The sequence below is a fragment of the Peromyscus eremicus genome, chromosome 3 (assembly GCF_949786415.1).
Source record: "Peromyscus eremicus chromosome 3, PerEre_H2_v1, whole genome shotgun sequence".
Classification (NCBI taxonomy): domain Eukaryota; kingdom Metazoa; phylum Chordata; class Mammalia; order Rodentia; family Cricetidae; genus Peromyscus; species Peromyscus eremicus.
Window position 1 is genome coordinate 2207142 of NC_081418.1, and position 990229 is coordinate 3197370.

Here is a 990229-nt window from a genome sequence, read left to right on the forward strand (position 1 = left end):
ATGCATGTATGAAAATCTCAAAGACTAAAGTTTTTTTAAAGTTCTATTATTTTATGTGTATGGGTGTTTTGACTACATGTATGTCTATGTACTGTGTGTGCATACAGTGCCTGTGGAGGGTCTTAGATCTCCTGGAAGTGGAGTAATGTGAGTCACCATGTGGGTGCTGGGAATCAAATCCCGGTCTTCTGCAAGAGCAGTCAATGCTCTTAAATGCTGAGCCATCTTCTCCAGCCCCAGACTAAAGATATTTTTAAAAAGAATTAATGTAAAGACAACCACAAAGAAGCCAGTGATTCTCAAGGAAAACACACAGTGAAAATGTAAGCATAGACCCATCGAGATGGGAAACATGCATGAGGTGGAGTGTCTAAAAGCAAAGACATGTATCAAAGTCTGTATGGATCATCTATAGTGAACTACAGTTTCTCATGTGGGTGTGAGCACAGCAGGGTACAGTCAGCCCTCAGCATTCATGGAGATTCTATCTAGTGCCCTCCCTAGTTACCAAAATCCACAGACACCGAAGCTACTTATACAAGATGGTACAGTATTTGTATATAATCTGCACAGTCCTCCAATGTGCCTTAAGTATTCATCTATAAATTATTTATAATATATAATATAATGCCAATGTTGTTTAGAAAATTGTTTGGAGAAAATGATAAGAAAAAAATCCTATGCAGGGTGGACGTAGTTGTCATCCACATATGTTCTATCTGTGGTTGGTTGAATCTGTTGAGCATAGAACTCCCAGATACAAAGAGTCAATTGCACCTCATTTCTCTTTCTAACATTCAGGAAGAGAGTGAGCCCTGTCCTGGAGGCTGGCTCACACTCCTTACCCTAAAGTGAAGGTATCTACCCACAAGGTGCACTCTGGTGCGCAAAGACTTCTCCATTTTTTAGGAGGTGGAAAACCTAATTGTAGAATATGTATAAACAAGACAGTAGAGGAAGGCAGCACAAATTAGGCAAAAAGGCTTATGAAGTACTTAACTTGTAAAGAAAATACAGAGTCAAGAAGAGCCTGGTGTACAATAAAGCATGAAAAAGATACAGCAAGCAAGTAGTGCTATTGCCAGAGGAGAGACAATTCAAGGGAAAGAAAATTATTTTTAAAAATCAAAAACATGCTACTTACAAACAACAAAACAGAATACTATTAAGGAGAAATTAAAATAAACAAAGTATTACAAGAAATTTATACATATTGATGAAAATAGCATTTTATTACCCCTACTCAACATAGCAAGACCCATCTCATAGTAGTAATAATAAATATTTCTTAGGTTAAAAAGTAAAATTTTTAAATCATTCATTGTTATTTATTTTGTGTGTGTATGTGTATGCACATACATGTGTGCCATGGTACCTGTGGAGGACTGACTGAATCAGTCTGCAGGGGCTGATTCCCTCTTTTTACCATGTGGGCTCAAGGAGTCAAACCCTGGTCCTTGAGCTTATCAGCAAGTGCCTTTACATCTGCACCATATCTCCAGCCAAAATAAAAAATCTAAATCTCCAAGTGGTCTAAGAAAGAGATGGAGAGTATGCCAAGAATGAGGCTAATTGAAAACAATTCAGTCAAACTACTAGAACTTCAGGAGAGAAGAAATAAAGAGGAAGAAGTTGACTAAGGAATTATAGAAAAAATCCTATAGTAAAATGGACTCAGCAGGGTGTGTGTGTGTGTGTGTGTGTGTGTGTGTGTGTGTGTGTAGACAGACAGATGAGAGAGAGAGAGAGAGACAGAGAGAGAGAGAGACAGACAGACAGACAGACAGACAGACGAAAAAAAAAGCCATCAATTTCAGAGGGAATGGGGACCATCCAAGGGGATAGAGGAAGAAAATGGAAGGGGAAGGGATGTAACTATATTTTAATTTAGAATTTTAATGTAAATAGGGATCTATCAAAAGAATAAACATCCAGAGATAAAAGTTTCAAAGTCAAAGGCACAGACTCTGGGAGCCTTCTGAAGGGGAAGCCAAACTTATCTACTGAAGATTGGCAGAAAGCTTCTCAGGAATGGATTAGATACTATGGGAGTAATTCTTTCAGTTGGGGGCCATGATTTCATACATAGAAATCTATTGCCAGTAAAATCATCATGTATATGTATGATGAGATGAAATGAAAACATTTTCAGACATTCAGAGGCACAGTTTACCCACTTCTAGCGGCACTTCCTGAAACAGTCGCCTGAGCATGGGTTCCAGCAAAATGAGGGTGAAAGCAAGGAGGAAGATACAGAATTAAAAATGGTGGAACTAATCCCAAAATACAATGAAAGTATATCCTATCATGACATTGGTTCCCAGGTTCAGGTGTTGGACACTGTAGTATATACCAGGAATCCCAACTACTCAAAAGGTTGGAACAAGAGAATTCAATTCAAGTCCAGCTAAGGCAGAATAGCCAGATCCTACCTCAAAACCAAAATAATAAATACCTGACTTAGAAAAATTATGGCAGATAGGCTATAAGCCTGCAAGATGAATGACTGGGAATTATGTATATCGCATTAAATAGATAGAACTAGTAGTGGACAGTAATCACAGTCGTAGTAATGGAACTGCTAGGAGCATCAGGTCTACCTGACTCCTTTAGTTCACCATCCCATACAGACACATGAAAGTGATGACATATAGCAAAGTATTTAAGTAATCTTTGAATTATGCTAGCAGAATGCAGAAAACAGTATGAAAAGAACAGTAAGTGCAAACCGGTACTCAGCACCACTGAGAGGGATCTCTCTGGGATACAGGGTGTTGTGAGGTGAACACACACACAGGAGACAGGGAGGCTGCCTGCAGCCCAGTGACCTACCTAGTCCATTACCAGAGAACTAGGAAACTGAGAGGCTACACAAGGAAGCACGTCTTCCAGGTCGTGAGTGAAACTTGAAAAACAAAGTCACTCTTGAACAAGCAAACTAGGACTGTGCTACACATAAAGTTGTCATTAAAGTTCAAAATGACAAAATGAACTTGCCATAGTTCAGAAACCTCAAACCATAATGTAGAGGTCTAGTACAAACTGCCTTAGTTTAGAACCATTATGATTAATACTTAAGAGAAACCATCTAAAGGAGGATGGATTCATGTCAGCTTGCTGTTTCTGAGGCTTTGGTTCATGGTCACTTGGTTCTGTTGCTAATAGACATGTGCATGGTGAGGCAGAACATCACAGGAGGAACATATTGCAAAGTAATGTGGCTCACCCCTTGGTGGACAGAAAGCTGAGGGAGAGTAACAGAATTCCAAGATAAGACATAGCCCCCAAAGACAGTAATTTACTTCCTTCTATCATCCCTGAAAGTTTCCAGCACCTCCACTAACACAGTCAAGTCATTAATCCAGCAGCATACTAATCGACTGATTATATTATACTCACAAATCCTGATGTTTGGATCCACCATCTGAGGACCAACCCCTCAATGCATGAGCCTTTGCTAGAGGAAATGCTTGATATCCAAACCACAGCCGCCAATGAAGCCTCCAGAACCCTGGCAGGGTAGACATAAAGTCCAGGGATGCTTTCAAACTGTAAGCACACAGAAACACACTCCTTTTCTTATTTCATGTGTGTTCACATTTTGAAAAACCAATCAACTCCCATAAGGGAATGTCAGCTAACAAAACATTTGTAAGAAAAGTTAAAGTGCGGAGGCACAAGCCTTTAATCCCAGCACTCGGAGGCAGAGGCAGGTGGATCTCTGTAAGTTTGAGGCCAGCCTGGTCTACAGAGTGAGTTCCAGGTCAGCCAGGGCTATGTAAAGAGACCCTGCCTCAAAAAAGAAAGCAAGAAAGAAAGAGGAGAGAAGGAAAGGAAAAGAAAAGGAAAAAAAAAAAAAGAATTGTTGCCGTGAGGACTAGCCTTCAGCAACTCAGGGATTGGGAGGAATCCACAGGGTCGATGAACTAATAATCACTCAACTTGACTTTCTATCTAAGGGAGTAAAACTTAATTCTCTGGGACCAGCAAAAAAGGGAAAACACAAACACACACACACACACACACACACACACACACACACACACACACCACCTTTAGGGTCTCTTTATCATCTTCTCTCTTCTTTATTTCTTTTTTTAACCTCTATCCAGATGTATACCTTCTGTACCTCTCTTGATGTCTTCCTTCTAGCTAACTTTATTTTTTCCCTTACAGCTTATATACCCCAGCAAAATCTTTCAAGCAATATAAAAAATTACAATGTGGTTACATTCTATTTTTCAAGTGAATGATTAGAATGAATACAGGTGAAAAATAACATATTTTCCATATCCTTTACATGATTAAACATTTTATGTATTAAAAGTGAAAAACAAATTATCTCCAAGAACTCACATACATTCATGTCCAAGCAACTTCTTATAGATTAACAGAGTGTAAGAAACATGGTATTTTTCTCAGCCAGTTCTTTCAGTGGCAGACTGCATTTTGCAGTTACAGAGAAAGGATCAATCACTTTATTATTTATCTCAAAAAGTAACCTTATAAAAAATTTAAAAGAATCACAAATCTAAACTTTCATAAATTAAAAACAATCAGTTGTAGCTGGAGAGTTTTCTCTCCAGTTCCGCCAAGCCCTGGCAGTCCCTTAGCCCACTTATAAAATAAACATACAGACACATATTATTTAAACTGCTTGGCCATTAGCTCAGGCCTATCATTGTCTAGCTCTTACTCTTATACTCAGCCCATTTCTATTAATCTATACTTTGCCATGTGGCTCGTGGCTTACTGGTACCTTACATCTTCCTTGTCCTGGAGGCGGCTGCAGGCAGTCTCTCCCTCTCCTTCCTGTTCCCTCAATTCTCCTCTCTGTTAGTCCCGCCTATACTTCCTGTCTGGCTACTGGCCAATCAGTGTTTTATTTATTAACCAATCAGAGCAACACATTTGCCATACAGAACATCCCACAGCAATCAGTCGGCTCTATTTTAAATCCTCAGGATGCACACCCACTTATCAACAGTTTTTTATATATTAGGAAGTTGAGAGCAGAAATGGATACAAGGAATAAATCATCATCCTTGATCACCAACCCATCCTAGCAAGAAAGGCAAGTCAGATAATAATAACCAAGTTGTCTTTGTTCTTGTTCCCTGACCTCAACAAGTCCCTCACTATGTGCCTTTCCTAAACTTTAAATTGTTCCTCAAGATTTTCTACCTCAAAGCCATTAACAAAAACATCTTAACCTAACCTTGTCATTATTTAAAGCTTTGTTTAGCTATGATTCACACCAAAACTTGTGAACATATTTCCCAACATTAAGATTAGAAGAACTTAAGCTAGCCTAGCTTCTGGGACACAGTTGTTTTCCTTAATCATTAACCTAAATCATAGTCTATAGGGCTCCTCGAGAGAAACTCTTAAGTCCCAGCTGTGTGACACCTCCTTGGCCCTATTTTCTACCCTCTGCAGCCCCTGCTTCATCAGGGGTGAGGGTAACACTATATCCTGCCTTTACCTATATTAATTTTCCCACTAAACTAACCTCTATCACAATCCCTTACTATATGTATTAAAAACCGTTAGTCATCAAAATTCTATTTAAGTTAATATTATTATTGTATAAAATCATTGCTTTAGTTTAATAGTACTGCTTAAGAGGAAATCATCTTCATAATAATCTACAGGTAAAATGCCCAGTAGAATGTTGTGCCCTGGGCTCAAGACCCAAAAAGAGACCACCAGAGACACGAACTCACCAAAATGCAAATGCAAAGTTTATTGGAGCAGTTCAAACCATGCACCAGGGACCTTGTGCAGAGGCTGGAGGAGGTGCCTGCCCCTCTGCAAGCTCAGTTTTTAAAGGCAAAAATCACAAGGTTACATCGGTTAGGGATGCTAGTATGGGTACAATTCTAATTGGCTAAAGTTTTAGGGGCTTTTCAGAATTTCTGTTTTATCTTACTTTGAAGTTTTGACTGGTTGTTTGTCAAGTTTTATAGACTACCTCCGGCATTGGAGCATTCTGTAGTTAATCAATTGTTACCAGATTGCCCTTCAAACATCCTGACTTTGTGCTTTTGACTGTCTTTGGCATTGGGACATTCTCTGGTTAATCAGTTGCTACCAGATAGTCCTTCAAACATCCTGACTTTGTACTTTTGAGTTCCTGGGACCAATGTCAGCAGCTCTGAGAATTTCAAAACTCAGGCCTATTTCAAGCTGGGGTGAGGAGCTTGCTTGAAATGGGGGTATTTTGGTTCTTTGTAGAATGGGATATTTCCATGAGATAATCACACTACATTTAAGGCAGTGGGGATCTCCCATGCCCATTCACACCATGCCAGATACCAGAGAAAAATGGCAGCAGCAAACACGTAAAGACACAGCAGTAGCAAGAGGTATTCTGGAGCTGAAGTCCTTGTCTTGCCTATCTGAGATTCACCCATAAGTGCCCATTTTGGTGGGGCCTGTCTCCAGAAGTCAATTGCCACCTGGTGCTCTTCTGACATAGCCACCAATGGCAGAAAAGAAAAGTTAACATTAGAAAGGCCGGGCATAGTAGTAAATGGCTTTAATTCCATCCCTCAGGAGACTAAGGGAGGAAGACTAAGAGTTCAAGGCCAGCCTAAGATACATAACAATACAAAAGGCTGGGATATAGCTCTTTTAGTGTAGTACTAATCTAAGATGTGTGAAATCCTGGGTTTGATACCAGCATGACATAAAACTGGCATAGTGGTATATACCTGTATTCCCAGCACTTGGCAGGTAGAGGCAAGAAAATCATAAGTTTCAGGTCCTCCTCAGTGAGTTCAAGGCCAGCCTGGGCTACAGAAACTTTTTCTCAAAAAAATTAAAAAAAAAATTGAAATTCAAGAACAAGATGATAAGTGTGTTAAAAAAATATTGAAAGAATAAAAAAGCAAAAGAAGGCCAGGGGTGGTGGTGGTGCCTTTAATCCCAACACTGGGAGGCAGAGGTAAGAGGATCTTTGTTAAGTTCAAGGCCAGCCTGGTTTATATAACGGGTTCTAGGACAACCAGAGCTATGTAGAGAGACCTTGTCTTAAAACAATAAAATAAAATAGCAAGGGAGGAAATTGTATATTATGAAAATTAAATAAGCCTATTTCAAAACGGTATAATAATGAACATATAGAGATTTAATTTAAAATATTTAAACTGTATTATTATTGTGGGGTGCTAGGAGCATGCATGTCACAGCACATGTGGAGATCAGAAGACATCTTTGTGAAATCAGTTCTTTCCTTCTGCTGTGAGTTCTAGGATCAAACTCAGGCTAGTCAGGCTAGTCAAACACCTTTATCTACTAAGCCATCTTAGTGGCCCAGAATTGTTTTAATTAATGTAACTATTTAAATAACATATTATAGCCAAAGATATATTAGTAAAAAAGAAGCTGAATCTGAGAAAACTAGCTAGAATCAACTCAATAACATAAAAAACTGGAAATGTGAAAAGTACAAAGACACAGTGAAGGGCTGGGGCTCACTGGGAAAGAACATTGACTTTGCAAGCATGGAGACCTGAGTTTGAATCCCCAGCACCCACACCAAAAAGCTGGGTACTCCTGCAGCCCCAGCATTAGGGGTCAGAGACAGGAGGAAACAGAGCTCTTACTGGTCAGCCAGCCCAGGGAAAATGGAGGAGAGCTTGTGTTCAGTGAGAGCCTCTGCCTCAAGGCAATAAGGTGGGGAGTAAAAGAAGGCACCAACATCCTGCTCTGGCCTCCACATGCGTGCACATGTGCTTGTATACACACACATATTCCGTGTATACACACAAAAAACAAGACACACTGATATAAGATGCTTCAACAAGTGTCTAATAGAAGTTACAGAAAAGATAATAGAAAGAATGAATTAGCCTAATTGGTTACACAGGTAAATAAATTAAACATAAAGATGTAACTTAATAAAAATGGGAGTGCAAAAAGACATTTAAATGTTCATTTTTTTCATGGTAAGCATTTATAGATAATATCTAAATTTGATAAATTTGTAAGAGAGATACAATTTTACTGTTTAGAGTAGTGGTTCTTGATTCTAGAGATTGTTTATTTTCTGAAATAAAGTCTCACTGTGTTGTCTGAGCTTGCCTCTAATTCCTGGGCTCAAGAAATCTCCTGCTGATCCTCTCAACTAATTGGAACCATAGATATACACCATCATAGCCAGCTATAGAGATTTGGAAATCAGTCATAGTGGTTGGGAGGGTGCTAATAGGATGTGATATCAAGAACAGAGAGCCTGGGAAGTGTTGTAGCTCAATTGGGAGCGTGCTTGCCTAGCTTGCGTGAAGCCCTGAGTTTAGTTCCCCAGCAACACATAAACCAGGCATGATGACTCATGCCTGTCATTGCAGCACTTGGGGGTGGGATGAAGTGGAGGCTTGAGGATAAGAAAGCCAAGGTCATCCTTGCTATAGAGCGAGTTTGAGGCCAGCCTAGACTACAATCTACCTTCAAGAAAAAGAAAGGAGAGAGAACTAAATACACAAAACCACCTCACCTAATTCCCACCCTATATACCAAAAATGAACCTACCAGAGACGGGTCTAGTAATGAGGGCCAGTAATGCCAGCTACTTGGGAAGCTGAGGTAGGGCGATCACAAATTCAAGGCCAGCCTGGGCAATATAGCTAGACGTCGCCTCCAAATAAAAGGCAAAGCCAGGTGGAGGTGGCCCAATCCTTTAATCCCAGCACTTCGGAGGAAGAGGCAGGCGGATCTCTGAGTTTGAGGCCAGCCTGGTCTACAGAGTGAGTTTCAGAACAGCCAGAGTTACACAGAGAAACCCTGTCTGGAAAATAAATAAATAAATGATAGATAAATAGATAGATAGATACATACATACATACATAGATACATAGATACATACGTACATACATACATACATATATACATACATACATATATATACACATACATACATACATACATACATAGGCAAAATAAAAAGCGTGTAAAAAGCCCAAGGCATGTTCAATCCCCAATACCACAAATAAGAATACAAATAAACTGATCAGAAAAATAGTAAAGAAAATAGTTATGTTAGGAACTGGAACAACAGCTATGGAGACGTGGAATAGTTCGCTATTTTCATCCTTAGCTCTTCCACGAGGCTTTCAGCTTTATTAGGTCTATATTATTTTGACCAAATGTCATCATTTTAGTGGGTTAGCCAGCAGAGTCTCCTTCCATTTTCACTTGAAGAATGTTTTGTTTGTTTGTTTGTTTGTTTGTTTGTTTGTTTTTGGTTTTTCGAGACAGGGTTTCTCTGTGTAGCTTTGCGCCTTTTCCTGGAACTCACTTGGTAGCCCTGGCTGGCCTCAAACTCACAGAGATCCGCCTGGCTCTGCCTCCTGAGTGCTGGGATTAAAGGCGTGCGCCACCAACGCCCGGCTTGAAGAATGTTTTCTTATTAAAGTGTCTGACATTCAAATTTAGCCCCAGTTTGAATCACTAGGCCCTTCCTACAAAGATTCTGGAAGCCATGTTGTTAAAATTAATGATATTTCAAGTTTCTTGGTTGGAGGATAAATCTTGCAATGTATCAAGTTATGTGGTCTTAGCTAATCTGTGCTTGAAGGGATTCGATTTCTTTAGCAGAGCTGAGTGATTTCTCCTTGGCGGAGTGGTGTTGACCAGGAGTCACCACTGACTGGAGAAGACAATGAGGATGGAATGTAGGTAAGCGGCAAGAGCCTGCAGTTCAGACTGGAGTCTGCACTCTGCCTCGGAGGCCCTCTAAGATCTGATCCTTCTCACTCGGTCTCCTTTTCTGTAACCACCCTGTTGTGCCCAGAGGCCCCCAAAGACCACCAAGAGACTGAATCTGATGCAAAGGCAAAGAGTCTTTACTGGCCTCTCCGTCCATCTGACGCAGCAGCAGAGCAGGAGAGACCCCGAGTAGCAAGGGGGCAGGGTTTTAAAGCAAGGGAGGCTTGGGTCTACAGACTACATAAGGACAGACTCAGGATTGGTTTACATGAGTAGCAATCATGTTAGTAACTTTTAATTGGCTAGGGTTAGTTGGAGATTACAGTTACCCATTTTGGAGGAGGCCTGGACAAGTCCCAGCTCTGTCCTTGAGCTGCCATGGGGGCTGGCTGGCCTGGCACACACTGACTGTGGGGGCTGACTCAGTGGCCCAGGCTTGGTGCATCCTATCTCCCTGTCCCTGCTGGCAAAAGCATCAGTGATTAATTGTCTTTTCTTCATGGCCCTCCCAGAAACTGCTTGCTCAAGTCTCAGGAAACTGAAATTGAGGCCTGATCTCTGAGAGAAGACTGACAGCCTGTCATGGTGTCTGCTTGGTCCTTTCACACCCAAGCGTGATTTCTACCAGTGTCTTCAGTAGAAATTTCATGAACATCACCTCTCAGTGCTTACTTCACCCTCTTGAGCAGTATCTCATACCTACTCCTCTGCATTATACGTTATTAAAGAATCCCTTAAAATCCAACCCTTTCTGAGGTTTTTCGTGGAGCCTGGCTTCTAATTTGGCTTAAATGATTTTTCTTTATAAACAATAAATCATGACAAGTGGGAATATATGCCCATAATTAATATAACTTAAACAAAGTTAGATAAACATTGTCATAATCAATCTAATACACACTCAATGAGGCAGCTAGGATAAGAACATGGTCTCTGAAGTGGCACAAAACTAATTCAATCCCAGCTGTCATGATTCCATCAGAGCCTGAGGTACTTCATCTAAATTTGTGGACAATTCTTACCAACATGGATGCTGAAATTCTTTGTCTGAAGTTTCATAACAGCTAACAACTGTGTCTTACTTAGGGTTTCTATTGCTGTGAAGAGACACTATTACCAAGGTAACTGCTATAAGGGAAAAGATTTAATTGGGGCTGGCTTATAGTTCAGTCCATTATTGTCATGGCAGATGGCATGCAGGCAGATATGGTGCTGGAGAAGGAGCTGAGAGTTCTACATCTTGATCCACAGGTAGCAGAAGGAGTCTGCATCATAATGGGCAGGCTTGAGCTTATAAAATCTCAAAGCCCACCTCCACAGTGACACATTTCCTCCAAAAGGCCACACCTCCTAATAGTGCCACTCCCAATGGGCCAGACATTCAAACACATGAGTGTCTGGGGCCATACCTATTCAAACCACCACAGATTGTAACTGGTTTTGACTATTGTGATTCACAGACTGTCCATATTATCTTAAGTCAGTCTGTTTTATGTACTCATATAAAGTGTGACTTACAACTAGTATCAACATTGTTTAAATGTATATCCCCATTTGTAATAGCAAAATAGTGAAAGAAGCCTAAAGAAATATGAATACTGGAGTGATTAACTAAATCATTGTAAATATATTAGATAATATTATACACATCATAAGCAAAATCTATGCCTATGAAACTGTATAATGGTGTAGCAAAATGACTTTAATACAGTGTTAAGATAGAAATGAAAACTGTTGAAATGGTCTCTCAGCCATTTAAATATACCACTATAGGTATTGTGCATATATGTACATTTACAATATACACCCAATATGTATAATTTATGGACAAAGTATAGGTTTCCAACTTTTTACAGTGGGCATAATAACAAAGGAAACACATTTTATATATTGAAAACTCAATTTCACTTTCTGAACCTTGGCATTTCCTCACCAACAGTCTCCTGGTCTCATCCCCCAAACTTCCAGTCTTCCCTGTGTGCTCCACCACTTCCCACGAGCCTGCCTACCTGGAAGAAGTGCTTAAAGGAAACAGATTGCAGCCGACATCAGAGAACATGTGTCCTAAGGCAATGAATGATAATTTGCTGGTCTCTAAATATAGCTAACTTCTATGTTACAGCCTAATATGTAAACAGAAATGCAATAGATGTCATTTAAAGATTTATTTATTTATTACACATACAGTGTTCTGTCTACATGCCAGAAGAGGGCACCAGATCTCACTATAGATGGTTGTGAGCCACCATGTGGTTGCTGGGGATTGAACTTGGGACCTCTGGAAGAACAGCCAGTGCTCTTAACCTCTGAGCCACCTCTCCAGCCCTAGATTTCATTTAAATGAATGCATAAATCAGTGTCTCAGCCCTTATGAAGTTGAGCAGGTAAAAAAAATAATTAGGAAATTAAAGGGTTGATATATAGAGCTGTACAGTGGCACAAGCCTATGGTACCAGCTGTGTGGCAGACCAAGGCAAAAGGATTTCTTGAGCCCAAGAATTCAAGACCACCCAAGGCAATATAGTAAGCCTTCACCTAAAATATAGATGTATTATCTAGTGAGATAACAAGTACTACTGAATTATAAAGACTGTATTCTAAGCCCTTTGAATTTTATATTTAACTTCAATGCAGCATTGTCAGGATAACTTAAACACATCAAGGAACATATTGCACAACACACGCTCTGCAGCTGTTTTCTTGTAGAAAGAGCACCAGGACATATTATTAGGTAACAAGAGCAATGTGCAGCCCCGAGCTAGAGCACACTACCATTGCTCTCAAAAACAGGTTGATAGAATCACGAATGATTTTTTTCTAAATTATCACAAACAAGGCCTTTGCTTTACATACTGATTTCAAAAGCTAGAGTCTTGCTCTGGGCAATGTTTAAAAAATCATAATGAATAATATTTACTTTTATTAGTTGTTTATGGCAGTGTACAGACAGAAGACATGCGGAAAACAGTAAGCTTGGGCATGGGCTCACATACTTGGAATTAGGAGGTTAATATATGCGTTATTCAAGCTCCTGGGCCCTTCAGTACTTGGTTACTTTGAAAAGATGGATGAATGCTGTTCTCTTTGCTTTCTACTGCTGTGATAAACACTATGACCAAAAGCAGTTTGGGAAGGGAAGGGCTTGTTTCGTCTTTCTGCTGCAGCACAGTCCATCTTCAAGGGAGTTGGGCAGGAGCTCAAGCAGGAGGCTGGAAGCAGGAACTGCAGTACAGACCAGCGAGGAATGCTGTGTACTGGCTTGCTCTGCTTGCTTTCTTATACAGCCCCGTCCACCTACATCAATTAGCAATCAAGAAAATGCCCAATAGACATGTCCGTGGGTCACTCTGATGGAGGAAATTCTTCAGTTGAAGGCTCCTCTCCCTGGGTGTGTCAAGTTGACAAGCAAGATTAGCCATCCTAGGTTGTCCCATCATGAAGCTCAGTCTATTCTGCCAATATGGTTCTCACTCCATGTACTTTAAGAAGCAGCAAATTCCAGGACTTGGGGAAATATCTCTGTTGGCAAAGTGCTTGCCACATAAGCATGAGGACCTGAATTCAGTCCCCAGCACCCATATAAAAAGCCAGGCATGGTAGCTGGCTCCTGTAATCCCAGTGCTGGGAGGCCAGTGACAAGTGATGCCCAGAGCTCACTGGTCAGCCAGACTAGCCTAACTGGTGAGGTCCAGTTCCCAGTAAGAGACTAAAATGGACAGCTCATTAGAGGCAACACCTGGGTTGACTTCTGCCCTCCTCCCTGAACTCTTGTACGTACATATACGAGTGCACATGCACACGCACTGAAGTATTCAGAACAGATGCAAGACGGGACCCCAATTCCAAGGCTCAGTGCTGGACATCATCCATAAAACCATACTGCATCTCTATTGTTCAACAGTTAATTTCAGCTCCTAACTGAAAGCTAATAATTTTGAAACAACTTTTATTTACAAAGATCTATGTCTTTAAAGCTTGTTGACTTTGAATAGGAAATAGAGTTAATTTTTAAATGTTTTTGGATAAGTCACTTCTCCCTAAGTGGATGTAGACAAATTTATTTTATTACCTTAGAAAGTTACAGTGAACAATCTCCAAAGCCATTCCAGATCTAAAAATCTGGAATAAAAGATATTGTAAATTATTCAAAATTCTTTGCTTTATAACTCTTGAAAGTAGAATTTGAACCTAAGCTACATATTTCTTTTATAATTTGCATTAAATATTTGAAAGACAAAAAAAGAAAAGTATAATGTATTTGCACAACTTGCTTACATCCTACTCAGATACTTCCTTTTTTATTTTTAGATAGAAGGTGGTGGGTAGATAAGTGGATGAGCAGACAGGCAAGTGGGTGGGTAGATAGTAGGTAGACAGGCAGGTAGGCAGGTATAAATCTCAGTTTTGTCAATGATTTTGTGTTAGTTTTGTTGTTACTGTTTCTTTTCTGAGATAAGGTCTCACTCTGTAGCCCAGGCTGACCTTGAAACTCTCAGCAGTCCTTCTGTCCCAGCCTCCCAAGATTATACACATGAGCCGTCACACGCAGCTTAAGTCAATGGTTTTCTATCTTGGTTGACTGCACACGAGAACACCTGAGAACAATTAAATCAGAATGCGTGGCAATGGAGTCAGGTATCAAATGTAGTTAAAACTGCCCAGATGACTCCAGCCTACAGCCAGCGGGCCGAGGTTTGGTCAGCGCTGAATACCGTGGGTATATGGCGGCACTGGTGGCTGGCTGCCGCCCAATGGCGGAAGAATCACGAGCCATGTTAGAGCTTTATTAGGAGGAAGGAGAGAGAGAGACAGAGAGACAGAGACAGACAGAGACAGAGAGACCAGGCAGAGAAGTACAGAGAGAATACAGAGAGTGTGTGGGAGGGTATGTCTGCTTTTTAGGCTGGGATGCCGTCGCAGGCTGATGATGTAATAAGGACAGAATCCTTACGTCCCAGACTTTTGCTTATTATAAAAAAGGCAGATAGATGGGAATGAGGCATCGTTTCTCTCAAAAGCTGCTTCCAGCTGACTATTGGACATCAGTTGGCTCTTGGGGGAATGAGGAAGGGGGGTCTTCCAAGGTAGACAGGCGTTGTGGGATATTGTCTGCCATCTGTTGCTCTGGAGACGTGCATCCCTCTTGGCTGTGGCTGAGAACCTTGTGGCTAGGAACCTTTTGTGTGACAAGATGCTGATGACACAGAAAAAAGCTTAGAGAGAAAAAAAAAATCATTATTATTTTACATATTTTGGAGTGTTCCCAGACCAGGGGAGTTGGCACTTATCTGAGATAGATCCGGCCTGTCCAGATGGATTTAAGCTGGTTTTGAAACAAGTTAAGCTTTATCAGAGACAGATTATTTTAAAACACCTGTTTTCTTTACTAGTTTGGCATCCAGGAGACAGGTGACCAATTGTTAAGAGCATTTTACAGTAATAGACGTTTACATTAAAGTCTTTTTTGTAGTGCCCAGACACTTTTGGGTCTGGGGGTATAAATACCTTTAGCTGTTACAGTTTCTTACTTGATGATCTCTGGACTCCGGTTCTGTGGTGGTCCTGTACCATTAGCTGAACAGTGAGTTAGAACAGGGAACTGGGAAGAGAAAAGCTTGTGGTGAATGAGAACTTATTTTTTTGGAATTAGGGACAAGGCAAAGATCAGGACCCTGTCTGTGTGCATGTGAGAAACACAGGCAGTGGATCTGGAGTGAAGCAGTGAGCTCTTATCTTTAGTTGGAAATCTTTTTTTCATTAAGTAACTCTGAAAGTGCAATTAAATCTGGTGAGGTAGGTAAGGTTGTCCTCTGTACCTGATGATAGAGAAAGGAGAGGTGACATCCCAAAACTCCCAGGACTGAGTCAGTAGTTTTGGTGTCCAAAATGAAAGAAATGGATCACTTCCCTGCTGCGTTCTGGGTTCCCTGCCATGTCTGTAGCCAAGCCTAAGTCTGCTGGAGGTCTTACCTTGATGTACCCATGCATCTTGGTGCCTGGGGGCAGTCAGCTGACTGGTTGTCTTTCTAAGCAGCACTTTTTTTTTTTTTTTTTGGTTTTTCGAGACAGGGTTTCTCTGTGTAGCTTTGCGCCTTTTCTGGGACTCACTTGGTAGCCCAGGCTGGCCTCGAACTCACAGAGATCCGCCTGCCTCTGCCTCCCGAGTGCTGGGATTAAAGGCGTGCGCCACCACCGCCCGGCCTAAGCAGCACTTTTAACAAGGTTGTTGATGGCCTGGCAGGGCATTCACTAGCCCGTGGCCTTTTTCCTCACTTAAAACAGGGACCCAACAGCTTTTGGGAGTCAGCGAGTGCCAGCACTTGGCAACTTTGTTTTCAGGCTTTTGATCTCTTCACTGGCACACCTTAAATGCCACAGATGACTCTTTTGCCTGTGGGGTCAGGAGCCTTGCTCCCCAGGTGCTTCAGTTTTAGTTGGGGAGGTCTGGGGAACAAGAGACGGATTTTATTCTGTGTTCTGAATTTTTTTTTTCCTGATGGTTGCTGGCTTAAGGACAGCTTTTGGAAGATCTGCCAGTAGGCAGACTATAAACCGATCCCTTTGGAAGACTTGTCTGAGGCTATAAGCTGATTTTTGGCTTAAGAACCATCCTGACTACTGGAAACTTATTTGTATGAATCTTAGCCACTTCCAGACCCGTCTGTGTCTCTCAAGGCTGTTTGAGAAGGAGTGGGTGGAGTTAAGGTAAGTTAGGGCAGAGTCAGTAGAAGCCGCCCAAGCCCACTCATTTGAGCCCACCCACTGCCGGCAGAAGTCAGACAGAAAAGGTTGCACGTGGCAGAAGAAAAGAAAACATCAGAAATAGGGAGGGAGAAGGGTTTAGAGCTTCAGCAGAAAGCTTGGGGATAAAGTAATTCTTCGTTCTGCCGTTCGCTGGCAGAAGTTCCTGAGAAGCTGTTATGTGGCCAGATTTACTGGTATCCGACAATTTAAGTGGCAAATGTATCTGCCCCTTTGCCCCATGGCTATAGCCGAGAGAAAAGTAAAAAATTAAAATAACAAACCGGGATCAGACTCCAATCTCAGGCATCCCCAAGGAGAGAAGAAACATCTATGAATCAGCTCAGGTTAGCCTTCCTCTTCATCAAGGGAGGGCTAAGAGCTGCAGTGAGTGTGGCAGGTGGGCCACCCGGTAGACCAAGGCAGCATTAGTAGGTCCTCAGTGATCTCCCTGAGTCTGAATGGCACCAATGAAGGTGTGGTGCGGCAGCGCTCCTGGTTGGCCACGGCTATGGCAGCGGCTCAGGTTTGGTCGGCGCTGAATACCGTGGGTATATGGCAGCCCTGGTGGCTGGTATATGGCCACCTCCCGGGGTGGTGGAAGAATCACAAGCCATGTTAGAGCTTTATTAGGAGGAAGGAGAGAGAGACAGACAGAGACAGAGAGACAGAGAGACCGAATGGAGGGGAAGTACAGAGAGAATACAGAGAGTGCGTGGGAGGGCACGTCCGCTTTTTAGGCTGGGATGCCATCACAGGCTGATAACGTAATAAGGACAGAATCCTTACAATGTGTCCTCGCTGTATTTGAAATTCCCCAACACTGGTTTCAATTACTTTTAGCAATCATGCTATTTTATACAATAATATATTGGTTATATTGTATGGTACACTATAATGCTTCTGTTTATAAATAATCTCATTTGGGTTTAAGTTTCATTATTAATTACCAGAAAGTCTAGAATTGTTCCTGATAGGTTTTCTGCACACACACACACCCCATAATAAGTTTCTCTGCTGAGACACAGTAAGCCAAATCAAGCAGCATTGAAACAACAGGTATATTGAGCAAAACTATGCCTAGATGGGTACACTGATCGAGGCCAGAGAAGTTATGCACCCAGGCTAAGGCAGGGAGGTTTTATAGGTTGTAGGAGAGGGGTGATGATGTGTCTGCCACAAGCTGGGTTTGTGCCCAGATATGGTCAAAAGCTGAGCACTTAGGCAGAGACTTGGGCAGCTGGTGGTATCTGGGGAGGAGTTTGCAATAGCTGCAAAGAATGCAGAACTGGGCTTTTGGCACCTTTCCTTTGTTTGGAGACTCTCTGAGTGAGTAGGGTTGGAGAGAGAGAGAGAGAGAGAGAGAGAGAGAGAGAGAGAGAGAGAGGAGGAGAAGGAACATGGCTTCCCAGACCATTCAGGGATGAGCCGGAAGCTCCAATCAAACAGTTGCTTTATCATTTTCTTGAGTCTTTTCCATAGCTATTTCTCTGTCTTAAGTTGTAAATTGGTGGTTTACAACTTTGACTGTCTGAATCGTCTTAGGATGCTTTAAAATAAATAATTATAAAGCCTGGCACATACATGTACCTGAATAAGACACACACACACACACACACACACACACACACACACACACACACACAGAGAGAGAGAGACAGAGAGAGAGAGAGAGAGAGAGAGAGAGAGAGAGAGAGAGTCTCTATGAGAAGCCAGGCTTCAGTATTTTGTGTTTTTTTAAGTCACTGATGAGATTCCAGCTTCAGGCAGAGTTTAAAGCCAGTGTTTTAAATGCTAATTACTACTTGAACCTCTGAATGCCCTAGGGAAATACGCATGTAATCTCCCTGGCTAGTAAAATAAAAGGAACTCAGATTCTGGGAGAAATGCAGAGGCGGCAAGTGGCCTTCAGAAATGCATGTGAATGTGGAATTCCTGAGATTAAGGTAGACTGAGGACTTTAGCAGAAATCATAGGGATGTCATTGGGTGTGGTGACAGGTCTGTGCCCCAGCACTAGGGTAATTGAGGCGGGGTGATCCTGAGCCTGAGGTCAGTCAGCCTGGGCTGCACTATGGTGAAACAATGTCAAGAAAAAGAGGTGAGAGGGAAAGTGTCTTGTGTTGTTTCCTCTGCTGCATTTTGTTGTCATCATAGTGATTTCTCAGGTGACCACACACACACACACACACAAACAAAACCAGAGGTGAGGCCACCAGTGAGCTTTGCTGACCCAAAATAAAGATGTGATTAATAGGTTTTCTGCCTTCCTCCCCCATAATAGGTTTCTCCTCTGAGGCAGTAAGTCAGATCAAGCAGAACTGAAAAAGTTTAACAACAGGTTTATTTGAACAAAGCAACTCCTCGTCCCAGAGATCAAGGCCAGAAAAGTTGTGCCCCCAAACTAAAGCAGGGAGATTTTATAGATTGTAGGTGAGGGGTGATGACATGTCTGCCACAAGCTAGGTTTGTGCCTAAATGTGGTCAAAAGCTGAGCACTTAGGCAGGGACTTGGGTGGCTGGCAGCGTCGAGGAGGAAGCTGTAGTGGCCACCAAGAATTCAGAAATGGGCTTTTTGTCACCTTTCATTTGTTCGAAGACTCAGTGGGGTTGAGAGAGAGAGAGAGAGAGAGAGAGAGAGAGAGAGAGAGAGAGAGAGAGAGAGAGAGAGAGAGAGAGAGAGAGATGGGGCTTTCTGGACCATGTAGGGGCGAGCCAGAGACTCCAGCTGAACAATGATCATTACAGATTCTGCTGCAAAATCCTCCTTTGCTGGAGTTTTTAACTCTTGTCTTGGCTCATTTGTGCTGCTATAACAAAACACCACCAACCATGTCCTCAGCTGGCAGATGGCATGAAACTCTGCTGTGGGATGTTCTGTATGGCAAATGTGTTGCTAATTAGTCAATAAATAAAACACTGATTGGCCATTGGCTAGGCAGGAAGTAGGAGGGACAAGGAGGAGAATAAAGCTGGGAAGTGGAAGGCTGAGTCAGAGAGACACTGCCAGCTGCCATGATGAGAAACAGCATATGAAAATGCTGGTAAGCCACGAGCCATGTGGCAAGGTATAGATTTATAGAAATGGATTAATTTAAGATGTAAGAACAGTTAGCAAGAAGCCTGCCACAGCCATACAGTTTGTAACCAATATAAGTCTCTGTGTTTACTTGGTCGGGTCTGAGTGGCTGTGGGACTGGCAGGTGAGAGAGATTTGTCCTGACTGTGGGCCAGGCAGGAAAACTCTAGCGACAAAACTCCTTCTAGCACAGGACACCAAATCCCGTCAATGAGGGCAGAGTCCTGTAGCTCACCCCGTAACAGCCATGCATCCTTGTCCTTTTGAATGGGCAAGTACATTTCATTACAAACTTTGAAAGCAACAAAAATATTCAAACTGTAGTTGTTAGTTATTTTGCGGCGCTCTTACCCTGCGGGGAAATGTCACAAAACACGACAGAATCCGATAACAAGAGTTTTATTAAGATGAAAGGGAAAGACGAGTGCCCAGGCCTGTGGAAGAGACACGTGTGTAGAGAAGAAGAGGAGGGAGTGGGGATTATGGCACCGGCTTATAAAGGCTGGGTGGCGTAGGTGTAACTACTCTACGCATGCATGTAGATCACATGGTTGCATTGCGCGCTCTTACATAACCATGCAAAGTCACGAATCCTGGTCACAGGAGACGCTTTGACCCAGAAATGGCTATCTTGACCTGGAACTGGCTAGGCGGAAGTGTCTAGGTCCGCCGGGCATATGCAAACAGGCCCAACAGTGGGGGCGTGTTGTGAATCCATCAGTAGTGTTTTCCTGTCACCCTTGTTGTATTCTTATTTCCTGCCAACATTCCACTTTATTCTAAGCTGTTGAAGTTTCAGTCTCCTTGGATGAATTTGTTTTGGTTTGATGTTTTAAGCACGCCCCTCATTGGATGTGATCGCAGTTTCATAAAAGCTCAAAGCCTGACTTCTTGCCATGTGGGGCTGTGCTGACCAAAATTATCAAGCCACAATCCCAGGGCTGTCCACATGTGACCATGTACTTACTTAATCCCAACTCAACTTACTTGGGGAACACTGCGTCTAGTTGGTGTGCACTTACCTTTCCATACAGTGTATATGATCCAAATGTAAGAACAAGCACTGACCCTCAGGTAACAAGCACAGCGTCATAGTTAGAACAGGAGATATCTCCCGCAGGTTCATCTGTTGAATCCTTGATCCCTCTGGAGACTTCAGGAAGTACTGGAGGAAGATCCCTGGGGCATGCCTTTGAATTTCAAAGGGCTCAGTTTCTCCCTCTGTTCTCCCACCTCACCCCACTCTTTCTCTCTCTTCCTGGCTATCATAAAGTGAGCAGCTCTCTTTTACCATACCCTCTGCTAAAATGGACTGAAGCTATAAATTTAAAAAACAATTCCTCCTTAAGCTGTTCACTCAGAGGTTTGATGGCGGTGACGCAGTCTAGCTAACAGCCTCACACCGAGTCTTACTGCACAGACCCACTCCTCCTCACGGCCTAAAACAGTGCCAGAGTCCAGGTATTTGTCCTTCTTAAAAAGGAGCTTGTTTTGAAAAAAAGGGCTAGCCTTTTCTTGTTTTACTCTCCTTTTCTCCACCTTTGTGTTTATTGTTTTGTCATTGTTATGAATGACTTTATGCCTCTTAAAAGGTGGGATCTCTTCACGCAGCTCAGGCTAGACTTGAATTTTCAATTTTCCTGCATCAGCTGCTCAGGTCCCGCAATCTTTTCACTTTTATTACATATACATGCCCATTTATGTCTCATTTCTTATGAAAAATTAAGTCCTTGGGATTTATTGATACTAACACATATATAGTTCTTTGTTTCTTTTAGCTATTATGTCTTGTTCCATTTATTGTACAATGTGTATTTTTGTGGTGATATTATGTTCCCCAATATATTGTACACCCTAATAAATTTATCTAGGTCAGAGAACAGAACATCCACTGGAGGCCAGAAAATGGTGGCACTCACACCTTTAGTCCTAGTATTCCAGAGGCAGAGGTCTGCCTGGATCTCTGTGAGTTCAAGGCCACACTGGAAACAGCCAGGTGTGGTAACAAGAGCCTTTAATCCCAGGAAGTGATGGCAGAAAGCAGAAAAGTATATAAGGCTTGAAGACCAGAAACTAGAAGCTTTTGGCCTGGTTAAGCTTTTAGGCTTTTGAGCAGCAGTACAGCTGAAATTCATTCTGGATAAGAACACAGAGGCTTCCAGTCTGAGGAACCAGGATCAGCTGAGGAATTGCAAGGTGAGGTGGCTGTGGCTTGTTCTGCTTCTCTGATCTTCCAGCTTCACCCCAATAACTGGCCTCAGGTTTGGTTTTATTAATAAGACTCTTTAAGATTCATGCTACATATTTTTATTACATACAAGTGCATATTTGCATTTTTCCAATTGCTATTATAGTTTTCCCATGAATATTCTTGTATATACCTCCATATGTACAACCATGTTGGGTTTTTATTCTGTAAATATTTATTTTACTTATATAAGTAATTTTCAGTATGCATCAAGGGAAAGGTATCAACACTACTCCAAATGTAGCCAACTTTGAAGCAATACCATAGTGCACTGATAATTGTAACTCGAGGCCACTGCAAAAGTCACCAAGTCACCTCAGCCCTGAACAGAATAGCAAGTATTAGTGAAACACGGAAAAAGACGGTAAAATACCTTCACAAGGTGTGTGGTCAGAATAAGGACCAACCTTGCCATCTTTTCCGTTAGTTTGACATACAGCTGATCAGAGCTCCCCTGACTCCCACTTCCGCTAATATGGAGCTAGAGGCAATGGACTGTGGAACAGCCGCTAAACTACACATAAACTCTTGTTGAACATTTACACGTTACCTATTTATTGTTTTAAGGGGAAATAAACAGGTTGTATGGGTTTTTTAATTTATTTTATTCACTATATTTATTAGTGCCTACTCTACACAACATCATGGCAAGTGTTCTGGGGTTTCTGAGAAGTCCTCACAACCTGGAACACCCTGAAAAAGAGATGGCTTTTACCACCTAAATTGCTTTTTATTTTCTCCCTTAGTGACCATTCAGAAATGCTTGTCTCCTGCTGTCGGTGAATAACTGCAGACCATGGATCATGCTGAAGAAAATGAAATCCCTACGGCAACCCAGAAGTACTACGTGGAAAGGCCTATCTTTAGTCATCCCGTCCTTCAGGAGAGGCTGCATGTCAAGGACAAGGTCTCAGATTCCATCGGGGATAAGCTGAAACAGGCATTCACGTACGTCTAGCCATTTCCTCTTGTGCAGCATTCTGCTAGGAGAGTTGCAAGGCTGCATGTGTAAAGGAGGTCTCTCTGGGGAATTGGAGAAAGAATGAATAGTGGGCACTCCCAGCTTACAGAGCCACCCCCCACCCCCCCACCCCCCCTACCCCACCCCCCACCCCCACCCCGTGGTTCAGCTGCTGTCAGCCTTTTGACTGGTGACGTGACCATCATGCATTTCACCATGTGCCCTAGTTTTATTTCCATTGCTCTGATAAAACAGCCTGACAAAAAGCAGCAGAGGGAGGAAGGATTTATTTAGCTCACTGTTCTGTCATTGCAGGCAGGCAAGGTAGGAACCTAAAGCGTCTTAGCCAGTCAAGAGCAGGGGGAGAATATACTGGTGGACCCTTGATAGCTATCTCCTCTCTTAACACTCTTCAGACCCCTGCTTGGTGAAGTGCCACTTTATACAATTACCAGTCAAACAATTCCCCACAGACCAATTTGATCTAGACAATTCCTCATTAATTCCTGCCCAGGTGACTCTAAGTTATGTTGGTTTAGGTAAACTACCCAGCACACCATGTTTATTGGTTTTCTATTCTGCTTTACATCTATGTAAAGGTTCACAGAGCTGTTCTCAAATTCTCCACATAGCTCTAAAATATCTACCTCCCCCATTATCCCCAGAGATGGTTCAGCCTCTCTGTCTTGGTTCCCATGTGTGTCTCCCACCCTGTTCAGTAGCATCTTAATCACTGATTGTGATTTGCTCCTTATCATTCATGGAGCTGAGGAATAGAGAACACCGCAGTGTGGGTTCTACGGAGATGTCTCTTACAACGTTGTCTTTGTCTTCTTAGATGTACTCCTAAAAAAGTAAGGAACATCATTTACATGTTCTTGCCCATCACTAAGTGGTTGCCAGCATATAAATTCAAGGAGTACGTGTTGGGGGACTTGGTCTCGGGCATAAGCACCGGGGTGCTTCAGCTCCCCCAAGGTTAGTACAATACATCGATCGTGCTCTGTGTGTGTGCGTCTGTCTGTGTCTGTCTCTCTCTGCGTGTGTGTCTGTGTGTGTGTGTGTCTGTCTGTCTGTCTATGTCTCTCCTTCTCTCTCTGTGTCTGTGTGGTGTGTGTGTGTGTGTGTGTGTGTGTGTGTGTGTGTGTGTATGTGTGTGTGTCTGTCTGTCTGTCTCTCCTCCTCTCTCTCTCTCTCTCTCTCTCTCTCTCTCTCTCTGTGGTGTGTGTGTGTGTGTGTGTGTGTGTGTGTGTGTGGTGTGTATGTGTGTGTGGTGTGTGTGTCTGTTTCTGTCTCTGTGTGTGTGGTGTGTGTATTTGTGTGTGTGTGTGTGGTGTGTGTGTCTGTCTGCCTGTCTCTCTCTGTGATATATGTGTGTGTCTGTGTGTCTGTGTGTCTGTTTCTGTCTCTCTGTGTGTGTGTATGTGTGTGTGTATGTGTGTGTGTGTATGTGTGTGTGTATGTGTGTGTGTGTGGTGTCTTTCATTGTGTTTCCCTTGCTTCCATCCCTTCAAATAATTGTTTAGCCTGTGTTCATCATGGTTGCAGATTTTGCCATGTTATTCTAGTAACTTTTGCCTTTCTAAACAATTTTTTTCAAAAACGTAAGAAGCCTTGGGATCATTCACAGTAGAAAGTGGTGGTGCTGATTTGAAGACCAGTCAGTTGCTCAGTCAACACTTTGTTGTAGTTGTGTGTAGTTCTCGCTTCTAGGCCCACAACATAACTGAAAGGGACTATGATATCCTGACTTTTCTTTACATCCCTATGGTTTTAGCTGTCATATAAGAGCATTAGAAAACACCAATCTGTGGACCAGGCAAGGTGGCACATGTCCTCCATCCTAACACAGATGGGACACTGTGATTTCAAGGCCAAGTTAGTCCAAGTATCAAGTTCTGGGACAGCCAGGGCTACATAGTAAAACCCTGTTCAAAAAAAAAAAACAACCCAGTATGTCCATCCTGACCAATACAGGCTTATCAAGCACGTGACTGGTTTCCCTCATCTCTAGAGAGCTAAGTAATTGTCCAGTTAGGGACTGAGACAAGAAACAAAGGAACATACACATTTTAAAATCGTAAACATCATAAAGGAAAAGACAGGACATTGAGACATTATTGGGGAGCTAGTTTAAGTAAAGAAGTAATGAAAAGTTCTTTGGAAAAGTGGATTCAGTGTGCATTGGTGCAAGCAACCGTAATTCAGCTCAGTGGCTCACACACAAAAAAGGAAGATGTCACAGTGGGAAGGAGTTGCTGTAAAGAAGGATTGAAAAAGGAGAGGGAGGGGATGAAAAGGTAAGAGAGGGAGAAAATGATCAAAATTTAGTATAGACATGTCATGAAATTGTAAAAAAAAAATCAAAAAAATTTTTTTTATGTGAGCTGAGACCTCAGGCAGGTAAAAACAAGAGGAAAAGCATTTCAGACATATGATCAATCCATGTGAGTCTATTTAATGGGTAATAGGGATTTATTAAGATATAAATTGAGGAAATACACTCACAAATACAGAACGGAGTAGACAGCTGAAGTCGTCCTCTGATCTGACTGGGAGCGAATCCACTTCGAAGGCAGGAGCAGGGAGGAGGGGTATGTGACCCTTCTCCCTCTCCTTTTAAGAGGTCGTATACAATGGCAGGAAGCACTGCTTCCTTTGGGCCATGGTGGAGCAAATACCACTACACAGACAGAAAGAACAATAGGAGTTAAGGTGTGGTCAGGAAAAGAAATGTGCGTAGTTAAAGGGTTAAGAGGAAGGCAGTGTACCAGGAGTGTAGGCAGCAGATAGTGATGACTGGAAGTCCTCTAATGAAGATGCTGCTGTACTTCCTGTGTAGTACACAGGAAACAGACAATGACAATTGGAAGTCCTCCAATGAAGATACTAGCTGGACTCTCAGTGCCCTAGAATAAAACCCATCAACAAACTAAGTGATATTTCTCATGAAGCTTTAACAAAGGTTAACCTGACCTGGTGGTGTAGGCCTGTAACCTTTGCTGTTCACAGGCTGAGGCAGAAGGATTGTATGTTCATAGTCTCCCTAGGCTACCAAGAAGTCTTAATTCAGCCTGAGGAATGGAGCAAGATCCTGCCTCAAAATAAAAAATAAAAATGAGCTGGGGTACACAGCTCAGTGGTAGAGTACAGCAAGGTCTGAGGTTCAATTACCAGTAGAGAGAAGAGAAAGGAAGAAGAAGGAAACCAACTCAGAAGAAGGAATTGGGGCTGACAAGATGGCTTGGTGGATAAAGACCCTAACTGCAATAGCCTGGTGACCCAAATTCAATCCCAGGACCCACATAAGGGTGGAGGGAGACCTGATGTGATAGAGTTGCCCTCTGGACTCCAAGTGTGCACCAAGGCACAAGTATGCACATGCAGGCATGCACACACACTTACAATAATAATAAAATACAAATATTTTATGAAAACCAAGAAGAAACTCATCAGAAACAGAAATAATGGAGAGAGGAAATCTTTAAAGAGACAAAAAAGAATCCCACTGTATCTATGAAATAATCATGGGTTGCTGTTACTAAAACGAGCATCAGAGAATCAGACAGCTCACCAAAACCAAACCTGAGACAGTTCCAAGAGTAACATTAGATGGAAGGGTTGGAAATTAAGGTAGAGGAAATCTTCTGGAAACATAAATAAATAGGTAATGATGAAAAGAAGATAACACCAATGATCAGTCTCCATGTGCCGTCGTTCACCTAGTCAGGCATCCAGAAGGCAGAGCACAAACAACAAAGAGCTGTCCAGGAGGAATTCTGCAAGGAATCAGACTAAACGGAAAACAATTAAAGCAAGACACACGTAGGAAACCATGTGAAACAAAACTTAGCAGCAATGAAAAAAGGCATGTCACTGTATAAGGAGAAGCTGAAACACTAGAAAGCCAGTGGTTTCTATTCAAAATTGTTAAGTGAGGAAATACATACCACAACAGGGACTGCCACGTGTTGTAGAACGCTAGCAGCTTCCTGACCTCTGATCCCAGCCGCCAATAGCACTGCCGTCATGACGAAATGTCTCTAGAGTGTGCCAGATGTCACCTGGAGGGGACAAGATTGCCGTCTGTTGAGAAGCCCTGGTTTGGGAAAATGGAGAGAAAAGCAGAAAAACAAGTTTCGGCATTAGGATGATTGCCCTGTGCAAGGCGCGTTCCCAGAAGGAGCCCTGGAACATCACTTGGCTCTCTGAACAGTGCACGTGATTTTTAAAATTTATTTTTGCTAGAATAACTTTTCCAAAAGGCAATACTAGAGTGACTACATCATTGCATATGAAGCAGGGATGCTTTCCAACTCTTCATTTGCTGTTTTCCTTTAGAGCATTAAAATGCAGAAGATGCATTTTCCAGAAATTTCGCTGAGATCTCAAAGCTAAGGACACAGTGCTTATCATCTACATATTGCAGGGATGCTAAGACAAATGCAGAGTGATGTGTGATGATCCCCAGACTCCCCTTCCATGCATCACTCCAGCAGAACGCAAGAGGAGACTGAGACACAATTTGGAATAAGAATTTTCTAGAAAGAAGTAACATCTTATGCATTTCCTTTCCACTTAAAACAAGTAAACAGAGCTCAAGAGAGCAGTTCAGAGCACAGGCCATGTCCCCTGGAGTTTGTAGAGACTGCCATCTAACGCTTGAGTGAAAAATAGCCTAACGGCTCTAAAAAACAGACTCTATTACCTATTCAAAGACATCTTGTTTCTAAGGTTTGGCCATTATGAATAAGGCTGCTAGGAACATCCCTTGAGGATTTCCTGCAGCTTCTTTCTTTCCTTCTCTTTCTCACTGTTGCTGTTCCTCTTGGAAGGAGGGCAGGGAGGGTGATGAGACCCTCACTTGTGCATCCAGCCACCCCTCCCACCTGGTCATGTGCAGTTCGGCCCTAACTGCACATGACTCCAGAGTCCCTGGAGAGGCTAGAGCAGCGGTTCTCCGCCTGGGGGTAGTGATCCTGCAGGTCAGATATTTCCATTACAATTCATAACAGTAGCAAATTTACACTTATGAAGCAGCAACAAAATAATTTTATAGTTGGACATGAACTGTATTAAAGGGTTACAGCATTAGGAAGATTGAGAACCACTGGGCTAGAAGATAGAAATGGGGAAGGGATTCCGTCTACAGAACCATGAGAAGACATCATCCATGCTGGGTACAGAGCTGCCGGTGTGGCTGCCTTTAGGTCACCCATTCATTACTCTGTAAGTTTATTGCTTTCTCTGAGTGCACTTTGGTTGACTCATACCTCTCTTTATTGTTGGGATCATAGGAGGAAATAGATATTTTTCACTTCTTTCCCCAAGGGAAGTAATTTTAGCAACACCCCCTAAAGGTTGCGACCTGCATTTTTAAAGTCTCTTGGAATAAAATTTCAAGTGTTCTGGTTGAAAAACTGCAAACCCGAAAGTGAGTCAGGCTTGACTCACTTGGAAGATAGCTGTCCAAGAAGACTGTCTACAGAATGAGCATATGGCAACAGAGGAGACTGGGAAAGCGTAACTTCTGATGTAGGACAAGTAATGGAGCCTAGGAGTCAGGTGTAGGGGCATGGGTAGGCCAGGAAATGGTGCTTTGGAGGATGCTGATATCACAGAGACTCAAGCATCCCATTCGAGAGAGTACCATCTGGGTAAATCAATACCAGACTCTAACCTGTCAAGAGAACATTTTCTACTCTTATCTGTGACAGACAGAGGTAAAAACTCTACCCACTGGCAAAAGGGAGGCGACAGGCAAAGGGCCTGTGTCAGTCACCTGCTTCACCATTGTGACAAAATATGGGACAAAGTGACTCGAAGAAGGTCCCTTTCTGCTCAGCCCTACGGCACGCCCGTCATATGAGGGAGGCAGAGCAGCAGGAGTGTGACGCCGCTGGTCACACCGCATCTGCAGTCAGGAAGCAGCCAGAGAGGAACGATGGGGCTCAGCTGACTTGCTCCTTGGGAATCACTCCAGGACTTAAACCCGGGGAATGGCACAACCCACATTTAGAACGGCTTTCCCACTTCAGTTATCCTCATCCACAGAATCCCTCACAGGCCAGCCACGAGGTTTCTCTGCAGTGATGCTAGATTCTGTCAAGTTTATAATCAAAATTAGCCAATATACTGCCTGGACTATGTGGACAGCAGATTGTTCATGGGCTTAGGGCAGAGGGAAGGCAGGCTAGACCCATCCACTTACATTAAGACAGGTATCGCCTGTTCATCAGAGACCAAGCGGTAAAGAGGAATACACCTTGCTGTTGGTTAACCGTGGCCCTGTCTGTGCCTTCCAATCCTGCAGGCCTGGCCTTCGCGATGCTGGCAGCTGTACCTCCGGTGTTTGGCCTGTACTCTTCATTTTATCCTGTTATCATGTACTGTTTCTTTGGAACCTCCAGACACATATCTATAGGTAAAAAACTATATTCTTGTTATTATTGCTTAACAGAACTTTTGTGGCTGCATACCCATTAACTGCTTAAAAAATGCTACTGCACACTCCTGAGGATGTATGTCAGCAGTTGAGCACTCGCCTAGCCTGTGTGAAACTGTGGGTTCATTTCCCAGCAATGGAAAAGCACATGCATGTTCCCTCTTTTTCCTCTTCTTCTTCCTCTCCCCCCGCCACTTCTCCAAGATTTCTAAAATTAATAGCTTTCTTATAATCTTGGGTTAGTTAAATGGGCAATTTTCTTGCATAAAAGAGTGATTGTTGAAAGCTGTAAAATGAGACAAATGCTTTATTTCCCAATACACTTGGACTGTGTCTGGTTTTCCTTCTTATTTATTTTAATAGTGATACTCAGGGCTCCTAATCACCTTGCATGCATAGCATCTTCATCATACTTTAATCACATGTTTTCTCTTCAGTGCATTTAGGAACAGATGCAGGTAAATTTAATTATAATGCTAGAACTTTGTAAGGCTGCCAGCTGCAAACAAACTCATACAGTGTTCCGGATATCTATTGCTTGGTAACAAGTGCCACCCAACTTAGAAGCTTATATTGTACATCACTTTTAAAAATAAATAGGATTCATGAAAAACAATTATTTCACTATCTCTCCCAGGATTTACCTAGGCAACTCTACCTCTCTTCCTACTTCCTCCCTTTCTTCCCCTTTTCCTCCCCTTCATCTCTTGTCCATGTGGTCTCAGGAATTGCCCACATGGCCTTGCTAGAGCTTTTTCACACATGGTGACCTAGGCTCCAGCAGAAGTTCTGAAGCTCTTGAGCTGGTAAGATGGCTCAGCTGGTCAAGGAGCTTATGTCCAAAACTGATGACCTGAGTTCAATCCCTGTGACCCACCAAAAGGAAAGAACTGACTCCCATAAGTTGTTCTGTGATTACCACACATGAGCTATGAGGTAAAATGCCCACTTCTTTCCCCCACATGTGTGTAGTGTACATGCGTGTAGTGCGTGTGCGTATGCGTGTGCGTGTGTGTGTGTGTGTGTGTGTGTATAAATGCACATGTATGCATGTGCACACACATGTGGAGGCCAGAGGTGAATGTCAGGTGTCTTCTGCTATCACACTCCTCCTCATGTCTTGAGGCAAAGTCTCTCACTGAACCCAGAGTTCGCTGATTGGCTAGACTGGTGTGAGCTCCAATGATCCACTTCTCTATACTACCCTCCTCCCAGCACTAGGGTTACAGACACGCACTACCACACCAGATTCTATGTGGGCACTATAGATCCTAGCTCAGATCCTCAAGCTGGCAGAATAGGCACTTTCCCGACAGAGCTACTCTGCAGGCCCACAGCTTCACTGTGGAGGTTCCTGCAAAGGCTACATCCGGCCTGCTGAGAAACCATCCATGTGAGGCAAGAAAGAAATCCAGTTCAGCATGACTTAGTTAGCCGGTGCTGGTTCAGATTTCTAGAGTCTAACACCAGGAAGTCTATTTTAGACATATTTAAGTATAGTACAATTTTGGTAACAATTATCTCAATCCCATGTGCACAATAAAGCTTAAGACATGACTATATTCAAACTCCTTTGCAAAGTACACGTGGCCTCTACCATGAAGATGGATTCTATAGCTTAAGGGCCTAGGATCTGGTGTGTTCTCAGTCATATAGATAGCATAGAGGTCAGCGGGCCTCAAAGTCCGTATTAAATCTCTCTTAACTATTGACTGAAAAGCAATGCTCAAGGTAAAGGTCTTGGGGAGAAGAATTTGGGGTAAACATAATAGTCTGGGGGATTCAGGTGTGGCCTGTCCCTACAGATAGCACAGGCCACCAGGCTTTTAACTGCATTCACTCCCAGCCTCCTGGGTGGAAAACAGGCACATCCCTTCTGTTGAAGAGACAAGCCTGTGTACTTCATATCCCTGTTTTCCCCAGTTCTTATCTGTGAGCAGGAGGACCTCAGAAGTCACTCAGGTTCCCTGCTTTTTGATAAAATGACTCAGGGTCGTTCTTTTGGTTAAGTTATGAGCCCCTGAGCAGGGGTCCTTCACGCGCCTCTGTTCCAGGTCCTTTTGCTGTCATTAGCTTGATGATCGGTGGTGTGGCTGTGCGGTTAGTACCAGATGATATAGTCATCCCAGGAGGAGTAAATGCAACCAATGGTACGGAAGCCAGAGATGCATTACGAGTGAAAGTCGCCATGTCTGTGACCTTACTTTCAGGAATCATTCAGGTGAGACTCCAGTGTGAGGAGATGGACTCCAGTTTGTCTGTCTGTGAAATGCCTATTGAATTCTCTTAGCTGGTCTCACGCTGTGTGGGCAGTGCCAGACAGCAAAACTCCAGAGCTGAGGGCTCAAGACGCTGGGAACAGCTACCCAGTGGATACCTTAGCTACCACTAAAAATGACTAGCAAGAATCCCTTGAGTGTTCCAGATATTCCAAAAGCAAAATAAGTTTGATGGAGTGGGTGGTAGTTTGGGGAAGAGGCCTCCTTTATGAGCTTGGGGGGAATGGCATGTGTATTGCCTGCATGAGTGAGCCCTTCACCAGAAGAGGATACGCATGGCCAAGGTTCTGAGGGACTCAAGCCATATCAGGTTGAGCGTTATAACTGGTGATCTGTTAGCTGCCACAGTTACAAGTCTACAGGATCAGGAAATAACCTAGAAAGAAATCACATGTTTTCTGCTGATTGCCATTTTCTAACTCACCATGCTATTTGTTTGTTTCTTTGTCATTTTAAAACTATAGTTTTGCCTAGGTGTCTGTAGGTTTGGATTTGTGGCCATATACCTCACGGAGCCTTTGGTGCGAGGGTTTACCACTGCAGCTGCTGTGCATGTGTTCACCTCCATGTTAAAATACCTGTTTGGGGTTAAAACAAAGCGGTACAGTGGGATCTTTTCAGTGGTGTATGTAAGTAAGAGACTCCTGACTTACTGGCTCCCCACACCCCTGCCCCTGTTTGCTTCTGTTTATCTTTCACCTTCTTCCTCTAAGGCTTTCTGAGAAGAGGGCTAGGGCAAAGGTTAAAGCCTGAAGGCCACGCTGTGGGTATGTGATTCTCCCTGCTTCAGAAGGAGTTTGTTATTAAGGCTCTGCTGGTGCCTGCAGCAGTTTTTCTGATTAGCTGATTATTCTGATTAGCCTGTAAGACCAAACTATAGTGGGTGCCTTTTGTTTTTTTGTTTTTGGACACTAATAAATAACTTAAAGATATCATAGAAAGCTGGGTGTAGTGCACACATGTTTAATCCTAGCACTTCGGAGGCAGAAATAGGCAGATTTCTCTGAGTTTGAGGCCAGCCAGGGCTACATAGCGAGACCCTGTCTCAAAAACCAAACAAATAGAAGATATAATAAGAAAGACATCTCTTTTAAAAGCTGCTTATTCAAACAGGCAAAAAAAAAGAGCTATAAATGGCTTAAGTGAGAAAAGTAATCAGTTTAATATAGTGAAACGTGTCTAGACTATACACATGGAGAAAGTGAAAGTTGTTTCCAAGTGCACCATAAAACAACTGATCAGGACAAAGCTAACCGTAGGAAGTTAATGACAAATCCTGAAAGTTCAACGTTTTCATACAATACAATATAGCTAGAAATCACTAGCAAAATAGTTTCCCAAATCCTGAATGGGGACTGGAGAGACATCTCAGCTGTTAAGAGTGCTTGCTACTGTTGCCGGGTGCCAGAGTGAACTCCTATCACCCACGTCAAGCAGCTTATACTTGCCTGTGTCTCTAGCTCCAGAAGATCCAGCACCCCCTTCTGGCTTCATTGGGGGCACACACATATACACATGCACACACAGATAAAATACTTAAAAACAAAATAATAACAACTACTACAAAACCTATTTTTAGAATCCAACAACAAAAACAAATAAACAAAAATGAAACCAAACAGTAAAAGCATTTCTAAATGGCCCCTGAAGTAACTATAGCCAGTTGACAGTGAAATACTACAGAGGACATTTTCAGCTCCTTGGCTGTAGCCTTTGCAGGTGTTTCTCTGCCATGCCTCCACTAGGCACTGAGATGAGTGACAAGCTGAGCAGACACAGTGTTGACCTTGAGGCTGACAGTCCAACGGGAAGATAGTCATGGTGAACCATGATTGTACAAATGTGCATCACAAACTATCTTAAGTGCTATAAGAAGGGGAATGGGATGCTCTGAAAGTTGAGTACAGACACCTTTAGATTAGGGTTCTGGGACAATTCTGGGCATTTAAATTGAATTCTGTAATTGATAATACAGGAATCAAACTGTAAGGATATCCCGCAAATTATTAATTTCTCGTGATAGCTGGAAATACACCTCATACTCTGAGACTTCTCAAAATGACTTACCATTAGAGGAAATGCAGTCTGTACCTGCATGAGCACTAGGGCAGGTGTGGTGGGCTCTCTGCTGTGTTGGATTCAGATGAAATGATTATATTTGGGGTATCCAGACCACAGCCCTAAGATGCTGCCTTTCTTCTCTAGCTCTCCTGGGCTTCTTTCTAGACATCATTCTCCTGGCTCCAAAGCCCGCCTGGCTTCACTGTCACATTGCCACGACAACTGCTAAGTCAGATTTCTAAAGCTTTGCTAGGTATTGACTTCTGCTGTATTCTGTGGGGTTGACCCTGATTCTTTCATAACATTCACAACTCAGCCCCAGAGGTATTTTTCTGAATTTTATATGAGCTACATTCCAATATCAGCATATGAAAAGCACCATAATCCTTGCGCAGTGGAGCATGCCAGTACTAACACTCCAGAGGAACATGAGTTCAAGGACTCCTAGTGAGATCCTGTCTCAAGCAAAACAGAACAACAAAGCCATAATGTTGTTGGGTAAGAATCGTGAGTATAAAGTTGTGTGGTTAGGTTAAAGAAAAGGCCTCCTAATCGGTAGAAGATACAAAGAGAAATGCTTCAGATTGAAACCATTTGGTTTGTGTGCTGAAGGTTGAACCCAGGGCCTGGGGCATGCCCACTACATACTCCACCATTGAATTTTACACTAGCTCTCCTCCACCCACCTCTCTTTTCAGTTTAGGCTCAGCTGAATTTTTTGGAGACTTTTTTACTATGGTAAAATATATTCAACAAGAGGCTTGGCCGGAGAGACGCCTCAGCTTTAGCAGTGAGTGCTTGCTGCCCCTGCATGAGACCTGGATTTCTCCCAGCACCCGTGTGGAGCCTCACAATCGCCTGTAACTCCAATGCCAGGGGATCTGAGCCTTCTTCTGACCTTCATGGGCTCGTTGTTCAAATGCATACACTCAGGCACACATGCAGACTGATCAAAAAAATCAAATATTTTAAAGATACGTAACGAAATGTATCTCACTGTTCACATTATTTTTAAATGTACAGTACAGTAGAATTAAGTGCGTCCATTCTGCCGTGCAACTGTGGTAACCCTCCATTTCTAGAACCTTTTCAGCAACCCAGATGGGAGCTTTGCACTCACAGAGCAGTCTCCCATCCTCTCCGCTCAGCTAGCCTCTGTCACACTGTCTCTGCCTGTCTAGGTACCTCGTGTGCTGTCATGCAGTCCAGGAGCCGCGGCTTGATGTAAACCTGCAGTGTTCACTGTGTTACAGAGTACAGTTGCTGTGTTGCAGAATGTTAAAAACCTCAACGTGTGTTCCCTAGGCGTTGGCCTGATGGTTTTTGGTTTGCTGTTGGGTGGCAAGGAGTTTAATGAGAGATTTAAAGAAAAATTGCCAGCACCCATTCCTCTAGAGTTCTTTGCTGTAAGTACATGCAAGATGGTGGCCTGTTCAGCCCCTGCTATCGCATGCACCTGCTCCTGTAAGGGGTTCTGAAGTGGGTGATAGAGGGACCGGGAGCTGGAGGGTCCTCCCCCATTCTGCAGAACAACTAACAAAATAGTTTTTTTTACATGCATTAAAACATAGACATAGATGACTTTTAAAACCTGAGTGAAGATGTTAATGCGAATTTTAACTTGGTTATCTATGAGAGATGGGATTTGGAGGGATTTGTTTTCCTTAAGTTTTTTCCATTACCTGCTTATTTTTTAAAGATCGCACATTATGCTGGGTGGCAGTGACTCACACCTTTAATCCCAGCACTTGGGAGGCAGAGGCAGGTAGAGCTCTGTGAGTTTGAGGCCAGTCTGGTCTACAAAGAGAGTTCCAGGACAGCCAGAACTACACAGAGAAACCCTGTCTCAAAAAACAAAACCAAAAAATCACACATTACTCTAATAACCCATTAATAACTTGAATAGCTTTACCTACTTTAATAAAGTGGCTTCCATTTTGAAAAGACAAAATTTCCCCCACTTTCTGTTTTCTGGCACTTCTAAGCTGAGAAAAATACCTCACAGTCTCACATAAGTCAAGTCCAAATATCTCACAACATATTCATGGCTAAAAAGTTAGTAGTGTTTTGTAAAAACATGCATACATATTGCAATAAACCATACTATGTTCATAAGTGACCACAATTATTTATTCATGGATGTGTACATGGAGTGGACATTATATATCCCTTAGCCTTGGAGTCAGAGTGAACCCTGCTCCCTCATGCCTCTTCACAGAGAGCAACCCCAGAACACCCAGTTTTTGCGAAGATGAGACATTATCAGAAGAACGTGGTCTAAATTGATGTTTAGACCATAAGCTACCACCAACCAGAAGTCTGCACAGTGACAGTTTCCCATAGCCCTTAAAATCACAACCCCACTGGATTCCCAAGTAGAAAGTTTGGACCTTACAAAGATTTTTTTCAAAAAATAACATATGTCAGCCACACGTGTCTATGATCCCAGTTCTTGGGAAGCTGACTCAGGAGGGTTATGATTTCAAGGCCAGACTGGGATACATAGGGAGAACTTGTTTTTTAAAAGAAAGAAAAGAGCAACAAAATCATTGTGGATCTGAAGAGGGAAGCTCCAGCTGCAAAACATCTGTCTAGTAAGTGCACAGAGAGCTCGACCCCTTCTGCCCTCGTCCTCGCCTTGGTCTTGGCAACACCCCACCAGTTTTTTTTTTCCCCTTTTATTCTATGCTTGGAATCTGCTTAGGAGTTTCCTGAATGCTAGGACTGTGTCTGCCCCTGAGCCACACCCTGGCCCTGTCTCAGAACAAGAAAAAGCAAAAAAGACCATCTCTAACAATTTCAGAATCTCTCTAGCTCGGATTCGGTGCAGAATACCAGTTTCTACCTGGAACAGCAAGAGGTGTAGGGCAGCTTTGCCAGGCGAAGGGCAGCAAAGCCGGCTGGGGAAGTAAATGATGCAGGAGGCCTTTCCTGCCTTGGGTACCAGTTCTGCCCACTGCTCAGATTCTCTCTAAAAATTCCTTCATGCTTCCCCAGGGAGTGGTTCTCCACAAGTGTCTTGAAATTGCAATCTTTCAATAATACCTTCCACATGCTTTTTAAACCTCTTGCCTGGGCGGTGGATAGCTCAGTGGATGAGCACACTTGTGGCCAAGCCCAACAATGAGTTCCATCCCCAGGACCCACGTGGTGGAAGGAGAAAACTGACTCCCAAAAGTTGTCCTCTAACCTCACATGAAGTGTGGCATGCACTTGCACAGAGAGACACACACTCAATTATCAATAAAATGTAACCTCCCCTGCACCCCCCCCAAAAGCAACCTGAAGCAAATAAACTTCTTACCTATGCAGTCCACAGAGAAAAGAGAAGAAAAAGTTCTCGTGAAAAGTTTGACAACAGGGTCTTTATGATTCCTTTTAAGCATGAACTTTATTTTTTTATTATAAATTTGTTTTTAACTTTGCATTTTGTGGTAGGAACATCTCTTCATGTCAATATGAAAACAACGGTTTAGTAATTAGTTACCACCACATAAAATTGAGCCTCCAGGTACTTAAACCATATTTGTTTTGTGAGTTTACTATTCCAGGCGTTCCTCCAGTTTGAGACACATAACCGATTCCATTAAAGTCGACAGACATAACTGCTATAAACATCACAGTCATTTCACTGAAGGGAGCCACAGACACTGGTGCTTCTGAGCCTGCTGTGGCGGACAGCAGGTTGATGTCACTAGCCGTCAGAGAGACTACTGCTGTAGGAGCGGCCTGTCCCTAGAGCTCACCTTCCTTCTCTCCTGATAGCCCCTTCCAAAAGCTCTGGAAACAGCAGTTCTTGGGGATAAAGTGAGCATCTATCACACCTCCTGTCAGGCTCCTCTGCTCCGAGGGTCTAGCTTCGTACCTCACATAAATCTAGGCCTTGGGAACACCGCTCTGGATGACATGCTGTGTACTCTGGACCTGGGGAAACTATGTGCCACTCTGGGAGGCTATTGACCATGTTGAGGGACAGCAGCAGCAGAATTCTAAAGCCAAATGTGGGTTCCATGGTGACAGACTGACATTACCAGCCTCACCACACATATGATGTAGCCTACCTGTCCCAAACTCAAGGTCAACCCCAGTGAGGGCCTCCTGCTGCAGTCAGCTAACCGGACACCTCAGCTGGGAACAGCGTACAAATAAATGGCACTGACTCAGGACTCAGGCTGTAGGGCTCTCTGTGGGATAAAGTCACTAAGAGGAGTCGACAGCAGCTGAAGATCCCCTCCTAACCCTGAGAAGTGAGAATAGATTTCCTGATCAACACATTCTTTGAGCCTTGATTTTGTGGTGTGTCAGGACTTAACTCTAAAGTCTTTTTGGTTTTGTGTCTGTTATAGGTGGTGATGGGAACTGGCATTTCTGCAGGGTTTAACTTGCAAGAGTCCTACAGCGTGGATGTCGTTGGAACACTTCCTCTAGGGTAAGAAAATAGTTTAAGAAGAATGATTGAATACTCAAGGGATCTACTATCTCCAACTCGGCATGAAAAATCATCTTTTCTACATATCAGATAGCTGAAGATTTTAAAGGCTTGAGTGTGTGTGTGTGTGTGTGTGTGTGTGTGTGTGTGTGTGTGTGTGTTGTTGGTTGAAAAGACATATCAGCTGGATGTGGTAGCATATACCTTTAATCCCCAAACTTAGGAGGCAGAGGTAGGCAGATCTCTGTGAGTTCAAGGCCATCTTGATCTTCATAGCAGGTTCCAGGAAGCCAGAACTATATTGTGAGACCCTGTCTGGTGGGGAGTGGGGAGGGCATAGCAGGAAAAAAATTTAAGATTTCATTTTTAACCATTTTTAAAGATTTTGTTTTTATTTGCATGTGTATATGCATGTGTACATGTTCAGATGTCTACCGAGGCCAGAAGAGGGCCTGGAGCTGGTGTTGCAGGAGATTGTCAGCCACTTGACATGGGTGCTGAGGACTGAACTCAGGCCTTTGCAGGAGCATCGACCACTGAGCCACCTCCCACCCCATCAACCTCTTCTAAATATGCAGTTCAGTAGTGTTGAGTTTATTCACACTGTAAACAGGTCTCTGGGACACTTTCACCTTGCAAATCTGAACTCTATGGTCATTAACAACCACACCTTCATTCTCCATCTCTCAGGCCCTGGTAACTGCAATTCAGTTTTCTGTTCTATAAATTTAACTATTCTTAGTACCTTTTTGCCAATAAATCATACAGTATTTATCTTTTTCTGATTGGTTTGCATAAAGAGGAAAAGAAATCTGAAACTTTTTGTTTGGTTGGGTTTGGTTTTGGTTTTTTAAGAAAGGGTTTCTTTGTGTAGCTTTGGCTGTCCTGAAACTAGTTGTGTAAACCAGGCTGGCCTCGAACTCACAGAGATCCACCTTCCTCTGCCTCCCAAGTGCTGAGATTAAAGGCATATACCACCATGCCCAGCTTCATTTTAAAATACCTTAAGTCACTTATCACAACTTAAGCTTTCATGTCCTCAGATCTTTATAACTTGCATTTGCACACCTTCTTAGACCCTAAAGCATTTTTTTAGATTCTCACAACTTAAGCTTTCGTATCCTTAGACCTCACATAAACTTTACACCACAAGACACAGGTGGTTGATTACCAAGAGCAATCATTGTCAAGTGAGTTTCTTTAAACAAAGGAATAATAAAAAGTTACATTGAAATTGAAATCTGTTTTGGGAGTTTATCTCTTTTTAGAGTCTGGTAGCAGGTAAACTATGTCTAGACAGTTTCCTAGACCTAATAATAGCTCTAGGAAAGTGAGGCCTGAGTCCTGATTTTTACACGTGAAGAGAACTGAGGAGGCAGCTGAAGCCTTGGTTGCTGCTGTTAAACTGATAAAGCTGTCACTAGCCTAGTCATCAAGGCCATCAGAGACCAGAGAAGGAGAAATCTTACCTGAATAAGCAGGAAGTACAGACCAAGCAGCTTCCGAATCTATTAAAAAACGACAAGACTTACCAGCTACCTGGACAATCCCCTTAGGTTCCTCTGTGGTCACTGTGAACAGAGGTCCTGGGGAAGCATCAGTCTTCAGCTGCCAGGCCCAGAAGATCCAACAGACTTTCTTGTGGAGGAGTGACTTGATGATCTAGAGAAAGTGGGGCAATCAATTCCCCAGTGTCCTGCTTGTCCACAGCCTGGACAGGGTCTGGCAGCGGGCAAGGTGAAGGCAGGTTTTCACCCAGTGGTCAGCTTTGCCACATTTAAAGCAAGATCCAGGTGGAGGTTCTTCTGTGCCCTATCATCTTTGGAGGAGATTAGGGGTGCTTCCAGGAGCTGGCACTTCTCTCTATTACAAAAGCTTTTTTTAATGGATCATTTTAAATGCCCTATTCAGCAGATCTCTGAAGACTTTGAGGACCATTATCTATTAAGTATATCTGATTTAGTTATTTGCTTTAGGCTTAACTTTGAAGCATATACAGGAGGCTACATAAGGCTATTCCTGTAATTAATTACATTAGTCTGGACACATTAAAGAATTTGATCCTTTATAAGGTGACTGACCATTAACTTGCATGTCTTAATTATCCTTAACAATTTGCAATCAATTAGTAGCTTTTATAAGAGTAGGACTTTACATTTCATACCTGTTAGGTTCAGCCTTTAAAAAAATATCAATCTGGGGGGAGCTGGAGAGATGGCTCTGTGGTTAGGAGCACTGGCTGCTCTTCCAGAGGACCCAGGTTCAATTCCCAGCACCCACAACGCAGCTCACAACTGTCTGTAACTCCAGTTCCAGGGGATCTGACACCTTCACACCAATGTACATAAAATAAATTTAAATAAATTATTTTTTTAAAATAACAATTTTTGAATGAAAGTTCTTTTAGTATCAAAATAAAACTTTTTTTTTTTTTTTTTTGGTTTTTTGAGACAGGGTTTCTCTGTGTAGCTTTGTGCCTTTCCTGGATCTCACTCTGTAAACCAGGCTGGCCTTGAACTTACAAAGATCTGCCTGGCTCTGCCTTCCAAGTGCTGGGATTAAAGGCGTGCGCCACCACTGCCCAGTCAAAATAAAACTTTTAATCATAGATACAGTCCATAGAGAGACTGGTAACTTTACTGATCCTTTTATAGTGCATCATTATGGAATATTGCAGTTTTTATGACTTAGTTTGTCTAAATAGCTAAAGCTTAAAAGACAAAGAAATTTGACCAATATTGCTGTGAACCTGAGTTTATAAATCTTGATTATCAAATATACCTTATTAGTCAAACATACGTTGTTACTTATCTAAATTTTCTAGTAGCTTGGTGTTAAACAGTTAGCAAAGACATAAGTAGGTAAACATAAACCTTAAGTCAGCATTTGTTAATCTGAGTAGACCTTTATAACCTTAAAGTTTTTTTTAAGATTTATTTATTTATTATGCATACAGATTCTGTCTGCATGTATGCCTACATGCCAGAAGAGGACACCAGATCTCATTATAGATGGTTGTGAGCCACCATGTGGTTGCTGGGAATTGAACTCAGGACCTTTGGATGAGTAGCCAGTGCTCTTAACCTCTGAGCCATCTCTCCAGCGCACAACCGTAAAGTTTTATAATCATATACATTACATTCCAAACCAGACACAAATCACATATATAGTATGTTATATCAAATATAACCTTAAATTTGTATCATCTTAAAAAATCCATACCTATCCAAAATATTTAAGACTTGTTGCTTCCTGTCTTAGTTAGGGTTTCTATTGCTGTGAAGAGACACCAGGACCATGGCAACTCTTATAAAGGAAAAGCATTAACTGGGGTGGCTTACATTTTCAGAGGTTTAGTCCATTATCATCACAGTGTGACATGGAGTGCAGACAGACATGGTACTGGAGAAAGAACTGAGAGTCCTATATCTTGACTCACAAGTAACAGGAAGTGGTCTGAGACACTAGGCATGGCTTGAGCATATATGAGACCTCAAAGCCCACTGCCACAGTGACACAAGGCCATACCTACTCCAACAAAACCGTACCTCCTAATAAGTGTGAGTTGAATCTAAGTTACATACACATATGTACACAGGGTTGAATCCAAGTTGCATACACACACATATGGATTTGAATCATTGTTACAGATATACATACATACATACACACACACACACACACACACACACATATATATACCCATGTCTAGATTTTTAATTATAAGCCTTTTGTTATACATTTGAAGCCAACTTTTGTTACAGATTTCATAGATTTGAATCATACCCAATGAATTTACAAATTCTGAGATAAGAGTTTATAGCATAATCTTAAGAGATTGTTTTTTTTTTAGAGCAGAGCACAAAGAACTCATAGAGAGAAATGATTTTTAAGAGTGGAAAGTAGAGAAAGTATAGAGTGGAGCAAGTTTTTTAAGATATTTGGGGATCATTTGTCTGTACAGTAGCAGTTGTTACAATTTGTGAGAATTTGGAAATCAAGTTTGCCAACTTTCTGTACTGAGCCCAAGCTATCATAAGAAAATCTGAGTCTGTGGAAGAAGAAGAGAGGGTCACAAAACGGAACACTGTGCAGGTGTGTTCCTATAAGCTCCAAGAGGGCACGGTGGGATGCAGGCTAGAGCCAGAGATAGCAAGGAAAGAGCAGGAGAGAAGGGAGATGTCCACGTGGGTTCAGCAGGCTGCAGGAGGCAGAGAAGCACATAGGTGCCCACGTGGAGGGCACAGCAGGCCAGAGGTGCAGCAGGCTGAAGAATTGGTGTCTAGAATTTGGAATCACATTCACAAACAAATGATTAGTACACACCTTAGGAGAGTTAGAGCAGCAGCTTGGTTCGGAGCAGATGCTGCGGGGAAAGCAGGTGTGTGCACCTGCAGCTGACCTGCTCCTTTGCTTTTCCCTGCTGCTCCTGCTAGGCCCGGCTCTGGCTCCCACTTTGCAATAAACTTACAGAATTTAAAGACCCAACATTTACACAGTGTCGGTGGAGGTAGGTCGGACAAAAACAAATAAGGCTTGGAGCAGAGAAGAAAGAAATAGGGGATGAGGGATCCTCTATGTCCCCCGATTGCTCGGTCAGCTATGTTTGGATTGATTATCTAAGGGATGTTGAGGCCAGATTTGACTGGGAAAGCAGACGAGTTTAGAGGCCTTTAAGTTGGGTGCTAGGTGGAGTCTGGGGTTCTTAAGAGAATCCTGAAGGAGAGCCAGGGGATACAGATGACACAGTTCTCATGGATGAGGAGGAGGGGTTCCAAGGCCGGAGGTCCCAGACATCTGAAGGACTCGGGGACCGAGTGAAGAAGCCGCAGCTATAGGGGTCACCTCCTCACCATATGGGGCCAGGGGATCAGCCTGGCTGAACTTGAGCAAAGACTTGGTGCCTGGTAACAGGACTTTCAAATGAAGCCAAAAGGTGAAAACTGAGCTCAAAAATGAAGCCTCCCCCTAGGGAAATGGTCAGAAGTGAGGTCAGTGAAGAAGGTCACCTATAGCCTTAGACTGTGGCTGAGGGTACCTCCACCTCCAAGAATACCAGAGGGGTGTCAGATGTTCAATTGTCATTTTTTCATATTCAGAGAAGCACTTACTCCGACTGAGAGGGAAAACTTAGCAATTGCCAGTTTTGGATGTCATGCACAGCGATCAGTGAGCCAGAAAGTGAATCTGTTGCAGGTGGACTGGAGATAAGGAATAGAGTCCCAGTGGGGCTTAGACCCCTACAAGGGGAAGTGTGCAGACACCAGGAGAGCCATCTGAGTCATCGGCACCAATGGCTTATGTGGCAGAGGTACCTTGGTGAGTTGGGGCCAAGGTATGCCGCAAAGATCACACAACAGATCTCATGCAAGAAATTTATTGAGGGGAGGGAAAGGCTATCTCTGAGTGGGCATGAGAGAGAGAGAGAGAGAGAGAGAGAGAGAGAGAGAGAGAGAGACAGAGAGAGAGAGAGAGACAGAGAGACAGAGAGAGACAGAGAGAGACAGAGAGACAGAGAGACAAGAGTGAGAGAGCAAGAGTGAGAGAGCAAGAGAACAGGAGAGTGGGCTGTGATGTCAGGGGGTCTTTTAAAGGGTATGGCTGCTGGTGATGACTTGGCTACTGGTACTGAGTCGCTGGCGGCAGGCTGCGGGAACACCTGATTTCTAACAGTGTGGAATAGGGATTTTCTTTTCTGTAAACCTTCTTTTAAACCTCTGCATGAGTGACACAAGGATTGAAAAGCAAAAAGGAGTCAACTCTAGCCTGAGCCTTTTAGTTGTGCATCCTTGAGCAAATGGCATCTCCTCTCAAAGCCCATGCTTCCCATCTGCTGTGTGAGTGTGGTGGTCCATACTTGTTCCAGCTATAGCTGTGACACTCAGGGCAGTGTGTGTGTGTGTGTGTGTGTGTGTGTGTGTGTGTGTGTGTGTGTGTGTCAGCGTGTGCAGCAGACATCCAGGGCAGGCCAGCGAGAAGCTCCAGGGCTCATCCCAGTGGGTTTTCCAGTTTTAGTTTATATGCTGGTTACTTCTTTGCTTCCTCTGTATTAGCCAATTCCACATTTTTAACCTGAGTTATTACATTTACATTGAAAGGAAAAGAGGGACCCATCACCTCTGACTGACTCTCCCTGACCCGGCCATCTCTCTCACTGCACCTCCAGCTGTGTCTCTGTCTTTCTGTATTTGCAGTAATGCCTCTCTCTTCTCTTCTTTTCTCTTTTTCTCTTCTCTCTTCTCTTCTCTTTTTCTCTTCTCTCTTCTCTCTTCTTCTCTCCTCTTCTCTCTCTTCTCTCTCTTCTCTCCTCTTCTCTTCTCTTCTCTTCTCTTCTCTTCTCTTCTCTTCTCTTCTCTTCTCTTCTCTTCTCTTCTCTTCTCTCTCTTCTCTCCTCTTCTCTTCTCTCTCTTCTCTTCTCTCCTCTCCTCTCTCTTCTCTTCTTCTCTTCTCTCTCTTCTCTCTTCTCCTGTCCTCTCCTCTTCTCTTCTCTCCTCTTCTCTTCTCTTCTCTCCTCTCTCTTCTCTCTCTTCTCTTCTTTTCTTCTCTCCTCTTCTCTCTCTTCTCTCCTCTCCTCTCCTCTTCTCTTCTCTACTCTTCTCTTCTCTTCTCTTCTCTTCTCTTCTCTTCTCTTCTCTCTCTTCTCTTCTCCTCTCTTCTCTTCTCCTCTCTCCTCTCCTCTCCTCTCCTCTCCTCTCCTCTCCTCTCCTCTCCTCTTCTCTTCTCTTCTCTTCTCTTCTCTTCTCTTCTCCTCTCTTCTCTTCTCCAAAATCCAAATATCTGCCCAGATGTTGGACACTGAGAGAAGCTGTCCTGTTCCATCAGGCTATGCCCGACCAGGAGTCTCCAGGGAGGCAGAGAGGCACAGAGTGCTCTCACACAGAGACCTCCCTCCACTGAGCCACTACTTCAGGGAAAGCTTCCAATTGTAAACAGAAAATCAGTTTTATGAACATGTTTTTTAATAATGACTCAGAACAAAACCATAACAAGGCAATAATTTTGTTTTCAATTTAGACTGAGATTTGTAAACTACTTTCATATTCACCCTCCCAGTTGAGGCTGTAGTCACCCTATTGACAATATATACATGTCATTGTCCCCGTTAAAAAACAGGGACAAAAGTTACCCTCATTCATTCAGCTGTTGTTACTGAATGCTGACCGTGTGCCAGGGACATGGCAGTCACAAACAAACACACACACAAAAACTTCTCTTGACCCCTGAGAGCTTTGTGACCCACTGACACAAACAGCCAATCAGCACCAACAGGCAGGGGAGAGCTGAGTAGGAAGGACACCCGGTAAGGGAGAGAGTGCAGGCTGGCGTGTCAGGAAGAGTCCCGAGAAGGTGATACTTCAGAGACCTAAGTGAGCTGCCTCAGGGACTTGCCCCGAGTTGGTCCTCGGATGCCTGTTTCGTATTCTTTCCACTACCTCACTCGGACTCTCTAACAGTGAGTCCTGTGATAAACATTAGTCTTTAATTAGATCCAGCAGATAATCCTATTCTGTTACTAGCTACAAATAATTTAATTAAATGAGAAAGTCTAACGTTTAGATTTTTCCTTTAAATAAACAAAACAAAAAACCACTGGTAGGTTAACATCTGTGTCCCCTTGACTGGTCCTTGATGCCTCCCTCCCCTAAGGCACTGTACCAGTGTCCCACTGTCCCACTGTACCAGATGTGCTGCCCACCTTCCATCTGTGGGACATGTGCCTAAACTTTAAAAACGAGACAATGATTTTACCTTCTGAAGCTTGGCTATCCAGAACACTTTACCTCTTGAAACTTCCTCAAAACCAAGCAGGTGTTCAAATGTGGTGGCATGCACCTGTACTCCTAGCATATGGGAGGCTGTGGTAAAGGGAAGGCAAATGTGAGGCCAGCCTGGGCTACACAGTGAGCTGGAGCCAGCCTGGGCTAACAGCTGGGGCTGGCTGGCATCTTCTTTCCTCGTGGCATCTCCAGCAGAACAGCCAATTCTTTTTACGTGATTTCCTCAGAGTCTGGGAAAGCAGAGGATTTCCCAGGCTGTGTGAAGCTTGAGGGTGTCACTTTCTCCGCGTTTCTGCTGGTCAAGGGTGTAATAAATTCTTTTTGGATCACTATGACCTAAACACCTAGTAGGCAAAAAAGAACAAGAAACAGAAATGAAGTAGCACAGGTCCATGTTGCTCAGAGTTCCAGAGAGATTTGGTCCTCATAGCAGGTAAGGTGTGGTGGAGGAGCAGCATTGTCATGGATGGCAGCAGGAGTGGGCATTAAGTCCACAGGCAGCAGCAAGCTGGAGGCAGAGAGCCCAGCAGGGAGCCAGGGGAACAGATGACCTTCAAGGTCCTTCCCCTGCTAACCTGCTTCCTCTATGCGGCCTGCCTCCTAAAGGCTCATGTATTTCAGAAATGCCAGGAGCTGGGGACTGAGAGTTCAAAACATGGGGACATTGCAGAGTCAGACCATCACAGCTTCTTGCACATTCGGCTCAGAGGCCTCCTGCAGGGGACTGACCTGGCTAAGCATTGCTTGACATCATGAGGTTTCCTCTAGAACATTGGTGAAAGCCCCAGTGATCTGTTACTATTGCATTCTGCATGCCTGTAAAACCAGCACCATGTACATAACACCAAGTCGTAATAGCTGGGGCCGAATAGCCCACAGCAACAGTAGCCTGTGAGCGCCTGCACAGCTGGACTTGGTGAACCGCTTTCCTAGGCATCCCTTTTTCTGCAGGGCACTCCTTCATCTCTCTCTCTTTTGAAATGGAAGTTTCAAATAAACTTGCATTCTCGTATTCTGAGGCCTTCAGGGAAAGGGGTCTCCATAGCAAGGTGTCTTTCCTATTGTCCCACTGCATGGTCCCTGGCTTTTCTTTAATGGCACGAATCTCTTTACCAACCTGCTTTGTCTGGAACAGCTCTAAATGTGTTCTCTGGCCTTTCCTGTCCAGTCTGCTCATTTGTTTATCTAAACTCTCACTACCTGGCTAAAAGCAAGTAATAACTAAGCTACAGGTGAAATGGTACACGTGTTGTTGAAGTTTCCTCCACCAAATCAACTAGCCGATTACTTCCTCACTCCTCCTCAGTCATCTTTTCAGGACACGGACCCATTATCCAGATTCTTGGGCAAAAGTAACATAAATCACCTCTAGCCCAGTTCTCACGAGGGAACTTGTTCTCATCTGAAACCTCATGAGCTCAGCTTTCACATTCACATTTCTGTCCACATTTTGGACTTCCAAACTCCCAGCAGAACCAACCAGGAGGCTTTTGTTAGCGTTCTAGGATTTAATCAAGCCCACAGCTTCAAACTCTTCCTCATTTCTCCTCAAAGTCATTTCTAACCATCTGAGAAGTACGGATTAGCTCTGTCACAGTGATGACCCCATTTCTTGCATACTCTGTAACTGTGACCAGATTACCTGGCAGAAACAATGTAAGGAAGGAGAGAGATGTTTTGTCCCTTTCTGTCCATCATAGTGGGACAGGCGTGGCTCCATCCACAGCAGCAGGAGCATGACACAGTGACTTCTCACATCGTGGATGAGGGAGCCTTTCGGCCAGGCCATAACCAGGGGTAGAGATAGCCTTCAAAAGCCTACCCCTACTGATCTACCTCTGCTGGCCAGGCCTCACCCCTAAAGACACCGCAGCTTTCAAAATAGAGCCACAAATGGGGCACGAGTGTTCAGAACACGCGCCTATGGGAGACGTTGATGGGGCACGAGTGTTCAGAACACGAGCCTGTGGGAGACGTTGATGGGGCACGAGTGTTCAGAACACGCGCCTGTGGGAGACGTTGCAAACACAAGCCAAAACAGCCCATCTGGAGGCCAGCCTAGGTCCAGTAAGAGAGCGGCATCTAGATGGAAGAAGCAGTTGTGTCTGCAAGTGTGAGAGGAATGGCTGGAATTTGAAGCTAACTACCGCGCCTATCAATATGTACTCACAAACAAATAGATGCTGAAGGGCCCAGAAAGTGGCAGCTGACTGGTAAAAATCCAAGGGTCACTTTCTTGAACTCATTTCCAAACATATTCTGTTCTAGTATCCCATATTTCCGGCCGAAACCAGCTGTCAGGTCCCTGTTTGTAGTCAGGCTTTGTCTAGGTTTGTCTTTCTGTTCTGTCTTGGGAAAATCACTTCATAGCTGAAAGTATCCCTTTTTCACCTATAATCTGGAATATTGGTGGAGCCTATGAAATAGGGCTGTTGTTGAGAGAGAGGGTTTATGTAAAAAATAAACTAGGCTTATGAGGGTCCTTCCACGCCTCCCTTTCCTTACCTCAGGGTTTGGAATGCCCTTCTGCCCTTGCACTTCGACACAGTGTGAAAACACTGGGGAAAAAGGCAAGTTATACATGCTTTTGTGTTCTTCATGGAAGAACTGGTTGGGCTTGCACAGCTGTGTAATCTGGTGCTTTGTTTGCTCGTCTGTAAACTTGGGGCTGTGGTGATGCTTCATTCGCAGTCATTCAGAGATAGTTAAGCAAGCATAGAAACCAGCACAGAGGACTTCACACACAAGAAAGTGGTAACTGGCTTATATAGCAAGTAAGTGAATGCTACAATTATTTAACCCAATGCCTGGAACTGAGCAAGATGCCGCTGCAAACCCCCACTGTCAGATTACTTTTAGGACAGGAGTTCCAAACTACAAGATTGGAAAAAGCTGCATGGTTGCAGAAGTCACACCTTGGCTCCTCCAGTTTCCCTCTGAGGCCCACGGAGTAGTACTTTCTCTTTTCCATGTTGGAACTCAAGGGACAGTGGCACAGGAAGAGCAGAGGGGAGAAGTGAGTATGTAACCAGGGCGGCAATTGTCCACTAAAGCAGTGCTTGCCCAGATCTCTCTCCACCCAAGCCTGGCTCAGATGTCTCCACCCACCCTGTCTTCATCCTAGTCTTACATACACCTGCCGTCAGGTATGACGTTACTCTGCTATGTGTACCTCGGCACCTGATCTGTACAGACAATCCATCCCATAGAAAGCCACTCTGCAGCATGGTCCAGGAAAGAACTTGGGTGGTAACAGGAGGGCCCTTCTTGTTGCCACATAAGAACCAACAGGTACTTGAGCACTGGTCTCCTCATTTACAGATAATGCCGCTCTCCCATGTTCTGCCCCACTCTGTGTGTTTATCCCAATGGTCACAGCTCTTGAGTTAAAGTCATCTTGGCTTTGCAGGCTACTTCCTCCCGCCAACCCGGACACCAGCCTCTTCCACCTCGTGTATGTGGATGCCATTGCCATAGCCATCGTTGGATTTTCAGTGACAATCTCCATGGCCAAAACCTTGGCAAATAAGCATGGCTACCAGGTTGATGGCAATCAGGTAAAAACCATCAGTTTCACATGGGTATTTCACTGGGGTGCAAGCACCAAGTTCTGCTGGAGACACCAAAGAGAGTAGCATAGGAGGAAAGCTATTCTGGTGGTGGACATAATGGAAGAATGTATTTATGTGACACTACGATATACTCCTCCCTCCGTCCCTCCATCCCTCCATCTCTCCGTCGCTCCCTCCCTCCTCCTTTCATCCCAACCCCTCCTCTTCTCTCTCTCCTTCCACCACTATTGCACACAAGGTCTCACACTGTGGCTAATGACTTGGAATTCATTGTGTGGCCCATGCTCACCTCAAAGTCACAACAATCCTCCTGCTCCGGTTTTCTGACTGCTGGGACTTTGTTTTCTCTTTGTTGCCTTTTATAACATAGCTGTGGGTAGGTATTTAATCCAAATGCCATGATCTGTAATCTTGTTATAGTGTCTCTTTTAACTCACTACATTATTTCACATTTTATGGCAGATACTTTTCATATGTTACAAAGTAGCAAATCTTAGCATAGAATGAGAATCCTTTCTGAGAAAGTTCAAGCAAATATTTCTTTTTTATTTTATTTATTTATCTATCTATCCATTTATCTATTTATCTATCTATCTATCTATCTATCTATCTATCTATTTATTTATTTATTTATTTATTTGAGACAGAGTCTCATTATGTGGCTCTGGCTGCTGGAACTCTCTCTATAGACCAAGCTGGCCTTGAACTCAGAGATCCACCTGCCTCTGTCCCCCAAGCACTGGGATTAAAGGTGTGCACCACTACACTCAGCTAGCAGATATTTTTTCTTTACATAATGACATATTGATTATTTTAGAGGCATGGTCTCACTCTGTAGCTAAGCCTCAAACTGGTGGTAGTATCCTGCTTCAGCCTCCAGAATGCTGGGCATGGACCAGATGTTCCACATTTATATAAAGTCAACCTAGAAATTCCAAAGTAGCAGTTAGAAAAGGACTCACATGTCCTAACAAGGCACTGGCATGCATTTCTTCATGAGCAACCGGCCAGACATGTAAAAGATGCCAGTACTCATGCATCCAGAACTTTCTCTTTTGAGAAGTATTTATTCAGTTTTTTTTTTTGTTTTTTGTTTTTTGTTTTTTGTTTTTTTTTTTTTGCAGTCTTTTATAAAAGCACTGTTTGTATAGAGAATGGGTTTGGGAAACGGAGCAAGTAGGAATCACAGCATTTATTTCCAACACAATAAAAATCCAGTTTTCTTTCCACTGTGCAATATGCCCTAATTCCAATTTTGAACTCATGGTAAAGAAACAGCTTTTGCAAAGTGAAGGCGGGAGAGCCTGCACCACTGAAGGTGTGTGTCTAATGCACTTCTGTGCTCCTCCCTAAGAGTGACATGTCTCTCATCTTTGCTTTGTTTCCACATGGAAAAGGAGCTCATTGCCTTGGGGATCTGCAACTCCATCGGATCACTCTTCCAGACCTTTTCAATTTCTTGCTCCTTATCTCGAAGCCTTGTTCAGGAGGGAACGGGAGGAAAAACCCAGGTATGTACAACAGTACTCTAAGAACTGGTGATCTGGCTGGGATTAAATGTCCATCTCTTGATTCTGTCCTGAATCCAAAGTAAGCTACTCTGCCTTCAGGTCCATGCTTCAGTGAGCTGTGCAGTAAATCAGAGAAAGGCATGATTGGTTGAAGCAAATCATACAACTACACACACACACAAAACCTGGATCTATAGGAAAGAGATACATTCTCCAGTTAAATTGGAAGTTATATGACACTCCATTTGCTACAGTAAACCTTAAATGTTCAGACATGAGCTTTTTCTGGAAGCCTGAGACTGAGTATGACCCTCATGAGGCTCGCTCCATCCAATGGAACATTCACACAATGATGGAGGTCTTTATTCTTTGCACCATCCAACATGGCTGCCGTTAGCAACATGTGGCTCTTGAGTGCCTGAAATGTGGCTATGCAACCAAGACCTTTCATTTTAATTTTTAAAAACTGAAATCATGACATGTGGTTGGACTTGCCGTTGGACAGCAAATGCTAGTCTGAACTCATCTGTTCCTGGGTCTCAGGTTGGCACCCAATGTCATTCTCCACCTCTGACAAGAGCATTTGGCCAGGATGTTTAAGCAGTTTAGTTCTGCTTAAAAGCAGTAAGAGGAACTCACTGTCGAGGAGGAGGCAAGAGGTGTAGGCTAGAGGTAATGAGCTAGAGTTGTGAGTTTAGGTAATGCTTTGGAAGACTTCTTTAAACCCGTGTGTTCTTAATTTTTCCCACTGTGAAAATGGGCAAAATAAGATCAGCCTGTGCCTACTTTTGACTCTGGTCTAAAAGCCCCTTCCATGTGTCTTTTCTCTTCCAGCTTGCAGGTTGTCTGGCCTCGTTAATGATTCTACTGGTCATATTAGCCACTGGATTCCTTTTTGAGTCACTGCCCCAGGTATGTACTGTGGGCTTGATGGGAGGGGTTTCATGCTATTCTGTTCGTGTTTTTGTGGCTGTCTTGGAGGGTTGTTGTTGTTTTCTTTTTACTGTAACTTAAGCAGGGTAGTATGAGAAAGGGCCATGGTGATGACCAGATCCTATCCATCACCTACTGACAGCTGCACATCCTTGACCCCCTGCTCACAGTTCCCTTTTCTGCAAAGTAATGTTTGGGCTGGCTGACCTCAAGACACCTTCTCTCTTTGACCTTCCATGACCTTCCATTTTCATTAAAATTCTGAGACGACCTACAAGAGGACATTTATTTGCTAATTATATTTAATCCAAGAGAAATCAGAAAAGAAATGAAGTCATAAGGAGAAAGACCACAGATGAAATAATTCCTGTACTCACACATTTTATTCTGAACCTCTTAGCTGTTGTGCCAATTTCCTGGTGGGACATACACCTGGTTTTCTATGGCCAACTTTAAGTGACCAAATGCTGAAAGTCTTGGTGCCCATAACTTCAAAGGTGCCCTGAGTGCTCCATAAGGACACGTGGAGAAGGGGTGGGGAAGGCAGGAGAAAGACGGTGTGGCCAGCGAAGGAGGCTGTGTGGCCACGGCTAGAGAGGCATGGGTGGCTGTGCTGTGTTACAGGCTGTGCTCTCAGCCATTGTGATCGTCAACCTGAAAGGAATGTTTATGCAGTTCTCAGATCTGCCCTTCTTCTGGAGAACCAGCAAAATAGAGCTGGTAAGTAAAGGTGGCTGTTAGTTACAGGCCAGCAGCTACCAGTGGTGTGAATACAAATATGAGAAAGATATTAATGTAGTTAATTGTTGTGTTATTCCGGCGAGGCGTGCATGCATGTGTGCATTTCTTATGGAATTATTAACATGATCCTCTAGACGCTCTCTGACTTTCCTTTAGACCATCTGGCTTACCACCTTTGTGTCCTCCCTGTTTCTGGGGTTGGACTATGGACTGATTACTGCTGTGATCATTGCTCTACTTACTGTGATTTACAGAACACAGAGGTGAGTACCTTGCTGAAATGATGCAAGTGTTTTGTTTTGTTTACTTTTACCCTTTTGGGGGCCTTCCACTCAGCTCCTAAATAAATACACACAGAGACTTACTATTACTTATAAATGCCTGGCCTTAGCTTGGCTTATTTCTAGTCAGTTTTTCTTAAATTATCCCATCTGCCTTTTGCCTCTTGGCTTTTACCTTTCTCTATTTCTGTATATCTTTCTTTACTTCTTACCCCATGGCTGGCTGTGTAGCTGAGTGGCTGGCCCCCAAAGTCCTCCTCTCCTCTCCTTTTCTTTCTCCTTGATCTTCTTTCTCTCTTTTTCTCCTCCCATTTATTCTCTCTGTCCACCAGCCCTGCCTATCCTTTCTCCTGCCCTGCTATTGGCCATTCAGCTCTTTATTAGACCAATCAGATGTTTTAGACAGGCAAAATAACACAACTTCATGAAGTTAAATAAATGCAACATAAAAGAATGCAACACATCTTTGCATCATTAAACAAATGTTCCACAGCATAAACAAATGTAGCATGTCTTAAAATAACATTCCACAACAGCATCCCAGCTGAAGTTACAGTGTGACTGGAAGAAGAGCCTCATGGTAGGACACATGCCTGGCATGTTCAAGGCCCTAAATTCAAGCCCCAACACCTGAAAAGGGGTAGGGTAAGGGATAAAAATAATTCCATACAGTTTTGTCAGATGCTCTGCTACATCACAGTTGGAGGCCCGGTAATGGTCTTGTCCTCAAAGCATGCTTCCTACCCTCAACACTGATGGGTCTGGTGCAGGCATGCACTGGCTTGTTTGCCCTCTTCTGAGTCAATCATGCTTTAGCAACAACATGGTGCAAACTCCGACACCTAGTTTTACAGGTTCAGGCTGCCCCTCCATTTGGAGCCACTGTGCCCTATTATCCCTCCTTCCTGGTGGGAAACTGAGTCCATTGGGAAGGCATAAAATAATCTTTCAAAACAGGAACTCTACATGAGAATAAGGAGTGCAGAGATGTAGGCATGCTGTGGTGGTACCACACACTCAAGGGTGTGTGCCCTTCCCGCCTGTAACACACTGGTCAGTTTGCCCATAGTTACAAGTCACATAATAGTCCTTTAAGTTTGAAAGGCCCTTTGGGTAGGGGTATTGAGGGATGTTAACCCTTTACCTGCAGAATGGTGGGTATTCTAGATAGGAAGTGAACATTTTCATCATTGAAGTGACATAAAAGAAAAATGTTAAGAACATGTGGTCTAAGTTGAGAATGGAATTAACTACTTTTATTAACAAATTTTAACACTGTTTTTCATCTTTTTAATTTTATTTTCTGTGTACAAGTGTTTTTGCCTGCATGTATGTCTGTGCACTGTGTGCATGCACAGTACCTATGGAGAGCAGAGAAGGGTGTTGGATCTCCTGGAATTGGAATTGCAGACAGTTGTGACCTGCCCTGTGGGTGCTGGGAAATGAACTGGGTCCTCTGGAAGAGCAGCCAGTGCTCTTAACCGCTGAGCTATCTCTCCAGCCCCCTGGTGTCCATCTTTTCTTAAGGAAGTTTTCCCTATTGTTATACAGGCTCTTATTAGAATATAGAGGAGTTCTCTATCTCAGAGCTCTGGTAAATGATGTGCTTAAAGATACCCAGGGAGTCGAGGGTGTAGCTCAGGGTAGAGCATGTGCTTTCCAGACACGAGGCCCCAGCCCAAACCTTACCTCCAAACAAACAGCATCTATGTCCTCTGACAAACCACAGGATCGAATCTGAGACACAAACAGCTTGTTTTCTTCACTGAGTAAAACTTATCAAGGGTTGCTTTTTGCTTTGTTTCTTTAATGATATACTTCTCTGTCTTTCTCAAATAATTAGACTTGAGTCTTGTCCTTTCTGGTTTTCCTGTAATTTTGCAGGTTGGCATTTGGGAGACTATCACTCAAAAGACTGTTTATTCTCAGTTGCTTCCTATTCTGTAATTAGGGCACACTTCCATGAGTCAGCTACTAGCACACTAGTTTCGGCGTTGTCTTAGTTACAGTTTCCATTACTGTAATGAAACACCATAACCAAAAAGAAAGTTGGGGAGGAAAGGGTTTATTTGACTTACACTTCAGCATTGCTGTTAATCAATGAAGGAAGTCAGGATAGGAACTCAAACAAGGCAGGAACCTGCAGGCAGGAGCTGATGCAGAGGCCATGGAAGAGTGCTGCTTACTGGCTTGATCCCCACGGCTTGCTCAGACTGCTTTCTTACAGAACCTGGGCCACCAGGCTAGGGATGGCCCTTCCCACAATGGGCTGGGCCCTCACTGATCTATCACTATTTAAGAAAATGATTTGTCTACAACTTGATCTCATAGAGGCATTTTCTCAATTGATATTCCCTCCTTTCAGATGACTCTGAAAGGACACAAGACTATCAAGTTTACGTAAAACTACCCATCACAGTCATGTTCCAAGCACTCAGGTTCCCTCAAAGCACATAGCTTGGAGGAGAACTCATTCAACAAACCATTCCTAAGCATCTTTTCCATGAACTGTGGGTGCTATTGATGCAATGGAGTCCTTCCTTCAACCACAAGATCAGAGTTTAATTGGCTTTGTCAAACATAAGAAAGTAATTATACTCTTCCTTGAGTTGATATTTGTTGAGGTTCTGCTATGCTTCCACAGAGAGACCAGACTCTCAAGCTGTGTAGTCAACAAGACATTGTCCTTCCCTTCTACACGTTGGTCTTCCCCTGAGGGTGACAGACACAGAACAATGATAATACTGGTGTGGACAATGATAATGAAGTAAGGATGGCAGTAAGTGATGAGAATTACTTACATGCTTAGCTCTTTGTAAAGATCAATACTTTATGTCATTCCATCCTCACAACTCAATGACTATTAGCATCCCCATTCCACACATGTAAAAATTCAGTCCTAGGGTGACTGGGGACTTACTCAAGTCACAGCATATGATAAAAAAAATGATTTAAATATGGTTTTTCATGGATCTAGAGGCTGGTTCTTTTTGTTTGTTTTGTTATTGTTTGAGACATGGTTTCTCTGTGTAGCCCTGGCTGTCCTGAAACTCACTCTGTAGACCAGGCTGGCCTTAAACTCAGAGATCCACCTGCCTCTGCCTCCCAAGTGCTGTGAACCACCACCACCTGGCTCTAGAGACTGATTCTTAGGATTTTATCATCTTCATAAAATTAGAACATACAGCTGTGCATGCTGCAGTAGGTGTGACAGGCTGTGACAATCAGCAAATAAAACCAATGGATATTTACAGAAAGAGACCTCTTTGCTCCTGCATCCATGGACAGTAATGAGGCTGAGCTCTGCTGGGATTGATTAGTAGGATCTAGACCTGTACAGAAATGGTGCCCAAGCACTCCAGGGGGGCAGGGCAGTCCTTTCCTCATCTGCCTATTGAACTGCTTCCTCCTTCTCTCTACAGTCCGAGCTACAAAGTCCTGGGGCAGCTCCCCGACACCGATGTTTACATTGACATAGATGCGTATGAGGAGGTAGGACCTTTTTCTGATACCTTAAATGAGTGTAAGCATGTGATGGACATGGCTGAGTAATGTTTCTACCCATGGTGAAGGAGAGAGAGAAAGAGAGACCTAGTGAGCAGTGTGAAAGATGCAGCTTCCATTCACTGCCTGGACAAAGTTTTGTACTTTATTAATACGTAATATACCTAGGGTATATTAATTCCCCTATTTCCTAATGTTTGTTTCAATGAGAATGGGTATAAGAGTACACATTGTAAAAACACTGAAGCTGAAGATGCTTTGTATGTGCAAGGTTTTCTTTTGATGAGTCTAAACCAATGGGGAAATACCAGTTTTAATCATGTTAAGATCTAGGTGGTGGGACGATGGTGCTCTCCCACTTCATCTTTAATAGCTAAAGTTATAGTCTCAGAGTTCCTTGATTTTAATGTTCTTGTCGTCTACAGAATCTTCAAAGACTTTACAAAACTTTGTTTGTTCTCTGCTTGGGGAGACTCTCTGTAAATTATTGGTAAATGAGCCGAGTGTTAGCATAGATATTTTTCTATTAAATTACTAAACTCTAAATAGCACCTTTGGGCTCTATGAGACTTCTCAAGAAAATATTCACCCTGCTTTATTGGAGTTGAATTGTGGATCAAACCAAGTAAATCTGTGTTACCTCATTTGCCTGTGGTCCCTGTCTGTCTGGCAACAGCCTAGCCTTTCTTCTCCATTTTCTTTCTCCTTTGGGTCTTTTTCCAGCTCTTCCTTGTGTTTAGTGGTTTTAAAAAAAATGAAGCAAAGACTATCTTGTAAAACAAACAGGAGGATGTGTGTTCTCTAAGCTTTCAAATGAGGTGTGGCAGTCAATCCTGTGTTCCCGGCTCCTCACGTGGTAGAGGGGAGGGTTGCTTCCCTTCAGGAGTTAGGACTGGCCTAGGCAACAGAGTCTCATAAGAACAAAACCTTTCCTTCATAACTCTCCCTCTCAGAGTTTTAGTTGAGTGACATAATTTTATCTAAACATGGTAAGAGGGCCCTTCACACTTTCTGTGTTCGTCTTCCTGGTGGAAGAGGGAGATGACTGCAGTTTCGATTCTGAAATATACCCAGGTGTTGAAATCATTATGTTTTACCTCTCAGGTGAAAGAAATTCCAGGAATAAAAATATTCCAAATAAATGCCCCAATTTACTATGCAAATAGTGACTTGTATAGCAACGCATTAAAAAGAAAGGTGAGCTACTTTTTATTTATTAAGAGTAATAAATAAAAAAAATTTTAATTTTTTAATTAGAAATTAAAAGTTGATTCTTTCTGAGGAGGACATTGTGGGTTGGAAGAGATTAAAGGATTGCTTCTCTGCCTCAGTATACCTACTAGAGTAAAATATTCATAAAATTCATTATTTTAAACTTTTGGGGGTATTTTGTTGTTCTTTTTTTTTTTTTTTTTTTTTTTTTTTTGAGACAGGGTTTCTCTGTGTAACCCTAGCTGTCCTGGAACTCACTATGTAGACCAGGCTGGCCTTGAACTCACAGAGATCCACCTGCCTCCGCCTCTGCTGGGATTAAAGGTGTGTGCCACCACTGCCCAGCTATTTAAAAAATTTTATGTGTACATCCAGTATCTGGCATTAAATACACTCCTATGATTAAGCAAACATTCCTTTGTCATGTGTATGCATTACATATTTAAATCTTACTCTAAGACCCCTGTGAGTTGTGATTAAGACTCAACCTCCACTACCCACACAGACAAGTTTAGAAATCTAAGAATTCTATATTTGGTAAATACCATTGCACAGTTTTTCAGTTATTCAGTGTCTGCTAGTCTTGAACGAAGACTCAGCCTGAGAAAAACAACTAATAGCTGTGACTCAGTTCAGGGCATCCAAGGGAAAGGTAGAACACGGTGGGGTGATAACCTGGTACAGAAAGTGGTTGGCCAGGGAGAGCTGGAGATTTAGTGGAATTTGAGTGGGTCCTTGGGAGCTGTGAAGTGACGTTGTACCCATTGTCTTTGTACAGACTGGCGTGAACCCAGCACTTATAATGGGAGCAAGAAGAAAGGCCATGAGGAAGTATGCGAAGGAAGTCGGAAATGCCAATGTGGCCAATGCGACTGTTGTCAAAGTGGTAAATGGTCTTGTAATTTCTCTTTTCCTCTCAATCTGCACGTCCTCCATCTTTAACCATGTTAAAATCTAAACACAGCATGAAGTTGCGAATATGGGAAAGGCTCTAGGTTTCCTCTAGGTATTATAAATGTGAGACAGAGCTGGATGTGCTGGGCATATCAGGAGGCCCCAGTCTGGGATATATGAGATCCGGCCTCAAAAACAAGAGAAACAAGAATGTGATAAAGTCAGTTGTGAGGATACTTATGAAATAAGCAGTGAAAGCAGTTTAAAAAAATTAAAATAACATAGTACCTTAAGAAATTTGACTACTATACTTTGCTATTTAGCTGATAATTAAAAACTCAAAGGCTGGTTTTTGCTGTTTAGACTTCTGGTAACTTGGGGCCCTTCAGGCTGAAGTTAATAGGACTATTTTCTAAAATAGTGGGGACAATGACTAAGAAGTATAAACTGTGCTGGACTAAAATAGAGGGGAATGTGTATGCCTGAAGAAACTTAACTAAATAAATACACATATTGATTTTTGAGAACACATGGGCTTATTTTCCATTATGAATCTTTCTCATAGAAAAAAAAGTGAGTTGTTTAGAAAATTCATGACTTATGGTGCTGAAGAGGTGGCTCAGTAGTTACGAGCATTAGCCGCTCTTCCAGATGACCTGAGTTCAACTCTAGCACCCGCATGTTGGCTCATAACTCCAGTCCCAGGGGATCTGATGCCCTCTTCTGGCCCCCATGGGACTGCATGCACATGGTGCCCAAACGTAAATGCAAACACATTTCTCATACACATAAAATAAAGTTAATTTTAATAACAGAAAAGAGGAAATTCATGGTTTCATTTTTGACATAGGATGCAGAAGTAGATGGAGACAATGCTACGAAGCCTGAAGAAGAGGATGATGAAGTAAAATATCCCCCAATAGTCATCAAAACAACATTTCCTGAAGAGATACAGAGATTCATGCCCCAGGGGGAAAATGTTCACACTGTCATTCTTGACTTTACGCAAGTCAATTTCATCGATTCTGTTGGAGTAAAAACTCTGGCTGGGGTAAGTACCACCTGGAGCAAGTCATTCAGTGTCTGGACGCCAGCATTAGCACCAGTCACCTCAGGGACAGGGACCAGAGTCCCATGTCAATTCTTACTTTGTTGTTGTTGTTTTTGAAACTTTTAGTTATGGACATTTTTTAATATAGAGTATAGTGTAATGATCCTCAGCTTCAGCAATTAACAGTTTATTGCTGGTCTGACTTCATGAATTCCCAACACTACTTTCTCTTATTGTGAAGCACGTCCTAGATGTCACATTATCTGTACATATCTTAGTATCTATCTCTATAATATTTATTTAAAAATCATTGTCATAACATCTTTATTACACCAAAATAAAATTTAATAATGTTTTGATACTCCTAGTTGCCATTGTCGGTATGGAAACCAAGTAAGTACAAAATTACTTTTAGCTTATTAGCTTAAAGGTGCGTAACTGCTAAAGCTAAGTAGCACAAGAAAATGAATTTAAGTGTCTCATATCTTTAATACATATTGGTAGAAAATGACTTGCACATGGCACAGGGTCAAGAAAAGTTAAACTTTGTTTCAATATTGTTACAGATTGTGAAGGAGTACGGAGATGTTGGTATTTATGTGTACTTAGCGGGATGCAGTGGTGAGTACACATTAGGATGAGGAAGCCTTTTTATTTTAGATGTATTCATTTTAATGTGTTAGTGTTTTGCCTGCATGTATGTACATGTACCATGGGCATGCCCGGGGGCCTGCAGGGGTCAGAGGAGGGGTCAGAGCCACCAGAAGTGGAATTATGAATTGTTGTGAACATTGTGCTGATGCTGGGATCCAAACCTGGGTCCTCTGCAAAAGTAGCAAGTGCTCGTAACTGCTGATCTATCTCTCCAGCCCCTGGATGGAGAAAGTTTTAATATTCTAGGTTTTTGTTTGTTGGTTGGTTGGCTGGTTTTTGTTTGTTTGTTTGTTTGTTTGTTTGTTTTGTTTTTAGAATTAACTGCACTCGTAATTTTTTCCTATAATTTAAACTTTTTTATAGAATAAAAAATTTACTCCTCTGAAAAATCACTGTAAAGCCAGTTTTGAAATCAGTTTGTTGCAGGCATTGAGATGGCCTTCTGGCCTGGAGTTGGAGGGCAGGAAATGGTCAGAGTTTACTATTTTAGTAGCTACTACACACAAGCCATAATTCTATAAATCATTCTGCTTGTTAGGATTTCCATCCAATGGAATAGCTTTGCTGCTACTCTTGTTTTGTATTATATTTTGGTTAAGATGGTGCTTAAAAACAAAATCCACAGAGAGACATAATTATTCATCTGTTAGGTTGGTGAAAACCCAAACGTCAGCAGCACATTTCAAAGGCACTGGTAGAGAACAGGTTCTCACAGATAGAATAGTGGCCGTGTAATGCAGCAGTCCCTATGGAGAGCAAACAGACAACAGCTTTCAAAGGTACAAATTCAGCAGATCCACATATTACTGCATACGTACAAAATGGCACATGGCATTTGTCCATTACATCATCCTCTATAAAAACTAAAGGCTAGAAAAATCTTAAGTGTCAAAAGAAAAGGAACCCACAGGGGGAGGGCATGGTGGCACATGTCTTTAATCCTGTCCCTCAAGAGGCAGAGGCGGGTGGATCTCTGTGAGTTTGAGGCCAGCCTGGTCTGCAGAGTGAGTCCTGGGACAGCCAGGGGTATGTAAAGAACCCATCTTTTAAAAAAAGGGGATAGAACCCAATGAATAAATGAAAGCACAGCTATATAATATACTATCAGACAATCATAAAAAGTAAGTACTAAGTAGATCTGGGGATATAGCTCATTTGGAAGAGTGTTTGCCTGCATACAGAAGAATCTGGGTTCAATCACCAGCAGAAATGAAAATAAATGTAAACACAGTTCGGAATTACCAAGAACAAGTGTGTATTGTATTTCTGGCAAGGGAAGAGGGAAAATAAGAACTTGTTTTCTTTTTCCAACAGGCTTGTTATATAGCTCAGGCTCTCCTCACACTTATAATCTTCTTCGCTTCAGCCTTCCTAGAGACAAGATCATAGGCATGCACCACTGTGCCTGGCCAGAACATACACTTAGGTTTATATTTTTGTAGAGAAATCATGGAAGAATATACTAGAATAAAATAAAGTCATTTCCTGAGACTGGAACTGTGAGAGGGTCGAGACAGACTGGAATAAGACTTACATAGCTTTCGGATATTTAAAACCATATGTGTGCAGGGTCTGGTGGTACCCACCTCTAATCCCAGCACTTGAGCGACAGAAGCAGGCAGAGTTCTGTAAAGCTGAGGAGAGCCTACATATGAGTTCTAGGTTATTCAGGGATACATAGTAACACCGTGTGTGTGTGTGTGTGTGTGTGTGTGTGTGTGTGTGTGTGTGTGTATATATATATATATATATATATATATATATATATGTTCACATGTAGATAGTATGTAATGCCAGGTGTAAACCCCAGCACTTGGGAAAGGGGGAAGCAGATGAATCAAGAGTTCAAGACCAGCCTAGGTTACATGAGAACCTGTCTCTAAATTAACAAATTAATTTTGTAAACTATAACAGATTACTTTTTTCAATATTTGAGATCAAAACATAGAATGTGAAGTATGTTTCTTTTCTTTGTATAGCACAAGTTGTGAATGACCTCACCCGCAACCGGTTTTTTGAAAATCCTGCCTTAAAAGAACTTCTGTTCTACAGTATCCATGATGCAGTCTTAGGCAGCCAAGTCCGAGAGGCAATGGCTGAACAAGAAACCTCAGCTCCAGCTCCCCAGGATGATATGGAGCCCAATGCCACACCCACCACACCCGAGGCATAAAGGACCTGCACGGGGTTGTGCACCCCTCCTGAGTTCTGAACTTACACACTTTAAATACTAGACCCAGCTTTTCTCTCCTCCCCACCGGGAAATGTTAGTAGTGAAGGCTTGATTTGGAGGGTGAATGATGCATAGCAAGATGTATCTCATACTTGTGTTGTTTAAATTGGATATTTCAAAGATTAACTGGCCTCCTGCACTTATGCGGTGACATTTCTATTATACCTTAGTGTTATTTTTGTTTTATTTTTTATTTTTATTCTCATTTCTGATTTATCATTTGTAATCATTTGAAACTAATCACATGAAACTACAAAATTAGCAAATGTCTTGAAATCTGTGGATAAAATATAAATTACCCCTAATTTCAAACTCTCGTTTATTAGTGTACTACTTAACTTAAAGAAAGAAAGAAAAAAGAAAAAAGAAAGAGAAGAAAGAAATGGCTCCAAGTTAGTCTTACATCCCTCTTTACAAAGGGAGACTGTCCCTTCTAGACTGCAGGAGCACACCCACCCACACGCCAACCTCAAAACATTTCACTGACGAGTTTTACATTTCACTCTCACAGCTTCTGGTTATGGACAAAGCCCTGCTTTCCTTTGTGAAAGGAATTTGGCCTGGCTGATGGTGTTCCCTCCAATAGTCTTCATCTTCACCTTTCATCTTTGCCTCTGGAGGCATTTCTTCTTGTTCACGACCTTCATCGTCATTGAAGGCTGTTGCTACGGAAAGGGTTTTTGGAGCAAGAGGTAGAACTGTTTCCTTAGGCTTATTTGATCCACGTTTGATGGAGATGGCTGAAGCTTCCTTTGTCTTCTGACCACCACGGCAAATCCAAACTTGGAGATCTTTGTGAGCGTCCTTGGGAGGTCTGCAGCAGCTTCTTCAGCTTTTCAGCTCTGTGACTGGAACTTCCCCTCCATTACTGGAAGAAACAGTCTTAGTTTTATCAGGTTCTTCTGTTTCTTCGGGTCCTGCAGTGGTTCTGGCTCACTGCAGCTTGCCAGGCCTCTCTCCCACTTCCTGTCCAATCTCCTCCCCACTGCTGCCTCCACACTTGGTGTGTGTTATCTCTGTAAGACGAGCACTTAAACACTTGAGTACTTTACTTAGAATATGCTGTCACCAGATGTTAGTGTCTCCTTAGTTTTGTACTTATTTGGGGACAGACTGTCTATAATCAGTTTTCTAACAAGAGGATATATACAATGTTCTAGAAGTCCTGGTTTTAAAATAACTTGTTATTACAAAATTGATGTAAGTGCATCATGGATGAGAAATAGACAAAGGAGAATAAGAAATCAAAACATATCCTCCCTGCTCAGAGATGACCACCACTGGCACTTTACTGAATATCCCTCCAGATCTTTTCCTATGTATATTTATTTTCTAACAAAAATAAGCTCAGGTCTGCAAAGTGTTTTATAGCCCATCCTTTTAGTTGGCATTCTCCACTTTCTCATTCCAGAGTATTTCCTCATGCAGTATTCAGGTTTCCTACTGTACTCTAATTTGCAGTTGGTTTGTCTAAGGTATTAATTCTATGACTTTACATTGTAATTGGTCATGTGCCTTAAGTCTATTTCAATTTATACAGTTCTTTTGTCTTTTGACAAACACATACTTGACTTGGACAGTTGCACTGAAGAATTCCAATTTGTCAATGTGTCTGGCTGCTTCTCCTGGTGTTGTTGGGCTTGCTCTGCTATTCCCCACATTACCTGCCATCCAGAAGTCATAATTCAAGACACATGGATGCTTTATATTGCACCACTCAGAAAAATTAGAATGTCTAGCCTGCCTACCATTTACAGTGTGCAGATAAACTAGCCAATCAACATGGCAGCCAGATCCTTACATTGGTTTTCTGCTTTGTATATTATCCATATGATGCTTCTTTGACATTAAATGGATGTCATTTCTCATTAGCCATTGAACCAGAAATTATAACACTGGGTGACAGTCCTCACTGAAGTGAGTGATTTTATTAAAGTTTGTCCATTTCTGTCTAGCTCTTTCATTTCTCTTGCATTTATTAGCTTGTCAATCTGTGTACACTATAGTTTTCCCTCCACAACTTGAATGATTTGGTCATCCTTAAACATAGATCTTACTGGCAAGGCAGGCTGAATGTTCCATGTCCATTTAATTATCAACTTCAAAGTAGACTTGGTAATCTTTATAATTTTAATGTATTTCGTAACATTATATTCTTTTGATGCTCAAAATGTCACAGTTGTGGCCAGAAAGCTTCACTACGCATTGTGCTTTTGTTGTTGATAGTGAAATAGCCTTAAAAACCTTTAAGGTCTTTGAAAGCCAACCTCCCATGTATAGTTAGCCATCTTCCTCAAAAGCCTGTCCGTTATGTTAACAACTCATCAAACAGCCTGTGATGTTTGGAGGTTAAGGGGGCCTTTAAGCTGATTTCGTCTTGGTTTTTGTTGTTGTTGGAACCTCAAACTCACTATATAGCCAAGGTTGGCTTTAAACTCATGATCCTCCTCCTTCGGCTCCACGAGCACTGGGATTCTAGTATATGCCATCATACCTGGCTTTCTTACACTTCTAACGTCAGTTTATTTTCAATAAATCAAAGAAAGCATAGGCCAACCTGTCTGAAGTTCTTTCTGCTTAAGAGCTGTTGGGGTTTTGTTTGTTGTGTGTGTGTTTTGTTTTTATTTGGGTCTCTAGAACTCACTATGTAGCTGAGGATGACCTTGAACTCATGATCTTCCTGCTTAACCTGGGCCACCACACCCAGCTAAGAGTTGCCGTTATGAGTTTGTCATTTTGACTTTGTTGTTGTTGTTTCTTATTGTCACTTTCTGTTGGTTTTCATGAAGATACTGCCCGAAGGAAAATGCTCAGACCCCAGTAGAAGTGTATTAACATAGTATGTTGAGTTTCTCAGTAACTTCATTAATGATTCAATGTAGACCACTTCCTTCTAGTCCTTTACCCTGGCCTGCATGAAACAGATTTACAACCAGGTATTTCTTTGCAGGCATCACGCACAAGATCAGATACATCTGCATTCTGACAGACTGCCTTCTGAAAGAGCACATAGTTACAGAACTTAAGCTTATGGTAGAAACCTTTGTGAAAGGGCCTACATTATTTTGGCCATTTAAGTAGTATCTAAAGCTTTAAGCAATATTACAAAACACTTAACTGTGCATTCCTTAGCACCAGTTTGAAGTCCTAGTGGCCGATAAAAGTAATGTTCTACATTTCACCTGCTTTTGTTTTACTCCAGTTCTTCCATTTGTAACTTTTAAAATGTAGAATCCTATCATGTACATAAAGAATACTTTTCCCCCAAGGTTGCAAAATAGAGTTTTGTTTTATTATGCATCTGAAAACGTTAAATCTTTAACATTCCATCCATATGTAAATATATCCAAGTATTTTACTCAGAATTGTTCCACATGGAAATTCCGATTTTATTCTTTTTTAGCCTTAACTCTTCCCTCTTCCAGGAAGTCAATGTATAAACCTGCCTGTCCTCTGTGGGCCTTAGTAACCACTACTACATCTCTTCCTATGCTTTTCCGCCCTTACCCAAATCACCCACATCATAAAGCTGGCAGGGGCTCAGTGGGTAAGTTTGGTACAAGCCAAACCCGATGACTCAAGTTCAATCCCCAGGACCAACTTCTCCCAAGGGCCCTCTGGCCTCCACATGAGTTGTGGCACATACATGCGCGCGCACGCGCGCACACACACACACACACACACACACACACACACACACACACGTAACTTTTAAAATAGTGAAAATAGGGGCTGGAGAGATGGCTTAGTGGTTAAGAGCACTGGCTACTCTTCTAGAGGACCTGGGTTCAATTCCCAGCACACACATGGCAGCTCCTAACTGTCTGCAATCCCAGTTCCAGGGGACCTGACATCCTCATGCAGACATACTTGCAGGCAAAACACCAACAACAAAAATAGAATTTTTTTAATGGGCATTATGGGCAATGACAAATATAGGACTCAAGACTTAAACCAGCCTCGCTTCATGGCAGTACAGGAAGGCTGATTTCAGGAAGGTCTCATAGAGAAATTGTGCTCAAATCCTGTATAGTACCCTTCAGGAACAGATGGAATGTATTTTTAAAACCAAAGATGAGGGCCAAGGACACTCCAATATTGGTCACAGACACTGACTGAATCTGTCTAAGCCTGTGGCAGCTGATGGTGGGACCCCAACCGCCAGTGTCATCCAGAGTAGAACCCAGAAAAAGTTGATGATATGGGTCCTCTTCAAGGCCTAGGAGATGCTCACTCTGTAGTTCTCAGTGTCTAAAATGTCTATTCCATGTGACCTCATGCAGCATGCTTACCTGTTTAGTAAAGGAGGCACCTGTCTCCCAAGTGAGTACTTGGAGGAAGTGAGTCCGACCTCCTTCTGTGTACACGAGTCTTCCCTGGAATGACAGACGTGTGCTTTCTATGTGATGGTGGTGGGAGCGGGGTGCCCTTAGGTGGGGATCAGAGAGGGAAGGGTAGGTGGGGAAGTCCTTAATTATTGACTACTTTAAAGATAGTAAATCAACTTAAATTCTAAAATGAAACAACTTCCTTGAGTCTGTATGCTTCCCTGAGTGCAAAATGCTGCTGTCTTTTTTTAGTGTTTCAGGAATACTTTTATAGGATTCAGTATATTGAGATTCTTGACAATGTTTTGAATGCTGATGAAAGTTTGAGAACTGAAAATGTATTATCTAATTCTCCAAATACATAGCCAACTAAAAACAAACAAACAAGCAAACAAAAAAAACAAAACACTTCAAACCCTACCAGCAAAACTGTCAAAAGTTAGCATTGCACCATGGCTGTATACTGATTTGAACTGAATCAAGTTTGAACATCTCCAATCACTAACTTGAGTTAGCTTTCCTGTGAGCTAGGCTGCAGCGGGGTTATAAAAAATACTTTTTCTAATCAAAATCAAGGAAAAAAAACCACACTGATTGTATTTTATGAATGAAAGGCTCTTTCTACTTGAAAACTTTCATAAGCTTAAAATTTCAATGTAACACAGCAACTTTTCTCTGGTCTCAACTTCTGACTTAAAAACGCACATAGTTCTTGCTAGTTTGCAATTTATTTGTGAATATTATTCTTCAATAAAATACTGTTTATTGTGCTTTTGCTTCAGTATTTAGGAGGGTAAGATTTGGGGACTGGGGAGGCAGCTCATTCCATAAAGAATTTGCTCTGTAAGCATGAGGATCCCAATCTGATCTACAGAATCCATTTTAAAGCTAAGTGTAGAGGTATTAGAGAGATCGGGGCCTCCCTGGAGAGAACCAAGTCAAAGAAACAGGCACATTCAGGGGTTGACCTCTGTCCTCTACACACACACACAAATAACTCACTGGTAGTTACACAAGAAATCATTTTCAAAAGACCTGTTGAAGATTCCAACATACCTTTGTTTAGTTGGGCCTGGAGGTGCACACCTTTAATCTTAGCACTAAGGAGGCAGAGACAGAGAGGCAGGCAGATCTGAGTTCAAGACCAGCCTGATCTACACAGTGAGTTCCAAGATAGCCAGGGTTCACAGAGTAACCATGTCTCAAAATAAATAAGTAAAAATAAAAATAACTCACCACAGATGAGAAGTCTAACTAGTCTTACCAATTCTCAAGCACTAAAAAATATTTTTTTCTATAAATATACCCCGGTTCTAGATTTCCAAAATCCTCACACTTTACCTTCTTCTTTACCTGCTACCATTTCACTGTTCATTAAAATCACCAGTTCTTGACTGATGTGAAGATGGTCAAATGGTAGTGGGAAATGCATTAAATGCTTCTTTCACTTTAAAAACACTTGGTCCAAGCTGCTGGTTCAGTGGTAGAGTGCTTGCCTAGCGTTCAAAAACCCAGTACTCAGTACCACCACCAAAACAAAACAAAAACCTTACTACACAAAACCCTCACTATGGGTGAAAAACCATAGGACTCAGTATATTGAGATTCTTGACAATGTTTTGAATGCTGATAAAAGTTTGAGAACTGATAATGTATTATCTAATTCTCCAAATATATAGCCAACTAAAAAGAAACACTTCAAACCCCACCAGCAAAACTGTCAAAAATTAGGACACATGTGACTTAAATATGAACTATTTTGATGACAGCTGAAGAGTTCCAGAGCTTAACACACTCTGGACTTTTTGGGCCTACTGAGGACCTACATGAGACAGTGAGGCAATACATGCACAACAGCAGCCAGTACAAGCCGAGCAAGAGTTACTGGTGGCTAAGAAGTGCTATGCATTAGTCCTTCAGATGACAGCACCCCAGAATGTTGTTCTGACTAATATCACACCACAGAGAACAGTGATCTGGAAGCACTTATGAATTTTGAAATCTTTTATTTTTGTAAGGTGTCAAGTTACTTGAACGCAGGAAGTCGTCAAAGCCTCTGGGGCTCAATTGTATGTCATGTAGCGGGGAGTAGCGCTGAATTTGGCGTAAGACTTGATGACCTTATTCACGGCTTCCAAGAAATCCTTCTCTGTAGCAATTTTTCGCCGTGCTCGGATTGCAAACATGCCAGCTTCTGTGCAAACACTTCTAATCTCCGCTCCTGTCCAACAAGGAGAAAACAGAATGGTTTAATTACAGCCGCCAAAAGCCTGACTGGCAGATGAACAAGACCAGCACTTACCAGTGCTGTTTGGACACAGTCGGGCTAACAGCTCAAACCTAATGTCTCTTTCAACACTCATTGAGCGAGCATGAATCTTAAAGATATGAGTCCGACCCTAAAAATGAAGGAATTTACATATATTAAAGTGAAAATATATCACAAAAAGACAAAATTTCAAGAATTTTTTTTCTAGAATGAACTTTCTTTTCTACCTCTAGATCAGGTAAGCTAAACTCAATCTTTCTGTCCAATCTCCCTGGCCTCATCAGTGCTGGATCCAGAGTATCAGGTCGGTTAGTGGCCATCAGGACTTTGATGTTGCCTCGAGGATCAAAACCATCCAGCTGGTTGATCAGTTCCAACATTGTTCTCTGCACTTCGTTGTCGCCTCCAGCACCGTCATCAAACCGAGCCCCTGAGAAGACAACAGAGAATCATCCCATGCCCATTTAGAGCAGCTCTACTCAGGACCTGAAAACAGAAGGCCTTGGCTCACAGCCTCCCTTGCAGCAAAGTACACACTCTACTCTGAAGTTATAAAACTAACTAAAAAGCAAAATATACCAAAACAAAACAAAATGAAACAAAAATCACACAAAAAATATGGAGTCTATTTTGTGCTGGCCAACTACTCCTAGGCTGGGGCCAGCCCTAGAGTGTAGTTGATACACCCAGAGACACTTCATTGGAGAATAGTGATTCCTCCTTTCCCAGTAGGTAGCAATTGCAAATAGCTTCTTGGTTAGGGATGAGATTTTTGCATCCATTTCCCTTCTCAGTGCTGGAATTTTGACTGAATTGAACCTGGGCAAATCTTTGATTTAGAAAGAATTCACCATAAGTTTACTTAACAGTTTTCTTTAAAGTATCTTTGAAGTTACTCCTTCAGGACATTTTGTTTTGCAAACTAATCAAGAACTCTTCTGTAGAGAATGGAGGGACGCTGGCCCACTCAAACATGTAGCTCTGGCAAGCCTTGCCCTTTCCTCCCATTCATTCTGCCTTGCTAAAACCTTAGATTACATTCCTGAAGCTAGCCACCAGGTCTATTCCCTTATTTGGCCACTTCCTCCTCCTGAAGCTGACTACTAAGGTCCAGCTATCAAAGTACTGAAGTCCAGCAACCAATCAAAAGCCCCCTTTGGCTCACCTAATTAACATGCCCAATCAAAAGTAAACACCTCATCCTAACACAGGGTCCCCTTTACCTTTATAAACCGCCATTTGTCTATGTGCCACATCTGTCTCCTCTCTACCCAGAGGCAGTCCTTTGTTCCTCCAGGACAAATACCCCTGCCCCTTTTCCCTTGTTCCCTTTTCCCTCTCTATCTCCTTTACCACTGCATCCTAGCCCATTCTAACACAGAGCTCCCCTTTTCTTCTTAAAATTGCACCTGCAAGGTCATTTGCTGCTGTTTTCTGAGTCAGAAAACAGCCACTTTAATTTTTCTTCCTGCTTAATAAAGGATCTCTGTGAAAACAGGTGCTTGGGTGTGGTTTGTGCCTAACCCGGGGTCCTGGAGGAAGCCCCCACTGTGTGTGGGTCCCCTTCAGGGAGAGTTTCAAGATGGCAGCTATTACCTTGGCTAGAGTCTCCGGGTACTAATAATCTGGAGAAAGCTGGAAAAAAGCTATCCAAAGAGTATTAGGAGAATAGAGATGGCTCAGCAGTTAAGAGTACTTGCTGTTCTTACAGAAGACCCCAGCTCCATTCCCCAAATCCTGCAGACTGCTCACAACTGCCTGACTCCAGCTCTCAAGCATCTGACAAACTCTTCTGACCTCTGCAGGCATGGTCACACACGCACACATGCACCTATGAATGGCATACATGTACTCAAGACATACACATTTTTTTTTTTTTTTTTTTTTGGTTTTTCGAGACAGGGTTTCTCTGTGTAGCTTTGCGCCTTTCCTGGAACTCACTTGGTAGTCCAGGCTGGCCTCGAACTCACAGAGATCCGCCTGGCTCTGCCTCCCGAGTGCTGGGATTAAAGGCGTGCGCCACCACCGCCCGGCGACATACACATTTTTTAAATAAAGAAAAATGAGCTGGAAAGATGACTCAGGGGTTAAGAGCATAAACTGCTCTTGCAGAAGACCCTCTGAGTCAGTTTCCTAGCATCCACAGCTCACAGTCACAACTGCCTATAACCCCAGCTCCAGAGCAATATGACACCTTCTTCTGGTGTCAGGCCTCTGCAGACACTGTACTCACACATGCACATATTCACAGACATTATTAGACATTCTAAACAACTAGAAAAAAGGTCATACCCAGGGCAGCAACAGCATTAAGCAGCTTCCTCAGCACTGGGTGTTCAGCACTGGGCAACTGAGAAAGCAAGACACCATTTGAAAAAGGTTTCTGCTATGTTGGTGGCTTGGCAGCCCAAGAGCCCCTATGAACCACACTTTTGGGAAACTCAGCAAGTGAAGCAAAACCAAATGCTGAAACCTGGCCAAAAGAATACTGCTAGCCTGTGGAGACTAAACTTTGAATCAGATCTGTGCAGCATTCAACAAGCTCAAAACCTGGTACACAGCGGAGTGTCCCCTCAGACTGGGGCACTGGGAATTGCACAAGGGTGGGGCTAGCATTCGTGCTGAGGAACCCTGAAGGAAGGCACAGAGATGTTTTGGGCATCTGTGACTCCATCTGCTGAAGTCCCACCCAAAGACTGGAACAGCATCTGTGGATCTAGTATCTAAAAAGGAAAGACTAGAGCTGCCTCATATCACAGAGGAGCTCCTAAAGCTAAGACAGGCACACTGAGACTCTGAGTCCAGTTTTCATGCCCTATATCCCGTGTGCATCGGACTCACTCTAAGAGTAGAGACACTAGATCAGAAATGTGAGCATGACTATGTTCGTATTCTCTATTCCCTGTATCTCCTCTACATGCATGGCCTCCTTATTCAATCCCCAATGTCAATTAAGCAAGCCAGCTTAGCTGTTATTGCCTATATATTCCTTGCCCTAATCACTCTTTTCTTTTGCATTTTTCTTCATTTTCTATTCCCAAAGTATGTAACTTGCCCTGGTTTGCAGAGGCTCTGGGGCCTAAGAGATGGACCAGTTCTTGCATTATCTGTTAACCCAGCTTTACCGCAATAGTAACTGGAAGATATACTGATGATGAGGAACTAAAAAAGGAACTTTCCATGATAAAAGCAATCTTAAAGAATCTATGACCACTAACTCAGTTCCACAGAGGATAATGAAAAAACGTTTTTAGACTAAAAAGAACATGTACATCTGTGAAGCCACAAGAAAAAAACAAGCAATGCTAGGACAGTAGTTCTCAAATGAGTGTTGAGAAACCCTCAAACACTACAAAAGCAGCAAAAATGACAGGAATCAATACACATCTTCAACACTATCTTTGTGGGCTCAAGCAGTCCTAGTCTATGGAGTGAGGTTCCAAGTCAGCCAGGGATACACAGTGAGACCCTGTCTCAAAGCGCACACACGCACGCACACACGCACTCACTCACACAAATCAAGACCCAAGGGTCAGGGAATGGCTCAGCTGGTAAAGTGCCTGCTATGGAGTTGTGAGGACCCATGTGCCCCTTGGCACACACGTCAAAACTGGGGCACAGAAATGTACACCTGTAATCCCAGCGCTGGGGAGGCGGACAGGAGGGTCCTTGGAGTTTATCCGCCAGCCAGTCTAGCCAAATTGGTGAGCTCTGACTCAGTGAGAGAGAGGCCCTATCTCCACAGATAAGGTGGAAAGACACCGAAGAAAACAATGCCACCCTCTGGTCTGCACACACGTGGGCACACACGTGCATGTGCATCCTTAAACACTAATTCCCCAATCAAAAGACAGGGTAGAGGACTGGATTAAAACAGGATCCAAGTTCACCTAGTGAGTGTTGACACTTTGGGTCTGAGTGAAGCTGAAAAAAAGAAAAAAGAAAAAAGAAACAAACAAACAAACAAACAAACAAATTCAGGATCCATCTGTTTGTTGCTTCTCCAGTGACAGGATAAATGGATGGAAAGGTGCTCCAAAAAAATAAATAAAATTAGGAACAGCGGGTGTCACTGAAGGCCAATAACCGAAAAGTGAACCTTCTGAGATGAAAAAGCTTCTTCTGTATGGCAAAGTAACAGTTAACTGAATGAAGAGACAGTCTACACACCTGACAGAGAATTAATGTGTAGAAAACACAAAGAACTCAAACCACTAACTAGAAAATCAAAGAAAAAAAGCCCAATCAATAAATGTGTTAATGAATTGAGTATAAGTGACAGTTCTTAAGAAATACAAATGATCAATAGCATATGAAAGTGTTCAACTTTACTAGTCATAATAGACACACAAATCAAAACTATGATGTGGGGACGGGGAGACTGGAGGGAATGGCTCAGTAGTTAAGAGCATTTGTTCTCTTACAGAAGACCTGGGTTCAGATCCCAGCATCCATGTAGTGGCTCATGACCACCTATAACACCAGTTCCAGGGGATCCCACACCCTCTTCTGAGCTCCACAAGCACAGGGCACACATGTGGTACACATACATATATATATAGGCAAAGCATCCATACACAGTAAAAACAAAAACAAAACCCCTACATTGAGAACCTCCCTTCTCCCAGTCACAATGCCATTCACTAAGAAAACAAACTATAGGACAGCAAGATGGTTCAGTGGGTAAAGGTGATTTTGCCACGCTCCTTGACCTGTGTTCGATACCCAGAATCCACACAGAAAAAGAGAAAACTGACTCTGGCAAGTTACCCTTAGACTTCCACGTGTGTGCTGTGGCACATAGACAGACACAGACAGACAGACAGACACGCAATCATTAAATTAAATTGGTTGAGGAAAAGAAAGAAATAAGACAAGTAACAGTTTCTGAAGGATGAAGAATCCCTTATATACTGATGGTGGGAGTGTAAACTAGTTTACTCACTATGAAAATTTCTTAAAAAAAAAACAAACAAAAAACAAAAAACACCCTAACAATGCATCTTCCATATGACCAGCTATACCACTCCTGGATATTTACCCAGAGGACTGTAGACATATCACAGACACACCTGCACTCAATGTTCATTGCAGCATTAGTCACACTTAAGGAACCAACTTAGATGTCCACCAACAGAGAAGTTAACAGAGGAAACACCATGTATGTACACGGTGGAGCACCATGTTGTCATCTGGAAGAGAAGTCACTGGAGACAGTGGCAGGCATCTGCAGCTCCTAAGGATTAGTATTCTAAAGCCACAGCCAACATCCCAGGACAGTTCAACGTTTTCAGTCTTACCAAAAAACAAGCAAGGCAGGAATTATCATTCCTTTTGTGGAGTTCAGTAAACTGAGGCTTCAGTGTTAGTTAAAATAGAGTAGGTCACAGGGCTAACACTATATTATATCAAATCTGGGAAGCCAATATTATTATTTTATATAAAGAAAGATAAACTGCTACCATTTCTGTTACATTCCAGTGCCTTCTTCATAGTAAGGGATGATGTATCATTTCAACCTACGAGTTGTTCAGAGTATGGACATTTATGCCCACAATGAAATGAACCAGCACAAACACAAGCTATCAATGCTATGTAGTATTTTTTTCCTTCATAGCCATACTATTGCTTAAATCTGCTGCTCTGATGTACCAGAGCTACAATTTGGAGTTAAAATTTTGTAGAAGATTAACATGTCAGAACTCTACTACAAATCACTTTAAGTTTCTATGAAACTCAATCCTATACTAATTCTTTAAAGTATCATTCAGGGATGGTGTAGATGGCTCAGGGGACAAAGGTACCTGCTACCAAGTCTGACAACCTGAACTGGATCCCTGGGGCCCACATGGTAGGAGAGAAGTGACCCTATAGGTTGTCCTTTGACTACATGCATACTACATGTGGTGGTTTGAATGAAAATGGCCCCATAAGCTCACAGGAACTGTCACTTTAGGAGGTGTGGCCTTGTTGGAGGAAGTGTGTCACTGGGAGCGAGCTTTGAGGTCTCAGATGCTTAAGTCTGGTCAGTGTGTCTCAATTCTCTTCCTGCTGCCTGCCAATCCAGATGTAGAACTCTCAGCTCCTTCTCCAGCACCACGTCTGCCTGTGTGTTGCCACACTTCCCACCATGACAACAATGAACTAAACCTCTGAACTGTAAGCCAGCCCCAAATAAATGTTTTCCTTTATAAGAGTTGCTATAGTCATGGTGTCTCTTCACAGCAATAGAAACCCTAAGACACTATAGCACTGTCACTGTACATACGCACACACACATATAATAAAAACTAACTAAATCAGTAAAATTTATCATTCATACCTCCAATGGCATCAATTTCATCAAAGAAAATAAGGCAGGCTTTTTTTGTTCTTGCCATTTCAAAAAGCTCACGAACCATTCGAGCCCCCTAATGAGAAAATTTGATTCATTATTATTTAAAGTACAATAAATAAACAAACGATACTGCACAGTTTTCAACACTTTTTCTAACAGCATTCTCAACCATTATCACCTAAGCTTTTTAAAAAGGTTGAAGTTTGAGCCAGGCAGTGGTGGTGCACACCTCTAATCCCAGCACTTGGGAGGCAGGGGCAGGTGGATCTCTGAGTTCAAGGCCAGCCTGGTCTACAGAGAGTTCCAGGACAGCCAGAGATTCACAGAGAAACTCTATCTCAAAAAAAAAAGATAAAATAAAATAAAACAAACAAAAAATACTGAAGTTTGCTACCTGTATTATCAAATTAATCTTGTTAGCCTCAATACAGTATTCTATAATTTTCATGATTCTCTAGCTATTCAAAAGGTTAAGACTAGAAGCAATCAAGTTAACATTCTTAAGTGAAGATAAGCAAAACTTGAAGAAATAAAAGTATTTGATCTGTCACTTGGAATTAATGAGCACTGAATTTGATTTTATTTTGATCAAAATATTAAAATTAAAAATATTAAGTCATATAGCCCTTTTGATAATCCTTAAGTATACTAAACAGTATGTCTTAGATATAATATATACAACCCTAGACTTTAACCTAAATGCATGTACTTAGCTAAATATTTGCTAGTGTGTATAGATACCTATGCCCACACATATGGACAATCCATGCTTTCTATTTTTCATTAAACTATTGACTACTGTCCCTGAGATAAAATTTCATTTATTTAGCACTTCTGGGGGTTTTAACCCACACACCAAAACTGCACTAAATGCCATTCTTCTGGGGAGGAAACATGTTGATCAGAATTTTAAACAGCTCATTTGGAATTGTTTTTTAATCTTATGCATATAACACAAATCTCTCACAGAGCGATGATGCTTTAATGTTGACAAATTCACTTTACCTCACCGACGTATTTCTGCACGAGCTCAGACCCAATAACTCGGATGAAGCAAGCGTCAGTCCTGTTGGCAACTGCCCTGGCACAGAGGGTCTTGCCTGTGCCCGGGGGACCAAACAGCAGCACACCCTTCGGAGGCTCAATCCCAAGGTTAACAAATCTCTCTGGCTATGACAAAGACACAAATTTTACACTTACAACTTCGGCATAACAAAAATATAAAATGATATAAAAATAATGTTTTCACTTTAAGAATCAATTATCTGATACTGTGTGTTCCGTTATCCTCCAAGGTTTAACTGTTTTCTCTTGATGTCACTGGAACAACTATTTTCTTCTACAATAACAGTAATATTCTTAACAGACTAATTTCCTTTATCAATCTAAATAGCAGCTCTGTCTTTTAAATACATCTGGCCATTCAATTCTTCTTGTTTGCTCTCTTCTGAAATTCAACCATCTTTCCACACCTCCACCCTACCACAAGTTTTCACTAAGAAAAATAAACCATTCAAAAGCTATGTAATACACAAGCAATGCTAGTGCTCACTGCACAGGAGCTTGTGACAACTTTACACAAAGGAGACATTCAGCCACTTACATGGAGTAGAGGGGTTTCAACTACCTCTCGCAATTTCTCAATCTGTTCCTTACAGCCACCAACATCACTGTATGTGACGTCAGGTTTTTCTTCCACCTAAGAAAGAATAGACAACAATACTCATAGGCTTTTGAGTGGCAACCATATCCTCCACAGGAGACTTAATACCATAAAAACCATTCTGTAACAAGAATGCTCATAAAACGGGAGTTAAAACTGTTTGCTACATGTTAGGACATTAATTAATTCCAGTGTCCCAGAACTATTTGTTGAGCTACATTTGATATTAATAGGTGACAAATACTGATAAAGACGTTCCAAATATTTTTTTAATTTCTGGTAACTTTTTGGTGCATAACCTACATTAGCTGTTTAAAAGCTTCAAACTTTTTTGGAATAGATGCAATCACTGTTGCTTTGGGGTTTTGTTTGTTTTTATGAGATAGGCTTTCACCCTGTAGCCCAGGCTAGCCTCAAACTCATTCTGTAGCCCAGGCTGGATTTAATTCATGGCAATCCTTCTGCCTAAGCCTCCAAATGCTGGGATTACAGATATGAGCCACTATGCCTGGCTGGCAATTATATTAAAGCATGTCAATCCCCCCTCCTCAGTTTCTTACCTGCATCATGGTAACTGTTGGGTCAATCTTAGGAGGTAGTGGAATGTGAATTTGATATTTATTTCTGTCCACGCTAAGGAAGTAAAAATAAAAACAAAAACAGAATAGATGCTCTTTAAGTTTTCAGAGAACTCTTTCTGGCTAGTATTTATCTTTAAAATCACATTATAAGTAGGCAAAAGAGATACAGTTCCAGAAGTTAGGAAGAGAAAAAAGTTGTGAAGAGTAAGTTATTATGTACTCTACAGACATTAACTATTCTCAAGCAAGTACTGCTCCACCTTAGCCGCACGCCTTTAATTAGGACCCGTAAAGCCATGCATTGGGAGTGGGAAGGCTACGCTGGTGTGAAGTCAGGAAGCTCACAGAGAAGGAAAGACTGAGTCTTACTAACCACCTCTCACACTCCATGCCATTCTGTTTACTCCTTCACAACAAAGCCACAGCATGAACTCACCCAACTCTCATCCCTTCTTCAATGTCAGTAGGTGCCACCTGATCACTGAGATCCACCACAAACTTGGCAAACTGCTTCACATTGATGATGTATTTGGGGTCCTCTGAATCAGCATTGATTATCTTCGTACACCTAGCACAGCAAAGGGCTTCATGAGAGTAAGGAACCCAAGCCACCAACAGAGAGCTCAAAAAGTGGGCCACTGCTCAAGACCCCTCTGTGCTCACTCCAAGGGTCCACTCAACCTTAGCTGAGCCATAGAATTTTCAGATGACCCCTTCCCCAGAAAGACCAAACCCAAGAGTGTCATTAGTAGTTCCCAGGTGTGACCCTCATTCCCTTTATTATCAGGGACATCTTTTCTTTTTTTTTTTTCTTTCTTTTTTTTTTTTTTTTTGGTTTTTCGAGACAGGGTTTCTCTGTGTGTAGCTTTGCGCCTTTCCTGGGACTCACTTGGTAGTCCAGGCTGGCCTTGAACTCACAGAGATCCGCCTGGCTCTGCCTCCCGAGTGCTGGGATTAAAGGCGTGCGCCACCACCGCCCGGCTCATCTTTTCATCTTAGGTGACTTTCCTTTTCATTTTCCCTGTAAGAATACAGCTGTGTGTCTTATTTCAAATTCAGTAACTTATATGTTTTCATTTTTCCCTGGGTTCACATTTTAAATCCATTTTTTGTTGTTATTTTTAATTTGAAAGTATTCACTCTCTGAGAGATCTGGTAAAAGTTAATATATAATACCACGTATGTCAAAGTATCTAATAAAGAAAACAGAATAGCAGGTTGAGGATTTAGCTCAGTGGTAGAGCGCTTGCCTAGCAAGCGCAAGGTCCTGGGTTCGGTCCTCAGCTCTGAAAAAAATTAAAAAAAAAAAAATAGAAAATAGAAAATAGAATATATAATTCATATTAAGCAGCTATTGCATAGCAACAAATACAGAGAAATACACAACAGCCCTCAGAGTGTGCATGTAGGCTGATGGTATGAGTGTTTTGTGTTCGCAGCGTATGTAACAAGATTGTCTTCTGTTGCCAGCCTAGGTCTAAGGGAGAATTAAATGCATTTTTACTTTAGCTGACAGACCTGTTGCTCTACAGACACAGAGGTAGATTTTGGTCTTTTAATTGGGGGAGGGGGGTGGACGACAAGGTGGATTTGCACATTTTTTTGTTTGTTTGTTTAAGACATGGTCTTGATGTAGCTGAGGCTGGCATCAAACGTGGCGAGCCCCTGATGCAGCCTCCCGAGTGCTGGGGTCATAGGTGTGGACCTATAACCTATAGGTGACCACCATGTCTGACTAGTCAGTCCACAGTTTAAAAAGTAGGCTGAGTATGTTTTCCCACACCTGTAATCCCACACTTGGGAGGCAGAGGCAGCAGGATCACTACAAGTTTGAGACCAGCCTAGGCTACAGAGTAAGTAAGATCCTAACAGAGTAAGTAAAACTTTTCTTCAAGAATGGCTAAATAAGGACCTTTAACAGTTTACATCTGTGAATTGAACACATTTTCTCTAAAAATTAAAAGGAAGCCAAGAGGTATATCTATACTAAAAGCAATACAAAATTTCCCAACAATCTTTGATTGGTGTGTAAAATGAATGAAAAAATTTTAATAAAAAAAATTTCCAAACAAGGTAGTTATGTCTTTAATAAAACCCCCTCAAGGAGCTGGTAAGAAGGCTCAGCAGGTAAAGGGGCTTGCCACCAAACCTGATGTCTTGAGTCTGCTCCCTGGAATCCACATGGCAAAGGAGAGGACTCCCAAAAGTTGTCTTCAGACCCCCGCACCCATACTGTACACATGGGAGTGCTCATACACACTTTTTTAAGACCTCCAGATTTACTTCTTTGCATGCAGACAGACACGAGGATACACATAAGAGGATAAGAAGGATCACTGGAGCACGAGAACTGGAGCTTTCATAATGTGTTCTGTACTTTCTGAGTGTTCTTCATAATTACTTACAGCACAGAATTTTAACCCCAGATATTTGTAGAAAGCTTTATTTATGAAATGTGAAACAAACAAACAAATTTAAACTACTGTATTAGACCTCAAACTCTAAAATGTCTTGGAAACAAAGTCCCACAGAGCACTGAGCGTACCTTGCCACCTGGAGCGGCTGTTCACTCTGAAGTGTCTGTTTGTCTGCGGCCAGGTCCCAGAGGGCTGGTGGTGCCAGGCCGGTGTCAGACTCTTTGATACCTACAGAGAGGAAGGTGGTAAAACTCAGCAAAATGTAGTGCATCACTCCAAAACTAACCTTCCCAACCCTAGCATGACTGGCGTTCTATATTGAATATCCCCGTTTCCAAGGACTGTCCTGTACATTTTGTAGAATGCTTAGCAGTATCCCCTCCTAGATACTACATATCACCAGTAATATACCTTTCTGCATATCACAGGTATCAAGTTGCCTTCAGGTACGGCCTAATGCCTTCAGACAGAACCATTACCCTACAACCCCCACCCAAAACCACTACCCTAAAGCAACAAAACCAAAAATGTAATGACTACTTGACATTTTGTTTTTGTTTTTTGTATTACAGACTTCACTATTTAAATTCCCAAGTGCCAAAAAACCAGGCAATAGCCATAATGGGTAAAATCATGTTTTTATTCAATATAAAATTTTGATATATTAGAGTGTATTGAACTAGGCTTTGACCAGCAGAAATATTACTTGTGCAAAAGATGATGTTACTTAATTGCATAAGGATTAAACACATTTGTAAAAAAGGGTGTTACATGAAGTCAAATTTCTTAAGAGTTTTTAAAAAAATCTGTAACTGATGATTTTACTTCAAAATTTATTTCAAATTTGCATTTAAAAAAATTTAGCACAGGGCTGGAGAGATAGCTCAGTGGTTAAGAGCACTGAATGCTCTTCCAGAGGACCCAGGTTCAATTCCCAGCACCCACATGGCAGCTCACAACTGTCTGTAACTCCAGTTCCAGGGTACCCAACACCCTCACACAGACATACATACACTAATGCACATTAAAAAAAAAAATTAGCACAATCAACAATTCATTTAAAGGAAGCAGGATAATAAATACACACCAGTATAGCACAATCAACAATTCTTTTAAAGAAAGGAAGTAGAGATAATACACACCAGTAAGCTCATTAATTTTCTTGAGAAGTTGTTGAATGTCATCCTCAACCTGCTTGATCTGCCTGGAGTAAGTACTCTGCCCCTAGGTGAGAAAGGTCAGTTTAATTAGAGCACCTAAACATAAACAACTCACTCTAACTGGCCTTAACTGTATCAGAGCCTGGGGGTAAGAGCAGGAGGGGGACATTTGCAGACACTTTCCTAAGGCAGTTCTGCACTTTCTGACCTGTAGTTGATCTGCACCAGGCTGGCCTCACACTTATGGCAATCCTGAGTGCTGAGAGAGAGGCATGAGCCACCACATCTCACTGAAAAGTAGCCTATTTCCATGCACTTAAAATTTCCATTTCTGGGCTGGAGAGATAGCTCAGGTTAAGAGCACTGACTGCTCTTCCAGAGGTCTTGAGTTCAATTCCCAGTAACCACATGGTGTCTCACAACCATCTGTAATGAGATCTGGCACCCTCTTCTGTACACATTTAAAAAAAAAATCCATTTCAAATCTAATTTTGTCACATACATTTTAAATACAGTAAATATTTACATAAGTCATTTCAAATATCTTTCAATATAATGCCTTCACTATTAGAGGTTGTATAAAGATCAGGAGTTAGTTTAAGCACGCTGCATACAGACTCTCTGTTGTCATCTAAACAGAAACTTTGGGCAGCTAACTCTTCTCAATTAGTGTGAACTCCCAGACACTTCCTTCTAATCAGTTTAGAAAGACAAAACAATTTTTGTTTAAACACAAAACATCACTGGTAGCCATTTAAAAGACTTACGTAAGTTTTCAGTAAGGCAATATCCCCCTCATCCAGAGCTAAAACAAAACAGAAACAATACATGACGTGAGGTTCAACAAGAGAGGGCAGCTGGTCAACTTTCTGTTCAAATCCAAGTGTTCTAACCGAGTTCCAAAAACTGAGTAAAAATGGGGACAGGGAATGAATTATAGTATTACATAGTCAATTACTACTTTATATACTTTATGTATTGCACATATAAAACATACCCATTATGGCTCTTAGTTAAGTAATCATGCTATATTCATACAATGAAATACAAGGCAGCCAGTTGGGATGGCGGTACACACCTTTAATCCAAGCACTTGGGAGGCAGAGGCAGGTGGATATCTGAGTTCAAGGCCAGCCTGGTTTAGGGTTCCAGGACAGCCAGGGTGGTTACACAGAGAAACCCAAAGAAACAAACAAAAAAGAAATGCAAAGCAGTAATTAAAATGATAAGTTCTTGTAGAAAAATATTCAAGTATTAAGTCAAATAGGCAGGTTAAAAACATTGAATATGCATATAATTTGTCTTTATACAGAAAATCTTTTTAAAATACATAACAAGGAGTCTTAGATGGTGATTACCTAAATGTTATCAGGTATTATAAATGGTTTATAGTCTATCTGTAAATGATATAGTCTATACTTCTTTAATGGCACATTGTATATTATGAATTGGCCTAGTAACTAAAATTTAACTATGATTCTCAAGTCAATAGTCATGCGCAGAGAGATCCCTCTTGCCTTGAGGCTCTCACACAGAGTTGATGTGACAGGTAGGAGAAAATGTAGTACAGTGTAAGAAGCTCAGCCACCAGTCTGACAGAAATGAACTCTAATTCTGAAATCTGTTAGCGGGACAGCCTCAGGCAAGTAACATCCCTTCTGAACTCTTTTCACTTATGTAAATAAAGAATAAATACCTACCAGATCAGTCATTTCTAGCATATAACATTAGAATCTATATAAGATATACGTGTGTGTGTGTGTGTGTGTGTGTGTGTGTGTGTGTGTGTGTTAGAGTGTAAGAGAATTTTTCCTTCTACAAGTAATGGTTCAGTATTTGTTAATTCACCATTTGCAAGGACTTTACAGAATATATTTTCTATGAACATCAAAACTCAACTGCAGGGGCTGACAAGGTGTCTCAGGGTTTAAGAGCACTGGTTCTCTTCCAGAGTACTGAGGTTGGATTCCCAGCACCAACATGACAACTCACGACCATCTGTAACTCCAGTCCCAGGGCATCTAACACTGTCTCTGGCCTCTGCAAGTACCAGGCACACATGTATTACATATATATACATGCAAGCAAAACACCCATAAACAAATAACTTTTTAAATCAACTGTACATATTTTAAAGAAGTTTTTTTTTTTTTTTTTCAACCTAGAAAGACAATTTCCACAGGGAAGGATAGCCTCTTTTTTACCTATGCAAGGATACTTAGTTAACAACCAACTAGAGCAGTCTTGGTGAGGAAGTGTTCTTGCTGAGGGTAAGAGAGCTTGAGTAGTGGAGCTTTAGGTACTACTGGTAAGGCAGTCCATGCGCACCAGGATGAGTTCCTAAGGACCACAGCACACCTTAACATTAAAAAACTGTATGTTACCCATGGTGGCACACGTCTTTAATCCTAGCACTAGGAGGTAGAGGCAGGAAGAATTTCTGTGAGTTTGAGGCCAGCCTGGTCTACATATTAAGCTCCAGGCCAGTTAGAGATACATGGTGAAACTCTGCCTCAAAAAAGTAAAAACAAAATAAAACAAAAACCCCACAAAACTGTACCTTAGGAAGAACTGGCTTAGCAACAAAGTAGAGTACATCAGAGGTCCCAAGACTCTCACAATGGTGCAAACCATAACACTAAGTTGGGGCTAGCATGTAAGAGGTTGGAGGTTCAATCCCCAGCACTGCACAAAACAAAGGAAAAAGAAAGAAAATCCAGGGTTAGAAAAGCCTGGAGAATAAGAATCTGCAGCACAGGGCAGCAGACTAAATTTGATGAGAACCTCAGTGCACAGAAATATCCAGAGACTAGTCCCGCCTCAATCTCCTAAGCAGCTCTCCCTGTGAAGAGTTAGAACAGGCTGGACTGCTACCCTTTGGAAGCCTGCTTACAAGCTGGCCTTTGGCTGCTGTCTGAAAACTTGGATTTGGGGAGAGTTCTGATCATTCCAGTTCACTAGGCCAAACTATTTGCACAAATAAACAGTTCACGCAGAATACCAACTTTCCTTCTCAGAGTCTGGAATTTGGTGCCTATCTATCCAACCCCCAGTTAAAAAACAAAACAAAAAAAAAAAAAAACTGGGCACTGGTACTAAGTCCCCAACAATCTGCCCTGACTGGTAATTATTTTAATCATGCCATGGTATCTTCTTGTTGAGACAAACAGGAGCATTTATGCAATTCTTATTCCTGTTCCCTGGATGTTATCTCAAGTTCTCTGTCCCTTTTGCAGATTTTGTCACAATAAAGTCAGTCACAGCTATAACTAAGTCCCACGACATGTCCTATAAACTTCAGAATCTAATGGCAGTCTAAGAATCCTCAACACACCAGCACATCCTAATGTGGCAATCCAGAAGGCAGAGAAATTAGACATCAGAGTTTTAGTGCCAACAAGAAGTCAAAACGATTACCAGTCTTTCCAGTCTTGGCTGCCACTGAGAGCAGCAGCTATGGGCCTCACCAAAGGCCACAGGTGTCTGTGCCTCACTAAACACACTAAGTTCTCTGAAGACATGATCCAGGAGGTGTGTGGCTTTACGAACTACTGTTCCTTGGGGTCTCAAGAACAAATGGAGCTCAAGTTCCTCAAGAAGGGGAATGTACCAAGAGGAAGCAGTGAGGAGCAGAGCAACCTACTAGTGGCCATGAGGAAAGCGGCTGACAAGAAGGACCAACCCTACCCTGCTTGCCACCTCCCACAATAAACCTTTATAAACTAGAGAGAGAGAGAAAGGTTGACTGAGAAATGTATTTGAGAAGAGACAGTTCAAGATGTGAATGGATGAAATCACCAGGAAGGAAATTTTAGAGAAACTATTACAGGACCCAAATGAAGGAAAAAGAAACAGCAAAGAGGAAGGAAAATAAGCAATGAAGTTCAGAGAAGTTTAATAAGGCCCAGGGTTACCTGGGAAAGCAGCGGACAGTCAGGACAACAGACCAAAGAGTCGCTGTATGAGAAACAGTGATTACGTATAAATGTACTGTATACTACGGATATACGATTTCATCCTACAAATACAATTACTTCCAAACTACACTGAGGCCAATTAGTAAGAACTAACACCAACATTTAAATCTAGCTCCTCCTAATACCAAGCTTATCTTTTCAGGTGTTTAGGCAATAAAAGGAGAAAGAAAGAAAGGAATGAAGGGAGGGGAGAAAAAAAATGAAAAAGAAAATGAGTTGTAAATTGAAAAGGGAGAATAGATTGCCTCAACCATGTTTTTTGTTTGTTTGTTTTTTATTTTTTGAGACAAAGTTTCCCGATGTAGCCTTGGCTGTCCTTGAACTCACAGAGATCCACCTTCCTCTGCCTCCCAAGTGCTGGGATTAAAGTCGTGCACCATCACTTTCTGGCCTCAACTGTATGTTTTTAAGACAAAGTAGATATTAGTATATTTACAGGAACCAAAGGAGAAAATTCTGTACAAACACAACAGGAGCAGTAACAAAGTCCCAGAGGAGAAAGGGAGAACTAAGACCAGGAACAGAGACGAGGTTGGGTTGAAACTGTCACCGAGTCCTGCAGGCAGAGCTGAACGAAGGACAACACAAACGAGAACTCCTCGGGGGAGGAGAGGAAAGTCATCATCGAGGAACACAGGAACCACACTGTGGGCTTGAAAAACAGACCACTCTGGCCAGCAAAGTGGGGTCTACAGTCACAAGACAATAACCAGCAGGAAGTTCAGTGACTGAAAGCTTGAAGTCATGTCATCAACAAGGTTAAACTGGCTTGAACAATGTTGACAGCCTATGCGCAGAAAAAGACACAAACAATGAAGTTCCCAGAATTTAAAAAGGAAGAGCAAAAGCCTAATGGGAAATTTGCCATTTTAGACATGAAAATGGAGTCTACTAGTCATCACCTTTGGAGACTCAGATGGGGATTAAAGTCACCAGAATGGAGGAGATCCCAGGGTATCACAACTGCTGATGACACTCAAAATGATGCCACAGAACCAAGCCAGGGGCCAAAAAACAATGGAGTTTAAAACTGCAGCAACCTCCAGGACAGACTTAAATAAAATAAGGTCATGTATCTGTCAGGTTACCTTAGGAAAATCATTTCATTTCTCTAGCATTAATTCCATCATCTAACTCAGAGAATTTTACCTTCACAGTGTTTCTGTAAAGATCATATAAGATATACACTTTAGTCATACTTGAGCTCCAAAATAATCTTATCAACACTTACCTCTGAAACTTTCAATGGTGTAAACACTTTAAGGAGAGCGGCAGATTGAGTGAAGATTAAAAAGAAAAAAAAAGAGTATACATAGTATTTACGCCCAGAAGAGGCATAAATGGTGAAGGAGAAGTTGAGATTGTAAGAAAGAGTCAGACACCACAACATTGAAAAATTGTTATTTTTAAGATTAAAAAAGTTGAAGATAAAGCATGAAGACGAGACTAGAAAAAAATAGATCTCTAAATGCAAGATGCTGATCTACATCAAGATACATTATGATAGATACACACACACACCTGCATACACACAGTCGTGCTTCTGCGTGTATTAAAAATGCCCAGAAAGAAACATAAAATGGCTGGAATCAGCACTGGTTAGGATCTGCGGACAAGAATGCGAGACCTGCCACACCTGGGGAGGAGAGGATGGGGCCGGGAGGAAGAACTCAATCCCCGCCCGGCTGGCCACCTTTTGAAGGCCTGCAAGGCCACACTGGGTTTGGAACTTCAATGCCTGACAAAATATTCGGTTAAAAAAATAAATAAAAACACCTGATTTAAAAAATCGGTCAGCAAGAGAAGAATCCAGAGCTTGTAGTGAGTAAGGGAGACAGAAGGCAGGCAGTGACCGCGGCCCAGGCCTGTCACCACTCCGGTCCAAGGCGGACGGCGCACCGAGGCGGCGGATTCCGCGCCTCCGCGGTGCCTGCGCTGGTCCCCCCGGCTGGGAGCTCGAGCCCGTGTCCTCTCACCTCGGATGGGCTTGTCGTCCTTCTCATCCTCTTTGGTTTTCCGCTGGTCCGCACCTAAGTAATCAGGCATTTTCGGGGTCGCAAGTGCCTCAGCGTCTTAGTGATTACACAGCACCTTCCTCGCTTCCGGCGGGGTCTTCCCTTTCTCTTCCCCACCGGAAGTAGAACAGCGCTCTGGCGCTCATTTACAGTGCGCCTCCGGGCTGAAGAGACTGGCTCTGTGTTGTGCGCAGGCCCAGACTTCACCCTATCCCTCGCCAGGTCTGTTTTTTTTTTTTTTTTTTTTTTTTTTTTAATGTACCGGAACAGCAACTTCCAAGACTAACCCTGGCTCAGTTGATGAAGTTAAATCTTGATTTAGTCATTAGTAATACACGCCGTCAGGGGTAACTTATTAAATCTCTAAATTTTAATGTCCCCTTTACCTCACAAGATTGGGGAGGTACTAAATAACAGCGTTTGTAAAATAGCTGGCATTTTAGACACAGTTAATTGGTGACCAGATCTACAAATAGAACGAAATAACACATTTCTGGTAGGGAATGTGTCTCTGGGATATGCAAAGAACTGCAGCTCAACAAGAGAACAATCCGGCTTTTGGGATGGGAAAAGAACGATGGGTAAAGAACTTGGACAATCATTTCTCTAAAGGATATACACAAATGCCAACTGACACATGACAGAATGTTCAACCCTGGGAAAATGCAAATAAAAAGCATTTTATTTTTTTTAGGCCACAAGTTTACAGAGATCTGCCTCCCTGAGTACTGGGACAAAAGGTGTGCACCACCATGCCTGACCCATGGATGGCTATTTTTTTTTAAATGACTGTTATTGTTTCTTAAAAGGAAATAAAAGTTTGAGGATGCAGGGGAAAAAATAGAACTATTGTGTACTGTTGGTGGGTAAAATGGTGCAATGGTTGTTGAAAATTGAAAATAACTAAAATATAACCTACATAAGCTAGTAATTCCATTTCTGGATATATAATGACAAGTAGTTGAAAGTGGAATTTCAAAGAGATACTTGTACAGCCATGTTCATAGCTGCATTAAGCAATAGGTCAAATGAAGAACAGCCCAAGCATCCATCTGCAAACAAATGGATAAACAAAAATGTGGCATATTAATACAGTATTATTCAGCCTTTAAAAAAAATTCTGTGGGCCATTATAATAGTGAATAAACCACTCACATAGAGACAATGTTTAATAACATAATACAAAAGTTATGTAATTCCAGTTGTATGAGGTGCCTAGGGAGCAGCGATTTCTGACTGAAGGCTTAGCACTCTGGAGATTGAGACAAGATTGTCACAAGAGTTAGAGGCGGCCTGGGTGACATAGTGCGTGAAGTTCTTTTTCAAAATTATTTTCTACATCTCGCTCTCTCGCGCGCCAGGAAAAGACTCTTTCTCCAGGCAGGAACTGAAAGTTTAGGAACTGTTCCTTCGGGCTCCCTGGTTCCAGCCGGCTTACAGTCAACAGAGGAAGTAGGCGGCCCCGCACATTGGCGCGAGTAGGTGGGGGTGGGCTTGGCGTCCGCACCGCGCAAGCCCTATCCCGGAAGTGCTTACTGGTCGTCTCCACGCGCCGGTTCCTGGGCGTCCAGCCTAGGCGCGAGGCTCAGACTAGGAGGTAGAGCGGACCGAGAGGGCCTACCCTGCTGGACGCGAGCCGCGGCGCCCGCGGGACTAGCCCCAGCCACCATGCTGCTCCTGCCGAGCGCCGCGGAGGGCCAGGGCACCGCCATCACCCACGCTCTGACCTCCGGTACGTGCCCACCAGCCCGGTTTCCGTCCTGCCTCGGGCGCCCCTGCCTCAGCCCTCTCCCCGGCAACCCCAGTGTCGGTCCCCTTGAGCCCGGCGACCTGCTCCGGGACGTGCAGGGCCGTGACGAGCTCCTGTTGCTCCGTGCTGTAATTGGAAGAGTCCCTGGTTTATTGGCTAGGAGGGTGGGGGCGTCTTCCTTCTGCACCTGTGGGTCCTCCTTTCTCCTGGGACTGCTGACTCATGGAGCGGGCTGAGCAATTGAGGACCGAGCCCCCCGGCACCCTGAAAGATCCTCCAAAGCATCCCGTTGCCCACGGCGAGAGACCCCGCTGCACGCACCCACGTGCCGGGATTTGTACAAAGCCCTGTGAACGCTGTTAAGCACTTTCCCGCTACCTTTGCTCCCGGCTTTGGGTTTTAAGTGTTCGGGCTCAGATAACTTCCTCATACCATTGGAAGCTCTTTCGGGCGCTCCTAGAAGCTTGGAGTACTCTGAGAAAAGGTTGAAAGAGCAACTTAGTCTCCAGCTGTAGGTATTTTGGTTTATAGCCCAGCACGCAGGAAGGTATTGCAAGCGTCAGGTCTCCGATTTTAGTGCTCTGCATTCATTCCCGTAGCCACTTACCGTGGGCACTTGTTGAATGTGATTTTTAAATATTTCCCACGGCACGTGTTGCGTTTGTGTATCTCGGTGTAATCCTATACTAGCGAGAACAGCTCCAAAGGCTGTTTTGAAAGCCACGCCCCCGTTACACTGCTGGTTTGTTTTAGCGTTTGAATCCTCTCCTGTATTAGGTAGAGAAAATCTTAATATCAGAAGCCAATTCAAACGCGAGAAACGTTTTTAGAAAATGTTGCCCCAAAACCGTGCACAAAAAATGCACTTTGATTTCTTATGAAATTAAAACTATGATCTCACTTTTTTCTGACCCAGATTACCATTTTTTAATTTCTGTTGTACATATGTACAGTGATTGTATTCTGTAATGCCTTCTCTACAACAGTTTGTAGTTTTTAAACTTCATTCGAATAGTCTAGGAACTTAATGAGATAGGTATTATTTCCATTCTGAAATGATTCACATTTCAAGAAACTTGTGGTCCTAAACTAAAACCCAGGGATTCTGGATTCAATTCCAGCCTGCATCACTAGGACAGAGATGCAGTAGAAAGTCCCCAGCATTGGCTTGAAAAATTATCTATTTGAACAGATTGTTGCTAGGGACTCCTTAGAATTATTAACCATTTTAGTAATTAAACTATTAATAATTAAGATCACTTGAGTATACAGTTTTTTTTTTTTTGAAGCTAGTTCTTGGTGGCATTTTATCATTTAGTTTTATTATTGTTACTGGATCCTCACCTTCCTTTCTCACACTCTTAGGAAAATATTGATTAGCTGCTGAGTTTCTTTTCTTTTGCTTTAAAAAAAGTTATGGGGTGTTTTTGAGTGCCACAGCATGCATGCAGAGGTCAAAGAAAAACTTATGGAGTACAGTTCTCATCTACCTTTATGTGGGTTCTTGGCATTGAACCCAGGTCATCACCCTTAATGGAATGTTAACTGGAAGAGGTTTCTGGAATAATTAATAAATGTTACCAAGGATAATTTGCTACCCATGATGCAACTGGATTCTGCAATTATTTTTATAGTTGATGGTTTGAAAATTATATTCTGATGTCATTTTTTGCTCTTCCTAAGAAATCATGTTGCCTTGAAATAGATGTGTTCCTTGCAATAGATTGAAGTCTTACTTTTCCCCCTCACAGCCTCTGCACTCTGTCAAGTTGAACCTGTGGGAAGATGGTTTGAAGCTTTTGTCAAGAGGAGAAACAGAAATGCTTCTACCTCTTTTCAGGAACTGGAGGATAAGAAAGAGTTGTCAGAGGAATCAGAAGATGAAGAGTTACAGTTAGAAGAGTTCCCCATGCTGAAAACACTTGACCCCAAAGATTGGAAGGTATTTACTATGCAGAGCCTTCGATAGTTCAGAGCATCTAGACATCGGCCACATTCCTAGTGTTCCCATTACTAGACTGTATTTTAAGGCAGTTCAAATGATAGGCGTAAGTAAGCACTGTTATTGCTGAGCCCAGAGTTGGAATAGCACTGACCATAGTATACTGTCTCAGCCATAGGCATCCAGGAATGTTTCAGAGCAAAAGTAATGTTTCTGTGGAAGTGGTAACATTCACCCGTAATCCTAGTACTTGAGAAATAGAGACAGGAAGGTTAGAAGTTCAGGGTCATCTGTGACTGCATAGAATTTAGAGGCCAGCCTGAGATATATAAGGCCCTAGCTTTAAAAAAAGAAACAACAAAACCCAGCTGATCTTTAGAAGATGAGTGGCAGTTAATGTAGTAGAGAAGGGAGAAAAGGCGTTCTGGATAGAAGGATGAGATAATGGAGACAGGAATAAAGAGTATCTCCCACTTCATGAGGGAATAAAGTAGAGTACATAGGGGATGGCTGTGGGGAATTAGGCCCAGAAAAAACTCCAGTCTGTTTCAAACTCAGTTGTCATTTAGGAATTAATTCAAATCTTATTTTCAAGACAGTAAGTCATCAAAAGTTCCCAGGCTAGGGCTGGGGAGATGGTGAAGTACTTGCAAGCCTACCTTGGTTCAATCCCCAGAACCCACTCTGAAAAAGGGGAAAGAGAATACGGGGTTGTGAGGGTCTGATCAAAGTACGTTACATAATCCCAGCCCTGGGGTGGAAGAAACAGGGGTGTGGTGCTACTGGCCAGCAGCCCAGATATTAAGTCAGCTCCAGGCCAATAAGAAGCCTGTCTGGGAGGGAAAGAAAGGTGGACCGTACATGAGGAATAACACTCGAGTTGTCCTCTGGCCTCCACATGCCTGCACACACATAAACACACATTCCTAATACAAGTTTAGAAAAGCAATTCTGTTGGTAGTATGGGAAATAATCTGAAGTATGGGGCAGACCTAGAAGAAAGTGAGTAACTTTCTGCTACAAGGCTCACACACAGGCGAGGCCTGTTGGTGAAGACGTGAAACACGTATAGCCAGGTTTTGAGGAAAAGGGGACACACTGATGGCAGAAGTTTGGTAGAGTGCACCAGACAGTAGCCAGTGCTGGGATGCAGGCTGAGGAACTTTGCAGGCAGTTTTGTGTCCAAATTTTAGTAAAGTTGTCTTAAAGATGGTTGAACATTGGGCTGTGACTCAGTAAGAGATTAGGTGGACTTTGAAGCACAGCAGTTGAGGTTGTGAGAAATGAATGGCGTCAGCAGCCAGACGTGCATACACGTATAGACAAACAAGTATCACGTGTATACTGTGGAACTGAAGTGCCTGAACTTCAATCGGCTAGTGCACCGACCCTTGGAAAAGTTGGTGGCCATCTCAGTGTCTCATTTCCCTTGTCGGTACAGTGTTTGTGAACAGCTCAGAGGATTATAATGAAGAGTCATGAGATGATGTGTAGGAAGCATGTCACTGCTTGGTGCCTGGTGAATACTAAGTAGTGGACAGTAGTGGTTCCTGGGCTGAGCGTGGGGTGCACACCTCTAGTCCTCATGCTCTTCAAAAGAAGAGGCCTGAATATTAAGGGAGATGGAGTTTTCAGGGGTAGGGAGAGTAAAGGATACTAAGAAGGCTATAAGAAAGGAGGAGGTGGGCTGGAGATGTGGTTCAGTTCCCAGCACTCTGTAAGCCAGACACATTGAAATACCTGTAATCTCAGCTCTCAGGAGGCAGACCAGGAGGATGAGGATTTCCAGGTCAGCCTGGGATATATGAGATCCTATATTAAAAAGTAAAGGGAAAAAAAGTTACTAGTTCAGCAGAGGTTTACTGAATACCAAGCACTACAGTCTTCCAGAAACTAAGGTTGGGAGAATTCTCAAGAGGGAAAAGGCAGTTACCAATATCACTGATCCAAAGATGTGTCAGCTTATACCTTGAAAAATGATGAAGAGTAGATTTGGTGGGCATGTTTAAGTGGCCTCATCACTAATAAAAAGGTTGAAAATGTAAGAGGTTGCAGGTTTGTGCAGTAATTAGGAGATGATGAAATAGAGACACTGTAAGTATGAAATGCTGTTTCAAACTTTAAAACAAGAGAGAAGCAGTAACTTGAGGTCAAGGCAGGCTTAGCAGGAGGTTAAATTGAGTCTTAAGATTTATAAGAGAAGGAGGAAGAGTGGGGAATCTTAGATACAGAATAGAGGAGACATCTGAGCAAAGCAACTGGGTCTACTCGCATGCCCAGTTGGCACCATTCAAAGTGTGAATCAAACACTTTCTATGTGCCAAGGGTGGGATGTCACTGGACCGTAGCTTACTCCAGAGAGGTGACAGTAAGTCAGAGCACGTGGCTGCCAATGCTGGACAAGCATATGGAGAGGGTGATGGGACAGATGTCCAAGTGCATCATCTCATTGAGTAGATGGGGAAGGCCTGTGCATTGAGTTTAAGAAAAATCCTTTAAGTAAGGTGATAACTTTAAACAGTGACCTGATGGCTAAAAAACTGGCAGCCAGTGAGGGGGAAACGCCATCAGAGAGAAAGCATGTGAGCATCTTCAGTGAAGAGTGGTGCCTTCAGTGAACAGGAGCACCAGGCTTAAGTTTGGAAATGGATGTCAAAGGCAAAAAGGAATATGCTGGGAGGTTGGACAGGTGCTGTGGTTCTTTGAGGCTTAGGAAAAGGTTGTACTGGAGTTATTTGGGGGATTGATAGCATAAACAGGACTCACCTGTACCCCCTGATTGGGCGTGTTCTCTGAAGATTAAGTGTACAATGAGATAAAAAGAAACATCAGCCGGGCGTTGGTGGCGCACGCCTTTAATCCCAGCACTCGGGAGGCAGAGCCAGGTGGATCTCTGTGAGTTCGAGGCCAGCCTGGGCTACCAAGTGAGTTCCAGGAAAAGGCGCAAAGCTACACAGAGAAACCCTGTCTCGAAAAACCAAAAAAAAAAAAAAAAAAAAAAAGAAACATCAAGACTGACCTTTGAAGAAAGGTCAAGCATGTAGGCTGACTGACTATGGCTGTAAGAAAGAGGGAATGGAAGGAGAGAAACTGTTTGCGGATGGAATCTGCTAGGTTGCCAATCAGATAGGGTGGAAGGTGATAGTTAAGGAAGTATTAGGAACTCATAGCACCTGCAGTGGGAAGGGACAGAACAGAACCATTTTGGAGTAGGTTAGAAAATGGTTGAAGTGCTGTAAGAACATGGTATGGAGAGTTTCTCAGGAGACTTGACGAGCAGTAGTTATGGACTGGAAACTTGCTCTTAGGACCACTCTTCAAAGATAAAAGATAATGGCTGTCCTAGTTGGGTTTCTCTTGCTGTCTTAAAGACTGACCAAAAGCAAATGGGGAGGAAAGGGTTTGCTTTTCCTACACTTGAGGTAGCAGTCCATCACAGAAGAGGTCAGGACAGGGGCTCAGGCAGGGGCTTGGAGGCAGGGCCTGGAGCTGAAGCAATGGAAAACCTGCTTACTGACTGGCCGCTTGTGCCTTGCTCACCTGCTCTCTTGTACCGTGTGGGACCGTAGGCTCGGGTAGCACCGTCCCCAGTGGGCTACTTGGCTGTTTTCCCCCAGGCTGTATGCCCTCACCTTCTCTTGTGGTAGGTGGCTCATTCTCCAAGACAAACTGCACAGTTTGGGTTAATGTGACCTTACTACCGCTGCTTCCTCAGCTTGTAAATTCACTAGGATGTTAACTGAAGCAGAAATGAAAGCAGGTACTGTCTCCTAAGAAGCTGCATCCCCCACTGTCTCCCTCACATTTCCTGGTTCTGTACTATCATTATCCATGGGCCCAGCCTGCCAGGCCTAGTATCATTCTCACCTGGATTCTGGAATATTCTCTATGAACTAGAATTAAGGAGGCAAGGTTTTAATAGAGAAAGGGGTCTTAAGATGTATGTTTAGAAGATGCTAGGCATTCCAAGTCTGCTTGCTTGTTCTTGTTTGGTTTTTTGTTGTTGTTTTGAGACAGGGTTTCCTGGAACTTACTCTGTAGACCAGGCTGGCCTCAAACTCAGAGAGATCCACTTTCCTCTGCTGGGGTTAAAGGTGTGCACCACTACTACCTGACTTTTTTTTTTTTTAAATCTCAAAGCATTCAGTTTACTAGGTTCATGTGCATAAAACATCAGGAAGGCTGTATAGTCGTCTGCTTCTCCTTAACTTACATGACTGCAGAGCCCATTTTATACAGAACCTCACTGGATTCTGCTATGAAAGTTTCACTTTCATTTGTTTGTTTGCTTATTTGTTTGTGATGTTAGAGATTGAGCTCAGGCTATACATTCTAAGCAGGTACTCTGTGGCTGCAGCCCAGAAATCTCACTTTGGAAAATAGTTTTTATGGTAATAGAACACAAAGGGTTAAATGTACTTGTTCAGCTTTAACCCCCTTTTGTGTGTTCATCAGAATCAAGATCATTATGCAGTTCTTGGACTTGGCCACGTCAGATACAAAGCCACACAGAGACAGATCAAAGCAGCTCGTAAGTACTTCTTTTGAAATAGTTGGATATTTAATACAGGAAATGTAATCCCAGACTCAGAGAATGGAGCAGCCTCAAGTACATGAGATCCTGCCTTAGAAAAGGAAGGTGGAGCTGGGCGGTGGTGGTGCACACCTTTAATCCCAGTGCTCTCGGGAGGCAGAGGCAGGCGGGTCTCTGTGAGTTCAAGGCCACCTTGGTCTACAGAGCAAGTTCTAGAACAGGCTCCAAAGCTACACAGAGAAACCCTGTCTCGAAAACCCAAAAAATGAATGAATGAATGAATGAATGAATGAATGAATGAATGAATGAATAAATAAGGAAAGAAAGAAAGAAAGAAAGAAAGAAAGAGAAAGAAAGAAAGAGAAAAGAAAAGGAAGGTGGTGGGAACCTTGAGTGTTCTCAGACAGTTCAGGTAGAAAGAACAAAGAGATGAATTCCTGAAGGAAGAGATTGAATCACTGTAACAATAATTGTCCACCAGGGACAGATTTGTTTGGGGTTTTGGTTGTGGCTGGGGATCAAAGCTGAGGCCCTAAGTCATAGGCCGTTTCTCTGCCATTGAGCTTCACATCTAGTCCATTTTTGCTTTGAGGTTTTTTCTCAGGTGAGAGAAGGACAAGGTCTTGCTGGCTCCTACCTTATGTCCTTCTGAATCTGCCTTCCAGGTGCTGGAATTTCAGGGGTTATTCAGGTCTGATTAAAAAATTATGCCTGTCTTAGTTTTGCTTTAAAAAGATTTTAATTTTCAAAACTTAGATGATATGTGTATCTATATGTGGGTATGTGCACATGAGTGCAGGCATCCTCAAAGGACAGAAGAGATTATCAGATTCCCTGGAGATGGAGTTATAGGAAGTTGTAAGCCATCCATTGTGAGTGCTAAAAATCAAATTCAAGTTCTTTGCAAGAGTAATTGTACTTTTAACTGGTAAGCCATCTCTCCAACCCTGTTTTTGCTTTTTAATACAATATTTCACTGTGTAGGCCACACTGGCCTCAAGTTTGTGATCCTCCTGCCTTAGCCTGTGAAGTGCTGGGATTACAGGTGGATGCCATCACACACCTGACAGTATTTATGTCTTAAGATTGGCTAGTGAATCTTGTGACTTAGATTTACTAATAAGCACATATTTCAGAGATCAACATGAGTTACACAGAATCTTCCTGCTGGCCAGGATAGAGGAGAATGGAAGAGAGAAGCCCAAAGCTTTCACTGGCTGAATGACGTGGTCATAGCTGGTCCTCTGCAGTGTGAGAGCAAGTGATTATAGGAAACAGCACTCAGGAACATGTACTGCTGAATTGTCCAGTGCTTGATTCTTGGGATTCTAAGATAGCTTGGTTCATAGGTTTTTAGAGTTTCCGTGAGCAACCTAATAATCTTTAGTACTTTTTTTTTTTAAAGATTTATTTATTATGCATGCACTAGTCTGCTTGCATATATCCCTGCAGGCCAGAAGAGGGCACCAGATCTCATTACAGATGGTTGTGAGCCACCATGTGGTTGCTGGGAAATGAACTCAGGACCTGTGGAAGAACAGCCAGTGCTCTTAACCTCTTAGCCATCTCTCCAGCCCCTCTTTAGTACTTTCTACTTGAACTAGATACAGTGAAATGCCTCTTTGCCAGCACAGATGGAGAAACGGCTATTATATCCAAGCTGAAAGAAAATCTTGGCTGTCAGAAAACAAATGTATCTCACAGTACTGAACCCTATATATGCAGAATATATAGAAATAGCCAGATCGGATGTGCCCATGAAAAGATTTCTAGAGAAATGTTCATAATAGTGTTATCAACTTGTCCACAAATGGGAGACCACTCAAATGTTCACTAACAGGAAAATAAATACACAAACTAGTGTATTTTGGTACAGATGAATACTACTCAACAATACAGAATAAGAACAAACCACCAGGACACCCTCCTGAAATGTGGATGAATTTCAAACCACAGTATTGAGAAAAGAAGCCTGGCATGGAGACCTGCTGACCTAGATCTATATAAGGTTCCAGAACACACATATAAGTCAGAAAACTGCTGCCCAGCTTAGTCGGGATGGGAGTACCCTAGGAAAGGTTACCTGGGAAGGAAATGTGCAACCAAGTAGCCTGTCTCTTTGAGTGTTGTATGGCTGGCTGCAATATACATACTTGTAGAGTCATTGAACTGGACACCCAAAATCTGAGCATTCTTTGAAAAATTATCTCAGGTGAATGAAATAGATAAGATTTAAACAACCTAAAGAAACAGTCACATTGGAAATAACAGAAATGAAAACTCTATTAATAGATTCCTTTTTTTTTTTTTTTTTTTTTTTTTTTTGCCAAATTTGAAGCAAGCTTTAATTAAATACTGGCCAGATTGATGGATTTTTTGGGCAGGTCCATCTCTGGGTTCCCAGAAGATGACCAGATTCCTTTTTTAAAGTAGAATCGTTACTATAAAGCTTAAAAGGTTGAGAACTAGAGCTGTATCCTAAGCAAGCTCATTGCCTTAATGTATTGTTTTACAAAATAATGGCTAAAGATAGATATTTAGTTTGATTGTTTGAGAGAGGTATCACTAAGTAGAGTGGAGAAAGGAAATAGACAAGACAGGATGATATCCCCCAAATGAGATTTAGAGGAGGAAAACAGTGAAGGTTAAAAAATTAGAGGCTGAGCTGGAAGGTGGTGGTGCACACCTTTAATTCTAGCACTCAGGAGACAGAGGCAGAACTCTGTGAGTTCAAGGCCATCCTGGTCTACAGAGCAAGTTCCAGGACAGCCAGGAATACACAGAGAAACTCTGTCTCAAAAAACCAAAACAAACAAACAAACAAAAAGGTCATAGGCTGTTTGTTATTTTGGTTGAATTTATGACGCGCAATGGATTTGAAAATGTCAGTAAAATTAACTTTTAAAATTAGAGAAGAAAAATTACTAAAGTTACTAAAGAATTACCCCTAAAATCAATGATAACTGATTGATTCTGCAGATAAAGCAATGGTCCTAAAACATCACCCAGACAAACGGAAAGCAGCTGGAGAACCAATCAAAGAAGGAGACAATGACTACTTTACTTGTATAACTAAAGGTAAGCCAACACTTCGCACACAGGATTTCTTAGAGCACTGTCTCCTGTTTGCAGGAACTGAGTTGCTGTGCACACTGCATTTCATTTAACTATCTGATAACATTTGAAAACATCGCAGCTGTGTCGTTATTGCTGCTGGTTTCCCTGGAGCTTCTGCACAGTGAAGTTGCCTTGACTTTAATCCCAGCACCTAGCAATCTTTTAGAAATGCAAGACCTCAGGCCCTGCCCTGGTTACAGTCTGCATTCTGTCAGGATCCCAGGTAACAGGCTTTGCTTTGTTTTAAGGGAAGCCTTACCCTAGCCCAGACTGACCTTAATTTCTCCATCTTCCTGCCTCAGCCTCTCATTGCTGTGATTGCAAGCATTCATTGCTGAACCTAACTCCCAGGTGATTCTTAACCACGCTTATCGCTCATCCAGTAGTTGATCATATAAATACGTTTATATACACACATACCTATACATGTATAAACATATTGGTATGTTTGTGTAGTACTAGGCATCAAACCACCTTACCACTGAACTACAGCCCGCTCCCCCCCCCCTTTTTTTTTTTTTTGAGGAAACTGGGTCTCACTAAATTAATTGCCCAGCTGTCCTTGAAGTCACTATAGTCCAGTCAGGCCTTAAATTTCCAATCCTACCTCTCCCTTCCTGGTAGCTGGGATTTACAGTCCTGCACTGTTGGGCCTGGCGTGAGTGTTCGGTTTGATAGTGCATTGTAACTTCTTTTGCTGTTTTAGATCGTTGTGGAACTAATCTGTTACTCAGAGATTTTACTAATTTTAAATTGATTTGGATAGAGGTGACGCTCAGTAGCAGAACATTTGCCTGGCATGTGTAAATGCACAGCCCCCAATACTGAAAAAAAAAAATTAAATAAATGTTAATTATATAATAGGTCACACAGTTATTTACAGCTGTTTACATAGCCATGGCCCATTGTGCAAACCAGTATAGATAACTACCATTTCTAACTATATGTTTCCTTACATGTGATTTTATATCTGGGTAGTGCTTTTGTTTTTAGATAGTCTCTGTGCAGCCCTGACTGACCTCAAACTTAAGCTCTTTCTGTCCCTGTCTCCTCGGTGCTGGGATTGTAGGAATGTGCCACCACATGGTGTGATGCTCCTTTACAAACAATGACACATGTGCGCACCCTTCAGATTTCTTCTCTCTGGCCACTCTTACACAGTGCTCAGAAGCCTTTTAGAACCTTGAAATCTAATGGCTGTGTTTAGTTACCTCCCCCATCCCTCAGTCCGTCTGCCTTCTGCAGCAGTGTTGGTTTGGAGGCAGAGTCTCACGTACTCTAGCCTGGGCTTGGGTATAACTCACTACACCCTGGCTGGCCTTCAATGCAAAGCAGCTTTCTACTTCTGGTCCCCTCTAGGTGGTAGGATTCTAGGTGAGCCAACCTGCCTAGCATCCTCTCCAGCTTAGGGTTATTGTCTTCAGTTGTTCAGTGATGGCCTGACTTGTGCAAAGCTTTAGGTCCAAGCCCTCAAGGGGGACAATAGTGTCTTGACACTTGTCTACATAGAGGAATTGCATCATTTTATGTCAAACGACGTTAGATCACTTAAAGCCTAAATTAAGCACTCTCCCATCCAAGATTCGAAAATATAAAAATAACTTTTTTTTAGCAGAAAGATATTTTTGTTTTCTTTCTTCCGTCTTGTTTTGTTGTGATGTTGGTGGTCAGACCCAGACTGCTCTACAGAGCCAAATCCCTAGGCCAGTATTTATTTTCTGATACAAAAGAATTGTTAGCCTCATGCTGGTGTCATGTTACTTTGTTCTCAGCTTATGAAATGTTGTCTGATCCAGTGAAAAGACGGGCATTTAACAGTGTAGATCCTACTTTTGACAACTCGGTTCCTTCTAAAAGTGAAGCAAAGGACAATTTTTTTCAAGTGTTTTCTCCAGTGTTTGAAAGGAATTCCAGGTGAGTTAAAGCACCGATCCCCATTGGGATGCTCAAGTGGCTCACCTTGTGTATTGCTCCAGGGTTGTACTGTCTTCTCGAGTAATAGCTTGTCATAAAATACATCCACAGACTCTCTTCCTTTCTTCTCTGCTATACTGAGCCCTAGTCACAAGCAGTCTGTCTGCCGTAATAGCTAGCCTGTGATGCTGATGTCTAGGCAACAGCACACACCTCTCTTTTGTCTCCCCTTTACCAGTGACGCACCCGCGTCAGTGTTAGCAGTCAAGGGAAGCTGTTAATCCTTACTTTTTGATGTTGGGGTGAAACCCTGGGTATGGTTACATGCTGCGCATGTGCTCCACACTGAGCTGCGTCTGCAGCCCTAGATCTCTTTATTGGGCATCTTATTTTCATAAGGGTTCTCTGATGAAGGGTAAATTATTGAATCTTTAAGATTAATATATACTTTATGGCATTAACATGAGTCTTAAAATAGTATGCAGTATTAGTGGCTTTCTATGTTCTTGGTTCCATCTCACTGGCACATTTTCTGGCCTATCTTAACTGCACATGGAGTCAACCGGAGAGCATGAGCAATGGTTGAGATGCCCGTTCCTGGAGTACTCGGCTTTACTCTAACATGCTAATGCTCCCAGTGACTGCTCAATTTGTGACAGTGCTGTCTGATCCCCGCCACTCTTATGGAGGTGGTGTAGACGACTCTGTGTGTTGTTCAGTAGACTAGAACAGTGTAGCTCCTCATCTCCTGATCCTTTTCAGATGTAAAGGATGACGGGGGTGGAAATCCATCTGCATTGCTGGACCATATTGGCCTACAGTTTACTTCTATGCTGCATTTTTAAAGGACAGCAGTAAGTGAGCTTGGGAAGAGACCAGTTGCCCTTTTTCCTAGTCAGCATGCCTGGCAGCTGCCACATTACTGTTCTATTATTACTGTACTATGGAACTGGAGATAGTTGGATTGTGGCTCACCGTTTCCCAACCTGTCCTCCCCTGCATTGCTTCACACACCACTCCTGAGAGTTGCACCTTTTAGTTGTAGGAGTTGGAAGGGATTAGTTAGTAAAAGCTGTTGTTTTTTAAAGAACTAAATGTAGGTTGAGCTCTTGTTCAAAATCTTTCATTTGAGTCAAATTTTTGTTTTAATATTTCAGATGGTCAAATAAAAAAAATGTTCCCAAACTTGGTGACATGAACTCCTCATTTGAAGATGTAGATGCATTTTATTCTTTCTGGTAAGCAAAGACTGTCTATAGGACATATCATCTTTTAAGGATGTGCATTAAGTCTGTCGATTCACATTTGACTAGCAGAGCCTTTACTGAACAAATGAAATGCTCTGTGTCTTCTGTAGTTGCCTTTTATGACTTCTTCAGTCTGTTTTCCATTAATATATCAGTGAGATCTAGATATCAAGTACTTGATTGCAGTAAAAATGAAAATTGAGCCGGGCAGTAGTGGCACACGCCTAAAGGCTGTCCCAGTACTTGGGAGGCAGAGACAAGCCAATCTGTAAGTTCAAGGCCAGCCTGGTCTACAGAGTGAGTTCAAGGACAGCTAGGACTACACAGAGAAACCCTGTCTCAAAAAAACAAAAAAAGAAAGAAGGAAAAAAAAAAAAGAAAATTGAGAATTAACACATATTAAACACATATTTATTATACCATCTTTGGTGGTTTTTTGTTTTCTTTTGCTTTTGTTTAAATCGGGGCCTCACTATATAACCTTGGCTGTCCTCAAACTCACAGAGATCCATCTGCCTTTGCCTCCCTAGTACTGTGATTAAAGGTGTGTACCATCACCCTTACTTTATTGAGCAGTCTCAAAAGCATTTGAGTTTGGGTACCAGGCCTGATGATTTCATGCCTTTAATTTCTGAGGCAGAGGCAGGCAGATCTCTGTGAATTTGAGGCCAATCAGGACTACAGAGTGAGACCTTGTGTCAGTGGGGGGAAAAGTTGAGTTCTTGGTGTAGATAGTACTTTTTACTTCTAATTCACTAATTATTAGTAAACATAATATTTAGTGCATTTTATTTGTAGTATGTTTTTTAAGCATATGTGTGTGGGTGTTTTGCTGGCATTTATGTCTGTGCCCCTGGTGCCTGTGGAGGGTAGAAGAGGGCACTGGTTGTGAGCCACTAGGTGGATGCTAGGAATTGAACCAGGGTCCTTTTGGACAGCAGCCGGTGCTCTTAACTGCTGAGCCATCACTCCATACTCATGATATGTCTTTTCACTAACTGGCTAATAAATACAGAAATAAAGACACTTAAGAAAAAAGATCTAGTTTTGTCAGTTAGCTTTTACATTCAGATGACAAACTAGAAGTAAAACAACCATTAACTAGAGTCATCTTAAGACTTGACAGTAGTTAACACGAAGACAGGAGAAATCTCAAAAAACATTCTAGGGAAGTGAGAACTCTGAGACAGAAGAGTTGTAAGGAGCTGTTGACATTGAGGACTTGAGCATCATGTTTAATAGCAAAAGAGAGGCAAGGATCCATTTAGACAACTGATCAGCTTACCACTAATTTTAAAAGTAATGTGTATCTAATGTAATTTTAAAAGAATTTGTTTTTCCAATTCTGTCTTAATTTCTTTTTTGTCTATATTAGGTATAATTTTGATTCTTGGAGAGAATTTTCTTATTTAGATGAAGAAGAAAAAGAAAAAGCAGAATGGTATGTATGTCAGTTCTTAATAAAGGAACACGTGCACACACGGTGGTGCAGAGTGTCAAATCCAAGGTCTCATGAATACTAGGTAGATGCTGTCACTGGGTCATACATCCAACCTTCTCTTTAAAGGAAAAAAAAGTGTATGTGCTAGAGATTAGTTTTAAGACGCTGTATAAGGTAGGCAAGTATTTTACCCTTAGCTGCATCCCAGCCACTTTATATTTTGTTATTTTGTCATAGCCTAGGTGTGGAGATCAGAGAACAACTTTATGGACTTAGTTCTCTCTGACCCTGGTCCTAAGGGTCAAATTTGTACTAGGCCTTTCTTTTGGACCACTAACAAACTCCCAAATCATGACATGGAGACTTCTTATTAGTCATGAATGCTTGGCCTAGATTTGACCTGTTTCTGGCTAGTTCTTTTAACCTGTTTCTCTTTATCTACCTTTTGCCTCGGGGCTTTTTACTTTTCTTTCCTTCTGTATATCTTACTTTCACTGTTTCTTATGTCTGGCTGGCTGGCGGCTGCCTGGCTTCTTGCCCTGTGCGTGTCCCTCTCCTTCTTATTCTCTTCTTTCTTTCTTTTGTTCTTTTCCTGGGCCTAGATTTCTCCTCCTATTCTCTCTGCCTGGCAGCCCCACCTGTCCTTTCTCTGCTTACCTATTGGCCGTTCAGCTTTTTATTAGACCAGTCAGGTGCCTTAGGCAGGCAAGATGAAACAAATGTAACACATCTTTACATAGTTGAGCATCTACAACACTAATTCCTATCCTCAGGCTTGAAGGCAAGCACTGTCACCATCTTGCCACTCTCACCTTTTACAGAATGTTTATTCTTTCACAATTTCATCTGTGTCTGGAATGTGTTTTGATCATTCATCCTCTTACCCCCTCTCTCTCTGGGGAAGGCTTCTTGCCGCATGTGCTCCTGTTTCTTGTCTTCTTTTTTTAAATAACCAATAACCCACTGAATTCAGTTAGGGTGGTTTGCATGTGCTTGGGTGTGGAATTATGTCCTGGGTCATGGGCAACTTACCAGTGGCTGTGCCCTTCCTCAACAACTGTCAACAGCTCCTAGTTAGGGGTGGCCCCTCACGGCCTCCTTTATCCACAGTGGAATGTTGACAGACGTAATCTTGTGCAGGATCCACAGTTTCTGTGCATTCATCGGTGGCCACAACATGTCCAGAAGACGTTTCACAGCCGCCGCCCTCTTCTTCCTGTTCTGTGACTGTCCCCAAGCCTTGGGTGTCAGGGAGGGAGGGTCATGCTGTCGATGCTCAGCATGTTGACAAGTTAGGAGTCTACATCCACTTCCTGCTGTAAAAGAACCTTCAGACTAAGATGGAAAGTTGCACAGATCTGTGGGTATAAATATAAAATATTCAGAAGGCAATCTGACAGCATTCCAGTTAGCAAAGCAGTAATAGTAGATTCCTCACTATGGCCTTCCCATCCATGAGCTTTTGACCAGGTTTACATTACCAGGCAAGAATTCTGTCCTTTGGAGCAGACCTCAAACCCAACCATAAAGTGGGTGGTTACCCATAACTGAGTCATGGCCACTTTTACACCAGTTGAGCACATTTTGGTAATTGGTTGGGTTTGTGTTTATTTTTACTTATTTATTTATTTATTTATTTATTTATTTATTTATTTATTTATTTATTTATTTAGAGACAGGGTTTCTCTATGTAACAGTCTTGGCTGTCCTGATACTCTTTGTAGACCAGGCTGGCTTCAAACTCACTGAAATCCGCCTACCTCTGCCTCCCAAGTGCTGAGATTAAAGGCATGCACCACCACCACCCAACCCTATTTTAATTTTATGTATATTTGTGAGTACTTGCATGTATGAATATATATACCATATATATACCACATGTATGCCTGGTACCTCAAGAAGCCAGAAGAGAACATCACATTCCTGTGGAACTGGAGTTGCAGGCAGTTTTAAACTGCCCAGTGTGAGTGCTGTGCACCAAACCCAGGTCCTCTGCAAGAGCAGCAAGTACCGTCAACCTCTGAGCCTTCTCCAGCCCTGAGCCATAATTTTAAAAATCCCTTCTCACGAGCTAGGGGGCCAAATCAGTATTAGGTTAGGATACATTTAAGAAATTATCAAGAAAAAATAATATCAGAATAGCTCAGCTCCATAAATTCTTCTCTTGGCTGCTGAAGCTAGTTTTGTTTATTTTTTTTAATTAATGTGCTGAGAAAATCTTTTGAAATAAATATCAGGAAAAACAAAATTAATAGTAAGTACAGCCACCTTTTAAATAATAGGAATGAGGTGTCCTGGCTTCATCTCCTTAAACATTATCTACATATGAACTTAAAAATGTTGTGTTTTCCAGTCATCTGAGGCATTAGTTTAGTTTTAATGTTTTGTGACTTTCAGTCGTGATGAGAGGAGATGGATTGAGAAGCAGAACAGAGCAACAAGGGCACAGAGGAAAAAGGAGGAGATGAACAGGATCCGAACATTAGTTGGTGAGTAAGTATACTTAATGTTTGTTTGTTTGTTTGAAGTTCTTTAAATGTTAGACATTGAGAAGATTAACTTATTTTTGGGGGTAGATAATGCTTACAGTTGTGACCCAAGGATAAAAAAGTTTAAGGAAGAAGAAAAGGCCAAGAAGGAAGCAGAAAAGAAAGCAAAGGCAGAGGCCAGACGGAAGGAGCAGGAAGCCAAGGAAAAGGTAAGGCGGTGTGTGCTGCCTGCAGGTGGAAGAATCTGGAAACAGAATTGGGTGCCGCTGTGAGTGACTGACTTTAAAGGTTGGTTTGGTTTTTATTCATTTGTTCTGAGGTAGGGAAAGGTGTGTGCCACCATTCCCAACCTCTTTTAGACTTTTTGAGACAAGGTCTCCCTCTGCAGCCCAGGCATGAGCCACTTAAGCCCAGCTTGTGAGTGAGTCTTAACGAGATGGTTAGGTCTCGTATATCCTTACTGTATGAACAAACAAAATGTGTCACTTAAAAAAATCCTCCAAATTTCTTTTTATTTCTTTTTAAAACTGTTTTGTTTTGTTTGATGCAGCCTTGGCTGGTCTGGAACTCACTGTGTAGACCAGGCTGGCCTGCAACTCAAGAGATCTGCCTGCCTCTGCCTCCCACGTGCTGGGATTGAAGTTGTGCCCCACCACACCTAGCCTTCAGATTTGTTTTTATTTGTATGTGTGTGAGTGTCTGTGTTAGTATATACCACATGTGTACCAGTGCCTGGTGAAGGAGAAGGGGACATTGAACGCCCGGAACGTGGAATTAAGGCAGTTGGGTACTAGGAACCAAACTTGGGTTCTCTAGTGGGCTCTTAACTGCTGCGCCATCTCTCTAGCCCCTGGTTTATTTTTTTAATGTCAAATATTTTCTAATAAGTTGAATTTTATAATTTGTAGAATTTTGCCAGCTGTGCTTAACTTTAATTCATCACTAACTTGATGTCATCTTATTTCTCATTCATCAAAAGACTGAACTTTTAAATAAGATCATAAAGCATTTAGAAGCCATTTATTAAAATGATTTTATTTGCCTTTTTAAAGCAAAGACAAGCAGAATTAGAAGCTGCTCGTTTGGCTAAGGAGAAAGAAGAGGAGGAAGTTAGACAGCAAGCTTTGTTGGCAAAGAAGGAAAAGGATATCCAGAAAAAGGCCATTAAAAAGGAAAGGCAGAAACTTCGCAACTCATGTAAGGTATGCCAGGCTTCTGGGGCTGCTACCCACGTGAGCACTGGGCTCCTGATGAAATGTAAGGTATTTCCTCTTCCACCACGTACAAACACATGGACACATTTTATCTTGAATTGCAGATTTGGGGTTTTGCTGTTTTTATTTGGTTACTGTTTTTTGAGGCAGGGTCTTGTTTTTATTATATTTATTTTCTATGTGTATGTGTGTACGTGTGGGTACACACAAGGGATGTCTGTGTGTGGATCAGTCAGTTCTCTCCTGTGCTAAGGATTGAACTTGGTTGTCAGGCTTGGGGCTCTTTCACCTTCTGACCTTGAGTTGTGTAGCTCTGGGGCCCTAGGGGTAACCTCTATACCTTGGTTCTCATGTGCCTCATCTGTACCTATGGCCAGAGTAATGACCTAATCATGGAGCTAAGACAGTTAATGAGAAAACTCACAAGCAGTACTTGGCACATTCAGCAAGTTTTGGCTCAAATTCTGTGCTGGGGGGAGATGTAAGCCCATCTGCCCCATCTCCTAAGGTCCAGCAACAAACTGAGGTACAATTTCACCAAGGGTCACTCTGGCGATGAGTTTATCAGGCTTCCTTACAGAGCACAGGTGATACGTTACTAGGGGTGTGAGTGTTCCTCTCCTATAGACTACCCCTGGAAAGCCTTTACCCTTCAGGCATGAGGGCTTTGCCACAGCCACATAGATGGACAGATCATCCTGGACCTATTTACTCTAGCCCCTCCCTGAGGCTACATGCAGTTAAAGAAGAACTACATATAGCAGGTGGTAGGGAGTGGATGGATACTCAGGTGAGAGTCCTGTGACCCTCCCACCCCTCCATGAAGAGATGTAAACAGTCAACAAGCCCAGCTGAGATAATCCTGAACGTCCTTAGATGGCAGTTAAATGGTGTGGAAGACAGTGCACAACAGCATGTGATGAGACTTTGATTAAAAAAGACCCTTGAAAGGCCGCTTAGGAACTAAGATGGTGAGTAGTGCTTAGAGAGTAACGTAGAGCAGAACTTCTGGTCCTTGGTACCCCTCTCATTGCCCTTTTCCAGTGTGAGTTGACTTATTTGTTCATCAAATGACCAGATAGTACTGCTTTAGACCAGGCAGTTAGAATTAATTCCTTGTCCTCGAGGAATCCATTGATAAGTGAGCAGGCATTCATACTTCCAGGTGAGTATCAAAAGTATGAAGACACCAGAAAGGTAGTAACGAAGGAAGGCGTCCTGTTTCTAGTAGGACTTAGCCTGTGGAACTAGAGATAAGAGACAGAGACTGTTTAGAGAATGTTCTGGCCTGGTCTAAGGCATAGACATGACAGGAATGGAAAGGGTAGATGAAAGGAGAGAGGTTTCTAAAGCGGCATAGGCTGCTGTCTGTCGGCTCGGATTGTGTGATGCAGCTAACAGAAGAGCGGCCTTTACATTTGCCTCAGTTCCTTGCATACAGTGCTGGGAGAATGACTTACTGATGTGGAAGACAAAGGACTGAGGGAGAGCTTTGGCTCTGGTGTATGTCATGTTGAGCGCCTGGAACAGTGCACTGGAGCCTTGCATGCACAAGTGCAGAGTTTTGAGAGCAGGATCACTACAGACTCATTAAACATCTTGATAGCACTAGAAACCATCCAAGTAGATGAGATCACTCTTAGTTAGGGTTTCTATTGCTGTGAAGAGACACCATGACCATGGCAATTCCTATAAAGGAAAACATTTATTTGGGGTGGCTTGCTTATAATTCAGAATAAGTTTAGTCCATTATCATAATGGTGGGACATGATGGCATGCAGGCAGATATGGTGCTAGAGATGGAGCTGAGAGTCCTACATCTTGATCTGCAGGCAACAGGAAATGCACTGAGACATAGCATGGCTTGAGCAAAGGAGACCTCAAAGCCTCCCCCCCCCCCCACCCCCCACACACATTGACACACTTCCTCCAACAAGGCCACACCTCCTAATAGTGCTATTCCCTATGAACTCATGGGGGCCAATTACATTCAGATGGCCACAGCCGAGGAAAGCATGGAATATGGGGGTGGGGGAACACCCTAGAAAGCAGCAGTACTTAAGGTGCTAGACTGATCAAAGATAAGCCTGAGGAATGACCTGACAGAAATGTTAGTGGTACTTGGGGAAGCCCGTGTGTCCCCAGTAAAAGCAGCCTTGGGACTTCAGTGAGAAACAAAGCCCATGGGTTAAAGCAGGAAAACCACATCCAATGACTGAAGGAACTGGATGCAGAGATCCACGGCCAGGCCCTGGGTGGAGCTCTGGGAGCCCAATTGGCGAGAAAGAGGAGGGTTTATATGAGCGAGAATTGTTGAGACCAAGGTTGGATAAAGCACAGGGACGAATAGAAAACGAATGGAAACACATGAACTATGAACCATGTGAACTATGGCTGAGGGGCCCCCAACTGGATCAGGCCCTCTGAGTGGGTGAGACAGTTGATTGGCTTGATCTGTTTGGGAGGCATCCAGGCAGTGGGGCCGGGTCCTGTGCTCCTTATGCAGGGACGCTTGGCTCAGCCTGGGAGGAGGGGACTGGACCTGCCTGGACTGTGTCTACCAGGTTGATCTCAATCCTTGGGGGAGACTTTGCCCTGGAGGAGGTGGGAATGGGGGGTGGGCTGGGGGGAAGGGAAGGGAAGTGGAAGGGGGGAGAACAAGGGAATCTGTGGTTGATATGTAGAATTAAATTATATTGTAAAATAAAATTTAAAAAAAAGCAAAAACAAAGTGCAGGAAGTGAGAAATAGAAGACATGACTGTTAGTAGCAACTTATTTACCTGGGAAGGGTTTTCCAGGTAATTCTTTGTACACTCACATACATTAATCTGTTCCATTATGGGTGTGATCTTCAGTTAATCAGATTTTTTGCTAATAGCTTCTGTTATTTAGCATACTATATTAGAACCCCATTTTAAAATTTCGTATTTAAGTTTTCCAGTAGATTTTTCCATTCAGCACATTAGATAACCAGGCAGCAGAAAGCTGGGAGCGGGGAGTGTGGGAGACCAGCTCCCACATTTATTTACACCATGGACTCTTGAGGTGTGATGGATAAGAGACTTAGATAGAAATATAGAGGAGAGAGACAGTTAGAAACACAGGATAGAGCCTTTTGTGGGCCTGGATCCTTATCCACTGGCCCCTTCTGTCTCTAATAAAGGGTTTTTAAAGGAACGCCAAGGGGTGGGGCAAAAGACCTCCCCCTAGCACAGCCAAGTGCAGACCATCCCAGACACCTGGTGACCATGCATGCGGTCAAGCCGTCCCCTAATGCAGCCCTGGTGTATAAAGCAAGCTCAGATCTCACTAGGAAGCTTTTGTGGGCTCCCACGGGGGAGGACCGTCTGTTTCCTGATCCTGAAAGTTTACTCCATCCATGGGTATTCTGCACTATCTCTGCTGATCTGTCCCCTACTCGTAGTTGGTATAATGCCTTACATTGCTAGCTGGTGAGGGAAAACTGAGAATACGGCTGATGACGGACAAAGACTGTGTCCGTTCAAGTCCACAGCCAACCTCTTGGGAGCTTATGCTTTGTGCTAGAGCTGATAATGTATTTGGGTGTTTTTAACATCGGTAGATGTAAGATGGACACATTTGCATTTGTACTTCTAGAGCTGGAATCACTTTTCAGACAGTGAGGCAGACCGCGTGAAAATGATGGAAGAAGTGGAAAAACTTTGTGATCGGCTTGAACTAACAAGGTATATCTGAGGAACTGCTCCTAGCGTCTTCTTGTAGGTTCCAGATAAATTTCATCCACCCCTTACTGCCAACTCACTCACTCACACTGTGTGTGTGTGTGTGTGTGTGTGTGTGTGTGTGTGTGTGTGTGTGAGAGAGAGAGAGAGAGAGACAGAGACAGAGACAGAGAGAGAGAGAGAGAGAGAGAGAGAGAGAGAGAGAGAGAGAGAGAGAGAGAGTGAGTTTGTATGTGCCAGGATACACATGGATAAAGGTTATGCCATGGAGCTACACCCAGCACTCACTCTTTTCTGTAGCTTACAGTGCTTGAATGAAATACTGACATCATCTACAAGAGAAGTAGGAAAAGCTGCACTTGAAAAACAGGTAACAGGACATATCACTTCTGCTCATATTTCCCGGGCCACCACCACCCGACCGAATTTTAAATGTTAACACGATCAGTTTCCATTCACATGAGATCTTTCAGTTAGCAGAAGGTTCAGTGTTGCCCTAATTATCTGGTGTTAGTCAACAGGATGCATAGACAGATAAAAAGCAACTGTAATTTTTCTGTAAGGAATCAAGAAAATGTTTCACATTTAGAATTATAGAGACTTGATGACTGGTTCTGAGGGATTGAAGAGGAGGCATAAGTGATAGATGACCCCAAGGCAGCAGCCTTCTGGAGCTTCAAGTCACATAAAGGTTTTGTTTGTGCATATTTAGGGGTAAAGTAGGAAGAACATTGAAAAGGACAGAGCTCCAAGTAAGACAGACCACTTCCCTGTATGAGCTTAAGAGATTGGAGGTGGCCTTGTATGTGAATAACGCAGACCAGTCAGCTTGCCAGTGAGTCCAAGGGCAGTTTAAGCTGTGGTGGCTTTTCATTCCCTGACCTATGCAGCTTGGAAGGTGGAGTGAGGAGGGCCAGGTGAAAAGAAAAGCTGATGCTTGCCTTGGGGTTTCACCTATGGGGTGTAGGGTGGGAATGAGATTGGCATTGAGGACCACAGTGCCTCAGTCAGAAAGGGTGAGGTCACAAAATGCTCTTGAAGACTCTGACCTACCTGTATTTACGTAGATAGAAGAGGTGAATGAGCAGATGAGGAAGGAGAAGGAGGAAGCCGACGCCCGGGTGCGGCAAGCCTCTAAGAGTGCAGAGAAGTCAGCCGGTGGAGGAGGGAGTGGCAGTAAAGACTGGTCAGAAGATGATCTGCAGTCACTAATTAAAGCTGTCAACCTCTTTCCTGCTGGGACAAACTCAAGGTACTTGCTTCATGAAAAGTTTCGGTGTACAGGCCTTTGGAGAGAATAGTGCAGTCCAAGAAGCAGCTTCATCAGAAATGCGTAGAGATGAGCTAGTGTAGAAAGATGCCCTTTCAGTCAGTTCTGTCTCCATAGCAAATGTGAGAACCAGGTGTGCTGCTCATTGTACCACCGTTTCCCAGGGCCTTAACTGCTCCATAGCCTCTTCCATCATGGCTCGTAGTAGGGGCTACAGTGTGTATCTTGTAGTTTCCCCTTGGCAGTCTAACTCTTTTTACCTCAAACCAGAGCTTATTTCAAAGTCTGGGATTCAATTCCAGCCTTAGAGCTGCAGACTGCCTCATTGCATATGAGCAAACTGAATCTCTTGTTCTAGAGTGAGCTCCCCTTTTCAAGAGTGTGCTAACCCTGTAGTGCAAGTGTGCTGTTTGTACAAGATTACAGATGCTTGATGTGAACCTATTAAGAAAATCCAAACAGTGGTAACTGATAGCATCATTAAACTAATTTAGAGTTCCTTCTGTAGATTTTAAAACTATAGAACTAACCTTTACACTAAAAATGTAATAGTTCTTGTTTTTCCTTATTAAACTTTTATACTGGTTTTTCTAGATGGGAAGTTATTGCTAATTATATGAATATACATTCTTCTTCTGGCATCAAAAGAACTGCCAAAGATGTTATTGGAAAGGCCAAAAGCCTCCAAAAACTTGGTAAGTTAGTTTTGAGAAATCAGTTTGTTACCTTGGATACATTTTTTAAAGTAATAATCAAAGATTAGATTGATCTGTTAATGTAGTTTTTTTGTTTTGTTTTTCCATTTCTCAGACCCTCATCAAAAAGATGACATTAACAAAAAGGCTTTTGATAAGTTTAAAAAAGAACATGGAGTGGCCCCTCAGGCTGAGAGTGCAGCACCATCAGAACGATTTGAAGGTAAAGTGTGTTTCTCTAAGTAGAGAAAGCTGATCATGATTCTAGGCCACCCCAAAGTATGTAAGGCCTGGGATCTGGTCTAGAACGACTGGAAAGTGACATTCAACAGTCTGAGAGGGATAAAGCAAATGCTTCTAATGCAGTAACATGTTAACTACCTATTGATTGGGAATAGCAGCTCTTCAGGGGTTCCGTTAGAGAAAGGACTGATTGTTCAATGGATACTGTTAACGAGTTACAGGAAATTATTGGGACATATGAACAAGTAAACTTATATCTATAAATCAAAGTGTATTTCCTGGCTTTGAAGGATGTACGGTAGGGCTAGCAAGATAGCCTAGTCAGATGTCAAGCCTACAGCCTGTGTTCATGCCTGAGGACCCACATGGAGGAAGGAGACCTCTGTATGTATGTTGTGGCACACAGTGCAAACACACAAATAAATAAATGTAGTTCATTTTTTTGAAAATTTAAATTTGTGAGAAAATGTCTTTTTTAAAGAAAAATATACTGAATTATTGGAACACAGGTTATTGTGTCTATAACAATCTCAGATGGTTCAGAACAATGAATGTCTCTGAATAGAAAGGGAATAAGCAAATACTATAAAATGTTCAGATTTGGGAAATCTAGAGTATACAAGGATTCTTTCCTGAAAGTACTTCAAAATACAAAGTTTAAAACGGTTACATAGCTGTTACCTTTTGGATGCTCTAGGTAATTGGATAACTCTGAACTATTACTTTCCAAACCACACCACCACTCTGCCAGGCAATCATTTTTCCTTAATTGTCAATGTTTGAAAGTGTTCTCTGTAAAAAATTGTTTCACTTAATGTGTTTGTGAGCTACTAATCCTTGAGCTACTAATCCTCAAGCTAATTTTTCTCAGCACGCTTTCCAGAACATCGTCCCAAATGGTCTTGGATTAACTGTTCTTTGGCTTATCCTCACAGATGAAAGTCATCCACTGGGGTGTCTTGCAGCACTGGCCATCAGGTGCAGGCATTCACTGCCTGGGCTGGGCAGGCACCGAGTCACTGACTTAGCCGCAGCCGTGGCACAGCTTTTTGAACTACAGTTTGAACAGTGATTCTCATAGGAATCTTAGAACATTGCTGTGCTTTATTTTTGTCTTGTGAAAACAACTGGAGAACAGAAAATAATGCATGTCTCTTCCCTCTGTGTCATCACCCCGTCTGTGCTGTCACCCCGTCTGTGCCGTCACCCTGTGTCACCCCGTCTGTGTCCTAAGGAAATGACTCAGACCTATGTCATGTTGCGAAGTAAGAGAGCGTTGACCTCTAAGCACTTCCGGAACTCACCCAAGTGACTTAATTCACGGTGCCTCACATCAAGATGCAGGGTCTGTTGTGTTTGGAGCAGGTGTTATTTCTTAATTGAGAACTTGGTGCTTCCTGCGTTTTCACTGTGATCAACTGTTAGTGACCATCTGACTTCTGACACTCTTTTCCCCTGCAGAAGGGTGCTAATACCTAGCATCCTTCCCCTCCCACACATCTGTTAGCTCATCTGAAAAACTAAATTAGTGGTTATTGGAGGTAATCAGCACTAGTTCTATTTAAGAGGTTAGCAGTTGCGTGAGACCACAGAATCCTAACACTGACCTAAGGTGAGCTTGCCTTTGTGTCAGGAAAGCTTGGATAGTTGGCTTAGTTTCCATGAGCAATTCCTTCCAGTGTGTAATAAAATGTTTTCCAGGTTCTGTTCAGCAAAAAAGGGTTTACATTTGTGATGCAGCTCTTCCTGGTCCTATAAGGACAATATATATATATATATATATATATATATATATATATATATATATATATATATATATATATCCTTTAGAAATGTGTTCAAATTACACATCTTGTATTGGGGCACTGAGAAGATGCTCCAGGATCATTTTCTACTATTCAGGCTGTGAATTTTAAAACAGTTTTTTGTCTTAAACAGGTCCCTGCACAGATTTCACCCCTTGGACCACAGAAGAGCAGAAACTATTAGAACAAGCTTTGAAAACGTACCCAGTCAATACTCCTGAAAGGTGGGAAAAGATAGCTGAAGCAGTTCCTGGCAGGACGAAGAAGGACTGCATGAGACGATACAAGGTGTGGGCATTAATAGACTGTTGTTATTGAAATGTCAATTGAGTTAGCGTTCCGATTTGTCTACTAATTGAGTGGTAACAGTGCTGACTTTAGTATCATAGTAGTTGGGGCCAAAATTATTAGCGAAATAAGACCAAGTCCCTGGCAGTTGGTGAACTCAGCAGCTACGGTGCTTGTCTGTCGGTCTGGGGGACAAGATCTCATTGTGTAGCCTAGGATGGCCTTAGCCTTACTCTCCTGAGCACTGTAATTATAGGAGTGTGCCTCCACATCTCAGGTACAGTACTGTGTTCAAGTGACAGAGTCCTGATTCAACAACCTTATTTCCTCCTAGGAACTCGTCGAGATGGTAAAAGCCAAGAAAGCTGCTCAGGAGCAGGTGCTGAATGCAAGCAGAGCCAGGAAATGACACAGGAAATGTTAACTGTGTGCACTTTTGTAATAAAACGGAAATACTGTACACATGTTCCCTTGGAATACAGTCATTTAAGTGTGCTGCTCCCAACACAGTTCAACCACTAAAAATCTAGAACTACTAAAAGTATAGAACAGACTATGGCAGAATTTCCAAATACATTTTTATTTATTTCATTTGAAGACTGACAGCTTTTTAAAATTCCAAGATCTCTAGTTTTATAAATAGATATATGTGCAGAATATTTGATCACAAAAATTAGTCACGAGTCCAGCGCATGTTACTACAAATCTGGTTAAAATCTGGTAACCGCTCAATAGGACCTGTGGATACAAAAGACAGTGAGAACAGAGTTCCAAGTCCTTAGCCAAGTGTGTACACAAGGAGAGGAGCCAGGCTTACCGAGGGCAGCAATAGCTGGGCTTTTGTCATAAATGTACTTGGTGCATACTTCTCGAACCATCTCCGCATTCACAGCCTGAGACAGGGATGACACTATCATCAGGACTTTTGTAGTGAAGACAGATTCTACATATGTGACTTTTCTAAACTGAATCAAGAGTTAGGTAACCTCAGCCTTTGTAACTGACCCTTTCACCCAAAACCAAAGGATTACTTACATCAATTCTTGCTTCAAGCTCAGGGATGGGAATTCTCCTATTATAGCATAGCATCTGCCTACCAATGTCTTCACAAATTGGAGTTGAGCCTGTTTAGAGAAGGAAGTCTAAGTACCCAGATAGACATCGGCCATGAAGACAAAGTCAAAGCCGGGCCTGACCGCCAAGCACCCCCCAGCCTGTCTTCTAAAGGCTTACCATCAAGCTGCAGCAACATGTTCGTTTTCAGAAGATTTCTTGCTCGTGCTACTTCACTCTCAGTAACACTTGTACAGAGTCGCATCCTAAAACACATTGGGAAATGGCCATAAGTACCTGGAAAATGTTATTAGGTCTAACTTAATGACCTAGAGAGCAAGATGGTGTATTCGATATATTATACCACAACATACGAAGGGTTACATTTCAACTCAGTAGAAAGCTTAAATTACTAATACTAAAACTAAAGCTAAAATACTCTCAAAAATTCTAACTTTGTCTAATTGCTAATTAGCAGACACAGTAATACAATGTAAAAACAGAATGACCACATTGTGAGAACAGTCATCTTGAGGCCTCACAAATACCCCTCTGTGAAGTTAAGATACATAAACTAAGGGAGAGAAAGGTCAATGGGTCACCCTTGGTTTCTCAAGACAATCAGCTGAGTCTGACAGCCCAGTATTTAAGTTAAGAATCAAATACATGCCAGTTAACTAAAGTTAGAGATTTAAGGCCCTTAATAATGAAGGAAACATTTCTAGGAAGCGCTGCAGATTTTTCTGCCTTGGCTTACTGACTAACCCTTTTGGTCAGAGGTTCTCAACCTGTGGATCACATACCAGATATTTACATTATGATTCATAACTAGCAAAATTAGTTACGAAGTAGCAATGAAAAAAATGTTATGACTGGGGTCAGCACAACATGAGGAACTGTAGTAAAGGGTCGCAGTGTTAGGGAGGGTGAGAACCACTGCTTTAGGTAATGCTAAGTTCACATTCACTTTCCTAACCTGCCTTTTTTGGGGGGAAGTACTCGGGGTTCAAACGAGTGTTCAGGGCATGCTAAGCAAGTGGTCTACCACTGAGCTACGATTCCACCCCTCATGCTTTTTAGAGATGTTTTCTGAATTTCTAGTTGACTTATAAATATTTTCGAGTATAATCAGCTTCACATGTGGTTTCAAAGAAATATCTGTTCTTAAAAACATTACAACCACTACTTTAAAAACTAAAGTTAACACTGCTGGTGGCCAGTAGCTGTGTCAGAGGAACAGCATGTGGCAATTGAAGTTCAGGTGTGAGCCCACCAGAAGAAAAGTTCTGATGGGTATGTCTCGCTTAAGCAAGGCTTGGGAGAATACAGCCTCCAGAATGTATTTTGCTTCTGTTGTGTCCCTGCATGCTTGCTGCTACAATGTATATGGTGTGGGGAGTCCCCCATGCTTGTATTGTAGTGTGTCTATCTCAAGATTACATCTTCAGCTACCGTGCATTTAACTCTGGGGATTGTCAGAAAGATGATTTCTCCTTAAGCTGTATTGTCTGTTGACACAGTTTTGATGAATAAAAATATACTAGGATATGTTTCATAACTAAGGCCTATTGTTCCACGAAGACTGTGAGACACTTAGGACACTTAGGATCACAGCTCAGGCTGACATAGGAAAATAGTTGAATTTCTCTTGCTGCCAAGATTATTAGCTGATATAAAGCTCCAAAGAGCTTTAGATTAGACCAGATGCCTTGCTAATGGTTTTTGTTTTGTTTTGCTTTGTTTTGGGGGGGGGGGGGGGGTTCCTCTGTGTAGCTTTGTGCCTTTCCTGGAACTCGATCTGTAGACCAGGCCGGCCTCGAACTCACAAAGATCCACCTGGCTCTGCCTCCTGAGTGCTGGGATTAAAGGCATGCGCCACTACCACCCGGCTGCTAATGATTTTTTAGATAAATGTTTCCAACTTTTATTTCACAAGGACACACACGCGCGCGCGCGCGCACACACACACACACGGCTGTACTGTCCAGCTAGGTCATAAATACAAAAACAGCCCAATTACTGCTAGCTGGCAAATGATTAAGTCCTTGCACCCATTCCTGACTTCAGTTTGAGAAAATAAATTCTGACTAGTCAAGGCTACAGAAAATTATCTGACTCTGTAGCTCCTAATGAGGGCTGCAGGTGTTCTTGGATAACTGGAAGTTATACACAGGACAGAAAATACACTCTTAAGTTTTAGGCATTTTGGTGATTAGTTTTGTGGATAGTGCCCAGCTGAGCAGATATTATAAGATATACAGTACCTAGCTGTAAGAGATTCTGTGAGAGGATTTAAGTGGTGGAGAGGAAGGGAACAATGGAGCAACAAGAGAGAACAAGATGAGAGAATAAAGAAATGAAACCATCAAGAGAGTGAGATTATTTTTCCCTAACCCCCTCTGATAAAAAAAATCTTAAGTTTTGCTACTCTGTGGACTTTCCTTGGAGCCTGGAAGCTGGTTCTTGGGCTGTGATGTACCACCATTAGGAAACTGGCCTAAAATAATAAATTCTGGTAAAACTAAAGTTGTTTTCTCACCATTCTTTTTGCACAACATGCAGCATGTCAGCAACCGTGGCTTGTTCACAAACCATATAGAGCCCCCATAATCCTGTGTCTGTGTAGGAAGTGTTGAAGGACTGGAAGCTGTGGCAGAGACTGCCATGACAAGTGAGCTGAGCCAGCTTGCTAGATAAATTCTGTAAAAGAAACAATCCAACTTGGTTTGTAAACTGGGCACATGGATCCAAGTCCCCACAAAGAAATGAGTTCTGTGGCTGTTAGTGAGTGCTAACCCTATTTGGTTAACAGTTTGTGGGTTGTTTTTAGAGACAAGGTCTCATTACGTAGCCCTGGCTGGCTTAGAACACTGTGTAGATCAGGTTAGCCTCAAGCTTAGAGACCCACCGGTGTTTTCCTCCTGAGTGCTGGGATTAAAGGCATGTACCACTGTTCTGCTCAAGGTGCCAGTTTCATCCAGCAACACCTCAACAATAGCTTTGCAATTTCAAGGAAGTATTACACTTATCTGGCTCGATACAGACTATAAAAACAATGAGTTCTTGCAACTGGTTTAAAAGCTGCACTATTCATAAGAATTCAGTTCTGTTCCAGGGCCATGTGAGGCTCTGATTACACATACTGAAGTGATACTGTACTGAAATCTAAGATATTCACATGAAATGTATTTTGGATCTTTTAAACAAATCTATATACTGTATTTTGAAATTTAAATTTTTTTTAGAAAAGTTGGAAAAACAGTACAAAGATGCCTGTCGCTTCTACCTCTTTAACAACTTTTTTACCATGCCTGCTTTCTTTAGACATGTTGATCCTTGTTTTGTCGGTGATTGAACCTAGTGCTCAGGCATGTGAGGCAAAGCACACCACTAAACTACAAGCTAAACCTTATAAACTCTCAACAATTTCAGGGTTAGCTATAGATTTCTTTGCCTCTATGTTCTCCAGTGTGTACTAGTGAAAGTAGAGTTCTCCAGAAAGTTAGGACATTAACATTGACACGGCTGTATTAACGACTATGGTTACCACAGTACCTAATACCCACTACTATAACAGTAAAAATGAACTATTCTCCCCTTATTTCATCAACTGTCCCACTAACAAACAGTATGACAAGACTTTTTTTTCCTGGCTTAGGTGCAATCCAAGATGAGTTAATATTTAAGTCAAAGTCATGGTACTAGTAACCTATTTTTGCCATTTCAAAAATGGGCAGTCTTAGAAGGAATTTACATTTAGAAAAACATGACAATCTTCCATTTATCATGAAAAGTTACTTCAAAAGTCACTTACCATTCCTCCTCCGAAAGAGCGGTCCCAGTTGCCAATCAGTGTGTTTGCAACCATGAGACAGATTGTGTCTGGATGTGCCCAACCAACTGCTTCAACAGCTATTGCAAGGTGTGCCAAAGGCATCTTGTCATCCCTCACTCGAATCTAGGTAAGAATAAACAAAATGACTTGTGGAATATTACTTTATGTAAAGATGTGTTACATTTGTTTATGTTGGATTTCTTTAACGATGTAAAGGTGTGTTGCTTTGCTTGCCTAAGGCTCCTGATTAGTCTAATAAAAAGTTAAATGGCCAATAGCTAGGCAGTAGAGAGATAGGCAGTGCTGGCGAGCAGAGAGAATAAGTATGAAGGAATCTAGGCTCAAGAGAAGAGAACAAGGGAGAAAGAGAAGGAGACACCTGGGGCTGGCCAGTCAGCCAGGCAGCCGCCAACCAGACATAGAAGAAGCAGTGAAAGCAGGACATACAGAATGAGAGAAAGGTAAAAAGCCCAAGGGCAAAACATAGATGAAGAGAAACAGGTTAAATTAAGTTATAAGAGCTAGTGGGACAAGCATAAGATAAGGCTGAGCATTCATAACTAATATTGTAAGTCTCCGTGTCTTTATTTGGGAGCTGGTTGGCGGCTCAGAGAAAGCCTGCTACAGATAACTAGTTAAATAAAATTTAACTATTTAAGTTACAGAATAGTTTCTTTCACCAGAACATTTCATTTGAAATACCACCTGGTCAAAAGGAGTTGCCTTATTTCACTAATATTTTATATCTACTAATATGATTTTTAATCCAATTTAAATCAGCACTAATGGTACAAATCTGTAAGTGCCAACATCAGACCTCTTTCCACATACTACTATGAACATCATAATGTGGCAAACTAGGCTTGATGCATAACACTGTAGCTAATTAAGTAGATCCTCTGCAAGTTCTGGCTCTAATAGCAATCTCCATAACTGTACTTGTGGGGCAGAAATGAAGCCAAGAACACACCCAATGCAAAAGTCAAAATGCAATCTTTTTTATTACAAGGTTGCATTTATACCTTGGCACATGTAAATATGCACTATGCAAAAGAAAAACACAAAATGAGTAAGTGTACATACTACTCTTAGACCCCGCCTCCTCAGGAAAGAAAAGCAAGTCACTAATATGGAACAGGAAAGTAATCAAATGAGCCCATCCTTTTCCCTTCCTGTATTTCAGTTTACACTTTTTCCTACTAGAAATACACACATTAAAAAAAAGTTTACATTTTATTTGGTGGGGGGGGGGGTGGGGATGGGCGGTATGTTGAGGTCAGAAGATGGGAATCTGTTCTCTCTTTCTACCATGTGAGTCCTAAGGATTGAACTCAGGATCAAACTTCGGTTAACAGCTTGGCAGCCAGCACCTTTGAGCTAACTCTCCAGCCTGAAACAGATTTTATACACTCCTATTTTTTTTAAGGTTTTTAATCTCTCTGTGTGTGTGTGTGTGTGTGTGTGTGTGTGTGTGTGTGTGTGTGTGTTTTGGAGCCCACAGAGACCAAAAGAGGGTGTCAGCTTCCCTGGAACTGAAGTTACAGGTGTCTGTGAGCTGCACAATAAGGTAGTAGGAACCCAACTATGGTCCTCTGCAAGTGCAGCAAGCATGATCAAACTGCTGAGCCAAGTCTCCAGGCCCTATATCCTCATTAAGTATAATGTAAGACTTCTAGAGGCCAAATTCTAAGTAAGAGCTTGCCCTACCTCACTTCCAGTGAATGTGCAGGGAGGCAGGGCTGGTACTTCTCCTTTGTGTGTGCACAAAGAGTCTCCAAAATGAAACTTTGCGAGCTCAAGCAGTTCGTCATGGCAAACACCTAAATTGAAGGACAATATTTTCTTACATTATCTGACAGCAATACAATCAAGATAGTCAACTGCCAGCAGTATGCTTTACAGTAAGGTTGACAGAGAAGAATGTGAAGTACATTACACATGAAGAACTTGCATTCATTGAGCCATTTAAAGTGTCCACTTTCCTTAGTTTGTAAGACCTGGGCTGCAAAGCTTTCCCTGAGCAGCTGGTGTTCACCAACATACACATGTACTCAGAGATAAAGGTAAGAAAACAGTCTGAAAACCCCACTTCTTCCTTTTTTTTTTTTGTTCTGCTAGAATTTTTTTATTGGTCTCTGTGAGTTTTCTAGGCATTACAACTTCATATAAGTTTCCAGGAGAACAAATCTCTGGGCAAAGAACACCAAGCCAGTTCAAGAGAGTGAGAAATTGTAATTTTCATCACATTTTTAAAAATTTCAACTCTCAACCCAATTTCTATAGAAAGTCATGTTAAGTTATAAAAGTTCAGTGTGCACTCTAGTAGAACGTCCATTTCGTAAGTTTCCTTTAAGTAGGCAGAAACAGAAGTATGGCTCAGTCCTTACGAGTTGGATATATAGATGTGCTTCATTCTCCGAGTTCTGCTGACAGAACTCTGGAACCAAAATCAATTCTGAATTTTGAACACATTCCTATTTTTCCATGTGTTCATGGCTTGACATCCAAACCTCAGAGGAATCACTTACTATAAGGAATTCCTTATTATCCCAACATGGGTCCCAAACATGGCCAGTCAGTAAAGTCCTAGAACACAAGCATCAGCTTAAAATTCTAGACATTGTGATTATGTATTTGAGACAAGCCTGGCTATACAGCCCAGGCTGGCCTTGATCTTGTAATCCTCCTGCCTCAGCTTCTAGAATGCTGGAATTCTAAGTATGTGCCACATACCTAGGCATATGCAAAGGCTTTAAAAATATCACCATTAAGATTTATTTAAATGGGGGCTGGAGAGATGGCTCAGAGAATAAGAGCACTGGCTGCTCTTACAGATAACCCACATGATGGCTCACAAGCATCTGGAACTCCAGATCCAGGCGATCCAATGCCTTCTTCTGACCTCTGCAGGCATTAGGTACATGCACATATGCAAGCAAAACACACACATAAAAACATTTTTTTAAATTATTTATTTTTATTTTATGTGCATTGGTGTTTTGCCTGCATATGTTTCTGTGTGAGGATGTCAGGACCCTTGGAACTGGAGTTACAGACAGTTGTAAGCTGCCATGTGGGTGCTGAGAATTGAATCTGAGTCTTCTGTAAGAGCAGTCAGTGCTCTTAACCACTGAGCCATCTCTCCCGCCCCCATAAAAACAAATTAAAAACATGTCATTCTCTAAATGAAAACTTATTAACACAGCTTATACCCAGTATCCAAATAAATCTGTGATGTAGCCAAGCAGTGATGTACATATCTTTAATTCCAGCACTTTGAAGGCAGAGGCAGGCCGATCTTTGAGTTCGAGGCCAGCGTGGTCTACAGAGTGAAACCCTATCTCAAAAACCAAAACAAACAAAAAAACCAGTGATGTAAAACATGACAGTAAGAAAGTACAGTTTTTTGAATTGCCATGTAAGAAAGTCACCTTGGATATCAATCCAGAGGGTAAGAACACAAAATCAGGGCAGGACAAGGATGCCAGAGAACAGTGAGAAACCATGAAACGTAGTCCTCACACCTGACCATCTCGCCCATCATTTTTTTGCCTTTAGAACTAGTAACTGTCTTGGTTAAACAAGCCAGATGTGCAGCTCCTACTCTAACAGCTCAATCTAAAAGGCAAGGGACCTATAATTGTTTTTGAGGAAATAGAGATGAAAACATGTACTTGGTATATTACAGCTGTTCTTTCTGATGATTAAGGACTAAATAGAAGCTGAGACAAGAAATCAGAAAAGATCAAGAGAGGCTTAAACTGGCTTATTGCATTTAAAACACCAACATTTATAAGCTACAACATTTATAAATCATCAGGCATGGTGAATTCAGCTGTACCAGTACTCAGAAGAGACTGAGGCAGGAGGATGGCTTCAAGTGCATGGCCAACTTGGGCAACATTGCAAGTGTGTTTCAAAACAACAAAAAATGTATAACTTAGTAAGACAAAATGCTAACAATCTAGGACACACCATTAACTTTAGGATCTTCCAACTTCAGCAATGTCCAAATGAACCTATGAACCAAATAAAATTTGTATCCATATGCTGTTAATAAAGCCCCAACTAACCAGGGCAGGTCCTAGCACCTAAGCCCTGTCCATGCCAGCCATTTTAGAAACAATGTGCACACAATGACTGAGGGCAGGTACCCAACCTCACCTTTATCTCCAGTACCCACACATACAACTCAAAAGTCGATTAGATCAACTCATTTTAATTTGTAATATTTCCTAAAAAGAGAAAAGTTAAATTCACACAAACACACAAAATTAATGTCTTCAATGTACTCTAATATTGAAAAAGGGTAAATCAATTAAAATGATTGCACCCCCAAATTCAGACTGCCAGGAAATCTAGCAGAATCTCAAGTGAACTGTCTTAAATTTACAGACTTCACATGTCCCTAAGGAAATCTGATGCCACCCACATGTTTTGATTCACATTACACATTCTCATGACTCCTTTTGCAGGACTAGTTGGTTTACTGAGTGAAATGACTAAGCACATGAATAGATACATCCCTTCCAGGTTTGACCAAGGATGAAGCTATTTCTCAACTAAAAAATCTCAAGATTCTCTAATTATACAACACTGTCTTCCAAGTTAACTGTCTTCCATTTCATTCATTAGCCTTTGTCTTCTAAGAAAATTCCACTGTGTATGTACACCCAGGTACTGAATGGATCATTAAGCTTTCTGTAAATGAAACCTACTACAAAGAAAATAGAGGGAGTCTGGTCCAGTGCTTCTCATTCTCCTAATACAAACACTTTCAGGATGTGTGTGTCCCACAAGGATCCATCCCACAACCATGTCTAACGAAGTCAGAAAAACTTGACTAACCTCCAGCAGCAGCCAGCACGATTCTTGGTCCTTTATAATGTGTGGTTATATAATCCACTAAGTCCTTACGATTTATAGATCTGGAAACAGAGTAAGTAATGAGATTTCCTTGTTTTACTCTGTTATAGACAGGGTCTCATTCTGCAGCCTAGGCTGACCTAGAACTCACAGCAATCTTCCTGTCTCACAGGCCACCACACCTGAAAGTAAAGCAACTTTAAAAGGAAGTCAAAAGCATGGACCCTCACACAATATATCTGAAATGAATAGAACCTAAAGGCATTCTAAATGCTGAAAGCAGTCACAAATAGAGGCTACAAGTAGCAAAAAATTCTGCCTTTTGTATCAAGAAAGACAATGACCAACATTACTTGTCTAGTTCCCAAGTTTCTATGAGTATCATTACAGTACAATCAGCCACAATTTTAAATTATCATGGTAAAAATGACTCTCTGAAACATGCATTTTGAGTTTGTATATGTCATAATTTTTGTGCAAAATTTTCAAGTGAGAACTATACTGACTTGATATTTTCAGTTGGTCCCAGGATTGTCCGCCCAAGGGCAGTGTTCTGATAAGCTGTGGCATGAAGATAGTCAAAAACAACTTCTTGCAAGTTGGTTTCAACTTCCTGCATCTCTCTAAGGATTACTCCTCGTTCACGTTCAATCTCTGCTTCTCCCAATGTGCTGTTTTGAATTATATCAGCAAGAATTTCTACAGCTAATTGAAATGAAAACAACGGAAGAAACACAAGGATTAAAACCTCTTAAACCAGCATCAGAAACCATGACACTAATCATTATTCAGTATGATTAATTAGAATACTTAACCTAATCAGCACATTAAAATGGATGTGAAATAGAAACTCTGTAGTACAGAAGACCTTGGGAAAAATCCTAAATGTTATCACTTTATATTAATTCTAGGTAAGACATCCACAGAAATCTGCCTGTTAATACAGATGATTCTAAACAAAAAGTATGAAACAGCCTGGTGGTGGTGGCACACACCTTTAATTCCAGCACTCAGGAGGCAGAGGCAGGCGGACCTCTGTGAGTTCGAGACCAGCCTAATCTACAGATCGAGGTCCAGAACAGTCAGCACTACACAGAGAAACCCTGATTTCAAAACCGCCCCCCAGCCCCCAAAAAAGAGTATGAAATAGAAAATGATCTGTTAGAGAGAAAACAGGTATGCACATAGATACATGGGTAGAAACACTTCTACTATATTCACATAGCAATGAAGCTGTAATGTAACAAAGAAAAAAAATTACTATAACACAAAATTTGCCCTCAGGAGCTGGTTACAGAACTGTGTCTGCTTAGGTCCTAACTTGGTAAAAAGCTAAAGGTGAAGTGAATTTTATGGGAAAAATTACATCTCAAAAAAAAAGATACCCTCGTTGCTATAGCAATATAGATCTTTATTAAGGGTAAAATAAATTTATAACCCTAAGTTTCATTTCTTTGTTCTAATGTAAATTTCTCTTTCTTGTTTCAGTTCACTTTATGGGGCCTTGTCTGAGCCAATTAACTTCAAATATGAAGAACAGGATAAAACAGGCTGTTGGAGAAAGCTCATACTGAGATGATCATGAAATGGGGGAAATTACCATGAAACTCTTTTCATTTTTTTATAATTCCCAATAAAACCCAGATAGGAGCTGGCGGTGGTGGAGATGCCCAACAGCAACATGCTTGCCACACACCCATCTGGACCTGAGTTCAATCAGCCCAGACCCACATTTAAAAAGCCAGGAGCACCTATCATCCAGTGCAGAGACAGGAGCAGCCGTGAAACTTGCTCACCAGCAGTCCAGACAAATCTGGGTGAGCCAGGTTCCATGAGAGATCTGGCTCAAAAAATAACGTGGAGAGCAACTGATGTCGATCACTGGCTACAAACGGCATAAAGAGAACTTGTGTAGATGACCACTCAAGTGACAGTGACAAACTACAATAACTAAGGTTTTAGAGTAATAAAATTGATTGCAACTGTGCAACCGTAAAAGTTAATCATTTCATGAAATAGCTTTGGAATACTATTTTGTTTTTAATTCTTCCACTGGAAAAATGCTGTGTAATTAACATATTCAAAGCACTATACAAAAGGCTGTGCTATCATGTCAAAACAAGTGTTTTTTTTTTACAAAATAAAGTTTTCTATTTTGCTAAAATAACCATGAGTAATCATCGTATAAGTAAACATTTGTTAATCTTGCTCAGGATCCATAGTTTTGTATCAAACTAGGAATGAATGAATGAAAATGAAGTGAATGAAAATATTGCACTTCACAGGCAAGACTGTAAAGAACTCTGTTGAGGTCAGGTGGAGTCCTTGTTGTACACATATGCAGTCTGTATTTGGAGGAGAAATAAGAGCAGACACCCTCTCGTTTCTTTTTTTATAATAGACACACAAAAACCACAGAGCTAAATTATATCTAAACCCTCATGGAAACTATATTTTCTGCCGTATGGATGACAATACCTCTTGGCAAATCTTTAGAGAAAGCTTTGGCATAGTACACGGTCTGTTCTCTGGAGGTATAGGCGTTAAGATGAGCACCCATATTTTCAATCTCAAGTTCAAGGTCTAACTGGGACCTCTTTTTGGTGCCCTTGAAATAAAGGGAAAAAAAATACCATTATGACACTTCCCCTCTATCCTTCATCTATTCTAAACACATTAGACAATAAATATACGACAAAGGCCAATGCCAGTCATGCAAGGACAAGTTTGTAAACTATATCAGGTTTCAAAAAATATCCATTAAAGATGGCTTTTGCATCCCTGTATCCCAAGGGAGAACCCTTCTTTCAAAGTTAGAAAGCAATTATCAGTAATTATTTCAGAAACAACACTATAAAAATAAAAACAGCACATAGAATGTTATTGAAATAGTTCTTGTCCTTAAAATACAGTATTATACGCTTACTTCCTTTCATACAGAATGCATTTTAGTAAAGTCTCACAACTTGCCTTGAAAGCCATATGCTCCAGAAAGTGAGCTGTTCCATTATTCTTCTCATTTTCATACCGACTTCCAGCATCAATCCATAGCCCAACCTTAATGAAATAAAAGAATAATTAGGCAAATTCCCTGCAGTTGGAGAGATGGTGCAGCAGTTAATAACATTCACTGTTTTAACAAAGGATCTAAGTTTGGTTCCCAGCACCCAGTTAGGCAGTTCACAGCCATCTATAACTCCAGCTCCACAGTATATGAGACCCTCTTCTGGCCTCCTTGGGCACCTGTACTCACATGTGCATTCCCATACACAGACACATGTTACTAAAAATAAAAAAATTCAGTTTTTAGAGACAGAAGTTAATTCCTTCTTCTGGCAAATGTTTTCCAATCTTCCACTTAAGTTTTCTTCGACCACAATGAACTGACAATTCATTCATATAATCTGGGACTTGAAATTTTCACCACCAGGCTACTGGCAACTGTTATAAATATGGGACAGTGGTAGTGTAGGCCTTTAACCCAAGCACTCAGGAGGCAGAGGCAAGCAGATCTCTGAGTTCAAGGCCAGTCTGGTCCTTAGCTACACAGAGAAACCCTGCCTGGAAAAATCAACCAACACTAACCAACCAACCAAGCAAATAAACAAACAAATATTGGACTCAAATTCTTAACATAGCTCATTAGTACATCCAATTAATAACTATGGCATAAACAACATCAGGAACTGTCAGAAAGTCAGGTTCAAATTCATGTATAAGCTTTATAATCTCAGACACAACCATTTAACTCCTCTGAACTTGTCAGTAAAATATGTGAGATGAGTTTTAAGTACTGTGTTGTGAAATATTATTTTAACTAGACAAAGATGTGTAACATTTGTATAGGCTGCAGAATATTACTTTAACTGTGCAAAGGTGTGTTACTTTTGTTTATGCTGCATTTGTTTGATCACGTAAAGATGTGTTGCATCTGTTTCACCTTGCCTGCCTAAGGCACCTGATTGGTCTAGTAAAAAGCTGAACAGCCATTAGCTCGGCAGAGAAAGGACAGGAGGGGCTAGCAGCAGAGATGATAAATAGGAGAAATGTAGGCTAAGAAGAACGAGAAGGAGGAGGCGAAAATGAGGGGCATGCCTGGGGTGAGAAGCCAGGCAGACACCAGACAGACAGAAGAGATGTAAGAAAGGGAATAAGACCCAAGGCAAAAGGTAGGCAAAGAGAAACAGGTTAATTTAAGTTAAAAGGGTTAGCCAGAAATGTGCCTAAGTAAGCTAGGCTGAGCATTCAAAACTAGTAAGTCTGTGTCATGATTTGGGAGCTGGCTGGTGGCCCCAAAAGAAAAAGCCTGGTACAGTTCTGTATATAGGGAAAAGTGGACTGACCCCATAAATACGCTGTCAATAAAAACAGATGTAAACAGTGAGAGAGGTTCATATGCACCTAAAGGTTCCAGCTCAGAGAAACTTGCCAAGGCAAAATAACCAACCTCTGGCCAAACAAAGAGCTGTGGCTGGGTCTGCTCCCTCCCCAATGAGGCATCATTTGGCTAAAATCAGTTGCAGTCACTTACTGTGCACGTTGAGAGCCCAGAGTTTTCAGAAGCTACTCTGAGTCCATTTTCCAAACATGTTACTCGCGTCTCAGGAACATTCAGAACAACTTGTGTAGCAGCCTGTGTACTTCTTAGTCTGCTCCCTCCAAAACACAAGGGCTGACGGGCACAGGGGGAGGAAGAAAGCAAACATTACTACTCCAGTACTCAATGTCCGTCAGAAAAAAACCTTGGACTCATTCCATAAGACACTTTCCTGGACAGCACAAGGGTGTAAGTGTGTGTGTGTCTAGGGGGGAGGGGGTGCCATAGAGCGTAGAGAATGAGGCCCCAGTTCTCAACAAAAACAACCCTCTCTCAGCTTTGGTTCCACTGGGATCTACTGCTAGCCTAGGAAATGTTCCTTAAGCAACTGCTCTCTCAAACAAGCAATACTACTGAAAATACGCCCTTCTCTCCAGGAACATGAGCAGTTACTACCATTACCCAGACACAGACCTGATTCAAGTACTGTTTCATACTCACTATCAAAAAAAGAAACTGACATAAACATATAAAAATGACTTCACAAAAGGAAATGTGGGTAGAAACCGGACAGACACAGGAAGATGTCCCCAAGTACACTTTGGCCAACTGGTTTGACTGTAGACGCTTCACCTTTCAGCAGCTTTTTCTTTTCATATTGAAATAAGAAAAACGTATTTGCTAAATCCTGACCCAAATAACTGAGGTCAGCTTAATCAGCAGGCATGTACTGTAGTGGTTTGAATAGGAATGGCTCCACAGACTCAGATTTGAAAGCTTGGTCACCAGAAGAGGAATCCTTAGGAGGTGTGGCCTCGTTGGAGCAAGTCTATCACTGGGGTGGGCCCTGAAGTTCAACTGCTCACACCAGGCCCGGGGTCTCTCTTCCTGCTGCCTGCAATCCAGATGTAGGACTCTCAGCTCCTTCCCCAGCACCATGTCTGCCTGCACACCACCATGCTCCCCGCCATGACGATAATGGACTGAATCTCTGAACTGCAAACCAGCCCCAATTAATGTTTTCCTTTTTTAAGAGTTGCCATGGTCACAGTGTTTCATCACAATAGAAACCCTAACTAAGACAGGTACTTAAGGAACTTTTGTTAACCTGCATTGTTCTACTTCTGCTCCCTGATCAAACAGAAATACCATGGTGACATGTGAGCCCTATTCTTATTAAAAGATCATATCCTGGGCCAGGTGATGGTGGAGCATGCCTTTAATCCCAGCACTTGGGAGGCAGAGGCAGGTGGATCTCTGTGAGTTAAAGGCCAGCCTGGTCTAGAGAGTGAGTTCCAGGACAGCTAGGGCGGTTGGTTACACAGAGAAAACTTGTCTCAGATTTTAAAAAAAAGTTCATACCCTGTCATGATTGCTAAAAGACATCACAGCTGCCAATGAGATGTACCAAACTTGTGGGCTCGGCTGCCTCTTTAGACTTGTAGTCCCAAGTCTGCATGCCCCAGGTCCAGTCGGTGTGGCTCAAATAAAAACTTCACATTCATCCTGGTCTCCAGACTCATCCTGGTCTCCTCCTCTTGGGTGAGAACAACCCAGCTACAACAACATCGGTAAACACACACACACACACACACACATCAGTAAACACACACACACACATCAGTAAACACACACACACACATCAGTAAACACACACACACACACACACACACACACACACCCCCTTTGGAGCAACAACATCGGTAAACACACACACACACACACATCAGTAAACACACACACACACACACACACACACACCCTTTGGAGCAACAACATCGGTAAACACACACACACACAACATCGGTAAACACACACACACACACACACACACACACACCCTTTGGAGCAACAACATCGGTAAACACACACACACACACACACCCTTTGGAGCAACAACATCGGTAAACACACACACACACACACCCTTTGGAGCAACAACATCGGTAAACAAACACACACACACACACACACACACCCTTTGGAGCAAGGAAGCTTTCAAATAAAAACGCAGAGATAAAATTTTGCTCAACTGAGGATGAAGCTTGTCTTAAGCAGAAGAACGGGTAGCATTCCTCACTGACTTCCTCCAATCTGCTAACTGAGTTTTGGGGGTCAGTGCGTGCTCGGTCCCCGACCCCGGCAGCCGCCCCGCCCCCTCTGCGGCCTCGGGGCCTGCGCCCCGGGGTCGGGATCCGGAGCCCGGCCTACCAGAGCGCAGCGGGATCCGCCCGGGCGCGGCGGGGCGCGGCTTACCTGAGCGGCGGCGCCGCGGAGTGGGAGCCTTCGGGCAAACCCCCAGAGCCGCCGTCGGGCCACGGGCAACAGCGACCGGCACACTGCGGCGGCCGCCATGTCGGCTGCGGAGGAGCGGGAGAAGCACTTCCGGGTCGTGACTCCAAGCCCCCAGCGGGAGGCTGGCCCCACCGTGCGGCAGCCATGGGAATTACAGCCTCAGAAGCTGTCCTGGAAGGATGCTGCTCTGGACCTCGTACCTCCAACCCCTTCCCCCTCCAGCTCCCGCTCCAGTTCATACCAAGTAATCCGAATCGGAAGGTCAGTAGAAACGATGTACAAGGCACACATGTGACAAAATGAATGTAACCTGTGTCCCTGAGGCGGTTGGACTTCATCGGAAAGAAGTGCTACTGGAGGAACAGGAAGTGTGAGGAAAGGATGCAATCATGTTGGTCCTGTTCCTACTGTTCGGTTGTTTGTAGCCTTGTTTATCCCAATCCCTAGAAATACCTTTGGCGAGGTCGCTACTGAAAGAGACACACCTGAAAAACCTAATCTTACATTCTGTTAGCAGGATTTAATGTTGTTTGCCTTCAAGTCTCTCAGAACATCTTAGAGCTTTACCTAACAATCTTCGCTTTTTCACGTTCCTGAGCGCCTCCTTATCCACAGACTAATGAAACTAGAATTAGCAAGCACTTTTTAAATTAAAAATTTTAATTTAATTTATTATTATGGGGAGGGAGTGAGTGCATGCTACTGCACACACGTGGAGGTCAGAAGAAAACTTTATGTAGTCCATCGTCTCCATGTAGATAGAAACCTTTACATGAATTCTGTGGGTGGAACCCAGAGGGTCAGGCTAGCCCTGCAAGTGACAACTTTACCTGCTGAGCCACCTTGCAGGCCCCCAGCAAGCTCTTTTCTGTGAGGCAGAGACTATTACGATGCTAATTTTACAGTGTTGATGTTTAAACACCTGGTCACCAGCTGGTCTTGCTGATTGACAAGGTTGTGGAAGCTTTGATAGTAGAGCCTCCAGGTAGAAGTGCATCACTGAGGGCAGCCTCTTGAGGATCTATAGCCTGTCCACTTCTTCATCTCCCCGCTTCTAAGTTGTGATGCAGTGTGTCACCATGGATGCATGCCCTCTGGAAATGCAGGTTACTTTATCGCAGTGATAGTAAAGGAAACTAGAACAGACGAATCTCAGCATGGCTTGGATTTGCATTTCTCTGAAAGCTAAGGGTAGTGAGAATTTTATTTTAAATATTTAGTGGCATTTGTACTTTCATTTAAAATTCTTTTTCCATTTTTATGTATGTGTGGTATGTGTATTTTGGTGGGAGGACGTATGTGTCCATGTGTGGGTGTAGCACATGCTTATGTGTGGAGGCCCAAAGGTGACATTTGGTAATAGATTTTCTGTATCGTGATAATATGTTTCTCCACTGATTCAGTAAGGCAGATCAAGCCAAATTGAAAAGGTAAAAGAAAAGGTTTATTTGAGCAAAGCAACTCCCGGGTGAGTTCTCCAGTCCCAGAGATGGAGGCAGGAAAAGTCATGTGCCAGAACTAAAGCAAGGAGGTTATATAGCCCGTAGGGGAGGGGTGATGATGTGTCTCAAGCTGATTGAAAACTGAGTACTTTAGGCAACTTCAGGGGAGGAGCTCACAGAGCCGCCAAGGATGCAGAACTGGGCTTGTTGGAGAGTCTCTGAGAAGGCAGGATTTGGAGAGAGAGAGAGAGAGAGAGAGAGAGAGAGAGAGAGAGAGAGAGAGAGAGAGAGAGAGAGAGAGAGAGAGATGGGGCTTCCCAGACCCTGCAGGAGCGAGCTGGAGGTTTCAACCAAACAATTGGGGTCATCATTGATAAGTTTTAGGCCTCCTGAAGGCCTCTCTGCCAATGCTGCAAACTGAATCAGACCAAATTGGTAAGCCTGGGTTTAATGGGTAAAGCGTTCCCAGGAGAAAGACAGGAAGAACCAGGTGTCTGTTTTCTGGGATGCCACTTAAATCCCCTGTAGGAGTGGTCTTGAGCCTCTCTGGGGGAGGAGCTGTGTTTGGCAGGCTTTGAAGAGGCAGGTTTAGGGAAAGAGATGGGGAGAGGAGTTGAGGTGGGTCTTCACCAGACTCCTTCCAAACAATCATTGACTGCTCTCCTACCTTGTTCATATAGTCAGAGTCTGTTGAGTTCACTGATGTGGCTGGTTTCTCGGGCCAACTTGCTCTGGAGATTCCCTGCCTCTGCCTTCCAAGGCTGGAGCAACAGGCAGGCCACCAAGCTTCACTGCATTTACTTGGGTTCTAGGAATTTGGACTCTGGTCCTCACACTTGTATAGCAAATATGTTAACCACGGAGCCATCTCCCTGCTCTGCATTTCTGATTTTAAAGGAAATGCTTTCAGTTTTTCTCTGTTTAGTATATTGTTAGCTATAAGTTTATTGTATATAGCCTCTATTAATTTTGAGGTATGCTCCTTCTATTCCTAGTTTCTCCAAATATTTCATCATGAAGGGGATTCGTCTATTGACACGGTAATGTGATTTCCATCATATTGTCTTTATATGGTATTACATTTATAGATTTGAAACATCCTTGTATCTATGAGATGAAACCAATTTGGTCATGGGGTATGATTTAACATGTTCCTGAATTCAGTTTGCCAGTGTTTTCTTGAAAACTTTGCATTTATGTTTATTAAGGATTTTTTTCTATAATTTTTGTTGTTATTTTGTCCTAAGCCAGTTTTAGTATCAAGATAATGCTCATACAATACATCTGATAGTGTTCCTTCTCTTTCTATATTTTATTGACTGGTTAAAGGCACATTGATGTTACCTCTCCTTTAAGAGGTTAGTAGAATTCAGGAGTAAGCTGGGCAGTGATGGTGCATGCCTTTAATCCCAGCACTGAGGAGGCAGAGGCAGGTGGATCTCCATGAGTCAAGGCCAGCCTGGGCTACAAAGCTAGTTCCAAAACAGCTAGGGCTATACAGAGAAATCATGTCTCAAAAACAAAACAAGAAAGAAAGAAAGAAAAAAGAAAGAAAGGGAATTAAGATAAGAGAATTAAGATAGAACTTAGAGGGAGCAGTAGGTAAATATAGAGAGAAATTAGGCAAGAAAGGAGCTAGGCACGAGAACAGAACTGAAGCTGTGTAAATAGGATGTTATCCCAGAGGAATTAAAGCAGGTGGACTAAAGAGCTCGTTTTGCTGAGATTCTATTTTCCCAAAAATAGTCCTCGCCATTCGTAGTTCTCTCTCCTGAGCCCCTGGGATGTATAATATTAAGGCTGGTCCCTCTAATATTATACAAGGAGAAAGGAAGGAAGGAAAGAAAGAAAAGAAGAAAAGGAAGGAAGGAAAGAAAGAAAGAAAGAAAGAAAGAAAGAAAGAAAGAAAGAAAGAAAGAAGTAAATCTATATAGTGATGAGCTTTTCTTTGCTAAAGGACCATTATGCCTGTTGCTTGCTCTAGATCTGCTTCAATTGTTTAGCTCCTCCCCATTTACTTTTGGTAGGTCATGCATGTCAATGAATTTGTCTGTTTCTAGTTTTCCAAAGTTTTGAAATATAATTTTCAAACGGTGGATTTCATTGAAATTTGTTATAAGGTTTCCCTTTTCACCTCCAGCTTTATTACTTTGTGTTCAGTTTTCAAGTGTTTCTCTTGCTGTGTGTGTCTACTTTCACTCCACTGCAGTCTGGTGAGCTGCAGTGAGCTCTTTCGATGTCATTTGACTTGTTAGGATAACCATTAGTTCTACTTTTAAATTACATGTGTTTCCTACTTTTCTGTGTGCAGGCATCAGTGTGCCTCATGTTCCACGGCTTGATGAGGAGGTCAGAGGACAACTGTCAGGAGTTGTTTCTCACCTTCCACCACGTGCATCCTGGCCATTCCTACTGCCCAAATGGGATCTGTTTTAGGACAGATCCACGAGCACTTCTGAGAAAAAAATCTATATTGTGTCTTTTGGGTGGAATATTCTGTAGATATTTGATTTCTAGGGTAGTTTATGACTTCTTTGCTCATTTTTGGTGTGGATAGCTTGTTTTAAAATGAGTGGCATATTGAAGTCATCTACTATAATTGTTTCTGTACCTGTCTGATCTTTGATGCCCATTAGTACTTGTTTTATGTGTTACAGGCTGGTCTTGGAGTCACTCTACAACAAGGGTGGCCTTAAATTTCTGATGGATTACAGGTATATGCTACTGTAGGTAAGCAGTCTACCAACCGGGCTAGGTTCCCAACACCAGATCTTATTTTTCAGTTCAGTCCACTAATCTTACACCTTTTTATTAATGGGGTAAGTGACTTACATTTAATCTTATCACAGACAGACATTTGCTGATTCCTCTGTTTGTGAGTACTTCCTGTCATACTCTCTGCTTCCTGTCTGCCATGAAAGAAAGGAGCTCTTCTGCCTCATATGCCTACTGCCAAAATATCCTGCCCAAGTGTGAGGAACTAAGTCACCATGCAATGAACCCTGCCTCCTGTAAGTTGCTCTCTTGGGTATTTTGGTCATAGTGCTGATAAAACTGATTAATTGGCCCTTAGAAAAATGAAAATCAGAGAAATGAACTGCCCCTACACGTATAGCAGAATGGCCAACTGAGACCAGCGATAGCACTCTGTGCTGGAAGGATGCAGAGAAATGAGCTCACCATAGATGGCTGGAAAATGTAACATTCCAGAGTGGTATAGATACTCACGCTACAACCCTGCAATTGTAGTCTTGGGCATTTGTTTCAGGGAGGTGAGGAGTTATGATGACAGAAAAATATCTACTTGAATATTCATAGCAGTTTGATTCATGAAAGCCCAAACTGGAAATAACTCAAATGTCTTTCAATATGTAACTAGTTAAATAACACATAATGGACAAATCAATTCATATTCAGCACTAAGAAGGGAACGAACCATTGGTAAATGTGTTGAGTGTATTTCAGAGGAAGCATACCAATCTTAACAGGGCATACATGTGATTCCACTTACATAACGTTTTTGAAATAACAAATTTATGAACAGATTGGTGGCTTCCAGTGATTGGAATAGGGAGGAGAGTATGCCTGTAGGGAAGGGAGAAGTCCTTGAGGCCATGAAGCTGTTCTCCATCTTAACTGAGATGGTGGTAGCATGGGTCTACAAGGCTGGGAGATGGCTCAGGGGTAGAGTGCTCACTGTACAAGTATGTTTGGATCCCTCGTGCCCACGGGAAAGCTGAGTGTGGTGGCACACAGTTGTAACCCAGCACTGGGGGTGCAGAGACATGTGCATCCCCCGTAGGGGACCTTAGTAGCTAGCCGATCTAGCCCAATGATGAGCTCCAGGTCATGTAAGAGACTGTCTCAAAGCACAAAGTGGAGAGCAGTAGAAGATTCCTGGTGTTGCCCTCTGACCTCCACAGGCTCATGAGCAACGTGTGCACGCGCGCGCGCACACACACACACACACACACACACACACACACACACACACACACAAAACCTGGAGGGGAAGAGCCTGTATATTGTTAAATATATGCAAACAAGTCCATAGAAAACTAGAGAAACATAAATATAAGTGGATCATATTATGGTCAATTTCTTTTTTTTTTTTTTTTTTTCGAGACAGGGTTTCTCCGTGTAGCTTTGCACCTTTCCTGGAACTTACTTGGTAGCCCAGGCTGGCCTCGAACTCACAAAGATCCGCCTGGCTCTGCCTCCCGAGTGCTGGGATTAAAGGCGTGCGCCACCACCGCCCGGCCCAATTTCTTGATTATGATACTGTATTATAGTTATATATGATGTTACCATGGGGCAGCCTAGGTTTTTAAAATATATAAAATTTGGCCAGGCATGGTGGTGCATGCCCTTAATCCCAGCACCCAGGAAGCAGAGACAGGAAGATCTGTGTGAGTTCAAGGCCAGCCTGGTTCACAGAGTGAGTTCCAGGATAGCCAGGGCTGATACACAGAGAAACCCTGTCTTGAAACAAAACAATACAAAACATAAAATTTGTTAAAGCTTCAGATGAACCTGTAATTCTTACAGTACAAAATTTTAACTAATTAAAAGAAAAAAAGAGGTTGCATTTCCACAAATTACTTTGTTATGGGGAGGGAAAAGCAAAAGAATACTGCCTCCTCCCTATTGGTCATTATGTATTACAGTCACACATTCAAATGCACACGCATACACATGCACACACACGCTCACACACACAAACACACACACACATTAGTCATGGAGCTTCTTAGATAAATTGGAATAGGAAGAGAATTTGAGAGTTGTGCATTGGGCCATAACTAATAAGGTAATAAAGGGAACGACAAATGAATTGGAGCAAAAAAAATCTCATGAAGCCTCCCTGATCCAGCCTTTTCTCAGTGGCCCCGGTGACAAGGGAACCATCAGTGTGCTATGAGATGTGTGACTGACAGCTTGAGCAGCTCCCTGCGTCTGGCTGTGACGCTGGCAGCCGCTGTGCAGTCTGGACTCAGTGTGCGCCTTGAGTCCCTTTGTCTCCGGCCTCCTAATGGAGTACTGAGTGGGCAGCAGGCCAGGGGCTGAATGTGTAATCACCATGGGAACTGAGGCTACAGTCAGTCCCTGGGAATGTGTCCCGGGGCCCCCACATGCCTAGTCAAAGTACCTCTTGCATACTTTTCTGTGTTCTAAGTGGTTACATTTGAGCGAGTGTGTATGTGTTATCCAGTCTGTATGTGCAGATTTGTCCTTGAGTGTCACAGTTTACACAGACAACATCTCATTCTCCATGCTGCTGCTTTGTACCTACTATCTACGAATCACCTGTAATAAAGTACAATGAAAGAAAAACTCCAGCCTGTCTCAAGCAAGCCACCAAATGCCCTCCACATGAACCTTGGCCCAATATCTACAATGATAGTAAAATCTGATTTTTTGTCTTTATCTTCATTTCATTGGTGTAAATCACCCCAAATTATAAGGCTCTTTCTATGCCTGGTGGTCTTTCCGGGGTACATGAATTGAATTCTCTCTCATTTTGTCCTCCAGTGGGTATTTCATAATTTTCACTGGATTGTTATGTGCTGACAGCCTCCGCCCCCAGCTTCCAGTCACTCCACATACTCTCCAGGGGACTCTGGAGGCAGATGTGCTGCTCTGGAGATGGAGGTCGGAAGATCTGAAGTTCAAGATCATTCTCTGCTACATAGCTCTTCCCAAACTGAGATACATGAGGCCTTGTCTCAAAAACAAATAAAGAAAAATAAGATTGTTACAGAAGAACAGAGTTCCATCCAGACTGGTATACATAGACCTTGCCTCAGAAAGAAAATGGGAGTTGAGGAAATGGTTCAGTGGGTAAGGTGCATGCCATGCAAGCATGAGGAACTCAGTTCAGATCCCTTGTACCTGTGTGAAAACTGGATATGGTGGCACACAGTTTTAAGGACTCACTGGCTTGCTCTGCTAGTCTTTATATATATATATATATATATATATATATATATACATTTTATACATTTATATATAATATATAGTATTTTATACATTTATATATAATACATAATATTTTATATAAAGACTATATATATATGCTATATAAGCTCTCTCTATATATGTATATATATAGAGAGCACTGCAGATATGGCTGCTGCTGCCTGCTGACATGATGGGAACTGGCTTGCTGAAAGATTACTAAAGCCTCCTCTCAGAGGATGACCTGAACCAACGGATAGGGGAATTGGCTTTAGCCCCTTTCCTCAGAGTGGGACAAATGAGCAAGTCAAGCTTCAGAAGTTGTGGTGGAATCTGGCAAAGCCTAGGGTTCTTCTGAACTCACACATTTACCAGGACTCTACCTCTGCACGACCTTGCCACCATTATTTTACTCTCCTATGAACATTCTCTCACTAAATCACTTGCACAAGGATCCCTACTTCAGGCCAGGCTTCTGGAGAAGCTGCTCCAAGACAGCCCAGCATTGCCTCATATACCTGTTTCCTTCATTCTACTTTTCAAAAACAAAAGTTTTATATCTGTTTATGGATTCATGCATTTTCTGTCTATTCCCTATTAGCCATGAATTGGTTTGATGTGCCCTGAGCTCTGTGAGGGTAGAGGCATGCCTGTTTCATCCACCCGTGTTCCCACAACAAACACTAGCCACAGTACATGCAGGAACTCACGAACTCTGGATGGATGAGTGAGTGTGGAATATGATATCTTTTGTCAGGATGAATATATCTGGTAATGAATGTAAGGCTTATATTTTCTCATGGATCATGACTTTTATGAAGCTTCAATGGGTCCCTGGCTGAGGCTGAATCTTCTAGTAATCCCAACCTGCCTGCCAATTTGCTCCTATCCATCAGCATCAAACTAGGTGTCTTCTCTCTCAGAAAATAAAAAATTCCTTTGCACTGCAATAATACCCAATAAATTAATATGCTTGTATCTATACCAGGTACAGTCATTGTTTTGGTTGCTATGGCTCTTACTCCCAATGACATATAGGCTCCTCACTCAAATGACACTTGGAGCCCACTGGAGAGTAATGGTGAGCTAAAAAACAGAATATGACAGGAAGTGATGAGTGCCTTGAGAAGAAGAGTAAGGGAGCCTGGCATGGTGGCCCAGGCCTTAACTCCATCACTCCGAAGTCTCAAAGCATAAGGATTGCCATGAATTGTGGGCTACATAATGTAAGGAGACCCCCAACTCAAAAAAGCAAAACAAAAGTAAAGTGTTTGTCACACAAGCCAGATGTGGCAGGGCACATCTGTAATCCCAGCATTCCTAAGGTGGGACAGAATGTAGAGACAAGAGACTCTTCCAGAAGTTTGTGATCCAGCCAGCCTGGAGTATGTAGCATGGTGCCAAAACAAACTCTCTTCAACAAATTGGAACGCAAGAACTGGCAGTTGACATCTGACCACAACATGCACACCATGGCATGTTAAGTCCTCCCATATACACAAGAGCCCCCACCTCCCAAGCCCAGAAGGATGGCGTGCAGTCGTTCTCTGTTAAACTTCACTAAGCCTCATTTGAATCAATGGCACATAACTATGGGCCAGTCTGTAGCAATATAATATTACAATAGTCATTCTTTTTCTGTGTATTTCTACCAGAAGCACTTGGGAAGCTAGTCGCCATTGCTTCTGAGGGGGACAAGGAGAAAAAACTATAGGAGGTTGAGAAAACTGAAGTTCAGGGCATTAGGCTCTTGCCCAAGGTCCAAAATCAAGAGTCTGAACTGAGCTGGGTGGTGGTGGCGCATGCCTTTAATCCCAGCACTCGGGAAGCAGACGCAGGTGGATCTCTGTGAGTTCGAGGCCAGCCTGGGCTACAGAGTGAGTTCCAGGACAGGCTCCAAAGCTACACAGAGAAACCCTGTTTTGAAAAACAAAAACAAAAACAAAAACAAAAAAAAGAGTCTGAACTGTGAATGTAGTCAATAGTTTTCTGACTCTAAAATACATTTCTTTTTTTTTTAAAGATTTATTTATTATGTATACAATATTCCTCCTGCATGTTGCCTGCAGGCCAGAAGAGGGCACCAGATCTCATTACAGATGGTTGTGAGTCACCATGTGGTTGCTGGGAATTGAACTCAGGACCTCTGGAAGAGCAGCCACTGCTCTTAACCTCTGAGCCATCTCTCCAGCCCTAAAATACATTTCTTTTCTTGAATTACATTTAATTTTTTTCTTTTAAGCTACTCGCTTCATTTGATTATCTTCCACTAAAAATCTTAAGTGGACTTTTTTGTTTGTTTTGTTTTGTTTTTCAAGACAGGGTTTTTCTGTGTAATAATTCTGGCTGTCCTTTGTAGACCAGGCTGGCCTCGAACTCAACAGAGGTCCACCAACCTCTGCCTCCTGAGTGCTGGGATTAAAGGCATATGCCACCATGCCCAGACCTTAAGTAGACTTTTATAAACCTTAAATTCTGTCAGTCTTATGAACCATTAGTCAATCACTGGTATTTTGTTGAATGTTTTATAATGTGCACGTTGGTCTATGTAGCACATTGATATAACATGTTGATCTTCCATAAACAAAATGAAATTGATTGCAATATTTGTTTTATTTTACTTTTAAAAATATGTACTCATTATTTGGGGGGCATGCATGCCATGGCATGTAAGTGGTGGTCAGCGGACACCTTGTAGAAATCTCTTCTTCCATCCTGTGTGGGTGGGTGCCAAAATCAGGTTGTCAGGTGTGAAGGCAAACACCTCTGTCTGCTGAGCCATGTTGCCGTTCTCGTTTTGGTTTTGGTTGATAGATGATGTAGTAAGTCAGGACTTACGAACTTGAAAGTCTGGTGTTTTTGTGGGGGACAAAGTCATAGGGGTATTTATTTTCTTTTTACCAGCAGTAGAAACTATGTTTCATGCCGTCTTGTTCTTATAACACATTTATACACACCATTTCTGTTTCTTCCTGCAGTGCATTTGTGTATAAGTGAGACAGTAAGTGCTTGCTCATAGTCATGTAGATGTTAAAGACAAGACTCTAAACTCAGTGATGTTTTATCGCCTTCTTTTGATCAGGAACAGTGCTGTAGTGGATGGGAGGTTTGTCCTGAGGCTAGGTGGTTCCTTCTCTCACAGCCATGGGTGGAGGTACAGAAGATGTGGGGTGGACAGGATCTGTGGCCCTTATCCTATGCTGCTCAAGAAGAGCAGCTGGGTTAACCACATACTTGGTCCTGAAATTAGCAGAAGCATTTTCCCAACCCATACCTAAGCTAGTTGAGAAAATCTTTCTTCTTATGTTTTTGAGACAGGGTCCTGCCTGCTCTGTGGATCAAGCTGGCCTCAAACTTGTGGTAATCTGCTGTTTGTTTCTGCTGAGCTCTGGGGTCACAGATATATGATACCGTACCCCGAAAGAACGTGTTTCTTGAGAAACTCTCTTCTAAAAAATGTCAAAATGAATGAATTTATAGTATGTGGATCCTAGTGATTTAAAAAATTAAAAGTATTAAGATGTGTTCTTAAGGAATGCCCCTTGTGTCTATTTATAGCAGACAACTAGATTTCCTGCTGGCTCAGTTGTTTCGGGTTGACCACAACTGTTTTGTCTCTGCCAGCACCCTCCTTTGTAGTGTCCTTTCTGAACCATTCTAAATCTTAGTACAGAGTTTCCCAAATGCATTTGAGAATATAACAAAAGCTAGCTGCACAGGCAGTCAAGCCCTGACTGATCCCAAAGCTTCTGACAATAGCAACAAAGATGTGGGAAGACAAGCTGCCTAACATTACCCTTGCTCCATTCTGACCATTGTGCCAGCAGCAGCAGCATCTGGAATTTGGCCTGGAATGTTCAATAAAAATGCATGACAAGGCTTAAGAGTGCTTCAGTGGCTCTGCCCAGAGGTTCTTTTCACCCAGTGAAGCAGCAGATAGAAACTGAAAAGACAGCAAACATACAGGACAGGAAAGGTCCTGTGTGAACTGAGCCGTCCCCTTCTTTCCACATTCTTTATAATGTACACCAACAGTGCTTTCAGTGGGTGCTTCCCTTGTGGAGCTGTTCATTAGTGGACTGTGAAATGCATTTTTTTTTATATCCATAGGTTGCCTTCCAACCAATTAAGTTGAAAATGTGTGTGTGTGTGTGTGTGTGTGTGTGTGTGTGTGTGTTTTCTCTAACTTCATGATAAATCACTGGGCACTATCTGAAGAGTCTTCAGGGCATTGAGAAATCTGTTTTAAATCATGTAAGGAAATCTGGTTTAAAGTGAAACCTAATGGCTTCGAATTGCTGTGTTGCTCATTAGCAAAGCTCCTGCTTTTGAAACTGGTGCTTAGATTTTCCTTCAGGAAGGATCATACTGCAAGGTCTGCACAGTTTCTGCTTTTAGACACTAGTTACGAAGAATATTAGAAGAGACAAAAAAAACTAGGTCTGTCACTTTGTCTCAAATCATTCAGCTTCTGACATAAGCAGGCCTTTCTCAGGCATGAAAAGAAGGCTTGAATGATTCATGGGATCCGTCCCACACATTAAAAATGAAGGAATGGAGGGAATGTCGAACAAAATGATTCATTTATTTGCAGCACATAAATAGAAATTCTTTCAGGGAAATACACACTGTGTGTGTGTGTGTGTGTGTGTGTGTGTGTGTGTGTGTGTGTGTGTGTACATTTATGTATGTGTGCATGCAAGATAATGCAAGTGCTTTCTTTAAATCAATATTCGTGGCAGGTGTGGTGGTGTGTGCCTATAATCCCAGCACTTGAGGCAAAGGCAGGAGGAACACCAGCCTTTGGAGCATGCCCAACATCATCTACATAGCGAGTTCAAGGCCAGCTAGATAGCAAGACTATGTCTCAGATCCTGCAAACCAACCAGCCAATAAGCAAAAAATAAATATGTTGGATTAGATTTAGTATCACATCATTTGTTTCAGACAATTTGTTTGAATCTTATGTATCTATTTTTCTTTAAAATATTTCATTTGGGGCCTGGAGAGATAGCTTAGTGGTTAAGAGTACTGATTACTCTTCCTTCTTCTGGCCACCAAGGACATCAGGCACACTTAGACATGCATGCAGGCAAAACATCAATACACATAAAGTAAAATAAGATAAAATAAAATAAAATATTTCCTTTGGGATTGCATTGACATAACACCCGTATGACTGAAAGTATGTCTTAGTACCTGCTACTGTGCAAAATCACCATTTTTGCACTGGGTGATTGACATGGATCTCTCTCTCTCTCTCTCTCTCTCTCTCTCTCTCTCTCTCTCTCTCTCTCTCTCTCTCTCTCTCAGACAGGATCTCTCTACTACATAGCCCTGGCTGTCCTGGATCTCACTCTGTAGACCAGGCTGGCCTCGAACTCACAGAGATCCACCTGCCTCTGCCTCCTGAGTGCTGGGATTAAAGGCATGCGCTACCATGCCCAGCTTAAATGTGTTCTTTTTTTTTTTAAACTTTTTATTGATTCTTTGTGGATTTCACATCATGCATCCTGATCCCTCTCATCTCCCTGTCCCCTCATTTCTGGCCTCTGCCCTTGAAACCTGCCCCCAGAACAAAACAAAATTTAAAAGTGAAAACAAAAATAAACAAACAAAAATCTCATCTTGGAAGCTGTAGTGTGGCCCAGTGGGTCACACAATATACCTTTTAATTCATACATCTTTACTTGTAAGTGTTCATTGCAATGAGTCACTGCTCTGGCTTAAGGCCTCTGGTTTCTGCTACACTACTGATGCTGGGCCCTCACTGGGGCTCCTCTTGGACATCCTATCACTGTATTATGTCCTGGAGATCCTGCTGTTTTGGATCTGCAGGTCTGGCTCCTTCACATGCTCAGACAGTTCATAGTTTCAGTGGATGTTGGGTTGGGCCAACTCATGGCCCTGGTTCTGGGCCTGGGTTTCAGCTGGCCAGTTTTCCCTCATTTTCATCACCAGTGTGAGCTCTCCAGCCCTGCATTGGCTAGCTCACCTGATGCAGCAGACAGTAATGAGTGGGGACAGCAGTTCTGTTCTCACACCCTCTGGTCCAGCTCTACTAGGTCCACACCACTAGGGCCAGCTCTACTGTTTTGCCCAGACAAGGTGCATGGCCCACTATCTCTATTGCTGTAGTTGGTGAGGGGCAGGGCCATTCTCCTGCTCTCATGCCTACAGGACCAGCTCACCTGTGCCCCTGACAACAGAGTCAGCTCTAGTGTGCTCTCCAGGTGAGGTACAGGGACAGCTCTTCTGCTCTTGTGACTCTGGGCCAGCATTCCTGACTGCTGCAGGAGGGGGAGGAGGGGCGCATCTTTTCCTTACCCATCCCACTCCATGACAGATGAAGGGAGCAGGATCAGCTCTCCTGCTCTCATGCCCTCCAGGCCAGCTCACCTGTGCCCCTGCCAGCAGGAGCAGCTCTATTGTGCTGCCCAGGTGAGGTGCAAGACCTCTGTCTTGAGTGCTGCTGCCAATGAGGGGCAGGGCCAGTTCTCCTAGTCTCATGACCTCAGGGCCAGCTCTCCCACCTGTCAGGGCCTGCTCTTCTAAGTGCTGAAGCCAGTGAGAGGCAGGGGCAGCTCTCCCACTTTCATGATCCCGGAACCAGCTTTTCCCATCTGCAGTAGGTGGCAAGGGATGAGAGGTGAGAGGGGTATCTCACTGTCATGCCGTTTTGTGACAGACAGAGGGGCTAGCTCTCCCATTCTCATGCCTTCAGGGCTGGCTCGCCTGCACACACACACACACACACACACACACACACACACACACACACACACTGCTAACAGGGACAACTCTTCTGTGCTGCTCATAGGATCTGGGCCATAGGTGTTGGCCCAGATCCTGGGCCTCCATGTGGCCTTTGATGGCAACACAGGCCACAGATATCAGCACAGACTCAAGCTGCAGTAGGACCAGAGACCCAGACATGGTCCTTGACATATATGGCCCCAGCAGTGACTTGAAGACCTCAGGTGTCAGCCTAGACTGCTGGCCTCTGCATGGACCTCCATAGCAACAGGAACCAGGGACATCAGTTCAGAGCCCAGCCACAGCAGGGCCACAGATCCAGACATGTCCCCTGGCAGTAGTCCAGCCAGAAGTCACCATGGTCTTGAGTGGCAAATGTAGGCCTCTTACATCAACATGGCCCCTGTGGGGGCACATCCCTCGGACACTGACTTGGTCACAGGTGGTGACCTAGACTCCAGGGGTCCACAGGGCACTTGGTGGTAGAACAGGAGCCACAGACATCAACACAGACCCCCATGGCTACATCAGGGCCACAGACCAAGACATGGCCCTTGGCAGCAGCCCAGGCCTGGACATAACCATGGCCCCAGGTGGCAAGCAGACCATCTATGTCAGGGTGTTTCTCACTGCCCTTGCCTCTTCAGATCTGCCTCTCTCCCCAGCACATGAATCATTCTGCCTCTCTCTCTCTCTCTCTCTCTCTCTCTCTCTCCTCTCCCATTTCCCCACCCTGTACTCAGTCACCATAATGGTGTCCAACTGCTCAGTGCCAGAGGCCAGGCTTGAGTCTGGCCTCCAAAGGCTAAGATTGGTTGATCCTGCCTTCCCCAGGCATCTTGACCTAGGGGTGGGGTACTGTGGCTGTCTGAGCAGCTCGTGCATGGTTGATTTTGTTCTCCCCAGGCCAAGAGGCCTGAGGGAAAAATGTGTTCTTAATTGAAGTAGAATTACATCACTTTCCCATCTCTCTTTTCTCCCAGCACCTCCCTGATATCCTCCTTTGAATCCCTCCCATGACTCCTCATTCTCAAGTTGATAGCCTGTTTGGGGAGAGGCTGATTTTTCTTCTCACAGCAGTTATTAGCTGCCTATAGCTCTTTATCTAGGTGTGGGACCCCACAAAATTTCCCTCTGTGCATGTTAATGTGTCCATTGATATTGCCATTAGACTGTGAGAGCCAGAATACCAGAGTCTGCTGTGAGATAGTCTCTCCTAGAAATGGCTGCACGAACATTGATTTATTCTAGGGCTGGAGGCTGAGAAGTCCAAGATGAGGGGTCAGCAGGTATGGTGAGGGCTCACACTCTGAATTGCAGACAGTTATCTCCTTGTATCCTCACAGAAACATAGGGGGAACTAGCTCTCTTCTGTTTCTTCTCTTTAAAAAAGGATTTTCCACATTTATTTCTTTACTAATTGTGTGTATGCACATGGCACAACTCATGTATGGAGGTCAGAGTACAACTTGGGGGAGTCAGTTCTCTTTTTCTACCTTGTGGGTCCTGAGTATCCACTCAGGTTGTCAGGCTTGCCTGCTCCTGTCTGTTCTGGTCCTCATGACCTCATGTAAATCTAACTATCTCCCAAAGGTTCCACCTCTGAAGAACATCTCAGTGGAAATTAGAATTTCAGCTGGCGAATCTTAGGGAGAACACAAACATCCAGTTCACAGAGTAGTTACACAACTGATACAGCCATTTACAGTTTCTCATGATACTTTTCTCTTTCAGTTCTCACAACATAGTCATCTAGGAATGAGGCTAATAAAGGCTGAACATTATTAATCCCCAAGTCCTAAATCTCAGATGCCCTAAAATATGAAAAGTTTTGAGTATCAGCATGACACCACAAATTGAAAATTCAACATCTGACATCAGGTGACACTTCCTACTAAAAAGTCATTGTGATGGCTGGTCAGTCTTACCAACACCTCTGCACATGTCCGTGAGGGTTTTTCTATAGCTCATAGATCCCATTGGCTCTAATCTAATCAATGGATTAAATCCCTCGATGGAGTCATAGTTTGATGACACTACTGGGAGGTGATGGAAGGAGGTGTAGGCCCCTTTTGGAGGAAGCAGGTCACTGGGAGCGTGTCCTTGAGCATATAATGTGCCTAACTAACCCCTTCCTATCTTCTCTCTGGGTCCTGTCTGCCAGGATGTTACTGCTAGTATTCTGCCATGCCCTCCTCCCCCATTATGGACTGTGATCCAAAAGAAGGAATTCCTCCTTTAAACTGGTATTTTTCACTGATTTGTCATGGTGACAATAAAAGTAGCTAACACATTTGTACATAATTTCCTCAGACTGTATGCATTAAGTATGAGTGAAGCATACATGGCTTTCCTGGTTAGATGCGGGGCCTCTCTAAGACACATCGTTGTGTCCCTGCATAGATACAATTCCATAAAACTCTGGAATCAGAAAAACTTCTACTTGTAAACATTTTTTATCCCAAAAAAGTAAAAACAAGGAAGCTTTGTTTTATGAGTGAGGGATTTGCAAAACCCTGATAAGACAGAAACAGCAAAGACCGCAGGAAGGGAAGCTGGGCAGTTTGATTCAGTGCAGGTTAGAACTGGCAGAGAAGCATCTGGTGAAATGGTCACACTGTGACTGGACTCTCTGGATTGTGTTGGGAAATCTATCAACCATTTATGGATTTGGCCTTGAGACCCCATCAGTTCCCTTCCCCAAGGCTTCAGGGCTCTTGCCTTCCTTGTTGCCTCATCTTTCTGTTCCCTGTTGGAATGTAAAATCAGATCAGTGCTTACTGTTTCACAGAGAAGTTTTCTTAATATTGTTGTTAGTACCACCACAATAAAGCAAATCAGAATAGACTTTAAAAATAGAAGCTCATGAACTGTCTAAGAGAAAATTAAATTAATCTTTGGCTTACTCTGTAGTTGGTTGCTTTTGCTCTCTTGAGGGACCTACCACCCAGCTCCCAAATACATCAAACATGGAGGCTTATTCTTAATTATAAATGCCTGGCCTTAGCTTGGCTTATTTCTTGCCAGCTTTCCTTAACTTGTCCCATCTATCTTTTGCCTTGGGGCTTTTCTTGTTCTCTTACTTCTGTAAATCTTACTCTTAATCCATGGCTTGCTGTGTAGCTGAGTAGCTGGCCCCTGATGTCCTCCTCTTTCTCTGGCTACTCCTTTCTCCTCCCAGATTTCTCCTTCTCTCTGCCTGCCAACCTTTCCTATCCTTTCTCATGCCTTACCATTGGTTGTTCTTTATTAGATCATCAGGTGTTTTACACAGGCACAGTAACACAGCTTCACAGAGTTAAACAAATGCAACATAAACAAAAGTAACACACACAATAATATTCTATAACATTACCCTCTTTACTGCCTACCCTGTGCCAGGCACCAGGAAGCTGGCTTTCTTGGTTCCTTCCTCTTCAGTCTTGATAAGCCTTTGAGCAGCTCCAAATCTAATGACAGCAGTTGCTGATGGCTTTATTGATCTGCTGGAGTCCCACCAGACCTGTTTTTTTTTTTTTTGAGGGGGGTTTGTGAGCCTAGCCTTTAACAGCTGAGCCATCTCTCTGACCCAAGACCTGCTTTTTTTTTTTTTAATAGATATCTGCTGTCATAGCCTCGGCACAGGCACCTCCTCACCCAGTGGCTGGCATATAAGTGTTCAATAAATGTTGCTCATTATTTTTACTGTCATTTTCTCCAAAATGTTGTTTTCTGATAAATACATTACATGCAAATTGATCTTATGGGTGTTTTGTTTGTTTGTTTTGGTCTTCCATGACAGAGTTTCTCTGTGTAGCCCTGGCTATCCAGAACTCACTTTGTAGACCAGGCTGTCCTTGAACTCACAGAGGTCTGCCTGCCTCTGCTTCCCAAGTACTGGGATTAAAAGCATGCTCCACCATTGCCAGGCTCACTAAGTTATTTTCAAACTACAAGTGCAATCAGCATGAAGGTGCTAGTAGGGCTTATCTCAGTATGTTGGGATACATGGTAATTTTATATTCAATGTACTTTTTAAAGTTTTTAGAGTAAAGATATTACCTAATCACATATAATGTTCTGCAGCAGTACTTTTTCATAGGAACCACCAGCCCACAAAGAACAACACTGAGACTTTTTATTAATTATGAAAGCTTAGCCTTAGCTTAAGCTTGTTCCACTAGCTCTTATAACTTAAATTAACCCATTTATTTTAATCTATGCTCTGTCACATGGCTTGTTACCTCATCTCTCTGTACTGCTCATGCTGCTTCCTCTGCATCTGACTGACGACTCTGCCTTCTTCTTCCCAGAGTTCTCACATTTTCAACAGTGTACAAATATCCCACAACATTTCCCCCTTTCGTCTAAATAAAAAGGAAAGGTTTTAACTCTAACATAGTAAAACTCTATATAATATGAACAGGATTTTCTGAGACCTGAGAAGGATATAATATTACCTGAGTAAAAAGAAAGTGCAGAGCAAACAAATGCCAAAACTAGAAATGAGAGAAACATCTGGCTGCCTGGACAGTCATCAAAGGTTCCTCTGCAACATTGGAGCATCCATCTTCAGCCTACAGGCCTAGAATATCTGACAGACTTTACTGTGAAGCAGGGATTTTGAAGGACTGTCCCTCTTTGTCTTGGTAAAGTTTGGCAGTAACTTTCTTTTGTGTTCTCCTCCTTGTCCAGTTTAGACAGCATACTGTCAGCAGTCAAGGCAAGGGCGGTTTCTTGCCCAGTAGCTAACTTTTGCCACAAAGAAAGGAAACTTGATATGGAGTTTCTTCAATGCCCATCATCTTTTTTGAAATAGATTGGTGATGCCAGTAGCAGATGTATCTCACTGCACTGTCATGAAAAGCCTTATGTTATTATTAAAACATCTTAAATGCCATATTCTGTACATCTCTAAAATGTTTGAAGACCACCTGTCAATCTAAAATATATGTGTTTTACCTTGAGAACATACCTAACATTACTACAAGTTTGATTGTTATAGGTGACTAACTACTAACCTGCATGCATTTCTTTATTATCCTAAATAGCTTGTAATAATAATTTTCAAGGACTAGAAATTTACATTACATTGTTAAATAGCTGCATAGGTACAATACCTTAAACAAGAACAGAGATGTATGTACAGTATGTTCTAATAAAAATAATCTTGAATTTGTATCAATATACAAATTTATATAAAATATTTGAGACTAGTCATTGTTAAAAAGTAGACTCAACAATCTACCCGTTCTCCCATCATTTCTATACTCTACCCCCCACTTTTCCATTCAGAAACAGATCCCTGAATCTAATCTCCTTTGTTTAGTTTTTTTCTGACCACTACCAATAACAACTTGTAGGCAACCCCCCTAAATGATGACAAACATCCACAACCCATCAAATGACAAAAAACCACCCACCTTCCTCTTGGGAATGTGGGTGTCATATTCTGTAGACTGCTTCCTGTTGTCTGGGGATAATGGCATCTTTAGGGGACCCTGAGAAAATTGGGATAATGATCAAGTCCTGTATTTTTTGTTGTTGTTTAGTCTCTGTGTGATGAGAAAGTGTAGAGCTTATCTGAAGTCCTAGTTGGATAGTCTGTGGGGCTGGACCATTTCAGCTAGCAGCTTTGAAGCTGTTCTGGATACAGAATTTTGAGGAAACTACAACAGAGGCATTATGAGAGGCTGGATCACCTAGGCTGCTTATCTTTATTGGTGTCTGGTCCTTTTGTTCTGAAAATACAGAACATGAACTTTTAAAGGTAACATATGTATCTGTACTAACACAAGTATGGAATACACAAATCGGTTAAAGATGATTTTTTTGTTTTATGTTTGATCAGTTAATAGGCATTTGTTAACATTATAAGTTTGTTTAGATTGTATAACCAAACCTCTGTCCATGTCATATGAAAGGGTGGCATGTAATAATAATTCATGAGGACTCTGTAACCAACAAGGTTTATGATGTCTCATCCAGTCTCAGAGCTGTCCCCATGTACAGGGATCTGCATATATGTCACCTGTCCTGTAGTCTTTCTTGCCTTCTTTGTCTGTAGCCAAGATTTTTAAGAGGTCTCCCCCAATCAAATCTGATCTTCCTTATTTTTTAAGAGAACCATAACTTTTTGTTTCCCGTGGAAACAAAGGCATAATCTCTCCCCCAATGCAGCATATTTTCTGACTTCCATTTTGAAATTAAGACATTTTAAATATATATAGGTTGGTTTAATTTAGCAGTTTTCATAATCCAATGTCTCTCAGCATCTATTCTTTTTTTGTACATTAGCATTTAAAAAATTCAAAGTCAACAAAGCACCACACAAGATCCAGACACCCTGTGTATTTCCCAACTTTACATGGCTTATTCTTTTTATATTATTTTACTCTTTCTTTAAAGACTTTATTATTTTTAAAACTGTTTTTGTGACTGTCTATACCCATTTTCTTTTTTTTTATTTAGCATCTAAGTACATTTTTAAACACACTGTAACATGTTCAGAGTTTTTGTTGGCCTGGACCTGGCTTTTTTTTTCTTCTTCTTCTCTGCAGCCTCCTCTGACAGTGTAAGCTAAATCTTTTGTTTTGTTTTGTTTTGTTTTTTTGAGACAGGGTTTCCCTGTGTAGCTTTGCGCCTTTCCTGGAACTCACTTGGTAGCCCAGGCTGGCCTCGAACTCACAGAGATCTGCCTGGCTCTGCCTCCCTAGTGCTGGGATTAAAGGCATGTACCACCACCGCCCGGCATGAGCTAAATCTTAAACTGCTAGGCTACAGCCACAGGGCTCTGCTTGCATATGGCATGCTGGTGGCTGACTCTGCCCCCTTGGTTTCCTGAGAGACCACCCCAGCTCTGGGAAGTTTATGGATCCATGCTGCAGTAGGTATTTCTGCCTAGTCTTATGCCACCAAGTAGCATGCTGCCCACTGCTCATAAACTCCATTCAAGTGCTCAGTATCAGGGCCTCTTAAAAGAGTGCAAGCACTGAACCTACTCCAAACCTTTTGTTTTATTACTATGTTTTTTAGCTTTCTCAGGCCCTGTGTGGATATACATGGCCCCATGTTTGGTGTCATTTGCAGCAGCACTGTTTCATTGGGACCACCAGCCCACAAAGAACAATGCTGATACTTTTTATTAATTATGAAAGCTCGGCCTATGCTCAGGCTTGTCCCACTGGCTCTTATAACTTAAATTAACCCATTTATTTTAATCTATGTTTTGTTATGTGGCTTGTTACCTCATGTCTCTGTACTGCTCTTAATGCTTCCTCTGCATCTGGCTGGTGACTCTGCCTTATTCTTCCCAGAGTTCTCTCTGCCCTGAAGTCTTGCCTACACCTCCTGCCTAGCTATTGGCCTTTCAGCTTTTTATTACACCAATCACAGCAATACACTTTCACACAGTGTACAAATATCTCCCAGACTTTTCAAATGTCTTCTTCCCTGTTTGAATTATTGCCAGTGAGCAGGAATAAGAATTCCAAAAATAATACCTGCCTGTTGTTAACATTTGTCCCAGTGTGGCCAACATGCCTGAAAAAGAGACCACTCCCAGGGAGGAACAGTTCAGCTCTGAGTTTCAGGGGTTTCACTCCATTGTGGCAGGGAAGGTAGGGCAGAGCACATGAGTCCTTCATTGTGGCCCAGAAGCACAGAGGAAGAGGCACTCAGGATGACATGTAGCTGCCAAGAACATTCTCCAGGGTTTTATTTATTCCTGCTAAACTCCTAAAGTTTCCACAACTTCCCAAACAGTGCCATTAGCTGTGGACCAAGCATTCTGCATAATGAATTCAACATAATTAAGCACTGAGCTCTCTAGCCCCTCTAAGTGGTCTTTAATAGATATACTTTCTTCACTGAATTATCTTAATACTTTCAAGAGAATCCTTAGGAGTTTTATTATTTATCAACACTGTTTCATAAATGAATGTAAATTTAATATTCCAGAAAGGTAGTATGGCTCTCACCTCTGCAAGGGCCATTCCATATTCAAACCACAACATGGTACTTAAGCTTCCCAGATTCCTCGTCAGTAAGAAGGGTGATTGAGCCCGACAAGTTGCTGGTTTGGGTTGGGTTTTTTCTTCAAGGTTGGTGTTGACAGAATAGTCCCAGCCCTACCTGCTTCTGCCCATTAGCATGCAGACCTAGTCAACACAAAGGTGACAGCTGTGTTTTCTGACAATTGGCAGCATTGCAACACTATTCTATAGTCTAAACTGAAACTCTGCCTTATGTGAACTGTTTAATGCAAGGCACCGCCGAACTCCAGCTCTGTAATATGTGATCATTCCAGATTAATTTAAAAGTTCCACAGAAGCAATGAATGGCCTAGAACCCAAAGTATTTTAATTTGTACTTACAGCCTTTATTATCATTTACAGGATGGACAGATCAAAGGTTAGTCAGATTTTATACACCTTAACAATACCTTCAATTAAAGGCTTTCATAGGATAGCTGTGCCCTCCTGACACTTCTACTGATAGGAATAAGCAGCATTCATGATTAAGATTCCATAGCTGTGTTAGGAGCTGTTCAGAGAACAGATGCCAAGAGGAGGCTCAGTAAGGGAGGTGGGACACTGGTCAAGCTCAGCGCAGGAAGATCTAACTAGAAGTAGCTGGGATATCCCAGTTGCTAAGGAATGGCTTGGAAGTCCAGAGGAGGCACTACTTGGAAAGCTAGGTGGTGGATGGGGTAAGGGGATGGTGGCTATGAGCTAGTGATAGGATCACATTACTGAACTGATGTCATGAACAAGACTGTTGCCCTAGACCTTCCTTGTTTTCTGTGGAGGTTGAGAGATTTGACAAGAGGACTGCAAAGAGAAAGACTTAATGCTGTACAAGGCATAAATACTCGGGCCCACAGGAGGAGGGCAGGGGTTTGATTCTCCAGGAGAATTGAGTGGACAAGAAATCCAGCCATTCAGGAGGTTTTGTTGCTTGGAATGTGAGGTTCCCTTTAATAGTTCCTAATCTTGTTAATAAAGAATTTTAAGGTGGACTCAACAGTAATCTAGAGGGCCACTTGGTTAGAGTTCAGAGAGGAAAACAACAGAGCCCTGTCAATCTCAGCTGCTGCCGAGGGTGAAGGTGAAGGGGAAGAGAGAAAGTCAGGTCTTTGTTGTGGACCAAGAGCACAGGTAGGTTCAGCAGTGGGGGTCAGCAAGCAGCTGCATGGTGGAAGTGGGGAGGCTTCAGAAAAAGAGTGGAAATGTCCAGAGGATTGTGGAAAAGACAATTCATTAAGAAAGAGAAAACACCCAAGAATAGGAGTGGGCTAGTTAGCTGAGGGGGGAAATAACCCTCAAAGCACAACAAATGTAAGACATTTATGTTTACAGAGCACTTACTGTTTTGTGATGAGGCTATTCATGGGGAGACATCAACAATCATCTACTCACCCCAGATATGGAACCAATGACAGACTGAAGTGACATGCCACTAAGGCCTAACTTAGTTAACCAATGAGTTTACTGGAGTTACTTACAGGGGTATGGGTGAGGGGTTACTTATGGGAGCACGGATAACTCAAAACAGCTCTATCACCAAGAGCTGCCCCAGCATGGGTAATGAGCCATGAAAGCTGGAGCCCTGGGGCTCCATGAACAACTTGCAGGCAGAACAACACGTGGGAGAGTTTTCCTCCTCAGACATGTACTGCTTATACAACCTTGAGGGGAGGGAAGAGAGAGAGAGAGAGAGAGAGAGAGAGAGAGAGAGAGAGAGAGAGAGAGAGAGAGAGAGGGAGAGGAGAGGCCTTGTGAATCACGGATTTCCTGAAACTTGTGAGTTATTTACTTCCTGAGGTGTTTTTTTGTTTGTTTGTTTGTTTTGAGACATGGCCTTACTGTGCAGCCCTGGCTAGCTTGGAACTCACTGTGTTAACCAGGCATTGAACTTGTTGTGATCCACCTGTCTCCATGTGCTGGGATTAAAGACATGCCACGACAATCATATTTGTTCTCAGAAACTTCACTGGTGCCTGAGTCTGAAGGACATCATCATTTACAAAAGGAAGTTTCCTTGCATGGCAGAGCATATCTGATAGCAATAAAACAATCTGACAAACATCGTATCTACTTAATAACAGGAGCTGTTTTCTCTCTGGGCCTCCATCAGCCACAGGCTTTTGTCCTGGCTTATAGTACCAGACATGAATTCCCTCTTGTGCATCAGGACTTAAATCCAATCAAAATGCTGTTGCTTGTGCCCCCCCCCCCAAAACCTTGTGTCACCGCTGTACCCACAGTCACATATTGTTTACATCTTGATCGTGTGGCATGCAGGGTCCACAGCTGAGTAGGATGTTTAGTGCATTTCTTCTCCAGCAGCCTGCACAGGGTCTTCTAGAGTTACAAAAACCAGTTCAGTCCCAGCCTGATTTCTACACTCACCTCTCCATTTGTATATATTTATATTTGTCCTGAGAAAGGTAGCTGTATCATTTTTGTCTAGTCTCTGCATAATGGGAAAATGCAGGGCTTGTCTCAAGTCCTTGCTTGAGTAGGCTGTGAAGCTGGATCATTTCAGCTAGCCATCTCAAAATTGTCCTGAGCAGTTTGTAGTCCAAAACTGATCTTTGGGTGGTGTTTGTCAGCTTGGTGGTATTATCATCATCATGATTGAATCATTGTTGTGGGGCTGCAACATCTGTTGGAGGCTGTTAGGCATGGTCATGGTTCACTGCAGAAAACTGATAGAGACTCAAACCCAAAATCATGTACAGGAAGCTAGATGAAGCCTTTTTTCTAGAATTAGTTAGTACTCTATAAAACCATTAACATCATGACAAAAGTTTAATATATTATTAATCTTATAAATTTTGATATAAAATTCATATCTTAAGAAAAGTTTTAAAGAGACAAAATAAAACCAAAGAATTATGAGGTTAGTGACAATAGAATAGTCTCTTAATTTTGGTTTTTCTTCTGTCCCATATCAGGTGGCTCTTCTGACTTGATAAAGAGATTTTGCATTTCTTTTAACAAGCATGCTTGGGTTTAGAGAAGGAGAGAGCCACACTCCAACTCCAAAGCCGGCTTTAATTTTAAATTGAACTGGGACTACATAAAGACCGTTTGTGTTATATGTCTGTAGAGAACAGCAGAAATAAACATTTAGGAAGACTTTTGAAATTTTATCCTGTAGATATGTGATAATACCAATAGGCCAATTTACTTTTTTTCTTGGGATGTTTTTCTGGATGATTTGTCCTTTTTCTTCAGATTTCTCATTTGTCCAGTGTTCTTCAGCTTTCTTAGTCTTCATTCTCCTGAAAGACAAAAACAAAAACCCTTCCCCAACCCTAACTTTGGGGAAGTTCCCTTTTGGCAAGTTATATCTGATTAAATGAAAAAGATTTGTTAGTGGTATAAGTTAGTTTAAATTGAATGGTCATGTTGGTTGATGAACTATCACCTCTTCTAATTAAGAGGTCTCTCTTGTTTAAATCAAACCTTTTTCAGTTTTGATGGTATGCATAGCTTTTCTTCTCCTGTAGAAATAAAAGCAAAACTTTGTCCCCAATGTAATACATATCTTGGTTTCCATTCTGAGGTCAGTGCATCTTTAAAGTATACAGGCTGATTTAATTCTGTAGTTTTTTTCCATTATGCAGTGTCTCTCCACAGCTGTTGTTCCTTTCTCATTAGTGTTGAGAAAATTCAAATTTAATAGAGCATTATGTAATCTCTTTCTGGGGTTTTTTGTTACCCTTTTCTGTTTATTTAGCTTATCCGTTAGAGTTTGATTTGACCTTTCTGTGACTGCTTGGCCTGTAGGATTATGTGGTATACCTGTAATATACTTTATATTGCAATAAGCAAAAAACTGTTTCATTTTTCCAGAGACATATGCTGGAACATTGTCAGTTTTAATTTGTACAAGTATACCCACGATGGCCATAACTTCTAGTGAATGCATGATTACAGAATCAGAGAAGTTGTCCATTGAAATCCTAAATAGGTATCAATGGTGTGGTGTACCTATTTCAATTTTCCAAATTCTACAAAATGAAACACATCCATTTGCCAGATTTCATTCCTCTGAGTACCCTTTGGGTTACATCCTGCTGGTACTGGAGTTTGATTTGTATAAAGAGCAAGTAGGACATTTCCTTGTGATTTCCTTGGCTTGTTGCCAGGCTATAGAAAAATCCTTTTTAAAAATCCTTACTATTGACATGATGTTTTTAATGAAATTCTGAGGCCTCCAGCACATCTCCTATCAATAGTTGATTGATCTCATCATTTCCTTGTGCTAGAGGGCCGGGCAGACCTGAATGGAATCAGATATGTTATATATAAGGGATGATTCCTATTCCTGATTATTTCTTGTAACTAAAGAACAAAGTTAATTCTGACCCATCAGGGAAAATTCAGCAGTTTCAATATGTAAGACCACTCTTTCAGCATACTGAGAGTTAGTAACTTTGTTGAGAGGTTCAAAAAAATTCATTAATACCATCAGAATGGCATATAATCCCAATTTTTGGACAGAATTATAAGGACTTTGAACCACTTTACCTAAATTTTCTGATTTGTAACATGCTTTTCCTTGTTTCTTTGAGTCTGTATATAATGTACGGGCTCCAGATATTAGTATTTCCTATACAATGCAAGGCAGAATCTAGTTAGCTCTCCTTACAAATTTAATTCTATTGCTTTTGGATATTTGTTGTTAATCTTTCCCAAAAAACTACTTCAAGCTCTTTGCCAAAGTTCACTTTCTGCCCATAATTTGTCAATTTTATCATTAGTGAAAGGTACTACAACTTCTGCTGGGTCTATTCCTGCTAATTGATGAAGTCTTATTGTTCCTTTTAAAATAAACTCAGAGATCTTTTCCACATAAGTTTTAAATTTTTTACTCTGTTTATTTAGTAGAAATATCCATTCCAATATAATATCTTCCTTCTGCATTAAAATTTCTGTAGGAGAATGCTTAGAGGGTAAAATAACCAAAATGCAATCAAGCTTTGGATCCACATGATCCACATGTGCATCCTGTATTTTCTTTTCTGCCAAAGCCAATTCTTTTTCAGCTTCAGATGATAATTCTCTTGGATTATTTAAGTCCTTGTCACCCTCTAAGGTTTTGAACAAATTACTCAGTTCATCATTTCTTTTACCCCAATAGGGGTCCATAGATTGGAAATGTCTCTGAATAATCTTTGAAAGTCATTAAGAGTCCATAATCAATCTCTCCTAATTTGCATCTTTTGGGGTCTAAGTTTTTGTAGACCTATTTTATATCCTAAATAATTAATAGAATCTCCTCTTTGTATCTTTTCAGGAGCAATTTGTAATCCCAAACAAGGCAAATTTTTCTTTACTTCTTTAAACATTTGACACTTTAAACAACTAAAGTATCAACATTTGAATCAGCTAGTAAAATGGGTTTTTTTTGTTTTTTTTTTTGTTGTTTGTTTTTTGAGACAGGGTTTCTCTGTGTAGCTTTGCGCCTTTCCTGGGACTCACTTGGTAGCCCAGGCTGGCCTCGAACTCACAGAGATCTGCCTGGCTCTGCCTCCCGAGTGCTGGGATAAAAGGCGTGCGCCACCACCGCCCGGCCAGCTAGTAAAATGTTGTCAATGTAATGATAAATTATAAATTTAGGAAATTGTTTACATATTACTTCCAATGGCTGTCATACAAAATATTGGCACAAGGTTGAGCTATTTAACATTCCCTATTGGGAGCACCGTCCATTGATATCTCTTGACTGGCTAGGAATTATTATAAGTAGGTACCCTGAAGCAAAATTTTTCTTTGTCTTTTTCTTGAAAGGATATTGAGAAGAAAGTCTTTTAAATCGATAACTATAAGAGGCCATCCTTTAGGTAACAGAGTAGGCAAACGAATTCCAGATTGTAGAGAGCCCATTGGCTGAATTTCCATGTTAATAGGTGTTACCATTCTCTGCTTGCCAGATTTCTTTTTAAGAACAAATACAGGAAAATTCCAAGGCCTGGTTGATTCTTCAATATGCTGAGCATTTAACTGCACTTGTACCAGCTATTCTAAGGCCTGTAGTTTCTCTTTTGTTAAAGGCCATTGCTGAACCCATACAGGCTTGTCTGTTAACCATTAAGCTATGGGTGTTGGTGTCTTTGAAAGATCAGCAGCTGTTGTGCCCTATTCTTGTACAATCTGGATGGTCAGTGACTGTTCTTTATAATACCTTCTAATATTTTTCTCAGAAACATGTGATAGTTTATGGTTTGTTTTTGAGATTAGAGGAATGTTAATCTGAGTATTTCATTGTTGTAATAAATCATGTCCCTATGGATTCATGGCTATATTATACCACATATGGCTTTAATTTTCCTCTCTGTCATTCTGGCCCTACAAATTCGGCCCATCTCATGCTCTGTTTCACTTGAGATAATGTTCCAATCCCTAAAAGCTGAACATTTACCTCCTGAAGATGCCAGTTTGGATGCCAAGATTCTGGTGCAATTGTTAGGTCTGCACCTGTGTCTATAAGACCTTCAAAGAGCTTGTCATTTTTTATTATTTTTAATTTTGGTCTTTGTTCATTTATAGAAGTTTGCCAACACATTAACTTTATGGTTTCTCCTAATTTTTTTGCTCTTTCTTCAATAGCTGTTCTATTACCCCAAGCAGTATGTTTTTTTTACAATAGGCATTAGGTTCTTCAATTGCTCTGAGAGGGGGTTTCTTCTATGATCACAGGAAAGAACTGAACTGAATTTGTTATGGGGGCTTGCAAGAGGCCCCTCAGGGAGTTTCCTGATGGCAAAGGCAAAGGATTACCTTGTCTCTCCCTTGTTGATCTACATTCATTAGTCCAATTTTGCCTTTACCACACCTTCTGCATAATCCAGAAGGGAGGGGCATTCTGTTATCATTGCTCCTTGAAAAAACATTGTGTATAGGAACACTCTGTTTACAGTCCCTTTTTAGGTGACCTTGTTTACTGCAATTAAAACACCTGACATTGCTATTTTTCTTCAAACCTCTGGAACATTAATTAGCCTCTCATTTAGTTGTTCCATTTTCAGACCGCTTAATGTGTTAACAAACAGAGACCAAACACCCTCCATTGTAAAAATGTTTCCCATTTTTTAATGTGGGGGAAAAATTCTCTTTTAACTAATTTCTCCTCTTAAGAAATCTTAATTGACTCACCTGCTCTGCGGAGTGTGTAGAACAGTAGAAGCCCAAGCAGACTTCAAGGCAACTATCTGGTATGGTAACAGCCCAAGATGGGGATCCAGGGGGAGCCAACTACCCACCAGGAGAGATAAAGTGAAAGATCCAGCCATCTGGATCCAGCTGGTTAGAGACTCTGGCTCATGTGGGGAGGAGACTCTAGCCACATGCAGCTCAGGACTGAACTCAGGACTGAGCAAGGCCACAGGCAAGTGGCTTTTTGTGAATTTGTGCCACAAATGTTGGGCACCAGATGTAATATAAATCTTAAAAGGTCTTATAATAAAAAAAAAACCCAGAGCCAGATATTGGGATGAAAGCTGAAAGATCAGAGAAGCAGAACAGCCAGCCACTAGCTTAGCTCTATGAAATCTTCAGCCTCAAGAGAGTGAGTTCCTATTTCCTCATGCCTTATAAACTTTCTGTGTCCTGCCATATTACTTCCTGAGATTAAAGGTATGTGTCACCACTGCCTCATTCTATTTCTCTCATGTAGTCCAGTGTGGCCTTGAACTCACAGAGATCCAGACGGATCTCTGCCTCCCAAGTGATAGGATTTAAGGTGTGTGCCACCACTGCCTGACCTCTATGTCTAATTTAGTGGCTCTCTCTGTCCTCTGATCCCAAGGTAAGCTTTATTGGGGTACACAATAGATAACCACATTGACCCATGCAAAGTAGGTATTATTATTCTATTTCATAAATGAGATGGGAGGAAGAGCGGCTCAAAGAGGATAATAGCCCACAGTCATAGAGTTAGAGTAGCACTCACCCAACTCCAACCTCAATGTTTCTTTGTTGCTCTATAAGCACATTTACCGCTTTCTGTAAGTGAGCATAGCAGATCCTCATCAGCTTTTCCCTTGGGTTAACACCATGGAAGCCAGCTGTAATGAGAGTGTGTTCTGGATTGCTTTTTATTGTGGTGGTAAACACCATGACCAAAAACAATTTAGGGAGGAAAGGGTTTATTTTTAGCTTACACTTTCAGGTCACAATCTACCCCTTGAAGGAATTCAGGGCAGGAACTCAAGCAAGAACTGAAGCAGAAACCATGGAGAAATTCTGCTTACTGGCTCACTCTCTCGCTCCTGTTTGGCTATTCTTATTATATAGCCTAGGCCCACCTGCCTGTGGTGAGCTGAGTACTCTCATATCAGTAATCCATCAAGACAATTTCTCACAGACATTAAGACAGGCCAATCTAATTGAGGCAATTCTTTATTAAGTTCATCTTAACTAAGTCATCCCATGTGACTCCAGGGAGTTGACAATACAAAAATTGTCAGGGCAGCCAGACAGTGGTGGCACATGCCTTTAATCTCAACACTTGGGAGGCAGAGGCAGCAGATCTCTATGAATTTGAAGCCAGCCTGGTCTACAAAGCAAGTTCTAGGACAGCCAAGGATACATAGAGAAACCCTGTCTTGAAAGCAACAACAACAGCAACAACAAAACCAATCAGGACAAACATTAACACTTTTTATTCAAGGAAGAGGAAGCTTAATCTTCAGACTGTCAGAATAACATATGTTTGCAATTGTAGGTAGCTGTGAAATCTGTTATTACCTTAAGAAAGTATGAATATTCTTGGAGGGAAAGTTTTTCATATTTTTTGCTGACCATTTTGGTAACTCTGTGGATGTCCTATAAATTATAATTATAAATGTCAGCTGTTAGGGTCCCAGAGAAGTCCCACAAAAGACCACCATCCATGTATGTAATCAGCAAGAGTGTTTTTATTCCAGCATGATGGGGCCTTGCCTTGCCATACAAATGCAAAATGGTGGAGACCTCGAGAGGGACCTGCAGGTTCCTTTTAAGCACAGCCAAGGGGAGTTCCTAGGGCAGTTAGATCACTTTAGATACGATTGACTTAAGCAAATGGCAATCATAAAAGTATGTTCTAATTGGCTGGGCCTAGTCATGGGCTGATTAAAGTTATAGCTTTTCCGTTTTGGGGCAAGCCTGGACAAGTTCCAGGCTTTGTCCTCAAGCTGCTGTGGAGACTGCTGGCCTAGTATGTACTGACTGTGAGGGTTGGCTCAGTGGTCCAGGCTTGGTGTGTCCTATCTCCCTTGTCCCTGTGGTCAGGTGCACCAGTGATTAATTGCCCTTTCTTTGTGGCTCTTTCAGAAACTGCTTGTTCAGTCTCAGGAAAGTGAAATTTGTTGCAACTCTGTAGGTTTGGTCCCGGGTTTTGGCACCAAAATGTGAGTTTTGCAACTCTGGGGAAAGGTATCCCGATTACTTGGGGAGTGAGACAACACCTTGAGCTGCTTAGGACAGCTCTGACAGCTGGAGCTGCAAAGAAACAGCTCAACCCTGGAGGGCAAAGTATCCCAGACACCTTGAGCAGCTCAGGACAGCTCTGCCCTGGAGGTGTCCTGGATACCTGGAACTGCTTAGGACAGCTCTGATGGCTGGAGCTGCAAAGAGACAGCTCAGCTCTGGAAGGGATGTTTTTTCTGACTGCTTGGGAGAGTCAGGCCTGGAACTTCTTCAGCAGGTAAGGGTATCCTGACTGTTTGGGAAAGTCAGGTCTGGAGCTGCCAGAACAGCTCTGTAGGGAAGGGTATCCTGACTGTTCTAGAGAGTCAGGCTATACTTGGTGTGGTGGGGGATGGTCTCCCCACAGGATATTGCAATCCTGCTCCTCTCCTGGAGAGCTGCTACTGCTGAGCTTTGCTCAGCACCCACTAAGGGGGCTTCCTAGCAGAGCTCTGCTTCTCTGGCCTAAGAAATTGCAGAAATGTAGCAATCTTCTCTGGCTCCAGAGAAAAGTGTTACTTTTTCAGCTCTTTCAGCTCTCCTTTGCTTTTTCCACTGAGGGACGTCTCAGCAAGGATTGTCTGTTCAGCTTCTCCTTGCTCTGTCCACTGAGGGATGTCTCAGTAAGGATCTTCTGTTCAGCTCCTCCTTTCTCAGTCCACTGAGGGACATCTTGGCAAGGATCTTCTCTATACCAGTGAATGAAGATCTTCACACCCAAAACTCTTTTGAGAAAGAGATTTATTTGGGAAGGAGGAGTCTAGAAGAGTAGCTGCCTCTACCAGGATGGAGAGAACAGACCACAACTGACCAGGCAGGGTGGTTTTAGCCAGTGGTTGGTTAGTTTTTTCTGCCCAGAGATTTGCCAGTTTTTTTTTTTTTTCTGAGACAAGGTTTCTCTGTGTAGCTTTGTGCCTTCCTGGATCTTGCTCTGTAGACCAGACTGGCCTCAAACTCACAGAGATCCACCTGCCTCTGCCTCATGAGTGTTGGGATTAAAGGCGTGCGCCACCACTGCCCAGCTTAAAGTTTATTAATTATGTATATAGGGTTTTGTCTCCATGTATGCCTGCAGGCCAGAAGAGGGCGCCAGATCTCATTACAGATGGTTGTGAGCCACCATGTGGTTGCTGGGAATTGAACTCAGGACCTCTGGAAGAGCAGATAGATGTTCTTAACCACTGAGCCATCGCTCCAGCCCCCGGATTTGCCAGTTTTGTGGGTTAGGGACAGAGATGGCCCTGATTTCATAGCCAAACTGTGCTTCTTTCACTGGCCTTTCTTAGCTTTTTGACACTGCCTCTAAGGCCAGGGCACATTTCTTTCACTGACTCTGATTCTAGGGACCAAGAGTATTATTTTGGCACTAGTTTTAGAGTCAGGGCATGTTTCCTTGGTTCTGGATAGTGTTCATTTTTTCTGGCTCAGGTCCCAAACCTAGTTTGTGTTTCTTTCCCAGGCCCTGGGCCCAGGGCCAGGGTGATACTGTCTTGCTCTGTGATTGGTTGGTTTCACAAGTCAGTTGGCGAGGGGCAGAGATGGCTTTGATTTGAGCCAAATTATGTTTCTTTCACTGGCCTTACTTAGCTTTTTGACACTAATTCTAAGGCCTGGGCACAGTTCTTTCACCTACTCTAATTCTAGGGACCAAGAGTGTTTCTTTGGTACTGGTTTCAGAGTCAGGGCATGTTTCCTTGGTTCATTTCTCTAGCTCAGGTCCCAAACCCAGGCTTTGTTTCTTTCCCTGGTCCTGGGCCCCAGGGCCAGGGTGCTACATCCTGCTCTATGATTGGGTAGTTCTACAAGTCAGTTGGCCAAGGGCAGAGATGGCTCTGATTTGAGCCAAACTGTGTTTCCTTCACTGGCCTTATCTGAGCCATCTTTCTCTAGTTCTGGGCTCCACGGTCAGGGTGGGTTTCTTTAGCCAGCCCCCTTTCCCCCTTTTTCCCTACAAAATTGAGGCCTGATCTCTGAGAGAAGACTGAACAGCCTGTTATGGTGTCTGCTCAGTCCTATCATCAGTTGGTAGTAATTGGAGTGTATCATATGAAATTAGAATACTTAAAGAAAGGACTGAGGCTGGGGGTGTAGCTCTGTGATAAAAAGCTTAGCATGTGTGATGCCTTGGGTTTGATCCTCAGGACTTCAAAAACCAAAAGCCAGTAAAAGGCAAATTATCAATACAAACTGGAGTTCTGGTAGGGAAGTTTGAGGTCATGGACTTCTGAGAAGCAAGTGACTTAGCCCCATTCTCTCTCAAAAAATAATATTACTGCCTGCTCCTCTAGATCAATAGCATAAAAGATGAAGACTAGAAGGGAATGTATCTCACTGTTTGCAGTTTCAGATTTTAAATGGATCAGAATCAAAATTGCCTGAGTGCCTAACCATGATTGTGGTGGTTTGAAAGAAAATGGTCCCATAGGGAGGAGTAACACTATTAGGAGGTATAATCTTGTTGGAGGAAGTGTGTCACATAGAAGCAAGCAGGCTTTGAAGTCTCCTATGCTCAATCTATGCCCGGTGTCACAGTTGGTCTTAGAGTGATATTCAGAACATCCAGTGCCTATATATATATATATATATATATATATATATATATATATATATATATATATGTAATGTCTCAAGGAGGGGAGGAGGTTTCATAGGTACTAGGTATTTAATAAAAGTTCTCCATTATGTCTAAAGAACTAGTTGTAGACATATGAGTAGTGGAAGACAGGCTTAGACAGAAGCCTAAAGGCAACTACAGATTTCGTGCATATAAATAAATCAACAAAAAGAAACGTCCATCTTGAGCAATTTCAAACTACAGTCTTCTCTGCTGGAGTAGAGGTTCTCTCTATCCTGTACATCTAGGCATACCAGATACAGTGCTCAGCCAAGTACAGATTTTAAGTGTCATTTGTTTCACCTGTGAGACCTGTGTTTGACTGGTCTATGGACAGATGAGCCACCCAGGAGACATGCCAACTAGAAACAAGCCAAGCAGCTACACTTGGCCTGGCTATAAAGGCCTAATTGTTGAGAGCAGGAAGGAGCTGGCATACATTTTGCCTGACTCATTATCTCCTGATTCACAACTCCCTCCTCTCTTCTTCTATCTGTGGATCTGTGTTGGAGTTTTTGTTCTGTGGTGCTGGGGGATGAATTGTGACTTTGTACATGATAAACAAGTATTCTGACACTTCACTATAATGAGCAGCATCTCACTGTGATGATTTTAAGGTGTTTTCTTGCTAGTCCATTTGGTTCAGTAACTCCTTTCTTTTTGCCTGAGTCTACCTTTGGAAAAGAAACATCTATCCCATGTCTGCCCACCACTGTATTTTGTAAGTAGATATAACTTGTTTTTATTTCACAGGCTAACAGCTGGTGAGATTTGCCTCAGGAGGCATCATGTTTTCAGTCTCATCTATAACTGAGTTTGATGATGTTCTGAACTTCAGATTTGTGAGTTGACACTGGAATGAGTTAAGACTTTTGGGATTATTGAAATGGAATAAATGTTATACTTCGTGGGAAGAATATGAATTTAAGAATCCCTTGAAAAGAGATCTGTTATGAGTGGCCCCCTCTTAGTTCCTCCATATTGTGACAAAGGCCTTTACTAGATGCTAGCACCATGTTCTTAAACTTCCCAGCTTTGAGAAACATAAACTTAATAAACAATTTTTTAAACTTTTTATTAAACTGTATTTATTTTAATGTTTTGTTAGCATATACTAAACATAATAATGGGTTTCATTATAACATACATGTAAATAGTAGATCATATTTACCCCTCCTCCATACCTCTCTTGTCCCTTTCCCATTTCTTAATCCACTTCATTTCAATTAGCCCTCTTTCTCTCTCTCTCTCTGTGTGTGTGTGTGTGTGTGTGTGTGTGTGTGTGTGTGTGTGTGAGACCAGTGAGTTTTATTAGGGTTGTTTACAGAAGCATGGGTGGGAGTTTGTTTATAGGAGCATGTGCACCTTTTTAGTAGCTGTACCCCTGATGAAAATGTCTCTCCTTCCTCCATCAACCCTTGTCTACACACAAATCCTCAGGGATTCTTTTCTTTTTTCTTTCTTTCTTTCTTTCTTTCTTTCTTTCTTTCTTTCTTTCTTTTTTTTTTTTTGAGACAGGGTTTCTCTGTGTAGCTTTACGCCTTTCCTGGAACTTGCTTTGGAGACCAGGCTGGCCTTGAACTCACAGAGATCCGCCTGCCTCTGCCTCCCAAGTGCTGATTAAAGGCATGTGCCACCACCGCCTGGCGACTGGAATTCTTTTCTTTATACATTATTCATTCTGCAGTATTTCCTTCCCTTATTTTCCTAGAAATCCACACCTCATTACTCTGAAGGATGGGAGTAAAACAAATCAAAACAACAATTTCCCTAAAAATCATCAAGATTCAGTAAAATGAATGATAAATGGCGCTGGTGGCAATGCTGGTTACCAGCAGAAAGGTCACGGTCATGACAGAACCCAGTATTAGTTTTACAGATTTATTAAGAGGAAGGGGGAGGACCAGGGCTGGGAAAGAGCATGTGCGAAGGACAGAGAGAGAAAGATGGTGGTGTGGGAGAGCAGAGCAGAGCAGAGAGGGGGGGGGTCTGTGTCCGACTTTTTTAAGACAAAGATTGTGTGACCACGCCATGTGCACATAGTTGCCAGTGCCCACTGATGACATAAGACACAAGACCCTGAACTACACATATGTAGCTGGAGTAAGGGCAGAATTCTAACATTCAGGCCTTGGTACTTTCAATAGTTGATAATGTGGGCACAAGAGTCATTTTCAGACTTTGCCACAGAGCTGTGATCTGATAGAGGCTCTGGTACACCAGGAATGGTATCCAGAAGTGGAGAATACCTGACACATGCTGCAGAACTTCAAAGAATGATGAGACCAGAGAACAGAGCTGGAATAGGACTGCAGCTAAACACAGAGTACAAGAGAGATCCCATTGTGGGCTCAGAGAACTCACCAAAGTGTTCCCTACCCCAAAGTGTCTGGAATAATGATATATGACATTCTATGAACTATGAAAAAGGTACCAGAAACACTATAACAACAGAACTAAATTTAAGCTTGGAAAAAAAAGAAGACAAGGGGAAAAAATGAAAGCTGTCTAAAGTAAAAAGAAAAATATATTTGAAAGGCCTGCTCCTCCTCCCTCTTCATAATTCCAGATTACTCCCCTATTTATTACTTAATTTGGTCTCTACTGTTGTTTTTTTTTTTTTTTTAAAAAAAAACTACTACTCTGTGTGTGTGTGTGTGTGTGTGTGTGTTTGCGCATGCACACGCGCGTGCTCAGATGCATGTGGGGGTCATGTGTGCCTTGGCTGATTGAGCTCTGGTGCTGCCAGCTGCAGGAAAATGTAATGGAATCCAGCTACTATCATAAAAGCTACTACTTGGAAAAGTCAAGGACTTTTCCAAAGGTTAAGAAGTCTTGGTGATATTTTAGCTTTTGTATATACATTAGCTGGTTCCTACAATGATTTTCTTGTATGCTATATGTGGTTCCAAGAACTTCTAACAGTGTATTTATCTAAAATACCTATCAAGCATCCAAGGCCAAATGATCTCCTGAACTAAGGTAACACCCTTATGGAAACAATGCCTGTCTCCTAGGTTAGGCGGATATCTTTATTTCTTGTGCAATTTTAACTGAGGCCCTCCTTTCCTGTACAACCTTACTAACATTATAGATTCCTAACTTCTTACCCAACCACTTCTAGGAATGTACTTTGAGCACATAAATTCCTTTTTTCTGATATACTAACCGATATTAGCTCTCAGTTGACCTCCTCCTTTAACCACCCCATTTTTGGATTGTAAAAGAAAGCCTGATAGTCACTGCCTATGGAAAATTCTTGTCTGCCTTTATGACCCTGTAGGAATTCAAGCCTTGTGATCTGGCTGGAGGATTGCTATTGCTTGGGTTTACAACTGAATACCTCAGAGACTTGGAGAGAACGGAGAGGGATAAGGAGGATTTTTGACTAGAGAACTTGAGGAGGATATGGAAGATGAGGAAAAGCCAGATGGGGAAGTACTAGATGGGTAAGAATGAAATGAGAAGAACCTAGATGAGGCAGAATTAAGATGAGAGAATTAAGACAGAACTTATAGGGAACAGCAGATAAAGGTAGAGAGAAATCAGGCAAGAAAGGAGCTGGGCACGAAAACAGAACTGAAGCTGTGTAGATAGGATTATATCCCAGAGGAATAAAGTAGATGGACAAAGAGCTTGGTATATTTAGATTCATTTCCCAAAAATAATTCTCACCATTTGTAGCTTCTCTTCTGGGTCCCTCAGAAGAATATTGTTTAAGGCTGGTCCTTTAATAATATTCAAGACTCTGGTAGCCAGGGTTGTACAGCAAATGCCTTTACTGGCTGAGCCATATTATCAAAGGTCCCTGTTCTCCCATTTTACAAATGAGATCATGGAGATTTAGGGAGTTTTAAAAATGTGTTTGATACAGTGTAGCCAGCAGGTAGCTTGAAATGAAGATCATGACACAAATCCAGAGGCATGCTGGCAAATGTTCAACTACCAGCAGGCTTGAGGAAAAAAACAAGCCCTAGTTTCTAGTGTTTGCTGATTTTTGTGGTGTAAATATTTCCACTGGGAGACTCATCTGTGAAGCAGGAATTTTGAAGGACTGTTCTGCCTTGTTTTGGCAAACTTCATCTGTCTTTTTCCTGTGTGTCCTGCATGTCCAGTCTGCACACCACATTGTCAGCAGTCAAAGGCAAGAGCAGTTTCTTTGCCCAGTGGCTAACCATGCCACAATGAAAGCCAACTCCATAAGGAGTTTCTTCAATGCCTATCATCTTCTTTGAAGTAAATTGGTGCTGCTAGGAGCAGATGTGTCTCATTGTCATGAAAAACCTTAGGTTAACAAAACATTTTAAATGCCATATTCAGTAGGTCTTTGAAGTGTTTGAAAACCATTTATCTATCTAAAATATCTATCTATATGATCTTGAAAGCATATCTAACATATCTACAAATTTGATTGTTCTAGATGACTAACTACTGACCTATGTTTCTTGATTATCCTAAACAGTTCATAATAATAGCTTTCAAAAACTAGAATTTTACCTTACATTTTTAAATAACTGCATAGGTACAATACTTTAAACAAGAATAGAAACATATATATATGTTTTAACAAAACATATTTTTTACATTTTTAACAAAAATTTTTACATTTTTAACAAAAATAAGTTTAAATTTGTATCAATATACAAAAATATCTTAAACAAGAGTATAAACATATACACACTGTAACAAAATACAAAAATAAGTTTAAATTTGTATCAATATACTATATTCCCCATTATGATAACAAACACCCATAACCCACCAATTAACCAAAATCTTCCCACATCCTGCTTGGGAGTGTGGTGTTCTCCAAACTGCTTCCTGTTGTCTTTGGACAAAGTATCTTTAGGGTCCCTGAGAAAATCTGAGATAATGGCCAAGTCCTGGGAAGACCAGCTATATAGCCTCTGTTGATAGATGTCACCTGTCAAGAATCAGGAGTTCTCCCCTGATCACATCTGATCAGTATCACTCCTGAAGAAATCCATAGCCTACGGGAACAAAACTCCAAAGCATTTTTGACTTCCATTTGACAAATTTTTTTGACTTATTTTTTAAAGTTAAGGCATTCCTAAAGTATCTAGATTGATTCAATTTTGCAGTCCAGTTCACAATCCCATGTCTCTTAGCAGCTATTTTTTGCTTGTGAACATTCAAAAAATTCAAAATCAACATAATAACATACAGGATTCAGACTCCCTTTGTATTTCCCATCTTATGTGCTTGTTTTCTTTCATACTACTTTTACTCTCTCTCTCTAAAGACTTCACTTTAATGTTTCTAAACTATTTCTTTCTATAACTGTCCATACCCTTTTTCTTTCTTTCTTAAGCTTAAACACATTGTAAAACACACTGGAACCTGTTTAGAGTTTTTTTTTTCTGTCTGGACTTCTTTTACTGCATACCTCTAGTCTTTTATGACTACACCAGCAAACTTTAAACTGCTAAGCTACACTAGGATCCTCCATGATGCTCTCTTGGCTGGCTCTGCCTGCTTCTAGGTTCATTAAAGCCAAGCCTAAAGCTTGCAGCCTGCTTAGAGGTTTGTTTGACCTGGAACCGCATTCAACCCTCCTACCTATTGGAAGCCGGTACCTGTGTTGCCACAAGCAGTTCTTAGCACTGCCAGTTGAACAGCAAGGCCTCTTAAAGGAGCTATGTCCGCTTTCTTTTTTTAGCTTCCTCAGGACTTACATGAAAATTTGGCCCACATTGGAACACTAAAATCTAGTTGGTTGTTTTTGCTATTTTTTAAAAGATTTATTTATTTATTATGTATACAGAAGAGGGCACCAGATCTCATTACAGATGGTTGTGAGCCACCATGTAGTTGCTGGGAATTGAACTCAGGACCTCTGGAAGAGCAGTCGGTGCTCTTAACCTCTGAGCCATCTCTCCAGCCCAGTTTTTGCTATTTTTACTCTTTGCTCTTTTGGGGGACTTGCCACCCTGCTCCCAAATAAATTATACATGGAGGCTTATTCTTAATTATAAATGCCTGGCCTTAGCTTGGCTTGCTTCTTGACAGCTTTTCTTAACTTATCCTGTCTACCTTTTGCCTCTGAGCTTTTTTCTTTTCTTACTTCTGTATATCTTACTCTCACTCTTTTTTTTTCTTTCTTCGAGACAGGGTTTCTCTGTGTAGTTTTTGCGCCTTTTCTGGAACTCACTTGGTAGCCCAGGCTGGCCTTGAACTCACTGAGATCCACCTGGCTATGCCTCCCGAGTGCTGGGATTAAAGGCGTGCACCACCACCGCCCAGCTCAATGATATATGACTATTTTTTTTAAATCTTTTTTTTAAAATTTATTATGTATACAGCATGTATGACTGCAGGCCAGAAGAGGGCACCAGATCTCATTACAGATAGTTGTGAGCCACCATGTGGTTGCTGGGAATTGAACTCAGGACCTCTGGAAGTGCAGTCAGTGCTCTTAACCTCTGAGCCATCTCTCCAGCCTTTACCCTCACTCTTAATCCATGGATGGCTGTGTGGCTGGATGGCTGGCCCCTTCTTTTCTCACTCCTCCATTCCCCTTTTGCTTCCTGATCCCTCTTTTTTTCCTATTTATTCTCTCTGCCTGCCAGCACCTATCTTTTCTCCTGCCTTGCTATTGGCTGTTCACCTCTTTGTTAGACCAATCAGGTGTTTCAGACAGGCAAAGTAACACAGCTTCACAGAGTTAAACAAATGCAATAGAAAAGAATGCAACACATCTTTGCATCATTAAACAAATGTTCCACAGTACAAACAAATGTAACACATCTTAAAATAATATCTTATAACACAGTGACACACCTCCTCCAACAAGGCCACACCTTCTCATCCTTCCCAGACATTTCTGCCAACTTGTGGCTAATTATTCAAACATATGAGCCCATGGGGGCCATTCTCATTCAAAGTACCACAGGGCTTTTATATACGCATTCGGGTATATGGAGAGAGCTGTGCACAGCCGCGCCGCAAAGATAGCTTCCGCCTTCCCGATGGCAGGTGTTCTCTGGGATAAACAACTCCTTATTTGGCTTGGGCGTGGAATCTGGCTTGCTTGCGTATGTCTGACCCTATCGGCATTGTCCATGTGGCACTACGGGGTTGGTTGCCCAGTGGTTATAAAGGGTGTGGGCTGGCTTTCCCGAGAGAGAATCAGAAGATGGCTTTCCCCGGGGTCAGAAAATTGTCTCAAGGTTCCTGAGTAAACTGCTTGGAGAAGAGCCTGGTGTTGCGTCTTCCTTGCTGGTCGAGGTGGTCGCGACAGGTATAGGAGACATAATTTGGTCTATATCACTTTTTCAATGGAAATTGTGGATAGTTTGACTTTGGAGATAGTTCATTTCATTTTCCCCTCAGAAGCTATAGTTAATTTCTATAATGGATTTCTCAAATGATACAATGTCACATAAGGGTTGTGAAAAATAAAGGTCATCTAATTATAGGACCTCTCCATTCTCCATTGTATAGCCTACTATCCTCAGGAAAGTCAGTTCATTTTACTAAGCCCTGCTTCTTCCTCTATGGAAAGTGTGGAATAAAGCTCAGTGCCTGAAGTCATTGAGGATTAAATGAGAATTGCACACTACTTAACATAGTGCCAGAAAAATACTCAATAAGTAAAACCTTAAAATAAGCTAGATTAATAAGTGCTTTAAATAAGTGCTAATCTATTCAGCTAAGCAACATCAAACACTCAAGGATGTGGTCAACATTTATTGAAAAATAATGTCAATCATTTCAATTCAAATTTTGGATATGACAAAAATCTCTCATTCAAGGAAAAGAGACTAGCAAGTCTATGTTAGTCTAGTCATTAGTTAATCACTAGGGTGTGTTTTACTTTATTCAAAATTCTGTGTGTCATTTACTCTGTTATTTATGATTTTCTATTAGTGAAGGGGTCTGCTTTCAGTGAAATGCTGAGGAAAAGGCAGTTGTATATAGTGAAAATATTATTTGTAGAATTTGGAGTTCTGAATTTAGCTAATGTATATGGAAAATAATGAGTGCTGATACAAAATAATCTTATTTATAAAAATAAAATTGGTTTTATAAACAATAATCTAGATTCAAATGTAAAATTCTAAACCAGTACAGGGAGATAGTATAAAGTATTGAAAGAACATACAAAACTAATTATACCACAAAGAATGATGTATATGTAATTAATATCAGTTTATATGTTGTGAAAAGTGGTCATGGCGGTCCATGACTTTAACCCCAGCACTTGGGAGGCAGAGGTAGCTGGATCTTTGAGTCAGAGGTCAGCCTGGTCTACCACATTCTAGGCCAGCCAAGACCCTGTCTCAAACAAAACAGCAAATATAAAAAGTATGATTTCAAAGGTTTTCTAGGTGGTTACAACCTTGTTTCTACTAGATGGAGATTTTCAGCACAGGGTTCTCCATGTCCCTTGTCTCAAGAAAAAGGAATATATGTCTGAGTTTATCAAGGGGTTTGAAGGGTATTTTTAATGCCTAAGGAGGAAAATGAATTATACAGTTTTATGAGTTGTATCCAGAAAGATCTACAAGGACAGAATCATTAACTAGCTACTATAACATTCTAAAGTTGTTAGGCTCTGCCTAGAGCTGTGCAGGGATGCAAAGTTGACAAATCATATAGGGCTGCTTGCCATCCATCCCAGTAAAGAGCTTCTAAACAGCAGATTGCTCTGAGAGTTAGCTCATACTGTTAACTCCACTTAGAAACTGACTTTGAAGCAAGGTCAAGAGAGATGCTAAATTGCATATACAATGAGTATCTGAGGATAGCTTTGAATTAAATCACCACCCAAATCAGCTTCCTCTTTTTCTCCAGGGCTGTGGATGTCTTGTTGAGCCATATATTTCCCATCCACTTGTCCTTCACATTCATTCCTCAGTACTTTTCACTCTTCTCACTCCCAAGTAGGCTCTTCTGTAATCATTCATCTATTTATTCAGCACACATTCATAATTGTCTGTGCCAAGTACAGAAGTAGGTGCTAGAGGGATAAATATGGATCAGAATATTTGCACATGAGCATCTCACATTGTGGTCAGAGAAACAGAAATGGAAATAGTCACACTATCATTTGATAGCTACCTTAAAAGATCTGTGAACAGGTTGCAGTAGAAATGACTGAGACTTAGGGCAGTTAACTTGTTCAGGGCAGGAATAAAGGTAATCTCCAATTTTACTCTTCTGCTCCTTTCTCTGTGGCCACTAATCCAACTATGGTTCCTAGTATCCGCTTAATAAAATTGGTCCCCAAAAGCCTAGGTCTCTCTGAGCTCAGTACACAAATCACTGCATAAAGTTTAGATCTCTAGCCCTATGTCTACTCCTTATGTTAACTTGATGTATGTTTTATAGATTTATGTATATGCTGTACTTGTGTGTGCTGTGGTGGTGTGGGCCTTGCACATACAAAGCAAGTACTGTACCACTGAGCTACCCCCCAGCCTCACAGTTGGCAGTGTTTTTAATACATCCATTGGTAGACTTAAAAACTGCTTAAAGAAGAATATACTGAGTTTTGAATGCTGCTCAAACAAATTACCATGAACTTGGTGACATACAACAACACAACAGCTGTGAAGGCCAATCTCTGAAGACAGGTTTCTCAGGGCTCTTGTCAAGTTTTCAGGAGGATGGTTCTTTTGTAGAAGAGATGGTTCTCTTTGTAGAAGCTGCTAGGGGCTTCCTTGGCTGTGGCTGCATCACTCTAGTCTCTGTGCTGTCCCACTGTCTCCTTTTCCTACTTACCTTCTTACCTCTCTCATAATCATCCTCGTGATTACATTTAGGGCCCACCTGGGTAATTCACTGCCCATCTAAGGTACAGTCTTCAACTGCATTAAACATTTCTTTCAACCCTGGTGTGATGGTGTATACCCCAGCACTTGGCAGGTAGAATCATGCAGATCTCTGTGAGTTTAAGGCCAGCCTGGTCTACAAAGTGAATTCCAGGACAGCCAGAGCTGTTACACAGAGAAACCCTGCATCCAAAAACCAAACCAAGCGAAACCAAACCAAAACAAAGCAAAATTTCTGCATAAGGTAATATTCATAGACTTCAGGAGTCAAGAAGTATCTTGGGTTATTGGTGGTGATGGGGATTATTCCATTTGCTACACAGAATATCCTTGAGTCTGCATTGGAAGCATGGGAAGATATGTACCAATGTGTGTCTGGAGACACAGAAACACATGGCAGATGAAGAGTCAAGACAAGAAACACTCCTTAGTGGTTCTGTTTATGGAGAATCAGATACACCTGAAAGGTTTGGTCTAGTCTGATCTTGATAGGGAAGAAAACTGCAGTTTAGTCTTCATGTGCTCATAGTAAATTCTTCAATAATACTTTAAAAAATTATTATTGGTGTGTGCATGAAATGTGTATGGGCATGTGTGTCATGGTGTGTTTGTGGAGGACAGAGAACTCTGTGGCATTGGTTTTCTCCTTCCACCTTTACTTGAGTTCCAGGGGTTGAATTTAGGTTGGCAGACTTGAATGGCAACACCCTTGCCTGCTGAGTCTTCTTGCTGCCCTCAACACTACTGAACTGTACATTTCAGGGGATTAGAATAGTGAATTTCCATAAGCCTTTTTCACAATACAAAGAAAAAAATCATTGCTATGAGTGTTGAAACTGTTCTTTAAAAATACTTCAAACAAGGGGATGGAGAGATGGCTCAGAGGTTAAGAGCACTGGCTGTTCTTCCAGAGGTCCTGAGTTCAATTCCCAGCAACCACATGGTGACTCACAACCATCTATAATGCATTCTGGTGCTCTCTTCTGGCTTGCAGAACAGCCATACATGCAGGCAGAACACTGTATACATAATAAAAAAAATATTAAAAAAAAAGCTTGAAACAAATAGCCACCCTATGGGCTTGCCAAGAGTTGCTGACTAATAGTCCACAACAGTACAACTCTCTGCTGTTATCAGCACCCTGCCTTCATGTATCAATCCCTCCCATTTTTAAAAGCAAACAGAATGTTACAACTACAATGGAGGATTGGACTAAGCATACTGGGGAGATAGAAAGGATCTTTTCTCAGGTCAAAGACAGTTAATGGAAGAGCAGTGAATAGAATTTAGCTGTCCAAGTGCCTTCCTGTTGTCACTTGGCAGTATGTATGTGTTTTGTATATCTTAAACAACATTTTTATTAATTCTTTGAGAATTTCATACAACATATTTTGAACATATTCACTGCCTCCATTCCCCAACTCTTGCCATAACCACCCTCTCCACTTTCCTATCCCTTCCCACTCAACTTTGAGACTTCTTTTTTCTCCTTGCTCATATTTGTTAAAAATTAAAAGCTTTGAGTGGGTTGTCTCATAAATACAGACTAAATTAAAGTCTTCTAGAAATAGTTCTCTAGTGTTGATCTCCAGAAAAAAAAAATTACATTGGCCATTAGCTACTTTTAGGGACTTGTATTAATTTACTCCTCTTTGTGACATTAACATTTAAAAACCAGCAACTTAGAAAGCAAACAGTTACCGTTGTATTCTGAGTGTTTCACTTGCTAATAGTGGTATAAATAGGAAAGACAAAGCTCACTCAGGTCAGTGGACTACAGGCTCAAATTAAACCCTGAGTAAAACGCTTAGGGTGCAATGTTCACTTGTTCTGAGTTCAGGAAAGCAAGCTAGAGAAGCTTTGCCTTGCATGACAGAATTTGTTGTACTGATTGGCTTCTTTCATTTGTCTGCTGAAAACAACTGATTCTCACATAGTTCTAAAACTTCTAGAATATTTAATGAGTTGGGAAAACAAACCTCACTGAATACTATGTGCTAAGAGTCATCATTTGAACTAGGCTTTCCTGGTATGCACAATGAACTTGCTTATCTAAAACACCAGCTCCAAAGGAAAACCCCCTCTGCGGACTTGTCTCTCCATCCCAGTTGTAAGCTCACTCCAGTGTTCTGACCCAGACTCCCATCTTGTGCTGAGGTGACCACTCTATGAATGTGATGACGTGCCAAAAGAACATGCTAGGATTGTATGAACTAAACCCTTTCTGGAATACTGGTATAGTCTATTCTGGGCTGTACTGGACTAATGAGCCATAGATGTAAATTGTTCTTTCAAACAATGCTTGACAAACCCCTGTAATTCACTTAGATTTTCTCTTTTTAACCCTTAAAAGGATTTTCAAACCCTTTCCAAATGGGACACATTGTAGATTTACTGCCATCTGTGCCTCTTGAATTGCAATTCTAAGACCTTCAAATAAACACTTAAAAACAAAAAAACCTTAAAACCTCATTTGCTTTCTTTGGATGTAAATATATATTGAAAGTATCAAGTAAATATTCCAGTTGGTTCTTACTTAAGCAAGTAACTGTAAGATGTGAGGCTGGGTAGTATATTAGTAAGCTCAGAAAAACAAGCCAACAAGCAAATGCATGAACAATCAACCACCCTGCAAAGAGCTACAAGACTTGGTCTGATCATGAAACTTGGAGTATGGTCTGAGTAGTTTGTGACAGGAGGCAACTGTTTTCTTAGGTTTGAAAATGCTATTGTGGTTATGAAACCAGAATTTTTCTTCTTAGAAGAGTCATCAAAATGATTTAAGTATTTTGATGTCTGAAACTTCTTCATACAGCATAAAAATGCATATTCATTTTTGTGTATATGAAATGTTTTCATAATGACTGATGGAATAAAGGCAAGAAATGGAATGTTTGAAGTTCCCTAGCAAAGAACACTAATAAGAACACTGGAGCAGTAATTTCAATTTTGCCTTTGGGCTTGTAGTGCTGTTACTTTTTTTTTTTTTGCTGATGCATGCCAAGCGTTATTTAGCCCCACCCAGGTGCAAAGGAGATGATAAGCATACTAAACTTAAAACAAAGAAAAAAAAAAAACAATCAGTTACAACTGCAAGCTACCCAGAGGAAATATAGAGCCACATAATGTTCTGCAGTATTATATGGTTATATATTCACTTTCTAAAGGCATTATAGCTTGGCTTGCATTTTCATATTAATGCTTCGTTTTTCTTTTTCATGTTTTGACAATACACTCTCAGACAGCCTATTTAGTTTTGGTCTGCGCATAGTATCCCAGAAACGCTTTCAGAGTTTTGTTTTGTTTTTTTTAACCCATCCACTCATTACTGAATTCTATATGCCTTTGTAAGTTACTTCTTGAAATAAATTCAATCAGTTAAGAAATTCAGAATCACAGTTACTTCTTGAAATAAATTCAATCAGTTAAGAAATTCAGAATCACAATTTTATAATGTTTGGGTCTTATTCTGAGATTTAGAAAAGAGCCGCATGTACCAGAAGGCAGACATGATTTTAAACGAAACTGAGCACACAAGGTAGGAGCCATCAACACTCAGTACTTACTATAGAAAACTAAAATTCGTGTCTCCGTAACCACGCCCTTTACGTCAAAGGCTTAGTGTCCATGCTGTCCTATGTAGAGTGGGCCATGCCATTGGTCAACCGGATTCCACTGGTTTTAGCAACTGTCTGTGGTGTCCAGGAATGTGTTCCCATGACTTGGAAGTGCAGTGACGTCCGGTGCAAGGCTCAGAGCCAACCTGGCGGTGGTCCGAGGCCCCGCGCTGTGTGCTGTACTCGCTGGGCTGACTTTACCAAGATGGCCTCGAGGCTTCGGCGCCCCCGCCCGCGGGCAGCCATCTTGGTAAAGGCCAGGCAGGGGGCGGCGCGGGGTGCTTCCCGGCTGCAGCCTGGGGCCACGCGGCCGGGGACCAGGCCGACACCAAAGATGGCGGGGCGGCGCGCGCTGAGGCGCTGCGTGCAGCTGTTAGCGCCCTCGGCGGAGCAGGGGCTGCGGGGCCGAGGGCGGAGGAACGCGGGCGGAGGGCGCCCCGGCACCGCCCGCGGCTCCGGGGCCGGGTGGCCCGCCGCGTTGGGGGCCTCAGCTGAGGAGACACGACGCCGCGCGCGCCCGACCACCCTCAGCACAAGGTGAGCCTGCTCTTCGCTCCGCCCCTCGCGAGCTGGCCCCGCCCCTCAAGCCGTCGCCCCACTTCCGCACCCTCACTCCATCCCGCCCTCTAACCTCGTCCCCCTCTAGCTCCGCCCCGCCCCGCCCCCGCGGTGGCCCCGCCCCTTGCAGAGCGCCGCCTCCGGGCGAAGCTGAGCGGCCGCCCGAGAGCCTCCCTGCAGTTATCCTGGGCCCTCGCGGGAGGCGGTTTCCGCAGCCGCGGTTCTCCTTCTCAGGTTTGCTCCTTCGTGTCGTGTGGAGCAGCCTTTCCCGGACTGTTTGGACATCTCAAGTACAGCGGGCTGCGAGTAGGTTTCCACTCCGAAGCCCTGCCTCCTCCTGGAGATGCTGGTCTTGTGAGTGGCAGGCTTCTTGAATTACCGCACCTCAGGAGTTGCGGAGCCTGCGTCTCTGTAGCCGCCTGGGTGAAGAGCCTGCGTATTTTCAGTCGTCTAGGGGAGAGTAGCTGCATTTGGGATTCCCAGGTTGCAGCTTCACGATAGAATACAAGTGGGTGTATCTTGGTTTGGTTGTATGTAAATGAGTGGGGTCCACAACTTACTCAGACCAACTTATTTCCTCTTCATCTGTAGTATTTATCTTCTTAAACCCACCCCCAAAAGCATCCTTGCCTTTTCTCTTAAAGTAACTGTAACTTATTTAACCACCGAATGAGCAAAAGCAGGAGGCAGGATGGGAAAGGGTGGCAAGTTGATTTTTTTTCCCGCCGTCCTGTGCTTGCTTCTTAGGTTACTGAAGGTGTTGCAGATGGACTCCCCTTCCCAAGGAACGCGGTATGATCCTGGTAATTGTGAATATGCTTTCACGGTCTCCAGTAGAACCTGGGTGATGTTTGACACTCAGTTGGACCCAGAAAACATTAAGGGAAAGGGAAAAGTCAATAGCCTCTAAAAAGCCGGGGCTTCTTGTTTTGCCCTTACTGTGGGGTGCTTTATAAATTGTTATACCATGACTTGCTTGGGTAGTTTTGGCTTAGCATGAAGTCAGAAAGTCACTCTTGCGACACACTTCTCTGTAAATTAAGAAATAATTTTCACCTTTATTAACAGATAGAGGTGTAACAGTTCCCTTTCTGTTTTGTCACATTGGGTAGAAAGAAGTTACATAATATTTAAAAGAATGATTACCTGGATCTTACAACAGTCTGTATTTTAAAATAGTCTGATTTTTGTTGTAAGAAAAATATTAGCTCTGTTAAAGAATTTTAGGGCAAGTATGTGTGTTTAAAATCAGAATCTAAGAGGAATCGAGGGTTTAAAACGTATTTAAGTCAACTGGAAATACAGCCATAATTTTCAGAGGTTTTGTTTTGTTAACCTTTTTGCAGACTTGCTGGCTTCATGAATTATAGCAAGTGTCCAAGAAACTAAAGTCCTTAGTGTATGTCTCATGCCTTTATTTCCATTCACAATTCCAAATCGGATTGGACAGATTCTACATTCCAAAACTGAGTCTTAAAATTTGTCCAGTATGAGTGTTTGAAAAACATTTTAACACAAGCATTCTGACATAAGGTCTGGGTTGCTTTATTTGATAAGGTTTTGGTTATGCTTTCATTGGTTCATCATCCCTATCTGTTTGAAAGAAGTTTATATTTGGAATTAATATTTGACTTTTTGTTTTCTCTTAGTGTTTTTTTTTCTCTCTCAGTGTTGAATAGCTATAGCTATAGTGGGTTTTTCCATTCTTTTTCATTCTGTATGAGTAAGAATGTGTCTTCATGGAGTGCCCTGTGTATCTGGGTGTTTTAGGTTAAAATACATGTAAGTAAAATGTGTTTTAATTGAAGTATTATTAAAGAGATGCACTGTGCACATTTGTTAAAGAACATTTTCGTTCTGAAAACCTATAAAGGCATAAATAAAATTGGCATAAAAATCAATTCCAGTGATTTCTTCCATAAGGTTCAAGTATTTGTTCATTCTAATTCCTATAGCACTGAAGAATTCTACATGTCTATAACTTAGTGCTTTACTTGACATGTCTTTTTGAATTTAGTAACTATTGATTATGTATTTATTTTATTAATCAACTTTTACAACAGATTATACATATTCTTGGATAGCTCCAAGAGTTAGTAGTCATACACAGTCTACTGCCAACTAACATTAAATAATGTATTCTAACTTAATAATTTTTCAAGCACTTTCAAAGTGCTTTAGGTTAACAACTCTAGTTCATGCTAAACAGATGAAGCAGCCAAGCCAAGATAGCACAATATAGGTTGCCAACAATATAGACTGCACCCTAAACCAGATAAAAACTTGGGGACAGTCATTATCATTGGATACCGAGACACAGGACTACAGTTAGATGGATCAGCATAATTCAAAAGTATGATTGAAAAACAATTCTTAATGCTAGGTGTGGGAACGCATGCTTGAAATCCCAGCATTTTTGAGGCAGAGACAGACCAGGGATTGTGAGGAGGCTAGTCTTGGTTACATAGAAAGTTCCAGGCCAACTTGGAATACCTAGCAAGACTATATGAGAAAAAGAAAAGGGAGAAGGAAGAAGGAATTCTGCCTGGTCGTTGAATAGAGCAGGTTTTTGTGTTTATGTAGTTGGGACCTTCCCATATCAAGGAACACTAACATGCTGATCAAAGAATAAGTGTCTGACGACTTCTGTGTGATTTTGTGGTCCTCCTCAATTATAAGAATAAAGTTAGGAGGGTAAAGAGACACTTGGCTTTCTTATTGTTATTAACAATCCTTAAACTGGTTCTTGTCTGATTTGCTTATCAGACCCTTGGCCTACAGTGATTAGATAACCACAGTAATTTGTTTTGGGAGTTATTTTCTGATTTTGAAGTCCCTTTGCTCACCCTACAAAGATATTTGTTCCCTTTTTAAGTGTGTATTTTTAATTTGCTTAGAGAGCTCATGGAAAGCTGTTTTCCTTCTTCTGTAGTTAAAGTAACTAATAAAAGATTCAAGTTACTGGATTTAAATTCCTTTTTTTAAAAAAACTAAAAGTCCTGAACATGAGGTAGAACATGTCTTTTCTCTTCCCTGTACTGACCATGTTCCTTGAATGTTGTTCTAAGGATTTTTAGGTGAGCTCTAATCTTAATTATCTAAGGATAATTAAGGGGCGAACATGGTTAATAGACAGTCTAGACTCCTCTGGCTAGATCCAGTTCCTGGGAACATCGTGTAACTCTGCAGTCAGACTTGCTCTGCCTGTAAAGAGGTCACACATGTGATGGCTTTTATCATGGGGTAGATCTTCAAACGGGAAGAGACTCTTAGCTTCTAGATCTACTTCTCTCATAAAAGTTTAGCTTATCGTGACATCTCAAAACTGTGCTGTTACCATTTCACAGAGGTGATAACCTTTTGATATTGCTGAAGGGATGTTGATTCCTTCATCTCAGCTTCATTTTCTATGTAAACATTTTATCTGTTGTATGTATATGTGTGCTGTTTGTAGCCTGTTTTTTTAAATGGGATTTGCTGATTTGCATATGTTGAGTATCCTTTCAATAATGAGTTTCACCTAATAAACTTCTGATGTTCTCAGCAGCATTCTCTTGGCTAAGCATGGTTATGCACAGCTTTGTAATTTTTTTTTGTATGACCATTCAGATATTTTTTCTTTCTTTTCCTTCTTTTTCTTTTCTTTTCTCTCTCTCTCTCTCTCTCTCTCTCTCTCTCTCTCTCTCTCTCTCTCTCTCTCTCTCTCTCTTTCTCTCTCTCTCTCTTTCTCTCTCTCTCTCTCTTTCTCTCTCTCTCTCTCTCTTTCTTTCTTGACAGGATTTCTCTGTGTAGCTTTGGAGCCTGTCCTGGAAGTCGCTCTATAGACCAAATTGGACACGAACTGATAGAGATCCACCTGCCTCTGCCTACCGAGTGCTAGGATTAAAGGCGTGTGCCACCACCGCCTGGCCCCATTCAGATATTTTCAACTCACACTTTTAAGACAGTGTTTACCTTCAATTTAGTGTAAGCTGCCATACTTTATAAATTTTGTTGGCTACAAGAATGCATTTTGTGTTATTTAGGAGTAGGCATAAGCATTTGAAGGACCAGGGCTTCCCAGAATTCAGGACTTTCAATGTGAATAATAGGAAGTTCCCCCAAACGAAATATTGACTCCCTATCTGGAGATGTCTCTATGCCACCTGAACTTATGACACCTTCCAAAGCAAGGAAAGATCTTCAAGGCACCATGTACATTTTCTTTTCATATGACTGAAACATAGAATGTTATTATGAATTTGTTAATTAATCATTGATTATCTGTTGATAGGTCTTTGAATAATTTCAAGTCAGAACAATTAAGTAATTAAAGTAGTGCAATTTGAAATCCATGTAAGATTAAAACAGTAATTTTTTTCTTTTATTTTTTAAAAATAATTTATTTAATTTTATTTTATGTGCATTTGTGTGAGGATGTCGGATTCCCAGGAGCTGAGTTATAGACAGGTGTGAGCTGACATGTGGGTGCTGGGAATTGAACCCAGATCCTCTGGAAGGGTAGCCAGTGCTATAACCACTGAACCATCTCTGCATTCCCTGAGTAATTTTTTTTCAAGGAACTAGTGCTTTTTAGTGTCTACTAAGAGCTTCTTATTTTGAAAAGAAAAAAAAAATCACATTATTGAAAGCAAAATAAGGTTAACTTTGTCTCTATGTCAATATGGTAATTTTTGAACTGTTGGTTCTACAGGATTCAGTTTAACTAATAGAAAGCATGGACTTTGGGGTTTGATCAGCATGGGTTGGATCCTGGGAGTCAACTGTTACTAACTTTTTGACTTTATACAAGCCCTACCTTTAGTTGTTGTTGTTTTTTTATCTCTCTTAAATTTTCTAGTTATGGCAGTTGTATTGGGGCAGTTTGGAAAATTGCTTAAATGTATTTCTCCTCCATATGGAAGAAGTACAAAACTGGACTGTTTTGACAGTGTGGTGAGCACCATTCCTAGGGTGTGGGCTGCAGATGGCTTCACATAGCAAGATGCAGGAGGAAGCTGGACACTGATTTCCTTTCTCTTAAGGAGACTACTGGCAGCCCCATATGTGACTTATGGTTGTATTGGATTGATTAGAATATGACCAGCATGGCCATCCCTTGCTGGAAGGCTGGAGATGTAGCTGCTCAGCTGGTGTTATACCCTAAGCAGAACAAGGGAGACTGGATTTTATGGTAGATCTCTTTACCCTATACAACTGTAGACTCTAATCTTTCAGCTATTCCCCATGACTTTTCCATAATTAGTAGAGTTAGTGGGGGTGCCCTTCGATGACTTAAGTCTCTTTGTCCTTTACTTTTGCTTCTCTTTTTCTTGATTTCCAGCAGGTGATCTAAAAAAAAAAAAAAAAAAAAAAAGACTCCATTCTCACTTCATCCTCCATGGAAAGCAATTCAAAGTTTAAGCCCTGTTCTTCGTTTTTTGATTCCACAAGTATTTGTTGAACACGTAGCACTTGTATATTGTTGCTAGGTATTGCTATAAGCAGTGTGAATTATTCCTGATTGTAAAGTTTTCCTTGGCTTGTTCCCTGGGAGCCAAATTAGAAACTCAGGTGAACTGAATATAAGTCTGTGACTCATCAAACTTTATAGGTGGCAAGGTGGCCTTACTACTTTAGTACTGCAAATATTTGTCTCAGGATTATGACACTTTTGTAGGGCAGAGTATGTGACTGTATAAGAGGCGACTTATGGTAGGCACCTGCCAAACTACTCTAATTTAGAATTCCCTAATCAGAGAGACCCTTGGGACCTTCCTAAATGCCTGAACCCCTTTGTGCTGATGATTAATGACAAAGTAAAATAGTGGTTCTCACCTTTAACATCCATCAGAACCAACCGTGGGTCCCCTGTGGGAGGCCAGCTCCCACCTTTTCAAAAGCCCTCCCCCTTGCTAGATCAAAGCACACCACACAGCCAAGTGTAGACCCTTCCAAACGCCTGGCAACCACACCCGTGGTCAAATTATTCAGTTATGCAGCCCTGCTGGGTTAAGCAAGCTCAGATTCTTGGATCCTGAGTAAGTTCTCACTAGGAAACCTTTGTGGGTCTCCATAGCTCCCCCTTCTTAATATTTTAAAGGGCCCCTCAGATCCCTCAGATAGACTGTTCCTGTCCTAGGTCATCGTCTTCTTCACTAATCAGCTTTACCTGTCGTGGAGATTGGCAACTAGCAAGAAGGGCTTACCTGTTTCTGACTACCAGCCTCTGGCAGTGGAAAGTACAGAGTTTAACTCTATGCAGCTCTAAATCAGGTCCCCACTAAGAGCTTGAAAGGAGCTGGAACAACCACAGCAATCTCTATGGCTGCTGTACCCCTCAGTAAAAGAGTAGATGATGACCAAGATGGAATGTCCTTTTTGAATGGGTCTAAGATGTCTATAGCAGCCTCAGCTGCACCAAGCCCTTCTTTAAATCAATAAATTCCTGATGCAACTGCATCAAATAAATCAGTAAACTGATGCAACTGCATCAAACCTTAAGACTCCCTTAGCTTCACTAAACCATGGTTCATTGATATCAACAGGTTAACAATTCCAGCATGAATATTACTATACATATACATATACATATACATATACATATACATATACATATACATATACATATACAATTCTTACAAACTTACATCCAAAAGCAAACTCTCAATAGGACTATTTACACTTTACAAACTTTAGCAAACATCTAAAGTGATCTCTTAACAGAACTATTTACATTTTCCTCTAACAAGACAGAGAGCACATGAATCATGAATCACTATAGTTAAAATTATAGGTGAACTCAAAACTGTTGCATTTCTGAAGTTTGAAGTTCAAAGTCAGTTCTGAGACCAGTTTTAAAGTTCCCCTGAAAGTTTGAAATCAGAGCCTAACTTGTTAGTGGCTATGGAGTCTTTGTATAGTGACCTCTCTACCAAAACTTGTTGCAGTCCAACAACCCAGTCCAAACAAGTATCTGCATTTTCTGGTAGCCTTCCCTAGGATAGCTGCCCTAGGGTGAAGGTGGAATTACTATACTGAGCTGCTGTAAAACTCTTCAAAAAGCTTTCTTCTCAGCTAGTGGGAATCAGGAACTTGTCTCTTAAAGGAGCCATGCATTGGTTTGCCAGTAGCAACCAGAAGTGGCACGTCTCTGGGCTCCGTTTCCTTCCAGCTTTCACAGACTCAGTATTACTCTGGGCATCTGGCTATTCAGTTATGGGAAACATTTGAAATCCTTGCACCTCCTTCCCTCTGCTAGCTGCTTCTCTAATACTGGCTTGAAGGGGAGACACAGGACTAGCAGCAAGGGTTTGCTATAATCTGGGAGGTTTTTGCACCAGGACAACTATGGGCAACTTTTCCATTCAGATAGATGATCCCTCAAGTGAGTCTAATTCTGCCACTACAGAAGGAAGATGAGTACCCTTCTGAGAAGGAGAGACCTGAAGAGCCTACAATTTTTGAGAAAGAGAAATTTCTAAGTCTCTCAAGCCCCTCAGTTCCTCCCTTGTCTTATCCCAAGACTTCTGTTCCTTAAACTGAGCTTCATGGCCAAGAGGGGACGGACCTTGATTGAACAATTTTGTAAAAGCATTCCCATTTAGCAGCAGCTCTGGTGGAGTGGAAGGTTTTGTTTCACTCATATCTGCCTCAGGGAAAATTCCCCCCTGCCACTCAGGACTCAGATCCAAACTGTCCAAAATTAGTGCCCACAATCCAAAAGCTTCCACTGTGATCTTTTCCATCCCATGTTCTTCATAATGTTGTTGCATTTTGACTCTGATTCTCCCCCATGAGTCTATGTCCAGAGTCTCATAGTCAGAAAACCAAGGACATAGCTCCTCTACAAACACTAAGAACTTCTGTACTTGTTACTGTTCTACCTCAACTCTTCTGGTTTTCAAACTCTCTACAAGTGAATATACAAACATCTGGTTACCACTTCCCTGTTCTATATTGGCTTCTCTTTCTCAGACTGCTAAGTCCGCAGTGGCTGCTTATTCCTGGATGCTGTTTTCTGTGCATCAGGTCTGGCACTAGGGAAATTCTACTCTTACCCTAAGTTTCCTCCTACACAATATCCTTATACTGAAATCCTATATTTTTTACCTAATTTAGTAGGTAGAAATTGAGAAAGAGAGAAACCTAGACAGAGAGAGATAGTTGCTGCAGCCTAACTTTTACTACTTGCTTTAGCTTAACTTTTAGCCACTCTGCTTTATCTATATACGTTTTACTCCCAAAGAGTAGAATACCATCACCTAATCCTTAATTCATAACTGGACATGTCCAACTGCTTCTGCAGCACCTCCTTTCTTCCTTTACTTATCTCCTCTGTACCCAAGTCCCAAGTTCTGGTGCCATATGTGGGAAGCCAGCTCCCACCTTTTCAAGGGTTTTGATGAGAAGAGAGGGATAAGAAAATATTAGGTAGAAATATAGCAAAGAGGAGAAAGACAGAAACACAGGATAGCTTCAGGAGGACCTGGGTCAATAGCCAACGGCCTTTTCCATTCATTCAAAAGGGCTTTTTATAACAATGCCAAGGCAAAAGATCTCCCCCTTGCTAGATTGAAGCACACTGTACAGCTAAGTGTAGACCCTTCCAAACACCTGGTAACTACGCCCATGGTCAAATCATCTCCTTATGCAGCCCTGCTGGGCAAAGCAAGCTCAGATTCTTGGACCCTGAGTAAGTTCCCCCTTTTCAAAGTTTTCACTCAGTAACCTTAGGCACAGTTTAAAAATCTTCAGTGGTGGTGGCACATGCCTTTATCCCCAGCACTCAAGGGAGGCAGAGGCTGGATGATCTCTGTGATTTCTAGGCTAGCTTGGGCTACAAAACAAGTTCCAGGACAGCCAGGGCAACACAGAGAAACCCTGTCTCCAAAAACAAACAAACAAACAAACAAACAAACAAACAAACAAACAAACAAACAAACATCCCCACAGTCAATTCTGATGTGCAGCCAGCACTGAGAATCAGAGGCATAAGACTTTGTTCCAAGCTGGACAAGACATATTCTGAGAAAGCTTATCAGTCACATGCTGGAAGTCAGATCCTTGTTTTTGGTTTTGTTTTTTAAAAGGTTTACTTCTTTATTGTGTATATAGTGTTCTTCCTGCATGTATACCTGCACTTCAGGGCAGAAGAGAGCACTGGAACACATTATAGATGGTTGTGAGCCACTATATGTTTCTTGGGAATTGAACTCAGGACCTCTGGAAGATCAGCCAGTGCTCTCAACCTCTGAGCCATCTCTCCTGCTCCCTCAAGATCCTTGTCAACTTGGTTTGGCCATTGAGAGGAGTTGGGAAGTACTGAGATAAGCACTCTTTGAATGAAGAGGCAGGACACTGAAATGCTGTAGGCATGACTTATTTAGAGCTGACATTGCTTGCCTTTTGTGCTGTTCCCATTGTGGAAATTTTAGCTGGGGCTCCAAACCCTGTGGGAAGTGCTGGGTCAATGTTAGTATTGGAAGTTTGCAGTTTTTGCTTCTAGGGGACAGTGAAGGGAGATGAAGGTAGAGAAGATGATTATTTTCAAAACTAAGAGACTCTCAAGGCTTACAAGAGCCTCCACATGAATCCAGAAGGGGCTCTGTAGCTGGTAGGAGTCTTGGGCACAATGGTCTTCTTATTTTTAAGATTGGTGTGAATTCCAAGAATACTAGGATCTCCATTATTCAGATATAAAAATGAAGACGCATTCCAGAGTTGATTCCATTTCCATTTATTTATGCCATTGTCTTTAGTCCATGTATATCAGTGTTTTAGAATGTGATAAAACAGTGGTTTATAGTTATTGAAGATTTATTGTGTGCCAGATACTGGACTAAGAATTATGAAACTAAAGCATAGAAAGAAATATAAGTGGCAAAGTTTGGAAGTATTTAATTAATTAATTAGTTAATTAATTCTTTTGATTTTTTGAGACAGGGATTCTCTGTGTAACAGCCCTGTCTGTCCTGGAACTCACTCTGTAGAACAGGCTGGCCATGAACTCAGAGATCCACCTGCCTCTGCCTCCAGAGTACTGGGATTAAAGGATTGTTCCACCTCTACCCAGTTGAAGTTATTTATTTTTAAATATTTGTGATTTTTCCTGATAGTCAATTCTTTTTAATTATGTTCTGTTTGAAAATATGCTTTTATAATTTGCCACATGCTCTCTGTTTATTTGCAGAGTGTACTGAGTTGAACTTAAGGGTCTCTGCCTGTTTGAACCTTGTGGTTTTATTAGTTGACCTGAAACTGCCTCGAGGCCGCCCTCTGATGCTTGGTCTGTGCTGAAGAGGCAGGGGATGGTTGGGCAGGGTCTGACCCAGTAATGCCTTTTTCTTTTTCTCCTTTTTTTGAAAGGATGTGACACACATGGCATCTTGAACAGAATAACAAATCTGCCATCCTGCCACTTCAGAAAGTAAATTCTGGGTTCTAGCAACCTTTAGTGACTTGCATGCTTTATACCCCACCCCTCACGTCCGGTCCAACACACACATAAAGTCCCTTGTTGGCCATACATTCAGAAGGTTATGAGTCTTTTCAACATCACTGACCCTATGTATCACATGACCATCAGTGTGAGCTACTTGCCAAGTTCACAGTTCTGTGAACTTGAGTCACTGGTTTTGGAAATGCTTTGTTCTAAAGACTACCATTTTCATCCTTCAAAGCTGACTTCCATCAACATGATAGACAGCAAGCCAACATCTGTATAGCTGCTTTGGGTTGGAGCTTAAATTTACCTTCCCACCCCTACCCATTCCCCCTTCCCTTAATACTTGGGAAACTAGATCTTAAGTGGTCTTTCAAACAGTGTTTGTTAAATATGACATGACAGGTACTTTAGCACAGTCACTCTCTAGTTAGATCTTAGTGTCCGTGTCACATTTGCCATACAGCCTCTTCTGAAATGCCTTCTTGTGCTCTGAAAGACCACTGGCCTATCTTTAAACCCATGACATAACATTTGCAATGTCTGTCCTCAGATAACAATCCTTTGTGAAGCTCTTTCCAGTCAGCTTAGGGCAAGTGCACAGAGAGCTTCCTCAGGCTTGGGGAAGTGGGAGGGGCTGGCTAGGGCAAGCCTCAGTCAGATGAGACAGGTGCTTGGTAGGCTAAGCTGAGTCTTGGCATAGCTAAAAGTTGTTATAGTTCCAGAGGTGGAAGGGACTTTAGCGCTATGACCCAGTCATCTAATTTTATAGGTGAATGAAAGCGAGTCCCAGCAAAGTTAGGTGACTTTTTAAAGGCTACAGAATTTGATGCAGTCAAGGTTGGAGCAGTGACCAAAGTCAATCAAGCTATGCACTGCTGCTCTCTCTTTTCTATCAGGAGCTACAAAGACACCCGTTCTCCATTTCTTTTCATGGGTTGCGTTTGCACAGAAAGTTTTCTTTTAGTGTAATTGTGAGAGTCAGTAGAGGAAAAGAATACCCACATTGGCTTAAGGAAAAGTGAAGAAACGTTTAAGATCATTAGCATATTTTGAGCTTGGTTTCAGGTTCCACTAAGTATCAGCTTAGTCTCTTTCCTCATCCACCAACCTCTTCAACTATGTAACTATGTAATTCTATATTGCATTTAGGTATTATTACTACCAGGAACAAATCTACATTTTGTGGTTAGTATTATTTAAAAGTATTAAAGGAAGAATAATTATGTCATTTCGAGAAACTTTTATGCATATTTTCTAAATTTGCCATAACATAATTATCCTGAATTGTCCAGTTGTGTTAAGTAGTGTTTTTACAAGTTTTTAAAAAAAGATTCATGTATTTTATGCATATGAGTGTTTTGCCTGCAGGTATGTATGTGTACCATGTACATGTCTCATGCTCGAGGAGGGTGTGGGAGCCCCTGGAACTGGAGTTAAGTATGGTTGTGAGCCACTATCTGGATGCTGGGAACCACACCTGGGTCCTGTGTAAGAGCAACAGGTGCTCTGACTCCCCAGGGGCTTTGTTCTTAAACTGGCTATTTATCTTGTTTTGTTGCTTCTAATTGTTATCAAATCTTTACTTTCTTACTTACATAAAAGGAAAAACGTGTAGAGGAGTCATCTAGAGTGTTCATATATTTTAGTAATTTAAAATCTTTTAATAGGCTGTGAAGTGACTTTTAATTCAATATACTGAATTAGTTTTATAGTTAAGAATATTTAAAGCCTTTGGCAATGTGCAGTCAGGACACCCACTGTTGGGACACCTGTTGTCAGGGACACCAGTTGTCAGGGCACCCACTGTCCTTGACTACTTTTGCAAAGAAAATGTGTTCTCAAATTTGTATTCCAAAGAGTTGAATTATATTTGCATTTATTCCTCTCAGAATTTACAATTGAATCTTACATACTTTTGTTTAATATTCTTTTGTCAGTTATTTGTCCAAGTAGTTTTTTGTCTATAACTAGATTAGAATCTTATGAGACAGATTTGAATTTTTTTAAATACAAGCAAATTGTATGATTTACGTAAGGTGTAAGGAAACAAATATTTTCATAGTTTTTTGTTACATAAAAGTTAAGTATGGTTGTGAGCCATACATTATCAAGGAAGAAATGGAAGAATTTCAGCAAATTTGTCTTATGTTTTGAGACTGTCTTTCATCTGGGTAGCATCTTGATGAGGCAAAAATGTCATATTTTTTCACGCTTTTACTGAATATAAATCCTAGTACAGATAACAACTTGTGCTTGTCTTACACTTCAACATACTAACCCACGGTGTCATTTGTTCATTTTAGTACTACAAAGAGGCCATTATGTTTAAACAAGGGTCCTGGGTCCTTGTTTTTTGTTAAAACATTGCTTGACAGATGTATAGATGCATGGTATATGTATGTGTGTGTGTGTGTGTGTGTGTGTGTGTGTGTGTGTGTGTGTGTGTACATATATAATGATTTTGGAATGCTTTTGACTCAATAACTGTTTAAGTGTTGTTATACCTCACATAAGGTGTGTTTCTACATGCTGTATAAACGTCCTACTTGCTTTGGTTTCCTGTAGTTTCTCAGCAAAATTGATTAAGTTGAAAGAATAAGTTAAAAATGTAATTGACAGATAATGTCCTGCTTTCTAGGTTGATGTATGTGGTGTAGTGAGGACTCTGCACACAGAACATTTCTCCTTTTGTTATAGAGTGTAGTCCCAGGCGTGGGCATATTCACCCACACATCAACTTTCTTGGCATCTATCGGAGGTCTCTCCTGGAGTCTTACTGAATGTCAAGGATGGGTAGTGTTCATTCGACTCTTCTGAAATTTTTTATCGCTATTTCAGAGAATTGGGATGCTGTTATTTTTTAACCTATGCTATCTAGCATTGTAATAAAAGGACTCTTCTCTTCAAATAAAGAAAAGGTGAACAAATATAAAATTGTAAGGGTAGCTTTATTCAGCCTGATATATGAAAATATAGTTCAGAATATTCCAGATGTAACATCAGCATTATTGTTGTGTAATAGTCCCTTGGTATTTATTAAATGTGTGTTGTAGGAATTCTAATCTGCTGCTTCCTTATTTTTTGCAAATGTTGAAGCCCCAAACATATGTTGTACTGTTGTGTTTTTTTCAAACTTTTCAAATGATAAAGCAGTACATTCAATTCTTGGAGTTGGCACGTTTTAAATGTCAAATGTATGAAACAACTCTGAAATAAAGAATTTTTGTTTTTAGAAGGCATTTTACCCATGTGTGCAGTTATTGAAGTAAAATATTTGTACTTGGCTGGCTTTTCTTTACCAAATGTCATGGTTCAGACCTCCCTTTGGTTAGAGATGTAGGGGATGCGTCCTTCTGCTATTAAATAAGCAATTAATACTCAGTGTACTTGGTAGTTACTATATGAAATTGTCATATTTTTTGTAACAGATTTGTGCATGAAAAGCTCAAATATGGAGCTTTTGAATACATACACTTCATTTCTAACTTTATTGTCATTTCATCTAGTGTTTAATGATGCCCTTTGTGAGACTGTTGCTGTAGACACTAACGGAGTGACCAGAGGCTGGTGTTGATGAGTGAGAGGCCCTCTCACCTCATGACTCAGCTCTCAGGCAGGCTCTCTATGTCCCCATGGTATTGGGCTCAGGTTGTCATTTTTCACATTCACTGAATGGCCTTTCAGGACTTTGCCTCCAAAAGCATCATTCCAGATTGTAATGGTTCAGTTCTTCTCATCCTTCTCCTCTTCATTCTCTTGCAGAGAACTGCATGCATGTAGTGTCATCATTAGTATTGCATGACATCTTTCATGGAAGTACTAGATAATCCTGTAACTACTAATTTTCATGCACCTCTTTTCCCATCCCACAGATGCTAGGAAATCACATGTACAATCCCTATGGAGGCACTTGGTGGTCTCAAGGTAGGAGCTAACACATCTGAGGAACATAGGTTAAGGGCTGGTGTTTGGAGGCAAGAGGAACATGAGCAGGACCAGAAGCCTAACCCTTTATGAACCATCTTACTGACTTTTGCAGGAGAAGCCCTGGGGCCTTTCTCTTTTGTCCTGTTTGCATGAGGTGGCCTGTCAAAGACCACCCCTGAAGATTACGTCTGTGTTTGTGTAGGGGTCATAGGTATAAAGTGAAGATGGTCATGTGGTGTGCAGACTTATTCTAGATTGATTAGAGTGAAAGCCTGAGGGAATCAGAGGTAGGAAAATGAGTAGGCACTGGGGAAAACTGTTGTCTAGGGAACAAGCATCGCTCAGTGTGTTTCACTCTCCAGACCCCTCTCTGTGCTCTCACTGTTATTCTGAGCAGCCTCTTAGCAGCTTGGATCCCATGATTGCCCATTTCCATTTGGGCGCATTGGCTTTTGTACTTGGAGTCTTGCTTCCCCGTGACATTAGACCCTATTTCAGCATGTCATAAATCTGCCTTGACTGGGGTTCTGCCAGGTCTGACTCCTTCCACTTTACTACCTCATCCACAAGCTTCCAAAATTTCTAACCATCCAAATGCTTTCACATCTTACTGACTTCAGCTTCTTTATCAACTCAACTCTAGGATTTATTTTAATGATTTTTTTCCCTCTTTGCTGTTGTCTCATTTTCTGTTGATTGGGCTATCTGCTTTTGGTATGTCAATTAAAAACTGGAGATTATGATCCTTAACTTCAGGGCTTCCTGACAGCCCTAATTTAAATGGAATGTATGAACATGTAGTCAGTGATTTGCGGTTAGTGGATGTTCCAAGCTTCTTCTCTTTTATACTCAGTAATCCAGCTTCCTGGCTCTAGGGTTAAGTTGGTTTTTTGTTTGTTTGTTTGTTTGTTTGTTTGTTTTGAGAAGGGTCTCTTATGTAGCCCTGGCTGTCCTGGAACTTACAGAGATCCACCTGTTTCTTCCTCCTAAGTGCTGAGGTTAAAGAAGTGTGCCACCACACCCAGCTCCCTGGTTCTAGTTTCTACACTGTTCTTTTCATTTTTTTATCCTGTTACTAGAGTTGTCTTTCCTCAGGACCCTTTTTAAGCATCTTCAGTGTTCTGCATTTGCCCACAGTATAGACAGGCCTTCCTGATGTGGCTGGCCAGGTGCAAGGGTGGCCTCCTCCTCTAAATACATCTTTCTAGCTTTGTATGTCCTAGCTATAGGAGACTGCTAAATATTGCCCCCAAACCTTATTTTGATGTAGCATTTTGGTCTTTGAAGCAAAATACTTGTTTTTCTTTTTTCCTGTTTTTTTTTGCATCCATGCCAAAATTTAATTAGTAAGTACAATTACAATCTATGTCCATATTAAAAGGTGTGTAAATATATAGACATATAAGTATATAAGTAACAAGTACATATATCTCAGAAGCTATTCATTATCACAAAAGGTAGCATGAAGTAAGCGCTTCCTATGAGATGTATTATCTGTTTACATAGTAATGTAAGCTTATGTAAACTCACTGTCTCATCTGATGTGAGCTGAACTTAAATGATAGTCACTGTCTTTGTCTTTGTAAAGGCTTCAGTCTAGGCTTAAATTTGAAGACAAAAAGTGAGTCTGTGGGAACTGAGGCACCTCACCCAGAACACTTAAGCCTTAGAACATAAAGAATTTAAATGTTTAGTCAGTTAACCGGTTAGAGAAAAAAGAATTAGCATTTGTGTGTACCAAGTACTTAACGTACATTATATCGTGTGATCCTCTGAAACCTCTACAGGGTAGGTAGGTAGGTATTTATAGGTGAGAAAAAGGAGGATTAGAAAGGTTGTTTGCCTAGGACATGAAGCCTTTGAGCCTGTCTCTCGCTGCCAGGCACTGCCCCGAGAGTGGTGTCTGGTTAACAGTGTTTGCTGAGGCTTTTGTTAGCTGCGGTTTCTCTTCATCGGTGGTGATTCTCCAGATGGTTGACTGTTTCCCCTCACGTTAGAGAAACAAGATTGGGGGCTGTTCCTCTTGGGGTCTGTGTTCTTTTCCTTTCTTTCTCTCACACCCCTGTGGCCATGAAAATAACATTTGGTTTTCTGTAATTTGTGCTTGTTATTTTTTTTAAGGGTTATAAGGTGTGTAATTATGTATGCATTGATTCTAAACAATTAGAAAGCAAGTGTCTGCTTAATACAGTCAAAGGAAGGAGATGAAGTTCTTCATAGCAGGTAACTTCATACTTTTGATGTGTTATTTTTCCTTTTCTAAATAACTTTGCTCCTGCATGATTCACAATCAAGGATTTCAGTGTCTTGAATAAGGGTGACAAGGCCAGGGGTAGCAACTAAGGTTGTCTGAGCTGGTGTGTTCATTGACTTAGATGCTTTAATCTTCTCAGTAACCCTAGGAACCAATAATGTCTTTATGTCCATTTATAGATGGGAAAAAAATCAAGATGCAGAAAAAGTGGGAAATTTATTCAAAGTTAGGATGCTGCAGTGTCTTGGCAGTTTTAAGTCTGAATTACTTAAAATTTATGTTGTTACTAGGTTAATTAATGTGCTGTTTCTGATTGTAGATTATCATCAGTATGAGAATGACTAAGCTTAGTAGGGTTATATGTAAGTCACTTGAATTACTGTGGCATCATTAAGAAACTAAGCAGGTCTTTCCTTGTTGTTAAGAACATTTGCAATTATGGATACAGAAAGGTGCTTGTATTAGTTTCGCTTTTTGTTTTTCTGTGATATGTGCCTGAGGGAAGCAATTTAAAAAGAGCAAATATTTGTTGTGGTTCACAGAGGTTTCTGTACAAAGTAGAGGGCTCCATGTTTCTGGGCCTGTGGGAGGCTGACACTGAGGCAGGACATGGGCCTGTGGGAGGCTAGGGAGAGGTAGGAACATGTCTCTTTTTCAGTGTGCACCCTCCATCAAAGCAGGCCCCAGCTTTCATAATTCCTACACCTCCCAATGGTGGATTAGATTTTGAATCCTTCTGTTGATCACTTCATTGATGAAGGCAGAGCCCCCATGATCTTGTCAGAAGCGCCATCTCTGAGAACAGATTTGCTGGGAACCAAGCCTTTAACACATGACATTTTTTGAGGGGTGCTTTGTACCCAAATCATAATAGTGCTTCTGTTTACTCTGTAGAATGACATTGAAACAGACAGTTTTATGTCTAAATGCTGGCTAGGGAAATAATGTTGTTTTAGGTTACAACAGTGAAGGGAGTTTTGAAAGGCTTGGATGGAATGTTTATCTGGAAGGCAAACATCTTTTCTTTTTAGCGAGTCGTAATACTGGATTTTAAAATTGTATTTTGCAGCAAGAATATTTGAGTTAATACAAACAATATTCTTATAAGGTTGGGAAAGTATTATTGTCTGAGAATTATACTAATATGCTTTAATGACTAACTTAGGGTTTTTATTCCTGTGAAGAGACACCATGACTACAGCAACTCTTATAAAGGAAAACATTTAACTGGGGTGGCAGCTTACAGTTTCAGAGGTTTAGTCCATTATCATCATGATACCACATGGTGGCATGCAGGCAGACATGGTGCTGGAGAAGGAGCTGAGAGTCCTGCATCTTTACTTACAGGTAACAGGAAGTGGTCCGAGACACTGGTCGTGGCTTGAACCTACCTCTCACAGTGACACACTTCCTCCAACAAGGCCATACCTGCTCCAACAAAGCCACACCTCCTAATGATGCCACTTCTTATTATGGGGGCCAATTACATTTAAACTACTACAATGACTTTTTGTTAAACTTGGTAATCTCCCTTTGTATTTTCCTTTTTAAAGCTCACCAAAGGACATGGATGAAAATGAAAACAGCCAGTCTCCAATGACAAGCTATCAATATCCTAAAGAAACAGTAAGGAAGCGCCAAAATTCAGTACAGAATTCAGGAGGAAATGTGTCTTCCAGGTTTTCCAGGAAAAGCTTCAAACTGGATTATAGACTAGAGGAAGATGTAACTAAATCGAAGAAAGGAAAAGATGGGAGATTTGTTAACCCATGGCCAACATGGAAAAACATCTCTATCCCAAGTGTTCTTAGATGGCTGATAATGGAGAAAAATCACAGCAGTGTTCCAGGTTCCAAAGAGGTAGGCAACATTTAGCTGTTTCTGAATGCTTTGTGTATACTTTAAATACATATATATGATTTAGTTTTTCTGTGAGGTATGACCCTCTATTTATCGATTTGAGCTGTTTCTGTAAGGTAAGACATAATGGTAAGTTTGAAGAGACAAATAAATCCTATGACTCATATCCTCAAGTTCCTAGTTTAGCAGCACAGTACGTGTGTAAATAATCCCTTCTCATCTGTAGCCAGAGGCTGGGGTAAAGTGCTTTAGAAACAGAGGGGTGGAAGTAGTCAATTTTGACTGGTAGGGGTTGTCAGGAGTATGTGTGCTGGTTCTAGAAAGCTATTTTGCAGTGGTTTTCTAGGTCAGGTGATCACATGAACCATGTTATAAAGGTGAGAAATTACATGGTGTATTCCAGAAAGTAACAGGCTGATAAGAATTTGGAATATGGATTCTGCAAAGTAAGGCATGACCTAGAGTGTGCCTTTAATCCTTGGACTCAGCCACCAATGCTATAAAAAATCTTTTGATATCCCTTGCAGAGCTATGAAGGTTGACTACAATTTATTGCCTCCAACTACAGTAGCTTCACTAAGGATGTAATTTGTTACCCTTTAGCATAGAGAATACTAGAAGAGTAAGATGTGTTTTGGCAGGGCTGGATGAGTAGGTGATGGTTCCCATTACAGTGGCATCTTCTTTTCCTTTCAGATTCTTTCTTAGTTTCCCCTATACTTCCTATCATCTTCCTTGAACTCCGATCCTGCCTGGCTGTTGGGGAGTTAGGGGCAGGGTATCTGACTTTGTGAGTAGAGGGATGATATGAAAAGACTAGGGGCATGCCTGAAGACTTTGATCTACAATGGGAAGAGGTAAGGGGCTATGGGTAGAGAGGTGGATTTTGGTGTTAGATCTACTTGGTAAATGTTGCATGCTTTTCTTTAAAGGATATAGGATTGAAAATCTTACATCATGTTGGGTGTGGTAGTGCACACCTTTAATCCCAGTACTTAGGCAGCAGTGGCTAGTGGATATCTGTGAGTTCAAGGGCAGCTTGATCCACATAGTGAGTTCTGGGACATCCAGGGCTATACAGAAAGACAGTCTCAAAAAAGGGGAGTGGAAGTAGGGAAGAAAAGAAACCTTCTATCACTTTGATGCTAGAAATATTCATAGTAATCTATATATAGTATATCTATCTATATGTATGTACATACATACATATATATGCATATATTTGCTGTGCTAGAGATTAAACCTCGATCCCAATAAATTGTTTTGTTTTGTTTATTGAGATAGGCTTTTACTCTGTAGCCCAGGTTGGCCTCAAACTTGTAAACTCTAGTGCTAGGATTATAGGTATGTTTCATCATGCCTGGCCTCAATATTATTTTTTAAGGACCTTTTAGAATTAGGTTAGACATTAATATATAACATTAGTATTTGGAGCATTTTAGGATGAGACAAAGGAACAAGGAGAGTGTCTTGTTCATTTGTTTTTGAGGCTCAGGCTCCCTATGTAATTCAGTCTGTCCTAGAAGCTACTTATCGCCAGCACTAGCCGTGAACTTGTGCTCTTCCAGCCTCATTTCCTGAGTGCTGGGATTACAGATGTGCACCACCATACCTGCCCCCCCCCCATGAACTTCTGAGGAGAAACTAGGAGGAGAGGGATTAGGGGTATAAGGTCAGGAGAGGTGAGCTATCTGGGTTTTTTGTTTGTTTGTTTGGTTTGGTTTGGTTTGTTTTTTTTGGTATAAATTTCTCTCCACAGCTTCTAAAAATAGAGGTTAGCAATGATAGGTTCAGTATTGTTTCATTTCAAAGAGTAAGTGGCTGGATGAAGGTAGAATTATATCTCTTCATTCTAATAATTTGAGAGATTCTAAAAACTGGGTTGACTCTCTGAGGACCTGCCAGGCCAGTGGTTTTTAAGGGACTATTTGTCCCTTTGAGAAACTAATAAAAGCTGTAGAGGAATACATGCATGTAAATAAGTACATTGCCATTGGCTATATCATCGTGGATCTTACAAACTCAAGTCTGTCCATTCACTCATTTATTTAGCTAGTATTTACTGAGCACATGCTGTGTTTGGCACACTCTATTATGTGCTAAAGAGTGAATAAACCAAGTCAATAAGGCACTTGTGTGGAGTTTTAAAATGTCAGTGTGGTGGTGGTCACACACATCTTTAATCCAAGCACTTGGGAGGCAGAGGCAGGTGAATCTCTTGAGTTCCAGGACAGCCAAGGTTACACAGACAAACCCTATCTGGGGAAAAACCAAACTAAACCAAACCAACTAACCAACCAACCAACCAGACAAAATCAAACTATAAGTGCAACAGTGAAAAGGGCAGGGAAGTGAGGGTGGTAGAAGTGTGGCTGCATTCCTCAGTGAAGCTTTTCTTTTTAAAGGCAGGTATTAGAAAGATACCAAGGGGACTCAGATCTTTGAATATGCCATCAGTACAATCTGAAAGAAAAACATCTTTGCACTATTTCAGTTTGTGTTTCCTTATTTTTTTTTAAGGCTTTTCCTGAGACAGAGTATCTCTGTGTAGCCCTGGCTGTCCTGGAACTCACTCTGTAGACCAGGCTGGCCTTAAACTCACAGAGATCCTCCTGCCTCTGCCTCCTGAGTGCTGGGATTAAAAGTGTGTGCCACCATCACCACCTGGCTCTAGTTTGCATTTTTATTTTTCACCTCTTCCCTGTCTTATTTCTTCCTTGTCTTCAGTGAAAGCCTAAATTTAGATCATATATATGCTGGCTTCTCTTATTTCAGGGTTGATTGTAACATTGTGTTTAAACATGTTTAAACAATTGCTGAAAGGTTGAGCTTTATCCAAGTATGGCAGTTACAGTTTCCCAAATCTTGAAACAAAACCATGGGAAAGTAGGTGAAGAACCAAGACTGGAGGTCAACTCCAATTTAATCAGATTTCTGGAAGTTGTTTTGTTAGATATTGGGAGGCTAGCATTAGTGAGAAGATTATAGCCTTAAGTCATTACTTTGAAATGAAAATAATATTTGCATAGAATTATTATATATCATTATACTACACTGTATTTGTTTACCTACATATATGAAAGTGATGTAGAAGAAACATATGATTAATGTATGCATTAATGGGTTGGGCATAAGCAGGAAGCATAGTTTAGTTGCCTGGTAAGAAAGAGTTTCTTTCCTGGTCCATTGCTGGTCCCTGTCTGTTCTAGAACTTTAGGGCAGTGTGTCAGCTCACAGGCCACACATTGTTCAGGGGATGTTGTTGCTTTGCACTGTTGTTGCCTCCATAACCTTGTCTGATTGTTGGTGTGACTCATAGTCACCAATAGAGGGGAGAAAAAATAACACTTTAATAACATTTTAAGGTTGGAGGGATGTTGTTGGTTGTTTTTGCTCTTTTCGGGGACCCATCTCCCAGCTCCCAAATAAACCAATCACACACAGAGGCTTATTCTTAATTAGGAATGCCTGGCCTTAGCTTGGCTTGTTTCTTGCCAGCTTTTCTTAAATTAACCTGTCTGTCTTTTGCCTCTGTGCTTTTACCTTTCTCTGTTTTGTATACCTTTCTTTCTTACTCCATTGCTGCTGTGTAGTTGGGTGGCTGGCCCCTGATGTCTTTCTCCTTCTCTTGCTCCTAGATCTCTCTTCTCCCAGATTTCTCCTTCTATTAATAATTCGTTCTGCCTGACAGCTCTGTCTATCCTTTCTCCTGCCTTGCCATTGGCCATTCAGCTCTTTATTAGACCATTGGGTGTTCTAGATAGGCACCATAACACATCTTCACAAAGTTAAACAAATGCAACATAAACAAAAGTAACACAACTTAAAATAATATTCCCCAACAGAGGGAGACAGACACTTCTTGAGTGTCATTAGTTAGAGGAGGCTGTCAAATTGGAGAACAGGCTGCCCCAGCATGGCTAAAAAAGTGGGACTGCAGGAGTTTGGGAACCAATTTTATGCTTTTCACTGACTGTGTGACCTTATTTGTATTGCAGTCCCCTGAGATACTCTGCTGTGGTTTAAATTTCACTTGACCCCCATAGCTCATGTGTTAAAGATTTATTCCTCAGCCTGATGCTATGGGAAGCGGTAGAAACATTCAGAGGTAGGGCTGAGTGGGAAGGTCTTCTGCCCATTGCTGGCGTGCCCTTGAAGTAATAGTGGGACTCTCATCCTTTTCTCCTCATTTTCCTTTCTGGGCAGGGAGGTAAGGGCCTTGCTGTATTATAAGTTCCCTGCCATGATGTGCTGCCCCCTACAGACCCCAGAGCAACAGAGATACTTGACCATGATTGAAAACTCCCAAACTGAGCAAACCCAACCATCTCTTTGGTACCTATTTTCTAATTTCACCATGGCATCTGGTTTTTATTTAATCCTGTAGTCAGCACCTAGTAGGTGTTTTCAGTCTGAAAATATACTTTCTTCAGTTGTAGGAAATTTCTTTATCTACTCACTGGAAAACTCCATCTTTCTGTTCCAACATCACTAGGTAGCCTCTATATTCAATGGGTAAAGAAAAAAAACCAAAATTCCAGTACAACCAAAGACTGTGGCTCCCAAGAGTTGCTTATAATAGGATTTGGCCAGGATGTTTAAAATGGTACATGGTCTAAAAAGTATTTTGGATTATAGAAGGTTCCCATGAAAGAGGATGATGAGAACAATATTTTCTTTCACCAACAATCACCAAATCACTGGGTGATTTGTATTCCTTTCGAAACAACCTGCAGCTTACTGCCACTGCCCAGGATCAAAGACATCTGTAGATCTCACAACAACTATGTTGTAGTCTTGGGGAGTATGGGAGAGTAGATAATTTGGCCTGAAAGCACAATTTCAGTGTAACATTTTATTTACTTTTAATGTGAGTTAATATAATTTATTCCAAGGAGGTAAAGGTTTAGTGAAAAGAAGTGACTTAAGTGAGGAAGACCTGACTGCTTTAGTAGAGCACCTATCTGTTGTATGAGCTGCAAGTTTAGTTCCCCTCTCTGCTGTGGTCTGTTTACCACTAAGATGACAGAAATACTTGTTACAGTATTAACTCACATAGTGTATGTGCTGGTTTGAATGAGAATAGCTCCCATAGGTTCAATATATTTGAATGCTTTGTCCCCAGTTAGTGGAACTTGAAGTGAGAAGCTTTTCTGTGTCCTGCCCTGCCCCACAGTGAGCTTCCAAATAATCACGCAGAGGCTTATATTACTTATAAATGCTCAGCTGGTAGCTCAAGCTTATTACTAACTAGCTCTTATACTTAAATTAACCCATAATTCTTATCTATGTTTATCCACATACCTTGGTACCTTTTCTCAGTGTGGCATTTTCATCTTGCTTTCTCTGTGTCTGGCTGGTGACTCCTGACTCAACCTTTCCTCTTCCCAGCATTCTTAGTTTGGTTGCCCCACCTGTACTTCCTGTCTGGCTACTGGCCAATTAGCATTTTATTAAACCAGTTCGAGTGACAAATCTTTATAATGTACAAGAGCATTATCCCACAGCAGGAACTGTTTGGGAAGGAGTGGGAGTTATGGCCTTGTTGGAGGAGGTGTGTCACTGGAGGAGAGCTTTGAGGTTTCAAAAGCTTAGCCATTTCCAGTTATTTCTCCATCTCTTTCTGTCTTATTCTTGCTGATCAGGATGTAAACTCTCAGTTACTGCTCTGATGTCACTCCTGCCTATCTGCTGCCATGCTCTCCATGATGGTCATGGACTCATCCTCTGAACACTGCAAGTCCAATAAACTCTTCCTTCTTTAAGTTGCTTTGGTCATGGTGTTTTGTCACGGCAGTAAGAAAGACAGTGTACTCAGCATCAACTCACTGAAGACGAACATAACCTGGCACAGCAAACATTTGGATTTTTCCCTTTTCTCAAGAAAAGCAAAGCATTAACTAATCTGCTTTTTAATTATGGGCCTTATGATTTTTCCTTTTGCAGTTTTCATGAAGGAAGTTTAGCCAAGACAATCGTAATCTAGCCAAACAAACAAACAAACCAACAAACAAACCTTACTTTCTTTAAGAAATGAAGAATCCCTTTCCTCTCTCTCTCCTCTTCCATATGCTTTTTCAAACTCTGGTGATTGGGATAGAACGTTTATAAACCATTCCTTCCTTTTCTGTGTCACATGACTGTACCTGTATATCTGCATATATGCATATGTGTGTGGAGGCCGGAGGTTGACATTGGGTATCTGCCTTAGTTTTTATCTATCCTTGAGCCTGCTTTGGGTAGGCTGGCTGGCCAGTGCGTTTCAGGAATCCTCCTTTCTCCCGTGTAGTGCTGGGGTTACAGATATGCCATGCCCAACTTCCTTGTGGATGGTGGGATCTGAACTCAGATTTCACAATTTTGTAGCAGGTGCTTTACCAATGCAGTTTTCTCCCCAAATCCCTGATGTTTTTCTTTTTTGTTGTTCAGTAGTAGGTTATGTTGTTTGAGTTCCTGAAGAAGCTACCAAAGAGTAAATCCATGAAGATAAGCTCACTTTGTAGTGCGAAGAAGCAGAGCATGCAGAAGGGAACACAGATGTGTCAGCTGCTGTTTTGCTGTGATACAGCACCAGGAACAGGCAGCTTACACAAGGACAGGTTTGTTTGGGCCTGTGGTTTCAGAGGTTCTGTCATAGTGGAGAAGCATGGTCGCAGGCAGGCATGGCCGCAGGAACACCTGAGAGCTCACATTGTCAACTGCAGGCAGGAAGCAGAGAGAGAGAACTAGGAATGCCTGACTTTGAAACCTCAAAGCCCACCTCCAGAGACACACTCCCTCCAGCAAGGCCACATCCCCTAAACCTACCCAAATAGTGCCACCATCTGGGAAACAAGTGTTCAGATACCTGAACCTATGGGTGACATTTCATTCAAGCCACCACAACAAAGAAAAGTGTTCAGATCTCAAGTCACTATCTTTTGTTTGTTTTGTTTTGTTTTGTAGACAGGGTTTCTCTGTGTGGTCCTGGCTATCCTAGAACTTACTCTGTAGACCATGCTAACCTCGAACTCCCAGATATCTTCCTGCCTTTGCCTCCTAAGTGCTAGGATTAAAGGCATGCACCACCCAAAAAGCTTTATTGGCAACACTTTGCATATTAGATGTTAGAGTCCTGGAGAAATCCCACAAAAGACCACAATCCACATATACAATCAGCAAGAGCATTTAGTATTCTGGCATGCTGGGCCTGACCATCCTACACAAAGGCAAAAGCTCACAAGCTCCTTTTAAGAAGAGCTAAGGAGAGTTTGTAGGGCAGTTAGGCCATCTTGGATATGATTGGCTTAAGCAAGTGGCAGTCATATTAGTACATTCTAATTGGCTAGGGCTAATTGGGCTAATTAAGGCTATAGCTTTTCCATTTTTGGGCAAGCTTGGACAAGTCCCAGGCTTTGTCCTTATTTGGTTATTACCTTGAGCTGCTGACTGTGGGGCTGACTCAGTGGTCCAGGCTTGGTATGTGCTATCTCCCTTGTGCCTGCTGTCAAGGTCGTTGAAGATTGATTGTCTTTTGTTCATGGCTTCCTAAGAAACTGCTTCAAGAGGCAGGAACTAAGGCTTAGTTCTTTTTTTTTTTTTTTTTTAATTTTTTATTTTGCAATACAATTCAGTTCTACATATCAGCCACGGATTCCCTTGTTTTCCCCCCTCCCGCCCCCCTCACTTTCCCCCCAGCCCGCCCCCCATTCCCATTTCCTCCAGGGCAAAGCCTCCCCCGCAAACTGAGATCAACCTGGTAGACTCAGTCCAGGTAGGTCCAGTCCCCTCCTCCCAGGCCAAGCCAAGCGATCCTGCATAGGCCCCAGGTTTCAAACAGCCAACTCATGCAATGAGCACAGGACCCAGTCCCACTGCCTGGATGCCTCCCAAACAGATCGGGCCAATCAACTGTCTCACCCACTCAGAGGGCCTGATCCAGTTGGTGACCCCTCAGCCATTGGTTCATATTTCATGTGTTTCCGTTCGTTTGGTTATTTGTCCCTGTGTTTTATCCAACCTTGGTCTCAACAATTCTCGCTCATATAAACCCTCCTCATTCTTGCTAATTGGACTCCCAGAGATCCACCGGGGGCCTAGCCATGGACCTCTGCATCCAGATCCCTCAGTAGTTGGATGAGGTTTCTAGCTCGACAATTAGGGTGTTTGGCCATCCCATCACCAGAGTAGGTCAGTTCGGGCTGTCTCTCGACCATTGCCAGCAGTCTGTTGTGGGGGTATCTTTGTGGATTTCTGTGGGCCTCTCTAGCACTTTGCTTCTTCCTATTCTCATGTGGTCTTCATTTACCATGGTCTCCTATTCCTTGTTCTCCCTCTCTGTTGTTGATCCAGCTGGGATCTCCTGCTCCCCCAAGCTCTCTTTCCCTCGACCCTCGCCCTTCACTACCCCCACTCATGTCCAGGCTGTTCATGTAGATCTCATTCCATTTCTCTGTCATTGGGCGATCCCCGTGTCTTTCTTGGGGTCCTGTTTTCGAGGTAGCCTCCCTGGTGATGTGAGTAGAAGTCCAGTCATCCTTGTTCCACATCTAGTATCCTCCTATGAGTGAGTACATACCATGTTTGTCTTTCTGAGTCTGGGTTACCTCACTCAGGATGATTTTTTCTAGATCCATCCATTTGTCTGCAAATTTCATGATGTCATTGTTTTTCTCTGCTGAGTAGTATTCCATTGTGTATATGTACCACATATTGTTTATCCATTCTTCAGTTGAAGGGCATCTAGGTTGTTTCCATGTTCTGGCTATTACAAACAATGCTGATATGAACATAGCTGAACAAGTGCTCTTGTGGTGTGGTTGAGCATTCCTTGGGTATATGCCCAAGAGTGGTATAGCTGGATCTTGGGGGAGATGGATTCCCAAGTTTCTAAGAAAGCGCCATATTGATTTCCAAAGTGGTTGTACAAGCTTGCATTCCCACCAGCAGTGGAGGAGAGTTCCCCTAGCTCCACATCCTCTCCAGCCTAAGGTGTCTTCAGTGTTTTTGATCTTAGCCATTCTGACAGGCGTAAGGTGGTATCTCAGAGTTGTTTTGATGTGCATTTCCCTGATGATTAGGGATGTTGAGCAATTCCTTAAATGTCTTTGAGCCATTTGAGTTTCCTCTGTTGAGAATTCTCTGTTTAGTTCTATAGCCCATTTCTTAATTGGACTGTTGGGCATTTTGATGTCTAATTTCTTGAGTTCCTTATATATTCTGGATATCAGTCCTCTGTCAGATGTGGGGTTGGTGAAGATCTTTTCCCATTCTGTAGGCTGTCGCTTTGCCTTGTTGACCGTATCCTTTGCTCTACAAAAGCTTCTCAGTTTCCAGAGGTCCCATTGATTGATTGTTTCTCTCAGTGTCTGTGCTACTGGTGTTCTATTTAGGAAGTGGTCTCCTATGCCAATGCGTTCAAGACTACTTCCTACTTTCTCTTCTAGCAGGTTCAGAGTAGCTGGATTTATGTTGAGGTCCTTGATCCACTTGGACTTAAGTTTTGTGCACGGTGATAGATATGGATCTATTTGCAGCCTTCTACATGTTGATATCCAGTTTTGCCAGCACCATTTGTTGAAGATGCTTTCTTTTTTCCATTGTGCACTTTTGGCTCCTTTGTCAAAAATTATATGTTCATAGGTGTGCGGATTAATGTCAGGGTCTTCAATTCGATTCCATTGGTCCACATGTCGGTTTTTATGCCAGTACCAAGCTGTTTTTATTACTTTAGCTCTATAGTACAGCTTGAAGTCAGGGATCGTGATGCCTCCAGAGGTTGTGTTATTGTACAGGATTCTTTTGGCTATCCTGGGTTTTTTGTTTTTCCATATGAAGTTGAGTATTATTCTTTCCAGGTCTGTGAAGAATTGTGTTGGTATTTTGATGGGGATTGCATTGAATCTGTAGATTGCTTTTGGTAAGATTGCCATTTTTACTATGTTAGTCCTGCCTATCCATGAGCATGGGAGATCTTTCCATTTTCTGACATCTTCTTCAATTTCTTTTTTCAGGGACTTAAAGTTCTTGTCATATAGGTCCTTCACTTGCTTGGTTAGTGTTACCCCAAGGTATTTTATGTCATTTGTGGCTATAGTAAAGGGTGATGTATCTCTGATTTCCTTCTCCGCTTCTTTGTCCATTGTATATAGGAGGGCTACTGATTTTTTTGAGTTGATCTTGTATCCTGCTATGTTGCTGAAGGTGTTTATAAGCTGTATCAGTTCCTTGGTGGAATCTTGGGGGTTGCTCAAGTATACTATCATGTCATCTGCAAATAGGGAAAGCTTGACTTCTTCCTTTCCAATTTGTATCCCCTTAATCTCCTTATGTTGTCTTATTGCTCTGGCTAGAACTTCAAGTACTATATTGAATAAGTATGGGGAGAGTGGACAGCCTTGCCTCGTTCCTGATTTTAGTGGAATTGCTTTGAGTTTCTCTCCATTTAATTTGATGTTGGCTGTTGGCTTGCTGTAAATTGCCTTTATTATGTTTAGGTATGTTCCCTGTATTCCTGATCGCTCCAAGACCTTTATCATGAAGGGGTGTTGGATTTTGTCAAATGCCTTTTCAGCATCTAGTGAGATGATCATGTGGTTTTTTTCTTTCAGTTTGTTTATATGGTGTATTACATTGACAGACTTTTGTATGTTGAATCGTCCTTGCATCCCTGGAATGAATCCTACTTGATCATGGTGGATAATTGTTTTGATGTGTTCTTGGAGTCTGTTTGCCAGTATTTTATTGAGTGTTTTTGCATCAATGTTCATGAGGGAGATCGGTCTGTAGTTCTCTTTCTTTGTTGTATTCTTGTTTGGTTTAGGAATCAGGGTAATTTTAGCCTCATAGAAGGAGTTTGGTAATGTTCCTTCTGTTTCTATTGTGTGGAACAATTTAGAGAGTATTGGTATTAACTCTTCTTTGAAGATCTGGTAGAATTCTGCACTGAAACCATCTGGTCCTGGGCTTTTTTTGGTTGGGAGACTTTTAATGACTGTTTCTATTTCATTAGGGGTTATTGGACTATTTAAATAGTTTATCTGGTCTTGATTTAATTTAGGTATGTGGTACCTATCCAGAAAATTATCCATTTCTTTTAGGTTTTCCAGTTTTGTGGAATAGAGGTTTTTGAAGTATGACCTGATGATTCTCTGGATTTCCTCAATGTCTGTTGTTATGTCCCCCTTTTCATTTCTGATTTTGTTGATTTGGATGCTCTCTCTCTGTCTTTTGGTTAGTTTGGATAAGGGCTTGTCTATCTTGTTGATTTTCTCAAAGAACCAACTCTTTGTTTCATTAATTTTTTGTATTGTTCTCTTTGTTTCTATTTTATTGATTTCAGCTCTCAATTTGATAATTTCCTGGCATCTATTTTTCCTGGGAGACTTTGCTTCTTCTTGTTCTAGAGCTTTCAGGTGTGCTGTTAAGTCACTAGTGTGAGATTTCTCCAGCTTATTCATGTGGGCATTTAGTGCTATGAATTTCCCTCTTAGTACTGCTTTCATAGTGTCCCATAGGTTTGGGTATGTGGTGTCTTCATTTTCGTTGATCTCTAGGAAGTCTTTAATTTCTTTCTTTATTTCTTCCTTAACCCATTGGTGATTCAGTTGGGTATTATTCAGTTTCCATGAGATTGTAGGTTTTCTGTAGTTTTTGTTGTTGTTGAAATCCAACTTTAGACCATGGTGGTCTGATAGAATACAGGTGGTTATTCCAATTGTTTTGTATCTGTTGAGATTTGTTTTGTGACCAAGTATGTGTTCGATTTTAGAGAAGGTTCCATGGGGTGCTGAGAAGAAGGTATATTCTTTTTTGTTAGGGTGGAATGTTCTGTAGATATCGATTAAGTCCATTTGAGTCATGACATCAGTTAAGTCCTTTATTTCTCTGTTAAGTTTCAATTTGGGAGATCTGTCCAGTGGTGAAAGTGGGGTGTTGAGGTCTCCCACTATTAATGTGTGGGGTTTTATATGTGATTTAAGCTTTAGTAATGTTTCTTTTACATATGTGGGTGCCCTTGTGTTTGGGGCATAAATGTTCAGAATTGAGACTTCATCTTGGTGGATCTTTCCTGTGATGAGTATGTAATGCCCTTCTTGATCTCTTTTGATTGATTTTAGTTTGAAGTCTATTTTGCTGGATATCAGGATGGCTACACCCGCTTGTTTCTTAAGACCGTTTGATTGGAAAGTCTTTTCCCAGCCTTTTATTTTTAGGTAGTGTCTACCTTTGAATTTGAGATGTGTTTCTTGTATGCAGCAGAAAGATGGGTCCTGCTTTTGTATCCATTCTGTAAGCTTATGTCTTTTTATAGGTGAATTAAGTCCATTGATGTTGAGGGATATTAATGACCAGTGATTTTTCATTCCTGTTATTTTTTGGTGGTGATGTGTGTGTACTTCTCTTCGTTGGGGTTTACTGCTGTGGCTTTATCTATTGCTTGTGTTTTCAAGGGTGTATCTGACTTCCTTAGGTTGGAATTTTCCTTTTAGTGCTTTCTGTAGGGCTGGGTTTGTGGATAAATATTGTTTAAATCTGGCTTTGTCATGGAATGTCTTGTTCACTCCATCTATGATGATTGAAAGTTTTGCTGGGTATATTAGTCTAGGCTGACATCCATGGTCTCTTGGTGCCTGCATTACATCTGTCCAGGTCCTTCTGGCTTTCAAAGTCTCCATTGAGAAATCGGGTGTTATTCTGATAGGTTTGCCTTTATATGTCACTTGGCCTTTTTCCTTTGCTGCTCTTAATATTCTTTCTTTATTCTGTACGTTTAGTTGTTTAATTATTATGTGGCGAGGGGACTTTTTTGGGGGGTCTAGTCTGTTTGGTGTTCTATAGGCTTCTTGTATCTTCATAGGCATTTCCTTCTTTAAGTTGGGAAAGTTTTCTTCTATGATCTTGTTGAATATATTTTCTGTGCCCTTGAGTTGGTATTCTTCTCCTTCTTCTACCCCTATTATTCGTAGGTTTGGTCTTTTCATGGTGTCCCAAATTTCTTGGACATTTTGGTTCATGACTTTGTTGGCTTTAGTGTTTTCTTTGACTGATGAATCTATTTCTTCTACTGTATCTTCAACGCTAGAGATCCTCTCTTCCATCTCTTGCATTCTGTTGATTATACTTGCATCTGAAGTTCCCAATTGTTTTCTCAGATTTTCTATTTCCAGCATTCCCTCTGTTTGTGTCTTCTTCATTTTTTCTATTTCCCTTTTCAGGTCTTGGACTGTTTCCTTCATTTGTTTCATTGATTTTTCTTGATTTTCTTTCAGTACTTTATTGTTTTCTTCCAGGACTTTATTGATTTCTTCTAATTTGTTTGCCCTTTCCTCTAGTTGTTTACAGCGTTCTTCACATTTTTTTTGTCTTTTCCTCTACACAAGCCTCTAGCTTCTTCATGATGTCATTCATAAGGCTATTTTCTTCTGCTTCTTCCAATTTCTGATGTTCAGGTCTAGGTGTTGGAGGAGGGCTAGGGCCTGGTGATGCTGTATGGCTATTCATTTTGTTGTATGTGTTTCTGCCTTGACGTCTGCCCATCTCCTTGTGGTTCGTTTTTGGCCTTATTTGCACACTTGGTTCAGACAGAGCTGGCAGATTCAGGAAGTCTCTCTCTCTTGTCCAGATGGGAGCTCTCTTGTCCAAATTGGAAGTCCGGGGCAGGATGGGAGCTCTTGTCCAGAAAGGAAGTCGGGGCAGGATGGGAGCTCTTCTCTCTCTCTCTCTCTCTCTCTCTCTCTCTCTCTTTCTCTCTCTCTCTCTCTCTCTCTCTTTCTCCTCCAGAAGGGAAGTCCGGGGCAGGATGGGAGCTGTGCTCCAGAAGGGAAGTCCGGGGCAAGATGGAAGCTGTGGTCCAGAAGGGAAGTCAGGGGCAAGATCTAAGGCTTAGTTCTTAATTGAGTTATTAGGACAGGCTGTCATGATATTTTCCGGGCCCTCTCACTATATAATTGATCCATTAAGCATACAATTTAGTGTTTTTTAGTATATTTACAGACATGTGCAACTCCACACAATCATTTCTGTTACTTCCAAATATAAGACCCATGTCCTTCAGTCATCACAACCCTGATTCTTTTACCTTCCTCTGCTCCCTGGAACAATTAATCTATATTGTTGTCTTCATAACCTTGGCGATTAATTTGATGCTGCTAACAATGCTCAGTTGTGGGCTTGATCCCCCAATAGCCATTCAGATAATGCTAAATGTCAAGCTTCAGGTGGCCTTTAAACTTAGAGAAAAACCAAAGTGCATTCATTTTCATTTTCAGTGATTATTATTTTCCAGGTATTTCAATTGACACACTGTTTAATGTGGTTCTGCTTAAACATTTCAAAATAGTTTTGTTAACATAAGTTCCAAATATTTAAAGTGTATAATTTGATGAGTTTTATTTTAACATTGACACATGCAGAGTAGATCACTACTATAAAGATAACAAACATACCCACCATCCCCAGTGTTTTTGTATTTTTGTGATGTATCTTCCCTTATTCTCCATACTTGTTCCCCAAGCTCTTACTTTACAAAGGTAAGTATGGACTGGGGCGGGTAGCTTAGTAGTTGGCCACATGCTTGACATGCATGAAGCCCTGAATTTAATCTTCAGCACCACACACACTGAGTTAATTGAGAGTACATATGTTGGTTGGAGAAGGCAAGCATGTAAAAATAGAGACTGTAGCTGGAGTTTTCTCCAGTCCTGCCTGGCCCTCGGTCAGGACAAATCTCTGTCACCCATCAGCCCCACAGCCTCTCAGACCCAACCGAGTAAATACACAGAGACTTATATTGCTTACAAACTGTATGGCCGTGGCAGGCTTTTTGTTATCTAATTCTTTTATCTTAAATTAACCCATGTCTATTGGTCTATAAGTTGCCACATAGCTCATTGCCTTTCGGTACCTTACATCTTGCTTGTCATGGCAGCGGCTGGCAGCGTCTCTCTGACTCAGCCTTTTACCTTAGACTCACAAATATAAGATAGATAGGATATCTTCTTTAATTTTGCCAAATACAAATGGATTAGTTATTATAAATAGACTAGATTGTGTAACTATAATTCTTACTTGATAATTGTTTTGTTATCTGTAATTTTACTATGTGAAAGTTAAAACCTTCCTTTTTGAAAAAAGAAAAGGGGGAAGTGCTGTGGATGATTGATTGATAAATAAAACACTGATTGGCCAGTAGCCAGGCAGGAAGTATAGGCGAGACTAGCAGAGAGGAGAATTCTGGGAACAGGAAGGCGGAGAGGAGGAGACGCTGCCAGCCACCACCATGAGTACCAACATGTAAGATACTGGTAAGCCACAAGCCATGTGGCAACTTATAGATGAATAGAAATGGGTTAATTTAAGATATAAGAACAGTTAGCAAGAAGCCTGCCATGGCCATACAGTTTGTAAGCAATATAAGTCTCTGTGTTTACTTGGTTGGGTCTGAGCGGCTGTGGAACTGGCGGGTAAGAGAGATTTGTCCTGACTGTGGGCCAGGCAGGAAAACTCTAGCTACAAGAGACCAGCTGGCTGACTTGTGTAAGGGTAACTCTGTATAACTCTTTGCTTTTTCATCTGTAAGATGGAAGGAGTTTTTACCTTTGGTGTTTTGATCTGTGTTAAATCTAAAAATTTTTTGTGAATTAGTACAAATGTCCAAATGGCAAAATCTATATAAATGGTAGCTATTGCTAGTGCTGTTTTATGCTATATTTTAGTAAAGTACTTGATATATGATATTTTGTCATCATTATTGTTGTATGACTAGTATTATGCCTCACACATAATTATATTATGTTAAATTTACGTTCATTTCTTTCCTTTCTTAAAAACCTTGTTTATTTTATGTGAATGTTTGTGCCTGAGTATGTGGACCACATGCTTGTAAGTGCCTGAAGAAGCTAGAAGAGGGTATCCTGGAGTTGTGGGTGGTTGTGAGCAGCCTAATGTGGGCACTGGGAATAGAACCCAGGTCCTCTGAAAGACCAGCAAGTGCCCTTAACTGCTGAGCCATCTCTCGAGCGCCCTACTTCTCTTCTTCTTTTGCCTCCACTTTATCTTTTTAATTTTCTTCCTTCTTAATTCTTGGTAAATTTACAATGTGACTTTTTTTCTAACCCTAATTGTAAAATTTGAGAATTGATTGAAAAAAAAAAACCTAACATCATTTGTTTATTAATTTATCCAAAATTTTTTATTGATCATGTCCTCAGTTGCAATCACTGAGCAAGGCACTTAGAATGATTCCAGGTTGCATAAGACAAGAGATATAGTCTACATTTAGACAAGAATACCTATGGGAGCCTTGTGTTCATAGAAGCATACATGTCCAGGGGTTGTAGGGAGGGATTCCATCTGCAGAGACTTAGGGGTGGCCCCCTGGAGGATGCACAATTTAATTATAGTCTCCAAGGTCTGAGAGGGTGAAGGCAATCTGAAAATTGTGTCAGAATCATGCAGAGTTCTGAAACTCAGTCCAGGAATGGGAAGTATTTTCCTGAGTATGGGATAGAGAGTGTGTGTATGGGAGTCAATAGCGTGAAGCACAGCTGGAGAGGACTGGGCATCCCATGGGCAGCTTACTGTTGGGCAAGGGGATGAGATGGGGTTTGTCAGGGAGTAGAGAGCAGTGAACACTTTACAGCAGGGAAGGAGTTATATCTTAACCATAGGCACACTGTTTTTGTTGGATTATTTATTTATAGGCAGATCTTACTATATAAACCCAGGCTAGCCTTGAACTCTTGGTCTTTCTTCCTCAGCTTCCCAAGTGCTGAGATTATAAATGCTACCTACCATGTCTGTCTTGGTATACTGTTGAGGACTGTTATGACTCTTGTGTATGGTTGGAGTGGGCACGGAGACAGCTGAACAGTCATGAGTACTTTGATGTGTCTAGCTACTGCTTAGGATTTTAAGTGTAGGTTACTGGCTGTGCAGAAATACAAGAAATTGACAAGCCTGGTGCATGCTTGGTCATCAGGGTTGGGACATGCTGTCTTCATTGGAATACTTATAGAGCATGTATTGTGAGCTAGCCACTTCTAGCTTAGTTCTCATGGCAATGCAGATTGTTATACCCATCTTCCAGATGGGAACTTGAGCTTGGAGGGCTTAAGAGCCATCACTGCGATCCTCTGCCTTTCCTTTCCTGGCCAGGTCTTCTCATTCAGACTCTCAGTGGCTTCGTAGCTTTCCTTCACCGTTGTCTCCTGCCTTTGCCCTCTTGTGTCAGCCTGCCTTGTAAAGGTAAAGAATGAGGAGAACCATTTATGAATATGATCCGCCCCCAGGAATCATCACAGTGTTGTGCTTTGAATTTTATGTGCTCAGAAAGGAAGGTATATAAAATACAAGGGTTAAATGTCAGTTGCTGTCTGCTTACCTTGTGAGTTCCAAGGACTGGCCTGCTTCTGAGGCTGTCTTTAGGCAGCAAATACACCATCAGCTCAGTGAGGTGACAGCAGCAGAGAGACTGTGTCTAGGACAGTCTGCTGCTAGCATTTCTGAAGACAGCCTTCAACATACAAACTGAGTGGGATCGAGGGTTTTACACTGGGTTTTCCTTTTCCCTCTTGCATTCAGGACTAAGCTGATTACTAACCTGTGGTGATTAAGTCCCATCCAGAAGGAAGCGAGTGCACCTGTTTCAGGAAAGCGCAGAAGTGGCAGGTGTACTGGATGACTTCAGTTATCCCCAAATAGCTCCTCACTGAAATGTAGGTCACAGTGTTTTCTGTGATGATGTAATGTCTTTCCACCCCCTAAATACTGCTTTTTCCCTCTTTATATATACAGGAACTTGACAAAGAACTCCCTGTGCTTAAGCCATATTTTGTCAGTGACCCTGAAGAAGCTGGAGTGAGAGAGGCTGGCTTACGAGTCACGTGGCTGGGACACGCAACGCTGATGGTGGAAATGGATGAGCTCATATTCCTTACAGACCCCATGTTCAGCTCCCGCGCTTCTCCCTCACAGTACATGGGTCCAAAGCGATTTCGCCGTCCCCCGTGTACAATAAGTGAACTTCCCCGAATCGATGCTGTCCTTATTAGTCACAACCACTATGACCACCTGGACTATGGCTCTGTCCTCGCTTTGAATGAGCGATTTGGCAGTGAGTTGAGATGGTTTGTGCCTTTGGGTCTTCTCGACTGGATGCAGAAATGTGGCTGTGAGAACGTGATTGAGCTGGACTGGTGGGAGGAGAATTGCGTCCCTGGCCATGATAAGGTCACCTTTGTCTTCACGCCTTCCCAACACTGGTGTAAAAGGACCCTCATGGATGACAACAAGGTTCTGTGGGGCAGCTGGTCTGTGTTGGGGCCCTGGAATCGATTCTTCTTCACTGGGGATACTGGTTACTGCCCTGCTTTTGAAGAGATAGGAAAGAGGTTTGGTCCCTTTGACCTTGCAGCTATTCCCATTGGAGCTTATGAACCAAGGTTTGTAAATGTGGACTTCACACGTTATGATTCTTGATGCTGTATAATTTGTGATTTTAGTGGTGGGCTTGATATACATTGATGGAGGTTGAAGTTAGATTCAAATTCAATTTTATATTAAGGTGTAAAGAATTCAGCTAGGCGGTGGTGGCTCACACTTTTAATCTCTGTGAGTTTGAAACTAACCCGGAAAAAAAAAAAAAAAAAGAATTTCTAGATTGTTGCCAGAGCCCACATACCTTCCTGCTTACTAGCCAGTACCTAGAACCAACCTTTAGTCTTCCTCTTCACATGGCTGATTCTTCTGCAGATGACTGTCTTTGACTCTGGGATTGGGAATTTCCAATCCCTGTCCTGCAGATCTTCTGTGTTTAGCAGATCGAGAAAGTAAGGAGTTGGCCCGTAGTATGTGTGATGTGCTTACTTTCAGTCAGCACGAAGAATCTGGTCCTGACATGCCATTCCTCACGGCTCTCCCTCCCACCACCGTGTGCTCTCACTTATTTTGAGAGCAGTTAAGGGCCACACTGTCACCGAAGACCCAGAAGACACAATCACTGTCTGTTTTACTTAATACTATTTTTTTTTTTTAAGGAGAAGAGAGATGATTTCAGTGAACTCAGTCCAACAGATGTACTGTTTGCTTCACAAAACGGATTGTAACAAAGTGGTCTAGGAAGTTGGCTTACTGGTAATAAAATAAGTGCTTATGCAAGCATGGAGATGCAGGTTTGGTTCCTTAGAACCACAGTAAAAAGCCCTGCTTGACAGCACAGTCCTGTAATTCCAGAGCTGGGGAGGCAGATGGGAGGATCCTGGATGTTCACTGGTCAGACAGTGTAACCAATCAATGAGGTCCAGGTTCAGTGAGAGAAGCTGTCTTTAAAACAAGGTGGAGGGCTGGTGAAATGGAGTAGCGGGGCACCTGCTACTCAGGGTAAGCAGACCCAAGTTTGATCCCTTCAGGTTTGAAGGAGAGAATCCACCTACACTCAAGTTCTCTTCACCCACTGGTGTGTGTCACAGGCAAAGAATGAATGTGATCATTTTTGTTTCTTAAAAGGGTGGAGAGTGATAGAAACACCTGATGTTGACCTCTGGGCTGCACATGCCCTCATACACATGTGCACATACATGAACACACCATACATACCAGGTTTTGCTTTACTTTTCACAGCATGCATATACATGTGTGTTATTAGGCAACCCTACAAGCATTGTATCTCAACTACAAACAGTATATATAATCTCAACAGAGCTTAGACTTACTTGCGTAGCTGTTTGTACACATGGTGACAGATTGGGTAAATCCAGTTTTTTGTTTTCACCCTGTTTCCATTCATTCATCAGTTTTCCTTCTTTCTTTTTTGTAACTGGGGATTGAGTCCAGGGCCTGAGGCATCATGGAGCTATATCTCCATCCTTGTCAAATTCATCTGTTAACCTTTCAGTTCACTAAACCATTTTTCTTATCCTTACTCTTCTATTTATTTATTTAGCTTTACTTATTTCCTTATTGTGGGTGGGTTTAGAATCTTTTACCTGTTTGGGGTTCTTAGTAATTATTGAAACTATGATAACTTGCCAGATGAGGCAGCACATGCCTCTAACCCCAAAACTGAAAAGTTGAGGCAGGAGAATCTGTTCCAAAAAGCCACCACCATTACAGACCACAACAGAAATTATTGTAAGTCAGTATTAGTGTTTACATTTTACTTTTTCCATTCAAATTATTCTAGTTCTCATGGAACTCCTGAAAATATCAACCGACATGGCTGTAAAAAAATGGTCACAAATCATTTTCAAATGGTGTTGACTTTTACTCACTACATAAAGAGTATCTCTTTACTGTTATACAAACAAGCTTTCATGGGTGGCATCCCGTGTTTAATGTCTGTGTCTGTGGTGACATCACAAACTGCGTGCCCACAGCCTTGCCCCTTCTCTACAGTGCCTCCATCTTCTTTCTCGGCTGGGAGAGGCCAGGGGTGGGGCCATGGCTTGCTTTAAGAGCATTAAATGTGGTAGTTCACATGGACTGTAGGATCTGGTTTTGTTTTGTCAATCCTAGCTGTTTTAGAAATAAAATAAACTTAGGAATCCTGTACACATGTAAGCTAATTGTAGTGAAAAATGGCTTTCAGTTGTGTGCTGGGAATATTTGATTCCTACTTCTGGGGTCTCTCATCCCCAGATGTTGTAGCTGGAGTTTAGCATTTACTTTTCCACTTACAGTGCTGGGGATTGAGTCCGGAGCCCTGAACAAGCTGGGTCAAGTGGTCTGTCGGCCTTAGCACTGACATTTTCATTTTAATGGCTAGAGTAAAAAAAAAAAGTAAATTTATTTCAGGTAAACAGAAGTTAGAAAAGAAGTAGCATTTGCAAAAGGACTGTTTAATAGACGAGGGGACACACCAAGACTGTTTCCGTTCTGCCTTGGCTCCTGAGTGTCAGGACATAGGCAGAACACTGCTTCTGTGGTCTGTTCTGAGCACAGTGGGTTTGTTTTGGGGTTTCCAGAGGACCCAGCACGTGCTGACAGTCAAATCACCCTTTTGTTGTTGTAGATGGATGGACTCTGGGTGATGAGTTCTGGGAAGGGCAGAGCACCTGGGCACAGCTCATACCCCTTAGTCTTTCTAGCATTGCTAGGTAGTGGCAGACTAGGATGCAAAGAATATGAAGAAAGTGTTTCTCCTCAGCTAAACCAGTGGCTTGGAAAGTAAAATGTGTGCATCCTTTGCATAAAAAATAATTCATTTTTTCCTGAAGGTCATGTTTTGTTAATTATTTTTCTGGGAGGGGTCTATGTTTTCACAAACTGCCTGGATCAATGATTATACTTCACAGACATGGAAATAGAAGCTCAGGGATTTGAGAGACCTTTCCAAAGGCTTTCCAACCCCTGCACAAGTCGGGACTTGGGCTCTCCTTCTGGAGCCTGGGGGGCTCCAAGGTGTTAGTCGGTCTTCCAGGACTTTGCTATCTGTAGTCACTTGCTCAGTTTTATGGTGTTTTAAATAAAATACCTTGACTGGCAGTGGGACTTTTCCCCCTTATCTTTAAACTTTGAATACTTTACACTGTACACTATTTATTTTTGAGAAAAAGTCGTGATAATGTAGTCCAGCCTTGAGTTTAGGATCCTCATGTATGGAGGGAAGGGTTACAGATGTGTGTGCTATAGCACCCGGCTTTACACACTAACTCTTGGCTTCCTTTCCATTTGGTTAGTTAGTGCCTGTGGGATATCCTTATGGTGTGTTCTATTGTGACTGGTTTGTTTTCGTGCCTGTGGGATGTCCTTATGGTGTATTCTATTGTGACTGGTTTGTTTTCGTGCCTGTGGGATATCCTTATGGTATGTTCTATTGTAACTGGTTTGGTTTTTTTTTAGCCCTGGCTGTCCTGGAACTCATTTGTAGACCATGCTGGTCTCGAACTCACAGCAGTCCGCCTGCCTCTGCCTGCTGAGTGCTAGGATTAAAGGCATGTACCATCACCATCCAACATGGTTTTCAATTCTTTACCCATTATTATATTTCTTTGATTCATCCCTAAAATTGCAGAGTAAAATAATAAGTCATATTTTTAAAATACAGCATCAGTAAAAATCAAAATAAACATGAAATAAAGCTTGAAACTCATTTTTTAGCAATTTATACACATGAGAGTTTTGCTTTTTTGCCCCCAGAGAAAAGTGGACGGAAGGTAAATGGTTTTACCAACTGTGGATGGGTTTTTGCTTCTGTTTAGAATCTTGTTTATTTGTTTACATATATATTTTGAGATTTTATTTACTATTTATTTGTTTACGATTTTTTTTTTGAGGTAGCATTTCTCTGAGTATCTCTGGGTATCCTGGAACTCTCTCTGTAGACCAGGCTGGCCTCCAACTCAGAGATCTGCCTGCCTCTCCCTCCTAAGTGCTGGGATTAAAGGCATGCGCTACCATGCCTGGCATAAGATTTCACTTTTAATATTATGGGTATTTGTGTGTCTGTGTGAGTGAATGCCACGTGTTTGGGTGCCCATAATAGAAGACTTAGTGCCTGGCTCATTCATCGCTGCTTGTGTCTCTTCCCTGTGACTGGCTGCACAAGTCTAATGCTGGTGTCCCAACATCATGGAGTAACTTTTTATTATAAATTTTCTGGATGAGTTCCATGTGAATTTGATGGCTGAAAAGTGGTTGAAAACAACACTCCTGCTTGTTGCTGCATTATGGCTGATTTGGTGAAATTCCTAGGTATACTGACATAAAGTCAAATGAAGGTCTAGGGAGAGGCCATAAGAATAGCCACAGTGAGTTTTCAAACATTCATAGTCCTGTGAAGAATCCTTTTGTTTTAAATTTTATTTTTAACTCTGTGTGTGTGTGTGTGTGTGTGTGTGTGTGTGTGTGTGTGAGTGTAAATGCCCAAGCAGGCCAGACAAGGACATTGGATCTCCTGGAGCTGGGGTTATAGGCAATTGTGAACTGCCTGATGTGGGAACCGGGAACTGAACTCAGGTCTGCAAAGGTAATGCGTGCTTTTAACTGCACATCTGTCTCTCCAGATATGCAGACTATTAAATGTTGATTAGATGAAATAGTCATTTGAATTTAGGCTATTTGCAAAAATTGAATTAATCAATAGCTGTGTTTCATCAGGTGGTTTATGAAATACCAGCATGTTGACCCAGAAGATGCTGTAAGAATTCACATTGATGTTCAAACGAAGAGATCTGTGGCAATTCACTGGGGAACTTTTGCCTTAACTAATGAGGTAAGTTTGATTTAAACAAACAAACAAACAAACATATATAAACTTCAGCTTTGATTGTGTGTTTGACTCTTGGTGGGATTTAGTATCTCTGTGACCTGGCTTTCAGAGACCACACTGTGGAATCAAACTCTGTACAGTTATCACAACTACCACATAAATTGGAGGGGCAAAGCATACTTTCTAGTAAAATACTTGAAAACAGTAGGAATAAAACCCCCACGGTGTGCTCTTTTTTTAGGCTGATGTCATAGTTAATGAAGCATCTGCTTATCCAAAATCTATGTGTGGTGTAGAAAATGAACCATCATGCCTCCACACTCCAGATGGCTTATGTTCTAGTAGAAGCTAGAACGTACATTGTGTACTGGAAGGTGGAAGTGCTATAATGTGGGACAGATAAATTGGTCTCAAAGACAGGGAGGGATCAGGAATCACTTCATGGAAGAAGGAGATTTTAACTTGGCCACAGGCATTAAGGATGGTACTTATTTCCAGAGGAGGAAAGGGTAGAGCATAGTCTGGGGGCAGCAGACATGGGGGAAGGGAGGAGTCTGTTCAGCAGGAGAGTGGGTGGTGTGGAAGGTAGTGGGAGAAGAGAGCTAGAATGTGGGGCTTTCTAGAAATATCTTACCCATTTAGGTCACTTCCATTCAGTGATTGTTATCTCCAGACACTGATATAAACATGGTACATTTAGACTATATCAGAAGAGCTGATTCTTCCTCGGAAACTGATGCCCAAGCTCTGCTGGCATGGGTTCTGGAATCAGGAAGTCTAATGAAATCATCTCTTCACTCCTGGATCTAAGCCCAAGCAATGTTGAGAAGGGTTAGAAGTTAACTTCCCCTGCTTGGCTCTAGTTGACCCTTCCATCTCCCGGGCCCTCTTACTCTGCTTTGTTTCTGGTGTGACCTCTTCCTAAGATAGAGTTTGTTCCACAGTTACCTAATACATGCAGTGCTCATTTCCCTATCTCCTAATTAAAATGTCTGTCTTATTATGAAATAACCGTGAGTAATGCAGCAGATCTGTAGCCATGCTGCTGGAAGTGGGATGGAGTAATAAATGAAAATCTAAAGAGCTGGGAGGAAGGCATGCTCATCTGAAGTACATGTGTGGACTTGGGAAAGGGCAAACTGTCAAATTTGCATATGCTGTTTGATGGCTGTTTCTTATGATGTCTCTACCTGTCTGTATGTGTGAATGTTCCATATGTATTTTCTGTAGTGCCATAGATGGAATAGTAGTATGTTATTAAACCTTTGTAAAGGAAGACATGAAGACTCAGCTTGAGTGAGTGGGCAGACAGTAGTGTGCTGTGGGATGTTCTATATGTCAAATGTGTTGCTCTGATTGGTTGATGAATGGAACACTGATTGGCCAGTAGCCAGGCAGGAGGAAGTATAGGTGGGACAGGGAGGAAAGGAATTCTGGGAAGTGGAAGTCTGAGTGAGAGAGAAACGCAGCCAGCCGCCGCCATGAAAAGATGTAAGGTACCGGTAAGCCACGAGCCACGTGACAACTTATAGATTAACAAAAATGGGTTAATTTAAGATATAAAAACAGTTAACAAGAAGCCTGCCATGGCCATACAGTTTATAAACAATATAAATCTCTGTGTGTTTACTCGGTTGGGTCTAAGTGACTACAGGACTGACAGGTAAGAGAGATTTGTCCTAACTTGGGCCAGACAAAAAAACTCTAACTACAGTAGTGCTCTTTCCTTAGATGGGGGAGATTAGGAGAGGATCAAAACCTCATACTTCAAGAATCATTTCACATCCAGGAAGTGGTGGCACGCACACACCTTTAATCCCAGCACTTGGAAAATAGAGGCAGGTGGATCTCTGTGAGTTCGAGGCCAGCTTGGTCTACAGAGTGATTTTCAGGACAGCCATGGCTGCATAGAGAAACTCTGTCTCAAAAAACAAACAAAAAGAACCATTTCACTTGTTTTAGTTAGGTTTTCTGTTGCTGTGAAGTGATACCATGACCATGCAAGTGTTTGTAAAAGGAAGCATTAATTGGGGCTGGTTTACAGTTTCACAGGTTTAGTCCATTATTGTCATGGTGGGAAACGTGGTGGTGTACAGGCAGACATGGTGCTGGAGAAGGCTTAACTGAGAATTCTACAGCAGATCGCAGGCAGCAGAAAGAGACTATGTACCACAGTGGGTGTTGCTTGAGCATATGAGACCTCAAAGTCCACCTCCATAGTGTCATACCTACTCCAACAGGCCACACCTCCTAATGGGTCAAGCATTCAAACACATGAGTCTCTGGGGGCCAGTTCTATCCAAACCACTGCATCACTGTTTAGTCTTCAAGAATTATGCCCGATTGCTCTCAGGAGGTGGCAGCAGGAAGACTGCAAGTAGTGGCAAGCCATCCTGGGCTACTTGAATACGGCAGATGTGTCAGTGCCAAAAATCTCAAACAAAATAAAACAAAACATCAAAGGGAGATTTGTTCTTGCTGTATCTCCATCCTTTTTGTTTCTGAGACTCTTAATAAAGACTCATCTTTCCTTTGACTGTTTTGTAGTTACCAGTTTACTGAACTAACACAAAGGTGTGAAAGTCTATGGGATTTTCAGACGTGTTTAGCCTGTAGTTTCTAAATATTTGGTGCTTTGTATAAGCACTTGAAGTAGCTGCTCATTATGATATAAGCAGGATACAGGTGTCTATAACTCGACAGCACCCTACAGTTCTGTTTGTGCATGGTATGTGTCTATTAATAGCTAATTTTCTAAAATAAACCCCTATTTTTGATGTAGCATTCTGTAATTACATAAGCTAGCATGTTAGCTGACCGGGTTGTATCATTACTAGATTCTGTTGAAAGCGGATTGTTAGGCAGTTGACCCTTTAGGAATGCAGATGTCCAGGGCTGGCTGCCTGGCATTTAATGGACCTCGAATTCAGGGGTTCTTCTCCCGTTCCTTACTTGTATTCTCTAACTTACTGACTTGCTTTTCCATAGGTGCTTGCTTCCATGACTGTGGAGCATTTTTTTTCTCCTTTGTGCTTGGATTCTGAGATACTATATCTAAGTCACCCAGAAGCTTTTCTTATATAATTCGAAGGCTAGATGGTTAGAATAGCCAAGAATTAACCTATGGAAAAACTCAGATATTGCAAAATGTAGATAGATTAAAGACAGAAGGTCTCCTACCACCTACAACATTATAAAAACTATACTAAGTCCTTAATGGCATCATGCCTGACACTATAAAGTTAGAGCTAGCAAAGAAGTTATCAGTGTAGATTGATTGTGTATCTACTTTGTTGACCAAAACCTTGGAAAACATGGGTGATAAGAACTTAGCAAAAGGAGCTATTTTTCAATGGGGAAGAATTTCATTATTTTGAATTTTTTTTTGATTTTTTGAGACAGGGTTTCTCTGTGTAGCTTTGTACCTTTCCTGGAACTCACTCTGTAGCCCAGGCTGGCCTCGAACTCACAGAGATCCGCCTGTCTCTGCCTCCTGAGTGCTGGGATTAAAGGCGTGTGCGACCACCGCCTGGCTTGAAATATTTTAAAAATAAATACATTTATTTTTGTGCTATATGTGTTATATGATATATAACAATATATATGTATAATATATATTAGACAAGCAGTAGATTCTGGCTATCTGCCATCCATTAATAAACGGCTGTCTCTAAGAATACAGCATAAATAAGGCTTAGTTAAAACCTAAGTTATTTAGCAGTTAGTTGAATGTTGTTAGTGATCCTTTAAATGTAATCAAAACTGTGGAAATAAGCAAGGAGGACAAAACCCACATGTATTTTTCAACCCCAGGAAATGTTCCTGGCTTTTATATCTCATTGGTTATCTCTTCTCACTGTCGCTAACTCTTTGTCTCCCCTTGTAAGCACTGAGTGCTGCAGGCAGCAGTCCTGCCTGCTTCACAGTCCTGCGATAAGGAGGTGCAGCCGAGCACTCTGACCAGGCAATCTGAGTTTCTCTTGAGACCTCCACTTATGTGTAAGTGGGATCTTATGCCACAGAAAAGAATTTCAGGTTAAGTGAGAATTTTAGACAACTCAGTATTAAGAAGCAAACAGTAAACACCAAGGGCAGATTTTGAGGGCAGTTAAGAAAGAGATGTGCCTGGGGCTGTCCAGATGGCTCAGCGGTATTAGAACATGCTTTTGGCTTTAACCTTGGTTCATTAGCTGTTTTACTCAGTCTGGTATGTTGCTGAGGAGGGAGGGTGTCATTGCTGTGCAGGCAGCCTTTACTGTGGATTTATTAGTTGTGTCTAGAGTTTTAACTCAGTGGGAAAATAAAGTGGGTATTAGTGAAAGAACTCTTTCCTTTCTCACGTCCCCTTAGCATTCCTACTTTGTGTTCTCCCTCCACCTTTCCAGCCCAGATCCTCTTCTCCAGTCACATTTCCATGTGAGCTGTCTCCCCCTCCCTCCCACCTTCCCAGACAGCTCAGCCTTCACTGCCACACACTGTCCCCTACAGTCCTCAGCACTGTAGAAGACCTTCACGGTTGGAATCAAATTGCCACATCTTCAAAGTAGCCTGGGAGCATCATGTCTGGGGGTGAAAACCTCAGCTCTGATGAGCACCTATATCACTTGAGTAACTCAGCCCCTCAAGGGTGTGTTTAGAGGGTATTTTCGTGGAAGGGCCTCTGAGATGATTGTACTTAAAATAAACCTTATTCCCAGCACTTTCTTCTTCCCAGAACATATTGACTCCTCAGATATCTTATTTCTTTTTCTGTCTATCTCTGCATTACAAGGATAAAGACTTTTGTTTCTTCACTAGCCTGACATACTCTGTAGATGCATAGGAGATGGGTCTCATAGAGGGGGAGACAGACTCCCCATTGACGATTAGTTCAGAATTTACTTTTTTTTTTTTTAAATTTCCAAATGTTACAGCCTTTCTAATTAGGTAACAACAACAAAAAACAAAACAAAAACCTTTGAATGAATTTTTTAAAAAAGCTATTATACAGCATAGAGATTTAGGTCAAAGGGAAATAAGAAAAAAAAAAAAAAGATGAAGTTGGAATGGGGCCTGGAGAGCGGATGTGCCTGGGAGGAGTTGGGGGAGGGAATAGGAAGTGAGTATGATTAAATAAATTGTATGAAATTCTCCAAAAAATAACACAAATAGTATTTAATTATTAAAATTAATTAAAATTATTATTCAAATAATATTAATTTAATTAAATATTAATTAGTACCTCTGGAGCTGTACCTATACATTTATTAATTTGTTCTTTTTACCACATCACAATGACTCTCTCATTTTCTGTTTGGTTTTTTTAAATTTGTTTATTTATGTGCTTGAGTGTTTTTCCTGCATGTATGTCTGTGTACTACCACATGTGTGCCTGGTGCCCAAGGAATCCAGAAGAGGGCATCTGATTCACTGGGATTGGAGTTACAAACAGTTGTGAACTGCCATGGGGTGCTAGGAATTGAACTGGGTCCTCTAGAAGAGCAGCCATGCTCTTAACCTATGAGCTATTTCTCACAGCCCCTTTAAATATTTAAAAAGGTAAATAACTAATGAAATTGTTTACCTTCATACTTTAAATTTCTTTATAAATAATTTTATTCTACATTCAAGTGATCTGCACTTTTATAATTTACATTGTGTATGTGTATGGAGCATGTGCACCATAGCAGGAATGTAGAAGTCAGTTTTATCCTTGTTTTATTTGTTTTGTTTTTTCAAGACAGGGTTTCTCTGTGTTGCCCTGGCTATCCTGGAACTCACTCTGTAGACCAGGCTGTACTCAAACTCCCCAGATCTGCCTGCCTCTGTCTCCTCAGTGCTGGGATTAAAGGCGTGTGCCAGCACCACCACCAGTTTTATACCAGTGGGTCTAGGGATCTAACTCAGGGCCTCAGGTTTAGCATCCAGTGTCTTCGTCCACTAAGCCATCTTGCTAATCCAGTTAGAACTTTTAAAGAAAATATTCAAGTGTGCAGAAACATTCTGGAGCTGTGTTGTTTTATTACAGAGCACTAAAGCAATAAAGGGAGTTGGGATTGCACTGCATTGTCAGTTCTTGCCCCCCCCCCCTTCATCCTCTGACATGGTTTGTTCATGGGGGGCTTTGTGGGTAACAGCCTTCTTCAGGCAAAAAACATTTGCTTGTCCACATAAACACAGATGCATAGAGTCCTACATGCTTAAATGTGTTATCATCCAATCTTCTATTGTCATTTCTTAGTATTGATTCCAGCTACACTGAAATTGTATTGTGTGAGATCAGGATCCAGTTTTGTGTGATGTAAGGAGGCACCACAGTGAACATACAGACATTTGGATGGACTTTTATCTTTCTTGTAGTAGACAGTTTTAATGACTTTGTAATTAGTGACTTAAATTGTGTAAGAAGACGAACTTGATAATGGTTCATTTAAAAGAATGTATGTAGGCAACTTTTGGTGTTTTAAATTATTTTTAGTTTGACTGCTTATTTGAAATAGCCCTCAAGTATTTGTACCGTAAGTTTTCATTTTTCTTCCTGTTACTTGCCAGCATTACTTAGAGCCTCCAGTGAAACTGAATGAAGCTCTAGAGAGATACGGACTTAAAAGCGAAGATTTCTTTGTCCTAAAGCATGGAGAATCAAGATACTTGAATACTGATGATAAAGCTTTTGAAGAAAGATAAAAATGGAAATTTTCAGTGAAAACAAAAGAGAAGATTAAGAAATTCACAAATATTATGACATTTTTCACGTGGAAACAACTTCTGCAAGTGTGCGTTTTGTTTTGCATTGTAACTTGCCAATCGATAAGACTCATTTACATAAACTGAGAGTCCAGGGAGGGTTATTTAAGGAACTGTCCAATGTAGACTTAAAAAAATACCAATGACACAAACATTATATATATGTCATATATATAATCAAAACACTACATTTTAGTGGTGGTAGAATTTCTGAGGTTGTAAAAAGCTGATATTAAAGTTTCATTTCTTTTTCTGTTATTCAGGGCTTTCTACAAAGCCCTACTTAGAGTTTTCAGACACACACACCTTTCTTATATTCATATTATAATGATGAACATGACTTCCACATGCTGAGTAAATGCTTCAGGTTTTACTGTCAGGATGAGCTGCCTGTCATGGTGATGCACATCTACAATCCCAGCACTCCAGAGGATGAGGCAGATAGATGACAAGTTCATAGTCAACCAGAGCTACAACTAAGACCATGTCTCAGGAGGAAACATTAGCTTACATGCCAAATGTTAAGTGATTTACTTTGTTAAGCATAAGAACGTAGGTGTTTGGGCTAAATTATCATTTAAAAATTTTTTTATTGTGGCCAAATATACATTGCATAAAATTATAATTTTAGCTATAGTGAAAAGAAGCTCCTTGGCATTAACAATTCACATTCTTCTGCATCTATGCACATCTTTACTTAAGTTTCTAAGAGGGCAATATCTACACAGCTGCACCCCAAGTTAAAAGCTGACGGTCAGAGAACAGTGTGGGGTTGAGACGTAGGGGAAGTTTAAATTTCAAAGTCAGACATTCTGCTAAGCACAACTGTAATTACAGTGAAGTATTTCACACACCAAAATGTGAATACATCATGCACTTGGAATTAAGTTTTATTTTTTCATTTTCCATTTTCCATTTTCTGTATATATATACTTTTTCCTGTTCTCTAGGCTCTAATCCCAAATATAACAATAAGTATGTTTTACATGACTTGGATGTGTTACATATTTTTATATTAAATGACCTATAAGCACAATTGTACTTTTTAGTAAGCCATTGTGAAATTACAGTTGTTTTTAAAGCTTCTGAGTGTCTGCTGACCAGAGTCTTTGGCCAGTATGCCTCTGCATCCGCAGGTTTGTTGTGAACCTTCACGAAGTGAGCTGCCCAGGTGTTAGTGAGGGTGCTTCTGACTCTGACCAATGAAATCTACTTCCTTGGCACAAAACACAGGCTTTCTCTAGATATCAAATATGATGTATTTGCATGGGCATACGCATGCCACACCTTGGCCTCTCATTGGAATTTCACTCTTCTGTCACTGATTTGATTACCCCAAAACAAATGGCTTGTGTTCAGCCCCGATCTCATTATCTACGACAAGAGGACAATGTCAACCTACCTCGAGGGGAAAGTAATATTTTTTTTAAAACAGCACTTTAGAAATCTAAGGGAGAAAACATTTTAAGATATGACTGTCTGATACACTGACAGGTACAGGGAAAGCAAGCAATGCTTTTGATAATACATTGTTTTTGTTGCAAACACCAAACTGGACTTTAGAGGGAAATAGCCAATATAAACGATCATCAGAATTTAATATTTTTATATAAAATATTTGTATCAGTCAAGGGGAAGTGTGTATTGTAATATTGTGTGTATAGTGAAAGTGACTTGGAGTCCAAAGCCCAAGATACCATTAGAATCAGCTTCAGTAATCTCCCGCCGCAAATGGCTGTGAATCCGGACAGTAGGGCTGTGGATACAGCCTCGGGGGACAGTGCTCCACCTGGCACCCTTGTAGCCATCTTGTCATACTCAAAATTCTCTTCAGCCGTTGATAAACTTGCTCAAGTATTTCTCCATGAATGGCCTTAACATTGCTTTTGTCTCCACAGGGACTGTTTTAGGCTCTCCAGGTGCTTTGCTTTCTAGTCCCCTGAACTGGGCCCACCTCCTTGTTCTAGGCTTCCTCATGATTTGTTTCTTTCTCTGTATAAGGCCCATTCATTATGAAGTACATCACATCTCTTTAACACAACCACCCTATTTTCACTTTATTTTTCTAATCTACATTTCAAAGGATGTATGTGTAAAGTGAAAATAAATTTTGAAAAATCTATTCTCTTTTGTCAGTCTAATATACATCTAGATAGTAAATACTATCTAATCTATCTTCTAGGTCAATTTCATGTTCCTTTTTGATGAGTATCATCCCTGAGAAATCCTTTGATATGACTAACTGCCTTTGAGGGTGGTTCCTTGTTTGGTATGCTATGATCTGCATTAAGAGAAGCCTATTTGTATGTTTCACTATTCCTTGGTAGCTGTGTGACAACCCACTCAGCCCCCTGACACTTTACAATCAGCTAGCTGCTGGCAAGTATGGTTCTTCAGACTGACGGAGGAGATAAGGGTGGCAAGGAGCTTCTAGACCCAGAGTTGGGAAAGCACACTGCAAACACCCTGACTCCTGTACAACCTTTTCAACACCCACTTTCATTAAAAAGGCAGCTTTAAACAACTGTTATGAAGAAATGTGCCTTTTGGAGAATACCTTGATGCTGTGCCATCAGCAAGTTAAAGTATTGTTAACCATCATGGCTTAGTGCTCCTCCAGCACACTGCAGATTTCTAGTCTCACCTTAAAAGTTTTCCCTGTTCCAAAGAGATTCTTCCAAGCTGATGTCTTTTCTTTATCAGGCTTGAGAACACATTTTTCAGGTTGAGGATTTGTGATTCATGCAAACACTCTAGTACTCACATCTTTACAGTGTGTTCTGAAGTACTCCTAAAGTTTTGTCTCACACACAGTGACACTTCTGTTTGCACACACAATGCTAAGCACAAAGGCAGAATGGACTCATACAGTAGTACAACCTGGCTGAATTAAAAGATATTGAACTTCAACCTCCTGGGAAAGAATCATTTGAAAAGATAATTGAAAATGTTTATAGGGGCTTAGAGAGATGGCTCAGTGGCTAAAAGCACTTGTTGCTCTTGTAGAGGACTTGGGTTCAGTTTCCAGCACCTATTTGGTGACTTATAACCACACTACTCCAGTTCCAATGCCTTCTGACCTTGTGCCTGTACATACATGCAGGCAAAGCACTCATACAAATAAATTTGAAAAAAAAATTTACATATTGTAAGTTTAGTCAAGTAAAATGTAGATGAAGATTAGTAAAATAATGTCAATGGGGGAAGAAATTTTGTACACCCTTGCTTTTTTTGTTTTTATTAAAAAAATTATACATTTATGCTCAGTAAAAAATTCAAACAGTAGAAATGGGTACACACAGAAAATCCAATGTACTCACCTCCCAGTCCTATGCCCAGAAGTTTCACGTATCCTTCTAGAAATGTTCTGTCCATGTATAAATGTATTTCTCATTGTTAAAAAAAAAAAAATGCACAGAACCATAATACATTGCTTTACAACATGCTTTTAAAAACATCCATTTCTTGGGTGTATTTCTATATGAGTACAGTCAGACTCACTCAGGTCCGTTTTGTTTAAAGAGCAGCTACTTGGTTTACCAAGCTGCCTGTGGGTGCAAACTTGGATTGCTCTCCAATATTTTACACATCCTTATACATGGGGGTGAGTACTGAGAAAACATTTTCCCTGTAAATGGAAAAAGTTTCACTGATCAGAAGTTAGGGAAGATTCTGACAATGAACAAAGACCTGCAGGCAGTAGGTGGGGTTGGCAAGGGTACTTGAGCTTGGGTGTCGCTGAAGCACAGGGTCCTTGCTGTGCCAGTTCTAGTCTTCAACTCAGCACCTAAAGCCGTCTGATGAGCAACTGCGAACCCCTTCCAGCAGTTAGTTGTACAGAGAAAGGCCACTCATTCCATGTGAGGGAACTATTGAACATCTCCATAAATATCTCCAGCACAATCTGTCATATTCATTTGATACCAGTAAGATCATTCGAAATAAACCTAACTAAATGTTTGTCCCAGAAGTGAGTCACATCCTGAGTGTTTGACTGGAGTATTTGTAGACTTCACCTGTTGATCATACCTAATCCCCAAACCCAAATCTGAACTACTCCAAAATCCAAAATTTTGCCAGGTGGTAGTGGTGCATGCCTTTAATCTCAGCACTCGGGAGGCAAAGGCTGGTAGATCTCTGTCAGTTCGAGGCCAGCCTTGTCTAGAGCAGGTTCCAGGATAGCCAAGTGCTATACAGAGAAACCCTGTCTCAAAAGAAAAAACAAAAAAACAAAAACCCAAATTTTGAAAATCATCTTGGAGTATAGCTGCTCACCCTGAACTGTGTTAAAAACAAAATACAACTTTTATTGTTTAACTCCATCAGCTGAAACAATCCTTTTAAAGGAAGGTAGAAAATAAGTTCCTGTGTGCTGACTTAAGATTGCATTACTCTTAGAAAAAGTAGGAGCAACCCATCAGAATTTTGGCATTATTGCTAAAACCTTCTCTTTGACATCCACATCATGGTGATAAACTAGAGCTCTCATTTTCTGGGCACAGTCTTCTCCATACAACAGGGAGAACAATGACCCCTTAGCGAAGGGAGGCTGACTAGCTAGGCAGCCTTCTACTCTGAGGCAATTGTTTATATTCTGAAACAGTGTAAGCGCCCGAAGAAGAATCTCATTTGCTATTTGGCCATCATAAAGGGAAAGAAATGAAGAATCCACCTGAAAGAGGAAATACTGAGTATCATTTTTGTATTTTAAAACAACATTGACCAGTTTACATTAAAAGTCTGACCATAGGCAAGCTAACCTAACTGCTAACTTACCTGTGCAATTTTTATCCCCATGTTTGTTACAAATGAAAATGAGGTTTTGTTTGTTAGCTAACAAGAAGGTTTCTTTGGAACCCCAGAGTGTAGACATTTGAAAAACCAACCACTTTAGTATCCATCCAGTTTTTGTAAGAACTCATCAATTCAACCAATATTACTGTCCACACACAGTACGGGGAACAGGGCTGAGTGGATGGTTCTATTTCTGCAGGCAGGGAATTCCAGTCCATCTCTGCGCCACTCTGACTTGCTTCAGAACATGGGGACAGTTTTCAAGGATCTTGCTTATTTGTTACATGTTTGTGTCTCCTAAGTTCCATGAGAACAAACACTATGTACTTGCTGGTTCGGGCACTCTGCCCAGCATCAAGCACATACAGGCGACTCAACACTGCTGTTTCAGCAAAGGCTGAGGTCCACGTGCATAAAGCAAACCAAACTTAAAAATACAATGACACTGTGCACTGCAAAAGGAGCAGAGATGGAAAGTTCACTTGATACAGAGAATTTTTAAAGAGGGTTTTAAAAAGTCCAATATGCTTGTTTCAGTAAACATAAATTCATATATACGAGGAATAACAAGCTAACACCTTAGTTCTGCTCTTCAGAGATAATCCCTGTCAATGTTTCTAACAGACCTTCCTAGATCTATTTGTCAAAATCTATGTCTGTGTGCATTTACAAACCAGGGAGGTGATGGACTTACTTGAGCACTCAGTAGTCCTTCTGTCATGGCTGGATTCTCCGACAAGTTCAAAAGCAGCTTCAAAACCTGAACCTGCGGGCGGAAGGCTGGGTTTACTGGATCAGCAAGCACGACCCTCTCCCTAGGATGTCGGCCTCTCCCTCCCTGCCACCTGTAAACTCCTGTTTGCACCGCCAGGCCTGGCTCCAGTTCTCTCTGGGAAGTCTCTGCTCAGCTCCTCTGACCCTCAGCACCACATTCAGAGCAGCTATGTATGTGCCATGTATACCTCACTTCTCTGTCTCAACTGCTGGGGAGACAGAAAAAAACTCAGCAAATGTCTTCCAATACCATAAGTCTGCTATGTGTTAAATCACCTCTTTTTCTCCCGTGTTTGTGCTTGTGTGTATACATGTTCACATGTATGTGCATGAGGAAGCCAGAGGATGAGGTCAGTGGTTAGACAGTGGTTACACTTGAACCCAGAACTCACCTATTGGGCTAGTCTATCAGCTTGATCCAGGGGGTCCCATCTCATTCCCCTTGTGCTAGGATTACAGGCAGGCCACCCGCCCAGCATTTACATGAGTACTGGGATCTGAACGCCTGATCTCATGCTCGCACAATGAACAATTTAACCATGGAACTGGTTATTCCCCCAGCTCTTAAGTCAATTTTATTATGAGTCCTGGTAAGGATACTCTGATCTTTGAACAACAGAAATCTCTCAAAGCTTAGTTTATTTCTCATGAAAGTTATCAAAATTCTGTAGGTTTGGTCACCACGACCAGATACTAGAATCCTTTCCTTCTACAAGGTGATTATGAATCTTGGAGCTTATCTTTTAAAAATGTGAACAATGTTTAATGATCATTTAAATGGGAAGTGATATTAAAGTGATTTAATAGCTAATTAAAATGCTAGCATTCATATTACTTATTTCTGAAAAATCAATAATTAAATAGAACGTCTTAAAAATGTTTAGACTTATTTTATGTGTTTATGTGTATAAACGTTTTTGCCTGTATGTATGTATATGTACCGTGTGTGTGGCGCCTGCAGAGGTCAGAAGTGGGCATCGGAGCCTCAGGAGCTGGAGTTACCAGTGGTTATGTGGGTGCTTGGAACCAAACCTGGGTCCTTTGCAAGAGCAACACATACTCTTAAGTGCTGAGTCATCTTTCCAGCCCCAGAATCTCTCTTTGAAAAACACTAACCCACACTTTCCACAAGACAGTTGAAATTAAAATGAGAAGGAGGAGGGTACTAAAGCCAGGCCAAACAACAACAACAACAACAACAAAAAACCTTCCACTTTTCACTAGATCCAGGGAGGAACCTGGATGTCCGTTTTTATAACTGATTAAACAGGCAACAGATCCTGACTTTAGAACTTGGAGGGGAGAGGGCGCTGGGGATCAAACCTGGGTCTCCTGGGCTGGGCAAGCACTACCCCACCACAGTCGACCTTAGCCCTAAACCATTTCCAAATACAGGACAACAAAGAAAAAGGAAGTTTCCACATCATATTACAATTCCTTTGGTCACATGTCAACCTACTTATGAATTAAAGGTGATAAAACTTTGCTTAACCTCCTGTAGTTAGAAGGTTTTTCTGGTCCCGCCAGGCCCTGTAGTCCCATGGACCGCTTATAAAATAATCACTCAGAAGTTTATATTAATTAAACTTGGGAGGCAGAGCCAGGCGGATCTCTGTGAGTTCAAGGCCAGCCTGGTCTACAAAGCGAGTTCCAGGAAAGGCGCAAAGCTACACAGAGAAACCCTGTCTCGAAAAACCAAAAAATAAAAATAAAATAAATTAAACTGCTCAGCCATTAGCTCAGGCTTATGACTGACTAGCTCTTACACTTAAACTCAGCCCATTTCTGTTAATCTATATGTTGCCACATGTTCTGTGGCTTTACCTGTGTGCCATTACATGCTGCTCCCTGGACGGCAGGCTGGCGTCTCCTGACTCAGCCTTCCTCTTCCCAGAATTCTCCTTCTCCCGCCTATACTTCCTACCTGGCTACTGGCCAATCAGCTTTTTAGTTATCAACCAATCAGAGCAAAACATTCACAGCATACAGAACATCCCACAGCACCCTCCTTTTTATCATCTTTTAAATTTTTGCAAGGTGTGGAGGTGCACACCTTTAGTCCCACCACTCAGGAGGCAGAGGCGGGTGGATCTCTGTGAGTTCCAGGACAGTCAGGGCTACACAGAGAAACCCTGTCTCTAAAAGCCAACTCCCCCACCCCCCAAAGTTAAAAATTTGGAAATTAATACATGGTCATGATCAAATGTCAAACAATGCAAAAGAGGACAAGGTGAAGACAAAAGCATATGCTAGCGGCCCGTCCTGTCCCAAAGTGGGGGTCATGCTTTTCACACAGGTGTTTCTAAGGAAAATGATGGACTGTTAAAGGTAAGAAAGCAAGAGTGACTTCTGACCCTCTAGTGCACTCCCTGAGAGCTACTGTGAGATCTCAGCTGGCCTGATGCTGTCGGCAACACCAGTAACAGGTCTAAGGAATAAAGTGCCTGGCTGTAATGTAAATGAAGCTTGGAGCAGGGTAACAGGAATCAAAGCTGTGCAATAGATTGCCTTGACCTATGAGATGAACCTGGGTGAACTCTGTGAAGGTCCACTCACTGGCAACCAGAAATAGTAAGGAACAGCTACTAAGTATCTGAAATGTGACCTTGCTGGCCTCTATAGGTTAAACATAGTTTAAAGTTCTTTTTCCTTTCTTGTTATGTGCACCACCTTGTGGTGATCCAGGACACTTAAGTTGTTGGCTCTCTGTTGTGCGTGCAGATAACAAACACTTTCTAGTATTTGGATTTGCTGTGAATCAGTGGCAGCCACAGATCACAGGGTACAGGGAGAGCACCACCACAGATCACAGGGTGCAGAGAGCGCACCACCACAGATCACTGCATGCAGGGAGCACACCACAACAGATCACAGAGTGCAGAGAGAACAGCATGCAGAGAGAGCACCGTCACAGATCACAGCGCTCAGGGAGCACTGCCACAGACTAAATAAAATCTTTAATAGTCACTCTGCTGGTCACTTCCTGAGGAAATACCTATCCATAAAAATGGATGACTATGCAACAATGCACTTTTGAGTTAGAACTTTACACTCAGCTTTTATGGAGAAACATAATAATGGCCAGGTTCCCATCAAAATTTTAATTTTCTATCCTAGAAAAATTGTAGGCAACGCAATGGAAAAACACGACAAAACAATGCGAGTCATCTCTTAAAAAGTTGTAGATTTTATCAACCAGATCTGAGACAGATATGTACAGGTCCAGAGAGATTTGCTTGGCTCTGAACCAAGAGTTCCTCCTGGATTCTGGGTAAGGCAGCTGCAGAGACAGTCAAGGGCAAGGTTTTTTCCTATAGTAGTCACATTCAACACAGAGGGAGGCATTCTCCTGGGCCCCAGACGGCTGGAAGTCATCTTCCACTGGGCTGGAAATAACCAGCAGCTATAGCAGTACTGCAAAAAGGACGGCTTACACTTGTGTTTACTTCTGAATGTCTGGGTATGTCCTGGACCAGACCCAGACAAGCTGGGCCATAGGAAATGTGGAAAACCCACATAAATACCTCAGAAGCACTGGACTACAGTGAGGTACTTCGGCAATTATACCCTGAGAACTCCAGAAGCACTGAAATAACGTCAGATACTTGGGGTACATCTTCACATTGATCCTTCCTAAATACTAATGCAGCCAAGTATAGTGGCACTAACCTATCAATCTGAGCACTTGGGAGGCTGAAACAGGAGAGTCAAGAGTTCAAGACTAGCCAAGGACACATAGTGAAACTGTCTCAAAAAAATCCAGCTTGGGGCCAGCTAGATGGCTCAGTAGGAAGGGCCCTTGTAGTAAAGCCTTAGAACCAGAGTTTAAGTTCCCCAAATCCAGGTAAAGGTGAAGAAAAGAACTGACTTTACAAGGCTCTCCTCTGATCTCCAGGTGCACACTGTGACACACACCCTTCCTCCATCATATATACAAATCATAAATAAAAATTAAAAATAAAATCATATCCAGCACAATCAAACGCCCATGCATTTTGCTTTCAATTGTCTGAGAGAACACACATCTACATGGTTAAAACAACCCTCATAAATAATAGACCCACCATTACAACTAGTCAATCTACATTCTATCGATTGCTTTAAAAAGAATAGCAGGAAGAATAGACTTTAATACAGGAGATTCACTCGGACTTTCAGGTGTCTCCTGTGGTCCTATCTGCCGTCTTCACCTCTGCTGCCTCCTCCATTTGTACAACGGACAAATGAAGCCTTCTGCACGATTCCCCTCACTGTTAACACCGCATAACTGTGGAGTAGGAGGACTTCAACAAATAATGGCTGAACCAAAAAACCAAAACCAAAAACCAAACGAACCATTTTGTTAAGAGAGTAATGGAGGGCTGGGGACATACTGCAGTTGTAGAGTGCACACCCGAGTTCCATTTTCAGCAGGATATAAAACCAGGCAAGGTGTACACACCTGTCATCCCAGCACTCGGAAGGTGAAGGCTGGATGAGAATCCAGGATCATCCTCTGCTGCACAGTGAGACCCCACCTCAAAACTCAGTAAGGGCCATGAAGGGCTCAGCAGATAAGGCACCTGTGTAGGCCCCGGGACCTGAGTCCGAGCCCCAAATCCACGTAACGGAGGAAAGAGAAAATCAATTCCACAGCTTCCCTCTGACTTCTACACATGCTTCATACCACACGTCCACCAAACACACACACACAAAAACACACACATACACAGATAAAAGAAAACTTATAAAAAAATAAAACAGGGCTGGTGGGAGGCTCAGTGGGCAAAAGGCCTGCCACCAAGCCTGAAAACCAAAGTTCAGTCATCAGGACCCACATGTGGGAGAGAGATCTGACTCAGGGTGTGTGCACCATAACATGCGAGTTCCTCCCTTCCTATAAATAAGTGTAGTGATGATGATGATGGTGATGATGACAGACTGTCACATGTGACATGAAAATGAAAGGGACACTGGGAAGGAGGATGGGGGGCAGGCAGGGTTAAGAAGGAGGGAAATTGAGAAGGAAGAATGTGGTAGTTTGGATGTAATTGGCCCCCATAAACCCTTAGGCACTATTAGGAGGTCTGTCACTGTGGGGCTGGCTTTGGGGTTTCTTATGCTCAGGATATTGCCTAGTGTCTCAGTTGACTTCCTGTTGCCTACAAGATGTAGGACTCTCAGCTACTCCAGCACCATGTCTGCCTGCATGTCATCATGCTCCCTGCCATGATGATAATGGACTGAACCTCTGAAACTGTAAGTTACCACCTCAGTTAAATGTTTTCCTTTATAAGAGTCGCCATGGTCATGGTGTCTCTTCACAGTCTTAGTTAGAAACCCTAACTAAGACAGAAGTTGGTACCAGGGACTGGGGTATTGCTGTGATAGGCTGGACCATTTTTGTTTGGAGCGAAATGGACTTTGATACTTTCGGTTAGGAAAGCAGCAGAATGCTTTAAGCATTCTTAATGGGCCATACTAGTAGGAGCATGGAAGACAGTGGTGCTGTGTGTGATTTGATGAACTGGGTATATGGGTGGGAGGCTACCTCAGGAGGTTTAATATGTTGCCTAGAGATCATTCCTGTGATATTTTGTTGAAGAATGTGGCTGCTTTTTTTGCCCTTGTCCGAAGAGTCTGCTGGAGGCAAAAGTGAAGAGATTTGGATTTGGCAGAGGAAATCTCAAAACAGCCTAGTATAGATTCTGTTGTGTGGTTATTAATGGTAACTGATGAAGATTTATAATGAAAAGATTATAAGCAAATGAAGTACAAAAGGCACAAACTGAGAAAAGGGTCACCGGGAAGTGGAACAGAGTTAACTCCTGTGCACAAGGAGAAAAAGGGATTAAGAAATAAAGAGGGTGGTGACCTCAGGGCAAGATCCCACCCAGCTAAGTTTCCAACCTGTGAAAAGGAACTAAAGAAAAGCTTAGAGCCAGGTGTGGTGGCACACACTTTTAATCCCAGCACTGGGAAGGCAGAGGCTGGCGGATTTCTGAGTTTGAGGCCAGCCTGGTCTACAGAGCAAGCTTAGGTAGTGAAGGACAGAAAGCTGGTGAAGATGTAATTGAACAAGAGGGCCATGTTCCAGCCCCAGTAAGCAGCAGTACTTGTAGCTTTGGCCAAGTGGTTCTGGACTTAAGGATAAAAGGGACTATAGAATTTGCCTGGGACTAAGGAAAGCCACTGAGGCCAGGCAGATGTCAGTGTATCCCTGAATGGAGGCCTAGAGAGGCCACTGTGTGAAGTTGTGAAGTTGAAGCCTGGCTTGCCTTGGAGACCCTAAGATGTTAGAGATGCCAGAGTCCTGGGATACCTGCTGAGGAGAGCTGCTAACAGGGAATGGAACCAGCTCAAAAGGAAGAAGTGTGTTACAGTCAACAAAGCTGAACGGAGTTGGAGATCTGAAGAGCGTTTGACATCAGACATTCAGATGCAGAATTTGGAGTTTGCCCAGCTGGTTTTCCGTCCTGTTTTGGTCCAGTATTTCCTCACTATGCTCCTTTCCCTATGTTTTGGAATGGTAATGTATATCCTGTGCCATTATATGTTGGAAGTATGTGATCTGGTTTTTGATTTTGATTTTATAGGGCATTAGAGTTAAGAGATTGCATGAATCTCAAAAGAAGACTTTGAACTTTGTACTTTTCAACATTGTTGAGACTGTAATAGACTATGGGAACTTTTGGAGTTGGACTAAATGCATTTTGTATTATGATATTAAAAGCTTATGGCAGTCAGGGAGTAGAATGTGGTAGTTTGAATGTAATTGGCCCCCATAATCTCATAGGGAGTGGCACTATTAGGAGGGGTGGCTTTGTTTGAGTGGGTGTGGCCTTATTGGAGGAAGTCTGTCACTGTAGGGGCGGGCTTTGAGGTTTCCTATGCTTAGGATACTGCCCAGTGTCTGAGTCCACTTTCTGTTGCCTTCTGTTCAAGATGTAGCAGCACCATGCTCCCTGCCATGATGATAAAGGACTGAACCTCTGAAACTGTAAGCTGCCACTCCAATTAAATGTTTTCCTTTGTAAGAGTTGCCATGGTCATGGTGTCTCTTCACAGCAATAGAAACCCTAACTAAGACAAGGAGTAACAAAAACTATACATAAAAATGAAACAATGAAAACCATTACTTTGTATGCTAATTTTAAAAACTGGTCAAGGTAAAAAGGTAAAAGCTGCAACTTATGGTCACTATTTCTGAGTCCCTTTACTCAGTGTTCCTATTTCTGGTTAAGGATGCTAGGGATCCCAGTAGAACATGGTTTACTGATGTCAGAAAATCAAATGACCACCCACCTGAGGTGAATGTCACATGATCTTCACACACTGATTCTGCAGTTAAGCGTTAGGAGATAAAACTAATGTGCTTTCTTGGGCTTCTGAGTATTTTTCATAAACTTTGAATGGACTATCTCTTTTACTTTTTGATACAGGGTTTCTTTATGTGGCCCTGCAATTTGCTGTATAGATCAGGTTGGCCGTGAACTCACAGATCCACCTGCCTCTGACTCTCAAGTGCTGAGACATCACAGGGTTGAAATAGATGGTGTGGAATTACAGTCTTTCTTTTTCCTCACTGGAACTTATTCTGTAGTCTAGGTAGAACTCTCCGAACTCTGCCTGCCTCTGCATCCCAGAGTGTCGAGGTTAAAGCTGTGCGTTACCACACACAGACTGCAAATTCAATCTTACTAAGTTTGATGCAACAGCTCTCAACCTGCAACACTGACTGGCACCCCTACCTTGGTGCTTCCGTTTCCAATAAGTAACAGGTGGAGCAGGCCTGCGATGTAGCTGCTGAGCAGGTGCTGGTAGTCATTGGTGACGGTCATGTTTGTGAGCAGCCTCAGTCCAGCCAGCTGCACAGGGGAGTTCAAGGGATCCGCAAAGACATCCTCACAGACTCGCTGGACATATACCTGAAGGCAAAAAGAAAGACTGAGCAACACAGACTTTCTAGAAATGTCTACTGAATGGCTGAGTAGACCTCAGGATGAACTGGTTCTTCAGAAAAGGGGCCATTTATGTTTGCCCTCCAGCTCTGGTGACTATTTTAGTTGAGCTGCCTTTGTTAATGACCTGGCATTGTGCTGAGAATCAAAAGCAAGCAGAGAAAAATTAAATTCAGCTCAAGATTGTTCTTACTTATGCAGATACACGTATGTGAGTTTCCACATTACTATTCCCTTTCACTGGTAAAAGGCAATGAAGCACTGGTGGTACTAGGTATCATGCATGAGTTTCCAGACTGGAAAATTTATCACTCAATCTGAATGCCATCAAAAATTGCAAACTTGTAAGAAAATGTTACTCATTTGAAGTTCTAAGAAATCATCAACTAACCACCCAACACAGCTTTACTAACATTTGTGAGAAACTCCAAATGTATCCACGCTGCCATAGATGTGGCAATGTAACAATAAGAAAGCAGAGATCAAGTTGTAAAGCTCTAAATTACGCTTGTAAGCCAACTGTTTCTCTTTGGTCACAGTTTCCTTACTCTCCATCCTTTAAAAGCCTTGATGGTGAGGAGGGCTCTACAGGTAGGTGTACTGGATATTTGAGGATGACAGTCCACTAGCTGCTTATCTTCATCTTTAACCACTTTTCTGTGGATCTGTTTTTTCCTCATTGACTTTGGAAGTATTTTCTTAGACTGAAAGTGCCATCCTGTGTATGTCTTCATTCTGTACCACGGAACAGTTTAAAAACACTGAGCTGCACCCACTTGGTTTCTTAGTTTACCGAGTCTTTCTTCGGGTGTGTTCCTGGATGCTAGCTTTGTTCTTTTAGCATTCCTGAATTAAACTGAAACCCAACTAGAAAAGCCTAGGGGATAGCTCTGCTTTAGTTTCTTTCTTTAAAGGTAGTTGTTGGCTATAAAGTTATAAGAGACACCTTGTTATATTCCATCACTCACCTTTAATCACTTCTTTTGAAAGGACAACCCGATGCATTTTTATTCCAGACAACTCACCTTTATCTTGATTTGATTTTCAACATTCACACTCAGGTTATTTAGTGCATTTAAAGCTTTCTCTTTAATACTGTGGTTCAGAGAGTCGATTTTGTTTCCAACAATTGGGATGCCACCCAACTCACGAATAATGGCCTAAGAGAGGGGGAAAAAATGGACTGTAACTTCAATATGCAGCCCTTTAACTGAATTCTGTACATCTAAAAATGCAACTAAAATTAATCACTTTAGAGAAATGCTATTCTCATAAACAAATCTTCCTGTTAGAAAATTTTATTACTTAAAAAAATTGTATTTATGTGAGTGTCTGTGTATATATGTGCATGCAGAGGGCAACCTCAGCTGTCATTCATCAAAATGCCATTCACTTTTTTTTTTTTTTTTTTTTTTGAGACAGTTCTTTCATTGCCTGGGACTCAACAAGTGTGGAGATGTAATATTCTGAAATATCTTATATTCTAAGACTGGAATTTTTTGCTGGACCTCATAGCCAAAGTTAATAATAAATCTTGAAGTCACTTAAGATTGCTAGCCTACCATGTACTCAAACTGTTTTACCTGCCTTTAAGAGAATAATGTCACTATTAACCTTGCCTTGGATTTCCAAAGCAATTAACTTTTTCAACCTAAACTAACGCACCGTGACAATCTTAAGTAATACTCTTTCTTGCCCCTGAACCAGAATAATGCATGTGTATCATTATTGCCGAAAGCAGCAAATACGGAAGCTGAAAGTAATATGGATATTGGTTAAAAACAATGTTTATTATCTGGGTTGGGATCAGCTGGGGCCAGTAATTTAATCCCTTGTAAAACTGTTAAAGATTTCTGTAAAGTGTCCCATCCTTCCCCACATGATATTTGTGGAGGTCTGAATAAAAACGGTCCCCACAGGCTCATAAGGAGTGGCACTATTAGGAAGTGTGGCCTTGCTGGAGGAAGTGTGTCATTGGGAGTGGGCTTTCAGGTTTCAGATGCTCAAGCCAGGCCCAGTGTGACTCCGTTCCTGCTCCCTAATCCAGATGCAGAATTCTCAGCCACCCTCCAACACATCTGCCTATACGCTGACATGCATCTCACCATGACAATAATGGACTAAATCTCTAAATTGTAAGCCAGCCCCAATTAAATGTTTTCTTTGTAAGAGTTGCTGTGGTCCTGGTGTCTCTTCACAGCGACAGAAACCCTGACTAAGACACTGTTCAATAAATAGTGAGGCCCTTTGTAGGCATAGTCAGCTACATCACTCACAGACAGACACACACCAGGCACTCACACACAGAGACAGGCACAGATTCAGACTCAAATAACAGACAGACAGAGGACAAAAGACACAGGGAGAATGAAGTACAGTGGACTCACTCTTGGTTAAATGACTCTAAGGGGAAGTGCTTTTATTTCCTCAATGTGACACAAATGCATTACTGGTGACTCGGAGTTCATCACTAATGTGTACAGTCAGTGCAACCAAGTAGACCTGGCTGGCCGGCCGGGGAGCCTCAGGCATCATCTTTCTGTCCCCACCTTGCTAGTGCTGGGATTACAAGTGTGTGCTACACCTGGCTTTGGCTGTTTTAGTTTGAGCTCTGGGGACTGAATGTAGGTCCTCGTGCTTGTAAGGTGAACCGCTTTACCTACTGAGCTTTCTCCTCAGCCTTAATTTTCTATTTATTTATTTTCATTATTTATTTACTTTACTTTTTGTGTGTGTGGGGGAAGGATGCACATATTTATGTATGTGGAGGCATGTTCCTAAGTGTGAGCCAGAGGTCAACCTTGAGTGTTGTTTCTCAGTAGCTGTCTTATTTTTTGAGACAAGGTCTCTCATGAGGATCAGAGCTTGGTAATTACGCTACATTTAGGCCAATGAGCCTCAGGGACTCCTTGACTCCTCAATGCTTCCTCAGTGCTGGGATTATAAGTGCATGGTACCATGCCTGGTTTTCATGTGGGCCCACTTTACCCATTGATCTATCTTCCTTTGTTTTAGCTGACAGACACTATATATATATATATATATAGTATGTATATACTATATATATATAAAGTTTTGATACATGCATACATTGCATAACCACCTTAAATGCATATATTTCCTCAAACATGTATTACTTTTTAATGGCAAAACATTCAAAATTCTTTTTTTTTAGCTCAAAATAAATCTGCACTGATGCCAATGTTAACAAGAAGCATTGTTGAAAAAAAAAAAAACAACCCAAAATTGTTTTTCCTTGTTCTCTGTGGGGGAAGGGAGAAAGAAGCATTCACACTGAACTCTTCAGTCTTAGCCATTCACGCTGATTTGGTGGTTATCACTGGCCAAGGGACCACCTACATCAGGACCATGCCAGCAAGGTCAGGTTCCCAATGAAAACACATACTTAAATGTTAGGTGCTTTTTCTATTTTATGGAAGCTCTGCTTTTTGATGAATAGGAACTATTATGAATGTGATGCTAGTATCCAGCTTCTCAGACAGTTCTTCCTGTGCCATTATTTGGCTGTGATTTTCTGATGCAAAAAAAGCAAATAATGTTGTGAGCATAAGTACATACGAGGATACAGAGACTCCGAGAGTTAAGTGCCTAGAATCATAACTACTACTGTGTGTAAAAAGAGGAGGCTTACTTGATTAGCTGAGAAGGCTGCATTATTACCCAGGGTGACCAAGGCTTTTTCAACAATTATAGGATCATTGGTTGACTCCAGCAGGTATAGAAGTTTTTCAAGTTGTTCAGCATTTAAGATCTCATCATAGGAACCATCAGTTAAGTCTTCTGCATGAGAGGAAAGCCATTGAAAGGTCATTAAAATCATCATTGAAGTGTTTTGTTTTGTTTTCTGGTTTTTCGAGACAAGGTTTCTCTGTGTAGCTTTTGGAGCCTGTCCTGGAACTCACTCTGTAGCCCAGGCTGGCCTCGAACTCACAGAGATCTGCCTGCCTCTGCCTCCAGAGTGCTGGGATTAAAGGCGTGCACCACCACCGCCCAGCATAAGCGTTTTGTTTTTTAAAGGCTGGGGACAATTTTCATCATTTGAGAGAAAGCAAAAGGCAAGCAAGGTGTAAATGCTGACATCTGTGGGCAAGAGGAAGATGAAGAGGAGGAAGAGAGAAGGTCACAGCTTCAAGAACAAAGGCCGCTTCAGCAATGGAGGCTGGCACGTGGAAGAAGAAGGGAAATACTGAGGAGTGAGAAAGTAAGTGTGTGGGAAAGCATGCTTAGGCTTTGGGTCAGAGTCAAAAAAGATGAAGAAAAGGGAAAGGGAAAGGCAAGCCTCTTCTGAGTGAGCAGCCCAAACTTCCAAGGTTCTGTAGATGGCTGCCTGGCATTGCTCGTCTGCAGCACTTTACATGGTTTACATCATTTGATTCTCAGGTATTCCTAGGAAAAAGATACTATTATTATTCTGAATTTATGTAGGAAACAAAGGTTCATAGCCATCAAGTATCAGCCAGTGGTCCCATAATCTATGTCTATTAGTAAGGTAGTGCATGTAAATAACAGGGACCCCTGATGTTGACAGCATTTTGTCTCCTACTTTATAGGTATACGGATCTGATGGGACATTTGCCTAAAGAGCGACGATATGATAGGTCTGTGCTAAGTAGATAAGGGAGGGACTGATTACCCTTTTAAGAGTCCATCAGGCAGGAAGCCTATGGAAATAGCACAATCATGTTTTCAGTGTGCGGTTGTGTAGTTTATCTACATAGAGGCTTCCTGTTTGATAGACTCCTAGTTCTAGAAGTTATTATGAATGAAATCTTTTCAATTAAATTTATACTGAAAACTTGCACATAGTGCTTGGATATAAGAAGTTACTAAGTGTATCTGTGCTGTGTTCCATTTTACCATCCCCCCCCCCCCCCCCCCCCCCCCCCCGGCCTTCTAGTGTTCAGTTAATTCTCTGGCACTTTTCTGACTCAAAATAAGTCATTTACAAATTTCTTTTTCAGAATTTCATTTTCTATAATTTTGCTTCCTTTGTAACACTGAATTTTATCATTTTTCCTGTCAAGAGGCCTGGGACTCCAAGACAATGCTAAATAGTTGTAATAGCACGTCTCTTAGTCTTGAACTTAGTAAAGATGAAACCAATGTTTTAATATTAAATACCTTTAGTTAAAGCATCTCTGTGTTTGTTTTTGATGAGTATTATCCATCAATTTAAGAACATTTCTTTCTATTCCTAATGTTGCAAGTTATCAGCAATACTATTTTAATGACTTTTACACATTACTATGTTGTTTAAAAATATATTAATGCAATAAATAATATATTCTCCTATGAATTCTTCTTATATGTCCATCTGGCCTCAGTATATCATTTCCTCAACTCTCTGATAGATTTTCTTTATTCATGATTGAGGGAGATTTGTACCACCTTTGTCAAGTTCTTATGTCAAGCAGACTGAATGATTTGATACTGTTTTCATCTTTTCCAAGGGCTTCGAAGAGTCTTAGTTCAGGAATTATACTTTTTTTTTGGAGATAAGTTTTCACTATGTAGCCTAGACCTGAGTTGATTCTTGGTCCTCCTACCTCAGCCTGCTGAGTGACAGGGACCAACTTTCACACCACCGCCCTCTGCTGGACTGACAGACAGGAATTACACATTTCTCCAAAGTTTAAGACGAAGAAAAGATTTCTCTTTAAATATAAGGGTAGAACTTTGGGAAGGGTCCGTGGGCATTAATAAAGTTGTCTGACCTGTGTTTCATTTCCAGTACCAAAGCGTAGTGGTGTATGCTCTCAAGCCCAGCAACGATAGAGATGGAGGATCAGAAATTCAATTTTCTGCTACACAGTGAGTTCCAGGGCAGAGATACATCAGACCCTCTGCCTTAAAAAAACAAAACATGCCAGACAGTGGTGGCACAGACCTTTAATCTCAGCACTCAGGAGGCAGAGGCAGGTGGATCTTTGTGAGTTCGAATCCAACCTGGTCTACAGAGCTAGTTCCAGGGCAGCCAGGGCTACACAGAGAAACCCTGTCTTGAAAAACCAAAAATCAAAAACAACAACGAAAACATTCTTGCATAGAAATATTTGACAGAGAAAGAGACAACAATCCAGGCTTTGTAAGGGCAATGCTCATCTTCACAAACTGTTTAAACTCTGTGAGAAGAGGGAAAGATACTGCATACCCTCTTTTCTTACAGCATTTCCTGGAGGAAGTGGAAGGCTAGAATATAAATCCATGGGTGGTCCTGGTCCCTTCAGGTACGTGCAAACTTTGAAAAGTAAATGCCAAAGTTGTACAACCCGAAAATACTTTTATACCTGCCTATAAAGATGCTTTATTTCCTCTTTAGGGAAAGGCAATAATTATCTATATTGCCTTTACTCTCACCTATACCTGCCTGAACTCTCAGTGAATTTGAGATGAACTATGTGTAGAAAATGGTATTGTCAAGTCCTCTTATTTTTTTTTGGTTTTTCGAGACAGGGTTTCTCTGTGTAGCTTTGCGCCTTTCCTGGGACTCACTTGGTAGCCCAGGCTGGCCTCGAACTCACAGAGATCTGTCTGGCTCTGCCTCCCGAGTGCTGGGATTAAAGGCGTGCGCCACCACCGCCCAGCTCTAAGTCCTCTTATTTTAAGGACAAGCTACTATTTATTTTGCATATCTCCAGCTACACAGAGGTGAGAATTCTATCTTTGGAATGAAATTAGCCAATTACATGTAATGGTGTCGGTAAAATGTTTTAATGATTACTCAATAAAAAAATTACGTTTCTCTACCTCTGAGGAAGGCAGGTTTTTGGTTGGCAGATTTTATTTCAAATTGTTTGCCCAACAGTTTTCACGACCTAAACGATCCCTTTATGTGCAGCAAATTGTTGGACCTCTCAATGTCCCAATCACCATAGGACTGAACCTACAAGCCTTGTCTGCCAGAAGGGAGTACCTCCTGTAGGCTGAGGTTATTTCCAACACACACCCTGAATTTCAGGATGCTACGGAGGGCTTCAAGGTACCTGCCCTGGACAGGTCCCGTAAAGTGCTGGCAGAATAGCACCTTAGGGATCTCTTCTTCACACAGCTACGTGCAAGTTGCAACCTGGGCTCGAGGCCCTGCACTAAGGCTCTCGCAGTCAGGGGCATCTCTTTGGTAACACAAAGGCCAAGGACAAACTTTACAGTGACAGGTAATCTACAATGGCGCGGAGAAACCTTAGTTCTCGGCTGAGAAGCCTGAGGAAGCAACAGAAAACTTCAGGCAATGTTTTCAGCCCTTATTTTAAACAAAGAAGCGGGGGCAGGGAAGCGGCTCAGGACCCACCCAAGGCAACCTAGGCTTCCTGACTCGTCTACCTCCAGCCTTCCTCCACGCCCTGCCCCATGTCCTCCCACTCAGACCTAGTTTTACTGCGACGACAGGGAGTCGCGAGTGCTTAGGGCTCCTCCGGCCCAGCCCAGCCCGGGGTGGTCCTGGAGCCCCGAACCTGTCCACCTGCCGGGTGGCCCATCGCCTCACCTGCGGACCGCGAGGGGCGCAGCCGGCGCCCGCCTCGCCGCGGGCCCCGAGTCAGCCGGTAGATGCAGTAGCAGGCGCCGGCGCCGAGGACCAGCCCCGCCGCCACCCAGCCCACGTCCCGCGCGCCGCCCATGCCGCTGCCGCAGGGAACCGGGAAGCCGGGACCAGCTCAGGCCCAGAGAAAGGAAATGGGGTTGGAGCTCCGCCTTCCGGAAGCCGCCCTGCTGAAATCGGAAGCCCTCCCAGCCAGGGCGCGGCAGCGAGCGCCTTCCCCCCGGCGGGCGGGAGGGGCTGGCCGGAGGCGCCGCTCCCCACTGAACCCCGACTGCAGCCTCGTCCCGGGCCGGACCTCCCCGCGTGAGTCCCGCCCCTAGCCCCGCCCCAACCTCCCCTGCCCAGCTATGCCCCGCCCAGCCCGCCCTGCCCCGCCCAGCCCGCCCTGCCCCGCCCCCTTCCCACTCTGCCCCGCCCCTCCGCTCAAGCTCTTTTTTCCGCCTCCAGACTGGCGGAGACTGTACGGCTCCTCCCCCGTGGTTGCCGGGCAACGCCCCGACGCGGCCGGCCCGGGCAGCGTTGACACCAGTAGTCCGCAGAGCGAAGTTTCTCAGTCTTGCCCTTGACCATGGCTTCACTACGCAGTGCCACCCCCAAACTGAGGAACTACTTCAGGGACAACTACATTCCTCAAATCTGTGAGGTACTGGAGCCACGCGGCCTCACACACACAGAGGGAGCGGGAGAGGCAAGGAGATGCCCAGAGCTGCAGCTGGGAAGGAGCGGGATGGGAGAGGCTGAAGGGGAAGGGTGGAGACCACCGAAGGGTGGTGATGGTGGCCAAAGCAGGGATGGGGATGAGAAAGAAGGGCAGAAAAAAAAGCGACATTTTCCAGAGAGGAAGAGCACAGGGCCCTGGGTGGAAACCCCACGTGTCAACCTTTAGACAAGACGAAAAAGGGGAGAGTGTCAGACACACAGAGAGGAAAAGAGAGCGTTACATTATGAAGAGTATCTTGAGCAAGAAGTGGGCGGTGAGCCTAGACTTCAGGGTTCTGTGGGTAAGAATTGCCTCTTCCCGCTCTTAGCAGGAGGGAAGAAGAGTCACTGCTGTTCGACACAGCTTCACACTACACCTTTTCAGACATGGACACCCAGGCAAAACCTGGGGTTTTGGTTTCAGCAAATGAGTTTCAGGGCGAATCTGTATGAAGCAAAACTGGATTTATTAGAAGCAGAAACAAAGGTGCTGCAATAGAGAGTAAAACACTGTCAGTTGTGGGCTTCTGAAGGGACACTCGTGTGTAAGTGGCTTTACAGTGGAGTTATAGGTATGTGTATGTTTTCTTCTTGTGGCTTTCAAAATTACATCTTTAAGTGTTGCTAATCCACCCCCCCCCAACACACACTTTTTTTTTCTAACATTACCCAGAGAGTGTAGTTTGTCACAAGGTTAGATTAAAAGTTGAAGTTTCTTTTTCTCTCAGTAACTAAAGTTGTATGATGGATTTATGAGTGGCTTCATTTAGGTCTAGGAGAGAGGAGGCCAGGAGTTGAAGGTTATCTGTTGTTTGGCCTTATGTAAGCACAGCCTAATCACTGGCCTTGGCATTCTTGACTGGGGCGTTTGGAAGTACAACATCTAGCCCTGAGCGAGCACAGTTTATGCCCCATCTTTATTAGAGCACCGTTTGGAAAAACATGTTCCCTGTGTGGTCCCATAGGTCCCTTCTGACAGTGAGAGCAGATCAGAGCTGCAGGAACAGGGAGCAGGGTTTCCTTCTCGCCCTCATAATTACCCCCTTCTGCCCTGCCTCAGGAGAACAGTATGGTGCTGAATACAAGGTTTTATTCTCCTCAGGGTAGGGAGCTGAGAAAGTTCTGGTAACTTCTATTTTGTCTGTAAATGGTAAGTGTGTATTGTGGGTGATACAGTAGGAGTTTCGAGCAGATAACTTCTTGGGGAGAATAAGAGCACAGGGGAGGGAAGGGGAGAGCCATTCAACTTCAGGGGAGAATGAGAGGGCAGGGAAGGGGAGAGCCAGTCAACTTCCAGGGGAGATGAATGCTCTAGGGAAGGGAAGAGGCAAACCATTCAACTTCCAGGGCAATTTGGTACCAACTCTTGTACCTTTAGGGTGGTATTTTGAAGTATTTATTAACATGTTAAATAGGGGTATGCCCCGTGATTTTATCCCGAGAAACCCTTCAGTCACCTCTGCTCATGCATTAACAGCAGGTGAAATAGAAGTCTTGGGTCCCACCCATTCACTTTCCCTTGGAGGCCATTAAGGTGAACTTAATTCTGCCAGCTCTCTATCTATTTGACTCAATTTCCCAGGACTTTTACTCTTCTAAAAGCCACCTGCAAATATGTGTAACACTTAATCTTTTATTTTTAGACATCCATGGATATTTGACCTCTTCTGAACATCTGTGTGTTCTAAGTAAAACCTAGTTGTTTACCTACAATACCATTTCTCTACGAACTTGTGTACATTCTGACTAAATGAAAACCAAAACCAAAAAGTTACTCATGCCACTGGTAGGTGTAGTTCTACCTGCTAGGGAGACTGGGGCTAAGGATTGCTTGAGCCCAGGCATAGTAAGACTCAAAAAGAAAAAAACAAAAAAGCAAATAAAACAAAACAAAAACCTGCCTGATATACTAGACTTACTGAATCTGTTGACTAATACTTTTCCTTGGTTTTGCAACCAACCACTTGAATATATTGTTATTTCTACCCAGTTCTCTTCTCTTCTCTTATAGGAATCCAATCGTGAATATAATAAAAATTTTACCTTTGTCCTGTTAACTGTTTTTTCTTCTGGGTACAATTTTGGATCTTTTTCACTGATTAATGTAATGGATTGCTAATTTTTTTTAACATTTATTTATTTATTATGTATACAGCATGTATGACTGCAGGCCAGAAGAGGGTACCAGATGGTTATGAGCCACCATGTGGTTGCTGGGAATTGAACTCAAGACCTCTGGAAGAGCAGTCAGTGCTCTTAACCTCTGAGCCATTTCTCCAGCCCATGGATTGCTAAATTTACTAATTTTGTTTTATGTTGTATCCCATCCCATCTGTTGAATATATTAAATTAAATCTTAATTGTGGACAATATATTTTTCAAGCCTGGAATGCTCATTGATTCCTGTCAATGCATTCTATTTTTAAAATTATGAAAATACCTTTTCATTTATTTTGCTATCATTTCCTGTTTTCTTTAACATGTTAGTGATTATTTTTATAAAATAATTATCTGGAAAACTGATGGCACATGTCTGTAATCCCAAGACTCAGGAAGCTAGGACAGAAGGATGGCTTTAGGCTAGCCTGGGCTACATATTGAATTCAAGGCAATCATAGGAAATTTAGCAAGAGAGCCTGTCTAAAACAAAGACAAAAAGAAACACTGGTACCTTCAATATATGAATCATTTTTGGGGTCTGTGTCTGTTGTTTCTTTTCTTCCACTGATTATCATGTTTCCTCATGCACACATTGAGTGATTTGTTTTGTTGGATATCAAGTAAAAAGGAACAGTAGACATTCTACACAATACATTCTTTCACCATAGAGGGTTCCCCCTTTCCTCTCTATAGAGTGAAGAGGTCACTCAGTCTAGGCAGATGAAGCTGGCTTGAAGCTAGACTGCAGGTTCCTCCCTCTTTCCTGTGAATATCCTCTTAGATGTAGTTGTGCTGGCTCCTTTATGAACACCCTAGACCAGACATATTTGCTATTGAACAAATGGCCACATTTGGGCACCTCTTATTCTTTCAACTCCATGCAACTACCAAAAGCTGGCTTATTGCTGCCTGGGGGCCCAGCCTCCAGCAGTGAAGGGCTCAAAATGAATCCACAGCATAGGCATGTACTAAGACTTTTCTATCTGAAGGGGTTAGGGAAAAAGATGCTCACACACTCTCTTGAAGATTTCCTTCAAACCTTTTCTTTATTCTTCTTTTGCATTCTCTATTCCTTCTCTCATCCTTGATGTTTTCTTTCTAACTCTATCTTTACTCTTGATGTTTCCCTTCTAATTCTCTCATTCTTGATGTTTTCCTTCTAACTCATTCTTTTTTTTTTTTTTTTTTTTTGGTTTTTCAACTTTCCTGGAACTCGCTTTGGAGACCAGGCTGGCCTCGAACTCACAGAGATCTGCCTGGCTCTGCCTCCCGAGTGTTGGGATTAAAGGCGTGCGCCACCACCGCCCGGCCTAACTCATTCTTGACGTTTTCCTTGTAACTCTCATTCTTGATGTTTTCCTTGTAACTCTCATTCTTGATGTTTTTCTTCTAGCCTATTTTAACTCTATATTTATTCTTTTTCTTACAGCTTATATAACCCAGCAAAATCTTTTAGGCAATATAAAAATTACAACATGGCTACATTCTGTTTTTCAAGTGAATGATTACAATGAATACAAAACAAACAGTTAAAAACAGCATTTTTTCCCATATCCCTTATATGATTAACATTTTAGGTATTGTAGGTGAGAAACAAATTATCCTGTTGTAGAATATTATTTTAAGGTGTGTTACTTTTGTTTATGTTACATTTGTCTAACTCTGTGAAGCTGTGTTATTGTGCCTGTCTAAAACACCTGATAGTCTAATAAAGAACTGAACAACCAATGGCAAGACAGGAGAAAGGATAGGTGGGGCTGTCAGGCAGATAGAATATATAGAAGGAGAAATCTGGGGAGAGAGATCTAGGAGTGAGAGAAGGAGGAGGACATCAGGGGCCAGTCACCCAGCTACACAGCAAGCCACAGAGTAAGAGTAAGATTTACAGAAGTAAGAGAATGGGAAAAGCTCAGAGGCAAAAGATAGTCAGGATAAGTTAAGAAAAGCTGGCTAGAAACTAAGCCAAGCTAATGACAGGCATTCATAAGTAATAATAAGCCTCTGTGCAAATTTATCTGGGAGCTGGGTGGTGGGCCCCCCAAAACGAGTAAAATGCCAACAACAACATTATCCCAAGAGCTCACATACATTCATACCCAAGTAACTTGTTATAGATTAACCATGTGGGCAAGCAAGGTATTCTTCTGTCAGGTCTTTTACTGGCAGGCTGCATTTTGCAGTGACAAAGAAAAGGCCAATTACTTTACTACTTACCTTGAAAGGTAATCTTATAAGGAATCTTAAAGGAATCACAAACTTAAACTTTTATATATGAAAAAGAATCAGTCAGCTCTACTTGAAATCTTTAGGATACATACCCACTCATCAATAGTTTTTATTTTTTTTTAAATCAGGAGATTAATGGCAGAAATGGGTATAAGAAGTTAATCATCACCTTTGGTCATCAACCAATCCTAGCAAGAAAAGTGTGTCAGGTAGTAATAACTGGGCTGCTTTGTTCTTGTTCCCTGACCTGAAAGAGTTCCTCATTCAACTATGTGCCTTTCTAAAACTTTAGATTGTCTTCTTGGGTTTTTTACCTCAAAGCTATTTGATAAAAACACCTTAGTCTAACTTTAAGTTATTTTCAAGGCTTTGTTTCAGCTGTGATGCACTCTGAAACGTGTGAACACATTTCTCAACATTAAGATTAAAAGAATATAAGCTAGCTGGGCTAACTGGGACTCAATTTTTTTCTTAATCATTAACCTGAACTGCAATCTCTGCATCTCCTTAGGTAATATGCATAGGCCCTAGCTGTATAACATTTCCTTGTATTTATTTTTATTCATCAAAACTCTGTATAAGCTAACATTATTGTTATTATCAGTTAGACAGTACAGCTTAGAGAGGAATCATCTCATAACAATCCACAGGTAAAAATGCTCAGTAGAATGGGATGTTTCCATGAGATAAATATACTACATTACAACAGTAGGGATCTCCCCACACCCAATCACACCATGCCAGATACCAGAGAAAGATAGCAGCAACAAACATGTAAAAGCACAGCAGAAGCTGTAGAGACCCACAGAGGTTTCCTAGTGAGTTACTTAGGGTCCAAGAATCTGAGCTTGCTTTACCCAGCAGGGCTGCATAAGGGGATGATTTGACCATGGGCATGGTTACCAGGTGTTTGGAAGGGTCTACACTTGGCTGTGCAGTATGCTTTGATCTAGCAAGGGGGAGGTCTTTTGCTTTGGCATTGTTATAAAAAGCACTTTTGAATAAATGGAAAAGGCTGTTGGGTATTGACCTAGGCCCTCCCAAAGCTAACTTGTGACTGTCTGTCTCCTCTTTGCTATCTTTCTATCTAATATTTTCTTATCCCTCTATCCTCCCCATCAGAACCCTTGAAAAGCACAGATAAAACCAGAACTTGGGACTTAGATACAGAGGAAATAAGTAAGAGAGAGAAGGGGGCACTGCAGAAGCAGGTGGACATGTCTGGTTATGAATTAAGGATCAGGTGATGGTATTCTATTCTTTGGGAGTAAAACTGTATATAAATAAAGCAGAGCAGTTAAAAGTTAAGCTGAAGCAAGTAGTAAAAGTTAGGCTGCAGTAAGTATCTCTCTGTCGGGGTCTGGTGAGATGGCTCAGCAGTTAAGAATGCTGACTGCTCTTCCAGAGGTTCTGAGTTCAATTCCAAGCAACCATAGAACCATCTATAGTGGGATTTGAGGGCCTCTTCTGGAATAAAGGTGTACATGCAGACAGAGCACTCATATACATAAAAAGAATAAATAAATCTTTAAAAAGTATCTCTGTCTCTATTTTTCTCTTAATCTCTATCTACTAAATTAGGTAAAAATATAGAGTTTAGGTATAGGGATATTATATAGGAAGAAACTTAGGGTAAGAGTAGAATTTCCCTAGTGCCGGACCTGATGCACAGAAAACAGCATCCAGGAACAAGCAGCCACTGCGGACTTAGCAGTCTGAGAAAGAGAAGCCAATATAGAGCAGGGAAATAGTAACCAGATGTTTGTATTTTCATTTGTAGAGAGTTTGAAAACCAGAAGAGTTAAGGTAGAACAGGAACAAGTACAGAAGTTCTTAGTGTTTGTAGAGGAGCTGTGTCCTTGGTTTTCTGACTATGAGACTCTGGACGCAGACTCATCGGGGAGAACCCAGAGTCAAAATGCAACAACATTATGAGGAGCATGGGATGGAAATGATCACAGTGGAAGCTTTTGGACTGTGGGCACTAATTTTGGACAGTTTGGATCTGAGTCCTGAGTGGCAGGGGGGAATTTTCCCTGAGGCAGATATGGACGAAACAAAACCTTCCACTCCACCAGAGCTGCTGCTGAATGGGAATGCTTTTACAAAATTGATCACTCAAGGTCTGTCCCCTCTTGACCATGAAGCTCAGTTTAAAGAACAGAAAACTTGGGATAAGACAAGGGAGGAATTGATAGCCATAGGGATTGCTGTGGTTATTCCAGCTACTTGCATGCACTTAGTAGGGACCTGATTTAGACCTGCAAAGAATTAAGCTCTGTACTTTCCCTTGCCAGCAGCTGATAGAGATGGGTAAGTCCTTCTTGCTAGCTGCCAACCTAAGACAGATTACACTAGACAGAATGTGTATCTCCATGATGGGTAAGGCTGATTAGTAAAGAAGAAGACGACCTAAGACAGGCAGTGTCTTCTGAGGGGTCTGAGGGACCCTTTAAAATATTAAGAAGAGGGAGTTGTGGAGAGCCAGAGAGGTTTCCTAGTGAGAACTTACTCAGGGTCTGAGAATCTGAGCTTGCTTTACCCAGCAGGGCTGCATAAGGGGATGATTTGATCATGGGTGTGGTTACCAGGTGTTTGGAAGGGTCTACACTTGGCTTTGCCATGTAATTTGATCTAACAAGGGGGAGGTCTTTTGCCCCACTCCTTGGCATTGTTATAAAAAGCCCTTTTGAATAAACGGAAAAGGTTGTTGGGTCCTCCTGAAGCTATCCTGTGTTTCTATCTTTCTCCTTTTTGCTGTCTTTCTATCTGATATATTCTTATTCCTCTCTTCTCATAAGACCCTAAAGTTGGAAGCTGGCCTCCCACAAAAAGGAAAAGACATTCTGGGGTCTGTGGTCTCTGGGCCTTGCCTGTCTGAGATGTACCCATCAGGGAGTTTCCTCCTGGTGGGCTGACACCTTGAACTTCAATTGCAACCTGCTGCTCCTTTGATGAGACCACCAGCACTGGCTGGTTTCCCTTTTTACTGCCGGTGGAGCATCCTGTAGAGGGACACAGCCTGGTCCTCATTCTAGACCCAGAGCTAGGAAAGAGTGCTGAGCTTGGGCAGTTCACTGAAGAAGATTCTTCCTCCTGTGGAATTCACCACTCTCCAATGTCTTACTTGCATTTGCACTAGGATGCATGCACCCATGTTGTGGCCAGAGTTCAACTACCTTATTCAATTGCTTTCCTGAAAGTATGCACACACACAGTAAATAAATGAATCACTCAATCAATGAATAAATAAATGCTAAAAGTATAAAAATAAAAAGTAATATAATTCTGTCAGGTTATAATCTCTTTTTCTCTGTCTCTGTCTCTCTGTGTCTCTCATGTTTATAGCAAGCTAGTCTTTCCCATCATTAGAATCTAGTGAGATGTTCTTGCCATCTAAGTATGTTGTCTACACAAAAGATATGAACATAAAATATAGTGATAACCTTTTAAAAAAGATCTTGGAACTCAGTATTTCAAAATATTTTGGGTGTGTTTGTTCATGTATATAAGGGGTGGCACATGCATGTCATGGTGCATCAGTGGAAAGCTTGGGCATCAGTTCTTGCCTTCTACCTTGTTTGAAACAGGGTCTCTTTGTTCTTTGAGGCAAGGCTTGTTGGTCCTTGAGTTTTGGGGATTCTCCTGTCTTCACCCCCATTTCAGGACTGCTGGAATTACAGGTGCGTGCTACTTACCTGCCTTTACATGGGTCCTGGGGATTCAAACTCAGGCCCTAAATCTTGTGAGGCAAGTGCATTACCCACTGAGCTATCTCCTCAGTCCAGAGCTAGATATTTTTAAGTGTTTGTTTTATATTTTAAACAAATGAAGTAAATAGTCAGATACTTAGACATTTGGGCAATAAAATGTTTACTTTGTATAAATTATTTTATGGTCCAGGAACTATATATTTTAGAAACTCCAAATAGAAAAAATACATAATGGCAACACTTAGGTGTAGCTTGAGTTTTCCTGCCTGGCCCACAGTCAGGACAAATCTCTTTCACCTGCCAGTCCCACAGCCACTCAGACCCAACCAAGTAAACACAGATACTTGTATTGGTTACAAACTGTATGCCCATGGCAGGCTTCTTGCTAACTGTTCTTACAGTTTAAATTAATCCATTTCCATTAATCTATACCTTGCCACATGGCTCGTGGCTTACCGGCATCTTCACAAGATGTTTCTCATCGTGGCGGCTGGCAGTGTCTCTCTGACTCAGCCTTCCACTTCCCAGCTTTATTCTCCTCCTTGCCCCGCCTATACTTCCTGCCTAGCCAACGGCCAATCAGTGTTTTATTGATTAATCAGCAACACATTTGCCATACATCCCACAGCACTTAGGGGTTGTACCTACAAGGAATTGTAGGGAACGTGAATATTTGTGGTTTCTTCTGGGTCACTGTAGTCGTCTTTTCTCTCAGAATATAGACACTGTGCCTGCTGTGTCAGCATCCCACTCTTTGTCTTTTGGAGGGACTCTGAAAGGCACTCATATCCTTAAGCAGATTATTAAAATAGGAGCCCATGCAATGAATGATACCCTTTTGGAAGGATTTGGGTACATAAAAAAAATTAGAGATAGGTATGTATTTCTCACTTTCTACTTGTTAGAACTAGGTGTGTTACTTATTGACAAACAAGCCTGCTCCAGAGAGACCAATGATGAGCTATGTATTATGGATACACTGTCTACAAAATTATTAAACGAATAAACATAGCAATTGTATCAGAGTAAGAAACGACATTTCAAATTGTGAAGTTGGATTTCAAATGTCTAGAAACATGCAAATCTGGCTCTTTCCAGCAGAGGGCGAACTTCAGTTGCAAATCAGGACTAAAGACACTTGAATTTTTCTTGATTTTTTTTTTTATAAAGTTTTTATGGTTTACATTTCTTTCAAGATTCAGTTGTCAATCTGTGCTTGAAAGAAATGCGTTTATTTATAAGGTACATGGATCCTGTTATTGAGTATTTGTTTTAAGGCGAGATACCCGTCAAGTGCAAAGGAGAGGCACAGCTCTTTCAGGCTACTTGAGGGGTTGAGAAAGAAAACTGCTTGAGCCCAGGACACCAGCCTGGGGAACATCGCAAAACCCTGCCTTGAAAGACAGAATAAACATTTTCCAGAGACACAAGAGTCAGGAATTTGAATGTGGCGAGGGACAGCTTGCTGATTTGGGAGAGGAGGGATTGCTTCACTAACTTGGTTTGCTGGACCTGGGTAAGAAGTTGATAGCTTCTTGGCTGGGGCAGGGGACAAATCTTTGCTGAGCTGTCAGCCCGGCCAGCCAGTTCACAGATGTCGTTCTAAGGAGAATCCACACTAAAGATACAGAATGCTGCCAATTCGTTATTTCTGCAGGAGTTATTTTATCTAGGGCTTAGCCACATGATGATCCCTCCACTGGTGGCACACACTGCAGGTGTTCAAATGGTTGTCCTTCTCTTCCATCCCAGCGGCTGCTGCTTCCCCCTGTGCAGTCTGATCTGGGCATGGTGGGATTCTTGCAGTCCCTGCTCCTTGGAAGACTGAGGCAGGAGAGTTGCTTGATCTTACAAGTTTCAGACCAGCTAGATAACACAGTTGGACTCTGGCTCAAATAGACCCCTCATGTTGGTCCCAAAAGGTGTTTTCTATTCCCCATGTTTCCTTCTACGTGGTCAAAGCAGTTGGTTCCCTTTAATAGTCTCGGGACACATGTTTATAAAGCTTCTAAAGTTAAAAAGTCATGCCATCTGTTTAAATGTTGGTACACATAGCTGATTTATTTTCAAATGTTCATTACTGAATTATAAAATGAAACATACACTGAAGTAATGTTATAGTAGCTCCACATCTACCTCGGAGGTGAGGGGTGTCACTTTGGCTCTTTTCATGGGGCTTGGGGAAGGGGTAGGAAAAGCTTTCAACAATGTTCAGATTTTTTTTATTGCAAAGTAAAGGGCTTTCTGGAACTCTGATTCTCAAGTGGCACTTTTTCTTTTTAAAGCAACCTCCTTTTTTCTTTTTTTTCCCAAAGGGTATACACATCTATACTGTTTGTTCTACTGTCTGTTTAAAAGATATATTTCTGTGTTTATATGTGAACAAACCATTTCCAAATAGATGATAGCCAGTTCTGTAGGAAGCTATACACGTGCATACTTTTGTGTGAGTACATGGTGTGGGCAAGGAGCACAAGGACAAGGGTTTCATCGCAAATGACTCTGGTTTGAATGTGTCCCTATAAGGCTCATGTGTTAGAATGTCAGCTCCCAATGCAACAGTGTGGAGGGGTAGTGGGACTTCTTACAGCAGCTGTGGCCGTGGACCCTGAGCCTAACAGATGGACTGATCTCAGGATGACTGAGTTATCACAGGACAGGTTGTTATACAAACAAATTCTGCTCCCCCAGTCCCCTCTAGCCTTGGGCATGCTGCGGCTAAGCACAAAGGTCCTCACTAAGCCATGAGGGACTTTGTAACTCACCCAGTCTGTGATTTTCTATTATTGCAGCAGAATATAAAAGGAGACAGGGATCTATTGGGTCTAGAGGAGAATTCCTTGGTCTTCACAGAGTGACCCTGTCTGTGCTTCCTGCCTCTATCCGTGGCTCTTGGTGACTTTGCCTGTGCTGCTGGGCTTGGCTTTTCCTGCTTCCCCACCCATAAGCTCTTTCCTTTCTTCTTGCCACTTGGAAATTTCTCTAACAGGCTGCACAAGCATCCAAGAACTGCTTTCATTGCTGCATTCTGAGAGCAGTTGTTTTTGTTACCATTGAGGCAGTTAACACATTCACTGTGCGTCTATCTGGGTGTCTGACATGATAAACATGATTGATTTTCACAAGTTAGCCAGTCTCTGTTCCTACTCTGCCGCCCTCCACCCAGAGCTGTGCTAGGCAGCTAACTATCTTGTGGTTTATATCTGAACAATATATATATTGTTCAAGGACATTCTCTTTCCTTGCCATTTTTTCCTAAACATGTTTTTCCCCTCTAACTTTTTCCATTTAGCTTGGTGAACAGTCTGTCACTCAGGGTTTTTCCTTGTTGTCACATTGCACTTTCAGGTGTGCAGGACTCTCCTGAGTTTCTTTTCTTTGACCTTTTCCTTTAGTGGAGGTGGTAAACAGCAGCGGATAGTTAAAGACACAGACGATCGCTTGCTGCGTTATCTAAGCGCTTACTCTGTTCTAGATGTACTTCAGAGCTGCTTGTGTATATTAATACATTTAATCCTCATCAGGGTCTTATGACACACACACCTCATTGTCCCACTTAAGGAAACAAGAGCAGAGGTAACCCTCATTCTCGTATAGCAAGTGCGTTTGTCTGCTGAGCCGTCTCCCCAGACCTTTGTGTTGATGGTATTGAGGAGTTAGCTCTGTGGTCCTCGCTTAGCTTGTCTAAGGCTCTGGCTTCCATCCCTAGCACTTCAAAACAAGCAAACAGAAAATGCTTATTTACTCACTCTTCACGCTGCCTCATTGTGTGCTGCTGTGTGCCATCCACTCATTAATTTTTAAACTGCATGCCGTGTTATTTTGTCCATTAGGAACTGTTGTGGAATATTATTTTAAGGTATGTTACTTTTGTTTATGTTGCATTTGTTTAACTGTGTGAAGCTGTGTTACTTTGCCTGTCTAAAACACCTGACGCTTAAATAAAGAACTGAACAGCCAATAGTGAGGCAGGAGAGAGAAATAGGCAGGGCTGTCAGGCAGAGAGGATAAATAAAAAGAGAAATCTGGGAGGAGAGATCTAGGAAAAAAGAAGTAGCCAGAGAAGGAGGAGAACCCCAGGGGCCAGACACCCAGCTACACAGCAAGTCACAGAATAAGAGTAAGATTTACAGAAGTAAGAGAATGGGAAAAGCACAGAGGCAAAAGGTAGACAAGACAAATTAAGTAAAGAAAAGCTGTCAAGAAACAAGTCAAATGAAGGCCGGACATTCATAAGTAATAATTAGCCTCCATGTGTGATTTATTTGGGAGCTGGGTGGTGGGGCCACCAAAAGAGTAAAAAAAAAAAATCTAACAACAAGGAATAAATGAACAGTCATATTTCTTTGCAAAAACCTTTCCAACTCCGCTAGCTCCATATGCCTATATTGCCATTTCAAAAGACCCTCTAAATTTGACTAGGCTTCTGCAGGATAAATTTTTAGGAAAGCAGTTTTTTTATCTGGACAGCTTGGAAATACAAAACAACATGCAGTTTCTGATATTTCTTAGCGCAATCCCTAACTTTCTTAATTCCTGTAAAACTAAATTCCAGTAACTCCTAGACTTCTGTCTGCCTGGGAACTTCTCAAGGAGCTTGCTAAAAATACAGAGCCTTAGGTAACAGATTAAAATACTTGGGATGTAAATATCCTCTAGACACCAAAATATGAAGGAGGAGGTGGGCTGTGGAGGGGGAAGGCAGGAGCCCCTGAGCTCTGTAGACCCATACAGCGAAGTGCTAAAGAGATGGGCTTTTCAGCACAGCCATTCAGGAAGCTGATGGAGTAGAAGGATTTATCCCCATTATTAGGTCCCTTGCTGCCTTTTGGGTAGTAGCCACCTTTTAAAATTTAGCTTGCAGCTGTGGTGGGAACCAAGGGTACCTTGTGTATTTAGTCTACAAGTAGCTGAACTTCTCCTGAGAAAGGTCAAGGAGGAGCCTAAGAGGTTGTTATGGTCCATTTTCTTTAAAAAAAAAAAAAAGATTTATTTTTCTGTGTGTGGGTGTTTTTCCTGCATGCTGGGTGCCCACCAAGGCTGTAAAAGTGGGCTAGCTCCCCAGAACTGGAGAAGCCAACACCCCTGAGCGAGTTCTGGGAAACAGACTTGAGTCTTCTACAGAGTAGGGCGCTCTTAACTGCTGAGCCGTCTCACTAGCCTGTATTTTTTTTTTAAGAACTCTGTTCAGTCCCACACCCTCCTCTGGTCTCTGGAGTTTGTGAAGGGTGCAGGCTCCTGCCAACAGGGACAGAGGACAGTCAAGGGGTTTCAAAAGCTGCTACTGGGTGGCAGTTCCGGCCTTTTCTCCATGTTGGTGTCCTTTTCTGCTGAATTGGGTATTTTAAAATTGCTTTGTTTTCACAGTCTCTTGAATTTATTATCTTATTTCCAACAGGAGGGAGAGGGGGAAGGGATCTGTGTCTAAGCTGAGGCATTTTGCCTTTATCCTGCTGGTAGGGTCCTACCAGGCTGCACACCAAGAGGGAGATGGAGCTGTTGCCAAGGGAGGATTACATTATACAGAGTTCAGTCAGGACATCTCCTGGGTTTCTGCTTCTCTTTGTCTGTCTGTTGGAGGGACACTGTGAGAGCTGCTAAGTCCCTAGATCTATGTTTGTTGGTGCTTGGTCCATGACTGTGGGAACAACTGCTCTGTGTAACTCTAAGGTGTGGGATATTTTGTTTCTGAAATGAAGAAGTAGGAGAAAGCCAATAAGAGTGGCCTCTGGGTCAGGGAAAGGAAAAAAATCTCCCTCCTGCTGAGACACACACAGCAGACCCCAAAGGGAGACAGGGAACCAGGAAAAACAAGATAAATTCCCAGGTGGTTTCTGTTGGCTGTGCAATGTGAGCCTTTTTTTCTGCCCTAAGTGCAGAGGTGTTCAGTAATTCTGTGTCTCATTGATATTATTTTAATGGGAAGTTTCTCTCACAGGGATCTCCTAGGGGAAAATAACACTGCAGCAGCTTTCTGTGTTCTACATATGTGCTTTAAAGCATATTATCTATTAATAATAAACAATTACTAGCTTAATTATCTATTAAGTTATTTGTTGCCTACCTGTGTAGGCAACAAATATGTATATATATTATGTATGCTATAATATATATATATATATATTCTCTATAAGTATCATGGGTGGTAAAATACAAATGCATTTTAATGTTTTTTCTAATTTACACTAAGCCCCCCTCCCCCACTGCTGGGAACTAGATCCATGGCCTTACCATGCCCTAGCAAAGGGCTCTGCCACTGAACCCCGCCATAGCCCCATAGTAGATTTAAATTTTTTTCTTTCTTTTTTTTTGTATTTTTGAGATTATAATATAATTACAACATTTCTTCCTTCCCTTTCTTCCTTTCGAACCCTGCCATATACCCCTCCCTACTCTCCTTCAAATTCATGGCCTTTTGTACTAATTGTTATTGCATACATATATGTATCTGTACTATATGTATATTTATTCCTAAATGCAATCTGTTCAGTCTGTATAATGTTACTTGCGTGTATGTTTTCAGGGCTGGTCATCTGGCACTGGACAACCATTTGGTATCCTCTTCCCTGGAGGACCACCTCTCCTGCTCCCAGTGTTTCTCATTTGGCTATAGTTCCTTGTGAAGGGTCAAGGCCTTGTGTGCTTTCCCCTAAGCAGTTGGGCATGTCCGTTGTTGTCTCCTTGTTCAGCTCATATTTGGGCAGTCATGTTGGTGAGGCTTTATGGATGTAGCTTCTGATGTTACTAAGAAACACACTCCCACAGCAAACTGCCTGCTTCTCTGTCCCTTACAGTCTTTCTGACCCTCTTCTGCAATGTTCCCTGAGCCTTAGGCATGAGAGTGTTTTATAGATGTATCCATTGGGACTGGGCTCCACAACACTACATTTTGATTGGTTGTGGTTTTCTTTAGTGGTCTCTGTCTGTTGCAAAGAGAAGTCTCCTTGATGAGGGGTGAAGACTGCATTTATCTCCACAGTAGATTTTGACCATGGATTTTATCAGTCACCTTATGATTTGACTTGAGTATTTTTTTTTTAACTTAAAAAAGGTTCCTTACCAGACCAAAGACTAATTGCAATGAACATTTGCAAGTAAAGCCTTGTGGACAAAAGGGCATGCTGTGTGACACACTGCAGCTCCCAGTGCCACTACAATGAATGGATATGTGATAGGGAGGTGGGCAAGATGGAGGAACGAAGTGATTTTTTTTTTAAATTTTAATTTCTGTTCTTTTTTTTTTCACTTTTCTTTTGGGAGGAGGCCCCAAGGGAGGAGGGCAGACAGGGAAGGACTTAGAAATAAGTGGGATGGGGTGTATGATGTGAAATTCCCAAAGAATCAATGAAAAATAAATAGTTCCTTTTTTTTTTTTTTTTTGGCCAGGCTGACCTCAGACTCACAGAGATCCACCTGCCTCTGCCTCCCGAGTACTGAGATTAAAGGCCACCACTGACTGGCTCCTCATTCTTAAAAGGGGTAGAAACTATGGATCTAAACATTGTTTGGATTTGTACAAAAAATTTCTCACGTAACACAAAATACTGTGCAGCAACTTCTCCTGTGTCATTGTAGGAGTTTTTAGACAGGTGAGGTGTACTGAATTTTGATTTGACTGAGCAGCATGTCCACATAGTAAATACGAAGAGACACCTGAGTGAAAGCAGAAACCCTGGCTCCATCCCCTCCTTCTTTTCTTACCAGGCTCTGTTATGTGGTTTACTTGTGACATGTCCTGAGGATCCACTGAGGTATTTAGAGCACATGATCATAGTCATCATTCAAAATGGTCTGGAAAACCTTCTTTGGTAAGTGTTGTTTTGTTGTGTGGCAGGGAAATATTTTGAAGGCCAAGAACTTTGTATAGTATCATTATAAGGTCTTGCCAATGAACGTTTCAAATCAGGGGCTTGTTAAAGAATCCCTCCATAGGCTGTTAGGTCCCCAAGATTTAATGTGACCAATATAGTCACTGATTTTCTCAGTGTGAGAACAGAGTAAGCTCCCATTTGTGCTCCTAGGACAGAATGTTTCAAGGTGAGGATGAGAAAAGGGTGGCACACTCTTCTCAGGAACTCAGCAAATTCTGGTGATTCTGACCTGCCTCCTTAGGGGAAGTACCCTCCCACTCCACATGCACACACATGAGAGTCAGTGACTCAGTTATGGAATTACTTCAAAATGTAATTAATTTTGATCTTGCTTTGTAATTTTATTAAAGGGACATGTGCATTGATCCATCACTGAAACCAAAAATTCGAAGACTTTCTGAAACTTACCTGGAACAACTTTTTGGACTGGATGACCAGCTGGTAATTAATTAAGCACTTCAAAACACATCTTAAGTTCTGATGGAAATACCCAAACAGATTTTAGGTTTTACAGGGGGCAGGATGCATGAGATCAGAAACTCCTTTGAATTGAGGCCATTCAGGAAAGTGATAACAACACACTCAGAACCAAACACGTCCATTCTAACTGTCTGCCATTCTCCCTCTCTTCCTCTCATGGGCAGAAATAGCATTCTGAAAGCTGGGTTTAACAGCACACTCTATAATCTCAGGAGGCTGAGGCAGGAGGATGGAGAGATTGAGGGGCAACTCGGGCTCCTTGGCAAGATCCTCTCAAAACAAAGGAAAAGCCTTAGAGGACTCTTTAAAGGGGATATTCTCTTTCCTTCCTAGTTACTCCCTTTTGTGTTCCACCCTCCACTGTCTGCTGGTGGCCCCAACAAATGAGGATACAGGGAATCATGCTTATAAAGTTATAACCAAAATGTTAATGAGATTGAACTTGAAAACCAGATCTGGTTGTCCCTGAAATGAGGACCTTTTCCAGCAACTCCTCTAAAGAGAAATGGAAGTAATAGAGGAGTTGGAGATTTTTAGAGCAGTGTGTGTGTGTTGGCAAAAATTACATGGAGAGAGAAATGTAAACAAAAATTAGATATGCTTAGGACAGTGTATGGCATTTGGTAATGCTAGGGATATGGCCTGTGTAAGCCCAAGTAAAACTTGGGGGCTCTCAGTAAAGTTGGACATTGAAAATTGTAATCAAAGTCATATTCAAAGTGCTGAGACACCGGAACACAAGGATGGGTTGTGGTTAGCCTTAATCCTCAGTGTTCTGCAACAGAGAAACAGATGCAGAGGACTGGGATGTTCTGCCAAGTCTGGGATTAGCTGGAGGCACCAGTGCATGGGCTAGAACCCATGCATCTGATCAGAACTGATGTGCATTATGATGTGTAGATTAAGTAACACTACATCAACTACAGAGCTTTGATCTACTACAGAGTGCAGATATCTGCAAGCTATGTTCTTGGAGATATTCAGGGACAACCTCAGGGACTAAAAGAGAGGGGCAGGGGACAGGATTCTGGGCTCTCCATTTCCATCTTTTCTCTCTAGAGTAAGTTTGCTTTCAATGTTATTTTGACTGAAAAAAAAATCCATTGCTGTAAACAGGCTAACATGTTTGAAAACACTAATGGAGAGAGAGAGAGAGAATAAACTTCATGGCCAGTATTTTGACAAGGATCACAGAAGACATGAAATCAGGTTGCACCAATGTCTGTAGAAGTCCCTTTGGAATCTTTAAACTACTGGGAAGAATTCCAAGAGGCATCAACAGTTCAAACCTAAAGTTCTACTGGAAAATAGATATGCTTTGTGATATTAAAGCACAAAGGAAAAGTGATGGAAGCTGATTCAGACCTTGGTAGGAGTGTGGTAATTTGCCAAGGTATAGAACACATACTATATAAGTTGACAAAAAAGTAACTATGAGATGTGACCTTTCAGCAACACTGAAGAAAACGTTTTAGATATAAAAATGTGAATCTCCAGGTGCTCTGGGTTGCTTAATTAGAGAGCTCAGCCTAGGTTGGATGTGGATTAATTCACTCTTTCACACTCAGAAAAAAACATTAAAAATAACAACATTGAAGAATGAACATTAATCCTCAGTGAATTTGACATTCAAATCATTGTATAGTAATATTAGCTTTATTTTAAATGATTTTATTAAAATGATTTATTAGCTTTATTTTATTGATTTTACTTTTTTTTTTTCAAGACATGATTTCTCTGTGTAACAGCTCTGGCTGTCCTGGAACTTGCTTTGTAGACCAGATTGGCCTTGAACTCACAGAGATCTGTTTGGTTATGCCTCCCGAGTGCTGGGATTAAAGGCATGTGCTGCCACACCTAGCTGATTTTCACAAAAATTTAAAGGTCACAAACTATTACATCTCACATTGCTTAAGGTTGCTTTGCAGGATTTTACAATCTCACACTCTACAGTTCTACACAGTAGGGCTGCCTATATCTGCCTGTTCATAAAATATAATGTGTCTTGTCACTTAGAAGACTGGACAAAGGGAACTGGGCAAGCCAAAAAGATGCTCTTAAAAAGCTGAAATTGCTTTCATAACCACAGACAGAAAGACATTTAATTATGCAACCCAAGATGAGAGACTCAACCTTTGTGAGGAAGAGAGTAACCCCACGGACTCAATTCCCATTTCTTAGGGAAAAAAAAACTCCATATGTGCCTGCTAACGACAAGAGAGCATACTTGGAAACTTCTAACGATGGAAAAGTTGAAACATAACAGCAAAGTTAATGCCGCAATGCAGCCTGAACAACAGCTGTCCCATTGCATGTCTAGTTTATTTCCCTTCTGTCCTCTGTGTCAGAGTATTGGAAGACCAATCTTAGGACTTATTTCAGATATGGGACAGAAGAATCTCTCAGCTGGGACACAGGAAATGTTCAGTTACACTTAATTTTTAAAAAATCCTTAGGTGTGCGTCCCTGACAGGAAAAGATGGCTGTAGAGAACATAAATGCAGTGCTAGGGTAGAGCATGGTGGCAGCCAAGGAAGATCTCTAGTGGTGGTTTCCCACAGACATACCACGTCAAACATCCTTCAGACTACAGATGTTTACCTGCCCAAGTGCTGGGGAAGCCAAGTGAGGGACCATGGAGCCAGCTTTCAGTGTAACAAAGGGTCACTGAAGGCAGGAAGGACATAGTTGCCTATCCAACCCATCCCTTAACCTCAAGCAGCTCAGCATCCAGGGAGATACCACCCTGTGGTGATATTGTGTCCCCCAATATATTGTGCACCCTAATAAACTTATCTGGGGTTAGAGAACAGAACAGCCACTAGACAGACATAGAGGCCAGAAAATGGTGGCACACACCTTTAATCCTATGACTTGGGAGGCAGAGATCCATCCAGATCTCTGTGAGTTCAAAGCCACACTGGAAACAGCTAGGCATGGTGACACACACCTTTAATCTCAGGAAGTGATGGCAGGAAGCAGAAAGGTATTTAAGGTGTGAGGACCAGGAACTAGAGCTGGTTAAGCTTTTAGCAGCAGTTCAGCTTCCAGTTTGAGGAAACAAGATCAGCTGAGAAGTTGGCCAGGTGAGGTGGCTGTGGCTTATTCTACTTCTCTGATCTTTCAGCGTTCACCCCAATACCTGGCTCTGGGTTTGTTTTTATTAATAAGATCTTTGAAGATTCGTGCTACACCACCCTCTTTGCCAGAGGACAGAGGCTAAAATTCAGATTTTAGACTGGACAGTCAGTACTAGGTCTGCCTCAGTGCAAGCCCGTGTTTGGAAAACCCCACAGCCCCTAATGCCCAGCTGGTTCCTGCAGACAGGCTGGGTGATGAGAGAAACTGTCCTCCCTCAACCTAGGGCAGTACAGCAGGGAACAGGACTCTCCTGCCCCTCCTCTGGGGAGGAGGGCACAAGAGCTGGCACAGGCTGGGCCTTAGAGGTCACTGCCAGGTCCACCATAGTGAGACCCAGCCCTCCACAGACACTGGAGGCCCTATACCCAGGTCAGGCCCTGGCCTTTGCTAGAGACTTGTGTGGTAGTGGGTGTTGTGAGTGACAGTCCTCTGAGCCAAATAATTGCTATCTGGGGTAGTTCAGCTGTACCCCCTTGCAAGAAGACCACCCAAGCTGTGCTGTTGACTGTTTACACTACCTTTCTGGATGAGTGGGGAGAGTCATGGGACCCTTACCTGAGTATCCACCTGCTCCTATCTCCTGTTATAAATGACTCTGTGTAATTGCACATGGCTGGAATATATAGACTAGGGCTGATGCAAGGGGGCTCTATCTATGCAGCTGTGAGGATGCCTGCATCCCTACTGAGTAAAGGCTTTCTGGGTGCAACCTGGGGGTAAGAGCACCCACACTCCGGTAAGTAACCCTCACCTGTGCTTTGTAAGGAAGCCAGATAAACTCAGCAGTTCCTCAGCGTGAACTTTGGCAGACTTATGTTGCACTTTGTTGTTGGAACCTTAGGAGAATGGGTAGACATTATTAATATCTCCCCTGGGAAGGAATTTTAGTGACAGTGGGGCCAACTGTAGTTTGGCCCTTCACCATTTCCAGCCTTGAAACGAACCTGGGGCACATGCATCCTCCAGAGACTAGGAGGTTCTCTGAAGCTGTGGACTAGGAAGGGCTGTTTCTTTCATCGTCTCCTAACATCTGGCAGAACAGCTGTTGCCAAGCCAGTGCTCACTAACTGGAGTCTGGAGTTCCTGAGGGAACAGGCAGAGTCCTGCACCTCTGGTTTGCATAAGTGCTTTGACTTGGATCACTGACAGCTGCATCATGGCTTCAGAACTGATCCCTGACTGTTCCCTGGGTGTGGGACATGGTAGTCAACACGACACTTTTTCCTAGAACTTAGTTCCAGGCTGGATGAACCTAACAGTGGACAGATTCTTGTGGCTCTCATCACCAGGCCTTCCTGTACACAGGGCTTCTCTAACTGCTTTGGTACTGGAAGAAGAAAAGCTACCCAGCCTGTTGAATTCTGTACTGGCTAAAGTCACTTCTGGCTTGTTGCTGTAGCCCTGACTTTGGACCACAAGTCTACCCAGAGCAGTGTAGGTATTGGTTTCTCCCCAGAGTTGTGCATTCTTGGCAGGCAGTGGGCTCAGGTGCTGTGCTAGCTAGTTTTATGTCAATTTGACACAAGCTAAAGTCATCTGAGAGAAAGGATTCTTAATTACGAAAATGCCTCCATAAGATTGGGCTGTAGGCAAGCCTGTAGGGCATTTTCTTAATTGGTGATTGATGTGGGAGGGCCCAGCTTATTGTGCGTGGTGCCATCCCTGGGGGAGTAGTCCTGCTTTTTATAAGAAAGAGGCTGAGGAAGCCATGAGGACTGTCTTAGTTACTGTTCTATTGCTGTGAAGAGACATCATGACCAAGGCAACTCTTATGAAAGAAATCATTTAATTAGGGCTTGTATTACAGTTTCAGAGGGAGAGTTTGTTATCATCATGGTCGGAGCACAGTGGGAGTACCGCGGGAGGATGGTAACACTCTGGCACTAGAGATGTAGCTGAGTACTACATTCTGATCCATAGGCAGCAGACAGAGAGAAAGAAACACTAGGCATGGTGTGTGCTATTTGAAACTTCCAATCCCACCCCCAACAAGGCCACAACTCATAATCCTTCTAATCCTTCTCAAATAGTTTTACTCCCTTGTGACTAAGCATTGAAATATATGAGTCTATGGGGACCATTCTTATTCAAACCACAAGGAGCAAGCCAGTAAGCAGCACTCCTTCATGGCCTCTGCATCAGCTCTTACCTCAAGGATCCTGCCTTCTTTGAGTTTCTATCCTGACTGCCTTCAACAATAGACTAAGATGTGGAAGTGTAAACCAAACAAATCCTTTCCTCCTCTGCTGGGGGATGCCTTTCTGTATACTGTGAATTTATGTTGTTCCCATTGGTTAATAAATATGCTCCTTTGACCTATGGCAAGGCAGCTTAGAGGCAGGTGGGAAATCCAAGGAGAGAGACAGGAAAGAGATAGATGGAGTCTAGAGAGATGCAAGCCAGCTGCCAAAGGAGCAACATGTAATGAGTCTCAGATAAAGCCACAGAACACATGGCGATACATAGATTAATAGTTATGGGTTGAGTTAAGTTATAAGAGCTAGCTAGCAAGAAGCCTACCATAAGTCATACAGTTTGTAAATAATATTAAACCTCTGAGTGATTATTTTATAATCACCACAGGGCCAGGCGGGACTGGAGAAAACCTTCTGGCTACATGCCCAATTTGCTTTTGGTCATGGTGTTTCATCACAGCAATAGGAACCCTAACTAAGACTGCTGGTGAGAGCTCAGGGCCTTTAGTGGCCACAGGGGCAACATTGGAGCCTCAGGGTAGGCTGTCCACAGTCTTTCTTCCAGAGCTGAACAGAATCCTGCTAAGTGTGTCTGAGCATGTGTTAGACTGTGGCATCCAGGCTACCTCAGCCCTAAGAAGAGGCTGTAGACAGGGGTGCTCTCGAGGTACTCTCCTGGATCTTTTTGAACAACACACCAATGTATATTCAGACAGTGTTCTGAGATTGGACTGCTCTTTAGTACTGGAGCAATAGTTGTTTTAGTTAGGGTTTTTTTTTTTTATTGCTGTGAAGAGACACCATGACCATAGCAACTCTTATAAAGAAAACATTTAATTGGGATGGCTTGGTTACAGTTTCAGAGGTTCAGTCCATTATCATCATGTCAGGGAGCATAGTAGTGTGCAGGCAGATATGGTGCTGGAGCTGAGAGTCCTGCATCTTGATTGACACACTGAGTGAAGCTTGAGAAAAATACCTCAAAGCCCACCCCCACAGTGACACATTTCCTTTAATAAATCCACACCTCCTAATAGTGCCACTCCCTTTGGGGGGCATGTTCTTTCAAACCACCATAGTAGTGTTAGCTGCAGCCCTTTGGAACATTTGGACCAGGGCACTATCCTGTGCTGAAATAGTGAGATGACTGCAGAGAGATAGACAGAAAACAGCAGCTGCTTAGAAATCTAGGTTTGGCAAGTAAACGAAACCAGACTAGGAAGGAGAGGGAAGTGCTTACCCCTTCACAATGCCTCACACTAACAGGCATCAAGAGCTTTGAGGAAACCATGGCCTCACCTAAATGAGGTGCCAGAAACCCACCAGATGTCTAGTATGGGAGAACTCTTAGAGAATTTGAAAGAATGGCTTTTACAATCTCAGTGAGCTTAAAGAAAAACACAAATGTGTGAAAAACACAAATGTGTAGCTAGAGTTTCCTGCCTGGCCCACAGTCAGGACAAACCTCTGTCACCCACCAGTCCCACAGCTGCTCAGACCCAACCAAGTAAACACAGAGACTTATTTTGCTTATAAACTGTATGGCCATGGCAGGCTTCTTGCTAACTGTTCTTATATCTTAAATTAATCCATTTCTATAAATCTATACCTTGCCATGTGGCTCATAGCTTACAGGCATCTTCACATGCTGCTTGTCATGGCAGCGGCTGGCAGTCTCTCTGACCCAGACTTCTACTTCCCAGAATTCTTCTCCTCCTTGTCCTGCCTATACTTCCTCCTGCCTGGCTACTGGCCAATCAGTGTTTTATTTACTAACCAATCAGAGCAACACATTTGCCATACAGAACATCCCATAGCACAAATGTTTTAATACTGTAACAGAAACTTAAAGAGATGCCTTTTTAAAAGGCAACAAAGTCTTAAAAGTCAGTTCAAATATACTGTCCAAGATGATGGGAGAGATTCACGGTAACCCCTATGGAAATATCAGTGACTCCCCCTCCCCTTTTACAAAATCAGATAAAATAATCCTAAAATACATATGCTAACACACACACACACACACACACACACACACACACACACACACACACACACACACACAATCCTGAGTAGCCAAAGCTACTTTGTGCAAAAAGAACAAATCAGGAGGCATTGTATTATCTGACTTGAAAGCACTCCACAAAGCTGTAGTATACAGGAAAACATGAAACAGAACAGAGAGCCTAGAAACTGGTATATATACAGCCAACAGATTGTCAAGGAAGCTGTGTGAGTGTGTGCTGGAGAAAGGACAATTTGTCAATAAATGTTATTGGGAAAGTTGGGAATTAACATGCAGAATGAAGTTAGACCCCTGTCTCTCACCGGGAACACCAACAAGTATCAGCTCAGAATGAACAAAAGACTTAAATGTAAGATCCCAAACTGTGAAACTACTAGAAGAAAACAGGAAAGTAGAATGGGCAAGGTTTTTTGTTTGAGAAGACCCCCAAAATAAAGGTTAGCAAAAGTAGTGGGGTTCTATGAAACTCAGAAGTTTGTATTTAGGAAAAGAATTGGTTACAGAAGTGAAATACAGCTTACAAAATGGGAGAAACTATAAAGACTATGTAGTTGGGTTGGTATCTAGCATGTATAAGGAACTGTAAAAACTTAACAGCCCAACCCCCAAATTACCTGATTCAAAAGCAGGCGATTGAGGCAAATTGACATTTCTCAAAAGAAGACACATAAATGACCAACAGGTCTATGAAAAATGTTCAACATCACTCTCACGGAAACACATCAAAGCACAGTGAGGGTGATACCTACTCCAGGAAGAATGACTGATACATTTTGACGAGGATGCACAGAAAAGGGAGCTACCATATTGTTCTGCCTCTTCATATACATTAAAAGGAAATGAAGTCAGTATATTGAAGAGATATCTGGAGAGCCTCTAATTATAACACTTGAGAGACTGAGGCAGGAGGATCATGAGTTGACACTCAGCCAGGGCGAGATCATGGGACTGTCTCCAATAAAAGCTACAGATGTCTGTAATCCCACACTAATTTCAGTACTAGTCACAGTAGCCAAAGAATAGTAACATTTCTATCTGCTGATGAATGACTAAAGAATGTGTACATACACACAGCAGAATAATGCAACCATGAAAAAATGGAATTCTCTCATTTCCAGAAACATGAACAGAGATAACATTAAGGGAAACAAGCCAGGCTGGGAAAGATCAATGTCTTGGGATCTCACTGGTAGAATCTAAAAAAACAGTTGATCTCATAAAAGTTGAGATTAGAATGGTGGTTATCAGAGGCCTGGGAGATTGGGGCTGGAGGAAACAGTGGAGAAAGAATGGTTCATGGCCCAGTTATAATTAGATAGGAGTGAGATGTTCCAGCTGTAGAAGTGATTAGAGCTAGTAATGTACCAAGCATTTGACAAAGACAGAAGAAGTGTTGGCAGGATGGGATCTACACGGTAGGAGAGAACTTACTGTCTCCTACAAGCTATCCTTTGACCTTCACATATGAGCTGTGGCACACACACAGCATAAATAAATAAAAATGCAATAAAATAATTTTAAAAATCTAGAAGAAAGGTTTTTGGAAGTTATTACCATAAAGAAGTGGTAGATGTTTGAGGAGTTACATTTAATTGGACCTAAACATCACCCAGTGTGTATTAAGCAAGACATTACATAGTGTCTCACTAATATGTATACTTTTTGTTTGTATGTGTGTCTTGAAATAATTGTAAAAAGGAAAAACAAGACAAAAACAGTGCCATTGTTTTACATAATTGCAACAATTGTTGAATATTTCCGAGTGCTAATTATATTCAGGCATAATTATTCCATTTTGGAGTTTCCCAAATTGTCTCAAAAATGTCTTCTTATTTAATGTCTGTTAAAGTCAGAATTCAGAGTCCTCATATTGGACTTGGTTGCGTGTATCTGATTCTTCTGTAATTGACAACAGTTCTCCTGTCTTGTTTCTATTAAATGTCTTATAAACTACATTTTCATTCTTTGTTCTAATCATTTTTGTTGCTAGGTTTTGTATATTTACTGAAGAAATTTGATGTCAATAAGGTTCTTTTCCTTCTTTTTTTTTTAAAATTAAAGATCCTTTAAAAATGATTCTATATGTAGGGGTGTTTTGCCTGCATGCATATCTGGGTACCTCCTCTATGCAATTCCCAAGGAGACCAGAAAAGGGCACAGAATCCCTTGAAAGTAGAGTTACAGATGGTTGTGAAATGCTGTGTAGGTACTGGAAATCAAACCCAGGTCCTCTGCAAAATCAGACAGTGTTCCTAACTGCTGAACCATCTCTCTAGTCCTTTGCATTTTTCTTTTTGCATGCTAATGCTTTATCAACCTTGTAGGCCCATACGGTCTGGTTGACTGACTTAATTAATGCATCATAAGTCTTTAGAAGTTTTAACATAAAAGTTAATCACCAGTGATCAGAATTACAACTGACAACTTGAACTTGAATGATTAAATGTCCTGTAGGCAACTGTATAATTACAGAGTAATTGTATTCTACACTTCATACAACACACTTTCAGAGTAACAGTGCCAGAGTACCACTGTCATTAAGAATATTGAATGTGCAGCCAGGCATGATGGTGGCATGCACACACCTTAATTCCAGTGCTTGGGAGGTAGAAGCAGCTGGTTTTCTGAATTTGAGGCCAGCCTGGTCTATACAGTGAGTTCTAGAACAGCCAGGACTATGTAGAGAGACCATGTCTCAAAAAAAAAATTGAATATGGGTGCTAGAGATATGGTTCAATGGTTAAAAGCACTGGCTAATCTTGTATAGGACAATGATTGGGTTTCCCACACCATCATGGCAGCTCACAATAGTCTGTAATACTACTTCCAGGGGATCTGATACCCTCTTCTGGCTTCTATGTGCACCAAGCTTTCACATGGTATACATTTAGGCCAATACTTAGACACAGAAAAATAAATATTTTCCTTCTTTTTTTAAAATTAATTTTAAAATTTATTTTACATACCAACCACAGTTTCCCCTCCCTCCTCTCATCCCATTCCCTTCCCTCACCTCCTTTCTATACTCCCCCCCCACCATCTACTCCTCAGAAAGGGTAAGGCCTCCCATGGGAGTCAACAAAGCATAGCATACCAAGTTGAGGCCAGACCAAGCTCCTCCCCTCTGCATCAAGGCTGAGCAAGGCATCCCACCATAGGGAGTAGGTTCCAAAAAGCCAGCTCATGCACCAGGACAGATCCTAGTCCTACTGCTAGGGCCCCAACAAACAGACCAAGCTACACAACTGTCATCCACATGCAGAGGGCCTAGGTCAGTCCCATGTAGGCTCCCTAGCTGTCGGTCTAGAGTTAGTGAGCTCCCATGAGCTCAGGTCAATTATTTTGTGGGTTTTCCTGTCATGATCTTGACCCTCCTTGCTTATATAGTCCCTCCTCCCTCTCTTTAACTGGACTCCTGGAGCTAAACACAGTGCTTGGCTGTGGATCTCTGCATCTGTTTCTATCAGTTACTGAATGAAAGTTCTATGATGATAATTAGAGTAGTCATCAATCTGATTACAGGAGGAGGCTAGTTCAGACACCCACTCCACTGTTGCTAGTAGTCTTAGCTGGGGTCATCCTTGTGGGTTCCTGGGGATTTCCCTAGCACTAGGTTTCTCCCTAACCCAACAATGGCTCCCTCTATCAAGATATCTCTTTTGTTACTCTCCCTCTCCATCCCTTCCCCAACTGGACCATCCAGATCCCTCATGTTCCCATCTTCCACCCCCTCCTCTTTGTTCCATCCTTGCCCCCAGTTCACCTAGGAGATCTCATCTATTTTACCTTCCCAGGGTGACCAATACATCCCTTTTAGTGTTCTCCTTGTTACCTCGTTTCTCTAGGGCTGTGGGTTGTACTCTGGTTATCCTTTGCTTTACATCTACTATCCACTTATGAGTGAGTATATAGCATGTTTGTATTTCTGGGTCTGGGTGATTTTTTTCTAGTTCTATCCATTTGCCTGCAAATTTCATGATGCCATTGTTTTGTTTTGTTTTTAACCACTGAATAATACTCCATTGTGTAAATTACCACATTTTCTTTATCCATTCTTTGGTTGATGGACATTTAGGTTGTTTCCAGGTTCTGGCTATTATGAATAATGCTGCTATGGACATGGTTGAACAAGTGTCCTTGTGATATTATTGAGCAGCCTTTGGGTATATGCCCAAGAGTGGTATCACTGGTTCTTGAGGTAGTTTGATTCCCAATTTTCTGAGAAACCGCCATACTGATTTCCAGAGTGGCTGCACAAGATTACACTCCCACCAGCAGTGGAGGAATGTTCCCCTTACTCCACATCCTCTCCAACATAAGCTGTCCTCAGTGTTTTTGATCTTAGCCATTCTGACAGGTGTAAGATCAGAGTCATTTTTATTTGCATTTCCCTGATGACTAAGGATGTTGAGCCATTTCTTAAATGTCTTTCAGCCATTTGAAATTCTTCTGTTGAGAATTCTCTGTTTAGATCTGTACCCCATTTCTTAATTGGATTATTTGGTATTTTGATGTCTAATTTATAGAGTTCTTTATATATTTTGGAGATCAGCCCTCTGTCAGATGTGGGGTTGGTGAAGATCTTTTCCCATTCTGTAGGCTGATGTTTTGTCTTATTTACCATGTCCTTTCCCTTACAGAAGCATCTCAGTTTCAGGAGGTCCCATTTATTAAATTTTGCTCTCAGTGTCTGTGCTACTGGTGTTATATTTAGGAAGTGGTCTCCTGTGCCAATGCGTTCAAGGCTACTCCCTACTTTCTCTTTTTTCAGGTTCAGTGTAACTGGATTTATATTGAAGTCTTTGATCCACTTGGACTTGAGTTTTGTGCATGGTGACAGATATGGACCTATTTCCATTCTTCTACATGCTGACATCCAGTTAAGCCATCACCATTTGTTGAAGATGCTGTCTTTTTTACATTGTACAGTTTTGGCTTCTTTGTGCAAAATCAAGTGTTTGTATTTATGTCAGTATCTTCAATTCAATTCCATTGATCCATGTGTCTATTTTTATACCAATACCAAGCTGATTTTATTACTATAGCTCTATAGTAGAGCTTGAAGTCAGGGATGGTGATACCTTTGGAAGTTTCTTTATTGTACAGGATTGTTTTGACTATCCTGGGTTTTTTGTTTTTCCCTATGAAGTTGAGTATTGTTCTTTTAAGGTTTGTTAAGAATTGTGTTGGGATTTTGATGGGGATTGCATTGAATCTGTAGGTTGCCATTTTTACTATGTTAATCTTACCTCTCCAAGAGCATAGAAGATCTTTCAATTTTCTGATATCTTCTTCAATTTCCTTACTCAAAGACTTAAAGTTCTTGTCATACAGGTCTTTCACTTGTTTGGTTAGAGTTACACCAAGATATTTTATATTATTATTTGTGGCTATTGTAAAGGGTGTTGTTTTCTCTGATTTCTTTCTCAGCCCACTTATCAGTTGTATATAGGAGGGCTACTGATGTTTTTTGAGTTAATCTTGTATCCTGCCACATTACTGAAGGTGTTCATCAGCTGTAGGAGTTCCCTGGTGGTCACTTATGTACACTATTTTATCACCTGCAAATACTGAAAGTCTGAATTCTTCCTTTCCAATTTGTATCCCCTTGATCTCCTTTTGTTGTCTCATTGCTCTAGCTAGAACTTTTGAGTACTATATTGAATAGATATGGAGAGAGTGGACGGCCTTGTCTTGTTCCTGATTTTAGTTGGAATTGCTTTGAGTTTCTCTCCATTTAATTTAATGTTGGCTGTCGGCTTGCTGTAAATTGCCTTTATTATGTTTAGGCATGTTCCTTGTATCCCTGATCTCTCCAAGACCTTTATTATGAAGGGGTGTTGGATTTTGTCAAAGGCCTTTTCAGTATCTAATGAGATGATCATGTGGTTTTTTTGTCTTTAAGTTTGTGGTGGTATTGTGTTCCCCAAAATATTGTGCACCCTAATAAACTTATCTGGGGTCAGAGAACAGAATAGCCTCTAGATATAGAGGCCAGAAAACAGTGGCACACATGCCTTTAATCCTAGCATTCCAGAGGCACAGATCCCTCTGGATCTCTGTGAGTTCAAGGCCACACTGGAAACAGCTAGGCATGGTGACTCACACGCCTTTAATCCCAGGAATTGATGGCAGAAAGCAGAAAGGTATATAAGGTGTGAAAAACCAGGAACTAGAGCTGGTTAAGCTTTTAGGCTTTTATCAGCAGTTCAGCTGAGACCCATTCTGGATAAGGACTCAGAGGCTTCCAGTCTGAGGAAACAGGATCAGATGAGGAATTGGCCAGGTGAGGTGCCTGTGGCTTGTTCTGCTTCTCTGATCTTCCAGCATTCACCCCAATACCTGGCTTCAGGTTTGTTTTATTAATAAGACCCTTTTAAGATTCATGCTACATCAGTTTGTTTATATGGTGTATTACATTGATAGATTTTTGTATGTTGAACCACCCCTGCATCTCTGATGAAGCCTGCTTGATCATGGTGGATAATTTTTTTGATATGTTCTGGGATTCAGTTTACCAGTATTTTAGACTCAATGTTCATGAGGGAGATTGGTCTGTAATTCTCTTTCTTTGTTACATCTTTGTGTGGTTTAAGTATCAGGGTAATTGTAGGCTCATAAAAAAAAAAGTTGGCAGTTTTCCTTCTGTTTCTATCATGTGAAACAGATTATTGGTATTAGCTCTTCTTTGAAATTCTGGTAGAAGTCTGTGCTGAAACCATCTGGCCCTGGGATTTTTTTTGGTTGTGATACTTTTAATGACTGCTTCTATTTCCTTAGGGGTTATAGGTCTATTTAAATAGTTTATCTGGTCTTGATTTAATTTTGGCATGTTGTACATATCCAGAAAACTGTCCATTTCCTTTAGATTTTCCAATTTTGTGGAGTACAGGTTTCCAAAGTATGACCTGATGATTCACTGGATTTCCTCAATGTTAGTTGTTATGTCCCCTGTTCACTTCTGATTTTGTTAATTTGGATGCTCACTGTCTGCTTTTTGGTTAGTTTGGATAAGGGTTTGTCTATCTTGTTGATTTTCTCAAAGAACCAGCTCTTTGTTTCATTGATTCTTTGTATTGTTCTCTTTGTTTCTATTTTATTGATTTCAGCCCTCAATTTGATTATTTCCTGTCATCTGTTCCTCCTGGGTGAGTTTGGTTCTTTTTGTTCTAGAGCTTTTAGGTGTGTTGTTAAGTCACTACTGTGAGAGTTCTCCAACTTTTTTATGTGGGCATTTAGAGCTATGAACTTTCCTCTTAGCACTGCGTTCGTAGTGTCTCATAAGTTTGTTTATATTGTGCATTCATTTTCATTGAATTCTAGGACGTTTTTAATTTCTTTCTTTCTTTCTTTCTTTCTTTCTTTCTTTCTTTCTTTCTTTCTTTCTTTCTTTCTTTCTTTCTTTCTTTCTTCCTTGACCCAGTGGTGAGTCAGTTGCACATTGTTCAGTTTCCATGAGTTTGTAGGCTTTCTGTAATTTGTGGTGTTGTTGAATTCTAACTTTAAGCCATGGTGATCTGATAAGATACAGAGAGTTATTCCAATATTTTTTTGTATCTGTTGAGATTTGCTTTATGACTGAGTATGTGGTCACTTTTAGAGAAGGTTCCATGCAGTGCTGAAAAGAAGATGTATTCTTTTGTGTTTGGGTGAAATGTTCTATAGATGACTGTTAAGTTCACTTGAGTTATAACTGTTGTATGATATTTTGTTTGTGTTCTGACAAATAAAGCTTGCCTGGAGATCAGAGGGCAGAGCTAGCTACTAGTTAATCATAGAAACCATGCAGTGGTGGCACACACCTTTAATCCCAGCACTTGGGAAGAGGAAGCAGGAAGATCAGAAGTTCAAGGGCCACCCTGGGCTACAGGAAATCGAACCAGTCTAAAAGAGAAACAGAGCCAGGTGGTGGTGGTTCACACCTTTGATCCCAGCACTTTGGATCTCATGTCTTTAATCCCAGAACAATTGGGAGGTGGAGACAGGAATATAAGGTGGGTAGAGACAGGATCTCGGGCCCATTCAGTCTTAGGATTTGTAGAGACAGGATCATTCCCATTTGGTCTGAAATTTCATATGGCAGCAGTCAGCCTCACACTTTACTGTCATTGTCAGCAGATTTGGTAAGACAATTTGGAATTCTTAAAGGGAAGAATTAATTAAAAGAGAGAGTTTTTTCTCAAATTAAAAAATGGGAAACACTATTATGATGGAATGAGTTAGAGCTCTGTAAGATAACACAATGGATGATTGAAAAATGGAACAATTAAAAGGATCAACTTAACTGGGATTGACATAATGTTAATTATCATTTTGATAATCCTTACTGTCAGTTTGATAATTCTTAGTTTATCCCTAAAAAAGTTGGTTGATATGCATGCCAAGATAAAAGCCTTGGAAAACTTATTAAAACAGATCATAGAGATATTCAGACCCAGACAGAGAAATTTAAAGAAGAAGCAACATCACAATTACATTATAAAATTAAATAGGATCAACCGCCGAACGATAGGTATCTCCAAGGCTGTGTAAGAGCTGACTGGATTCCTGTGGAAATGTTAGATTTGAGGAGATTTATGGAAGTGATAGTCTCATATGATATACATTCGCCTTTTGTGAAGCAGATGTTAAATTCATGGTCAACTAGGAACAGAATTGTCCCACAAGACTGGAGAGACTTGGTTACAGCAGTATTGGAACCTGGTCCTCAATTACAGTAGAAGACCTGGTGGAAAGATGAGGCTAGGACCATTGAACAATGAAGTATGGCTAGAGGTATTGAAATCTCCCAAGACCAACTTCTTGGAGAGCACATTTTTGCTGGTGTACAAAGACAGTCTCTATATGATGACCATACCATGGCTTTATGCAGTGCAGTAGCTTTGAATGCTTGGGACAGAGTTGAAGAAATTGGAAAGAGAATCGAGTCATTTACTAAAGTTATACAGGCCCAAATGAAACATTCACTGATTTTTTTTACAAAGATTGAGTTTAGCAGTAAATAGAATGATACCAAAATCAGAAGCTAGACAAATAATGATTGAATCTTTGACTTTTGAAAATGCTAATTCACAATGTAAAAGGGTGATTAGTCCTTTAAAGGCAAGATCAGCACCCATAGAGGAATGGATCTGAGATATATCCAATATTGAATCTCATAACCATGGTGACCTTTGGATAGGAGAGATAATTTCCAGAGTCTTGAAGAAAAGTCAAGATGTCAGGTGGTTTAATTGTGGCAAACAAGGTCACCTAAAAAGGGATTGTAAACAGGACATTCCTAGAAACAATGTTTTTTCAAGAATAATCCAAACAGAAGACCCCTCCCTTCTGGAGTATGCAGAAGATGTAGCAAAGGCAGACATTGAACCAATGGATGCAGATCAACAAGGGGTAGGCAGGGTAACCCTTTGCCATTGAGAAATGCCTTGGGAGGCCTCTTGCAGGTCCCTATATCAAACCTGGTTCAGTCATTCCCTGTCACTATGGGGGAAACTCCTTCCCCAAGAAATTAAAGGGCTTAATGCCTATTGTAAAAAGCCATACAGCTCTGGATGATAGAAGAGCTTTAGAGGATAAAACAGAAATTTCAGGAGAAGCCATAAAGCAAATATTTTGGCAAATATCTATAAATGATCAAAGAACAAAGCTAAAGGTTTACAAATAAATGACATTGTAATTGAAGATCTTGTAAACATAAGGGCAGATGTAACAATAATTGCCCCACAATCTTGGCATTGAAACTAGCCTGTTCAGGAGGTAGATGTTTAGCATTTAGGGATTGGAACTTTATCTCAGGCAAAACAAAACATGAGATGGGTCTAATGTATATGGCCAGAAGGACAGAGAGGAAAATCAAAGCCATATGTGGCTAATATAGCAATGAATTTATGGGAATGTGATTTGTTACAGCAATGAAATACCCAGGTTAACATTCCTCCAATCTCAGAAACAAACCATAAACTGACATATATTTCTGGGAAAAATATTCAATGGTATTATAAAGAACAGTCACTGACCGTTCAGTTTGTACAAAAACAGGGCACAACAGCTGTTGATCTTTCAAAGGTACCAACAACCCTACTTTTAAAATGGTTGGCTGACAATCTGTCTGGGTTGAACAATGGCCATTGACATAAAAAATTACAGGCCTTAGAACAGCTGGTACAGGAGCAGCTAAATGCTCAATATATTGAGGAACTGACCAGTCCTTGGGATTCTCCTGTATTTGTTATTAAAAAGAAATCATTTACCATGGTCTCCTATTCCTTGTTCTCCCTCTCTGTTGTTGATCCAGCTGGGATCTCCCGCTCACCCAAGCTCTCTTTCCCTCGACCCTCGCCCTTCACTACCCCCACTCATGTCCAGGCTGTTCATGTAGATTTCATTCCATTTCTCTGTCATTGGGCGATCCCCGTGTCTTTCTTAGGGTCCTGTTTTCCAGGTAGCCTCCCTGGTGATGTGAGTAGCAGTCCAGTCATCCTTGTTCCACATCTAGTATCCTGCTATGAGTGAGTACATACCATTTTGTCTTTCTGAGTCTGGGTTACCTCACTCAGGATGATTTTTTCTAGATCCATCCATTTGTCTGCAAACCTCATGATGTCATTGTTTTTCTCTGCTGAGTAGTATTCCATTGTGTATATGTACCACATTTTGTTTATCCATTCTTCAGTTGAAGGGCATCAGAAGAAGCAAAGTGCTAGAGAGGCCCACAGAAATCCACAAAGATACCCCCACAACAGACTGCTGGCAATGGTTGAGAGACAGCCTGAACTGACCTACTCTGGTGATGGGATGGCCAAACACCCTAATTGTCGTGCTAGAAACCTCATCCAACTACTGAGGGATCTGGATGCAGAGATCCATGACTAGGCCCCGGGTGGATCTCTGGGAGTCCAATTAGCGAGAATGAGGAGGGTTTATATGAGCGAGAATTGTTGAGATAAAGCACAGGGACAAATAGCCAAACGAATGGAAACACATGAAATATGAACCAATGGCTGAGGGGTCACCAACTGGATCAGGCCCTCTGAGTGAGTGAGACAGTTGATTGGCCTGATCTGTTTGGGAGGCATCCAGGCAGTGGGACCGGGTCCTGTGCTCATTGCATGAGTCGGCTGTTTGAAACCTGGGGCCTATGCAGGGTCACTTGGCTTGGCCTGGGAGGAGGGGATTGGACCTACCTGGACTGAGTCTACCAGGTTGATCTCAGTCTGCGGGGAAGGCTTTGCCCTGGAGAAGATGGGAATGGGGGGCGGGCTGGGGGGAAGGTGAGGGGGGCGGGAGGGGGGAGAACAAGGGAATCCGTAGCTGATAGGTAGAACTGAATTGTATTGCAAAATAAAAACTAAAAAAAAATTCAATTTTTACATCCCCCCCCCCAAAAAAAATCTGGAAAATGGAGAATGGTAACAGATCTAAGAGCTGTTAATAAGGTGATTCATCCAATGGGCTCTTTACAACCTAGAATTGCTCTACCCTCTCTATTAATAAGGGATGGCCTATTATAGTTATTGATTTAAAAGACTTTTTTCCATATACCTTCACGAGAAAACCAATGGAAGGTTCTCCCACAAGGGATACTAAACAGCCCTACCCTATGCCAATATGCCAATATTTTACACAACAGCCTTTGGTAATCATTCATGTACATTTCCCTCAATCTATAATTTACAATTATAAGGATGACATTTTACTAGCTGATTCAAATTTAGGTACTTTAGAGAAAATGTTTGAAGAAGTAAAGAAAATTTTGCCTTGTTGAGGATTACAAATTACTCCTGAAAAAATGCAAAGAGGAGATTATATTAATTACTTAGAATACAAAATAGGCCTACCAAAAATTCAACCCCAACAGGTACAAATCCACAGAGATTGAATGTGGACTCTTAATGACTTTCAAAAATTGGTGGGAGACATTGCCCATTGATGGCCCACTATTGGAATAACAACTCTAGAACTGAGTAATTTGTTTCAAATCTTAAAAGGTGACAAGGACTTAAATAGTCCCAGAGAATTATCAGCAGAAACTGAGAGCGAATTGGCTTTGGGGGAAAAGAAATTACAGGATGCACATGTAGGATCATTTGGATCCAGAGCTTGATTGCGTCCTGGTTATTTTACCCTCTATACATTCCCATACAGGGATTTTAATTCAGAGGAAGATATTATCTTAGAATGGATATTTTTACCACACAGAGTAAAAAAATTAAAGACATACATGGAAAAGGGTTTCTGAGTTGATTCTAAAAGAAAAATTAAGGCTTCATCAATTGACAGGAATAGACCCATCAGAAATTGTAATACCTTTTACTAATGTTAAAATATCCTCTTTATGGTCAGAAAATGAAAATTGGCAAAGAGCTTGCAGTAATTTTTTAGGAGGGATTAGCAACAAATATCCCAAAAGCAAGAGAATTCAATTTATAAAGAGCATTAACTGGACCCTTCCTTACATTGTATGGGGAACACCAATTTCTGGAGCCCCTACATTCTATACTGATGCAAATAAATCAGGAAAGGCAGGTTATAAATCAGGAAATTTAAGTAAAGTGGCTCAAAGCCCTTATGATTCTGCCCAAAAGTCAGAATTATATGCTATTCTCATGGTATTAATGGATTTTACAGAACCTCTTAGTATAGTTACTGACTCTTGATATGCAGAGAGAGTTGTTTTACACACTGAAACTGCTGAACTTATTCTTGATGAGTCAGGATTAGCTTTGTTATTTATATGATTACAGAAATTAATCAGGAATAGGAATTATCCCATATATGTCCCATATCAGATCCCATGTGGGTCTGCCAGGCCCTCAAGCATAAGGTAATGATAAAATTGATCAATTATTAATAGGAAATGTGCTAGAGGCCTTAAAATTTTATAAAAAAAACCACCATGTCAATATCAAGAGTTTGAAAAGGATTTTTCCATCACTTGGTAACAAGCCAAGGAAATTATAAGAAAATGTCATATTTGTTCCTTGTATAATCAAACTCCACTACCTGCAGGAAGTAACCCAAACAGTACTCAAAGAAATGAAATTTGGCAAATGGACATATTTCATTTTGCAGTTTGGAAAATTAAAATAGGTACACCACACCATAGATACATATTCAGGATTTCAATGGGCAACTGCTTTGAGTTCTGAAAAGGCTGATTCTGTAATTACACATCTATTAGAAGTCACAGCTATAACATGTAGCATGGATCTTAAATGGTCTTATTAATAAAAAGAAACCCAGAGCCAGATATTGGGGTGAATGATGGAAGATCAGAGAAGCAGAACAAACCACAGCTTCCTCACCTCACCAATTCCTCAGCTGATCCAATTTCCTCATCTGGAATGAATCTCAGCTGAAGTGCTGCTAAAGTCTAAAAGCCTAAAAGCTTAACCAGCTCTAGTTCCTGGTTTTTCATGCCTTATATACCTTTCTGCCATCACTTCCTGGGATTAAAGGTGTGAGTTACCATGCCTGGCTGTTTCCAGTGTGGCTTTGAACTCACAGAGATCCAGATGGATCTCTGCCTCTGGAATGCTAGGATTAAAGGCATGTGCTACCACTGCCTAACCTCCACATTTAATATTATGGCTGTTCTTTTCTCAGACCCCCAGATAAATTTATTGGGTGCACAATATATCAACCACATTAATGGGTATACAAATTAAGACTGACAATGCTCCAGCATATATCTCTAGTAAATGAAACAGCTTTTTTTGCATATTACAACATAAAGTATATTATAGGTATATCACACAATCCTAGAAGACAAGCAGTTATAGAATGATCTAATTGAACTCTAAAAGAAATGTTAAATAAATAGAAAGGGGTAATAAATACCCCTAGAAATAGATTGCATAATGCTCTATTAACTTTAAATTTTCTAAATACTAACGAGAGACATTGGATAATAGAAAAAAAAAAACCCTGAATTATATTAGCCTGTTTACTTTAAAGGTGTGTTGACCTCAGAATGGAAACCAGGATTGTGTTATATTGGGGAAGAGGTTTTTCTTTTGCTTCCACAGACAAAGAAAAGATATATCATCAAAATTAATAAAGATTCAATTTGAACAAGAGAGACTTCTTGATCAGGAGGGGTGATAGTTCATCAACCATCATGACCACTCACTCTAAACTAACTAATAAAACTAACATTTCATTTGATCAGATATAACTTGCCAAAAGGGAAACTCCCCAAAGTTAGGCTTGGGGCAGGTTTTGGTTTTTGTCTTTCCTAGAAAAAAACAAACAAACAACTATCTTGAGAAACTTAAAGACTTTTGGACAAATAAGCATCCATATAATAAAAGGAGCACTACCTAAAAAAAAATACCAAGAAAAGGAATAATCTGCCCTAATGTGATCTCTGAAGTCTCCAAAAAGATGATGGGGCCCTACAATGATGATTCCACCTGGACTATGGTAACACCACTGAGCTAACAAACACTACCTAAAGATCGGCTTTGCACTACAAACTGCTCAGGACAATTTCATGGTGGCTAGCTGAGATGGTCCAGCCTCACAGACTACTCTATCCAGAACTTGGGATAAGCCCTACACTTTCTCATTATGCAGAGACTGGACAACAAATGATACAGCTACCTCTCCCAGGACTTGACAATTGTCCCATTTTTTAGGATCCCCTAAAGATGCCATCACCCTCAGACATCAGGAAGTAATTTTAAGAATATGATGCCCACATTCCCAAGATGTGGGGTGGGTGGTTTTTGGTCATTCAGTAGGTTATGGATATTTTTCATCATTTAGGGGGTTGTTATTGGTAATGAGCAGGAAAAATGCTGAACAAAGGAGATTAGATTCAGAGATCTCATTCTAAAAATGGGGGGAATAAAAGGTAGATTAATGAATCTACTTTTAAAAAGAAACTACTAGTTTTAAATATTTACATTGGCATGGATTTTTGTATATTGATACAAATTTGAGGTTGTTTTTGTTATACCGTATGTATGTTATAAAAATGATAGGATAAAAAGTAAACTATTGAATCCAAAATGCAACTACTAGTTTCTTTTCTTTTTTTTTCTGAGACAGGGTTTCTCTGTGTAGTTTTGGTGCCTGTCCTGGATCTTGCTCTGTAGACCAGGCTGGCCTTGAACTCACAGAGATCTGCCTGGCTTTGTCTCCCTAGTGCTGGGATTAAAGGCGTGCGCCACCACTGCCCGGCACCACTACTAGTTTCAAATATTTTACATTGATATGAATTTTTGTATATTGATAAAAAAATTTTTGAGGGTAGTTCTCTAACTTTATTTGACTCAGCAGATTAGTTCTCATCCACATTGACTGTAGATTTTTGAGTGTGGTAACAGGTACATAAGTTACCAATGTGTAGAGCTTGTTTGGTGAGTCCTCATCCTCATTAGGTTTTCTGGACAAACTTACATGGATACGGTATGGAACATTCCTTATTCCTTTGGCCCAGATGGCTTTATTGAGCCCGGTATCAATGTGCACAACTAGAGTCCCCATCTCCTTCATGGCAAATGTCTGGATTTCTTTGAATGCCCTAGGGGCATGCTTCTTGAAGCCCATTCCATGGATGTCCTTGTGAATGTTGATAGTGTATATTTGGGTCACCACGTCGTTGATGGAAGAATAGCCCTTCTTCTCACCAACCTTCTTTGTGGGAGCCATCATCCTGGATCATAGATCCTCGGGTTAGCATAGGAACAAATCCCAGCAAGCCAGCCTGCCATGTGCGTAGAGAGGATGGAGCTGGATTTCAGTGCCAGGACCCTGCGGCCATACTTATTCTATATATTAATACAAATTTAAGGTTATTCTGGTTAGAACATACATTACATATGTTTCTACTATTGTTCAAGATATTGTACCCATACAGCTCATCTAGTAATGCAATACACATTTCTAGTCCTTAAAAGTTATTTTTACAAATTATTTAGGATAATAAAGAAATGCAGGTTAGTAGTCACCTATTACAATCAAACTTATAGTCATGTTAGGTATGTTTTCAAGGTCAAACATATATTTTAGATAGGCAGGTGGTCTTCAAACACTTCAGAGACCTACAGAATATGGCATTTAAGATGTTTTAATAACATAAGGTTCTTTTTTATTTTTTTTTATGACAATGAGACATGTCTGCTCCTGGCAGCACCAGTCTACTTCAGAGAAGATTGTGGGCATTGAAGAAACTCCCTATGGAGTCTACTTTCTTTGTTAGATGCTAGGCAAGAAATTCCCTTGCCTCGATTCTGAAAGTATGCTGTCTTAATGAGACAAGCAGGACAGAAAAGAAAGTGACTGCAGAGCTTTGTCAAGACAGTGTCAGACAGTTCTTCAAAAATTCTGCTTCACAGAAAAGTCTGTCAGATATGCTAGACCTGTAGGCTGAAGATGGATGCCCCAATGTTGTAGAGGAACCTTGGATGATTGTCCAAGCAGCCAGTTGTTTCTGTCATTTCTTATTTTTGGAAGTTGTTTGCTCTACACTTCCTGTTTACTCAGGTAATATTATAGCCTTCTCAGGTCTCTGAATGGAGTTGAAGACTAGATAGTTATAGTTTTAGTTTTCCTTGTTACCAGATTTAAAAAAGACTCATAAAAGAGGTGTAAAGTGTATAAGGTTGAGAGACATCAAAAGATAGTTTTGGGTTGGTAATGCAAGTTAGGATAGAAAGTGAATTAGGTATAACACTTTGGACTCACCAAGATAGGATAGATAATGGAGTATTTTCTTTGAATTTGTCAAATGCTAATGAACTAGATATTGTTAATGTAATTTGTAATAAGAGCCTTAATGGTATATATATCAATTTATTAAGGGGTTCTACAGGGAAAACAAACTCACTGATATAGGATAAGGTAAATCCAGTTGCAGAGTCCTTGGAAAGCTGAGGACCAATCACACATTGCTTCACCATCCAAGAGAGCATGACCCTGTAGCCAGAAGCTTTTCTCCTGTCCCACCTGGCCCCATGGTCCTACAGTTGCTTATAAAATAATCATTCAGAGGCTTAATATTATTTATAAACTGTATGGCCTATGGCAGGACTCTTGCTAGCTAGCTCTTATAACTTAAATTAACCTTTTTCTATTAATCTATGTTTTGCCATATGTTCCATGGCTTTACCAGTCTGCTGGCATGTTTCTCCTTGGGAGGCAGGCTGGTGTCTCTCCAGACTCTGCCTTTCTCTTTCTTGTCTCCTTGGATTTCCCACCCGCCTCTAAGCTGCCTTGTTATAGGCCAAAGCAGCTTATTTGTTAACTAATGGGAACAACATATATTCATAGCATACAGAAAGACATCCTTCAGTATGACCCCCTTTCTCCTCCCTTTTAAATGGTCACATAGACAGATAAGAAGCATCACCTCTATCAGACAAGATAGCCCAAGGTCATGGGTGGAATGAATTCCCACTATAGTAATTATTGTCTTTATATATTTTTATATAGTTATTGTACTTATTGTATATACCTTTCAATGTTAGTTAAAACCTTCACTTTTTATTTTAGACAAAAAGGGGGAAATGTTGTGTGATATTGTTTGTGTTCTGATAAATAAAGCCTGCCTGGAGATCAGAGGGCAGAGGTATCCACTAGTTAACCATAGAGGCCAGGCAATGGTGACACACACCTTTAATCCCAGCACTTAGGAGGAAGAAGCAGGAAGATCAGGAGTTCAAGGCCACTCTGGGCTACACAAGATAGAACCAGTCTAAAAGAAAAACAGAGCCAGGTGGGGGTCATTTATACCTTTGATCCCAGTACTTTGGATCTCATGCCTTTAATCCTAGCACTTGAGATCTCATGCCCTTGATACCAGCACAATTAGGAGGTGGAAACAGGAATATAAAATGGGTGGAGAAAGGATTTTGGGCCCATTCAGTCTGAGGATTTCTAGAGGTAAGAAGTCTCTAGTGGCTAGCTGCTCTGCTTCTCAGATCTTTCAGCTTTCACCCTAATATCTGACTCTGGGTTTTTACGATTAAGACTAAACAGATTAACACGTCACATAACATCTGTTAGTTTCCTTATTTTTCAGTTTCTATCTGGCAGACCTGTTCATTGGTGAGAGTGGGGTGTTGAAGTCTCCCACTATTAATGTGTAGGATTTGATATGTGATTTAAGCTTTAGTAATGTTTCCTTTACAAATGTGGCTGCCCTTGTATTTGGGGCATAAATGTTCAGAATTGAGACATCATCTTGATGGATTTTTCCTGTGATGAATATGAAATGTCCTTCTCCATCTCTTTTGATTAATTTTAGTTTGAAGTCTATTTTGTTAGAGATTAGGATAGCTACACCAGCTTGTGTCTTAGGTCCATTTGATTGGAAAACCTTTTCCCAACCCTTTACTCTGAGGTAATGTCTATCTTTGAAGCTGAGGTGTGTTTCTTGTATGCAGCAAAAGGATGGATCCTGTTTTCATATCCATCCTGTTAGCTTGTGTCTTTTTGTAGGTGAATTGAGTCCATTGGTATTAAGAGATATTAATGACCAGTGATTGTTCATTCCCGTTATTTTTTGGTTTTGTTGTTGGTGATAGCATGTGTGTGTTTCCCTTCTTTGGAATTTGCTGGTGTGAGATTATCTATTGGCTGTGTTTTCATGGGTGCAGCTAACATCCTTGGGTTGGAATTTTCCTTCTAGTACTTTCTGTAGGGCTAGATTTGTGGATAGGCATTGTTTAAATCTGGTTTTGTCATGGAATATCTTGTTTTCTTGGTCTATGGTGATTAAAAGTTTTGCTGGGTATAGTAGTCTGGGCTGGCATGCTGTGGGATGTTCTGTATGTCAAATGTGTTGCTAATTAGTCAATAAATAAAACACAGATTGGCCATTGGCTAGGCAGGAAGTGTAGGCGGGAGAATAAAGCTGGGAAGTGGAAGCCTGAGTCAGAGAGACACTGCCAGCCGCCACCATGACAAGCCGCATGTGAAGATCCCAGTAAGCCACGAGCCATGTGGCAAGGTATAGATTTATGGAAATGGATTAAATTAAGCTGTAAGAACAGTTAGCAAGAAGCCTGCCATGGCCATACAGTTTGTAACCAATATAAGTCTCTGTGCTTACTTGGTTGGGTCTGAGTGGCTGTGGGACTGGCAGGTGAGAGAGATTTGTCCTGACTGTGGGCCAGGCAGGAAATCTCTAGCTACACTGGCATACTTGGTCTCTTAGTGTCTGTAAAACATCTGTCCATGACCTTATGGCTTTCAGAGTCTCCATTGAAGAGTTGGGTGTAATTCTGATAGGTTTGCCTTTATATATTACTTGGCCTTTTTCCTTTGCAGCTCTTAATATTTTTTCTTTATTCTGTATGTTAAGTGTTTTGATTATTATGTGGCTAGGGAATTTTTTTTGGTCCAGTCTGTTTGGTGCTCTGTAAGCTTCTTGTATAGGCATGTCCTTCTTTAGGTTGGGAAAGTTTTCTTCTATGATTTTGTGGAATATATTTGCTGTGCCTTTGAGCTGGAATTTTTTCTCCTTCTATCCCTATTATTTTTAGATTTGGTCTTTTCATGGTGTCCCAGATTTCCTGGATGTTTTGTGTTAAGAATTTGTTGTATTTAACATTTTTTGACTGATGAATCTATTTCCTCTAATGTGTCTTCAATGCCTGAGAGTCTTTCTTCCATCTCTTGTATTCTGTTAGTTTTGCTTGCATCTATAGTTCCTGTTCATTTACCCAGATTTTCCGTTTCCAGAATTCCCTTGGTTTGTGTTTCCTTTATTGCCTCTATTTCAATTTTCAAGTGTTGAACTGTTTTCTTCACCTGTTTGATTGTTTTTTTCTTGACTTTCTTTAAGGATTTATTGATCTCTTCTAATTTTTTGTTTGTCTTTCCTTGATTTCTTTAAGGGAATTTTTTATTTCATCTTTAAGGGTCTCTATCATCTTCATAAAGTTACTTTTAAGGTCATTTTCTTCTGTTTCATCTGCATTGGGATGTTCAGGTCTTGCTGTTACAGAATCGCTAGGTACTGGTGGTGCCACATTGCTCTTTATGTTGTTGAATGTATTCTTACACTGCCATTTACCCAACTGGGTTTGGGATAATGATAGGAACAGGTGTTGATTCTTGTGATGTCTTTGTTGGATGGGTCTTTTGTTCCTTTATTGTCCGTTTCATTTATTCTCTTTCACCCTGAATGACCAAGGATTCTGGTGATTGTCTGGTTTTCAGGTTGAGTATGGTTGTCTCAGCTGAGGTTTGTAGGGGTTTGGGTGCTTAGATCCAGCATATCATCTAGTTCTTCTTGCTAGTGTGGGCTTTACTTATGCCTATGGGGTCTGTTCTTCCAACTGGTTTGGGTTGCGCCTGTGCCTGTGGAGTCTGTTCTTCCAACTGATGTAGGTTTTGCCTGTGCTTGTTCTTCCAGCTGTTGTGGGTGGCACTTGTATCTATAGGATCTGCTGAGGTTGCTGGAGAGGGCTGTCCATGGGGTGGGGGCTGCTCTTCTTCCAGCTGGTGCCAGTGGTGCTTGTGCCTTTAGGGGCTGCTAATTTTGTGGGGGATGGTTGGCCAGGGGGAGGATGATGGGTTCTGTGGGCTTGAATAGCAGAGTGGGTCTTGTAGTTTACAGGGTCCAATGGGTGGAGGTGGTGGTGGAACAGCCAATAAAAGTAATACACTTTTTTTGTTACCTAAAGTAATTATTGCTCAATGTTGATGTCACCTACTTTTCTTTTTGACATAATTATGCTTTTCCAGTTATATGTAACATTACAAAATCACACACTGTGCACACACTGCACAAACTGTACAACACACTGCATACACAAAGCACACACTGTGCACACACACACACACACACTGCATGCATAAACACAGCACAAACCTATCTATAATCTTCTATTTATTTCCTCCTTAAATATCTCCAGGAGATATATTCATATATACAGCTTTAAAAATTGAATCCTTTAATTTATATTTGAGAATTTTGTATATGATATATATATATATATCGCTTTTTAAATGGTACTGTCACCAGGAGTACCATTTAACAAAAACCTAAAATCGAAATGAAAAAAATATGGGCTTTAAATAGTCTCACAGATATAAATAAAGTTCATCTCAGAAAAGGAAAGTGAACCTTAGGACCATTGGGCTTAGCTTTAACAGTCTGGGAAAGGTAGGTCCTGTGCTGTAGACAAGAAGTTTTGGTAACTTAATCCTGAACCTTGCTATCTGTCATAGTATTCCTTTTCTTTTGAGACTGGACAGAGACAAGCATAATGACACACACCTTTAATTCCAGCATCGGGAGGCAGAGGCAGGTGGATCTCTGTGAGTTTGAGGCCAGCCTGGTCTACAGAGAGTTCCAGGACAGCCAGGGTTACACAGAGAAACCCTGGCTCAAAAAAAAAATAATTAAAAACAAAAAAGAGAGAGAGAGAGAGACTGAATAATTACTCCTGAGAAGGCATCAAACTTAAATATTTCTATAATCTGGAACAAACTATGGGAATAATGGTTTGAGTTAGATTAATGTTTTCTGTAAATTTAAATGTAACATAGAAGAATAATATCAATTCTGTGGTACTTGTGTGTACTATTTCCTGTTATTTATGGCATCTGAGATGTAAAGAATGCCTTTACCAGCACTCATGAGTTGGAGGCAGATATTCTTTGTCAACCTGATCTATATAGCAAGACTCTTCCCCAAAAGCAATATTTGTAATTAGTCTGAATTGTTTCAGTGATTTTTCTTAATAAAGTCATTAATAAACATCTACAAGTTTATGAAAAATATTTTTCCAAAGTTGTATTTATTTAAATGTGTTTATTAAGTAGAGCATTGAAAATCAAGTGACAATGAGCATTCCTTCACACACAAAGTCCTTTAGTTATCAAGGTGCCTTTCAATAAACTGCAGAAGATGAAGAAGAATGACTCACGGTGAAACCCTAATTCCCTAATCCTTCAAACCCTGTCATGGCACTGTGTGCACAAACTGCTGTTCGCTCTGTTTCAAAGATGTGGCTGCATTTTGCTGTTGTTTCTGTGTGTCCTGAGCTTGAGAGGCCATCTGAAGGAGATACTAGCCTGGTTCTTTTTCTGAGAGCCTGGTGTCTGGCTGAGGTAGTGTTTCTTGTGTCTACACCTGCAAATCCTTAAGATCCAAAGTGGCCCTTCATCCCCTGAGCTCCTCGCCTTGCTGAAGATATCCTAGGTGATAATACTCTCTACTCTAGCAAGTCAAACTTGTAATTTTAATGCTGAGACATTTCTTTACCTGCCATTGTGCAACTACTGTGTAGCAAGGACTCAGATAACACTTTCAATTCATTTTCCTCAGCTCTGAAAAGAAGAGCTGATCAATACAATTTTGATTAGGAGCTTTGCAGTATTTCAAAATTTGGCATTATATAAGACCTTTGTGATTTTTTAAATATTATATTAGTTCAAAATTACAAAATTTAAAGTCACATGAACTTTGTTGGCACTGTATTTTGTGCACAGAAGTGAGCATATACCACACCCTCACATACACATGCAAAAAAAAAAAAACAGACAGAAACATTCTTGGTCTTTAACAGTAGGCATATGCACGGAGTAAATATGTTACTGTCATGTTTATTCTTCAAAGAACATATAGAGGCCAGTCAGTTCAAACTGTCTTTAGCTGTCCCTATATTTATTATGAATAGTTGTATGGAATAAGTTTTGTTTCGCTTTAAGCAGATTCCATGGTTTATACTTTTATTTTTGTGGTTTTCTTAGTCCTTCTTGTTTAGAAGAGAGAATATCATTTTATAGCACTGACAGGCAAAACCCAGTCCTGCTAGTGACCAACAGACTACAATTGCTTTTTCTTTTCTTTTTGAGCCAAGGTATCATGTAGCTCAGGCTGGCTTTAAACCTTCTGTGTAGCTGGGAATGATGTTGAACTTGTGTTGGGATTGCAGGCATGCATACCAGGAGAATTAGGGGTTTTCAGGCATGTATCATTGGGATTCAAACCCAGGACATTATGCATGATGGGCTAGCAGTCTACCAACTGAATCATATCCTCAATTCTGCAATTAAATGCTCATAAATATAGCCAACAATAACAATGTCATAACTGCTTATCTTTAAGTGTTTTAGTCTAAAGTAAGTGGGATGTAATGAGATCATTCAAAATGTGACTCTACTCAGGGAACATTGCATAAGAGGGGGAGGAAGGGATTGTAAGAGCCAGAGGTGGAGAAAGAGCAGGGTGAAACTGTCTCCTGAACAAGGCAGGTCCGCTGCACTCATGAACTCACAGCAGCTGTGCTGCCTGCATAAGACTTGAGCAAGATCAAGTCAGTCAGCTTTATATCATTGAGGAGAAGTTAGTTTTCTTTAGAGATGTGAACCCCGGTATGTTGTGGAATATTAGTTTAAGATGTGTTAATTCATTTATGCTGTGGAACATTTGGTTAGTGGTACAAAGATGTGTTGCATTCTTTTATGTTGCATTTGTTTAACTCTGTGAAGCTGTGTTACTTTGCCTATCTAAAACACCTGGTTGGTCTAATAAAAAGCTGCATGGCCAATAGCTAGGCAGGAGAAAGGATAGGTGGGGCTGGCAGGCAGACAGAATAAATAGGAGGAGAAATCTAGTGAAAAGAGGAGTGAGAAAAGGAGAAGGAGAGGAGAACACCAGCGGCCAGCCACCCAGCCACACAACCAGCCACAGAGTAAGAAGGAAAGAAAGATATACACAATATAAAAAGGTAAAAAGCCCAGAGGCAAAATGTAGTTAAAGAGAAACAGATAATTTAAGTTAAGAAAAACTGACTAGAAACAAGTCAAGCTAAGGCCGGTCATTCATAAGTAAGAACAAGGGTCTGTGTATTTATTTACGACCAGGGTGGTGGGCCCTTGTAGATGTAACCAACCTTCTTATTAAATAAGAAACACAGAACCAATGCAAAGAAGAAAGCCAAGAGGTCAGAGCTAAGAGCTAAAACCTTACCCTTCCTCCTGCGGTGGTCCTACCTCTCTGAACCAGAGCTACCCCTGTGTTAAAGTCTTTATATAGAGTTCCTGTTCTGCCTTCTCATTGGTTGTAAACCCAACCACATGACCGCCTCATCACGGCCTGTCTGTATAGACCTCCAGGTTTTCTATGATTGGTATTGAGATTAAAGGCATGTGTATCCAATACTGGCTGTATCCCTGAACGCACAGAGATCTACCTAGCTCTGCCTACCAAGTGCTGGGATTACAAGCATACGCCACCACTGCCCTGCTTTCCTATGGCTTGCTAATAGCTCTGACCCCTGGGCAACTTTATTTATTAACATACAAATAACATTTTAATACAAATAAAATATCACCATAGGCCCTCAAAGAGTAAAAAAAAAAAAATCTACACCGATAGGTTGGCCGTGTTCCAGTGGTTGGTCCCACAGCCATGTGTATGTGAACAGTGCAAACTGGATTCAATAGTGTATAAAGCTGGGGGCGGGGCATGGAGTTATAGGGGTGAGTCTGGGAGAAATTAGTGGAAGGAATAGAAGGTGACTGTGATCAAGATGCATTGGATGCATGTATGGAGTTTTCAAAGAATTTATAAAAGTATATGAAAAAGATGACTTCAATAAAAATAGGTGATTGACATATATAATACAATTTCTAAATATGTGAGAGGTGTGAATTCCTCCCCTCTTCTCCCCAGAGGCAACTGTTGTCCCAGCCCCTTATCAGTCTTGCAGAGGCAGCCTCTCTTCTTTTCTTTTTTGACAGGGTCTCACTATGTAGTTCTGACTGTCTGGAACTCACTACATAGACCAGGCTGGCCTTGAACTCACAGAGAACTGCCTGCCTCAACCTCCCCAGTGCTAGGATTAAAGGTGTGCACAGCCATGTCCAGCTTTGTCCTATTTATTTCTGATGTGCAGTTCATTTATTTATTTATTTTAGGTGACTCCAGAGTTGATGATAAAAGCATGTACATTTTACACTGGACGTTTGGTAAAGAACCATTTTGGGTAAGAATGTGTTTTCCCATATCATTTCTTTGTCTTTGCTTTTTTTATCCCTGCTATTATCCACACAGAAAAAAGCTCACTCTTTGCCATCTGTGCTTCTTCTCTTATAGTTGATGAGTTTATATTTAGTTAAAATACCTCCTTTTTGAAATACAGCTTGTCTAAAATCCTTGGAATTGGGTGTGCTTGGGAACTTAAATTCCTTTTTTAAATCACCATTAAGGCGATTCTCTGGGTAAATTGAAGTTATAATAATGATGTTATCTCAAGATGTGCTTATTTTATTAAAAAAGAAATATGACTGCCATACAGCACCTTAACTGCCAGGAATTCTTTAGGACACCAATTTACAGGTTTTGTGTGTGTGTGTGTGTGTGTGTGTGTGTGTGCTGTGATTTTGAGGGGTTAAAAGGCGTCTCATTTCTTATTCCTCTTAATTTATTTACTACTATATTATCCTAGCTTCAAAGTAATATTTTGAAAATAATATTTTTCTGTATCTTTTGCCTGCAGTGGTTGGAGAGAACTTGCAATACCTCGTGCAAATCAGGAGGCTATCTTGGCTGAAAAAATGGAGAGAGCAATAACACATGACAATTTTAGATGTCAAAGAGTATTTTTTTATCACTGGCTGTTTTATGTGATAACCTGTAGAGAAAGGCTTATAGGTAAATAAGTGCTAAAACTAAGTGCACTCCGTAGCACTTAGTTCTGGTGTTCAATTATGCAATGAATCAACAGACTGATAGTTAAACCTAGAGCACATGTAACTTGTGTGTGTAGAGAATTGTCATTAAATGAACCAATTAAAAGTACTTACTGTAAGGCTAGGTATAGTGGCACATGCCTAACAGCACTTAGAACACTGTGACAAAAGCAGGGACTTCCAGGCCAGCCTAGGCTACAGAGGGAGAACTTGTCATAACAAAACAGTAACAAAATTTAATCATTTTTGTTAGATTCATTTTTAAATATTTGATTGCAATGTAAAGTACTCACAGTTAACATCAAATCATATGTACATACATTTATATATACACATATACATATACTTGTATGTATGTATATATAAATAAGGAGCTACCGTTAGCTTTTTTGTGTGGTACTGAACCTAGGGCCTTGTACATACCAAGCAAGCACTCCTCCATGGAGCTGTATCCACAGATCCCTTTTTCCTTTTCAATTTGAGACAAAGTCTTGCTAAGTTGCCTAGGTGGTCCTTGAACTTGCAATCTCCTACCTCCCTGGTAGCTGAGATCACAGGCCTGGACTACTAGGTCTAGCTACTTCAAGCTCTTAGGCATAATACAGAGCTAGTTAGTTCTTGTTAGAGACCAGTTGACTACAGTCTGCATTCCTTATCCATATTTCCTTTAATGTCCATGTGGATAAGCTTAAAGAAAAACCATTTTCTTGGAATGTGATGCATGGACAACACATAAGTGATCTTAGTAGGGTCAGAGGACCCCAGCCTTTTGGTTACAGTTCTGGATACTAACTTATACCTGTGGCTGTGACAAACTAGAAAAATCAGTGATCTCACTCTTGCTCTTGTGACAAGGTCTTACTATGTAGCCTAGGATGGTCTTGAATTCAAGACAATCCTCCTGCTTCAGCCCTGGTATTCCGAGATTGTAAGTTAACACACCCAGCTGAAAATCATTTCCTTTTGAGCACTGTTGTCTGTCCCTGCCTCAAAGTGGACTGTGAAGGTTTTAACATAAACATAATGAAGGGTTAGGGACTGGTTAACTGGCTAGCATGTCACAAGATTGTCATAGTAGGGAGTGATGCTCTTCAAAATCCTGAATGAACTGCAAGCTCTTGAGAGAGTCAGGATGCCTTGTACCAGTTTCTTGTCTTTTCTGCCCCTCTAGGTTCTCCTTGGCTCTCAGCACCTTCCTCCCATCTTTTGTGGCTTCTTGCTCTGTTACCTGGTGACTTTTCTTTTTCCCAAGCCTTTTCCTACGTCTGCCCTTCCCTTCTCTTTAACCCCATCTCTTCTCTGCTTTGCCTTTCTTTACACATCTCCCATGCACACTCAGGTGGAACTACATGGTGCCAATGGTCCTCTTTCCTTTGTCCCCCTTTCTGCTCTCCATTTCCTTAATTCCAGCCACCTCTTTTCTGTGGTTCACATCCTCCTGGCTCTGTGTCATCTTATGCCTCCCTAACTCACAACACAAAATAGTCACATATTTATAAAGCAGATATTATGCTGTCAAGATTTATATTTCTGTTTGTAATTTAAATCAAGTCACCAAAGTTACATCATCTTTTGGGGCTGGAGAGATGGCTCAGCCAGTTAAGAGCACTGGCTGCTTTTCCAGAGGATGGGAGCTCAATTCCTAGCACCCATATGGCAGCTCAAAACTGTCCATAACTCCATGGCCAAGGGATTTGATTTTGTTTTTTGACTTCATGGGTACCAGACATGCACCTGGTCCACAGATATACATGCAGGCAAAACACACATACATTTAATATCCATGAAATAGAAGCCCCAAAGTTACATAATCTCTCAAAAAGACCCAAGTTACATTTGTATGGTCACAGTTCGTGGACACTGTTCCTCTTTTTCTACCCTCAAGTCAAGATATGTTCTATACAACTCTTGATTATGAAAAACTTAAAGTTTTGATTATTGTAAAAAATTCTAAACCTAACCTGTGATTATCAAAGTAGTACCATTAGAATGAACTAATAGCTATATAGATTTCCAATATTTAAGTGTTTTATTACATTCTTATATCATGCAATGTCTTAAATGTCTAATAAATATTCTAATCTAGTTTAGAAGATATATAATATAGTAATATCAATTGATATAAAAATGAGGTTTTGAAAAATATGCTAATTCCTCCCAGAATATACTTGTTACAATTTAAGCGATACAAACTGAAATCAACCTTAGCATTTACATGTATAGAAACATAATTTTGATAGATAATAAGTCAAGTAAGAAGTATTTAACTGAAAATGAATAGAAGAAATTACTGTCTTACAGAAACCATCCATTTGTGTTTCAGACTGAAAGCATTGACCTTTGTAAGCTAATTTGTCCTTGGAAAGACATTTTATTAGGTGGACAGACCTGGCTTTGCCATTCTGTCGGGAGCTGAACTTAGTCTTGGCGCTGAGCTCTGCTGATAACTGAGATGGCTTCAGTGCAAGGAAGAAGCAGAGCCTGGGGAGTTAATGAGAACACAGCAGATGTGGCATCGTGAATGCACATCCAGTTCTCAGTTGGTAACAACCGCCCAGTAGGGGAACTGGTCATTAGCTAACCTAGCTGAGTTCTGCCTTCTCAAAGAGCTTAGATTTTAGGACAAAACTGTGATGTTCAGTGAGACTCCAGGTAGATGCTCAATGATGTTCAGTGAGGTTGACAGGCAGAACCAAAGAACAGAGACTTTAGACTTTCACCTGAGGTGCTGGAAACTGCTTGCTGCCATGTTTTGTTCTGTTTGCACAGCATTCAAATGAAAAAACAACATTGCCAAAGTTTAAATATCAGAAGTATTCACATACAATTCAGATACCAATTTTCAGTTGAAAGTGAAAACCCAAACCAAAGATAAAGAGAAAACACTGAACCTTAACTTCTGAGAGAAAACAGGGGATCCTGCAGCCAGGTGGTACAGCCAGTGCAGCCAGCATAGCCAGGTGCAGCCAGGTGCAGCCAGTGCAGCCAGTGCAGCCAGTGTGCAGCCAGTGCAGCCACCATAGCCAGGTGCAGCCAGTGCAGCCAACACAGCCAGGTGCAGCCAGGTGCAGCCAGTGCAGCCAGTGCAGCCAGCGCAGCCAGTGTGCAGCCAGTGCAGCCAGCACAGCCAGGTGCAGCCAGTGCAGCCAGCATAGCCAGGTGCAGCCAGGTGCAGCCAGTGTGCAGCCAGTGCAGCCAGCACAGCCAGGTGCAGCCAGTGCAGCCAACACAGCCAGGTGCAGCCAGTGCAGCCAGTGCAGCCAGCGCAGCCAGTGTGCAGCCAGTGCAGCCAGCACAGCCAGGTGCAGCCAGCACAGCCAGGTGCAGCCAGCACAGCCAGGTGCAGCCAGTGCAGCCAGGTGCAGCCAGTGCAGCCAGTGCAGCCAGGTGCAGCCAGCACAGCCAGGTGCAGCCAGTGCAGCCAGCACAGCCAGGTGCAGCCAGTGCAGCCAGCACAGCCAGGTGCAGCCAGCACAGCCAGGTGCAGCCAGTGTGCAGCCAGGTGCAGCCAGTGCAGCCAGCACAGCCAGGTGCAGCCAGCACAGCCAGGTGCAGCCAGTGCAGCCAGGTGCAGCCAGTGCAGCCAGCACAGCCAGGTGCAGCCAGCACAGCCAGGTGCAGCCAGTGCAGCCAGGTGCAGCCAGTGTGCAGCCAGGTGCAGCCAGTGCAGCCATGTGCAGCCATGTGCAGTTGAGGAGCCTTCCTGCTTCCCAGCCTGTTTGCTTTTCCTGGTTCCTGTGTTTGAGTTATGGACCTCTGATTAACATGTATCAGGCAATCTACTTAATTCTAGAACACATAATTCAAAGACATTGGCTCTCAATACTATGTGGTGATTATGATTCTTATGAAATGCTTGGAAGTTCGAGTTTTGTAAAAGGTAAATTTGTTTTTTAGAAAAGATATATATATATATATATGTATATATTTCTATTATATCTAATCTCTAAGTGCAAAGGGGATATTCACAGGTTTAAAAAAGTCTCTAGAGCATTATCTAATGCTATCAATGGTAATTAATTTTAGTGTGATTAAAATGAAGCAGAAACTGTCAGATATATTAGTTTATAGTATTTTTAGAAGCAGCTTTCACTACATGCAATAACCTAGTACATTTCCTGCAGTTTCACTGTTACGGTTGCGACAGATGTTCTGTGTCCAAAGGCAAAAAATTATCCTAGCAAAATGGAAGGAGAAAGCCAAACACAAGAGTAAGACGAGAGAAGATGACTTGGTATGATATTAGACACTATTTGTTTAGAAGAAGGAAATATTTTAATATTTTGCTTAAATATATTGATGAAGACACTAAAAGTTCTGTTTAATCAATTGAGATGTTAGATGTCTAAACTACAAGAGTTTCTGATATGGATAAAATAAAGAATGATAAGGACTCAGTAATTTGTTCCTTTTCTTTTTTTTTTAACTTTTTTTTCGAGACATGGTTTCTCTGTGTAGTTTTGGTGCTGGTCCTGGATCTTGCTATGTAGACCAGGCTGGCCTTGAACTCACAGAGATCCACCTGGCTCTGTCTCCCTAGTGCTGGGATTAAAGGCATGAGCCACTACCGCCTGGCCTGTTCCTTTTCTAAATGAGATTAAGTTGCATTTCTTTTCTAATATTTAATGTCACAGTTTCAATAGTAAATGTTTTCTTTAAATTACTAACGTTTTAAATTACTGATTAAATTAGTAATTACTAATTACTAATATTGAAGGATTATTTGTAACTAGGACATCCACCCATAATTTAAGCAATTAAAATGGAGGGCCTGAGGAACCACCTGCAAACTTAAAATTACCTTCTTTTGCTTACATTATTTCACTATTTACTTCCTCAATTGTTTTAGAATGTTAGAGTACTTGAATCAGATACAGAGCTATGCTTGAGATTTTTATAGTTACATTATTTAGTAAGCAATACTTTGTGAGTAGTTTTTATTTATTTATTTTTTTATTATTTTTTTTCACCCTCCCACCCCCCGAGTAGTTTTTAAAATACAAAGTTGAGATAAGTAGGAAAGAGAGAAAGAAGTTGAAATTAAGCCCTTGCCCTCCAAGGGCAGGGTCAACAATCCCACTCACTCGCAGTTTGTTAAGCTGTTGGAGGTCGGTCCCACATGTGCAGGCAGAGTGTGTGAAGCTTGGTAAACACTAGAGTCTGCTGTGCACAAAGCATAGTTCTTTCTTTCTAGATGTGTACAACTTACAGACGTTGAATTGGCTTTTTTGCATGCTGTCCTCTATTCTTTTCCCTATTGTGGAAACCATTTCATAATTGCAAGTTAGATAGCTTTGCTTGGGCACCACTGGGCACCTCTGCTCACGCCATGCTTGCAACCACTTTGTACACTAAGCTGGTGTTATGATCACTGCCCTTCGCTGATGACTGATGGTCTAACAGTGAGATAGTCAACTCCAACCAACCTGAGAAAAGTTGGCGTCCTGATGAGCCTGATGTTCGGCATACCCTGATTGGTATATAGAGTGTGGATTAGCAATATTCTACTATCCTTTATAAATTGTAGCTAGATGAGTGCTTAGGAATTCATTCCCCACTAGTAGTACAATTTCTTGGCCAACAGTCATTCTGCAATCAGAGTGAAGATAACAGGTATGTGCTGGTAACCAAGGCAGGTGATACCTGTGCATGCTGGCTTTCCAATATGTACCCTTCCTGAGGTTGTATGGTAAATACCTCATACTATAATTGTGTGTACAAAATCCTCATTGGTCCGTGGAAGTACTTTCTCAATATAATTTTCAGGAAATGTGTCACATTAAAGTGGGACTTGCTGTGGTGATAAATTAGACAGGTTTCTGAAACTTTTCCTTGACTCCTCTCTTTTAGTCATCTCCTTGCTAACACTTTTCTTCCGTGTCCTTAAACACTAGTGGATTCCATTGCTCGAAACTCCACTTTGTGGCCCACAATTCTCTTATCTCTAAAAGAGGAGATGACACTAGGTCTTTCAGGGGGTGGCCTGTGCCAATATTTATGACAGCTAATGGAAAAGGTCTGTAAAAGCTGAGGTGGCCCAGAGATGTTGTGTTCCCTTGGAAAATCATCATTTAGGTCATAATGATAGTCAACAATGTGTAGCTGGTACTGTATTAGGCCAAGTATGTGCTGCTTGTGGATCATTGCATTTGACCCTTAGGACAATTCCATGGAATTTATAAGTTATTTTCATTGCAGATTTTAAAACACGAACTTCAGCTGAGAAAATGGAAGTTGAAATCCAAAGCAACTGAGGAAAAACTCCTTAGCCCTGAGCGAAGTTCCTCTGACACTGCTGTCCCAGCTGTGCCTGTGGAATTTGACATCTCAGCACTACCAGAACGAGCAATAATGCAGGTGTGTAGGACTCTGTTAAATATGGTAAGGTCTTGCAATTTGTGTATAGCTTGGAGTTAGGGTAAGTACGTTTTGCCTGTAATTTCCTACTTTATGAATTACCTGCTCATGTCCTCTCTTTCTATTGTAATTCACACTTGTTTGTTATAGCTCTTTATATATTTTGGCAACATTAACCCTTTATCTAGAATATATTTGAGTATTTCCCTCCACCACACTTAACATTATCTCTTTTGCCTCTAGGGTATTTTGATGTCAAGAAATTTAAAGCTTTAGGTAATAAAATCTATCACTCTCACCCTAGTAATTTCTCTTTATGCCACATTAGTATACCACTCTCAGTGGTTTGTCTGAGTGATACCATACTGTTGACACATACATAGCTTTTTTTTTTTTCTGTGACTTTTTTCTGTCTTTGCTAATACTTCCTTTTTTATCAGGGCTTATGTTACACATTTTAAGACATTCAAATAATTTCATGCTCCTTTGCATATACTGTAAGAACCTAGGACAGTATGCTTTTGTTTTCCCTTTTATGGTTTTAGTTACTGTTGAAGTAGGTCTGGTTCTATGTATTCATAGCTCTACAATTTTAAAATTATGTTTGCTTTAAACATTATCACTCTCCAGCACATTTCATTTGTGATAATCTAGGACTTACAGAAAAGTTTCAGGTACAGACAAAGAATTGTTTTTCCTGAAGAACTGTAGCCAGGGCATTCTCTTACAGTTAGCCATCAAGATCGTCAGACTCTTGGTTTTCCAATAACGTTCTAGCCTAAGAGACCAGTCCAGATTGCATGTTGTAGTTGGTCTATGTCTCCTTGATTTCCTTTAGTCCAGAACATTTCCACAGTCTTTAATTTTGGGTCCCTTGAAAGGAAAATTAGGAATGTTTTATTATAGAGCATCTCTCAAATTTGGCTTGTTTTACATTTCCTCATGAGTTAATGCATGCTATGTTTTTTCATTAGAATACACAGACATGACTGTCTTGTGTTATTTTCTTTACATCCTCTCTGTAGCAAAGGGTTTAGTTTAGGTGACTGTGCTCTCCTTGGCCTCCAATTGCCCTGGACTCCACAATAGATCCCTCCATCAATTTGCTGTATATTGCTCTTATTATGTTTAGATATGTCCCTTGTATCCCTTGTCTCTCCAAGACCTTTATTATGAAGGAGTGTCAGATTTTTGTCAAAGGCTTTTTCAGTATCTAATGAGATGGTCATGTGTGTTTTTTTTTTCTTTCAGTTTGTTTGTATGGTGGATTACATTGACAGATTTTTGTATGTTGAACCATCCCTGCATCCCTGGGATGAAGCCCGCTTGATCATGGTGGATGATCTTTTGATGTGTTCTTGGATTCGGTGAGCCAGTATTTTGCATCAATGTTCATAAGGGAGATTGGTCTGTAATTCTCTCTTTTTTTTGTTAAGTCTTTGTGCATCAGTGACTGTGGCTTCATAGAAAGAATTTGGCAATGTTCCTTCTGTTTCTATTGTGTAGAATAATTTGAGGAGTATTGGTATTAGCTCTTCTTTGAAAATCTGGTAGAATTCTGCATTAAAACCATCTGGCCATGGGCTTTTTTTTTTGGTTGGGAGACTTTTAATGGCTGCTTCTATTTTCTTAGGGGTTATAAGTCTATTTAACTTGTCTATCTGTTCTTGATTTAACTTTGGTATGTGGTGTCTATCCAGAAAATTGTCCATTTCTTTTAGATTTTCCAATTTTGTGGAGTACAGGGTTTTAAGTATGACCTAATGATACTCTAGATTTTTCAGAGTCTGTTGTTATGTCCCCCTTATTGTTTCTTTTTATTAATTTGGATATTTTCTCTCTGCCTTTTAGTTAATTTGAATAAGGGTTGATCTATCTTGTTGATTTTCTCAAAGAACCAACTCTTTGTTTCATTGATTCTTTGTATTGTTCTCTTTGTTTCTATTTTATTGAGTTCAGCCCTCAGTTTGATTATTTCTTGCTGTCTACTTCTCTTGGGTGTATCTGCTTGTTTTTGTTCAAGAGCTTTCAGGTGTGCTCTTAAGTTGCTAGTATATGATCTCTCCAAATTCTTCATGAAGGCATTAGTGCTGTGAACTTTCCACTTAGCACCACTTTCATTGTGTCCTGTAAGTTTGGATTTCTTGAACATTCATTTTCATTGAATTCTAGGAAGTCTTTAATTTCTTCTTTGACCCAGTGGTAACTTAGTAGAGTTCAATTTCCATGAGTTTTTAGGCTTTCTGTCATTTCTGTTGTTAAAATCCAGCTTTAATCCACAATGATCTGATAAGATATAGGGGGTTATTTCAAATTTTTTTGTATCTGTTGAGACTTGCTTTGTGGCCAAGTATATGGTCAATTTTGGGGAAGGTTTCATGTGGTACTGAGAAGAAGGTATATTCTTTTGTGTTTGGGTGGAATGTTCTGTAGATATGTTAGGTTCATTTGAGTCATAACATGTTAGTTCCATTATTTCTGTTTATCTTCTGTCTGGATAACCTGTCCATTGGTGAGTGTGGGGTGTTAAAGTCTTCCACTATTAATGTGTGAGATTCTATGTGTAACTTAAGCTTTAGTAATGTTTCATTTACAATTGTGAGTGCCCTTACATGTGGGGCATAGATGTTCAGAATTGAGACATCATCTTGGTAGATTTTTCCTTTGATAAGTATGAAATGCCCTTCTCTATCTCTTTTAATTAATTTTGGTTGGAATTCTATTTTGTTAGATATTATGATAGCTATATCAGCTTGCTTCTTAGGTCCATTTGATTGGAAAATCTTTTTCCAATCTTTTACTCTGAGGTAATGTCTGTCTTTGATGTTGAGGTGTGTTTCTTGTATGCAGCAGATGGATGGATCCTGTTTCTTTGTATCCATTCTGTTAACCTCTGGCTTTTTATTGGTGAATTGAGTCCATTGATATTGAGGGATGCTAATGACCATTGATTGTTCATTCATGGTTTTTTTTTTTTTTTGGTGGTAGTGGTGGTAGTGTGAGTATGTTTGTGTGTATCTTTCCCTTCTTTGGGTTTTGCTAGTATAAGATTATCTATTGCCTGTGTTTTTGTGGGTGTAGTTAACTACCTAGGGTTGAAGTTTTCCTTCTATTACCTTCTGTAGGGCTGGATTTGTGGATAGATGTTGTTCAAATTTGATTTTGTCACAAACTATCTTATTTTAGCTACAGTGATTATCATCTATGGTGATTGACAGTTTTGCTAGGTATAGTAGTCTAGACTGACATCCATGGTCTCTTAGAGTCTGCAAGACATCAGTCCAGGCCCCTCTGGATTTTTGGGTCTCTGTTGAGAAGTTTGGTGTGATTCTAATAGGTCTTCCTTTATGTTACTTGGCCTTTTCCCCTTGTTGCTTTTAATATTCTTTCTTTGTTCTGTATGTTTAGTGATTTGATTATTATTAGGTGAGGGGATTTTCTTTTCTGCTCCAGTCTATTTGGTGTTCTGTAAGCTTCTTGTACCTTTATAGGCATGTCTTTCCTTAGGTTAGGGAAATTTTCTTCTATGGTTTTGTTTAATATATTGTCTGGGTTTTTGAACAGGGATGCCCCTCCTCCTTCTATTCCTATTCTTACATTTGGTCTTTCCATAGTGTCCCAGATTCCCTGGATGTTTTGTGTTAGAACTTTTTTTTTTAGATTTAACATTTTCTTTGACCTATGAATCTATTACTTTCTCTATCATGTCTTCAACACCTAAGATTCTCTTTCTCATCTCTTGTATTCTGTTGGTGATGTTTGCATCTGTTTGTTCCTGTTTACTTACCCCAATTTTCCATTTCCAGGATTCCCTCCATTTGTGTTTTCTATATTGCTTCTATTTCCATTTTCAGGTCTTGAACTGTTTCCTTCATCTGTTTGTTCATTTTTTTCTTGGCTTTCTTTTAGGGATTTACTGATTTCATCCATTTTTTTGGTCTTTTCCTCAGTTTCTGTAAGGGATTTCTTTCATTTCCTCTTTAAGGACTTCTATCACCTTTATAAAGTTGTTTTTAAAGTTGTTTTCTTGTTTTTCAACTGTGATGGAATATTCAGGTCTTGCAATAGGATAGCTGGGATCTGGTGGTGCCATATTGCCCTGGCCATTGTTGATCGTGTTCTTACACTGTGTTTAGACATCTGGTTTGGGGTTGATCATAGGTCTAGGTCCTGATTTTTTAGTTTGTCTTTGTTTGATGGGTGTTTTATTCCTTGATTTCTGTTTCTTTTTTGGTCTTCTAGTTTTTGTGGTCTGGATTTCTGGTGGCTAATGTGACCTCTGCTCTAGTAAGGAGTCTCTGTTTAAGTCAAGAGTTGGCCTTCTGGTGCTTAGCTTGGCCTGTTGTGCAACAGGGGAAGGGGTCTCTCTTCTGGTGACTGGCATGGGGTGTTTTTCTGGCTGTTGTGGTCTGCACCTATTCTTTCAATTGGTGTGGTCTATACCTGAGTGTGATCTATACCTGGTGTGGTCCATCCTGAAGTCCCTCCTCAGACTGTGTACCCCAGCAGTGGGATTCCAACAGAGTTGGAAGTCTGGGCTCAGCAATGGCCCAGAAGTGGTGCTGTGTTTTCAGACTGGTATGGCCTCTATCTGAGTCTCTGAAGTCTGCCAGAGTTGGGGGGAAGGGCTGGCCTCAGGGAGGATGATCAGGCAGGGGAGGTTGGGCAGTGCAATGGGTCTTGGGGAAATGGGTTCTAGGCAGTGGGGATAGTCCAGCTGGCAGGTGGGTCACTTACCCTCTCCTCCAACTATTGTGGCTTGCACCAGTGCAGTGGACTTACCCTGAATTTGTGGGCAGGGCCCATTGGGGTGCTGGTGATGGGGTAGGAGGGGGAAGACCTCAGGATGGGTCCTAGGAACAGAACAGAAAATGGTGCAGCTTGGTTGGCAAGCAGATCATTCACCTCTTCTTCAGAATTGTGTGAACTGTTGAAAATATGCAGTTTTTAGGTCTGGTTCTACCAACTCAAAACAAGTCAGGTTACTGTTTTGTGATCATTTCTTCAGTATCATTTTTGCTCGTTAAGGAATGCTGCTTCCTTAACAGATGGTAGTGCTCATATACTGTCAGTCACACTGCTAGGCAGACTCAAAGCTGGTGGGAGGGTTTGTCATGATATCACATGTGCAGGTGGGTGGAGCCTAGGGGCCCCATGGTGGGTGAGCAACAGAGATGCCACGCAGACAGCACTCAGCGAAGAGTTTTATTTGGTAGGGGGAGAGAGGAGGAGGAAGAGAAAGAGGGAAAGAGAGAGATAGAGAGAGAAGGGCAAGGGGTTCACAAGGTGCACACCTTGTGAGAGGAAAGCAGAAGAGAAGAGAGAAATGGGTGGAGTTTTCCCTTAAGAATAGGCTTTTAAGTCAGGGCATAGGGTGGCACCAAAGAGTGGTATCAGAATAGTAACAGTGTTGGCAAAGACCGCTTTCCATGAAAATACACACAACACAGAAAAAAGCCTTATGTTGATGAATTTGGAGTTTGAATAATGTTCCTAAGTAATGCAGTTGTTTGATTAGCTAACAATATAAATCTTGCCGTATGACTTTAAGTAGCTGTGACTTTTTGTTTGTAAACGATGCAAAGCACATGGACTTACAAAAAACAGTTAAAAAAGCACCTTCAGTTGTTACAGCATGGCTGACTCATCTCACTTGGGAAAAAATCCCCTAAAACCTGGATAGCTATTAAAGCATGGCCAGACTGGGGAAGAACCAGATAGTTCAGGCTTGTTGAGTTAAATTACTTGGAATTGTGAAATCAAAGAGTATGCTCAATGACTTCTCAAATCCATGTTTTGATAACCCCATGGGTCAGTCTGACCTTAACTAACCAAGCAGAAAGTGATTGAAAGCTTTGTGGCTCTGTATCGAATGAACTTCAGACTAGAGTTTCCAAACTGCACTGCTCTATCAAGGAACTATGTGTTTGTTGGCTTGATTTGTGGTGTGGATGAAAGAGCTGGAGATACAAAGCATTTCAGAATTGCTTTTAGGAATGGTATGTTTTGGTAAGAGTTGCCTACCCCAGACTTTGTTTTCATTGCTTCAGTGATGCTAGCAAGTTTACACTTGATTTTAATTCAAAATTTTCAAGAGTTTTACAGCTCCATTAATTTAATCAGGAACCATGCTTTCAAAAGTGATGTATCATCTGAGAGATGAAAAACTGCACCACAGAGGGAGGCAGCTGGGTGGAAATTGAAAAGATGTGTTCTGTAGTTGGGTGGCTGACTGTGCAGTTGGCTGTGTGATCCTGGGCTGCTTATCTTTTTATTTCTAGGTTGTCTCATAGTGGTGGAAGTGCAGGATGATACTGTTGTTTATGCTCGGCGCTGCTCCTCATGGCTGGTCACTTCCTGCAGCGGCCATGCCGGCAGAGGAGCGTGGTGATTGAAAGAATCACAGCCATGGTTACCTTTTAGAGCTTTATTGGGAGAGAAGGGGGAGAGAGAGAAAGAGAGAGGAGGGAGAAGAGGGAGAGAGGGAGAGAGGGGGGCTGATGGGAGGAAGGAGTGGAAAGGAGAGGAGACAGAGGGCACACAGAGGGCCCACCCGCTTTTTAGGCTAGGACGCCATCGAAGGCTGATGATGTAATTAAGGACCAAATCCTTACAGATACCCTCTGCATTTGTTCTTGTAAGACCAGTCAGTATTTAGGAAGTGTTGGAGCAATGCCCGGCATACAGCAAACTAACTGCTGAATTGAAGCCATCAGGTGGAAAGTCAGGAAGACTGGATTCCAAACACATCTCTGCTAGTTCTCTTAGGTCACCAACTCCTCAGTCTGAAGTTTGAGAATTTTTAGCAAAAAGAGTATACACTTGTATTTTCCACTGTAAAAGGAGAGTGAGCTGCATGGTGTCTGTATGTGCCTATAAATCCGAGATGGAAACATGAAACACACAAGAGGAAAATACTGGGAGGAAATTCAGAAAAAAGCGTGGAGGGGGCTTCATGTGTGTGCTCACACTGATAGCTTAGCTGGGGCTTTTCCCATGTGTCAGCTTCCATGGCTCCATCAGAGAGGTTTCTCCTGACTATGATGACTGAAATCATCTGTGTTGTGGAGGCCTGATATTCTTGGAAATAGTTACTGAATGAAAAAAAGAAATAAAAGGAGGACAGGACTGCTTCTAAGGGGTTGAGGTGAAGGTTTATTGTGAGGGAGAGCACAGCCAGAGGCAGATATCTGGAAGAGTCCAGAGTGGATGTGGTCAGACTGAGCTGGGCCGTGTGAGGAGATGGGGGTAGGAAAGCAAGAGAGGCACCGACGAACAAAAGACTGGCTGAGAGGGCAAGAGGCAGAAGGGCCAAAAGGACCTTGCAGCCAAACTGACTGGGTTATACAGGGAAGAACACATGGGGAAGGACTACCCAGCCCCTGAGCTAGAGAAGTTAAGGGAGAAGGTGGGGTATGCCAATCAAGAAAGACCCCTTAACAGGTAGGGCCTGAGGGGTATTGGGAGAACCTGGCGGCAAGTGTCAGTTTTGATATGTTAATAAGCACATTAGTTAGCCTTTGTTCAAAGTTTGAGACCTAACAGTTATCATTATGAACAGTTTCTAATTCTTTTAAATATCTTGTTTCTTGTCTGTTTCTCCTGTCAAATCATATGCTCTTTGGATTCCAGTGTCACATTTACAAAAAAATTCTTTTAACTTTCTTTTTGTTTATTCTTTGTGTTTTTCTTTTTTTAATTAAGAAAAAATTTCCATTCACTTTACACATCAATAGAAGATCCCCCTCTTCCCTCCTCCCGTCTCCCTAGCCTCTCCCTCCCAACCCACCCCCGACTCCTCCCCACAAAAAGGCAAGGCCTCCCATGGGGAGGTACATCTAGCAGAGGCAAGTCCAAGCCCCTCTCCCTGCCTCAAGGCTGCATGAGGTGTCCCATCATAGGTAGTGGGCTCCAAACAGCCTGCTCTGCACCAGGGATGGATTCTGATCCCACCACTAGGGGGCCCCCTAAGCAAGTCAAGCTACACAACTGTCTCGCCATGCAGAGGGTCTAGTCCAGTCCCATGCAGGCTCCACAGCCATTGATCCAACTTTCATGAGTTCCCACTAGTTTGGATTGGTCATCTCTGCAGTTTTCCCCATTATGATCTTGATGCACTTGCTCATAGAATTCCTCTTCTCTCTCCCTGGCTTGAATCCTGGAGCTCTGCCTGGTGCCTAGTTGTGGATCTCTGCATCTGCTTCCATGAGTCACTGGAGAAAAGCTCTGTGATAACAGTTAAGGTATTCACCGATCTGATCACTGTGGTAAGCCAGTTCATTTCAGGCACCCTCTCCACTATTTCTAGTAGTCCAAGCTGGGGTCATCCTTGGGGATTCCTGGGAACCTCCCTAGCACCAGGTTTCTCTCTATCCCCATGACATCTCCCTCTATCATGGTATCTCTTTCATTGCTTTCCCACTCCACCCCTGTTCCAGCTCGACTATCCCATTCCCTTATGTTCTCATCCCCACCCCCTACCCTCCATTGCCCACCCCTCATCCCCAGTTTATTCATGAAGATCTCATCTATTTCTGTTTCCCAGGTGATCCACGCATCCATCTTTGGGTCTTCTTTGTTAGCTAGCTTCTCTGGAGTTGTGGGTTGTAGTCTGGTTATACTTTGCTTTACATCTAGTATCTACTTATGAGTGAGTACATACCATGTTTGTCCTTCTGAGTCTGGGTTATCTCACTCAGGATATTTTCTAGTTCCATCCATTTGTCTGCAAATTTCATGATGTCATTGTTTTTCTCTGCTGAGTAGTACTCCATTGTGTATATGTACCACATTTTCTTTATCCATTCTTCAGTTGAGTGGCATCTAGGTTGTTTCCAGGTTCTGGCTATTATGAACAATGATGCTATGAACATAGTTGAGCATGTGTCCTTGTGGTATGATTGAGAATTCCTTGGATATATGCCCAAAAGTGGTATAGCTGGGTCTTGAGGAAGATTGATTCCCAATTTTCTGAGAAACTGCCATACTGATTTTCAAAGTGGCTGTATAAGTTTGCACTCTCACCAACAGTGGAGAAGTGTTCCCCTTGATCCACATCCTCTCCAACATAAGCTATCAATGTTTTTGATCATAGCCATTCTGACAAGTGTAAGATGACATCTCAGAGTCCTTTTGATTTGCATTCCCCTGATGGCTAAGGATGTTGAGCCATTCATTAAATGTCTTTCAGTCATTTGAGATTCTTCTGTTGAGAATTCTTGTTTAGCTCTGTAGCCCATTTTTTAATTGGATTGTTTGTTATTTTGATGTCTAGTTTCTTGGATTCTTTATATATTTTGGAGATCAGCCCTCTGTCAGATGTGGGGTTGGTGAAGATATTTTCAAATTCTGTAGGCTGTCATTTTGTCTTATGTATTCTGTCCTTTGCCTTACAGAAGCTTCTCAGTTTCAGGAGGTCCCGTTTATTAATTGTTTCTCTCAGTGTCTGTGCTATAGGTATTATATTCAGAAAGTAGTCTTCTGTGCCAATGCGTTCAAGACTACTTCCTACTTTCTTTTTTATCAGGTTCAGTGTAACTGGTTTTATATCGAGGTCTTTGATCCACTTGGACTTGAATTTTGTGCATGGCGATAGATATGGTTCTATTTGCAATCTCCCAAATGTTGACATCCAGTTATGCCAGCATCATTTGTTGAAGAGGCTTTCTTTTTTCCATTGTATAGTTTTGGCTTCTTTGTCAAAAATCAGGTATTCATAGGTGTGTGGGTTAATGTCAGGACCTTCAATTCGATTCCATTGGTCCACATGTTGGTTTTTATGCCAATACAAAGTTGTTTTTATTACTATAGCTCTATAGTAGAGCTTGAGGTCAGAGATGTTGATGCCTCCAGAGGTGGCTTTATTATACAGGATTCTTTTAGCTATCCTAGGTTTTCTGTTTTTCCAAATGAAGTTGAGTATTGTTCTTTCCAGGTCTGTGAAGAATTGTGTTAGGATTTTGATGGGGATTGCATTGAATCTGTAGATTGCTTTTGGTAAGATTGCCATTTTTACTATGTTAATCCTTTCTATCCACGAGCATGGGAGATCTTTCCATTTTCTGATATCTTCTTCAATTTCCTTCTTTAGAGACTTAAGGTTCTTGTCATATAGGTCCTTCACTTGTTTAGTTAGAGTTACCTGTGGTGGTATTTTACTTGTACTGAAATGTGATTTTAATTGTATGTTAATAAATAAAGTTGCCTGGGGGTCAGAGTTATAGAGCCATAGCAAGTGCGTGGCGGTGGTGGCGCACGCCTTTAAGGACCTGGAGGGCGGTACATACAGGCAATGACAAGGCAGTCACATGTTTAGTTTACAACCAATGAGAAGGCAGAACATCTAGACTATTTAAAGACATACACACAGGAAATAGGCCTCTTTTTCGGAGAGCTCTCTTGGCTGAAGCAGGATAGCTGAAGCAGGAAGGGTAAGGCTCTTAGTTCTGACCTCTTGGCTTTCTTCTCTGAATCGGCTCTATGTTTCTTATTTAATAAGACGGTTGGTTACATCTACAGTTACCCCAAGGTATTTTATATCATTTGTGGCTATTGTAAAGGATGATGTTTCTTTGATTTCTTTCTCAGCCTGTTTATCATTTGTGTATAGGAAGGCTACTGATATTTTTTGAGTTAATCTTGTATCCTGCCACATTACTGAAGGTGTTTATCAGTTGTAGGAGTTCACTAGTAGAATTTTTGGGATAACTTATGTATACTATTGTATCATCTGCAAATAGTGAAAGTTTGACTTCTTCCTTTCCAATTTGTTTCCCCTTGATCTCCTTTTGTTGTCTTATTGCTCTAGCTAGAACTTCAAGTACTATATTGAATAAATATGGGGAGAACAGACAGCCTTGTATTGTTCCTGATTTTAATGGGCTTTGAGTTTCTCTCCATTTAATTTGATGTTGGCTTTTGGCTTGCTTTAAATTGACTTTATTATGTTTAGATATATTCCTTGTACTCTTGACCTCTCCAAGACCTTTATCATGAAGGGGCGTTGGATTTTATCAAATGCATTTTGAGCCTAATGAGATGATCATGTGGCTTTTTTTTTGTCTTTCAGTTTGTTTATATGGTGTATTACATTGACAGATTTTCGTATATTGGACCATCCTTGCATCTCTGGGATGAAGCCTACTTGATCGTGGTGGATAATTTTTTTGATGTGTTCTTGGATTTGGTTTGCCAGTATTTTATTGAGTATTTTTGCATCAATTCATGAGTGAGATTGGTCAGTAATTCTCTTTCTTTGTTGCATTTTTGTGTGGTTTGGGAATCAGAGTAACTTTAGCCTCATAAAAGGAGTTTGGTAACATTCCTTCTGTTTCTATTGTGTGGAACAATTTGAAGAGTATTGGTATTAGCTCTTCTTTAAAAATCTGGTAGAATTCTGCGTTGAAACCATCTGGTTCTGGGTTTTTTTGGTTGGGAGACTTTTAATGGCTGTTTCTATTTCCTTAGGGGTTGTTTGTCTATTTAAATTGTTTATCTGGTCTTGATTTAATTTTGGTATGTGGTACCTATCCAGAAAATTGTCCATTTCTTTTAAATTTTCCAGTTTTGTGGAGTACAGGTTTTTGAAGTATGACCTGATGAGTCTTTGGATTTCCTCATTGTCTGTTGTTATGTCTCCCTTTTCATTTCTGATTTTGTCAATTTGGATGCTCTCTCTCTCTGCCTTTTGGCTAGTTTGGATAAGGGCTTGTCTATCTTGTTGATTTTCTCAAAGAACCAACTCTTTGTTTCATTGATTCTTTGTATTGTTCTCTTCGTTTCTATTTTATTTATTTCAGCTCTCACTTTGATTATTTCCTGTCATCCATTCCTCCTGGGTAACTTTGCTTCTTTTTGTTCTAGAGCTTTTAAGTGTGCTGTTAAGTCACTGGTGTGAGATTTCTCCAACTTCTTTATGTGGGCATTTAGTGCTATAAATTTTCGTTTTAGCGCTGCTTTCATAGTGTCCCATGAGTTTGGGTATGTAGTACATTCATTTTCATTGAATTCTAGGAAGTCTTTAATTTCTTTTTTTATTTCTTCCTTGACTCATTGGTGATTGAATTGAGTGTTATTCAGTTTCCATGAGTTTGTAGGCTTTCTATAATTTTTGTTGCTGTTGAAATTTTTGTTGCTGTTGAAATCTAACTTTAAGCCATGGTGGTCTCATAGAATACAGAAGGTTATTTCAATTTTTTTGTATCTGTTGAGATTTGCTTTGTGACTGAGTATGTATTCGATGTTAGAGAAGGTTCCATGCAGTGCTGAGAAGAAGGTATATTCTTTTTTGTTAGGGTGGAATGTTCTGTAGATATCTATTAGCTCCATTTGAGTCATAACATCTGTTAGGTCCCTTATTTCTCTGTTAAGTTTCGAGCTGGCAGATCTGTCCTGTGGTGAGAGTGGGGTGTTGAAGTCTCCCACTATTAATGTGTGGGGTTTGATGTGTGATTTAAGCTTTAGTAATGTTTCTCTTACAAATGTGGGTGCCCTTGTTTTGGAGGCATGAATGTTCAGAATTAAAATTTCATCTTGATGGATCTGTGATGAGGATGTAACATCCTTCCTGATCTCTTTTGATTGATTTTAGTTGGAAGTCTATTTTGTTAGATATTAGGGTAGCTATGCCATGTTGCTTAAGTCCATTTGATTAGAAAGACTTTTCCCAGCCTTTTACTCTGAGGCAATGTCTGTCTTTGAAGATGAGGTGTGTTTCTTGTATGCAGCAGAAGGATGGATCCTGATTTCATATCCATTCTGTTAGCCTCTGTCTTTTTATAGAAGAATTGAGTTCATTGATGTTAAGGGATATTAATGACTAGTGATGGTTAATTCCTGTTATCTTTTGGTGGTAGTGTGTGTATATTTCCCTTCTTTGGGATTTACTGCTGTGGGGTTATCTATTGCCTGTGTTTTTGTGGGTATATTATATTCCTTAGGTTGGAATTTTCCTTCTAGTGCTTTCTGTAGGGCTGGATTTATGGATAGGTATTGTTTAATCTGGTTTTGTATTGGAATGTCTTGTTCACTCTATCTATGGTAATTGAAAGTTTTGCTGGGTATATTATTCTAGGCTGGCATCCATGGTCTCTTAGTGTCTGCATTACATCTGTCCAGGACCTTCTGGCTTTCAAAGTCTCCATTGAGAAGTCAGGTATTATTCTGATGGGTCTGCCTTTACAAGTCACTTGGCCTTTTTCCTTTGCTGCTTTTAATATTCTTTCTTTATTCTGTACATTTAGTGGTTTAATTATTATGTGGCGAGGGGACTTTCCTTGGGGGTCTAGTCTATTTGTTATTCTATAAGCTTTTTGTATCTTCATAGGTATTTCCTTCTTTAAGTTGGGAAAGTTTTTTTCCATGATTTTGTTGAATATATTTTCTGTGCCTTTGAGTTGGTATTCTTCTCCTTCTTCTATCCCTATTATTCTTAGGTTTGGCCTTTTCATGGTGTCCATGATTTCCTGGACATTTTGTGTTATGACTTTTTCGGCTTTGGTATTTTCTTTGACTGACATATCTATTTCCTCTATTGTATCCTATACACCAGAGATTCTCTCTTCCATCACTTGTATTATTCTGGTTACGCTTGCATCTGTGTTTCCTGTTCGTTTTCTCAGATTTTCTATTTCTAGTATTCCCTCTGTTTGTGTCTTCTTCATTGTTTCTATTTCACTTTTCATGTCTTGAACTGTTTTCTTCATATGTGTAATAGCTTTTTCATGGCTTTCTTGGCTTTCTTTAAGGGATTTATTGATTTCTTCCATGTTTTTTGTCTTGTCCTCAATTTCTTTAAGGGAAGTTTTCATTTCCTCTTTAAAGACCTCTAGCATCTTCATGAAGTTATTTTTAAGATAACTTTCTTCTGCTTCTTCTACATTGTGATGTTCAGGTCTTTCTATTGTAGAATCACTAGATTCTGGTGATGCCATATTGCTCTTTATGTTGTTGTATGTATTTTTGCACTGGCATCTACCCATCTCTTCCTCCACTAGGTGCAAGAGGTGCCTGTGTCTGAGCGAGCTGCTATTGGTCTAATCTGTGTTTGGTGTGTCTGTATCTCAGGGGCCCCTCTGGGTCCAATCTTAGCTCTTGGTCTAATTGGAGCTGCCAGATTCTGTGTCTTAGGGAGTTGCTGTTGGTCCAATCCAAGCTAGCTGATTCTATGGCTCAGAGAGCCACTCTTGGACTTATCAGGGCTCTTGGTCCAGTCAGAGCTGGCAGATTTTATGTCTCAGGAAGCCACTGGTGTTGCAGGGGGATGGGTACTGGGGTAGGGCATGGGTCTTGTAGATTGCTGGGTCTGATGGGGGGTTTTGGTGGGGGAGCCTGCCTGCAGGAGTCTTCCCTGCTGACTGGCAACTGGGGTAGGGATCTTCTTTATGTTTTTTACATCCTGCATCTTGATCCCAACCCCTCCCCCAATAAAATAAACTAAAATTGAAAAGAAAATAAGAATTGAAAATATTTCTTAAAAAGGAAAAAATCTCATCATGGAAGCTGCAGTGAGACACAGTGAGTCATGCAGCAAATTCTTTTGTCCGTATATCTTTACTTGCCAGTGTTCATTGCAAAGAGTCATTGGTCTGGTTTGAGGCCTCTGGTTTCTGCTACACTATTGATGCTGGGCCCTCACTGGGACTCCTCTTGGTTATCCTGCTATTGCCCGTGTCATGGAGATCCTGCAGTGGGTCTGCAGGACCAGTCCCTTCGTGTACTCCAACAGATCACAGATGGGATGGATGTTGGGGTGGGCCAACTCATAACCCTAGTTCTGGGCCTGGGTAATTGGTCAGCCTGCTGGCTATCCCATCCTCACCACCAGGATGAGCTCTCCTGCATTGTCCCAGCTAGCTCACCCTATGCAGCAATGAGCAAGGGGTTGGGCTGGTTCTCCTGCTTTCATGCTCTCAGGGTCGGCTGTCCCACTCCTATACTATCAGGGCCAGCTCTACTGTGTTGCCTAGGCAAGGTGAGGGGCTACTCTCCTGAGTGCTGCAGCTGATAAGGGAGAGGGTCAGGTCCCTCATCTTTCATAGGCATTGAGGGGTGAGGGGTAAGGAGGGCATATCTCTCCTGCCCACACCTCCACATGACAGACAGTAGTGGGGCCAGTTCTCCCACTCTCACACCTTTGGTGCTGGCTCAGCTGCACCCTGCCAACAGGGTCAGCTCTACTGTGCTGCCCAGGTGAAGTGCAGGCCTGCTTTTCTGAGTCCTGCAGCTGGTGAGGGGCAGGAGCAGCCCTCCTGCTCTTGTGATCTCAACATCAGCTTTTCCACTGCCACAGGTAGTAAGGGGGGGAAGGCATCTCTCCCTCACCCTCCCACACACACATTCTGGGGTCTGCTTACCCTACCCCCAACAGGGTCAGCTTTATGGTGCTGCCCACATGAGGTATAGGGCCTGCTTTCTTGAGTACTGCAGCTGGTAAAGGGGAGGGTCTGCTCCCTCACCTGCTGCAGATGGCCAGGGGGAGGGCATCTTTCCTTTGCCCTCACCACTGGAGACAAGGGGGGGTGGTACAGCTATCCCACTCTCATGCCCTTAGGGCTGGCTCACTTGAACTCCCCATTCCCCACCTCCCCAACCTGCCAAAAGGGTCAGCTCTACTGTGCTGCAGCAGGTGAGGGGCAGGACCAGTTCTCCATAGTATTGCAGCCAGTGGGGAGCTGGGCCAACTCGACATCCTTTTCCTTTGGTGCTCTCAGGAGCTATGAACATCAACACAGACCTCCACTGCAATAGCAGCAGTGCCATAAACCCAGACATGAGCGATGCAGCAGCCCATGGCCCTGGGTGGCAATGAAGCCACCCACCTCAGCCCACTGCTCACTGCTTTCACCTCTTCAGATATGCCTCTGTCCACAGGAAATGAACCATTTTGTCTCTCTCCCATATCACACCATACATTTGCTCACCATAAAGAGCCCAACTGCCTAGTGCTGAAAGCGGGCCTGTGTATTCTCCTTGGCATTTTTTTAACTTATTGCGTCTTCTAGTACCCAGGAGACTGTCACAAGCAATGAAGATCTGATCATTTACTTATTATCTAAGGATGCACACAGTACATAGGGCTTTCTTTTGGATGCTGAGAAAAAACAGCAGGTTAGGGAAAACAGCTTTGCTCCTGTGCATTTATATTTTGAAATGAGTCAAGTAGCAAACATATCAACAAGCACACAAAAACATGCCACTGAGAATTAAATTTTTTTGGGTGTGTATGTTGCGTATGTATGTGTGTATGCTTGTTCACCCATGTGTCAGTGCATACATGTTGTGTTTTGTGTGTGCATGTGTATGTGGACTTATATGTGTGCTGGTGTATGTGTGCGTGTAGGCCTCAAGTTGACATTGGGTGTCTTCCTTGATCACTATTTATTGAGACAAGGTCCCATGCCAAACCTGGAGCTCATGATTTTGGCCAGTCCACCTGAACAGTTTTACCTGCCATGTAGAGGGCAAGTGGATGAAGTCTGGAGGCAGGGCATTTCTGTAGGAACCAGTGGGAGGGCAGTGCCAGTGGGCATGCCAAGGAAAAAACTTGGGTATGAAACAAAGTGTGGAGAGAATCCGAGACCAGACGGAGTGGAAGGGTGGTGAGGCACTCAGGGGCGAGTGGAGCATGGCCTGCCCAGGAAGGAAGGCGTCAGGAACAGCTTCTCTACTGACTTACAGGCATGGCTCGCCCCCAGTGCCTGACTCACTTCCTGAAGCCTCACTCTGTGACTTTCTTTCCACACTATACAGAGTTACATTTAAATGGCTGATGGAAATTAGTTCACTTTAGCAGTTTACCATCTGTTTTAGTTGCCTTGTGATCTGTACTGAAGCAATTTATCAATTAACTCCCAAGTCCATGCTTTATGTTCAGAAGATTATTCTTTGACTGTACTGTAGTTGAATTGCCAACACCACTTCCCACACCTTCCCTGGCCCATCAGCTTCAGTTTGTTTCTATGAATTTTTCCTTCAGTGCTATAAATGTGTTCAACTGACTCTTTTCCTAAAAAAACATTTCTCAGGCTTGTATGCTGTCAAACTTCTTGACACCACCTCCCACCTGCCCACAGACTCACTCAAAGACTGCTTTGAACAGCCTCTATCTGGGTGTTCCAGTGGCACAACTCATTGTTTCTGAAATGGAATGCATCCTTTCCTTTCTCCTGTATCCTGTCCAGTGCTCTCTCTCATTCATCCTGTTTGTAGAGAGTGGCACCCTTGTCTACTCACCTGACTCAGCAGGTATTTGGAAATGGTCTTTGGCTTCTGCTCTGTGTCCCTTGTTACATTTTCTTTTCTTTTTAATCTCACTTTCTTTTTTTCCTCTTCATTGCCTCTAACTCATTGGTATTATTGAGACTCTTTCATTGGTCATTCAACATCTACCTTTTTCATTTGCCCACCAGAGTTCTTCAAATTTGTTCCCATCACTTCCCTGGTTAAGAGTGTCTTCTGGCACCAACAAGATGATGGCTCCATGGGTAAAGGCACTTGCCTCGCAGTCTGACTACCTGAGTTAGATCTCCGAGGACCCACAGACAACTCCTGCAAGTTGTCCTGTGATCTCCATACATGCACCTCTCTAAAAGAAATAAATGAAACAGTAAAAGAGTGTCTTCTGCTCTCCTTGTATGAGGCTGGTCCTGTTTTAGCCCCTGACTGCCTCTGAGATCCAGTCTCATTGCTTTCCCACTAGAACCCTTGGCTGTCAGTCCTGCTGTGTCCCTCAGTTATCCAAGTAGAAGATATATTCTCTGGCTGTATGGCTTTGCCCACCATTACTTCCCTGTGTAGCACTCCCCTTCTGCCCCTTCCTCATCAACCTTGGTCCTGCTCAGACCCAGCTTGGATGTGATTTCTTCCAGATGGGGGTCTCCCTTTGATCTGTTCTCTCCCTCAGTTTGTGTGCCCCAGAGTCAGGAGATAATTCTTGGTATCTATATTGCTGGGCTTGGAGACAGAGTTTTAGTTGCTTTGAGTGCACAATGGTTAGATGCTCATTGCCTATTTATTCATCTTTGATTATTCTCCTTTCTTGAAATGTCCTTTTTTATTTTTTTTGCCATGAAAATGTCTAGTTCTACTCTCTGGAAATTTCTTCTCCATGATATTTCATGCTCCCAATCCCAGCACACTTGAGCTGTCTGACTGTCCCCAGATATTGACCATGGCCCTTTCCTCTATATTCTCATTAGGTCATAGTAGTCACAGTGTTTGGGAAGTGGAAGGCTGAGTCAGGAGATGCCAGCCCACCGTCCAGGGAGCAGCATGTAATGACACACAGGTAAAGCCACGGAACACGTGGCAACATACAGATTAACAGAAATGGGCTGAGTTTAAATGTAAGAGCTAGTCAGTGGAAAGCCTGAGCTAATGGCTGAGCAGTTTTAATTAATATAAGCCTCTGTGTGTTCACTTGGGTCTGAGCAGCTCCATACTGGGTGAAGTGGTGGTATTGTGTTCCCCAAAATATTGTATACCCTAATAAACTTATCTGGGGTCAGAGAATAGAACAGCCACTAGATATGGAGGTCAGAAAGTGGTGGCACACACGCCTTTAATCTTATCACTTGGGAGGCAGAGATCCATCTGGATCTCTGTGAGTTCAAAGCCACACTGGAAACAGCCAGGCATGGTGACTCATGCCTTTAATCCCAAGAAGTGAGCCTTTAATCCCAGGAAGTGAGGGCAGAAATCAGAAAGGTATATAAGGTGTGAAAACCAGGAACTAAGCTGGTTAAGCTTTTAGGCTTTGAGCAGCACAGTTCAGCTGAGATCCATTTTGGATGAGGACTCAGAAGCTTCCAGTCTGAGGAAACAGGATCAGCTGGGGAATTGGCAAGGTGAGGTGGCTGTGGCTTGTTCTACTTCTCTGATCTTCCAGTGTTCACCCCAATACCTGGCTCCGGGTTTGTTTTTATTAATAAGACCTTTAAGATTCATGCTAAAGGGTGGGACACAGAAAAACTTCAGTTATGACAGTGAGGCTTTTTCAATACTTATAATGATGATATTGATTTCTAACTCCACAAGCACTTTGGAATTTTAAGTATTTAAATCTAGAATGTGAGGTTTGAGATACATCTGATGTACAGCAATATTTGATAAGTAAACTGGATTGAGGAATAGAGGAATATAATTTTGGAATCATTGAATTTTAAATCACAATGAAGAATTAAGTTAGGAAGTCCCAGAAATAGCTGAAAATTTATAGGGTTGCAGAATTATACATAAAGAACATATTTAGAGTTACATGTCCAATCTCTTTGCCAGGACAGTATCTTTACAGATATTCTTTAAGTTTTAGAGAGCAATATAGAGCTATTTTCATCTGCATCTGGAACCAAGTGTGGAGTAGAAAGCTGGAAAATGGGCAGATCCAGTTTCTACAACATGGTGGCATAGGCCCAGTGACCAGGACTGGGACTTAATTCCTACATTCACAAATCAGGAAAATTTCATCCTTTGGTCACTGCACAGCTGAGCACCTGTAGACTCCCCCAGGGCAGACCAGATGCATTCATCCTGCATTCAGATTAGAGTAGCATGGAGCAGGACCAGAGCTGTTGTCCTGGTTCTTCCCCCCAAATTTTATAATTGGGTATCCTCCTTTTAGGGGAGGAGTTGGGGATGGAGAGAGAGATGCACAGGGTTACTGAACTGTTTCCAGATGGACAGAGGAGGCCAAGGAATGAAATGTCTCCATTAAAAGTAATGTTTATGCAGCTCTGGTCTGGTGCTTTCTATGCTGGGGAGTCTGTTAACTGAAAGACATTCTGTTCCATTTGGGGGAGGATTAGATAATTAGAAAGTTGTTTTTCTATCAAAGCAAATAAAGTGCTTCCTCAGTATGTTCTGTCCCTGGTTCTTTTTGCTGCATTCATGGAATTTAAGCATGGTTACTATCTTATTTTCTAGTTTCTTTTACTCACTAGTTCCCACTTCATTCAGTTGTTCTGTGATAGTTTCTAGTCTCATCCCTGTGTCTCCATCCCTAACACTCTCTCAGTTGCCACCTTTTAAGAATTTGGAATGTGTTGGTTCTTCATGTTGGTTGGGCCATGTTTATCCCCCATTCTGAGCTGGCCAAACCTTTAGAAGGACAGGGGAGATGATCTCTAGATGATAGCTTACCTGGATCATGTATGCACTTACAACTGAACTCTCCCTGTGTTCTGGTCCTGCTGTGAGAGGAAACTATACACGACACAGAAACATGTAACCATATGATTTATTACTCAACACTGAGTCAGAATCAATGGGAGGAGCAGCATCCTTGGGTGTCTCTTGGGTACCAAGATTCAAGTTAATCCTCTTGCGTGGGAAGCACATTCTTTCAGCTGGAGATACCTAGACCACTTAAGTTGTAGCATCAGTTCTGGTTTGCTTTCTTGTGGAGGATTGCCTCATAACACTGTTTCTAAAATGAGGTTCTTGGGCAAAACAGTGCTGGGTGGAGAGTACACTGTGCTGAGACCCCCAAGTCCTTGGGATCTGAGTCCCACGGAGTGCCCACTGTGTTCTTGGGCTCCTTGTCTCTGTGGCTGAGTGAATGCACACCATGGTACATTTCAGCTCTCTTCCTCTTTGTTTTGGTTTCTTCTTTCCTACAATGTTGCTGATCTGTTTCATTTTCTAATTTATCTTCCAGTTCCATCACTAAACTTCATTCCTCTTCCAAGCAGTACTTCATACCCCAGTGGTGGGGGAGTCACGTGTGTCACAGCATGTGAGGGCCAGTGGACAATGTGCAGGAGTTGGTTCTCTTCTCCCACCATCTGGGTCCGGGGATGGAACTCAGGTGTGAGGCTTGGCAGCAGGAGCCTTCACCTGCAGCACCGTGCCACTGGCTCCAAAGCTGTAGCCCAAGATGGGTTAGAACTTGTGACCCCCTGCCTACATCTCTTCAGTGTATCCTTCTAGCATGTTCCATCACAACAGGTTCATTCACTTCACATAACAAACTCTTCTAGGAGGTATTTGTGTTCAAGGTCTACAAACACTCATTTATTTGAAATAAAATTTTGCTCAAAAAAGTAAACCTTGGTGGGTTAATGGAACCCTTCTTTTTATTCAAAATTAAAAAGACTTTGACCAGTATAAGGTCAAAAGTTTTCTGCTTAAAGTAACTATTTCTAACAGTATCTAATGCCAAAAGAAAAAAAATAACAACACTTTGATTTCCAGACACTTAAGAGGGGATTTTAATAATATCTCAAAGAAATAAAGCTTCCAAGGATAAAATGCTTAATGGTTAAATAATCTGCCACCATGGATTAATTGTGCATTCTATTTAACCTTATTCTTTTAAAGTGTTAAACACTGATATAGCACCTGCTCTATTCTTAGCCATTATCTTGTTCTGCTTGCCCAAACTAGGATATTCTATAGAGGTTATTGTTTAATGTTCTATTTATGATTCAGAAGTAGTATTCTAAGAATATATACAATATTCCATACCAGCCATGGCGACATGGTGAGACCCTGTTTCAAAAAAAAAATAGTGTAACTATGCTGGCTAGTTCCATATCTAACTTAACAAGTTAGAGTTACTGGAAAGGAGGGAACCTCACTGAGGAATTCCACCATAAGATCGGGCTGGAAGGCATTTTATTAATTAGTGATTGATGGGGGAGGGCCCAGCCCATTGTGGGTGGTACCATCCCTGGGCTGGTGGTCCTGGGTTCTATAAAAAAGCAGGCTGAGGAAGCCATGAGGAGCAAACCAGTAATCAGCACCCCTCCATGGCCTCTGCATCAGCCCCTTCCTCCAGGATCCTACCCTATGTGACTGTCCTGGCTTTCTTCAATGATGACAATGATGTGGAAGTGTAAGCTGAATAAACTCTTTCCTCCCCAACTTGCTGTGGTCGTGGTGTTTCACTGAAGCACCAGTAGCTCTAACGAGGACAGTAACTAGCACGCACTTCTCATGTTTATGGTATCAAACAGAAAAACTGATGATTAATGCCTGACTTTCCAGTCTCCCCCCAACTTCCCTAATTTAAGTTTATTCTCAGAGACTGTACCTAGAAGACAGTTTCCAAAACTTGGTCCATTTGGCCCACTATAGATCTACAGGCTCATAGACTCGAGGGCTTAGAAATAACAGAAATTTATTTCTCACAGTTCTAAGGGCTAATAAATCCAAGATCAAGGATAGCAATCAATATGAATTAATACACATTAATTATATTTAATAAATACTATTACCGTTTTTGAAATTACATTCAGAGATGTTTTTTTTTAAGACTCTCTTTTATCCCCCAGAAAGAAATTTGCTGTGTATGTCTCTAGGACCCCTCCCCCTTTTCTCTAGGACCCCTCCCCCTTTTCTCTGGGACCCCCTCCTCCCTTTTTTTTTTTTAAATTATGTTCCCAGCTTTAAGATGCAACTTTACTTTTCCCAGGCATTTTTTTTAAAGCTCCTCCTTCATGTTTGTTTATTCTGTATTTTGATCCTATGTTAATCTGGGTTGTTCCCAGAAAGAATGTTGTGCTTGAGATAGGAGATACTGCTCAAAGACTTGTTTACTGGAGGCTTGGACCTCAATGCAATTTTCAGAGAGGTGACTGGATCACGAGGACTCTAACTTTACCAATGGATTAATCTTAATGAGCTGTTCAGAATTGAGACCTAGTTGATGGAGGTATTGAGAACATACCTTCAAAGGGTTTGGTGTTGTCTCTGTCTCTCTCCCCCGTCCCTCCATCCTCCTTGCTCTCCCTCTCCTGCCATCATGAAGTAAAGACACCACAGGCCAGAAGCAACACAGTCAAATGACTATGGACTGTAGCTATGAGTTATAATAAACCTTTCTTCTGAGTTAAAATAAATGTTTCCTTCAAGTTGACATTTTTTAGGTATATTGTCACAGTGATTAAAAAAAAGTTAACATACAAACCAATAACTGGTGAGTGTGTGTGTGCATGTATACACTCTGAGGAGGTGGCTCATGTAACTGTGAAGGCTATGAGTCCTAAGACCTTTCATTTGTCCAGTTGGAAATCCAGGAGAACCAGTGATACCATTACAGTGTAAGTCTGGAGGCTTGAGAACCAAGAGTATTCATGTTGTAAACTCCACACAAATGTGAGTCCAAAGGCAGGGCAAGACTCATATCATAGCTTAGAAGAGAGAGGGGGAGAGAGAGTGAGGGAGGAGGAGGGTTGAGTCCTGATCAGTCTTTTGTTTTCATCATGCCTACAGTGGCTTGGGTAAAACACATTGGCATTCTGAAAGGAAATCTTTTCTTTTCCCCAGCCTGATTTAAACGTTAATCTCATTTAGAACACCTACACAGACATACCCAGAAATAATGTTTACCCCATGACCCACTCAATTGACACATAGAATTAACCATCATAAATCCACCTCTGACAACTGATAATCTGTATAAATCTCCTTATCTCTAATTATAGGCAATAGCAAGGTAATAAATCTTCCCCAAGATGACACAATTAACCTATATGTAAATGGAAATATAACTTCTTTCTAGAAAAAGTAGATAAAATATTATGTTTACCTTACTCTTTAATATGTAAAATTAAAAACCCTAATAAGAAGTGATGAAAGTGTATCTGATATTACACATATATGGGGGAAAGAGAGAGAAAAGATATTGGAGATATACATAAATTAAAAAGATGTAGACAATTTAATATATATTCATAATGTTAAGGTTCAGATGTGATGTATTCCCCTGCCTCTCGCCAAAGGCCCATGTGTTAAAAACTTGATCCAGCCATTAAGCTAGTCATGATTACATCTTGAGGCTGACATAATCAGTGTGTTAATTCACTGGTGGGTTTGTAATTTGGTGTCATTATTAGGAGATGATGTACAGTTTCATTCATAGGTCTGGGGCTGTATCTGGTCCTGGACTCTCTGCCTCTGCTTTCTGGCCACCATGTGGTGAGATCCTTGTTCCACACTGCACTCTCATCACTGAGATGCCTCAGCCCGAGCCACATCAATGGAGTAAACTGGTCATAGACTAAAATCATGAGCAATTTAATCCTTTCCATGATGAAAAGCCTGACTGACAGACGTATTGAGTCGGAGTAACTGACCATGAGGTTGTAGCTGGTATTTCCCACACCTTTCCCCACTAAGTCTGAGCTCACTTGGTCTTCAGTGAGCACCTCAGGTAGCTGTGGTTCCTAGCCTGGTGCAGTAAGCTAAACCTTTGTCATTCCTGAAGGGCCTGGGTCATTTGGAGTTCGTAGATTGGGTCCTTGTTGTTTTCCATTGGGTTACCATTGCAGGGCATGGTAACGCTGGAGATGGCCACAGGGTGTCTTATATTCCTGACACACTCCTCTTCTTTACATCCATCATGGAAAGGCAGGCCACCCTTTCAATAGCCACCGCAGCACAGTAACCCCTTCTTTGCCTGTAACCAGAGTAGCCAGGTGGTGGTCAGTTCAGTAAAATCATTGTTTTATCTCTTTGTGCAATCATTCCTTCTTTTGGGACTGAGACCTGTAGGCAGTAATTTTAGAAGTGTTCCTCAAGTCAGCTGCATCAGATCATGGGAATGGGAAGCAAAGGTTTGCTGGTTGGTTACAAAGGGAAGCAGTGAATCTGTTACCATCATTTCCATCCCTGACTATCTCAGTTAGAGTTTTTATTGCTGGGAAGAGATACCATGACCATGGAAAACATTCACTTACAGTTCAGAGGTTTAGTCCATTATTGTCATGGCGGGAAGTGTGGCAACATGTAGGCAGAGGGTACTGGAGCTGAGAATCCTTACATCTTGATCCAAAGGCAACAGGAAGTGAACTGACTCACTGGGTGTGGCTTGAGCATATATGAAACCTAAAAGCTCACTTCCACAGTGTAACACTTCCTCCAAGAAAGCCACATCTCCTAATAGTGCCACTCCCTTTAGGGACCATTTTCCTTCAAACCACCACACTGACCACATGCAGCCTTTTAGAGAACCTTGAACTAGGTGTTGTCACCTGTCTTGACACTGAAACTGAGTCTCCACAATCCCATTCTACTATTGCATTGAACTAGCTGCATTGGGTGGTGAGAGCACAGTAAGGCCTGTGACTCTCGCAAACTTAGGGCCACTGTGGCAATTTTTTTTTTTTTTTTTTTCTGTAAAGTAAATTTCTTGATCAGAAGCAGTGCTTTATATATTAAAGTTCTGGCTATACCCAATTCTAGTGTAGTACATCAAGGCGCCTTCTAGTATTCTTTTTCATACTTTGAAATGCTCCCTAGGGAATGAAACCTCCTCCCAACTTTCTGATGCTTTTACTCAGGTGATTTTTTTACCACATAGATACCAACCATTCATTTCCTGTTACATTTGCTAGGCAAATGACCCCTTATCATGATCTCTTCCTGGCATACAATATAAGCTAGCCCCTCATGACACAAGGGCATTCATCCCTCACCCTGCCAAACCCCACCATCTTTCCTCTTGCTTTATACTCTTTCTGGGATCCCTGGCCTCCCCTCTCCTTGATGAGATCACTTTTATATTTACTTAACCTCTACTTAACCTCTAACCCCCCTGCCAGATCATCCCCCTCATGCAGTTTGGCCTCCCACATTCCATACCATGCCCTTACCATCTAGGGTGGACCCACTTCCTTCCACTGAAAGGCAGCCATTAATAGTACAGTCTCCCAAGGGACACTCAGAGTCTCCTCACTTTGCTTGGGCCTTGACACCTTGGTCCATCACACACACACACACACACACACACACACACACACACACACACACACACGCATTGCCAGTGTCTCTTTGCCCAGTTCCACCTAACGGCTCTAGGAAAGGGCAGGGACTCAGGTCCCTCCCCGCCATCATTGTTTCCATCCTGGTATCCCCAGGTATAGTGATTCAGGCTGTGGCACCTGACAGGCTGTGGGCCCAAACTGACATTTTCATGTTTTATTTCATTTTGCTTTCTTTCCATCAAGAAAAAGGAGTTTTTCTATGTTTTTCCCTTTGAGTTTCTTGGTGGCAGAAGTCACTCATAGGCCCACCTACCCAGTCAGCCATTGGAGCCAACTGTCAAAGGAACTTCCTGCTTGTCAAAAGGATTTCCATAGGATTTTTTTTTTCATTTTTCATCTCTTCCTCTTCATATTTTACAAGACTTAAGAAATGGATGGGAATTCTTCATCAATCTGACTGAGTAGCTGGAGCGCTGGGTTCCCGTGGAATGCCTTGACTGGTGTGGGTTTGTGTACCCTGCTGGTTAGTCTGTCACCTTGGCACGAGCTAGAGTCATCTGGGAAGAAGGAGTGCTTGTCCAGGGGCTGTCTGTAGACAAGTCTGTGGGGCATTTTCTTGATTAATGATTGATGTGGGAAGGCCCAGCCCACTGTGGGTGGAGCCGCTCTTGGGCATGTGACTCTCCTAGTGTAAGGAAGCAGACTGAGCAAACTATGGGGTGCAAGCCAGTCAGCAGTATTCCTCCATGGTCTCTGCTTCAGTTCCCAGCTGCTTCTGTCAGTGACGGTCTGTGATAGGACAAGTAAGTTAAACTCCTCCTAAAGGCTCTTTTCTTTGTTCATTGTATGGCAGCAATGGAGAGCAGACATGGCAGATGGTTCTACACTGAGGAGACATTGCAACTGTTGTTTGTTGGTGCCCACAGTCCTTTAACTCCGAGATGGATGAATTATGCCGAATTTTGAAGATTTATACTGTATGTTTTCTCCATCTACAATGCCAGTTGCATCTGGATTTGTTTGTCTTTTATTGTGTTCACGAGCAAGACTTTTCACATGCTGTGCATTAGTAACCAGGCAGTCTAACAATAAGGAGGCTCTGGCACTGCCAGAGGACACATCTGTGTCGTGGAGTCCTTCTCTAGTGAGCTGGATTCTACGACAGTGCATGGTGACTGCTCAGCTTCTCCTCAGTTCTTCTTGCTGGTCTCATGTGGAACACATGCTGATACCCTGATACCAAGCTAGTCCCAGAGTATGAGAGAAGAGAATTAGTCCTTATGAACATCGCACATTCTTTTCTACATGAAGAGTATTGCATCTTTTAGGTAGCAGAGAATCATGGAATCTTAAAATCATAGAGCTCCTGATCTAGAGGTCTTTCTCTACAGAAAGCTGAAATCTGACCCCGATTTTGTCATTTAAGGTCAGTTACCTGGTGTACTTCTGGTGCTTCGGTGTACTGCCCACATTCTACAAACTGCCATCCCCAGTGTGTTCTGGTTATCTTCTGGGAGCTTCACTCTTCTCCATGCAAGTCCGGAAGGGGAGGAGGGGGTTACAGGCTCAAAGAGTCTCAGACCTTTGGTTGACTCTTGCAGCTGCCTCTGTAACCTTGACTTGGATCCGACATCACTGGATTCACTTCAGTCTCCTGGTGTGCTGGCTTCCTTGTACCCATGGGTTCTTTGTTGTTCTCACCCTACTAGAGGCTCAGGAGTTTCCCCTTTCATCTTTTGTTTTCTTGTTACATCCCTCTATTTCTCTTGAGGTGGGCCCTCCCATTCCCCTTTCTTGCTACATTATTGATGAATCTCTGGATGCTCTTTTGTCTCCTGAGACCGCCCCCCCCCCAGTCCTCAGGCATAGAGTGGGAGCTGAGACATTAACAGAATCGATAACCTCTTATCTTGTAGACTTTACTGGTGTACAGTTTTCTTAAAACTCCTCTTTTTCTCTGTGCCTCATCTTGTCACTTTTCTGAGTTAGACAAAATAATCCAACTGGTGATTATCTATGGAATTAAGTTGGAAAGTCTAGTTCCTCACCCCAGTGTTCTTCCCGTGAACTATATTGGCAACAGCCAGTATTGCATGTGGAATTAATTTCTAGTATTTCCAAAGGTTATTGCACATGTACATTTGAAAATTCCTTATATATTATGTAACATGGCTCCATTCCTTAGGAGAAAATAGAGATTTGTGATAGAGTGTAGATCTGAAATGGCTTATTCTACATTGAAATGTGGAGCCCCCTAATGTGGGGAATTTAACAAGGAAACTCCACATAGTTAAAAAGGAGGTTTATTTTGGGGTAACTTACAGCCAGTAAAGGGATTGGTTACAGGACCCAGGAGAGGTGAGGTGCAGTCCAGCGGGACTGGCTTCCATTTCTACAAAAGGAGCCTTTGGAAAGTTGACATGATTTAATGAATCTGTAGACTTGAGATAGAATTGACATCTTGATATTTTTACTGATCGTAACATCTGTTCTTTGGATACTTGGTGAGATTGTCTGGTATAGGTCTCTAGGATTGTGTGTATTTATTGTTTATGTCATGGACAGTTGTAAAAATCTGATTTAGTTCCTTTTATGTTATTATTGTGTCTTTCAATTCACAGACATGGACTGTTGTTCTATTTATTCCATCGTCCTCAGTTTCCAGTGTTTCATTATTTTCAGTTTACTGACCACCCTTTCTCTGCCTTACTTGAATTTATTCCTATGTATTTTATTCAAAAGTAAGATCATAAGCTACTTCAGACATGCAAAGAAATATAATGAGCAGCCATGTGCTCACCACCCGGTTTAGTCAGTAAAGTACAACAAATAGAATTAAAGTGTCCTCAACTGCGTTTTCTTCACTGCTCTTTTTAATTTAGTGTTTGTTATTACTAGCACAATAGACAGAGCCTCCCAAATATATCACCTTCCTAGTCTCAAGAACCTTTGAATTTGCTACCTTACATGGCAAAATATTTTTTTTCAGATGTGATTAAGGGTCTTGAGATGGGGCATTTACCCTGGACTACCAGGACATCCCCCTTGAAATTTCAGGGTCCTTATAAATGAAAGAGAGAGTCTGGGTTTCTTGTAATATTCCTCTCCAAGGGCTGGATGAGGCCTCGGATCTCTGATTTTTATGACCTAGATATATGGCTACGTCTCTGAGGTGCTTCCTACAGGGTAGCCTTGTGACTTTTATGGGAGAAAAGAGAAGGTTTATTTCTTCATTCATTTATTTATTTATTGAAAGAGAGTTGTCTCAATATACATCCCAGGCCCTGAAACTCACAATCCTCCTGTATCTGCAAGTAATGGGATTACAGATATGTGCCATCACATCCAGTGTGTTGACCATACCATACTTGGTGAGATTGTCTTGTGTAGGTCTCTAGGATTGTGTGTATTTGTCTACTTTTCTAATATATGGATGATGTTGTCATTACTAACACACACAATGGAAGATCGATACCAAAATTCATATATCATTCAAAATCATCTGTTTCTTTTCTCTGCATTTAGATTTTCTTGTACCTCAGTTTTAGAGACACGATCATGTGTGGTCAAGTCAACCGCTCCTGGATGGCGATGACACAGAGAGGCTTCTTATGGAATGCCGTAAGTAGACATGTGGGAAGGTGTGACTCTCTCCCTTCCCTGTGGCCACCAGCAGTAAGTACTTTTTGTTTGTATTTTTGGTTTGTTGGTTGATTGAGTTTGGTTAGTGCAAACCTGGAGGAAGAGCTAAGGATAGAGAATAACATTACCTTAAGAGATATATCTATATTTTAAATTTTAAATGGTGAGATATGTATGTTGAATATTATTTTTAGAATGAAGCAAAGACCCACTTTGCTGGATAAGTTGTACCTCATCTGTATTTCATTACTTGTGTCCTTTGTTTTTTGTTGTTGTTGTTTTGTTTTTTTTGAGACAGGGTTTCTCTCACTCTGTAGCCCAGACTGGCCTCGAACTCACAGGGATCTGCCTGCCTCTCTGCCTTCTGAGTGCTGGGATTAAAGCCACCACTGTCTGGCTTCATTATTTGTGTTCTTATTCCAGTTGATGAGCACAGACTCCATGAGCTCTTGACCATGAGAAAGGAAACTTCTAAGAAAGAAAATTTTGATCTGGGCTTGATGGCGCACGCCTTTAATCCCAGCACTCAGGAGGCAGATGCAGGCGAATCTCTGTGAGTTCCAGGACAGCCAGAGCTACATAGTGAAACCCTGTCTTAACATCCTCCACTTCTGGCCTGGGGAAAAAATGAAAAGAAAGAAAATTGTTTTCTTTATTATTAGTTTTTATAATTATTCTATGTGTATGGGTGTTTTGCCTGCTTGTGTGTCTATGCACCCACCACAGCATGCCTGGAACCTTCAGGAAGAGGGCAATATATCCTTTGGGATTGGAGTTAGAGAAGGTTGTGAGTCACTATGTGGGTGCTGGGAACTGAACCCAGCTCCTCTGGAAGAGCAGCAAGTGCTCTTAACTACTGAACCATCTCTCCATACCCCGAGGGGCGCTTTTGGGGTGTATGATCTGTAATGACCATTTCATAGCTCATAACTGTAAGGCTAGTTCTGAAAAAGAGAGGGCATTTCCTTACTGTACGTGACTGACAGCATGTAGAACTGATGGGAGCAGGTGTTTATATGGACTCTGGGAAAAGCAGAAATAAGAGGAAGGAGAACCCAAGAACACTCTCAACTCTCGCTTTGTTCTTCCTGTTCTTCGCTGCCGTGGGCTGGTATTTTCTACACCTGTATCCAACAGGTCTCTGAGAGAAAGTGCTGGCTTTTCTAATGCCTGCCAGGCTTATGCAGGGTCAGTCTTTAATAGTGGTGTGCTATTTTTTCCCCTCCAGAGCATTTGTATTCACTTTTCTTCTTTGAGTTTTCCAAAGTTAAAAGGAACACCCCTTAACAGCTAACACATAAACAAGAGGTTTGTTTCTTTAAACATCTATTCTCAGAGCATCAGCACCACGGGAGAGCTTGTGGGAGACACAAATTCTCAGGCCTCCCCACTCGCTCACTCAGCAGCGGGTCTTTATAATCCTCCAGACTGTCCCTGCAGGTCCAGCTTTAGAATCACTTTCTTAAACTAAAACCCAAGACAGGCATTTCTGATTTGTTAGCTCCTTGGCAGCACTGCACAGGGGGAGAGCAGAGTAGTCTGGTCAGGACTGGATGGTGTCCTGATGGGCTGCATGGTCATGGAGGTGACTTTGGTCTGTAGTTGCTGGCACCCTGTCCGCTCCTCTTAGCTTCTATAAGAACGTTGAGCAGGTTTTGTACCTAGTGCCTGGCCACCGGACACAGCTCAGTCTGAGTACATGTTGTCGTCTGTCCTCTGGTCATTACTCATGAGGGAAAGTGATGAAGTCAGCTGTGAACTAACTTTAGACAGCAGGGAAGTGATGGCCTCTGAAGCTGGGTTGATCCCAGTTGTTGAGATTACAGTGTCATCCAAGAGACATGAGAAGTCACCAAGGGACAGTGTATGCCTCATTTTTATCGTGGCCACAAGACTCCTCATTTCCAGCTATAAAGAGTACAGACCATGTAAAGACTAGGACCATGACAGTGCCTAGAAGTGCATGTTAGGAAACGCTGGGCTGTGTATAAGGGCGTCTTGTGTGCATGCAGACGCACTGACAGTACCAAGCAGCTTGTTTATGTGCCTTGCGCACTTTGAAAAGGTGTTTTACTTCCCACTCTGTGACGATTGATCATAGTTTTTGAACTAGTAACAAACAGTTGCAATTTAAGTGCAGCCTGTACTTCGGGTGCTGTGCAGGCACTTTACCCACGTCCCCCCTAGACAGGTGTTGCCATTGTTCTCATTTGACAGGGGAGAAAATGAGTTAGCTAAACAATTGCTCGTATTAGTAAGTTCCTGGGTTAGAATTACAACCGTCATCTGGTTGACCACAAAGTGTGCACTTAATTACTAAACATGAATGAGAAACCTGTCACCCGCCGTTTGCTCTTCTCCTAATTGGTGGCACAGGATCTCTGCTCTCCAGCTTCTTTTAAAATGGAATCTTGAGTTCTGTCTGAGAGTCAACTCTCATCAAAAGAATGGCATCAGGCAATATTCATAAAAACAGTTTATCATTAAATTCCTAGGTAAGGGCTTTTGTCCCTGGACTGAGTTAGAATGTAGTGTAGTTGGGCTGCATTGGTTTAGGCATTCTTTTGCTGTATTATGTTCTTTTGCCCCAAGTTCAACTCCTGCCCAGAGTTCTGCTGGGTGTAGTCTCTCCATTTATTCAATCAGTCTCATCAGAAGACATGAGGTCATCTCCTCTTGCTAATAAAATTCTGTTCTTCATTCTTTTATATATGCATGTTATTGTAAATTCTTACAGGTCAGGGTAAATACTAGATTGACTGATAATCACAAAAGCATATGAACTTAAAGAGTACTTTCTGTTACAAATTTTCTGGGCTCTCCCAGCTTTTTGATATATGAGATTTCACTGTTTTCCACTTTGTATGTCTTAACTCCCAAAGAGACTGAATGCTGTATGTACATTGAGTTCGGTGACAGAGTGCCTGTCTAGCATGTATGGGGGTTTGATTCCCAACCTGAAGAAACATGTTTAACATTTTTATCTGAGCGCACTTTATTTTTCATTGGCCAAATCCAATACTTTTGAAAATGTGTTTTGCAAGTGTAGTCATTATTTTGTGAAATTTGAGTATTAGAGAACTCTAAACATTTTAGACTCCTTTTCTATTTGGAAATGACTCCATGAAGAGCTTCTAGTATTTGATGCTTTAAAATGTTTAAAAGTTTTATATGAAATAGATATGATTTCTTAATGTATTTTATTTATTCCTTTTAGATTGATTTTTCCACAACGAAAAACATTGCAGATAAATGTGTAGTGAGTACTTTGCAGAGGTGGCGTCTAACTGTGCTACGCCTGAACTTTCGAGGCTGTCTCTTCCGAACAAAAACTCTGAAAGCTGTCAGTAAGTATGCTCACACCAGTGGCCTACCTTGCTCTGCTGTGTCCAATCAAAGCGAGAAAAGCATTAAGGGGAGACTTCAGTGTTGTTAGGTTGTATGTTCTGGGAATTTGTCCTTTGTCCATTCTTCTTGATCACTTTTTTCTTTTGTCTAGACTTCATGTCTGTACGATCAGTTTGTCTGCTAAAACTGTAAGCATATATCCCCACTTTAACAAAGCCCAACACTAGGCAGGAACAACATTGCCTACCCTCCTCCTCAGACCATCATTCACTTATGGAAAGGTTCCCTACTTTGTCAGTTGTTCAAAACTTACATTGACATATAATTTAAAAGTGAATAGCATTGGCATCACACTCTTCTGGTTCCCATTTTCTCCCACTGTTAACCCTGGAGGTCTTAAGAACAGGTTCATCTTGTAACATAAAGATCATGCTGTTTGCATTTTCCTTTATCTTCAAATTTTTTCTGTCACTCACTGCATATAGACTTACTAAATTCTTTTCATTGACTGTAAAATAATCTTTGTGTGATAAATGTGTCATAATTTCCTTACCTGCTTTCTTGCTGAGGGCATTGAAGTCATGTCTAGTTTTCCAAGGCCACTCTGTGCTTGCACTGTGCTGTTTGTCTTTAATCTACATGTTCTTTGAGATTCAGGTTTTTACTCCCCATATATATTCCCAGAGGAAACAATGTGTTTTAAAAGTATTTAGCCAACTGATTCCAGATAATGAGAAAAAGTTACATACATGTATTTAACATCTTACTTTGGAAAAGTATAACAATAGTAAGAGGGTAAGTCAAGTTACAGAGTGACATACACACACATTTGTACCCTGTATATAACATAAATTTATGTGAAGAATTTCAATGTGAAAAATTATATATATATATATATATATATATATATATATATATATATCTTAATTCTTATTTGAGACAACTGCAATGATGTATACATGTTTTAAGGACATATACACATGTAGTAATGTAAAAGACATGCATGGGAATAGAACACTCCAAATACATGATGGGGGAGGGGGGAGGGGGAGGGGGCAGGATGTATGGAACAAACAGGTGGAACAGAGGAAATGCACAAGGAGTACAAATGTATCTCTACATTATTTTTGTATATAAATAAAGACATAAGTAGAAAAATGACTCATTAGATTGGCTTTCTGCTGGTACTGAGGAAAACTGTAGCCCTGTGGACGATTGGGTTGTACTGGAACATGTTAAATGTCTTCCTGTTCTCACGTCCATCATTTCATTCTCTTCGGTGCCCAGGTAGACAATCACGTGTTATTATTATGTCTGTTCATTCCTATTCTTGTATCTTTCCCCCTATTTTAATTTTGTTGCTTAGAACCCCGCTTTGAAGTATTGAAAATGAGCACAGATATGCAGCTATCTGGCCTGATACTTAGCACCCTTTCTTATACCTTTAATGAGAATAATATTAATATTATCACACTCTTTCCAGGCTATGCCCATGTGAGAATATGCTATCCTTGCTCCCACAGAAGCCATTCCCACATGTTTGTTTCTCATTCCATCTGGTCACATCAGTCTCTGGTTCTTTTTTAATTTTTATTTATTTATTTTTGGTTTTCTGAGACAGGGTTTCTCTATGCATCTCTAGATGTTCCTGAACTCACTCTGTAGACTAGGCTGGTCTTGAACTCAGAGATCCACCTGCCTCTGCCTCCCAAGTGCTGGGATTAACAGCATGTGCCACCACCTGGCCAATCTCTGGTTCTTAAGGAACCACTTATTGGGGGATATATTAAGGCAATTCCACGTGGTTAAAAGGAAGATTTATTCTGAGGGATAACTTACAACAACTAGAGGGATAGGTTACAGGGTCTGGGAGAGGTGAAGCAGTCCAGTGGTGTTCTCCAGAGAACTCTGCTCGGTCTACCATCCAACATCCAGGATCACCAGAAACCAAGAGAGCCGGCACATCTGGATCTCAGGTCCTAAGGGCTTCTGTCTCAGCCCCGCCTCAGGGGCAGGCTATAGGTAGGCATGACAGTTACCGGAAGCCTCACTGGGGGTAGTACTTCCAGGTCAAAGCTGGAACAGCTACCTACTACAATTACTAATTTTTGATGCACCAAAACCCTTTCTGATTTATAGTCTAGATTGTTTCTTGTTTCTATGTAGCCCTGGCAGTCCTATAAACACCAGACTGGCCTCAAACTCAAAGAGATTCACATGCCTCTGCCTCCTGGTTGCTGGGATTAAAAGCATGTACCACCAAGCCTGGCTCATATTACAGGTTCTTGGAAAAAGTTCATTGGAAAAGAGTTTAGGCTGGAGAGAGAGAATGAACATCTCTTTATTCTACCATTTGAATTGATTGCTTTTTGTAGTCTTTTAAAAAATTGATTTATTCATTTTACATCCCAACCACAATTCCCCCTCCATCCTGTTCTCCCCCCCCCCCAATCCACTCCTCCTCTGTTTCTACTCAGAAAGGGGCAGGCCTCCCATGGGTATCAGCAAAGCATGGCATATCAAGTTGCCATAAGACTAAGCTTCTCCCCTTGCATTTAGGCTGGGCTAAGGCAATCCAGGATGAGGAATAGGTTCCCAAGAGCCAGCGAAAGCATTAGGGACAGCCCCTGCTCCCACTATTAGGAATCCAAATAAATCAAGCTGCACAACTGTCACGCACATGCAGAGGGCCTAGGTCAGTCCCACACAGGCTTCCTGGTTGTTGGTTCAGACTCTGTGAGTTCTTATGAGGCCAGGTTAGTTGTTTGTGTGGGTTTTCTTGTGATGTCCTGACCCCTCTGGCTCCTACAATCCTTATCCCAACCCTTTATCAGGATTCCCTGAGCTCGGCCTGATGTTTGCCTGTGGGTCACTTCATCTGTTTCCATCAGTTACTGGATGGAGGTTCTCTGATAACAATCGGGGTAGTCACCAATCTGACCACAGGGGATGTCTAGTTCAGGCTACATATCCACTATTGCTAAGAGTCTCAGCTGGGGTCATTCTTGTAGATTCATGGAGGTTCCCCTTGTATCCAGTTTCTACCTCACACCCAAAAGCCACCATCTTTTTCAGTACTTTTCCCTCCTCCCCACAACCCTACCCCTCAAGTTCCTGTGCCCACCTGTCTTCAGTCCACCCAGGAGATCTCTTCTACTTCCCCTTCCCAGGGAGATCCATGCATTCCCCCCTTGGGCCCTCCTTGCTACCGAGCCTCTCTGGGTCTGTGGATTGTAGCCAGGTTATCCTTTACTTTACAACTAATATCCACTTATGAGTGAGTACATACCATTTTCTTTTTTTTAGTTCCATCCATTTGCCTTCAAATTTTCTTGATGTCATTGTTTTTAACAGCTGAGTAATACTCCATTGTGTAAATATATCACATTTTCTTTATCCCTTCTTTGGTTGAGGGGCATCAGATCCAGGCTATTACAAATACAGCTGCTATGAACATAGTTGAGCAAGTGTCCTTGTGGTATGTTTGAGCATCTTTTGGGTATATGCCTAAGAGTTATATCACTGGGTCTTGAGATAGATTGATTCCCAATTTTCTAAGAAACAACACATTGATTTCCAAAATGCCTGGCTTTTTTATAGTCTTAAAAATAGATAAAATAATTATAAACCTTACTCTCTCTGCCTCTGTTTCTGTCTTGTTATATCCCTTCACATATATCTCTATACATACACATATAAGAAATATATATTGAACTGGGTGTTGGTGGCACATGCCTTTAATCCTAACACTTGGAAGGCAGAGGCAGGTGGATTTCTATGAGTTCATGGCCAGCCTGGTCTACAGAGTTGGTTCTGGGACTGTCAGAGCTACACAGAGAAACCCTGTCTTGAAAACCTCCCACCACCAAAAAAAAGAAAGAAAGAAAGAAAGAAAGAAAGAAAGGAAGGAAGGAAGAAAGAAAGAAAGACAGACAGACACACTGAAATATACTGTTTACAAAATCTATAATTTTTGAATAAAGAAGGCAAAATCAGGGAGTAATATTTAAATTTTCAGTTTGACTTTCGATTTTGATGACACTGTAATGAGTTTCCGAGGAATGTGAGGATAAAGCTCTAGAAGCTCACATTTCTGTTTTGTTCCTGGTCTCAGAGGAAAGTTTCAGATTTTCATAATAAGTGAGATTATCATTTGTTGGCGTGCCCCCCAATGTTCTTGATCAGTTTTTTTTTTTTCCTGTAAGTGTGCTGGGTTTTTTTCAAATGCGTTACCTCTGTCACCTGCTTCCCACTTCCACTCTGTTAACACAGCACAGATCACACCGAGTGCTGTTTGTGTACTTGCATTTCCTTTTTTCCCACCTCAAAGGAAATAAGAGCTAGTTTATTTTTATTCAAATAAGAGTGACTGTGGACCAGGAACACAGGTATGAGTTGCCCCGAATAACATGTTCCCTGGAATTGGTTACCTGAACTTTTTATCATCAGTGAACAAAAGAAAGTCATAAATCGAGGCACGTTAGTAGGGAAATCAGGTAGGCTGGTTGCAACGAAGTGGGGTGTCACTGCTACAGATTTTAATGTTTATTGTTTTTATTAGCACATACTAATTACACATAGTAATGGGCCTCATGATAGCATTTTATATATGCATGTAATCTATTTTGATCATAGTTACCCCCATCACCTCTTGCCCAGTGATCCCCTTCCTCTTCCTGGTCAGTCTGCTTCTGTGCTCACGTCCCTCCTTCCCCACAGCTGCTTTTCTAGGACCAATCTTATTCATACATCATGCGTTAGCCTTTTAATATACGGTTGTATTTTATTTTCTAACATTTTCTGAAGGTTGTTTGCATGTATATTTTTAGAGGAATATTAGCCTTTTGCTTTCTTTCTTGTGATATCTATTTGGTGTCCTTGTTTGGATAATACTGGTGTTAAAGAATGAGTTCAGGAGGAATTCTCTCTCTTTCCTTAAAGACTATGAGAAGGGTTAGTGTCACTTATCCTTTAAATGTCTGGTAGACCCTGCCAATGAATCCATCTGGTCCTGGGCTCTTCTTTGTTGGAGGCTCCCTGTTATTTATTTCCAGTCTTTGGTTACTATAGACCTATTTAGACTTTATTTCTTGAGTCAGTTTTGATAGTTTAAGTGTTTGAAAATTTGTCAACTTCCTGTAGTTGGTGTATAACTGTTGATAGCACTTCCTATAGTTGGGGTATAACTGTTGATAGCACTTCCTGTAGTTGGGGTATAACTGTTGATAGCACTTCCTGTAGTTAGGGTATAACTGTTGATAGCATTTCCTATAGTTAGAGTATAACTGTTGATAGCATTTCCTGTAGTTAGAGTATAACTGTTGACAGCACTTCCTGTAGTTGGTGTATAACTGTTGACAGCACTTCCTGTAGTTGGGGTATAACTGTTGATAGCGCTTCCTGTAGTTGGGTTATAACTGTTGATAGCACTTCCTGTAGTTGGTGTATAACTGTTGATAGCACTTCCTGTAGTTGGGGTATAACTGTTGATAGCACTTCCTGTAGTTGGGTTATAACTGTTGATAGCACTTCCTGTAGTTGGTGTATAACTGTTGATAGCACTTCCTATAGTTAGGGTATAACTGTTGATAGCATTTCCTGTAGTTGGGGTATAATCTTAACAGCACTTCCTGTAGTTGGGGTATAACTGTTGATAGCACTTCCTGTAGTTAGGGTATAACTGTTGATAGCATTTCCTGTAGTTAGAGTATAACTGTTGATAGCATTTCCTGTAGTTAGAGTATAACTGTTGACAGCACTTCCTGTAGTTGGGGTATAACTGTTGATAGCACTTCCTGTAGTTGGGGTATAACTGTTGATAGCACTTCCTGTAGTTAGGGTATAACTGTTGATAGCATTTCCTGTAGTTGGGGTATAATCTTAACAGCACTTCCTGTAGTTGGGGTATAACTGTTGATAGCATTTCTTGAAGTTAGAGTATAACTGTTGATAGCATTTCCTGTAGTTAGAGTATAACTGTTGACAGCACTTCCTGTAGTTGGTGTATAACTGTTGACAGCACTTCCTGTAGTTAGAGTATAACTGTTGATAGCACTTCCTGTAGTTGGGGTATAACTGTTGATAGCACTTCCTGTAGTTAGAGTACAACTGATGATAGCATTTCCTGTAGTTAGAGTATAACTGTTGACAGCACTTCCTGTAGTTGGTGTATAACTGTTGATAGCATTTCCTGTAGTTGGGGTATAACTGTTGACAGCACTTCCTGTAGTTAGAGTACAACTGTTGATAGCATTTCTTGTAATTGGGGTATAACTGTTGACAGTATTATAATCCTTTTTATTTCTGTAAAGTTAGCACTAACAAGTTCTCTTTCATGTCTCGTTTTTAGTAATACTACATTCTTGTTTGTGTTTTTTCTTGGTAAGGCTAGTTTATATGTTGTTAATTTTGTTGTTTCAAGCAATCAATTTTTGGACTCTTTTTAAAGATATACATAACATATAAATTACCAATTTAACCCCTATATGTATCAAGTCTGTGGAATTAAGTATCCTCACATTGTGCAACCATGACCACCTGTCCCTAGAACTATTCTGTCACAGAAAGCTGGATCTCATCCCCCATTAAACCCCCGACTCTCCCCTTCCTCCTTTCCCCAGCTCCTTCTGACTACCACCCTACTTTCTGTCTCTATGGATGTGCTGACTCAGTACTCCATGTGAATGTAATAACAGAATAGTTAGAGTCTGGTGACTAGCTCATTAGCATAATGTATTCAAGCTTCACCCTGTGTTACAGCTGTATACATGCACATGAGGTGCTTAACTATTGTTGTAGACATAAATCTTGTTAGTTTTCTGTTGCCAGTACAAAATGCCTGAGGTGAATAAATTAAAAGAAGAAAATGCTTATTTTCACTCAGGGTGTCTGGGTTTTAGGCTGGAGGTTCTGCCACCTCCCTGGGGTGCCACGGGCTGGAAATTAGACCTTTATAATTGGCCTTTCAGAAATATTGAAGAGCCAAACTAAAAGTTTTCAACTCTTTTGGTTAGGTACTAGGAAGTATAATTGGTAATTGTATAGTGAGAGTATATTTAACTTAGTAAGAAATCACTGAACTGTTTTCCAGGGTGTTAACACTCCATTTGCATTCCTATGACAGTGAACAAGAGTGCCATCACTGTCCTGGAGTTTGATCGTTCTTGTAGGTGTGTGATGGCATCCCACTGCGGTTCTCAGATTTCCTTGATGGCTTATGCTCTTTTCGTATGTATTCACATCTTGTTGGTGAAGTGTCTATTAAGGTGTTGTGTTTATTTGTTGATTTTTGGAGACTGGATCTTGCTAGGTTGGCCTTGACCTTTTGGTGATCCTCTTGCCTCTGCCTCTTGAGTACTGGAATTACAGGCATGTACCACCACATCTATCTCTGTTAAGGTTTTGGGCTCATTTTAAAATCAGCTTGTTTCCTTATTGTATGTTTCAGATAATGGTTCATTTTCTAATGTGTCATGTAAATACACTATCCTAAGGTGTGACTGGCCTTTCCTTTTATTTATCTTTCTTCTTTTTAAACACAGACACAGCTATAATCCTCTCTTGATTTTTGAAACTTACTTCCATGTAAAGGCTCCCTGGTGTTTAGGACAGGCCCACTGAGCAGTTTGGGATAGAGAGAAAATAAGCTACATTGTTAACACGATGTGTAGAGTCCAGAGATCTTCAGATAATAAAAATTCTTGGGCCAAGTTCTCTCCTATGCAGTGGGTGTATTGACTATGTGTTTGTTATATCAAATGATAACATTCGTTCGTTATATCAAATGATGACTAGAATATATGAAACTGATGCGTGTGTTGGGATCAAGATAGCCCAAACACATTTTCTTAATTTAAGGGGTGCTTTTGTATATTTTAAAATATAGTAATTCTTGGCCCAAATATCTTTATTGTAGCAATAATTAAATAGGCAAATCTGACCAAATCTTGGTATTATTTTTAAGGAAGCAACCTGTCTCAATTATTGTGATATTTTTAATTTGTCACCAATGATTTAATAAAACCAGTTTTAATTCTTGTAAACTTGAATATATATATATATATATATATATATATATATATATATATATATATATATATATCCTGAACATAAAGGAACGTCCAAAGTCAGTCTATGGGGTAACTGTTAAGTAAGAACTTGGTAGCACAAAAATTGACTGTAGTTCCTTGAAGCTCTGACTGGAAATGAGCAAACCTTATGCTTTCAAAAATATAACTTCAATTAAGGCTTTGAGCAATACCAACATTCCAACTCACTTAGCTTTGGGATGTTTGAGACTAATTTCTATTATAATGTGTTCCAGAGCCTATTTCCAAATACATCCCAAGGGATGATGTTGGCTATGAAAGTCAACCAATAAAATCCCCAACTAGCCTCTAAAAATTGAAGCAGGGAACAATTTGGACCCTTTTCTGAATCATACTCATCTGTTCCCCTCCTTTCAATCCTCCTGCCCGCCAGTGAGGTAACACCTGGATTCTCTAACACCAGATCTTGACTACTTGGGGTTCTCATCCTTACTGCTCTACCTGGAGGCCCATGGACAATGATGAGTAAACCCATTGAATCTCTTGGGCAACATTGTAAAGCTAACAGATGTCTTTGATGATTCCTAGTGTGTAATGTGGGATTTGCATTTCCTTTAACCAAAGCACTGGTAAATTTGGTAAGGAGTTCAGATCCTCACAGCCACACAAATGCCCCAAACCAAAGCAGCGCCACTGGCAGCTACTCTGGCTTTCCAAACCTTGCTTCCCTCTGCATACTAATATAGATTCAAACGTCTCTCTTGCCAGCTACTCTCATTGGTGCTGCTGGAAGTGAAGGCTTAATTTCCCTCACATCTGCTATTTGTGTGTGTGTGGGGGGGGGCAGGATCTGGTTCTAGAAATTCTGACACAGGTAGTCAAGGGTAAGGGCCATGTTCCCTTGCTCAATAGAAAGAGCTTGCATAGCTCTGCCTCCTGCCAGCTGTATGGCTTTGTCCAAGTTACCCGACCCCCCTGAGCTGTGGATTCCTCATCTTTGAAAGGCAGATAACATTATGGTCCTCAGGGGGGTCATTTCAAGAAGAACATGAGAAACTGTTAGTGCAGTGCTCAGAATCTATTGGCACTTCGTACAGTACTCAGAACTATTTATCGGATGCCATCTTTCATGCTTGTGCAGTTTGTGTAAGAGTTAAGAAGGACCACTTGCTAAACTTTGTACCCATTGTCTTGACAGAGAAATGAAAATATGTTCTGTGTGGGAGGAAACTCACTCAGGGTCCATGCATATCCTTGGTGTGGTTTGCCTGGTGTGTGGAGTATCACTGGTCATTGGTGTGCCAGCTGATGAAGTCAGATTTATTTTCTCTGCGCACAGCCTCTTTTACTGGCTGTTTTCTAGGTGATCTAATTTTTACTAATTAGACTGCAGGGATCCCTTGACTACCCATCCTCCCTTCAGTTGCCTCTGATAGTATTTTTTTGCTCTCTTTTTCACTCCGGATTCTGACCCTAAATCCTAATTTTATGGTCCTTGCCCTGTTACCTTAGGAGGAAGTGCTTGGGTGACAGACAAGTGGCTGCCAGACACGGATGAGGACAAATGAGCTGTGTTGTTTCCACATTCACTGGTGGATCCAGGTCTTCAGGGCTCATGACTCTCACCATCTCCCCAGGCTTCTCAGAGCTGTTCTGACCAATCTCTCATACTATAAGTCTCATACTCTCTGTTGCTTATTGTGTCAGTTTTATTTAATCAGTGAGGAATGATTGAGAGTTGGGTTTGCCAGAACCTTACTCTAGAGCATACAGGAAACCAAAATGCAAATCTACTTGACACTTACATTGTCTTAAGCATTAATAACAGCAGAGGGTTGATAGAATTTGGGGAGACAGCTCATTGTGACTTTTCCTTTTGATCATTTTTCAGATTGTATAAGGAGTTATAGAAAGACATGTAAAAATGAAACTTGCTTTTTTTTTCTTAACTTTTATTTCAAAAAGCCATTAAAAACATATGCAAGACACTATGAAATTCTAATACCATATTAAGATCTAAGTCCCTCAGGTCACCAGTGTGGAATAGTTTGGTTATTTTGAGACTGTTTCTGGCAATGTAGCACAGGTGGGCATCATCATCCTCCTGCCTCAGCTTGAGGGTTGAAATTACAGGCATGTACCACTAGTCCTGGCCCACTGTGGAATCCTGTAATCAGAGTCTGCCCACAGGAGGGCATATAAGCAGAATACAGATTTCCCTAGATGACTAAAATTACTACAACGTAGTAACAACTAGGAACTAATCAAAAGAAGCTTTTATAGCTGGGTAACCCTGTATAAATAGGCATCACAATTGATCAAAATGTAAACATATGGTTTTCCAACACCAGCATAGCACTGTGCGGCTAGTCCCGACTATCCCACTATGGTGATTCTCACTCTATGCTTCTTTGCTGTGTGATCTCTGTGTATTTTTTCCCACTCATCATCCTCTGTGTCCTGGTCAAAAGTCTCAGGGTACACTGGCAGCTTGTCTTTGGGGCATTCTTCATAGTAACTCCGCACGTATTTCCCCACGGACCACCCTTTGTATTCTTCCGGTGTTTTGCACTCCAGACCATTATAATGGACATTGTAGTGATGCTTTAACCAGTAGTAGAGGTAGTGGATACTATAGTCACATCTCCAAGGGTTATCTCTGAGCCACAGGAGTTTCAGAAAGTATAAATCTTCTAACACTCCATAGTCAAAGTTCTGTAGGTTGTTGTTTGATAAGTCGAGCTCTTCTAGATGTGTGAGCCCTAAAAAGGCAGCTAGAAACAGAGTGTTAGCCAGTGAGCAAGGGAACTGTAAAGCTGTACCCGATGTGCTGTAAGGGCAGACACAGATTTCAGTAAGAGGCTCAGCCCTCACTGTCACAGCGTTCTCTCCAGCACACGCGCAACTCCAAGTGCTTTCTCCTCTCTTTGAACTGTCTTGAAGTCCTTCTGAAGACTGGACAGAGCCTATCAAGGGATAGTACTTTTCATCTTGATGCTAGTGTGAGGACAGGAAACTAACTTTGCCAGGACTTCTAGTTACAGACTACTTCCTGTCATAAATAAGGAAGAATAGCATTGTTTGCATAAAGACCCTGAGCTAAACCACATGGTCACCCTACTAACAGGTGAAATTATGTGATTAAAAAATGCACTGTGGCCAGACAGTGGTGGCACTTTAATCCCAGCATTCGGGAGGCAGAGACAGGTGGATCTCTGTGAGTTTGAGGACAGCCTGGTCTACAGAGTGAGTTCCAGAACAGCCAGGGCTACACTGAGAAACCCTGTCTCAAAAAACAAACACCCCCAAAAAATGCACTGTGAGGCCCTCTTACTTGAGGACTAGCTGTTCTTAATGTGAAAACATGAGCACGATGAGCAGGGTCCACCAGGTCCAAATGTAGATGAGGGTGCAACAGCTTTCTGACTTTGTCATTGTGTCTTTGCCTGTGATTTGTATCATATTCTGTTGTAATGTTTATTCAGTAAGAAAAGTGCGGTCTTCCACACTCCTTCTGTGGAGAAGATTTCTGGGTTGGGAGTTTTTGATTCTTAGTGTGTCTCCCTACTGAACATGAAGAAATTCAAAAAATGAAATATACCTTTATTCAAACAAAGCTTTTCCTGGATTATGTAGACCAGTGTGTGATACTTTATTTGAAAAAGTCAGTTGTAGGCTAATCTTTACAATTCGTTTTTCTGGAGCATGGGGAAGGCCTGCAGGAGGTGTTGACACCATGTGATTTCTGCCCAGTGCTCTGAATGTTCCAGTAAAATTCATTTCTCTGGTGTACATTTTCTGTACTTACTGGGAAGATGTTGCGAGGGGGGTGGGGGCGTGCTGCACAGTAAGGGGAGTGCATCAAATGTAAGACCTTAGTGCAGGAAGACAGAAGCGACCTCAGCTTCCCGGGTTACTGGTAGATTCTAAAAATGGCTACAAAATGATCTTTCCCAGTTCAGTGGCACTGGCGGTGAGAGTTTGTTTTTGTAGAGTCCCAAACCAAATAATTTCTACCAATATTTTTAAAACATCTGGTTGAATTTGGTAAGTTGTGGTAGCTATCAGAATTCATATGCATTTGATTTAGCTGGATGCTGAGTAATTAGAACAAGATAACACATAACAAAATAAAACAATTTTCCAAGAACAAAGAAATGTACACATAAAGATTAACCACATATTCTAAAATTTACAGGTCACTCCTGACTTCAAACGTTTGGTTTCTATTTTGAGCATTTCACATTACTCTTTCAAAATGCCCTTGTTAGAACATAGTTACCTTATTTTGAATCTGGAAATATGCTTCATACCAATACTATTAACTATTTTCATATCATATTTTCTTAGACAAAACCCAAACAGGCCACTTCCTGTTTCTGGACAAAGCAAGGACTGAGGAGGAGTGGGGGCCAGGAGACAGACAGTTCTGAAAACCCGGCATTTTGAGGATCATCTGCTGGCATTCTAACATCAGACTGTCACAAATTCAGTTCTCTTGAAACTAGTCAGTGCTCCAGACGGAAAGCACATGCAGATGAATATTCCTACATTCTATTTCAAACAAGCTATAGTTGTTGTTAAAGTGTATGCATGTGGGGCCCCTGGGAGAGCTAGTTCTGTTTATTGAAGGAAATAATATCCCAGTAGGGTGATTTCTCTCCTTTTCTCCACTGTTGCCCTGCACTTTATTGAACGGTCATCTGCTGCCCCACATTTGCTCACAAGGCAGCCTAAATTCTTAAGGAAGTCACTGGGCACTGCCTCATCCCAAGCATCCCAAAACACAGCAGGTCTTTTACTTTAAAACTGGTGTAGTTCATTTTGTGTTTTTCAAGTTCTAAGACCCATTTTCTCTTGTTCTAAAGGAGTTAGCAATAAAAGTACTTGGCACTTGGTTCAATACATACCTGTTAATGAAAGCGCTTCCCTTGTGCTGAATAAACAAAGGGAAGGTGGGAAGGAGGGAGAGAGGAGTGCTCTTTGTATCCCCTAGTTCTGTTGTGATTGCGCCACTGTTATACCACAGCTGTTCACTGCTTTAACAGATTTAACCAAGGCTCCATCATACTTGGCGTTTTTGTTTAACTAAAGAGTCATCTGCATTCATTGTGTGCACGTGTGCATGTGTGCTGCTGGGAATTGAACCCGGGTCTTGCACTTGTTATGCAAGTGCTCCACCACTAAGCTACGCCCGGCATCCTACTATTGGCAGTTGTCAACTAGAGCTTTGAGTGACAGCATTAGAAAGGAATTAGATGCTTGCTCAGGGATCCTTGGCACAGTGTACTTGTTCTATGGATCTATGGTTCTCATGGGCCACAAGAGGGTCTCTACCTCTGGGTTCCTCAACCTGTGGCCTGACTTTGTAGAGACTGGATACCAGTGTCTGATATGAACATTAATATAATGACTGTAGCCAAGAATTGTCTCTTTATTTACTGTGAAGAGAAAATTGCTTTTAATCTTGCCATTCAAAGTGCAATTTGTGTACAGGCTAAGGTAAGTGCTGCAACTGTTGTTCCTTTAAAATTTAAGTTATAATTTTATAATATTTAAATAATATATTAATTCTAAAATATGCCTTTGTGCCCCCAGGATGTTCATCTTCAGCTTTCGCTTCGATCACGTTGGAACTGTGGAGTTCTACTAGTGCTTGTGTTATTACTAAGGAAAGCAGAGGGGCTGAGGAGACGGGCCAGAAGCGAAAGTGCTTGCTGGCCAAGCAGGAGGACCTGAGCTGGCTCCTCAGAACCCATGTAAAAGGCTGGGCAGGGTAATGTAGGCCTATAATTCCAGTGCTGGGGAGATGGAGACAGAGGGTCTCTGGGGCTCCCCAGGCCAGCCAGTATATCTGACTGGTGAGCTTGAGATTCAGTTGAGAGACTGTGTCTCAAAAACCAAAGGGGAGAGTGACTGAAAAAGACGCTGTCAAAGTCTGCCTGTACACACACACATACCCACACACAGACACAAAGCAATTGCTCTAGTTAATTTATTTACATAGGAGAAATAACTGTACTCAAAATGTTTCTAGCATTATGTTGAACTATTATAATAAATATTATATTTATAAAGGATTATTTTATAGCTGGGCTTTTTAGACAGCAAGCACTGCAAAGGCACAGGTGTGTTCTACCTAGCCAGTGCCTCAGCAGCCCTGGCTCTGTCCAGGTCTAGTGTTCACTTAATTTGCTGCGTTCATTTTTCTCCAGAGGCTTTGCTTGGCAAGGGGGAAGAGACTCAAAGGGCAGAAAAAGAAATTGATATCGATCTAGGAGGATGGCTAGTGTGTCCTGCCCTGATCTGAGCATGTCTTATCTGAATTTATGAACCCGGCATTTTGCAATTAGTTTTGAATTTATACTAAACAAGTTGGGGCTTAACAAATGCCCCCAAAGGTCAAATATGAATTTTCATTTTCTCTTTTTTTTTCTTTTACTTTTTCTTGGTTTTTTGAGACAGGGTTTCTCTGTGTAGCTTTGCACCTATTCCTGGATCTTGCTCTGTAGTCCAGGCTGGCCTCGAACTCACAGAGATCTGCCTGCCTCTGCCTCCCGAGTGCTGGGATTAAAGGCGTGTGCCACCACCGCCCGGCCTGAATTTCCATTATAAAACCATTACGTGTTCAGTGTGTGAATGACCCCTTGCCACATATTCCTGTCTTTAATTTTATTAATTTTCCACTGTGTGTGTGTATGTGTGTGTGTGTGTGTGTGTGTGTGTGTGTGTGTGTGTGTGTGATGTATGTACATGTTCATGTAGCTGTATGCACATGTGTGTGTATGTGTCTGGAGGCAAAGGCCAACATCAGATGCCTTCCTCAGTCTCTGCCTTGTTTTTGAAACAGAGATTCTCACTGAATGGAGACACACTTATTTGACTTGAGCTGTTGGCCTCCCTCCTCATGCTGTGGTTACACACGTGTGCCACTGCACCCAGCTTTGATGTAGATGCTGGGATCTGAACTCAGGTCTTTGTGCTATACCACAGTCACTTTACCAGGGGGCCATCTCCTCAGACATATTCTACTTCTAAAAATCTACACAGGTGTGAGAGTGTGTACTTGTAATAGGAGTACCTGAGGAGTGGGTGTGAGAGTGTGCACCTGTAATAGGAGTACCTGAGGAGTGGGTGTGAGAGTGTGCACCGGTAATAGGAGTACCTGAGGAGTGGGTGTGAGAGTGTGCACCTGTAATAGGAGTACCTGAGGAGCCGGGTGTGAGAGTGTGCACCTGTAATAGGAGTACCTGAGGAGTGGGTGTGAGAGTGTGCACCTGTAATAGGAGCTCCTGAGGAGTGGGTGTGAGAGTGTGCACCTGTAATAGGAGTACCTGAGGAGTGGGTGTGAGAGTGTGCACCTGTAATAGGAGCACCTGAGGATCTAGGTGTGAGAGTGTGCACCTGTAATAGGAGTACCTGAGGAGTGGGTGTGAGAGTGTGCACCTGTAATAGGAGCACCTGAGGATCTAGGTGTGAGAGTGTGCACCTGTAATAGGAGTACCTGAGGAGTGGGTGTGAGAGTGTACACCTGTAATAGGAGTACCTGAGGAGTGGGTGTGAGAGTGTGCACCGGTAATAGGAGTACCTGAGGAGTGGGTGTGAGAGTGTGCACCTGTAATAGGAGCCCCTGAGGAGTGGGTGTGAGAGTGTGCACCTGTAATAGGAGTACCTGAGGAGCCGGGTGTGAGAGTGTGCACCTGTAATAGGAGCTCCTGAGGAGTGGGTGTGAGAGTGTGCACCTGTAATAGGAGTACCTGAGGAGCCGGGTGTGAGAGTGTACACCTGTAATAGGAGCCCCTGAGGAGTGGGTGTGAGAGTGTGCACCTGTAATAGGAGTGCCTGAGGAGTGGGTGTGAGAGTGTGCACCTGTAATAGGAGTACGTGAGGAGTGGGTGTGAGAGTGTGCACCTGTAATAGGAGTACCTGAGGAGCCGGGTGTGAGAGTGTGCACCTGTAATAGGAGTACCTGAGGAGTGGGTGTGAGAGTGTGCACCTGTAATAGGAGCCCCTGAGGAGTGGGTGTGAGAGTGTGCACCTGTAATAGGAGCTCCTGAGGAGTGGGTGTGAGAGTGTGCACCTGTAATAGGAGTACCTGAGGAGTGGGTGTGAGAGTGTGCACCTGTAATAGGAGCACCTGAGGAGTGGGTGTGAGAGTGTGCACCTGTAATAGGAGTACCTGAGGAGTGGGTGTGAGAGTGTGCACCTATAATAGGAGTACCTGAGGAGTGGGTGTGAGAGTGTGCACCTGTAATAGGAGTACCTGAGGAGTGGGTGTGAGAGTGTGCACCTGTAATAGGAGCTCCTGAGGAGTGGGTGTGAGAGTGTGCACCTGTAATAGGAGTACCTGAGGAGCGGGTGTGAGAGTGTGCACCTGTAATAGGAGTACCTGAGGAGCGGGGTGTGAGAGTGTGCACCGGTAATAGGAGTACCTGAGGAGTGGGTGTGAGAGTGTGCACCTGTAATAGGAGCTCCTGAGGAGCCGGGTGTGAGAGTGTGCACCTGTAATAGGAGTACCTGAGGAGTGGGTGTGAGAGTGTGCACCTGTAATAGGAGTACCTGAGGAGTGGGTGTGAGAGTGTGCACCTGTAATAGGAGCCCCTGAGGAGTGGGTGTGAGAGTGTGCACCTGTAATAGGAGTACCTGAGGAGTGGGTATGAGAGTGTGCACCTGTAATAGGAGCTCCTGAGGAGTGGGTGTGAGAGTGTGCACCTGTAATAGGAGCTCCTGAGGAGTGGGTGTGAGAGTGTGCACCTGTAATAGGAGTACCTGAGGAGCGGGTGTGAGAGTGTGCACCTGTAATAGGAGTACCTGAGGAGCGGGGTGTGAGAGTGTGCACCTGTAATAGGAGTACTTGAGGAGCCGGGTGTGAGAGTGTGCACCTGTAATAGGAGTACCTGAGGAGCCGGGTGTGAGAGTGTGCACCTGTAATAGGAGTACCTGAGGAGTGGGTGTGAGAGTGTGCACCTGTAATAGGAGTACCTGAGGAGTGGGTGTGAGAGTGTGCACCTGTAATAGGAGCTCCTGAGGAGTGGGTGTGAGAGTGTGCACCTGTAATAGGAGTACCTGAGGAGCCGGGTGTGAGAGTGTGCACCTGTAATAGGAGCTCCTGAGGAGTGGGTGTGAGAGTGTGCACCTGTAATAGGAGTACCTGAGGAGCCGGGTGTGAGAGTGTACACCTGTAATAGGAGTACCTGAGGAGTGGGTGTGAGAGTGTGCACCTGTAATAGGAGTACCTGAGGAGTGGGTGTGAGAGTGTGCACCTGTAATAGGAGTACCTGAGGAGTGGGTGTGAGAGTGTGCACCTGTAATAGGAGTACCTGAGGAGTGGGTGTGAGAGTGTACACCTGTAATAGGGGTACCTGAGGAGTGGGTGTGAGAGTGTGCACCTGTAATAGGAGTACCTGAAGAGTGGGTGTGAGAGTGTGCACCTGTAATAGGAGTACCTGAGGAATGGGTGTGAGAGTGTGCACCTGTAATAGGAGTACCTGAGGAGTGGGTGTGAGAGTGTGCACCTGTAATAGGAGTACCTGAGGAGTGGGTGTGAGAGTGTGCACCTGTAATAGGAGTACCTGAGGAGTGGGTGTGAGAGTGTGCACCTGTAATAAGAGTACCTGAGGAGTGGGTGTGAGAGTGTGCACCTGTAATAGGAGTACCTGAGGAGTGCGTGTGAGAGTGTGCACCTGTAATAGGAGTACCTGAGGAGTGTGTGTGAGAGTGTGCACCTGTAATAGGAGTACCTGAGGAGTGGGTGTGAGAGTGTGCACCTGTAATAGGAGTGCCTGAGGAGCCAGGGCCGGAGAATAAGAGTTTATTACCAGTCTGGGCTACATTGTGAGAATCCCTCCACTCCTACTCTGTGTATATATCTACTCTACAATGTTTTTATTATCTGAGCTGATGGAGTACTATGTAGTCAGTGCCCTGCATCTGTCATATTCTATATTTGCAGATTCAACCAACCACAGATAAAATAGCTGAAAAAAAGTATCTGTTCTGAATATGTAGTGTTCTCTCTAGACTTTTTTTCTTATTATTCCTTACACAATATAGTATAACAACGCTTTATATAGCATTTTGTTATACTAAGTATTATCAACAAATGATTAATTAAAGTATAAAGGGGTAATTAATGTACATGTCAATTTTATAAAAGGGATTTTGGTGTCTAAGAGGCATCTTGGAACAATGACCCTGGACACCAAGGTATGACTAGATAGTACTACACCCTTTGTAAGGCAATATTTTGGCACATACTTCTGAGTGCCAAACAAGTCCTATTTTAGCATCATGCTTAATTAAAACTCATACTTTTTGAACTTTGTTTTTTTTTAACTAAATGGTGTTACTATAGATGTTGCCACAGGAGAAAGCACAGCACAGTTGCCAGGGGCACAACACAGTGGGACTTACCAGGATCGACGAATCCAATGCCGTTACTGCTCAGGTTTAATTTCTTTAGTTCATGAACATCTTCAAATTCTTTGGGTCGGAGCTGACTGATTTTGTTGTATGACAAGTCAAGCTTAACTATGTCTGGAGGAATGTTGCTTGGAACTTTCTTCAACTCTGGAAAAATGAAGTGTTTGGGTTACAGGTTTTTGGCTCCTATTTTCTATTAAAGCTATAAAGCTGCAGCACCAGCTTAGTGAGGAAAGAGACAGCAGGAGGCAATCCCCAGAGGGAGGGTCAGAGTCACGCCCTAGAGGTAGAAACTGAAGAAGAGGAAGACCCCACAGGTCACAGCTGAGGCTGCTGAGTCATTTGGGAAGCAAAGAGACTCCATCCCGGTGACCCAAGATGCCCATCAGGAAACATTTTGAAAGGCTGGGCCTGGTAGTGCACGTTGGGAGATGGGCAGGAAGATTGATGCAAATTTGAGGCTGCATAGGACACATGTGAGTTTCAGGCCAGCAAAGAGCTACAGAATAAGACCAGGCGGAAAGTAAAAAGAGAGTGTATTGGTCAGTTTCGATCACCTTTATACAAATGAGTCACCTGGGAGAGGGGCCTTAAATGAGGAATTGCTTCCATAAGATTGGTCTAAACGCATGTCTGTGCATAGAGATTAATATAGATAAATGATTGATGTGGAAGGGCCCAACAAACTGTGGGTGGTACCACTCCTGGACAGGTGGTCCTGGGTTGCTTGAAAAAGCAAACTGGGCAAGCCATGGAAAGCAAGCCAACAAGCAGTGCTCCTCCACAGTCTCTGCTTCAGCTGCTGCCTCCAGGTTGGCTTCCCTTGATAATGGATGAACTCTCTCCTTGCTTTTGGTCAGGGGTGGGGGAGCTCTCAGTGAAGCTGCAGTCTCCCTCTTGTTCTTTCTCTCCTAAGGAGTTGCCTTTCTGTCCCGGATTCATGTTATCCATCATTTTAGGCATCCTCTGCCAACAAGTGATCTCAGGCTCTACTCTCATAAATACCACACTCATGACCTTCTGATCTTTCAAACCATGGCAGCAGGCCCCTAGTTTTCCAGGAGAAAAGCCCAAGGCCCCCAGTGGATGCCTAAAACAACAGATAGCACCAAATCCTGTACACACATGCCTGTGACAACGTTTACTCTGTGAAGTAGGCACAATAAGGGTTCAGCAACAATATCACACAGGAAAGTAGAGCAATTATGTTTGCTTTAAGAAGTTGCAAAAACCTTACAAGTGGTTTATTTCTAGAATTTTCTACTTAATATTTTCAGTTCCTGGCTGACCATATGCAAACTTAAATTTAAAAAAAAAAGAAAAATTAATACAGGGAAAGGAGGCTCTGTATCTGATTTCTGCTTTCCTTAGATGCTATAAAATTCACGCTTGCTTTGCCAGTCTGACTTCCCTTTCACCCACATGGTTCCCAAGTCCTTGCGATGGAGTTCACTCTGGCACCCCCAAAGCTTCCTGCTCCAGTGGTAACCAGATTCTCAGAAGAGCAAGCTAGCCCCAGCAGCATGCCAGAAGGAGTGGGTCATCTTCTCAAAGGCAATAGGAAATCAAGGCTTGCCTCATCTTAGCTTCTGCTACTTATGTTTCTACCATGCTTCTCAGAATTTGTTAATCACACTGACATTGCATTTGCCGTGAGACTTGCCCTTCCTCTTGGTCTTTTGCAAGACTGAAGAGGCCTGGATTAGTTTTCATCAGGGTAGCCATAGCCTATGGAGGGAGAGAGACTTGTTTTCATGAAGGAAAATCAGAAGCAGCAATGCAATGGCCAGACTGACTGACTTCTGCAGAGTAGGGTGGCTCAAGGGCTTTCTGAGAAAACAGAAATTCTTAGAACCAGAAAATGTAAAACACATTTATGAAAGGTGTTTTTCACTTATCCACACTGCCTCTTTTGGTACAGAATAGTTGAGTTGTGAATAGTTCCAATGAAATATTAATTAAACACAACAACTCTGGGATTTATGATTTCTTAGCCTCAGGTATATTTACAATCATAGTGACGTGGACCTAGTTTTTGCTTTCCTCTTAATGGCCCAGATGGCATGGCCTTTGTGTGCATGTGTGTGTGTGTGTATGTGTGTCTGTGTGTGTGCATGTTCTCTGGGTATACATACTTATGCCCATGAAAGTTAGAAGTCTCCCTCAGCTGTTCTTCCTCAGGTGGTATCTACATTTTTTGTTTTGAGGCAGGGTCTGTCACTAGAACCTGGGCTCACTGATTAGCCTAGGCTGGCTAGCCAGTAAATCCTGGGATCTGCCTGTTTCTGCTTCCCTAGAGCTGGGATTCTAGGCATGTGCAACCATACCCAACTTTTTACATGGCAGCTGAGGATTGAACTCAGGACTTTATGCTTTGTGGCAAGCACTTTCCTGACTGATCTACGTTCCCATCCTGGTCTTTAATGGGATGTTATTGGAAGTTCATTCCTAGATTCCTTAATGCACCCCCTGGAGTCTTACTTCCTGAAATTTCTTTCCCCTTCTTGTTGGACTCTTACTATCTGTTCTTGATCTAGGTACTCTTAATAAAATTAAATGAGGAGAATTGTATAAGTCCCATTATTATCCTCATTTTACATATGTGAAAATGGAAGAACAAAATAGATCCTTTGCCCGTAGTTACGTGGTCACAATCTAAATATGCTAACCTAGCACCTAAGCCACAGTTGCTCTGCTGTCTATCTGTGCTAGCCTCCTGTTTCATCTGTACTGGATACCTGCCTAGAATCCCCCGTGTAACACACATGTATGTGGGGGAGGACGCGCTAATAGGCGGAGTCAGCAAAGCAAAGACCGTGTCCTTGTCACCAGAGGCAGCACTTCCTCAGTTCTAGAAAGAACTTGCCTACTGAACTCCTATCTACTGGACCGGATTTGAGGGCAGATCACAGAAGAACCTCAGAAAACAAGCTGAAGTGGGTTAGCCACAAATCAAGGGGTAGGAAAGATGTTTATAAAAATACCCCGAAGCCTGGCTTAAGCAATGGTTTGTGGGTGTTAGAAAAAGAATACGAATTGTAGAATCAGCTTTGGAGTTGTCAGCAAACTCCTGGATAAAAATAGCATCCACAAGTAGCAGGAAATGCAAACCAAGAGTTTTCCTACCACGACCTAGAAACAAACAGGAAAATCGCGTTGGTTATGGTGATGAGGGAAAGCAGATCCTTCTTTTGCCTTGACCATGAATGAGAATTACAAATTTGATGCAAAATATGTGCCTTTGATAGAGAGCAGACAAATACACAGTTCCTCACGCCAAAGCCAAACTTCATCAACGTCCCCATTTCTAGAGGACATTTCTGGAGGACCATATGGCACCCATATTTCACATTTGCCACTAATCAAAACATTTTGAGGTTGGCGAGGAAGAAGGCTTAAGGTAGGGTCTGGATTTGAACTTGCAATGTGACTTGAGCAAGGAAGGTTTTGAGCAACTGATCTCTGTGTTTCCATCTCTGAGTGCTGGGTTTGCAACTGGGGGGTCACATTCTTGATAAACACTTCAATCGATGCTGTATCTACCGTCAGCTCTTATGAGCTGTGCCCCTCCTCCAACCAAACCTTACCATGAAGAAGAAATTGAGAAATTTTTTCCACATCATTTTCCCCATTCAGTAGGTTTTTGGTTGTCAGCAACCTCAGAACTAATTCGAAATCAGGGGCAATATTGTGGCCCTAATGTCAGAGGCACCTGGAGGCAATTTACCTATATAATTCTTCCCAGCCCTCAAAGTAAAATTGGCAAATTATTTTGGTAAATGCAGAGCTAAAAGTAGTTTTAGAGCTCACACTCTGTGTTCTTGGCAAATCCAGCCATGTCAATATGGCATAATGTGCCTTTCAACCAGTCCCACACTCATTCCCTTTGAAAGGCTGAGTTTTTTTGGCAAAGTGCCTGTCACTCAGTGAATAAAGCTATTATTTTATTTTATTTTTCCTTTTTTTTTTTTTTTTGCTGTCAGATGTTTAAGCAAAAACAGTGATCTCTGAGGTCTGTGTGGTTGAATTGGCACAAGTCAGTACCCTGCACAAATCATGAGTCACTGCTGGTCTGTTGGGAAGGCTGAGTTCCCTCCCTGCAAGGATCCACACCACAGGTTCCCGGCTGCATTCACCGTGTGGTGTTCTTGTGGAGAGCTCAGGAGGAGGCATCAGTATTGGGAGGGAGCAATTCTTGGTGTAGAGGATGCACCCCATCTTTTAGGAAGGGAGAGCATCACATGGTGGTGCGTGGCTGAAATGGTGCGTTATTGCTGCCTTGGTGATCTCTAAGGACAGCTTCTCTGTACCCAGCTTCGTCGTTTATGACATGACATTCATCATGTCGATTATGGCAGCACTACTTTAGGGCTGTGAGGAGTAAGTGACTGTGTGTTTAACCAGTGGCTATTGGTCACGAATGTCACCGCTAGGTCCCCCCTTGGTGGCACACTTTAAATCTCTTGAGAGTCTATGTTGTATGTAACATGTGTAGTACAGTCATCAAAGGCATCGGCACACTCCAGCAGGGGCCTAGAAACAGACATTACTGAGCATTTGTAGTACTTGAGATTTGTTATCCATTTAAAGAACCAAACAAAGAACTAGAGTAGATAAAGGTTGTCATATTTGAATTCTAATCATGATTTTCAACTGCTGTGCACTTCTGTGGCTAAAGCTGATTAAGTTACTGCTTTGAAGGAGCAAAGAATATTATCACCCAGTGATAATATTATCACCCAGTGCCCAATGCTGGACACTAAAAAAGGAGTTTAATAGACTTTTCTTTATAAGAATGTAACTTAAAACAGGAATTTATAATAAAGCAAAAATGAAAATAACAATGAATGGAATTGATAGATTTATACACAAGGAGAGGTATTTGTACTTAATTATGAAAAGACTTAATTAGCCTTTATTTTATAATCTAGAATTAGAGGCTCTGCCTGGTGTTGGGGATGGAGAGAAGGTAGTCAACAGATACAAGGGTAAAGATGAATGGCAGGAATTGCTCTGATGTGCTAGATTGTAGCATAAGCAAGATTGACATTGTACATTTCAAGAAGCTAGCAGAGAGAATATTGAATGTTTCCAGCACAAATGATACATGTCGAAGGTGATGGATAAATCAGTTACTCTGAACAGATCACCAAACATCATAGTCTTGAATTAAAATATTGTGTTGTATCTCACAAACACATAGAATTACTACTGCATGGCATTTAAACATTTAAAAAATGAAAACATGGGCCCTGAATTTTACATAGTCACTAGCAAGTAGAGGGACTTGGGTTGTCCTCTAATGTATGACTCAGTGTTCTAGGTGCTAAATTTATGTGCAATGAAACTTTGTTCATATTGGTTCCCTGCAGTTTTGTAGCAAAGAGGATTAATTTGTGGGGTATTTTTGGAAGATTATATTTAGGCAACAATAAGTTACAAAAGGAAAGCAATAAAATATGTTTTATAGCTGATATTTACCAAGAGAAAAAGAGAAATGTTTTATGGGAAAAAAGACAAAATAAGAACCTTGCTCATTGGTGGGGTTGGTAGAGGTGGCAGCCCAAGAGTCAGAAGCAAGTAAAGTAAAAAGGGAGCATGGCATCTTTATCTCTCACCTCTTTTTTTTTTTTTTTTTTTGAGACAGGGTCTCTCAGGCAGTAGTGGTACAGGCCTTTAATCCCAGTACTCAAGAGGCAGAGCCAGGAGGATCTCTGCGAGTTTGAGGCTAGCCTGGTCTACAGAGCAAGATCCAGGACAGGCACCCAAAACTACACAGAGAAACCCTGTCTCGAAAAACCAAAAAAAAAAAAAAAAAGAAAGGAAAGAAAAGAAAAAGAGACAGGGTCTCTCTACATAGCCCTGGAGACCAGGCTGGCCTCAAACTCATAGAGATCCACCTGCCTCCACCCAGCTTAACTCTTCCCTCTTAGACCATGGTGTAGTCTTGCTGTAGAAGTCTCATGTGTCTTTTATGTGGGTGGTATTTTTCTCAGATAACTGGTGGGCTCGATCCTACTTACTCTTTGACACCCAGTGTAGCAAGAGCAGATTCAACTAAACCTGAGGGCAGAACCTCAGTAATACCAGGTACTCCAGCCCTGTAATCTAAGCAGTGCAAAAGAAGGCGCAAACCCAAGCACTCATTGTAAAGACACCAAAGACAGTCCACCCAACCTGGTACAGCAAGACTGCGCCCACCGAGTGATGGAGAGTTCTCTAGTGCATTCTTGTGGTGGTGGTGGTGGCTTGTTTGCATGTGGTCAGATGAATTCTGCAAGACTGCAAGCACTGGCTGGGGAGACCAAGGTTCTTTGCTCTTTTCTTTAACTGTGAGACCCTGGCCGATGGATGGGACCTCCTGAGCTTCATTTCCCTCATCTCTTAAATGGGGATACCACTGCCTGAAAACTGACAGCAGGGGTGCAGGGGAGGGCACCTGGTAGTTGGTAGGTTTTCAATCAGTGAGCACTTTCTCCCAAACCAGAGGAGGCCAGCCTGGCCAGCCCCAGTTACTATCACGACTCCGCCATGACTCCTGCGAGTGCACCTCTCCGTGCTACCTGGGTCAGGCTGATTTGACCAGACGCCACTTCAGAGTCAAGAAGAACGTGCCAAGCTCCGACCACAGCTTTGCCAAACGTGAACAAATTTATTCTTGGATACAGCTGTCTGATCTCGAACACTAATGAATTCCTGCTTTTAGCCTTCTTGAGAGGATCTGCTAGGATTCCCTTCAACTGTCCTGATCTTTCTCCCTGAAACAAAACCTCCTAAGATGGACAGAAAATAATTTTAGTATGCTCAAACTGACTCTAATCCAAAGACATCTGGCTGTAACTTAATACTACAGATAAACGATTAAAGCATGCCGAAAGCAAAGCACATCCACATTGTCATATGGCCTGTTATCATAAAGAGATTAGCAGTTCTTAGATGACTCTGTGACAGTGCCAGTCTTTGCTGTCACATCATAAGCATTTCTGAAATCTCCTATCTGTTTTCTTAGTTCATGACTTTATATGTGGAGACCCCGCACAGCACTGCACAAGATTGTGTAGGATGTAAAGCCTACCATCGATTTACAGACAGTAGGTAATAGTCTAGAAAGTTCCCCAGTCTCATAAATCCTAGACTAAGTACTTGGAAATGATTTAATTTTGTTCACTCTGGATAACTTGAGAAGAATTAAGATGTCTGGTTCTATCAGCATTCATGAGAACCTTGGGACTAAGGGGCTGGAGTACAGAAGCGTCATCACACTCTGCTGGCCTCCATCTCAGTGCTCCCTGCTGGCCTGTGCTGTGAGTGTTCTTCCCTGGACGTTGTCTCCCCACAGATGCATGGATTGTACTTGTTTGGTATAGGTCAGATTGTATAGAGGACATCTGCACTTGTAGCCAAGATATATTAGATTCACGATGGAAGGAGTTCCTGACTGCCGTAGCTTCCCTGAACAAAAGAACCCGCTCTCGTGGCTAGCCCTGCTGTTTTCTTTTTATGTAAATATTTATGGTATGTTTTACCATGTGTGTGGACAGCACATGTGGGTAGGTACCCATGGAGGCCAGAGGCACTGGATTACCCTGGAGTCAGAGTTATGGGTTGTTGTGAGCTACCTGATACAGGTGCTGGGAATTAAATTTGGGTCTTCTGAAAAGCAATACATGCTCTTAACCCATCTGTCCAGCACAGACCCCTGATTGTGAGACAGGGGCTCACGAAGCCCAGGCTGGCCTCCAGCTTCCCAGGTAACTGAGGATGACCTTGAACTTGTTTTCATTTGCTTATGCTTTGTTTTGTTTGGGGTGTGAATTTTTTAAGAGTATGTGTTTTGAGGCAATGTCTCATGTAACCCAGGCTATTCTTAAACTCATCATGTAGTCAAGGATGATTTTGAACTTAGGATCTTCTTATCTTTACTTCTCAAGTGCTGGGATTACAGGTGTGTGCCCCTCTGCCCAGTATATGTGGGTCTGGGGATTGAACCCAGGGTTTGGCACATGCTAGCCAGGTGCCTTACCAACTTGGCTACATATGTCCTCTTCTCCTGTTCCCTACTTACCAGCTGCCTTGAATCAGACTCCATAGATTCCATTGTTGTTGGAGAATGCTACCTGATAGCTCCAGGCACCTGAGATATAGGAAGGGGACTAAGACTAGATACCTTCCTAACAGCCTGCAGAAACAAAGAAGGGAGACACGCACACACCTTTCCTCTTGCAGTCCAGTGTTTGGATGGGAAACACGTAATTGTGGCACAGAGTGGAGTCTGCTTCAGGCCTGATGACTGGGGGTCTCCCTGATACTTGGGGTTTGGGGTCCAGTTGCTCTCTTTCCTCTTCATCACATAACTCATCAGTCTTTAGCTGCAGCAGTTTTTTATTTCTCAGTGCTACTGGGCTTTCGCACTTGGCATAGTTCCCCAAATTCCGGTTCCGTGGAATCTGCAGCATTGAAACAAGTGTTTCTAACTCACAGGTACAGTGCCAGGGGTTGTCATAAAGGCGCAGGTAGCTCAAGACGGGGGTGTAAATGAACACCTCCTCCGTCAGCACCTTGATCTGGTTGTGCTGCAGCAGGAGGGTAGTAAGCTTATTTAAACCAAAGAAGGCATCATTCTCAATTTTGGAGATCTCATTCTGTTGCAAGTCCAGGCTCTTCAGCCTTTTAAACTTAGAAAACATGTTGTTCTTCAACACACGGATTTTGTTTCTCGCTAACAGCATGTGCAGCAAGTCTTGAGGCCAGTCAGGTAACACGTAAACTAATTTTCTTTCTTGGCAGTCTAGGTATTTCTCATGGAGGTAAGTGTATACATCACAGGGGAGGCCTGGTGCGTAGCGTTTGATAGGGCTGCCTCTCCTGCCACCACCTGCCTGGCTGCGGCTGCTGCGGCTGGGGTTGGCCTGGCTTCTCAAAGCACCAGGACTGGCCTTGCGAAGCTCAGCAGCTCTGCAAAAGCAGAGAAGAATCAAGATGGCCACTATGCGCATTCTGACGTCCAGCTGGCCCCTGGCCCCAGGGCAGGTGGAACAGGAGAGTCTTCCTTTGAAATCCAAGTTTGGGTAGCTTTAACAAACACAGGTCAGGGAGAGTAAGTCCCAGTGGAGGGGTTCAGAGTTCCTAGGTGGGACAGAAGAAAGAAAGAAAAAACAAACAGCTAAGTACTATCTTGAGCAATGTATAACAGAAACAGCAGATTTATTTCATTTGATCTAATCTCCTAGTTTAAGTGGGTAAAAACTGCTGTAGAAGGTTCTTTCCCCTTCTACTTGCCTAGTTTAGTTAGTAGACATATGCTTGGCCCTAAGTTTGAATCAAGGCTCTCCTTATGTGAGATTTATGGTCTCTAGAGAGCCTTCTCAAGACTGCACCCAGGATATGCAAAAAAAAAAAAAAAAAGAATCCACGATGTCAGCAAGAACCAAACTAAGGGGTAGCGAAAGAACACATGCATTCCTATGCTAACTTTCTTTATTACTCCATTTTGAAATCTCTCTTCTTGAAAAATTTGTCTTTACATAGTTATATATCTATATATTTCCAACAGAAAGCGCTAGACGATATGAGTTATATTTTGAGGGTCACATTACATTTCTTGAGTAAACAATAAGAAATAGAGCCATTCTGATAACACACATGAAATCACATGGTTTCTCTTGGACTTGGAATGTTACACTGACCGGGCAACTGACATGGCTAGGAGTGGTGGTCAGCCAAGCTCCTTGGGAAGCAGAAGGGAGGCATGTAACGCCTGAGTGCTCCACACCTTTTCAAGGAACAGTGACCTTAATAGCGTCCCAGGACCTAAACATAAATAGTTAGTTGGCTGAACCTTGAGTCTTGTATCGTAAAACTAAGACTTGCTGAGAGAATCTGTGCAGGGGGTAATGTCTTTAATGTGATCAGCCAGAATTTTGCAAGGGAAGAACTGGCACTAAAATTGCCTCTTGCCTGACCTTGATTTAACAACCAGATACCTGGGAATCTGTCCTTGTGCAAGTCATTTCAGGGGCGACTAGTCTACTTTGAATTTGCTCTGAGGTCTTAAGTCAGATAAATGTGTGAAAAGCTCTTTGTAGCTGAGAATACTGTTATTTTCCTATGTCAGCCTGAGCTATGAAAAATATCCTAGTATTATTTCTATTCATCAAAATTATACAGCTTAAGAAGAAATCATTTTTAGACAGTCCACAGAATAAATGCCCATAAGATTGAGATGTAATCATGAGATTACATGTACACATTACATGAAAATAGAGTAATGGGGAGATTCCACAGATGTTTTTGCACATGTGAAATAACAAAAAAGCAACCAGCTTTCAGAGTCTGTGGCCCTGCAAGCCTTGCTTGAAACGGGTTTCCTCCATCAGAGAATTATTCATCTGGTGGGATGACATCTGAATTATTAGTTGCCATCTGCTGTAATATGTCACAACCTCATCTTCATTGTCTGTAAAATGGGGCTTATGATATTTCCTGGTCCCTGGGCAGATGATAGGGGCTGAGTGCCTGGCCAGTGGGAAGCTCTCAACTGTTCGGACTCAGCCTGGCAAACACTCAGACCTATGTTCCTCATTGTGTGGATTTCAGAAATTAAAGGAGTTGTCTTGTGGCCCTGAGACACACAGCCATGTAGGTGTGACCTTCCTTTTCTTTTACTCTCTCCTGTCACCACTGTCAGGTCCCAAAGGAACCCTGGACAAATGGCTGAGGTGCCTGTGAATGTATCAAAGTGGATGCTGGCCCCTGGCTGCCAGGCTGTCTCTGTATCGCAGGTACCTGCTCCAGAGTCCTGCTCCTCTCCGCACTGCTCACCCCTGGCTCCGGCCCCTGCACATCACTTCTTTTCCTCCAGCTTCTCTTTTGTACATAACCTCAGCTATTTAGGCCGTGCGCTCCCTTGGTGCTCTTTGTCCTCTTGGTTCCTGGTCCCCTCTCTCGCCCTTCTCTCCCTCCCTCCCTCCCTAGCCCCATCCTCTCATAGCTAGGTCTGCTCTGCAGGTCATGTTCAGTCTGGACCCTTCCAGGCTCCTCTGGTTGCACTCTCATGTACATAATAAAACTCTTCTCCTCTACTATACTTAGGAGCATTAGGTCTTCATTTTCATTCAACCACTCGGGTTGAATTTGGACCCAGAAATGTTCAGAGTAAATGGCACTGTCCCAGTCCCATATAGGTCTGGTCTCAAGTGTCACTATTTGAGAAGGTGACATGAAGCCTTCTCTGTTACCCTCATCTGCCCTTGCTATTTCATTTTCTCCACAGTGTTCATCAGCCTCTGTCTAAGCAAACATTTTACTTCTTTGTGTACTGTTCTGTCCAGTTTCCTTAACTAGAAATCAATTTCCCCAAGGGCAATGACTTTTGTCCATTTTATTGCTACTATGTTTCCATGACAAATATTTTTTTCTAAATATCTGTAGCCATTCTATCCTAAAGATTTACCACACACAAACTAATGTTATTTGGGACTCTGCTGGGGATGCCTAAGATCTGCATTTTTTTTCTTTTGAGACAGGGTCACTAAGTAGCCAAGGATGACCCTGAACTTTTGCTGCTCCTCTCCCTCCAGAATGCTAGGGCTGCAGGCATGTGCCACCCTGCTTACTTAACGTGATACACTGAATGTGCTGGGCAAGCACTTTCCCAGTGGAGCGACACCCTAGCCAAGATCTGCATGTTTCAAGAACTTTTTTGCCTTTTGTAAAAATATTCTGGAAATATTTCTTGTTCATATCTATCACTTAGGACAGAGTCCACTCTTAGCAAGGGAAGAAATATCCAAAGTAGATTTATAACGAGTAATGTGTTTCTTATTAGTGTTGGGCTGTATGGTTATGAGTGTTGACTGTGCTTCATCTAGATGTGGTTCATCCTAGTTTGAGTGCCAGGGCCATCCTTACCTGCATCCTTACCTATTCCATGCCTTCATCCTTTCCTGCCCACCTAGAAGGCCTCCGCACTGCTTTGGGTCAAGCAGTCCTCACACTCCCCACTTGAGTGTCCCCCACCCAGTGTCTCTCTCGCTGCTTACTGTGTTGTTCAGCTGTCTGTATCTGCTTCGTCTTCCCTGAGCCATGCAACGTCTGTACTGCAAGAGCTATTAAGACACATCGCTTTTCTCAACCTTCACTTTCTGTAATTTATTGTGATTTCTATGTAAATATAACTTAAAAAGTCACAACAAATAGTTTATTTCAATTATTATGCATGTTAACTATTGGGGAGGAAGTGTGCTGGTATCTGCAACATGTTTTGAAATGCATCAAAAATGCAGAATGTAGGACCAATTGAGAGAGATGGGTGAATGGGCATGTAATAAAACCAGTATAAAATCCAGGTGGCAGAGATATAGGTGCTCATGGTGTAGTCCTCTCAATTTTTGTATATGTGCAAAAAATAGATGTAATAAAATATTTTAACACTAAAAGATGGGTCTGCAGAGATGGCTTCGTCAGTATGTCAGTAGGGTACTGACCACACAAACATAAGGACTTGAGTCTACTTCCCAACACCCCCATAAAAGCTGAATGTAGTAGTGTGTCTGTAATTCCAGTCCTGGGGAGGCAGAGGCAGGAGGCTCCCTAGGGCTCCCTGGACATCAAGTCTTCCCGGGCTCTCCAAGTTTACCCAGAGACCCAAACAATAACATGAGGAAACACTGGGTGTCAACTCTGTCATTCACATGCATGTGTACATACGTCTGTATACCACACATAAGCACACATTCACAAGAATTAAAAACTATGTACCAAAAAAGGTCAAAAAATCAAAACAAAAACTAACAAAACGATCAAATTTATTTTCCTTGAGTACTTTCAAGCTAAAAGCCCCAAGGATACAGTATTTTTTAAAAACAAAATAGTGATTTTTTTCCTTTCCACCTTCTTCCTATACCCTGCAAACAATTAAAAAGCACACATATATATCAGATTTTAAAGAAAGCATTTGCCCAAGCAGAGAAACCCACATACTTAGAACATATTTCTTGCCAAGGTTTCTATCTACTTTCTAGTGAAAATGTTGCATTAAATGTAGGATGAAAAAAACGAAGTGTTTGCAGTGTGTTGTTTAGTGATGTCTGCTTGTTTGATTTAGGCCACTGTAAAAACCTGCAAGAGTTGAACGTCTCAGACTGCCAGTCTCTCACAGTGAGTAAGACAGATTTTCTACTGTTGTTTATGTAGGTCCAAACTTCTCACATTGGAGAGCCAGTGGGCAGAGCACATACTTTGTGTGCATTTGGGGTTGAATATGGAAAAAGCAAACTATACTAAACATTGGCAAAAAACATTTACCCTCTGCACAATGCTATCATTAATCTTGTGGATATGTGCTCAGTGTTGGAGCCTCTGGCAAATGGAAACTCTTTAATGGTTACATAAAAATGAACTGTGTTTATGTTTCATGTGTTTATGAGACAGGAAATACTGGGTCGCAGCAAGGTTGATAGGCTTATTTTGGTGGGTTTCATGGCAATTAGTAACTATACCAAAGAAGATGGAAATGAACACATAACCCCAGGTTCCTCCTTCCCGGCCCTGGCCCCTTGTCTTTCTCTCTACCCCAAATCTGTCGTTCATGCTATGAGTACACAATACCCTTTCTACAGGCAGGTCTGACCAACTCACTCCATCTTCCATCATCCATATACTACTGGAAAAGAATCAAGCCACCTTGGCATTAGTGCACCCTGGAGACTCTCTGCAGCCTCTGCCTCCCTTCACAGTCTCATCTTGTTCCACTCTTGTGCATACAGCAAGTTCTAGTGACCATGTACCAGGCTACCCAGAGCAACCTCTTGGGTTTGCTCATGCAGTACTGTCTCGTTTTTCTTTTTTGAGACAGGGTCTCACTATGTAGACCAGGCTGGCCTCCAGCTCAGAGAGGTCCACCAGCCTTTGCCTCTTAGGTGCTGGAGTTAAAGGTGTGCACCGCCACACCTGGCTTCGGCTCTTACCTTGCCCTCAAGCAGGGTTTGTGGTTTGGTATGGCTTAGCGTCTATACCACTTCCTCTAAGCCGTCATCTCTCAAGACAGTCTTCACAGCTGCTCCTCTATATTCCTATCAGCAGAAGGAGCTACTAACTGTAGTGTTCTGCCTCCTCCACAAACGAGATAATAAGGGCACGGTTGTGTCTTATTTGTGTGACAGTCAGACACTGACACACAGTAAGCCTTTAATGGGCCTAGTGGCCAATGATACAAGTGTGTAATCTTGACTACTCAGGAGGCTGAGACAGGAAGTTTGCAGGTTCAAAGACTGCTGAGCTATGAGTACTTTAAGGTAAGTCTGAGTAACTTATTGAGAGCTTGTTTTCAAATCAAAAGCGGTCTGGGGATAAAGGCTGCTGATGTCCGTCAGTGGCGGAGAAGACCTGGATGCAAGCCTTAGCTTAAAAAAAAACATAAGGTTTCAACAACATTTAATATCTAATGCCACTTTGTGGTAATGCATAGTGGGCAACGAAGGTAGAACTTGAAAGCCTGTCTGTGTTGCTATGTGTAGGCGCCGTACTTAACACTGTAAGAGTGAAGGAAGTTAATCTACAGAGGAAGACATGGGGTTGTGTCTCACTGACTCTAAGGAGCAGGTTGAAGAATGTCGAAGGAAGAGAAGGGAATAGGTTTGAATGTGAATGAAAGTGGGCTGGAAGACGTTTAGGAAGAAGTGGCCCAAATAGGTAGGTAAGAAATACACTGAACATGGCAGCCCAGACTCAAGAGTTAGGGCTGCTAATGTCTGCTGAAGCCGTTCCAGTGGGATACTGGGGCAGAGGCATAACTGTAGTGAGCTGCGAAATGGACAAGATACAAGAAAGTAAACATGAGTTAAAAACTACTGTTTCCAGAAAAATGGCTGAGCGGGTAGGAGGAACAGGGGCAGGAAAATGCAAATAGGTGTATAGAAGCCAGTGGAAACAGAGAAGAGAAGGAAAGCCTGATGGTGTAATGGCCTCAGCACGCATCACCACCAGGCAGAGGCCAAGGCCCTGGCACAGCTGGCAAGACATCTTACACTGGCTCCTCAGTGTTGACCCAGCATTGTGCACAGCAGTGTGCCTTGTGGTCACAGTTGTTCCTTCCCAGACGCCCTGTTTTAACATCAAGTCACTTGAAGTCCACAATGCCATTTCATCTGTCCTTGAATGCGTTTTTCTGTCTGCCTGGATGATGCTTTCCCTCCATTCCCACAACCACACCCTGGCTACATTTGTTCCTCCTTTGAAACACTTTTATCTCCACTGGGGTTTTCCATACACTTTAGAAAACGTAACTCTTTAAAAATAGCATTGTAGAAATAAAAACAAATTGATGTTACCACTTACTCAAAATGAACACTTTAATAATTTGTGGTATATGCATAAAATTATGGAATCATAGCCCCAGTAATTTTAGAACATTTTCTTCATCCTTAAGAGAAATCACATCCATTAAATTGCCTTACGTTTTATCCCAACTCCTTAGCACCTTGCAACTCCTCTTTCTTCTGAGAGGATGAATTTACTTCTCTTCCAAGTTGGCACTGCGGTCTTAGTCCCTCAGCATTTATACTTTCTGCCCTTATGTTTATGATTACATTGTAGCTCCTTTTTTAGAACAAGGACTGCTTTGAAAATCCTCTTCTCATATTTTTTCCATGAAGGTCTTCCTCTCATTTTCAGAGCAGAACATTTATGTTCCCCAAAGATGGAAGACATTTTATGAGTAAATAAAATATAAACATGAAAGTACTAAGACCCATAGAACACTTCAACTCTTTCCTCCTACTACAAAACTGAAGCCTTTCAATTAGTTGTCTGGTTCCTACCCACCAGGCCACTGCTCTCAGCTCTCGGTGGCTCATGCCTCAGCATGACAAGCTGCTACTTTACGTTCAACAGAGTTCCCAAGAAAGCAAGGGGCAGACAGGCAGGCCATAGAACCCGTAAGAGAAAAAAATTCTACTTTCTGTCTGGTTGGACTGTTTCTGTACCAGCAAAGAGCATAAAGGCTCCTTCGTCAAGAGAAATGGTGATCTTTGCTAGCATATTCTTCAGATCTCTGATGACGATTAAAATGGGGTTGTTGTGAAGTGGATTCATTCTTTCTATAAATACTTTTAGCATCTGCTATGTTAAAACTATCCCATTAGGTGTTAGAAGGAATTTTAATGTGAGTTAATTCTCAGTTCTTGCCTCCGGAGCATTAGTTCTGTGTATGAATACAAAATTTCATTCTTTGAATTTGGCCTTCTAAACAGGAAAGCCAACACAAAGCATCTGCATCGAGTTTGTGAACATCAAAGTCTTGTCCAAGTTTGGGATCTATAAAGGGCTAGTAATTTTATCCAGCTCCATTTTACTGCTGTTTTACCCTTCAAGACAGAGGCTGGAAGACAGGATTACATTTAAAGATGTGGGTAACATTTATTCAAAGAGCTTGGCTATATCTAATTTTGTCTTGCAAAATATATCACACTGAAGAATTTGAGTCCCATGTGTTGTAGACAATTCTTTAGCCACTCTGTAGTGTTCATACTCAAATGGCTTTGCATTTTATGTTCAAACATTTCAATATTGAGTCTTGCATTGTCTTTAATGAGAATGGGAGTGGTCTGAACTTGTTTGGGTTGCCAAGCACCTCGAGAAAGGTGAAGGTAGAGAAGGGGTTGCTGACTGAGCTCAGGGGAGTCACCTTCTTCCACTGTACACAAAGCACACACTATCCTCTTCTTGGCCCCATTTCTTCCGAGGCCTCTCTAAAGATGGGTAAGCCAGCTCTCTCACGGTCCTGTCCCACCTCACTCACATCCTCACCTACGTGTTTTAACAAGTGCACAGTCTCTGTGAGCAATTGGCACTGTATTTTCAGAGACTAGTTTCGAACCTGTTAAAGTATGGTGCCACATGTGATGACGGCTGTCTTTGAATTTTGAGGGAAACGTGTACTATATTTACTGTATTTCTCTACACATATCTGAATTCTACACTTGGTGATCGAATGACTAGAAAAAATACTAACAGCTTGAGTGCGGTGCTAAGAGCACAGTGCTTTCAAAGGCCCCACTCGTCCACATGAAGCACCGGCTGGAAGAAGCTTCCCTGTGCAGAGCCCCTGGGTCTTGTTTAAGACAGGATTTGATTCCCAGGAAATCCTTCATTGGATGACCAACCACCAGCCACTGTGCCCCGGGGTTTTGGTGTGGTAAATATGCATGCATCCTGGAAACCATGAAGAGTGGAATGTCGGACTGACCCTAATGCCACTGAAAATCAACTCTTGCTGTCCCTAGTGGTGTCTCAGCTGTCCTGCCCATCTGAATTCTCCAAATCACTTCTCAGAGCTAGTGAAAATCCACCTCCTCCAGACAGACACCAGCAGTGGGCTATCCTCCTCTGGAGACAGTGTCCTGAAATGTGCTCGAAGCAAAGTTATTTAAAACTAGCTGATACCTGGTGGTATCTCAGGGAAATTCAGCAACCATCACTGAATAAATAAAAACCTATTGTTAACTCTATTTCTCTTCCCCTTTTCTCTCTTTCCTTTTGTTTTAACAGGTTCTCACTCTGTAAGCCCAAGCTGGACTGAAACTCATTATGTAGCCCAGGTTGTCATTTAACTTGAGGTGATCCTCCTGCCTCAGTCTTCCCAGTGCTGAGATTATAAGCATGCACCATTACGCCTGACAGTTACTGTATTTTCTGTATTTTTTATATGCAAAGTAGTCATTGCAGTCAAAGCGTGACACTCATCTGGTCTTTTTCACCTTCAGTTCAAGACCATCACTTGACCCCACTGCCTCTCAGTTAACATCAGCCACAGCCTTCATTCACTTCGACTTTAGTCCCTCTCTCTCCAACCCTAATCCCAACTGGAGCTCGTGCCTTCAATGCATCTTGTGTATTGTCTGTATTTTATGTCTTAGCTAAGGTATCTGTTGCTGTGAAGAGACACCATGACCACAGCAGCTCTTGTAAAGGAAAACATTTAATGGAATGGCTTACGGTGTCAGGTTCAGTCCATAATCATCATGGCGGGGCATAGTGGCATGCAGGCAGAATGGTGCTGGAGAGGGAGCTGAGAGTTCTACATCTTGATCCTCAGGCAGCAGGAAGGGAACTGTGTCACTGGGTGTAGCTTAAGCATAGGAGACTTCAAAGCCCACCCCCACAGTGACAAACTTCCTTCAACAAGGCTATACCTCCTAATAGAGTCCTAATGGACTCCCTGTGGGGTCCATTTTCTTTCAAACCACCACATTTTACTTTTCAAATATAGATATTGAGACCCTCTAAGAGTTATCATAAAGTTGGTGAAAATTTGTTTAGCTTTTTAAATGTATCATTATCAGAACCACAGAAATTCAGTCACAGAGACAGATGACATGCCTGGGCTAAACACGGCCTTGCTTTTAATGAAGTCCAATTGTTAAGAAAGTTCACTATTCCAGTCTTTCAGAATAACTTTAGAACAGGCCAGTTTGTGACCACATTTCTGTATCTGGACATCAAAAGTCATACTGTGATATTTGTGACACATACTAGAACTTGCAAGGGTTCACTTTTTAATGAAATGCCATTGTGATGTAATGAAAGGAGGGAGCACTGAAGCTCCATATAAAATGACTGGTTTCTACTTTTTAATCAAAGACATGAAGGAACAAGTTGTATGTGCATGTTATTATGTGCATGTTTTTCTGGGACAGGAAGAGAAATGAGAGATAATGGATCACTTGAGAGGCCTGTGAGGGTTTGATACAATTTTTGTTTTTCTTTTGTTATGCAGGATGAATCAATGAGACACATTTCCGAGGGATGTCCTGGGGTCCTGTATCTCAATCTGTCCAATACAACTATCACCAATAGGACTATGCGACTCCTGCCCAGGTAATGCTGTGGCTGTGTGTGAGATTGAAATAGGGTCTCTTATGTACTCCAGGCTGGCCTTGAACTCATGCTCCTCTGTCCTCTGCCTGACACTGCTTGTATTATTTGTATCACATTGAGAATATTGTATTCTCCTAAGCTTTGGCTTGTTGTAGTTGTCCTCAAAGATGATCCGCCAACATTAGCACCCAACCACGACAGCACGATAATGGGACAACTGTTTTCCGACCCTGAGCTGGTGTCTGTATCTCCTTGCTTGGCAAGAGCAGCTGATCACTGGACTTCTGTCTCGGCCAGTGTTTCTGTCACTCCTGTAACAGTGTACCCAGTAGCTTGAGAGAGACCTTCCTGGGCAGTGGAGTCTGCCCCCCAACTTCCTTTCTAGTGTCTGAGACCTTTCTCTAAGAGAACTCCAACATGCCTCCTCCCTAGACTGTTGTCCAGGTCCAGGTACCCTGTGTCCCACTGAGAGGCCACCGCTTCCAGGAGCGTACACTGCTGAGGTTGATGTCTGTCGACTTTAATGTCCTGGTGTGCGGCAGCTGCTGTTCCTTAGCCAGCACAGCTCTGGCGAAGGCACAGGAAAGCACAGCATTTGGAAAGCACAGCATGATCTTCAGCTTTACACAAGCTTTTCTTATTCAGTTACTCTGTGTACTGTGGAAAAACTAACCAGGTAGTGTATCTGGTCCTAGGGAGCTGTTCAAATGTGACTTTGGTAAAGCATTCCTCAAACCATTGTGAAAGACTGAAACTTTTTTGATACTATAACTTTTTGAGAGCCTTTAAAAATTAACAATAAGACATTTGGGAAAACTTAAACAGAAACAATTCTAGGTGACAATCTTCTTTACGTTCTAACTCTAACAGTCTTCCACAGGTGGGCAAACCTCAGAAAGTGGCACAGACCTTCCAGCTTTAGTCACTTCTGCAAATCCTTCCGTTTAGAAGTCCTTCAGATCCTTTAAAACACACGGAATCTTCACCCAGCCAGGCACTTAGCAATCATTTGCTTTTTATTACTGTATCTTTTTTAAACTCAGGCAGATAATCCATGTAGAATTTCCTTTGGTGATAAAAGAAGCAATGAGCCAGACTGGAGGTCAACAAACTCTGACCCGTGCGGTCCAAAGCTTGTTTCTGTGTGGCCCATCAGCCAATTTTACATTCTCCGTCCAACATTATCTATTGACCATAGTTCTGTGTGGTTCTTTCTCATATATTTAAAAATTTTAGAAAGGCAATAAGTACTTAAAACACTTCCATTCCTAGTGGCTTAGAAGGGGCTGATGGGGGTCTTTCACACCATGGAAAATGACAAAACAAGACTTAAATTATTGTTTTGACAATTGTTTAGAATTAAATGGATGCAAAAGGCAATTTATAAAGCAGATTAAGTTCAAATGTTTGTCTTGCCTGCAGCCAGCACATTGTAAATAGCACAAAATTTGAGGCAATATCTTTTTTCTTTCAGTCCTTTAAAATGATCTGATTCAGCAGCAAAAGCCTCATGCTATTGACAGGTGTATGCATTCTGGTCACATGTCTCAGTTTGCCTAACTCATTCTATTACATAAATGGATGTAATGTTCGAGAAAAATAAGTGTAACATAACTCATGGAACTCTGCTCGTGCCTCAATGGCAGTGATCAGTTGGGATGGCTACCTCTGTAAGAATTTGGCAAAAGTCAATGAAAGTATTGTGTAAGAACCAATTGACTACATGGAATTGACTATAATTAATATTGTATAGTTTATTATCGTTAAATCATATGATACCTAACTTTTGTATCTATGAAGTAGTAAGATTAAAAAAATTTACAGTAAACATATTTACACACAGTAAAGGAGAAGCAGTTAAACATTTATCACTATATTAATAATTAAAGATAAAATAGTGATTTATATGTAATTATCCTCTTAGGAACAGAGTATTTTTACATTTTTCAAAGTTCATAAATCTCTTAATAGAATTTTCTTTTGGTCAGAAAAATGTTTTAAGTTATTTATAGATGTCTTTTCAGTTGTCATCATTAGTGGAAGACTTTCTGACTGTATTTTCTAACTTTATTTGCCAAATGGTCCTTTTTGGGTTGGAATGTGAGATGCAAGTGTCTTTTTAAACGTTTCTTTAAAAATGACACAAACAGAGCTAGGTAATTATTTCTGAATAAGAATTTGGGAAAAGTGTATCAGACTTGTTACATATTATTTCCACTTCTCAAACAAGTAGTCTATATTTTATTTCCTTTTTGACTCAATACTTGGAGAAGAATTCTTTGTTTAAAGTGGTTGGTGCTTCGATGTTTAAACTTCTGTCTTTAATTGTAGAAGAAACATGGACTGAATTATTTCTGCTTTTTGGAATTCAGATTTCTTCAAGGACTAGTTTGTAATTAGTTTCAGCATACCCAAGAATGTTTAAAGCGAAGAGAATTTGTTTAAGAGAACAAACTTCCATGTGTAAATGTATGTTTATACATAGATCTTCTTGACATGTCATAATATAATAGTGATGTGTTAGTCACTGACTATAGCCAAGCTTATAGTTTATTTTTATTTTATATATGAAGATAAAGTATCATGCTTTATCATAGACTACAGCATTCTCCCCACATAAAATGGTATCTTTTTCCTGGTTAGTGTTTCTTTGTGATTTGTATTGTTTTTTGAGACAGGATCTCACTGATTGGCCCAGGCTGCTATCAAACTTGCAATCCTCCTGCCTCAGTCTCCTGAGTGTTGTGATTATAGGCACACACTACCATACCGAGCTGACTCTTTAAAACTCTGCTGCTAACACCCCCACCTTTGCTTCCACTGTTCATGCTTTTTGTAGAATAGCTCTGAGTCCCTGTCTCTTAAGCCTTTGTGTCATTGGATTTTAGTTGTGTTTTATGTGTAGCATGTAGCTGGCTTCCACTGTATTTTTGGTTTTTTGAGACAGGGTTTCTCTTTGTAGCCCTGGCTATCCTACCGTACCATAGTCCAGGCTAGCCTTGAACTCAGATCCACCTGCATCTGCCTCCCTAGTGCTGGGATTAAAGGTGTGCACCTCTATCTGGCCACTAGCTTCTATTTTTAGATATGCTTATCCTTTGTGTCTGTTGAAGAGGGAAGTTCAAAAGATTAATATTTATTTTTTAAAGATTATAAAATACAAAATTTATATGTTAAAATCTGAATTTACAAAGTAGATAATTTGAAAGTAGTTTATATCACTTTACAAATTGTTTTATTTTCTTCTTTCTTCTTCTTTTTTTTTTTTTTTTTTAGCTAGGTCTTACTGTATAGCCTAGGGTGACTTGGAACTCACTATGTAGCTTAGACTGGCTTGAACCTGTGGTCATCTTCCTGTCTCAACCTTCCATGTACAGGAATTCCAAATGTGAGCCGCCATAGCTGGCTCCCTCTTCCACTTTTTAAACTTAAAACATTCTTGCTAGCAATATGTTAAGCTGCTCCTTCCCCATTAGGTGACTTAGTATATTAGTTTCGCTATGAGTCGAATGCTGTTTGGGGGATATTTATTTTACAAACAAATATATAATTTAGTGGGAAAGATAGAAAAGTTGAGTTCCAAATAAGAATTTTGTTTTGGTTTTAATTTCTACTTCTTTCCATTCAGTCAACATTCAGAATGAAGTTTCTTGATGCTGCTGCCTTTTGTCGTATGAAAAAGACATGCAGTAAATGATCCACAATAAAAATGCACTTCACAGTGATTGTCTATTTTTGCTGTGTTTCCCATTGTTTCAAACATGCTCGGGTATGCAGAATTCTTTCGACTGTAAATAGCCAGGGAGTGCCAGCTGTTGCTGCTTGTCCCGCCCCTTCACTGCCTCTAGTGCTTCTTTCCAAAGAAATCACTTGCCAGAAAGAAAAACAAAATGATGGTCGCCGTTAATGGCAGCATTGGTTTGACATTTTATTTGAATGTTTTCCCCTACTTCTTTGGAGACTTAGTTTTCTAGAGTTAAAAATGAGGGCTGCCCACAGCTCTTTCTCGTTATTCATTTGTGGGGTTTTTTTGGTGGTGTTGGGGGTTGTACCACATGTGCCTGTGGAGGTTAGGGCCACTTGAGCGACTCCGTTTCCACCAGTGACTTGTCAGGCTAGAACTCGGGTCATCAGACTTTGCTGATAGAAAACACCTTTACCTGCTGAGCGATCTCACAGACCCAGCCTTTATTCCAGGAACATGTTGGCCTCCTACCATTTCTGAATTTAATCCTTTCTAGTCATTTCTGTTACCATAGCCTTGGCAGTACTCTCCAGTTCTTCTTTGCACAGCATCCTGCCCGTTCTGCCTCTGGTCTCCCTTCCTCCAGTCTGCTCTGACCCATGGCACAGGAGGAGTCATCCTGGAGCACTCATGTCTTGTCTTACTCCTCCCTGCTGTCCCTGACATTATCTAGTTGAACATACTGTGTGGGTTGCCCTGAGCTCTGCCTATCTCTTTCTCCGTGCTTGTCTTCCTTGCAGTGGGGAAGCCTTTCCTTTCCTGCCTTATTCTCAGCCTCTTTAAGCCATGGCATTCCAGAAGACCAGTGAGTTCTCCTTTTTCCTGCATCCCAGCAGAGGCACTCACTTATTTACCCTGTGGTGATAACAGGTATTTGATAATGCACAAAGCCTGCTGGGCACACAGTCAGGAACAGACTACTGTGATTGTTTAGAAGGCCTGTGTGTCTTGCTATGATTACTCAGGCTGATCTTGAACTTTGGAGCTCAATTGATTCTTCTGCCTCAGCCTCCCAAATAGCCGGCACTCCAGGGCCACATCACTGTGTGGCTTGAACCTTGTTCCTAATGGATCCTTACATGCTATAGTGAATGGTGTGTATTCATTTTTATATAGATTAATTGCCCCCTTTTGGCTTTTGATTTTCTTATATACCAGGGTTATCTGTTATGGAGTCTCACCAACGTCCATCAAAGAGGAGCAGCCGTGGTCGGCTGGCATGCTCACTGGACAACTTCAAGTTCACTCTCATTATGAGGCCACGTCTTCCAGTTCTAAAGAATTCTGCTTTTTGAAGTCAAAGAGTCCCAAACTTACAGAATCTACCTACAAATTCTCCTCTTCCTATACTAGGCCTTGTCTTGGTGGTTTTGAAAGAAATTTCCATTTGAATACATGGTATTTAACTCTTTCTAGTAGACTCCCTCTGGTATTGAAGATGGAACATAAAATACATCAGTTCTTCAGTGGAAACAAAGTCAAAAGAAAGAACAAAAAACAATTTCTGTGTTTTCCTAAAGATTACACTAGTAGCAGAAAAATAAAAAGCAAACTCATACCCTCAATAAAAAGTTACCAAATAATTAGGGAAAGATAAAACACACCATAAATAGTCTTTCTCAAAGCAGAAATGGAATTATCAGTTCCCTGTGCTGGGAAGGTGGTGAACCTGGTCTTGCTCGAAAGGAGAAACGTTTCTTTGCCCAGCTCTAAACTAAGTATCAGTGACACCCAAGTCTGCCATACTGTCTCACTGTACCCAGCACATTTCCACACTCTAGCCGTTTTCTGTCTGCAGCACTGAGAATCCCTAGAAAGTGCATGGGGCTGTTAAGATTCCCATGCCTTCCTTTTGTACTCAGGATGAGTCCCCTGAGTTCTCACTTCAAAGGGAAGCTGGCTAGAGATCTTCAGCCTGGGAGCCATGGAGCCATTTAGTCCTTGTCCACAGCAGAGGCTCTTAACTTTCATCCAGTGGCCCCTGCTCCCTAAGGGAAAGAATTCAGATACCTATGAGGTTTGTGTGTGTGTGTGTGTGTGTGTGTGTGTGTGTGTGTGTGTGTGTGTGTAGTGTGTGCGTGCATATGAGTATAAGCATGTGAATGCAGGTGCCCTCAAAGGCTAGAGTGTCTGATCTCCTGGAGCTGGAGTTACAGGTGCTTGTGAGTCACCTGACATGGGTGCTGAGAACTGATCTCCAGTCCTCTGGAAGAGCAGTGAGTGTTCTTAACCACTGAACCATCTCTGCAGCCTGTTTGTGGGTTTTGACAGTGTGAAAATTCTCTCTGCTTTCACTGAAAGACAGGGGAACGAAAGAGCTGGCTCAGTGAGTAAAGACACTGCCCTCCAAGCCACCTGAGGTCAATCCCTGGGATCAACATGGTAGAAAGAAAGAACCAGCTTCCAAAGGCTGTCTTCTGACCTACACTTGGGTGCTGAGAAACCCACATGTGCACACGCACGTGTGTGCGCACACACACACACACACACACACACAGAGTAAAAATTTTTTAATGCTGGAAGGATCTATAGATCTTATAGATCACCGAAACTATCTGTATTATAAAAATAGTCAAGTAAGTTCCTTACTTAATTGTCATTTTTGATATTTACTGACTGATCATATGGATTTAAGGAGCTGGAGTAATAGGTTCAGGTGAGATATAGACCTCATGTAACATCCTCCACACTCTTGTCAGACGAGCAATGTTGTGGTTAATCTTTTTGTACACTGTGAAAATGTGTCACTTGGATTGGTTAAATAAAAAGAGCTACTAAAAACAAGCCTGAGTTACTGGCCAAACTTTCATAATTAATAATAAGTCTCCATGTTATGATTTGGGAGCTGGTTGGTGGGACAGAGAAAGATTCACTACAGAGAATCCACTCCATTCAATGAAAGAAGATGGTACATATCATAGAAACATGAAGATGTTGGCCTAGGGTCCTAGCTTGGTTGATAAACTGCTTGCTTTGCAAGCCTGAGCCTGAGTTTGATCCACTAGAAACTGTGTACCAAATAAAAAAGCCAGTGTGGTCATTGAGTGTGTAATCCCAGAGAGAGAGAGAGAGAGAGAGAGAGAGAGAGAGAGAGAGAGAGAGAGAGAGATTCCCTCTTCCCTCGGCATGCTGCCCAGTTGGCTAGCATGCTTGGCAATAAGAGACCCTGTCTCAAAACACAAGGTGGGCATCATCTTAGGAATAACAGTTGAGGTTGTCCTTTGGTACGTGTGGTGCAGGCACATGTGTAAGTGAGTACACACACATAGACATTCATGCACACACACACACAAATACTGACATACACACACAGGCACACATGTACACAAACACTAACAGACACACACAGACATGCATGCATACACACAAACACACACACAGACATGCCTGAGTACACACACACATACAGTAAACTAAAAGAGCAGTGTATTGTAGATAGCAGTAGCAATAACAACAAGGCATAAATTCTTAAAGTCTACCGTGCTCCTGATGTTTTCAATGATCAGAAATAACCCTCCTGATAATACTATTAGATCTGAACAGTCATTTAATTTTCTCATACTTCTCAAAGGCAAGAGCAGATGGGATCAAATCCACGTGACAGAGTAGAAACCTGAGGGTCAGGAAAGCTGTAAGCCCCGTGGTTTGCTGAGGGGCTCCAAAGGAGGACTCTGAAACAAAAGGCGCTATCCTCTTCACTTAGCAGCTGGGAAAACAGTCTGCCACAGAATAGGGAGCTGTAGCAAGCATCAAGGCTACAATTCTAACTCAGTTTGGTCTGAGTCCAAATTCTTGTCTATTTTCCATGGTGTTGTCCTGCCTATCTCATGGCTCCTGTCTCCACACTAGAGAGCTGTTAGCACTGAAATCTCAAGCTCTGCTCAAGGAGAGAAGGAGAAAGCATTTCTCAACCCACTGTGGGGCTGACGAGGGGGAGTGTCTTTGGATGTTAGAGAGTTTTCTCTTTCCAGGTCCAGCCCACTGCCACTGTGGTCCAAAGACTTCCTTGGCTCTTCTGTGGAATCCCATGCACACAGCCATTCCCAGGGGGGAACGTGTGTTCTCAATCAGTAATTCACCATGGAACAGAACCATTAAACCATATAGACTTGGGTTTCAAGTTTAGAGCTAAATCTAATTTATAGACAATGTTTGCATATTTTACTTCCCATTTTGTGAAAATAAACTTGATTTGCAAGCTTTATAAGAGGCAGGGAGGCATTTTCTCCCCACTTCTTCTAGCATCCTCATTTGCTGCTAAGCTGTTGCAGATTCCAAACTGAGAGCAGGCAACAAGAGTCCTCACATTGTTAAAGAATGCCATGCTTTGGAGGGCTTAGAGGCTTGTCCACAGAGGGTCCTCACAATGATGGTCCTTCCATGGAAGAACAGACTCATCCTAACTCTTCTGGAAGCTCTCCTTTTGGTCCTTGTGGCAATGGCATATTTCCTCTGTTTCAACTCCAGTGAGATTGGCAGCTCCTGGGTAATTTTCATTCTTCTCAAGTGTTGCCCACTTAGTTATTCACTATTTTTAACCCATGCTTAAGCCCTGAATGTGTATCAGTCTTTTCTTAATTATTTTTAATTATCATAAGGAAACCATTACCCACAAAATTGTGCATGTTGAAAACTCTGGTTTTTAAATCGTTTTCTTATCAGACCCATTTTAAGAGCCTGCCACATTAGGTTTGTCTTCTCTCTGTTCCAAATCTTCACCATGATGGAACAGTTAATATCCATTAGATGCTATAAAAGGTTTTTTTCCTCAATATTTCGAATATTAGTTTGGCAAAAGTAAGAGCTAAAAACAAGAAAGTAAACTCTAACTTGGGTTTCAGCAACAAACTAACTTCCAAATAATATGCACGCAAGGCTCCTCCTACCCCCAGACAAAGTCTTATCCCATCAAGTTTCTTAAAACCTAGCCAGCTATTCTTTCTTTTCCTTTGAAATGCAATCATGCACTATCTGGTCTAGTACTAAAATCTCCTTCACTTAACAGGAAGAGGGGCAGCAGCTGTTAAAGAGCTGACCGTTTGTGAGGAGAGGGCAGGCTGAGCACGGCTTTAGTTCTCTTTGTCACAGTGGCTCGGGAAAGATATAAGAAAAGCTGAAGCGTTTGGCTTTCCTTCTCCCTCTCTGCCCCATCGCTCCAGGTACTTCCACAATCTACAGAATCTCAGTCTGGCTTACTGCCGAAAGTTCACGGACAAAGGCTTACAGTACCTGAACTTGGGGAACGGATGCCACAAGCTCATCTATCTGGACCTTTCCGGCTGCACCCAGGTTTGCCTCTCAGTCTCTGTCTTCTCTGTCTTGCAGCGGGCGAGGACGTCCTCCCGAGAGCCAGCTGCATCCAGCCCTCATGTTGCACTAACCCTGTGCATAGAGCACAGCACACTCTGCTGAGGTTTTAAATTACATGGCCACAGCTGCTTAAATTTTCTCCAGGATTGCTACTATAGGCGCCTGGCTTCTGTCCACAGGCGCGTCACATCAACAAACAGGCAGAGCTCATTGGATGATGAAACAGACCACTTCTGAGCATAGTTAGAGGGCAGAGTCCAAATCTCCAGAACTTTGTAGAGCTGCTAAGTTACAAACAAATGGGGTGGGAGCATAGGACTCCTGACGAGTCAGTCAGGACCCTGTGACAGGACTGTACATGTTTAAAACTGTGTTACACTCATGTGCTAAATACCATGAAGATTCAAGGTCTGCATGGGAAAATGCTTTAAGATGAAGGAACTGGGATTAGGAAAGTTGGGCAGGAAGCCAGGTAAAGCTGTGGAGGAATGGGCAAATAGCCTGCAGAAGCATTTACTCCTCATCCATAGTTTCTTCTGCTCTCCATCGTTTCCATAGATTCCAGCTGTACTTCTTATAACTAATTTCCTAACATGTCTCTGCGTATGTTTAGATATTAATGCCCTACTATGTTCTTTATAATACAACATGGGTGAGAACTAGCTAAAATGCATGTCTAACCATAACTAGCTCTAGACACCATTTATTGACTTGCTTTGTGTTAGATCAGACTTAGCCCTCATGCAGTGGATTGCTTGTGTGGGTTTTTTTGCTCACTTACCAAGGTTCCAGGTGGTCGAATAAATTGGCCAGTATCACACATATGATAGAAGTCTATGGTGTAGGTCAAGTGGTGAGCCCTGGAGGTGGAGACCGTGGGGACAGCAAATGCATAGAATTCTCACACAGGCACACACACGCTGCCTGACGTGCTTTCTGAGTGTTCTAGGTGGGAGAAGGAAGGCACAAGGACTCGCTAAGGTTGGAGATGTGGAGAATGGATACTTCTTGAAACTGACCTGTGATGTGCATCCCCCCTGACAAGGCCCTAAGATGGAGGCACCTTTATCTACCTCAGTTTGCCTAAACCTCAGATGGCTTCTCTTCCCTGGCCCTCTGATGTCTCTTTTTCTAGAGCACTTACTTATTCAGAAAACAGGGAACTGCAGGGATTGTACATTCTTTCTCTTCCTCCTTTGAGAAGAAAAGCTTTTAAAAAATCTTTGTGATAGTTTTACAGCCTAGGAATGTCTTCATCCAGGATCTGGGAGCTGTCCCTTTGACATAATCACATTAAAGAAGATGGTGTCTCATCTCCCAGGTTCCAAGGGAGGTAGAACCCTAGCTTAGATGAGTGCCAATTAGGAAACACAGATACTCCTATCACAGAGAAAAGTATTTCCAAATACAGAGATAACTTCATGTGCTCGGCAAATTCCATGGCCAAACTCCCTAATTGTAAATCCTAATTGTAAAAGTCCTTTTCTAGCCACTCATTCTGGGTCTCAACCCCGCCAGTGGGCCTGACCCCCTTGTTCTTGGTAGTTTCCATGTAGCCACAACACACAATAACACACACACACACACACACACACACACACACAATCATGGATACACAGTCATGTACACTCACACACTCATGTACACACGCACTTGTGCACATACTTATGTGCACACACACTCATGGATACACAGTCATGCACACTCACACATTCATGCACACTCCTGCACACACACACACACTCCTGCACACACAGTTGTACACACACTCATGCACACATACTCATGATACACAGTCATGCACACTCACACACTCATGCACACTCCTGCACACACACACACTCCTGCACACACACACACTCCTGCACACACAGTTGTACACACACTCATGCACACACACTCATGATACACAGTCATGCACACTCACATACTCATACACACACACTTGTGCACACACTCATGCACACACACACACACACACACACACTCAAAGGCAGTTATCTTCAGATACAGTAGAGTCAGAGTAAGTTTAAATCTATGTTCTACCGCTGAACATACCTGGCCTGTCACTGAAAATGGAGCCAATGTTTAAAATTGTAGGGTTTTTCACACACATAATCACCTGGATTAAAAAATAAGCATGCACAATCAAAGGCTAGAGCTATCCAAGTGGGGGTGCACCCCCGCATGGCAGCGGCAATCTGGAGCTGAGTCAGCCTCCTCCCTTCGGGATGGGGCAGGTTTTCGTCCTCTGTTGCTAAGTCCCTGAGTGTGTGCATTTGCATGCACAGTGACTCCTGGAATTGAGTGCCTGTTGGCCCCAGCTGCTATTTAAATTTGGTCTAGACACATAAGACTAAAACTCGGGCTGGGGAGAAAGCTCAGCAGAAGGCCTTGCACGTGTGCTGACCTGAGTTCGTTCCCCAGAACCACACCTCTTCAGAAGCTTAGTGTGCTTTACCTGTCATCCTACTGGGAGGCCGGAGAGGGAGCCCATAGGGCCTGCTGGGCAGCCTGCCTTCTAGCCTGGCCACCAGGTAACCCTAACCGACTACAAGGTGAGCGCCAGGCCAGTCAGTCTCCAAAAGAAAAGAAAGGAGGAGAAACAAATGGCTGCTGAAGAATGATTCTCAAGGTTGACCTCTTGCCTCCACATGCACACACATGTGCACATGCACAAACACACATAAGCATGCACACACGAACACAAAGCACACACTCATCTCATACACATACACACGAGATTGAAACTGTCTTCCTAATTTTCGTTATTTTGTGAATTCAAACCACAAGTGTTTGTCTCTTCTTTTTGTCCTTTCTCCATTTCTATTTCTTTGAGAATCCAAAAGAGATTTAGTTCTTGGTGTCAGCACTAGAGGCATCTGAGACCACTGGGAGTGAGAAAGGGGCGATTCACTAGGTGCAGGTCTCAGGGAGTCGCTGTGTAACCTTGCAAAGAACCCTGCAAGCTTCATATCTGTGCTTCTGGGCAGCCGCTTCCACCCCAGGGGTAGGTCTGCCTCCTCTGAATTCAAATAAGGAATCTGGTCACCCACCATGTTAACAATTTCCCCATTGAAGGAGGTTCTGTCTCTGGCTTAGGGTTTCTAGTGCTGTGATAAAACACTGTGACCAAAAACAAGTTGGGGAGGAAAGGGTTTACCTTAGCTTACAGACACACAGCACAGCCCATCGCTGAGGGAAGCAGGGCAGGAACCTGGAGGCAGGAGCTGATGCAGAGGCCATGGAGGGGTGCTGCTTCCTGGCTTGCTCCCCATTGGCTTGCTCAGCTGCTTTCTTGGAGAACCCAGGACCAGCCCAGGGGTGGCCCCACCCACAATGGGCTGAGCCCTCCCCCATCAACTACTAATGAAGAAAATACCCCACAGACTCCCTACAGCCCAGCCTTAGGGAGGCATTTTCTCAACTGTGGTTCTCCTTTCTCAGATAACTCTAGCTTGTGCCAAGTTAATAAAAACACCAACCAGGACAGTTCTGGAAACCAGAATATGTTTCCTATGTTTGGAATTTTGCCCTAAAAAGTTATATGTGAACATATACCAAGAGGAAAGATCCTAATAAGACAAAAAAGACACTGAGTGATTTTCTCTGGTGGTTGCCAAGTGTCTGCTGCATGGCAAGCATGGCGAAGGGTAGAGAGCATCCTTTTCTTTCAGGAACTTAGGATTGATGTAAGTATGCCGAGGATGAAGCTTAAATGTGGTCACCACTGCCCCAAAAAAGGTATGAAGGAATTTTAGCCATGTGTGTTAGAAAAAATAAATCCATAGTGGAGAGCTGTAGTGCAGCATGGAAATCAGTTCCATATGTTTTAGGGACAGTCTTCATTCTCTGTGACTGGGTAAGCAGTCCAAGTGCTGAGGTGACGTAACTGCTCTTTAATGGCACCTGCCTTCTGCCTTAACTGGGCTTCCTCTCTAAAAGTCTCTCCTCATGGCCAGCACCAAATCAGGGGAAGCCCTCTGCTCTTTTTTATAAACTAGGGCAAATCTCTAGCCTTACCTTGTCATTTAAATTGTCATTTCTAAGTTATAAAAATTTTTGACTTCTAATTATTGTTAAAATTGTGTGTGTGTGTGTGTGTGTGTGTTGTGAAATGTGGGGGAGTGCACACATGCCAGTGTCTGTGTGTATGTGTGTTGTGAGATGTGGGGGTGCACAAATGCCTGTGTGTGTGTGCATGTGTGTGTGTTGTGAGATGTGGGGGTGGGTACACACATTCCACTCTATGTGTGTATGTGTTGTGAGGTGTGGTTATGGGTGCACACATGCCAGTGTCTGTGTGTATGTGTGTTGTGAGATGTGGGGGTGCACAAATGCCTGTGTGTGTGTGTGCATGTGTGTGTGTTGTGAGATGTGGGGGTGGGAACACACATTCCACTCTATGTGTGTATGTGTTGTGAGGTGTGGGGGTGGGTGCACACATGCCACACACAGTGTGTGTGTGGAGATCAGAGGACAGTTTGGTGAAGGCAGTTCTCTGTTTCTACCATGTGGGTTCCAGCATTGGGACCCGAGTGGCCAGGGTTTTGTGCCATGCACCTTTACCTGATCAGCCAGCTCACTTAAGGAAGACTTTTCTTATTAGATATATAAAAATGTGAACATATATAAAGAAAAAGAAGAAATGTTTTTAAACCACTTGAAACTTCACCACTCAAATAGCAAATTTTACCAACATCTCATGGCATAGCTTTCTGGTATTCACTCTACACATGTCTACATTCCTTTATTAAAATGTGTGGTACAGAGTGCATACCTTTCATTCAATATCCCATAAAGTACACAGCTTTCTTCATTAAATATTTAGTGGTGACCTCAGTTGAACTAGTGTTCTCTTCTAATTTTTATTTATTTACTTAACCATTCATTACTAGCCTGTCAAAATTTATAAACATAAAGCCTGTGGTGAAGTTCCTTATGGCCATATTTTTGCATATGTCATAAGCTTCTGGGAATGTGACGGTTAATGAAAGGATGTAGTTATTTTTAAGACCATCCTACTCTGCAAAGGTTGCCAGCTTGCACTCCACATCAACATGTGCTTATTAGTGTCATAAATATGCCCAGTGTTTTGTCAGCTTGGCATTAAACAAGGCACTTTGTTTTTTTTAATTTGTGTTTTCTTTATCATTTTAAGGTTAAATGTGTCCACCCCAAAAACATAGCTCTCACCCAAACGGACAAAGAGATTATTTATTCTGAAGCCAAATATTAGTGATGATGGCCCAGAAATACAGATTTAGGCTGTCCTGATTCAGTGTTCCAATGTAGAAGCAGTGTTGTGCTGTTTATACAGTAACAAGAGAAGAAACAGGCACAATCCAGTGCTTCTCCAATGCACTGGTGGGAACCTGAGTATGAAGCTACAGCGCAGTGGAGCGCACTCAGCCCTGGGCTTCGGATGCTGTCCGAGGGCAGTCTTGGCCTGTTGGTGGTAGAGAATAGGATTTGTTAGGTTAATATATTCGTAACGTTTTTATCTCTTTATGGGGATGTTAGGTCTGATAGAGGCGGGCAAAGGATGGCTCTTTAGGAGGCTAAGAACAGCCCAGGAGAGATTGTCATTGAGTTCTGCACCATTCCAACCTGTCAATTTCACTGAAATTCTGGTCAATCAACCTTTGGGGACCCAGCTTCTGTCCAGGAATTATCATTCACAGATGCTATACAGCACCATCATAGGCACGAAAGTATTTGTTAAATAACACTGCTGTTACCAAAGCAGTGACCAAATTCATTTTGTTTTGAGCCTGAATGCAGGGTTTTCTTTTGGTAAAAGAATAAGATCTCTCTATTTCCAAGGCTGAAGAGAAAGGCTCACCTTCTATCACCTACCTAAATTTGCTTTGAACGTATCTGTGACTGCTACTGTTTGGATATAAAATGTCTCCCACAGGCTCGTGTGTTTGAGTTCCCAGCTGGAGGCCACTGTTTTTGGAAGGCTGTGGGATCATTGGGAGATAGGAGGAAGTGGGTCTCTGAGGGTGAGGTGGGGTGGCCTTGGGGTTTGTACTGCCCAGCTGCCAATGTCCAGTATTTGCGTCCACCGAAATGTGAGCAAGCATTGCCACATACTCTGGTGCCACTGAGTGACCCACCACCCCACCTCCCCCCAGGATGACCGTAACCTTCCCTCTGCCAGGTTGCTTCTTGCTAGGCATTTGGTCTCTGATACCAAGAAGAGGAGCCACTGATGTGACAGCCCACAAAGCGATCCCTAACGCTCCAGAAGCTCAATTGAGTCTGCTTCCTGCTTTGCCAGTGTGAAGACTTGGACTGGATAAAATAGAGGAATGCTCTAATGGCTGTGTGTGTGCCTGTGTGTTCGTGTGTGCATGCATGTGTGAGTGTACATGTGTATGCATCTTTGCATGGGTATGTGCACATACGTGTATTTGAATGTGTGTGTGTGTGTGTGCATGTGCACGTACGCATATTACAACACATTCTGATGAGTGTATAAGGAGGAATCAAAGGCTGGCATGCTTAGCTTTAGCTGATATTGTTAATGTTTTGATATTTGATATTTGATATTGTTATTGTTCTGAATTGTTTGGGCCAATCTCAGTGACTTTTTTTTTTCCCTAGAAAAGCCAGAGATGTGGTTTCTGCAGTGAGGCTGAGGTTATGGGTCCCCAGTTCCTCTCGGTGCTTATTTCCATAGTAACGCTATCATTAAGTGTCTTATGAAAGGTGGAGGAGAGTGGGTTTCTTTGTTAAGTAATCCTTTGTCTTTAGAATTTGACAGGAAATATTTCAGTCTTTTATTTCTACCCATGGTAAGAAGGTTTCATGCAATCGTTGTCTTTTCAGGGACTCATATCAAACTGTCAGAAGTCAATAATTTTGTGACTATTTGTGACTACTCTCATTAAAAGGACGAGTTTCCAATGTTTGTTCTTTAGCTTTGTGCAGCGAAGAAAAAACACCCAGGGGAAGAAACATAAGCAAGGATTTCTATTTTTATTTCATATTAGCTTGATTTTCCTTTATTTTGCTTATTTTGGAACTCAGATAGCAAGAGCTGATTTGGTCTCATTCCTCAGTCCCTGGCAGCTTCCCTCATCTGGCTGAACATGGCCCTCTAATGGGACTCACACCCTTTACTCCACTGCCACCCTCCCTCCAAGCAACCTCCCAACATTATCTGGTTCCTTAAACCTCCACGTACTTGTACATCCTTACGGTGTGGCTCCACGCATGTTCATTTTAATACTCAGAAACAAGAGTATGCTGCTGAGCTCGTTTCTGACCATACTTCCTGTCTAAGCCACTTTCTTTTGTTGTTTGCTTTTTGTTTTGAGACAGGGTTTCTCTGTGTAGCCCTGGCTGTCCTGGATCTTGCTGTAGACCAAGCTGTCCTCAAACTCACAGAGATCCTCCTGCCTCAGCCTCCCAAGTGCTAAGATTAAAGGTGTATGCCACCACCGCCTGGCTTAAGTCACTTTTCTCTCTGACACCAGTCACTGAAAGTCCAGGGTCCAGTTCTGGCTCCCCCTTCCTTCTCAGGCCTTGCCTAGAGCCTTGGTGACTTCATCTCATAACTTGATATTACACAAGTATGTGTACATATGGATATTTCACATACACACTCTACACATACATACTTGTAACCATGTATGTAGGAGTATTTATGTTTTTGTATCTATAAAGCTGTATGTATATTTTATATATGAATAAGTCTCAGAGCCGATTTTCTCCCAAATCTTGTACTCATAAGCTTTTTATTTACTTATTTTGTTTTGCTTTTGAGACAGAGTCTTACTCTGTAGCTCAGGCTGTCCTTGAACTCAGGGTAATCCTTCTGCCTCGGCCTCTCAAGTGTTAGGATTATAGGCATGAGCTAACACTCCTGGCTTGGATTCTTATCTCTTAAGGAAAATATTCCTGCTCTAAAAGTAATACCTCATTGTCCCTTATCTCAGTCAGTGACAGTTCTCTCTATTTAGGTTGAGAATGTTGGTGTCATTTGTTATGGATTGAATTAGGTGACCAGCAAATTCATATATTGAAGTCCCAACCACAAGCACCCTAGACATCCCTTATCTAGGAATAGTATCATTACAAATATACTTAAGATGAAGTCATTGGGGTGGGTCCTGGTCTAGTATGACTGGTGTCCTTATAAAAAATGAAAAATTGGGTATGGACACAGAGACAGGAAGAACACTAGTAAGATGGGAGCTACCAGAGGGCCAAAGAGAAAGAACTGGAGTGGATCCTGCCTTCACAGCCTCAGAAGGTCTCAGGCCTGTGGACACTTGGTTCAAACTTCAGCCTCTAGAACTGGGAAAGGGTGCGTTCTGTTTTTTGTTGTTGTTTTTGTTTTTGTTTTTATTTTTATTTTTATTTTGCAATACAATTCAGTTCTACATATCAGCCACGGATTCCCTTGTTCTCCCCCCTCCCGCCCCCCTCACCTTCCCCCCAGCCCATCCCCCATTCCCACCTCCTCCAGGGCAAAGCCTCCCCTGCGGACTGAGATCAACCTGGTAGACTCAGTCCAGGTAGGTCCAGTCCCCTCCTACCAGGCCGAGCTGGCTGTCTGTTTGTAACTTACTTTGTACTGTTTTGTTATGGTAGACCTACCAAACTGGGATGATGCCCTTGAGCCCGCTCCCTGTGATGTGTGAAGTCTAGTCTACTAACTACACAGTCTACCCAGCCTCTGGCTGCCTCCACCCTGTTTGCAAGGGCCTGTCCCATTTCCTCCTGGGTGTTAGTGTTGTTTCTTCTCAGCTGGTCTCCGTGTTTTCACCCCTGCCTTCTACACGGCTGTTCTCAACACAGTGTCTGGAGCCACCTTTTAAAGACCAAGCCAGTACCCTTCCTCTGCTTCTTACTGGCTCAGTCAAACAAAGCCGTGGAAGAATGAAGCCTGTGTAATCGCTTTGTCCTCCAGTTGCCTCTCTGACATCATCTTCCTGACTCCATCTTGCCAATTCTGCCCCAACAACAGGCCTCCTCCGGCCCTTGGGGGTTTGCACTGGCTGTTCTCCCTGCTTAGAACGCTGTTTCTGCAGCTATCCATATGGTTAACTTCCTCTGAGTCTTTCTCAAATATCCTCATAAATGACTAATAGGTGAGTAAAATGATTTTTAAAGCATTTAGTTCCCAGTTCATTTCAGAGCTCTTACAGATATGTTCTCAGTTCTGTCAAAATTTCAAAATGGAAAATATGTGTAGATTAGGGTTCTAAAGGGCAAAACTCTCCTTCTGTGCACAGGAGAGTGCCAGGTGGGAGGCAGGTCTCCCTGTCTATGATGGCTGAGCAAAGGCACGGTTACAGGAACTAAAGACCGGACCCTTAGACATCAATCTTGAAGTGATACTTAGGTTGTAATTTTTTAAATTTGCCTTTAGGATTTGAAAACAAATCATATGGTTTTAAGTGTCATTTGACAGGGAGGCCGGGCTTCTAGGAGAACCATAGGTCAGAAAAACTGTACAGTTATCGCTTGTCATAGCTCAGCCCTTAGGGGAAGTAATTTAACCTAGTCCTTCCAGAACTACAGCTCAATTGTACTGAAAAAAATGCTGGGTTATAGAAATCCTTTCATTTATCTTCTAAATCAGGCATGTAGCACTGAAATGGTGTTCATATAGTTAGTTGTTTCACGTAACTATCTTGGCCATAGTGAAGAGGAAAAAAAGATAAGAATGCATGCTTTTTAATGTCTACTGTTTAATATAAGGTTCTTGCAGGTGAAATGTATAAAGGACTTTAGGTAGTAAAAATGAAACATCTGGCGACAATTCTCAATCAGATGAGAGACCATCACTCTTCCCATTCCTGAAAAAAAATTTTTTTTGAAGAAGTTTCACACATTTTGGAAACCACACTTAACTGACGTTTCTCCTCCACTCTCTATCACACACAGAGTTCACAAGTTATTCAGAAACTCTGATTTGGTCTTTGGATAAGAATAAAGCACAAAGCTTAAGCTCTAGCTAGAAGCCACTGTCCAGTGAATTAGTGTGGGTGAGCCAAGAAGCTCTGAGCACCACTGTGCTGTAAAAAGGAAGCACCATGTTCTCTCAATCATTAAGGGAGGAGTGCTCCATTATAGCCCAGGGGAAGCTGTGATTGACGTGGCCACCGGATGAGGAAAAGAACAAGAAACTGCTCAACAACAAGGACACACGTTCAAGCCCGGCCAGCCTGTTGCTGGCTGATCAGAGCTCTGAGTCATTGTACAGCAAATGTGAAGCTGGCAGAACATGCTTGCTTTCCTGGCATCCGCAGGCTCCCTCTGCTTGTGTGTTAGTTCCTCACTCTCACTGGAAAAATAAAGCTATTTAAAAAATGCTTGGTTATCCAAATGTTTTCATAAATATGGCAATTTTGAACTGGCCATATTGACACTCCCCCATTATAATTTACATTGTATAAACAATTCATTCAGCAATTGCTTGGTCCATTAAAAAACTTTTGTTGGACCATATTCTACATTCTACATATTCAGTATGTTATATTGTATAGGATAGGATACACTGATGGCTAAGACCCTGTCTGTGTTTCTCAGACGGGATAATAAATGTGTGTGGGCGAGTACCACACAAGGCAGAGTGAGAGCTGTGGGCTTCAGCTAAATGAGTGAAGTAGAATGCTCCATGGTGTTTTGAGGGGAATCTCTGCTTTTTACTCCAATTTATTCTAACTGAGCAACGTTCCTTTGGGGTCACTGAGAGATTGCAAAGGATATATGAGTCTGACCAAAGTCATTACATTACTTCTTAGTCACTGGCCACGGTGCTTCTAGAATGAGAGAAACAGCTGGAAATGGTACAGGAGCACGGCTTGTACCACATCTGCTTTAAGCTTGATATGTCTGTCACAGAGGGTCTGGTCCTGCACATACATCTGTGTGCTCTGAGCAGACTAATGCAGAGGTATAGTTATAGAAGGAGCAGCAGACGGAAGCTTGGTGAGAAGTCATCACAGTGTGGTCAGCCTGACCTCTACCCAGCCACGCTCTGCTCTGCACTTTGGCCTCCATTCACATGGCCACTCTTTCTCCACACAAGGCCCTTTACATGTGCAAGTGGTCTTGCCATGTAGCTGGTCTGCTCCATTAGCAGCTGGGAAGAATCTCCTCCTTGTCGACAGCCATAGTGTCTACTGGGACATGAGCTTGGAGTGCACTGGTGGGGCCAGTCTCCCCAACTTCCTAACCAGCCAAGGGCATGGAGGCAAAGGGGAGCCACCACCTCTCAGCTAAGCAGAGACCAAATCTCAGATTCCTACACAGAAGATGAAGTTATCAGCTGTGAGGAAGCCATGGATTTGGAGATGGTAAAGTATGTTCTATTCTCTCCTTATTTTAGAGAGAAAATACCAGTTTCAGATTTATACTCCCATTATTTCAGTGAAGAGAAAGTAACTAATAATTGCTTGGCCTAAAACATTCTGGCAGAAATATTTGAGCCATAAAATAGCCAAACATCTTTTTGGATATTGTAACATAAACTTTTTGGAGAACTAAGTGCCTGGTGCCAGGACAAAGCTGAAACGTTCTCCTCAGAGGCTCCTCCAGAGACAGGCCCTTGGATGGAGAACACCAAGCTTCTGGCTCTGCTGCAGGGGTTGCCCGGCTGGGGGAGTGGGGTGTGGGCTGCTCTGTTGCTCTTCTTCCCTTCCCGGAGACCTTGTCACAAACGTGTTTCCAAGACAAGAGGGAAAAGGTTGTTTATTTGCCCCTAGAAGCTGCTGCTCTGTAGAAGCCAGAACCTGAGATAGCAGTGCTGGGGGCTGAGATGAAGGGAGTGGACTCAGAACTGTCAAAAACAACAGTTGTCGCCTGCAGGGTCATACGGAGAGGTGGCCTTGGACCAGGCTCTTATGTTGACAATCTACTGAAGAATTTTCATTCACTGACTCCTCTGGCTCATCCAGTCTGTGTCAGACACTACTCAGCGCTGGAGAAAGCTGTGAGGAGTGGACCAGGAACCCAGTCTTCGAAACACCACGCCTTTTTTTGTTTTTGCCATGTGAGGAATGCACTGTGGGGAATTTCAAGACCCCCTCCCCTCTGGTTTTGAGGCCTCTGTTTTCTATAGGAGTAACGTGTCCAGAAGACCAACAAGACTATGTCTGATGGTATGTGGTTGGGCACTGTGTGAGCCAAACTACAGACACTGCTGTGTGTGAAAGGGGTAAGGCCAGAGAGCCCAGCTTTGCTGACCCCAAGCCTTCACCTCTCCGTCCTCTGTGTGTTTACCCATCCATTCATCATTCATCTCCCCCGGACTTTTTTTTCCTGGAAGAAAAGTCATGAAAAATTCCCTCAGGAACCCGTGGCAACAAGACAAGATGCCTCCCTCTTACTTTCTTGCTTTTCCTCCCTTTTTATCTTCTAAGCTTCTCGCCACTGGAGCCGAGAGTAGCGCTCCCACACCACTTCCTGCTGTGTTTACGGAAACAGGCAGACAGAACCCCTCCGTGGCAGCATCCAGATTGCTGTGCTTTTTGCTTGTGCTACCTTTCATCATGTGGGTGAACCTCGGATGGGGAAGTCTGCCTCAAGAGGAAGACCAGGCTTTGTCCCAGCAAACAGAATTCTGCCTGAAGACTACAACATGGAGGCCTTTCTTGATTTTTGATACAATATCCACTCTTCTTGGAATTTCAGCTTCCTGGCTTTGGTTTATAGATTTCAGACTAGCCAGCCCTTAGAATGATGTGACATGATTTCTTTTCTTTTAAAAAGAAAAAAAAAACTGGATCACTATATACACAGCCCTGGCTTTCCTACAAGTCACCATAGAGACCAGGCTGGTATTGAACTCACAGAGATCCACCTGCCTCTGCCTCCTGAGTGCTGGGATTAAAGGCACGTGCCACCACCTAGGCATGATCTGAATCCTTAAAAATCAATCTCTTTCTCTTTAGAAATAGACTTGGATAGATAGACACCATCGTAATTTCTTGAAGAACTGACTAACACATCTTGGTACTACTCATTTCTCTGACAATAATACACTTGGGAATGACCTGAAAAGTCTGGAATTTGTTCAGTTCCAGGTTCTAAGTGGATCTATATCTCCAATATGCTCCCAGGAGGCACTGAGCCTGCTCCCTGTGGACCAGATTCTCAACAGGAAAACTATGTAGCCAACCTTTCGAGCTATAGTTTTAGTGCTTGGTAAAGCCGTAGATATCTTAGTGTTGTGGAATATTAGTTTAAGATGTTTTATATTCATTTATGTTGTGGAATATTTGTTTAATGATGAAAAGTTTGCATTTGTTTAACTCTGTAAAGCTGTGCTAATTTGCCTGTCTAAAACATCTGATTAGTCTAATAAGGAGCTGAATGGCCAATAGCTAGGCAGGAAAGAGGTATAGGTGGGGCTGGTGGGCAGAGAGGATAAATAAAGAAGTGTAGGAAAGAAGAGTGAGGATCGAGAAAAGGAGGAGAGGGGGACACCAGGGGCCAGCCACACAGCCACACAACCAGCCACACAGCCAGCCACACAGCCACACAGCCACACAGCCTGCCACACAGCCTGCCACACAGCCACACAGCCAGCCACACAGCCTGCCACACAGCCAGCCAGCCAGCCAGCCACACAGCCTGCCACACAGCTAGCCACACAGCCACACAGCCAGCCATGGAGTAAGAAGGAAAGAAAGGTATTGAGAATAAAGAAAGGTAAAAATCCTAGAGATAAAACATATTTAAAAACGAATGGGATAATTTAAGTTGTTAGAAAAGCTGGCTAGAAACAAGCCAAGCTAAGGCCAGGCATTCATAAGTAAAAATAAGTGTCTGTGTTTTTATTTGGGAGCTGGGTGTCGGGGCCCTAAAGAATAAAACAACAACAACAACTACATCTTATTTTGTGTAAAAAATACTCTCTGATGTTCACATATTGGCAAGATGACCTAACAACACATTTCTCAGAATCTGTCATATATAACTATATCCTTGTATGTACAGAAATCTCAGCATGCAACTCTATTTCATTAGGATAATTTTGTTCAAGAAGAGTTCTTTTTTTTAATGCGTATAATGATTTTTAAATTTTTAAAAATAATTTATATATTTTTATTTTATGTACATTGGTGTTTTGCCTACATGTATGTCTGTGTGAGAGTGTCAGATCTTGGAGTTACAGACAGTTGTGAGCTGCCACGTGGGTTCTGGGAATCAACCACGTCCTCTGGAAGAGCACTCAGTGCTCTTAACCTCTGAGCCATCTCTCTAGCCTACAAGAAAAATTCTTGACCCAGGGTACATATATTCTATTTCTCAGCTGAGGCTGTAGCTCAGTTGATAGAGTGCTTAGCCTAGTGTGCACAAAGCTCTGGTTCAGTCCCTAGCATTGTATAGTGGGACATGTAATCCCAGCACTCAGGATGGAGGTGCTAAAGGATCAGAAGTTCAAAATCACCAGCTGTGAAGTAAAGTAATCACCAGCTCAATGAGAAAGTTTCCTTAAAAAGATGATCCAAATACACTCACGCCCAAAGTCGTGACTTCTGTGTATTCAGCCCTGGATTCCAGGTTTCCATGATGTAATGAGTCTTTTTCTGTCTGGCCAGCCAGCTCCCAAATAATGACAAGATATTATTATTAATTGAGAAAGCTCGGCTTTATCTTAGACTTGTCCCACTAGTTCTTATAACTTAAATTAACCCATTTATTTTAATCTACGTTCTGTCATGTGACTTGGTTGCCTCTGATCTGTATGTCTGACTTCTTTAAGGCCCACTGGCATCTCCTGTGCGCCCAGATTCATCTCCTCTTCATTTCTTTCCCCGGAAATTCCACCTATGCCTCCTGCCTAGCTATTGGCCATTCAGCTTTTTATTATACCAATCACAGCAAATACATCTTCACACAGTGTACAAATATCCCATAACACATGGGTTTTTGACATTGCCAAAATTTGCTGCTTAGGAGCATCTAAAAGAGCATTCTCTGCAATTATTCATATATTCGCATGTCTGCTCATATAATAATATTACTTGATTATCTATCTACTTGATACCATAGGTGGCCTGCCAGAAGCTGAGTAGAATTATTTCAATAGCTAAACATAAATTAGTTTATGATATTACATGGTGTTTTAGGTGTATTGTAGGAATCTGGTCTAGTCTAAGGGTCAGGGGCTTTTCCTGAAAAAGTGGCACTTGAAGATGTGGCTTTCATTCCTGCAACTGTTGGTTAGTCCTCTACTATCAGGTGAGGCTCTGATGAGAGGTCCCCCACGTGGGAAGTCTCTGAAGGTCTTGTAAGAAGTTTATTGTAGATGTGACAATTTTCCACACTGTGTTGTTGTAGAAATGACCCCCACACTGGCATCCATTTGCTTCTTGATGGCCTCATTTTCCCACTGATAAAGCTGAACATTAAGTGCTTCCTGTCCTAAAGAACTAATTGTTTTAAGGTATTTTATCATGTAGACATTATTTTGAGCACCCTCCATCACTGTTGCTTCCATTACTATAGATTTATAACAGTTGAAAAGGAAACCATGCTATAAAGCTACCAAGAGTGTGATATTAGCATAAACATAGACAGATGTAAGCCAATTAAACTGAGGATCCTCAAGTCCATATGTTTATGGCCAGTTGATTTTTTACAAGATGTGTTTTTATTTAAAAATGTGTGTGTATCTGTGTGAGTGTATGTGTGTGTGTGTGTGTGTGTGTGTGTGTGTGTGTGTGTGTGTATCATGTGTGGGCTGAACTCCTTATCCTATACAGGCTTCTGTTATGGGGACAATGGCTAGTCCTGGTGTCTGGGTGATTCCCAGGGCCCAGCAAAGGGGCCAATTTTCCAGAACCCTTAAGACAACAGTAACACACCAAAATACAGACTTGTTTTCTATTCCCCTTTCACGGGTTGAGCAGCTGAGCAGAGGCTACATCTCTATCAAAGCAGCATTGCCTCAATGCTGCTGCCATGAGCACAAGCACAGCAGCCATGGCTCAATGGGGACCCACAGAGTCAATGTACGAAGACTTTTTATCTGAGGGAGTGAGGGAAAAGACACACTCTCTCTTGGTGGTTTCCTTCTGACTTTTTCTTTATTCTTCTGTATTCTTATTTTTTTCTCTACATCTTTCCTGGTATTTTCCTTCTCTCACTCTTGATGTTTTTCTTCTAACTCTTATTCTTGATGTTTTACTTCTAACTAACTTTATTTTTTTCCCTTACAGCTTATATACTCTAGTAGAATCTTTCAAGCAATATAAAAATTACAATGTGGTTACACTCTATTTTTCAAGTGAATGATTATAATGAATACAGGTTTAAAAAAAAAAACATGTTTCCCATTTCCCTTACATGATTAAACAAAGTCATCCCAAGAATCTACATGCAGCCGGGTGGTGGTGGCGCACGCCTTTAATCCCAGCACTCGGGAGGCAGAGCCAGGCGGATCTCTGTGAGTTCGAGGCCAGCCTGGGCTACCAAGTGAGTCCCAGGAAAGGCGCAAAGCTACACAGAGAAACCCTGTCTCAAAAAACCAAAAAAAAAAAAAAAAGAAAAGAAAAGAATCTACATGCATTAACATCTAAGTAACTTGTTATAGATTAACAGAGTGTGAGCAAGCAGGGTATTTTTATCAAGCAGTTCTTCTACTGGTAGGCTGCATATTTTGGTTACAAAGAAGGAATCAACCACTTTATTATTTATCTTGAAAGGTAACCTTATAAGGAATCTTAAAAGAATCACAATCCTAAACTTATATATATATATGTATATATATATACATATACATACATATATATACATATACATACACACACACACACACACACACACACATATATATATATATATATATATATATATATATATATATATATATATATATAAACAATCATTTAAATCTTTAGGAATGCATACCCACTCATCAACAATTTTTTATATCAGGAAACTGAGGGCAGAAATGGGCACAAGGAATTAATCATCATCTTTGATCAATAACCAATCCTAGAAAGGAAGGTACAACAGTTAGTAATAATTGGGCTGCTTTGTTTTTGCTCCCTAACCTTAATGAATCTATCACTCAGCTATGTATCCTTGTGAACTTTAGATTGTCTTCTAAGGTTTTTTTTTCACTTCAAAGCTATTATCAAAACATCTTAACATTACTGAAAACAATAAAGGTCCTGCTTTTGTTGTTCTTCCCCAGGGTCCATGGAAGATCCTAACAACTACCTGAGGATTCTAATCTGAGGGACATAAAATGAATCTAAGAACACTGAGTTCTTTAGTCCATTTACTTTATTCTTCTAAATCAATTCTATCTCCACAGCTTCTTTTCTGTTCTCATTCTTAGCTTCTCTCAGTCCCTTCTGCTGTTCTATCATGTCTACCTAGTTCTTCCCATCCCTGTCCTCATCTTTGTTCTTCTAAATCCATTCTCTCCAGTGCTCTCAGAGAACCAGTATATACACAAACTGTAATTCTTTGGCAAAGCAATTCAAGGCTTGACGTTTCAGGGTCCCAGTGAGAAGTGATAAGGATCTACACATAAAGCAATAATTTTCAGCTTCCAATTACAACCCAAAAGGGGGAGTGACTTAAGGGGAATTCTCTGGTAAGGTCAACTAAAGGCTAGGATCAATTAGGGAATTCTAAAAAGTCTTGTGCAAGTAAACTGGGATGAAGGTAAGGAGTTGAAGATTTAATGGTTATTTTCTCTTATCTGTAAATGAGATGAGCTAATGTTAATCTATGTGCAGTTTGTCCTTGGATAAAAAGATGTATTTGTTGAAATACTTTTGTCCAGGGAATGGTCCTGGCCAGATGTAAGCTAATGAAGAATAAATACAAATGGTGAAATTTATCCAGTTATCCCAAATGTATAAGGAGAGTTGCACCCAATTAATAATCAATCACACTGTTAGAAGTTCCTGAAGGAAAAGTCAAATGGGGGAACTCCAATAGCACACAAAAAATTCATTGCAAGACACAGCTAATCCATTCAAAACCCAATATCACCAAGACTCCTTAAGTCTTGGTTTTCCTCTGGAAAAGCCCATAACTTTTTCCAGGTAATAGCTTTGCCAATATCAGCTGAATTCCTACTTCATATTCCTGTGGCTGGTGGCATAACATAACCTGAAGTCATTTTCAGAGGACAGAGCCAGCCACAGAGTTATCCACAGAGGTCAGGCAGTGGTGGCATACACCTTTAATTCTGCACTTGGGATCACACATCTTTAATCTCAGGACTAGGAAAGTTGAGACAGGAAATGATACGGCTGAGCAGAGAAAGGAATATAAGACAGAAAGAGAGAGGAACTTACTCTCTTTTAGGCTGAGGAATTGGTGCTGTAAGAGGTAGTGACTGTGGCTTGTTCTGCTTCTCTGATGTTTCAGCTTTCACCCTGATATCTGGCTCCAGGTTTTTGTTATAAGACCATTAGGATTCATGCAACATCTGGCACCCAACATGTGGCACAAATTCATGAAAAAGCTGCTTGCCTGTAGCTTTGCAGCCCCCGGCTCAGGCTGGAGCTGCATGCAGCTGGAGTCTCCACTTTGCCTGGACTGGAGTTCCTAGCCTACCAGCTAAATTTTTGTTGCAGCTTCTCTGCAGCAAACTCCATGGACTATTTGGGCTCCAAAAGCCACAGGAGTTAGCCACTTTCCCATGTCCCCTTGTGCAGACAGCTGGCTCTCTCTTCTTTCCTCTCTTGGTGGGCTGTGGCTTTCTCTGGGCCCCCTCCTCGGGCTGCTGCCATGCCATCATCTGAGTTGTCACTATCAGCAGACTTGGTGAGTCAACTGGGATTTCTTAAAGGGAGGAATTAGTTAAAATAGAGTTTATTTCCCACATGAAAAAAAAATGGGAAACAATATAATGGAAGGAGTTTGGTCTCTGATAACACATTAGATGGTCTCTAAATGGAACAATTAAATGAGAGGATAATTAATGTTAATGGGATTTATGTAACGTCAATTTAAATATCATTTGTTTGGTCATTTCTGTTTTATCATTCAAAAAGTTGGCTAATATGAGTGCCAAGATAAAAGTTCTAGAAAAGCTTGTTAAAACAGATCATAGAGATATTCAGACCCAGACAGAGGAATTCAAAGGAGAACCAATCTCAGCATTGCATTATATGGTTACAGAGAATCAACCTGAGGCTTTCAAATAGCCAAACTTAATCTATCCACTAATCTTATAGAAACTATCAAATGAAAGTTATCCCCCAAGACTTTGTAAGAGCTGAATGGACTCCTGTGCAAATGTTAGATTTGAGGAAATTCAAGGAAGGGATAATCTCATATGGCATGCACTCACGTTTTGTGAAGCGATATTAAACTCATGGTCAACTTGTAATAGAATTATCCCTCAAGACTGGAGAGATTTGGTTACAGCTGTCTTGGTCCCCAGTTACAATGGAAGACCTGGTGGAAGGATGAGGCTAAGACTATTGAACAATGGAGTAGGGATAGAGGTATGAAAATTTCCTAAGATCAACTTCTTGGAGAGGGCGATTATGCTGATATACAAAGACAATCTTTATATGATACTACACTCTGGCTTTATGCTGCACAGCAGCCTTGAATGCTTGGGACAGAATTTAAGAAGTAGGAAAGAAAATTGAGTCATTTACTAAAGTTATACAGGGCCCAAAAGAAACTTTCACTGGTTTCTTACAAAATTGACTTCAACAGTAAATAGAATGATACCAAATTCAGAAGCTAGACAAATAATAATTGAATATCTGACTTTTGAAAATGCTAACACACAATGCAGAAGGGTACTTAGGCCATTAAAGGCAAGATCAGCACCCTTGGAGGAATGGATCCAAGATATAATCAATATTGGATCTCATGATCATGCTGATGCTTAGATAGGAGAGGTGGTTTCCAGAGGTCTGAAGAAAAACCATCATGTCACATGTTTCAAATGTGGTAAACAAGGTCACCTAAAAAGGGACTGTAAACAGGGCGTTCCTAGAAACAATGTTTTTTCAAGACATAATCCCAACAAAATGCCCCTCCCTTCTGGATTATGCAGAAGGTGTGACAAAGGCAGGCATTGGACTAACAAATGTAGATCAACAAGGGACAGACAAGGTAATCCCTTGCCTTTGCCATTGGGAAATGCCCTGAGGGGCCTCTTGCAGGCCCCTATGTCAAATTCCATTCAGTCCTTTGCTGTCATCATGGAAGAAACTTCTTCCCAGAGCAATTAAGAATATAATGCCTATTGTAAGAAACTACACTGCTCTGGATGATAAACAAAAACGGAAGACAGAACAAAAAATCAGGAGAAACCATAAATCAAAATTGATAGAGATTAGAGTTGGAATCTCCCCAAAGTTAGGGTTGGAGCAGGATTTTGTTTTTGTCATTCCAAGAAAATAAAAACAACCATCTTAAAGAATTTAAAGGCCCTTGGATAGAAAAACATCCAAAGAAGGGAGAACTACCCTGAAAAATTTACCAAGAAAAGAAATAATCTGACCTAATGGGGTCTCTGAAGTCTCCAAAAAGATGATGGAATCCCACAATGATGATTCTACATGGACTATGACAATGCCACCAAGCTGACAAACACCACCCAAAGATTGGCTTTGGACTACAAACTGCTCAGGACAATTTCAGGATGGCTAGCTGAGATGGTCTAGCCTCACAGACTACTATAGCCAGGACATGAGACAAGCCCTGCATTTTCCCATTATGCAGAGACTGGACAACAAATGATGTAGCTACCTCTCCCAGGACTTGACAATTAACCCAAAATTTTCTTTTTGGTATCTCCTAAAGAGGCTTTTGCCCTTAGACAGCAGGAAGTAAATTTAAGAACACAACACCCACATTCCTAAGAGGTAGGGTGGGTGGTTTTTTGGTCTTTCAATGGGTTATGGATATTTGCCATTGGCTAGGGTAGTTGATTACAAGTTGTATTGGTAATAGTTAAAAAAGAAAAGAAAAGCTGAACAAAGGAGATTAGATTCGTTGTTAATAAAAAGCTGATTGACAGATGGCTAGGCAGGATTTTGGGGGCAGAGAATGCTGGGGAGAAGATGGCTGGAGTCTGAGGAGTTGCAAGCCAGATGCAGAAGCAACATGGGATGTTCATAGATGAGGTAAACGAGCCTCAGGGCAGCACATAGATTAACAGAAATGGATTTATTTAAGTTGTAAGAGCTGGTTGGAGACAAGCCTAAGCTATAGGCCAATCATTTATAATTAAGAATAAGTCTCTGAGGTTATTTGGGAATTGGCTGGTAGGACAGAAAAGTCCACCTACAGACTACATTTGGAATTAGCTAAAACCCCGAGAGACTGGGCATACCTATGAGGGATTTTTCTTAAATCATTTCAAGTGGGAAAACCCACTTCAAGATCCACCATAAATCTGTGCCACACCTTCTCCTGGCAACCTATGTAAAAGACATGGAACACAAAAGCCTTCTCTCTATTTGTCTGCTTGCTCTTGCTGGCAAGTCCATTCCCTCACTGGCAATAGAGTCTATTTCTTCAGGATTCCAGCATATACTGAAGACCTGCTGAGACATCTACCTCATGGATTGAAAGACTATTGAATTCTTGGACTTTCTGTTAGTAGACAGACATTGTTGGGCTAGCTAGACCACAACTTGTAAGTCATTCATATATATATATATATATGTTAAGTGTGTGTGTGTGTATTAGTTCTGTTCCTCTAGAGAACCTGGCTAACACAGTGGATAAACAAAATGCTAAGTGAAAAGGATAGGTACAAAAGGCTTCACACTGTATAGCTGCATTTGGTATTAAATACTCCACACAAGTTGGTCCAAAGAGGCAGAAAACATGTGAGTGATAAGGACTGAGGGGCAGGTATGGTGAGCAGGCACCTGGTTGCTCATTTGACTTATGAAGTTGTTATGAAACTTGATTCAGGTGGTAACTATAAAACATAGTTATGTAATGGTTATATAACTATGACTAGCTATTTAAATATTATTTGAATAGTTATTTAAATGGTTAATGTTCATATTATATGAGTTTTTACTTCATTAAGACATCATCTAATGACAAAAATTCAGAACTGGATTCTTCCCATCTTGTGTCAGTCCTATTTTATGCTCTCAATTTTATTTTATTTATTTGAAAATTACGTTTATTTGTTTACTTGTTTGGGATGTGTGCAAATATGCCTCAGTGCATGGGCCACATGTGTCGCATCCGCCTCGATGCAACACCAGGCTCTTCTCCAAGAAGTTTATTCAGGAACCTTGAGACAATCTTCTGACCCCAGGGAGAGCCAACCAACAACCTAAATAGCCTCTGGGTAGCCTACCCCAGTCTGCCACGTGGGTACTGCGGATAGGTCCAGGTGCGCGCAAGCCAGATCCTAGCCTTAGCCAAATAAGGAGTTGTTTATCTCAGAGAGCACTCACCTTCGGGAGGGTGGAAGGTGGAAGCCAGCGCCATCTTTAAGGTGCGGCTGTACACAGCTCTCTACACACACGGAGCTTGTAGAGGTCAGAACACAGCGTGCTGGGGTCAGTTCTGTCTTCTAGCATGTGAGCTCTGGGGACTGAACCCAGGTTGTCTGGCTGCCAACCGCACTCTCCCTCACTGACCTATCTCGCCAGCACATGGTTTTAGCTTTAAAACATGCGAAAATTTCATGGCTACCTTTGGTGATCACTTCCTTACATTTCATGAGTGGCCCAGCTAATTAATTTTCCCATGATTTTCTCCTCTGTGATTCAGATCTCAGTGCAAGGCTTCAGGAACATTGCAAGCAGCTGCACAGGAATCATGCACCTGACCATCAATGACATGCCAACCCTTACAGACAACTGTGTAAAAGTAGGTAGTGAGAAAGAGCCTTTCCCTTCATTTATCTGAGTATGAACTCTAATGGCCTGGGCTGTGCAGAAATGGGAACTGACTTTTTATTTGAATTGATTAATAGCTAGGAAATCACTTAAATATTTACACATACACACATGCATGCACCTTAAAAAAAAACATTTGACAGGCTATAGAGATGCCTCAGTGGTTAAAAGCACTGGCTGCTCTTCCAGATGACCTGGGTTTATTCCCAGCACCCACATGGCAGCTCACAACTATCTGCAACTCCAGTTCCTGGGGACTCGACACCCTCACATAGACATGCATGCAGGAAAAACACCAATGCCTATTTAAAAAAAAACAAAAACAAAAACAAAACGAAAACATTTGAATGCTTAAATTACTTTATGATGTTATAGCCAAAGCACAATCATAATTCTCCCAATTAACTATGACCCAGACCCATCTCTGCCTGGCTTAAATCTGATTCCCTCATGTCAAATTGCCAATTGACTTCTTCAGCATTTCATTTCCTCGTGTGTTCCCATGCTCTTGTAACATGATTTAATTTTCATTTCTCTGCATTACTGAAACATGAGCATATTGATTTCATAAAATATAAAAACAGTCCTTTTTGTTTCAAAATTAGGAAAATGTAGTAGTTAGTATGTCTGTTTCTGAAGATCTTGAGGGGGAAATGACAGTATCCCCTCTCTGTTGGTTCTCTGAAGTAGTTAGCCTGTCTCCATTTCTTCCTTTCCCAAAGGTCTTGGTTGAGAAGTGTCCCCGTATTTCAACGGTGGTTTTCATTGGCTCGCCACACCTCTCTGATTGTGCTTTCAAAGCTCTTTCTTCCTGTAACCTCAAAAAGATCCGATTTGAAGGTCTGTGATATTAAATTTAACCTTATTTTTAAATTTTATTCCCTAGACATTTAAATATAGGACTTGTATTTTCTTTTTTCAACAGGAAACAAAAGGATTACTGATGCATGCTTCAAATATATAGACAAGAATTATCCAGGTATCAATCACATTTACATGGTGGACTGCAAGGCGCTAACAGACAGCAGCCTTAAGTCAATGTCAGTTTTGAAGCAATTGACCGTATTGAACTTGACCAATTGTGTAAGGTAAGAAATCATTCAGGTTGTGTCAACTCAGTGTTCAAGAAACACAGATTATCAAGGATGAGCCAGGCTCTCTCCACAATGTTAATGAGGGCATTAGGAAAGGCAGGGGTCCAAGTCTTACTGTGTAAGTAAGTTTTCTATTTTGACTGATAATTATATAATCATTTCTCCACTGCACATGTCATTTCCCATAATGCATCTGATTTTAATCATATGCATGCCCAATTATGCATGTATAAGATAGTAAGCAGAGGATTTTCCCTAAAAGTTCATTGAAAACACAATTCTGCCTTATTGCATATGCTCCCAAAACCAGTTGAGGTGGTTCCGCCTACTTTTCATTCTGGGTATCTGGAAATCTATCTGAATAGAAAATGTCTGTGTTTGATTGTTGTTGGGGAAAAAGCAACGTACATTGTTTCTCAGACAGAGGTGCACAAATAGCTCAGTGTGGGTGGGGCTCGAGGGGGTCTGGGGTTGCTAGGTACATTGTGTGCGGGGAGATAAGTGTGCACATATGTGCAGGTAAAGGAGCTAGGCTAATTCAAGCTAATGAGAGTCTCAGGTTACTAAACTGTCCCCTGCTTCAAGTTCTTCCTTTGTGAACTCTCACTCCTGTTTTCTTGCCCACAGTGCTGTTTGTCTGCTTCCGTGTACAAATCTTTTCCAGAGATATATTTCTCTGTCTTACACGTTGGGTGCTATATTTTCTTTTATTGTTAATGAAAACATTACTCACTGGCTACTCCAGTCTGATGTTCACCAAGTTGATTGGGTTTGGACCCTCTGCTTCATCATGCCTCATTTCCCACCCCACCAGCCTCTGGATTGCATTCCTAGCTGCTGATACAGCAGCCCAGGTATGTGGCTGGGTGAGATGCATCATGGGATTCACCAAACTAGTCCATTTGCTGAAACACTATGTTATGGTAGTTTTTAATGTCAACTTTGTCACAACCTAGAATCACCTGAAATGAGTTTCAATTAAGGAATTGTCTATGTCACGTTGGCCTTCTCTGTGTGTGTATAGGGGATGCCTTGTTAATTGACATGGAAAGACCCACCCTGAATGTGGGCAATACCATGCCCTGGTTTTGGGGTCCTGTGATAGCTAATGTTGGTTGTTAATTGAACACAACCTGAAAGATGGGACCTCAATTGAGCAATTGCTTTTACCAAGTTGACCTGTGGGCATGACTGTGTCTTGATTACTTATAGATGTAGGCGGGCCTAGCCCACTGTGGGGGTGCTGTCTCTTTAGGTGGGCCTGGGCTATCTAAAAAAGATAGCTGAGCGTGAGCCTGTATCTCTGAGGTTGCTGTATCTCCCTGCCTTTTGGTTCTTGTCCTTGTTTCCTTTAATGATGGAATCTAAGCTGTAAGATGTGGTAAATAAATGCTTTCCTCCCCAAGTTGATTTTGGTCAGTGTTTTCTCACAGCAACAGAAAGGAAAGCAGGACAGGCCTTGAGTACTATGAGATGGAAAGCTAGTTGAGAACAAGACACCCAGCAGGCATCTCAGGCGCCTTGGGTACCCTCAGCTCTCTCTGCTTTTGACTGGATGTGAAGTGACTATCTAGTTTGAGTTCCTATCTTAACCTCTGTCAATGACGGACTGTCACCGGAAACTGTAAGTCAATACACCCGCCCTCTCAGAAGCTGGTTGGCTCACGGCATTTCATTACAGCAGATAGGCAATCGCCTTTTGCCTTTTCTTCTCTGCTCTTTGCGAGTCTGACCAAATGGTGGGCACAAAGGGAGAGTGCAGCCGCCATCTCGGATCACCTCAGCGCTCTTCTTGTCTGCACACCCTCCTGTAGACTGGCTGTGTGTGGATGTTCTTCCGTGGCTTGAGCTGATACAATCCTGGGTCCTGTTTCACTGGCTGAAAGGCTTTCTAAAGATGGAACTGGTGGTCTTCAAGTGGAATTAGAAATAAAAACCACACTGGAAGACAGAGGATGATGAGTCCAATGCCTCCTAAGTTAATGCAGGAGTAACATCACGGGGAGATGGTGCTGGCCCCTGAAAGTGCTTCTAATGAGGACAGGCTGAGGTTAAGGTCTCCTTCCAGATGCAAGTTTTCTCTGGTCTAAGTTCCACAGGTCACCTCTTGTGTTTGCAGTCCAGCCTAGGTGACCTGGAACGCAGTGGAAATCTATCTGGAATCTTGAGTCTTGCTTCTCCCTGTTCTAAAATTTGGCCTTAGCTTTTTGCAGATCCTGTCAGGGATTTCTTAGCCTTCATACATTTTAAACTGGAAGAAAGAGAACATCTATGTTATTAATAGTCATGCCACCTAATTAAACAAATGAACACAAATAACATTTTTGTGATTATCCCTCCTATTGCTATCAACTATCCATTTTTTTTTTATATTAAGAGCTATGCAATCATTTTTTTTTAATTTCACAAAATACCAGTATGTAGATATTTCCTACTTGGGAATATATTTGATGTAAAAACTGTTGTTACCACCAGCCTGAATGTTTGTATATCAGATCATATGTGATGCTTCTTTCTTTTCTACAGGATTAGTGATACTGGCCTGAGGCAATTTCTTGATGGTCCTGCAAGTGTGAGGATAAGAGAGCTCAATTTGACTAACTGCTCCCTCCTGGGCGACGCGTCCATTCTTAGACTGTCAGAGCGGTAGGACAAAGGGGTACTCTGCATTATAACATCGGCTCTAATAGGAGTGATCAGAGATAGACCTAAAAGCCAAGAGCCCAAGCCCTTTCCATCACATTAGACACACCCAGAAGCTGGAGTAGCCCTCAAGAATTGAGTCATTAGACTGAACTGACCTAATCACATTGCACCGCTTCCTCTTACTGTTACCTGGGCTTGTTTCTGAATAGAGAGATGGATATGTTGATAGTGTGACTTCTCTGCACTTTCCAAGGATACTATCCCTACCTAGTACAAACCTTGCTCCAGGTTTCCTGAGGGCTATTCTGGCTGATTGATGTAATCTCGACCCTCCTGGCTTGGCGATAGCCTTCCCTTCACTAAGGGATGAGCTCAGCTCCTGCTGCAAACCCCTGAGAGACAAGTGTAGAGATCAGCCTTGCACTTCTGATGGCTGTTCTTCAGGGTGTTTCCATGGTGGTGTTTCACTTGACTGTGATAAATGCTTTTCTTGCATTGTTATAAATTACTGTGTGAAACGAAATCGAAGAAAGCATCACATTAATCTACCTTCCTTCCCCCCAACTTTATAATGCCAAAATATTAGCCAGATATGGTGACTCACACCCTAAAATCCCAGTACTGCAGAGGGTGAGGAGAGAGCACTGCTGTGAGTCCCAGGCCAGCCTAGAACTACGTAACAAGTTCCAGGCCAGCTTAAGGCATAGAGTAAGACCCTGTATCGACCAAACAAAACAGCCAGACTGTTTTCTGGCTTCCGTTTAGGCTGAAAAAGGCAAATCCTTTCTTCTGCAGCACTTGTTCTCCCCAGAGTTTTAATGAAGAACTGGCATTGCTGATCGTCTGAGAGCTGAGGCTAATCTCCACGGCCTTTTCTTTTCAGCTGCCCTAATTTACACTACTTGAGTTTACGGAACTGTGAACACTTGACTGACCTGGCAATTGAATGTATTTCCGGTATGCTATCCTTGGTATCAATAGATCTTTCTGGAACACTCATCTCAAATGAGGTAAATAAAAAATATAACGAGATTTATATGTGTATATATATATATATATATATACATATTTTAAATAGTCTTCTTTTTTTGTAATATCATTTTCTGGTAAGCAAGAAAATGGAGAGAACAATATTTTTTCTTTCTTAAGTTATTAGATTACAAGTGGAAACTTTAGGAATATTGTCCCTAGAATAGTAATAAATGATGTTATTTGTAAATTGTCATGTTTCTTTGCTTAAAAAAATTTAGCAAAGTCTAGTATTTTGAGGAAAGGCATGGCAGACCAAGCAGTCTGAAATTGGTTTTACAGTAGATGTTTGGTTGTGTGGCAATAATATACTCTAGATGGCAGGGTATAACACTTCCCTGGGAACTTCACACCCTATAAACTGCTGTAGAGCTTTGAGATGGAAACTGAAGTCTAGGAAGAGCCCCGGCAAGACTTGGATTTCCCAAACTCAGTTGATGCTACTCTTCAAAGACCAAGGCCATCCTGCCACCCCAGCCCTGCCTCGTTTCCTCACCCATGGAGGAAGCTGCTGAGAGATGGGCACGTTCCCAAAGACCTTACTGGTATACGTAAGCAGGAATTCCTTTCAAAATTTGATGTCATTGGAGAGAAAGACATCAGCGGGCTGGGCTCCACCCCCAGCTGCTTGTTAAATCCTTATTTAAAGACCAAAGTCAAATATCACCTGTTGGAGACTTTCTCTGAGAAGCCCTGCATTTGGAAGCAAGCCCTGGAACTCCACACATCTCCAGCCCCAGGACATCATTAACGTGATCTGCTTCTCACTGCACCACGGACATCCTTCCCCAGCCTTCAGCCAGCTGCTTTAGACAAGGACATGCCCACCATTGGTCTAGGTCCTTTTCTTTCTTTACTTAGGAGTGCACCTAGGTCCAACCTTCACTCTGTAGGATGGTCTCCTCTGCCCTCCTCTGGAGTGTCACATGCAGGTGGGGTGTGGAGCGGTGGTATGTCGTCAGTTCCTTGTGGTGCAGTTCCTGTTTGGTCTTCCGTGCATGCAGGAATTGATGTCTGGGCAGATCAGCTCCAGGACCAAATCTCAGGGCTCCTCTGAATCCTGCTAGAGCATGGTGACCCTGTGAGGCTCTCTCGGGCACTGTCCCAGGTAACCCCACAGACATTCTGCTTCACCATCATGCGGTTATTTGTGCACAGACCCATGCTTCAGCCTTTTCTTGCTTTTCTGCAGAGTGGCTGACCTCAAGTAAGCTAGAGTCCAGTTGAGCTTGGTGCTCGTAGTGAGACACTTGAGAGTGGCTAGCAGGTCCATGAAGGGAGGGCCAGGGTTTCCTCCTCCTCCTTCACATTGCCATCGCCTGTGTGTCCTGTATGCTCTAATTCCTTCGAAACCTCCCTGCTATGGTCTCAATTCCCTGGATTACCTTCACCTCTGAGCTCCAACAACACCATTTCTTCCCCTTGTCCCAGCACAGGACCATGAGCGATGGCTTCTACGGCTCTTAGTGTCTGGTTGTAACACCTACCCACTTAGCTTCTCAGTGTCTGTACCATCTACACATCCAGTTCTCTTTCCTCTAGTTTTTAATTTTTATTTTTTGTGTATGGATATTTGTCTGTATATACATCTGTCCACCACGTAGATGCCTGGTGCCCACGGAAGCCAGAAGAGGGCGCTGGATCCCCCAGGGCTGTTTGTGAGCTGTCTTGTGGGAACTGAACCTGGGTCCTCTGAAAGAGAACTCTTAACCGCTAAGCCATCTCTCTAGCCCGTTTCCTTAGTTTTGACTACTTAGTGGTTGGTTGTTTCCTTGGATTGTACCAGATACAACGATGAGCACAGAGAAACTCTGGTGTCTTTTTACTTTCACCAGATCTACAAGGAATGGTTGGGTTCCCTGACCTGTCTGGAGGCTCTGTCTTCCTCGGCAGCTGATCCGATCTGAGGTGGTCTAGACAGGCTCACCATGATACAGAATCCCCCAGCACCACATTCTTTGCTCCCTTCTGGCTCTTCCCTCCCCTCCCCTCCCCTCCCCTCCCCTCCCCTCCCTTCCCCTCTCCTGTCCTCTCTTCTCCTCCCTTCTCCTCTCCCCTCTTCTCTCCACATGCCAGGAAAGGTCTGCTAAGTGAAGGCACAGTACAGTTTTTGTAAAACAGGGGGAGAGAGGGCTTGGCAGGTGCCCCACAGTGGGTGAGGGAGACATGCCGTGCAGACACGGTGGGCAGCAACCCAGGGGGCACAGCAGAAAGTAACTCACACCATGCAGACATGGCACACACATGGAAAGTTTTATTAAGAGTGGGAGAGTGGAAGAAAGAGAAAATGGGCAGGGTCTGAGGAGAGGAGAAGAGGAAGAGAAAAGGAAAGAAAAGGAAGGGAGGAGGTGGTGAGAGAGGGAGGGAGAGAGAGAAGGGGGAGGAGTTCTCTCTTAAAGGGGACTTTATGCAAGATGATATCAGGACGCTGGGCGGGTCCCCCAGCGGTGGGCCTGAATGCTAACCTTCTTCCCTATTTGATTATTATAAAAAGGTGAGTTATGGATAGCAAGTCGGGGCCGGGGGTGAAGGTGCCGAATTCTAGACACTGCTTCCTCCTGATTTTAGGGCCAAGTGGGGAGGGGGAAGTAGGGAGTTGGGGTCAGGCACAGCGGGAAGTGTGAGTGAAGAAGCGTTCAGTTAGCTGTCATTGTGGAGACCTCAGGCATCTGTTCCTTGAGGGAGCTAAGAAGGCAGGCCTCATGAGTGGGGCTAGCCATGGAGAGAGTGATAACTGCTAGAAAGAATGGGATGGAGAAAAAGTGCCCTGGTTGTACAGAAGAGGCAAGAGTGGATGAGTCAGACACAAGAGCAGATGTGCCCTTGAGTCTGGAGAGGTGGTACCAGCAGTGATGTTCCAGGAGCTCGGGGAAACGGAACGCCAAATCGAGGGATGATGTATTCCAGGAGTACAGGAGTCGTCACTTCTGCGGTTTTCCTGGAGTAGGGGGTACACTCATCCTGTAAAGGTGTCAGTTAGAGTGAAGAGATAACACAACTTCTCATGAGTGAAGATGTGGTTGAAGTTAACCTGCCAGTATTTGCCCGGTTGGTGTCTTTGGTTGGTGCAATGGTTAGTGGTGTATCTGGAGGGTCTTTGAGGGTCTGGCCTTGGCACAAGTCTGGCAAGAGAGGTGGATCTGTGCAGAAGCCTGCAAGTATTTGTAAAACAACTGGAATAGATTTACATCTTGATATCATAGCAAAAGCTATGGCTTTGGGTTAAAAGGTATGAATATTTTCTAGGGCCTGGTTTCAGCCCAATGAAACACATCTTTAAATCTCTAACCAGGGGAAATTTACTGAATGGAAGTGGTTGAGTGATTGAAGGAGGAGGAGGGAGGCTTCCACACCCTCTCTAATGCTAGCCTGTCTCTAAAAGCTGGGACCAGTAAAGTCCACGGAAATTTAAGGACTTCCAAGACTATCTATAGTCAATGCTCTATCAGTTTATCAAAACTGCATTTACCACTGTTAAAACTCTGAACCTCTGAAGTTATATCTGAAACCAGTTTATCCTGTATCATGAAGTCTGTGAATGAGGCACACCTGTTTGTACTTTTAATAGGAAACTTACTAATGAGCTACCAAGGGGCTTATAGCCTTGGGGTTGGGGGAGAGAGCTGTTAATTGTCAAAAATCTATTAGTACCCTGGTCATCAAACACCATCAGATCTGAGAAGGATAAGTAAGTGAGCAGGAGAGAGACAGCTTTCCTGTCTTCACATAAACAAACCTTAAAGCATCTCCTTTTCATCTAATTCACCAGGAGACACTGAGAGCAGTCACTGCAAAGTGAGTTTATCCCTTTTTTGAGTCCAGTAACAAGGTGAACCATGTCTAGACTTAGTATTAGCTCTAGGAGAGTGAGGCCTGTGGGTTTTACACTGAGAACTCGGAAGCAGCTGCTGTTGAACTGACAAAGCCTGGTCATCAAACGGCATCAGAGATTGAGAAGGACAAATTTTACCTGGGTTAGTGACTGAAAGTGACAGAGACTTACCTGCTGGCTACCTAGACAGCCACCCCAGGGTCCTCCATGGTCGTGGAGGGCAGAGGTCTCGGGGCAGCAACATCAGTCTTCGGCTTCCAGTTCTAGGCATGTCAGACCTCAGAAGATCCGACTGTTGTGGGGTAGGAACTTGTGGGGAGGACCAGGCCACCTTGCCTAGGCAAAAGTGAGGCAATGGGTCCCCAGAGTCCTGTTGTCCATGGTCTGAAGAAGGCCCTGGCAGCAGCAGAGGCAAAAGGCAGTAGTTGAGGTGAAAGGCAGTTTTTGCTCAGTGGTTGATGCTCCTACTCTGGAGCAAGTTCTGGGTGGAGGTTCTTCTGTGCCCAGCCATCTTCTTTGGAGGAAATAGGGGTGCTTCCAGGAGCTGGCATGTCTACCACGAAAAGCTTTTTAATTAAACATTTTAAATGCCATATTCTGCAGATCTCTGAGCATTTGAGGACTGTCTGTCTATCAGGTATGAATGACTGACTATCAGCTTATGTTCTCTAACAGTCTTCAATATGTTATCCGCTTTCATGAGACTAGGACTTATTGTCTCCTGAGAAGGCAAAGAAGAGTGACAGGGGAAAGATCCAGGCCCAAATGAGAACAGGAGAGAAAGGGCTTGTGAGTTGGGGTGTGGCCCAACTCTGAGAAAAGGGTCCTATCAGGGGACCAGAAACTCCATCATAGAATATATATCTTATTTCTTAGATACCTTATTTATCAAGCCTATACCATCATTTATTTAAATTCTCTAGAAGCTTGGCAAAGATACAGGTATAAATCTTTAAGTTAGCTTTTGTTAATCTGAATACACCTTTATAACTTTCAATTTCTATTATCACATAGAGTATATTCTAAACCAGACTTGAACCAAATATAGCTTTACATTTCTATCATCATACAAAAAGTCTATACCAGTCCAAAATATTTGAGGCTTGTTATTTCATATTTTGTCGTTGTGAATCTCAATGCAAACATCTGACATGCAGGTGGTCCTAGGCTACCCCTGTAAAAAAGGTTCAAAAGAAGCAAGATCATTAGGGGGCTGGCTAAGGCAGACACCAGACACCAGTGTGGTTTCCTTGTTGCTGCTGCCTTTCTCTGTCATGGATCCACTTTTTTAGCAGGGCCATGGAATTTCTAATGACCCCTAAGTGGTTAACATAAAAACAGCATTGCTCTCCTAAGGCCTTGCATAGGCCCCCCTTGTTGAAGGAATTTCTTAAGGCCATATAACACCTCTCTGGTTTTGCATAAAGAAAGTCAAGTGTCTTATCTTATTGCAGAACCATTTTAGTTAATAAATCTATCAATTAACAGCTCTGGGCCCAGTTTCCTAGTATGTCAGTGGATATTATAGGTAGGCATTTTGTCCCCTATGAGAGGGAGTTTCACTTTGACTTAGTCTTTTTAGCCTGTTTTGGGGGCAGGCACGATGTATTCTCTTTTATAGCTGCTTCAAGCTGAAATGGGGTATAGATGATCAGGGCCCAGGAAGGCTGAAAGGCTAGTCAAAGGGAAGGAAGGAATTTAGGCAATGGGGTATTTGTCAGAAGCATATGGTTATCTGACCCAGCTGTAGAGACAAGGAACAGTCACGTTGGCTAGGCTGGTATGTATCAGCCTTTAGCAAGTCCAGAGCTCATGGTTGTTTGGAGCAGGTTGCAGTCAGCAACCAATGCTTGGATGTGTTCGCTAGTCAAATGGAAACCTGTTGAGACAAGTTCAAAGTAGGAACAGAGGTTAAAATTTATGTACTTATTGGAACTTTTAGGCCCATATTTTTAGTAATTGGGAAGGGGAGGAGTTCCAAGACCAGGAGAGAGAAAAATACCATCTTCAGGAATAAACAGGTGGGGAAAACTCAGGCTGTACTTATCTGGAGTCCTTTTGACCTCTGTTAAGTAGATCCAAGTTTTATGACTTCTTTTGATCCTCTGAACTTTATATGAATTTTTATTTTACAAAAGAATATAAAAGTTTTAGATATATTAGTATTAGCAATCAGTATTAAAATTCAAATAATAGAAAAAGCAGTTAATGGATATCTGTAGAACAGCAGTAGACTCATACCTATAAGTTTATATTTAGAAGACAGCCAAAGAAAATCTAAAGTCTTGAGCTTGTGACTCAAACAGTATCAGAATTCCGTTAATGTTAAACTCTGAACTTTTGAAATCTTAATATAACAATAATATAGTAGGGAAAAGTAATTTGAAGCATTTAAATCATTTATTTATATTTTTGTAACTGGTATTTATATCTTAAACCATTTTTGAGACCCTCAAGTCTTGCATAGACTTTTATATCTTAGAACATTTTTTAATCAAGAGACCTAGTAGCTTTAGAAAAGTCAGGCTTGATTTTTATATAAAAATGAGCTGACAAGTTGTCTATAGCCTTATAAATTTAAATATCTTAAAAACTGTTCTTCAGAAAAGGTTTAAAATCTCTCAAATATCTTCCTGTAATATCAAAAATAAAGTACCCTCTTATTTTAAGAGGGAGAAAACACCAAGCTCTAATAGTGCAAACAATTCCAAAGTTTAATATCTGGACTGTTCTGTTTTTCTTCTTCCTGTCACTGTGCCAGAGGCTCAGACTGACAGAGTGACACAGAGGAGACTTTTAAATAAGCATGCCTGGGTCTAGTGAGGGAAGAGCCATAATCCAACCCTAGAGCTAGCATAGAACAATTTTAGCATTGTCTATATCAAAAAGACATTTGGAAGGCAGAGCCACTGGTAAATGAGAAAACAGATTTGTTACAGGCAGAAGAGAGCAGGGGAGTGAAGTCCTGGTACTATGTGGATAAGTGGGCCCTGTCGGGGTGTGCCACTAAAAACGAACACGCCACATGCAACAGAATTAAGTGAGAGGGAAGAGGCAAGAGATGAACTATCATACAGAAATCTACCCAATTTACACAGTCACCCTTACTAAAGATGGTGGTGGAGTCCTATGACTCTTTTTAACCTTAGTCAAAATAGCACCTGCCCATGTGTTCTGACCTCATCAAATATGGTGGTGAAGCCATACGACCTGACCTGTCTGTCTTTGACCTCAGTCAAGAGGGCACCTGCCCATGTGGTCACATGGGGTTTTTTGTTTTGTTTTTTTAAACAAGACAAATGGAGCATATATGGAACATATAAAATCAAGCATTCAAAAATCAGTCAGAAACACATTCATGTGGCCATCACAGTCACACATTTCCATACATATGAAATAGACTTTTTTAACAGAATGGACAAAACTTCCTGGGAAACTTTCACACTTCACGTACCTGAGCGAGAAGGTACAGGAGGTGATGGCGGCAGCAGCAGCAGCAGCAGCGGGGTGAGAAAGCACGTCAGCGGTGGCCCCGGTGGCCCCGGGAGGGAGGAGGAGTGGTTCATGGAGGAGCAGCTGGCTCTGCCCTGAAAGCAGAGCAGTCAAGCCCAGGTCTTCCCATTCTGCCAGCAGTGGGAGGGAGGGAGGAAGGGATGGGATCTACTGGATCACTGGCGGAAGTTGCAAAGATGAGGGTATGGGACCAAGCCTGACTGTGAAGGCAGATGATTTTAGAAGCCGTTAAATAGGGCATTAAGCGTAGAGGTTTGGTGGTAGACTTAATGTCCACCAGTGATGCAGAATGATTAGGGCTCAATCTGCTGAGCGATTCGCCAAACACAGAGCAGGGGCCCCGAGGAAGCAGAGTCCGAGAGGTGAGATGGCACAGCTTCATCAGAGAACAGGGACCAAAGAGTGCTGAGCCAGAGAGACACGAGGCTGCCTGGTACCCAGACTTATGAATGGGGCAGAGAGGTGAGAAACCATAGTCAAGACAAGACGACTCTTAACTCATGGAAAATGGCCAGAAGAGGGGCCTTACCAATTATACCAGTGTTGGATGAGGTGCGTGTTGAAGGTTCCAGGGGTCCTAGTATGTCTCAGACTGCCAGCAGGCCGGAGAAAGTGCCAAGAGGGCCTCTGCCAGCATGGCACCAATTTTGTGAAAAGGCAGGAGAGAGGCCTTGGTGGGTGGAGCCAAGGTGCCCCACAACAGGTGAGGGAGACACGCAATGCAGACACAGGGCATCGACCAGGGGCAACGGTGGAAAGTCACACCTTGCAGACACGCCCCCGTGCGGACAGTTGTATTAAGGGAGGGGTTAGAGACAGAAAATGGGCAGGGTCTGAGGAGAGGAGAAGAAGAGAAAGAAAAGGAAGGGAGGAGGTGTGTACTACCTGGTGGTGAGAGAGAGGGAAGGGGGAGGGTGCTTTGTCAGGGTGCTGGGCGGGTCCCCAAGGAGGGTCTGAATGCTAACAACAGTGACTAAGTGGGTTTTTAGCATTTAGAGGGAACTCAGTTTTAATTTCCAAAGACCATGTGTTAAAATTTTACTTACCAAGAGCAAGTGAAAAACTTAATTGAGAATATGGCCTGACGCTCTGTTCTCTTTGTTTTTATTTCCCCTGAAGAAAGCCTGTCATTTGAGATCTGTAGAGCTGTCCATGAGCCAAACTAAATAACACTAAGGGGTTGAAAATCTGCGGAAGGTTTTTCCTTCCTCTTGTCAAACTCGTCTAAAAGGCAAGTGATTGAGGAGGACTGTTGTACCCATTTCTAGAAACCCCCAGAGATCACCAAGGAGCCGGTTTTCGATGCAAGCACATAAGGGTGATTTTATTCAGGTTCAACCTGGGCCACCGAACGGCAGATGGAAGGAAATGTGGTAGCAGTCATGAGCCCAGGTGTAGAGAGTTTTCATAGGGAAAAACCACAAGCTGGGAATTGGCAACTTGGGATTGGGTGGAAAGGATATGAGGCAAGGTGATTTTTTTAAACTATTGGTCTAGACCTTGGACGAAACCATATTTGAAACCATTGGGTTAGACTTTTGGCGGGGAACCACAACCAGGTGAACAGGATTATCTGGACTGCTCAGCAGGATTATCTAGATATCTTCAAGGGCCATAAACTGCAGACAGGATGTCTGTAGGAGCATACTGCTCTGTATCCTTTGGAGTTGTCATGGCACATTGACATGACGTCCTTCCTGGAACTGACTACTACTGAGATGGTGGCCCCTTCCCTAAGCTGGAGCCTGTAAAGTCAAATCTAGACCTTCACAGGACAATGGTACAACAGTTGTGGGAGCTAACCTCAGCCGATCTGAGTCGATGTCACCCTGTGTCAGAGCAGGTGCACACCGTCCTGGACTGCAGGTTTGATGAAGTGTGCACTTGCCTGCACCCTTAGCACTCAGAATTTCAATTCTGGATGTTCCAGATACTCATCAGAGATGAAATGTGACCAGTTGTGCCTTTGGACAAAGTTTGTTTTCTATTAATATAATCCATTTTAAATTCTTCTGAGTAAGTTTTCAGTTAGAATTTCACTAGTACTCAGTTAACACGTATTTGTTGTGACTTTGTGTCTGGTGCTGGGGACACCAGAATGAACGAGGCAGCCCTGGCCCCTCCTCCGAGCACTTACATTCTGTGAGGCCATGTTGTAAGGTTCAGAGGGTGTAGGAGATGAGGAAAGAGAGGCCTCCTGTGGCTCAGAGTGTGTGGGAATGCCTTAATTTGTACGCAGAGGAGAAAGGGCATGTGAGCAGGGACAGGCAGACGAGGCCATGGGGGGTTAGTACTGGCGGCATCAGGACGCCTGCATGTGTGGCTATGGCTTGATGCTGAGATCAAGGGATCAAGAGATCGAGGGGTGCTGTGTGGGGAAGACATCTTTAATCTTCTATAACTCTGTAAACATCTACCAAATTATGTCCTTAATTCAATTTGGATTACTTGGGTATAACTTTATCTCCGAGTATATAAAAAGGTTTCTACTAGTTAAAAGAGCTATACTTTACTGAAGACCACAGGACCCATAACTGGGGCAGCCCCAGCCACTGCCGCAGCTGCCTCGGTCACTGCCATGCTTGTTGTCTAAAGGAAAAATGAGTCAGAGCAGTGTTCCAGACGGGCTCCTCAGACAGCGGTTTATGAAGACTCTTTCATTTGCACAAATTTAAAAGAATTTTCATGAGTCCTAGACTGTGAGTGCTTTTTCAGTGGGAAACCTGCTGGAATCCCCCCCCCCCCAAAACTGAGATCTCTGAGGACTGAGAACTGGTTCCTTCTGCTGCTTCTTAGACTCTTCAGGAACAGTAGGCCTTGATATGTACATGTGGGATGAAGGACACGTGGTTGGTGATGTGGTTTCTAACAAGAAGAGCTGTTCTCTGCAGCTTCAGTTGAAAGAGAAGATGTGGTTATTTTAATGTAGTCTGGCAGACAGGCACAATGACTTCGTAATTTGGCCTATTCAGCATAGATAGTACAAAGAAATGCATGCTTGTTCAAGGAACTCCATGCAGTTGAGTCTTGCTGGAATGTTCCGTGAAAGGGAACTTAATGCTGTGCTGAGAAGTATAGACTTGAACCAGTGACACAGTAGCACTTGGAGCAGTCACAGTCGCCCCCCCAACCCCCGCCATGTTAAGTGGATCCTTGGGAAGCCGGAAGGGGGGTTCCTTAGTCACTGTTCCATTGCCGTGAAGAGACACCATGACCACAGCAACTCTTATAAAGGATATATTTAATTGGGGCTGGCTTACAGTTCAGAGGTTTAGTCTGTTGTCGTCATGGTGGGAGCATCACACCTGGTGCTGGAGCAGGAGCTGAGAACTAGATCCTGATCTGGGGGTTGCGGGGAAGAGGGCTGGCATGGGCTTTTGAAACCTCAGAGCTCACCTTCAGTGACACTTCCTCCAACAAAGGCAGACCTCCTAATCATTTCAAACAGTCCCACTCCCTGGTGACCAAGTATAGGAGCCTATGGGGGCCATTCTCATTCAAACCACTACAGTGGGTGATTAGGAGAAGGACTATGGGAACAGAACCAATAAGTGTTCTAGGAATTAAAGGAAAAGGAGTCCTTGAACCAGTCTAGAGCTAGTATGGAAAAGACTCTAAACAATATTTGGTAGGTGTAGGTAAAACTGAAAGATGTTGGTGATTGACCAGTTGTAGAACAGGAAGATTTATACATGTGTTTGGGATGCAGGTTCTGTAAACATGTGCCTGGGATGTGGGATCTGTAAACATGTGCCTGGGATGCAGGATCTGTAAACATTCACCTGGGATGCAGGATCTGTACAGATGTGCCTGGGATGCAGGGTCTTTATACATGTGCCTGGATACTCCTCCTGCCTGGATACAACCATCCGGCATGTTCCTGGGTAGGTAATTAGGGGATCTTGATGGAGCTAGATGGCCTGTTAATATTTTGAGATAATTTTTCTATAATAAGCATTGGTTATACTGTCCATAATGACAGAAAATCAGTTCTCTATCTAGATAATATCAAATGGATTTTTATGTTTCCTTCCTCCCTTCTTCCCTCCCCCCTTCCCCTCCCCTCCCTCCCCTCCCATCCCTCTCCCTCCCTTCCTTGCATGCTTGCTTGATGTTTTTTTCAGTACCAGGGAGTAAACTGAGGGCCTGGATCAGGCCGAGCAAGCTCTCTAACTCCATCAAGTTACACTCCAACCCTCTCTTTATTTTTTATTTTGAGACAAGGTCTCACTAAATTTCCCAGGCTGGCCTTGAGCTCACCTCGTAGCCTTGACATTTGAGGCTCATGCTCCAGGCTCCTGAAGAGCTGTGGTATAAGCGCACACCGCCAGGCCTGGTGATACGTTCTTTCTTTAGGAAAACAAACTGTGCGGTGACGTAATTCCAGCTGTTTTCCACGAATGTTAGGTAAGTGTTGTTCTGTTCCTAATGTCCTCTGTGTCATTGTTGCCCTTCACAGTGTGGCTTCCTTGTGCTTGTTACCTACTTAGATACCTTCTTAAAACTTTCGGAAGTACACAAATCATTTTCAACCAGAATTGCACAAAATCCAGATCTAATTCAATTCACTTTCCATGTTAAATTAAATTGTAAGCCACAGACTATCTAGTTTAAGATATTTTTAATCAAAACAAAGGCCAACAACAACAAGACTACGAAGAAGTATTTTACTGACTGCTGTCTCCCAAAGCCTAAGCGGCAGGTGGCCTGTGCTCTTGTGTGTGTGTGTGTGTGTGTGTGTGTGTGTGTGTGTGTGCACGTGTGTGTGTGCACATGTGTGTGCACTGCTCCCTCTGCTGTCCCACTTTCAGCTTACTCATACCTTTGACCTCTGTCTCCCCAAATATACCGCGTGCGTTGCGTTCTTCATCTGCATAAACTATTCCCTCTGTCAGCCATGCCTCCCCTTCCAAGCCCACCCAATCCATTCTGACATGTCTTTTAAGTTTCAGCTCTGAGTGGCTCTTTGGACACTTTTGAGTAGGCTTGTTACAGAGTTGTTAGGTCAGAGCCTGGGCCCTGGTAGACCCCAAGAAGCCGTGCTTAGCCACCATTCACAATAGGCCAATTACACCAACAAGTAAGTGTGAAAAGCAGAAAAAGGAAATTTATTCAATTTGTCTGCGTTGGGAGGAGGAGTAACCAAGAAGTACAATGACATCCCCTACCCTACTCCCAAGTCCATTTTCAGGGTCCTGACATGAGGTTTAGGTTTAAATGAAGGGCCAGAGGTGCACAGCTAAGATGTCTGGTTGGGGTGTGGTCCCCCACCACCATTGTTTATGCTGTGGCCTCTTCTGCAAAACCTTCCACCAAGTTGTCAGGACTGTGTGAACTCTTGTCCAGGAGATAAGCTCGCACTGCAGTAGACACCAGGGCCCCCGCCTTTTCTGGGGGAAATTCCGGTTCTATAGGATGCATTGTCTGGGTAGTCTGATGGAATATCTTCCTTCCTGCCCAGGATGGCTAGAGGCTTAGGACTTTCTCCACTTCCCACTGAGTAGTCTCTATGCCTCAGTCAAATCAACTGGTCTGAGCTGCAGCTGAGGGCCATGTCTGGGTCTATGGTCCTACCTCAGCTGGGTTCTGTGTTGATGTCTGTGGCCTGTGTCACCTCAGGGTGTCATAGAAACAATGCATGATGAAATCAGAGGGCCATGCTGAGCCAGCCCCGACCTCTGCTGGCCCTGCCTCTACCTGGACACCACATCAGGAGAGCTGCCCCCACACTCAGGGCCCCGCCCCTCATCATGGGAAAGGGAGAACTGACCCTGATGGCATGGGCCTAGGGGACCTGGCTCCACCCTCTCACCTAAGGCAGGCAGCCCCAGTGGCCTGGAATGACCAGCTGGAAAAGTCCTTGACTTTCCAGGTCATAGCTTTTGTCACAGTAGCTGAATTCCACTACATTTTCCTGCAGCTTGCAGCAAAATTCTCAAAGATTCAATAAAGAAATTATGTTAAAAAACAATTGGCCCATTATTCTTCATATTTGTTCTAAGCCCCCTTCCTATGCACTCTAGGCTCTGGGAGGACAGAGGCTGGGCCATCTCATCTTTAAGCGGCCTGGTACTAATGCCTACTTCATAGGAAGCACAGGAAGTTTTATCTGTGAGCGAGTGAATGAATGGATCTGGCACCATTTCCTTTCTCCACCAAGCACTCAAGGCTTCTTTAAATTCCACCTTTTCTCAGCGATGCTCTGAGCCAGAAGTGGGAGTACTTACAGCTGCATGTCTTCATCTGATGACATGCTGGTGGAGACCACCCATCTGCATGGAACACACACAAATAAAGCTCAAGGTCCAGGGACATACAACCTCTCAAACAGGAAACCCGGAATTCCCTTGGGACTCGAGATATAGGAAAAGATGAGCGTTAAAAGGAAGCAGGGAACTCAGCGACAAGTGAATTGGCCTTGAATTTTCAAAAACACAGAACAAGAAGCCAGCTGTGGCTTCCACAGGGAAACGGGCCTCTCGTTCTTCTCTCTAGCCAGGATAGGATGTAAATATGCAGATCCTGTGACCGGTAACCTCAGTTTCTCTCACAGAGGTCACAGTGCCTTGTCTCCTGTGTCCAGCAAAGTGCCCGCTAAATCTATAAAGAGAAGGAGGGTGCTGTCTGTCATTCTCTCAGAGTCCTGGGCAGAACCTCTGTCCTCTGCCCTGGAGGGGGAGCTGCCATGAGCCCAGCCAGCAAAGATGCTGGTCTTCCCAGATACTCTGTATTTCTAAGTGTTGGGCAGAGTCTGCGTCCCTTCAGGCCTTATCATTGTCACAAAGGCTGATAACATCTCACAAAGAAGTCACCACAGAGCTATCTGTAGTGGCTCAAGCTTTAGTTTCAGCAATTTAGGAGGTTGAGGCAGAAACATTGCCACGAGTTTGAGGCCAGCCTGTGTTACATAGTGAGTTCCAGGGAAGCTTGTATTACAATGTAAGGCAGTCTCAGAGAGAGAGAGAGAGAGAGAGAGAGAGAGAGAGAGAGAGAGAGAGAGAGAGAGAGAGAGAGAGAGAGAAAGAAAAACAGCTGAAAGTAAATATGATCACAGGATTCATACTAACAATGAAGTGAGTAGAAGCAAAAAAAAATTAGTTGAGGGATGTCTCTTTATAAAATCGTAATTTCTAATTAGCTATAGAAGGGAAAGCAGTATGGCAGTTTGTACAGGGTGGTGTTATCAGTGGCTTCAGACGGAGCTCGCTGAGATGGTGCACAGTCCAAGAACAAGTTTGATTCACTATTGCTAATAGACTGCAAGTAGTACCGGGAAGAACAAATCCTTCTCAGTTCAAACAATTGACAAGAAAGTGTATTCCAGTCATGAATCGGGGAGTGTCAGCAAAACAAGAGCTACTCAACACAGTCCACACAGCAGGGCTGGGGAGATGACGCTAGTTCAGATCCTAGATGTGTACAAGACAGGGCGGCACATGTCTGTAAGCCCAGCTCTGGGGAGTCAGGACATGATGACCTCTGGGGCTGACTGGCTAGCCAGTCTAATCAGCAAGCTCCGGGTTCCAGAAAAAGACCTTGTCTCAGAAAATAAGGTGGAGAGCAACTGAGGAGACAGCTGCCATCTGCACAGAGACGCAGACACACACCATCATTACACCAGCTTCCCATTCACTCAACAAGTATTGATTTATTCGCTATCAACTGTCTGTCAGTTCTGAAGTACTAAACCGAAAGGCACAGCCCTATGTCGAGGTACAACCCAGTGTCAAAACAAGAAGAAAATAGTGCCAGGTGATTGCAAGTTATGAACAGCACGGTTTGGAGCATCCTCGCTAGTGTCCTCACTGGTGCTCCCACACTGTGAGAACTTGGGCGAGTGTGTCTCCATTTCCTTCCTTTTCAAGCAATGATTGTAATGCCGCCTGTTTCCCAGTACTCTGGTGACCAACAGAGTGAGAAGATAAGCAGTGGGAGCCACATACAGCGCTGCGTGCAGTGAGTCCGGCCCTAGTGGAGAAGGTCTCTTACAGAACAGCAGCTGTTACAATGGCAGGTAGCAGAGCCTGACAGATAGCTGGGAACGGAGAGTGGGAAATGGTGTGGGGAGTGTTGAGAGTCGTCCCAGGCAGTACTCAGGATTTTTATTTGTCCAGGTGTAGGCATAATAGGTCACTAATCAGGAAAAGAATCTAGGAGAGAGGTGGAGACTTGGAGGCAAGATGCCAAATTCTGTTGTGGACATATTTGATCCCAGTTACCATGGGCTCCTTTGGTACCAGATGACAAAGAATAGACAGACAGAAGACAGACACTTGCCTGATTTTTGGAATATCTGCTGTTGCTTTGTTTGGCTTTGCTGTTTTCCTTGGGTTGTCTGGAGTTCCAGGATTTATATGCATTCAAATTCCAGAATATCAAAACAGGAGAGTTACCAAGTGTTTTCTTTATCTTCAGCACTGGGAAGCAGGGCTTCCTGCATTTTCACTTGAGGGTTCTTTCAGACCCCATGTTCTTCTACACCCCAGTAGAGGCTTCTCAGTCATCCTAGACTTCTTGCTACCCAGTCCATTTTATTTCAGAGTTCACATTCAGTGAAATTATATGTAACTACCAAATTTCCTGTGTTATACAGATTTCCCCTGCAGGGAAGCCCCCATGGGCAAGGCTACGAAAGCACAACTGAGGAGGGGCAAAGTTCTTAAAGGAAGTTCTTTTAACAGACCCTGACCAGATAGCAGGCCAGAAGGAAGAGCGCATGAAAGCCCACGGCTTCCCGTTGTACTACCAGACTTCGGAAAGTCCTGTGCTGCTTTGAGGTACTCAGGGCCCGCTGCGGCCAAGTCAGCAGTTAGTAAATATGTGAGCAAGAGAGATGGCAAAGGCAGACCTCCTCAGAACGGCAGTGTGCAGCGGGTCAGTTTGAGAGATCCAAAGAATATCTAAAGAAGTAGGTAGGAGAGGAGGTCAGAATAATGTCATGGATGCAAGGGAAGTGGAGCCTGAGACAGGGAGGGCCGGTCAGCAGGGTCACGCTTCACAGACGGACCACGCAATATGAAGTTAGGAAGCACTCATCCATTTTTATAAAAAAAGAATTTTGTTTTTTGGAAAAATGATGTGTGTTTCTGTTCCTAGCTTAGTACTTCCCTTAACTATTGATATATTTGTATGGTATAGTTTAGAACCAGAACTGTGTGACTCTGTGAAGAAAAGAGCCCAGAGTTAATACTTCATAGAATTCTTTGTTGATTAAAAAATGTAATAATGATTTTTGTGTTGGATTTTCCCTACAAATTATTCTAAATGGTTTTTCATGAACATTCTAACAGCACCAAAAGAAATGTGGGTTACAGAAAAATGCATTAAAATGTTTGCCCACTTCTAAATGTTAATATATTTCCAGGAGTGGTCTCTGATTGTACTATGTGTGTACATACTGCATGTACATGTGCACAAACGCAGCTTCATACCCTGCTATTTAAACCTAAGCATGTTGTGCAATATTTTTTACAACAATCATTTTGTGTTTGTGGACTATTCCAAATATACCATAGCCTCAGCTATTCTCTTCTGGAGAAACTTATTCATTAATTCATTATTTTTTTACTCCTCTCTAGTTCCTGCTACTGTCAAGGTCTTCTAGTCAGAATTATCCCCCCTCAGTTTCTCCCTCTGTTGAGCAAAACATTTTGTTGTGTTTGGGCTGCTTGTTGCCCCATGAGTTTGAAGTGGTGTATTCTTCCAAAAGCCCAAGTTCTGGGACTCGCACACTGTTGTGGCAGTGTTGAGGTCATGCAACCTGTAACCATGGTGCCCAGTGGGTAGCAGTTCCGTCATAGTGGTCCACCCTCACAAACAGACTAGTGCTGTGTCAGGAGAGGGGGCTGCTGCAGAGCGAGGCCTCTCCAGGCCTTGACATCTTCTGTATGCAAGGATTTCTCTCTCTCTGCTTACCATGCTGTGGCTCAGCCATGGAGATCTTTGCAGGGTGCATCATCAAGCCACCAGACTCTGAGTAAAATACATCTCTTTCCTTATGAAGTCCTATTTTCTCTTGGTTTGCAGCTGTGGATGAGATCTCTGTTTTAGCATGTTTATCTTAGAGTCTGTGGGCTTACTTACCTTTTCTAGAGACTACTAAAAAGTGACTTAAAAGCTGGGCAAACTATGAAACCTTATGCAATTTTATGGTTTTTAAATCATGAGCATGACAGTTATGATGCTACCCTCTCCATGCTCACTGTTCTGGCATGCTTATATTAACGTGTATTGATAAGACAGGCCTGGTGTCTTATACTTGTAACCCCAGCAGTCAAGAGGCTGGAACAGGAGGGTCTGGAGCTTGAGGCTTCCTCAGTTATACAGTGAGAACTTGTCTCAAAATAAATAATGAATAAATAAATAAAATCTGAAAATGAAAGTGAGTTTCTAAGCTGAAACAAACCATTCATAAGGATGATTTATAGCATCGTGGCTGCCAGATAAATTACCACACTATATTTGCTCTAATGATCACATTCCATAATGCCTTGGCTATTTTCCAGGCTCTTTATAAAAATTCAGTATCTCAGAAGAAAAGCCACGTGAGTTATGAAAATCTAAACCTCATCATCATACTACTGATCTGTTTAGGCAGTTTTCATCCACCTCATTTTCACATGCAGGATATGGTTTAAGAAATCACGGTTGGCTACTCATTCTGAGAGATCAGCAGAACATGAACACTTCCCTCAGCTAGCATCTTTTACCAACAAGAGACATAATTCCACCAGGAAAGACAGTGATTTTATCTCATAAATAGGTTTAACAAGAATTTAGGCAAGTTAAACTCGTATTTATAAGTGGCTGAGCATATAGCTCACTGGTAAAACTGTGTACTCAGATCTGTGAGGCCCAGTGTTCAATCCTCAGGATATAAAACAATGACTGCGTAACACCACACATGACTCGGGACAGTACTAGGTCTAAGAGCTTTCATTTATTCAAAGCGCCCCCAATGTTTTAGCAGAATTAAAGGGAAAGTTCAGTAAGAAAAGGAAAGTTTAAATAAGGTCCAGCTAAGGAATCTAAAAATGAAGGACAGAAATTAAAAAGTGCATCTAATAACTTACTTAGAGAAGGACCAGCAAGAACTGTAACATCCTGAAAGAGCCACACTATAGATTTATGAACTCAAGGAAAATACGTATCTAACGAAGTGGTGCAGCAGTCAGATCAAGTGACCCAGTGACATCCCTGCTTGTGCAACGGCCTGACGGAGACTCCCAGGGGGATGTGGCAGCATTCAGGTGACATCCAAAAACAAGCCAAAGCATAAGCCAACAATGCAGATTATGAGACATTCAACAACCAGCAAGGGCGCTTCCAAAAGCATCCTGGGCTGGGGAGAGAGCTCAGTCCCACAAGGGTCCAAGTTCACCCCTCAGAACCCCATGTGGAAAGCCAGGTGCAGTGGCATGAACTTGTAAAATCCCAGCTCTGGAGAAGTAGAGATAGGCAGATCCCTGACACTCAGAGGCCACAGTCTAATCAGAGACACGCTCCCACCCAGCAAACAAACAATGACAACAACAAAAATCAAAATGAACTGCACCCAAGGACGATGACACCCGAGGTTGTCGTGTGGCCTACACACACACATGCTAACTGAAGAATTTAGGTAAAGGACATAAAGGTATTCCTTCTAATTTTCTTTGACCTTTTCTGGAAATACGAATGTTTTCAATATAGAGTTGGAAGATGTTTTATATTTATGTTGGTGGTGTTCCAAGCCAGGGATAGGATGACTTGGCCAGAGCATGCACCCCCACCCTAACATGCTCCCCCCATCCTAACATTCAGTAACCAGTTCACTGCCGATGTCTATCTACATTAGCTAAACAAATCCAGATGTAAAACTGGGAGAAATGTTCAAGAAACCTTCAGCTCTCAAAGGTCTTGTGTGCATGCATCTGTCCCCGGCAGTGTTCTGTCTTCCCTCCCACTGATTCCAGTGACCCCAAACTGAACTGCTTCCAAGCAACTCACTTGCAAACAAAGTCTCAGCTTATACCATTTCCTCGACTGAAAGGCTGTCCCTATTATATTTACTACATGTCAAAATCACAATCTTTAGGCTTAATTCAGAGTTTTCTTCCTCTTTGAAAGCTCTGCTAGACCACCCCCTTGCCTTCTAGTTGGAAGCAGTCACACCTACTGGGTGGTCCTCACACGTCTCTTAAAACACAAGCCCCATTTTTCTTGCATTTTGTTCTTGATGTAAGGTGTAACAGTGTGTTCCCCACACCAGGAGAGCTCTGTTTACCTCTGCCACTCTGGGTGACATGCAGATTTGTTAGGATGCCTGCTTTCTTTTGAATCTTATGTCTTGAGACCACATCCCTCAGTGAACCTGATACTGTAGTGTAAGCCACGTTCCCACTATGGATTCCTAGGCATCTTGGATCCATGTCCTTCAGTTTTGTGGGCTATGGAGAAGCAAAGTGCTTGCTGGGATTCTGGAGTCTTAAATTCTCACACGGCCTGCAGTTCTGCTGATAATTCACCCGACTATCACACCAGCTGTTTCCTCGGTGTGTTACCCGATTAAACAATTGAGTCTCTTTTTTAAAATTTAAATTTTTTTTCCTTTTATTGAAAACAGATTCTTTTCTCACATAATAGATTTCGATTGTGGTTTCCCTTCTCTCTACTCCTTCCAGTTTCTCCCCACCTCCCCTTCCATCCAGATCTACTCCTTTCCTGTCTCTCATTAGAAAAACACAGGCTTCTAAGGGACAATAATAACATATAACAAGATAAAACCAAAACAATCACATCGGAGTTGAACAGGACAAACAAACAAAAGGAAAGGAGCCCAAGAGAAGGCACCAGAACCAGACCCACTCACACACTTGGGAATTCCATAAAAACACTAAACTCGAAGTCATAACATACACAGAGAACCTTGAGCAGACCATGCAGACCTGTGCATGCTGCCTCAGTCTCGGAGTTCATATGTGCATTGATCCTGTTGATCCCAGTTTCCTTGGTGTCCTCCATCCCTCTGGCTCTCACACTCTTTCTGCCTCCTCTTCTGCAGGGTTCCCTGAGCCCTGAGGGGAGGGATTTGCTGGAGACCTCCCATTGAGGACTGAGTGTCCCAAAGTCTCTCACTCTACATAATGTCTGGCTGTGGGTCTCTGTATTTGTTCACTTTGCTGCAGGACGAAGCTTCTCTGACGATGAATTTAGCCTGTTTATACTTTGGGGAAACAAATCCTGACCTCTGTCCTGCAAAGGGACTCGTGCATTTGGCAGACTCTGGGCGAACAAGGAAGACCTTTCATAGCAATACTGCCAGACTTCACTGGAAGGATGCCCAACAGCCCTTTGCTGACTGAGGCCCAGCAACCCCATCTTATTGGCTTCTCCCCCAGCTTCCCAATTAAACCTTGGACCCAGCCAACCCCCAGCACGTTTGCTCCATGATATTAAACCAAACCAAGCAGTAATACCATCAAGGCCAGAAATTTCCTCCTTTGGAGCAGTTTGATGACCAGTGTACAGAAAAATCTTTAAATGCCGTCCTAAATTCACTTACACTGTGCTGTACAGTTCTACACCTTGCTGTTCTGTTTCATGCTGTTGTGGACCGTGTCCTCCGAATATGGCAGCCAACTACCGTTTAAATCAGAGCAGCTGCATAGGAGACCCACAAGATCAGGCCTACTGATATTCTTTCACAGTGGGAGGTGGGAGGGTTGGAGGGTTATTAAGCCTTCACCCATCAAATTGAGCAATTATAAACCCCAAACTTGAGACTACAGATTTTCAAAATAAAAATTGCAGAAGATAACTGTCAGTTCTTTTAAAGAATTCCTCCTGCTTTGGAGCATTTCTGAATCTCATAGTGCTGAACAGAACATTTACCTAGCTGGCACAGGTGTTCCTTAGGTCAGTTCTCTGAGAGGTCCTAAGTCAAATCAGAACACATCTCGTCAGCTGGAACAGTGCATTTCTCTTGCTGACCCCTATTGCCCGTAGGTGGTGCTTACAGAGGACTGACTGGTCTCCTTTCCACTTCCTGGTTCTCTGTTAGTGTTATGTTTACTCAGCAGCAAGGCTGTATGGTAATGTGTCAGCATGGGCACAGGTCTGAGTCTAACAAAAATACGTGACACAGAGGCAATGTCTTCATCCATCTTGGGCAGAAGAATGACAGGAAAATTTTATAGTTTTTAATCAAACAATTGTCAATTAACAAAATCGTTATTGAGATGAAAGGCCCTCAGTGCGTTTCACTTTGCTGGTTTATTTATGGAGCTGTGTAACTATCACCACAGCCCAATCCCCAGAACGTTTTCATCACTCCTAACGAGACCCCTTTCCTATGCTTGTCACACCCTCCAGCAGCTTCAGGCAAGCACAGATCTATCTTTTCTGTATAATTGCCCATTTGGACTTTATATGTTAATGAAATCATGTCTGGTGTTTGGGGTCTGGCTTCTTGTACTAGAACAATGTTTTCAAGGCTATGCGTACGATGGCGTACACCAACACTTCTTTTTCTTATCAACTAGCATTGTATTATAGGGATAAAATGTATCTTATTTACATTTTCATCCCTTGGTAGATATTTGGGTTGTTTCTGAATAACATTGTTAAGAACGCTTACATACAATTTTTTCATGTGGATGTTTTATTCTTAATTATAAACCCCTAGAAGAGTCTAATTGCTGGGCCATGTGCTGACTCTGCTTTGCTTTCTGAGACAGAGCCATGTTTTCCAGAATAGCTGGTCCACTCGCTTTCCTGCAGCATTATTTGCCTGTCAGTCTTTGCATCTCCTCACTGTCACGTTTTATTGTCTCTCTTCTTCATTATAGACATCTTAGTCAATTAGTGTGGTATCTCATTATATACTTAAGTGACAGCTACTGATCTTCAATCGCTGTTGAGTTCATGTATGAGCAATTATAGTATTAAACATAGCATTCCATGTTCATATTTTAATTTTAAAGTTATTAATACAATTATCATTATTGTTCCTGGATGTATATGCTGGGGATGCATGTGCCAAAGCTCATGTATAGAGTTTGTTTCTGTTTCCCTTTATGTGGGTTATGTGAACTCTGGTTATCAGGTTTGCATGACAAGGGCTTTAACTGGCTGAATCATGTTTCCAAACCTCTGTCTTAACTTTCAGTGGTTTCTTTGGTGAAGCAGTAAGGAGCAAACAGACTGATAAGCGTTTACAACTGAACTTCTGTGGCTAAGCTTTACAAATTCTGACTTGGCTATAGCAGTGAAACCTAACTGCTTCAGGGGTCATTTCAAAGGAAGAGTCTCACAGGGTCCTCTATTCTTTCTATTTTCAAGTGTAGGACATAGAAATAACTCCGCACGTCTTGGTGTTTTTGTTCAAAGAGCTTGGTTTCTTTGGGAGAACAGCTCCACCCCTCCAGCTGTTCTGGCATGAATAGAAGAGCATCTGCATCTGGAATGCAGACTGTGTGCAATGGCTCCACGGGCGGATTCTTTGCTCTGAAAGGAGGAGGCAGGAAAGATAACGTGTTTTAGAAAAGGCTCCACAGTCACAATGACATGAAGGGACCCAGCAGTCATTTCCCTTGGAGATAGTGCACAGGATCATTAAACAAACTGAGACAGCACGGTTGAACAATGGCTGTGGCAAGCGCTTCCCCCTTGATCTGGATTTAAAAATAAAATCTCTTTAAAGGAAAGTTATTTAAGGGGAAAAAACAAGATCTTACATTTTCATAGTTATTTTCCATTATGGCTCAAACACTGCACTTAAGATCAACAAAATATAAACTAGCCATGAGGATAAATAGAAAATAAAGACAAATCCCTAGCCATTTCTGACATTGCTTCCGTTAATGGTTCTTGGGCTCACTGACTGAGAATAAATTCTGCTCATGTCGGCTGTGTAGGAAGCATATCCTGCGAGATTCTGAGATGATCTTTAATACAAATCAAGACAGAGAGCCTGAGGCTGTGTCTCAGGAGAGCACTTGCCTGGCATGCCAAGGCCCCAGGCTTATCCTCAGCACCAGCAAACAAGCACACATACTCAGCAGGATATGGCTGTAAGCCAGTTCATCAGGTCATCAGTACACGTTGGAGGGCCATCCAGTCAGTTCTGGGGAAGCTGCTGAGAAGTGGCACAGCATGGCCATGTGCACAACAACATAAGGGCCAGGAGAGCAATCCGCTGTCTTGTCTTTAAACCCGAAAAAAGTGGACTACTGACCTTTATAAAGATCTATTCCCTTTCTCTTTCAGAAACTAGACTCATGAAATGAACTAAAGATTTTGAGTTTTTTAGGTTAGGAATGAATAAGAACCTGGCAAATTCATTAACTGCATCAATTGTCTTCAAGTAACTCAAGGCAGTTCCCATTGGTTCTGACAGCATTTGTCTGGACACAGCAGCAACAGATGATTTCTAGCTTTGCGACTCTGTAGTTTTTGTTTTGTTTTGTTTTGTTTTGTTTTTTTGTTTTTGTTTTTGTTTTTCAAAGTATTAGAGACAACTGAAAAATCGTATTTAATAGTTTAATAGTGACTAAAATTAATTTTCTTGCCAAAGTTAAGCTCATTGCTTTGTTAGATATAAGGAGTATGACCCATAGGGTAGATAGTTCTATTTAGCTTGCTTAAATGATTGCTCTTTTAAGCCATTAGTTTGTACAAATGGCTCTTGGACACATCCCATACTAAATTGTAATCACAAAATGGTCTTTATATTTTTAGAGCTTGAACATCCTCTCCAGACACAGGAAACTGAGGGAACTTTCTCTGTCTGAGTGTGCCAACATCACTGACGTTGGAATTCGGGTAAGATGATTAGGGTTTTCCACTAAAGAGTTAAGATTAAAAGTTAAGTCTAAATTCAATAAACTTTGTAAGTCACAATAGAAAGAACTAACAGGAGCCAACTCACAATACATGTGGGACTGGGATTTAGCCACAGGTCAACTCTGGGTGTCATGATTTGAAGCTAAAATGCTGCCCACAGCTCCCATCTGAACACTCAGTCCTTAGCTTACAGCACCATTTTGAAGGCATGGAGCCCTTAGGAGACACAGCCTGGCTGGTGGAGTAGACCTTCACCAGCTCTCAGGTTAGACTCCACGTGAAGAGCAGCCTCTGCCTCACACTGTGGCCACAGTGGATGCTGCCAGACTTCCCACCACTGTGGACCCGCGAGCCAGTGCCTGCCTTCCCCCCTTAAACTGCTTTTGCCAGTGTCTTTGGTCATTGTAACACACAGGTAGTTAATGCACTACGCTGGGCTCTCAGCCAGGCCTCTAGGGCCTGCGGTACTGAAGAAGCTTGTGTCCTCATTTTTTTTCTCCATCTATTTGCTTCCATCTTTGTGTCAGACTCATAGGATCGACAGGGCCATCTACTTGGAGGATGATAAACTTCTATGTAGCCCAAAGTCTTTACATATAGAGAAAATAGTTTATAAAATGGAAAATTAAAGTACTATATAATCATGAAAATTGGGGAAGTTTAGAGACTACACCAGGTTTCTAACAGTTGGGAGTTTAAGTTATCCATACATAGTTTGTAGTGTACTTCAACAGAATGGATTGTGTGAGGTGAGTGAGAAGGGTAAGGGTCCATAGGCATGGCCCGAGTACCATGCAGGAAACCATAAAGTGCACACTACATGTAAGTCACAATGAAATTTTTTTAGCACTATAAGCATCTCAATGAGAGAGAGCGAGAGTGAGCGAGCGAGCGAGCGAGCGAGAGCGGGAGGCCAACCATCACCCAAAATTATGTTTTGAGCATGCACTGAATAAGAAAGAACTGAAAATTAGTACGTGGAAACTGCTAAGCCATTGGAAGCATCACATAAGGGCATGTTGGGAGTTAACCTTCAATATACAGGAAAACATTAGACTGAGTAGGAAGACAGAAAAGCATCAGACGGTGGTGGCACACGCCTTTAATCCCAGCACTCGGGAGGCAGAGGCAGGTCTACAGAGCAAGATGCAGGACAGGCTCCAAAGCAAAAGCATCGAAGGGAAGGAAGGAGGAACATTTTCTTATAGGGATAAAAGAATGAATCCCACAAGCATTCGGATAATGCAAGTGCTGGCTGAGAAGTCCAAAGAAAGTCGGGATGTTTGGGCATGACAAATTTGAAGATGACTTATGAAATTTTAAATGACTAATTGAGCAGTGAACTGGAGGGTTGGTCAGCTCCTGCGTAGACCTTAGCATAGAATTACAGACTTTGGGGGCTGAAGGAAGCTTAGAAACATGTAAAGCAATTTTCTAAGTTTACAGATAAGCTAAGGGCTGAGAGGTTACAACTGACCAAGGTTTCAGACTTTCTCAGGAAACCAGCTTCAGGTCCGTTTTATGGAAATGAGGCGTAGAAATGGGGAGTCACTCTTCTGAACGGCTGAGCGGCAACGCGGCTCAGTCCTCACTGTGCCGTTCGCTTTGCTTTGTTTTTTCGCATTGTGTCTGGACAGTGGAGTACTATAAGAGGAAAGTGTAACATTACTAAGATTCTTTAAAAGCTGTGATGTGAAGCAAGGTTTGTTTCTTCTAATTGTAGTCCCTGGCACCAACTCTGCCTAGTATAGAGTTATTCAGAAAACAAAATACTGCTTCAAGATGAAGAGCCCAGAAAGAATTGAAAACTTTCATATGGGACAAGATTATAACTCTATAATAAGAGAAATTACAGATGCTTAGGTATACATAACCTGCTATGAAAAGAAGCCAAAAGATGTGTGTAAGTGTAAATTGTGGTTTAATTGTAAGGTTAAACATGCAGTAGTAGTAGTACTTCAGTTGTAGGTAATTATAGGTGTTAAATTAGCATTTACTGACTGAATGAAGGCCCCAAATAAAAGTTAAAAATATTGACATTTCTAATACTGAGTTGCATTCTTAGAGAGGAGGCAGTTGTACTTGAGCAGTAACTAAACCTTTTACACGTATCCTATGCAGTCAGTGCTGGGATGTCAGCCTCTAAATATTCAACACTTAAAAGATGCTTCTTGGGACAAGGCTGAGAATCGGTAAAGCGTCACGTTCTGCCGTTTGTTTTTGATCTATTGGCTCCAGGCATCTTCCCCACTCTTCTACAGGGCCTAAGTTTACACTGTTTTCAGATGCTAGGAGCCTAGGTGAAAGTGTGTGCTCACGCGTTGATTATATCATCACACAGTGAAATGCTGGCATGTCTTTTTAAACAGTTGAAACTTTCAAAACTGCTCTTTATTTTCTGCAATACAAAGTATCTTTTTAAAGAAGCATGGGATGCAGAATTATTTCATTATTAGTTGCACAAGATCTGATGTTCTATTTAGGAAAAACTTTTCTTTCTCATCATCTTTCCTTCATTTTCCCTCTTCCGTGTGTGTGTGTGTGTGTGTGTGTGTGTGTGTGTGTGTGTGTGTGTGTGTGTGTGTGTTGGCTTTTCCACAGTCTAAGCATCTACCTTGTTCAACAACTGTCCTCTTCCCCTAGACTGGCCTCTGGCCAGCCTGTTGCAGACATATCTGGAGTTTGAGAAGGGTTTATTCATGGACCCTAACAGCAAAGTTGCGTCACTCTCCTGTGACTCTTTCCTCATTTAAAATACTTGGATTCATTAACTTTTAACTAGTTCCAAAATATTGTTTATGCAAGATTTTCATCAATAATTTTTATCCATTGATAGCCCCACCCTCCACTGCTAAACTAAAATTGATTTTGGTAGCCTTTGATACATCCTGACTTACAATGCCAAAGATGGGCTAGATGAGTCAGCTCCCCTTAGCAACTACTAAAAAAAAAAATCAACACTGATTTCTATTTAGTTTCTAGGATTAACTCATGCAAAAGTTATCAAAGTATGAGATTTTGATAACTACACCTAGTCTCCAGGGATAAAGTTGTGTTCATGGGTTTAAAGGGAAACAATCAAGACTCCTAGTCACGTTGGCTTCAATCATGGCCTCTGGTGCAGCAGAGGCTCCCAGCTGTCCTGTGTGGGGAAGGAGAACAGGAGACATTCGGCTCTTTTAGCACCTGGCTCTAATGCTGGCGTCTTTCACTCCGGTTAGTGTCGGGAAGTATGGAGCTCCCAGAGGACTCAGGCTGTAGACTTTTTAAAAGTGTCTGAGAAGAGGAACTAATTAATTTCTTGGTAGATTTAAAAGGGTGGTCATTTGGTACTTGTTGAAAAGACAACAGCCACAAAATTTGAAACAATAAAGAGCTTCATTTCAGAAATCCCTGCTGCATCGATCATCCATGAAGAACAGTGTCCTGATCTTTACAATAAAATAGCAAATGCCAGGAGACTCCAGGGATGTGCAATCAACTGGGGGCACAGATATCAGGGTACTATTGTTTCTTCAGTGGCCGGGAGCAAAAGCAAAGAGCTCAGCATTCTACTGCTCTTTGACGCTAATGTGTTTCCAATTATAAGCAGTCCAACAGGATTTGAAACTTGCCAGACTTCAAAGGACGTGGGATTCAACAGCTTCTCAGAGTCCCATAGCTTAGAAGCTTCCAAGGGATTCTGGAGTGTTGGGTACCATGTTTTCTTGGCAAGGAATCAGGTGAAGCTGAGTAACCACCACACCAGTGCTGGCTTCCTGCTCACCCCCACCGTGAGAACCAGTGGACAGCTGAAATTTTGCTGTACTTCCTAACTGACCCAAACATCTGTTATTTTCATGTCAAATGTCCACAGAGAAGAACTATAGAGCATGTTAAAAGCAAGATAATCCTTAGGAGGCCTTTTCTGCCCTAAGCTCCCCCTAGAATATGTCTTTATCACAGGTAAGATGAAATTTGCCTAAAGTTGAACAAAACCTGTCAGACTGCCTGCAGGCAAAGCGAAAAGGCAAGGAAAGCAAGTGTAGGGGCCCCATTTTCCCATGATAGTACGAGTTTATGGCTGTTTTTGATCCCTCTGTGACACACCTAGGATTTGTCCAGTGTGTCATGTCTGATGTGAGCAGGGTGCCTGCAGCATGGCTCAGAAGAGCTGTATTTCTGTCAGGCCCATTTAGAATTTCCTTCTCTATTTCCTTTCTAAAGCCCTCATGGCATTACAGGTTAAAGGTGGTATCCCAGGCAGAGACCGTCAGTCCATGATTCCTCAGTCAACTGCTGACAGACAAAACAGCTTTTATGATAGGTATTGTTTCTGCCAAGAGAAAACATACTCTTTCTGTCTTCCCAAAGCCTGTGATATACATATGCATATATATATAAAGTCACAGATAAGGAAATTTAAGGTTAAAAATGTGTTAGGGTCATATAGACCCAACAGATTCTAGCTCTGAGCTTTTCTACAAGGCTGGAAGCCTTCCTTGACTAGATCATCTTTGGTTCTACTATATCCTAAATGAAGGGTCGAAGCAGTACTGACGGTCCCTGAACAAAGTTTCTTAGAGATCCTGAAATGCAAGAGGCTGGACTTAGTTGCCATTTTCTTGAGACAATTTTTAAAAAAGGACAAAAAAAGAGAGTGACTCGACAGAAACCAGCAGCCCTCCCTGCCTGAGGATTAGAGCATAATTAATTTCCCCGCCCTTCTTGTGTACAGGAACCCTAGCTAGGGAGGTCAGGAAATAGACAGGGCACCAGGCTCCATGGAGTGCATGACCAAGCCAGGACCACCCCCACCTACGCTGATGCCTGGTAGGAAGAAGGCAATCTTTGAGGAAATGTACCTCCACATCTCATGACTGTGTGAGGCCTAAGAAACTGAAGTTTCATATTTAGTGTATCATTTATAATTGTGGAAATTGTACTTTTAGCTTTGAGCCACCTCAACTCATCTTTGTTACAGAAGTTAGTTCCTGAGAGCACAATGGATTTTTTCCACAATTATCAACAGAGAGAAAAACAAAACAAAAAGTTCCAACTTCGCAGGACAATAAATGGGGCCCCAATGAGGCTCGCTGTCAAGAGAGTGTCGTGAGAATGGACGGCAAAAGCCGGGGTTTGGACAAAGAGCTGCCACCTGTTGAGATGGATTAACCAGGATTTGGGCAAAAGAACACTACTGTAACAACAAAGAAATATGAGTGAAACTCGGTCCCAGCTACATACCCAAATTAGGAATGTGGTTATTGGCCCCCACACTGTGACTCAGTGCAGAAGACATGGACATTTTCCGTAAAAGTGTTAACGCACAGCAAGATTGGATGATACACTGGAACAGAGCCAAACGGGGTGATATCTCTTTCTCTTTCGATCTTTACTGTAAGGGACTGACTAGGGAGGAGCATAGAGTAGCATTTTCCAAGACTGCCATGTGAGGGACTGGGGCAGCTCTGGAGCCAGCAGGGTACCAGGCGGTTGTCTCTGGAGGAGAAGAGAGGACTTCACGAGTGACCGAGTTGAGACACATCTGCAGACTTGGGGCCTCAGGGGACTTAGACTGCTCTAAAGAAGAGATGAAGTATGGACTTTACCTCAGGGGACTTACACGGCTCTAAAGAAGAGATGAAGTATGGACTTTAGCTCGCAGACTTGCTACCAATTTAGCATCAATCTTTTTGTCTCAAGATTTCCAGGGAACTGATTCAGGCAGTCCAAAGACACTGGCAGTTGAAGCTGAAGAGGTGCCTTGCATCTCCCTTTAAAGCTAGCCAGCTCTCAAGCTTCCAATTTTTATTAATGATTATTATTCTGTGTGTGTACATGTACATGGTGCGCCACAGCATGTGTGCAGTCAGAGGTCAACTTTCAGCATCTGTTCTCTCCTTGCACTGTGGTCCTGGCCATTGAACGCCAGCCATTAGGCTTACACAACCAGCACCTTTACCATTGTCATCCCATCAGCCCCCACAGCTCAAAAACTGTTCATGCTAGGACTTGTCTCTTGTTCTTGCTCTCTGTCCATTCTCTAAGAGGAAACAATATTACCCCACACCCTGCAACATCAAAATTTTTGAATTATTAAAACAGACTTAATTTTCTGGAAGACACTTACATAGGACCAATCGACATCCTAGTATTTACTGAGAATGTACTGTGTTCTAAATGTGATGCTTGTGAGAGCATATAAAAACCAGCGGTTCAGAAAGGACCCCAAGAGAGTCATTGCACTCTTAATGGCAGGTGAGCTGAGAGACAAAGCCATTGATGCCAGTCAATGTACCACCCCGGGTGTGCCCCTGAGCTTGCTTATCTCCAGTGACAGTGACCCTTCTATCCCTGAACAGTGACTCCTTCCAATTTCTGGCATCACTTGGTTCTAGACATGACAGATTTCTGTGTAAAGTTAGTCACAACCCAGGGTGAGTCAGGCACAGAAAGAGCTGAGCCCTGTGGAAAATCCATGATCTGCATGGGCGCTGTCATCACTGTTGGCTGCTGTGGTCAGAAAAGGATAATTGCCGAGACTGCGTCCTCTCTGTAAGTATACATTTATTAACAGTGGTGCCACTCAAAGACTAGCAGCAGCTAACATTTAGTCTTCTTCAATGGATTTAAAAAGCTTCAGTTGTCAAGAGCTAAAGTACATTAGTCTATGGATGTATGCATACACTGTGGAGTGGCTACTTGAAGCTCGTTAGCATCCAACCTCTCATATACTCATTACTTTGTGGTGAGAATTTTTCAAATCTACTTGTAATTTTCAAGTTTATAAGACTGTGTTCTTAGGTTTTTGTCAGCTTCTCATGAGCTTGGGTCATTTCAGGAGAGGGAACCTCAATTGAGAAAATGTCTTCATCAGATTGGCCTATAGGCCAAGTCTGTGGGGCATTTTCTTGATTAATGAACGATGTGGGAGGACCCCTCCCACTGTGCACAGTGCCACCCCGGGGTAGTGGTCCTGGCCGAGGAAGCTGTGGAAAGTAAGCAAGTAGTCAGCGTTGCTATAGGGATGGACTTGGTCTGGACGTTGTAAGATGAGATGACCCTTTCCTCCTTCAGGCTGGTTTTGGCCAGTGTTTTATTACAGCAACAGAAAGCAAACTAACACAATGACATCACCATTAACTCTAGTATCACTGGTTGACCCTTTTCCTCCTACATACAAAAACTTTGCATGCCATCCTCAACAATGGATCAAGTTAATCCTGTCTGAGTGCTTCCAATTTCAGTACATATGTAGCTAAAGCATGTAGTAAACTTTATGAGGCACTATGTACCTCATACTAGCAATTCTTGTATAGTACCTCTCAGATAATACTGTATGCAGTATGAAACTGTAAAAGTGATCGATTTTGATAGGAGCCATATCATACATACAAACACATATACACATATAATCTGTGTAACCATCCTTTAGGATGGGTCCTATCCCCCCTCGCACCCCCCCACCCCCAGAGATCCATACAGTATCAGAGCTAGGTTCTGGCCCTCCAAGTGATGCCACAGTCCTGGGTTCTTTGCTAGACTGGTAAATCCTCCCTTCTCTGTAACTGTGTACTAGCTCTTTTTCATCCTCAGCTCTAAACCAATGGCAGAAGCAGAGGGAGAGAGGCACACTTGTGTTAGAGTCAGCCTGGCGGCCATGAGCTGACCTGACACTCATGTCCTTCCTCAGTCCTGAGAGCAGAACTGGCATGTAGCCCAGTCAGCACCTGTTTTCATAGAAATAAGAGCTATCACTCGGAACCCAGTAGTGTTCCCAGTCTAATGCTCAAAGTAAAGTTAATGGTAAGGTGTCGTGTACAGAGGATTCTGATTTGGTATTCTAAGCACCTGAGCTTCTTCACAGTGATGCAAAACCCTAGGAGTGACTGATGGTTGCCATGCTTACAGTGGTGAGGAAGGACTTGTATTACTTTGAGTTAGTCATGACATCTGATTTCTACTTGTCTTCATTTATTATCTTTTTACAGTCACAAGTTTAGTTTTATTATTGTGGATCATTTTGTCCTTTAAATATTTTTATTTTAAAGATTTTATTATTTTTATTCCTTCCATCGTGTGTGTGTGTGTGTGTGTGTGTGTGTGTGTGTGTGTGTGTGTTTGGGTGCCCACAGAAGCCAGAAGAGGGCATCAGATCCCCTAGAGCTGGAGTTCCTGAGGTTGTGAACTGCTTGGCCTGGGTACTGTGAACCAGACTCTGGCCCTCTGCACTTGTAACCACTAAGCCATCTCTCCAGCTCCTCATTTTGTTTTTATATAATATCTGAAGAGTTATAAAGTCTTTCTAAATCAGTAAATTAGCATAGATGCTATGAGGTTTCAGTATGGGACTTTTAAGCAAAATCTGTTTTGTGGATTCTCTCCCCGCCCCCTTGGATTGTCCTACCCACCCACCCACCCACCCCCAGGCTCCTTTCTGCTCGAGTTACCGCCACTCATTAAATCAGACAGACATATAAGCAAGAATCCACAGATGAGATGTGTGGGTTTCGTCTTTTTAAGTGTGGGTTATCATGCTCAATATAATACCTCCTAGCTTCATCCATTTCTCTGGAAATCTTGTGATGTCAGTTTTTTTTATAGCTCAACAAAATCCCACTGTGTCTGTGTACCATGCTTTCACTATCCATTTCCTGCTGATGGCTGTCCAGGCTGTTCCATGGCCTTGCTGTTGCTATAGGAAAGCAGTGAACAGCTCTGTGACAGATGACCACTGGCATTTCAGAATAATGCTGCACTCTAGGTATGAATTGTCCTAATTAGAAGAAGAACTGGGGCGCCAAAGAGACGAACGTGTTTGTAAGTTTTCATAGGTTGAACTAATGGAAAGTAAAAAGAACGTGTTCTTTCCACTGTCATCTCGCATCCACACCCCTTTCTTCCACTCATTGATGAATAGAACCCTATTAATTACTGATATGCCAATCACATTTCACCAGCGGGAACTTCAGAAAAACTGGATTTTGCTAGCAGGAATTTGAGTACTGATTAACTGTTAATTTTTGCTATACTGATTTTTTTCTATTCTCACTTTTTCCCTTTTATTTTCTTTATTAAGAACTTTTCTATTCACTTTACATACCAACCACAGATACCACCTCTTCCCTCTTCCCACCCCCAGCCTTCCCTCCCAAGCCACCCCCCAGCTATACTGATTTTGGATGTAATGTTTTATTGTTTGTTTTGTTTATGGCAAAATCTATATTTAAGGGACCCAAATGTATACTAAACAAACTACTGCAGGTGACGTGGCTTCAGATAGACACAGCATTTGGATCCACAAAGACTAAGGGAAAGTAAGGGGGAAAACTTTAAAAGAGGAAACAAAACAAACCTTTGACCTCGGAAATTTCTTCCAGGCCTACTGTAAAACCTCGCTGTTCTTGGAACACTTGGATATCTCCTACTGTCGCCAACTGTCGGATGACATTATAAAAACAGTAGCCATTTTCTGCACGCACATCACGTCTCTCAACATCGCAGGATGTCCAAAGGTGTGTATGGCAGCTGGAGCGTAGACAGGTCAAAGGGCAGCGCTGACAGAGGAGCCGGGCGGGGAGCTGGGCGGGGCAGTAGTCGGACTGGGCTTGGCATGGCTGGTGGAATCACTGGGTGCTTTTTCCCATCTTCAAATTGGAAATAGTTCTAGCATTTTATTTGTGCCAAAGTAGAATTTAAAAACATCCAAAACATTACTCTCATGCAAACATAGTTATGTGCTGGAGATTCATTTAATTCATTAATGAGAGAACCAGCAAAATAACGAAGTCATGGCACAGAGCATTAGAAAAAACTGGGTAGGAACGGAAGAATGAATACTGGATTATGGGTCTCAGGTTAGATCTAAGATCGGTTAATATCCTACAGGGCAATACAGCCAGAATCTTGGGTTAGAGTTTCTACTAGCAAAAATAATTTGCGTATCTCCTGGATGAAAAAAAAAATACTAAGTGTTAACACACAACTTCACTGACTTTGGACCTTAGTAAACAATAAACAGTGTGTGAAGTAAAGGCTGAAGTCTCTAAGCACTTCCTCAGTGGGATAGACATGTCTCTGTTTCCAACAAAAGGGTACGGAATTATCTTCAGTCTTAATTTCGACAACTTTCCTGACACTTATGTATAAAAGAAATAATGTGTATTATAATAAACACTGGCTATATTAATGCTTATAGGGGAAAGTGAAGCACCCACTGCCATACACCAGAAAACACAAATTGCTGACACTTAATACTTAGTTTTTCAGATTTTTTCTTTGTACAAAAAGGTCAGAAATGGTTATAGAAGGTTTGTGTTTTGTTCGTTTTTAAAAGATGGACTAATACTTTCAAAGTACAATATAACCTACTTTCTTTCATCTTATAGAAACCCGAGTCTGGTAATATGGCAGATCAAATATACACATACAATTTCTTGAAACCCCATCACAATTGCAGCTGAACAGTGAGGGCCCATTTGGAAAAGAAAATCAGGAAACAAGCAACGAAATTGTGGGAACTTGAAAACAGGTGAACAAGTTTAGGTGACCCGAGACAGCTCTGAACCCACGCCACAGCAGAGAAAGCTGGGAACACCTCATCCATACAATGGCTGTAAGCTTGGCAGCTCCATAGACTGCTGGGACTGTGTTGGAAGGGGACTAGAGTCCTAATTAAGCATTCTAGAGGAGCAGAGGCCCAGGTATCCTCTGCCCCACACCTCTGGGTGGACCTCCCCACCCAAACCAGAAGCATGAGCATTCATTTCCTCCATCCAGCTTTCTCAAGCCTGACAGCCCTGAAGCTCCAGACAAGGCAGTTCTTTGCAAGGAGGGAGGGTTGACCTATCACCACTGGATATCTAACACCCCTGCCCTCTAGGCACTGGGCTGCTAGTATCTGACCCCCTGTATTTCCATCTTGAAACCAAGAATGTCTCCAGATACTGCCAAATGTCCCCTGGAGAGCAAAACTGTCATTGTCTAGACACAGTAAAGCAGAGGAGGGTGTCTGTGTGGGGAAACGCCATGTTTGACTGTGAGTTTGGGAGCAAAAGAGAAAGGGGAAGTGGGGCCCCTGACATGGAAAGCAGACACTTTGGCACTTCCCTTCTCACTCAGTGTGGTTGCCAGAACTTTCCTTCAGGCAGGAGATTAGATGCTGATTCTCTAGAGCCTTCACCAGCCCCAGTGAGAGAGTGAACTCTCACACACCCTCCTAAATCACTCTTCACTCAGGTCTGTAGGAGAGCCCACACTGTTCACTTAGCTTCTGCTCAGAGGCTAGCCCTCCACTGATAACAACAAATGGCCAGTAAAGATTAGCAAGGAAGTCTCTAAACAGAAGATTAAAAATCCAAACATGTTATCAGGGAGAACCTGGAGTTGGCAAAAGATGCAGAAGAGAATATAAACCTTAAAAGTGCTTGGGAATGGCAAGCTGTTAAGAGCTTGTTCTGCTGTGCACATCCACTGGATTTTATTTGAATGGCATCACCCCGGTTCTCAGGGGCTGTGCACCCTTGCTGGGCTACGAATTCAGCTGCTTTACTGTTGGCTTAAGTGGACTGAGGGTGATTCTGGAACCTCCCGAATATTCCACACTAATGTATCAGATAAAGAAGAGGAGACAGGAGGGAAAAGATGTGATAAGCCAGGACAAACTAAAGCCAGAAAGTTTACAGTAAAAACTTTTTTTTTTTTTTTTGAGACAGGGTTTTACACTTAGCCCAGGCTAGCCTGGACCTTATCAGTAGACCAGGCTGTCCTTGAACTAGATGCCATTCTCCTACCTCGGCTTCCCAAGTGATGAGATTACAGGTGTGTACCACATGTCCAGCTACACGAGTTCTTTTACTAATGTATTTGGTTAGAACAAGGGAAAGTGGATGTTTTTTTCTGGTCCATGTCACCTGGCTCTGGAAGTAAGCTGTGTCAAGGAGCTTGTATATCAGCTGCAGTGGCCACCTGACTCTGCATGTGGACCATGAGCGCTCACAGCACGGCTCACTGGGAACTACTCTGGCTATTGCACAAGGCAGATGGAAGATGAGGCAGGCTTTCTGGTGGCTTTGCGAACAAAGGCAAGCAGGAAGAGCCTGCATGAAGAAAAGGCTCTAAAGAGCAGAGGAAAGAGAGAAGAGGATTCCTTTTTTAAAGAAAGAGCTCCTCTATAAACCAAGGGATTCTCCCCTGCCCCTACAGTAAAGCAGCTTTGACATAGATGAATTAACATCAAATGTATCACTCTGTACTTAACAAGTAGGGGAAGAAAAGGGAAGTGGAGTAGATTTCCTCAGAACATTAAGAAATCAGGCTTGGCTTTCCCATCCAGGTTGTACCAGTTAAGTCACAAATGTGTCCTGATTCAGAAGAGGTAGGGATACTCATTTGGGCCAATCTGGTAGCTTACTTGCTTCACTTTGCCTAATTTATTCTACTTACATTGCTTTTGAGAGGCCATAAAATATGTTAAGAGTCTAGCTCATCATTCCAGCTGCCCACAGTTGAACTGTGAGATCTGTTTAACATGTTTCTGGGAAGGCTAGCTTTTTCCAGCAGCCTGCTCATCTCCAGGTCAATCAGTAATGCTGGGCCCTCATCTCTATGGCACTGAGGTGCCAAGGAAAGAAAATGCCCCTGAGACCAGGAAGAAAATTGGTTGCCATGGGCCCAATGCACAGGCCTTAACAGGATTCTTAGCAGTGTGATTCTGCTGTCACCTTTGATGACCATAACATTGGCTTTAGGTAGGAGTTAGTAATAATTACAAAGGAAGAATAAAGGGAAAAGAAAGAAATCAGTGACAATAATGAAATATTGATACAATTCATCTTTGAGGGAAAGAAATCTCAAGTAGGCAAGGGGATAACTGTTAACTTAGTAACTGCATTTGTGTTGGGGGTATAGGCAATGGGTAGCAGACTCTCTGTATAGTGGTTACTGTCTTGTATGGTACAAAAATGTATTCATATACAACAAGTGACATGAAGTATGATTTGCAGATAGCAAAGGGCAAATAGGGTCAGTACAGGACAGCTGCCATAGTAGAAGAAGTCTCCACCAGACATTTCCCTTATACTGTAGCTAAGGGATTGCAGAAAGCAGCAACTTAGCCCCAACTATGGATTTTATACCCAAGGGGGAAAATGACATGCTAAGATGAATCACTGAGGGGCATCCTGTTTGCACGGGGACTAGAACAGAACCCAGGGTATCCAACCAGTCCCTCAGGGTCAGGATGCTGTACTCCAGTAGTCTAGGTATTTCTTAGAGCTAACAACTGAGAAAAAGATGGGACCCAGATGAATCCAACACCAACTGGGAGACTGCTAGGCATGTGAATACACTGGAAGTTATGGTTTCAATACGGAATATCCCCTGTAGGTTTATGCGTTTGAACACTTGGTCCCTAGCTGGCAGCACTGTTTCAAAAAGTTATGGAACCTTTAGGAAGTGGAATCTTGGAAATTCTTTCTGTTAAGAGATTTCAACATGGTCATAAGTCAGTCAGAGGTTTTATAATAGTTATAAAAAATGATCGATGGATTTTTTACCATCTATCAGCATGGGATGGCTGACATGTGATGTTGGATAATGTGTATAATCTGTTACTATGCAGTCAATCACCCCCTGAAATTGATGACTTGGACAACTCACATCTTTTTAAACCTTAGTAAAAATTTTAGTTTTAATTATGTATACATACATGTGTCAGCATGTAGGTGTGTGCAACTTGAGTGCAGTGCCCACAGAGGTGTTGGATTACCACTAGAGCTAGTTACAGGCAGTTGTGAGCAGCCCGGTATGGGTGCTGGGAACCAAACTCAGGTCTTTTGCAAGAGCAGTACACTCTCAACCCCTGAGACACCTCTGCAGCCCAGCCCTCTCCCATTTTATTTGCTCACAATCCAAGGGGCCAGCAGTTTGGGCCATGTCAGTCGCGTGGACTCCCACGAGTGGCTGTGCAGCATTGTTCACAGAGCTGCAGCCACCTGCTGGCTCCCTGCTGGCTCCACGCATCCTGCCTGTACATGCATCCTCGGCTGAGAGGGAGTTCTTTGATTGGACATGGTGTTGCCCTCCCACAGGCTCCCTGAGCTGCTTCTAGCCAGCAATGCATCCCAAGAAACAAGAGGTCAAAGCAGACGATGGGAGTGTTATTTAGCATGTTGAAAAGTAGTTACGTTTTAAGGTGACATATTTGTAATTATTTCTCCTTTGCTAACTGTTAAGATAATGTGCTTATATTTCTTCCAAAATAGGAAATAAATTTATTTAAAGAAACCAAGAGTTTTCTAAGACTCAAAGGGAACCGTGTTGGGAATAACAATCTGTCCAGTGAGCCAAGGCGAGGATCTTGTATTTGAGAGTTGGGAATATTAGCCAACTCATCTCCGCCCCCAGTTTCCAGCCCTTGAGTCATAACCGCCCAGACATCACCTCCTTATTGGACACATGGAGCTTCCAAACTACAGATGAGGGCTCCCTGTCAAACCCTTCCACTTTAAGTTCCATCTGCCTGAACTGTCCTGTCCCCTCATTGTCCTATAATGCTACAGGATTCTTTTTTCAATGACAACAGATCCATAGAGACTCATAGAGCACGGCAGGGATGTCTGAGGAATTTTTCTGAGAACCAGTTACAATTCTGAGCCTTGGTTCCAAGCATGTTTCAGAAACAGGGAATGCCTAGACAATGACAGCATCTATTTTCCCATACTTAAAAAGGATACATTTCAAACCAAAGGGCTTTTCTGCATAATTCTAACTTTATGTTAAAAAACTATGAGGTAAGCCTCATAGTGTATGTTTTTCTAAATGTTCATATATAAAGTAGAAAATTAAATCCAGCTGAAAGATTCCTTTCTAGTTTGCTCTGCAGCAAGTTTCAGCTCATCCATAGTCAAAAGCCAGACCCCAGTCAGTGAAAGACACTAGTGATGGAGTTGAACTACCTCTGCAGGACAGCTGGACAGATTTGTACGACTGTGGAACACTGGCTAAGATTTGTCTGAGTGGGACTTGAACTCTCTGTGGCTTCTGCCCATCTCCTTCTTGCCTCACACCTACTGCTGTACACTCATTCTTGCGTATGACCTATCGGAGATGTTCAGATCCTTCTCATGGAGGGCCGATCCTGGATGGAGATGGACTTCAGGATATATATGTTTGTAATTCTGCAAGATATGTTATTAAGCATACTTTTCCAAACTGGTAAAGCTTTACAGAGGATTTGAAGCACGGACAGCCCCATTGCTGTAGCATTTCCAAAGTTCCTCATAATGACACAACAGTTATTAATTACAGAGAAAATTTGACAGTGTTTCTCATGCAGACCAGAGGATGCTTAAGTGAAAACACCAAAATCACAAATCCTCTTGGTGTCACTTGAGGCAGGTATTTTATCATTCTTGTTTGGAAGTAGTTAAGCCACAAACTTGGCTTAGCATGGAATAAACTCAGTGAAAGAAAGCCTGCTAGGTCTTAAATTTGTTTGCCATGGCAAGAGTGCTTGTCCCCCATCCCCTGCCACTGGCTACCAATGCTCAGACTCTAACTACCCGTGTAACAGTGTCACAAAGAGGGGATTTTGGGAGATAATGAGGTTTAGAAGAGGTCATGAAAGGGACACTGCTATTATGGGGTCATGTCTTTGTAAGAAGAGGCAGAGGCTGGAGCTCTCTATCCACTAAGAGCATGATACGAGGCACCAGACACTGTATGTGCAGCCATCTTGTTCTTGGATTTCCTAGGCTTCATGGTAAGAAATAAGTGCCTGTTGTTTGAGCCACCTAATCCATCATATTTTATTACAGCACCCTAAATTAAAATACTGTTCCTGTGGGACAGAGTCGCTCAGTAACTGCTACTTACTTTGGCTGTGTGTGCAGATTACTGATGGAGGGTTGGAGACGTTATCTGCAAAGTGCCATTATCTGCACATTTTGGATATCTCCGGCTGTATCCTACTTACAGACCAGATCCTTCAGGACCTTCAAATGGGCTGCAAACAACTCCGGATCCTCAAGATGCGATTCTGCAGGTCCATCTCCGTGTAAGTAGGCAGCTGGATATGAAAGGGCTTGGAAATGCCAGAACAGCATGTTATGTGGCTGTGCCATTCATAATATGCAACAATTTATATTTTGATTGACTGAAATCAACATTCTGAGTTGAACCTGGGATGCCCTTCTAAAATTAACTTCATGGTCTTATATTCCTTTCACAGAAGCCTTTTACTTTCAGTCCCTTCCTCTCTACGGTCAAGCAGACAACCAAAGTTAATTCTGCTCCTTGTCACTTAGCTCTAGCTCTGCTGGTGAAATGTAGTCCACTTGGTTCATCTCCCTGAGTAAAGCAGCTTCCTTACCCAGGACTTGAAGAACTTGGAACTAGAGGAAGTGGGCCTCTTTCTGAAGCCTTCCTGCTTGCTATTTGGACCATGGACCCACTAAGCAGTTGTTTCACTGAAGCTGTTTGTGGGTGGAATGGTGGAAGAGCTGGGGTGAGGGGACCAGAAGTCCCCCTCCACACACACACACAAGAGCAAGCACAGAAATGCACGTTCTCATGTACTTCCTGTGGCTGTGCATAAATGCTTGGCTTACTATCACTCTTTCCTGTGACACTGCAGCCACAAGCAGTGACTAAACCCAGCCCATTTCTCTTCTCGGTCAGCAGCAACTTCCTTAAGATTGTTCTCAGTCCCCTACTATTTGTTAAGTTTTTAATGCCTCAATGCCTCTTATAGACCCTCCTGTTATGTGACAAGATGGATAACCATAATGCACTCATCATAACTTTTATAGAATCTAAAATGTAAAAAAAAATTAAGCGCTTAATTTACTCTAGCTTGTAGCTGACTGAAGAACTGTACTACACAACCCACTATTTACACATTCCCAAACTTAGCAATGAGTACTTAGCCTCCTATCAACTAGCCACAATTCTTTAAAACAAGTAACACATAATTTGGTCACCTTTCAAGTCCTTTGCTCCCTAAACACGCATTTTCTTTCCCCTGAAGTCAAGGACACTGCTGTCTATGAATATAATGTCCTTATCAAAGTCAACGTCAGCAGCCTTGGCGCATTTTTCTTCACTATTTTAGTTTTCATTATACACATCTTCCACCTGCTTAGTGAGGTGTATTCCTAGGCTGTGTGTGCACATGCCTGCACACATGTGCATGCGTGGTTTTACTTTTTATTTTCAGTTATTATGAACGAGATCATTCCCTAATTTCCTTCTGAGTATGTTATTGGTATAAATAAAGCTGCTAGGCTTTGGATGTTTTTGGAACTAGATATTTTACTGAAAAGTGTTTATCAGATTTAAGAATTTTTGAGAAGAGTCGTTAGTGTCTTTTAGTGCATGATCATATTGTCTACAGATAATTTGAATTCTCCTTTTCTCCTTGTATTCCTTTCATCTCTTTTTCTTGTATTATTGCTTTGGCTAAGAATATAAGCATGGTATTGAGTAAGAGTGAAGGGAGTGAACACTCTTGACTCACTTCTGATTTTAGAAGAAATGCTTTCCTCTAATTAGTGTGTTTGTTATAGGTTGTCATATATAGTCCTTATTGTGTTGAGGTATGCTACTTCTATCCTTAGTAGTTTTTGTTTTTGAGCTTTATCATAAGTGGTTATTAATGTTGTCAAAGGCCATTTCTGCACCTACTGAAATAATGTGATTTCTGAATCTCTTGATGTCCTGTATTACATTTATTGGTTTGTATGTGTTTTACCATCTTTACATCACTGCAATGAAGCCACCCTGATCATAGTATATGATCTTTCTAACGTGTTGCTGCAATTGACTGGAAGTATTCTGTTGAGAATTTTTGCATCTCTGTTTAATAAACAGGAAATGTGTGTATGTCTATGTGTACGCATGTGCATGCATGTATGTGTTCTTTGCTTCCTCATTTCTTCCTAAGAAAGTCTAAAGCTATTTTTAATAATTTGGGTATCAACCTCTTTGAGTCACAACCTTCCAAGAAAAATATATACTGAAGACAAAACTATACAGATTTTTAGCAAGTTCATGAACCTTTCTAGAGTCCATCATGCATCCACGGGGGTCTGTGAACTCTGGTGACGAGGTCCTTTTTGACATGTCAGCCTTCACAGGAAGGGTGGGCCAGGCTGTTACTTCATCAAAGGAACTGGAGATACATCAGGCTGAGCACTTTCACAAAAGTACTGTAAATGACTTTGGTGTTCCTGCTCCTTGGCCCCTATAAGGGCATACTCACAGCCTGGTAAGCCCTGAATTGGTTGAACTATAGATGCTTTTGCCTGGGGTGCCAGACTTTTTTTTTGTACAATTCCCAACTTTCTCTCACAGCAAGTGAAGCTGTGTATTAAATGTGACTAGTACTTTTTGTTTGTTTTTGGGTTTTTTTTGTTTTTTTTTTTTTTGTTTTTTTGGTGGGGGAGCAGAGAAAGGTAGCTGTCTGGTCGCTAGGGCCTAGGAGCTAGAGACCTGATCTGCTGGTCTGGAGATGGCAGAGCTGCCAGCTTAAGTCGTGCTGGGATCAAGAAAAATGGGCCTTGGTGGTTCGTGTTCCTGGAGTTGTGTCCATGCCAGTGGATGCCCACATGCTCCAGAAGAGAATTTGACATCGTTGCTGCCATTGTTGCTGTTATAAACAGTGGTGGCCACCACTGCTACTGTTTCTGAGATTGCCATTTCATAATTGGTTACTACAGCTAGCACAGTGGAGACCTTGGCAGCAAAAGTAGTTAATCTTTCATTCTATTGGGCATGATAAATTTAATTCAATAGTTATATACATTTCAATTGGCTTTAAAAGTTATAAATTTATAAACTCAAGTTCCATTTGCTTTTGGGATACCACCTTACAAGGACTCCAATTTTCAGTAAGGCTCGTTAAGGAAGGGAATGGCTCAGTTGCCTTTAGCCTACTGGCTATGGGTGGCTTAGGACTTCTGTTGGTCTTTTCTGTGACGAACACACAGATTGCAAGCCCAGCACCACTTTGAGATCTTTGGCAGCAGTTAACTCTGCAGCTCACACATGACTGAGCCTGTATGATAATGAGTATTCAGAGACGGGTAATGCCTGAGGGGAGGGGGCGCTCACCAACCTAAGACAGAGTGCCTGTGTGGCCTGGGCAGGTGTCTCCATGACGGGTAAGGTAACCTGCTGACGCAACCTAAGTCAGAAGCTCATTTTTTAGTAAAAGGGGGACCTATAGGGCCCTGGCCCCCGTTTTGGGTAGCTGTTGCCTTGCTTGCTGACCTTGACCTTGATATCCTCCCTATGCTAATTCCCTCCTGGGTTCCACCTTCCTGAATGCTTAAGGGAAGTTCCTTGTCTGCGTATCCTGCATATTGGGCATTAACAGCTTAGATACAAGATTGTAAAACATCGGTAGCAAACTTCTGCCCTCCAGGGTTCTCCCATTGTGCTGTAAGCCTGTATTTAAGACCTCCTCCCTCCTTCAATAAACAGCATTCGGCATTAAAAAAAAAAATGTGACTAGAGACGGTAAGTTTTCAATTCCAACTTCGGTCACTAACGCTCAGCACTGTTGTTGCAGGGCAGCAGCTCACAGGATGTCCTCTGTGGTCCAGCATCAGGAGTACAGCTCTGATGACCCTCCAAGTTGGTTTGGCTACGACTCTGAAGGAAATCCTCTTGAAGAGACTCAAAGCAGAATACAAACTAGAAATTACTCGGAACTGATAGTCAAAGAGTCATTCAGCAGTGATGAGGAAAGTCCAGACGCCAACCTCATATAGGAAAAACAAAACATCTGGAACTGACAATGTTTCTTCATTTGATGTTAATATTGTTAGTTGCTGGCTCCCAATAACAGCACAAAAAAGCAGCATGCCTCTGCTTCTTACTTCAAGGGCAAATGTCACCTTTATCTAATGAGACCCCAAGGTAACCTGATCAAGTTATTTTCAGACATCTATTTATTTAATGTATATGTGCCTGTGTGAGTCTGTGTGTGTGCAGGAGTCCACAAAGGCCTGGAACTGGTGTTATAGAATTCTATGAGAGCTATGTAGGTGCTGGGAACTGAACCTGGGTCTTCAAGGCCAGTAAAAACTTTTATCTACTAAGCCAGCTCTGAGCAAACTAAATTTAGATGAGATGATCAGATCCAAGGTTACAATGTAGGAAACAGCTTGGAAAGGCTTTTTTTTTTTTTTAAACAAGTAGGAATTGCTCTCCAGATAGGTGATGACTCTGAGGATTTGCAAAGATTTACTATAAATGATAGGGACATACATTTTCAAAGGAGGAGAGCTAAAAGTCAGCCCTAGATTCAATACCCAACAGAAGCAAATTAAAGAGAAACAAGACCAGAAAGGGCGCTCCTGTACCATCTCAGCTCTTCTTATCATGTCTGGGCTACACAGGAATTTTAACTATGAAATGCCAAAAGACAAAAACAAAACACCTTTCAATCTTCTTCTATGAAGAAATGGCCTTTAATTTCATGTCTAAAAACTAATTTAATATGCTTCTATCATGGATTTTTACCATTATTCGATCCATTATCTTTTCTGACTGCTATACACAAGCAGTGTCAGTGACATCAGAGCAGTCACTTATCTCATGAATGAGGTTAGCCTATTTACCTACAAATTTGAAAGAAAGTTAAAAAATTTAAAGGATATTAAAAAGTTTTAAAAGGCCTCTACACCGTATTATTATTATTGGATATTCTGAATCGGTTAAATGCTTTTAAATAATTTCCCTTCCTCTTTTTGAATGTTTTTGAAATCAGTGGCAGAAAGGCTCATGGGAGTCAAGAGCACGGGAATCTGTTAAACAGCAAGTTTTAAGATCTGAGCCAAATGACTATGGTAAGAGTGAGACTTTTAACGAAATCTGAGGTTTGTGGCAGCTGCATGAGAGTTGGCTTCAGAAGTCTGACCCCTGGGTGTTTCATGTCTACAACCAGGGAGACATAAAAGAGGCAGCTGGCTTCTCAAAGAGTAACATCTGCACGGGGAATAACAGGCCAAGGAAAAACATACCCTGCTATACTATCGAGAAACTCAGCAGGTGGCTTTATGGCCAAAGCTTGTTCCAAACTCTTAATGTCTTTTTAAAACCAAGAATGTGAGACTGTTCATTAATCCTGAGGAGGTAAACTTCAGAGCTACAGAAATGGATTGGACAGGGTAAGAATTAGAAAAGCAAGCTATGCAAGGAGGCCATTATGTACAATTCCACTAATAACTTTAAGCATTCTTAGCTGAATTCTACTAATTAATGACCTTTTAGGCTATTGTTGGCTACTTTTATCAACTTTATTTTTAGTCATGAAATGTTTTTCTAATTGCCTAAGAGTGAAAAAATATCATAAAAATTGCCTTACTGCCTCACCATTTCCTTTGCTTAACAGCTTAACACACAATCACCAAACAAATATCCAGCATGTCAGACATTCCGTCTTATATAAATTCTGATTTCATTAAGAGTGAATTCTAAGGGGATAGTCACAGACCAACAAGGCTGACTTTATTTCACAAATAAGATATTAGAAAGAATGTACAGATATGGAACATTAGTAAAAGAAGACTTACTATAATATTTAGAAAAGTTTATTTGAAATCAGTGTTTAATCACTGATTTATCCAAATCAAAATTCATAATCCAACAAATTGACCTGCTCAGTATAGTATAGTTTTTAATGTTAAATAGACATTTCTAAAGAAATGGAATTCATGAAGTAACTCTATAAAGCACAGCTTATAAAAGTGTAATTGCATCTTCATACATTTGGTGATAGACTAACCAACCATTCTTCCCCATAGTGAGGTACATCATAACCTACACAAGATACACTAAAGTCAGAAGCACCTGCTTCATCTACATGTTATATGTTTTATTCACAACTTAAGGCAATGCCATAGAAAGTATTAAGAAGAAAATCTGTCACATGGGCATTACAATACCAACAATCCTGAGGTTACTCCAACAATTGGCACCTTTACATAGTCATCTCTTGAGTGGGAGCTGTGGATGCGATGTGATATTCCCATAATCATGTTAAATATCTTGGCCAACCAAGCAGAGATTTCTCCAGCTTACAAGAAAGTCAGATATTCAGAGCATAAGAAGAATTCCGTGTGTTTTGCTTGAAGACAGAGTGTCCACACGAGGAAAAAGATGGGCATGTGGGTAGTGTTTATAAAGCGTGATTATTTGTGGAAGGCAGAAGGAAATGATGTCATACAGGCATAAGGAATTCCATTTTTCCTATAATGTGAGTGAATGTGGGAAGACTTCTCACCATAGTCCCCAGATAATATCCTCAGCCTGGCTAACACCTTTATTCCAGCCATGTGACACACTAAGCACAAGGCTACTAAGACTATGATCTGAGGTCATTACTGTGGTAGAACTGTTCTCTTGCCCCATCCAAGGACTTGCTTTTTATTTCTTCAGTAACTTGTAGTTGATAAATTCCAGATATAAATAATGCATAAGTTTTAAATTGTGTCACCTGAAGTAGCATGAGGAAATCTTATGTTGTTCCACTCAGTATGTGAGTCATTCTTTTGCCATGCACATGCATGCTATATGTGTATACTATCTATCTGTTAGTCACTCAGTGGCCATCTTGTCCATCCAACCATCACGGTAGTCATAGTGCCAGAGTTCAAGAAGTCTTTATCTTAGTAACGGCTCTAAAGTACAATCACAGTGATACTTGCAATTGGGTCTGACAAAAAGAAGCCACAAATGCTTTAAGGAAAAAGGTAAAAGTTCTCAACTTAGTTAGAAAACAAAACAAAACAAAATTATATGCTGAGGCTGCTAGGCCCTACAGTCAGGGTAGACATACTGTGTGTGAAATTGTAAAGGAGAAAAAAGAAAGCCATTTCTTTGCTACTGGAACTACAATGGTTTAAGTGTTTTGGCCAGAGTATATAACAGCTTAGTTGAACAGAAAAGGCATTCAGTTGGCTTATGTGTTTATAAAAACAAGTGTATAGTGGTTGACACTGTCTGTGGTTTCAAGAACCACCAGAGGTCTTAGAACATATTCGGGGGGCTTCTGTAATTTGGAACACAGCAATAGAAAACCAATTCTACAGCTAAGTGCATGTTTTGCAAAAGTCCCCGAGACTGTTCACCAGTATTTCCCGCTAATGCTGTTGTTATTGACGTTTACAGGAACACTGGTGTCTGCATTTTTATACTCACAGGTCTGTTATTCCACATTAAAATGAATAAATACAGCTGAAACCATTCTTAGTCCTGCAGTTTCAGAGACTGAAACCAGCTCTGATGTTTATAACTTACAGTGCCTTTGGGGGCAACGGCATTTATCCACCTTTCATGTCTGCTTGCTTGATTCAGGAGTCCTGAAATACAAAATTGCACCAAGTTCAGTTTAGGGGCTAAGAACAATATTTAAGCACACTAATCTTACTAGTGTATCTCAAAAAGGCAGAAATGCCTAAGAAGAGCGCCTTTGTAAACACAGCTTCAGTCAGGAAAGCTGTAAAGAGGTCATGTGGGTTCGCTCCTCTTCTTTTGCTTTGTAAGAACTACGGAGATGAGCTGTTATGTCTGTACTGGTTCTAGAATAGGTTAAAAGAGAGACTTCCACTGATGATAATTAAACTACTGCATCTGAGGTCTACAATATAGTCAAGTCTGACAAGCGTATTGGTCTGGGGAGTCAACTCTCCACAAGACAGTGGGCACTTCAGCCACTCCCACAGTTCCTTACACACTAATCTTTCACTCGTTCCCTGTTCCCCAGAGGCCTGTGTGGTGAAGGCTTCATCACCAGTGCACTATGGAAAGGTAGAACTTTCTGAGGTGGGCCCAGTGGTAGGTCTTTTGGTCACTGAAGTGTGCCCTTAGGGGGACAGTGAGGCCCCAGCCCTCTTCATCCTCCACTCTTTGCAGCCCTGAGGTGAGCAGCTGGGTGGTAGCACTTGCTGTGCCTGGCTGTGATGCCTCAGCACAAGCCCACAGGTAAAGGGCCTGCTGGCCAGAGACTGCAGCACCCCAACCGTGAGCCAGTTGTTCTCACTGGAAGCTGATTAGCTCTGATATTTGTGACGGGAACAGAAAGCTGACTAGTATCCTTTCCCTGCCTGGTATCCCTCCTCACCTCGCAACCTAGCAATCACTGATTGTCTCCTTTGTCACTGTGGATTATTTGTACTCCCTAAATCTTTACATAAATGGAACTGTACTGTTAAAAATGTCTTTTTCAATGAATTGAGGCTGTACTATTTTTCACATTGTACCAGGCAGCTTCCCCCAAGGCATCAATACTTGTTGAGTGTTCACAGGTGGCATCTATAGAACTTCTGGGACAGCTCCTCCTGGTCCCCACTGTCCCTGGTGCTTCAGCTTAGTCTTCATTCTGGGATTCTGCTGGGCCCTGTCTGTTTCCTCTCCCTGTCCTGCAGCCTGGGAACTGGGTGGCAGCCACAGGCTGACACTTTCTTTCTCATCTCATTGGTGTTCTAGCTGTACATGACCTCCGCTATCAAAACACCCAGTGGAGTCTCTCTCCTGAGATCCACTGCAGTGTGGACTTAAGAAAGTCACTACGGAACCGTTTAGGGAGTTGTGAACACGTTCCTCACTCCACTATCAACATTTTCTTTTTTCTACAGTGGTTTCCCTGTTAGTACCATAAGATACTCTCAGCTGAGGAAATGTTCCTTTTTAATAGACGACCTTTATGCCATACTGCAAATTCTCTATATTCTTGCTTCCCTTCCCTTCCCCCTGAGCCACAGTTCGAGTCTGTCCTCGAACTCCCTGCACCTGTTGCAGATTGCACTTCCTGTGCAGTTTTCCTGTGTGCTTTTCTTGCTATGTTTTCCATGTAACCAAGCCTCCACTCCTTCCCTTTGCTATCCTGGAGTAAGTGCCTCTCATTGCATGCAGTGAACCCCTGTGTTGGAGTTGTCCCTCCAACTCTGCAGTGAGGCTCAGCTTCTGCTTTACACTGTTCTTTTCTGTGCTTGTGCTGCATTTGGTAGGTATGTTGAGTGACCTTGCACTGATGTTTTTTCTACAATACAGAATTTCTTTTTCTTGTTATTCAAATAAACACGGAGAAAAGACTGGAAATCCTTAACTTGTTTGTTGTTGAACATCATTTAGCACCGATAACAAAACATCAACCAAAGGAAGACTTTCCTGGGCCTTATCCTTAATCTACAGCTCTCATCACTGCTTCAGGAAGTATCTGTCTTACGGAGTGCAAAGCTGACCTACTCATCTCTTTCCAGCAAGAGAGGCTAAGAGCAAGGCTGCTGGGAACACACACAGATGAATGACTTTGATTTAGCCTCCATGCTCAAATCCAGACAGTTTACGGACTTCCTGTAGGCTGCAATCATCCTGTCTTGTCAACAGGGACTTCATTAAAGCTCCTGGTCCTCTGGCCTGGGTCTGTGCAGATGCCATTCTAGCTTGTACGGTTTACAGACCTTCAGATGAAAGTCATGCAACACACTGGAACCTGGGGTTCCAAAGCCTCATCCTTATATGTCTCTTAGCCTAAAAATGGAGACAATTTTCCTGTGGCTAAGAAGTGGGAGAATGACCACCCTACTTTCCTGTAGCTAAGAAATGGGAGAATTCCCATGCCTTTCAATAAGTTGGAAGAACAGTTTTCTACATCATATTTAACCTTGCCATTTAATTTAGTCTCTAGCCTCCTACTCAGAGCTTCCCAAATATGTCATTTCCAAGTCCTTTCTTGTTAACTCAGAACATACTGATTTAAGCTGCACAAGCTAACAGACTAAGACAGGCTCTGGGAAGTTGTTTACATTTGCACCAGGGTAGCATTCCTACCTCAGAGAGTAGACTAAAGTGCAGTGTACTGGGCCAGAGGACGCTGCTGTCATATAGAAGTGCCACACACTGGCAGATGCACCACAAGAAGTATGTTAGGGAAATTCAGAAATGCAAATGACAACTCAGTTCCCTCACAAAATTTACTAGCTGGCTAGGAAATAAATCTTGCACCTATGAAGCAATGTGCAAATCATTATTCTAAACTTTTATCTTTTTTGTTTTGTTTTGTTTTTGTTGTTTTTGTTTTTCGAGACAGGGTTTCTCTGTGTAGCTTTGCGCCTTTTCCTGGAACTCACTTGGTAGCCCGGGCTGGCCTCGAACTCACAGAGATCCTCCTGCCTCTGCCTCCCAAGTGCTGGGATTAAAGGCATGCGCCACCAACGCCCGGCTAACTTTTATCATTTTTAACATACACATTTCTACATAAAACCTAACAACACATACATTCTACTCTAAAGTAACTTGAATTCTGTTAGAAGTATTTTAATCTTCTCTCAATCAAAGCACAACCAAAGACATTTTAACAAGAAGTCATTACAAAAGAAAATATTTTTTGAGCTAGTCCAAATGGTACCCCCATCCATTAAATTATCCATCAGTTACTTGGAGTAACAAAGACACATAGAAAGAAATATCCCCACAGAGACTCTTCCTCAGGCCTTTTCCTCTGCAACATCCGATTCTGCCTATTGTACTTTTCATCTCAGACACTGTAGCTTTTGTTTCTAAAGATGTAATTTTGGTCTTTTTTTTATACTTGGCAGGTCTTAACCTTTTGAAGATGAGGAAAACAGCTATGGTTTTGTTGTCCTTTCCTGCTAATTCTAACATATGTCAAATCTGCAGTGGCTTATTTTCTTCTTACAGGTCATGTTTTCCCTCTTGTCTCTGCCTCCCTAGTGCTGGAGTATAGTATAGACACCACAATCACGCTTTCTCTTCTCTTTGAATGTCTGATAATCCCAAGCAGATGCCAGCAGGAACACTAGAGCTGTTGAAGGCTAAATGCCTTACTTCTGTAACTCTGCAGTGTTGTAAGGCTACAGTTAGATGAAGTACCTGTGTTTATGATGTGAGCCGGTTCTAAAGCGATGGCCAGCCTAAGACCTATCTGCTCCCACTACTGAGTCTTCCATTTACCGAAGGCTCTCTGAAGACTTTTCTTTCTAGTCTGGCGGGTGAAACAGGCATTATTATTAGGCCAGTGTGGTAGCCGCCACATGTGGTGTGATGGGCTTCCTGCACTCTCCCCTCCTGCTTTCCATTCTGGTAGCCCTTGTCCAGTGGCTGCTTGCCATGGATAGCCTCTTCGTCTCAGCCTGTTTCCTTTCCTTTGGAGCCCAGTAGCCACCACTGTAATACAGACCTAGGTAGGCTACCTCTGGGCTTTCCCCTTCTCCTACACTCAAGCTGCCCACATCATATCTACCAATAACTAGAAACACATTTTACCTGGAACCTCCAGTGGCCACACCTATCAGGATCCCAGAAGAAATTTCATACCAGGCAACACACAGATACCACACTCTCCTAAGAACCAGAGAGGACAACAGAAGCCAAGGAACAAAATACCCACTCAACAAAGACAAAGCCAGATTTCAGCACCTAGAGTCATCCCAAATCCAGATGCCTAGATGCCAGCGTAAAAACAGAGTAACAAACAGGACAATATATCTCCACTAGAACTCACCAACCCTACCACAGCAGACCCTGGGTACTGCAACACAGCTGAAACATAAGAAAAAGACCTTAAAGTAGCCTTTATGAATATGATAGAGGTCCTTGAAGAGGAAATTAATAAGTCCCTTAAAGAAATCTATGAGAACACAAACAGGAAGGAAATGAATAAAACCACTGAAGACCTGAAAGTGGAAACAGAATCAATAAAGAAAACCCAAACTGAGGGAAATATGGCAATGAAAAATTTGGAAACTTGAACAGGAACCTCAAAGGCAAGCCTCACCAACAGAATACAAGAGATGCAAGAGAGAGATTCTTGGGCATTGAAGACACAAAAAGAAGAAATGGATACCTTGGCTAAAGAAAATGCTAAATCTAAAAAAATTCCTGGCACAAAACATCCAAGGAGTCTGAAACACCATGAAGAGAGTAAATCTAAAAATAACAGGAATAGAAGAAGGAGAAGAAACTGCTGTGGGATGTGTTTCTGTAAGCTGTGAATATGTGTTGCTATGATTGGTTAATAAAGAAGCTGTTCTGGCCTATGTTGAGTAAGGTTATAGCCAGACAGGAAATCCAAGAGAGAGACAGGGAGAAGAAAGGCAGAGGCAAAGGAGACGCCAGCCTGCCGCCAAAGGAGCAACAAGATGCCAGTAGTCCAGTAATGCCACAGCCACATGGCAACATATAGATTAATAGGAATGGGTTAATTTAAGATCAAAGAGCTAGCTAGCCAGAAGCTTGAGCCATAGGCCATACAGTTTATAAATAATATAAGTCTTTGTGTGTTTACTTGGGACCAAACAGCTGTAGGACAGGGTGGGAGAGATTCGTCCAGACAGGGGCCAGGCAGGACCGGAGAAACATCTGGCTACATTTGGCATACCAACTTGGGGCTCTTGAATTTCCATAAGGCCTAAAAGAGCTTTAAAAGGGCTTCTAAACATAACAGCCCAAAACAGCTTCCTACTTGTGTCTCTCATGTGGGCCACAGTACAGAGACACCACAGCATTCGGGCTTGAGCACAGCATGGCAGATTCCAACTCAGTATACAGAGGTGTCTCCAAGCTTTGCAGCATGCTGCATGGTGGATTTAGCTTTTACTTATACAGACAAAAAAGGTTTGTGGGCCAGCTGCACGCTACCTGGTAGCAGCATGGACCCTAGAGTTGGCAGGGTAAGCATGACCCTCCTGGGTACCTCCACCATGTTGGGAAGCTGAAAGGGGAGGAGTCAGCAGCCAAGGCTACTGTGGTGGTACTAACCATGCAGTTTAGCAGTTTAAAATCTCTCCTGGTCAGAGAAGAATTATAGATTCACAATGAGACAGATTCAGATGGAATAAAACTTTAAACAGTTTACACTGTATATAAAAAGGTACACAAACTTGAGAGAAAGAGAGAAGAGAAAGGATATAGATAGTCATAAAAATAAAGTCTTAAAAATAAAATAATATATAAAGAATATAGTAGGTCATGTAAAGATGGAAATAATTGCATAGAGAGTCTGGATTATGTTGTCTTTGGGATTTTTAACTGGAGAGAGAGATTTGATTGTAAAGGCTGCTGAGTTAAACCAATATACATATTTTAAAGGTTACTTGACTTCAAAATTTGGGTCTAAGGATATGTTGTTTTGGAAAGGAGGCTCTGCTTTTCTTTCCACAGGAAGCAAGAAGCTGTGGATTTGTTCCAGGTTAAGATGGATCAGATTTGATCAATCGAGACCTCCTGAATCTTAACAGATGGTATCTATCAGCAAAGGTTATAGATGGTCTTCCCAGGACTTGACCATTATCTTGAATTTTCTCAGGATCCCCATAAGATTAACAACACCCCAATCAGCAGGAAGTAACCTAGAGGACTATGCCCACATTCCCCCCACCAAAAAAAAAAAAAAAAAATAGACTATAGACATTTGTCTTTGTTTAGGGGGTTAGTTAAAAATTGTTATTGGCCATAGTCAATCTCTTTCTAAAAGAAGAAAGGGGGATATGATATAGAAACAGGGCATAGATATGATAAAAGGGTAGATTATTGAATCTACTTTTAAAGAGCAACAACTTCTTTAAAATACCCTAGAGTTGGCAGGGTAAGCATTACATTGCTGTGGATTTTAGTTTATTGATACAAATTTAAAGTTAATTTTGTTATACTGTATATATATTTCTACTCTTGTTTAAGGTATTATGTTTATGCAACTCATTTAAAATTGTAATGTATAATTAAGAAATACAGATTAATAATTAGTCATCTAGAATAATCAAACTTATAGTCATATTTGTTAAGTTTTCCAGGTATAAATAGATATATTTCAATTAAGTAGGTAATCTTCAAATACTTCAAAGACCTACAGAGTATGGCATTTAAAAATGTTTTAAGAACTTAGACTTTTCTGGACATTGAGAAATGCCTGCTCCTGGCAGAACCAATCTACTTCAGCAAAGATGATGGGCATTGAAGAAACTCCATATGGAGTTTGCTTTCTTTATGGCAAAAGTTAGCTATTTGGGCAAGAAACTGCTCTTGCCTGGACTGCCTGATAGTATGTTGTATAAACTAGACATGCAGGACCCATAGGAAAATGACCACTGAACTTTGCAAGGCGAGACTGTCCTTCAGGTTCCTGCTTTGCAGAGGAGACTGCCAGACATTCTGCAGGACACAGGGAGAAGCGACTGATGAACTTTGCCAATAGGCGAGACAATCCTTCAAATTTCTTGCTTCACTAAAAAGTCTTCAGAGACTCTAGGCCTGTAGACTGAAGATGGATGCCCCCCAAAAAAGTTCAAGACCAGATGGTTTTAGCACAGAATTCTACCAGACTTTCAAAGAAGAATTGACACTAATACTCCTCAAATTATTCTACAAAACAGAAACAGAAAGACTATTTCTTTTTACGAGGAATAAAAATCAATTCATAAGTTCCCTGCCGGGCGGTGGTGGCGCACGCCTTTAATCCCAGCACTCGGGAGGCAGAGCCAGGCGGATCTCTGTGAGTTCGAGGCCAGCCTGGGCTACCAAGTGAGTTCCAGGAAAGGCGCAAAGCTACGCAGAGAAACCCTGTCTCGAAAAACCAAAAAAAAAAAAAAAATCAATTCATTTTATTAGGCACAGTCATCCTGATATTCAAACCACAAAGACACACAAAAAAGAGAATTACAAACCAATTTCCCTTATGAACATAGATGCAAAAAAACTCAAAAAATATTTGCAAACTGAATCCAAAAACACATCAAAAAGATCATCCACCATGATCAAGTAGACTTCATTCCAGAGATGCAGGGATGGTTCAACATACATAATGTAATCTATTATATAAGCAAAGTGAAAGACAAAAACCATGGGATCATCTCATTAGATGCAGAAAAGGCCTTTGACAAAATCCAATACCCCTTTATGAAAAAGTCCTGGAGACAACTGAAAGAAATCAAGGGAATACAAACCAAAAAGGAATAAGTCAAAGTATCTTTATTTGCAGATGATAAAATAGTATATATAAGTGACCCTAAAAATCGCACCAGGCAACTCCTACCCCTCATAAACACTTTCTGCAAAGTAGCTGGATACAAATTAACTCACAAAACTCAGTAGCCTTCCTATATACAAATGACAAATGGATTGAGAAAAAAAATCAGGGAAACACCTTTCACAATAACCTCAAATAATATAAAAATCTTGAGTAATCTAACCAAGCAAATGAAAGGCTTATAATATATAAACTTCGATAGTGAAGAAAGAAATTGAAGAAGATATCAGAAGACAGAAAGTTCTCCCATGCTCCTGGATCCAAAGGATTAATATAGTAAAAATTGCCATCCTGCCAAAGCAATCTACAGATTCAGTGCAATCAACACAATTCTTCACACATCTTGAAAGGACATTTTTCAGCTTTATATGGAAACACACACACAAAAAAAAACCAGGATAGCTAAACAATCCTAAATAATAAAAGAACTTCTGGAGGTATCACTATCTCTGATTTCAAGTTGTACTACAGAGATATAATAATAAAAACAGTATGGTATTGGCACAAAAACAGACATGCTGATCAATGGAATCAAATTGAATACACAGACATAAATCCACACACCTACAAATATCTGATTTTTGATAAAGAAGTCAGGAAAAAAGACAGAGTCTTCAATAAATGGTGCTAGTCAAGCTGGATGGCTGAATGTACAAGAATACAAATAGATCCATACTTAGCAACCTGCACAAAAGACTTCACATGGGTCAAATACCTCAACATAAAACCAGATACCCTGAACCTGATGGAAGAGAAAGTGAGAACTAGCCTTGAACACATTGGCACAGGAGACAACTTCCTGAACAGAGCACCATCAGCACAGGCACTAAGATCAACAATTAATAAATGGGACCTCATGAAACTGAAAAGCTTCTGCATGGCAAAGGACACTGTCATTCAGACAATATGGCAGCCTACAGAATGGGAAAAGATTTTTACCAACTACACATCCGATAAAGGGCTAATATCCAGAATATATAAAGAACTAATAAAACTAGATATCAGAGTGGTAGACAAAGATCCACATGCTGGTCTGGGGCTCTCTGCCCCAAGTCCTAAGGAAAAAACAGGGCCGCCAGGAGCCTTGGACTCTATTATTGTAGTTGAAATTCTCCTTGTCTATCCCGCCTATACTTCCTGCCTGGCTACTGGCCAATCAGCATTTTATTTATCAACCAATCAGAGCCACACATTCACAGCATACAGAACATCCCACAGCATATTATGGTGAGCAAATATATGGTGGGGTATGGAAGAGAGAGAGAGACACAGAGTGATTCATGTCCTGTGGAGAGGCAGATCCAAAGGTGAGGGCGGTGAGGAGTGGGCTGAGGTGGGTGGCCTTCTTGCCACCAGGGCCAGGGTTGTCTGGGCCTGGGCTGCTGCCAAGCCCAGCCTCTGCCATGGCCATGGTCTATGCTGATGTCTGTGGTCTGTGGCTCCTGTTACCACTAAAGACCAAAAGGATAGGGCTGCACAGAGTCAGACCCACACCTTACTGGCTGTAGCATTAAGGAAAACTGTGGCCCTGCCCTCACCGGTGGCAGCACTCAAGAGAGAGCAGGTCCTGCACCTTGCAGCATGACAGAGCTGACCCTGTTTGTGGGGGCACAGGTGAGCTGGCCCTGAGGGTGAGAGAGTGGGAGGGCTGGTCCTGCCCCCCTCGTCTGTCATGTGATGACATGGGTGAGGGAAAGGTGCACCCCCTTTCCCCCACCACCTGTGGTAGGTAGGAGAGCTGGCCCTGAGGTCATGAGAACTGGTGAGCTGCCCAGCATCTCACTGGCTGCAGCACTAGGAAGAACAGGCCCCGCCCCTCGCTGGGCAGCACAGTAGTACTGACCCTGCTGGCAGGGGTGCAGGTAAGCCCTGGAAGTCATGGGAGTGGGAGAGCTGGCCCCACATCCCTTGCCCACCAAGTGGTGGTGAGGTTGAGGGAAAGATGCCCTCCCTCCTCGCTCCTTGACACCTGTGGTAGATGAGAGAGCTGACCCTGCCCCTCACCAGAGCACCACAATAGAGCTGGTCCTGCTGGTAGGGACATGGGTAAGCCCACCTTGAGGGTGTGAGTGTGAGAACTCTGGCTCCTACTACCTCATCTGCCTTAAGGTGTGAGAGTGAGGGGGAGATGCCCTCTCTACCCCCCCCCACCTGTAGCAGCTAGGAGAGCTGGCCCTGAGGTCATGAGAATGGGTAACTGGCCTGACACCTCACTGGCGGGAGCACTTGGGAGAACAGCCCCTGTACCATGCCTGGGCAGCACAGTAGAGTTGGTCCTGCTGGAGAGGGCAAGGGTAAGCCCACCCTGAGGGCGTGAGCATGGGAGAGATGCCTCCCCTTACCCTTTGCAGCCTGTAGCAGGCAGGAGAGCTAGCTCCTGGGTCATGAAATTGGAAGAGCTGGCCACGCCCCTCACCAGCTGCAGCACTCAGGAGAGCAGGCCCTGCACCTCACCTAGGCACCACAGTAGTGCTAATCCTGCCAGCAGGGGTGCAGGTGAGCCTGCCCTGAGGTGGTTAGAGTGGGAGAGCTGGCCCTGTACCCCTCTTCTGCTATGTGGTGGCAAGGGCGAGGAAAAGATGCCCTCCACATCTTACCCCTTGCCATTTGCTGTGGATTAGAGAGCTGACCCTGCACCTCACCTCGGCAACATTACAGAGCTGATCCCATTGACAGGGGCAAGGGTGAGCCAGCCCTGTGGGTATGAGCATGAGAGATCTGGCCCTGAACCTCATCTGCAATATGGGCACATGGGCAAGGGAAAGAACAGTGCCCACCCCCATGTGCCCCTCAAGGCCTGTAGCAGGTGGGAGATCTGTTCCTAAGGTCACAAGAGGGAGAGAGCTGACCCTGCCTCTCATCAGCTGCAGCACTGGGCAGAGTGTTCCCTATACCTCATCTGGGCAACACAGTAAAACTGGCCCTGAGGACCTGAGAGCAGGAGATCGGCCCTACCCCTTGCTGTTGACTACATAGGGTGAGCAAGCCCGGGTGGTACTGGAGAGCTCACCTGGTATTTAGGATGAGGGACAGCTGACAGGCTGACCAACCCAGAACCAGGGCTATAAATTGGCTCATCCCATCATCCATCCCATCTATGATCTGCTGGAGTACATGAAGGGGCCAGTCCTGCAGATCCAAAGCTGCACGGTCTCCATGACAAAGGTCAACAACAGGATATCCAAGAGGAGCCCCAGTGAGAGCCCAGTATTGACAGTGTAGCAAAAACCAGAGTCCTCGAACAAGATCAATGACTCATTGCAATGAACACTAACAAGTAATGATATATGGACTAAACAGTAAACTGTATGACTCACTGCATCACTGCAGCTTCCACAATGAGATTTTTTTTTCTTTTTTCTTTTAAATTTTATTTTGTTGTATCCTGGTGGGAGGTTGCAAGGGTAAAGGGCAGATGGGAAGGGACAGGGAGATGAGTGGGATCAAGACGCATGATGTAAAATCCACAAAGGATCAATAAAAAGTTAAATTAGAAAAAAATTTTAAAAAGCTAAATATCAAGAAAACAACCCAATTTAAAATAGAATTCTCAAAAACAGGAAAGTCAAATGGTTGAGAAACATTTAGAGAAATGTTCAACATCCTTAGCCATCAAGGAAATGCAAATCAAAACTATTGAGATTTCATCTTACAATTGTCAGAATGGCTAAGATCAATAACACAAGTGACAGCTAATGCTTATGAGAATGTAGAGAAAGAGGAACACTCATCCATTGCTGGTGGGAGTGCAAACCTATACAGCCTCTATGGAAATAAGTGTGGCGGTTCCTCGGGAAGATGGGAATTATCTACCTCAAGACTTTGGACATATACCCAAAGGGTATTTCATCCTACTACAGAGACACTTGCTCAACCATGTTCATTGCTGCTCTATTCATAATAGTCAGAAATTGGAAACAATCTAGATGTCCCTCAACAGAAGAATGGATAAAGTAAATGTGGTACACTTACACAATGGAGTATTACTCAGCTGTTAAAAGAAAGAAATTCACAGGTAAATGGATGGAACTAGGGGGAAAAAAAATCATCCTGAATGAATTAGCCCAAACCCAGAAAGACAAATTTGGTATGTATACACTTATAAGTAGATATCTGCTGTTAAGTCAGTGATAACCAAGCTATGATCCATAGATCCATAGAGATTAGGTATGGAGTAAGAGACAAGGTGAAACAGATAGATCTCATTAGGAAGGGGAGGTAAAACAGATAGTTATGGATAGATGAGGGAGGGGCTGGAACAGGAGGATCAAGTGGGAAGTGGGAGGGGAAAGGGAGATGAAGGAGCAGACCCAGGGAGAAACAGCTAAAATTAAGGACTACAGGAGGAGTAGCATAGAAACTATAGTAGAAGCTTCCTAAAATATACACTTATTTGAAGGCAATTTAAATGAAATCCAAATAAAAATGGCCAAATAACCACCAAAATGAAATTGCAAAATCTGTCTGGGAGGACAGACACCCAACTAGGCATCTCTTGTCACCAAATGAACCCAGATTGGGTTACATCTAACTGAGGTGTTGGCTCAAGGGGTCCCATGGGGAACCCCCAAACAACCCAGGCTGTTGCCAAGACTATAGGTTGCTCTCCACAAAATGATGGCAAGGCCCCACTGCTGAAAACAACACCTACAGAACTCATTGAACATGGAAAAGTCGAGCTGCTGCCTATATAGAGCCTTTACCCCTGTTCTGGAGTCTTTGGCACAGAAAGGTACTCTGCATGCTACCAAAGGAGAAATGTAAACACCAACCTGGCCACAAACCCTTTGATCTACAATGCTGTCCTGCCTGCAAAATACGCTAGGACAATGGTGGCACAAACCTTATAGGAGTAACCAACTAATTTCTGATTTGACTTAAGGTCCACTCCATGAGATGGAACCCATATCTAATACTGCTTAAGTAACCAGGAACTTGAGACTAGACAGCTCAGGGAACCTAGGGTAAAACCAGATACTATGTTTTGTTTTGTTTTTTCAAAGAGCAATAAAATGACTCGTAATGACATTCTGCTGTACTCATAGATCAGTGCCTTGCTCAGCCATCATCAGAGAAGCTTCATCCTGCAACAGAAGGGAACACATACAGAGACCCACAGCCATTACAGACATTACAGAGAGAGTGAGAGATTTTGGAACACTCATCCCGAAATGTGATGTCTCCATCAAATTCCTCCCTTCAGGACTTAGGGAACCCTGCAAAAGAGGAGGCAGAAAGAGTGTAAGTGCCAAAGGGATGGAGGACACCAAGAAAACAAGGCCCTCTAAATCAACATGATCAAAGCTCGTATAAACTCAGAGACTGAGGCAGCATGCACAGGGTCTACAAGGGTTGGCTCCAGGTCCTCAGTGTCTGTTAAAGCTTCGAGTTTAGTGTTTTTATGGAATTCCTGAATGTGCGAATGAGTGGGTCTCTTGATTCTTTTGGCTTCTCTTGGGCTCTTTTCATTCTGTTTGTTTTGTCCAATTCTGATACACTAGTTTTTATCTTTTCATATTATATTTTATTATTATCCCTTAGAAGTCTCTTTGTTTTCTGAGAGACAGGGAGTGGAACTGGATGGGAGGAGAGCTGGAGAAGTGAAACTCTAATGAGAATATATTCTGTGAAGGAAAAAAGGAAAACAAACAAAACCTACACATAACATGACAGGATAAGGCCGGGCGGTGGTGGTGCACGCCTTTAATCCCAGCACTTGGGAGGCAGAGGCAGGCGGATCTCTGTGAGTTCGAGGCCAGCCTGGGCTACCAAGTGAGTCCCAGGAAAGGCGCAAAGCTACACAGAGAAACCCTGTCTCAGAAAACAAAAACAAAAACAAACAAACAAACAAACAAAAATGACAGGATAAGACAGTGTATCCCCCTAAATCCATCACTCATATAGAGGTTTTTCTCCAGTGAAAATTAGCTAGATGAACACAACTTAAACAGAACAATCATAAACTTCAAAGAACTCAAGAAGTTTAAAGAAGACTCCCCCCCAAAAAAATAAAAACTTTAATGGACTTAATGAGAACAGCAATAAATGCCAGAGTGATGCCTAAGAAAACACAAACATACTGAACAAAATAAGGAAGGAAATGTAAGATTTGAAAACTGAACCAGAAAAGAAATACCAAAGAAAATGCACGCCAAAATGGGACCTGGAAAACTCGGGGGAAAGCCTTACAATTAGAATGGACCAAGTGAGAACAAAGACTATCAGGACCTGAAGACAAAGTAGAGGAATTAGACCATACAAGCAAGCATATGAAAAAAACTAAAATACACAGAAGGAACATGCAGGGACTAAGGGAACATCAGAAGAGACCATGTCTTTGAATTATAGGCACAGATGAAAGTGAAGACTCCTCAGGAATGTCACTGACCATCTCTTCAATAAGATCATAGAAGAAATATTTCCCAAATTAAGGGAAGACAGACCACAGACACAAGCAGCACACAGCACACCAAATAGACAAGACCAGAAAAGAAATTCCTCACAGCACAGCGTAGTGAAAACACCCAGTACAAAGCAGAGTACCGGAAGCTGCAAAAGAAAGAACACAAATCCTACACAAAGGGAAACCTACCAGAGGCTGACTTCTCAATGGAAACTTTAGAAGAGCGTACTCCAAGTTCTAAAAGACCATGGTTGCCCACTCAGCTCCGAGTCGGCCAGAGTCCACAGCAGCTCCCTCTCCCAGTGGCAGCCTGATGCCTCATCAAAGCCATAATCAGCACTCTTCTCCTTTGTTTCTACCACTCAGTGACCACTTCTGTTAAGTGCCTGATGTCCGTGTCTTGAAAACTGACGAAAACCGTATTGTATTATTCCTTGGTCATTGTTTCAGGTAAGAGGGTAACTTAATCCCTTAACCGCATCCTGCCTGGGAGATTTGTCTTTTCAAAAATGTTAGATAAAAACTATCAGCCTTTACAGACAAAGCTTACAATGAACAGAAGCAAAACCTGATCCTTTTGGTAGACATCAACAAAGGCACTGTCCCATTGCCCTGGTACTTCCAAAATCTCACACTTTGTTAAGGAAATAAAACATAAGACCACAAGTGATATGAAAACAGTTCCTACATTAACTCTCCATCAGCATATTTAAGTAAATGCTTTAAAAAGCACACAGGCTGGAGAGATGGCTCAGCAATTAAGAGAACTGGCTGCTCTTCCAGAGGACCCAGGTTCAATTCCCAGCACCCATATGGCAGCTCATACCTATCTGTAACCCTAGTTCCAGGGCTTCTGACCCCTCATATAGACATAACATGCAGGCAAAACACCAGCGAATATTAAAAAAAAAAAAAAAAGCCTTACATACATAAACCTGATAATATTGTTTTCAGTTACTGAATTTCCCCCACATAATCCTAAATATACATATGTCACTAACAAATTACTTCTGTGTATTCTAAAAGCCGTAGTTATTTCTAAAAGTCATGTCAAAAGACTACACTTATGGAGCAATAGAATCTATCCTTAGATTTTACAAAATATAACCTAAGGACTTAACATCACATTTCAACTTCTTTCTAACCTCTAACCCGATTCTCCAGTGTGTGGAGGCTAGAGGACAACCTCTGAGTTGTTCCTTGGGTCCTATCCACCTTGTATTTTCAAACAGGTTTTCCCAAATGGCCTGGAACTCACTGAGTCGGCTGGACTGGCTGGCCAGAGAGCACAGGAACCAGCCTGTCACTACCTCCCCAGGGCTACAATTATAAGCAGATTGCTACCTACCATGTTTTTGGTTTGATTTAAATATGTGGGTATGGACTCTAAAATCAAACGTAAGTACTCATGATTACAAGGCAAGCCTTTTATTGGCTGAGTCTCTTTCCAGCCCCAGTTTTCCATTCTAGATAGTAACACTCTAGGGCTCTAAGTCGATGGTATTTTATGTTTTATCCTGCAGTTTGACTGAGATGTAGTTGAGCGGTAGTGCTGGCTTCCCTATGAGACAAGCAAGACAAATGTCAGTTTTTAATCCAGAATACACTTTTCCTTTAACATTCTTTATTGTACCACAGGCATCTCAGGGCTTGGAGACTATATATACCACAATCAAGTTTCATGTGTAAACTGATGAAACTGAATTCTAACACTCAATAGAGAAATCAACTTATTTAAAAGACATTACCAAAGCCATTTACAACTTGTTCAACTTGCCATATATGGACAGCTCACAAAGCAGAATCAAAATTCTCATGAAGATCAGAGTATGCACTCTTAAGAATGCTCACCACACCACCAAGTAGGTAGCACTTCAGCCTGAGCGCCTAAGCTTCCTTTTGACCTCAGAAAGGCATGTGATACTTAGAAATCACTATGGCAGTTATACAACCTAGAGTTATTTTTCAGGGACAGCTAGAGTGAGGGAAACTATATAACAGGAACTCCAAATTACAGGTGACACATGAAAACCCTGAGCAAAGTCTGAGCCTGAGGGGCTAATCTGACTGGAAAGGCTTCTTACAGAAATTATCCAGAAGTCAGGCTGCAAATACAATCCAGAACTCTTAGAAATAAGGGTAGTATTTCTGTTTCTCTGCCTCATAGGCCATGCACAAGGCCCAGATGAGCAGAGTTCAGCTGTTTATAACATAAGTGACATGTAAAGCTACTTATTATTTCCAAAATTAGGTTTCCAACTAGACATCTGAGTCAGGCTCTTTATTTTCTGCACTTCATAAACAAAGCCTCTGGCCTTGGGAACACACCAGTTTAAGAATCAAAGCATGAGTGTGAGTACAGCAGGAGAGTTTTTGTTCCCACAGCTCTGAGAGAGACTGCTCCTGCTTCACTGGAGGCCCTCTGTCCTGTCACTCTAATGCACTTGGCAGAGGCAGCACCGGATGAACCAGGGGCCAGCCTTGTAGGATACCCCTGCAGCACTGCAGGACGACTCTGCTGGCAGTGAGCAAAGAAGGGCTCTCTCTTCGGCTACTGAACCTCTTCTGGTTCAGGAAGTAGAGCTAGAGTTCAGGAGCTAAATACACACGAAAAAGACAAAAGGGGCTAATAAGCTTTCAAAATCAATCAATATTCTGTGTCCTCATAGCATTCACTGGCCTTTTCCTTCCACCAAATTGTGAAAGACCTATTGTAACATGAGGCAGCTACTGTGGAGGCCAGGCCACTGAATCCACTGTGACCTCTGACGAGCTCCGCTTTCACCCACCATTGCTCTCTCTAACCTTTCCCCACAAGAAACTTAAAGTGATCATTCTCATCTACAAACCTGGTTATGTGAATCCCACGGTAAAGCTTTTCAGTACCCTCAATATAAAATCCAAATCAGCTGACTTCACTCAAATTTTCAGCCACCTTTTAATCTACTTTCCCCTCTGTTCTCTTATATTCTAGCCATATTTGACTCTGTTTTCTCCAACTCATGCCATCTACTTTAGATGCAGTACCTGCATAGTACACAGTACTCACACCACACAGCTTTCTTTTTTTTTTTTAAATATTTATTTATTATGTATACAATGTTCTGCCTGCATATATACCTGCACGCCAGAAGAGGGCACCAGATCTCATTACAGATGGTTGTGAGACACCATGTGGTTGCTGGGAATTGAACTCAGGACCTCTGCAAGAGCAGCCAGTGCTCTTAACCTCTGAGCCATCTCTCCAGCCCCCCCCCCCCCCCCCAGCTTTCTAACACACACCTGGCTGCACTGGTGTCTTTCCTACTACAAGTTCCTCAGGAAGCAGAAGGTCAGCTTTGTATGGCTTCTGCATTCCTAGCTTCTAGCAGTGTCTGACTCCAGAAATGTTTGTGCAGTGACTGTCCAAATAAAAGCAGGAAAGGACCGAAAGAAAGAGAGCTAGGCTAGAGAAAGATAACTGTATCTATATAAAGTTTGAGGTAGCACTAGATGACTCTTGGCTCTTTATGAACTCAAGAAGTTAGGCTACACAAGGTGGCAGTATTTGGTGGGCTAAAGCAAGATATAAATTCTGGCCAGCCTGGACTACTCAGGGAGACCCTACCTAAAAGGCACAAACTAAATCAACCTACCCCAAGTCTCAAGTTGATCCTTAGCACAATTAACATACTCTGACATTAATCACATTTTTATCTTGTAATTATGATTCTGCCTACTAGGCACTGAGTCAGGCCTGGAAATGTTTTTATTAGTCGATATCCCTTTTTTTTTTTTTTTTAAGCAGATTGCACTCTTAGTTCTCATGACCTAGAAAAAGAACTTTTAAAACTGAAATTTGGGGCTGGAGAGATGGCTCAGAGGTTAAGAACACTGGCTGTTCTTCCAAAGGTCGAGTTCAATTCCCAGCACCCACATGGTGGCTCACAACCATCTGTAATGAAATCTGGCTCCCTCTTCTGGCCTGCAGAAATACATGCAAACAGAACACTGAATACATAATAAATAAATAAATAAACTGAAATTTGACTTTATGAAGAATACCCTCTCATATTCTCTCTTTAGCCATTTTCTCGTGGGTAAGTCTGTAGCATATGTACACATGCAGTGTATTTCAAGGTCCTTCCTGATGACATTGTGTTACAATTTAAAGGGAAATGTCAGCATTAATTTCAGTGGCCATTAAAACTAATAAAGATAGTATAGCCGTTAGTGCAGCTAGATGTAATGAAAAATGTACAAGAATTATTTAAGTTGTGGAACTGAGAATTTGCCATACCAAAAGAGCAAATGTACAGTGTGCATAGCAAACAAGATTCCTGTCTAATCATGCAGTTAATTTAAGGCTTGTGTAATAATACATGTTAATTTTCAAGTTCAAAAATTAGACTTTTCCCCTAGGAAAAGGATTTAAGTGCATTTTATACAAGGACAGAAGTACTGAGTGACCCTAAATGATTGAAGGAGGTCTTTTAACACAGTGTCTGCAGTACATTAATGACAATCACCGGGAGAATAATGTCAAACACTGCAGAGCGAGAACAGAAAAGGACGAAACTGCAGTTAACACTGCCACTTACCCAGGACCATCCCTCCACGGCCACAAGCAGTCTCCTTACCTGTGACCGTCACACCGCCACCTTTCTGATCTTTGGCCACTTCCTGAACATGAGCTTCTTCATCCACAATCACCTCTCTTCCTGACAACTGTAAATAAGCTCGTAGAGAAGATGGGGCCTTGACAGTAATAGAGCCTGTGGTAAATTTAGAGTAAAACAATACAAATAAATCAAATTATAAATTTAATTGAAAATATTGCTCCTGCTCTACTGTTTTTCTTCCTCGGCATATTGATTTAAACAATAGTGGATTTTCTTTCTCCCAGGCAGTCACAGTATCCTCTGAAAACATTCACCATGACTCTGTCAAGAGTCTGGGCACCAGAACATTATGAACTACTAGCTCTTCCTTTGCTAACATCCCTACCCACTCATCCATACCATAAAGGAGTAATTTACCACACACGTGGTACAAATAGGATATGCTGTCAGTGAGCATTTGCCAAGAGCCAGCCAATCGCCATCTCAACTTCAGGAAGTACCATTATCACTCCAATTTTAGAGTGGAGGATTTGTTCAGGTTCCCACTGCAGCTGCTGTCAGAATGGAGGGTTAGTGCAATGTGAAGCCTGTGCTTCAGTCCCTGGTGTTTCACACACCACGACCTCATTGTCCAGCAGGACCCATGTCCTCACTGAGCACTATGCCATATCAACCACAAGATCCTGTATGCTCAATTGTGCCTGGAGTGCAAGGAGAAAAAAACAAGATTATTTGGATTCCAGTGACTACTGTTCCTTTAGAGTCAGATTTTTAAGTACTGGTGGCCAAACACACTCAGCTTTATTTTAGTGTAGTCTGCTCGCTGTTCTAAAGGAAGATTTTAAGATTCTAAAGGAATAAATCAGAAAAAGTACTCCATCAGTTGTGAAATCCCTGTCAAAACAATCAACGCAAGTTCACCAGCACACTCGTATTTCATCAGCTTCCTTCTGCTCTCATCAAATTTAGAGCCTTCTGCCATACAGTATCAGCTCATCTCTGGGACAAAGACAGGATGGCAGACACTCTGAGCCTTCCTTCTAGAATCCACTTATATCAGGGTCACAGTTTCCCTCCAGTCTGCTGAACATCAGCTTTGCACTTATGGCAGCAGGAAGTCTGGGTTAAGATGGACTTCCTGGGGCTGAAGAGATGGCTCAATGGGTAGGACTCCTTTCTGAATAGCATGAGGACTTGAGTTCAAATCCCAGAACTCATTTAATAAGCTGGGCATGCCCATGTGTGCTGTAACCCACTGCTGGGGGAAAGGGTGGGAGGCAGGACTGCTGAGAAATCTCACTGGCTGCTAGCTTAGCCTTAGGTTCAGTGAAACACCATGTCTCAAAGGGTGGAGAGCAACAGGGCAGACACCCAACATCCTCCTCTGGCCTCCATTCACACACGTGTGCACACACACCACACACATGGGATTTACGGACTCTCATTCATACAAAGAAGAGAGCCAGGTAGATAAACCTCTGTATCACCACCAGCCGACACTATCCTCTCAAAAATTCAGAAGTGAATTAATTCTAATAATGCCACAAACTGAAAGCATACTATGTAAGGGTTATTCATCTTCTTTATGACATGTTCAGTGGAAATCTCAGCACTCACACGCAAAGCTGGCTCCCAAGCTCAAACACAGACTTTCTGAAGGGATAAAAAAGGTCATCCATCATGTTCACTCTCAAGGACAATAAACAAGCATTCTAACATGTGTCCTCAGACCCCATGGCAAATGGTGCAGACCTCGGACACTCAAGTAGCTGGCCCTGAAGCCACAGCAAGACAGTAGACAGCAAAGCTGGAACAGATCGTCAAGGTCCTTAACCAACACTGAGCAAATGAACCCTGAAGATGAGATAGAGGTTGCTGTTTCTAGTTATCTCCAAGCTGCCGGGAACATGGTTACAGTAGGAAAAAACAAAATTATAATCCTAATCAAGTGTTGCAATATCTCATTTCAATATTTTATATTGAAATGCTCTTTCAATATGTTGTTGGAACAATGCTATAATTAATACTAAAAAATATTTTGAGTGAAGAGTGATAAACTTCAAAGTTTAAAAAAAAGTAGTTTGTTTTGATTTTTTATCTACTGAACAATGCAAGAAAAAACTTTCACAGAAGAGCTGTTTATTCAAAACTTTTTTTTTATTCTGCTACTAGTTACATTCATGGTTAATAGTTTCCCTCTTGGGTCTTCATAAGAGAGTAAAACTATACGGCTAAGACTTTAATTGAGAACGGCCCTGTATATGGGGCCCTAAGTTTGAGTACGTGGTCCCCAGCTGGTGGAACTGTGGGAAGGATTAGGAGGTGTGTCTTGTTGGAGGAGGTGTGTCACTGCAGGCAGGCTGTGAGGCTTCAAAAGCCCACACCTTCCCCAGTTAGACCCTCTCTGCTCGTGATCAAGATGTGAAGCCCCAGCTGCTGCTCAAGTGCCAGGTCTCCCTTCCTGCCTGCTGCCACGCTCCCCACTATGATGATCATGGACTTGAACTCTTTCAAACTGTGAGCCCCAAATAAATGACTTCTTTAATCAGTTGCCTTCGTCATAGTATTTTACCACAGCAACAGAAAAGTAACTAAGACAAAGTTAGTAATTTTTTTTTTTTTTGGTTTTTTGAGACAGGGTTTCTCTGTGTAGCTTTACGCCTTTCCTGGAACTCACTTGGTAGCCCAGGCTGGCCTTGAACTCACAGAGATCCACCTGGCTCTGCCTCCTGAGTGCTGGGATTAAAGGCGTGCACCACCACCGCCCGGCAAGTTAGTAATTTTTTGAGGACAAGATTGTATGGGCTGGTTTTGTGTGTCAACTTGACACCAGCTAGAGTTACCAGAGGGAGGAGCTTCAGTTGAGAAAATGAATCCAGAGGATTCAGCATTTTCTCATTTAGTGATCAGTGGGGAAGGGCCCAGCCCACGGTAGGTGAGGCCATCCCTGGGCTGGTGGTCCTGAGTTCTGTAAGAAGGTGGGCTGAGCAAGCCATGGGAAGCAAGCCAGTAAGCAGCACCTCTCCATGGCCTCTGCATCAGCTCCTGTCTCCAGGATCCTGCCCTGTTTGAGTTCCTGTCCTGACTTCCTTCAGTAATGAACAGCAAAGTAGAAGTGTAAGCCTAATAAACCCTTTCCTCCCAACTTGGTTTTTTGGTCATGGTGTTTGGTCGCAGCAGTAGAAACCCTAAGACAAAGATCATATCCTATTTTAAAGACAACGAGCCAGAATCCTGAGAAATTCTGCCTGTGTGTCAGCACCAGTTTCAGTTCTACCCTGTGCTCAGTAGCTCTCCACTGATGCTGGTAAAGAACCCTGACTGGACAGAAGCCTGCTTTGTGACACAGAAATGAACAATAGCAGGAACTCATTTCTGAGAAGAAATACCATCCTTGTAATACACAGTCCCATCCTAGCCAATATGCAAAAGGTTCTCTATTATTGTTTTTAATCTTTCTAAGTCTTTTATACAGAAGTATAGTTCCTAATGTTCGGCACCTCAGTCCATATCGCTAAGCTATGCTGTCACTTGTTACCAGGCGCATGTGTATGCCTACAGAGAGAATTAGTTCTCAGAGGAATAAAAAGTATATTTAAGATGATTATTTAGATGCATACAACTCTATTCAGCTTTCCAGTGAATAAAAAGTGTACAATTTTAAATAAAATATGTGAACTCAAACCAAGTTACCTGATGGGAAATTATATAGACAAGTACATCAGAAGTCTGCTTTGGGGACCTTTATGGGAACACTTGAGGACCACACTTGAAGACTACTGTTCTACAGTGACAGCGGAAGGGTCTCCACAGGCTGGCAAGAAAGCCTTAATTTAGAGATTCTTTCCCCTACAAAGAATACTCTATTTCCTACATGACAAAACTGAAAAATCCACACAGAACATTAGAAATTCTACAGTATCAGTCAAAATATAACACCAACGTTTCTTTGTCCTATAAAAAGAAAGTTTGTCTTCATGGCCAGTTGTCCTAAACAAAGATTTCTGATTGGCTTAGAGAGCTCAATAACCAGTGTTTATATCAGGATCTAATAGAAGAAAATTTCTTGAAGTCACTGCAGATAATCCGACCACCTGTTCCCTAAACATTACATCGTCATTCTCTCCTTACAGGACACATCACATGGTGACACTCCAGTGGCTCACCTTCCTGTGATGTCAGTGCCACTTCCCCCAGTTGGCTGACATAAACATCTATGGCACCCTGATGGCTTGAGGCTTTTAGACATCCAGAGGACGAATCTGGGAGAAAGAAAATTGTACCCATGATTGTTCTTAATGGAATAAATGGAATTATAAACAAAATAAAAGGCCCTGCTTTGACATATGGGTAAGAATCTATAAACCTTGCGAAGTTTTGTATTTTCCTCAGAACTACGTCATTATTCTCAAAATGTAAACAAGTATTTGCATACTGGGTACCCACAGAAGCCAGAAGAGGGTATTGAGTCCTCTGAATTGGAGTTACAGACAGTTGTAAGCCACTACATGGGTGCTAGGAATCAAACCCAGGTCCTGGAAGAGCAGCCAATGCTCTTAACCACCGAGCCATCTCTCCTGACCCAGAGCTCATCTCTTAAAACCTGATTGTCGGAAGTATGACATGTAACAATTGGCAGCCAATGCCAAGACCAGAAAGCATCACTTAAGTATTTCATTTATTCTCAAATTGGCAAATTTAAGAAAACTTCCAGGATTAGCCAAAAAGACATTTACCCTGTTTTCAGTCTCTATAAACAGGAGCAAAGTTAGTGAGAAATCAAGACATTTCACATTTTTTTCTTTCCGCAAACCTGCTGTAGTGAGAGAAACAGGTTGTCCACATGAGGTTTTACTGCACTTCTTGGAGGGGGCAAGGGTGTGGAGCTATCACAGGAAGAGGGAAGGCTGTTTCCTGTTTTCATCTAATATTTCTTTACAAGTTCCTGATTTGAATCAGTATCTTCAAGTCAGGATAAGGAAGTCATAACTAAGTTAGTCCTTACACGGACTCAAACTTCCTAGTGTTGTCAATGACTCCTGTTTTCAGTAGAACAACAGTTTAAGGTAAAAGGGAAACAAAGTCAGAGACAAGGAAACTGGAGAACGACTTGAAGTATCAGTGCGAAGGGTCGTCTTCCCTACTCCCATCGCCAGGAAACTTTAAGGTGATATCCCGCCTGACGGTACTGAGAAGGCCAGAGCGCATTCTCTTCAGAAGCCTCTCTTAAAAGCATATTTTATCAAGAGCTTTTACTACTTCAATTGAGAAGCAAACTAGGAATTGTGGTGAAAATTATGTGAGAAATAATATTTTATAAAATACGGAGAGAAAATATATTATCCACAAAGGCAACATTTTTTCCTTAAAATTTTAAATAACTTCAATCAGACTTTGAAGTGAATTATTCAAGATCTGGCACAAAAATTATTTAGAATAATTTGTCTCCAATCAATACCAAAATATCCTTTATCAGACTCCAATTATTAGATTTCAAGTGTCAAAAATAAATACCAATGTAAATAAATGAAGACATTAGGTAAATGATACGAGACAGAGACTGCTACATCATTGCTAGGTGAGTACCAAGAGAAACTTCATTAAAAACCTCTTAAAAGCCCAAAAGAAGCCATGTAAAAATGTATTATGGTAACAACAAACATGTAGGCTACCTAATGTGTACATGTATCATCCCAGCTTGAACAAAGTGTTTGAAAACTAGTTTGACTTTCTTTCTCTGGGGAAGAGGGACTCTACAAGAATGTTAGGTGATCTACAAACAATGTTTTCATTCCCTTCACCATGGGGAAATAATTAGAAGTTACAAAGTAATTATATTTGAACATTATCAGTCTTGAGCTTTGTTAATGTCTCATTTCCAAAGCTGTCAAAAGACTCAAGATGCGTTTTATAAAGAGAAAGAAGACATGTGATATTTAAAACCTATGTAGCAAACATGAAATCTCAAACCTATGTTTGCTTATGTAAGACCTGCACAATAACAACACCAGCTGATGTTCCAGTGTGGGTGGGCAAATTTCACAAGGTCCCACCCCTACATGTAGGCAATACATGGCTGCTGACAGGGCGGTAAATCTTCTGCAGGAATGAGTCCATAGTCAGCTGTCTGATCCCAGGAAAACCTAAACATGCACACACACATATAAATAACACCAAGTGCACTCAGTAGGCTGTATTTATACATACATATACATGTGTGTGGTGGTGTGTAAAATAAAGAAGAGGAAGTCGTGAATTTGAGGGGGGCACTGGAGGAGTTGTTAGGGTAAGAGAATGGGTAGGAATGATGTAAATACAAGTACTCATGTATGAAACTCAAAATTTTTAAATAAAACTGATAGTTTGCATTTTAAAAAGTTATGCAGCAAAACAAACTTTCTATAATACAAATTACTGAAATGAAAATTAATCACCAAGAGTGAAATGAAGGCTTTATCCACAAGAATTCCATACTTTAAAGGTTATGTGAAGAAGTTCTATAGCTCTTGGAGATGTCTTAAGGGAGTAGGCAAGAGAATAGAAAATATAGAGCAGACAGGCAGATACGTAGACTCTCACACAGAATTATCTGTTGTTAGAATTCTGGACCAAGATCCCGTTGTCTGACAGAGACCACGGAGTTATCTTATTTTTAATTACTCAAAAGAGAAATACTGATGTCAACTAGCAGTTTAACACCATACTCAAGCAAAGACACATGTATTTGTAACATATGTATTGTTGACAGGAGGAAACAACTAAGCTTGAAAAACTAACATTTTAAATGCGTTGTTTTCTTTTAGATAAATGGAAAACTTCCTCAAAATTGGATAAGCATGTTCAAAGCAAGTTTTTAATATTTTTAAATTTCAACTTTCAAGTTATAAAGGAGGAGTAAGTTGTTTTCTGACTGATTCATATGCTCTTAAAGCTATACAAAGTGCAAGAGCAGGCAGGTTTTATACACAGGACATAAGAGTTTGAAAAGGTAGAATTTAAGGCAACTTCAAGTTTTCTATGAGGTCCTGTGGTGATATATTGTGTACCCTAATAAACTTGCCTGGGGATCAGAGGACAGACCCAGCCACTGGATTAGAAATAGAGGCCAGACACTGGTGGCACATACACTTAATCCTATCACAGGGAGGCAGGGATCCATCTGGATCTCTGTGAGTTCAAGGCCACACTGGAAACAGAGCCAGGCAGTGGTGGCACATGCCTTTAATCCTACTACTGGGAAGCACACACACCTTTAATCCCAGAAGTGACATGGCTGGGCGGAGAAAGGTATATAAGGCATGAGGAAACAGGAACTGAGCAGCAGTTCAGCTGAGACCCTTTCAGGTGAGGACTCAGAGGCTTTCAGTCTGAGGAAACAGGATCAGCTAAGGAGTTGGTGAGTGAGGTTAGCTGTGGCTTGCTCTGTTTCTCTGATCTTTCAGCTTTCACCCTAATATCTGGCTCTGGGTTTTTTATTAAAAGACCAGCTAAGATTTGAAAAACAAGGTCCCCTCTAGATATTCCATAAGTAAGAAGGGGGTAAACAGGTCTCTGGGAGATGTGTGAGGCAAACCCCGTTCACTTTTTTAAAAGATGAAACACAGTTTTGGTAACGCCTTGAAGTTTTGGTAACGCCTTAAAGGGAGGAGACAAAGCAGAGGTGGACAAGCAATCTGCCAGCACTGGCAGCCCACCACCAGCACATCGGCCCTGCTGTCTCCTGCTCACTCATTTTAATTGTGGGATGGTCTTGTCTTGAACATATGCTATCCACCATCTGAACCTTCTTGTGATGTAAGTGACACACACAAGGTTCTAAGATCTAGTTCCACCTCGTCTCTCATCAATCCCACTACATCCTCAAGAACAGTAAACCATTTCCCTTTCTAAGGCTTGTTCTTGCCATTCCTCTGTGTGGGAGCTCTGTACGCATAATTTTATAAGCCTTTTAGTTGTTATTTCGGTAACCTCAATTAAAATGTCTCTCTTCTTCCCTGATGGCCTAACTGCAATCACTTTCTTTTCCATAAACAATCTCTATCCTATTATCCTATTTCCTCATTGCACTTATGGTGATCTGAAACCACCTTTTGTTATTTACATGTCTGTTCTTTTTCTTCCTGGTACTCAGAGGGGACAGCTCCTAGACAAAATGAGTAGCCTTGTTGACTAATATACTCTCTGTAATAGTAAAAGAATTCCTGACGTACAGCAGACACTCATAAACACAAATGGAAAAGGTATTGGCATACTAACAGTTGACTTCAAATAATAACAGTGTGAAAAACAATTCACACACACACACACATACACACACACACACACACACACACACACACACTGAGTAATCCTTTCTTTCAAAGAGTTAATGTAGCTATTTAAAGAACTTGAGAAAATTTATATGATTTTCTTTCTTTTTTTTTTTTTTTTTTTTTTTTTTTTTTTTTTTGGTTTTTCGAGACAGGGTTTCTCTGTGTAGCTTTGCGCCTCTCCTAGAACTCACTTGGTAGCCCAAGCTGGCCTTGAACTCACAGAGATCCGCCTGGCTCTGCCTCCCGAGTGCTGGGACTAAAGGCGTGCGCCACCACCGCCCGGCTGATTTTCTTTCTTAATACTAGATCCAGGGCATTTTCTCTGAGCAGACACATTCATACTGGCCTGCCTACACATGACCTAAGTGAGGTTTGAGAGACAAACTATAGATTTTAATAAAGCATCACAACTATAGACGTTTTAAGCCATTACCAACCAGCATCTTGACACATACCCACTGTAATGTTACCCATCTTGCTTTGTAATATGATATTTCCTGCAAAAGAGAGAAAATCAGAGTTTGAAATTACTAGGGATGATGTGGAAGGAACTGTTATTAAGAATCCTAATGCACAGGCTACATATCCACAATGTCATTTAGTACTACTACTACTGTTGTGGTCATTTCTGTCACGATCAGAGATCCAGTCACAGGTTTATTTGCAGTTCTGAAACAAATGACTATGGGCCTATAACCTCCACATCTCCCCACACTGAAGGCTTATAGAATAGTTACAAAACAATCATACTTATATACGGAGGAAAGGAAATGACACCCTGACAAACGTACTCCCTACGCATTTTCAACCTAAACAGCAACATCAGTTCATTAATTAGACCACACAAAACCAAGTTTTAGCCAAGGAACACAAATGTTTCACGGAAATGTCTTTTTTTTCCAGGCCAGTTGCCACATCTGTTGGATTAAAGTAGTTTCTGAGCCAAGTGTTAAAGTGGTTTAGGATAACAATAATGAATACACAGATGTATAACTAACAAAGAAAAAGGCTTCAAAGCTTTCCACCATGCAATGAGAATCTATTTCCAGAATTACAATAGGGTGTTGCATCTGTTCTTCTCAGCCCCCTTAGTTTAAAAACAGGACTGTTATTCACATGTGTGTCTGTGGGTACAAGTACTCCTAGAGTCAGAAATTCAGAGCTTCTCGCCCCAAAACGTATGCAATATCATCTCTTCTAATATCATCTAAAACTACAGAAAACAAGGAATAACTTGAATTCAAAATTAATCAATTCAATTTTAATTCAAAATTATTTCATATATTTTGTAAATAATAGTATGCCAACTTCTGGAAAAAGTAAAAAGAAAGACACGATTCATTTGCCCAATACTTAGACATGCGTGATGGCAAAAATAGTTGTAAAGGTCTAACATTCCACCACACTTCATGTGAGTCCAAGAACAAGGGGTACATTTATGTAGGGATAAGAACATGGTTTAAATGGAGAAGCCCATAAAATTATTTTTATGTCTTAGGATATTACAAGGCTTTGAATATCTTGTTAAACGTGTTAAGTAAATATTACTTCATTGGTTTGCTCTATATACTCTCTTCCAATTTCCAAACCCAGTAAATATAGTCTCACCATCACATGCGAACAGTAGCCAAAAGCATACAGCTCTAAAATGGCTCCCACTATTCCTTCCTCCTAGCATCCATGCCCTTTGTATGATCTTCCATCATGTGCAGGTCAGACCTCAGTAGCTTGCTTTAACAAAGAGAGCAGGAGAAAGGTGCTGGGCTGTCATTTCCATGATTAGGTTATAAAAAGATTACAATTCTATATTTCTAGTCTCCTGCGATTCTCATGGAAGTCAGCTGTAACACTGTCAACTGCCCTTTCAAGAGGCCTCTGTGGTGATATTGTGTTCCCCAAAATATTGTGTACCCTAATAAACTTATCTGGGGTCAGAGAACAGAACAGCCACTATATATAGAGGCCAGAAAATGGTGGCACACACACCTTTAATCCTAGCATTTGGGAGGCAGAAATCCATCCAGATCTCTGCAAGTTGAAAGCCACACTGGAAACAGTCAGGCATGGTGACTCACGCCTTTAATCCCAGGATGCTGTGGGATGGTCTGTATGTCAAGTGTGTTGCTGATTGGTCAGTAAATAAATCACTGATTGGCCATTGGCTAGGCAGGAAGTATAGGCGGGACAAGGAAAAGAATTCTGGGAAGTGGAAGGCTGTGGGAGAGACACTGCCAGCCGCCACCATGACAAGCCGCATGGGAAGATCCCGGTAAGCCACGAGCCATGTGGCAAGGTATAGATTAATGGAAATGGATTAATTTAAGATATAAGAACAGTTAGCAAGAAGCCTGCCACGGCCATACAGTTTGTAAGCAATATAAGCCTCTGTGTTTATTTGGTCGGGTCTGAGAAGCTGTGGGACTGGCGGGTGAGAGAGATTTGCCCTGACTGTGGGCCAGGCAGGAAAACTCTAGCTACACCAGGAAGTGAGCCTTTAATCCCAGGAAGTGAGCCTTTAATCCCAGGAAGTGATGGCAGAAAGCAGAAAGGTATATAAGGCATGAAAACCAGGAACTAGAGCTGGTTAAGCTTTTAGGCTTTGAGCAGAAGTTCAGCTGAGACCCATTCAGATGAGGACTCAGAGGCTTCCAGTCTGAGGAAACAGGATCAGCTGAGGAACTGGCGAGGTGAGGTAGCTGTGGCTTGTTCTACTTCTCTGATCTTCCAGCATTCACCCCAATAACTGGCCTCAGGTTTGATTTTATTAATAAGACTCATTAAGATTCATGCTACAGGCCTCTGGCTAACAGGATGAGCTGGATTCTGACAACAGTCATGAGTAGGCATAGAGCCATATTTACCCTTGCTGAACACTGACAAGAGCGCACAGCCCAGGATGACATCATGATTATAATCCTATAAGAGATCTTAAATCAGAAACTCAGCTAGGCCACTCTAGAACTAAGAGTTTTATAGCCACACAGCTACTGAGTCCAGTCACCCATACACAAGAAAATTGAGCCCTATACACTTAAAATAGTCTTAAATTACTGTAGCAAAATATTTTTAAATGAAAATACAATCCTCTCAAAACTGGTTGTGATATGGAAGCCTTGAGTAAATGATTTTGACAGCTATAAAACAAAAGCTTAAGATCCACAAAGAGGGGCTGGAGAGATGGCTCAGAGGTTAAGAGCACTGGCTGCTCTTGCAGAGGTCCTGAGTTCAATTCCCAGCAACCACATGGTGTCTCACAACCATCTGTAATGAGATCTGGTGCCCTCTTCTGGCCTGTAGACATACATGCAGGCAGAACATTGTATACATAATAAATAAATCTTTAAAAAAAAAAAAAAAAGATCCACAAAGAATGAAAACTACTCATTATAGTGACATGTATCTAATAACTTCCCTCTTGAATATTAGAGTTCTACTATACAGTAAAAAACAAAATGAAACAAAAAACTGAACTAAAGAATGGTTATAAAGAACACTTCAAAAATAGGTGGTGGTGCATGCCTTTAATCCCAGCACTCAGGAGGCAGAGGCAGGCGGATCTCTGTGAGTTTGAGGCCAGCCTGGTCTACAGCCAAGGCTACACAGAGAAACCCTGTCTCAAAAAAACAAAAAAAAATTGTTCTCAATAATGAACAAACAACAAAAAATGTGTATGTACACACACACACACACACACACACACACACACACACACCAATAATAAAGAAAAGTAGGCCATTAATTTGAGATGGGGGAACATAAGGGGGGTTGAAGGGAGGAAAAGTTAGTGGAAGGTGATATAGTTAAATATTAATTAAAATATATTAAAAGACACAAAAATATTTTCAATTCACACCAAAATATTTAGAAAATCTCTACCTTAAACAGAAATATTCCAAAATCATCAGAATATACAAAATGAACTTCTGTCTTAGCTATTTTGTGGAATAAAACAGAATATATAAATGTATGCAACTCAACCATGGGCATTATTAGCATAATTATCCACATTTTAGTTTCATCTATTTCATAGTGATCACTGAAAGAATAAATGAATCAACTATTTGAGTCAAATTTAGTGAAATATTTTCATTCCCCATGAAGTCAGAAGCATATGGCTATGGTAACTATGTGTTTTCCAATACTCTCAAGTTGCACAACTTTTCCACAATTCCAGTATTTAAGAACACACAGTTTTTCTCATCTCAGAATCCTTCATTTTAGCATGATTAGAGAAAACAAATGAATCAATTAAAAGGTATAAACACTATTTTCTTCAGCAAAAGAATATGGTTATGGTTAAATAGCACATATATGTTCATGATCTAGACAGTCCCTTCAAATTAAAGCCCTTTTGTCTTAGTTAGGGTTTCTATTGCCGTGAAGAAACACCATGTCCATGGCAACTCTTATAAAGGAAAACATTTAATTGGAGTGGCTTACATTTTTACTAGTTTAGTCCATTATCATCATGGTAGGACATGGCAGCATGCAGGCAGACATGGTGCTGAAAAACTAGTTGAGAGTTCTCCATCTTGTAGGCAACAGGAAGTGGTCTGAGACACTGGGCAGTATTTTGAGCATACGAGACCTCAAAGCCCACCTCCACCATGACGTACTTCCCCCAACAAGACCACACCTGCTCCAAAAAAGCCACACCTCCTAACACACCTCCACACACTCCCTTTGGAGGCCATTTTCTTTCAAACCACCACACCTTTGGATGGTTTTGAGGAGGTAGTACATGGGAGAGATGGGAAGAAAGGCCCTTGCTACCGCAAGCCACAAGGCTAAATGCTAAGAATTTGCAAACAAAATAAACCAGAGATAATGGAAGAATATTTTATCTAAGTACTAAAAGATTACAGAGAGAGAGAGAGAGAGAGAGAGAGAGAGAGAGAGAGAGAGAGAGAGAGAGTTAAAAAGCTGGGAAAAGCATTTCACGTAGAATATAAAAGGCAGGTCATTATGATCAAAGGCTCTGATATAGGCCTCAGATGTGTAAATAGAAAAAAATGAGAATTCATATCACTCTGGAAGAGATGGCAGAACCCCAGGAGGGAAGATAGAGGGCTTCAGAACAGTGTGTTCAATGTGTGTTTCTGATGAACCACTATTGCCACATGAGGATGATGGGCTTGAAGAAGGCAAGGCTAGAGGCAGAACTACTCCTCAACAAAAGGCAGCAGAATCTGAGGAAGGACAGAAATCAGAAGGAAAAAGATAGGGTAGACTAAAGAATCATTTAGGTGATGTATAAAACTTAAATTTAGTGACTGAGTAGAGAGAGGAGATGAGAGAATTAAAGGTAAGTCTAAGTCATGGATTCATAGCATGGGGAGTGAGGTACATGGTAACCTCACAACTTGCAACTGTAAATAAAGGAGACAATATGGATGAGTTCAGGAAGCTGGAAAAGGAGTGGGAAAAAGATCAGAAATGTTGAATTTGAGATGCCTGTGAACGTTCAATGGCTATGTGTACCAGGTAGTGAGATGTGCACACTGGAGGTCATGACTGGAGTCACTGCATCATCAGATACAGCAAGCAGTAGTTAAGACTCAGAGTACACAAACGACCAGTGGAACAGAGATATACACAATCCTGGAGAATAACAACTAAAGACATGACAGACTGCCAGTGTCCATAGATATCTGTGTGCTTCTCTCCTCCCTCCGTAGAACATGCTGGACTATCTACACTACCTCTGCAATTAGACCACATCTCTAAACACTCTGTCTAGAGGCATATGGGAAGAGGTAATGGACACATACTTAGTCCAACTCACCAAAAAGGCAGTTTTCACTCAGAGTTGTACAGAAAGGCTTTTTAGAACAACTATATGTTGGATTTTTTTCAGCTCTAACTGGAAGGAGAAATCAGTTTAAATCGTAAGAAAAAAGTAGACACACTAAATAAATCCCAAACAGGCCGGTCTTAGAATATATTTTAAAAGTTTATTATTTATATTTAAAAGATGCTCAGAAATAGCAACATATTTTCTCATAAAAACAAGTTATAGGATCCTAAGCTAGCTTGTTTAAATACAGCACATATATATGTATGTGTGTGTATACATACACACACACACACACACACACACACACACACACACACACACAGAGTTTGTGTTACACAACTACCTGCTGACAGGGTTAAAACAAAGGGTTCACTGAAATATACCCTCAGGATCTTCCTAGGGTGTGGAACCTTACCTGCTTTTCTATCTCCATCCTACCTTCACACTCCAAGCTTCAACAGCACATTCCTACAAGCTCTTGGAACAAGGCTGGAGGATAGACAACAGAGAAGAGGGTGCAAAAAACTTTGGCTTACCTAAGTGATTTAAAATAGTCAAAGCACTGAGTGTAAGGGATGGGTAAGGGTTCCTTTCCAACTTCTCTCTTGTCTGCACTGAGACAACCAAAGCAAACTGAGGACCAAAAAACAGAGGGTGAAACTGGCTGAGTAACACGGAAGCAATTGAGTCAGATTCCCTCCCTACTCCTGCTGACTGATGCAGAGTGCAAAAGGAGTCGTGAGGAAGTTGCTTTGACACTGAGTGACAAGGGACAACTGGAGATGGGTGGGAGGAAGACTGAGGGAGTGAGACAGACGTCCTTTCAATTCAACTGTGTTCTTTAAAGGTGGGTATCATTTCTTGCCCAACTCTGCACTCCTGGCACCCTGAAATCTGGCACACAGTATTCAGTCAATAACTGTGCTGAATGAATATATTTAAGTGGAGCAGAGGCTACGATTCCTCATGCAGAGCCCCGTCATCCCTAAAGGGCTGACTTCCTAAATGCTGAGAGGTCACTGGCAGACAGCCCTCCATGGACAGACTTTTTTGGAGACTGCCTCAGCTGAAGACAGCCATCTTGGCCCAAGGTCACACTCCTTCCTGCAGCAGCTGGGATCTCATGGCCCAGGAAATAAAGCTCCAGCTTCCGTCACTACAACTTGAGGCAAGGGTGAGGAGGCACGCCAGCTTCAGAGCTGTACTTGGGGCTGCAGAAGGTCTACCACAGCCTGGCTTCTCCTTTCCTTGGCAAGGCATGGGCCCCAAGAGGTCTCTGCAGTAAACACACTGCATTCTCAGTGTTCTACTCAGGGAGACCCTATTAGAGACAGCAGTGCAAAAGAGACCTATACTTAAGCCACGTGAGGAAGCGTACTTGGTTTCATATTAAAGTCAATAATATTCAAAGGCTTTACAAAAGCAAAAGGTTGGACTCTTGTCCCTATCAGTATTTATTTCAGTCACACTGTTTTTCCTGCAGTGTTTGTCAATCAATATATGACTTGGTAAGGAACTGTTTTACATTGAAACCTACTTGGTGCATTAGGTATAATGCCTTAATTATGATCATAGAAATGCAATCCTTATTAGAAGCAATTTAAAATATGAAATTATAAGTTGTTACTATTTCACTACTGCATTACTACTACCTTGAACTAAATGCACATTGAACAACAACAAAAACGGTAAGAAGAAAACCATTTGTTTTATTTAGATATAGCTCTGCTCTACTTTAGTAATGTAATCAGTGTAGGGATTGTTGAGCTTAGTCATTAAACTGAGGTACAAAGGTTATTCTAATCACCTGAGCACTTTTCTTTAACAGAAGACACCTGCCGATTTGTTACTTACTAGCATGGCTAGCATGACTAGCACTAGCCAGTTCTAATACAACTTAATTTGTGCTCACTACTAAAGTGTGGGAGTGCTGCAAAATGTATAGACACCAATATTCTGCCTTACTAAGACATGAAATGAGTGGACCATCTACGGGAAAATGTTCCAGCCCACACTTCCTGGAAGATGGCCCAACAGACATTTAGCAGATGTGCACATACTGAATGTACTTCTTTCAAGGACTAAGTAGGTCTTAATACTACTCACGTGTATTTCAGAGAATACACCTGGATTTGAATCATCTGCTCTGTGGAAATGTAAGAGGCAGAATGACACTGACCACCAACAGGCCTTTGATCATACTACCTCACCTTTATGTTCTCTCTTTTTCTTTCCATAATACAAACATTAACTAAGTAATGCTGCTCTCTGTAGATATACGTTTGGGACATCACAAGAAGACACTTAAAGATAATTGAAATAGCACATTGCTAAGAGGACCTCTGCCAGTGCAAATATACATTAATGCATTGTACCCAAAATTAGTATCATAGAGTTTCTATAATTTGATCTACTCAAACATTTAATTCACTTAACTGTTACCTCTCCTATCATGAAAAGTTACCACTAAGAATCCCATCTTTATTAATACTGCTTTTATTTCATCTCTTGGATATTGTTTCTTCTTATAAAAATATATTTAAATACCGGCCGGGCGGTGGTGGCGCACACCTTTAATCCCAGCACTTGGGAGGCAGAGCCAGGCGGATCTCTGTGAGTTCGAGGCCAGCCTGGGCTACCAAGTGAGTCCCAGGAAAGGCGCAAAGCTACACAGAGAAACCCTGTCTCAAAAAACCAAATATATATATATATATATATATATATATATATATATATATATATTTAAATACCACAACTACTGGGGCTGGAAAGATGGCATGCACATGCTGCACACACACACACACACACACACACACACACACTGTAAAAGAATAATCTTTTAAAAAAATCAGAACTATATTAGCTTCATATATAACAGCATAATTTTCAAATTCTTATCAAAATAAAAGTTAGCTTGTGAGTAAGTTTATTTTCACAGATTTTAAAAAGATAGCTAGTCTGTAGTTAAGTTATCTAGAAGGCCACTTCCCTGACCCTTCATGTGACAGTCATCTCTTTAATTTATGTTATGTGGAAATGTCTGAGATACACTAGGTCTTTGTCAGCTTACCATGAACATTTCCTAATGCAATATCCCCAGCAGCAGAAGACAACAATGAAGATTCTGTATAAAGATACTTGACTTTCAGCAAACCATCCTCTGTAGATATATTTACACAACTTCCCTGAAGTTTATCTACGGTCACAGTCTAGTAAAAGAGAGACTTACAATCAGCTCATTATAAAACAAACTGTAAACAACCAAAACAGTCCATCTAGAATAGTGGTTCTCGACCTGTGAGTTACGACCCCGAGAGGGGTCGCCTATCAGATAACCTGCATATCAGATATTTACATTATGATTTATAACAGTAGCAAAATCATAGTTATGAAGTAGCAATGAAATAATTTTATGATTGGGGGTCACCACAACATGGGGATCTGTATTGAAGGGTCGTAGCATTAGGAAGGTAGCGAACTGCCTATCTAGAATGATGACCAACTCCATGAGAAGTACACAATCAGCTCTAGCTGCCAAGACTGTGGGCAACATGCATTCTCTGTAGAATGTAAAATAGAGCCAACACCAGATTCCTCCATTTATTTATGCCTTCTTTAGTTTCTCTTAAAATTTTACGTTTTCTTTGTAGAATTTATCTTATTAGTTTATTCCTACCAGTTATTTTTAAAGTGCTATTACACAATGTATCTCTTAAAAGTTCATGTTATCTTGACTTTTATATTTGAACTTAATCTAGCAACCACAAACTCACTAATTCCAATAATTTATTTGCATTAGAAAATAATTCCACATGTATAATTATATTATCTCCAAATGATTACTATTTCTTCCCTTCTATTATATAGTCTTATACTAATTACATTCTCTGTGCTTTTTCATTCTTTCTCTTATATCTGGATCCATTTTCCAATTCAACAGTGAATAGTAGCAACTAGATGAAGAGCAGCCTACCGTATCTTCCTGTTTTTCTCAGAGGGAAAGTGTACTGCATCTCAGCAGGGAGTATGATGCTTGTTATAGAAGATGTTTTGTATGTATCTTTTATCTGATTAAACAATCACTGTATTGTCATTTCTATACTGAATTCATGAATGTGTTTTGAGTTTCACATGCTTTGATGCTGCTGAGCTACATGATTTTTCTCATATGTTGATGTAGTAACTATAACCTTCTAAAACTTTTCCACTTTACAGTTAATAAGGTAGCTTTCCAGTGAACAAAATGAAAGGAATTCTTATTCATCCTTAAATTTCCCTAACAAAATTCAGTATATATTTGTGTTTCAAATATTGTTCACCCTGTAAAACAAAGACAGTTAAGAATTCACATCATCTCTACCATGTTATAAACGAATATGTGTTAATATGAAAATGTTGGCACTACACACTCAATTACTAGGATGGCTTGCCACAATTCTGCCCCCAAACAATTTCAAGTAGTACACCAGAGCATTTAAACCAACAATATCACTGTTATCAGCATCACCCTCCTCACAAGTTTTCCAAAAACTGTTAAGAATGTTAACAAATGTTACCAAACAAGATTGAGTTTCAAGAACAAAATACTATAGACAACAGTACAAAAAAATACTCAGTGGGGCAGAGGTAAAAACTACTTTCCCCTCTGGATTCAAAGTACGTAACTTCCTGTATTTTTTAGAAAGTATATGATAACATTGATTTTTTTTTTTTTTTTTTTTTTTTTTTTTTTGGTTTTTCGAGACAGGGTTTCTCTGTGTAGCTTTGCACCTTTCCTGGATCTCGCTCTGTAGACCCCAGGCTGGCCTCGAACTCACAGAGATCCGCCTGGCTCTGCCTCCCAAGTGCTGGGATTAAAGGCGTGCGCCACCACCGCTGCCTGATAACATTGATTTTTAACTACTTGTTTATCTTAAGTTGATTACGGACTAACAGGAACTTTTACTTTAAATCTAGTTTCAACGAATCAAAAAGGAATCAAACAAAAATATAAAAATACTTATAAAGGGATTTACCAGAACATAAATGTTTTATCTTCCACAGGCTTACAATAAAGGCATAAAACTCCTGACAAGAAAGTCTTTACCTACAAACTCTACTCATGAAAACTTGCTTAGTGTTCATGGTTTCACACTCTCCAAGAATTTCCATGAAACAAGCAACAAAATGGAATATTCCGGCCTTTCAACAGGGAATGGGGCTGTTTCACACCAAAAGAGGGACATTTAATGGAACATTTGAAACACCCTGAACTAGCTAAGCAGCACTTCTACCGAGATACTGCCCATCACCATGTGAAATAAAGCTGGGTTTCAACACTCTATGAGTATCTGGAAAACGCCAAGGATCTGTACTGTTCCTTAAAAACTAAATACATCCCTAGGAGGCCAGAAAACATCCTGCACTACCAAAGTAAATGAAAGCAAGTAAAATCTCAGCACACATCACCAACACAGTATAATTGCCAATCATTCATGCAGTTTCTCAGAAATTCTAAATTCTCCAAGGGCTACAAAACCTAACGATATCACCTGAACAATGTCAGATAATAACTCAAAAAATTAAATTTGGGTTAGCTCAGTTGACATCAAAATATTGACAAAAATCTTATTTTTAGTCAGTAATATTACTGGATAAAAGTGTCACATGTAGACTCTCTAGATTAAACTGTATACTCTGATTTTTAACAGAAATTATTTAAAGAGAGGACAAAAGGTAGATTAGAAGATAAATACCTTCCTGAGAGAGGTGTCGCTAAAATTAATTTTAACATAAGGAGGGATTTTTCCCTACACTTGGTTACTTTATTATAATACAATGTTTACAAGTAACAAAAATCAAGTCTTCAGGAAGTACTGTGACTCTGTAGTCTAGACAGAAAGGAAAGTGACAACTGTGTCATCAGTCATCCTGGGATGTCGATGTTCTTGTTAAGTTATAGAGGCTGATTCTGAAATTCACAATATCATTTGGAACAGCCACAGCTGACAGTGCTACTGTTCATGATGTCCTTTTACTTTCATTATCTTGTTGAGTAGTGAACAAGGAGACGCAGGCTCAGGGAAGTAAGGTGCCGTGATCTCTTCTGTGGTTCTTTTTCCTTCACCCTCACTGTGAGCAAGTCCTATGTCAGAGTCAGCCTCACGCAAGAGCCCATTTAAAGCACTTTACTTGTACTGATGCCTGAATCTTCCTGTGAACGTTCTGAGATAGGTCCATTACTATGACCCCGTTTTTCAGAAAATTGAGACACACAAATGTTACGTAACTTGTCTGAAGTCACAAAACTTAGTAAGTGGCTGAGCCAGGAAATTTAATTCTCAACATGTGCTCTTAACCAGTAAGTATATTTTTATGTTTTTAAATAAACTTTCAAATGTTTTAAGAGTTAATACTATGCAGGAAAATTAGAAAAAATTCACAAAACTCAGGAAAGAAACAAAAGTTTAACAGGAAGTAGGAGTAAAGAAATGTTTGACTGATTACCCATGTGTCATTTGGAACAAATTAACAACTAATGTGGCCAAATTATTCAAAATAGCATGATTTAAATTTCTGATACTCACATCTGATTGAAAGCATATGATCCTGGGGCTGGGGATATGGTTCATTAGTGCAATGCTTGCCAGTCAAGCATGGGCCCCAAGTTTGGATGCCCAGGACCCATGTGAAAACCTAGCGCCACAAGTTTATAACTCCAGGTCTGGGAAGGTGAAGACAGGCAGATCCCTGGAACTTACTGACTGGCCAGCCTAGCCAACATCCACGAGCTCCAAGTTCAGTGAGAAACACTGGCTCAAAAAACAAGGTGACAAGCAATTGAGAAAGACACCCTGTGCTGACCACTGACCTCCAAGCACGTACATGCATCACACCCCCAAGAACTTGTAATCCTGTAGTAACATTATCCATTAATGCAAGGTTGAATGTGAAGGAACTGAAAAGTTGTTCCATTTGCCTGTTTGCAACTCTAAGGAGATAGTAATCTGATTGAAAAAAACTAAAGATCATCTCCAAGGGCAGTGGCCTAAGTCCACAGGCTCTCGAAAGACTTTCCTAGTTTAATTTGAAATGTTTATTATATATTTAAATATTTGTTTTAAACAGCTTCCCACAGATTCTAAGAAAAAAGTGATAGGAAATTAACAACAGCAGAAACAATGCTACACTCCGCTTTTCTTAATTTTACCAGCAACGAGCAGCAGAAGTCTCATGGGCAAAGGCAGCTGCTGCTAAGCCCAACAACCTCAGTGTGATTACCAGGACCCACATGGTAGGAGGAGAGAATCGACTCCTACAAGTGTTCCTCTGACCTCCTCCACATGTGCATCTTGACACACACATGCATTGTGTACATACACAAATAAATAAAATGTAATATAATTATAAAAATTATGACAGCAATATGCTACAGAACATGCTTAACCTTCACCATCAGATTTAGATTTTTCTTGTAAGATTTAAAACACTATGTATCACAATTACTATTAACAGCACAATAAAAAATTGGAAGCAGTAAATAGCTGATTTAAAATACAAACCATCTTTCTGTAACACAAATCTGAGGCAACATGGGGGTGGGGGATTTGGAGAACAGTAGCTCTGTCTCACAGTGCCACCTTGTGGAAACACTAAAGAAGCCAACTTTCAGATGGTTTTTCAGTTTTAATATTAATCCTCTGAGTCTACAATGGATTTGAGCATATCAACTGCTCATTCCCCATCCAGTTCATCCCAGAGCCCCTTTGCCTTATTCCCTCTCCCAATATCAGGTCCTCTTTTCAAAACCCATGAGCATTTCAGAATTTACCCTTCGATTAGCCAAAAAGCAGCAAGCCTAGGAGAACATTGTATTCAAGTAAATCCAGCACCCACGAGAACCAAATTCCCATACTGGTGGCAGTACTTAATTTGATATTTTAATTCATGACTATCAAAATAAAAGTCTCTTTAGACAAGTCAGAATTAAATATGAAGTGTTTACTGATTGTAACGAACTAAATAACTATCAAAAGTACTAAATCACACACTAAAATTTATATTATAAGCATTTAACCACTTCGGTTCCAAACATGAGCTTATTAAAGAACTAAATCACTAAAAAGAAAACACAACAAATTCTATAGAAGAATTTTATAATCTGTTTAAGAAATCAACAGCAAAGCTGAAGCTACTTAGAGGGTTTTAATCTTACACTGTGATGTGATGCATGAATATCTATATTTCCGCAAATTGTTCCCAGACAGATCACATTGCCTCCTTTTGTTTGAACATGTAATTCTTGGCTCTGAAAAACAAAAAGACCACAGAGGGTAGAGAGAGTAAGCTCACATGACACTAAGGAAACATTTTCTTCTGTGCATGTTCATAAAATAACCCAGGAATCAGTTTTCAGGAAAGTATGGAGAAGAGCAAAACAATTGTTCTCACAAAGATTTGTCTTACACTGTGATTAACTTCATCATAGTTACAGATGTGAACCTAAAATCTAAGTATTAATGAAGTTTTAGAAAGATCTATCTCCAAAGTAACTCTGTTTTCATATCCAAAGCTCTTAACTGAAATTAAGTGAATTTCTGGAGTGTCTCTGAAATTTATGAAGTTGTAAGTAAACTTTCATATACATGTTCATTTTTTCTTTAGAGAGAAACAATCACGAGGTTTTTTTTTTTTGAAGAGGCCTAAGGTTTAAAGACACTGAGCTACTGTAATCAGAAGCTCACCTGACTCCCATACAACATGGAAATTTTTAAAAAGTGAAAATGAGTCAGAAATCATTGGGGGAAATGATTGTGCTACATTTTTTTAAAATGCAGATGTGTGACATTCACTTACTTTATTACTTCGGATGCTGAATAAATGCAACATTACCATATGTCTTCCTTAGCTAATAAAGAGAGCTGGGAAGAATTTGAGCTTGGAAACAACAAACTTAAGATCAAATCCCAGCTCAACTACTTTAGCTTTGTGAGCTTGAGTGAGTAAGTTCCTCAGTCTTTTGGTGCCTCCGAGTTTCCATTCTTGATAAATGAAAATGTTCCAAAGATTAACAAGGTTTAGCTGAGATTCTCAGTACATACTAACAATTCATCAGCATTAGTTAGTTACTAAAATGCTATTTTATATATACATAACCCTATATGTGATGTTAAATAAGTGAAAGGTAGACATATTAGCAGATGACCACTAATTCAAGATCATATTGTACCATATTTTTAAAAACCTAAGCCAGATATTTTACCAAAGTGCCTGCATTTATGAACGTGAGTTAGTTAAGGCTAACATTGCAAGACTAATTCTTTTAGTACAAGACTAGTGTCCTTGTTTCTCTGTTGCTATGATAAAGTATTGACCAAAACCAACGTAGGGGAAGAAAGAGTTTACTTGAATTACAGTTTTATAGTCCATCATCCAGGGAAGCTGAGGAAAGAACCTGGATGCAAGAATTTAAGCAGAGACCATGGAGAAGTGCTGCTTGTTGGCTTGCTCAGTGTACTTTCTTATATAGCATAGGACCACTTGCCAGGGGTGGCACTGCCCACAGTGGGCTGGGCCCTCCCACATCAACCATTAGTCAAGCAAATACCCCCACAGACTTGCCTACTCAGCTCCTCAATTAAGTCTCCCTCTGCACAGGTGGCTCTAGTTTGTGTCAAGTTGCCACAAACTAACCAGCAGCACTAGTATCAGCTTTAGCTCTAGTTCTTTTTTAGCTATTTTATTTGTAAAGACTGCTAGTTCATAGCTTTTTTTCTTTCTTAACAAGTCTTCCATGGAACAAATACAAAATGTACTTAAAAACAGGATTAAATTCTATCTTGAAATTTCTGTATTAGTCAATAAAATTCTTAAAAATGTAAAGTTAAAAAGGAATAATGTGCCGGGCGGTGGTGGCGCGCACGCCTTTAATCCCAGCACTCGGGAGGCAGAGGCAGGCGGATCTCTGTGAGTTCAAGGCCAGCCTGGGCTACCAAGTGAGTTCCAGGAAAGGCGCAAAGCTACACAGAGAAACCCTGTCTCGAAAAACCAAAAAAAAAAAAAAACAAAAAAGAATAATGTTATAAAATATTTTAAGGTGTGTTACTTTTTTTTATGCTCTGGAACATCTGTTTAATGGTGGAAAGATATGTTTGATTAAATAAAATTCACCTGCAGTCAGGAGGCTGAGTCAGCAACTAGCTGAAAGGAAGTGGTAGGGAGGAGCCAGGTGGAGAAGGGTTTATAAGGAGGGGTGAGGAGAAGCATGAGGGCTTTTTGGAGGACACAAGGAAGGAGAGGAGGTTAGCTACTTGTTCTTCAGCCTCTCTGAAGTGTAGCTGAAGTTTTGCTGTGTACCGCTTGGTCCGCAGTTGGGACAAATCTCTCCCACTCGCGTCCCCCAAGTAAACACACAGAGGCTTATATTAATTAAAAGAGCTCGGCCATTAGCTCAGATCTACCACTGACTAGCTCTTACATTTAAACTCAGCCCATTTCTGTTAATCGATATGTCCCCACGTGTCCCATGGCTTTACCTGTGTGTCATTACATGCTGGCGTCTCCTGACTCAGCCTTCCTCTTCCCAGCTTTCTCCTTGTCTGCTTATCCCGCCTATACTTTCTGCCTGGCTACTGGCCAATCAGTGTCTTATTAAACCAGGGTACAAAAGCATTATCCCACAGCATTTCCCCTTTTCTGTTTAATTAAAAATGAAAGTTTTAACTTTAACATAGTAAAATTATATATAACAAAACAGTTATCAAGTAAGAATTACAGTTACAATGTCTAGTCTATTAATGCTTTTGTACACTGTCTTTTATGACGTCTGTACAACTACATTCTTTGACGCTATCTCATGTAGACAAATGTGAAAAGGAGGTGTGTAGTTGGTTCTTTAATTCTTAGCTCTTTAGGGGCCACCACCCAGCTCTCAAATAACACAGAGGCTTATTCTTACTTATGAAATGCCTGGACTTAGCTTGGCTTGTTTCTAGCCAGCTTTTCTTAAATTAACCCATCTACCTTTTGCCTCTGCGCTTTTCTTTCTCACTGCTGTATACTTTTCTTTACTTCTTACTCCATGGCTTGCAGTGTAGCTGGGCAGCTGGCTCCTGGAGTCCTCCTCTCCTTCTTTTCTTGCTCCTTCTCTTCCTTTCTAATGTTCTTCTCCTTCTATTTATTCTCTCTGCCTACCAGTCCCACCTATTTCTCTTTCCTGCCTCGCTATTGGCCGTTCAGCTCTTTATTAGACCAATCTGGTGTTTTGGACGGGCAGAGTAACACAGCTTCACAGAGTTAAACAAATGCAACATAAAAGAATGCAACACATCTTTGCATCATTAAACAAACGTTCCCCAGCATAAGCAAATGTAACACATCTTAAAATAATATTCCACAACACAGGTACCCAGATAAAGATGGACAAACCAATGAATGAGGTAAAGACAGATAAATCCATCATTCAAATTAATGTTTTCAAAGTGAAAGCATTGCAACTGCAACACAGATGACCTAGTTCAATGAAACGTGTCAAAGGATTGGGTCTTGACCCTGCAAATGCTAGAACAATTAGAAATTGCTGTGGAATGTTATCGTAACTGGGCAAAGATGTGTTACTTTTGTTTATGCTGTGGAATATTACTTTAACTATGCAAAGGTGTGTTACATCTGTTTGTGCTGCCTTTGTTTAATTATGTAAAGACGTGTTGCATTTGTTTCACCATGCCTGCCTAAGGCACTGACTGAAAGCTAAATGGCCCATAGCTAGGCAGGAGAAGAATGGGGGTGCTCGAGAGAGAAGAGAACAGGGAGACAGAGAGGGACACACCCCAGGCAGGAAGCCAGCAGCCTCCAGACAGACACAAGAAGCAGTGAAAGTAAGACATGCTAAGACCAAGCATTCATAACTCATAGGTCTCCATGTCACGATTTGGAAGCTGGTTGGTGGCCCAAAAAAGAAAGCCTGCTACAGAAATAACACCAAACTCCCTAACAGAGGTATGATATAAAACATATATGGCTAAGACTAATCTCATTTTGAGAAAAATGGAATGTAAAATTGTTAATTATAAATAAGCTGAATCATCTGTTCTGCAAAACTGGCTGCCTAGTACTCCATAAAGAGCTTCTGGAATACTAAAAATGAGTGAAACAGTCATACATTTTAAAGCACAGTTATAGTCCATAAAGACGTTTTTTATTCTTTAGTAAGTAGACAAAAATGGTACGAAAACTAATTTTTTTTTTAGTAATAGTAGTATCTCAAAATCCTAAAAATATACCTTGGAGTTTAACTATGCTTTGAAATGACAACTAAAAATAATAATAATAAAAAAGAAAGAAAGAAAGAAAGAAAGAAAGAAAGAAAGAAAGAAAGAGAGCAAAACCTTCAAAGTTGCTGCAACATTTGTGCTTTTAAGGCAAACTTTTTTGAAGACTTTCTAAATGATGAATGATAATAATCTGAATAACAAATTAAGCCTTGTAGTTTGATTCTGTGATTTACAGTTTAAGGTAATTTTGCCACTGGAACAAAGTGAGAGAAATGCTCATACCTTCACAGATTGCAAGACGCTGGTCCCCTGCGCAGTGTCAATTTTACAGCTATCACATTCAATATTCTGCACCTTTACAGAGCCAGACCCTGATGACTCAATATTCAAATCTAGAAGCAAAAGCAGAAAGAAGGAAAAAGTCAGTGCCTAGCCTCAGAGCATTTTAACATCCCCTAGGTCTTCAGGGACTCACTGCAGTGCTGGGTCAGAGAGCAGTATGGTTTCTCCCTGAAAGCAAGAGGTCTTTACCAAAGCAGCAGGATCAAATGCAGAGCCTTTCTAACAGTTATTAGAGATTATATTTCCCGGCTTATATCATCTAAAGAGAGGAAAGGCCACAGATGGGAATAAAGGACCTGAGTCGGCCATTCTTATAGGTTAAGTACTCATGTCTCATGTAGAAATAGCTTAGCTCCTATCCTATGAAAAGAACGCACACAAATGAGTAAGGATATGACAGTGAATTAACAAGTCATCAAATGTCAAAGAAGTTGTTTAGCCTTGACTTATACTCCAGAAGATTTGAAACACTGATCACCTAATTAAGAGCATATTAAAATAGCATGGATCAGTGTATGTGATCATGACCTAGGCTTTCAAATTCTACTCTAGCCTTTCACAACCCCCAAATGGGAATATTGCCATATAGCTGTAGCACAGGGTACTCGAAATAATTTTTAATAACCAGAATCATCTTTAAAAACCTAGTGATAAGAAGAATCAAAGCTACAATACTGTGGATAAATAAGAATGTTTTTGAAGAAAGTTTGAAAAATAGGGAATCACAGGTGGCATGCTCAGCTGTACAAAGCCAGCCTGGTCCACATAGTGAGTTCCAGGACAGCCAGGGCTCCGAGAGAGATTCTGTCTCAAAGACAAACAACAAAATAACAAAATTGTAAACAGTGATAATGACTATGCAATTCACACTATTAATGATTTCCAGAGAATAGAAACAAATACTACTGTCTTAGTCACTGTTGCTGTGAAAAAACACGACCAAACCATTTGGGGAAGGAAAGGGTTTATCTTATAGCTTTCAGCCCATCATGAAGGGGAGCCAGGACGAAGTCAGGACAGGAACTGGAACAGAGATCACAGAGGAACACTGCCTTGCTCTCCATGATTCTCCAGCATACTTTTTTTTATACAACTCAGGACAACCACAGTGGGTTGGGCCCTCCCACATCAATCATTAATTAATAAATGCTTCACAGACTTGCCTACAGGCCAGTCTGATTAAGGCTTTTTTTTTTTTTTCAACTGAGGCTCTCTCTTCTAGGTGACTCTAGCTTGTGTCAAGCTGATATAAATAAATAAATAAATAAATAAATAAATAAATAAATAAATAAATAGCCGGCACAACTATGTTTCCCTAAAGCAAGTTATTGGGACCCAATGCCACAATTTCAATAGTTACAGGACGGATGTCCTCAGTTGTGTGGCAATGGTTTAAATTAGCAACAATACACTGAGTGAAAGGAAGTGAGAACACATAAAAAGCCGAATACCGATACAAACAACTGCACAGCTTACTTCCCAACTCAATCTAGTCATATAGCGAGAACTCAGGCAGGCCTGCCAACTACACAGATGAGGAATGGGATTCTAAACACACTCTGCTGCGGGAAGTCAGAGGGACTAAGACAGCAGGAGTAATGCTACGTTCACTGAGTCACTCTTTCACAAGTTGGAGGAACAAATAATAAAATTAACTATACAGATTTGAGAGGCCTGTGGAACAGAGGCATGGAGACAGTACACCGGAAACAGGTTTCTGGTTAGAAGTAACGAGATTTCGGATCGCCAGCAGATGTAGCATCGATTTTCATAGATGCTGTTTTAAGTTTTGTTTAGCCCCCCATTGATATCCTCCTATGGTGGTTTGAAGGAAAACGTCCCCCAAATGGAGTGGCACTGGTGGGAGGTGTGGCCTTGTTGGAAGAAGTGTGTCACTGAGGAGGTGGGCTTTCAGGTCTCCTATGCTCAAGTTACACCTAGTGAGACAGACCACTTCTTGTTGCCTGCACAAGATGTACGACTCTCAGCTACCTCTCTTGCAGTGTCTGGCTGCACGCCAAGTCCCACCATGATGACAATGACTGAACCTCCGAACTGTAAGCCACCCAATTAAATGTTTGCCTTTATAAGAGTTGTCGTCATGGTGTCTCTTCACAGCAACAGAAACCCTAAGACACCACTGTAGTGCTTTGACCTGGAAGTACCACCCCTTTGAGGCTTCGGTAACCCCTACAAGGCGGAGCTGAGAGAGGACGCTGAAGACCCGGATCCGGATGGGCCAGCTCTCTAGGTGGAGTTCTCCAGAGAACACGCCGGACTGCGCTATGTCTTCCCCAGACCCTGCAACCTATCCCTTCACTTGTAAGTTACCCCACAAAATAAACCTCCCTTTTAACCACATGGAGTGGCCTTAATATTTAAACCAGCACACCCCCTTAATCTGTATTATGGTAAAGCCTCCCCAGCACCTTCGGATTATTACATTTGGAGGGCACAGCCTCTTCTTCATCGAGGCTAGTTAGAAGTTGAGAAGCAGTAGAGCATGATGTAGTAAGACATAGGTTATTCCAGTCCACGCTTCCATTCGGTTTTAATTTTTCTCCTTAACTGGGACCCTGACTCTTAAATACTATTCGGGAATCCGAGAGTGTTGCTTTAGAAAAGAGGGCTCCTGAGCGGGCCAATTAGGTTAGAAAGCAGAGTGGAAAGAACCCGTTTTCACTTCACTTGCCAAACTTGACGGGTGCGTTCACCTCCACCGACGCCTGGGGGTCGATGTCCTCGGACAGAATGGCCATCTCCTGCCGAGCGGCGTCGTACTGGACCTGCAGGCTGTCCAGGCCGCGCGCCGCGCGCCCCGCCCCGCGCACCGCCACCCGCACGCGGTCGCCGTCTGGGTACGCCAGGGGGTCCAGGGGCCTCACGACCAGGTGGCACGGCAGCCGCGCCCTCAGCCGCCCGAACGGGCTCACCGGCAGCGTCCACTCCCGCAGAGCCGCGCGCGCCAGGCCGGCCCGAGGGTCGTCCGCCGCTCCCCGCCGCGCCCCATCGCAGCCGCGCGCCCGGGCTCCGAGAGCCCCGAACCGGGCGCCCGCCCGCACGCGGAGCGCGCAAGGCGGGAGGCGGCCGAACATGCCCGCTCCGAACGCCTCAGCCTTGGCTTCCCGGCCGCGCGAGCGCCCGCGCCACGAGGCTGCCTCAGGTCAGTCACGAAGAACCAGCAAGGCCCAGCACAGAACCGAAGGTTTTAAATCCCAGCCGCAAAACAAACCCGGCAAAAAATCGGAACTTTAAAGCGCCTTGTTGAAACGGGGACCCTGACTCTTTGTCTATTTCCGCCCCTTTGGCGGAGGCCGCCGGGATATGTAGTTCTAGAGGAGCCAGACATCAAAGTACTCTGGTGGCTTTGGAACTACATATCCCAGGAGGCAGTGCGCCGAATAGATAGGGAGACAAGAGCCGATTGGTAGAGGAGCCTTGTCGTTGCTTCAAGTCCATTGGCCAAAGGACCGGAGGGGAGGGGAACTTAATCCAACTGACCAATGGAAAGAGTGGAAGGGACAGGACAGACTCAGCTTTGTGGTTACCTTGGATACCAAGGACGCGACTTGTTTGGAGAGAGTGGAGTTTGGGAGTGTGACCCCAGAGACCAAAACCCACAGAGAAAAATAAGAGTCTAAATAACGATCAGGACCAAGAGAAAGGGTAAGAATCAGCGTGTTTACAGATGGGAGTTAGATGCAAGGTTACCCTCTGTAGGTTGCTAGAAGCAAACTTTACCAAACTAATGTTGAGTCCCCTGGGAACAGAGAATCCCTCAGCGAGAGACCTTACTTAGCAGGAGAGAGGAGACCCATTCTGCTGCCCCATCTCTCCCTTATCCTCTGCCCTTTAAGAGAACTCCCTCTCAGCTAGAATGCACTAGATAGAAAAAGTGTTAGAATCCTGGCTCTTTCCTAACTGTTAAGTAACCTTAGGTCAGTCATTCGGTGCCTTTGGGTTTTACGATTTGCTTGTAAAATGACGACAACAATATCTTTCTTGCCTTGTGTGGAAGGGTTTTTACAAAAATCAAATGAAATAACGGTTGGAAAAGCGGTACACGGTCTACAAAATAATTAGAGTAGTGTTTTAGGAATAGCATTGTTTCTAAGCTGCCAGGAAATTTTGAGACATTTGAACATTTTAGAGAACTGCATAGATCTCTTTCACTACAAATGATCCTTGGCCTTAGTGGTAAAATAAAATCTTTTTCTTTTTTTCTTTCTTTTAGGCCATAAGACTTGTGAGGTGATGTCAGATTATTTTCCTGTCCCTGTTGGTTTATCTGTGTCACCAGGTTTATCTGTGTTCCTTCAGTTTTGATGTAAAGAGAGAATTACTAAATAACTCTATAAGGCTTCTATCCTTCTTTATTATTAAGTAGGCAGTAAAAATAATGGAAAGTGTGGGGTGCAGGCATTATTTCAGCCTTGCTTTCCTAGTTTCTCCTCTTTCGCCAATTTCTACACATAATTCCCTAAATTCCTTACATACAGATAGTAGGTTTAGTAGAATGCATGTCCTGTGTGGTGGCGTTCACTTGTAATCCTCCAGCATTTGGGAAGCTGAAACTGAGGATCTCAAATCTGAGGTCAACCTGGGCTGCATAGTAAGAACTCTGTCTCAAAAACTGAAACAAAATGGTACCTTTAAAGATTGAAGCCCTCACCTCAAAGCTTGGGACCTGAAGTAATAGCGAGACTGGTTGACTGAGCTAATGCCCTCCTCAGCAGTGTCCATATTATTCCTTTAGTGAAGACTGTGGTCCTGGTGGTGACAGTACTGCAGCTCAGACCTGCTGCCAGCACCTCAGAAGTTCCCTATCCTGAGGCACTTCACTGAGGTGAAGCCCATCCTTGACTTTGCTGCAAAAATGAATGTTGGGATAAGTTAGTATGAAAGAGAGTTGGAGCTGATTAAAAAGAGATTTTAAACATAGATTTAAGTAGCGTGGGTGTTGATAAAGGTGATCACTCGGGGAAAGAATTTGACATACCCAGAAGAACAGGTATAGGCTTTCAAAGGAGAGTATGTCCTTAAGTGTCTTTGCAGTAGCTCTGTAAATTGACTCTTTTGGTGACCCTCAAGTTATACCTCAAAGGATTTCTTTTTTTTCTCTCCCTCTTTTTTTTAATTAAGAAAAATTTTCCTTTCATTTACACACCAATCAAAGATCCCCCTCTTCCCTCCTCCCACCCCCCAGCCTCCTTCTCCCAACCACCTCCCACTCCTCCCCACAAAAGGCAAGGCCTCCCATGGGGAGGTACATCCAGCAGAGGCAAGTCCAAGCCCCTCCCCCTGCCTCAAGGCTATATGAGGTGTCCCATCATAGGTAGTGGGCTCCAAACAGCTTGCTCATGCACCAGGGATGGATTCTGATCCCACCCCTAGGGGGCCCCCCAAGCAGATCAAGCTACACAACTGTCTTGCCAAGCAGAGGGCAGAGCCCGGTCCCATGCAGGCTCCACAGCCATTGATCCAACTTTCATGAGTTCCCACTAGTTTGGTTTGGTTGTCTTTGTAGGTTTCCCCATCATGATCCTGATGCACTTGCTCATAGAATCCCTCTTCTCTCTCTTTGACTGGACTTCTGGAACTCTGCCTGGTGTTTGGCTGTGGATCTCTGCATCTGCCTCCATCAGTCACTGGAGAAAAGCTCTGTGATGACAGTTAGGGTATTCACCGGTCTGATCACTGGGGTAAGCCAGTTCAGTTCAGACACCCTCTCCACTATTGCTAGTAGTTCAAGCTGGGGTCATCCTTGAGGATTCCTGGGAACTTCCCTAGCACTGGGTTTCTCTCTATCCCCATAATGTCTCCCTCTATCACGATATCTCTTTCATTGCTTTCCCACTCCATCCCTGTTCCAGCTCGACCATCCCATTCCCTTATGTTTTCATCCCCATCCCCTCCTCTCCATTGCCCACCCTTCATCCCCATTTACTCATGGAGATCTCATCTATTTCTCCTTCCCAGGGTGATCCATGTGTCCCTCTTTGGGTCTTCCTTATTAGCTAGCTTCTCTGGAGTTGTGGGTTGTAGTCTGGTTATCCTTTGCTTTACATCTAATATCCATTTATGAGTGAGCACATACCATGTTTGTCCTTCTGAGTCTGGGTTACCTCACTCAGGATGATATTTTCTAGTTCCATCCATTTGCCTGCAAATTTTATGATGTCATTAATCTATTTTTCAGTTGAGTGGAATCTAGGTTGTTTCCAGGTTCTGGCTATTATGAACAAGGCTGCTATGAACATAGTTGAGCATATGTCCTTGTGGTATGAGCCTCAAAGGATTTCTAAGAAATGTCTTTAAAACCTTCTCTCTCTTTTTTCAATAAGTGAGATTATAGGATGGCTTTAGAGATGTCTTAGATTGGGTTACAATCTTAAAATAAAACCATGTGTCATAAGAGTTGTAGAGGGGATTAAGACATGTCCTTTATTGTAAATAGGGTTTCTGGTGAGATTCCTAGAAAACTGCTGGTTTATACATGAGAAAGAAGAAAGGCCACATATATTTAGGTCTTAAGCAGAATTCATTGCTACTTCAACATTCTAACTATATAAAAGAAATATTACTGATAGGTTGGTTTTTTTTTTATCCCCAATAGTAGGTTTTTCCACTGATGTGGTAACCTAAATCAAGCTGAATTAAAAAGAAAAGGGCCAGGTTTCATCTGAGTGAAGCACTCCCAATTGACTCTTAGGAAGGGGAGCAGGAGAGAAATCACATGGCTGGTCTAAAGGGGGTGGTTTAAATACCCTGTAGGGGAAGAAGAGTTTGTGCTATGATAAGATTTTAGGCGGGGTCTTGGGTCACTGCGTCACAGAACTGGGCTGTCGGAAGTTTCTCTGAGAGGGTGGGGTTTGGGGAGGCAAGAATGGGGCTTTCTTAGCTGGGCCAAACTGTTCCAGCTGAACATCCCGACCTTCTTGGATATATGGGCACCAGTTCAAGTCTGGCTACTTCCTACTGGCATGTGACAGTATGGGGAGGGGAAGTAGAGTGTAGGTGGGCTTATGCTCAGCAGGAGGTGTTCGTGAAGGAGCATCCAGTTCACTGTCATGACCTCAGGAATCTGTTTCTTGAGGAAGCAGAGAAGGCGAGTTGCCCTAGTTCTACAGAAGAGGCAAGGCTGAATGAGCCAGACACAGAGCAGATATGTCCTTTACTGGGACATTTTGAAAAGCTGGAGTATATAGGATCCCAGTTGCTGGACAGACCATTTACCTTGGATAGGTGCCCGCTTGAACCTGGAGAGGTGGTACCAGCACTGATGTTCCAGGAGCTTGGGGGGATATGGAGTTTCCAGAGGTGTTGAGGGCTTCAAACATGAGCTCAATGATCCTGAGCCATCACATCTGCTGTTTCCCTTGAGGTAGGAAATGCCTCTATCCATCCTGCAAAGATGTCAACAAGAGTTAGGAGATAATGGAGCTTTTTATGAGTGGACATGTGGGTAAAGTCAACCTGCCAGTATTTGCCCAGTTGGTGTCCTCAGAGCTGATTCAGGAGCTGGTGTATACGGAGGGCCCCCTGTGGGTTGGCCTTGGCACACATCTGGCAGGAGGAATGGACCTGTAAAATATGGGCTCCAAGATGGGTGGGGTCAAAAAGGGGCTCTAGAGACTGATAGTAGTTACTATATCACAAATTTTAATTGGTCTTAATATTGAAAACCCAGAATCAGACATCGGGGTAAATGCTGAAAGATCAGAGAGATGAAGGCGCAAGCCACATCCACCTCTTACCTCGCCAACTCCTCAGCTGAAAAAGGGCTGAGCTTCTGCCTCTGCCAGTGTTATAATCCTCTCTCCACCCAGCCATCACTTCCTGTTTCCTCCTCTCACGTGCTGGGATTAAAGGTGTGTGCCACCAGTGCCTGGCCTCTATGGTTAACTATTGGCTAACTCTGCCCTTTGATCTCCAGGCAAGCTTTATTTGTTAGAGCACAAACAAAATATCACAAGTTTCCACCAGTCCAGATTCCTTGATAAAGTAACAGAACTCTTTCCCCAGGAACATGTGGGTGTCTGTAAAACAGCTGGAACAGATTTACACCTGGGTGTCACAGCAAAGGCTATGCCTTTGGGTTAAAAGGCATGAACATTTTTCCTAGGTCCTGGTTTTAGCCCAATGAAACACACCTTTAAGACTATACCTAGAAGACAACCAGAGGAAATTTACTGAAAACAAAACCAAAACAACAACAACAACAAAAACCAGGTTGAGCAAGCAAAGGAGGAGGAGAGAAGGGGGCTGAGGGAAGGAGGAAGAGCTAAGCACGCATGCAGGCTTCCATACCACCTTCAGTGCTACCCTGTTTCAGAGGGGAGGAGTCGGCACGCATGAGCAGCCGCAGATTGTTGAACTGTTACCGGTATCATTCTTTTTAGCAACACTTCAGCAGGGTTTTGCCATGTGTGGCTGGAGACAATACAGCAATGCTGAGAAGGCTGGGACAGTAAATCCACAGAAATTGAAGAATTCCTAAGAACTGTCTGTAGTCAGTGCTCTATCTGTTTATCAAAATCCCATTGGTCAGCGCTAAAACTCCGGAGCCTGTTTATCCTCTACTATGAAGCCTGTGAACAAGGCAAACCTGTCTGTATTTTTAACAAGAAACTTAACTAATGAACTAATGAGCTACCAAGATGGTCGTAGCCTTGGAGGGTTGGTGGGAGAACTATTAAACTGTTAAATCTGTCAGTACCCTAGTCATCATACACTATCATATCTGAGAAGAAAAAATTTTACCTGAGCAGAAGTGACAGCTACCCCAGGTTCCTCCATGGTCGTCACAGACAGGGGTCCCAGGGCAGTATCAGTCTTCAGCTGCCAGGTCCAGAAAATCTGACAGACTTTCCTATGGAGTAGAAATCTGGGGGACCAGCCTGCCTTGTCTTGGCAAAGCAGGCAGTCAGTTCCCCAGTGTCCTGCTTGTCCAGGCTGGACAGGGTCTTGGCAAAGCAGGCAGTCAATTCCCCAGGGTCCTGCTTGTCCACAGGCTGGACAGGGTCTTGGTAAAGCAGGCAGTCAGTTCCCCAGGGTCCTGCTTGTCCAGGCTGGACAGGGTCTCGGCAAAGCAGGCAGTCAACTCCCCCGAGTCCTGCTTGTCCAGGCTGGACAGGGTCTTGGCAAAGCAGGCAGTCAACTCCCCCGAGTCCTGCTTGTCCAGTCTGGACAGGGTCTTAGCAGCAGTCAAGGTGCAAAGCAGTGTTCTGCTCCGGGGCTGGCTTTGCTGCATTTAAAGCAAGCTCCAGGTGGGAGTTCTTCTGTGGCCACCCATCTTCCTTGGAGGAGATACAGGATGCTGCCAGGAGCTGGCATGTCTCTATTATGAAATGCTTTTTTAGGATCAAGAGTCATTATCTGTTAGGTATAAGCAGTTTAGTATCTCTAGAAGGTAAAACCCAGTTTTGACATTGTAAACAATTTAATGTTTTTAAACTCAATACTAAGGGAATACCCTTATGCTATAAAATCTGGCTGCCAGCAAGATACATCCCTGTATACGACTGTATGGAGGTGCAGCTTTAATACCTCAGCAACCAGCATTGTTTTAAACCCTATCTTCCATAAACCTTGTTTTTAGGATAGGACAGGAATTATCACACAGAAATCTATCCGAATCCAAAATATCTTGGAGACCTGATATCTCCTTAGTGGGCCCACTCCGTGCGGTCACCTTTATTTAAGATTGCAGTAAAGTCATATGACCTCCCTCCATCCTTAGTTTAGGTGGTGGCTGCTCATGGGGCTGTACTTAATTAAGGCGGTGGCAGACCAAGTGTTGTTTTCCAGAGCAGTTCCAACTGGAGTTACAAGTTTTAAGATAAATTTTTGTTATAGATTTTTAGCCATACCCAATTCCTTAGCTGTTTGTTTATTAACTAGGTAGAACAGCATAAAATAACTTTTTCTGGTCCAAAGGTGGTGGCACATGCCTTTAATCCCAGCACATGGGAGGCAGAGCCAGGCAGATCTCTGTGAGTTTGAGGCCAGCCTGGTCTACAGAGTGAGTTCCAGACAGGCACCAAAACTACACAGAGAAACCCTGTCTTGAAAAAAACAAAACAAACAAAAAAAAAATAACTTTCTCTGTCATGAACATGTAAACTCAGGCATCTATGACCAGTCAGAAGCAAACATGCAGTGGCCACATACATTCACACATCCAACTGAGCCTCAAGTAAACAGACAGGCACAGAGCCATGGGAGAGCGGCTTCCCACATGTTCTCAGGAAAGACTCAACTCTACCCAGGTTCCGCACCAAGTTGATAGTTCTTTTTGTAGCCCTAGTAGGTTTCTTCACCAATGAGGCAGTAAGCCAAATCAAGCGGAATTAAGATAAAGGACAAGGTTTAATCTGAGCAAAGCACTCTCGGGAATGGGAGCAGGAGAGAAATCACATGCCTTGTCTAAAGGGAATGGCTTAAGTACCCTGTAGGGTGCAGGGTAATGACATGCCCCATGGTAGGTTTGTGCTATGGTAAGTTTTTGAGCCAGGGCTTGAGCAGCCACCATGGAACTGGGCTTGGGGGCTGGGGGTGTTTCTCTGAGGGGGGAGGTTGGGGGGAGGAGTGGAGCGAGCTGTAGGCACGGGGCAATGATGTGTCTGCCACAAAATGGGTGGAACTTGACTTTAGTGGTTTCTCTGAGACGGCAGGGTTTGGAGGTGGGAGAATGGGGCTTCTCAGCTGGGGCGAGCTGATCCAGCCGGAAAAACTATCCTTCTGTTGACTATTGATAATGTTGTTAACTGTGTTAGAATTCTTCATTTTTAGCTGTTAAGAGGCACTGGTCAGATTCTGGAATAAAGGCGCCTTTTCTTTCCCCTATCTCCATCATTTCTGTGTTTCTATCTTGCCTCAGTAGGATATAAAATAGATTTTATGCTAAGCAAGAGCCCACTCCATTAATAACGTCCTTGGCTTTGTGTTTTATGTGGACATAATTACTCGGATTAGTCTTCAAATTATCTTTTTTATGAAAACCCATAGGCATATTTTTGAAAATTTGGAAAAGGCACAAGCAAGTTGAGAATGAACTCAGAGTTGCTGTGTAAAATTGTTAGATATAGTTAGCCTAAATATGCATCCTTAATAAGTTATCCTGTTTCTGTAGTAATTTTTCCTTTTCTGAGAAAAATTAAATTAATGGAATTGTCAACTGAGCCATAATGGTATATGTGATACAATCATTATTTCATTACTTTCAAATAAAGGAACTAAAACTTAACTGAAAAATTACCTTTCTGATTTTATGAGGTTGAAAATTGAGACTGTGATTGATATTAAGATTGATGTAAGATATTAAAGTAAACTAACAATCTAAAAAGTATCACATTTATCTATATGTAAATAGTGACTAACAAATACAATTTTCAAAACATGCTTATGTGCATCATCTCCCTGTATCCTCACAAAATGTTGTTAAGAAGGATGGCTATTATTCTCCCTGAATGACAGGTGAGGAAACAGATTCAGAAACATAAGATGATGCCAATATAATGCAGAAATTGTGGGCTTGGGTGATGAAAGCATAATGTACAAGAATTTTTGTCTTATTGGGCTACTTATAGTTAGAAATAATTTAATAATCTAAATGCCCCCAAATAAGAGAGTGATAGTTAAATTGACTATATATTTGTAATATTATAAAGCAATTTAAAAATTATATTTTGAAGGTTGGTCAATCATATAGGAAATAATCTACAATATTGGATAAAATTTTACACACTAACCTTCATATATAGTTCGATGTCAATTCTGTAATAACAGTGATATATTTAATATAGAATTATATTCATAGAAACAATTCCAGAGGGATGTACAGCACTTTATAATGGTAGTTATCTCTAAGCAATGAGATTGAATGATTCATCGTGTTATCAGTAGTGAACATGTTTTACATTTTAATAAGGAAAAAAGTAAGAACTTCTTGGAATGTACTGACACCTAAGGCTGTCTCAGAAATTCAAAAAATTTCTTAGCATCTAAATATAAATGCAAGTGGGTAGAGTATTGTTTGCCAAGTAAATGTGAATGGTAGTGACTGTTTTATTATTGCTTTATGTTCAGTTCATGAACAGCAGAGGGCACGAGAGTTTTCAGGAGAAAGAGTAACCAGACCATTGATTTAGTAATTCAGTGAAAGGGCCGTGGGACTGTGCTCATGTTCTGAATTATGAACTACTTTAAAAAAATACCTCTTGTGATTTGTTATTCTTATATTAACACACTCAAGAAAACTAATAACTATTGCCTCTGAGAAGTATTTTATGGCTCTGTAGGTAAAGCCATTTGAAATCTCCCTATGAAACCAGAAATAGAGACACTTCGATTCCGCCTTTGTACTGTTTGTTTGTACTGCTGCGCTGGCCAACAGCCCTGCTGTGCTGAGTGGTGAGGGCCCTGGCCAACAGCCCTGCTGTGCTGTGCTGTGTGGTGAGAGAGGACCACTCCAACTTGGAACCTCAGGGGAAGCGTTGACATTTCACAGGCATTCATGAAGTTTGATGCTGATTTTTCAGATGGCCCTTGGAAGACATGTAATTCCTAATTTTCTTTTTATCAGTATTGTATTTTAAATTATTTTTCTGCATGCATTGAGATGATCAGTCTTTTTGAAATATATTGCTGTGGTATCTCACAATAATTAAGCCTTTAAATGTTGAACAATTTTTCATTCCCTGGATAAACTTTGTTTGATCATGTTGCTATCTTTTCTATATGAGTTGGTAGATTCAACTAATGGCTTATGAGAATTTTTGTATTTCATGTTTATATGAGTTAATTAGTCTGAAATTTTTTTTTTGATGTCTTTTCTTCCTTTAGGTGTTATGGTAAATTAGGAGGTAAGTGTTGTAGCTTTTCTTTTGCTGAGAGAATTGTAGAGAATTAGTTGGTATTGTGGTTTAGTTTTATTTGCCTTACTCAAAAATAAATGTGCTTTCTTTATGTGAAATCTTCAATTTATAAACCATTAGTCTTTCCCTATTTTCTATCTAGTTTGTGGAGCTCTTATTTCGATATTTGTAAAATTTGCATTCTCTCATTTATGCACTTTGGCTGTGTTTGCAGCTGTCCATGCTTTCATTCTTTGTTCACCATTCTGGATGATGTCCTCAAGTCTGTGTTCAAATCTGCTAATTCTTCTCTGATCTTAGCTAATCTTGTAGTTGATGTCCCTATTGCATTTTCTTATTTTTTTTAAATAAGATTTATTTAGTTTATTTTATGTGTGCGAATGTTTTTCTTGAATGCATGTGTGTGCCATATGAGTGCCTGGCACCTGCAGAGGTCAAAAGAGGGCGTCAAATCCCCTGAAGCTGGAATGGAAGTCCTCTGCAAAAGCAGTGCGTCTCTTCGCGCCAAGCCATCTCTGCAGCCCCGCCTTTCCTTCCGAACGTCGGGTTCGTCTTTAGAGGTTGATTTGGTTCTTCCACAGCTCTGCTTTTCCCTTTGCCCTGCACATTTTTAGCCTCAGTTTTGCCTCCTTTAACTGTTTTGAAATTCAGTTATTACAGTGCATGTTGTTTGCAGGTTGCTGTTTCTGCTTAGGTGGTCTCCCGCTCATGGTGCTTTATTTCCTGTCATGACCTCTAGATTTTTAAAATTTTGATTAGTCTTTCATCGCCAATGGAAGTTGCCCGTTGTGAAAATCCTTTCAATGCTAAGTTATGATGATTTCCTTCCAGGATGGTGAGGGATTAGCCTCTTTCAGAGCCTTTCAATTTTTGTGTTCATGAGAAAGTTTTAAATTTTAATCATTTTATTTGTCTTTAAATTTTATCTTTTTTAAATAAAATAATTCACTCATATAGAAAATAAATGTAAAGTATAAGGTACAAAGAATCATACAATGAAATGAACATATTTTTGCCAAATATCCAATTTAAGAATTAAGATGCTTCCATTGTTATTTTTTTTCCCTTATTTATCTTGTGGCCTTCACTTTGTGGAGGGCTTAATTGAGAGCTATGAGGAAGAAAAGAGGCTTCTCAAATACAGAGAGTGAGGGGAAATCCCCGTCAGCTCTTGTTCTGTTGGTCCAGCCCCAAGGTTGGCTCCAAACCAGTTTGTACTGGCATCATCAGGTCATGAAGACACCCAGGAGTTAGAGAACACTGAATAGAGAAACTGGAAGTGGGTGAGGATGGAGGGGATACCCATGCTCGTCTCCTTTGTCTTGCTTCTTAGCCGTGTGGACAGCCTGAATTATGTGGTTCTAAGTGACATCATAAGGAAAGACTATAAGAGATGAGAGAACCCAGTCTCTCAGGCCATGATGAAGAGGACACATGAAACTAGAAAGTACAGGGGAAATTCATATGAGAGAAGGCTCGAGAAAACGATTCTTAAATAAAAGTGGGCTCCACTCCTGCATAAACATGGAAGACAGCCAAAAGATTGATTAAGACTTGGAGAAACTGATGACAATAAAACACCAAGTTCTCAGGACAACTCACTTTTGCACACAGCGTAACAAAAGCTTTCAGAAGAAAAACATTACAACCATTATCTACGGAAGGCAGATAATTGCGGTCTGAGTATAACTGGACTGCTCACCTATGAAAACAAACAAACAAATAAATAAAATTAGTAGGTCTAGTGGAGACCTGGAGCTTTAGAGAATCACATTTAAAATATCCAGCAAAAATCACCCAACATATCCAACATGTCCAACATATCAGGAATAGAGTCTGGCCAGTTCTCAATGAGCAAAAAACAATCAACAGACCCGACTTTATAATAGAAAATTTTCTTTACAGTGTGCAGAAAGCTTTGAAACAACCCAAATGTCTCTCATATATGAGTGGAAAAACAAATTGTCTTACATCCATGTAAAAAGGTGACAATGTATGAAACAGATAAATGTCAAAAACATTGTAATAGGCAAAAGAAGCCATATTCAAATGATCACATACTATGTGGTTATACTCATGACCTAGAAAAGGCAACATGTAGATGTTGAGGAACAGATCAGCTCTCACTGGGGTTAGTGTGGGCATGAGTGTGAGTGGTAGAAAGCTCAGTGTTGAAAATAGAGAGCTGTCTGCATCATGATTTCTACAGAGAACTAGAGATCAAAAGTGGTTTGCTCTATGTAAAGGTCAGAAATGAGTTCTAGGAATCACTGGGAGAGAATCCCATCTTGAAGCAGATGGCTTGGCAGGTGAATTCTGTTGAAGATTCTAAGAAAAAAAAATCAGTTCTACATATATGCTTCCGAAAGTTAGAAGAGAATGCTTCCAAACTCATTTTATGGTGCCTGCATTATCTTTTAGGGGGAGGGGTGGGGTTTGAGACAGGGTCTCTCTCTGTGTGGTCTTGGCTGGCCTGGAACTCACTATGTAGACCAGGCTGGCCTCAAACTCACAGGTCACAGAGAAAGTGTGTGCCCACAACTGACTCACCTGCATTGTCTTGCTAACAAAACCAGACAGAGATATTGTCAGAAATAAAACAAAACAAAAACCTCCGCAGAACAGTATTCCTCATGTACATGGAAACAAGCCCAAGGCAGCAGCATGTGAGGTAAGACGTTTTTAGATTGTTAGAAAAAATACCCGACAAAAAGAACCCGAGGAGGAAAGATTGATCTTGATTCTGGCTTCAAGGGTCTCACCTCGCAGTCACTTGGCTTTGTTGTGTCTGGGGCTATGTGCATTGTCACACAGCGTCATGATGAAAAGGATGTGGTGCCCTAGGAAACCGATGATACTTTTAGGTGGTATGGGATACTATCCAAATGCACAAGATGGTGAAGATGTCTTAGATACCACTCTAAATACATGATACATGAAAGAAATAATCTATACTTCATTAAAATTAAAACTTCTGAACTTTGAAAGGCAATATCAACAGAATGGAAAGTAAAGCTACTAACACAGGAAAAAAATTGCAAAAGGCACATTTGATAAAGGACTATTTTCCAAAACATACAAAAGACTTAAAACTCAGTAACAGATCTAAAAAGCAACCCAATATCCTTAACAGACATCTAACTAAGGAAGATGTAAAGATAAAAAAAAATACTGAGATGAGCCAGGCAGTGGTGACTCATGCCTTTTATCCCAGCACTTGGGATGCAGAGGCAGGCAGATCTCAGTGAGTTGGAGACCAGCCTGGTCTACAGAGCAAGTTCCAGGACAGGAACTCCAAAGCTATACAGAGAAACCCTGTCTCAGAAAAACCAAAACAAAAAATACTGAGATGAAAATATGCACAGAATAAAAAATCATTATAGAAATGTAAATTAAAACCATGAGCTACTTCTGCAGTCCCTAGAATGTCTACAATTAAAAATATTGACAATATCTAATGCTGGCAAGGATGCAGCATCGTAGGAATCTTGCATGTTGCTAAATATGAATGTAACAAGGTGCAGTATTTTAGAGGCCATGCAGTTTCCTGGAAAATTAAATAAACATTTACCTTATTACCCAACAATTCTACTCTTACTATTACCCGTGATATAGAAGTATATAGTCACATGAAGAGGACTTGCCCTGTAATGTTATTAGTAACTTTATTCATAATCACCCAAACCTGGAAACAAGTGAAATGTCTGCCAACTGGTCAATGACGAGTAAACTGTAGTATACATCTGCAATGGAATTGAATTCAACAAGAAAGGGAATTAATATGGGTGAACAACAGTGTAGATGAATCTCATAACCCTTGTACTAAATGAGAGAAGCCAAACATGTCTATGATTCTGTCTTACTTTGAGATACCATAACAAAATCTTGTAGACATGGTGACTTATAAACAACAGAAGGGATTTCTTTTGGTCCTGAAGGCTGGAAGTCTAAGATCAGAGTGCCAGCATAGTCATGTTCATATAAGGACCCAACTTCTTGTGTCCTTGTGTGCCAGAAAGAGAGCTAAATAGCACCCTGTCCTCTTCTCTGCTGGCTCTAAGGCACTAGTCCTGTTTATGAGAGCTTCATTCATAGGACCCATTATTCCAGTTGGCCTTGCCTGCAATACCACCAATTAGGATTAGCTTTTAACATGAATGGGGGTGTGCATGACACACAAGCATACACTTCATAGCTTATTATATGAAGTTTTAAAAAAGGCAAAGTAACTGGTCATTCTCAGATGCTCCAAGGATGGTGGGTGTGGAGGGTAAAAGCAAGTGGGATGAGGAACAGTGACTTATTTAGGGTTTCTATTGCTATGAAGAGACACCATGACCATGGCAACTCCTATAGAGGAAAACATTTCAATTACAGTTCAAAGGTTTAGTCCATTATCATCATGATGGGGAGCATGACAGTGTGCAGGCAGACCTGATGCTGGAGCTGAGAGTCCTTCATCTTACAGGCAATAGGAAGTGTTCTATCTCACTGGGAATGGCTTGACCATATATGAGACCTCAAAGCCCACCCCTACAATGACACACTTCTTCTAACAAGGCCATCCCACTCTAACAAAGCCACGCCTCCTAATAGCACCACTCCCTGAGATTATGGGGGCCACTTACATTCAGACTACCACAGACAGTAAAGGGACACAAAGGAAAATTTTAGAACAATGGAAAAGGTTTTGATAGTGATCAGGTTGTAAGAGCTCATCAAATTATACACTTATGATTGTGACTTTTATTGTGCACAAGTTACGTTTCAATAAAACTGAATATAAATTCTAAGTCCTGAGTTCTTTTACCACTCATGTTTCTGGGCATGAGACCTCGGTTTTTGGTCATTAACATTTTGGTTGTGTGGTCAGTATTTGGTGTCTGACCACACTGGTCCCTCCAGAGATGTACATCTACCTGAGTCTTGGGCACGGTCTCTGTCTTCCTCTGAGAATTCTGCATCTCCATCTGGTCTCGAATGTACAGTTCCCAAAGCTCCTGGAAGTAACAGTCTCGTATCACACCTTCAAGGACTCTTAGGGTTTCATTTTTTCACTACTACACTCAATACGTGTCTCCCACCACTCTATGACCCCTCCAGGGCTCTGGACATGTATAACCCTCTTTATCATATGAAAGGGTAAGAGTGGTGATAGCTCTGGAACCTTGTTGCTGGCCCCAAGTTCCCCATCAGCCTTTTGATATTCTTTTTTTCCCAACATAATATTTTCATTAATTATTTGGGAATTTCATAGAATACACCCCAATCACACTCGTTTCCCCGTCCTCCAAGGTCCACTCTCCCACCCTTTTGCCTGATCCTTAAAAAGGAAAAATAATTCACCAAGTCCAGTTTGTGTTGCCCATATACTCATTGGATCGTGGTTAGATTCCCAGTGGCCAGCCCCTAAAGAAAACTGAGTCTTTCCCACCCACCCCCATCCAGAAGCCATCAACTGTGAACAGCTACACTTCAACATCTTTATCACAGTTTTTAAGGACTCTCTTCAATGACTTTCTGTCTAGACTGCTTTTTTTTGGGGGGGGGGGGGGTCATAGAAGCCTCAATGCCTCTCATTCTCAATTATGAGTCTGCACTTATTGGTAACAAAACAAGCTTCCTTGTCCATAACAGCCAGTGGCAGCACAGAGGATAGACATCAACATAGTTTCCTGTGGCACCCTTGATCATGGACATCAACATGTCCTCAGGCAGCAGCATAGGCCATGGATGTCCACATGACCTCCAACAGGAGCACAGACCACAGATATCAAGATGACCTCAGGTGGCAACCTGGGCCACAGACATCCACATGTCCTCTGGAAGTTATAGCAACAATATGGACTATGAAAATCAACCTGGTCTCAGGCAGCAGCACAGACCATGGGTGCCTTCCATCCCAACCCCCCACTTCAGCATAGACCACGGACGTCTGGTCTTTCAAGGAGGCCCAATCCAGAAAATGAACTGTTCTCCATCTTGGATATCCTGCTGTGCATTGGGGGGTGGGGAGGGGCAGAACCCTGCCAGTCCAGGCTGCTGCACACCACCCTGCTGGCCACTTCTACATCTCTCCACTGTCTATTGCACATTTTTCCTTCAAGGTGGCACTTCAAACTGCTGGGTGTCACACCGTATATATTTTTGCCCAAACAACTTTACATGCAAATACTTATTGAAAGGAGTCTTTGGTCTGGTTCAAGGTTTCTGGTTTCTGAAGACCATAAATACTGGAGATGTCTCAGACATCCTGTTGTTGCCCAGAGTCAGGGTGATCTTGCTGCTGGGCAGGCCATCTTGAGGCAGGGTCCGTGAGAGCTCCAGGCCGACGCACACCTCTCTGTTCAAGGGCAGTACATTGACCTTGTACTTTCCTTCCTGCAGCAGGGCAGGCAGCTCTAGCTGCCCTCCATGCTCTGGGCCAGGCTCCTGGTGGACTCAGGACTGGGCATGGCTCCCTTCCACCATCTTTTTTTCCAATTTCATGAGAACATTTTTTAACAGCATCTTCTCATAAGACTTGCCTTTTTTTTAGTTGTTCTGGGGATACTTTGTGCTCTGAATACTCATTCTCTATGGCCTTGTCTTCCCTCGGAATATCTGTGGGTCTCTCAGGCTCCTTGAGGCTGCTTTGAGGTCCCTTAGGCGCCGGCAGCAGCCACCATCTTGAATCCAAGGCTGATTGTTCTATGACACTAAGCATTTTATTTCTTTGTTGTTTAGCAATAGGAGACTGATATACTTGATCTCAAGGCCTTTGCTACACAAACCTCAGTCTACATCTCTAACTTCATCTCCACTTCTCCTCTATAGGTATCTCAGATTTGAAGCAAAGTGCTCACTGTGGCCTCTGACTGTCTCTGTTTCCCATTCTGTTAATCAGTTTCCTGTCACTATAGGTAATACTTGATAAAAAAGAAAAGGGTTGTTTTGGTTCACAATTTTGAGAGTTTAGCCCATGATCAGTTGGCCCCATTGTAGTTTTTTATATATTATTATTATTATTATTATTATTATTATTATTATTATTATTATTTTACTCTTTGCTCTTTGGGGGCCCACCACCCAGCTCCCAAATAATCACATGGAGACTTACTCTTTCTTATGAATGCCTGGCCTTAGCTTGATTTGTTTCTAGGCAGCTTTTTAAAAATTATCACATCTACCTTTTGCCTCTGGGCTGTTACCTTTTTTTATTTCTGTGTATCTGTTTTTCCTCCTTCTTATTCCGTGTCTGGCTGGGTGGTTAGATGACTGGCCCCTGGAGTCCTCCTCTCCTTCTCTTGTTCCTTGATCTTTTCTTCTCTTTTCTCCTCTGTTTATTCTCTCTGCCTGCCAGCCCTGCCTATTCTTTCTCCTGCTAGTTATGAGCCATTCAGCTCTTTATTAGACCAATCAGGTGTTTTAGACAGGCAAAGTAACACGGCTTCACAGAGTTAAACAAATATTCCACAGCATACACAAATGTAACACATCTTAAATAATATTCCACATTTCCTCCTTTTTGTCTAGATAAAAATGAAAGGTTTTAATTTTAACATAGTAAAACTATATACAACAAAAACAGTTATCAAGTAAGAATTACATTTACAATGTTCAGTCCATTTGTATTTAGCAAATTTAGAATAAATACTTCATTGTCTATCTTATCTTAGTGATTCCAAAGTTTTATACCTAATTTACTTTTTATCATAACTAAGGAAAACTATAACTTTAACCATTTAGTCTCTAATTCCATAAAAGACCTCATTAGGAAGTAATATTACCTAACAACAGAGACATCTGGCTGCCTGGACAGTCACCCAAAGTTCCTCTACAACATTAGGGCATCCATCTTCAGCCTACAGGCCTAGAGTATCTGGCAGACTCTTCTATGAAACAGGAATTTTGAAGGACTGTCCTGTCTTGTTTTGGCAAAGTTCGGAAGTCACTTTCTTATGTGTCTTGCATGTCCGGTTTGTACAGCATACTGTCAGGCAGTTTAGGCAAGAGCAGTTTCTTGCCCAAATGGCTAACCTGGCCACATTGCAAGCAAACTCCATATGGAGTTTCTTTGATGCCCATCATCCTTTTCTGAGGTAGATTGGTGCTGCCAGGAGCAGACATGTCTCACTGTCATAAAAAGTCTGAGGTTATTAAACATATTAAATGCCATATTCTGTAGGTCTTTGAAGTGTTTGAAGATTATCTAAACATATCTATTTAACCTTGAAAACATACCTAATGTGACTACAAATTTGATTATTATAGATTAACTACTCACCTCATTTCTTAATTATACATTCCGTTTTTAAATGAGCTGCATAAGCACAATACCCCAAACAGGGTTAGAAACATATATACAGTGTAACAAAATAACTTTAAATTTGTATCAATATACCAAAATCCATGCCAATGCAAAATATCTGGGATTAATAGTTGTCTTTTTATCCTATATTCCTATATTCCCCTAAATTATAACAAATATCCATAACCCACCAAAAAACCAAAAACCACCCACACCCAACTCTTGGGGATTTGGGCATTGTCTTCTCTATATTGCTTCCTATTGTCTGTGGGCAAAGGCATCTTTAGGGGTCCCTGGGAAAATTGAGATAATGGCCAAGTCCTGGGAAGACCAGCTGTAACCTTTGTTGATATATATCACCTGTAAGGCTTCAGGAGGTCTCCCTTGATCAAATCTAATTCATATCAATTTGGAAGGAATCCACAACCTTCGGTTTCCTATGGGAACAAAAGCAAAACCTCTTCTCCAAAGCATTTTTTGAGTTCCATTTTAAAGTTAAATCATTCTTAAAATATCTAAGCTGGTTTATTTCATCAGTCCCTCTTTTAATCCCATGTCTCTTAGCCACTGTTTTTGGCCTATCAGCAATAAAAAAATTCAATATCAATACAGCAGCATACAGGATTTAAACTCCTTGTGTATTTCCCATCTCTATCTACATGGCTTATTTTTTTTATTACTTTACTTCTTTCAGGAAAGACTTTATTATTTTTAAACTATTCATTTTGTTCTGTGACTGTCTATACCCTTTCTCTCTTCTTAAGCCTACACACATTGTTAAACACACTGAATCCATTTAGAGGTTTTATTTTCATCTTCATATCTATAGTCTTTTTTTTTTTGGTCTGTGTGAACGAGCAAAAAACTGCTATACTAAGCAGCATGGCTAGACCTCCAAGTGGCTTTGATGGCTAACTCCATCCACTTCTTGGATCATGAAGCCAAACCTAAAGCTCTTAGCTTGGTCAGAGGTACTTTTGATCAGGAAATGCATTCAACCCCCCAGTTCTGGAATGCCAGTGCCCTGAACTGTAGAAGGCATTACTTAGCATGGAAAAGGCTGTTTAAGTGCTCTGCAGTATGGCAGAACTTCTTAAAGGAGCCCTGTCCTTTTTTCTCCAGCTTTCTCAGGCCCTACATGGAAATATGGGCCCATGTTGGAATGCCAAAATTGGGTTTTTTGTTGTTTTTTTTTTTTTAATTTTAGTCTTTGTTCTTTGGGAGCTCACCACTCAGCTCCCAAATAACCACATGGAAACTTTTTTTTTCTTATGAATGTCTGACCTTAGCTTGGCTTATTGCTAGCCAGCTTTTCTTAAATTATCTCATGTACCTTTTGCCTCTAGGCTTTTACCTTTTTCTATTTCTGTGTATCTTTTCCTTCCTTCTTATTCCATGTCTGGCTGTGTTGCTGAGTGGCTGGCCCTTGGCATCTTCTCTCCTCCTTTTCTCACTCCTCCCTCCTTCTCTCTCTATTTATTTTCTCTACCTGGCCGTGCCACCTATCCCTCTCTCCCGCCTAGTTATTGGCCATTCAGCTCTTTATTAGACCAATCAGGTATCTTAGACAGTACAAAGTAACACAGCTTCACAGAGTTAAACAATTGCAACATAAAAGAATGCAACACATCTTTGCATCATTAAACAAATACTCCACAGCATAAATGAATGTAACACATCTTACAATAATATTCCACAATACTCCATGGCTTCTAGACCTCCACCAGCCATCATAGTGGAAGCACATGGAGGCCACAACAAAGTCTGCTCCCTGATGTTCTTGAATGCTTGAGTTCTAAACCTTTTCCTTCCTTAAGATGAGGTTCTGGGTTCATAGGGGCCATGTGAAATTGTTTTCTCATCACCAACTCAGAAATTTATTTTTAGTTTTGATGTCTTCTTCCAATGCAAAGGTAGAAAATTTTGGTTGGTAAATGTTCTTCTAACTCTGTAACTGATAGTGCTTTGTCCTCTAAAGGAAGGAACTAGATTGGATAAGAGATGCTACGCAGAGGAGGAAGATTGATGTAGAGGTCCACTTAGGGTGCTTAGAAATGGGGAGTACTACTTAACCACAAAGGGAGGCTATGAAATACATAGACATGCAGAGGGAACTTGACCTACAGCACTTACTATGTAAAGTGGCTCTTTCCTGACTTGGAGTTGACTAAGGACTTTTTAAATGCTGTGTTGCTCACTTTCTGTTTCTCCATACCCGACAGTCTACACAATTCTAATCCTATGTTTAAGACTTTAGAATGCAGTTTGAAGAGTAGACCACATTGTAGCTTGTTGTGCTGTGCTTTCACACCAGCACCCGACTGGAGCTCTGGATTCAGCTCACTCTGGACCAGTTCATGTAGCTTATATACCATTGAAATGTTTGGTCCAACTGTCAAAACAATTAAAGTACATCCTATACAAAAGAAAAAAGAACCAAATAGTAGTGGGTGGACACTAACACTTACTGAGGAGTACCTGCTGTGCTTTGTGCTGAGACTTCACAAACATCACTCCATTTCTTTGTCAGTACTGTCAAATCATTTTGTAGCTAATGGAGTAACTAGAGGTTGCATATTCTGCCCTGGGTCACACAGGAAGGAAGAATTGAAATTGAAGTCTCAACTGATGAACTTCAAATCACGGTTTCCATCCTGGGAGACTAATTTAAAGTGGTGAACCCAGGCTTGGTAAGGTGAGGAAGAAGAGGAGGCAGAGGAGGGAGGGCCCAAGAATAAGGCTCTTTGCCAATACCATGGGGAAACCTTTAAAGATTTATTTTTTTTAATTATGTCTATGTGTGTACCTATGTGAGTTTATGGGCACCACATGCATGCAGGTGCCTAGAGAGGCCAGAGAAGGTGATGGATCCCTTGAGACTGGAATTATAGGTAGTTCTGGCTCCTCTGCAATAGCAGTAAGTGCTCCTAACTGCTAGCCTGTCACTCCAGATCTATGGATAATGTCTTAAATATAATAGGAATGGGTAAGGACTGTGAGCCTGGAGATAGTTTTAATGACTCTTGCTGTTTATTAATGCTGAAGGGATGACAAGGTGCTTGTCCCAGATCTGTGCTTGGAACACAGTGGATGTGGAGAGAGGGAGACAAGAGAGTAATACAGTGAATGGAAAGGATCTAGCACAGCCGTCCATATTTGGACCATGGCGTTGGGTTCTTTATGGTCCTGGGGAAGTAGAAGATTCATCATTGATTACACACACACATAGTTTAAGAGCTAACTGTGTGATGTGTGTGGAACTTTAACACATGTGTTTGGAGCTGCCGCTCAGAAACAACCTCCTCCCTCTCTCTTTCCCTCTCTCTCTCCGTCCCTCCCTCCCTCCCTCCTTTCTTTCTTTCTTTCTTTCTTTCTTTCTTTCTTTCTTTCTTTCTTTCTTTCTTTCTTTGTTTCTTTCTTGCCTCCGTCTCTCTCTTTCTCTCTCTCCTTCTGTATATGTACTAAAATAGGATTCTGCCAATCACAACCTTTTTTGAGAGTTTCTTTTTCTTTTGTGTTGCTTGTAGAAACAGAAAGAAGTTGTGGCTTGCTTTTCTAGGTCTTTGGATGACAAAGCTTTTTACCTCATCTTCTTAAAAATCTTCTCTATAGCTTTAGAAAAAATGTTTCATGTCTAACTTAGCCTTTATGTAATAATAATGAATCTTGGGTAATTGTACACAGAATAAAAGATCTCTGCATGAAAAAGCAATTATTTTTCCTACTGCATTTAGAATTGCCAAGTTGGTAGTATCTGACACTGCTGTTGTCCATTAAATGAATCCAAGTGTGCCTCGTTTAAGATGGGCTGCCCAGTGTTCCAAGCCAGTCATCTTGCAGACCAAATGGACTTTCTTAGGATGGACTTTCAGTAAGATATTCAATATGTTCTTTAAAAGAAATATCCATAAGATCACAGAGCTGTTAGGTCAAGATTGAGGGGCACTTTTCTTACAACTGTTTACCATTGTTTTCTTACCAGCCATTTGACATTTCTGTGATTTAAGAAAAAATTTTGAAACTGAAACAAAAATAAATGAATGGAAGTTTCTCAGAGTTCCTCCTTCCTCCAGGATGTTTGGCTCCAAGTTACTGTAGAAACAAACACCCTGTAACCCACAGCACTGGGCTTCTGGGAAAAGGAACATGTGATCATGTTGCCCTGCCAATCGGAAGAATTCAGTTACACAAAACAGAATGATCAGAGTATGTGGGCCCAGGAGGGAAATACAACATGTGTAACTTTCATGTTATAGCATGCTATTTCTAAAGTGACCAAAACTTGTGTGTCCTGTGGCTGCTAATATTGAAAGAGAACATGGTTCCTTAGAGTATCTTTCCCGGAGCATTGCCATCTTACCCCCCAGAGAGCCCCTCTCTGCTCCAGTCTCTGGAACATAGGCTATTTAATTTTTACACATGCTCCTTGAAAGTCGAGAAATTTTTCCTTAATAGCGTAAAATCAAAACAAAATGCTGACCACCTATGTTAGGTTTGAAAGAGGAGGAAGTGGCATGTCTTACAAAATGGGGCAGACCCTGCTGAGGAATTCATTGCTTCATTTCTTTTCTTTGTGAAGCTTCCTGTTTTGGGTTTGATCTTAACCGCACCACACATAAACTGAGAAAAACAGAGTGAGCTGCTCCTCTAAGATAGGACTGAAGCCTTTCCGTTTCACTTCCCTTCTTCCTTAGCAGCCTTTTGCTTCTCTGTGAATCAGAAGCGTGTGCTGCGCCTGTGTAAGAGTCCCTTCAGACCCTCTAGTGAAGAGTTGCCCAGGCTCCAACCCTCCAGCTTTCCGGAGGACAGCTATGCTGTGGAGCTTGCTGTGCCAACGGTGCCCCTGGAAGTGTGCAGTGCAGCCCCCCTGCTGCTGCAGCTCAAGCCTTGGGGAGCCTCTTTCTATTAGAGTGTTTTAAAATGTGTGCTTATGATTCTTTTGTTAATTTGTCTTGCTGCCCGTTTATGAACCACCTGAAATCAAATTGATGTCTACCTCGTTTGCTCACCATGGTGTCTGGTTTTTAACCATGACACTGTGGTGCTTCTGAGTCACCAAGTTCACGTTCTTTCCAAGCCGTTCCTTCAGATCAGGGAGGTGGTTGTGAAAATGCAGCCGTTCTCCAGTATCTGTAGATGAGAGTCCGGATTCAGGCAGTTAGTGGCTTTTACAATCTTACCTACCTTCATAAAAAGAGTGTTTGTCTTAGTTACTTTTCTATTGTCATGACAAAACACCATGGCCAAGGTAACTTGTGAAAAAAAAACATTTAAATTTCATATGCCCATGACACTATCATCATCATCAAAGTCATAGAAATATCTGTTACTTCCAAAGTTACTTTCTTCCTCTTTTACTATTGTGTTGTTGAGTTTTAAGAATACTTACAAGCCTTTAATCTCAGCACTTGGGAGGCAGAAGCAGGCAGATCTATGAGTTTCGAGCCAGCCAGAGTACACAGAGAGACACTGTCTCAAAAACAAAAACAAACACTTACCTAAGAGTTTCCTGGATAACTTTAAGTAGATTTAAGTAGACCTAGATTATTAGTTGTGGGCACTATGTTATATAAATTTCCAGAACTTATTTTCATGGAATAACTTTAACTTTATACCTGTAGCCACCCCTCCACATTCCCCATAATTGCTCACAACCACCACCCAACTCTGTTTCTGTGAGTATATGAGAATACAGTAACCCCATCTCCCTTTCCAGTTTATTTCATTTCAAGTAATGATCTCTGGGTCTATCCATAATATCACTGTGGTGGTTTGAATGAAAATGGCCCCATAGGCTCTTAGGGAGTGGCACTATTAGGAAGTGTGGTCTTGTTGGAGTAGGTGTGACCTTGCTGGAGGATGTGAGTCCCTGAGAATGGGCTTTGAGTTCTCAGAAGCTTATGCTGGGCCCAGTGACACTTTCTCTTTCTGCTGCCTGCCAATCTGGATGTAGAACTCTCAGCTACCTCTCCAGCACCATGTCTGCCTGCATGCCACCATGCTTCTTGCCATGATGATAATGGACTAAACCTCTGAACTGTAAGTCAGCCCCAATTAAATGTTTTCCTTTATTAGAGTTGCTGTGGTCATGATGTTTCTTCACAATAGAAACTCTGACATCAGAATCCCCTTTCTTTTGAAGGCTGACTTGTGTCCATTGTTTAAACAGATTACACTTCCTTTATCATTCATCTATTATGACACTGCATTGATTCTGTAACTCAGTTCTTGTGAGTGACACTGGACTGTCAAGGAATATGAAAGTGTTGATAAATCTTCGAGATCATGATTTCAGTTCTTCGGGGATATATCAGAAGTTATACCATTGAATCTAAGGCCATTTGCTTTGTGATTTATTAAGTCCACATAATATAATTGATGTGGGAGCCCAAAAAAGCTTCCTAGTGAGATCTGAACTTGCTTTACACAGCAGGGCTGCATTAGGGGATGGCTTGACCACATGTGTGGTTACTAGGCGTTTGGGATGGTCTGCACTTGGCTGTGCTTTGGGGAGGTCTTTTGCTCCACTCCTTGGCATTCCTTTAAAAGCTCTTTAGAAGAGACAGAAGGGGCTGGTGGGTTTTGACCCAGGCCCTCCTGAAGCTATCCTGTGTTTCTATCTGTCTCTTCTATATTTCTATCTAAATCCCTCACTCCTCAAAAGTCGCTGGAGTAAATAAATGTGGGAGCTTGGCCCCCACAATTTGGTAATTATTTTACCAATTTAGATTTCTGCTAAGAGTGTACAAAGGTTTAGTTCGTATCTCCTTCAACCCCTGTTAGCTTTTACTTTGGTTTACAGTAGGCCTCCTCATGGGTGTGTGGTGCTCACTGTGCTTTTGATTTGAATCTTCCTGATAATTTGAAATGTTGAACACCTTTTCATATACCTGAAGGAAATTTGTATGTTGAAGTTTGTCTGGTAATGTCTCCTAGAACTCTGTTATAGTGTAACTATATGATGTGAAATGCTTTGCTTGCATTCAAATATTTACAATGTTTAAGAGAATAAAGATGGCCGGGCGGTGGTGGCGCACGCCTTTAATCTCAGCACTCGGGAGGCAGAGGCAGGTGGATCTTTGTGAGTTCGAGGCCAGCCTGGTCTACAGAGCGAGATCCAGGAAAAGGCGCAAAGCTACACAGAGAAACCCTGTCTCGAAAAAACAAAAAAAAAAAAAGAGAATAAAGATGAAAAAAAAAAAGAGAATAAAGATGGAGATTTTCAGTAAATGGGGAAATTTGCCCACATATAGCATAGTATTCACCTTTTAAAAATATTTTTAATTAAAAAATTATGAATGTATGTGCACCACATGCATGCCTAGTGAAGGATGCCCTGGAACTATAGTTGTTATCTGTCATACAGGTCTTGGGAATCAAAACCAGGTCCTCTGCAAGAGCAGCAAGTGTCCTTAACCACTGAATCCAGCCCCACTACTTGTCTGTTACCTACATAAACTGTACCACATCAAGGGTACAATGGTTTGGGAAGGTTGCCTCAATCTTAGTGCCATTATAATTAGGGGCTTATAAAATAAGTAGTTTGCTATACTTTATAATGCTTTTGTAATGGCAAAAAGCTGGAAACATCCCATATATTGATACCCTATTGTACAGCTATGAAAGGAGTGATTTGTGGCACTGTAAACAATGAACAAATATGTGTGCTTAAGGGGGGGGTGTCTAAATGATATCAGAAGCCACTAACTTCACATAAAAACAGATAATCTGGTGTTCCTGATTAAAACACACGTCACCAACTATGAGGAAACTTGCAGTAGCCAGAGAAAGGAAATGAATAACTCATGACTGGAGGGAATTAGAATTGGCCAGGTGGAAGCTATAAGCTGTGATTTTCTGAAATAAGATGAGTTAGCTACTGGTATTCTCATTTGAGAGAGGAAAAAAATTCAATGGACAATGATATGTCTGTGGTCATTTGAGCAGTAAATTCAAGAACAGAACCACTCAACCTTTCTGGTTCATTTAACAACATGCATTCCATTTGAGACTTGGACAACGTGCCATTGCCATCAAGGAACAGCAAACCTCATAAGACAGACATGAGACAGTACAGACTAGGGCAATGGCCAGACGTCAAAAGGAAGACAGTGGCAGTGTCTTTCCTGAAAGGAGTATGAAGTGTGGACTGTTTCTTTAGCTGAGAGCAGATTCATGCAATTCTGAGATCAAAGGAGCAGATAATAAGACTGGCATCCTTTCATTCAGGGGAGGCACCTTCTCCATCTAAATGGGGCCAATGGCACCTTGTAGGAACCCTCCTAGAGACTTCTCTGTGCTCTACTTAGAACAAATCAGCACCTACAGTGTACACCTGCCTTGGTAGATTCGCGATCCGGGCAGTTGTGTATGTTGTAGAGCAGAAGATCCCTGGCTTGATGCCGCATGTCAGCATCTGTTTATGATTGTCTTTTTTAGGTTGTGTTTCATTGGGACAATCAAGCTTATACTTGAACTGGACAAGCAGGCAGGCCATGCAGCAGTGGACACAAGCTAAGAACTAAGCCTGTGGCTGTGGCCAGCAGTGTGGGTGTTGAGCCGTTGACCCTGTGGCCTGGTCTCAGCTGCCTGCTTGAGTGTGGTTTCGGACACTGTGGAGACCTAAGACAGTTAGGCCAGGACTCAGATACAAATTGGCATCGTTAAGGGCAGAACTGCTGACACTCATGCAGAAGACTTTTTAGTTTGGAAACATTTTAGTAAAGTATTACAAAATTGAAGGAAACACAAAGATTACAATAAACAGTATAGGAGTTAACAATTCCTCAGAGTTTCAATAGCTCCAGTTTTGAAAACTACTACAGTATTACACAGTCTTGGACATACAAATTAAATGTAAATATTGTTGCATTTGACAGAAATGAATATTTTCATATGAGGTTTTCATTAAACTAAGAACTAACAAGGGAGAACAATTGTCATTGTGTTCTTTCTTTGTAAATGAATGTACTGGATAGTTTTATGTCAACTTGGTATAAGCTAAAGTCATCTGAGAGGAGGGAACCTCAACTAAGAAAATACCTTCATAAGATCAGGCTGTAGACAAGCTTGTAGGGCATTTTCTTAATTAGTGATCGATGAGAGAGGGCCCAGCCCATTGTGGGTGGTACCATCCCTGGGCTGGTGGTCCTGGGTTCTATAAGAAAGCAGGTTGAGCAAGCCATCTGTGAGGAGCAAGCCTGTAGCTAGAGTTTTCCTGCCTGGCCCACAGTCAGGACAAATCTCTCTCACCTGCCAGTCCCACAGCCGCTCAGATCCAACCAAGTAAACACAGAGACTTATATTGCTTACAAACTGTATGGCCATGGCAGGCTTCTTGCTAACTGTTCTTATAGCTTAAATTAAGTCATTTCTATTAATCTATACCTTGCCACATGGCTCATGGCTTACTGGCATCTTCACATGATGTTTGTCATGCAGCGGCTAGCAGTGTCTCTCTCTGCCTCCTGTTCTTTCTTTTCTCCTCTCTGTTAGTCCCGCCTATACTTCCTGCCTAGCCACTGGCCAATCAGTGTTTTATTTATTGACCAATCAGAGCAACACATTTGCCATACAGAACATCTCACAGCACAAGCCAGTAAGCAGCACTCCTCCATGGCCTTTGCACCAGCTCCTGCCTCCAGGTTCCTGCCCTGTTTTGAGTTCCTGTCCTGACTTCTTTCAGCGAGCAGTGCTATAAAGTGTAAGCCAAACAAACCCTTTCTCCAAAAATTGCTTTGGTCACAGTGTTTCATCACAGCAATAGTCACTTTAACTAAGGCAATGAACTTATAGGAATAGGTTACATACTATACTGAGTGGTTTTGTGTGTCAACTTGACAGAAGCTAGAGTCATCAGAGAAAGAAGCCTCAGCTGAGGAAATGCTTCCATGAGATCCTGCTGTAAGGCATTTTCTCAATTAGTGATCAATGGGGGAGGGCTCAGCCCATAGTGGGTGGGGCCATCCCTCAGCTGGTGGTTCTTGGTTCTGTAAGAAGATGGGCTGAGTAAGCCATGGGAAGCGAGCCAGTAAGCAGCTCCCCTCCATGGCTTGTGCATGTTTGAATTCCTGTCCTGACTTCCTTCAGTGATGAACAGCAATGCTTAAATATAAGCCAAGTAAACCCTTTCCTTCTCAACTTTCATTTTAGTCCTGGTGTTTCATCACAGCAATAGACAGGCTCACTAAGACAATAAGGAAGTGTTTTGGTGTCAATACTAAGCCTAAAGCCTTGCTTAGAGTCTGGTAGTCTCCACAGCTGCACAAACGTGCCAGGAAACACTAAGATGAGTATTAAATGATTTTGCACTTGAAATTCAGTTCATGCATGAATATAATTAGAGTTGGGAAGATTGCTCAGTGGTTAAGAGGACTGACTGCTCTTCCAGAGGACCCTGGTTTAATTCCTAGTAGCCATATGGTGGCTAACAGCTGTCTGTAACTCTAGTTCTAGGGAATCTGATGCCCTCCTCTGGCCTCTGAGAGTACTTACTGCATGCATGTGATGTACAGACATAGAGACCAACATACATGCAAAACACCATGCATATAAAATTTTCAAAACTGTTGTAAAGAATGCAATAACCATTATGCTTGAAAAACAGTGTTCTACAAAAGAGGCTCATTGACTCTAGATATTATATTTTAAAATGACTCTTCAGAAATTTATCTTGATGTTATCAACCTTCTTCTCCATTAAACATGGCCAAAAATTACTTGTGATTTTATATTTCCCAAGAGCAGCTGACATCATTTTCAATTATGTCAATTAAAAATGAAATTGCAAAAGTATAAATTTTGATAACCTAATAAATTATTTTGCAGAAAAAAATGAGTCAGAGAAATCTTATGACCAGGCAAGATGTCACTGCACTATTGTTTATTTCATTATATAAAATTATTATAAAACATTTTCTTGTAATTTATGTAGTCTGTATTTATTTTGTTTTCATGTATCATCATTAAATTTATTGTATTTCATAAACAATAAAACATCTTAAGGGGTAAATTTTATATTTTGGGTAACTTTCATCATAAATTTTTCTTGCTTTTTTCCCCTCCTTTTTCCGCTGGATTAGGCAGCTTCTCAGGAAGCCTGCTGGCATGGTCTGGGGTGAAGGCTTTTCCCAGCTGGTGACAGAAGTGAGGGAGGAGCTGTGGTGCTGCTCTCCTGGAACTTCTGCTTGGACGGGTTAATGTTCTAACACGTTGACTGGGTTATTGTTACTTCATTGGTTTGGCATTAGCACTTCATGCCTGAAATCCAAGCAAATTATTTGCAGTTGCAAAATGAGAGGAGTAACTGAAATTGTTTGCTCTATTGGCAAATATTCTTGGTACACATTCTATTACATGTATTACTTGCTGGGTGTTGAAGATACCTACACAAATGCAGTTTCCTTTTTAAGGAGTATAACTGGGGAGACTGTAGTTGGTTCTTGTTTTACTCTTTGGAGGTCTGCCACTCAGCTCCCAAATAAATACACAGAGACTTATTCTTACTTATGAATGCCCGGCCTTAGCTTGGCTTGTTTCTAACTAGCTTTTCTAACTTAACTTATCCCATTTATCTTTAACTATGTCTTGCCTCTGGGCTTTTGCCTTTATTTATTCTATATCTTTCTTTCCTTCTTGCTCTGTGTCTGGCTGTGTGGCTGGCCTCTGGTTCCTCCTCTCCTCCTTTTCTTGCTCCTTGCTCCCTTCCCTAGATTTATCCTCTTTTTTATTCTTTCTGCCTGGCAGCTCCACCTGTTCCTCTCCTGCCTAGCTATTGGCCATTTATCTCTTTATTAGACCAATCAGGTGTTTTAGGAAGGCACAGTTTTGCACAGGCAAAGTAACACAGCTTCACAGTTAAACAAATGCAACATAAAAGAATGCAACGCATCATTCCATCATTAAACAAATGTTCCACAGCATAAATGAATGTAACACATCTTAAACTAATATTCTACAACAGGAAACAGTATGAAAAATAATAAATTATAATACAGTATTTTTAAGTGTGGCTACAAAAGCATGGACAAGCTACGTGCTATAGAAGTATCAGAAAGCAAAGTGTGATTAACCTAGTAGGTAGCTAGAGAGGTCCTGCCACTGTCATATGTGGTCATATTTGACTCATGTTCTTATTGTAACCCTTTTGCTACCAGAAATTAAATGGGGGAAAGGGTCTGCTGCTTAAGATTAGACATGTTCTAACCCTGCTGCATATTATTTATTGAATGGATAAGAATGGGGTTTGAATGGATAAGTATAGCATGTTCCAACAGACTGCTGCCTATTCTCTGCTTGGCTTCCTAAGAGCCTGTTTCTGTCTCCCCTCACCCTTCCCATGCCTGGATCTCAAGATGGCTGCTGGTTTATATTTTCCAGAGTCACTGCTAATAATTTTAGGATATATGTGTACGCACAGTTTGCATGTATGTACATTTACATGTTAGGGGGCACTGTGCATGTAGAGGCCCCAGGTTGATGTCCAGAATCTTCTTTGATTGATTTTTTCACCTTATCCTTTGGGGCGGGGTCTCTTAATAAAATCCAGAGTTCACTGATTGGTTAATCTCTCATAGCCAGCTTGCTTGTCATCTAGTTATACATTTTTTCTCAATGCACCAAAAGCCTGAATGTATTGTAGATAGCATCTGGGGCTGAGAGTATACGGAGGTAGTAGAGAACTTGTATAGCATGCCCAAGGCCTGGGTTTTGTTCCAGAGAGAGAGAGCAGACAAAGACTGACTTACTTTAGTTAACCTTTGCTTACTTTGTACAATTTTCTATTACTTTGTAAGTGAAGACATGCTTAAATAGTTGAATATGAACTGTTTTTATTTTAGAATTGTGAAAAATGGAAGACGATAGCACAGACCCAGAAAAAGAAAATGAAGATGACAATGAGGAAGCAGCAGAAACAGAAGAGGAGGAATATGAAAAGGACCAGAAGGAGCACCCTTCTGTCATAATGCCCACAATTAATATTCGAGAGGAGCGGCTTGTCAATTTAGCTGAAACACCAGCTTTCCGCTGTCTGAATGAGGTACGTTTCTTTGTACGTTATTACTAGAGTAAAACCTAATCTTCACCCACTTAAAATTCAAAGTCTATGTCATTTTCAAAACTCTGGGTTACATAGCTCGTATAGGCTGTAATCATATGCACAGGCTGAAAGTCTTAAAAACAAAATGGATCCTGCTTTTCCCTCTAGGCTAACACAGTATGTAGGCTCCTTTAAAGTATAACATTTACATACATATTGTCCATTAAGTACATTTCAGAAGTTGGTGCATGATATCTAAATTTTTCTTTAATTATTGTATATTATATACCTGTTAACTTTCATAAAACAAAGATAAGAAATCTAGTCACAACACTCATCCCCAGAGACCCAGGGTCCAACTGGTTCTTCCTGGCATCTCCTTCTAGCCTTCCCTTCTAGAACATCTCCAGTCCTTTATGACTTTGCTGACCCACAGAACCTTACTCTACTAGGGATCCCCAAGGACCCCACAGCTGCCATACTTGACTAGGACCCAGAGTGGGCAGAACAACCAAAGAATGGAACACTCACCCAGCAAAGATAAAACCAGATCCCTATACCAAGAAATACTTCAGATGCCATGATTTCAGATGTCTAGATCCCAGTGTAAAAAATCCAAATATGAACAACCACGAGAGTATGCTTCCCTCAGAAGACTGCATTTCTATTGTAAGAAGTCCTGAGAAAAGCAATTTAGCTGAAGCATAAGATGAGGACTTCAAAATAGCAATTATGAATATGTTCAAAGACCCTAAAGAGGATGTGAATACATGCCTTAATAAAGTCTGGGAAAACACAAACAGTTGAATGAAATAGTGAAAACAATTCAAGGCATATGAAAGTAGAATTTAACACAGAAAAAGAATCGCTAAAGAAACCTAAACTGAAATAAAACTGGAAATGAAAAACTCAAACAAAAACCTTAGAGGTAGGTCCCACTCACAGATTAGAAAACATGGAAGAAAGAATTTCAAGTCTTAAAGACAAGATAGAAGAATTGCTAGTCTAGACAAAGGAAACATTAAATAAATAAAAATCCAGGAAATGGAACACTATGAAAAAACCAAACCTATGAATAATAACTATAAAAGAAGGAGAAGAATCCCAGGTCAAAGTCATGGAAAATATTTTGAACAAAATCATAGAAGAAAATGTCTCCAATCTAAAGAGAGATGCCTATCAGGAGATATACAGAACACCAAAGAGACAGGCCCAGAAAAGAAACTACCCATGTCACATAATAAAACATTAAATGTACAAAGCAAAGAAAGGATTTTAAAACGTGAAAAAAAAAAAGACCAAGTCACATATAAAGGTAAGCTGGAAAGGCCTGGACAGATGTTTTATAAGCTCTAGGGATCGCAGATGCCAGGTCAGCCTATACACCCAGCAAGATTACCAATCAGAATCAACAGAGGAAGAAAAAGCTTCATAACAAAAACAAATTTAAATAATTCTGTCCACCAGTTCAGCTCTACAGAAAAGACATTTATTACACACAACAGGCCACCAGAAATAATCCCAGAACAGCCAAAAGTGGGGAGAAAACTCAAACCACAATATAACATGAATTAATAAATACTGTTTATTTTTTAACTCAATGGTATCAATTCCCCAATAAAAAGACATTGAATTAGAAAACAGGATCCACCTTTCTGCCGCATCCAAGAAACAATACCTCATCACCAAGGACAGACATCACCTTAGAGTAAAAGAATGGAACCAAGAATCAGGCAAATGGACCTATTTTAATATTAAAACAATAAATAAACATCAACCCCAGACCATTTAGAAGAGACAGGAAAGAACACCACCTATTTATTAAAGGAAAAACCCACCAAGAGGACTCACAATTCTAAACATCTATGCACCAAGCACGAAGGCACCAAGGTCATAAAAGAAACACTACTACAGCTGAAATCCCATGCTGACCCTTACACAGCAATAGCGGGCAACTTCAGGTCCCCATGCCCACCAATACACAGGTCATCAAGATTAAAAGTGAATAGAGAAACACTGGAGTTAAATAACATCAGAAATCAAATGATTCTAACAGACATCTATAGAATGTTTCATCCAAACACTCCAAATGTATCTTTTTCTCAGCAGCCTATAGAACTTTCTCCAAAATTTACCCCATATTCAGATACAAACTAAGTCTCAACAGATCTAAAAAATTGGAAAGAGTACCCTATATCCTATCCGACCATCATGGATTACGGCTAGATATCAATAACAATAGAAATGGCAAAAAGTCTACAAACTCACGGAAGCTGATGAGTTGGGTCAAGACAAAAATCAAGAAAGAAACAAAAACTTTTTAGAGTTGAATGAAAATGAAAATACAACATACCCAAACCTATAGGACATAATGAATGCAGAAAGCAGTTCCAAGAGGCAATGTCATAGCACTAAGTGACTACATTAAAAAAAAAACTGAAGAAATTTCATATTACTAACTTAATAGTTGAAGCTCTAGAAAAACAAAACAACAACAAAACTACCCTGAAAGAGTAGATGGAAAGAAATAATCAACTCAGGGCTGAAATGGCAAAAAAATTCCAAAGACTCAATGAAACAAAGAGTTGGTTCTTTGAGAAAATCAGTAATATTGGCAAACCTTTAACCAACTTAACCAAAATATAGAGAGAGAGGTGAAAAGGAGGATGTTTATAACAGATAGCAAAGAAATTCAGAGAATCACAAGGACACACATTTTTAATAATTTCTATTCCACCAAACTGGAAATCCTAAAAGAAATTCATGGATTTCATAACATATACAACCTACTAAAGTTAAATCAAGATGAAATAAACAATTTAAATGGACATATAACCCCTAGTGAAATAGAAGCAGTAATTAAAAATCTCCCAACCAGTAAAAGCCCAGGACCAGGTGGATTCAGTGTCGAATTCTAAAAGACTTCCGAAGAAGAACTAACAACATAGAAACTGAAGGAACATTTCCTAATTCTTTTTCTGAAGTGGCCTTTACCCTGATACCAAACCCACACAAAGACTCAACAGAAAGGGAAAATTATAGACCAATATCCCTTTATGACCATAGATGTAAAAATTCCCAATAAAATATTTACAAACTGAATCCAAGAACACATCAAAAAGATTATCCACTATGGTGATATTGTGTTCCCCAATATATTGTGCACTCTAATAAACTTATCTGGGGTCAGAGAACAGAACAGCCACTAGATATAGAGGCCAGAAAATGGTGGCACACACACCTTTAATCCTAGCATTCTGAAGGCAAAGATCCATCTGGATCTCTGTGAGTTCAAAGCCACACTGGAAACAGCCAGGCATGGTGACACATGCCTATAATCCCAGGAAGGGATGGCAGAAAGGTATATAAGGTGTGAGGACCGGGAACTAGAGCCTGGTTAAGCTTTTAGGCTTTGAGCAACAGTTCAGCTGAGATCCATTTGGATGAAGACTCAGAGGCTTCCAGTCTGAGGAAACAGGATCAGCTGAGAAGTTGGTGAGGTGAGGAAGCTGTGGCTTGTTTTGTTTCTCTGATCTTCCAGCATTCACCCCAATACCTGGCACTGGGCTTGTTTTTTATCAATAAGACCTTTTAAGATTTGTGTTACAATCCACCATGATCAAGTTGGTTTCATTCCAGGGATGCTGGTATGGTTCAACAAATGTAAAACAATAAACATAATCCACCACATTAGTAGACTAAAAGACAAAAACCACACAATCATCGTATTAGATACAGAAAATGTCTGAGACAAAAATCCATCATCTTTGTGATAAAAGTCCTAGAGAGACTTGTTATACAAGGGATATACCTCAAAATAATAAAGATAATTTACAGCAAGCTCATGGCCAACTTCATTCTAAAGGAGAGAAACTCAAAGCATTTCCACCAAAATAAGTGGTGGACAGGATGCCTACTTTCTCTGTACCTATTCAATACAGTACCTGAAGTCTTAGCTAGAACAATGAGACAACTGAAGGAGATCAATGTGGATGGATGTTTCTCTTCCACCTGCCTGTTCCCAAATACCTGGCAGCTGCTTCCCAAATTGCCACACAGAGGCTTATATTATTTATAAATGCTTGGCCAATTATTATTACTAACTAGCTCTTACAACTTAAATTAACTCGTTTCTATTAATCTATGTATTGCAATGTGGCTCGTGGCTTTACCTGTCCTCCAGCATGTCCTGCTTCCTAGGCAGCTGGCTGGTATCTCTCCTGACTCTGCCCTCCTTCTTCCCATGATTCTCAGTTTGACTTTCCTGCCTAACTTCCTGCCCACCTACTGGCTTGTCAGCTTTTTATTAACCAATGAGAGTAAGACATATTCATGGTGTAGAAAAGGATTACTCCACAGTAGAGCAAGAGGATGCAAGTAGGAAAAGAACTTAAAGTATATTTGCTGATGATATGATTTTATACATAAAAGACCCAAAAACCTCCACTGGGAAACTTCTAGAGCTGATTAAACACCTTCAGCAAAATAACAGGATACAAAATTAACACACAAAATCAGTAGCTTCTGTATTAGGGCTCTCTAGAGGAACAGAGCTAATAGGATGAATATATGTATAAATATATGGAATTTATAAGAGTGGCTTATGGGGTGTGGCCCAGCTAGTCCAACAGTGTCTGTATACTGATGGAAAGTCCCAAAATCCAGTAGTTGTTTAGTCCATGAGGCTGGATGTCTCATCTGTCTATAGCGTATGTTGGGATTTCGAAGAAGTAGGTTCTAATGCCAGTGAAGGAATACCAGCAGTAGGATGGATGAACTTGCTAGTGGGAATGAGGGCAAGCAGGCAAAAAACAAAAGCTTTCTACTTTAATAGCCTTTTGTGTAGGCTCCCACAAGAAGGTCTTCTGATATTAAATGATCCAGATTTAAAGTGTGTATTCTCACCTCAAAAGGTCCAGTCAAGAAAATCTGACTTGGAGTAGCTTCTGTGATTTCTCTAATTTTTATAACATGATGCTGTTGGAGAAAAGCTAACTATTCTGTAGACTCTCTTTCTGTGTGGGTTTTCTGATTTTTTTCATTATTAGGTTCAAGTTACCCAGGCTAGGAAGGAATATCAGAATGCTGCACTCTTCCCAAGTATTTCACATCAGAGCATAAGATGATGACCTGAGCATTGATGTGCTGTTGACCTTAGTCACTTGGTGAAGGTGGTACCTTTAGGTTTCTCTTCTATTTATTATAATTGTTTTTCTTTTTGATATTAACAAACACCTAATATGGAAATACTAAAGACTATATATGCATTTTAGTCCTCCTAAAATTTTGACCTATTTTTGACATCAGTTGAGGATTCATACAAAAACCAATTACTCTTCTACTAGTTGCTTAATCATAGTTTCTGATTCCGGCATTCCTTCTATAGCTCTGAATATCTTTTGGTACTGAAGTTCAGTGGATTGAATCCAGATGTCTCACATGCTAGCCACACATTCTCCCACACCCCCAACTCAAAAACACTCTTTTTAAAATTTAAGATAGGTCTCCTTAGGTTGCCCAGACTGGTCTGAAACCCCTGGATTGAACTGACCCTTCTGTATCAGTCTCCTGAGTTCTGGGACTACACGTGCGTGCCACTGTGCCTACTACTTCAACAATTGTATTAGGTTGCTTCCTGTGTGCTATAAAGATCCCTCTCCACTTTCTGATTTACTTCTTTGTCTGTGTTTAATAGTGTGGCCTGGTGGGTTTTTATTTTAGTCAGTGGGGTGTAATCCATTCCTGTCGTTTATTTTTATTTCCAGATTTGCCCAGTGTTCATGCTTTAAGTAGGTTCCTTTTGGCCCATCTCCATGATTTTTCTTTTTTGCGTGTGTGTGTGTGTGTGTGTGTGTGTGTGTGTGTGTGTGTGTTTGTATACTTTCTTACTTTATGAAAATGTATTCCATGTTTTTTTGCACCCCCATTCTCCTGGCTTGGTATCAGCCCTTTCTTGGGAGATCACTAGTTGTTTCCTGGGGATGGACATTTGGAAATTAGTATCTCAGTGGTCAATGAGACTGTCACTACTGGCATGCCATTCAGCTTGTGCTTGTTTGACTCTGTGGACAAATTTAAAATAGCTGCATGAAGATTTGTAACTGCACAAAGTTGTATCTATTTCTATCCTCTCTTGTTATATTTAAAATCAGGAATTCATACCTGACCAGAGTTCACTGTTTCTACTAAACTCCATCATATATGCAACTTTACGTTTTGTAGTTTACTCTTAATAATTTAATGAGATCAAAACTAAACCTAAGCTTTTGTCATAAATTTAAAGTCTTCACTGGCAAAAGAAACGTTAGATACACTCATTCTGTAAGATCTGTTAGGTCTTTCCTAAGTTGTTTAAAACCCCGTCACTTTTGGTCTAGTTAAATGTCCTCCCCAAGCCTAACACATTCTACAGCTGCTAAGCAAGGTAAATTTGCTCAGGCTGGGGAGATGCCATGCAAGCATGAGGAACTGAGTTCAAATATCCAGAACCCAGGTAAAATAATACAGGGTAGCACGTGTCTGCAGTCCCAGGGCCGCTGCAGTGAGAAAGGAGGTGGAGCCAGGAGAATCCCCATAACCTTACAGGTCTGCTGGCCTGGTGCACACAGTGCAGCAGCAGAGCAGCAGAGAAAGCCCAGACTCCAACACGGTGGAAGGTAAGGACCTGCCCCAAGGTTGTCTTCTGACAACCTGGGGTATGTGTGCACCACACCCATACATACACATATACACTGAAACTAACAATAAAAACTTAATGTTCAAAATCAGAGTCTTATGAAGAAATCTCCACTTTGCACATGTTTCCCTTCACCTCGTTAGTCAATCACCACCTTGTGACCTAGTTAGTCACCTAGTTAGTCAATCACCACCCTTGTGGGGAAGTCTGAAGGATAATGTACAAGAGCCTTAGTAAGGCACAGATGGGTCCTCTCTTTCTTGCTCCTGCACATTGGTGGAGGTTCTGACTACATTAAGACTTTTCACTGGGCATCCCTCATTGATACCTCTAACTCTCTGGGATAGTTAGGTAAAGCATTTATTCTGTTTCACTCTTGTAACTACACACCTGTCTGACACCCCTTTCCACCTTGGCTCCAGGTCAGGTGTGTCATACACAGCATCTCACTTGGCTTATGGTCACTTTCTGCTGAGAGATCTCAAGATCATATTAGAAACTATAACATCACAACTTGAATTTACACACACACACACACACACACACACACACACACACACACATCTGTGCTGGATAGTTCATGTTGGCTGGACACAAGCTAGAGTTATCTGAAAGGAAGGAACCTTAATTGAGAAAATGCCTCTTTAAGATCCAGCTGTAAGGCATTTTCTTCATTAGTGATTGATGGGGGAGGGCCCAGCCCATTGTGAATGGGGCCATCCCTGGGATGGTGGTCCTGGGTTCTATAAGAAAGCAGGCTGAGCAAGCCAGTAAGCAGCATCCTTCTATAGCCTCTGTATCAGCTCCTGCCTCTAGGATCCTGTCCTGTTTGAGTTCCTGACTTGACTTCCTTCAGTGATGAACAGTCATGTGGAAGTGTAAGCAAAATAAAACCTTTCCTCCCCAACTTGCTTTTGGTCATGGTGTTTATCACAGTAATAGAAATCCTAACTAAGACAATAGCTATATGATGCTAGTAGTAAAATACTCAGGGAATTTTTTTAATCCAAAGATGAAACATGAAAGAGGTGTTTTGTAAAATCAAAAGAAAATTTGGGATAGCTCTTTCATATTTATCTTCAACATAACAATTTTTAACAACTTAAAAAATCTCTGGATACATATGGTTGTACAAGTTGTTATTTGCCACCCAGAGCCTTGGTTTCTTTTCCAGTTGCTGAGATAAACTCTGACAAAACAATTCAATGGAAAAGGGTTTAATCTGGTCCACCATTCAAAGGTGCTGTCTGTTATAGTGGGGGTCAAGCTAGGATGAACGTGAGGTGGCTGGTCACATCACACTCATGATCAGGAAGCAGAGAGCAGTAAATGCTTGGGTTCAGCTCACTTTTTCATTTTTATGCAGTCCAAGATCTCAGCACAGGGAATGATGCCACTCAAAATGCATGTTTCTTCTTGCCTCAGTTAACCTAATAGCATGCCCCAAAGCCTGTCTCACAGGTAATTCTAGGTTTCATCAAGTTAAAAACTGAGATTGACCACCACAGGTATGTCAAGTCTGATCCAGGGGGGCATTTAGGAGATCTCAACCACCGTGCCAACCATCTTACTGTCTCACTGTGTAGTGTCAGCATTAGCAACTTCACTGCCTATGAGTTATTCCTCAAAGGTGCAAAGTCTTGCAGAACAAATTATTGGGCTGAACACTACTTTACTTGTATAATAAACACCACCAAGGAGCCTGGGTACAGCAAAGTTGTAGAGTACTCACTCTGCATTTGTGAGACTCTGGGTTCCTTCCTCAATAAGAAAAAAAATTCTGAAAATATATATATATATATGTAGTTCAATATAATTGAACTGTTATCATTCTTTTATCATTTTCTAAGATCTGTGAGGATTTTAAAGTTTTGTATCTGGTTTTCCTTCAGTTGTTTAGGTAGAAGCTGTGTCTGGAGATAGGCAGAGTTCAGATGACAGTTAAGGGAAATCTACCAGGAGTCCACTTCCAAACACCCACAACTGTGTTGCATTAAAGCAGACACACCCACAGTGTGTACTGTTGCTAATGCTAGTTGCACAGTTAGTTGATCTGCTCTGTGGGTGGCAGAGTGTAGGTGATATCCCATCCCATCATCAGACATTGACTCAAGTGTGTTTAGTATGACATTCATGGTCCTCTGCTATTTAGACCTAGACAACTTTTCAATCTAATTATTCAGTTAGACCCTAATGTTCTCTTGACATTGGTCCACTCATCATAGACTTTCCTAAATTTAGAGGTGATACATTCAGAAGCCTGGGGAAAACTCCATGTATTAAAATATGTGATACAAGGTGGTTTTCCAAAATTCTGCCTACTCACATTGCCATATAAAATCTATGCCATTTCAACTTAAATTCCAATGATGTCCTTCCATAGACCACACTTTGTAACTCTTACAGGTATCCCCAACCTTCTGGAACCTCACTGAACTTCCCCTTCCTTCAGGATACTGCAGGAGTTTCTCAGGCCTCCCACCTCTCACTCTCATGGCATTTATAAATGGACATGAGTTGGTACACAGTCGATAACCAATATTTACTGACTATCTTCTCATAAGATACTGCACAAAAAACTTCGAAGTTCCTTGCTAATATTATGACTACCTAAAGCATCATTATGACTACCTAAGATCATCAAGGCAGGAACCACACTGTTCCAAACAATGCTTGGGAGCTGAACTGTGTGAGTCCATCAGTGGACTAGGGGCTAGTGTGGAGTTCTGTTCATCCACTTGTCCATTGATGCCTAAGCATCTGGTACTCTACAGACTTTTCTTGCCCTGTTGAAAACTTCTGTTTTAAAATTTTTCATATATAACACGTACGAAGTAAAACTCATAAATATTAGGTGTGCTGCTCCTTAAATCTGAATTTGTCATTCTCCAGATTTTGTTTCTCCTTCTGTGTTCTCTTTGTCAATTTGAGAGTTAAATGTGCATTTTAAATGTCCTTGAATTTATCATTTTTCCCATCATGTCCTCAATCAAATCAAAATATATTTCTAGTAACCTAGAAGTTTCTCTGGGACCCTTCCCAGTTGTTGCCCCCACCAAAGGTAACCCCTGTTCTGACTTGCCAACATTGTGTACATAAAATCATGTGGCACGATTTTGTCCACACATCCTCTCTTTGTCACTATATCAGTGAAACTCATTAATGACACTTTGTCTAAGAACAGTGTGGTTGTTTTCACTGCTGCATAGTATCTCACTGTTTTTACACAGGTTTCTACGTATGAACTCATATTTATCATGGGTATGTACCTAAGAGTGAGGCTGCTATGTCGTAATGGAGGTTTGGAATCAGGCTTAGCAGTGTTGCCCCTAGATGGGCCTCGTGTCAGATGCTGAAATACATGCAGGGTCGTTCTGCTCCATCTGTGTGCAGTGGCATTGACTTTAAGTGTGCCAGGTGTTGTCTCTGCCCCAGTACAGAAGCTATAAAGCCACTTCATCTTAGTGCCATGAGCACAAATAAATGTATTGTTTTATTTTGCCGGCTTCTTGACTCTTTTATCAGAAACCAGCCTGTGCCTTCCTCCTCCTTTCCTGCAAATAGTTCTTGAGTTCTCAACATAGCTGGGTCAAGTGCTGGAGAACAGGAAGCATGGACGCCATTGGGAGGCACAGGGGAGAATGTGTGTGCTGTGGCCACGTGTGAGTCAGGACAGCACGTGGAATCCTGTAACGGGTGAGTGTGGGTAACGTGTGTGTCAGGACAGCACGCAGACCCTACAATGGGTGAGTGTGGGAAGTGATACTCATTGTGGGCTAAGTAGATAAAACATTGTAGTTTGTTGTTTAAATGACCCTAACTAAAGCAATGGATATCAAGCTATGCATGGCTTTACTTAGAAAATTTGTAATAAATAAGGTGTTTATAACAAGGTTTTTTAAAGTATCTCCTTCTTTAAACATTTTATTTATCACAGTGGGAAAAATAGTTTCCACAGTTGTCTTCGGGACCAGACACTTTTGACAAGAAGTCTGCTGTCATAGTCTTGCTACTGAGTGTGTAAGCCATCTCTTTTTCTGGCTGCTTTTAAATTTTTCTTTACTGTTGACTTTTTAAAAACAGAATAAAATATAATAAGGCAAAAGAAAAACCATCATATCAAAGTTGGACAAGCCAAGCCAACGGAAAAATAAAAGAGCCCCAAGAGAAGGCACAGAATCAGCAACCCATTCATTTATACATTCAGGAGTCCCGCCAAGGAATTAAACTGAAATCTATAGTATGTATGCAGAGACCTGGTGCAGACCTGCAAAGGCTGTGCATCACTGCTTGAGTCTCTGAGTTCATGAGCTTTACGCACTTAATTGAGAGGACCCTGTTCTCCTGGTATATTTGTTCTTTCTGTATTTGTTCCTGTTTGCTACAGGAAGCAGTTTCTCTGATGATAGCTGAATAAGATGCTGATCTATGGGTATAGCAGAATATCATTAGAAGTCATTTTATTGTTACTTTTTTTTTTAGACTAGGAGTATTTGCTTTTACCCTAGGTCCCTGGGCTGTCTAGACTCTGGTTCATGTTCACCCAAGCAGTGTCAAGTATGGGTTCGATGTCATGGAATGTGCCTTAAGTCAAATCAGTTATCAGTTGGTTACCCCCACACGGTTTGTTCCACCATTGCCCTAGCATACTTTGCAGTCAAGACAGATTGTAGGTCAAAGATTTTGAGGTTGTGTTGGTATTTTTTATGTTTCTGTTTTGGTGGCCCGCAGAGTAACCTTTCCATGTCATAAACACTGGAACATAGTTCTATGTAGGCACCAGCTCAACCTCTCCATGTTCAATGAATTGTGTGGGTGTTGCTTTAGCAATGGAGCCTTGCCTGTGGGAAGGAACCTATTGTCTTGGCAACAGCCTGGGTTTCCAGGGGACCCTTTCAGCCAACAACTCCATTGGATGAAACCCAGTCCTGGTACTGGAAGCCTTATTTGGTGACAAGAGATGGCCAGTTGGGGTTCCATCTCTCTCATTATTTGGAGACTTCATTAGGATTGCCTTCATATAATATAGGGAGTTTCCACTGGACTAGGTTTCCATACTACCTCTCAAATGCCCCTCAGTTCTAGCTGTCTCTCCCCTCAGTCCCTCCTTCAATCCCATTTCCCTCCACCTTCCCTTTCCATTATCAACCCCCATAAAATCTATTCTATTTCCCCCTCCCAGGGAGACCCAGGTTTCCCCCAGTACCTTCCTCTAAGCCTAACCTCTAGGAGTCTATGGATTATAGTTTGGTTATCATTTATTTAATGGCTAATATCTAGATATAAGCAAATGCATAACATATTTGTCTTTGCAGGTCTGATTTACCTCACTCAGGATGATTTTTTTTTCTAGTTTCATCTATTTGCCTACAAATTTTGTGATACTATTTTTAAAGATCCTAGTAAGTACTCCATTGTGTAAATGTACCACATTTTCTTTATCCATTCTTCTGTTGGGGGCCATCTAGGTTATTTCCAATTTCTGTCTATTATGAATAGAGCAGCAGTGAACATGGTTTAATATGTGCCCTTGTGGTATGATTGAGCATTCCTTGAGTATATGCCCAAGAATGGTATAGGTAGATCTCGAACTAGATTGAGTCCCACCTTTCTGAGGAACCGCCATATTGATTTCCAAATTGGCTGTACAAGTTTGCACTCCTACCAGCAATAGAGGAGTGTTCCCCTTGCTCCACATCCTCACCAGCATGAGCTGTCACTTGTATTATTGATCTTAGCCATTTTTATAGGTGTAAGATGGAATCTCAAAGTTGTTTTGATTTGCATTTCCCTGATGGCTAAGGATGTTGAACATTTCTTTAAGTGTTTCTCAGCCATTTGAATTTCCTTTATTGAGAATTCTGTTTAGAGCTGTACCCATTATTTAAATTGGGTTATTTGGTTTTTTGATATCAAGTTTCTTGAGTTCTTTATATATTTTGGATATTAGCCCTCTATCAGATGTGCAGTTGCTAAAAATCTTTTCCCATTCTGTAGGCTGCTACTTTGTCCAAATGATGTTGTCCTTTGTCATATAGAAGCTTTTCAGTATAACAAGGTTTAGTTGAGTGCTACATTGGATAAGAATTGAGATTATAAAACTTAATCTATATATCTTAATCTACTTCACAAATATTTATACAGTGCCCAGTGTATGCCAGCATGATGCTAAGAAATGTTTGTCACTGTTATTATTAAAGCTACAGAAACCAAACTTATTCTTCCAGTTCCTCCCTGTTAAGGATTTAAAAAAGTATTTGTGTGTATGCATGCATGTCTGTGCATGTGTATGCCACATCTATGTGAGTTCACTAAGAGGGGGTCAGATCACATGGAGCTGGAGTTAAATAAAAGTAGTTGTGAGCAGCCTAACATGAGTGCTGGGACCTGGGTCCTCTGGGAGAGCAGAAAGTACTCTTAACTACTGAGCCACCTCTCAGCCCCCTCCTTTGTTTTAATTTTGTCTTTTTCCTTATGATTGCCAGGCAAGTGCTCTACCACTGAATTGAATCTCCAGCCCCACGACTTTGTTTCAATTTTGTCTTTTTTTTCTTTCTGGTGCTAGAGATGGAACCCAGGGTCTTGAGCTTGCTTGGCAAGTGCTCTGCCACTGAGCTAAATCTCTAACCTCCTTCCTTTCTTTTAAACAGATCCTATGTGGTATCCCTAGGTACCATAGGGATTCATAGATAAAGCATAGGAAATATTCTTTATCTGTTCTTTAGAAGTTTTATTTGGGAAAAGTGGCTTGAAATGTTAAATGTCAAGGAAGGATAATTCATGATTGCAGACCTAGAAGGTACAGCGTTACTAGAACTGAAAAAGAGAGCCAGTCACCATGGGAAGAGATGATGTGGAAAGGGTTTTGAAGTCAGTAAGTGTAAGACAAGAGGAGATACAGCTCCAGACCTATCTTTGAACTTTGCCCTCACTGATCACACATGTACTTGGCATATCTTCAGAGTCCAAGGTAAATTTCTTAGAGCACCTCCAGTATTCTCCCAAGCCTGATTCACTTGTGTTCTGTCCTTTGTTTCTCATGTAAATGTCTCCTGGCTTTGGCTCTATTCCCACCTGGCCCCTGAGACAAGATGAAGACAAAGGGACTGCACTAAGGCAGGCATGGTGAGTAAGAGGAGTGAGCACGTTTAGGAGAGACGTGAAGAAGGGAAAAATCTGGACTTACTGTCTGGATAGATGGGGTGAGGGAAGGAATCTAACTTGACGTTTAGAATTAGGAAACTGGATAAATTATTGTACCAGAAGTGACAGAGTTAAGAACAGCAGATCTAAGAGGAATGTCTAGTGTGCGGATTGGAGTTTGCAAAAGTCCTTGGCTAGAGCAACAGACAGAGTTAGGTCTTGATTGTTTTCAGATTACTTCATAGATGACCACAACTTGCTACTTCAGTGAGTCTAACAGCCCAGTGGCACTGTGTATAAAATGATATTGCCATTGTGTACCTGGTTGTGTGATTTACAAGCCATTGCTTTTACTTACTTACACATCCAAAAGATAGTTTTTATGCATTTTGTCCTCCTAGGGCTGGTTCCAGATAAGTACACTTGGGAGTGTTCACTGATTTCTGAAAATATACTGGGGCTTTCTGGTACTTCCAATGCTTGACATTCTGTAGCTCTACTGGTGAGATTCTGAGATAGTCCCTAATGGGATTTAAAATCATTTTTAAAGAACTAAAACATCTTTTACTTGTTTTATGCCTTAACTAATAAATTTGCTAGCTACAACAGGTAGAGATATGATTCCCAACCACAAGGAGCTTATCATCAAAGAAGCTTTAGATATAGGATTACTTTTCCTATGGATTCTGCAAGGAGAAGGGATTCTGACATCATTTCTTCCATCCTGCAGGCTTCCCTGGATTATATACCTGTACGGAAGGAGGAAGGAAACCTGTCTTCATGTCTTACCTTCACTCTTATTGAACATGACATCACTCATGATTCACACATTTAAACACTTAGGATTTTATAAATTGACCTTTAAGATAAATACTATATATAAATGGGAAAGATAAATATGTAATGTTCTTGTCATATGTCTTTCATTTCTTTCCCTTTTTAGTTTCCATACTTCATTAATAGGTACACTTGGAGGATGTGGGCTTTTTTAATGGTTTTTAAAATCTTCCTATAAATCTTAGTACTGCTGGCATGTTTTCACTTTTTCTTCAAACATCCAGGCAGCCTTACAAAAGTGCTGTAAGATTTTGTGTGGCTGCTAAGAAATTGAAAGAAACTCATAGTTTACTAAACAATGTTGACAGATCTCACCACTCTCATAGAGGTGGTTTTATTTATTTTCATGGATGGATTGATTGATTGATGTAGCTTTTACTCTGGCAGTAGAATGGAGATTTTTAAATGATTTTCATTATAGAAGGAGAACTTGAGATGAACCAGGGATGCACGTCAATATTTAGATATCTACACGGCTTGTGTCTATTCATAAAGATTATTTGCATCAACGTTATATGGGCCCTATTGCTCGTTCTAGAGCAGATCACTACTTCTGAGTCCTGCCAGTGAAGTGTACACTGCAGAACAGGGCCAGCGAAGAGAGGGTCCTTTGGGAGGTGGCATTACTCTCACCAGACAGGAAGACTGGTTCTGGCCTGGAATCTAGGTTGCTGTCAGGAAAAATGATCTGGAAAAAAAAACTGATTAAAAAAGAGCAAGTGGGAGTCAAAAGAACAATAAAAATCAGGGCAGGCAAGACTTAGCATTTCCCTCCTTCCTACCTGAAGGGCTGTCTTACCTCTCACTCCCTCCTACCTGAAGGGTTGAATTCCCCTCTCACCCCCTCCTACCTGAAGGGCTTCTTCCCCTCTCACCCCTTCCTACATGAAGGGCTCTTACCTTCTCATGCTCAACATCTTCCCTGAACATCTACAGTTCACCAGGCCCAAGGGTAAGACGCAGGAAAAATGGAGTGACCACCATGTGGCCCTCATCTACACGGATTCTTTTCCTCCCTTTTGCTTTATCTGTGTCTCCATGTTTCCTGACATAATGTGGGCCTCCCACGGGGTGTAAGCATGTACACTGGTGTGTGTGTTTTCAAGTTCAATAGTTTTTGTTGCTTCTATTTTTCATTGATATTTTATCTGTTATAAGAAAGTGATTAAATATTACGTGGTGGGTATGATGGTGTAATACTATCAACTAGGGAGGTAGAGACAGGAAGATCATATTCAACGCAATCCTAGCCAATTTATGGAAATCCTGTCTCAAAGTATTATAAAATGGCTGGTGGTGTAGACTCAGTGTTAGGATGCATGATTGTGTGAGGCCCTGGGTTCCATCCTCAGGGTTGGAGGAGAGGACTTTAAAATTGGATGCTGTTTTTTTTTGTTGTTGTTGTTGTTGTTGTCATTTGGTTTTAGTAGTTATTGTGAACAGATGTTGGTTCTGAAAATAAGGACAAGGAGAAATATTTAAAGCAAGAAAATTCCTTGCAGGGAAATAAGTTGGCTTTGGAAAGCTGTGACTCTCTGAGGTTGTATGCCTTATGTACCATTAGCATTCTAAGAACTACTCCTATTGGGAACTGAAACTGGATGCTTAAGTATTGAAATCAAGAATACCTTTTTCAATTAAATATATGAATGTACGGTCAGAAGGTATTGACATCCATAGGTGGAGCCCTGGGCAATAAACAAAGCAGAATCGGACTAGGAATTGGGCCATCTGGGAAGCAGGTTTGCAGAGGACACTAGTTAATGAGTCTGACCAGAAAGGAAGAGAAGACAACACCATCAGTCACTCTGCACAGCAAGATCAGGTTGTCAGTGCTGAGCAGTGAGATGCGCCCAGGCTGGGAAGTTCAAAAGTTTCACAGCAGAGTTTGATTCCACCATGAGGTTAACTTCTAAAGTAAAGCTAATCTTTAATTTCAAAGGGCACAAAACCATATACAATGAAAGTTAGCCTCCTACCCCATTCCACTATTTGAAGTCCACCCCTCAGAGCAATGGTTATGAACCATCTTTTATGTAGCATAACACAAAGTCTATGCACAAACAAGGAAGTGGTATTACAATATACCCACTTGCATTTTACACATACAAATTTATTTTTATATTATTTTATGGTTCACATAGTATTTTGTATAACACATTTTAAGTAATTCTCTGTCCTGAGAGTTTTGGTCATTTCCAATCTTACGTTTCAATTAGAAACAATGATAGACTGAATAACCTTTTATGTACCATTTCACAGTGGGATTATCCGATCAAAGAGACAAATTCCTAACAGTGGGGCTGCTGGATCTTTATGATAAAATGTATTAATTTTTAAGTTTATAGTGAAGCTGAGCATCCTATTGCTTCATTCCGACATTCTCCTGAACATTCCCACCAGCAAAACCGAAACTTCAAGTTCATTAAATAGTACCCACTTCCTCTTTCTGGAGATCCTGGAAACCACCTCTTCCCGCCATCTCTCTGTGCGTGGCTGCTCCACATCACCCCTGTAAGTGTGACCACAGATCTTTTTTCTTTTTGTAGCTGACTTATTTCGCTTAGCATGGTGTCATCAAGGTTCCCCATGCTGGAGCACGGGTCTGACTTTCACCCTGAGATTAATGACGCCTGTGTGACTACCCACTCTCATGTCAGTGAACACTTCAGCTGCATCCATTTCTTAGCTTCTCTCAACATGATATGCAAATATCTCTTCCAGATCCTGTTTTTAAAACATAGTTATATATCCAGAAATGGGGATCGTAGTCTGTGTATTTAAAATGTGTCTCCATTGTTACAATGCCTTCCCTAGAGATTGTAACAATTTACAACCATAAATGGGTCTCCCTTTTTCCAACCAGCTCTGCATGCCATGTAATGTTTTTTAATAATTTTTATTTTTGAGATTATAATATAATTACATCATTTCTCCCTTCCCTCCCTCCAAGCTCTCCTATATATTCCTCCTTGCTCTCTTTCCAATTCATGGCCTCTTCTCTCATTGTTGTAATGTGTCCTGTAATGTTTTGACCTTTGTTATGTGGGGGGTGGTGTTATTTTACCATAGCCCTTATATTTACCTTGAAATGAGTAGAGTGGAGCTTCTGTTTATGTATCAGACTACTCTAAAAGACAACATACTGGACTAGGGATACAGCTCAACTGGCAGAGTGGTTGCCTAACGTGCACAAAACCCTGGGTTCAGAGTTCCCAGCACTGGGTAAGTCTGGCACAGTGGCACATACCTGTCTAATCCCAGCACTTGGGAGGTGGAGGCAGGGGAGTCAGGAATTTAAAGTGTCCTCTGCTACATAGAAAACCCGAAGCCAGCCTAGGCTGCATGAGAACCCATGGCAACACACACACACACACACACACACACACACACACACACACACACACAAAGATAACATAGTAATAGAAAATTTGAAGTATGGGAAGGCCGACAAGTCAGGAGATGATCACCACAGAAATATTTTATTACTTGCAGTTCCTGAGAGAATGATACCATGGGGTAGGGGCCAGGGGCAAAGTACTAGAGTAGATGAGCAGGCAGACAGGAAGGAAAAACTGGAGAGGAAACTTTACTGTGGTGTTTATGGAGCTAAAGATCAGGTGAGACAGGGTAAGTAGGCTTTTAGGAACAGCCAGTCTGAATAATTCCTGTGGTTTCTGGGGTGTTATGTGCAGGTGGCTGGTTGTTTAGTGCCTGGCTCCGAGGTGCTTAGAGCAGGTGGGGTATGCACTCTGGATTGGTTAGCTTGTATTTGAAAAGTGTAGCTGGAGAGGTCAAAGGAAGGATGAGTTGAGAAGCAGGAAACTAAAGGCTAGGTGACTCACACATATCACGTTATCGGGTTTTTCAGAACAAGGTGTAGCTAGCTCATGCTTGCAGGGCAGATGGAATGCATCAGCTTTGTAGAAACTAGGCATGTGGTTAATGCAGAGGTCCGTTTGTGCTTCCTTTGTGTGTGCATGTCTTTTCTTTTCTTTTTCTTTTTCTTTTTTTCATTAAAGACAGGGTTTCTCTGTGTCGCTTTGGAGCCTGTCCTGGAACTGACTTTATAGACCAGGCTGGCCTCGAACTCACAGAGATCCGCCTACATCTGCCTCCCGAGTGCTGGGGTTAAAGGCGTGCGCTACCACCTCTTTTCTTAACAACTATTTTTCACTAGGTGGCTTGACTTTTCTCTTATAAATCCATAGGAATTCTTTATATATTATACTTTATAAAAGCCTTTTAGTTTATTGACTAATTTTTTAGTTTGCTCATGGTGGTTTGTTCCCAATGTGGAAATTTATCTTTCTATGTACTTGAATCAATCGTTGCTTTGCTGCTCCAGGGTTTTGTTACACTTTGAAAGACCTTTGTTACTCTGAGGCTATAAATTTGTTTCTTGTGTTTTCTCATAGGACCTTGTTGATTTGAGTCATTTTAACCTTTGCTCCATCTACTACAGTCAGTGTGAAGGAAAATGGGAAAGAGACACCAGCAACGAGTTTAGAACCCAATGCCAAGTCCATTGTCTCTTGTCACAAAAGTACTTTTCATATTCTCACCCACATGGACCAAACTGAAGCAAACAGGGACACCTGGGTAGAGTCAGAAACATGAATGGGGGGAGGGGTACAAGAATTAGCTTTATTAGTCCTCAGAATTAGAAGACAGTTTTGCTACCTGTGATAGGCATGAGCAGGCTTTGGATAGCTTAAATCGTAATAATTTGATGGAAAAGGTCAGTAGGTGGTGTGGGAATGACTGAACAAAGGAGTTCCTAGTTCTAGCTGTGTGCTAGCTGCCAGTGAGGCTCCGAGTTCTCTGAGGACTGACTGGATAACGGACGGACGCAGCATTGTCTTCAGCTCCTGTTCCTTCCTTACAGCTGCCGCTCCGCTTACTGTGGTGCCTCGTATTATTTCAGGATTGTTTCAGTCCTTTCTCTCCTACCCCTAGAATCCACACACAGGAACTCTGTATTCACATCACCATCAGCCCCTCCCTCACTCCAGAGAGACCACTGGAGGAGCCCTTGCAATGGGCTACGTATGTGTGAGTAGAATAAAACTGTTTCCTTCACTGCCTTGACCTTCACCCAGCAGGAAATGTAGATTCACTGCAGAAAGCTTTGAGAAGCCACTTGGCACCGCTAAGGTGTCCTCTCAGGAAAAGGAGGTGTGAGTTCCATGGCTCATCCAGTGCAAAACTGCCTAAAATTCCTCATCAGCAGGGGAAACTCCAAATGCCTCTCAGACCCTAAAGAGCTCCAGACGCTGGCCGCCCCACCCTCAGGCTGTGCTTTTCTTTGTGTCTCCACCCACTTTCTTCTTGACATCTTTGGCCCTTTCATTGTTTTATGAAGCAGGGTTCAGACTTCTTTCCAGACTTCCCACCCAGCATCGCTACAGGCAGCAGGAGGAATTTATAAACACTTAGATTTGAAGTTCCCCTGGCTTGATCATTGCCACTTCCTTGTCCCCAATAGTCAAATCCCTCAGCAATCGAATCCACCATTCCTTTTGTTTTTGCTTCCTGCCAGAACCCACGTGCTGCAGCCAAATTAGTTCCTGGATTTTCCACTCCGCTGGTGCCTTTGCATTCTTCTTGTACCCAGGAGGGAGTGTGCTGTGCTTCAGAATTCTAGCCATTTTCCAAGGCCAGCTGGGGTCCCAACGTTTTCTCACTTCCCAACAGAGCTTGATGGTGTCTCCTCTGTAACCTCACCCCTGCTCTACTGTACTGACGCCTCTCACTTCCAAGCAGAGCTTGCTCACTTCTTCTGTAACCTCGCCCCTGCTGTGATGGGTTTTCAAAAGAGTGGATACACATAATCATCACTTTTAAAAGCAAATGTGAAAAAGAGGCTTCTACATTTCTGAATGCGGTTTTCATATAAAGTCAACCTCAGTTCTTGGTATTTACATATTTTCATATTTCATATTTACATATTAGAACCATCATGCAGCTATCCTATTTTATTTCACAACTGAAGCCCTCAAGGGACATGTGACAGAGAAGGAGTGATTATCAAATGTTTCTTTCAGTAAAAGACCTGAAGATCTAGAAAAGCTGAGCTCTTTTAGTTGGGACAGTGTTTCATCTCAACCTCTCCAACCCTGCTTTCTTTAACAACCCTGACATGTCTGTAGAGGTGTGGGGCCACTGCAAATAGGTTGAGAATCTATACCTGAAGTTCAGCCTGTTAAATACCAACTCCATATTCACAATGAAGGTGTCTGTCCTGTTCCCCACACTTCCACAATTCCCCGCTGTCTGGGTCCCTCAGAAGGGGAGGTCTAATAGTTGGCTTAATTGGGTTTTAAAGCTTGTCCAAATGGCCAGAGCAATAGCTCAGCAGTTAAGAGCACTGGCTGCCCTTCCAGGGGACCTGGGTTTAGTTCCTAGCACCCATGTGTAGGCTCACAATCCTCTGTAATTCCAGTCCCAAGAGATCCAACACACTCTTCTGGCCTCTAAGAGCACTGCATGCATGTTGTACACACACACACACACACACACACACACACACACACACACACACACATTCAGGCAAACATTCATACACATAAAATACAAATAAAGGAAATCTCAAAAAATTTTAAACATTTGCTCAAATAGGATATAATTTTTTAAAAAAGTAACCCTCACTAATATCATTTATTTTCAAGTGATATGCTTTATAAAAATTGTTTTCTTTAACAGATGAAAATAAGAACTTTGACATTTCCACAAGAAGTTGTTCAGCTTTCAGATAACTTGCAAAGTACTTTGTGTTTGAGCAAAATGTGTCTAGCAGTGAATCCTGCCATATAACCATGGAACAAGCAGTGTTTAGATAGCGTGAGGATCTGTTTGCCCTTTCTGTCAGCGCTATTATAAATTTGACTTAGCTTCAGAAAGACGGTTTTTAAACACTAGGTTAAGTAGGACATTAACACCCTTGAAAATACATTAATTTAAAAATATCTCCTGTCCAAAAAATTATATAATTGTTTTAATAAGATACAATTTCAGCCCAAACAAGATATAATTTGGAGTTATTTTCCATTTTCTAAGATTGATATTGAGGGTCACTGTGTGAGCATTTCTGTAGAGAATTAGTCCTTCTTAGAAATACACCAAGAATGTCAGGGAAGTCGGAAATGGATGATGGCCCACAAATGACTGACACCTGGTAGACAGCCTCCCTCCCGGGAAGCTTCTGTGTGTGAGATGGAAGGCATTGCCTCCCAGTGCAGCTTTACCACCGTGAACAGCAAATGCTGGAAGTGTCCTGGGAGCGCGTCCCGTGCAGGGTTGGTGAACATTGCCGTCATCCTCATCCAGTGCTCATCTGAGATGAGAGTGGCTTGGAATTTGAGTTCAGGCTGCCTCTAACTTGGGTAACTTTATAAAATGCTTGTGAAAGAAGTAATTCAATATCAGTGATATCTCTAAAAAAAGAGAAAGGGACTAAAATTGACATGTGTTAAACTATTCATAATCATAACAATGTTGTACCCTAATGATATTAAATGATTTGTCAAACTAGATAGTATACTGTCAACAAACTTGGAGTCCCAGAGGGACAGAATCTGAGGCTCTGAAAGGTCATTGACTCCTTCTTTTATGGTGAATGATTTTCTAAGTCAAAATAAGTATTTTCCAATGTGTAACACCACACTTGTTTTTAAGACAGCAATTAATTCAACAGAAGAACATTGCTAACACCATAATGGTGGCTAAGACATACAACAAGACTCAACAAGAAAGTACTTTTTGTTAGCATGAAAAGCAAATCCGAAACTAAAATAGTCTAGAACTCATACGCCATCCTGTGGGAGTGAAATTCTGCCCTCTGATGGAGACATCCCTGAGACCTCTCTGGTGCAATCACAAGATGGCTGGATCCTGGTTACTCTTTACCTCCAACCTCTTTGCAAGGTGAATTGGTCCAGTCTCCTGCAGAAAAATCTGTGTTCCGTGTCCACTTACTTACTGGGTTATCTTTTCTGGTCCCATGGGTTCATCACATCTGTAACTGAGCAATTCTCAAATGCATTTCTAAACCCGAGGTGTTCTTCCTGAATTCCACCTGCAGTATTTGAAGTTCACGTGTTCTAAACTGCGGCTACCAACCCTTAGCCACTCATCACACAGATTCCCTCTGTAGACGACTTCCTCGTTTCAGTTAATGACAGCTCCATCTTCCAAAGTGACTCACTCTGAAGTAGAGGTTTGAGGTAACACCTCTATTTTTTTTATTTCATTTATCTGTTTTGTTATCCACAACTGACTTTGACCATCAAATCTTGTCAGATCCACCTCAGAACAGATGGACTTCACCATAAACACCGAAGTCTGTGCTTTCGTTGTCCCTCAGCAGCGTAGTGTAAGCACTATCATACTGGAAAAGCCCTGTATCCACAGCAAGAGAGCCATCCTTTTCGAACTGGAGGAGATGATGTCCCTCCTCTGTTCAAAATGTCACTTTCTATCTATTCAGCATGAGAAGCATCCTTGTTTACAAGGCACAGTGGCACTCCCCTCTGTTCACCCACAGCCCTTTATGCTTCTCTCTTGTCTTACTTTCTTGACCCCAGCAGGCTAGACTCTGCTTTTCACACATGGGTCCCTTTGCTGACTCTCAAATGTGCCAACTGCTCTCCAGACTCCAAACGTTGATGCTTCTTGCTCCCTTGGCTTGTAACTTGCTCTTCTCAGATATTTTCTCGACTTTCGTAGTCCTTTCTCTACATCTCTGTTAGCATGTCATCACCACAGAGAGGTCTCCCCTGCATCCCTTATACTAATTAGCACCTCCTCTAACTCTCTCACATCTGCCTGCTTTTGTCATGAAAGTTTCTCCTGGTTTAAACTCGGAGTGCAGGGCTTATCTGTGTTGGTCAATGGTACACCCTATCCTCCAAGGAGACTTTCTGGAACACGTGCAAGTATCTGTTAAATTAATTAAGGCAAACTCCACACAGACTTCTTACCTCCAAAAACGTCTTTGAGTTTTAAGACATTTCTGGCTTCTCAGCTTTATTAACATAAGCTGTCATTGAATATAGGTTTATATTAATTAGGTAGGCAAACTATTAAAACAAAACATTTCTCCTTGACTCATCTTTGAACGGATAATTTTTGTTGAGTGTACATACACCAACAAACTCAACCACTTCAAAATTTCTTCTTCCTTGTCACACTACCTCAAAATCTGTCTAAATACGTCTTCCTTCACATTCTTGCTAAACTGGCAAGGATGTGCAAAGACCTCGCCACCTGTGCGATTTTATGGTTGATATCAGAGCATGCCCTTGTTAAAGATTTGTGGGTTCTGATGTGTAGAATGGAGGAGCTTGGAGAAACTAAACCATTCCTTTAGCAAAGAAAGCAACAGTGTCTTCCAGGCAAACAAAGAGAGCGTCAACAAACACTAAAGGAGGGAGACTCAATCATGTTGGGGAGTGCTGTTTGCCGGGTTCTCCAAGTGAACCTGTTTTCTCATTTCTGGTTCTTCACAGTCAGTAAGGAAGACCGTGGTAAGAGTCTGCATCATAAGGAAAGGCGTGCTAAACCTGTCAGTAACATGAGTGAGAGCAAAGAGAAGAGAGAGCTAAATGCCACAAACTGAAAATTCTGTATTGAGGGTGTGTTGACAGCGTTTAAAAGGAAGTAGATAATGGTGTTCCTCTATCTGCCTCACTTCCTTTTAAAGAAATAATACTCAGTGTTTTTTAAAGACTCGGGATATTCTCTAGATTAGGTAAATACAATTCAACTTTTCAGATAGTAATAGATATGTAAATGTCACTTTACAAGCCATGTTTCCATATTGAAGGATAGATACGAAGATTAAGTATTTTATTTTACCAGGCTTTAAAGAGACATACATAACCTTAATTATACATCAGTAAAAAGAATTTTTAGACAAGAGTTTATTGTAACTGCATACATCCATTTTTACCTTTAAAACTTTTTGAGGGGTGAGGGGAAGCTACCAATATTGTGAAGACCAGCCAATATTGTGGTTCAAATGCTTCTTATGTTCTGCATATACAAGCTCTATTCATCAGATACATGAATACATTTGGTGCATTATTGCTTATCAGCAAAATTACTTTTTTATTTAGTGATATATGAATCAGCCAAATTCCTCAGAAATTAGTTTCACTCAGCATTTTTAAAGGATAATAATGTTCAGCAATAAAGTAATAATTAAAATCAGTGTTAATCACCCAAATGAAACCAAGACTGTAAAAATATATATTTGCAAATAGTATACATTTATGAGCATTGGCATATATTAGTGAACAATTAAGACAAAGGGCTATTTCAGTAAACAGTTTAAAGATTATCAAAGTCTACAATATATTTTTTAATGAGTGACAGAAAATGATTTCAAAAATAAATATCTGTGTTAAAGAGCTCATTAGAAAAACATAAGAGTATAATAGAAAACAACATTTTAATCCATGGCATGTGCAAAGATAATTTACATGGATTCATTGCTATTCACCAAACTTCCCTGAAAAAGACACACTACACATGTGTGTATATTTTTCTGAAACGTCCTTAGACCTATACAGTTATATATAGTAGACAGGATTTGAAACATGTATATTGTATAATATCAAAATCTTCTTGGTCTTTTTTTAAAAAGAAAAAATAAAATCAATTATGCCACTTACATTCAATATCCTACCAAGTAGGTAAACAGTCTTTGAAATCTACATTTTATATTTTGGTCACTTAATCAGCATGTATTTACATTACTCTAGTAATTTAATTATATTAATAATAGATTCATTTTCATTGTACTTACCTAAAACTTCATGTTTCATATTTTTAAAATAATATCTTGTACCTTTTAAAGATTTTTCTACAATGGCTACATATTCGAAAACTTAAGTAGTAAAGTCAGTAACTGTTCTCCCTAATTGTATGTGAAGAATAAGTGAAGTTGAATCTTCACCAATATATTTTAAAGCTTGGATAGTATATTGGAAACCACACCAAAACTTTAAAGATCAAAGTTATTGCTTACACATTGCATACTGTACAGTCAGTTACTTCATAAGACTGACCACATATAGCACTTCAAATTCCACTCAAAAGCATTTTAAAATGTGCAACTGGTTGTTTCTCTCTGAAGGGGTCCCTTTTCAGAATGATAAAAATGAAACTGCTCCTAAAGCCTTATGATATGATCTTTGGCATTACACAATTAAGGAATTCTCAAAATTCTAGGAACTTATGTTTGGGGTGTGTGTGTGTATGTGTGTGTGTGTGTGTGTGTGTGTGTGTGTGTGTGTATACACTTTTTTCTTTGAATTTCTGAGAGTGAAATACGCAATTGACTAGGATTAAAATGTATAACATTTGAACTATTTCAAAATTCATCTTAAATAAATAAAGTTATTCTAGAAAAGTCAGCTTCCTAGGAAGTTGATCCCTCAACAATAGTATTGCTTTGGGTATAGGATTGGCTTTCAAAGTATAAATAGATGTTTTCTCCCTCCTATGCCCTTCCCCGAGGAAGCCTTACAGTAGTCTAGCACCTTACATTAAAAACTAGTGTGCATGTAGAGCAGAGGCTGACAACAAAGCAGCGTTTGCATCAGGTTCTAACAGGCTATAGACAGTGAATGAATTACCTCTAAACCAAAGTCTTCAGTTTCCAGTTTGGATGGGGAAGAGACATTATTTTACTGAATTTTAAGGTATTTTAATGCCATATTATACATTTCATGAATATTACATGAATAATTTTAGCTACACATATTATTCCCCCCTCCCCCGCTTCTTTTTTGAGAAATAAAATGCTTTGAGGTCTTCTTGGCTCAAACAAAATACTACAGTTCTTGGCTACAGATACACGAATAACTTTGGCCTGAAAAGACTGATATATTTTCAAATATACATGTTTAGCCCTAGTAAAAATAAAAGTTGCTTATATAGAATTTAGCTTGCTGAGTAATTTAGTTTTTTAACTGTAAAAAATAATAATTATAGTAGGAAACCTTTTCAACTAATAAAAATTAAAGAGTTTGAAAATATAATGTATAATTGTCAATATTTCCAGAGCTTTCAAGCATTCCTTGTATAACAGGAACAAAGTAGTCTTTTTAGATATTTTTAGCTTTATTTTAAAAGCTGTGAAGTTTAAAAGGAAGTGTTTCAGCCATAAGAAAGGAATATAAACTCACGCATATGATAAAGGTCAGAAGGAATTCATTGCCTTTAGATAGTGAGTGCCTAGAAAGATGAACACTAGCAATTTATGGCTTGAAATTCTTGGGTCTAATCATCATCTTGGCCTGCTTAAAGGAAGACTTGTAGCCACCAGGCTGTGCTTGGCTTATACCTGGCCAGGTGCCCCAGAAAATCCCATTGCGGACACCTTTGTATTTCTGGTGATAATATTTGCCATTTAAGTTTGCAGAGAGACATGCATCAAACCACCAGCCTGAGCTGTAGTAGAGCCCGCAGTTCCCAGAGGGATATCTGTCATTGTCTCTGTCTGGGGTGGTGAAAAACTTCAGATCATGGTTGTAATGTTTACTGAAGCGCAAGGCATCTCCCGCTGTGCCATTGTAGTTACCGATATGTAATCGGTATTTTAGAAATTCATTAGCCACGTAAAATTGATCATACAAGGCATACAGTGTGACACCATTAAAGTCTTCAAGATCTATTCTCAAAATCATTTCCTTACTCTTGGTCAGCAGATGAATTTTATCATTACCCAGCCAAAATTCTCGGTCAAGGTTTCCAAAGCCCACTTTGTAGTCTTTCCATTCTCTGGTGAAGTTGGTACTTCCATCAAGGCGAGCCTGCAGCACCGTCCAGCCTCCCCCCATGGTCTCCATGTCACAGTACACCTCAAAGCTACTGTGTCTGGGATCAGGTGTGACTCTGTAGGTCTCACTGCTTCTCTTTCCTATTGCATAGTAGTCAGAGCAATCTTTGTATATTAGATGTTGAACTGAAAGAGGGAAGAGAGAAAAGCATGGAATTTTGTTAATAAAAGTTATGCATCTGAAGAATTTTTAGACTTAAAAACAATTTGATAAGTTAGTTAACGGTTATAATGGAACTTGGCTCTGATCTCTACTATGTCCCATTAACCTCACAGACAGGACCTGGTTAACAGGACTGTCATGGTTGGTAGAAATGGTGATAATGCTAACAACAAACAACAGTAGAACAACTATAACAAGGTTTAGTGACGACCAACCACCTCCAGAAGCTCGGCCAAGCACTGGAACATCTGGGGTTGAATCCACACATCAGCCTTGTGTGGTAGGTGTTACTGTCAGCTTGCTTATATGGTCATTAGTCTCAGAGAAGATCGATGATTTTTCTCACTTCAAACAAGTGTGAAGAGCTAGGACATAAAGTCAAATCTGCCTGACAGAGAACTTGTTCTCATAGCCATCGCGTTCCACAGTCCTAAAGCTAAGATGAGTCTGCCTCCTGGAACTGCATTCTAGACACAATCAGAAAGTGTTCTAGGATATGTTCCAAATGAAGGGTCAACCTTCCTGCCACAACATTGCACAGAAACTCACTTTCATTTTACCTAACAACTATATAAAGAGGTTCAAGTAAAAAAAAAATGCTTTCCCCAATAATATACCAATATTATTCTGAATTGATTATTCAGGAAGGCATAGTCAACCAGTGCTTCACAGTTTGATTTCTAGATGAAGCATCAGGGTGATTATGCGCAGTATAATCAGTCAACAGGGTTTTGTGGAGATCAGAGACTAACTATTCATTCCCAGTCAATTTTTATAAAAATTTGAGTCAAGTAAAGTAAGTTTAATGTAAGATACTTGTGAGGCACAAAAATCTATGTGTATTTCAAACTCATAATATTTCATTTTCTAAAACTTTTAGGAGAAAAGTAAGTAATAGAATCTTTTTTTTGTATCATTACAAATCACTGTGCAGTGCCATATCTAATATACACCTTGTGATGTCACTTAAAACATCAGCATCTACCTGGTGATATGCAGGGTGAATTCCATCCAGGCTAACAGGGTCATTGGTGACAGTGGTCCTTGACACCATGACCTCCAGGAGATTCCAAATGAAAATGATCTCTACTATGTCCCATTAACCTCACAGTCAGGATGAGCACAGATCCTAACATAGAAGTGGCCTGCTAGGGTGTGGCAACACCATCAGCAAAGGTCCTGGGAATTCAGGAATCACAGTCGACAATGCCATGGGCACAGTAGGCCGTCAGTCTGTGGTCTTTAAAAATTATTGGGATGGTGAGGCTGGATGTGTCACTAAGTCTCAAACCAAAAAGTTTGGCATACACATGAAGCTGCTTTTATTCTATGTATAAAATCTCCCATTCTCACTAGGTATTTGAGAGCACAGCAGATTGTTTGCAAAAGCCTTTCGAAACCACCTGCTGCTCTGAGAAGTGGCCCGCAGCCACCCAACACCTGATTTCTGTGACCTAAGTAAGCACAGCCAGGATCTTTGCAATATCTATCTTGAGACCCTGAGACAGGCTAAACGCACTAGCCCGGGAGGAATCTGCTTCTGCTCCTGTGTAGGTCTAGAGACTGACTGAAAGTGTTTCTAGTGGATACAACTAATAGGATTTTCATAGTTAGATCCTTTACCACTTCTCACTTGAGGAAATACTTGTTTCTCCTGCTGTAACCAATAGACGAAAGGCTCATTAACTTACTCCCTCGGGTTAATGTTTACGGCCACTATCTCTCTATACAGCGTTCACGAACAATGGTAAGAACCTCATTACACCTACCCGGCTGTGGCTGGATGTACTCTTGGCTGGGACACTTGGAACATTTGCCGTCCAAACTGTTGACCACAAACGTTAGATTTGCCACTTTGTCGTCAACGTAGGTCTCGATGTTGTTCATATTTACAAGATGGAGCGTCTCCAAGCGCCCCTGCAGCCCCTGGATCTCGTCCTTTGCATTCTTGAGCTCCGAGGACAACTTGTTCACCTGACTCTCCAGTTCCTGGACTCGGCTGTCGGTGGCCATCCCGCCCGGGTCTCGATGGTCGTCAGCCTGCAACTTGCAGTCCTGGCAGGATTTCCTCAGACTGTCCACGGCTTCCTTGAGGGTCCGTACTTCTTTCAGCACCTCCTCCATGCTGCCGAACTGCCGCGGGAGATGGAGGGTCAGCGCAGGCAGGGTGAGCTGGAAGGGGCACTGGCTGCCCTCGCACTTCCCGCTGCCCTCCAGCCTCGCAGGGCAGGCGGCCTGGGCGCTCGCATCCTCCAGCCCCTCGGTCAGGTTGTGCACCTGCCCCGCTCTGCAGGCAGCGAGGACCGCGGAGCTCAGCCAGAACCAGCCGGGAAGCCTCATCCTCAAAGTGCCTGCTGCCCCGCCCGACCCAGCGCTTTAATAGCCACGGCGCCTGACTCAGGCTTTCTGTGTTCCCAGAAAAGGGCGGGCACATTTGCATCACCAGTCACAGGAGCCACACAGGAGGAGGAGAGGGTCCTCAGTCAAAACCACACATAACAGAATGCCTGCCGTGGGTGGCACGTCTGCTATTCAAGATTCACTGTCTTGGTTTTTAGTAAAGCACAAGTAAAGTCTTTTGTTTAAAAAACAATTGTAATACTAATGCTCAAAGTACAGCACTTAATTATACTGACCTCCACTAGTGGGGAAAGAATTTAAAAGTCTAAATGTCTGTGAGTTTCTTCCCACTAAATGTGACAAGGGAGAAATAAGTGGATAATTTTAAAGAGAAAGAATAGCATATTAAAACTTACCTTGTAAAGTGGGCCTATGTAGGATGAGATTCTGGGACATTGTTAACAAGCTAGAGCACAAATCTATGTTTACCAGCCAAGAACATATTCATTGTATAGTCAATACCATGCTAGACAGTATATACAACATGCTTGCCAAAACCTTGCTGATCTATTTATTAATAATATTCTAATGATACTCTGTAGACGACGTGCTAAATGGTCTTATTAATAAAAAAAAACATGGAGCCAGGTATAGGGGTGAAAACCTGAGAGATCAGGGAAATAGAGAAAGCCATAGCTAACCTCACCTTGCCAACTCCACAGCTTCCAAAGGCAAGCTACTTTCTGTCTACCCATGCCTATATGCCTTGCTGTTCTGCCATCTGATTTGCTTTCTGTCCAGCTACATCACTTCCTCTTCCTGCCCAGCTCTGTCACTTCCTTTCCATGGTTAACTAGTGTTGGAATTTAAGGTGTGTACCACCACGCCTGGCTATGTTTTTCAGTGTGGCCTTGAACTCACAGAGATCCAGACAGATCCCTGCCTGCCAAGTGATAGGATTAAAGGTGTGTGCCACCATTTTCTGGCCTCTATGTCTATCTAGTGACTGTTCTGTCCTCTGACCCCAGATAAGTTTATTAGGGTGAACAATATATTGGAGGACACAATATCACCCAATACTCTCTGAATACACACCACCCCCCTGAGAACTTGGGCTACACTAATAAACAAATCAAAACAACAACAAAACAAAACAAACAAACAAAAACACCTTCCCTTTCTTGGAGACACTGAAGGCCTCTTCTTTTCTTCATGTCATCTCCCCATGTGGACGTAGGACTTTCTAATGAAATCCTAAACATTTCTAACTTTCTAAATATGACAGAAGCACAGCTTTCTGATCTGGACATGGTGCATCATTCATCTGTTTGAATGAAGGATTTGTTCTCTGGGGGCAGCTCTTGACTCTTCAGTTCTCTATACCCACCTAGTCAAGGCCTCATGTCCTAGCTCTACCTAAAAGGCTGTGTACCTTTGGAAACAGGCTACTGCCTGTCCAGGGGCCACTTGAAATTCTTAAAGTGAAAGTAGAAAATTGCTTTGTTTATCAGTGTTCTGGGCACTGATATGTGATCTTCAGGATTCTCAACTTCAAAAAAAAAAAAAAAAAAACATTGTCCCCAAATAGGTGTGGTGATATTTCCCTCTAATCTCCACCCAGGAGGCTGAGGCAGGAGGATCAGGAATTCAAGAACAGCCTGAGCTACACAGCAAGACTCTGTCTTAAAATAAAGCAAATCATTAGTCCCTAATGACAAGGCAGACACTAAGCAGCTACCACAAGAATGAAGCTCAGTCCACCTCTGGAGTTTGTAACCCCTGGGGCAGAGTGGTGTGCCACAGCTGTGCCAGACCCTGCTACAGTGCTGTCCCGCTGTGACCACTGGACATGCAGTTAAGTACAGAAGGGACCTGAGCAGTAAGTAATGAGCCAGTGGGTTTAGGGTTTTGAGAAGGTGTAGCTGGAAATTAATCCCAGGTCTGTACCTTTTCTCCTGTGCCACAAAGAGATAATGGCAACACACTGGAGCCTTAATGAGAACAGCCTGGTGCTGATATCAATGCTTAGATCAGGTGGGAACCAGGGGAAGTCTTTGAACAAAGACACAGATTCTTCCTCCTCCTCTAGGATCATTTTAAGGATTCTAACCAAAAAAGAAAGCATAGATTGGAAATAGCCCAAAATCTGCTGTTCAATAGCCTACAGGACATATATAGCCATCTGCTCATTCATATAACCTGAATCTCAGGTTAGATGTTAACAGAACTGGAATATTCCATAGGAGCCTTGAGATGTCCGTTAGCCGGTACTTATCACCACAATGCCTTCTTATAAACTCTGCGCCAAACAAAGGCAGGTGGAGGATCCAGGAGATTCATGGGCTGTGGCATCTCATTTTGTTGTCAGCTAGTTAAATTTCCAGAGACTTAGAAAAGTTGATGTAACCGATGTTGAAGAAACAAGACATATGTATGTATGTCTTACATTGGAGGTTAATCTTAGTTTCTTTTTTATATTCTTGAAACAAGACAAACAATAAAATATAATAAAGAAATTACAAGGCCAGTGCAGGACTAACAGAGAGGAGAATTGAGAGAACAGGAAGGTGGAGGGAGTCACTGCCAGCCACCACCATGACAAGCAGTATATATGGCTTATGGCCTCATCTTCATTCCCGCTAGTTGTGGTAAATGCATCCTAAAGGCATCACAAGTGCTGAGTCAGAGAATGTTGGGTTGAACCAGTGCCCTGAGGTCTAGGTTTCTGGAAGACTGGCCTGTAGCTAGAGTTTTCCTGCCTGGCCCACAGTCAGGACAAATCTCTGTCACCCACCAGTCCCACAGCGGCTCAGACCCAACCAAGTAAACACAGAGACTTATATTGCTTGCAAACTGTATGGCCGTGGCAGGCTTCTTGCTAACTGTTCTTATATCTTAAATTAATCCATTTCTATAAATCTATACCTTGCCATGTGGCTCGTGGCTTACCAGCATCTTCACATGCTGCCTGTCATGGCGGTGGCTGGCAGTGACTCCCTCCACCTTCCTGTTCTCTCAATTCTCCTCTCTGTTAGTCCCACCTATACTTCCTGCCTGGCCACTGGCCAATCAGTGTTTTATTTATTGACCAATCAGAGCATTTGACATACAGACCATCCCACAGCACTGGCCTTGTAATTTTTTTCAACTAATCAAAACATAACCTTGTTTTTATTGTGTTTCTCTGTAAAGACACCTTATTAAGCATATATGGTTGATGAACTCATGGCTAAGAAAACTATATGATAAATTCCTGACAGAAGCTTGCAGCAATCCTTATACTCTCCATCAGGCACATTACAGACAACCCTTCAGCACTCTGCTATCAACAAAACCCACACAATGGTAAAAGCATGGCATTAGCCTAAAAGAAAGCAGAGCATTATCTTTCACTTGAGCTAGGAATATAGTGTTAGGTAACTCAAAAATAGTGTGCTATTCTGTATATGGCCCTAAATGACCCCAGAGATTTTAGAGTTGTTTAGTGTAGATCTGAAATGCCATGAGTTATATGTTTGGTCCTCAAATTGGTATTTCTGGGATGCTATGGAATCTTTAAGAGGTGGTCCTGGGCAAAGGTCACCTGAAGAATGCTGCAGGTGATTGAAGGCTTGCTGTTGGTGCTTTTCACTTCCTCTTTCACTCCCAGCCATTAGGTGGATAGTTGTCTCCACCCTATGCTCCATCAGTCAAAGGACTGAAACCCCAAAATGACAAGTTGATTATGTCAGGGATTTATCATAGTTATGGAACACTAACACAGATTGCAAATAAATTTTATTTATTTATTTTATGTGTTATGAGTGTTTTGCCTGCATGTATGTCTGTGTACCACGGGTGTACCTGGTGCCCTTGGAGGCCAGAAGAGGGCATCATATCCCATGGAACTAGAGTTATGGATGGTGTGAGTCTCCATGTGGGTGCTGAGAATTGAACCCAGGTCCTCTGGAAGAGCAGCCAGTGCTATTAACCACTGAGACATTCTTCTAGCCTCACAAATAAATTTTGGTAAGTAACTTTCAAAGGTGGAATTCATGAATAACTGAGGACTATACATTTTTCTAAAATACATTTTAAGCTGAGATGATTAAATTGATTTTACCTGTTTTATAACTTGCATCCCTTAGAGGTTTGTTTTGTCTACATTTGGCATTCTGAATACTATATTAATATGAATTTATATAGTATATAAGATATAGGTACATTGTATGTTATATACAATATGCAATGTGTTTGTTATATAATCTATGTAATTTCAATTGTAGAATTTAGCTTAAAACATTCTTTCAGTTTTTTAGTTCATTGCTTAGTTATGGAAAAATAAAAATAGCAAACTAATTCTGTTCTAGTGAATAATTTATTCAACACACGTCTCTTTTGAAGGCCTGTCCTTATACTCTTAGAAATTGACTTTTAAAAGACTTCAAAGTATATCTCCTGAAATATACATCAGCATGTAAACGTTTAATAATTTGAAAAGGTCATGTCCACTGTTGCTGATAGCTAAGAAAATATCTGAACTGGAGTAAATAATGTACTTCTAATAATTAGTGTTGAAACACATTGATAGTGCCCCACCTAAGTCCTTCTTTTTTAAAGTGTTTTTGTAAATGTTTTAAATGCTTTGTTATCTGTTATCTGTAATTGGGGCTATTTCCTGTTACTTAGGGTGGCAGAGAGAAGACAGCACTGATGATTGTTATAGAAAGCTGTGAAACAGCCCCACTCTCCCCTCCTCCTAGGCTCTCCCCTCCTCCTAGGCTCTCCCCTCCTCCTAGCTGAGCCACTGCTGCTTGTCACCACCTCTTCTGCCCCTACATTTAATGGAACTGTTTTGATCATGTTTGCATGTGTAAGGGTGTGCATTTTGACAGTTGATACAAATCAATTGCGATGATGGCTAATGTATACAAAAAGATGATACAGTAACAAGTTTATCAGTCACATATAACTTTAAAATAAATATTCAACTTGTTACTATGATCATCTCAAAAGATACCAAGATGTGAGAATTCAAAGAGCATTGGGACTGTAGCCAGTGAGACTTGGTGAGGAGCCTTCTGCTGACTCTCATGCCCCTAGGCAGCTAGGGCTTGATATTGTCATCTGACCCATGTGGAGATCAGATTAGAGATCCGTGATGTCCTTTACAGGTGCAGCACTTTGTGATTCTGAATGTTACCCAAACATTGGTTCTGATAGAAATGCTGAAGGCCTGTGGATTTCCAGCTGGTCATCCCCTCCACTTCGACCAGGCTATGCACTAATCTTGGCGACAATAAGGACTTTAAAAAACAAGACAAAACAAACAAAAATGGGGGTGTTGCTGACTTCTTGGCGGGTGGGGAGGGGTCTTTAATTTGGGAGCAATGATTTTCAAGCCTGAGTCAACCTTGGGCAAAACTATTTGGCCTTTAAGTGGGGTTCACTGAGTACACCTTCCCTGAATGCCTTTGATCCACCCACTGCATCACTGCATTGTCCCACTTTTTAAATCATTATTTGTTTTAATTCTGTATGTATGTATGTATATGTTATGTGCACATATGAATGCAGGTGCTCTTGGAATCCAGAAGACACTATCAGACCCTCTGAAGCTAGAATAGCACGTACTTGTGATCCACCTGAACTCAGGTCCTCTGCAAGAGCAGTCTATGCTACTAACCAGCACGTACTTGTGATCCACCTGATGTGGGTGCTGGGAACTGAACTCAGGTCCTCTGCAAGAACAGTCTATGCTACTAACCACTGTGCCAGCCCAGTTATTTTTGTTATTGTTGTTTGTTTTGCTTTGCTTTGCTTGTGGCAGGGTCTTTCTGTGTAGAGCAGGGTAGCCTTGAACTCACAAAGATCTACCTGCCTTGGCCTCCTGAGCATGGGGATTAAAGGATTTGGCCTTTTTTTCTTCCTGCTGTCCATGAAATGGAAAATTTTAGAATCATTTTCTGTAAATTAAACCACAGATTGGCAGCAGGTGTTTATAGCCACCACTGGGTCAGACTCATGTTGCCAGAGCAGAAGGGAGCCCCTGTCCACTCCTCCACCAGCTTCACCTTTTCCTCCCTAACTCCCAGCCGCCCAGACCCCTCATTCACAAAGCAGAAGGAAATTCTTTAGAATGAACCTTTCCTTTAGAATGAGAAGGTTCTTAAAGGAGAGTCATTCCCATACAAGTAGCATGTTAAAGGTCTAGAATTTAGTGAGTGCAGGGCTTAAGTGCACAGATGAAAGACTGCAGAATACACAGGACAAAGGTACAGTTTTAGCTGGTGTGGTGGGGCACGCCTTTAATCCTAGCACTCAGGAGGCGGAGGCAGGCGGATCACTGTGAGTTCCCAGGACAGCCGGGGCTACATAGTGAGATTCTGTCACACACACACACACACACACACACACACACACACACACACACACACACACAAACAAACAAAACCTCCCAAAAGTACAGTTTTATGGATACTGAGTTTCTTGGCTTGGGGTTATGTTCTATCTTTTTATCTCTGCTGCTTTTCCTTATGTTCTCACCTTGTTGGGTCTTTGCTTCTGCATTAGGCGAAAGTAGAGAAACAGTTGCTTTTAGCAAGTAAAAGCATGTGTATGTCGTGTGCATGGGGACTCTCCTCTTGCCTAGCTTGGTAGGCCATGTAGGTTGCTCCTCACTGCGCCACAAATAGCCAGCATGTGCTCTTCATTATGTGGTCCGTCTTTTCTAATTTTTCCTCCCGTTCCCACCCAGACACAGCAGACGAGGGTGGAATGGGAAGAAGCTGATCTCAGAGGGATGAAGAAATGGGAGAGATGATAGAGAAACAGGAGCAAGAAGCACAGGAAGAAAAAAGAGAAACTGAATGGGGGAGGGGGTGGCTTTATTATACTCTTATTTAATGAAGATATTAAGTCCATACATGAGGTGGATTTTTTCAGAACATATAAGGAGCAAGCAGGATTAGGAGACATGAGTAGAATTAGAGACTTGAGCATCAAATATAAACGTCCTCTCCATCTTGACGGTGGCCAGTCTTGATAACAGCTGCTTTGGCTTATGTGATAATGTCACTGACAAAGTTAAATAAACTTCTAGGGTGTGCAAGTTCCAAATAGCTCAACTTTACAAACTGCACATTTTTAGCCAACAGACACAATCCCCAAATGTTGAAAGGAATACTGCTGTGAAGTTGTTTGCTATCATAACAATACATTAGAATTCTTGAGCTTTCTGTACTTTAAAGTTCTATTAGTGCAGAAAATTGAAAAAAAAAAAGTGTTGTCAGGTAGGAGCCGAATAAAATAAAATAAAAAGTAACATAAAGTAGAATAAGTAGCCTGCAGAGTTTATTCAGCAACTTGAACTTTAAGCTGCCTTTTCACAGATCTACAACCTTGGGATGGGCTGCTCATCTGGCAACATCAATCCTTCACAGCCAAGGGGACTCCAGAAGCCACCAGCCCGACTGAGGCAGTGTCCTAATTTTATACTATTTCATCTAGATTGTGCCTTTAATGTTATAAAATCTAAAAAAAACTTCTACAAAATAGGGTTCTTCACATCTAAGTTAAGTGCAGTGCTTCTGAGATTTAAGAATGTGATACCACTTCTTTACGTCTTTCAAAACTAATTGAGAGTTCCTAAAAGTGCTAGGAAGTTCAGTTTCACCAGCCTGTACTAACTGTGTCTGAAATATTTTCCATTTGTCTTGTCTTACATTAGAACATTTTCATTCAATATATTTTGATCCTATTCCTCCCCTCCCTCAGCTCCTCCAGGATCCTCCCTGTCTCCACCTACTCAACTCTCAAAAAGAAAAAACAAAAAACAAAAAAAAAACTGGTAAATAAAAAATAGCAAAACAATACAAATAGTGCACAAAAATAATGGAGTCCATTTTGTGTTAGCCAGCACCTCCTGGGCAAAGGGGCTGACCTCAAGTGTGTTACACTCAGTAGCATTCGGTTAGACAAAACTGATTTTCCCTCTCCCAGCAGATAGCAATTGCAGATAGCTTCTTGGTTAGGGGTGGGACTTTGTGTGCACATCCCCTTCTCAGTGCTGGGATTTTGTCTAGTTGGAGCCTGTGTAGGCCCTGTGTGTGCTGTCACAGTCTGAGTTGGTATGTGCACCAGCCCTGTTGTGTCTGGAAGCGCTGCTTCCTTGGAGCCATCTACCACCTTTGGTTTTTATAATCTTTCCACCTCCTGTCATAGATAGATCCCTGAGTCTGGCTGGGCAAGGATTGACAGAATATCCCATTTAGAGCTGAGTGCTCCAATGTCTCTCATTCTCTTCACATTGCTCAGTGTGGGTCTCCATACTAATTACATCTACTGCAGGAAGTTTCTCTAATGAGGGCTGAGCAGTGCACTGATCCAGGGCTGTAGCAGTTCATCGTTAGGAGTCATTTCATTGCTATGTGCATTTAGCAGAACAATAGTAGATTTTTCCCTAGCGCCCATGACCTACATAATCTGAGGTTCTTGGCCACTTTATCAGTGCCATGTTCTAACTCATGGAGTGAGCCTTGAATCCAATCAAAACTTGACTCCTTCCACCATATGGGTTCCCAAGTCAAGTATGGTGATAAATGCCTTTACCAGCTGAGACATTTGGCTGGCCTCTTGTGCATTTTACAAAAAGCAGAAAAACACAAAAATTCTAGCAAGTGTGAAGCCCTGGTTCAATTCCCAGTATTGCAAAAAGAGAGGTGGGGGGAAAGGGATAGGGATGGGGGGCAGATGTGACAACAAAAATCCTACTACTTTCTTTGTTCTGGTAAAACTTACCATTTTAATGACTGTTGGTATATAGTACCTAAGGCCCATTAAGTACATTCACACTGCTTTCCAGCCATTACACAGTTCATCTCCAGGTCTCCTCTGCATCTCAACTGAAACTCCATATCTAGATAACCTCCTATTCTTTATTCTCCCAAGCATCAAATAGCAATGACCCTTACTTAACTGCAGTTGTATAATAATTACATTTGTGTCTGGCTCACTTCCTTTAACATCACATTCTATCCATGTTGTTGGTTTGTATCAAGAGTTTTGTTATTTTATGAAAGCTGAGTTATGCTACATTGTACATCTTTTGTGTTTAGATTCTTTTAAAATTAATTTTTGTTAATATTTGCACACACTTATATTATGTACTGGATATTAACCAACATGGGATAATTAACATATCCATGACCTTAAATTTTTCATTGTTTTGTGATGAATACATTCAGAATCTGCTTTTGCAGCCAGATATGGTGGTGATGCCTGTAACAGCAGCACTCAGGAGGAAGAAGGATGGGGGTCATGAGCTTGAGACAGCCCTGTGCTAAGAGCAAAATTCTGCCTGGGTGGGGGAGGAAGGGAGGGATGGAGGAAGGGATGGAGGGGAAGAGGAGGGAGGGAAAGAAAGAGGGAGGGAGGGAATGAGGGAGGGATGACAGAGCCTTTAGTCGAGTTGTACAATGCATTGTTGTTAATTATATTCACCCAGCTTATAGGTGTTTTAAAAATCTTCGTTAAGACTTACAAATTGTTCAAGCTCAAACTGTTTAGGAGGCCCCCAGAGAGTGGGACCAGGACCTGTCCTTGGTGCATGAGCTGGCTTTTTGGAACCTAGGGCCTATGATAAGACACTTTGCTCAGCCTTAGTGTAGGGAGGAGGGGACTGGACCTGCCTCAACTGAATCTACCAGGCTGAGCTGAATCCCCAGGGGAGACCTTGCCTTGGAGGAGGTGGGAATGGGGGGTGGATTGCAGGGAAAGGCTGGGGAGTGGGAGGAGGGAGGACAGGGGAATCCGTGGCTGATATGTAAAATTAAATTAATTATAAAATAAAAATACTTATTTTAAAACAAAGACTTACAAATTGTACATCTTAATAGGGTTCATTGTGATTCTTCTATACATGTACAATGCACATTAATCCAACCATGGTTTTCCCAGTCTCTATCCATCTTCTCCACCCCAAATCTCTAGTAATTACTGTTGTACTCACTGGTCAACATTGTTTTTAGCTCCCACATGTGAGATGGATGATGGGAGCACTGGTTTGTCTCTGAGAAGCTTGTCGGTCTTAGTAATGCCTTTCACTGTCGTTCATGCTGCTGCAATGTTGAGATTTCATTTTTCTCTGTGGCTGAATAAACTCCGTTGTGTATATATCACATTATCTGTTGATGGGCACCTAGGCGGATGCATATGTTAGCTACTCTGAATAGCGCTGCCATAAGCATTGGCACGCAGGTATCTCTTTAGTACAGTGATGTCATTTCCTGTGGATATAAACCCGGGCAACCTTTGGATACTGTCTTAGTTTCTTTTCCTGGTGCCGTAATAAAACACTCTGACAACGGAAGCTGAAAGGAGACACAGTTTATGCATTCTGGCTCACAGTTCAAGGCTATACAGCCTGTCATGTAGGAAATCAAGGCAGTGGGAGCTTGGGCAGCAGTCACAGTCAGGAAGCAGAGGACAAAGACTGCACACAGTTGCTCAGCTCCCTCTCCCCCGTCCAGGATGGCTGCCAGACAGTAGAGATACTCACAGTGGGTAGGGCTTCTGCCTCAGTTAACAGAGTGAAGGTAATCTCCCACCCGCTTGCTGGGGCCCATTTCCCAGGTGATACTAGCTGTCAAGCTGACAGTTAATATTAACCATCACTGACATATTCCAGTTTGATGGAATTTTTTAGTTTTTGAGGAGCCTCTATGCTTTTAGCCATAGTTGCTACACTCATTTGCATTTCCTCCAAGAACATACAACAGTGAATTTTTTTTGAACCCTCTGTACCGTTCGCTGTTTGGATTTTTGCTAACAGTCATTCTCACTGACACGGATGGTTATAGTTTGCGTTTCCCTGATGTTTAATGACGTTGAGCACCTTTTCATATACTCATGTTTTGAGGAGTATATATTCAATCACTTGCTCACTTTTATTGGATCATGTATTTTGCTGCTCCTTCAGTTTCTTATATATTCTGGATACCAGTCACTTATCAGACAAACATTGGTCAGTATTTCCCACCTTTCTGTAGGTTGTCTCCACTGGGCGGATTGGTTCCTTTGTAATGCAGTGTTTTTAACTTGACGTAATCCAACTTCAATTCTTGCTTTTGCTTCCTGTTTTTTGTGGGGGTGGGGGAAAATCATTGTAGCAGTGTCCGTAAATCTTCCCCCAGGTTTCTCCCAGTACTTTCAGGGCTTATTAAGGGTTTTTTTTTTTTTTGTTGTTGTTGTTGTTTTTAATCTGTTCTGAATGGGCTTTTATATAGGAGTACCAAGATTTTGTACAGAAGTACTTGAGAGACCAAGTCTCTTATTTATCCATTCGGTGATTGACAGTCACTTGGCATCATTTTCTTTTTTACAAAAAACACTATTGTGAATTAGGCACCCAGACCCTTAGTGTACAACTGCCTGTTCAAATCTCGACTTTTAAGTCTTTTGTATATAGTGTATACTCAGAAGTGAAATTTCTAGATAATATAGTGATCCCATGTTTTATTTTAAAAAATCTATCATACTACCATACTGTTTCCACAATTGCATCATTAGTATCTGGGTGTGGTTGTGTGTGGATGGGTGGACATGCACATGTGTGTGTGGATGGGTGTGGATGGGTGTGGATGGGTGGACATGCACATGTGTGTGAATGGGTGTGGATGGGTGGATATGCACATGTGTGTGGAGGCCAGAGATTGATCTCACATGTTCCCCTCTACTGTTCTCCACATTATTTTTGAGACAGAGTTTCTCACTGAACCTGGAGCTCACCCATCAGCTAGACTGAGTTTTACGTGGTGCTGGGGATCTTACCTCAGGTCCTAGTGCTTTCTCCGAGGGCACTTTGCCAGCTGGGCACAGCTGGATCACTTTATGTTCCAGTGGACATGCTGAGCCTCTCCCCATCCTTACTGTCACGGTGACCTCTGTGTACTCCTCTTGACGGCCAGTGCACTTTCACCAGGCTTCTGATTGTCATTTTCCAAATGACCAGGGATGCAGAGCTTTTTCATGTTTGTTAGATACACACACACACACACACACACACACACACACACACACACACAGAGATAATAGATATCTTATTCCTTTGCCCATTCGCAATTAGGTTGCTTGTTTCTTACTTTTATTGTTGAGTGTTAAATTTGCTTTTGTCATTTTATAATATTTTAATAAATATTTATAAATATAAATAACACATAAGTGCATTCTGCATATTCACATGCATATTTGTAATTGTGAGTGTAATTTTATATGCAAACATTCATTCATATTGTGTGGTTTCATAAAAATTAGAATATCTTTTAATAGTTTTCACTATTTGAAATTGTGAATTATGATACAGACACTAAAATCTCCACAGTATAAAAATATGATTAGAAGTTGAGAGGTGGTGGCGCACGCCTTTAATCCCAGCACTCAGGAGATAGAGGCAGGCAGATCTCTGTGAGTTCAAGGTCAGTCTGGGCTACAGAGTAAGTTCCAGGAAAGGCGCAAAGCTACACAGAGTAGCCCTGTCTCGAAAAAAACAAAACAAAACCATATATATATATATATATATATATATATATATATATATATATATATATCATATATATATATGATTAGATCAGTACCCAAGAAACTGCCACTCAAATTGAAAAGGCAGACACTGCAGCTCCCAAAGTGCCCTCCCATCTCCCCAGATGTCATGACCCTGATTTTAAAAATTGTATTTTGTTCATATCTGTCACCTCAGAAATATTTTTTTATTTTGCATTGGTCCCCTTCCAGCTCCCAAATCCCCCTTCTACATTCATGCCCTATATATATGTATCTATGCCATATATATGTTAGATATAAATATTTAAATTTAGAATCTACATATAGGAGAAAACATTTGTCTTTCTGAGTCTCATTTATTTCATTTAGCATGATTCCTGCAAGTGACATAATTTCATTCTTCTCTCTACTGTATACATGCACCACATTTCTTTTTCCATTCATCTGTTGATGAACATCTAGGCTGGTTCCATATTATGGTTATTGTGGCTAGCCATACAATAATAAACATGGATATGCTGGTCTCTGTAGCATCTGACTTAGACCCCTCCAGGAAAGCACTCTGGAATGGTATAGCTGGTCTTATAGTCTGCTTTTCATTGCTGAGGAGGCTCCAACAGTGACTTCCACGGTGGCAGCACCGGGTTTACCTTCCCATCAGCAATGTTATTCCCTTCATCCCGCCCCCCCCCCCCCCCCCCGTCTTTGTGGTCAGACTGAGTTAACTTCCCAGTCCCCACATCTGTGACTTCTTTCCAGTGTCTAGATAGTAATTCCTTGTTAGATGCATTGTTGACAACGACTTAGTCACTTTCTGTGTCTTCATTCTGGGGATTGTTTCCTTTGCTGTGAAGAAGCCTTTTCATTTCAGACAATACATTTGCTATACCTTGCAATTATTTCATGAGCTATTGGAGTTCTCTTCAGGAAGAGAACTTGCTTGTATCTTAAAGTGCCCTCTCATTCTCTCTCTCTCTCTCTCTCTCTCTCTCTCTCTCTCTCTCTCTCTCTCTCTCTCTCTCTCTCTCTCACTCCCTCTCCACTCTTCCCAGCTCAAGTCTTACACTATACATGGTGAGAGATAAGAATCTAGTTTTATTCTGGTACATGTGGATATTCATTTCTTTAACAGCATTTATTGGAAAAGGTTGTGTGTGTGTGTGTGTGTGTGTGTGTGTGTGTGTGTGTGTGTTTATATGGTGTGTGTATGGTGTGTGTAGGCGGGCAGCTGGGGACTGAATTTAGAGTCTCATGAACACTAAACCAAGTATCTTTTCTCCAGTGCATGTTTTTGACATCTTCTGCCCTTGATTTTTATGATCATACTATGTGTTATTTATAGTGTTACCACCTGTGTTTTAATCCCCAAGGGCCATCCTTCTGTTTAATTTGTTGTTGCTCAGCGTTTGTTTGTTTGGATGCTTATTGTTGTTCCGTTTTAGACAAGGTCTCACTGTGTAGCCCTGGCTGGCCTGGAACTCGCTCTGTGGATCAGGCTGACCTCAAACTCAAAGAGATCTGCCTACCTTGGCCTCCTGAGTGCTGGGATTAAAAACATGTGCCACCACACGCAGCTTGTTTTAAAGTGGATGTGATACAGAAAGTGTTATTTTGTATTTAGATTATTTCACTCTGTTTGGGAAAGCCATGAATATTTTGGCATGTGTTTTTCTATTGTTTGTTTATTCCACTAATTATCCATTATGTCCTCAATGAATATGAACAGTATTTCAAACTTTAATCTATTATAAATAATACTACATGAGAATCCTTGTACATGTCTCTTAGTATATATATATGCATGCAGCTTGGTGAAATGTCTACCAGGAAATGCTTCATAATAGGATTTGTGTTTCTTCTACTTAAAGGGAACTTTCCCAATGTATCTCCAGGAGTTTTCCCACAGCTGTACACCCTGACATTTGATAGGTCAGTAACTTGTGCTTCTTTGTGTCAGTTACACCAGATCTACATAGTTATTTTCAGTAGGTGTGTAGTGAAAAGTAGTACTCTAATTTATTTCGTTTCTCTCTCATTATATTTTAATAACAAATGCTATGTTGCCTCCTGTTTTATATATGCAAAGATGTGTTTATGTGTACATACAAATATGTTCATACACAGTACCTTCACGTATATTTTACTATGAAATTGTATATTATTTTCTTAAAATAAAATTACAGCAGTAAAAAGAAAACTCAAGCGTATATACCCTTTAAGACAGTTTTAACAGATTATCACTGAAGTGCAATCATGTTCTCACTTTCTCATTAAAACTGAGTATTAGGGGCTCAGGATTTAGCTCAGTAGTAGAGTACTTGCCAAGCATGGGTGAACCCTGGATTCATTCCCAACACAGAAAAAAATTAATAAATCTGAGTATTATCATTATTGTAAAATTCTTTCAATATCCTATGACAAAATAACTGATTTCTTTAATTTCCCTGGTGAAGCTAGGCAATTTTTCATGAATTCCTAATCATTTGGATTTAGTTAAGAGATTTTAATTTTTTTCTAATTTATGTGTGTTTGCCTTCATGTATACATGTGTGCCACGTGCATGCTTGGTATCTGAGGAGGCCAGAAGAGGGCATCAGATCCCTTGGGGCTGGAGTTACAGCTGGTTGGGAGCTGCCATGTGGTGCTGGAACTGAACGTGGGTCCTCTGCACCAGCAGCTGGTGCTCCTAACCACTGAGCCATCTCTCCAGCTTTAAGACTTTCATTTTTAAGACCTCTCTTCTTCTATTGTGATGAATTTCTTTATCTCTTGGATTTTTAAAAAGTGTTTAAATCTATCTCTATTAACCTCTTGTGGTTTTAGTGTTTGCATATTTTTTAATTTTTAATGATATGCAAAGATCCTTGGATATTTTCTTTCATATCTCTTAACTTTTTCCTTATGTCCTCTCATATAATTAGCTGTCTATATTTTATTTTGATTTCTTAATTTAAAACTTTGAAAACTGACATAAAAATGTGTTTGTCACATACAGCATATTGTTTTGAGTTGTGGAGTGTCATAGTCCAGCTAATCAGCATGAATTACCTCACATATTTCTAGGATGATTCTCAGGATTTTTCAGCTATGGTCACCATAAGTGTACAGTACATACCTTGAACTTATCGTTCCTATCTAGCTGAATTTTGTACCTTTAGCCAATATCATCTCAGTCCCACCTGGTATCACTCCAGCTCTGGAAACCAGTCTCCTACTTTGTGTGTCTGTGACACCCTCCATCTTGGCATCCCCATGTGAATGAAATCACGTGGTATCATTTGTCACCGCCCTGAGTGCCCAGCTTACTCCACTTAGATGATGTCCTCTAGGTTCATACGTGTTGTCGCAAATGATAGGATGGCCGTTTTCTTGAAGGCTGAGTGATACTTGTGTCCTGATAACTCATCTTCTTTACTCACTCATCTATTGAGGGGACACACACATTGATTCATGGCTTGGCCATTGTGGATGGCTCCCCACAAGCATGGAAGCAGAGATACCCCTTCAGCATGCAATCTCCTTTCCTTTGTGTATGTACTCACTAATGGATTTGCTGGATCCCTCCGCTTTTATGATTTGGTTTGATTTTTTGTATTAGCTTATAATACTCTAGAATTGACATTATGTGTGGGGATAAAGCCTAATCTCCTCTTGCCAATTGGCTAATGAGGTATTTCAGGGCAGTGTGTTGAGGAGTAACAGTACTTCCTGCTTTAGCTTCAAATAGCACATCTTATTATTTGTAGAATTATACATAAGCAAGGCGTATTCATAGGCCTGCTAGTTTCTACACTGACACTTCTTTCTCCATCATAGAGTGTGAATAAATATCACATACTTCTAACATATCTTAAATCTAAAAGGGGGAATTGACATGGGTCATTGTTTTAAAATTTTCTGTAATTCATCATTCAAACCAAATAAATTTTATGTACTGAAAAAATTAATTTGAGAGTTTTCTTCTTTTTGATATACTTTATCGTCCTCAAACATTTGTCCAAGTCTTCATGTTTTCTCATATATCTTCATGGTTTTCTTTATCAAAATCTCTCATGTTTCTTGTTCTGTTGACTTTTAGGTTTTATTATTTTTTATGCTGCTGTTGTAAATGAGATCTTTTCTTCAAAATTTCAGTTGCTATTTTTAGTAACTAGAAAGCTCTCTTGTGTACATGGATCTTGTTATGATTATCAAACTACAGGAATAATGTTTATTTGTATTTTTCATAGAAGGCATTTGTCTAGTTACAGCTCAGTCTTTTGTTCTTCCAAGGTTGTTTTCTTGTTTAAATACTTTGTAAACATTTCCTGAATTCCTTATGTCCAGTGAGCATGTTCTGACCATGAGGACCCTTTTATATTCTAATATTAATGGAGATCTTCTTAGATTTCCTTAATTTAGTAGGTGCTGGCTATGTGGCTGAAATGAAATAGTAAATTCTCAGTGGCTGGCGCCTAAACCTCCACAGCAGCGTAGGAACACAGCACACTGACTTGGCCTCTCCAGTCCCACAGGTGTGTCTTTTTACACATCAAACTCCTGTTTTACAGCGACCCCATTGCTTGCTTTAGGGGGAAGTTATATTTGCAGTCAGGAATCTGTAGACCAGAGACATTTGTTGCTGCTAGATTGACTTGTTTCTCTGCTTTTCAGTAGAAAGAGCTGGAAAAGATAACTATTTTAAGATAAAAATACATCACGTTACTATCAATTTTAAGTTAGTAACACACCAAATTTACACAACCTCTTCATTCTTATAGATTTATCTTGTTATCCACCCAAACCCCATTTTACAGTTACCCGGCTTTAATTACTCATTCACCATCACACAATAACTCTACCAACAAAGTGACTATGAAAACAGATGTGGGTCTTTTTCCTTAGGGAACAACCTAGTCATGATTTCTACTAGAATTGCAATGGTCTCTGCACCAACTCAAAACAGTTATGTTCATTTTTTTAAATTTCAGTGATCACTTTTAAATTTTGTAGTTAAACTATTGTATTATTCAACTTTATATCCACAAAACAGAAAGTATTGTAAGAATTTAAGCTTCTACCTAGAGCTCATTCACGCTGTTTTCCTCCATTTCCTTTCATAACTCTGTTTTACGGCTTTTCTTTCCTTCGTATTTGTAAATGCCTTTTTGTTACTCATAGGTGTCTTCTGAATTTTATACTTTTCTTATAGTGATTATTTTTGTCATAAGACCATTTAATGCCTTTGTCCACTGTACCCTCTTCCACCTTTACTTTATATCTAGAATTAATTAGATGGCATCTCCTTCTGCAGACACTGTGCATCCTTGTGGTCTTCATACCTCTCCACCTGGACACCACTGGTTTCCCTGTCTTGTACTGTCTCCATCCATCTCAAGGTTATTCATTTCTGCATTTTTCTGTTCCACAGAATAGAACAGTGGTTAAGTCCCCAGAAAGTTTCTCACCAGCTTTGTGACCCTGCTCAGGGTTTTCAACCATTACTTGAGTTTTCTTTGTATAAACTTTGGGTTATAATGTCAGTTTCATAATGATGTCATAAGTATTGAATATGTGGATAGCATATAACATAATATGTGATATGCAGCAATATTTCAGTAAATAAAATGTTGATCACTTTAAACAGTGTGTAAGAGGTGGTTCATAATTTTTATGTGGGTATTCATGTAGTAAATATTTATTAAATCCATTTTTTAATTATTCATTTACTTGGTGAATATTTATGAATAGTATTTCCTAAGTGCTTCCTAAGCATACTCTTGCTTATATTTATTGAACAAGATTTTGAGTCTGCACGAGCTAGGTCTTGGTGATACAGTGGTGGAAGAGATGGACACGGTCCCAACCTCAACAGAGTTTTTCATCTTCTGTCTTACCAAGAGCCATTTCTAAGCCAGCAGCTTTGCTCCGAGAAGTCCCCTTTGATGTTTCTAGTTCACTGGTGCTTGACGCGCCTGCAAAGAATCATCCCGTTTGCCCACCTTACTGGGTGCTGCTCAGTCCCTGCTTTATTCAAACCTCTACTCAAATGAAAACTGCTGGGGGATTGTTCAGAACTTCTCTGTACTTCCCTTACAGACTACAGTGTGGCTTTAAAACCCATAAACTGTACTTCCCAGAAGATCATTAGCTTCAGGATAACATTTACAACAGAGGAAAGTTGTTCATGTCAACTGAGTGTTTCCTGTTTTCAGCCCCAACAGAACTTAGCTGACTGACTGCTCCCATGTCTTTATAACCATTTTGAGCCTGTCTGTTGTTCCATCTCTGTTTTATTCCACTGAAACTAAACAGCAAGGTCCACATCAAAACCTATTTTAAGTATAAATAATTTTTATGACATTTGAATTCACCAACAAAGCATCAGATTTAGGTTTATGCTATTTTTTCATAAAATTATAGAAAAGCAGCAAGAAAATCTCTGCAAGTATAAAGTGTTAGATCTGAAGCCTGGGGAGACACACTCATACAACCTGATCCTCGGGCAGGACTAACAGTGAGCAAGGAGACAAGGACAGGCCCAAGGAATGGCCTCCCCAAAGCTCCCACACCAGTTTAGAAGCTGGGCCTTCTTTTCAATCAGTTGAATGGCATTTTAAAGGGGATGGGTGGGTGGGTGGATAGATGGATGGGTGGTTTCAATACCAAATATCTACATGTTCCATAAAAATAACAAAATGATAGAAATGGCCTGAGACTTAGTACACGGCACATATGTTGAACAAAAGGAGCAGATGGTACTCCTTATAAACGGGCAGCCTCATCTAGTACCCACAAAGTCAGTTTCTTTTAAATAGCAGTTGCTTGGTACAATATTGAAATGTGAACCCAATGCCATCAAATTTAATAAAATTTTCACATACAGCTGAAAACTCAGGTTTTGATGGCAAAATCTAAAAATGTTTTAATGTTGACAGTTAATTTTCTCGTTTTTCAAAAACACCATGCACATTAAAAATACATGCGCTGGCTGAGGAGATGGCTTAGTCATCAGCAAAGTACTTGCTACACAGCATGAGGACCTGAGTTCAGATCCCCAGCACCTAAATAAAAAGTGGGGTGTGGCATAGAGCATACCTACAACCCCAGCACAGGAGAGGGGGACAGGAAGACCCTTGGGGCACGCCGGCCAGCCACTCTAGCCCAATTGGTGAGCTCTGGGTCAGTGAGAGACTCTGTCTCAAAAACTAAGGTGGAAAATGATTTAGGAAGACACAGGTGTCAACCTCTGATCTACACACACACACACACACACACACACACACACACTCACACACACACACACTCACACACACTCACACACTCACACACACACATACACACACCCACACCCCCCACACACACACACACACTCCCAGTGTGTTTATACTGTTGGCTGCTAGTTTGTAATCTCTGGCACAAATCATAGCATTATGACATGGATTTAGGTCTACCTTAAATATTTTGAAAGTTATAGATGCTGTTTTACTTTATTTTTTATATGGAAATTTATAAATAGTTAATTTATCCTTAAACTTACAAGCAGTTTGTAGTAACTGGAAATATGTTACTTCCTTGAAGTGAGGCTATTTATGTTTGCCAGAAAACACATCAACATTTTTTGTAATAGTCAACTTAGTGAACTAGAAACAGATGTCTTTGGAGAAGTGCTCACTAGACTCTATTTAAATTTTTCATTTATTTTTATTACTTTGTTTTTGAAAGTTGGTATTAAATAAGGAAAAAGTTATGGTTATCTTAGTTATATGATACAGTTTTCTCTGCTTTTTCAAAAACTAAGACTAAATAACTAGGTCTCTATCACAAAAACTAAATTTCTTAGAAAATTGTGTTAATTTTTTAATATCCATGCTTTTTCCAGGGACATTCCAGGATAATCTGTTATGTAATTGCCAAGGATTATAGCCATTTTTGGTCACAAGTTAATTGTAGTGTTTTAAGAAATTTATAATAGCTAACTGGTTCATATTAGTGCAGTAAAAATTTTTTAAATTCTTGAATGTAATACTTTATAACATCCATTGAGTTAGTAAAGATTCATTTTTATTTCGCCTTCTACTCCGACCCCAGGAGTGTTTATTTGAATAGAAACATTCAGCGATTGCCTTTTTTGACTTTCTTGTTTGTTCCACTGGTCTACTGAAGTTGTTTGTTTTAACTAACTCTTAGTCATATGTCCCGGAGGTAGATCATGTTGAGTTGAGGACTTTTCCTGGGGGCAAGTTATCAGGATAAAACATTTGGTAAGTTTTTATTCAAAGGCTCTTCCATTCTGAGCTATGGAGAGAGTATACAGTCTACATACAATCAACTAATCCATAATTGATATCAAGTTGATAGCCTTTTTTCCTTTGCATACAAACATGCACACACACACACACACACACACACACACACACACACACCCTCAATGATCATTTTGGCCCAACTCACATTTGTATATGGAAAGAGAAAGCCACACATTGTGACTTCCTTCAGGTATGCTTGACCCCTCCAGCCATCCCACAACCCCTAAGCATTCCAACAGACTCTGTGGACATGTGCTGAGCATGCACTATGGGTCCTAGATGGTATATGATCCCTGCCTTCTCAGAGCTTCTCCTGTAGATGAATTTCTAAACAGTCTTATTAAATAAGAAACACAGAGCCAAATACAGGGGTAAAAGTCATAGAGAGCAGAGAAATAGAAATAACCGTAGCTCACCATGCCGCGTTAGCTTCCCAAGAGAACCAGCTTCTTCCTATCTAACCTGCACCTTTATTGCCTTGCTGTTCTGCCTTCTCATTGGCTCTTAGTCCAGCCACCTTACTTCCTCGTCACTGCCTGTCTGTACAAACCTCCAGGTCTCTATGGTTGGTACTGGGATTAAGGGCTTGGCTGTGTCTTTGAACACAGCCATATGATCGGATTAAGGGCATGTGCCACCACCCCCTGACTTTTGTTTATGGCTGGCTATCTATGTCCTCTGATCTCTAGGCAAACTTTATTTATTAACATACAAATAAAACATCACCACATTTCAGCACAAATAAAACATCACCACATTCCCCTCTGATGAGCATGGATTCTGTACAATGGGATAAGAACTCTCACCGGGAATATATGTGGTATGTAGGCCTCATCTCTCACACATTTTCAGAACTTTAGTGTCAGATACCAAATAAACAAATGTGCCAAATCCATTCCCACCCATTCACCCACCCAACCCCTTTAAAATGCCATTCAACTGATTGAAAAGAAGGCCCAGCTTCTAAACTGGTGTGGGAGCTTTGGGGAGGCCATTCCTTGGGCCTGTCCTTGTCTCCTTGCTCACTGTTAGACCTGCCCGAGGATCAGGCTGTATGAGTGTGTCTCCCAGGCTTCAGATCTAACACTTCATACTTGCAGAGATTTTCTTGCTGCTTTTCAGGGGTTCTACAAATGACTAAAACATCTGTAGAACCCCTGAAAAGCCTCACGCTGAGGCCATGAGTTCAGGCCCCTGCTTATGTGGCAAATATAGTGAAGGAAACCGAACCGCTTCTCTATAATAGCATAAGCTAACAAAAGCTGAAATTGAGAAGAAAATTCCGTTCACAGTAGATTCAAAACAAACAAGATACCTGAGAATACATTTAATTAAAATAAATTGCTCATCCAAATGATGCCAGGGTGTAAAACCCTTTACCAGCTCCAGCAAGAAGGGAACTCACAGGCCCCAGGTTCCATCTTATCATGTATCAGTGCAGAAGCTGAAGCTCCAGCTTTGAAGGTTTGTTCTTTATAATGAGCATGCCTATGCCTAGCAGAGGTTTTTGTTCTTTTTAAAGAGTGTGCCTGTGGTTAGCAGTTAAAGGCATCATTGTCCATCCCAGTCTGCCTTCTGGGAGGGGAGTGAGGGTGTTCCAAGTTGCTTTCCAGGCCAAACTCCCTCTGGGCAAAAGCATCTTCCAAATTTGAAGGTGGGCAGCAGAAGACCTAGACTTCCTTTCTTGTGTGGGGCACCTCTGCCCTCCCCTGGGCCCTCTCAGCCTAGAACTGGAATACACTGATTGACAGACTGCGGAGAGAGGAGGGACTCTCAGTGTACAAAGGGGTTCTGAAAGCCGGGCACCCAGGCTGATCCACAGCACAGGAAGCAACCACATCCAGAGATATGGTCTGTTTTTCTCTGGCTTATCCGTGTTTACAGGACAGCCCAGCGTAGTCTGGCAGTGGCTTTCATCTGAACAGCAAAGTGAATGAACAGCCAGCTGTGTGCATCTTCACACATTTGTGTCCTTCCAGGAGCAGCGCTCTGGTCAGCCGGAGAGCACTGGCTGTCCTGCAAGATTTTGCTGCCCACATCACTCAAGGCCTTTGCAGGTGCAGAGGAGTGGAAGCCCCAGTGTGTGCAGGACTCAAAGCTGATTGGTCAGAGTCACATAAACAGAATTCCTCCTGGGACGTCTGTTGTCAGCCTGCCTCTGCCCTGCGCTTCTGTGGCTTTGTTTTAATCTAACTCTGTTTCCCGAACTGACTTACTGTGATCTGACATGATGTGATTGTTTTTGGTGATGTGAGACCCTTAGAGTTCTCTGCTGATAACCATTTGGTTCATGCTGTGAAGGTTTTCAAGAAGCAGCTTGGTTGTCTCGTGTCCTACCTCTCAGGGCCACTGCTCCTGCCGCCATCCCTCCCAAGGACCCTGGGGGGTGGTATGGGTCTTTCAAACAGCTTCTATACACTAGCAATAACCTACCCACAAATGAAATTAAGAAGAAAGTCCCATTCATAATAGATTAAAATACCTAAATAAAATTAAATAAATTTAATAAAAATAAATGACTTGTCCAGTCCAATCCAATGGAATTGTTAGAATCCCAAATAATTACAATTTAACCAGGACAGTTGTGGCAGCTTAAAGGATGCGGCACATGTTGGCATGTGTGTGCTTAGATATGCATTCAATGAATTTTGCTGTGTGTTTACCTTGACATGATTTTCATCTAACTGTGAGACCATGCATATAGCTAGGCACCTAAACTATTCAATGTCCATCAAGTTTGATACCTTAATGCCTGGGAGGTCCTGTTTGTCTCTTCTCTCTCCCCCTCACATTCCTGTGGCAGGCCACCAAAGGAGAAACCAGACAGCTGGGTGAACACAGTCCAGGCTCTCTTCCTTCCGTGAGCCTTGCCAGCCACAAAGAAGGAAAAAAGAAGCCCGGGCAAGCCGGCCAGTTTGTCCCACATCTCTGCTTTCCTTGTTCCATTTTAGGTCAAACTCTGTTCTCCATTTCTCCTCTCACATCTGCCTTCTGTGACAGAGAAGTTGGAGTAGAAGCAAATGGATGAACCCAAGACCTCCCAAGTATATTGCTGGATTTAAGAAAAACTTAAGTCAATAACAGTTTAATCAAAATTAATGAGAAGTTACAAGATGCCAAATCAAACTGTGCTCGAAGTCAAGGATGAGAACAGTGAGGTTCCTGCTGTCATGAAGGCGGGCCCCGCCTGAGACATGGTTGAAATCTTGCTAACAGTGCCTAAGGTGTACTTTCACCGGTGTGCCTGAACGTGTAGGGACAGTGGAGAGAAAGAAGGGATTTTGTCTGGAAGTTTTACCTGAAAGGAGCCATAGATGGTGGCCACTGAGATTGATTCATTTACTTTTTTAGCTGCCTGTTTCCTGAGACAGGGTCTCATGCAGACTAGGCTGGCCTTGAACTCCTGATCGTTCTGTCTCCATCTTCCAAGTGCTTGGGATTCCAGGCATGTGTCTTGGCTTGACTCTTGGGATATTTTAAGAGTGTGGAGAGTAAAAAAGAGAGAAGAAATCACAGAGGAGAGAGTCCAACAGTTTGGGAACTGTACTGATTTCTATTACTGCCATAACAAATCACCACACATTTGTGGCTTAAACAGTTTTACCATCTTGGAACTCTGAAGGTCATAAGTCCAACTTATGACCAAAATTGGATCATTTCTCAGGCTGTGTTCTTTAAGGGAGGTGTAGGGGAGTTTTTGGCCTCTTGTACTATTTGGCTCCTGACCACCTTCCTCCATGTTTGGAGTAAAGGCCTGCCTACTTTCCAAACTTTCCTTCTTCCTTCCTTTTCATCTTTCTAACCTGGTCAGGAAAGATTGTCTGCTGCTGAAAACTCTGGTGAGGAGATTGGGCACACTTGTATAACCCACAGTACCCCTCTATGTCAGGGTCCGTGTTCTTAATCTGCAGAATTCTCTTGGTCCTGGAAAGTAACAAACATGCATGTTCCAGAATTGAGACCTGGACATCTTGGTGGGAGCATTAATGTCCCTAATACAGGAACTGTTTTGTGGGGCTGAAGTGGCCAGTGGACACTAGAGACGGAGGAGAGGAGTTTAGATGAGTGGACGCTGCTGGGTAATGAAGGCCCAGGACACCATGTGATGGAACCGGGCTGCATCCCGAAGCCAATTAAAGCAGGGTGACAGCTATGTTGGCTGGTAGCCTGTAGGACAGACTCAAGGTAGTTAAGACCTAAAGCAGAGAAAGTTGGTTATTGCCAACATCTCAATGAGAAGTGAGGAGATTTGTGCGTGCCACACCGTAGATTGTCCATTCTATGCAGCTATCTAGAAGAACATAATTCAACAGACTCTATGGAAGAAATGTCCATAACACCAGATGCATTGTTTTCTATAGGGTGAGGGCCAAATCCTGAGGAACACCAACTTTTAAAGCAAGGGCCACCGAAGGAAACAAGAGTAGCACGACCCCTCTGCCCAAGGCTCAGGAGCATCCAGGGAGAGGCAGTGGAAGGATTGTAAGAGCCAGAAGACTGGGAGGACTGCAGTGAGACAGTGTCTTCTGGACATGCAGGGATGTTGCATCCATGAGCCCTCAACCAAAAGGCTGCCTGCACAAGACCACACCGTCAGCATTGCAGCAGGAGTTGGGGGGAGGCCCACGAGGCACCATTCCTAGTTGAGGTGCTACAGGTAGTCAACGGCTCTGAGGAAGGGAGCATCAGTTTTCATCAGGAACAAGCCCCCAGCAGGTTGCCTGTGCCCAGTGGCCAGCCCAACACCCATGTGCATATCGGCAACACTGATTGGACTCAGTGGGTTATATATGAAGAGTATATGACTTTGAGAAAGGGATGTGGGGAGACATAGGAGGAGTTGGTGAGGCAGGGAGAGGCAGATATAATCAAAATGCATTGTGTTTATATATGAAATTCTCAAAATAAAAATCTGTCCACTCCCCCCCCCCCAAATTTCTAGGCATGCAAAATAGCAAGAAAATTTTGCCTATCACAAGAAAAAGTATCCAATGGGAGAGACCTAGAAGTAGTACTGATAGCTAAGGACTTTAGAACCGCTATTATAAATGTTTTATATATTGGGGGAAAGGGAGAAGAATATACATATACATACAACAAGGGAAGCAGAAATTTTTAAAATTCCCAAATCAAATTTGTGAAGACAAACATCCAGTCTCGGAATGAAGATGTCACTGAACAGAATCAGCAAATAAGACTCGGAGGAAAAGGTGAGTGAAGACCAGTAGCAGGTTCTGTCCCATCCAACCCTGAAAAGTCGAGATGAACGGAACCAGACGAATGAGGAGTCCCAGTCAGGCTACTGGCGTGCTGAGCAGGCGGTATGTCCCGTGTGTGGAAGGAGAGAGACTGGGGCGAGGGAGCAGAAGAGACGAAAACGGAAGAAAAGAAGGTTCACTGTGTGGGAGCCGAACATCTGCAGTGGTGGTTCTTGTTTGTTTCTATGTGAGAACAGTGAACAGATTTGTGGGTTGAGGATAATGACAATAAAATGGCTGTCTTTGATTCAGCCTTGATTTGTGAACCAAAGTACTAGACAGTATGTGGTATCTTCATCCATTCAGTCTTGGCCTTTGTCATCTTGTAAGAGGGGGACTGCCCCAGTGTGCTTTCTGTTGCTGTGATAAACAGCATGACCACAAGCACCTTGGGGGTGGGAAGGGTTTATTTCACCTTACAGGTTACAATTCATCATAAAGGGAAATCAGGGCAAGAATTGAAGATAGGAGCCTGGAGGCAGGAAAAGAAGCAGAACGCATGGAGAACTGCTTGCTGGCTGGTTCAGCTATCTTTCTGACACAGTGCGGCCTACCTCCATAGGGACCGGCACCACCCACTGGCCTATACCCGCCTATATCAATTAGCACAGGTCAGTCGGATCCTAGCAAATTCCTCAGTTGAGGTTCTCTCTTCCCAGGTACCTCTAGGTTTGTGACAAGTTGACAGAGACAGGAGGACTATTTTTTTCCTGTCTTTTACAGCTGAATAAACTGAGTTATGGACTGACTAAATATTCCACATTACATATTTTAAAAGTAACAGAGCTGGAATCCAAGCCAAAGCCCATGTGCTATGTATGTGGTGCTGAGCCAACATGAAGGGAGAGGTTATTAAGGTGAGAGAGATGCCCTAGCTGATGGTTTCATGCCCAGGAAGACCTGGGGTCACGTGACAGCACAGGGAGATGGATTGGACTTGACCAAGAAAAAAATGGGTAATCAGTGAGGAGTGGACAGCGATAAACCTATTGATGCAGAGATGAGTTCAGGTCGGTGGGGAAACTGGAAGACTGATACAGTTAATGTCTAGTTAGAAACGTCAAACACAGGGTAGGGAAGCAGTGTAACTGAGGGCGTGCATGCATTTGGGAATCGCTTCAAATGTCTGTGCTACTGATTTCTAGCCGCGAAAGAGAGATGAGCAGGAGAGGTGTAGGAGTGGAAAGATGTACACTTTAGCGCCATCCAGAAGCATGCTAGGCATTTCTAAAGGAAGCCAGACACTGTCAGCAAGGCCAGAACACCGTGGACACACCCGGGTTCCTGTGCACACCCACACAAACTCTAATTGTTTCCTCATGCCGACCCCCTTTCAGATAAGGTCACTTGGTACAAGATCTTACTGAGCTGTTACTTTCCTTGGAATGTTCTAACATTTTGAATTTTTTCCATATTATTCCATGTCATCCACGAATCATGAACTCTCGTTAAACTTTTAGCTACAGAGTAAATGTTTCCTTCAGGTCACAATTACCAAATAGGCAGTTCAGTAACACAAGCGCCTATTGTGAAGTCATGTTTGTGAACTCGTGACATTCTATCTAACCTTTCATGTGTGTACTCTCTAACAGTTTAGCATTGGCCTTCGAGCTGTATTTCTTTGATTCTGCATTTTTAAAACATGACACACTTGGTTTCTGGACCTACTTGTGCCGTGCAGTGTGAAAATACAACCATTTTTTTCCACATCTGATACTGTGCATGAATAAAACATTTTTATCCACTAGAACTGAGTCCAAAGTTCCTAGCCACGGATGGAGCACCTTAAAGAAACAGTCTGCAACTTCACAGAAAAGGAAGCTTTGCTGAGTATAAGCATCCACGTTATGGCTTATTTATTCTCTGTGTGTGTGTCTGTGCGTGTGTGCACACATGTACACAGATGCATGTGAAGACCACAGGTCAGTAGTTCTGTGTGTCTCAGACTCCTCGGCGCTGGGATTACAGGTGCATGCATGTGGCTTTTTACATTGAAACTGTAGGTCCAAACTCAAGTCTTCATACTTGTTTGCCATGAACTTTATTGAGTGAACCTTCTCCTAGGCCTTGACAGCTTAATTTGAAGGAATCAAATATCTTTTTCATACTGTGATTGTTTTCTTTATAAAAGAGATTTGTTTTCAGTAGGGGAGATGGAAAAAGTTTTATTTCTTCTTGGACACCTGTGACTTTAACTTGATTTATACAGAAACTACAAAGACAAATGAAATATTTTGTCCACTGAGCTTTTATGAGTTCATAAGGTACCAAGGACCAGTGGAGAGATAAAGATGGCTAAGAGGCAAACCTCTCTAGCCCTCCTGCTTTGTCTGTGGCCATAAAACCTGCCAACATGCATCCTTGGTCCACCTGCCATTAGGCTCCCGACAGCTTGCTGCCAAGGCTGGCCCTGTGTTCAGAGGACACAGGCAAGCTCTGTCAGAGCTGTGATCCAAGGCTGGCCCTGTGTTCAGAGGACACAGGCAAGCTCTGTCAGAGCTATGATCCAGCTGTCTCCTCTCAGATCTGACCCACCTTGCTCCAGCTTGAAATTCTGCTCTGAGTCCCATTGTTTATAGCAATCATGTCTAGCATATTTTAATAGCCTTTAATTATTAAAAATGTAGCTGTGCATTGAAAGAAAGGAAAGAAAGAAAGAAAGAAGGGAAGAAGGGGAAGGAGGGACAGACAGACAGACAGAGACACAGAGACAAAGAGAATGAATACAGGCAAACAGAAACAGAAATAGGGAAGTGGTACAGACTTACAACCCAGAGACCATTTCAGCATCTTGGTTTGAGCTCTGCCATACACTCAAATGTAAAATCAGATCCTGTTCCACGTGAAGAACTTACCTTCCAGCTAAGATGTCTCGGCTTCACTTTGTGCACCCCCGCCACACACACACACCAGGCCTGAAATCGGCCGTTTTCTTGACATTTACTTGCTTCTTTTAGTGGAAGTAACATTAAAGAATAGGTTATGGATGTTAGGAAGAACTTGTTGCTAACGTGGCATTGATACTAGCTAGACCTTGTTAATATACAAAGGATTTAAAACTAATAGCAATATATTTGTACTTGATTTTTTTATTAAACTGTACTAATTTCTTGGGCTTTTACAGTTGCGCATCTTTCTTTCATATTGGAAATCTTGAATTCCCACTTGTGTTTTTGTTTTACTGAGTCAGAATACACATAGCATGAAATGTACTCCAGTGAATTTTAGTATATGTACACAGTTGTATTATCAGCAGGTTCTAATTTTAAAATATTTCCACTATACCAAAAATAAATAATCTACACTACTCCTCTTGGCTGCCATATCTACACAATCACTAAATCTGTTTTGTTTGAGTAGATTTGCCTGTGCAAGACAAACACAGAACGTAGCCTTTTGTGTCTGCGCATTCATGGTTCTAATGAGTGCAAGCTCATCCTTGCTGTAACAAGTGTCAGGACGCCTTTCCTTTTAAACTGTAGAATAATACTACATTGTATGGACGTTCATTTTGTTTTCCCATTCATTCATCAATTGATGGGTGTCAGTGTTTATAAAGGTCTTTTTACATTTTGTATGTAGAGTATTTGTCTACATGTTTATGTGTACACCACGTGTGTGCAGCGCCCCCAGAGGCCAGAAACCAATGTTAGGTTTCCAGGAACTGGGGTTAAAGCTTGTTGTGTGTGATGGAGGAGGTGCTAGGAACTGAATCTGAGTCCTCACACAAAAGCAGCAAGTGTTTTTAACAGCCGAGACATCTTCCCAGCCCCTAAATTGTTTCTTCTAAAACTGCTATAAATGATGCTGCTGTAAACATCTGTGTCCAAGTTTTTACATGAGCCTGTGTTTTCCATTTGCTTGGGCACACTTCACTCTTTCCTGTGCTTTTGAGTTTCTGTCTGATAGCATGACCTTTCCAGCCTAGAGAACCGCATTTCATGTGCAGCAGACCTCCTACTATTATTCTCTCTACTGTGGGTTATCTTGGCATGCCTTTGTGCTCCCTTTACTTTTGATAGAGAGCTTAGTTGACCAATGGTTGCTTTCTTTCTTTTTTAAAATCACTCTGACTATGCCATCTCTACTATTCACTGGCTTCTGTTGTGAAAAGTCACCCATTCACAATGAGTTACATTTAAATTTGTTGCTTTTCTTGTTGCTTTCAAGACTTTCCTCTTTATCTTTGACTTTCAGCAGCCTCATGAAGTGTGTGGATGTATCAGTGTCCACTGTAATTCTTCAGGGCCCTTTTCTGCCTCTACTGGTATCACAGAGTTCTCAGCCTCCTCCTGTAGCCCTTGTGGTATCTATCATTGTTGACATATCCAGGGCAAGGACATGTAAAATCAAAGCCTGTATTATATTTAAGGTGGCACTTGAGTATAAGCTAAGATGTTTAGGGTAGTGAGGAAAGAGCCTCCAAAAGCCTGTTAAGCACATTTCACCTATTGGTTTAAAAAACAAGGTCTATGAGTATTGGTATCCAGCTGAGCCCTCATGAAAGACCCCCAACACTTTCACAAGGCTCTGGTTCATGATGTGTTTAACATTTTCTATCATGGCTTAGATTAGAAAGACCATACAGCTTATCTATGTGGACTCAGACTCTTGTGTTTTACCAGTGATTTCATTCACTTGCTAATGAGCATAAACATTACTGAGCACCAATGACATGCTTGGAACTCTTTGGTGAGGAATACAGTGAAGAACAAGGCAATCCAGGCTCCTTCCTTATGAGACTTACACACTAGTCAGGGAAGACAAAAATCAATCACACAAATGTATTACAGATCATAGTGTGTTACATTTGATCAAATACAGAGTTCTGGAAGCAGGAGGATTGGTAAGTCAAGAGTGCCTTTCATAAAGCAGTATTTAGACCAAGGTATGAGAAAGAGTTGGAGTGAAGAAAGGGAGTGAAAAATGGTCAAAGAGACACCGTGGAGAAGGAACTAGATCTGTGAGACAGTGATGGTCTGAATGAAAATGGCCCCTGGAGGTGCTTATCTTTGCATGCTTAGTTGCCAGTTGATGAACTGTTTGGAAAGGAGTAGGAGGTGTGACCTTGTTGGAGGAGGTGTGTCATTAGGACTTGGCTTCTAGGATTCAAAAGTCCATGCCAGACCTAGTCTGTCTCTCTGTCTCTGTTTCTCTTTCTGTTTCTCTGTCTGTCTGTCTGTCTCTTGCCTGCTGCCTGTGGATCAGGATATAAAGCTCTCAGCTACTGCTATAGCACCAGGCCTGTCTCCTTCCCACTATGATAATAGTGGACTCACCTTCTGAAACTGTAAGCAAGGCTCCAGTTAAATATTTTCCTTTATAAGAGTTGCCATGATCATGGTGTCTCTTCACAGCAATAGAACCATAACTAATACAGAGATTATGGAAATTAAAGGCAGCCAGTGTGCCAGAAGACTAGAAGCTTGAAAAGATGCTGAGAAACACCCTGGAAGAAAAGCAGGGCCATGTAGGGCCTCCGAGTCTTGAATCCCATGGGTCTTGAATTTTATTCTGTGTGCTGGTTAGTCAACTTATGTCAACTTGACACAACTAGACTCATCTGAGAGGAAGTAACCCCAACTGAGAAAATGCTTTGGTAGGTCAGCCTGTAGGGCAGTGGTTCTCAACCTTCCTAATGCTTTGACCCTTTAGTGCAGTTCCTCATGTTGTGGTGACCCCCAACCATAAAATCATTTTTGTTGCTACTTTATAACTGTAATTTTGCTACTGTTATGAATCATAATGTAAATATCTGTGTTTTCCAATGGTTTTAGGCAACCCCTGTGAAGGCATCATTCCACCCCTCAAGGGGTTATAACCCACAGGTTGAGAACTGCTGCTTTAGGGCATTTTAAACTAGTGATTGAAGGAGGAGGGCCCAACCCATTATGGAAGTTATCACCTCTAGGCTGGTGGTCCTGGATTTTATATGAAATAATGCTGAGCAAGCCAGTTAGTAGCACACTCCACAGCCTCTGCATCAGCTCCTACCCCCAGGTTCCTGTCCTGCTTGAGTTCCTGCCCTGACTTCCCTCAGTGATGGACTGTTACCTAGAAGTGTAAGCTGAACTACAGACCCCCACATTGCTTTTGGTCATGATATTTTATCACAGCAATAGAAAACCAACTAAGACATTCTACATGGTTTTGAGCACCCAGCACAACATGACTTTGTTTAACTTTTGAAAAGAATGACTATGAAAGATAATCAGGTGGGATCACTGAGTGGGACCAGGAGAGGGAGAGCAAGAGGAAGAAGAGGCAAGTAAAAGGTTTTGTAGTCATCCAACTAAGAGATGGTGTGACTTGGCCTAGTAGAATAAGGAAAGAGGAAAGTGGGTGGACTGAAAAACATAAATCTTTAGTTCTACCCTATGGTACCAAATTATTAACATCTATAATTCAATCACAAATTTCTCATTGTGTTATTATTTTAACAAGATAAAGCTTTAGTAATTGATATTATATTATGATATTTATTAACTAATTATTCCTCTTCTCAGAGAGTAAATCAGATATGTTTTATCAGAAATAAAAAAGAACAAATAGAGCTCATGGAACCCCATGGAAGAGGGGGATGAAAAATTGTAGAAGCCAGAGGAGGGGAGGACACCAGGAGAACATGGCCCACAGAATCAACTAAGCAGGGCTCGCAGAGACTGAAATAGCAATCATATGGCCTGCATGAGTCTGCACTAGGTCCTATATATATTATGGTTGTTTAGCTTGGGTTTTTTGTGGGACTCCTAACAGTGGGAATGTTGCCAAAACTGACTCTTTTGCCTACTCTTGGGACCTTTTCTTCCTACTGGGTTGCTTTGCCCAGCCTTGATATGGGTTTGTACCTAGTCTTGTAGCATCTTGTTATGTTCGGTGAGGAGCAGTGGATCTGGGGAAAAGGGGGATGGGGGAGGGATGGAGGGAGGGGAGGCTGTGGTTGGGATGTGTTGTATTGAGAGAAGAATAAATAGAAAGAGAAAGGAAAAGAAAGGAAGGAAGGAAGGAAAGAAAGAAAGAAAGAAAGAAATGGGGGAGGGAAAAGAAGGGGAGGGAATTATCTGCAGAAATAGGAGAAAAGGTAACACTCAAGTGATTTATGTGTGTTCACAGAAATTGTAAAAGAAGATATGCTGTTAGCTTTAACAAGAGAGTTTGTGGGATTACTACATGAAAACACACTTTTTTATACTTGTTTATTTATATATACATGCATATGTAGACATTAAAAAACAGCTTGTAGGAAAAAAGGAACAAATGATACCCCATTATATAGATAGTGAACTTTGCCTTCAAGGACATTAGGCAAGGGGTGTGACTTTGGATTACTTTTTAAACTGGACTATAGAAGTGTAAGTCCTGATGGCTTTAACCAAAACCCTGGAGAGGTTCTTTTGCTAAGCTCTGGTTTCAGATGTTAGGGCATTTCTGAGAATGGAGTGACTGGTGGATGACCCTTTCTCAGAAGATGCACAGTGGTTATCTTTTCTCCACTTACAGGTGGCTGTCCTGGTAGTTCACACTATTCAAAATGATTGCTTAGCCCAGAAATAATTTTTAGAATAAGAAGATATTTAATTCTTTGTGTTTCTGAATAAAGAAATCATAGCCTGGAGAAGTTTAGAGACCTGTCCAAGAGCAAAGAGCTTACAAGAGGCAGACTGGGGCTACTGTGAATTCCCAGCAGCTGATGAAAGTGCCACACTGCTGCACATGTAACTGTTCTAATGCTTAGCTGGAAGATTTTAGAAGAACACACGAGACCTTTTACCTCCTCCATAGGCATAAGGACAGTGACGGCTAACAGAAACCTATGTTCTCTTTACTAGTTGCATTCTATGGGAAAGCTTCCTGGAACCAGAATGGCAGAGTTGAAAGCCAAGTACACCTTGCTGCACGACACGGTGGTGAGGTATGCTATCCGCCAGTGCAGAGATACCTTATGTCGTCTCCTTGCGTCCCACGTATAATGAATGGGACTTCTCTTAACTTTTGTTCCCTCCAAATGTGGAGTCTGAGGCAAGGATCAGAGTTCAAGTGGCTTTAGAGATGATTAGGGAAGACACTGTAAGTGAGTAGGGAAGTGATACTGAAAAGGAAGAATCTAGATGGGGTGGGGTCATCTGTGGTTCATGCTGTGGGCAGCAGGGGCCCAGTCTTAGGGATTTACTGACTGAATATTTGGAACAATCTTAGCTCTGCCACCAAGAAGTGCCAAAGGCAGGGTATTTGCCTGCTTGTTTCCATCCCTCCTTAAGAATTGCTCCTGGAGAAGTTAGCTCTTGAACTTCCAGATGACAAGCATGTGCGTAGGGCCAGGAGTTCTCAGGCAGAGGGACCTGGGTGCTGATTTATGTGTGGTGACTATCTATAGAAGACACTTGGGAGAAGAGGGTTTGGTGGAACACTGAAAGCATGTGCATTCCTGCAGGACCCCTCCCCAGCTGTCACTCAGAAGTAGAGATTCTGTGACAGCTCAGACTTGGACCTAAGACTTCCATCTGTACTGCTCACTACCTCCTCCTATCCCAGCCTACTCTCTGCAGCTAAGTCCAGGCCAGCAGACTAGGTGTCCACAGAATAAGTCAGCAGCTTTGCCCAGAGTCTATTTGCCACTGGGAATTGAAGCCATCTGAGGAACTCAGTAACAAATACCAGTGGTATCTTCTGCTTCCAGGTTGTGTTGTGAAAGAGCCACTTCCCTTCTGCTAGTCACATTTTATCTCATCTTTACTCCTTACTTCCTTCTCTACCCATTACAAAACCCACCACTCTGTCTCAAGCCCACAGGGAAGCATGAAGAAGCAGACTCTATACTTTCGCTCTTGAGGCTGCAGGCAGGCAGATGTGGGTTGGAGGTACTGAACTGACATTGACTGAGTTTTCCACGAAGACTACATCGGAAGTTAAACTCTCTTTTATTGACACTGTATGTCAAGAGCGTTTGTGTAAACTGCACTTACATTCTGACTGGGAGCTAACTGCTCAACTGCCTCCTTTCTGTGTGAAAGGGCACTGTGGCCTGATCCAACACTGACAGCTCATGCCAGATGAACAGCAAGCTTGTTAACATACAAGAACACTGAAGCATAAGAGAATAACTCCCATTTCCATTCCTGGAAATTGGAGGTGTTCACATCAGCATCACTCTGCTTGCTCTCTGGCACCTACCGTAGTTACTGGAACGTATTATGTTCCAATAAATGTGTGGCTGGATGCCACTGAACACATGACCCGTAAAGCCTGGGAACGTAGGGGGAGCCAGTCACCTCATCTGAGACAGGCTCGACCGGGTTATGGGGCATCTCTGCAAATGAGTGAAAACCCAGAGGCTTTTCTTGGTAAGGAAATGTAATGGAGTACACACATAGAGAGTGCTGGGTTTAAAACCGAAAACAGCAAAGGCTTGCCTCTGAATTCAGGGTGGGGGGTCGCTAATGTGAGGGCATCTGGACAGATAAGTCATGTCTAGTAGAAGTTGAGCCAGTGCTAGCTCGTAGCATGCATGAGTTCTAGAATATTCTTGGGGATATTTCAAGTACACTTTCTGTGTCTATCCAGATCTGCCTGTAGCAGAGGTGTAACCACTTCACTAGATAGCCCACAGAATACAACTGGGGATGTAGGAATCCTTCTTTCACAGAATACAACTGGGGATGTAGGAATTCTTCTTTTACAGAATACAACTGGGGATGTAGGAATCCTTCTTTCTGTGATGTTTAAGTCTCGTTCTAGACAGGCATCAGGGTAGAATTTAAAACTGATTAATTAATGTCCATAATTTTATAGGAGAATGTTCCTGGTTTCCCAGTAGTGGTCATTAGAGGAGTGCTTGATGTCTTAGGGGAGAAGATGTTGGCGTAGTCACATTCAGAAAAGAAGACACCAAGAAAAATAGGTTGCTGGGGCTGTTCAGGGGCCTGCTTTCCTCTCTTCACTCCCCTTCCTTGGAAGTCCTGGTCTTCCTTCCGAGTCAGAGGGGATATCCCGGTCCCTTGGTTGTCCCCAGTGTCTGGAGCTAGACACCTCTGGAGGTACTCGTGACCAGGCCCTGCAGCTGGCTGAGTGTATCCCGTCTCCCTGCTAGAGGGTGGGCAGCCTCATTCATTACAGCGCTGAGACTTGGCCCTGGCATGGGGGCCAGCTGTGACATGCTCCCACCCTACCCCAGACCCTCTCAGGAATAAGGGGGGTCCTGAGGATGTGCACTCCCTCTCTGTCAATGTCTTTCCCTGTAACCCAGCACACAAGAGTCAGAGGTGCAGCTGCTGCAGAATGCCAAGAACTTCACGGAGCAGATCCAGCAGCAACTGGTCCGCCTGCAGCAAGCAGATGACTTCCCCAACGTCTTCTCCACTGAGGTCTGCAAACTGAGGGAGCAACTGCTCAAGTACCAGAATGAATATGCCGCAGTGCAAGAAAGGGAGTACCACAACCAGTACAGGCTGAACAGGTGAGTTCCCAGCGCCTGGAGCCGGTTCCACAGCGGTGCAGGCCCACTGGGTGAGGTCCACAGAGGTGTGGGCCCACTGGGTGTGGTCCACAGCGGTGCGGGCCCACTGGGTGAGGTCCACAGCGGTGCGGGCCCACTGGGTGTGGTCCACAGCGGTGCGGGCCCACTGGGTGAGGTCCACAGCGGTGCGGGCCCACTGGGTGTGGTCCACAGAGGTGCGGGCCCACTGGGTTTGGTCCACAGAGGTGCGGGCCCACTGGGTGTGGTCCACAGAGGTGCGGGCCCACTGGGTGTGGTCCACAGAGGTGCGGGCCCACTGGGTGAGGCCCACAGAGGTGCGGGCCCACTGGGTGAGGTCCACAGAGGTGCGGGCCCACTGGGTGAGTTCCACAGAGCTGTAGGCTGACTAGGTGAGGTCCACAGAGGTGCAGGCTGACTAGGTGAGTTCCACAGAGGTGCGGGCCCACTAGGTGAGGTCCACAGAGGTGCAGGCCCACTGGGTGAGGTCCACAGAGGTGCGGGCTGACTAGGTGAGGTCCACAGTGGTGCAGGCTGTTTGCACATGACAAGTTAAGTTGGGAAGGTGTTCAGGTACAAGGAGGATGACCTAATAACTACAAGCCCCGCCCCCCCGCCCCCCCCCCCCCCCCCCCCGCAGTTTCCCCTTGATTCCCAGCATTAAAAGATCACACAAGTGCTGCAAAAGTAAGTCTGGTGACAGAAATCCCTGCCGTGTTTTCTGGGTGTCAGGGACTCCAGAGCTTTGGAGGCTGCTGCCAAAAAACACACTACACAGAGCAAGGCCTTGTGGCTTCTTCTGTCTCCCTGCCTTTCCTACACAGAGCAAGGACTTGGTGGCCTCTTTTGCTCCCCTGTCCTTCCTCTGCTCGCTCTCTCTCTCTCTCTCTCTCTCTCTCTCTCTCTCTCTCTCTCTCTCTCTCTCTCTCCCCCCCCCCCACCTCTCTCCCTGTGGTTCCTGACAGCCACATCACCGTTGCCTGGCACCCAGGTCACATCTCCCTCACTTCTTTCTTCTAACACAGCAGGAACAGAACTGTGTATTCAGCCTTTGTCCTGTCACCAAAGAAGAAGTTTAGCAGATTCTTTCTCTTACTCAGGACTCATTTAGTGAAGCCTGGCAGGTACTGGCAGGAGGGGAACCCATTCCCTGCCTCTCCTGTTCCCTGTGGGAGTTCAGCATGTCCCTCTGTCTAGGGCTGCCTGTGATTGTAGTTTTGAGGTGTGCTGTGCCTGGGTCCTGGGAAAAAGCCAAACCTGTCCTCCTGGACTCTGTTACCATTTAAGGTGGGAGGGCTTTGGCATTTTTAGCAGTATGTAGAATGCAGACAGTGCAAACATAATTCAGCTCTGCCTAGAGATGACAAATGCCTGAGCAGCCTCCGGAAAACCGTGTGGCCCCTGGGTCTTGAGCTCTTCCCTTGTGGCTTTTTTTTTTTTTTTTTTTTTTTTTCAGCTGAGGAATAGATAAAGAGGGCAGTTTAGTGAAGAGAATTCTATTCAGAGAGAAGAAAAGCCAGGCATCTTTTTCCATGTGTCTTTCAGTCTAAAGTCATTTCAGACTCTCCAGCGAGCTATAAAAAGAAAGAAAGCCCAGCTATTTCTGTAAGCACTTGCTCTTTCAGCTGAAAACAAGAACGGAATTAAAACAATTGGTGGTTGTTCATTAGTGTTGCAAATAGGAATTCGTGACATTTTGTGAGAGGGTATGAAGCACATAAGTCAGCTGATCTTTAAATTGTTTAAAATTTCCAAGTATTCTTGCCAAGAAGGAAGAAGGGACAGGGTGGGGGGAGAACTCTTGCCTTTTAGGTATAGACAGGCAAATTGTTCACCAAGTTCCACAGGATAGGGAAGGGACAGTGTGTGGTGACTTACACCAAATGAGAACAGTCAAAACCATGGGACACTTTACACTGAGCAGATTCCCTGTATCCTATCCTCAAATATCAAGAGCTCAGGAATTAATACACTCATTTTTATAAAAATTCATTTTGCTACCAAAGGGATTCCAGGGAAGAATAATGGGTTTTGCATTTCATTGCCTTCACACGTTTGATATTCCATGGTACAGAAATAAATCCACTCAGTACTCCCAGGGGGGAAAGTAGGGATTTCCATCCACTGATAAAAATAAATGAAGCCAATGAGAGAAAGCTATTCATCCAAATATACAGACGATATTTGTCAGTACAGCACAGTAAACTCTCATTGTATCCAGTGCCTAAATAATAGAAGCCCAAGTTGTCAACACCCTCCACCCCAGTGTCTTCAGGAACTTCCGAATCACTGGTGACTGGCAAGAACATCATCAAGTTCCTTTTAATTTGGCTGGTCTCCTATTTGCTGCTGCCATTGCCTCTCCCCTGCTCCTCCTCCTCCCAGAGATCTGCCTCTCTCCCCACCCCTCCTCCTAGAGATCTGCCTCTGCCTCCAAGGTAAATTAAACTAAAGGCATGGGCCACCACACCCAGCAAATTCTGTTGTCACACAAAATAAGGTTTTTAATAGATGCTAATGGTCTGTAAAATTATTTGATTAGTTAACAACTGAATATGTGTTCCACAGTTTTAGTTTAGGGCTCACACTCACTAATAATCTCTTGATAAATATACACCTCAAGAAGAAAATGTAGAACATATTTAAGTGAGCTAAGCAAATATAGATTAAATAATGAAGTAGTTAGATACATACTCAGGGAACTTATTTTTTCACCAAGGAAGTCATTATTTTTCTGAAAGCTTTCTCTGATAAAGGCTTTTCGATATTCCCTTCAGTCTTTGCCTTTCCTGTTACGTTTTCATGGTTTCCCTGTTTTCCACTAATTCCCAAAATTTGGGCAGTAAGTATATCGTGTCTCTTGGGCTAACTCTGACATATTCTGACAAGCCTTGGTCAGCTGGGAACAAGGCCATGGTTAGTGTCATCTGTCATGGTGTGGACATAGAGAGTGGTGACACTCCTGCTGAGCATGTGCAGGGATGTCCTCGTTGACTCTCGGGGACTGGTTCTTCTAATCCCTGTTGCTGCCCACATAGGCTCTTTACACATTTTCTGTTCTTGGTCCAATAAAGACATCAAAGTAGAAACCCAGGAATGAACCCATCAGTAAGAATGTGATACAGGAATGTTGGGGTGTCTTCCAGAGTGCTCGAGCCTCTTGGCTCTTTGGTGAGCTCAGCTCAGAAGTCAGGGTGCCAGGAGCTCCTGGCCACATGAACTTTCAATGCGTCAGCAGCCTGTGGGTTTTTGTCTCACAATTCGAAGATTAAATTCATAGATTCACAGGTGGGAACTTAAGATGGACAGAGCAGAGCTCTTGTGTAGCAGGAGGCTCCCCGGAACTAGGAGGCCATCAAGCTGCCAGTCTGGAGGCTTTTAAAGGATTTATGCAGACCTGGGGTGAGATACATTCGTGATCTGCTGGAAACCATGTTGATGGGATCCTGGCTGCCACCAACTGCTATGAGGAGGGAAGCTTCTTTTGTATCGACGGGAGACATTGTGTGCCAACCTCCCCCCTCCCTTCCAAAAGGAAAAAGAAACAGTCCAGACATGAAGCTACTGAAGAGAGTCCTTGAAAGTTCTGTTAGTGATGCTGAAGTGTTGCTCTTCACAGTTGGTGGCTTCTAGCAGGGGTGGGGCAGGGAGATCTCAGTTGTCTTTAAGGGTCTGGCCACTGCGAGTGTGACCATGCTCCAGTGAGTGTATGGGCAACACAAATTGGACTTGGTGTTTTTTTTCTTTTCTTTTTTGGGGGGTTTGGATGGGTACAAGGGTGGGAGGATGGGCTTGGAAGGAATGGGAAGCAAGTGTGATCAGGTTACATTGTATGAAATCCCCAAATAATTAATAAAAATATTATGTTTGGAAATTTTTTTTAAAAAGTACCTTATACCATTCAAACAAAACAAAATAAAACAAAAACATTTGATCTCAAAGTTAGTCTTAGCCCTGGCTGCATGCTAGACTGACCCAAGGATTCCCTCAAGATCAATCAGTCTGTGCTTGAACACCCCAAGGCCTGGCCTCTCACAGCGACCCACTCCAGCTTTGGAAAGGCCCCCACAGTGAGATGATTGTGGGTCCAGTTCAGAAACCTGCTTTCGCACTCCGGCCTGCCGTCCTTCCGCGGGTGTTTGTCCTCACCACGACTGCACTGCTGGGCTCCCCACTTCGTCCCTGAGCTTGTGCCCCTTAGGACCACAAACCTCCATGACATGGTTTCTGTCAGGGCCGTTTTGATGCTGAATGAGCTTTAATCCTAAAGAGCTTTGATACAGAAGCCTCCTTCAGTGGGGAAGCTGAGAAAAAAATCAGATTGAAATTTGAATATGAGTGTAAAAGGTTAAGAGTTAATATATACCATAATGTATGGCATATATTATACCAAAAAGAGTCTTGTCCTAGTAATGCCATGCAAAAATGAAAATCTAAAAGAAGAAAGATGGATGAAATATAATTTTTCAACATTGTGACATTATTTATAAATGCGAAAATTTGAAGTCTTCTGAATTTTTGAAAAATGGTAGAGTCTTTCAGCATATTGCACTCCAGAGGTGCCTGGCACCAAAAAGGTCTGGAGTCCCTGACTGGACTTGGGAAAGAATACTTATGTCCATTTCTTCATTTGTACAACAAATATAAAACCATTATAGCAAGACTGTGAAGTGTAGAAATGTGTGTGAAGATTCCTGCACATAGTAGACCCAGTGTGTGGTAAATAATATTTAGAATTATTTTATTGTATTACTTAATCCCAATAGAAACCCTTGAAAATAATTATTCAATTACTAGTTGTGGGATCTGTTTAGCAACTAGGAAAGCATTATAGTAACTCATATAAAAATAAACTTAGCCATGCCTACATCGTTAATATAATTTTACTAAGGGTATATGGAAAAATGAAATGACCATCCATGGGGTGAGATGTTAAGGTTATGATCTTTGAGAACAGAAGCATATACCTCTTAAAGGAAATAAAAGTCCATGCTTCTCAATGGGGTAATTCCATAGTAGAAATACAATTAGTTTTAACAGTCCTAGAAAATGAACCATTCTATGTTTTCTCAAAGAAAATGCTATTTTATATTTATCAAAAAGAAGACTACAAGCCTTTATCTCAATTTCATGTCACCACTGTTGCCTTTATCAGCAATAGGTGGCAGCACTCGACCACCCCCTGGTGGCAGTGTGCCCAAAGTGTAGTAACAGTGTAGGGGAAAGGAAATTCTAGAAGCCAAGTCATAACTACTCAAAACTGAAAAATTCAGCTTTAATCTGTGCTTGGAGCAACTAATTTCTATTAGGTTCAGTGTAAGATGCATTGTGAAACTATCATTAATTTATATCATTGTAATGAAATGTCCTAGAAATAAAACCTGATGTACAGATGTATACCTCCTTGATCTATTGACTGGTGGGATCTGCTTGATACAGCAGGACCAGTGCCCCTAATACTCCATTCACCCCAAAACCTCATCATATAGTTAAGTCTTCTGAAATGTTTTAAAGTTCATGCTGAGAAAATTTGGAAAATCTTAAAGCAAATTACTTGATCATTAAATGCAGAAAAATAAAAGAATCTGTGCAAAATAGAGCTCAAAACATGGTTGTTGAGGGAAGAAAGTAAGCAAATGGTTATATCAAACCTGCTGTTGTTATTTAATTTAGAATGTTTGGGCTAAAGCCTAACTAAAGCAATTTCCAAAATCTCATTTTTGTACCATGTCACCTCATCCCAACAGCTAAAGTAAAAAATACAAGTGCACTCATTTTCTGTATCATTCTTATCAACAGAACAAGTAACTGCTTGTTCTCATTCACCATCTGTACTTGCTAATGTTTTTATTGCTTTTTTATTTGTTAATCTCTAGACAGGTGAGCTATGCTCTATTGGAATTCAGTGAGGTCCTTGCTGACTTTCTGCTTTTGTCTGTCAATTTTGGAGAGATAAGTGTTGGGTCTTCAACTGTAATTGGAGATTATCTCTTTGAATCCAAAATCATAAGTTGGGAACCCTTGGGGGTCATGTCAGCTCTCAAAAAATTTATGAATTTGGAACATTTCAGAAGCTGGACTTTCAGATTAAAGATACTCAAACTTGGATGGTGGCCATGGCTTTTTATTAGCATTGGTGTGGCCTATCCATCATTTCATTTTAATTTATAAGTATGTAGAATGGGTTTCTATGGCTGGAGAGTATTTTCTGATTAAGAGTACTGGATGCTCTTCCAGAGAACCCAAGTTCAGTTCCCAGTACCCATATTGGGTCACTCACAACTACCTGTAACTCCAGCTCTAGGGGATCTGACACCCTCTTCTTACTTCTTTCTTTTTTTTTTTTTTTTTTTGGTTTTTCGAGACAGGGTTTCTCTGTGTAGCTTTGCGCCTGTCCTGGAACTCACTTGGTAGCCCAGGCTGGCCTCGAACTCACAGAGATCCACCTGGCTCTGCCTCCCGAGTGCTGGGATTAAAGGCGTGCGCCACCACCGCCCGGCCTCTTCTTACTTCTATGGGCACCCATGCACACATATGTGTACACACAGAGAGAGACATGTATATATACATAAATTAAAATGAATATTTAAAGTGAGTTTCTTATAGACAACCTATAGCAGGATCTAATTTTTTATCCATTCTTACAATCTGTGTTTTAATTGTCGTTAAGGTGATTGTTGATATGACTGAGTTAACATTTGTGATGATTAATCTTCATTGTCAACTTGAATCATTCAGAATCGCCTAGGAGACACACCATGTCTGTGATGGTGTTTCCTGAAAGGTGCCTGAATAATTTTTAAAAGGTGTTAGATATTGTTCTGGCTCTTGCTTCTCTGTAGATACCACATGCTTTCCTCCAATTTTATATAATCTTATTTTCCTCTTATCTTTAATTTTTCTGTAATTTATATTTGGTAGTTTGGGGTTCCCATCACTCAGGAGTCAGATGCAGGTGGATCTCTTTGAGTTCAAGGCTACCCTGGCCTGTGTAGCACATTCCTGGACAGCCAGGGTATAGGGAAACCCTATCTTTAAAAAACAAAAACAAAACAAAACAAAAAACGAGGAGAATACACCCCCTCCCCTGGGCTCCACACTAGGGCCCACAGCCCTGGCAGATTTAATGGAGGCCAGAGTGGTCTCTAGAGACCCCAGAGAAGACACTTCACCTCCTGCTAAACCCCTTTAAGCCTCTTCAACAAGCCCAAACTGAACACCCTCCCCAGGACTCCATATCCCTGCCTACTACTTTGGTAGAAGTCTTTGGCTTTATTAGAGGCCATGCCTGGATCTCGGGACCCCAAGCCTACAAACTCAGAAGCAGACTTCAGCTTTACTAGAGCACAGGTCAGATCTAGGGACCCCAGCCTTGGCAGCTATACTGGAGGCCAGGCTAGTCCTAGTGACCCCAGAGGCCAAACCAGATCTAGGGACCACAGACTGCACCCCCTACCCTGGGCTCCATATCTTGGTCTACAACTTTGGAAGAAGACTTCAGCTTTTCCAAAGGCCAGAAGACCAAAGAGGAAAGAGAAACCAAGGAATAAAACACCCATCTAACAAAGACAAATGCAGAAATCAACACCTAGACCTATAATCATCCCAAATCCAGATGCCTAAATACCAGTGTAAGAACACAATCAATAACAGAAAAAGCAATATGTAATCAACAGAGTCCAACTATACTACAACAGTAAGATCTGAACAATCCAACACAGCTGAATCACAAGAAAACAACCTTAAAATGAATTTATGAAGATGACCGAAGTCTTTAAAGAGGATATGCAAAAATCCCTTAAAGAAATTGAGGAAAAGACAAACAAAAAATTGGAAGAAATCAATAAATCCCTAAAAGCCAAGAAAAAACAAACAAACAAATGAAGGAAACTGTTCAAGACCTGAAAATGGAAATTGAAGCAATTAAGAAAACACAAATGGAGGGAATCTTGGAAATGGAAAATCTGGGTAAGCAAACAGGAACTACATCAACTGAATGCGAGAGATGGAAAAGAGAATCTCAGGCACTGAAGGCACAATAGAGGAAATAGATTCATAAGTCAAAGAAAATGTTATGTCTAAAAAATGCCTAAGACAAAACATCCAGAAAATCTGGGACACTATGAAAAGATTGAACATAAGAAAAATAGGAATACAGGAGAAGAAACCCAGCTCAGAAACACAGAGAATATATTTAACAAAATCATTAAAGAAAATTTTCCCAACCTAAAGAAAAACATGCCTATAAAGGTACAAGAAGCCTACAGACCACCAAAAAGATTGGATCAGAAAAGAAAGTCTCCTTGCCACATAGTAATCAAAACACTAAAAATACAGAGCAAAGAAAGAATATTAAAAGCAGCAAGGGGGAAAGGCCAAGTAACATATAAAGGCAGACCTATTAGAATCTAAGAAGAAAGCTGGTATAGCTATCCTAATATCTAACAAAATAGGCTTCCAACCAAAATTAATCAGAGGGATAGAGAAGGGCATTTCATGTTCATCAAAGGAAAACCACCAGGATGATGGATCAATTCTAAACATCTATGCCCCAAATGTAAGGGCACCCACATTTGTAAAAGAAACATTAATTAAGCTTAAATCACTTATAGAAACCAACAAAATAATAGTGGGAGAATTTAACATCCCACTCTCACCAATGGACAGGTCATCCACACAGAAACTAAACAAAGAAATAATAGAACTAACATGTTATGACTCAAATGGACCTAACAGATACCTACAAAACATTTCATCCAAACACAAAAGAGTATACCTTCTTCTCAGCACTTCATGGAACCTTCTCCAAAATTGATCATATACTGTGCCACAGAGCAAGCCTCAACAGATAAAAGAAAAATTTGAAATAACCCCCTTATTTTACCAGACCACCATAGATTAAAACCAGATTTAAACAACAACAGAAACAACAGAAAGCCTACAAACTCATGGAAACTGAACAACTCTCTACTGAGTTACCACTGGGTCAAGGAAGAAGGAAAGAAAGAAGTTAAAGACTTCCTAGAAGTCAATGAAAATGAATGTACAACAAACCCAAATTTATGAGACACAGTGAAAGTGGTGCTAAGCAGAAGTTCACAGCACTAATGCCTTCATGAAGAATTTGGAGAGATCTCATACTTGTTGTAGCAAGAATCTTAAAAGGTCTTATTAGTAAAAAACAAACCTGGAGCCAGGTACTGGGGTCAACACTTGGAAGATCAGAGAAGCAGAACAAGCCACAGCCACCTCACCTTGCCAATTCCTCAGCTGATCCTGTTTCCTCAGACTGGAAGCCTCTCAGTCCTCATCTGAATGGGTCTCAGCTGAACTGCTGCTCAAAAGCCTACAAGCTTAACCAGCTCTAGTTCCTGGTTTTCGTGCCTTATATACCTTTCTGCTTTCCGCCATCACTTCCTGGGATTAAAGGCTCTTGTCACCATGCCTGGCTCTTTCCAGTGTGGCTTTGAACTCAGAGATCCAGGCAGATCTCTGCCTCTGGAATGCTAGGGTTAAAGGCGTGTGCTACCACTGCCTAACCTCTATGTTTAATATTGTGGCTGTTCTGTTCTCTGACACCAGATAAGTTTATTAGGGTGCACAATATTTTGGGGAACACAATATCACCACAACTTGTGACTTGACAGCACACCTGAAAGCTCTAGAACAAAAGGAAGCAAATACACCAAGAGGAGTAGATGACAGGAAATGATCAAACTGAAATCAACAAAATAGAAACAAAGAGAACAATATAAAGAATCAATGAAATAGAGTTGGTTCTTCAAGAAAATCAACAAAATAGATAAATCCAAACTGACTAAACCTTAAACTATACTAACTCTTATCCAAACTAACTAAAAAGCAGAGAGATATCCAAATCAAAATCAGAAATGAAAAGGGGGACCTAACAACAAACTCCAAGGAAATCCAGAGAATCATTAGGCCATACTTCAAAAACCTGTACTTCACAAAATTGAAAAATCTAAAAGAATGGACAAATTTTTTGATAGATACCACCTACCAAAGTCAAATCAAGATGAGATAAACAACTTAAATAGACCAATAACCCCTAAGGAAATAGAAACAGTCATTAAAAGCCTCCCAACCAAAAGAAAGCCCAGGGCCAGACTGTTTAAGTGCAGAGTTCTACCAGACTTTCAAAGAAAACCTAATACCAATGCTCCTCAGATTATCCCATAAAATAGAAACAGAAGGAACATTGCCAAGTTCATTTTATGAGGTCATAGTCACCATGATACCAAATCACATAAAGACTCAACAAAGAAAGAGAATTACAGACCAATTTCCCTTGTGAACAGATGCAAAAATACTCAGTAAAATATTTGCAAACCAAATCAAGAACACGTCAAAAAGATCATCCACCATGATCAAGTAGGTTTCATTCCATAGAGGCAGGGATGGTTTAACATATGAAAATCTGTCCATGTAATCTACCATATAAACAAATTGAAAGAAAAACACACACACACAATCATCTCATTAGATGCTCAAAAAGTCTTTGACAAAATCCAACACCTCTTCAGGATAAAAGTCTTAGATAGATCAGGGATTCCAGGGACATAAATATAATAAAAGCAATATACAGCAAGCCAATAGCCATCATCAAATTAAATGATAGAAACTCAAAGCAATTCCACTGAAATCATAAATAAGATAAGGCTGTCCACTCTCTCCACATCTATTCAATATAGTACTTGAAGTTCTAGCTAGAGCAATAACACAACTAAAGGAGATCAAGAGGCTATAAATCAGTAAGGAAGAAGTCAAAGTATCACTATTCACAGAGGATATAATAGTATACATAAAAAATTCTACTAGGGAACTCCTACAGCTGATAAACACCTCTGGTGAAGTGGCTGGATACAAGATAAAGCCAAAAAAAAAAAAGAGAGAGAAAGAAAAATCAGTAGCCCTCCTATACACAAACAATACATAGTCTGAGAAAGAAATCATTAAAAAAAGACCCTTCACAAGAGCCCACAAATAATATAAAATATCTTGGCATAACTCTAACCAAGCAAGTCAAAGACCTATATGACAAGAACTTCAAGTCTTCAAAGAAAGAAATTGGAGAAGATATCAGAAGATGGAAAGATCTCCCATGCTCATGGATCACTAGGATCAAAACAGTAAAAATGGCATCCAACCAATAACAATCTACAAGTTCCATGAAATCCTCATTAAAATCCCAACACAATTCTTTGCCAACCTTGAAATAACAATACTCAACTTTCAACTTCATATGGAAAATCAAAAACCCTAGGATGCTGGAAGGCCTTGCTGGTCAAAGCTAGACAACATGAGGACTCCCTCTTCCCATTGAAACTTCCTACTTTCTATATGCCCTTATCTAGAGAATGTCTCTGGGCATGGAGCACAGACCTTATCTGAAAGCTGTCTCTAAGCCTGGATGCCTGATTTATCTCCAATGTGACCCTTGGCACAGTTTCCTGCTAGAAGCCTTTCCCCTGCTGCACATATGGTAACTAAGACTTGTACTAGGAGCTTTGCTATAAGACCCTGCTGCCACATAGGAAGCCTTATGATAGGAGTATGCCACTTAACGCAAATTAGGGTTTATCCCCAGGCTTCCCAATCCTATATATTCCTTATATTCTGGAATAAAGTTGAGCTGATTCACTGAAATCATATCCCAGAGGGCTGTCTCCATCATACCCACAGCCATCAGAACCCTGTTCCCAGCTTCTGGAGGCATCCTCATGGACCAATGTACCAAAGATTGAAAGAAGAAGAGGAGCCACAGAAGGATAGCTAAAACAATCCTGTACAATATGAGAATGTCTAGAGGTATCATTATCCCTGATTTCAAGATCTACCACAGAGTTATAGTAATAAAAACAGCATGGTATTGGAATAAAAACAGACAGGTGGATCAATGGAATCAGATTGAAGACCCAGATATAAATCCGCACATCTATGAACACCTGATTTTTGAGAAAGAAGCCAAAATTACACAATGGAAAAAAAAAAGCATCTTCAACAAATGGTGCTGGCATAACTGAATGTCTGCATGTAGAAGAATGCAAATAGATCCATATCTATCACCCTGCACAAAACTCAAGTCCAAGTAAATCAAAGACCTCAACATGAATCCAGATATACTGAACATGATAGAAGAGAAGGTGGGGAATAGCCTTGAGTGCATTGGCACAGGAGACAACTTCCTGAATAGAACACCAATAGCACAGACATTAAGATCAACAATTAATAAATGGGATCTCATGAAACTGAAAAGCGTCTGTAAGGCAAAGGACATTGTCAATATGACAAAATATAAAATGGGAAAAGATCTTCACCAACTCCACATCTGACAGAGCGGCTGATTTCCAAAAAATTCAGGAAACTAGACATCAAAAAACCAAATAATCCAATCAAAAAATGAGGTACAGATAGATCTAAACAGCAAATTCTCAACAGAAGACTCTCAAATGGCTGAGAAACACTTAAGGAGATGTTCAACATCCTTAGCTATGAGGGAAATGCGAATCAAAATGAGTAAGATACCATCTTACACCTGTCAGAATGGCTAAGATCAAAAACACAAGTGACAGCTCATGCTGGAGAGGATGTGGAGCAAGGGGAACACTTCTCTATTGCTGGTGGGAGTGCAAACTTATACAACCACTTTGGAAATCAGTATGGTGGTTTCTCCAAAAACTGGGAACCAATAAATCTATCACAAGACCCAGCTATACCACTCTTGGGCATATACCCAAAGGATGTCCAATCATACTACAAGGACACTTGCTCAACTATGTTCATAGCAGCTTTATTTGTAATAGCCAGAACCTGAAAACAACCTAGATGCCCCTCAACTGAAGAATGGATAAAGAAAATGTGGTACATTTACACAACAAGGACTAACAAGAGCTATTGGGGTCCAGCCCCAGATAGCCCTTTTCCAGGGTCTATAGAAGAACTTAACAACCAGTTGAGAATCTAATCTTAGGAATATTGAAAAATCTACACACACTGAGCTCTTTCAGTCCATTTACTTTATTCTTCTAAGTCAATTCTACAAGTGCCATGGGGGTACCGGTTCATATTCACTTACAAAGTGCCATGGGGGTACCGGTTATATACACTTACAAGCAGTAATTCTTTGGCAATGCAATGAGAGGCTTGAAGTTTTCAGGGTCATAGAGAGAGGTGATAAGATCCACATATAGAGCAGTAATTGTCAGCTTTCATTTACAACCCAAAGGGGAATGACTAATGGAAGTTCTCTGGTAGGGTCAACTAAGGGCTAAAATCAATTAGGGAATCTAAAAAGGAATTTATGTGCTCAGCCTATATTCTTAGAAGTGGCTAGGTAAAAGGTTAGGCGTCTATATGTTAGCATAAGTCATGAGTAAGGTAAAACTGTCTTTTCTTCCTTCAGCACTGCTTCTGGCTCAGCTATCTCGACAGTGCCATTTTCCAGCAGGGTGGGGAAGTGTCCTTGGTCACTAGGCAACCTTCATAACAACATGTAGCATTTGGTTCATAAAAGCACTTTTGCTCTGAGTCAGTTGCTAACGGGAACTTTTAGATCTAAGGATAACACCTAGGCTATGAGATAAAGGAAGAGGATTTAAGCTTAATTTATACAAGAAACAAAGCTTGGCACCTATCATCCACCTGGCCTTGGTGGCTGTCTCATTGAGTCAGTGGGTATGTTTACCTTATATCAGTAACTAGCAGATGGCTGATAACCATCCCAGTAATTACAAGTGTAAATCTCTTAAATTAGGGTCTTGTGTTAATAAACCGGGGTGAAGGTAAGGAGTTAAGGATTTAAGGTTAGTGAGGTTAGCTTCTCTTGTCTGTGGGCAAGGTGAGCTCAGGGCACGCTAGTGCTCATCTATCTACAGTTTGTCCTTGAATGTCTGAGAAGTATCTCAAATGAAATAACTTTTGCCGAGAGATGGCACTGGCCAGATGTCTGCTAATGAAGATAATTACAGAGAAGCAGACTCTAAGCCCATGCTAGAATAAGAGGAACAAAGGCCTGATTGTGGGAAAAGGGTCTTTGTTTGTGTGACTGTTTTCACATATAGTCAAAGGGATGTCATCCATATGCCCCAAACTTATAAGGTAAATTGTGCCCAATAAATAATCAGTCACACTGTTAGAAGTTGTTGGGAAAAGAATCAAATGGGAAAGCTATAACAGCACACAGGAAATTCACTGCAGGAAACAGCTAATATATTCCAAAGCCAATATCACCAAGACTCCTTGAATTTTGGCTTCGCTCCACCAGAGCCCTTGGCTCCGTTAGGTTTTAGCCTCATCAGTACCAGCTGAATTCCTACTTCATATTTCTGCGCTCGCAGCAAAAGACACCAAGAAATTTGCAGATAAATGGATGGAACTAGAAAAAAAACATCCTGAGTGAGGTAACCCAGACTGAAAAAGACAAACATGATATATATTTGTAGATGTAACCAACCGTCTTATTAAATAAGAAACACAGAGCCGATTCAGAAAAGAAAGCCAAGAGGTCAGAACTAAGAGCCTTACCCTTCCTGCTTCAGCTATCCTGCTTCAGCCAAGAGAGCTCTCCGAAAAAGAGGCCTACTTCCTGTGTGTATGTCTTTAAATAGTCTAGATGTTCTGCCTTCTCATTGGTTGTAAACTAAACACGTGACGGCCTTGTCATTGCCTGTATGTACCGCCCTCCAGGTCCTTAAAGGCGTGCGCCACCACCGCCACGCACTTGCTATGGCTCTATAACTCTGACCCCCAGGCAACTTTATTTATTAACATACAATTAAAATCACATTTCAGTACAAGTAAAATACCACCACATATATTCACTCATAAGTGGATATTAGCTCTAAACAAAGGATAACCATGCTACAATCCAGAGACCCAGAGAGATTAGGTAACAAGGATGATTTATGGGGGCATGCCCAGATCACCAGGAAGGAGAAATAGAAGAAATTTCATGAGTGGACTGAGGGCAGGTGGAGATGGGAACATGAGTGATCAGGTTGGGGGGTGTGGAAGAGGAGAGTACTGAAAGAGACTACTGGAAAGAAGGGCATTTCACAGTCAGGTAAAAACCTGGTGCAATGGAATCTTCCAGGAATCTACAAGGATGACCCCAGCTTAGACCCTAGTAATGGCAGATATGTAGCCTAAACCGGCCATCTCCTGTGACCAGATTGGTGCCTAGCCCAATTGCCATCAGGGAGACTTCACCCAGTAACTGATGGAAACAGATGAAGACCCACAGCCAAACATTAGGCAGAGTTTGGGGAGTCCAACAGAAGAGGGGGGAAAAGGATTGTAGGAGCCAGAGGGGTCAAGGACACCACTAGAAAACCACAGAATCAACTAACCTGGACTCATAGGGGCTCACAGAGATGGAACCAACAACCAGGGAGCCTGTATGAGACTGACCTAGGCCCTCTGCATATATGTATGTGACAATTGTGTAGCTTGGTCCTCTTGTAGGACTCTTAACAGTGGGAACAGGGGCTCTCTCCCCTGACTCATTTACTGGCTTTTGGGACCCTACTCCCCATACTGGGTCACCTTGTTTAATACATGGGAAGGTGATTAGTCTTACTGCAACTTGATATGCCATGTTTTGTTGATGTCCATGGGAGGCCTGTCCTTTTCTGAATAGACATGGAGGAGGAGAGGATTGAGGGTGGGGTGGGAACAGAGTGGATGGGTTGGGAGGAGAGGAGGGAGGGGAAACTGCAGCCAGAATGTAAAATAAACAAATTTATTAAGAGAGAAAGAGAGAGAGAGAGAGAGAGAGAGAGAGAGAGAGAGAGAGAGAGAGAGAGAGAGAGAGAGAGAGGGAGGGAGGGAGGGAGAGGGGAGAGAGAGGGGAGAGAAGTGTGTTTCTGGCTGACATAGTTCAGGAAAAGTCACACAGCCTCCATCCTGTGTGTTTGCCAGCCGGCTTCCACTCCACTGTCCCCAGTGCAAATGCAAGGGAAGCTATGAAACGCAGTCTTCCTGTGCATTCAGGACGGGGGAGGGACACGACAGACTCAGATGTGTTTGTCACAGAGGCTGAAGGCAGAGGCTGAGCTTAGCTGAATGACCATGAGCTATGACTGTGAGATAGCAGTGTAGACTAGCATGCCCACTGTTCTCAGAATTTCGTATACCGTTTTCAATAATTTGGAGAAGAAACAATATTGGAAAGAATTATTCTCAAATACCCCCAGATAACATTTCTTTAAGCTTGGTTCCTGGTCTAAACTTATCTTTCACCTGAGACACTCCCTTCCTTGCTTGAGTGTCCATGTTCCAAGGATCTCTGTTGTCCTCTTTTTTTATTTTTTTAGCCACAGATGTCTGAATCAGCAACTGCAACTCTGCCACTACCAGCAACAGTTAGGCCGAAAGGGCTGTAACCAGAGGGAATTCTGTTCCTTCAGGCACCAACTCTTGCAAAGCTTAGAAGGGAATTTAACTAAACCTCTGTCCCTCTAAAGAACTCAGATTCAAAGGTTAAAGTGGAATTCTGCTCTTCAGACGCTGAATAGCAAATAGCTCACCTCCTCTCCTTACTCATGACCTCCAAAAAGCCCTCATGGTTCTCCCCACCCCTCCTTATAAACCCTTCTCCACCTGGCTCCTCCCTACCACTTCCTGTCAGCTAGTTGCTGACTCAGCCTCCTGACTGTAGGTGAATTTTATTTAATCAAACACATCTTTCCATCAGTAAACAAATGTTCCAGAGCATAAACAAAAATAACTCACCTTAAAATAATAGTCTCCAACTAATCTCTGCTAAGTTTCTTCTGCTCCAGGGTTCTATGACTCTTTCTGTGGTGCTCTGAGGAATGCAAATGTCATGTAAAATTTGGAACCTATTGGAAGGACCCTTCTTACCTGTGAACATCTGCAGACTCTTCCCTTCATGATTTCCATGGAAAGTTTCCAATTCAGGTGTAAATAAAGTGAAGCAATGGGTCATTCTAAGGGCAACTGTATTTCTTTATGTATCTCTTTATCCTCATTTAGTATATAAATTATGTATTTCAAATCATGAAAATAGGAATTAAGCCAACTTCAGTCATCCAGTGTGTTCCTGTTACTACTGTTGCGTGCCAACTCTCTGCCAGCAGTGGCAGTGCCATGTAGACACAGCAGTCTCTGTCCTTGTGGAGCTAATGCACAACAACACCAGGCAGCAAGCAACGTGCTACAGAAAAGTAAAACAAGGCTGGTGGGAAATGTTGGCACTGTTTTAGGAGGATGACCCAGAGTCCCTGGGGCTGGAACAGGTTTAGCAAGAAGGCCAAACTGGCCAGAGCCAAGAGTGGCAAGCAGTGAGACTGGAGAGGCTGATGACACAGAGTTTCAGGTTGGTCCAGGTTTGATGGGATCTTATTGAGCAGAGAAGTGATAGTATCTCCCATATGTTGCTAAAACTCACTGCACTGAAAGCAGAGGGTTGACTATCGGAGGCAAAGATGGAGGCAGGCAAGGCAGATCCTTTGGGAAGACCCGGTAGTAATTTAGGGAGGTAACATAGAGAGGAAAAGGCTCTGAGCTTGCCTGGAAGGAGTCTCAGTCCTCAGGGAGGTCTGTGCCCTAGTACAGTTACAATTAACAGGCCCAGAGAGCTGCTGTGTTAGGTATGTGCACATGATGTTGCTGGAGTGCTGGACAGGAGGACGTACTGAAGTGAGTAGTGGGAGTCAGAGCCAACGTCAAGAGAGCCTGGGAACGCAGCTGAAAGAGAAAATAGGAAGGCCCCGGTGCAGAAGGCACTTGCTCTTTTGTGCTTTTTGTCAAACATGATATTTTCTTTCGGCAGCTTAACGGAAGAAAAGATTCTCATACTAAAGGAATTTGAAAAGATACCTAAGCCAGGGGTAAGTATTAGAGTTTATTAAACGCAGCTGAATTCAGACGTCCCTTTAAAGATAACACCACACCCTGAAACATTTGAAACACCAAAACTCCACACTCATTGCAGATGCAGAGAGGAAGATCTGCATCTTCGTGAGTGAGATTACGAGTGAGGCAGGTGACAAGCTTTCTGCTTCGTTTACAGAAGAAAATAGGTTACATCTCCTCTGTAGTTACTACACCCAAGCTTTCTGAGCATCTCAGAGTTTGGTCATATGATGTCATACCATGATCAAGCAACGTATACAAGAAAGCATTTAATTCAGAGCTCACAGTTACACAGGGTAGTACAGTCTCTGCCCATCATGAGGGGGGAGAGGTGGTAGGCACGGTGTGGTGCCGGAGCAGTAACTGGGAGCTTACATGGATCCAGAAAGGCAGAATGTGTGTGTGTGTGTGTGTGTGTGTGTGTGTGTGTGTGAGAGAGAGAGAGAGAGAGAGAGAGAGAGAGAGAGAGAGAGAGAGAGAGAGAGAGTTAGCAGGTTAGCAGAATGGTATGAGCTTTTGAAACCTCAAAGCCCACCCCAGTGACACACCTCCCCCAACAGGTTTCCTAATCCTTCTCAAACAATTTCACCAACTAGGCATCCAGCATTCAAATATATGAGCCTATGGGGCCATTCTCATTTAAACCCCACAATTACTTACCTATTCCTGCATAACAAGCCATCTCAAAAGCTGGTGGCTTAAAACAATAAACATTTCTACTATAGTTCTGTGTTCTTTTGGTCTGAGCTGGCTTAGTTGGGGCAGGGTCGGCTACAGTGGCAGGTTAGTTATCTGAGGTCCCACATCACGTGTTGATCACATGATAGTGGAAAGGTTTCCAGCCTGAAGACATGCAAATCACAATATGCAAGAACTTTTGAAGTTTCTGTTTGAGTAATTTCTGGTCATGTTCTGTTAGTCAAAACAGTGGCTAGGGTCATGTCCACAGAAGATGGCCTTGCCCTCTCCATGGAAAGAATAACAAAGACACATTTGTGGGCCAGGAATACCCTGGGAAGTAGGAGGAAATTATGGCCAAGTTTTGAGACCTACAACAGAAAACATTGTTTCTACTTTCCGGACGTTGCTTTTAAAATGTGTTGTCAATGGTTCACTTCCATGGCCAGCTCACAAATCTGCTGAACTTTTAGTAAGATATTGTTAATTCTATATAAGTACATCTGTGATGGTTAATATTGATTGTAAACTTAGCAAGACGTAGACTCTCCCAGCAGACAAGTCTCAGCATTCTGTTGGGGGATCATCTAGATTAAGTTAGTCTCTGGGCACGACTGTGAGGAATATTGGCTAACAGAGATGGGAAGACCCACCTTAACTGGGGTGTCTTCTTTGCATGGACTGGGGTCCTGCACCAAATAAAAAGGAGAATGCCAGCTGAGCACTAGCATTCATTGTTATGTGCTTCTTGACTGGGATGAGCAGCCAGTTCAAGCTCATGCTGCCAGGACGTCCCTACTACACCTTCACCAAAGCAAAACCTCCCTTCCCTGCATTGTTCTTGTCGGGGTATTTAATCACCGCAACAAGATAACATCTAACCACCATTTACAACACACCACACACAAGCCACAGACACTCACGCACACACTCACACATAGTCACACACCACACACACACAGTCACACACACACACACACACACACACACACACCACAGACTCTCTCACACACACTCACACACACACACACACACACACACTCACGCACACCACAGACTCTCACACACAGTCACGCACCACACACACACACACACACACTCACATATAGTCACACCACACACACAAGAGAGAAAGAGAGGGGTGGTTTAGGTGACTTACTTTACTTTCTTTTGGCAGTAGGAGGGAATAAGAAAGCTCAGCACAGGCTAATAAAACTATCTCCGTGGCCGTTCTTAGCAGATAGCCTTTCTGAGTACAGTAGTAAGGACAGGAGCACAACCTCCTATGAGCCTGATGGAGGACACCGAGGAAGAGAATATACAGAGGTAATATTAATAAATGTGGGTGCTACTGTGTGGAAATGTGAGCCTCCTCATGGCCAGTTGCCATGTATGACTCAGGTTAACCACAGACAGGCATTCAAAGATTGTTTGCATCTGATTTTGTCAAATCCCAGTACTACAAAAAAACAGAATGTACATTTTCACAGTGCTTTTTAGTATGAAATATAAATTAACATAGAAAACATTTAAAACATGAACCACACAGCTAAAAAGTACTTCAAAACTGTCACATCCTTAGTTGATGTGGTATAATTGGCATTCTGTGACCGAAGGTGCCAGGCGTAAGTTACCCCCTTCCTGGGACTCACTTATGAGTCTTCAAACATGTACAAACAATATGGTAAGTGGACTTACTTTCTGTTTAGCTTTAAGTAGAGAAGCACTCACCTGGACTTTCTAACTGGCCATTTCCATGACTTTTACAGGAAATGGAGAAGAAGATGAAAATCTTGAGAGAAAGCACTGAAGAGCTGCGCAAGGAAGTGATACAGAAGAGACTGGAAATCAAAATCCTGCGGGAAGACGTGATGTCCAAGCAGAAACAGCTTCTAAAGGAGCAGAAGGAGCTGGACGAGCTGAACGAATGCCAGGTTGGGCTGAAGGTATGCTGTGGACAATCCGTGACTGTTTAAACATGTGCCTGTGTGGGCGTTAAAGCACACGGGATGAGGTTAACTACTTGCTTGTGACCAAAAGAGCTAACTGAACGGTTGCGCATCATGAAGGACCCTGCCAAAGACAACCTAAATTCTAGGAATTTACAAATGGCTTGAGGGGGTTTGATAGGAAAAGACGTGAGAAATCCTGATAACGCTGTCATAATGTGAAGGCCTGCCCCTGCAGAGCTGGCCGCCAGCATCTGAAGTGAGCATCACAGACACTCGTGATTCCTTGCGAGAAACCGAATGTTCAGTCCTCCTGTGTCTGTCTGTGCTGCCTTATCCCTGTATGCTCGATTCCACTCTTCCTTTTACTGGAAAAGTGACAAGAAGCCTATATTAATGTCTTAGGAAATAATGGATCGAAATGAATTTCATTTTGAAAAATATATAATAATTCTCAAGACAAGTTAAAGAACCTTGAGTTACTTAAGGGACAGCTCCCAAAATTCATTGGCTTAGAAAACACTTGAGATTTACTCTGGCCATTTCCCTAAGCTCTCAGTGCACGTCCGTCTTCTCTGGGAAACAGGCTCTAAGAAGAGATTCCTTTGACATCAAGAACCCTGTGCGGCTTCAGGCCCATCGTCTGCGTGAACCTCTCAAGGGTTTGGACCTAAGTTAGCAACTGTAACTTTTTTGCTTGAAGAGGGACTTCCAGATTGCTAAGCTTCAGCCCTATAAACCTGGGTCTGCTCCAGGACTGAGCAAGACCCTGCAGAGAAGCACTCCACCCTGTCAGCGCAGTGGTGGGTTTAACTTCGTGCTCACATGTGGTTCCAGTCCCCAAAATCTGGTGAACACCCTGGATGCAAAGGGCCCCTTTCATCACTGCTGACGCAATGCCTGAACTGAACCATCCGTGAATTCACACAGCTGGCAGAATCTAAGTGTCCACAGGTCTGACCTTGGCCCTGCATGTATGCTCATATATGTGCTCACGTGTGTGACTACAGGCAGTGTTTTTTGTGTCTCCTGTCGGTCTTAGGCAGGGCTCCCCAGAGGCAGCGTCTAAGGCAGTTAGTGCAGGAGAAGCCTATATGGCCCAGAGGGAAGCAGGAGAGAGCTAGGGGACAAGACCGGCTGGACACAGGTTTTGCTGTAGAACTCTAGTCTCGGCCTGGCCTCAGAGAGAACCCTGGATCTTGAGTTGAATCACAGACTGTTCTCCTGAGCCAAGGAGCATAGGGTATTATCTCATTGCATGAGCTAGCCCTGGCTACAGCCTCCTCCATACTTCTCCCACCTCTCCCACCCCAGGGGAAAGGGGACTCTTAGCAGGGCACCAACAGCAGTTGTCTCACTCTGTCTTCTTTTTGAGACAGTAACAAGTATAATGACCTTATAAAGCCAGTGTGAATATTGGGGGAAATAAAGTATACAGGGTAGACGGTAAGAATTCTACAAAATTTAATTTTCCTCTCATTTAATTTGCTTGCTTAATTGACTACATAACATGATTGTATTTCTTTACTAGGATGACGTGGTCCACCATCAAAGTATTCCCGTACAAATTACAAAGGAGATAGAAAAAATGACACGCAAAAAAATGTATGATTTAATACTTTTATTCTGAATCCCTCCTAGGCCACCCTCTCCCAAATAATGTGTGTGCATGTTATAAGTTTTGGAAATTATAATCTTGGAACTATCTGACTCTGGTGCCACCTGGGCTTTGTGTATTTGGTGTTTAAAAGGAAGTAATACAGCAAATGATAATAATTGGTCCTGCTCCAAATTGTAAATCATATTTCTATGGAGACCTTCAGCAATGTCTTCAGGGCTGGGGATTAACCATTTTAACTTAGAATGTCGTAGTCCTGAAGGATGCTCAGGCAGCCAGCAGCCCAAAAGATAGCAACTTCTCACTGTGCACCTGTTCACCCTCAGACATTCGGAGTAGATTTGGATGTGAAGATCATTGGGAAATTCTCAATATTTCAGTGATCAAAAAGAAAATAAAAGGTTAGTGTAGAAAGCTTTGTTGTCAGCTGCCTGCTCACAAATAATGGCACAGAGACTTCTTATTAATTATGAAAGCTCGGCCTTTGCTTAGGCTTGTCCCTCTAGCTCTTATAATTTAAATTAACCCATTCATATTAATCTATGTTCTGCCTTGTGGCTTTTTACTTTTCTTTCATTCTGTATGTCTGACTTCCTTCATGTCACATCAGCATCTGACATGTTCCTGGATTCATCTCCTACTTCCTTTCTCTCTTCCTGGAAGTCCCGCCTATACCTCCTGCATAGCTATTGGCCATTCAGCTCTTTATTAAACCAATCACAGCCACACATCCTCACACAGTGTACAAACATGCCACAACATTTAACATAGATTAATACAAAAAGGTTAATTTAAGTTATAAGAGCTAGTTGAGACAAGCCTAAGGTAAAGGCCGAGTTTCACAATTAATATAAATCTCTGCATTATTATTTGGGAGCTGACAAGTGGAACAGAGAAGTACTTATTGCAGGTTAGTGCATATAAAAATATTCTAGAGAAAAAATATGATTACTCTAGTAACCAGTCTTAAAAGAATACTAGAAAATGGAGCAGTATGATTCTAAAATCCAAGATCACCAGAAGTAAAGTTAAGAAAGTCAGGACTGGTCCCGGAAGCTAGTCAGGATGAGGGTAGAAAGGACAGGAGACAGAGGCTGGGATGAGGAGAAAAGAGAACGGGCACATGCCTGTCCTCCGGGTATTCTGGGAAGTTACCCCCGTCCGGCTTCCATTTTTTTTTATGTGATAGAATACCCTGACAGACAACAACATAGGGAAGAAAGCAGTTTATTTGAACTGACAATTCCAGGCTACAGTCTCTCATCATGTGGAAGTCAAGACAGGAATTCCCAGCAGCTAACCACAACACATCCAGAGTCAAGATCAGGGAAAAATGCATGCTTACTAGCTTGCTTGTACTCCGCTCCATTTCTCCCTCTTATACAGTTTGGGACCTCCCTGACTAAGGAATGGTGCCACTCACAAGGGACTGTGTCTTCCCACATCCATTTACTTAATTAAGACAATCTCCCACAGACATACCTGTGGGTTATGACCTGTTTGGGGGTCACATATCAGGTATTTACATTATGATTTATAACAGCAAAATTAGTTATGAAGTATCAATGAAATAATGTTATGGTTGGGGGTCACCACAACATGAGGAACTGTAGTAAAGGGTCACAGCATTAGGAAGGTTGAGAACCACTGCCATAGACCAGTCCAATATAGACAGTTCCCCATTGAGACTCTCTTCCCAAGTGATTCAAGTTGATGATGAAAGCTAACCATCACACCTCCCAAGTCCCTCTCACCTTTGACCTTCACAAACTTCTAAGCTCAATGAACTTATGATAAGTGTATTTTTGCCTGATAATAGGTAGAGACAGCATGAACTCAAAATAAGCCCTCATACTTCTGTCTGTGTTCCTACAGAGAAATGGAAAAGAAAAATATCATCTTGGAACAAGAAGTCAAAGAGCTGAATGAGTCTTTAAAGAAGCTTGAAAACAAAGTCAATGCTCTCGTGGAAGAGAAGGATGACGTCATGAAGGAAGTTGAGGGCAAGCGAGCCTTACTGGAAGTCAAAGAACGAGAATATAACCAACTACTTAAGCTGCTGGAGTTAACCAAAGAGAACGAAGCTTCCTCACTAGCAGAAAGGTCACTTCTATTTCTGTCATCTTCATTTTAATCAGTGCAGTCTCGAAGCTTCAAAACATTATCAATTGCTTATATGCGATTCAATAGCAAGTTGTAGAATTTTAAACCAATTTTTACCATTAATTAAATGTACCATCAAAACATTTTGAAGCATGTTTTTCTATTCTTCAATCACAATTTTTCTCAATTCTATGGTTCCAAATTTAAGAATAAAATCCATTGTTTGCTTTAAGTTTGTGGGGATTGTATCACTGGAATGTGCTATGGAGTCTAGAAATTTGCCGACCAATGAGTGGTATTTCTGACTTAATCCCAACCTTTTCTGGATGAGGGAGATGTCATGGTGTGATCCCACACTGGAGCATTTTACTTCTGAGTTTGTGTACGTGTGGGGGTGGTGTGTGCACACACAATGTTTTCACTAGAGTGTAGGGATCAGAGGTCACAGCCTCTGTTGTCTACCTTGTCTTTTGAGACAGTCTCTCACTGGGACCTTGGACTGCCTGACTAGGCTATACTAGCTGGATAGTGAGCTCCAGGGAACTGGCTGTCTTCACCTCCCCACACTGGGATTACAAGTGCGTTCTACCACTCACAGCTACTTAGTTACATGGGTACGGGGGGCCTCAATCCCTATGTGTGTGAGGCAAGCCCTTTACCAACGGCAGAATCTCCCGAGCCCTTGACTTTGCTTAAGGCCAGAGTTTTAATCCAGGGCTTCACTCCTGATGTGCAAGTGCTCCACCACTGAACTTTACTCTCAGCCCTACTTCTTACATTTCAGTAAAAATTCAAGGAAACTTGAGACCTGTGTCTCCCTGGCCTATCATTACATTTGGGGAGTTTATAGGATTATATTTCAAAATGATAGCAATACACAAAACTGGCTGGCTTGGGCATTGTTTATGATTTATGATTGTAACGTAAGGAAACTTGTGTGTATATCCTTGAGAGTGCTGTCTTTGATAAGCTTAGAAAACTATGAAAGACAGTGGGTGACATCACTTTCATCTTCGCCCTTGACCCGGACAGAGGGATCTTGGATCTCAACCTACGAAACTGCCTCATTGACAAGCAGAACTACCATGATGAACTTTCTCGTAAGCAAAGGGAAAAAGAACGAGATTTTCGGAACCTGAAGAAGACAGAGCTGCTCCTGAAGGTGTCCTTGGATGCGCTCACTCAGACACAAGCCCTGAATCAAAGACTTCTACTTGAGGTGGGTATGAAAAACATCATCTAGGCTTTTAAGCTTAGGGCTCTCTTCCAAATGGCATTAGGATTTTGCTATCAATAGTAAAAGAAGGAAAGGTGACAGTGGGATAGCAATTCGAGGATGCAGCATCCTGTTAGACTCCCGGTGTAATATTTTCCACCTCTTTTTCTAGCCCAAGACTAGCAGAATGTTTTGCTTTGATTGGGCAGGGAAGTAATTGATCAGCCAGTTTGGGAAGGGCCTAGACTTTAGGCCTTTCAGTATATGGTATACAGCACAAAGGTAACCCAGAACACAAGGTCCACTGCTAGCCAAAGATAACCCAGAACCCAAGGTTGGGCTGCTAGCCAAAGATAACCCAGAACCCAAGGTTGGGTTGCTAGCCAAAGGTAGCCCAGTACCCAAGGTTGGGCTGCTAGCCAAAGGTAGCCCAGTACCCAAGGTTGGGCTGCTAGCCAAAGGTAACCCAGAACCCAAGGTTGGGCTGCTAGTCAAAGGTAACCCAGAACCCAAGGTTGGAATGCCTGGATAGTCTTGTGCATTATGAGAAGTGGTCTCTAGTCAGAGGATGCTTGAAATAACAGGGTATTGTCTGACTGTCTCTCCTCTGAGGGCTGAGGGGTTTGATCCTGCTACCCCAGAGTCTCATTTCTTTCAGACAGCATCTGCTGTACTGAATGACTCCATGCTCACGGAAAAGCAGAGGGTCCTTGAAAGACAGCCTTCTTATACTGAAGGCTGTGTTGGTGCATTCTTTGGTGAAAATGGGATCAAGTCTCTGAGGTGAGACAGCGGATTTTCACAGAACCCATTCTTTTCTGGACTGTCATGTTCCAGGACCTTGTGGATGTTCATGACCTCAGAAGTAAATAACCATTTCCAATTTTTCTAGGCATGTCTGAACCTAACCTGTGCCTGGTTCTCTTCTCTTGGGTTCATGGAAAGTTTACATTGCTCATATCCTTTGCATTTAAGAAATCACAAAATGGGCTGGAGATATGGCTCAGAGGTTAAGAGCACTGGCTACTCTTCAGAGGTCCTGAGTTCAATTCCCAGAAACCACATGATGGCTCACAACCATGTATAATGTGATCTGGTGCCCTCTTCTGGAATGCAAGCATATATTCAGACAGAGCACTGTATACATAATAAATAAATAAATCTTTTTAAAAAATCACATAACTAGTTCAGGTTAGTGGATTGTGGGGAAAAGTGACATGCCATTTTTAACTTAGGGCATTTCATTGCCAGTGTGAGATCTTCTGGCTCTTTATTTCTCTCCTGTGGTAACTATGGGAGGATGTTACAGAATGGAGGTGCTGTAAGGTGGGAGCAACCAGAAATACTGAGCCATAGAAGTCTCATCTTTGGGCTCCAGTGATGATGATTCAGTGATGATGGGTTAAGAGCAATGGCTGCTCTTCTAGAGGACAAGGGGACAAGGGATTGATTCTCAGTACCTACATGATGCTTTACAGCCATCCATAGCTCCAGGTCTGGGAGTCCAGTTTCTTTCAGTCTCTCTGTGTCCTTATTTATGTGTGTCTCATACACAGCACATACCTTTAAACTCTTGCCAGAGAAGATAAAAACCTTTGCACTCTCGTGTTTAGCTCAAATATTAATATTTAATGTAATTGTGGGTGGACTTGGACAATGGCCATACAGTAACTGTTTCTTTATCCCATTTGCCTATGTTCTATGTTCTCTCCTTTATTTTTTTCATTTAGATTCACCAGTGTTCACTGTTCTGGTTTTCACATTTTGGATACTCACTAGCTGGGTTTGCACTGTCCTTGCCCTTCCAATGCTTACCATATTGAGTAAATAGCCATCCTGGCCTTAGTGGGCCCAGTGTGGATGAATACTTTTACCATTCCCAGATGGTGCTAGAACCCTTGAAGACCTTCACTCTGTTTGCCTTTGTAAGTCGAATTCCTCCAAACACACTTTTAATGTCACTTTGCAAGTTATTCTTATCAAAGGTTGACTAATTACAAGCTGCTCCTTAGCCTCGGCACAGCCCACCAGAATGTGAAGTTGGGTCTCTATACACACAGACTCAGAAAGAAAGAAGCCCCTGTCCCCAATCACATCCTCCTCTTAATCCAATGCTATTTCTTCAGCTGAATCTTGAAATCTCTTCATATACTATGCGACATTCTTACAGTCCAACCGCCTGTTTGAGGGAAGAAGCACCCGTTAGTAGGTCCCTGAGAAACGAGACTGGAAAATAACTTGTGTGTCAGAAAATATTTTCTCCTCATGAAAAGCATAGATAAATAATGTTTAATTATATGTAGAATCAATTTTGACAACTGATCTTGTAATTTTTACTGTAAAGGTAAGGATTTGGCTCTCTTTTAGATCCCTGTCCACACCACACAATTGTTTGCTCCTCCACACACTAAATATTCTCTTGTAATTTTAGATACCTCAGAATTTGGTAGTTACACTGCTATGAACAGGTTAGGTCCCCACGTACCTGAATCGGACAGTAAATGCATAGTTGGCTGTTCTACAAATGGTATGTTTCTGGGACTTTATAACTGTCTTAGTTAGGGTTTCTATTGCTGCAACCAAACACCATAACCAAAGAGCAAGTTGGGGAGGAAAGGGTTTATTAGGCTTACACTTCAGCATTTTTGTGTATCACTGAAGGAAGTTAAGACAGGAACTCAAAATAGGACAGGATTCCAGAGGCAGGAGCTGATGCAGAAGCCATGGAAGGGTGCTTCTTACTGGCTTGCTTCCCCCTGGCTTGCTCAGCCCACCTTCTTATAGAATCCAGGACCAGCAGACCAGGAATGGCACCACTCACTGTAGGCTGGGCCATCCCCCATCTATCACTAAATGAGAAAATGTCTTATAGCTGATCTCAAGGAGGCATTTCCTCAACTGAGGCTCCTTCCTCTGATGACTCTAGCTTATGTCAAGTTGACACACAAAACCACCCAGTACGATGAACGTCCTGATTCTCATTTTCATATTTTATATGTGTTCACTAATTTAACTCCAAGCTCTCTTCCAACTGCACATATTTCCTCAGTTATTAAAGCACATTTAAAAATCTATTCATTTAATGTTCTTGAAGAAAAGAACCAAAGGAGCATACCAGCAGGTGAATAGGTTGAGTTTCTTTCACATTTCAACAAAGGAGAATGGACTATGGAAGTCTCAGTAGAGAGCACTGGAAAGGACTTATAGCATTTGGGCTTATTGTATATGTTGGGGAGGCAGTTTATGGAAAGGGGACTCTGTCATGAGTTTTCATGTTGCCAGGAAATGAGGGTAATTCTGATTGATTGACTGTATTAAATCATAGTAATCAAAAGAGGAAAGACTAGATGGAGGAAAGCTGTAATTGGTAGAGAATACTTAAATGGAGAATGTATAGCATTTTTGTGGCTTGGACAATGTTCATATTTTTGTTTGTATTCAAACAATTATGGGGGGTCTTGCTTTCATCTGGTTCCATCAAAATCACAGAGTAGCTTTCTCTGGCACTGATGTTCTGTAAAATTGTTGATGTTGAACAGAACACCAAGAACTAGTTGTGAGTGGCAGGCCAGCTATGGTGTACCAGATGGCTGCCTCTGTGTCGCAGCCTCTGGCCTGTTACAGACTAGTCTCCTGTCTTTAAGTACTTCCTACCCCACTCTCAACCCTTACTGTGCTATCTCCCTCCGTGATGCTCTTCTCCTCTCCTCTCTTAGGTCTCTTATTCCATGCATTTTCTCTGTTGGATTACTTCCTACCTGTGGAGAAAGTGTGTTTCCTAGTAGCTTCCTGGGAGAAGGAGGGTAGAAAATAATGGAGGGTGGAAAATAACTTTGTGTGTTAGAAAATGCATAATAGAAAATATTTTCCCTTCACTAGCAGCATACATAATTAATATTTAACTGGATGTGGAATCTTAGATGAGAAATAATTGCCTTCAGACCAAGGGATTGATCAGTTGTCTTCTAGCTTGTTGAGTCACTATTAAAGAGAGTTCAATGTTATTATGATTCTTGGTCCTTTGTTTTAAAACTTTTATGTAGCAGGCTTTCTTTTGGACAACCAATCAGCTCCCAAATCATGACACAAAGACTTAATGTTAGCTATATATGCTCACCCTCATCTTATGCTTGTCCCACTAGCTCTTATATCTTAAATTAATCTGTTTCTCTTCATCTACGTTTTGCCTTGGGGCTTTTTACCTTTCTCTCATTCTATATGTCCTACTTTCACTGCTTCCTCCATGTCTGTCTGGCTAGATGGCCCTGGGCATCTCCCTCTCTTTCTCCCTCCTCTTTCTTCCTCCTCCTCCTCCTTCTCCTCCTTCTCATTCTCTTTGCCTGGTAGCCCCACCTATCCCTCTACTGCCTAGCTATGGGTGGTTCAGCTTTTTATTAGACCAATCAGGTGCCTTAGGCAGGCAAGGCAAAATAGCAACACATCTTTACATAATTAAACAAATGCAGCATAAATAAATGTAACACATCTTTATATCATTAAACAAATACAGCATAAACAAATGTAACATACCTTTACATAGTTAAAGTAATATTTCACAACATAAACAAATGTAGCACACCTTTACATAGTTACAGTAATATTCTGCAACACCTTTCTTTCCCATGCTGGAATTTTATAGTCTCTTTTCCTTACCTACAGAATTTTTAAATTTTGCAATGATATTTTCACAAGTAGATCTTTTATCTTTACTCAAGTCGAGGACTCAGTAGATTCTAATGTCATTTAGTTTTTTGATTGTATGCACTCCATTTTCTCTGTTCTGTCATTCCTGGGGCCCTATTATGTAAATAGTGGGGCTTTTGAAAGAGTTCTCTAATTCCCTTCTATTTCTTCTGCATTCATTTTTTGTCATTTTGATTTGCTGCACGGTCAGTTGCCTCAACTTTCCCTTCTGGCTCTTGTCTTTCATCCTGCCATCATAGCAAATCTTCCCATGACCTCTGTCCTCTGGTAGACTCTTCATGGTTGCTGTTATTTTCAGTACCTGGGGTTGAACTTAGGGCTCACACATGCTAGACAATATGCTTTGCTTGGCAAACTGTAGCTCCAGCTCTGAAGGTCTCTTTTCCACAGTATTTTTTTGAGACAGAGGTTCACTATGTAGTGAATCTTCACTAAACTAGTGATCTTCCTGCATCAGCCTTCAGAGTGCTGGGATTACAGGCAAGAGCCACCAGCTCCAGCTCTTTTTCTTTAGTGTTACTGTGTGCATTTCCTGTCTTTTGTTATCTCACCAAAGACATAATCATACTTCCTTCTTCCTAAATAGTTTATTTTTTTCAAATTCCCTTTTCCTGGATTTTGGTGCTTATGTTTTTTTTTTTTTTTTTCATTTTGTTGGTTTTGTCTCTTTCTCATTAGAAACTGCCCTCTAATATACTACAACCCTTGGTGATCTGCTCGTATCTCAGAGCAGAGCACTGTAAAGCTAACTGGGAACTGTCTTCCTTTGGTGAGGCTTTTCATGACATTGAGCTGGTAACACACCGAACACAAGGAAACGCTCTGGACTAAGTGGGTTTGCAGTGGAATGCTCAAAGTGTTGCATTTTAAAAAACTGAAAGCTATTCTATAATGATACAACTACCTGTCAGATTCAAAATATAGCACCCATAGGATATAAAACTCAAAGAAATTTAAGTGCATTCGAATCTTCTCTCACTGATTCCAAGTTCTGTTACTACAGTGTGAGTAACATTTACGTTCATCTGTGACCTGTGACCTGACGGCCACTGCCCACAGCTGGGAAACAGGGAGGAGCATCAGGCTGGCCACTCCCAACCGGACATGTCATACTTACATTCAATCCAGAAAGGAGTGACCAGGAAGCTCCAGCTAGTCTTTAGACTTTGTTTTCCCAATCATCCGAGTCCTCTGTGGTATCTTTTTTTTTTTTTGGACAAGTTTTCTCTGTAACAGCCCAGGCTGTCCTGGAACTCTCTTTGTAGACCAGGCTGGCATCAAATTCACAGAGATCCGCCTGCCTCAGCCTCCTGAGTGCATGCAGCACCACGCCCAGTCCCCTACAGTATCTTATTGTATGGCAAGACCCTCTCACAAACTCAAGACAGTCTCAAAAATATTGGGAAGGTTTCAGATAAATGTCCAACTATTACACGGTATGGCCAAGGTTCACTGGTCTCAACCAGGATGTTTACTCCAGAGAAAACGTCTAATGTCCTTTTACAGTAGCTATGGCTAGTTTCTCACGCATTGAAAATATCTGGAAGAACATTACCCAGCCATTAACAACACCTTCTAGGGAGCAGCACTGGTGGCAAAGCTCAGGCAGGGAAACCTTTTTTTTTTTATTATTTTACACATGTCTATTGCTTGTCTATGATGAATATATTTTTAAAACATGAAATAAAATCCAGTCTAATAATTAAATATGGGGCTGGAGAGATGGCTCAGAGGTTAAGAGCACCGACTGTTCTTCCAGAGGTCCTGAGTTCAATTCCCAGTACCCACATGGTGGCTCACAACCATCTGTAATGAGATCTGGTGCCCTCTTCTATGTACATAATAAATAAATAAATCTTTAAAAAGAATTAAATATATGCAATCTTATAAAACTTGATGACATGCAATTTGGGGATCAAAATTAATCAGAAGTTCCTTAAGTCATCTTCTATTCTGTAACTTTTGACAGACATTTTTCTGCCCTGTCACTGGGGACTTCAGCATGGCTCTAGCATGTTTTCACAGGGACTTCAGCACAGCTCTAGCACGTTTCACTGGGGACTTCAGCATGGCTCTAGCATGTTTTCACAGGGACTTCAGCACAGCTCTAGCATGTTTCACTGGGGACTTCAGCATGGCTCTAGCATGTTTTCACAGGGACTTCAGCACAGCTCTAGCACGTTTCACTGGGGACTTCAGCATGGCTCTAGCATGTTTTCATAGGGACTTCAGCACAGCTCTAGCATGTTTCACTGGGGACTTCAGCATGGCTCTAGCATGTTTTCACAGGGACTTCAGCACAGCTCTAGCATGTTTTCACAGGGACTTCAGCACGGCTCTAGCATGTTTTCATAGGGACTTCAGCACAGCTCTAGCATGTTTTCACAGGGACTTCAGCACAGCTCTAGCATGTTTTCACAGGGACTTCAGCACGGCTCTAGTATGTTTTCACAGGGACTTCAGCACAGCTCTAGCATGTTTCACTGGGGACTTCAGCATGGCTCTAGCATGTTTTCATAGGGACTTCAGCACAGTTCTAGCATGTTTCACTGGGGACTTCAGCATGGCTCTAGCATGTTTTCACAGGGACTTCAGCACGGCTCTAGCATGTTTTCACAGGGACTTCAGCACAGCTCTAGCATGTTTTCATAGGGACTTCAGCACAGCTCTAACATGTTTCATAGGGACTTCAGCACAGCTCTAACATGTTTCATAGGGACTTCAGCACAGCTCTAGCATGTTTTCACAGGGACTTCAGCACAGCTCTAGCACGTTTCACTGGGGACTTCAGCATGGCTCTAGCATGTTTTCACAGGGACTTCAGCACAGCTCTAGCATGTTTCACTGGGGACTTCAGCATGGCTCTAGCATGTTTTCACAGGGACTTCAGCACAGCTCTAGCACGTTTCACTGGGGACTTCAGCATGGCTCTAGCATGTTTTCACAGGGACTTCAGCACAGCTCTAGCATGTTTCACTGGGGACTTCAGCATGGCTCTAGCATGTTTTCACAGGGACTTCAGCACAGCTCTAGCATGTTTTCATAGGGACTTCAGCATGGCTCTAGCATGTTTTCATAGGGACTTCAGCACAGCTCTAGCATGTTTCACTGGGGACTTCAGCATGGCTCTAGCATGTTTTCACAGGGACTTCAGCACAGCTCTAGCATGTTTCACTGGGGACTTCAGCATGGCTCTAGCATGTTTTCATAGGGACTTCAGCACAGCTCTAGCATGTTTCACTGGGGACTTCAGCATGGCTCTAGCATGTTTTCACAGGGACTTCAGCACGGCTCTAGCATGTTTTCACAGGGACTTCAGCACAGCTCTAGCATGTTTTCATAGGGACTTCAGCACAGCTCTAACATGTTTCATAGGGACTTCAGCACAGCTCTAACATGTTTCATAGGGACTTCAGCACAGCTCTAGCATGTTTTCACAGGGACTTCAGCACAGCTCTAGCATGTTTCACTGGGGACTTCAACACGGCTCTAGAATGTTTCACTGGGGACTTCAGCACAGCTCTAGCATGTTTTTATAGGGACCTCAGCATGTTTTGGAGATGACTTTCAGAAGATTTCCTTTCAAAAGACAAATGAGATAGATTTGCAGCCTGGTTTCAGTGAGTTCCAGAAGATTAATGTAGCTTGACTAAACAAGGGAACATTTTATTCACATAATAAAAGGCCCAGACATGGGTACATCAAGTCATTTAATATCACAAAAAAACCCAGAATTCTTTTAGCTCTCTTTTGATCATCCTTACTGTATTTCTTCTTGACGGTCACAAGAAAGTGACCACCAGCTTGGCTGGCTTTGCCATTTTTTAAATATAATATTCATATTACTTCTTGGAGAATTTCATGCAATATATTTTGATCATATTCACCTTCACTCTTCCCTCCAACTCCCCTCATTGTCCTCCCTCCTCCCTCTACTTTGTGTCCTCTGTGTACAGTCTTTGTAGAAGCCCCTGTCCTACAGCAGATATCCTGGTCCTCTGACATTTATGACCTTCTCTGAGCCTCAGCTGTAGGTTGTAGATGTATGGGCTGTGGCTGGGCACTCCTCACTCAGCTGTTCTCTGCACTCTGACCAACTGATGCTTTCCATGATGGTCTCTGTCTGCTGTAAGAAGAGCTTCTTGATCAGGTGAGAGCTGCACTTCTCTGTGGGAGAGTATGTAGTGTGTAGTTAGAAATTATATGGGCTTAGGAAGGTGGCGGCAGTAGGTTCTAATCTAGGTTCCATGACCTCATCAGTCATGAGTAGCCATGTGTTTATAACACCAGGCATGAATCCCCTCCTACTGAGGGGTTAAGTCCAATCAGGTGGCTATGACTACACCCCTGGGATATAAATGCTGCTAATGCACCGTTCACAATATCCTGACGTTCTGGTCATTGTCTGGTTCATAGGCATTATAGCAGGATAAGACTATTGATTGCTTTTCTCCATTGGCAGCTTTTATAGCTCCTTTTGTTACTGTGAGAACTGGTCCTCAGTGAGGAGGCTTCCAGGTCAGTTCCAGCTTGATTCTTCCAATTCCTGTGTCTGAAGTGTGTGGGGTATTCAACAATCGGGTGTTGTTGGTTGTTTTTGTTCTTTTGGGGGGCCCCGCCATCCAGCTCCCAAATAAATCACACACAGAGGCCTATTCTTAACCATAAACACCTGGTCCTAGCTTGGCTTGTTTCTAGCCAGCTTTTCTCAACTTAAATTATCCCGTCTACCTTTTGCCTCTGAGCTTTTCCCCTTCTTACTTCTGTAATCTTACTTTCACTCTTGCTTTGTGGCTGGCTGGGTGACTGGCCCCTTCTTTTCTCACTCCTCCATCCTCTTTCTGTTCTTTCTATTTGTTCTCTCTGCCTGCCAGCTCTGTCTACCCTTTCTCCTGCCTCTTTATTGGCCATTCAGCTCTTTATTAGACAGTCGGGTATTTTAGACAGGCAAAGTAACCCAGCTTCACAGAGTTAAACAAATACAACATAAAAGAATGCAACACATCTTTGCATCACTAAAGAAAATGTTCCAGAGCATAAACAAATGTGATACATCTTAAAATAATATTCTAAAACAATAGGGTCTTACCCCCTTTTTCTGAAAGGCAGCCAAGGTAACAACAATGGCCTATATTGTTTTGTGGAATCTCTTGGACTTCTCTGACCAGCAACTCAAGGGCTTTCCCATGTCTGACACTGGGGTTTTTACTAGATAATCTATGGTTTGGGAGGGAGCATTGTCACCCCAAGTGCTACAACTTGAAGTAAACACACACACACACTGTTGTGCCCAGATCGCACCCCCAGAGAGACCACCGAAGACAAGCATGCCGGAATGCAAAAGCAAGGTTTAATTCTGGATATCCAAAAGCAATAAAGCCTAGGCAGGGATTTCTTCCAACAGATCCAATGCAGTGGAGGCTGGAGGAAGTGCCCACCTCTCTGCAAGCTCAGTTTTTAAAGGGAAAAATCACAAGGTTACATCATTTAGGGGAGCTAGCACAGGTACAATTCTGATTGGCTCGCTTCTAGGGACTTTCTAGAAATCATGGCTTAATCTTACTTCTAAGGGGGTGGTTGCCCACGACCATTTCTCATTGGCTGCCCTCAGGTGGGGACATTTCTATGGTCAGTTACCTACGGAACCAGGGAGAAGACATTCCATAGTCCAGCAGTCATTACCTCATGACTACCTTGTGACTCTGTACTTTTACACTTCCTGGTTTCTGTAATCTGAACTGACTAGTTTCAGTAACTCATGGCCTGTACCTGAAAGGAGAAATCTTAGGCCTTAGTTTTAGGGTGAAAGCATTTTGGTCTTATTTCTAAGATGGCTCATTTTGGTCTCACAACACACACACACACACACACACACACACACACACACACACACACGATACGTAGCTTTATAAAATAGTATGATTCTCTACAGCTTTTTCAAATACCAGTAGTGTCTTCCCTCCCTCTTCCTTCCCTTTCTCTCTGTGTTGCCTCCTCCCCGTCCCCAGGTGAGTCTCCTCCAGTTTTTCCCATTTCCCCTTCCACAGTGACTGTGTCCTACTATTGCCCTCTCCAGAGCTTCTGTTACCCACAACTACCCCAGCCTCTCATCATGGCATGTTTTTTACTTTCCTGATATCTGCATTTACTCCAAGATTCTGAGGTAGGAACTACACATAAGAAAGAACATGTGGTATTGCCTTTCTGGGTCTCAGTTATGTCACTTAGTCTTTTAACATGAAAATAGTTACTTTCCCAGCAGCCCTACCCAGGGGTCTTCCCCATTTCACTGGTTCTCTCTGGCTTGTGTAGTCACCCCTGTAGCAAAGAAGTCTGAGGATTCCTAGATACTTGCAACTTGGAGCAACAATGAAGGTCAGCTAATAAGGTCAAGTTGACATCCAGTGGACTCTGCTAGATAAGGATCTGCTGTGCATCTTATACAAACCATGTTGTATGCAATTCTGCAGAAACTAGAGGCTGAGTTTCATAGACAATTTAACCAGAATGCAAAATACATGTATGAAATGGTCAATGAAGAAAATAAACACACACACACACACACACACACACACACACACACACAGTGTTGGAAAAGCACAAGCCAAAAGTCAAAAATTGAGTGCAAGTCATAATAATGTTGTTTATACTCCAAAACAGTGGAAAGAATTAAAATGTCTGAGACCTCAAACCAGGAAAACCATCTGGGAGCTTTTAGTAGAAAAATTAAGTAAACTCTTGTGATTTTCTGTCATTTTTATAAGATTTCCTGGTCCCAGGTGGCACTGAGGACCAGACTCCCAGCCCTTGGGAGTAGAGAATGGGAAACAGCCCATTTTAGGCCCATCTGCAGCAGAGGATGCTTGTTTCGGGGATGCGGGTCTCCAGCCCAGAGGAGAGGTGGAGCTCTTGCTCATGGTCATCTCATCCTGCCCATGAAGTCTTCCCAATTATTCAAGGCTACATGAGCTTTCCCTTTGCTTTGATCTGCTGTAGCATCATCTGTTCATTAAAAACATGAGTCTTTGTATCATTATATGAATTTCACAAGACCATGTCACATTTTCTGAAGTCCAGTCTGTGCTACTTGACAATTAGCTGTCCATGGTAGGCCATGAGAATTGGGAAGCATTGGGCATCTGAGGGCTATCTGTGGCAGGCGAGGTCATGAGAACCAGGAAGCACCAGGCACCCAAGGGCTGTCCATGGTAGGTGAAGCCGTGAGAATCGGGAAGCACTGGGCACCTGAGGGTACAGATGGTGGTACTGGAGAAGCATTGGCTTACAGAGACGGATAGGGCACCCAAAAATACATATGAGCTACTTTATAAGAACATCTTGAGCCTCAGAAAGATTCTGTTTGGTGACCTTTAACCCACTGAACAGCGCGGCCTTCCCTTCTTGCTGTGTATTATGGCTGGTGTATATGTCTGGTGACTCAAAGTCTGTTGTCACTGGAGGAAGGAACTACATCAGGCTGGACTTGCTGGCTTCCCATATTGTCAAGTAGGGTACTATCACCCCAAGGTGGCCCTTCCACAGCCTTGGATGCCCCCTTCCCTCATTAGCTACTATGTGATTCCTCCTCAGATACTTTCCCCAAAGTATTTTAACACAGGACAAAAGTACAAACTAACACAGCAAAGGTATAATGACGAAAATGTAGGTTTCAATAAAAAGATTAAGAAACTTTTTCTTTTAAGCAAGAATTTTCCATTTACTCATCAAACTATCACATTTAAGTAGCAAGTTATTCTCATTGTTAGCTAATAACTGCTTTTCTTTGGCCTATAGGATTTCATAAATGAGCACAGACTTGATCATTATAATCACTCTCCTGTGAATAGTCAAACATTTGCAGGTTTTTCCGTTCCCGAATCATGAATTTATTGAATACCCAGGGGTCCCAGGGATTTTGCTAAGTCCAGTGTGGGATATCTGAGGGAAAAAGAAAATCTACGTACATTATGCTCTTAGTCTGTTAACTTTATTCCTCTAAGACAAAATTCTATCAGTACAGCTACAGCTCCGTCAGGCGTTCAGGATGAGAATAAACATAGACACACCAAGCTCTTTATCTATCTACTCTATTTCTCTGGGATGAAATCCTGTCTACATAGCTGCAGTTCTGTCCAGTTTCCTCTCATAGTCCTGCTAACGACCAAGCTCTTATGCTTCCAGCCTCATCTTTGTCCTCTGTTTCCTCGTTCTCCATTCCCACTACTTTTTACTCCTGGCGCTCAGAAAACTCTACCCGAGATCTGCCTACCTTCTACGGAACCTCAGTCTTCCTCTCTTTTCTCTTGCCATGCCATTTCTCCAGAAAATGCCTGTCTCTTCTTCCTCTCTGGGGCCACTGGGTTCTCTGCCTCCTCAGGAATGTTCCTTTACCCTACCCTCCACCTTGATATGTAAAAACCTCTTTTGTTCTCAGTCAGTTGCTCTGGAGAACCACTAGGCCTCAAGGTGAGGAGATGGTCTGAGCTTCATTAGCACAGGAAACAAAGCTGAGTCTCCCCCAGCTTGTCTTTGTCTGTGTGACCTTATCCACGTGCTGGCTCCAGCAGAGAAGTTAGTGTCCTGGAAGTTCAGCAGGTCTGAAAACATTTGGGCACCCAAGGATTGCATAGCAGATGACAGCTGAAATATTAAAGGCTGGATAGCACCAAATATTTATAGTAAATGGCTTGCCTCTTGACAGACCCTTGAGCCAGTCAAAGTATAGCTTTAATACACAGCTGAATCTCTATAATATATTCTTGCGGCCCACAAAATGAATTAATGAGGCAGCAGGGTGTGGTGGACAGAGGGTGTGGTGGATAAGAGAGTGTGGTGGTCCGAGGGTGTGGTGGTCAGACAGTGTGGTGCCTACCACACCACTGAGGCAAGTCCATATGTCATTCTCTCCCAAACAATCGAGGAATAAGTAAGATCATGCATGTAAGCCCCACACATTCAACACATTTAGGTGCTGCTCAATATTAAGATTATTTATAAAGGATAAAACATTTGTAGCTAATAAATTGTGTATTTTTGGTAGATCTTCACATTTTACTTCATGTTGGTTTTATAAAAAAATAATCAGAGAAGGAAATTCCTATAAGATCAGGAATCATGATTTGCCTGCCAGTTTCAAAAAGTGTACAGTGGGGTTGAGCATATGGTGTTGAATACTGTTTTCATTACAGCACCTATTTTAAATTCTGACTTTTAGATCGAAGCTATCCCTAAAGATGATCTTCTGCTGCCTGAGAGAAGGAGAGACCTCCACAGGGAAGTGGAATTAGCTAAGAGGAATCTGATTCAGCAGGTTAACTTCACATTCGTTTATACTTCTCTCGCATAATGGAGTATAAAGTTACGTTTTTAAAATGCTCTACAAAGCACATCAAAGAGAGACAGTAGGGGATAGGAAGGGGGTGGGCAGCTGGGAAGGCAGACACTATCACATTGTGTATGTGTAAATGCCACAGTGAAACCCATTCGTGTCTATAATAATATGTACAAATAACAGACATTAATTTTTAAAGTGTGTTGCTAGAGCACCATCTTGCTTGTGCCTATTTCTTCTTTATGGGGAAGTTTACTGAGGACTGAGTGCAGTGCCTCAAACATGCTGGCCAAGTGGTCTATCCCTCCAGAGTACACACATACACACACACACACACACACACACACACACACACACACACATACACACACACACACTCCTTATCTAGCCAAGTGGTCTATCCCTCCTGAGTACACGCACACATGCACTATCCTCATCTTAAAATTCAATCCCCACTGGTTTTTTTCTGAGAAAAAAAAAAAAGAATGTGCTTGAAATGATGATCCTTTTACAGTCTATTAAGATTTCTCAAATAAAAGGCTATTGATTGCATTAAAAGTCAACCTGTTTCATCAATGTCTATTTTCAAATTTCAAACTTTTGTCATTCAAACTGCTGTTGAATATTTAACTATTTTAAGACATGTTTTTAAACCTCTTGTAGTCACTTAAAACCCACTAAGGAAACGGTCAGTCGTGCTGACCCAGGCACTCACTGGTTTGCATCCTTCATGGCTTCGCTCTCTCTGTTGCTAAGCATGAAGGGAAGACAGTGCTGTGTGCTAGCCCTACTCTGGTGCTTCTTCAGAAAATGAGTTCTAATCCTGTGCTTTCCAAAAGAAAACCCTATCCGAAGCTGAGGCAAGGCTGGTGGAACAGCAGATTGCAGACGAGAACAAGCTCTTGAAGGAGCAAGAGAGTATGCGAGACCTGGTATTCAACCTGGGGCGAATGACTCAGATCAAGATTGATGAACGAGAACAAAAGTCTAAGGATTTCCTGAAAGCCCAGGTAACTGCTTTGTTATAACAACTCATCAATTACCACAAAGGTTCAAGGGAGCCTCGTTTCAATTCATCATTAATTAGAAAGCAATGATTCAAAATTTCCTTCAAATTCAGTGACACTAAAGGACACTGAATCATACACTGAAAAATAAAAACAACTCAGGGTTCAGCTTTCAATAATTAGAGGTTAAAAAAAAAATCAAATGGTCAGAGGGTCTGAACACATGACAGTTTCACCAAGAATAAAGTGGCAGCTCTAGGGGCCAGGGCTGCCAGGTGCATAGGCCACAGAGAGAATGTGCAAGTCACACACTCCACCGTGACTTGCCTTGGGACAGCTTAAGAGCAGAGTTTGCTAAGTCATCAGCTGAGCATGCTGCAGACCAGTGCAGGAGACTCTTTGCCTTATCCCATGGTTTTTCCAGACTCCCACAAAGGCCACAAACAACATCATAAAACAGTAGCTAACATTTTAACATTGGAATCAGTTAGTCCACAGAAGGACTGTGTCCAGTTCTTTGTTACAAGTAAATAAAGGCTGGGGAAACAGTTCAAGGCTTGAGTGCCTGCCTGTGTGAGCTTTGATCTCTTGCCAAACGAACAATAAAAGTGTGCATTGTGACATGCATTCAAGAAGTAGTAGACACAGGGGGACAGCAGGTTAAAGTTTAGCCTGAATGACATAGTGATACTGTGTTTCAAAAATTAATAATAATAATAAAAGACTTTAAATATGATATGAATTATTAATAAGGTAGAATTTATGCATTTGTCATGTGACCTGGGCATTGGCTGTTTATAAGTGTAATTTTTTTTCTCATTCTGAGAGGTTATATGGAGGTGGGATTTTTTTCCTCATTCCCCAGAAGGAACTTACCCTTATGCAGCATTTATGGGCACTAATATGAAATAGATTCTGTAGCGAAGATGGAAGGAGAAAGTTATAACCACACAGACCACCATCAATTAACCAACTCCCCAGACACCTCTTTCACTGTTTAATTAGACACATTGACACCTGAGAAGTGAGACGTTCACCATGACTGGCAGACAGAAGAGAAGAGATTTAAGTGCAGCAGAGAGCAGGCGAGGGCAGATGGTGAGGTCCCTCAACCCATCTTGAAGTGGCTGATTTCTATTGCAAAGGCCCAGTGGAGCCCATGGGACCATTGGGCTCATAGAAAACAGATGGCAAAGAGCATAGCTTCTAAGGAATTGGAAAGAGATGGCACAGAAGAGACAAGGATGACCACAGGGGGCAGCTAAGTTCTGAGGTCATCACTACCAAAGTTGGGGTCTGGAGTGGGGTTAGCCAGAACAACGTTTTCAGAAATACCTACTGTGGTTGGAAGCATCTGCCTCTGTGAGACTTCCTGCTCAGAAAATTTCCTTTCTTTTCAGAAATTTTGGATATGCTAGAGGTGTACTTTGTTATTCCAAGAAAAGAACTAGTCTGTTTTACAAAGCAGACAAATTCTGATCAATCCCAATATCTGATCCTTATGTTATCTATATCTATCCTTGTGTTATAAACACAATGATCTACATAAGCTAAACTTCACTACTAAATGAACTTATTCATAATAAAGCACAAGACAGTTCTTTTTGAGATATGGAAATCATGAGGGAGAATATTGTTTGTCCCTTGAGTGTTTCAGTATCATGAATTACCCTTTGAAACACTGGTTGTAGTTAACTGTATTTCCACAAGAAGGCATTCAATCTTATAATTTGCATAATATCTACATCTCTTTTTAAAAACTAAGTAAGGTGCCTGGGGTGGGGATTCCTGTTGACGTTGTTGTCACCCGCAAAGCAGCACAGCTTGTGCTACATCTCACACCTGCTTTATCTTTTCATGTACTTGAAGCTTAGCTTGTCGACTCCCATTTTCAGTGAAAGTTATACAAAATAAAATCATTGTGTATCCATACTGTCTAGGCATCACCAGGCCAAATGATTTTGCTCTGCCTGCCCTGATGGAGGATGACTGAAGCTGCCCCTGCCCCCCACCCAATGCTACCACAGAGACTCTTGCTTTGCATCCCAGAGAAAGGACCCACCAGGCATTTTCTCTCTAAAGAGCATCACTAATACATTCAGCACTTGGTATATTGTTTTTTAGGATCTTGAAGGTATAACTGTTTTCTTTTTAATATACTTATATACAGCTTTACAGCTGGCTTCGACATGGTGCCTGATATAAAGGTAAATACACCCATGAGCACATAGGACACAACTGCACTTTAAACCATTGCTTCGGTCTCACAAAATGCCACCGAGGGTTCAGGTCACGACATTTGTCAGTGCAGGCTACAGTCACTCTTCTCTCATGGTGCCCCAGCTTCCGCACCCTGTCTGTGCAGGCTCCGTTATCCTCTCTGCTTCTTCCTAGATCTTAAGCAACCCTGGGAATCACTTCAGCAGGCCAGGCAGCTCTCGGCTTTCTCCTGTTCTCCCTGTCTGTCCAACCCAGCAGGTTAGGAAAGATTAACAGAGAGAGGTGAATGGAGCAGGGTTCAGCAGAGTACTTTTTTTTTCTTTTCATTTTTCTTTATTAAGAAATTTTCTACTCACTCCACATACCACCCACAGATCCCCCCTCCTCCTCCTCCCACCCTCCAACCCTCCCTCCCAAGACACCCCACATCCCCACATCCCCCAAATCAAGGTCTCCCATGAGGAGTCAGCAGAGCTCAGCACACTGAGCCTAGGCTGGTCCAAGCCCCTTCCCACTGCTCCAAGGCTGAGCAAGGCATCACACCACAGAAGCCTGTCCATGCACCAGGGATGGATTCTAATCCCCCTGCCTGGGTGCCCCCCAAACAGTTTGAGCCAAACAACCGTCTTCCATATCCAGAGGGCCTAGCCCAGTCCCATGGGGGCTCCACAGACACCAGTTCACAGTTCATGGGCTTCCACTAGTGTGGCCGGTCATCTCCAGCAGAGTACTCTTACGTTGTATTTTTTGTTGTTGATTTTGGATTTTCAAGATAGGTTCTTACTATGTATCACAGGCTGATCCTGAATTCATTGCAGTCCTGCTGCCTCAGTTTCCCCAGTGCTGGAATTACAGACAGGAGCCACCACACTTAGATTTCTGGTTGTTTTTCTTTATTTCACACGAAATTTTTTACATTTCAGCAAAAACATTCCAATGTCATTAAGGAAATCAAAGCAAAGGACCTTGAAATCAGACTATACAAGAAGAAAAAATATGAAATTCATCGGAGGTAAAAATTTTTGTCATGATTTATCTATTTGATTAGGGGAAAGGTGTTATTTATTTTCAATTTTAAAAAACCACTTCATGTTTTCACAGACTCAAAGAATTTGCCAAGCTGTATGACACAATTAGAAATGAAAGAAATAAGTTTGTTAACCTCCTTCACAAAGCTCATCAGAAAGTGAATGAAATAAAAGAAAGACACAAAATGTCACTAAATGAACTGGAAATTTTAAGGAACAGTGCTGTCTCTCTAGAAAGGTAAGAATCCTGCCAGCCTGAGTCCTCCCAAAGCCCTGTCTTCGGTGTCTTTGGGACTCTAGAATATCCTGTTGGTCACAGAAGAGGCCAAGGCTTCCAGAAATGGGAAACCCTACTCACACACCCAGCTTCTTGGGTAACAACACAGGCCCTGGGCATGCTTCTTGTTTTCTATCTAAGTGTCACAAATTTTAATGAATGGAAAACTCTAACATAAAACTATGTTTACTATGATGATCTGATGATGTTCATTTGCTCAATTAAGAAAAAAAAGTATGAATCTCATAATCTGCATTTGAAGTTAGAAGCCAAATTACTTCTTAGGTAGCATCCTTGGTTGTAATGCGTGTGGGAAGCTACAGTAGATCCTAAGAGCAACATTTTCTAGACTAAACTCACAGCTCTGGCAGTTACTGTCTGTGGGACCTCGGGCAAGCCACTCTGCTTCTCTGGACTCTTTCCTTATACATAATCCTTGGCATTATTGTATAGGACCTTTTGTTGCTAAATGAGTCCATCTATGTAGTAATTCCAGGAATAACGTTCACCACAGGCCTAGGTCTACTCTTTCACCTCCCTGATTGCCTGAGACTACGTAACTGGATTTTTCTTTTGGCCATTATTGCCTAGTTGACTTTGATAAAGATTTGAAAAGCATGGTTGAAAAAGAGAAATTTCCTACTCAGATTCTTTTTTTTTTTTTTTTTTTTTTTTTCGGTTTTTTGAGACAGGGTTTCTCTGTGTAGCTTTGCGCCTTTCCTGGAACTCACTTGGTAGTCCAGGCTGGCCTCGAACTCACATAGATCCGCTTGGCTCTACCTCCCGAGTGCTGGGATTAAAGACGTGCGCCACCACCGCCCGGCCCTACTCAGATTCTTACTCGAAAGGAAATTAAAATACTACATACAGGCTGTGATTTCATGCAGTGTGTCCCCTGCTCCTAGTCTGAGTCCTTAGGTCCGGTAGGCATTGTCAATAGGACTCCTCTGTCCTCAGAACAGTATCCTGAGCTGACAGCAGCAAAGGCCCCCTTCACAAAAGTGTGTGTCACGGTGGTAGACATAATGACAGTATCCTTGTCTGGCTGGAGGGGGTCCCACAACAAAGCAGTTCACATGAAGTCCCGAAAGCATTGTGTAGTGATGTCATTTCAGAAGACACACTTTTGAGAACTGTTTTTCAAACACCTTCAGTACTTTTGAAGAAAATAATGATCTTCCGCACTGTGCCATTATTTTAAAAGAAAGCTGCAAAACGCCATGCTGAAGCATTCCAACAATGTGACCATCAGGGAGAGCATGCAGAATGACGTGTGCAAAATCACCACTAAACTTCAGGAAATGAAGGAGAAGAAGGAGGCCCAGCTGAACAGCATGGACAGGCTGGCCAGCATGATCACCATGATTGAAGAGGAGATGGTGCAGCTGCGCAAAAAGTATGAGAAGGCCGTGCAGCGTCGGAACGAAAGGTACGGATCGCCAATGGCTTGGGCTGTGCAAAAAAAAAAGTATGGGAAGGCCGTGCAGTGTCGGAACGAAAGGTACGGATCGCCAATGGCTTGGGCTGTGCAAAAAAAAAAAAAAAAAAAAAAAGTATGAGAAGGCCGTGCAGCATCAGAATGAAAGGTATGGATCGCCAATGGCTTGGGCTGAGCGCCCAGGGAGCCTACTGAGGTGGAGCCATTTTCTTTACTCTTGGGAGGGAGCTGTGTGTTCTTCACAAAAAAACAAGACAGGCTGTCTGTGGAAGAGAAGTAAAAAGGAGGGTTTGGGGCATTTGAAGATCAGAGTCTCTGAGACTGTAGGACAACAGTTCTCAACCTTGCTGATGCTGTGACCCTTTAGTGCAGTTCCGCATGATGTGCTGGCCCCAACCAGAAAATCATTTTGTTGCTGCTTCATAACTGTAATTTTGCTACTGTGATGAATCATAATGCAAACATCTGCTATTTTATATTCAGGATATCTGAAATGTGACCCCCAGAGGGGTCATGGCATGGTTGAGAACCACTGCTCTAGGATAACAATGAATTTTTTCTGCATCAACTGATGTGAGTCAGTCTTGGTGACAACTATCCATTTGGGCAGCATTTAGCCTCTCCATAAGTAACTAAGGCTTAGAGAGAGGCCTATTTTTTCCAGCCTGCAGGCATGTTATTAACAGTGTGACTCTTTCAACAGTCCCACCCCACCACAGTTGCTTGTGTTATGAGAAATTGGTAGATGGGATGACTGAGTCCTGAAATAATTTAAATTTCATGAGATCTGTGTGTTATTTCTTGTAAAGCAGTGGAGTGCTAGCCCCTGAGGAGACGGAGTGTTAACTCCTTGCTGTTGGCTTTTGTCATCAAGGGAATTTGATAAAAAGCAGCTTTGACAGAAAAACCAATCAGGCAGAATGGAGTGCTAAGGTCAGCCAGGTTCAACCGCAGGCACACTATTGGAGGGAAGGGGAGATTTAGGAAAATTAAAGGTAGCAGTTGTAGTAATGGATATACAGGAGCTGTGGGAAGATCGTTAGGGTCCCTGACAAACAGAACTCTTTCAAAGGGCTAATAAATGTTATCTGGGTTAAAGCAAAAACAAAGACACACACACACACACACACACACACACACACACACACACAAAACAAAAACAAAAACAAAAACAAAAACAAAAACAAAAAAACAACCCAAATCCTATTTGGCTCCTGGCACAAGCCACAGCTTATGGATAAATAGAGTGTTCCTAGGCCTTGGTCAAGCTGCTGGGAGGAAAAAATTCTCACTTTGTTTCTGTCCAGTGGCTTGCTCTCAAGGAGGGGTATTCCCATTGCACCTGCCAGCGTGGTCAGAAAGGGCAGGTTACTTACTGGGAACCAGCACCAGGAACACTCACTTTTCAGAGAGCCTATGGGCCTGGCAGCTCACTCCAGAATCATGTTCCTGGGACCATTGCCTGGGGCTTCTGAGCCTTGCTTGGCAAGTCTGGATCCCCAAAAAAGATGTGCAGAAAATCAGGCTTGAGTTTTGTTTTGTTCACATGTTGAGAGTGACCTCCCCTACCCTGGGAAACCTTCAGAGCTCATCAAGCCACTGTGGCCATCCTGTGGCCATCCTGTGGCCATCCTGCTGCACAACTGGCTGTGAATGGAGATGCCAACACTCTTATCCCCAGGGAGATCCAGTGTGCAGAGCTTAACTAGCAATCCACTGGGACATGAAACTATGTTCTGAAATTCTGTTGTGTTGATGTGTGTCGTGAGCCCAAAGCCAGAGGGAACCACAGTAACTAGGAAACAGAGGCCTCAGCACCCACTTACACCCCTGCTCTGAATTTGACCATAGTGGTGTTCAGCTGATAGAGCGTGAGGAAGAAGTGTGCATTTTTTATGAAAAAATAAATATCCAAGAGAAGATGAAACTTCATGGGGATGTGGAAATCCACATCCTGGACGAAAAAATCCGATTCCTGAGACTGAAGATTGCCGAGAAGCAAAGGCAGATTTGTGTGACACAGAAATTACTGCCGACCAAGAGGGCCCTTGATGCTGACCTGGCCGTGCTCCAGATCCAGGTGGGTGAGTGGTCAGGGGCACGTGCCCCAAGCCGTTGGCTTGTCTTTTCCTCTTGTTAGTTTGTAGATGATGTGGGTTCTTGTGTGGAAGCCAAGCTACATCACTGCTGGTTACTACAAGTTCTATGATGTTTGAACAAGCTTTGAATGCTCCTCCAGGATGGGGTTTGGGAATCTGAGCTATACAGCTTTTTTTCCTCATGAAGCATTGTCTATGCTGCTTGGAATCTGGGCCATCCCAGGATTTAGCCCTCCTTCATCATTCCTATAGCTCCGTCCAGAGAAATCTAGGCTCTCGATACCTGCAGCCTACTTTTGGCATTGATGTTGCGGAGACCACCAGGGTACAACATTTAGTCTTTCTAGCTTGTGGAGGCAGGCTCTTGTAGCCTTTGTTGTCTGATACTCCTATATAGCCCAGGCTAGTTTCAGACGCGTTGCAACCTCCCTGCCTCAGCCTGCTGAGTACGGAGATGACAGGAAATGCCACCACCGTGAGCCTGATGCTCAGTGGAGGAATGACAATCCTAGAACTACCACTTCTCAGTCTGCAGTCACACACAGCAGGTTCTTCACTAACCTCTGTGGTTCCCAACAACAAAGACGACTATGTGGACAGAAGCCTACTTTCTTCACATGGAATGATAATTTTATGAAATATAAAAAGTTGGACCAACGTATTTGTGACCTACACTTTTCCCCTCTGTCTCAAGGTTGCAGGAACAAATTCTACCCTGTATTTTAAAGTACCACCCTTGCTTTGGGATTTTTTTTCTGGTTATTAAATTAAGGTGTGTTCAGTTCATTAAAGTAGAAAAGGAACAAAATGTTGAAGAAAAAAATCTTTTCCCAAGAATAATTAATAAAATAGTCAGAAATCAGAGAGCAAGCCTCCTCTTTCAGCATACATTTAACTTCAGTTTTTCACTTAACTTCATGCAAAGGATTTGTGGAATTGTATACAGGGTCTGCTTCCATACTTGAATGCATTGGGATAGTTAAACTTTATACAGATGACAGATAGCATCTTTCAGCTTGTGCAACTTCATCACGGTCATTTATAGCAATGCTAGCCTGATTTTTAGCCATAATTGCTCCCATTTAGATCAATTGACTAGATTGCTCCCACCAAGGCTCAGGAACAATCTCCCCATTATTCCCTGGCTCTGACTCCAGCTTCCAAAAATGGTCAGCCTGTACGCAGTACCTGCTCCATTTTTGTGTTCTGTCAGGGTAGACTACAGATGGCTGTTCTCCTCAGTCTACACAACACCATGTATGCAAAGCCCCTGACAGATTTTACTGAATATTTTTGAGAGCAGTGTGTGAGGCTACATTCCAGAAATGCAAAGAACTCCATGTTAGTCCTCAGCAAACCGTACTCCTCCAAGTTCTCTGGGGCCACCCCATCATGGTGCAGGGCTCTCCAGGTGCTCTGTGTTTCATGGCTCATCTTTCCAGCTTTCCCATTCCACTTGCTTGGGACCTCACCATCCGATAGTGTAACTCAGTGACTGCACTTAGCACGCTCCGTTCTACAGAATAATTTGGCCTTCTCTAGCTCTTTCCCAATATACAGCTTCAGGTTTGTCTTTGCCCATGAGGAACTCCAGGATGTCTACAAGGAACTTTAACAAGCTGTCAAACAGACCAGATTCCCCATTACATAAGCATGTTTTTCAGGTTAGCTGCAAGTCAAGACTGACATCCACAGACAAAGCTAATTGTTCTTCTACCATTTATTGCACTTGGTTGATGTGTCTACTAAAGTTCTTCCTCTTTTTCATTTTTTATATATCTATTGAAGAAACTTGGTCCAACATATCACATTACAGGCATGAGTATACGCTCTATTTATGCAACAATGGAGAAACTGGAAACTCAGTGGACACATATAAGAGAGATGGGAACATTTTATATGAGAAATGATACTGTAGTTAAATTTTATCTTAAATTCTTATGTGTTAAATTGAGTTTGGTGGTGCATATTTGTAATCCCAGCACCTGAAAGGGTGAAGCAGGAGAATTCCTAGGACTTTGTGGTCAGCTGAGGCTACATACACAATAAGACCCTGTATCAGACAAAAAAAAAAAAAAAAAAAAAAAAAGGAAGCCAGTTTCCTCAGAGACACCCAGATGAACGTGGATGATGTGCGGGATTGACGCTAAAGTGGTCCCGCAGGTATGTGGAGGAAGTGGCAGAGGGGATGAAACAAGAAAGCTGTGCTGGGAGTTGTCAGAGCTGAGAGACAAGCGTGCGTGTGAAAGGTCACCACATTATCCTCTCTTTCCTGAGTTTTTGACATTTACATAATTCAGAAGCTTTAATTGTAAGAAATTACTCATTCTTAGAAATAATCAGCTACCCACTGTGAACTAAGAATTCAGTTTTTTTAACAAAAAAAAATTTATTAAGATATTTTCTATTGATTTTACATACCAACCACAGATTCCCCTGTCCTCCCCCACAATCCACCCCTCATTCCCACCTCCTCCAAGGCAAGAATTCAGTTTTAACAAGAGGGAACGATTATGTATTAATTCTGTGTCTTGGCTGCATGTAGACCTGTGGACCATACACAGGCTTGGGAGCAGGTATGTCAAGAGCCACCCATTCACTTTCAAACTGCGCTGGGAAGATGGTGTGAAAGGCCAAGCTCGGGCTGGCCACACTTGTACTCTGTCTCCAGGGTTCTTGACGAATCCTGGTTTCAGCTTTCGCTGCCCCATTTGTCTTGTTTTCCCGTTTTACGTCATTTTCAGATTGCTTTTTTCTTTTTGGTTATTTTGAAACAGCTTTTAACTGTCCAACAGACGAATCCCAAGGGTTACCATGAATCATGTTCTCCTGGACCTTGTAGGAACAGCCCCATTTTAGGAGTCCTGGAAATCTCATGAGCTATTATAAGACACAAGAACATTGTTTTTATAAGGAAAGTGAAAATATTCCCTTAAATTCCCAGTGGGAAATGTAATTGGAGGCATTAGTTTGCTTTTGTTTTAGGTCTATTTTGTTTAATAGGTCTGAGCATGTTGGCTGCATGTATGTATGTATATACAACATGCACACCTGGTGCCCACAGAGATCAGAGGAGGGCAGCAGATGCCCCGGAACTAGAGTTACAGATGGTTGTGAGCTGCCACATGGGTGCTGGGAACCAAACCCAGGTTCTCTGCAGGCGCACCCAGTGTTCTTAACTGCTGAGGCATCTGTCCAGCCCTCTAGAGACACTGGTTTTGATAAGAAAGTATCATATTTATTTCTTAGTTTCCTAATTAAAAAACTAAGGAAACATTAAGAGGTGTCACTAATAATTTCTGTCACTATTTTTAAATGGCACCTGTTAAAATTCAGATTGTAGAGAAGAATACTATCAATTAAAATTCTGTAGTTCTGTGTCACTCCTGGGTGTGGTCTAAAGCACCAAAGTTGTGCTTCTCAACCCTCCTAACGCTGCGGCCCTTCAATACAGTTCCTCATTTGTGCTGACCCCAACCATAAAGTTATTTTCATTGCTACTTCATAACTGGAATTTTTTTTTTTTTTTTTTTTTTTTTTTGGTTTTTCAAGACAGGGTTTCTCTGTGTAGCTTTGTGCCTTTCCTGGAACTCACTTGGTAGCCCAGGCTGGCCTCGAACTCTCAGTTCCTAAGCACATTGGAAATACGTGTTTTCCAGTGGCCGTGACCCAGAGGTTGAGAACCACAGTACTAATGTCTATTGTTTCACCTCATGGGATCAAGCCTCACCTTTGCTATCTGCCAACTGAGGAACCAAAAGTTCCTGAAAAGCAGCCACACAATGGTGAGGAAGCTGGAAGCAAGGCCTTTGGATTATCACTGTGCTCACATCTCCCCTTTTAAAACTAAGTGTGACTATTGTTCTTATTATCTCTATTCACCTCCATGTCTCAGTGATTCAACAGCTAGAATCTATTCAAAGGCATTTTAACAAAAAATACACAAGTGGCTGAGGCTGTTGCTCACAGAGTACATGTTGGGTTGGCCCTACAGTTGACTTCCTTCTTTGGGATGCCATTGAGGCCGCTGGCAACAAAGGAATTCAACTTGAAGCAGCACAGTTACTTCCGGTTCTTAACCACACAGCACCCCAAGAAGGTCACACACAATTGGAAGCAACAGAAGGGCTTCTAGGAATTCAGCCTTCTCTCTAGAGACAGACAGACAGACAGACACTGCCTTCCCGTGCAGGGTCTATTCCACACACCATCTGTATAGTTCCACAAATGAGCTAAAGATCTTGCCTACATAATTTGAAGATTTACTAAGCTAGAGAGTTTAATTTACAGCTAATGTGTGTTTCTTGTTTAATAGTTTTCCCAGTGTGCAGATAAAATCAAAGACCTGGAGAAACGGTTTGTAAATCCTGACAGTGAGGGCAGAATCCGCTTCATTCCGGGGAAAGACCCGACTGAAAAAGAAATGATCAAGAAATTAGACATGGTAAGTGCTCTTGTTTAAACGTGCATCTTTTTGCTCACGGATACTGCAGCACTGTCTCCCTCTGTGCTGACAGACCCAACCTTCATTACTCTAGCCACAGCTGCTCCCTAGTTTTAATGTAGTTCTAAATCCTTTGATTCAGATATTTACCCAAAGAAGTAAAGACTCAGTAGTTTGATCATTCAAAGGCACCATTCTCTCCTAGCCAAATTTTGACTTCTTGAATGAATAAGTTAATTTGCCATGTGGGAACATCTGGAAAGAATAGCATTGTGGGTACCATAAAGAGCCAGAGGGCCATAGTCCACCCAGGGCGGAAGAGTTGCCACAGTGTCTCTTGACATGGTCCAGTTCCAGGGAGTTTTCAGAGGTATTTTCCCAACTAAGGGAACAATGTGTCTCTATTGTGGGGTGGAGGACAGACTGAGAATGGAGACTGAATTCGTAAGTCATTTTTTAACTCCTGCTGAAATTGTTTCCAACTGTAGCTGGAACTTCAGCTGGCCAAGAAGGAGGAGAAGTTACTGGAGAAGGATTTCATCTATGAGCAGGTGTCCCAGCTCACAAACAGACTCAGAGGCAAAACACAATCTTGCAAGGAGGACACGCTGCTCTTAGCCAAGAAGGTCTGCCTGAGGGAATCCACCTCCCTGCCCTCCCTCTCTCCAGGCCCCAACTTCTGCTATCTCCTCTCATTTTTCACTCTGAATTTGTTGAGAAACACTAGAGAGATGAAGTTTTATTAGTCTAGAAATATAGCAAAATGTAAATATTAGTCTAAAACGAGCTTCGGTCTAATCCCTGAGTAAATCCACTTCACCGGAAGGAAGCCTAAGCTTCTCAAGGACAGTACTTAAGTTTTATTTAGCAAGAGAACTTCTCAAACAGAACAGTTATTATCTTTGCAGTTTGTGTACAAACCCTTTCTATTTCTTTCTGAGCAGAAAGCCTCCCTTTTCCAGTGGTCTGAGTAGGAATTGCTCCAATGCAGAATTCAGCCAGAACCCACAGATGGAATGGGACAATTGAGGAACAGCAGCCACACAATTCCAGGCTGACTGCTAGGGGAGAAACTACTAAAAGCAACAGCTAGCAGGAGGCAGGCTGGTGACTAAAAGTGACAGGCTCATACCATACACTGTAGAGGATGGTGCACTGGCCTGGCTTCTGTGGGACCTTTGAGCATTCTCCAGAAGAGGGTTTTAACACTCGGCAGTAGCTGCTGAATACTTGCTATGTACTGTCCCACCATTCCTGAGGCAGACACAGAGAGAGAAGGAGCACACTCTCTTAGCGGCGTGAGAAAGGGGAACAGGTGAAGGCGACTGGGTCTACATCCACACCACCCTGAGTCCACCTGTCCTGTCTGATAAGGGTGAAGGGTTGCTACATCCCAGACCAGGCTCCAGACGGTAGGGACACTTCCCTCCTCTTTTAGTTTCTAAGTGTCTTGCATATAATAGACACTAGAAAAACGATCCTGAGTAAACAAGCAAACGTTCTAGAGACAGTTTTGCCAAGTTGTATTGGAAACTACTGTGAAAATTCACCTTAAAAAGTGTTGAAAACACCATTTTCATGTGGCCTTTGCATTTCTGCACTGGGAAGCCCAGGGGCAGTAGTATATACAATTTGGCCTCATAAAGAAATGAGAAGATCTATTTAAGCCAATGAGCTTCGTCTGAACTAACACCCTCTCCCATGTCTCCTTCCTTTCCTTTGCACAAAGAATGCCCCTCTCTTGAGAGAAAGTCGCTTTTTCATTGAGAGACAATTTTTCAAAGCTGATAGCAGAGTCTCTGGAAATTACTTGTAATACTAGAGAAACAGAGTGGCCAGAAGGGCCCCCAAACGGCTGCAAAGGCTCAAACTGATAAGCCTGTATTATCGTTTGAGCCAGAGCTTACAAGTAGGCCAGAACTCAGGCGTCAAGAACACCCCCTCTCCTCCTTATAAACAAGCACTAAGCCACCCCTCAGTGCTCTCCATCCCGGAAGCTAGGAAGGAGATAAACCTTTCTTTTCATTTCTTTCCTTGCTTTTTCTTTTTCATACAACAGACATGTTGGGTTCTGTCCTGGTTAGTCTTGTCAGTGTGACACAACCTGTGGTCACTTGTGAAGAAGGAACGTCCACTGCCCAGATCAGATGGGCCTTGGCCATATCAATGAAAGAATGTCTTGATTGATGTTGATGTTGGGGGCCTAGCCCTCTGTGGGCGGTGCCATCCCTAGACAGTTAGGTGTGGGCTGTGTAAGAAAGCTAGCTGAGCATGACCCAAGTCATGCTCAGTGTCAGAGAATGAGCCAATAGGCAGTATTACTCTGTGGCTTTTGCTTGAATTCTTGCCCTGACTTCCCCAATAGTGGAAGTATGTGCCAAAGGCCCTTTCCTCCACAAGGCTCTTTCGGTCGTTGTTTTATGACGGCAACAGAAAAGTGAGTAGAACAGGTTCAAGCCCTGGATTTTCTATGAATTCCAGCCAATCCCTACTCCTCCAGGGAAGACTGCCCATACCAGGTAGCCAACAGTCTGCTGTTTTCTCCACATCCTCGTGGACTATCTATACCTACTAAACCTTCGGCTCTTCAATTCTAGATGAATGGATACCAAAAAAGGATCAAAGACGCTACTGAGAAAATGATGGCTCTTGTTGCTGAGTTGTCCATGACACAAGCCCTGACCATTGAACTCCAAAAGGAGGTGAGAGAGAAAGAAGAATTCATCTTCTCCTGCAGTTCCAGGATAGAGAAGGGCCTGCCACTCAACAGAGAGATCGAGAAGGACTGGCTGAAGGTGCTTCGAGATGAAGAAATGTATGCCTTTGCCACCGCCGAGAAATCTCGGGTAAGTGTTGACCCCGTACTGCACAGTGCGCCAAGAGAGGTCGCCTTCATAGTCTGTCCTCTCATGATACAGTGGATGACTCCTTATCTCAAAGGCTTGGTCAGAAAGATGTTTCCAACTTCCTATGATTTTCATGAGATATTTAGGGCCCACATCTAAATCCCAGATTCACTCATTTCATTTAAACCTCATACACATGGGCTGATTTTTATACAATATTTTAGTATGTTTATATTTTGACTGCACTCATAATATGACATCAGGTATGGAATAATCTACTTGTGCCATCATATCAATCCTCAAAGAGTTTGAAACATTTTGGAACTCAGGGTTTTATATTAGGCAAGCTCAACCTGTATATGAAATTTTCCCACTCTAACACACATAGTCTGAATGATTAGTAGAAAAGAGTTTGGTGTGTGGAAAAGACTTTGTACTAGTAGTCCAAAGCACTGCCTTCTCTCTGAAGAACGCCGACAAGCATCAAGTCCCATCCCAGCCATACCCTGGACTGTCATGACTGAACACTGTGGCCTCTCTCAGCATGACTATGACCATTCTAACACTGGCTTTACCTATAACATGGCTTTGTCTTTCCTCAAATACTTGCTCACACCACACTGGACCATGTCCCTCACAGCACACCTATGTCCATATATCGTGGCCTCCACAGCCATATTGTGGTTACTACAGCCTTCTACAGAACCACACCTGGTATGTATCATAGACCTCCATGCTACCCCTTTCTCCTTCCCAGCAACCAAGGTCTTGGTCAGTCATGGAAGCCACCAGCACGTCTGGTTTCCTGTTCATCCATCTAATTCCATGATCTCTCAATAGTTTTAAGGTTAGAACGAGGCATCTCTTCCATAGATGACCACATCATGGAGATACAGTTTGCTTAGACTGTCACATGAATGGTTCTGCAAAGATCATGTTCCACTTTCTAATCCAAGACTTTAGAAGGTACACACACATAGTAGGAACACCTGAGCATGGGGTCTGACTTGTAACTTCTGTACTAGCTGGGATCATCCTTCTAGGGCACTCAGGGCTCCCCTGTCATGTCCCTCAGCCTTTCTCTACCACACAGTTCACTTTAGTGCTGTAGGGAGTTGTTTTCCATAAACACTGGCAGAACTTTGAGGACCCTGAGATCAAACCACACTGCTTGCCACTCCTTCTGACGCCAGTTCTCATCATTTCTGTATTAATATTTGCTCCCCAGTGGCAGAGGAAAAGTGTTACTCCTTTTGTCAAAAATGTGGAAATAATAAAGAGCTCAGTGACAGACAGTGAGTTAGAGGACAGTGCATGTGGAACCCACCGAGCAGTTTCTGACCCACACTAAGCCCCAGCCAGCATCAGCAAGATGCTTGAGCTGTGCCCACACCCTTTCAGATGACAGGCGACAGAGGTGGGGGTGGGCTTCACACTCCTGTACTCATTCCCTCTGGTGGGTGTCGTGGAGTATTAGTTTAAGATGTCTTACATTCTTTTACACTGTGGAACATTTGCTTAATGATGCAAAGACGTGTTGCATTCTTTTTGCTGCATTTGTTTAACTCTGTGAAGCTGTGTTTCTTTGCCTGTCTAAAACACCTGATTGGTCTAATAAAGAGCTGAAGAGCTGCCTAGCCAGAGCTAGGCAGGAGAGAGAAACAGGCAGGGCTGCCAGGCAGAGGAAATAAATAGGAGAAGAAGAAAGAGGAGGAGTGAGAAAAGGAGAAGGAGAGGAGTATGCCAGGGACCAACCACACAGCCACACAGCCAGCCATGGAGTAAGAAGGAAAACAAGATATTTAGAATAAAGAGAGGTAAAAAGCCCAGAGGCAAAAGGTAGACGGGATAATTTAAGTTAAGAAAAGCTGGCTAGAAATAAGCCAAGCTATTTTAAGTAATAATAAGCCTCCGTGTATTTATTTCGGAGCTGGGTGGTGGGCCCCCAAGGAGTAAAAATAAAAACTGACCACAGGTGAGTGTCAGCCAGCAGAGCCTACAGCTGCTCTTTCGGGACCCAAGGGGAAGTAAGTTCAGTGCTCTCAGAAAACTGAAATGAAAACACCTCCCTTTGCAGGAGTACATGGAAACAGATTACCGGCAGCTGCCCAATGGGGTTCACACAACTGCAGAGCAGCGTCCCAATGCCTACATGCCTGAAGCAGAAACCACGCTTCCTCTGCCCAAACCATACGGTGCGCTGGCTCCATTTAAGCCCTCTGAAACTGGAGCCAACAGGAGGCACATAAGGAAACCTGCTGTAAAGCCCATTGAAATCTAAACATGGGAACCAATCCAGGCTTCTCGAGAGAAGACTTCAGCCAGGCTTCATACCTACAGTCGAGAATGAGCATCATGGCACTAATCCTGCTATCAGTTAGGTACAGTCAGCAACAGAGTGGGCCATGATTTCCGCGTACGTTCACCAACTACTTCCTGCTGTCTGACGTTAAATGGTGCAGACTACAGTTATATCTAAGTGTATTTTCATTGCTCATGTGTTCCTTTTTCACTGTTTATATTGACTATGCTTCAGGAATGTACAGTACACAAGATGCTGTAAAATTACAAAATAAATGGCTTCTCAGAGAAGTACGGAAATTAGAGTGAAAACAGGTCCTCATTTATGTGTCCGTGATGTGACTTCCGGAGAGGGAAACTAGCCCAAGTGACACATGGCACAGTCCTCTTTGCAGCAGCACTTGAAGTCCATATAAAGGGCAATGGTGAAGCTTGCCTCTCAAGGAACGCTACTGCTTCTGTAAGAATAGTTCTACTTATTTGCTCAAATTTTCATTTCACCCATGTAGTTTTCTGATTCCAGTAATTTTATTACACATGATGATTCACTAGTATGTGAGACCTGTACTTTTGCATTCACTAATATGCTTAAGCTATTTCTTTTGTGCTGGTTGCAGTTGTGAATTTCATTCATGTCCAGTTCTGGGAGACTGAGAAATACTATACTTCTATTTTGCTAAATCCAGAATCCTGTTCCAAGCCATATTCCCAATTGGATGGGAATTTAAATTTACTCTCATGTTGTGAGTCCTGAATTTGGCCTCATTATCTTACAAGATCATGGCAAAGCAAACAGCTTGTGGGTGCTTTCAGTTGTACAAGCCATTTAGCTAGTAAAAGAAATACTACACACTTAAACAGTTCCTGTGTTATAGGAATTAGTAACCTCTTTAGGGATTCAGAAACACGCACAGAGGAAGTTTAAATGCCGTAAGAGTGGAAAGGGATGGATTCTTAAACACTGCAATGTGTGTTGCTGGTTGAGAAAAGGTAGATGCCACCATATACTGAAATGTCTCGGATACAGTCAGATGTGTGTGTGTGTGTGTGTGTGTGTGTGTGTGTGTGTGTGTGTGTGTGTGCATGTGTGTGTTTATCTAGCCCTGGAGCATGATGTTATTTATTTGTGAGAGGGATTACAGGTGAGGGAAATAACCTGATCCAACCTTAGAAATAAAAAAGCCAAACTCATGTTCCACGGCCTAATGAATTGGCTTGGCTGCAAAAGAATGTTCATGTTTTACAGGGTCAAAATTTCAGAGGTAAATGCCAAGGAGTTTGTATGTTACCCTTCAATGAATAGCAAGTTATTGAATAATTAATTATAAGCCCAGTGTCAAGGTCAAACTGATGTTTACCTCAAAGATGTGTCCAATAAATTCAACTAGGAAACCACAGGAACTATGCAGGCAGATGTGAGCAGAAATGATGAAAGCAACAAATGGAAGAGAATCCATCTATTCTAACGACCTAGGGAAATGAACTCAGAATAGCAAAGAGTGGATGAACTGTTGAAAGCACAATTAAATGTTCTGTAAGAATTTAACTTGCAAAGAGGATTTTTTATTTAATTTGAACTAAATAAAAATCTGCTGTCTCCTGTACAGAGGAATTTGTAACACAAGGAATACAAATATACAGTATTTCCACATTGCTGATCTGGTGCCAAGATCCTGAGCCTGCCTGACCATGTGAAGACAAAAGGGAACTTCTATAGGCTAGGACAGCTTTGAGAGCACAACGAAGCTTGCAGAAAATAAGGTGAATTAGCAAATGTGTTACAACATTTAGAATCATTCAAATTTCACCATGAGAAAGGGAAACAGCAGAAGGAGAAAAGCAGAACCGAACCGGGAAGCTGAGACCTATGGGTCAGGGTGACGTCGCTGTAGGAGACAGATGAGAAAGGATAGAACGCCTAGTCAGTGTCGTGGGCTCCTGCAGGAACAGACTGATGGGCTCAAAATGCCCTGTGCAAATAAAAAGGCTATGCTCAAAAATTAGGGAAGGGTCAGACCAAAGCTTTCAGCATTTGAGGTCATGGTTTTTGTTTGTTTGTTTGGTTGGTTTTGTTTTTTTGAGACAAGGTTTTTCTATGTAGCTTTTGGATCCTGTCCTGGAACTCACTTTGTAGACCAGGTTGGCCTCGAACTCACAGAGATTCACCTGCCTCTGCCTCCTGAGTGCTGGGATTAAAGGCATGAGCCGCCACCACCCGGCTTGAGGTCATGTTTACTGAAAAGATATTACTAACTCAAACTTCTGTAAATATAAAAATTAAATACAGATCCATCTGAACCACCACAAAGGCAGAGGCTGCTTTAAGTCCTGTGTGTACAAATCATGATTTGTCACAATTACTCAATACTGCAGATGGCAGATCTTGTTTAGTCCAAATCCAGGTTCTCAAATCCTCTTTACAGCATTACATTTTCTGCTCATTTTATGTTTTTTCCAGTGATCTGTCTAGCTCTTCCTGTCCTAAGCATTGTCCCCTATGGTTTTTATTTGATTCTGGAGTGCCACAGAACTAGTTTCCAGCCTACTGAGCCACCAGGAAGAGAACTGTTCCTGTCACAGTACATAGAAACTGTTGCTCATTACTCTTGATTGTTCACTGGCTGCTCACACTGGGAAGGCGTGCAGCAGCTGGCTCTGTTTGAACAAGTGAAGCCCAAACACTCTGCAGCATTTTCCAGCTTGTTATTAATTTTAAAGACTGCTGAAGAGTTCCCAGGAAAAGGAGGTGAAAACAGTATTAAAACACTGAAAGCAGTCCACCTGCACACTGGCTTTCATAAGCCCAAAAGCACTGTGGTGTGTTTCAGAGCAGCTTCCTCTACAAATTCTGCATCCACATTGTCATGGCCTTCAAAATCACACAGAGCTGGGGAAGGAAGAAAGAGTGTGTGTTACTAAGGAGCCATGGCTATTTACAACTTTGTTCCCCCTGGGAACATAGTTTTATATGTTAGTGAAATGTGTTATTCTGAGAATATGTTGTTAGTTTCATTAAACGCTGGCACTAAAGAGCATCCCCATCATCCAGAACAGACCTTAGACATCTCGAGTCCCTTTCAGTCTTCAAAGGTAAGTACTCCTTGGGTAATTTTGGAGGCACAGTATTCTCTCTCATGAAAATCAGTGTTAGTAAGGACATAACTTGTAAGGGGGCGTTTAGGCAAAGAAACAATACAGGCTGTCACTAGAGAATGACTGACATGTCAAGGGAAGTCCTAGGAGCAGAGGAACAGCTACCTTGGTGGGAAGACTCTAGGCCGGTCAGAGTTTCAATGAAGTAGTTCAGAGGCAGAAATTCTACTGGGAATGATGACTTGCCAATCATAGAGTGTCGAGGCTGAAAGAGAAAACACTCCCTATATATTAATTGCTTCTCCAAGACATACCCAACTTTAAATAAAATGATAAAAAACAGAACTGTGTTTATCGGGGTACGTAGAAACGGCAGGTGGGACCTGCAGAACACTCACTGTCTGTGTTTCACATAGACTCACCTCCTTCCTGTAGTTCTTCAGCAGCTGCGCCACATGGTTCCGTGAAATGCTGTTGGAACTCATGGGATGGTCCCAGAGCCGGCAGACCTTCCGGCCAACAAGCTGCAGTACAGTTGGAAATCACAGAGGAGAGTATGGGTCACAGTGCACGGAACAGACCACATACCTACTTTTAACTTCAAACTGTTATTCCCAAAGGGCTAGCTACTCTAAAATGTAGAACCTTTGTGATTCGTGACTGTTGGAGAGAGGCCAAGCTCATGAGACATGCTTCTGAAGTTTTCATAAATACTCCTTCAACTTTCCTCAACTTGAGGAGCGCGACTTTTACATCAGTGCTGCCAAATTCCTTTTTTTCTGGAATGATGTTGAATCTGAGATCCTTCAAAGTTGGAGATGAGCGTGGCAGCCCTGATGGGAAACTAAAGGTGCTATGGACTTATGTCGGTTTCTCTTCCATTATCTGCCCTAGAAACTTTAAACACCCTAATTAATATGGGTCAAAAAAATGTCAAATTTGGAGACCAAACTAAACATCACTACTGTTCCTCAGGGAGACAGAGCCATGGAAAGGGGGTACTTTGTTCTCAGGAAGCCTGTGACAGGAGTGACAGCCACAAGGCAAGACCATGAGGTCCAGAAAGTCAAGGGGCAGAGGATGGCCAGGGCCAAAGGTCCCAGTGCTCTTGGTGTGTAAACAGCACACTGGCCAGGTTCTTAGGGTCAGGAAGTTTGCAAAGTCAGAGGGCTGAAAGACCTTGCTGTGGAATTTCATCATGTTTCTGACTCTGAAAGCTAATATCCCCACAAAAGAGCCAGGAGTGCCTTCCTGACATTTCCCCAGATGTTTTTCATTCTTTTGACCTGGTAATGTCTGCCTGTGCTCAGAATGTGACAGGAGGGAAATGCAGTTCTGGAGCACCCTTGACCTCACCTGGATTTAAATGTCTTATCAGTTTAACGTCAAAAGCACATGTTTCCCTCCCTCCTACTCAGACTCTGATGTAAATATCAGTGTGGCTACCTAAGAGGAGAAACGGGTAAACTGTCTGCATACACTGTGCCCACAGCACGACGCCCCAGAAGCACACGCTGCGTAATAGATGGATGGGATTTCATGGAAAGGGCTGAAAAGTGAAATAATTTAATGATTTCAGCCTACAAGGAAACTCTCTTCTTACAAAAGACAAATGGAAGGAGGAGGGTGGATGAGGCTGGAGAGAAAACTAATTTCAGGATTACCGGAGGAAGCCGCACAATGATGCTGAATTTTAGCTTTTCATTTTTCTCTGAATTGTCCAGATCTACAAGAAAGTTAGAGATTAACAAATAAGATAGAGATATCCATTTTAATACCTCAGAAAGTTTTAAATCCTGAGTGTTTCCTCCTGAGAACAGCATTCACAGCTAGTGATGTTTTGAAAGCTTTAGTTGTGACTCGGACTGAAGGGGGCTTTTATTTTGCAACAGGCTGCCAGCCACTAAGGATTTCACCCACTAACTTGAAGCATAAGGTACACTGAGGAACGCAGACGCTCTGACAATATTAACAAATACATGCATGAATGAGTTACATGAGAAAGATTGCAAAGCAGACCATAATGGTCAGGTTCACACAAGCACTGTATCTCTCGTTAGTTTTTCTCACATTTCAAGTCTAATTTTGAGAATCACAAAATTAATTAGCTGAAAGTAAGGTGTTCGTAATACTTTCTTGAAAAACAAATTCATAGTCTCCCAGCCTCTTTTTACTCTCAGATACAGAAAACAAACCTAATGGCAGTACATGGACTCAAGTTCTTCAGGACCTCTAGAAGAGGTGACGCACTTTCAGCAGGCCTGAGGGGATGGTTCCAGGAAGTGGGCTGTACTAAGAATTTGTAGGGCCCAGTAAAAGGAGAAAATAAAGTGATACATGTTCAAATAATAAGAACTTCAAGGCAGTGATGGTGTATGGCTTTAATCCCAGCACTTGGGAGGCAGAAGCAGGCAGATCTCTGTGAGTTCGAGGCCAGCCTGGTCTACAGAGTGAGTTCCAGGACAGCCAAGGCCACACAGGGAAACCTTGTTTCAGAAAAAAGAACATCAAGCTGTGAATGGGACATTTCTGAGTGTAGCTGGACCTGCCTGTGTCACATACCCAGAAGGCAATCCTGAGGGTGTCCTGCCTGAAATCCACGCTCTGGCAAACCCAGAGTTGCTTACCTTTCATAAGTCTACTGACTGCTGTTTCAGTGAGCAACAGCACTCCATTGTCAATGTAGTGCAGCAGATTGTACAAAGGGAGACAGTGCACACCAAGAATCATGTGCAGAGAGTGGAAACCTAGAGTGAATGGAGCAAACACAGACATGAGCAGCCAGCACTTCCAGACTCCAGAGGAAATGAATCAATCATGTGAATGAGACTCTGAGCTCCGTGCTTAGGGTCTGGATCAGCTGACTCCTTAAGACAAAGTCCAAGTCCCCTTCCTGTGTAACCACAACTGAGTATCATAGTGGTTATAGAATAAGTTCCTGGTCAGTATTATTTTACCATCTTTCATAACAGATGTTGAAACTCCATAGACCCAAGCTAAAAGGTTGTTGGGATGGGGACCATTTTGCTGAAGGATGAAAAAAAAACCCTAGGACCAGATGGCAACAGTTTGTATGCCCACTCTCTGGTCATCTCATAGAGAAAGACTTTTGGAGTCTACTTGGACTAAATTATAGAAACGAAGAAATGCAGATGGCATAACCAGATCAGACTTTGTAAGTACTCAGTAGAAATGAAGGCTTGCTCTCTCTCTCAAGCCCAAGTCTCCTGAGTAGGGCTAAACCCCAGAGCTCTGGTCACCTACCAGTGACAATGAACAAAAGCAAGATACATGGAAGAAGATTCCAGACCCAGTGAGAATAAGAAAACCCCTCTTTGGAATGTCAGCGTCTTGGGGATCTTTGAAGAAATCTCTACTTAGTGTGTTGAAAATGCCGGAGGCAGCAGAACAGACCTATGCTAGGATCCTGCTGTTATTTAAGTAACCAGCCTTTCTGAATTTCCTTCCTTCATCCCTAAAATGGAACCACTGACCTTTCCTTCTGGGTTATTAAAAGGAATAGAGCAGGTATGTAGAGCCCAGCACATGGTACAGCATGGTTAACACTGGACACGCGCTAAGTGAGCATTGGCTCACCGGTTCCACACCCAACACTATCAGATGCAATCAATAGATGGGAAAACTGAGATTCACAGGAGCTGAGAAACTTCCCTGTATCCTATAAATAGTAAGAAAGAGGTTGAAACAGCCTAAAATGGACTGTGGGATTGTAGTTCTTAACCAGGGGATCATGCTACCTCAGTAACTAATAACTGAGTTAACAGAACGATATGAACAGATATAAGGTGGAGAGTATGGGTGCATTCAGAAACATGAGGTGATCATTTCTGATGATAGAAAGCAATGATTAATGGTAGGTTTGGACAAAGTGAATTGATTCAGACCCTCTCATATACTAAGCAGGGGTGAGTAGTAGTGACATCACCACTCTTGTTCACTTTGCAGTATGGTAGAGGTGGCAACTAATTCATCATAAGAACAAGGACATATTTACATGTGACCAGTTCCATGCCATGTGTACATACAACATGGACCCAATGCTGAATGCTATCAAGGAATTTATCAATCCAGGAAACTTTGAGGAAGCACTGAAAGTTTTTGAGTATGATAAAAGAAGAACTGAATTTTACTTTTGGAATGTTACTATGCCAACAGACAAAGAATGGATTAGACCCATGAGAACACTGTGGCCTGGACATGTACGAGAGGGACTGGGACACCAGGGGGAATGAAGAGGAAGCCAAGTATCCTAGTTAGAGTTTCTAATGCTGTGATGAAACACCATAACCAAAGCAACTTGGGGAGGAAAGTTTATTTCCCCTTTTACTTCCACATCACAGTTCATCATCAAAGGTCACAGGGACAGGAACTCAAACAGGGTAGGAACCTGGAGGCAGGAGCTGATGCAGAGACCATGGAGGAGTACTCCTTACTGATTTGTTCCTCATTTCTTGTTCAACCTGCTTTCTTATAGAACCCAGGACTACCAGCCTAGGGATGGCACCACCCACCATGGGTTGAACCTTCCTCCATCAACTGCTAATTAAGAAAATGCCCTATAGACTTGCCTACACCCCAATCTTATGGAGGCAATTTTTCAACTGAGGTTCCCTCCTCTCAGATGACTCTAGCTTATGTCAAGTTGACATAAAACTAGCCAGTACAGGAAGAGTTCCATGGCAATATGTACATGCTTATCAACTGACTGGATGCAGGGCTGACAGAGAATCATTGCCTGCTCTCAGGGATATATCTGGCAGAACAAATGATACTCAGTGAGCGGGGTTTGCATTCTGAGAAATCACGGCATTTTCTCTCTGAGCATATGAGTCATAAGCAGTGGGACAGTCCTAATTCCTGGCAACATCAAGGGTCAGATGATGTACAGATGTTGTCCTCAAGTAGATGTGAATGGGCTAAAATAGACTGAGTTCACTAGGTCCCCAATTCAAAACAAATTATAGTATTACTAACCAACACTAATGTTTTCATGTGGACTTGGAAATTCTTTCCCATACTAATAAAGTCAAAAATTATTCCTGAAAAAGCATTTAAACTAGATCATGAAATCCTATTCCGGGATTCAAAATTCCTTCTCCAATCCTGTGTACATGCTGAACATCCCAATGACCCTTCATCTGCTCCATTGGTCCAGTCCCAAGTGTACTGGCCTGTTCATGGCCTCATCTCTGTATGTCATCTCTCAGCAGAGCACATAGACTATAACCAGCCATCAGTTCCATCCCATTAATCCTCATCCTCCAGGGCTGCTGTAGCCAGGGAGAGAAATATCAGAACAAACAAACAGAAACCCCAAAACAAAACTCTATTTGCCACTTCTTCACTCCTTTTATTTAAGTGTTTGACTCTTGAAACTCAAACAATGCTCACTAATCCTATAAACCTGAAAAGCAAGCACCCTTATACACATGCATGTATTAATCCCTTGTACACACACACACACACTCCAGTGCCACTTCACCCTCCCTTCCCTTATCATATGAAAAAAATAGCATTTAATAGAAAAGGAGAAGCCATGTATGGCATGGTGAATCATACCTGTAATCTCAGCACTTGGAGGAGCGGTAAGAGGATCAGGAGTGGCTGCAAAAGTTTGAAGCCATCCTGAACTACCTGAGCCTGCAGTAGAGCCGGGAGAGGGGGGGATGGGGGGGATGGGGTGGAGGGCCTCAGGGGTAAAGGAAAGCAAAATGCTGTGGGATGATCCTTCTGTATGCTGTAAATATGTATTGCTCTCATTGGTTAACAATAAAGCTGTTTGGTCAATAGCAAGGCAGGATAAAGTTAGGAGGGACAACCAAACTGAGGACTGGGATGAAGAGGAGCAGAGTCTGGGACGAAGAGGAGCAGAGTCGAGAGAGACACAAGCCACCTGCCCAAACAGCAAGATGCCAGAGAACCAGTGAAGCCACGGACCACGTGGCAATACATAGATTAATAGAAACAGGTTAATTTAAATGTTAGAGCTAGTTAATAATAAGCCTTAGCTAACAGTTGAGAATTCTGTAATTAATATAAGCTTTTTTGTATTTATTTGGGATCTGGTGGTGGGGTCAGTTTACAAATGGTGCTCCAACATGGCTCACATACATCTACATAAAGCCTGAGGAAGCTTTAAAAACAGGGGTTTTAGACACACAAAAAACGGAACCAAGAGCAGCTTCCTAGTTTATGTCTCTCATGCGGGCCCTGGTATAGAGACACATCCCCTGGCTGTGGTGTGCAGGCTTGAACTGCAGCATGGAGGATTCCCACAGTCTCACTCACATGGGCTGCAGCACAGAGAGGCAGCTCCCAGCAGCATGCTGTGAGGTGGATTTAAGGTTTTTTGCTCAGACAAAAAGGGTTAAAGATGCAGAGTAAGAACAGATTTAGACAAAAAGGCCTCTAAGTGGGTCACAGTGTGTTTAAAAAATATGCATAGGCTTGGGAGAGAGAAGAAAAAGGGAAAAAACAGTCATAGATTTTAAAAATGATTTAAAAATAATAGTAAAGTCCTTACAGAATACATATGCTATGAACATGTATCACTCTCATTCTGTTAGATATGCTAGGCCTGTAAGGCTAGCGTTGGGTGCCCCAACATTACAGAGGAACTCTGGGGGACTGTCCATGCAGCCTGACATCCCTGTCATTAGGTAACATTACATCCTTCTGTAGTCTGATGGAGTTGAAGACTAGATAGTTATAGTTTTCCTTAGTTATGATAAAAGATAAATTAGATACAAAACTTTAGACTCACAAAGATAAGATAGGTGATTGATTTAATTTTGCAAAATACAAATAGACTGGATATTGTAACTGTAATTCTTGCTTGATAACTGTTTTGCTGTATGTAATTTTACTATGTTAAAGTTAAAACCTTCCTTTTTGATTAGACAGAAAGGGGGAAATGCTGTGGGATGATCCTTCTGTATGCTGTGAATATGTATTACTCTTATTGGTTAATAATAAAGCTGTTTGGTCAATAGCAAGGCAGGATAAAGTTAGGGGGACAATCAAACAGAAGACTGTGATGAAGAAGGGCGGAGTTGAGAGACGCAAGCCCAAGAAGCAAGATGCCAGGGAATCGGTAAAGCTACAGCCACATGGATTAATAGAAATGGGCTATTTTAATGTAAGAGCTAGTTAATAATAAGCCTGAGCTAATGTCCAAGCATTCCATAATTAATACAAGCTTTTGTGTATTTATTTGGGACCGGGCAATAGGGCAGAAAAACTCTGCTTCCATTTACAGGTAATAGAATAACTACAAAATGAGGGAGAAAATATTTGTAAAACAGAAATCTGATAAGGGGCTAATATCCAAAACATAAAAATAAATAAATTGATAGCAAGACAACAACTGATTTTATTAAGCACATAGAAGACCTAAACAGAGGTTTTTTTGTTTTGTTTTTGTTTTTTTCCTAAAGAAGCCATATAACTAGGCAAGAGTTACATGGAGAGATAGCCAATATCACTAATCAGTGAAATATAAATAAAAATGGCAGTGAATATTACCTCCTACTCTCAGCATCTAAAACATGGGTAAATACTGGAAAGAGTGTGGAAAAATGCATACCCTTGTACACTGTTGGTGGGAATATATAATGCAGCCACTACGAAAGACTGCATGAATCTCCTCAAAGAAGCTAAAAATGAAATCAGCATATGATCCCATAATCTTTCTGAGTACCCAAAAGAATTAAAGTCAAGATATTTAAAGAGATTTGTACACTAATTTCATTAAACTATTCACACTAGCCAAGATACATAAAAGCTCACTAATAAACAGGTAAATAATCTGTAAAATACACAAATGTGTAATGTTACTCAGCTTTAAAAAGAAAGAAATCTTGTCATCCATGACAAATAAATGGATCTGGAGGGTAGTATGAAGGTTGAAATAAGCCAGTCACAGTAGAGACAAATACTGCAAGAGTCTATTTAAGAATGGTCTAAAGTAGAGTCATAGAAACAGCAGAAAGGTAGTGGCCCAGGCCGGAGACAGGAAGGGAAGCTGCTGTCCGTGGAATGTGAGAAGAAGTTGTTTATGAGATGGTAACGCTCTAGAGAGGCACTATGCCACACTGTGCCAACAGACAACACTGGGCTGCACATCTAAAATGTTAAAAGGGTTGCTCTCCTGTTAGATATTCTTCCTATAGGAAAGAAAACGGTACACACAGGGCAGACGTTCATGGCAAACAGGAGCTTATGCATTTCTTACATCGGTCTGATTTATGCAAACATCATCCTATTCCACTCCCACTAATGTTTGTAACTGCTTTCATTCCTCGAGTATTGCCTGACATGAAATAGTTACTCCACATATTCACGGACTGATCTAATGACCACTTTTATGAATAATTGTACACACACATGCTAAGAGTATTTTAAAGCCTGATTAGGTCTTTTCTCAAAATCCTGAAAAAAACTTCCAGCCCCTAAGCACTCAAGGGCCAACCTAACCCTTGACACCCAGCCAGACACCCTCCTCTGTGTTTACCTTCAGGCCTCTCCATACAGTAAAGCAGGCCTGAAGCAAAGGAGCAAATTCCCTGCAACAGCACCATTGGTGCAAGTTCAGCTAGACATGCACATGGGAACTGACTGGAACCGCTTCCTAGAGGCAGTGACAGCGGAGTTAGCAGTCGGGGAGCCCTCCACCAGAACCTGCCGCTGACGACACAAGGGTGCTACTATCTGGAGACCATGTGAAAAACCACTCTATTACACCAAACAGCCAAAGAGCCAAGACTCACCAGGAGGCAGAGGGCAACAGAGGCTGTTAGCAGCATCCAAAATCCTGGTCATGAGATGAAAGACTTCAAAATCTGCAGCACTGCCATGGTTATTGCTGGGTAAAAACAAAGAAGTAGAATGTCAGCCACGCACCTGCTAGTCTCGAGCAGTGGCTCTGTACCTGCAGCAATCCCTACGAAATACCTGAGAAATGAGAGACTGACCTGTAGCCTAAAGCACAGAATCTCACACCATGCTCAGAGGGCTCATAAATTACAAATGACATTAACTGAAACTTCCCTTCTTGGAAGTAGTGGGCTCGTGTGTCTCTCCCTCCTCATCAACCACATGCCATAGAGGACAGCTGAAATACCCTTGAATTCTGAGTATAAAACTAAGACAGACGGTAGCGGGGCTGGTGAGCACCTTTTTGGACTGACATTTCAAAGGACTTTTCTAGAACAGGCAGTTACTACTAGCTCTTTGCACACCATGATAAAGGAGACTGAAAAATACTTGCGTACAGGTGGAAAACCCAAGGATGCACACTGTGTTTCCTCCAACTGGTTTCCAACATGCACCAAATGAGATTCAGCTAGAAGGAGAGAGGCTTCATGAACCAAGAGCTTGCATCCGTTCCTTCAAGGCCCTCCCAACTGTCCCTCTGCAGCTCTGACTGCACATCCAAGACAGTTGGCATTCAGGCTGTGACCAGGCACACCATACAACTAGCCATTCTGCAATCAGTTCTGAGGCACTGAAATACAAGATGGAGAGACTGGAAACATGCCCCACTGTAACAGAGTCCCCTCTGTCTATGCTGGCAATGTCCCATTACACAGCTAACTGGCTCCACCATCCACACAGACCCTTACCCATCAGTGAAGGTCAAATGCCAATGGCTTAGTTGTCAGCCTGCCACACTTCCAGGGCTGAGAGCTGAGTGAAAAATCAGAGTGGCATGGAGTCGTGTATGTGAGCTGTGGGGAGACGACATCAGGGCCAGGTTCTGTGGAACTGTGTCTCCCTAGTACATCCTCTCCAAATCTCAGTGTCTTTTTCTGTGACATGAGAGGAAGTGCTTTCACGGGGCTGTTGTAAAAATTAGTCAAGTCGCTCCCTGGAGCCAGTGCTCAACAAATAAGCACTATATCACCCAAACAAGATGCCGTCTTGGCTTAGGGCTTCATCTAGAAACCGATTCTAATTTTACAAGTTTGTCAGCAGTAGGGCAGTCCCCACAAGGCTGTCCACCACGGACTAGTGCACCTGCATGCAGAGTAGGAGCAGGAAGTAAGGAAGAAAGGAACTCCATGCACAGCCTCAGTGGTACAGGATTCTCTGGCTGAAAGCAAGCTACATGTGGACAATATCATCAAGCTCTACAGCAACTTCCTTGAACGTGTTTCCAGAAAGACTGCCAAGCCACCCTCTTCAGATCAGCACAGCAGGCATGGCTGGTTGGCCTGGGCACGCTGGGTAAGGAGCACGGTGTTTCTGGGTCAGCACAGGCACCATTTTTGGGCCTCTTGGCTCTAGGAGTTGGCACAAACTAGTGTGAAAACTTACATGTGATTAAGTACAGTAAGGAAGAATGCCAGAATGGAAACTCTTAGCACTTTAGATGGTGAAACTTAAAGCCAATGGATACAGCACTGGGAGCGTCTCGTGCTCTGAAAGCTGTTCCCAATGACTGCAGCCGTCACCATACCACAAATGAACAAATGGGCTTACATAGAAAATGCCACAGACATCATCGAGAGTACATGAGGTCTAAAGTTAAGCCCCACCATAAACAGCCCCTGCTAAGGAGATACAAATGACACAGCCACCAGACATACAGAGAGGGAAACACAGGTCTTCAAAGGGCACCTCTGTCACGGAGACGTGGGCTCCTGCTTTGTTGGTGATGATTTCAAAAGGAAGCCTCCTCAGTGTGACAGGTTCTTTAAGCCAATGCACTTAAGTTTCAAGAAGGTCCCTGTCTCAGCCTGAGCTGAGAGCCATGTGTTGCCTGCCAATACCTGGTGTGGAAAAAAATTCCCTCATTCCCACTCTGTCTAACTCTGTACTATCACAAAGGCGTGGCTGTAGTGGTGCTCACAGCTGGCCTTGTGGCACAAGGAAGCAAGGCTGTTTGGTGGAGGGGCTACCTGGGTTACCAGCAATACTAAAATGACAGATACGTGAATACCTTGCTGGCTTGAGATGGTTTCAAGCAAGTAACTCCCGATCATTACCGAAGACCAGAGACCTTGGGGAACCTACCCTTACTGTGAAGATTCAGAACACTAGCAAGTAGCCTTGCATATTGGCACTCACCAACAGAACCACTTTAAAACAAAAGGCTGATCAAAAGAACGAAAGAGGACTTTTATTTGAAGAGAGAGAGAGAAATGACTAAGAACATTTCTGTTGATGTGGGGAGGGTCAGTACCACATTCTTAATGTGTACCTCACTGTCGTTCTATCAAGAAAGACAGAGGAGGCTGGATGCTCTGATTACAAATATCATTATATGATAATACCCAGCCTTTCCTAGTATATTAAGGTTGTAAACTTCACTGGGGCTGGAGAGATGGCTCAGTAGTTAAGAGCACTGACTGCTCCTCCAGAGGATCCTGGTTCAGTTCCCAGCACCCACATGTGCAGTGGGATGTTCTGTACGGCAAATGTGTTGCTGATTGGTCAATAAAACACTGATTGGCCGTTGGCTAGGCAGGAAGTATAGGCGGGACAAGGAGGAGAATAAAGCTGGGAAGTGGAAGGCTGAGTCAGAGAGACACTGCCAGCCGCCATGATGACAAACAGCATGTGAAGATGCCGGTAAGCCACGAGCCATGTGGCAAGGTATAGATTTATAGAAATGGATTAATTTAAGCTGTAAGAACAGTTAGCAAGAAGCCTGCCACGGCCATACAGTTTGTAACCAATATAAGTCTCTGTGTTTACTTGGTTGGGTCTGAGCCGCTGTGGGACTGGCAGGTGAGAGAGATTTGTCCTGACTGTGGGCCAGGCAGGAAAACCTTAGCTATATACATGGCAGCTCACAACTGTCTATAACTCCAGTAGGGTATCTGACACCCTCTTCTGGCCTTTGTGAGCACCAGGCATGCACATGGTGCACAGACATACATACATACAAAACACCCACATGCATAATAAATAAATAAGGTTTAAATTATGAAATCCAAATCTTTCAGTAGATTTTCAAATATGAAAAGTCACTAATGACTACAATAATGGTAGAACACTTGAAAATTAATTGAGCAGATTTTCTTGATCTTAGCTAAGAAATTTAATCTTCCAAAGTCACTGCAAAATATATATATATATATATATGTACATATACATACACACACACACATATATATATATATATACACACACATATATACTGGTTCATTTGCATACCAGTCTTACTCAAACTTGGAAAAATAATGGAGCATTCTTTCTCTTTGTAGTTGAATACTTTGATTTGTCAAGCATAAATATTTCTAGATTATACAGAGCCAGACTTCAGCTTCAGTGTTTTTTGAAAAAGCAAAAATGGCTGAAATCCAACCTCATCACATCACTTCTATTTACATATGAACAGGTGTCATTCATTTGAATAATGGCATCTCAATACATGGCTGACAGACAATGAGCCACCATCTCATTAGCAGATGTGGTGAGAGACAGAAAGCTGAGCTGGAAGCTGGCCTAGTTTGGCTTTGGAGCTAACTGGGGATTAAAGTGCAAGCTCTCTCCTGTATAAACCTTCGTTACAGAAGTCAATGCTTACTGTTTAATAAAGAGTTGGAAGTTGCCAAATGAGACCGCTTGGCCGCTGCCTTGGCCGTATTGTCTGTGCTCCCAGGAGCGAGCACAGGACAGAAAACCACTTTCACCCACAAGTTCTCTTTGTTTGCTGTTCTTTTTACCCCTTTCTCAATCTATAGCACCAAATATACCAGTTTGAAGATGGAAATCTCCCAAACCTAACCTGAGAAACAAAGTTGGGGGACGAGTGCTCGGGAGATGTCTCAGTCAGCAAACTGCCTGCCATGCTAAATGAGGACCTGGGTTTGGATCTCAACACCATGTAAAAAGTCAGGCAGAGCAACACCTAGCATTTGTAACCTCGGGGCTGGGGAGGGGAGGGAAAGGGACACGTAAAGTCCTGGAAGTCATTGGCCAGCCTAGCTGCATTGATGAGATCCAGGTTCGGGAAGATCCTGTCTCCACAACCAAGGCAGGAAGTAATGGAGGATGATTCTTAAAGTCAACCTGTGGCCCATGGGCACTCCCATCCCCATTGCACACATGCACACACACATACAACACACAAACATACACACATTAAACAACAACCAACAGGATCACTGACCGACACCTCGAGAACTAGACATAGAGCTAAGGGTAGAGTTGAAATTAGGAGAAAAAAAGTGAAACCAACCAGTTTTGAAATGTAGTCCAGAACCATCTGTTCAATTTTCTTCTTTTCTACGCCCTGTAGGTGTCTCAGTAGATGGTCTCTTAGCTCAGACACCATCTGAAACAGAACAGATACCAGGTAAGTCACAACAGCCCCATTCACACGCGAGGCTGATTTTAATTAGGGCCATTATTAATATTTCATATCAACATGAAAAACTCTTGATCCGAGGGAAACCTTCTACTCTCACCACCCCAAAGGAACATGACTCTTTAACTGCCCTCTACTGAGATAAATCCGATGACTCCAACATTTCAGAAACAAATCAGAAGAACTTCTTAGGATTTAACCAAAGCCAGGAGGCAACTGGGAGTCATTTAACCCTGATGAGAATCCTCCAAAGAAGCCGGTGGAAGGCACCAGCTTTGAGGTTACAGGCTTTGGGATCTACACCTATTTGAAACTTACACCACCAATAGCTCTGGGAAAATAGCAGGACCAACACAGAGAGACTGTGCTCCATAGAGACTGTGCTCCACAGAGAGACTGTGCTCCATAGAGTGACTATGATCCACAGAGAGACTGTGCTCCATGGAATGACTATACTCTACAGGGAGACTGTGCTCCACAAAGTGGTTGTGTTCCACTGAGAGACTGTGCTCCATAGAGTGACTGTGCTCCATGGAGACAAGGACTCTGTGTGTGTGTGTGTGTGTGTGTGTGTGTGTGTGTGTGTGTGTCGGGGGGGTGTCAGTAGGGACTCTTGGAAGGACAGACTTTGAAGGAAACCACAGGCACCACATCTGCACCATACCCCCCACCTCACAGGGAAGGTAATGAAGACTCATTCTTGTCTCCAGGCTTCGTATCCACTGTGAGCCTCACCCTCCCATCGAGGTCTGCATCCCTAGCCCTCCATCTTCATGTCTCTCCTTTCCTTCCTCTGCTCTCCACTCCTGCTGTCCTTCTGGGCCTGAAAGCCCCACTCAGCAAGAGGGTTTTTGTTGTTGTTGTTGTTTTAGCTAAAGAGATCTTTGTGCAGTGAAAACTGGTGAGGACTGTACAGGGACATCACACATCCATCAACCTTCCATCTTAGTGGATTCTGTGTGACCTCAAGATTCAGCAAGACACAATGTCACCATCTTTCAATTCAGCCTCTCACGTGAGCTGGTACACTTGGCTTTTTAGACAGTTTTCTTCTAAGAAAAACTATGTACTTTTGTGCTATTTAACTTTTCTGTAATGACTATAAAGGTGAAAATTAATGTTGGCCTAATGCTTATATAATCCTGACATATGGGAGGATGAGGCAGGAGGGTCAGGAATTCAAGGTCAGGTACTCAGTGGTCTCAAGGCCAACAGGCTATGTGAGACACATCTCATATCTCAAACAAATAGACAAAATAAAATTTGAAATTAAAATAAGGCGTCTCACAGTTCTGCATCTGCAGGAACATCGCAGGCCCCCTTACTCAGCTGTGCACACCCACTCTAGTGTTTCTTTCCATGTGGTAGTTTCCTAGTGTCCTCAAACATCTTAGACTAGCTTTAATGACTAGATGTATTTAATTTTGTGAAAAGTACTAAAACTGATTTATTTCCTTTGCACATGTTCTTTCACTGTTAGTAACACTACACACAAGTATGTACATGTGCATGCACGCACACACCTGAAAGAAATGTTTGCATGAGAGCTGGCCACAGAAGTAATGTCATCTCATCCCAGAGTTCCATTGTAAAGTGAGAGAAGGGAAGAAAAGGGTTTTGATACAGCCACAACTTTACAGTCAGATTCAGTTCCTGGAAGTGAAACTGACTGGGTCTCATGCTTCTGCAAGACACCACCAAAACAGTTTGTTCTAATCTTTGGTGTGTGGCATGAGGATAGCCAAGCTAAAAGCAGGGGCATATGTCCAGAATCACAGCATGTAGGCATATACACACATGTATTCCTTATCACAGTTTATAATTACACGCTTATTCATGTGACTAATTACATGCATACTTATTTGTGTGACTAATTTGTCTCCTTTACTAGACTGTATATGCCAAGAGGGTAGAGATCACACACGTTCTGCTCACCACTGGACACCTGGGACTACAGTGCTGGCCCTTGATGAATACTTAATGGAAAATGCCTTCAGAATGGGCAGCCATGTCCTTGCCCACTGTTTCTTGGGGCCGCTTGCTTGCCGGCACTGCAGAGGCTTACTTACAGACTACTCACCAGGCCCATGAGCAGCCGCTGCGGTCTGTCTTCTTCTTGTAAGAGGGGTGTTAACTTTGGCTCTGAAATTGAACAGAGGAGCAGCCATCAGAAGTGCAGTGTTCAGGAGTGGGCTAGAACCCCACAGGCCAGTTCTTCACCTGAGCCTCTTACCCGCAAGAGGCCTAACTCTGGGGACGGCAGCATGGTTCCCTTCTACCTCCTGACCCCATAGTCCAGTGGTCTTGAGAGTTACTGAACTGATGTCACAGCCAATAACTGGGGCAAACAAGGCGGATGGGCACAAGCTATCAGACTGAGAAGATCGGAACAGCGAGACAGTGAAACCAAATGTCACTTCCCCCCCCGGCGGGCAGGCGGGCAGGCGGGCAGGCGGGCAGGCGGGCAGGCGGGCAGGCGGGCAGGCGGGCAGGCGGGCAGGCGGGCAGGCGGGCAGGCGGGCAGGGGTTTTTCAGGATCTCTGAGGCCCAGAGCAGGTGAGAGGGCAGAACCCACAAGCTGATGCTTCCTTCTGAAAGGGCATGGGTGCCCCTTAGGATGAATGCTTTCTCCACCCTACTTAACCCTCAGGATTATGATGAAAGTAGCCAAAATATGAGCTTAACAACCCTCAGTTTGAAGTATTGAGTTTCAGGCAGTAACAGCATTCCTCATGTGAAGCAGAGCATGGGGCAGGAAGTGAAGTTTTTAAAGCACCCTGGGAGACACTGTCCCAGAAGATGATGGTCGGCCTGGCACCAAGCAGAGCTCCAAAACCTCCCTGAGACAGCAGCAATGTCTCCCACACTGCACAACTTTCAGCCACAGCAGGAAGATGACCTTGTATCTCACACATTTATGCCCTGTCTGGTAGGGCACAGTACCTGGCTACAGGCAAGGCTGGTTTGGTTACCTAGGTTATGGCTAGTTCCCCATGGAGATAAGTCACCTTCATGGTTCACTGGGCTGTGTACACAGCTGTTGAGTATGGTGTTACACACTCTCCAAATTGATTTTCATTAGGATCCCCACATATATGAAAACATCCAAGCCCATAAAACAAGAGTAGAGAAAAAGTTTCCTTGATGAAGGCTGGCCTTCATGAAGCATGATCAATATCCAAAAGGCTTGGACCTAAAGGTATTTACCATTCTCCCACCTCAGTTACCATAGAGAAAACCCTCCTTGCCTGTCAAGACTTAATTTGGCTGACGCCTGCCTTGGAAAGCCTCCCTGCCTCTCTCTTCTCCATTAAGTCCCTTCCTGCCCACATCCCTTATGCCTACACTGGGCACTGGCTCGTATGCTCTGCATGAACCAGTCCGTCCGTCCTTCCTTTCCCCTCACACTAGCCCTGAGGACAATGTGCGAGGCACTTATGGTCGGCATGTGACCGCTCTGGAGTCTAAGCTGGTGTCCATCCCACAGAACCACACTGCTCCCCTGGGACCAAGCCCAGGGCATGAACCAAAACGAAAGGCACATCTAAGTCAAAGGCTCTATGTGATCGGACAGCTGCGGAGAGCCAGCATGGGCAGAGAGCTGCCAAGCGTGCCCTGCGGGTACAGCCAGAGGCCGTGCTAATTAGATCAGCTCTGAGCTGCCAAGTGTGCCCTGTGGGTACAGCCAAAGGCTGTGCAAATTAGATCAGCTCTAAGTGGAGACGTGAGGAAAACCAGAAGGCCAACACGGAGGGACTCCTTCTGCAAAAACATACTCGGCAGCTGACCCTGGAGATCCTAGTGCGGAGACAGGCAGGGGCCTGGCTATGTGGTCACTCTCGCAGGGCGATGTTAAAAGCTGTTGCCATCCATTACACCCCATTACACAGCTGCAAGTGATTTTCTTGCCAACCCACTGCTTAGGAAGAACACTGCAAACAAGACATGGACTTTAGTGCAGGTCTTTTCTTACCCCATGTCCTCGTTTCCATGTTAGAAATCACCCTGCAAAGAAATTATGTGTTATTTACAAGGGAAACATCATTTAAAAAATGTAGAGCCCAACACCGTACAGAGATATCCTCTTTAAAGACTCACAAATCCACTGCAGAAGCTGTTCTCTGCCTACCAGGAAACGAAAAACTTTAATCAGTGTACCAAAAGGCACATTAAGCAATTACAAATCTCAAAGCCCTTTAGTGCCAGCAACGGCAATTATTTAGAAAAATTGCAGCTCTCAGTTATTGGAAATAATGGAGGCAGAAAATAGAACAGCTGCTGGAATGGGGCCTCTACTTTCAGCACTCTGGGATGACTCATCTACTCAGAAAACATGCTTTCAAAATAAGAGCGAGCTCCACCAACAACTTAAATCATCCTACTATCTATTTTCATCCTCAAAAGTATTCCCTTCTTTACCATTTATCCATCTTATACCATCTTATATCCATCTTATACCATCCATTCCAGGGTACCAGTCTACAGAGGCTTGACCCGGAAGCTTTTCCTACTAGAAACTCTAGCACCCCGTGGTCTGAGGAAGCCAAGGATGGCACTTCACCGGGGTGTCCCACAGAGGCAGCCCACCAGGCCAGCCATACCTGTCCTTTGATTGTACTTACTTTATTGCATTGTCCAGGATGTTCTTCACGTACGTCGTGGACCTTCTTTTTCCTGTTTTCTAGGGGAGAAAACATGTCAGGAATATGGAAGGTGAAAATTTCATGGATAGCTTTTTTTTTAATAGCAAGAACAAAAAGCAATGTAGTTAAAGTCTTCAAAAATAATATTATATTTCTGGTTGTGAGCCTAGCCTTTAACGGCTGAGCCATCTCTCCAGCCACACAGAGAAACCCTGTCTCGAAAAACCAAAAAAAAAAAATAATAATAATATTATTATTATTATTTCCCATGTAATAAGAACATCTATTGTTTTAAATTAAACTTTATTCTCAAACAATAGAATCACAGGGAACCCTGGACTCTAGTGCAGGGGTCCCAGGCACCCTTCATCCTACCTTTATTAATGTTTCTATCTGATACAACTGTACTACAATGTCAAAATCAGGAAATGGATATTGTATAGCATGTGTCTAGTCCTACGCCATTTATCACATGCATAGCTTCATGTACTAATAAAATACAGAACTACCCCCAGAGAGCTCCTGTCAGCCCCTTTACAGTCTGTCTCACTGATTCTTTCTCCCCCTAACATTTAGCAAATACTGAGGAACATCTACATTTTTCTAAATAAACTTTCAGCTATTCAAGGAATCTAACAGCATCTGAGACATGTTCCTGTGCTTCTCTTATAGATATGCTACGTGCCCCTTCACTTGTCTTACTCCAATTTCGTCCTCAAAGAACAGACAGTAGAAGCAGTCCTGGCTGCCCATTGGGTTGTTATGAGGCAATGCGGCCTGGTGACAGGAAAGAGCACAACCAGCGGGAGCCAGCCTTGTGGCTGGCCTCGCTCAGTCTCTAGGGCTAGCTGCGTGCTCACCTCTTCAGAGACCAGGTTGTGCCACTCTCTCCTCACAACACTGTTGTGATAGTGTAAGTGAGGCTTCGTGTACTTGATATACTCGAGGTTGGAGTTCAGCTTTGCCCAGTACCCCTTCAAGCTGTAGACCTGTAGACAGAAAAGCAGGTGCTGAAGTCCATACAGCAATAGTGACCAACGTGTCTCACTTGCACGTCTGTTGGGTGTTGGCATTTTTGAGCCACTACGTCTTTCATAGTACAGCCACACCCCCATGAGAATTTGAAAACCCGGAGACTCGGGGAACCCTAACCTCTCTTCTTCCTCTCTCCCCGTTTACAACAGAGAACTACAGCTCCTTTCCCAAAGCTAAAGACTTCCCAGTCAGGTTGGGCTCAGCAGGAAGCCTGTAGTAAGGCATTTCCTCCCCAGAGAGTAATTCTGCTGGCTTGGGTGGTGTCACCATACTATGTCCTGTCAGAAATGTGCCTGGAACTCAGAGCAACTGGAATGGGCTTGCTTCTCTTCTAGGCTTACTCATTCCCAACCTAGTCATCAAAATGATAACAGAAACTAATTTCACAATAGTTGTTAAATTCTTCCAAAGAGAATGGGTTGGTATTTAGATCTTTGAATTATTAGTTATTGAAGAATATAACCATCATAGTCAACTTTTAATAATAAAATACTATGCTAATGTATATTAATGTTGAAGAATATAGTGATGTATCTGTAGATATGGGAGTCTGGTGACCACCCACTGGGCACATGGGCAGCAGCAGAAGCAGAAACAGTTTACTAAGTGAATGACACATCCAAGGAAAGAAGCGAGCCAGAGCCAGGAGAGGAGTTAGAAACTCAATAGCCAACACTACACAAAACACTGGGACTTACACCCCAGGCTGAGGTCATTCATACCGCATGCACTTTCTTATGTATGCTGTATCTACCCTGGTGGTAGTGGGCAGCAAGACCTTTTGTGTGGCCTAACAGATGTTGCTTATTGTGGTGACAGACTTAATAGAATCCAAAAAAATAAGAGAACTTATGGTCAATGGGGTCCCACAGACCCCCCTCAAAACACAAGCTATTGCCATTGTTATTGGTTACCCTCCAGAACGTGATGGTGAGACCTATTGCTGAAGACACCATATAGTCAAGTCATAGGACATGGATAAATCAAGCCGGCACTGACTCCTGCTGGCTGGTCAAATTATAAGCATATACTTGCTAGCTTTCATAGTGATAGAAGGTGTTACGCATATTACTAGAGGAGAAAAGTGTTTGTCTGCTGTGGGATAATGCTTTTGTACACTGGATTAATAAAACACTGATGGGCCAGTAGCCAGGCAGGAAGTATGGGCGGGATAAGCAGACAAGGAGAATTCTGGGAAGAGGAAGGCTGAATCAGGAGATGCCATCCCACCATCCAGGGAGCAGCATGTAATGACACACAGGTAAAGCCACAGAACACATGGTGACATATAGATTAACAGAAATGGGCTGAGTTTAAGTGTAAGAGCTAGTCAGTGGTAAGCCTGAGCTAATGGCCAAACAGTTTTAATTAATATAAGCCTCTTTGTGTTTACTTGGGGGATGAGAGTGGGAAAGGTTTGTCCCAACCGCCAGCTGGCCAGGACACAAGAAAACCTCCAGCTACACTTATCAGTGCTACCCAGCTGTGATCTCAGTGAGCTACAACACATACACACACCCCTCAATGCTTGGGGATCATCCAAGAAGAGCGGGGCAGAAAGGCTGTAAGAGCAAAGGGACAGGAGAATGACTGTAAAGCAATGCTTTCCAGACAGGACAGGGCCACCACACGCTTGAACTCACAGTGTTTGACTACACCGAACTGCACACACAAGACCTGTGCAAGATCAAACCAGCCAGAATCCCAGCGTGGATGGGGAAGGATCTTACAAAAACAAAAAAAATATCTGAAGAGCTATTGCCAATTGATAGCTGCCTGGCAAGGGAGAGTGCCAGTTTGCTTCAGGGATGCAGCCCCTCAGAGACTGCCCACACCCCTGCTGATGGCCCAGTAGATGATCATACTGGAGTTTGGGGCTTCAGTGAGTTTCAAAGGACCGCATGGAGATGGGGCCAGAGCAGTGGGGGGTTAATGAGGAGATGGAGGTGGAGGTGGGGTGGGCTTAATCGAATTACATGCTTGTATTAGCTGGTTTTGTTTGTCAAATTGACACACGCTAGAGTCATCTGAGAAGAGAGAACCTCGATTAAGAAAATGCCTCCATCATCAGCTTGGCCTATCAGCAAGCCTATGAGGCATTTTCTTGATGATTGATGTGAAAGGGCCCAGCCCACATGAGTGGTGTGGTCCCTGGGCAGGTAATCTTGGGGTCTATAAGAAATCAAGCAAAGAGCCAGGGGAAGCAAGCCAGTAAGTAGTGTTCCTCCACGGACTCTTTCAGCTCCTGACTGCAGGCTCCCGCTTTCAGTGTTTACCATGACCTCCCTCTTGAGGGACTGTAACTGTACACTGAAATAAACCTTTTCCTCCCAGGCTGCTTTCAGCCACAGCGTTTATTGTAAAGACTTAACTAGGACGATGCACAGATGAAACTCTTTGAATAGTAAATTTAAAAAGGAAAAAAAATAAATGAGAACTTAAATAAAATATACTTCAATTCACACAAAATGCTCTAATATTACATTAAAATGTGGCTATGTGCTATTACTGAAAAGACAACATTGGTTTCATATGGATTTCGGAGTTGCAGTAAAGCAAGTTACATGATACTTTTATACGTTTATTTAGAAACCAGAAAGGCCCACACAGCCAAGGCCCTTCTCCCAGAGGTAAAAAAACTAAGACGTATTTCCAGGGTAGACGGGAACGCCAGGGTCAGGGCCCTCTCCTTACTTTTCTTCAGGGAAGAATGCAAGGTGACCTTTATTTATAGTAAATTTATCTTAACTATACCTTCTCCCTAGTTAGTAATAATAATAATTAATAATAATGAAGTTGGACAAGTCCTGCTGACTTATCTCTATTGCCTTTTTGTTTCCTACATCTGGCCGTGGAACACTGGAGCCCAAAACAGGAAACTAGTTGGTGTTGTGGTGCCATCTAGTGGTCAGTTTGGCTATAGGCATGCCTGCTTTGTCATAGCAGTCCACATGGGATTCACCCAATCTTGCCCAGGAAGAGAACTAGTGTCGCCCTGTTGTGTGGCTTCTTTAGGCCAAATACTCATGCTGACAGAACACTGCACTCATACTGTGGCTTCTTTTAAACAAAAAATCCTTCTCTTCACTTAAAAAAAAATTGGGAGGCCAGGAAGATGGCTCAGTGGTAAGAGTGATAACCCGAGTTCTGCCCTGAGCCCACGGGTGGAAGGAGAGGATCAGCTCCCACAGCCCTCCTCTACCTGCACACCCACACACACAAACCATATACCCAGATCAATACATATATTTTGAAGCTTGTTTTTCTCATAGTCTTGAGTCAATAGAGAATAACAGAAAAATTGTGGGCAGTGAACAACCTTCAAAAGTACTAGCATGCCCATGGTAAGATAGAGTGTGTGCTTGTGCAAGAATATTCCCTGGAGCTGTTTATATCTTGCACTAGATTTTTAAAATAGTTCAAAACCACTGGCTAAAAAGGTGTTGTGTCCCTGTTCTCCACTGAAACGCTCCCTCCTAGAGGGAGGACTAAGGCCCAAAGCCCCAGGAAGCTAACAAAACTCCTAAGACTTGAGAAACCCTTTCTGGGTTCCTGATGAAGAGTACACTTTTCCATGGAGCAGGAGCCCCACTGATGCAGCTGCCCAGGGGTCACCCACATGCCTGCAGCTGCCTGGGGGTCACCCACATACCTGCGCTGCCCAGGGGCCATCCACATGCCTGCAGCTGCCCTGGAGGTCACCCACATGCCTGCAGCTGCCTAGGGGTCACCCACATACCTGCAGCTGCCCAGGGGTCACCCACATACCTGTGCTGCCCAGGGGTCACCCACATACCTACAGCTGCCTAGGGGTCACCCACATACCTGCACTGCCTAGGGGTCACCCACATACCTGCAGCTGCCTGGGGGTCACCCATGTACCTGCAGCTGCCCAGGGGTCACCCACATACCTACAGCTGCCCAGGGGTCACCCACATGCCTGCAGCTGCCTAGGGGTCACCCACATACCTACAGCTGCCTGGGGTTCACCCACATGCCTGCAGCTGCCCAGGGGTCACCCACATACCTGTAAGCAACCCCCTTTGCCCATGTTCTTACAGGCAATCCCCATAAACTCACTGGTTCACCAAGCTATACTTAGGTAGATATTTCTGTTTTTGATGTCCTATCTGAAGAGAGTGGACATTTGTCCATATCTATCCAGGAAAAGTCACACAACAGAATACAAAGATCTGTATTTTAGACAAAACAAAAATTAAAACTTATACTTAGTAAAAAATACTGCTAGTCAAAGGTGCCATAAATATTCTCATATGAACTGATAGTCTTTTAGAGAGTCTGCTGGCCTATTGTAATCTCCACGTTCTCTTACTGTTGGTAAACACCATCAGCATTTGGTCAGTGGTGCGATGTTTAACCTGCTAACATTCAAAGATGACTGTACATCGAATGGCCTGTTTGGGAGACTGGGAAACACAGGCCCCGGGACACAGATTTGAGAAAACAAAGGATAAAGATGGTGTGTCCAACAACGCTCTTAGTGAGTGAACAGAGACGAGAATACAGACAGTAGGTCTGGATCAGAGGCAGGACATTGGAAAGCCGACAGAAGATGAATAGCCGTCCACAGTCGGAGGTGGACTTCCAGCCTCAGACACCCATTAGAAACACTACCATCTGCCCGAATTTAACTGTTCTGGGGAGTGGTCTGAAGCCTTGTGAGTTTTTCAAGTTCCTGGGATGATCCTATAGATCATCATTCTCGGCTGAAAACATGGGTTGAGCATGTAAGCACAGTCCTGCCCTTTACACAGCCCCTGGACTGCATCCCTGAAGGCTGATAAGGCAGCTGTGGAGACTTGTGGTCACTGAGAAACAGGAGATGGGTTAGAGAGAATGCTACACTCTATCTTCGAAGAATCACAGCTTCCAGCTAATGCCAACATGTTCATTTTGACCCAGAGAATAAATGTAGCTTTTATTTTACTTTTAAAAAATGTTAGATGTCGCACCTTGAAGGAAAAGAAAATGGAACCTGCACATGCCCACCCAATCAGCCCAGCTCAGCACCTCACAGGGTGCTTGGGTGTGGCCCGGGCGCTCAACTGACACTTGACTAAGGGGAATTGGGAGGGCTCCAAATATTGTCGCCATGGAGAATGACAGTGCAAAGTGAAAACCACAAGTCTCAAGATACACATACCAGCTTTTTGAAAAGAACTCAGTAGAGTCTTGTTTTTGTTTTGAGACAGTGTCTTCAGACCTGGATGGTCTGAAGCTCCCTTTGTTGACCAGGTGGGCCTCAAACTGACAGATCTCTGCCTCCTGAGTGCTGAGATTACACTCAGCATGGCTAGCTCATAGAGGCCTTTTAAAAATACAAAACTGAGAACGAGAGCAATGCCTCAGCAGTCCAGAGGACCCACTGCTCTTGCAGAAAACCTGGGCTTGGTCTCTAGCATGCATATGGGATAACTCAGTACTGCCTGCAACTCCAGTTCTGGGGGACTCAATGGGTCTCCACGGGCACCTGCACACATGAAATGCTCACACAAACATGCAGGCACACACATAAACAAAAATAAATAAATCCTCAAAAATATACAAAAATGCTTTGTGAAAAGAAGTGTCTATGAGCTTAGCTAGTCCTTGGCATCTGGTTTAAGAAGCAATCAGGTTCTCAAGGAATGGCCAAAAAGCATGTTTCCCTGTACAAAGGGGAGTTTAACTTTTTACTTTGGAAGAAAGAAAATTATTTCCATCTCTTCTTCAAAAATCATCTTGCTTTGTCTCTTAGGATGCCATAAAACACTCATCGCATGCAGCCCATCACAGCTATTAATTAAACAAAGGGCCAGTTACATGAAGGGACTGTTTCCCATTTAGGATTTGGATGGCCAATTGATCCAGAAACAGAACAAAAGGGGCCTGTGGTACTGGCTCATCTGCAAGTCACTGGGGAGTAAACATCTGCCTCTCATTTCTCAAAGACCCTCTGGCCTGGTCCTACTTTTGCTGATTAAGCATCATCTTCTTGGGGGAGGAAGCCCACTCTGAGAGAACCCTTTACTCTGTGTTCCAAGACTCAGGGAGCAGAGCTAGCGCAGGTCTTCTTAGGATCTACAGTGGATCTCATCTCAGGACTAACTTCTACTGTCCAGAGAAATCCAGCAATGCATTGCCTCTAGCATAGATACAATGCAATAGAAAATGTCTTTGTAGACAGAAGCTCAAAAGGCACAATACTTGAACTAAGAGCTTGGTGTAAGAGCATCCTTCCATGTAACAAAAGACTAGAATTCCTGAGACACACAGCTGTCTTATTCGAGTCTCATGAATATAAATAAGCTTCCTCCTACTCCAGTATCTGGCAAAAAAATCCACTTCCTTGACCTGACTGGGGAGTTTTATCAGCCACTCTGTGTTGTTCTTAATAGGCTGGATTTTTTTTAAAAGTAATTGATAATTATGGCTATCTATCTCACATTTAGCTTTCTTGGAACATATGCCCACAGAAAGCCAGTGCTGAGTAAGCTATTTCCCTCCTTGCAAGCTTAGAAACTGAACATTGTATCTCTAACCAGAAGTACAGGTAAGAGAAGCCCAGCCCAGAGTGGTTGGTAAGAAGGAACAGAAATAATAATCTTCTAGCCTGGGTCTGGCTCTCGGTGTTACAGCTAGGAGGCAGGTGATCCCATCTCTACAGAAACGGCAAAAACTAGTTCCCCAGCCCGAGGCTCTGTGAATAATGAAGGATATTTCTCTGTGGCATCACAAAATTATGTTCACAATATTATTGAACTCACTTAACTCACTGTCCCAAGAAACGTGCAATCCAAACTTTAAAAAAATTGGTATTTCCCCCAGAATCAGCCAACACTTCCAACAGTGCTTTGTTTTTGCCAAAGCAACAATTCTAAAGAGCTGTTATATTGTGGTTATGCCGATATTTCAGATCACTAACAAATCTTTTACCCCAGTGATGACATATGTCTGCACTGGGGGATCCAAGGAAATTAGTGTGTTTTGTGCTTCACCAAGCCGTGAATTCTTCTCTTGCTCTGTCTAGGTAAAGCAGCCTTAAAACACTTTGAGTGAAGAAGCACGTAAGCAAAGTCTGGATGGAGAAGAGCCCAGGTGGCGAGCACATTTTCCCAGATGCTCAGGAGCCCTGTGTCCTGAGAAACTCGCAGCACTCACATCAGAGGCTGGAAGCAAGTGGTGTTTCAAATCGACTGGTTTCAGGCATGGGGTCAGGTACTGAGTATCGGGCGAGCAAGTGACTAAATACTCTAAGGATGTCTGGTTTTGATCCGGGCATCTGGCACACACTTGCCATCTCAGTCCTTGGGAGGCTGAGGAACAAGGTGAGTATAGGTTACATAACAAGTCTGCCTAAAAAAGGAAGACAGACAACCAGAAATAGGAAGGAAGGAAGGAAAAAAGGAAGGGAGGGAGGGAGGGAGGTGGGTCTGGTTTTAAAAGCTGGTGAAAATACCCATTTCCTCTACATGAAGCATGCTCACCCCTTACCCTTACATCTAAGCAAGCTATAGTTTCCCTATTTGGTTTCCTGTGGTTAAATAGTTTTAATGGTTTCTCTTCTCACTATAAAGTCAGGAGCAATTTTAAACCTTTACACAGTTGCTGCTTCCCCAGAGCAGCACACAGTTTACCAAGGATCAAAGCTGTTCTTAAGGTCACTCCAACAACAGTTCTTCCAGCACGGACCTTGTTCCCATGTGCCGACTTAAGAGCTTTTTAAGATTTTTAAAGTGCATATGTTTGCCTGTATGCATATAGGTATATGAGTACTGTGTGCATGCCTGCTGCCTAGAGAGACCAGGAGATGCCAGCCCTTAGAACTGCAGTTACAGACGGTTGTGAGCCACCATATGGGTGCTGGGACTGAACCCAGGTCCTCTGCAGGAGCAGCCATGATCTCCACACTGAGCCATCTCTCCAGCCCCTTCCCTACAACATGTTTTATATAATTTTAAAAGATTATTTGGTAAGCCACTTATAAAATGAAGAGGCTTTTTGTCTTTTAGGTGACAATCTTCTTGTAACATAAGGTGCACCTGCCCTAACATGTCCCCAAGTCGTAGTGTTTTCAGTTCCTATAATGAGATATCATCAGTGGGTGACTATAAATGACAGACATTCCTCTACGTCTTGAAACTGGGACATCCAAAATCAAGGTGTGAGTAAATCCAGTGTCTGCCAAGGGCCCATTTCTTAGACAGTCCTGTCTTCATTGTGACACCATGAGGCAGGGAGGATTGAGTTGGGTTTCATGGATCTTTTTAAAAAAAAAAAAAACAACAATGACCAATCCAAATCATAAGGCCATAGTTGTTACCTCTTAAAACCATCACACTGGGGGTCAGGACTTCAACACACAAATCTGAGGTGACCCAACTGGACTGTAGCACTAGATTAAACACTTGTACAGAGCAGAAGGTGACCATCTCGTCTCACTTTGCCCCCTTGACTACAGTAGGAGAGAGGAAGTATAACCAGAGTACACTTAATATTATTCAATAAGAATATTGTGAGGCCAGGCGGTGGTGGCACACACCTTTAATCCCAGCACTTGGGAGGCAGAGCCAGGCGGATCTCTATGAGTTCGAGGCCAGCCTGGGCTACCAAGTGAGTTCCAGGAAAAGGCGCAAAGCTACACAGAGAAACCCTGTCTCGAAAAAACCAAAAAAAAAAAAAAAAAAAAGAATATTGTGAGATAATATTAGTTGGCTTACAATAAGCCAATGAGGAAAAAAGACAAAAAGGGCTTTCTCATTTCCTCCTTATAATTACTTTTAAAAACACACAAAGTTGGTAAGGTTACAATAAAACTATTAAACTCCTAAGTTCTTTTGTTCTTAAATTTATGGATGTGTATGCATGGCTCTCCCTATGTATGTCACATGCATGTGGGTGCCAACAGAGACCAGAGGAGAGTGTTGGATCCCCTGGAACTGGAGTCGGAGGTCATTGTGAGCCCCTTGACGTGGGTCCTTTGGAAGAGCAGCAAGTGTTCTCAACCTCTGAGTCATTTCTTCAGCCCCTAAATCTTTCTGACCATGTAAATTAACACAACTTTTGTTGAGTTTTAGTTTAGCAAGAAAAAAATAAAAGCTATGAAAAAAGGTCATAGTGTTTTACCATAAGACATTCTTAACTTTTAACCTTAGGGGAATAAACCAAAAGAAAAACTGCATGTATAAAAATACATAAAATATAAAAATTGAAATATTATCTTTAACTGGATAAAAGGAAAAAAATGTGGCACAATGGATCAAACCCAAGGCCTCAAGTATACTAAGCAATCACCTTACCACTGAGTTAGTTCCCTAAAAAATGTTTGTATCTTATCAAGATAATTAAATGGCCCAAAGCAGAAGACGGATTAAATAAATTCAGACATGCCAACTCAGGGGAATCATTACAAATCATTATTTTGTATAAGAACATGAAAAGTGTTGATGAGTTCATATTTGATCAAATGTTTCTTCTAGTCACACACACACCTATGACAGGGACGGGACAAGTAGAGGGAATGGGCAGTTGCTGTACTAGGAACTACAGGACTGTGCCTTACGTCTCTTCTAAACATTCTCTTCTGGCTGTCACGGTGGTATCATGTACCTGGAATGCCAGCCACACAGGAGGCTGAGAGGACAGCAAAAGAGTAGGATAGCTCTCTAACAGCTCAAGGACCCAAGTTCAACCCCAGAGCTGGTTTGTCTGCTCAGTGCATCATGGGTTTGGTAGAATGACTAGTAGTAAAGTTTACACTAGCCATGATGTGAAAAGACACAGCGCGTGCCCTGTAGCTGCCTGTGAAACATGACTTTTCCCTTCATCTTCCTGGGGAGGCTTTCGCAGTGGCTCCACCCTTGCTTCTGGAGACAGCTGCCCAGTCTGTCTTCAAGGGTCTCTGAGGACCAAAAGCTAGACCCACGAAGCCAGCCTCCATCGTCCTCTCTGACCACCTTCACACTTGCCTCCCCAGCTGTCCCGCCCCAAGGACCCAAAAGAATCAAACGGGAATCAAAGGCCTCGGCACAAGGAGCAGACTCTGCTGCCAGAATCTGAGATTTCCCAGGCTAGGCCAGGCTGTAATTGCTAGAAGCCAAAAGCAACAAAGCAGCTGCCCTGCCCGAGACTGAGCTAAAGGACCCTGCCCCCACCCCGCCCCCGTTTTAACTATGCGCGTGTTCCTTTTTCCTCACCCCACCTCACCCTCCCTATTGTGCTCTGAAACCAGCCATTGCAGGACACTAAGCCCCACAGCTTCCAGAACCGGGGGTTGGGGTGGGAGTGGGAGTTGAGGGAGCCACTGCCAATCACCTTTGAGGGATGGATAGGCTGCTCTTTGATTTGAGCTACCAGGAAATCAATGTGATAGTCCCAGCCCAGGGTGTGTGTGTGTGTGTGTGTGTGTGTGTGTGTGTGTGTGTGTGTGCGCGCGCATTGGAAGGAGGGACTACAAATGAAGCAACAACAGCTTCCACCCTCTAAAGATGTTCCAAGAGCTCTTTCAATAAATAAGGCCTTGTGGCAAGTGTTGGTGAGCTCTGGAACTCTCTCCAAGCTTCAGAAAGCCTCCCTCTTCAACAGCGTCCTAAGAACTGACACACTTATCACCGCTGCAGAAGGACTCTCCGCAAGCCTGCCCTGTGCTGAGCCCCGCCGCCCGCCGGCTCTGCCAGGCTGCAATACCTTGGAACCACAACAACTCTGGGGCAGCAGAGGTCTCCTCAGGCATGAGCACTTCACCCTCTTTGAAAGGGACTTGCTTACCTTCATAAGAGGCAATGGGAGCTCTTCTGTCACAAGTGTTATTCCAGGAATTTCCTAGGGAGGGACATACACACAACATATCAACCACCCCATGCTCTTCCTATGGGAGAGGGGCATACACACAACATATCAACCACCCCATGCTCTTCCTATGCAGGGGGGTGCATACACACAACATATCAACTACCTCATGCTCTTCCTATGCAGGGGGGTGCATACACACAACATATCACCCTAAGCCCAGGCCTCTTCAGGAAGTGTCTTCTGCACAGACAGGAGCCGGGGACAGCTAGCTTCCTGTGCGATAACCTCTACTTTAAATAACTTCCTAGTGTAAAAAAAAAACAGGACACAGTGTGTCTCTTGCCTTTGGAAAAGGAAATGTGCCTTAAATAATAGCTGACAGGTTCGCTAAAGAGGGAGAGAAGATTGTTGTGAGAAAATACAGAATACTGTATTTCTAGACATTTCTACTTAAGAACAAATGAGGCAAACTATATTTGAAGCATTGAAGTCTTAATTAAATGAAACCATCACATTATCTGTACACCTTCACTCTCTGTCCTTTCCTTTCACTTCCTCTCGGGGGAACCAAAATCAGTGGGACTCTCACACACTGAGGTCCACCATGATCTCAGGACACGAGCACCCCACAAAGAGTTTCTGCACAGTCTAACAGCCAAGCTAAAACATGCTCAGTTCATGCTAGGAAACCCACCACCAGGATTCTGCTAACTAGTGAACACTGGATCAAGCTTAGTGGTCCGAGGGTGCTTGAATGCCTAATCCCAGGCAAGGGAGATAGAGGTTGGAGGATCAGGAGTTCAAGGCCATCCTCAGCTCCATAGTAAGTTTGAGGCCAGCCTTGGCTATATGAAACCCTGTAGATTAAAGGGGGGGTACTTAAAGGACAAACTTCCCAAATCGCCCTTACCTCATTGATACTATGAAAACGTATTTGTATGTTAACTACATAGTCTGCCTTTCTCCGGGTCAATTCTGATTTCCTTCCAAATGCAGAATGGTAGGAGAAAACAACTTAGGAGTGTTTTGTAAAAATGTCTAGTTGGAGTTTGGATGGATGGCTCTTACTGACACACCATTCTTACAGGAGGAATGTCATCTGTGACGAAGGGTAAACTTTCAGAACGTCTGAGCCATTGAGCTCCCCGCAGGAACACACAACATCTGTGTTAAGGGTCTGCATTGCTTCACTGGTCAGCAACAGAGTCACCTCAAAATGCACCTGCAATTCCAGGTTCTGTGGCGGTTACTGTTGATTCTCAGCTTGGCAGCATTTAGGTCATGACAGGCCCTTGGATATGTCTGTGAGGCATTATCTAAATGAGGTGAACTGAGGTGGGAAGAGCAGCCCTACGTACAGGAATCATCATTCCTTGTGGGTCCCGAACTGCTTAAAGGATAAGTCCACCAGGGCAGGAGTGTTTGTTGGTCTTTAACTCTTGGCTGTGGTGCAGCATGACCAGCTGCTGCCAGGATGCTTTCTCCATCATGAAGGACCGTATCCCCAAAAAGTGTAGGACTGTATCCCCCAAAACTGTAAGACTGTATTCCCTAAAACTGTAGGACTGTGTCCCCTAAAACTGTAGGACTGTGTCCCCTAAAACTGTAGGACTGTGTCCCCTAAAACTGTAGGACTGTATCCCCTAAAACTGTAGGACTGTGTCCCCTAAAACTGTAGGACTGTATCCCCTAAAACTGTAGGACTGTGTCCCCTAAAACTGTAGGACTGTATCCCCTAAAACTGTAGGACTGTATCCCCTAAAACTGTAGGACTGTGTCCCCTAAAACTGTAGGACTGTATCCCCTAAAACTGTAGGACTGTGTCCCCTAAAACTGTAGAACTGTATCCCCTAAAACTGTAGGACTGCATCCCCTAGAACTGAAGGACTGTATCCCCTAAAACTGAAGGACTGTATCTCCTAAAACTAAAGGACTGTATCCCCTAAAACTGAAGGGCTGTGTCCCCAAAAACTGAAGGACTGTGTCCCCTAAAACTGTAGGACTGCAGCCCCTAAAACTGAAGGACTGTATCCTGCAAAACTGGAGGCAAAATACCTTTCCTCAATGGTTTCTTGTGGCATTATTTTGTAATAACAACAAGAAAAGTAACCTATGTAAGTTCTAAATAGCATTTTAAAAGGGACAACTGTAACATTTTAAAATAACTATAATTATAACACACATTTTAGAATTAGCTACGAGCAAGAACATCCTAATTTCTAGTATCTTACTTACCTGTGTAGAAGTCCATTGAAATGTATAGACTTTGGGTCTGGTTAAGTTCAGTGAGTGGATTTTGTTTTTTGTTTTTTCCAAGTCCTTTTTTTTTTTTTTATCACAGTGTTTGTTTTTAAAATCTAGTTACTAGTAGGTGTGGTGCTACACACCTGTGGTCCCAGTGAGAGGCTCATAGGCTAGCCTGAGCTACATAGTGAATTCTTTGTATCAAATTAAAAAAAAAAAAATTCAAGTCAATCTTTCTCTCCAGATGTATGAACCTGCTAGTTCCTACTGTGGAAAGTTTTTAACATTGTAGCATTACGGATGATTGTAGACTATGGAAGGGAAGGGTAAATCTTACATTCGTCATTGCTAAAGATGAATATAAATGCACAGAGCTTTGGGATTAGAGGAGGCCTTTTAAGGTAACTTATTCTAACCACAAGAAGTGTTAAAGTAACTCGGAAAACCCCAAGATAGGTTTAGTATACAGAGGTTATAACTGTGGGTTTCTCTGCATTTTCTTGTGGAGACATCCAGATGTCACTGTGTATACGTTTACCAACTCTCCTGTGCCTCAGAGAGCCTTGAGAAATAAGCAGATGAACCACTGCCCATTGGGACGGTGGCCTCACATGACATCCAGCTAGAACACAACCCAAGGACCACTGGTTCCGGCCTCTCCACGCTTTAAACAAAGGAGCCGTGGTTAACAAGCAGAGAGCTGAGATGCACATTTCCTGACCCAATGGTGTAACCTGCAGATTTCCTGCCACAGAACCACAGAATCTGCCCATACGTTCATAAGTCATCTAAAAGAAAAACAACAGCGTGGATGTCTGAAAAAGGAGTAAAGAAGTCTATTAACTACAATCGAAAAGACAAGCAGAGGAGACCTTCAGGGGGAGGGGGAGGTACTCTTGTAGGCATCAAAAATTTAGAAATTAATCAAATTTCACTGGGTATGGTGATACATGTACTTGGGAGGGAGAGGCAGATGGATCAGGTTTTGAGGCAGGCCAGTCTGGGCAACATGAGCCCATGTCTCAAAACAAAAAGAGGATAAAACAGAAAAAAAATTAAATAAATCAAATGCACTTGGATATTTCTTTTTTGTAGTAATATTTCTATTAGTGCATAGCCCAGGCTGACCTCCAACTCAAGATCTTCCTGCCTCATGAGTAGAATCACAAGCTTGTGCCACACATCAGTCTCTTTATTGACTTTACTGACTGTATTGAGACATACACAAAATACAAACTGAAAAGTGTCACAGTTTACCCTAGTACATATTCCCAATGCTTGTTGCCTAAATGTATTGCTGTAAATTTCTTTTCAGTAGAGCTCCTGCTCCAGGACCAGCACACTGTCCCGCTATCTAACTGAAAGGGGGTGAGGCAGAAGTTGCTGGCCACACCACACTGAGCTCACCACACAGCCCTGTTGCATCACTTCCCCTGTGAAGGAAGGAGTCCAGACGGACAGGAAGAACAGCGGGAAAGCAAGCACTTAAGACTTTGACTCATCCTAAAGCTTTTTTACCTAAGTGTCTTCATAAATCCTCATAAAAATAGGGAAAGGTGTCATTAAAGTCAAAATCTACCAAGTAGTACCACAGTGGTCTAGCCACTCCTCATCCATAAAAACCTATTAAATACTTGAGTCTGGTCAACACAGGAGTAAAAATGTCATTTTCTAAAATACTATCAGGAGGTTTATTTCTGCCCGGCAGTAGAAAGAGTAGGAAGTAGAAAGACCTTGTGTCCACCCCATCAAGTCTGCTGTTTTATGTAAATCCTTCTGGCCAAGGGAAGAGAGCCACCGCATTTCAGAATATGTGTGCATGTATGCATATGTGTATATGTATGTATATATGCATACAGGACAGGACTTTACTATATGTGTGTGTCCATATTCACATATATACATATATCCTATGTGGTAAATTCTCACAGGTGGCATCATATTGACCCTCAAAATACTCTACATTTTGCAGCATTTAGATTTTAGATTTTCTGATTAGGGTTGTTTATGCATTCTGACAAGAAACTTCAATTCTGTTCCTTATCAGTCAAATCAGAAGTGAAATCATAGCCCTGGTTACCATAACTGGAATGGTCTACCACTGGCCCACAGTGCTGAATCCACTATGACTTTGTTAACTTACTGCATTCCAAGTCAGCACAGAGGAGTATGGTAAGAGCATGTCCACGTCACTCATCTCTGGATACACACTCCAATAGGAAGAAGCTGAGTCGATTTTTAAAAGAGACATGGCACAGGAAGAAGAGAGAAATCAACACTGTAATTTAACCAAATCAAATAAACCAATGAGTTTTCATCACCTCATTCATGCTTCTGGGGGTTAACCATTATGATTTTATCTACAGCTTAAGATGTTCAGGTTCTCTTTTTTTACAATGAGAATAATATTTTTAAAAATCATTTGGTACTGCTTCTGCCTAGATAAGGTTATACCATTTATACACAGCCAACCAACATAAAACTAGGCTAGGAAAGAAGCACTTTACTAAAAATTTTGTTAATTAAAGAATCAAAATCTGATCTTATATCTCATCAGTCTCTGAGAACCACAGCTTCTTGCAAAAGCCACAAGAGAGTGAAATTTAATTAGCCACTGACTGCAATGAAGTTAAAAACAAACCCGCTCTTAAGCAGCACTTCGACAGAGGCATTCATTATCAATTTACTGACTTCTCTCAAGCAAAAAGATCAAACATACAGCTTAAAGTGCAATATCAGCAGCACTTACCAATTAGAAATTCCTGAATGAGGTCAAATGAATGGCAGCCAGAGACATGCTCACAAATCCATTGAACAATCTTTAAAAACAAAGACCATAGAACCCTGTCAGCTTTTAAATCTACACTCAGTCCCACCAAAGCAATATAAAAACACATAATAAACAATATATTCATGAATGAATTTTTAAAATTCTACATCTATTTTGGAGTGACGTGAAAAATACACCAACTTCCAGCTTAAAAACCAATATAGTCCTGGCTGAGCATGTCAGTATTGTAAATAAGGTACTTTTTACATACCCTTTTAACTGGGGCCTTTGGGTAGGATCCAGATAAACCTTCTTCAATCCGACACATTTTTTTTTCCCCAAGAATTGATGGTATTATACAAAGTGCCCATCAAGAGAGCTACTGGACACGGGGTTTGGAGGCAACAACCTGGGCTTAAAGTTCAGTGCAGCATTCACTGAGAATATTGTCACTCCACTTCCCCATGAGGAGCACCTCTGTGCTTCCCTTGTTACTGACACATATGACCCTGTATGTCAGCAACTCTTTCACAGTTTCTAACCCTATGTTCAACTGCTGGAGGAAGAGTTGTTGCAGAATGTTATTTTAAAATGTGTTACATTTGTTTGTGCTGTGGAACATTTGTTTAATGATGCAAAGATGTGTGGCATTCTTTTATGTTGCATTTGCTTAACTCTGTGAAGCTGTGCTATTGTGCCTGTCTAAAACACCTGATGGTCTAATAAGGGGCTGAAGGGCCAATAGCAAGGCAGGAAAAAGGATATGTGGGGCTGGCAGACAGAAAGAATGAATAGGAGGAGAGATCTGGGAAGAAAAGAAGAAAGAGTAAGAAAGATCAAGGAGCGAGTAAAGAAGGGCCAGCCATCCAATCACACAGCCAGACACAGAATAAGAAGGAAGGAAAAGAAATACAGAAATAGAGAAAAGCAAAAGCCCAGAGGCAAAGGTAGATGAGATAATTTATGTTAAGAAAAACTTGCTAGAAACAAGCCAAGCTAAGGCCAGGCATTTATAATTAAGAATAAGCTAGGTGATAAGTGTGTGATTTATTTGGAAGCTGGGTGGCAGGGCCCCCAGAGAGTAAAGAGCCAAAAGACCAAAGAGTAAAAATCAACATCAACAGGAAGTTCCCATCTCCTACTTGACAGGTCCAGCATGCCCAGCCACAGCTCACTCTCAACAGGATGCTTTATTCTAAATCTATTGTTCCAGTTGTACTTATTTTAACATAGGTAATTTAATAAAAATTTTCTATAGACAAGTGATATGCAGATGCAAAAAGAGTATTGTTGCATCAATAAAAGTTGTATATTGTGGGAAGACTCAAAGGCATGTTTCTCAAACATGAAAAGACTAGAGGTAGATTCTAAAACGCTACATGATAGATGCAGAGGAAACAGCTATTAGAACTAGGTAAAAGCATGTCTACACAGATTACTTGGAAAGGTCTCAAATTATTGATCTCCTTAGAAACAAATATTTAGGGGCTGTTTGAGGAGATGGCTCAGTGGGTAAAGTGACTGCCACAGAAGCATGAGGACCTGATCCCTAGAACCCACATAAAAATGAGAGTGCAGCACATGTCTGTAACCCTGACGCTGGGGCAGATACAAAAGAATCCTGGATGCTCTCTGGCTGGCCAGCCTGGCAGGAAAGAAAAGCTCCAGGTTTAGATGGACCCTTCTCAAAAATGAACGTGGAGAATGACTGAAGAAGACACAATGTAACTTCTGGCCTTCCACACATAAGCACATAGGTGTGCATGCACACACGTGTGTGTATATACACATGGAGACACATGAGTATGTATCCACATACACAAGCCTTTCAGGAAGAAACAGGAAATCAGAGATACCATGTTTAGGATTGGTTTTGTGGGAGAAAATGACTGGTTTAGTTAGCTGATTCACAAAGAACAAGCCTTATTCTACACTAAAAGTAAGCAGATAAATGTATATTTTTATGGTTTTTTTTAAGTGTGCTTTTTTCAACTAACTAGTTAACCTCTCACCTCAGCCATCATTGATTGACAACAAGGTTTTCCGACTTACGGGATAGCTTCAAAAGTAAATGATCAATGAGATCACAGCGCTTCACAAGCAGCAGTGCACGATACAAACTAAGCTATCTTATTAAAATTAATAAATATTCACCAGAAGAGCTTAGGCCTTTGGCATTTGTTTGTTTGTTCTGAGAAGGCTGTGACAGGAATTAATTCTATAGTCCAAGATAGCATCAAACTTACTACGTAGCCGAGGCTGGCCTTGAACTCACAGAAATACTCCTGTCTCAGCATCTGGGATTGAGGTGTGCGGCACTACACCTGGCTTGCTTGGCCCTTTTGGTAATGCATTATACCAAATACAGACACACAGAGAAAAGCAGGTAGCCTGAGAAACTCGCTGTTTTCTGTGTGTCCTTGGAGGGGGCTGTGTTTACGGTATTGAAAAGCCAGTAGAGTGCTGGGTTTGGGGGCTCACACCTGATGTCCCGGCACTTAGGAGACTGATGAGAACTACTTCAAATGTGAGGGCTTCTTGAGCCACAAAGTAAGTACCAGACCACCCTGAGCTACAGGGCAAAACCTCATCTCAGAAAAGCAGATAAAGGAAGAAAGGAGAATAGAGTAAGTAGTTGCCCTTTATCCTTAGGAGATACACTTCAAGACCCCTGTGAATTCTGAAACCACAGATAGCACCAAACCTTAGCAACACTGACAGACATCATTTATTCACTCATGAAGTCAAGAACTTTCAAGTTCTCATTTAAAGGAAACATTTTATGGTGAATCTTTGGCATATCTAAATGTCATGACCATTATTAGGTAAAATATGAGTATATGACACAAGTACCATAATACCATGATAGTGATCTGGTAACCAAGACAACTGCTGCATATGAACGGGCAGGTGGCACACACAGCATGAATACACTGGACAAAGTGACAGTCCATAATCCCAGGCCAGGTGGAGCAAGATGGCGTAAGATTTCATCACACAGCATACTTAGAAGAGCATACTGAGTAAAACACATGAATTGCTTCTGTGGGGGATTTTCCATTTAATAGTAGTAAGCCAGAGTTGATGTATGTTAACTGAAGTCATGGAAAGTGAAATGTTGGGTAAAGGGAAGGAACCATTGTACTCAACAGCCAGATAGATGTACCTTCACAGCCTGAGGCCTGGCAGAGAGCCACCAGAAAGGAAGCACCAAGTAAAGGCACTGCCACCAAGCAAAAATAACTTCTGACCCTCTTGAAGCAGCAAGTAAGTATATTTGGTGTTGTCTGTTGCCCGTGTTTGAACTCATGCTGTCTTCTCACCTGATCTTCCTGGAAACCTGGGTCTCGACCACAAGAGAGTACACAGTGCAGTGCGGCCATCTTCTCACAGTCCAGGCGGGTGTTCCATAGGAGCCACATCAAGTATGACTGGTCAAGGGCTGCTCTGTAGACCTTTCCAGAAGAGCAGTCCAGTATCAGGGACCCCGGCAGAGACTGCAAAGGACCCGGAGGTAGCACGGCAGCCATTTTGTTGTTTCCTAGCAAACACAAAAATAAAAGCAGATCATCATGAGAGAACCTCTCTGACCCAGACAGGTGCTGAAGTCAGAACAAGCCTAAGGAGACTGCATCTGCGAGAGACACCATACCTGTCAGAAACAGACTGTGGCAGATCAAGTCTGGGTGCTGAATGTTAAGTAAGTGGAGGAAATGACCAGGGAAGTAAACAGCCACAAGGTAGCCTATAGGAAAGAGAGACTGGAGTCATCCACATGTGATAAAGTCTACCTAGGTGCAGATAAAAACAGAACAACATGTTTTACTTTGAATATAGCAAAGCAGAATTAATTAATTAATTAATTTACTTACTTATTTATTACAAGTAGCAAATGTGACTGATGTGAGTATTGTCATCCGAGCAAGCAGATCTGACTGGCTTTGTGTGTGGCTCACCCTCTTTGTACACTAAGTCATGGCTGTATTATTTACGCCAATGGTTTTGTTTCTGAGTCAACTGTAGCTTTATGTGAATCTAAGTGATCTGGGAAGAAATTTAGAATAAGAATATCAAGCCACATGAATGACTCCTCAATGTGTTATGCTGGGAATAGCTTGTAATGGGAATTTTCTTCATCTTTTTGATGGTTTGAGGAAGCTATGAAATGCAGTTTCTCATACTGACTCACTCATCATCGTTTTGTTTAGGAAATTTTAAGGTTGGAATTTATCAAAGCGTGTCTCTGGGAGCCTTGGCATTCCGTGCAATAGTCATTGGTTTCCCTGCGTACCTAGTAATCAGAACATATGTGCCCAAATTGAGATACAATATAAAAATAAGCTCCTAGGGTCTCACAAAAACAGAGCAGTGGTTTTATAAAAGAAACTTCTGTCTTCTGTCAGCGAGCAGAGCTCCTTCCTCTAAGAGGTGCACGCTGGTCTCTGCTGTGGAAGCGTCTGTGGAAAGGAAGGAAGGAGGACAGAAAACTCCAGCCAACTGAAGTGTCCTTCGGGCTGAAGCGACGTCAAAGAGCATAATGCAAAGAACTGCAGAGCCCTTACCACTGCGGCAACACCCCGGAGCAAATGACAGAGCTGTCTAGAGGGACCCACCAGAAAGGGTGTCCAGAGATCTGTGCCGGCTCCTAACATGACGGGGGTCATGGTGGTGCTCTGTCCCAGGCCAGAGGACATCTGAAAGGTACTGTGGAGGCGCACAGTCATGGGGGTAGGGTAGGAGATCCCTGCTAACATTTGTTTAGTGGACTCTAGGGCTTGTCTATCCATCAGTGTGCGGGACAATCTGCCATAAAAAATTAGTGCTTCATCCAAAACATCAGCAGCTACCTGACAGGGCCAATGATGGCTCTTACTGTGCACTGAGCCAGTGACTGTATCAATCTCTAACATTTTTATAACATTTATTCACTTGTTTGGGGGAGTGCATGTTGAGGACAACTTGTAGGAGTCTTCCATCCTGGGACTGAACTTAGGTCAGGGTTGGGACCGAGAGCCTTTACCCATCAAGCTATCTTGCCTGCCCTAGATTCACTTTCTGAGGAAAGGGAACTGGTGCAGATGTGACTAGGACCTTGAGATAAGAGAGAATCCTGGACTATCCTGGAGGATTCAGTGTGATCAAAGTGTTACTAAGAGGAAGGGAGAGAGGAACCTGCCTGCAGGAAGTGACCACACAGTGACAAAGCGACTGGGATGATGAAACTAGCCCCTAGTTGCCGGAGGAGGCAGGAAGTAAGTTCTTCCTCCGACTCTGCAGATGGAACCAGTCCTGCCCATAACGTGATCTTAGTCGCTCAGCACACCTTTCCAATTTCTGAACTCCAGCCTGGGAACAGAATGCTTCTGCTGTCTAAACCCGAACTTTGTGGTCATTTGTTATACAGCAATGGAAGACGGTAGGATGCCTCTTAAGAGAGACACTGAAAGGAACCCTTTCTCAGCCCCAGCTTCGCTGTGTGGGCGGTGGGGATACCTTCCCCAGGCAGAGCTGTTGTAAGGCTCAAAATTAAGTAAAATATTTAACATGCACTGTTTATTAAATGGTGTCTTTTATTTATAAGCCTGACTTATACACATCCTTTTGTGTGGCTATTGCCTCCACGTTAAAACATCCCTCATAGAGGGAAAGGCAGAGGCTCGTCCATGTCCCTGTAGGTAATCCCAGTAAACACACTGGTTTACCAAGACGGACTTGGGTGGAATAATTTCTTTGGTCTGTTGTTGTTCTATCTTGGGTAAATAGGGATTTCTCTGTTTCCCCAGGAAACATAATGCTACAGCTATGTATAGGGTCTATAAGAAGAAGAAAAAATTAAGTATATTTCAATCAATGCAAGTCCTTTTCAGCAGAGTAATAATAAATGGAAGTTATAAGCAATGGATAGCAGAACATACTACTCAAAAAAGTAACTGTTATAACAGAACAGTTTAAATCTTAGATACAACTTTATGGCTATTAATAAATAATGCTTAAGAATAAAAGACAGCTGTGTGAGACAAATTGTGTTTACAAACTCTGGTATTTCTGCCCTCTGCAAGACCACGGACTGAATCATGCCATCCTTTCTAACTGTTCCCAGGAGGAGGAAAGGAAGACAGTACGGGCCTGGAAGAGCATGGTTAGTGGATAGGTGCCCATTACTGTTGAGATGAACGTGGATGCCACGCTGCTGATGGGAGCCATGCCAGACTCTCCATCTCTCCCCCATCAGGAAGCAGCAGAGCCAAGCTCTCCAAGGCCATTTCCCAGGGTCCAATATCATGTCCAAATGTGCCATGCACTGGACCACACAGCAAAAGATACTTAACCTCACCAACAGAATCATTCAAAAAAAAATGGGGGCTTATTTTTAGTCCTCACTTCTCCAGGTTTCCTCACACTAGCTAGTCAAACCTTTGTCATAGAAGCCGATGGACTGGCAGGCAGGGGAAGGAAAATATATCAAAGAATCATGAGCTGTAAACCCGAAGCTCTCTCCCTTTAAATGTTGTGTCCATCCCATATGTAAGCAGGTCCCAGAGCTGTCTGTCACCAATCACTTACGCTTTGGGCCCCCCTTCCACACGGCCTTGGAAAGTCGCTTTCAGTGTGGAGATGCAACCCTTTCTGTGCTGTCTTCACCATATGGAGCCCACAACATGCTCCCTTCTAATACTGTTTCCTTTCACCGTATCTAGAGAAAACAATTCACTTAAGCTGGTCCACACATCACTAACGGGGGCTTCTGCAAGCCTTTTATGATCAATGGGAGGGAACAGACAACTGTCTAAAGGTCTTTCTTCCTCTAGAATTCAGGGCCAACATGATTTATGATTTCTCACAGGCTCTTAGGGGGCATCCTATTCATGGTATACTAACAAATGGCTTTTTAAGGGCTGCTTCCAAGAAAGCTCACAGCCTGGGATCTCTAAAAAAGGAAGATACACTTCAACCCCAAAAGCTGATGAGTTGAGTAAGAGGTGTGTGTGCCAGAGAAAACCTTCTCCCTTCAGACTTAAAAGGGTCAGTGACTGTCACCACAAGCCATATCTCAGAGGTATGAGAAAATGGAGTCATGGAGAAAAGAGTGAAGCTCAGGACAGAGTGTGACCACTGAGCAGAGCAATGTTGGAAGAACAGAGTATGGAGAGGTCCATCTCCATAACCACTGTGCTCCTTAGTTTTATTGTCAACAAAGGAGAGTCACCTAGGAAGAGGGAACTAAAGAATTGCCTAGATCATATTGGCCTGTGGGCAAATCTTCTGTGGGGCATTTTCTTGATGAATAATTGACGTGGGAGGCCCAGTCCACTGTGGAAGGTGCATTCCCTAGGCAAGTAGGCCTGGGAGGTATAAGAAAGCATGCTGAGAATGATCCAGAAGAGGGAGAGAACAAGAGCAAGAACAACCAGTAAGCAGGCAGCATCCCGCCATTGTTTCTGCTTCCTTCCTACTTAAGTTCATGTCCGACTTGCCTCAGTGATGGTAGACTGTTACCTGGAAGTGGAAGCTGAAATAAAGTCTTTCCCCCAAGTTGCTTTTGGTATGTTTACCACAGCAACAGAGAAGCAAACCAGGATACCCACCAAGGTTGAGAAAAGTAATGCCCTTTGTCACGTGTGAGTCAGCACTCCCAGAAGCAGCAGTAAAGGTCTTTCCATATCCTGCAGATGAAGAACATGAAGCCAGAGGAAGTTAAGAAACAAGGCTAGTATTGACCTCACACTGTGTAACACAGACAGGGTAATCACCTGCTGGCCTCTAGAAATCATGGTGCCCTCACTCTCCAAAAGCCACTAACGTGGACCATCTGAGGGCAGTCACAGTGGAGCAGATGTGCCAGCTCAGGCAAACCTAGACTTGGAGTGTGTGTGGGGAGTCCAAAGGGGGGGTCCAATGGGGTCTGCTCAATATCTAAGATGGAAGTGGTCTTGGGGCTCATTTCTACAGTTTTTACCAACCTGCTAAGATTTCTCCAACTCACAGTCCCACGTTTAGTGAGAAAGGGGATTAAGCTGCTGATGAGACTGTGTTGGGCTTCACTCTACTCTTCTTAGTCTATGTGCTGCTTGGAATTATTATTAGAAACACACAAAAAATGTCTTGCACAACCTTACACTGCTTAAGAATATGTCTACAACTAGTTCTGAAGTTACTTTTAGTTGTTCCACTAAAAATTTCTTAAACTTTTCTGCCTTGATTTCTAACACCCTGGTAATATCGAGCACTACTGCAGGATTCTAAACTTTTATGTGGTTTGGCATAAAAGAAATTGAGTATTGGAACAGAAATTCCATCTTTAAAAAGTTTCAGCCACACTCACACATGTACTCTACAAATACATTAGTCTCTCTCCGTAGCTCTGGCTGGCCTGGAACTTGCTGTGTAGGCCAGACTGGCCTTGAACCCGGAGATGTGCCTGCCTCTGCCTCCTGAGTGATGAAGTTAAAGGTGTGTGCCACTGTGTCTGGCACGACTGTAGATTTTGAGGAATTAAACAAACAAGCAAAAATCCTCCTAGGCATGGTTCAAACTAAAACTATTGCAGGGCATGCTGTGACCACAGAAGCGGAAGAGGCTGACATTTCATCCCACGCCCCAGAATGTTGAAATGAAATAAATATCTTAGTTTGATAGCATAGCATACTCTGGAATGACAGTCTGTTTACATTTGAGATCAAAGAAGATTTTAACTAAATTCCTATGTAACTATGTGAATTAAAGTTCCATTTAGTAATGACTAAATGGTAAACCAACACACTTTGGCAAATACATCAATTAGAAATGGTCCATAGTCTAGAACAAGCCACATGCTGGTATAAAAACATATGCAGTATAAAAGTTACCTATCTTACTATTTACCATTAATTAATTTCTTCATAAAACATAACTACACAGTTAATCATAAAATATACTGATAATACTGCTTGCTAAGTGTTAAGATGTTTGCAATTTATCTAATTTGTTACTATTTGGAAAAAGTAAAAGAGAATAAACTAAAGAATACCTTTATGAAGGTAAAACACTGAATATGTGATTTCTTTCCAAGAGTCACACTTTGGGCTGTAACATACACACAAACTCCCTAGGAAAAAGAAGGTATTTAGTAACATTTAAGTAATCTGCATAATAAATTTCCTGAGCCATTATTCACCTACTTCTATTCCTTTAGATATCCTTCCCCATCTTACTTCATAGATTATTCCTAAAGTCTTTACAAAGTGGTATTAACAAGTTGCTATGAAATTCTGTGTCAGCATTTATTATCCACAGTTACAGGCAGTGCACTGTGGCAGGCACTGAGCATGGGAAATGAACAGACACACACTCCTCTGCAGGGGAAGCTGCGGGACTCTAGAAAAGGTCCCCCTGCATGAAGCTCAGATGAATGTGCACACACTGTCATCTTACCCAGCTGTCCCCTCCCAGTCGTCTCTCAGAGCTCTGGGTCCCAGCTATCCAAACTGTGTTCTTTTTAAAGAGGACATCCAGTATTTTTAAAGGAAGATTGAAATGCAAACTATGGACCTTTCCTATGAGCAATGAGAGTAAATACGTGAGACCACACTCTTCCATGCTGGGTCCCTGACAGCTTTGGCCCACACCAGAGCATGGTTTTTCCCACCTTCACTAGCCTCTCCATCTTTCTGACTGTGTAAAACTCTGCCTTACCTCTAGCAGCTGTTGCTAATGTCAGTTACCTACAAACAAAGGCGTTGTGCTTCAACTGATCCTGGTTAAGAATCCCGCATCAACAGTGCGGACCACAAGCGTTTCAAACTCTGAAGTAAACTTTCCTGGCCGAGCATCCCTAATCCAGTCTTGCTGTTGTGTTAGCAGTTTTGCAGCAGAGCCCTGGCTGGTCCGGAACTCACTCTGCACAGCAGGCCAGCTTTGCCTCTTCTTGTCCCCTGTCTCCCAAGCCCTTGGTCTACAGAGCACACTGCCTCAGGCCAGTTAGTTCTCCAAGCCTCGGTTTCTTCATCTGTACATTTAAAAATATAGAAACTACTTCTTAAAGTTCTTATATGAGGATCAAATAATCTATATCAATCTCTGGCAAAAGTATTATATATCTGGTTCCAAATGTTAGCTGCTATTATTATTATTCCAGAATAATTTGGCTGCTATTTTTAAGTTGGAGGAAGTCACAGTTTGAAAAAACAAACTATGCTCTTAGTGTAATATCCAGAGACTTAGTGAATATCCATCAATGATGAAGATAACATCTCCACATTGGCTCACTTTGGGGAACCATTTAGACAATGGAAACTATTACAGACAAGTTTTCCAAGGAAATTGTCTCATTGGAACAATTATTTAAGGGCTCTATCAAATGCTCCAACACTGGCCTAATTCTGAGGACTTGCCATCATGCAAGCAGGAGGGAGGAGGTTCAGCCTCCCAGCAGGTGGTGCACAGAAGGGAAGGTGGCCAACTTAGATCCTCCATGATCGTCTAACCACAGCGCCTAGTCAGAGCTGACCACCAGAGAGAGAAGCGATATTTTGTCTTCAGTGATTTGTTTGCCTTCCTACTGTAATAGATTGATTAGAAACGTTTGCATGAACTCCTAATCTTGTGACTCCCACGTGACCTGGCACTAGCCATAGCACTGTGCCCTCCACTAACTCTCAGAAGCACACCCACCATTCAGATTTTAGCCTTTCGTTCCCTGGAAGGCACCCTATTTCATTCCCTAGAGCCGGAAAATATAGGACAAAGAAGCTTTAGAGCACAAAACCAATGCTGAAGAGACAGTGGCTCCAAGCCCTAGGTACGATGGACCGGCTGTCAAGCATCTTCAAGTCGCCTTCGTTTCGGAAAGGGAGAGGTTAGAAGGGCATGTGTCGGCCCTGAATCTATCTGCATTTCTTTCTCAACCCCCATTTCTAGGCTTCAAGACCCAGATCTATACTATCACAGGGGAGCTACACTTGGATTAGGCAATTTGGGACCTTTCTCTAATCTTACTTTGCCAGAGTAGGTCTCAGTGGAAGAAAGGCCATGATGGGAAACCAGAAAGGGAGGCTTGGTCAGAAAGCTCCTCCAAAGAGAACCGTGGCTCCATTCTGCCCAAACAGTGGATAGCAGAACGGCCCAGCCAAACAAAATTATCTGCACCCCAGATCACAGAACTTCTCCGATGTGCAAGGTGCTCATTACATGACGAGAAACTGCACGTGAAGTGGCTCACTCCAGAACGCGGACTCTGCACGTGAAGTGGCTCACTCCAGAACGCGGACTCTGCGCGTGAAGTGGCTCACTCCAGAACGCGGACTCCTCTGCATGTGAAGTGGCTCACTCCAGAACGCGGACTCTGCGCGTGAAGTGGCTCACTCCAGAACGCGGACTCCTCTGAACGTGAAGTGGCTCACTCCAGAACGCGGACTCTGCGCGTGAAGTGGCTCACTCCAGAACGCGGACTCTGCGCGTGAAGTGGCTCACTCCAGAACGCGGACTCTGCACGTGAAGTGGCTCACTCCAGAACGCAGACTCTGCACGTGAAGTGGCTCACTCCAGAACGCGGACTCTGCACGTGAAGTGGCTCACTCCAGAACGCGGACTCCTCTGCATGTGAAGTGGCTCACTCCAGAACGCGGACTCTGCGCGTGAAGTGGCTCACTCCAGAACGCGGACTCCTCTGCACGTGAAGTGGCTCACTCCAGAACGCGGACTCTGCGCGTGAAGTGGCTCACTCCAGAACGCGGACTCTGCGCGTGAAGTGGCTCACTCCAGAACGCGGACTCCTCTGCACGTGAAGTGGCTCACTCCAGAACGCGGACTCCTCTGCACGTGAAGTGGCTCACTCCAGAACGCGGACTCTGCACGTGAAGTGGCTCACTCCAGAACGCGGACTCCTCTGCACGTGAAGTGGCTCACTCCAGAACGCGGACTCTGCGCGTGAAGTGGCTCACTCCAGAACGCGGACTCCTCTGCACGTGAAGTGGCTCACTCCAGAACGCGGACTCTGCGCGTGAAGTGGCTCACTCCAGAACGCGGACTCTGCGCGTGAAGTGGCTCAGTCCAGAACGCGGACTCTGCGCGTGAAGTGGCTCACTCCAGAACGCGGACTCTGCGCGTGAAGTGGCTCACTCCAGAACGCGGACTCTGCGCGTGAAGTGGCTCACTCCAGAACGCGGACTCTGCGCGTGAAGTGGCTCAGTCCAGAACGCGGACTCTGCGCGTGAAGTGGCTCACTCCAGAACGCGGACTCTGCGCGTGAAGTGGCTCACTCCAGAACGCGGACTCTGCGCGTGAAGTGGCTCACTCCAGAACGCGGACTCTGCGCGTGAAGTGGCTCACTCCAGAACGCGGACTCCTCTGCACGTGAAGTGGCTCACTCCAGAACGCGGACTCTGCGCGTGAAGTGGCTCAGTCCAGAACGCGGACTCTGCGCGTGAAGTGGCTCACTCCAGAACGGGGACTCTGCGCGTGAAGTGGCTCAGTCCAGAACGCGGACTCTGCGCGTGAAGTGGCTCAGTCCAGAACGCGGACTCTGCGCGTGAAGTGGCTCAGTCCAGAACGCGGACTCTGCGCGTGAAGTGGCTCACTCCAGAACGCGGACTCTTCGCGTGAAGTGGCTCACTCCAGAACGCGGACTCCTCTGCACGTGAAGTGGCTCACTCCAGAACGCGGACTCTGCGCGTGAAGTGGCTCACTCCAGAACGCGGACTCCTCTGCACGTGAAGTGGCTCACTCCAGAACGCGGACTCTGCACGTGAAGTGGCTCACTCCAGAACGCGGACTCCTCTGCACGTGAAGTGGCTCACTCCAGAACGCGGACTCTGCACGTGAAGTGGCTCACTCCAGAACGCGGACTCCTCTGCACGTGAAGTGGCTCAGTCCAGAACGCGGACTCTGGGCGTGAAGTGGCTCAGTCCAGAACGCGGACTCTGCGCGTGAAGTGGCTCACTCCAGAACGTGGACTCTGCACGTGAAGTGGCTCAGTCCAGAACGCGGACTCTGCGCGTGAAGTGGCTCAGTCCAGAACGCGGACTCTGCGCGTGAAGTGGCTCACTCCAGAACGCGGACTCCTCTGCGCATGAAGTGGCTCACTCCAGAACGCGGACTCCTCTGAACGTGAAGTGGCTCACTCCAGAACGCGGACTCTGCGCGTGAAGTGGCTCAGTCCAGAACGCAGACTCTGCGCGTGAAGTGGCTCACTCCAGAACGCGGACTCTGCGCGTGAAGTGGCTCACTCCAGAACGCGGACTCTGCGCGTGAAGTGGCTCAGTCCAGAACGCGGACTCTGCGCGTGAAGTGGCTCACTCCAGAACGCGGACTCCTCTGCACGTGAAGTGGCTCACTCCAGAACGCGGACTCTGCACGTGAAGTGGCTCACTCCAGAACGCGGACTCTGCGCGTGAAGTGGCTCACTCCAGAACGCGGACTCTGCACGTGAAGTGGCTCACTCCAGAACGCGGACTCTGCGCGTGAAGTGGCTCACTCCAGAACGCGGACTCCTCTGCACGTGAAGTGGCTCACTCCAGAACGCGGACTCTGCGCGTGAAGTGGCTCAGTCCAGAACGCGGACTCTGCGCGTGAAGTGGCTCACTCCAGAACGTGGACTCTGCACGTGAAGTGGCTCACTCCAGAACGCGGACTATGCGCGTGAAGTGGCTCAGTCCAGAACGCGGACTCTGCGCGTGAAGTGGCTCACTCCAGAACGCGGACTCCTCTGCGCGTGAAGTGGCTCACTCCAGAACGCGGACTCCTCTGCACGTGAAGTGGCTCACTCCAGAACGCGGACTCTGCGCGTGAAGTGGCTCACTCCAGAACGCGGACTCTGCGCGTGAAGTGGCTCAGTCCAGAACGCGGACTCTGTGCGTGAAGTGGCTCACTCCAGAACGCGGACTCCTCTGCACGTGAAGTGGCTCACTCCAGAACGCGGACTCTGCGCGTGAAGTGGCTCAGTCCAGAACGGGGACTCTGCACGTGAAGTGGCTCACTCCAGAACGCGGACTCTGCGCGTGAAGTGGCTCACTCCAGAACGCGGACTCTGCGCGTGAAGTGGCTCACTCCAGAACGCGGACTCTGCGCGTGAAGTGGCTCACTCCAGAACGCGGACTCCTCTGCACGTGAAGTGGCTCAGTCCAGAACGCGGACTCTGCACGTGAAGTGGCTCACTCCAGAACGCGGACTCCTCTGCACGTGAAGTGGCTCACTCCAGAACGCGGACTCTGCGCGTGAAGTGGCTCACTCCAGAACGCGGACTCCTCTGCACGTGAAGTGGCTCACTCCAGAACGCGGACTCTGCACGTGAAGTGGCTCACTCCAGAACGCGGACTCCTCTGCACGTGAAGTGGCTCACTCCAGAACGCGGACTCTGCACGTGAAGTGGCTCACTCCAGAACGCGGACTCCTCTGCACGTGAAGTGGCTCAGTCCAGAACGCGGACTCTGCGCGTGAAGTGGCTCAGTCCAGAACGCGGACTCTGCGCGTGAAGTGGCTCACTCCAGAACGTGGACTCTGCACGTGAAGTGGCTCAGTCCAGAACGCGGACTCTGCGCGTGAAGTGGCTCAGTCCAGAACGCGGACTCTGCGCGTGAAGTGGCTCACTCCAGAACGCGGACTCCTCTGCGCATGAAGTGGCTCACTCCAGAACGCGGACTCCTCTGCACGTGAAGTGGCTCACTCCAGAACGCGGACTCTGCGCGTGAAGTGGCTCAGTCCAGAACGCAGACTCTGCGCGTGAAGTGGCTCACTCCAGAACGCGGACTCTGCGCGTGAAGTGGCTCACTCCAGAACGCGGACTCCTCTGCACGTGAAGTGGCTCACTCCAGAACGCGGACTCTGCGCGTGAAGTGGCTCACTCCAGAACGCGGACTCTGCGCGTGAAGTGGCTCAGTCCAGAACGCGGACTCTGCGCGTGAAGTGGCTCACTCCAGAACGCGGACTCCTCTGCACGTGAAGTGGCTCACTCCAGAACGCGGACTCTGCACGTGAAGTGGCTCACTCCAGAACGCGGACTCTGCGCGTGAAGTGGCTCACTCCAGAACGCGGACTCTGCACGTGAAGTGGCTCAGTCCAGAACGCGGACTCTGCGCGTGAAGTGGCTCACTCCAGAACGCGGACTCTGCGCGTGAAGTGGCTCACTCCAGAACGTGGACTCTGCACGTGAAGTGGCTCACTCCAGAACGCGGACTATGCGCGTGAAGTGGCTCAGTCCAGAACGCGGACTCTGCGCGTGAAGTGGCTCACTCCAGAACGCGGACTCCTCTGCGCGTGAAGTGGCTCACTCCAGAACGCGGACTCCTCTGCACGTGAAGTGGCTCACTCCAGAACGCGGACTCTGCGCGTGAAGTGGCTCACTCCAGAACGCGGACTCTGCGCGTGAAGTGGCTCAGTCCAGAACGCGGACTCTGTGCGTGAAGTGGCTCACTCCAGAACGCGGACTCCTCTGCACGTGAAGTGGCTCACTCCAGAACGCGGACTCTGCGCGTGAAGTGGCTCAGTCCAGAACGGGGACTCTGCACGTGAAGTGGCTCACTCCAGAACGCGGACTCTGCGCGTGAAGTGGCTCACTCCAGAACGCGGACTCTGCGCGTGAAGTGGCTCACTCCAGAACGCGGACTCTGCGCGTGAAGTGGCTCACTCCAGAACGCGGACTCCTCTGCACGTGAAGTGGCTCAGTCCAGAACGCGGACTCTGCACGTGAAGTGGCTCACTCCAGAACGCGGACTCCTCTGCACGTGAAGTGGCTCACTCCAGAACGGGGACTCTGCACGTGAAGTGGCTCACTCCAGAACGCGGACTCTGCAGCCCAGCGCTATCCACAGTCCCGCTACTATGGCCATGTCCGCTGCTCTTCCACGGTGTATTAAATAAACCACTTTCTGGCCTATAGATTGGATTCTTTCACCAACTTGCCTAGCCACACCACAATCTTGTTTATTTTAACCATAGAGGTAAGAAATCTTTTTTTAAACCCAATTGGAAAAATATGGTAACTGGCAACTTACAGTAGTTAGAGTACAAAACAACAACAACAAAAATTGCTTCTGCAGCTTGTTTTATCTCACTTGAAACAGACTTACTTTTCCTACTGCAAAACTGACTGCAAAGAATAAGGCCCATTTTCTACCCTCCTAGACAGTGGCAAGAAAGGGAGAGAGACACTTCTGCATCTCGTACCAGATGAACTCAATGTGGTAAGTTGTGGTAGCCCTTTTATAAGTTATGGTTGCTACTGTTCATAACGAGTTCCTCTGAATAAAATAAAAAGGGAAACTCCACAGAGAAGTAAAGCCTGAAGTGGTAGAGGCAGGGAAGAGCCTGATCAGTTCATCCCTGTGAGCCTGCCCAGTTCATCCCTGGGAGCCTGCCCAGTTCATCCCTGTGAGTCTGCCCAGTTCATCCCTGGGAGTCTACCCAGTTCATCCCTGGGAGTCTACCCAGTTCATCCCTGTGAGTCTACCCAGTTCATCCCTGTGAGTCTACCCAGTTCATCCCTGTGAGCCTCCCAGGTTGTCCTTGTGAGCCCTGCATCTCATTTTATCCCATTTTCAAAACCAAATTCTTTCTGCTAGCCTTGTCCCATTTTCCTTTTCCACTAAATATATCCTGTAATCATTTAAATAATTGGAGTTTTAAAAAATCCTGAAGCTGGAGAGATGGCTCAGCTATTAAGAGCATTGACCACTCTTCCAGAGGACCCGGATTCAATTCCCACCACCCTCATGGCAGCTCACAACTGTCTGTAACTCCAGTTCTAGGGGACCCTACACCCCTGGCAAAACCCCAATGCACAGAAGAAAGAAATCTCTGAATCCCATGTCCACTTCCTGCTGCTGCCTCTCTCACAAGCTTCTACAGCTTTATCGTCCTCCTTGTGCTGCTCATCTTAAGCAGAATCAAGGTCTCACTCCAGACACCAACACAGGCAGCCCCTGGTGCCAGCCCCTGGGAACGCCACCTCTCACAGCATTGCTGGCTCTTTTTCTGGGCGAGACCTCACTCTGCCTCTGGTTCCTGTACTATCCTTTTGTCCTTTTCAATTAGACGCTCCTCCTGACACTTAAGCTCCCAGGTATTACTCCCAAGCACCTTCCCTTCTCACCTCATCTCCTCCCATTGCTTCAATGCTGGCCACATTCTGACCACTCTCATATTTATTCACCATTGCTCCTGACACCTCTTCTATGCTCCAGGTCTCTTATTAACATGCTCAAAAGGGAGCCCATGATCTTCCTTTATGCATCCACAAAGGCTCCTACACCTCGGTAAGTGCCATCAGCATTCACTTGCTGGTGCCAGAAACCCAAGAATCTTTCCTCTCCACTTCCTTATAGGAAGGTATCTCTGCTTCATCTCCAAAATGTGCCTAGCCCCCATCTATTTCTCTATATTCTTCTGCCCATTGTACTTCAAGTCCTCATCATCTCAAATGTGACTCTGATCTCATCTGAACTTGATCTCCCAGTTCTCTTTCCTCCTCACACCTCTCTCCATCCAGCAGCTACAGTGATGGCCTTTTATTATAATTATCACTGCAGATTAATGACACACAGTAGCAGGCCTCACTGTGACTTTTTCTATACAGGCATACATGATAGTTTGCTCACACCCACCTTCCCCGCCAGCCTCTCCCTCCACTCCCCCGTCCCTTTACGTTTCCCTGGTAGCCCTTCTACTGATCTCAGGCCATCTTTTTTCTTTGTTCTAGTTCCCACATACAAGAGAAAACATAATATATTTTTATGTCTAGCTTATTTCACTTAACGTAATTACCTCAGTTCCGTCAATTTCTCTGCAGGTAACATGGTTTTGTTCTTCTTTGACTGAACAACAATCCATTGTATGTACACACCACATTTAACCAGGCATAATATGATGACAAGCACTGAGGCTGATTCTGCAGCTTGGCTACTGTGAACACCTCTTAAGAATATATATCCAGTCATATCACTGCCTGCTTATAACACTTTATTGAAGGAGTATTAATGGATCCTAAAACTGTTAGGTGAAGATTGTCAGGAAATAATCATGTGTTTCCAAATTATTATTCAAAACTAACTCATTCCAAGGTTAAAATATACCTTTGGAGGGCACATACATATGGTCGCTACTTAGCCACATGACAAAATCTGACATCTATATAAACAGTTGCAAGACATCCTGACATTATATACCTCCTGCTCTGATGCAAATGAACTTCATAACACTATTGTGAGATAGTCTCACAAAAACTTAACCTGTGTCTAACTGTGCCACCATGCCTAACTTCTGTTTTATAGGAGACACAAAGAATAGTGGGAAAATTTTAAGGCTCCCACCTGGAAACAAGGAGTTAAGTCCAGAATGTGGGACACTTTTAAAGGTAAATCACTCCTCAATATGTTCAATTTGTGAAAAAGGAGTTGGGACAGAGGTATAAAAGAAATTGTACATTAAAAGACACCACAGATAAAGTGTATTGGTTAAAGTAATTGATTTCTTTTAAGGATAATGGAACATGGGTTATCTGAAAGAATATCTAAAGAGATACACACTGAATTATTTGGTAGTCAAGTGTGTAGTGTCTGAATGTTACTTTTGTTTTTCAGACAGGTCTCACTATTGAGCCCAAGCTGACTTTAAACTCACAGCCATCTTCCTTGGCTGCTTGAGTGCTGAGACAACAGGTGTGTACCATCAACCCACCTACAATCTGCTCTTAAATAGTTTACTTATGTATGGGAAGATGGTAAAGGAAACACTGAAAATTATATAATTAAACAAGACATATAGGTATTCATTATATTTTTAATTATTTTATATGCTTGAACATTATGAAATAATTGTGATAAGAAAAAACTCTTCTATGACTTTTCATAAATCTTAGAATAAAACCTAAAAGCTTTTATGGTCTGCAAGGCCCTACTTCATCTAGCCTGCCTACATCATCACCTTCCTCTCTCAGTCCCCCTCCTTCCCACCCCTGCTCACAGTGAGAAATGTTCATAGACAGTTTCCAGCTGAACAATCACAGTCTTTGAATTCACCAGGACTGGTTGATGGAAGGACGCATGTGGCTGAGGAACACTGGGTTGATAGGATAAACAATGGGATGGATTGTGAAGGAGTGTGGTAGGAAAAAGTACTTTTCAGGACTAAAGGAAAATGGGCTGGAATGACTGGGAGAGAGGGAGAAACAGAGATGAACATATTTGAAAACACTGCTACCTTCCATTAAATATTCACTATATACTCTCTTAGCTTCCTGTAATTCTCATTCATAATATTTATCATGATTCTGTTTGAACAGTATGTGTGCACTTATGAAATGTCTAGAATCTTCACCAACAGTAGCCTCTACTAAAGGTCAGGTCACGTTTGCTCATCACTGTGTTGCTAAAACTTGGTATAGGAGGCTGGCGAGACAGCTCAGCAGTTAGGAGTGCCTGAGAGCAGTTAATGCCCTTGCAAAGGACCAAAGTTTGGTCCCCAGTGTCCTCGCTAGATGCTTCACAACCCCCTGTAACTCTAATTCCAGGAGGTCCAATGCCCTCTTCTGGCCTCCACAAGCACCTGCATCCATGTGCGCGCGCACACACACACACACACACACACACACACACACACACACACTCCACTAAAAACAAAGCATTTTGAAAACCCTAGCACACAGTAGTGCTCCATGTTAGATTAATATGTGAATGGCACATATTTTTTCTTTAAATAATTGTATATGTTTATGGAGACTATGATTTCAATTCGAATATTACTCAAGAAGGAATATATCTGCTCAGATTGATATATTAAAATGGCTATTATGCTTTTTTTCAGGTTTGATTTAGATGTTAATTGAACTTGATATGCTTTCTCAGAAGATTGATTACATATAATCATATTTCTCTTTCATTTTAGGTTCTCTTTCCCCCTTTCCATGTTCTCTACATAAACAGACATGTGTCAAGCTCTGACCTCTAGAAGAGCAGTCTGTCACACAGCATTTATGTCCAGGTACATGGGCTTAGATGCCAAACGTGGGCCGAGGAGATAGTTCCACGGGTAAAAGTGCTTGCCACAAAGCCTGACATGAACCAAGTCTTTTGGCCCACATGGTGAAAGAACTCCCTCCCACGATCTGGCTTCTGGCTTCCACATGCATGCATGCAATGGCACACGTGCCCACAGACACACAACACATGCAAAACAATGTAACAATAAATAAATAATTAGAACACAGCACATTAGTAACGCTGACATTGAAAGCATTTCCTGTGGGAAAATGTGCACTGAATAAATATGAATCCACCCACTCTATTAAAACAACATCAGTAAAATCTATTAGAACAATAACCCTGTTGGTGGTGGCTTTTCTTATTAATACAAATACATATTAAATCCTAGTGGGAGGACAGAGGTGTCACTCACCTTATGCCATTAGGAGTCAGCCCTACGTTCCCTGCTCAGTGACAAAAGGGGTGAGATTACAGTGGAGAAGATAATTTGGCATATGAATGTACATAAATATCCATTTGATGATTTTTGTTTGTTTGTTTCTGGTTTTTCGAGACAGGGCCTCTCTCTGTAGCTTTGGAGCCTGTCCTGGATCTCTCTCTGTAGCCCAGGCTGGCCTCAAACTCACAGAGATCCGCCTGCATCTGCCTCCTGAGTGCTGAGATTAAAGGCATGCACCACTGCTGCCCGGCCCATTTGATGATTTTTTAAAATAATGTGGCTGTTATATTTCACTTTCAGGCTTCACATAGTTGAACAATAGCTGTAATTTATATAGAACTCAAGTTAGTAAAAACTGATAAGGAGAATCCTGACTCTACCTGTGTGGTTGGTAAAAATGCACAGAGAAGGCTGACTGCATAACTTCTCTTGGTCTTGATAATAATCATATCCAAAGTTGACAAATCTAAAATTGCAAAGGAAAAGAAATCATTGAATGCATTTAAAAAGGTACTCTCTTCATACATGCTATAACCACTACAACACACTCACAGAGGCAGAAAAATGTTTCTGATATATCTCAGCAGAAAATTTTTGTTTAAAAAATGTAAAACAGTGATTAAAAATATATGTGGTACATAAAAGATATGGGCCTGGCAATAGACAGAAAATGTTATTACTTACAACATATGTTTTCATAATATTTGTGACTTATAGTAAATGTTATCTAAAATATGCATATATATGTTCAAAATAGGCCCAATGTTAATTAAACATATCCATACATGTTTAACTAACTAAAGCTGGTGAAATACTGAATGGCTTAGGACTGTCATCACCCTAATTTTGGAAGACTTTCTTTTCTTCTGACCTTTGATGTACTCTGTTCTGTTTTATTTCTTTTTAAATTCTGTAGCTTTTTACCTCACATAAAATACTCTGTAAAAAGAAAAACCTTGCCTTTTGTGTAAAGAAGAAAACAAGAAAAAAATAAATAAAGCAAGAAACTGGGCTGAGTTACAAGTGGGTTGACCTGTGACCTCTTCTTGGCAGAAAGAAGCATTTTGACGTTTGATCTAAATGCATTCATGCTGACTCACAGACCCTCTTGTCAGTCACAGGGAGACAAGCACTTCCACACACCAAAATAAATGCAGGTGCCCTACGGAAATGCATGGCTAAGAAAATCAACACAGTTGACTTCACACATGTAATCCTGTAGCCATTGATAAATCAGCTTATAGTCTGTAAAGAACAGGAATATTAATAATAGATCCACAAGGGGCTAGGCAGATGGCTCAGCAATTAAGAGCACTGGCTGCTCTTCTAGAGGAACCAGGTTTGATGCCCAGCACCCACAGGGCAGGCCACAACCTTCTGTGACTCCAGGTCCAGGGGATCTGATGCCCTCTTCTGGCCTCTGCAAAAACTGTACACACATGGTGCATAGACATACATGCAGGCAAAACATCCACACACATAAAACAAAAATAAATAAACCTCAAAATAGATGCATAAAATATCAGACTGTTGCACTATCTACCTATCACAATTAAAAGAAGATGTCATCATTTTGCTACCTATAAATGACTATGAAATTTAACATTCTATGGATAACTTACTTAAATCCTAAGCCACTCAATGATATGTCCAAGGGCATTTCAAACTGTCAAAAAAATGAGATCAGCATTAAAAATGACATTACAGGTCTTCCCTAGAGAAGAGCATATCAACTGATTGTCCAGTGACAAATGGTCAGCCCTGAAATCATGCAAATAACATTATACAGACATGTATATACACATATCATATATGCATATAATAGGTAACATTATACAGACATGTATATACATATTCATATATGCATACAATAGGTAACATTATACAGACATGTGTATACATATCCATATAAGCACACAATAAGTAACATTGTAGAGACGTGTTTATACATATTCACATAAGCATACAATAAGAATGAATGAAAGAAAAGGTCATGGATTTGGAGGAGAATGGGAAGGCATATGGGTAGGGTTTGGAGGGAGGAAAGGGAAGGGAGAAATTTTATAACTATATTATAATCTCAAAGAAATTTAAGTAAAAAAATTACATGATAATGGTTGTGAAATGCAAAGCAAGCTGCCAGTGCTCGGCTGGCCTGCTGATACAGAGTCCACTTAACTATCCTCTCCAAAGGCAGACCCAGAACCCACAGGGCAGGGAGTCTACTGGGAATATCTTGGTTGACAGATACATTCAGTGCATGTTTATTTCCTATAAGGCTAATTCTGCCTTCAATGAATATCATGAACAGATTGTGTGGTAGGACAATTAACAGCCACAACCTTTTACAAGACAGACATTCATGGAAGGAAGGAAGCCTGGGATGTCTTTTGGAGTGGGTGAGCTAAAAATGGGGCAGGAAATGATAAGAAAGTCTTGTAATAGTGTGAAACCAATATGTGCTTGATACCAATATTGGTCCTAAGAAAGGAAGGAAATGGTGTCCATCCCAGATAAAGACATACGCAGTGCCTTACCATAGGCAGACTAACCCCCCCAACAGCTTTTCCAAGGGTGACGCTAGATGCTTACTAAACTATACACTCTAACTGACTTCCTTCTTCATCCTCAAACCATTCTATTCCTGATTCCTTTTGAGTCAAATAACTTGCAACCACTTAGAGCAATCTGCTCTGGATCACATCTATTCCTTCCTCTAAGCCCCGCTTAGGGTAGTTGCTTTCAAAACATACTCTCCCATGCATCATATCCTCTTCACCTGCATCAACTGTGCATCTGGTCTCAAGACAGCAGAAACCAAGTTATTTGATCTTGCAAGTGACTGGCACAATTTCAAAATACCAGAAATGTTGCTTATGATTTCAACTCTAGTAAAATTTCCTCAGACAGATCATTCTATGTACTTACCATTAAATTAAAGCTTTCGTCTGCCCAAAACTGGATGCATTTCAAGACACTCTTTGATTTCTAGAAAAGAAAATGCTTGATATCTTATCTCCAAAAATAAAAAAGCTGAAGAGAAAAGTAGTCAAGAAGCAGTAACAGCAAAACCTGTTTATTGTCTTTAATAAACCTTCATTGGCTGTTCCTATTAATGGTAATATAGTTATTAAAAATACTATAGCAGAGGCTAGAGAGATGCCTCGGTGGGTAAGAGCACTGGCTGCTCTTCTAGAGGACCTGGGTTAGATTCCTGGTACACACATTATGACTCACAGCCACCTGTAACTCGGTCCCAGAGGATCCAATGCCCTCTTCTAGACTCTTCAAACACTGTACATACATGATGCACAAACATACATGCAGGTAAAACACCCATATCACATAAAATAAAAATAAACAAATCTCAAACATTTTTCAGGACACAGCAGTGATGTCAAAATTATATTGTTTCTATAGAAACAGGTACCCATGGACTAGTTCTTACCTCCAGTTCAATGTAGTATACTCTCTGCTCTGACATATCCCACTGAGCCCAAATAAAATCTTCAGCTATTCTGTCTCTTGGGAGATGGCTAGAATTTCTAATTACCTGGGGACAAAATGATTTTATAAGTAAGTATTTTTTAAAATGACATCTTAAGTCTTTATTTACACATATCCTATCCCTGTGACACATGTAAATGCCCTACTTTATTATTAGCACCTCCCCCACATCCACAACATAAATGCTTTTCCTATAAAATGTTTAAGGCATCATCGCCTCTTTCCTAATGCCCTGTGCTCAGTTCTTCTCAGCTTAACAGGCAGTTTTGCAGAGGCCACACCTTCCACAAACATGTGTACACAGAAGTTTATACCTTCCTGCTGTAATCATACCCCTTTGATCAGGTCTCCAGAGACAAGGGCTCATGATGCCAAGGAAGCACTCCGGCCTAAGGGAGAGCACTGTAGAGCCCGGCTAGGGAGCACTCCGGCCTAACGAAGAGCACTGCAGAGCCCGGCTAGGGAGCACTCAGGCTTAACGGAGAGCACTGTAGAGCCCGGCTAGGGAGCACTCAGGCCTAATGAAGAGCACTGTAGAGCCCGGCTAGGGAGCACTCAGGCCTAACAGAGAGCACTGTAGAGCCCGGCTAGGGAGCACTCAGGCCTAACGGAGAGCACTGTAGAGCCCGGCTAGGGAGCACTCAGGCCTAACGGAGAGCACTGTAGAGCCTGGCAAGCTGTTCACCAACTGGTGGCTTTGGTCATGGTCTCTCCTTTACGTGTTTCACAACACATAAAGGGATGGCATTTCCCATCCATCAGCAATACTTGACTCTCACCCTTCAAGATCTGACTTGGATTGCCTCTTGGACAAAACCTCACCTCAGAATCCCTATACAAAAGCAAAGTTCCTTGGCTCTGTATTCCTGTGGGGCTTTTGTGTGCTTCTATTAGTTACACCTTAGGACCTTCCCAGTGAGCGTGCATGCTCCTAAGCACCTCCTGACTCTACGAGTCTTGAGTGTTTCTAGAACTTATTATTACTCAAGGACGGCTTCTAGAAATGAAGGAAGATGAAATAAGAGCACATTAATAATGTTTTAAATGTAAAATGTCTCAAAGAACAATAGAAATTTAAAATCAAAGGATCAGGGCAGGGGACATAGCTCAGTGAGGTCCTTGCCTAACACAGGAAGCACTAACCCAGCCCCCACAAGCCAGGCCTGTGGCACATGACTATCCTCCCAGCACTTGGGAGGGTCAGAAGTGTACGGTCACTCTTGGGGAAACTGAGACCCAGAGAGGTTAGATTAGGCTGTGAAGCCCAGAATCCTAACGTCTGGCACTTTTCTTTACATATCAGCAGATTTTACAATGACTTCACAGAAGGAGCTAAGAATGCGTGCTCCAGGGGATGGGAGATGGCTCGTGGGTAAAGTGCTGTCCTGTAACCCTGAGATCCTGCACCTGACCCTCAGACCCCACAGGAAAAAAAGCAGGCACAGTGCATGAGCAAACAGAGACAGGATGTCCCCTAGGACTAGCTGGCTGCCCAGTGTAGCCTCACTAGCAAGCCCCAAGCCAGCGAGAGACCCTATCTCAAAATAGATGGTATCTGAAGAATCACACCCAAGTTTGATCTCTGGCCTACACACACACACACACACACACACACACACACACACACACGAGCATATACACACATACATACAAGAACATACAAACACACATACACATGCCAGCATGAATACACAAACACACCAACATACAAGCACACATCAGCATATACACGGATGTACACACACAAAACACACACCTACATACATGTGCACTCATAAACTGGGCATGGTAGTCCACATCTATAATACCAGCACTCAGGACACTGAAGCAGGAGGATCACAAGTTCCAGGCCAGACTGAGAGACAAAACAAGAACCGAACTAAAAAAAAGAAAAAAAAAAAACAACAGAGTTTACTTTCTAAGGGCAGGGATATGGCTCAGTGGCTTAGCATGTGGCAGAGCATGTGCTTAGCATGTGAAATTCCAGGCCCAAGTCATTCTCCTCAAAATGCCTACCAAGCAAACACCAAACCGTAAAACATGAACCCTCGACCCTGAGCTGGACCTGGAGAGGAGCCTCCGGTGGTGCAGCTTCAGGCCTGAACCCTCTCCAACCAGAAAGGAACTTGTCGGTGCTGCCGGAACTCAGGTGAGCACAGCGCAGGGCCCACACGGCGCTGTCTGGCTCTCCTGGGTCCACACCACTGGGCCGTGGGAAGTGATGCCAAGGACCCCAGGGCACCTGTCTGTGCCCTCTAACTCCACCTGTCTCTACATGTATGAACTCTGGGTCGGGGGAACAGGCTTGGGAATCTTTTCAGCCAAAGCCGTGGGACAAGATGAGCATCGGATTCTGGCCTGCCCACGTCCCTCTGGGGTGACCTCACTTAGGGAGCGGCGGTGGCACTGTGTCATGTTTGGTGAAGAGTGGAATTACACACCGTATAGGAGCTGCCACCAAAGCCGCCCCGAGTGTGGGCAGAAGCGGATGGACAGACTCTGGCTGGGCCATCCTGGTCCCCGTGCTGTCGGGCAGCGGGAGGAGGCGCTGTCTTGCTCTCCCCACAGCACCATTGGCTCTACATCTTCCCACTCGTTCTTAATCGCTGCTCACTCCCATCTAATGTGTGCTTAACGCCCTCCATGTTCTCATAGCTGCGTCCAGATCTGCCCATACACACATATACACACACACATACACACGCACATATACATATACACTCTCAAACATACCAGAAATCACCATAAAAAAGTGTAAAAAATTGAAGGTTATCTCATAGACTAAACATTGAATAAACCATTTTAATATCTATGTATATTCAGAGCTCATAAAAATTCTCAAGTAAAGGTAACCAAGTAGAAAAACAGATAAGGATATAATCAATAAGTTTTCCTAATGGCAAATTTAAATAGTAAACAGAGAAGATGCCCAAATTCAATAAACAGTAAAAGAAATACAGACTGAGCTGGCAGTAGGATTTCACACCCATGACATCGGGAAATGCTGAAGGTAAATTTACCTGATACTCTTGCACTTCCCTAAACTCGGTTTTGGGGAGGTGGCTAGCAGACCCTCCTGAAACTTGTTAAATGCATATCCCACCAACCCAGTCATCCATATCTGAGGATTAAGGCCAAAGAAGTGAAGGTATCAACGTGTAAAGGTGTAAACACAGGTACAACATGTACAGGTCCAAACACAGCAGACTGGCTAAAACATCACAGACACCCTGCCAAGGACTACCATGCACTTCCTCAGAAAATAAACTGAAGCTACTCTAGCTGGCTTAGAGACATCTAGAGATAATTACACACATGAGTTAATAATAAACCAAGCCAGAGTTTATCACAAGTGGAGGTAAATGTGGAATAAACATAAGCTAATAAACATGGAGAAGAATATGGACATATGCCGGACCAAGGGAGGGAGGTAGAGTACAGAAGTCATGGTCCTATCTGCGATACGTGTGCATATGTAAACATTAGAGACAGACCAGTAGTTATTTCTCTACTTGCTAATCTAAGTAAAATAGCAAACACAAAGGCAGACATTAAATTACATATTATGATTTTATTTGATACAAACAATTGATTTCCCCTGTGTGTGTGTGTCTAACCTTGGACAGGTTGGCATAAGCAAGCAAGACTGTGGAGAGACTCAGGGCCCACTGGGTGTGAGGTAGAGAGGAGGGTCCCTAACCCCTCCACACATCTTTGTTCTGCTTCACATGTTCTAACAGAAAGGCTGTCATTCAAAAGACATCAAAGAAATGTTTCGTGTCAATGAGTTCATCTGTCTTTAGAAGCCAAAGACATAGCCCCTCCTAGAGGAGAGTTCTGAAGGAAAAGGATTTCAATCTTTACCACTCTGTTTCCATCTTCTCTTGTGATCTGGATATGAAACCGATCAATATCTTTAAAAAATAAACCAAAAGAACGATATTTTACCATTCAGGAAAAACCATCAGTGCTGTTCCTCTAACAGCTACACAGGGATCCCGCGACACTTCCAAGCCCACCGCTCTCCCCTGCTGACAGTGTGTTCCCAGACCCACATTTACTTCTCTCCTTAGTGTTATAACCCATGAAGCATATAGCCCTCTGCTGCCTTGCTTCCCTCCACAAGTGTTTGCCACTCTTGTATCATCAGTCTTAGATACAACTAACAAGAGCCTCAGTAGTGGGGTTCACCTCGAATTTCCATATATATATATATATATATATATATATATATATATATAAATATAGGTAGAAATGTAGATAGATAGATAGATAGATAGATAGATAGATAGAGATATGAGGTATTTTTAGGGACAACATCACATGAACAAAATCTGTAACACTTTAAGTCAATTTGTAGTAACAGTAACAATTTAGGTTTAGTCACACTTATATTCTGCTGGTTCTAACTACAAAACAAAATGTGGTACCAAAAATTGAGCCAAAACAAAGAAACTAAACATAAATATAACGCAACCTGTCCTTCTAAACGCAAGCCAACTCATAGTTTCACCTCACAACATGAAAGCCTGCTTGTTGGTAAGTACCAGTGGGTTTTGTCTGCACTCCTTCCCAAATCTGAAAACATCTTGAGAGGCCATAACCTCTTGCATCACTTCTGCTTGAATTTGGTCATGGAACTGTGTGCCCGGAATTCTTCTAGCAACCAAGCCTTTCCTTCCTTCTCTCCACCCCAGCCCCTTAGCCTTGATCATAGTCACCCACTCTGACAGGCAGGCATCTTAAAGGTAACAAACAGTGTAACTGTTCTACAAGTCAACAGACTGGACATGTATGTGTACACAGGCTATTCCTTTCCCATGACAAGGAAACTGAGCAGAGGTTCAGAAAAGCTCTCACAGGAATTCTAGGTCTCAAATGGACATCAGAGGTAAGCAGACCCTTGGCAATGGTAACGATATCCAGCCGATTCAACAGACTTCCCCTTTCCCTAGGAGACTGTGTCACGCACCCCTGTACGTTACCTAAAGATACACTTACATTTCTCTTCTGAAATCAGTAACAGGTGGTTCTGTAGAAGATGACTTTCAACATGTGGGTAGAGGAACTGTAGAAAGGGAATCGTAAAAAACATAAGCAACTAGTTTGCTTGTACTGGTACTTTGGTAGTTGTTTGATTATAGTTACTGCTACATGCTATGCAAGGAACTGAGAACCGCAGAATATTTTAGGGGAATCACATGTAGACATGTCAAAGGTCAAGCAAGTAGAGGAAGGAACCCCTGAGGATCTCAGTTTTCTAGGGGGAGGTTGACACCAAGTACAACTTTATCACCATTCTTCTGAGCATAGACAAAGGGGGAGTACCTCCAGCGATGATGCTTCCTGTTTGAAATATCTGATTCCAAGCCAGTCAGAAGCGATGCAAATGACATTTATACAATATGTTTTATTTCACACAGACAAAGTGGGGTCAGTATATTTATTGTGAAACTAAGCCTAGTATATGATTGAGAACCACATAAACACAGTCCCTGCTTGCAATCTCCAGACTCCCACATCTGAGACACAAAGAACAAAGTCACCAGGGACTTTCCAAGAAAGAACAGGGAGTCATGATGTGGCAAGCGGCTAAAGATGTACAAGGCTAGAAGTCAGGCTAGCTGTCACTGGGAGCAGCAGTACACTGCCAGCATGCTCTCCACTGTGTATCTGCCCACGGCATGAGGCTGACCCTATCAGCTGTGATAATGAAGGAAAACTGGCATGAGATGGTGCCAATGCTCAATCTTTTCATCGTCAAAAGAGTGGCAGACAAGAAGTCAGCCTTTTCATATTAAAGCAGCTTACTAGGAGTTATACCAGTGCATTTTGTTCCCTGGCACCCAAAAAACTTAAAACATTATAAAAGGACATAACTGTTTATGGCTCAGTTTCATTGACACTGGATTTTCTATTATTGTTGCCTTTACTTTCCATGATAGACCAGAAGTAGAACAGATCCATTTCTTCAAGTAATCACTGTTGAATCTCCCTCTAGAACTGCAGAGCAAACCACTAGCTGTACGACATTCTTCTCAGCAACAACCCTAAAATTACACAATAGACAGCAATATAGAATTTGGCTACAAAAGTAATACAGAGTTATTATTAATGACTTCTAGAGCATGTACAGATAAGATGCCCTGCACAATGGAGCTGTGGAAAGGTCTGAGGTGAACAGCACCACACATGTGACCGTAGAGCTCAGGGCTTCAAGACAAGGAGCTGTCTCTTAAGAAGATGGTGTGTCCAGGAAGAATGTGTCAGCCTCCTTAAGAGTTAATCCAGGTGGATAGGTCCATGACCTGGCCGAGGGTGCCCCTCAGAAAGGAAGGACCAGCCCTAGAAAAGCAGGCTCACTTTAAGCCATGCTAAAGAGATGGGTGGAATAATCATCCCTTTAACGAGAGAAGGTGCTTTACTTTCCTAAACACCTGCCCCCAGCACGGTCTCTTACAGAGCCACAGTCATGTTTTCCTTTTCTTCTATGTCTTCTCCTGGCATGCTTACCCTAACAGGTTGGGCTCTCTAATAATCCGAACATCACTCCCCATCATGTGACTGCTGCTACCGTGCTGATCTCCATGACGGCTCAACTGAAGTAGTGCAGCTGTTTTCCCCCTCTCTCCTCTATTCTCCTCTGGACAGCCACTAAGAGCTATAGTTTACCTGCCCTGGTATGTTTTTCTTCTAAACTCTAATAAAATTATTCTTGAACTTTAAAAAAAAATAGGGAGAGGAGGAGGAGGCTTCATAATGTTTGCAGGAGCAGCATGCCTGCGTAGGATGGTGAGGGATGCAAGAGCCAGGACTGCTGATCTGTGAGCCTGTCTGGTCTTCACATGCTACCATGAGAAGTGATTTTATAAGACCCGTGGTGGTTATCTTCTGACACTATGAGGCGGCCCTAGAGCAAGGCCTGAAAATTAAAATACAGCCTTCAAATACAGCTACAGAAGCGTTTAGGACAGCTCTCTGGCATTCTAAATCAATCCACAGTAAAAGTCTATGCAGTCGCTGTGCAGTTAGGGAACCAGCTTCACAAATGCAGTGAGACTGAGAATCTGTTGTTGGATGGAGTGTAGGTGTGTGGAAAGGTGTGTCTCTTGGTGTACCTCAGGCAGGAGGGAACTCTCAAAGGGTGACATGTGAGGACTTTCTACTGTAGTTCCTCTGACATTGGTGACCAAGACTGTCAGTGTAAATAAGAAAATTTATGACTGTAGATGGCTGATTAAAAAAAGGAGACAGAACACAGTACAGACTGTGGAGGGGTGCATCTTTGCCAGGGAGAGGGACAGAGCAGAAGGTAAATGTGCCATGGGTGGAGGCTTGAGGTTCTCACCTCTAGAGGTGAGGGTATTAGGAACAGGGGTAGGACAAGGAGCTGGCATGGGCCCATGGAATGGGCATGGGGTTTATTTCATTTGGGTGGAGACATTTGTCTTTGGCCAACAAATATAGCTATGTATTATGTACTTTTAATTAATTCTAGCTGAGACAAAATTCATATAACAGAAATTTCACCATTTTAACCACTTCTCATGATTTCCAAGTAGCTTTTAATCTATTTGCAACATTGTATAACCATATACTTATAAAAGCTCTTGTGGGACATGATGGTGTACGCTTTTAACCCAGCATTCTTGAGGCAGAGGCATGGCTCTCAGTTCAAGGCCAGCTTGTCTACACAGCCCGCTGCAGGCCAGCCCATGCAGCACAATGAAAGACAACAACGCACTCTCTTCTGCCCCAGCTCCCTTCATCTGTCCTCGTCCTTTCATTTTGTCACGATCATTCACCCTGCCTGGGTGCGAATGTTGGGAATCCAAAACCAAGCCGGGAAAGGGAAATGTGCCCTGCCTCACGGCCATCAGCGTAGTCAGCTGTCCGCGCACTGCAGCAGTGCAGAAAAGTCGGTTCCCAGAGAAAGAAACAGCTGCCAGGCTGGGGCCTGTCTGCAAGCAACAGGAGGGGTAGGCAAACACAGGGTCAGAAGAACCCATAGGAGGGGAGGGGGGAGGGGACAGGAGGGAAGGGAAGGGGGAGGGGAGAAGGGAGGGGAGGGCAGGGGGGCCAAACCCTCCCCTGACACAGGGAAGAGGCAGCCCATTGGCTGTAGGTTGGTGTTGTGGAATATTATTTTAAGATGTGCTACATTTGTTTATGCTGGGGAACATTTGTTTAAGGACACAAAGATGTGTTGTGTTCTTTTTTTTTTTTAATTTATTTCATGTGCATTGTGTGAAGGTGTCAGGTTCCTGGAACTGGAGTTACAGACAGTCATGTGCTGCCATGTGGGTGCTGGGAATTGAACCCCAGCCCTCTGGAAGACCATTCAGTGCTCTTAACCACTGAGCCATCTCTCTAGCCCTGTGTTGCATTCTTTTATGTTGCATTTGTTTAACTTTGTGAAGCTGTGTGATTTTGCCTGTCTAAAACACCTGATTGGTCTAATAAAGAGCTGAACGGCCAATAGCAAGGCAGGAGAAAGGATAGGTGGGGCTTGCAGGCAGAGAATAAAATGAAGGAGAAATCTAGAAGAAGATCAAGAAATGAGAGAGGAAGGAGGAAGACTTCAGAGTCCAGCTACCCAGCTACACAGCCAGACACGGAGAAAGAAGTAAAGAAAGCTATACAGAAGTAGAAAAAGGAAAAAGCCCAGAGGCAAAAGATAGCCGGATAATTTAAGTTAAGAAAAGCTTGGAAGAAACAAGCCAAGCTAAAGCCGGGCATTCATGAGAAAGAATAAGCCTCCATGTGTATTTATTTGGGATCTGAGTGGAGGGTCCCCAGAGAATAAAGAGTAATAAAACAATTGCAGCGTGGGGCTGAAGCAGATACTACAGGAGAGATTAAAAGACAGCAGAGCTTGAAGTTAGGCACAGGAAATGATGCTCTAGCACGTTTGTGTGTAATCAACCCTCGCTTTGGTAACCACCAAGGACCCTGGGTACTGAATACTAATGTTGATCACAGGTCAAATAGGTTAGGTCCCTACAAACCTCTGTTCACACTCTTGTAAACAGATGAATGTATTCTCTTGTCTGTGTGTTTCTGTTGAAATACACCTCATGTCACACATCTTATTATTCATTAACTTTGAGCTTATGGCCCGCAGATCAATAAGATACCCGAATAAAGCTTATTTAGTTAACGCACACGTTACTGTAAGACACATCACAACCTTTGTATTCTTAGAAACACTAGACAAGACTTCAACAAAACACTGGGGTGTCATTTCAGTCATATCACAAGAAAAGCACAAAAGTTGAAAACCCACGGCACTAGGTAGTGAACGCCTCTTGTCTACAATGTAAGCATGGAAACAAGCCAGAGCATCACCTCAGCTGGGGATGTACATCAAGTGACTCACCCGCTCAGCAAATGCCTGGCCAAGTGCCGTAAGTGGTAATTTTGAATTGCAAATAAGCCTTCATAAGCACAAGAATGCACACATATGGATGGAATCTTCAAATAAAAAATGACTTGTCCACCCACATTATCCACAAACTGCTTCTGTAGCAGTCCATGCTGTTGCTAAAGTCAGGAATTTACTATCATTAATCAGATAATTAGTCTGTCAACCAGGTGAATATGTGAAATAAACAATTCTAAAGCTTACCACAGAGTTATTTTAATATATGATGTTTTATCATGTAAAAACCTTGCCTTACAGGTATAGCAGAGCTGAGGCAACCAGGTCTGAGTTCTTGTCTCCATGTTTACAAGGGAAGCATTGAGGCTTGCAGCCTTCCTTCACATCTGGAACTGTGCTTGGAGGGTCAAATGAGCTAACGTGTGTGAAAGCACTCTGTAAACAAGCACCTTCCTCCGTAGAGGTCACACCTTCTGATTAATGAGACAAGTGATAGGTGGCAGGCTTGCTTACCTGTACCCAAATACAGCTCTCCACTGCTTTCAGAACCTTCACATTGTTGACAGGATGAATCTCAACCAGCAAAGTTAAGCACTTTGACCCTACAGAGAAAGGGAGGACTTCGGTCACAACAACAGGGATAGCACACATTCTCTTTTCTCAAGCAACCATGAAAAAGAATGCCTGGTGTCTCAACTTACACCAACTGTGGGTTAACAGAACAATTCTACCATCATCATAATGTCTCTTGGGGTGACATTAAACCAATTCTAGTCCCCAGTTCCTTTCTTTGGGGCTATGTGTGGCCCAGGGGCTCTAAAGGAGCAATCAACCCACCTTCCACATCCTTCCACACCTGAGACAAGCTGCTTTCCAGCCGGTCACAGAACGCCCATGTTAAAAGGGAAGGCTTTGAGAGCCCTAGGAACAGCAGCGGCACCGGGAAGGGAAGCCCCGCATTTACAACACAAATGGTTTCTATGGATGCTATCACTGCGCACCCCTGACTACAGGAACGTGCCTGACACGCTGACCTCCAACAGGTTCCCCTCCTCCTAGACAGCATCATTTGCAAATAGGTGCAGCTGGGTTTTGAAAGTGTGTGTTTCCTATTATATCAGCTATTTCTTAATTTTCCTAAGGTTTATTATGACATTTCTCAAACTCAAAACTGGGGTCAGTGGTAGGGCAACTGACAGGACGCGGGAGGCCTTAGTTTTCATTACCAAAAAGGGGGGGGGAGATAAAGAACCCACAATGGAGCAGAAGTCAACGTGCCCACAGTGAAGCTATTTTTAGCACAGTTCCATAGACTCTCTGGCTTCTAAGTCTAAATCAACACAGAAAGCCCCTACTCATTGTCTGCCCAATTCTGCAGCACAGTGGCAGCCAGTGTTAATATAAAGATATTCTGATGCGCATGTATCATGGCTGACAGTGCCTATCAGTAGCACATAATCTCAATTCCCCAAGAGCAATGGAGCAGCACAGTCAACAGCTGGCTTGGTCCTGGTGTCCTTTCTGAGCAAATGTCATAAAAGCAATTAGGAGTCAGTCTGTGGCCAGGGGCTGGACGGGGTTTACCACAGATGTCCAAATTTAGGTCAGAGGTCCCCCTCCCAAGAGTTAAGTTCTTATGACTCTAATACAGTTAGGTTCTCTCTCAATTACTGTATTGGGAATATTAATGCACAATTTGGGGATCACACAGCAGTCTGGAATCAACCAGTTTTCATTTCTTAAGAGTCAACCGGGCACATGAGCCAGTTTCCGGGATATGACCTAACAAATTATGAGTCCTGGGTATTTTTATAAAAATGTCTTAACGATCCCCAGAGGGGAAACTCCTGAACCCAGCGGCACTCAAAATGGGAACTTCCTGGTTCTGGTGACTGTGAGGCCAGCTGCAGTCCTGGAGCTAACAGGCAGAGTGGCTTGCAAGGTCCTGGCCTATGGGCTCAGCCCAAAGGAGGAGCAAGCTGAGAATTCACTCACACCTGTGACCAAGGGTGGAAACTCAGGGCACAAGGGCCCCTCACCCTCCACCCCCACCGCCAGAGGCAAGGCCGGAGAGCCAGTCACCTCACCAACAATGTGGTTCTTGCAGGTCAGAGAGCACAGCTACTTTACTGCAACCCTGCAGGACCAGGCAAGGCTGCACCGTCTGCTGCCTACGCCAGACTCCCTGAAGCTCTGGAAGCCTTGCAGAGACGGTCTGACTGGACTTCTGGTAATAAAGCCGAGATGGCGAAGCTGACAGTCTACAGGGAGGGCATCCTGTAACCCTGGGGCCACGTCTGACTTCCTCATCTGTAGGTGGATGGTTGTGCTTTTCTTTGCTTTTCTGAGAGGTCTCAAGCAGAGCAGGCTGATGATCTTCAATTCAGCATTGCTGAGGATGGCCTCAAATTCCTAATCCCTCTGCTGGTACCTCGGGAATGCTGGGATTACAGGAGTTTGCTTTGTTTCACTTGGCATGCTTTCGATTCTGCCCTGGAACTGCTGCCTCACCTTCTAGGATGCTGGGCTACCTACCCAGTGTTGTGAGATTGGTTTTGTTTGGGGGTGGGGGGTCTGTGGGAGATTTTCTTTCTTTTAACATCATTTTATTTAGTGTCTTTAATTTTTCTGTTTTGGATTCCCAGCCCCCCACCGCCCCCCCCTTTTTTTTTTTGGTTTTTTTTTTTGGTTTTTCGAGACAGGGTTTCTCTGTGTAGGTTTGGTAACTGTCCTGGATCTCACTCTGTAGAACAGGCTGGCCTCACAGAGATCCACCAGAGTGCTGGGATTAAAGGCGTGCGCCACCGCAGGCCAGCTTTTTTCCCTCCTTTGAGGCAGTTTCCGGCATCACCTTGCCCGGAGCTCAGTAGGTTTATTGTTACCTACTAACGCTTTCTCACACAGCTTATTACAGAACAGTTGGGTATTCATTTCTATCAATGGCAGATTGATAAAAAGTATTATTAGAAACTAAGAAAATGCCTTGAGGGATCTGAGGAGATGGTTCAGTGTGCAAAGTGCTTGCTATGAAAACCTGAGGAACTGAGTTCAGATTCCAAACATCGCACAAAATAGTCAGACATGGCAGTGTCCACCACTCCAGGAGTAAGTCCAGAGTGAGACAAGCAGATCCATCTGGCTCACAGGCCAGCCAGCCTGGCCAGTCAGTGAGCTCTGGGTTCAGTGAGCGGTCCTGTCTCAAATAGAGTAAGACAGGGAGCAACAGTAGAAGGCACCTGATACTAAATGCTGTCTTCCACACACACTCACACCTATCCTTCTGAACACACCAATCACTTGAAAAGGCAAGACAGCAGGAGAGCTATTATGTTGAATCACAAGTATAAAACTAAAGAAATGTTTGATGAGTACTCAAAGTTTCTGACAAAACAAAACAGCCAGTGACAGGACAGGACAGCAGTTGACAGAGGCTGTACTCCTGCTGGCTGGGATGCAAACAAAGGTGAGTGCTCTAGTTCATTCTGTTGCTGTGACAAATACTGTGACCAAAAGTGACCTGAGGGAGGAAAGGTTTGGGGGTTGGATTTTTGTTTGTTTGTTGGATTTGGGGGTGGGGGTGTTTTTGCTTTGTTTTGTTTTGTTTTGGCTTACACACCTAGGTCACAGTCCATCATTGAGGGAAGTTGGGGCAGGAAGCAGGAACTTAAGCAAGAACTTGAAACAGAAACCACCGAGAATCTGCTTGCTGGCTTGCTCACAGGCTCCCGCCAGCTAGCTTCCTTACACAGCCCAGAACCACTGCCCAGGGAGTGGTGCTGCCCACAGTGGGCTGGGCCTTCCCCATCAGTGAACATTCCAAAGAATTCCCCTCAGACACATCCACAGGCCAATCTGACTCAGACAGTTCCTCACCTGAGACTGTTTCCTCAGTGACACAAGCCGTGTCACTGGCAGTGAGGTACTCCGGAAATCTGCATGATGTCTAAAACATGGCTCCAGGAGTAAGAGAGATGTGAGCGTCAAAGACAGTCAAGAAGAAAAGCAGAACAAAAACAGGAGGGGAAAGCAATTTTCCCTACTAATATCTATGTTAAATATGTACAACCAAATTACTACATTAGATAATACAAATGGACAGGCAATTACCTCTTATAAAATTCACATATTCTAACTGCATGAAAAAGCCACAGTTTGGGGAAACTCTCTAAGGAAAAATGAGGAATCTCATTAGACTTGGCTTTTACAGCATGAATTTATATATGTACAAATAAAATAACCAACTGTCATTTGAAGTTTCTTTATCTTCCTCCACTAACCCCCCACCCCATTCAGCACAGGCCAGGCATTCAACTAGGACAACCACCATAATGGTGGAAGTCAACCACCACGGACAGGAGTGTCTCTCAGGGACATGCCATGTGCTTCACAGTGGCGCTCTTGAGCCAAACCACAGCTCTGTGGGATACTTATCTGTCCCTGATGGTATGGAGGCTCTGGGAAGTTCAATGATGGTGGGGTCCAATACAAGTGGCCACCCCAGTTGCTGCCCAAGGGGATCTATTGTGTCTGGTAGTAAATGTAGCCACAAGAGAAGATGTAGAGTTCAGCCTGGGCCTCTTCCTATGGAAGGTCATTTTCTAAACAAACATTAGCTATACTATAGCCAAGGAGAGAGGCTGATGATAAAAGTTGACTGTAAAGTGGGTGGATCAGAGAATCTTTTACTTGAAATATGTTACAGTTTGTTTCTTTTGCAATGGGAAACAAATCTCATTTTAAACAATAGAATGTTAAGTAACACTTTGCAAAAGACTACATTTTTTTTAATAAAATGACTTATAAGGTAGGCATTCATGAGCAGACAAAAGAAATCTTTCCAATATATCTGTTCAAAGGATAAAACATGACATATTCTATAGTACTTTCTGGTTACATCGTTTCTGAAATCTCTTTCTTAGAGTGAAGGGTGTTTTAAGACAGGGTTTCATATAGCCCCCAGGCTAGCCTTGAAGACATTCTGTAGCTGAGGATGGCTCTGAACTCTGGATCCTCCTACATCTACCCCTTAAGGTCTGGGACAGCAAGGGGTGTTCCACCAAGCCCAGCCTGATTCTAAAATCTTAACTGAACAGAAAGAAACCTTCCAAGGTGATGACTGGTGATTCTCAAAAGTATTTCTCCAAATCTGGCTTCCTCTCACCTCAAATTCTGACTCATATTCAAATCCCTACCTTACATCTCACATCTCAAACTGATAATGCACAAAACCAAACACTTCCTCCTACTCCTTTTCACACACACACACACACACACACACACACACACACACACACACACACACACTTGTTCTGGGAGGGAAAAAAGCTGAGTTATTCTCGACTTGTTCTTTTTCTCATGTGCCAATCAAATCCAGAAGCTAATCTTGACAAATCTGTTTTCTAAACATGTCCAGATGCAGCCCTTAGCCTACATGATTCCCTTTTGCTCCTAGAGAAGGTCAGGTCATTCCAACGGTCTCTGCTATGAAGACAGCCACCTCGCACCTCACCCACTTTTTTTCTCTGACTTCCATTTCCTCCACCTCATCTCACGGTCCTGTCGCTCTCTGAAAACAGTGACTCTACAAAAGCTAGACTAGTCTTGCTCTGTCAGAAATGTAATGCCCATTCTCCTCTTTCAGGTGCCTGTCCAACCATGCCCCAGTAGTATTTCCATGACAAATAAACTAAAAACACCAGATTCTCCACCTCAGATGCTGCTTCCAGTGAAATTCAAACTAAGGCCAGAAGTGACCTCAGGGGACAGGTCCCCTCTAGCCCTGAGAAGTTTGCCCGAGGGAGTGGGGACTGGGGACTGTATGCCAAAGGCCATAAACGCAGTAGACATGAAACATTAGCACATTAGTGGCCACCTGGAATCTTAACCTTCTTGAGGGCACCTCAGAATCATCCCTTTTCAGACTGGAAATGGGGGATAATTTCCCTTCAGCTCCCTGATACCCACTGGTCACGGGCTGCCCTATTGTGCATACATCCACACTCCCAGGCTGTAATATAGACAACAGAGTCTTCCAATGATCCTGAGCCAAAAGCAAGAAGTTGGTAAAGAAGCAGAGAGGGAATGTTCTAGAATTATACCTGGACAAATCTCATTCTCACCTCAGTGATAGGGATGAAAGGTGAGTTAGTATACAAAGCTACTTTGTAAGTGGCGTGATAACTAATAATATTCAGGCTAATGTTTTTAAAGACGCAAGCAAGCAATCTTACCACAGGCGCCCAATCCAAGGGTAAGCAAGCATATCTGAATAGGATGCAATTCTACACCAAGTAAAACTTTGAGTTTTCTCTGGGAGTGCATTTTAGAACACATCAAGGGCTGACTATTGCTAGGCATGACACTGAGGCAGAAATGATGAATATCAAGTAAAAACTACAGTTGCTCTGAGTTTCCTGGCAGAATAGAACTTTTCTCTGACTCAAGGTCACAAGGAACAAGAAGAAGCAGACCACACAAATCCACAGTGTGAGGATTGGCCTCACCAGCTTGGAGCTGTAGCGGTAACCTTGCCTTCCCAGGACAACGGAGTACATCAGATCAGCCCTGTGTCCTGTTTTGTTCAAACCCTTGTTTAGGGGTCAGCATCCCAATGTTCTAGATCCCACCCTACATAATCCAGTCCAGTCCGGTCCCTTGAGGCAAGCATTGCATCAAATCCCAACAGCAGTAAAGAGTGTAAGGGAATGAGGAGGAGGCCGGCAGAGAGAGGGATGAGTGGTCATAGTTCTCTACATGTCATTGAAGGTGAAAGTCAGAGTAAGTAGGAATGAGATTTCAGAGAAGACATCTAGCCCACCAATGTCTCACAAAAGCTCTTCTCAGGCTCAGCTCCAGTTCCCCTCAGAGGCCCAGCACAGCCTTGTGAGCCTCATGTGGAAAGTATGTACAAAGGGTTTTTCCATCACATGCGACCACAGAATACATCCGATAGGAACTGTGCAAACAAAAGAAGGAACCAAGCGCCAAGTAAACAGCAGAGGGAAAGCACCTGGGGCAGGGCAGCACGGGCCCAAGTCAGGCCCTCTGGACCGGGCTTGAAAACTGGCAGTTCCCAGGCTGCTTCCAGCCCAGAGGTGGCTATTGCTGCTGGGGCAAAGTCTTAAAAACCAGTTGCGTCAACTTTTATAAATTAGATTTTTACATAAAAGTCCAGAGTTCTCAACAAATTGCAAAGCTGGTCCCAGTGGACTTAACTGCCCTTTACAGCAACAAAAATCTAAGAAGCGGCTCCTCCTGGATTCCCCAGGAGTCAAGACCCTGTACCCATCACCAGTCCTTACAGCTGTTGAACACCTCTATTAAACAACTGGAGTGTTTCTCTCTTTCTATGCTAAAACTGGAAACAACAAGGCCATTGAGACGGCTCAGCAGGAAAGGCACCTGCTGCCGAGCCTGACCACCTAAATTCAACCCCAGGACCCGTGTGGTGTGAGGAGAGAACCAACTACCGTAAGTTGTCCTCTGACCTCCACACACAAGCCCATGTACATACAGGCATACAAAATAAATAAACAAAATGTAATGGAAATATTTAACACTGGAAACAATAGAAACATCTCATTTTTCTTTTTTATGTGGGTATGTATCTGTACAAGCACACATGTTAATGTGTACATGTGAAGGCCAGAGGTCAAACTGTATGTTATTTCTCAGGCACCATCACTTGTTTTGTGAGACTGGGTCTCTCACTGGGCTGGGGATGGCCAAGCAGGTAAAGCTGGCTGGTCAGTGAGCCCCAGGGATGGCCTATCTCCACCTCCACAGCACTGAGATTACAGGAGAGCACCGTCATACCTGGCTGTTTACATGGATTTTAAAGATTGAACTCAGGTGTGGTTGATATATTGTTCACCCCAATAAACTTATCTGGGGTCAGAGAACAGAACAGCCACTAGATATAGAGGCCAGAAAATGGTGGCACTCACGCCTTTAATCCTCTCACTTGGGAGGCAGAGATCCATCCAGATCTCTGTGAGTTTAAAGCCACACTGGAAACAGCCAGGCATGGTCACTCACGCCTTTAATCCCAGGAAGTGATGGCAGGAGGCAGAAAGGTATATAAGGCATGAGGACCAGGAACTAGAGCTGGATAAGCTTTTAGGTTTTTTTAGCAGCATGGTTCAGCTGAGACTCATTCTGGATGAGGACTCAGAGGCATCCAGTCTGACGAAACAAGATCAGCTGAGGAATTGGCAAGGTGAGGTAGCTGTGACTTGTTCTGCTTCTCTGATCTTCCAGCGTTCACCCCAATAACTGGCACTGGTTTTGATTTTATTAGTAAGAACTTTTAAGATTCATGCTACACTCGGGTTCTCATGCTCACACAGCAAAGCTTCGTGGATTGAGCTATGCTCCAAGCCTGACACTTCATTTTCCTCCCACCAAATCTATTTATTTATATGGCCTCTGGCCACTGTGAACATTTGTAGTTGAAGCCTGGTGCTAGCTTGGAGGATCCATGAAGGTAGCCATCCAGCTCACCACTTTCCAGAAGTTCTGTCTGTGGTATTTTACAGGGGCCTGACCACACGCAGTCAACACTGTTGAGCTATGGGGCAGGAGGATGACACAGAATGCCTTTTGAAATTTAAAAAGCAAAAGGTTACACATGGCCAATAAACATGTGTACAAAGTAGGTTTGTGTAAATAAACAGATCTGTGTTTTATTTTGTATTTTGAACTATCCACAATGCTTTAGAGATTAATCAATATTTCACCAGACATTTTTTAAGTAGCACTGTAAGTTTCCCTACTTTTACATTAGCTTCTGGCCATAGAAGCCAAGTATAATCTTGGCATTTATTTAGTCTTCAGGTGCTAATTATTATCTCATTTTTTTTCTACAATTCCCATTATATTATTTTTCACACCTTCTTGCCTACTTGAGAAACAAAATTTAAAGTCTTGCTTGTACGTAAATGGCCACAGCCTTTCTATTCTAAGATAAAGGCACTTCTAAAAGGCTTGAAATTTGGCTTATCCAACAGATCTTTATCTATCAATACATATGAAAGAAGAATAATTCCATTACCTGGCTGAAGCTCATTCCTTACTCCTTCTTTAGTATACTGAATGAAACTTGCAGCTAATGGAAAAGAAAAAAATCAATTAGCAACTGATACACACGGCAGCTTGTTCAAGTTTAGCATTTTATACGTGGAATACATAAGATCTGTCACTATAACACTGTAGACAAATGCAAACCATTAATTACTATAGCTGTGTCCTACAGCTTCTCAATTTCAAACTTGATTTACCTAGAACATGTATTTTCTGGAAAGTTGTCATTATAATCAAATATTGCAAAATCTAAAATGATTCACCTTAAAAGATGCAGTTTTAATGTGCAGCAATGAGCTCTCAACTCACCAAGCAAGGTTCTCTCGCTGTTGACAGAGCAGCTGACAGCTTGCATGTCCTTCTCAAAGGTGTACAGATGCTATTAAAACAACCAAAAAAAGGATTATAGTAAATAACAACTGTATGGAGATAATTCCTACTAAACTTTATACCAAACATTGGTTAGCAAAGCATTTCCTAAAGAACCGTCAGTGAATAGTCTATGCTGATATGGTCTGGATTAATTTTCAGGAAAAATGTTTAACATTTTATGCCACATTTAGCACTGAAATTTAGCTATGAGACAACCAAACAGCATGGTTCAAAACACCAACTTTGAAACTAAGCTAGACCCACAGTCAAATCCTGACTGTTGTTTTTCAGCTCTGCGACTTTGGACACACTATTCAACTTATCTATCCATCATAATTAGCATAGGACTATAACATGTATCTTGTGTTATTATGAGCACTCAGAAATACTAGAGTGGTATGGCCAAAGCATCTCCTGGGGTTATGATGAGGATCAAGAGGGTCAACACTCACAAAGCACTTAGTACAACGTAGGCTGTCATAATGCCACTCAGAAGTCAGCCTTGTAAGATGAGGTGAGAAAGGCTTTAATCAGACTACACACTTGACCATGATACCATTGGTTGTGCCACAAGTGTATCTCAAATTTAAAGAAGTGGCTAAGAAATCTTCCATTACTTAATTTTTCCTTTTTTATGAATGTTTGAAATGTTCAAACTATCAGGAGAAGGCAGTCATGGTGTGCTCACCAGTAACCCCAACCATCCAGAGGCTGAGCAGAAGGGTGACAAGTTGGAGGCTGTCCTGGACTATGTAGTGGGACCCTGTCTTAACAACAATGGGAAAAAAATCAAAAGATTCCATTTCATCGATGCTAAGGAACATGGAAACAGTCATGTAGATGGAAGATGTTAAGGACTAAGGACTTAAGTGTGTCACCCCGTTACCACAGGAAGCAGCTACCAAAGGGGAGCTTTGAGTTGATATGAAGGCACTAAATTTGGGGCTAGAGAGATGGCTCAGCTGTATGAGCTACTCTTGCAGAGGATCCAAGTTCAGTTCCCAAGACCACCTATAACTGCATGTACATGTACATCCAACCCAGGGGCATCCAACACCTCTGTGGGCATTCCTGAGCTCATACACACACACACACACACACACACACACACACACATTTAGTAATAAACCCTTCTAAAGAAGGTACTAAGTTTCTGTAGAAGTTTTGCTTTTTTAACTTTTTGCTCTAGTGATTCTTATTTATAAGTAAGAAAAATCATAGATTATATACTACGTTTTTAGTATTTTATACTTTTAACTATGGAATCACACATGAATAATCTTGATGCTTAAAAGATGCAAATGTTGTCAAACATAACATCAAACCTTCTAACCCTCAGGCAACGTCAACTCCATTCCAAGAGGGAAGTTTGTAACTTGTGCAGTAGCCTTCCGATTGTCTAAAGTTATTTCCATATGGACTGTGCCTTACGTTTCTTAGTTTTCCAACATGAATGAAGTGTGTTATCCTATCAAACGCTTTTCTTCATGTAGAGCCTTCTGTGCCAGTATGCACTTACAGGTGTGTGTGTGTGTGTGTGTGTGTGTGTGTGTGTGTGTGTGCGCGCGCGCACGCGCGCGCATTATGCATATATAATGCAGGAACACGTGCCTTTGCTTGTGCTGTGAAGTAGGCCAGGGGTCAGGGTCAAGTGTCTCCTCTATCATGCTCCACCATTTTGACTAGACAGTCAGGCCTACGGGGCCCTAGACCCTGCCTGCCACACTCATAGCACTGGGACTGCAGATGCACGCCACCATGCTGTTTTTCACGTAGGTGCTGGGGATGTGAACTCTGTTTGTCCAGCAAGCACTTCACCCTCTGAGCCACGTTAGTCTTCTAACATAGCCCAACTTAATAGACTGCTAACACCTCAGCAGTTGCATTTATTCCCAAATAACTTATTGGTGGGCATTAATTTGATTTAGCTCCCACTTTTAGGTACTAAAATTATCCAATTAACATTATCCAATTAACATTTCATATATATTATTTCCCAGTACTGAGGCTCAAACCTAGGGGCTTGTGCAAGTTGGGCAAGTACTCTACTACTGAGATACATTCCTAAACCTCAAATACATCTTTGTGAGCCTACAGAAGAATTGCTGGGCCATAAGGAATACAAGTACAGAATTCTTCAATTGTAAACTGCTGTGGGATATTCTGTATGTTAAATGTGTTGCTCTAATTGGTTAATAAATAAAACACTGATTGGCCAGTAGCCAGGCAGGAAGTATAGGCAGGACAAGGAGAGAAAAGAATTGTGGGAAGTGGAAGGCTGAGTCAGAGAGCCGCTGCCATGGAAAGCGAGATGCAAGGTACCAGTAAGCCACGAGCCACGTGGCAACTTATAGACTAGTAGAAATGGGTTAATTTAAGATACAAGAATAGTTAATAAGAAGCCTGCCATGGCCATACAGTTTGTAAGCAACATAAGTCTCTGTGTTTACTCGGTTGGGTCTGAGTGGCTGCGGGACTGGCGGGTGAGAGAGATTTGTCCTGACCGTAGGCCAGGCAGGACTGGAGAAAACTCCAGCTACAGTAAACATCAAAAATACCCACCAAACTAGTTTACGCAAAAACACAATTACACAGTGGCTCGTGGAACTGGATAATGTAAGGCACGTCTGGGCTTTAGGGATGGTTTAATCCAGAAGTGGAAATACCCATTCTCTTAATTTTCTGGCTTTTATAAATGTTCAACCTCCACATGACAAAACTCCAAGTTCTGGTCCCCAAAGCCATGACAGTTCCAAGCTCACATATGAGCAGAAGCAGAGAAGAATAGTCTCAGATTCCCAGAGAAGTCCGTTAGATGCTTGTGTCCCACCAGCATGGGTCTTATTCCCTCCTGCAGGCACGAGTGTAGACCAGCAGGGCTGGAAGTGGAGAGAAGAGACAGAGGATAGGGAGGAGAGAGCTTGCCTACTTATGACTAAGCAATGTGCTCCTTCCTGTTTGGCCATGTAAGGAGAGTCGAGTCATTCATTTAACCCTGCAGACAGTAAGACCAGGATGAAAAAGACCCACTCCTCTCTATTCTTCCCACTCAGTAAAGCTAAAATCCCTGAACATTGTATACAAAATGAAACTAAGAAGCCTGGGAAGTTGAGTAAAGAAAACACAGGTTGGATACATGGTTCTGCCATGAGCACAAAGCTGTGGGTTTGCTTTATAGCATCAGGGGGGAGGGGATGCAGGCTCTCTGGGGACTCCACGTTCTGAGAAATGAGGCAGTGATGACTTTTTTGCATAATATATTCTAGACTTGAAGCTAGAGAAGAGACCATAACAGAAACGATGCCAGGAATAGACAGAAGCACACCCCCACCCCCTGAAGCAAAGAAACAAGAAATCCAGTAAGACAGAGACTGTTGGGTGCTGCCTAGCCTACTCTATCGAAATAGTCTGGGAAAAACACAACCTTGCTTGTCCCTTTATCCACAAGGCTGAGTGGGGAGACGAGGGTCCCACTCCATCCAGATGCCCCAAGCATGGTCCACTCCTGCTAGATGGAATCAGAAAAGAAATCAAGACTTTCATCATACCTGGTAGAAATCTACCTCCTTGCAGCACACAGAAAGCTATGGAGGAATGGTGGACATCCACCCAGACCAAGCACTGGGGACACCTGGCTCTTCAACAGTGGAGCACTGTCAGAAAGGGCTGAACGGGAAGCCAAGACTTGTCCTCTCACCTTTCCCAACATCTACCCATCAGCACCTGACTCCTCACCTAGTCAGAAGCTGCAAACCCTGGCCCCAGCAGGGCGTCATGAGAGGAAGCCAAGCAGAGGAGCAGGAGTCTTCACTCCGGCCACAGCAGGAGTGGGGTGCTGCCCTTTATTCCTCAACAAGTTCTGCATCAGAGGAGACGCTAAAACAGAAAACTAAAGAAGACCTAGAGTCTCTTGAGAGACGCTCAGACTATGAGCCATGCCAGGAAACCTTCGGCTGGAGTGAGAAAAAAGCACTGGGGTGGCAAATACTAGATGCTGCGGCAAAGATTTTAAAGCAGCTATGTTTTCAAAAAACAAAACCCTTCAATAAGAAGTTTAAAATGTGATTGAATAAAAACAATGGAAATCTTAACAAGGACATGTAAAAGAAAAATACATAGAAATTTTACTCCTGAAAATTACAATAACCAACTTTTAAAATCTCAAATGATAGCAACATACCAAAAAAAAAAAAATACAGGAACTTGAAGGGAGAAAAATACCTAATCTGAACCATATAAAGTAAATAAGCTGGGACCAAGGAGCTAAACCTCACAGACTCCTGACTATCACAAATATCTGATTAACTCATTTGATGTAATTAAAGTTCAAAAAAAGAGAAAAGTGGAACTTTAAGTGTTTGAAAACATGGTGGCTGATGAGTGAATCGCCCCAAATTGGGCAAAAGATTCAAGAAGCTGAATGAAAACCCAAACAATGGAGGGTGGGAGAGCTGGCCCCCAGGTCATCAGCACAGGAGAGCTCTCCCTGCCCCTCACCAGCTGCAGCTCTCCAGAGAAAGGCCACTGTACCTGGCCATGAAGTGTAGGTTTGGGAGAGCTGCCTCTGAGGGTGTGAGAGCAGAACTGGCCCCGCCCCTCGCTCGTCCTGCAAGGGGTGAAGAGCACACCCTGGTAGTGAGGACAAGGGAGAGCTGGCGGGCTGACCAACCCTACAGCTGCCCAGACCCAGACCCAGGGTTATGAGTTGGCCAACCCCAACATCCACACCATCTGTGATCTGCTGGAGCACGTGAAGGGACTGGTCCTGCAGACCCAAAGTCACAGGATCTCCAGGACACAGGGTAACAGCAAGATATCCAAGAGGAGTCCCAGCGAGGGCCCAGCATCAATAGTGTAGCAGAAACCAGAGGCCTCGAACCAGACCAATGAGTCTTTGCAGTGAACATATACAAGAAAAGACAAATGGACTGAAGGGTGTACTGTGTGGCTCACTGTGTCACACTGCAGCTTCCATGAGGAGATTTCCCCCTTTTCTCCTTTATTTTTTTCTTTTAAATTTTATTTTATTTTATTTGGGTGGGGGAAGGTTGCAAGGTCAGAGGGTGGATACAAAGGGACAGGAAATGAATGGGATTGAGATGTATGATGTGAAAGACTCAAAGAATAAATAAAAAGAAAGAAAACCCAAACAAATCCATAGAGACACAGTCAAATTTTCAGAAAATAAAGGGCAAAGGAGAAAAAAAACTTTTTCAAAAGTGATTGGGGAAAATGAAACCTTAAATACGGGAGGAAAATATTCTAAAAGACAGGTTTCCCACAAGAGGCCATGAAGGGAGGGCCGAAGGGAGACATTTTTTCAGGAACCTGTCAGCTTGAATTCTAGACTTGACAAAGTCATCCTTCAAATGAATAAAGGAAAGAAATGCTCAGGTAAAGAAAACTGAGTGTATGACCTGCACACCAACTCTAAATACTGTGAGTAAAGCAAATTCTTAAAAGACCAGGAAAGTGATTGTTTTAAAAAGGGAATCAGGAAATCAGGACACCAGGGAGGAAGATGAAACAACGGAAAGAGAAAAAATGCAGGCAGGCCGTAGTGGATTTCCTTACTTTATATTTCCTAAATCGTATTTGACAGCAAAGGCAAACGCATGCCATCAAATGTGGTCTTGAAAACTGCCAGAAAAGCTAAGGCCGCAGCTCAGTGTACAGCACTTGCCTACCACGAACAAGGTCCACAGGACAAAACAAACATGTAAGCACAAGTCTTTCTAAGGGGAGGGTGGCTGGAGAGCTGGCACAGCACTTGAGAGTGCTTACTGCTCTTGCAGAGGACACAGGTTCAGTTCCCAGCTCCTACATGGTAGTTCACAAGTCCAGTTCCAGGAGATCCAACGCCCTCTTCTGGCTCCATGGCCTACTGCTTGCACATGATAAACTCACACAGACACACACACATACATTAAGTAAATAAATATATAGATAAATCTGTTTAAAGAGGGACAAAATGTTGGAGACAACTGTACATTTAGGAAAGTAAATTACTTAAAAGGCAAGGTTCCTGAGTTTCACTGAAACTGGTAAATGGTCACCAGCAGCTCTCTGGATGACAGTGTGTGCATGCTCACTGCGGTGGTGACTGCTGGTCACCAGCCGATCTCTGGATGACAGTGTGTGCATGTTCACTGCAGTGGTGACTGCTGGTCACCAGCAGCTCTCTAGATGACAGTGTGTGCATGTTCACTGCAGTGGTGACTGCTGGTCACCAGCAGCTCTCTGGATGACAGTGTGTGCATGCTGACTGCGGTGGTGACTGCTGCTCACCAGCCGCTCTCTGATGACAGTGTGTGCATGCTCACTGCAGTGGTGACTGCCGCTCTCTGGATGACAGTGTGTGCATGCTGACCACAGTAGTGACTACACAAGCGTGCCTATGTGATGAAATGGCACAGAACACCCACATTCTACCAGTGTCACCTGCCTGTCTTTACTGTCATGCTCTAGTTACACAAGATGTAACAACTGAAGAAAACTAGGCTAAGGGTACATGGAACTTGGCAATTTTGTCCATTTAAAAATAAGACCACTTAGGAAGGTGGGGAATCATTAAGATTTGTGCAGCCTTCTACCCAGCCTGGAGCACTATCACCAAAGCAGAGTATTGTCTTTCTCTTGGTGGCATAGTTCCAAAACAAAAATACAGAACTTGAAAGAAAATTTTAAGTCCAGATGACTTGATATGCAAATCCATTTCCTTAACAAAACCAAAGAAAAACATGTGGGTTGTAAGGTATTCTGAATATATAGAAAAGATAGAAGAGGCTTAGTTAGCAGCTGCTGTGGTCTGACTGTGTCTCCCAAGTTTGTAGGTTGGAGACAGAATCCCCAGTACAGCAGTCCTGGAGGGGGAGGCCCAGAAAAGGGTGGTTAGGTCACAGGGCTCCGTCCTCCTAATGGACTATTGCCGTTTCACCAGCCTGGGTTAGTTACTGGGAGAGTGGAATAAGGTGAGTCTAGATACCTCTTACTCTCCTGTTCTCACACTCCTATGTGCCATGACAGAGGAAGAAAGCCCTTACTGGGACCCTTGAGCTTAAACTTCCCAACATCTGGAACTGTAAAAACTAAACATCCGTTCTTCACAAATTACCAAATCTTCCTGGACAGTGGTGGCGCACACCTTTAACCTCAGCACCTGTGATGCAGAGGCAGGCGGATCTCTGTGAGTTCAAGGTCAGCCTGGTCTACAACGCAAGTTCTAGGATAGCCAGGGCTACACAGAAACCCTGTCTCAAAAACCCCAAACCTCAGACTCTCTGTGATAACAGGCTGTAGCAGCAGCAGCAACAGGCTATGGCTATGGCAGCAACTTTGGCTAAAGAAAGATGTGCCTATCTACTACGGCAAGGCTGGTTAAATTTCCCACTAATTTATGCCTTAACCACCTTATCTCCTGAGCAATCTCTATATCTTAAAAGCCAAAGAAGCAGTGAAGAAGAAACAAATCAAATGCAAATGCCCCTCACCCCAGGGAAGAGGAACAGATCCATAAAAGGCTGCTGCCCCCACTGAAATCAGACTAAAATTTTACATAATGCTGCTTCGGAACGCATCTTCTCAAAATTCAGACCTTGTAGAAAGGACTGTACTAGCACTCAGAGTTTTATTTGCCTCTTTTTCCAGACTGTATTTGGACAGAATTTACCTTGGCCATCCATGTGACTGTGGACTGTCACTGGGAAACACTGAGTGGTGCAGTTTTGGAATCAGAGAATAAATAGATGAGTGAATGAACGAATGGCTGAGGGTGGAATGGGTGGATGACGGGAGAAGAGAATGAACTGCATTGGAAGCCAAAAGAGAAAGGTGACCTGGGAGAAACGTAGAATGGATAAAAGATATGCAAGGGCCACTTCTCAATTGTTTTTATGTAAGCACAAACTGCCCTCCCACCCTAATGTCTCAGTTAGGTAAAACTTGTCCACACTGACCAGGAACTAACCAGAGTAGTTTTGAAGAAAATTAAGGAGCACAGCTCCGAACCTGGATTGTTACTGAAAAGAACAAAAACAATGACATGGAAGTTAGCCAGAATCAGAACTCAGAGCCAAGGGTCATTATGAAAATGACCTAGGGGCACACATAGCTCTTGGAGAAGGCAATGGACTTCCTACTTTTATTTTTTCCCCATAATATTATTAAATTAGTCTGAGCCAACTTTAGTTAAATTTCAAAGAACTAACACTGTGTGTTGTTTTGGTTCCGGGGTCATTATACTTTTTTTTTTTCTTTGCAACAAGAATTAAAAAAACTAAAGAAATAGGAAAAGGGAAGAAATGAAAATAAATAAAATTGAGGTTGTATCTAGAAAACAGAGGAGACAGAAAGAAAGAGACAACCAACTGAAAAAATCTACAATTACCTCATTCTGTCTGGTTTGGCAGTCATATAATCCAAAAACAGCATTTCCCTTATTATCCTAAAAATTAATTAGATGTTAATTAGTGTCATTGTTCAGGAAATTAGGTTGTCACTGGTTTTTAAACAAACCTAAAGTAACTCTAACAGCTTTAGGAGCAGGCACTCTAAGGGAAGCCTGCTGCACACATCTCTCCAGAAGGCCCAGACCTAGTTCAGCTGGTGGCTGGAACTTGCAGAGGAAACGGTCATCACTGAGCAGCTTAGAGAATCTGGGGACTGGCTAGAAGGCCTTAGCACGAACCTCCAGCTGTGTCCTTAAGAGAATAAATATGGCAGATAATGGGATTGAACAAAATCCATAATATTCATGTAAGTAAAACTGAATCTTTAAATGCATCATCCCTAAATATAACTTAAGAATTTTTTTAATCAACAGGGAAACAAAGTGTGGTGGGATAAATGTCTAGAACTAATTGCTGGAATTACTCCTTCATGTGTCTCTATTAGCAGATTTGTCAGTAAAATTAAATTTTTCTTAGGACATCCAACATCTGACGATGTTGTTAAACACTCACAATGTCAACTATGGTTATACTTACATCTGAATGTACAGAGTAACCGTAGCTAACATTTTCTCAAAGACAAAATTTTAACATACTAGTTAGGTTTAAATATCTCAGCCCTTTTTTCCTCTAGAAAATGAAATTATCCATCCATTCAAATTCTGTGAATTTCAGATATGTAGCTTCATCTGAGTTTTAGAAGAGAAAATATCTCATAAGATGGACTATCAGCTGCTCTTCAATGCCACCTACACAGAAGCCAAGGATGTCAAAGGTTAAGTACCGACAAGTCTGTGCTGCCCTTCAATGAAGTGGAGTACAGGTTCTCTAAAAAGTTAGTCTTAGCACTGGGGGAGTAGAGGCAGGCAGATTTCTGTGAGTTTAATACCAGCCTGGTCTACATGGTGAATTCTAGGCTAGCTATGGCTAATAAGTGAGATCCTGTCTCAAAAAAAAATTCTGTAAAAGGATAATATAAATGATGAAAACAGTAAACTATACGTTGTATATACTTACTGCAATAAGAAGACAGTGTGGACTCACCTTATAGGTATAAATAATGTTTCCATTTCTTTCAATGTTTAGTACATGTAAGCTCTCCTGAGCTGTTTCTAAAACACCTGGAACACATAATGGCAGGCTAGTATTCAGAAAATGCTTTTTAACACATCCAACAAATAGAGTATTCATGAAAGAAATCAAGTTCAAAACTATAAGCTGATGATTCTGTTATACAGAGTTTACAATAAGGCAAACTTAATCTATCCAACTAGAAGCCAAAGCAGGGGGAGGGGGTACTCTGAGCACACTGATAAGCTTGTGAGATATTCACTGGGCTATACCCTCTTGACCTCTTGACTACACACACTTCTATATGTTGTATCTTAATCATGTCAATTGTATACTAGCTTTTCTTTATGCATTCTGAGGCTACATCATTAGTGGCATACCAATTTAGAATTGTTATACTTTCCTGCTGGATTCACCCCTTGCCAGGTACTCAGCTGAGTTCCAGGTGTTTGAGTAGTAATTAAAATAATAAGATTTGTAAAAGCAGGGCACTGAGGAGATGGGCTCAGTTGGCAAAGAGCCAGTCAAGCAAACATACAGACCTGCATTCAGATCCCAGCACCCATGCATGTACATCTGCAACTCTGCTGCTGGAGTGGATCCAGATGGACCCTCTAGCTTACTGGCCAGTCAGTGAGTAGCAGGTTCAGTGAGAGACCGTGCCTCAAAGATGGCACACAATAGAGGAGGACACCCAACATCATCTGCTAGCCTCTACCCATGTACGTGTGCATGCATACACTCCACTCACATACACACAGGGAAACAGTCAAACCCTTCCCCACTTAATATGATGTCATAAGCAACAGGCTAAACCAGAGAAAGTACAGACATCCCTCTTCCATCTTCCCCATGGATGCTGCCTTTGATGGATGATGCTGAGAGTTAGCACAGGTGTTAATACTCAGAAAATGTTTTTTCTCTTGCTATCAAGAACCACCTCCACCCCATAAAGGTTCATGTGAGGTAAGCACCCAGGAGGAGAAAGAGAGGAGGGAAATGGAGTTAGGAGTGGAAAAGTACTGGTTGGAGCTGAGAACATTCCATCCCCTACCGAAGGGGCTTCTGTTGTGGAACATTTGTTAAAGGTGTGTTACATTCTTCTATGCTGTGGAATATTTTTTAATAATGCAAAGACATGTTGCATTCTTTTATGTTGCACTTGTTTAACTCTGTGAAGTTGTGTTGCTTTGCCTGTCTAAAACACCTGATAGTCTAATAAAGAGCTTAATAGCCAATAGCAAGGCAGGAGACAGGCTAGAAAGTGCTAGAAGGCAGAAAGAATAAATAGGAGGAGAAATCTGGGAAGAGAAGATTGAGGAAAAAGAAAAAAAGGAGAGGAAGACATCAGGGGCCAGCCACCCAGTTACACAGCCAGCCACAGAGTTAGAAGGAAAGAAAGATATATAGACTAGAGAAAGGTAAAAGCCCAGAGGCAAAGGGTAGATGGGATAATTTAAGCTAAGGAAAGCTGGCTAGAAACAAGCCAAGCTAAGGCTGGGCATTCATAAGAAAGACTAAGTCTCCATGTATTTATTTGGGAGCTGGGTGGCAGGTCCCCCAAAGAGGGGGGAAAAACAAACAAACAAACAAACAAAAAACAGGCTTCAGAGAGGTCTCTGCCAGGAGCTTCCCTAAGATTCCTGGTCCTGATGGCAATTCCCTACAAGGGCTAAAGCTAGGAGAGGGCAGTTTCCTGTGAGGCCTTCCAAGTACAGCTTTGCAATTGTATGTATGCCTGTGTGAAAAAGTACACCTAAGTTTTAAGCAGGAATTAGACTTTATTCATTGAAGAATTTCTTTTCTTTCCTCTTTACACCCTTCTTTGGTCCTTACACAGGGACATGGATGTTCTGGATATGGCTCGCATGGTATAACTTCTTCTGTCCTTTACCGTTAATCCCCTTGCCACTCACGTTTACAGGATGAGACTTGTGAGCAGAATCACCTCTTGGTTCCTCTGCATCCTCCCCACCGCCCCCAGCTGACACTCAGTCTTTCTGCAGGATTAATAGTCCACTCTCACTTAGAGTAGCGGTCTCAGGTCACACTTGCACTACTACTTGTCTTCTGTGACACACTTATTTACTCCTCCCAGTTACTAACTTGTCAGTTACATGCTCTTTTCCTGTCCTCTAAGAGTTGTAGCATGGATGCCCAGCAGTATGCTTTAACGTTACAAGGCACCCAAGAATATGATGCAGTATCTACTGAAGCTGAACACAGATGATTCAGGAAGCTCCCTTGCACCAGTATCCCAACAGCAATCTATATGTTCAGCATATGTTCAGCAAAAGGCAAATCTGAGCTACTGTGGCTCATAGTAGCCCAAACTGAATCCCCCAAAGTGCCTACCGAGAGCTAAACAATGGAATACACTATGACAATGAAAAAGAACTAACCATAGCAACACATAGAAGTAACAGAGCAAAGTCAGGCATGGTGGTGCAGGCCCTTAATCCTAGCACTCAGGAGGCAGAGGCAGGCAGTTCTCTATAAGTTTGAGGCCAGCTTGGTCTACACATAGGGACCCTAATTCAAAAAAAAAATGAGCAAACTACAAAATCCCCATAACCACTGAATACCAACTGCTTTACTTGATTGGTATATTTCTGAAACTGACAAAATCAGTCTCTGGAGCTAAATGAGCAACTACCTTGAAGCACAGAGAACCTATTGCAGCTAATGTGTTTCTTCCTGCTCTGAGTGCTGCCTCTGGGGACTACACTCTAGGGAAACTGACTGAACTGTGTGTCCTTACAACTTGTGTGCTTTGCAATAAACAAAATCATCTTCTAGAGCAAGACATAAAGACCCTTTATACAAAACATTTAACTTAAAATTTAACTGCCCATCTTCATCTACAAGTTTTAGGAGAGTCTTGATTCTATAGTTAAAGAACTTAAATAAACAGAGTTTTGTAGAGAATTCTTGATTAACATTAACTGAGGAGTAACTGATATTTTTAGCTTCCTCAAAAGTTGTTCACAGTTTGCTTAAACTTAATTGCTCATATATGAATAGAGTATCCAGACATTAAAACAGTATTGCATTTGTTATGGAAAATTCAAATGTTTAGATGAAGCATGCAAAACATCCTACAGCACATCCTGTTTGTATTTCTAATTCAAAAGAAAATAAAAGCAGGGATAAAAAACTGGACACCACAGCTGGAGCTGGTGTGGGATCCTTCAGAGAAAGCGTAAGTTTCACAGAGGCATGGCCTTAACCCTGAAGTCTCTCTTCCTGCCTGTCACAAGACATCATTGTGTAAGAGATCTGCAGAGAGGATACCGAAGCGGTTTTGATAGGTGTATACTTCTATTGAGCTGTCAGAATCACTTCACACTGATTTTGAAATATATGGATAATCATTCAATCTTAAGCAGAACAAGGTTCAGTCAGCTGACTGCCAAGTAGCACTTCACAATGTCTTCTCATTTCCACATCACTCACTCTTTGGCTCAGGTGTTATAGGCCCATTGTACTTAAAGGACAACTGAGTTCAGCAAGGACCAGGCCAACCGCACACCGTGAAGAAACAGTGCAGGGTCATCTAGACCCAAAAAGGGCAAAGAAAACAGTGAGCTAGCGCCCCGTGTCCACTGACAGCAAGATGAATACTACCCTTTCAGGGGATTCTGTAATAGCTGAAGTTCGTTCCCATCCTGCAATGACATAAAGCTTCTAGAATGCAATGTGTCAATATCTTGAGAATTTTTTTTTTCTTTCAAGAGTATAAGGATACTGGGACAGACCTTCACAAAAGTATACTTAAAAGGTTTCAGCTAAGATAAGAAATTCTTCTACAAGAAGTCTTGAAAAAATTCTTGGCAAAACACCTATTTTTAAATTACTAAAAAAGTCTCCACCAAATACAGATTATAATTATCTAGTGTGTGTGTGCACGTGCACACACGTGCACACACACACATGCACATGCATACATATATCCATACATAAATACATAATACATACCATGGGCACTAAGCTCTGCCTGTATTAGAAACATGAGGGGAGCTTTTTAAGTAATACTGATGCTCCACAGAAGAACCAAGATACTCTCATCTTAAAAAATACATATTATAATTTATTTGTTTATTTGTTGGGGGAGAAAGGGGGAGAAAGGGAGAGGGGAGAATAGAGAAGGAGGGAGTGAGAACGAGACCATGAGACACGTGTGGCAGAGGACACCTTGTAGCAGTCAGTTCTCTCCTTGCACCCTGAGGGACTCAGATCATCAGGCTTGGAGCAAGTGTCTTTTCCTACTGGGCCATCTCACTAACTCAAGACACTCTGATTTTTAGGAGACTGGTGTGGGGACCACTCTTGTGTGTGTCGTTCTCCTGGATATTTTTCATTGCACATTTATCAGCTACCACAGCTAGAACCTGGGCCAGAACATGGTGCAATCACAGTACACAGGATTGAAAGAAATAAAAATGTCTTTGTGGACACATCAGCTAGCACTAGCTCCAGCTGGACTCACGGCTTTCATTTCAAGGGTGTGTGAAATGGATGCATTTGGCAATGCTGGGAATGTAGAATGATGTCTCACCACACCCTCAATCATTTGCCACTTCCTCTCTGGGGGAGTTGCTCACACTTTAACACACCCTTCCCTAAGAAGTATTCAGTAACATCTTTGCTTATTCATTCATTCTGACTCTTCCCCCAGTAAAGTATCTCTGGAAAGTCCAGAGGAGGAAGTTTAACTATTTCGAATGAGGAAACGTGGTTTAATTTTACAGTTCAGTAAACTCTGGGATCACAGTAACACATTTTGATAAGGAAGTTACTTGCGTAAGTGAACCTGCTAAAGAAAGTCCGAAACATACAAAGCATTGTGATGACTGAGGTAAGAAGAAACAGAAGTTGGCTTCCCAAACAATCTAGTTCATTTCAATCCATTCTTTGCTAAAGCAGAGTGATTTCACATCACAGGAAGATGTTCCCCAAATGTATAAACTTTAGTCCAAACTGCTATGAGACAAGAATTGAAATAATTTTGTCTTCCTAATGACAGTACTTGGAGAGGGGAGTCAGACAGTCTTACAAAAAAATGTGAGCCAGTTCCCAACACGCAGGCCAAAAGGTGGTGAAACAGGACTGTTCTTGGTCTGTACACAATCCACCCGTCCCTCAGGCTCAGAATGATCAGGTTTTATAATCCTAAATCAGAAATACTGTGATGTGATGTATCTCACACTCTGAATGAAATGAAAGGAGCAAGCACAGGATGATTCATCAGGAATCAATAAAAAGAGAACTGGGAATTAGAAAAGGAGACCAGGGACATGGGAAGGAAAAGTAAACAGGAAGGACAGCGGCCAGAGAAAATACCACGACTGAGGCCACCCTCCAGCCCCCCATCAGTCTGCAAGGTGAGATACAAGAGGAAATAAAGAAAAGCTGTTTTTCAAGTTACCTGGCAAAATATATCACTGTCCATGAAAGAGCATGAGATTTAAAATCAATCTGGTGTGTCACAACTTCAAGCCTAAGCAAAGCACCGGAAAGAAAACTCAGGCTCTTTCTGGAATTACACATATGGTCCCTGACAACATTTCAACTTATGCTTTTTTAAAGTGGTGCCAAAGCAATCCAAAATACTTAGTAAAGACACCGACTGGAATGGTAAACTCAGAGACCTCTCACATGTCAGCCCTGTCTCTGCAGAGAACTAAGTAAAGTTCTCTCTAAACTAAATAAAGCTGAGTTCCTGTGAAGCACTGTTTCCCAAAAACCACTTAGCCCTGTGGGATCACCCCTGTAAAAGACAGAGAAAAAGAGCTGGTCCTAGAAGGAGGAGAAGTCAAGCTTCCAGATGGCCTTGAATCCTGGGGAGGGAGGTGGGGGAGGGGAGGGGAGGAGGTAGGGGGGCAGGGGGAGTGGAAAAGGGGGGATAGGGGCAGGGCCTGGAGCTCCAGAACTCAACCTGATTGCCAGAGTAGTCTCACACTGAGTCAGAACGGTCGAGCCTTTTATACCCTGCTACAGTACCTCACCAGAGATACTGTGCCTGGTGAAAAATAATGATTTCTGTGTAGCCAGTTGACTTGAATAAATCTTAAAATATTGAGAAGAGATTAAAATGAAAAGAAAGTATAGTATGCTTTTCATTTGCTTGAAATTTAGATAAAAATGGCTTAAAACTATCAATAAAATGAAAAGAATGTTAAATATAAACTATTTAGCCTTCTGGGGGATTGAGATGAAGAGTCCTGTGAGCATGCATGCACACAGGCCTTCCAAGGTCTGCTTCTTCTCATTTTGTAGGTGGACAGTAGGCACATGGGCTTTTTGTTTTTTAATCACTATTCAGAGGTAACATATGTTAAAGTATTTTATGTAACTATTTTGAGTTTTGTGAATATTTCTCATTTTGTTTCAAGAGAGACCATATTCCCAAAGTTCAACACAGAACCAAGAGTAGACAATACTCAGACCTGGCCTCCTAGCCCTCAAGCCTTTGTTGACCACATTTTCTATTTCATGGCTGCCAAAGTTCCCTGACTGGCATTGCCAAGCTCACTGGCTATTTTGGCAAGAATATGTCATGTTTCGTGAGAACTACTTGGTGTCACTAAGAGGTTTTCAATTTGTTGATGTAAAAATATTAACAGGGCAGTGAGATGCTCAGCTGGCCAAAGGGCCTGACAACCTGAACTTCATCCCCAGGTCTCACACGGTGGGAGAAGAGAACCACCCTCTGAAAGCTGTCCTCTGATGTCCACAAGCACACACACACACACACACACACACACACACACACACACTCACACATCTGAGCACACATGTGCATACGCACACATGTACACATACACAATGCACAATAAATCAACAAATGGAAGTAACTTGGGGGGTATTAACACTTCAGATTTTAAAAGTTTAAGTATACAGAAAGCAGACACGTAGTCATTGACAGTGTTACTCCTATTTAAGTTTTTGAAAACTGGAACTTCAAAAAATAATTTGCATAAGCATTTTTAGTAATGGATACACTATAAATAAAGTCTAATTTCATATTTTCCTGCAAAGGCTGGTGTGTGTGTGTGTGTGTGTGTGTGTGTGTGTGTGTGTGTGTGTGTATGTGGTCTCACACAGGTGAATGCACCTGTATAGGCCAGAAGTTGATGACAGGTATCCTCCTCAGTCATTGAACATAGCTCTCAGGAACTCAGCTAGACTGGCCAGCCAGCAAGCCTCAGGATCCTGCTGTCTCTGTCTTAGCAGCCCTGGAAGGACAACTTTGCTGCACACCCCCTTCTGTGAGCTGGGGTTCAAGCTTAAGTCCCCACGTTTGTGCTGCACACTCTTCTTCAAAGGAGCCGCCTCCAGCCCCTGGTTTTATTTGTTCTTTGCTTGTTTTAAGCTACACTCAGTGGTGACTATGGGGATCGCAGGATGAAGAACTTACCACAGTTCTCTGAGAAACCTTAAAATACAATGCCAAAAAAAAACCAAAAAAAAAAAAAACCCACTAAATTTTTACTGAAACACCAATGCACAGGTTTGTAATTCTTCACAGTGAGTGAAAATGAATGAAAGATGCAAGGAAGCCAAAATCCAGCTGGGGCACACACAGCTTTTCAACCACAGCACACACACACACACACACACACACACACACACACACACGTGAAACATAAGACTGGGCATTTTATATTTCACCCAGCTTCTAATCTGCAATCACCTGCCATTTAGCAAAATAAAGTAGGAGCTGGGAAAGGACTATTTTTGTGATGGGAAACAGACTTGGAGTTGCTTATAATATTTCAAAAAGTTAAACCTTCAAAAACATTAACAAAGCAAGTGAATCGGAAGCTAGATAAACCTTCCATGCGTTCTAAGGTTGTTTATGTGTGACTAGCTGCAATACGCAAAGACAAGGAATCACACAGGCATAACCTCCACAAGAGCTCAGAGGAAAGAAATTGTGGATATGGTAATTTGATGCCCCCCCCCCACACACACACACAATCCGCTGGCAGTCTACAGTGTTTAAGGAAAACCAAAGACAGAAAGAAGTGAGCACATGGGCACACACAGCTCCTATGCACAAGGTGAGCCCTGAAGATGTTTCCTTTTTTACGGTCTTTAAAAAGAAAGGAAAAACTTAGGAAATTACAGACCCTCTTCTTTTAGGTAGATTAATTCTGGAAATGCACAAAAGTCACTTTCCACTTCCTCACCAGAAGAGCCTCAGTATCAGGAACGAACGCCAATTGATGAGGGCAGGAAGCTGAGCATCCCTGCCTGCCTGCTTCTTGTGGCGCAGGGGTGGGGTGGGGCGGGTGTTGGGTGTGTGCTTGGGGGCTCTTGAGTAAGCTGCTGTACCTTTAGCGTCCTGCAGACCCTCAGTTCACTGCGTGCATCCTGAAAGGGCACCCTGCCCTGTCTACATCACATCTGGAGGGGCATGCCCTCCAAGCCACCAGTGTTGTTCCAGGAATACAGAATCTGTTCCCCAGATATACAGCAAACGTCTTTTTAAAAAGAAGGGGAGTTAAACCTCTGAATTCCCCTTCTTAAAAGCAGATTGGCGCCGGGAACGTTCAGCATCCTCCCTGGGACAGGCTATGCTTAAGGGTCGTTTTCTTGACCACCACAGCTCTGGATTCTGTCAACCTACACTTCGAGGCGCTCCTGGTTCTAGCTGAGCCCTGGGGGCAGACAACGGGGAACCATCCCGCCGCCTCCCGCCTGCCCTTCCCAGTGACGCGGGATCGGGTAAGCCTCGCCTGGGAGGGCAGCCCCCGGTGTCCCCGAGGGGACGGCGCGGCTCCCCCAGCCCCGGAGGTTCTATCGGCTGCACCCGGCCCGCCCGCCCCCTCCAGGACGCGCCCCGCACCTGCGCCGCCGCCTCCGGCCGCCGTCGCCGCCTGGGCCGGCAGACTCGGGAGCACGTCTGCTCGCACGTCGAAGTGGACGACCAGCCGCAGAGCCATGGCCCGCAGGCGGCGGCCGGGCGGACATTCCGGCCCGGCTCTCACCTTCCAGCCCTGGAGCCGCCGCTCCTTCCTCCCCACCGCCCGCTGCTGCTTTCGGTTCTGGGCGGTCCAGCCAGGAGGATCCCGAGCACCGCCCCTTCCAGGCCGCAGCCTGCGACTTGACCCGGGGACCAGGCCTCTCCCTGGCAGGGAGCTGTCGCAGGGCCCCCGACGGGGTTCCTGCCTGAACGCCTGTGCCCAGACCCAGCTTTCTTTTTTAGCCTCAGGTCATTTCCACCTCTTAGCTAGGAGACTCAAGGTTACCACAAAAGGGGCTGGTGTGTTTTAGCTGTAGTGTTTAGGTAATAAACAGCAGCAGGGAGCATGTAAACTACAGGGACAGGAGGTTTGCTTACCAGTCTGGGTTCTCTTTGTATTCTGGTTCCTTCACAGTGGCTTGAGGAAGCTGGGTTGTCTAGGAGTGGCCTCTGAAGAGATCTGTGAGCACTTTCGTTCTTCCAGGGTTCCTTCCCAACCCCATCTATTCCTCTACAAGTAGATCCAGTGTTTTCATGATCTAGCACTCTGGCTTACTCTGCTCAAGGAATGCACAGTTAGTAAGCTTGGCCCTGTGACATGCCATCCATCCTGTACATCAATGTCCGGTTATTAATTACTGTTGCTAAAACTGAAATAGCCTTAGTCTACATAGTGTCTTATGCTTATAATCCTCGCACTTACAAGGCTGAGGCAGGGGAATAGCTTGGAGGTCATGTCCACCCTAGGCTAGAGAGTGAGGCTTGATGTCAAAAACAGTTACCTAGCTTACCTCCTATCTCAAGGCAGACCAACAACTTACTGCCCTAGGAAAAACTGCCTGGTCTTTACCCAACCCTGGAACCCTCTCTACCTAGAACTTGAACTCCCAACTGATCGGCTCCCAGAACCCTTCCGGTCATTCCACCCTCGTTCTGCCTAGAACAGTTTCGAGGTCCTCCCAGCCCTGGCTCCACAGAGCCCCCTCCTCACGCTGCAGCCCACGGTGACCTTCGTGCCCCTAGAGTGGCATTGCTAACCCATTTCATTGTACCTGAGGTAGACTTCTGAGACAGGAAAATTCAATTTTGAGTCTTGGGATAGCTCTTCTGCCCTACCAATGGCTGAATGGGATACCTGGAAGAAATGAATGGTTGTATTAATAAGCTAAAGAACGCTTTTTTCACTTGTGTCTCAAAGTTGGGATTTCACAACTATGGGTACCAGAGTTACCCTGAGGAACTGTCTTAGAGGGCAGGGTGTTTTCTGGCTTGAAGTTGGACAAGGCTCAGAAATGTTTTCCCCAAGCCTGGGAACCCAAGTCTTGGGTTCTGAAAACTTTACTTTATAATTGTAGAAGTCTTGATTTTCCTCTGAGAGTGTCTCTCTGAGGGAGGTAGGGGCTGGAGTAATTGGTGCTGACAACTACTTGCATATATTTGTAGTTTGCATGAAGATTTCAGAGAAATCTGCCGCTACCATTGGCTGTGACTAAAGGGTGCTGACATGAGGAGTGACTCTGAGACTTTATAACAAACGAGCCTGGAGGCCTTGTAATACACGTTTGCCTGTTTTTTCAAATTTGCTGTCTTCATGTTTGCAGTTTCTGTGCTTGTCAAGTCAGGTGGGTTGGTTGTATATGGAAGATAGCTTATTTAACAGGAATGCTCCATTTAAATGTTCCACTACGCTATCCTGACCAAGAAAAAGTTCTTAAATTAAGATTTTCTGCCAGGCGGTGGTGGTGCACGCCTTTAATCCCAGTACTCAGGGAGGCAGAGGCAGGAGGATCTCCGTGAGTCTGAGGCCAGCCTGGACTACCAAGTGAGTTCCAGGAAAGGCACAAAGCTACACATGTCATGAAAAAAACAAACAAACAACAAAAAAAGATTTTCTTGCTTGCATTATACTCCTGAAAATAACTAAGTTTAAAAAAACTAAAGAGGCTAAAAAATAATAACCAAGAGAGCAGAAAGATATAGCCAGGCACCACAAAACTGCATGCACCACCATGCCGGATGCTCTTAAGCAGCTGAAGAATACATCGTGGTGGTCCTTAGAATCAGAGGATAAGATGGGATAGGAACCACAAAAATTTTATGCTTCAGACACTGATCATGGGTGTGATAGTGGCCTGTTGTTATGGAGGGATGCAATGGCTTTCTGGCTCTCCCATAGGAAACCCATGTCTGGTATAGTAAATCTAACCAAGAATCCATGGTTGAGGAGATCATGGGCTCCAGGAATGAACCTACTATTGTTTTGCTAAATGGACATAGTAGCAAATTGCTTTCTAAATTCACGTCTCTGTACCTACACCTCATCAGAGAAGTTTCTTCATGCAGTAGATAGTGATTAATGCAGAAACTCACGACTCATTGTCTGTGGAGTGCGTGGCTACAATGAGACATCTATATCACATCCTTTCTATCCAAGGCTTAAGGACCTTTGAGGAAAAGGAGATGGAAAGATTGTAAGAGCCAGAGGTCGGGAGGACTGGACCCAAACAATATCTTCTTGACATGCATGACTGTTGTACTCACAGTAGCTGTGCCTGGCGGCACAAGACCTCTGACAGATCAGCCAGCAGAGAACATTCCTAGCACAGAAGTGAGAAGGGAGCATGAACTCTTGGCAGTTCTTCTTGGGAAGAGAGAGTCAGTTTTCTTTAAGGGTGTAGGCCCTGGTAGGTCTAAAAGAACATTTTTAAAATAAACTCATATGTGTTGAATTAAATAAATCTGAATAAACTAAAAATCAAACTTTGCATTTGGAAAATTATGCCTTTGAAAGGATGGTCAAGAACTTTCTTCTTGAAAGTCATAGAAGTCATTTAAAAACATTAGATTCTGAATAGTCATGACAAAATTCCTCTGCACCACCTAGGAAAGGATTAAGGTCCATACCAAAGATATAATAGTCCTTTACAATAAAGTGGTTTGTTGTGTAGGTATTAAGAATGCTGCTTTCTCAACAAAATTTACCTTTTTTTTTTTTCTGAGACATTTTCTCTGTGTAGTCCTGGCTGTCCTGGAACTCTCTCTGTAAACCAAGCTGGCCTTGAACTCACAGAGATCTGCCTGCTTCTGCCTCATGAGTGCTGGGATTAAAGGCATGCACTACCATGCCCGGCTGCAATTTACTTTAGTAGAAATAGAAAACATGTTTAAGAGATAAATATTTGCTGTGGTAGTCACTATGACTTTCCAAAACCCATTTGCCCCAGTCAGGAGGTAACAGCTCCTCTTGCCAGTGGTTGGCATAGGAATGGCACTCAGAACCAAGTTCCCAAGAAGTTAATAAAACCAAAATTAACCATAAATTAAACACACAGGTTTTATTCCTTACCTATCCCAGAGAGGGTAGTCCAAAGCTCAGAGGGCAGGTTCTTGCAGTCCCTGGGCCTGAGCTCATTTTAGCTCTTGTTCCATCAGACTTTGACTAAACACTCGTCCTCAAGGGTCAAGGTGATTGTAACAATTCAACCACCGTGCTTACATTCTAGAAATCAAAAGGAAGATGGAGGTTAAAAGGATACCTCCCAAAAGGTCTACACATTTTTTAACTGTTTTTGCTTATATTATAAAGTGTCCAGTTTTGTGTCTTTATGGAATTTCTGTGTGTGTGAATGTATGTGTCCCTGTGGGATGTATTTCCTGTGCCTTTTCTTTAGCTCTCCCTCACCGTTTGTTTGTTTGGTCCTATTCTGGTTTGTTTGGGTTTTTTAAAAAATCATATATATATGTGTGTGTGTGTGTGTGTGTGTGTGTGTGTGTGTGTGTGTGTATACATATACATATATATATTTAAGATGTTTGCTTGTTTTCTAATGAGAGCAAGAGAGGGTATGGATTTAAGTGGGTAGGGAGGTGGAGAGGATCTGGGAAGAGTTTGAGAGAGGGGAAATCATAATCAGAATATACTATATGAAATAAATCTATTTTTTATAGATAAATACTTTATTATATATATACATATATACACCTTTTTTTTTTCTTTTTTCTTATTCTTTTTTTTAGTTTCTCAAGACAGGGTTTCTCTGTGTACCAGCCGTGGCTGTCCTGGAACTTGCTTTGTAGACCAGGCTGGCCCCAAACTCACAGAGATCTGTCTGCCTCTGCCTCCCAAGAGCTGGGATTATAGGCATGCGCCACCACTGCCCAGTGAAATAAATCTATTTTCAGTAAAAAAAGAAAGAGATATTTATATTCTATCATTCCCTTTTAAGCAGCTGAGCTGGTTATTACTAAAAATAGATCATTTTCCAATCTGCCTACTGTGTCTTACACAACGTTCACCCTCCTCCTTCCTTTTCTACCCTTTATTCCCTCCTCTTCTCTTTCTGAATGAGCGCCCCCCCAAAAAAAAACTATCAGGTCAGGCCAAGAAAAGTGTCTATGTAGGTGGAATTGAGAGCAGGTGATGGTCAACATTTGGATGCCAGAGTTCAAACAGCGTAGAGAATCTAGGCCAGGGTATGTTCCTCAGCATGAGATGTTCTGTCAGAGGCTGTCTGGAGAGGGTAAGGGGGCAAGAGAGGGAGGAGCCAGGCTGGGAGATCAGATTTCAAGCCACTCAAAGAAAACATCTTTGAGAAGATGTGGCAGCTAACCTGGAAGTCTGGCTGTTTACCTGGCAATGGGTCTGTTGAGTAAATACATTGAGACTGTGTTACTTGATAAAACAGGAAACCAATGGTCAAAGGAGATACAGGTACACCAACCAGATCAACTGAAAGTTTGATGAGGAAAGGACATCTAGCTTCCAACATACTTACTAAGTCTGGAATTTACCAAGTGAACGTTATCAGTGCGGAACAGATGGTTGTTACAGGATAGTATCAGCTCAAAACATAAATAACCATAATCTAACCATGAGGAAACATCACACAAACCCAGCTGAAGACATGCACATAATAACTGAAGTGTAGTCTCCAGAAGCAGGAAGGTTGTGAACATCAAGGAAAGGCTGACTGGCTGACAGGAAAGAACACTCTGAAAAGACATGACAAGAACTGTTGCATGAGCGTTAGCCCGGGGCCTTGTCCTGTCAAACCCATTAGTAACCTAACTGAATAAATTTGAGTGGACCTGAGGATTTAGACCTTGCTGATGTAGCGAAGTTAATTTCCTGATTTTGGTGTTAACGCAATAGCTAAGAAAATGTTCTTGTTTGTAAATAAATGCATACATATTAATGTATTGGGGAGTAAGTAGATATCAGACTATCAATCTCATCACTCAGAATAAAACTTTTTTCTGTAACTTTGTGATTATTTCAAAATGAAGGCATTTTTAAAACCAAACTTTTATCAGAATAGTTGTTTCAGAAGGCTTGTAAAGTGGGTTTTGTTCTTTATGAGACATTATCATCTTCAGTTGATAATCTGTTTTTTCTTGCAGACTTTAAACAGTGATGTGGGTAGTTTGAATCAAAATACTCAGTTATTAGTAGACCCAAGGTTTTGAAGCTGTATTGCATTTCCCTACTGAAAAGCACTAAAGAAAGTTGCATCCTTATTAACCTCTGCTGGATGAAGGTCACTCTCCAAAACTGGCTAAAAATATCTCATAGTCAAAAAAACAGAAAGAAGCATAATGGAAACTTTTACCTCTTTTTTTAACTGTCTTTTCTCCTGAGTAGGAAACTTCCATTAACTAGCTTCCAGGGAAAAAATTCTTAACACTAAACTAAGCCATCAATCATACGACTTTATTTCCTAGGGAAATTGATGACAAAGAATACAAATCAGTTACAGAGAGATTTTCATTCAGAAGTATATATTGACTTCATAAAAGTCCTTTGTGTGTTCCATAAACAGCACTTAGACATTTAAAAGAAATGTGTAACAGACATTTGAGTGTGTGAGGCAGATTTTTAATGTCCAACTGCCATGTGCTCTGTACATAGATTTTTTTTCAAATTTCTGAACACCCAAGAGAATATCTGAAGTAATTCATTAAAATCTTGGCAGCCAAGCTGCAGCGCAGGCTTCCCCTGAAAGCTGCCTTTACTGGAGCTGAACTCTCCCAGTGGGTGCCTCCACAGAAGGCCTATTGTCCATGCAGCCTCTCTCTGCAGGAACCCAGTTAGCTACCGAGGGTCTGGAATAAAAACTGAGTAAGTAAAATTCCCATCTCCAGAGAGATGTGTGCTCTTTTGAATGCCCTAGGAAAAGACATTTGACTGGAATTGTACCGCACAATGCCCCATCTCAGGGGAATCTGGTGTCCTTGCTGCTGACTGTCAGCTGGGGGAGGGTAATGACAGGGTCCCTGCAGCTGCTGAATCACACCACCGCTTCTCTTGGAAAGACTTGACAGTAGAAATCTGTGGTGACAATCTTAAAGGAAAGGGCACCACGTCTTCTGAGTGTTTTCACCTGCGTGTGGTTACGAGCTTGTTACCAGTGGCTAGGAAATATTTCCTGACTCCACTTCTCCACCGAGCCTCCGCTAAATGGGGCTAGGAAATGTTTCCTGACTCCACTTCTCCACCGAGCCTCCGCTAAATGGGGCTAGGAAATGTTTCCTGACTCCACTTCTTCCGGGAGCCTCCCTGACCCACCGTTTCCTCCCAGCACCCATCTCTTTGGTGTCTTTGTCCTCAGCACAAAGTAGTCCCTGCCAGCATTGATCAAAGTTCTATGAGTACACAATGACTCAGTGGCTGAAGACCACTCCTCCTTAAATAGCTTCTCTTAAAATTCCAGTTGTGGTTATTTTTTATTTCTCATGAATCATTGTGTACAAAGAATGTGATCTGGCCTGAGGTATATTTTTTAAAAGTAACCATATCATAGAAAATTCCTTTGAGAAGGACTTTGCTGTACCAAGGAAGTGAACCTTTGGGGTTTTCTCTGTGTTCTTCTTAATACAAAAGAGGACCCAAGCAGTTAATCACTGAAACGCCCCATCTCCGCTCACCTAAAAACCTCTATCATCTTCTGACAATAATTCATGAAAGTTCTGAGATTTGCAAGTAATCATTAAAAGTTTCTATTACAGTCTCACTAATGTTCCATGTTATATAATAATAATATATATGTGTGTGTGTGTGTGTGTGTGTGTTAATGTATTTAAAGCCTCTTCATGCTCTAAACTCTATACCATTGCAAACTTTGAGCCTACTTACCTCCTTTGTCACAGTTTTTCTTTAAAAGCCTATTCTGTGGGGTTGGGGAGATGGCTCAGTTGGTAAAATTCTTTCTGCACAAACATAAGGACCTCAGTGCAGAGGACCCAGCAACCATTTTAAAAAAAATCCAGATGTGACCAAGTTAGACCTCAAGCCTGGGACAAACGGCTGAGATGCCTATTTAACACATCAAGGCAGATGCTGGCCACCAGAGTCTCCCAGTACCCCTCAGTCTCTACTTATTACAGGGCCCTCCTGGCTGGCATACCCAATCCCCTACCCTAAACTTCTCCAGCCCAGGGACTTAGCTCCCCTGCCCTATATAATCCAACCATTTTGCTATGCTGATCTTTTTTTGGCCCTTTTGATCCACCCTTTACCCTCCTGGCCTCTTGGCCTGGTTCTCCCCTCTCCCCTCGCCATCTCCTCACATGGCCTAGCTAAGTCTGGTCACATTCATTCTGGACTCTCCCAGATGTGCCTGCCTCTGGCTATGGTCTCCCTTTTAACCACAGTAAATCTTCTCCTCTACCATACCTAGGAGTAGTCATGCCTATTATAATCAATCCACATGAGTCTATTAAATGGATAACAGAATTTACTAAGATATAAATTGAGGAAATACACTCACGATTACAAAACGGAGTAGAAGTTGTCCCCTGATCTGAATAGGAGCGAATCCACCTCGCAAGCAGGCAGGGAGAAGGGCATGTGACCCTTCTCCAACCCCTTATAAGAGGTCACAGACAACAAGAGGAAACACTGCCTACTTGGACTGTATAGCCCAAAGTCATGGGCAGAGCAAATACCACTACATTTCCTCGTTTTGTCTAAATAAGAAGGTTCTAATCTTAATGCAAACTATATACAATAAGAATTATTATCAGGTTTTGTCCAGGAAAAACAAAGGGTAACAACATAAACAAAAATGGAACTATAACCAACAAGAATAACATCAAACAAGAAAGACATGCTAAATGTCTAGAACGTAGGTAAATGGCAAATTGCCGAGATTACAATAGCCATTCTATCTTGAAGATTTTAACTCTAGTACTAATATGTTCTAGCTAAGATATAAGAAGATTGTAACTGTAACTATCTAGTCTTCAACTCCATCAAAGACCTGAGAAGGAACAAAGTAATACCTGAGAAAACAGGAGATAGACGCAAGCAACTTTAGGGAATCGTGCGAGAGTAGACAGAGACAGCTGGCAGCCTGGACAGTCACCTAATGTTTCTCAGCATTGTTGGTGCATTCAAATTGGCCACAGGCCTAGAGTATTTGGCAGACCATTTTCAGAAGCAGGAATTTTGAAAGACCATCTTACCCTGTCTAGGCAGAGTTCAGTAGTTGCTTTTCCTTGTGTCCTGATCATCCAGAAAGGACAGCATTTGTACTGTCAGCAGTCAAGGCAAGGGCAGTTCTTTGCCCAGCAGGCCATTGTGCACCAGGAGGAAGACAAACTTCCAAACGGAAATGTCTCAGAAGCCCAACATTCTCTCAGGATCAGATCAGTGCTGCCAGGAGCAATTGTGTCTCATGTCAACAGAATTCTAAGTTATCAAAACATTTAGATGTCATATTCTCTAGGTCTATGAAGTATTTGAAGATTACCTATCTATCTGACATATGTTTCTATAAGTCTGGAGAACCTAACTAACATAACTATAGAAATGACAAGCATAGGTGACTATAAATCTATAAGTCTTATCTACCTAAATAACCTAAGAACTAAGGCTTCATGTAAACAAGGTAAACAGTCTGTAAGCAAAAGTACAGTAGAAGGACAATGATCTCAAAATTGTGACAGTACACAAAATAGCTAAAGCAGGGGTAGGAACGTGTAGTACAATATGCAATATGACAATAATCCTAAATATGTATCAATATACAAAATATTTTAAACAGAGGTAGTACATACAGTATGACAATATAATTTTACATTTGTATCAATATATAAACATTTCAAATAAGAGTAAAAATATATGTACATTGCAACAAATATAGTTCTATATTTGTATCAATATACAAATTATCTTAAATAAGAATATAAAAATAGTTAACATTTGTAACAATATACAAGAATCCATAACAGTGCAATTTATCTAAGGCTGATATTTTACTGAATTAGTTTACTAGTGTATACAATAATCTACCTTAATATCCTGTACCTATCCATTCCCCTTTTTCTTTCCTAAAAGAGAATACTGAGTCCGAATTTTATTGTTCCGCCCCCAAACCTACAACCATCCATCCATAACCCTGAGAAAAATGAAACATTTGGGAGAGGGGGGTCATTCTCTTATAGTTACTTCCTGCTATTTATGGGGCAACGGTATCTCTGTGGGGGTCTTGTAAGAAAGCTTAGTTAGTTAGGTCTCAATAGGGCTAGCCATAGAGTCTGCAGCCAGTCTCAGAAATGAATAAGATTGTCTGAGATTCCAGCTAGAAGTGTGGTATGATGAACCATCTCATCTTAGAACTGTCCAGAAGAGTTTTCAGTCCAAAGCTGATCATTGAGTAATGTTCTTAGGTACCATGGCACCTTTCTGGACCAAGTAGAGTCATTGTTGTGGGGCCCCATCTTCCTTCTGGAGACTTCAGAGATTGCTATTGGGAAGACTTATTTTCACTGTGGAAAACTTGAACATTATTAATATCAAAATGGAAAGTTTGAATTTAAAGATGACATGACATGTAAGAAAGGATTCTGAAAAATCAAGAATAAGCATGGAGAGAAATAGAATCTTCATAACAATGTTCCCTAGATTATTGGTTTTCTTCTGTCTCACACCAGTTAGCTCTTCTGATGTGAGACAGAATCTCTTAATTTTTTTTCTGTTAACAACATAGTTAGGTTTAGAGAAGAAGAGAGCCACATTCCAACTCCAGAGCCAGCTTGATTTATAATTGAATTGGGACCACAACTACTCTAGAGTTAAAGAGAGATTGATGTTAGGCAGTGAAATATTACCCTGTAGAGTATATTGGTACCAATAGGTCCTTCCCTTTTGCTGTAGACATCTAGGTGTCCAAGGCCTTATGATTTCTTGAAGATGGGTATTCCTATTATCCTGTAAAGACAAAAAACAGAACCCTGCCATGACCCTTGTTTGTTAAGTTTTTCTTACAACTTGTAGAGATGTCACATTGGAGGATGAGCTTTTACTTCTCCTCAACAAGGGGTTTCTCCTGTTCAAATCAAATTTTTATTAATTTTGTTGGTATGTATAGCTTTTCTTTTCCTATAGAAACAAAAGCAAACTCCCTTCCCCAACATAGGACATATCCTGGTTTCCGTTCTGAGGTCAACACATCTTTGAAACCGGTTGATTTAGCTCAGGAGTTTTTTCTGTTGTCCAATGTTTCTCCGCAGCTGTTGTTCCTTTCTCATCAGCATTGAGAAAATTCAAGGTTAATAAAGCATTATGCAATCTATTTCTAGGAGTCATTGTTACATGTTTCTGTTTATTTAGCATCTGCTTTAAAGTTCAGTTGGATCTTTCTATGACTGCTAGGCCATAGAATTGTGTAGTATACCTGTAACATGCTTTATATTGTAATAAGCAAAAAACTGTCTCATTTTGTTGGAGACATATGCTGGGGCATGGTCAGTCTTAATTTGTACAGGTATTCCCATGATGACCATAACTTCTAATAGGTGTGTAATCACAGAATCAGCCTTTTCAGAACTCATAGGAGTTGCCCATTAAAATCCTGAACAGGTGTCAATGGTATGGTGTACATACTTTAATCTTCCAAATTCTGCAAAATGAAACACATCCATCTGCCAAATTTCATTTCTTTGTATACCTTTTGGATTATTTCCTGTGTGTAGTGAAATTTGGTTATAGAAGGAACAAGTAGGACATTTTCTTACAATTTCCTTGGCTTGTTGCCAAGTGATGGAGAAATCCTTCTTCAAACCTTTGCTACTTACATGGTGTTTCTTATGAAATTCTGAGGCTTCTAGCACATTACCTATTAGTAACTGATCAATCTCGTCATTACCTTGTGTTAGAGGTCCTGGCAGACCCGTATGGGATCTGATATGTGTTATATATATATATATAGGATGTTCCCTTTTTCTGATGATTTCCTGAAATTGTATGAATAATGAAGTTAATTCTGTATTATCAGGAATAAATTCAGCAGTTTAAATATGTAAAACAACTCTCTCTGCATATTGAGAGTCAGCGACTATATTGAGGGGTTCTGTGAAGTCCATCAGTACCATAAGAATGACATACAGTTCTGCCTTTTGTACAGAATTTTATGGACTTTGACCATTTTACTTAATTCTCCTGATTTGTATCCTGCTTTCCCTGATTTATTTGCATCAGTATAGAATATGAGGACTCCAGAAATTGGCTTTTGTCATACAGTGTGAGGAAGGACCCATTCAGTCTTCTTTATGAATTCTATTCTCTTGCTTTTGGGATAACAGTTGTTAATCTCCCAAAAAGTTACTCCAGGCTCTTTGCTGATATTCATAGCAAGGAAATTTCCTCATTAGTTAAAGGTACTACAATTTCTGTGGGGTCCATTCCTGTCAACTGACAAAGTCTTAATTTTCCCTTTTGAATCAAGTCAGAGATCTTTTCTAATTAATTCTTTAACTTCTTACTTGGTTTACCTGGTAGAAATATCCATTCCAATATAATCTTTTCTCTGCATCAAAATCCCTATTGGGTAGTGTCTGAAGGGGAGTAAGACCAGAATGCATTTAAGCTCTAGATTCACACAATCCACATGCGCTTCTCATATTTTCTTTTCTACTAGAGCGAATTCTAGAATTCTCAGCTTTGGCTGATAATTCTCTCGGACTACTTAAGTGTTTGTCCCCTTTTAGAGTATCAGCCAAATTTGTTACTTCATCTTTAAGTATTCCAATGATATCCTGTAAGTTGGAAATGCTTCCTAACAATTTTTGAAAATTATTAAGAGTCTTCAATCAATCTCTTCTGAGTTGTATTTTTTGGGGTCTAATTTTTTGTAGCTGTATCTTATACACATGCCCTTCCTTTTTATTTCTTTTTTTCATTCATACCACAAGTCTGTAACCCCAGTGGTGGGGGTGCAGGGACCAGGAGGCCCCTGGAGATCACTGGCCCACCAGTCTAGCCAATTGGGGAGCTCCAGGTTCTGTGAGAGATGCTATCTCAAAAAGTAAAGTAGAGAGGGACTGAGAAAGACATCTGACATCGACTGCCAGCATCTATACCACATGCACAAGTATACACACACACATACACACACATACACACACACACACACACACAGATACACACATGGTGTTATATTGTGTACCCCAATATATTGTGTACCTAAACATGCCTTTGCCCCCAGACAGCAGGAAGTAATTTTAAGAACATGATGCTCTCATTTCCAAGAGATGGGGTGGTGGTTTTTGGTCATTCAGTGAGTCATGGATAATTGTCATTGTTTAGGATAGTTGGTTAAAAGTTGTTAATTGATAATGGTCAGGAAAAAAGCTTAACAAGGAGATTAGATTCCAGGTTCTTGTTTGAAAAAAAGAAAAAAGAGGATATAGATAAGAGGTAGATTATTGAATCTACTCTGAAAGGAAAAAAGAGAATATAAATATGATAATATAAAGGGTAGGTTACTGAATCTACTCTGAAAAAAGAGAGAATATGGATATTATAAGATAAAAAAGGGTAGAAAGTGAATTGGGTACATGTTAGACTCACCAAAGTAGGCTAGATAATGGAGTTTTCTGTCTGAATCTGTCAAATGTTAATGGACTAGACATTGTTAATGTAATTCTTGACTGTATATATTGTATATCCTTATTGTACTTATTGTACATAGTTTTTCTTATATTAGTTATAACATTTTATTATTTTAGACAAAAAGGGGAAATGTGGTATTATATTGTGTACCCCAATATAGTGTGTACCCTAATAAACTTATCTGGGGATCAAAGGACAGAGCCAGCTACTAGATTAGACATAGAGGCCAGACAGTGGTGACATATACCTTTAATCCCAGCACTTGAGATCTCATGTCTTTGTTTGGGAAGGACACATGCCTTTAATCCCAGGAAGTGATGGCAGGAAGCAGAAAATTCATCTGAGTTTAGCAGCAGTTCAGCTGGGATCCATTTGGTGAGGACTCAGAGGCTTTCAGTCTGAGGAAACAGGATCAGCTGAGGAGTTGGTGAGGAGACATTGGCTGTGGCTTGTTCTGTCTCTCTGATCTTTCAGATTTCACCCCAATATCTGGCTCCAGGGTTTTTTTCATTAATAAGACCTTTTAAGATTCATGTTACACACACACACACACACACAGAGAGAGAGAGAGAGAGAGAGAGAGAGAGAGAGAGAGAGAGAGAGAGAGAGAGAAATTTTTATCATTTCAGTCTGCTGGAAGAGAGCCCACGGTGACAAATTAGTGGTGATAAGAAATAAATTTCCGTCTCCTGCAAGAAGTTAAAGCATCATCACCAGTCCATTGTAGAACATTATTTTAAGGTGTGTTGCTCTTGCTTATGTTGCATTTGTTTAACTCTGTGAAGCCATGGTACTTTGCCTGTCTAAAACACCTGATGGTCTAACAGCCAACAGTGAGGCAAGAGAAAGGGTAGGTGTGGCTGGCAGACAGAGAGAGGATAAATAGAAGGAAAAATCTGGAAGAAGAAAGATCAAGGAATGAGAGAGGAAGGAGGAGGGCTTCAGGGGCCAGCCACACAGCCATCCAGCCACCCAGCCACACAGCCACCCAGCCACACAGCCACACAGCCACACAGCCACCCAGCCACACAGCCACACAGCCACCTAGCCACACAGCCACACAGCCACCCAGCCACCCAGCCACACAACCACACAGCCACACAGCCACACAGCCACACAGCCACACACACAGCCACACAGCCACACAGCCACACAGCCACACAGCCACACAGCCACACAGCCACACCACAGCCACACAGAGTAAGAAGGAAAGAAAAGGTATACAGAAATAGAGAAAGATAAAAGCCTCAAGGCCAAAGATAGATGGGATAATTTAGGTTAAGAAAAGCTGATAAGAAACAAGCCAAGCTAAAGCCAGGCATTTATAATTAAGAATAAGCCTCTGTGTGTGATTTGGGTGGTGGGCCCCCCAAAAGAGCAAAAACGAACAATACCACCAGTCTCAGGATGATGGCAACCTGAAGCCTCTACTGTGTCACTTTCTTCCCAGTCTCTGGCTTCCCAAACATCATTCTAATCTGCATCCACTTTTGGGAGCAATTGGAGTTCCTTGTCTGGGTGTTGTCTCATAGTGTCAAAGCCTTGCCACTTAAGAAAAAGCCTGATACTGACACCAGGGCGGCCAGATGCTCAGCTGAGTCTCAGGAGGATAATGGATGTCAGGTACTGAATGTTGGCAGGGAGGGGAGCAAGCAATAGCCTAGGAACTGAGGCCTGAATCTTGTCAAGGACCTGCCTCTGCTAGTTCTGTTGTATTGGAAATGTCACCTAACTTTTCTGGACTTGGTTTTGTGTCTGTAAAATAAGAGGTAGATGTGATGTCACACACCTACAGTAGAAGCGGGAGGAGCAACAGGTCAAGGGTATCCTCAACTACATAATGAGTTTGAGGACATCTTGGAATACAGGAGACCCTGTGTCAAAAATAATAATAAATAAATAGAATAAAGCCTTGGTAGACATTTCTTTCTGAGAGCCATTATGTACTGGATCAAAGCTTCCCAGATCAGCAACCCAGGTAAGCATCCAGGTCAGCATCCCATGTCAGCATCCTAGGTAAGTATCCAGGTAAGCATCCCAGGTCAGCATCCCAGGTAACCACCCAAGGTACAAGTTCCAGGTAATTTAAAGGTTTCCATACCCCAATATTAAGACTCTCTGCCAACGAAGTAATCCAAATCAAACTGAGTCAAACCAAATTAAGAATTAAAAGTCCAGATTTAATGAGTAAAATGCTCCTGGAGGATTTTTTCAGCCCCCAGAGAGGAGATGGGGAGAAGAGACTGAAAAAACACGTGGCCATTCTCTGGGGGGCAGTTTAAATATCCTGTAGGTGTGGTCTTGGGCATCTCTGGGGGGTGGGTTTCTGAGCTGAGGCAGGGTTAGGAGAGACACAGATGAGAGTGTGCTGAGGTGGAGCTTCCACCTGAACAGTAGTCATCCGAGGTAAGTCAAGCCTCTTGTTCTCTTCCACTCTCAAGTCTTTTTCCAGTATTCATCTCATCACATAAACAAATCAATATTAGAATTGTGGGAGCCCACAGAGGCTTCCTAGTGAGAACTTACTCAGGGTCAGAGAATCCAGGCTTGCTTTACCCAGCAGGGCTGCACAACAAGATGCTTTGGTCACAGGTGTGTTTACCAGGTGTTTGGGAGGGTCTATACTTGGCTGTGCTTTGATCTTGCAAGGGGGGAGGTCTTCTGCCTTTCCCTGTGACATGTTATAAAAAGCCTTTTGAATAAATCTTTCAGGCTGTTGGGTATTGATCCAGGCCCTTCTGAAGCTATCCTGTGTTTCTGTCTTTCTCCTCATTACTATCTTTCTATCTGTTATTTCCTCATTCCTCTCTCCTCCACCTAAGAACCCTTCATAAGGTGGGAGCTGGACCCCCACATAGAATAAAGACCAGATGCCTCAGGTGGTTCCATCTGCTCTTTCCTGGTTCTCCTCCCCTAGTTTTCACATTCATTTTAAGGCGTAGATGAAAACAAAAGTCTGCCCTATGCTGATATTGATATTGAAAAGAGATGCCACAAAGTTTCCTAAGTGAAGGTTTGTTTCCCCTGGGAAATATTGATTCTAAGTATGATTCACCCCCCAGTGTGACTGCTAAGCCTGTGTGACTGTCACTCACTGTAAACTTGGGGAAGCAGGCTGCACTGCTGGGCACATAGACTGAAGTGATGGGACGCCCACGCAGAGTCAGGTCACCAACAGGAGAAATCAGAACATACGTCATAGTCATAGCCTGTTTAAGTGAAAGACAGACTCTCTTTCCAGAAATTGATCTTTGTCTGAGGAAAGAGGAGCTGGGAGTGGGATAACAAAAAGCTATGACTAGGCAAGGGGGAGCTCACTCCTGGAGTCAGAGTCACACTGACTTCTAGTGCATCGGCCTGTGCTTCCAGCTCTCCATCTCACAGTGAGGGGTCAGAAGGCACAGAGGGAAAGAAAGTGTACTGGGAGCAGTAGGAGAGACGAGCATCACAAATGTGAGAGATCAAATCCTTCCTAGGCCCTCCAGGCCCTTTTCTCTCCTCTTGGGTCCATTCCCAAGCTCCATCACTGGGTGTTATGAAGCCATAGAGGGAAGCTTTGTTTCCATGGCACACAGTATTAATAACAAGTTGGAATGTCTCCCAATTGAGCATTTGATGTGGAATGAACTGTGACAAAGAGAAGAATCATTACCGTCCCTAAATACAAGTCCTGAGCTGGACCAGAAAGAGGAGCACCCTCTCATGAGTCAAGGGAAAATGTCTGTGATCAGCCCATTATCCCTCAAACTCACGGACTGTCCAGTTCCTCAACTTAGGATTCTAATTCCAAGAGGCCCCTTTTGTAGACATGGAGAAATTATTAAAACACTGGTTGCTGGGCTCCATCCCTAGAGTTTCTAATTTGCATTTCTACTAACTTCCAAACTGATGCTAATGTTGTTGGTCTAGGGAAGACACTTCACACATGTCAGTGGTTCTGGTGAGGGATGAGTGTTATGAGATAGAAGGAAGTAGGAACCGTCCCACTCTAGACTTCCGACTTACACACATTCCCTATGCTTTTCCTTACTATTCCCCACACCGCTGATGCTATTTCAGCAATTTCCAGGAAACACACACTGCTTTCCTTGTGAAAGTTTAATAATAGTTAAAGTGAGACTTTGGAGGAAACTGGTACACACTGTGTGTCTGTAACAGCCTTGCTGTTTACATAACTAACAATTGCACCATAGGGATCAGATAACTTGATTTTCTCAATAATCCTGGTTTGCTTCAACTGTCAAGTTGACATAACCTATAGTCAGTCACCTGACCAGAAAGCCTCCATGGAGGAATCGTTTAGATCAGAGTAGCATGTGGGCATGTCTTCAGGGGATTATCTTGATTATTAACTGATGTAAGCCCAGCCTACTGTGGGTGTCACCATCCCTAGACAATGGTCCTGGGTTGTTTCAGAAAGGCAGTAAGCATGACCTTGTGAGGGAGCCACTGGGACAAACATTTCTGAACTGAAGAAATCTTTCCTGATGTTAGTGACCATTTTTGGTCATGAATCAGAAAAATACTAGCATGTACATGGTGAAGGTTAGGGTTGCTGCTCACTATGTATTCTTTCCTTAGTCCATCCCTTTCCATTTTAAGCCTCAACACAAATGAGTTTAAAGGAGATGGGCCTGTTTCAAAGCTGCATTTTTGACTGAGTATCCACACTATCCTCTTAGACATATGCACTAAGGTTCCAAATCACAGAGCACAGAGATACTTAGTGAAATTGAAGATAGTGATATATACTAATACATCTTCATTAATATACTGATAGTCAGAATTAGCCAAGATTGGCAGCACTGTTTCAACAATGATGTGTTTTCATGTAATTATACTTCTCCACACTCTGAGGACATTAGAGGCTCTTGAAATGTATTTCTGTAACATTCCTCTGAGGCAAATAAGGAGGAGGTGTAATTATGTCCTCTTCACACATGGACAGGCAAATACAAGGAAATCAAACAAGGCCCAAACGGCTCCGATCCAATCCACCTCTCACATCAGCATGTTTTCTTTCATTTGTGCGGTGGGAACCTCGGAAGGCATCGTTCTGCCATTTTCCGCTAAAGTGAAAAACAAAACTCTGCGGGGTCATCTGCAGCAAAGAAATGATAAGACTAATAAATGTGGGCGGCAGCAGTCCCAGGCTGTGGAAGCCGAATTGGATTTCTACGGATAATATGATCAGGGCTCTCCAAAGCTAAATTCCATCAGCTGTGATCAGCCCATGCCATACTATTTGATAGAGATGCAGACAGAGAATGTCCTAAATAACAGACATGCATGACTGCAAACCTCGGAATGCACTCAGCGTGTGGGAGGACTATGCAACCGGGAGTTTTTCCAAATTGTAATAGTTTTCAGTGTAGCAGGCTTAGAAAATGTGCTGTCGCTGGTCAGATGTCACATTATTGACACTACAGAACAAAGCCACAGAGCCCAGGAAGAAGAGAAACACAGCCTAAAGCCTGCACCATTAACCCTCTTTGCTACTGCGCCTTGTTTTTTAGAAGAGATTAATACCACAAAAATTAGGACCTTTATGAATCCTTAATTTTAATAACCTCAGGGCTGCTGAAATGGTTCAGTGAGTAGAGTGGTCACTGAACTTGTGCAAGGACCAGAGGTCAGATCCTCAGCACTCAAGAACATGTGGGGTGGGTGTGGCGGCCAACCTGTGATCTCAGTGCGTGAGAGGCACTCGGAGGATCCCAGGGGCAAGTTGGCTAGCCAGACGAGCCGAAATGGATAGTTCTCTGAGCTCAGTGTGAGTCTTTGCCTTGATGAATAAAGTTGTAGAGAGATAGTGACACCTGACGTTGGCCTCAGGTCTGCACACACACAAACACACAAACACCCCACATGCACATACATACATATACACACACACTCACACATACACACACAACATACCCAATGCATGCATACACGTACACACATGTACTCATGAGCATGCACATACACACACAACATACAACACACATATACACACCTGATGCATGTACACATGTGTACACACATGCACTTGTGAACACACACATGCACACAGGTACATACATGCATACTACACATGCACACAAACACACATTTTAAAATAATTTTAGTATCCTCACCTTCAAGTCATGGACACTAAAGCAAGATCATAATCAGGCTTGGCCATCTTTGGACCTCCAGCTTCCATGAAGGGCCCACAACAGTCCATCTCTTCCTCCTACCTCTCACCTACAGTGGCTTCCAAAGGCTGATCTTCCCAGACATCTCCCATGCCAAAGGTCCAGAGACTGCAGGAAATAAAAGGCAGCTGGAAGTCTCCAGCTGTAAAGGTTCAGGATTTTCCTTTCTGTAAGTAGTGTTCTTTGCCAAGTAGAGTATATTTGAAATGTGGAATTCAGTTCAAAGATGGGACAGAAATGAGTGAAATTCTCAAAAAAGGCAGAGATGATAGGATGGGTGTGAATTCAGAACCCAAAGATCAAAGAAGGGTTTATAAGTTCCTTAGGAGCGTGCTGTTCCTCCTGATGCTGTCAGGTTGAGAAGGTAGACACGAGAAGGTGCCTCAGGGGCTCACTGAGGACACTGGCTGCTCTAGCAGATGATTTGCTTTGGTTCCCAGCACCTACATGGCAGCTCACAGGCATCTGTAACTCCAGTTCCAGGGGACTCTATGCGTTCATCTGTCTTTCACAGACACCAAATATGGACATGGTGCACAGATGTACATGTAGGCAAAGCAGCCATTCACATAAATATATATTGTATCATAGATATCAATATATATTTAAAATAATAAACAAATGGATATATTCTCCTTTATAAAAGAAGAATGATTCTTCTGTGCAAATCCAGCTTGCAATTTAAGCCACATGATGATGAGCTACTCTGGTAATGCTTTGTGTTTGTATAAGGTCTTTGGTTATGGTTGCTGTTGTTGTTTTGTTCAAAATCTTTTGACACCATCCACAGTAATAGCCTGTCCATCAATAGACTCCATTTTTCATAAGGTTGTGAGTTCTTGGCTCTTCATATCAATAGGTTCTAGAATCTGCAAATTCAACCAGCTTAATATGTAAAATATTTTAAAGCTGCATCTACACCAAACATGTACGGATGTCTACATAGAAGCTTGAGGCCAACACAGGAAGACACTGATTCAAAAATAAATAAATAAACCTCTCAAAAGCAAAACAGAACAAAAACCAGGTGGTGATCCATGCCTAAAATCTCAGCACTTGGGAAGCAGAAACAGGTGGATCTCTGTGGAGTTTGAGGTTAGCCTGGTCCACATCCAGACCAGCCAAGACTTCAATAGTGAGACCCTATACCAAGCCCCCCCCAAAAAGCCCAAAGACACCAACCAACATGTTGTTAACATTAACAACTGTCAGAATTCTATAAACAACGTAAAACACCAGGTATCTAGCATTTGTGTCATATTGAGTATTATGAGTCCTTGAGTTACTGTCTGAAGATCCTGAGAAATGACTATCTGTGGGGGTGGGGGATGGAGACAATGTTAGAGCAAACTTCTTTCACCCAAAAATTTCTTGGTTCTCCCCTAGTTTATGTCAGTATGCTTCTCATATTTTCATTATCACTGTGCACACTACAAAGTTTTTCCTTAAACTCCTAAGGTCAAATGAACCATGTAATTGAGGAAACAACACCCTTCACGATACCTTCAAATAATGTAAAATATCTTGGGATAACTGTAATCAAGCAACTCATATGATAAAAACTTAAACTCTTTGAAGAAAGAAATTGGAGAGGATATCAGAAGACAGAATGATCTCCTGTGCTCATGAATCCATAGGATTAACATAGTAGAAATGGCCATCCTACCAAAAGCAGTCTACAGAGTCAGTGTAGTCCTCATCAAAATCCCAATGCAATTCTTCATAGACCTTGAAAGGACAATTCTCAACTTCATATGGAAAAACAAAAACTCCAGGATAGCTAAAAAAAAAAAAAAAAAAAAAAAAAATCCTGAACAATGAAAGAACTGCTGGAGGTATCACCATCCCCGATTTCAAGCTCTACATGCAGTAATAAAAACCATGTGGTATTGGCATAAAAACAGACAGGTTGATCAATGGAATAGAATCTAAGACCCAGACATAAATCCACACACCTATGGACACCTGATTTTTTTATGAAGAAGACAGAAATACACACTGGGAAAAAGAAAGCATCTTCAAGAAATAGTACTGGTCAAAGTGGGTGTCAACATGTAGAAGAAAGCAAATAGATCTATATTTATCACCCTAAATAAAACTCAAGTCCAAGTGGATCAAAGACCTCAACATAAAACCAGACACAGTGAACCTGATAGAAGAGAATGTGGAGAATAACATTGAACTCTTTGGCACAGGGGACAACTTCCTGAACAGAACACTGATAGCACAGGCACTAAGATCAACAATTAATAAATGGGACCTCATGAAACTGAGAAGTGGTAATTGAGTCAAGATGGCATTGACTGCTGGCACCCTCAGGATCACAGAGCAGCTCTGAGGAGGCTGAGAGACTCACAGAAGCTCCACAAGGAGAAGCAGCAGCAGAGGATGAGTCTGCACAACTTACAGTATCCCCAGGGCAACTAAAAAAAGGAAGAAAGGCAGGTCTTATGAAAAGGTGCTTTTAAAAAGTGAGCAAATGGCCCTGAGGTCATGACAGCCAGAGAGCCTGCTCTGCACCTCACCTGGGCAGCATGGTAGAGCTGGCCCTGGTGGTGAGTACCAGTGAGCTAGCCCCAAGGGCATGAGAGCAGGAGAACTGCCTCTGCCCCTTGCTGCCTGCTGCATTGGGTGAGCTAACTGGGGAAATGCTGGAGAGCTCACCCTGATGGTGAAGACTGGGGAGAGCTGGTGGGATGACCAACTCAGCTACCCCCCAGGACCAGATCCAAGGCTATGAGTTGGCCCACCACAACATCCACCCCATCTATGAACTGCTGGAGCATGTGAAGGGGATCTCCACACAGGGCAGCAATAGGGTATCCAAGAGGAATCCCAGTAAGGATCCAATATTGATAGTGTAGTAGAACCCAGAGGCCCTGAACCAGACCAATGACTCATGGCAGTGAACACTTGCAAGTAAAGATGTATGGACTAAAGGGTATACTGACTCACTGTGACACACTCCAGCTTTACAATGATGTTTTATTTTATTTTATTTTATTTGAAGACAGGGGTTGCAAGGCAGAGGGCAGATACAAAGACAGGGAGATGAGTGAGATTGGAGTGCATGATGCGAAATCCATAAAGAATCAATAAAAAGTCTTTAAAAAAGAAAAAAGAAGTAGTTATATGAAATCAGAAAAAAAGATGGCAGAGCAGAGGCATGCATTTGATGGAGAGAAACAAAACTAGATACAAAGCAGTGACCAGCATGAGAGCATCTCAGGATGCTGCCCTGCTTTGGGGAGGACAGCATGGCCATGCTGTCAACAGGCTGCAAGCATGAGAGTGGTACCAGGTGAGCTGGCAGGGCACCAAGCGCAGAGAGGTGTGCAGCAGCCTGGAGCTCTAGAGGGTCCTGGCCCCAGATGCCCTGCCCAGTGGCAAGATCACCCTGACTCTGGCAACAACAGAGTATCCAAGACGAGTCTCAGTGACAGTCCAGTATTTATGGTGCTCCAGAAACCAGAAACTTTGAACCAGACCAATGACTCGTTGCAATGAATTTTTGCATGTAAAACTGGGCAAAAAAATGAAAAAATAAAATACTGTGTGCCACAGGACAGTTTGCAATGCCGCTCTGATGAATAAATGTGCAGTGGAGAGGTGGGAAAGACGGTGGGACTCCTGGCAGAGAGAGGCAGAACAAGAGATGCTGCTGTGGCAGAGATGATGGGTGTGGGGGTACATTGTTGCTGAGTAGGGCAGGCAAGGCGGTCTGCGGCAGCCTGGAGCACTCCCAGGCTCTGCCTCAGGACATGCAGAGCCACATGATTGCCCTGGCTCTGAACAACAGCAGGATGTCCGAGATGGAGAATGGTTGGGCCTCCTCAAAGATTGCCATGAGGCGATGTTGATGTCTGTGCTACAGCCAGGGTCTGTGCTAGTGTCTGTGATTCATGCTGCTGTTGCCGGAGGCCGTGTGGATGTCCGTGGTCTATGCGGCCTCTGGGGACCATGTCCAAGTCCATGATCCATGCTGCCACTAGCTGTTACCCGAAATCTCTTTACAGTGGTTTTGATGGTTGCAGACTCATAATTGAGAATGGGAAGCATTGAAGGCTTCTGTGACAACCTCCCCCCAGCCCCCGAAAGAAACAGTTCAGACAGGAAGCCATTGAAGAGAGTCCTTAAACATTGTGGTAAAGATGCTGAAGTGTAGCTCTTCAGTGGAGGGCTTCTGGACGGCATGGGTGGGAAGGACTCAGTTACCTTGAAGGGGCTGGTCACTGGGAGTGTGACTGTGCTCCAGTATATGGGCAACACAATTTGGACTTGGTGTAATTTTTTCTTCTTTTTTGAGGAAAGGGTGGGAGGGTGGACCTGGGGGGAATGGCAGGTGAGTGTGGTAAGTGTGTATGGTATAAAATTCTCAAATAATTAATAAAAATATGATGTTGGAAAAAAAGACAATGAAAAGCTTTGGTAAGGCAAAGGACACCATCAATCAGACAAAATGGCAGCCTACAAAATGGGAAAAGATTTTTTTTTACCAACTCTAAATCTGATAGAGGTCTAACATCCAAAATATATAAAGAACTCAAGACACTAGATATCAAAAAATAATAATCCAATTTAAAAATGAGGTACAGATCTAAACATAATTCTCAATAGAGGAATCTGAAATAGCTGAGAAACACTTAAAGAATTGTTCAACATCCTTCATAAGTTGGCCTCTCTGCCAACACAGCAATCCAAATCAGACCGGATTAGAAAAGCCCCAGTTTAATGGGTAAAGTGTTCCTGGGTGATTCTCCAGCCCCCTAGAGATGGGAGATGGGCATGAGAGACCAGAAAACCACATGTCTGTTTTCTGAAATGCAGCTTAAATACCCTGTGAGAGTGGTCTTGAGCCTCTCTGGGGAAGGAGGTGTGTTTGGCAGGATTTGAAGGGGCGGGTTTGGGGAAAAAGATGGGGGAGGAGAGTTGTGAATCTTCCACCAGAACATTCCAGACTCTTTGGGTATATGGATGCCAGGGTGCCAGGGACTGAGGTGGAACTCCCACCCAAACAATCCTTAGCCATCAGGGAAATTTGAGATTCCATCTTACACCTGTCAGAATGGCTAGGATCAATAACACAAGTGACAGCTCATGCTGGTGAGGATGTGGAGCAAGGAGAACACTTCTCCATTGCTGGTGGGAGTGCAAACTTGTACAGCCACTATGCAAACCCAAGCATCAGTTCCTCAGAAAATTACGGATCAATCTACCTCAAGACCCAGCTATACCACTCTTGGGCATATGCCCAAAGGATGCTCCATCCTACCACAAGGACATTTGCTCAACTATGTTCATTGAGGCTTTATTCATAACAACCAGAAACTGAAAACAGCCTAGATGTCCCTCAACTTAAGAGTAGATAAAGAAATTTTGGTACATTTACACAATGGAATATTACTCAGCTATTTTTAAAAAATGACATCATGAAATTTTCAGGCAAATGGATGCAACTAGAAAAAAAAATCATCCTGAGTGAGGCAACCAAGACCTAGAAAGACAAATATGATATATATTCACAGCTGTTAAGTAAATGATAATCAAGATACAATCCATAGACACAGTGAGGTCAGGTAAAGAGAACATCTTTAGGGGGAAGCATGTATCTCCCTGGGAAGAGGAAATAGAATAGATTCTGCAGGTGGACTCAGGCAGGGAGGGGTCAGGTGCTGGGGGAAGGGAGAGAGTGTTGGGAGAAATGGCTGGAATTGGGAGATACTTGGGGGATGGTGTGGAAACCTAGTTCAGTGGGAACTTCCTATAATCTATGAGTGTGACCCTCATGAGGACTCCTAGTAATGGAAGATATGGAGTCTGAGTGGCCATCTTCTGTTAACCAGGCAAGGCTTCCAGTGGTGAGACTGGGTTGCATTCGGTTGAGTTGTCGGCCAACGAGGTCCTATGGAGATCCCTAAACAACTCAAGCTGATGATAGTACAGAAGGTCACCCTCTGAATACTAACAGTGGGCTCCCATTGCCAAAGACAACTTCTACTCGGCTCATTGAATGTAGAAAGGTCAGGCTGGTGCAAGCTTGGAGTATTCACCCCTATATTCTAGTTCCTTTGGTGCAAGAAGGGTACTCTATAGGCTATGGAATGAGAAGTCTGTATGTCAACCAAGCCATGAAACCCTCTACCTACACTCTGTCCTGCCTAAAAGATGTGCTGAGGCAATGGAGACTCAGAACTTGTGGGAGTGGCCAACCAATGTCTGGTTTAACTTGAAGCCCACTCCATGAAAGGGAACCACACTACCTGAATGGTCAGGAACTGGAAATGGGACAGCCCAGAGACCTAGGGTAGAACCAAACATGACTGGCAAAAAATAAAATAAAATAAAAATAGAATAAATGATTGTTAATGATATTCTTCTATAGTCAGAGATCAGGGCCTTGTCCAGTCATCATCAGAGAGGCTTCCTCTGGCAGCAGATGGGAGCAGGTGCAGAGACCCACTGCCAGACATAATGCAGAAAGAAAGTCTAAATTGGAGGTCTCCATTGGGTCCCTCCCCTCAAACCTCAGGGAACCCCAAGGAACAGGGGCAAGAAAATTTGTAGGAGTCAGAGGTGATGGAGGACACCAGGAGAACATGGCCCACTGAATCAATTAAGCAGGGAATTTATGGTGGTTCGAATGTAATTGGCCCCTATAATCTCATAGGGAGTGGCACTATTAGGAGGTGTGGTTTTGTTGGAGTAGGTATGGCCTTGTTGGAGGAAGTGTGTCACTGTGGGAGCAGGCTTTGAGGTTTCCTATACTCAGAATACTACCTAGTATCTCAGTTGATTTCCTGTTGCCTGAAAGATGTAGGATCTCAGCTACTCCAGCACCATGTCTGTCTGCACACTGCCATGCTCTCTGCTATAATGATAATGGACTGAACCTCTGAAACTGTAAGCAAGCCACCTCAATTAAATGTTTTTATCTATAAGAGTTGCCATGGTTATGGTGTCTCTTAACAGCAATAAAAACTCTAACTAAGATGACACTTATGGGCTCACAGAGACTGAAGCGGTAAGCACGTGGCCTGCATGCATCTTTACCAGGTCCTCTGTGTATGTTATGGCTGTTATCTTGGTGTTTTTCTGGGACTCTTAACAGTGGGAACCAGTGTGTCTCTGACTCTTTTGCCTGCTCTTGAGACTCTTTTCCTCCTGTTGGGTTGCCTTGCCCAGCCTCAGTATGTATGAGAGCTTTTGCCTTGTCTTACTGTACCTTGTTTTGTCCTTTTTGTTTGTCATCTGTTGGAGGCCTGCTCTTTTCTGAAGTAAAAATGGGGTGTGGGGGGAGTGGACCTGAGTGATAGGGGAAATGGGAGCAAGCTACAAGGAGTGGACAGAGGGGAAACTGTGTATAGGGATATATTATATGAGAGAAAAATCTATTTTCAATTTTAAAAAGTGTATATAGTAAAAGAAAAGAAAGAAAACAAAACAAGAAAGCCTTCATGGCCACCCACTCGGAAAGCTGAGGAAACCTGTGTCTCACCGATGACAGCACAGGCAATTTTTGCCAGTTGAGTTTAGGGAGTAGTCCAGTGGGCCCACACTTTCCAAATCCCAATAGGCATTCCTAGGGAGTTTCTGGTTTGTTTCTATTTGAAGCACAGTCTCAGGGTAGCTTTGAACTCACTGCACATCAATGATGATCTTAAACTCTTGATCCTCCTTCCTTCCGCTCCCAAGCGCTGGGGTCACAGATATGTGCCAGGCCTGGTGTTTGTTTGTTTGTTTGTTTTTAGATTTATCTTTTGGTTTTATTCATATGTATGTATGTGTGACTATGTGTGTGTATGCCACATGTGTGCAAGTGCTAGAAGAGGCTAGAAAAGGTGTCAGGTCCCCTGAAGCTGGAGTTACAGGCAGTTGTGAGCTGCCCATCTTGGGTCCTGGAAACCAAACTCAGGTCCTCTAGCAGAGCAGCAAGTGCTCTTATCCTCTGAGCATCTCTCCAGCCCCCACCCTCACCTGAACCACCACCACCCAGGCAAAAATGTTTTTTACTGGGTTGTGAATTTATTTAAAACATGTTTTTTACATAAGAAATACCTCAAATATTCTGATAAATGAGGTGGTGTACAAATTGATAATTTAAAGATGATAGATTTAAACTGTGTCCTGTCATATTTTACAAAATTATTTTCATTTATTCAAAAGAAGATGGTAACAGTGTCAGCCATGAGAACCCTCCTGGATATGAGGCCTCTTCCTGGCCATCAAATTTGGAACAGCAGGTCTGAACATTCCAACCTCACCAGTGATCTGGATACCCAGGTGTGACAGTTGGTCTGAGAAGGGGAGAGAGTTGGGGGCAGACAGAGCCCAACAGTAGCTAGGAACCAGAAAAGCAGAATACAGACAGATTGACTCCTGTCATGTGTTGGTGTTGGAGGCTGTCCTATAACTCAGTGGTAAGAGTGTCCTGAGAGTGGACCAGGCCCTCAGGTCAGTCCCCAACACCACTAAGATAAAAGCATTGATATTAAGGAAGAAGCCTCCATGCTTTTCCACAGCAAATATCTTAGAAGCTACAGCTGCAATGAAAGCTATTTAGTTAATATATCACTGGGACAGGGGCTATGGGCAGAGAAGACAAACACTATGTCTTTGGTCTCTAAGTTCCTCCCACAGAAACAACCAAAGCAAAACTGCATAGCAGTGCAAGATCCCAGCATTCCAGAAGCTAAGACCAGAAGACTATGAGTTAGAGACCAGCCTGGGCTACCTAGATATAGAAGATTCTTTCAAAACACCTGCCCTTCAACAGCAACATGGAGCCTGGGCTATAGCTCTGTTGGTAGAATGCTTGCTCAGAGTCCAAGAAGTCTTGGGTTTGAGCCAAGCACCACATACAACTGGTGCATGCCTAGAATCTCAGCTCTTAGATGCAGAGGCAAAAGGATCAGAAACTAAAGGTCATCCTTAATGACATAATGAGTTTGAAGGCCAGCCTGGACTACATGAGTCTTTGTCTCAAAAGAAGAAAACAAAACAAAAAAAATATAAACAGAACATGCTCTAACAAGCATAAATTCCTAAAGGAAGAAAGAAAATAATTTATTATGCCCTTGTTGGTTTTTAAAGTTTTTTATTACATTTATTTGTTGTGTGTGTACAATGTGATGTATGCATGCCATAGCATGTGTATGGATGCCAGAAGCAAGTTACTGGAGTCCATTTTCTCCACCTACCATGTGGATCCCAGAAATTGAACTCAAGTCATTAGGCTTGGTAGCAAGCTCCTTTTCCCATGGAGCTATCTCACTGGACTTATGAGCTTGTTCTGTGTCAAGTGCTGTAGAAGGTGCTCTGGTATGTGGGTCTGATGTTCATAAGACAAACTTCTTAAGGATCTAGAAGGTGCTAGGAACTAGGTTAGGAGTTAAGAATACAGAACAATAAAGGGACTATCTTGTCCTTAAGAAACAATATAGAGAAGAATATATTTTAAACAAACACATAATTGTGGGTTTAAAATTTATAGTTGTAAACCAGATATACTGGAAGGTGCTATGATAGTTTGAATAAGAATGTCCCCCATAGGCACATATGTTTGGAAGGAGTGTCTGGTGGAAGATCTACCTCAGCTCCCCTCCCTATCTCTTTCCCTAAACCTGTCCTTCAAAGCCCACCAAACACAGCTCCTCCCCCAGAGAGGCTCAGGACAACTCCCACAGGGGATAAATAAGTGGCATCCCAGAAAACAGACTCGTGGTTCTTCTGGTCTTGTCCCCATCTCCTCTCTGAAGGGCCGGGAAATCACCTAGGAGCACTTTACCCATTAAACCTGGCCTTTTCCTGATTCAGTCTGATTCGGTTTGTTGCGATGGTGGAGAGGCCTTCAGGAGGCCTAAAACTTATCAACATAAATTTGAACATTGGTTCCCAGTAGGTGGAACTGTTTGTGAAGGATTAGGAGATGTGATCTTGTTGGAGGAGGTGTGTCACTGGAGTGAGTTTAGAGATTTCAAAAGCCCACTCAATTCCTAGTTATCCTCTCCCCACCCCTGCCTCCTGCCATAAGCTCTCAGCTACTGCTCCAGCATCATGCATGCCTACCTGTTGCCATGCTCTCTGCCATGATGATCAGGGACTAACCCTCTGAAATTGTAAACAAGCCCCAATTAAATGATTCCTTTTATAAGTTGCCTTGGTCATGATGTCTCTTCACAGCAATAAAGCACTAACTAAGATAGATGCCTTTATCTTTTCTAATGGAAATCAACTTATTTTTTGCATCTCCTGCTGATGATAGAAAAATTGAGTATTACTAGTTAAAATGACCTAGTCTCTTTCAGAATAGCATCTGTGACTATTCATTCCACTTCAAAGTTTTTCTTCTTCTGTTTCTGTTTTTCATGAGTGTCTTAGTTAGGGTTTCTATTGCTGTGAAGAGACACTTGACCATAGTAACTCTTATAAAGGAGACATTTAATTGGGGCTGGCTTATAGTTTCAGAGATTCAGTTCATTATCATCATGGCAGGAAGCATGGCAGCATGCAGGCAGACATGGTGCTGGAGAAAGAGCCAGGAGTATCTAACAGTGCCACTCCCTGTTCACCAAGCATTCAAACATATAAGTCTGTGGAGTCCATACCTATTCAACCCACCATAATAAGGACAAGCCAGTTTTCCCAGGAATCCATTACTATCCTCCAGTTGCAGGGTACCAGAGGCTTCTACAGTGTGGATGTCCAGATAGTCCCCAGCAAGTCACAGGCATTTACCAGCTGAGGTATAGTATATTACATATGGCCTTTAACATCCATTGCTGGTATGTATGCTCCTGGCCATTGCTTTCAGATACACAGTTCATCTTGCTTTTAACAGTGTGGGCATTTTGGCATTATGCCACAACCCAAGGATGCCTTAGGAGCCCAGAACCTTCCAGAATTTCCCCCACTCCATTCAGAATGTTCTGTGTTGGGTCCCTTTACCAGAATTACCTTGGTCCCTACTGGCCAGATGTCCTATTAACTGTTTATTACAAAGCTGAGATGTTCCTCAATAGTCTGCTATTAAAATTGCTGCCCTGCCAAGTGTGGTGGCTCATGCCTGTACTCCTAACACTTGGGAGGCTAAGGCATGAGTATTGCCTCAAGTTTTAGGCCAGTCTAGGCTATACAGTGAATTCCAGGTCAGCCTGGGCTACAGAGTAAGACCCTGTCTCAATCAATGTTATGGCTATTCTTGGTTGTCAACTTGAATACATCTGGAATGAACTAATCCGTAAATGGAGAACAAACCTGTGAGATTTTCTGCTTGGTTTGAAGTAGGTGAATCCACTTCTAGTACAGACCTTTGAGGCAGGAAGACACAAGTCTTCAATCCATATCTTGAGGAGAGAAGACACACCTTTAATCTGGGCCACACCTTCTGCTGGAAGCTGTAGTGGTATTTGCTCAACCCATGACCTTGGGCTATACAGCCTGAAGGAGGTGGTGCTTCTTGCCATTGTACTTGACCTCTTAAAAGGAAAGGGAGGGGCACAAGGCCCCTTCTCCCTGCATCCTGCTTCTTCATGTGATCGAACTGCCAGGTGGATTCGCTCCCAGTCAGATCAGAGGACAACTTCAGCTGTCTACTTGGTTCTGTATTTGTGAGTGTATTTCCTCAATTTATATCCTAACAAATTCCCTAATACTCCTTAAGCAGACTCCCATTGATTTCTTGCTTTATCTAGTACCCAATATTGGGCCCGAACCCATAGCCCTGAGATTAAGAGTCTCGTGCTCTATCAACTGAGCTAGCCAGGCCTTACAATGGCAAGAAACACTGCCTCCTTTGGGCTGTATAGCCGAAGTTAAATGCTGGAGGCTATTTATGTTTTCACTCCCCTAAACAAGTTTGTTTGACCCATCTGCACCTGCACCAAATGGGCTTGATCACATGTAGGTGGGAGGTGTATGGGCAGGAAATACACCAGGATATATGCTTGCCCCTGATTGGACCTGATGGCCTTTTTAAGCCTCTACAAGGCATGACTCATGGCCATTTTCTGGGAACCCGAAGATGGACCTGGACAGAGTCTATCTCCCTGGCCAGTATTTAATTAAAACTTGCTTCAAATTTGGCTTTAAATTGTGGTAGGAGTCTTATTCTAGACCAGTGGAATTAACAATAGGCTTGACCTTGTTTCTTGGCAGAATGTGAATTTGGGGACTTTGGATTAGGAAAACAGTTGAAGGTTTTTAAGTACGATTTAATGGCCCAAACTGGAAGGATCATGGAAGACAGTGGTGCTGAAGGTGATTTGAACTGTGAGGCCTGGCTCGAGAGGTTTTAGGGGAGAAGAATATTAGTGTGTAGTCTAGAGATGGTTCTTGTGATATTTTGGTGAAGAATGTGGCTGCTTTCTGACTTTGTCCAAAAAATCTGCCTGAGATAAATTGGAGAGTTATGGATTAACAGCTATGGTAGAGGAGAGTCCAGACAGCCTAGTATTGACTGTGTTGCTTGGTTATTCGTGGTCACACTTATGCAGACCTATAATGAAGAGGGGCATACTGAGGAAGGAAAAATATAAAATTTACAGTTTGAGGAGAAAAGTAGCACCAGGAAATGTAATAGAGTCAAGTCCAGTGGTCAAGGAGATAAAAAGTTTAAAGAAAAAATGTTGGGATAAAGATAGTAGTGACCCCAGGACAAGACCCCACCCACTAAGCTTTCAGTTTGTGACAAGGGATTAAATAAAAGCTTAGGGCTGGGCATGGTGGCACACACATTTAATCTCAGCACTTGAGACAGAGACAGGTGTATCTCTGAGTTCCAGGCCAGCTTGGTCTACAGGTCCAGTTTCAGGATAGCCAGGTTTAGTCAGTGAAGGAAACCACTGAAAACAGAAAGCTGGGGGAAATGTATTTGAACAGGGTGACCATGTCCCAGCCCTAGCAAGCAGCAGAACATGGTAGCTTCAGCCACATGTTTCTGGCTTTAGAATCAAGGGTGCATAAAAGGGGTTATGGAATCTCCCTCCATGACTAAGGGAAGCCCTGAGGCCAGGAGTGTATCAGGGGTGTCCCTGCATGGAGGTCTAGACAGGACATTTCATGAAGCTGTGGAGGTGAAGCCTGGATTGCCTTGGAGAACCCAAGATGTTAGAGATGTCAAGGAAAGCTGCTAACAGGGAGTGGAACAGCCCAAGAGAAAGGAGTGTGTTGCAGTCAACAAAGCTGAACAGAGTTGAAGATCTGAAGAGTATTTTGACATCAGACATGGAGATGTAGTTTGGAGTTTGTTCAGCTGGTTTTTGGTCTTGCTTTGGTCCAGTATTTCCTCACTATGCTCCCTTCCCTGTGTTTTGGAATGGTAATGTATATCCTGTACCATTACGTATTAGAAGTATGTGATCTGTTTTTTAATTTTGATCTTATAGGAGATTACAGTTAAGAGACTGCATGAATCCCAGAAGACATTGGACTTTTACGCAGGATTGAGACTGTGATAGATTATGGGGCCTTTTGAAGTTGGACTAAATGAATTTTGCATTATGGTATGGCTACAAGCCTCTGGGGGCCAAGGAGTGGAGTGTGGTGGTTTGAATAAGAATGGCCCCATTAGCCAGGCAATAGTAGCGCATGCCTTTAGTTCCAGCATTGGAAGGCAGAGACAGGTGGATCACTTTGAGCTCCAGGCCAGCCTGGTTAAACAGAGCAAGTTCTAGGACAGCCACGTCTACACAGAGAAACCCTGTCTCAAAAAGCTAAAAAAAAAAAAAAAAAAAAAAAAAGGCTCTCATACTCATATTTAAATACTTAGGGAGTGGTATTAGGAGGTGTGGCCTTTTGGAGGAAGTATGTCACTGGGGGTGCTCTTTGAGGTTCAAATACCCAAAGCCAGGCCCAATGTCTCTTTTCCTGATGCTTCCTGACCAATATGTATAACTCTCAGCTCCTTCTCCACCACCATGTCTGCCTGCATGCCAGCAAGATTTCTGCCATGACAATAATGGACGGAACCTCTGAACTGGAAGCCAGCCCCAATTGTTTCCTTTATAATGGAGTTGCTGTGTCATGGTGTCTTTTAACCGGAGTAAAACCCTAACTAAGACAGTCAATAAATCAATATAATAAAATAAATAAAATTACCTCCCTTAGTTTTGCCCAGAAAGTTTACCAGGCATGAGGCATCAGTGCCTCCTAGACCCTGTGTTCTACTTTGCCCCCCTGGATCACCATTGCCCCTCTGGATCACTGCCATGGTGTTTATAACAGCAAGTCCATGCAAGCAAGGCAGCCCAGCCTCAGTCAGGGGTGAAGACCACATTCACAAAGGACTAGTGAGGTGTCCAGGGCACCAGCTGTGCATGCATGAAGACCTGAGCCAGAGTCCTTGGCACCCACACAGGAGCCTGATGCATTGATTCCAAGGGGCTCACTGGCCGGGCAGTATAGCTCGGCCACTCCAGCTTCAACGAACAATGTTGTTCCAAATGAAGAGCAATAGAGGAAGGCTGTCAGCATTGACCTCTAGCCTGTACGTGAGCACATAAAGGGTCACATGCACACAACACATGTGCATGCACACACACACAGAGGGCAGACATTGGGATGTCCCTGGCCCAGAGAGAAGAGAAGAGGAGAAGAAGCCTCCCAGTTCAGTTAATGTTCAGCCACAGAGGAAAAATTCCCATCTGGAAGTGATTACAAGTGTCAAATTTGTTTCAGACTCCACGCTAGAACTTGTATGATCCAGTTATACACAGCGTTACACCCATGCACTCCCGACTTTTCTGACTCCAGCATGTCAAAGTCATCCCCAGTAACACACTGAGGCAGCAGCTGTGAAGGAAAAGCAGAGCATGATCTGGGGTGACATAACAAGAGGTCAGGTTATATTCGAGAGCACGAAAGAACTGCAGACACCCTTGGCCTGTTCGGATTGACAAGCACGTCCCATCAGGCCCCGGGCACTCAGCTGGGAGCTGTCTCTAGTGTCACTGTCCAAAATAGTGCCTACTAAATAAGGTGGCAACTGATGACAACATGTGAACATTTCCTTTACTATTCAAAGCTGCCATGTAACTTCTATGGGTGTGTGAGCTGCACTTGAGGTTATGGGCAAATAAATAAATTTCGAGAAAAGACGACAGGAAGGGGAAGGGGGACAGAGATAGGGAAAGAGAGAGAGAGGGAGAGAAACATAAATGAAAACACCGCAATAAAAGTAACTAGCTGTCCCCCAGCTTGTGAATGTGCTCTGTATGTGTCTCTGTGTGTGTGAGCCTATGTGTGCGTCTGTGTGCATCTGTGTGTACCTGTGTCTGTGTCTGTGTGTCAGTCTTGGGAAAACTTTCTTTTGCCACAGGGTCTTCTATTGGCCTGGAGCTCCCCAATTAGACTAGACAGGCTAGCAAGAGAATCCCAGGGGTCCCCCTGCCTCTGTCTCCCTACCTCTGAGATTACAAACATACTACCACACACAGCTTTTTACCTGGATGCTAACGATCAAACTTAGGTCCTTGCTCTTGTAAGGCAAGTGTGCTTACCAACTGGGACCCTGTTCCCTGTTACGGAATATTAGCTTAAGATATGTTACATTCTTGTATGCTGTGGAATATTTGTTTAATGATGCAAAGATGTGTTGCATTTGTTTAACTCTGTAAAGCTGCATCACTTTGCCTGTCTAAAACACCTGATTGGTCTACTAAAGAGATGAATGGCCAATAACAAGGCAGGAGAGGAATAGGTGGGGGCTGGTAGGCAGAGAGAATAAATAGGAGAAATCTAGGCTTGAGAGGAGAAGAATGAGAGGAGAGGGGAGAAGGAGAAGAAGACAGGGAACAGCCATTGACTAAGATGGAAAGTAAGGTATATAGAACAGAGAAAAGTAAAAGCCCAGAGCCAAAAAGACAGGCTAATTTAAGTTAAGAAAAGGGGGCTAGGAACAAGCCAAGCTAAGGCTGGGCATTCATAAGTAAGAATAGGTCTCCATGTGTGACTTATCTGGGAGCTGGGTGGCAGGCCCCCAAAGAGCAAAGAGAAAAACAAAACAAAACAAAACAACTACAGTCCCAGCATTGAGTTTCTCTTCACAAAGTCGGTCAAGACATGCTCAACCGGGGGTGCATTTGCCAGTGCAAAGTGGAGCCCTGGACTAGTGTGACATGTTGCTCTGATCAATGGCTAAGGAGCAGATGTACTTTTGTACTCTCTCCAACTCCTATCTGAAGGTGATGCCCCAAGTGGCTGGGGACTCTGTATGAATGATGCCAGAGCTGCTCACACAGATCCCTGAAAGGAGAAAGAGGACAGTCCCCTCCACAAGAACATGCACACTGTCGTCAGTAAACGAGAATTGAACTTATGGGTTTGGGTTTTAGCCCATAAGGACTAGCAAATGTGTCCATTGCTGATGTGACATTGTGTCATGTACTCAAAAGTATGGCTCACCTTCCACGAAGAAAATTACAAGACATTTCATGGAGAAAGCAAAACTTGAGCTGAATTTTGAGCTGTGGGCCATAAGGACTAACGGGAAGGAAGGGGGAGGGAAGAGGGAATGGCCGTCCAGGGACTACACAGGAACCACACACAGTTTGGAAAAGAGAAGAATGGCATGCAGAAGCAGAGCAGTTGGCTTAGAGAGCCTAGGGAACTTAGGACTAGTTCAACGAAACCACTAAAGTTCCAGGAGCAAAGGGATGCCTGCTAAAAGGCCTGTATTAGGAAAACTAATGACACTGAAGAATGCAGCATGGACCCGAGGGAAGAGATTAGGCTGGGTGACCCGCCGGGGATGTTGTGGTTATCCAGTTTGGGTATAAATGGAAGCCGTATAGGGAAACTCATAGAAAGGAAAGGACAGCTGTGAGTGTCATCTTAAACAGTACTACTTCTTCCCCAGAAGAAAAATGTTTTTTCTTTTTACTACTTTTAAATTTGTTTCCCTTTTCACCTTATAAAGCAGACTCCTAGATGAAATTGGTGTTTTGCAATAAACTAGGGACATTAGCATCACCTCCCACCCTGAGTGAGAGGCACAGCTCCTGACACTTAGCAGGTTTCTGGCCTTGCTACAGCTTCAAAGAAAGATATGACCTAGCAGGGGTTTCACCCAGCCCAGGCTGGCCTGAAACTCGCTGTGTATCTGAGGATAAAATTCCTGATCCTCCTGACTCCACCAAGCACTCTCCCCACTGACTATCTGGCATTTATTTCACAGACTCCTAAGGATTTTTGGGTGAACAGTGCTGATACAGCTTGTCACAGTTCACATGTGCTATAGAATGAGGTACAAGATGGATGAAATTGAAGAAGAAACTCATTGATAACCATACATCTCATTAGATGTATGTCCAAGATATATAAAGAATTCCCACAACTCACAAATAATATATACTACTGGATAAAATGTCAACAAAATTTTTGAACATTTCACAAAGAAAGCCAGCTACTGGCTAGTAAGCACATGGAAAGTATAGAACATCACCAGTAGTCGAATGTCAACAGATAACCATTGTGATGATTTGCATAAGAGTGGTCCCCACAGGCTCATAGATTTGAATGCTTGGTCATTGGAAAGTGTCAGGGATTAGGAGGTGCCTTGTTAGAGTAGGTGTGGCCTTGGTGGAGGAAGTGTGTCACTGAGGGTGAGCTTTGGGGTTTCAGATGCTCAAGCCAGGCCCAGTGTCTCTCTCTTCCTGCTACCTGTGGATCAGGATGTAGAACTCTTATCTATGGTGATATTTTATTTGTGCACCCCAATAAAGCTTATCTGGGGATCAGAGGTAAAAGCCAGTCACTATATTAAACATAGAGGTCAGGCAGTGGTAGCACATGCCTTTAATCATAGCATTCAGGAAGCAAAGATTTATCTTGAGCTCTGTGAGTTTAAGGTCACACTGAGAAAAGAGTCAGGTATGGAGGCACATGCCTTTAATCTCAGCACTAGTTAACCACAGAGGTCTGGAGGTCTGTACAGACAGATAGGAAGTGATAGAGCTGGGCAGAGAGAGGAAGATGGCAGGGCACAGAAAGGTATATAGGCATGAGTATACAGGAAGTAGCTCTCTCTTGGGCTGAGGGTTTCCTAGCAATAAGAACTTGTGGCTTGGCTTGTGCTATCCCTCTGATCTCTCAGTTTTCACCCCAATGTCTGGCTCCAGATTTTTTTTATTAATAAGACTGTTTAATAATTTGTGTTACACTCAGCTCCTTCTCCAGCACTATGTCTGCCTGCATGATGCCATGCTTCCCCACCATGAGGATAATGGACTAAACCTTCAAAATTGTAAGCTAGCCCCAATTAAATGCTTTCTCTTATAAGAATTGCCATGGTCATTGTGTCTCTTCACAGCAATAGAACATTGAGTAAGACAACCACAGTAATGGCATTATGCACAGATACAAAAACAAACAACCAAACAAACTCTGGACATTCAAAAGGCCAATAGGGATGAATGTTGGAGTACATAGAGCAACCATAACTCTCAGTCACTGTTACTGTAGCATAACATCTATAATCACTTTGGAAAATGGGCTTAGTCATATCTTGTAATCTTAAGTATACAAATATTCACGATTAGAAATTCTTCTCTATTATATATCCATATGTTCACAAAAATACACTAAAATTCTCATAGTGGCTTTATACATCATAGCTATAACACAAAGAAGACCCATACTCATGGATAGGAGAATAGGAAAACAACTGTAGTGTCATCATATAGTAGAATACAAGTCAACAACACAGAGAAACTATTGATATGTGTGTTAAATAATCTCAAAAAACATACGCTAAATGATAGATGTCTTAGCCGCAAAACTTCATACTTTATGATTCCATGTGCTCCAGAGCAAGCAATTGATGGTATAAAAACAAATTAGGACACTGAATGCCAGAGATGAGGAATGAGAGGTTGAAAGAGAGGCATGACGACCTTTCTAGGGTGATAATGACTCATGTATTGAGAAAAGTTTAGGTGACAGTAGACAGTTATAAAAACTCAGTGACTGGTACTATTCCTACAGATCATTATACGCACACATTACCTAAGGAAAAGAAGACTGAAACTCACTACAGAAATCTAGAGATGCACATGCTAAAGCCCTTATTGACAAGCTGCCTAATGTCTGCAACTTATGTCACCAAAACGAAAGATTGGATGAATGGATGGATAAATGGATGACTGAATAAACACATTTGGCTAATAAATAAAATACAGCCAGATATTAATTATAAAATATGTACAGGTGAATATAAGAGTGGTCATTGTACAATTATTTCAACCTTCCCATATGTATGGAATTTGTCAAAATAGAATATTGCAAATGAAAAAGAAAATGAGGCTTCAATTGTATTTCTTAACATATGAAAATGCATGATACCCAATATCATGAAGAAGAAGAAGAAGAAGAAGAAGAAGAAGAAGAAGAAGAAGAAGAAGAAGAAGAAGAAAAAGAAGAGGAGGAGGAGGAGGAGGAGGAGGAGGAGGAGGAGGAGGAGGAGGAAGACACAAGTAAAAAGCAAGCAGAAAAGTTTATGAAACTTTCCACCATGGAAGAATGGGAGTTAGATAAGTTTTAAACTTCACATAAACTATACATGTATTAAAAGATTATATGTAGCCCATTAATATTACAATTTTTATGGTCTTGTGTATTAGTTTAAAAATAAATTTAAGGCAGCCAGGCATGGTGGTGTATGCCTTTAATCCCAGCACTTGGGAGGCAGAGACAAGTTCTAGGGAACTCTGAGTTTAAGACCAGACTGCTCTACAGAGGGAGTTCCAGGACAGCCAGTGATACACTGAGAAACCCTGTTGCGAAAAATTTAAATTAATTAATTAATGGTGGCACTATCCTGTCTTCCCAGGACTAGGAGGTTGAGAAAGGATGAACCCAAGTCTGAGGCTAGCCTGGGCTACCTAAACAGACCCTGTTTCAAAAAACAGAATAGAGCCATTGAGATGGCTCAGTAGGTAAGGGTACTCGGCACCAAGCCTGATGACCCGAGTTTGACCTTGGGACCTACTTGTTGGAAGGAGAGAACCAACACCCAGAAGTTGTCCTCTGACCTCCATGTGCATGGTGCCAAGTATGATCTACACATGTGCACATACATGCAATAAATGTAAGTGCACAGCAAGATGGCTTACCAGGTAGAGGCATTTGTATGTGGGCACCACCTGAGTTTGATCACTGACCCCCACAAGGTGGCAGGAGAGAACCAACTCCTGAGAATTCCCCCCCCCCCCCCCCCCCGTGCTCTGTGTGTGTATATGTGTGTGTCTTTCTCTGTCTCTGTCTCTCTCTGTGTATGTGTGTCTGTCTGTCTCCCTTTCACACACACAATAAATAAATTAATTTTAAAAAATAAACAAAAATAAAATTTAATAAAGAAAACTACAGATTTTGTGAGTTTAAAAATGACAAGCCAGAAGGTAGTGGTACACGCCTTTAATCCCAGCACTCGGGAGGCAGAGGCAGGCAGATCTCTGTGAGTTCGAGGCCAGCTTGGGCTACAAATCAAGCTCTAGGACAGCTGGAGCTACACAAAGAAACCCTGCCTCAAAAAACAAAGAAAAAAAAAGAGGATAATAACAATTTAGAAAAATAATAAATATAAGAGTAAGAGAGAAGTGGATAAGGCCAAAAAGCAAAAAGGTCCCATTGATCACATTGTCTCTGTGGTATCCTGCCTTCTTTCGAAAGACATTAATTTAACAAAGGTGTTAGGAACGTAGACTTGCTCTCCATCACTCAAGAGGACTGTCAGAAGAAAATGAGTTTAGAAGTAGAGAAAACTGCAAAAGGGAACAAAGAGAGAGGTTATTGAGTTAAAGAGAATAGATAAAAAAAAGAGTGAACAGAATAAAGTGCATGTCTTCATTGTGATGGACCAGAAGAAAGCAAAATGACCAACATCAGTCAGCATTAAACTGATGGGTGATGTCTTTCTGCATTAAATGCATGGCCATAGTGCTTTTAAACATTTCAAAAGATTCCAACAAAGTGTGTCAGTGATATTTTATGTATTGATATCTGTACTTATTTATTATTATTATTATTATTATTATTATTATTATTATTAAAAAGACAAAGCTTCAGTATGTTGCCCTGACTGGCTTGGAATTCTCTTTGTAGCTTTCCTCAAACTTACTGGGACCCATCTGCAAGGTGTATGCCACCACACAGTTGAATGCCTCTAATTAGCACAGGTGCCATGCACAGAAAGGTACATTGGTTCTGGTTTCATAATCTGTGAAAATAGCAGCTAAGGTAGATATAACTGAGGCCATATTTCAAAAACAAAGGGAAACAGGCCAGAGAAATCTGACTGACAGCACTCCAGTCAGCAGGCAAAGAAGTGCTGTATCTCAGCCGAGAGGAGGTGTCCCAGGACCAAGGATAAAGAGGGCGCAAAACTACTTGTAATCAAGTGTTTTCCTCAGCCATTTCTCAGCAGATTTTCTTTGAGCTGTAACCCATGACCTATGCTATGTCCCTTAGGCTATCATACAATGGCCTGATTTCACTAGACAGTCCCAGACCTAAACATTGATCTTTTACCTCACCTGCTAAAGGGTAATTTAAGTGAGTTGTATCAATTACAGGAATAGACAAGTATTAATGTCTTTCCCGGTGCCTGGCCTAGCAGGGCAGAAGTGTGAGTTGCAATCCTTGTAGGTGGTGCCGTCAGGAGTTCAATCAAGCACGGTATTGGTCTCGATTCTGTTTTGCAAGTTCTTTAAATTCTAAAAAAAAAAAAAGAAAGAAAGGAAGGAAGGAAGGAAGGAAGGAAGGAAGGAGGAAGGAAGGAAAGAAAGAAAGAAAGAAAGAAAGAAAGAAAGAAAGAAAGAAAGAAAGAAAGAAAGAAAGAAAGAAAGAAAGAAAGAAAGAAAACAATGTGACTTATCAAACTACAGTTGTCTATGGTCTGTCAGCATACAGAATCTTAGTGTAAAGATCCTCAGCAATTCCACACAGCCCTTTTCTTTTTCCAGGTGGAAATTCAATATCTGGGATCTACACAGCAGTCCAGCGGATGCAGTCTTCCGAAGGGCTAAAAGTTCAACTAGTTGACCTCGTTTGAATGTAAATACACTAAAAACGTTTTTAAAATTTATAAAGATAGAAAAGGCAGGGTCTCACTGTGCAGCTCTGCTGGTTCTGAAACTCCCTCTGTACACCAGGCTGCCTGAACTCATAGAGATCTGCCTGCCTTTGCCTCCCAGTGCTGAGATTAAAAGGTGTGAGCCCACCATCCGGCTCTGAATGTAAATACTGTCATTTCTAAATTAATTTTGTTTATATTATTTAAAATTGTCAAGAGACTTTTGGCAAGGAATGTTCTTCAAACTGATCTTTACAAAGACCTTGGACCTGACATTCTGAAAAGGCATTTTACTTGCCACCCAAAGCAGGGATGAATGAATGAACCTTTGCCCTTTTGGAGGTGGTTTAGGAGTAGGAAGGTAGCAGGGCCCACTTGTTGACAGTTCAGATGTCCTGGGCTCATGCACAGACAGACTTTCTGGAAGGGTCTGATGGGCAGTAGAAATCCAGAAAGTGAGGGAGAGACAGGCCTGATGGGGTTCATATGAACACTGTCCTAGAACTCAGCACATTTGTGTCTCATGCAACCTTTTCAATAAGAGAGATGGAGTTATTCCTTCTCATAAGCAGAAAGTAAATATGCAGATGAGTGAGTGATACCTCCATCACATGTCCCCTGGCTACTCTGTACATTGTTCTTTCTCCCTGGAAAGTAGACCCTCTCTTTCTCATTCAGCCACCTACTACTTCCTACCCTCACCTCTCGGGTCACTTATACCAAGGACAGCCTTGAGTTCCAGCCTGGGCCAAATGCTTCCCAGTGCATGCACCTGACAACCACGTGCCTCTGTGTTATAGCATTTATCATTACTGTGATAAAATAATTATTTATTCATCGGAATCAATACAAGAAAATAAATTGAATTAAACAACTAAGCTAAGTCTGAGGTGCTAGAGATGTTTCTCACACATTTTCTGTGTAACTGTACTGTTAATAAGAACTTCAATAGAAGGACCTGAAATTATTCTACCTGAGAAAGAGAAAAATTCAGGTAGGCAATATGACGCCTGTCTTCAAGTGTTTGAAGAACTGTCATGTTGAACCAGCGGACACATTCTTTGTAGCTTCAGAGAGTGGGACAAAAACAAATGGGGAAAGTTCCAGAAGGCAGATTTCACAGCACTGTGAAGAAAAGGTGAAACCTTTGAAAAAGGAAGTGTCTGGTCAAAGAGGTGAGCAAACAAAGGCTGGAGGAACCCCTGTCAGGGTGTAGAGGAAAGTCTTCTCTGGCCAGGAAATCTTTGTCCACTTAGCGTGCTTTCCTACGTCTGGGGGAGGCACTTGGAAGTGGTTTGAACTGACCTCAGGCAAAGGTCATTACAGCCAATAACTCCAGCTAGCACTGGTCTCTTTAAAAACTACCTCTGCGTTTGTGGGTGGCCATCCTCTGCCTGATGACTGGGCTTCCACAACGGCATCCAACAGTGCTCAGAACTGTGCAGCTGCCACTGTGACTAAACAGGGAACAGCCAGCAGACAGCCCCCAGGCACACTCTCCCCACCCAACGCTGCCTGGGTCCATACGCATACAAATGCATTTCTGCTCCCAAAGTCACCACTCTATGCTGTGCTCCAGGATGTGCTGAGATAGCTCAGTGGAGACCAGGGAAGCCCTGCCCACTTGTCTGATGCTTAAGGCCACCCCTTATGCTAAGCATAACTTTATGACTGTGTTCTCTTTCCTTGTGGAAAATTCAGACCGTGGAAAAGACATCTGAGAGAAAAAGGACTAAACAATCATCTTACTAAGTTATGTCTATCTTAAATTTACTTAACAGTCATATGGAAGCCCAGCAAAGTGATTCCAAGACGGTTCAAGTGTGTCTGACTCCAGTAGAAGCAAGTTTGGCCGTGGGAATGTGACCAGTGACTGTGGTATTGTGAAGGCCACTAAGATATACATTTTAAAGAAAATAGGTCTCTACTGTAGAGAAGACTTCCAGCAAGTTCTCAATGTGAATTTCACAAGCACCTTCAGAACGACATACCTGGCTGCTGGAGAGATGGGCCAGAATGAACCAGCAGGGAGGCCAATGTGGGAATTACCACCTAAACTGCCAGGCTAGACAGGCTGTGTGCAAGGGGATACTGTGGGCTTGGCCCTGACCATTACTCATGATCAGCTCCCAAAGGTATCATGTGATGAACATTGTTCCAGACCTGTTAGCACCTATGGCTGATCAGCTGTCAGAGATGTACACCTTGTACTGAGTACTCCATAGCTGCATGATCTGTATTGAAGGGCTCTGCATCTATGGTTCAGCCAATTTCAGACCTAAAACAGCAAAAACAATTGAATATGTGCTGCTGTGGGATGGTCTGTATGTGCTCTGATTGGTCAATAAATAAAACACTGATTGGCCAGTGGCCAGGCAGGAAGTATAGGCGGGACTAACAGAGAAGAGAATTGAGAGAACAGGAAGGCAGAAGAGAGACACTGCCAGCCGCCGTCATGACAAGCAGCATGTGAAGATGCCAGTAAGCCACGAGCCACATGGCAAGGTATAGATTTATAGAAATGGACTAATTTAAGATATAAGGACAGTTAGCAAGAAGCCTGCCACAGCCATACAGTTTGTAAGCAATATAAGTCTCTGTGTTTTCTTGGTTGGGTCTGAGTGGCTGTGGGACTGGCCAGTGACAGAGATTTGTCCTGACCGTGGGCCAGGCAGGACTGGAGAAAACTCCAGCTACAATGTGCCGTCCTGGTTCCATTTCTACTGCTGTGATAAAAATTCCCTAACAAAAAGCAACTCAGTGGAGAAAGGGTGTGTTTTAGCTCACAATTCTAGGTTATAGTCCATCATTGTGGAGACACCAAGGCCACAATGTAATACAGCCAGTCACATCACATCCACAGTCAAGAACAGAGAGAGGAACGCACACATACTTACCTCTCAGTTCAACTTCCCTACTCTTATATAGATATGGTATATGATCTAACCCCAGGGAATGTGCTGCCAACAGTAGGCAGGTCTTCCTATTACAGTCAGCCAGTTCATATAGACTGTGTTGTTGGTAATTAAAACTATCTTGGGGGCTGGGAAGATGGCTCAATGGTTAAGAGAGCTTACTGCTCTTCCAGAAGACCAGAGTTCAGTTTCCAGAACCTACTGGAAAGCTCACAAGTCCCCGTAACGCCAATTTCAAGAGCTCTGATGCCCTCCTTTAGCCTCCTTAGGTACCAACATACATTGCACACACACACACACACAACAATAAAAATCTTAAAAAAATATCACATGTACCAAACATGTATAGACTCTTCTCTTGCCACCATTCCCTAAACAGTATAGTGAAACAACTAGCAATTTCACAGCATCTGGTTATATTAGACAGTATAAGAAATCTAGAGAGGATTTAAAGGATGTGAAGTCAGGGGTTACAAGCAAACACTATTCCATTTTATTTAAAGGGCTTGAGCATCTGCAGATTTGGGTATCCTGGGTAGCAGGTAGTTCTAGAACCACTTACCTGCAGATACCAAAGGTCACTGTGTCACTGGGTAACACAGTCCTCTGAAGGGTGTTCTTCTCCTATTGCCCTGAAGAGAGGGTCCTTGGCACAGTCAGGTCATGGTATTCATTTCAGGGAAGGGTCTGGAAATTAGCAAATTCTAAAGAGGGTACGAAGATGGAAGTAGTACTTAGCTTCTGGCATTCAAAATAGAAATGATGCAGAGATTCAGGTTATTTTTCAAATGCTTTTTTCTTTCCCTTCTGCAATCAAATCTGCAGGGCCTACTGTCATGATCTGTTTGCTTTTTTTTTTTATATGATGTTGATATAAGGATTCATGGTTTATGGAAGTAGGGTGTTACCTTAGGGCAAGTGAAGGAAAAGTTTGCTCCCTTTCTGCTCCCAGGGAATGTTTAAAGAAGAGAGGGTAGGCGGTAGAGAAGAGGCCGAAAGGAGAGAGTCAAGCATAGTACTCCAACTCCCCGTCACTGAGTCACATTACACCACATCATCCATGTTTCACCTGGCCAAAGCTAGCCTGCTCTACAGACTGAGTTCCAGCACAACCAGAGCTACACAGAAAAACCCCGGCTGGAAAAACCAAAATATAAAAAAAGGACTATCTACATCTAACCCCTGTTCAAATCTGGTGAGCCGCCAAACTTCTCCAACTCACACCACACCAATGGGGACAAACCACAGTCTTCCTCTTTCAATTGTTGTCTTAAGGAAAGAAACAGATATCTTAGACATGGATCATCATATTTTCCCTAGGAAGATCTGGCACTGCTCACAGACTATTTAAGTCTAATGACTCTCAACCATGTTGGACACCTGACCTGGTTAGGGATCTTATTCCTCTTTCAAATAATCACGATGGCCTTCACATGTCCTCTTTCCATTCCTCCCAGACAGGTATGTGATGTGCTGGAGATATGTCTTCAGGTTGTGGTGACAAAGCCAACACTTTGAGAAGGGCAGATCACAAGCTAGGGAGTGCCTTGGCTACAGACTTTGTCAATTTACAGAAGCTGAGCTTCTGCCTGTTTGAGTGACTGTGTGTTGACCCAGCCATCTCACTGTATCCCAGCCAGGACAGATGGAACGAGGCAGGGACTGGCTGACGGTAGTGACTTATTCTCCCTGTATTATTTTTTTCACATTTGTTGTTAGCAATCTACGCAGGGCTTTGGCTAGATGGCAGCTTTACCATTAAGAGTCATTAGATTTAAGCTGGGCAGTGGTGGTGCACACCTTTAATCCCAACATTTGGGAGGCAGAGACAGGCAGATTTCTGTGAGTTGGAGGCCAGGCTGGTCTGCAGAGTGAGTTCAGGACAGCCAGGACTACACAAAGAAACCCTGTCTCAAAAGACAAAAACCAAAAGACAAAACAACAAAAACATCATTAGATTTAAATTCATAGTATTATAACTACCTCCCAAAGAAACTGTTCTCCTGATAGTCAAATGTTGTTTTTAATTAAGTCCTAATATTCTGTTTTATCAATAAAGACTCAGAAGGCAGGTGCTGGCGTGAAAACCTGCTAGCTCAGAGAGGCAGAGAAAGCATCCACTGCTTCCTCCTCCTTCAACATCATCCCAGAAAGAGCCTTTCTCCTACACCGTCTCAAACCAAAGCTCCTCCAACCAGATCTCCCTCTATCCTGCTTCCTGTGCGTCTCTCTCTCTCCCTGTCTTCCCAACTTCCTCTCCCTCTCTATGGTTCCTTTCTATCAACTGTTTGCTTGTTCTGTCTCCCCTGACCCATGGTTGACTTCATTTAATCTGGTTTACAGTATTCAAGCAGAAAGTTCCTGGATTAAAGATGTGTGCCAAGGCTGAGCCACACCACAGCTAGAAGCAGGTTTTTCCAGCAAACAACACAATCTCAGGGTTCACAGTATGACCAAATATCCCAAAACAGCCATTTTAGGCAATTATTCATTTATTTTCTGTCTGTAGAATTAGAGCATTTCATATAATAGAATCATACAATATGATTCTTAGTGACAAATTTCTTCTACTTACCAGAAGTTTTTAAAGATTTTATTTTCAATTATGTGTATATGTGTGTGTCTATGTGTGGTTATATGCACATTAATGCAGGTACCCTTCGAGGCCAGAGGCATCAAATTGAGCTGGAGTTACAAGCAGGTCTACGCTACTTGCCATGAGTGGTAGGAACCAAATTCCGGTCCTCTGCAAGAGCAGTATGTGCTTTTAATTGGCTGAGCTTTCTTTCAGCCCCATACTTTCATATTTTCTGGGTTTGTTCATAATGTACAATATATCACTATCTATCTGAACTCATTCCAGGAATGGTTAGGACAGAACATGTAGATAAAGAAGATGAGCCAGCTTCGAGACATTACTCATATTAATTTACAAGACAATTCTAAGCTCAAACAACTTTCTTGTTTCCTCTATTCCCACCTGGCACTTTTTCAAAAGTATGTGTGCTGGTGAGTTTTAGCTTGACACAACCTAGACTCACTTGGAAGTCTCAATTAAGGAATTATCTAGATCAGGTTGTCCTGTCGGCGGGGCTGGGGTGGGGTGGGGGTGGGGGGTGGGGGGGTGGGGGGGGTGTCTTAATTGCTGAAGACCAGCCCACTATGGGCTGCATCATCCCCTAGGCGGGGGTCTTGAACCATATGGTAGGAGAAAGCTAGATACAGCACGAAGACAATATGGTACATCCATTTCTCTCTGCTCTTGACTGTGCATGGGATAGATACTTCAAGTTCCTACCATAACAATGGACTATGATCTGGAATTGTAAGTCAAATGAACCCTTCCTCCCTTATGTTGATTTTGGTCAGAGTATGAAACTAGAACATGTGTGTGTGTGTGTGTGTGTGTGTGTGTGTGTGTGTGTGTGTGTATAGACCTGTGTGTGTATGCCTGTTTGTGTGCCTGTGTGTGTGTGTAAACCTGTGTGTGTGCACCTGTGAATGTATGTGTGTGCCTCTGTGTGTGTGTGTGTGTGTGTGTGTGTGTGTGTGTGTGTGTGTGTTGCATGCATGGGAAAGCATGGTGTGTACACACATGTGTATGCAGGTGCAGGCATCCGTGCCTGTGGGTGTGCATGTAGAGGTCAGAGGTCAATGCCACAGGTCTTCCTCCATTGCTCTCCACCTTTTTTATTAAGACAGTTTCCACTTAACCTAGGGCTCATTAATCCACCTAGATTAGTTAGCCAGAAAGCCCCAAGGACCCTCCTGCCTCCTCACGCATGCCTACCCACCCCTAGTGCTGGGGCTGAGGATGTGCAATGTGCCTAGTTTTTTGTGTGGGTGCTGAGAATCTGAACTCATCATCATGGTTACACAGCAATCAATTTATCCACTATTGAGCCACCTCCCTAGCACCTCCCCTGACCACACACAGACACGTATCTAGCATTTTGTCACCAAAAGCACATTCTGAAACCCTTGGGATTCTCTTCCATCTTTAAAAGTTCTATAATTAGGGTTGGGGAGCTAGCTCAATGAGTAGAATTGTTTGTGCAGACTTGTGTTCAGAAGCTCTGCTCTCACATAGAAGCTGGGCTCAGTATGCATTTCTGGAAGCCCAGTGCCGGGGAATCAGAAACAAGTGAATCCCAAGCGTTCACTGGGCAACCAGCCTCTCTAAATGGTGATTCCTATGCCTAGAAGTCACTAGAGTTTCAATTTGACACACATATGTTCATCTTCTGGTAATGAGAAACCAGGAGCTTGCCCTCGGCTGAGCAAGTGCTGAAGTTATCCAGCGACAATACCCTTAGACCATCTTACATCTGTGAGAACGAAATGCAAAAGAGTGAGAGGAAGACCTGGGGGTAGTGGGGGGTGGGGAGCAAGGAAACTGAGGAGCCAGTCCTGGACCCATAAGCTCTGCCCTCGTAAACAACTTGCCAAATGTCACCTAGCACAGGGGGTAATGCATTTGTAAAAGCATGACAGTGTCAGAACAAAAGTTATGAAGATTTCTCCAGTTTCACCACATAAAATGGTCAATAATCCACTACTTTCTGGCCTACAAAAGTAGCGTATTCATGTGATTCAATCTCACACAAAATCATCCCTCTAAGTGTGTAGGGTGAATGTTTATTTACTACTTGTAGAGTTACTGAGAAACAAAGTCAACAGTCTTGAAGTGTCAGGCATGGTGGCGCACGCCTTTAATCCCAGCACTCAGGAGGCAGAGGCAGGTGGATCTCTGTAAATCTGAGGCCAGCCTGGTCTACAAAGAGAGTTCCAGGACAGCCAGGGCTACACAGAGAAACCCTGTCTCAAAAACACAAAAACAAAAAGAGTCTTGAAGTAGTCTCAACTTTATCTTGTAGATGATGAAGAAAACAATTTACAAAATGACAGAATGAGTGCCCAAAATTTGTGTGTGTGCATGTGCTCATGTGGGAGAGTGCACATGTGTGATTAAGTGTGCACACTTACGTGTGTGCCTGTCTATGGCCAGAAGTCTGTCTTGGGTGTCATTCTAAGTCATCCACTCGGGTTTTTGAAGCAGAGTCTGTTACTGAGACAAGCTGGCCAGCAGCTGCAGGGAGGCTCCTCTCCCATGCCCCAGGGCTGGGATAGAAGCACACACCAGCAGAACTGGCTTTGACATTGTTCTAGGGACCAGATTCCCATTTCCATCACTTAACCAAGTAAGCTATCTCTCGGCCCCTAAAATTGTACTTTTAAGTGTTTAAAGAATTTCAAATTTAAAAGGGGAAAATCTATCATTTTCCACGACACACACAAAACCCACTTAAATGTTCAGTGTCAATAACTCAGTGAGACAGGATGCTCATAGATGCTGCTGTTTATAAAAAACAGAATTATCTTTCTAAAAGGTAATTAAATTTCCCTTTGGCCAAGCATTCCACCTCTGGGACTTTATTTCGAGGAAATAAGTCATGGATGTTATGACATAGTATTAAAGAGATCAAATGAGAACAAAGCATAATGACACATGTGTGAAATGACATGATGAAAGCATCCATGACTTTGTATGGCAACCTAAAAATTAAAATAGAAAATTTATCCATTAGGATATCCTTAATGTTTAACATGAGGGAGTTGGTTGAATAAATCATGAATCATCCTTTGAACACTATACAACTTAACTGAATATTTAACAACACAAAATGCTCATTAAATTTTGTTACATTAAAAAAATCAAGTTATAAAACAGGGTGTGAATCAATCAAGGATCCTAAGAACTAGGCCAGAGCTTCAGAGCCACCACTGACAACTGTGTAGCCTCAGATGGGTAACCTAGTTTTCCTGTAGCTCAGTTTCATCATCCATAAAATGGGGCTAATCCCCATCTCTATGTCATAGGGTTGTTGTAAAAATGACAAGTTAATATACACAAGGTATCCAAACAAGCACCTGCCACACAGAAATCACCATCAAAAGCTAGCTATTGTTGACAGCTTAGTTTTGTGGCCAATAAATTAAGTCAATTTTTAAGCTAATTCAAGAAGCAAAGGTGGGAAGGAGAATCGTCCAGGCAAGAGCCACACCCAAGCATTCCACCGGGCTACTCTCATGAAGTCATCACCCCAGCTGCCAAGGACTGACCCCATGGCTCTCACTGCAAAGTCCTTGGATGCAGGACATTGCATACTGGCCCAGAACAGCTGTCTCTTCCTCGACAGGAACCGGATGCAGCTGCCATAGCTTCTGTGCCCTGGCCACAGTGAACTCTGCATCATCCCTGCTGCTCTGAGTCAACAGCTCTGGAATCAAAGTCCAGAGAGGATGCATCTGCTTGGCTGCACCAAATGCTTAGTCCCCCTCATAAGAGCAGTCACGTAAAAACAGCATCACATAGTGAAAAGGTACAGAAGTCTAACAAACTCAGGGAGCAGATAATACACACTGGGCAACAACAACAGAAAAGACAGAAATGATCCCTTTATGCTTTAAAAATATAACTATAACTTGAACAGACATTCATATTCAAAGAAAGAAAACTAAAAAGCTATACATCAAAATGTTAATGATCAATTATGAATTGATCACATGGCTGATTTGAATTTTTATTTATTATTGTATATATGTGTGCACATGTATATATGATGTGTGCTTGTGTGTGGGGGCTCACCTCTGCCACAGTGGGTTCTGGGAATTGAACTCATGTCATGGTAAACACATTTACCCATCAAAGCAGCACTGATTTGAACTTTTTAATTTCTGTCTGTGACTAGCTAGCTGAATTTTCTATGACCTAGAAAAAGCTTTTTCTTTTTTTAAAGAAATTTTTTAATTCCTTTTACGTACCAATCACAGATCCCCTCTCATCCCTCCTCCCGCTCCCCCAACTATCCTCCCCCAGCCCACCCCCTACTCCCTCCTCCAAAAGGGTAAGACCTCCCGTGGAGAGTCAGCGAAGCCTGGTACATTCAGTTGAGGCAGGACCAAGCCCCTCCCCCCTGCACCAAGACATCCCACCATAGGTAATGGGATCCAAAAGCCAGCTCATGCACCAGGGATAAATCCTGATCCCACTGCCAGGGGCCCCTCAAACAGACCAAGCTACACAAGTGTCTCCCATATCGGGTCTCTATTTCTGAAAGACAATCGAGTCTTCAGCCATGAAACAGGGAGGGAAAGCTAGCTTCAGAAGACCACTGTTAGCCCAGAGTGTGGCCGGTGGGCCATGTGCCGACAGCTGATTCAGAGTGTGCTGAAGTAGTCTCACATAAAGCAAGGGAAGGAGGCCTTCTCCAGACAGATAAGCTGCAGACCTGACAGTGTGAAAACAGATTATGTAACATTTTATGACTATGAGCCTCAAAATGTTTCCAGATTTGGAAGAGGCAAGATCATTAGCAGAATAGATCCAGTTTTAAGCGGAAAAAGATAAATCCATTTTTAAATGTGAGTTTTAAGAGCTTGAATCATGGCTCGGCATCAACACCGGCGGTACAGGTGGAGGGAAAGCCAAGGCTAAGGGACGATGGGAGCCATAGAAGTGGAAGAGGTCACTCACAGAGAATATATGAACCAAGACAAGAAACTGAAGCAAGGTGTCTTGGTAACACATGTGGAGACAAAGGAGAAAGAGAAACAGAAAGTCAGTCAGCGGGCCAAACATTTGAGGAAGGAGAATAGAAGAAGAGGACATTAATTTTACATTAAAATAACAGGTCTTATCATCCAACAATTCAAAAGTTTCTGACTTTTTTGGTAAAGTTTTAATGAAAAATTTGCTATTTGTGTAATGTTTCAAATCAAACAAGGTCACAGTTTATCTTTGTTTCATTCAGTCATTCAGTAAACATTTACTTAGCACTTACTGAGACAAGCACTCTCTTGGGTGTTGAGGATGGAGCAATCAAAAGCTCTTGCCCCCATGGGAACTATGGCCCACATTCTAAAGGGGAGACAGATTATCAGGAAGCATGCTGTGTGTTAGTTAGATGGCGGCGAATATCATTAAGGAGATGTAAGGACTGGTGTGCTTTAAAAGAAGCACTGGGAAGACCCCACTGAGGAGGTCAGATCAAAAGAAAAGAGAAAGCCGCTTGTGCAGACAGGTGGGGAAAGAGCATCAGCCCACGACCAGACCCTGCGGCTGTGGGGTCCTGCGTGACCGAGGTCGGTGAGGCCACTAAGGTGCTGAGGTTTAGAGGAAGAGGCAGCTGAGAAGGAAAGGCCCTCTGAGGATTCTGAGCACTTAGGTGACATTTCCTAGCTTGGATTTCAATGTTGTGAGTGCTGTTGTTAAGAGCATTCTCAGGTGGGGTAGGGTGACATACGCCCTTAATCCCAGCACTGAGAGGCAGAGGTACGCAGGTTTCTGTGAGTTTGAGGCCAGCCTGGTCTACAGAGTGAGTGAGTACCAGCCAGGGCTACATTGTGAGACCTGGTCTCAAACAAAAAGAAAAAGAATACACTAAAAAGGGAAGTCAGACGGGGCTATTGCAACTACCTGGTAACGAATGAGGACCGCTTGGACCAAGCCCCGAACCGTTTTACATCCTAACAGAAAGCCGCCCGCAGTGTCTGCCTTTCTTCTAGTGAGGTGGAAGGGAGAGATGAAAGATTGTATGTGTACGAAAAAAGAAGTGGAGAACTTGTACCTCTAGATACACAATTCTATGTATTTTTACATGTGTCTTTAGGCACACAAAATTAAAGGAATAATCAATTTGAACATTTAAAATGTTTGCATACTTACATTTTCTAAATTATTACAGCTTCATGAAAATATTTAAAAATAAAACTCTAAAAGCCAGTTATCACCACTTTGTTCATAAATTTATATTTAGGCCAAGGCAATAATAATAGAACCTGGTAATTTTTTTTAAAGACATGAGCAATATTTTTGAAATGCAGAGTCACTAAATAATGGCTGGTTCTGAAAGGTGTAATTTTAAACCTTCCCCTCTGCCTGTGCTATAATTAAAACAAAAATAAAAGTGAATCTAGAGAGCTGTGCACAGGTCTGAGTCACATCAGGACGTATAATTTGCTTTTCTTACGGATCAGAGACCAAAGGCTCCCATTATTTGCTAAAGATTAAAAGGATAAACTGATTATTTTCTGTTTTAAAACACGCAGACAACTAAGTGAAGTTAAATGTTGATCTAGCAGAGCTGTGGGCACCACCGGGTGCCCTGCGGTGCTTCAGTGTTTACAAAGCGCTGTCACCGGCTTTACCTCCGGAGCCTCACTACAGACCCACTCAGGCCCTGGCGGTCACAGGTGAGCGAGCCTGCAGAGCTGAGGGGCTTGGAGGATGCCTGCTAGCCCGCGCTCCACCAGAGTCCTCAGGTCCTCCTCAGCTGCTGTTCACACCGTTCCAACCTGCGTTCTGTTCAGCAAGACCACCAGGAGAAAAGCACCCACGGAAAACAACCAGCCTGGGAAGCTGTTCTGTCAGCCAGTGGCCCTATTCCTGCTGCCCGCGGTGGTCTCTGCTGCCCTGCGCAGCTTGTTTGAGCAGTGGACTGACCTGCTCTTGAGGCAGCTCCACAGAGGGCAGGCAGGGCAGAAAGAAGAGCACTTTCAAAGCTTGGCTAAAAGATGGAAGTGGGGCTAGAGAGGCTCAGCGGCTAAGGACCTTCCTGCTGTTTCAGAGGACCCACATGGAAGGTCACAACCATCGATAACTCCTTTTCCAGGGGATCCACACTTCTAACCTCCTCGGGCTCCTGTGCACACATTTAAAAAATAAAATAAGTTGGAAAAAGGAATCTTGGGCCATTATCTTAATTCAGGCTTTGGTGTCTCTCCACATCTCAGTTATTAACATGATTTTGTCAAAGCTCCCTAGGTAAACCTCGAATAGTGCAATGAAATCATCTCAAAACTGAAAAATAAAGTTTTATTATAATTCAATTAATTTCCATGGCTGATTTTCGTAATTGACATGAAACGTCAAATGTTTAAAATGGAGCGCATACACACACAAAAAGTGGGTGAGAGCAGGCCAATCACAAACGAGGAAACGCAGACGCCAGGGACCAAGGAAAACATCCCACTTTACTAGTAATTAAAGAAATGCATGTTTAAAACAAAAAAGTGTCATCTCTCATCTACCAAATTAATTAATATTAAAAGTGAGAATGACTGGTAAGGGTGTGACGAAACAGATGTTTTCATATATTTTAGAAATATAAATCACTACCATCTTTCTAAAGAGAAATCTAGTCATATAGAGATTAATTCTAATTCCAAGCATGGTAGTGCGTGCTTTGAATTCCAGCACTTGGAAGGTTGAGGCAGGAGGACTACTGAGGGTAGCCTGGGCTACAAAGTAGACTCTGAGCCAGCCAGCTGTACATAGTAAGACATTCTCTCTCTCTCTCTCTCTCTCTCTCTCTCTCTCTCTCTCTCTCACACACACACACACACACACACATACACACACACACACACACACACACACACACACACACACACACACAGTTCCCAGAATCAAAATGACAATATTTTAAAAAATAAAAATAAGGGACTGGAAAAGTGGCTCAGCACTCATGAGCACTTGACTGCTCTTGAAGAGAACACAGGTTCAATTCCCAGCACCTACATGGTGGTTCACAACCACCTGCAAATCCTGTTCCAGAGGACCTGTCACCTCTTCCAACCCCGGCAGGTCCCAGTCACTCAAGTAGTGCATAGACATCCATGCAGGCCAAGCACTCATACACGTAGACTAAAATAAATAAATCTTAAAAAGTAAATAAATAAAACACAAATGAAATGGCAATAAGTGTACTAAGAAAGAAGATCAGAATTGAAATCATGCTCAAGAAGGAGGGAGTTTCCCATTTTCTTTCCCTCCACCGTTGCCAGCATGGGCTCAAGGCCACCTGAAACCGGAAGCCAGAACAGGACAAGGCTGAAGAGCTCCATCGGAAGCTAAAGCGCTGAGGGAAAGGAATTCCCTGCTTGAATCCAGCAATAGATGTCAATCTCCTTTTCCCTTTTCTGTTTCTCCTGCCCTGTCCCAAGGTACCCAAGAGGTCTCCTGCCCACTCTGAGGAAACCCAGGAGTAGCAGCAGGACCATCTATCTACTCAGGAGCAGCGTGGCAGATGCCTGACTCTGAGAACGAGGCAGTTGCTGAGAAGGAAGCCTATGGGGGCTGGGGAAGGTAACTGCTTCAGAACTGCAATACGGGCAGAGTCTAAGGCGCATCCCAGGTGGACCTGTCACGTGTGCTTGGAATAGAAATCTGAAGCTCAGAAGAGGCCTGGGCTAGAGTTCTAGGCTTTCGAGTCATCTACACTTAGAAGTTATTTAAAGCTAAATATTTTAGATGCTTCCTTTTTTGTTACTGAGTAGTGACCAATGATGGAGATTCCCATGTAGCATTCCTTGGTATCTGCTTACCAAAGAGGAAACCGATAAAGCAGATTCAGACAAGCCTGAAGATGGAGGTTATCTTACCGCAGACAATACAAACAAGGTCCCACGTGGTCCTGAGGTCTGAGCCTAGCTGCTGAGTGAGATGTCTTCAGGTTTTACTTTCATAGCTCCTAAAATCAACTTAAAAAATTTATATTCTCTCACACTTTCAGATTTTCATCTTTTTTTTAAGATTTATTTTTGAATTGTTTAATTGTATGTGGGGGTGCACATCTTTGTATGGGCATGTGCACATGAACTTATTTGCCCAAGGAAGCTAAAGGCATCAGATCTCCTGGTGCAGGAGTTACAGGCAGTTGTGAGTCACCTGACATAGATTCTGGGAATTGAACTCTGTTCTTCTGAAAGAGTAGTACACACTCTTAACCTCTGAGCCACTTCTCCAGCCCTCACCAGAAACTTAATTAATGGCAAGGCATGGGATTCGGGGCACAGGATACCTACTGACATGTTTTAAGTTAAACTACTAGATTGCTCAGACATAACCAAAAGATTGCAAATACCATGCAGGGCTTATACTTACCATCATATATTCTTAAAAATATTTAAAGTCCAGCCAGTGAGATGGCTCAGCAGACAAAGGTACCTGCTACCAAGTCTGACAACCTGAGTTTGAGTCCAGGCACCCACACTATGAAAGGTGAGAACAGACTCCCACAAGTTGTCCTTCAACATGTGTTGTAGCTTCAATAGTGGCCCCCGCCAGGTGTGTGTTTATGATGCATGCACATGCATGTGCAGGTACATGATAGTGAAGCCTATTTTGATTAATTCATGTATCTGACAGTTAATATTAATTATTATTATAATTAGACATCCATTTTACTCTTTTTTAAATGCAAGTTCTGAAAAGAACTTATCCATGTAAATAAGAAGGTTGAACAGGAGTTTTATTGTAGTAATGGTCTGCAATTATTTGAACACCTCTAGAGCTATATGTCTAAAATCACATGGTAATGCACAACTAAAAATTATATTTTAATGAGTCACCAACTGACTACTCAAAGCCCCTCCTTTAAGTTTGTTGCTAAATGGCTTGCTACTCAGTTGTTATAATCACCTACTTCTTACCGTTCACACTAGTAGAATAAATTGCCTATTTGTTAAGAGCTTCTTCCACCCCAGGGGCAATGGCTGCTAAAAGCTGGTGTTTCCTAACTGCCAATGTGGAGAGTTTCCCAACACTGGTGGTTGGGAGGGAATTATGCAAGGGAAGCTGAAATACAGAGGGCAGACACTGCAAGGGGCTAAGACAGATAAGACTTAAGAGGAATGCGGAAATCCAAGACTTTGGCAAACTCTTCTAGGCTTTCAGACGCCCTGGAGATCTTGGGGTGCTCTCAGTTAACTAATAAGCATTTCCCAAATGAGAAAGAAATGAAGGGGAGGGGGTGCAGGGCAGAAGGAGAGGGGGAGAAGAAGGGAGGAAGGGAGAGAGGGAGGCAGGCAGAAGAGTTGAAGGTTATAGGAAGAAGACAGTGTGGCCCTCAGAGTTGGGAAATTCTTCAGTGCCTGGAGTGGAAGGTCAGAGAGGGAAGGAGTATGGTAAATAGGAAAGGAAAACCCACCTTCATTCTCAGAAAGTGGTAGGAACTTGAGGCCAGAGTCAGAACTCTAGACTGCATTCTAATCATTCAACAAACATTTCTTGGCATTTTTCTAAGTCAGGGCCTGTGCCAAGCCTCAAGGATACAAAGACCTTCACACTCATAGTGTTCAAAGAACTTACATCAGCTGATCAGGTCTCAGGTCCTCTAGCCCAGCCAGCTCCCTCCTTGCTTTCCTCTGGGAACTTCTCCACACACTACTCTTCCCATTCTACCAATACTCCTTCAAGCTAGTACTAAATCCAGGGCCTCCCATGTGCTAGGCAGGTTTCCACCGCTAAGCACACCTCCAGCCTACACCCTGCTTTCTAATGCAGAGTAGACTGTGGGATTGCAGGGATATCTGAGATAGTTAAGTTTTTAGCTCAGCAGCACTTTAGCTCTTTGGAGGACAAGGGCTAAGACCTAGACATTAGAAGGCCAGAGTTTAGATACTGGTAGGCAAGGAGAAGCTTCTCTCTGTGTGGTACACAAATGTCGTTGTATGTTTATTCATTTCCCATTATCAATACAGCAGCACTGTAAACCAAATTATCGAATTATAAACGAAAACATCTAAACAAAAGTTTAAACGCACTTCCTGGAGTTACATGTGGCCTGCAGATACTTTTGATTTAGCAGAAACAGTGTTGATGATTTAAAAAATAATAATTCATTTATAACATTATAATTTTCAAATAGCAATTAGATATCTTGCTTCTGGTGAAAATCTGACATTGCAACAGTCAGCTGTCAATGAGTCACAGCTGTCCCTGAAGACACAGTATACCCTTTCCCCATGGCCCACCTACACTGCCACAGTGCCTGCCCCACACCCATCTTCACAGGAGTTACCTGCCCTCACATGGCCTTCACACTTAACATGACTATACATAGCCCCCGCTGGCTCAGTAACAGCATCTCTAAAAGCAGAAAGTTACAGATTGATTTTATTCTAAAAATCATGCATGTGCAATATAGAAAACTTAGGGAATTAATAAAATGAAACAAAGTTATAAAGTCCACCAATGATCTTACTGCCCTGAAATAATCAATTGCTAATATCTCAAAAGTTTTTTTTCCTTTTTTCCTTATTTCATTCAAATATGTGCTATGATGATATTTTATTTGTACTGAAATGTGATTTTATTCGTATGTTAATAAATAAAGTTGCCTGGGGGTCAGAGCTAATAGCAAGCCATCGCAGAAACTGGGTGGTGGTGGTGCACACCTTTAATCCCAGCTCTCGGGAGGCAGAGCTAGGTGGATCTCTGTGTGTTCAAGGATACAGCCAGCATGGAGACACACGCCTTTAATCTCAATACCAACCATAGAAGACCTGGAGGTCTGTACAGACAGGCAGTGATGAGGAGGTCATGTGGTTGGGTTTACAACCAATGAGGAGGCAGAAGAGAAAGTCAATAAAAAGGACAAACACAGAGGAAGTAGGTCTCTTGCTGAGGAGGACAGCAGCGGCAGTGAAGGGTAAGGTTTTTAGCTCTTAGCTATTACTCTGACCTCTTGGGCTTTCATCTCTGCATTGGCTCTATGTTTCTTATTTAACAAGATGGTTACATCTACAATGTGCATGTGTGGGTATGGAGGCATTTCTTTTTTATTTTAACTTTCTTTTTAGTTCTTTCTTTCCTTTTCTTTGTGCAGATCAAAGCCATTATTATTTTCCTTGATGTTTACAACCATTAGGTTTGCTTGACAGTCACAGTTTCCTAGAAATCTTTCTAACTTCACTTATTAATATAATGCTATGTACACTGAGCCCTACACCATATTTTTATTTATTTAGAATCCATTATACACAGTATATGACATTTCTAACTTAGTTGAAACTGTTCTGAACATCCTAGAGGACAGCTTTAAAACTGAAATAATGAAATCCATCACTTGATTCTGGTAGAGAGCACTACCTTATCACTTTGGTTTCAGAGTTTCAGCTGTCTATAATAACCACTTTCAGATGACTGTCACCTGAATGACTTGCAGTTGTATCATATCATTTGTTCATCTCTGCATTGGAAAAAAACAAGCAAACCCTTACAACAGTGGTTCTCAACTTGTGGGTTGACCTTTTTGGGCATCAACCTTTTCACAGGAGTCACATATCAGATATCCTGCATATCAGATTTTTACATCATGATTCATAACAGTAGCAAAATCAGAGTTATGAAGTAGCAATGAAATAATTTTGTGGCTGGGGGTCAGCACAACATGAGGAACTGTATTAAAGTGTGGCAGCATTAGGAAGGTTGATAACCACTGCCTTTAGAGATAGCTAAGGATATGATGGAAGCAAGAAGCAAGCACCCCTTCCCTCTCCCTCTCAACACTCAGGAACTAGACCAACTTTTAGACTTAGAAGGGGAAGAAGCACCAGCTGACCCAAATTAAATTTCTATGTTCTTTATCCTTACTAGTGGGGCTTACATAGACCTCAAGCTCATAGAAGGATATCTGTTGTTATGGAATTTCATCCTGAGTTGGTGGCTATTTGTCCTCTGAAAGCCAAGCTACTGGGGAGTTGCATTTTTCCAGAAAACAAATCATGAAAAGTAAAAATTCTAAAAGTCTCACAGAAATTGGTGGAGAGATAGGAACAGTATTTTTCACTGTTTTGAATGTGGCTGAGAAGTTTTCCAAGGTTTTGCTATACCAGTGACATCCGCAACCTGAAAGGAGAAATCATGAGTTCAAAAAAATTCTCCTTCTTCTATTCATGTAAAATTAAGATGTGTTGGGAATAAGTGTTGTTTTAATGTGGTCATTTTAGTCATGTGGAAAAGAATCTGTAGGAGGCCAGCTCCCACCTTTTCAAGGGTTCTTATGAGGAGGAGAGAGGGATAAGAAAAAAGAGAGACCTAGTTGATGAGAAGAAAGATAGAAACACAGCATAGCTTCAGGAGGACCTGGGTCAATATCCAATGGCCTTTTCTGTTTATTCAAAAGGGCTTTTTATAACAATGTCAAGGGGCAATACAAATGACCTCCCCCTTGCTAGATCAAAGCACACCACACAGCTAATTATAGACCCTTCCAAGCACTTGGTAACCATGCTGGTGGTCAAATCATCCCCTTACGAATCCCTGCTGGGTAAAGCAAGCTCAGATTCTCAGACCCTGAGTAAGTTCTCACTAGGAAACTTCTGTGGGTCTCTACAACTCCCCCTTCTTAATATGTTAAAGGGCTCTTCAGACCCCTCAGATATACTATGTCTGTCTTAGGTCATCTTCTTCTTTGCTAATCAGTCTTACCCGCCAAGGAGATACACTTTCCATCAGGTGTACTCTGTCTTAGGTTGGCAGCCAGCAAGAAGGACTTACCCATCTCTAACTACCAGCCTCTGGCAGGGGAAAGTACAAAGCTTAACTCTATACAGCTCTAAATCAGGTCCCCACTAAGAGCTTAAAAGGAGCTGGAACAACCACAGCAATTCCTATGGCTACCACACCCCCTAGTAAAGGAGTAGAGGATGACCAAGATGGAATGTCCCTTTTGAATAGGTCTAAGATGTCTATAGCAGCCTCAGTTGTACCAAGACCTTTTTTAAATCAATAAACTCTTGAAGTAACCACATCAAATAAATCAGTGAACTCCTGATGCAAACGCATCAAACCAAAAGACTCCCTTAGCATCACCAAACCATGGTTCATCAATATCAACAGGTTAATATAATTCTAACATGAATACTATACATATCTACAATTCTTACAAACTTACATTCAAAAGCAATCTCTCAATAGGACTATTTACACTTTACAAACTTTAGCAAACATCCAAAAGCAATTTCTTAATAGAACTTTTTGCATAAGGTACATTAACACAGGTTGCCATTATCCATACAGAGAACAAGAAATTTTTTTAATTAAAGAGACTGAGGTATTATTAACTCCCCCTTTTCTTATAATTTTTTAAGCTGCATCTTGAGCCTGAGTAGAAAAAACAAACTTCTCCACTTTTACCCCAAACCAGTCCCACCCATTCCTATAGAACAGTTCCATAAACAGTTCCATTTCTACACAAAGTTCGTAAGTCAACACAGTTAATAAAGTATATATGCATACACAAAACAGTTCATAACTCATCACAGTTGATAGAGTATATAGGTGAAATCAAAATTGTCCCATTTCTGAGGTTTGCAAAGCCAGTTCTAATACCAGTCCCAAAGTTCAACTGACAGCCCAAGATCAGGGCCTGGCTCATTAGCCACCCTGAAGTCTTTGTATAGCAGTCCAAGTCATAATAACTCTTAGGCAAACAGTTCCAAATATGAGGAGTCCCATAACCAAATTTGTTGCAACTCTCCTGAATTCAGCAACTCAACTCAGATCAAACAAGTGTCTCTGAAGCCTCACTCCCAGCCACAGAGGCACTTTCAGTTAGCTTTCCCCTAGGTGAAAACTGCTCCAGGACAAAAGCTGTTGGCTGGCTGGGAAGACCTCTTTGTAGAGCTGGCCTGAACTGCCAGCAAACAAGCTGCACAGCTTTTTTTTTTTTTTTTAACCATCCCAGTCTGTCTGTGTCTCCCATCTCTGGGCCTGCCTGCCTAGAGATCCCAGCATCCTGAGGCCCTGAGGGCTCTCTTGTGCCTCATGCTGTACAGCTGAATGCTGCCCCACTGCTATGAGCTACAGTTCACAAGCAGCCCTTCCAGATCCAGGAGGAAACCTAGCCGCTATGAGCTGTGGCTTCCAAGGGTCCCATTACCTGCTCCACCAGTGGTCTTCAAGTACCCTGTGTCCTGCCTCATTTGCTGGCCAAACACCATCTCAGGCTCCTCCATGGCTCTGGCTCACTGGGAGCTCAGGCTGCTCCTGGCTTCCAGCATGTCTCCGCCATTGAGCCTGAAACTCAGCTCTGCCTCACTTAGCAGTTCTCACTGCCATTCCATGCAGGAACATGTCTCAACTGCCCATCTGGCTGCTGCCTCTCCCTCAGTGTCTCTGCTGGGCAGTCGCCGCCAGGGGCTGCTCTCTCTGCTGCACTCCAAGAAACTGACACTGTCTGCCATTTGCTTCTCCCTTGTCATGGCATCTCTGCTTGGCTCTTCACCTCAGCTTCTTCTAGGCAGAAAGCTTGCAGACCCTCACTGCTCATGCTGTCTCTTGGCATTTGCTGCCTGGGAAGATATGATGCTTCATGGGTCTCAGCCACTGACACCTGGCTGGGCAGCTGCTCATGCTCTGCTGCTGCTGCTGCTTTCTGAAGCTTCTGAAGCCACTCAGACCGCTAAGTTTGCAGTGGCTGCTAGGTCCTGGATGCTGCTTTGTGTGTCCCAGGTCCCGTCTGTACTCGGGGAAAACTACTCTTATCATACATAAGTGACTTTAAACCTTCACCATATCCCTAAAGCCTATATTTCTCAACCTTCACCAAAACTTGTTTAAAACTTTAGAGAGAAACAGAGAAACCTAGACAGAGACAGAGACAGAGCAATACTTGCTGCAGCCTAATTTGAACTATTCCACTTTATATTTACAGTTTTACTCCCAAAGACTAGGATACCACTGCCTTAACCTTAATTCATAACTGGACATGTCCAGCTGTTTCCACGGTGCTCCTTTCTCTCCCTTACTTATCCTCTATACCCAAGTCTCTGTTCTGGCACCATCCATGGGAGGCCAGCTTCCACCTTTTCAAGGGTTCTTATGAGGAGAGAGGGATAAGAAAATATTGTATAGAAAGAGAGACCTAGTTGATGAGAAGAAAGATAGAAACACAGGATAGCTTCAGGAGGACCAATGGCCTTTTCTGTTTATTCAAAAAGGCTTTCTATAACAATGCCAAGAGGTGGGGCAAAAGACCTCCCCCTTGCTTGATCAAAGCACACTGCACAGCCAAGTGTAGACCCTTCCAAACACCTGGTAACCACGTCCATGGTCAAATCATCCCCTTATGCAGCCCTGCTGGGTAAAGCAAGCTCAGATTCTTGAACTCTCATTAAGTTCTTACTAGGAAACCTGTGTGAGTCTCTACAAGAATCTTTCCTGTAATTTTTGGTTTTGTAGTGCTGTTTTTGACTTTTTGTTGTAGGTTAAAGCTATTTCAATAGCATTAGAAACAATTTGAAGCAACAATTTTCAAAACTATATCCCCACTTTAATGTTATTCCATGTTCAACACCCTTTTTTTTGGACTTCCATGCATTGACTGTTTTGCTGTACATTTACAGAATGCTTACTATGTGCCAAGTTTGAGGTAAAGGATGAGAAGGGCATAGTTCTCACTCTAGAGAAAGACAATTAAACTACAGAGCTGGGACTATATGTCTTCTAGAGACAAAGGGAGCATGCAATGTGCATGCATTGGAAGAGCAACAGCATACTGAGGAATAGCACAAATGAAAGGATGTGGCAGCTGAGTCTGACATGGTGAGTAAAGGTTTCTCACATGAAGAAGTGGAGAACCATTGAAAGCATGAGGTGTTGTATTATTGAGGTGTGGAGTGAAGGAAGTGTGTGCTAAGTAAGTGAGGTAGGCTTAGGGAACCACAAGGGTTCAACACAACTGAAAGGTTCAGGTGGAGAGATGGAAAAGGTGATGGCAGATAAGGGAGCAGGGTTGGTGCCAGATGGTAAAGGAGCCTTTGCGTCACACTGAAGGCAGTGAGAATCCATGGAGGATGTGTTAGCAGCAGAGAGCCATAATCAGATTTATGTGTTTTAGATGGTGAGTTTGTTGACAGAATGGAGAACCAATACAGGCCAGTAGGAAAGCAGCAGCCGCACCCAGGGAAAAAGGGACAAGGACAACCTCCCCAGTGGTGAAAACTCAGAGAACAGGAGGCAGCTGAAGACACTTAGCACAGAAAGTGATGCCTGGCAACTTCCTGCCTGGGAAGAGTGAGGGACTTTCTGGTCATGGGCAGTATAAATGCTTATAAAAATGTATAATCTCCTTCACTGTGTGGAATTAAAATTACAACAATATTCATTGTTACATTTGAGTTCTAGGCCATAAGTTGAAATCTTTCCACCCTCTGAAATGAAAATAGTTTTGATGATTTCAGCATTCACTACATCTTTTTCCGAATCATGAAACCATATGCTGAGAAGGTGTCAAAATAAAACCAGGGATGTGGTTCTTTAGAAATACAACAGCTTCACATTATCTGCTACCACAATCAACTACATGTATTCACACGCCCACGTCATACCATTATTAATAGCCTTTAGCTTTCTTAATTTTCCACTCAAAGGTAATTTTAAAACAATAAGCTGAGTACCAAGTATGTTAGCCTCTTTTATAGCCAGTGAACACAGCATTTTCATTTCATTTTTTTTCTAAATAGCAAGAGTTATCCTAAATATTCAAAACAACGATTGACTAATAGCAACCTTATTCAATGTGTCAGAAATAGCAAGGGAATACTAAGAAATACAATATGATTTTAAAGTCAGAACTCAAGTCATGAGTTGTAATGGGGGTAAACTGAAGTGTACTCACTAATATCAAGTTGTGTGAGTCAAATGGGAAAGCCATTGCTTAAGCCTTATAGAGATGTGTTATAAAGAATAACAGTGAGTTAGTTTAAGACTTTTTAAAGCTTATTGGATAAGTTAGTCATCCTATGAGATCTATAAGGAATGTTGTAAGCTTAAACCTTTCTTTTCCATCATGTGTTCTTAAATTTAATGATAAATTACTGTTGCTATAATGAAAATTTGAAATTCTACTATCAGCATTACTTAACAGTAGAAGGAACAGATGATGGAAACTCATTTTGGAAAATTTCTGACTCCATTAAAAATTCCACAAGAGATTCAGAATTTCCAAGATAGAAATTTAGGTCAAGGTTTACACAATAGATGATTCTCTATAAATAAAATTTAGAGAAGAAACCATGGGATTATTTTGCTTAACTACCCAATATTAAGAAACCAAAGACTAAAGAATTATCAGATTTACCAGGGTGACAAAACTGGTTGGTAATGGCCTTGAAATCTAGGTTAGAGCTCTTCCCAAGCTCCCAGCCTGTGGCTTCCATGACTTATCATCAGCTCCACCAAATCAGAGAAGTTTCACTAAAGAAGGCATTCTCCTTTATAAACTTAATAACCGGCCTCTAACTTACTCTGTATTTTATAAACTCTGATTAATATTACTTCTATTCAGTGTTTGTAAAGGAAAATATATGCAAGCAATTATATATGTCAAATTTGAACTGTAAAGATTTGGAAATTGGGTGGGGACATAATCTAAACTAACCAAAAATTAAATTAAAAATAAATTATAGTAATATTTTTCTTTGGAGTCAACAGCAATGAGCCTAAGCTGACCTGTCTCCTCCAAAGATATTAAGGATCTTATTTTAGCAACTGTATATGGATGATAAAGAAGTGGAGTTGTTGAATCTGCATCATTCTGCATCAATGGCATCTAAATTCCAGCCAGTGTCTATTCAATTTGTAATTTTTGGAAGTTCTGCTTATGGTGTTACAGTCATTGTGAAAAAATCTTCAGGAGATGGAGGGTGGAAAGCTAGTTGAAAACTACCAGAGGCTTTCAAGGGAGCCTCAAGTAAGGTTATCCCCATCTTCCAACCTCATCACCTCCTTTCATCATTGAATATAGAAAGAAACAAGGTCACCATACTAATAACGACATACAAAAGACAGTTGGACTAATGGGGACACTCTGTCTTCATGTGTAACATTCAAATATAATTACTTGATTCTGGAACACTAAATGCCTTTTTACAAATTTGTCTTCAGAGTGCTTACCACTGAAGAACATTTGGTTACTCAGGGCTACTCATTTTCATATAAACTAAATGAGACTATGCCAAGGAAACTCCAAAGCCAAAAACAATTACTGAAGGCCTTGTGGCTAAATCCTTGTAGGCTGTTTATTAATTAGGAGCCTACCGTATGAGTCCTAGTCCTCTAATGAAATCTCTTTCATAACATGGCTCTTGCTGGTCAGAAGAGGAAGGAAACTGACATGGGAGCCCCTGCACTACGTATACCACATTTCCTCGTTCTCACAAAGACTCAGTAACGCACACATTGCCCACTTCAGAATGAAGGAACCCACTCTGAGAAGAGAAGACGGTGGCTCCAGACTTTCATGTCTGTCTGAGCTCAGAGTTCAAGTCCATTCCTCATGCTCTTCTCTTTCTCCAAAAGCTGCAAGAGGACCCAAAATGTACATCTGAATAGAAAATATATTGTGAACTCTGCTTTCCTTTGGCTATGGAAAGACTGGGTTTTCCTATAGCAGCATATTATCTTTTTATGCATTTCACTGGGAAAATCTTGTGGCTAGTTTTTACTTCAGAGAGCTAGGAAATGTCTCTAGCTATGATTAACTCAGTCTAGATTCAGTGTTTCAGAAATGTAAACCATCCACCAAACCAGACATCAATCATCTGAGCTTTGTGGCCTTGAAACTGTCAGCTGTCAAAGGGGGATGATGAAAGAGGCCCACGGCCGATGAGATGGTAGATTAGCAAAGGGGGCCTCAGGTTAAGGACAGGTCAGAGTGTCGGGAGCATATGTTGAAGCAGGGTTTCCTCTAAGACTGAAAGACACTGTCAGCAAAGCAGCTCAGTTCTGACTGAAAAAGCCATGGAGACAAGACACCTGAGCTCCCGACAGGCTCTGGTTTTGTCAGCCACAGCCTCACTGCTGTCTGACTAAGCACTGGGCTGGCAATGGGAACCACTGCAGCAGAACATTAGGTCATGTCCAGTTGGCCAATACTGGTCAAGTATGTACTACATTTAGAAGAATTATTTCTGGGGCCCTGCTCCCGTAAAAGGCCACAGGACAGTCTGAAGTCAACTAGGACAGTGTCTTGGTTTCACTTCCCCATGTATGTGTTCTGTAACTTGAAATAGTATCAGTGAGGGGAGGATCACCACCCCAATCACAGACATTCACACACATTAGGAGAATTATGTCTGTATGAATTGCTTCCCAAATTTGTCTATCATGAAATGCAATGGTATATCAAAGGGCTCCCAAAATAAGTGTGTTAAAATGTAGATATATAAAAAATTAAAAGTTTTTAACCAAAAACTCAAAAGACATAAAGATGGTATTTTTAAATGAGATCACCACCTGGCTTCTAATTTTTATAACCAATTATAATATTCAGTGTACAAAGGCGTAGATTAAGATGGGTGTTCTCTTACCCAGCTGGTAAAAATGTAATTCCTTTGCACTCTCTGCAAAGCAATTTACTAGTATATTTCATAAGTCTTAAGATATTCACAACTGCCTCTGAAAGCATAGTAGGATCTGGAATTCTGAGGGTGAAGCCCATTTGTTTTTACAAGCCATTCAAGCAATCCTGCAATTTCAGCTGGAGAACCACTGCCCTAAAGATGCTCCACTCGCACCTACTGTAGATGAATGTTTCTGTGTCCCAAAGTCTACATGGCATTTGAGATGGGTCTTTAGAAGATGACTAGGTCGTAGAGGCTGAGCACTCATGGTACTGTCTTTCTGAAAGGACTCTGAGCACTCCACTGCCTTCTCCCATGCGGGGCTGCAGTGAGAAGGCTGGAAACTGGCTTTCAGCAGACACTGACCTGATGATGCCCTGGTCTTGTGCTTGCAGCCTCTAACACAGTGAGGATGCATTTCCTTTTATTCTAAACTGAACAGTCTGTGCTGTTTTGTTATAGCATCATTTAGGGACTGCTAAGACACTGTCTCTAGGCCAATGAGTCCTAAACCAATATCTGAACCCTAGGTGAATTTTTCTGAATTCCAAGCTCATATAACCAACCACTCACTCAGTATTTCTGTTTTGATATCTTACAGATACTTAAAAATAAATGTATTCAATGTTAGAGAACTTTTCCCCCTCAAAAAAATTCTTCTTAAACTAGGTATGGTACCACTTTGGAAGTAGAGATAGAAGATCAGGAGTGTGGGTACATAGTGAATTGGAGGCCAGCCTGGACTACCTAAGATCCTGTCTCAAAACAAAAACAGCAGCAGCAAAAATCTTCTTTACCTCCCGTGATCCCAATTCCTCTCTCTCTCTCTCTCTCTCTCTCTCTCTCTCTCTCTCTCTCTCTCTCTCTCTCTCTCTCTCTCTCTCTGTGTCTGTCTGTCTGTCTGTCTTGTGTGTCTCTGATTCTCTCTCTCTCTCTCTCTCTCTCTCTCTCTCTGTGTGTGTGTGTGTGTGTGTGTTACTCTGTGTGTTGTGTGTGTGTGTGTGTGTCTGTCTGTCTGTCTGTGTGTGTTTGAGTGTGTCTCTGACTCTCCCCCCCCCCTCTCTCTTTGATACAGCAAGATGATGGCTCTCTGAAAGCCAAGAATTGAGCTCTCTGCCACACTTTGGTCTAGTACTTCCAGGCTACATAAAAATGAAAACTAAATTAATGTTGTTGAGGCCACTGTCTACGGCACTTTGTTATGGTAGCCCATGAAGACCAAGGCAGACATCTGCTAACTGTCTCCATTCATAGCCACTGCTGCCAGCTGATACAGACTATTGTTATTGCAATCCTTTTCTTCTTTACTTTTTTATTTTCATGTTCTCTCCTTTCCTCCCTCCATCTCTCTCTCTCTCCACTTTGAGATGAAATCACCCTATGTAACCCAGGTTGACCCAAAACTTGTGATTCTCCTCCCTCTGCCTCCTAAATACTGGGATTATGGTATTATAGGCTTGTGCCACCATGGCTAACCTATTACAATTAGTTTCCCAAAACCAGTCCCATCTCCTTAAAACTATTATTTACATCCAAGCAGAAGGATATTAGTGAGTCAATTTTCTGTTTAAAATTTTTAAGTGACTTTCCATTGTTTTTCAATAGTACACAAACACTTATATATAAAATCAGGTGGTGACCCCAGCCCCACTCCAGGATACTGGCCCTGGCTTCTCCTCCACCTGCTTGCTGCCCTCAGCATTTATACCTCCAGCACCCTCCTGGCCAGCCTGCTCTTGTGTCAATTTTTGGCCAGGCTGGAAAATACATAGCTGCTTTCCACAGCCATGGGTCTCTCTCAGGCCCAAATCTTCTGCACCCCAAGTGTACTGCAAGTATACTTTCCAAGTTTCTCTAGCTGTTTCCTGCTCTGTTTACACTTCAAAGCCCTGTGTTTGAAGTTTCTCTTCTGGGCTTCCTTGGTGGCACACTGTCTGTCTCTTGGGGAAACAGCTTTTGGCTTGCAGCCCGAGTAGTGGAAGGTTGAAGGTTAATGTACTTATGGGATTAAAGGCACATCAATTAATACTTCACCAATTACCCTTGATGCATTAGTGAAAATGCCCTGTACTATTGGATCTCTGTGCAGCTCTCCAGTCCCTCTGTGCTATGGATAGAAAGTCACTCTGACTTGGCTTCCTAAATACATCATGCTCCTTCCCACCTTTGGGGCCACCTCCAGCCTTCCTTCAGTACACCTCCAGTGTACACACCTCCAGTGTGTACTCACCTTTAATGTCTCAATAGAAATATAATTAGGAAGTATATTTTTTTACCACTCATATGAGTAGGTCTCCTGTTATAAACTGACAACAGGCTCAAAAATTCTCCAAGTTAAAATTTATGAATTCATAATTACTTACCATTATCTTAGTTTCTACCTGTCTATGCTTATTATTGTTTGCTAATTTTTAATAGTCTCTATTTGCTCTCATTTTAAGCGTCTGTTTTGTTCTCTAACATTATCATAGTATATAGAACAAGCTAAGGTTCAGTGGATATCATGACTGACGGATCTATGGATATCTCTGAAAGGGTTCAGTGGATATCAAATGATGGATCTATGGGTATCCCTGACTGATTAAATATTTTTTGCATAGGTCTCAGAATTAAGATTTATATATTTTATTTATTTTTGTGGGTTTTATATTTTGAGATTATTTACATCATTTTCCCTTCCCTTTTCTCTCTCAAAACTCTCCTATATTGCTTTCCTTGCTCTCTTTCAAATTCATGGCCTCTTTTTTCATTAATTGTTGCTACATGTGTATATGTATAAACATATATATTCATAAATATAACTACTCAGCCTGAACAATGTTACTTGTATGTGTGTTTTCAGGCCTGACCATTTGCTATTAGGTAACCAATTAGTGTGCTCTTCCCTGGGGAGGATCATTTTTCCCACTCTCAGTATTTCTTAGTTGCCTGTAGTTCTTCGTAGAGAGTTGAGGCCTCATGGTCTTTCCCTTGTCCACTTTGCTATATGTGTTGGTGTCATCCTGTGCAGCTCATGTTGTGAGACTTTATGGATATTGTATCTGCTTATATTCAGTATCCCAAGATTACAAAGATGTGGGATTTTATTTAAAAAATTACTCCATTTGCAACTACTTTTCCGAATGTGTCAGATGCTATCAATATCATACAATCATTACAAATTTGGAAACAAATGTGCTTTCTTATCATCTATTTATCCAACTTTAAATTCCTCCTCCTCTGCCTCCTTTCCCTTCCCAAGCTCACTCCACCACTGCAAAGCTGACAGCTGAACTCAGGTTTAGGCCAGCACTGTGCCACTGAGTTACACTACAGCCTGTTAGTTTACATGTTTACTCTACCAAAAGAACCTCATTTATTTCAAGAAACTCAGGTAACAGCCTACATTAATAAAATCCTATTTCCTATTTCTGCATAAGATTTCACTGGAGAAAAGAACCTAAAGCCTTCTGATTTTTAGAGAGAAGATTTTACAATAAGGCTGGAAGATCACCTAGAATGTTTACACAAAAGCCTGAGAGACAACTTCAGGCACATTTTTTTATATGTGGGCTTTTTTATTTTAAATTGTATAATTCACTTATACAAAGAAGTCATTTGACAGATCAGTTTACATGCTTTTCCCGTTTTCCTTTCCACAGCAGCTCATTTCACACACAGTTGACAATGACTTGGACTGGTCACCAGAGTAAACCTGGGCTAACTAAGGACAGGTTCGGTCTTCCTCCCCTTTAAAGGGCGTGACCCCATCTCTAGAGAAAGATTTTGCAGTAAAGAATTGACAGCTTTTTTCTATCTTATGAAGAAATCCAACCAGAATTAACCTAAAATGGTCAAATTTCCAACACATTTCACTTTCTTTTCACATTCATTATTTGCAGGTATGAGAAAACAAAGCAAATACAGTCCATACCCTGGCCTGATTCTAGAACTTCCTAACACCCTCAGATCAGGCTTTTCCTGTCTCCGACCCTGTGGTACAGCCAGACACTCTTTAGACCACTCCTCTTTCCTTCCCTTCTCGTCACTGTTCCAGTCTCCTGCCTTCTTTCTTCTTTTCAGACAACACAAAAACTTTCACCAAAATCCTGGACGTGGTTTCTTTCAGTAGTCTAGAATATACTAAGTCATTTCATGGGCCTCTACTGCCCTAGCATGACACACTGTAAAAACAGCATTTTTCTTAAGGTTTCATTCATCACTTGAGGTTTAACAACAAACATTGGTAGAATTTCAGCGTTTGCAAAACCTTAAGTTTGGCAAATACTGTAAATACCACGTTTGGTAGATGCTGAAAAGTCATTCATAGTTCAATGATTAAAACAAATGGTTGACAGGGTTATGAATTGGTCCACCCCAATATTCACCCCATCTGTGATCTGCTGGAGCACATGAAGGGACTGGTCCTGCAGACCCAAAGCTCCAGGATCTCCACCACACAGGACGACAACAGGATATCCAAGAAGAGGCCCAGTGAGGGCCCAGCTTCGATAGTGTGGCAGAAACCAGAGGCCTCGAACCAGACCAATGACTCTTTGCAATGAACACTTGCAAGTAAAGATATAGACAAAAGGATTTGCTGTGTGACTCATTGTGTCACAGGACAGCTTCCATGAGGTTTTCTTTCCTTTTCTTCTTCTCTTTTTTTTTTCTCTTGAATTTTATCTTGGGGGGGGGGCTGCAAGAGCAGATACGCAGGGACGGGAAATGCATGGAATCGAGATGCATGATGTGAAAGACACAAAGAATAAATAAAAATAAAGTTAAAAAGATACATGGTTGACATGTTTCAAATAATCTATTAAAACACCTTTTTACAGTCTGTAATTTAACAGTAATCTGAATATCGTTAGCTGTCATTTACGACAATGGAAGAGGGGCCAGAGAGAGAAACCCACATGAACATATTATAGCTGATACAGAGTAATCCTAGGATACTCCCATTGCAAGAAAAAAAAGTCCCAATTTATAAGTAAACAGTCCTCGCACCAGTTAATACACACAATTATACCAGAGGCTCGTTCCCATTGCCACCTGATGGGGTTCTGTCCTTGCTTTAGGGAAGCCAGGCTGTGCCTATACTGCCTGCACGCTTCTGGTGTCTGCCCATACACTGAAGCCACATTCCAGTGTGCGTTCATCATTTATCCTCATAACACTGAGAAGCCTGGCCAGCCTTCGCTGGGTTCTGAGATTCCAGAATTGGGGTTGATTTCTTCCATCCTCTTCTGGAGCTCCGGCAGCCCTGGAGCTCTGGGGCGCTGGGAGCTGGCTGGAAAGAGGCAATGGCGGCATGGATACAAGAGCCATTGCTGCTTATGGAACACATCATTGGCTCGCAGTGTGTGGAGCTGGCCTGGAGAGGGGCCTTGGAAGTGGACTCTAAAGATATTTTTAGCTTTGTCTGAGTTGCCAACAACCCCTCGGAAGGAACCGCCTAATTGCACGTCCCCATCCTGCAGGTCTTCCAGCACCAGCTCCTGCACTGGGATGGTCGGCAGGCAAACCCAGTAGGAGAGAGGCGCATTTCATCTAACAGGCCCGGTCAAAACCAAGATGTCTTGAAACAGGAAAATGTGTACTTTACGGGCACTTTTAGTCTGCTCTCCGTGGCACTGCAGTCCTGGGCTCGCTATCATCCTGGGTCCTCTCTCAGGACCAGGACACTTCTCATCCAGGTACTCCAGCTTGTCGATGTAATACTGACACTCAGATTCACTTTCTTCAAGTTCATATCAAAACTCCTTGCATTATCAACACTGCCTCCTCCAGAAACTGAACATCAGGGTGTTCTCTTAGAGTATGTTTAAGGATTCCTTTTAACAGGAAAGGGTATTTGACTAGGTGACTTTGAGGGATATCTAGGAAACTCCAAAGATCTAGTTTTGGAGTGAAGGAGACTCCAGACACTGGAGAATGTCTTCGATTCTTGGGTCCTGTTTCTTCTGATTCAGAAGAGCCTTGGCCACCCATCTGTAGCCTTTGTAGACTGCTGCCAGGTAACCAGTTCACGAGAATGTGACCGATCATTCCGTCTGTCCGGTCAGGCTGGGTTGCTTCTATTCTTGTCAACAAATCTGCATGCCATGCAGAGTATGTAAGCACTCAAATCAGGAAACGCATGTGTGGGTTCCTCTTCTGAGATGTAGACAGCTTTAACATGGGGTCGTGGTAGGCCTTTCTAGCAAGCTTGACATCCTTGATTAAGCCCTGTTTGCCTCAGGACAATTCATGCATTGCCTCCTGACCTTTGATATCGCAGGTGGTCAAGGACTCCTACACACTGATGTTTAGCATCTCTGACCATATATAGCACACTGCTGCTTCTCTTGGTAAGTGATGGGACTGTGGACCTGCTGAAGGACTTCTGGGCAGAAGCTGAGGATCTGTAGTCACCAGGAAGGAAAAATAACTTTTTGGTTTGACCAAAGCGCCTGACTGCTTTATTTCTTACAGGAGAGATTAAGTTTGCTGAGGATAGAGACACATTATTTTTTAACCTAGCCTGATTTGTGGGCAGCTGAAACAAATAATGAAAATAAATAGTTCTACTTTTCACCTTTATTCTCCCTTACCCTTATTCTACATTATTTTCTTCTTGCCCAGTTTATACAACCATGATGCACTTCTCTGTGGGCTGGAGAAAGGGGAAGAAGGATCGTGGGAAACAGACGGTAAGGTCTATGGGAAAAAGCAGAGCCCTCAGCATCTCTTAGGCAACCCATAATGATGATTTTTACCAGTATGAACCTCTTCATTTTTCCTCTTGGACAACCCAGTACAAATATAAAATGTATTGATTCCATACCAGGTTGAGAATGACACCAGTAGGTTTATTTCATCTTCAAGACAACCATGAGTGAACCACATTAAAGAATAATTAGATACAGCAATGACTCTCTGAAGCCTGAACAGAGACTCTATCTACTAACCAACCTCCAGACCTGACTCATCAAGTCCATTTTACTAGCTGCCAACACGTCATCTTCACTTGGATGTCAAACCCAACTGGCCTCAGGTGAGCTCATTACCTTCCTCCACAAACTGGTTTCCCTTCTCATTTCCCTGTGTGAACCAGAATTACGATGATAATCCCAGCCAGCCAGGCTTTCAACCCACAGGCCACCTCCCACCTCTCTCTCTTTTCCCATCCCCACAGTCCAGGGAAGAGGGAAGGAACTGGAATTTCTCTGCCCTACCCATTAACGTAGGCAAGGCTCTGACATCAGGATTAGTTCAAGTCCTTGTGAGTCAGAATGTCTCATGGTGTTTGTTTAAAATGCAGACTTCCAGCCGAGCCTCAGCCTACTGATTCAAGGTTTGGTTGAGGAATCGGCATTTTTAAAATTAGATCTCCAGAGAACTTTTCAAACCACCTAAAAAGGATCAGTGCTAAGGAAATGACTCAGACAGTCCCGCTATGAAGGAGCAGGTGAGTAAGTCACCCAGGCTGAAGCACAATAGAGCCTGAAGAAAGAGCAGAGGAGTCCCACACTGACAAGTTAAACTCAGGCAGACAATAGTGTAGACAGCATGTAAAGAAAGGTTCAATATGCTGAAATCACATTCAGATCCATTCATGAATAGCTTTGCCAGAAAGGTCATGAAAGACCAAAAAAGTCCTATGAGGGGCTAGTCTGAAAGAGAGGTAACCACTCAAGTAACCACTTGGCCTTCCAGAGTTAGCACACGTTGGTTGGCTCCCAACAACACCAGATTATAAAAAGACCAAAGAGACAATATGGAGACTAGAGAGAAGCTCAGAGGAATGAGTGCCTGCCAGCCAGAATGTAGTTGCCAGTGAAAGAAGCCATTCTAGCTACTGTGAACCCAGAGGTTTAATACAGATATCCTGACTTAGAGACATTTCAGCTTGCGATGGCTTAAGGACATTGCCTTTTCTTCAACTTTACAATGATGTAAAAGCATCAATAGTCAATGGAATATTACTTCAGTTTGGGGATTTTGATCTGCCCCTGGCTAAAAGCATCATACAGACTGGTATGATCCTCCTGTGTTGTGGTAGGTAGAAACTCACAGCCCTACATCAACCATATGATCACAAGGATAACCAAAGGTACTTAGAGCCATGGTTATGTGACTGTGGCATTCAGTAGGTTAGGTGTACTAAATGCACTCTTGTCTTAATGATATTTTCAGCCTCATATTGGTTTATTGGGATGGAACCTAAGGATAAATCAGGGAGCATTTGTACAATTCAATGCTTACAAAATGATTGGAAAGGCTAGGAAAATGAGCTCCAAAATTCTACAGATGATTGCTATGAGTACCAAGTTAGCTGTGGTCAGAAAACAGAAATAGAAAAAGTGAGGCCTAAGGAAATAACTAGTTCAAATGCTGCCATATTAGATCCATGCCAGCAAAATGAGTGGACCTCACACCAGCATGCAGCAGACCCTCAGGCTCTGCAACCATACCATTAAAATAAATAAACAGATAAACAAACAAACAAACAAACAACCCAGGTTTCCATGTCTCTGCCTACTGCCTCTGTCTCATTCCTGCTTGAGTGTCACATTTCCATCTCTGTTTGCAAAGGTTGTCTGTTCCGGCATCCAGGAAAGGGAAGCTGAAGTGTGCATGGAAGAGGAGTGCAGTTTGGGGGCCACACATCTGTCTCTTGGCATCATGCTCAGCTGTTGGTGCTCTGCTGGAGTAAACGCGCTCCGAGGCCAGGTATCCTGCCTTACCTATCGCAAGTCAGCATTTAGCAGAGTGTCAGGTGAACAGAGGGGAAAGGAAAGAGACGTTCAGAACCAGGTCAGGCCAAAGTCTGCTGGAAACTCAGTTTTGACAGCATTTAAAGCCTTAGAGGAAGAATCAAGAACACTAATCCTCATTTGCTAGTACCTTTTGGGCTCTGCCTGTTTCTCTTCATTTCCATGCATGTGAAATTAATATGGTTCAAATTCTTCAGGTCTGGAAAATTTCAAATGTCTTCTGCCTGGTGTCCTAGCCGTTTTCTCCCAATTCTTCCCTATTCTGGTCTATTCTATACACTGATTCCCGAACTAGATTTCCTAAAAGAGTGGTTTTCAAACTTCTTGCTGCAACCACTTCCAAAAGAATTTTGTTTTGTAAAACTTAGAATCTTATTGTAACTTACTAAGCTTGAAAAGAAAATTATGGGTTCAGGACCCCCCAAGACCAAGTTCTCAGTGTAGCTATAATTCTAAACGGTTTTATTAAATAAGAAACACAGAGCCAAATGCAGAGTTAAAAGCCCGAGAGGTCAGAGCAGCAGCCAAGAGCTAAGACCAAGATCGCCTTCTTACCCCTCGCTGTCGTCCTTCCCCTCAGAAAGAGACCTACTTCCCGTGTGTCTGTCTTTTTACTGACTTTCTGTTCTGCCTTCTCATTGGTTGTATGACCACATGACCTCCTCGTCACTGACTGTCTATACAGACCTCCAGGTCTCTATGGTTGGTATTGAGATTAAAGGCATGTATCCTGGAACACTCAGAGATCTGCCTGTCATGTGATCAAGATTAAGGGCATGTGTTACCATGCCGGACTTCTGCTAAATGGCTTGCTATTAGCTCTGACCCCCAGGCACTTTTATTTATTAACATACAAATAAAATCACATTTCAGCACAAATAAAATATCACCATATTCTCAGCACAAAGGAGATTTATTTGCCCCAGAGGGACAGAGGGCAGAGAGTAAGAGACAAAGACAGGAGATGGAGGATGAGGGAGGAGGGGAAGGGAGCCAGGGAGAGGGAGCAGAGGTATTTGTCACAGAGGGACAAAGGACCACCTCTGGATAGAGGGGAGACAAATGTGGCAATACACAAATGGTGGTTTATAAAGGTAAAAGAGAAAACCCCATGTTAGAATGAAGAGTTAAATTTTAACTGGGCATGTTAATTAGGTGAGCCAAAGGGGGCTTCTGATTGCTGGACTTCAGTACTTTGATAGCTGGACCTTAGAAGTCAGCTTCAGGAGGAGGAAGTGGGCAAATAAGGGAATAGACCTTGATGACTAGCTTTAGGAATCTAATGGTTTTTAGCAAGGCCGAAGGAGTGGGTGAGAAGAGCAAGGCCTGCCAGAACCATGCTCCCTACACTCAAGCTTGTCAAAGTTCCTTCAAAGCTGACACTTAATTTTTTTCAGCCCAAATTACTATACTGAAAATTTATACTGTAAATATCTTCATTTTAAAATAAAATATTGAGATGCTTTAAGAATTGATCTAATGGGCTAGGTGTGGTGGTGCATGCCTTTAATCCCAGCACTCAAGAGGCAGAAGCAGGCTGTTCTCTGCGTTAGAGGCCAGCCTGACCTACACACCTAGTTCCAAGACAGTCAGGGCTACACAGAAAAACCCTGTCTCAAAAAAACAAAAAGCAGGGGCTGAGAACCTAGATGCCTGTCAACTGAAGAATTAATTAAGAAAACATGGTACATATACACAATGGGGTATTACTCAGCAGTAAAAAACAATGACATCATGTAATTTGCAGGCAAATGGATGGAACTAGAAAATATCATCCTGAGTAAGGTAACCCAGACTCAGAAAGACAAAAATGGTATGTACTCACTCATAAGTGGATGCTAGAAGTAAAGCAAAGGATAACCAGATTGCAACCCACAGCTCCAGAGAAGCTAGCTAACAAGGAGGACCCAAAGAGGGACTCATGGATCACCCTGGGAAGGGGAAATAGAGGAGATCTCCATGAGTAAACTGGGGATGGTGGTGGTGGGGGGAGATAGAGGGTGAGAACATGAGAAAATGAGATGGTTGAGCTGGAGTAGGGATGGAGTGGGGGAGCAGTGAGGGAGATACCATGATGGAGGGAGACATCATGGGGATAGGGAGAAACTGAGTGCTAGGGAGTTCCCAGGAATCACAAGGATGACCCTAGCTTAGACTACTAGCAACAGTGGAGAGGGTGCCTGAACTGGCCTACCCTAATAATCAGATCAGTGAGTACCCTAATTGTCATCATAGAGCCTTCATCCAGTGTCTGGTGGAAGCAGATGCAGAGATCCACAGCCAAGCACCAGGCCAAGCTCTGGGAGTCCAGCTGAAGAGAGGGAAGAGGGATTCTATGAGCAAGGGGTATCAAGATCATGATGGAAAAACCTACAGAGACAACCAAACCAAACTAGTGGGAACTCATGAACTTTAGACCAACAGCTGTGGAGCCTTCATGGGACTGGACTAGGCCGTCTGCATGAGTCAGACAGTCATGTAGCATAAGGGGCCCCCTGACAGTAAGATCAGTATCCATCCCTGGTGCATGAGCTGGCTTTTTGGAGCCCACTACCTACAGTGGGACACCTTGCATAGCCTTGATGCCGGGGTAGGGGCTTGGGCCTGCCTCTACTGAATGTACCAGGCTCTGTGGACTCCCCACAAGAGACCTTGCCTTGTTGGAGGAGGGAATGGGGCATGAGTTGTGGGGGGGAGGTGGGAGGGGTGGGTTGAATAAGGAGAGGGGATCTGTGATTGGTACATACAATGAATAAAGAAATCCCTAATTAAAAAAAGCAGGGGCTGGAGAGATGGCTCAGTGATTAAGAGCACTGGCTGCTTTTCTTGAGGACCCAGGTTCAATTCTCATCACCCACATGGCAGCTCACAACTGTCTACAACTTCTGATCCAGGGGATGCAACACCCTTACACAGACATACATGCAGGCAAAACACCAATGTATATAAAATACAAATAAATTATTAAAACAAACAAGCAAACAAAATACCAAAAATACCCCAAAATCTACCTAATAGGATCTAATATCCCATCATTTGTTTTAATGCATGAACAAGCTGCTCTTTAATGAGAGGATTCTCTTTCCTTTCTTTCCTTCAACTCTTATTCTGTTCTACTTCCATCGAAGAATTCGACTCTGTTCTATGTTTTAATTCTTGACACTCTCTGTATCATCTTAACTATCATAATAAAAGTTTATAAATTGAAATTATACCATATCTAGTCTCTGTGACTATAGATTTATGTTTAAAATGTATTCTATGAGCCAAGTAAGTTGTTGCACACCTTAATTCCAGCACTTGGGACTAGGAATACAGAGGCTGGTGGATCTCTGTGAGCTTTGAGGCCAGCCTGGTCTATATTGAGAGTTCCATAACAGCCAGGGTTATATAAAAATTATTCTAGGGTCTAACGAGGTGTGGCTCAGTGAGTAAATAAAGTGCTTATAGGACAAGTGTGAGAACCTGAGTTTGGATCCACAACACTCATGTAGAAAACTGAGAAGTGGAGACAGGAGGACCGCAGGGACTAGCTGGCCAGCCAGAGTCAGTGAGAGATACCCACCCCCTTCAGAAAATAAGGTGGAAAATGGTGGAAGGACTTCTGATGTTGACCTCTGATCTGCTTGCACACACACACATACACACATTCTAGATTTAGTTACTTCAATTATTATTGGCATGCTACTGATAAAAACAACACAAATATATTCTATATTTTGGTAAGGAGTTATTAAACAGAAATGTCTCTATAAATGACCTGAATTTTGTGGTTTTGATAAAACCAGGCCAAGTATCTGTAGATAATTTTATTGCTGAATTGAGACAAGTTCCAACCTCAGTCTTAAAGCTCTATCGTTTTCTGCTTAATTATTTATGTGAATACTGAGGGGAAACTGCTATACAAGCAGGAGGAAGCAGCAGCTACCCTCAAGTTTTTGTTCTGTCAGAATGATGCCTAAAGTCCTGGGACAAATCGTGTGGTTTTTTTTTTCTAGTTATCTATCAGTTAAACCAGGCATGGTCACACAAGGCTGTAAACTCAGCTCTCAGGAAGTGCAGGAAGGAGAAGCAGAAGTCCAAGGTTACCCTTGGCTAGAGAGTGAGCTCAAGGTCAGCCAGTCCCACATGAGACCTGTCTGAAACAAGCAAATATAACCTATTAGTTTACAGTCCATTTTAAAATGTCCTGCAACTTCATAGAGAGACTAGAAATCCATCTGATCACAAAAGGATTTGCTGTTCATTTATTACTCGCACAGTGTGACTTCCAGCCACTGTACTCTGTGTTTCATTGTCCCAGGGGATTCCACAGAGCTTTCTGCCCATGGGAAACTGTAGTCAGATTAGTGTAAGAAAGGCCTTTCTTTAAACTGTAACACAGTGAGGGGGGTGGAGGGTGTGAAAGAAAGACAGAAACGTGTCCTCGCACAGGTCAGTCCTTCAGTACTGCAGAGAGAAATTGAATATCCAGAATTCCATACCCTTAAAACATTTTTTTGGCCAGGCAGTGGCACACTCCTTTAATCCCAGCACTCAGATCTCTGTGAGTTTGAGGCCAGCCTGGTCTGTAGAGTGATTTCCACGACAGCCAGAGTAATACACAGAGAAGCCCTGTCTCAAAAGATGAGCAAAACAAAAAGCAACAGCAGGGCCCTGGCAGGTGAAGTAATACATGTATATCGCTAGTTTCTGTTACTCTACAATTGACAGGGATTCTTGTTGTATTTTAAAAATGGCAAGAGAGAGGCCTTGGTGAGTTGGAGCAGCTGAGGGGCCCCATGGCGGGTGAGGGAGAGACATGTCATGCAGACAGCACTCATGTGGAGAGTTTTATTAGTGGTGGGGGGAAGGGAGAGAGAAAGGGTATGCAGAGCAGCCTTGTGTGGAGAGAGAGAAAAAGAGAGGGAAAGGAGGAAGAGAATGGGCGGGGGCTGAGGAGAGAAGAAGAGAGAGAGGTGGGTGGGGCCCCGCCTTTTATGAAGGACTTCACATATGCTGCACTACGCAAATGGGCTATGAGCTACATAGGATGACATTGTCAGGTCCCCAAGGGGCGGTCTGAATGGTAACATTCCTCCCTTTTGTTTATTATAAAGAGGTGAATTATGGATAGCAAGTGGCGGGAAATGAGTGCGTCGAATTCTCGAGACTGCTTCCTGCTGACTTGGGATGAAGTGGGGAGGGGAGTTAAGAGTTGGGGTCATGCACAGCAGGAGGTATGAGTGAAGAAGCATTCAGTTAGCTGTCATCAGGGAGACCTCAGGCATCTGTTCCTTGAGGGAGCTGAGAAGGCAGGTTACTAGGAGAAGAAATAGATTGTTATCATCAGCCCCATGAGTGGGGCTAGCCATGGGAAGAATGATAACTGCCTGAAAGAATGAAATGGAGAAGTGCCCTGGTTGTACAGAAGAGGCAAGAGTGAGTGAGTGAGACATGAGAGCAGTTATGCCCTTATTTGGACATTTGGAAAACAAGGTTTCAGTTTCTGGGTAGGTGCCCACTTGAACCTGAAGAGGTGGTACCAGCAGTGAAGTCCTAGGAACTTGGGGAGATAGCATTCCAAACTGAGGGATGATATGTTCTTCAGGAGTACCTGAGCCATCACATCTGCTGTTTCTCTGGAGGTGGGAAACGCCTCTATCCATCCTGTAAAAGTGTCAACAGGTTAGGAGATAGCAGAGTTTTTACGAGTAGGCGTGTGGGTGAAATTAACCTGTCACTATTCACCCAGCTGGTGTCCTCAGAGCTGGTACAGGGCCTGGTGTATCTGGAAGGCCATGTGGGTTTGCCTTGACATGAATCTGGCAGAAGGGGTGGACCTGTGCAGGAACCGGCAGGTGTCTGTGAAACAACTAGAACAGATTTGTATCTTGGTGTCATAGCAAAAGGCTAGAAATTTAAGGACTCCTGAAACTGTTTGTAGTCAGTGCTCAGTCTATCAAAACTGCATTTATCAATGTTAGATCTTTGAACCTCCAAAGTTACGTCTGAAACCAGTTTATCCTCTACTATGAAGTCTGTGAATGAGGCACACCTGTCTGAACATTAACAGGAAACTTACTAATGAGCTACCAAGGGGCTTGTAGCCTCGGGGTTGGGGGAAGAGTTGTAAAACTGGCAAATTTGTTAGTACCCTGGTCATCAAACAGCATCAGATCTGAGAAGAATAAGTAAGTGAGCAGGAGAGAGACAGCTTTCCTGTCTTCACATAAACAAACCTTAAAGCACCTTCTTTTTATCTAATTCACCAGGAGATACAGGTGGATGACCATTGAGGGCAGTCACCGCAAAATGAGTTATGTCTAGACTTAGTATTAGCTCTAGGAGAGTGAGGCCTGTGGATTTTACACAGAGAACTCGGAAGGCAGCTGGAGCCTTGGTTGCTGCTCTTGAACTGACAAAGCCTGGTCATCAAATGGCATCAGAGATTGAGAAGGACAAATTTTACCTGGGTTAGTGACTGAAAGTGACAGAGACTTACCTGCTGGCTACCTAGACAGCCACCCCAGGGTCCTTCATGGTCGTGGAGGGCAGAGGTCTCAGGGCAGCAACATCAGTCTTCGGCTGCCAGTTCTAGGCCTGCCAGACCTCAGAAGATCCGACTGTTGTGGGGTAGGAACTTGTGGGGAGGACCAGCCTACCTTGCCTAGGCAAAAGTGAGGCAATGGGTCCCCAGAGTCCTGTTGTCCATGGTCTGAAGAAGGCCCTGGCAGCAGCCGAGGCAAGAGGCAGTAGTTGAGGTGAAAGGCAGTTTTTGCTCAGTGGCTGATGCTGCTACTCTGAAGCAAGTTCTGGGTGGAGGTTCTTCTGTGCCCATCCATCTTCTTTGGAGGAAATAGGGGTGCTTCCAGGAGCTGGCATGTCTACCACGAAAAGCTTTTTAATTAAACATTTTAAATGCCATATTCTGCAGATCTCTGAGCATTTGAGGACTGTCTATCTGTTAGATGTTCTGGCTAGACAAACTTTGCTTGTTTATAAGCAGGGGCTGAGGGAGCACAGAGGCCAGCATTGCCCTTGACAAGCCATGGAGGCCTCTGTCTAAATGCCCAACTCTGGGAAAGGACCCTCTCAGGGGACCTTCCATTATAGAATATATATCTTGTTTATCAAATACCTTATTTATCAAACATATTCCATCATTTATTTAAAGTCTCTAGATGCTTGGTGTTTAACACTTGGCAAAATCATAGGTGTAAATCTCTAAATTAGCTTTTGTTTTAATCTGAATAGATCTTTATAACTTTAAATTTCTATTATCATATAGAGTATATTATACATCAGACTGAATCAAATATAGCTTTACATTTTTATCATCATACAAAAGTCCACACCAATCCAAAATATTTGAGATTTGTTGCTTCCTTACTCTAAAAGGAGATAAAATGAACAGAGAGGTCATTAGGACTAGATGTATTCTTAGGTTACAAAATCTGGCTGCCAGCAAGATTCATCCCCGTACATGAATGCAGACGTGCAGCTTTCATATCTCAGTAAACCAGCATTGTTTTAAATCCTGTATTTTACAAACCTTGTGTTTAGTACAGGACAGAAATCGTCACATGGGAATCTATCCAGTCCGTATGGTCACCCTCATCAAAGATGGTGGTGAAGTTATATGACCTGTCTGTCTTAGTCAAGATGGCACCTGCCCATGTAGTCACCCTCATCATGGCAGATCACGTGATGTTTTCCATACCCAATTTCTTAGTTTTTTTTCACAAGTCAAACAGAACTCATAGTCTCAGACATTCAAAAATCAGTCAGAAACACAAGCATGTGGCCACCTGATTCACACATTTCCATCCGCTCATACAAAATAGACTTTTTAACAGAAAGACAGACAAAAACTTTTCCTGGGAACCTGTCAGCTGACTAATTTAAAAATCCTAAAATAAGAGTTTATAGTATAAGGCAGCCTGTAAGAAACCATAGAATGAAAGCTGTTTCCTCCCAAGGTGATGGAGGCAGCAGCCCCAGACGCTGCTCCTGTGGGGCCAGCATTCTGCGGCAGCCAGGAAGAATTGTCAGGAGCTCACAGAAGGTGCTGGAGGAAAATCTGGGCTGTGGCATGGTGGTTGCAGGAGGTGAGGGAGTGAAGAGAAACATTTTGAGCGAAAACATGAGATGCTAGCCAGCACAGAAGCTGGGAGCAGGAGATGAGGGAGGCATCCAGTGGGTTAGTGGTGGGAGGGAAGAAAGAGGGGCGAGAAAAAGGCGGAAAGGCGGTGCAGAGCAGCCATGTAGGGGAGAGAGAAAGGGCGAGGGAGAGAGTGGGCATCTGGGCATCGGCTGAGGAGAGAAGAGAGAGAGAGGGTGGGCGCCACCCGTCTTTTATGAGGGGACTTTGCAAATGGGCTACAGGCTATTTAGGATTATGTTGTCAGAACCCTAGGTGGGCCAAGGTATTGCCTGCTTATTGGCCAGGTCCCGAAGGGGTGGGTCTGAATGGTAACAATTCTTATATTTAATATTTCTAAATTTTTACCCCAAAATGTAAGGCTTCTTTTTGCCCAAGATGCTCTTTTGAAACAACAAATAGAGTTTTAAAGGAGATAGGTGGGTACAATGGTGACTTATTGTCTTTGGGCATGGCCAGACTTCTCCAAAGACCGGCTATCAGTCCAAAACATTGTCCCCAAATCATCTTCCAAGGCTTCCAGGGATTCTGATCCAAGACATCTATGGTATGGGGCAGAAATCTGTATGTTTAACTAGCATGCTGTGCAACTCAGATACAAGCAGCCTTAGGTCATGTTCTAGAAAGGTCACCAAAAGGGAAACCACCTTGAAAATACAAATTAATATCAATAGAGGTGATTTATAAATTGAAAAATAAAGAGCTAGGGGTGTGTTAATTAGCTGGTTTTGGAGCAAGGAAAACCACTACAGAGTGCACAAAAGATGAGCTTTATACTGACTTGAACAGGAGGACCATCCAACGCCTGTGCAGTTACCCCCAAGGAATGTCTGAAGCCCTGAGGAGCTCACTTATGAGCTGCCCTCTCTAAATCATCTTACTATTTTGGAAACAAACCAAACTAAATGCTTGAAAAGGACTGGAGACCTCTCACTGTCTGAGGTATGAGTTCTTTACAGGCTAAACACTTTTTTCTAATGTTTGGCTTTTTAAGATAGGGTCTCACATAGCCCAGGTTGGTCTCCAACTTGTCCTGTAGTACAGGATGATCATGTATGCTGGATCCTTCTGTGTTCACTTCCCAAGGGGGTGGATTACAGGCATGCAAAACCCCTCCTTGCTGGGCTAAACAATTTAAATGAAAGAAAAACAACTTCATGGTCCAAGAATGCCTGGAGTTAGTTTATTTTTCTCTCAGAGGATAGGCAATTGCTCTGTCACTGAGCTATGTCTCCAGCCCACCTGGAGTTCTTAAAAATCAAATTGAAAGGTGTAAAAAGGGTGAAATAAAAAAAATTCCCCTCTGACACATTGTAATAGAGAGGAAAACACCTCTACATTTATATATATTTGGTAGTATTCATTCATGAAGGCTTTATACAGAGGCTATGTTGAAAACAATAAAGACACAGCTGAATTAGTGTTGCATTCTTCGTAGAAAGAGGTAGAATGTTTAATAGATGCTCCTTTGTCAAATTTGCAGCATGTTTAGTGGCCTACTTAGTCATCTTTAAATTACTAAAGATTTATCTACATAAAACTACATATCAGAAGTCTTTATAGAAAGAGTAATGAGGTTTTTGTAGAGAACTTAGATTTCCCCAACCAAAGAAGGAAGTGATGAACCAGTGGTGTTAAGATACAGTCTGTCACAGAGTCTCAGCTGGAACTGATCTGAAAGCCTCCTTGAAACTAGATTGCGTAGTACCAAAAGGCACCACACAAACTTCCAAAGGAGAGAACAATCAACAGTCCTATGCAGCTATGATGCCTGTGAACCACAACAATCTGCATGGCACAATATACCTGAGGGTAAAATAGTGGCACACTTATCCTGTCTGTAACCAACAGCTCCATAATTGGACATAACACCTACTCAACAAGAGAAAAATCATGCTTGGTACTGGAAACCTAGCCAACTACCCAGGGCTAGTGACGTGCTAGGTCCTGGAGGAGAACCTGTACCACCACCTTACCAAATCAGCATAATCCCTAACTACACTCTAAATATCTGCCCTTCTACCCACAGATAAGTGTAGTCTGCACCTCTCATGAAGGAAACTTCTCTTTGCAACAAATGGAGACCATTACAGAAAAACACAACCAATCAAAATGCAGAGTTGTAGAGCCCAGTCCCAATGGACATATCTACAGAATAATTCTTGCACACAAAACTCAAGGAACCTTGCAGAAAAGGGGACAGAATGATTTTAAGAACCAAAGGATCAGCAAATTTACAATGAAACTGTGTCTCCTTGTAATGTCAGAAGCTACACCCCAAAAGTCTCACCAACATGACTGCCTAGGCATGAGCTGAACAAGGACAGCGATAGAATGCCAAAGTAGATAAAAGAAAGACCACAAAGTCTCCGTCCTACACAAATGACTACAGACAACTGAGGAGTGCTGAGAGTGGGGGAAATTGTTTTCCAGAGCACACCAACTTGTTACCAATGCCAAACTGTCAGCTCAAAAAACATACACACAAGTAACATTATATGAACGGATCAGGTTATATTTAGGAATATGTATGTATGTACAAACACATACCTGTGTGTAACAGCAATTAATGAAAAAGTGGCCATGAATTTGAAAGAGAGCAAGGAGAGGTATGTGGGAGGGTTCTGAGGGAGGAAATGGAAGGGAGAAATGCTGTAATTATTATAATCTCAAAAATAGAAGAAATGCTTTTAAATGTAGTCTTTATATCCACAAAAACAATTATTCCTTTCCAAGCTTCAAGTACAAATTGAAATATAATGTAAATATAATTGTAAATATAATGCAAACTTGCTTTACTTTTTATTTTTGAATATTTCAAACATATGCAAAAACAGCCTGGTACAATGAACCACATGTAACTACCAACATGTAAGTAAGATTATTTCATCCATGTTCTCCACACTACTCTCTCCTCTCCTCCCTGGATGACTTTAAAAGAAATCTCATATAATTTTATCCTCATTATTACAGTACATAGCTCTTCAAAGAATGGCTTTTAAAAATCATAGTCAAAATGTCATTATCACACTAAAAAGTTAACAGTGTGACTTTGTTTTAAAGTAGAGGTTTCTCTGTGTAGCCCCGGCTAGAGTACGTGGCTGTTGACAGGCATGCTCCCACTGCGAATCCCTGAGTCCTGGCCTTCAGTGAGTGTAGTGAATCCTGCCTCCAAACACCTGGGCTCAATTGAGCCTCCTACCTCAGCCTCCCAGGCATAAAAAGCCACAGACATGTGGCGCAGCATATAGTTTATTTTTAAATACATCAGCATTTGTATATCTGAAGGAGTATTCGCTACAGATTTTTTTTTATTTTTAAAGATTTAGGTAATTTTATGCACATAAGTGTTTGCCTCTGTGTATGTATATACATCATGTATGTGCCTGGTACCCAAGGAGGTCAGAAGAGGGCTTCAGGTCCCCTGGAACTAGAGTCAGAGATGATTTGTGAACTACCATGTGGGTGCTGGGAACCAAACACAGGTCCTCTGCAAGAGCAACAAATGCACTGAGCTACTAACCCATCTCTCCAGCCCTCCAGGAATCATCTTAAAATCTGTCAATCAGCCTTGTCAAAATTCATCTCAGGATTACTCTTAGGACTTGAAGCATCTCAAATCATGGCCTGCCCTCACTCTTCAAGGACAGATTTAGTTTGAAAACAGTCATGAAGACTTCAGGAATGAACCTCAATGAGCAGTGGGAGTGATCAGTCAGGGCAGTATGGGTTTGTTTGAGGAATAACACACGCAGAGGCACCAGCTCTACTCCTTCCGTGAACCGAGTCATGCTCGTAAAGGAGGTGAGAAGTTACCTACTCAGTGGCCAGAAACACCAGTGAGAGGAAGCTCTGTGGCCTGGCAGCTGAAGCAGGAGTGGAACTAAGAGGAGAATGTGAGAAGCAGATGAAATGGCCAACCGCAGAACGGAAGTTATGCTTAATCTCTGCCGTAAATTCTAGTGATTCCTCTAGCCACTTTAGAGATTATCTTACATTTCAGGCCTTCATGCTTTTGCAAACTATGTTCTCTGGGAGTAGAACACCTACTCCCACTGGTTAAGACCCACTGAGAGAATCTCAGCCATCCTTTAAGACCCTGAGCAAATTCCTCCACATTCCTCCACTCCTTGGCATAATCCATGATCAACTCCCAGTTACACTTTGTAGGTATCTGTTTTAATCTCTATGATGGTCCTTATATATGTGCATATATGTATCCTCAAATAGACAGGTAGCTTAATTTTTGTGTCTTTGGTACTAAAATAATGACTTGCACACAGTGGGCCTTCAGAAATCCATGTGTTTAATGCACTTGTGTGTGTTTTTGCTTAACTGGACAAGGACTAAAAGTAGATGTAAAAGCTAAATCCTCTTTTGCATCTCAGAACTCATTGTTGAGTATGTTTTGATACAAATAAAAAGTGATAAAAGCTGGGGGTGTAACTCAATTGGTAGAATGCTTGCCCAGCATGCTCCAGGCCCTGGGTTCAAGTACCTCATTACCATACAACACAGAATGTTGTGGTGCACACCTGTAACCTTGGCTCTCAAGAGCTTGAGGCAGAGGATCAGAAGTTCAAGATCATCCTTGGCTACATGAGACTCCTGTCTCAAAAAATAAAATAAAAAAGAATATAAAACCTTAAAGAACTTGTCTGTTGGTTGCATCTGTAAGCTCAATAATCTCACACAGCTTGAACCCTACAATGTCTTCACAACGTAGCAAAGTAGCTGTGGGCTCTAAACACAGAATGAACCCAGGCGGAAGCGACAGCAAAGCAGCTCCTGCAAACACAATCCCTGCAAGTTCCACGTCTTTGAAACAGAAAGTTATGGAACAGATTTGCCCAAGCAGATGTTGATTTATTTTCTTCTGATTTAAAGAAAAAGATGACTTTTCAAATCCATTTTTGGGGGCATCAGTCGTTTTACTTTTCTTTGCAGAACTAACTCTTGACAAATTAATGCATTAAGTATGAATTGAAACTGACTTTCAAATTAGTTATGTCCACATGCTTCTCAAAATAAATACTCTTTTGCAGAATACAAAGCAAAAAATGAATCATCTACTTCGAAGGAAATAGATGGCTGACTATGGAGTTCATTGTTTTAACAGGACAGAAATGTGAAACCGTGAAGCTAGTAGTTGATACAACCTCTTGGTGGAATGGTTCAGACTCCTCTTTCTTTCCAACTTCTGTCCCACAGCAAAAAAAAAAAGCTAAACAACAGTGAAGACCACTGGTTCCTACCGGAATGGCCAACACAGCCCTTAAGTTGGCAGGAAGCTGAAGCGTCTCTTCCAGCATTGTGCCAGTGACATGTACCACACCTACCACCTGTGGCACAGTCCCATGGTGACTAGTAAAGGAGAATGTGGGAAGCTATGAGGGTAGAAAGGAGAGAGCCATCTGTGAAAACAACTGTACCTGATGTCACCAGCTGTTGGTTGAACTTGGATTTTAAAGACTTCTAAACCCTCAATGGCTCATAGTGTACTTTTAAAGTAGTTCTTTTTTCTTTATAGTCAGCAAGTCTACAGAAATTTATACAGTCTTTCTCGTTAGGTAGTTTTTAAAAAAATGTATTAAACCGTGTTTGCATAGAAATAAATTGATTTGGATAAAGAGGAAACAGGACTGAAGTGGTTGAGCAACAGGTTTGCTTGGTTGTAATGGCTACATTGCACAACCTGGGCAAGGCATCTCATGACACAAAAGATTGTTATAACAACTTGGAAATGCAGCTAGACCACACAAGGACTTACAAAAGTAGTTCAGCCTCTACGTTTCTCTGACCTTGTTACACATAGTCTTGAGGCCTGGGACCATTTCTCAATCAGAAAACATAGAAAATAAATTAGCACATTTCTTACTGTTTTATAAAGGGAATTTATTTATTTATGGTTTTTTGAAACAGGGTTTCTTGGTGCAGCTCTGGCTATCCTGGAACTTGTTCTGTAGATCAGGCTGGCCTCGAACTCAAGAGATCCACCTGCCTCTGCCTCCCAAATGCTGGGGTTAAAGGAGTGCACCTGGCTGAAATTTATCATTTTTAAGTGAAATCTGAGATTATATCTTTAAAGTGATTCATGTACACAAAGTGTGGAAAGTAAAAATGATAAAAACACAAAGAATAGTACTATTTTTTTTATTGTGCTAAAAACGTCACATTTTAACAAAGGACACCCAAAGTGGGAGGAAAGCACATTTCCTTATGTGCAGATGATATTTTCATACATATAAAAACAACCCATAAAGACTCTGTCAAAAAACTCATAGCCTATAAATTCAGTAAAATTGCATGATAAAAAGAATCAGCATATAGAAATCTACAGTGTTTCTTTACATTAATAGTAAACTATCTGACAAGGAAACCAAGAAAATAATCCCACTGTGATAGCTACAAAATAAATAAACAGTAAAAACAAGCATTCTAAGAGTAATTTCAACCAAGACATAAAACTCTTTACAACGCAAACTGTTCAGCACTGAGGAGAGATTGAAAATAGTCAACAGGAAGTACACCATGTTTACAGACCATAAAAATCAACATTGTTGAGATGTTCACAGTACCCAAAGTGATCTACACAGTCAGCGCAAGTCATGTCAGAATACCAATATTCTTTACAGAAATAGGAAAACATCTTCTCTAACATCATACAGGTGAACCACAGAAGTCCTTCAATAGCCAAAACTATCAAGTAAAGGAGTGAGCATGGAGATATTACCCTGCTGACTTTAGAAACATATTACAAAATAATACTGGCATATAAACACATGTAAAAACAAAACAAAACAAAACAAAAACACAATAGAGAACCCAGAAATAAATGCACAAATGATTTTCACAAAGACACCAAGAACATACGTTCAGGAAAGGACAACTTCTTCTATAACTGCTGCTGGAAAAACAGGATGTCTACACACAAAAGAATTAAGTCACATCCATGTCTTTTATCACACATAAAAATAAAAAAATGGATTTAAGGCTTAAATATGAGACTAAAACCTGAATCCACCTGAAGGAAACAGAGAAAATGCTTCATGAAATTAACTATGCAAGGTTTTTTTTTAATTATTACATAGATTTTGTGTGTGTGTGTGTGTGTGTGTGTCCGTGTATTGGTGAAATTATTAAGGCCACTCCACGTAGTTAAAAGGAAGATTTATTTAGTGGGTAACTTACAAAGGAAGGGATAGGTAGGTTGCGGGGTCTGGGGAAGGTGTATCACTGTCCCGCGGTGTTCTCTGGAGCTCTGCTCAGTCAACCTCCACCGTCCAGGGTCCCAGAACAGAGCGTGAGCTGGCCCATCTGGATCTCAGGTCTCCAGGGTCCTCCCTTGGCCCTGCCTTGTAGGCATGACAGTTGCCGAAGCCTCAATGGGGGTTGGAACTTCCAGATCAAAGCTGGAATGGCTACCCACTACATCTGTGTGTTCCAGTGCCACAGAGAATATGTGAAGGCAGAGGACAAGTTTCCAGAGTTGGTTCTCTCCCTCCACCGTGTAGGTTGCAGATACCAAGCTCAGGTCGTAAGGCTTGGCGCCAGCATCTTCACCCAATGGCCCACCTCCCTGGCCTGTATTTTTAAATAAGACAAAAGCACAGAGAACAAAGCCAAAAATTGACATACGATTACATCAGACTAGAGGTTTTTGCACAGCAAGGGAAATAATTAACAGAGGGAAGGAAAACCTGAAGAATGGAGGAAAATATTTGCAAACTACATCTGACGCAACAACAATAAAAGTGGACCTTACACTTGAGTAGACACTTCTCAAAAGAAAGTGCCTGAGTAAGAAAGCAAGTATGTGGAAAATGTTCGGCATCAGCATCACTAATTGTTGGAGAGATGCACATCCAAACAGCAAGCATCACCCATCCCAGTTAGAAAGGCAATCACTAACAAAAATAACAACACATGGTGCTGAGGATGGAGAAGAAGGGAATTCTTTCACGCCATTAGTGAAAGTGTGCAGCAATCTGACTGCTGGATGTCTATCCACAGGGAGTGAAGTCAGTACCCTGAAGAGACATCTGCACTCCCCTGCCTACTACACTCTTCACAATAAACAGTGTAAGTGCCTCCAATTGGAACAGATTAAAGAAATGTGTAAATACACAATAGAGGACTGATCAGCCATTTTTAAAAAGTGAAATCCTGTAATTTGCTGGAAAATGGATGAACCTGGAAGAAATTGTATTACGAAAAGTACACCAGACACAGAAAGGTAAGCACCACATGCTCTCTCTACGCAGGGAATTGAAAGCATGGGTCTCACAGGTGGAGACAGCAGGACAGTGGTTCTCAGGGGGTGGGGAGTGCACTGAAGTGTGGGTGAGAAGCTGCCGAACAGGTTCAAAGTTACAGTCAGATAAGAAGACTAAATTCTGGAATTTTATTACACAGAAGAATAATTGCAGCTAACAACAACCTATTGTTCATTTCAAGAAAGCCAGAAGACAGGATTCTGGATTTGAAGTAAAGAACATGCTAATTATCCGGATTTGATTATTATACAATGTTAATATATACAGCTTTGTGAATTAAAACTAAAACAAACCTTCACTAACTGGAGAGAAGTGACTGGAGAACGTTCAGCAGTTAGGAGCACCGGCTGCTCCTCAGACAGCGGAGACTGGATTCCCGGTGCCCGTATGGTGGCTTACACCATCTGCACCTCCACTTCCAGGGCACCTAAGGCCCTCTTCTGGCCTCCACAGGTGCCAGGCATATGTGGTGCACTTACATCCATGCAGGAGAACACCTATACACATAAAATAAGTAAGTAAATATTTTTTTAAAAAACTGGAGAGAGGCCGGGCGGTGGTGGCGCATGCCTTTAATCCCAGCACTCAGGAGGCAGAGCCAGGCGGATCTCTGTGAGTTCAAGGCCAGCCTGGTCTACCAAGTGAGTCCCAGGAAAGGCGCAAAACTACACAGAGAAACCCTGTCTCGAAAAACCAAAAAATAAATAAATAAAAAAACTGGAGAGGAAAAAAATGTGAAAACTGAGCCTTTCTGCAAAGGGTAACTTGAAAGTGATTTGTCAAAAGGTGAAAAACAGTAAATGATGAACATTTTGAAATTTAAGAATGTGGCGCCCATGCTTTTATGCCATACAGTACCTATGACAGTCACTGTCTTTGGGAAATAAAAAGAATGTGTGTGGACAGAGAGCGGGGAAAGGGAGGAGAGATATTATGCTGTATTTTGATTATTACATACATGCAAGTTGCACTGATAAGAAAAGGTTTAGGTAAAATCTTTAGGACTCTCTTGGTGTGTGTGTGTGTGTGTGTGTGTGTGTGTGTGTGTGTGTGTGTGTGCATGTATGTGTCTATGTGTGTCTGTGTGTGTCTCTGTGTGTGTGTCTGTGTGCGTGTATATGTCTGTTTATGTGTGTCTGTGTGTGTGTGTCTCTGTGTGTATGTGTCTGTTTGTGTGTGTGTCTGTGTGCGTGTATATGTCTGTTTATGTGTGTCTGTGTGTGTGTGTCTGTGTGTGTGTCTGTGTGTGTGTGTCTGTGTCTGTGTGTGTGTCTATGTGTGTGTGTCTGTTTGTGTGTGTGTCTATGCGTGTGTATCTGTGTGTGTGTCTGTGTTTGTATGTGTCTGTGTGTGTGTCTATGTGTGTGTGTCTGTTTGTGTGTGTGTCTATGCGTGTGTATCTGTGTGTGTGTCTGTGTTTGTATGTGTCTGTGTGTGTGTCTGTGTGTGTATCTTTGTGTGTGTGTGTCTGTGTGTGTGTGTCTGTGTGTGTGTGTCTGTGTGTGTATGTGTCTGTTTGTGTGTGTATTTGTGTGTGTGTGTATGTGTCCGTTTGTGTGTGTACCAAAAGTTGGCAGCAGGTGTCTTCCTCAATCGCATTCCATCTTCCTGAGACAGGGTCTCTCACTGAACCCAGAGCTCACTGATTTGGCTAGTCTAGATATCCATCTTACCTAAAGGGATCTCTTTGTCTGTCTCCAAAGTGGGCTGCCATGCCCACTTGGCCTTTGTTTGGGAACTGTGGGTCTGAACTCTGGTCCTCAGGCTTGCACGCCAAGCGTTTTATCCACTCAGCCATCTCCCCAGCCCTGCCCCTTCTCTTTTGAAATATCAAATACCAGAATGTAATATTTAATCTTGGAGATGCAGAGAAGGTTCAGTGAGTTATAGCACTTGCTGCACAGCAGAGGACCTGAGTCTGGATCCCAGCATCCATAAAAATCTGGGAGTGGCTGCACTGTAACCCACTGATGGATAGAAGAGTCTCTAGGGGGAAGGGATGGAGGCAAAATTGTTGCTAGGTCTTTCTGGCCAGTATCCTAGCTTCAGGTTCAATGAGAGCCTTTTTCTAAAGGAGTAAGGGGGAGAGTCATAGAACAAGACACCTGATATCTTCCTCAGGACTCTGAATGCACAGGCACACCTACCACACCCACACATACATGTGCTTTTACAACACACATATTTAATCTTGTTTCCAGGTTCCAGAGAATTATGACTGGTAGGCATTTAAAACACTTTAAATAAATTGTAATATATTATTTGTTAATTGTTAATATATATTAATATTTGGCTGTGAAAACCAATGTACTAAATTGGAATTTATTTTTTCAAAGGTTTTACTTTTATTTGCTGGATCCAAATTTGCCTACGTATGTTTTAAAACCATTCACTGTTGCTACTGCTTTCTAGTTACTCATTAATAATGTAAACTTTTACATGCAGATCTATCCATGACCATATGCTTGGCTGGAGGAGGCCCCCATTAAAAGAATGAGAGAGAATTCCTAATCCTCACTACTTCTCTCAAGGACATACATAAGAATCCAGAATCAAGCCGGGCGGTGGTGGTGCACACCTTTAATCCCAGCACTAGGGAGGCAGAGCCAGGTGGATCTTTGTGAGTTTGAGGCCAGCCTGGTCTACAGAGTGAGACCCAGGAAAGGCACAAAGCTACACAGAGAAACCCTGTCTCAAAAAACAAAAACAAACAAACAAACAAAAATTTAGGAGCTGGATAGATGGCTCAGAGGTTAAGAGCACTGGGTGCTCATCCAGAGGACCTGAGTTCAATTCCCAGCAACCACATGGCAGCTCACAGCTGTCTGTAACTCAAAGTCCAGGGGATCTGACACTTTCACACCAATGCACATAAGATAAACTTAAATAAATTATTTTAAAAAAAAGAATCCAGAATCGATTATGGTAAACCAATATTCATACATTGACAAGGGCACGTTTGAGCTTGATTTGAACTAATTAGCTCTTTCTAAGAAAATCCTGCTTTAAGAAAAACAGTTGCATCAAGAGATCAATTACTTTCTACAAAACAAGATTTTGTTTCATTTTGGTTTTTCTTGTGATAGGGACTCACTTTGTAGCCTAGGCTACAAACTCAGCAATCCTCCTGCCTCAGCTTCAAAACAGTTTTTCTTAAAAACAACAAACATACAAAAAACCCTTTTTAACTTCAAATTATAGTATGCTGTAGCTGGAGAGCTTCTCTCCAGGTCCCACCAAGCCCCCCAAAGTTCCACGGCCCACTTATAAAATAAACACACAGATGCTTATATTATTTAAACTGTTTGGCCTAATGGCTCAGGCTTCTAGCTAGCTGTTCTTATATCTTAAATTAACCCATTTCTATTAATCTATAAGTTACCACATGGCTAGTGGCTTACCGGTATCTTACATCTTCTCATGGTGGCGGCTGGCAATGTCTCTCTGCCTCAGCCTTCTACTTCCCAGACTTCTCCTCTCTCTTTGTCCCACCTATACTTCCTGCCTGGCAACTGGCCAATCAGGGTTTTATTTATCAATCAATCATCCACAGCAGTATGCCATCAGGTTTGACACAATTGTCTCAGTACTTACTCTGTCTGTCTCGGTATCTACTGTTACTGTCTGCAATATTCATCATCTATGTGTGTGTGTGTGTGTGTGTGTGTGTGTGTGTGTGTGTGTGTGTGTAGAGAGAGAGAGAGAGAAAGAGAGAGAGAGAGATTCTTTCCCACATTTGGGAAACCTAATATTAACAAATATTATATGAATACACTGTCCATATTCAAACTACCAATTTACCAATGATGATTTGTATGTGTGAGCCAGTGAGTAGTGTATCTGCATGTTCAAGGAGGGTGAGCTCAGAGGCAGAGGCCAGGCATCTTCTTCAATCACTTTACACCTTTTTTTTTTTCTTGAGACAGGGTCTGTCTGGACTCGGACTCCCCACTGGGCTAAGCTAGCTGGCCAAGGAGTTTCAGGGATCACTTCTATCTCCACCCACTCACAGCTTTGGGGTTACACATGTGCCCAGCCAGGTGAAGCTTTGATATGAGTTGTGGAAATGCAAACCCGGGTCCTTATGCTTGCACGGCAGACATTTCACCAGCGAAGCCATCTCTCCAGTGCCCCCAAACTGATCTTTGTGCAAAAGCTATCTCTTTTCCAAAGTCCAACCCAGAATCACTCACTAAACTGGATGTGATGGTGCACACCCAGGATTCCAGCACTCAGAGAAGAAGCAATAGAGCCAGGAGCTCAGCTACAGCCAACTACAAACAAAGCAGAATCAGCAGATAAAGAGGCTTGCTCCCCGCCTGATGACTGAGTTCATTCCCAGACCCACAGGGTGGAAGGAGAGAACCAACTCCCAAAAGCTGTCCTTTGATATCCACTCATGTTTTATGTGCAGTCCTGAGTGCATGAGCATGCATGCACACATATTCACGTGCACACTAAGTCAGTAGTCACTTTAAAATAAAAACCCAGAATTCATTCACTGCATTCAGTTATTCTATTTGTGAATCTGCTTCAATCTTAAAATTGCTCAGACTGTTTCAACATTAACATTATTTTAGAATAAGGTCCATTTGTTTTTATACACTATCCTCCAATCTGGATTTCTTTGTGCTTTCTCATTATTAGATCAAAGTATGTGTTTTGGGCAGGATTACTTACTAAGTGATGGTGTGTCCTGGTACATATGCTAGGGACATAAGCTGAGAGCTTCTCTTCCGAGATAATGAGCTTGATCACTGAGCTGAGGTGATGCCCATTGGGAAAACAAGATAAATTGCTGGTGGCAAAAAAGAAGTAATTAGATAAAATTTCATAGTTACTTTTGTCATTGGTCTGAATATTAAATTTTCGTGTTTAACGACAAAATATAGAACATACAAAGCGAGGAAATGCACACTCCCGGATAGTAAATGTCAAGGATCCAAAAGAGAAACAGTTACTTAAGACTAATTGAACTACATGATCTTACAAAAATATCTTTGGTTTGTTTCATGCATACTCTCTGCAACACATTTTGCATACTTCCAAAATTTGTACATGTCTGAAATATTTTAATATTAGCCCCATTTCACACAAAGGAAACTAAAGGCAAAATAACCCAATGACTCCAGGTTTCATAGGTTATAACTGAACCCAGATTTGCCTGCTTTTCAAACTTCTGCTTGTTCTGACATATCATGTACAATTAAATAAAACCTGTCTGTATGTGCTATCTACAACTAAGTATATGTTATTAATTACTATAAAGTTCTAGTGGTGAATTGTATATTTTTGGACAGTATCTTTCCATGTAACTCAGGCTGACTTGGAACTTGTGATCCTTCTACCTCAGCCTTCAGAGTGCTGGGATTACCAGCATGTGCTACCATGACTTGCTAAAAGTGTATTTTAAAATAGGCACTGAAATGGGTATATACTAACAGTGTTCACACACACACACACACACACACACACACACACACACACACACACACCTACTACCTATGCGTCCGTGTGTCCATGGTTACATGGATATCTGCGTCTGTCTCTGTACTTCCATCTTCTTGGCTGTTTGGTTCTCTCACTCTCCACCCTACTGCTCTCTTATCCTTTTGTATGTAGTCTCGTTCCTTTTCTACGTATTTCTCCACCTCTAGAATGAAGTCGTCTCTCCCTCATATGGCAACTGGAAGTTGGACATTCATTACGATCTTAAAGGATTGGTCCTGAACCTTTGTCAGTTAGCACTTTATCAGTGCTTTGGGTAGAAAGAATTGAAAATATCCCAAACTGCAGGGAGTAGCTCCAACCTAGAAAAACCTCATTAGAATGAAAACTTTCAACAAGATAGAAATGAGTGGATAAGAACTGAAAATATTTTGTGAGATTCTGTAGTAGAATTACTTTATGGAAGAAATACAAGAACGTACTTTATACACTATACACTATATCAAGAATGAATAGAAAGAATAGAGGATCTGGGAAAGTCCCGTCCTAAATATGCATTGGAAAGAAGCACATTTAGGAATAAATACAATTTGTTACGTATTAGCAATGTAAAATTGCCATGAGATACGCCATCCTTTGTTCTCCCATTGGTTAGATCTTAGTTATAGCAATGTTTCTATGCTGCCTGTTCACATTAAAATATATTCATTTTAAAGAAATCGTGGAAGATACCTGTTTATGGACAGTTTACAAACTATTTGGAAATCACAGGGAAAGGCAACCAAAGCCTTTGAAGGATATACAATCTTATCTACAAGGATAGACTTGAGAATCTGAGCTTATGAATCTACCCTCCCTGTCTTTCAGAACCATAAAATAGTCCAGAAATCTCCCATATAAAGCCAGAGAAATCTCATTCATGGAATCAAAGATTATTTTGTTGTTAAGACAATAGATATAATATGTAGCAACAGATCAACATGAATGTAGCATGCTAAGCATTTTGTTACTATTTCTAAATTTTATATCAGCCTGAAAGGAAGTAATATTAACCCTAAGTCTTTCAATAATAAGCATTTTCTTACTTAATGCCTACTAGAGGAGAACAAGGAGTTCTTTCAAGCATTCAAATCAAATGTGCTGTAGAATGCTGTCCTTTGATCATAGCATGGCTATCTGCATCAGAGCAATTGACTACCCACATGAATGCATCCCAAGATCAGTCCTGTTGAAGTTCCCCTCACCCCTATATTTTGCTCTGTGTTTCTTATTTAATAAGACCATTTAGAAATTTGTCTACAGCAGTAATAACAATAAATCCATTGGTTCACCAAGCTGGGCTTGGGCAGAATCATTCCTTTGGTCTGTCACTGATGCTCTCTATATAGACATTTACTCATGTCTACCCAGGAAAAGCCAACACAACAAACTGAAAAAATTTAATTACATAATTTCTTGTTCCATTCCTTACATCTAATAAATAGTCATCCTGATGGAGAAGAGTTAGAATAATTTGAAGGTACTGAGATTTCATAGGCAGCCAGTTCAAACTGACATTAAAATGAGTCTATGGCCCCTTACAGTGCATAATAAGCCCCTTTGCACTGTGTGTGTGTGTGTGTGTGTGTGTGTGTGTGTGTGTGTGTGTGTGTGTTATATGTGTACATATGTGAGCTTGTGTGTAGAGGCCCAAAGATGATGCTGGTGTCTTTCTCAAAGTCTGTCTCCACTTTGTTTATTAACAAATGGTCTCTCACTGAACACAGAGCTTGCTGTTTCCAGCTCATCTAGCTAGTTAGCGTGTCCTACGGTCCCCTGTCTCTGTCTCCCCAGTGCTGGGTTTACAGGCAGCTGCTGTGTCTGATCTCATGAGGGATCTGAATGCTGGCAGTCACTTTATCCACTGAGCCTTGGATACTCTATTGCAATGTGCTCTGGCACTTCCTGTGGCTGCTGCCACACCACTGAACATCACCTGCTGGAGAACTTGGGAAGGGACCATCTGAGCCCATTTCTGCCCACTGCATACCAGAGTCAGTAGGAACCACACATGGTAAACACAACACAGAACTTCCTGGCTTAAAGATGAGTAAACATTGGCCCCCACATTAAAGAAGGAATCTCTAAGATTCTCATCCTGGAAAAAGAACTCTCATAAGAAAAAGCTGTATGGCACAAAGCAACCCTGTGGATGAGGTACCTCTGACCAGACAGGGCTGGAGACAGGGAAGGAGGGCAAGTTTGACTACATGAAAGGCAGAGAGATTTTCCTTGTGAAAACTAAATACTGAGTGTTTGTTTCTGTCCAAAAGAAAAGTAGACAGTGTCACATTTCAGGAGACTTAGTAAACAAACACAGAGAACCTTGCAGTTCAGAATTTCAGATCTATCTACTGATCTCTTCCGGTAATTGAGCCACCTCTACACTGTTTTAGAAAACAGAAGTATCTCCAACTGAATGAGTAAAATGTAGGCTAGTTTGGGGGCACTTTATACTCCTAATGTATACCTCTAATATTTCTCAACATTTTAATTAGCATATAAAAGGAAATTAGGGCAGGAGGTGGGGAGATGGTTCAGTTGGTAAAGTGCTTGCTTCAAAAGCAAATGGACCTGAATTTGGATCGCAAGCACCCACACAGAAATCCAGGCACCGTGGCAAACAGCATAATCCCAGCACTGGGGAGATGGATGCAGATCATAGCTCTCACTGGCTAGACAGACTTGCCAAACAGTAAGCTCCAGGTTCAGGTCCAGTGGAAGAGGCTGCTTCAAAAACTAGGGTGGGCAGTGATTAAATAAACATCTAACATCAACCTCTAGCTTCCTTTCACGCATGATTGTGAATGTGCATACACACATGCACGTACACACACTCACACACAGGGAGATGGTGGCATTGGAGGAAATACAGGGAACTCAGAAAAACACATTGATGATTCCCCTGCCAGCAACATCCTTACCACAAACCACTAATAATAACCACAGCATTTTTTGCTCCTTTATAAAAATACGAAAGCCTGTAATATACTAAGCAAAGAATTAAATTAACTCAACAGTTTCACCCATTATTATCATCAGAAAGAAAATCAGTAGTAAGGTGCCTCAGTTTCTTCTGTGGAAAACTGGAGTGCCGCATGAGGTGTTTCATTCTGTGGCATAGTCTATGATACCTCTTTGAACTTCTTTTTTCTTTCATCAGGTTTTTGGTTTTTCAAGACAAGGTTTCTCTGTGTAGCCCTGGATGTCCTGGAACTTGCTCTGTAGCCCAGGCTGGCCTCAAACTCACAGAGATCCACCTGCCTCTGCCTACCAAGTGCTGGGATTAAAGGCGTGTGCCATCACCATCTGGCTTCTCTTTGAGCCTTCAGACTGTGCTTCTGTGTCTGCCACACTGACCAGGTTGCATGTGGACTATGGAGTCAGATCTTGGGTCCGGGACTTTGGGAAAGCTGCCCTACTCTCTCTGGAGCAAACACCTCATGTTCCTGCTGTCCTGACCATCTTTTCTTCTAGCTTAAGGTTTAGCATTAAGAACCCAGTCATAACAGCTTTGGACATAAAAGCCAAGTTGTCTGCCTGTTTGCTCATAAATGAGAGGGTATGGTTGGGGTTTCAAGACATTTAAATCCTGCGGAAATGTCCATAATAACGCTTTATGTTGTCTTCCCCAGGGAGCCTCAATAAAGGAGTCATTCTTTTCCCCACCTTTGGAGAGACTCCTCACCCACTCCAAATTAATGTCGCACACAAGTTCCCAGGAAAGAAAGAAGTTGGAAATTTTGTGGTTGGTTTTTGCTTTAGAATTTGACCAGATCAAGTAGACATGTATGTTATCTATTACTACTTATGGACTACCTAGCCAGTGATGAAATATTCATGAAACTTCTAGGGCACACATGAAACCAGTGTGCAAGTCATTAAGCCAATAATACCAGCTACATGAATAAAAGCGAGATCCGAGGTCTGTGACCTTTAAAATGTGTTTGTATTTCTGTCACTGTTTATCAAATGGGATACTCGGAGGCAAAGCAAACAGAATCCTTGTTCACATCACCACTCTCCCCAAATTACAAAATTATTCTACATTCCTTCACAGAAGTCCACTTAGGTCAAAAGCCTATGTCGAAATGACCATGTGAGGAACATTCAGACATCTTTTTATGACTAAAAGGATGACACAAACTTTGTTTGTTTTGTGCCTTTATAACAAGATCTATAGGGTACAAATTTTCCATTTGTACTTCAGTGCAAGACAAGTCATATATACTTTGATAAAACTGTAGGCTTCATTTTAGCAGTTAGTAAGAACCCTGAGGATCTGGAGCGATGGCTCAGCGATTAAGTGTTTACTGCTCCTGCAGAACACTGGGTTCAAGTCCCCACATGCACATGGCAGGTCACTTCATCTTTTAATTCCAGATTTGGGAGATCCGGGGCTTTCTTCTGACCCCTCTGGGCCCCTGCGTGCACCCACAGTACACAAACTTACACTCAGGAATACACATACCCATGAAATGTTTAACATTTTTAAAAATAAGAACTATGCAGCTTATATTTCTGCCAACAAGCCCAGAGCTATGTTTTTTGTGTAGTTTCCACACCTAACAGGACTTACGTTTCCACTTTGATTGCTCATGATCCCTGTGCCTTCTGCTCCCAATATCCTATCTATAAACGGCTGGGCTTTTAAAGATCACACTTTTATCATAAACTGTACTATATTAGAAACTACAAAATTTTTAGAAAAAAATTTAGATAATTATACATTGTCAAAACAGTATAATTTTTTAATTATACTGTTATACATTATATATATAATGTATATAATTATACATTATAATTAAAGCTGGTATGTCTGGGTTCTTAATGCTAAAACTTAAGCTAGAAAACACTGGGCAATTCACGCTCACAAGAGGTACATGCTGAGACATCGGCTGCTACTACTATGCAGTGTGGTGGCACCTATGGTTGTCACCCTCAAACAAGCAAAATGCCCCAAGCAGAAATCCATGCAGTATTGATATGATACCCTGCACACCGAACCCTCCAGGACAGTCTTTTAATTAATCCTATACATCATTTGGTCCTATACCTAACTTCAATTTTAAAATATTGTTTCTTGGATTTGTAGTACAAATGTAAATAAATATGATGTATTTTTGCTGTGGTCTCTAAAGTTTATAGCTGGCTGTATTTGATTTTAGTGACTATTGGAAGTTATCTTGAAATAGGATCCCTGTCAGTCAGTAGCTAAATACACTTGTCCATGAGAAAACCTAATAAACGCGCTGCTGAAGCATTCTCCTTGACTTAGCCTTTCTGGTATGTATGCATCAGGAGGGCTCAGCTGACAGTCATGATGAGAGCCAGGATTCCCATGTACCCTGCTTAGATTTTTCAGCCATACTCTCCGGTTCTAATAGAATTCTGGTTCGAGTCCTTTTATGGGGTCCATCATCTACGAACTTCAAATTGATTACTTAGGAGAAGAAAATCAAGCATTAATATCAGTGGTAAGAAGTAGAATCAAAGAAAAAAAACATTGAAAGTGTCCTGTGAATTCTGCCCCTGGGAGGTAAGCCAGTCCTTTCCTGTCACAAGTGTGCTGTGGAAAAAAGCTAACTTTAAAATTAATACTCTGTTGATCATTTGATTATTTCATAAAAATTGAGAAGGAATGATCAAGTGATGGAAATGAATACATCACTGTCTCTTCCTTTTTAACTTTACTCAGGCCTCATGTTACTTAAGGAAGTCTATTATTTTGTTGGTATGTTGTGTGATGTGTGGGTAGATGTTCACAAGTGTATGTAGATGCATACATGTGCATGTAGGGGCCAAAGAATAACCACCAGTATAGTTCCTCAGGAGATGCTTGTTTTTAAGACAGGTTCTATCTCTAAGACGGGATACTTTCCAATAAGTCCAGGCTGCCGGCCAGCAGGTTCCCAGGACCCATTGGTCTCCCCCTCCCCAGCACAGATTACAAGGTTCTGCCACCACACCCAGCTGTGTAGAAAAATGCTGGAAATCAAGTTAAGATGTCTTCATGGCTGCAAAGCAAATATTTTGCCAACTAAACCATCTCTACAGTCTAAAAATGATTCGATATTTAAGCAATCTTACCCCAAACTCAGAAAATAACTAAAACAAGTATATATGCTGAGAGAAGCATACTTGTGTCAGGTTACCTGAAAGAAATGAAGTCAGTCCACTCTTCTAGATAACCATTCACAAACTGGATGTCCTTAGCTCACAGAAATAATTAACCTGACTTATGCAACACTTGAAAAAATATTAAGCATCTTTGACAAATTGAAGCTAGAGGCTGAGTAGTGGTGGCTCACGCTTTTGATCCCAGCACTCCAGAGGCAGAGCCAGGCGGATCTCTGTGAGTTCAAGACCACCCTGGTCTATAGAGCAAGATCCAGGACAGGTTTCAAAAGCTACACAGAAAAACCTTGTCTCGAAAAACCAAAAAAAAAAAAAAAGCTAGGTATGGTAGTTCAAGCCTATATTCTCAGCCCTTGGGAGGTGGAGGCAGGAAAATCAGGAGTTCGAGGCTAGGTTCTTTTGTTTTGTTTTGTTTTGTTTGTTTGTTTTTGTTTTTTGAGAAAGGATTTCTCTGTGTAGCCCTGACTGTCTTGGAATTTATTCTGTAGACCAGGCTGGCCTTGAACTCACAGAGATCCACCTGCCTCTGCCTCCCAAGTGCTGGGATTAAAGACATGTGCCACTACCACCCAGCTCAAGACTAGTTTTGATTATAGTTTAAGGGTAGCCTAGGCTGCCTGAAATCCTGTCACAAAAAAAAAAAAATTAAATAGAAAAAGAAGTTGGGATTTCAAGTCTGAAAGGAGAGCACACTATACCAGATGCATCAACATCTGCTGGAGTTGAGAAGTACTTGTTGCTCCATTTGATTAAAGATGGAGGCTATGGTGTCAGTCCACACATCACAGACACACCATCATCTCACAGATGGTCCCTGCAGTCATTTGCATTTGTAAGTCCTACAAATACCCTAAGACTGGTCAGACCACCAGAGAGCTGAAAGCTAAGTCTGCATTGACTTTTGCTGTGGTGACTGTCGTGTCTGTCTGTACAGATACTCTAAAACAACCTTTAAACCTTATTTTCATCTCAGAGTGTGATATGATGTCTTTGTTTGCCTTTTGTTTTTTTCTTTGGAGACAAGATCTCCATATGTAGTCTGGGCTGGCCCCAAATATCTCATGATCCTCCTGACTCAACTTCGCAAGTACAGGGATTATAACAGGTGTGAACCACCACCACACCCAGCTGATAATGTGACCTTTTTGGTGGGTGAGAATGCTGGGGACACAAGCTGGGCAAATGCTCTATTGTGAGCTACATCCTCATCTCTGAGTAGCATGTTCTTAACAAACACTGGCTATGCTCATCTGAAGCAGTGAGCTTGTTTTTCCCTCATAAACATGGCTCTCTATCAGCTTATTCTCCTTTACCTGATGGCTAAAAATTCTAAAGCCAAATCTGCAGGCCATTCTCAGCACCGTTTTTGGCTATAGCTCTGATCCCTCTGTCCTTTGCTTCAGTCTTCCCTCTCACACTATGGACACAGTAACATTTATTATAGTTTAGTGGAGAAAAATCAAAGACTAAAGTGTAATACCTAGTGTTCTAATTTCATTTCTGTTGCAATAAAATGCTCTGACAAAAAGCAACAGGTGCAGTGGAGAAGCAACAGAGAGATGGTTTATTTGGCTTACAATTCCAGACTACAGTCATTACTACAAGGACATCAAGGCAGGAACTCAAAACATCACAGCTGCAGTCAAGAGCAGAGAGAATAAACGCATGGTTTCTTGTTTTTTGTTCTCTTTGCTTCCTCTACTCTTGGACAACCTAGGACCCAGCCCATGAAAGGGTGCCACCCACAACGGGCATGCAAGACCAAGACAGGAGGATGATGAGTACAAATTCACAAGGACCAAAACAACAGAAGAATGAAAGAAGGGTGAAGAGATCCTAGTAAATTTCTAAATATGGACAGCAGGAAACCAGTGAGGAAAAACAGCTTGTAGTAAGAGAAACGGATAAAAACAAACCAGTTGGAGCTGAGGAGTGAGCGCAACCAGTAAGCACACACATGCAAGAGTGAGAACCGGAGTTTGAGTCCCTAATGCCCATGTAGAAGCTGGGCAGCGTGGCACATGTCTGTAGTCCCGATACTCAGAGGGTGGAGACAGTTGATCCTTGGAATTCATTGGCAACCCAGTCTCAAATAAATAAATAGGAATCAGGACATGATAATATAAAAGGTTAGAAACCCAAGAAAAAATAAAACAATGCTTAAGAAAAGAACAAATGTAAACATAGGATGCTGCTTGGCCTTCCAGTCTGTGCTACTTATATATCACAGTAATGAAAGCATTGACCCTAAGCTTATTGGACAGATAGGAAGTATAAAAATGCTAAATCCAATCCACAAAGTTAAAGATTAAGCACAGTCTGTGATGGTAACAAAATACAAGTATTTTATTAATACTTCCTTTGAGTTTGGAGAGTTCCCCTTCCTCAGCATGACCTGGACTTAGAAACTTACTTGTGAAAACAGAAAAAAGTGCTAGCAATGACACCCAACCTTGGAGAGTGGATCATAGCAAGCACCACTGTAGCTGGAGTTTTTTTGTGTCCCACCCAGTCAGCAGCCACTCAGACCCAAGTAAACACACAGAGGCTTATATTAATTAAAACTGCTCGGCCATTAGCTCAGGCCTACCACTGACTAGCTCCTACACTTAAACTCAGCCCATTTCTGTTAATCTATATGTCACCACATTTTCTGTGGCTTTACCTGTGTGCCATTACATACATGCTCCCAGGGATGGCAGGATGGTGTCTCCCCACTCAGCCTTCCTCTTCCCAGAACTCTCCTTGTCTGATTATCCTGCCTATAATTCCTGCCTGGCTATTGGCCAATTGGCATTTTATTAAACTAGTGCCCAAAAGCATCATCCCACAGCACACCACATCTTGACACTTGTACCCTCTTGGACCACTGGATGTGGAAAAGCAAGCTGCTGTGTCATGAGCCACAAAGGAGAGGACAAGTAGTAAGGAAACAGCAAGAAGCCAACACACATGTGAGTGAGCCATCTTACAACCAGTCCTCCCCCTGCAGGCAAGCCTTCAAATGCTTACACCCAGAGCCAGAATCACCAACTGTGATGGTTAATTCTGGCTCTCAGCTTGAATGAATTAACACCTGTGGAAATAATGAGGCAAACCTTGGTAATAACCAACAATGGTGTCCAAAGACAATTAGATCAAGAGGTCTCTGGCCTAGTCAAGATGAATCCCTTGATGGGTTTACAATATGATGACTTTTGGGAAGTGGTGAAAAGTAGAGTTGGGACCTTTGGGAGAAGCAGGTCATCACGACTGTCCTTGGGGATATGTTGTGCCCTGACCCCTTGCTGGATCAGATTTCTCTGTTTCCGATCTTCCAAGAAGTAAAGGGTCTCTTCCACTCTCTGAGTTCTTCCTGAGTACATAGTACCAGCCAACAATGAAGCCCTGAAGCCATAAACAAAAAAATGGTTCCTTTCCTCCTTACTATGTTCCTGTTAAGTATTTGGTTACAGTGACAAACATAACACATTTTAAAAATATTTTAACATTTATAAATCTATTTATTTATTTAGAGTTGGGGGTGAGTGTGTGCTCGCGTGCACCTGAGTGTGCACAGGTGTTTGTGTATAGGTCAGAGGACAACTTGCAGGAACCATCAATTAGTTCCCTCTTACCATGCGGGTTCTGGGGATTGAGCCTTCAACTCCTAACCTGTAGAAAGTGAGAGGCAATAAATACTTGTTGTTTTAAGCTGTTGTTCTTGTTGGTAATTTGCTACATGACAGCAGATTGCAAATATAAACTTTTAAACTCATAAATAAAGAAATATAATATAGGTATATAAAACACTGTTGGAGTTAGTTACTTTGTTTAAAAAAACAAAACAAACAAACAAACAAAAAACCACATTGTTCGCTGAGGACTCCTAATATAAACATGGAGAAGAAGGAGAGAGTCTGCTGTTTTTCAGTAAAAAGATTTTGTTCCTGATTTGTTCTTTTTAGATTATTTATTTGTTTATTTTATGGGTATTGGTGTTTTACCCACATATGTCTGTGTACCTCATGCATGAGTTATAGACCGTTGTGAGCCACCACGTGGGTGCTGGAAATTGAACCTAGGTCCTTTGGAAGAGCAGTCAGTGCTCCTGGCCACCAAGCCATCTTTCCAGTCCTTACAACCTGTCTTTTAAAGACACACTGCAGACATTTCATTAATTTTTTTATTGTGAAAAAGTTGTTGGTCTGTAAGATGAATTGCTAAATAGTCTTATTAATAAAAAACCCGGAACCAGATATTGGGGTGAAAATCAAGAGATCAGAGGAGTAGGACAAGCCACAGCCAACCTCACCTTACCAACCCTCAGCCTCCAGAGAGACCTACTTCCTGTATATCCACACCTATATGCCTTTCTGTCCCCGCCACCTCACTTCCTCTCTCCACTCAGCTACATCACTTCCTCTTTCTGCCTAGCTCTGTCACTTCCTGTTTGTCTGTACAGACAGCCAGACCTTTATGGTTAACTAGTGTTGGAATTTAAAAGTGTGTGCCACCACACCTGGCTCTGTTCCCAGTGTGGCTTTGCACTCACAGAGATCTGGATGAATCTCTGCCTCCTGAATGCTAGGATTAAAGGCGTGTGCTACCACTGCCTGGCCTCTATGTCTAATATAGTGGCTGGCTTTTTCCTCTGATCTCCAAGTAAGCTTTATTTATTAGAGCACAAATAAAATATCATCACATTTTCCCTTTTTTATCTAAAATAAAAAAATTATAACTAATATAAGAAAAACTCCAGTGAATCTGACAGTCTCTACTGGTCTCCACAGGCAATTGTACACACACACACACATACACACACACACACACACACACACACACACACACATACACACACACACCACCCAACACACACATGATTTTAAAATAACAATAATAAATCTTTTTATTAAAGACTCCAATTCTAAGTGTGATTGTGCATGGCTCTAATTCCAGCACCTGGGACAGGGAGGAGGAAGGATCTCAAGTTCAAATCAGTCTAGAATACACAGAAGGCCTCTCTCAGAAAACCAAGCACTATAGATGTAGCTCAACGGTAGAACAATTGCTCAGCAGGCCGAATGCCCTGAGAGAACAAGAGCCAAAGCAGGGAGCAGGAGCCAAAGAGTGTAATTCAGATCCTCAGATTTACGAGTGTGTATTTAAATTTCATCTGTGCCGTGTCATCTGTGTGACTCTGGTGTCCACAAAAGTAAAATGAATGCAAACTTAGTTGTCCGGATGAATGAAATAACATATATTAATATAAAGAATAAAAACGTTAGCTGCTACTATTTATAAAGCTATAGAAACTAGCCATCTAACATTGCACTTAGCGGCAGACCCATGTCTTACAAGAGCGACACTCACTTCCCACTTGGCTACCACTGCTGCCACGTTTCCATCACTTCCACCTCGTTTGGGTCTTCAAAAATCACAAATCAAGAAATAAATTCATTAGGCCACATAACCCTGCTATAATAATTATTTTTCAAGAAACAGACCAAAAATCAGGCCTAAACACACACAACAGTAATCCTAGTGCTTGGTCATCCTTTATTACATAGCAAGTTTGAGACCAGTCTAGGCCACGTGAAACCCTGGAGAGACAGGAACAGAGGGTGAGGGGAGGGGGAGGGGCAGAGGGGAGAGACCAGATACTCTTTATTACCATGACTTTTTGACTTTTTATTGCTTAAGTAATGAACCCAGTAATGTTTCTTGTCATTTTTTAACCAAATAAATTTACCTATAACGAATAGAAATATAAAAAGCTGGTCCAAGACATCAAAAATAACTTCTCAACAGGGAAATCTTGACATCAGCACAATTGTCTGTTTTTATATATCTATCACTTAGTTTCTGGTGGAGATTGAACCCACAGCCCCGTGCATGCTAAGCAAACACTGACTACCACAGAGCTACCGCTGCAACTATCTTTCACATTCTAATTAGTTTTTAAAAATAAAGTTTTAAGCATTCTCTAAAGATGTATTTTTAATTGTGTGTATGGGGGGTGGTATGTGTTCTGGTTGCGGGTGCCAGCAGCCAGAAGAGAAAGTCGGATCCTCTGGAACTGGAGTTCCAGGCAGTTGTGAGGTTCCTGTGAGGGCACTGGGAACTGAACTCCTGTCCGCTGGAAGACCAGTGACCTTAACTGCAGAGCCATCTCTCCATGCAGCCCATAGAAGCACTTTAAAAAAAATAATAATAACCTTTACTACATCAAATGCAAGGGGCGGGGAAGCTATAAATCCATCCACCTACTGTTTCCTTAAACCTAGATTTACATTAAACTCCTGCCTCTTCTGCAGAGGTAAGACACCGCCTCCCGGGTGAGGCTGGAACCAACAGCGCTCTCACCTCCCAGGAAGCAGCAGCAGCCTCTCCCGTTTTTCCTGCTCAGTCTTCAGAGTGAGCAGCACTCAGCGTGTGCCATCGACAATCACTGCTCTTGTTGACTTGGGCCTCACAAAGGATGTCCTATTCTACAGCATGCTCTTTGAATTTGGTTTTGATCGACTGATTTCTCTTTTGTAAGAGATCTGGCTGCCTTTGTTGAGTCTCTGCTGCTCTCACCTGGGACAGCTTGCTCTTTTTCTGAAAGGGTTTGTGTCTACAACTTGGCTTCTTTGCCTGCCAGTTAATTACATGGCCTTTTTACTCTCCCAGCTTGTGCTTGCCTTTTAGCATCCATTTGCGTTAGATAGTGACAGGTAAAAGCCTCTTGGCTTTCTCTGCTTTTTAGATTAGGGAAACGATGACCAGCCGATCATATTCCTTCCTTTCTGTGACAATAGAATCCAGTGTTCACTGAGCACATGATGAGCTCAGGCAGAGATGACTTTTCTCAGCAACCCTTGCACCTATAAGTAACTTACCACCAAATGCCCTTCAGATAAACACTTCAGAAATAGGCAGTAACTTGAGCAAGTTCAGTTTGTTACTTGCTGTAAGAAGCAGAACACTGGCTGTGGGGAATGATGGGCATCTCCATCAAAGGTGGCATTAGAAAGGATACTCTATAGGTGTCTTAGTTAGGGTTTTATTGCTGTAAAGAAACACCATGACCATGGCAACTCTTGTATACAAAAACATTTAATTGGGGCTGGCTTAGGTTTAGAGGTTTAGTCCACTATTGTCATGGCAGGAAGCATGTCGGCACGCAGGCAGACATGGTGCTAGAGAAGGAGCTGAGAGTTCTGCATCTGGATTGGCAGGCAGCAGGAAGGGAGAGAGACACTGGGCCTGGCTTGAGTTTCTGAAACCTCAAGACTATTCCCAGTGACACACTTCCTCCAGCAAGGCCACACTCCTAATGGTGGCACTCCCTCTGGGCCAATGGGCAACATTTTCGTTCAAACCACCACAATAGAATTTGTCTGTTAGGTAATTCCAAGAGTTGTACAAGGAAGCCAGGTTTTACTCTGGATTAGAAAACAGAAGTGATTCTATCATTAGATATTTTAAAACACTCCCTGAGGAATGAAGCACAGCAGAATGAAGCTGTGAGTGATAGGAAACCATAAAAGGCAGAATAGGGAGGTATGGCCACTTTGCAGTTTACACAGTGTTACATGTTGTTATCTCCAACACCATTCATTGTGGGAAATTACTGAAAGTCACAACGTGGGGCCAAGCATAAAGCTAACTTCCTCCAGAGTGGGTTTTTGGTTTTTTATCTTGGCTAGGGCCTGTGGGTACCACTGATTGGAGATACAGCACCTTCACTCAGCTAAGTCCTGAAGTCACCTTCAGCCATCTAGCAAATGCTAGCCCAAACTGTTGCATGGAGCACTGGTTTATCCTTGTCCCAAGGTGTATTTTCTTAGAGGCTCAGCTTATTGTCCTAGCGCAGACTGCCTGCTAGTCTCCCAGTGATGACCAGGTGCTTTGTGCCCTTGTAATCAGAATTATAGCTAGAATTTGCTAGAGGTCAGTACATGTCTTTAGCAAATGGTTTCTGGCTAACTAACTCTTCTGGGTCCGTTTCCCCTTCTCTCCAATGCTTTTAAACTATGTCTTTACATGTTTGCCAGCATTTTAAAGTTATTTTTAGAAAGATTGGTTCAAGTAACCTAACATACCATTATTAGTCAAAATATTTATTTTATAATACTAAAACATATTTCTATTTTTGCTTGCTTTTTTGGCTTTCCATATACACACATTCCTGTTATATTAAGTTATAAGAACTGTAAAGCTAAAAAACAATTATTTATAACTTCAAAGTGTAATTTATGGCTTTGGGTGCATTTGGCATTATACTAGCAAAGTCTAAACTATTTCTAGGTCTTATGTGTAGGCCGTTGCTCTAGTTTGCTTTCTGTTGCTACGATAAACACCATGACCAAAACTACTTTGGGGAGGAAAGTTTATTTCATCTTACAGCTTACATCATTGGAGGAAGCTAGGGAAGAAACTCAAGGCAGGAACCTGGATGTAGGAACTGAAGCAGAGGCCGTGCAGGAACACGGCTTACTGGCTTCCTCCCCATCACTCCCTCAGCTTGCTTTTGGTTTGTTTGTGTGAGATACAGTCTCATGGTATGGCTCAGATTTGTAGATCAGGCTTGCTTTGAACTCACAGAGATCCACCTGCCTCTGCCTTTCTAGTGCTGGCATTAAAGGTGTATACCTTTAAGCCAGATAAACTTGCTTTCTTATATCACCCAGGATCACGTGCCCAGGGGCACACTACCCAGAGTGGGCCAGACCCTCCCACATCAGTCATTAATAAAGAAAATGCCCAAAGACTGCCTGTAGGACAATCTAATGGAAGCAATTCCTAAACAGATTCTCTTCCCAGACATGTCTAGGCTTGTGTCATTGACAAAACTAACCAGCATAGTTATAAAGTGCTAAACTTCACGTTATCAACAGGTACTAGTCTGACCTCTTTGAAAAATACATCATCTCCTTATCATTTGTTTGTGGTATCTATTGTACTGTTTGTGAAAATATATCTTATCTCTAGAACTATTTGTTTGATAGCACATGGTAATTTAGCTCATTTTTTATGAATGTGATTTATTTTTTCCACTAAGTACTAAATTTTTGGAAGAAATTGTATATTGTACATCTTTACAATTTACATGGCACCTTACTCAATATTTTTGGTAGGTCATGTTTTTAAAGTTTTGTGGAAGATTTAAATAATTATTTCCTGAGTAAAACCAGATCTAGAGGTAGAGTAACCATGAGTTTGAAAGTTATCTGGGCTGAACAGCTAGTTTGAGGCCGTTTTGAACTAGACAGAAAGACCCTGTATAGGGTGGGGCAGGTTTAGAAAGCGTTTTAAAAACTGTAACACAGGAGACAGATGTGTGACTCAGTGTGTAGCGCAAATTCTAATTGGTCTTAGTAATAAAAACCTGGATTCAGATATTGGGGTAAATGCTGAAAGATCAGAGAAGTAAAGGAGCCAGCTACTAGAGAGACTTCTTACCTCTACCGAATCCTCAGACCCCAGATTAAGTCTCCACCCACTGTCTCCACCTATTGTCTCCACCTCCCACGTGCTGGCATGAAAGGCTTGAGCCTCCCATGTACTAGGATTAAAGGTATGAGCCACTAGTGGCTAGCTCCGTCCTCTGATCTCCAGGCAAACTTTATTTGTCAGAACACAAACAAAATATCATACATCAGTGAGTAAAGTATTTACTGTTCAAGCATGAGGACCTGAGTTCAGATCCCCAGCACCCACATAAAAAAGCCGAGTGTGGAGTAATCCAAGTGTTCAGTAGGGCCAGGACAGAAAGATCTCTGGAGCTAGCCAGTCAGTTTAGCTAAAATGATGAGCTCTGCAGGGATTTAGCAAGAGAGGCCCTTCCTCAGAACTAAGTATTAGAGGAAGACATATGAAGTCACCGTCTATGCTGCAAACACGTGAGCCCAGGCACACACAATTTTAGAGCTGTTGAGATGGATCAGCAAGTAAAGGTGCTTGCCACCAAGCCTGATGACTTGAATTCAATCCCTGGGATCCATGTTGTGGAAGCTAAGGACTGACTCCAAAAGCTGTGCTGTGACCTCTGCAAATAAACCCTGCCCCTGCAAATAAATAAGTGTAAAAAATTAAATAAACTTTTTCTTGAGTCAGAGTTTCTCTGTTTAGCCCTGACTGGCCTAAACATTGCTATGTAGACCAACCAGGCTGGCCTCAAACTCATAATGATCTGCCTGCCTCTGCCTCCCCATTGCTGGGATTAAGGGAATTCACTACCACACCCAATTATAAAAAGTTTTCATTATACTAATACATGGAATAGAGAGAGACTATGTTATCATATGGTTTTTCTTCTTAAAATAACTCTTCTTAAAATTTTGGAGTGTGCTAGGCCTTTGACAGGTTACTGAGCCAGCTTCACCCAGTAGAGATTTTTACAGTTTGAAAAGTACTCGTTGTTCCTGCTTCCTGTCTTTTAGATATTTCCCACTTACACCTATGTTAGACAGAGTTTGATGATTAAGCTAAGACTGAGGAAATACCAATAAATTGATTAGTTGGACTTGACACATATTTGTTTATATATGCACATTTTTAATATGTACATTCTAGTGGTAGTGTTTTGATTCAGAGTAATCTTTTATTAAGGGAATTCAAATGAGACAATGTGGTGATACTGTGTTCCCCAAAATATTGTGCACCCTAATAAACTTATCTGGGTCAGAGAACAGAACAGCCACTAGATATAGAGGCCAGAAAATGGTGGCACACACGCCTTTAATCCTAGCATTCCAGAGGCAGAGATCCGTCTGGATCTCTGTGAGTTCAAAGCCACACTGGAAACAGCCAAGCATGGTAACAAGAGCCTTTAATCCCAGGAAGTGATGGCAGGAAGCAGAAAGGTATTTAAGGTGTGAGGAAGAGGAACTAGAGCTGGTTAAGCTTTTAGGCTTTTAGCAGCAGTTCAGCTGAGATTCATTTGGATGAGGACTCAGAGACTTCCAGTCTGAGGAAACAGGATCAGCTGAGGAACTGGCAAGGTGAGGTGGCTGTGGCTTATTCTGCTTCCCTGATCTTCCGGTGTTTACCCCAATACCTGGCTCCAGGTTTGTTTTTATTAATAAGACCTTTTAAGATTCGTGCTACAAGACAAAGTAACTTTTATGTTCAATGAACACAGTAAGCACTCAACACACATTGATAATTCTGATGGAGTAGCACAACTTTCCTTCCTTCCACATCTCCATGACTTCAAGGAGTTAGCCTCATGTCTACCATCTTACGAGTAATTAAAACATGAAAAAAGTCAATAAACCTTCAAATCTTCTGATGTTTACTACAAAGACTGAAATACAAAATTTCATAGGCATAACACAGAGAAGGGTTTCCTCAAACCACAGGCAAAATACCCAAGGCTGCCAACAAGGAGTGGGAAGTATTTAATGACTCTATGGTTCCAGGACAAAGAGCTCAGGTTGTTTCTGGGACAGAGACAGGAGAATGATGCAAGCCTGCTAAATGAATTAGTGTATGGTATGTTGGGGAAATCTTTAGATTTGAAGGGGTACCTATAATAGTTGCAACATTAGTATAATAAATTATTGCTCTAAAACTTAATGGGTTACAACAACAAGTATTATTTATCTTTCTCATGTTCTATAAGGAACAGCTTGGCTAAGCAGTTCTGGCCCTGAAGTTGTAGTCATCCACTAGTGAAGTCATCGGAAGGTTTGCCCAGGGATAGAGAATCAGCTTCAGCAGCACATTCCCATAGCAAGGTGGTGCTGGCTGTTGGGAAGCCCCATTTCTTCATCTTTTGAACCCTGGCACAGACTTGCTTGGGTACCATTATGCATGGCATCTAGCTCCAACGAATGTGACATCCAAGAGTGAAAGTCAGAAGTGACCATGTCATTTTTTGGATCCATTCTTAAAAGTGACATACTATCATTTCTCTTGAATTCTGTGTCACACAGACCAAACTTAGTATGAAGTAGAGGAAAACCCATTGCAAGGGCATGAATATCAGGAAGTAAACATCTCAAAGAACTGTCTTGGATGTTACATGCTCACATATGATGAGGGCAGTAATTGTATCAGTAGGTTTAAGTACTGTCTACTAATGAGACAGAATATATGGCAACTTAGCAAAGTGGAAGATACTAGAACCTGGTATAATTGAGACAGACAGAAAAGCTTAGGTAGGTTTAGTGAGCTGCCCTTAAAGAGGGACTATCCTAATTTTTCTAAGTGACTCCGATTTCAGGAGACCAGTTATTTTTAATCTTGGCAATGTAATGACTCAAGTAGGATGAGCCTCTGATGTCACTGATTGAGATCAGGGCCTGGGGATCATGTTTTCTAAAGACTCCTTGGATGAGCAAGGAACATAGTTCAATAGTAGAGTACTTGCCTAGCATGTGCAAGGCCTTGAGTTCAATCCCTAGTAACACACACATACACACACGTATGCACGTATACGCAAATACACACGCACAGATGATTCTAATCTGTAACCAAGTATTGGGGAATATTATTTTAAGGTGTGTTACTTTTGTTTATGTTGCATTTGTTTAACTCTGTGAAGCTATGCTACTGTGCCTGTCTAAAACACCTGATAGCCTAATAAAGAGCTGAATGGCCAATAGTGAGGCAGGAGAGAGAAATAGGTGGGGTTGGCAGGCAGACAGGATGAATAGACGGAGAAATCTGGGAGGAGGAAGAAGTAGCCAGAGAAGGAAAAGGACTCCAGGGGTGTAGATGAATTTCTAAACTGTCTTTTTAAGTAAGAAACACAGAGCCAAATACAGAGTTAAAGCCTAAGAGATCAGAGCAAGAGCCACAACTCCCTTTATCTTACCACTCACTGTCGTCCTTCCCCTGAGAGAGAGACCGTCTTCCTGTGTGTTTTGTGTTTTATGGCTTTCCTGTTCTGCCTTCTCATTTGCTCTAAGCCCAGCCACATGACTTCCTTGTCACTGCCTGTCTATACAGACCTCCTGGTCTCTATGGTTGGTACTGGGTTTAAAGACTCAAGGGTCACCATGCTTGGCTGTGTCCTTGACCACACAGAGACTCTACCTGACATGTGATCAGATTAAGGGCGTGGGCTACCACCACCTTCCTTCTATTCCTGGCTCGCTGATGACCTCTGATCTCCAGGCAAACTTTATTTATTAACATACAAATAAAATCACATTTCAGCACAATTAAATTATCACCACACAGGGCCTCAACACCCAGCTCCCAAATAAATCACACACAGAGGTTTATTCTTACTTATAAATGTCCGGCCTTAGCCTGGCTAGTTTCTTGCCTGTTTTCCTTAACCTAAATTATCCCATCTACTTTTTGCCTCTGGGCTTTTTCTATTCTCTTACTTCTGTAAATCTTATTCTGTAAATCTGTGGCTTGTTGTGTAGCTGGGTGGCTGGCCCCTGGACATTTATAAGTAAGAATAATCCTCTTGTGTGTGGTTCATTTGGGAGCTGGGTGGCAGGGCCCCCAAAAGAGTAAACAACCAACAACAACTAGGTTTGACATCTAATATTATATTCAAATCCAAGGCTTTCTTGCTATTTCAAATGCCTAAGATTCTATCAGGAGTTCATTATATGGTAGGCTGGGAGATTCCTCCTATTAACTGCCTGGAAGAAATTTCTTCAGAAATTCCTGGGTAATTTCTCAGTAATATTCTACAATGTAAAAGTTTGCTAAAAACAAAAAGATCAAGGAGGTCTCTGCTGGCATTATATTATCTAACACAGTTAAAGAAACTCTGCCTTATGCCTATCACTTTGAGCAACTTTCGCCCAACAGCAATTCATTCACATCATATTTATATTCTCTCTCTCTCTCTCTCTCTCTCTCTCTCTCTCTCTCTCTCTCTCTCTCTCTCTCTCATGCTTCCATCTCTGTTTACGATTACTCAAGGCATCCAAACTTTAAAAATGTCTCCTTGATCAGGGGCATGGTGGTACACACCTTTGATCCCAGCACTCCGGAGGCAGAGGCAGGCAGATCTCTGTGAGCTTGAGACCTGGTCTACAGAGCGAGTTCTAGGTCAGCCAGGACTGTATAGTGAGACCTTCACTCAGAAAACAAACATCTCCCTGGACTTGAAAAACATAACTGACCTCTAGATCTTCCCTAATCTGACAACACTGGCCTTCCTCTGCCTGCCTTTTAAGGGCATTCCCTAACTTCCTGTTCTTGCCTCTTTTCATCCCCCTCTGCACTGTTTTCCAGGACTGAAACAAACTCACTTCAGCAGTTACATCTGTTACTTAGTTTTCTTCCAAATCTTTATTTTCCCATCCAGAATAACTTACATTCCAGAACTTCATTTGTGTAGCCTCCTGTTAACCGAGCCACCCCAACACGTTCAAAATCAGTCTTCCCCAAAGCTGCTTTCCCGGCAGCCTCTCGTCTTCCGTGTCTATAGTACTGAAGTGCCCCACACTTCCTTAGTTCTTAAAATGTTCGCTTATTTATTTATTTTTATGTATGCAGGCATTTTGCCTGAATGTGTATCTGTGCACCATGTGTGTACAGTGCCAGAAGATGCCAGAAGAGGACAATAGATTCCCTGGAACTGGAGTTACACACAGTTGTAAACTACTGTGTAGGTGCAGGGAATCAAAACTGGGTCCTCTGGAAAAACAAGCAGCTAGTGTTATTGAATGTTGTCTATCCAGTCCCCACACTTCCTTACTTTAACCTCATGGTTTTGTTTGCTTTTTATTCAGCTTTATTGAGGTGTAATCAATAAAATGTGTATATTTAAGGCATATGGCATGTTTTGGGGACACACACACACACATACACAAATCTACTCTTTGGTTGGTGTCATGCTTCTAATCACTAACTGTAGAAGAGTTAGCCAGAACAGGCTGTCACATTTCCTGATACCTGTTATTATCATTTACTATCACCTATATTACTTTTGTGTAGTCAGATTTTTCTTTGGGCTGCCAGTTCACAAATAATGACATGGAGACTTCTTATTAATTATAAAAGTTTGGCCTTAGCTTAGGCTTGTCCCACTCCCTCTTATAACTTAAATTAACCCATTTATATTTTAATCTATATTTTGCCTCATGGCTTTTTACCTTTATTTCATTCTGTATGTCCAACTCCCTCCAGGTCTTGATGGCATCTCCCTGTACCTCAATTATCTCCTACTTCCTCTGTGCCTGGAAGTCCCACCTATACTTCCTGCCTAGCTATTGACCATTCAACTTTTTATTACCCCAATCACAGCAACATATTTTCACATGGTGTACAAATATCCCACAACACTTTTGCCTATTCACTTCCAGCTAGTACTTTAGAATCTTTAGGACATCATTTAAGATTTGGGAGATTTTACATGAAATACATATTTAGACTAGTCTTAAGAAGTCAAGTGAGGCCACAAAAAGGCCTATCAGCATAGAACTGGTAAGAAGGGGTAGTAAGTGTCTCTGTGAGACTCAAATAAGTTTGTGTGGTTCTCACAGTGGCCACTGGAGATGCCAAGGCTCCTCTTATGGATGCATGTACATATGTGGACAGAAGCCACAGGACAACCTTAGGTAACATCAGAAGGTATAATCCACCTTGGTTTGGGAGGCAGCATCTCTCATTGGCTTAGAGTTCACCTAGTAGGCCAGTGAGGCTGACTAGCCAGAGCCTGTGGTTTGCCCACCTCAGCCTTCTCAGTGCAGGGATTAGAAACATGCATCACATTCCCAGCTTTAAAAAAAAAAAGCCAGCGGTGGTGGCATACCCCTTTAATCCCAGCACTTGGGATGCAAAGGCAGATGGATCTTTGCTTTGGGATGTCTTTCTATATGCAGTGAACATGTGTTTCTCTGATTGGTTGATAAATAAAGCTGATTGGCCCATGGCAAGTAAGGTTATAGCTAGGTGGGAAATTGAAGAGATAGACAGGAAGAAGAAAGGAGAGGGGAGAGGGATGCCAGCACCACCAGGAGAAGCAAGATGTGAAAATACTGGTAAGTCATGACCACAAGGCAACTTGTAGATTAATAGAAATTACCTCCACCATGTTGGGAAGCTGAGGTGAGTGGAGTCAGCTGCCAATGCTGCCATAACACTAAACAGTTTACAATGTGTGTAAAAATGTACGTAGGCTTGGAAGAGAGAGGAAAAGGAATATAGACAGTTATATAAAGAAATAGTTTTAAAAAATAAAGTCTTTAAAGAGACAATAAAAGTAATATAAAAAATAAGCCATGTAAAGATGGAAATCACACACAGAGTCTGGAATATAATGTCTTTGGGATTTTTAACTGCAGAAAGACATTTGATTATAAAGGCTGCTGAGTTAAACCAATATGTATATTTTAAAGGTATCTTGACTTCAAAATTTGTGTCTAAGGATATATTGCTTTGGAAAAGAGGTTCTGCTTTTGTTTCCACAGAAGAAGAGAACCTGTGGATTGCTTCCAGGCTAATATGGTTTGATCAACTAAGACCCCCTGGAAGGTCTCTGATAACAGCCATGGCTCAGATGACCCAACATTCAGAACAGCTTCAAAGCAACTGGCTGAGATGATCCATTCTCACAGACTACTACAGCCAAGATTTAACTATAATTATTAATTTTCTCAGGATCCCCATAAGATTCCAGCACCCCCAACCAGCAGGAAGTAATATTGTTTATGAATGTTTATTTTCATTTAAAGCAGGTTGATTATAAATGCAATCTCTTTCTAAAGAAAAGGGGATATAGATATGATAGGATGAAAGAGTAGATTATTGAATCTACTTTTAAAGAGCAACAACTTGTTTAAAATGTTTTACATTGCTATGAATTTTAGTTTATTGATACAAATTTAAAGTTAATTTTGTTATACTGTGTATATTTCTACTCTTGTTTAAGGTATGTTTCTGCAGCTCATTTGAAATTGTAATATATAATTAAGAAATACAGATTAATAGTTAATCATCTATGATAATCAAACTTATAATCATATTAGTTGTTTTTTAGGTATATAAAAGTATATTTCAATTAGGTAGGTAATCTTCAAACACTTCAAAGATCTATAGAATATGGCATTTAAAATGCTTTAAAAACTTAGACTTTCTGGATAATGAGACATGTCTGCTCCTGGCAGCACTGATTTACTTCAGAGAGGAGGATGGGCATCGAAGACACTCTATATGGAGTTTATCTTCTTTGAAAAAATAGCCATTTGGTCAAGAAATTGCTCTTGCCTGGACTGCTGATAATATGTTATATAAACTGGACATGCAGGACTCATAGGAAAACAACCACCGAATTTGCCAAAATTGGGTAAAATGGTTCTTCAGGTTCCTGCTTTGCAGAGGAGATTGCCAGACATTCTACAGGCCACAGGGAGAAGCAACTAAAAAACTCTAGGCCTATTGGCTGAAGATGGATGCCCCAACGTTACAGAGGAACTTTGGGTAACTGTCCAGGAAGGTAGCTGTCTCTATCATTTCCAGAATTTTGCTTACAATGTATTTCCTGTTTACTTGGGTGATATTATATCCTTCTGAGGTCTTTGATGTAGTTGAAGACTAAATAGTTATAGTTATAATTCTTCTTGGTTATGATAAAAGATTAATTAAATATAAAACTTTAGACTCACAAATATAGGATAGATAGTATATTTTCTTTAATTTTGTCAAATATAAATAGACTAGCTATTGTAACTGTAATTCTTGCTTGATAACCATTTTGTTATATGTAATTTTCCTCTGTTAAAGTTAGAACTTTCCTTTTTGATTAGACAGAAAAAGGGAAGTGCTGTGGGATGTCTTTCTGTATGCTGTGAATATGTGTTGTTCTGATTGGTTGACAATAAAGCTGTTTGGCCAATGGTGAGGCAGAATAAGGTTAGGCAGTACATTCCAACTGGAGAGAGAGGAAGAAGAAAGGCAGAGGGGAGAGAGATGCCAGCACCACCAGGAGAAGCAAGATGTGAAAATACTAGTAAGCCATGGCCACATGGCAACTTATAGATCAATAGAAATGAGTCAAGTTATAAGAGCTAGCTAGCAAGAAGCCTGCCATCGGCCACACAGTTGGTAATTAATATTAAGCCTCTGAATGATTATTTTATAAGCAGCTGAAGGATCGCAGGCCGGGCAGGACGGGAGGAATCTTCCAACTACAGATCTTTGTGAGTTTGAGGTCATCCTGGTCTACAGAGAGAGTTCCAGGACAGCCAGGGATACACAGAGAAACCTTGTGTTGAAAAAACCAACCAACCAACCAACCAAACGGAAGAACCAAACATGGGTTCTGAAAACAGAACTCACTTCTTCAGCCTCTCTTGAGTTACCTCTGTAGATTTTGTGCTTCATTCTCAATCCCATGGTGTCTATGACCTTTACACTCTCATCCCCTCTCGTTTCAGGACTTTCCATTCGGATTTTGTCACATTTTATTACACTTAGCTGTTTACTTGATATGCTTCTATTAGATTATAAGTTCCTTAAAGGGATGATTTATGTCTTGTTTGTCCTTATAGGTGCTGATCCATGCTTGATGCATACAGTGCTTAATAAATATTGACTAGAATGAATAAATTATTACCTCACACAATTACTTGCAAGTAGGTTATTTTTTTTAATACACTGATCCACTTCCTAAAATCCTATTTATGCCACTGATTTGTTTTTGTTCTGAGAGTATGAAAAGATAAACATATTAAATTTTTGAAATAGCATGGCCTCAAATCAATGTGTATTAACACTGTTTCTCTACTTTTATTCTTAGAAATGATGCCATATATTACCTTTAACACCTAGAGGCAAATGATTGATAAGTAAATTTATGAGTCATCTAATTATACCATAAATAGGACACTCATCAGAATGGCTGATGGGTATGCCTTATAAATAACACCAGCTTTAGCTGCCAATGCTCTTAATGAGGAAAGGAATACAAAAGGACTGTAAGAGCCAGTTATGAGTCAATCAGTTTTTACTGCATGAAGGAGAATAAATGGCACTATTCCAGGTAATATACTTTGTATTGCTTTCTTGAAAGCCACAGCAATGTAAGAGTCAAAAACTAAATTTACACACACACACACACACACACACACACACACACACACACACACACAATTTTAAAAGCCAATGTAGATAGAAGTCAGATGCTTGCAAGTGCAGGAGCTTCACGGAACAGCAGGGAGGCCAGAGCAAGTGAGCAAAGGAGAATGGTAACTGAAGTAGTTAGCTGGACTCCGAGGATCTAGAGAGAGAAGATGCTGGGCCAGAATGTGCAAGGCAGCCCTTCTCTAATGAGCAGCCAATACCCTTTTCTATAGCAAGAATTCAAATTCTTACTATTTGGAGATTATAACCACACATGTGCATATACAAATGTACACATCTAAGTTCACAATGATCGATAAATGCTGATGTAGAAGCTGACACAGGATTTCAGTTTTGCAGAATGAAAAAAGTCTAGAGATTTGTCTTGGAACAATGTGAATATATTTAATAATTAAATAATTAAAATTAAGATGGTAAACTTTGTTACATGTTTCTTTGAACTTTGCCTTGAACTTATAGCAATCTCCCTGCCTCAGCATCCCCAGTACTATGACTACAGGCATGCATTTTACATTCATAATAATAATAATAACAATAATGACAACACCCTACTCAATATAAGGCCACAAATGCATACAAAAACAACATTCTACATACAAGAAAATTATTAACAAGCAAACAGTATGCTAAATGAAAGAAGCTACGTAGGAGCTCATATAGTACATGATTCCATTATATAAAACACAGAGTCTAAGAAATTTACAGGGACAGAACACAGATTAGTAGCTGTCAGAGTTTGAGCAAGGAGTGAGTAGAGAGCAAACACTTTGTGGGGATGTGGTTTCCTTTTGGGAATATCATGAAAATACTGTGAAATATACTAAACACCACTGAACTGTTCACTTAAAAATGGTTAACTAAGCTGGGTGATGGTGGTGCACACCTTTGATCCCAGCAACTGGGAGGCAGAGGCAAGTGGATCTCTATGAGTTTGAGGCCAGCCTGCTCTACAGAGTGAGATCCAGGACAGCCAGGGTTACACAGGGAAACCCTGTCTCAAAAAGCAAGTAAACAAACTAAGGGCTAGGGAGATGCTTCAGTGGGTAAGATCTCTTGCTAGGGAGGCATGAGAACCTGAGTTCGATTCCTTGGCACGTATGTAAAAAAGTGGGCACGGCTGCAGCACTGGGGGTTGGACAGGGGTAGAGACAAGCGGATCTTGAGATAATCTAGAGAAATAAAGTAGAGAGCAATAGAGAAAGGACATCTACATCCTGCTCCGGTCACCACATGGGTACACATCTGTATACTCACATGCTTGCACCATACATAGCACAAAACATGTATACATAAAAAACAGATAATTATGTATCAACTTAATTTTTTTAACTGAAGGAAGTTTTCAGGAAGGAAGGTATTGTGTAACTTTTCCTGGGAGCTGTGAACAAATGTCTATTCACTTATTCTATACAGAAAGGACACAAACAACAGATCAGGGAAACAATTCTCTAGTTTGCAGAAGGATACGGTTTTTGGGGTAACTGATGGGTGAATGAGTGAGGGACTGATTGCAAGAGTATGAGCGACTCCAAGGCAGAAACCTCACGGAAAAATCATCATGTTAAAGAATCACTAGTCAGATGTTCAGGAGGTAGTACATTTACTTGGAAGTTATTTGTACAATTTTCATCTTTCTTTGAAAGTTAAATGGCACAGGAAACATCAAATAGAAAAAATTAGAGAGGGTAGATCTTTCTCCTGCGGTAGTTGTTTCTACGTGTATGCAGCCATTGTTAACAGTTTCCTTGAGTGGAGTGTCACATGGGCTATCGTTTCAGTCACTGAATTTCCCTGCTAGTATTTTAATGTGTATGGGTATTTTGCCTGCATATATGTACATGAACCACATTTGTGCCTGGTACCCTCAGAGGATGACAGATCTCCTGGAACTGGAATTATAGACTGTAGTTAGCTGCCATGTGTGTGCTGGGAATCGAACTCAGGTCCTCTGGAAGAGCAGTCAGTGCTTTTAACTAACGAGCCATCTCTTTAGCTCCCCCCTCTACTTTATTTTATATTAGAGATTATAATATAATTACATTTCTCTCTTCTTTTTCTTCCCTTCCCACTAGCCTTCAAATTCATGGCCTCTTCCTTCACTGATGTTTTTCTGTGTGTATGTATGTATGTACATATATATTCCTAAATATAACCTGCTCAGTCCATAGGTTACTTGTATGTATGACCATATACAGAGAGGTGACCATTTGGCAGGGTACGACCACTTGGTGTGCTCTTCGCTGGGGAAAACCAAGTACATCATTCTCAGGTTTCCTTACTTACCCACAGGCCTGTGGCTTGAGGCCTTTGTCCCATCCGATGTGGCATCCTCACTGGCGTCACCCTTGTCCCACTCACGCGTGTGCAGTCATGTTGGTTACTTTATGTGTGTAGCTTCTGACATCAGCAGGAGACACAAACTCACAGAAAACTCCCTGATCCTCTGGCTCTCACCCTCTCGTGGCTCCATTTCCTGCAGTGTTCCCCAAGCCTCAGGTGCAGGAGTATTTTATAAACACATCCGTTGGGACTTGGCTCTGTAGCTGTGTATTTTGATTAGTGTGGTTTTATGTAGCAGTCTCCATCTGTTGTGAATAGAAGTTTCACTTGATGAGGTGTGTATACTATACTTACCTATCTGAATGAGGACAAATGTTTATAGATTGTTATTAGGGATTATGCTGGTTTAGTAAGGTGGCTGTAGATTCTCCTCCAATAACCCATGACTTCACTAGTACTGAGTAGTAAGTTAGGTTTCCAGTGCCCGGCATGGATTCCCTCTTGTTGAGTCCATTGGAGAGCTGTTGGTTCCTGCCAAACTCTGCATGCCACTACTGCGCTCTTAGGGTCATCATGCCATGCTGGTCATCGACGTGGTTCGTAAGCATTCAGAGCTGGGCAGGCTGCCTCCCGCCTTTGGGAGTTTGCGTGGTGCCTTTTGGCACCATATGACAGCTAGTCCTCAGGGAGGGGACATTCAGGCCAGTTGCAGCTCAGGGGTCTCTGGGCCTGTTTGTGAAGTGCACGTTGTCTTCAGCAATAGGCACTCACCCCCCACCTCCCCCTTCTAGTATTCTAATGCACATTTACAGATGGAGATAACAGTACCTGATCTAAGCAGAGATTAATGTGTTTAAAAGCTGTAAATATTAAATACAGGTTATCAAATTTTATCCTTTCCAAACTTGTTTTTATTTGCCTTTCTTTGGAAAATATTGTTACCCCAAGATATTAAAAAGTGTGTTTCCTCAGCCCAGTTTTCTTTTTATTGGATTTAACAATGCCAACAAAAAATTCACAGATTAAGGAAACGGCCAACAACTGTTTTTGCTGCGATGAGACTGAGGAATGCAAGAGTCAGAGGACACCAAGACTAAACCGAGAAGAGTCTCCTCCTGCACCTTCACTCCCCCGCAGCGTCCTGGCCAGCAGGCCATTGGGATGCCGCTTAAGAACAGACTGAGGGACACAGAGTGAGATGGGAGGTCAGCATTAGAATCTCAGGAATGGTTTGAATCTTCACCTTTAGTGACATAAATGATCAGGCGTAAGTGTTGTGACTCAGTGGTTTGTGTAACAAGCTGGAAACTCAGGACCTGTGGGTTATATCCATTAGTCTTGTGTTTGTTACTTCAAGTGAGCCAATCATGTTCACTCCCTGTGTTTTATTTAGCTTTTCTTCTACTGATGAGGCTAGTGATACCAAATTGATTCCCAAGACTGTTTAAAAAGAAGAAGAAGAAAGTAGAACTCACGAACATCCTGAACACTCTAGAAGCTACAATACCCAAAGCTGTTAGGAGAGAGATGAGTCACAGTTAAATCTGCAGGAACCATGAAAGGACAGCATGAGTATGAACAAATCGATACCCCTGAAACCTCTTTTTGAAAAGTTATTAACTTTTCAAAACCTCTTCTTGCTGAAATCACAAAAGTACCATCACTTTTTAAAATGCTATTTGGCCCCCTTCTAATTTCTCATGTCTTTCCCTACATTGTAGGTGGCTAGTAAGTAAAGGAAAAGAGTAAAAGAAATAAGACAGGAGGGGAGAAATGTAAAATGCAGGAACCACCACGTTTAACTAGTTTTTTATTTTGTGTTCTATGTGCAAGTATGATGTATAGTACAGTAATGCTGAGATGCAGCTCAGGACCACCAGGTGGCTTTCCTAGGAGAAGACATACAGAGGTTAGGTGACTGGCCCCTTGTCAGTGGTAGAGCAATCTCTCTGACTTGAAAGCCCGTATTCTATTTATTCTGGGTCAAGAAAAGCTAGATTTATTTAAGTATAAAATCAACCAAACCCATCCCTGAAAGTATCAGAAGTCAGGTTGTCTGACACCTCCACACACTGCCACATGCCTGATTCATGTCTTTACTAGTCAGATTCTTCATCATCGTCATCCTCACCCCCACCTCTTGGCTTCTGATTGCCAAAATCTAATCCTACCTCATAGCAGCATGCATTCCTGCCCTCATTATTCTAATGACTTCTGTCTTGTTTTCCAAGTTCAGATTTCTATGAGAAGCAACTGGCTCAGCTCATCCTCCCACACCAAGTCACAGGTTACTGGCCAGTTTCTACGGATTGAAACTTGAGTGATAAAATAAGTGCCCAAACACTCAGGGCTGAGGATGAACAAGGCATTCAATTTCCCCTGAAAACTATGATATTGCCCATAGCTTCCCATCTGCCATAAACAAAAACAAAACAAACAAAAACCCACAGCAGAGCATGGGAGTGCATGCTGCGACCCCAGCGCTTGGGAGGTGGAGGCAGGAGGATCAGGAATTCACGACTGTCTTTGTCTGCATAGCAAATTTAAGGCCTGTTGGGGCTATATGAGACCTTGTCTCAAAAAAACCAATTTCCCCAAAACAAGCCCTGCTTCCTTTATTCTTTATTTACTTGTTTCATAAAAGATCCTGACCTTCTTCCTACCACTTGAAATAACACTTAATTTTGTTGGAAAACCCATACATTTAAATAGCAAAATATTCAGAATACAAAAAGATACACAGTCTTGGGCATAGTGTTGCACACTTACAGTCTCAGTATTTGGGAGGCAGAGGCAGAGGACTATAAATTTGAGGCCAGTCTGTCTACATAGCAAGTTTGAGGCCAGCTTTGGCTACATGGTGAGACCTTGTCTCAGAAACCAAATACTAAAAATAAATAAAGGTGCAGGGCTAGAGAGATGACTCATCAGGTAGGAACACCTGTGGCTCTTCCAGGGGACTGAGTTCAACTTTCAGCACCCACAGCAAGCAACTGACAATCACCTCTAACTCCTGCTCCAGGGAATCTGACACCCTCTAAGGGCACCTGTACACATATCATGTACACACACACACACACCACACAAAAAATCCCTTTTAAAAATAAAAAGAAAATAATCTCATATTCTCAAGGCCCTTCTAGAGGCAGCCACAGCCAATAGATTTCAAAGTATTCTTCAGAAAAAATGATATGGATGTACAAACATTTCATACACATTAAATTTTAAACAAATGCATAAATAGTACATCCAAAATTGGCCTTGCTTTTCTGAAAACAAATAGATATTTGGGAACATCCCATGTCAAAATACAAAAATTGTTTTTATTTTAAAAAGTAACTTCATAGAAATTCACTGTGGTTTCTGTCTTTCTTTGTTGTGTGTAATGCTAAGGTAGAACCCAGGGTCCCAGCCCTAACCACTCTCACTTTCTGTCCAGTCCTCCTCTTCATGCCTGCGCCAGTTCCCCAGCTCCGGGTTCTGCAGCCTCTCCTCTCCATCTGTCTTTGTATTTCACCTTCTGTGTCAGCTTCTGTTGCTTCACGGGCTGCCTCCTGGTAGCTCTCATTTCATTTCCCTCTATTAATTCATAACTTACTTTTAAAGTGCCAGGTTAATATTATTATTTATTTCATTTTTCTTCTAGCATCATAAACTTTGGTGGCTCCCAGTGTCCACAGTGTCGAGTGTGACTCCCGCACTAAGGTTTATCTCTCTAGAGACCAGTCTGCTTTGGAGCTTCACACCCATACAGAGTCTGTTTTAAACTTCCACTCTGCTGCTTTCAACCTTTCCCTTCACTGCTTCTCTGGCTTGAGTGTTCTCTTTCCTGTTCAAACTCCCTTGCCCTTCACAGTCTGCTTTGAGACTACTCATTCTCTCACAGCTTGCTCTCCATGCTCTTCCCACAACTGTCAATCACCTGTTTTTAACCTCTCATTTGGCATTTTCTAACTTAATGTTTTTCTGTCTTCTGAAGCTATATACTTCTTAGGAAAGGGAGCCCTCCTGAAACCTGTTTTCATCACACACACATGTAGTGGGTAGCCATTCCAGCTTTGATCTGGAAGTTCCAACCCCCATTGAGGCTTCGGCAACTGTCACGCCTACAAGGCAGGGCCAAGGGAGGACCCTGGAGACCCGAGATCCGGATGGGCCAGGTCACGCTCTGTTCTGGGACCCTGGACAGTGGAGGTTGACTGAGCAGAGCTCCAGAGAACACCGCTGGACTAAGATATACCTTCCCCAAACCCCGCAACCTACCTATCCCTTCATTTGTAAGTTATCCACTAAATAAATCTTCCTTTTAACTACGTGGAGTGGCCTTAATAATTTCACCAATACACACACACACACACACACACACACACACACACACAGAGTGAGAGAGAGAGAGAGAGAGAGAGAGAGAGAGAGAGAGAGAGAGAGAGAGAGAGGTTGAAACAAGATCCAAATATATTTAGAATTCTGGATTTTTTATACATTTATTTATTTGTGTGTGGCAGGGGTGAGTGTGTGGAGGTCGCCTTGAGGAAGCGAAGCTTCTCTTCTTCCTGGGAACAACAGGCCATCAGGCTTGCTAGAAAGCATCTTGAGACACTGAGCCATTTGACGGTCTCCCAAATACATTTAGAAGAGGGAACCCTGGGAGGAGGAAGGGCACACAGAGGCAGGACAAGAAAGGCCCCGGGAGCACGAGCATGAGCAAAGAATATGGCATGCATGTGTGAGGCTATCGTAATGAAACTCATTATTTTGTACAATTTCTAATCATAAGGAAAGTTAAAAAGAAGTAGCCAGCTAATCATCAAGGAAAGCTAGGCTTTTCCAAAGAGTGGGACCCTTCAGAGACACTTGGATGTTCATTAACCTGTGGACAATGCCAAAAGCAGCGGCTGTGGACTCAAGAAACCCTCCAGCACTGCAGGGCTTTCTCATGGAAAAGAGAAACCCTGCTCCAGCCCAAACCACTCAGCCTGTTACCATCAGACGGCCAGCAGCTCTTACAAAGCATGTCCATATCGTGTTCACCGATCACCAGCTGGTTCTTACATTCTTTGGACATATCACAAGTGTGGGTGGTCACAGTGACCCAAGCCTGGACTCCCAGCACCTGTCATGGGTTCATGGCCAGCCTGGGTTGCAGAGTGAGACCCTGCCTCAGGGAAACCAAAATATAAAAATAAACAAATAAAAGCGAAGGTGTTTCTGGCCATCTACCTATTTTACCACCTTCAAGCCTGAATTCTTTTGCTTACATTCAGTGAAATTTAGCCTTGTAGTGGGTTAAATTACACCTTTTTTCAAAAGTTTACTTTAGAAATGAAAATATTCCTTGAAGTGATTCTGTTTTATGAAACAGGACCTCATCGGGGGCCCTGGCTGGCCTCAGACTCAGTATCTTCCTACTTTACCCTCCTGACTGGGGGTATTGCAAGCCTGCCTTACCACACCTGGCTCCTGAATGTTTAACTATAGAGCAGAACTGTATCTCTTGACAGGCAGTCGGCAATCACCTGTAATCCTAGCACGTGAAAGGCTGAGGTAGGAGGCTGGTGAGGGCTAGGCCAGCTTGGGTTACGTACTGAGACTGTTTTAAGTCAAACCAAAACAAAACTCTCTTTACGGCTACACACATACATAAAAAGTATAGCCGGGTGGTGGTGATGCACGCCTTTAATCCCAGCACTCGGGAAGCAGAGAACTCTGTGAGTTCGAGGACAGTCTGTTCCAGAGCAGGCTCCAAAACTACAGAAAAAACTTTGTCTCGAAAAACCAATATATATATCTTTCTCTCTCTTTTACAGAGAGAGAGAGAGAGAGAGAGAGAGAGAGAGAGAGAGAGAGAGAGAGAGAATATTGCTACTTAACCAAATTTCCTGGCACCTGCTCTGTGAAAACACGTTTGTGTGTGTACGTGACCAGTCAGTCCATGGATCAAATCCCTCAGTTGTGGGACAGTACCACCACAAACTCCTGTCCCTTCGAGAGGCAGTGTCTGTTGCTAGAGTCAAAGCAAAGACTCTACACGAATATGCTGGGGGTGGCGGTGGACTTTGGGCAAATCACTTTATTTATGAGAGGACAGATTACATCAGCATATTCTCTGGTAAGAGTTACAGATTCTGCTCTACGAAGGAAGGTCTCCCACTCCACGCTGAAACTGTGCGAATTTAAAAGGTAGGAAGATCTATTGTCTTCCACTTGGCAAACAGCGTCCTACCCTACGTGTGATGTGAAGGACGCACTCTGAGTTCCAAGCTTTCACTCACTGGGGTGAAAATGGATTTGCAAAGAGTAAGCCCTTTCACTCAAGGAAACGGCTGGCTTCTCCTAGCCAAAGTGCCAAAGCCTGGGGTGCCCTTCACCAAGCCACGAGTAAGGAGAGCACCTAGGGCAGTGAAGGTGGATGCGGCTCTACTACAGTTCCCAGCATCCCTCTGTCCACCGGCTCCGGGCCTCGCAGCCCGCGGTGGCGCCGAGGCCCTCTGGGAACCCGCTTTTCCTCCCCGCCAGGCGGGGGACCGCAAGTCCCGTCTGCAGTGGACTCTCTGACCCACTGGGCTCGCCCCGCTTCCACGCGCGGGCCGGGGCCGAAGCCAACCTCACGGCGCAGAGCGGCGGGCGCCCAGGCAGGGACACGCCCCGGAAGCGGCGTCCGGCCACTCAGCGCGCGCGGGGGCGGGCCCTGGCCGGCGAGCGGGGGCGGCCGGTCCGTCGCTCTCGGGGCGGGGCCGCCGCACGGGCCCGCGCGTCTGGGTGGCGGCGGGGGCGCGCCCGTGGGGAGAGGCGGCTGCGGCTGCTGGCGGGGGGTGGGGGGAGGAAGGACCGGGAAGGGGGCAGGGCGGCGGCGAGCCTGCTCCGGAGGCGGCGGCGGCGGCGTCTGGGACTGGGGAGGGCGGGGAAGGAGGATGGGGCAGGCTGGGGGCTGGGGCCGGCGCTAGCCCGCGGCTCGCCTCGCAGTGAGGGAAGCCGCGCCGCTCTCAAGTTGCGCGGGGAGCCGGCCGGTGCCGCCGCAGCCGCAGCCGCCTCGCGCGGCGGGGAGGGAGGGCGGGCGGGCGGGCCGGAGCGAGCTGGGGAAGACGGAGCGGGCGCTGCGGCGCGCGGGCGGCCGGCGGGGGGGACGCGGGAGGATGGAGCAAGTGGAGATCCTGAGGAGGTTCATCCAGAGGGTCCAGGCCATGAAGAGTCCGGACCACAATGGGGAGGACAACTTCGCCCGGGACTTCATGGTGAGTGTCCGCCCTCGCCGTCGCCTCGTGTCGCCGGCCCCCGCGCTGCCCTGGCCTCTCCGGGCCGGCCGGGGCTGCCAGCGCTTTGTGTGCGGTGCGGGGACGGGCGCGGGGCGCGCGCCCAGCCGCGAGCGCCGCCGGCGAGCTTGCGGGAGGCGAGGTGGCCCCCGCCCCTCAGCCTCCTCTTTCCGCGGGGCTGCGCGGCCCGTGCTGCGCTCGCCCGCCCGCCGGCCCGGGAGCCAGCGAGCGAGCGAAGGGAGCGGCCTCGGCCCGCTCCGGCCCCGCCGCCCGGCCGGCCCCGCCGCCGCCCGCGACTACCTATTGTCTCCCCGGGCGGGCGGCGGCGACTGGGGTGCGGGCTCGCCTTCCTTCCCACGCCCGCCTTCCCCGCCTGCCCCTCCGGGGAGGGTCGAGGCAAGCTGTCGGGCTGCGGCCGGCAGAGCGGCTGGCGGAGAGCGACGGGGGTGTTAGCCTTAACTCGCAGAGCCGCTTCCTGATGCCGGCCTCGGTCCGAGTTCACGGTTATGACCACCGCTGGCCAAAGGGTTGTCCGTAAGGAATCTCATGCTTTACCTGATCGCCACTTGTCCCGTCCGGTTTCTTTCCTGAGACCTAGGTTTAAGGTGGTCGTGGGGCCAGTGTGACTTGGGGGGGGGTGTTCTGCGTGGATGGGGGTTATCCTGGAGGAAGCTCACTCCGGACTCCAGGGGATATTGCCGAAGCCGGAGGGGATGTGACTATCACTTCCTATCCGGGGTGGGGGTGGGGAACTTGGGAACAATGGTCCCGGTGGGGTGGAGGCGACTCTGCGGGCTGAAGCCCTGAACTGGGAGATAACCTTCCCGTCCCCCCTTTTCCGCCAGCTCCCCCCCTTTCCGCACTCTGCTTGTGTAGGCTGGCTTGAGTGGAGGTGAGGGTTAAAAGTCTAGTAGGTGAAATTGCTCTAGGTACGTAATTGGCGGGGGGTGTCAGTTCCGCAAGCGTGAGACCAGAAGCCGACTTCCTACATTACCCCCTCCCCGCCGCTCCTTTTATTTTTCTACTGGACAATGTTCCCTCTAGGGTTGTTTCCCGGCTTAGGAGGTGGTGGTTGCGGCTGCTGCTCCTACGGATGTTGCGCAAGACTGGGGCGTTGGAAACCCTGGAGGTCTGGGGAATGGAAAAGGAAATGGGACTTGGGAAGTCCTTCGCTCCTTAGCGGGGGTTGGGAAACGAGCTAGGGAAAATTTTGCTCCTGGACAAGGTGCACTTCTAAGAATAATCTGTTAAATCTGAAGTTTGGTTACGAAAAGCCATACAGTTGAGGTCTATAAAAATGAGTGGGCGCAATACATTGGCAAGTTTTTATTTCAAAGTGCAGATGAAGTGACTTAGTACAGAAGTAGGTTTTCATATTTTAAAGAGATTTCTGTCTAGTAAGACTTTAGAAGTGTTAAAGTTGGCACAGTATTGATAGTATTGTGGAGCTTTGTGATTTCCACCTCTCAGATTTATAACAATAGAAAGTAAGAGCAAGATTTTGTTTAATATATGGTAAAGACTGAAAAATGTAGATCGAATAATCCAATTATCCTTTATTTTAAACATTTTCTGGTGTTTAGATAGTGTTTTGGAAAGAGGACTTTTGATCTCTGAAGGTTAAAGTGTAATTTCTCCTTCCTACCACCAAGAATTTTGATTGTGTTAGTATCTTTTGAATGATGTCATTTACAGAATTGGATAGAGTCCTCTTTTTATTACTCTGTAGGAAATGTAGAAGAAAACAGTTTATTTAGGATGTTTAAAACTACTGACTTTCAGCCTTTCTTGGTTATGGAAGGGGCCATGTGGTCCCTGGCTGTCAGTGGTTTGCATGCTTGTCATCCTGCTGTCTGGACATATTCTGTCAAGGAGCTTTGTTTGGTAATGCAGGCCGTTGAGACAGGTGCCCAGTCCCTGAACTTTTTGGACGGGATAGAGCCTTGAGGTTCTTGCTTTGGAGATGTGTCGAGGATTCCTATTGGAGATGTCATTTCACAAGGACCAAATCTGTTGCCATTCTTCCATAATACCAAAGTATAGCTAGGTAATTCTACATTAGAGATTTGATGACTAAAGCTATTCTTTTATAGTGCTTGCTTTTTTTATTTCCTGACTTGATAAGCAACAGCTATAATTAAGACTGTTGGCAGTTGACTTTGTTTTTTTTTTCCCCCCTTGACTAGAAGGCTGGAAAGGAACTATCCTCTGTCATGGAAAGAGAATTAAAGATGATCTGATAAATTCTAACTTGTTTTTCTTAAATTCTGATGTGGATTAAAAACTCTATTTTAAAATCTTAACATTGTAGAACTGAGTCTTAAAAAGGTACTATCACTATTACAAATGTTTCATTATAAAGTAATACAGTTTCAAAATTGGAAATTATAGATTACTAATTATTAACAGTAGTAACCAATAATGGTAAAGCTCATATTTGGGAAAGTGGATTGGTCATTCATAATGTCCTATTCCAAGCATTGTAATTTCCATTATGTTTATGTTTGTAATGAGTCTGTGTCACAATAAATACACATTCCTTTGTAAATAGTTGAGGGGGGGTTGTTTTCTGAAGGGCAGGGGAGCTGAACTCACTCTGTGACCCAGGCTGTCCTTGAACTCTGCCTCAGCCTCCCCAGTACTGAGAGTAAAGCTATGAGCCTGCCATACCTGTGTCATAGTCTTGTCTTTTGGAGTTTTTTAAACTTAGATTTTGGTGTCTTTTATTAATTACAGCTACTTTCTAGGAATAACTTAAGAGGCTGTGTCACAATGTGACTATTACAGTTTAATCATTTGCTTATAGTTGAATATTTAGTCTATTGTATTTTTATTAAATACTTTGATGAACATGAATAAAGCCTCTACATTGTTTATTGCTTAATAATCTCTTTACAGGAAGTACTAGATCAGAGGGTACAATATATATGTTTATTTATCTATATATATGTTTACAACTTTAAATGTTACGTTATACAACTGTCAGTAATGTACATCTTTTGTAATTATCTTGATTTTATTTAATGGTTTAGAAATTGTATCATTTCTTTTTGTTGTTTTTGAGTCTATATCTCATATAGCCTGGACTAGCCTTGACCTTGAACATACATAAGGCTGACTTTGAAATCTGCATTCTCTATCCTCTACTGCTCAAGTGCCACAAGTATTTGCCACCATATCTGGCATGAATTTCTTGATTACTATTGATAGAAAAATGTCTACCTCAACAGGCATATAGTGGTCCCAGCAGTCAGGGGCTTAGGTAGGGAGGTGGTGAGTTTCAGACAAGCCTAGTTTATATGAGGATGAGACCTTATTAAAGATGGACAGGAGAGAAGGAATTAACTGTAGTTTTGTTTTTCTCGGCCTTGGCCTGAGGTGCCCATTCTCTCAAAAGGAGAAACAGGCACCAAGATTGTACAACCTATGCCAGGCGCATTATTCCTGACATGCTAATTTTGTTAACAGAATAAATAACTAATTTGTGACAGGTCTGGAACTTGATCTTTACTCTTAACTTTCAGACTAAGATGGTAGTACTCATTGGTATTGGACAGGCTTTTTAAATTTTTATTTATTTATATGTATGGGTATTTTGCCTGTGTGTATATCTGTACCACATGCGTACCTGATGCCCAAAAGAGCCCCAAAGAGGATGTCGATCCCCTGGGATTATAGTTACAGACAATTGTGAGTTGTCTTATGGGTGCAGTAGAACAGCCAGTGCCCTTAATGTTGTCTGAGACATTTCTCCAGCCCCTAGAGTTAGGTTTTACTCCATACCTATCCCTTGAAGTTGACTGACAAAGAGGCACCCTTGAACCATGTATTGAGGACCAGAGAGCCAGTATATAATGCAGACAGAAGGTGACGCCTAAAACAGGTAGGGTTTGGACTGTGAGGAGTGGGTGGTGATTCCTCCTTTTCTTCTGCCACTTAGTGAAGGAATCTTACTATACTTAATACTTATATTTTCTGTAGGGTCATAATGGTAACTGTACACTTGCTGGCATGTTCAACCTTTTGATATTGCAACACTAAGTTGTCATCTACAAATTTACATAGGAAAACCATGCAATTGAGTTAACAAAACAAAACATGCTCCAGAAGAATCTTACTGTGTTAAATGAGTTTATAATTTGGTGTTGGGCCACATTCCTCCTTATCCTGGGGTGTATGTGGAAAGCTGCAGGTTGGAAATACCTTTTAGGGTCACAGGGAAAGTGAGATTATTGAGAACAACAAATGTACTAGCTTAACATTCCTGTGGTCTTCCCTTCCCTTTCCCCACACCCACCTTCCCAGCCTGCTCTATAAGATTACTGTAAGCCTTATCTTATTCAGATATGTTCTGTTAGAGAACCTGAAAGTCTCTGGAGGGCCATAGAATTTTTTTTTTTTTTTTTTTTGTTTTTTTTTTTTTTTTTTTTTGTTTTTTCAAGACAGGGTTTCTCTGTGTAGCTTTGCGCCTTTCCTGGATCTCACTCTGTAGACCAGGTTGGCCTCGAACTCACAGAGATCCGCCTGTCTCTGCCTCCCGAGTGCTGGGATTAAAGGCGTGCGCCACCACCGCCCGGCCCATAGAATGTTTTAAGAAAGGTAGTTACTTGGCAGAAAGGACTTGATCTGAATTAAGTCAAGGAAAATAGAGCATATATAACAGATTTGATGAGGATTAACAAGCCTTAAGCCTAGTGTGGTGATATGCACTTGTGGTCTCAGCACTCAGAAGGCGGAGGATCCTGAGTTCAAAGCAAGCTTGGGGCTAAATACTAGGCTGGGGGTGGAGGAAGAAGAGAGAGATGTCTCTGATTTACTAGGTATGAACATAGTATTATGTACAATCAAGTTAGAAGGTACAGTGGATAAAGGAATATGAGAAGAAATGAGTAGAGCTGATCCAACAAGATCGCAGGAGAGTTTCAGAGAAGATGAATTTAGTGTGGGACATGTTGAATGCCTGTGAAGTGTCCAGTACAAATATGGAGCTCACTGTTACAGGGTGGATTTAAGGAGGTAGGAGTCATAGGAGTTTGAGGAGGTAGTTGAAAGCTTATTGAGTGAATAACCTGATTCAGACAGGCATAGTGACAGCTTTACTTTGAATAGCATAGGTCTTGAAAAGCAGCTAGAGGGAAATGTTTGTGATTGTTGCTGGGAAGGTGTGGTCAGAGGGGAGGGACAGGAACCAGGATGTCAGAAATGCCTGGGAGGGACTTGAGAAAGGAGTTGTTACTAGAGTCAAATAATAGTGCTAGAAGGACTGGTAGGGTAAGATTGGGAAAGCACCCATTCCATTCGGCAAGTGGAAATTTTGCTCTCTAGAAAAAGCAGTTTGGGATTAGATTATGGGAGAGCAACATTACAATGGTTTAAAGAGAAAATAGATGAAATATAGGTATAGTTCTCTTCCACTTATTTTAACATTTTGAAACTAGACAGTAGAATCTGCAAAAAGATCCAAGTTTTGAGAGAGAATGTTTTTCTATTATTTATTATCTATGCATTTATTTTAAGTATAATTAAGTAAAACCCTGAAATTTTCAGATTTGGTGCTTGTATTTGAAATGTTAGAAAACAGGGAGGAATGACTAAAGGTCTACAAAGATCTTATGCTTCAGACAGTAGGTAAATTTGAAATATTTGTTCAATATTGTGGCCTATAGGATTGTTTAAAGATAATAATAGCTTTATAGAGATATAATTGTCTACCATTGAGTTTATTCAAAGTGCACAGTTCACTAGTTTTTAGTATAGCCACAGAGTTGGACCGTCATCACCACAGTCAATTGCAGAACATTTTCATCACCCCATGTTTGTTTGGGATCACCTTTCTGTCTCTGGAGATTTGCCTGACCTGGACAGTCTATTTAAATGGGATTGGAATATTTGTTTTATGACTGTCTTCCCATAATGTTTTGTTTCGTTCTCTTTGTTGTTGCGGTGTTCCTGGTTTTTTTTTTTTGGTTTCTATGAGTTAGGGTATTGCTGTATTCTTGTTGGCCAGGTGCATGGCTTGCCTCAGTCTTCCCAGTGCTGGGATTAGAGGCCAGTGCCACCACACTGGGCTGACAAGTTTTCAAGATTCATTCATGTTGCATTGTGGGTTAAGAGTACATTTTTTTTTTTAATGACTGAATTATAATCTATTATGTGGAGAGCATGTTTTATTATTCATCTATTGACTGGTATTTGAATTGTTTCCCCCTTTTTGGCCACTGTGGGTAATAATGCTGCTGTGAATGTTTGTGTGTAACTTTGTGTGGCTGTATGTTTTCAATTCTCTTAGATACACATCTAAAAATGGAATTAGTGGAATTGTTCAGCTGGTTGAGTTTCTTCTAAAACTGTACATTTAATATCCCACATAATGGAATATATGTGGTTCCCAGTTTTGCTATATCCCCATGTCTGTCTTTCTGATTATTGTTATGTTTGCAGGTGTGAAATAGTATCTTGGGTTAGCTTTCTAGCTTTCAGGATTTCGTATATGTAACTAGTTTTTGAAAGCCAGTGATAGGAAATATTTTAACATCCTTAAAATTGAGCTAATCTTAATGCTTAGTGTCAATAATTTAGTTATTGCTTTCTTGCCTGTACTCTATGTGTTCAGCAGACATACTTAAATTTTAAATTTCAAAAGTAACAGCAGACCTTTTAATTTTCCAAATAGATCTTTGAACAGTGCACTAAAAATTTACTTAATGTGTTAGTTAATTTCCTATTGTGATTTCTGTATTTATTTTTAGAATATTGTTCATTTTTTTCAATATTTGAGTTTAGAAGAGGTTTTGAAAGGATGAAATAGATATTAACATTCAGATAATTTAATTTTTCATACATTAAACATGTTTATGTTTCTATACCACTCATTTCATTAAACTCATTTATGTTTCTGACTAACCTCATCTGGAAATCTTTTAGACTAGAGGCCGGCACTTAATTCTTGAGTTGTCCTTGTGCCTTGACTGTAGTGTAAGCACTGCTGTCCCTGTGCCTTGACTGTAGTGTAAGCACTGCTGTCCATTGCACGAGTAGCCATTGTAGTCAGGATCACTGTTATGAAGACAGAGTAGTCCATAGTAGTCTTGGACTGCTGTAAGAGCTGTTTCTCCCCTCTCCTGTGCACGGCTGTGTCACACAGGTGTAGTAGTACTTTTAGCAGTCACTGGGAAAGAAAACCGGTAATAAATGATTAGAATGGTCAGTGAGATGGCCCTGTGGGTAAAGGCCTTTACTGCTAGCCTCAGGGTCTGTGTTCAGTCCCTTGAACCCACACGATGGAAGGAGAGAACTGACTGCCCAGGTTACCCTCTGATCTTCACTTGAGCACTGTGGCATGCACACACATACATATGTGGAGAGGTGTGTAGCTAGAGTTTTCCTGTCTGGCCCACAGTCAGGACAAATCTTTGTTACTCACCAGTCCCACAGCCGCTCAGACCTAACCAAGTAAACACAGAGACTTACATTGCTTACAAACTGTATGGCCGTGGCAGGCTTCTTGCTAACTTTTCTTACAGCTTAAATTAATCCATTTCTATTAATCTATACTTTGCCACGTGGCTCGTGGTTTACCGGCATCTTCACATGCTGTTTGTCATCATGGCGGCTGGCAGTGTCTCTCAGCCTTCCACTTCCCAGCTTTATTCTCCTCCTTGTCCCGCCTGCCTGGCACTGGCCAATCAGTGATTTATTTATTGACCAATCAGCAACACATTTGCCATACAGACCATCCCACAACAGAGGTGACTCATGCTGCTCTTACAGATGACCCAAGTTCAGTTCCTAGCACCCACATCTGGTGGCTCACAACTGCCTATGATAACTTCAGTTCCAAAGGGTCCTCACAGGCACCACATGTGTACACACTGACTGACATACACATAAAATAGATAAGTCAATTTTTTCTAGTTTAAAAAAAGCTAGACTGAAGTAAAACCTGTAAAAATTTTAAAAGTATGGTTTTTGTTATTTGCTGCTGCTTCTGCAAAAATCTGAAAATACTGTCCTCTGTTTCTGTGAGTGCTGCTTTGTGCGCTTAGATATTCAGGGTTCATCTAGGTGGGGTATAAATCATGTACTTTTAAGGGTATTGTGTTAGAATGTTAATTTTAATAAAATACCCCATATTAAACTTGTTTTAAATTTAATTAATGAAATCTAGGTAACCATATCACTGTGATCTTGTGTGAACTGGTAGATGTTTGGGGAGTAATTACAAAGTAGTACTTGCTGTCTCCTTGCCTCCAGTTTCTTGTGTCATTCAGTCCATTCCATAGATCATATTCACTATCCTAAAATACTTTGAAGTGTTGGTATCTTTAGACTAAAGGGAACCATACTAGTAAAATCAGAAGACATACATTTAACCTCTTCTTTCTCAGTTGTATAGTTTCTTTTAATCTATATAAGACACACTGGAAGCATGATTCATTTTTATTTCCTCTCTGCACCCTCAGTTTCTCATTTCTCCCCCCCTCCCCTTCTTTCCTCTCCTCCTCCCCCTTCCCCTCTTCCTCTTTCTTTCCTCTCTTTGCTTTCCCCTCTCTCCTCTTCCTCTCCAGGGACGGAAGCAAAGTCCTTCAAGGTCAATACTCTACTGTACTACGAGCATTGTCTCCAAAACACTATTTCCTAGTTTAGAGGCCTGTATGAAAAACCCTGTGTTGCTTGACCCGACATTACAAAGCATATCTGTGGTGTACTGTTGGACATACTTCTTATCTTCTTAGAAATCATAAGTTTGCCTTTTACAGACTCAACTTTGAAGATAAAAATTAAAAATTTTTAGGCTGGGTGTGGTGTCACACACCTTTAATCCCAGCACTTGGGAGGCAGAGGCAGAAGGATCTCTTGAGTTCCAGAACAGCCTGATCTATATAGGGAGCTCCAGGATAGCCAGAACTACATAGAGAGACCTCGTCTCATATAAATAATAAATAAATAAATAATTTTGTTTGCTTCTAGCCTAAACTGGCCTCAAACTTGCAGTAGCCCTACCTCAGCCTCTTCTATGCTAGAATTAGAAACTTTCACTGCCACACCCTATTAAAAATTTAGATTGATTTCACTATTTACCTGAAGTGTATAAGCAAACATGTACTTAATTCCCCACTTTTCCGTAATTAATATATTAGTGTAGTTGATCTGAAAGCACTTGTTTTCCACTGTAAAATTGGATTTTTAAAACTATAGAAAAAAGCCCTTTTGCCAGGCGGTGGTGGCATGCCTTTAATCCCAGCACTTGGGAGGTAGGTGGATCTCTGAGTTTGAGGCCAGCCTGGTCTACAGAGCTAGTTCCAGGACAGCCAGGACTACACAAAGAAACCCTGTCTCGAAAAACCAAAAAGCAGAAAGAAAACAGGTTTTGATTAGGTTTGAATTTAAGGTGCTAAGGATATGAAATTGTTGTGAACCACCACTCTTTCGGTCAGCGTTTTCCTATTCTTACAGTGGTTACACTTTGTTTTAGATTCATTTAATTACTGACAGTGGTAGACACGAGGTAAGCAGCAGTGGCTTTGGAGTGTGGGGCGGGGATCCTGTTAATCTTGGGCGTTGGGGCTGTATATTAGTCTATATTTCCTGTAACAGCTTCTTTTTAGACTTGTTTTAAAATTTTTTGATGTGTAAGTAACTACCCTGGTAGGCACTAAAGATAGTTACAGATTTGTTCTTTTCATCTGTGGTCTCTGTCATACACTTAGTTATACAAGAAAAATAATTGACATTTATGAGAGCTCACCATGTTCTAGGTATTGTGTATAGAGTGGCAGTTAGGAAGTCCTGAGAAGACTCTTCAGGGGCAGGAGTATTTTCCTAGGAGCAGCGTTTGTTCTTCAGGGAAATCTGTGAACTCTTGAATCATAGCCAAGCTTTTTCTGTAGCCCATTTTAGGAGAAGGAAGGTGTACAGCCCTTAGATACTCAAGGATTTGAGTCCCCAAAATCTTAGAATATAGAAAGATAACCCGTATCAAGTTTACATAAAAACTAACCATAATGCCCTAGCTACTAGCTCAGTGTTGTTCATTGGTTCTGTCATATCTGTTAAAACAAAACAAAACACCCCATTTTAAAATTATATTTGAGCGACCAGAGAAATAGATCAGTAGTTAAAAACACTATTCTTGCAGAGGGCCTGAATTCAGTTCTCAGCACCTACAGAGTGGCTCACAGTTGCTGTAGCTCCAGCTCCAGAGGGTTCAGTGCTCTCTCTGGCCTCTGTAGGCATGCACACACATGGTGTACATTCACAGAGACACATACCTACACACGAATAAAAACAAGTATCTGTTTAAAAATTGCATTTGAAGGCTGGGGAGACTGATTTAGTCAATAAGGTGCTTGCTATGTACGTATGGAAACCTGAGTTTAGATCTCCAAACAACCGTGAAAAATCCAGGCACAGTGGTGTACCCCTGTAATCCCAGTAATGCAGAGGTGGAGGCAAGAAGATCCCAGGAGCTCACCACCAGCCATCCTAGCCAAATTAGTGAGCTGTAGATTCCGTGAGAGGCCCCCCTCTCAAAAAATAACTAGAGGACAACTGAGGCATCAGAACATTGAACTGGGGCATCCATGCTCACCCATATATATATGCACATTCACATGCTAAAAATAAATCCCATTTAAAGATGTCTTTAGGTTTTAAGGTTGCATTTGTGCTCTGAACAAAAGCAAGACAGGAAAGGAATTATAGATCCTGTGCTACAAATGTAAAGAACTTTTTTAGATCTTTCTCCCCTACCTTTGTATAGGATGGTTTTACTTCTGGAGTCATAGACTCTAATGTTAAAAAATACTGAAACTGGAAATTAAGGTTGATGGATTTTGAAAGGCAACAGGCTGAGTTTAACCCAAGACACGGAATGAAAACAGATGCTTTCCTATGACATTGTGCTGCATAGGCTAGCATTTGCTTTTATTAGTTATAAAACATTAATAAAGCCTCCCCAAGTGGAGCATAAATGTCTTGAAAATTTTCCAAAAACCTTTGTTTGATGTTAATAGCCTACATCCAAACTAGGTTAAAATTATAAGGGAGAAAAATCTGTTGCCTAGGTGACTGTTTGCATGTCAGCCCTTCTGTGATTCTCCCATGTCTATCTGACATTTTGGGGCTGTTTTTCACTTGGCTTTGCTTCTCTGCACTCTTCTGTTTTGCCCATTTCTGCCTAATAAAGGCATCCCTTACATCTTACAGTAACTAGTCTGTTTTGAGTTTAAGGGAAAAGCTCAGAATGACTAGAATTGTTATATCTCACTTTCAAGTTACTGAGGCAACTTGCCATTGAGGTGAGTGTTCTGTTGTGTTAAGTGAAGTTGGCCAAGGTGAGGGCTTATTCATACGTGTATGGGAGAAACTTCTGAAACGAAAGGGAGAAATGTTTTACCAGGGAGGAAGGCAGCCCAAGAAGTATATAGTATAAGACAAGATGTTTTTCAAAACCAAACCCGAAAAAACTATTTTAAGGTTCCATCTGTTTTTTAATCACCTTTCTGTTACTGGAACAAAACTTGAGATTGTCATCTCTTAAAAGACAAAAATGATATTTTGTTTTTGCCTTACTGTTTTTTGCAGTATATGTTAAGTCAGTGTTCTGTTACTGAGCTAATGTCACCCCAGCCCTTTAAAACTTTATTTTATATATATGAATGTTTGCTTACATTTATGTATGTGCACCAGGTTTATGCCTAGAGAGCCCTTAGAGGCCAGAACTGGAGTTACAGAGAGTTTGACTTGCCGTGTGGGTGCTGGGAAATGAACCGTGTCCTCTGTCTGCAAGAGCAGCAAGTTGTAACTGCTGGGCCATCTCTCCTGCACTCTGTTTTTGATATGGAGTCCTGCTAAACTGTTTGTGCTGCCCTTGAACTTGGGTGTGGTCTGGGATTATAAACCTGTGTTATCAGGCTTGGCAAACAGTTGTATTTGGTTCATACTTTCAGAGCTTCCAGTTCATGATGGTTGGTCACATTGCTTTTTGGGTATATGACAAAGCAGTACATCATGGCAGAGTGGCTCAGAATAAACAGCTGTCTCATAGCCAGGACATGGGAGGAATGGAGTTACCAAAGTCCCATTTGAGGGCATTCCCTCAATAACTCAATGACCTCCTACTAGTCTTCACCTCTTAAAATCCCTACCATTTCCCAGGAGTTTAATGTAGTGCATAGTATTTAATCTTCCTAGTGTGTTAAAGAGAGGTGGGTGTGGTGCACGCCTTTAATCCCAGCACTTGGGAGGCAGAGGCAGGCAGATCTCTGAGTTTGAGACTAGCCTGGTCTACATAGCAAGTTCCAGGCCAGCCAAGGCTACATGATGGGACCCTGTCTCAAAAGAAAGAAAAAGAAAGCAGATGTTACTTTCTGTTCATTCCAGTGTGTTCATTCCAATATATGACTTATCTGCTGCCCACTACAGAGGACTATCTTGAGGATCTTAGTTTATTTTCAATGGATTTGTTTTGATCTGTGTCTAATTTTGACATGTTACACGTTTGTTATTGGGAAAATACTAGTTCATTGAGTTCACTGCCAACTTCCAAATGTTGATACATTTTATTTATAATATCAAGTAATCATATGTGCTAATATTACCACCTCACTGGAAAGTATTTAAACATTGAAAGCTGTTAATAAGCTTGTGGTGAATTCAGGAGTGTGAGTGTGTACGTGTAACATTCTGAATTACTGCTTGAAGGCTCTATTTATGTCTTTTCCTTTGAAGTGATAGGCTTTTAATTGTTCATTTTGAAGAAAATATCTGGGGTATGGGTTTAGCTCTTTGTTGGAATGATTGCCTACATATGTGAAGCCCTGGACTTGGTCTCTAGCACTAGAAAAGAAAAAGGGAAGGAGGATGTCTAATAGTTAACCAAGCTAGGATATAAAAATAATGTTCTATGGAAAGGTGGCTAGTTCAGCTTATAACTGAAAATCAGCCTAGGCCTCCTTTGTGCTAGGATTACAGGCATATGCTACCACACCTGGCCAGTTTGAAATGTTTCTCTTGAGGTTTCTTATTTAACCCATCTATTATTTATTTGCTTAGTGTAGTAGCAGTGATTGAATCCAAGACCTTGTGCCTCCTAGGCAAGAACTGGTACTGAATGGTAGCACTGGGCCACATCTCTAGCCCACATGTATTATTTAGAAATGTGTTGTTTAATCTCCAAGTAGTGCTGCTACTGATTTCTAGTTAGATCCCATTTCTCTTTAATAATAAACACTATATAATTTTTTTTCTAAATTTGTTAAGTTTTATATTATTGTGGCCCATATTTATACCCCATTACCTGGTCTGTCTTGGTCAGAGTTCCTTTGCACTTGAGGGGAGCATGTATTCTGTAGTTGCTCGTGAACTAATTTATAGGTGCCCATTCTGTCTGGTGGATTGATGGTGCTATTGAGTTCAGTTATGTCCTTACTGATTTCCTGCCTCCAGCATCTGCCTGTTTCTGATACATAGGAGAAGCCTCCAGCTAGAAGTGGACTCCAGTGCTCCCCCTTCCATTTCTGTCGGTTCTGCCATGTGCTGTGGTGAATTCATGTTAGATGTGTACCTAGACTGTTGTGTCTTCTTTCTTGTTTCGTGATAACCCCTTTAGTCTCCGTCCTTCAACTTGCTGTAAAGTCCACTCTATCCAAAAGAAGTATGGCCATTTTCTTGATTCATCTTAGAATGATAGATCTTTTGTATCTTAGCCCCTTTTTGATTCAGGTTCTCTCTATATAGCCCAGACTAGCCTGGAACTCTTTCTTCCTGCCTATGTGTGTCACTACACATAATCTGATCATCCATTCACTTTTAATCTGTATATGCCTTATTAAAATTAATTTCTTTAGTCAATATATAATTGTCTTGTTTCTTATCTAGTCTCATAATCTGTTTTAATTGATGCACTTATATTTATATATTGACATTCAAATGGTTGATAATTTACAGCAATGCCTGCTACATTTGTTATGTTTTATGTTTTCATTGTTCTCTTTTTAATCTTCTACTCTTTCTGCCTTTTTGGCTTTTCACTGAGCACATTATATTATTAATATTTTCTCTTTTCTGTCATTAGTATTCTTTTCACCTTTTAAAGTGATTGGCCTATAAGTTATAATGTACATTTTCAGCTAATCTAACTCAGTTTTCACATTTTTAAATAAGGTAAGACTTGTATTAGTTTATTTTGGATGTTGTTGTTGTATTGTTTTGCTTTGTGTGTGCTCCACTTCCACTCCATGCCTGTGATAGAATACCACGAATGAGCAGTTGAAGGGAAAACTTACTTTGGATCTGGTTCCAAAAGGGTAGATGTCTGTAATGGTGGGAGGGCATGGCAGCAGGATCGGGAAGCTAGAGTTTCCACCCCCTGAATACATGGGAGTTCTTTTGAGAAGAACTCAAAGCCTGTCCTCCATGACGCACTGTCTCCACCAAGGCTCCACACCCTGAAGTCTCATCACCCCCAACAGCACTACTAACACCATCTGAGACTCAAGTGTTAACACATGAGCCTGGAAAGGGGCACTTTTCATGACTAAGAACTTACTCCTCTCTCTTATTCCTTCTTCACTGCTAATACTATTTCATTTGGACATAATCATACACAATAAACACATAGCATATGTAATTTTTTTGTGTGTGCATCTGAATTTTTTACCTGTTAGATTAAGAATAAGTGAAACAGCAGTTTTAGTCTAGCCTATACTCCTAGCTGTTTCGGAGATTGGGGGAGGAGTATACCAAGTTCAAGGCTTATCTGGGCTATGGATATGACTTCAGGACTAACTTTTGCAGCTTAGTAAGAAACTATCTTTTTTTTTCCCCCAAGATGTTACTTTATTCTGGTTTCTGGAATCACGAATAATTCTTATATTTGGCCTTCTGTAGGTAAAGTCTCAACATGACCCTTCCACAGGCATCATATCAGATATCTACATACTAGATATTTACATTATGATTTATTTTATAGCAGCAAAACTGCAGTTACAAAGTATCAATGAAATAATTTTGTGGTTGTGGGTCACCACAACATGAAGAACTGTATTACTGTATTGAAGGGTCACAGCATTAGGAAAGTAGAAATATAGGTATATGGCATGATAATTAAGAAAAGGTAAATAATTCCTGAACATGTGAGAGCAAACTATCAGCCTTTTCAGTAATCAGAGAAATGTAAATTGGTGATCATTAATTTTCTTTGGAGGGCCTAACTGATGTGGCAAAATCCAAAAATTTATAACTGAAAAAATTAGAAACAATAGCAGTATAGAAAAAGTGGTATTTCTGGGTCTATTCATGGGAAAGTAAAATGGTGATGCCTATTTGGGAGAGCAGTTGGCCACTTGTAATAGAATGCTGTCTGACATATCAAATTCTTGAGTCTTTCTGTAGTTCATGGATATGTATATAAAATGGTATATCCTAGTAGGTCACTTAAATTTTTGTGAAACCTTAAGTATCTTTTAGTAAGGTAATTTACCCTGCTGACACGTATATAAGATGAGGCGTACTTTCAAGGAGAGAGAGAGATTTTGCATTTTCCCTTTATACTTGGTGGAGAAAAGAGTTACTTAGTGGGTCTGAGGTTGCTCTTAGGAAGATCTGCTTTGTATAGTGAGCCCTAGCTGATGTCTAGGAACTTGGGCTTGTAGAGGGTTCCCTTGTTAAGAGTGGTCCATTGTGTCTCGATTGTTCAAGCAATGTTGTTTATGTTGAGCACCTGCCTTCCATGCAGGAGTTTAGATGGTTGGGATATGCTGCTCCAAGAGTGCCTTGGGCACCACCTCTCTAGTGAGTTTGTCTGGTAAACAACTCTTTACACAGCTTGTCATAACTGATTGCTTCACAACACAGGTTGTCACAACTGATTCAGGAATTCATGGGTCCTTTTGACATCACTGAGAGAGAGCTGTAGGAAATTTGTACTTCCTGGCTTTCTTCTCCTGGGCTTTGTTTCACACACCTTTCTTTCTGCTGCTTTCATTTCGTATCTTCTGGCCATAGCTCTTGATTGTGATTATATTTTGGATATACCTGGATTCTTTGACAAGTTTTTTTATATGTAAGTACTGTCTGCCCTCTTTATATGTAAGTACTGTACTGACATGACTACAGAGCCTACAACCTTGGAAAGAGCAGATTTTGACGGACATCTAGAGTCCTTCACAAACCGGGGAAGAACATTCTTCAGGAGGGAACAGATGAGCATGTTTGAGAAGCGGAAGGCTAGTAGGGGCGGCACATGAGGTGGAAAGATTAGGAGATGAATCGGAAGTAGGCTGATTAGCAGGCCAGAGGAAACAGGATGAGGTTTCATTTGTACGCTGCTGGGAATTGAACCTTGGGCCTCATGCGTGTGTTAGATAAGTGCTCTCCCACTGAGCTGTATCCTCAGCTGGAAAGTATGAGTTTTATGTCAGGTGTGGTGGTATATGTTGACCCACCCCTCATCCTGCCCCCAGGCAAAAATAAGAATTTTTTTTAAAGAAGCCGAATTTGAAATAGAAGCTTTGCCTGATGAGATTGTAGGTAATAAGTGAATTAAAAAACTTTGTTCAGAGCCCGGCATGGTGGCACACACTTTTAATCCCAGGAGGCAGAGGCAGGTGAATCTTTGTGAGTTCGAGGCCAGCCTGGTCTATAGAGCGAGTTCCAGGACAGCCAGGGCTGTTACACAGAAAAACACTGTCTTGAAAAACAAAAAAACCTTTGTTCAGGTATGTTATTTAAGACAAGATGACTATGGCCATAACTCCCTGAGCGTACTTCATTTCCTCAGGTCTCTGAGTACTTGGATGGAAGAACAAGTTAAGGCAAACTACTCCACTTTATTTTTTTTTTAATCAGTTTCAAATCAATATGATTAAACAACAATTTTAAATTTTACTCTCTCCAGTTGTACAGGCTATATTATGTAGCTCACTTGAGTGTGTTATAGATGTGATTAGAAGGATGCCAGTTCATTAACTGTGGTGTTCTGAATGTAATTATCAATGCCTATTAATGTCTGAAAGATATGCTCTGCTTTACTGAATGTATAGAAGACACCATAGCACTGTGGGATATAAAAGATTACATCTATCAGACAGTGATTATAGTCATTGTCAGGAGTGATGGGATTGAAAGCCAGGGGTGGTAAATAAGAAGTCCTAAAACAGGAAAAATGATGTGAAATCAGTCATCGTGATGGTGATGATTGCATCTGAATCTTTAACTTTTTTTTCCCTCCAAATTTTTGACCTTAATATTGAGCTTTGGTGCCTCTTGAGATTACTAAGTAATTTCAGTAGAGATTTAACAGAAAAAAAATTTTTTTTTTCAGAAGGTTAGTAGTTTACCAGGAAATGTAGTTTTTTTTCTTTAAAACTTTTGGTCTGTTGACCACAGCTTTGTGGCACTCTAGTCTTGCAAAAATAATTATTTTCCATGTAGTGGTGAATATATTTAGGCTGTTTAAATTGCAGATGTGATAATTGGCCTGTGCGATGTTTATTTTGGCAGTGAGAAATATCTGCTATAAATTTAGGGCTTATCTTTATCTTTGGTTTTGTTTTTTTGGTTTTTTTTTAGTTAGAGGTAAAGAGAATTGATGTTATTGTCAGTTAATGTATAACAGTGGGTATTGGTGTTCTTAATTTTATTAATGATGGGTTGCTTTAGTCCCCTATGAAAATTGATTGGTGCCTGTTTTTTTGAAGATACATCATCATTTGAAGTGAGATATTACTAGGAGCCACATTTGTGTGTGTTGTTGGAGACAGGGTCTCAGCCTGGGGGTGACTTCAGACTCATTATGTAGCCAAAGCTTGCCTTGAATTCTTTATTTCTTTATATTATTATTATTAGTATTATTTTGAGACAGGGTTCCAGCATGTAGTCCTGGCCTTCCTGGAACTCTCAGAGATCTGCCTGTTTCTGCCTCCTCTAAGAGCTGGGGTTAAAGACATGTGCTACAACTTTCAGCATTGCCTGGAATCTTGGATCCTCTGTGTCCCAAACACTGGGGTAATTCTAGTTGTGCACCACTACATCCAGATTAGGAGCCATAGTTTTAATGCCTGGAGTTTGGGGTTTCTGAGACGTTTTACTGTGGGGACAGGGAGAAAAAAAATCCTTGGAGTTGGAATTAACTTAATTAGTAGACATTCATTGGCTGCATGAGTTTAATGGGTGGAGAGGCATTAGATAAAGAAAAGGAAGGTGCTGGTAATAGAAGTGAGCCTGCCCTGTGAATTGGAGCGCCCCCACACACAGACACCCTTGTCCAATTTACTGTGTAAAATAAATTTTTCTTTCTTAGTTAAATTTGTTCAATAAAACTAAATCATGTGGCAATTTTTTTTTTTTCTAAGAGAGTTTCTCTGTGTAGCCCTGGCTGTCCTAGAACTCACTTTGTAGTCCAGGCTGACCTCAAACTCAAAGAGATCCGCTTGCCTCTGCCTCCCGAGTGCTGAGATTAAAGGCATATGCCATCACACCTGGCAGCATATGGCAGAATTTTATTACATTTGTTTATTATTTGGGGTGTGTGTATGTGTGTGTGTGTGCACCACAGTGTTCATGTGGAGCTCAGTGGACAACTTTCAGAAGTTTAGTTCTTCCACTATGTGAGTCCTGGGGTTCAAACTCAGTTCATCAGACTTGGTGGCAAGCACCTTTATTCTGCTGAGCCATTTCACTGGTCCAATATGGCATAATTTTATTGGCCTCTGATTTAAGTGATATATTCTACTTTTATTTCTATAAAATATCTTCATGGTAAGTAAAGAATAAACTTAAAGTTTGTGTTTCTAGCTGAGTGGTAGTATATACCTGAGGTCCCAGCACTTCAAAGGTGAATGTCTGTCATGGGTTTTGGTGATAGGAACTGTTGTTAATAAAATGGGAAGCTCTGGCCTGTATCTTCAGGGAGTTCTAGTTCTATCAAGGATGATGTATTTGTGTATTGGGAAGTGTCATTGACTAGAGGTACATGTGAAGAGCTGAGATAGAGATGAGGAAGCAGATGGTAGAGTGTTACAGTACTAGTCTCAGGAGAATGTTTTAAGATGACTTCTATTCTGGTGTACTGAGAAGCAAAGACAAATGGAATAAATGAAACAGAAGTCAGCTGGAGTAAAGCACACAATGGATTTTGGGTTTTTGTTTTGTTTTACCTAAGAGACCCTGAAATTCTCCTTTATTTACCTCATATATCCTTTGTTAATCAGTCCTGACTATCAGCTTCAAATGAAAAAACATGGTTGTTTTTGCCAGGTTCACCTGCTGATGTAAAGTTTTGCCATGTTTGTACAGGGTTAAATAAGTCTGGTGTTTTACAACAGAGACTTAAACTTTTTTTCACTTGGAACCCCAGGTATTACATTACTGATAATAAATCATAATTCTTAAAACAATTCTTTGGCATGCACATGATTGTACTATTTATTCAAGATGAGTAGGGCTAAGGATGTAGCTTAGAGGTAGAGTGCCTGGCGTTGAAATCCACACTAATTAAGGGTTTAAGATTAGAGAGATGTAAATACTAATAAGGTAGATATGCTTTTAAAAAGCTGCTGAGTCCAGCTTTATAAATTGGGTTCTGGATGTAACTGAGGTCCCATGCTAATGCAGCAATACTTTATCAACTAAATCATACTAGTTTGATTCTAATCAAACATCCTAAGCCAGTACAGTCCAGAGATAGGCTAATTTGATAGTTACATGTTAATTAATAACAATATTTTTAAAGTCTGTTTTCTATAATTAAGCCATTATGTTTTTATAGGAGCTGAAAACTGTGTGTGTACAATAAAAACAAACAAACAAACAAACAAACAGTACTACAGTTCACTTCATATGGTCCTCTCAAATCTGAGTTGAGGTGTTTCAGGCAGTAACTATTGCATAGCACCAGGGCATGCACAGGGGTGCACATTGCATGTTAAGGAAAAAGGCTGTAGTAAAGTCACCAATGCATCACAAGTGAGCAGTGCCAGAACCTCGGGTTTGTGTGTTTGATTTTGGATTAATTCTTGGTTGTTTTGCATTCAGAAAGCCTGTACTGCTGCCAGTTTGTCCCCATCTACCACACTCAGTCAGCTGTAAGAAGTCGTTTTCCTGTGTCGTTTTCAGAACATTTTAATCCTTGTATTAAATCCTTGTAAGCCCTTTTGTTATAGCCTGTGCTTCTTCCTGTCATTTGTTACTCAGCTATGGTATTCTTTCTTCCACCCTCCCCAGACTTTTTAACTACATTTTTTTTTCCTTACTAATTCCTTCCCTGATTTCCTATGAAAAGTCCCTAAGCATCTTTCTTGGAATTATTTGATACTGCAAACCTATATGTAAAATACAAAGAAACCTAATAATTGAAAAACTTCTGTTTTACCAAGCTAATTAGTCAATACTCCTTCAAAGTTTTGGTCAGACATACAGCAGCAGCACCTGCCAACTGACTAAAAATGAAAGTGTTCTGGTTAATTTACTCCAGACCTATTGAACGTCTGGGGCCCTCGGCAGTCTGACCGTGCAAACTGCTTTACACTGTACAACAGTTTCAAGGAGACAGATTGGCCCACAATATATTTCTTTGAGACTCTGTCTAGGTAAAAGTTTCAAAGAAACAAATCTGAAGTACAAGTAAATTTAAAAGAATTTTTAATTGGCTAATAGTAATTAATGATTATTGAGCTATTTTATGTGCCAGACTCTGCTGAGACTGGAGGTCTTATCTGTTTTATAAAGGTTGTAACAGTGGATTAAATGTGATTATCCAAAATTATACCAAAATTTTAATTAATGCAGCTAATTGTATGGCTGACTACATTTTTGATAGGAATAAAGTCTCTACTTAAATGTCTTTTTAATGCAGCTTGATAGACTTCTGGATGTTGACCTTTTTCAAAGTGAAAAGCAAAGTTTTATTCTGTTTCATGTTACATATCTCTAAAGTGTATGATGATTTTTAAGATACTATATTTTACCTGTGACTTTTAATTTACACATAATAATTGTACATATATATCTGGTACAGTGTGACATTTTAATGCATATATATGTATATGTATCTGTGTGTGTCCATACACACATATAAAATATGCAGTGACCAGATCAGGCTGAATATACCATTTATGTAGACTCTAGGTAGGTTTTTTGTCTTATTTTCATAAAACATTCTTTATTTTAAAGTTGAATATATAATGCGTTCCATGATATGTCAGGCTTTAAGAACATTGGGTAAATAAAAATTCAAACTTAAGTACTTATTTATGACACAAAAACATTCTCTAATAATTATCAACTTTCACATAAAAACTTTATAAATATATTTTTCAGTAATTGTCCCACAAGGAAAGTGCTTGGTGTGAGCATTAGGTATTCTAGAAGTATGATAGCATCTTATACTTCAGTTTGGCCCTGTTTCTTTCTTTGTAGTTAACTCTTGTTTCTGTAGTAGTGATGTAAAGTACACTTCTTTTCTGCCAGTGCTTCTTTGGCTGTTTAAAGTGACATTCTTTAATGTCACATGATACTTTATTTTAAGGTACTGTAAGTATCTTAAAATATATCTCTTCAGATATCAGTTCTTTGAGCAGAGAAAATAGATATCCAAGATGTGATTATTAACAAGGACTAATGAAATCTATAAACAATCTTTTTGCCTTTTCCATTGCTTTATTTTACATTTAATTTTTTGGGTAAGCAATATATTTATATAACATGAAAGTGTGGAAAAGACATAGTACTCTCCTTCCTGTCCATTTCTCAGTGTTCTCATTTCCCTTCCCACAATTGCAACCTTTGGTACTTGATTTCTTGGAGAGATGTTTTATGCATATGTACAAGCAGACATGTTTTAAATTCCTTTAATGTTAATAGTAGAACACTCTTGTGTTTTCTTTTTACATTTAATGAGAATTTTTGATATGGTGCCATATTACTATATTCAAGACAGAGCTTCCTTCCTTGCCTTTTAGTCATATTTAATTGTATAAAACAAATGTATCCAGTCCTATTAATAGGCTGTTTTTTATTGTTTGCGGACTTCCACTATTATGAACATACTGCAATAAAGAGCTTTGTGCATACATTAGTTCATATGTGTGCCAGTTTTATCTTGAGGCACATGTATAGAAATTTAAGATACGTGGATTTGTAACTGCCAGCTCTTCGTCCTTGTTTGGTAATGTTCTTTTTGGACCCTGTCATAGTGACATCTGGCTTCAGTGTAGCCCAGGGTCCTGGTACCATGAGTGCTGGGGTTGCAGACATAAGGAAGCCTGGATGGTTTATACATGTATATGTATATGTATATTTTGAGATTTTTATCACTACAGGAAAAGTCACAATACGCATGTGAAATTTTACTTAGGCATTGTACCAGTATATGGCATGATTTTTCTTAAAAGAAAAAAATGTGTATTCCTGTGTTTGGTCTCTAAAATTTAGTCTTTTTTTTTTTCCCTGAGTAAAACAAAAATAACCATTTCCCATGTAAGTGCCTGTGTGTAAAATTATTTAAAGTAATATCATAACAATATGACAAGATTCTTGTGTTAAAATTCTCTGATTTTTAAAAAAAAATACAGTCATGAAAATAATTAATTGCTTGAGTATCAGCATCATGGGCTACAAAAATAAACTAGTAAAAAAATTAAATTGCTACCAGATTTTTTTCATTTCGTTTGTATTTAATAATTTGAGTACTAAAATCAAAGTGCTTTCCATATGTCTTTAATCCATCAAGAAAGTAATCTTTGAAATTAGTTTTTAGAAGTAGAATCTAAACAATTCACAATGCCAACTTTCAGTTCTTCTGAAAGCAGGAAGTGTATTACTGACAAGCAGAAATATTCCAGCCCAAAGAACATCCCTACTGCCATATGTGGTAAGAATTTGTCACTAGCCCACAAACCACTTCTGTAATGCAGTGAATAAGCAGAATTAGTCTTTGTTGAACATTTCCAATCCAGTATGAAAGAACTTTGTTTTACAGTGTTTTACAAGCAGTTATTAGCGTATGCCTTGGAAAGAGCCTGACACATCAAGGGTGCTCTAGGGTTATTGAGAGAAGAAACCTGTACATAATTCCTTGAGTTATGATTTTACAACTTGCATAACAAACCGGATGTGGTGGTACAGGCCTTTAATCCCAGCAGAGGCAGGTGGATCTCTGTGAGTTCAAGGCCAGCCTGGTTTACAGAGTTAAGTTCCAGGAACGGCTCCAAAAGCTACGCAGAGAGACCCTGTCTCGAAAAACTAGAAAGACAAAAAAAAAAAAACAAAAAAAAAAAACAAAAAAACCTTGTATAACAAGACCCTCTATTAAACACAGAGTTCTCAGCTTTATTTAAATAAAATTCTTCTAGTTGTTCCCTTTTCTGTTCATTTGAAATAAACATTAATCTTACAATTGCACTTATTCTAAAAAGAAATTATTAGGGTTAATTTTTAAGGGATAGAGAAATTAACAGCTTAGAGGACTAGGAGAATTAGTTGTGAGGAATTGGGTCAACAGAATTCATTGAAGAGCTCTTTGTAAATCACTAACATTTTGAAAATATCAATGTTTCTCTAAACTTGAATTTTATTTTCTTGTATTTTAAGCGATTAAGAAGATTGTCTACCAAATATAGAACAGAAAAGATTTACCCCACAGCCACTGGAGAAAAAGAAGAGAATGTTAAAAAGAACAGATATAAGGACATACTGCCATGTAAGTTTGAAATGCCCTTGATAGAATAAATAGAAATGCTATGTAGCTCTTGCGACCCACTAGCTTTGTTCCTGAATTGAATAGCTAAGGAGGTAGTGTCAGTCCTTCCCAGGTCCACTACAGAGTAATTTGTAACTGCTTCTTAGAAGCCCTTCCTTCTTGTAGAAGTTTTTTTTCTTTAAAGTAATGTAGACAATTGGGATAGTTTCTTAAATGCTAAACACTGATTCATCTGTTAGCTAATTACAGATGAACCTTAATTGATTAACTATGGATGAAAAAGTGGGCCATAAGATGTCTCAGAAACCTGTGTCTGCTGTCCTCAGCAGTCTATGTATCTAAGCATGTTTAAAGTTGAAAACATTATATATTTATTATAGTTATATGCTAAGATAATATTGTTTTCTAGATAATTTACTTTAAACACATGCTTAACTGAGAGTCCACATTTTATAAAGGAAAATTTTGCCTTAGACATGCTTTTTCTTTTTTCTTTTCTTTTTTCTTTTTTTTTTTTTTTTTTTGGTTTTTCGAGACAGGGTTTCTCTGTAGTTTTGCGCCTTTCCTGGAACTCACTTTGGAGATCAGGCTAGCCTCGAACTCACAGAGATCGGCCTGCCTCTGCCTCCCGAGTGCTGGGATTAAAGGCGTGCGCCACCACCGCCCGGCTTAGACATGCTTTTTCTTAAAGCTGCCATAGTGTTTCCCTTCAAGTGTCTTGAACTATCTACATTCCATAGCACCATTTCCTTAAGTGTCATTATTAAAGCTTCTCTCTGAAATATCCTGATGTTCTTAGTGACCTAGTAAGTAACCTCACTAGATCCAGTGGTCTTTTTTCAGTGTTTTTTCTTTCCTATTGTTTGTATGCCTTTGGCATTTTCTGAAATTTTTTTCTTCCATGATTGCCCTCTTTCAGATCATTTCCTCCTTCTCTTGTCTTCCGGTTCCTCGCTGATTCCTTGTGTGTATGCTTATCTGTATTCTGTATGGCCTGAAGTCAGCCTCTTGTTGAGTGGTTCAGGAGCCACTTCTGGTTTTGTTTTCCTTTCTTTGAGATTTTGATCTCACTGTGGCCAGGGCTTTCCAATTAGGCTAGATTACCTGGCCAGCAGGCCTCAGGGATCTACCCGTGTACACCTTTCTAGTGCTGGTATTCCAAGTACCACTCATGTCTGGCTTGTTACTTGTGTGGTGGGGACTGAACTCAGGTCCGATGCTTGCACAGCGAGCACTTTACTGACTGAGTCCTTTCTCCAACCCTCCTCATTGGTTTCTTTGCCTAAATTTAATCTTTCTACTTCTGTTAACTGTTCTGCATTATTCTCATGTATGGATTGTGTGACTAGACAGTATTACTAAAATTAACCAGGAATAGCACAGAATAACAGTGATGAGTTAACCACTCTGGAAGTTCAAATCTAGACATCATCAATTTGTAGCTATAAGACCCAGGATTTATAGTGTTTGCTGTGTCTAGCTTTTTTTGTCTGTAAATTGGAGTTACAATGATGGTACTTCTAAGGACTGTTTTGAATGTTAGATCAGACATCTGCTAATCTAGCACAGTAACCACTCAGGGCTTTTGCTTTAATCTGTTCAGGCCGTTGTTAGAAAAATGCCATAAACTTGGTGGCTTACAAACAAAAGTGCGTTGAGAAGTCCAAGATCAGGGCACCAGAAGCGTTGGTGTGTGATGAGGGCTCGCACTCCTTGGTTCATAGTTGGTACCTTCTCGCTGAGTCCTCATGTAGAACAAGGAGCAAACACCTTTCCTTGGGCCTCCTTCACAGTGGCAGTCATTGCATTCATCAGAACTTGCCCTTCTTGCTTCCTAAAGGCTCTTCTCGTTGATATCATTGCATTGGGAATTAGGTTTCAGCATATGAATTTGAGGGGAGTACAATCAGTCAGACCATAGCATTAATCCACCTTGGAATGGGAGTTGACATGGATTTCTGGATACTTTATTAAACATAACATAAAGGTCTTCACGTGACCTTTCAGTACTGTCCACTGATTTCTCTGTAGTCTAGAGAAATAAATATTCACTGGGTCCAGGTTTCTGTTTTCACATTCATTTTACAAAAAGTTGTGAGCATAACCTGTGTGCTGCTGATGCAGAGAACAAACCTGCAAAAATCCCTCATGCTCTAGCCTAGGTGTTGATGAATACAAGTTCACGTAAGCGCTGTCTTGTGGTGGCTAGTGCTAATAGGGACCATGTAGAAAGGGTAAGGGCCGTTGAGAAAGCTGGGACTACAGTGGGAGGAGATGAAGGCTAGTGGTGGTATGCTAGTAAATAGGTTGCTGGTTTCTGTGATAAGTAGATTTTTTCCCTCACAATCACGTATGCAGATGGGAAACCTGAGTCTGGAGGAGTTAAGTAACTTAACACAGTGCTCACATGATGAAAGATAGTTCGTATCCAAAGCCTTAAAGTTCAGAAAGAGGATGGTTGTGGCACTCAAGGATATTGGGCAGGAGGCTTTCTGGTGGTTATGCTGCTGCCAGCCTCTAGTGAGCAGACTCTAGGGGTAGTGCTGCACAGCCTGCAGTGCGCAGGCGCAGCTCGCCCTGCAGCGGCAGCGGAGACCTGTCTAAGCCGAAGGGGAGAAGCCTTCCTTAGAGGGCCGGCTCTCGGCTTCAGTGGTGGAGTCAGGCAAGAGGACCTGTTCTTCCTTAAATTGTTGAAGGTTTCACAAGAAGAGCTCTAGTCAATTTCTACCTGTTTAGATTTGGCATGTTATATTGGAAGCAATTGTACTTACTAGAAAATAATTTGTCAGTTTCCTTTGAATGTTGAACATGTCCATTGTTTGTAGAAACACAAAGTATATAATTAATTTTTAAAGTAATTTATGCCATACAGTAACCAGCCCAATCCAGTTTTAGGACATTTCATTACTTCCAAAAGTTCTGTATTCTTTAGTCCCAGGCAATTGTCAGTATCCTTTCTGATTCTAGATTTGGTTTTTTAGAAATTTGACGTAGACATCATATAATATGTGAACTGTTGTGCCTGACTTTATTAACTTTGCACATTTTTAGTTATATTTGTGTTATTATAATATTAGTAGTTAATTTCTTTTCAATATTGAAGAATATTTAATTCTCTGACTATATTACATTTTGCTTATCCACTCTGCATTTGATGTGTATTGTAAGTAATGTCACTTAAAATATTTCTGAATAAGGCTTTTTGTATAAATAGAATTTTATTGTTCTTAGGTGCCTATGTAGGAATATAATTGTAGACCTACAGAAGTTTATATTTAACCTTTTTTGTTTTATGAGGCAGCAAGTTGCTGTATAGCCCAGGCTGGCCTCTAAATTCTTCATCCCACTGCCTCAGCCTTGTAATGCTGGTGTTATAGGCATGTACCACACAGCACCTAGCTTATGTTTAACGTTTTAAGAAAATGACATAAACTGTATTCCAAAGTCACTCACTATACTCCCAGCAGTGGTATATGAGGGCCAGTTTCCCACATTCCTACTAACACTTGGATTTTGCTTGTTTGAGACTGTCAGTTTGCTACTGCCTTCAAGTACTCTTCTGCCTCAGCCTCCTGAGCAGCTAGAGCTACAGGTGTGAACCATTGCACGCACTTAATTTACTTACAAATCCAGACTAGGCCGGGCGGTTGGTGGCGCACGCCTTTAGTCCCAGCACTTGGGAGGCAGAGGCAGGTGGATCTTTGTGAGTTCGAGGCCAGCCTGGTCTACAGAGCGAGATCCAGGAAAGGCACAAAGCTACACAGAGAAACCCTGTCTCGAAAAACCAAAAAAAAAAAAAAAAACAAAAAACAAAAACAAATCCAGACTAGTCTCCCTGTCTGGATTGCTCAGGAGCCCTGTCTCTGCCTTTTGAGGCTGGAATTATAGGTGGGCCACCACACTCAACTGCTGTAACCAGTAAGACATTTCCTTGGGCCCAGGCTTTTTGATTATAGTTTTTCTAGTGGTTCTTGATATATTTCTAATTTTTTCTTGATACATTTCTAGCCTTTCATGTGCTGTTAGCCTATTCTTTGTATATCTTATTTGGTGAAAAGTCTTCAAGTTGTTTAAACAAAACTTTATTTTAATCTTACTTTGTTAAAAGAATTCTTTCTGTTGCTTGGTTTTAAGGTAGAGAGCTTTTATTATGTGGTCCAGGTTGGCCCAAACTTTTGATCCCCTTGCCTTAGCCTCCCAAGTCCTGGGATGACAGGTGTTGCTCCACAGTGTCTAGCAAGAGTTGCGTATATGTCCTGGATACTAGAAACTATTCCTAGAATTGAAATTTTTCTATGTTCTAATAGAATAAGAGGTTATTTACCTATGTTTTCTGGTTTGTAAGGGCTAAAATAGAGCCTTTGGAGTTGGTGAATCGGGGATATTCCACCTATTCTGATATTAAATAGGAAGATTGTGTTATTCCACTTTGTATATACTTAAACTTTTTCATCTTAGACAGTTTTAAGAGTGAGAAAGTAAGCCCCACCTGCATGTAGACAGCCTACATGTAGGCTAATGATTCTAACTATCATTTTGCAACCAATTGTTGTACTCTGTCTTTGAGGCACTTTGACTGGAGAGTGGTATTCCATATGGATAAGTTATTAACTGGGACCCCTTATTACTTATGAATAGTAAGAGGAAGCTTTATATGGTTATTCTAGCCTCATGTATCAAAAGCAGCATTTTTGATACATCTATTTTCTTTCCAAAATCACATTAAAAAAGAGGAGGCCGCCAGGCGGTGGTGGCACACGCTTTTAATCCCAGTACTCAGGAGGCAGAGGCAGGTGGATCTCTGTGAGTTCGAGGCCAGCCTGGGCTACAGAGTGAGTTCCAGGAAAGGCACAAAGCTACACAGAGAAACCCTGTCTCAAAAAACAAAAACAAACAAAAACAACAACAACAACAACAAAAAGAGGAGGCCAAGTAATGTGAATGAAATAAATGACAGTCCCTGGAAAATGTGTTAGAGATAAATAGTTTTCAGTAACTAGTATATCTTTCTTAGACCTCTAACTACAAATTTCCAAAATAAAGATCCCATCCTAAAAAATGAAGTAAAAAAAACATTAGTACTTTATATAAAATAGGAACCAATGAAAAATAAGTTATTCGCCGGGCGGTGGTGGCGCACGCCTTTAATCCCAGCACTCGGGAGGCAGAGCCAGGCGGATCTCTGTGAGTTCGAGGCCAGCCTGGGCTACCAAGTGAGTTCCAGGAAAGGCGCAAAGCTACACAGAGAAACCCTGTCTCGGGATGAAAAAAAAAAACCCCAAAAAAAAAGAAAAATAAGTTATTCATTACAGTTGTCCTTGTAATATTTCAGTCAGAAGTTTACTCATAGCTGTTGCCATTTCTAACTTATCTTTATGTATGTTGATTGGTTTTCATATTTATTGTCTATGGATTAGAAAGCTATAATGTGATAGTCATAGTTAGAGTTTATTGTGTTATCCTTTCTAATCAAAAGGTACTAAGTATTAGGCAGTTCTAATACCTTATCAATCAGATGACTAAGGTTTTTTTTAAATTACAAGTAGCAAGATGTATATACGTCATGAACCATCCTGCCCTCAACCATGATGTTATGCATTAAGAATGAACATAATTCTATGATTTTTTTTTTTATGTATTTGTGTGAACATGTACACACATTTGTGCCTGTGTGAGTTTACGTGCACCACATCCATGCAGGTTCCAGAGGAAGGCCAGAGTTCATCAGGTCCCCTGAATCTGGAGTTAGAGGTGGTTGTAAGCCATCTGATAGGGGCCTTGGGAATCACACTGAGATCTTCTAAAGAGCAACTGCTTTTAAGTACTGAGACATCTCTCCAGCGCTCAGTCCTGTGGTATTCTCAAAAAAAATATAATTCCCTCCCAGTCATAGGTAAAAATCAGGGAAACTTATAATTGGAAGAGACATAGGAAAAAACATAAATCTATATGTAATCTTGAAAAATGGTTAAAAATTGTTATTTAATAATTTTATAACTGAATTTTCTGGCTTTGATAAGCTGTGATTATATAAAATATTAGTATTAAGCCAGGCATGGGGGCATATTCCTGTAATCCCAGCACTTAGGAGGCTGAGTACAAAGAATCATGAGTTCAAAGCCATTCAAATACTCCCACCCTCCAAAACAGTTGTTACTAGTAGAGGAAGTTCAGAAGCAAGTAGTTGTAACTCGACACTATTTTTGCAAACTTTGTTTAAATTTAAAGTCATTTCTAAATGTTTATTGTAACTTTTTGGGTTAATGAGGTTTGGGGTTTTTGTTAATTTGAAAGAGAGTATGTATCCTTGGCTGGCCTGGATCTTGTTGTGTAGACCAGGCTGACCTCAATCAAACTCACAGAGATTCTCCTGCTTCTGCCTCCCCAAATGTTGGCATTAAAGGCATAAGCCATTATGCCTAGTCTTAAATTCTTTTAAATCAACATAAAGGCTGATAAGATGGCTCTGTGAGTTACAGTACTTGCTACCAAGTTGATGACCCAAGTTCAATTTCCAGAACCCACATGGTGGAAGGCGAGAACCAACTGCTACAGTTTGTTCTCTGATAAGCTAACTCCATGGGACACATACGTCCCTCAGTATCTCCTGTCCCCTCCTGTCAAAATAAATAATACTGGCTGGGCGTGGTGGCACCTACCTTTAGTTCCGGCAGGGCAGAGGCAGGTGGATCTCTGTGAGTTCAAGGCCAGCCTAGTCTACAAAGCAAGTTCCAGGACAGACAGACAAGGCTGTTACACAGAGAAACCCTGTCTTGAAAAACCACACACACGCACACGCACACACACATATATAAAATTAATTTTATATATATTACATACATACATAAATAAGGATTTACATAACTCAATGCAAATGAAATAAAATGAGTCCTGATATTGTAAGGTAAAAGAAAGATTGCATTCTTTTCCTTATATCTCTAAATTTTTGTCCAATCCTGACATACTTTAGTATTTTGATTTGTTAGTCATAGTTACCTTATTTTCATAATTTTTTGTGAAATATGAAAAGGTAGATTTCTTAATAAAAACTATTCTTGAGTAATAGTAATTAAAAGGTTCTGAGGTTTGAGCTGGGGATATGGCTCAGCAGTTAAAAGCACTGGTTGCTCTTCCAGAAGACTGGGTCCAGTTCCCCAGCACCCACATGGCAACTCACACCGCAGCCTTCTGTAACTGTAGTTCCTAACTTGTGTGAGCACTGCACATATGTACACAGACATACATGCAGGCAAAACACCCATACTCATAGAGTTTTATTGTGTTTTGTATTATTTTCTTTTAAGACAGAGTCTCTATGTAACCCTCTATGTGATGGAACTTTGTAGACCAGGTTGCCTGGAACTCAGATATCCACCTGCCTTTATTTGTGAAGTGCTGGGATTAAAGACAAACTTTAAATTAAAAAACAAAAATAACCCTAGTTAATTTGGGTCAATGCCTAACTTTTTTTTTATTTTTAAAGTTCCAGAGATAATTTTTACATTTTGTGTTGCTTTTCTCAAAGGTTTACTTTTTGTTAAATAATGTTAAAACTTACCTTCTTGGCACCTAAACTTCACTTTCTATTTTTTAAAGTAAATGTGGTGATACATTTGTAATCCCAGCACTTGGTGGCTGAAAGCAGTTCAGTGCCTTTGTGAGCTACATTGTGAAGCTCTGCCACAAAAAGCCAGAAAAGGGAAATGTTTCAATGCCACCTGGACCTAAGTTATGATAATCTTTTGTCTTGTAGTTGACCACAGCCGAGTTAAGTTGACTTTGAAGACTCCATCTCAAGATTCGGACTATATCAATGCAAATTTTATTAAGGTACGTATTAAAATGAAGGGACTTTTCCTTGCTATACTTAATGCCTTCCTATATACAGATTTTATTGAAGCATGTACTAATAAGAAAATAAATAATAAAACCCTTGCCTTGTACATCTTACGTGCTTTCCTTCTAGCCGCCTAAGCCATATACAGATGAAACTATGCGTGGGGGTGGGGTGGGGAGATAGCAGAGACAGTTTTCTGTGTGCTGTTTTTACATGCTTATAAATTGAAAGCTTATAAATACTACTGTAAGTTGTTCCTTGAGCTTAAGTGAACCTATATGTTGTTGAACCATATGGTAGTTTCCAATTTTTCTTGGTAATGAAATTACAATAAATACTGTTCTTTTGAACAGTTTCTTAGGATAAATTAATAATACTAAAATTACTAGGTAATACTGATTTAAATTTATAAGATATACAGAAATTTTAAGAATCTTTGGTAATTGTTACTGTTTGTGATGATAACTCAGCCACATGTGGTGACGTATACCTGTAATTCCAACATTCAGGAGGCTGAGGCCAGAGGATTGCACTGAATTCAAAGCCAGCCTGAGCTAAAGAATGTGACTGTCTCAAGATAAATAAATACATAGATAAATAAAAGTAGATAAAAATCAAATAATAGGGGCTAGAGAGATGGCTCAGTGGTTAAGAGCACTGGCTATTCTTCCAGAGGTCCTGAGTTCAATTCCCAGCAACCACATGGTGACTCACAACCATCTGTAATAAGATCTGGTGCCCTCTTCTGGCCTGCAAGCATACATGCAAGCAGAACATTGTATATATAATAAATAAATAAATAAATAAATAAATAAATAAATATTTTTAGAAATGGAATAATAAAGTGATAGTCATTTTGTTAGGTAACTGTAGTCAGTCTTGAATCAAAAGTATTGAAGTGATAAGCTAGTTGCTTTATTTGAGACACAGTTTCTTTATGTGGCCCAGGCTGGCTTGGAACTTGAGATTTCCTGTCTTGCCTTAGAGTCTCCTTCAGTTTAATACGTACCTTGTTCTACTATTCCCTGCCTGTCATGTGTTTATACTGTTACCAAGAAAGAGATGCAATGTCCTGTGTGACTGAGTTTAAATAAAGGCTTAAATTTCTCATAGGTTATTTTGTGCTTTGGATCTAGTTATACAACTATTAAAGCTTTTCAGTGATTTTTGTATTGGCAGTCATAAATATTTTAATAGGTATTTTGTTGATAATGTTAGATAGTAAGAGTGGTAAAATTAATAATTGTCTTTGTAGTGCTGAACAAATATGGTTTCAGAAAAAGAATCCTTTAACAAAATAAACTTAGTTATTACAATAAAACACAAAATTTATGGATTAAACAAAAATAGGTATTATATTTCAGATACTGTCAATATGTAGATTCTTTATATATATATGTGTGTGTTAAGAGTTCTAGTTTTTAACTATGCTTAGGACAGTGATTCAGGTGTATGCCAGTTCATTTGCTTAGTTGGCTGTCTGGTTTGATCTGTTCTTAGCTTATTTCAAAGCCCTGTAGTAGGCTGTGAATGGACTCTTAAGGCAGCCATGGAAGGAACTGCTAACTAGTTTTAGTATTGTTCTTAGAATTAAATTGTGCTTTCGTATTTCTGCTATAATTAATTTTTTTTGACTATGTATTTTTTGTTGTCATTTTATGAGACAGAGTCCCTCTGCATATTGAGTTCCAGGACAGCCAGGGAACTCACTATACAGACCACACTAGCCTCAAATTCACAGATCACAGAGATCTGCATGCTTCTGAGTGCTGGGATTAAAGGCGTGCACCACCATGCCCAAGATTTTGTTTTTAGTTCTTGGTACAAAGTGATTTAATTACTGATTGTATACAATACATCCAGTAAATATAAAGTACTATATTGATTAGCAAAAACTGAAGTGAATTGGGCACATTTTGCCATGTTTTATGCACTGTGAAAAAAAATGGCTTTAGATGAAAGCATTACTAATAAAACTTGAAACCTTAATGAATTGAGTTATGAAATACACTTGATAGTCATAGTAAATGTGAAGTTTATCTTTCACCCTTTCAGGGCGTCTATGGGCCAAAAGCATATGTGGCGACCCAAGGGCCTTTAGCGAATACAGTCATAGACTTCTGGAGGATGATATGGGAATACAATGTTGTGGTAAGTGACTTATTGTCGCTTTTGAGATCGCTAATATGTAATAACATTAGGTATCCTTCTGAGTAAGAAGTACAACAACTTTTTAGGTATAATTAATGGTTTAAGTGTAATGACATTTCTGGAAAAGACAAAAACTAATTTTGAAGAAGGTTCATTAAATTCTCATAAACAGGTTCAAATATTTTAAGAAAAGTGTGCAGAGCTGAAGAGATGGTTCAGCGGTTAAGAGCACTAGCTGATCTTCCAGGGGACCCAAGTTTGATTCCCAGCACCTACATTGCAGCTGATAACTCTCTGTAACTCTAGGTCCAAAGGATCTGGCATCCTCACACAGACATATATATATGCAGGCAAAACCCCAATGTACATTTAAAAAAAAAAGAAAAGAAAAGAAAAGTGTGCCTACAATTTAAATCTTGTCTTGTCTTAAGTCAATAACCAATGATATAGCTACTGAATAACTTTAAAGTCATTAAAAAAAGATTAATGTTTCCATAGACCAACAAAATGATTAATAATATAGGCATGTTTTAAAAAAATAATGTTTAATTTTATCTGAGAAATATATGCATTCAATGTATTTCCATCATATTTACTGTCTAATCCCCATCTCCAGCTCTTGTTGGATATCCCCCTTTGTATCAGCCTTCCAATGTCTTGCTCACTTAGTGCTACTCATAAACACATCAATATGGAGCCATCCACTGAAACCTGGTGAGCCTACCCGTGACCAAAGAAAACTGACTTGGTGCTGGAGAGATGACTCAGCAGTTAAGGACGCTGGCTGTTCTGGAGGACCTAGTTTTGATTCCCAGGACCCACATGGTGGCTCACAACCACCTATAAAACTCCAGTTCCAGGGGGGTCTAATGCCTTCTTGTGACTTCTGTGGGCACTAGACATGCACGTAGTGCACAGACCTACATGCAGGCAAAAGACCCATCCATAGACATGAAATTTTTTTAAAAATTAATTAAAAAAAATAAACGAAGAAACTGTTTCCCCCTCCCTAACAGCCATCAATTGTCAGCATCTCCTCAGCCAGGAGTGGGAACTCAGTGTGCCTCTCCTCCATCCATGACAGCCATGTCTTTTAACCTTTTCTAGAAGTAGACTCTCTTGGGTCCCTCTTCCTAGGAAAATAGATGTAAATATATTAACTATAAATTGTTAACTGAAGTATAAAAGAATTTAAGGAACCTGTCTACCCACCCCAGCTCATTCAGTTGGAAACATATCTAAACTATTGGCATTTTAGTTCCTTTGGCTTTTTTAAATAAAGGGAATATAGTATGCCCTTAGTTTGAAAGTGAGGAAATACGTGATTGTTGGATACTACAAAGAGCCCATCTGTTGGACTGTGCATCATCATTGGAATCAACATTTGTTGTATGGATGTGGAAACCCAGTCACAATGAGTTCTCATTCCTCTCATGAATCTATTACAATGATTCTAACACATTGGCATCCTCCACTATCCCTTTGAGAGATCAATAAAAGGAGGATGGGATAACAATAGTACTTAGTGTTTGCTGTCAATTTCACTTTCAAATGATTTGGTTTTTCTGTGTAGTTTTGGTGCCTGTCCTGGATCTCGCTCTGTAGACCAGACTGGCCTTCAACTCACAGAGATCCCTCTGGCTCTGCCTCCTAAGTGCTAGGATTAAAGGGTGCGCCACCACTGCCTGGCTCAAATGAAATATAAAGCAGGAATAAATTTTGTAGGTAATGGGAACATATATCTGGATAGAAGTTTGGATTTCACAGATGTACACATTTGTCAGAATTTGGAGAATGGTCACTTAAGATTTGTGTATTTCATTGTTACATATTTTCAAGGGAAATACTGTATTAAACGTATTATTGAGATCTAGATAATGTGCATGCTGAGGTATCTAGGGAGAGTATACTGGTGCATGCTGCATACTGAAGCATTGAAATGCATTTACAAATAAGATGATAGAGGAATAAAAAAGTACAGTGATAGTTAAAATAAAAGTTTAATGGCTATAATGTATAATTTTACTATGAAATCTTTCAACTTTTATATTTTAATACTATTACAAAATGAAGAAGCAGATAGTATAACTTAAATTTAGAGTATAACTTATATTTAGAGGCTGATAATTTTAATATGTTCAACCTTTAGAAAGGTTACATTTAAATGTACTGTATTATTTGGTGAAGAGTAATACTAAGTTAGGTGAATAATACCCCAGCAGTCCTTTTGTTTAATTCAAAAGTAAGAAATAAGTCAGATTTACAGCTTAATCCAAACAAAATAAGTCATTTTAAATGACATCACTTACTTATTGCTGTGTAGGTAGTTCTTGTTTAGAAGATAGTCTCATTATCCTATACTTACTCTTGAGATTTTATTTACGTTTAAGTGTGTTTGCCTGCATGTATGTTTGTTTTATGTGTGTGCAGTTTCCTGCAGAGTCAGAAGAGGGCATCGGACCATCTGGACAGATAGTTGCAAGCCACCATGTGGGCTCTGGGAACTGAAACCAGGTCCTCTGGATGAGCAGCCTCTTAGCAACTGGATGGTTTCTCAACTTCTATACTACGCTGTTAACATTAAAGCTACTTTTGAATATAGACCAAGTATACTTTTGCTCAGGGTAAAGATAATTATTGACATTTGTTTTTGTTTTTAAAAGTAAAACTGTTTTTAACTAATGCATTCTTTATTTCCCACCCCAACTCCTTTTTAGATCATCGTAATGGCCTGTCGAGAATTTGAGATGGGAAGGGTATGTATATGGCTTAACACACTGTATTTTGGGGGCTAGAAGTTCCTAATCATTTATTACTTCACAGTAATCTGATCCCAAGTAGTTAAAGGAGGGTATAAACTTCTGTTATATGCTCTGCTATTTTATACAATACATGGAGCAAAATGGCCTCTAAAGCACAGACATCTTTCTGTATTTCAGAAGTACATTTACTAAAAATGATTGTATATTGTTATTTGCAATTTTCAAATGTTTCATGGTACCTAAGTCAAACAGTTCATTGTCTAGAAAGTAATTTTTGAAATATTAACAAAATTGAACAAATAAGCATATCAAAGCAATTCTGATAATGACAGCTTAAGCTGCATATGGTGTCATACACCTGTAATGCCAACACTTGAGAGGCAGAGGTGGGAAGCTTGCCACAAATTTGAGGCCAGGTTGGTTTACATAATGAGTTCAAGGCCAGTCAAATCTGTATAAGACCTTGTCTCAAAAAAAAAAAAAAAAAAAAGCATGAATGTTCTGATTAGTCTCTGCAAAAACCAGTCTCTCCCTATATGTGTGTATGTGTCCATGAGTCTTTACATACATACATGTACATGTGTGCAGGTACAGTCAGATATGTATGTGAGTGTGAAAAACTAGAGGTCCATATCCAGTCTGTATTTGTCTTTCCCTTGCTCCCTCCCTCTCCTTGTTTGAGATCAGGTCTCTCACTAACCCTGGAGCTCATTTCACCTAGACTGGCTGGCCGTTAAGCATCCAGAATTCTGTCTCCTCCCCACAATGCTGGGGTGACAGATGGATATCATTATACCTTACTTCACACAGGTTCTCATGTTTGCATAGGAAGTACCCATACTCATTGAACCCTCCCCCAGCCCCACCACCACTTGTTTATACTATTCTCTCTCTCTCTCTCTCTCTCTCTCTCTCTCTCTCTCTCTCTCTCTCTCTCTGTTTTGTTTTGTTTGTTTGTTTGTTTTAGTTTTTCAAGACAGGGTTTTTCTGTGTAGCACTGACTGTACTGAAACTTGCTTTGTAGACTGGGCTGACCTCAAACTTGGAGATCTCCTGCCTCTGCTTCCCAAGTGCTGGGACTAAAGGTGTGCGCCATTACTCCCAGCTTTTGTTTATACTATTTTCAAAGTTCAGAAAAGAAAATGTTTGCTTGGTTTATTTTTTGGTAATGCTCAGATTGGACCCAGACCTTACACACACTAGCAGACACTTGTCACTGAGCTTCCCATTGCTTTCATTTGTAGCTGATGTTGTGTAGAGTGATGCTTTATTTCATACCAGGGGATATCCTACAGCATCAGTCCTGAAAGTGTCGCTGTGAAAGATGGTAATCTAGTTACAAAGAATAGTACTTAATTAAATGCGTTTGACCTCTAGATGTGACACCCAAATCAGACTTCAGGAATACATTGTGTAGTGTATTTATTTGAAGTTCTTTATATTAAAGTTCTAAAAAATGACTATTAAATTTTTCATTAAGAGATGTGCTACAGAAGCAAGGTAAATCTTTGTTGTATACATGTCATAAATAATGGAGAAGCCATATTTTAACTAATTTCTTTTATTCCTTGGAAATAATTTTGTTTACTAGTATTAAGTAATGTTGGGACAGAAAATAAACATAATAAAATCTAAAAATTGAAGACTAATCAAATTTTCTATATAAATGTTAATATTCTTTACTATTATTTGATTATAGTTGGAAATTTAAATTTTGTTCATCTAGTGTTTTGTTTTTGTTTTTCAAGACATGGTTTCTCTGTCTAACCCTGGCTGTCCTGAAAATCACTCTGTAGACCAGGATGACCTAGAACTGCAGAGATCCACCTACCTCTGCCTCCCAAGTGCTAGGATTAAAGGCATGCCCCACCACCACCCAGCTGATCTAGTGTTTTTCTTAAATACTGCTAAAGTTTAGAATTTCTCTTTTTAATTTCATTAATGACCTCATTGTATAGATGGTGAAAATCACTCTTAATTAGCACAAAGCCAATAGAATAGTATAATTAGCAGTGGCAAAATGCTTCTTACACCAAGCAATGCTCTTTCTTCTTAACCCTAGACACAAAGCATTTATAAAAGCTTAAGAAATATCATACAGTTACTGACTTACTTTCTATTTATCTTTTTTGAACAACAGAAAAAGTGTGAGCGCTATTGGCCTTTGTATGGAGAAGATCCTATAACATTTGCACCATTTAGAATTTCTTGTGTAAGTACCTATTTTTATTTGTTTTAAAAATTTATACTTTGAGCCAGGTGGTGGTGGTGCGTGCCTTTAATCCCAGCACTCAGGAGGCAGAGCCAGGCGGATCTCTGTGAGTTTGAGGCCATCCTGGGCTCCAGAGTGAGTTCCAGTAAAGGCGCAAAAGCTACACAGAAACCCTGTCTCGAAAAACCAAAAATATATATATATGTATATATGTGTGTGTGTGTGTGTGTGTATTGAGATTTTCATGTATGAATACAATATATTTTGGTCAGCTCCATCCCTGCCTCATTTTCCAACTCCTCAAACCCACCGACTATCTCTCCCCCCCTAATTTCATGACCTTCCTTTAATCCACTGAGTCTAATTGGTACAAGTGGTGTATGGCCATCTGCTAGAGCAGCCACACCCCTAAAGAAAGTTAACTGTCCCTTGCTCAGCAACCAACAGCTGCCAGTAACCCCTCTCCTTGGAGTGGGGTTGTATATGCCCCTCTTCCATCCATACTGGAATTTTGATTGGCTTTATCTTGTGCAGGGAACTATAGCTACTATGAATTTCCATGTGCAGTAGCCCTGTTAAATCCAGAAAACAGTTTCATAGCAGTCTTCTCCAACCTTTGGCGCTTAGAATCTTCTTGTTTTTCCTTGTCTACAGTGGTTCTTGAGCCTTGTGGGGAGGGGCTGTGATATAGATGTCCCGTTTGTGGATGAGTACTCTATAGTCATTTAATCTCCTCTCTTTAATCAGTTAAGAGTTTCTGTATTAGCTGGGATGGTGGCGCACACCTCCAATCCCAGTACTCAGGAGGCAGAGGCAAGTGGATCTCTTGAGAAGCTGGCCAGCCTGGTCTGTAAAGCGAGTTCCAGGACAGCCAGGGCTATGTAGAGAAACCCTGTCTCAAAAAAAGCAAAAAGCAACAACAGGAGAGTTTCTATATTAACCTCCATCTACTGCAAAAAGAAGCTTCTTGAGGGTTGAGAATGGCACTGATCAGTTATATAAAGATCAGTATTTGGAAAGCAGTTTATCCATTTAGCAAAATCATAGAAGTGGTTTCTCCCTTAGGGAATAGGACCTATCCTGCCATAGTTCTAGTTCCCAGTGTCAGGCATGAGTTCTATCCTGTGGAGAAAGCTTTAGTTCAGTGAAAGGGGTCCTGTAACATTCATGTCATAATGACATCACCAGGCATATATTGCCAGGTCAGTTGTTATTGTAGCTCACAGTTTATAGCTGGGTGAGACTCTACCAATCTGAATGAATATCACCTTCCTGCATTATAAAAGCTAGACAGTAGGGAAGAAGCCTCCACAGTACCTCTTTTTATATACATGATTTAATCAGAAAATTTGCATTGTAGACTGATGGACAATAAGTTGATATATGGTATGAACTCAGGCTGTTGCAAGCCTGGGATTCAATTCTGTGTTATTCTGCTTTTAAATTTAGCAGCTTTGGAAATGACTTTTACAACTGTTAGGTTTTCCTTGTTTTTGTTGATTCTGTTAGTCTTTTTATATCTCTTGATAATAATTATGTAACCTTGATCAAATTATCTCTGAAAATTGGTATACTCACTTCTAATGAAATAAATGGGAAACAACATTGTTAACTGGGGTATAGTCTGGCATATTAACCTTTCCTATTATCCTTCCCCACATTTTAAAATTGTGTATAAAGGTAAACTTGAGAATTGCTATCCTAAAAGTGAGGATTATTCCTTACAGCAGGTAATTTGACATGAACCCTAAAATGTAGGTGTCTGCTCTCACCCACCAGGCTTTTTACAAATCCTTTTGTTGCATATGTAGCCAAGCCTGCCTCAGACTCGAAGCAATCTTCCCACGAGATCTCTGCTCTCTAGGGGCAGTCTCCCCTAGTCTTCAAGTGCTGGGGTGACAGGCATGAGCTGCCATGCTGGCTTCTTGACTCCTTCTGAAAAGTAAAATACACTTTCCTCTTAACAATATTTGAAAAAAAGGTTGGGCGTGGTAGCACATGCCTTTGTGGGGCGGGGGGAGGTGTCACAGTCATGACAGCAGACTGATGCTGAGGCCAGCATGGTCTGCTGAGCAACTTCCAGGATAAATTAAAACAATAAGTAAAAAGTAAGTTCCCATTCTAGAATAGTATTGGATGTCTATATCATTAATTAGCATATAGTATTCTTGTTAATGACTGACCTAAGCTGTCTGTGGTTACAGTTAACAAGGCAAAAAGAACTCAGCAACAGACAAAAACAGAGTTCCTTCTAATGCTCTAGCTGAAAGATGGCATCAGACTTACAGTTGTTCATGGTTCCTATAACGACAATAAGAACAATGACTTCGAGTTTTCTTCCCTCTTTCCCTCTTGGCTGTGTATTTAAATTGACAGTTGAGAAGGCATGGCTGAAAATCGGGTGCAGTGGCAAACATTAAGGCGTGACATTCTTTTTGGATTGTTTTGAAAGCATTGTTCTGGAGAGGATTCTACTTTGCTATATTCTGTTAAAGTCATGATTAAATAATCAGTTAATAGACCCTTTTTAAAGCCTCTAAGAGTTAGAACACTAGGAAGCAGAGGCTATAGCCCAGTGTATGTTTATCCTAGCATGCACAAGGCCTTGAGCTCAGATCCTAGCACTACTGAAAAACTTAAGTGGATGACTTTTAGATTTTTAAAATAATTATTAGATATGTCCAAAATTCTAAATGTTAATTTTAGATTGTGTACTTTTAATTATTTTGTTTTGATATGTATGCTTTTTCATTTTAGTGTTTTTACTGATGGACAAATTTTTCTCCTTTTAGGAAAATGAGCAAGCAAGAACAGACTACTTCATTCGAACACTTTCACTTGAGTTTCAAAATGTAAGCAATTCCCATTGTAGAAAAGGAGTGCCTGTTCCCACTCATACTCATTCCCCCCATCTCTCCCTCTCCCTTCCCTCCCCTTCTGGCTCTGAGTCTCAGTCTTGCTATTATGCACTTTACTTAGTACCTGAGCCTTATGCTTATCAAGTTGCATAATAAAATAATGTAAATTTTAATTTACTTAGGACAAATTAAATTTTCTCCGTAGGATAATTGTGCTTTCTTCGTTGCAAATAGTTTTCTTCTATTAACAATAGACAGATTATAGCATCACTTACTTATTACTCAGTTGTATTCACAATTTTTTAGAGACAAAACTAAATTTTCATTTAGAGGCTGGGATATAGTTCAGTGCTAGAGACCTTAGTCTAACAGGCACAAGGGTTCAATCCCCAGCAATGTAAGAAATAAAAAAAGTAAATTGTCATTTAGATTTAAATTATATTTACCTCAGGGTATTGATTTAAATGTTTCAGAGCCAAACAAAATGATAATTTCTCAGGGAATAAACCAGACATGTCTAAAAGGATATTGGAAAAATGCTTCTCAACTTTTTTCTCATCTGTTTTTGTTAGTCTAACTTGGTCATGAGATACCTCATTCTTCCCAATTCCTTTGTGAGCCTACCTGCTTTCTTTTGACAAGCTACCACCCATATTTGTCCTTCTCCCTGACATTACTAGTCATATCCTTTTAGTTGAGTCACTTATTATATTTAAGTTGCACATTTTATCTTTAGTTAGTATCTTCTACATGTGTATCAGATAAATCAGTTGTCCTAACTATAAAAGTGTGTATTGCATATAGACACAGATAAAGGAGATTTGAGAAGTGAAATAACTTGCCTACTTAGTAAATGACAGATACAGAACTTGAATATTGGAACTGAATTCCAAGCTTTGTTCTTCCTGTTGACATCTAGACTAAGCAATCTTAAAAGTTGTTGTGGGGCTAGAGAGACTGCTCAGAGGCTAAGAGCCCTTGCTGCTCTTGAGAGGACCCAGGTTACTTTCCAGCCCAATGTGGTGTCTCACAACTCTATAACTCCACTTTCAGAAGATCCAAAGCCCTCTTTTGCCACCAGTGGGCACAAGGTACACACACATAAATGAAAGAGTTACTGAGGCTTCTTTGGATCATTGATTTATGTGGGTATTGCTTTCATTACTTACTGTAAAATTAAAATTTGGAAAAAATTAAAGACATGGAATACATACATTATCTGGTTGAAAGAAAAGGAAAGTAAAATCTTAGCATTATTCTGAAAACAAACCTCCCCTGTTTCTATCCCAGTTGCCCCCAAAGGGTTGAGAGGAGACAGATAGTTTGCTAGACCACAAATAGAGAACCAACAATCTATAGTGAGAAAGTGAATTTGGAGTTGGACATTCTTCTTCTTTTTCAGGATATTCTTTTGATCCTCTAACTCTAATGAACTCTAAAAATTATATATCATCAATTTCATAGTGTGGATTAAAGAGTATGTTATAAAATATAATAGGTAAAGAGCATGTTACATATGTTAATACCACCTAGGTTGGAGCCTGCATTTGTTATATCCTATAAAACATTAGGCAGGTTACTGTGTCTGAATTTCCTTACCTATAAAATAGAGATGGCATGAGCACCACCTTCCTTGTGGAAGCTAAGTAAGTTGTTACATAGGAAACATCCTCAGTACTGGGTATATGGTAAGTAGTCAGTAAATGGAGGCTATTGTTTATTTGATTTTTAAAGGTATCTTAGAAATGATAGTTAAATGAAATACATAGCTTAGAAGTTTGTAAATATGTTTTTCTAATTACTGAATTCATCTTTTATGAAGGAGTCTCGTCGGCTCTATCAGTTTCATTATGTGAACTGGCCAGACCATGATGTTCCTTCATCGTTTGACTCTATCCTGGACATGATAAGCTTGATGAGGAAATACCAAGAACATGAAGATGTGCCTATTTGTATTCATTGCAGGTACAAAAGGATTTTCTAAATGTAGAGAAGTACAGTGCTTAAGTTGGTTGTGAAATAAAGTTTTATTTCTACATTAATTTGATGTATTATATCTTGAGCTTTCTTAGCCCTCTTATAGTATGTTTGAGGCCCTGTGAATTGATACAATCTAATCTAGTTAATAGACTGTCTAAATGTTACAGTAAAACATCGTCATATTCCCCATATGATCAATGTCAGGCAAATTTTCCTGAGTGATAAAGCCTCAGTCTTTAACAAATGTATATAGATATGCAGAGAAATGGTCTTACTGGCTTGAGATACCATTGATGTCCAAACAAGTGCTGGGTGTGGTGAACATGGCTATAATCTCAAAACCAAGGAAGCTGAAACAAGAGAATCTCAAGAGTCCAAGGCCAGTCAGGGCTACCTAGTAAGACTATCTTTAAAAACAAGGAAAAGTTAATTATCTTACACTTATTAAACGCGAGAATTTAAAAGACAAATCATTGCCAGTTACACAGTAAAGATGTCATTTGTAAGATACACCCCCATTTCAGAGCTCTTACACTTTAGGTTATAAGGTGTTTTCCAAGTGACAAAACTTTCAGTGTTGTTTACTCCTGAGGAGCAAGCCTCCATGTCTGTCCCACGGCCTGTCATACCATGAAATTACAGTTTTAAACTGCCTGAAATCGTTAGCAGAGCATGAAACCAGCATTCTTCCCCTCCCCCTTTAAGAAATTGTGGTGAGTGGCATTCACTTACTGTTAAATATGCCAGTCTCCCAAGGTTTTTTGTCTTATGTAGGCCAGGCTGGCATCAGACTTGTTCAACAGCCAAGACTACTCTTCCTTCCCTCTCCTCCCCTGCTTGGATTACAGGTATATGCCATGATACCTGGCCTAGCATTTTTGTATTAAGTTAAATATAAACTGTTGGTACATGTGGACTGGACAACTTCATTAAATTGTGCTCTATAGCATTACCTAAAACTAAATAATGATTTGCCCCCTTAGTAGTCTTAAGTTTAGGGGTGTGTGTGTGTGTGTGTGTGTGTGTGTGTGTGTGTATGTGTGTGTATATATATATATATAATATATATATATTCAACTGCTTTATAGAAATGTTTTCAATCTTTTCAGGTAATGTTTAAATTCCAATTACTTTTTGCAAAATTAATCATTTTGACATGTACACCCCAGCCTTCGAGTTCTAGGGCAATGGATATGACATTGTTTATCTTTGAAGGAGTAACTAATTTTGTGTTCCATGTGTGGGTTAGAGGTTAATTGTGTTAAGTAAGATAACCATCTGTTTTTAATTGAACACATTGAGCTGTTTTATTTTCTGGTTATTTTTCTACTCATAAGCCTTGAAATTTTTAAAATGAAAAGTGAAGGAACATTCCAGTTGGGCAGAAGATAGCCTTAATTTTCCATGTCTGGGAAATTAAGACTGTGTGCCTAAGCATTTCTGTGATTTTTACATCCTTAAATACTGTGACTCCTTTGTCCCCTGTCTCACCTGACAACCTTTCTACTCCAGTGCACCCCGGGTCACATTTATGATAGAACTCTTTGCTGCAACCCTTTTTGGAAAGGTTTTTAAATGTGTGGCTCATTTGGATGACCATCAGTATTTTTTAAGACAGGGTCTCAGGAGCCCAGGTGAGCCTTGAACTTTCACCTCTTCCTCCTCAGTGCTGGGATGGCAAGCAAGGATGAGCCACCATAACCGACTTGGTTTTAATTTAACAGTATTCAAGAACTTGATAGCATGGCTCATGCCTAGACTCTCACTGCTTGAGAGACTGTATGAGGTAGAGGCCAGGGGCTGTAGAGTGAGACTGTGTCTCAGAATGAGAGTAGGGGAGGGAGGAAGAGGAAGAGCAACAACAGAAAACCCCAACAAACAAACAAAAGCCAGGGACAGCCAAGCAGGACACTAAGCCATGTAAGCAGCGCGTTAAACAAGGACAATCGCACCACTGTGTTGTTACTTTCTGCTGCTGCTGCTGCTGCTGCTGCTGCTGCTGCTGCTGCTGCTGCTGTCAGAAAACACTGTGCCCCAGAACAGTTTAAGGAAGACATAGTTTACTTTAGCCTAAATTTCAGAGGGATAAAGTACATGTTAGGAAAGACATGGCAGCAGTATCAGGAAGTAAGGCAAGACTATAACTCAAAGCCCACGTCCAATAATATACTTCCTCCAGCAAGGCTCTGTTTCTTAAAGGTCCATAATATACCCCCACATACAAAGTGCCACCAACTGGGGACCAAGTGTTCAAATATGAATCTCATCCAAACCACCACACCTTAGCTTCATTTTTAAGGCCTACGTGTATAATGTCTATAAAAATGTTAGGGAGAATACAATTTTAAAAAGAATAAATGTTGGAGTGATTGTGAAGAATGTTTGCAGTAGCTTTGCACTATAGTCATGATTTTATTGTTAGTAACATGTAGGATATTTCAAAACCTAATGTAGAATTTCATTAGATAAATCTGTGTATTTCCAAATAGTATAAAAGCTACTTGACTCCTGATTTTCAGACATAAGAGATTTATTGGTTAATTTCTTTTTAAAAAGATTTTATTTATTTTAATTTTGAAGTTTTTTTTACCTAACTGGTGTTTTATGATTAGTGATGAGGACTACTTTCTGCCTCTTACTTCAGAAGTGGCTTGCTGGTAGAAATTTGGGAATCATCTAACACATTTGTGAATTAAAGCAATTTTTCCATAATTAGTTCAGTGGTGTGTTGTAGTCAACTGGTTAAAATAGAAAAGTGTTTTGTTCTGGAATTGAAAGATAAAGAAATTATTTTGACTTGATTTTTTTTGTACGTTATTTAAAATTATTTCCTATTCTGTCCTGTTATCTGGTCAGTAACCATAGTTTTTGAGTCTACTTCCGTTGGATTTTTCTAGTTTTAAAAATTGATTATTTAATGCTTTTAAACAACAGAAGTGTTAACTGCAGTAACTTAAGCACATCAACAAACAGAGCGAAAATGCGTCTGTTTGAAATGTAGTGTGTGTGTTTGTAGACAGGCTCTTAAAACCTCTCAAACTGGCTGGGGACTCGAACACTCCCCTGCCTCAGCTGCTTATGTGCTCTATCAGCACAGGCAGGTTTCAGCACACGCAGCTCTAGAGTATATTTACAAGAATGCTTCCCTCTTAATTAGCATTTTGAAAAATGTAGCTCTTACTCCTCCTTCAGGAGATTGGGGTAGTCTGTTGTCTTTGTTTATAGGATGGGGGCTGCAGACATTACTGCTGGCTCTAAAGCTGACTCCCAGGTCTTTTAGCATTCTCCTTCCCATACCTGTTAAAATAATTGGTTCCTCTAGGCCAAAACATAAAGCCGTCTTGAGCATTTTATTGTGCTCACAACTTTTGAGAATAACTTTATCTCTATGGGCTGTTACTGGTACAGAGTTAAAGGCTTACAGCTTTCCTGTGAGTCACTTACTGTTAGAAATTCCTTGAATTAAAATTTTAAATATTCAAATTTTAATGTTAAGGATAATGCTGTTCCTGTACTTTCATTTGTATTTTGTTCACTAAGTAGAATTTCATCAATGATATCTTAAATGATTTTTGCTTCTGAATGTAAATATGCCTTTTATTTTTAAAAATCAAGTTGTTTTTTTCTCAAACTTTGTATCTTTAGTGCAGGCTGTGGAAGAACAGGTGCTATTTGTGCCATAGATTACACGTGGAACTTACTAAAAGCTGGGGTAAGAATGATTTTTATATAGCATTGTATTCAATTACGTTATATTTTGAGCTTCACATTAATATCAACTGTTAAAATTACAGCATGTTTTCTTAGATTATGTCTCCAGGATTAGTTTCACCGTGTAAATAAAGATAGTGAGTATAAACATTACACACTGCCTGAGGTTTTGGACTGGATGCCAGGGCAGGGTTTGTTTTCCACTAAATGAATACCACTTGCATCAGGGAGATGGCTCTACGTGAGCTTCAGATAAAGATTCTGACCAAGTCAGTGCCGTGCTTGACTTCTTCTTTCTCCTGCCAGATAGTTCCTATATTCCATGGGGGGGGGGGGGGCAAATTATAATTAACCTGATGGAAATGAACTGTATTTATTAAATATTTTCACCTGTAGTGCTGACTATGAGACCAAAGTGCCTAGAATAAAATTCTGCTCTGTAATTTACTGTCTGTGGGATTTTAGTTGTTACGGTGTCCGTTGGCATTGTTGTTTCTACTTCTTCTTTTTTCCATAAATTGTGTTTGATGTTGTGGAAGACATAACAGTCTGTAAGAGCTCTTTCTCTGTGTGTATATGTATTTCTTTTGCTGTCTGTACTGTGTTCATTTTCTCTGTGTTAGAGGCAAACTTAATCTTCCATAGCTTGAAATTTTCTAGGAGTATATCAGTCAGCATTTTGTAAAACATAGTCAATTACAATGTTCGGTTTTCTTTTTACCTCCTGTCTCTTTTCTTTTTTTCCCTGCCTTTGTACCTGTGTCCCACCTGGGGAGGGGGGCAATATATGAACAAGTTTTAAATAATTCTTGAGGAATCTCTGTAGGATTAAATTTCATTTTTTTATTCCTCAAAACCTTTCCCTAATAGGAAAATTTTTAATAAGAAACTTCACTAGGATTCTCTCAGATTTTTGTTTGTTTTGAAGCACAGGGTCTCACTGTGTGGCTCTGACTGTCTAGAACTCACTATGTAGTTCAAACTCGCAGAGGTCCACCTGCCTCTGGCTCCCAAGTTCTGGGATTAAAGCCATGTGCCACTGTGCCTGGATCTCACTTTTACCATAAAAATAAAAAACTATGGGACTAGATTCATGGCCTAGCAGTAAAGAGCATTTGCTGCTCTTAACACAGGACCAGAGTTCAGTTCCAGGACCCACATGGGGGCACATAATTTCAGGTCCAGGGTATCCAGTGCCTTCTGACCTCTGCAGGCATCAGGCAAGCACTTGGTGCACATACATACATGTAATCAAAAACACATAAAATACAAATAAATAAGTATTTTTAAAGTCAAAAATTAAATTGGAAAAAGAAGAGATACTTAAATTAATACCAGCAAACAAAATTTGGGGAAAAATTTAAAATATTTGTTTGAAACATGGTTAAAGTTGTATTTTTCAATTGTAGTCCCCACTTGATCATTCAGATTGTTGTCATCTTTCATGGAGAAGTAGTTGGCAGGAGTATGTATCTCAGTGATTGTAATCTCAGTTTGAAATGTACAGGTGTTATCCAGGTGGTTCTACAGTCATCACCTGGAAAGGAAACTTAACAGAATGTCTAAGGACACAGTGGCCTAGAGAGTGAAGTCAAATTCTTTATTATATTTACAGTCTGATTTCCAGTAACCTTACCTTATATGTAGACATATCACCATGCTCAATGTATTTCATATCCATATTCAGTTTCTTAGTTCTCCAAATAATCAGTCTCCCATGGTTGTATATATCTCCTTCATTTAACAGAATAACCTTTTACTCAAATTTGTGTGTGTTCACATGCATGTATATATGGTATATGTATGTGTTCATGTGTGCACAGGTGTGTGCACTTGCATGTGTGGTCAAGGTTGATATCAACTGTCTTCCTGGCTCATTTACCACCATATTTTTGAGATAATGTTTCTTAGTAAACTTGAATTTCACTGACTTAGCTAGGACGGCTGCTCCCCCAGCACTAGGGTTTCAAACTCTACCCCTGGCATTGGTGTGGGAACTGAGGAGCTGCACTCGGGTCCTCACACTTACATGAGCACTTTAGGACTTCAGCCTTCTTCTCAGCCCCTTCGTAACTATTTAATTTCTACTCATCACATCATAGTTTGTCATGGCCTCGTATTCCCTGTATACTGTAGTCACGCTCTGCAATGTGACTACTGAGGATCGGATGAACTTTGTCCATAGTGCCATCCGTGTCTGATAGGTAGTTCACAGTAAATGTCTGCAGTTGTCCAGCATGTTCATAAGATCTGTGTGAAAACTTGGGTTTTTTTTTTTTTTTTTTACTATTTTCTGACATTGTCTATAGTTACATGGTTAAATTCTTTGTTTTAGAAAATTCCAGAGGAATTTAATGTATTTAATTTAATACAAGAAATGAGAACGCAAAGGCACTCTGCAGTACAAACAAAGGTATAGTTGATTTTTTTTTCTTCATAAATTATGTTTCCAAAAATGTTTTCTCTGGTGTTTTCATTGTCTCCTGTTTATCATTTCTCTTTCTAATAGGAGCAATATGAGCTTGTTCATAGAGCTATTGCCCAACTGTTTGAAAAACAGCTACAACTGTATGAAATTCATGGAGCACAAAAAATCACTGATGATGTAAGTATTCTTTGCTTACTAGCCTTGGCAAACTTGGTTTTTACCAGGATTTAGTATTTGTGGTCCTGTATAATAGCTGTGTGAGAATGTTCATGGACAAAAGTTACTTTTGTCTGACTGGGTTTTATTAACTTACTTTACTTTTACTCTGTTCTGATAGAGATTTAGTGACTCAAACTCAATAAATAAAATATAGAAAGATCTTAAAGTCAATATTCATTTTTCAAGTACAAGCTATGTTTTAAAATTTTAACTGCATTATTCTCCCTTCACTTTCACCACAACTCTATAAGTTGGGTGTACTTGAATTTTATTTTGGCATGGTAGTATAACATTTTGTACTTATTTGTGTATACTCCATACTTTTTTGTGTTGTGAGACAATCTTGCTATGTAGCTCAGGCTTTCTGAGGTTCTGTTGCCTCAGCCTCCTTGAGTGTTGGGTTGTAGACAATATCACCATGCCCAATGTATTTCATATTCTTTAAAAAGCAGAATTATAAGGCCACCAGTAAGTCCCTTTTTTGTTTTAATTCATTGCCATTTTAGCTTAAATGATCTTACTGAATCTTCAATTTAAAAATTATTATTAAGGGGTATGTGTGTGTTGCATGTGAGGTTAGCTTGTATATGGAGGTCATAGGACAGCTTTGGGGTCACTTCTTTCATGTGTCAATCAAGGAAAATTATTTTCCCTGTAACTTTAGTGAAACCTTTTTTCCCATTAGCAGAATGAAATTACCACTGGAAATATGGTCAGCTCCATCGATAGTGAAAAACAAGATTCTCCTCCTCCGAAGCCACCAAGGACTCGGAGGTCTGTATCTTAGCACATTGTCTCTAAGAGACCTAACTAAAAGGACAGATTGAACATGTCTTAGTTTTGTAACTGGTTATTTCATTAGGATGTAGCACATTTGCAATTGTTTGTTACTGGTATGCTAAAGTTTTTGTTCGATTTTATTATGTAAAATGTCAGTACTACATTGTCCCAGGGTACATATTTTGGTGTTAGAATAGGAAATGTTTCCTTAGCTTCCTTTAAAGTGGTTTTAGGATAGGAGAACTAGTAAGAAATTCATAAGTAAGAACAAGATGCCCAAATACCTGTCTTGGCCAAGGTTTACTTAAGGTTCATTATATGATGAGAATAGCAGGTTTGAGTAGAAGATCTCTAAGATCCTGGGTATAACAGAAAGGGAAAGGATGACTGGAAAACAGTGGTGTAGAGCCATAAAGGAGAAAGGAACCCAGGGCTTCCTGTGTGGGAAGCAAGCATTCTACCACTAAGCTACACACCCAGCCCCTGAGAAAATATTGTATATGAAAAAATAGCATGAATGTCTGCTCCCAACAGAGTGCTGCCTGGGAAAATGCACTAGACATTCACACCTGTGTATAAACCTAAGAACATTTTTGGGATTCAAATAAGGAGTTGTGGTTGGTTCATGTTGAAGCATTTAGGACTATCTTCATTTGGGAAGCCCACAAACAGCATAGAATGTGTTAGGACTGGAGAAAATGGCAAGTCTACAATCGAATGGTGCTGGATGTAGGGCCAGCATTGAAGAAACTGAGGCAGAGTTGAGGATTGCTGCAAACAATAGCCTGAGACAAAAACACAGTAAGTGGGCTTATTTATTTAAGATTTATTCATTTGCTGGGTGGTGGTAGCATATGCCTTTAATCCCAGGCGGATCTCTGTGAGTTCAAGACCAGCCTGGTCTACAGAGCGAGTTCCAGGACAGGCTCCAAAGCTACACAGGGAAACCCTGTCTCGGGGGGGGGGGGGGGGATTATTCATTTGATTTTGTGTGTATTTTACCTTTATGTATGTATATGTGTATACAGGCAAATCTCTATGTAGGTATGTAAGAATCCCTATAAGTGAGGTAAGGGGTGGTTGTAAACCACCACGTGGGTGCTGGGAATCAAACCCTGGTCCTCTGGGAAAGCAACAGTATTCTTAATCGCCAGGTCATCTCACCAGCCTCAAGTTTTTAGCTTTTTAAAAGACAGCTGCATTAAATTCAAGTAAGTTGTCTTAAAGAGGTTTATTTATAGAACAGCCAACAGTGGCAGAAATTAGAATTTTAAGTAGAGGTTTATTGTTTTGACTAATGAAAAAAGTTAAAGCTTATTGGTTGGAAAAATTATGACATTAAGCTTTTTCTTTTTGGGAGGGTTTCTTTTGTTTTGTTTTTTCAAAACAAGGTTTCTCTGTGTAGCTCTGGATGTCCTGGAACTTGCTTTGTAGACCAGGCTGGCTTTGAACTCAGATACACCTGCCTCTCCCTGAGAATGCTGGAATTAAAGGCGTGCACCACCACCATCTGGCTTCACTTAGCTTTGAAATAATATTTAAGGTACTTTTTTTTTTTTTTTAATTTGCCACAATTTTCAAAACACCAGAATATAGCTTTTTAAAACTTGACAGTATGTTAAAAGAGCTTCTGAATGTATTAGAAGCCAAAATTATCAAAGAAAAATTGGAGGAAAATAATAGGGTCAACCCATTTAACAGTGATAAATAGCGTGTTTCAGACCAGACATGTACTGCAGCACTTGGAAGGTAAAGGCGGAAAGCTCAGAAGTTCAAGGTCAGGGCTGTTAGACAACTCAGGGTGTAAGTCTCTCAGTGTCAGGGGACTCTGGTGACCTGAGTTCAATCCCCAGTGGAAGGAGAGAGTCAACTCCTGAAAGCTGTCTTCTGTCACTGTGGTATATGCACATTCACATCCCACATACAAACAGTGAATAAGTTAAGTTGTTCAAGTTCATCCTCAACTACAGCTTGGTCTTCACAAGACTGCATTTAACTAGAAAAGTACAGTAATTTGTTTCTCCTAGTTAAAAACAAAATCCCTGGGGCTTAGTGGGTAAAGTGCTTGCCATGCAAGCATGAGAATGAGTTTCGCTCCCTAGCACTTAAGTCAAAGTTTGGCATGGTGGCACATGCATTAACCCCACAAATAAAAGGAGGGAAAGAGAGACATGCAGATCCCAGAATATGTAGTTTTTAAATGAATATAGGGGCTGGAGAAATGGTCCAGTGGTGAAAAAACACTTGTTCTTGCAGAGGACCTGGGTTCAGTTCCCAGCAGCACCCACATGGCAGTTCACAGTGAACTGTAATTCCAGTTCCAGGGCATCCAGTAATGCTTCTGAACTCTGCAGGCTCCTGCATACATGTGATACATATACATACACTTCAGGAACACACACACAAAGTATTTTTCCTAAGAATGTATATGCTAAACAGAACTTAACTTATATTGTCATATTTTCCTGTGCTATAAAACCATTTACCATCTTGAAAATAAAAATATACACTTGGGTGTTTTTTATCAGACCAAATACCTATTAAACTTTGGATGGTTAAATGAACTAAATATAAAAAATTAAGACAATTGAAAATAAAATGGGAGGGTAGGGAGTAGAGGGGAAGAGTACTGAAAGAGACTACTGAAAATGGGGGCATCTCAGGGTCAAATAAAAACCTGGTGCAAGGGAATCTCCCCGGAATCTACAAGGATGACCCCAGCTAAGATTCCTAGTAATAACAGATACATAGTCTGAACTGACATCTCCTGTGACCAGATTGGTGCCTAGCCCAATTGTCATCAGAGAGGCTTCATCCAGCAACTGATGGAAACACATGCAGACCCACAGGCAAACATTATGCAAAGTTCAGGGAATTCTGCAGAAGAGGAGAAAAGATTGTAGGAGCCAGAGGGGTCAAGGACACCAGAAGAAAACTCACAGAATTAACTAACCTTGGCTCATAGGGGCTCACAAATACTGAACTGACAACCAGAGAGCCTGCACAGGACTGACCTAGGCCCTCTGCATATTGTTACAGTTGTGTAGCTTAGTCCCCTTGTGGGACTCCTAACAGTAGAACAGAGGTTGTATCTGACTCTTGCCCTACTCCTCATACTGGGTCGCCTTGCCCAGCTTTAATACATGGGGAAGTGCTTAGTCTTACTGCAACTTGATATGTCATGTTTTGTTGATATGCATGGGAGACTTGCCCTTTCCTAAACAGAGACAGAGGAGGAGTGGATGGGAGGGAGGGGGGGGAGTAGTGGAGAAGGGGGAGTAGGGGAGAGGGACTGAGAAGAGAGGAGGAAGGGAAAATGGCCAGGATGTAAAATAAATAAATTTATTTAAAAGGAAGGAAGGAAGAAAGAAAGAAAGAAAAAACAAAATACAATATAATTGTCAAACTTATAACAGTAGATATAACAGAAGGGATAAAGAAAATCACAGATGAGATTAATTCATTTCATCACTTACAATTTCAGAGTGTTGATTATTGATTCCAAATTGGCATGCTTAGGGTCCTGTGCTTGTTCCTACAGTGGTTCTCCAACTCTGTGCTTTCTGTGTTGTTTCCGTTCACTGTTAAAGACATCTGTGGGTCTCAGATACAACTTCTGAAGTTATTAATAGAGATCAGAAAAGGTATATTATGGGTAAAAGCATCCTCAGTTCTGAGATATAAGAAGTCTAGAAGACACCATGTTTTTAGTATAAAAAATAAGTAACTATGGGGCTGGATAGATGGCTCAGCAGTTAAGGACCCAAGTTCAATTCCCAGCACCCATGACACATTGCTCATAACTACCTGTAACTCTAGCTCCAGTAGAACCAGTATCTACTTCTGGCCTCCATGGACATATATGCATACACACACACACACACACACACACACACACACACACACTCAAATACACAAACACAATTATTTAATTTTTTAAATGTGTTTGGGTGTTTAAATTTCATTTACACCTGTCTACCCAATGTGTGCCTGGTGCCCATAGGGGCCAGAAAAGAGCATCAGACCCCCTTGGACTGGAGTTACAGACAGTTATGGGCTGCCATGTGGATGTTGGAAGTTGACCTGTGCCAGGATTCCACTGTTTTATCATTTTCTTCCATTAGTATATTACCTCTCTAGCAATGGGTGTGTGTATTGTTTGCTAGAAAGAATTGAACCCAGATTTGCTTGCTTACTGGACACTCACTACAACTAAGCTATACTTAATCAGAACCATAAGGCTGTAGAGAACCAGTTATTTTCACTTAGAATTTTATAACTGTAAGAAATCAGTACTTTTGAAGATACAAGTATACAAGTCCTCTAGAAGGTTACATCTGTGAGTGAGGTGGCACATACCTGTAATTCCAGAATTTGGAGGGCAGAGGCAGGAAACTACATTTAGAACCAGACTAGGCTATGCACTGAGACTCTGGTTGAAAAGGGAACATGATTTTAAAAACAAAACAATTTTAGAACAAAAAGTATATAGTTGAGAGAGTGTAGCACACCGAAGTAAGCTGGAAAACATGTGAGTCTGAAATGCAGGTTCTGTGGTAGCCTGAGGATGGGGGCCCATGCTATCTGAAGAGGGATGACTGTGGTGTTGATGCTGGTGTGCTGGACCTGTCAGGACACATGGGAATCTGCTGGAAAGTTAGAGAACTTGCTAAGAACTAAGCCATTACAATTCAAAAGACTAAGAGATAAACAAGAAGCTCCAGAATGAAAGAAAGCATGGTGTCATAAGTGTGAATAATACTGATGGCCATAGATTGAGCTAAACAAAACTGCAAGAGTATTGGAGAGATAGAACAGGAGGTAATTCCAAAGTAGGAAGTATAGCCTTTAAAACAAAAAAGGTCAAGAAATAACAGCAATGTCAACATTTTAAAATATTGAGATATATCTTAGAAGTAACTAAGATTTTTTCTTTTTTTCCAATATGTAACCCTGGGGCTATCATAGAATGGAAGGGGGAGCTACTGTTTTTTCATTAATATCATACGACTTTAAAAGAATACATCTGAGTTACCTTGATAAATACTGACTTTCCTTAGTCTTACAAAACAGAACTTTATAGCCATATTGTATTATAATAGTTTTAGCTACAAAATTATCATTAATCAACTTACTTTAAAATGTTAAACATTCTCAAAGTTCAGTCTGTTGTTTTCCAGTTGCCTTGTAGAAGGAGATGCCAAGGAAGAAATACTACAGCCACCAGAAGCTCACCCGGTGCCACCCATCTTGACACCTTCTCCCCGTCAGCCTTTCCCACCGTGACTACTGTGTGGCAGGACAACGACAGATACCACCCAAAGCCAGTGTTGCACATGGTGTCATCAGAGCAACATTCAACAGACCTCAACAGAAATTACAATAAATCATCAGACCTCACCGGGAAAAATGAACCAGCTGTTGAAAATGTAGATAAAAAAGTCGAGCGAAATTTAAGTTTTGAGATTAAGAAAGTCCCTCTCCAAGAGGGCCCCAAAAGTTTTGATGGGAACACACTTTTGAATAGGGGACATGCGATCAAAATTAAATCTTCTTCATCGTCTGTGGTTGATAAAACCTCCAGGCCACAGGAGTTAAATTCAGGTGATCTCAAAGTTGATGGTGTCTCTCAGAATTTCTTGTGTGGACTGCAATGCGGCACATTCAGACAGAGCCCCTGGTTCTTCAGAAGAATCCCTAAACTCACACACACCACCACGGCCAGACCGCTTACCTCTTGATAAGAAAGGACATGGAACATGGTCATTTCGTGGACCTGAAAATGCCACGCCTGCATCTGACTCATCTGAAGGTAAATCACCAGATAACCATTCTCAGCCCGTTAAAAACTGTGTGTTCAGCAGCAAACTCTCCAACAGAAGTGGACACCAGTGAGCTTGTGGATCACCGTGGCAGCTCCCCTCTGTTGAGAGCACCGCTCAGCTTTACCAATCCTCTTCACTCTGATGACTCAGACTCAGATGAAAGAGACTGTGATGGTGCTGTGACCAAGATCAAGACTAGCATTTCAACAGCAAGTGCCACAGTTTCCGCTGCCAGTAATGCTGAAAGCGCGTCCACCAGGAAAGTGTTGCCAATGTCCATTGCTGGACAGGATGTGACGGGAAGGCCACATTCAGGTGCTGACAAAGGTAATATGGTCTGACTCTCCATCTCTCTTCTATGCAATTTAGCTCGATCGATGCGTTATGATTTATTTCACAGCCATGCCGGAACCTTCAAGTTTATATTTACTGTTACCATAATTTAATCATTGTGTCGGTGAGCTGCGTTTTTCATAGTATTCATATCATTACTAGAAGATTGCTTTGGTCTTGTTCTATATAGCTTAGTGCTTTGTGTGAGTCAGATTTATCTGACTAAATAATTGGAAATAAACTAGAAAAATAAATAATTTGAAGTATCAGTGATACAAATACTGTAGAACACTTGCTTAGCCATTAATTTCACCCATGGTTTCTTGTAAATACTTAAAAGTCCTTTTTCCTATTTTTGACTACAAAATAACTTTTTAAAGAATTATTTTTATAAATGCTTATAAATAAAGTTGCTTTCAGTTGGAAGTTAACCCACAGCAGACTGGAAAGTGCTCGGCTGACTAGAGACCACTTAATACCTTCTGGCTTGAGAAGTGTGTACACACGCTGCTGCTGGGTCTGTACTTCATGACTCTGCTCTAAGCGGCCTGCTATGTCATAAGATGTACTGTTTCAAGACAGGGTCTTCTGATACAGGCCAGGTTGGCCTGGAACTCAGGATCTCCTTCCTCCACCTCCCTTGCACTGGGATCTAGTTTGCATCACTGTGCCTGCTGTATAGTATTGGTTCTTGAAGTCTTCATGGCCTTCCCTCTTGCTTTGTTTTTAAGACAAAGGCCTGAGATTTCATTTTTCCGCCTCAATCCTCTGCTCTGAGATATCCAGGAATACATTACCATGACTGTCAAAAGTAGAGTTGTTTTTCAGGGCTGGAGAAATGGCTCAGTTGTCAAGAGCACTGGTTGCTCTTCTAGAGGCCCCAAGTTCAATTCCCAGCACCCATATGGCAACTCATCACTATCTGTAACTGGAGTTCCAGGGAATTGACACCCTCACACAGATATACATGCAGGCAAAACACCACTGTACATAAAATAAAAATAAAATAAAAAAACAAGTAGAGATTTGTTTGTTTTATTGTTTTTTTGAGACAGGGTTTCTCTGTGTAGCAGTCCTGGCTATCCTGGAACTCTCTCTGTAGATCAGGCTAGCCTCGAACTCACAGAGATCCGCCTGCCTCTGCCTTCTGAGTGCTGAGATTAAAGGTGTGAGCCACCACCACCAGGCAAGTAGAGTTATTTTTTAATTGTCCCTAATCATTTACCTTGTAGATTATATCATATATTACTTACTTTATAGTTGATTGTTACTTAATTTGTTATTTGCTTCATAAAAACAATTGACAAAAAATTAGGGAATTTTGTGTTAGAATTTGTTAGTGAATTAACACAATAATTTTGTTTTGATAACCAAAAATAGTATTTTATATGTTACTGCCTGACAAAATTTTTCATTATGAATTCTTTCATTAGTTCCTTTTTTTCTTTCTTTTCTTCCCTTCTTTCCATGTACCCAGGATCTATACATGCCAAACATGCACTATGAATTTTGACTTCTGTTTTTCCTCAGGCCTGAAGTTTTTTTTTTTTTCAGATTTGACTAGAGTGGGCCCCACACACTGTGACGTACAGAAGCCTTTGTAAAGTAGTGAAGTCTCTGGCTGTATAATTCCTGGGGGTGGGGGAGAGGGGCTACAGGGAATTAGACGTGGGTCTCTCACATGCTGGGCAAATACTCTAGTCTGGAACTCTAGCCCTAGTCATGATTATGTAATCTGGACAGAAGCTTGTACTATATGAAAGGCCATTTGGAGATCCAAGGAGAAGCATGCAGTTGGAAAGCAAGGGCCACAGTTAGAAAACAGAATTCTTGACAAATGATGGTTATCAAGAAAGAACCTGACAAATACTTACTTAGCAATGTACAGAACTTAGTGCCAGTATCATGTGTCCTTCCCTGAAGTAGCCATCTTCTTACTCTGGTAGTTAGTGATAAGAGGACAAGGAGAAACGATGCTTGGTGGCCTATCACCTTCCCACTGCCACTCTTGGATAAGGTAAATAGTTCTGGTACTCTAGGTAGATATATCAAGTATTGTATTGGGACTCTGGACTGAAGGCTATATTTTGTATGCTTGTTCAAAATTACTTGATTTTCGGGTTTGTTTGTTTGTTTTTTAATGCTTATGGCTGTCAAATAAAACAAGATAATATCCTGCCAGACTGTTCATTTTCAAAGAAAACAAGGATAAAGCCTGGGCAGAACAATATAAGATCCTCAGTATAGTTTTCTTTATCTGTCCTGCCTAGACCGAGTACACATGCACAACTGTATGCTCTTGATTTCTTTCTTTTCCTAGAGCGAGAATTCAAAGACCTAGTACACTGGTTTATCCTGAATTGTAAGGCTAACTTATGTGGCTTGCTTATTGCTTTGTCTTTTATCTTTTATAGGGGCTAATTAGGTTTCTACTGATGTAAAAACCTTTAAAATGACTTCAATTTATATCCTTGATGTAGAGTCAGACGACACTGTTCACAGTACTTGGGGTAGTACATAAAGGGTTACTAAAATACTAATAGCTATAGTATATCTGTTAGAAGGATAATTTGCACTTCAAATGTTAGTGTAGTTGCTTGAAATGGTATTCAAGTACATAATTTCCAAATGAGTGAAGATTATGAGGTGAATTGGACAGATTGCTTGGTGTGCTAGAATTTATAAGAGTTAAGTGGCTGAATCATTTAGGAACACTGGCTATAACCAAGTGACCAGCTTTTTTTGCACACAGAACATCACCAGGAAAACCAACAAGCCAGTGGTTTCGTTACTGAAGACTTTCACCCTCGTGGTACAATCAGAGTGATGTCTTCAGAGTTTAAGCTGGTTGGTTACAAGAGGCAAGGCATTCACTTTGTACAGTAGCAGTGGGGTTTTTTTGCTCAGTAAGATTCTTAGCTCTGTTCCAGCATGAATGGAGTGGTAACGATGTTTGTAACTAACTCTTTGGTACCTGGCAGAGATTTTTTTCTTTTAAAAGATATCAAAGTTCTTTGTTGTTTCAGTGGTATTTTACTACTTTTTAACTGTCTGGATTTTATGTGTTTAATTTAGATGTTGATGTTAGTGAAGAGTCACCTCCTCCCCTTCCTGAACGAACTCCTGAATCTTTCGTATTAGCAAGTGAGCATAGTGAGTATTTCTTCTACATTGCTGATTTTAATCTAGCAGCCGAGTAATTAAAATGTGAGTTTTAATTGATGCTGACCACTTTTTATTACACACTTGAAAACTCTTTAAGTAGTATTGTTTTCCTTCCTGAGATTGCGGAATGATCACGTTTTTAGTAGTCACTGGAAACTACTGAAATTAAGTTAAATGCAGTATTTGTAGTTGGTGTCTTGTCATTCATTAATGACAACATTACTACTTCACTTTTTAGTGCATGTAAATTAACAAGATGGGCATGTTTATGAAAACAGTTTCGATGCAAGGATTAAAGACAGAATTTTAATATATTGAAATTTCATTTTTCTCAGATATATCTGTGAGACCTGAATGGAGTGAACTAACCTGTCAGGAGTGGTCTGAACAAAGAGAATCTGAAGTGAGTCATTTGGGAACTGGAATGGCTTTAGCTTAGCATCCGTCTTAGACCTTATTGTACTAACCTACCAGCTTCTGCCGTGGATGTAGTTTACAGTCTTAGAGCTTGTTATCCTAACTTACTCAGAAAAGGGAAGGCTTCCCATGGACTCATACTGGGTCGCCTTGCCCAGCCTTAGTATAGGAGGAGGTGCTTAGTCTTACTGGAACTTGATAAGCCATGTTTTGTTGATATCCGTAGTTGATCATTTTTTTATTACTGTTTCTTAGGGGGGGGGGGTTTGTTTTGTTTTATTTATAATTTTTTTGAGACAAGGTCTGTGTAGCCAGACTGTCCTCAAACTTACCCTGTGTTCAAGGCTTTGAATCTTGAACCACTGACTCTCCTGCCTCTCTACTGCCTTAGTTCAAGGATTAGCTACATATTATACATATACATCACCACATCCTGATGTATACTGAGAGTTCTGGTTAAAGTTGATGTAAAATGCAAGATACAGCCTTTTTTTTTTTTTTTTTTTTTTTTTAAAGATATGATATGTTTTTAAAACTCCCTGGCCTTCAAAAGGCCATCTCTTTTCTTTTGAAAAATTTATAAATTAGACCATGTTTTCAAATCATTTTGGAGGTATAAACAGAACTTAGTATTTGGGGAATTCTACTACTATATTAGATTTTGTCCCCTGTAATACACGGTTAGGTTTGTTTTATATTCAGGAAACACTTGGTAGTGGTAACTTGTACTCAGGGATACCACACCTCATAAAACACAGTAGATGGTTGGTAGATTACAGATGCGTATTCCTCTATGCATTAGTTCTTAGTGAGGAGTAGGGGCTGGGGACTGTTTGTTTTGTTTTTTAATACAGTGTACATTAGTAAGAGCTGCAGAGATGGCTTAGTGGATCAGAGAAGTTGCTGTTCAAGCATGAGGACCTAAGTTTCAATCCTAGAACCCTTGTAAAAATCTAGGTGTGCCCTCAAATGCCTGTAACCCCAGCACCCAGTACTGTAAGGGGGGTAAAGAGGATAAACACTGATGCCCCCAACTGCCAGTCCAGATCCGCATTCAGTGAGAGACTCTGCCACAAAGGAGTAAGGCAGACAGAGAACGGGAGAGCAGGATATCCCACGTCGTCCTCTTAGCTCTCTATACACAAACGGTGTGCACTCACACACACACATACGTCAACACACACACACTAAATAAAGCATAACAGAATTCCAAGCATAATGAAACACCATTGCTTTCTTTTTTTTTTGGTGTTGAAAATTAAGATATAAACCAAGCAAGGTAGTGCATGTCTGTTATCATAGCACTTTGGGAGATGAAGGAAAGAAAGTCAGGATTTAAGGCCACCCTTTCCTATATAGTGAGTTTGAAGCCAGCCTGGGTTATGTGAAATTCTGTTTCAAAAATAAATGAATGCAATAATAGGAGGGGATTTTTTTTGGATACACCTTAATTTTGGAGGGTATATGCCTATAATAGATTAAATATTGCATTTATTGCACAAAAGATGAACTTATTGAAATAGCTTTTAAATATCTTTGCAGGGCTTGATAACCTCTGGAAATGAAAAATATGGTAAGTTACTAGATTTTTTTTTCCTTTTTTCCATAAACTTTAAAGATTGATTTCCATAAAATAATATGTTTCATGCTGGTTAGTCCTTTCTATATATGGAGGTCTTTAGGATAACTTCTTGAGGAAATACAGTTCTATGATAGAATTTTAAGCTGGCTGCACCCACAGATGTTATTAATCTGACTTGGAAAGTCATGAGGACATTTATTACCAGAAGTTACAGGTTTGTGGTAAATGGTTGCTTTTTTATTGTTTAATAAATTATTCAGAAAGCTGGGGGTATAGCTCTGATTGAGCATACAGTTAACAGATCTAAAGTCTAGTTTATTTCTAGCACCAAAATTAACAACAGTTACAGTTACTTAGAAATTTGCTTCTGTTGAATAAATGCTCCAAATTGACCTACAAGATGGAAATGTGTTTATAAATACCAATTGTTTTAGCAATCTTCTGTTGAGGGTGTTTGTGTTTATTTGAAAATAAATCAGTAGTTATACTATCAAGCTAGGAAATTTTCTCTTTGATTGAGGATATCTCAGTGGGTACCTGGTGTGCATGAAGTCCTAATTCCCAACTCCCCTCCCCCACACACACACACGCGCGCGCACACACACATACACACACACACACACACACACACACACACACAGATGAGGCATGGTGGTGCATACCTGCAGTCCTAGAAGCAGGAGATGCAGAGAGTCAAAGCCGGGCTGTACCACACAAAACTGTCTCGAAAGGGAGGCAGGGGAGGGACATTTGGCAGATTTCTGCCATAGTAAAATAGATCAAGTTGTTACTACGTTTTTTATGTCTGTGTTAATTACCTGTCTTAGAAGATGGCTTGAAGACTTAATTAAATTAACAACATACAACAAACGTTCCTGACACGTGGTGGCCTCAAATGGTGATATCACTGTTCCTAAAGTACTGCTAGTTCCCTGGACTTCACTGTCCTAAAATCTGTTCATTCCCTTCTGAAGTATCTACAGTTGGTCCCTTGGTTTCACCTGTTCCTTTCATATGCTCCAGGTAGCACTCTCTCTTTTCCCCCCGAGTTTTGTAAACCTTGGCTTGTAAAACTGTGTCCTGCTCCTCAGTGACCTTTGCGTGACTAAGAAACCGAGGTCTTAAATCTGTATCATCTTTCTCCTTAGATGGCCCTGAGGACCTTATCACCATTAGTTTCATTTATGTCTCTCCTGTTTCCATTGTATCTATGTGTGATCCTGTTAAAAAGTTTCCCACACTACTAAGACGGTTTATGCAGGTCTCTAGTAGGCCAGCAGCTGGAAGGTGTTAGATGATGACCTGGGCACATAACAAGACTCTTAGCAAGTGGAATGAGTTGGAGGGGTGGGCAAAAGAGCGTGAGAAACCATAGGTCTTTGACTCTTCTCTAAGCCAGGAGCATCTTAAGGGCAGGAAACATCTTTAGACTCACCCTTGGTTTCCGGGGAGGGGTTAAGGAAGATTGACAGAAGCTGTGAAGAGACTGGGCTGGGCATGATGCTCACCTGCCATCCCTGCACTCTGGAAGCAGAGGGAGGCAGGTGAGTCTCTGAGAATGAGGCCACTCTGGGCTACAGAATGAGTTCCAGGCCAGCTGGAGGTGCTTGGAAGGGAAGCGGGGGAGGGGGGTGGTATGTTGTTAAAGAGTGAATATTAATTACTTTAAAAAAAAAAAGAAAGAAAGAAAACAAAACTTTCCATTGCTCTTTAATGAGTAAATTAACTACAATTTAAACAAGAAGACTTCAGATGAACTACTATTAGCATGGGGGAGTGATAAATTGTCCACTAATTAGAAACTTGTTTGACTATAACTACTTTAAGAAAGTATAGCATGCCATGCTTGGGTTTGACAAAATGAGGTAAGTGCACAAGAACCTCTGTTACAGACTGCTGGGTTGTCATACATGTATGTGACTCTAGCACTCAAGAGGCTGGAACTTGAGAGCCGAAGCCTCAGAGCAGTCCGCACTATGTAGTGAGACTCTCAAAACAGCACCAGAAAGTCAGATAACAAGTGCCTGGCACTGTCCGCCTGCCCAATCCGTCCCCTTGTATTACCATCAGAGCCTCTAGAAATGTCATCCATGAGGTGAAACTTGCTCCTTTATTCTGTACCCTTCTTCCAACAGAGGATTGTGACTATGTGCTACCTTAAAGGATGGTGATTAATACGGACTTGTTTTTTTTGTTTGTTTTTTTTTTAATTTTAGAGGCAGGGAGTGTCCACACAGAGGCATGCACAGACTGTCCGCCTGCTTTCAGTGACAAGAAAGAACAGATCTCAGAAAGTCTAACAGAAGCCACAGATATTGGTAATTTACTTCATAATTCTAATAGACAGCAATAGTGGCATTTAATACTTGTATCTGGCACTAAGAGACAGAGGCAGATGGATCGCTGTGAGTTCAAGGCCAATCTGGTCTCATAGTGAGTCTCTGATAAGCCAAAAGATCATCATAACAGAAACTGGAGAAGTGGATCAGTCATTGAGAGCACTTCAACCACACCTTTGATCCTAGCACTCGGGAGGGAGTGGCAGACAGAGCTCTGTGAGTTTGAGGCTACCCTGGTCTACATTGTGAGTTCCAGGACAGCCAGGGTTACATAGTGAGAGAGTAAGAAAATATATACTACTACTTTTCCAGGGTTTCCATAAAGCAGTTTTATCATGGTAAAACATTTTTATTTACTGGTAACTGTGTGTGATAGCGCATGTGTGTGGCCTGGTGTACATGTGGAGATCAGAAGATAGTTCTTGGAAGTTGGCTCTTCTCTTCCACCGTGGATTCAGGGTATTGCTCTACAGCTGTCAGGCTTGGCAGCAAGCACTTTTACAGACTGAGTCATCTTCTAGCCCTTACCAGACTTTACAATCTATCATACTCAGACTCTGAGATGATGTCAAGAGTAAAAGCATGTATGGTTAAAATTGCTTGAAATTAATTATGAAATAATGAACTTGCTCTGTTTCAGATAGAGATTAAAAATCAATTTTTAAAAAATGGTGATATAAGGAACTGGGAGTATGACTCAGTTGATAGATTGCTTGCCCTGGGCTTGATCTCAGCACCATATAATCCCAGCACTTGGGAGGGGCAGACAGAAAGATGAGAAGTTCAAAGTTACCTTTGTCTATGATGAGAGAGAAGCCAGGCTGAACTATGGGCAACGGTAACTTGGTCTCAGAAGAAGAGAAGGGAACTAGAGTCCAGTGTGAAGCCGATCTTCACACTGTGAAGTGTTAAAGGACTAACTGTCCTGATTGGTTGAACCGTTTGGACGGCTTGGCTGAGCCACTGCTCTTCCGCTCAGGCTGGGCTTCTTAAGGAAGCAATTATTTTCTCAGTTACCCAAAATACATTCAAGTTTTATTTATTCCAGAAAATCAAGGTGTCTATGGATGTATTTTTTTTTCCGCCAGAGCTGAGGACTGAACCCAGGGCCTTGTGCTTGCTAGGCAAGCGCTGAACCACTGAGCTAAATTTTTTTTTTTTTAAATTGAAAATAAGATTCTTCTCTCATGCAGTACATCCTGGCCACAGTTTCTCCTCCCTCCACTCTTCCCAACTTACCCCCCACCTTCCCTCACCCCCAGATCCAACCCCTCTCCATTTCCTCTTCAGAAAAGAGCAGGCCTCCAAGAGATAACAACCAAACAGGACAAAACAAGGTACAGTAAGACAAGGCAAAAGCTCTCACCCCAAGGCTGGACAAGGCAACCCAACAGGAGGAACAGAGTCTCAAGAGCAGGCAGAAGAGTCAGAGATACACTTGTTCCCACAGTTCAGAGTCAAAAACACCATACTAACAACAATAACACACGCACAGGACCTGGTACAGACCCACACAGGCTTGGCGTTTAAGTCTACATGAGCCCTGCTGAGTTGATTCCGTGGGTCATGTTCTCCTGCTGTCCTCCAGCTCCTCTGTCTCCTACAATCTTTCCTCCCCCTCTTCCACGGGGTTCCCATGCTTGGAAGGAAGAAACCTGAAAGAGACCTCCAATTTAGACTCTTCTCATAATGTCTGGCTGTTGATTTTTGCACCTGCTCCCATCTGCTGCCAGAGGAAGCCCCTATGATGACGACTGGACAAGGCACTGATCTATGAGTGCAACAGAATGTCATTAGGAATTGTTTCATTGATTTTTTTTTTTTTTAATTCCTCATTCATGTTTGGTTCATGTTTGGTTCTGCCCTAGGTCTCTGGGCTACCCAGTCTCCAAGTTCCTGACCATCCAGGCAGTGTAGGGCATGGTTCCCCCTTTTGTGGCTTGGACCTCAAGTTAAACCAGATATTGGTTGACCACTCCCACAAGTTCTGAGCCACCACCGCCCCAGCACTTGATTATAGGTCAAGGGTTTTGTGGCTGGGTTGGTGTCCAGGTTTCTCTCTCCATATCCTGCAGAGTATCTTCCTGCACCAGAGAGACTAGAATGTAGTCATGAAGGCACCATACAGGCACCGGCTCCACCTCTTCACATTCGATGATGTTGTTATCTTCATCAGTGGAGCCCCTCTGTTAGTTTTTATTATAGCCCTGGTGACCAACTCCCAGAACTGCTCCAGGGTAGCAAGAAGAAATGCCAGCAGAGTAGCAGGACTTAGAAAAAATTCTTATCTATATGAGGGTCTTTAGGAAAGAAACTTAAGCATTTTGGTGGTGACTTTATTACTGCATCTTGAAAAAGATCTCTCTGAAAATCTGTCTCCATACAGCTACATCTCTCCACACAGCTACATCTCTTTCTACATAGCTATACATCTTTACACAGCTACATCTACACACATGCACACACCAACAGAAAAGACTTTGGACAAATATATGAGTTACATTTTGATGGTCAGTGCCATTCTGATAACACATGAGAAATCACATGGTTTCTCTCAGGCTTGAAATGTCACTCTGACCTGCAGCTGGAAGTGAGTAACCGTGGCAGTGCTTGGCTGTCAGCCAAACTCCATGTAAAGTGAGGGCGGGAGACACCTTAGTGAGGAACAGTGACCTTAAAAGCATCTCAAATCTTAAGATATATTTTTGTATCCTGCATAAACAGTTGGTTGGCTGATCTTTGAATCTTATATCATAAAGCCGATGTTAAGGGTATGTGCAGAGAGTCAAGTTGCTGAGAGAATCTGTGCAGGGAGTTATGACCTTGGTTCAACAAACAGACACTGGGAATTTGTCCTTGTGCATCCATTTGCAGGGGCAACTAGTTTATTTTGAATTTGTTCTGAGGTCTTAAATCAGCTAATGGTGTAAAAAGCTGTCTTTGTAACAGAATATTATTATTTTCCTAGGTCAGTCTGAGTATTTCTATTCATCAAAATTACACAGCTTATGAAGAAATCATCTTCCTGACCATCCATAGATATATATGTGCTGAGTAGATGGAATATATACATGAGATAAATACACAAGCAGTGGGGGAAACACCCACAACTGTTTTTAGGGAGGAAATGTAGTGGCACATGAGAAACATTAGAAGCAACAAGTTTTCAGAGTCTGTGGTCCTATAAGCCTTGTTATTCATCTGGTAGGTTGTATTTATGTCATAGCCCATGACAAGTTTTTACCTGGGTTGTTTGGGGATCTCCATGGGACCCCCTCAGCCAACAACTCAACCAAATACAACCCAGTCCCACCACTGGAAGCCTTGGTACAAAAGATAGCCAGTTCAGACTCCATTGCCTCCATTACTAGGAGTCCTCACTAGGGTCACCCTCATAGATTCCAAGAAGTTTCCACTGCGCTTGGTTTCCACACCTTCCCCCAAGTGCCCCCCAATTCCAGCCATCTCTCCCCACACTCCCTCCATCCCTTCCTCCCCTCCCTAACCTGATCCCTCCCACTCCTGTTCCCTCCTACCCCCAGTCCACCCACAAATTCTATTTCCCCTTCCTAGAGAGATCCATGTGTCACCTCTAGACCCCTCCTCTTAACCTCTCTGGGTCTATGGTTGTAGCTTGGTTATCATTTACTTAATGGCTAATATCCACTTATAAGTGAGTACATACCATGTTTGTCAATAACAGCTGAGTAATACTCCATTGTAAAAATGTAGCCCTTCTGGCTTTTAGGGTCTCCATTGAGAAGTCGGGTGTGATTCTGATAGATCTGCCTTTATATGTTACTTGGTCTTTTTCGCTTGCAGCTTTTAATATCCTTTCTTTGTTCTGTGTTTTGATTTTTGTTTGTTGTTCTTTGAGACAGGGTTTCTCTTTGTAACTGCCCTGGCTGTCCTGGAACTAACTTCTGTAGACCAGGCTGGCCTCAAACTCAGAGAGATCCACCTGCTTCTGCCTTCCAAGTGCTGGGATTAAAGGAGTGTGCCACAACCACCTGGCTCAGTGTTTTGATTATTATTGTGACGAAAGGACTTTCCTTTCTGGCCTGATCTGTCTGGTGTTCTATATGCTACTGCTTCTGCTGCTGCTGCTTCTCCTTCTTCTTTTTATGATTTATTTATTTTTATTGAATGTACATTAGTGTTTTGCCTACATGTATGTGTGTGAGGAGGTCAGATACCTCAGAATGTCAGATGTCAGACAGTCGTTAGCTGTCATGTGGGTGCTGGGAATTGAACCTGGGTCCTTTGGAAGAGCAACCAGTGCTCTTAACCACTGTTTCTTGTACTTTCATAAGCATGTCCTTCCTTAGGTTAGGAAATTTTTCTTCTAGGATTTTGTTGAAAATATTTTCTTGGCCATTGAGTTGGTGTTCTTCCCCTTCCCCATTCCTGTTATTCTTAGGTTTGGTCTTTTCATGGTATTCCGGATTTCCTGGATGTTTTTTGTGTTAGGAATATTTTAGATGCAGCATTTTCTTTGACCAATGTATTCATTTCTTCTATCATATCTTTGATGCCTGAGGTTTTTCTGTCTCTTGTGTTCTATTCCTCTGTAGTTTCTGTTCACATTCCTAAAATTTTAATTTCTAGAATTCCCTCTGTGTTTTCTTTATTGCTTCTATTTCGATTTTCAGAATCGAAATTGAACAGTTTTATTCATTTCCTTCAACTGTTTTTTTCTTGACTTTCTTTAAGGAGTTTATTCATTTCATCCAATTGTTTGTGTTTTCTGGCTTTCTTTGAGAGATTCATTCATTATTTGTGTTCTGGATTTCTCTAAGGGATTTATTTCATTTCTTCTTTAAGGACCTCTGTCATCTCCATATACTTGGTTTAAAGGTCTTTTTCTTGTGCATCAGGTATGTTGGACTACTCAGGGATGCTGTCATAGGATAGCTGGGCTCTAGTAGGGACATACTGCTCTGGCTGTTATTGATTGTGTTCTTACATTGGCATATGAGCATCTGGGTTTGAGGTGATTGTAGACAGGCCTAGGTCCTGATTTCTGGGTTTGTCTTTGTTGGATGGGTGTTTTGCTCCAGATTTTCAGAAGTGTGTTGGCTGTGTGTTGCCTGCTTGGCTGGTGTGTTCATTGGGAATGCTTACTGGTGTTGAAGGCTTCAGGGAGGTCTGTAGGATCCACAGGAAGCATGGACAGGGAAGGGGCTGTAGCTAGTGTTCTGTTGCAGCACTAGGGGTGACCCTGAGAATCGGGTCTGAAAGAACAGAAACAGTGGAGAAAGTCCGTGGGCAGCCTGTCTGTTCTTCTGGAAGGCATGGCCTGTGTTTGAGCTGGGGGTGTCTGCCTAAGTTGGGGTCTGGGACACAGTGGTATGGGGTTGGGGGGGTCGTCTGGGATCCACAGGGTGGAGGGCAGACTGCAGCTGCTGTTCTGTTGCAGCGTTAGGGTCGACCCTGAGAATTGGGTTTTGAGAAACAGGTATGGATGTATTCTTAATGTTTTTAAAGTATTTTTGAAAGTTAACCTGTGATTGCGGTATATTTTTGTCTATAGGTTTTGGCAATCGCTGTGGAAAACCTAAAGGACCAAGAGATCCACCTTCAGAATGGACATGATTCAGGGAGTTAAAAGACACTTTAAATTATACTGGAAAATTCAAGTGCCACTGAAAGCCAGATTTATAGTATTCCATCTTTAAAATGTGGGACTAACAGCAGTGTAGATTGTTACCTTAATATTTTTTGCTGGGACCATCTACCTGCCTTATACTACACTTAGGAAAAAGTATTACATATTGTTTATTTTGTAACTTCAAGTATTATTGCCTTAATGTCTCTTAACCCTGTTACAAGCTGCTTGTAGACCTGTTAATATGGTAATACTTTTATGATAAATTGACTTAAAGGACTACTCTCTTGCTGTTTTATCATGTATGCATTATTTTGTATATGTACAGGGCAAGTAGGTATATAATTTGATAAAGTTGAAGTCATAAAATATTATTAACAAGATGTAAGAATTTCTGCATGGTCTAAGTCTTTGTGTACCTTATTTGTAAATTATTTGCCCTGAAGTTTTAGAAAACAGTTTCTGAATTTTAAAATTGCTGGATTCATGCAGCCAGCACTGCAGGTTATCAGAGATCAAAGATTGTAACAATAATGCATTTTGTAAATTGTAAGCAAGAAGTTATTTTTATATTATTACTGTCTAATTGTTCGTCCTGATGGTTCTTGTTTTCATCTAGTCACGGAGATTCAGTAAGTGCCTTGGAACAATATTGAATTCTCTTAGCTCGTGTGTGTTACTTTAAAATTTGAACTCAACTGGGATTAGAAGACTATCAGAATATGTGTATGTTTCAGGATATTTGACCTGCTATTAAAAAAAAAAATACAGTTTTACAGTGCTACATCTTGTATTGCCTTTTTTTATTCTAAAGAAAACATTTTATTTTTTAATTATATATATATATATATGTACATCTGTGGAGTTGTGTGCATGTGAATGCTAGTGCCTATAGAGGCCAGAGGCATCAGGTGTCAGGTTCCCCTTGAGCTAGAATTACAGGAGATTGTGAGCTGTTCAACATGGTTGCTGGAAACTGCACTTGGGTACTCTGGAAGAACGGTATGCGGTTTTAGCTGCTGAACCATCACTCCAGCCCCTCATTCTTTTCTTTTAAGTCATGAGCTGTGGATGGAATTTAATCACTTAATTATGGAATAAGAAGGCCTAGAGCTAATGCCGCATGCCTGCACACATGGGAGACTAGGGAAGGAGGACCCTGTGGTCACTTGAGCCTACAAGGTTTAAGACTAGTTTGGGCAACATAATAAGATTTGGTCTCAAAAAGAGTAAAACTAAGACTAGAAAGTGTCTTATGAGAAAATGATGGTGGCTTAAGCCCGTTCTCGGCACCTGTCCTTGATCAGCCACTGTTTCTTCCTGTCACATGATGGGAGCTCAAGTTTTCTCCCTAAACACTAAGACTAAATTTCACTCTCAGGGATCGGAGTCGGATATTAGGTTTTCCCTGAGCTTAAAAAGGGTAGAGAAACCATGAGACTGAAAAGACATGGAGTAACTTATTTTGTGTTAGCATTTGTTGTTTCTGCTTTAGCCATTTGTTTGTGATTTTTGTTAAGTTGGTTTTTTTTTTATTTTTGAGCCAGTATCTCATGTATCCCAGACTGGGTTCAACTTTGTTATGTAGCCAGGTTGGACCTTGATTTGCTGCTAATTCTCTTGCCTAAACCTCCCAGTGCTGGTAGTGTAAGTATGAGATGCCACTCCCAGCTTTATGTTAGCATTTTTTAAAAAAAATTGATTTTCATGTTGATTCCTTAGAATATGAAAAGTTTTCATGTATTTTAGTCATTAGAAAATGGTAGTCCATGCCAGGTGGTGGTGGTGCACGCCTTTAATCCCAGCACTCGGGAAGCAGAGGGCAGGCAGTCTCTGAGTTCGAGGACAGCCAGGGCTATTAATAGAGAAACGACCTTTCAAAAACCAAAAAGAAAATGGTAGTCTTGTAGATACTCAACAATTATAAGATACAAATATAAATACTTTTAGGCTGTCTTGTTGCTCTAGCTCATGCTGGCAATATATTTTCCTAATAATGCTTAAACTGATACATTTTGTAACTGAAAAAATAATTTTAGGGGCTAGAGAGATAGTTGAGTCAATAAAGTGCTTGTTACCCAAACTCAAGGACCTGAGTTCAGATCCTCCTCACTCAACATAAAAAGGTATGGGCCAGGCCTAGTAATGCACACATTTAATCTTAGCCCTTGGGATGCAGAGGCAAGCACATCTCTGAGTTTGAGGCTAGCCTAGTCTATGTAGCAAGTTTCAAGGCAAGCAGGGATTCCTGGGAGTTTCTGGTCTGGCATTCCAGCTGAAGCAGTGAACTGATTTCAGGTTTGATGAGAAACTGTCTCAAAAAATGCTGTGGGTAGGAGGCAGGAAAGATGGCTCAGCAGTGAAGAGCACTGGCTACTCTTCTGGAGGGTCCAAATTCAGATCCTACACCCACATGGTAGCATAGAACTATCTGTAACTCCTGTTCCAGGGAATCTGACACCCACTTCTCATCTCATGGGAACCAGGCATGCATATGGTGCACATACATAAATACATGTGTTTTATATTTTATGAATATATATTACATCATTGTGCTATAATGATCATTTGGTGTTTAGGAATGGTACAGACTATAGTGTTGAACCCTTTTATATGTGTCTTTTGCAGCATATATTTACATATATGTGTTGTGTATAAATTTTAGAGTGGAAATTTCAACCTTTAAAATGTGTGTCTTGCCGGGCTGTGGTGGCACACACCTTTAATCCCAGCACTTAGGAGACAGAGCCAGGTGCAGATCTCTGTGAGTTTGAGGCCAGCCGGTCTACAGAGTGAGATCCAGGATAGGCACCAAAACTACACAGAGAAACCCTGCCTTGAAGAAAAAAAAAAAAAGCGTGTCTTAGTTACTATTCTCTTGCTGTGAAGAGACACTGTGACCAAGGCAACTCTTAGAAAACATTTAATTGGGGGCTTGCTTACAGTTTCAGAGAGTTAATCCATCATTGTGGCAGGAAGCAGACATGCGTGGCACTGGGGCAGTAGCTGAGAGCTTTACATCCTGGCCATAGACAGCAGCATGCGGAGAGAGATTGGGCCTGGTTTAGAGACCAAGCATTCAAACATGAGCCTATGGAGCATTCTCATTCAGATGACCACAGCTGCATATTTTAGGTTTAAGCTTTTTCACTTGGTGTTGTGTACTGCTTACAGCAGTCTGGCACACAGAAGGCCTTAGATTGGACTGCAGCACTGCCTGCCAGAAAGAAGAGCAATTCAGGAAAAAAGCCTGTCATAGGAAAACATCTGAGTCAGATGTGACTCGCCATGGCCCAGGAACACAGATTCAGGTTTCTCTGAATAACATCCACTGAGAAATGAACATCTGTAGTCACAGAACAGAAGAAAGTCATAGGATAACTTATTGCCAAATACATTGGTCAGTGCTGGAACCAGGTATTAGCAATCCTTGGCCTGTCTCTGCCTTGTACCTGAAGTTACAGAAGACTTTACTTTCATACTGGCCACTGGCTTAGCACTGTGGGGAGCCATTTTTTTCCAAGTAATATTTTTCACATTTTGGCCATTTTCTTCATATATTGATTAGTACAAAGTAATAAAACACAAATCTGGTGTCATTGCTGAGGTTTATTCTGTCACAGTAAGTGATTTAGTGGGATAACCTCTTAGGTAGGATACATGTTTGAAACCATTGGGGTTGCTTAAAGTAACAGTGTTAAACTCTGGTGTAAAAGGTTTACTGTGTGCCAGTTTGTCTTTTTATGTTCTAAAGTTTTTACTTGGGGTAGAAAGTGCAGATTCTCCCTTCTCTTTGGATAATTAGATGCACATGAGAAAGGGTAGTCTTGGTTTCCAGGATTCCAGCTTGTAAAGGAAAATATCAGTTTTGAGTGTGTTTAATTTTAGATAATTGATACATCTATCATCCAGGTATTCATGCCCCAACCCTGAGATAGAAATAAAGATTTGAAAGCCTTATAAAACTACACTGCAGATCAGGTTAAGAACATGAACATAGACATAAACTATGCACACAAAAACATTGAGAATAGATTATTTGGTATTTAAATGAATTTTGGTTTTGAACTTGGGTATTGATAATGTTGCCCAGACTGATTATGATCCTTTTGGCCAACTCTCCATTGCTGAGATAAATGAATTTTGTCTTTACGTGGAAATTGTTGCATCTCTGTATATTAAAATATAGCTTAGGTTGAGTATCATAGTTTATTCTTGTAATCTCAGTTGGGCATAGATAATAAGTCCCAGCTCACCCTGGGCTTCATTGTCATAGCATGACCATCTCAACTTCACACTTTCCAAGAGTCTTGAATGGTTCTGCACCCAAGGTAATGCTTCTTTAAAACCTTTAAAGCCCAGCCCAGGTTCTTCCAAATTAGAATTTCAGGACTGTGTTTTAGGACCGTGCTCACTGCTACTATAGATAGGATGCTAGAAAAACTGAGGAGATAACTTAGCTGGGATCAGTACAATTTTGGTCATAGTTGTTATCAGTCTGGCAATTCATATCCCTAAAAATTGGTTTGATAATGGTGCCAAATATGAGATTGATTGAAAAGAAACAGGCCTTAGAAAAAAGCTACAAAAAAAAAAAAAAGAAAGAAAAAGAAAAAAGCTACTACTGATGGTATGCAAGCCTTACAAATAGTTACAAAGGAGAATAATACCATCTTGACTGACAAGATAAATTTAGAAACATTTACTAATGAAGAGGCTAAAAAGATGACTGGTGATGTGCAAACCTTGGAAAAGCTTATGATTCAAAAGATACATATGGTGATATTTTATTTGTGTTGAAATGTGATTTTATTTGTATGTTAATAAAGGAAGTTGCCTGGGGATCAGAGCTAGAACAAGCCATTTAGCAGAAGTCTGGCAGTGGTAGCACAGGCCCTTAATCTGATCACATGGCAGGCAGAGTCTGTGTGTTCAAGGACATGGCCAGCTTGGTGACACACGCCTTTAATCCAAGTACCAACCATAGAGACCTGGAGGTCTGTATAGACAGGCAGTGATGAAGAAGTCATATGGTTGGGTTTAGAACCAATAAGAAGGCAGAACAGAAAGTCAAAAAATACAGACACACAGGAAGTAGGTCTCTTTTCTGAGGGGAAGGACGGCAGCGGCTGGTAAGCTAAAGGCTATTCGCTAGTGCTCTGACCTCTTGGGCTTTTAACTCGTTATTTGGCTCTGTTTCTTATTTAATAAGACTGTTTAGAATTACATTTACAGATACAAGCCCTAGAGAAGGCCACTGCTGAGAAATTACAAGCCTTCGAAAAATTTTTTGAAACTGATAATAAAAGCATTCAGACACAGAAGAATTCAGAGGAGAACCACCCTCACCATTACCTTATGGAATTAGAGAGGAGTGACCCAAGGTTATTAAAACACTAACCTTGATTTCTCCAATTACTATTCAAGAAAGACCACCAAACAACAGGTGTATTCCCAAGGCTATACAAAAGTCAAATGGGATCCTATGAAATGTTAGATGTAAAGAGAGTTAAGGAAGCAATAGTTTTCTATGGTATGCATTCAGCTTTATGCGAGGCAAATGTTGAAAACATGATCCACTTGGAACAAAATTATTCCAAAAAAATGGAAAGATTCAGTTACAACAGTATTGGAATATGGTCCTCAGAATGGAAGAGTTGATTGAGAGAAGAAGCTAAGGCCCTCAAACAGCAAGGTACGGTTAGAGGTTGTAAGATTTCCCAAGATCAAATCCTTGGTGAGGGCCGTTATGCTGATGTGGCTAGTTAGGCTACATTTGATGAACATACTTTGTCCCTATACCATACAGTAGCCATAAATGCTGGAACAAGATTCAAGAATCAGGAAAGAGTACTGAGCCATTTATTAAAGTTATGCAAGGCCCAAAAGAAACCTTCACTGAATTATTGCAAAGAGTGACTTCAGCTATAAATAGAATGATATCAGATCCAGAAGTTAGACGAGCATTAATTGACTCTTTGGCTTTTGAAAATGCTAATTCACAATGCAGATGAATAATTGGGTCTTTAATGATCAGATCAGCACCTATAGAAGAATGGATCTTGTAAAACAAGGTCATCTAAAAAGGAATTGTAGGCAGGACATTCCTAGAAACAATGTCTCTTCTAGAGATAACGTGAACAGAAGGCCCCAACCTTCTGGACTATACAGAAAATGCAGGTCAACATTGGACCAATGAATGCAGATGAACAAGGAAGGGACAGATAGGGTAACCCTTTGCCACTGGGAAATGCTTTCGGGGGGGGGGGAGGCTTTCACAGGCCCCCATGTCAAATTTGGATCAATCATTCCCTGTCACCATGGGGGAAACTAAAGGATCTAATGCCTATTGTAAAAATACCATACTCCTCTGGATGATAGAACAGCTTTAGAAGATAAAACAAAAATTTCAAGAGAAACCATAAAGTTAATATTTAGGCAAAACTAAAGGTATGAATAAGTGGCATTGTAATTGAAGGTCTTGTAGATACTGGAGCAGATGTAAAAAAATAATTTCATCAGAATCTTGACATCCAAATTGACCTCTTCAGGAGGTAAATGTTCAGTTTGGGGGGATTGGAACTTTAAGGTAAAACAAAGCACGAGATGGGTTGAATGTATAGGGCCAGAAGGACAGAGTGGAAAATTAAAGCCATATATGGCTAATATAACAATGAATTTATGGGAACATGATTTGTTACAGCAATAGAATCCCCGATTAACATTCTTCCAATCTCAAAAACAAACCATAAATTAATGTATGTTTCTGGGAAAAGTATTAGAAAGTATTATAAAGAACAGTCACTGACCATTCAGGTTGTATAAAAACAGGACACAACAGCTGTTGATCTATTAAAGGTACCAACAACCCTACCTTTAAAATGGTTAACAGACAAACCTGTCTGGGTAGAACAATGGCCTTTAACATCAGAAAAATTTCAAGCTTTAGAACAACTGGTACAGGAGCAGCTAAATGCTCTACATATTGAGAAATTGACCGGTCCTTGGAATTTTCCTTTATTTGTTATTAAAAAGAGATCTGGAAAATGGAGAATGTTGATATATTTGAGAGCCATAAGTAAAGTAATTCAGCCAATGGTCTCTCTACCTTCTCTATTACTTAAAGAATGGTCTATTCTAGTTATCTATTTAAAAGACTTTCTTCACTATACCTTTACAAGAAAAGGATACAGAAAAATTTGCCTTCACAGCACCTGCTTATAATAATTCTCAGCCTCTTAAGAGATATCAATGGCTTTAATACAAGCACTTAGGAAACAGAGGCAGGCAGGTCTCTCAATTCAAGGCCAGCCTGGTCTACCAAGTGAGTTCCAGTACAGCAAGGACTAAACAGAAACCCTGTCTTGAAAGATAGATAGATAGATAGATAGATAGATAGATAGATAGATAGATAGACCCTGTCTTGAAATACCAATAAATGAATGAATGAATAAGAGAGAGATCAATGAAAGATTCCCCCACAAAGGATGTTAAACAGCCCCACCTTGTTCCAATATTTTGTATGACAGCCATTGAAAATGATTCACATACATTTTCCTCAATCTATAGTTTACCATTATATGGACAGTATCTTACTAGCTGATTCAAATGTAGACACTTTAAAGAAAATGTTTGAAGAAGTAAAGAAAATTTTGCCTTGTTGGGGACTACAAATTGCTCCTGAAAAAACTACAAAGAGGAGATTCTATTAATTACCTGACATGTAAAATAAGTTTACAAAAAATTCAACCCCAAAGGGTACAAATCAAGAAAAATCAATTGTAGACTCTTAATAACTTTCAAAAACTGGGAGACATTGACTGGCTACAGTCCACATTTGGGTTAACAACTCAGGAACTGAGTAATTTGTTTTAAACCTTACAAGGTGATAAGGACTTGAATAGTCAAAAAAATTATCAGCTGAAGCTGAGAGAAAATTGGCTTTGGTAGAAAAAAAATTACAGGGTACAATGTGGATTGTTTGGATCCAGAGATTGATTACATTCTAGTTATTTTGCCTTCTACACATTCCCCTACAGGGATTTTAATGCAGAGAGAAGATAATATCTTTGAATGGATATTTTTACCACACAAACCGAGTAGATAAATTAAAGACCTATGTAATAAAGGTTTCTAAGTTTATTCTAAAAGGAAAATTGACACTTGGTCAATTAACAGGAATAGAGCCAAAAGAAATTGTAGTACCTTTTACTAATGCTGAAATTTCCTCTTTGTGGCAGAAAATAAACGTTGACAAATTGACAAAGAGCTTGCAGTAATTTTGGGAGAGATTAACAACAAATGTCCCCAAAGCAAGAGAATTTGGTTTATAAAGAAAACTAATGGATCCTTCCTTAAATTGTATGGTGAACACCAATATCTGGAGCCCCTACATTTTATACTGATGCAAACAAATCAGGAAAGGCAGGTTATAAATCAGGAAATTTGAATAAAGTGGCTCAAACCCCCTATGATTCTGTTCAAAAGTTAGAATTATATGCTGTTCTCATGGTATCAGATTTTTCAGAACCTCTTAATATGGTTACTGACTCTCAATGTGCAGAAAGAGTTGTTTTACATATTGAAACCACTGAACTTATTCCAGATGAGACAGAATAAACTTTGTTATATCATTACAAGAAATAGTCAGAAATAGGAACCATACCATATATATAACACATATCAGATTCCATATGGGTCTGCCAGGCCCTCTAGCATGAGGTAATGATGAAATTGATCAGTTATTGGTAGGAAATCTGCTGGAGGCCTCAGAATTTCATAAGAAACACCACGTTAATAACAAGGGTTTGAAAAAAAGAATTTTCTATCACGTGGCAATAAGCTAGTGGAGGAATTGGCTGTACAAACGACCAACATATGTTGCTAATCTCCCCTGAAAGTGGTAGCGCTGGGCAGCCAGAGGATGGACCTCTGTATTCTGACTAACACAAAGCTGGGCTTTTGTTGAACAAGTGGAGAAAGGGCATCTTGAAGATTCCAGTCATTTTATATTTTGTACAGATAACATGGCATGTGTCCTGATGCTATGATGGAATGAAATATCACTCTGGTCTTCAAGAAGCGCATGTTCTTAGCTACTCCAGATTTATACCCAAATAACCAAATATAAAAAACAGAAAGCAACCAGGTTTATTCTTTTTTTCCCATCATCAATATTTATTGAGCATTTACAGTGTACTAGGCACAATAGAACATACAGAAAACATTGTCCCTGCTCTTGAGGAGCTTACATTCTAAAAGAAAAAAAAAATACACCTCTTTTAAATGGCATTTTTGTTTGGCGTTTTGTGTAAAGTACTGAGGAAATACTCGGTAGGTGTGAGCTTTGGGAATGATTTGGCCCCATCATTACTTGAGGAGAGGAAGAGGAAGGATTTTCAAATGAGAGGGTGACAGACCATTCAGGACAGGATTTCCAGGGAGATAAACGCAAGCTCAAACAAGGAGAGCTGGGCTGTAGGAAGGAGGATGAGGGGAGGCTGTGGGATGCAAGCAGAGGAAGCGGGGTATCTTAGACACTGAGTGGAGCCAGAAAGATCATGTGGCCTTTTCCCTAATACATGGCCAACAAGTCAAAATGGTTGGTGACAAGACAGAGTAAAAAGGAAGTGATCCTGTGCACCTGACAAATAGAAATAAAGGGCTGGAAATCAAAGGCAGGCTGTAAGAGCATCAAGAAATTCTCAAAAAACAACAGCGATTTGGAAGCACAGAACCTAACAGTTAATGCTGCCCAGTGTCACAATGGGCCAAGAACATTGTGGCTTCCTAAGTTAGAAAATGCCATAGACCAAAATTTTAAATGGAACCCATTACATTTTACCAATCAATCTCCCCCTGCACCCAGAATAAAAGGTCCACTTCAATTTTGAAAGAGGTTACGAAGGGGGAAGAATATGGGAACATGGTTGAGAATGGTAGTTACATTAGCGTTTTTGTTGTTGTTGATTAATTTTGCATTCAAAATTGGTGAAAGCCCATTAGCTGACAAGAGGGAAGAAGGAGACAATTTCCTTTAGAGAAGTCTCAAAACCAAGACTAATTTACATGAAAAGCTGTAGAGAAAAGTAGTTGAAAAATCCATTTGTAAAACTTTTATTCCACTTACATGAACTTTAATATATGTGTTCTTAACAATTATGCTTGGATTGTTCATGAAAATTTCCTAAGACATTAAGAAAAAGCTAGCCATCATCTCAAGTCATTTCCCTGTTAACTGTTTTTACAGCACATGCATGTTAGGCAAGTATCAAAAAAGAAAAACCACAAAAGCAAAAAAACAAAAAAAAGTTAAATACATGGGATTTTGTTTCCCACTGTACTTGATACACATGGAGCAGTGAACACCAAGCAATTCATTTTACTGCATCTTTACTTTTATATTTGTTCTTAGACTGCCTAAAACATTTAAATACAAATAAAATGTGTAGCAAAAATAACGAAAGCAAACAGCAGGTAACTTTACAAATAATGGAATGTGAACCGTTTCTGCCCTTATTGGAGTAAATTGGGTCACAACTTTATCTAAGGACCACTTCTGGAGCTGTGGTCAAGAGTGTGCACGCAGAGACACACAATCCCGAGGTGTATCCAAGGGGTGTGTGTGTGTGTGTGTGTGTGTGTGTGTGTGTGTGTGTGTACCACAGCCTCACAAGTGCTCCACACCTTAAAGTACCCACAACAACTACACTCATGACTGGAACAATTATCCCTTTTATTCCCCACCAGCACAAACCAGTATGTAGGCAGTTTTCTTTGCTTAGACATGGAAGCAGTTTTAACACTGGCCCTTCTGAAGCCACAATGTACCCAAAGTACTGTGCCAAACGTGTGTAACTCATGTGAAAATTCCACATCCCCATATTGGCCACCTCAAGATGAAACAAGTAACTCCCTAAAGTTAACAACTGGCTCTACTCCTCTAATATTAAAACATAAAAACCACATGGGAAATATAGAAATTCAAATAAAAGGAACATAAACCTGTCATAAATCGTAAACAAAAAAACTATTTGTGGGACAGCATGGAGGACAAATGGTCTACTGTGTAAATTTTAGAATGAGGCAGACAAAGGTTGGAAGGCTGGTTAATTTTCCCTCGTCTCTTTGGGTGTCCGATGTCCACAATGTCAAGTTGTCTCTCAGTAACTGCATTATTAGCGTGCTGTCTTTGTAGGACTCTTCACTTAATGTATCCAGTTCAGCAATGGTTTCATCAAAAGCTATTTTTGCAAGAGAGCAGGCTTTCTCTGGGAAGTTCAGAATCTCATAATAGAACACAGAGAAGTTAAGGGCCAGACCCAGTCTGGTAGGATGTGTTGGTTGCATTTCCTTTTTGCTGATTTCAAATGCTTCTTGGTATGCTTGCTGTGACTGGGCCACAATTCCTTTCTTGCCATCCCCAGCAGCAACCTCAGCCAGGTAACGATAGTAGTGACCCTTCATCTTCAAGTAGAAGACTTCGCTTTCTGCTTGCGAAGCATTGGGGATCAGGAACTTTTCCAAAAGAGACAGTACATCATTGCAGATGTCTCTTAGCTCCGTCTCAATTTTCTCTCTATATTCCCTAGCCATCTGCTGCTTTTTCTCAGCACTTTCTGTCTTTTGCTTGATATTTGAGATGACCCTCCAAGATGACCTACGGGCTTCTACAACATTTTTATAAGCAACAAAGAGAAGATTCCTCATTAGATAACTCAGCACTTTGCTCAGTTACAGACTTCATGCAGGCTGCTATGTCATCATATCACTCAGCCTGCTTGGCCAGTTTGACCTTCTGCACCAGCTCATTTTTATTCATAACTGGATATACTGTGTCCGGAGTGGGTGGCGGCACACAGACCTGGCTCGGCAGTCTCTGGGCAGCAGCAAGGCTGAGACTCTGTCCCTCCGGGTTTATTCTTAACATGCCTGGTACCAGAAAAAAACAAATGTGTTTCCGATGAAAAGTTCTACAGTAGGTTCAAAGGTTTATTAAGTGTTCAGACATAAAGACTATCGCTACACTCATGGTATTTTCAAGTGGTGTGTCTTCTACAGTTCAACTACATATATAACCTGGAATGTTCCCAGTGGTTTCTAAAATACAGATGTAGTGATAAAGAACTGAGTCCTCGAATTGTTCTCCGACATACACACACACACATCAATGCACACATGTGTGTACACACAAATAATAAAAAAGTAAGAACATGGGAAAGACTTTTAGTTAATTTATAGTATTAAACATAAAATCTGTATTTAGCCTTTCTTACTATATTTGAAGTAAGTTCACAATAACAGTTTGCATGCAGCTTTTAGGCAAACATTTTTTTAAAGACTTATTTATTATGTACACAGTGTTCTGCCTGCAGGCCAGAAGAGGGCATCAGATCTCATTATGGATGGTCGTGAGCCACCATGTGGTTGCTGGGAATTGAACTCAGAACCTCTGCAAGAACAGCCAGTGCTCTTAACCGATGAGCTATCTCTCTAGTCCCCAGGCAAACATTTTTAAACAACCTAAGAACACTACATAGCTCTACTAATTTGAAATAAATAGCTGAAATAACATTGGAGAAATATTTTTATTAAGATGCTAGAGGCTAAGGATATAGTCAGATGGCAGAGCACTTGCCTAGCATGCATGAAGCCTGAGCGATCCCCAGAACCACATAACCCACATGGTGGGATGTGCCTAAAATTCTAGCCCCAGGGAGAAAGAAGCAGGAGGAACAGGAGTTCAGAGTCATCCTCAGCTATACTATGTGAGGACAGACTTGCCTACAAGAGATCCTGTCTCCAGACAAAGAAACAAACAAAAATTCTATGTATATACAAAATGTAATTTGTAGGGAATTATCTACTGCTGTTCAGATTGACTAGGCATTATTAGATCTTTCAACTTAAAATGAGTTGTTCCTTTTAACATTAGTTATCGCAGCTACTGAAATTATTTAAATTGAAGTGATAGGCAGGAGTTTTACATTAGGCTTACCTTTTCCTTGAATTTGAAATCAGAATTGTGAAAGTTGGATCCTTTGACCCAAGATTTAAAACATTTGATAGCTTTGTGATTTGAGTAGCTCACAGGTGGATGGCAAGTCTCTTGATCCCGATGGAGACAGTAGGGAAAGCCCAGAGTAAGCGCACCTGAAAGTCCAGGAAAGCTAGGGTGCTGGCACACACCTTTATCTCAGCACCCAGGAGGCAGAAGCATGTGAATCTCTGTGACTTGGAGGCCAGTCTTGTCTAGGCCAGCCAGGGAAACATCTGATACCATCTCAAAAGAATTTTTTTTTTTTTTTCAAAAAACCAATAGCTTCAACGTTTCGAGGCATGGTTCACCGCTTAGGAGTATTTCTGAAGACATCAAAGTGAACGTCAAGCATCTCCATGTATTTATGCAGACTCAGGCCTGCCTAATAAAAACATTGTGTTTTGGGGATTGGACAGGTAGCTCAATTAGTAGTGTTTGCCTTGCAAGCATGAAGACCTGTGTTTAATCCACAGCACTCATATAAAAGCCAAGCACTGTAATCCCAGCACTGAGGACATGGAGACAGGAGAACTCAAGGGTTTCAATGACCTACAGGTTCAGTGAAAGATGTGAAAAAAGAAGGCGGAGACCCCAATGCCAACTTCTAGCCTCAACGTACTCGTGCACACGTAACCATACCCAAAACATCCACAAAATGGCCGATGTTCAGTGGTTCCCATGTGCCAGGGATGCTGCTAAGTCCAGTTCTCATCTTACTTTTTAAAACATATTTATGTTATGTCTGTGCATCATATGCAGGCCTGGTGCCCACAAGAGGCCCAAAGAGGGTGTTGAATTCCCTGGGACTGGGATCACAGACAGTTGTGAGCTGCCATGTGAGTGCTAGGAATCAAACCCAGGTTCCCTAGAAGAGTAGCCAGCGCTCTTAACGACTGAGCTGTCTCTCCAGCCCCTTATTTTGTTTTGTTTCTTTTTTTTCCTTTTTTTTTTTTTGAGACAGTCTCACTCAGTAGCCCAGGATGACCTGGAACTCACTAAGTAGCCCAGGAAAGCCTCTAACTTAAGTGATCCTCCTACCTCCACCTCCTAAATGCAGAGATTACAGTGTGACCACTGACTGTGTACACTCAGGGTCTGGCAACATGATCCATTCATTAGACAGTTCCCAACAACCTTTATTTCATCTTTCTCTTGGCATCTTATGGGCTTCCAGAAAACTGAAATTGTTTTTCAGACTGTCTGGAAGCTTAGTTACAAATGTGATTTTTCCCTCAAAGTTGGGAATTGACTTCACATACACCAAACTGCCACAAACATTTTTAAACTCCACCAAGTAGGGAGACTTTCATAAAGAATTCAGAACAGGAGCTTTGTGGTGGTGATGCACGCCTTTAATCCTGGCACTCGGGAGGCAGAGGCAAGCAAATCTTTGTGAGTTTGAGGCCAGCCTGGTCAACAGGGTGAGTTCTAGGACAGCTAAGGCTACACAGAGAAACCCTCTCTCCAAAAAAGGGAGGAAAAGGAGAAGGACGACCAGTGGAAACGGCTGAGCCATTAGGTGCACTGGCTGTCCTTTCAGAGGACCTGGGTTCAATTCCCAGCACCCACATGGCATCTCACACCTGTCTGCTACTCCAGTTCCAGGGCTTCTGACATCCCCACACAGACATATATGTAGGCAAAACACCAATGAACATAAAATAAAAATAAATTATATATTTTTAAAAAAGAAAAGAATTCAGAACAGATTTGTCTAGTGGTTGCAGTCTGGACCAGATATTTCCAGGGTCTTCTTATTCAAAAATTAAACACAGATTGCAAAGTAGTGGGAAACATTATTCAAAAGCAAAGCAGAGGTTGGAGAGGTGGCTCAGTGGTCAAGGGCACTGTCTGCTCTTCCTGAGGACCCAGGCTCAATTCCTAGCATCCATATGACCTGTAACTCTAGATCTAGGGTACCTGAGGCCTTCCTTTCCGGCCTCTTCGGGATCAGGCATGCACATGGCCCACAGACATGCAGGCAAGCAGCACACCCTTGACATAAAAAGTTAGTTTTTAAGCAGAGCAGTAAATACCACAGAATAGAACTAGGCTGCTGCAGCAGGTCGCATGAGTGAGAGAGAACTCAGGCACATTTATTATTTGAGGTTACTTTTTATGGAAATAAAGGAAAGCAGGGATGATTATTAGGGGGTAGTTGAGTGCTTCTCAATTTTGAATGATAGATTAGGTAATATAATCATTTTCTACTGAACATGTCCCTTCCCATAATGCATCCATTTTAATCATGAGTACACACAAGTATGCATAGCATAACACAGTAAATAAGGAAGTCCCCCTAAATGTGCTCTTGAGGATGTAGATCTGCTTTATGGTGTATGTTCTGGTGGAAGCTCCACCTCAACTCCCCTCCCCCTCTCTTTCTTCACAACCCCCCACTCAAAGCCTGCATGTAGAGACCCACAGAGGTTTCCTAGTGAGAACTTACTCAAGGAATCTGAGCTTTCTTTACCCATCAGGGCTGCATAAGGGGATAATTTGACCATGGGCACAGTTACCAGGTGTTTGGAAGGGTCTACACTTGGCTGTAGCAAGGGGGAGGTCTTTTGCCCCACCCTTTGGCATTGTTATAAAAAGTGATTAGCTTTCCTGTGTTTCTGTCTTTCTCCTCTCTGCTATCATTCTATCTAAATGTTTCTTATCCCTCTCTCCTCCTCATAGGAACACTTGAAAAGGTGGGAGCTGGCCTCCCACAGATGGTGCCCTGAACAGGAACCTTCACAGATGGTGCAGAACTAGGGATTTACTTTGGTACAGAGAAAGAAAGTGAGAGTAGGAAAACACCTCAGGAAGCAGTTGGACATGTCCAGTTTTATATTAATGTTAAGGCAGTAGTATTTAATTCTTTGGGAGCAAAAACTGTATATAGAAAAGTTAGGTTGCAGTAAGTATCTCTCTGTGCCTAGGTTTCTCTTCTTCTCTCTCTATTTCTATCTATTAAATTAGAAAAAATATAGGGTTTGGGTATAGGAATATTGTGTAGGAAGAAACTTAGGATAAGAGTAGAATGTCCCTAGTGCTGGATTGGAAAACAGCATCCAGGAACAAACAGCCACTATGGACTTAGCAGTCTGAGAAAGAAAATCTGATATGGGGCAGGGAAATAGTAAGCAGATGTTTGTATATTCACTTGTAGAGAGTTTGAAAACTAGGGGAGTTAAGGTAGAACTGGAACAAGTACAGATGTTTTTGAAGTTCACAGAGGAGCTGTGTCCTTAGTTCTCTGACTATGGGACTCTGGATGTAGACTCCTGGGAGAGAACCGGAGTCAAAATGCAAAAATAGTATGAGAAACATGGGCTGGAAAATATTCCCATGGAAGCTTTTGGCCTGTTGGCATTAATTCAGGACAGCTTAGATCTAAGTCCTAAACAGCAGGAGGGAACTTTCCCTGAGGTAGATATGGACAGAACAAACCCCTCTCCTCTGCTGGAACTGCTGCTAGATGAGAACACTTTGACAACATTGTTCAATCAGGGTCAGTTCTCTCTTGGCCATGAACCCAAGTGTAAGAAACAGAAGTCTTGAGACCAGACCCAAGCATTCTACCCGAGGCCAGCCCAGGGTCCAGCTGCTGATTGTTCGAAGCCCAACAACTTGGAGACATTGATGAGACTGGCCTATTGATCAACCTGTTCTGCTGAGATCCATTCGGGAGAGGTCTCAGAAGCCTGCAGTCTGAGGAAACAAGATCAGCTGAGGAGTTCATGAGCTAGCAGAGCGCAACGTGAGAACACAAGAGAAGGAGCTGTCCAGCTACTGAACCAGGTCACTGGAGTCATAAGCCCACCCTACACTGACTAGGAACTGGTAAGGCCCCATCTCCAGACCATCAGACCAGGTCTCTAGCCCCTAGGCCTTGGGGATACATTCTGTGCCCCTCCCCCCAGCCATTGGAGCCCAGGGATGAGGCAGCTGCCTTTCCCTGCTCCCTCACCAAGAAAACCAGCCCCTGTGACCCCAACACCCACCAGAGCCATAAGCCCACCCTGTACCAATTGGGAACAGCTGCTACCTGAGACAGAACCCACTAACACCAATTGGACCAAGCTGCTCCTGAAGAAACAGAGCCCATCAGCACTGATTTGACCAAGAACTCCCAGTGGACCAAGGCTACCAATTGGAACAAGAGAGGCACCCTCAGACACCGACACTGCCTGCACTGAGCAGAGGAAGATATGAGTAGATGCTAGTGCAAAAATACGGGCAACAACATAAAGACCTATACGACAACATCATAACCTAATGATTCTAGACCTGCAAGACCTGAAAATACCAATGCAGAAGAAGCAGAAGAAATCAATCCTAAAAAATGACTTTAAGAAAATGATAGAGGCCTTTAAAGAGGAAATGAAAAATTCCCTTAAAGAAATGGAAGAAAAAACAAACAAAAAATTGGAAGAAATCAAAGAAAGCCAAGAAAAAGCAATTAAACAGATGAAGGAAACAATTCAAGATTTTAAAATTGAAATTCAGACAATAAAAAAGACACAAACTGAGGGAATGCTGGAAAAAGAAAATCTGACTAAACAAGCAGGAACACAGATGCAACCATAACCAGCAGAATGCAAGAGATGGAGCAGAGAATCTCTGATGTTGAAGGCACAATAGAAAAAAATATATTTGTCAGTCAAAGAAAACACTAAAGCCAAAAAAGTCATAACACAAGATGTCCAGGAAATCTGGGACACCATGAAAAGACCAAACCTAAGAATAATAGGGATAGAAGGAGAAGAATACCAACTCAAAGGCACAGAAAATATATTCAAAAAAATCATAGAAGAAAACTTTCCCAACCTAAAGAAGGAAAAGAAGTCTTAGGATGAGACAAGGGAAGAACTAAAGGGCTTGAAAAACTTAGTAATTTGTCTTTCCCAACAACTGGAAGCTCTTCAGGTCTCTCCTCAGAAAGTTACACATCTTCCTTCTGTAGGAGCAGAATAAGACTCATCTGGGAGCATCATCTATCAGAATGGAAGAGCCACTCATAATTGCCCTGGCACAAAAACAACCCTCACTGCTACTGCTGCATCTCCTCTTTAAGCCAGTATTAGGGAGGCAGCTAGCAGAGGGAAAGAGGTGGAAAGCTTTCAAATGTTCTCCATAATTGAGCAGCAAGATGCCCAGGGAAATATCATGCAAATGAATGTTCAGATTCCTTTTAAATAACTTAAGGAGTTAAAAATAGCATGTTATCCACAAAAACTCAAGTCCAAGTGGATCAAAGACCTCAACATAAATCCAGTTGCACTGAACTTGATAGAAGAGAAAGTAGGAAGTAGTCTGGAACGAATTGGCACAGGAGATCACTTCCTAAATATAACACCAGTAGCACAGGCACTAAGAGCAACAATTAATAAATGGGACCTCCTGAAACTAAGAAGTTTCTATAAGGCAAATATATAAAGAACTCAAAAAGCTAGACTTCAAAATACTGAACTATCCAGTTTAAAAATAGGCTACAGAGCTTAACAGAGAATTCTCAACAGAAGACTCTCAAATGGCTGAAAGGCATTTAAGGAATTGCTCAACATCCTTAGTCATCAGAGAAACGCAAATCAAAACAACTTTGAGATACCACCTTACGCCTGTCAGAATGGCTAAGATCAAAAACACTGAAGACAGCTTACGCTGGAAAGGATTTGGAGCAAGGGGAACTCTCCTTCACTGTTGGTGGGAATGCAAATTGTACAGCCACTCTGGAAATCAGTATAGCAGTTTCTCAGAAAATTGGGACTAAGTCTTCCTCAAGACGCAGTTATACCACTCTTGGGCATATACCAAGATATATATATATATATATATATATATATATATATATATATATATATATATCCCGATATATACCCAAGCAATGCTCAATCTCACCACAAGGCCACATGCTCAACTATGTTCATATCAGCATTATTCATAATAGCAAGAGCCTGGAAACAAACTAGATGCCCCTCAACTGAAGAATGGATAAAGAAAATGTGGCCATATACACAATGGAGTACTATTCAGCAGTAAAAAAAACAATGATATCATGAAATTTGCAGGCAAACGGATGGAACTAAAAAATATCATCTTGAATGAGGTAACCCAGACTCCGAAGGACAAACATAGTATGTACTCACTCATAAGTGGATACTAAATGGGAGGGAAGGGATGGCCAGACTGCAACCCACAACTCCAGAGAGGCTAGCTTACAGGGAAAGACCCTTGGAGGGACACATGGATGACCCAGTGAAGGAGAAGTGGATGAGATCTACATGAGCAGAATGGTGTAGGGGGGGGTGGCAGAGGGCGAGAAGTGGGGGATGAGAACATAGAAATGGGAGGGTCAAGCTGGAACAGGGACAGAGCGGTAGGGCAGGGGGGAAGATACCATGATAGATGAGGACATCATGGGAATAGGAAGTGTCAGGGGACTGGGGAGGCTCTCAGGAATCCACAAGGTTGACCCCAACTTGGGCTGCTGGCAGTGGTCCAGAGGGTGCCTGGACTGGTCTACTCTGTTGATCGGCCTAGCAAATAATCTAGCTGTCATCATAGAGCCTTTGTCCAGTGATTGATGGAGGCAGATGCAGAGATCCATGGCCAGGCACCAGGCTGAGCTCCAGGAACCCAATTGATGAGAGAGAGGAGAGATACTGCAGGCGAGGGACATCGAGATCATGATGGGAGGATGTGCAGAGATAACCGGCCATACTAGTGAAAGCCCATGAATTATGGACTGGTGGCTGTGGAGCCCCCGTGGGACTGGACTAGGCCCTCTGGATATGGAAGATGGTTGTTTGGCTCGATCTGTTTGGGGGGCACCGAGGCAGGGGGATTGGGATCTGTCCCTGGTCTATGGGCAGGCTTCTGGGAATCCGGTGCCTGAGGTGTGATGCCTTGCACAGCCTTGGTGCAGTGGGAAGGGGCTTGGACCTGCCTAGGCTCAGTGTGCTGAGCTCTGCTGACTCCCCATGGGAGACCCCAATTTGAGGGATGTAGGGCTGCAGGATGGCTTGGGAAAGAGGGCTGGGGGTGGGAGGAGGGGGGAATCTGTGGATAGTATGTGGAGTGAGTAGAAAATTTCTTAATAAAGAAAAATGAAAAAAAATGGCATGTAATCAATATGGCCCCACTGCTCCATTCACACAAGCTTTGTTAGAAAGCCTTCCTTTAGAAGCCCTACCTCCCAGGAACTGGAAACAAATGGCCAGAGCTTGCCTGTCAGGTGGAAATTATTTGTTGTGGAAAAATGAATTTGTGGAGCAATGTCAGGCCACATCCAAAATAAACTGGGTCCAGCAGGTTCCCACTTCTTTTGATATGCTTGCCAGAGAAGGCCTTTATTGGGAGACAGGTCAGCCGTTAAGTTTTGATGTGGCAGTGTGTGCTCAGGTTAATGCAGCTGGCAAAAAGACCTGGAGTAAGTTTCCATTGTCTGGAAGACAGACTGAGGGCCTGATGAATTGTTTCAGGATTTTGTTTCCAGGATTATTCAAACATTAGGCAGGTTAGTTGGAGATTGAGAAGCTGGACTTCTGCTTGTTAAAAGGTCACCTATGAAAATGCTAATGCCACTTGTCAGGCTACTTTAAGACCTTTTAAAAAAGAAAGGGAACATCTCTGATCATATTCAACTTTGCTCAGATATAAGGCCTTCATCCAATCAGGGGATAGTCATGGCTGTAACATTACAGGGAAAAACAGTCAAGGATAATCTTACCAGCAAAGAAATTATGGCTCTAGGCAAGGGTTCTGGATACAGTAGTAAAGCTTTTCAGCAATTTTGTTCCCAGTGGCAAATGGAGCATAAAACAGGCATTCCTTATAATCCTCAAGGATAAGGCACAGTGTAAAGAGCCCATGGCAGTCTCTAGATGCAGCTTCAAAAAGTTAAGAAGGGGCTTGTACCCTCAATCTCCACATAATGCATCAAATCATGCCCTTTTTGTTCTGAATTTTTTGAATGTGGGTGTCCAGAGTGGGGAGATGGAGGCTATGGGTCTCCTTGATGCAGAATATCATTGAAGATGATGAGTCTCTAGAAACAGTGGGTATACCAGGAGATTCCCAACTCAGCAAGTAGCTACCTGATCAGGGAACAGGAAGGAGGCATTTCGCATCCTAGGCCTACAGCATGAATCTGAGTCATTCCTGGAGCTCAACTTATAGGCTGCTTCTTTATCCTGCCAATCTTCTGTAAATGTCATAACAAATCCCCTTTGGTTTAAACTGATCAAGTATGAGCCTTGTTATAATCAAATGCTGACCTGTGTATCTCTTCTAAGAAGTACTGTGAACAATTTTCTAACAATTGCCTAAAGTTAAAGTGAGAAACCCATGGAGTCTGATTAAAGGGCAAAGGATTTATTAAGAAAAGAAAAATCACAAGATAGAACAGAGGAATTGTCTCAGAGGCTTAGAAAGGTGAGGTATGATCCCATGTTATTCTTCTGCCTGAGACTATCACAGCATCCAAGTCCCATGAGGGAGCCAAGAGAGCAGCCTACATGCATCTTCAATCTTGAGGGTCAACCCAAGCCATGCCCCAGGGGCAGGTACTTCAAGGTCATAGGTATATAAGACTGTTACCTGCTACATCTCTAGGGATGGTGGTTCAAGGTCATAGACAGGACAGCTATCCACTACATCTCCCCTTTTGTCTAAATAAGAAAGTTCTAATCTAATACAAAACTATATACAATAGGAATGATTATCAAGTATTGTCCAGGAGAGGGGAAAGGTAATAACATAAACAAAAATAGAATTACAACCAGCAACAATAACATCAAACAAGAGAGACATACTAAAATCCAGAAATATCCAGAACACAGGTAAATGGCATGCTACAGAGATTGCTCTGATAGCTGTTCTATTCTAAAGAATCTAAATTTATTATCTGAAATATTCTTAGCTAAGATACATGAGAGGATTATAACTGTAACTATCTAGTCTTCAACCCCATCAAAGACCTGAGAAGGAAAATAATATTACCTGGGAAAACAGGAAGTACAAACAAGCAATTTCAAAAAAAAAAAGCAAGAATAGACAGAGATAGCTGGCAGCCTAGACAGTTAACTGAAGATTTTCAGCACTCTTGGGGCATCCATTTTGACTACAGGCCTAGAATATCTGACAGACCATTTTCAGAAGCACTAACTTTGAAAGACCATCTTACCCTGTCTTGGCAAGGTACAATAGTTGCTTTTCCTTTTTATTAAATTGAATCTACTCTGAAAAGATAAAGGGGGATTAGAAATGATAAGATAAAAGGGTAGATTATTGAATCTACTCTGAAAAGAAAAAATGGGGCTATAGAAATGATAGGATAAAAGGGTAGATTATAGAATCTACTTTTAAAAAGCAACTACTTGTTTTAAATATTTTACATCGATATGGATCTTTGTATGTTGACACAAATTTGAGGTTATTTTGTTAGAACATACTGTACATACATTTCTACCTTTGTATTGTACCTATACATTTAACATGTAGTGCAAATTTCTAGTCCTTGAAAGTTATTATTACAAACTATTTAGGATAATAAAGAAATGCAGGTTAGCTGGGCAGTGGTGGCACACAGCTTTAATCCCAGCACTCAAGAGGCAGAGGCAGGTGGATCTCTGTGACTTTGAGGCCAGCCTGGGATATAGAGCAAGCTCCAGGACAGGCACCAAAAGTACACAGAGAAACCCTGTCTCAAAAAACAAAAAAAAAAAAAAGGAAATATAGGTTAATAGTTAGTCACTTATTACAACCAAACTTGTAGTCATATTACGTGAGTTTTCTAGGTCAAACAGATATGTTTTAGGAAAACAGGTCATCTTCAAATACTTCAAAGATCTACAGAGTATGGCATATAAGATGTTTTAATAACATAGGTTCTCTCTCTCTCTCTCTCTCTCTCTCTCTCTCTCTCTCTCTCTCTCTCTCTCTCTCTCATGACGATGAGACATGTCTGCTCCTGGCAGCACCAATCTGCTTCACAGATGATGGCACTGAAGAAACTCCACATGGAGTTTACTTTCTTTGTGGCAAAAGTTAGCCACTGGGCAAGAAAATGCCCTAGCTTCAACTGCTGACAGTATGCTGTCTAAAATTGGACAAGCAGGACACAAAAGAAAGGATTATCAATCCTCGCCAAGACAAGGTAGAAAGGCTCTTTAGAAAATCCTGCTTCACAGATGAGTCTGTCAGATAGGCCTGTAGACCGAAGATGGATTCCCCAACATTGCAGAGGAACCTTGGGTGACTGTCCAGGCAGCCAGCTGTTCCTGTCATTTCTAACATTTTTTGGAAATAACTTGCTTGTGCTTCCTGATTACTCAGGAAATATTTCCTTCTTGGGTCTCTGATGGAGTTAAAGACTTTATAGTTATAGTTATAGTTTTCCTTGTTACCAGATTCAGAAAAGAAATTCACTAAAGAGGTGTAAAGTGTATAAGGTTGAGAGACATTAAAAGATAGTTTTGGTAATGCAAATTAGAATTAGGTACAACCTTTTGGACTCACCAAGGTAAGATAGATAATAAAGTATTTTCTCTGGATTTGTCAAATATGTATAGACTAAATATTGTTGATGTATTTATTGCCTGTGTATATAGTGTATATAGTATATATTGTATATATGAGAGAGGAATATAAAGCAGGTGGAGACAGGAGTTTTGCCCCTTTTCAGTCTAAGATTTCATGGAGGTAAGAGGTGACTTTGATTGCTCCTTTACTTCTCTGATCTTTCAGCATTTACCTCAATATCTGATTCTGAGTTTTTATTATTAAGACCAATTATAATTTGTGCTACATAAAGTGATGATGAATAAGCAAATAAGTACAATTAACATTTTCCTGAGTTCATAAAATATTCTAAGAAGCCAGGTACTTACTTGGGTGCACATCTGTAACCTAAGTTCTTGGGAGGTAGAGACAAGAAGATGGTGAGTTCAAAGCCACCCTGAGCTATATAGCAAGACCCTGCTCAGAAAAAAGTGACACAGACTGGAGAGAGAGTTCTGAGTTTGTACTGCTCTTGCAAAGGACCCAAGTTTGGTTCCCAACACTAATGTCAGGCAGCTCACAACCCCTTGTGAGTACAGCTCCAAGGAGACCCAATATTTCTGGCCTCATCAGGCTCTTCATTGTAGTTTTTTTTTCATTCTTTTACTCTTTGGTTTTTGGGGGGTCCACCACCCAGCTCCCAAATAAATACATGGAGTCTTATTCTTACTTATAAATGTCTGGCCTTAGCTTGGCTTGTTTCTAGCCAGCTTTTCTTAAATTATCTCATCTATCTTTTGCGTCTGGGCTTTTCCATTTCTCTATTCTATATAACTTTCTTTACTTTTTACTCTATGCCTTGCTGTGTAGCTGGATGGCTGGCCCCTGGAATTCTCTTCTTCTTTTGCTCCTCAATTTTTTTCATTCCAAATTTCTCCTCTGTCAAGGGCCATGACATAAATACAGCAGATGACAACTAATATTCAACAGGTTGACCCTCCAGATCAATAACTCTGATGGGGAGCCCCACTAGGCAAAGACCGTGGGGTTACTAGCTGTGGAAACTGGTTGATTCTGTTTGTAATTTTCCTCATGAGCTGCCACAATTTTTCCCTAAAATGAATAGATGTGGCATTCTTTCCACAGCCCATTGGTGGTGTGTTTTGTACTTTTTGGGCACATATATCTGTGGATAGATAGAAAGATGATTTCTTAAGCTGTATAATTTTGATGAATAGAAATAATACTAGGATATTTTTCATAGCTCAGAGTGACATAGGAAAATAACAGTATTCTCAGCTACAAAGACAGCTTTTTACACCAAAATAACTGTATTCTCAGCTACAAAGACAGTTTTTTACAACATTAGCTGATTTTAGACCTCAAAACAAATTCAAAGCAGACTAGTTGCCCCTGCAAATGAATGCACAAGGACAAACTCCCAAGTGTCTGTTTGTTGAGCCAAGGTCAGCAAGGAAACAACTTCAGTAGATATAATTCCCTGCAGCAATTGACTCTTTGCATGAACTCCTAGCTACTCAAGGTTTAGCCAACTAATTGTTTATTGTTTGGGCCTTGAATTTCAATGTCACTCTCTGTCAGAAAATGCTGTGTGCTCAGCCTTTGTGCCTCAAGAAATGTTTACTCAAAAAATGTTATGTAACCTTCAAAATGTAACTCATATATTTGTCCATAGTTTTTTCTGTGAAAGGGCTTGGAAGAGAGAAATGTAGAAAAAGATATGTGCTGTATGGAGACAGAGGAGAGAGCTGTGTAGAAGAGAGATGTGTGTGTAGAAGAGAAGAGATGTAGCTGTGTGGAGATTTTTCAAGATGAAGTAAAAGAGAAAGTTACCATCAGAAAGGGTGTGTTTCCTTTCTTTTTTTAATACCCCTCAGATAGAAAAAGTCTAGCCCTTGCCACATTCCTGGATTTTTTTTTTTTTTTGCTTACCCTGGTTACTGCCTGGAGGCTGTCTTGCTGTTTCCTCTGATGTCCAGGTAAACCTTATTTATTAACATACAAATAAAATATCACCTTATTTTAGCACAAAAGAAAATATTACCACATT

The 990229-nt window shown here is 41.9% G+C and overlaps 14 protein-coding genes, 3 non-coding genes and 2 pseudogenes across 37 annotated transcripts; 9 read left to right on the plus strand and 10 right to left on the minus strand.

The window, feature by feature from the left end:
* Positions 1 to 22540: 22540 nt before the first annotated feature.
* Positions 22541 to 62429, plus strand: Slc26a5 (solute carrier family 26 member 5). 5 transcript variants are annotated; one of them, XM_059256466.1, is made up of 18 exons: positions 22541 to 22726; positions 23578 to 23717; positions 29053 to 29163; positions 31239 to 31405; positions 31928 to 32092; positions 34778 to 34930; positions 37871 to 37953; positions 49141 to 49288; positions 50701 to 50814; positions 51649 to 51726; positions 52372 to 52467; positions 52645 to 52751; positions 56192 to 56261; positions 57378 to 57470; positions 58264 to 58383; positions 59230 to 59430; positions 59997 to 60051; positions 62064 to 62429. In XM_059256466.1, exons 1-18 carry the CDS (start codon positions 22575 to 22577, stop codon positions 62255 to 62257), a joined length of 2247 nt encoding a protein of 748 aa, XP_059112449.1. In that variant the 5' UTR covers positions 22541 to 22574; the 3' UTR covers positions 62258 to 62429. The 5 variants fall into 5 exon arrangements, with proteins under 5 accessions (XP_059112449.1, XP_059112448.1, XP_059112451.1 ...); XM_059256465.1 differs by having other exon boundaries at positions 58264 to 58371; XM_059256468.1 differs by lacking the exon at positions 52372 to 52467.
* Positions 62430 to 68631: 6202 nt separating this feature from the next.
* On the minus strand, positions 68632 to 87187 carry Psmc2 (proteasome 26S subunit, ATPase 2). Its single transcript, XM_059257212.1, has 12 exons — positions 87026 to 87187; positions 81840 to 81877; positions 81055 to 81136; positions 80041 to 80140; positions 77932 to 78063; positions 77475 to 77547; positions 76855 to 76950; positions 76257 to 76421; positions 75237 to 75324; positions 69142 to 69344; positions 68948 to 69044; positions 68632 to 68866 (listed from the first exon to the last, which is right to left on the minus strand). The coding sequence occupies exons 1-12, from the start codon at positions 87093 to 87095 to the stop codon at positions 68709 to 68711; spliced, it is 1302 nt and encodes a 433-aa protein (XP_059113195.1). The 5' UTR covers positions 87096 to 87187; the 3' UTR covers positions 68632 to 68708.
* Positions 72783 to 72836, plus strand: LOC131907544 (small nucleolar RNA SNORD56). Its single transcript, XR_009378448.1, has one exon. It is a non-coding gene; the product is annotated as a small nucleolar RNA SNORD56 (small nucleolar RNA).
* Positions 87188 to 88555: 1368 nt separating the features above from the next.
* Dnajc2 (DnaJ heat shock protein family (Hsp40) member C2) lies at positions 88556 to 115179 on the plus strand. The gene is made up of 17 exons (XM_059257237.1): positions 88556 to 88796; positions 90566 to 90756; positions 95212 to 95287; positions 98270 to 98368; positions 100180 to 100321; positions 101479 to 101559; positions 102944 to 103009; positions 105407 to 105498; positions 105586 to 105707; positions 106551 to 106700; positions 110333 to 110421; positions 110719 to 110788; positions 111486 to 111670; positions 112283 to 112383; positions 112499 to 112606; positions 114565 to 114719; positions 115054 to 115179. Exons 1-17 carry the CDS (start codon positions 88733 to 88735, stop codon positions 115126 to 115128), a joined length of 1866 nt encoding a protein of 621 aa, XP_059113220.1. The 5' UTR covers positions 88556 to 88732; the 3' UTR covers positions 115129 to 115179.
* A 101-nt stretch (positions 115180 to 115280) lies between these two features.
* On the minus strand, positions 115281 to 131397 carry Pmpcb (peptidase, mitochondrial processing subunit beta). 3 transcript variants are annotated; one of them, XM_059257225.1, is made up of 13 exons: positions 131267 to 131397; positions 129005 to 129145; positions 127444 to 127530; positions 126952 to 127081; positions 124980 to 125178; positions 124456 to 124535; positions 121315 to 121427; positions 119587 to 119730; positions 118312 to 118472; positions 115953 to 116038; positions 115755 to 115843; positions 115537 to 115612; positions 115281 to 115457 (listed from the first exon to the last, which is right to left on the minus strand). In XM_059257225.1, exons 1-13 carry the CDS (start codon positions 131363 to 131365, stop codon positions 115393 to 115395), a joined length of 1470 nt encoding a protein of 489 aa, XP_059113208.1. In that variant the 5' UTR covers positions 131366 to 131397; the 3' UTR covers positions 115281 to 115392. The 3 variants fall into 3 exon arrangements, with proteins under 3 accessions (XP_059113208.1, XP_059113209.1, XP_059113207.1); XM_059257226.1 differs by lacking the exon at positions 131267 to 131397 and adding an exon at positions 130373 to 130411; XM_059257224.1 differs by lacking the exon at positions 131267 to 131397 and adding an exon at positions 129797 to 129968.
* On the plus strand, positions 131237 to 228958 carry Napepld (N-acyl phosphatidylethanolamine phospholipase D). Of its 6 annotated transcripts, XM_059257227.1 has the most exons (7): positions 131237 to 131566; positions 133743 to 133787; positions 135405 to 135461; positions 197652 to 197958; positions 215734 to 216380; positions 221035 to 221149; positions 227678 to 228958. In XM_059257227.1, the coding sequence occupies exons 1-7, from the start codon at positions 131364 to 131366 to the stop codon at positions 227810 to 227812; spliced, it is 1509 nt and encodes a 502-aa protein (XP_059113210.1). In that variant the 5' UTR covers positions 131237 to 131363; the 3' UTR covers positions 227813 to 228958. The 6 variants fall into 6 exon arrangements, with proteins under 6 accessions (XP_059113210.1, XP_059113211.1, XP_059113215.1 ...); XM_059257229.1 differs by lacking the exons at positions 131237 to 131566; positions 133743 to 133787; positions 135405 to 135461 and adding exons at positions 179604 to 179797; positions 180239 to 180283; XM_059257228.1 differs by lacking the exons at positions 133743 to 133787; positions 135405 to 135461.
* Positions 228959 to 231094: 2136 nt separating this feature from the next.
* Positions 231095 to 249233, minus strand: Armc10 (armadillo repeat containing 10). The gene is made up of 6 exons (XM_059257236.1): positions 248885 to 249233; positions 245033 to 245181; positions 242406 to 242540; positions 241171 to 241347; positions 233361 to 233432; positions 231095 to 232544 (listed from the first exon to the last, which is right to left on the minus strand). Exons 1-6 carry the CDS (start codon positions 249015 to 249017, stop codon positions 232290 to 232292), a joined length of 921 nt encoding a protein of 306 aa, XP_059113219.1. The 5' UTR covers positions 249018 to 249233; the 3' UTR covers positions 231095 to 232289.
* Fbxl13 (F-box and leucine rich repeat protein 13) lies at positions 249141 to 456184 on the plus strand. 6 transcript variants are annotated; one of them, XM_059257220.1, is made up of 23 exons: positions 249150 to 249241; positions 249386 to 249581; positions 257638 to 257706; positions 265441 to 265544; positions 265958 to 266048; positions 298338 to 298405; positions 298919 to 299073; positions 303236 to 303345; positions 305310 to 305468; positions 334697 to 334792; positions 338031 to 338160; positions 369737 to 369789; positions 375407 to 375507; positions 384412 to 384541; positions 407273 to 407371; positions 408123 to 408240; positions 408326 to 408488; positions 411021 to 411140; positions 412024 to 412150; positions 436234 to 436317; positions 445701 to 445835; positions 452214 to 452377; positions 455899 to 456122. In XM_059257220.1, the coding sequence occupies exons 2-23, from the start codon at positions 249507 to 249509 to the stop codon at positions 455945 to 455947; spliced, it is 2400 nt and encodes a 799-aa protein (XP_059113203.1). In that variant the 5' UTR covers positions 249150 to 249241; positions 249386 to 249506; the 3' UTR covers positions 455948 to 456122. The 6 variants fall into 6 exon arrangements, with proteins under 6 accessions (XP_059113206.1, XP_059113203.1, XP_059113200.1 ...); XM_059257217.1 differs by having other exon boundaries at positions 249153 to 249241; positions 455894 to 456184; XM_059257222.1 differs by having other exon boundaries at positions 249156 to 249241; positions 257614 to 257706; positions 455894 to 456184.
* LOC131906576 (large ribosomal subunit protein eL31-like) lies at positions 287770 to 289109 on the minus strand. The gene is made up of 2 exons (XM_059257185.1): positions 288721 to 289109; positions 287770 to 287773 (listed from the first exon to the last, which is right to left on the minus strand). Exons 1-2 carry the CDS (start codon positions 289107 to 289109, stop codon positions 287770 to 287772), a joined length of 393 nt encoding a protein of 130 aa, XP_059113168.1.
* Lrrc17 (leucine rich repeat containing 17) lies at positions 347901 to 384734 on the minus strand. The gene is made up of 4 exons (XM_059257238.1): positions 384482 to 384734; positions 364844 to 365757; positions 356623 to 356778; positions 347901 to 348983 (listed from the first exon to the last, which is right to left on the minus strand). The coding sequence occupies exons 2-4, from the start codon at positions 365625 to 365627 to the stop codon at positions 348586 to 348588; spliced, it is 1338 nt and encodes a 445-aa protein (XP_059113221.1). The 5' UTR covers positions 365628 to 365757; positions 384482 to 384734; the 3' UTR covers positions 347901 to 348585.
* On the plus strand, positions 400265 to 400344 carry LOC131907560 (small nucleolar RNA SNORD86). The gene has a single exon (XR_009378463.1). It is a non-coding gene; the product is annotated as a small nucleolar RNA SNORD86 (small nucleolar RNA).
* Positions 456185 to 457819: 1635 nt separating the features above from the next.
* Fam185a (family with sequence similarity 185 member A) lies at positions 457820 to 508539 on the minus strand. 2 transcript variants are annotated; one of them, XM_059257239.1, is made up of 8 exons: positions 507770 to 508535; positions 505018 to 505127; positions 500679 to 500771; positions 495555 to 495693; positions 487143 to 487184; positions 482542 to 482637; positions 478394 to 478528; positions 457820 to 459689 (listed from the first exon to the last, which is right to left on the minus strand). In XM_059257239.1, exons 1-8 carry the CDS (start codon positions 508170 to 508172, stop codon positions 459577 to 459579), a joined length of 1131 nt encoding a protein of 376 aa, XP_059113222.1. In that variant the 5' UTR covers positions 508173 to 508535; the 3' UTR covers positions 457820 to 459576. The 2 variants fall into 2 exon arrangements, with proteins under 2 accessions (XP_059113222.1, XP_059113223.1); XM_059257240.1 differs by lacking the exon at positions 487143 to 487184 and having other exon boundaries at positions 507770 to 508539.
* On the plus strand, positions 508117 to 662986 carry Ccdc146 (coiled-coil domain containing 146). 4 transcript variants are annotated; one of them, XM_059257214.1, is made up of 20 exons: positions 508580 to 508743; positions 517924 to 517943; positions 539084 to 539283; positions 603202 to 603284; positions 605616 to 605825; positions 623659 to 623716; positions 626189 to 626365; positions 627900 to 627973; positions 629862 to 630089; positions 631122 to 631308; positions 645224 to 645319; positions 646180 to 646350; positions 649491 to 649579; positions 649669 to 649833; positions 651077 to 651373; positions 653162 to 653390; positions 657725 to 657853; positions 658342 to 658479; positions 660451 to 660699; positions 662777 to 662986. In XM_059257214.1, the coding sequence occupies exons 3-20, from the start codon at positions 539095 to 539097 to the stop codon at positions 662978 to 662980; spliced, it is 2973 nt and encodes a 990-aa protein (XP_059113197.1). In that variant the 5' UTR covers positions 508580 to 508743; positions 517924 to 517943; positions 539084 to 539094; the 3' UTR covers positions 662981 to 662986. The 4 variants fall into 4 exon arrangements, with proteins under 4 accessions (XP_059113198.1, XP_059113197.1, XP_059113196.1 ...); XM_059257215.1 differs by lacking the exons at positions 508580 to 508743; positions 517924 to 517943 and adding an exon at positions 508117 to 508240; XM_059257213.1 differs by lacking the exon at positions 517924 to 517943 and having other exon boundaries at positions 508582 to 508743.
* On the minus strand, positions 565245 to 569306 carry Fgl2 (fibrinogen like 2). Its single transcript, XM_059257235.1, has 2 exons — positions 568719 to 569306; positions 565245 to 566912 (listed from the first exon to the last, which is right to left on the minus strand). The coding sequence occupies exons 1-2, from the start codon at positions 569287 to 569289 to the stop codon at positions 566206 to 566208; spliced, it is 1278 nt and encodes a 425-aa protein (XP_059113218.1). The 5' UTR covers positions 569290 to 569306; the 3' UTR covers positions 565245 to 566205.
* A 1633-nt stretch (positions 662987 to 664619) lies between the features above and the next one.
* Positions 664620 to 762187, minus strand: Gsap (gamma-secretase activating protein). Its single transcript, XM_059257241.1, has 31 exons — positions 762018 to 762187; positions 753137 to 753213; positions 752032 to 752088; positions 743583 to 743652; positions 743245 to 743298; positions 734706 to 734794; positions 729812 to 729878; positions 728675 to 728724; positions 724752 to 724856; positions 724232 to 724291; positions 722926 to 722969; positions 721684 to 721769; positions 709923 to 710000; positions 708502 to 708579; positions 704568 to 704660; positions 704239 to 704456; positions 700895 to 700964; positions 700289 to 700371; positions 695878 to 695931; positions 684936 to 685064; positions 684055 to 684113; positions 683406 to 683437; positions 681513 to 681574; positions 679304 to 679399; positions 675387 to 675457; positions 674883 to 674977; positions 668721 to 668840; positions 667758 to 667819; positions 666516 to 666617; positions 666259 to 666358; positions 664620 to 665887 (listed from the first exon to the last, which is right to left on the minus strand). The coding sequence occupies exons 1-31, from the start codon at positions 762112 to 762114 to the stop codon at positions 665796 to 665798; spliced, it is 2550 nt and encodes an 849-aa protein (XP_059113224.1). The 5' UTR covers positions 762115 to 762187; the 3' UTR covers positions 664620 to 665795.
* Positions 762188 to 834452: 72265 nt separating this feature from the next.
* On the minus strand, positions 834453 to 856334 carry LOC131905586 (neuroepithelial cell-transforming gene 1 protein-like; annotated as a pseudogene).
* Positions 850571 to 850692, plus strand: LOC131907557 (small nucleolar RNA SNORA40). The gene has a single exon (XR_009378460.1). It is a non-coding gene; the product is annotated as a small nucleolar RNA SNORA40 (small nucleolar RNA).
* A 38213-nt stretch (positions 856335 to 894547) lies between the features above and the next one.
* Positions 894548 to 965405, plus strand: Ptpn12 (protein tyrosine phosphatase non-receptor type 12). The gene is given in 21 exon segments (XM_059257243.1): positions 894548 to 894702; positions 918313 to 918421; positions 926175 to 926251; positions 928314 to 928409; positions 931127 to 931165; positions 933312 to 933383; positions 936176 to 936235; positions 938064 to 938206; positions 941867 to 941933; positions 944268 to 944345; positions 944442 to 944537; positions 945265 to 945353; positions 950540 to 950619; positions 950622 to 950995; positions 950997 to 951197; positions 951199 to 951511; positions 954593 to 954670; positions 955018 to 955085; positions 956642 to 956672; positions 958898 to 958999; positions 964554 to 965405. Coding segments are annotated over 21 exon segments (2334 nt in total). The 5' UTR covers positions 894548 to 894603; the 3' UTR covers positions 964616 to 965405.
* An 8657-nt stretch (positions 965406 to 974062) lies between these two features.
* Positions 974063 to 976700, minus strand: LOC131905627 (14-3-3 protein zeta/delta-like; annotated as a pseudogene).
* Positions 976701 to 990229: the final 13529 nt, after the last annotated feature.

Coding starts and splice junctions, on each gene's coding strand:
- Fbxl13 (XM_059257217.1), top strand. CDS start 249,507: ATGGCTTCACTACGCAGTGCCACCCCCAAACTGAGGAACTACTTCAGG. Junction 338,161..369,736: donor AAAAACTCTGAAAGCTGTCA/GTAAGTATGCTC, acceptor TGTTTGATTTAG/GCCACTGTAAAAACCTGCAA. Junction 408,241..408,325: donor CAAAAAGATCCGATTTGAAG/GTCTGTGATATT, acceptor TTTTTTCAACAG/GAAACAAAAGGATTACTGAT.
- Fam185a (XM_059257239.1), bottom strand. CDS start 508,172: ATGTTCGGCCGCCTCCCGCCTTGCGCGCTCCGCGTGCGGGCGGGCGCC. Junction 505,128..507,769: donor GAACGCACCCGTCAAGTTTG/GCAAGTGAAGTG, acceptor TTTTGCTTCTAG/ATTTGAATATTGAGTCATCA. Junction 459,690..478,393: donor TGGCGGTGTGACGGTCACAG/GTAAGGAGACTG, acceptor TTTGTATTTCAG/GACTCCTGAATCAAGCAAGC.
- Pmpcb (XM_059257224.1), bottom strand. CDS start 129,949: ATGGTGCTGGGGAAGGAGCTGAGAGTCCTACATCTGGATTGCAGGCAG. Junction 115,613..115,754: donor AGCTTGAAGCAAGAATTGAT/GTAAGTAATCCT, acceptor TCCCTGTCTCAG/GCTGTGAATGCGGAGATGGT. Junction 115,458..115,536: donor CCCAGCTATTGCTGCCCTCG/GTAAGCCTGGCT, acceptor TTGTATCCACAG/GTCCTATTGAGCGGTTACCA.
- Slc26a5 (XM_059256466.1), top strand. CDS start 22,575: ATGGATCATGCTGAAGAAAATGAAATCCCTACGGCAACCCAGAAGTAC. Junction 51,727..52,371: donor TTTTTGAGTCACTGCCCCAG/GTATGTACTGTG, acceptor GCTGTGTTACAG/GCTGTGCTCTCAGCCATTGT. Junction 60,052..62,063: donor GTACTTAGCGGGATGCAGTG/GTGAGTACACAT, acceptor TTCTTTGTATAG/CACAAGTTGTGAATGACCTC.
- Napepld (XM_059257227.1), top strand. CDS start 131,364: ATGTCGGCTGCGGAGGAGCGGGAGAAGCACTTCCGGGTCGTGACTCCA. Junction 131,567..133,742: donor CAAGTAATCCGAATCGGAAG/GTCAGTAGAAAC, acceptor TTCTATTCCTAG/TTTCTCCAAATATTTCATCA. Junction 133,788..135,404: donor GGGATTCGTCTATTGACACG/GTAATGTGATTT, acceptor TATGTGTTACAG/GCTGGTCTTGGAGTCACTCT.
- LOC131906576 (XM_059257185.1), bottom strand. CDS start 289,109: ATGGCTCCCACAAAGAAGGTTGGTGAGAAGAAGGGCTATTCTTCCATC.
- Dnajc2 (XM_059257237.1), top strand. CDS start 88,733: ATGCTGCTCCTGCCGAGCGCCGCGGAGGGCCAGGGCACCGCCATCACC. Junction 101,560..102,943: donor GATGCATTTTATTCTTTCTG/GTAAGCAAAGAC, acceptor TGTCTATATTAG/GTATAATTTTGATTCTTGGA. Junction 114,720..115,053: donor ACTGCATGAGACGATACAAG/GTGTGGGCATTA, acceptor ATTTCCTCCTAG/GAACTCGTCGAGATGGTAAA.
- Fgl2 (XM_059257235.1), bottom strand. CDS start 569,289: ATGAGGCTTCCCGGCTGGTTCTGGCTGAGCTCCGCGGTCCTCGCTGCC. Junction 566,913..568,718: donor GTACATCCAGCCACAGCCGG/GTAGGTGTAATG, acceptor TCCCTCTTTCAG/TTCAACATCTAATATACAAA.
- Gsap (XM_059257241.1), bottom strand. CDS start 762,114: ATGGCTCTGCGGCTGGTCGTCCACTTCGACGTGCGAGCAGACGTGCTC. Junction 704,661..708,501: donor CATTACTTTTCTCAACCTTG/GTGGGTATCCTG, acceptor TCTTTCCTATAG/GCTACCTTGTGGCTGTTTAC. Junction 681,575..683,405: donor CATGGAAACGAGGACATGGG/GTAAGAAAAGAC, acceptor GTTCAATTTCAG/AGCCAAAGTTAACACCCCTC.
- Armc10 (XM_059257236.1), bottom strand. CDS start 249,017: ATGGGCGGCGCGCGGGACGTGGGCTGGGTGGCGGCGGGGCTGGTCCTC. Junction 242,541..245,032: donor CAGCCTTCTCAGCTAATCAA/GTAAGCCTCCTC, acceptor CCCCTCTCTTAG/GCCATTATTCGTGAGTTGGG. Junction 232,545..233,360: donor AAGGACTACTGAGTGCTCAA/GTAAGTCCATCA, acceptor TTCCTCTTTCAG/GTGGATTCTTCATTTCTTTC.
- Psmc2 (XM_059257212.1), bottom strand. CDS start 87,095: ATGCCTGATTACTTAGGTGCGGACCAGCGGAAAACCAAAGAGGATGAG. Junction 81,878..87,025: donor GGACGACAAGCCCATCCGAG/GTGAGAGGACAC, acceptor GTTTTGTTTTAG/CTCTGGATGAGGGGGATATT. Junction 68,867..68,947: donor ACTGTGTCCAAACAGCACTG/GTAAGTGCTGGT, acceptor CTTGTTGGACAG/GAGCGGAGATTAGAAGTGTT.
- Ccdc146 (XM_059257215.1), top strand. CDS start 539,095: ATGGAAGACGATAGCACAGACCCAGAAAAAGAAAATGAAGATGACAAT. Junction 603,285..605,615: donor CTGCACGACACGGTGGTGAG/GTATGCTATCCG, acceptor CCTGTAACCCAG/CACACAAGAGTCAGAGGTGC. Junction 646,351..649,490: donor AGGATTTCCTGAAAGCCCAG/GTAACTGCTTTG, acceptor TTTACATTTCAG/CAAAAACATTCCAATGTCAT.
- Lrrc17 (XM_059257238.1), bottom strand. CDS start 365,627: ATGCGCATAGTGGCCATCTTGATTCTTCTCTGCTTTTGCAGAGCTGCT. Junction 356,779..364,843: donor ACTGGACTGCAAGAGGAAAG/GTGTGTGCGTGT, acceptor TCATTTTTCCAG/AGTTGAAGAAAGTTCCAAGC. Junction 348,984..356,622: donor CATTGGATTCGTCGATCCTG/GTAAGTCCCACT, acceptor CTCTGTTTCTAG/CTGCCTTTTTAGGGCTCACA.